At 46.0% G+C, this 1,142,190-nt stretch overlaps 8 protein-coding genes, 10 long non-coding RNA genes, 1 other non-coding gene and 3 pseudogenes across 85 annotated transcripts, besides 102 other annotated features; 12 read left to right on the top strand and 10 right to left on the bottom strand.

The window, feature by feature from the left end:
* Positions 1–8,010: 8,010 nt before the first annotated feature.
* On the bottom strand, positions 8,011–12,422 carry LOC105373395 (uncharacterized). 2 transcript variants are annotated; one of them, XR_005647110.1, is made up of 5 exons: positions 12,315–12,422; positions 10,749–10,936; positions 10,515–10,653; positions 8,638–9,035; positions 8,011–8,309 (listed from the first exon to the last, which is right to left on the bottom strand). It is a non-coding gene; the product is annotated as an uncharacterized LOC105373395 (long non-coding RNA). The 2 variants fall into 2 exon arrangements; XR_005647109.1 differs by having other exon boundaries at positions 8,011–9,035.
* Positions 46,328–47,527: an enhancer, noted in NCBI's record as "MED14-independent group 3 enhancer chr2:4033381-4034580 (GRCh37/hg19 assembly coordinates)". NCBI's record gives its function as "activates an origin of replication core promoter dependent on BRD2, BRD4, P300/CBP and CDK7 cofactors, and independent of MED14, by STARR-seq in HCT116 cells {active_cell/tissue: HCT116}" and the evidence as "EXISTENCE:reporter gene assay evidence [ECO:0000049][PMID:35650434]".
* On the bottom strand, positions 58,038–59,157 carry LOC105373394 (uncharacterized). The gene is made up of 3 exons (NR_136322.1): positions 59,056–59,157; positions 58,766–58,794; positions 58,038–58,509 (listed from the first exon to the last, which is right to left on the bottom strand). It is a non-coding gene; the product is annotated as an uncharacterized LOC105373394 (long non-coding RNA).
* Positions 59,158–59,285: 128 nt separating this feature from the next.
* Positions 59,286–75,663, top strand: LINC01304 (long intergenic non-protein coding RNA 1304). The gene is made up of 3 exons (NR_037881.1): positions 59,286–59,773; positions 72,762–73,402; positions 74,377–75,663. It is a non-coding gene; the product is annotated as a long intergenic non-protein coding RNA 1304 (long non-coding RNA).
* Positions 163,589–163,797: a silencer, noted in NCBI's record as "fragment chr2:3917111-3917319 (GRCh37/hg19 assembly coordinates)". NCBI's record gives its function as "represses an EF-1alpha promoter that drives an FKBP-Casp9 reporter gene in an ReSE screen in HepG2 liver carcinoma cells {active_cell/tissue: HepG2}" and the evidence as "EXISTENCE:reporter gene assay evidence [ECO:0000049][PMID:32094911]".
* Positions 185,310–329,743, bottom strand: DCDC2C (doublecortin domain containing 2C). 12 transcript variants are annotated; one of them, NM_001287444.2, is made up of 11 exons: positions 329,280–329,743; positions 324,718–324,769; positions 306,239–306,315; positions 291,270–291,398; positions 280,418–280,555; positions 278,684–278,726; positions 265,438–265,564; positions 263,907–264,007; positions 254,434–254,502; positions 248,218–248,259; positions 185,310–186,164 (listed from the first exon to the last, which is right to left on the bottom strand). In NM_001287444.2, exons 1-11 carry the CDS (start codon positions 329,564–329,566, stop codon positions 186,135–186,137), a joined length of 1,095 nt encoding a protein of 364 aa, NP_001274373.1. In that variant the 5' UTR covers positions 329,567–329,743; the 3' UTR covers positions 185,310–186,134. The 12 variants fall into 12 exon arrangements, 11 of the variants coding, with proteins under 11 accessions (NP_001274373.1, NP_001352509.1, XP_047301681.1 ...); XM_047445725.1 differs by lacking the exon at positions 185,310–186,164 and adding an exon at positions 188,642–189,309; XM_047445724.1 differs by lacking the exon at positions 185,310–186,164 and adding an exon at positions 188,642–189,247.
* Positions 206,461–206,630: an enhancer, noted in NCBI's record as "experimental_58378 CRE fragment used in MPRA reporter constructs". NCBI's record gives its function as "activates a minimal promoter by MPRAs in K562 erythroleukemia cells, with activity observed for both the introgressed and non-introgressed 2:3874363 variant alleles {active_cell/tissue: K562}" and the evidence as "EXISTENCE:reporter gene assay evidence [ECO:0000049][PMID:34662402]".
* Positions 226,052–226,221: an enhancer, noted in NCBI's record as "experimental_58341 CRE fragment used in MPRA reporter constructs". NCBI's record gives its function as "activates a minimal promoter by MPRAs in K562 erythroleukemia cells, with activity observed for both the introgressed and non-introgressed 2:3854772 variant alleles {active_cell/tissue: K562}" and the evidence as "EXISTENCE:reporter gene assay evidence [ECO:0000049][PMID:34662402]".
* Positions 232,746–233,287: an enhancer, noted in NCBI's record as "NANOG-H3K27ac-H3K4me1 hESC enhancer chr2:3847621-3848162 (GRCh37/hg19 assembly coordinates)". NCBI's record gives its function as "activates a minimal SCP1, AML or CMV promoter by ChIP-STARR-seq in naive and primed H9 embryonic stem cells {active_cell/tissue: H9 hESC(naive and primed)}" and the evidence as "EXISTENCE:reporter gene assay evidence [ECO:0000049][PMID:30033119]".
* Positions 233,288–233,831: an enhancer, noted in NCBI's record as "NANOG-H3K27ac-H3K4me1 hESC enhancer chr2:3847077-3847620 (GRCh37/hg19 assembly coordinates)". NCBI's record gives its function as "activates a minimal SCP1, AML or CMV promoter by ChIP-STARR-seq in naive and primed H9 embryonic stem cells {active_cell/tissue: H9 hESC(naive and primed)}" and the evidence as "EXISTENCE:reporter gene assay evidence [ECO:0000049][PMID:30033119]".
* Positions 252,151–252,651: an enhancer, noted in NCBI's record as "H3K4me1 hESC enhancer chr2:3828257-3828757 (GRCh37/hg19 assembly coordinates)". NCBI's record gives its function as "activates a minimal SCP1, AML or CMV promoter by ChIP-STARR-seq in primed H9 embryonic stem cells {active_cell/tissue: H9 hESC(primed)}" and the evidence as "EXISTENCE:reporter gene assay evidence [ECO:0000049][PMID:30033119]".
* Positions 252,421–252,640: an enhancer, noted in NCBI's record as "active region_15239". NCBI's record gives its function as "activates an Ori minimal core promoter by ATAC-STARR-seq in GM12878 lymphoblastoid cells {active_cell/tissue: GM12878}" and the evidence as "EXISTENCE:reporter gene assay evidence [ECO:0000049][PMID:35858748]".
* Positions 262,367–262,536: an enhancer, noted in NCBI's record as "experimental_58308 CRE fragment used in MPRA reporter constructs". NCBI's record gives its function as "activates a minimal promoter by MPRAs in K562 erythroleukemia cells, with activity observed for both the introgressed and non-introgressed 2:3818457 variant alleles {active_cell/tissue: K562}" and the evidence as "EXISTENCE:reporter gene assay evidence [ECO:0000049][PMID:34662402]".
* Positions 304,731–305,320: an enhancer, noted in NCBI's record as "H3K27ac-H3K4me1 hESC enhancer chr2:3775588-3776177 (GRCh37/hg19 assembly coordinates)". NCBI's record gives its function as "activates a minimal SCP1, AML or CMV promoter by ChIP-STARR-seq in primed H9 embryonic stem cells {active_cell/tissue: H9 hESC(primed)}" and the evidence as "EXISTENCE:reporter gene assay evidence [ECO:0000049][PMID:30033119]".
* Positions 307,311–307,836: an enhancer, noted in NCBI's record as "H3K27ac-H3K4me1 hESC enhancer chr2:3773072-3773597 (GRCh37/hg19 assembly coordinates)". NCBI's record gives its function as "activates a minimal SCP1, AML or CMV promoter by ChIP-STARR-seq in primed H9 embryonic stem cells {active_cell/tissue: H9 hESC(primed)}" and the evidence as "EXISTENCE:reporter gene assay evidence [ECO:0000049][PMID:30033119]".
* Positions 307,837–308,363: an enhancer, noted in NCBI's record as "H3K27ac-H3K4me1 hESC enhancer chr2:3772545-3773071 (GRCh37/hg19 assembly coordinates)". NCBI's record gives its function as "activates a minimal SCP1, AML or CMV promoter by ChIP-STARR-seq in primed H9 embryonic stem cells {active_cell/tissue: H9 hESC(primed)}" and the evidence as "EXISTENCE:reporter gene assay evidence [ECO:0000049][PMID:30033119]".
* Positions 329,744–329,817: 74 nt separating the features above from the next.
* LOC105373393 (uncharacterized) lies at positions 329,818–330,758 on the top strand. The gene is made up of 3 exons (XR_922732.1): positions 329,818–329,859; positions 330,204–330,510; positions 330,679–330,758. It is a non-coding gene; the product is annotated as an uncharacterized LOC105373393 (long non-coding RNA).
* On the bottom strand, positions 330,647–387,499 carry ALLC (allantoicase). Of its 6 annotated transcripts, XM_017004495.2 has the most exons (13): positions 386,991–387,499; positions 386,613–386,830; positions 362,128–362,222; positions 359,193–359,243; positions 354,763–354,850; positions 353,324–353,449; positions 351,605–351,684; positions 350,244–350,376; positions 337,446–337,601; positions 336,970–337,043; positions 335,862–335,970; positions 331,682–331,806; positions 330,647–330,955 (listed from the first exon to the last, which is right to left on the bottom strand). In XM_017004495.2, the coding sequence occupies exons 2-13, from the start codon at positions 386,752–386,754 to the stop codon at positions 330,755–330,757; spliced, it is 1,380 nt and encodes a 459-aa protein (XP_016859984.1). In that variant the 5' UTR covers positions 386,755–386,830; positions 386,991–387,499; the 3' UTR covers positions 330,647–330,754. The 6 variants fall into 6 exon arrangements, with proteins under 6 accessions (XP_016859984.1, NP_060906.3, XP_011508671.1 ...); NM_018436.4 differs by lacking the exons at positions 386,613–386,830; positions 386,991–387,499 and adding an exon at positions 375,024–375,118; XM_011510369.3 differs by lacking the exons at positions 386,613–386,830; positions 386,991–387,499 and adding an exon at positions 359,356–359,473 and having other exon boundaries at positions 362,128–362,215.
* On the top strand, positions 344,259–345,534 carry GAPDHP48 (glyceraldehyde 3 phosphate dehydrogenase pseudogene 48; annotated as a pseudogene).
* Positions 371,016–371,125: an enhancer, noted in NCBI's record as "active region_15238". NCBI's record gives its function as "activates an Ori minimal core promoter by ATAC-STARR-seq in GM12878 lymphoblastoid cells {active_cell/tissue: GM12878}" and the evidence as "EXISTENCE:reporter gene assay evidence [ECO:0000049][PMID:35858748]".
* Positions 372,973–373,249: a silencer, noted in NCBI's record as "fragment chr2:3707659-3707935 (GRCh37/hg19 assembly coordinates)". NCBI's record gives its function as "represses an EF-1alpha promoter that drives an FKBP-Casp9 reporter gene in an ReSE screen in HepG2 liver carcinoma cells {active_cell/tissue: HepG2}" and the evidence as "EXISTENCE:reporter gene assay evidence [ECO:0000049][PMID:32094911]".
* Positions 380,629–381,377: an enhancer, noted in NCBI's record as "H3K27ac-H3K4me1 hESC enhancer chr2:3699531-3700279 (GRCh37/hg19 assembly coordinates)". NCBI's record gives its function as "activates a minimal SCP1, AML or CMV promoter by ChIP-STARR-seq in naive H9 embryonic stem cells {active_cell/tissue: H9 hESC(naive)}" and the evidence as "EXISTENCE:reporter gene assay evidence [ECO:0000049][PMID:30033119]".
* Positions 381,138–381,377: an enhancer, noted in NCBI's record as "active region_15237". NCBI's record gives its function as "activates an Ori minimal core promoter by ATAC-STARR-seq in GM12878 lymphoblastoid cells {active_cell/tissue: GM12878}" and the evidence as "EXISTENCE:reporter gene assay evidence [ECO:0000049][PMID:35858748]".
* Positions 381,488–381,767: an enhancer, noted in NCBI's record as "active region_15236". NCBI's record gives its function as "activates an Ori minimal core promoter by ATAC-STARR-seq in GM12878 lymphoblastoid cells {active_cell/tissue: GM12878}" and the evidence as "EXISTENCE:reporter gene assay evidence [ECO:0000049][PMID:35858748]".
* Positions 388,674–438,206, bottom strand: COLEC11 (collectin subfamily member 11). Of its 13 annotated transcripts, none has more exons than NR_045659.2 (8): positions 438,150–438,206; positions 428,848–429,003; positions 419,936–420,007; positions 395,714–395,785; positions 392,987–393,040; positions 391,886–392,078; positions 389,779–389,874; positions 388,674–389,591 (listed from the first exon to the last, which is right to left on the bottom strand). NR_045659.2 is itself a non-coding variant. In NM_199235.3 (8 exons), exons 2-8 carry the CDS (start codon positions 428,887–428,889, stop codon positions 389,200–389,202), a joined length of 807 nt encoding a protein of 268 aa, NP_954705.1. In that variant the 5' UTR covers positions 428,890–429,003; positions 438,150–438,206; the 3' UTR covers positions 388,674–389,199. The 13 variants fall into 13 exon arrangements, 12 of the variants coding, with proteins under 12 accessions (NP_954705.1, NP_001242914.1, NP_076932.1 ...); NM_199235.3 differs by lacking the exon at positions 391,886–392,078 and adding an exon at positions 407,226–407,304; NM_001255985.1 differs by lacking the exons at positions 391,886–392,078; positions 438,150–438,206 and adding exons at positions 429,657–429,765; positions 431,295–431,412.
* Positions 405,080–405,791: an enhancer, noted in NCBI's record as "H3K4me1 hESC enhancer chr2:3675117-3675828 (GRCh37/hg19 assembly coordinates)". NCBI's record gives its function as "activates a minimal SCP1, AML or CMV promoter by ChIP-STARR-seq in naive H9 embryonic stem cells {active_cell/tissue: H9 hESC(naive)}" and the evidence as "EXISTENCE:reporter gene assay evidence [ECO:0000049][PMID:30033119]".
* Positions 408,425–408,664: an enhancer, noted in NCBI's record as "active region_15235". NCBI's record gives its function as "activates an Ori minimal core promoter by ATAC-STARR-seq in GM12878 lymphoblastoid cells {active_cell/tissue: GM12878}" and the evidence as "EXISTENCE:reporter gene assay evidence [ECO:0000049][PMID:35858748]".
* Positions 408,695–408,914: an enhancer, noted in NCBI's record as "active region_15234". NCBI's record gives its function as "activates an Ori minimal core promoter by ATAC-STARR-seq in GM12878 lymphoblastoid cells {active_cell/tissue: GM12878}" and the evidence as "EXISTENCE:reporter gene assay evidence [ECO:0000049][PMID:35858748]".
* Positions 411,150–411,299: a silencer, noted in NCBI's record as "fragment chr2:3669609-3669758 (GRCh37/hg19 assembly coordinates)". NCBI's record gives its function as "represses an EF-1alpha promoter that drives an FKBP-Casp9 reporter gene in an ReSE screen in HepG2 liver carcinoma cells {active_cell/tissue: HepG2}" and the evidence as "EXISTENCE:reporter gene assay evidence [ECO:0000049][PMID:32094911]".
* Positions 415,561–416,165, top strand: TMSB4XP2 (TMSB4X pseudogene 2; annotated as a pseudogene).
* Positions 417,739–418,243: an enhancer, noted in NCBI's record as "NANOG hESC enhancer chr2:3662665-3663169 (GRCh37/hg19 assembly coordinates)". NCBI's record gives its function as "activates a minimal SCP1, AML or CMV promoter by ChIP-STARR-seq in primed H9 embryonic stem cells {active_cell/tissue: H9 hESC(primed)}" and the evidence as "EXISTENCE:reporter gene assay evidence [ECO:0000049][PMID:30033119]".
* On the bottom strand, positions 452,398–458,058 carry RPS7 (ribosomal protein S7). The gene is made up of 7 exons (NM_001011.4): positions 457,968–458,058; positions 457,634–457,726; positions 457,430–457,501; positions 456,688–456,831; positions 455,544–455,608; positions 453,058–453,208; positions 452,398–452,513 (listed from the first exon to the last, which is right to left on the bottom strand). Exons 2-7 carry the CDS (start codon positions 457,706–457,708, stop codon positions 452,436–452,438), a joined length of 585 nt encoding a protein of 194 aa, NP_001002.1. The 5' UTR covers positions 457,709–457,726; positions 457,968–458,058; the 3' UTR covers positions 452,398–452,435.
* Positions 457,353–457,929: an enhancer, noted in NCBI's record as "H3K27ac hESC enhancer chr2:3622979-3623555 (GRCh37/hg19 assembly coordinates)". NCBI's record gives its function as "activates a minimal SCP1, AML or CMV promoter by ChIP-STARR-seq in naive H9 embryonic stem cells {active_cell/tissue: H9 hESC(naive)}" and the evidence as "EXISTENCE:reporter gene assay evidence [ECO:0000049][PMID:30033119]".
* Positions 457,512–457,801: a silencer, noted in NCBI's record as "silent region_11116". NCBI's record gives its function as "represses an Ori minimal core promoter by ATAC-STARR-seq in GM12878 lymphoblastoid cells {active_cell/tissue: GM12878}" and the evidence as "EXISTENCE:reporter gene assay evidence [ECO:0000049][PMID:35858748]".
* Positions 457,930–458,505: an enhancer, noted in NCBI's record as "H3K27ac-H3K4me1 hESC enhancer chr2:3622403-3622978 (GRCh37/hg19 assembly coordinates)". NCBI's record gives its function as "activates a minimal SCP1, AML or CMV promoter by ChIP-STARR-seq in naive and primed H9 embryonic stem cells {active_cell/tissue: H9 hESC(naive and primed)}" and the evidence as "EXISTENCE:reporter gene assay evidence [ECO:0000049][PMID:30033119]".
* LOC124907726 (uncharacterized) lies at positions 458,209–464,836 on the top strand. Its single transcript, XR_007086196.1, has 2 exons — positions 458,209–459,183; positions 462,080–464,836. It is a non-coding gene; the product is annotated as an uncharacterized LOC124907726 (long non-coding RNA).
* Positions 463,215–463,820: an enhancer, noted in NCBI's record as "H3K27ac hESC enhancer chr2:3617088-3617693 (GRCh37/hg19 assembly coordinates)". NCBI's record gives its function as "activates a minimal SCP1, AML or CMV promoter by ChIP-STARR-seq in primed H9 embryonic stem cells {active_cell/tissue: H9 hESC(primed)}" and the evidence as "EXISTENCE:reporter gene assay evidence [ECO:0000049][PMID:30033119]".
* Positions 463,821–464,427: an enhancer, noted in NCBI's record as "NANOG-H3K27ac hESC enhancer chr2:3616481-3617087 (GRCh37/hg19 assembly coordinates)". NCBI's record gives its function as "activates a minimal SCP1, AML or CMV promoter by ChIP-STARR-seq in primed H9 embryonic stem cells {active_cell/tissue: H9 hESC(primed)}" and the evidence as "EXISTENCE:reporter gene assay evidence [ECO:0000049][PMID:30033119]".
* Positions 464,428–465,033: an enhancer, noted in NCBI's record as "NANOG-H3K27ac hESC enhancer chr2:3615875-3616480 (GRCh37/hg19 assembly coordinates)". NCBI's record gives its function as "activates a minimal SCP1, AML or CMV promoter by ChIP-STARR-seq in naive H9 embryonic stem cells {active_cell/tissue: H9 hESC(naive)}" and the evidence as "EXISTENCE:reporter gene assay evidence [ECO:0000049][PMID:30033119]".
* Positions 468,629–468,678: an enhancer, noted in NCBI's record as "active region_15233". NCBI's record gives its function as "activates an Ori minimal core promoter by ATAC-STARR-seq in GM12878 lymphoblastoid cells {active_cell/tissue: GM12878}" and the evidence as "EXISTENCE:reporter gene assay evidence [ECO:0000049][PMID:35858748]".
* Positions 468,729–468,778: an enhancer, noted in NCBI's record as "active region_15232". NCBI's record gives its function as "activates an Ori minimal core promoter by ATAC-STARR-seq in GM12878 lymphoblastoid cells {active_cell/tissue: GM12878}" and the evidence as "EXISTENCE:reporter gene assay evidence [ECO:0000049][PMID:35858748]".
* RNASEH1-DT (RNASEH1 divergent transcript) lies at positions 471,568–474,932 on the bottom strand. Of its 3 annotated transcripts, none has more exons than NR_038429.1 (3): positions 474,320–474,932; positions 473,589–473,870; positions 471,568–472,001 (listed from the first exon to the last, which is right to left on the bottom strand). It is a non-coding gene; the product is annotated as an RNASEH1 divergent transcript (long non-coding RNA). The 3 variants fall into 3 exon arrangements; NR_038430.1 differs by having other exon boundaries at positions 473,589–473,914; positions 474,320–474,931; NR_038431.1 differs by lacking the exon at positions 473,589–473,870 and having other exon boundaries at positions 474,320–474,931.
* Positions 472,322–473,219: an enhancer, noted in NCBI's record as "H3K27ac-H3K4me1 hESC enhancer chr2:3607689-3608586 (GRCh37/hg19 assembly coordinates)". NCBI's record gives its function as "activates a minimal SCP1, AML or CMV promoter by ChIP-STARR-seq in primed H9 embryonic stem cells {active_cell/tissue: H9 hESC(primed)}" and the evidence as "EXISTENCE:reporter gene assay evidence [ECO:0000049][PMID:30033119]".
* Positions 474,534–474,853: a silencer, noted in NCBI's record as "silent region_11115". NCBI's record gives its function as "represses an Ori minimal core promoter by ATAC-STARR-seq in GM12878 lymphoblastoid cells {active_cell/tissue: GM12878}" and the evidence as "EXISTENCE:reporter gene assay evidence [ECO:0000049][PMID:35858748]".
* Positions 474,884–475,133: an enhancer, noted in NCBI's record as "active region_15231". NCBI's record gives its function as "activates an Ori minimal core promoter by ATAC-STARR-seq in GM12878 lymphoblastoid cells {active_cell/tissue: GM12878}" and the evidence as "EXISTENCE:reporter gene assay evidence [ECO:0000049][PMID:35858748]".
* Positions 474,985–501,505, top strand: RNASEH1 (ribonuclease H1). Of its 13 annotated transcripts, NR_148534.2 has the most exons (12): positions 474,985–475,185; positions 476,414–476,529; positions 481,010–481,174; positions 482,846–482,945; positions 484,206–484,260; positions 484,594–484,678; positions 485,263–485,387; positions 487,447–487,617; positions 496,407–496,594; positions 497,005–497,120; positions 499,063–500,210; positions 501,008–501,505. NR_148534.2 is itself a non-coding variant. In NM_001378272.1 (8 exons), exons 1-8 carry the CDS (start codon positions 475,058–475,060, stop codon positions 487,531–487,533), a joined length of 858 nt encoding a protein of 285 aa, NP_001365201.1. In that variant the 5' UTR covers positions 474,985–475,057; the 3' UTR covers positions 487,534–491,888. The 13 variants fall into 12 exon arrangements, 6 of the variants coding, with proteins under 6 accessions (NP_001365201.1, NP_001365202.1, NP_001273763.1 ...); NR_148532.2 differs by lacking the exon at positions 497,005–497,120; NR_165467.1 differs by lacking the exons at positions 496,407–496,594; positions 497,005–497,120; positions 499,063–500,210; positions 501,008–501,505 and adding an exon at positions 475,475–475,643 and having other exon boundaries at positions 487,447–491,888.
* Positions 475,224–475,323: a silencer, noted in NCBI's record as "silent region_11114". NCBI's record gives its function as "represses an Ori minimal core promoter by ATAC-STARR-seq in GM12878 lymphoblastoid cells {active_cell/tissue: GM12878}" and the evidence as "EXISTENCE:reporter gene assay evidence [ECO:0000049][PMID:35858748]".
* Positions 496,227–497,426: an enhancer, noted in NCBI's record as "MED14-independent group 3 enhancer chr2:3583482-3584681 (GRCh37/hg19 assembly coordinates)". NCBI's record gives its function as "activates an origin of replication core promoter dependent on BRD2, BRD4, P300/CBP and CDK7 cofactors, and independent of MED14, by STARR-seq in HCT116 cells {active_cell/tissue: HCT116}" and the evidence as "EXISTENCE:reporter gene assay evidence [ECO:0000049][PMID:35650434]".
* Positions 497,025–497,319: an enhancer, noted in NCBI's record as "tiled region #11889; HepG2 Activating DNase unmatched - State 1:Tss". NCBI's record gives its function as "activates a minimal TATA promoter and a strong SV40 promoter by Sharpr-MPRA in HepG2 cells {active_cell/tissue: HepG2}" and the evidence as "EXISTENCE:reporter gene assay evidence [ECO:0000049][PMID:27701403]".
* Positions 504,653–504,712: an enhancer, noted in NCBI's record as "active region_15230". NCBI's record gives its function as "activates an Ori minimal core promoter by ATAC-STARR-seq in GM12878 lymphoblastoid cells {active_cell/tissue: GM12878}" and the evidence as "EXISTENCE:reporter gene assay evidence [ECO:0000049][PMID:35858748]".
* On the bottom strand, positions 509,224–513,772 carry LOC124907725 (uncharacterized). The gene is made up of 2 exons (XR_007086195.1): positions 513,362–513,772; positions 509,224–510,412 (listed from the first exon to the last, which is right to left on the bottom strand). It is a non-coding gene; the product is annotated as an uncharacterized LOC124907725 (long non-coding RNA).
* Positions 513,079–513,599: an enhancer, noted in NCBI's record as "H3K27ac-H3K4me1 hESC enhancer chr2:3523490-3524010 (GRCh37/hg19 assembly coordinates)". NCBI's record gives its function as "activates a minimal SCP1, AML or CMV promoter by ChIP-STARR-seq in naive H9 embryonic stem cells {active_cell/tissue: H9 hESC(naive)}" and the evidence as "EXISTENCE:reporter gene assay evidence [ECO:0000049][PMID:30033119]".
* Positions 513,541–513,670: a silencer, noted in NCBI's record as "silent region_11113". NCBI's record gives its function as "represses an Ori minimal core promoter by ATAC-STARR-seq in GM12878 lymphoblastoid cells {active_cell/tissue: GM12878}" and the evidence as "EXISTENCE:reporter gene assay evidence [ECO:0000049][PMID:35858748]".
* Positions 513,541–514,121: a biological region, named in NCBI's record as "OCT4-H3K27ac-H3K4me1 hESC enhancer GRCh37_chr2:3522968-3523489".
* Positions 513,600–514,121: an enhancer, noted in NCBI's record as "OCT4-H3K27ac-H3K4me1 hESC enhancer chr2:3522968-3523489 (GRCh37/hg19 assembly coordinates)". NCBI's record gives its function as "activates a minimal SCP1, AML or CMV promoter by ChIP-STARR-seq in primed H9 embryonic stem cells {active_cell/tissue: H9 hESC(primed)}" and the evidence as "EXISTENCE:reporter gene assay evidence [ECO:0000049][PMID:30033119]".
* Positions 513,741–514,060: a silencer, noted in NCBI's record as "silent region_11112". NCBI's record gives its function as "represses an Ori minimal core promoter by ATAC-STARR-seq in GM12878 lymphoblastoid cells {active_cell/tissue: GM12878}" and the evidence as "EXISTENCE:reporter gene assay evidence [ECO:0000049][PMID:35858748]".
* ADI1 (acireductone dioxygenase 1) lies at positions 513,787–535,952 on the top strand. 2 transcript variants are annotated; one of them, NM_018269.4, is made up of 4 exons: positions 513,787–513,950; positions 519,342–519,461; positions 532,325–532,504; positions 534,236–535,952. In NM_018269.4, the coding sequence occupies exons 1-4, from the start codon at positions 513,831–513,833 to the stop codon at positions 534,353–534,355; spliced, it is 540 nt and encodes a 179-aa protein (NP_060739.2). In that variant the 5' UTR covers positions 513,787–513,830; the 3' UTR covers positions 534,356–535,952. The 2 variants fall into 2 exon arrangements, with proteins under 2 accessions (NP_060739.2, NP_001293006.1); NM_001306077.2 differs by lacking the exon at positions 513,787–513,950 and adding an exon at positions 515,571–518,510.
* Positions 514,141–514,200: a silencer, noted in NCBI's record as "silent region_11111". NCBI's record gives its function as "represses an Ori minimal core promoter by ATAC-STARR-seq in GM12878 lymphoblastoid cells {active_cell/tissue: GM12878}" and the evidence as "EXISTENCE:reporter gene assay evidence [ECO:0000049][PMID:35858748]".
* Positions 514,681–514,880: a silencer, noted in NCBI's record as "silent region_11110". NCBI's record gives its function as "represses an Ori minimal core promoter by ATAC-STARR-seq in GM12878 lymphoblastoid cells {active_cell/tissue: GM12878}" and the evidence as "EXISTENCE:reporter gene assay evidence [ECO:0000049][PMID:35858748]".
* A 12,271-nt stretch (positions 535,953–548,223) lies between the features above and the next one.
* LOC112268321 (uncharacterized) lies at positions 548,224–551,640 on the bottom strand (annotated as a pseudogene). The gene has a single exon (XR_004837588.1). The product of XR_004837588.1 is annotated as an uncharacterized LOC112268321 (transcript).
* On the top strand, positions 550,065–554,725 carry TRAPPC12-AS1 (TRAPPC12 antisense RNA 1). The gene is made up of 2 exons (NR_046720.1): positions 550,065–551,172; positions 551,433–554,725. It is a non-coding gene; the product is annotated as a TRAPPC12 antisense RNA 1 (long non-coding RNA).
* On the bottom strand, positions 553,753–653,624 carry TRAPPC12 (trafficking protein particle complex subunit 12). 15 transcript variants are annotated; one of them, NM_016030.6, is made up of 12 exons: positions 653,442–653,624; positions 644,648–645,698; positions 631,425–631,541; positions 611,324–611,437; positions 608,655–608,793; positions 589,427–589,539; positions 575,625–575,697; positions 572,982–573,055; positions 567,623–567,721; positions 555,523–555,623; positions 554,385–554,472; positions 553,753–554,099 (listed from the first exon to the last, which is right to left on the bottom strand). In NM_016030.6, the coding sequence occupies exons 2-12, from the start codon at positions 645,692–645,694 to the stop codon at positions 553,857–553,859; spliced, it is 2,208 nt and encodes a 735-aa protein (NP_057114.5). In that variant the 5' UTR covers positions 645,695–645,698; positions 653,442–653,624; the 3' UTR covers positions 553,753–553,856. The 15 variants fall into 15 exon arrangements, 11 of the variants coding, with proteins under 11 accessions (NP_057114.5, NP_001308031.1, XP_011508652.1 ...); NM_001321102.2 differs by having other exon boundaries at positions 653,479–653,624; XR_426956.4 differs by lacking the exon at positions 555,523–555,623.
* Positions 560,673–561,172: an enhancer, noted in NCBI's record as "H3K4me1 hESC enhancer chr2:3475917-3476416 (GRCh37/hg19 assembly coordinates)". NCBI's record gives its function as "activates a minimal SCP1, AML or CMV promoter by ChIP-STARR-seq in primed H9 embryonic stem cells {active_cell/tissue: H9 hESC(primed)}" and the evidence as "EXISTENCE:reporter gene assay evidence [ECO:0000049][PMID:30033119]".
* Positions 561,173–561,674: an enhancer, noted in NCBI's record as "H3K4me1 hESC enhancer chr2:3475415-3475916 (GRCh37/hg19 assembly coordinates)". NCBI's record gives its function as "activates a minimal SCP1, AML or CMV promoter by ChIP-STARR-seq in primed H9 embryonic stem cells {active_cell/tissue: H9 hESC(primed)}" and the evidence as "EXISTENCE:reporter gene assay evidence [ECO:0000049][PMID:30033119]".
* Positions 571,763–572,630: an enhancer, noted in NCBI's record as "H3K27ac-H3K4me1 hESC enhancer chr2:3464459-3465326 (GRCh37/hg19 assembly coordinates)". NCBI's record gives its function as "activates a minimal SCP1, AML or CMV promoter by ChIP-STARR-seq in naive H9 embryonic stem cells {active_cell/tissue: H9 hESC(naive)}" and the evidence as "EXISTENCE:reporter gene assay evidence [ECO:0000049][PMID:30033119]".
* Positions 572,983–573,496: an enhancer, noted in NCBI's record as "H3K4me1 hESC enhancer chr2:3463593-3464106 (GRCh37/hg19 assembly coordinates)". NCBI's record gives its function as "activates a minimal SCP1, AML or CMV promoter by ChIP-STARR-seq in primed H9 embryonic stem cells {active_cell/tissue: H9 hESC(primed)}" and the evidence as "EXISTENCE:reporter gene assay evidence [ECO:0000049][PMID:30033119]".
* Positions 599,532–599,782: a silencer, noted in NCBI's record as "fragment chr2:3437307-3437557 (GRCh37/hg19 assembly coordinates)". NCBI's record gives its function as "represses an EF-1alpha promoter that drives an FKBP-Casp9 reporter gene in an ReSE screen in K562 erythroleukemia cells {active_cell/tissue: K562}" and the evidence as "EXISTENCE:reporter gene assay evidence [ECO:0000049][PMID:32094911]".
* Positions 602,181–602,681: an enhancer, noted in NCBI's record as "H3K4me1 hESC enhancer chr2:3434408-3434908 (GRCh37/hg19 assembly coordinates)". NCBI's record gives its function as "activates a minimal SCP1, AML or CMV promoter by ChIP-STARR-seq in naive H9 embryonic stem cells {active_cell/tissue: H9 hESC(naive)}" and the evidence as "EXISTENCE:reporter gene assay evidence [ECO:0000049][PMID:30033119]".
* Positions 620,248–620,748: an enhancer, noted in NCBI's record as "H3K4me1 hESC enhancer chr2:3416341-3416841 (GRCh37/hg19 assembly coordinates)". NCBI's record gives its function as "activates a minimal SCP1, AML or CMV promoter by ChIP-STARR-seq in primed H9 embryonic stem cells {active_cell/tissue: H9 hESC(primed)}" and the evidence as "EXISTENCE:reporter gene assay evidence [ECO:0000049][PMID:30033119]".
* Positions 620,749–621,249: an enhancer, noted in NCBI's record as "H3K4me1 hESC enhancer chr2:3415840-3416340 (GRCh37/hg19 assembly coordinates)". NCBI's record gives its function as "activates a minimal SCP1, AML or CMV promoter by ChIP-STARR-seq in primed H9 embryonic stem cells {active_cell/tissue: H9 hESC(primed)}" and the evidence as "EXISTENCE:reporter gene assay evidence [ECO:0000049][PMID:30033119]".
* Positions 631,497–632,420: an enhancer, noted in NCBI's record as "H3K4me1 hESC enhancer chr2:3404669-3405592 (GRCh37/hg19 assembly coordinates)". NCBI's record gives its function as "activates a minimal SCP1, AML or CMV promoter by ChIP-STARR-seq in naive H9 embryonic stem cells {active_cell/tissue: H9 hESC(naive)}" and the evidence as "EXISTENCE:reporter gene assay evidence [ECO:0000049][PMID:30033119]".
* Positions 632,421–633,346: an enhancer, noted in NCBI's record as "H3K27ac-H3K4me1 hESC enhancer chr2:3403743-3404668 (GRCh37/hg19 assembly coordinates)". NCBI's record gives its function as "activates a minimal SCP1, AML or CMV promoter by ChIP-STARR-seq in naive H9 embryonic stem cells {active_cell/tissue: H9 hESC(naive)}" and the evidence as "EXISTENCE:reporter gene assay evidence [ECO:0000049][PMID:30033119]".
* Positions 633,347–634,272: an enhancer, noted in NCBI's record as "H3K27ac-H3K4me1 hESC enhancer chr2:3402817-3403742 (GRCh37/hg19 assembly coordinates)". NCBI's record gives its function as "activates a minimal SCP1, AML or CMV promoter by ChIP-STARR-seq in naive H9 embryonic stem cells {active_cell/tissue: H9 hESC(naive)}" and the evidence as "EXISTENCE:reporter gene assay evidence [ECO:0000049][PMID:30033119]".
* Positions 653,604–653,653: a silencer, noted in NCBI's record as "silent region_11109". NCBI's record gives its function as "represses an Ori minimal core promoter by ATAC-STARR-seq in GM12878 lymphoblastoid cells {active_cell/tissue: GM12878}" and the evidence as "EXISTENCE:reporter gene assay evidence [ECO:0000049][PMID:35858748]".
* Positions 654,142–654,658: an enhancer, noted in NCBI's record as "NANOG-H3K27ac-H3K4me1 hESC enhancer chr2:3382431-3382947 (GRCh37/hg19 assembly coordinates)". NCBI's record gives its function as "activates a minimal SCP1, AML or CMV promoter by ChIP-STARR-seq in naive H9 embryonic stem cells {active_cell/tissue: H9 hESC(naive)}" and the evidence as "EXISTENCE:reporter gene assay evidence [ECO:0000049][PMID:30033119]".
* Positions 654,659–655,175: an enhancer, noted in NCBI's record as "NANOG-H3K27ac-H3K4me1 hESC enhancer chr2:3381914-3382430 (GRCh37/hg19 assembly coordinates)". NCBI's record gives its function as "activates a minimal SCP1, AML or CMV promoter by ChIP-STARR-seq in naive H9 embryonic stem cells {active_cell/tissue: H9 hESC(naive)}" and the evidence as "EXISTENCE:reporter gene assay evidence [ECO:0000049][PMID:30033119]".
* Positions 655,217–655,276: a silencer, noted in NCBI's record as "silent region_11108". NCBI's record gives its function as "represses an Ori minimal core promoter by ATAC-STARR-seq in GM12878 lymphoblastoid cells {active_cell/tissue: GM12878}" and the evidence as "EXISTENCE:reporter gene assay evidence [ECO:0000049][PMID:35858748]".
* Positions 655,447–655,496: an enhancer, noted in NCBI's record as "active region_15229". NCBI's record gives its function as "activates an Ori minimal core promoter by ATAC-STARR-seq in GM12878 lymphoblastoid cells {active_cell/tissue: GM12878}" and the evidence as "EXISTENCE:reporter gene assay evidence [ECO:0000049][PMID:35858748]".
* Positions 655,500–844,348, top strand: EIPR1 (EARP complex and GARP complex interacting protein 1). 6 transcript variants are annotated; one of them, NM_001330530.3, is made up of 10 exons: positions 655,500–655,670; positions 678,685–678,768; positions 695,169–695,301; positions 758,899–758,979; positions 775,863–776,019; positions 819,070–819,169; positions 836,301–836,437; positions 839,152–839,319; positions 840,737–840,904; positions 843,810–844,348. In NM_001330530.3, the coding sequence occupies exons 1-10, from the start codon at positions 655,629–655,631 to the stop codon at positions 843,982–843,984; spliced, it is 1,245 nt and encodes a 414-aa protein (NP_001317459.1). In that variant the 5' UTR covers positions 655,500–655,628; the 3' UTR covers positions 843,985–844,348. The 6 variants fall into 6 exon arrangements, with proteins under 6 accessions (NP_001317459.1, NP_003301.1, NP_001317460.1 ...); XM_011510383.4 differs by lacking the exon at positions 655,500–655,670 and adding an exon at positions 676,380–676,691; NM_003310.5 differs by lacking the exon at positions 758,899–758,979.
* Positions 655,517–655,696: an enhancer, noted in NCBI's record as "active region_15228". NCBI's record gives its function as "activates an Ori minimal core promoter by ATAC-STARR-seq in GM12878 lymphoblastoid cells {active_cell/tissue: GM12878}" and the evidence as "EXISTENCE:reporter gene assay evidence [ECO:0000049][PMID:35858748]".
* Positions 655,717–655,996: an enhancer, noted in NCBI's record as "active region_15227". NCBI's record gives its function as "activates an Ori minimal core promoter by ATAC-STARR-seq in GM12878 lymphoblastoid cells {active_cell/tissue: GM12878}" and the evidence as "EXISTENCE:reporter gene assay evidence [ECO:0000049][PMID:35858748]".
* Positions 678,107–678,280: a silencer, noted in NCBI's record as "fragment chr2:3358809-3358982 (GRCh37/hg19 assembly coordinates)". NCBI's record gives its function as "represses an EF-1alpha promoter that drives an FKBP-Casp9 reporter gene in an ReSE screen in K562 erythroleukemia cells {active_cell/tissue: K562}" and the evidence as "EXISTENCE:reporter gene assay evidence [ECO:0000049][PMID:32094911]".
* Positions 709,427–709,954: an enhancer, noted in NCBI's record as "H3K4me1 hESC enhancer chr2:3327135-3327662 (GRCh37/hg19 assembly coordinates)". NCBI's record gives its function as "activates a minimal SCP1, AML or CMV promoter by ChIP-STARR-seq in primed H9 embryonic stem cells {active_cell/tissue: H9 hESC(primed)}" and the evidence as "EXISTENCE:reporter gene assay evidence [ECO:0000049][PMID:30033119]".
* Positions 709,955–710,482: an enhancer, noted in NCBI's record as "H3K4me1 hESC enhancer chr2:3326607-3327134 (GRCh37/hg19 assembly coordinates)". NCBI's record gives its function as "activates a minimal SCP1, AML or CMV promoter by ChIP-STARR-seq in primed H9 embryonic stem cells {active_cell/tissue: H9 hESC(primed)}" and the evidence as "EXISTENCE:reporter gene assay evidence [ECO:0000049][PMID:30033119]".
* Positions 713,227–713,838: an enhancer, noted in NCBI's record as "H3K27ac-H3K4me1 hESC enhancer chr2:3323251-3323862 (GRCh37/hg19 assembly coordinates)". NCBI's record gives its function as "activates a minimal SCP1, AML or CMV promoter by ChIP-STARR-seq in naive H9 embryonic stem cells {active_cell/tissue: H9 hESC(naive)}" and the evidence as "EXISTENCE:reporter gene assay evidence [ECO:0000049][PMID:30033119]".
* Positions 726,488–726,658: a silencer, noted in NCBI's record as "fragment chr2:3310431-3310601 (GRCh37/hg19 assembly coordinates)". NCBI's record gives its function as "represses an EF-1alpha promoter that drives an FKBP-Casp9 reporter gene in an ReSE screen in phorbol 12-myristate 13-acetate-treated (for megakaryocytic differentiation) K562 erythroleukemia cells {active_cell/tissue: K562(+PMA)}" and the evidence as "EXISTENCE:reporter gene assay evidence [ECO:0000049][PMID:32094911]".
* Positions 746,423–747,000: an enhancer, noted in NCBI's record as "H3K4me1 hESC enhancer chr2:3290089-3290666 (GRCh37/hg19 assembly coordinates)". NCBI's record gives its function as "activates a minimal SCP1, AML or CMV promoter by ChIP-STARR-seq in naive H9 embryonic stem cells {active_cell/tissue: H9 hESC(naive)}" and the evidence as "EXISTENCE:reporter gene assay evidence [ECO:0000049][PMID:30033119]".
* Positions 747,001–747,579: an enhancer, noted in NCBI's record as "H3K4me1 hESC enhancer chr2:3289510-3290088 (GRCh37/hg19 assembly coordinates)". NCBI's record gives its function as "activates a minimal SCP1, AML or CMV promoter by ChIP-STARR-seq in naive H9 embryonic stem cells {active_cell/tissue: H9 hESC(naive)}" and the evidence as "EXISTENCE:reporter gene assay evidence [ECO:0000049][PMID:30033119]".
* Positions 752,338–752,838: an enhancer, noted in NCBI's record as "H3K4me1 hESC enhancer chr2:3284251-3284751 (GRCh37/hg19 assembly coordinates)". NCBI's record gives its function as "activates a minimal SCP1, AML or CMV promoter by ChIP-STARR-seq in primed H9 embryonic stem cells {active_cell/tissue: H9 hESC(primed)}" and the evidence as "EXISTENCE:reporter gene assay evidence [ECO:0000049][PMID:30033119]".
* Positions 766,075–766,811: an enhancer, noted in NCBI's record as "H3K4me1 hESC enhancer chr2:3270278-3271014 (GRCh37/hg19 assembly coordinates)". NCBI's record gives its function as "activates a minimal SCP1, AML or CMV promoter by ChIP-STARR-seq in primed H9 embryonic stem cells {active_cell/tissue: H9 hESC(primed)}" and the evidence as "EXISTENCE:reporter gene assay evidence [ECO:0000049][PMID:30033119]".
* Positions 766,075–768,893: a biological region, named in NCBI's record as "VISTA enhancer hs1385".
* Positions 766,240–768,893: an enhancer, noted in NCBI's record as "VISTA enhancer hs1385". NCBI's record gives its function as "enhancer in: hindbrain (rhombencephalon)[3/5] | midbrain (mesencephalon)[4/5]" and the evidence as "EXISTENCE:transgenic organism evidence [ECO:0001131][PMID:17130149]".
* Positions 766,812–767,549: an enhancer, noted in NCBI's record as "NANOG-H3K4me1 hESC enhancer chr2:3269540-3270277 (GRCh37/hg19 assembly coordinates)". NCBI's record gives its function as "activates a minimal SCP1, AML or CMV promoter by ChIP-STARR-seq in naive H9 embryonic stem cells {active_cell/tissue: H9 hESC(naive)}" and the evidence as "EXISTENCE:reporter gene assay evidence [ECO:0000049][PMID:30033119]".
* Positions 778,650–778,779: an enhancer, noted in NCBI's record as "active region_15226". NCBI's record gives its function as "activates an Ori minimal core promoter by ATAC-STARR-seq in GM12878 lymphoblastoid cells {active_cell/tissue: GM12878}" and the evidence as "EXISTENCE:reporter gene assay evidence [ECO:0000049][PMID:35858748]".
* Positions 778,790–778,839: an enhancer, noted in NCBI's record as "active region_15225". NCBI's record gives its function as "activates an Ori minimal core promoter by ATAC-STARR-seq in GM12878 lymphoblastoid cells {active_cell/tissue: GM12878}" and the evidence as "EXISTENCE:reporter gene assay evidence [ECO:0000049][PMID:35858748]".
* Positions 780,926–781,220: a silencer, noted in NCBI's record as "tiled region #3808; HepG2 Repressive DNase matched - State 19:H4K20, and K562 Repressive non-DNase unmatched - State 23:Low". NCBI's record gives its function as "represses a minimal TATA promoter and a strong SV40 promoter by Sharpr-MPRA in HepG2 cells, with weaker repression in K562 cells {active_cell/tissue: HepG2 | K562}" and the evidence as "EXISTENCE:reporter gene assay evidence [ECO:0000049][PMID:27701403]".
* Positions 798,037–799,236: an enhancer, noted in NCBI's record as "BRD4-independent group 4 enhancer chr2:3237853-3239052 (GRCh37/hg19 assembly coordinates)". NCBI's record gives its function as "activates an origin of replication core promoter dependent on BRD2, P300/CBP, MED14 and CDK7 cofactors, and independent of BRD4, by STARR-seq in HCT116 cells {active_cell/tissue: HCT116}" and the evidence as "EXISTENCE:reporter gene assay evidence [ECO:0000049][PMID:35650434]".
* Positions 803,293–803,493: a silencer, noted in NCBI's record as "peak3584 fragment used in MPRA reporter construct". NCBI's record gives its function as "represses an SCP1 promoter by STARR-seq MPRAs in K562 erythroleukemia cells {active_cell/tissue: K562}" and the evidence as "EXISTENCE:reporter gene assay evidence [ECO:0000049][PMID:32103011]".
* Positions 809,951–810,150: an enhancer, noted in NCBI's record as "active region_15224". NCBI's record gives its function as "activates an Ori minimal core promoter by ATAC-STARR-seq in GM12878 lymphoblastoid cells {active_cell/tissue: GM12878}" and the evidence as "EXISTENCE:reporter gene assay evidence [ECO:0000049][PMID:35858748]".
* Positions 832,343–832,899: an enhancer, noted in NCBI's record as "H3K4me1 hESC enhancer chr2:3204190-3204746 (GRCh37/hg19 assembly coordinates)". NCBI's record gives its function as "activates a minimal SCP1, AML or CMV promoter by ChIP-STARR-seq in naive H9 embryonic stem cells {active_cell/tissue: H9 hESC(naive)}" and the evidence as "EXISTENCE:reporter gene assay evidence [ECO:0000049][PMID:30033119]".
* Positions 834,184–834,722: an enhancer, noted in NCBI's record as "OCT4-NANOG hESC enhancer chr2:3202367-3202905 (GRCh37/hg19 assembly coordinates)". NCBI's record gives its function as "activates a minimal SCP1, AML or CMV promoter by ChIP-STARR-seq in primed H9 embryonic stem cells {active_cell/tissue: H9 hESC(primed)}" and the evidence as "EXISTENCE:reporter gene assay evidence [ECO:0000049][PMID:30033119]".
* Positions 834,886–835,180: an enhancer, noted in NCBI's record as "tiled region #8446; K562 Activating non-DNase unmatched - State 13:Ctcf". NCBI's record gives its function as "activates a minimal TATA promoter and a strong SV40 promoter by Sharpr-MPRA in K562 cells {active_cell/tissue: K562}" and the evidence as "EXISTENCE:reporter gene assay evidence [ECO:0000049][PMID:27701403]".
* A 1,601-nt stretch (positions 844,349–845,949) lies between the features above and the next one.
* LOC107985840 (uncharacterized) lies at positions 845,950–903,281 on the top strand. Of its 3 annotated transcripts, XR_001739257.1 has the most exons (4): positions 845,950–846,914; positions 847,140–847,295; positions 901,152–902,800; positions 903,075–903,281. It is a non-coding gene; the product is annotated as an uncharacterized LOC107985840 (long non-coding RNA). The 3 variants fall into 3 exon arrangements; XR_007086194.1 differs by lacking the exon at positions 903,075–903,281 and having other exon boundaries at positions 901,152–902,898; XR_001739258.2 differs by lacking the exons at positions 901,152–902,800; positions 903,075–903,281 and adding an exon at positions 876,190–876,610.
* Positions 851,991–852,746: an enhancer, noted in NCBI's record as "H3K27ac-H3K4me1 hESC enhancer chr2:3184343-3185098 (GRCh37/hg19 assembly coordinates)". NCBI's record gives its function as "activates a minimal SCP1, AML or CMV promoter by ChIP-STARR-seq in naive and primed H9 embryonic stem cells {active_cell/tissue: H9 hESC(naive and primed)}" and the evidence as "EXISTENCE:reporter gene assay evidence [ECO:0000049][PMID:30033119]".
* Positions 852,747–853,504: an enhancer, noted in NCBI's record as "H3K27ac-H3K4me1 hESC enhancer chr2:3183585-3184342 (GRCh37/hg19 assembly coordinates)". NCBI's record gives its function as "activates a minimal SCP1, AML or CMV promoter by ChIP-STARR-seq in primed H9 embryonic stem cells {active_cell/tissue: H9 hESC(primed)}" and the evidence as "EXISTENCE:reporter gene assay evidence [ECO:0000049][PMID:30033119]".
* Positions 854,263–855,020: an enhancer, noted in NCBI's record as "H3K4me1 hESC enhancer chr2:3182069-3182826 (GRCh37/hg19 assembly coordinates)". NCBI's record gives its function as "activates a minimal SCP1, AML or CMV promoter by ChIP-STARR-seq in primed H9 embryonic stem cells {active_cell/tissue: H9 hESC(primed)}" and the evidence as "EXISTENCE:reporter gene assay evidence [ECO:0000049][PMID:30033119]".
* Positions 863,393–864,338: an enhancer, noted in NCBI's record as "H3K27ac-H3K4me1 hESC enhancer chr2:3172751-3173696 (GRCh37/hg19 assembly coordinates)". NCBI's record gives its function as "activates a minimal SCP1, AML or CMV promoter by ChIP-STARR-seq in naive H9 embryonic stem cells {active_cell/tissue: H9 hESC(naive)}" and the evidence as "EXISTENCE:reporter gene assay evidence [ECO:0000049][PMID:30033119]".
* Positions 881,456–881,515: an enhancer, noted in NCBI's record as "active region_15223". NCBI's record gives its function as "activates an Ori minimal core promoter by ATAC-STARR-seq in GM12878 lymphoblastoid cells {active_cell/tissue: GM12878}" and the evidence as "EXISTENCE:reporter gene assay evidence [ECO:0000049][PMID:35858748]".
* Positions 881,526–881,785: an enhancer, noted in NCBI's record as "active region_15222". NCBI's record gives its function as "activates an Ori minimal core promoter by ATAC-STARR-seq in GM12878 lymphoblastoid cells {active_cell/tissue: GM12878}" and the evidence as "EXISTENCE:reporter gene assay evidence [ECO:0000049][PMID:35858748]".
* Positions 881,796–881,865: an enhancer, noted in NCBI's record as "active region_15221". NCBI's record gives its function as "activates an Ori minimal core promoter by ATAC-STARR-seq in GM12878 lymphoblastoid cells {active_cell/tissue: GM12878}" and the evidence as "EXISTENCE:reporter gene assay evidence [ECO:0000049][PMID:35858748]".
* Positions 905,747–905,911: a silencer, noted in NCBI's record as "fragment chr2:3131179-3131343 (GRCh37/hg19 assembly coordinates)". NCBI's record gives its function as "represses an EF-1alpha promoter that drives an FKBP-Casp9 reporter gene in an ReSE screen in K562 erythroleukemia cells {active_cell/tissue: K562}" and the evidence as "EXISTENCE:reporter gene assay evidence [ECO:0000049][PMID:32094911]".
* On the top strand, positions 907,292–1,138,270 carry LINC01250 (long intergenic non-protein coding RNA 1250). The gene is made up of 7 exons (NR_110228.1): positions 907,292–907,491; positions 907,663–907,756; positions 907,880–908,023; positions 1,066,643–1,066,740; positions 1,067,447–1,067,504; positions 1,136,014–1,136,130; positions 1,136,638–1,138,270. It is a non-coding gene; the product is annotated as a long intergenic non-protein coding RNA 1250 (long non-coding RNA).
* Positions 918,414–918,915: an enhancer, noted in NCBI's record as "H3K4me1 hESC enhancer chr2:3118175-3118676 (GRCh37/hg19 assembly coordinates)". NCBI's record gives its function as "activates a minimal SCP1, AML or CMV promoter by ChIP-STARR-seq in primed H9 embryonic stem cells {active_cell/tissue: H9 hESC(primed)}" and the evidence as "EXISTENCE:reporter gene assay evidence [ECO:0000049][PMID:30033119]".
* Positions 923,950–924,623: an enhancer, noted in NCBI's record as "H3K4me1 hESC enhancer chr2:3112467-3113140 (GRCh37/hg19 assembly coordinates)". NCBI's record gives its function as "activates a minimal SCP1, AML or CMV promoter by ChIP-STARR-seq in primed H9 embryonic stem cells {active_cell/tissue: H9 hESC(primed)}" and the evidence as "EXISTENCE:reporter gene assay evidence [ECO:0000049][PMID:30033119]".
* Positions 928,091–928,798: an enhancer, noted in NCBI's record as "NANOG-H3K27ac hESC enhancer chr2:3108292-3108999 (GRCh37/hg19 assembly coordinates)". NCBI's record gives its function as "activates a minimal SCP1, AML or CMV promoter by ChIP-STARR-seq in naive H9 embryonic stem cells {active_cell/tissue: H9 hESC(naive)}" and the evidence as "EXISTENCE:reporter gene assay evidence [ECO:0000049][PMID:30033119]".
* Positions 930,576–931,360: an enhancer, noted in NCBI's record as "H3K27ac-H3K4me1 hESC enhancer chr2:3105730-3106514 (GRCh37/hg19 assembly coordinates)". NCBI's record gives its function as "activates a minimal SCP1, AML or CMV promoter by ChIP-STARR-seq in naive H9 embryonic stem cells {active_cell/tissue: H9 hESC(naive)}" and the evidence as "EXISTENCE:reporter gene assay evidence [ECO:0000049][PMID:30033119]".
* On the top strand, positions 957,546–957,646 carry LOC124906153 (small nucleolar RNA U13). The gene has a single exon (XR_007088742.1). It is a non-coding gene; the product is annotated as a small nucleolar RNA U13 (small nucleolar RNA).
* Positions 969,747–970,247: an enhancer, noted in NCBI's record as "H3K4me1 hESC enhancer chr2:3066843-3067343 (GRCh37/hg19 assembly coordinates)". NCBI's record gives its function as "activates a minimal SCP1, AML or CMV promoter by ChIP-STARR-seq in primed H9 embryonic stem cells {active_cell/tissue: H9 hESC(primed)}" and the evidence as "EXISTENCE:reporter gene assay evidence [ECO:0000049][PMID:30033119]".
* Positions 998,216–998,763: an enhancer, noted in NCBI's record as "H3K27ac-H3K4me1 hESC enhancer chr2:3038327-3038874 (GRCh37/hg19 assembly coordinates)". NCBI's record gives its function as "activates a minimal SCP1, AML or CMV promoter by ChIP-STARR-seq in naive H9 embryonic stem cells {active_cell/tissue: H9 hESC(naive)}" and the evidence as "EXISTENCE:reporter gene assay evidence [ECO:0000049][PMID:30033119]".
* Positions 1,001,719–1,002,918: an enhancer, noted in NCBI's record as "BRD4-independent group 4 enhancer chr2:3034172-3035371 (GRCh37/hg19 assembly coordinates)". NCBI's record gives its function as "activates an origin of replication core promoter dependent on BRD2, P300/CBP, MED14 and CDK7 cofactors, and independent of BRD4, by STARR-seq in HCT116 cells {active_cell/tissue: HCT116}" and the evidence as "EXISTENCE:reporter gene assay evidence [ECO:0000049][PMID:35650434]".
* Positions 1,059,215–1,059,384: an enhancer, noted in NCBI's record as "experimental_58239 CRE fragment used in MPRA reporter constructs". NCBI's record gives its function as "activates a minimal promoter by MPRAs in K562 erythroleukemia cells, with activity observed for both the introgressed and non-introgressed 2:2977791 variant alleles {active_cell/tissue: K562}" and the evidence as "EXISTENCE:reporter gene assay evidence [ECO:0000049][PMID:34662402]".
* Positions 1,083,304–1,084,503: an enhancer, noted in NCBI's record as "CDK7 strongly-dependent group 2 enhancer chr2:2952587-2953786 (GRCh37/hg19 assembly coordinates)". NCBI's record gives its function as "activates an origin of replication core promoter dependent on BRD2, BRD4, P300/CBP, MED14 and CDK7 cofactors, with strong dependence on CDK7, by STARR-seq in HCT116 cells {active_cell/tissue: HCT116}" and the evidence as "EXISTENCE:reporter gene assay evidence [ECO:0000049][PMID:35650434]".
* Positions 1,134,367–1,134,436: a silencer, noted in NCBI's record as "silent region_11107". NCBI's record gives its function as "represses an Ori minimal core promoter by ATAC-STARR-seq in GM12878 lymphoblastoid cells {active_cell/tissue: GM12878}" and the evidence as "EXISTENCE:reporter gene assay evidence [ECO:0000049][PMID:35858748]".
* Positions 1,134,457–1,134,516: a silencer, noted in NCBI's record as "silent region_11106". NCBI's record gives its function as "represses an Ori minimal core promoter by ATAC-STARR-seq in GM12878 lymphoblastoid cells {active_cell/tissue: GM12878}" and the evidence as "EXISTENCE:reporter gene assay evidence [ECO:0000049][PMID:35858748]".
* Positions 1,138,271–1,142,190: the final 3,920 nt, after the last annotated feature.

The following is a 1,142,190-nucleotide window of genomic DNA, read 5'->3' as shown; positions in this document are numbered from 1 at the left end:
CTAATGACTCCACCAAAAGGCTACTAAAATGGATACACGATTTTAGCAAGGTTTCAGGATACAAAATAAATGTACAAAAAAAGTAGCGTTTTTACACATCACTAACATCCAGATTGAGAGTCAAATCAACAACACAATCCCATTTACAATAGCCACAAAGAAAAATGAAATATGTAGGAATACAGCTAACCAAGGACATGAAAGATTTCTACAAGGAGAACTACAAAACACTGCTGAAAGAAATCAGAGATGACACAAATAAATGAAAAAAACATCCTATGCTCACGGATTGGAAAAATCAATATCATTAAAATCACCATACTGTCCAAAGCAATTTACAGATTCAATGCTATTCCTATTAAACTACCAACATCATTCTTCACAGAATTCAAGAAAAACTTTTAAAATTCATATGGAACCCAAAAAAGAGCCCAAATAGACAAAGCAATCCTAAGCAAAGAGAACAAAGCTGGATATTGCACTACCTGACTTCAAATTATACTATAAGTCTACAAAACACTGTGGTACTGGTACAAAAACAAACACATAGACCAATGGAACAGAATAGAAAACTCAGAAATAAAACCACATGCCTACAACAATCTGATATCTTCCACAAGGTCGAGAAAAATAAGCAATGGGGAAAGGACTTCCTATTCAATAAACGGTGTTCAGATAACTGGTTAGCCATATGCAGACGAATGAAACTAGACCCGTATCTTTTACCATATACATGAAATGGATTAAAGATTTAAATTGAATACCTCAAACTATAAAAATCTGAGAAGAAAACTTAGGAAATGTCCTTCTTGACATCAGCCTTGGCAAAGAATTTATGACCAAGTCCCCAAAAGAAATTGCAATAAAAACAAAAATTGACAAGTGGGACCTACTTAAACCAAAGGACTTCTGCACAGCAACAGAAACCGTCAATAAAATAAACAGACAATCTATGAAATAGGAGAAAATATTCACAAACTATGCACCAACAAAAATCTAATATATAGAATCTATAAAAAAAAAAAGTAAACAAATCAACCAGCGAAAAACAAATAACCCCATTAAAATGTAGACAAAGGACATGAACAGACACTTCTCAAAACAAGACCCACAAGCTGCCAACAAACAAATGAAAAAAATGCTCATCATCACCAACCAGAGAAATGCAAATCAAAACCACAATGAGATATATAAGATTTGAAAAAAAATGAAATGAACAAGGTTGTTCTAATAGCGTTTTTTTATGGAACTTGGCAAATCAATTTTAAAGGTGAGAACAAACATCAGATGTTCAAGAATAGTTCTGAAAATTCTGAATAAGAACAACGAGGACAAGAGGCTTGCGCTCCAGTTGCTAAGATTCATTATAAAGCGATATCAACTGATAGGGCGGCATTAGCATTGGGATAGACACACATATCTTTAGTACAAAAGGTCTTAGACTCACTCGTGCGGTCTTGGAATATGATGGAAAAGGTACTACAAATCAGTAGGGAAACAGTGTTCACGTAGTCACTACTCACAGGTAAAAACAATGATAAAATTAAGTACCAACCTCACATTATACAGTGAAATAATCTCCTAATGGCTGAATAAACCATATATGAAAAAATGCTTAAAATATTAGAAGAAAATATTGGTGAATATTTTTATTTAACATGAATGAGAAATAAAGCTGTGTTGTTGTAAACTCCTGAGATGTTAGGAATTTTGCTAGTGCTGAGCGAAAGCTGACTGACAGAGGACTGAACAGAATACTGGTGATTTCAATTATACCCATAGTGTTTATTTTTTAGAGAAAATATGAAGGAAATATAAGCAAAAAATAATATTAATTAATTCTGAGAAAGAGGTACAGGGATGTGATTATCTTTTCTCCTTTAATTTTAAATAATGAAAAAGCATATTCTTCTTTAAAATTTTGGGGTTACATTAAAACAAGTGAGGTGCAAGTTAAGGAGATGATACTGTCTCACCTATGCCGCTAAAATATTTCATTCAGTTCTAGGAGCCACCCAGAATGGGAAAATGACAAACAAGGAAACCAGGGTGCCTTCTGAGGAACAGCTAAGCAAACCAAAACTATTTAGCCAGAAAGAAAAGACTGAAAGAAAAACCTGTCATCAAAAAACTACAACATGCCAGAAAAGAAGAGGGTTCAATATTTTCCATATTGGCTCAAAAGGCGCCTTTCAACTCAGCATAAGGAAGAACCTTTGAACAAGCAGAGCTCCTGCAAACTGGGGCAGTCCTCCTCCCCAGTCTCTGGAGAATAGGGATGGGGATCTGCTGCTACCTGGACTTCCAAAGGATTTGTTAATAAATATCTCACAAAGTTTCTCACCATCTCTCTCCCACACAGAACAATTCCTCCACAAACTCTCACCTCCTGTGCTTGCATGTATCCTAGGCCATTTACATTTCCCACCCAAATGTGGGCTCACTAAATCAACTTCACACAGTTGATTGGAGTAATAAGGATTTTTAAAGCCTTCTCAGTATAAAACATGTCAAAAACTGAAATACTATCTCACCTTTTAATACACAATAGGACATTAAGAATGAGCTACAATTAGAAAATAAATATGTAATTTTGAGGGATGATTTTAGCATATGCATTAGTGCTAAATACTGGTTTTAATAGATTAAAAATATGTATAAATTTTCACTATCTGCGTTCTTGCATTGCAGAAGGCCACAGAGAATCTGACAATCATGAGCTCCCAGAGTGAGCTTAGTATTCACGCTTCTGTGTGGAGACAAGTGAGCTTTGAACAAGCAAGTAGAGAACAGCAGAGAGCTGGAGACACCCGGGCAGACCTTAATCATGGCCTGGGTAGGGGGTGCAGGCTGCTCACCAGGGCTCCCGGTGGTCGGGCTCAGGGTCTGGGCTCTGACTAACCAGCAGGGTCACCTGAGTCAAGGTCCTTGCCCTTCAAAGCTCAGTTTTCTCACCTGCAAAATGGAGGTGAGGATAGCACCTGCTTCATAAGACGTTTAAAGATGAAATGAAATCACTCGTCTAATAATTGCCATGGTACCAGATACATAGGAAAGGCTCCATAAATGTTAGTCCATGTTCTCATTTGAAATCAAATAAATGTCACGTAGTAGGGGTAAACCCTTAATCAATGACTATTATAATAGTAACAGTGTAGTTATTATTTATTGAATGCTTATTGTATGCCAGACACTGTACTGGGTGAGTCCCATATATTGTCTCATCCAATTCTCGGAACACCACCACTTAATTGGTAATGAAACCAAGTATTAGATGCAAATTAAGTAGCAAGAGATCTACTGTACAACATGGTGACTGTAACTAATTATGTCTTTTATTATTATTATTATTATTTTGAGATGGAGTCTCACTCTGTTGCCCAGGCTGGAGTGCAGTGGTGCCACTTTGGCTCACTGCAACCTCCACCTCCCAGGTTCAAATGATTCTCCTGTCTCAGCCTCCTGGGTAGCTGGGATTATAGGCAAATGCCATCACGCCTGGCTAATTTTTGTATTTTTAGCAGAGACAGGGTTTCACCATATGGCCAGGCTGGTCTCGAACTCCTGACCTCAGGTGATCAGCCCACCTCAGCCTCCCAAAGTACTGGGATTACAGGTGTGAGCCACCACACCCGGCCTAATTATGTGTTTTTGAAAATGGCTAAGAGACACTTTAAGTGTTCTCACCACAAAAAAAAAATTTTAAGTATGTGAAATAGTGCACATGCTAATTAGCTTAATTTAGTCATTCCTCAATGTATGCATATTTCAAAACACATTGTGCACAAGAAATATATACAATTTTTATTTGTTAATTTTTGTAATCTATTAATTTTTTTTTAAAGTGTGCTGCTCAGTGCTCAGTGAGATCCAATCCCCCGGCTGACTGATTCTGAAGCAGGGGCTCTGTTGTGTGTCACTTACACTCACTGAACCTTAGCTGCTTTATCTACAAAAGAGGGAGATATTGGAGGCTGTTGTGCAGATTGAATGAACTGATGTCCTCTGCACACCTGGCTTCCTCACACCTTTCCCCACCTCTGTGAGATTCAGGGTGGCCTCTAGCACAGGGCCAGGGGACTTAGTTTTTACTCCCATTTGAGACTAGCTAGGGGTGAACCCAAAGTCGGGAGCCACATGAACCCCCTCAAAATGCAAAATAAAGGTCAGGAATGCCAAAGAGTTTCCTCTCTCAATTCCTGGCTCAAAGTAGCAGCCAGCTCATGTCCTTGAAGCCCTGGAAAATGAGGAGCACCCCATGTCTCCTTCAAATCAAATGAAACAAAGTGAATTTCTTGTGAAAAGATTCTCTAGAGCAGAAAAACAGTGAATGGGATAAAAGTGGCTTGCCAAAAATAGAACCTCAGGTTCTGAAGCTGTTACAGGCGGGTACATCATACAACAGGACACCTGCTTTCAGAACTGAGGAGAACATGGGTTGGAGGCTGTATTAGGCCGTTTTCATGCTGCTGATAAAGATATCCCCAAGACTGGGCAATTTACAAAGAAAGGTTTAATTGGACTTACAATTCTACGTGGCTGGGGAAGCCTCACAATCATAATGGAAGACAAAAGGCACATCTCACATGACGACAGACAAGAGAAGAGAGCTTATGTGGGGAAACTCCCCTTTTTAAAACCATCAGATCTCGTGAGACTCGTTCACTATAATGAGAACAGCAGAGAAAAGACCCGACCCCATAATTCAATCACTTCCCACTGGGTTCCTCCCATGACACGTGGGAATTGTGGGAGTTAAAATTCAAGGTGAGATTTGGGTGGGGACACAGCTAAATCATATCAGAAGCACCAAGCATTTCAATCACCTTTGCGTCTAGATTTTACAGGTGTAGAGGAGAGGCCTCTTTGCACAGGTGGCCATATTAAATCTACAACGTTTTATTATGCCCAAGTCTGTAGCCAGGGAGCAAGGGGGTGGATCAGGTGCTGCTCATAGGCTCTGCTGTAACTAACAGATCTCTCCGGTTGAATTATTTCCTCTCTCTGGGTTTAGTTTCTGTATAAGATACAGAAATTAGATGTCATGATACCCAAGCTCTTTTCTAGTCTCCATATGTATGATTCCAAATAAATGGTTATAATGGACTGAATAAATGAGATATATGTGGAAAAGCAAATATTTGACCCAGATTTTATCTGAAGGAAATTTGAATGTTGTGTTGGGTAATGCTCTTGTTAACAGTCAAGTTAACAGTCTGCTTCCCATAATGGGCAGCAATGGAGGGAACTAATGTTTCCAGGAAGACAGGCAGCCTGGTAGAGGCCATGGTGGGGCTCCACCATGTCTGAAGCAAGCACTGCATGTCCCAGTCTACTGCTAACAAAGCAAAGGGCCTAGGCAAATTTATGTCCCAGAAGAGGGGAGAGAATTATCTGCAGGAGGCAGAGTTTGGGAGCAATGTCCTAAGGAAGTGTGGTCACTGGGAGTGGGCTCTCTGCTGCAGTCAGCAGCCCCTTGATACCCCAGGGACACCTTGGAGCACCTGGGCAGGCAATAGGATTCCAACCCCAGGTGTGGTGATAGGCCACTATAGAGGGTGGGGTGTGGGAATAGTGAGAATAAGTATCCTCAGTAGAGTGAGCTCCTCTACTAAACAAGTGGCTCACAAACCTGCCTAGTTTTTAGAACACTCCGGGAAGCTTTTTAAAAATCAGATTCCCAGACCCCAGCCCAGTACAAATGTCTAGATGTCTGGCCCAGGAATCTGTATGTTTTTAGGGCCTCCCAAGCATTTTGGATGATGAGCTGGTGAGCATAGAATCTCTTCATAGATGGTGCCTCCCACATTTAACCAAACTCAACAGAAAAATGAAATGGGTACCCTAGGTTTTACTCATTTTCATTTTTTGGAAGAAAGAGAGAAGGTAGCAGAGGTAAAGGGAAATGCGGGACAGAGTTTCAAACCTTCACAAATTATTTCTCAAGAATCCTCCATACTACCAGCCTGGGCAACATGGCAAGACCCCGTCTCTACAAAAAAACACAACAATTAGCTAGGCATGGTGGCATGTGCCTGTCATCCCAGCTACTTGGGAGGCTGAGGTGGGAGGATTACCTGAGCCCAGGGAGGTTGAGGCTGCAGTGAGTCATGACTGCACCATTGCACTCCAGCCTGGGGGACAGAGGGAGAACCTGTCACAGAAAAAAAATAATCCTCCCTGTGGGTGAGTGGAGGAAACTGTGACTCTAGCTTGCGGCCCGGCTTCTCCCAACAACTCTGCTCTTGCCAAGTCCTTCCTAGAGCCCTCCAGCTTCCACTCAGCCAGCCTCAAAACCCAGGTCACCAGTGTCAGCAGGCTGGGAGCAAAGGAACCTGAACTCGTGAGAAGGTGCCTGTCCAAAAATGTCCCCATGCTTGCCACTATGTCTTTTCTTGCCTTATAGTCCAGGAAAACTTACATTGGGAAGACATTTTCACACAACTCAAAGGCAAGACCATATTTCTTAGCCCCCTCTATGGGCATTGGGTCAGCTAAACTATAGAGATTAGAATTGCCCGCTGTAAAATATTTACAAGCTCCCATCTCCAAAACAATACTCTCTATCCTTCCGAAGCTTTTGCACTCAGTCTGTCTGCGTTGGTTCTTTATGAGAGTGTCTGTGTCTCTAGGACCCCAATCACCCACTCTTGCATGTCACCAATCACCCACTCTTGCATGTCATCAAGTGTGTGTCATGGGGTAACCATGTCACAAAATTCTTGGGTCACAAAAATATGAAGGTGTCATCCTGTGCTTAACAACTCTACAACCTATCTTCTCCAACTCTGCCTCTAACACATTGAGCATCTATGATAAACACACTCTCTGTAATGTATAAACAGTACTCACTTCCTTCTTCTACACCTCAGGGAGTAGGACTAAGACAGAGGTTTTAAAGTTGTGTTCTATGTTGACCTAGTTCTGGAACACTGCTGGGGGGTGTTCATGGTGAACAGGGCACTTAACAGGGAAACCCTTCTCCTCCCCACATCAATATTTTTACTTCTTGTATAAATTGTGTAAATTATTTTCTTAATGATATGGTTTCAAAATTACTAGTGCAGATGATATATAAGGTTCTTTCCAGAGTTTGCCTTCTATAGTTTTGAGATCATATTTGGAGGAGCTTTGAGTAAAGAAGACTTGGGTTGAGGACAGAGGTAAGACAGAACCATTGTAAGAAACCGTCTTAAAGCTACAAATGCTGAAAGGAAAGTACTAGTTTTGAGTTACTCTCTTGAAACTAAGCATGGGCAGAGGATAGGAAAATGTCCAAATGCTTTCACATTACCAGAATAGATTTGAACGATCACCTGGCAGCTTCCAAAACTACAGGTGTTAATGTGGTTGTTTTTATCAGTTGGCACTCGTCAAAAGAAAATCTGATGTGTTCCTTATTAGGTAAATGCTGACATGCGCATTCCATAATTAAATTATTCATCATTTTCTTATTCTAAGTGTCTAAGTATGCCCAGTGTATTTGTTCATTTTCATGCTTCTAATAAAGACATACTGAAAACTGGGAACAAAAAGAGGTTTAATTGGACTTACAGTTCCACATGACTGGGGAGTCCTCAGAATCATGGCAGGAGGTGAAAGGCACTTCCTACATGGTGACAGAAAGTAAAAATGAGGAAGAAGCAAAAGCTGAACCCCCTGACAAACCCATTAGATCTCGTGAGACTTATTCACTATCACCCAAATAGCATGGGAAAGACTGGCCCCCATGATTCTACTACCTCCCTCTGGGTCCCTCCCAACACATGTGGGAATTCTGGGAGATACAATTCAAGTTGAGATTTAGGTAGGGACACAGTGAAACCATATCACCCAGATATTTAATAGTAATCAAATACTTAAATATTTGATCTGTTTACATAACTTCCCAGGAAACAGCATGTCTTTATGTTTTACAAAGCAGAAATAGTGGGGCTTAAAATAATACAGACATTAATTTTTTACATTTTCTAAATTGTCTTTGTGTTGAGAATTAGCTTGTTGAATAGTTGTGATTATGTAAATTTTAGGCAGGGATTCTCTGTCTTCCAATGTCACACTGCAATGCAAATTATCAGACTGCAATAGATTTGCCAGCATTATTGGTCTTATATTACTTACACAATTTTCAGAAATAAGAAAACATACAGATTGGTAGAAGTGTTCCAATTGCCATAACTGTAAAGGCCAAGTTTCTGAAGCTCATGGCACTCTCCTTCCTTTTTATTCTCTTGAATGGACAGTATTCAGGAAATGGCTTTCATTTCATGGAAGATTCAATCATTCTGACAAGACAGTCTTTTTTCCCACTTATGACAACATGCATAAAATGAAAATGAGAGTAAAAAATTGATTTTGACTAAAAACTAAATGGGCAAGTGTAATTAGCATCTTGAATGCAGTAAGGGCTTCTATGCCCTTCACCTTCATCTATCCAAACTGTCCTGTCAGAGCATCCCCTGCCCGGCCCTGGCCCACATCCAAGGCTGCACATGCCTGTGGAAGCAGCATGGGGGCAGAGGGCAGTGGGTCCCAGCTCAGGCAGTGGCTGGGAGCACGGATGTGGCTTGAGCTCAGTCATGCTGTGAGGGTGGCCCACGTATCGCGATCCATGTGGGGGCCCCAGCCAGACTCTACCTGCATGTGCAGCTGGTTTCCAGGTTCTATTCCTAGTCTCAGTTCTTTCCTCTTTACCCAGAAACTGGAAAATAAACCCTGCCAGGGTCCTGGTTCCTGTCGCTGTCCTCTGGGGCTCCTCCAGGCCACCGTGACAGGGCCCACTGGCTGTGCCAGGTTCTACCACAGCTGGGTCCGAAGGTGCTGCACACAGGATGCCACGTGCACTCCCTTGGGTCAGTAGATGCCGAATCCAGAATTTCAAATTGACCTGAGGGGAGGGTGTTGAAGCTGCATTTCCGCCCTTCCTGGTGGATCCCTCTGTCTCCTGTCTTCTCCACGCTTCCTGGTTTGTGCAAGGGTTTCCTTCGTCAGTAGAGATAGCATGGGCCACTTTACATGGTCCATGTTTTCTGATCCTAGTGATAAGAAGAGGAATTGGGAAGATATATAAAGTACTTCATGGAGCTTAAATAATTCTTTCACGTGAATTAACTCATTTTTTTCTTCACACACACTAAAAGGCTGAGGATGCAGATAGAAGAAAGAAATGGCATTTATTGAGGATGCCTACTCTGTGCCAGTTGTATTTTTAGTCCTTATAGCAATACTGCTAAGAACACATCCCTTCCATTTCACAGAAGGATAAACTGCCACCCACAGGGTGAAGGAGTATGTCCACAGTCAGGGCTGTGGTGAGTGACAGCTCAACTAGAATGCAGCTCTCCATCCTCCAAATAGCATGATTTTCCTGCTTTATATGTCTGCACTCGTCATCCAAATGTCACTGGATGAAAGCATCCGCAGTCTTCACCAGCTGGTGTCTTTGGCCCCTACTATGAACCTACTCATGCCTGCAGCTCAAGGAAGTTTCCAGAAAGCCTCCAACACAAGTGAGGAAGCTAAGGTTATGACAGGCTGTCTGAGCATAGGGAAAGACAGAAATTTAGCCTCTGAGCCCTCTGGGCACAGATGGCATCTGAATATCTTCCACCCTAAGGAAGCCCTGTAGGCCATGGGAGAGCCCTGTAGGCCCCTGGCAGCCTTTGGTGCCAGGGCTGAGGCCAAGAGGTGGGGGAGTTATGTTACCCAAAGGAAGTATAGTCAGGAGTAGATTCCCACTCCTGTTTAGTAGACAGCCCATCTAAACCAAAGTGAGTGGATAGCCAAAAACTCAGGAGACCATATGCCAGTGCCAAGATCACAGGGTGACACTGAGCTGGCTGCAGCAGGCACAGTGAGCAGGACAGTGCCTTGCTGGACAGGACACATCACACCTGCCTGAGGGCAGCATCCAGAGAGTTAGGAAGCCCCCCGGCCTCCACTTCTCACCCCAGAATCTAGTCATAGCAGTTTGAATAGTTGGGGAAGTAAGTAGGTGAGAAGAGAAGTCTGGAGGTGTATTTTTGGGAGAAAGAAGAGTGAGTGGGCTCCTAGGATTGAGTGGGTGTTGGGAGTTCAGGGTTGCCTTTTCCCTTTGGCTCCAGGGAACTGCTGCTGGATTTGAGCTCTGCAAAAAAAAAAAAAAAAAAAAAAAATGCTGACTCTGGATTCAAGGGAGGCACAAAGGGACCCAGGAAGGCCTGATTCACAGGGTTCCATTCCCAGGTCCCCTTCCCTTCCGCCAAGGCCAGAGTTCAGGTTGAAATGTGAGGCAAGTTTCCTGGCTTCCTCACCTGACTGTACTTGGAGCTAAAAGCAAAGCCATGCCTCCAACAGCCATGAGCAGGAGAAACGCACGATTCCCAGGACAACTGTGGCTACGATTTGAGTGCCAGCACGAAATAGGAGCAGCTTAATGGCTGGAGAAGAAGACTTTGAAGAGCTCTCTGCTGCTTTTTAAATAAAAATTTGCAGAGGGAGATTATGACTAAGAGAGTGGGTAACCAGAGGCTGACCTGGAGCCCCCAGGAGTCATGCGCACGCTGCCTTTTGATGACGATGCCAGCATGAAGAGGTGGCCTACCCACAGCCCTGCATCCATTCTGTCCTCGCCTTGATAAAAATCAGTCACTGACCAAGAAAATCAGGGGTGATCTACAGGAAAAAGGGAGAGAAGACTAGCTTAGCCTGTAACCTGAGTAATGAATCTAATACCTGCTTCCATAAAAAAGAAAGAATTGTTTCTTTACCTTGTTTCCTCAGCCTGCAAACCTGGCAATGGGGGAACTCTCTAAAGTCAACCTGAACAGCACAGAGATCATCCCTGCGAACACAGGAAGGCCCCCCTTCGTATAAATCAGCAAAAGAACATCTACGTTCCCAGGAGAGTCTAGTTGATTTATAAAACAGTGACTAATGGGCCCATGCAGAAAGAATCCTAAAAGAGAAAAATGTAGAACGGTTTCACCATTAACAAAACAAACATTCATCAACTACGCTTCATGTTAGGAAAAGGCAGTTTCACTATATTTACTAATATCTAATATCTATAAATTTTCAAGATTTTCCCTCCATCCTGTTTCTCGGCTTGTGGGCTCCAACTCCACAGACTCAGGGTTCCAACTCCTTAGGCTCAGGTGTCTTCCCTCCCTGGTGGGCCTGGCTCTGCCACCTGGCATCGGCCTTCCTGATCCAGACCCTCCTCCCCAGCATGTCATGTCCCCCTGTGACTCCCACCTACACTGCCCACTGCATCATGCCAGGTCTGAATGGTTGGGAGAGCAGCCCATCCCATCCCTGGCCCCTCACCCATACTCTACCTCCCTAATTCCTCACTCAAAGAGCTCACTCAGGTCAGCTGGTTCCTCGTGCCCTCCATGCCACTGCCTTCATTTCCTTTGTCCTCTAAGAACTCTTCATGAACGTATCCCCCCAAATTCATATTTCAAATCCTAACTCTAATTCATATTTGGAATCATAACCCTCAAACTCATATTTGAAATCCTAATCCTGATACCCTAATATGAGGGTATTGAGAGGTGGGGCCTTTGGGAGGTGATGAGGGTGGAGCCCTCACAAATCAGGTTAGTGCTCTTATAAAAGAGACCCCAGAGAGCTGCCCCACTCTTCCACCATGTGAGGACACAGCCAGAAGCCACTGTCTGTGAAGAACAGCCCCTCCCCAGACACCAGATCTGCTGGTGCCTTGATCTTGGGCTTCTAAGCTTCCAGAACTAGAAGCCATAAATTTTGTTTTTTACAAGCCAACCAGTGCATGGTGTTTTGTTACAGAAGCCTGAATGGGTTAAACAGTTAACCCATCACTCTCTCACACCATCCCCTCAGTGTTCCAGGCATGTTCCAACTGAATGGCTGGCAGGAAAGCCTATAATTGGATTTGATTTATTCGCTTCTCAAACATTTGAAAACACAAACACAATGCCAAGTGCTGTCCTCAGGGGCACAGTCTGGTGAGTGACACCAAGACTCAGCTCTCAGAAGAACTGTGAGGACACAGGGTGGGGACTGAGGTGGAACCCAGGCGCAGAGGTCAACTCGCTGATTCTAGGGCTCTGTGTGGATCTTGGCCCACATGCAGCTTCTAGCAGGACTTGGTGGCTGGCTCTTGTGGCACATGAGTGGAGAGGACACTGGAGCACAGGTACTGGGAGGCAAGGTTCCTGAGCATCAGATGAAGAATTAACGTGAGGGTGGATTAACATGCGGGTTACATTCTGTAAATTAGAGGGTTATCCCATGATAACCCTCCAACTTATAGAAAACGAAACTGCAGGTGAAGAAGTTAAGTGACTTACACCATCTCATAACCAGTGAGGGTCAGTCCACAATTTAAAGCCAGAGTTTCTAACTCCAAATCCTGTGTTCAGAAACTGGAAGGAGAAACAAATCCAGCGATGGATGGCTACAGGATAGCGTGACGCCTCCACCAGCCACATAGTCCAGCACAGCACGGTCGGTGTCAGGTTCACAGCTACACAAAATGTCATGCTGAGGTCCGAAGGGAGTGGGGGGATGAGCAGAAAGAACTCTGGGGTGGTGGGGGCTGGCCGTAGGCAGGTGAAAGATGATTTTATTTGGCAGCAGCTCTCATCAACAGCTTTCTCACACTGTCCGCCCTGTCTCAGCTGCTTGAGTCGGCTGTGGCTCCTTTCAGCAGCTGGCTCTCCGTTGCCATCAGGGTCATCAGCTTAACTCTCTTTTTCTGGGCACCAGCAAGCCGAGCTGTGTCCTGGCTCCCTCCTGTCCGTCTGCAAAGATGGACAACTTTGGCTCTCTCTCTTTCTCTTGGTGTGAGCACCTGCACAGTGTCAACAGGGCAACTATACCTTTTACAGAAAATAGTGGCTTAGAGCCAAGTGATAACCATTACCTATGTTATGGCTGTGGTGGTGAGCTTCTCTACGTTATGTCTACACGGTTATGATAACAAGTGGAGTTATACGCCCGCACTCTAGACTTGCTGAGTCACTCTGGATGTTTACCTCAGCCTATCCTTGACCAAAGCACAGCCCTTAACTTACAGCCGGGGCTGAATTTTCTGCCATGTCTGCTTTCAGTTTTCCTGACAGCAGCTTGGTTTATAACAATTATTTCACAGTAAAGCCTATTAATTACAGTCCCACCTCCTTTGGGAGCTCATGCTTAACCAAGCAGAAGTGAGGACTTACTGCTACCCTGGCCTGACTCCCTGCCCACAGTCAAGCCCACACAGGAGATACATATCACCAAACAAACCACCAGGAACAAAACCCACGTGAAGTGCCAGTGGCTGTAGATTTGTTTGGAGCTGCTCTCCATTCATAAGCTCAATGAAAAGGCAGCAGCAGGTAGTGGAGAGAATGCAGGATTCAGACTCAGAAACCCTGGCTTTAAGTTCCTGACTGACCCTCATTTGTTGTGAGATACCATAAGACACTTAACTTCTTCACCTGCAGTTTTCTCTTCTACAAATTGGAGGGACATCACTGGACCCATGTTAATCCTTCATTTGAAGCTTGGTGGATATGGTTTGGATGTGTCCTCACCAAAATCTCACCTTGAATTATAATAATCCCCACATGTCAAGGGCGGGGCCAGGTGGAGATAATTGCATCATGGGGGTGGTTTCCCCTGTACTATTCTCATGATAGTGAATAAGTCTCCTGAGATCCGATGGTTTTATAAAGGGGAGTTCCCCCCACAAATGCTGTCTTGCCTGCTGCCATGTAAGACATGACTTTGCTCCTCATTTGCCTTCTGCCATGACTGTGAGGCCTTCCCTGCCATGTGGAATTGTGAGTCAATTAAACCTCTTTCCTTTATAAATTACCCAATCTCAGGTATCTTCATTAGCAGCATGAGAACAGAATAATACAGTAAACTGCTACCAGTTAGTGGGGTGCTGCTCTAAAGATACATGAAAATGTGGAAGCAACTTTGGATAGCAGGCAGAGGTTGATACAGTTTGGAGGACTCAGAAGAAGGCAGGAAGATTTGGGAAACTTTGGAACTCCCTGGAGACCAGTTGAATGGCTTTGACCAAAATGCTGATAGTGATATGGATATTAAAGTCCAGGCTGAGGTGGTCTCAGATGGAAATGAGGAACTTACTGAAAATTGGAGCAAAGGTGACTCTTTCTATATTTTAGCAGAGAGACTGGTGGCATTTTGCCCCAGCCCTAGAGATTTGTGGAACTTTGAACTTGAGAGAGATAATTTAGGGCATCCGATGGAAGACATTTCTAAGCAGCAAAGCATTCAAGAGGTCACCTGGGTGTGTTAAAAGCATTCGATTTTATGTATTCACAAAGATATGGTTTGGAATTAGAACTTATGTTTCAAGGAAAAGCAGAGCACAAAAGTTTGGAAAATTTGTAGCCTGATGAGGCAATAGAAAAGAAAAACCACTTTCTGAGGAGAAATTCAAGCTGGCTAAAGAAATTTGCATAGGTAGCAAGGAGCCAAATGTTAATCACCAAGACAATGGGGAAAATGTCTCCAGGGCAAGTCAGGGTTTTCCAGGGCAGCCCCTCCCACCACAGGCCCAGAGGCCCAGAAGGAAAAAATGGTTTTGTGGGCCTGGCCCAGGGCCTTGCTGCTTTGTGCAGTCTAGGGAATTGGTGCCCTACATCCCAGCTGTGGCTAAAATAGGCCAAGGTAGAGCTCAGGCCATTGCTTCAGAGGGTGCAAGACCCAAGCCTTGGCAGCTTCCATGTGGTGTTGAGCCTTTGGGTGCATAGAAGTCAAGAATTGAGGTTTGGGAACCTCTGCCTAGATTTCAGAAGATGTATGGAAATGCTGGTTGTCCAGACAAAGGTTGCTGCAGGGGCAGAGCCCTCATGGAGAACCTCTGCTAGAGCAGTGCAGAAGGAAAATGTGAGGTGAGAGACCCACACACAGAGTCCCCACTAGGGCACTACATAGTGGAGCTGTGAAAAGAAGGCCACCATCCTCCAGATCTGTTGCGGGAAGTCAGGGACCCTGAACGGAGGGACCGACTGAAGCTGCGGCAGAAGAACATAAATTGTGAAGATTTCATGGACACTTATCACTTCCTCAATCAATACTCTTATAATTTCCTATGCCTGTCTTTAATCTCTTAATCCCATTGTCTTCATAAACTGAGGATGTATATAACTTCAGGACCCTGTGATGATTGCACTATTTGTACAAATTGTTTGTAAAACATGTGTGTTTGAACGATATGAAATCTGGGCACCCTGAAAAGCAACAGGATAACAGCAATTTTCGGGGAACAAGGGAGATAACCATAAGGTCTGACTGCCTGTGGGGCCAGGCAGAACAGAGTCATATTTTTCTTATTGCAGAAAGCAAATAGGAGAAATATCACTGAATTCTTTTCCCAGCAAGGAATAACCCTGGGAAAGGAATGCATTCCCAGGGGTGGATCTATGGACAGCCACTCTGGGAGTGTCTGTCTTATGCAGTTGAAGATAAGGGATGAAATATGCCCTGGTATCCTGCAGTGCCCTCAGGCTTACTAGGATTGGGAAATTCCAGCCTGGCGAATTCTAGTCAGACCAATTGTCTACTCTCGGACCCTGTTTCCTGTTAAGATGTTTGTCAAGACAATACATGCCCAGCGGGACATGTAACCTGATCAGTAATTCTAATTTTGCCCTGGCCTTGTGATCTTGCTCTGCCCTTCTGCCCTTGTGATCTTTTATTGCCCTTTGAAGCATGTGATCTTTGTGACTTACTCCCTGTTCGTACCCCCCTCCCCTTTTGAAATCCCTAATAAAAACTTGCGGGTTTTGCGGTTCAGGGGGCACCACAGAACCTACCAATAGGTGATGTCACCCCTAGAGGCCCAGCTGTAAAATTTCTCTCTTTTGTACTCTTTCTCTTCATTTCTCAGACTGGCTGACACTTAGGGAAAATAGAAAAGAACCTACGTTGAAATATTGGGGGCTGGTTCCCCTGATACAGATCCACTGACAGCTTGCACCCTGCACCTGGAAAAGCTGCAGATACAACACCAGCCCATGAAAGCATCCAGGAGTGGGGCTGTACCAAGCAAAGCCACAGGGGTATAAATGCCCAATACCATGGAAACCTACCTCTTGCATCAGCATGACCTGGATATGAGACATGGAGTCAAAGGAGATCATTTTGGATCTTTAAGATTTGACTGCTGGATTTCAGACTTGCATGGGGCCTGTAGCCCCTTCATTTTGGCCAATTTCTCCCATTTGGAATAGCTGTATTTACCCATTGCCTGTACCTTCATTGTATCTAGGAAGCAACTAACTTGCTTTTGATTTTACAGACTCACAGGTGGAAGGGACTTGCCTTGTCTCAGATGAGACTTTGGACTTGGACTTTTGAGTTAATGCTGAAATAAGATTTTGGGGGACTGTTGGGAAGGCATGATTGGTTTTGAAATGTGAGGACATGAGATTTGGGAGGGGCCAGAGGCAGAATGATACAGTTTTGCTGTGTCTCCACCAAAATCTCAACTTGAATTGTAATAATCCCCACATGTCAAGGGCAGGGCCAGGGGGAGATAATTGAATCATGGGGCAGTTTCTTCCCTACTTTTCTCATGGTAGTGAATAAGTCTCATGAGATCTGATGGCTTTATAAAGAGGAGTTCCCCTGCAAAAGCTCTCTTGCCTGCCACCATGCAAGACATCACTTTGCTCCTCATTTGCCCTCTGCCATGATTGTGAAGCCTCCCCAGCAATGTGGAACTGTGAGTCAATTAACCCTCTTTCCTTTATACATTATCCAGTCTTGGGTATGTCTTTATTAGCAGTGTGAGAACAGACTAATACAGTGGAACATGAAGATGTGTTCTGAGTTGGGCAGCTCTGTTCACATGTGGTCTTAATCATTAATCCTGGGAATGAAATAAACTCACAGTGTAGACCCCTGGACAATTATTTTTGTTCCATAATTTCACTTTATGCCTGAAACAGCATGATGCTCAATTTCATGTGCCAGCTTGGCTGGATCATGGGAGCCTGTAGTAAACATTTCTGAGTGTGTCTGAGAGGGTGTTTCTGGAAGAGGTTAGCATTTGAATTCGTGGACTCAGTAAAGAAAGTTCCCTCCCAGCACAAGTGGGCATCATTTAATCTGCTGAGGGCCTAAACAAAATGCAGAGGAAGGGAGAATCCTGGCTCCTCCTGCCTGCCTATTGAGCTGGAACCTGGGTCTTCTCCTGCCTGTGGATGAGGATTTACACCATCCACTCCCCCAGTTCTCAGGTCTTTGGACCCAGACTGAGTCACACCAGCAACTCTCCTGGGTCTGCACCTTGCACACAGCAGATAGTGGGACTTCTCAGCTCCATAATCACATGTGCTAACTCCCACTGTGTGTGTGTGTGTGTGTGTGCGTGTGTTATCTCCCATCGGTTCAATTTCTCTGGAGAACCCCTACTAATACAAACATATTGAAGATGACATCTCCCCCATGTTTAAACCTTCCAAACTCCAAAAGTTTTGCCTTTGGGGAGCAGACACGCAGCAGCAGGAGGAAGCCCTCCTTTTTTCTCCATGTCTCTAGAAAGTAAGTCATTTCTCTTCCCTGTGTCCTCCCTGCCCTGTTGTGGGTGAGAAGGAGCCGCCACATCCAGGCCTCCTTGCTGAGCATCTGGCTGAGGGCAGGGGAGGAAGGACTAACTGCTTGAGTGAGGCTCCTTAACTTCCAGGTGGTCTGAAGAGCCGCGCATGGCAAGGAGCTTCTTCACAGTCAGGGAAACACTGACTCCAAATGGAAAGAGCCCATCGCAGTCCACCTGGACATCCTTGCACTTGATTGCAACCTCTGTGGGGCTGTTATAATCAGAGCGCAGCCAGCCTCGGGGTAGAGGTATCTACCGCCCACAGTCTCAGCTCCAGACCTGCTCAGTATTTTGCACAGGTGAAGCGGTCAAGGCTACAGCAGCCAAGTGAGATCCTCAAACGTTCCTCATACTGGCACATTTCCAAATGCCTCTCCCTGGCTTAATGCCCCCTATGATCTGACTCTGCAATGCCATAATTCCCTCACCTCTGAGCAACCTAAAGTAACTTTTTAACTTCAGCCCAAACAGCTGGTTGACCAGCAGTGGTTGCAGGCTTCCTGACATATTTTTCCAAGTTATAATAATGACTTTAGCCGGTTGTTCCTATTCAGAAACTAAAATCTCACATAGAACCCAGAAAACCCTCATGCATCTTCACCTCTTAAGAATGACTGATTCTTTATATGCTCACTAACTAGGAAAATGTTTTCGCTTTATTTTTCGAGTTTATGTTTACACACACAAAACTGTTTTCAAAAAATAACTTTAAATCAAAATGTTTAATATATTAAAAGTGCAGATGCCTGAACATGTGCCTAGATAACGTCCCAACGCAACAGACCAACTGTGTCCTGCAATAAACTGAAACAGTGTGCATGGTACATGATGTCCTTCAGGAGCTTCCCCACGTCTTAGCTGAGTTAGTACTCATGTGGTTCTGTGGGGTTTTGCTGGATGACTCTTGTCTACTGGGCTCTCAGCATTCAGGCGTACCTCTTGCACTCACTCATCACTCCCCACTGTCTTCCCCCACCCCACCCCACCGCCACTACTTCAGGAGTTCTAAGACTAAAATCTAAATTTCCCGGGCCCTCTGATGGCTCAGTTCCTGGATACAGCTTAGGTTCTGCAACGAGATGCAGCTGCAGGTGGAGGTGAAGGCCACTTCCCAGCTGTTCTTCTGCTTGACCAGTGTGCTTATTTCCTAGGGCTGCAGTGACGAAGCACTGGCTATGAACTGCAGTGTGTTCCCCAGAACTCTTATGCTGACGCTCTAACCCCCAACCCCAATGTGATGGTATTAGGAGGTGCAGCCTGTGGGAGGCAATTAGGTTGAGATGAGGCCATGAGGGGTGGCTCCCAGGAGGAGATTAGCGCCCTTATAAGGAGACACTACCAGAACTCCATTCCTCTGTCTCTCTCTGCCATGTGAGCTTTCTGCAGCCAGGCTGGGATTAGTACCTCATAAAATAGCTGGAGGGGACCGACTAGGTGCTCTTAACCTTCTGCCTTCCGCCATGCAAGGATGCAGTGTTCACCCCTTCTGTTATGAGAAGACGCAGCAACAAGGCACCAACCTGGAAGCAGAGGGCAGTCCCTGCCAGACACATAACCTGCCAGCACTTCGATTGTAGAGTTCCCAGCCTCCAGAAATGAAAAGAATAAATGTCTGTTTTTATAAATTACTTAGTCTCAGGTATTTTGTTATAGCATCAGGAACAGACTAGGACAATTAATCACCAATTACTGTGCAATACAAAGAAATATTGCACATCTCTTTTATCCAATGCATCAACAAGCCCCACAGCTCTGCCTCCCAGACACGTCCTGACCATCAATTACTTCTCCATTGTCACCCTTTCAAGGCCCCATCATCTCTCATTCAGACACGGCCCCAACTCTTTCACTCTCTGGGGACATAGATTGCATTATGTCAATCACTCGTCTAAATCTCCCAGTGTCTTCACGTTGCCTCTAGACCAAGATGTCGAGGACTTGCTGGAACCTACAGAGTCCTACACGACCTGGCCCTGGCCCCATCACTCATTGCTCTGTTCTTCAAACCACCAAACATGTTTCTGCTGCTTCCACTACCTACTGTTCCCTATCGCATCCACAGGTGCGGGCTGGCTCCTTCACATTATTCAAGGCTGATATCATCTCAGAGAGGCCTTCCTTAGCCACCCAAATTAAAATAACTCCCTCCCCTACCAAGAGTCACTATCCACCCCATTTCTCCACTTTTTGTCCTCACAGCTGATGGCACTGCCTTTGGCTTCAATAGCAAGACCTCTCTTGCCCTGTTCGCAGGGTCTGGAATAAAAACGTGTGGAACGAATCAATCAACAAAAATCCCCTAACTCTAATGAGCTGGTCTACTAGGGAAAGCAAGAGATGCAAGCAAGTAAGACAATTTTCAAGGGAGTTTACGACCAAGTGAGAAGTGTGAACAAGTTTTGTTGAACTCAAAAATATTTAAAAAATACATCTACACCAAAAAAGAAAATAAGCATCATGGTATAGTTTAAATCTTGTACAAATGAGTTCTAGAAGGGTCTAATGGACATCACAAAAAGGCCTATAATGGCCACATAAAAATTGGCTTACAAAGGCCACCAAACCCAAAAACTACTTACACAGTTGCCCTGGAGAGGGCAGATACTCACGTTAATGAGGAACTTTGATGAACAGGAAAAATAGACTAGTGGTGTTGATACACAGTTCTGTCGTGACGCTCTGATTGCCGATTCAGGGTACAGATTACTGACCCAAAGACAGACGTGCATCTGGTTTGAGGGTTGCTGAACAAGTATCTGGAAATGGGCATCCATACACTTAAAAATAATTGAAGAGGAGATTAATATACATGCCCCCCTCTGTGCTGTCCTCAAAACACAGCACTCATGGCAATCGGCGATACAAACAACCCCTCGTCTTACATTTACAAACACTTCTGCTAAGTTTATCCCTCTGGTTTTTACCATGTCCTTGTACCTGGTGTGAGGCAGATAAAATTATGCCCATTTTACAAGTGAGAGAAACTGAGGCTCTAAGAGATTAAAAGGCAGTCTGAGAGTCAGAATCAACACAGGAAGATAAGTTGGAAGAGCTAATTTGCATCAGAAATTTAATTTAAATCTAGAACTTCTAGCCTTAACTCTGGTACTTTTTCCAGTGGTAATTTCCAGAAGTTTTCTTATTTTTCTGTCCCCCTAAACACAGTCTTTGATTCTAAGAGAAACTGGCAATAGCCAACTAGACGCCTGGAGGCATCTGATTCCAGAGTCACATTCCACTACCCTTAGTTATCCATGGAACTACCTTCCACCTCCAGGAACCATGGCTGCCAGTGTCTCTAAACAGCTCCTTTGCTTTTCTGACAACAGCCCTGGTGTCAGATGACTGACAGGAGATGTCTGCCACTGCCTGTCATGGGTGCACATTACTGGAGAGGAGAGATGATGACAGACTGAGCTCTGTGCTCCTCCCAAGCTCCTCACTGGGCTGTGCACCTAAAGCCTGTCAATCAGAGTTCACTTGAATAAACTGCACTGGAACCAGAGAATGAATGTGCCAAGTATGCACTGAGGAGCCACTTGCTTAATAACCAATCTGAAACATGGGACAGAGAGGAGACTGTCATAGAATTTCCTCGCTAAAGTCTCATCCCACTGCAACCACCTCCAGTGGACTTCTCACTGGTAAAAGGCCGTGGTTCTTTGGAACAGGTTCCTGCTGCCTTGCAGATTAGGAATTTAAAATTTATCTGTAACATTCATATTTATATATAATATATACCATATATCACATATTTATAATTATATGCAAGTATACAATTATATAACATACAACATAATTATAATCATAGATAACACTACATATATATATACAGATTCCTGGGTGCTACCTCATCATGATCTCTGGGCAGCTATACGTTTTAAGAGCCGGTCCAGTGGTGATGTGGTTTGGAAGTCAATGATTTAGTGAACTCTTGGTATTGTACATCAAGAATGACACAGCATACTGCAACCATCTAAGAGATTCCCCCAAAGCCATTATTATGTTATATGTGAGAAAGAGCTAACCAGGACATTTGGAAACTGAAGTTAGGATCTATCTAGTTATAGGCAGTGACAGGTAGAAAATAGTTTTCTCTGAGGAAACTTTCAGGGAGACCATGATTGGGTGCCCCTTCTGTATTTTTGTGACTTCTCTAATCTTGCAAATAAGTTTCCTCTTGCATCTGATGCTGACTGGTTGATAAGCATTCTGGGGTGATGGGCATATTCAGCAGAGAGCATGAAAATTGTGTCTGTCCTACTGCCAGGATATGGAAGGGGCCAACAGAATGAGGAGCAAACTGAAGGGGACAGTCCTCCTGAAATTGGGCAGCCTTGATTATTATTCTTGTATTAATTACTACTGACCTTAAAAATTAAGGCTGAATCAGATGCTTGCACACCAATGTTCACTGCAATTCATTACACACAGTAGCCAAAAGGCAGAAGAAGCCAAGAGTCCATCAGCAGATGAATGGATCAGCAAAACATGGTCTATCCATGCAATGGAATATTATTCAGCCATGAAAAGGAATGAAGTTCTGACACACGCTACCACATGGGTGAAGCTTGAGGACATTATGCCAAGTGAAATAAACCAGTTACAAGGAGACAAACATTGTAGATCACACTTATGTGAAATATCCAGAATAGGTCAAGTCACAGAAACAGAAAACACATCAGAGGTTATGAGGTGGTTGAGGAGAGGAGGAAACGGGGAATTGTTTAATGAATGGAGGATTTTTGTTTGGGATGATAAAAAAAGTTTGAAACTAGACAGTGGCGGTGGCTGCATAATATTGTGAATGTAATTAATGCAACAGAAATAGGTGAATGGAAAATTTTGTTACATATATTTTATGATACATTTAAAACTTAATAAAAATACTGAAAGACACTGAATTAGACACTTTAAATGAGTGAATTGTAAAGTATGTGCATTTTATTTCATGAAAGCTGTTAAAATGATGATTGACTGTTGAGGTTCAGCATGAAATACAATGTTTAACCCTTGGTCCAGTGTTCTGGATGTTGGGTATAAAAATATCCTCTCAGTTTTAAAAATAACAAGGAAATCCCTTCCAGATGCAATTATTAGTTTGAAAACATAATCGTGTACTGCCTTGGCTTTTAGAATTTGTATTAGTCTGTTTTCATGCTGCTGCTAAGGACATATCTGAGACTGGACAATCTACAAAAGAAAGAGGTTTAGTGGACTCAGAGTTCCACATTGCTGGGGAGGCCTCACAATCATGGCGGAAGGAGAAAGGCACATCTCACATGGTGGCAGACAAGAGAAGAGAATGAGAGCCAAGCAAAAGGGGTTTCCCGTTATAAAACCATCAGAGCTTGTGAGAATTACTCACTACCACGAGAACAGTAAGGGGGAAACGACCCCCATGATTCAACTATCTCTCACCAGGTCCCTCCAAACGAGGGAATTATGGGATCTACAATTCAAGACAAGATTTGGGTGGGGATACAGCTAAACCATATCAGAATTGGTGCATACAGAGGCGCTTAACCTCACAGGCAGGACTTCATGGGACGTTCATTCAAACTGTGTCAGAAACACAGCGTGCCCGGCGCTTTCATTCCACAGTTGCTGGAGAGGCCTACTAAGCCCCACACTGATTCCAAGAGAGGCTGTTATCTAGGAAAACGTTCAATCATGTGTTTTATATTTGATTCATTTGAAAAATTATTTTTCAGAAATTTGTTCCCAAGTAACCAAGGGAGTGTCACCTGGGTGCCTTGTGTCATGGAACAAGTGTGATTTTTCTACTGAATATTAGTACTAGATAATTGTGTCCTTACCTATCCTCAGAGTTCACTCAAAAAAATATGCAATAGGTGGAAAATCAAAGAAGTCAAAATACGCGGAAAGTGAATGTGGCAGTGCTGAGGCAGCCCTCAGGTCGTCAGAGAATGCCCAACACCAAAAGCTTCCCTGGGACAACATGGTGCCGAGGACTGAGCCCCTGTGTCCTGATGCCAGCACCAGTTGCTGCTCTGATTGGGTTTCTTACAACCCATAACAAAGCCCCAGTAATCCCTTCCTTAGGGTGCCAAAGAGTTTTTAATTATTTTATAACCTGAAAGGGCAGCCTCTTTGCACGGGCAAATGCAAACTCCACAGACATAACTGTTTCTGGGCACAAGATAATGTGAATGAAGCCAGTCACCAGTGCCAAGGGTCTCATACCCTTTACTGTAGGGGTTCCAGATGTATGCCACTCCCTCAACCACAGGAGTCATTACACGCACATGCCAGTTCCTGGGGATGGTAACAAGTGAAATGGAGGCAGCTCCTTAAACAATGGAACACCTAATGCTGCATCATTAGTCTGCTAACTTTTGCAACCCGTTCTTCCTCTAAGCCTTTGCAAGGTGTCTTTCTGAAGCCAGGCTTCATTGTGGGTATCGAGAACCTGATGGTAACAAACATAAAAAATCTCTGCCACACAGTAGTTATAGCATACAGCATTAGCTAAATGACAGCAATGAGTCACATGGCTGATTCTCCCCATGTCCGGGCTGCTCAAGCTGCTTAGGATGTGCTGGGGAGAGGAAGACAGGGATAGGTGGGGAACTGGTGAATGAGCAGGGCAGCAAAGCATCTGCAGGAAACCAGCTTATTTAAGGATTCCTGCACCCCATGTTCATCGCAGCAATATGCACAATAGCCAAGATATGGAATCAACCTAGGTGTCCATCAACAGATGAAGAGGTGATGAAAATGTGGCACATATACGCAGCGGAGTGCTATTCAGCCGTGAAAAGTAGTGAGATCTTGTCATTTGTGGCTACATGAATGAGCCTGGGGGTTCTACGTTAAGTGAAGTAAGTCAGGCGCAGAAGGTTACATACAACAGTTTCCCACTAATGTGCAGAAGCTAAAGAAGTGAGTCCAGGGAGGTAGAGAGAAGAATAGTGGTTCCCAGGGGCTGGGAAGGTTGCGGGGAGAAGCGAAGAAAGGAGGCAGGTTAATGGGTACAAAAGTACATTAGATGGGAGGAATAAACTCTAATGTTCAATAGTGCCATTGGGTGACTAGTGTTAACAGTAATTTATTGTGTATTTCAGGATAGCTAGAAGAGATTTGGAATGCTTCCAACACATGGTAATGATAAATGTTTGAGGTGATGGATATCCTAAATACTCTTATTTCATGGTTACACATTGTATGGATTTATCAAAATATCTATAGACATGTAGTCTATAAATATGTACAGTTATTACATATTGATTTTAAAAAGTGACTGCAGGAAGGAAGGAGTCTTTAGACATTGGAAGTTTCACCTCAGGAGGTCAGTAAGGACCCTGCCTACCCTCAGCATTTCCCACCCTGCCAAAAAAGCTGCACTGTACGTGCACCTGACCCCAGGATGAGCAAGGAGCCCTTAAGAAAACAGAAGATTCCCACAAATTCCCACAATGCAGTTCTGCTAGTTCTAAATAGGAAACTCAACACAGAGATACCTGGGGCATGAGGCTCAGCACACAGCAATGGCAATATGGCACCCACAGTGCCAGGCAAGCGTCTCCCTGCCTCTTCCCAAGATAGATTCCCTCCTCCACCCAGCAATGGCAACGTGGCACCCACAGTGCCAAGCAGCCCTCTCCCTGCCTATACGCAAGAGAAAGGTTCCCTCCTCCCTCCATTCTTGCCTCCCTTCCTTCCTTCCAGGAACATGTGCACACCTATTACATACCTCACACTCTCTTAGGTAGGTGTTCAGTTCAGGCAATGAACAGAACCAATCCTTTGCCCTGTGATGCTAGAATTTTAGCTGGAGAGACGTTTAATAATAAATGAATAAATAAATAATGGATTCACAATTTAATATTATAAAGTGATGTGTTCAGTGAAAGGCCAGAGAAGAAGTTGGGTTTTTGTGGGGAAGTGATGAGCATGACGGTTGTAGATTCCATCTGACGATGGAGAGAGTGGAGACACGACAAGGAGGATGGATCCAGGCATGTGGCCTCCCTTGCATCAGAGCACTGTCGTGCCTGGGTCCCCTGCAGCAAGGAGAAGCACCTCCGTGGAGGAGATCCCTGCTGCATACGACCCCGTGGGAGAGGCCCAGCCCAGCATCAAGCCAGAGGAGACAAGCTTTTGATTAATTCGTTCAATGAAAGTGTTCTGTGGGGGCAGTCGGACAGAATGTTTGAAAGCTCAGAAAATCTCAAACCTAAAGTTGACATCACCAGTAACAAACTTCTTACATCCCAGAATAAAGACTCTTCTTAGGACCAAGAGATGAAAAGGTAGTTTCCTACCTAGCAATTTCTGAGAACCGCTTCCACTAGTGAAACTAGTTTCTTTCTTATCCTTGGACTCAACCAACTTCTCAGCCTGCTCTTGGCAGGTCAAGCCTACTTGGCTGGCCTGGCCCCTGGGAAGGCCTTGGACAGCAAAGGCCTTGTGTCCAGGACGCCTCAGGCTCCTGTCCTGCTGCAAGCACGGGTGTCTCTCCTCCTACTTGACTTGTTGACCTCCTGGGCTTCCTGGAGTCCTGACCACTTACCTGGCCATGAGCCTCTCGATCCTTAGGTGTGAATCCCTGGCACATGCCTGTTTCCTGATCCTCAGAATTTGATTCCCCATTCCTTACCCAAAAGAGACAGTGTGAGTCAGCAAAGATGCACATTTGAACCACAGAGCCAGGTCCTTGACCTCACAGAGCTTAGACTCTGCAGTGGGGTTCTCAGCCCCAGAAGTACATTAAAATCAACTGGGGAGCATTTTAAAAATATTCATATGCTGGCCCCACCCCAAACGGGGAAACTGTTGTCCTTAGGGGTGGAACCTAGGCACTGGTATTCTTTAATAACTCTGAGATATTTGAATGTAAAACCAAGATGACCTCCAGACGTTCCTTGATGTATACAGGCATAGATACTTTTAAGGGAATTTATTCCCAAACTTTTGAATTTTAAGTAGTTTTTCTGAATATTTGTTCCCTTGAAATGGAGCCTGTGGCTCTCCTTTTCTGTCAGATCCATCACGAAGCCTTCTCCCACTTCCAGGACAAAAGCACACCTCTGCCTCCGTCCGACTGGAGCTTCGCAAGGGTGCATTGCTCTGGAATGGGAAACCCTACAGTTGCCAGACAAGGAGCAGCTCTAATCCTCTACGTAGGGAAAGCGATTGGTTCTAATTATCAGACAAGAAGTCCCATTGCAAGATATTTTCTGCATCTTGGCTTTCAACAAAATTGAAGGAGGATTTCATTGAGATGTTAATTAATTGATTATGATAATGTATCTTTGATAATACATCAATTACATAATTTTTAGCTTCTAATTAAGGAGTTCAGACAGGTGCATAGCACCTATGAAATAACTTCTATTTTCATCAAGTTACTTCCCGGAACAGCATTCGTCACTACTTAATATCTATAACAAAAATAATAATAGAGTTGATGCTAAAATAGATCTCATTCTATCAATAAGTAATAGCACACATGAATACATGACCTAAAAGGGGGAAAATAGACAAATCAGAGACCCATCAATTAACAGAGGCATTTCCAATAACACTCTTTGTATATTTAATAATTGATAAAATCAATATGTTTTAGTTGTTTTTATCTATTTTGTGCTAATAATTATAATGATAATTTAATTCAAAAGAATTTTAATACTTTCAGCCTTTTAGTCAAAAGAATTTTTAAAAATCAGTCTATATGTATGTTTTTACTGTAAAGACATGGGACAGCATAATCAATAAATGACCTTTGCTCTCTAAAATGTTGTTTTAAGACACAATTCTCTACAGAAAAGAGAATGGAATAATGAGCTCAAGGAGAAACAGCATGTAATATTTCTAATTAATGAAAAACATGTTCATGTGATTTTAATCAACTGGTGATATCAAATCTCTATAGTATCTTGATTACTTTGTATAAAAGTAATAAAAATTATATTTTAAAATGTTAATAGTTACAGACCCTGGAACTTAATTGCTTTGTAAGTATTTGAAATTATGACAAAACTATTTAGAAGTCAATCTAAAAATGCATAAATGGGTACATAATATTTCTAAAGTATTTTCAGAGTGTATATGAACAAAAGTGCATAAAGCCTCTGGTCAAGAACCTCAGTTCCCATCACCCACCATCTAATATGAACACGACTGACACTTCCTAGCTTCGATCCACCAGTTCTCTCCTTGGCTCTTGTATTGATATTTCATGGGAGAGGAACAGCAGCCTGACTAGCTCCCTTCTGAAAAGGAGTGATTTTCTGGAATTACAAGAATCCAGGGAGAGAACAAGGATTAGAACCATGAAATTCTGATGCCCAGGCTTTCCAACATGGAGAGGTCTGAGTACTTTCTGCCATGGAGTGAGAGAGAAAGGTAAAAGAGAGCCAGAAAAGGAGCCACATTCTCTTTGCAGTGCCTTCATTCACCTTGAGATCCTTTTTTCTTTTTGTGGTGAGACAGTTCACCAGAAAATTGTCTTAATAAGGACGGAAATAAGCAAAGCCTTGATATATCATAAATCTTAATCAAAGACAGTGTTTAAAGTTCTCCAGAACCTGACTGAACAAAAGAGAGTCACATAAAAGGAGGATTGACTGTGTTGGCAGAAAGAAAGTGTCAGACAGATAGCAAATGAGGGCATCATTTCTGATAGTGCAGGGGACCCCAGACATGCACATGGATGCACAGAGAGATGCACACACACACACTCATACACACAGGCAGACACAAACAGAGATGCAAATGCCCACAGATGCACACACAGACAAAGAGAGAGATGTACACACAGAGAAAGATGTACACACAGAGAAAGATGCACACACAAAGAGAGATGTACACACAGAGAAAGATGCACACACAGATGCACAGAGAGAGAGAGAGATGAAGACACAAAGATACATACAGAGATGCACACATCCAGAGGCACACACAGATGCACATGCACAGATACACAGAGAAAGAGAGACACATGAACACAGATGCACCCACACACAGAGATGCACTCAGTCACAACACTAGACCTCATGGATCGCTGTCTCCTGCGACTGCATTGGACTTCCCTCAACATCACCAAGAAGAATGCCTATGTGACAGGCTACACCCTGTATCAACCAAAAGAACAAGTGTCAGACCTGAGAAAGTAATAAAGCCCACCTAGAGACAAGATGTAGCTGATATGTTTGGGGTAAAATGCCTCCTGACACTCCATTTTTCCATCAACAGCAGGTGTGGAATGGGAAGGCTAGATTACAGAAACATTTGGTAAGCCACCAAAACACTTCCCTCACTGGAGATGGTGCAGGTGTAAAATGTATTAGCAAAGCAATTGAAACGGACAAAGTATCCATCAGGTGGGTCAGCCCTGAGGGAGTAGTGGGTGAAAAGCCCATGAAAACAGAGAAACAGAGTGAAAAAGTCCATTCTGAAATGTAATAAAGAAGGTCAAAAACAAAGCACCTTCATGAACCATATTCCTGGTTTATGCTCTACCCTGTGCCAGAGTCTCTATAGGTATCAGGTGGGGAAGCTCTGAAACCTTGGTAAGCCGTAGAGTAATTGCCGAGATGCCCCTGTGGCTCATAGCAGCTGTGGGAACATCATTCTGAATTCACTTTCGAGGTAATCAGGAAAACCAACCTGGTGCAGTCCTCAAAAGCCAACTTTGGAGCCAGTGGCGTGGTTCAAATCCTGAACTTGGAACCTTGATAAAACCCCTCCCAGGTTAGTATACTTGTGTGTACAATTGGAAAAATGTAGGAACTGACTCAAAGGTTGCTAGAATAATTAATTGTGTCTCTTAGAACAGTGCTTGACACAACGAAATGCTCTGTTTCTAACGTTCTTTCAGTATAAGAAAGAATCTTTCTTTGAAGGTAATTTTTGAAAAGATCAAGACATAAATTAAAATAATTTTCACTGAAAAAGTACAGTGCCCAAGCCAGAATATGCTGCTGTTTGGGATGAAGAAAAAACAACAAAGCTGGTGTGTGTGTGGCAGGGGAGGGGGTGGAGAACAGAAAAGATTTATAAATGGACTCAGAGATTTGAAAGGAAGGGCTCCCAAAATGTCTTGAGGCCCAACACCTTCACTAGTAGGATTCCTTCAGAGCAGGGCAGCTCTGGAAATTCCATAACAGTTGCCATAGGTCATTCAATAGTTGGGGAGTAATAGAAGATCAACAGCCATGTCTAAAGGCTGCCTTTTCTGGGTAAACGTTTCAGATTTCGTTCTATGCCCATCTAGGGCACTCTGAAGCTAGTATATTTGAAGTCCTTGAGGGAAGGCTTGTGGATGGGGGTGTCATTTCAGTTCCCCTTTGGTTGCAACCATTGGACAGAGGTAATTATTGGAACTTGTTCATTCATTCCACCAACATTTGGGTAATTTAGTGTAATCTGGCACCATCCACTGAGTGAAATATAGAAGTGGAAAATGCATGGCCATGCCTCCAAAAAGACCTGCCTACACGTCCCCGTGGATCACGTGGACAACATAACGTGCCCACACGTCCCCGTGGATCACGTGGACATCATAACATGCCCACACATCCCCGTGGTTCACGTGGACAACATAACGTGCCCACACGTCCCCATGAATCACGTGGACAACATAACGTGCCCACACGTCCCCACGGATCACATGGACAACATGACGTGCCTACACGTCCCCGTGGATCACATGGGCAACATAATGCGGAGTGGTGTGGAGGAGGATGGGATTAACTGTATGGGGGCAGGGAGAGGGTGTGCAGGGGCTGAGTAGCTTCTGAATGAAGTAACGACTCGGGTAGACTTTAGGGAGTGGGGAGAAGGCAGCAGGGGTGCATGTACGTAGCAGTCTAGGCAGATGGAACTGCAAGAGAAAAAGGAACAGGGATAGAATGGAACAGTCTGGGATGTTCAGAGATTCTGAAGATCTTGGTATTTCCAAAGTCAACAGTACAGAGAAGCAAGAGAGGTTAACAAGGAGAGGGGAAGAGGGATGGGAGATGAGCTTAGAGAAGCAGAAAGGAGAGAAGCCATTGCAGGAAGAAGCTGCTGACGTCTGCTATGTTTGTTTCAAAATCACTACTTTTATACCTTTAGAATCACACTTCATTCTTTATTCATCAATAATTTATTGAAAAGTTTGCTTTCCTGCGTTACTGGTATTGGAAATGTGCCTAGAAAAAATGCAGCTCATGGTGTGATATTATTCTTCCAGACACTCTGTTCTTTTGTTCTAATTAAAATGGTTTCCATTTTCTTCCTCACTCCATAATAATCTCTTCCAATCTGCATAGCACCTACCTCCATATCAACATAAAATGTTAGCTATCTCTAGGTCAGTTTTTGGCTCTGCAATTTCAACTAAAAAGTCAGTTTTGCTAATAATTGACAATAATGAACCAAGTTTTGTATTCATACTTGCTTACTGGTTTACAGCATTCATAGCTTAATAAAATATTGATAACACTTGCAGCTTATTAAAACGCTTAAATCCTTAGGTACTATACATGAGGAAAAAGAGTAAAATTGCCACATAGTTCCACGAAGATAATTTCTATAATTTAAATACTAGTATTTCAATGACTTTCTACTCATCCCTTTTGCCATTATGTTCTCATCATTTGAGTTAAAAATAATAGTCATTCTTTGTGCATCTTCAGATGACCCTAACAGCATTATGTTACCAAGATTTTCTCAGAACACTAAACATTTGGAAGTTATAGTTTCCAAGTTTTTGATGAAAACAAAAAAATATACTTTTTAAATGTGGCATCTTTTCTCTTCTTGAAAACTATTGCTTATTACAATCAGAGGGTGATTATTTTCAAACGATTAAGTTTGACAATAGTTTATTCTATCACAGAAATAAATCTGAGATTCAATAATTTCCAGCCTGAAAAACACTGTTCAAATTCCTGATTTCAATAAAAAGAATTTTTTTTAGTTTGCTTGCCTTTTATGCAACTAGATATGTTGGTTTAGGTAAAATCTTCTCACCCCAGGGTTTTCTCCCTGCACAATTGCAGCAAGGAATACAGGGAAGAATTTGTGTGACGAGAGTGTTTGGCAGCTGCACCTGTTACCCTTGCCTCAAAAATAATGCAATTTATAAAATATAACAGATCATTATCTTATTGTTTTATTCTGTGATGCCAACATCTCCTTAAAAACTCTACCAAGGCCAAATAAGCATCTTCTATATTTAGAATACCATGTATGGTGACTTCTCATACGTTAAGGAAAATCCAGAAATCTAAGTGTAGTGGTGAAGCCTGTGAGTGTCAAGTCCCACAGACTTGGATTCCAATCCTTGTTCCACATCCACCAGCTGTGTGAGCTGGGGCAAGTGTGTACCTGTCCAAGTGACACATTAGTAAATAATGGTAATGTTATTAATACATACTTCATGAGACTGAGTGAAGTTTAAATTAAAGGACACTGATAAAACGTCTAGCTCAGGATTTGGCAGGTGGTAAGTATGGTTAATTTTATGGGTTAAATTTAGTCGGCCACAGAGTGCCTAGATGAAACAGTGCTTCTGGATGTGTCTGTGAGGGTGTTTCCAGATGATATGGGCATTGAAATGGGTGAACTCAGTAAAGCAAATGGCCCTCTCCAGTGTGAGAGTCGCACAATCCAAATCCGCTCAGGGTCTGAAGGGGGCAAAAGGCAGAAGAAGCAGGAATCTGCCCCTTTTGTCTCCTGCCTGCCTGCCTGAGCTGGGACATCTCTTCTCCAGTTCTGGAACTAGCATCTGATTCATGCCATCAACTTGCCTCATTCTTAGACCTTTGGAACTGGGCTGGAGCTACACCACCAGCCTTCTTGCATCTTCAGCTTACAGATGGCAGATTATGGGATTTCAAGCCTCCATAATCACTTGAGCCAATTTCTCATAATACATCTCTTTTTATATCTATGCATAGAGATATAGGAATATCCTGTTGTTTCTGTTTCTCTGGAGAACGCTGACTAATGTATTGTGTCAATAATTGCTTATCATCAGTATTCCTATTACTACTATGACCACAATTATAGCAGATAATGAAGTTTTTATTCACTCTATTCAGCTTGAATGGGAAATTCTAAGGATCACACAGACCACCTTTAAGTGAAGGTTAAGAGATTTATCAGAAAGACCAGCTGTTCTTTCTACCTGCCCAGTGACCTTGTGATGTGGGGAGGGGCCGGTGCTTGAAATAACGATTGGCCAATGAGCCAGGCATGCCACTGGCCATGGTGGTTGGTTACAGAGAGGCAGGTGACAAATGAGACCAAGCACAGAATTTTTCCTAGAAAAGAAGCCCAAGCTGGCAGGACGTAAGCCTGGGGGTCTGAAACTTGGGGAGAAGCTACCTGGGAAAGCATATAAACTCTAGAAAGGGCAGTACATTTAAGCTCTTTTGTTCACTGTTGTAACACCAGTGCCTGGTATATGATGCAAAATGCCCGGCACATTATTTTAGTGTTCAAGAAATAACAGAATAAAAATATATTAAATGAATGAATGAAGTCAACACGGAGCGAAGCAGAGCTGAGAACAGGAGGAATTCCTGTTTCTGAAACGTCTTGTGAGCACTCATCTCCTTGGCCTAGAGACTGTACTTTGACTGTTAGGTTTCTTAAGCCAATAAATACCACTCCCTTTAAAAACAATCAATCATAATCATATAAATTTTATTTTTGTCACTTGCAACAGAGTCTTGACTCATACAAAAGATATTTATAATGTTTCCGGGATTTACTGTGATCTACCTGATTCTCAGTCCTGAGAAAAATAGTTTTTTTCCTTGTCTTCAGGATAATTGATAACAATCCTGGCTTTAGAAGAAAATATGTTTTATTGAAAAATAGCATCATCCCCCTTTCAGCTATTGATCGTGCCTTAAGGGTCTGAGGGTTGTGCCACATGAAGAGCCTCGTTTTGTTTAGATCTTCCCACTCTAAAGTGCCTTTACTTAGGTGTGCAAAAGAATCATTGTGGGGATTTTAAACTAGCATCTCAGGTGATCTGAACACAGGTGGAGCAGCACTTTTTATGGGCTCCTCTCACTGATTTAGAAGCCTAGGTGACTGCCTTCAAAGATCAACTCTGTATAGTGAATAAAACTCTACTGCACAAATTATGATCTAGAAAAAGAACAAATATTACACAGGTAATGGCAATTGAGGAATAATTAAACAGAAGCTAACTGCCCATAAAAGTTCAGTTAGTAAGCATAGAAATAGGACAAATGCAAAATAGTTGGGGACAACATGGCAGAGCACTCTTCATAAAGGAGGAAGGACTAGACCCCAAATTTAAAGAATGAGAAGGAATTTGATAGAAAGAAATTTGAGGAAATAGCATAAATCCTGTGGGTTGCTGGCAAATGGTGTCTTCAGATGTGCTGAGATCATAGGGCATGGGGTTCAGAGATACAGTTAGAAAAGGGCCGAGGAATTGGATCATTGAGGATTTTAAAGATACACTGAGATATTTGCACTCAATGAAGATACCTGGAGCCAAGAAGGGTTTGTTCAAGATTTAGAGCAGTAGAGTGATTTGAACCATGAGGGGTTTCTAATGATACCTATTGGGGAAGAGTGGAGAGAGAACCAGAAGATCTGGAAGGTCATTATATTAGTTCATTTTCACACTGCTGTAAAGATACTACCTGAGACTGGGTAATTTATAAAGGAAAGAGATTTAATTGACTCACAGTTCTGTGTGGCTGGGGAGGCCTCAGGAAACTTAACAATCATGCGGGAAGGCCAACCAGGCACCGCCTTTACAATGTGGCAGGAGGGAGAAGAGTAAGTAGTGAAGGGGGAAGAGCCCCTTGTAAAACCATCAGATCTCATGAGAACTCACTATCATGAGAACACCAATCCAATCACCTCCTACCAGTTCCCACCCTCAACACATGGGGATTACGGGGATTACAATTCAATATGAGATTTGGGTGGGGACACAGAGCCAAACCATATCAGTCATAATCCATGGGCAAGGTCAAGGATACAGGAAACTGATTATGGATTTACGCATGAGCATGGAAACTGAGCATGGACTGATGATCTCAGCTCTGTAGGAGAGACTACACAGCACTGAAGCTGCTGTGATATTCACATCACGTTAGGATGGCCTCTCCTGTGCTCCGCAACATCATTCATCCAGAGTTGTCAACAGCTGATGGGAGTAAGCTGAAAAACACTATGGAAAATATGTGGGCACCCCAACTAACTTTGACTTCATGTCTCATAGGAACTTTTGAAACTACACTAGTAAAGATGAAACTCATAGCTAAGAGTCACTCTTTATTAATTTTTGCAACTTCAATGGTAACTTCTAATCTGATGAACATCATCTACAAAGTAAACATGCTTCTTGGTCTCAGGGAGAGTGTTCTTCACTGATTACTGTAGAAGTTCAGAATTGTCCCATTTTAATAACTGAAGCATCCTTAGCATACATTTTGGTACATCAATCTATCCCTCTAGTCTTGCTATGTTAACTATATTTGCTGTTAGCCATGATTTTTGCCAAGTAAAAAAAATTAATCATTTTGTATTAAGCCGTTTTAAATCCTTCTTTGGAACAAAATAGTAACTTCAATAAAAAACATACAAACACATAAAAATTTAAAAGAGCAGTACACAGTCCTATCCAAATTGTCTCAATGCTTTTATCATTCTTTTCCCTCCCAATTTGTGCACTTGGGCACCTATATATACTGTCTTGTGTTAGCACCTCATATTACCTCCTTGTGCCCCTTCAAGTCCTAGTTCTCTCTATATATGTGAATTTACCTTGACTATTCTGTTCTCTGCTCTCATTGGTGCTTTTGGCACCTTGCCTTCCATCCCAATATCCCAGGACTAACCTGGTGATAACATTAGATGGGAAGCAAGGGCTGCTATAGCAGGTTCTCTGATCTTGTTTCCATTATGGCCAGGAGCTCCCACCCCTTTTCCACTGGGGAGATGTTATCTAAGAGAATACTCCTGGTCATTACATTACATACAGAAAACAAAGATCAGAATGACACCAGATTTCTTACTGGAAACATACAAGCCATACAATAGTAAAAGAACATCCATGAAGTGCTATCAAAAAAAAGCTGTCTACCTAGAATGCTATAATCAATGGATATATTGTTGATAAATAATGACAAAATAAATATATTTCAAATATATAAAACCTGATGAATTAATAAATGGTAGGCATGCACTACAAGAAATAATAAATGAAGGGGGAAGAAAAACTATATGATATGGAAATCTAGATCTACAGAAAGGAATTTTTAAAACTGGAAATTGTAACTTGTATATTGCAACAACAATATAAAATAAGTTTTCCTTATAATTTAAAACCCTTTAAAAGAATTGATCAAGGGAAAAATAATAGCAATGGATTGTACAGTCTATACCACATGGAGACTTAAAATATATTGCAATAATACCACAAAAACAAAGAGAGAAATGTAAACATTTTTTCTTGAGTTCTTATACTACTTTTGAGTGAAATAGTATCACTTCAAGTTATACTGTGATAAGTTAAAGGTGTATACTATAAAACCTAAAGCAGTCTATAAAATGAAAACAAAAAGAGTTCTAGGTAATAAGCCAACAGATGAGAATTATTAGAATAAGAATAAAGACACTCAATTGCTCAAAAGAAGGCAGTTAAAGAGAATTTTTTTTTTTTTTGGGAGACAGAGTCTCGCTCTGTCACCCAGGCTGGAATGCAGTGGTGTGATCTCAGCTCACTGCAACCTCCGCCTCCTGGGTTCAAGCAATTCTCTGCCTCAGCTTCCTGAGTAGCTAGGATTTCAGGTACCCACCACCACACCCAGCTAATTTTTGTATTTTTAGTAGAGACGAGGTTTCACCATCTTGGCCAGGCTGGTCTTGAACTCCTGACCTTGTGATCCACCCGCCTCGGCCTCCGAAAGTGCTGGGATTACAGGCATGAGCCACCACTATTTCTCTCTGGCAAAGAGAAAATTTTTTAAAGTACAAATAGAAAAAAAAACAGCAAGATAGGAAATTTAAATCAAGCCATCAACAATAACTGCATTGAATATAAATGGTCTAAACACTCCAATTAAATTATGGCAATTATAAGACTGGATAAAGAAGCAAGACTCAAATGTATGCTGCCTACAAGAATCCCACTGTACAAATAAAGACTAAATATAATAAAAGTAGAATGATAGGAAAAGGTATAGCATGGTAACACCAATCAGAAGCATGCTGGAATAAGTATGATTTCAGGCCAAAATGTGAAGAACTTGGAAGTTGTCACTTCCATCCTTATAACAAATGAAAAAAAAACTATACATCAACTTTTTTGTATCCACCAAAGAGGTTAAGTTGGCAGAGAAAACTACCACCATGAAATCTGTGGAAAATGATAAATCCAGAGAGTCTGAGCTGAGATCTGGCTTCAGCAGAAGCCACTGAAGCCAAAAATCTGGCAGAAACGTGTAATTAGGAAGTTAGATGAATTGCTGGAGGCTAGATGCAGACTCTCAGGAGAGTGAGAAACTCCTGGAGCCACAGTCTTAGAGGGATCCCCACACTTTCACAGATCTTAACACAATGAACTTCACCAGGTTTGCATGGTGATGATCTCAGAAAGATCCCATGGTAGCACTGGCAGGGTAGGGTCAGGGAAACTCATTGTGAAATATACCCAGAGCATTCTCCTTAACAAAGGCTTACAGTGCACAGGAAAAGGCTTTACCAAAGATTTATCTCACTGGGGGGAAAGGGCATTCCTGCCACTTCAGACCCCTCCACCTTTCCTGCCAAGGCCAAGAGAAAATAAAAATCAGTACTAATGGAAAAACACTTGTGAAACACATAGCCCAGAGACACAGGTCCAGGAAGAGACTGAGATTTAATCATAACATTACAGAATGTTTCCCTCCCTACCCCCTACAGTTCACCAACAAATCATCAAGGCTCAGGAATGATAATACTGGACTACCGCTGAAACAGCAGCAAGACACAGCAATATTCTCTGAGGAAGAGTACTTAAAGAAGCCCAGAGACAAGAGAGAATATAGAAACAAGAGTACTAGAGGAGTTTGAAGCCTCTGGCAACTACAGTCATAACAAACATAAAACACAGCCCAAGACCTAACCAGATTAGCATAAATCCTCACATTAAAGGCCTATTTACCTGAGTTCCTATTACTTGATACAACATGCCCAGGCTCCAACAAAAAATTATAAGGCATACCAAGGAGGAGAAAAACCACAGCCTGAAGAGACAAAACAAGCACTGAAACCAGATTCAGCTATGGTACAGCTGTTGGAAGTGTTAGATAGGAAATATAAAGTAACTAAGATTAATATGCTAAGTTCACTAATGAAGAAAGTAGACATCACACATAGACAGGTAATGTAACCAGAGAGATTAGAATTATATGAAAAAACTTTTTTAAAATGTTAAAAATAAAATGATGAATGAACTCCCATTCATGATTGCTACAAAGCAAAAAAGATACCTAGAAATACATCTAACAAGAGAAGTAAAGGACCTCTTCAAGGAGAACTACAAACCACTGCTCAAGGAAATCAGAGAGTACACAAACAAATGGAAAAACATTCCATGCTCATGGAGAGGAAGACTTAAAATTGTGAAAATGGCTACACTGCCCAAAGTAATTTATAGATTCAATAATATTCCCATTAAACTATCATTGACATTGTTCACAGAATTAGGAAAAACTATGTTAAAATTCATATGGAACCAAAAAAGAGCCTGAATAGCCAAGACAATCCTAAGCAAAAAAACAAAAACAAAGAAACAACAAAAAAAAACAAAGCTGGAGGCGTCACGCTACCCAACTTCAGACTATACTACAAGGCTACAGTAACCAAAATAGCATGGTGCTGGCACAAAAACAGACACATAGACCAATGGAACAGAATAGAGAACTCAGAAATAAAACCAAACACCTACAACCGTCTGATCTTTGACAAACCTGACAAAAACAAGCAATGGGGAAAGGATCTCCTATTTAGTAAATGGTGCTGAGAGAGCTGGCTAGCCAAATGCAGAAAATTGAAACTAGACCCCTGCCTTACATGTTATACAAAAAATAACTCAATATAGATTAAAGACTTAAATGTAAAACCCAACACTATAAAAACCCTAGAAGAAAATCTAGGCAATACCACTCAGGACACAGGTATAGGCAAATATTTCACGATGAAACACCAAAAGCAATTGCAACAAAAACAAAAACTGACCAACTGGATCTAATTAAACTAAAAAGCTTCTGCACAACAAAAGAAACTTTCATCAAAGTGAACAGACAACCCACAGAATGGGAGAAAATTTTTGCAATCTATCCATCTGACAAAGGTCTAATATCCAGAGTTGACAAGGAACTTAAACAAATTTATAAGAAAAAAAAACAAACAAAGGATATGAACAGACACTTCTCAAATGAAGACATTCATGGGGCCAACAAATATATGAAAAAAAAAGCTCAACATCATTGATTATTAGAGAAAAGCAAATCAAAACCCCAATGAGATACTATCTAACACCAGTTAGAATGGCAATTATTAAAAAGTCAAGAAACAGCAGATGCTGAAGAGGCTGCAGAGAAATAGGAATGCTTTTACACTTTTGGTGGGAATGTAAATTAGTTCAACCATTGTGGAAGACAGTGTAAAAAAAATAAAATAAAAAGCATCCACATTGAAAAAGAAGATAAATTGTCTGTTTGCAGATGGCATAACCTCCTATGTAGAAAACCCTAAAGATGCCACCAAATGCTATTAGAATTAATAAACAAATTCCTTAGTTTCTGTATATTTAATAAGATTTCTTAGCTTGTTAAAATATCTACAAAAAATATATAGTTTTCATAATGGTGAGAAATTGAACTTGTTTGGCCTAAGACTGGAAACGAGTCAAGAATGTCCCCTTCTCATCACTCCTATTTAATATCATGCTGGAATTCCTACCTAGTGCATGAAATAAAGGAACTAAATAAATAAAGAAATAAAACTATTTCTAGTCACAGATGATATGATTATCTATGTAAAACATTCTAAAGAATCATAACACTCCTGGAACTAATAAACGAGCATAGCAAGGTCACAGGAGACAAGGTTAACCTATAAAAGTCAACTGCTGTCCTATATATGAGAAATGAACATTGGGATTCAAGATTTTTTTTAATATATCTGTTCCAATAACCTGCTCCTCTCCCAAAATTAAATACTTAGGTATATATCCAACAGAGTATGTACAGAATCTATACATAAAAAACTACAAAGAAAATCTAAATAACCGGGGAGATATTCAGTATCCATGCATCAGAAAATTCAATATTGTTAAGGTATTAATTCTATCCAACTTGACTTATGGACTCAACATGATTCCAGTCAAAATCTCAGAAAGTTATTTTGTAGAAATCAACAAGTTGATTTTAAAGTTTATATGAAAAGATGAGACCTAGAACAAACAATACAATAAAATAGAAAAAAAAAAGTTGAAATACTTAACACTACCAATTTCAAGATTTGTTGTAAAGCTACAGTAATCAATACCACATGATACTCATGAAAGAAAAGACAAATAGATCAATAGGGAACAGAATAGAGGGCCCAGAAATAGACCCACATAAATATAGTTAGCTGATACTTGACAAAGGAGCAAAGGCAATTCAGTGAAGAAAGGGTAGTCTTTTCAACACATGGTGCTTTAACATTTGGATGTCCATATCCCAAAAAAAGAACCTATATGCAGACATTACACCTTTCACAAACATTAACTGAAAATGAATCATACGCCTAAATGAAAAATACAACACTAAAAAACTCTTAAAGGGAAACCTTTGTTTCCTTGGATTTTGTGATAAATTTTCAGCTACAACACTAGAAGCAGTTTCGTGAAAGAAAGCATTTAGGTTGGACTAATTAAAATTTAAAGATTCTGCTCTATAAAATATACTATTAAGTGATTGATAACACAAGCCTCAAACCTGGAGAAAATATATGAAAACCACATATCTAATTACAGATTTGTATCCAGAATATATAAAGAACTTTTACATTCAATAACAAGAAAACAACCCAAGGAAAAAGCAGACAAAATATCTGAACAGATACCTCACCAGAGACAATATACAAATGGCAAATAAGCATATAAAAGGTTCTCAATATCACTTGCATTAGAAAACTGCAAATTAAAACAACACTCTTAAGGGCAAAATATTTTTTAAAAACGGACAATGCCAAATGCTGGCAAGTTCCCATAGACTTCTGGACACCTTCTGTGCTGACAATTGGAAGTCATTAAGAAAGTTTCTCAAAGGTGTTTTTGTGTCTTCAACTTTTGATAGGAATCACGTTCTATATAAAAGCTGTTGGCCTCAGTAGAGAACATTTGAACAACTCATAAACAATCTTAACTAAACATACGTAGAGAATTTTAACCAAGAATTATAGAATAAATATTTTTAATGCATGAAACATTTAATTTATAAAAATTTAATACCTAAAAAACCACAAGGCAAGACATCACAAATGGCAAAAAAATTGATATTTTACAGATCACAGTTTCTGACTACAGTACAATTGTGCTGGAAATCAGTGACAAGCCACAGCAATGCCCAAACATTCTTTTTTCATTATTATTTTTCTTGTAACATTTTTAATAAATCATAAAAAATCATAATAAAAATTAAAAACTACTTAAGATTTAACTTAAGAAAATACTATATATCTAAATTTGTGGTATGCTGATAAAATATTGGGAAGTTTATATTCCTAAGCACTTTTATTAGAAAATAAGAAAAACTGAAAGTAATCATCTGATATGGTTTGGCTGCATCCCCACCCAAATCTCATCTTGAACTGTGGTTCCCATAATTTCCGTGTGCTGTGCAAGGGACCTGGTGGGACGTAATTGAATCATGGGGGCGGGTTTTTCCCTTGCTATTCTCATGATAGTGAATAAGTCTCATGAGACCTGATGGTTTCATAAGGAGTAATTTCCCTACACATGCTTTCTTGCCTGCTTCCATGTAAGACATGCCTTTGCTCCTCTTTTGCCTTCTGCCATGATTGTGAGGCCTCCCCAGTCATGTGGAATTGTGAGTCAATTAAACCTCTTTTTCTTTATAAATTACCCACTCTTGGGTATGTCTTTATTAGCAACATGGGAACAGGATAATACAGTAAACTGGTATAAGAAGTGGGGTGCTGCTATAAGGATACCCAAAAATGTGGAAGCGACTTTGAAACTGGGTAACAAGGAGAGGTTGGAACAGTTTGGAGGGATCAGAAGAAGACAGGAAAATGTAGGAAAGTTTTAAACTTCCTAGAGACTTGGAGGGATCAGAAGACAGGAAAAGGGGGGAAGTTTGGAACTTCCTGGAGACTTATTGAATGGCTTTTACCTAAATGCTGATAATAATAAGGACATTAAAGTCCAGGCTGAGGTGGTCTCAGATGGAGATGAGGAACTTTTGGTGAACTGGAGTAAAGGTCACTCTTGCTATGCAGAGAGACTAGCAGCATTTTGCCTCAGCCCTAGAGATCTGTGGAACTTTGAACTTGAGAGAGATGATTTAAGGTATCTGGTGGAATAAATTTCTAAGCAGCTAAGTGTTCAAGAGGAAGCAGGGCATGAAAGTTTGGAAAATTTGCAGGCTGATGATGCAATAGAAAAAAAAACATTTTCTGGGGAGAAATTCAAGCTGGCTGCAGAAATTTGCGTAAGTAACAAGGAACTGAATGTTAATCACCAAAACAATGGGGAGATGTCTCCACGGCATGCCAGAGACTTTTGTGGCAGCACCTCCCATCACAGGCCCAGAAGCCTAGAAGGAAAAAATGATTTTCAAGGTGGGGGCCAGGGCCCCCGTGCTCTGTGCAGCCTAGGAACTTGGTGCCCTGCATCCCAGCCTCTCTAGCTGTGGCTAAGAGGGGCCAAGGTACAGCTCGGACCATGGCTTCAGAGGGTGGAAGCCCCAAGACTTGGAGGCTTCCACATGGTGTTGGGCCTATGGGTACACTGAAGTCAAGAATTGAGGTTTGGGTACCTCCGTCTAGATTTCAGAGGATGTATGAAAATGCCTGGATGTCCAAGCAGAAATTTGCCACAGGGTTGGAGCCCTCATGGAGAAGCTCTGCTAGGGCAGTGCGGAAGGAAAATGTGGGGTGGGAGCTCCCACACAGAGGCCCCGCTAGGGCACTGCCTAGTGAAGCTGTGTGAAGAGGACCACCATCCTCCAGACCCCAGAATGATAGAACTACCAACAGCTTGCCCCATGCACCTAAAAAAGCTGCAGACACTCAACACCAGCCTGTGAAAGTGGCCAGAAGGCGGGCTGTACCCTGCAAAGCCACAGAGGCAGAGCTGTCCAAGGCCATGGGAACCCCCCACTTGCATCAGCATGACTTGGATGTGAGACACGGAGTCAAAGGAGATCATTATGGAGCTTTAAGATTTGACTGCCCTGCTAGATTTTGGACTTGCATGGGACCTGTAGCCCCTTTGTTTTGGCCAATTTCTCCTATTGGGAATGGATGTATTTACCTGATTCCTGTACCACCATTATATCCAGGAAGTAACTAGCTTGCTTTTGATTTTACAGACTCATAGGTGGAAGGGACTTGCCTTGTCTTAGATGAGACTTTGGACTATGGACTTTTGAGTTAATGCTGATATGAGTTAAGATTTTGGGGAACTGTTAGGAAGGCATGATTGGTTTTGAAATATGAGGACATGAGATTTGGGAGGGGCCAGGGGCAGAATGATATGGTTTGGCTGTGTCCCCCCACTCCAAATCTCATCTTGAATTGTAGCTCCTGTAATCCCCACATGTCACGGGAGGGACCCAGTAGGAGGTAGTTGAATCACAGGGGTGGGTTTTTCCCGTGCTGTTCTCGTGATAGTTTATAAGTCTCATGAGATATGCTGGTTTTATAAAGGTCAGTTCCCCTGCACATGCTTTCTTTGGCCTGCCTCCATGTAAGATGTGCCCTTGCTCCTCCTTCACCTTCTGCCATGATTGTGAGGCCTCCCCCAGCCATGTGGAACTGTGAGTCCATTAAACCTCTTTTTCTTTATAAATTACCCAGTCTCAGGTCTTTCTTTTTTGTTTTGTCTTGTTTTGAGAAGGAGTCTCACTCTGTCGCCCAGGCTGGAGTTCAGTGGTGCAATCTCGGCTCACTGCAAGCTCAGCCCCCTGTGTTCACGCCATTCTCCTGCCTCAGCCTCCCAAGCAGCTGGGACTACAGGCACCCACCACCATGCCCGGCTAATTTTTTTTGTTTTGTTTTGTATTTTTAGTAGAGACAGGATTTCACCATGTTAGCCAGGATGGTCTTGATCTCCTGACCTCATGATCCACCCACCTCAGCCTCCCAAAGTGCTGGGATTACAGGCATGAGCCACCACACCTAGCCTAGGTATTTATTCATAGCAATGTGAGAATGGAGTAATACATCATATAAACACCCTACTTAATAAGTTCAAAACAAGAATAGCATAATGAGTAGCAAAAGACCAAATAAAGCAGAAAGAAGAAAATAGTAGCTAGACAAGCATGAACTAAGGGCTGAGAAAAGCTGCACACAGCAAAAATTCCACACTGCCATGACACTATTCCATGAGAAGATTAAGAAAATTGTTCAAAACAACATGTTGTAAATCATAAATATACACAAGTTTTGTCAATTAAAAATTAATTTTAAAAAGAAAATTTTAAAAAGAAAAATAAAATTGTTTAACTTCTACAGGATAAAAAAATAAGTGAGAAGACACAAGCAAAGTGGGTATATCTCCATGCTACAGTGCCTAAAAATAATACTATGTATAACTGCTTGCCAAAAAATAAAAAGATAGGAAATGGACAAATTCCTAGATAAAATATAATTGTAGAAATTACTTTTAAAAAATAAAACCTGAATAACTCTATTAAATAGAGCAAATTAATTGTTGAATATCTCCCCATAGAGTACAGCATGCCTAACAACTTTACCAGACAGTTCTAACAAATTATGAGAGCAAATAATTCTTGACTTAAACTATCTCCAAGAATGTACTTGCCAATTCATTATAATTTCAGCAAAACTTTGATACCAAAGCTAGACAAAAACAATATGTGAAAGAAAAAGGCTCAAGTCAATCTTATTCACTAACAGGGATTTGAAAATAATTTTCAAAAATTGAATCTGAAATGTATAAAAAACTAAATAAAGTATGACCAAATTGGATTTACGCTAGGAATACAACACTGATGTCTCATTTAAAAATCTATTAATGTAACTCATGGTATAACAGAATAAATGACAAAACTCACACGACTACCCCAATAGATGCAATTAGAGAATTTAATAAAATTCAATATCCATTAAGGATAAAAATTATGAGCCAGCTAGGATCAATCTAATAGAAGGTTTTTTAAAAATTGCTTCAAAACAAGTCAGCAGTAAAATGTTTGAAACATTCCCTTTAAGAGCAAGAATAAGACAAGAATATCCACTGTTACCACTTTTATTTAATGCTGAACTGTAAAATGAAAAACTAAAAAGTTATAAAAGGATATAAAAGAAACAAAATTGCACATAAAAAGGCCAAAATAATCAACAGTTAAATTATTAGAATTAATAAGGGTTTAGCAAGATTACTGGACATAAAATCAATATACAAAAGACAATGCTATTTCTATAACCAGTAATAAACGTTAGAAAAGATAAACTTATGATTCTCCACAGCAACAATAACAAAAATACCAAAGAAAAACATCTAACAAAAGATGTGCAAGATCTTTATGGAGAATATTAAATGCCATTGAAAGATATCGGTCATCTTTTTGGGAAGTATCTTTGTGAATATTGAGGATATCTTTTTTTCATGATATATTTTAATACATGAAATATCTAATTAATTGAGAGAAATATTCATGATCATGGATAGGAAACATAAATTCTTCCCAATTTGTCTCTCTTTAAAGCAGTCTCTATCAAAATTCCAACAGACTTTGGCCCAACTTACAAAGCTAATTATTAGCAGATAAAGACAGACGAAAGTTCAGAAATAGCTAAACTTTTATGAAGATCAATAGCAGGGACTATGGTCGTCAAGGCAACTGGGGGAACTGCCCTAAGAGAGACCACATTTATAAAACTATAGTAACTAAGGTGGTGTGGGTTTGATGCAGTGAATAATACAGACCAATGAAACAGAGAAGAAAGTCACAGAACACAGCAGTGAGTATATTAAAATTCAATTTATGACAGAGCTACAATTGCAAACTAAAAGGAATGAGACAATTTTTCATTATGCATATGAAAGAAAATGCCATTGGATCCCTACCTCAAATCATGCACAAAATCTACTCCAGTGCAATTAACAATCTTAGTGTGAAATCAAGGCATACGAAATGCAAAAGGCAATATTCCCCCTTATCCACAGGTGTTAACCAGGAATACTACCAACCCCTATATATACTATGTTTTTTTTCCATACATGTGCACTTATGATAAAGTTTAATTTATAAATTAGGCACAGAAAGAGTTTAACAGCAATAACTAATAATAAAACAGAACAATATACTGCAATAAAAGGTAAGTGTGGGCTCTCTCTCTCTCTCTCTCTATTTCTCTCTCTCTCTCTCTCTCAATATCTTAATGTTTCGGACTGCTGGTAACCGGAACCACAGAAAGCAAAGCTGTGGCTAAGGGGAAACTGCTGAATAGAGAAGTATCTTCATGAACTTCAGGAAAAGATGAGGTTCTATCTTCTCAGCCTGGGGTCTTTCTTCTATGCATTCTCTCCCCCAGTTTATCTGACATTCTGAACCACTGAGGGGAAAGGCAGTTCTGGTAGAAAAGGGAGATAGATCAGTACAGAAAACACTGAATTGCCTGGGAGTGAAAAAACAGACCTTAAGTCCGACATTGTTTTCAAATAACTACAGTTTCCAAGAAAGGAGCCACAAAGAGCCACAGTGTCCGTGACTGAAAGAATGCACCCAATACTGGGCAAGTGCTGACAGTGAGAAACCCTCTCCCCAGGCTCCAAGAACAGATGGAAGCCTCACAGAGACAGCGTCTTGCAAGTGTCATCTTAACCTGCGTGACACCAAAGTGCTCAGTGTTCTTCTGTTCTTGATCTCAATCTTCGTTTTTTTTAATATTGCTTTTTCATTATTATTTAACAGAATAGTTACTGCTGTTTTAAAATTTACACTAGTTTTTAAACAGTGATTTTGTATGCCTTTGACAGTTTTATCTTATTTCTGACAGGCAAATATTTGTTTTTTGGGGAGGAGAAGAGCATGTGAATCCTGCTTTTCTATCCCCCACATTGTCATGAATGGGATGATAGACATAAGTTTAAAAGAATGGGGCCGAGGGTATAAGTTCTATCCTGGAGAAGACAAGGGTCAGAAACAATTCCCTCAGAGGCTGATGACTAAGCCCATGATTCAAAGACAAGCAGAAGGTAATGTGGTAAAGTGAATTGACGCAAGTGTTTGAGACCAAAGAGATTTCAGGAAATGAACAACGTTAGACAAGTCCCAGGGCAAGAACAAACATCTGAGGTAAACGAAGGTACAAAACACGTGGCTCGCACAGATCTGGATTCAAATCCTAGCTCCAAAACTCACCATCCTTGTGATCTAATGTGAGTGACAGTGACCTCTGAAGTTGATTCCTCAAGGATTTTATAAGGATTACAAATAACACATGCAAAATACCTGGTACGTACTGGATAGTCCATCCATGTTAGCTATGACTATTACTATTAGTAAGGTGTAGCAATACCTATTTTTCTCCACATGCTTGGACAATTACCAGGCCTTAGTCCCTAGTCACTTCATCATTAGTAATTTAATAGTGTATCTTTTCCTCAATGGTTCACATTTCCACACTGGTATAATGTAGCTCCCTTATGTGACTGGGCTTATCTCAGGGCTCTACCTACTGTTCCAATTTTTGGCTTCTACCCATGTACCAGTACCATACTTCCAAACTGGTTCAGCTTTATCATCTCATGGGGTCTAATGGAATAAATCCTTGTTCTTCGAATTGTATGGAATATTTGTGGCAGGTTATATTTTACACACACACACACACACACTCACACTCATCCATACACATGACGTCCACACCACATGTTGCTGACACTACTTCCACCAGCAGACAGGTGCATATTCCCTTCCCTTGAATCTGTGCAGGGTCCTTTGACTAACACCCATTGCAGAGTGGTGCAAATGATGTGTTTGTGACTTCTAAACCTACGTCACAGGAGGATACAGCTTCAGCCCGGCTCTTTCGGGACACACGGCTTCAGAGCCGAGCTGACATGTAAGTCCGGCCACCCTGATGGTGTGGGAAGATGACCTACAGAGAGGGAAACAGCCAAGGAGCACCACCCCCCACCCCTGCCCGGTACAGTCCTCCCAGCCAGGGCACTGGGCACATGAGTGAAAGTGACCTTAGATCATCCCAGCCAGCAGCCTGGAAGTCCTAGAGCTGATGCCAAGGAAAGCAGAAATGAGCTGTCCCCACCAGTCCCTGCCCAGATCTAATGTGAGTGACATATCCTCTAAAGTTGATTCCTCAAGGATTTTATAAGGGTTACATGGTAAAGGTTTTGCTGCACTGAGCTTTGGGGTCATTTGTTACACAGCCCTAGTAACAGGAACAATATTCTGGGCCTTTCACTGCTCCATCAGCTTATTAAATTACAGAAGAAAAAAAAGCCCTTGGAAAATGTTTAATAGAATTGCTTTGAATTTGAGACAAACACAAACATCTTTCCAATACTGAGTCTTCCTGACATGATGTGCAATACGCCAAATTCTTCTTTGTATCTCTCAAAGTGATATATGCTTTCTTCTCTTTTAATCGTTTAATAAGTTACATCTATACTTCTAGTTGCAAACAACTCAGCATTCCCATGATAATCCCACCTTTGTCAGCCTACACTTTTATACATGTTTCTGGATTTGATTTGCTAATATTTTATTTGAGATGTCTCAGTCTATATACGTAAAAGAGGTATATAACTTTTTATTCTTCTCTGATTTTGATAAAAGGTCATATAAAGCACATCAAATGAATTGGTTCATATCTCTTGTTATTCTGCTCTCTCAAAATTGGGATGTTGGATGCCTTAACTATTTGCTGGAACTTGCATACAGAAGCCATTAGGCCTGGTGATTGGGAGAGGTAATTTGTTTTTGGAGCAAATTTAAACTACTAATACAATGGCTTTAATGATAGAAGTATGTTTGTCTATTCTTGTTTCACATTGGGTAAATTTTTACTTTTCTAAGTAAATGAAAACATTTCATTTTTGTATTATTACTGAACAATGGTTTACCTAGATATAGAATTCTATCTCTTATATCTACTATTGTTTCTTGTTGACACTGCTGTCCTTCTAACTGCAGCTTTTACCTATTCTCCCTTCTAACAGTGTGTCTTTGGAGTTCTTCTGTTTCATTAGCACATATTCAGATGCAGACCCTTCCTTGGGCTCATTGAAATAACAGAATCCGAATGGCCATGGCTGTCTGCACGCTGCATGCTCTGCGTTCCTCCTGCTCTGCACTGAGTTCCGTTGGATGTACATTTGATCATCTCGCTGCCCACGTGTCCCAGGCTCGCTCTGGTACTTCCCATCTCTCTGTGCTCTGCAGTGCATTCTGTGTAAGTTTCCCGGTTTCACATTTCACATCACCAATTATTCATTTCACTTAATAATCTGATCAGATTTTTTTTCTGTTTCAGTGAGTTTACATTTTATTTCTAAAAGTTCTGTGGCTTATCTTGCATGCTTTATTACAATTCCAAGACGTCTTTGACATATTTAAACATCCTTCAGGATTGGATCCTGTTGTTTTTCACGTTTGACTCTTTGCGCTCTCTTCCTGTTTTGTAATTTTGGATTGCATGCCTACTGTGCTTCGCTTCATCTAGGATGTACTGCGCACTCTCAGCTGAGGATCTGTGCCTCCAGGCAGTTTGTGTTTCCTTCTGCCAGGCAACCAGTAGTATCTCCAGCCTCTATTACTTTTGTGTTATTTTCTCAGGCCAAGGATTCTCATGTCATGTAGAAGGAATAAAGTCAACCTCTAATCTTCATGAGGATAGGCTTATGGCTACAAAATCTCAGGGAAGTTATTTTTCATCCCCAAACCTAGATCAAGAAAAACAATGTTCCTTCATTTTCCAATTTTCTATTTCAAAATTTTTCAAACTTCCAGAAAAGTAGGAAGAACAGTATGATTGCACATATACCCACTCCCTGGATGATTAATATTTTGTCATAAAGGTCTCATCTATACATTCAACTCTATGTATACATATTTGCTGAACCACTAGAAAGTAAGTTGTAGACACCATAACACTTTAACCCTGAATACTTCTGCATGCAAATTCTAAGAATAGAATATTCTGACAATATTATTACATTTGAGAACATTAACAAAAAATTCTTAGTTTGATCTACTATCCAGTCTATATTCAATTTCCCCAATGGCCCACAAAGGGTCTTAGGGTCTTCTGTACTTTGGTTTTTGTTTTTTTTTCTTAACCAGATTCCATCAAGTTTTACACACTATATGTGGTTGTAAATAATCTTTACTTTTATCTCCTAATGAAGGAAGGTGGGTTTATTTTTAGTTCATCTTTTCATGAGGCTTCATTCAGAGATAAGAAATCCATTTCCCCACTGTGCATCAGCCCCGGACGTCACTTGTTTTCCCTGAATTAGCATTGCAGCCAAAGGCCCAAAGGAGCAGGTGGCAATCACTGCACCCTCCAACCCCTATCTCAGGACACCTGGGCACAAGGTGGTGCTGTCATTCTGGGGGTCAATTTCCTCTTCCGTTTTGGCCCTTGGATATTTTCATTTCATTTCCTGAGATCTCAGCTACTCACTAAGAATTCAATATTTAATTAAATATTTCTAAGTATTTCATAGGTAGCCCTCCCCACTGCCTTGTCTGTGACCTCTTTTTTTTACCCCCAGCACCTAACACCATACCTGACACATTCAGGAGTACCCCAAGTGTTTTTTGAATGGAACAGATTAAATGAAATCATACCCTTATTTTATCATGATTAAATCCACATGTGCCCACTTTAAATTTTTTTTTTACTGTCAATTACTTTAAATCCTTAGTTCCAAACTAAAGAAGTGATTTTGAAGAAATAGGACCTACACCTGCCTATACCCAGACATTCTACTCTATCATCATCTATGGTTATTGACAGCATGGCCTAGACCTGCAGAGGGCATCCATTCCAGTAAGCTAATCTCAGATCAATTTTCCTATAGAACATAGATTGTTGATATTCTCAGATGCAGAGGAAAAATACATTTTTGTTTTATTAAAATTGCCAGGTCAGCAGCCCTAGCTCACTTTGTATCCTAATACACACAAACCAAGGCATGCACTTAATTTTTTATTATTTGAATCATTATGCTATTATTTCACAATAGCATAGTGCCTCTGAGCTTTGCACTTAAATGGCGTCTGAGTTCAAAAGCACATCATACTGAGTTTGATCCTCAAGGCTCCAAATCAGAAGTCTCCCCGGGTTGGACACAAGAGCAGCGCACTCATTTTAGCAGCTGCACCCATCCTGGAGCGCAAGCTTGCCTTTTATCAGGCACTGTGAATGCTTGAATACCAGGTATAAAGTCTTGACAGATTTTCCTCACACGTCTACAAGGACTGACAATTCCAAATAAGTATGGTTCTTCAAAGCAATTGCCTTTCTTTAAAAATTTTGCTTGGGATCTTTATTTTTCAATTTCCTTTACAGTCACACACAAATATATATGGGTCTCGTGACTATTTTAGTTCCAGAATGCCTTCACTTAACTCCCTACCTCTCTTGTCCTCTTTCGTTTCTTTCGTTTTTGCCTCTTTCCTAAACCCTTACCCAGCTGTCAAAACAGCTGTGGTGGGTGGAATTTGCTGCACTGGCAGACACCGAAGACTGTGGGATGAGGCAGAGAATTGAGAGCTGGGAGGTTCCTCGGGGCCCTTCATGAAGCAAGTCCATTGATACAAGCACACTCCTGCACCACCCACCAGCCTGCATGAGCTGTACGTGGAGACATGGGTGCAACTGACTGAGAGTGTGAGTGGGACCAAGCAGAGGGCGAAAGGCCATACCATGAGTTCTGCCTGCCGGGAGCCCCATCTGGAATGCACTGTTATCTGAAATGGGATTCATTTTGGGAAACACCACGGGCTGGAGGTGCTGTTGCTTGTGTTGGCATAGCCAAACCCACTTTGGGTCCTGAATATCTCTGAGTTCATCCAGAATTTGAGCAACTTCCAGAATAAATTCAAAAGCATCACTCTCTCTCTAAAAATTGGCATCCCCATGAATAAATTTAAGGATGGGTTCAGCACTCTGGCACTAACTGTGACTTGTTTCACAAAACTTTTGGATATTTGAGGTATCAGAATTAAGAATCTGAAGGCAAGACACAGCACTAGCATTTGCCAAACTGCCTTGCACCTGCCACTCTTCTGTGTTCTGTCTTTGATGCTGACTTGACCACATAGTCCACCCATGCATGGGTGTTGTCAGTCCCGCTTCACAGATGACAAACTGAAGCTCAGAGGGGCTAATGGGCCTGCACAAATAGCCATTATTTAAATGACAGAGCTAGGATGCAAGCCCAGATCTGTGCAGGAGGCAAATAGGTCTACACAGCTCTGAGCTCCAGGCCTCTTTAGTCCATGCTTCTTCTACAATGTCACCACTTTGGACTGAGATTCAGGACTTGGCCTCGTGTCCTGGATCTGCCATTGTCCAGCCACATCACTTATTTTTTTCTGAGCTTCAGTTTGCTAATCTATAAAAGAGGGAAGATTACAGCCTGCCCTGGCTCTTCCGCACAGCTGTCATCAAAATGCAGTGACTTCCTAATGTGTACATAAGAGGTAAGCTCTCAAGAGGTGTACACATGGAAAGCACTGGAGAGGTCACCAGAAATGCCTGCCAGTGCTTTCCTGGGCAGCCCTTCATCTGATTTCAGAAATAACACAGCTAGGGAAAACAATATTTTGTTCAGGGAAGGTAACAAGGCCGGGCAGTGGACACAGAAAAAAGGAATCACAACCCAAGTCTGGCAGAGTAGTGATTTGTGTAGCTGTTGATTTTACAAATCATTAAACATAACAGCAAATATAAAGCAGGGGTTTCCTGCCAGGGTTTAAAATGTGGAGTCAGAGGGTAACATTCTAATGTTTGCAGTGAATGGCCATTACACGGGGCATCGCGTGCAGAGCTGGTAGTCATTGTTCCAGTCTCAGGTCCCCCAGCAGCAGCTATGGCTGTTTATTGTGGCAGGGGCAGAAACCAGAGTGCCTCCTACAATTGGAGCCAAAGGTCTCCTCAGGTCCAGACCTCACATCTGCTCCCAAGAAAACACTAGTGAGGCTGCCAGAACAGAGCTGGGGGGAAGCGCTGGGAAGACACAGCCTATATCTGTTCTTTGTCGTGTAATCAGCAGAAACACCTTTCTTGTCGCACCCATCAACACGGTTTTCAAGCATGAAACTGTAACAACCTGCATTTGCAAGTAATGTCCACACTGAGCCTCTCTTCTCCTCTGTCCAAGACCTTAGTCCCTTGTCCTGTCCTTTCCACCTACAATGATGTCTGGAATGAGGCTGACCCAGAAACTCTTTATGAAGGGAAGGGAAGGATGAGGGAGGGAGAAAGGGAGGAAAAGGGAAGAAAACCCTATAATAGAAATAATAAAAACCTGTCCTAAATAGCTCACGATGTTGCTGTGACAATCAACTAAATAATGTTTATGAAAGTCAAGCTCTATTTAAATGTGAATGATTGCTGCTAGCAGTAGTAGCAGTAGTAGCAGCAGCAGCAGTCCCGCACCTCTACCTCCCTGGTGGATACTCCAGACTGGCCCTTCCTGGTGCTGTTTCCCAGTGGAAGCTTTGGGTGCCTCTAGCTCTGAGTATGAATATCTTTCTAGATCCTAGACTCAGTTCAAATCCTCTATCCCCAGCCCTACTTTACTAGGCACATATGGGCCAGGTCCCGTGTCCTCTGAGTCAGCCACTGTCAGTCACTAGTAGAACAATGCTGTCTTAGCCCATTAGGGCTGCTATAACCACCACAAACTGAGTGACTCATAAACAATAGAAATGTCTTTATCACAGCTCTGAGGCTGGGAAGTTCAAGCTCCAGGTAGCAGCAGATTCAGTGTCCAGTGAGGGCTCACTTTCAGCTTCACAGATGGTGCCTTCTTCCTGTGTCCTCATAGGGTGTAAGGGCCAACACAGCTCTATGGAGCCTCTTTTAGGAGGGCACTAATCTCATTCATGAGGGCCCCACCCTCATGTCCCATTGCCTCCCAAAAGACCCACCTCTAACACTATTACATTTCAACATACGGATTTTCAGGTTTCAATGCAGGCATTTGAGGGAACACAAATATTCAGACCATAGCAAATGTGACTGCTTTGGACAGCATCACAGAGTGCAGACTGTGCACACTGAAGCTAAACGGAATTTCTACAATATATTTAACACCTTGGGCCTTTGTTCTCTCATCTGTGAAATAGGACCAATGAAACGACCTTGCAAAGTTGGGAGGATTCAATAAGACCATGCATACAAAGAACCCAGCCTGGTGCCCAGCACAGAGAAGATGTCCAAACATTACCCGCCTCCTGCCTCCCGCAGAAGATACCACAAAGGGGATGAAAACAAAATATCTGAATAAGATAGCTACTCTTTTTGTCTTTGAGCAAAGTAGAAAAGAGCTCTTTGGTCCCTGGAGAAATGGCATTGCATCTTACTCAGCATAAGCTGCTTGACACATTTTGAAAGCATTGTCTCATACTTTACTATCCCTGACCTGGACTTGGAGGAAAACAGGAAGAGCTGTACAGGGGAGAATCCTTTAAACAGGAAACCTTGTGCTATCCAGATCATTGGTAACCTCTGGGCTATTCACCTTCTTGTATGTTGAAGCAAACACAGAACCAGTAATGAGAATAAGTACTAACATTTTCTCTTTGCCTTATCTTAAAATGTCATTAAAGTGTCCTCCAAGGGTAAATGTAACAGACTGAGATGAAATGTATTTAAAAAGTGAATTTAAAATGAAGGCAATTAGAAAAAAATGGAAGAAAGTAAAGCACATCAAATCACATCACAAAATGTAAGCCCTGAAAGTCTGAATTTGCTAGACAGATGCTGCAGACTAATGACTAAGCATCCCAGCCTCCAAAGCCAAGCAGAAGATACCATCAGCTACCAAATTCTAAGATAAAATCACCACTGAGAGCTATGAGTCCAATTGATAAGGCTAAGTTTAATTTGCAGGAGGGATTTATTATATGCTGAAGAATGACATAATATTTTGAGCACTCTCCTCACTCTCATGCTGTGGTCCTCTGATTGCTATTTGACTTATCCAGACAAAAATAGAAGTGCCATTTTCTTTTGCATACCTGGCAAGGCCTACAGATATTCCCAGCATGGTTCAGGTGATCTATACATTAGCTCATTTCATAGTGTTTGAGTTAAAAACTGCACCCTATGCCCTATGGATCATTCTGGTTTCCCAGCAGTGGAGTTTTAAATACTTTGACAACATGGAAACTTGAAAGATCATATTTCTACAGAATGAGAACATGCTGCTAAATTGGAGATAGAAAAGAAATGCAAACTATTCTATAACATTTTGATTTTTTTTCTTATTTCTATTTCTTTCCAGTGGTTCTAAGATCTACCAGGCTGCTTATTGGTCATGATGGACTTATATAAAGAGCTTTCAGATTGTGTGGGCTCAAACCAGCTCAATGGAAGTCTATTTGTTGAGACTATGTTCAGTAACAACAATGTTTTTGCTAGGGAGCACCTGCTACTTTCCATTAGTTTTATTTTGAGGGAAACAGAAAGCACTTTCATCTCTGAATTGCAGTACATTTGATTTCCTTGGTTTTTAACTCAGAAAGAGTGACTGTGTGCCTTGAGAAATATTCACGGGAGCTCAAGGGATTAAAGAAAGAAATATCCAGATAAAATGTAAATGTAAAAAAAAATAAATTTACAAAAAGGTATGATACTAGTTACTTTTCATTTTAAAAAGCATTTCTTTTTTTGGAAATTTTGTTTTTCTTCCAAATGAAGACTGAATATATCCAGTCTACACTGGACATAACTTTCCAGGGAAGTTGTTTCCAACTACAGACTCTTAGAGGTCACAGACCACACTTCTGCCTGATCTCTGCTGTTCTTTTGCAGTTGCATGACTATTACTGTTCCTTTAAGTATTTGGAGTATTTTTACAGGAAAGGTGGTTTTTAAATTATCAAAATAATAAACTGAAGGAGATGTACACATCTCTCATTTACTGGTTTACATACAAGAGATGCCTTGCAACCAACTATCTGCCTTGTTTTCAAATGTTTTTGAAGTGGCTTCCAAGGCTGAATGTAATATCAGTACATAGGGCATGGGGCACAGCCGAACATTCACTGCCCAGGCCACCCATGGACAGAAAGTCACTCCATGAACTACAGCTGCGATTTCAGCACCACCCATGGACAGGAAGTCACTCCATGAACTACAGCTGCGATTTCAGCGCCACCCATGGACAGGAAGTCCCTCCATGAACCACAGCTGTGATTTCAGCGCCACCCATGGACAGGAAGTCACTCCATGAACCACAGCTGTGATTTCAGCACCACCCATGGACAGGGAGTCACCCCGTGAAATACAGCTGTGATTTCAGCGCCACCCACAGACAGGAAGTTACTCCTTGAACTACAGCTGTGATTTCAGCACTACCCATGGACAGAAAGTCACTCCATGAACTACAGCTGCGATTTCAGCACCACCCATGGACAGGAAGTCACTCCATGAACTACAGCTGCGATTTCAGCGCCACCCATGGACAGGAAGTCCCTCCATGAACCACAGCTGTGATTTCAGCGCCACCCATGGACAGGAAGTCACTCCATGAACCACAGCTGTGATTTCAGCACCACCCATGGACAGGGAGTCACCCCGTGAAATACAGCTGTGATTTCAGCACCACCCACAGACAGGAAGTTACTCCCTGAACTACAGCTGTGATTTCAGCACTACCCATGGACAGAAAGTCACTCCATGAACTACAGCTGCGATTTCAGCACCACCCATGGACAGGAAATCACTCCATGAACTACAGCTGTGATTTTAGCACCACCCATGGACAGGGAGTCACTCCGTGAACTATAGCTGTGATTTCAGTGCCATGAATATGGCACTTGCTATGTAAACACTGTCTGCTGGCAAGTCATCAGAGTGTACCTGTGTTTTCAGAGCCTCAGCTAAATTGAGACTCTCATTCCAGAGTGGCTGGCAACTCTGCCCTAATGGGAGATGAAGGGGAAGCTGAGTGTGAGCAGTTACAGAGCACCTTTCATGGAATGCCTCTTTTACCTGTGGATGGCCTCACACCTCGTTGTTCAACCCACAACCAGGGAGTCCCTCACATGGGAAACGTGTTTATACTAGCAGACACCCGTGGCTCTTGTCTGACCCGTGCTCAGTTTATGCCTGTCTGGCCATTGCTGTGGTGCTGGGAGTCCAACCTTCTGTCCCCACCGACTGCCTCCCTGGCATCCCAGGCAAAGCCCAGCCTGAGGCAGTCCCTGGTTCTTCAGTTGGAAAACACAAAATCATTCCACACAACAGGAAACTAGCTCAAAGATTTACTACTTACAGATGCAGACGGGAGGGTGTAAGAAATTGGAGGGCAGTCCTCCGTCCCCCGGTCACGTGCAATGGGATGAGAGTCAGGCAGAGAGAGTGAGTGGGAACCAGCAGTATGTTTACATATATATGTGGGTGGGTGTGGGTGTGGGTGTGTGTGTGTAAGGGAATAGCGTGTGGGAATGATTTACATACTTTTAAGTTCTTGGGCAAAGGCCTGAATGGTCCATTTAAAGGAAGACTGGGTTGGGCGCAGTGGCTCACACCTGTAGTCCCAGCACTTTGGGAGCCTGAGGAGGTCAGATCACTTGAGTCCAGAAGATTGAGACCAGCCTGGGCAATATGGCAAAGCCCCATCTCTACAAAAGAAATACAATTTTTAAAAAAAGCTGGGTGTGGTGGTGCGTACCTGTAGTCCCAGCTACTGGGTAGTCTGAGGTGGAAGAATCACTTGAGCCTGGGAAACGGAGGTTACAGTGAGCCAAGATCTCATCCCTGCACTCCAGCCTGGATGACAGGGTGAGACTTTGTCTAAAAAGGAAGCCTGGGCAGGAAAGCAGAAGCTCTACTTGCTGGGTGAGAAATGCCTCTAAATTCTGAATCTTGAGCCACCAGCTTGAGCCACTTTGGTGTGGTGTACAACTAGAAACTGTGTCAAGAATGACCGAGACTTACTTCTGGTCTGCGAAAGTTAAACTGGTATTCAAAATAGATGCTGAGGCCACACAAAATTATAAGAATTTACTACAATCTGATAATGCAGACAATGATTTGTTTCCATAAATGTTAATCTGTCTATCCATCTACGTAATACACACATGCCGTGTGCAATCCGGGACAAGTAATATTCTGAAATGAAATCCATTTAATTGTGAGCATGCTATAACCTCCAGAATGTGAACACATATTTGTCTTTTAACCTCTGGAGCTCAGCACCTACCCAGCTGCAGAAGGGAGCTCAGAGTGTGTTTCCTGATTGAAAAATATTTAACAAACTATGGCAGCCTCTCAGAGGGCCGTCAGCAGTCAACTTCTGGTTCTGTGTGGTGAGTGAAACTGTGTGGTGTTTGCTGGGTTCATCCTGGCATGCTGTGACTTGGGTCTTCTTCGTTGTGATGGTTCATGAAATGCTTCATCATTTGCAGAGACCATATGTCGTCCTGGTGGCTTCTGGGGACTCTCTTAGACTCCAACTTTGCAAAAGTAGATCCAAAACACCCAGTAGTGATCAACCCATCCTTGATTATAATTTCAGTCGATAGATTTAAGACAAGCAGCTCTTACCATCCATGCTTCTGTCCCCCAGTGACTAAGAGCAACCCACCTACGGCCATGGAGCTTGGAACACCGTGGTAAGTCCTAACCTGCCCTTGCCGCCCCGGGATTCTGAGTGGGGCTTACATGTGGAGATTTCCCATGGGAAGTTTAGATCTCGGGCTGCCCACCTACCTGCAAGATGACAGGAGGCTCTTTGACTCCTTTCCAAAAGAAGAAATAATATATGATATCAATACATCTGTGTCCATCTAGATAGATATCTAGCAAACTTCTTTATAAAATAGCTTCTAAAGAAAAGCAATCCGAACTAGTTTTATCAAGTGCAGAATGCTGGGAAACACAGGTCATTCGCAAAGCTATCTGGGATGGAGTAACTTTCACAAAAAAGGGAAAGAAAATAAAAAAAAAAAGAGAGAGAGAGAGAGAGCAGATCACGATAGAGGGAGAGATGGACACCACACCCAGCACCGTGTAGCTGCCTCATGCTCCATCCAAGCCAGGGGTGCCAATACCACATCCCCTTCATAAAGATGAAGAGACTCGTCCTCAGGGGGGCGGAATCTGATGGAGGTTACCGAGGCAGCGAATTACTGACCTAAGATTCTAACTCCAATCTTCTGATTCCAAAGCCTTTGTTACTTGCTCCACCCCACAACTGCCTCACAAGCATCCCAGAGTCCAGTCAGCAGACAGCAGAAGAGACTGTCAGCAGACCACCTTGGAGGGGATGCTTGGAGCTGCCTAACGTGTGATTCAAAGATGAATTCCATGTGTTTGGAGAAGAAGCCCTAGCCTCAACACAAAGGTTGGCCACATTCCAGCCAAGGTAGCACGGAGTGAAGGCCCGTGGAGGGAGAGCTGGGCTTTTCTGAACTACTTCAGTACACCTTGCTGTGCCTTGGCCTGCCGTGTTTCATCCCCATGGCTGTCCTCAGTGATGTGCATGGTCACTGCTCCCTTCACCACTGAGAAGACGGGCACAGGACAGTCAGGGGATGTGTCCAAGGTCCCACAGCAGGAAGGGCTGGAGCCAGAATGTGGTCTGAGAGGCTGGATATACAAAGAGACAATGGCATGACCATCTGTACAAATGGAACTATGGCCCACAACCTGCAGCAGCCAGCCCAGGAAGCCAACCCGTCACCTGCAGCAGCCAGGATGGATGCTGGCCTGCCCTCAGTAAGTTACGCCTGTGGGAAGTCAGGCCCCTATCTCTAGCCCCAATCTAGGAATCAAGCAACCCATAAGAGTCAGTCCCAGATGCCCAAGACCTGGTTAATAACTCACAGCTGCCCCAACTCCTGCCCTGACATCCCACTGAGGACAAACCAAGAAAGACAAATGTGCTCCCCTTAAACGCACACGGGATGCCCCGATTCTAGTTGCCGCCCCAGCTTCCAGGCCAGCAGCCTCCACTGGGGCTCACCGGGTACCTTCCCTTGCCCTGGAAAGCTCCCACGCCCACACCGGGTGCCTTCTCTTCCCCTGGGAAGCTCCCACACCCAGCCTGCCTGAGTCGCTGCAAAAATGTAAGTGACAGTGGCCAGCTCTTTCGCTCTTACTCCAGCTGGAGATAAGCAGCCTCTGTCTGTCCTCGTTTGGGCACCTTGCTCCTTCCCAGGAGTCTGAGAGACTCTCCTGCCCCACAGTGTGGGCTCCACCACCCTCCTGCCTGCTGTGGGAAATCAGGAGGGTGAAGGTGAAGCTGGACTTGGCCCAGAGGTGCCCACAGGGACGCCCAGAGCTGCACAAGCTCCCTCCATCTTGCCTCTGGGACCAGCTCTGCATTGCTCCAAAGCCCTCATCAGTGTCTGCTTTCTGTTGCAATAACTGAATACCTGAGATTGGACAATTTATAAAGAAAAAAATTATATCTGACAATTCTGGAGGCTGGAATTCCATGGTTGGGGGTGCATCAGATGAGGGCCTCCCCTCTGCACCATGACTTAGCCGAGGGCATCACATGGCAAAGGGTAGGGGTGTTGCCCTGCCGTCTCTCTTCCTCTTCCTACAAAGCTGCCAGCCCCGTCGGGGCCCGCCCTGATGACCTCATCTAACCCTAATCACCTCCCAGAGGCCCCACCTCCAAATGCCATCAGCATTTGGACTTGAGGATTAAGGTTCCAAGCACATAGGCATACACATGCACACATCACACACACAACACACACACTCACACACAGTCATACACACAACACACACATACACATGCACACAACACACACATACAGAAGTGGGGCCAACTTATTGACATTTTGTCTACACAGCTCTGGCCAAAGCACTCCTGAGCCGAGGCTCGGCACTGCCGGGCAGCCGTCACAGTCAGACCAGCAGGGGCCACTGGAGCTGTGGACGCAGCCTCGGGATAGATGCAGCGGGGCCCCACGCCTCTTCCCCTGGTTTAAATGTTTATCCAAAAAAGAAAAACGTAGCTTGAGATTTCACTCTGTGTGGCACGGACACGGTCACACACAACACACATACACAACACACACTCACATGAATCACACACACACACACGCACCACACACAACACGCACACTCACAGTCACACACGCACACACAACACACACATACACCACACACAAGTCACACACACACTCACATGCACCACACACATGCACACACCACACAACATGCACACTCACAGTCACACACACACACAACATACACATACACCACACACAACAGTCACACACACACAACACACACTCACATGCACCACACACACACATGCACACACCACACACAACATGCACACTCAGTCACACATGTACACACAACACACACATACACCACACACAACACAGTCATACACACACATGCACACACACATGCACACACCAGACACACCATGCAAAAAGTCATACACATATGCACACACAACACGCACACACATCACACACATTCACACATGCACACACAACACACATGCACATGTACACACATACACATGACACATTTGCACACCACACAATACACACATGCACACACGCACTCATTCACACACATACACATTTGCACACCACATACACAACCCACACATTCACACACATACAACACACTGTCTCACACATGCACATACAACACACATACAACACACACATACACAACACACATTCACATACCACATATACGCACCACACACAACACACACATGCACATACCACACACATTCACACACACATGCACACACACCACACACAGTATTCACACATGCACACACATGCACATTTCCACACACATACACATACCACACACACATTCACACACATGCACACACATATACCACACACAACACACACATTCACTCACCACACACACCACACATTCACACACAACACACACGCATTCACACACCACATAACATAACACACACATACAACACACATTCACACAGCACACGCATTCACACACACACCATCCCAGTGTCCTCCCCTGTCCTCCCCTTTCCCCTCACAGCCTGCTTAAAAATACAGCCTTGCTCCCTGTAATCTAAGCCCAAACCGCCAGGACCTTCAGGGAAAAATCCCTCAATGGGGAAGCCAGTTGGAAAAGAAACAAGTGCCTGGCAGCCACACAGAGTGAAATCTCAGGCTACGTTTTTCTTTTCTGGATAAACATTTAAACCAGAGGAAGAGGCGTGTAGCCCCGCTGCATCTATCCTGAGGCTGCGTCCACAGCCCGCGTGGCCCCCACTGGTCTGACAGTGAGGGCTGCACGGCAGTGCCGAGCCTCAGCTCAGGAGTGCTTTGGCCAGAGCTGTGCGGACAAAATGTCAATAAGTTGGCCCCACTTGAAAACATGATAAAAGTCTGAAGCTGACGCTGCAAGATGTGACTCTAGCCTGGTGTTCTGTAATAGGGAGCGGAGTGGACGTGGGAATACCAGCTTCTTTCACCATTTTCGCCTGTCCTAAGTTGTGTGAGTTTTTCTCTTTAAAACCCTGGTCTTCACCCTTCACTCCCACTTCGTCCAATGTCTTTCTTGGACACTGAAAATTACTTCGCACAACTTTTTATTTTTTAACTTGGAGCAATTGAGAATATCAGAGAAAGGTAAATTCCTCAATGACACCAGATGATCCATTTAAGAACAATACAAAACCAATACGTGTATTACATTGCCAGAAGTTTCAAGCCCAATTTTATGAACGGTGACCCCTTTCCACATTAGAGAAAACAGATAGATAAGCACTTGGATAGCCAAGTCAATAAATAGAAAGACAAAGCCAAACTTTGATTATCTGCATTTATGGAAAGATCAGTACAGGTAAGTCAAAACCACAAAAGTACCCAAATCTCATTTGAGATTTTACGATTTATGTCAACTTTCCTTCCATCAACCTTTTGTAGGAATATATTGAAGGGGGGAGGATACGGAAAATAGAAATACTACCTTTTAAAAAACAATGCCTAAATACCTTTGTTTTTCCCTTTCTTCTGGAAGTACACATGCATAGTAAAGTAGAGTCCTCGTGAACCAAACATTTCCATTTTGGAGTAACACACGAGTCACACACAGCTGATTCAAATCTTGACTGAGCAACTGAATTAGCAGTGAAGCCTTGGAGAAGTTTCTTAAATGTCCTAAATTCATCTTCTTTTTCTAGAAGAGAGAATAATAGTCCTATCTCTCAGGGTGTGGGCATCAGCCAGGCACAAGGTAGACACTTGCCAATCACAGGGCTGACTACTGACTCATACCCTGTGAGGGTGGGCAGTGCCTGCAAGCGGCAGTTTCTAAACAAGCAAAGGCAGCGCAGAAATACGCCAGACCCACGGTTTCTATCACCAAAGCCAAGCCCGCTGCACGGCCATAGAGAAGAGGGTGTGCGTCTTCCCTCCTCTTCCACATGGACTCCAAAACTGCTCTTTTGAGAACTTCCCACTGTCTGGGTGCCCTTGCATTAATGAGACTCAGCTTGGCCACAGACAGGAAGGACCAGGAAGCAACAGTGTTCCCACCTGGGTCCCTACCCCACAGAAGGGACTGTCCTGCATCTGTGGGGGGCAGCAGGGCAGAGGGGGAGGAAAAGTGTTAGCCAGGGTTCGGAGGACCCTAATCCAAGTGCACCTCCATTCCAAAGAGGTGTAGATGTTCTAGAAACTGAAATTGGACCTCCCTGAGTTCCAATTTCCTTTGTTTGCAAAGAGCATAATCCTGAGTTATCTTTAAAGCCCTGGCATGGGCTTTGAAGTCAGACAGATGTATTTTGAGCATGGTCTGTGTTGCTATTTACCAGACATGCAAGCTCGGGCAACTGGTTTACATTCCTGAGCCTCACTGTCCCCTTTTGAAAATCCCCTTACCCGAAACCATTGCTATGGAAACAAATAATAGACATAAAATACACAGGAATAAGAGCTCACTCGATGATAGCTGTTATCGCTGTTATTGGCATCTCCATTATCATGATGATGATGATTACAAACCCAAATAATTAAGACATAAAGTAAAGATGAAAAAACACGCTGAGCTGACTCCTGGACCTGGGGCTCCATAAACCTTGGCTGTTCTTATTATCAGAGCTCTCGTTACTCCCTGCATAGCCCTCCATGGCTGTCTAGAGGCCAGCGTTCCCTCTGTAAATTGTTATCATTTCTCTTTAGTGGGAGCCCCCTTGCAGGGAGATCACAGCCAGAGGGAGAGGTAATGCTCTGGACAAGGCCAGTCCCAGATGGCAGGAGGCAGGACAGCACGTGCCTGGGAGGGAAAGACGGGGCTGGGGGGGCTTGGACACTTGCTGAAACCCCCCAGCCTGAGCACGTTCTGAGAGGAGACGCCTGCCATTCCTCAGTCAACACCCGTGATGCCTCAGCACCTCTGCATTACCTCCTTCTTGCTCCCTGCCTTGCCCTCAGACCTGGAGCTCCTGAGCCACTCCTTGTCTTTGGCCCCAAGACCTGTGGTATCTTCCCTTCAGCTCCTCTGTCTCCTCCACCCTTCCGATGCCCCCTCCAGGTGCCTATTGTATTAGTCCATTTTCACGCTGCTGTAAAGACATACCCAAGACTGGGTAATTCATAAAGGAAAGAGGTTTAATTGACTCACAGTTCCGCATGGCTGGGGAGGCCTCAGGAAACTTACAATCATGGCAGAAGGTGAAGGGGAAGAAAAGTATCTTCTTCCCAGGGGGGCCAGGAAGGAGAAGTGCAAGTGGGGAAATGCCAGACGCTTATAAAACCATCAGATCTCCTAAGACTCACTCACTATCATGAGACCAGCATGGGGGAAACCGCCCCCATGATCCAATCACCTCCACCTGGTCCCGCCCTTGACCGGTGGGGATTACAATTCTAAGTGAGATTTGGGTGGAGACAGAGCCAAACCGTATCACCCATCCTGCCTCTCGGTGCTTGATTCTCATGCTCACTGTACCTTTTCTTCTCCCCTCCCCTCCCCTTCCCTCCTCTCCTCTCCCCTCTTCTCAAGGGTGCCCTTGTTGGAGAACATGGGGGGCCAAATTCCAAACGTGGCAAGAGATAACAAATGACTTGTCTGGTGGCTGAACCCTGAGCTGGGAGCACTGCCTGGAGAAAACTGTAAGCCCTCTGCCATCCTGTGCCAGGCCAGAAGGCACCTCACTACAGAATTCAATTATAGCAACAACAATCACATGGAATAATAATAAATCAGTAGTTATAGGCCAGGCACACTTGTAATCCCAGCACTCTGGGGAGCTGAGTCAGGAGGACTGCTTGAGGCCAGGAGTTTGAGACCAGCCTGAGCAACATAATGAGACAACATCTCTACAAAAAATACAAAAATTAGCTAGGCATGGTGGCGCATGCCTGCAGTCCCAGCTACTTAGGAGGCTGAGGCAGGAAGATCACTTGAGCTGGGGAGTTTGATGCTACAGTGAGCCGTGAGCACACCACTGCACTCCAGCCTGGGTGACAGAGTGAGACCCTGCCCGCAACTCAAAAAAAAAAAAAAAAAAAAAACCGTTATTACACATTGACTGTTCCAGGCACTATCCAAAGCACTTTGGGTAAATTATTTTCTGTAATCTTCATCATCTAGAGGCTGAATAGGCAGACTCCAAGCACTGTCATGCTGCAGTGGATGGTAAATGAGTGCTCGGCTACTCCAGGGAGCCTCAGGAGCCAGACAGTCTTTTTTTTTTTTTTTTTTTTTTTTTTTGAGACGGAGTCTCCCTCTTTCGCCCAGGCTGGAGTGCAGTGGCATGATCTCAGCTCACTGCAAGCTCCGCCTCCCGGGTTCATGCCACCCTCCTGCCTCAGCCTCCCAAGTAGCTGGGACTACAGGCACCCACCACTACACCTGGATAATTTTTTGTATTTTTAGTAGAGACAGGGTTTCACCGTGTTAGCCAGGATGGTCTCCATCTCCTGACCTCGTGATCCGCCCGCCTCGGCCTCCCAAGGAACCAGACAGTCTTTGGAAATGGTCTTTGCAGTGAGACCTAGATCATCGTCTTACAGGCACCAGACAAAAGTGGCAAGAACTCTAGTGGGTGAGTTGGCAGGCCAAGACACAAGCCCCAGGTTTAACATCAACAGACTGAAAGGTGCTTGGCAAACTACTTCGTCTCATTGCTAATATTAAATGGGGCTGGACAATCTCTGAGGTTTTTAAGGCTTCTAGATTTTTAGAAACTTCTACTTTTACATCCAGAGACCTTCACATAATTAAAAATCAATATCCTCCCTTAGAGGAGGAACAAGTGAGGTACCAGCATCATTATTGGCAAACATTATTTCACACCTCTAGTGCAGCTTGATAAACACACGGAGTGTGTGAGAGATAAATGCTGCTCACTAATGCATCCAGTTCTCCCCCTTGGGAAATGTAGACTTGTATTTCCTGCCTCTCTGAAGTTAGACGTAGCCACCTGACTTGCTTTCACCAATGAAATATGAGCAGAAGTAGCTTGTATTTCTTCTAGACAGATGCCTTTCAGAATGAATGCACGATGCACAATTTCCTCTTCCTCTTGCCTGGTGACAGGGGATGTCCCAGAGCTCCTGCCCACCATAAAGCGACACACAAATGAACAAGAGATACACCCCGAGAGCTGGGGCTTGCTTGTTACTGCAGCGTATGCAGGCTGTCCTGACTGATACACTGAGCACCTTGCAAGTGCCAGGCACATTTCCAGGCTCAGGAGATGCCACTGGTGAGGGCAGCTGCTGTTGACGAGCACCCCCTTGTCAGGCAACACCTGAGTTCTTTCAGGAAGACAGTTGAAAAGTTACAGGAGATTGGAAGAGACATCCTGAGATAGTCCACAGTGGAGCTCTGTGGTCAGGACATGCCAGCACCCTGTCAATGTCACAGTGCAAAGCCAACTGACTCCATCATAAGGGACTGTCAGTGTGTGTGAATGCCACCTACACCAGCCAGTCCTGTCTGCCATAAGGACTATAGTGACACAAAGGAGGCAGGAAGGGAGGGCCCCTGTGTGATTAGCTCTTACACGCAGTCCCTTAGGCATTTGTCTGAGTGGATCATCTGCTGTAGACAGAACAGATTGGGTCCTTAGTGCACATTCAGGGCAAATGGAACTGACTACCTGTATGCAGCATTCATGCTTTTAGCAAAGCTTTCTCACTGCATAGCTATTTGGCTTGTTAAGCCTGCAATTCTGGGTCTGGGCCAAGACATGGGGAACAGTGATGCTAATGAGAACACCAAAGAAACACAGCAGTAAGCGGCGAGCCACAGCCGCCTATTACCTTCACACCTGCCACATTCCCTTCAGTGTAAATTGACTCGCTGTCCCATCCATCCTTATCATCTCTCTGGGGTTCAGGTCTCCAGAAATGTCCCGGCCTCTACTCACATATCTATACAACATGCCATTGATAAGGCAGTCGTTAAACAACTAGCATTTTGCATTCTGAAGTGAAAATTAAAAATGCACAGTCCTTTTTAATTCAATTTCTAATTAGTGCACTATATACAACCCAGAATGATGGCAAATTGATAAAATATGCAAATGAAGCAACAATTCATAGACTATATTAAAATTTCCATTTAAACTGTTAGTTAAGCTATACACATTTGTAAATGTAAACATTAACCCTCAGGAAAAATATTTTCTAAACTACAGCATAATTGGAAACTCCAGAATCATATACAACAGAAAAGAGATCATTACACAGACGTGTACCTTTATCGCCATAAATAAAAGAACATTTCCACAGAGTTGTTGCTTCCTCTCGGCTGCTCCCACAGCACTTTCCCTGGCTCTCCGTGGAGCCATTGTTTATAGCCTCCTCCAGGGTAGGCAGTGGGGTACGCATCTGCCTCCTGAGCCAGCAAGCCATGCCCTCAAGGGCAGCACGAAGCCTGGCCCATCCGTACTCCCCGTATTGCCCAGAGCACAGGAGGTGCTTGCAGCCCTCCGCTGAACTGGTTGAAATTGAACAATATGGAGTTGAACTGAATTGGATCAAATTTAATGAAATTAAATGGCACGTGATGTCTGTAGGTTTCCATTTTAGAAGCTATGCAATGAAGTCCAAATTCCCTCCTCTTCTACCAGATGAAATGCCTCAGGCCAACATGCAAGCAAGCCTGGGATCAGGAGATGCTCAGGATGGAACAATCCACAAACTGAACCAGGCTGCCTGTCCACAGGTGCACTAACCACCTTCCCACCCAGGAAGGTGTTGGAACCCCACTCTCAATGGAGAAAAGGTACTCCTGGACCAGCTGGCACAGCCCCTCTCGTAAGCCCTCCCAAAACCCCTCAATGTGAAGGATCTCTGCTAATGTGAGGCCGAACAACACAGGATTCAGAATCTTCAAAACAGCTGCTGTGACCTGTTATTTTCATCAGTCTCTACAAATAATTATATCATAATTTATGTTGAGGAAAAGGTGGCTTTCAAGAAAAGTATACTTAGCTGTTTTTTACCTGACAATGAAAAACACAAAAATCTTCTATTTTTACCCGATTTTGCCTAACGTGCTAGAAAGCTTAGAGCAAAACAATGTACAAGAGTGGTCAGCACCCCTTGATCTCCAGTTCTTGGTTGGGTATTGCCATCTCTCTTCTACTTGGTTTCTTCTTTCTTCTTTCTTTTTGAGACAGAGTCTTGTTCTGTCACCCAGGCTGGAGTGCAGTGGCACTATCTGGGCTCACTGCAACCTCCACCTCCTGAGTTCAAGCAATTCTTGTACCTCAGCCTCATGAGTAGCCCAAGTAGCTGGGATTACAGGCGCCGCCACCACACCTGGCTAATTTTTGTATTTTTAGTAGAGATGGGGTTTCACCACACTGGCCAGGCTGGTCTTGAACTCTTGACCTCAAGTGATCCACCCGCCTTAGCCTCCCAAAGTGCTGGATTACAGGCATGAGCCACCACACCCAGACTCTTATTTCTTTTCTGTTGTTGTTGTTTTACTATATTCTCTACTGGTATTTATTGAAAATAGTCTCTATTTCCTTTTGAAAGTATAAAGGCAATAAATAATACATAAACCAAAATAGAACAAATATCGAACTATATTAGAACTGCTGAGCAAGAAAAGCTGTGCTAGCTGCCCAAACGCTGCCATAAACTCCACACTTCCTTCCGTCATGTCAAAATTCATAAACAGGTAACAAATTATATTGGGAAAATAAGATTATAATTTTAGCATTGAAAAAAGACAAATGATTTGGAAAACAGCATTAGTGATTTTCCAAAAGACCCATGAATTAATAATCTATAAATAGGAACCGCATTCCCATGCATTGCCAGGCATTCTAATCACCTCTGCAAAAGACTAGTCAATAAGAGGGAAAAAATTGGTGTTTTAAGGGGGAGGAAGAAGCAGAGATGGAAACTGTCGTTATTTGAATTCAATTGTGTTTCAAGTGATGTTTTGTAGAGTGTTCTGCGTACAGTATCTGTGGGATAGGGTCATAATTCTTATTTTATAGGTGAGACCAATTTTACCAAGGCACAGAAATAAGTAACTCGGCCAATATCCTAGCATCAGAAGAAATCATAAATGATCCATCCAAGGTTAAGTCCTAAGGTTTTCTCTCCAAAAGGTGCCATGTACCATTAGTGACTCCAAAATCCTTTCAAATGTTCTGTGTGCTTCACATTGATTATAACATTTTATCCTCCTACTAACTGTAGGTAGAAGTTAGACTAGGAATCCGCCCATTTTGGGAGTGAAGAAACTGAAGCCAAGAGGCGTATGTGCCTGACTGGGTCATAACCAGGCTCTGATATTTCACAGCAGAACTACACTCCAGCTCTCTCTATCCCGGGGCTAGAACATTGTCACGCAGCTTCCTTTGCACCATCCTGTAGAAAAGCGAGGACTTGAGTCTTAAAGACTCACCTTCCAGCTGCTCATTCCAGGAGAGGGAAGAGTCTAATGTGCCTGCATGCACGTTATCCTACCGAGAGTGTTCATATGTGATTTTATGCCCCTTCCCTCCACGCTAGACTTAGCAACAATATTTTTTAAATGTGGGTAAGGCTTTGGGGATAAATCCAGAAATGTGTTCTGTCCCCCAGATGCAATTACAATGCATCCAGCCTGTGTGTCAAGCTCCTAAGCCTTCTGAAAATATCTTCCTCCTGACCATTTTGTAAGATAGCAGAATCAAGAAAACAAAATTCCAGGAAAGAGGAGGTTAACTGGATGCCTGATTGCCTCCAAAAAGCAATTAAGACTCAAGCAGAAAGTTCCAGTTGATACTGAACCAGTTCAGCCCTGGTATCGCCAAGCCCATGAAATCCCAGAGCTGCCCTGCCTCAGTATAGACTGACATGTTTCTAATGGCCATGATGATGCATATTCAGCAGCGTAAACACCATTGGCCTTTCCTAAATCAATATTCATGGAAACCCTCAGGCAATCAATATGCAGAGGGTAAGCCTTCCCCAGGGTAGCTTCTGCTACAAATGGCAGCAGGCCCCTCCCACCCTCTAAACCCAGGCATCATGCACTTCCTTGACGCACACTAAGTCTTCAAAACGCATGCCTGGGGCTGCCCTCTTGTCATATACACATTGATTCACGTAGAAAACTCTTCAACCTCCCTAACAGAAACGTACCTCGCCCACCACTCATCAGAGATTTTGGCTGAGGGTTATAAACTGAGCAGCCTATTTTTGTTTTGTCTTTGATTTTTTGTAAGTTTAACTGAGCTCCATCAGGTAGTTCTAATAAGTCTAATTCCAACTTGCAGGGGAGGGGTAAGGACTGGGGGACTCATGGTCTCCATGAAGCTAAGCAAGGAGGAAGATAAGGATGCCTTCAGCTAGCACAATGCCCAGCCACCCATAACTGCTAAAGAAATCTTTTTTAAAAAAATCTTATTTTTAGTATTTGTGGGTACACAGTAAGTGCATTTATTTATGGGGTATACGAGAGATTTTGACACAGGAGTACTGTATTAGTCTATTCTCACACTACTAATAAAGATATACCCGAGACTGGGTAATTTATAAAGGAAGGAGGTTTAACAGACTCACAGTTCCACGTGGCTGGGGAAGCCTCACAGTCATGGCAGAAGGCAAAGGAGGAACAAAGTCACGTCTTACATGGCAACAGGCAAGAGAGTGTGTGCAGGAAAACTCTCATTTATAAAACCATCAGATTTCATGAGACTTATTCACAAACACGAGGACAGTATGGAGGAAACCATCCCCATGATTCGATTACCTCCACCTCACCCCCCCTCCTTGACACGTGGGGATTATTACAATTCAAGGTGAGATTTGGGTGGGGACACAGCCAAACCATATCACATACAACGTGCAATAGCCACATCTGGATAAATGGGGCATCTAGAGAAATGCTTTCAGGAACAAAAGAGAAATTGAGTGAAATCCTCCTGTTCTTGCAGCTGATACTCAAGTCTAGTTTTATATGGCTCCAAACGCCTCCACCATGAGCTCAAGGCAGTGAGACTGACTGAAAAACCCTCTCTATTACAGACCACAACATTGAACCCAACATCCCCCTAAGTAGGTGAGTGGTTAAAAGCAAAGGAGTCCCTGGAGGTCCTTGTGTTAAGTGAAATAAGCCAGGCACAGAAAGACAAATATCCCAAGCTCTCACTCAAATGTGGGAACTATAAAAAAAAAAAAAAAAAGGGTGATCTCATGGAGGTCGAGAATAGAATGATGGATACCAGAGGCTGGCAAGGGTGTGTGGGTGGGAGGATGTGTGGGTGGGATTGAACAGAGACGAGTCAATGGGTGTAAACATACAGTTAGACAAAAGGTGTAAGTTCCATTGTTCAATTCAGAGTGGCTGACTATAGTTAACAACAATGTATATTTCAAAGTAGCTGGAAGAAAGGACTTGAAATGTTCCCAAGTCATAGAAATGATCAGTACTTGGCTGGGCGCCATGGCTCACGCCTGTAATCGCAGCACTTTGGGAGGCCGAGGCGGGCGGATCACGAGGAAGTCAGGAGATCGAGACCATCCTGGCTAACACAGTGAAACCCCATGTCTACTAGAAATACAAAAAATTAGCCGGGCATGGTGGCGGGCACCTGTAGTCCCAGCTACTTGGGAGACTGAGGCAGGAGAATGGCGTGAACAAGGGAGGCGGAGCTTGCAGTGAGCCGAGATCACGCCACTGCACTCCAGCCTGGGCGACAGAGTGAGACTCCGTCTCAAAAATAAAAAATTTAAAAAAAAAAGAAATGATCAGTACTTGAGGTGATGGACACCCCAAATACCTTGACTTGATCATTGCGAATTCTATGCATGTAGCAAAATATCACATATACCCCATAAATACATAAAATATTGTGTATCAATTTTTAAAAAGCAAGGGACTCAGAAATGACCAGGTGTTAGTTGGGTGATTTTGTGTAGGCCATTTAACCTCCATTGGTGCTCCAGCTTTCTCATCTGTAAATTAGGGAAAACTTGGAGCACCTCCTGGGACTGTAGTGAGAATTAAATGAAATTGTGAAAATAAAAGACTGAACACAAGTCCTGCGCAGAGAAAGGATTCAGTTAATGGTAGCCGTCACTCTTCATCAGCCTGGAATGCATTAGATTCAGGAAACATAAGTGCTCATCTTTTTTTCTCCCTTTAAAGTAGAGGATACCAAGATACAGTGAGGAATTAGCACAGCTCCCGCAGGGGAGGTGTGGGCAGGAAAGGAGGGCTGAGAAAGGAGTGGCCAGGGACTGTCTAACTGGATTCCTTCTGTTTCCTGCAGGTTGTACTCACATCATTGGTCTTATGGGGAAATTTTAAGACCTCCCACTTGTAAGGTTTTATAGCCCTCTATGGAATATTGAAGAAAGAGTAAAATGCATCCAAAAAAAAAAAAAAACACTAAACTGGATAAATTCTAAGGCCTCTTCAGGTCTTAAGATGGCCATTTTCTAGGTCCTCTTGCTGCAGCAGTGAAATCCACAAACACGGACAAGTCAGTCAGTTACGTGCCTTTCAGAGAAAACTTCTGACTTAGGAATTCCAGCTATTTGGCCCAACCCATATTAGATTGTGTTATAAAGACATGGTAAATTACATCACGAAGGGAAGAGCAGAGGAAACATAATATTCCTTCAAGACCCATCAGCTCAGATGTTAGCAGAACACCCCTAAGGAGGAAAACAAGAAATTTTGGGTTTGAACTTGGTACTTCCCAGCAGCCCTGGGAGTGGGGTCAGAAGCCCTGCTGGGGGCCAAAGAACTCTGAGGATCAAAGATGTTGAGCATCACCTTAGAGGCCAAAGATCAGAACAGTGGAGGTGGCCTTTGAAGCCCAACCTGTCTTTCACCAGAGAGTGAGAACGGCCTCTATTTCCAGGAAGCTCACTGCAGCAATAATCATGATGCTCTGAGCCTGACAAGGTGAGAATTTACTTTCAGCACCTGCAATAGTTTCCTATTAAAGTTACATATGAAACCCTGCCGTCTTGTACCAACTAATGTTCACACCAGCGTTCCTATTTTCAAGATAAATTGCAAAATAAAAACTCTTGTTTTCGTTAGCAAAAGAAAACTTCTTTAGGAGGATAAAAGGGAGATGAAGAAACAGAAAACACATCAGCTCTCCATCCAGATTACAGAAAGCAGAAAACATCCTGAAGTGAATAACATAGGAATCGCTCTTTTTCCCCCCTGAGATAGCAGGTTACTTATGAGAAACAAGCTTGAAATCTCTGCACCTGGACCAGCTTCCAGAGGCTTTTGTCCTGACCAGGTGAGAGGGGAAAAAAAAAAAAAAAAAAAAAAAAAAAACTGATGGTCGGTCAGTGGGTAAACAGTGACACCCAGTGGTCACTTAGATAACCAGCTGTGCATTCTCCCAATTCAACTATCCACATAGAAAAAAAAATGGTCAAGTAGTATGCATTTTGTTATTCAACAGATATTTACTGAATAACTAGAAGATGCTAGATGTTATTCTATTCATTTTATACCACTCTTCAAATTACGGATGTTTCCCCACCGAAACCGACCCTCACAAAAGAAAAACTATCTGGGGCCTTGGATCCTCTTTCAAAGGCTCAAGGTGAGACCCACGGAGAGGGGTCAGCAAATTCCAAAGGAGATGCAGGGCTTTTCCCAGGGTCACAACCAAATCAAGGCGCCACGTGGCAGCCAAGCACGAGTCTCCAGAGGCTTCTCTCAGCGCTCCCATGGGAAAGGGTTTGTGCATGTTGGGTTCAGGCCACGTGAGCACCGCGGGCGTTGATCGTAGTATTAATACAAGGATAATTGCTCTTCCTGGCTTTCTTTGACTAACCTCCATAACTTGGTTAAGCCATGTTATCTTCTACTTTTATGATGAGTAAATTGTCATTTTCATCATTTCTTTGTAGCTGGCTTTGGGGAAGTAAAGGAAACCAGAGAAGAAGAGGCTGAAAGAATTGGTTTCCACCGTGACCTTTGAACCCTCGGGCGAGTTGTCAGCCTCACTGAGGATGAGTGTACTCCATATCAAGTGAGGTCACTTTACTCGCAAGCTTGTTGTGAGGACTGAATGAAACCTTTTCTTTTTTCTTGGAGTTTCAGAGCAACGTCCCTGAGCCCAGCCCCACACTGGCTTGAGCCCTGTCGTCGGTCAAGACACGGTGCTTTCTCCCCTCCCCTCTGCACTCCAGCTTACTCTGCAGTCAGGAGGTGGCACCACGATCCCCTTTAAGACTTTGCCACTTGGGCCAGCTGCGCCCCTGTGAAATTCCCTGTTTCTATTGCAGGCCACAAGGACGAGCTGAGAAATGGCTTCCAGTCACCATCTAGATTAGAAAGCCTATATTTCAAATATAGATATATCAATTATGCCTGTAAAAAGACATTAAATCCCACAGGGCTGTAATTCCTAGACTCTACGAATTTCATCTTGCACCAAATTTTATTATTTCATTTATAATTCGGATTCTTCAAATCTAAGAGTGCCTGGCTCAAAATTAAAATACCTACAACTATGCCAAAACTGGACTCTTTAATTGCCTTACTGGAACCAGTAGCTGATTCAAAGCAAAACGAAACAAAATTCCTCCTTTCTCTGATTTAGTGAATCAATGATCTAACTGAACTCATTTTTGGACTGAGTTTGCGGCACTTGCAGCCCTGAGGGACACATTCCCCCACCACACTGAGCCTGCACTCCCATCAATGCAAATGAACATTTTGCTTATTCAGATTGGGGGGGTGAAGGAAGTCACAAAAGGGTTAATACATATGGCATTTCATTGTAATATGTACTCACTACTAACTAAATTAAAAGAGATGTGAGTTATTAAAAACTCCATCTTAAGAAAGTAACAGAAATCAGAGTTCAGATTCGTTGTTACTGAGTTTCCAACCAACACCTGTGAGTTAAACCTACGGCCACCCTGAAAACGGTTCATATTTTCAAAAGCTTCATCGAAGATGAGCTGCACTAAAGATTCATATTACATATCATGCTGCAATAAGAAAATCAAATAAGGCCTTTCCATATTCAATAATAAAGTTTAAAGAAAAGTAATATTTGTTTAGCCAGTTAGCCAGAAATTAGATGTATCAGAATACATCATTCTTTGAGCATTTTAGAAAAATCAGGGTATTTCTACATTGTGTTTTTCTTTGTAAGCCCTCAAAAAATATAGAGAATATTCTTGAAATTATAGTGTTTGTCTTCTGGAACAAAAAATACTAATCAAGGAAATCTACAAATTTAATGGTTTATTGAGTTTCCACAGGAAACACTGTGTGAGGAGGCTGAGGCTTAGAAGTTCAAAAACTAAAAGGATTGTTATGATTTCGATAATAATATCTTATGTCTGCACAACATCTGAACTCAGTTCTTTCCTGAGGTTCTCTCATTCTTCAAGCAGCCTCTGAGGTAGGCAGGAGCGATAATATCGGTTCCATTTTACAGTTAGGAAAACAGAGGCTCACAGAGTCCCAAGGCTTAGCGGGAACGTCCGCCCTGCTCTCTGGGTTCTGAAGAACACAGTCGTGAAGGATGTAAGCCATTTCACATTTTAAGACGAAACAGATAACTTGTGCTAAATGCATGTCCCAGCCCTGCCCTGAGGGCAGGTGGGCACCCGGTGGCCTGCAGGGCTGACAATTGTGAGAGGGAAGCAAGCTGGGGAGGCTCCCTGGAGAGCTGGTGCAGAGCCTGGAGGACAAGGAAGATGTGGGGCACGCGGAGAAGGAGACAAGGAAGTCGAAGCGGGTAAGGGCGCAGGAGGCCGGATTTCCTGTGATGCTGGACACGTGGCAGGACGCGGGGAGAGCCCGTGGTGCTGCAGGGTGGCATGGGAAGCCCTGGAAGGTTGCCTGCTCTGCAGCAGCTGGAGGGAGCAAGACAGCCCTGTGGCTGGCAGGGTCAGAAGAAATCTAAGAGGACTAAGAGCCATAGCCTGCCCTCGAACTCAGGTGTGCTGTCTCCGATTCAGGCGAAACTCAGGGTTCACCACTGAGAGACGTTTCACCCGGCCCTCATGGTGCCCTCCTCAGGGTTCCACGGAATCCTAACGCACGCTCCTCGTTTCATTTTAGGCTTTGCATTAATTTCAACCTGTTCAAGACATGAAAGCACTAGAGAGCTGAAAAATTTTTGGAGGACTCCTTTCAAATGTCATGCTGCCAAGGCTCCCTGCTGCCTTTTCCATATTTAATCAAAAGCACTCGGTTGCCTGCTTTCAAAGTCGTTAGTGCCAAGCCTCCTGCCCAACAGCCCTAAGCTGCAGCCCTTCAAAGTGCTGGGTGGACTGACCTCAGCCAATCAGCCAATCAGACAGCGTTGAGAAATTCAGACCTTAATGCTGAGTGAATGCCCAGTGTCATTTGTAGCTGAATGCAGCCGTGTAATGGGTGCTGGGTGATTATCTGTAATGTATGGAAAGCAAGATGAGAATCTCTTTTTACTCCTTCCCTTACTGTTTTCTAATCTAATTGACAAAGAGCTCAGGGAAGTGCAGTAAAAATTCTTCTCTAGTCAGTGGGTGAATTTTTTTTTTTTTAATGTGAGAACAATCAAAAAGTATGAAGGAGAATGAGCTGGAGTAACCTCGATTTAAGAAAACAGTAACACTGTATATTAAAAAAAAAAAAGAAAGAAAGAAAAAGAAAAGTAACAGAGATAAAGTGAGGGGAGAAGGAACAGATGGATGAGACCATCAGATTTCACTTTCCGGGAAGGAAATTCATTAGTACAGTAATTCAGCTCTTTAATTATGAATGGGTCTATTTAATTCTCCAAGTTTACTACTGATTTCCTGAATAGCATATGTTTCTGAGTTCAACATATTTATTAGTCCTTTCCAGTACCTTAGCAAAGAGCTGAACGAATGACCCCTCAGCAGGTGAGCACTGGCGTGGGGTGACCTACCCGTGACCATCTCCCCAGAAAGTCTGGACCGCAGAAATGTTCACAGTTTTTAATGAATGTGCACAGCTCTTGAATATGCACAGTAGGACATTTTTAAGTGATTAACACTCAAATTTTTGAAATTATCATGAATTATTGTCCCTAACATTAAGAATTGAGTAAAAGAATGCTTCTGCATTTTCATAATAAACCCAGAAGATTAATATTTCTGGCCCAACTCTAACAGAATTACGAAATTAATGTCCTGCAATAGTATTTCTGAATATTCAGTAATAATGTTGCTCATAGTTCTGTAGTTTCATGGGGAAGACAAATGTTTTCTGTAAATTCAGTTGTCATCTGCTTAGAACATAGGTCCCTAGTGGATAAGGCTGTTTTATTATACATATGAAATTATATATATATGAAATTTCATATATATATGAATTTATATATGAAATTTCATATATATGAAATTATATATATGAAATTTCATATATATATATGAAATATATATGGGCTTTCAGATATATATATCTTGTAGTCCCTAGAACAGCCCTAGCTTCTATAACCTACATGTTGATGGATAAGAAACTACTACAATTTCAAATGACAAAATACTTACAACCAAATCAGATTTTTCAATATGGGAAGAGCCATTTTTCTATCAAGTGCTTGTTTGCAGTGATTCACACCATATAATGAATCAATACCTTATATTTTTAGGTTTAAAATATATTTTTAATTCTTAAAAAGCAACAATACTGATATATACATATTTAAATAAATCTGTGTTTTCAACTCAATTAGCTCATTTGGGAAGACTAATAGGAATTTTACATTTTTATATGAATGTGAATAAAGAAAGAAGGGGTTCATGAAGAAGGAAAATAAGATAAATATTTTATACTTTTTCAAACTACAAGAGCTTTTTTTTTTTTTTTGCTATAGTAACAAGAAGAGCAAACTTTCCTGAGTTTCATATAGATCCTAACTTCATGCTTACAAAAGGGGTGGGGAAGAGTGATCATTTTTTAACATTATATTTATATCTATAATGGTGGATACATATTTTATTTTTAGATCTTATGCACGAAATCATCAAGTGGAAATATGAAAAGTAGTGTAAAATACACCCACTCACAGGGATTTTAAAGATATGCCTACCAACAAGAGCAAACATTTACAAGAAACCCCAAGATGATTTGGAGAGGGAAACGTGCTGGGCTGGGAAGGAAAGAGGTTGGAGGCTGCAGCCCAGCTTTGAGGCTATGATGGTCCAGTCGCTGTCAGGCTCTGCATCTCACTTTCCTGTTCTGTAAAATCTGACCATATGATCTGGAAGCTCCCTTCCAGCTCTAAGCCGGCAATGCTTACATAGAGAATAAAATGAACACCCCACCCCACTGGGGTTACTGCTGATCCACACAGATGCACACTCCCACTTCCCTGCATCCTCACGTTCACTACATTCATCTCCATCTGATTATCAAGTTGCAAACTGGACCAGTGCCAAACAGCAACTTCTGTTATAAAATCTCTCTCAATCTAATTCCCACATGGGAGAAAGGCACCAGGAAGATGGAGCGGCCCCATCTTCCTCTCCAAATGAAACCCGACTAAGACAGTCCAACCAGCCTGTGTTCCCAGAGACAGCTCCCAGCTTCAGATGCGGCAGCCTGATGTTGATGAGGTCAAGTCACAGATCCAAGACTCACCAAAAAAAATCACCACACACAGAAAAAGGAAAAACAACTTCTTTTCTTATCCAGAGTGTGTCCATTAACCTGGAGGCACGTCCAAGAGTCCTTGAAGCTGTAACCAATGGCAGTAGCACGGAGTGCAGGTGCGTCAGCCCATTCCATGCCACTGCCAGCAGAGCCACCTGAGCATCCCCAGAACGGAGACCCCTTGACCTTCCCATTTTTTACCATGTGGCACAGCTCCTCTGTTCTGGGGGGAAATCATCCTAAGAAAGGATACTGTGTTGCTATTGACACAGGAAAAATACGCTTGGGCATTTCTCACGGTAAGCTAATTTGCAAAAGGCCTAATTACAGTAAGCAAACATTTTCCAGCCCCAGGAGAGGAGGGAAAGAGGATGGGGATGTGCTCGCTCCTTGAGGACCTGGCCCTTCCTCTCTGTCCCTGGGAGAACTCAGGGCCAGGGTCATACCTTGTTGCAGGGAACCTGGGAAGGAGGGTCTTTGGCTGGTCCCTGGGTTCAGGGTGAAACTCTGGATGGTCCCACAATGTAGGAAGGGGAAAGTGAATGTCAGGGATGACCAGCCGTGTCTGCTACACACCCGCGTGGATGCCAGCCCCCTCCCATCACTGTGACTCCAAAGGCCGGAATCTCTCTCATCATCTTGTCAGCCCCCCAGGTCTTAGCACAGAGTGAGTGAACATGAGAACGTCGCTGAATGGCGTTAGAATCATAAACACCATTTCTTTAGCCTCTGAGACATCATGATTATGATATTGTAATGGCCACATGGTCTGAGCATTCGCCCATGTCAGGCTGGAGCTCGCTAACCACCTGAAGGTGCACACCATGAGCCAGCTTCACAGTCAGCTTTGGATGAGGCCGCCGGGCAGATCCAGGCCCCCCACAACCAGGCCGCTGCAGGGTATCCCACTGCCTGGCTACCTGACTACCTGCGCAGGACTGCGGCGCTGTCTCACCTCTAGCCATGCAAAGCGAAAACCTCTGCGATTGCTTCTGGAAGGGCCGCTGGCAGAGGCACTTTTCCATTGGTGGAGGAAGCCTCCCTTAGCTGAGCAACAGCTGCTGAACCCCATGGTCCTCCTGCCTCCAGACATTCCAATCATACCTCCACATGGCTCTGCAGTAGAGCCCCACATTTATGGATTGCAGCTGTAGCCTTTATGGGTGGACTATGAGTAAGGGAGGGGGGGATAGTTGGAAGAAGGAACCGTGAGCATGTGACTTCAGTGACACCTGTGCTCAGACCACATAGTTTAAGTGTCAGCCTCCATCTTGTGCTTATTTTTAAACCATTACTAATAACTTGACCAACAATCATAATGCAGTTTCCCCCTTACCAACACAGTATTCTCAGGAAATTCATGTTCAAAATTCAGCAGAACAGAATTCCTGCTAGAAAAAGCACTAACTGGCCGGGCACGGTGGCTCACGCTTGTAATCCCAGCACTCTGGGAGGCTGAGGTGGGCAGATCACCTGGGGTCAGGATTTCGAGACCAGCCTGGCCAACATGGTGAAACTCTGTCTCTACTAAAAATACAAAAGTTAGCTGGGCATAGTGGTGCACGCCTGTAATCCCAGCTACTCGGGAGGCTGAGGCATGAGAATCGCTTGAACCCAGAAGGTGGAGGTTGCAGTGAGCCGAAATTGCACCATTGCACTACAGCCTGGGTGACAAGAGCAAGACTCCATCAAAAAAAAAGGAAAAAAAAAAAAGCACTAGCTGTGGTGAACAGAACTCCTGGCTGAAAAACATATAATTAGAAGATGCAAGGGAGCGATTTCCAGACTGCCAGCAGGGACTGAGCCACTCACCAACCAAGCCCCACAGACCACGTTTCGTCAGAGCAAACCTTGCCAGGGCTTCTCTGCCTCTTACATCAGAGTGGGCCATTGGGGTCGTCGGACAACAGCCTGGGCGCTGGTAATTGCCTGTCTCTGTTGAGGGACGGGTACAGGCCACAGGGAAGGTCCACGTTTCCTACACTATCTGGAGAATCTAAATTGCTACAATATTTTAAATATGCCTTTAGTTGCAGGAAGGTGAGGGAAAGGCCACTAAAACGTGGGTTCCACAAGGGAAGGAGCCTTTTTTATTTGGTTCTGAGGCCCTAGAACAGCGTCTGACACATCATCATTGTCAATAAAATGTATTAAATGAATGTTAGCTGTGAAATAACACTAAGATAATTAAATACCCTAATTTGTCTTCATGTTCCTTCTGTTTTGCCTGTGGCTGGCTTCTCTTTGGCCATGCCCAGACCACCCCAGGCCAATGACCTTCCACAGTCTCTGACTTTCTCCACTCCGTCCCTGCCAGCAGCCCCTGTTCTACCTCTATGCCATGAGCACACATGGGGATACCGTCGTGCACAGGGGGTACCATCCTGCATGGGAGGTGCCATCGTGCATGGGTGGTACTGTCCTGCACAGGGAGTACCATCCTGCACGGGGGGTACTGTCCTTTGCTGGGGATACCGTCATGCATGGGGGGATACCATCCTGCACAGGGGGTACCATCCTGCATGAGGGTTACTGTCCTGCACGGGGGGTACCATCATGCATGGGGGTACCATCGTGTACTGGGGATACCATCCTGCATGGGGGGTACCATCCTGTACAGGGGTTACCATCCTTCACTTGTTGTATGGTCCCGCACCGAGGGTACTGTTCTGCACAGTGTACTGTTCTACATGAGGGGTACCATCCTGCACAGGGGCTACCATTCTACACTGGGGGTACCATCCTGTACAAGGGGTACTGTTCTGCATGAGGGGTACTGTTCTACGCCAGGGGTATTGTCCTACACCAAGGATACCATCCTGCAATGGGGGTACTGTCCTACACCAGGGGTACTGTCCTATACAGGGGTCACAGGGGGGTACTGTCCTACACCAGGGGTACCATCCTACACAGGGAGTACAGGGGGCACTGTTCTACACCAGGGCACCATCCTACACCAAGTATACCATCCTGCACTGGGGGTAACATCCTATACCAGGGGTACTGGCCTACCCAGGGGGTACAGTGGGTACTGTCCTCCACCAGGGGTACTGTCTTGCATGAGGGGTACTGTTTTGCACAGGGTGTACCCTCCTTCACTGGGGGTACCATCCTGCACCAAGGTTACTATACTGCATTGGGAGTAGCACCCTGCCAACAACTTTCCAGTCAGGATTTTCCCAGATTCTGTCCCTCAAGAAATAATAAAAACATTTGCCCAACAAGTTATAGTGTGCACGGCATTTGGGACATTATTTTATGTGTGAGCTACATTTATCTAATAGCAGGCAGCAGTAAGGCATGTAGAGAGGGCATGAGCTTTGCAGGTGGGGACACTAGATGCCAAATCCCACTTCAGTCACCAAGAACTGTGTGGCCTCACGAAAGTCAGTTTAAATGGATTTGAACTTCACCTTTCTCACGTAAAGTGAGACATGAATACCTTCCTCTTAGAGTTCTGATAAAGATTAGATCCCATAGATGCAAAACCTAGCATGGGGAGCAGCAAGTAGGAACCCAAAACCAATCATGTGCCTTCCCACCATCATATTCACTTGCTCGTCAGTATCATCACTTGGCAGGATGCTCCCGTGAGACGTGGCCCGTTTCTTTGCTCCCATCGGAGCAGGCAGGCAAAAGCGCAGGACGAAGGAAGGCTCTCCAGTCTCTCTGACTTCTTCCCCCAGCAGCTGAGTTCTTGGGGGACATGGTAGGCTCTATAGAGATAGAAGGTCTGAGGGAAGCAAAATTTCCCCAAAAATGAAAAGCACAAAGGTCTCACGGGTTGTGGGAGCAGGAAAGATTCACCCTTCACTGGCGGCTCTGCAGGAAGCAGCATGCCCAGAGGGCCCACCTCCAGAAGACACACCGGCCGGAACAAAGGACCAACTCCAGCTGCAGATGCACTTTGCCTGCCCCCAGTGATTTTATTTCCAAATGTACATAGTTGTCAATATATAATAACAGATGTTTTATAAAAATCTGAATTTCTGGTTTTGGAAAACAAAAGCTGGCCACGTGGAGCCTATATTCCTATATTCAGCTGGAGCTGAACAGGTCAACCAAGAGGACCAGGGAGCAAGGTCAGGCACCCCCCTCACCTCTGGTGCCGCTGGATAGAGAACCAGTGGGTGCAAGCTTGTTATGTGGCAGGTCTTAGAAAGTCGTATTTGAGCTGTCATGTAAATTAAAAATGGAGCTTTGAACATTCCAGTGGTTGAACTAGAAAAGAATTACACTTTGCCAGCTACATAAATAAGTGGAAATATTATTCAGGTTCTAAGGAAAGAAGCCCTATAAAAAATTTGTGCTCTTTATAAATAATTAAATAATAAACCATTACCATATAGAATGCCAGCTAGCTGAGAAAAATCATGGTTTAAGAGAAATTTCAATGCTATAAAAACGCCCATGAATATGTTCTAGGTCAAACATAAATAACCAAAGAGTATAAACAGCACAACCCCAACTTTGTCAAAATATAGAAACCCAGAACACAAAACAAACAGAAAAATTTTAACAGCGTTAATCTCTTGGATGGGGAAATTTTACTCTTCGTACTTTTATGCAATTTCCAAACTTTCTATAATGTCCATATATTAATTTCAAAACAAGAAAAGCAAAGCTATATAGGCTCTCTATCTTTTGAGCCTTCTATATTTCACTCCACTTTTAAGTTAGTGTCTATTTTCTTTAAAAATAAAGAAAAATTTAATAACGTTTACTGCCTCTTCTTTGGTTCATTGAAATCTGAGCCAAAGCTCAAAACCTAGAAGATGACAGCTTCTTGCTCACCAACAGACTCAACATGGAAAAAAGTAGGAACATGCCTGTTATAGTCAGTAAACACGTGTTTCCCGGCCATTTATAAATGTCAGAAGCCATTGATCTTCCATCAGGAAGAATCCTGAGGCTCCTCGCGGTCCCCAGGCAGGCTTGCAGTATAGCAGCATTGCCTTGCATCCTCAGGGTCTCAATGTCAGCTGAGCAATAGCAGCAAGACCCTCAGGTGCTCACTGAAAGCATCTTCATGGAATGTCGGATAATGCCATGGAATTCTTTGTAGTTATCGTTTTTAATATGAGTTTCTATAAATCAATCCTTGAGTTGCCCTGGTTTTCAAACATTCATGTTTAGGTAGATTTAACATTAATTGATCAGCAATCCTGATTCAGCAGATCTGGGGAACACACCCTTCCATGAGCACTCCACAGCTTCTAAGTGTGGTCCTCACGCCACCTTTTACGAATCACTGTTGAGCTGCCGTATGGGTTTCTTAGACACTTGTGGAAATTGTACCAAAGCATATTTTGAAACATTTGCCTCAGAATTATACGAAAGCTGTTGAACGAAAGGTGATTTTTGGTTTCACTTTTCCCCACTATGGAAAAGAAAATGGAGTATAATGTCAACCTTTACGAAGCCCTCACTATGTGCCAGGAACTGTGTGCTGAGGATTTTTAGATCATTTCATTCTCATGGCAACCTGTGGCGCAGGCATTATGGTCACCACTTTATAGATGAGGAAACTGAGGCTCCGGAAACGCGTGCTGGAGCTTGCACAGTTAGAGAGTGGCAGCGGGAAGGTTCTTTTCTTGTTTTTCTCTTAGAAATACAAAGGTCAAATATGTTTATTTCTGTCTATTTTCCATTCTGTTGCTAAACTTCATTCTTGTTACAGGACATGTTTCTTCATGAATAGCAGACTACACAGTTTTCTTTTTCTGTCAGAAAGATAAAAACTGAGCAGAGAAATATTTATCTCAGCCGGAGGAAGGAAGGAGGTACACTGAGAACACAGCCCTTGCAGACAAGTTTGAGGAAAACCATACGATGTGGGGCTTGACGGCCTGAACACCGTGTCTTGTCAGCTATGTGAAGAACACTGTGAGACAGCTCTCCAGGAAACACAATACCATCATTCAGTCACACACGCCATGGTAGGTCGCAACGTGATAAAAGTAGATTAGTGCAGCTTTCAGCAAGCTCCTACCTGGGAACAAGCTGAGGTTTCCCAGCTTGTTGACCTCTCATGAAAATGAAATGCATCAGGGCATGTGGTCCTCCTCAGGGAAATCCTTTTACAAAACTGAGCACTTCTGGAAACAAAGCACAGTATAGCCTCTGGAGATAGGAAGAAAAGTCTCACCTAAAACTAAACATTGGACACATCAGTCAACTGAAAAAGTTTCGTGAGGAAGTATCTGAGAGGGACCCAGGACCAGAGCAGAATGGGTAACCACGGCACCAACTTTTTGTTTTTTTTAATTATACTGTAAGTTCTGGGATACATGTGCAGAACGTGAAGGTTTGTTACATAGGTATACATGTGCCGTGGTGGTTTGCTGCACCTATCAACCCATTTTAAGCCCCACATGTATTACATATTTGTCCTAATTCTCTCCCTCCCCTTTTCCCCCACCCCACAACAGGCCCTGGTGTGTGATGTTCCCCACCCTGTGTCCATGTGTTCTCATTGTTCAACTCCCAATTATGAGTGAGAACTTGTGGTGTTTGGTTTTCTGTTCCTGTGTTAGTTTTCTGAGAATGATGGTTTCCAGCTTCATCCACGTCCCTGTAAAGGACATAAACTCATTCTTTTTTATGGCTGCATAGTATTCCATGGTGCATATGTGCCACATTTTCTTTATCCAGTCTGTCGTTGATGGGCATTTGGGTTGGTTCCAAGTCTTTGCTATTGTAAAGACAACAAAAAACACAAATGCTGCACATGGGTGTCCATGAGTTGAGTTTCTAAAGAGCCCATCAGCCTCAACTCCACAGTGAAAAAGAGCAGGCACCTTCTGGAATCAGATCTCAAAGCTCTAACTTCAAAGAAGCCTCTTTAAAATGTATATCATGGTCACGCTTCTCTGTTACCTGGCATGAAGGACCAAATGGTACTCTGTTGCTTCTTTGCAAATGACCTTGACGCCTTGAATCCATAACACATTTTCCACATGAGAAGCTGTGGCCTGTGAGCAAAATACAGGGAGGAGGGAGGGGCACAGCAGCCGGGACAGGCGGGCACCTCCAGGTGGCTGCCAGCCTCTCGGCTCATGAAGCAAATGCAGAGTTGCAGTACTGCTTCTCCTCTGTTAGGATTTTTTTTTTTTTTTTTTGGAAATTCAAACTAATATGTAAAATTAGAAATATTTCAAGTCCTTGGTTTTAAATATCGGTTTGAAAATTGGTTTTAAATGTCAATATTGGTTTTAAAGTTGGTTTTAAATGTCAAAGGGGAAGGCTCTAAAGCCATCTCCCTGCACCACCACCTCTCATAGGAGGCCTCATAGTCACATTTATATTTTACATACATATTTATATTTTACACACATATTTATATTTTACACTCTGTTTAGATGCAATGGATGTCTTATCATGAAATGGTAAACTTCCAAATAGCATGCATGGTTAAAGAGTTTTTGCTATGGAATAAAATTCTCTATGATTTCATCCTGATTGGGAGCTTTCCAAAGTAACCTCGCTTTAATTTCAACCACAAATACTTTCTAGAACCTACTATTTTTGTAGAACTTTGTAGGATATCATACAAAGAAATACAAAGTGAGCAAAGCCCTGACCTCAGAAAATTTGTGCTCATTGCTGTCTTCATTGCTACTAATAACTGTGACCTAAATGGGCAAGAAAGACATCACCACAGAGGAATAAAGAGAAAGCGCCAAATGAGTGGTCCCCCCGCAGCTCAGATCTCTAGACAGAGGAAAGGAAAAACCTAAGTGTGGGGAGCTGCTGTGCAAGACGTTGCCACTCGGAATACTCTTAGCCACCTCCCTGCTTTCAGCTCCATCCCCTTCCAATTCTCTCCTCCCATAATCATACATTGGCTTTCTAAAACTTCTCTAAATATGCCATTTTTCCTTCTCAAACACTTTCATTGTTTTCTGTGTCTACAGACACAGGCCACGTAGCCTGACCTGCAAAGCCCTCCAGGCCTGGCCCCTGCCCCTGCATTTCCAAGGAACTTGGGTCGTTCCACTTCACCCCCTTTGAGCTTCCATGTTTCTGCACATGCTCTTCCCTTGGCTTGTCACATCACTCCTCCTCACCTGGGTCATCCTCATGAACTTCTGTTTGTTCCTCAAGGCCCTGGTAAGCACTTCCCATCTCTGAAACCTTCCCTATCTTTCAAAACAGAAGAACACACTTTCTCCCCTGAGTCAGAGCCATGGACACCTTCCATGTTTGAATTATAATGATCGTGTCTGCCTTTCCTTCAGACCTACAGAGGGGTGTGTGTGAGTGTGTGTTCCAGTGATTGTGTCTGCCTTTCCTTCAAACCTACAGAGGGGTGTGTGTGCGTGTGTGTTCCAGTGATTGTGTCTGCCTTTCCTTCAAACCTACAGAGGGGCGCGTGTGTGTTCCAGATATTCAACATGGATGGGCACATAGATGTTCCAGGTATTCAAAACTGTCTTAAATGAATATCGGTCAGAGGAACCTGTACAAGTCCTTGGAAGATGTAGAAAAGCTGAGAGAAGGCAGGACATCCAATATATAAACCAGCTTGAATGTTCAACATGGATTCTCTCCTGTAGCTGAGAGAACAGGGAAATAGGAGCTGGGCTTGAAAAAATCATGTTGAATTCAAATTCTGAAAAGTCTTGAAGGCCAAGTGAAGGAATAGGAACTTCATCGTTTGTGCAAAATCTTCATTGAAGTTTGTAAACAAAGGTGTGGCTTGATGAATATAGTATTAAAAGATGAAACCAGTCATGATATCCCAGCAAATTGGAGCAGGTGGGGCATAACTGCAACAGAGCTCTCATGAAGAAAGGAGGCAGGAATCCACGACTAGAGATTGCAGGAAATCACGACAGAATGCCGCAGCCTGGCTGTGGACAGGGCTTTGGTAAGCTATGGCTTCTATACATCAAGGGCCCCCTTATATTGGCCATGGTGCAAGGTTGGTGACAAGCCAACATATTGTAGGTTTTGAACAAAAGGGGAAAATGTGTTTACAATAAAATATGGATCTCGCCATCTTGATTATGATTCCCATTGCCAATTCAGCATCAGACAATTTAATTTAATTTTTGTTCCAGAGTTGTCAAAACCTTTCCTTGTTTGTTGGCCAGCTCTCTGGATGTACTATCACAATGCACACATTTCCATACTGAACAATTTGATTTTGACAGGGATGATATTTGGATATATGCTCTTTGTTTATAAAAAGATCCAATCAGCATGTGAGGGCAAAGGAGGGCAGGCACGGCTCCAAGGAGGCCGTGTTATAAACTAGCACATAGCATACAGTTATGTGTGCTTGGTGCTGACAAGGTGTTAGGAAGGCAATTTTTCCAACCAAAGTCATCATGATGAGCCCCTGGCTGGATACACAAAGCTAAAATATAAACATCAAATTTATGTAGTACATTTAGGGTCTTTCATAACAGAAATTATTTTTGTGTCAGGTACCATCTATCATAAGAGCACATATTTAGAAAACTTTTTGAATGCATATTAGCTACCTGATAGACTGACTGCAATAGCTCTTTTGAAATTACTGCAGTCTATCATGTATAGATGGAGATGTGGGTCTTTTGAAAAAAGAAAATGTATATGATGTATCCAGTGGAGCAAAACAGCCTCTCTGAGTCCTCTTGCTCTATTATATTAGTCCCTGTAAATCAAGATTTATTTAACCTTAGCTCCTTTACAAGGCATTGAGACAACTGCACCATGAAAATGTGATAAAACAAAATGAATTAGGCCTTTGACATGATAATTGGCAATGGTTCAATACCACTTCACTTTATGTTGCAAAGTTACAGTGACATTATCCTCACTTGCTGATTTAATCTTCCTCTTCGGAACATCCCCTCCTCTGAGGGCACCTTGCTTAAGTGGAGAGCTCGGGCCCTGTTAATTTTGGCATTGTTTCATTGTTTGCCTGGAAACACCAAAGTCCTTGGGAAGGATGTGAGGGAAATGGCAAGGACAGGGAGGTGCCCTCTCTGGAACCTGATCTCCAATGAGTCTCCTCCTGAGGACTCTCTGTGTGTGCAGTGGCTTCAGGGACGAGGGGAGGAGGAAGGAATTTGGGGCGTTGTTTTCATTCATTCATTGGGCTTAGAATTTCTTAAGGCAAAGATTAAAAACTTGTCTACTACCTTATGCTGAAATAAATTTTCTACAGGTAGAAACTTATGTACAGATTTCTATATTCCTATTTCTATGGTTCAATATAAAGAAGAACCCTTTTTTATCATTTTTTTGTTTTATGAAATCAAATTCCAACACTGCCTTTCTGAAAGACCTGAGGATGAAATTTCACTTTCTTTGATCAAATCTAGACAGTCTGTCTGTCGTGTCTAGAGAGGGTTTAGGTTGAAGTGACACTAGGAGTGCTAGTATTTCATTATTTTGTTAAAAGGAGCATTTTTGTCTTTGGCTGCCCCAGGAGGTCTTTCATGCTTTCACAGACTTACCCTGCTTTGTACACGCACACATTCAGGATAAGTCAGCTGTCGTGAATCTCAGTTCACGTTTTAGAGATCTGGGCAGCCCGCCGTGCAAGAGATGGAATCGTCTAGTGGTTAAGAATGGGTGTGTTGGAGTCAGAATGATTTAGAGGCAAACTAACACTGCTGTGTGTCTTTGGGAAAGTTACTTAATCACTCTGAGTCTAAGTTTGATCATCCGCAAATCCAGCCAATTGTACTACCTCAGAGGGTAGTGAGGACAAGGCGAGGAAACGCACCCCAAGGGCGCACAGGGAGGTTCCCTCTTGCAGTCTCTTCTCCCCAGGTGCGCAACAGCAGCCACTGGGCCCACAGGAAACACAGGTGAGGAACAGGCAGACCCTGACCCAGGGAGCTTAGAATACAGGGTGGATAGGAAAGCAAAAGTCTAGCTGTAATGTCGGTGGCACCCAGAGAGGGAGTCCGGGGTGCGAGAACTTCATTTGGTGTCAGTATCGGTGCAGGTAGCAGGGAGAGACTGGGCAGAGGAAGAAGTGTAATTAGGGCAATCCCTGGCCCCGGCCGACCTCAGGAAGCTCTGCAGCGCCGCTGTCTAGAGCCCTGCATGGCCACGAACCCTGGGCTGAGTCCTGGCCGTCCAAGCAGGGAGGCAGGGCAGCGCGTGCCAGGCCAGGCAGCTCCAGTGCTGAGGCGGGCCCGTGCCCTATGCTCTGTGCGCCTGCAGTGGGCGGCACGACCTCCAGAACAGGACCTGGAAGGCTCACTCCAGGCCTGGCACAGAGACTACCACCAAGGCTAGGGTGGACGCGGCAGGCCTCAGAGATGGGAGGAGGGCGGCAGCTCGGTCCTCGGCTCCTTGGGTCCGCAGTGCCAGGCTCTAGGGAGGCAGTATGCAGCTGCAGCCTACAGGACAAGCCATCTGGGGACCCGGTGAAGGGGCTGATGGCTGTGGCCCCATGCAGTGACCTAGGACACGCAGGGCTCACAGCCCCGTGCGCCTGCTAGGCCTGGAGGGACTGGGTCACGAGCACCCCTGGGAATCCGCCGGGGCCTTGCAGGCAGCACGGGAAGCAGCACCGCGGCCAGTCCGCCTCCAACGGCCCCTGCCCACTTGCCCACCTGCCCACCTGGCTCCTGGAATCGGGCTTACTCACCCTGCCTTAGCAATGGTACTGTTTGTTATAACACCTTTTATTCTTAATAGAAGAAAAAAGGACGTAAGTACAATATATTTGAAATTAAAATGACCCTCGTAGTGGAACCTGCTGCCTCTAGTGATTCTAATTCAACCCACAATAGGAAATAGAAAATCTCAACTTTTTTTCTATTCCTCCTCTCATTTGCAGATTTCAGGGTTACTTAGAGGAGGACTTAAGTAAAAAAATCTGGAATGCAGTTCCCGAGAGTCATTTGTTGTGGGTGCCAATAGGAGGCCTATGATGGCATGCGTTAGTATCTGTTCATTGACACCTATTAATTTGCTGCTAAAAAAAAAAAAAAAAAAAGTGTATCACCTCTCTCAGATTAAATCAGGAAGATATACAAACTCTGAACAAACCAATAACAGGTGGCAAGATTGAAATGGTAATTTAAAAATTGCAAACAGCAAAATATCCAGGACCAGATTCACAGCTGAATTCTATCAGACATTTGAAGAAGAATCGGTACCAATCATATTGACACTATTTCAAAACAGAGAGAAATGGGGAATCCTCCCTAAATCATTCAATGAAGCCAGTATCACCCTAATACCAAAATCAGGGAAGGACATAACAAAAAAAGAAAACTACAGACCAATATCCCTGATGAACATAGATGCAAAAATCCTCAACAAAATACTAGCTAACCAAATCCAATGGCATATCAAAAAGGTAATCCACTAAGACCAAGTGGGTTTCATACCAGGGATGCAGGGATGGTTTAACATCCACAAGTCAATAAATGTGATACACCATATAAACAGAATTAAAAACAAATATCACATGATCATCACAATAGACACAGAAACAGCATTTGACAAAATCCAGCATCCCTTTATGATTAAAATCCTCAGCAAAATCAGCATAAAAGGGACACAGCTTAAGGTAATGAAACCCATCTATGACAAACCCACAGCCAACATTACACTGAGCAGGGAAAAGTTGAAAGCATTCCCCCTGAGAACTGGAACAAGACAAACATGCCCACTTTCACCACTTCTATTCAACATAGTACTGGAAGTCCTAGTCAGAGCAATCAGACAAGAGAAAGGGCATCCAAATCAGAAGAGAGGAAATCAAACTGTCACTGTTTGCCGTGATATAATCATATACCTACAACACCCTAAAGACTCATCCAAAAAGCTCCTAGAGCTGGTAAATGAATTAAGTAAAGTTTCAGGATACAAAATTAATGTACACAAATCAGTAGCCCTGCTGTACACCAACAGCAACCAAGCTAAGAATCACATTAAGAACTCAGCCTCAGGGGGGTGGGGCCAAGATGGCCAACTAGAAGCAAAGCCATTTGGAGGTTCCCATCAGAAAAAAAAAAACATAATAAACATGTGAATCCATCACTGGCCATCAAGGTATCCAGGTTCTCTCATCGAAATTGACTAGAAGGCTGGCGTGAGCCACGGAGAGGAGGAAGAGTGGTGTGGTGCGGGGCCCACCTGAGAGCCACACGGGGAAGAGGAACCCCATCCTGGCCGCCAAGGGAGGCGGTGAGTGAGCATGCTACCCAGCTGGGGAAACTGTGTTTTTCACAGAACTGTGCAACCCATGGATCAGAAGATCCCACTTGCAAACCCATGCCACCAGGGCCTAGCATCCCAACCCCAGAAGGCACAGATTCTTACAGCCTCTCAGCTGCAATCTGCTTAAGCCTGCGGAACTCCCAGGGGGAGGGGCGACCAGCACCGGCTGTGGCTGCCTGCTCTCTAAGCCCTTTGAGCTCATTAGGGGAAGGGCAGCAGTCAGCACCGGGACTCCCAACTGCCTAACATGCTAAGCTTCCTGGGCGGGGGAAGAGCAGCACCCATTTCTATAGCTCCAAGCTGTGCTTGTCCCCTGCTAAGCCAGGGAGGCTGGACAGCTTCGTCCCAAGACTTGTCCCCACAACTCAATACACCGGCTGTGGCAGTGTGTGGCCAGGGTGCCTCTTCAAGTCTAACCTTGACCCATCCTTCCTGGTGGGTAGAGCTTCCCTGCAGGATCTCCAGCCAGAGTCTCAGGGACAGAATTTGGATCTTCCTGGGCCTGAGCCCCTATGGGGAGGGGTGGCCACAGTCTCTGTGGACCAACAGACTTAGCCTCTCCTTCTGGTAGTTCTGAGGAATCCGGGCATCCCAGGTGAGTGGGTTTCCCCCCAGTGAAACACACCTTCTCCACCAAGGGACAGAGTGCTTCATTAAATGGGTCCTCTCCCCCATGGCACCCAACTAGATGAGACCCTGCAACATGGGTTGTCAGATGCCCTATATAGGAGCAATTCTACTGGCATCAGATTGGTACCCCTCAAGGTCAGAGGTCCCAGAAAAAGGAAAATGCACCCATCTTTGCTGCTCTCCAGCCTCCTTGAGTGACATCTCAAGGCACAGATGCAAATCAGATGAATAGGGCCTGAAGTTAACCCTCAGCAAACTGCAGCAGCCCTACAGAAGAGGGACCTGACTATTGAAAGAAAAACAAGCAGAAAGCAACAACAACAGCATCAACAGTAACAAAAAAAAAAGGCCCCCACAAAAACCCCATCCAAGGGTCAGCAGCCTCAAAGACTGAAACTAGACAAACTCACAAAGATGAGAAAGGATCAACAAAAAAAATGCTGAAAACCCAAAAGGCCAGAGTGCCTCTTCTCCTCCAAATGATTGCAACGTCTCTCCATCAAGGGCGCAGAACGGGATGGAGGATCAGGTGGACAAACTGACAGAAGGAGGCTTCAGAAAATGAGTAGTAAGAAACTATGACGAACTAAAGGAGCATGTTCTATTCCAATGCAAAGAAGCTAAGAACCTTGATAAAAGGTTAGAGGAATTGCTAACTAGAATAACCAGTTTAGAGAGGAACATAAATGACCTGATGTAGCTGAAAAAACACAACACGAGAACTTCATGAAGCATACACAAGTATCAACAGCCAAACTGACTAAGTGGAGGAAGGAATATCAGAGTTTAAAGACCAGCTTACTGAAATAAGACATGCAGGCAAGAATAGAAAAAAAAAGAATGAAAGGAATGAGAAAAGCCTCCAAGAAATATGGGATTTCGTAAAAAGACCAAACCTACAATTGATTGGAGTACCAGAAGGAGACAGGGAGAATGGAAGCAAGCTGAAAAACATACTTTAGGATATTATCCAGGAGAACTTCCCCAACATAGCAAGACAGGCCAATGTGCAAATTCAGGAAATAAAGAGAACACCATTAAGATATTCCACAAGAAGATCAACCCCAAGACACATAATCCTCAGATTCTCCAAAATCAAAATGAAGGAAAAACTGGTAAGGGCAGCCAGAGAGAAAGGCCAGATCACATACAAAGGGAAGCCCATCAGACTAACAGCAGACCTCTCAGTAGAAACTCTATAAGCCAGAAGAGATTGGGGCCAGTATACAACATTCTTAAAGAAAACAGTTTTCTACGCAGAATTTCATATCTAGCTAAACTAAGCTTCATAAGCAAAGGAGAAATAGAATCCTTTCCAGACAAGCAAATGCTGAGGGATTTCATTACCACCAGGACTTCCCTGCAACAGCTCCAGAAAGAAACACTAAATATGAAAAGGAAAAGCCGGTACCAGCCACTGCAAAAAGACACCAAAATATAAAGACCAATGACACTATGAAGAAACTGCATCAACTAGTGTGCAAAATAACCAAATAGCAGCATGATGACAGGATCAAATTCACACATAACAATACTAACCTTAAATATAAATGGGCTAAATGCCTCAATTAAAAGACACACACTTGCAAATTGGATAAGGAGTTAAGCCTCATTGGTGTGCTGTATTCAGGAGACCCATCTTATGTGCAAAGACACACACTGGCTCAAAATAAAGGGATGGAGGAAATTTTGCCAAGCAAAAAGAAAAAGCAGAGGTTGCAACCCTAGTCTCTGAAAAAAACAGACTTTAAACCAACAAAGATCAAAAAAGACGAAGAAGGGCACTACATAATGGTAAAAAGAACAATTCAGCAAGAAGAGCTAACTATTCTGAATATATATGCACCCAATAGAGGAGCACCCAGATTCATAAAACAAGTTCTTAGAGACCTGCAAAGATACTTAGACTCTCACACAATAATAGTGGGAGGCTTTAACACCCCACTGTCAGTATTACGTCAATGAGACAGAAAATTAATGAGGATATTCAGGACTTGAATTCAGCTCTGGATCAAGTGGACCTAGTAGACATCTACGGAATTCTTTACCCAAAGTCAACAGAATATACATTCTTCCCAGTGCCACGTAGCACTTATTCTAAAATCAACCACATAATTGGAAGTAAAACACTCCTCAGCAAATGCAAAAGATTGGAAATAATAACAAACAGTCTCTCAGACAACAGTGCAATCAAATTAGAACTCAGGATTAAGAAACTCACTCAAAACCACATAATTACATGGAAACTGAACAACCTGCTCCTGAATGACTCCTGGGTAAATAGTGAAATTAAGGCAGACATCAAGAAGTTCTTTGAAACCAATGAGAACAAAGAGACAACATACCAGAATCTCTACAACACAGCTAAAGCAGTGTTAAGAGGAAAATTTATAGTGCTAAATGCTCTCATCAAAAAGCTAGAAAGATCTCAAATCGACATCCTAACATCACAATTAAAAGAGCTAGAGAGACAAAAGCAAACTAATCCAAAAGCTAGCAGAAGACAAGAAACAACTAAGATCAGAGAAGAATTGAAGGAGATAGAGACACAAAAAATACCCCAAAAAAATCAATGAATCCAGGAGCTAGTTTTTTGAAAACAAAAAAAAAAAAATATATATATATATGTATATATATATATATATATATTCTGATCTCACAGATATACAAACTACCATCAGAGAATACTATAAACATCTCTACACAAATAAACTAGAAAATCTAGAAGCAACTGATACATTCCCAGATGCATACACCCTACCAAGACTAAACCAGGAAGAAGGTGAATCCCTGAATAGAACAATAACAGGTTCTGAAATTGAAGCAGTAATTAATAGTCTGCCAAACAAAAACAATTTTTTTAAAAAGCCTAGGACCATATGGATTCACAGTGGAATTCTACCAGAAATACAAAGAGAAGCTGGTACCATTCCTTCTAAAACTATTCCAAACAATTGAAAAAGAGGGACTCCTCCTTAACTCAATTTATGAAGCTAGCATTAACCTTATACCAAAACAGGGAAGACACACACCACCACAAAAAAACTTCAGGCCAATATCCCAATGCACATCAATGTAAAAATCCTCAGTACTATACTGGCAAGCCAAATCCAGCAGCACATCAAAAAACTTACCCACCATGATCAAATCTGCTTCATCCCTGGGATGCAAGGCTGGTTCAACATACACAAATCAACAAACACAATCCATCACATAAACAAAACCAAAGACAAAAAACACATGATTATCTCAATAGATGCAGAAAAGTCCTTTGATAAAATTCAACATTCCTTCATGTTAAAAAGTCTCAATAAACTAGGTATTGATGGAACATATCTCGAAATAATAAGAGCTATTTATGACAAATCCACAGCCAATATCATATTGAATGACCAAAAGCTGGAAGCATTCCCTTTAAAAACTGGTACAAGACAAGGATGCCCTCTCTCACCACTTCTATTCAACACAGTATTGGAAATTCTGGCCAGGGCAATCAGGCAAGAAAAAGAAATAAAGTGTATTCAAATAGGAAGACAGGAAGTCAAGTTGTCTCTGATTGCAGAAGACATGATTGTATATTTAGAAAAGCCCATCATCCCAGCCCCAAAATTTCTTGAACTGATAATCAACTTCATTGAAGTCTAAGGATACAAAATCAATATGCAAAAATCACAATGATTCCTTTACATCCACACTAGGCAAGCAGAGAGCCAAATCATAAATGAACTCCCATTAACAATTTCTACAAAGAAAATAAAATACCTAGAAATACAGCTAACAAGGGATGTGAAGGACCTCTTCAAGGAGAACTACAAACCACTGCTCAAGGAAATAAGAGAAGATGGCAATCATTAAAAAGTCAGGAAACAACAGGTGCTGGAGAGGATGTGGAGAAATAGGAACACTTTTACACTGTTGGTGGGACTGTAAACTAGTTCAACCATTGTGGAAGTCAGTGTGGCGATTCCTCAGGGATCTAGAACTAGAAATACCATTTGACCCAGCAATCCCATTACTAGGTATATACCCAAAGGATTATGCTACTATATGACACTTTATGCTGCTATAAAGACACATGCACACGTATGTTTATTGCAGCACTATTCACAATAGCAAAGACTTGAAACCAAGCCAAATGTCCAAAAATAATAGACTGGATTAAGAAAATATGGCACATTTACACCATGGAATACTATGCAGCCATAAAAAATGATGAGTTCATATCCTTTGTAGGGACATGAATGAAGGTGGAAACCATCATTCTCAGCAAACTATCGCAAGGACAAAAAACCAAATACTGCATGTTCTCACTCATAGGTGGGAATTGAACAATGAGAACACATGGACACAGGAAGGGGAACATCACACACTGGGGCCTGATGTGGGGTGGGGGGAGGGGGGAGGGATAGCATTAGTAGACATACCTAATGTTAAATGATGAGTTAATGGGTGCAGCACACCAACATGGCACATGTATACATATGTAACTAACCTGCAGGTTGTGCACATGTACCCTAAAACTTAAAGTATAATAAAAAAATAAAAAATAAAAATAAAAAAAAGAGAAGATGCAAACAAACGGAAAAACATTCCATGCTAATGGATAGAAAGAATCAATTTTGTGAAAATGGCCATACTGCCCAAAGTAATTTCTAGATTCAATGCTATTCCCATCAAACTACCATTGACATTCTTCACAGAATTAGAAAAAACTATTTTAAATTTCATGTGGAATCAAAGAAGACCCCATATAGCCAAGATAATCCTAGTCAAAAAGAACAAACCTGGAGGCATCATGCTACCTGACTTCAAACTGTACTACAAGGCTACAGTAACCAAAACAGCATGGTACTGGTACAAAAACGGACATATAGACCAATGGAGCAGAATAGAGACCTCAGAAATAACACCACACATCTACAACCATCTGATCTTTGACAAGCCTGACCAAAACAAGCAATGGGGAAAGGATCTCCTATTCAGTAAATCGTGCTGGGAAAACTGGCTAGCCATATGCAGAAAACTGAAACTGGGCCCCTTCCTTGCACCTTATACAAAAATTAACTCAAGATGGATTAAAGACTTAAATATAAAACCCAAAACCATAAAAATGCTAGAAGAAAACCTTGGCAGTACCATTCAGGACATAGGCATGGGCAAAGACTTCATGACAAAAATGCCAAAAGCATTTGCAACAAAAGCCAAAATTGACCAATGGTATCTACTTAAACTAAAGAGCTTCTGCACAGCAAAAGAAACTATCATCAGAGTGAACAGGCAACCTATAGAATGGGAGAAAATTTTTGCAATCTACCCATCTGACAAAGGTCTAATATCCAGAATTTACAAGGAACTTACATATATTTACAAGAAAAAAAAAAAACAACCCCATCAAAAAGTGGGCAAAGGATATGAACAGACAATTCACAAAAGAAGACATTTACGTGGCTAACAAACATACGAAAAAAAGCTCAATATCACTGATCATCAGAGAAATGCAAATCAAAACCACAGTGAGATACCATCTCACATCAGTTAGAACGGCGATTATTAAAAAGTCAGGAAACAGTAGATGCTGGCGAGGCTGTGGAGAAATAGGAACGCTTTTACAATGTTGTTGGGAATGTAAATTAGTTCAACCTTTGTGGAAGACAGTATGGCGATTCCTCAAGAATCTAGAACCAGAAATACCATTTGACTCAGCAATCCTATTACTGGGTATATACCCAAAGGAATAGAATTCATTTTACTATAAAGACACATGCACACATATGCATGCGTATGTTTATTACAGCACTATTTACAATAGCAAAGGCATAGAACCAACTCAAATGCCCATCAATGATAGACTGGATAAAGAAAATGTGGCACATATACACCATGGAATACTATCCAGCCATAAAAAGGAATGAGAGTATGTCCTTTGCAGGGACATGGTTGAAGCTAGAAGCCTTCATTCTTAGCAAACTAACACAGGGACAGAAAACCAAACACCACATGTTCTCACTCATAAGTGAAAGCTGACCATTGAGAACACATGGACACAGAAAGGGGAACAACACACAGCAGGGCCTGTTGGAGGGTGAGGGGAGGGAACTTAGAGGAGGGGTCAATAGGTGCAGCAAACTACCGTGGCACACATATATCTATGTAACAAACCTGCACATTCTGCACATGTATTCGGTTTTTTTTTTTTTAGAAGAAATGAAGAAAAACTTAAGAACTCAACCCCTTTTACTATAGCTCCAAAAAAATAAAATACTTAGAAATATAGCTAACCTTGGGAAGCGGAGATTGGCGGATCATTTGAGGTCAGGAGCTCGAAACCAGCCTGGCCAACATGGTGAAACCCTGTCCCTACTAAAAATAGAAAAAAAAAATTAGCCCAGCGTGGTGGCAGGTGCCTGTAATCCCAGCTACTTGGGAGGTTGAGGCAGGAGAATTGCTTGAACCCAGGAGGTGGAGGTTGCAGTGAGATCTTGCCACTGTACTCCAGCCTGGGTGATAGAGTGAAGCTGTGTCTCAAAAAAAAAAAAAGAAAAAGAAAAAGAAAAAAGAAATATACCTTACCAAGGAGGTGAAAGACCTCTACAAGGAATACTATAAAACACCGCTGAAAGAAATTATAGATGACACAAACAAATGGAAACACATCCCACACTCATGGATGGGTAGAATCAATATTGTGAAGATGACCATACTGCCAAAAAGCAATCTACAAATTCAATGCAACTCTCCTCAAAATACTACCATCTTTCTTCACAGAACTAGAAAAAACAATCCTAAAATTCATATGGAACCGAAAAAGAGCCCGCAAACCCAAATCAAGACTAAGCAAAAGGAATAAATCTGGAGGCATTACATTACCCATTCAAACTATACTATAAGGCCATAGTCACCAAAACAGCATGGTACTGGTATAAAAATAGACACACAGACCAACCAAACAGCATAGAGAACCCAGAAATAAAGCCAAATACTTATAATCAACTGATCTTTGACAAAGCAAACAAAAACATAAAGTCAGGAAAGGACACCCTATTCAACAAATAGTGCTGGGATAATTGGTAAGCCACATTTAGAAGAATGAAACTGGATCCTCATCTCTCACCTTATACAAAAATCAACTCAAGATGAATCAAAGACTTAAATTTAAGACCTGAAACCATAAAAATCCTAGAAGATAACATCAGAAAAACCCTTCTAGACAACCCTTCTTTGGCTTAGGCAAAGACTTCATGACCAAGAATCCCAAAGCAAACGCAACAAAGTCAAAGATAAATAGATGGTATTTAATTAAACTAAAAGGTTTCTGCAGCACAGCAAAAGAAATAATCAGCAGAGTTGATATGGTTTGGCTGTGTCCCCACCCAAATCTCATCTTGAATTTTAGTTCCCATAATCCCCACATGTCATGGAAGGGACCTGGTAGGAAATGGGTTAATCATGGGGACCATTACCCTCATGATGTTCTCGTGATAGTGCGTGAGTTCTCACAAGATCTGATGGTTTTATAAGGGGCTTTTCCCCCTTTTGTTTGGCAATTCTCCTTGCTGCCACCATATGAAGAAGGACATGTTTTCTTCCCCTTCCACCATGATTGTAAGTCTCCTGAGGCCTCCCCAGCCACGCTGAACTGTGAGTCAACTAAATCTCTTTCCTTTGTAAATTACCCAGTCTCAGGTATGTCTTTATTAGCACCATGAGAATGGACTAATACAAGAGTTAACAGACAACTCACAAGTGGGAGAAAATGTTTACAATCTATACATCTGACAAAGGACTAATATCCAAAATCTACAAGGAACTCAAACAAATCAGCAAGAAAAAAAGCAAACAATCCCATCAAAAAGTGGGCTAAGGACATGAAAAGACAATTCTCAAAAGAAGACATACAAATGACCAACAAGCATACGAAAGAATGCTCAACACCATTAATTATCAGGGAAATGCAAATCAAAACCACAATGTGATACCACCTTATTCTAGCAAGAATGGCCATAATCAAAAAATCTAAAAATAATGGATGTTGGCGTGGATGTGGTAAAGAGAGAACACTTGTAAACTGGTACAACCACTATGAAAAACACTAGATTCCTTAAAGAACTAAAAGTAGAGCTACCAATTGATCCAGCAATCCCACTACTGGGTACCTACCCAGAGGAAAATAAGTCATTATATGAAAAAGATCCTTGCACATGCATGTTTTTAGCAGCACAATTTGCAATTGCAAAAAATATGGAACCAGGCCAAATGCTCATCAATGAGTAGATAAAGAAAATGTGGTGTATATATACCATGGAATACTACTCAGCCATAAAAAGGAATGAAATAATGGCATTTGCAGCAACCTGGGTGGAGTTGGAGACCATTATTCTAAGTGAAGTAGCTCAGGAATGGAAAACCAAACATCATATGTTCTCACTCATAAGTGGGAGCTAAGCTATGGGGACACAAAGACATAAGAATCACACAATGAACTTGGGGGAAAGGGTAGGAGGTGGGTGATGGATAAAAGGCTACACATTGGGTACAGTGTACACTGCTGGGGTGATGGATGCACCAAAATTTCAGAAATCACCACTACAGAACTTATTCATGTAACTAAACACCATCTGTTCCCTGAAAACCTATTGACATAAAAAATACATTTTTAAGGAAAGTGTATCCTCACATAATAAACCCAGTGTAATAAACAGATGCCTGTTTTTGTCAAGTTACCATAAGTGAATGCCAAAGTCTTGGTCTGACCTAAGGCCATATCTCTGTGGGATATGAGGGCAGAGAGAGGTCAGGAGATTTGGGGGCCATGGTTCGGATTCTGCAGAGGCAACTGGTCACCCTGCCTGCCTTGCTGCAGCCCCTCCAGGCATTGGGTTGGGGAAGCGGGGTGGACGGAGTCACCTCCTTCCTCAAAAGAGCAGGTATTGAATGATGATCTCTTGCTAGGTGGGGCCCTGCTTAGTCTTCTGAGGAAATACAGACATTTTCTTTGAATTAATAATATTCATTAAAATCACAAAGAAATATTAAGTGTTGCCGGTTTGAATAGATAGCAGCATGCCAACCAAAAGCCTGGCTTTCAGAGTCTTTGAATCTCATTTCTAATCTGGACTCCACTGCTGACCAGCACTAGCCTGGCTCCCAGGCCATGGCTCCATCGTCTGCAGACATGGAATCGAGTTAGGCGCCCAGCCCTCTACACCAGCCTGACAGATGGTAAGCTCCCACCCAACAGGGTTACCATTATTGTCATTCCTATAACAGACTAAATAACAGAAGTCAAACATACATTAGAAGACAGCAAGGGGATGGCATGGCTGCAGACTGCTTTGTAGAACATTCTAGAACATGTTTTTTATCAACAGATAGTTTGGGAGAGACTTGTGTAAAGGACATAACAATACAAGATAGTGTGTGAGTCAGTATGTGCATTGGCCCAGCATATTTCACAGAGGAAACTGTTAACAATGTGGCATTAGGAAGAAAATGCACCACTGTGTGTGTCTCCTCGGCCTGACAGTCCCCAGGCTCCTGTCTTTTCATCTCTGGCTTCACAAAACCAAATATTCAATGAGGAATGCGTGCAATTATTTTGAGTCTTTCATTCCAGGTAGAAGTGGAATGTAGGATGTTTGCTCTGGAAAAAAAATCTAATTTCATTAGCTTGTGGTTATTAAAAAAAAAAAAAAAAGAAAAAAGAAAAACAGAAAACCCCACTTGAATGCATTCAGTGAGCTAGTGGTGAGACTCTGAAGGAACCTGGGCTGCATTTCTCGGTTCTAAAGCCCGGTTGTTGCAACTCTTCACCCTCACCCACGGCTTCATTCACGCATTCCTGCAACCAACCAACCAGTACTTATTTCACAAGGACTATTGCCCGAAACTGGGGAAAGTTAAAGTTGATGATGGAGACTCAGACAGGATGCAGCTTTGTTCTAGTGAAGCGAGCGTGGACTGTCTCCTGCATTCCCATGACAGCCAGCATGGATGCTTTCCCATTTACACTTCTATGTCTGTGTCTAGAAATATTTTGATGAATATAAAACAAACTGTATGCACATGAAGTTGTCAGCTGCCTTCCTGGTGAGGGGAGAAAGACATGGGACGGGAGGGGAGGAAGACATGGGAGGGGAGGGGAGGGAAGGGAAGGGAAGGGGAGGGGAGGGGAGGGGAGGGGAGGGGAGGGGAGGGGAGGGAAGGGAAGGGAAGGGAAGGGAAGGGAAGGGCGAAGGGAAGGGAAGGGGAGGGGAGGGGAGGGGAGGGAAGGGAAGGGAAGGGAAGGGAAGGGAAGGGCGAAGGGAAGGGAAGGTCAGGGCGAAGGGAAGGGAAGAGAAGGGGAGGGAAGGGGAGGGGAGGGGAGGGAAGGGAAGGGAAAGGATAGGGAAGGGAGGGGAAGGGCAGGAAGGGAGGGGAAGGGCAGGAAGGGAGGGGAAGGGTGAAGGGAAGGGGTTCTCTGCTGCTGTTTCTCCAAATCCACCTCTATCCCTTCTCTGCCCTGAGTAAAAAGCCCTCTCCCTCCAGGGCCCAAGTACGCTCTTGTTGATGGTAAGTTTAGACCTTTTCAAAAGGCAGGAGGTAAAGTATTTGTGGACAACCTGATTTTGTCCCTGCGGCAGGAGCCAGCGGTCACAGAGGAGCTAGGCAACCTCCTTGAAGGAGACAGGAACAGAACACACACAGATGAACACAAGCGAGGATGCCAATAAATTATCCCACCACACCTGGATTCCCTGAGCACAGACCTGTTCATTTAATTTCAGAAATAGGAAGAAAGATCATTTATAGGACAGGGAGTAACCCTGGCATCAAAGTCCAGCCTGAGTCCGCCTAGAAAGTAAACAGTCCTATCACCAATATTCATAAGGGGAATGTGCTGCTTTTTAAAATTATCCATAAGGTGAATGTGCTGCTTTTTAATTCATGCTAAGGAGTGTAGCCACTTCCTGTTCAAGGAAAAGATCAGGGACTTTAAAGGGATTCTTTCAATAATCTGTAAAGGAGAAAGAATAACGGGAAGGCAGAAAAAAATTCAATTACCTGATGAATATTTTGCTATGAAGTGTCCTGCGTGAAGAAAGTCCAAGAAGGTATAAGATTATATGACCATAAAGTACCTTCTGTGGCTTCAATTGTGACCACTTCTGAAAAAATTAATATGCTAAAATATCTGTTGATATGGGTTTTCCTGGCACATATGTACATGCACATATAGGTATTCCTTTGGTTATCAATTGCAGTGTAACAAACCCCCTTCAAACTTAGAGGCATCCTACAATAATCATTTTGTTATCTTTTTTTTTCTTTTTTTTTTTTGAGACAGAGTCTGACTCTGTTGCCCAGGCTGGAGTACAGTGGTGCGATCTCGGCTCACTGCAACCTCCGCCACCTGGGTTCAACCGATTCCCCTGCCTCAGCCTCCCAAGTAGCTGGTACTACAGGCACACACCACCATGCCCAGCCAATTTTTGTATTTTTAGTAGAGACAGGGTTTTGCCATGTTAGCCAGGATGGTCTCTTAAACTCCTGACCTCAAGGGATCTGCCCACCTCAGCCTCCCAAAGTGCTGGGATTACAGGCGTGAGCCACTGCGCCTGGCCCATTTTGTTATCTTTCATGATTCTGTGTGTAGGCTGGGCTCTGCTGGGCAGCACTTTTGTTCCATGTGAGGTCAGCAGTGTTTGCAGGTACCTGGGGCTCACGTGACCTGCAATGTCTACAATGGTGGGGTCCTGTGCCTTGACCCCTGGCAGGGCCAGCTGGACACTGGAATGACTCCCTTTCCCATGGAATCCCTGGCCCAGCAAAATCTATGAGGACTTTCCACGTGGTCCCAGTGGTGCAGCTGGATTTCTTAGTTGGAGACTTGGGGCTTCTAAGAGCTCGAAGGCAGAAGCTGCCCAGACTCCTTGAGGCCTAGGCCGGGAACCTGCACCGCGGGGCTTCAGACACCTACTTGTTAAAGCAAGTCTGAGTCAGTGTAGGAGGATTCCTCCTATGCACTGATCTCCTTCCTCTGTCAAGAGTCCTTTCTTCCCAACTTGCTCATCTTGTTAACTCACCCCCACCCTCATCCATCTCAACCCCAAAGTCACTTCCTCCACGGCCTTTCTTCTTATCGTATAGATTAGGCCATCTTCGCCTCACCCCACTGCATTAATTTCAGGTTGCAATGAGACATCTGCCTGTGCCCCCATGTGATCCTGTCTTCCTCCCCGCCTTGGCCACAGGTCCATTAGAACCAAGCCCACTGTATCCTCACTGCTCAGTGTCTGCGGCCTAAGAAAACCACGAGACAATTTTCAATAAATATTTGTTGACTGGGTGGATAGGAAAAGTTATATTTGGATGAAAGTGTTACCACAATAAAGTGAGTTTGTTTCCTCCCCGGAGTGTGTGACTGTACTGTTCCACCTTACACACAGCATATCGTGAGTTTCATTGTCTGCTGAAGAACAGTGTCTTCAAATGCAGTCACCATTCACCTTTTCGGGGTCCTGTTCCTTCTGATCTTTGAGAGCTGTACATCCTTTACTTACAAATGCCCATAGCAGCTTATGAGCATATGAAGCACGATATGCGTCTCTACCCAGCTCGGGGCAGAACCCTGGTTAAGATGCCAGCTCGGGGCAGAACTCTGGTTTCAATGCCTCAGGAAAGCCTCCCTCAGCCATAAATAAGACCGGCCAGGCTCTAGGTGCACAGGGAGGGAGCTGGGAAGATGGGATTGAAATTGTCTTCAGAATAGAACTAACCTGAAACAGTGATTTAAGCTCCTAATATGAGTTCTTTTCTCCTAATTTGCCATTTTCTCATTAAAAAACAAAGGCCATGGAAAGACCTGACTTGCAGGTGCTAGCTGGGTTCTACCTAATCACACTGCTGTCAAGATTTAGATCATAGAAGCAACCCCAACTCACCAAAAACAAAAACAAAAAACACATGCGTGCTTTTAAAAGTTAGAATTCATCTATGGAATGCTTTTGAGTATGATAAACTCTACGTAATATCTGAAAAAAAATGGTTATGTTATCAAGAAACAGTTTTAACCCAATTGAAAAAGAAAAGTGTGTGCCTTAGACCTGTGACACAAGCCCCTCGTGGAAGGGGCAGCCAGACGTCAGCAGTCCTGTGAGGAGGGGGCAGCCCGGGCTCCACCACTCACTAGAGGAACCCCTGGTGGGAGCACAGGAGCCTCTTACATTTACCTGGGAGCAAGGTTAAGCGGCTCACATTTGCCTGGCAGGGTTAGCATTAGGGCTGGAAACAACATGCCAGGTTCACAGCACAGTGTTTGGCTCAGAACAGGTTTGCAGCAAAGGTGAGCTATTGTTTAAACTTGCTAGCCAGTGTCACCCTGAATAACCAGCCCCACATGTCACCTCAGCGTTAACTGTCATTAAGCCTTGAGAGGAAAACATGGACAACTTTCACTTTCTTTATAAAACAAATGCAAATTAAATATTTTAGTAAAGCAAATCATGGAGGACAAATAGTTTTCCCATATCAAAAAAGACAAATATATGTCTATGACAAATATAAAGACAAATATATATAAATGCATATATAATTTATACACACACACACACACACACACACACACACACACACACACGCATTTAGCCAGTTGAAAGAATCAGAGAAAACCATTCATGGATGATATTTTTAACCATATAAAGAAATGAGAAGGCCAGGCATGGTGGCTCACGCCTGTAATCCCAGCAGTTTGGGAGGCCGAGGTGGGAGGATCACTTGAGGTTAGGAGTTCGAGACCAGCCTGGCCAACATGGCAAAACCTCAACTCTACTAAAAATACAAAAATTGGCCAGGCACAGTGGCATGTGCCTGTAGTCTCAGCCACTCGGGAGGCTGAGGCAGGAGAATTGCTTGTACCGAGGAGGCAAGGGAGGCTGAGATCATACCACTGCACTCCAGCCTGGGTGACAGAGCAAGACTCAAAAAAAATAAAAAGGAAAAAAAAAAAAGAAATGGGAAATTGAGAGAAGTGATGTTCCTCTCCAACAGTCTTCAAAACAGGAAAAGCAGTCAACAAAATGAGGTGGGGAGAAGAGGAGATAAGGAAATATGGTGGCATCAGGTAAACTGTCAAAGTAAGGGTTCTTCAGCTTTTCTTGTGAATCTGAAGAAATTACTAGTATGTTGGTGAAAATGTGTGACAGCAGGGGAACCAACCTGAACAATGTTGTTTGTGTACTGTTTGACAACATACTATTTCAGGGGACGAAAGGGACATTTCAGCCACATAGAATAAAACACCCTGACTGTGGCTAACTCTCCAGTCACTCCTGCTGACCGCTGAAATTTGCACTCTGCTCATGTTTCTTAGCCAGGGGATGGTGAGCACGTGGGGAGTGCTTCCAGGTTGTGCTCCTATAAGAAAAGGCATATAGTTTCTTGAAACCTAAAGAAACAACAGCAGGTTTATGTCTGAACAATTGGATCAATTACAAAAAATAATTCAAAATATTAACCTGGGGACTCTGTAAAGCAGCTGACCTACACTCCTCAAAACGTCAGTCATGGAAGACAAAAGAAGCTGAGGAAATGTCCTACATAAAAAGAGACATGAGAGTTAAGTGCACTGCACGATCGTTCATCAGATTTTTTGGTTTTGAGACAGGGTCTTGCTCCATTGCCCAGGCTGGAGTGCAGTGGTACAATCTCAACTCACTGCAACCTCCACCTCCTGGGTTCAAGCAATCCTCTTACCTCAGTCTCCTGAGAAGATGGGACTATAGGTGTGCACCACCACGTCCAGCTAATTTTTGTATTTTTTGTAGAGACAGGGTTTCACCATGTTACCCAGGCTGGTCTTGAACACCTTAAGTGATCCGCCTGCCTCAGCTTCCCAAAGTACTGGGATTACAGGTGTGAGCCATGACAACTAGCCCCCCATTCATCTGAATTTCTAAAAGCCAGCCTTAAAGAACGTTATTGGATCAACTGGGGAAATACATTAAAGAGCTGTATTAGAACAACGTTACATTTCCTGAATGCAATAGACACAACAAGTCTCCCTCCCAAAGATGTTCAAATCCCAATCCCCCAAACCTGTGGATATGTGAGGCTGCCTGGCAAGGAGTTAAGATTGTAGAGCTAATTAGCCGAGCTTCCTTAAGATGGGCTTTGTGCCTGGGTTACCCAGGTGGGCTCAATATAATCATCAGCAGCCTACAAAGATGAAAGAGAGATGGAAGGGTCACAGTCAGGGTGAGATGGTCTGAGAAGTCCTTCAGCCACTGCTGGGCTTGAATATGGAAGGGGCCAGGAGCCAAGGAACGCAGGCATCCCCCAGAAGCCAGGAAACGGGACTCTCCCCCAAGAGCCTCCAGGAAGCCGCACAGCCCAGTGAGATCCATTTCAGACTTCTGACCCCCAAAACTGTGAGATAATAAATTTGTGTTTTAAGCCATAAAGTTTATGGCAATTTGTTAAAACAGCAACAGCAAGCTAAGAAGCTTCATCACTTTGTGACTATGTAGGAGAGTGCTCCTGCCTTCAGGAATACATATGGTCCTGTTTAGAACTAAGATCCCGTGCCCTCTGCAACTAACTCACAAATAGCTCAGCAAGGAAGAGAAGGAGTGAGACACAAATATAATGAAATGATAGCAACTGACAAACCTGGTGAAAGGAATGTGGGTGTTTATTATGCTAGTAACTTTCCTGGGGGGTGGCCTAAGATATTTCAGAATGAAAGTTTGGAGGACAAAAGGAGTAAGATTGTGAGATCATGTCAGAATTATGTGAAAAAACAGATTTTAATCAACTAGCAAAGGAAGAAACAATTGACATCTATGGCATACTTGAAGATCCTAGACCGGGATCCCCAACCCCTGGGCCATAGACTGTACTGATCTGTGGCCTGTTAGGAACCGGGCTTCACAGCAAGAGGTGAGCACCAGGCAAGCGAGCAAAGCTTTATCTGTATTTACAGCTGCTCCCCATTGCTCACATTACCACCTGAGCTCCACCTCCTGTCAGATCAGCAGCAGCATTACATTCTCATAGGAACATGAACCCTATTGTGAACTGCACATGTGAGGGATCTAGGTTGCCCACTGGTTATGAGAATTGAATAATCTAATGATCTGTCACTGTCTCCCATCACCCTTAGATAGGGCTGTCTAGTTGCAGGAAAACAAGCTCAGGGCTCCCACTGATTCTACGTTATGGTGAGTTGTATAATTATTTCATTATATATTACAGTGTAATAATAACAGAAATAAAGTTTCCAAAAAATGTAATGCGTTTGAATCACCCCCAAACCATCCCCCACCCCAGTCCATGGAAAACTTCCATGGACTGGCTCCCTGGTGCCAAAAACGTTGGGGACTCTTGTCCTAGACTACCTACTCAATAATTTCAGACCCTTTATTCAGGATGGAGGGAAGGAGAAGAGAGGAGAGGAGGGGAAGGGGAAGGAAAGGAGGGAAGGGGAAGGGGAAGGAAAGGAGGAAAATGGCAAAGGGAGTGTCGAGGGGAGGGGGTAAAAAGTGAGTAGAAAATTCCCAGATCCCTCCACCCCCACCACCAACTCCCCAGCAGAAATCAAAGGTTTTATTCTCTGGAGGGGGATGGAAGGTCTCTGGCTGGGAGCATCGGGGTCGAGTTGAGGGTGGAAACATCACACAGGAAATGGACCATGTGAAAGCTGACTTAATGCCTATGCAGTTGCACTCTCTTCCCCACGGAGCCCCTAGACAGACTCGGACCCTCTGTGCAGGAGAAACCTCCTCTGGAGAGTCTGACTAGCTGAGAGAGAAGCCCTAACAATTCTACCACTTGGGAGTTCCCTGCGAATTGGCCAGCAAGATCACCCTACAGCAAAGACCCCCCCCCATAAGCACATTACTTTCAAGCCTTGTTTTAGGGCTCCCTCTCAAATATGAATGATACTTGAGAAATAGTTTAATATGAAAGACAGTCAAGCTGGGCATGTGGCTCTCGTCTGTAATCCCAGCACTTTTGGAGGCCAAGGCAGGTGGATCACTTGAGATCAGGAGTTCAAGACCAACATGGCCAACATGATGAAACCCATCTCTACTAAAAATACAAAAATTAACCAGGCATGATGGTGTGTGCCTGTAGTCCCAGCTACTCAGGAGGCTGAGGCAGGAGAATCGCTTGAGACCGAGAGGCAGAGGCTTCAGTGAGCCAAGATAGCACCATTGCACTCCAGCCGGGGTGACAGAGCGACACGCTGTTTCCAAAAAAAAAAAAAAAAAAAAGGCACAGTCCAAAGTCATGCAAAACATTGAAAGGATCCCCCAAGATTTCATTAGTAATATCAGAGAACAAGAAGAGATAGTACATCCTTAAAACAGACTACATAAGAATCTTTTTTGAAAAAAGGAATATATGGAGAACAAATACATTTTGAGAAAAATAGCTCTGGGAAATTAATTATATGGGAGTGGAAAGTTCAAAAATTCAACAGGAGAGTTGGGAGACAGTGTAGAAAACCCAGCAGAAGGTGGAACAGAAGAGTCCCGGGCTCGCCACGCCCCGTTTCCGTGGAGACAAGCCACGTTTCCACTGATGCATTTCCACAGCTTATAGTCCAAACACTCTGGCAAGGGGCTGACAAGGAACATGGTCTAGGTAATCGGGGTCTAGACCATTGCACCAGCTTCAGCCAGTGCAAGAATCATGAGGCCACTCAGGAATCAAGTTCAGGTGAACTTGATCTGCCATTTCCCTCCTTTCCTTCCCCTTCCCCTTCCCTCTTTCCTTCCCCTTCCTCTTCCCCTTCCCCTCCTCTCCTCTCCTTCCCTCCTTCCTGAATAAAGGGTCTGAAATTATTGAGTAGGTAGTCTAGGACAAGAGTCCCCAATGTTTTTGGCACCAGGGACCCAGTCCATGGAAGTTTTCCAGGTGACAGTAAAGTGTAAAAACCCCACCCAAGTGTGGCAGGAGGTTAGAGAAAATGCTGAAGGTGAGGCACTAGGGACCGGGCTGGAAAGTCTCTGAGAGGAGAGGCATCTGGGTGGCCGTGGACGTGCTGGGCATCAATGGTGTCCTCTGCAAACCCGTTGAGCAGAGCAGGACACCGAAGCAGCCTGCTTATTTGGATCACTCTTCTATCTTTCTCAGTTTCTGATCCAAGATCTAATCGTCAGAAGTCAACCTTGCTATGTGTATTTTAACACAGAAGAAAGATTGGGAATAAAGGAAATGCAGGAAAAATAAACGAGAAGAAATTTTGTTTAAAAAGCCAACCTTATTGTAGACACTTTTATCCCATAGGATTAAAAAATGCAGGACTGTTTTTCAATAAAACTGCCGAATTTTCCCTTAAGGCAAGGAAATTTAAATATATTGATTAACAATCGTGTCTCCATTCTAACTTCATTGCAATAAAGGACCCGGGACACAGTTGCCCTTTTTTACAACATCTGCTCAAAAACTTCCTGTTTTAGTTCATGTTCAGCACTTCTACTAAGGCCTTTGGAATTGGTATTTGCCAAAAATAAAGTAGCCAGTTACTATCTTTACATTTGGAAGGCATTTCATCTTCTCAATTAGTGACAATTAATATTTTCATTTAACAAAAACCTATGTCTAATAAGTTTTATATTCCCATTTCATAATTATTTTTCTAACTAAAAACCATTTTAACTCTGTCAAGTTTGTAAAGAATTACAATAATGCACACATTAAGTAAAAGCTATTAGTAATTTTCCTAGTTGCTGAAGTAATCACAGTGGTAATTCAAAGCTAAAATTTGCATGGCTTCATAACCAACTCTTAAATTTCACTTATTTAACGATGTTTTCTAAGTATTCTCTCATTTCAGATGAGACCAGCGCACTCAGGATGCTATGGTCATAGACAACATTCTGTCGTTTCAGACAGTGCCAGATGCTGACATCAAAAATGGGTACAGCTAGCAAGCTAAATTCTGAAAACTCCTCTCCAGCCCTCCATTTTCCTAGGAAACCAGGGTGCTGACCACAGCGGTCGCTAACGCCTCTTCAGAATTCAGCCTTCAGCAATTTTCGTCCTGCCCCTTGTGAATCTATCTGAGTTTTCTCAGTGTTAAGCTACAGAATCCCAGAGTGTGAAAAATAACTTTTCCTGGGGGTCTGATTTGCCATGAGGAGGTCTTCAGTACGAAGGTGAGGAGAGGGAAGGACAGAGGAGAGGTTCCTGCTGTGGGCGTCCCCGCATGGGCTCTGCGCCCAGCATTGCCGGACACAGCACACTCGTGTGGAACACACTGATCCCCAAAATCATTCATTGCTTATCAGAAATTCACTTTTAACTGGGTGTACTATGTTTTATCTGGCAGCTGTATCTAGACCAAGATTTTCGCTGTTAGAAATGATGCTGGAACATCCGCTTCCAGTTGTGAGAAAGTAACCAGATCCGGACCTACACCTGGGTCATTAACAGCTAGAAATCTAGGCAAAAGGCATGAAGCAAGTGCTTATGGCATTGGACAGGCACAGGACAGTGAACCCTGAAAGAAAAGGGAAGGGGATCCCCAAAGGCGCAGCCCTGAGTCCTGGAGAAGCTAGGCAGGGGCAGTTGCAGAATCTGCATATGGCCCTTGGGGCGTGGCGGGAACCAATCCAAGACCATGGGGGCAACAAGCACCAGGAGCTATTAGCCAAACAATTTCCAGAGTTTACAGGGGGCAGAAGTTGAGTTCCAGGGGAAAGACCTCTCACCAAACCCAGAGGGTGGGCATCCAGGAGTGGTCCCAGGGAGGCCAGGCCATAGCGGCAGGTTGCTGCTGCTCCTCCACCCCTGCCGGGTTACAGCCGCTGGGCCCTGACAACTGACCGTGAAGCACACCTGGGCTGCGTTACTTGGAGGCCACCATCCACACATCCCTTTAATGCACCCAGCTCTGTGACCATCTCCTGTTGTCAGCCATGACCTGCAAAAGAGCCACCACTGGATTGGCTCCCATGATCCTGGTGCCTTCTCACCCACACATGCCCAGTGGCCATGGTGGCTGGTGTGTCCTTGCCTGTTACAGCCACCCCAGCATGCCCACCCCGAGTCCCCTCACCCTGCTTCTCGCTGAGTGTGCAGTATGGCCGTTCTTGCGGATGGACAGCTTTTCTCCCTGTTGTGAGAAGCTGGTGTCCTTTCACCTCACGAATCTGCCTTCCCAAAGGCCTTGTACTCCCAGAGGTGAGCTGGGCAGAGTACTTCTTGTAGGCCTTGACCTCACTGTGTCCACCTCGTGCTAGCAAGAATCAGCCCCTTGGCCACAGCTAGTTCTTATGTGGCTGACAAAGGTGGTCAGTCACCAGAAAGCCAGCATCTCCCAGAGATGACTCCACACTGAGGAAGAGAGAGCACACACTTGGGGTGCACCGGTATCTCTGCAGAGCATTCTTAAGACCCTGTCCCTTGCCCCTGATGTCCTCCCTGTCACTGAGCTCTGAGGGTCCTACTTCCTTAGTAGCTCTTGAACCTCACCTGTAACACAGTCTGCTTTTCCTCACCTGTAACACAGCTCTCACTAGCAGCACAGCTCTCACCTACAGCACCACCTCTCACCTGCAGAACCACCTCTCACCTGCAGAACCAGCTTTCATCTGCAGAACCAGCTCTCACCCGCAGAACCAGATCTCACCCGCAGAACCACCACTCACCTGGAGAACCACCTCTCACCTGCAGCACAGCTCTCACCCACAGCACCACCTCTCAGTGGCAGCATCACTTCTCACCTATAGCATCACCTCTCCCCTGCAGCACAGCTTTCACCTGCAGCACCACCTCTTACCCGCAGCACAGCTGTAACCTACAGAACCCGCTCTCACCTGGAGAACCAGCTCTCACCTGCAGAACCACCTCTCACCTGCAGCACAGCTCTCAGCTGTGCAATGGCAACGTTTCCTAAGCAGCCTTTCTCCATTTATTCTTATTCTCTTCTTCACACTGCAGTCAAAACACAAATGTGAACTTGTCATCCCTGAGTGCTTCTCTGCTGCCCCTAGAACAAGACCATGCTCCCACCTAACGTTGCAGAACTGGCACACCCCTGGATGCCTCGGCTTCATCTGCTGCACTGCCTTCCTTCAGACCCCATCCCACCGTGCCATCACCCAGGCCCTTTGTGCCATCAGTTCTGTCCAGATGCTCTTCACTGACTGACCCCCACTCATCCTTCCCACCATTCTAAGCTCCACAGGAAGTCTTCCCAGACCCCTCCCCCAGGAGACGTTCCCAGCGCCCCACAAAGCTCTGGCCATGGTATTTGGATTCCCACACATATTTGTTTAGTTACTTGATGCATGTCTCTCTAGAATACAAACTCCACAAGGGCGGATGTTGTGTGTTTTCACTTAGCACGGTGACTGACACAGAGTAGGAGTTTCATATGTATTTTGGGGAGGGAGAAAGGGAGGGAAGAGGAGGAAGATTTATGTATGAGCCCGACAATCACGTCTTGCACTTCTCGTGGAAGGAGGCCCATGTGGGAGGGGAAATGGGCATGCCAAGGGGCAGGAGAGGACAAGTTAGAACTGCTGGATCAGAGACAGAGTGGCGGAGGAAGTGGATTGAAATTCAAGAGATCCTCGCAAGGGTTCTGGACACGTCCGTGATTACCGGGGCACCTGTTCATCTCCACTGAGCATCTGGGATGTGCTGAGCCCTCTTCCAAGCACTTGGGATACATGAGTTTAAGAAACAAAACGCAGATCCGTTCCTTTCCCTTGTGCAGCTCACACTCCAGAGGGGGCAGACCTAGCATTTTCTCACCTAAAAGACAGGAATAGGCCAGGCACGGTGGCTCACGCCTGTAATCCCAGCACTTTGGGAGGCCGAGGCAGGTGGATCATGAGGTCAAGTGATCGAGACCAGCCTGGCCAACATGGTGAAACCCCGTCTCTATTAAAAACACAAAAATTAGCAGGGCGTGGTGGCAGGCGCCTGTAGTCCCAGCTGCTCGGGAGGCTGAGGCAGGAGAATGGCTTGAACCCGGGAGGCAAAGGTTGTAGTGAGCCAAGATCGTGCCACTGCGCTCCAGCCTGGTGACAGTGTGAGACTCCATCTCAGACAACAAAAACAACAACAACAAAAAGACAGGAATAATCAGAATAATCATCATTTTTACGGGTCATTGTAAGGACTGCACCTGAATGTCTCCACTGGACACCTGGACACTGATCTCAACAGAGCAGGAACGAGCTCTCACCTGCAGCACCAGCTCTCACTGGTGCCATGGGTTCCTTCAACACACACGTCTGAGCTCCCACAATGTGCCTGGCACCACACTAAAATACTGGAGAAACCCAGTTAGCATGATGCCCGCATGGCCCTCATGGTGCAGAAAACAGATGCTCCACATCACGGAGTGGCTGCTCTATTCCAGGCACTCTCAAGTTGCATTGAACATATTTTTTTTCTCATTTTTTACAGAGGTGACTGAGCAATGCATGGAACATTTTTGAAGTCTTCACATATGCTAGACACTGTTTTCTCAACACTAGTCTACATTTAATCTTGACAAGAACCCTGTGAGGAAAGAACTGTCATTATTTCCATTTACAGATGGGGACGGCACAGCTAACAGGGCTGAAACTGAGAGGTAAGCCCAGGCAGGCCGGCTCCGAGACCTCAGGCTAAACCAGCCCCCATGCTGTCTCCTCATTGGAACCTTACAGTCAATTCCGATGCTCAGCAGATGCCTGGAATAGAGACAGTACTTAACAATGCCGAATGGACAAAATGCTATTCACAGATACATAGTCAAACCACACCACATAGGTGAAAATTAAGAGTGTGAAAAATAGTTTACATCCTGTACCTCCAAGAGAAGACACCTCATCCGGCCGCACCGACCTGCGCTTGTCCTCTCAACCGGCCTGCAATGCTCCCGTGTGCACATTTTTGAGTCGAACGTGCCGCTGCACAGCTATTTAAAGAATTTCATTTTCATCTTAGGGTAGCAATAGGACAACAAATTTGTGTTTGAAATGAAGCCAATAAAGACTTTTAGCTGAACATAGATGGATATTTGTATTTTTGAATACCATTTTTAGTTCATCTGACATATGTAGTAGAATTTGTACTTTCAAGTTAATCACCTAATTTTTAAATAAAAAGTGAATATATAAATTATATTTAGTATTTGACCAAAATAAATCAAAAGATTTAATGTCTGAACCTTCTACACTGTAAAATATTGAAGACAGGCTAATCTTAGAGAAGCACTCAACTTACTTCGCAGATAAGGACTCTGTCCTCTAGAGAAGGCAAGCAAGCTGTCTAAAATCACACAGCTAGTTAGAGGCAGAGTTAGGACCACCACCAAAGCATTTCCTATTCAACATGTATTTATTCAGCCTATGCTGAATCAAGAATTGTTCTAAGTACTGAGTTTCTGTATTCCTTCTAATACATTACAAACGTGCCTGTCAGAAATGTTAACAACTCTCTGGTAATATTTGACTTGGCCAATAATGATTTTTTTCATGGATTCAGCAAGCATTTTGGGGTCATATGGGAGGTACTGAAGGGTAAATGGAGATGAAGTAAATGAGGTTTTTGCCTATAAAGAGCTTCGGATCTGGCGGGGCGGCCAGATGTGTGCATGTACGCCGATGATGCTGTATCGCTGCGGATCTCATGGGGGAGCAGAGGACGTTCGGGAGTCAGAAGAGAGAGAGGTTTCTTTCACCAGGAAAATCCCAGCACTGCTGGTCCAGGTGAGGCAGCACCCGAATGGACAGCACCCAGAGACCACTGAAGGACTGAAGTGTGGCAGCAGCTCTGCAGCCTGTCCCCGAGTGAGTCACAGAGAGGATGGCTGGGAGGGACACCAGGCTAGAGGAGCAAGCCACAGTGAGGACAGGACAGTGGAGGCAGAACAGCGGCTCTTCCACCACGTGAATTCATGCAAGTCACTTTCTAAGCCCCAGTTTTTCAATCTATAAAATGGGCCACATAATCGAATAAACTCTGAAGCACTATCCCAGTGGAACAGTTGCTGTTGACCTAGCAAAGGCTGAACAGGGCATTATTAGTGTTACAGGAATGGAGAAACTTTTCATCCCAAAACCAAGTTAGACCTATGTAGTATTTGTGAGGTATTCACGTATTACTGCTTCAGAGTTCATTCCTTATCCGCATCCAGTTCAGTGTGGTAAGCCGTGGGTTAGAAGCCCAGCTGCATCAGAAGACTGGGCATTTTTCCTTCCATAACTGAGCACTGTGGATGGGGCTCCTGGTTTAGGAGGTGCCCATGGAAGGAAGAATCACAGGCCAGGACAAAGGGGTTACATTCTAGATTCTTGCCGTTTCCTTCCTGCCTGGCCTCGGGGAGTTGACTCAACCTCTCTGAAATTCAGTCTCCTCATCTGTAAAATGGAGCTGCTTCGGATCTACCTGACGTGGTAATTCTGAGAATGGAGCGAGACAGGATGTGTAAAGTACAGCAAAGGGCCAGGCGTGCACCTGCTTAGGGGAGGTCACTAAAGTGGAAGAAACACGAATGACCTAGACATCTCACCTGGTCAGACAACAAAAGCAGACATCAATGCAGAACAGCATCAATGAGGAAGAAGCACTTTTGAGGATCAAAAAAAGTCCTGTTCAATTTACAATCAGCTGGCTCCCCTGTTGTCCTTGTCGTAATCACCTGCCTCTGATAAAGGCCGGGGAGCCCAGCCCTCTAAGCTATAGCCCACAGGGGAGCCCAGCCCTCCAAACTATAGCCCACAGGGGAGCCCAGCCCTCCAAACTATAGCCCACAGGGGAGCCCAGCCCTCCAAGCTATAGCCCACAGGGGAGCCCAGCCCTCTAGTTGCTGGTAAACAGACCACATCCTTGAAAAGTTCTTGCTTATGTTAGCTCTCCCATGTGGTTTTAAATCATGGAGCTTCCAAATCGTTGCTAATTCTTTCCTCATTTTATAGGTCAAGAAATCAAGCCAAGAAAGGCTGGGGAAGCTGAGATCCCACAGTGGCTGGTGGTGGAGCTATTGGGCTCACAGGCCTGCTTTCCAAAGCTTGTTACAAACTAATTGCTGGGGTGAAGCTGGAGCTGAAGCCCTGGGCCACTGTGCTTGGGCTCCCAGTCCAAGCATAACCCCTGTACTCAGGACAGAGCCACAGTAATGGCTGTGGGGAAGTGGATGGGGAGGATCCTAGAGATGAAAGGCCCCCGAATAGCAACATCATAAGATTTGGGGACTCCTGCCACCTCCACCCCAAGTCACCCAGCAACCCTGAGCTCTGTGAATGGGGACTCACTCTTGAGTGGCATTAATTCCTTATGGCAAATGCCCAGGAACTTCAAACAGATGAGCTTGGCATTAAGAACGCCTTGCTGAGTGTGACCTCCACCAGACACCCTATCAGGCTTCAAACCAGAGGAAAAATAGGAATAAAATATTAGGGGTGAGGAGGATTAAAATGATTATCCTGCCAAACATTATCAAATTTGATGATGGTATGGCACACTGTCCTTAGCACTTTACTTACACAACCTCGGTTGATTCTCATAGCAGCCATGACAGATACACTCTCCCCAGTTCCTCCCCCTCTATAGACACGGGAACTCAGAGTGCCTTCTGTGTGCTGGGTGTGATACGTGCTCCACTTGGTCTGTGGTGGAACATTTCAGGAGGGTCATTGCCAAATAATGAGTGGTGAAAATTAAATGAGAAAATGTGTCTACAGCGATTTCAGCACAGTGCTATAACGCCATCTCCAAAGCGTTCACTATTACTCGGTGCTCATTTTAAGTTTGACTCCAAAGCAATCACCAGTAGGTCCTGATTAACTTCAAAATTATTTCCAAATTTTGAAATTATGTAAATACAAAAGGATCATAATCTGAGAAGCAAAGAATATGGGGCCTGGGCAATTTAGAGACTTCTAATAAGTCAGACATTGTGAGGGCTTTTTTTAGCAGTCATTCAGGAGGGAGGGAGACAGGAAATCAAGATCCCATGAACAAGCAGGCCAGCAGATTTCTTCTGGCTGAGCGCTGAGCAGCCCCGGGGGCAGGGCTGCGTCTCTTGAGTGCAGAGCTGGGCCTTGTCATCCTCCTGCACACTGTGCCTGGCACACAGAGAATGGCCCCAGGTATGTGAAGAGTAAAGAAAAAGCAGATAGTTTCAAATAGATCCTTGCTGTGAACTCCAGGAAGCTGCCAGAATTTCCCATCCACAATAATTACTATAAAGCCCCAGCAAACAATCATACTTAGTTTCGCTCAAAAACAATAGGAATGAAAAAGAAACTGCTAAATGACACCAGTGGACAAGTGTTGCCAGCACCGATGGTACGCAGTGACTTTCTGCCAGGTTTGTAATTGCAGGTATTACCTACATTCAGAGGCCTGTGGCCATTTCTATGCAAAATCCAGGCACCTAAATGCCTAGAAGGATGAGAATTAAGGAACGGGGGAAAAACAGCCTATTTTCTTCTCAGAATTATATCATTAGAGTACAAAGGCAAGAGGGAAACCTACCCAGAAATATATAAATATAAAACTATATATACACATTATACCTACATAAGCTAATTATAGAACAGAATTGCTACCGGGGGATATTTCCATTTCCTTACCATTTCACTAATTGCCTTGGTAATTATGCTTATAAGACTATAAGGCACTAATGTGGAATAACAGTTTTAAATTACGATGGAAGTTTGAGACTGCGGGGACAGGATCAAGTACAGTGAGCTGCATTTCTGCAGAACCTCTTCCAGCCATTTTGCCCACAGACTTATTTAGATTTCACACCGTTACAAACACCGGGAATTAAAGTCTATGGCAAGTTTTTAAGCTAATTTTTCAAACTGGTGTACAAAAAGTATATAAGTGCTTGAATGTTTAGAAGTGGCTCATTTCACATTCACAGATTTTTTTCGACTTTCCAATCCCTGGAATGACGGAACCACGAACGGATTTCACTGTTAAGTCACTTCACCCTGCCTGTGCAGAACACTTCACAGGAAGCTCCTGCCCTTCCGGCTTCCAGATAAAATCCTGATGACAATGTGTGATCTCATCCCAAAAAAGGCTAAAAACCGGCACCGAAGGTGCCTCATTGTAACTCAATGGAAGCAGAGATCTGAACAAAATCAAACGTAAAAGCTGTTGTGAGGCTGAGCTTTAGAAGCTCGTGAGCGCCACTTCCTTGGAAGCAAAACAACGGCTGCATTTAATGTCATGCTGCATTTGTATGTGATTTATTTCCGCAGTCCCAATTTATCTTTCTTAGAAGTAATAAATTGAGCCCCTTGATTTTTCTGGCGTGCCTAGGCATGAGGATTTGCTGTTGTGTCCAACTGTCTTTACATTTGAGTGCACACAAATTCAGTCTTGATGGAGGTCTGACCCTTATTAATTCACTTGACCAGGCTGGAAAACTGCTCTTCAAGAAAGGATGAAAAAAAAAATCCCCTAGTTCACAAACTAAGAATTGTCAATATAATATATATTGGGAAAATCAGACCAAAGAAAAGAGTAGTTCAACACTTACCACTCAATGAACACCCAGGCCCTCTCACAATTTCAATGCAATTGATAAAAAGTTGTTAAAATACTTCTTTTAGGATGAAGTTTCTCTTTCCACTACAACTGAGAAATGCTGATCAAATCATGTGCTGGCCTCCGCTGCCTGATGCATCCTAAAGCTTGGGATGGTCTTTACATTTTGAAATTAAATTAGGACACTGAATTGCAAAGTGCTTGTGTAGCGTGATGTATTCTCCACAAAGACCCCAAAGAAATAAATATTCCAAACCTTCTAGCCAAGGTTGACCTATCGATCCAGGAGGAAAGGGCATTCTAAAAGGCAAAGCATTTTAAAAAATTAACACCACCCAGATGCACCTTAATGCTTTTAAGAAATGTCTTTGGCAGATGAAACATCAGTCTTAAAGAATTAGAGAAGAAAAGTCAGCTTATGGTAGGAAAAAAAAAAAAAGAAGAATGCTACTTAGAAAGCACAGCATACCTTCCCATAAGATGATCCTGCCTCAAAGGGAAGGGAAAACGAAAACAGAAAGAAAAAAAAAAAAGAAGGAATGAAGCTTTCTTTAAGGATTACAGAATGACCATGCTTCAGCGGGCACGGCATTCCCACAGCGCTCCTCACACTGGAATGAGAGGGGAAAGGCAAAGGTCACATGGTCTGCCACGGAGGTCTCGGCCTTCTACAGCACTAGCTCCATTTATAAACACCCAAGGCATTGAATGAAAAGAATGGAAACTCATTTATGTTTTGGAAAATATAATTGGGCCTGTGTACTCTAAGGAGAAGGCCACAGGAAGCCCAGAAGAGGCCGACCACTGAAGCTAACGAGGGCCAGAGGCTGTGCACAGGGGCGGGCGTGTCTTGTGCAGAGCCCCACACCAAGGACAGGGGAGGGCCTGTGAGGCTTCACACCCTCAGAGAGCTATGAAATGGGAAGCTCTAAGCACTGCCACAGCCTCTCCAGAATCCAAACGAGGTGTGCTCAAAGGTCGTGTCTGTTCCTAAGGCTTGACTCTCACTTTATGATCTAGGTTTCGACATTAAAGAGTAACTCTTTGCTGTGAAAAGAAGGCTTGAAAAGAAGGCTCCAGGTTTCCATTTTCATCTCATGGTTCATTTCCCCCTGATCAACCTTGCTTACCGGTGTCTACCCAAGATATCATGCCTGTGGTTTGCAATATGATGAGGCAGGGACTTATTTACAGTGTCCCTCAGCTAGGGACATCATGGTCAGGTTAACCCAGTGAGAAAAGTCACTAAGACCGTTGCATCAAATGTCACATCAAAAGCTGCTGGTTTCCATTCTGCATGGCCATTTAAGTGGTGTCCCATAACCACAAGATAACTCCCCTGTCACTCTCTGAAAAGTTTAGACCAAAAGAAATGTGTGGCCAGGCACGGTGGCTCACACCTGGAATCCCAGCACTTTGGGAGGCTGAGGTGGGCGGATCACCTGAGGTCAGGAGTTCGAGACCATTCTGGCCAACATGACGAAACCCCATCTCTACTAAAAATACAAAAATTAGCCAGTCATGGTGGTGCATGCCTGTAATCCCAGCTACTTGGGAGGCTGAGGCAGGAGAATCACTTGAGCCCAGGAGGCGGAGGTTGCAGTGAGCCAAGACTGCACCATTGTACTCCAGCCTGGGTGACAGAGCGAGACTCTGTCTCAAAAAAAAAAAAAAAAAAGAAAAGAAAAAGAAAAAGAAAAAAGAAATGTGCATGTGTATGTGTTTTACTATAATGAGATGTTCAAATTTTAACTACTGTTTCATCTCAACTAACATTTACTTAGCACTTAATATATGCCAGGCATGTTGATAAGTGGGCTTCAAATATCAAGATGAAAAATACATTTTCTTTGCCTATATGGAGTTTACCATTGTCTGTACCAATTGCAAGTCCTAGAGCCACAATTCTATTCTAACAGAGAGTTTTGGATTGCAGAACATCAAGACCCTAATTGAAAAGTTAATAACTTCAGAGACTGTTACACACCATAATGAAAGCCAGCCGATAGAAGATGGGGCCCTTGCCTTCCCATTTACAAATGCAGTTCTTTCCACTACCATTTGATTTTCTTTGACCTTAAATTCCAAGCCAAACTCTTAACATTTGGTCCAGGAAACTCAAACACATAACTAAGACTCTTATTTTTACCTCGAGATTTCTAAATCCTCTAATGTTTATGAGGCAAGGAAGTCCCATGTGGGTCAGGTGACTTTGATGGGGGTTTGGGCAGAGAGCAGACAGTCCCTGGAAGCAACAGGTCCAGGTGGGCATGAGGAAGGGTGGCCAGCTCTCATGGCTGGTGACAACCTCTCCCACCAGCTCAAACCCCTGCCACCAAGCCTTTGTGAGTCTTTCCTCAGCCCCTCTCAGGGACTTCCCTGTTGAGAAGTTTTGAAATGTATAAATGATGGCAGAGACTAAATTCTGTCCACTTAGCCCCACCCTTCCCAGTTGCTGATTCTTCCCTCTGGCCCATCCTGTCTGCTCTGCCCCTGCTTGTGGCTTTGTCCCCTGGCCATTAATGTCCCCTGCCCCTGCCACAGGGGCAGCCATGCCCTCACACCTGATGGGAGGGAGGATCTTCTCCATCTCTCCCAGTCTAGTCTTCACCTTCCAGGCCCCACCACGCCTGGCTGGTCCCTGGAACTACACCTCTGATGCAAATCAGCTCTGTGTGCATGTGTCACCATGCACCTTGCCTTTGCTTCCCAATTTTTCCTACCTCTTATGACTTACTGAGAAAATCAGTTCCAGTGGCTGCCTCTGTGCCTGGAGAGGAAGGTTGGATGGAAGGGAACCTGCTCAGTAAAGAGGCATGGAGGGTAGGACAGGGCCCTGTCTGAGAGCTGTCCTCCTCTTTACACTCCAGTTGTAATAAGGAAAATACTCAAGAATGATCACGGTGTTCCCATGTGTCACCTCTTTCAAGAAGCATTTCTCGGCCTCTGAGGCAGAACTCCTGCCACTGAAGTCCTGGAGCCACTGGGACCTTTCACCTCATGGTGTGCTCATGAGCAAGCTGGCCGTCTTTTCTAGACAGTGAGTTCTCTAAGGTGGAGCTGTCACCACTGTCACCTTCCCAACCTGCCCCATCACAAGGCCTGGCACAGAGCAGCACTAAATAGTTTATAATCGATGAATGAATAAGTCATAGCCTTTATAAATTCTGTTCAGAATTTAGAGGAAAGAAGTCTTTTCTGGCTTTATGAAAGATGATACAGTTTGGCTGTGTCCCCACCCAAATCTCAACTTGAATTGCATCTCCCAGAATTCCCAAGTGTGGGAGGGACCCAGAGGGAGGTAATTGAATCATGAGGGCCAGTCTTTCCTGTGCTATTCCAGTGGTAGTGAATAAGTTTCACAAGATCTGTTAGGTTTATCAGGGGTTTCCACTTTTGCTTCTTTATTTTTCTCATGCCGCTGTAATGTAAGAAGTGCCTTTCACCTCCTGCCATGATTCTGAGGCCACTCCAGCCATGTGAGACTATAAGTCCAATTAAACTTCTTTTTTTGTAAATTGCCCAGTCACAGGTATGTCTATATCAGCAGTGTGAAAACGGACTAACACAGTAAATTGGTACCAGTAGAGTGGGGCACTCCTGAAAAGATACCCGAAAATGTGGAAGCAACTTTGGAACTGGGTACCAGGCAGAGGTTGAAACAATTTGGAGGGCTCAGAAGAAGATAGGAAAATGTGGGAAATTTGGAACTTCCTAGAGACTTGTTGAATGGTTTTGCCAAAAATGCTGATAGCAATATGGACAATAAGGTCCAGGCTGAGGTGGTCTCAGATGGAGATTAAGAACTTGTTGGGAACTTGAGTAAAGGCTACTCTTGTTATGTTTTATCAAAGAGGCTGGCGGCATTTTGCCCCTGCCCTAGAGATTTGTGAAACTTTGAACTTGAGAAAAGTGATTTAGGGTATCTGACAGAAGAAATTTCTAAGCAGCAAAGCATTCAAGGGGTGACTTGGGTACTGTTAAAGGCATTCAGTTTTATAAGGGAAGCAGAGCATAAAAGTTTGGAAAATTTGCAACCTTACTAGGCAATAGAAAAGAAAAACCCATTTTCTGGGGAGAAATTCAAGCCAGCTGCAGAAATTTACATAAGTAGCAAGGATCCTAATGTTAACTCCCAAGACAATGGGAAAATGTCTCCAGGCCATGTCAGAGACCTTCACAGCACCCCCTCCCATCACAGGCCCAGAGGCCCAGGAGGAAAAAATGGTTTCATGGGCTAGGTCCAGGGTCTCCATGCTGTGTGCAGCCTAGGGATTTGGTGCCCTGTGTCCCAGCCACTCCAGCTATGGCTGAAAGGGAGCCAATGTACAGCTCGGGTTGTGGCTTCAGAGGGTAAAAGCCCCAAGCCTTGGCAGCTTCCACATGGTACTGAGCCAGTAGGTCCACAGAAGTTAAGAATTGAGGTTTGAGAACCTCCACTTAGATTTCAGAAGATGTATAGAAATGCCTGGATGTGCCGGCAAAAGTTTGCTGTAGGGGTGGGGATCTCATGGAGAACCTCTCCTAGGGCAGTGCAGAAGGGAAATGTAGGGTTGGAGTCCCAACACAGAGTTCCTACTGGGGCATTGCCTAGTGGAGTTGTGAGAGAGGGCTGCCATCCTCCAGAACCCAGAATAGTAGATCCACAGACTGCTTGCACTGTGTACCTGGAAAAGCCACAGACACTCAGTGCCAGCCCATGAAAGCAGCCAGGAGGGAGGCTGTAGCCTGCAAAGCCACAGGGGTGAAGCTACCCAAGACCATGCTCACCCATCTCTTGCATCGGCATGACCTGGATGTGAGACCTGGAGTCAAAGGAGATCATTTTAGAGCTTTAAAATTTGATTGCCCCACTGAATTTCGGACTTGCAAGGACCCTGTAACCCCTTTGTTTTGGCCAATTTCTCCCATTTGGAATGGCTGTATTTACCCAATACCTGAATCCCCATTGTATCTAGGAAGTAACTAGCTTGCTTTTGATTTTACGGGCTCATAGGTGGAAGGGACTTGCCTTGTCTCAAATGAGACTTTGTACTGTGGACTTTTGGGTTAATGCTGAAATGAGTTAAGACTTTGGGGGACTGTTGGGAAGGCATAATTGGTTTTGAAATGTGAGGACATGAGATTTGGAGGGGCCAGAGGCAGAATAATATGGTTTGGCTGTGTCCCCACCCACATCTCAATTTGAATCATATCTCCCAGAATTCCCACGTGTTGTAGGAGGGACTCAGGGGGGGTAATTGAATCATGGCAGCTGGTCTTTCCCATGCTATTCTTGTGATAGTGAATAAGTTTCACGAGATCTGATGGATTTATCAGGGATTTCTGCTTTTGATTCTTCCTCATTTTCTCTTGCTGCCACCATGTAAGAAGTGCCTTTCACCTCCTGCCATGATTCTGAGGCCTCCCCAGCCATATGGAACTGTAAATCCGATTAAACCTTTTTTTCTTCCCAGTCTTGGTTATGTCTATCAGCAGCATGAAAATGGACTAATACAAAAGACATGGGACTGTGTAAGAAAACTGGTGAGGCAGGGGTGGGCATTCCCTTCACTATGGAAGAGATTTTGTCCTCCGAGTACCCAGAGCCAAGCCTCTCTGCTAAGCTTCAACAGTTTGCAAAAAATTGCAAGTTAATCTTTGAGTGGCTCCTTCACCGATAATTCTCCAATTCAGCTGTAAATTGGAGAGCAAGCACTAGGGTGGGTATGAACAAGTTATCCCAGGATACCAGGCCAGGAAAGAAGAGAGAAGGGGAGAAAGAGGAGAAGAAAGAGTAAGGGAGGAATGGAAGCAGAAGGGAGGGAAGGAAGAGAGGGAGGAAGGGAGGGAAAAACGGAGGGAAGAAGGGAGGCAAGATGGAGAGAGGGAAGAAAGGAGGAAAACCCTCCCAGACAGCTCCACCCTCAACCTCTGAATGAAATTCCAATGAGCAAATGCCTCTAAAGCATGGCTGTCCAGTAGAAATATTGCGTGAGCCACACAGGTTTTAATTTTCTAATAGCCACATCTTAGAAAGTAGAAAGAGTCAAAATTAATTTTAATTATATAGTTTGTAGTTAACCCAATATACACAAAAATATGATCACTTAAACATAAAATCAATGTAAAACATCATCAATGAGCTAGCTTCCCTTCTTTTTCCCCACTAAGTCATGGAAGTGCTCTCCTGTGGAATTATGGCATAGTAAATAAATTCCATTGAATGTCTCTCTCTAAACAGGGCCAGATTCTTTTCCTTGAACAAAATCTTTTCACCTGAATCTACAACATTGGTTTTACCTTGACCGGATTTAGAGACCTTACTAGGAAAGTGAACTGAGACATCTCTCCTTAATCACATGTCCACAGGGTCATCACTCAGAGAATGGCCTGCATTTGTAATGTGCTAAAGCTCACTCCATTGAGCACACCACTGGGCCAGGGCTCTGTGCAGCCCCACCCAGTGGACTCGCCCTCAAGGCAAGGATCGGCTCCCAGCCTGGAGGTCTTCACTGTACCCTCTATGAAGTACCAAGGGGCAATGCAAAAACAAAAAGTGCACTTCCATGTCCCTCCCTCTGCTTTTGCACAATATCTCTAGGTAACTTGGGTTGATTTATTTATTTTTGTTCTTTGCTAATTTAATTCTGAGGCTGTTCTCTCTTTAGTACCAGCAAGGGGTGAGTCTGCCTGTCCCAGGCATCTCCAGGGTGGTTCTGGAGGTTGGTACAGGGGCTCTGCTCCTGCCCTTTTCAAGTTGGCCTCATTAGCAGGACAGAATCGCCTTGCCTTCTGGTCCTCCAGAATTTCCTAAAAGACTGAGTGAGTTCCATACAGGTTTATCTCTGCCGAATGTGAACGATTTGAAGCTACTATGCTGAAAACTTCACTGAAATAATGGCACTGTATCCTGAACTTCAACAGTAAGGGATATGATCAAAGAACTCAAAACTCTATTTAAAGATTAACCAAACTTCCACCTGTTTTTTTGTTGTTTTTGTTTTGTTTGTTCGTTTTTGAGACGGAGTTTTGCTCTCATTGCCCAGGCTGGAGTGCCGCGGTGCAATCTCGGCTCACTGCAACCTCCGCCTCCCGGTTTCAAGCGATTCTCCTGCCTCAGCCTCCCAAGTAGCTGGGATTACGCACCACCGTACCCGGCTAATTTTTTGTATTTTTAATAGGGACTGGGTTTCGCCATATTGGCCAGGCTGGTCTTGAACTCCTGACCTCAGGTGATCCACCTGCCTTGGCCTCCCAAAGTTCTGGGATTACAGGCGTGAGACACCGTGCCCAGACCCACCTTTTTGACTCTGAGCACGGTGTAGGCAGCCCACAGAGAAGTTCTGATAGAGGAAGGGTGTCTCTGGGATGCCCAGCTGTGAGGAATCAGGAAAGAAGTCTTAACCTCAGCACAAGCAGCTGGGGGCTCTGCACACTTGGCTTTGAGAGTAGATGGCAAAGATGATATGTGACAATGAGGTCCTGAGTTACTGCTCTGATCAGCCAGGTATGCTGCGGCAGGCTTCCCTTCAGGCTGTAAGCCTGGTCCACGAAAAGGCTTGGCACTTTCCGTTTTGTTTTGGTTTTTTGGTGTTTTTTTTCTTTTTTTTTGAGATGGAGTCTTGCTCTGTCCCCCAGGCTGGAGTGCAGTGGCGCTATCTCGGCTCACTGCAAGCTCTGCCTCCCGGGTTCAAGCCATTCTCCTGCCTCAGCCTCCCGAGTAGCTGGGACTACAGGTGCCCGCCACCACGCCTGGCTAATTTTGTGTATTTTTAGTAGAAATGGGGTTTCACTGGGTTAGCCAGGATGGTCTCAATCTCCTGACCTCGTGATCCGTCTGCCTCGGCCTGACAAAGTGCTGGGATTACAGGTGTGAGCCACGGCACCCGGCCAGTGCTTTCTTTTTTAATTAAATGATTGTAACTGAGAAAGAGGAAGGGGAAGAAGAGCAGCCTTTACTTTGGTACTCTGAAAATGATACTACGGAAGTTGTTGTTTTCAGTTATATTTAAACGTAGTCTTATATTTAAGAAATATGATATCTGAAAGAACCCATTTTCTGGTGTTCCCAGCTGTTCTATGTCATAAGCTAAAAATTGATGTTTACCTCCCTTCTAGGTCAAGAGTAAGCAGCACCATGCCACTTACATGACAGATTTCTCTCACTAGGTAATGAGAATTGAGCCCGAATGGGCGTCTGAAACTGTGTCTTAGCCCATTGACTATATAGTAGCTTGTCCCAGCAGGAAAATCCACCTTGAGAAGCCAGAAGCCAGTCGTGAAGGTCATGAATGATGACAGACCCGTTTTATTTATATTTTGTTTCTTCTGTTGTAATGCTATAAGCCCCCTGTTTTTATATGGCAGTTCTTTGGGAATACATTTTAAACATTTCTCAGAAAAATCAGGCCTACAGTTCAGTGATGCACTATATCTTTTCATGTAATATTCATTCAACAAATCTCCATAAGCCTAAGGCCCGAGATGCCTCGCACACCATCCATGATGGATTCCCGCTGGAATGCACCCACTACTGGGCAGTGGACATGTTTTAGAAGCCTCTCGATTACCACAGAAACAAATCTTTTACTTTAATCCACTCTCGTTTTTCTGTTCTGTTATTCTGCTCTCGCTGCATTATGACATATGCCAAATAGGTAAGGTGGAGGGCAGGTCTTCAGGGGCATGTTACGTCATAGACTATGTGGGTTTGCTGTTGTCATTTGCTTGAGTTTTAGGGCTAGGTTAGACCAAAGTTGGTTTTTCAGCAACCAAAGATTGCCAATTAAAGCCTGTCTCCTTGGGTGCACCATTATCTCTGGGTCTGTTTGTTTAAAACTGCTATTTAACCCAACATCTTTTCCCATAGTGAAGGTGCCATCCTGGGTTGCGGGGGGCAGGGGCACCCATTTGAAGTACACACTTCATAATAAACAGTGTGATTCACAGCCCCCCATAAGCACTTCAATATGACCTCCACCCTCAAAACCAAGCAGGCTGTTTTCGAAGTGGTCACTTTGTAGAATACCATGTAATAAGTCACCTAGGAAACAACCTCCTAAAATGTCTGTGACAAAAGTAAATGCAATCAAGGGCCCAATCCTGCAGCTTCGTGCTGCAGACCCACCCGCCCTCCCTCCTGTGTGCATTGCTTGCTGCTGCTCCCGGGGGACCTGCCTGTACCCTCTCTGCTGAGTGCCCTGTTAGCCAACTGTTCCTCCTGCTCTTCTTGGTGGAAAATAAGGACAACCTTCCCTAGAGCGGTGAGCAACTTAAATATCAAAGTGAGAACTCCAGCGTGAAGAACCAATCAGCTCTGTGCACAACTAGAGAAAGGGCGGAAACCTGCGCATTAGCAGGAAGCAGAGAACAGACCACGAGGAGGAGAGGATGAGCTGAGTGTGCACTCCTGGTAAGAAAATCATCTTCATCCAAGAGAATACTCTCTGGGGGTGATGAGAAATTATGGGACATTATTGAACTTGGGTGATTCAACCAACCTATAAATTAAACATGTAATGTTTGAAGATTTGCCCCTTTTATTCCAATTAAAACATCCTCCTGATATATTATAGACTGTTTGCAGTTGAGGGCCCCTGAGCTATGTAATATTCTCCTCCAGATTTCTTGGTAGGGGCCTTAATTAAAAGGAATATGAATGCCAGGCACCCCCAAGAATATAGTTCAGGCATTTTTGCCGGTGTTTGGGCCCCAAAATTATCTTTACTTGGGCTCATTTGAATAACTAACTCTCTCCAACATAGTCTTTTAACTCCTGAGTGTTCCTGGGCAAAGGCAGCAGAGCTTTGGGGATGGGATGCGGAAGCAGAGGGGCTCATTCCGTCTGAGCCCAGGGGGAGGCAACTCCAGGAATCACATCCAGGAAGGGTGTCATTGTCAATGCTGGGGAAGTGAACCCAAGCAAGGGCCTCAATCCATAGGCATGAAGTACAGAACCGAGCAGAGGGCAGATCACAAACCTAGAAAAGCCCAGAATGTCACAGCACAGAGGGTACAGATGAGAGACCAGGGGTCGTCACCTGCAGCCACTTTTCCTGAACCTCATCGTGAATGTGTTAGATAACTCATCTAAAGGTATCAGGTCAGCATGACTATCAAACCTGTATTATGTTTCAAGAACAGTGACAGAGCAAGACTCTGTCTCAAAAAAAAAAAAAAAAAAAAAAAAAAAAAAAAAAAAAAAAAAGAACAGTGTTATCTCCAGAGCAGAAATATTCACAAATTGACCCACAAGCTGAGAATGTTTATTCACAAAAAGTCAGAAATGTCCAAAACTAATTCTGTAATGGTGCTTTTCTAATCTATACCATTTAGAAATGTGATAGGCTGAATGTTGATGTCCCCCAAAATTCAGTTTGAAATCCTAACACCCCAGGGTTGAGGGCTTGTGAACATTTGTTAACAGTGGCCACAGGAAGCTAAGCCGCTGGCCTTCCAGCATTGAAGGCTGAACCTTCCTCTTGTGGTAACTTCTATGCCACACTGAAGCATTGTGCACAGTGCTCACTACCGTGTTTATAGCTACAAGTCCGGAAGTGCAATGTTAGGCGTGGCTCTCGCCGCTTTCCCAGAATTGGCCTGGACCTTCAGCCAAGATGCTGGTATTTGAAGACTTCATCAGCCAATCACATATTTTGCCAAATGTTCCAAACAACAGCTCAAAGCACAGCCGACACTGGATGTGGGGAGGAGGCCAGCAGCACCTCTCTCACATCACATTGGGAGTGTTTGTCTTTCCACATCTGCCAGTAGATTATCAGCTTCCTGAAGGTACTGATGAGATCGTGGTTGCTGTTTTATTCCCAAATAGATGCTGGGAATACAGTAACTAACCTAATTCACAGGCCCTGTCTATCCTTAGGAACTTAGAGTTTGGCAAAAAGACATTTTTTCATATTATCTGATCTATGTGACTGGTTCATATTAATAAGTCCTCAATAAATCTTTTCTGAATAAATAAACGGAAATGTTGAAGATGAGAAATTCACGTAAATGAATGCCTAAAGCACCAGCAGAAGTTCATTACCCATAAAGGGCGCCTTGTGCGGGATGATTCCGATACCCCAGTGGCTTCTGCTATCTCAGCCACAGATGTGCAAACACCTCAGGGCGTTGACCCCTTAAAGCCTCAGCCAGAAGTAGTGCCTGATGATGGGTAGCAAATGGGATAAAGCAATGTAGCAACAGTAGGCTATATGGTGCCAATTCTCCTTGGAGAAAATATAAAAGTTCTAAAAAAATGTTGATAAAGAATCCATATTCTAAGTGCGTCAGCAGTAGCTCAGTGGGCGGTGGAGATTGGTCTCATATAGAGGAATTGAGGAATGCAGTTCTGGGAGAGAAGGATGCCCCGAGTACTTTCAAGTAAAAGTGGTACTAGAGGAAAACAGGAGCCAGGCTCCTCACTACCCAAGAAGGGAGTTACTCACACAAACACGGGGAAAACAGGAGTGGCCCTGTGGTGTTGAAGGGAATTAGAGGTGTGGCATGAATGCCTGGTTTTTAATATGTACGTATAGAGATGGGTCTAGAACATGTAACATGTAGAGTTACATACATGTGCTAAGTCTCTGTAAATGTCCCAATTTGACTGTGCAGGCTGTCCTTCTTGAGAGTGGACACAGTTGAAGCCCAGGGAGACAGCATGACAGAGCTCGGCTCAGGTGGGTACAGACAAAACCAGACCCCATTTTTACCATTCTTGCAGCCTCTCTATAAGCTAGAAATTAGTTGTTTAATTCATATTGATGTGGAAACATTCCAGGGGAGAACTATTTGGTTGGAGTTGGGCTTCCTCTTGACATTATTTGAGTAGCCTCAGTTTCTGTAACTGGTGCCTGCTGCAACCGTGGACTGCTGTGCTCGCTGCCAGCCCCATGTGGAGGCATTGCCAGGCTGGTGGGTGCTCCAGCACCAGCTTATCCAGGCTTGTTTGAGTGGGGTCCTGAGTGAGCTGTCACCATAGTGCTGCATCATCCTTGACAAACAGCTGGGCTGCAAGCATAGTGCCCACAGCAAGGTTTGAAAGGGGATACACAGAACTTGGACCACTGGCACACCAGCGGGTCCTCTGCCCTGCTTAGCTGGAAGCCACAGGCAGGAATGGATTCATGTTCCAGAAGCCCTACCTGGGCCATTCTCTCCTCGACCATGAGGACAATCAGACAATACCGACAATAACTCAATGCTCTGTGGCCCCCGCTTCTGTTTAACCACAAACATCAGTCTTTCCTGGGACCCATAGAACTGTGCCAAGACAGATCTCCACCACTCTAACAGGAGTGGTTGATCCCTGTGAAAACTGGGCCAACATGGAGGTGCCTACACCAGGGACATCCCCAGGTTGATGTGCAAAATGCATCCTTAGGCGTGCCCTTCCCAGGGCCTCACGGGTGGTGGTGACCTCTCAAGGAATCTTTGGGGCCACAGAATGAAAGAAGCAACGACTCCTCTCTGGTTGGCACAGTTTCGGAAGTAGACCCGCCTAGAAATATACAATGTGTGGTGCCTGCCCTGGCTCAGGCCCCACAGATTTTAGTGCAGTGATTTCAGGCAGGGCTAACCTCAGAGTCTCTTTGCACCAACACGAAACTGTCTTCTGAAAGCATGTTTTCTCTTCCCAGATTTTAAAGGTTGTCCCCTAGTGGTCCAACTGGTTACAGAAATGTGCTAATTTATATAAAACATTGCTAATTTCTCTCTGATTCCATCCTCAATTCCCATCAACTTCTGTGTGGATTTACATAGTATCCTGCTTTCAAGGCAATATCAGGAATTCTGTGTTTCCTATCTTTAGACAATGCTAAATTTTTCCTGGGCTCAAAAACAGATTCAAACCCACTTACCTCCTTCATACATAGTTCAGGCAGAAAAGGGAGAAATACTTACTATGAATTGCTTCATGTATATGTGATTTCAATTCCACAAGACCATGGGAAATATTAGAAAACCAGAGGGGCCAAGATAGCTGATTAGAAGCAGCTGTGATTCACAGCACTCATGAAAGGGAATGAAAGAAGTGAGTGAATTCAGCACCTTCAACTAAAATTTCCAGGTTCTCGCATTGGGACTGATGAGGCAAACAACTCAACCCACAGAAAATGAAGAAAAGCAGGGTGGGGCAACAGCCCACCCAGGAGTGGCACGGAGCCAGAGGAACCCCCACCTCCAGCTAAGGGAAGTAGTAAGTGATTGAGTGATCCTGCCCAGGAAACCACACTTATCCCACAGATCCTTGCAACCCACAGAACAGGAAATCCCCTTGTGAGCCCACACCACGAGGGCCTTGTGTCCGATACACAGAGCTGTGTGGAGTCTGCAAAGCAGCTGCTCAGGCACACACAGAGACCCAGTTTTATATAATCTGGCCCCAGGAACCCCAGCAAGTTAGGAAATTTGTCTGTGCAAATTCCTAGGAAGGGGGTTAAATCAAGGGAGACAAGTAGCATCATTCTACAGGCCCTGCTTCCATAGCACCTCACAAGTTAAGACACACTGGTTTGGAATTCCAGCCAGCCAATGGCAACAGGCTGGAGTCTTCCTGAGAAAGGACCAAGTTCCCAGGGGGAGGGGCAGCCACCATCTCTGCAGTTTGGTAGACTCAGCAATTCCAGACTGCTTGCTTTGGAGAATACAAATGGTCCAGACGAGAAAGGATCCCCCACAAGCAGCACAGCTGCCTTAGCAGATCATGGCCAGACTGTATCTTAAAGCAAAACCCCGATCCATTCCTCCTCACTGGGCAGGACCCACCTGTGGGGGCTTCAGCCTCTCCAGCGAGGGTTCTATGGACAGAGCTCTGATCTTTCCCTTGGACAGAGCTCCCGGAGATGGGGCCACCCTCTCTGTGGTTCAGTAGCCTCAGCCGCTCCAGCCTGCCAGCTTCGGAGAATACAGATGGTCTGGAAGAGGAAGCTCACCTGCTCTACCAAAAAGCAGCCAGACTGATTCTTTAAGTGGGTCCCAAATCTCATTTCTCCTGACTGGGTGAGACCTCCCAACAGGGATCTCCAGCCACCTCCTACAGGCAGGTTTGGGCCAGCAACAGGTCAGTACCCACCTGGGACAGGGCTTCCAGAGGAAGGACCAGGCTGCTGTCTTTGCTGTTTTTCAGCCTTCACTGGTGATATCTCCAGGTACAGAAGCAACTAGAGTCTGGAGAAAACCCCCAGCAAACAACAGCAGCCCTATGGAAGAGCAGCCTGACTGTTAAAAGAAAAACAAACAAACAGAAAACAACAACAACATCATCAACAAAAAAGGCCCCACCAAAAAAAAAAAAAAAAAAAAAAACCCATTCAAAGGTCAGCAACCTCAAAGATTGAAGATAGATAAGCCCAAAAAGATGAGAAAAAAATCAATGCAAAATTGCTAAAAATTCAAAAAGCCAGAGTAATTCTCCTCCTTCAAATGACTACAACACCCCTCCAGCAAGGGCACAGAACTGGGCTGAGGCTGAGATGGCTGAATTGACAGAAGTAGGCTCCAGAAGGTGACTAATAACAAACTTCACTGAGCTAAATGAGCATGTTATAAACCAATGCAAAAAAAACTAAGCAGCATGATAAAACAATACAGGAGCTGATAGCAACAATACCCAGTTTAGACAGGAACATAACTGACCTGATGGAGCTGAAAAATACAACACAACAGCTTCACAATGTAATCACAAGTACCAATAGCAGAATAGACTAAGTGAAAGAAAGAATCTCAGAGCTTGAAGATTATCTTTCTGATATAAGACAGGCAGACAAGAACAGATAAAAAAGAATAAAAAGAAATGAATAAAACCTCTGAGAAATATGGGATTATGCAGAGACCAAAGCTACGACTGATTGGGGTACCTGAAAGAAACAGGGAGAACAGAACCAAGTTGGAAAACATACTTCAGGATATCATCCAGAAGAACTTCCCCAACCTAGAAAGGCCAACATTTAAATTCAGGAAATGCAGAGAACCTCAGAAAGATACTCCATGAAAAGACCAACCCCCAGATACATAATCATCAGATTCTCCAAGGTTGAAATGGAAAAAAAAGATGTTAAGAGCAGTCAGAGATAAAGCCCAGGTCACCTACAAAGGGAAGCCCATCAGACTAACAGCAGACTGCTCAGCAGAAACCCTACAAGCCAGAAGAGATTGGGGGCCAATATTTAACATTCTTAAAGAATTTCCAACCCAGAATTTCATATCCAGCCAAACTAAGCTTTATAAGTGAAGGAGAAATAAGATCCTTTTCAGACAAGCAAATGTTGACTGAATTCATTACCACCAGGCCTCCCTTGCAAGAGCTCCTGAAGGAAGCACTAAATATGGAAAGGAAAAATCATTACCAGCCACTACAAAAACACACGGAAGTACACAGACCAGTGACATTATGAAGCAACCACATAAACAACTCTACAAAATAACCAGCTAGCATCATGATGACAGGATCAAATTCACACATAACAATAATAACCTTAAATGTAAATGGGCTAAATGCCTCCAGTTAAAAGACACAGAATGGCAAGCTGGCTAAAGAGCCAAGACCCATAGGTATATTGTCTTCAAGAGACCCAGCTCATGTGCAAAGACACACATGGGCTCAAAATAAAAGGATGGAGAAAAATTTACCAAGCAAATGGAAAACAGAAAAAAGGAGGGGTTGAAATCCTAGTTTCTGACAAAACAGACTTTAAACCAAAAAAGATTAAAAAAAAAAAAGACAAAGAAAGGCATTACGTAATAGTAATGGGTTCAATTCAACCAAAAGATCTAACTATCATAAATATATATGCATCCATTACAGGAGCTCCCAGATTCATAAAACAAGTTCTTAGAGACCTACAAAAAGACTTAGACTCCCACACAATAATAGTGGGAGACTTTACACTCTACTGACAATATTAGAAACATCGAGACAGAAAATCAACAAAGATATTCAGGACCTGAGCTCAGCTCTCGATCAAGTAGACCTGACTTGATATCTACAGCACTCTCCACCCCAAAACAACAAAATATACACTCTTCTCATCACCACATGGCACTTACTCTAAAATTGATCACATAATCGGAAGTAACACTCTTCAGCAAGTGCAAAGGGACTGAAATCATAACAAACAGTCTCTCAGACCACAGCACAATTAAATTGGAACTCAGGATTAAGAAATTCACTGACAACCACACAACTACATGGAAATTGAACGACCTGCTCCTGAATGACTCTTGGGTGAGTAACAAAATTAAGTCAGAAATTAAGAAGTTCTTTGAAACTAGTAAGAACAAAGATACAATGTACCAGAATCTCTTAGACGCAGCTAAAGCAGTGTTAAGAGCGAAATTTATAGCACTAAATGCCCACATCAAAAAGCTAGAAAGATCTCAAGTTAACAACCTAACATCTCAAATAAAAGAACTAGAGAATCAAGAGCAAACAAACCCCAAAGCTAGCAGAAGACAAGAAATAACCAAGATTGAAGCTGAACTGAAGGAGATAGAGACATGAAAAACCCTTTTAAAAAATCAATAAATCCAGGAGCTGGATTTTTTAAAAAATTGATAAAATAGGTAGATTACTAGCTCGACTGATAAAGAAGAAAATAGAGAAAAATCAAAAAAACACAACCAGAAATGATAAGGGGGATATTACCACTGACCCCACAGAAATACAAACAACCATCAGAGAATACTCTCAACACCTCTATGCACATAAACTAGAAAATCTAGAAGAAATTGGTAAATTCCTGGACACATACACCCCCCGCCCAAGACTGAACCAGGAAGAAATTGAATCCCTGAATATACCAATAACAAGTTCTGAAATTGAGGCAGTAATAAATAGCCTATCAACCAAAAAAAAAAAAAAAAGCCCAGGACCAGATGGATTCACTGCTGAATTCTACCAGAAGTAAGAGCTGGTACCATTTCTACCTAAACTATTCTGAACAATTAAAAAGGAGGGACTCCTCCCTAACTCATTCTATGAGGCCAACATCATTCTGACACCAAAATCTGACAGAGATACAACAAAAAAAGAAAACTTCAGGGCAATATCTTTGATGAACATTGATGCAAAAATCCTCAATAAAATACTGCTAAACTGAATCTAGCAGCACATCTAAAAGCTTGTTAGACTTCTGGGGAAAATGGCAGATCAGAAACAGGACTAACTTGCAGCTCCCACTCGAATGGACAGCAGCATGTGGAGACCCACACTGTAAACTTTTGCTCCAAGAACTACCGCAGGAACATACCAGGAAAGCCAAGAGAATCCACAGACCCTTTGAAGGAGGTGGATTGCTGCTACAGTCTCTGTGGGACAGCCGAGGAACTGTGAGTCTTCTTGCTTTCTCAGCTGGGAGGCTGGTAGCCTGGGACAAGTTCTCTGCCCTGCTCACCAGCTGCCTGGAAATAAATTAGGTGATATTGGCGGGGCACAATGGGAATGAGACTGGCCTTTCAAGTTGCAGGCTGCATGGGAGCAGGGTCAGTCCAATGGCTGCCAGCTTTCCCCCACTTCCCTGACGACCTGTGTGATGCCTCAGAGGCAGCCATAATCACCCTGGGAACATAACTCCAGTGACCTGAGAACCACACCCCCATCTTCCCACAGCAGCTGCAGCAAGCCCCACCCCAAAAAAATCTGAGCTCAGACATGCCTAACCCTGCCCCTACCTGATGGTCTTTCTCTACCTGCCCTGGGTAGCTAAAGACAAAAAACATAATATCTTGGGAGCTCTATGGCCCTGCTCACCACCTGAGAAAACTGAATACTTACCCAAAGGCAAACCTAGGGCAAACTTGTTTCCTCCCTGTACAACCCCAGCTGATACACTCTTGAAAATGCCACCTCCTGGTTGGAGGACAACCAACACAAATCCTGTGCACTTAACAAAACTACAAACAAAGATCTTCACGGAGTCCACTTTACCTCCCTGCTACCTTCACCAGAGCAGGTGCTGGTATCCACAGCTGAGAGAACTGAAGACAGATCACATCACAGGACTCTTTGCAGACACTCCCCAGTGCCAGCCCAGAGCCCAATAGCTCTGCTGGGTGGCTAGATCCAGAAGAGAAATAACAATTACTACAGTTTGGCTCTCAGTAAGCCCCATCACGAGGGAAAAGGGGAGAACACCACATCAAAGGAGTGCCCTGTGGGACAAAATAATCTGAACAGCAGTCCTTGAGTCCCAAATCCCTCTGACAGAGTCTACCCAAATGAAAAGGAACCGGAAAAACAATTCCGGTAGTATGACAAAACAAGGTTCTTTAATATCCCCAAAAATTTACACTAGCTCACCAGCAATGGATCCAAACCAACACAAAATCTCTGAATTACCAGAAAAAGAATTCAGAAGGTCAACTATTAAGCTTATCAAGCAAGCACCAGAGAAAGGTGAAGTCCAACTTGAAGATACCAAAAAGGTTATACAGGACATGAATGTAAAAATCTCCAGTAAAATAGCATAAATAAAAAACAATCACAACTTCTGGAAATTAAGGACACATGTAGAGAACCGCAAAATGCACTGGAAAGTCTCAGCAATAGAATCGAACAAGCGGAAGAAAGAGCTTCAGAGTTTGAATATAAGGCTTTCAAGGTAACACAATCTGACAAAGACAAGTAAAAAAATCAAAAATAATGAACAAAGCCTCGAAGAAGTTTGGGATTAAACAACCAAACCTGAGAATAACTGGTGTGCCTGAGGAAGAAGAGAAATCTAAAAGCTTGAAAAACATATTTAAGGGAATAATTGAGGAAAACTTACCTGGCATTGCTAGAGATCTAGACATCCAAATACAAGAAGCTCAAAGAACACTTGGGAAATTCATCACAAAAAGATCATTGCGTAGGCACAAAGTCATCAGGTTATCTAAAGTCAAGATGAAGGAAAGAATCTTAAGAGCCATAACTCAAAAGCATCAGATAAGCTATAAAGGAAAACCTATCCAATTTACAGCAGATTTCTCAGCCGAAATCCTACAAGCTAGAAGGGATTGGAGTTCTATCTTTAGCCTCCTTAAACAAAACAAGTATCAGCCAAGAATTTTGTATCCAGTGAAACTAAGCTTCATAAATGAAGGAAAGATATAGTCTTTTTCAGACAAATGAATGCTGAGAGAATTTGCCACTACCAAGGCAGCACTACAAGAACTGCTAAAAGGAGCTCCAAATCTTGAAACAAACCCTGGAAATACACCAAAAAAAAACTCCTTAAAATATAAATCTCACAGGACCTATAAAACAACACAATGAGAAAACCAAAGTATTCAGGCAACAAATAATACAATGAATAGGATAGTACCTTATATCTCAATACTAACATTGAACATAAGTGGCCTAAATGCTCCCACTTAAAAGATACAGAATGGCAAAATGGATAAGAGTTCACCAACCTGTACTTGCTGTCTTCAAGAGACTCACCTGACACATAAGGATTCACATAAATGTAAGGCAAAGAAGTGGAAAAAGATATTCCATGCAAATGGACACCAAAAGTGAGTAGAAGTAGCTATTTTTAGACAAAACAAACTTTAAAGCCACAGCAGCTAAAAAAGACAAAGATGGACATTATATAAGGATAAAGGGATTAGTCCAACAGGAAAACATAATAAATGAAAACGACTATAGGCAGCAGAGATAGGTACAGGAAGTACCACACTACCCTACTGAGACAGCCTGGATCCAGAGTTCAGCAGACCTTGAGACAACGAAAATAAACTTGGTAATAATAATATTTTAAAAAATCAAGTTGGAAATTTAAAAATGTTTTGAACTGAATGATGATAGTAACACAACCTATCAAAACCTCTGGGATACAGCAAAAGTGGTGCTAGGAGGAGTGTTTACAGCATTGACCGCATCAAAAAGTCTGAAAAACCACAAATGGAAAATCTAAGGCCACACCTCAAGGATTTAGAGAAACAAAGCAAACTCAAACTCAGCAGAAGAAAAGAAACAATCAAGATGAGAACAGAACTAAATGAAATTGAAACAAAAAATACAAATGATAAATAAAATGAAAAGCTGGTTCTTTGAAAAGATAAATAAAATGGATAGACCAGTAGTAGGATTAACCAAAAAAAGAAGAGCGAGATCCAAATAAGCTCAATTAGAAGGGAAATGGGAGATATTACAACCGATACCACAGAAATGCAAAAGACCGTTCAAGGCTACTGGTATAAAAATAGGCAGATAGACTAATGGAACAGAATAGAGAACCCGTAAATAAAGCCAAATACTTACAGCCAACTGATCTTTGACAAAGCAAACAGAAACATAAAGTGGGGAAAGGACACCTTATTCAACAAATGGTGCTGGGATAATTGGCAAGCCACATATAGAAGAATGAAGCTGGATGCTTATCTCTCACCTTATAAAAAAAAAATCAACTCAAGATGGATCAAATACTTAAATGTAAGACCTGAAACCATAAAAAAATCTAGAAAATAACATTGGAAAAACCCTTCTAAACATTGGATTAGGCAAAGACTTCATGACCAAGAACGCAAAAGGAAATGCAACAAAAACAAAGACAAATAGATGTAACTTAATTAGACTAAAAATCTTCTGCATAGCAAAAAAATACTCAGCAGAATAAACAGGCAACCTACAGTGTGGGAGAAAATCTTTGCAATCTGTATACCTGACAAAGGACTGATATCCAGAATCTACAAAAAACTCAAACAAATCAGCAAGAAAAAAAAAAAACAATCCCATCAAGAAGTGGGCTAAGGACATGAATAGACGATTCTCAAAAGAAGACATACAAATGGTCAACAAACATATGAAAAAATGCTCAAGATCACTAATTATCAGGGAAATGCAAATCAAAATCACAATACGATACCACCTTACTCCTGCAGGAATGGCCATAATCAAAAACATCAATACATAATAGATGTTGGCATGGATGTGGTGAAAAGGGGACACTTCTACACTGCTGGTGGGAATGTAAATTAGTGCAACCACTGTGAAAAACAGTGTGGAGATTCCTTAAAGAACTAAAAGGAGAACTACCATTTGATCCAGCAATCCCACTACTGGGCATCTACCCACAGGAAAAGAAGTCATTATATGAAAAAGATACTTGTACATGCATGTTTATAGCAGCACAACTTCCAATTGCAAAAATATGGAACCATGCCAAATGCCCATCAATCAACGAGTGGATAAAGAAAATGTGGTATATATACATATATATACACACAATACACACACACACACCAAGGAATACTACTCAGCCATAAAAAAGAATAACATAATGGCATTTGCAGCAGCCTGGATAGAATTGGAGACCATTATTCTAAGTGAAGTAACTCAGGAATGGAAAACCAAACATCATATGCTCTCACTTATAAGTGGGAGCTAAGCTATGAGGACAGAAAAGCCTAAGAATAATACAGTGGGCTGGGGACTCTGGGAGTGGCATGAGAGGGGTGTGAGGGATAAAAGACCACACATTGGGTACAGTGTACACTGCTTGGGTGATGGGTGCACCAAAATCTCAGAAATCGCCACTAAAAAACTTATTCACGTAACCAAACACCACTTGTTTCCCAAAAGCCTATTGAAATAAAACATAGATTAAAGACTTAAATCTAAGATCTAAGACTATGAAACTGCTACAAGAAAACATTGGAAGAACTCTCCATCCAGGACATTGGCCTGGGCAAAAATTTCCTGAGTAATACCCAACAAGCATAGGCAATGAAGGCAAAAATGGACAAATGGGGTCACATCAAGTAAAAAGCTTCTGCACAGCAAAGGATACGGTCAACAAAGGGAAGAGACAACCCACAGAATGGTAGAAAATATTTGCAAACAACTCATCTGATGAGGTATTAATAACTAGAATATAGAAGAAGCTCAAACAACTCTATAAAAAGTCTAGTAATCCAATTTAAAAATGAGCAAAAGATCTGAATAGACATTTTTAAAAGAAGATATACAAATGGCAAACAGGCATATGAAAAGGTGCTGAGCATCATTGATCATCAGAGAAATGCAAGTCAAAACTACAATGAGATATCACCTCACCCCAGTTGAAATAGCTTCTATGCAAAAGATGAGCAATAACAAATGCTGGCAAGGATGTGGAGAAAAGGGAACCCTCATACACTGTTGGTGGGAATGTAAATTAGCACAGCTATAAGGAAGAATAGTTTGGAGGTTCCTCAAAAAACTAAAAATAGAGGTACCATATGATCCAGCAATCTCCCTACTGAGTATACACTCAAAAGAAAAGAAATCAGTATAGCAAAGAGATATCTTTACTCCCATGTTTGTTGCAGCATGGTTCACAATAGCCAAGATTTGGAAGCAACCTAAGTGTCCATCAACAGATGAATGGGTAAAGAAAATGTGGTACATATTCACAATAGAGAACTATTCAGCCATAAAAAAAGAATGAGATTCTGTCATTTTCAACAACACAGATGGAACTGGAGGTCATTATGTTAAATGAAATAAACCAGGCACAGAAAGACAAAAATCACATATTCTCACTTATTTGTGGGATCTAAAAATCTAAACAATTGAACTCATGGACATAGAGAATAGAAGAATAATTGTCAGAAGCTAGGAAGGGTATTAGAGGGTGGAGGAGAAGTGGGGATTGTTAATGGGTACCAAATAAAAGCTAGAAGGAGTAAGACCTACTATTTGATACCACAACCGGGTGAATACAGTCAATAATAACTGTACATTTTAAAATAACTTAAAAAGTATAATTGTACTGTTAATTACACAAAGAATAAATGCTTGAGGGGATGGATACCCCATTCTCCATGATGTGATTATTATGCATTGCATGCCTGTATTAAAACATTTCATGTACCCCATAAATATATACACACACATATACCATGGAATACTACTCAGCCATAAAAAGGAATGAAATCATAGCATTCACAGCAATCTGGATAGAATTGAAGACCATTGAGGAACCTGGATGGAATTGAAGACCGTTATTCTAAATGAAGTAACTCAGGAATGAAAAACCAAACATCATATGTTCTCACTCATAAGAGGGTCCTAAGCTATGAGAATGCAAAAGCATAAGAATGATACAGTGGGCTTTGGGGACTCAGGGGGAAGCATAGGAGGGGAATGAGCGATAAAAGACTACACATGGGGTACAGTGCACACTTCTCAGATGATGGGTGCACCAAAATCTCAGAAATCACTGTGAAAGAACTTATTAATGTAACCAAATTCCACCTGTTCCCCAAAAATGTATTGGAAAAAAAAAAGCTTATCCAGATCAATCAAGTTGGCTTCATCCCTGGGATGCAAGGTTGGTTCAACATATGCAAATCAATAAATGTGATTCATCACATAAAGAGAACTAACACAAAAACCACATGATTCTCTCAATAGATGCAGAAAAGGCCTTTGGTAAAATTCAACACCCCTTCATGTTAAAAACCCTCAATGAACTAGATATTGAAGGAACACATCTCAAAATAATAAGAGCCATATATGACAAACCCATAGCCAATATCATACTGAATGGGCAAAAGCTGGAAGCATTCACCTTGAAAACAGTGACAAGCCAAGTGTGCCCTCTCTCACCACTCCTATTCAACATGGTATTAGAAGTTCTGGCCAGGGCAATCAGGCAACAGAAAGACATAAAGCATATTCAAATAGGAAAAGAGGAAGTCAAACTATCTTTATTTGCAGATAAAATGACCCTGTATCTATTATAGAAAACCCCATCATCTCAACCCAAAAGCTTCTTAAGCTGATAAGCAACTTTGGCAAAGTCTCAGGATACAAAGTCAACGTTCAAAAATCACTAGCATTCTTATACACCAACAACAGGCAAGCCAAAAGCCAAATCGTGAATGAACTCCCATTCACAATTGCCAAAAAAGAATAAAATACCTAGGAATACATCTAACAAGGGATGTGAAAAACCTCTTCAAGGAGAACTAGTCACTGCTCAAGGAAATAAGAGAGGACACAAACAAATGGAAAAACATTCCATGCTCACGGACAGAAAGAATCAATATTGTGAAAATGGCCATACTGCCCAAAGTGATTTATAGATTCAATGCTATTGCAATTAAACTACCATTGAAATTCTTCTCAGAATTAGAAAAAACTATTTTAAAACTCATATGAAACCAAAAATGTGCCTGAATAGCCAAGACAATCCTAAGCAAAAAGAACAAAGCTGGAGGCATCACACTACCTGACTTCAAGCTATGCTACAGGACTACAGTAACCAGAACGGCATGGTTACGATACAAGAACAGACATATAGACCAATGGAAAAGAATAGAGAACTCAGAAATAAGACCTACAAGGACACACCTACAAACATCTGATCTTCAACAAACCTGACAAAAACAAGCAATGGGGAAAGGATCTCCTATTCAGTAAATGGTGCTTGGAAAACTGGCTAGCCATATGCAGAAAACAGAAACTGGACCCCTTCCTTACACCTTATACAAAAATTAACTCAAGATGGATTAAAGACTTAAATGTAAAACCCAAAACCATAAGAACCCTAGAAGAAAATCTAGGCAATAACATTCAGGACATAGGCACGGGCAAAGATTTCATGATGAAAACACCAAAAGCAGTTGCAACAAAAACCAAAATTGACAAATGGGATCTAATTAAACCAAAGAGCTTCTGTACAGAAAAAGAAACTATCATCAGAGTGAACAGACAACCTACAGAATGGGAGAACATTTTTGCAATCTATGCATCTAACAAAAGTCTAACATCCAGAGTTGACAAGAAACTAAAACAAATTTACAAGAAAAAAAAACCATCAAAGTAGGCAAAGTACATGAACAGACACTTCTCAAAAGAAGATATACATGTAGTCAACAAGCATGTGAAAAAAAGCTCAACACTGATCATTAGAGAAACGCAAATCAAAACCACAATGAGATACCATCTCACACCATCAGAATGGCTACTATTAAAAAGTCAAAAAACAACAGATGCTGGTGAGGTTGCAAGGAAAAAGGAATACTTTTACACTGTTGGTGAGAGTGTAAATCAGTTCAGCCATTGTGGAAGACTGTGGTGATTCCTCAAAGACCTAGAGACAGAAATACATTTGACCCAGCAATCCCATTACTGGATATATGCCCAAAGGAATATAGATCATTGTATTATAAAGATATATGCACACATATATTTCTTGCAGCACTATTCACAATAGCAAAGACATGGAATCAACTTAAATGCCCATCAATGGTAGACTGGAAAAAGAAAATGTGGTACATATACACCATGGAATGCTATGCAGCCATTAAAAGGAAAGAGATCATGTCCTCTGCAGGGACATGGATAGAGTTGGAAGCTGTTACCCTTGGCTAACTAACACATGACCAGAAAACCAAACACCACACGTTCTCACTTATAAGTGGGAGCTGAATGATGACAACACATGGACACATAGTGGGGAAACAACACACACTGGGGTCTGTTGGAGGGTGGCTGAGACGGGAGGGAGAGCATCAGGAAGAATAGCTAATGGGTGCTGGGCTTAATACCTAGGAGATGGGATGATTTGTGCCACAAACCACCATGGCACATGTTTACCTGTGGAAAAAACCTGCACATCCTGCACATGTACCCCTGAACTTAAAAGTTGAAGAAAAAAATTAGAAAAATCACAGACTGTCATCTCAAACTCTTCATTTTTCTGAATACGATATATATTTGTACCTTATAAAAGAAATCATACTAAGATATTTTTAATTGCTATTGTATGCTGTACATACCAGGGAAATAGTTGATAAAGCTTCAAAACAAGATAAAATCCAAAGTGTTTTAATTTTGTATTATTACCTGGTTATTATACCTATTATGTTTCTATATCTTTACTTTTCATATTTTTTCCCAAATAACCAAAATAACCTTAGAACATTTTTTAGGTAATAGCCCTCCTTCCATGTGATCTGTACTCATTTTGGGCCATTGAATGAGAAAATATTCTTTCCTTTCAGGATATTATCTCCAGGTGGGTAAAAAAAAATTAACACTAAAAATACTTCAAAAATAATAAGATCCCATGGGCAAAGTCCTGCCATGAGATATATGACAGCAACCTTTACTAAAACAAACAGGAATGGCATGTCTGTTCTCTAAACATTAAATTTAGCCCAGTGAATTTTACTCCAAGTGGACCACCCAATTGCTATAGAGTTGACTTGACACCAAGTGGCACCAATTAATCTATGACAATCTGGTTGGCTTAAAGGGAATTTCCCTTGATGTCTTGCCTTCCTGTATTTAATCCATAACCATTTGTCATTTAGTCTAGAAACAAAAGATATTTGAAGGGTTTTAAAAATAGAATCAGCTACTGGTTGTTTATGCATAGGGTTTTAAACGGATGGTCAACCTGTTCTGTCTTAACAATTTTGCCAGAAAATGAGGCTCCGGAAAGCGACCATGCGTATGCACGTCAGAGCCTTAACAAGCACTGAGGGTGCCAGGCCCCGACGCTGGGTCATGCAGGGACGAGGAAGGCCCTGCATGCACGGGACCCACAGCCTGCCTATAGCTCTGATCCTGTCTCTAACGAGCCGGGGTAGAAATAAATAATAATAAATAAAGAGTTCAGGAGCAGGAGACAGGCACATTCCTAGTGAGGCAGGCTCTGTCTGCTGAAAACCCGGTTGAAATACAAACAACGTTGTCCAGAAACACACAACTGGCACAAAGGAGATAGGGTCTGAGGCAGCCTCAAAGGGCAAGTAGGTTTTGACCAGTCAAAGGAGCAGGGGAAAAGAGCTTCCTAATAGAAGAGCACGAGCAAATGTAGGGGATGTGAAAACACACGGCACGTTCAGGGAACAGCCAGAAGGCAGCTATTAATCCTGGATCTTTGAGAAGGGAGTCGCATAGCACACGCGCACACTGAGAGCGGACCCGCATCACTCCGGTCCTCATCCCATTAATTATAAGAAGCTCAGCGTCCAGCTTCCTTATTCTCATTAGGTAAAAATGACAGAACTTTCTTAGTTAGGAAGAACGTTTCTCACTCCAGCTAGAATGGTTATTAGTCCAAAATTGCTATACTGTCTCCATGGTTTAACATACACTTTCAACATCATTAGCTTGTAGTATGTCTCAGCCTCTACATTAATTTACAGTTGTCAGCTCAACACAATGACTCTAAAATAATATGAGGAATGACTGCTATAGTCTAGGATCTGTAAGCAGGAAAACAGAAATGACTTTTTATTTACTAGAAGGGCTGTGATCCAGTTCAGCCAAGAACTCATCTTTGACAAATTTTATGATAAAAATTAAGTAAGAAAAGTCAAATTGAAATATGGACATGACAAGTATTTGTGAGTTAAAGACCAGATATAAGGCACGTGGGTAAAACACATGATTATCTAATTATAGTAGTCCAATAGATAAAGAGATTTCTTACAGTTCCCGAAATGATCTGAATAGATATTGTTATGAAGAAGTGAAAGGAGGAAGGGTGAAAATGGTTTGCTAGGAGGCCTCGTTCAGAAAACCACTGCCCAGCTTAACATCAGTGTGTGTACAGAGCTGCAAAAGGGGTTTAATTCTGAAGACTTTAAACAATATGCACTAATAATTTCCACACTGTTTATGGTAGAATATACATATACATGCATATGTTTCTGTGTATATGTATGTATATACATAAATCCTCCAAAAACAACAAAGAATTAAAGTGCCCAGAGCTGCTTAGAAAACACAGAATGGAGCCTCCCACCCAGAAACATCTTTAGCTTATCAATTAGCAGAATTAGCAGGAGGCAAAAAAAAAAAGCAACAGATTTTTGCTTTAAGAGAATATCTAAATTCTGCAGGTGAGTCCTACCACAAACAATCCTGCCATAAAATACCTTTGCCTAAGGACATCTGGTAAAACTCATCCAGCTAGAAAGGTGGGTAAAAGTGTGTGTTCTAAACACTGGGCAGGGTTTTCATTTTGAAATAATACATAAAGAATGATTATTCTTTACCTCCACCCGCAAAACAAACAAACATTTTTCCCTGATTTTCTGCATCTTTTATTGAACTAAATGACCGCCCCCCCCCCACCCCCGCCAACAAATGGTAGGATAGTTGCCTCGACACAGGAATTTCTCCTGGCTCTCCCCATGCCTACAAAGTGAGTCCAATTCTCAGAGGACAAAAGCTCTGGTAAGCACCAGGTCTAATGAGGATAATGGAGATGCCATAAGCACCTTCCGAAAGTCAGGGACCTGTGCTTTGTGTGTGCGTGTATAACCTCATGGGATCCTAAGGAAGCACTGGCGTGGGCCACTTAGTTGCCCCAACTTTAAGATGAGAAAACTGAGAATTAAAGAAAAATAACAGAGTTATTTTTATAGCCCAGAAGGCCACCCTCCTCTATAGCCCAAAAATGTCCTCTCAATGTCTTGAAAAGTGGCTATGATATACCAGCCTAAGACAGAATTTTTTTTTTTTTTAGAGACAGGGTCTTGCCCTGTCACCCAAGCTGGAGTACAGTGGCAAGATCAGAGCTCACTGCAGCCTCCAAAGTACGTGTCATATGGTTTGACTGTGTCCCCACCCAAATCTCATCTTGAATTCCCACATGTTGAGAGAGAGACCTGGTGGGAGGTAACTGAATCATGAGGGCAAGTTTTTCCCATGCTATTCTCATGATAGAGAATAAGTCTCGTAAGATCTGATGGTTTTAAAAAGAAGCAATCTGCTGCACAAACTCTCATTTTTCACCTGCTGCCATCCATGTAAGATGTGACTTGCTCCTCCTTGCCTTCCGCCATGATTGTGAGGTTTCCCCAACCACATGGAACTGTAAGTCCAGTTAAATTTCTTTCTTTCGTAAATTGCTCAGTCTCAGGTATGTCTTTATCAGCAGCATGAAAATGGACTAATATAACCTGGAATAATAGGTGTGTGCCACCATGCCAAGCTAATTAAAAAAAAAAAAATTTTAGAGACAGGGTCTCGATATGTTGCCCAGGCTAGTCCCAAACTCCTGATCTCAGGCAATCCTCCTGCCTTGGCCTCCCAAAGTGCTGGGATTACAGGTGTGAGCCACTATACCTGGCCAAGAAAGGATTTTTCTTAAATGCCTTATACTCACAGCAACGTGCAGCTGCATGTACTTATTGCCTGGCCTCAAGCTGCACATACACCATAGGGAGGGTGCACCAGCCAATGGGTCAGGCAGACCTGTGCCCCCACAAGGAGGACCTGTGCCCCCACAAGCTCCTCCACGTGCCTCCCACAACATCTTAGGGAGACAAACTGTGAGAGCAGGAAAGAATCAACCAATAAGCTAATAACAACAGCCAACATGCAGCAAACCCTTGAGATGGGCCAGGCAAGGCACTGAGTCTTCAATCACTGAGCCACACAGGACTCTTCTCACTCTAGGTGATGGTTGGTAACAGATGTCAGCCTGACACTGAGGGAGGCCCACACAGCTGGTGAAGCTCTGCTCCTGGGTGTGTCTGTGAGGGTGTTTCCAGCAAGGGCTGAGCATGTGCCTGCAGACTGCAGGAGGAAGACCTGCCTTCAATGTGGGCAGCACCGTCTTGTGGGCTGGGGGCCAATCTCGGAGAAAGTGGGAGGAAAGGGGGAGTGCTCAGCCAGCGCCCTTCCCAAGCAGGATGTCTTTTTCTCCTCCTGCCCTTGGACATCAGACTCTAGGTTCCTTGGCTTTTGGACTCTGGGATTTGCACCAGCAGCTTCCTGGGGGCTCTCAGGGTTTGACATCAGACTAGGGGCTGCACTGCCAGGCATCCCTGGTTCAGAGGCTTTTGGACTTGGACTGAGCCATACCACCAGCCTCTCCAGGAGCTGCACTAGGGAGCCAGGGACACAGCATTCAGATGGTCTGTCATGAGTGTATTAGTCAGGGTTCTCTAGAGGGACAGAACTAATAGGATAGATAGATATATAATGGGGAGTTTATTAAGGAGTATTAAACTCACAAGATCACAAGGTCCCATGATAGGCCATCTGCAAGCTAAGGAGCTAGGAAGCCAGTCTGAATTCCAAAGCTGAAGAACTTGAAGTCCAGTGTTTGAGGGCAGGAAGCATCCAGCACAGGAAAAAGATGTAGGCTAGGAGGCTAAGCCAGTCTAGTCTTTTCACATTCTCCTGCCTGCATTTATCCTAGCCACGCTGGCAGCTGATTACATTGTGCTCACCCAGATTAAGGGTGGGTCTGCCTTTCTCAGCCCACTGACTCAAATGTAAATCTCCTTTGGCAACACCCTCACAGACACACCCAGGATCAATACTTTGCATCCTTCAATCCAATCGACACTCAATATTAGCCATCATAATTGAGTCTTCACCTCTCTGATCATGTGAGCCAATCCCCTCTAATAATCCCCTCTCATGTATATACACATATCTCCTATTGGTTCTGTCCCTCTAGAGAACCCTGGCTAATATGTCCCAGTTCCTGCCCAGCTAGGAGTCCAAGCTCAGCAGGCTGGCCCACCCCTTGGCTCCTCACCCTGGGCTGGGCAGGATGTCCCACTGAGGCCTCAGGATGAAACACCTGCTGAGGGATGCAGGACTTGTTTCCTTTCTCTGCCATCCAGACATGCCACCTTCCTATTCATGAGGATGATGGAACAGACAGCCCTGCACACATATTGTGGCTGTAAAACATCAGATTTCCTGCAGGACCATGCCGATGATTAGCCTCAGCAAACTCTTGTCCTTTTTTATTACCTTTACAAGTGGAGCCTCCAGACAGACTCTTTACTCAAGGAGATTACATCGAAACAATAATACCATTAGCTCTGGGTGCTGGGATTCGAGGGATTATTTTACATTTAAAATGTTATGCTTTTCCAAATAATTTACACAATCAGCATGCACAATTTTTGGTTTTAAAGAAAAAGAAGACTCCATTTTCTTGAAAAAAATAATGCCTTTAGCACTTTCTTTTTCTTCTGTAGGTTTACTGATTAGACTATGTGACTTGTGAGTTCATCAGTAACATTTATACTTGAGTAATCTTCAATAAATCCTAAATACAAAGATTCTTTATGAGATTTATTGCCAGTGGAAAAGTCTATTACTACATGGATATGAACAAAATTTCCCGTATATTCACAGGACAAGGTCAAGATGGGCAGAGGCAGCCAAATCAAGTTCAGCCAAGCACATCTGCAATATTTATTGAGAGAATATTGAATGCAAAGCAATGCTAAATCCTGTAAGATCTTTGTCCTTTAAACAGTAGAGAACCATTGAAAGTCAGCTGCTTTCAGTGTGGAAATCCCAATCCTTGGCTTGGCATATTGCAACCTTCATAATATGGTCTCCATCATGTTTTTCAGCCTCAACTCCTAATGTTTCCAGCCCTGGACTACACCTCACCCACCTCACACTAGGTCCCACTGGCCAGATACACCATGCAGTGTCTCACTTTCTAGTCTTTGCTGTGATTGCTCCTTCTGCACAAAGGAAGCTTTGTGTCTCCTCTTAAGGCCAAATCCTCTCTCTGCATTCTGAACCCTGCCTAGAGCCACCCTGCATGAAATCTGACGAGCCCTTGCCCTATTCCAACTTCCTTGGACTGTCAAGAACATCTGTCTCTACTGATCCCAGTTCTGCGTCTTCTAGTACTCCACACCCTCCCGGTGTTTTCCCTTCCTCTCTGGAAGCTCCTTCTCAGCTCCCCTTTTATGCTCCTGTTCCTCAACCTAAGCCTTACAGGGTGATGCTCATCCGAATGCTAGTGTCTCTTCTGACCCCACTTTCACTTTCTGAGTGACCTCAACAAATCCCAAGACTATACCTCCAGCTGACCTTGTTATGGGTCAAATTGTGTCTTAGTTTATTCCTGCTGCTATAACAAAACACCTTAGACTGAGTCATTTAGAAACAAGAAAGATTTATTGCTCACATTTCTGGAGGCTGGAAAGTCCAAGATCAAGATGCCAGCAGGTTGTGTCTGGTGAGGGGTGGGAGTCTCTGGCTTCAGAGACGGTCCTCGCATAGAGGTGCCAACAGAGTGTGTCTGGTGAGGGGTGGCTCTCTCTGGCTTCAGAGATGGTCCTCGCATGGTGGAAGTCACAAACAGATCCCTTCCACATCTTTTCTAAGGGCACTACTCCCAATAAGGGCTCTGTCCTCATAACCTCATCCCCTCCTAAAGGCCCACTTCTTACTGCTATTGCATTTGCATTTGGACATCAATATATAAATTTGGTGGGACAGATATTCACTTTCTCCCAAAACACATTCTCCCAAAATTCAGATGCTGAAGTGCTAACCCTCAGCACCTCAGAATGTGACCTTATGTTGAAATAGGGTCATGGCAAATGTAATTAGCTAAGATGAGGTCATATTGGAGTAGGGTGGACCCCTAATCCACTATGTCTGTTGTCCTTATAAAAAGGGAAATTTTGGGCCAGGCGCGGTGGCTCACGCCTGTAATCTCAGCACTTTGGGAGGCTGAGGTGGGAGGATCATGAGGTCAGGAGTTTGAGACCAGCCTGACCAACATGGTGAAACCCTGTCTCTACTAAAAATACAAAAATTAGCCAGGCGTGGTGGCGTGCATCTGTAATCCCAGCTGCTCTGGAGGCTGAGGCAGGAGAATTGCTTGAACCCGGGAGGCGGAGGTTGCAGTGAGCCTAGATCATGCCACTGCACTGCAGCCTGGGCAACAGAGTGAGACTCCGTCTCAAATAAAACAAACAAACAAAAAGGGAAAATTTGGAGACAGACACACAGGGAGACCACTGCATGAACATGAAGGCAGCGACCCATAAGCCAAGGAATGCCACAGGTTTTCAGCAAACCTCCAGAAGCGAAGAGAGAGAAATAGAATGAGCCTCCCTCACACCCTCAGAAGGAACCAGCCCTGCTGACACCTGGATCTCAGACTTCCAGCCTCCAAAACCATGAGGACATACATATCCACTGCCTAAGCCCCCCAGTTTGTGGTTTTGGAGATAGGAGATTTGTGTATATACATGAAAGGAGATTTATTAGAGGGGATTGGCTCACAGTTTTTTATAGAAGCCCTAGCAAACTAATATAGTAACTCTTATGTTCAGCTGTCCCCTAGTCACCTCCACAGGCTCTCCCACACTAGGCATATCAAAAAATAAACTCCTTGCTCTCAGCTCCAGCCGGCTCCTGCTCCCATGCTGCCAGGGTTGGTGGGTGACTGTGTTGTTCTAGATGTTGTCCAAGCCAGGAACCCTGGTGGAACCCCTCATTGATTCTCTCTCTATGCCAGCTCCCACATCCACCAATGCCACGTTCTCCTGCTTATACCAAGTAAATGCACCTTGAGTTCACCCATTGTTCTCAGTTGCCACAGCCTTTATCCTCATCCAGAGCTTTATCCCACCTGGGCTACTCCACAGCCTCCAAAAACCTATAAACAGCCCCCAGACTTGCCCCACCCCTCCAATCTGTATTCTATCTTGCAGCCAAAATGACCTCATGGAACACAGACCTGACTCTCATCGCCCTGCCTAGCATACTTCAATGGCTTTCTGTTACTTTTAGGATAAAGCTCAAACCCTGTACCTGCCTGCAGAGTCCTGGATGATTTACCCCGGCTTCCCTCTGCAGACTCATCTCTCATCACCCTCGGAAGCCACACTAAACTGGCTTTGTTCCCAAACATCCCACATACTCCTTCTTATTCCCTTTGCAAATCTTTCTGCGCCCCCTGGAAAACTCCTCCTCTTTAGACACCCTGGTGGAGAAACTTCAGCCCAGAAATGCCCTTCTGAGACTTCCTCATTGCCTGCAATATGCTAGGCTCGTCCCATGATTTGATTAAATTGCAGTCGTGCCTTCCAGTGATGGAACTAGACTGTGAGCTCTCTGAGAGCAGTGTCCAGGTCTGCCTTTTTCTTTGTCGAGTCCCTGGAATAAGGCCTTGAACATATTAGCTATGCAGTACCTTCCTAGCTGAACTCAGTCATGAATGTACTTTTCCTCCCAAAGGCTGCGTTACATTCTGAAGACAGCATACACAGGGTGCTGTTCCTACCCTCGAGGCTGCTCCAGTCTAGTGGGAGAAACACATATTAAGGGAAAATAATATAAAATAACATACCTAGGGAGGTGTATTTGGCCTGATCTCAGATTATTACAGATGATTTTCTGGCTATTTGGAATAGGACCAAGAGTGGCAGCCTCTGTGTGCCTGTGATTTGTTAATGGAAGAGATGGAGCTCTGGAGCTGAGCGTGGTTCCTGAGCTGAGGTGGAAAAGGAGTGGGGTAGCCACCAGCCATATGTGGCTATTTAAATTTGTTAAAAATAAATGAAATCAAACACTTAGCTTCTCTGTCAACTCTCAACTTCTAGAACGAGGCGAAAGCAGGGAAGAAGTATGGATCTAGATCATTCAGAAGGTGTTGACACAAGAACCGGAGAGAGAGCCTCATCTCCGTCCACGAAGTGGGTCTGAACAGTCAGTAAAGGGCTGGGGAGAAGCGGCCTCTCCAGGGCAGGGGCAGGACTCCCAGTGACTGCAGTCCCTGCCAAGGAAGCTTTGATGTGGTTTTAAGCCTTCCTTCCCTCACCTGGAAAGTGGAGACATAACACCCCACAAAATAGTTACAAGAATAAAATCTTGGCCGGGCACCATGGCTCACGCCTGCCATCTCAACACTTTGGGAGGCCAAGGAGGCAGGATGGCTTGAGGCCAGGAGTTTGAGACCAGCCCTGGTAATAGAGTGAGACCCCGTCTCTACAAAAAATCTTTTTTAAAAAATTAGCTGGGTGTGGCGGCACGTGCCTGTTGTCCCAGATACTTGAGAGGCTGAGGTGGGAGGACTGTTTGAGCCCAGGAGTTTGAGGCTGCAGTGAGCTATGATCGTGCCACTGCACTGCAGCCTGGGTGATGAAACAAAACCGTGTCTCAAAAAAAAAAAAAGAATAAAATGTTATAATGTGCGTAAAAGTGCATCGTCACATACAAACAGCTATGCAGACTTCACTTACACTCTTCTTACCTGTTACTTTTACACTTAGGCTGTTAGATCTAAAAGCATGTATTTGTTTGTATGTATTCCAACCTATTAGAATAAATTCTCCACAACAGTCCCCAGAGTGTGATGTTCCCCTTCCTGCGTCCATGTGTTCTCATTGTTCAATTCCCAGCTGTGAGTGAGAATATGCGGTGTTTGGTTGGGGTGGGGGGAGGGGGGAGGGATAGCTTTAGGAGATATACCTAATGCTAAATGACGAGTTAATGGGTGCAGCACAGCAGCATGGCACATGTATACATATGTAACTAACCTGCACATTGTGCACATGTACCCTAAAACTTAAAGTATAATAATAATAAAATAAAATAAAAAGAATAAATTCTCCTTAAAGACGAGGACTCTGACTCAGGTCCATTCACTAAAACCCAGCACAAGCCTGGCACCTGGAGGGCATTTAATGAATGTGGTTGAATGAATGAGTGAATGAATGTTGCTTTTGTTACTCAACGGGAAACTAGTGCCTTTTCAAAATAAACTACTCATGTGTCTGATTTAATTTTATAACCAGACTGAAGTAAATGGTGAAATGTAGTTCATTAGATTGCATTCTCTGCCTAAGTCATTTAAGTTCCATGTTTGCGTTCCAAAGATTTCCATTTTCAGGGCTCAGGGATGTGTCCCTTAAGATGTGTGATGGCACCTAATTCCTCAAAGGTACCCACCCACTTATGTCACCAGAACTTTGGGATCAGGAGAATTAAGTTCCAACTGTGTCCTGAGCTTTTCCAGCCATTGGAAAAGCAAATAAAATGTATCTGTAAGTGAGTTGAGGAATGTTTTATATGCCGAATGCTGAGATAAAACTGACAGGAATACAGCTCATCGTGTTGAAACAACTGAGAAAAACATGTTGAAAAGAAGTAAAACAATATAAAATATAGCTAGAACTCGCAAATGATAAGTAATTTATTTTCCTCTCACACCATATTGGATCACAGAGGAGAGTGATGTCATTATTTTATTATTTATAACAACTGGGACTTAGCCATATGATACTTGGCTGAAGTATCTGGATTTCAGACCATTTTTTTCTTCTTTTATCATTAATCATTCCTCCAGCCAAACACTGAAGCTATGGAAATGCAGAGAGCCCAAACTCACAGCTGTTGTGAGTGTTGAAGACTGGCTGCCAAATACCATGCTTGCATGTGCACCATTTGGGCCAAAGACGGTGCAGACAGAGAACCCCATGCAGTGCTAGCAGCAGAAGGGACGTGAGAGGTCATCCAGTCCCACTACTCATCTCCCTGGTGGCCAGAGGGCAGATGAGGTGGGTGAGGACCCATTTTGCAGTGAGGACGTGAGCCTCCATCCTGACTCTACCACCCCCTAAATGCACGACTTTGGGTGAGTAATACAAATGCTCCTGGTCTATTTTCCCACTTGCCAAACCATCCTCCTCACCCTCACTCTCCTCCTCATGATGATACCCCTTTCCAACAGGTGCACTGCAAAGACAGAGATGGTTTGTATGAAACATTCTGCAAACTGCGCATCATGGCCTCAGTCTTCCTGTTATTGGAATCTTGCCCAGTAGTAAGAACTCGTCCAGCCATATCCTTTCTTGCCTTTTGTCCTTGAAACTTTTGCTGGCAATTTTTGAGCTTTCTGTGGAGGGTATCATTTAAAACAAGCATCCCAGAGATATTTAGAATCTTAGAACCAATGACAGAACTGGGTGTTAAGAGTTGAATTGTGTCTCCCGAAAAGATGTGTTTAAGTTCTCACTTCTGTTACCTATGCATGAGACTTTATTTGGAACAAAGGGTGTTTGCAGGTGTAATTAGTTAAGATGAGGTCAGATTGATTATGGGAGACCCTAAATTCCACAAACTGGTGTTCTTAGGAGAGGAAATACCACACAGAGACAGAGACAGCAAGAGTGGAGCTTGGAGAAACTGAAGAGGCTGACCGAGGAAGGCCGTGAATGGACAGCTAGCACCAGCAGCTGGAAGAGGCAAGGACGCCTTCTGCCCAGAGTCCCAGAGGGAGCACAGCCCTGCCGACACCTCAGTTTGGGAGTTCTGGCCTTCAGATCTGTGAAAGAATAAATTTCTACTGTTTGAAGGCACTCAGCCTGGGGTGCTTCATTCAGCAGCCCTGAGACACGAATACGTCAGGACCGGAGGCAGAACACCATGTGTAGTCCAGCATGCTCTCCCAGACGATGGAAAGAATTCATTTTGCAGACTCACACACAAATAACATGTTTCTGAAAAAATACATATTGTACCAGCAAGTGCAAAATGCCAAAAACAAAACATAAAGAGGACGTTCTGTCGAGTTCCACTTAGGAATATGTAATTGAGGGACAGAAAGCTGACCAGAGGCTCCCTGGGGCCAAGGGTACCACAAGGAATGAATGATAAGTGAACAGGAGGAACATCTGGGGCTGAGGAAAATGTCCTGCATTTTGACACTTGTGGCAGATTCATGAGTATATACATTTTTCAAAGTTCTTCAAATTACACTTTCAAATAAATATAGTTTATTGTCAAGTAAGTTGATAAAAACCTAAACATGGTATTACAATAAACTTTGATATTATGCTATAAATTTTAAATAAATGGTAAACTAACAGAATACTCAGTATCATGATTTGACATTAACAAAGGCACTGATAAGGTGTATAACTTCCACATGTTTAGCATGTAGAGCGGGTGTCTGTGCCGAGTCGTGAACACCATTAAACCTTGAGTTGCTGTGCTCATGGCATAGTTTTAAATTATTTTCAATTTAAGGAAAGATTTTAATGCTGAAGACAATATGAAAGAAATTGAAAAATTGTTAACAAAGAACATACTTTTAAAATTGCATTCAGGTAATAAATTTTTATAACATTTTTAATATATTCATAAATAGTTACTTTTTTCACTGTTTAAATATTTCACACCACGTATTGTGTAATTCTCACAGGTCACTTAACATTTCATTTACACTTTCTGAACCTTTTTTCACTATTGGTTTTTTAATCCGTTTGAAGTAACAAGTGGAAATAAGCAATGCAAATAAACCATCAAGTGTATTCACCTTTAAATCTCGTGCCTGGATGAATATTTAAGTCACATTATGAAAAATGACTAAACACCAGTACTTCATCTTTAAAAACTGCTAAAAATCAGAGGTTAATCATAAATGTTCTCAGCTTATCAACAGACTAAGTAAATGATGCAAAAAAATATTTTAAGTAAAATCAGATTTTGATGAAATTTTGGCTATCCAAGGCAGTTTTTCACAGTAAGACACACACATCCAATTTCCCCTAGCTTTGCAACAAAGACAGTGTCCACCACTGGTATAAGATCTAAAGAAGATTCCTGCACCCTTTCAGCTAAACAGTGACCCCATCTACAGGACTTACCAGTTGGCATCATGAGCCTTTGTTGTTGCCAATGCTCCCAGAAGAGCTATGGCACCTTTCAGGAATAAAAAGAAGAAGAAAAAAAAAAAGCTGTAGAAGGTCAGATAAGCTTTGATAAAATCTCCCTGAACATTATCGTAATCCAGGAATTCCAGTAAGCACGGTTAGAAATACCTTAAAGATTTTTTTTGAAAAAACAGAAAACATCTGGACGTAAAAGGATACATTTGACAAACATAATGATCTACAATGAAATTATTTACATGTTTCTGTTTTTTCTTCCATACTACACAATTTCACCTTGCAACTGCTTAACCAATTAGAAACTGGGAGAAGGTGGGACTTAAATATTACTTGGTAACTGATAGAATGACTGTTTGCTCCATAAATTGCCAAAATTATACATGCATTTCAATGTTTATGGAATTTCACCTACCCTATTGTTACACAAGCCCGATACTAAATTCAAATGTGCATGTCAGCATTATATTACTATGGTCAGATTTTTAAGAGATTTCACATAAGGTAGAATTCTTTTAAGTAAAATTATTTGTTAGCAATATCATACTGGATATTTAAAATGCATTAATTTTTCAATGGCCAATAAACCAATACCACTGAAACTTTCAAACCACCCCAGCCCCTAGAACACAGGGCACGGCTGGTCAGGACCTCCTAAGTTTGCTCACCTAAGTACACAAAACCAACCTAACCAGCTTTGGCTCTAATAAACAGAGCCTGTCATTAACACATAGGTTACCCTCCTTTACTTTGTGACTCACAGTTTTACTCAAATGAGCAAGACTCTGCCCAGAATTGTGTCTCTGCTGACGTTCATTTCACAGGACTTCTGAGTATGGCTATAGCTGCCCACCTATCATCTTAAAAAATTCTCACTGCTAGCTACAGTTCCTTCAGCATCTAAACAAAAGGAAATTCTTGGGCCAAACAAAGCTGATCTGATGGTTTTATCTTTACCCTGCGAAAGCTGTGCGGCCCAACTTCAGCAGCACAATTACCCTTGGTCACACTGATAGCCTGGCTGTAAGGAATTCTCCAGGGTGATACCATCCACAGGGGCTATCCTGATTCTCAGTGTGTCATTTTAGGATGCCTCTATTATCTTTTGAAATAAAAAACAAACAAGATTACAACCAAAATGGTGACATAAAAGCTCATTGTTTCCGTGTTTGGCAGGGAGGAAGCTAAGCTGAGTCTTGATCACAGTTAACAACTGCAAAACGGGGGCTCTTCCTTTCCTTGTTAGCTCACCATACCAGGAAAATACAGGGGAACCGTGACCTTGTCAGAAACTGGTTGGAATGAAATATAATTGGGAAGAAATAGGTGTCCTTACCCTATCTAGGGAAACTAACCTACCTATCTGAAAAGTCAGACAATGGAGGCTATTCTTGTGAGTAGAGTAGGAAAACAGGCCAGGGCCCTGATTAAAGTGCATTTAGAAGGAAGCTCGGTCTGTTGAGTGACTGTCATAAGCAGACCAATCAGCCTGCTCTGCTTGTCTTGTGGAAGAGCACTGCACACACATAACAGGGAGTGAACCCAGTTTTCATGTTTTAAATTACAAAGAGTGCAGTTTCCAAGACTTCACGTTGCCTCCATGGTGCCGGTTAATTAGGAACACCTGGATCAGTCCACCTATAAATCACCCCATTTTTGAGGATTATGAAAACCAGAGACTAATTCCAAATTTCCTGCTGATCACAAGCTCTGGCAGCAAGATTCTTGTATCTCTTCTTTACCCTGAATTAATACATACTCAGGAAATACAAACAGACTACAAAACAGAATAGAGCTAGCTTTTGCCACAGAATTGAGATGTCATCAGCAGAGACTCATTCAACAAATATTTATTGAGTGCTAATTATGTGCTAGACATGGTTCCGGATGCTGAAGATACAACAGGGAACAAAACAGACCAACATCCCTGCCCTCCGGGAGCTGACAGGAGGATGCTGTGTCTGGATCCAGCTATTAGGCCTGGGGTCCGGATCATATTAGAGATAGATTCCAAATTCAAGACTATGCATTGAGCACTTTCTGAATGCTTGGCACTAAGACAAAGACCCATTCCTAAAAAGCTTATTAAAGTCAATCAACTAGCCGCTATTTACTGAGCAGCAACTATAAACTCTGCTAGGCACTTTGCAGTTTATCATTTAATAACAGTGTTACATAGGTTTTATTATCCCCACTCAAACCTAGAGAGGTTAGTCAGCTTGCCAAAATGGCCAGGAGTGGTTGGACTAGAAGAAAAGAGCAAGTGCAGATCTTATGTCAGAGTCTGTACTCTGTTCCCTCACTACCACCGCCTTCTACCACAGGGGTCCCCAAGCCCAGGCCAGAGACCGGGACCAGTCCCTCACCTGTTAGGAACCAGGCTGCACAGCAGAAGGTGAACGGGGGCGAATGAGTGAAGCTTCATCTGTATTTACAGCCACTCCCCATCCTTCGCATTACCCCCGAGCTCTGCCTCCTGTCAGATCGGCCCAGGCATTACAGTCTCATAGCACAAACCCTACTGTGAACTGCACATGCGAGGGATCCAAGATGCGTGCTCTTTACGAGAATCTAATGCCTGATGATCTGTCACCGTCTCCATCACCTTCAGATGGGACCTTCTAGTTGCAGGAAAATAAGCTCAGGGCTCACACTGATTCTGCATTATGGTGACTTGTATAATTAATTCATTATATATTGCAATGTAATAATAATAGAAATAAAGTACACAATAAATGGAATGTGCCTGAATCTTCCCAAAACCATTCCCATCCCCGACCATCCATGGAAAAATTTTCTTCCACAAAACCAGTCCCTGGTGCCAAAAAGGTTGGGGAGGGACAACTGTTCTGTGTAAAGAGTGGGGGCACTTTACCTACGGTAGCCCATAGAAATACAGTCGACCCCTGAACAACTTGGAAGTTAGAGGAACTGACCTCCTGCGCACTCAAAAATCCAAGTAAATTATGGACTCCCCAAAAACTTAACTACTAATAGCCCACTGTTGACCAGAAGCCTTACAGAAAACATAAACAGTTGATTAACACACATTTTTAGATATGTATTATATGCTGTATTCTTACAATAAAGTAAGCTAGAGAAAAGAAAATGTTATTAAGAAAATGATAAGGAAAAGAAAGCACATTTAGAGTTCTGTCCTGTCATTATCAATCCTGTAAGTTTATGTCTCCTGCTTAGAAGATGAATTGTCTTTATGAAATGCTGGGCAACTGCAGCTACAGACCTCAAGCAATTCAGCTTTTTCTAATAATGTCACCACATTTCTGCTTCTTGGGACCTATTCCAGCATCACTAGAGGCACTTCCTGTGGGTCCCATAGTGTTACACAATGTGTTCGATATTGCATGAAGCATGAAGAAAAATATGCAAGACCTGCAAGGATCACTTCTTACTGCAGTGAGAAACTTACTGGAGAGACAGACTTCTCACACAGAGATGGTGCCTGTCACATGGTGTTTTCAGCAAATACTCCCGTCACTGCGACGGCAATAGGAGGTAGCTACAAAATTACCATGGTATGCACTACAGTTAACTTGATGCAGTTTTGATTTAATTTCACATCTTTATGTTTGTTGCATTTTTCTCAACTATGAATGGCACGCTGTATGGTCTGTGTTTCTACCCACAGGTTTTGAGATACTTTAACTTTTTATAATAGATTTGTACTTATTTATGGTAGTAAATGATAAAATAGAGTAGTATCTACATATATTTTATGCATTCATGACATCTCTAACTTTTACTTAATTTTTTCAATATTTCTAGGCTATGAAGTTTGTCTACAAGCTTTTCCAAATTGTCACAAATCTCCAAAAAATGTTCCATTACATTTATAGGAAAAAAATGCACATATATGTGGATCCACACGGTTCAAACCTGTGTTGTTCAAGGGTCAACCGGATATCTAAATTAGAAGTTTAAATCGAGGTCAGGAGAGCAAAAATGTAAAACTGAAAAAGTGTTTTCAGTTGTCAGAGCTGAGAGAAGAAGGCATACGTGCTTGAGGAGTTGAGGGGGGTTATGTGTGAAGAGCTGAAGAATGAAGCATAGGAGCTCAGACTCACAGGCAGGTGAGTCGCAGTGGCTGGGGGCGGTCAGGGAAGCACTCAGGCTGACGTCATTCACAAAGCAAGGACTCAAGAGCCCAGATGTCATGTGGGACAACAGGCATGCCGAGGTCAGGTGGCAAAGTTCATAAAAGGAAAGATGATTTAAAAAACAGCTATGGGATAAACATTCTCTTTCCTATAGGGCATTTCAGAAGATAAGTCCATTAACATTTGAAAAGTGTTCAACAGCGTAGAAGGGATACACAGTCCCGGCAGCACAGCTTATAATTATGCCAAAAGGCAAAGAAGGTGCTGGTTTATCTCTTGAAAGCCAAGGTACATGCAAGTAACCCTTGTATTATTACACCCACATCCAGACAACGGCATCATCATTCTCCAGGACAGCCCCACCAAACACCCTCCAGACCCACAATCCCCACAGGGTACTGAATTCATGTTCTCATTCTTATAACTACTTTCAAACCTGGAACAGCATCTACTCATTCAAATCCAACTCTCAGTAATATGGTTACAATTTTGGGTGATATTCTGGCATTTTTTAACTCACAAGTTTGAGATAATGGGCCATTCCTCAATATTCAGTTACTCAGCTAAGTAGCCACAATATTAAACATAGAAGAACTTCAATAGTTGAGATTGTGAAGCCAAATTACTGATTTTATAAAATTCAGATTTTTAAAGTTTATGTTTGAGTCTTGCTATTTTTTTTTTTCACTCTTGTTGCCCAGGCTGGAGTGCAATGGTGCAATCTCAGCTCACTGCAACCTCTGCCTCCCAGGTTCAAGCGATTCTCCTGCCTCGGCCTCCCAAGTAGCTGGGATTACAGGCATGTGCCACCACGCCCTTCTAATTTTGTATTTTTTTTTAGTAGAGACAGGGTTTCTCCATATTAGTCAGGCTGTTCTTGAACTCCCAACCACAGGGGATCTGCCTGCCTTGGCCTCCCAAAGTGCTGGGATTACAGGTATGAGCCACCACACCTGGCCTAGTCTTGCTATCTTAATATGTAAAATGTTTTGAAAGTACTTACACTTTTAAATAAGTATATCTCACTTTAGTCACTAGGTGTTTTACATATTAAAAATGTGTAAATTGAGCCACCTTCAAATGTTAATGGCCTTCTTTTCTGAAATACCCTATAGAAAAAAGAATGTTTATTCCATATCGCTTTTTCATCACCTTCCTTTTATGAACTTTGCTCACAGCAAATACAGCAGATGTGATCTCAAAGGAAAAATACATCTGAGCAGGTTTGCATTCCTGCTGCTCTCTCCCCAGCACCAACACAGAACAGGCTCCAAGAAATGGCTGATCAGGTCAGGCCATGCAGCAGAGCCCCCACCCCACAGGCCTGGCTCTGCCACCCTAGGACGAGGCCTGCAGAAAAGGTTACCTGGAGGACAGAGGCAGGTGGGTAGGGGCCAAGCGTCAGATCTGAGAGAAATGTCTGCCCCAGAGTCCAAAGCACTTGGTGCCAAGCTGTCCTCTCCTAAGTAGGATCCACCTTTCAGAATTCAGGGGTCCTGGTAAACCTGAACACAGGGTGGGGGTTTGTGCACAGGAGGGGCCAAAGTGAAGTCACATTCCCTGACTGGGACAGGCACGGTGAGCCCTGGTATCCGGGCACTCCCAGTCCATCAACACACACTGAAGGGGAAAGCAGGCTGTCGTGCGTTTGGAGCCATGACTTTCATTTTCTACATGTAGCCACTGTTAGGTTGATCCTAAAGCTACCACTTTACATATTTTAAACTCAGCCAAAGGGACTTTCTGTACTGGGTGAACTGTCACCTAGCTGGATGTGTAAGCAGACTGTGACCTACTCTTGTGCCCATCACCGAGTTTTGGCAAATCCTAGGCAGCTGACTGTTCAAACCGTGTTCCAATAAGACAAACCCTGAGCTGTAACCAATCCAGCTGTTTCTGACCTCACTTCCTTTTTCACCTCACTGTCCTTTTTCTGTCCATAAATCTTCCATCATGAGGCAGGCCGGAGACCCTCTGAACCTATCCTGGTTTCGAGGGCTGCCAGATTCACAAATCATTCATGGCTGGGTTTTCCTTTTAACACCATGCTAGAATTCAAAAGGATTTTTTCAAATCACACTGTAGGAATCCGTCTTATTTCCTCAACACTCACAGAGTTTCTGCAATTCTGTTTTTGGCCCTAAACGGCCGTCTGGCACAGCTGCATGGCAGAGAACAGGGATGGGCCAGGCCAGCACTTTCCAGCTGGGACCTCAGCGGGATCCAGGTCAAGCCCCTGTCCCAGGATGAACGCTGCGTGCCCAACACTCCTGGTCCCTTGCCCAGCCATCCTTTGAGAGAACAGGTGTGAGACAGGAATGTTGGGTGGTCATAGGCGACACAGGAAGATATCAAGCAGCGATCTTTCACAGCAGCAAGAAATGAGAGCTGTTAAATCAGCTACCAGGACAAGGGTGAGCCTGGGCTGATGGGGCCCTAACAAACAGGAAGGGGCTAAGCGGCTGAAATGGGCTGAGTCCAACATGGCATTTGGTTTGACCCATGCCCTACCCCAACCTAATTATATGCTCATTAACATCCTAAATCACACACCCTCCGGCACCAAGAGAGATCGGAGCATGGCCATATTTAGTATGGAAATGAGTGGCACCTGAATTCTAAGAAATCTCCACCTTTTTCCTAGAAGACCTCATGATTATTCCACTCCCTCATTAAAAGATCCCATAAAACTAGAAACCCAATCTCTCTAGTGCACGACTCACTCTCCCTAGCCAGCCTGCACTTCACTCTCAAGTGTGTGCTTCACTTTGCAATAAAAGCTTCTTGCCTTTGGCCTCATTCTGACTCGCCCCTGAATTCTTTCTCATGACAGTGTCAAGAACGTAGACACTGGCTGGGGCTAGGGTCTCACTGGCATGTGGGTACCCTCCTGAGCCCTCTGGAAACAGAGCCAGAGCCCTCATGATGCCAGAATAGGACTGAGCACTGCCTCTTGCGCTGAGGACGCATTGTTCATCCCTGTGCAATGTCTTCTTCTAAGGAAAAAGCAAGGCTCCCTAGATCCCACCTTGGTCTCTAATCTCCCAATGGGTTCTTCCTGCCCACTGCATAGACAAAAGCAATTCACTGGGACTGCACCATTGCAGTAGAGAAAGAATTGAATTGACAGGAGGCTGGCCCACGTGGGAGAACTGAGTTAACACTCAAATCAGTCTCCCTGAAGGCTCAGAGCTTGGAATTTTTATGGACAATTTGGTGGGCAGGGGGCTAAGGGATGGGTGCTGCCGAATGATTGGGGATGAAATCATCAGGGTGTGAAGAACAGTCCACACCCCCATGCGCTCATTCCACCTCTGGATGGGGCTACAGGATCAGCTGAGTCATAAATCACAAGTTTAGGGGGAATCAGCCTGAAAGCTCCAAACACCAATCTTAGGTTCTATGATAGTAATGTCATCTATAAGAGCAACTGGGAAAGTCACAATTCTTGTGACCTCTGGCCACATGACCCCTGAGCAGTAAGGGATTATGGAAACTATGCCTACATCTTAGCAGAGTTCAGGCCCCTCTCATAATCCTTACCTTATGGCCTTTTATTGGTTTTACAAAGGTGATTTAGATTTGGGAAGGGCTATTATTATCCTTGCTTTAAGGTTAAACTAGAAACTAAATTCCTCCCAAAGTTAGTTTGGCCTACACCCAGGAATGACCAAGGACAGCTTAGAGGTCAGAAGCAAGATGGAGTCAACCATGTCAGATTTCTCTTGCTGTCATAATTTTGCAAAGGCGGTTTCATATCTAGCATATATATCGAGGGTTGTTTAGTACAACAAGGCCTTTAGCTAAGGTAGACTTACTAATCTGTTGAAGAATCTTAGGGAAAAGACAGCCTCTTTTTCAGATGAGTAAACTGAGGCTCGGAGACTCTAAGCTGGTTGATGAAGTTCATGCAGCCAGGCATAGAGCCGGACCTGAAACCACGTCCTCTGACTCCAGGTCACTCCTTCCCACCCTGCTGCACTACAGCTAGATCAAGAGTGGAGTGTCCACAGCCTTCCCCTTGCTGAGGCCCCAAACTCATCTTCTCCCCACAGGTACAGCCATGAACAATGACACTCAAGGACTTCAGAAAGACCAACCCAAGGCCTCTGTCCTACTTGAATTGGGGGACAAGGGGCTGTCCAAAGGCCAGAACTGATGTCATTGGATGATCTGTTAGTTTCAGGTGCCCATGGCACTCTGACCTCATGCAAATCATAAACACAAGCAAAACCTCTGCATATTCAATTATGTCTCTAGCGGGACTAATGTAGCCTCTGTTAGCACAAAAACTCAGTTCATTTCATAAGACACGAGCAGCTCAGTACAGTGCCTCACTGAACGTTAGAAATGCAGGCAACAACTGAAGGGTAAAAGAGAGGCGAGAGGAAGAGACAAACAGACAAAAATGACATGCTTCATACCACGATTGGCGTTTTGTCAGAATGTGAATTGTTTCAAAATCTTTTCCATTCATACAAGTGGACATGTACACAGAGCAGCTCAGCCTAGGCTTACATTAAATTAGACTTCTATCTTGGTCTTTCTGATCTAACATTTCTAAACATCCAGAATGATTAACTATTTTTATTTTGTGGTGAGGTTCTAGAATATAAGCAACGAAGACAAAAGGCTGGTTTACCCTCGCAAAGGAAACCTTTCTGGCATTTTGCTCACTGCAATGCAATGTAGCATTCATTGAAATATTACATGCAGCTTGCCAGAGCAGCCCTGAATCAGAGCTAGCAATGCTTCAATGAGCCAGGGAGAGTCATAATTCCAAATTCCATTTAGGGAATCACTGGGAGCTGTTCTGTTATTTTCTCTGGAAACCAAATATTCTTGCCCTGTCTCTCTAGAGCTGCCTGCAATTACCTCACTAAGGCGAAAAAGGCTGAACTGGAACAGGAGGACTGACCCTCTCTTGTTATTCAGTCCTGGTGAAGGTCTATACAGCAAGCCCTTTCTGAGAAATTTCTCAAGAGATGTTAGCCAGCCAACCAGAGGGCAGTGCCTCCTCCTCCCTTCGACAATCCATGCCAGCCGTGGCCAAACGGCACAGATTAAAACTCAGAATAGCAATTTGTGGTGCTAAGCCAGATGGAGATGAAAAGGTCATTTAAAATTAGAGTTAACTCACATTCTTGCGAGAGATGGGGGTCAGGGCCGGCCCTGCAGAGAACAAGCACCAGGAAAATAACCGTATCCCAGCGCACAGAGAGCCTGAGTCCCAGGGGTCAGCAGAGCATTGGAGGCTGCTCTGCTGTGTAGGCCCAGGGAAGCAGGACCCACACCTCTACTGTTTATCCTCCAAACAAAGGCAGCGCACCTGAGTGCCCTGAAGGTGCGAGCTCTGCACCTGCCACGTCAGAGACTGGAGCCAGGACCCGAGCTGCACGGGGTTCAGGCCGCTCACCTGCCACACACTCCCTTGGAGAGCCTGAAGCTGAGCTCCTGCTGAGGCTTGTTCAGGTTATTAATTAGCATTGCATTAGCAACGGCTGTGCATGGGGGCTGAGGGCAATTCTGTAATATTCTGTAATATAAGCAATTCATATGACGCTTCAATCTGTCTATGTAGGTCTAAATTCACCATGAGGGAATTATAACACGGATTCTAGGTGTAGCATTCATCAAGTGTGATAATGATCTTTTATAACCAAAACTAGATACACATTAAACACTAGCATTAGGAAATGCATTCATTTTTATAAAGGTATTTAATTAAATTTTGTAAAAATTAAATTTTAAATTTTACTTTATTGGAATAATTTTGATTTTTGAATACTCATTAATTAAATTTTGCCTTTTAATTTTAATAACTTTAATTATTTTAAAAGAAAAATAGTACTATTGAAAAATATGAAAAATAACCTTAATTTTTTAAACTTAATTTATCTAAATTTATATTTTATTGGTGAAATGTTCAAATGTCCTATTATGAATGTAACTACATTTTCCTTTCTAATCCTTTAGATTAGGGATGGGTTGGCAAGCTTTCCCTGCAAAGGGCTTCACATCTGAAGAATGCATGAAAGTTGGTATTTTGCTAGAAATAGAAATTATAAAAATGCAGCTTAAAGAAAAAATGGAAATAGTAACAGAAAATATGCAGAGAGCAGCCTGTTTAGATTATTTAAAACTGAAAATAGTAAATATGAACAGACTTTTGTCAAGCATGACCCACACAAAATTTGAGAACAGGGCATTACAAGTTTATTTTGTGAAAATTTAGCTATTGATCAAAAGAGTAAATATGAGCAAGAAAATTATTCTAATCAAATCCACAATTTGAATGATTTCATATTTCCAACTTCAGTCATAAAACATATACTTTTACATATATTTTTATTTGGTTTTTATGAACAAATACTGATTATGGACAAATGTTAAGAATTTTTGTTGTAGTCATTAACAGGTTGGTTTATAACTTTTAAATGTTAAAAAATATATAGCTTGTGAGTCTCCAACTGCACCCCTATCCCAGGCCCTGCAATGCTGATGGCAGGCCTGTCATAAATTGCAGCAGAGGCTGTTTTCTGGATGAACATGGATAAAATCTGCACACTGTCATCAGATTGTTCTTCCTTAAAGACGGTTTTTGATCATAGAAATCCCAAACTCAGAAGGTTTCTATATATCCCCATTGTCTCTAGTTCAAATTCCTCAGACTGACAAGCAACAATGTCCAGTTTCTCCAGAACCTACTTTTCCTTCCTTACTTCTTGACATTCTCTACCCAAATTTTCTACTCTAGTAGACTGGTCTTCCCCAGGGCCTCCTGCCCAGGCATTGCACAGCCACGCTCATCTGCAATGGCTATTCCCGCCCACTCCACCCATTTCAACTCTCAGACCAAGGCTGCCTCCTTGATGACACCTTCCCAACTGCCCATGCATATGGGAGACTTCTCTCAATCCTGTGGCACGTGTTCTCTGTACCCCTCAGAGGTAGGTTGCTCTGTAGTTATGCTACCCATGAATAATGTCTTACTTGCCCAAGCAGATTATTTTCTTAGATTATAACCTGACATTTTTTTTGAGGCACTGATACATGCCAAGTACTGTAAGGAACTTACATTCACTATGAAAGCAAATTCACTGAACCGAATTGACAACTGTCATGGTTAAGTTTAGGTGTCAACTTGACTGGATTAAGGGATACCCAGATAGCTGGTAAAGCCGTGGTCCCCAACATTTTTGGCACAAGGCACCAGTGTGTGGAAGATAATTTTTCCATGGACCAACTGGGGGGTTAGTTTCGGGATTAAACTGTTCCAACTCAGATGGTCAGGCATTCGTTAAATTCTCATAAGGAGCATGCAACCCAGACCCCTCACATGCGCAGTTCACAACAGGATTCGTGCTCCTATGAGAATCGAATGCTGCTGCCGATGTGACAGGCAGCAGAGCTCAGAGGGGAATGCCCACTTGCCTGCTGCTCACCTGCTACTGTGCCTAACTGGCCATGGACCAGTTCCCAGTTCCTACCTGGCCAGGGACCAGTACCACTCTGTGGCCGAAGGGATGAGGACCCCTGCAGCAAAGCATTATTTCTGGATGTGTCTGTGAAGGTGTGTCCAGTGGATATTAGTGCATGAGTCTGAATGGACTAGGTGAGGAAGATCCCCTTCACCCAGTATGGGAGGGCACCATGCAGTCAACTGAGGCCCACATAGAACAAAAAGGCAGAGGAAAGAGAATGTGCTCACTTCTCTCACTTTTGGAGCTGAGACACTCTTCTTCTCCTGCCCTTGGACATCAGAACTCCACGCTCTTCAGCATTTGAACTCAGGAACTGACACCAGTGGCCTCCTCAGGTCTTCAACCTTGGACTGAGATTACACCATAGATTCTCCTGGTTCCAAGGCCTTCAGACCTGGACTGAGCGACACTACCAGCTTCCCTGGTTCTCCAGCTGGCAGAAGGCCTATCGTGGGACTTCTCAGCCTCTGTAATCCTGTGAGCCAATCCCCCTAATAAAGCTCATATATAGATATCTATATCTATACATATCTATAGATATACACACACATATATATATACACATCTATATATATATATAGAGAGAGAGAGAGAGATACATGCCAAGTACTGTATCTATATATATTCCTATATAAACCTATATAGGTTGCATATATAAACCTATATATATGCAACCTATATATACGTATGTTTATATATATACACTTATATTCATATATACATGTGTATATGTGTGTTTGTATATATATTTATATATATGTTTTATTTCTCTGAAAAACCCTAATACGACAACTGGTATCCACCACAATGCTACAAGAACCAAATTTTTTCCACTCTCTTATGTGTGTGTGTGTGTGTGTGTGTGTATATATATATATATATATAGAGAGAGAGAGAGAGAGAGAGAGAGACATGCATATATATAAACCTATATATATGCAACCTATATATATATACGTATGTTTATATATACATTTATATTCATATGTATGTGTGTGTATATGTGTATATATATTTATATATGTGTTTTATTTCTCTGAAAAACCCTAATACGACAACTGGTATCCACCACAATGCTACAAGAACCAAATTTTTTCCACTCTCTTATGTGTGTGTGTGTGTGTGTATATATATATATATATAGAGAGAGAGAGAGAGAGAGAGAGAGACATGCATATATATAAACCTATATATATGCAACCTATATATATATATGTATGTTTATATATACATTTATATTCATATGTATGTGTGTGTATATGTGTATATATATTTATATATGGTTTTATTTCTCTGAAAAACCCTAATACGACAACTGATATCCACCACAATGCTACAAGAACCAAATTTTTTTCCACTGTCTTATGTTCCACAAATTCCTGCTCGTCAAATCTGTGTCTTATACAAACCAACGTATTCCACAGCACCTCATCGGATGCTGAGAGCAGAGTGGTCACTCAATAAAAATGCAGTATTGTAGATGTCAAAGAAAAGGAAATCATAGCTAAGCTTCTAGGTAATCATGTAAAAATTACAGCTTATATGTGCATATTTCATTCATTAAAAACAAACTCCTAGACAACCTTACCCACTTATATATGATGCATACAAAATACTTATTTTTTTCTGCATCCAAAATATAGCAAGTCTTAGAAAATTATTTCTTGAATTAACAATTCTCCTATAAACTCATTAGGATCCTAGAAAACATAGTAAAAGATTAATTATGATATGTAGATATTATGCCATTTTTTTAAATTTCAATATACACAGATGAGACCAGAAACAGTTTAGACATCTGATTACTATTTCTCATTGACTGCTAAGCTAATTGTGGTAAAATATGAATGAGAACTCTAAAGTCTTGACTGTCTACAATCTGTAGGACTCTTCATTATTTTGTATAAGATCTCTCTTTACCATAGAAATATGAGTACTCACAGTAAAAAGATAGTTTGAGATCAACTGTTTCAAGATACACAGCCTTTAATCCGAAATGTTGAGTTTGCCCCACATTCAAGATATTTAAAAACTGTATCTTGAAATACATGGACCTTTGGGGAAATAAATACAAGAAGCTGTATTTTTCATCTATGCAATGATGAGCTGGAGCCTGCTCTATGGGACCTCAGAGCCAATTGCACACAGCTCTTCCCAACAGTGTGGTCAGTGATGTCACCTTGGTAGCTGGGTGTCCACGTGGGTGAGATGTTTAAACCACGGAGGCAGACAAATGTTTTAGCAGGGCTTCCCACCCCACCCTCAAAAGCTGGTTGTTAAACACTTACTTTTTGTTTTTTGCCAGAATATTTTTGGTGGGTAGAAACATATGGAAAGGAGTGAAGCAATGATATAACTATTTTGAAATAACTTCAGAACTCATTTAAAAAATATATAAAAGGAATTATCACAGGGAAGTTTGTAAAAGGACAATGAGTAGCCTCAGTGACTTTTGGTTAACAAACTAGGTTGTTGATAGGATAAATACAAAGTCAGTTTTCCATGCTTTCATTGACTCATGTCTTCCACCAACCCCAACCTCTGTATTGAAACTTTAATATTATCATTAAAAGTATAAACTATTTTTTGAGGTTTAAAGATATGAAAAAGTGAAAACATACCAAAAATAAGCATTTTGTGAGAAATTCTATGTTTTCATTGGTTTAATTTAAAAAAATGTTTAAGGGAGATGTCATGACATCCAGGAGCTGTGCCTTACAGGGAGCTCCTCTGCAGATCTGGGGCAGAGCTGGAGTTCCCTGGCCTTTCTACCACAGTGATATGGTTTGGCTGTGTCCCCACCCAAATCTCATCTTGAACTGTAGCTCCCATAATTCCCACGTGTCGTGGGAGGGAACCGGTGGGAGGTAACTGAATCATGGGGGCAGGTCTTTCCTGTACTGTTCTTGTGGTAGTAAGTCTCATGAGATATGATGGTTGTATAAATGCGAATTCCCCTGCACAAGCCCTCTCTTGCCTGCCACCATGTAAGACATGCCTCTTTCCTCCTTTGTCTTCTGCCATGATTGTGAGGCCTCCCCAGCCATGTGGAACTGTCAGTGCATTAAACCTCTTTTTCTTTATAAATTAACCAGTCTCGGGTATGTCTTTATTGGCAGCGTGAGAACAGACTAATATACACAGCCATCAGGAATTTGCCTACTATGCAGAACATCAGAAATAGGTCAAAATATGTCACCATGAGAAACAAGAAAAAAAATTGTCAATTTTTTAAAATTTTGAGTATTTCCTATATGTCCTTTTTTTCTCAATTTTCAGAGCAGGGATCACCTTAATCAGTATGTAAACTTGTTTTCCTACCTAAAAATATGAGGCATAAACTTTTAAGTTAATGTGTGTTGATAGTGACAGGTGAAGCCAGCTGGTTTCTGGGTCAGGTGGGGACTTGGAGAACTTTTCTGTCTAGCTAGAGGATTGTAAATGCACCAATCAGTGCTCTGTGTCTAGCTAAAGGATTGTAAATGCACCAATCAGCACTCTGTAAAATCACACCAATCAGCACTCTGTAAAATGGACCAATCAGCACTCTGTAAAAGGGACCAACTGGCACTCTGTAAAATGGACCAATCAGCAGGATGTGGGTGGGGCAAAATAAGGGAATAAAAGCTGGCCATGGGGGCCCAGCAGCACAACTGTCTTGGGTCCCTGTCCAGGGGGTGGAAGCTTAGTTCTTTCCCTCTTCACAATAAATCTTGCTGCTGCTCACTCTTTGGGTCCACACACCAGCAGGGTCTGCAGCTTCATTCCTGAAGTCAGCGAGACCACAAACCCACTGGGAGACAACTCCGTCCGCACCACCTTTAAGAGTTGTAAAGCTCAGTGCAAAGGTCCACGGCCTCACTCCTGAAGTCAGTGAGACCACGAACCCACCGGAAGGAAGAAACTCCAGACACATCTGAACATCTGAAGGAACAAACTCCAGACACACCATCTTTAAGAACTGTTACACTCACCACGAGGGTACTCGGCTTCATTCTTGAAGTCAGCAAGACCAAGAACCCACTGGAAGGAATAAATTCCAGACACGATATTACTGGTAAATGATGCCAGAGTCAAACCGTATCTAAAATTGCTTTTAAAAGTTATCTGGGAAGACAATTCTCAACCCCCAAGTTCCTATTCCAGCCTCATATTTTTTGTTAAGTATTTTATGCAAGCATTTAAAATGGGAAACGCTTATTATGGGGCAAACAAGGGATGAGCTAAATCCATGATGTGCACTTACAGCTGGGCTTCCTCTGCACTTTCTTCTCAATTGTTTAGCAGAGTCACCAGGTGTTAATTTTTCTAGATTCACCTTTTGAATGATAAGCACAGAGACCACTTAAAGTCAACCATCATCTTAGTGATAAATTTACCATCTCCAAATACAACTGGTATTTGACATCTCCAAATACAACTTGTGCCCAACCGTTTCTGAATCTATTCAGCCATTACTGGTATGTCATGAAAAGACACGACACACCTATGGACGGCCCCAGAAAGGCAGCAGGAAATGGCCAGGAAACCAAATAAAGCCAGCTGCCTATTTCGCACATACAGAAGACATACAACTTCCTCCTCTACTACGATTCATCCAAGATGCACCAGGCACGCCCCACAGCAGCTGCAACAGTGGACACAAAATCTATGTTTTACACAAATGAGAACTTCCCCTGCTTGCACCACCCAGTCTCTGCATTTACCCTGGTCTTCAGCACTCTTGATTTGCAGATCCATATAACAAATTTTGTTATCTTGTCTCTATTCCATATTGACTTGAAAGTAGCTAATTACAGCCAGGCAGAGGGACTATCTAGACAAGCATCATGCAGGTGTTGAGAAGAACTAGCTGGCAGGGCAGAGCCAGAAAAAGACCAGCTGAAAAACAGCAGACCAAAGCCCTGAAACACGCCATAAAACATTAATTTGTCTTTTTAGTATTCATCCTGAGTCAAGGCAATTATGTTTAATGAGGATGCATGATGCCTTTTCATAAAGACTCACATGCCAAGGGTTTACATTGTGTACAGGTGTGCATACAGGTGTGTGTGCAGGTGTGTGCACTCTGGTGTGAACAGAGCTCAGTGAAGAGATAAATCTCTACCCAGGGCTCTGTGTCCCACGTGTCTGCTGCAGAGTGATTGCCCTGAATTCGACTGCATTCGTGCCCACTCATGTTGTGCCTCTGCAGAGTGGCTGGACAGGTTCCAGCGAGGGTGGATTAACTGGGGAGAGGCATCCTCCCCTCTGATGCCTTCATCTCAGTTTCTCAGGGAAGAAAAAAAAACTGACTCAAATCACCCCAGAAAGAAAAATAATTACATATTCTATAATTGTTTATCTTTACTTGGCAGAATCTCTCCACCTACTTCTCAAGTATTTCTTACTCTACTTATCTATTATCCTCCAAATCCCCTTATCAAAAGGGCAAAAAGATAAGAGAATGTTCTATCTTTTGGACAGAGATATCTTGCCAAGAAATCAAGCTCTTTAAAACTACCTATCAAAAGGCAAAACCTAAGACATCCGTTTCAGGGAAAGATGGAGTCACAGGGACTGGATTTACTCTCTTTGCTTAAATAACTAGAAAACCAGACAAAAATATAAGATTTTCAGACAGTTGGCTTTGCAGGACCACACTCCCTAAGCGAAGGAAACAAAAAGAGAACCGAGGATTGCCCATCGGCCACCTGGAGGAGGTTCCAGGCCAAAGGGCAGGGAGGGAACACCCAAACAGACCCCAGACATCTTGGTGAGCAGCAAAGGCAGAAGACAGAGGGTCAGGGAGGTGATGGGAGCAGAAATTTTCAGGGCAGAATAGCAGGGAGGAGGCAGCTGTCTCAGGAGCAGGCTCTGCAGAGCTGTTTGTGGATCTGCACATCCACGAGAAATAACCACGCCCAGGAAAGGCCAGCCACCATGAAGAAGCGGGCAGGTGGGTTCTCAAAGCACACATGGGGCTTGGAATAGCTCGTGTTCCTACCAAAGTGGGAAGTCTGCATGACACACACACAGGGCATCGTTACTGCCCCCATAGTCTGGAAGGCCCAGCCAAGTGCCTGCCTGTGGTGCTGGCTTCGTTGGCCAGATGCTGTGCTTAGAAGCCTCTGCTCCAGACCCAGCCCACGGAGCAAAGGTGAGATAGTAGCCCAAAGACAGTAGCCTGTGTAGGCTGTCCAGGGAGCCATGAGGTGTCCCAGCCCTAAAGCTCCACCCTGCAGGGGCACTTGATACCCCATGGAAACTGGCCACATTATGACATCTTCTCCCTTTGCATCTCAACCATCAAACGATGGTTTTTCTAAGTTAACTTTGCTCCTTCTGAGCTTTCCTGCACAAGTTCAGAATGTGAAGCCACAGCTGCTGGTGCCCCAGCTCCAGAAGAAGAATATGGAAAGAGTTGAGTGTGCCAGTTTTGGATCAGTGTCACTACACACTTCAAACAGAAAATCAACTTAATTCCAATAGTGGTTTATTTTTCATTCAACTCACGGAATAAAATGAATGTTTTTAGAACTTGGTTCAGTTGAAGATGTAAGTACCTGATATGACTGTGAATGATATAGTAAGTTCAGTTAAGACATACGGTAAATTCAGTGAAGACCAAACTGTATGTTTTTGTAGGGATCTTAGGAAGCCACATTTAAGTGGAGCCCTGTGCTGTGGTTTAATAATATTTTTACCAAATTAAAAAACCTACAGAAAAGAAACATACTTGGAGTTGGTTGTGATATGCATGTATTTTTCTAACAGCCAGAATAGAAACTGTCATTGTCAAAACTGATATTTTTTATATAGCAAAGAGCACATGAACTACAAAATGTTTTGGTAATTTTTAAACAAAAAACAACTTCAGCATGACAATAGGCTCTTTTCTCTCTTGGCTTCCTGTTGTCTGTCCCATTGTAAAAATGTTTGCGCTTTGAAGAAACACTGTAAATCAAAATAAGGATTTTACAACGGATTAAATTTTTTTAAAGTTTTCCAAATTTTGGTTGCATTTTGTTCAAAATCAGTTAGGTTTTGATCAAATTATTAAACAATTAAACAAAACCTCCAACTGTTGAAGTTTTGGTAATTTGTAATTATAGGAAAGAAAGTTTGAAAATAGGAGTTCATTGAAATTTGTTCTTTCAAAAGCAAGTGAGGCATTCAACATATCCATAGAATGAGGAGAGCGCAAGTGGATTTTGAACTTCCATGATCTTGCCTGGAAATATTTCAACTTGTAGAATTTTCTGATAGAGCACCTATTTTTAATTGAATAAGTTCACGTTTTGTACCACAATCGGATAAAACTAAGAGGCTCTATGATTTTGCAGCATATAAATTTAATAGAAAATTAAAAGAATATCAATAGAAACAACTTCTTTAATTTTGTCTTGTAAAAACATTTGTCAATAAATGACATCTTAAATGGATATGCAAAGACAGTATCTACAAAAATATTTGCCTAAAATATTTACAATTTCAATATTTTTAAAATAGTATTGAGAGTTTCATACATTTAGCAAAATTTGCTCTGAGCTTACCAGGCCCCTCGGCACTTCCAGAGACAGTACTTCCTCAAATTAAAAATCTAATAGTAGAGCATAGAGAGGAGAGTCCATGGGAGATGTGAAACATTTTCAAATTTACTCATCACAAAATCCTACTTTGAAGAAGATTTCAGGAAATTTCATAAAAAATTAAAAATAATTAGACTATATTAAAGCATATGTCTTTGGGAAGAATACCAGAGATGCAGTGTTAAATAAAGATAATTTTAAGAATATAATAAACACGAGTATGTATACAGAATAGCTATTTTGCTTTTTTAAAATTTAGATAACCCATATTTAAAATGTCTATTTGTTTTGCCTTAATGAACATAGATATTTTGTACTTACTTTATATAAAAACTTGTTTTGGCCAGTCACACTGGCCCCCTCCTGTAATCCCAGCACTTTGGGAGGCCGAGGCAGGTGGATCACCTGAGGTCAGGAGCTCGAGACCAGCCTGGCCAGCATGGTGAAACCCAGTCCCTACTAAAAATACAAAAATTAGCCAGGCATGGTGGTGCACACCTGTAATCCCAGCTACTGGGGAGGCTGAGGCAGGAGAATCGCTTGAACTCGGGAGGTGGAGGTTACAGAGAGCTGAGATCGCGCCATTGCATTTCAGCCTTTGCAACAGAATGAGACTCAGTCAATAAATAAATAAATAAAAACTTGTAGTTTTAAAAAAAACTATCTTCAGAGGCACCAATGTTATACAATTGATTTGGTGGTCAAGAAATCTCTTTCCCTGTTCCCCTTTCCCTCTCTCCTTTTCTCTCTCTCACTTTTCACACACATACATAAATTATTTTCAGTATCCCCTTCTCACTATCAAAAGTATCCTGGTTCCAGTGATAAGTTATATAGTCATCCTAATCACTGGCTCGGTGGAGAGTGCTTCAACTTTCCCTTCCCTCTTTCCCATAAGCAGGGGGAGAAAATACCTACCCAATGTGAGGGGAAGGAGGCTGTCATGTATATCAGTCACAGAGATTGTGGGTCTGTGGGAGAGAGTACCTGATGTGTCATCCCCAGTGAAATTGCTGTCTGGGCAGCCGACCTGCCAATCTACTTCTTGTACTTCTATGAACCAAGAGAGAACAGAATTAAAAATATGTGGCAGGTACATCACCAAGGAAACCTGCATTCCCACCATTTGTCATGTAATTTCATGGGGAAGCACTTCTGAAACAGCAGAGTAATGACCACCCAAAGCCCACTCCTGCATAAAAGTAAGGAGAATACCAGATAAAAGGGCCCAAATCACCTTTTTTGGAACTCTAGAAGTTAATCGAAAGGTTACAGCTATCCAAGGAGAATTTACTTGAGAAAAATAACTGAATGTCAGTAATAACAGCAAGTTCTGTGACATTTTAACTTCCCTGTTCCAATCTCTCTCTCTCCAGCTCAAGGGTAGCCTTGAAAACTGGTAGCCTTATAAATACAGTAGCTGTGAAAACTGAAGCTCGGCACCCCCTGGGGAAAGAAGAGTGGGTTTGGAGTTCCCCAAGCACTCATACTCAGAAAACTGTCACTATTTGACCTGTCTGGCAGTGTTATGAAAGCTCCACTCTCAGGGCTTGTTTTTATTTGACCTCAGAGTTCTCTCTGTATGAACGGCCCTATCCCTGGGACATTTGTCAAAAACAATTAGTGGCAATTGTTTAAACATCACAGCTACCTGACAAGATAATACCAGTTGGAGCTAATAAGAGTCTGACCAAAAAAACTTTTTAGTACTAAGGAAAAACAAGGAAGTAAGGTGTTTACAGGGGGCTTTGCAAAATTCTGACATATCTTTGAGAATCGAGATGGGCATGTACCTGTGCATAGCTGTATGCATGCCCAGGAAAGACCTGAGAAGGCCCTAAACCCTCACCTCTAGCTGACCTTGAGGCTCTGCACAAGCAGGAAGTGAAGGCTAAGGCAGAGTTGTAAACTCACTGCTGGAATATTGAAGGTGTGCCCCAACACACATATGGAACCCCCTCAGAATAGACTAGAGACATTGAATCAAAACATTTCAGGAAATCTCTGTTCAATCATTAGCTTAATACTAAGCTCAACAAACTCTAAGTAGAATAAACAACTCAAAGGGATCTGTACCCAGACACATCATCATCAAACTATCAAAACACAAAGTGAGAATCTCAAAAACAACAAGAAGGAAGTAACTCCTCACAAACAAGGGAATCTCACTAAGATTCACACCCATTACTAAACACTATAGTAAAACCAGAAGCACAAAGAGAATCACCACTGGGACAGCGGTCACAAAAACAGTCACCATGAGCATGAAAATAAGAAATATCTGAAAAAAAAGAACTCCCAAACAGCAATCCTTGGACAACATATACTCCTCCCAGAACTTTGGAAGAAGGCTTCTGATTTTTCCCAGCCTTCCTCTGCCACTTTTATGGTAGCAAAAATAGTTTCTTTGCCCATACTTTTTTCTGTAAAAGGGAAATATATTTCTATTGTTTCTTTTCTTTCTGGTTTCTGCTGCTCAGCTTGGAAGGCTCAGCAGACATTTCAAATACCCCTCTTTACTTACTTTCTCACTTTCTCTTGTGTGCTCCAAGTAGGTTCTGACACTGTCAGATCAGGGTGCCTTCTTTGGTTCCCTTTTTTTTCTGACACAGATATTTGTTTTTTGACATTCTTCTATAGTTTTTGCCTTATGGGATCTCCCACAGTAAGACATGTAAAATTGATGAGTTTTCATGCTGCCAAGGCATCTATTATTCAAACACACTTTGTGTCTTTTCAACTCTGATGTTGTATAATTCCACCAGGAAATATTTGCTCACCAAGCCTCCCTTTACCCCAGGTGAGACTTAACCTATCATTATCCTGCCTGCCTCTCTTTCAGTAGCTCTCTTGCTGTCTGTACCTTTCCTTAGAACCCTAAGTCTATAAACTATCCATGCATATTTTCCAAGGGCAAATGCTAAATCTGATGCCCTGCCTAAAATATTGTATCATCTTCAATTCATGGAATAATACTTGAAGTACTCTATTCTTAGTGTCTCGGTCCTCTCAAATCTAACTTGATATAATCCTAAGTCTTTAAAAGATGATGTCCAACAGTACTTACTACTGACTCCATGCCAGTGGCTTCAAGGAGTGTCCTCCCAGAGGCTCTTCACTCAAGAATCCCTTTAAAGAAGTAATCCATATTATCCCCTTAAACTTTCTTTCTCTTCATGTTGTACTTCATTAGGCCCCATCATTTTTCCTGATATTAGCAACTTACAATCTTTTTCCTAGTCTTATATTTTAAAAGCAATTTTATAACTATCAACCCTAGCCTTCATTATTAAAATATTTCCTGAAATCTGAAAATATCACATACTCTCTTTCATGCCTCCCTAAGCTGTCCTCTAAGATTGCCAACTTTGTCTCAAAGAATGCTCTCTCAGTTTCCAACTTGATGAATTTATCATCCTTATTTTCCCTTCCATTTTTTCTTTTCAAATTGTCAGAGGCATTCAAACAAGAGCAACTCCATCTTGAATAGGGGTTGAGTAAAATGAGGCTGAGACCTACTGGGCAGCATTCCCAGATGGTTAGGCATTCTAAGTTACAGGATGAGATCAGAGGTTGGCACAAGATACAGGTCATAAAGACCTTGCTGATAAAACAGGTTTCAGTAAAGAAGCTGGCCAAAACCCACCAAAACCAAGATGGCAACGAGAGTGACCTCTGATCGTCCTCATTGCTACACTCCCACCAGCACCATGATAGTTTACAAATGCCATGGCAACATCAAGAAGTTAGCCTATATGGTCTAAAAAGGGGAGGCATGAATAATCCACCCCTTGTTAATAGCATATAATCAAGAAATAACAATAAAAATGGGCAATCAGCAGCCCCAAGGGCTATGAGTAGCCATTCTTTTATTCCTTTACTTTCTTAGTAAACTTACTTTCACTTTGCACTGTGGACTGGTCCTGAATTCTTTCTTGTGCAAGATCCAAAAACTCTCTGTTGGGGTCTGGATCAGGATCACTTTCCAATAACAAAATCTCAAGCTATAACTTTTAAATTGGCACTCATCATTGTCCATTTTTCTTATAAGTTTACTTAACCTTTTATTGCATGCCATTTGCTCTCTCTTAAAATTTGTTACATCCTCTCTTCACTCTCAATTGCTGACATGACTGTATGCTTCATTTGAAAATGTGAAAGCAACCAGAGAGATTACCACCATCTAACTTATGATTGTGCCTGCATCAGTATCAAGATCTCATTCTGTCCTGTTCAAACAGCAGTAGTACCAAGTGTCCATACAGCCCTCCCTCCACATTTTCTTATATCCTGTCCCTGTGGCTTTCTTAAGAATAGAAAATCTCACTCTTTCTGTGGCATATCATTCTAATAATTGCCTACAACATGTTCTAGTATCAATCATTGAGAGAAGACAGAAAGAAGATGAAAGAGGAAGCAAAGGGAAATTGAAAACCCTATCCTGAGATCCCATATCTTGGTCCAGCTGCTGCCCCATCTCCCTGCTACATTCATAGGATAATTTCTCCCAAAGTTTTATTTGTTCTTCTGCCACATTTTCTCTCTTCTCTCCTTCTGGGGCTCCAATTTTATCTATATTAAGCCTTTTCACGATGTCCACACGTACCTTATATTCACTTGGGTATTTTCTGTTTTTCTTTTCTCTTTCTGTGTTCAGTTTGGATATTTTCTATTGATCTGTTCACCAGTTTACTAATCTTGTTTTCTTCTGTGTTTGGCATGTTGTCACCTCCATTTATAATTATTCAGATATCATATGTGTCTGTTCTAAAATTTCTTTTGATCCTTTTTTGCAGATCCTCCTTCTTCAGTGAAAGTCTTCTATCTTCCTGAACATATTATTGTCATTTTAAAATTCTTTTTGCTAACATCTGTACACCTGTGTGATTGCTGCCTCACCTGTGTTTCTCTTGTCTGTTTAGTCTCTTGATTTTCAGTTATGTATTCCTGTGTCTCATCATACCTAATAATCTTTTATTGAATGCAAGGCATTGTATTTAAGACAATGATATCTTCCTCCAGGGAGGAGTCTCCCTTTTCTGATAAACTAGAGTGAGACTGATTATTTAATCCCATTGAGAACTAAGCCAAGAGGGAACTGGACTGCACTGTTCCTAAGACCCACCTACCTTTTCTCTCTCCTTCTAGAATATGAATTCTGTGAACACAGAGCTATTTTATATGTCTTGCTCATCATTTTCTTCTTTTGAGGGACAAACAAAATACTCCAAGGGGCACTACAGAGGCACACATCAATCAGATCATTGATTCAAATTATAGTTTCAAAAAGTGAACAACCAGTAAAAATAAACCATTCATTGTTCTGAATACAAAATTACAAGAAAAAAAGTTTATAGGTGACTTTCACCAACCTTCTCTAATTTAGCCATCAAGTTAATTCCTGAAAATACAATTACATTTTTCATACATGGCCTGCTGGTGGGCACTAAAATATTGAAATAATTTATGAAATAATTAGTTAAAAGTTTAATTTTTACCAACATAGCTTTACATCTTATTCCATTTCTATTCATTCAATTAACAGATAATTGAAAATTATATGTTGATAATTGAATTGAAATAATATCTGATTGAAATAATTATCTGATAATAATTGAATTGAAAGCACCTAGCAAACATATCAGGCAACTGAAAGGAGGAAGGTAACAGATTCTAGACATAATCGTGTTGGAAAACCAGGCACTCTGCAGCCTCACTTTCTGTGGGAAATCTTTCCAATGGTCATCTTGTAAGAGGCTAATGTGGTAATAAGATTTCCCATATTTTGAACTGCCTTTCCATGAAAAATAAAAGGTTTGATGAAAGAGAAAATGACTCATAAAATGTGCTAACTATTGCAAATGCAGGCTCAAGTATAAACCCAAAGGTGCAAGTTGGTTTCTTACCCACCAACTCCTCGGTGCAGAGTGGAATCTGTATGATTTCGATGAAATCAGTAAAGTGACACAGCAGTGCTTTCAGATACAGGCACTATGTAGAGACGTTCGTTAAATTGAAGAAAACAGCAAATGAGGCGCGTTGAGGAGAAATATTGTGTCCATGGTTCTTAGTGTTTTTGCAACTCAAAAGAAAGTTAATTATCTGCAAGTTTTTGTTAGTGAGCACGTGGTAGGCTGACCAGAGCAGGAATACATGCAACAGCATTCAAACCTGCTCCCCAGGCTGGCTCTTAGAAGACAAAAAGACTTTCCCATTTTAAGAATCTCTTTCCCACAAACATGCACCAATTTTAACTGTCCTATTAAAAGAGAAACAAAAGGGGATTGATACATTTTAAAGTTACAGAAACATTCCTAAAAGCCTTCCAGCATTTTCAAGTGCTTGAGATCTTAAGCCACTTGAGTGTGCTTAAAAAAGAAATTTCAACCTGTGTCGGGGCTGCGGCATTACTGCTGTGTCGGGGCTGCGGCGTCACTGCTGTGTCGGGGCTGCGGCATCACTGCTGGAGGTTTTGGGAACTAACACAGCAATCCTGAACAATCCCGACAAATGAAATTACTTTACGGGAGAAAAAAGCTCCCATTCAACTTTTTATAGAAGACTAGCTGGATTTAGAATATATGAACACAGGTTGTAAGCTATTGAAAGTCTTTAAAGATTTTGGAAATGGGTCCCCACAACACATAAAATCTGGCTATTTTCAAAAGTCCATATAAGTTTCAGAACAATCTAGAGTTAACACTTGGAGTTAAATAAAAATAAATTGTAAGGCAGATCAACTTTTAAAACACTTTTAAGCATCAGCAAAAATATAAGTTGCAACTATTGATCTTGCCGCCAATAGTTAAAACTATTGTAACAATAAATATAACAGTAAATATATTTAAGCTTTTAATATGACAATGTTCAGTGCCTTGGAGATGAAGACATTTAAGTTTCTATTGTGAATGTTTAAACTTGTTGATAGCACATAAATTTTTACCAAAACATAAAGGTAAACAATCCACACCATCTTTAAATATGACTAGAACACAAACAAAATAGAGAGCTAAAAGCTATATGTGTGTCTCAGCAAAACAATCTTCAAATTCCTAAGACAAACAGCAAATTGAAATCACACATAATTTGCTGAAAGGAAAATCTTTGCTAAAGACTGTTAAATCTCCCCAGACTGGTAGATTATATATGTGTGTGTGTCCCTGGGAGGGATATATATATATTAGGCCATGTGTACATACACACACACACACACACACACACACACACACACACACACATAATCTAATGAAGCCACATGGGTACTATTTTTTGCCTTCATAAAAATAAGTAAATAAGTTAATAAAATCCTTTTCCCAGCTGTATTAGTCTGTTCTCACACTGCTATAATGAACTACCTGAGACTGGGTAATTTATGAAGAAAAGAGGTTTAATTGGCTCACAGTTCTGCAGGCTGTATAGGAGGCATGGCTTGGGAGGCCTCAGGAAACTTACAATCATAGCAGAAGGGCGAAGGGGAAGCAAGAATCTTTTTCACATGGCAGAGCAGGAGAGAGAGAGTGAAGGGGGAAGTGCTACACACTTTTAAACAACTGGATCTCGGGAGCACTCACTCACTATCACGAGAACAGCAAGGGGGAAGACCACCCCCATGATTCAATCACCTCCCACCGGCCCCCTCCTCCAACACATGGGGATTACAATTCGACATGAGATTTGAGTGAGGACATACAGCCAAACCATGTCACCAGCGAACCCTGGATTTTTTTCCTTTTCACTTTGAACTAGTTATTCAGAAGGTAAAACATTTTTATACTTTGAACTTTACATAGCAAAGGTTATCAGTACCTGCTTTTGTGACAACCTCCAAGTTACATATAAATGAGATACCTTCCCGTACACATTCCAGGAAAAAAATATCATGAGGGGAAAATATACACACGTTTTTTCAAATTCTTCTCACTTTCTGAATGATCTTTTGGGGGCTTAATGATAAAGAACCACGTTTCATTCTTTAAAATGTTTACTAAAAAGAAATATCACTGAGAAAGGGAATAAGAAGAAATGGAGCTCAATTATGAAACCTCGTCTTTGGCTTTCGAGAAGACACCACTGTGTGGGGCTTTAGTTTCACCCCACATGTGATTTTCTTGCTGTTAAAATGTCCATATGTGACGTGGAAGCCCCATGGTTGAAGAAAAGTGGACTTCAGGTAATAATAAAGGTGGTTTTGTTAATCTACAGGTTTCCACTCCCGGGCCATCTGGAAGACATAGAAAAGCAGGTTAACAGAGAACATCTTCAAGCTGTGATCTGGCCACAGTTTGTTTCTGGTTCTCTCAGGAGCTTGCATTTCTGTTGGATTCTGGATTCTGGGTGTTGTTCCTGGGAGGGGTGGGGTGGGACCTGGGACCTGCAGCACACACAGCTCCTCACGGCACACCCAACGGCAACATGCCGCCGTGCAGAACCGCCGCAGGAAACCTGGACACTGATTTCAAAATTAGCTTTTGTGCAGTGCTGGTGGCCACTCCATTTCAGTTTATCTAAAACAACGCTTCACATTCCTCTGCCCCTTCCTTCATCTTCTCCCCCTTCTCACTCCACAGCCCCCATCCTGACCAACCAGCATTGAATGTGCTGAGTCTATAGCAATGTTTGAATCTGGATCATTTGGTTCAAACGTGGTGCTGAATAACTCTCTTGAAGAGCTATTTAAGCCATCCTCCTAGTACCAAGACCACTCTAAAACTAAGCCCCAAAATGTGAACATCATCTAGAGGCGACATTTTAAATTTTTTAAATTATGTATCCATTAAGTAAAATGAATCTCCTTTACCTCTAGTAAAATGTTCAGAGTGTTTAATTCCATTTGATTCATACAACAATTCTATACTAAGGAAGATAGAGTACTATAATAGACCTGAAATCAAATTTTATAAAAGAAGAAGCCTGGGCAACATAGTAAGACTCCCTCTCTCCAAAAAAAAGAAAAGTAGCCAGACGTGGTGGCTCATGCCTGTAGTCTCAGCTACACGGGAGGCTGAGGTGGGAGGATGCTTGAGACTGTCATTGTGGCACTGCACTCCAGCCTGAGCGACAGAGTGAGACCCTGTCACAAGAACAAGGAGGAGGAGGATGAAAAGGAGGAGAAGAAGGGAGTGGGGGAGGAAGAGTGGGGAGGAGAGAAGAAGAGGGAAGAACAGGAGGACGGGGGTGGGGAAGAAAGAAGAAGGAAGAAGATGACGAAGAAGAAGTAGGAGGAGGAGGAGGAAGAAGAGGACGAGGAGGGAAGGAGGGAGAAAGGAAGGAAGGAGGGAAAGAAAAACATGAGTTCCAGTCCCGTCCCTGCTCCCTCCAAGCTACAGGTCTCATGTGACTTCAGGCCAGCCACCTAACCCCTACAGGTACCTCACAGTAGAATGTCTGTTGGGAATTCTGTGATCTCTAAATTTGCTTCCAGCTCTAACAAACTATGATCCTACTATCATTCTCATTTTACAGAAGACAACTAATGTTCAGGGAGGAAAAGGAAATTGTTCAAGACCCTGTGGTCAACAAATGGTGGAGCACAGACCAGGGCCTGGTTCTCTTAGCCCTAATCCATTCCTTCCACAGCAGCTTGCTGGTCTAAATCACAGGCACTAGGGCAGCTGGAAAAGAAGTCACCAACGAAAGTAATTAGAAATGCAGTTTCAAAGTTCTTTTTCCTGCACTAAGACATATACTTAGAATGGAGCCAAATCAAAGTAGATGTGCTCTCTAGCAGAAACTTAACTAAAAATTGCTCAGGATGAGATGGCAATGGTTCCTATTTGATTACAAATGTCCCCCTTAAAGTGTTACGAGTGTTCTAGTCAAGTCTAACAACAAATCAAGAAGCCCAAATATGGTGAAATCATAGCTTTTCTTCCTCCTTCCATGTGCAACACTGTATATACCACTAATTGGCAGATGGTGTGAAACTGGTCTGATCTTTAAGAGGACTTGGACCATCCTAGAATCACCATTGCCATCTTTGTGCTAACCGTCAAGAAGCTCAGCCAACCTGGAGTCAAGTGCAGGCCTCATCTTAGTAGTGACTCTGCCTGTCTTCTCTCGCTTGGTAACAGAAACAAAAAGACAACTACCCAAATGGAGTAACTGGAGTCGCCAACATTTCTTAGTGCCTTTTGTGTGTCCAGCACGGTTCTGCTTATGGTAAGTAATTTTCCCAACAGCCTGTGAGTTCGTTATTATTATTAGCTCTAAACTGAGCCACAGACCTCGTGCATACCCTTAAAGAGGAGAGAAGCCAAAACTGTATATTGAGTTGAGAGTCCATTCGCTTAGCCACCAAAAATGTACATAGGATTCTACTGTCCATTTAGGACATAGAAGGCATATATATACCTATATCGGCAAATGCATGTACATAGATGCGTGTGTTGTGTATAGATAAAAATAGGTATGTATAATTATTATAATATGCCTTAATTCGCTTTTAAAAAGGGAGAACATGTTAGAGATAACTATGTAAACATGTGCCGTTCGCAAAGTGGCTAAGTCACTCTAGAATGCCAAGTGTGGGTTGACAGTGTAAGAAGGGAAGGTCGGCCCCAGCGGGCAATGATTCACCCAGTCTCGCTAACAACCCTCTTCCCTCCCAGACTTGCACAGTTAGGGAATAGAGGAAGGAATTCCACATGAATTTCGGCTTACAACATGTGTTTAAAAACTTAAAGTCTTGCCACCAAAATATGAAATTCATGATTTTAATATTCCACCAGCATACCTCTTTAGTATAATGTGAAAAAATGTCCGCTTTTATTTTCATTTGTCTTGCTATCCTTTCTAGTTTTTGACTGTTTCTTCACAACATGGTTCACATTTTGTTCTCATGGTGTTTGTTGTTTTGTTACCCCTTAATCATGTGTTTCTGAGACGGTTGTGCCAGGCATGGCTACATGGGCAACTCTGGCGTCTCAGGTGGCTGCTCTTGGCATGACTGTCCTGAGGACGGCTGCGTGGGGGACTCCGGCATCTCAGGTGGCTGCTCTCGGTGTGGCTGTCCTGAGGACAGCTGTGTGGGGGACTCCGGCGTCTCAGGTGGCCGCTCTGGGTGTGGCTGTCCCAGGCATGGCTGCGTGGGGGACTCTGGCATCTCAGGTGGCTGCTCTCAGTGTGGCTGTCCCAGGCATGGCTGCTCAGAGGACTCTTGTTCCTCAGGTGTTTATTCTTCTTGTCTTAGTGATGATTTTTCTTGTGATTGTCCCATCGGTGGTTCTCTGTGGGCTTCTATTTCTACTGGGGTTTCTAGTAGTACAGGTGTATTTTCTTCCTCTAGAATGTCATATGATTCTTTTTCTTGTTTTCAGTAAATAAAATAAAACAAAATCACCAATAAATCTAGTAGCCACCTAAGTCAACTGAAATAAATCATAAAAAGACAAACATTGCTGCTATATCATTGACTTAGTAGTGACAGTGATAATACTAACAAAAATACTTTTCACATAGGGTATTACAAGTGCAATGTGTTTTTGCATGCATTATCTCAAACAAGCATAAAATATGATGAGGTACCATCAGAGAAGCTAGAATCAAAGGTGTGTTACCAAATGCTAATTACACAGACACATTCCATTAGTCATTTAAAAATTGAAAAGTCACAGGGAAGATTCTTGCTCTTTCTGAGTTAGTGAAACAGAAAAGGCATTTTTAGTAAAATGAAAAAGAAAGAAATCAGAGTGCAGGAGAATCCAGAGGCCATGCCCTTCACAGTAGACCCCAACACATTAGAACCAACTTTCGGAGCTCAGGAAGAATACCCCATAGCAATCAACCTTTCACCGGCCAAACTACATTTCCTGATGCTAACATTACCTTTCCTATGGGGATGAATGCCATTTGGCAGAGGAAATTAAAAAGATGCTCCTGAAAACTGAAAACAAAACCATTTGAAATAACACTTGAAAAGAGGTCTTCAGCGAGAAGCCTTGCAGAGCCTGAGAGGGGCCAGGTCGCTCAGCTGACGTGGAGAACTCGGCACATTCACACACTGCCTTCCCCAAAACCTGCTCATCCCCTTGTTTTCAGAAGTAACGCGTAGACCCAAACCAGAAACCTCAACTCCAATTTCATTCTCGCCACCCATATCCACTTTGTGGCCCAGCGCGGTCCATTTTGTCCACTCCCAGGAATCTGTCACTTCCTGTCTGGGTCCCTGGGTCCCACCCCTGCCTGGGTCCAGGACTCCACACCTGAAAGAGAGAATACGATGCACACACATAATACTCTCATCCCTTTCCCTTCTCCCCCTGCTATCACAGCCACTTCTTAGAAACATAAATTTGATCACATCATCTCCCTGCTTTAGCATTACCTACAGGATAAAGACCAAAATCCTTACATTGACAGACGAGGGCATGGCGACAATGGCCAGGTGACCACCAAAGATGTGGACCTGCCCGAGACTGTGTTACCAGACAGAGAACAGCTAAACGGGGCCAGGCAACTAGTTCAGACCAAAGGGATGTGAAACGTGATGTGTCCCTTCTGGGCTGAGATGGCTGGGTATCTAATGTGGCTTCCTGTGTCTTTCCTTCTCCTCCTGTTGCAAACTCAGAGACCATGTGTTGAGGACAGCAGCATGACAAAATCAAGGATCCCTGAGTCACCGTGTGGAGGAGAGCCACCCAGGAAAGCCTCCAATCCACAGTAGGCTGCTGTGATCAAGAAATAAGGATTTATTGTGTAAAGCCACTGAGATTTGGAATTGATTTTTTTTTTTTTTTTTTACTGCAAATTAGCCTTGCTTCTTCTCACTGATGGACCTTAAAAGCTGAACCTTGTCTGTATCTCCATCTTCCTCACATACTATTCCTTCCTCAGGCACATTCACTTTTTGCTCCAACTGCCCCAAACTAGTTGCACTCCCCCAATGCACCCTCACTCTTCCATGCACTTGACTAAGCTGACCCCTCTGCCCACCACCCCCTTCCTCACCCTGTCAAGTTGGCAAATTCCTACAAGCCCTTCCCAATTCATTTTCGCAGTCCTCTCCTTTATAACACGTTCTATAAATTGCTGCAGCCTCCCTCCCAGGCCCAGACAGTCAATCGTTGTCTCTGTGGTATATTTCCAGGGTATCCAGTACACACCTCTATTTTAACACTTATCTCTCTTACGAGACTTTCTTGTCCATAGATCTGTGCCCAAACCCCAATTCACATGAGCTTCTTGAGAAAAACAAAACTGAGTCTCATTCCAATGGATTCCCTCCACATTCCGGACAGCACTTGGCCCAAGGTCAGCAGTTCCATATTGTCTATTTTTAAAAAATGATTAATAGCACATGAGTCCTGCTGCCTCCGTCCACTTGCAGATTCATCTTGAACAAGGCACCTTCCCTTCTGGGTTTCAAACTCTCTTTGAAAATAGGGGTAAAAATATGGATCTTTAGGAACTGTAGGATTAAGATGACATGACAATGAAAGCACATTTTGAATGGAAAAAATGGACACATACATGATATGATACTCATCATCACATAAAAGCTTAAACAGAAAAAAAAAGCGGGGGTTATAGAAGAAAATACAAAGACTGTCACACAGTGATGTATGACTATGTGCCAAGCAAAAGGCAGGGGTTGAGTGCTCTGAGGGCGAAGCGACTCTCTGCTAATCCCACAGGAAGACCTGCCCGGCCGCTCACGCCGCGTGCTAACTTAGCGCCCTCCTGCACCTGGGCATGATTCTCTGCATCAAGTCTGTCTCCCCGACTAGAGGGCAGGGATTGCGTTTACTCATCTTTGTTTCTGAAGTGCCCAGCTCAGCCTGGCACATGAAAGAAACTCAGAAAACGTTTGATAAATAAAAGAATAAAAAATAAATAATGAATGAACCAGCAGTCTGCTAGTCCCACACATAAGCACTCCCAAAAACACATAAAATTAGAATGTGCAGAATTAAAAAGATTTAGGATATCAAAATGTATGTATATGAATATTAATATATTATGTAATATAAAATAATATAAAATATTAATATAAAATAATATTTGTGCTGTTTAAAATGCATTTTCAAAAACTTCTGCGTTCACCTTGCCTTTTAAATCCAATCATCTACGAGACGTTCCTTGCCGTGCGTCTGTGTGCTCTGTTGGTTTTCTTTCAGAACTCAACCTGCAACCCACCAGGCACCTGAGTGTGGCTGAAAATGTCTCCCCTAAGGATACTCATGTGTGTCTAAAGCCTCCCGTCTGAAACTCGTACTTCTTATCACAAGTTTCACGAGCTTTTCTTTACAAAATATTATAAGAATAAATGCAGTGAAAGATTAAAATAATTGAACAATGGAAAATCTGCCAAAACCGCATTGTTGACTGAGAGATTGTGCCACCGTACGGTACGCCAAAATCTTCATTTGTCAGCTGACCTGGAACCTGCCATATGCAAGACAGTTTAGAAGGCTCCATGCATAGTCATGAGAGCATGGTTTACTCAAAGTCCACATGAGCACATGGGGAAGGCTGCCTGTCAGTGGGAAGCTTGGTGACACCCCTACTAGGTAGTGAATCACGGGGCCTCGCGGCGGACACTTTCACTGCGAAACTCGCAGAGCGGCCACCCGCACCGTGCCCTACATCACACAGAGGTCTCCGTGAGTGAGCACTGGTCATAGGTTCTCTTACCAGGAAACAGAACCACTTTTTTACTCTTGCTGAGGTTCTTGAGAGATACCAGAAACAAAGAAACAAACAAAAATCCAGACATTAGTAAGCTGACCAAAATGTGTAAAACCATGGTATTTTAATGTAAGATGTATGGATAAAAGAATTACTGGAAAGTAACCATTTTGACTAGTTTAGAGAGCATTTAGGGCCGATTTCAGTAAAAAATACAACTATGCTTTTATTACGCAGAAAGCCATGCCAACATTATGCAAATTGTACCTTCTGAAATTACAGGGCACTGGCAGAATTTTTATCTTATTTTTCTTCCCCCAACCCCCGCCGAAAAGCATATTTTACTTGAATTAGGTTTTCTTTCCCTTCTTCCTCATAGGAGTTCACAGCGGGCAGCGAGCTGCATGCAGTGGCATTTCCTCTGCTCTATATGAGATTTAGGAGGTGACAGGGTCTTTCCAGGTGACCAGTAAAATGCAGGTGCTGGGTGTTCTCTGCAAAACAACCAGCAAATGTAAACCAGCTCGGCTTACACAGCAGCTGCTTTGTAAAATCTCAATAGTAAATAGCAGTAAAAGTAGAATACTCAGTCTAAAATGAAAAATACCAAAACTAAAAATGTACACTTACATCAACACTCGCAAGATAAAACACACAAATCCACACGAATATAATATAAATAAATGCAATAAAACTTTTCCACAGATCTGCCCCATTGAACATCTTCTCCGACAATTCTGCCTTGATTTCAGGTATTGCGAAGTCCACGGGCTTCTCTGCCAATTCAGCAACTTAGCAGGAAAAGATTTGTTCTAGTCTAGATATATGCCCATAAGTGTATCTGTGTGTCAAAGTTTCTATCGGCATAATTAACATAGATATCTTCTGCTAATAAGCACTTCAGTTAACTGAACTCAGTAGCCAAATAATGAGACTGAGGCTGTTCTGCAGCCCTGACATTTTGGCGAGTGAGATGAAAAAGACGTGTGGGAGCAGATGCGGGAGCTGACAGCCAGGGAAGGAGGAATTCGAGAAGCCGTCAGAAGAGCTGGTTGGAGAGATTAAACTGCCAACAGCAGCAGCTGAGGAAATCTGAAAATTGGAGCAGAGGGAAAAACGAACAAGAATGAAGAGTTTCAAGAGCAGGCTGGTTTTGATTACAATCGTGTGAGGTCAGAGGCCACCAAGAATCAGACTTAACGATAACAGCTGGATGAGGTCAGAAAAACCACTGCCTTTCTCCACAAAGAATTTCCTCAATTGTACATTTTAAAGTATTATGTGATTTGAATATTATGTAAGTACCGTATTCAATACTCGGTTTAAAACCTAGTTTTTATTTTCATTTATTTTTGTAGCTGCCAGAAGCCCCAGCAGCTGCTAGTTATGAATTAAGATGTCAGGCTCAAATTTGTGAAAATAAATCCAATGTTTTGGTTGAAGGTATAATTAGTTTGTGAAAAGTTAGAAACCCGGAGATAGATAGCATTTAATTTCTGTATTTGGTAACTATTACCTAGGCAACTGATTTCTCTGTGGGTTAGAACGTTTTTAAATAAATCAGCAAAGACCTTACCAAGTCCTTACAGGGAACTGCAAGTTACATCAAAAAGTAGTTTGAATTCACAAAATCTCTGATGGTGGCTTGAAGGCTTTCCTGTCCCCCTGTGGCCCTAGATTAACAGGTTAACCTAATAATCTCTCTTGCAACCACTGTAGTTTTTTATTCTTAAAATATAAAAATAATTTTATTTTCTGTATTCAAACATGCTCATCATAGAAAATCTGAAAAACAGAGCAAAACCAAAAAACAGAAATAAATATAAATCATAAACCCACCATTTGATATAAGTTGCAACCTAAATAAGTCTAGCAATAGGGAATAAGAACTTAGTTCTAATTTTGTAGCCTTGGGACAAACTTCTAGAAGTGGATAGCTGGTTCAAAAGGCATACATGTTTTTCAGACTTCTAAGACATACTTCAGAGTGTGACTCTCCTGAGGACACAGCCCCACAGTACCCTCTCAAATGATGTCTTTCTCTTCCACACGCTTGAACCACCAGCCACGGAAGTGGGTAGGGGCCGTTCTTGCACCCACCACTGTCTCCAGATCTTTACCCCATCCTCCTCCCTAAAACCCTTCAGCCTCTTTGAAGTTCCTGTCATCAGATTGTACCATCCATCCCCCTTTCTTCTGAGTAGTTGTCTACTGAGCTTCAGGCCACACCTCCTACTCTTAGCCCATGTCAGCCTTTGGTGTTTGGTCTCTCTCTCTCTCTCTCTCTCTCTCTCTCTGTCATGATCCTTGGGGACCACAACAGTTACTCAATACAAAACTTCTAATTGTGGTTTCTCAGTGCCTTGGCCTCATCATATCTGATGATCCTGCTCCTTACCACAGACCATACCCTAGACCCTGCGATTACCAGGAATTCTGACCCACCTCATTCCAACCTCCCGTCTTTACAGCCCTCTCCCTCTAATGCCCCGCTCCAATTCTCCTACCTCATCAGCACCTCTATGCCACCAGCCCTGCCACCATTTCACCCTCCCACCCCTGACTTGTCCACATCCTCCTTTACCAACTCTGGAGCCACTGCCTGCCCCGGACATGCCTTCCACTCGCGATCACCACCTTCAAGGGCTCCTTAGTGCCACGACATAACCCCAGGTTATTTCTCCAGTTCTTTCAGTAGCTCACTCTTCCAAGTAACTATTTCTTGTTTCCTTTTTCTTTAAAGCTCCACCTCCCCACTCCACACTCATAGTTCATGGCCCTGCCTCTGTGTATGAAAATAAGAGCACTCAGAAAAGACGTCCACAGGCCCTACCCCACACTTCCTCACCTCCCGGGATATGTGTCCGCATCCTCTGCCCTCTCCTGTGCTACTCTGGAGGGGCTGTCCTGTTCCTGCATAGGACCAACCCTCCCACCACGCACGGACTCCACACGGCTGGCCGGCTGAGGAAGGTCCACCCAGCAGTTATCGCCTCTCTTGATACTCAAAGAATCATCCAGCCCAAAATTTCAATGGTGTTGCGCTTGAGAAACCCTGGTCTAGCAAAATTGTTGCTAGACTAGGTATGTAGGTGTGACAGAAAGGGGGAGCCAAAGGCTGATTTCTTCCTCAGTTTCTTCCCCTTTAGATGAGAACAGACGTGCTGTAATAGCCACAACTCCTCAAAAAGAACCCAGCCTTCACCATGGGCCCCCCACCCCCAGAAAGAACCTAGCCTTGACCATGTGCACCTATAGCCACTGCCCCAGTGTGTGCTCCCCTACAGCCTAGTTCCCTCCGAGTGTCCCCTGTGCCTGGCGTCTCCATTCCCACTACTTCCATTCTTTGGATCAGCTCCTATCAGGCTCATGCTCATCTTTCTACAGGAAACATCTGTTGTTAGGCTATGAATGACTTCCATTTGGCCAAATACAAGCCGGTTCTCAGCTCTCACTTTGCCTGATCAGCAAAATTCAACTCGATTGATTGAGTTCTCTGATTGCTCTAATGCCACTCCTTAGCAGATTTAGCAAAACTCCGAATACCGTTTTCACCTGAAGAGGCCCTTAAGAGATTGGCCAGTGTACTTGTGTTCCTACTGAGCTCCATGGTGCCCTCATGTTCCTCAGAAGCGTCTCAGGGGTCCAGCAGGAGGGCCCCAAAGAGACGGAAAGGAAGGCTGAAGGATTCCAACCAAACAATTCCTTTTTCCTCCGCTCTGTAGACAGCAGGTCCTTAATTATATTCCACTTGGGGAAAAAGGAGTTCTGGTCCTCCTTTTAACGTTTTACTTTGAAATAATTTTAGATTTATAAGATAGTACAGTATTACAAGATAGTTGCAAAGATAGTACAGAGAAGACCAGTGTACTCTTTTTTTTTTTTTTTGAGACGGAGTCTCGCTCTGTCGCCCAGGCTGGAGTGCAGTGGCGCGATCTCGGCTCACTGCAAGCTCCGCCTCCCGGGTTCACGTCATTCTCCTGCCTCAGCCTCCCGAGTAGCTGGGACTACAGGTGCCCGCCACCGTGCCCGGCTAATTTTGTGTATTTTTAGTCAAGACAGGGTTTCACCCTGTTAGCCAGGATGTTCTCAATCTCCTGACCTTGTGGTCCACCCACCTCGGCCTCCGAAAGTGCTGGGATTACAGGCGTGAGCCACCGCGCCCCGCCGACCAGTGTACTCTTTAAGCAGCTTCCCCTGATGCTAACACCTTACAAAATCATGGTACTTTATCAAAACCAAAATTAGCATTTGTGTGATACTATTTAACTGTTAATACTATTTAACAGACTTTATTTGGATTTCCCCCGAACTAACGTGTGTTTGCTGCCCCAGGATCCAGTCCAGGACAGCATGCTGCATTTGGTTACTGTGTCTCCTAGTTACCTCCAAACTGTGACAGCTTCTCAGTCTTCCCTTATTTTTCATGGCCTTGATATTTTCAAGGAGTACTGGTTGGGTATTTTGTAAAATGTCCTTCAATTTGGGTATAGCTGATATCGTGTCATAAACAGACTGGAATTATGACTGGAGGGGGACAGTTCCACAGAGATAAAGTGCCTGCATCATACCAAGAGTTATATTACATCTACATTACTTCATCACTGGTGAAATTATCCTTGACCACAGGTGGGTGGCGCTGGTCAGATTTCCCTACCATAATGTTTTCTGATGGTTTCTTTCAAATACTAAAAATCAATGATTTTGGCTGGCCACAGTGGCTTATTCCTGTAAACCCAGCACTTTGGGAGGTCAAGGTAAAAGGATCATGTGAGGCCAGGAGTTCGAGATCAGCCTGGGCAACATAGCAAGACCCTGTCTCTACAAAAATAACAAAAATTAGCCAGCCATGGTGGTGTACACCTGTAGTCCCAGCTGCTTAGGAGGCTAAGGTAGGAGGATCACTTGAGCCCAGGAGTTTGATGCTGCAATGGGCAATGATGGTGCCACTGCACTCCAGCCTGGGTGACAGAGTCAGATGCTGTCTCGAAAAAAAAAAGGATCTTGTCCTTACCTTTTATTTTAATATAAAAAATGAGACTCAAGGCCTCAAATCAATGACCTGCACAGTTTCACTGTGTATTAATCTTAGTGGGACTAAAACCTCGATGGTTTCAGACATCTAGTTCACTGTTACTTCCTTTCACCAAGTAGAAACTCAAATATTCAAAAATGATTAAACCTAGAGACAGATACGGAACAGAAATGCCGCAGGGAACTAGAGATTTCCACGGGAAGTGAGAGTCACGCTCCCATCTGAACACTTCCTCCAGGATGTCGCCTGATGTCATTTATTTCACACAAATGCCCTGATTTTCCCTCTCTCTGACTTTCGAATTTATTGCTTGGTGTTTGTATTCTTCTTTTAAAGGATTTCCATGTTCTTTTATCTCTATTTTTATTGCAAACCACCTCAAATCTCCTTAGCAATAAATAAAAATTGCTTTAATAATTCAAAAAAGAGAAAGAGACTCAAGAACACCACGAGTGGGCTTGGCTGTCCTCTTCACACATTCTTAAAAGTAAGGGAACGCCCCGCATTTCTTAGAAAGATTTTAAAAATTCAACCCAAATCATGCCTGTGTGAGCCTTAGAGTGGCTGGTGTCACAGATGGATTACATGGCAAGTGGAGAAGCACTTCCATTGCCTCTGGGAAGGCAAACTCGTGTATTTATGGGAATAATGGAAGCTTTGGAGCAAGACAAATCTGGATTTAAAACCTACTTTCTAGTTATGTGGCCATGGGAAAGTAATTTACCTCTCTGAGTCTCTCTTAGTTCAAATTTAGAAAACTAATACCTACCATTTCAACAGCAATCCTCACATGAGGATAAAAAGAAAGAATATGAATACGATGCTCAGCACTGTTCCCAGCACATAATATGTGATGCTCCCTCCCTTCCTCAGCCATCCTCACTCCATCCCACTTGATGGACATTTGATGTTCCCCAGGGCCAGACTCTTTTCATTCTGTCCAAGTTATTCACCAATTTATAGATTGCTCCCTCCCCAGCCCCGGCAACTAGTCACTTGCTTAATAGCCCTTTGACATGTTGACAGAGCACTGGAATGGGAATCTTAAATACTAGGTTAAGTTACAGATCTTCATGGAAAACTGAGTGAGCTCACAATGATGCCAACCTCAGTTCCCTCATGTGCAATGCAAGTGACCTCCCAGGTGATCTCTGCATTTCCTCCCACAGACCCTGAGCAGGCAAAGACAATAAAGATATGTGGAGCAGAAAGATGTCTGGAGGAAGTTCCCGCTAAGCGTTTATAGTCTGAAAGGTACACACTGTATGATTCCAACTCTATGACATTCTGGAACCGGTGAAACCATGGAGGTAGTAAAGAGACCCATTGTACAGTGATTACAACAGGTTTGTAGGGGACAAGGGAGTGGATGGGGGGACACGGGATTTTTAGGAGAGTGAAGCTACTCTGCACAACACTATAATGGGGAATGCATGTCATTATACATTTGTCCAAACTTGTAGAATGTGGAACACCAAGAGAGAGCCCTAATGTGAACTGTGGACTCGGGTGATGATGATGTGAGGGGTCAGTGTTGGTTCATCAGTTGTAACAAATGTACCACTCTGGTAGGAGATGCTGACAGCAGGGGAGGCTTGGGCCAGGGATGGAGGTAGGGGGGGCAGGAGGGGGAGTAAACAGGAAATCTCTGTACTTTTTGCTCAATTTTTCTATAAAACTAAAACTGCTCCGAAACATAAAGACTATTTTAAAAACAAATAGAAAATAAAGAGAGATCAGACTCTTTCAAACATTCTGTACTCAAAATCGGTGTTGTCACATAGGAGCAAACCCTGAAAAGATAGAGAAGACTGCTACTTATCTCCACTCCTTAAAGCTAACAGACTACAGCCAAGCAATGATGCCTTATGATAGGAAAGAGCTTCTGAACATCTAACCTCAGCTCTCTTCTGCAACTTACTATGTTTCTTTTTATTAAAACCTTCAATATACATTTCATTTATTTTCATTAGTCCTAATGATAAAGAAGTATTTAAGTAAGCTAGACCTCCTACATGGCTGGATAAGCTTTATGTTCATCTTTTGGCTGCAGTAACATTTCTAAATTGAGCTGATAATCAATACATAGTCTCAGTTTGGGTACACTTCCAAAGGACCTTATGCTAGACATGCTCATAAAATGAGGCTTAAAAGGTGAGCCAATATTTTGAAAGACAAGCTCTGAGCCCTGAAAGGCTGACACAATGGCAATGGAAATGGTATATGGCACACAGCACACAAAACGTGTAGGACAAAATGTGTCAGACGCAAATGAAAGACCTACTTGTGTCCAAAACCTCAATTTATGTGACTACAAGATACAGAAGCTTAGCACATATAAGACTCAGTGGGTAAGGTAGGCAGAATAACGGCCCCCAAAGATGATGACATCCTAAGCCCAGAACCTGTGACTATGTTAGGGTGCATGGCAAAGGGGAATCAGGTTGCAGTGAAATTAAGGCTGCTAATAAAGAGGGCGAGTATACTGGATCATCCAGAGTGCCCAACATAATCACAAGGATCCTTAAAAGTGGACGAGGAAGACAGAAGAGAAGAGCCAGAGGGCAACGTGATGGCAAAAGAATGCTCAGAGGGATGCAGGGTTACTGCCTTTGAAGACAGAGGAAGGGCCCACAAGCCAAAGGATGTGGATGGCCTACAGAGGCTGGAAAAGGCAAAGAAACAGATTCTCCCCAGAGCCTCCAGAAAGGAATGCAGCCAAGCCAGCAACTTGGCTTTAGTCCAATGAGACCCGTGTTGAATTTCTGACCTACAGAACTGTAAATCATAACCTTGTGCTGTTTTAAGCCACTAAATTCATGGTAATTTGCCACAGTAGCCATTGGAAATTAATAAAAGCACTCCTGCCATCTCCAACGTCCTCTGGGGAAGTGCAGTATAGGGAGGTATACACTAGACATTGGGGGAGAGAAACTGCATGGCTCACTCTCACCTTGAGCCCTGCGCTCAGTGCTGGGGCCACACCATCAGAGGCATTTAAATAAATGTGAAGAAAATGACTACAAATCAGGCCATATGCCTAATATTGGAGGGACTCGGGTGTTTGACTTGGTTTGGAGAAGAGAAGACTCAAGCGGAACATAAAAGCTCTCTTCAAATACAAGATGGATCTGCCCTAATGGAAACGAAGCTTTGATAGGAAGAGTGGCAGAGCAGCCAGCTTCACTGTGTATGGCCTCGAGCGGCTTTAGTTCTATGTTATCAACAATCTCAGAGCACCCAACACTCTCCTACAAACACAAAGGTTGCTTCAAGGAAGAATGAAGCAGTGGGACCACCTATCTGAAGAGAAAGTGCAAAGGAGACGGGTAGATTGGCTACAGGATCTTGATGGTTCTTTCTTAGTCTGAATTTCAATCAGGTGATAAGCTATTTATTATTCCTTTATTCACACTGACAAAAACATATTGGAGTCTACTTTTGAATGGAATGAAAACTTGTGCTATAGGTGATTTTTCCTATGAAATTTGCTGGGAAATTCAACACAAATGTATGGTGAAAACAGACAAGAATACTTTCTGAAACCATTTAGTGTTGGCAGATGTTTTGATTTCGATATTGTTTGACATACAGTAACCATCCAACGTCAAAGAGATGCACAATCGAAATCAGGTGTGCAGAGGGGACTGGAAATTACATTAGGACCCAGATGAAGATACACAAGTAGAAAGAGCCCCTCGCCATGCCAGGAGACACTGATTCCTGCACATGACGCAACAGAACCGACATAGGGAACTCAAGGAAAGTCCAGAAGAGGAAAGTGAAGAAGGCAGGGCTACCTTCCATTCGCGCATGGTTTTCATTTTCAGCCTTTAGATCCCTTTTCTCATTCAACATCACAACACTGCCATGTGCAGTTCCTTTTGTAGATGAGGGAAATAACATTCAGAGAGGCGGAGCGCTCTGCCTTAGACATCACAGATGTCAAGCAGGAAGGGCTGGTGTTTGATCCGAGGACTCTGACTTCTACACGTTCCACCACACACATGGCTGAATTCAATTAGGCAAGTTTGTTTGGGTGCTGAGTTCCTCTGATTAACATTTTGCTTCTCCTCTTTCCATTTTCAAGCATTCTTAAATGATTTTTTAAACACTGTCATATGCAGCATAATGATGTTTCCATCAACAAAAGGCCACATGTCCAATGGTGGTTCCTTAAAATTATAATACCATATTTGATTGTATCTTTTCTATGATTAGATATGTTCAGATGCACAAATACTCACCACTGCGTTACAGTTGCCGATGTTATTCAGTACGGTCATTTACTGTACAGGTTTGCAGTCTGGGCAATAGGCAATAGGCTACACCACATAGCCGAGGTGTGCAGTAGGCTGTGCCATCGAGGTTTGTGCACGTCGCTCTCTGACGTTTGCACAAGGGCAGAATCATCTAAAGGAGCATTTCTCAGAACACACCCCATCATTGAGCAATGCACAGCTGTAAGTACATGTTAAAATCCTCTTGGCAATTTTAATGCATCCAGTGACAACTTCTTTAGGATCATTTGGAAGAGGGCTGTCTACAAATAGGAGAAAACCACCCCAAGTTTTTACGGCTGCCAGGAAGGCAAAGGAAATGTTCCTTCTCGGTGCAGTCATATGTCCAAAGCACACGATCTTTGATCACTACTGAGGAAAGTCGCCAAGTAAATCCTACTCGGAATTGCTCAGAAACAATTTTACAAAACTCAAAAGATCATTTTATCAGGCTGAAATTATCCACCCCAAGAGACTGAAGAAAGGCTGTGTTTAAATCAAATGCCATACAGGAAGTGAGTGAGTTCGGCCAACAAAGAAAGAAATAGAAATTTGAGATTCTCAGAAAAGAGTTACATTTAGTAGTAAGCAAAGTATCTGAGGCAAAGAAAAATGTAGTGAACACTCTTCTAGAATTGTTTGGATCTTGTTCTGTCTGAAGGCGAAGAGTCTGTATTCAGAGTTCAAACAACCACCCACCGTGAGTCAAGGTCAATCCCACCACAGAGCCCAAATGGACCACTAAGCCTCTGGTCCCATGGCTCCCCTTTAACCTGCCCAGCCACATGGAGTGGGGTCGCGACTACGGGGTGCAGCTTCCTGCTCATGCCCATCAGGCTCAAGAAGACAAGAGGAAGGGCTGAACCTGTGTGGAGTTCACAAATTTCCCAAGAGCTGGAACCAAGAAGGAGCATCTAATTCCTTGGCCTCATCTTACCAATGAGGACATGGGGCCCCTGCAATGGGCCTGAGTGGATACAGCCCCTCGACAGCAGGTCCAGGGCTACTGGCAGGTCTTGTGGATGCAGGCCCAGTGCTTGCTCTCCTCTGCACCACACTGCAGTACTAGGCATCATTTTACACCTAAGCAAAAGATCACAGAACATCACTAATGGATGAACAAAAAAAAAAACCTCCAATAAAAGCACTCGTTATTTCCAGGATCACAAGAAATACCAAGTGGCTAGGTTGTCACCTACCAAATATTTGGGAAACTGCAGAGATGCATTTAGGTAAGCTGATTGATATGTAAGCACAAACATCAGGGCCTGAACCACCAAGCAAACATTAACCATTGGGTTTTCTGTCAGCTCTCCTTATCCTTGGGTAAAATAAGATGCATATTCAGTGAAATAATTTTCTGCACGGCCAACATCCTTATCTACAGCCCAGGGCTGCCCTCCCAGCCTATATGGCACTAACATTCAGATGCCCTGACGGCTTCTTCACAGAGGGCAGCCACTTCCATTCCACAACAGAAGCTAAGACTTAGAGCGGCAAGCTTCAGAAGCTGACACTGACTTAATTTCACATTATGTGTCAATAACTGATAACAGCCATCAAAAGCAGAGGTTTTATCCACCAGCCACCTAATAGGAAGAGGAAAAGCAGGGACGAAAGGATTCTGTGAGTGGTGAGAGAGAACCGAAGGCCCCGAAACCCAGAGATTTTCTACTCTGCTTGGGGTGGTCTTAACGAAAATCATAAAAACAGCAGGGAAAATGAGCAGAAGCCTGGTTCAGGGGAGTAAATCTCTGTAGCTTTACCCAAAGATATTAAGAAAGAATTAAAAAATAAACCATTGTGATTAATTTTGCTTGGAGCAGGCTGTTATCACAAGTCAAAAGAGGCTGTCCAAATAGACAGGAAAAGATTATAGGAACCGCGCAGCACGACCAGGATGTGCTTTTGAACTGGGAACATGTGATCAAAAAGGCAGGTCGGGCAGGCAACTGTGTGCTCCACTCTCCACGAGGGCCTGCCCTGCCTGCTAAACTCTGTCACCAAGTGCCAGTAGCTTTTTGAATGACAATCAATAACAGTTCCTCACAGAGCCAAGCTAATTTATGATCATAAAATGTTAAAAATTCATTTTTAACCATTCCTTAGTTGCCAGATTGACTAAAATCAATGCAAAAAAAAAAAAAAAAGAAAAAGACATCTAATGAAGCCTTACGGAATGAGAATCCAGCCTGAAAATGCTATGCATCCGGATTCTCAGGCTCACAGCACACAAAGAAACTGAGAAGAAGCGGTGAAGCGGTTGCGTTGCACACACACTGCAAAAGAAGGAGGTTTCTAAAGCCAGCATCACAGGCCCTGTGCAGCGTGACCGTGCGTTCCTGTGCCGGGGCCACTGGAAGTGTGAACACTTCGAAGCAAAGTAAAGCAGACTGAAAAATGATAGTGAAAATAATTGGTATTTTTTGGTTTCTTGTGTCCCCTCTTTTTGAATACCCCTCCGCTTCCTAATTCTCAAAAACAAACAAAAATAACTTCAACAAAATAGCCAAAAATGATTTCCAGTGAGTAAAAGAAAAACTTACTACTGCCTTGAATTAAACTTCAAGGACTTAACATTGCCTTATTCTCCCAGAAAAATGAAACTTGCAAACTCACAAAATATCAGAAGGCACTGCAATGTTTCGGAAACAAGGTGTTGCAAGTGGCAAGAATTCCAGGACTTTGAAGCACCTGATTCTACAGAATTTGGTAGGATTGATGGCCACTAACAGCCATAAGCATTCAGCAGGAAAGGCAACATGTTTTAAGTGAAGTGTGAAATGGGCTCATTCCCTCCTCCCAAATAAATCTGCCTGCTGGGCCTCAATTTCTGGTGGCCTCAAACTGGCTGATGAACTTCAACAGCCCTGTGTAATGCAGCATAGTGAGAAACGGCTCAGAGACTTTGAAGGCTGTAATTGGACTATGATGCTGTTGGGTAGAGCCCAAAGGGTTGCTGGGCACTTGGAAACAAACTAGTGAGCTTATAAAATAACTCACTGTCACCTCCCCAGGCTGCCCAGAGCTGACATGATGAGGCAAGCCCACAGAGAGAGGGCAGCCCCGGGTGAGCGGCACCCGCCCTGCACCCAGCACACCACTTTCCTGGCCATGGAGTGTAGGTAGGAAGAGGAGGCAATCTGCTTCAATTTCTGCTGTTTCTATTGTCACCTTTGTCACCAAGCACAAGACAGGTAATCACTGTATTGAGAATAACCATCTGGCAAGGTTGTTACCGTGAAAATAAAAATCAAAAGGAAATGTCTACAAAGGCAGTTTATAATCCACACATATTTTTAAATTATTATGGCAGATGGTTCCATGTATGTTTTATAAACTGAAGGCTCAATAAAAGTCTGCAGACTTTCATGTGATTTTTGAAAGTACTCAGAATTTTGACTTGAAAGGGCAGAGGAAGGGCTGAAAGGAGAAAAGAGGTACAGTTTGCCCACTGATATTTTTTTCTGGGGCAAATTGTCACCTGAAGAGCATCCTTCAGTTAAAAATCAAGTAACAAAAAGAGAAGAGACCCACATTCTAAAACTGGATGGACACCCATCAGACTTATTGGTTATGCCCAATGGGTTCTTTTCTGGTCACTAGGTGGCGATCTGGGGCCCAAATGCACTTCTGCTCCAATGTGGTGAAAATAGCATCTTTATATTTTAATATCTAGGGGAACCACTTTTCTTGAAAGCAGAAAAAGCTTCTCTGATAATCTAGTTGGCATTTATCACACTGAATGATGTCTTTTCTCTTAAGTTACCAGCAAGAGGAGAAAATCAGAAGGTAAACATTCCCCAGGATTCAATGGAAAGTATATTTCCCCAACATTCAAAACAAATTGTTGAAAGATGTTGACTGAAGTAATATCAACAATTAAAATGAAATTTTGAAGCTGAAACCCCAATTAGCATAATGTATGATGGGTCCCAAGTAAGCCAGGGTTACTCCACCTTTTTCTCCCAGTCCACAGAAGAGAACAGCATGAAGATCACCACCCAGAGAGCTCTCACTCCAGCTTGGGACCTGAGAACCACCTGACCCTCTTGTGTTCCTGTCTCCCCGGTCCCAGGCTGCTGCTTCCAACACACCAAGTGGACCCCCACCCCCATCCCTGCCCCTGCTGCCTCCCCTTCCACGTGGCTTTGCCTTTTGGTGTCCAACAAGGCCCAGATGTCCTCCACTCCATATGTAGCCTTCAGGCAGCTCTGAGAGGATCTCTTCCCCTTCCAGCCTCCCCTCAGGGTTAATTTAATCTGATTTTAATCAAGTCTGAATTCTAAGAGATGTCAACCACTGTGATGGGTGATGGGCTGGGGTGTGGCTTGTCTGCCTCCCCGTGAGCTAGCAGAGCTCCTCTCAACCTCTCCTTTGGTCAAGACTCCTTCTATATTTGTCTTCAAGAGGAAGAACATTCAGGTCCTCACACATAGGTCCACTTAATAAACAATTGGAGGGAGGAAGGGAAGAAGAGAGGGAGGGAGGCAGGGAAGGGAGGGAGGCAGGGGAGGGAGGGATGGAGGGACGGAGAGAGGGAAGGAGGGAGGAAGGCCACAGAGATGCAATGCACATGGCATTAGGTAATCCTTACTATCAGGTAATCTCATAGGACATATTATCTCATAGGATCTTAATTACCATACTTTTTAATGGGGGCTGCAGGTGCTTTATTTGGGGGACTAAATCACATCCAAGGAGATAAAGATCTTAGACACCACGCAAAGCTGTGGAAGGAGCTGTTGGGATTTCCATTCCTACCCACAGAGAGGGGACCTTCGAACCTCAGAAGATGCAGCCTGTCAGCGAGTGCCAGCTAGCACGCTTCAAGATCAGCAATGTGGGAAATGACCTGTGACCTCGTGGGGCAGGGTACCCCCTTCTCTATGCCTCAGTTTCCTCATTTATAAAATATCTGACATACATAATTTAAAAAAAAAAGCTAATACCTACAAAAGATTTTTACAATTTGCAAAGCACTTTCCCAAGCATTATATCAATTAATACTGTGATATATCATTTTTCTTCTCTTTATGGCTAATATGTTACACCAGAAAGTCATATACATGAAAACTCTTTATAAACTGATTTTAAAACTATAATTGGAAAAAGAATTATGGTAACAAATAAAGAGCCATGAAAAACTTTAAAAATTTGTATCTGGTGATATTATTATGGGGTTTTTAATGGGGAGCAAGGAGGAGGTGGTGGATGGAAAGGAAGATCTTTTCCCTACTGAGTGTTCTCTGCATATTTTAAACTATATTTAGCCTACATTATGCCAGCTGTTTACAAGAGGATCTTACAAGTATTTTCATCCATGGCTGGGTTATTACAGAATATATAAATTTCTATTTCTTTGACATATCTTTTTTCTTTGTGGTGTGTCTTAAGGGCAACTTTTTCTTAAAAGACCCTCGTGAATTGTTTTCCTGAAACAGAAACCATCAGTGTTAGCAGCTGAAACTCTTTTCTCTGAACAATAAACAAGAGTCCTCAGGACACGAAGGCTCAGCTACTGCTGGATCCTGAGGCATGAGATTTATAGCAAAGGTTAGTCCACTGAAGATGTGAATGCACTCAACGATGATTTGCCAAGACACGAGAGCCGGGCTAACCCTAGCAGGCCACCCACCTCTCCTGGCTACAGCAGTGATCAGCTTCATTCTGCCCTGGAAGTCCAGACCCAGATATATGAAGCCCCCAGGATCCCCACTGTCTAAATAAGCTCTGCTAGTCAACCTTCAGCCTCCATCCCAGGTTGTTGAACTCAAATCAGGGCAGTGCCATGACCACACTGGAGACCAGGAGCTACAGACCCGTTTCATACTAATCCCCATGGGTCACTGCAAGCTCTCCACTGCCATCCTGTCTCCCTAAACATTTTCCATATCAAAAATGACCCAGCTTTAACTTGGAAAGAAAACTACTGTAATGACAAGCTCCTGCCTTACCAATAAGAAAAAGCCAGACAATCTACAAAATTATAACCCTCTTGAACCCATCAGAGAGTTCAGGTCACAAGGCAACCAATTAGCCTGAAATCTAAAGAAAGATAAATTCCTCCTAGAAGGCACAGGATTCGAGCCTGGCTTCCCTAGGGCAGGGCCTAAGAGAAAGACAAGACTGTGCCAAAGAAAGGCCTAAGAAGATTTCTGCTAAGAGTTTTGGTGCATATAGGTGACTGCAGAAGCTGCAGGTACAGGAGAGCTTGTACTGACTCCCAGGGTATTTTCTGCAGACTTCACCGATTGCTCACAAAAGAGATGAGGGGCTAGGGCAGCAGGTAAGGGAAAGTGTCCCCCATGATGCAAGGCTGGAAAGGAGCCCACTGCCGCAGGAAACCTCAGGGCCCTCCCTAAACCCTCCCACTAGGGGACAAGGCTTTAGCTTCTGAGAGGAAGACAGCAAAACCGGTCACTGCCAGGGAACTGATGAAGACCCACTGTGGCTGGAGAAGGGAACAGAATAAAACCCTCCACTTCTGGGAAAGGGGCAAGAAATCATTCTGGGTCCAGATTTTGATAGGTCCTCTACTGCCAGAGAAGAGGCAGGACCACTGAGAAATCCCCACTTCCAAGACCCAGATACAGAAATCCTGCCTAAACATGAGGCTGAAACAGAAAAAAAGAGAAACCTCAGCAGGCAACAGGCATCCAGTGACAAGTATCAGAAGTCTACAGCTAGGGAAGGGGCAAGAGCACGGAGCAAGACTGCTCTGGGGTCGGGGGGAAGAGAAACCTAGAGCTGAAGGTGGGACAGGAGCAGTGAGAAAACCTGTTGAAGGAAACCAGCCCCAACCCTAAGCAGAAAGTAATGAATTTGAAGCCAGTGGTGCACTGAAGGTAGCCATAACAACAAACCTCAACTAAACTCCTCTCTAGGCTGATTCAAGCCCCCGCAAAAAGGCCTAGCAGAAAAGGAGGTATGCACATTGCATGGCATACAGACTGTTTACCTCAGTCTCTACAGCCTGTGTATCAAATCCAGCCCACCATCTGTTTTCATACGTAATGGTTTATTGGGACACAGTCAAGCCTTTTCATTCAAGATTTGTCTATGTCTGCAATAAAACAGAGTTGAGTAGTTGCAATAGAGTTGGTATAGCCTGTGAAGTCTAAAATACTCCCTCTCTGGCACTTTGCAGAGAAGTTTGCCAATCCCTGCTACATATGATATCAAGCTTTTAACCAAAAGTTTTCAAACACATGAAAAAGAGAAAAAATAACTCACCACCAAATCATACAACAATCAATGGGACCAGATACAGATATGATCCACATCCTGGAACTATCAAATAGGGAATTCTAAATAACTCTAATAAATACATTTGCAACTTCAGACCGGGAGTGAGCAAGCTACAGTCCATGGACTGAATCCAGGCTTCTGTCTGATTCTGTAAATATTTCACTGGAACATGCCATGCCCATGTGTTTACTTATTGTCTATGACTGTTTCCTCACTACAGCAGCACAGCTGATGAGTTGCAACAAAGACCACATGGCACACAGCCTAAAATACTCACCATCTCCCTTCCTGGAAAGCTTTGCCAAATCCTGCTCTAGTGGAAAAGGTGAACACCATGCAGTAACTGCAGACACATAATATAAAGAGAAACAAAGATGAAAATTACAGTTGAATTTGATGAAAATTCAAAAAAATTCAAAAAGATGAAAATTCTCACTTGAAACAATGGAAATCAGAAGTCAATGGGAATAACATTGATAAAGATATAAAAGAAAAAAAACTATCAACACAGAATTCTATATCCATGAAAATATCCTTTATAAATGAAGAAGCCTAACATGAGTCCCAAAATACATGGAGCAAAAACTGACTGAGTTGAGAAAAGAAATAGATAATTCAACATTAACAGTTGGAGAATTCAATACTTTACTTTTAACAACTGGGTAGAAGATAAAGAAATTAAAAACATGAACAACATAAACCAACAAGACATAAGACACTCTACTCTACCCAACAACAGCAGAATGTGTATTCTTCTCAAGTGCATAGAGAACATTACTCAGGATAAACCAAATATTAGGCCATAAAACAAGTCTCAATAAAGGTAAAAGGCTTGAAATTACATGTTCTCTGAACACAACGGAATGACGTTAGAAATCAATAATAGAAGGAAATTGGAAAACTTACAAATATGTGAAAATCTAAAAACATGCTCTTAAATGAAAAAAAAATAGATCAGAGAGGAAACCACAGAAAAATTAGAAAATACTTTGAGATGAATGAAAACTAAAACACAATAAAATTTACAGGATACAACTAGAGCAGTGCTTAGAGGGAAATTGTATTAGTCTGTTTTCATGCTGCTGATAAAGACATACCCAAGACTGGGAGATTTACAAAAGAAAGAAGTTTAATAGACTTACAGTTCCATGTGCCTGGGTAAGCCTCACAATCATGGTGGAAGGCAAGGAGGAACAAGTCACACCTTACACGGATGGCAGCAGGCAAGAGAGTGTGTGCAGGGAAACTCCCACTTATAAAACCATCAGATCTCATGAGACTTACTCACTATCACAAGATCAGCATGGGAAAGACCCACCCCTTATGATTCAATTACCTCCCACCAGGTCCCTGCTACAACACATGAGAATACAAGATGAGATTTGGGTGGGGAAACAGCCAAACGATATTAGAAATGTATAGCTTTAAATGCCATATTAAAAAGGAAGAAAGAGCTCAAATCAGTTACTGAAACTTCCACCTTAAGAAGCTATACAAAAAGGAAAGAGCAAACAAAACTCAAGGCAAGCAGAAGGAAAAAATAATAAAGATTAGAGTGGAAAAAGTAAAATAGAAAATTTTAAAACTAGAGAAAATTCAGTGAAACCAAAAGCTAGATTTTTGGAAAAAAAAAAATCAGCAAAATTGACAAACTTTTAGCTAGACTGATCAAGAAAAAAAGAGAACACTAAAATTGATAAAATCAGAAATGTACAGGGAATAACACTATTGACTTCACAGAAATAAGGTGATTATAAGAGACTACTATAAATAATTGTTTGCCAATGAGTTAAATAACCTACACAAAATTTATAAATTCTTAGAAAGACACAAACTACTGAAAGTAACTCAAGAAGAAACATAAAGTATAAATAAAACTATAACAAGTAAAGAGACTGAATTAGTAATCAAAAAACTTCCCATGAAAACAGAAAAAGCTAAGCACAAATGGCTTCACTTGTGAATTCTACCAAACATTTAAAGAATTAACACACAATGGAATACTATTCAGCCATTAAAAGAATAAAGTACTGATACATGCTACAACATGGAATAACCTTGAAAACATTATGCTGAGTAAGAGAAGACAGACATAAAGGGACACATTATTTGATTCAATTTGTATGGAACACTGATAATAGGCAAATCCACAGATACTGAAGGTCGATTAGTAGACTAGGGGTAGGGAATAAGGAGTGACTGTTAATGGGTACATAGTTTCCCTTTAGGGTGATAAAAATATTCTGAAATTAGAGAGTGGTAATGACCATCCAACTCTGTGAACATAATATAAAGCATTTAATTATACTTCTAAAGGGTCATTTTGATGGCATGTGAATTACAGAGTTACATAAAATTATAAAAATAAAGGAGATTTGATTTCTAAATACCTTTCTTCAATTAAAGGAACCAGGCCTCCTTGGATAAACAGCTGATTCATGAACAAGTGGGGTTTACCCCAGGAATGCAAGTCTGGCTCAACATTTGAAAAATCAATCAATGTAATAATCTGGTATCTCAAGCAACACACTGGAAAAGAAAACCACATGTTATCTTAATAGACGCAGAAAAGCCATTTTACAAAATTCAACATCCATTCATGGTAAAACTCTCAGCAAACCAGGATACAGAGTAACTTTCTCAAGCTAATAAATGGCATCTATAAAAAATGTATATTAATCTATGCATACAAAGTCTGAATGTTTTCCCCTTATGATCAGGAGGAAGTCAAACATGTCTGACATCACCACTCCTACTCAGCATCTCACAGGAGATCATAGCCAGTTCAGTAAAGCATCCACATAGGAAAAAAAAACATAATATGGTCTTGATTTACAGACAACTGTCAGGTCTCTGAGCCCAAGCTAAACCATCATATCCCCTGTGACCTGCACATATACATCCAGATGGCCTGAAGTAACTGCAGAATCTCAAAAGAAGTAAAAATGGCTAGTTCCTGCCTTAACTGATGACATTACCTTGTGAAATTCCTTCTCCTGGCTCAGAAGCTCCCCCACTGAGCACCTTGTGACCCCCGCCCCTGCCCACCAGAGAACAATCCCCTTTGATTGTAATTTTCCACTACCTACCCAAATCCTATAAAACGGCCCCATCCCTATCTCCCTTTGCTGACTCTCTTTTTGGACTCAGCCCGCCTGCAACCAGGTGAAATAAACAGCCTTGTTGCTCACACAAAGCCTGTTTGGTGGACTCTTTACACAGAAGCACATGACATTTGGTCCCAAAACCCAGGACAGGAGGACTCCTTCTGGAGACTGGTCCCCTGTCCTTGCCCTCACTCCATGAGGAGATCTACCTACAACCTCAGGTCCTCAGACCAACCAGCCCAAGGAACATCTCACCAATTTCAAATGAGGTAAGCAGTCTTTTCACTCTCTTCTCCAGCCTCTCTTGCTACCCTTCAATCTCCCTCTCTCCCTACCCTTCAATCTCCCTCTCTTGCTACCCTCCAATCTCCCCGTCCTTCCAATTCCAGTTCTTTTTCCTCTCTAGTAGAGACAAAGGAGACACATTTTATCCGTGGACCCAAAACTCCGGCACCGGTCACGGACTTGGGAAGACAGTCTTCCCTTGGTGTTTAATCACTGTGGGGACACCTGCCTGATTATTCACCCACACTCCATTGGTGTCTGATCACCACGGGGCTGCCTGCCTTGGTCATTCACCCACATTCCCTTGGTGGCAAGTCGATTGCGGGGATGCCTGCTTTCGCTGCTCACTAACCCCCTTCTCCGTGTCTCTACCCTCTCTTTTCTCTGGGCTTGCCTGCTTCATTATGGGCAACTTTCCACCCTCCATTCCCCCTTCTTCTCCCTTAGCCTGTGTTCTCAAAAACTTAAAACCTCTTCAACTCTTGCCTGACCTAAAACTTAAGCGTCTTATTTTCTTCTGCAACACCACTTGGCCCCAATACAAACTCGATAATTGTTCTAAATAGCCAGAAAATGGCACTTCTGATTTCTCCATTTTATAAGACCTGGATGATTTTCGTCAAAAAATGGGCAAATGGTCTGAGGTGCCTGACGTCCAGGCATTCTTTTACACATTGGTCCCACCCTAGTCTCTGCTCCCAATGCAACTCATCCCAAATCTTTCTTCTTTCTCTCCTGTCTGTTCCTTCGGTCTCCACCCCAAGCTCTGAGTCCTTTAAATCCTCCTTTTCTACAGACCCATCTGACCTCTTGCCTCCTCCCCAGGCTGCTCCTCGCCAGGCCTAGCCAGGTTGCAATTCTTCCTCAGCCTCTGCTCCCCCACCCTATAATCCTTCTATCACCTCCCCTTCTCACACCCAGTCTGGCTTACAGTTTCGTCCCGTGACTAGCCCTCCCCCACCTGCCCAACAATTTCCTCTTAAAGAGGTGGCCAGAGCTAAAGGCATAGTCAAGGTTAATGCTCCTTTTTCTTTATCCTATCTCTCCCAAATCAGTAAGCATTTAGACTCTTTTTCATCAAATATAAAAACCCAGCCCAGTTCATGGCTCGTTTGGCAGCAACCCTGAGATGCTTTACAGCCGTAGACCCTGAAAGGTGAGAAGGCTGTCTTATTCTCAATATGCATTTTGTTACCCAATCTGCTCCTGACATTAAATAAAGCTCCAAAAATTAGATTCCGGCCCTCAAACCCCACAACGGGAGTTAATTAACCTCACCTTCAAGGTGTACAATAATAGAGAAGAGTTGCAATTCCTTGCCTCCACTGTGAGAGAAACCCCAGCCACATCTCCAGCACACAAAAACTTTGAAATGTCTAAGCTGCAGTGGTCAAGCATTCCTACAGGACCTTCTCCACCAGGATCTTGCTTCAAGTGCCGGATATCTGGCCACTGGGCCAAGGAATGCCCACAGCCCGGGATTCCTCCTAAGCCACGTCCCATCTGTGCAGGACCCCACTGGAAACTGGACTGTCCAACTCGCCTGGCAGCCACTCCCAGAACCCCTGGAACTCTGGCCCAAGGCTCTCTGACTGACTCTTTCCCAGATCTTGGCTTAGCAGCTGAAGACTGATGCTGTCCGATCACCTAGGAAGCTTCCTGGACCATCACAGACGCTCTGGGTAACTCTTAGAGTGGAGGGTAAGTCCATCACCTTCTTAATCAATACAGAGGCTACCCACTCCACATTACCTTCCTTTCAAGGGCCTGTTTCCCTTGCTTCCATAGCTGTTGTGGCTATTGACAGCCAGGCTTCTAAACCTCTTAAAACTCCACAACTCTGGTGCCAACGTAAACAATATTCTTTTATGCACTCCTTTTTAGTTATCCCCACCTGCCCAGTTCCCTTATTAACTGAAACATTTTAACTAAATTATCTACTTCCCTGACTATTCCTGGGCTACAGCCACACCTCATTGCCACCCTTTTCCCCAGTTCAAAGCCTCCTTCACATTCTCCCCTTGTATCTCCCCACCTTAATCCACAAGTATAAGACACCTCTACTCCCTCCTTGATGACCGATCATGCACCCCTTACCATCCCTTTAAAACCTAATCACCCTTACCCCACTGAACACCAATATCCCATCCCACAGCAAGCTTTAAAAGGATTAAAGCCTGTTACCACTCGCCTATTAACAGCATGGCCTTTTAAAGCCTATATAAACTCTTCTTACAATTCCCCCATTGTACCTGTCCAAAAACTGGACAAGCCTTACATGTTAGTTCAGGATCTGCCCCTTATCAACCAAATTGTCTTGCCTATCCACCCCGTGGTGCCAAAGCCATATACTCTCCTATCCTCAATACCTCCCTCCACAACCCCTCCATAACCCATTATTCTGTTCAGGATCTCAAATATGCTTTCTTTACTATTCCTTTGCACCCTTCATCCCAGCCTCTCTTCGCTTTCACTTGGACAGACCCTGACACCCATCAGGCTCAGCAAATTACCTGGGCTGTACTGCCACAAGGCTTCATGGACAGCCCTCATTACTTCAGTCAAGCCCTTTCTCATAATTTACTTTCTTTCCATCCACCTGCTTCTCATCTTATTAAATATTTTGATGACCTTCTACTTTATAGCCCCTCCTACAAATCTTCCCAACAGGACACCCTCCTGCTCTTCCAACATCTATTCTCAAAAGGATATCTCATATCCCCCTCCAAAGCCCAAATTTCTTCCTCATCCATTATCTATTTTGGCATAATTCTTCATGAAAACACACATGCTCTCCCTGCTGATTGTGTCCGGCTAATCTCCCAAACCCCAACCCCTTCTACAAAACAGCAACTCCTTTCCTTTCTAGGCATGGTTAGGTACTTCCACCTTTGGGTACCTAGTTTTATCACCCTGACTAAACCATTATATAAACTCACAAAAGGAAACCTAGCTGACCCCATAGATCCTAAATCCTTTAGCCACTCCTTTCTGTTCCTTAAAATAGCCCCAAAAGCTGCTCCCACACTAGCTCTCCCTAACTCATCCCAACCCTTTTTCATTACACACAGCCAAAGTGCAGGGCTGTGTGGTTGGAATTGTTACACAAGAGCCAGGACTGCACCCTGTAGCCTTTCTGTCCAAACAACTTAACCTTACTGTTTTAGCCTAGCCCTCATGTCTGCATGTGGCAGCTGCCACTGCTTTAATACTTTCAGAGGCCCTCAAAATCACAAGCTATGCTCCACTCACTCTCCACAGTTCTCATAACTTCCAAAATCTATTTTCTTCCTCACACCTGATGCATATATTTTCTGCCCCACTCCACTACCTGTCAGCAAGCCAAACTCATTGCCTTAACTCAGGCCCTCACTCTTGCAAAGGGACTGTGAGTCAATATTTATACTGACCGTAAATATGCCTTCCATATCCTGCACCACCATGCTGTTATATGGGCAAAAAGAGGTTTCCTCACTACAAAAGGGTCCTCCATCATTAATGACTCTTTAATAAAAACTCTTCTCAAGGCCGCTTTACTTCCAAAGGAAGCTGGAGTCATTCACTGCAAGGGCCATCAAAAGGCACCAGATCCCATCACTCAGGGCAGTGCTAATGCTGATAAGGTAGCTAAAAATGCAGCTAGTGTTCCAACTTCTATCCCTCACGGCAGTTTTTCTCCTTCTCATTGGTCACTCCCACCTGCTTCCCCACTGAAACTTCCACCTATCAATCTCTTCCCACACAAGGCAAATGGTTCTTGGACCAAGGAAAATATCTCCTTCCAGCCTCACAGGCCCATTCTATTCTGTCATCATTTCGTAACCTCTTCCATGTAGGTTACAAGCCGCTAGTCCGCCTTTTAGAACGTCTCATTTCCTTTCCATTGTGGAAATCTATCCTCAAGGAAATCACTTCTCAGTGTTCCATCTGCTATTCTACTACTCCTCAGGGATTATTCAGGCCCCCTTCCTTCCCTACACATCAAGTTTGGGGATTTGCCCCTGCCCAGGACTGGCAAATTGACTTTACTTACATGCCCCAAGTCAGGAAACTAAAATACCTCAAACTGCCACCCTTAAGTCTCTCTTAAAGTGGATAGATAATCTTTGCTGACAGGGCACACTCCAATACTTTCACCCTGATAAGTCCTATTCTTTACTTTTATACTCACTCTTATTCTCGTTCCCATTCTTATGCCACCCTGTACCTCTCCTCAGCTATCTCCACCACACTATCAATCTCACTCACTCTCTCCTAGCCGTTTCTAATCCTTTAACAAACAATGGCTGGCTTTGCATTTCTCTTTCTTCCAGAATTGCTGAGGCCTCAACTTACTGCTAAAAAAAGGGGACTGACTCTGTATATTTTTAAATAAAGAGTGTTGTTTTTACCTAAATCAATCTGGCCTGGTGTATGACAACATAAAAAAACTCAAGGATAGAGCCCAAAAACTCACCAACCAAGCAATTATGCTAAACCCCTTGGGCACTCTCTAATTGGATGACCTGGGTCCTCCCAATTTTTAGTCCTTTAATTCCTGTTTTTCTCCTTCTCTTATTCGGACTTTGTGTCTTCCATTTAGTTCCTCAATTCATACAAAACCACATCCAGGCCATCACCAATCATTCTATGTGACAAATGCTCCTTTTAACAACCCCACAATATCGCCCCTTACCACAAAATCTTCCTTCAGCTTAATCTCTCCCACTCTAGGTTCCCATGCCGCCCATAATCCCACTAGAAGCAGCCCTGAGAAGCATCACCCGTTATCTCTCCATACCACCCAAAAAAAATTTTTGCCACCCCAATGCTTCAACACTGTTTTGTTTTATTTTTCTTGTAAATATAAGAAGACAGGAATGTCAGGTCTCTGAGCCCAAGCTAAGCCATCATATCCCCTGTGACCTGCATGTATACATCCAGATGGCCTGAAGTAACTGAAGAATCACAAAAGAAGTGAAAATGGCCTGTTCCTGCCTTAACTGATGACATTACCTTGTGAAATTCCTTCTCCTGGCTCAGAAGCTCCCCCACTGAGCACCTTGTGACCCCTGCCCCTGCCAGAGAACAACTTCCTTTGATTGTAATTTTCCACTACCTACCCAAATCCTATAAAACGGCCCCATCCCTATCTCCCTTCACTGACTCTTCGGACTCAGCCCGCCTGCACCCAGGTGAAATAAACAGCCTTGTTGCTCACACAAAGCCTGTTTGGTGGTCTCTTCACATGGATACGTGTGACAACAACACAGTTGTCTAAGTAGAAAATCCCAAAGAATTTGCAAAAAGTAACCAGAAGGGGCGGGGTCAAGATGGCCAACTAGAAGCAGCAGCATTCGGAGGCTCCCATTGAAGAAAACCATAATAAGCATGTGAATCCTTCATCAGCAGCCAAGATATCCAGGTTCTCTCATCAGAACTGACTAAGAGCTGGAGGGAAGAGGAAGAAGGAGAGAAGGAAGAACAATGCAGTGCAGCGGCTCACCTGAGAGCCACACAGGGCAGGGGAGCCCCCTCCCCACCAGCAAAGGGAGGCAGTGAGTGAGCGTGCTACCCAGCTGGGGAAACCGTGCTTTTTCCATGGAACTGTGCAACCCTCAGATCAGAAGATCCCACTTGTGAACCCATGCCACTGGGACCTAGCGTACCAATCCTAGAATGTGCAGATGCATGTACTCTTAACAGCCTCTCAGCTGGAATCTGCTTAAGCCTACTGAACTCCCAAGAGGAGGGGCAACCAGCACCAGCTGCAGCTGCCTGCTGTCTAAGCCATTTGAGCTCCTTCGGGTAGGGGCAGCAGCCAGCACTGGGACTCGCCACTGCCTAACACGCTATGCTCCCTGGGTGGGAGAAGGGTATCCATCTCTATAGCCCCAGGCTGTGCTTTTCCCCTGATGGAGCCAGGGAAGCTGGATGCTTGGTCCCAAGACTTGTCCCCTACAGCCCAACACACTGGCTGTGCCAGTCTGTGGCCGGAGTGCCTCTTTAGGCCTGACCTGACCCATCCTTCCTCATTGGGCAGGGCTTCCCTGTAGGAACTCCAGTAACTCCAGTCAGAGGCTCAGGGACAAAAGCCAGATCCCCTAATGGGAGGGGTGGCCACAGTCTCTGCAGACCAGCAGACTTAGCATTTCCTTCTGGTAGTTCTGAGAAAGAATCAACATAAAAATGCTGAAAACCCAAAAGGCCAGAGTGCCTCTTTCCTCCAAATGATCACAACGTCTCTCCATCAAGGGCACAGAACTGGGGGACAGGAGGATGATCAGATGGACGAATTGACAGAAGTAGGCTTTAGAAGATGGGTAATAAAAAACTACACTGAGCATGTTCTAACCCAATGCAAAGAAGCTAAGAACTTTGATAACAGGTTAGAGGAATTGCTAACTAAAATAACCAGTTTAGAGAGGAACATAAACAACAGGATGGAGCTGAAAAACAGCACAAGAACTTTGTGAAGCATACACAAGTATCAATAGCCAAATTGACCAAGTGGAAGAAAGGATATCAGGGTTTGAAGACCACCTTGCTAAAATAAGGAATGCAGACAAGACTAGAGAAAAAAGAATGAAAAGGGATGAACAAAGCCTCCAAGAAATATGGGACATCATCAAAATACTGAACCTACAATTGACTGGAGTACCAAAAGGAGGTGGGGAAAATGGAAAAGCTGGAAAACACACTTCAGGATGTTATCCAGGAGAATATCCTGAAGGAATCACTAAATATGGAAAGGAAAAAACATTACCAGCCACTATAAAAACACACAGAAGTACACAGACCAGTGGCACTGTGAAGCAACCACATAAACAACTCTGCAAAATAACCAGCTAGCATCATGATGAGAGGATCAAATTCACACATAACAATAATAACCTTAAATATAAATGGCCTAATGCCCTAATTAAAAGACACAGACTGGCAAATTGGATAAAGAGTCAAGACTCATCAGCATGTGGTATTAAGGAGACCTATCTCATGTGCAAAGACACACATAGGCTCAAAATAAAGGGATGGAGGAAAATTTACCAAGCAAATGGGAAGCAAAAAAAAAAAAAAAAAGCAGGGGTTGCAATCCTAGTCTCTGATAAAACAGACTTTAACCAGCAAAGGTCACAAAAGAGAGGCATTACATAATGGTAAAAAAAAAAAAAAATTCAACAAGAAGAGCTAACTATTCTGAATATATATGCACCCAATAGAGGAGCACCCAGATTCATGAACCAAGTTCTTAGAGGCCTACAAAGAGACTTAGACTCCCACAAAATAATAATGGGAGACTTTAACACCCCATTGTCAGTATTAAACAGATCAACGAGACAGAAAATTAACAAGGATATTCAGGAGTTGAACTCAACTCTGGATAAAGTGGACCTATCAGATGTCTACAGAACACTCTACCCCAAATCAACAGAATATACATTCTTTGGCCAGGCCTGGTGGCTGACGCCTGTAATCCCAGCGCTTTGGGAGGCTGAGGCAGGCAGATCACGAGGTCAGATCGAGACCATCTTGGCCAACATGGTGAAACTCCATCTCTATTAAAATACAAAAAATTAGCCAGGCATGGTGGCACATGCCTGTAATCCCAGCTACCTGGGAGGCTGAGGAAAGGGAATCGCTTGAACCCGAGAGGTGGAGGTTGCAGTGAGCTGAGATCATGCCACTGCACTCCAGCCTGGGAGACAGAGCAAGATTCCATCTCAAAAACAGCAAAAAAAAAAAAATATATATATATATATATATATATATATACGTTCTTCTCAGTGCCACATAGCACTTATTCTAAAATCGACCACATAATTGGAAGTAAAACACTCAGCAAATGCAAAAGAACTGAAATCATAACAGTCTCTCAGACTACAGTGCAATCAAATTAGAACTCAGAATTAAGAAACTCACTCAAAAGCACACAAATACATGGAAATTGAACAACCTGCTCCTGAATGACTCCTGGGCAAATAATGAAATTGAGACAGAAATCAAGAAGTTCTTTGAAACCAATGAGAACAAAGAGGAAATGTACCAGACTCTCTGGGACACAGCTACAGCAGTGTTAAGAGGGAAATTTATAGCACTAAATGCTCACATCAGAAAGCCTGAAATAACTCATCGATACCCTAACATCACAGTTAAAAGAGCTAGAGAGGCAAGAACAAACTAATCCAAAAGGTGGCAGAAGACAAGAAATAACTAAGACCAGAGAAGAATTGAAGGAGATATAGACACAAAAAACTCTCCAAAAAATCAATGAATCCAGGAGCCGGTTTTTTGAAAACTTAACAAAATGATAGAATATTATCTACACTAATAAAGAAGACAAGAGAAGAGAATCAAATAGACACAATAAAAAATGATAAAGGGGATATCACCACTGACCCCACCGAAATACAAACTAGCATCAGAGAATCCTATAAACACCTCTATGCAAACAAACTAGAAAACATGGAAGAAATTGATAAATTCCTAGACACATACATGCTCTGAAGACTAACCAAGGAAGAAGTTGAATCCCTGAATAGACCAATAACAAGTTCTGAAATTGAGGCAGTAATTAATAGCCTACCAACCAAAAAAAAAAAAGCCCAGGACCATATGGATTTACAGCTGAATTCAACCAGAAATACAAAGAGGAGCTGGTACCATTCTTTCTGAAACTACTCCAAACAATTGAAAATGAGGGAGTCCATCACTCATTTTATGAAGCCAGCATCATTCTGATACCAAAACCGGGAAGAGACACAACAAAAAAAGAAAACTTCAGGCCAATACCCGTGATTAACATCGATGCGAAAATCCTCAATAAAATACTGCCAAGCCAAATCCAGCAGCACGTTAAAAAGCTTATCCACCACAATGAAGTCAGCTTCCTCCCTGCGATGCAAGGCTGGTTCAACATACACAAATGGATAAACATAATCCATCGCATAAACAGAACCAAATATAAAAACCATGTGATTATCTCAATAGATGCATAAAAGGCCTTTGATAAAATTCAACATCTCTTCATGTTAAAAACTCTCAATAAACAAGGTATTGATGGAGCATATCTCAAAATAATAAGAGCTATTTATGACAAACCCACAGCCAATATCATATTGAATGGGCAAAAGCTGGAAGCATTTCCTTTGAAAACCAGTACAAGCCAAGGGTGCCCTCCCTCACCACTTCTATTCAATATAGTATTGGAAGTTCTGGCCAGGGCAATCAGGCAAGAGAAAGAAAGAAAGTGTGTTCAAATAGGAAAAGAGGAAGTCAAATTGTGTCTGTTTGCAGATGACATGACTGTATATTTAGAAAACCCCATCATCTCAGCCCAAAAATTCCATAAACTGATAAGCAACTTCAGCAAAGTCTCAGGATACAAAATAAATGTGCAAAAATCACAAGGATTCTTTACACCAACAATACACAAGCAGACAGCCAAACCATAAATGAACTCCCATTCACAATCGCTACAAAGAGAATAAAATGCCTAGGAATACAATTTACAAGGGACGTGAAGGACCTCTTCAAGGAGAACTACAAACCACTGCTCAAGGAAATAAGAGAGGATGCAAGCAAATGGAAAAACATTCCATTCTCATGGACAGGAAGAATCAATATCGTGAAAATGGCCATACTGCCCAAAGTAATTTATAGATTCAATGCCCTTCTCATCAAACTAACATTGACATTCTTCACAGAATTAGAAAAAACTATTTTAAGTTTCATATGAAATTGAAGAAAACTCTGCATAGCCAAGATAATCCTAGGCAAAAAGAACAAAGCTGGAGGCATCACACTACCTGACTTCAAACTATACTACAAGGCTACAGTAACCAAAACAGTGTGGTACTGGTACCAAAACAGACATATAGACCAATGGAGCAGAACAGAGACCTCAGAAATAACACCACATGTCTACAACCATCTGATCTTCAACAAACCCAACAAAAACAAGCAATGGGGAAAGGATCTCCTGTTCAGCAAATGGTGGTAGGAAAACTGGCTAGCCATATGCAGAAAACTGAAACTGGACCCCTTCCTTATACCTTATACAAAAATTAACTCAAGATGGATTAAAGACTTAAATGTAAAACCCAAACCATAAAAACCCTAGAAGAAAACCTAGGTAATACCATTCAGGACACAGGCATGGGCAAAGACTTCATGACTAAAACACCAAAAGCAATTGAAACAAAAGCCAAAATTGACAAATGAGGTCTAATTAGAAGAGTTTCTGCACAGCAAAAGAAATACTCATCAGAGTGCACAGGCAACCTACAGAATGGGAGAAAATTTTTGCAATCTACCCATCTGACAAAGGTCTAATATCCAGAATTTACAAGGACTTAAACAAATTTACAAGAAAAAAACAACCCCATCAAAAAGTGGTAAAAGATATGAGCAGACACTTTTCGAAAGACATTTATGTGGCTAACAAATACATGAAAAAAGTTCAACATCGCTGATCATCAGATAAATGCAAATCAAAACCACAATGAGATACTCTCTCACACCAGTCCAAATGGCAATTATTAAAAAGTCAGGAAACAAGGGATGCTGGTGAGGCTGTGGAGAAATCAGAATGCTTTTACACTGTTGGTGGGAATGTAAATTAGCTCAACCATTGTGGAAGACGGTATGGCGATTCCTCAAGGATCTAGAACCAGAAATATAATTTGACCCAGCAATCCCATTATTGGGTATACACCCAAAGGAATATAAGTCATTCTACTATAAAGAAACATGCACACGTATGTTTATTGCAGCACTATTTACAATAGCAAAGACTTGGAACAAACCCAAATGCCCATCAATGATAAGCTGGATAAAGAAAATGTGGTACATATCCACCAAGGAATACTATGCAGCCATAAAAAGGAATGAGATCATGTCCTTTGCAGGGACATAGATGAAGCTGGAAGCCATCATCCTCAGCAAACTAACACAGGAACAGAAAACAAAACACCACATGTTCTCACTCATAAGTGGGAGTTGAACAATGAGAACATATGGACAACAGAGAGGGGAACAACACACATCAGGGCCTGTTGGGGGTTGGGGGTAAGGGGAGGGAGCTTAGAGAACAAGTCAATAGGTGCAGCAGACCACCATGGCACATGTATACCTGTGTAACAAACCTGCATGTTCTGCACATGTATCCCATTTTTTTCTAGAAGAAATTTATTTTAAAAAGCGACCAGAACTCATCAATGAGCTTATCTCATCAAGATTTCAGGATTCAGGTCGATATAAAAAAGTCAATAGTTTTTCTATATGTTTGCAATAAACAATAGGAAATGTAAATTTTAAGTGCCATGTACAATAGCTACAAAACCAAAATATTTATGCATAAATCTGATTTAGAAAAGGTCAGGATACTAAATGCTACAAAACACTCATTTCAAAAATAGACATGAATAAATAGAGAGATAGAACATGTTCATGGTATTTTATACCCAATATCATTAGCATGTAGATTCTCCCTGAATTGATCTATAGATCAATGGAATCCCAATCAATACTAGCAGGATTGCTACAGAAATTGACAAGTCACATCTAACGCTGACTTATTTGTAAAAGCAAAAGATCTGAAATAGCTCAAAACAATGTTGAAAAGGAAGAATAAAATTGGAGGTTCACATAACCTGATTTCAAAACTGCAGTAATCAAGAAAGCTTCATATTGGTGAAAGGAAAAACACATAGATCAATGGGATAAACATAGAGTCCAGAAACAAACCAACACAAATATGGTTAGCTGGTTATAAAAAATGCAAGTAACTTTAAAGCAGAAAGTGTAGTTCTTTTCAACAGAAGGTACAAGAACAATCAGAAATTCATATGCAAAATTTAAAAAAAAATCCTCATTCCTACACTGCACTACCTATAAAAATTAACTCAAAATGGGTCCTGGACATAAATGTAAAACATAAAACCAAACTTCCAAAATAAAACAGTAGAAAATCTTTGAGACTTTGGGTTAGGCATAGAAATTTTAGAAAGGACACAAAAGGCACAATCCGTGAGAGAAAAGATTGATAAATTGGACTTCAAAATTAAAAGCTTCTGCTCTTCAAATACAATGTTAAGAGAATGAGAAGACAAGCCACATACTGGCAAAAAACATTTGCAAAACATCTGACAAGTAATTTTCCTTTGGGAGGCCGAGGCAGGCAGATCACCAGGTCAGGAGATCGAGACCATCCTGGCCAACACGGTGAAACCCCGTCTCTACCAAAAATACAAAAATTAGCTGGGTGTAGTGGTGTGCCCTTGTAATCCCAGCTACTCAGAAGGCTGAGGCAGGAGAATTGCTTCAACCTGGGAGGCAGAGGTTGCAGTGAGCCAAGATCACGCCACTGCACTCCAGCCTGGTAACAGAGCGAGAACCAATCTCAAAAAAAAAAGAATTTTCAAACAGAGCTCTCAAAACGTGACAAAATGGAAACAATCCATTAAACAAACAGGTCCCCAAAGATGAAATGTGAATGGCAAATAAGCGTATGAAAAGATGCGCAATGTCATTAGTTATTAAGGAAATGCAAAGTAAAATCACAAATGAAATACAACTCCAAGACAAATTACTAAATAAAAATGTTTTTAATTGATAAAGAAAGCTGCTGGTGAGGCTGCAGATCACCTGAAACTTCCATTCACTTCCATCCACTGTACAGTTGCAAAACTATATATACAGCTGCTTAGCAAAAGTTTGCCAGCTTCTTACACAGTGAAAAATGCATTCACTGCATGACTCAGCGATCCCACTCTTAGGTATTACACAACCTTTACATCAATGGATAGCAGCTCTTTTTAAAATATTCAAAAGTTGGACCCAAATGTCCTTCAATGGGGAATGAATAAACTAGTTCTGGTACAACCGTAAAATGGAGCACTACTAGGCAATTGACAGGAATGAGCTGTTGTGCACACAGATGGGTGAACCTCCCACGAACCACAGTGAGTGACAGAGGCGCGTATGCTCCATAATTCCAGCCTATGACACTCTGAAAAGGGTAAAACCAGGGGACAGAAAACAGACCAATGGCTGCCAGGGCATGGGGGTGGCATGGGAATAGAGAGGTGACCACAGAGGGGCCCAAGAGAATTTGGGGGATGGTGGCTGTTCCATACCTTGACTATGCTGGTAGTTATATGACTGTGTGTTCCCAAAACTCCTGGAACTGGACACCGAGAAGGATGCATTCTACTGTGTATAAATTATAGCTCAATTTTTAAAAAGAAGATAAAATGACCCAAGAAGGAAAGGGTGGCATGAAGTGGTGGTCTGGGTGATTCTCCTGCATATGAGAATCATAAAACTGAATAAAATTATTACAAGTATTGAAAGCACCCATGAAGGCCCTTGAAAACTCCCAAGAGAAGAGAACAACACAGCAACACAGGAAGAGTCGACTGTTTACAGACTTTACAGAGCTATACACCTCCAGCCCCCTGCCTGGGCACACTTCGCCCACCCCTGCTGCAGCTGCCAAAAACCACAGCCTTTCTGCTCAAGGCAGCAGATGCCTGTGTAAGCAGCTGAGCATCTAGAAAGGCAAGGGGGGAAATTTGGAAGTGAGAAAGCGCAGAAAGGCTGAGATGCCCAATCTGATAGGGAAGATCCCGGCTCTCCTTAACCACAATTACATATTTGTATACATTTGCCAAAACCCCTCAAGTTCAAGCAGATGTAAATTATATCCTCATGCTGTTAAAAAAAAAAATAGCTTTCTGAAGAAAAAAAAGTCCCAAGATAATACACTCTGGAGCTGGACAACCAAGGTGCTGGCTGGGGCAAGCAGAGCCTATGCAAGACCACCCCAACGCCAGTCATCTTCAGAACGCAGTCCAGGAATTCACCAAGGACTCCGTCGCAACACCTCACCCAACTGAAAATCACAATGCCTGGAAGCATCACCTACCCAGAAAGCAGTCACGAGCAACAAAGAAACTCAAAGATGGGCCAGGCGCAGTGGCTCAGGTCTATAATCCCAGCACTTTGCAGGGCCAAGGTGGGCGGATCACAAGGTCAGGAGTTGGAGACTAGCCTGACCAATATGGTGAAACCCCATCTCTACCAAAAATACAAAAAAAAAAATTAGCCAGGCATGGTGGTGCGTGCCTGTAATCCCAGCTACTCAGGACGCTGAGGCAGGAGAATCGCTTGAACCCAGGAGGCGGAGGTTGCAGTGAGCTGAGATCACGCCATTGCACTCCAGCCTGGATGACGGTGAGAGACTCCATCTCAAAAAAAAAAAAAAAGACACTCAAAGATACATCACAAGCCCACGTGTTGAAGCTCATGCACTTTGTCAATGAGGATTTCAAGAGATGGGTCTCTACTCACACATTGCAGGCTCTCATACAACGCGGGCACTCACAGAACACAGGCGAGCTTCGCTCTGTTTCCCTCTCTGCTGCAGAACAGAAGTCACCTGTCAGAAACGGGTGAGGGAAGCTGATAGAAGCACACCAGTAGCAACCGTGGGGATTCCAGGGAGAGGAGAGACCAAAACACTGCAGAAAGCACAGCAGGCTGGAGCCGTTTAGAACAAGACAAAACCCCAGATGCCAGCCGTCCTTGAAAGCATCAAACAATGCAGCAAAGGGAGTCATGAAGTGCAAAATCATGACCGATTCATCAGGGAACAGGACTTTACAAATGAACTGAAGGCCAGGCATGGTGGCTCACACTTGTAAACCCAGCACTTTGGGAGGCCAAGGCAGGAGGATCACTTGAGTCCAGGAGGTCAAGACCAGCCTGGGCAATGCAGCAAGACCTAATCCCTACAAAACAAAACAACAAAAAATTCGCCAGGCATGGTGTCACATGCTGGTAGTACCAGCTACTGGGGAGTCTGAGGGTGCAGTACAACCCGCACTCTAGCCTGGTTGACAGAGCAAGACCCTGTCTCAAAAAATAAAAATGAAGTAATTGTAGATTAATCACAGGGACATCAGATATATGAAAATTTCACTTTTGCAAAACATCGTTGCTTAAAAATGAGACAAGTGAAGCATTGCTGCATTTGCATTTCATCACACTGTTCTCACTAAAACCATTCAGTTTGGCATGCAGCATCATCCGAAGCATGTGGTAAACAATTCGTAAGTCCTAATCACCACCTCTAAAATTAAACACTAAAAACGTATTTGCGAAAACCTAATTACTTCTTTTAAAATGTCATAAAATACGCTGTGAAACATTTCACAGAAGCACTAGACTGGAAATACAGGCACAAGGTGACACATTATTTGTTGCTGTTTTTTCAAGGGTCACTGCAGCTGATGCAAGGCAGCACTAATAAAGCCCCTCTTTAGACTTTGCTCCATTTACCACTGAAGAAATAGATTCTCCAGAAACATCCACCTCAGTCACACACACGACTCAGTATGGCAATGAGAGAATGAAGTTGCTGGGTGTTTCCTCCTATCCGCTGTCAATCCTATCCATTGTCAATCACACTCTGAGCCTTTCTCCACCACCAGGGGTCGGACTCATCAACCTGGCAGGTTTCCCCGAGTGCCAGCCGGGAGCTGCTGCCGGATTCGAATAGCACCTCTCTCCATGGTTCGCCCTAAATTACTTGGACCTTTCATGCAGTTTCTGAATTAACTGTCTGCAACTTCCACTTTCTCTTGACCACACTGCCTTCTAGAGACTGGACAGAGGGAGTAAAAAGTGTCAGTTGTCATTGGCCCTGCACATGATTCTTGTAGCTGAGGGAAGGCAACATTTCAATTAGGTGAGGATATTTGGCAATTTTCTTGATTTTCAGTTATCCAGGTTATCAATAAAGGGAAAACAGAAGGTAATGCTACATACATCAGTGTTCACATTCATCTCCTACTTTAGTTTATATTTCTAAGGTATAAGTAAAAATCTAGTCTTGACAAAATAGACCTAGAAAGGAAATGGCACCAATAATTCAATAGAAGGTGCACTTTTCCTCAATCCGCATTACCATGGTTTAGGAGGCCAGAATGGGGGTAAGAGCTGGTCACAGTAAAGTGTTCACTGTAAAGACTTCCTTTGTTACGAGTGCAGCACGGGTAGAAGTACTCTGAAATTATGTGAAGACCATGTCTGTTATAACAACTAATCACTCTTCCTTATGCATCATGCATGCATTCAACAGAGAAATCATTTCCTTTTCTATAGGATAAAGGAAATGAGATCTTTTTAAATCAAAATGCTTACTTTTGATTATCAAAATCATTTATCAGTAAGATAAGACTTCAGTAAATATTGATGATAATGTAATAATTAGAAAAATCAAGTGTAAGCATGACAATAAAATGTTTCTAAAAAACATTTGAGGAGGAGGACTACTAGGTCCTTCCTTTATGAATTGACTGTCATCTTTAAAGTGGAGCTCTTCAGAATCAGAAACTAGGAAATTAAAAGCAGGAAATGAAATAATGGGCAAGGCATGAGGCAGAATAGAAAATAGTTCTTCAATACATTAGGCACAAAGGAAGAACAAAGGAAAATAGAGCTCTTTTCTAAAAATAGAGGAAAATTTCCATTGCAGAGGCTGAAAACTAAAGAGATCCAGATCCTGGTTTTAAACTTCCTGCAAATGTCAAATATCAGCCAATCACCAATTACCTTTTGAGTACCTACTCTATGACCAGGGCTCTGCAGGTCAGCGTCACTGGCTACCAGGGAAATATAAGGTGTGGTCTCTGCATTCAGAGAACTTGCAGCCATACTGAGGGGATAATGAATAAATTGTAAACACATACCTCCAATTATGTTAATACAGACCAAGTTTTTCAGGATTTCAGAAGCTACCAAAGTTTGGAGTGGTCGAGATAGTTTCACAGAACACATCAGACTTAGGTGGGGACAATACAGGTTTCAAACAGAGCAGTGACATAATTAAAGGGGAAAACACGGAAGAGTCACCTGCATGCAAGGGTACATGAAGTCAGAAGAGTGCAAAGCCAGGGGCTGACCTGCACCAGCCAGTGCTGAGGCCATGAGAAGGGAGAGGGAGGACGTGGTGCACTTGAAGGAACCTGCAGAATGGCTGGCTGGAAACAGGTGTGCAGTGAAGGGAGGCACTGAATACCAGGCTCAGGCCTCGAGGGCCTGAGCAGCTGAGAGAACAAAGGCGTGATTGATGGAGAAGAGGACGAAGGTGTCTGCTGGCTTAGGACACTGGACTTGAGATGAAGCAGCATCTTGAAATGGAAATGCAGAGGCACATAAAGACCTAAGTTCAGACTGCATGCTGCAGAAGCAAAAATCAAAGTTAGCAGAGGTTTCACTGAAAAGGGACTGAAATAGCATTTGGAAACAGAAGTGGGACAAACAAGACAACTGAGATTATTTTCAGAGTCTTCAGGGTAAACCCACCCACAAAGTGAAGCAGTGAGGAGGAGAACCCACGAAGATAGGACGCAAGGTCTGTGCTTGGGACTGGAGCCAAGATGGAGAAGCCAGCACTGAGATGTGAACAAGGGCGTGTCACACTGAGGAATGGAGGAGTTTGAGTCCAACAGATGGACAAGCAGTATACAAAAACAAACAAACAAAAAAACCCAGAGGTTACAAGGATAGAGTAGATAATGAAATCATCACTGAATTCAACCATTAAAGGTGAAAGATTACGAGAAAGAAAGGCAACACGAGAATATCAGGGGTAGAGCCACATCTCAAGGGCTGATGAGAAAATAGGGAGAAAGTAAAATTATTATATATCAACTATTGGCATGGAAAAGCAACTGAAAGACATCTTCACATGGAACTAGTCACAAAGCAAATGACAATAACTATTTTAGGTCAATACATGAATATAGGTGGGAAAACAAGATGGTAGGTACATATGCTGGAAAGGCCAGGAACAGCTTTTCAAAGTGGATGATGCCTCTGCTGACTGGTGAGTAGAACCAAAGTCCTGAGAGAGTAGGGAAGACTCATGACACTAACAAGGCAGGATAGACAGAGGCCCAGGGACCCTTGAGAGTTAAGGAATGAAGACTTTTGAGAGGAAAATGGAGATGGGTCATTTAGGAAAGAAGGATCTAACAGTTCGTCTTCTCCCAAAATTTATGTGTTGAAATCCTAACCCCTCAAGTGATGATATTAGGAGGCTGGGCCTTTGGAAGGTGATCAGCCCCTTCTAGAAGAGACCCCAGAGAGCTGATTTGCCCCTTCCACCACATGAGGACATAGGAAGAAGCCATCATCTATTAACCAGGGAACAAGCCCTCCTCAGACCGAGCCTGCCAGCACCCTGACCTTACACTTCCCAGCCTCCCAAACTGGAGGGAATATATTTCTGTTGTTTTTAAGCCTGCAACTCTATGGTATTCTGCTATAGCAGCCTATACTCAGTGTCCCCAAGTGTTTTGCTATAGACAAAACAAAGGGGAACTTGTTTACCTCCAGGGCTGAAAGAAGCCATCTAACTTAAAGGTTAACCACACCTGGAATGCTGAGCAAGAGGCCATCTCAACATCTTTCCAAGGCTGAAACAGTCAAACCTACACTGTTTGCAGTACCTGACTTTCACCCCAGAGTTCAGAAAAATTGCCAGAAGGCGTTGAAGGACAGCTTTTATTTACTTACAGCAACCCCAGGATTGGCTAAAGATAGAAGAAAGGGATGACATGGCAGCAGTTTATTTGGAGAATTGCCTTGAACAGCATCAAGGGCTTGGGGACTAAGCATAACTTTCCATGAACGACAAACCACACTCACTTCATCTCCACACAGGAAAAACAAATGACCTCTTTCCTAGGGGAGTTCTTCTGAATTGATCTCACATAGCATTTCCATCAAGAACTTAGGAACATGACATTGATGGGACACTGAGGAAGGAAAAGCTCAGCTGAAGCCCAAGAGTTCCTGCCTCCCCTTCCAGGAAGGGTCAACAAGGACAGCTGAACCTCAAAGTGGGCTACCCCCAGTAGTGTCCCGTCAGCCCAGGGCTGGGAGCCCAGGAGTCCTGAGGGAGGCAGAGGGTATCTGGAGAACCGTGATCAGAAAAGGAGATGCACTGAGCAGAGCTGGGTCAGCATGCATGCTGCAGGGAAAGGCAGGCATCTCAGCCTCGGAGGAGTCTGTAAGCTCCCAGTACAGAAGCCAAGGAGCAGTTAACAGGGAGCCCACAAGCTCAGGCTCTGTGCTGGGCTCCGGGCCAGGGGCCACCCAGGCCAAGACTCTGATGCTAAGTGGACACAGCTTTCCACAGGGATTTGATCCCTTTTGTCCTAAACATATAAATACAACTGTCATTTTTCTACTGATGTGTTACAGTTTTAGAGATTTTTTCTTCTTAATTTCTGACTCATAAACATTAAGAAATGTGTTCTACTTCTAATATTTTCTCTTGTAATTTCTCAAACAATGACAACAGCTAATGATGACTGAGTTCTTCCTTTGTGCCCAGCACTCACCATGGATTCATCTTATGCACCCCTCCCAGCAGCCCTTCAGGGTGCTGTCACCCTTGCAGAAGAATGAGGAAGGCCACGGCCTGGGACAGGTTACGTACATAGGTCACAGAGCCAGGAAGCGGCACAGACCTGCTCTCGCCCTGCTCTGCAATACCTCTGTCCACAACCTGGTACTCAAGGATATTAGCAAGAGCTTGAGGAACTCCTCCTTCAGTGAGTCCTGCTGGGATGCGATACTGTTGTTGAAAGTGACTGTTTTCATTCTGTGAATGTAAATGCTATCACCACCATCCTCATCTCATGCACAACTTCCCAAAAGGTGGTTGTGGATTCCTGGGGGATCTATAGAACCTCCCAGGGATCAGTGAAGTTGAAACTATGCTCATTGTAGAACTAAGAGTCATTTGCCTCTCCTTCCAGGGGTCAGTGAGGTCAAAACTATGCTCATCATAGTACTAAGAGTCATTGGCCTCCTTCCCTGTGTGGCATTTGCATTGACGCTACAAAAACAATGGCAGGTAAAGCTATGGGTGCCTGAGGACTAATCAAAGCCACTGCTCCCAGCCGTACTCACTGCCACCAAATCACTCACTTCAACACACTTGCAGTGTTTGAGAAAATGCCAATGTCACTTAAAATGTCCTTCATGAAGGAATGAAAACTATGAATGTTATTAAACACTGACCTTGAGCACATGACCTTTGTAATATCCTGTGTAAGGAAATGAGAAGAACTCATGAAGCACTTCTGGTGCGCATTGAAGCCACACGATTATCTCAAGAAAAAGCACTTATGTGATTGTGCACATTGCAAGCTGAACTAGACACTTGTTTCATGGAACTACTTTACTTGAAAGAATAAGTAACCTACAAACTATAGTTGCTAATTCTTGGGGGGCTGGCAGGCATTCTCCCAGAATGAGGCTATTATGTCTATAAAAACAACTGATAGTGTTTGGGTTGAACAATAAAATTTGAGCATTCAAAAAACTTCAAATTTGCAGAGGGAGGAGCCAAGATGGCCGAATAGGAACAGCTCTGGTCTACAGCTCCCAGAGTGAGTGACACAGAAGACGGGTGATTTCTGCATTTCCATCTGAGGTACCGGGTTCATCTCACTAGGGAGTGCCAGACAGTGGGCGCAGGTCAGTGGGTGCGCGCACCGTGTGCGAGCTGAAGCAGGGCGAGGCATTGCCTCACTCGGGAAGCGCAAGGGGTCAGGGAGTTCCCTTTCCTAGTCAGAGAAAGTGGTGACAGACGGCACCTGGAAAATCGAGTCACTCCCACCCGAATACTGCGCTTTTCCAACGGGCTTAAAAAACGGCGCACCACGAGATTATATCCCGCACCTGGCTCGGAGGGTCCTACACCCACGGAGTCTTGCTGATTGCTAGCACAGCAGTCTGAGATCAAACTGCAAGGCAGCAGCGAGGCTGGGGGAGGGGCGCCCGCCATTGCCCAGGATTGCTTAGGTAAACAAAGCATCTGGGAAGCTCGAACTGGGTGGAGCCCATCACAGCTCAAGGAGGCCTGCCTGCCTCTGCAGGCTCCACCTCTGGGGACAGGGCACAGACAAACAAAAAGACAGCAGTAACCTCTGCAGACTTAAATGTCCCTGTCTGACAGCTTTGAAGAGAGCAGTGGTTCTCCCAGCACACAGCTGGAGATCTGAGGACGGGCAGACTGCCTCCTCAAGTGGGTCCCTGACCCCTGACCCCCGAGCAGCCTAACTGGGAGGCACCCCCCAGCAGGGGCAGACTGACACCTCACATGGCCAGGTACTCCAACAGACCTGCAGCTGAGGGTCCTGTCTGTTAGAAGGAAAACTAACAAACAGAAAGGACATCCACACCAAAAACCCATCTGTACATCACCATCATCAAAGACCAAAAGTAGATAAAACCACAAAGATGGGGAAAAAACAGAGCAGAAAAACTGGAAACTCTAAAAAGCAGAGCACCTCTCCTCCTCCAAAGGAACGCAGTTCCTCACCAGCAACAGAACAAAGCTGGACGGAGAATGACTTTGACGAGCTGAGAGAAGGCTTCAGATGATCAAATTACTCCAAGCTACAGGAGGAAATTCAAACCAAAGGCAAAGAAGTTGAAAACTTTGAAAAAAATTTAGAAGAATGTATAACTAGAATAACCAATACAGAGAAGTGCTTAAAGGAGCTGATGGAGCTGAAAAACAAGGCTCGAGAACTATGTGAAGAATGCAGAAGCCTCAGGAGCCGATGCGATCAACTGGAAGAAAGGGTATCAGCAATGGAAGATGAAATGAAGGAAATAAAGTGAGAAGGGAAGTTTAGAGAAAAAAGAATAAAAAGAAACAAGCAAAGCCTCCAAGAAATATGCGACTATGTGAAAAGACCAAATCTACATCTGATTGGTATACCTGAAAGTGATGGGGAGAATGGAACCAAGTTGGAAAACACTCTGCAGGATATTATCCAGGAGAACTTCCCCAATCTAGCAAGGCAGGCCAACATTCAGATTCAGGAAATACAGAGAATGCCACAAAGATACTCCTCAAGAAGAGCAACTCCAAGACACATAATTGTCAGATTCACCAAAGTTGAAATGAAGGAAAAAATGTTAAGCACAGCCAGAGAGAAAGGTCGGGTTACCCTCAAAGGGAAGCCCATCAGACTAACAGCAGATCTCTCGGCAGAAACTCTACAAGCCAGAAGAGAGTGGGGGCCAATATTCAACATTCTTAAAGAAAAGAATTTTCAACCCAGAATTTCATATCCAGCCAAACTAAGCTTCATAAGTGAAGGAGAAATAAAATACTTTACAGACAAGCAAATGCTGAGAGATTTTGTCACCACCAGGCCTGCCCTAAAAGAGCTCCTGAAGGAAGCACTAAACATGGAAAGGAACAACCGGTACCAGCCGCTGCAAAATCATGCCAAAATGTAAAGACCATCGAGACTAGGAAGAAACTGCATCAACTAACGAGCAAAATAACCAGCTAACATCATCATGACAGGATCAAATTCACACATAACAATATTAACTTTAAATATAAATGGACTAAATGCTCCAATTAAAAGACACAGACTGGCAAATTGGATAAAGAGTCAAGACCCATCAGTGTGCTGTATTCAGGAAACCCATCTCACGTGCAGAGACACACATAGGCTCAAAACAAAAGGATGGAGGAAGATCTACCAAGCAAATGGAAAACGAAAAAAGGCAGGGGTTGCAATCCTAGTCTCTGATAAAACAGACTTTAAACCAACAAAGATCAAAAGAGACAAAGAAGGCCATTACATAATGGTAAAGGGATCAATTCAACAAGAAGAGCTAACTATCCTAAATATATATGCACCTAATACAGGAGCACCCAGATTCATAAAGCAAGTCCTGAGTGACCTACAAAGAGACTTAGACTCCCATACATTAATAATGGGAGACTTTAACACCCCACTGTCAACATTAGACAGATCAATGAGACAGAAAGTCAACAAGGATACCCAGGAATTGAACTCAGCTCTGGACTGAGCGGACCTAATAGACATCTACAGAACTCTCCACCCCAAATCAACAGAATATACATTTTTTTCAGCACCACACCACACCTATTTCAAAATTGACCACATACTTGGAAGTAAAGCTCTCCTCAGCAAATGTAAAAGAACAGAAATTATAACAAATTATCTCTCAGACCACAGTGCAATCAAACTAAAACTCAGGATTAAGAATCTCACTCAAAACCGCTCAACTACATGGAAACTGAACAACCTGCTCCTGAATGACTACTGGGTACATAACGAAATGAAGGCAGAAATAAAGATGTTCTTTGAAACCAATGAGAACAAAGACACAACATACCAGAATCTCTGGGACGCATTCAAAGCAGTGTGTAGAGGGAAATTTATAGCACTAAATGCCCACAAGAGAAAGCAGGAAAGATCCAAAATTGACACCCTAACATCACAATTAAAAGAACTAGAAAAGCAAGAGCAAACACATTCAAAAGCTAGAAGAAGGCAAGAAATAACTAAAATCAGAGCAGAACTGAAGGAAATAGAGACACAAAAAACCCTTCAAAAAATTAACGAATCCAGGGGCTGGTTTTTTGAAAGGATCAACAAAATTGATAGACCACTAGCAAGACTAATAAAGAAAAAAAGAGAGAAGAATCAAATAGACGCAATAAAAAATGATAAAGGGGATATCACCACCAATCCTACAGAAATACAAACTACCATCAGAGAATACTACAAACAACTCTACGCAAATAAACTAGAAAATCTAGAAGAAATGGATAAATTCCTCGACACATACACTCTCCCAAGACTAAACCAGGAAGAAGTTGAATCTCTGAATAGACCAATAACAGAAGCTGAAATTGTGGCAATAATCAATAGCTTACCAACCAAAAAGAGTCCAGGACCAGACGGATTCATAGCCGAATTCTACCAGAGGTACAAGGAGGAACTGGTACCATTCCTTCTGAAACTATTTCAATCAATAGAAAAAGAGGGAATCCTCCGTAACTCATTTTATGAAGCCAGCATCATCCTGATACCAAAGCCGGGCAGAGACACAACCAAAAAAGAGAATTTTAGACCAATATCCTTGATGAACATTGATGCAAAAATCCTCAATAAAATACTGGCAAAACGAATCCAGCAGCACATCAAAAAGCTTATCCACCATGATCAAGTGGGCTTCATCCCTGGGATGCAAGGCTGGTTCAATATACGCAAATCAATAAATGTAATCCAGCATATAAACAGAACCAAAGACAAAAACCACATGATTATCTCAATAGATGCAGAAAAGGCCTTTGACAAAATTCAACAACCCTTCATGCTAAAAACTCTCAATAAATTAGGTATTGATGGGACGTATTTCAAAATAATAAGAGCTATCTATGACAAACCCACAGCCAATATCATACTGAATGGGCAAAAACTGGGAGCATTCCCTTTGAAAACTGGCACAAGACAGGGATGCCCTCTCTCACTACTCCTATTCAACACAGTGTTGGAAGTTCTGGCCAGGGCAATTAGGCGGGAGAAGGAAATAAAGGGTATTCAGTTAGGAAAAGAAGAATTTAAGTTGTCCCTGTTTGCAGACGACATGATTGTATATCTAGAAAACCCCATTGTCTCAGCCCAAAATCTCCTTAAGCTGATAAGCAACTTCAGCAAAGTCTCAGGATACAAAATCAATGTACAAAAATCACAAGTATTCTTATACACCAACAACAGACAAACAGAGAGCCAAATCATCAGTGAACTCCCATTCACAATTGCTTCAAAGAGAATAAAATACCTAGGAATCCAACTTACAAGGGATGTGAAGGACCTCTTCAAGGAGAACTACAAACCACTGCTCAATGAAATAAAAGAGGATACAAACAAATGGAAGAACATTCCATGCTCCTGGGTAGGAAGAATCAATATCGTGAAAATGGCCATACTGCCCAAGGTAATTTATAGATTCAATGCCATCCCCATCAAGCTACCAATGACTTTCTTCACGGAATTGGAAAAAACTACTTTAAAGTTCATATGGAACCAAAAAAGAGCCCGCATCGCCACGTCAATCCTAAGCCAAAAGAACAAAGCTGGAGGCATCACGCTACCTGACTTCAAACTATACTACAAGGCTACAGTAACCAAAACAGCATGGTACTGGTACCAAAACAGAGATATAGATCAATGGAACAGAACAGAGCCCTCAGAAATAACGCCGCATATCTACAACTATCTGATCTTTGACAAACCTGAGAAAAACAAGCAATGGGGAAAGGATTCCCTATTTAATAAATGGTGCTGGGAAAACTGGCTAGTCATATGTAGAAAGCTGAAACTGGATCCCTTCCTCACACCTTATACAAAAATCAATTCAAGATGGATTAAAGACTTAAACATTAGACCTAAAACCATAAAAACCCTAGAAGAAAACCTAGGCATTACCATTCAGGACATAGGCATGGGCAAGGACTTCATGTCTAAAACACCAAAAGCAATGGCAACAAAAGACAAAATTGACAAATGGGATCTAATTAAACTAAAGAGCCTTCTGCACAGCAAAAGAAACTATCATCAGAGTGAACAGGCAACCTACAAAATGGGAGAAAATTTTCGCAACCTCCTCATCTGACAAAGGGCTAATATCCAGAATCTACAATGAACTCAAAACAAATTTACAAGAAAAAAACAAACAACCCCATCAAAAAGTGGGCGAAGGACATAAACAGACACTTCTCAAAAGAAGACATTTATGCAGCCAAAAAACACATGAAAAAATGCTCACCATCACTGGCCATCAGAGAAATGCAAATCAAAACCATAATGAGATACCATCTCACACCAGTTAGAATGGCAATCATTAAAAAGTCAGAAAACAACAGGTGCTGGACAGGATGTGGAGAAATAGGAACACTTTTACACTGTTGGTGGGACTGCAAACTAGTTCAACCATTGTGGAAGTCAGTGTGGCGATTCCTCAGGGATCTAGAACTAGAAATACCATTTGACCCAGCCATCCCATTACTGGGTATATACCCAAAGGACTATAAATCATGCTGCTATAAAGACACATGCACACGTATGTTTATTGAGGCATTATTCACAATAGCAAAGACTTGGAACCAACCCAAATGTCCAAAGTGATAGACTGGATTAAGAAAATGTGGCACATATACACCATGCAACACTATGCAGCCATAAAAAAGGATGAGTTCATGTCCTTTGTAGGGACATGGATGAAATTGGAAATCATCATTCTCAGTAAACTATCACAAGAACAAAAAACCAAACACCACATATTCTCACTCATAGGTGGGAATTGAGCAATGAGAACACATGGACACAGGAAGGGGAACATCATACTCTGGGGACTGTTGTGGGGTGGGGGGAGCGGGGAGGGATAGCATTGGGAGATATACCTAATGCTAGATGACGAGTTAATGGGTGCAGCGCACCAGCATGGCACATGTATACATATGTAACTAACCTGCACATTGTGCACATGTACCCTAAAACTTAAAGTATAATAATAATAAATAAATTTAAAAATAATAATAAAAAACTTCAAATTTGCAAAACATGCACATGTGTTTGACAGTGTCACAATACTAAAAGTCTTTTCTAAAGATGTTGATGAAAATATTAATGCATGTGATTTTTTAAGTATTGTATAATTAAATGTGTCATACATTTGCATAACTCATTGAACATTTGCATAACTCAATGAACCAATATTTTCCAAATGACCAATGCATCATGTTGTAAAATGCTGCATGGGTAAAAATGCATTCAAAGTACAGAATATAACAATAGATTTTAATGTAACAGGGAATAAAAAGTTCATTGATATGGGTTCTGATTCCACATTGTAACTAACCTTTAAGAAACTATCACTTGTCAAGTTTTGGTGTAGTACCAAAGAATATCCACAATTATCAACAAAGTCTATTCAAATATTCCTCTCTTTTTCAAGTACATATTTATGTGAGATTTTTATACATCACAAGCAAAAATAGAAAGACTGCATTAAAAACATGCTTCAAGCCCCCTTGCCCATGACCTGGCCTCTGCCCCCACACCCACCACCTTTCTGCACAGCCTCTTGTCTCTGAGGAGCACAGCAGCCTAGACGCAGTGACCTGGTCTACACCTTGCTGCATCTGTGTCTGAACCTGGCATAGAATGTGGCGTGCCTGATAGACACTGGATGCCTGCTATTTGGAATTCATTTAAAACATTTCTATTGTAACAGAGAAATGACTGAACATTTTTAAATTACAGTATTGATATTAGCAAAGAGACACTTCCATTTCCCCTCCATTCATACAAAAGCACTGGAGAGGAATAATTTCCAGTGGTGTTTCTGGCTCAGAATTGTAAGATCCCACAGACTCAGTCCATTCTGCTGATGGACAGCAGGACAGGGAGCCAGGCCATCTGGCACAGGCGCATTTGTCAGCTGCAGGTGCACAGAGTATGTGACACACATTTGGACAGCAGTGACAAAGTCATGTGGCAAGAATGCTGCACAGGCTTCCGATGCAGAAGGCGGCACTGAAGGATGTTTAGGAGCATTTTCGTCCATCCCAAGTATACAGACGGCTTGTCAAGTTCATATGCAATCTGTGCCTACAATATTTACCAATTTGTGAAATGTATTCTTAAGTGTAAATCAAGGTGTAAATTTGCGTTTGGGTATACTACAACTTTTTTTAAGGCCTGTCTTTTACTTTTCATTCTATTTACAAACAGCAAATGCGAGTTTGTATTTATGGACCTCTTTTTTGCAACGCCGTGGATACCCCTCCTTCAAAGATCAATAAAGACAAATCCTGAAGATGAACAAACGAGAAACAAATGCCTTGCCTTGAACGGAAATTATACGACCTTATGGATGGAATCTCCATGTACTCTGAACGGCGAATCTCAGTTCTGAGTTAAAACTCCCAGATGCTTCTCACATTGGCTTTGTCTTGGGGAAAAGCTGCCAGGTTCCCTGAAGATATGAAGAAAAAAGGCCCCTGAACAATCTCATTTGTCAATTCAAAGTGTCTGTGGACTTTCAAGTCCCTTTCCTCTTCACGTTTGATTTTCTTTCCTTAAATTGCTCATCGGAGAAGACACATTTTTCTCCAAAATATGGCTGTCAATTTAGGGTAACCAAGTAATAAATTCCCCTAAAAGTACCCTCACAGAGTGTGGTGTAAGCAGCCAATAAGGATTTCTCATTAAGCCTTCCCAGAAATGAAAATTTGAAATGTTACTTTTTGTGTCCAAAATTTATATTTACAACCAGGTCTATGTTACCACAACCTAAACTCCAGCTTGTTTGGTACCTTGCAGAAACATCGTAAATTGACTATATATATAATTATAATTTGAAATAATTCATATATCTTAAAAGTTACAGAGAGGATCTCTGTAACTCATGGGGAAAACCAAGTAAATACAAATAAAATACTTTCCTTTTGTGACTACAATGGCTTGTGCATTATGTGGTCATATTTTAATAAACACCTGCCAACCTGAGGCCAACAGAAGTAGGACAAGGGGCCACTCGTGGAGAACAGAAATGGAATCTGAAGCCCCAGACACCAGGGGCTGGATGCACAGCTCAGAGAAGACCATCCGGCTGAACTAGCAGGGACTGTTTCTGTTTTCTCCAGGGCCTATTCCTGCTGCTTAGGCGTTACAAGGCAGGCATCAAGTTCTATGAACTACTTTAATGTCCTCTAACCCCACGGGAGATACCTACACTGACACTTTTAATTAAGAGTTTGCTCACAGCAAAATCCCATCACTGTTCTTTGTCTATGTCATAGCAGATGTCCCAAAGTAAGAATTTTGTCTATCTGCTTAAAACCAATTTTCTGTAACAGATAATATTGTGGATAACTGGTGAATTAAAAAAAAAATGAACTAATAAATGAATGGCCAAAGGCTACTGAGGAATTGGGTGCTCCCTGAACACCGAGCTTCATCTCATCTCCTTTCCTTTTCACTGTCAAGGTCAAAAATAAGTTTGAATATACCAGAGGGACACAGAATGCCCTGTGGCGGTGTGTCATGAGAGTACTGCCTGGATCCTGCACCCTGCCCACAGGGTGGCTTAGAGGAGAAGACATTCTGCCGGCGGGAGGGGAGGAAGAGTGCTGGCCCAGCCTTGGCATGGCACCCAGGCCACTGCAAACAACACAGTGCTGGAGAGGTGTGAGGGTCATCAGGCCCCCGGGGAAGCTGGGAAGCAAATCCAAGTCCACTGGGGAGAGGGAAAGAGGATGAGAATTTGAGTCCTCAGCCTAGCAACCAGGAGGAAAGTAGGGAAGCTTCCAAGATGGAAGGCAAGGCGGTGAAAACTGACCTGCATCCGCTGATCTTTGTTCACTTGCTACTTCTCCAGGCTAGACTGGAACCATTTCATTTCCTTCTTCAGGACCCTAGTTGTGATTTCTAAAATTGTCGTGAATACAACAAAACTGCTTCCATGGAGCCCACCACACGAAAAGGCGATTGGTCCATCCGTGACTGTCTCTTATAAAACGCTAATGCAATACCGTGTGTTTGATTAATGAAGAGTGGAGCCCACCACACGAAAAGGCGATTGGTTCATCCATGACTGCCTCTTATAAAATGCCAATGCAATACCTTGTGTTTTATTCATGAAGAGCACTGCCCAGAGCATCTTTTCTGTTTTTAAGTGAAAATCTTTCTCCTATTATTTGAGTCCAAATGAATCTCCTATGTATAGAGGGATACAAGCTTTCTACTTCTAGAACCACAAAATTTTCTTTTTTTTTGAGACAGAGTCTCACTCTGTGGCCCAGGCTGGAGTGCAGTGGCGCGATCTCGGCTCCTGCAAGCTCTGCCTCGCGGGTTCACGCCATTCTCCTGCCTCAGCCTCCCGAGTAGCTGGGACTACAGGTGCCCACCACCACGCCTGGCTCATTTTTTTTATATTTTTAGTAGAGACGGGGTTTCGCCATGTTAGCCAGGATGGTCTCGATCTCCTGACCTCGTGATCTGTCCTCCTTGGCCTCCCAAAGTGCTAGGATTACAGGCATGAACCACCGCGCCCGGCCTAGAACCAAATAATTTTCTAAAAGTTTCATTGCTTAATATTTCACCACGACACCACTTAGCATTACTAATGACCTTAGACTTCACTTTTGAGACTCCAATGTTGATTGCTATTGACCTTGTCTCTTAGAGAAGCAATAAAAGACTTAGCTGTGGTGATGGAGTAGTATCAACATAATAAAGAGAAAAAACAGTAAAGATACTGGGCAGGCGATTAATTTTAAAAATCAATTAATGAATCAATGCCATTGTCATTTTGTTGCAAAAATCCTGAGTCAGAGATAATGCTGGATCCTGGTTTTATTGGCATTTCTGGCAATGTTAATTAAATGAAAACCCTCCACTGATTGAGAAAGCACACAAGGAGAGGAAATGATTGTTATGGATCTGTGGATGCATTTCACTTCAGTAAGATGCTGAAATGGTGTTTTCATCAGTAGCTGCAGGCGATGGAAAATGGCTGACGTTCTGAGCTTAGCATGTCTTAAGCATGTCAAATCACTTAAATATTATTTATGTCAATTGATATAAACCACCACTTTGATCATTTAAAGAGGCTGCACTGTTTTATCACTTGTCTAATAGCTAGTAGCAAATCAACTACTCACTTTTTTCACCTGCTCTCATCTGGGGCATTCTGGGTAAACACTGGCAGAAGGCGCACAGTTTCTCAGCTTCTGTAGAGCACCTGAAGCACGAGAGCCTCCTTGGGAAGACCTATCTCCTTCAAGACCCTTCGTCAGTCTGGTGGATTTCAATCCTCAATGAATTTCTAAGCACACTATGATTTGAGGTACAGTCATAAAGACAAGAAGACTAAAAAGCAAAATAGACATGACTCTCTTTTTGTTGTAAGAAAATAAGCATGCAACAGCACACAACGTTAATCAATCATAGATAACTCCTGTTCTATAACCACTGTTATGAAGTTACCCACTATGTTCTATTTTCTTATGTTCTTGTCATTATGATTCCACCCAAAGTCAAAAATTTCCTAGTTTTCAAAAACATGAAACACCAAAGCCTAAAAGCCACAAGAGGATCAAATCTCTCTTTCTTTAACCCTAGAATGCCCAGGCTTAGTTAGTTAAGAAATTCTGAGCAATCAGTACCCCTGGACAGGAAAGAAGGAGACATATAAGCAGATGTGCTCCACACATAAAGGGAGCATTTAGTAGGAAAAAATTAACCATCCAATGGAGAGTTGTTGAAAACTTGAATGCAAACACAAAATAACTTGGGGGATAATTGGAAAAAGGCAAAGTATTTGAAAATGACATGATTATAATAGTATGCTTCCTGAAGGATGAGAGCATTAACAGATGACCAGAATGAGTAATTGTTTCTTGAGACAGGTGACTCACAGAACAATTAGAGGCATGGCATTAGAAAAAGAGTGAAAGATCAAGTCATAAATATAAATAAATACAGTATAAAGTTGAGCAATGATGAGAATTGGTACTATTTACTGTAAGGCATTTCTTCAAGAGAAGCACAGGAGCCAGTCCTCAGTTCAAAGGAAGTCTGGAAATAGGGCAGGAAAAAGGCCTCTGGATGCCACGTGGAGTTTTGTGTGGTGCTTGGCAGTTTTTCACTCTTGTTTCTCCAATGGGCTAAAACATAAATGTTTCAAAGGTAGACAAAACCCACTATTTTTCCATCACATTGAAAACATTTGGCCAGGCAGAGTGGCTCACGTCTGTAATCCCAGCACTTTGGGAGGCTGAGGTGGGTGGATCACTTGAGGTCAGGAGTTCAAGATCAGCCTGGCCAACATGGTGAAATCCTTCTCTACTAAAAATACAAAAAAAAAAATTAGCTGGGTATGGCGGCACACGTGCCATGCCTGTAATCCCAGCTACTCAGTTAGCTGAAGCATGAGATCTTTTGAACGTGGGAGGCGGAGCTTGCAGGTGACAGAGGGAGACCCTGTCTCAGAAAAAGAAAGAGAGAGAGAGGGAGGGAGGGTTGGGGGGAGAGAGGGAGGGTTGGGGAAGGGAGGGAAGGCAGGAAGGGAGGAAGGGAGGGAAGGAAGGGAGGAAGAAAGGGAAACGGAAGAAAGGAAGAAAAACATTTAACAAAGGACGTTAACAGGCTGTGAATGTTGCCTCCAACATGCATTTAAAAGGACTTTGCTTTGATAGGATCACGCATAACATTGTCCTGAAACTTACAAAGTGCACCCAGATAGACCATGTCACAAATCAATGACTACAAATACTAAAAATCTTATGTTAGGTACTTTTTTTTTAACTAATAGCACATTTATTGTTGATCAAAATTATACTTGATTTCTGAAGCCTTTGGGGGGAAAAAATGTCACAATTATCTTCTTATACACGTTGCACCTGGAACTTGTCACTACGGCATCCTGTCGTGCTGCTTGGCTGTCAGAAGTGACTGATATGTTCATATTATAATCTATGGTGCAAAAACATAAAATGAAAACAGCAAACTACACACCCGGTGTATTCTGAATGCTCTTTGTGGGTGTTATATTTCAGAAAGTTACTATCTGTCCAATACAGGATGGAAGTAGGATAGTTCAACATTTAGATTCATGATTTAAGATTGTAGTTTACATTTTAAAATCTGTTAGTGGATAATTATTCAATCTGTTTACTTTTCTTCTCTTAAATCTATTTGTCACTATCGTCAAAAAAATAGCCAGTGAGAAATCAAATTGAATATTTGTTCAGAAGAAAAAATAAAACTTCCTTTTTAAATTCTGATTTGTGATCAAATATTCAGAGCAGATGACATCCAGGAAGCAACACTTGCAACATAGATCTGGAAAAATTCCTTGTAAGTACATGATGCCTGTTGTTTTGTTGTTGCTGTTTTTAAAGTGAATGGCAGCTCTGCTCAAAAACATTTAAATCTATTTCAAATATATAAAACCAATATTCTGAAGTATACTGAGAAAAAAACCTAAAATGTTGAAAATATCCTCAATACTGATTCCTAGTATTTCTTAAGATAGAATTTTCTATTATTTGACAAGTTTCAACCTTCTTAATACTCTACACAAAAAGTAAATTTAAAATGGAAAACAGTCCTGAAGAACATGCACAAAAGTGAGAACAGACTCTGAGCAGAGGAATTCAGGGTTTTCACTTTCTCATTTTTTTCTTATCTGCATTTTCTAATAAGTCTACAACCAACATAAATTGTTTATAGTTTAACAAAGTATTCTTAATTTTAAAACTAGTGTGAGGTATCAAAGGAGAAAATTTCATTTAAAAATATAGTTAATGTCGACTGTAAGTAAGGCATTGTGCATGCCCGATGCTGAGAAAAGGGCAAATGTGAGTAAAATCTCATTCCTTCTTTCAAAGACTTTAGACCTCCATTGGAGTCATGATTATATTAGAGAATACCAGTAACAACAGTAGACAGCATTTATCCCCAGACCACTGAGTAAGGAAAAGGCACTTTTAAATACTTCTAATCTTTACACTCATTTCACAAGTTGGAAATTATCTCATTTTTACAGATAAGGAAACCGAGGCTCAGAGAAATGAAACTATTTGCGCACAGTTTGCATGCGGCCCAATTTGCATTCTTTTCATTACATTATGTTTGGTAAAATATTCCCTTTAAAAGAGTAACCTGTGTGCCAAACAAGTGATAAATGCTCCAAAGAATTACTTGACATTCAAACCAGATATTATTTTCCTTCAGGGACATCACTATGAATACACATTAGTTTTCCCAGTCACGTGCACTTAGGTTGGCTGCAGAGAGTTCCAGAGGATGGAATGCCACATAACAAATGGATTACACTGATTTCAACAAGGGAGTTAAGAGTGGGGAAAACCAAGTGTCTAATTTCAAGCTGAGGAACAAAAACTTTCATTATCTAACTCAAGAACAAATAATATAAACACCATTTTAAACATAGATATGTTATACTTTTCAGGAACTTTCCAATCCATTGCCTCGTTGATTCTTGAAAAGTAAGTAAACCTATAAACATGTAAAATGCTTGTTGATTGATTCAATCGAGTTACTTAACAAAGGACACCTAGCAAGTTAGTGGAAAAGCTAAAACAGGAATTTAGCGCTCCTCCAGCCACAAGGCTGCCTGCACATCCACACGAGAGGCTCCGTGCACAGGCGGGACACACCCGCACCGGAGGCTCCGTGCACAGGCGGGACACACCCGCACCGGAGGCTCCGTGCACAGGCGGGACACACCCGCACCGGAGGCTCCGTGCACAGGCGGGACACACCCGCACCGGAGGCTCCGTGCACAGGCGGGACACACCCGCACCGGAGGCTCCGTGCACAGGCGGGACACACCCGCACCGGAGGCTCCGTGCACAGGCGGGACACACCCGCACCGGAGGCTCCGTGCACAGGCGGGACACACCCGCACCGGAGGCTCCGTGCACAGGCGGGACACACCCGCACCGGAGGCTCCGTGCACAGGCGGGACACACCCGCACCGGAGGCTCCGTGCACAGGCGGGACACACGCACACCGGAGGCTCCGTGCACAGGCGGGACACATCTGCACGAGAGGTTCACTGCACGTGGAGGGCGGGGGCGGGAAACATCCACATCAGAGGTTCCGTGCACAGGCGGGACACACCCACACGAGAGGCCCTGTGCACAAGCGGGACACATCTGCATGGGAGGCTCAGTGCTCGGTGGGACACATCCACACCAGAGGCTCTGTGCATAGGCAAGACGCAGCTCACACGTGTTCCCCTCCCCCATAATATGGTCAGGAATATTTTTGCAAGTCAGCTATTTCTAACAATAAGAATAAAAGTAGTAACGCTAAGCAGACTTTACACATATTCTCTCCTGGAGGTTGATTTTGTTATAAACAATTGGACAGACAAACTTTGAATACAGGAGGAAACTGAGGCAATCAGGTTTTAAGGAGTGTTCCCGAAGCCACACATCCGGCAGGTACTGAAGCAGCCAAGGCCAGGCAGAGCTGATTCAAGTCCCCAGGGTGTGCAGACGCTGGCTTCAGTTAGGTTAACCTCCCCAAGTGTCATCACTCAGGGCTCACGTCCTTTGCGGAGTGCTGAGGTGTCTAGGAAAACTAAAGACTAAATAAATGAAACTTGACACATTCAGACAAAAATCACTGTCATCACTTAGTCATCTACCAACTCAGGATGAGAACTCAGTCCTGCTGAGGACAGAGCTATTGCTGACGGCAGGGAGAGCAGCGCTTCTAGGGGGAAGCACCTTCCGCTGCCAGGTGTGGTTCCCGGCCCAGCTACACATCCGCTTTCCCAAGGGCTGTGAGCCCCCCACTCCCTTGCTCTCGCCAGGCAAGCACATCCATCCTTAGCTTCATGGCTGGCGTCTGAAGGTGCAGCTTTTATGACTGCCTGGAAAACCTAAGTGAGTGACTACAGGTGTAGCTGCCAGATAATTCAAACGCGTTTTCCAGGTTTTCCAGGCAATCATAAAAGCTGCACCTTCAGATGCCAGCCACACGCTGCCCTAGGGCGCTTTTTACTCCTGGTTCTTATTTGCCTTTCCTGAGGATCCATCCACCCATGTGAAAGGCCGTGATTATGCTTCTTTTCCTCCAAGTTTGTTTTCTAACTCTGGAAAATAGAGCTAGGGTGTATGACAGAGGCATAAAAGTTACATTCCTAAAAAGCACCTGAGAAGATTTGGGGATCCGTGGATTCTCTTGTTAGGTCTGTCTTCAGAATAGAAAACGCAAAACTACAGCATTTGTTGTTGATACAAACCTTTCTTTCAACGTCTTCACAAAGCCTTGCATCTTCTTTATCCTAGTATGAAAAAACAAATATAGGAATCAACTATCGCAAGAAGGATGTTGTAAAATAAATCCTTAATCTCCCCCACCTCTACTCTGCCTCTCAGGGAGGTCAAATTCTTTCTCATAAACATCATTCAGGAGCTTGGCGTAAAGCCTCAAGCCTCATCCTCACTACTGACTCACTGCTCTGTTCCTCCTACTTCCTTCCATTTTGTTTCCCATTCTAAATTCTTTGTTTTTATGTACATCTTTTTGATCATTCTTATGCAAAAGGCGCATGTCATACCTGTATTCTCTGTTACACTTTGATTTTTTTTCACTTAATATAACATCTTGGAGCTCCCATCCTTCTGTTATATGAGTCTATCTAATTATTTTCACAGCTGTATTGTATTCCATTCTATTGGTAAAACATAAGTTAATCAACCAACCCTGTGGATGAACACTGCATTTGTTTCTATTAATAGTCATTAATATATTGTAATATATTAATATTTGTTATATTAATATAACTGCATAGGATGCTCTTGGAGGAAGAGAAAATCATCACCCCAAAATCAGAGTCAATCTCCCTCTCTCTCTTCCTGTCCCTCTCTCTCTTTATTGAATCTTAATATAACAAATATTAATAGTTGTTAATTAATATATTTGTAAAATATTCCTGGCTATCATAATAATGGTTTAAAAAAGTGCAGAAGATATTCCTAGCTATGATAATGGTTTAAAAAAAGTGCAGATTTAATTTTAATAGAAAGAGCAAAAACTCTTTTCCAAAGGGCTGCATTGATTTATACATGACCCTAATAAGAAGTATTGCTACTTTTCTGCATCCATATTAACATAAAAATATAGCATTCAATTATCTGCAAGAGGAATGTTGTAAAACAAATCCCTAATCTGGATTTATTAAGCACTGGACATTGTCAATCTGATTTAACAACAAAAAAACCTCATTTTTATTATTTGCATTTCTTTAATTAGGAATGATATGGACATATTTCCTTATGTCTTTTGGAAATTTGTATTCTTCTTTGTGAATTTCCTGTTTGTCTTATTTGCCTTTCTTTTTATTGGGCTTTGTGTTAATGATTTATGAGACTTGTGTAAATCAAGAAAATTTGATTTGTATTGCAAATATTTTCTTCCTTATTTTGTTTAGCTTTTAACTTTATGAAATTTTCCAAAGAGAAAAGTTTGATTTTCATGTAGATAAACACTAAGGCTTTGGAGATAATTACTTCTTCTGATTTAGCCTTTTGAGACTCACTGAATATCCACCTTCATCTTTAGTCCCCTCTACTGGGGCCACGCTCAGCTCCTGCTTGGCCACACTCCGGCCTCAGGCCAGAGGCCTTGCGATGCCCCACGCTACCTCCACTGCCACACACTGGTCACCTAATATCTTCCAGAGTCTCTATCAAGCTCAAGATCAGTTACTCCTGTGTGCAAGGTGATATGAAAGGCACTAACGATGACACCAAAATGAATTAAGTCGAGACTCTTCCTTCAGAAAATGTAAGTCACTCAGAAGAGACAGTAGACGTACACAAACAGCTCTAATTAAAGCCAAACTGTGCTTTGGACGGCGTAGGAAGGACAAACAAAATACTAGTGGAGGTTAGTGGAGGAAGAGATGCTCCCTGGGGAAGAAGGATCCAGAGAGCCGTAAGGACGAGGCTGGCTCTGCAGTGAGCCCTGGAAGTGGGTGAGAGCTGGAAAGGCAGAGGTGCAGCAGGCATCAGGCACAGCTCCGGATAGGCCAGAACATGCACAGGATGCTCTTGGAGGAAGAGAAAATCATAACCCCAAATCAGAGTCCATCTCCCACTCCCTCTTCCTGTCCCTCTCTCTCTTTATTGAATACACAAAATTACCCATGAAATTTTTATACAGCTTTTTCAAAAGTATGAAACACCTAAATACTATTTGAAAGGTCGATAACTGAGAATCAGAGAAAAACCTGAGTCACACAATACCCGACCACTCCTATGCATAACCCTTCTCTAAAGCATCCCTCCAGAGCTGGCTACAGACCGCACGGAGATACTTCCAAGGATAGGAAGCTCGTGTCATCCTTGGAGAGAGCCCTGAGCACGTGGCCTGTGGATACATTTTTTGGCATTGCCATTCATACTTTCCATCTTGCTTTGGAAAGGGATTGAACCTTTTCAAAACCATTACGCATTGCTTTACAAACTTTGCAGGTAGCGTAAATTAAACAGTGCTGCTTGCACATAAGATGTTTTAGAACCAATGAGTCCAAACAAATCAAGCACTAAGAACTGGAGAAGGCCAGGTGCGGTGGCTCACGCCTGTAATCCCAGCACTTTGGGAGGCCAACGTGGGTGGATCATGAGGTCAGGAGATTGAGAACCAACCTGGCTATCACAGTGAAACCCCGTCTCTACTAAAAACACAAAAAATTGGCCAGGTGTGGTGGCAGGTGCCTGTAGTCCCAGCTACTCGGGAGGCTGAGGCAGGAGAATGGTGTGAACCCAGGAGGCGGAGCTTGCAGTGAGCCGAGATAGCACCACTGCACTCCAGCCTGGGCAACAGAGCAAGACTTCGTCTCGAAAAAAAAAAAAAAGAACTGAAGAAAATCCCAGTGTTCCAATGTTAATAACATTCCATCTTTAAGGATGAAAAATGTTATTACAGTGCCCAATATCGTCAGAATTGTAGTGATTGTATAATTAACATGTTTAAAATATTCTGAGGATGAGGAAGTGTCATCCAAAAGCACAGTTCTATTTTTGCTTTTGATTTTGATTGCTCCCACTTCTATGCTATTGACATACATAATTATAAAATGAATGCACCCTGAGCTGTGGCGTGAGGAGGATCCCATCATAATACTTGCATCTGAACAGCTCCTTCAGGCCGGGATTGTTTTAAGTGCTTCAAATGACAACACAGTTGGAGCTAGGCAAAGCAAGGAACGGGGAGTTAGCGCAGGACAGGGAGGTGGCACAGAGTTTCGGTGTGAGGGGACGAAAAGGTGTTGGAACCAGACCATAGCCGTGACTGTGCAACACGGAGAACGTGATTAATGCCGCTGAACTGCACGTTGAAAATGGTTAAATGGCAAATTGTATTTATATGTTACCACAAAAATAATTTGTATTCTACCACAAAAATAACGTTTGTGATCAAGCATCAGAAATCTTTTCTATATATAGTAGTAATTGTTGTTGTTTTTCTTTCCAGACAGAGTCTCTCTCTGTCACCCAGGCTGGAGTGGCACAACTGTAACTCACTGCAGCCTCAACCTCCTGGGCCCAAGCAATCCTCTCACCTCAGCCTCCCAGGGAGCTGGGACTACAGGTGCACACCACTGCACCTGGCTACCTTTTTTTATTTCACTAATTTTTTGTAGAAACAGGGTCTCACTATGTTTCTCAGGCTGTTCTCAAACTCCTGGCTTCAAGCAATCCTCCTGCATTAGCCGCCCAAATTGCCAGGATTACAGGCATGAGCCACTGTGCCTGAACAATACATATTTATAAATAAAGTTTATAATATGTCTTCTTACAACTTTGCAAGGTAATTAGCATTTTACTCCAGGATTACATATTTAAGTAACTTCATCATAGGCAACTGAAAGCAAATCTGCAGATATTTATTAAACACCTACTGTATATAAGACACTGAATGATACATAAGTTGACAGGACACAATCCCGGTCTTTGAGGAGGTCAAGCCGGCAATCATATGCCTAAAATTTTTAATATCATCAATATCAAATAAATGTCATATGATTAATTTGTCAAATGAATGTACAAATGAAATGCCAAGTGAACTACAGTTCATTGAGAGCAGGGTTAGCTCACCGTGGCCTATTGGCCAGGAAGGGCTAATTGAGTCCTGCTTCTTTTTCATTGTTATTACAGCTAGTATAATGCATATAAAACGCTTGCTCTTCTTGAGCCCTCAAAAACGTGGGCCAAATTTTAGGGCCAATTACCTTCAACCCCATGAGTTGCTTCACATCAACAAAGGTTTGTTTCAGTCATGTTAGAAGCAAAGACTGAGCTGTTAGAACTGAAACACTTGAGCCACCCTGCACCCCTTGAAGCAGTAGGTGGCGCCAGCGAAGCAACGGTATCTACGAGGGACACAGTGTGAAGCCTGATACAGGAAATACCTCTTCCGGAAAGTTATATATAAATAACCAGCAAGGTTCACTGGAAGAAGAAAACACAGCCTTTGGAATCGCTCAAAACGAGCTTCAAATCCAAGCCCCATCACCTCCTGCGTGACGCCGACAAGCTACCTAAACTCCCCATCTCATTGTTTTTAATCTTGTTTATTCTGCCTTCCTTAAAGATCGACTGTGCAGTGGAGACAGGGCTGGGTATGTGGGAACGGCTGCGCAGTGCCTGGTGCACGGTGAAGCTCGGGATGCCTTCGTTTGCTCCCCAGCCCTCCCTGTCCTGTCTCCCGTCATTAATGTTCAGGCAAGAGAACCAAGGTATGGCTGTCCCTATCACCTTTTAGATCCTTGGCCCGGATACCTGAGGACTAGGTGCTTGGGTTTGCCATTGAATTCCAGTGATAGTGCTTACATTAAGAAAGACATTTTGATTCACTCTAAGAAATTAAATCTGCTACTGGCTGTTATCAAGTCACTAATACGCATGGATCCCCCCAGCAGCCTGAGTAGATTTCCGTAACAAGTCAGTTAAGCACAGATGACAAATTCAACCGCCAGTGTGCACAAGGGATTCAGGGGACACCACAAACTCACGGCAGTCAGAAGGCCTGGATCATATCGCTGTTGAAATATGCCATTCACATAAGAGCACCCTCTCCTTGAGGGTAAGCCAGGTAAGCCGGTGGCTTGTTTGCCCCTCTTAGCCTAATGCTCTAAGACAAATGTCTGCACTGTCACTCCTGCTCTCAGAACACACTCTTACCCTCGACGGAGGGTGCCAAAGAAATAAAAAACTGTCTTTGCTCTTCGTCTGACAGTCTTCCCTACTCATCCAGATACAGACAGGATACCTTTCCACAATTATCCAGGAATATAAAGAAGAATGAGCTGTTTTACAAGTGTATTCTGTTTGACTCTCTGTTTTAGATCAGAAGCTGCTTTGGTGTTTTCTAAAAAACCTGAACTAACTTCCTGAGGACCCATATCCCTTCCAACAAACACCCGTTCCAAGTTGTGTCAGGCGCCGGGGGTGACCTGCGTGGCTCCAGCACCCTGGCACAAGCTCCCTAGGGGTCACTCCTCCCCTTTCTTCAAGGTGGCAGCCAGGAAGCTGCAGGGCAAGTTTAAGAGCAAAAAAAAGTGACTCCCGGCAAGGCTGCGAGTGTCCCCGCCTGTTTACAGCCCTGGAGGATAAATCAGACTGCAACTCTCAGACTTAATGAATCCGGGAGCTCATTACACAGCCTCCTGTGCGATGATCAATTTACACAGCTCCCTGACTGCCGCCAAACTTTTAAAAACAAGAGACTACCTTGAAACAAAAATAAAGATCCACAGACAGAATTCTGAAAACAAAGTCCTCAAAGTCCACTTCTTAGCTAAAAATGATACATTTAAAGTAAATTCTGTTTTCCAGATACACACATTTTATGTGGACGATAAGTTGCATAATCTCATAGAGGACCACAGACACACGCTCCCTGCATGGAGGAAGTTTCCAGGACATCCAGATAGGAAGAAGACCGAGCAAGAACCCACACTGCCAAGCGTCCTGCGCTGGCTTCCACTGCCATCTGCACACAGGCACCGCACGCCCTCACCCTCGTGCTCCCCGGCGGGACCAGCCACTGACACCACGCCACAAACTACGCCAGTCAGCACCCCAGGTGTCCACTCCACACAGCCACCTGCACACCTGCTGCCTTCCTTCACCTCCCTGGACGTTCCCAGCTAAAAGTACATCTTGAAACTTGCTGGGGGAAAAGTTTTTAGGTTTGTGACTGGAAGTAGAGCGGAAAGTAATTAGGACAAGTGTAGATGTGATTAAAATGACTCATGTAATTGACTGGCACAGGAAACCCGATCGTGTCCACGGCTGCCTGCGAAATGCACTCGCTTCCGATTCCGCGCTGGCTTGTGTTTTGGAAGCGACTTGTGATCTCAGATCCTTTCACCACCAAACGTGAGCTCTGTTCAAAGTGTCAGGTGCCTTAGATCCAAGCCATTAAACACAAAATAAAATGAACTCACCTTGTTGCCCTCAAAATCAGGGGTGTTCTCATGTATCTCTTCATCTTCTTTAACTATCTCAGCTTGTCTCTGGGGAGAAAATACACCACATTTTATCAACTACTTATGTGGAACTCCTTTTAAAAAATCAGAGAGCACGTGAAATAGTGCGACCTTCTAGACCACTTCTATGGGTAGAGCTGGGGAAGTCACTGCAGTTTCTCCAGATGCAGGATGGCATCCACTCTGCATTTTTGTGTTTGGCTCCAAGAAAATGTCAACCTGCTTGGTAAAATTGCTGGAGAAACCTCTTTCTTCTAAGGAGTGGCGTGGGCGCTCCAGAGACCTCTGGTCAGCAGGTGCTTTTGTAATTCTTGGGACACCATGAGGACCCCACCCAGGGCCCTCTGCTCCCTGGTCAGCAGACGCCCTCCACAGCCTGCCTGCCCTCACTCCTCACATAGCAGTGGGTTCTCACTCTCCATGGTTATTTCCTAGTTTTCATGGCACACTGGCAGAAGACAAGGATCTGTCCTAATCTGTGTCCTGGAGCCTCTCCCTGCTCTTGGGGAGAAGCATGTGGTTCTGTGACCAAAGAAAAGACTCTCCAGGACCAACTTCCTTTATATTTCTGTAGCAGTCAGGACAGGCTGATGAGGCTGCAATAACACGCCAACCAAGTATGCGTGCTGCACATGCATGGCAGCTGGCCGGGAGGAGTCCCGTCCACACAGCCACTCAGGAAACCCACTGATGGAGGCCCCGGCGCCTCCTGTTTCCTGACTGCAAAGGAAGAGAAGATGCGGTGTGGGTGCTGCACATGCGTCCAGCTGGCCAGGGGGTGTCCCGTCCACACAGCCACTCAGGTAACCTACTGATGGAGGCCCTGGCGCCTCCTGTTTCCTGACTGCAAAGGAAGAGAAGATGCGGTGTGGGAAATCACACACTGGCTCTTCATGCACCTTCCTGGAACCACTCACCTGTCATCAGGGAAGGCAGGTGGCATGGCCACCCTGAGTCACAGTGGGCAGAGAAGTGAATTCTCACTGTGTGACCAGAGAAAAAGAACTGCCATTAGTAATGAGCCATGAAGACCCAACAGCTCCTGCCAGCTGACCTTGAATGTGCAAGAACAGTGTTCCGTGGCGAGGCAGACGTGTAGGTATGTCTTCAGTATGGCAGACCCCATCAGCCCAGACCTCAGACCTTCTGAAAACTCAGACCAAGGCTGTATGAGCATTATCTTCCTATAGCTTATGTAGAAAAGCAGTCGCAATGAATAAAACTCTATGGTGAGTGCTCAAACCACGTAAAAAAATAAGCTTTGTAAAAACACATTATTTTAAAGAATAATCAACATAATGTCAATCAAAAACATGTTATTTTAAAGAATAGTCGATGTGATATCAATCACTGATTCATTCATTTATTCAGCAAGTATATAGAGGACACCCACCATACTGAATACCACAATGCCAGAAGACACAAGTGATTGTGAGTACAAACAAACAAGGCCCTCAAGAAGTCGAGAGTCTTATAGGGAAGACAGATATTAATTAAATAGTCACACAAACAAAACAACTGTGACAGGTGCTACAAGGAGAGGTACATGGAACAGAAAGAGAATGTAATAGTATTTAACATATATGGGAAAGCAACAAAGACATCCTCTGGTAATTGACTACTAATGTAAAATCTGAAGGATGAAACAATGTTAATATATAAAAACAGATGGGAAAACAGGCCTGGTGCATGGAGCAGCATGTGCACAGCCCTGTTGCAGGAAGAAGCGCTGAGCTTCAGAGTTGCTGGGGGTCAGTGCATGAAAAGCAGGAGTGACAGCAGCAATCTAACCAAAAGAGGATGCTAAGTGGGACCAGAGAGATGGTAACACAGGCAGAGAGGGGTGGAGAGATTCCAGACACATTCAGGAGGTAAAACTACAGAGTCCAAGATGATCAGGATACAGAAGGGTTGAAGAGGTCACTCTCAGGAATACCTCTTCAGTTTCTCTTTTGTCTTACTGAATGGATCTGGGTGTCATTCATGCAGAGAAGAAGGTTTGAGGACAGGGGAAGGAGACCGCGAGTTGCATTCTCACTCTGCTGAGCTTCAGTGTCTTAGGACATCTACAGGAGGTGTTAATTCAGCAGATGTGCATATGTTCCTGGAGGTCACACACACTGACACTGGGGTGATACAGAATTTTATATCACATAGAGAGGACATCCAGAGTGAGAGGAGAAGATGCCCTACCCCTCATCCTTGCTGAAAGCCAGCATCTGATGGCCAGTGAGATGATCAGAAGCCTAAGAGAAGGACAACGAGCGGCCAGAGGGAAAAGGGAAGTCAGGAGTCTCATTTGACGAGATTCTCTTGCCAAAGGAAGACAGCATTGCAAGGAAAAGCGAGTGGCCGGGAGCGCCATGGGTGGTGAAGGTCCCGTGTGACGAGAACTGGGGAATGTGTTGGGTTTGGTGGCACAGAGCGGAAGAGCTGTTTTTTGCCACTATGGACAGAAGCCTGAAGAGATAAAGAAGAGGGGAGAAGATGGAGAAAGTGAGGAGACACCACTCCCTGCAGACCAGCTCCACGCATGAGGGGAGACAGACACGCTCAAAGAGGACTGAGACCAAGAAAGAGTTGTTTTTACTCATAACAAGAGTGATTTCAGCGTGCTCATATGCCAGCCAGAAGGACTCGGGCATGAGAGAAGCTAAAGACACCAAGGAAAGAGAGAAAATTATTAAGCAGTTGATGACACACAGTCCTGAGAGGTTCTGAGCGGGAAAGGATCCAGCATCTGGAAGGAGGGGATATATGGGTAGGAGAGGACGGACCTCTCCTTCTATGATGAAGAAGGGGCAGATGGCACAGATTAAACATCCTGTACCCTGACAGCTGCCTAGCCCACAGCCACAGCTGCCTAGCCCACAGCGACAGCTGCCTAGCTCAGAGCCACAGCTGCCTAGCTCAGAGCCACAGCTGCCTAGCCCACAGCCACAGCTGCCTAGCTCAGAGCCACAGCTGCCTAGCCCACAGCCACAGCTGCCTAGCTCAGAGCCACAGCTGCCTAGCCCACAGCCACAGCTGCCTAGCTCAGAGCCACAGCTGCCTAGCCCACAGCCACAGCTGCCTAGCTCAGAGCCACAGCTGCCTAGCCCACAGCGACAGCTGCCTAGCTCAGAGCCACAGCTGCCTAGCCCACAGCCACAGCTGCCTAGCTCAGAGCCACAGCTGCCTAGCCCACAGCCACAGCTGCCTAGCTCAGAGCCACAGCTGCCTAGCCCACAGCCACAGGTGCCTAGCCCACAGCCACAGCTGCCTAGCTCAGAGCCACAGCTGCCTAGCCCACAGCCACAGCTGCCTAGCTCAGAGCCACAGCTGCCTAGCCCACAGCCACAGCTGCCTAGCTCAGAGCCACAGCTGCCTAGCCCACAGCCACAGCTGCCTAGCTCAGAGCCACAGCTGCCTAGCCCACAGCCACAGCTGCCTAGCTCAGAGCCACAGCTGCCTAGCCCACAGCCACAGCTGCCTAGCTCAGAGCCACAGCTGCCTAGCCCACAGCCACAGCTGCCTAGCTCAGAGCCACAGCTGCCTAGCCCACAGCCACAGCTGCCTAGCTCAGAGCCACAGCTGCCTAGCCCACAGCCACAGCTGCCTAGCTCAGAGCCACAGCTGCCTAGTCCACAGCCACAGCTGCCTAGCTCAGAGCCACAGCTGCCTAGCCCACAGCCACAGCTGCCTAGCTCACAGCCACAGCTGCCTAGCTCACAGCCACAGCTGCCTAGCTCAGAGCCACTCCCTACGTTGTTCCTCACCCAAAAAAAAAAAAACATCCAGCCAGGCGCACTGGCTCATGCCTGTAATCCCAGCACTTTGGGAGGCTGAGGCAGGTGAATCACCTGAGGTCCAGAGTTCAAAACCAGCCTGACTAACATGGTGAAACACCGTCTCTACTAAATACAAACAATTAGTCAGGCATGGTGGTGCATGCCTGTAATTCCAGCTACTTGGGAGGCTGAGGCAGGAGAATCGCTTGAACTGGGAGGCAGAGGTTGCAGTGAGCTGAGATTGTGTCACTGTACTCCACCCTGGGCAACAAGAGCAAAACTCCATCTCAAAAAAAAAAAAATCAAAAATTCAAAATTTTTTCAAATACTATTCATACATTTCAGCGGAGCCTGAATCCCTTTCCAGACACGAGAAGTAAAGGCTGATTCCGCTAAACCACCTGAGGTCAATCACCTCTCCCTGGCTAGGGACAAGAGAGGCATAGACACGCGGCAGCTTTCAGAGGGGTCCCTGGGAAAGCCTCTCCTCACCGTTTAAACGGTGCAGTCTCTCTACTCTCCCCAGCATCCCATGTCTCAGTGTGCCAGCCACAGCAGAGACTGCCACCTTGAGATCATGAGGAGACAAGCCCAAGGCCAAAGGTGAAGGCTTGGAGGGAGGCAGTGGAAGAATGGGGTGCCCAGCCACTCCCCGAGGCTCGAGGGGGCCAACCCCAGAGCCTCTCCCACACGGAAGGCTCGAGTCCTTCTGTTAGGTGGCCTGATAAACGTTCCTGATTGTTTAAACCACTTCTCTTGAAGTTTCCCGTTCCTTACAGCCAAAACATCCTTACAGATATAGTAGCTAATTATACTTTTAATTTATTCATTAAAGCCAACACCCCAAGGATCTCAGTGGCCTCCGTCTGAGTTACTCTACACAGATAAAAGTGCCAAAGCCTAAAGCTTCATTAGGTTTTTTCCAATTAAACAATTCACAGATTACCCAAGTTTAGATTGACCTTCTCCTAATTAGTCCCAATTATTTTGGTTTCTCTTTGGTTGGTGACTTATTCTTATCTCTTTCTCTGGAGGGAAATGCATTACACCCCTTGGAGGCACAGTGCAGGGGGCACTGCCCTAGTTGCTATTTGAGAATCCAAGGAAAGATACTCTCCTTTTGCACTGACTCTTTGAGACTCTCTAAAAATAACTGGATTTTAGAAGAGTAGAAATGGACCCAATCCTTTGTGATTTCAGTCAAACCATGCTTCTCACGCATCAGCTGAAGACCTGGGGTTTGCACAGCCTACTTACCACCTGGGGAAGGATGAAGCAGCCTGCTCTACTAAAATGGAATTGGCCATGTTCAGAGTAAATTCTAGACTATTTCCCCAAGAAAGGAATCACAGGTGAGTGTCCTGGACCTGGCAGGGTTTCCAATTGTACACATTTGCCCACCTTCTTAAAGTAGTTACAAAACTAAATATAATCTTATCACTGGAAGAAGACCTTGCTTTTGTAAAAATGTAGTACTTAAATCAGAATTTCAACATTAATGTTTTAACATCTGGGTGCCTTTTTTGCACAGATTGTAAGAAAATTATTCCTTAACATTGGGGCAAAATGATTCGAGACTTTAGTGTAAAAATTCACTGCTCTCTGAGAATGAAAGCTTATCGGGCAGCAGGCACACAGGCCATGCACCCCCGCGCATCTACAGATTCCCTCTGCTGATGGAGATGGTGGGGGAGGGGTGGATGCCAAGGGGATACATTATCTGCTATTATAACCAAAAATTAAAAATTCTTTGAAAATAAATTATAATTTCTTAAAAATAAAAACTCAAGAAAGGAGGGAATGCAGCCTAGGAGGGAAAAAAAACAGGGGGTCGTTAAAGACTGGCGATAATTCACGCCACAACCACCAGTGAATCGCCTTCTCTCTGACAGCCGGCCACGCCCCACAGCTTCCACCCCGAAACCCTGTCCCTCTTGCTCCCATTGCAGTTCCCACAAGCTAAGCCTTCCGTCCTATTCACAACCACTTAGTTCAGGACAAATGAGTTTCAGTGACTCTGAAGCTTCCCACTTTGATGACCCAGGTAACTGAGATCACTGGATTAACTCAGGTTACCGCTTCCCTAATGCAGAACCCCAATCTTGATTCTCTCATGAGCCACAGATGAGCACCCACAGAACTCTGTGAGAGTCTCCGTGTCAAGTTTGTGCTACAAGAATGAGCTTTCAAAACAGCTAGGAGCCTTGAAACGCCAGTGTGAACTTCCCAACACCTGCCCATAAGCCAGGGGCTCTGCAGAAAGCCCTGTGTCCGTTGATAGAGACCCAGGTGACAGAAGCTGGAGGACAGAAAAGTGACTTGTATGATTAAAAGTATGTGTTGTTTTGTGAGTAAATTAATAAGAAAACAATTAAAGGCTGAACAAGTGAGAACATTCTAGAAATCCAAGTACAGGTCAAAATGCACAATGAACACTCATCTTGCACTGTCAGGAAGACCAACACCCAGCGCCCCCAATGACCTGACTTCCCAGCTGAGCCTCCGACCCTCCCTGCCCACATTCAGTGAGGCCGTGCTCCATTTTGTCCTCCTCTGCACAGCTATGAGATGTTCCAGAACTGACTAACAAGTACTGGGAGAAGCTCCTAGACACTGGAATAAAGGAAAGGTGACAGGAAAGGGGGCTGCGGAGTCAAAGTCTTATTTATCATCACAAATCGTAAAGATCATATGAGGCCCCTCCACAGGGGCCAAGGACGGGCCACATCCTTCATTTCTCCAAACCTGACAATGGGAGTTTAGTAACAGATATTGAAGGTGTCACAGGAAAATCGAAGTGTCCTTCCACATTGGACATCCTCCATGGATGCTCGGATGCTGTGCTGTTAGTGTCACTGACCACGAAGCAATGGCCTGGGATTTGGAGGACTCTGCATTCATGAGGTTCCCTTCTTCAACCTAGAAGGCTTGACTCCAAATTCATACATTTACTAGTCGGGATGTTATATTTTGTAATATTTTACCTTTATGGTGCCACTACACTGGAGAAAGTGTAATACTGCAGACACAATGAGAAACAGCATGTGAGACGCTCAGGCTAACCCACAAAGTTGAAATCATTACTCAAAAACAGGAGACAGTATTCCAGATTACTAAAGAAGTCAGCACCATGAAGGCATAATATTAGGGCCAAACCGTCCTTCACTAATGGCCTGGAAAGTTCTCACGACACGGATATACGCACCTTCCCTGTGTCCATGGGTATGCCAGTCACCCTGACGCAGAGCCAAGAGCCTGCCCAGCAGGCAGCACGGGCCAGGCGCAGAGTGGGGCCAGGCAGCCAGCCACGCTCGCGCAAGTTCTCCAGGCTTGGCCCACTCGGATGCAGCCACCCACCCGGTCCATGACTGTCCCAGGAACAGAGGGTCTGCACAAACCACATCCTATGTTCCTGCTCCATAGGAAAGAAGGAGGTCCTTGGACAACGGCACACAGGCAAGGTCTCAACTGTGTGTCATGAAGAGTCCTAGCAAGAAAAGGTTCGTGGGGAAATAAACAGAATTAACCAAAAGCTTATACATAATTTTAACTCTAGGACTTCTCTGAAACAATACACTCATGTGCACCGTGATTCCCCCAAGGAGAGATATGAGAGTGGCGCCTCCCACGTGTGCATTTTCAAAGATGCAGAACGCGGTTTGGGCAACACCACTCTGTCTACATGGCCTGAGCTTCATGCCTTGCCTCTGTTGATTAAGTGCATGGGATTTTCTTGTATCCACTTCTGGAAGATTTCATAAGCTTTTGTGAAACACCTGCTGCATGTCAGGACCCGGCGAGTGGGAGACAAGGTGAGGCAACGTCCTCCCCAGGTGTGCTGTGCAGGAAGGGTCCTCCTGGCACTCAGCTGTCCCCAGCATCCCAGCTGACAGCCGCTCTTTCTGCTCTCGCCACGCACGGAGGATGCAGAGGGAGGACGGATGACCTAGCTCACCCTCAGGGGGTCTTCCTATCCACAGACAATGGCTGAGAGTCTGTTTCTGTGTCACTCAAAGCCACAGGACTTGTGTTAATATTGCCGCTTGACAGCGAGAAAGTTCCATTCACTGAGACTTCGCCCTACCTGGTGTGGAAAACTGCTGCACAGAAAACGCTTTCTGGAAGCCCCTCCTCCTCCACGGCTGGTGGGTGGAGCATCCCAGGGACCTACTGGCCCTCTTCCCTCCTCTCACCTCACATTAGTGCGGGATAACCGAATTCACTCCACTGCCTCAAAGTCGATGGAAATCAGAATCACCGGCAACCAAAACTTATGAATATGCTTATTATACGCAAAGTTATGACAACAGTGCTTGTCACACGAGGATTCTGCCTGTGTTGAAAAGTTGTGTTGGACACACAGTCTACAACCCAGAAAGCCACAGTAACATCCTAGTGACAACGGTATATTTGGCATACAAGTAACAGCCTAAAATGTCCTAGTTTCCTTATCACTAGAAAACTCTTAAGTGGGCAATACAAAATATTTTAACTGTTAGTTTGGATTTGCGAAGAAAATGAAATCTTTTAGTCATTTTTGACATGTCAAGGAAAAGAGAAAATAATATTACTAGAAATTTAGAAAATATGACAGGACTCATAGGAAAGGTGCTCAAAATGCCAAAAAAAGGAAGTGGAAAGCTAGAATATTGAGAGGCAGTCTGTAATATTTTTCAAATGTGTCACAGAAAATAAGAAATACAGCAGAAGTTAAAAAACAAAGTGCCAAAGTTAAGAGTGATCCATTCGGAGAAAGGAGTGGAAAAGTTTGCTGGATACCAGGATTTGGTGGTTTACAGTTACAGGAGCAGGGGTGGAACCTCATCTATTTTAGAGGAATAAAAATGGAACTCTAATGCTAATATTGACCTTTTAGAGAATATACATTCTTTGCTCAAAAACTAAGAATTGGAAATGTACTTGTTTTGCCTTCAGGTGGGTAGTGAAGACAAAGCATGCATTTTAGGAGATCACTGAGCACAATCTGCCATTTGCCCAAGTGCTGGAGACTCACTCAGGTGCGCAGCTGGGCTGGAACCCTGGCCTGACCCCGCCCCTTCTCAGAACCCTGCTCCCCACTCCTCCCTGAGGCCAGGAGGAGGGAACAGTGTCCCAGCATCCACCATGCACCAGTGCTGGCCACACACTCAGGCCACACACAGACCTGCACAGAGGCAGCATCCCCATCTATGGATAAGGAAACAGAGGCTCAAGGTTTCATAATCATGCCATCTGATCCCACTGTTTACTCCATTATTCAGTCATCATTCCACAAAAAAATTACTAAGGCCTCCTCCATGCCGGGAATTCTGTGAGGTACAGGGCCCAACAGTGAGCGAGGCAGCCAGCCCCTTTCCTTATGGAGTCAGTAGCTTAGTGAGGGGACAGACACAATCATCAAATAATGATGAAGCCAAATTTGCAGTCACACACAGTGAAGTGTTAAAAGGCGTCTCTCCAGCAGAAGCTGTGGGGGAGGTGGGAAGACAGGAAAATGCTTAACACAGGATCTGAGATGAGCAGTCTCTAACTAGGAGGAACACAGAACATTCTAGAGTCCAGAGAGAATTTGCAGGGAGAGGGTGAAGGATGACGCTGAGGCGGGCAGGAGCTGATGGAATGGAGTGAAGACGGCATGGACATCGGACCCCGGACACCCACCTGGTCCACAGGCACCTCCAGCTGCACATTGTGCTCCTCTTTGACGTCCAGCGCCCCTTGGGTTTCCTTGCTAGGAGTCGGTGCTTTATACACGTCACCTTCTGGGAGAAAATCACACAGACAAACTTTTGAAACCCATGGAGAAGCTGGAGTCCACTGCATATTTCCTGACCCAAACCCAAGTTACGAAGCCGGGCATCCTGGAGCTTCGGGCAGGCCACCTGGTCTGCAGTCCCAAACCCCGTCCGCCTCACCCCGTTTCCCTCTCGCCCTTCCTGTTTGCATCTGCCAAGGTGCTCAGCGTGGTGGCCTCGATTTTAGCCCCGTCTGCTTTTGTCTCTGTCTTCATGAAGGTCCTGGACCCTGAAAGTCATGCAATTGCTGTGCCCACCATGGTAGTCAGTCCACAAGATGAAGCACAGGGAAGGCCTGTGTCCACCAAGCCTTGGTCCAGTTAATTCCGTTAGAAATAAATACATGCAAAGTAACCCCACTGGACAGCAAAGTAATAGAATAAATTTTAAGAAAATGCAGCTTCAGCCAGGTGCAGTGGCTCACGCCTGTAATCCCAACACTTTGGGAGGCCGAGGCAGTTGGATCATTTGAGGTCAAGAGTTCAAGACCAGCCTGGGCACCATGGAGAAACCCTGTCTCTACTAAAAATACAAAAATTAGCCAGGTGTGGTGAGAGGTGCCTGTAGTCCCAGCTACTTGGGAGGCTAAGGCACAAAAATCACTTGAACTCGGGAGGCAGAGGTTGCAGTGAGCTGAGATCACACCACTGCACTCCAGCCTGGGTGACAGAGTGAGGCATCATCTCAAAATAAAAGAAAAGAAGAAGCCAAGAGGGGAGGAAGGGTGTTTAGGAAAAATGACTTCCAAAAATGTTCAGCTGCTGCAGAGAAGTGCAGGAAAGCCTCTCCCACCACCTTGCTTTCTCCTCCATAACCAGCCACACCACTCACAGTCTCTCACTAAGTATCCATACATGAGACGGGACATGAATGTGCCTCACTCAGAGCTGGGCACCCAGTAAGAGCTCAGTGAGAGTTAGTAATAGTAGCAGAGTGGTAAAAATAGATGTCAGAGCACTTTCTAAATTATCTCATTTTAAAACCAGCTCTGAAGATCCATCTTTTAAATGTTTCTTATACTCAAAAAATACACCTAAACAATCTCGGTGGCTTTTATGTTCATGTTTCTCCCAAAAGATAGATTTATTTGTTGTTTTCTACGTCATCAGTCTTTAGAAAAGAAGATACTCAGTCCTGGTGTAAGCTGATTTTAAATATGTATTTATCTTGGAGGCCCCCTAATTAGAGAATCCCATTGCCTTCAGCAGTGAAATGTTTTTTTTCTGCTCTGCCAACTACTGAACTACCTACAAGCTGAACCTTTTATTAATAAAGCAGATAGTTACAAGTCAAACAATATTTCTGGAGTATAAGATTTCTCTGAAAAAAAAAAAATCCCATGTTCTCAGCCTGGTAAAGTTTCGAACTGCCTACAGCAGAATGAAACTGCACGTCACCTGCACCCCTTTGGACTAAAGGTTCTGCCAATGTTTTCTTCTTTTCTTCTTTGGCATAATAAACAGAATCCTGTGTTTTAGGGGGTATGCCATCATATTTACAAGGTTCTTTTCCTTTGGAGTCCACCTACAGGACAAATGAAGAAGAGAAAGTCCATTAAGAACAGTGGGATACAAGGAGTCCGATCAGGTTCTCTGGGTGTGGTCAGGAAGACACAAGTTCCTCAGAGAAACAGTAGGAGGAAACTCAGGCACCTCCAAGAAGCCTCACTTCGAATGCAACCTCTTCTGCTCTATTACTTGCATTCCCCTCAGGAAAGCAGCAAAAATAATTCTCTCCCTCCCTCCCAGTGCCTTGGCAGGCAGAGAAGGTTAGTTCACTTCTTAACTGTAGGTGGCCTTCCTAAAACCTGACAAAATAAGGGCTTGCTTTAGAGGAACAAGCAAGTCAAAGGAGGCGCCTCTGGTTTTTTGGAGACACTCTTTAAAGCTGAATAAAAACTGCTGTTCAACAAGCATCACAAAGCCGTTCCTGCTGGAACCTCTGAGCAGGATGAGAGCGTCTGTGAGGAGAATTAGCCATGTGGCGGTTTACTTTGGGGTTGCAATAAGGGAGAACTCACATGTTTTTTAATCTGTAAACAATAACAACAAAGCACAACTAGAACACAAAGTAAGATGACATGCAGATACCTGCTCCTCAAATTAGGACGTGGTCACATCCTGATGAACATGTCCGAAGGTGAAAGTATCTAAAGTCAAAAATGCATTTAACACACCTAGCCTACTGAACATCATGGCGCAGCCCTACCTTAAACACGCTCGCAACACTTACGTTGGCCTGGAGGCGGGAAAAGTCTTTTGGCATCGCCGTCCACTGCAGAGGGCATGTGGCTGACAGGGAGCTGTGGCCGTCACTGCCCAGCATTCCGAGAGTATCCTACGGCTTTCCACTGAACGCGTGAAGCTTTGGCACCATCAAACAGTCAAAAATCCTAAGTCAAACTAAGTCAGGACTGCCTGTAATTCCCTTAGCACCATTACACTTCTATCCCATAAACTATCTTTATGATACAAAATGTCTTTTTTAGGTTTTCTTTTTTTGATCTTTTCTCAAGTATTTGGAAGTGAATGCAGGCTGAAGTATATAAATAGGTATTTCTCTCGAGCTCTCTATGTCACTTAAGAAATGTCAAACTAAAAACACCTGCCTTGTACCGTTAATATATTGCATATGATGCAAACTGCCAGGTTTTCAATCTTTGTGGAAATTAAGGTATGAAAATAGCCCTCCAACCTTATACATGCGACCACACAAAATGTTTCTACCTATTTTAAGGAGTTTTCCTACGAGCTGAAATCATGTTCTTAAGGAGAAGAAATGAGATCTTAGCAGAACTGGTCATGGAAACAGAAAATGGTATATGGTGCTTGTATTTTGGCTGGGGGTTGGGATTCTGAAAGTCTGGTTGATTCTTTTCAGCATCACTGAACTCTGGTTGTTGAGACACATTTTCCATAACTTTGGCCTCTAAGATAAAGACACCGTGTGTGTGTGTGTGTGTGTGTGCGTGTGTGTGTATGTGTATGTATGAGTGTGTATGTGGTGTCCTATTATCTCTGGAATAGTACTCAAAGGACAATGACAAGCATGCACAACCCACCCTAGTAACGAGGGCACAGAAGTAGTTGTGACACAGAATACACAGCAAATGAGAACCACCCACGGTGTGACCCAGCCCCCACCACCCCGGGCACTGCAATGAGATACAAACGCGGAGCCTCCACCCTGACGTGGAAAGTCACCCAAAACGAAAGTAACTTTGGATGCAGCAGGATGGCTGGGCAAACAGGAGGCACCATGTCATTACACCAATTTATTTCTCATCTCATACCTTACCCAAGCACACGCAGGAAATGTGAGTTTTTGCAAATACCTTATTTCTGTGAAATCGGGAGCAGCGCAGGTGCACCCTCCTGTCAAGTCTTGGCTCAAATTGTCCCTCTGCCCTGTCATTCCCAAGAGGGGTGCCCTGTCCCTTCCCTTGCCCTTCACACTTTACCCACAGCAGCATATGTAATCCACAGACAATTTATTGATGATGTTTGTTGTGTTTTTCTTTCATCAGCAGAAGGTTAGAAGCCACCCAAGGGCAAGGATGTTGGTTTGTTTCTCCATTAATGAATTCCCAGAGCCTAGAACCATGCCTGGCACATAGCAGATGCTCAGTAAATATTTGTTAACTGAACAGGTGAATAATGCCAGCACGCCTCATCACTTCCCGCCATTCAAACCCTTAAGGAGGTAGCCACAGCCTTGGGAAGACATCCAAACTCCTTAACCTAGCACAGTGGTATTCATGATCTAAGACCCACCTGCCTTCCTAATCCAAGCCATCCTTCCCTGCACCATACCTGTGCTGCTACAGCTCCCTTCCACGTGGAAGTCCCTTCCTCACCTTCTTCTTATGACAGCTCATCCTCCAAACCCCAGCTCAAGCCTCACCTCAACGGTCTCTTTGATGTGTCCCTATGACACCCTGACATAACTAACCACCGTGCTAAACAAAGAGTCAGCTCTCAATATGTGCGTGTGTTCAATTCAGCAAGCATAATAGTTGCTCAGTAAATCTCTGCTGATTTAATGAACTGAGCAGGAGGATGGAAAGACAGTAGGGAAAGAAGAGTTGAAAATCTGACATTTCTTCATACAAGAAAATGCAGGGCATTGATAGACACAGATTCTGCAGGCCAATATCTATATTAAGTACATATTTTATCTGAACTATTTGGGAGGTTTCTTACATCATGCACCTTTGCCTCTTAGTACTTTAGTACTTAATACTGAAGACGTGATATCTATTTAATACTTCAGAGTGTGTTTCCTCACAACAGAAACATCATCTCTTACATAATCAGAGACAATTGCCAAATTTAGGATATTCATCTGATATAGTATTTTCATCTATTCTACCATCCATATTCCAATTTTGTAATTGTCCCAAAAATGTGCTTTATAGCATTTTCCACTCAAGAAAAGATCTGTTCAGGATTCACATCACATTTAGATGTCAGACCTCCTGAGTCTCCCCTCTCACCTGGAACAGCTCCTCAGACTGTCTTTCATGACCTTGGCATCTTTGAAGAATGTAGGCCTGTCTTGCATTGCTTTATAGAAAGATCTAGAGTTGGCTATGTATTAGTCCATTTTCATACTGCTATGAAGAAATACCTGAGACTGGGTAATTTATGAAGAAAAAGAGGTTCAATGGACTCACAGTTCCACATGGCTGGGGAAGTCTCACAATCATGGCACACCTTCCCCACAAAGCAGTGCCCCTGTCCTTTCCAGCTAATGCCATCTGCAGGACATACAAATATGCTCTTTCCTCCCAAACTTCCCTGCCTAAACTGTGGTCCAAGTCTGAGTCTGTCCTAGTCAACCTCCAGAATAGAGCTTGTTGATGAACCTCATTTAAGTGGAAGATCTTGACTTCTTAAACAGCGCAAATTACAATATGAGTTGGAAAACTGACTAAAAGAAAGCAACAAAATGTTAATTCCATGGAAAAGGGAAAACGTAATCTAACCCCCAAACACTAAATGAGGACCTTACAAATTGAATCATACCCAATCCTAGTATTGCACTTACTTTTCTTAATTTTGCTCAGTTTAAACTGTCTTTTAAACGTGGAGTCTCAAAGCAGTTCACAAAACTTGGGTCAGAGGAGAGCAGAGACTACATCTTTCTAGTTGCATATAATAGAGGTAAGCGATGAGAAATGATGAAGTCGATGCCTCCTCTGGTTACATTACAATTCTAATTTAGTCTGCTCATGTTAACTACCATGCTAATAGACTAAACATCTGCAAAGGTTGCAATAAAGCAGGATTCAAATTTTATTCCAGTTTTCTATATCTGAGCAGTAGCATCCTCAACAGTCACTGAGCAGCTCTGGTGGGTGAATTCATTCATTCCCTCAATAATCGCCTACTGAGTGTCTACAAGGTATCCAGCTGGAAAATACATGACTAAAGAGCACAGTTCTACCCCGGAGAACGCAGCAGAAAGAAACACATGGGTAGCACCAAGCGCAAGTGCCTCACTTGGTTTTGTGTCCAGCCCAAAAGAGCAGAGTCCATTCTAAACGGTGGGCTGTGAAGGATGCTGGAATGAGCCCAAAAATGGCTTTACAGAGAAAATGGTGCTTACAGTCAGACAATGGGAACAGTCAACAGTAGGACATATATTCCAGGGAGAGAAGAAAGCAGGTAAGAGTAAAGGCTGTGAGACTAGAGACCCCGTGCAGCATGGTGGGACTAGGGCCACCTTGGCGGGTGCTCTTGCATTGGTGACACAGAGCTGAACAAGGATACGAAAGCCTGGGTATGAGCCAGGGTCAAGGGCAAGGAGCCTTCAGTTACCGTGCTAATTAAATTTCCATTTTAGAAAAATCCATGACCATTCTAGGAGCCTGGCTGGCAGTGGGATCTCCTGAGCTGGGTGACATCTCGAGCCGCGCTCACCAGCGCTGGGTCGCGGGCCCACCACGTCAGCTGTGTGGTCTCAGGTCTCTCTGAGGTGCGATAGAATGGAGATGGTGCCTGCCTCCTGGGGCTGTGCTGGGGACCACAACACTTCAGACAGGGAGGGATCTCAGAGCCAGGCTGGCAGTCGGCCAGTGCTCATCCAAATGCCAGAACGAACCTCTGTGAGTGAGTGGAACAGGTAAGACTTGACTCCGGACACACTGGCAGCGGTTGGGCATCAATGGTGGTCCAGGGGAGGGGTGTGGAGGGGCTCTCTCAGGAGAATCAGTGGGCAGTGTACAGACATAACCCAAGCACTCAAGGTCCATGTCCCCTCAGGATAAAGTCCAAACTCTTGCCACCCTCCCCCAACATTCAGCCCTTCACCCAGGCCCAGCCTGCCTCCCCATCCCCTTCCCAGGCAGCCTCACACACGCTTGCTGTTCCCCAGCTTGTCAGTTCCCCTGAAGCCCTACTCTCTCCAAAACAGCTGCCTCCTCTCAGCCACCTGGAGAACTCTCCTACACATCCTCCAAGACCCAACTCAAAGGTCGTCTTGTTCCCACACTGATATAGTTTGGATGTTTGTCCCCCGCCCAAATCTGATGTTAAATTGTGATCTCCATCCTTGGAGGTGGGGCCTGGTGGGAGGGGTTTGGGTCATGGGGGTGGACCTCTGATAGCTTGATGTGTCCTCACAGCAGTGAGTGAGTTCTCACGAGATCAGGTTAAGTGTGTGGTACCTCCCCTGCTCCCCCCGACTCTCTCTCTTGCTCCTGTGTTTGCCATGTGAGACACCTACTTCCCTTCACCTTCTGCCATGATTGGAAGCTCCCTGAGGCCTCCCCAGAAGCTAAGCAGATGCTATTCCCATGCTTCCTGCAGAACCGTGAGCCAATTAAATCTCTTTTCTTTATAAATTCCCTAGTCTCCTATATTTCTTTATAGCAGTGTAAGAATGAATGAATACACACAGCTTCCTTCCCCCAGTACCCCCTCTGCACACTACACCACGTTATGAATAGTTCCACAGCCACATGCCTTGTGGTTTTCCACTTACACAGCCATTTCTCCTTCCAGCCTGCAAGTTTCCAAGGACAGGAGCAGGACAAAGTGCATGGCACTCCAGGTGGCTTTTGTCAGAACAACATGGATCTACAGCAGCACTTGGTTAAAAAAAAAAAAAAAGGTTCAAGCAAGAAAACATGGATCAAGCAGGAATCCATGGCTTTCACAAGGAAGCATGCATGAACCTCACGTCTTACACCCATATTTCTCTCCGTCTCAAGTCTCAAGCCCTCCAAAATCAATGTGAGCTCTATTTACAAAGGGGACAGGTACCGCTTCTCAATTTCATTCATCTTTCTCCCTATTGAAAATGTTTTCAGAAAATGAACCTCACGTATGTTGGTTTTATTTCTCTGCAGTGCTTTAAAGACTATTATTTTTCTCCAGAGCCTATTTCAATTAATCCAGCTATATTTTAATGCTATTATAAGAGATTGTCTAGCTCAGGCACACAAAAGGCAGCCTCCCAGGGTAACTTGGGATGAGCCAGTTTGTCTAATTGAAGGACAGTAACAACCTATTTCAGAGTCAGTCCATCCTCAGGTAAGGAATGACAAATGCTGACAGCAAAAAGTTCCCATGCGAATGTCCCATTTCCATCCCAAGTGGGTCAAGGTCTTCTACCAATGAACCAGGCCTGCTTTGAACATTTATTAAAGTGGAAGATTTGCTAACATTGAACCTGGCTGTTGCATCCTCAGGCTGCTAAAAGATGACAATTGCAGCCTTGATTGTTGTGATATATTGCTCCAGCCTTGACATGATTAGCCAGCAAATGTCAATTCCAAAGCACTCATTTCACAGTGAAATTTACTGTTCAGAACAGGTTATTAAAGTGTGGGTCTCAGTCTGGTATGCACATGCCTCTGCAACTGTTTTCACGCACACACACACGCACACACACACGCACCTCCTTAATTTATATGCTTTATCTCCTTTTCATTACCGTTCACTACGAACACTTGTGCTCTATGCCCAGAAGAATTTAATATTAATGTTCTGATTGCAGATGTGATATAAATACAATGCTTATTAACTATTTACTGATTTTTCACAGAAGCCTGAACCATAAAACATTCATTTTAATATGTGAATGCAATTTTAAACATTTATTAAATTAGCATTTCTTCTTTGGAAGGCAATAGCTATTAAAATCACAGTAAATGCAGTTCCCGTAAAACTGAATGCTATATAATGAGAGTAGCTTCATTCAATTACTTTCATTGGACTAAAAGTTCCAGTTAATTGTGCCAGACAGGATACTGGCAGACTCATAATGGCATATTTTCCAATGCTCAAATATTTGAATCAAGCAATAAGTGAAGTGAACCAATAGAATAATGCAGGCTATTTTCAAAGTATATTTCAGATGTGCTAATAACTAAACTGCATTCATGATTTTTTTTTCCATTTCCTTGGGAAATGGGCTTTTTTTTTATTTTACTTTAAGTTCTGGGATACATGTGCAGAACGTGCAGGTTTGTTACATGGGTATACATGTGCCATGGTGGTTTGCTGCACCTATCAACCCATCATCTAGGTTTTAAGCCCCGCATGCATTAGGTATTTGTTCTAACGCTCTCCCTCCCCTTTCCCCTCACCCCCTAACAGGCCCCAGTGTGTGATGTGCCCCTCCCTGTGTCCATGTGTTCTCATTGTTCGACTCCCATGTATGAGTGAGAACATGTGGTGTTTGGTTTTCTGTTCCTGTGTTACTTTGCTGAGAATGGTGGTTTCCAGCTTCATTCACTTCCCTGCAAAGAACATAAACTCATTCTTTTTTATGGCTGCACAGTATCCCATGGTGTATATGTGCCACATTTTCTTTATCCAGTCTATCATTGATGGGCATTTGGGTTGGTTCCAAGTCTTGCTATTGTAAATAGTGCTGCAATAAACATATGGGTGCATGTGTCTTTATAGCAGAATGATTTATAATCCTTTGGGTATATACCCAGTAATGGGATTGCTGGGTCAAATGGTAGGGAAATGGGCATTTTTAACAGTGCAAATGCAAGTTCTTTTGCTGAATTAAGAAAAAAATATTTTCTTCTATTCAAAATGGAAACTGAGAACTAAGAGGCGAAGAGCTGTGCTCTCACATCTTTCAAACATTCTGGACAGTGCAGCTCCAACAGCTTAAATTAGAACTTCATGGCCTTGGAAGGAAGTCTGATGACAGAGATCCAGGAAGAGTAAAATAAGAGGGAAGAGAGGAGGGAGTCAGCATTCCCTGAGACCCACAGAAGGGAGGTCCAGTCAAGCCACTCGAATGTTAAGTACAGCTGGGATTCCAAGTGCAGAGGTCAGAGGCCAGATGCCTGCTCTTAAAACACTACAGCTTTGCCTTGACGGCAGCAGTTAGTTTACCAAGGAAAATCGTCATCACACATAAATGAGATGTCACCTACTTCACAGACATCTGTTAGATGCAAAGGAGCCCCATCCTTCTATTCCACAGAGAATCCACAATGATAATCCCAGACAAACACGGAAGCAGATGTATCCTCTGCTGGACACACAAGGAATTTGACTTGACATCGAAAATACTTTTATGCATGGATATTATCTCTCATGCCTCCCTTCACTCTCATGTAATAAATGTGCTCGTCTAGAGCAAAGCAACTTCTCACACAAATGTGCAACCCAAAGTCCTGCTTCCTCCTCCTGCAGACCTGATCCTGGCTCCTGAATGCACCACCCTCCCGCCATCCCTGGAATCCTGAGGTCGGTCTTGACTTCTCCCACGTCCTCCACAGTCATCTCGAGGTGCTACATTACTCTCTGTTATTCTCCATCTCACGTCTTTGAATCAAGATTCCATGAATCATACTGCAAACACGTAGCTATTTTATAAACCACTAAGAAAGAAAGGAAGTGCCATTTAAAATATGTCAGCATGCTTTAATTTCCTAGAAGTTCTATTTTCTACTTACTGAAGAAGCCCTTCTAGAACCATTTAGACACCCATTTTTATGACATAGCATGCTTGTACATAAAGAAAAATGAGAAAATAACAGAAACAAATCACCTGAATACCCTCCAAGATTTTACATCCAGAGTCTGACTCTTCTGAGACACTTTTTGACTCCGAGTCAAAGGCATCAGTGCTTCTGCATGCAGCGTGGGAAGGATGCCCCGCCCTCATCTCTGAATTGCCCCTGAGCCGTTGGTACCTGAACTGCACATTTTGGTGCTGGTGCTTCAGCCCTGCAGAGTCGAAGGCAATCCTTTTGCACCACTCTCAGGAACAAAACACATGCGAGTGTGGTTGGTTGCTTGCTGGCCACACAGCCCTCCCCTCTCAGGCTGCACACAGGTTTGCAAAGTGAATCGGCTCTTCTGTGCTTCTCTGTTGAGGGAGAGCCTATTTCTCCACCTCCTGAAATCTAGGCTAGTTTGTGACATCCTGCTGGAAGATGAGAGGCCACATGGAAGTGAACCAAAATGCTCAACAACCAGCACTAGCGGCCAGATGTGTTAGTGAGGCCAGCTTGGACATCCCAATCCAGCGAACCTTCCGCTGAACACAGCCTCATAAGCAACCAAGGTGAAACCAGCCCAAGACCTGTGCAGCCAACCCACCGGACTTAGAGAAATCATAAACCCTTGTTGCCTGAAGCACCTGGGTTTGGGGGTGGTTTGTTATACCACGCAGATCACTGACGCTGGCAGCTGCAACTTTGTGTGTCGACCTCCCTGTCTCAGGTCCTACACAAGAGCTGGCTGTCACTCTGCAAGAATAGATGGAATCGAAGAAGAATATACTCAATTGATAGCAAATTTGCATCGTGATGTTCTACTTTTAGGTCTTTCCGTGTATATAATAACTTTTTGTTTCAATTCTCACAGAAAAATCATTTTGAGGATATTTTACACAGCAGTTAAGCTCAACATGTACAGAATCAACCCCACACACAATTCAATTGAAGACACAGTCAAATGAGCAGCTACAGCCAAGTTTATCCATGAGCAACTAGCACCTACAACATGGCTGCCCACAGGAGTCCTGAGACGCTGTCGACGTCAGATGCACCTGTTCCAGGGATGTCGGGATGTGGGAACATGCCCTCCATAGAATCAATGATACACAGCATCTCTCAAGTCCCACTGTTCTGCTCCACCTGTCACCTCACTGGGAATGTCACAGTTTTTCAGGACCAGCCCTTCTCTGTCTATTTTGCTCCCTTTTCAGTCCATACAATTTATTCCATCAGTAGTAATGAGTATCAAGTAGATATAGTCCATTGTACTCCCTTGCTTAAATCTGGATCCCTGCAAATAAAAACATCTTCCTGGGGAGCCCAGCTCCCCTGACCCCTACGTGCCCACTCTCACAGTGCTTTCCCCCCATAGGTATCAGGTGTTTCTTCCTGACTCCATTGGGCAGTGTTGATGGGGAGACATAGGCAGATGTGGAAGTTAAACAGCTTATAGGAGAGGCGTCAATGATCTGTTGGAACTGTGGAGATGGGGAGGTTGGTGCTGGTGGCATCTGGGGTGATTTAATTACTGGGATTTAATTTACTGAGCAGGAGGGCTGGGTGAGGTCTGCTAGGGTTACGCCCATGCTTATCGACACTCTGCCTTCTCCAGTCGTGGAAACTTACACTCCACTCATCTTTGTGTCTCGTGCTAGCGGAGTGTGCTTAGCATGCTGCCAACACCTCACCACGGCCTCATGGACGACCAGATGAATCAATGAGTGCCCCATTCCGGCCTGATATCCTGTGGGTCACAAGTTCTAGGTCATGTTTGTGATATGTTCATTGAAGGGTCAAGAAAGACTTTCTGTTTTGTATTCTAGGTACTTTTTTTTAAGCTTGCAAATTTAAAAGAAAATCCAGCATCTGATTTTAAAGAAAGCTGATACTTTGATTGGCTGATGTTATTAGAATGTGCACAGCACCAAGGGTCCCAACAGCCCCCCACATTCCACAAGGCAATATCTTAATGAAGAGCACGCCTGTATTTTTTTTTAATTTTGTACCTTCTTTTCCAAAAAGATGTTGTGGCAATTCACATAGAAAATAGATAAAAGGTTTAACAAGTTAGAAATGGAAAACCTGGGGCAAGCAAGTAAAGAAACAAACACATTTATCATAAATGGCTAAGTTGCTGCAAATCATCATAAATTCCAGCCTCAGAGAAGCCCTGTGTGTGGAATTCTTTTCATTCTTAGAAACACACCCACTCTTCAAAATGAGGCCAAAAAAAATTAATACTGAGTTTTAAGATAATACATCTTTACAGATGCAGACCTTTATATATGGAACAATGGAGTAAGGCATATCATTTTTGTAATCTCAGTGATCATCATTCATCCATTCAACAAACACCTAATACGAAAATGTGTTTCTTAGAGAAAGAAAATCTAAAATAAATAAGGCGATCATTCAACTCAAGAAGCTACAAAAAATAATAAGAGTCAATTCAGAAGAAAAGCCTTGGCAACAAAAGCCAGAGAAGGACAACATGAGAAAGAAGTCAGACAGGCTAAGCTCACTCATGAGCAGACATGCAGAAATCTCCAATAAAACCTGGCAAAACATATTCAGAAAAACATTTTTTAAAACATCAGGCTTAATCAGTGAATGAAGTTGGATAAGGACCGTGGCCGTGAACTCGGCATGAAGACTCGGGTCAGCAGTGTCATTATTTCCAACAACACCACGCTGCATTAGTGCAAGTGCAGAGGAAGTGCAGGCTGGGCTCACCCAGGGCTGAACACTTGCCAGGTGCACACAGTGGCTCGCAGGTGAGAAAGTCAAAGCTATTTGCAGGGAGTGATTAAAATGGCAATCATGAAATCTGAGCTGCAACAGCAGAAAAGCAAAGCCCAGGGCTATCTGTTAGTTACTGGGAAAGAAAAGACCAGGACAATGCCGACCCTCAAAGCCAGTGTGTCACAGTAGGGAGGGGACTTGAGCCAGTGAGCCAGGCAGACAGGCACTGGAAAGAGTACGTGTTCAATAGCTTTGTCAAATAAATATTAATGTCAATAGAACCACTAAAAGGCAGTATTTGTAGGATGATCAGGGATATAGGAGGATCACGTAAACAGTTACAAGGACTGGTAAGCCCCTCTAGGACCCAGCTTCTGCAAATCTTCCTGGTCCTGTATCCTGATACCTCCTTGTCATTATTCCTCATGCTTTATGCTGCAACTTCAAACTGTGTGATCAGCACACACACACACACACACATATGCATCCATACACATAGGTACACAGGCATCCACACACACATGCATCCATACACACACGTGCATCTACACACACAAATGTTTCCATATGAATACCCATGTATGCATCCACAAAAACATATGCCTCTATACACGTGTATCCATCCATACACACATATGCATGTGAATACATACATACACATGTATTCATATGCACACATGCACACATATGCATCCATATGCATATGCATCCATACATACACATATGTACTCATGCACACATGCACACATATGTATCCATATACACACCTCCAAACATACATATGTATTTATACACCAACACATATGCATCCATACACACATCCATACAACATATGCAGGCAACATATCCATACAACATATATGCATCCATACACACATCCACACACATATGCATCCATATGTACACACACATATGTAGTCATAGGCACACACATATGCATCCATACACACATGCATACACACATATACATCCATATGTACACACACATAGTCATATGCACACACATACATCCCTACACATTCATACATACGCACATGCATGTGCATTCATACACACGTGTACTCCTGTGTACACATGCACACATGTCTCCATACACACACATGCATTCATACATACACATGCATGCCTCCATACACACATGTATTTAAATACATACATATGTGCATTCATACATACACATGCACCCATACACACATGCATACACACATATGCATCTATACATGCATGTGCACGTATGCAAACATGTATTCATATGCACACACATGCATCCACATACACATGCATCCATGTACACACGTGTACCCATCATATGCACATCATATACACATCATGCACACATCATATGCACCCATGCACACATATGCATCCATACACACACATGCATCCATACATACACATGCATCCATACATACACACACATGCCTCCACACACATGTATTTATACACACACATGCACCAGTACATACACACACATATGTATTCACACACACGCACATGTGCATGCAGTGAGCTGCTTCTCCCACTGCTGCCTTACTGTCACATCTGCCTGGAATGTCCTCCTCCCACCCCCCGCCAGAGCCCACTGCCACTCATGCCAAGCTTGAGTCAGTTACTCTCCTCCCTGTCCCGTAAAAGTCCAAATATATTTTTGTCTTCACACCTACTGGGTTGCATTATAAATACCTATGTGTGTCTCTTAGCTCTGGACTCTGTGTTCCAAACATAAACTTCCTCTCCTACTCACACCATTCTCAGAAGTGCATCTGATTTTTCCTTATAAGCCTGGCACTGATGCTGGCCCAGGCCCTGGCACTGATGCTCTGTTTACAGCTCGGGCCGTCACCCTGCGCTGTGCCCTTGTTAATGCCAGAAGACGCCAGAATCAGAAACAAGTTACTTACTTGTTTTAAAAAGTTACTTACTTTTTTCTTTCTCTGTGAGTTTTTTTCAACATTCGCATACCTTCTGCAAGACAAAAGATGTTCAACTTGAAATGTAAAGCCCGGCCCTAAGTTATCTCTATAAAATGCAGACTGCAGCCTTGTCTTTAGGAGGGAAGTGACCACGAGGAGGAGCAAGCTGTCCACAGAGGACACGGCTCATGGCAACAATGATTTCCCAGCTTTGGGAGCAGAAAACGCCCCAGGAATCTGTTCAATTTCCTTCCTGCAGATCAGATAGCCCATCCTCCTTCTACCACAGTAAACAGCCCCTGTCTACCTGCTGCCTTTGCAAGTGCAGGCATCCCATTTCTAATTCCTCTTTAGTGAGGCTTTCTCCAATAGCTGCCTCTCAAATTTGGAAATGCTTCTATCCCAGGATTCTCTGCAAATTCAGAGCACCTCCTTGGTCTATTCTGTGTAAGCTGCATGAACTTCAGTCTCTGAGTGATTGCATGTGGCCTCCTGTTGACCCTAAACTCAACAACTTCGGCAAGGGGAAAAGATATTTAAGCCAGTCAGACCTGGTCAGGGCTTCCCAATGAACAGATAATGGCAAAAAGCAAAACACACTGAGAGGTGGGAAACACGTAGGGGGCAGATAGAAAGAACGACTCAACTCCACAGCCCCACAGTGTTCCTCCTCACTGTGCTATTAGGACTATTAGCACGAATTAAGTCAATAAAATCAAGAAATATCCATGTGTGCCAGGCATACAGGTGGGACTCTAACCTAACCATCTGCCTGGATATCAAACTGCTGTGGGGTCGTCCTTGGCAGACAGGACAAAGGGAGCCTTTCTCTGCCTTGAGGTACAAACCCTAGCAGCACGTGAACCAGAATAGGAGGAGGCCATCCCGGACGCTGCGCCCTCAGTGGAGGTTCAAGCACTCGTGCTGATGTGCTGCCTTACTGTCACATCTGGTACCACAAAACCTAAAGGATAGAGGAAGGCTGGCCACCTGCATGGTGTTCAAACCATCTGTCCTGCTCCACCATAAGATGAAAAATGGCAGCTCTTTTTCTTTGCTCGAGATAATGATCATTGAAAACTTGACAAAGAACTAGCTCCAGGAAAGTTCCTAGTAAGCCCTCAAGTCATGTCCTACACGAAATGCATTTCAAACACACCCGTCAGGGCTAAACAATTGAGGATGAAGAATCCCACAGATGGGCTTCGGAACCACCCATCTCAGCACCCTTCACCTCCCTCCTGGTCACTGCTTCATGTCCATAAACACACACACAGTGTGGCACCCGCATAGCCATGCCCAGATTACTACAAAAATCATGGCTTTTTTCACCAGGAGAGACTGACACCCAGCACAAATTCTGTATTTTAGATATGGGGAAGCATGCCAAATTAAGAAAACAAAGCATCATGCTGGGTGCATCACAGGCAGGCATAACTGTGCCTAGAATCAGCTCTGAAGCTGTTGCACATTTCAACTCCTGATCTCTAAGACTCCTGGTATCCCAGAGAAAAGCAGTGGACTCTGTGTAGATCTTGCTGTCCTTGTGAATACATCATACAAGAGCAGTTCCCCCACGCCTCATTTTTAAAATCTAAAATTGTATCATACATTAAATAAGAATATTACATTTCACTACTGAAAAATAACCAATAGCTGAACTGGACCTATTTGGGAGAGATACTGGGGAAAAGGCTAATTTTTTTCCAAAACTCAGGAAAGAAAGGTACGAAGCATGCTCACTGTTGGACCTCACTGGGCACCCTTGGAGACTTCCAGTAAGGAAAATATTTGAAGGTCTCCAGTCCCACAGCAACATAAAAGTGATTGTCTTGCAAATCCTTTGAGTCGCCCAAAAGATGCCCATTCATTGTAAATAATCTGTAAAAACAGAAAGAAGAAATGAGATAGAGACTTGAGGACCAGTAGCATAGGGCTTGGGGTATTTGTGCATACACTATGACATGACTAGTGCATGGACCGCTGGAGAAACAGTGCTCATCGTAAGCACGTGTTATCCAAACGGGCCAATTAAACCCGACGGGAACTGCTCTTCCAGGATTAGACTTGCTTTCCACTTTTAGATTTTTTAATTAAAGTGTATTTTTAATTATATACAAGTGCTCATAGGCTCTTGAGAACCATGTTACACTCTTGGTTAGTGTTCAATTAATTTTAACTAATAACAGCTAAAATTAATACAAATTGGCCCACATTGTTATAACAATACTTGGAAAACAAACCAGGATTTATTAGCAAATAATATGCATTTTTATAAGCACCAAAAGACTAATATTAGTCTACTTTTTACTCAGTAATCCTTTTCAGCAGGTACTCCTTCACTAGTTTATTTAAGAAATGATACAATTAACTCAATGCTGAGCCTCTATATGCATAAGACAATGAGGTAGGCAATGCATTAGATAAAAATAAGCAAAAGAAAGTCTCTGCCTCCCCAAAGTCAGGAAGCACACAAAAGCCTACAAAGCTAAATATGACAAGAGAAGTGCAAAGGGCTGGGGTCCCAAGAGGAGAAAGGCTGAACCCAGCTGCAGGCTTCACAGAGCTGGAGGAACTTGCAACAGGGTCGGCAGGGTAGGTGGGATTTCATCATGTACGGTGCTGTAAAAAGGCCAGAAGCCAGGGCGAGGAGGGGAACTGACAGTCACTGAGGGTGAGGTGCAGGCACAGCTGTGACTGTGCAGGACAGGGGCAGTTTCCAAAGGGCCTTGAATTCCGGGGAGGAGCATTTATCATTAATTTCATCAGAATGAAGATTTCCAAGGAAGAGAGGATAAGGGCTATGTTTTAGCACTAGTGAGCGGGCAGCTGTGGCCAGGATGTGACTGAGGAAGAATTGCCCCTGTGGGAGGAGGCTCAGAGCTTCTGCAAGAGCCTGAGAGGAAGGAATGAATTAGGGCAGGAAGTGCAGGAGCAGAAGAAGAGAAGAAATGCAGGGGGCATGGAAAGGAGGAATCTATAGAACCTATCCCTCCGCAGAGCTGGGCGTCAGAGCTGCCCAGAGGGTCAGCTTCAGAGTTCTGGGCCCCACTGCAGAGCTCCCAGCTCAGGAGGCCTGGATAAGGCCTGTGTGTGGCATTTCTAACAAGCTCCTGGCTGACAAGCTGCTGCTTCTCCTGGGTCCCATCCCGAGAGCTGCTGCCTGAGACCGACCCTGGAGGCGTCAAGACAGGAACCTGGGAGAGGCATGGCGGAGCTGCACCTGGGGAGCTGGTGGGCCCACCTGGAGCAGAGGCTTCCATGGGAAACCCAATGCTTGGAATTCTGTTCTCCTCCCGCTGGGGCCTGGGGACAGTCAGTCCCCTTTGGTGGACTTGGACAGCCAGTGCCAGAATCCCCAGGAGTAAATCAGGAACATGCAGAAGCCTCACTAGGGAAGTGGGGGACTGACGATGGTCCTAAGGAGAGGGCACCCCCAAAGCAACTGCTCCCGGGGGCCAAACAGCAAGGCTTTGAAGGGTGGGAACAGACAGACCAAGAATTCACATACAAATATGAAAAATGCCATCAAAGAGATGGCAGATATTGCCGGTATGAAACAAGAATATGAAACCATAAAACAGAAGCAAGTAGAAATACTGATGTGAAACACAAGTCGTGGAAAGAAAGATCACAATAGGGGTGAGTCGTAGAATGGACATGGAGCAGGTGCAAGCTGCTGTTTGGAGGTAAAACTGAGGAATGCCCTTAGAGGAAAGCAGGGAGGAAGAAAGAAACAGGATCTGCAGAAGAAGAGCTGAGAGATGAGGGTGAGCAGATGTGCCGACACCGGTGAAAAGAATTTCAAAAGGAAGTTACAGTAAGAGTGGAAGGAGGAAATATGTACAGAAATCATGAAAATTAATTTCCTGGAATTGAGGAAAGAGGACAAGCCACAGGTAAAAGAGTCCATGGATGCCAAAGAACAGAAACTGCAGGAAAACTCGCCGGCAGACATCTGAGTGCGACACCCAAGGTCACAGACAGCATCCTAAAGGCACTGGGGAGAAAGACCTGGCCATACCGCCCGGCAGGACAGGACCAACCGGGGCCTTTCAGCAGCAACACAGACAGGAAAGACGGTGATATTTTCAAAATCTAGAAGGAAAGAACATTAAAGCCAGCCAGACCCTCACGTAAACAGAAAGGACAAGATTAGAATGTCCTCAGGCTTACAAGGCCTCAGGAGATTCGCCACACAGACACCCACGCCAAGAAAATTTTTAGAGGACGTGGTTAAATAAAAGGAACAGCGAATCCAGGAGTTGCTATGAGAATGACGTGAAGTAAAGGTGACCAAATACAAGGACCAATTTGTGTTGTCTTTTTTAAAAAAGCTAAGATCAAAGAAAACATATTCATCATAACCCAAAATTCAATTCTTGATCATAGCCATGCGATAGGGGCTGTTGAGGGGAGACCAAGGGACAGAAAATCGTGCTTATGTTCTTGGCTGGGGAGGGGGAAGACATGGAAATCAATCAGCTCAGAATCTCCAAGGCTTGCTGACTGGCAGATGAGGGAGAAGGTGTGTGCAGTGTCCAGCGTGGATCCGGGGATTCTGGGTGCCGAGCAGAATGATGGAGCCGGGAACAGGCAGAGGAAGGCAAGGAGTGGGGCTGATGGCTTGGGGTGGAGGGGGGTAGAGGGGAAAATGAGCTGTCAGCAGCTGGGTAACTGTAAAAAATGCACCCGAAAAAACTCAACTGGAATGTCTCTGCATAAACCAAAGGCATTTCGGGTTTTCCTTCCAGCAGCAGGGGTCTTGCAGGAATGAAACTGGCTGTTTTTGTGTTCATTTGTTTGCTTCTAGGAAGTTGTGTGCTTTTCATTCAGGGATGGAACTATAGATACCAAAGAACAGGACTGTGGATAGCTCAGCGCAGGACTTGGGAGATGCCCGCTGAGTGGAGACAGAGCCATGGCCACCAAACTGTGGTTTAAACCCTATGGGGCCAACAGGACACCTTGGCCGCCCACACGCTGGAGGAACAAACGGTTCAGGCACATTCCCCTCGGACTCTTCCCTAAACTCATCTCGGCCTCATTTTCTTCTAAGAGAGGTACAAAGTCTACTCACAGGGTGAAGGGAAGTAGAAATTCCTCAGTGGGATAAGACAGGAAGGAAGTTCCAGACAGAACGTGATGCATGCATCCACGTGAAGATGTGAGCCTGTATGTGATGTTCAGATTACACTCACACAGACATAGAAATGTGAGCCGGGACATCACATACGGAGAACGGCGGCTTTTACTGAAGTGTGAGTCTCATGGAAATGAATAGCCAGAATATGGATATCAAATGAGATCATGCACATAAATCAAAGTGCTTTGCATCATAACATGCTAAACACTAGGTATTTCTATTATTACCTATATCAGAAAATGTGAGCACTAAATGCAACGGCCATTTGCAAAATTGTTTTTTAAATTGGAAAACATTACCAAAATGTCAATTATTAAATGATTTTTAATGAACCTTAAAGATTGGGGATATAGTAGAAAATGTAAATATCTCTAAATTAAACTAAATCCTTTACCAATAAAACAGCCAATTTGGCTGTTTTCCCAAAATAAAGGTACAGTCTATCTTACAAGAATTTTAAAATATTTATGTTTAATGAGCTTCCTTTTCAAGACCATGTGGTGATTAAAAGATAGATGTGATTTTCAGCTAAGGCTTCAAAATCTCTGGATGCAGGGTCTCACTGGGTACCCTGAACCCTGGACTCCAAGCTCATGGGTCTCAGCTGTTAGTTCAGCCAGTTTCCCCCCATTAAGGGACTAAAAAGCAGAGATTTATCAGACAGGGTCCCAAACTTTAAGGAGCTTAAAATATACTAGAGGAGAGATGACAAGTCCACAAATAACCATAGTCCAAGGTTGATGGGCTATTTATCAGGAAGCTGAGCCCAGAACTCAGTCTTCAGGTGCCTCCTCCAACACCAACTCCATCCCACCCAGCACCTCAACCGTCAATACCATCCACAACACTCAGATTGTGTGTCTGTTTCTCCAGCCTGATCTCTTCCTTGACTTCACACTCACATATCCAGCCTGGCGCATCCCACTCTGATGTCCAACATGCCTCACCAACTGGACGCGTCCAAAAATTAATTCTTAACTCCCCCAAAACCTGTTCCTCCTCCCACTTCCCCCTTGTCAGGAATGGTACCGACAGTCACCCAGCTGCTCTGATCAGAAGGCTGGGAGTCTTCCTCTCTTTCTCCCTCCTCTCCCCTCCCGCATCACCTCCCCCACCACACACTCCCCACCCCCACCCCCATCTCTCGCTCACTCATTCCTACATGAGGTTGATCAGCAAGTCCCACTGCATACAGTAATGCAGCCAAAACCTGCCTGCCTTTGCCCCAGCCACTGTGGTCTCCCCCAGATCACCTGTAGGAGCCTCCAAACAAGTCTCCTATCCCACCCCGGAGTCAGGTGGTGACACTCCATGCTCAGAATCCGCCAATGGATTCCCACCACACTCACTACCCAAACCTCTCAGCGAGGTCTGCAAGCAGCCTTCACTCCCGGGCTCAGCAGCTCCTGCCCTCCCTCACCAGGCACTTCCCTGCCACCGGTGGCTTCCCACCACAAAGGCTGTGTGCCTGAGGGTCCCTCTGATGGGGACGATCTCCACCCAGATCATGATGTGTTTTACTTCTCTGTGCCATTCAGATGTGTTCTCAAATGTCGCCTTCTCAGAGAAGCCCGCCCTGACCAGCCCAGTGACTCACCGCAAGCCCTGCCCTGCTTCATTCCTCTGTGCCACCCCTGGCATGGCATTTATCAGGGGTCTGCTCCTGAGCATGCATCTGTTGTCTCTCCACTAGACAGTGTCTGCCCTGTGAGGACCATACTCACCCCATCCCCTCAGGGCTTAGATGGAAACCCCTCAAGCTCTCAATAAATATTTGTTGAATTGATCAACAAATAAAGAAAGGTTCTGTATGTTATGAAGCCAAAGATATCACTTCTACTGCGAGATGGGCGAGGTCAGGCCACACCCAACGTGTCCAGTGTGTGCCCTGCACCTTGCACCTATGCTGCGATTGGGCTACTCCCTGGGCCAGGCAAGACACACAGGACACGCTGTGCTGAGCCAGAAGTGACGTCCACTGGGGCAAGCAGCTGCCACTAACGGTGGTGGCCAGGCTGCTCCATGACAATGGCCCACTTCGCCTCCCTCAGACCTTTCACTGCCTTTGGGGTGGGGGCTTCTCTCTTTCCTAATCAGGATAGTCAAGATGGGCAAACTCAAGTTCATGGTTCACCATGGTCTCTCCAGAATGAGTGTCGCCTACATCACGGATGCTGATGTTCCGAACACCCGCTAGTGGATAAGGGACATTTGTGCCCACGATGCAGGGCAGCATGACTGACACTGAGCCCTGCACAGAAACCGAGGCGGGAAGCTCCTGCCTCAGAGGGGCCGGGGCCAGTTCACAGGTGTGGGCCACGGGAACACACATGTGTGTGCTGTGTGCTGCGTGCATGTGTGTCCCGCCCTGGCATTCATCATTAGCTCTTAGAACATCGTAAAACTCTGCATGTAGCCACCAGGGCCATCTGTAACCGCTGCAGCCCTGGGTATCCACACCTATCTCCCAGCATTTTCCAGAAAGTTTCACTACAGCCAGGCCCTGCTTCCCTCAGGGCCCTCTCACACCTCCTCGCTCCCAGGGCCAGGCCATTGTCCACACAGTCCCCCCACCCCAGAACACCTCCCTTACTTCCACTACCCATTTCTTTAGAACCCAGGACAGATCCGCCACCTCTATGAAGCCTTCTTCTTCAACTCCTCTCAACGCCTTCTGCTCTGAGAACTCCCCCAGGGCTCAAGGTCCTCCTCTGTCTCACTGGCTCAGCCCCAGCACTGCCTCTGATTGCAGTGTATCTGTTTCCCTTAGGGGATCCATCTCCCAGCAAGGCTGTGCAATCCTCAGTGTCAAGGAACATGTTCTTCCAGATGTTTTGTTTGATTGTTTATCACCTCCCGGCTCCTAGAATAGTGTACGGTGCAGAGTATATACTCAACGGACAGTGGGAAATTGAAAACGGAGAGTGGAGATCATTCCACTTTAGCCTCAGAGAAATTCACAAGCATAGCTCATCACCTTTTCCTTCCAGCAGGCGGCATGGAAAAAATGTTCAGAATTGTCAACCTCAGGCAACTTGCCCTCTTTCATCCTCCATGTCCCCCGCTCCATACTAAACGTCATTCCTTTCTTAGAGTGGGTCGTGCTCGTCCCCATCCACTCCCACTTTCCCTGGCCAGGGCCTGGCCTAGGTGAGGCACAAGAGGCCCACAGGGTGCTGATGTGAGAAGGTGCCCTCCTGCCCCAGCTCCTCCGCGTCCTTCAGTTCTTACAGCACGCATCTCTTCTGGAAGGTCTCTTAGTCTGGGCTCCCCCGGCCGTGTGCTCCCTCTCAAGAACATGCTGCCCTCACCGTAGCTGCTCACATGACGTGTTTCCTCTCTGCTGGGCTGCAGTGGGGCTGAGGACCGAGACTGCTCTGCTCATGGCTGCCTCCCTGGCACTCAGCCAACAGCCTCTACGAGCGCCTTTTTCCAACCGAGATCAGCAATTGTCTTGCACAGAGACCTACAGAATTTCACTTAAGTATTTCTCTGAGCTATTTGGATACATTATTCCAAAAGTTCAAACTATCCAATAAATCAAGTAATTTTAATACCACGAAGAATAATTAGCCTGGGCAACATGGCAAGACCTCATCTCTACCAAAAAAAAAAAAAAAATTAGTCATGAGTGGTGGCTCACACCTGTAGTCCCAACTACTCAGGAGGCTGAGGTGGGAGGATCCTCTGAGCCCAGGAGGTCAAGGCTCAGTGAGCTGTGATTGTGCCACTGCACTGAGCCTAGACAACAGAGTCTCCTAAAAAAAGAACTGTCTTCGTTTCTAACCCACACAAGGAAAAGGTGTGATGGAAATCTCAGCTGAATCATATTAGCATTATCTAAGGAACGATAAATACAGAGAAATATAAATAATGTCTCAAATGCATGAGAAACAGTAGCTGTAGTTCCCATTCAAAAGTAACACACACATTGATTTTTTTTAATTCTGTTCATGTGCATATTGCTTCACTCCTTCAAGCTCAGTATTTGTACTTTCTAAGCATTTCTTTTATTTCTAAGCTCTGCACTTTTGCTAAACCCAACCATAAAAAACTAATTTAAGTCCAGGAAAAAAATAAATTAGTTTATTGATCTAATGTCTTTTTTACCCTTCAAATATTCTGTTCCCTTCCTTACTTCTACCATAAAAGAATTTTCTCTCCGACTTTCACTACTATCATTCTACATGTGATACTTAAGATTTATTCCAAGGCTGGGTGCAGTGGCTCATGCCCATAATCTCAGAACTTTGGGAGGCCGAGGTGGGCAGATCACCTGAGGTCAGGAGTTCAAGAGCAGCCTGGCCAACATGGCAAAAACTCATCTCTACTAAAAGCACAAAAATTAGCCAGGCATGGTGGCGGGCGTCTGTAATCCTAGGTACTCCAGAGGCTGAGGCATGAAAATCACTTGAACCTGGGAGGTGGAGGTTGCAGTGAGCCGAGATTGCACCATTGCACTCCAGCCCAGGCAACAGAGCAAGTCTAAAAATAAATAAGTAAATAAATAAATAATAGATTTCTTCCACTATCATTTCTAGCTTCTCCCAGAAGTATACACAGGTCTATCTACTGCACACAGCTTTATTTCTTTGAGAATAATACACTAATATTTATAGCTGCATTCTGGGAGCATGGAGGTATTCCCGGTACAGACTTGTGCACAAACATCTAACTTCCACCTGCTCGTCGCCACTGCCACGAGGTTACTCATGGCTCCACTGCTCTAAACGGCTCGACAGTTTACATCCTACTCAAAAGTGGACATCAGTTTTCATCGTTGGTATCACAACTGTTGACTGTAAATCACTCTTGGATGTTTTTAATCTACCCCCAAAGGAGAGTTAACTGACAAAAGCATAAGGCAGGATTAACTGTTTCTGCTCTTCCACCACAGCGTCTACCATCAGGGGACCATCACTGCCCACGGCGGCCTCCTCCTAACTCTCCTTGCTGCACGGCGTTTTCCCACTTCTCAGCCTGAAAGATCTTCATCTCCCCTGCGCCTTCTCAGCCCCTCCCAGGGCAGTCCTTCACACCTCATTAGTGCCCAGAAGCATCCCCAGGTGGATGTCTCGACCTTGCCTCTGCAGCCTCTTGGCCTCCCAGTCTCCCGCTTTCCCACTTCACCTTCCTCTAATCTGCACCAACAGCCGGACGCTGGGCCTGATGCCACCCAACTGACTGTGGCTTCATGTCCACACCAGCAATGGCTCCGCCTGCTGTGCCATGAGCCTCCATCCCTCCCTGTCCCTCTCTGCTCTCACCTCATGGACCAACTGCCCATCTGCCTTCTCCTCTCTCATCCCCAGCTGCTGAGTGCCCGAGAACACATGCAACTGCAGGCTGGTTCCACTACAAATCTTCAGCGTGCAGTCCAGCAGGGCTCTCAACCCTGCTCGGCAATCCTCCCATTCCATGTCCCTCCCACTGCCCCCATTCTCCTTCTGTCCATTCGCAAGACACAGCCTTCTCCCTTTTTAGAGTCCTTCTCCCATTTTTAGAGTCCATTTAGATTCTCCTGCCTCAGGCTCCCAAGTAGCTGGGATTACAGGTTCCCGCCACCACGCCTGGCTAATTTTTTATATTTTTAGTAGAGATGGGGTTTCACCATGTTGGCCAGGCTGGTCTTGAACTCCTGACTTCAGGTGATCCACCGGCCTCGGCCTCCCAAAGTGCTGGGATTACAGGCGTGAGCCACCGCACCCGGCCAATGTAGGCATTTTTCTTTATAAAATTCACTCTTAGAACTGGTTTTGCTGAATCCCATAAATTCTAGTATTTATTTCCATTTTTGTTGCTCTCAAGATATTTTTTTATTTCCCTTTTGATTTCTTCCTTGACCCAATGGTTGTTCAGGAATGCACTGTTAAATTTCCAAATATTTGTGAATTTTCCAATTTTCCTCCTATTACTGATTTCTAGCTTTGTATCATTATGGTCAGAAAAAACACTTGATATGATTTTAGTCTTACATTTGCTAAGACTTGATTTGTGGCCTAATATGATTTATCCTGGGGAATGCTGTGTACACTTGAGAAAAATGTGTATTCCGCTGCTGGTGGACAGAATGTTCTGCAGTCTGTTAAGTCTATTGGGTTTATGTTGTTATTCAAGCCCACGGTTTCCTTATTGACTTTCTGTCTGGATGATGTATTCATTGTTGAAAGTGGGGTACTGAAGTCACCTCCTATTATTGTATTGCTGTCTACCTCTCCCTTCAGTTCTGGTAATACTTGCATATTATATATTTAGGTGCTCCAGTGACAGTTGCATATATATATTGATAATTGTTGTATATTCTTGATGGGCTGACCCTTTTAACCTAATGTGGTGACCTTCTTTAGCTCTTGCTGCAGTTTTTCACGTGAAGTCAATTTGGTCTGATGTAAGTCCAGCTGCCCCTGTTCTCTTTTGGTTTCCACTTGCATGGGATATTTTTCCCATCCCTTCCATTTCAGCCTGTGCATATGGTTAAAGCTGAAGGCCAACCCAGATTATCTTCACAGCCACCAGGCCCGGAGCCCCTCCCTCACCTGCCACCTTCAGTCCATCATCATGACTAGCACCACTGTGAGCTTTCATTCATGCAAATGGGACCCACTGGCTGCAAGACAGCAAGCCCCTTGCCTGGTCTGTAAAGTATTTGTGGAACCTAAGTTCTGGCCTTGGGGCTGGCCACTTCCCTCACAATAGGGCTGAATTTCCTATGATGACAGTGTCGTGCTCCCTCAACACACTCTGCTTGTTTGTGCCTCATCCACTGTCGCAATCATAATCACAAACCCATTTCACGCCTACTATGCATCAAGTGTTTTGCTAAGCACTTTACATATATGAGGACCCTTGGAAGTAGGTATTATTATCATTTCCAGTTTTCCAGATGACAAAACATGCATTGAGGAGTTAGGAATGTGCCCAAGGTAACCGAGACACAGATGGCGGAGAGGAGATTTGCTCCACGCCAGACCCCCAGGCACATGCTAGAGGCCATTACACACACTACCTCCCTCCCACATGCTCTTCTGTCCCATGGCATTCATTTCCCCCATCTCTGCCAAGACTCAATCCAAACACCAGCTCCCCCAGGCCTGGCTCCTCCAGACCAACTGAGAGGCCTCATTATACCAACTGCAGCATTCTAGCAACTTGAACGGTCGGCCCACTCAATAGGGGTTTCAGGGAGCAAGACTCTTTTTTGCAATGCTGTATTCTCCACCCCTAGCACATGGTAGATGCTCAATGGTTTGTTGAATGAATAAATGAATGAGGCCAGTTAAAAGTAAGTGTAATACCAAGACTGAGAAAATACTATCTGCTTGAAGAATTAAAATTAAGAGTTTATGGTGAATCATTTTAGACCTTGCTGGTCCAGGCAGAAAACTCTCATAGAAAGAATAAACACAAGCTGCCGCCCCCTGGCTGTCCTAAAGGCGAGAGTCTCCTTACTTCCGAACGCCTCCTAGAGGGAAGACTTTTTCTCCGATCGTGGCCAGCACGATGTCCCAATCGGACAGACTAAATTTGGGTATAATGATTTTTGCAGGTGGAATAAATAATCTTCCATTTGTAAAAACACTGTAAGAATAAAAAGAAAAGCATCCATTAATACCTTAAGTTTGAGGGGGAAACATTGAAAATTCAATATATATACAATTACAGAACTGTAAAAACAATGAGATGCACTAAGCAGCCTCCAATACTTCATACTATGTCTTATTGGGGACCTTATCAAGCTGTACAGAATGTCACAGAGCCTGGTGACAGACGCGCGCGTGTGTGTATACCTATGTGTGTGTGTGTATGTGTGCTTTTGTTGTAGACGAAAACCACAACAGTGGGCTACAGAAAGAGCACTAGGAGTGAAGGTGCCTTAGGGTTAATAGTGGTTGCGAAACAGGAAAAGTTCTCTTGTCCCCCTCACAGAGCATGAGATGGGGGTGTGGCTCGCTTTTTCAGTGCCTCACTGCTCAAACCTCTAGGGGAGGCATACAGACGGGCAGGCTCTGGGGCTCCAACCCCACAGTTGTGACATTCTGGGCAGCTTGATAAAAATCTGGGTATTTTATAAAATCTAAAATGCCCAGATTAATAGAACATAACTCCACTTTTTATAAAACATGTCTCCCACTACTATAATGGGTAAAATGAAAGAAAATTGTGTCCATTTGGAAAACAGGCAGATAATTTTGCCTTAAATAATGTAGCTGTTTTCCCTTTCTCTGGAGCCGAGATCATCTCCCAAAGAAAATAACATGCATTCCTTTGAAAAGTTAATAGAAACCACTTATTCACTCCTGAGTTTTAAGGCAACTTCAATATAATCTTAGGGGTGTTAGTTTATTGTTTCTACGTGTTGAGGGAGAGGAAGTGCTTAGAAGATTTTCAAAACCCAACACAAAGTTAGTAGTGTTCATGAGACTATGCCATAATCAAAGACACATGCAATAGTTTCAAACTCTTGTAATTCACATTAAAATAATGTAAAATACAAGGTGTATCGAGTCTAAAAATAATAAATGATATCATTGATATCCTTTAACAATATATAAGCTCAACTTTGCAATTCTGGTTAATTTTTTTACATTATAATTTACTATTACTGCCATTTTTTGTCTTCTTCCTTAAATGCAAATAACTTAGAATTTGAGAAATATCTCTCTTTAGAGTAAATATAAATCTTAATTTAATATGTTTGTCACCATAAAGAGAGTCCATTTTCTCTGTTAAGGTTTTGTGGCAAAAGAGGCTTCCAATCAACCCAGAGTCCAACTTCTTCCATATTTAAGACGCTGCCCACAAGAAGTCATAAAAAGAAATGTTCCATGCAAGTTATATCAGAATTTATCCATGTGCTATTACAATTACAATAAAGATTTGCTACAATGTTTTCAACTATTGGTTTTCCTAATTGGTTTAGGCTGCAAGTTTTTCTAAATATAGATTACTAATAGGAATAAAAGTAATCAATGTTTAAACAAGGTCTTGTTATATTTTGTCTCAATTTTTAAGAAATTTAATTTATAATCTTATCCTGAGTATTGAGAAACAGGCACACCATCCCACTGCTGATGTAGCTGAAAATCAGCACAGTCTTCTTGAAGGACACTTTGGCAAAATAGATCAATGTAATATAAAGGATCAATAACCACTAACCCAGTCATCCCACACCATGAAATCCACCCGACAGAAAAGTGGACAAAGATTTAGAGGTGAAGATATTTCTCATAGAATTATGTATGAAGTCAAAAATACAAAATGTCTAAGTATGGATGACTGGTTAAATAAATTATGCCACAGCCACACCATAAATTATACAGCTGTTAAAAATTGTGTATGCAGAATTTATATCTACAGGGGAAAAACGGTCAGATATAATTAATGTTGTAGACAAAAACCACAACAGTGGGCTACAGAAAGAACACTAGGAGTGAAGGTGCCTTAGGGTTAATAGTGGTTGTGAACAGGAAAAGTTCCCTTGTCCCCCTCGCAGAGCGTGCAATGGGGGCGTGGCTCGCTTCTTCAGTGCCCCACTGCTCAAAACTCTAGGGGACATACAGACGGGCAGGCTGTGGGGCTCCGACCCCATGGCAGTATCTAGGGGTAAATGTTTCCAGCTCCTGAAGCCCCAGTGGGCCTGTGTTACAGGCTGCTCTTTGAGTTTAGCCGTCTGTATAGGTGGCTTGTGTTAATCAGCTCAATTAGACCCCTGCCTTGTTGCAAGAACAAAGGGCTTTGTATCCCGGGTTCTGGCCTTGGTGTACCAGAACAACTGGATCACATGTGGGCTTGGAGAATGAGTGCAAGGTTTTATTGAGTGGACGTAGCTCTCAGCAGATGGCGGAGCCAGAAGGGAGACGGTTTTTCCCTGGAGTCAGGCCTCTCGGAACCCCAGCACTCCTCTAACTGCCCCAGCCAAACTCTGTGTCGTTCTGCCGGTCGGCGGCCTGCCGGTGTGCCGGTGCCTGTTGGTGCGTTCCTCTTGACGTTCAGCCACTTGTGTGTTCCTCCGCCGATGTGCTCCTCCCGACGTCCAGCCATTTCTGTCTCTGCCTTGCCAGGGTCTCAAGCTTTTATAGGCACAGGATGGGGGCGTGGCAGGCCAAGGGTGGTCTTGGGAAATGCAACATTTGGGCAGGGAAACAAAAATGCCTGACCTCACGCAGGTCCATTGGGTGGCGCCCTAGCCAGGGACCATGCCCTCCTGTCCCCAGCAGTTCCCTTCCCCCTTCTGTATCATTTAAAGGGACTACACTCTTCCCAGCACTTCTATATCTGAGGGATGGGATAACTGGAGAATTTTATTTTATTCTTTATGCTTTTCTAGATTTCCACATTTTTATAAGCCTGTAAATAGAAAAATCTGTAAATTTTTTTGAATTTTTAAGATAAAAGAGAAGAAACAATAATCTCTGATTTATAAACTAGGAAATGGCAAGTTCAGAGGGAGAAATGGATTTCACACATCTCTAAAATTTGCTGGTTGAGCAGAAGAATGAACCTAGACCAATATCACCATGCCAGGTTTGGGGTCCGTGTTGTTCAGGGTCCGATGATCCATCTTCCAGGTAGCTGAATGAACAACTCCATCTAAAATACCCAAAAACAGTTTCCCTGGAAGTCTGTGATAGGTTGTGGATGGGCACACATCAAATCCCATCACTGGTAAATAAACACTGGTACATGTGAATTTTTGAATGCCTGGTACTCATTTTTGAAAGCACAATTTATATATGCTGATAAAAAACCATATACAAGATAAATTGGGTGGTTACAAGAAAAATGAAGGTACACAACAGTGCATGCAGTACACATATACCTATAAACGCCTGATCACGCATGGCCCATCCTAGAAAGAGACCAGAAACTGCAACGCTGGCTCCCTCTGGGGGAATCACTAGAGAACTAGTGATATAAGCTGGGAGGCTTTTTTTTTTTTTTTTTTTTTTTTTTTTTTCCCAGATAGACCAGCAGAAAAAATGTATTGCCCTTGGAGTGGGATGCTGAATATATCTCATCATATAGTTCATCTCAATTTAATTTCACTATCTCTCCTCTTTCTTCACACTTTGAATTCTCCTCAACTCTCTGCCAACAAAAACTTGCAATCTGATAGAGAAGTTGCACATACAATTATCTGTAATATAAATCAAACCCTTTGACAAGGGAGTAAAAACAAACATTAATTCCTTTTTTACTTTATTTCAATCTCATTGCTCAAAATGAATATTCAAAAATCAGGCATTTATCCAATCTGCCGTTAATGTGAAACACATTGATGTGAACTGTCAATGGTGCACTGAATTATTTATTTCTTACCAAATTTACCAAATTTCATCAGTTCAAATGTAGATTTTACTTCTTGTTGACTTATTTTTCTAACAAATTAGCAGTATTGACAGGCTGAAATTAATTTTATTTTTTTAATTTTTAATTTGGGAGACTTACTTTAAATGTATATCTCTTAAAAATATATATTTACCATTGGCATGAGTCACTCTGTTAAATAAGATGGTTTATTTAAATAAAAACTCTGAAGAGATTTCAAAAGGCATAAAACTACTTTGTCAATGCACCTCTTCCTGTGTTGCTACTTAATTTTTAGTAGTAAATAGGAGGAAAATAAAACATTTTAAACATTTTAAATAGAAAATATTTCAGATTGTTTAAAATGGGAAGTAGCATATAGGTCCAGGAATGGGTTTTGGTCAGGTGGGTTGGCGATGACAGCTGCCATTTCCTCAGCACTAGCCATGAACACTTTAGAGAGTCGTCTCTAACCTTTCCAGCAAATCAGTAAAGTGAGTCCTGCTCCCCCGTGACACAGAGGAAGAATCTGGACCTCTGAGAGGGTAAGGGGTTTCCCCAGGCCACATGGAGGCCACATGGAGAACCAACCACCCAGACCTTCCCCTGCATCCACCTCCCTCTACCCACTTATGTCTTCTCTGTTGAAAAGCAAGGTAGAAGGCATCAGAAATGTGCTGTTTCTCTCCGAAATACATTGATGATAGTAGGTGGGAAGAAAGCCAGGGTCGTTTTTGTTTCCATTGCCACGCTATCTTCAAATAGCCATGACCCACTGCAGTTGGGTAGTAAACGGGCCATGAACATATTGTGACATCCTGGGCTGGCCGCCTGCGCCCTCCCCTCATCCTGGGGTGAAGGTCGCCTAATGCTTGCTCTCAAGAACCAGGTCAAGTTCCAAGCTGAGTTGAACTGAAAAGTTCTCCACATTTGAACTCAGAAGCCATGGTCTTCGGGGCTGATTCTAGAACTAAATAGCTCTATCTCTGGACCTCTCATTCCCCCACTGAACTGTGAGCTCTCTGAGGACAAGCCTGCATCTGAATCTCTCGGTCTCCCCAGGGCCTGGCACCTGGGGGTACTCAGTCAATTCTGGATGGGCAGTGGCGGGGGGTACATGGATTGGATGGAGCCATTAGGGATCAAAGGAACAGATGAAGGTCTTACTCTCTTTTGGCCTCAATCTTCCATTTCCAAAAGTGGAATATGACTGCCTGCCTTATCTGCTGCATAGGCTTATAATGAAGGCAAAAGGAGGTTACAGGCATTTTGATTTGAAAAGGGTAATAAAGAGGCATTATTCTTTAAAACTAAGGTGTCATAACAGTTATTATTGTGTTTTTCTAAACTAAGATTTTGAGACAACCTGAAAGAAAACTGGAGTGATTTAAGTAACAGTTCACTCTAATCTTAAACTTTCTCGTTGAGAACTGCAGAATTCTCAGCATGTAACAACCCCGTCCATTTGGAAAATATACAATGTACAATGCACTGCAATTGAAATCATCAGGAAAAAACCTGAAACATTTGACCACAGCAAGCTCAGAAACCATGGGCTCTTTTGGGTCTGGACATTTGCTGGCTCGTGGGGAGAAACAGCTCAGCCCTCCAGAGGAGCGAAGAATCCTACCCCTCTGCTCATCACAAAATCACTGCCTGCCCTGCAGAAAGCAAACGTCCAATGCTCTTATAACTGCCACTAAACTCAACAGGAGAAGTCACCCTGCAACCTGAAGGGGACTCCACCACGCTTCTCACTGGTCTGGGGCAACGCATCCTACCCTTAGGACCTCCTCATCTCCTGCTCCGTTCCTCCGAGTCACCCACCTTCACCAGGGGTGGGTTTTGATCCTGTGCCTCACGACTTGCCTCTTTCTCAACCTCAAAACATTTCTGTGGGACCCCTTAAAGCAGCACAACTTCCTTCTCAGTCCTACCACCCTGTAAATCTGCTAGGAAAGGATCTTCTCCTGGATTGGGGTATTAGAATCCACTGTGTCCCCAGGGACTCCTTCCCTCTCATCTATGTTCCCCGACATGGTGTCCGACTTGCTTAAGTTCTTCTGCTTCCCTCCACCTGGCACTCATTTAACCAAAGACTTCAATCAGCTGTTAGGCAGGATTCCTCCACCTTTGTGGATAAGAAACTCCATGGATATTAGATGTATTTGGGATGCAGAACCCTATAAGATAGAAATAGATCCTTCCATGCCCCTCCACAAGATTTGCAAAAAATCATTTAAAACCAGAGGGACTTGAAAGGTACTGCCCTATATTTCCAATCCATGCAACACTCGCATTCCAGCCACTAAAAAGCCAAATGGAAAAAACATATATCAGCTGATCCAAGATCTGAGATCTATAAAAAAAAAAAAATGGTCAAACCCAGGCTTTCCTTGGTGCCTAATGCTAACACTATCCTGGCCGTGATCACTTTTAACACACAGTATTTCACAGTCATCATCAATGTGTGCACTGCCTTTTTTAGAATTCCCTACCATGAAAATTCCCCGGGCTTGTCACCTTCACCTGGGAAAATGAACCATATTCCTGGACCGTTATGCCTCAAGGATTTACTGAGGCCCCTACCTACTTCTCACACACCCTAAGTGCAAATCTGATGCGGGTAAAATTCCCAGGAAACTCAACTGTAATCCAACTTGTGGATGACCTCCTCCTATGTTCTGAAAGTTACTCAGGTGGGAATTGAACAATGAGAACACATGGACACAGGAAGGGGAACATCACACACCAGGGACTGTTGTGGGGTGGGGGGCAGGGGAGGGATAGCTTTAGGAGATACACCTAATGCTAAATGATGAGTTAATGGGTGCAGCACACCAACATGGCACATGTATACATATGTAACAAACCTGCACATTGTGCACGGGTACCCTAAAACTTAAAGTATAATAATAATAAAAAAATTAAAAATTAAAAAATTAAGAAATAAAAATAAAAAAAAGAAAGTTACAACAGCTCCCTTCTGCACGCTGAATGCCTCCTTAGGGTGTTAGCAAAAAGGACCGTGGAGTGGCTAGACACAAAGTTCAGTTATCCTGTGTGTCTGGTATCTGGGCTATGATATCTTGGTCACAGAAAAAAGCAATCTCTACAGACCAAGTTTCTAGTCTTCAACATTTTCCTTTCCTGGAAACAAACGAACAATTGGGAGCGAGAAAGTGGGGGTCTTGTGGGATGCGGTAGGATGTGGATGCCTAATTTCTCTCCAATTGCCTCCTCTCTTTAGGCCACGATAAGGGAGTCATCCCTGGACCCGGGAGTAAGGAACCCCCTATCTAAAGACACTTTCATGAACCTGAAGGGCTCTGTACTTTCACCCCCACCTTGAACTTCCCAATTACTCCCTGCCTTTGTCCTTCCTTGTGCATGAAGGAGAGGATCATGTCTTGGAGTCTTCTCCCCAAAACATAAAAACGTGGATTGCGAGAGCTTCACCGAGCTCAGGACTTGAGGCATGTCTCCTGCCTGTGAGCCAGGGCTGCAACCACCAGTCTTGTCCAGGCTGCCTGTCTCATTTGCAACTGGGTCGCCTATTAGACACACACATTCCTCATCCCGTTCAGACCCTACAGACCCCACTGCTTAATGAGAACACAGCATTTCTCTGTGGCTAAACTTCCCTCTTACGAAATCTACTGCTTTCCCCCTCACATAACCATACTACACCATCAAAGCCTTAACCCCTCCACTTGCTTCCTTTACCCGTGGTTAGTTAGTGGATGTTAGTGACACCCGTGTCACCAACATCAGATGATTGTCTCATCCTAGATTAGATTCATCAGAAACCCCTCTGCCCTAAGTAGATCTCGCTCTTTATGTCGATGGCTCCTATCTCTGGAGGGAGGGTGGGCCCTTCCAGGCTGGATATGCCATCACTAATCAGCACAAACCTCTTGGCTATCTAGCCCTGCCATGTGTTACATCAGCCCAGGTGGCTGAATGAATCATTTACTCGGGCTTGCATGAAGACAGAAGAAATGAAGGTGAAACATCCACGCTGACAGCCGCCATGCCTTTGGGGCAGTACGTGATGTTGGTGTGCCACGGAAATGGGGGATTTACGACAGCAGCCGGTAGCCCAGTCAAATAGCAGAACTTCTGGAGGCACTGTTACTACCCCAGCAAACTGCTCTTATTAAAACTGAGGGATACGGCATAAAGAAATCAGATGACACTTGGGAAAATAAGTGGGTTAATAAATATGCCAAACTAGAAGCCTCTTCCCCCACCGCTTGAGGAACCCACGTGGTTTCTAGGCCTTGGGACCACAGCCCTGGCTCGCACTTCAAGGTCCCAGACCCCTGGTGGGATGATTCAACCTCTGCTACAGTCTGAATCGTGTCCCCTCACCCCCCAGTTCATGTTGAAACCAAATCCCCAGTGTAAAAGCATTAAGAGGTGAGGCCTTTAAAAGGTGATTCAATCACGAGGGGGCTTAGGTTCACGAGTGGGATTAGTGTCCTTATAAAAGAGGCCTCAGGGAGCTTGTCTGCCCCGTCCATCATGTGAGGACACAGCAAGAAGGCACAACTGTGCAGCAGGGAACACCCCTCGCCAGACACCAAACCTGCTAGCACCTCAATCTCGGACTTCCCAGCCTCCAGAACTGTGGGCAAAAAATTTCTGCTGTTTATAAATTACCCAGGCTCACATATTTTGTTATAACAACCCAAACAGACACCTCCCTTGAAGGAAACAACTCCTTCAAGATGCCTCCCAAGGAAATAACACAAGAGAGCCACATGGCCCACCCAAGTCTGTCACCAGAGTCACTGTATGTGGTTTACACCTGACTCATCCCAGAAAGGTACAAATGCAGGACATACTGGACAAACAATGGCTTGAACACTTTAGCTTTTAGCTGGACCAAGCAGCTGTCCCTCACTTCATCTGCCAGAAACATACCCTTGGGAAAATTCTAAACATGGACTGAGGAAGGAGAACAGCTTACACTGGACCCTTCCTTCACTGACAAATACACTTTATCCAATTACCAGAGGCCCAGCAGCCAATATGTCCCCAATATGTCCCCACACTGATCTGCATGTTTTCTAAATAGTTAGAGGTTGTTCCACTGCCAAAATGCCTCCACGACATCAGTTGCCAACATTTTCCTGGAAGTAATCTATCCCACTTGGGGTATCCTCTCTATAATTTCTAATGAAAGATCACATTTCACTAGCAAAATTACACAAGCAATTATAAATACAATATATTAGTCGAAGACTGCATTGCCATTACACCCTCAGTCATCAGGCACCTCAGGAAGAGCCCACATGTCCAAAGTCCAATCTGGCTAAGCTGTCTGAAGAACTGGGTTGTCTATGGCCATGGGTGTTATCTGTCCTTCTTATGACTCCCAGATCCTCACCCCATCCTCCTCAGAAATGGCCCCCCTTTGAAACCACTACAGGAAGACCACGAGAATGCCCTACACCTCCTGGCTAACAAGAGATTCCAATTTAACACAGTCTGACATCCTCAGACACTGTCAGGAGTTAATTAGATACACACAGTCCTACAATCAACAAACTAAGGCCACCTTTCCCCTCAAACTCCTTGATCAGCCTTTACACAGTTTGAAAGTATGAGATCTGGTATTTTGGAAATGCCACCATCAGGAAACTAACCTTGAACCCCACACAAGAAAGGCCTTGTGCTGTTTTGTTCATTGCTGTCAAATTACAAGGTGTTCAACCTTTGTCCATGTCTCATGGCTAAATATATATATATTATATCATATATACATAGATATGATTCCGACTGGAAAGCACTCCAACCAGAGATCTCAAACCACAGTTCCATTGACAGCCTCAGGCAGCAGATGACAGCCAGAGGCAGACGACTGTCCCAACAACCGTGGAACAAAGCGGGTGATGCCATGACACAGTTGGCTTCTCTCCGAGATCATGGAACAAGAGCCCATAGATTCTCCTGCCTTTTCATACTCCCTAACAGACTAAATCTTCTCCCACAATTCCTGTATCTTCCTCCCAATTGCATCAACTACTCCTCGGTCCCCCGAACCACATCCAGCCTTCCACTGGGCCCTCCCTGTTTCCCTCCATCTCGATCTGCCTGCGCTTCCCTAGTGCGGTCATCACTCTCTCCTTCTCTTGGCTCACCAAGCAGCAGATGAGACCAAGAGGTGAATTCCTGGGTTTGCACTCACCGCCCCCTACCGTACTCAGTCCTGAAACTGAGACCCCCTTCATAATGGCCTCATCATACTCATACATATGGTCCTGACAGGAAACATCCCATACACACAACCAGAGCAGTCCCCTTCTGAAGTGGCACCAAACTGTAACTTCAAGGCCCCCAAGACTGGGACTATGACATGGCCTCGTGAGCTCAAGAACACGACAGTTCATGGGAAATCAGTCTAATAGACATAGCCTGTCTGTGGGACACAGGGAATCCTCCATGTCCCTGTAGCAAGACACATTCTGTTCTCATGAAACCGGAGCTCAGTGTAAGGGCCAAACTCCCTTTAGACATCATCTTCCTTCAACACCCCATGATGTCAGCATCACAGGAAATTATTTGGCAAAGAGATCAGGCAAATGGAATTGCTGGTTAAACAGGACTAAAAGGCGCAATCAGTGAGAAGATGATGGTTAATGTTACATTTCTCCCTTTGGGATCTACTCCCGGTTAGCTCTTCAAGCCTCTGTCACAACCAGTACAGGCAATGACCAACCCAATTATGCTCAGAAGGGTCATTATTGTGTGTGTGGTCATAAGACATAGAAAATGCTTCCAGCCAGTGGATGGGCTCCTGTCACGTGGCCAGTGCTGACCTTCAAATGGCTAAATGTGACAAACTTCGCAAAGGAGACTCAGAAACGTGAGTGCTGCCCCAGCTGCTGGTCCTGAGACTTGTGGACCAAGCATTAGTGGATGGGAAGCCGTCTTAAGTGGGTTCTGGAAGGACCTGCTGCCTGGAGCCAGCCTGGTAGGGTGGTCTGTCCCTCCCACTGCACCCTCGCCTATGGTGACGGATACACTATAAGGTTACAAAGGGGATCAGCAAAGCTAGCCCCCCAAGAACTGGAAGATTCTGTCTCCCACTTAGGACAAGCTGCTGCATCATTAGCTCCAGAAGTGTCAGAACTTTGTAAATGACTCCACAAAATGGACTAGCCTCAGACTGCTGACTGGAAACCAGGGAGGTGTTCGTGCACGAGTCAGTCCTCAGTGCCACCTGTTTGTAGACGACACTCGAGAGGAAATTTGTCAAGAGACAGTCACAGCAAAGGCTCACACCCAAGACATAGCTTGTTGGAGGCCAAAAGAGTGAGGGCCGTGATCAACTCAGTATACCACTGGAGGCTATATGAGTAAGCAGCAAACTTTCTCATAAATGCAGAATGTTGGCAAACTGACAAACTGCACACGCCACCCAGAAGGACTGCTGAGGGCAGTCACGACCCAGGCGCAAGTGTTTCTTGTGATTAGGCATAATTGAAGCCTGTTAGTAATAATATGAACCTGTGATCAATTAAGCAGCTGACCAGTCGTTATCTCCTTCTCCCTGCTCATTCTACCCAATAAATAGGAAGGGCTGTGGAAGCTCGGGGGGCGGGGGCTGCCTTTGCTCACTAGAAGCAGGGGGCTCTCTTCTTCCCCTGGTCCTTTCCTTAAAACAGTTCCTTTTGTTTTTTGTTATTATTTCTACATTCATCCCTTTGTTCTGTCGTAATGATGGTCTCAAGCAGTAACAGTAGTAACTGTAGCAGTGGCAATCCGACACAATAGCTAACACAGCTTACAACCTCCAGAAAAGCACTGACTTGCATCTCCCTTTAAATAATTTCCTCCACTTACTGGATGGTTTAGGGAGCTCCTTAAGGGACTCGGTTTCTTTATTTTTTTTTAAGAGATGGGGTCTCATTATGTTGCCCAGGATTATCTCAAACTCCTGGGCTCCAGTGATCCTTCTGCCTCAGTCTCCCAAAGTGCCATGATTACAGGCTTGAGCGACTGTGCCTGGCCTCTGGCTTCTTTGTATCCATCCCGATGGTCACGCTTTCATCTCCTGATGCATACCACCCTCGTGGGAGGGTTGTGCTCCTCGGCTGTCTCTCAGCTCCTCCTGAATGCACAGCAGCTGGAAGCAACGGCTGGACCCTTCTCCTCAAGTCCCCCTTATGACAGGTGGTGGTTGTTCTACAAGGAATAGATCTGCTTGTCTTCATGAACAAGAGGAGGGACTGAGTTTCACAGAACTCTGGCCTATGACAACTCTGTCCCAACTCCTGCGCTGAGATACAACCAAACTCTAGCATGCGTCCAGCAGCATCAAGCCACAGCCATAGGATGACCCTAGCCCCGCCACTAAACACCCACCTGAGAAAACCCAGGGCTGCCAGGAACATTTACTGTTCATCCAGCCAACACCTGAGATAGGCCCCTGACCTCTCCTTCTTAGAGCATTGACAAATATGCAGCTCTTGCCATGCAGACACGTTTCCCACACCTAAGATCCTTCCCTTGAACTGCAAGCATCAGGCAGGACAGGGCCTGTCTCCCAGTCTCTGGCGGAGGACAGAATCCTAACTTCCAGAACTGCCAGCTTGCAGACCAGCTGCCTGGCCACCTTCACTGACCAACTCTTTGTACTTTTCCACTTCTCTGATTCTCCTGAGGCCCCACTTGCTCCCATCTCATTCCCCCTTTAAAACGCCCAAATCACTTCCACACAAATCAGAGTGGAACTCAGCTCCTTCCCCAACTCTCAGTAGTTACTAAATAAAATCTGTTTTTGCCGCTTTCACTAATGTCCAGCTGTGTCTATCTTCGACGTCAGTCTCGCAATGAGGGCCAGGACCAATGGCCCCTTCTTCTCCAGTTCTGCCTGGCACAAACGTGCCTCCTCCCCACAGAGGAGCCCTGGGGTGGGCTCTTCTCTTCCCACTCTCCCTCTGGTCTCAGGCTCCCTGTAAAGGGCAGGGAGTCCCCAAGTAAAACCACTCCAGGGCCCAGACAACTTTTGCCAGCTCACTTCTAAATAAACGACAAAAGATCTTTTAAACGCTTTTTCTCCCAAGGCTCATTCACTGACTCAGGGTGTTTTCCACGCCAGTATAAGTGGAATGAGTGAGTGAATCCCTTCCTAAGTGACAAGGGACATCAGAGAGAACACTGGGCAAGAGAAGTGACCTCAGGCCACACGGCTCAATCAGTGCCAGAACCAGGGCTTCAATCTGAGCCTCAACCTCCAAATCAGTGACTTCCAACCCATGCACTCACCACCAGCTCAATCCCCCGGTGACCCCATCAGGGGAGCCCCGGGCTCTCTCTCCAGCATCTGGCTGCTGCAGAACACAGCTCAACAAGCCATTCACTCCCTCGCCAACTCTCCTCTTCACCAGAAAGGGTCACACCCCGCCTTTCTCTCCTGAGCATCTAAGCCTCTGAAAGCCGTCATAACTACTGTTTATGTGTTTTTATAGCGACAAGGACTCCGAGGAACACGATCAGGTTTATTTGTGGTAGGAAGGACTCTGCACTCACATGGATATTTGGGTCCATCTAGTGGAAATTCCAACACACCAAGACAAAGGATGGGCAAATGCTGCAAGACTGTGTTGGTTTCTCATTGAAAAAAATAATCATGTCTGTCCAGTGAGTGAGGATCATTGATGGCCTGGGTCACGCACATAAAATGTGGCTTTAAGGATGGCGTTTTTGTCAAGAAGGACCCACAAACCAACGACGTTCCCTGAGGTTGCTGTATGTTCTGCGGGAAAGACATCACTAACAAAATTCAGAAATACTGTGTCTTATTATTTCAAAACAGCTCTTAGGTACATGAAAAGTGGTGTGGAAAGATCTGTGTATTTAGGTGGCCCCCTTGTGGAAGCTTAAAGTATTTTAAAGAAATGGTCACAGATTTTCAGGAAAAGCGCAAGGGGCCAAGTTTGGCGAATTCTCGGCCACATTTCCTTCCTCTTTCTCGTTCCCAGCCTGAGGATCTGTCGGGTGAATCAGGCAGTTTCCAGCCTCATGAGCCTCCAAGCCCTTGCCTCTCGGGACTGCGAGGGGACGTGGTAGAGGTGACTCTGGCTCACACAAGGCTGGGACCCCCACATGAAGAGCTCAGCATTCTCTGGAAACTCGCTAAAATTCCTTCCATTTAGACTAGAACATGGTAAAATGGAAAGATATCCATGTCAGGGCTTTTAATCACTAAAATGCTAGAACATCCCAATAAAAGGACAGGGGGAAGAGCTGCCATTCAGAGAACTGCTACGCTGTGACAAGCCCTGGGGGGCTGGCTGCAAACATTCCTGAAGCTAACCCTCACCACAGTGTGCTGCATATTCTCAGCCCTGTTTTCCACAATGGGAGACATCCTCAGCCTCAGAGCGAAGCAGCAGGCACAGGTCCCAAGCTGATAAGACGAAAAGCCGGGATGTAAACCAACGTTTCGTTCAAGTCAAGTGTGTGTCTTTTCCCAACCCCAAAAACATAATGCAGGTGGATGCACACAGTGCTCACAACTATCCCCAGTGCCTCCCACTGAGCACCTCGGTGCCTGGCACTGCCAGCGGCATCCCAGGGCAGCGGCCAGTGAGGCTCTAATGCACTCCGTTCCTGTAGCAACACCTGACTTGGATGTGCTGTAGCCCATGAGGGCCTTTTGGTAGCAAGAGGTCAAGGGGCGGGGGAAACAGCTTTTAAATTTCCCTTCAACATGCTGCAGCTGCAACTGCTACATTAAAAAAAAAATCAAAACAAAGCTTCAGAGCCTAAAACTAAGCTGTGTGTATGATGCTCTTATCTTCATATCCCCAGGTGAACTGTTCTGCAAACAACGGCATGGTGATTGGATTGCTTTTCTTTTCCAAAATCAGGGTTCAAGAGGAGAAAGAAAAGGTAGCACATGAACAGCTGAATCAGAGAGAAGGTGGTCTAGGAAAAAGAAATCACCTGTCAGGAAGTGAGAGCACAAGAGAGCAGGGGGAGGGGAGGGGAGGAGGGACAGAAAGGGGGCTGAGGGGCATTTGTCAGGATAGAAAGTATTGTTTTTAGGGAGTTATGGCACAGTTTGATTTTTTCACCCATAATATTATACTCACTTTATATGTCGAGATATACGATGATATGTTTGCCACTTGGAAGGCACATTTATATCACAATGCACCACTGGTTTGATCTGAAAAAGGAAAAAACACACCTGGGAATTCAGTTCAAATTAGCCAACACTCATCAAACTCAACAGTGTGCACAGCACTGCCCTAAAACATAAGAAAGGGGGGGAACCCCTTTGTCAATAGAACACCCAGGGGCGGGTCCAGGAAGGATGCAGAGAGAGGCAGACCAGGTGCTGGGGGAGGAGAAGATGCCAGCAAGTGCAGCGCGAGGGGGTCTGGGGCTGAGGGCTCTGCGCTGCACATGGAGGGAAGTGCAGGGTGCGGGGGCTGGGCTGACGGGCAAAGGTGGCACCAAAGGTTGTGTGTCCATGCTAGGGAGGCTCCCCATGGTCCCCAAGAAGCATGCGTCAATGGCCTACTATGCCGAGGAGCTTTGCTGGCCAAGTTATGGGGCCCCAAGAATGGACATGTCACTTCTGATTTCATTACAAGACTCCAACCAGAATGTCCTGGCCAGGAGGCGGGAGCCCCTCCGCCTTCTCTCCTGTTTGCTGTGAATGCAGCCTGAGAGGCCGGGCCAACCACTATGGCCTGGTGACAGCTTCAGTCTCAGGTCCACTGCAGATAAGACACAAAGGGGGAAAAGAACTACTGAGACCTGTCCCAGGTAAGCAAAGCCTGTCATCCTCACGGCCCTACTGTTTAAGAATGTGCAGAAAAGCAAATGGGGGGAGCTCTGATTGGGAAGGGATGTTAACCCCCAACCCTGTGCTGAGTGACAGGGTCCTGGTCCCACCCACAAGGCTGAGGCTCACCGAGGACATCCCAGCACCTCAGGCCTGGCCTTCCTCTGAAGAGCTGCTCCCCTGTCCACGTTCCATCTCTATATCCCCAGCCCACCAGGATAAGAAGCTTGGGGTCCCTTCACACCTCCCACCCCTGGTTTCCCCTGGATTGGGACCCTGTCTGCCACTGCACACACCTCCACTACAGTCCCACTACCTGGTTCACACACCCCCACCCCCCACATCTCTCACTTGGACGATGGTGACATCCACTCAAGGGATCCTCGCCAGGGTCCCGCTCTGTCACCTCCCACGGACACCATCGTCTTCCCGACAACACCACTGGGTGCAGTCTCCCTCCCGGATCCACCCAGCAGCCTCGTCACTCTCTGCTTGTCTCCCTCCAGGATCCACCTGGCAGCCTCATCTCTCTCTGCTCATCTCCCTCTGGGATCCACCGAGCAGCCTTATCACTCTCTACTCATCTCCCTCCGGGATCCACCTGGCCACCCTCATCACTCTCTGGCAGTCTCTCTCCGGGATCCACCTGGCCAGCCTCGTCACTCTTTGCTCATCTCCCTCTGGGATCCACCTGGCAGCCTCCTCACTCTCTGCTCATCTCCCTCCGGGATCCACCTGGCCATCCTCGTCACTCTGGCGGTCTCCCTCCAGGATCCACCTGGCAGCCTCCTCCCTCTCTGCTCGTCTTCCTCTGGGATCCACCGGGCAGCCTCCTCCCTCTCTGCTCGTCTTCCTCTGGGATCCACCGGGCAGCCTCCTCCCTCTCTGCTCGTCTTCCTCTGGGATCCACCGGGCAGCCTCCTCCCTCTCTGCTCGTCTTCCTCTGGGATCCACCTGGCAGCCTCCTCACTCTCTGCCCCTACACCCTCCATGTTATGCTCCTTCAGCCACCCTGGTCCCCAGCCAGTCCATGTGCTTCCCGGGGCCTCTGCTGCACAACGAGGGTCTCTGCTCGAGCCCCCACAGCCTCTCCACCTCCAGGGCACATGTACACTGCCCTTCCAAGGCCCAGCGCTGGGAAGCCACCCCTAAGCTGACATCAGAATCGATCATCGCCCCCGCCGGCACTAAGCCAAATTCATTTGGTGTCCTTCCTACTGCCTACTTCACACCCACCCAGGAAACTCCCAGCATAGACACCATGGTGCGGGCCCTACCTGCACCCCATCCCCCAGAAGGTCGGGGGCCTGAACCTGTCAATAGGGCCTCCTTCCACACCTAACGCTGCTAATCCACACCCTCCCCTCCAAGCTGCAGCCCCCTCTCCCTTCCCAACCCAGACCCAACTTAGCACAGAAGAGGTTCCAGCAGCTCAGCATCTGAGTCCACTGCCAACAAGGAGTTCAGGTGGGGCAAACGTGTCCCTCCCTCACTTCCCAGCTCTGCCCTGGGACTCAGCTCTTGAACCTCACCTCTGCCAGGGGTCTGCTGCCTACCCACTTGCCCACACCAATGTCAGGCCAACAACTGGGGAGCTCTGCTCCCCAAGTCAGACACAGTGGTAGTAACTCTTCATGCCTGGCCCAGCAGGGAGGGTCCTCCTGGGGCCCTGCTTCTCGACACCCAGACCCCAGCCAGGTTTCACAACACACACAAAACCACGAGACAAACCACTTAACCTATTAATGTTACAGGAGCTCGACGACATCACCCCACGTTGAGTAAATGTCATCTACGAAAGTGCCATGGCCAAGGACAGCACCCAAGCCATGCACCCCAGATGCACAGTGAGAGAGAAGGAGCTGCATACCTCATTAACAGAACTGTGTTTTAAAAGAGGAGAGGGGACAGGAGTTACTCTGGGTCTTCTGTCCCTGAAGGAGACCAGGGAGGTGTGTCTCATGGGGGCTTTGGAAGAAGGGTGAGAGGAACCAAGACAGCCACAGTCACTGCAGAGAGGCCACTCTGGCACCTCCCTGGGATCCTACAATGCCTTTCGTCAGAATAGAGAGCTGCACGAGAGGCAGCGAGAACACAGTGAATCTCAGAAGCAGCCTGGCAGACGGGAAGACCCCAGGCTTTGGAATTGGTCAAATCTGAATTCAAATCCCAGCTCTACGTCTTACCGTCCATGTGGTCTGGAGAAGCAGCTACACTTCTCTGAGCAGCAGCTGATTAATTTTTAGAATGGATCTCATCGTGCGTTACAGAGTTCTTATGAGAATAATATTGAGATAACAATGAGAACATTTCATAAAAGGCACAATGCAATACCTATAACACAGTAATAAATATTCAATTCAATAAATGAGAGTGCCACACACACACAAACACACAGAAACACACAGAAACACACAGAGAGACAGAGAAGGGGGAAGGGGGGCTGTTCAGGTACCTCTATCTTGTTATGGCTCAAATAGAATTGCTGATTTTATCCATAGCCAGTGGATCAACCCAGGCTTCCCCATCTCAGAAAATGGTGCCACCCCGGCCCCATTTGTTCAACTACAAAATCTGGGAGGCGTTCTTGAGTCTTCTCATCCTTTATGCCATCTGCGCATCCGTCAGCTCCACTTCAAAGCCACACCACGGACCCTTCACTCCTCACTGCCTCCACCATCTCTCCCCTGCCCCGAGACAATCCTTCCCTCATGGCAAGCAAAGTAGCCTTTGTAAACACAAGTCAGAAGGCAGTGTGATGTCCCTCAGTAAGGCCTGCCCTTACTCTACCTACCCCTCACACTGAGCCTCGGGCCATGCAAGCTGGCACTGGCTGCCTCTCTGCCATGTCTCTGCACCCCTCCCAGCCTCCCTGCTCTCTGGCCATGCTTGCATTCTTGCAGTTCCTGAAACATCAGCCCATTCCTACACAGGACCTGAGCCTGGAACATACTCACGGATCTTTGTCTGGTTTGCCCCTCTTACTTTAAGAAGTCACTTCGACGTCAGCTCCTCACAGAAGCCCTCCCTGCCCAGTCACACACCTGCAGTTACTTTCATCCAAGCACTTCATCCTGCCTCTGCTTTCTTGTTTGTGTATTTGCTTCCATCGTCCTTTGTAGAATGGAAGCTTCTGAGAGCAGGGACCCTGGTTGTCGTGTTCAACCAAGTACCTTCAGTGCCTGAACGATGAGTGACCCCTAACAGGAATTCAATAACTATTTCATGAAGACAAACGAATAATGGATGAGTGAATGCTACCATGACTAGGGAAAAACAGCTCTGATGCTCTGAAAAGGATTCCAGGAAAAGAGAGGCCATGGAAGAAGGTGGAAATGCACACCTGCATCCATTCTACCCTATTATCATACTATATATAAAATTATATACACCTGCATACTCATGGTAACAAAACTAATGCCATGGGTACCAACAATGAACATGAATTTACAGACCTAGTTTGAAAACAAAACAACGGAAATTATCCTCTGCAAAATTCTATTAAAATACAGCCACCCTAAGTACCAGCTTTCTGCTTCATTGCATAAAATTATGGAAACAATGAGCTAATTGCTCTTTTGAGGTGTTAATGATTCATTAACCCTGCTATCACCTGCCTAATTAAATAACTCCAGCAATCAAATAATGTGATTCTGGATTTTTTTCTCTGTACTTCATAAAATAATCTCCTGAACAATGTCAAGCTTATGTATCTGATGGTGATGACAGCCTCATTCACACTTGTCAGAGCCAAAGACTCACATCAGTCATCTGTCCTGAGAGGCTGAAGGACGCCATGAGCTTTAGACCTCTTCAACCAAGGCAATTCAACCAAATCTAAATCAAAGACGGAAGACTCAAGATGACCACAGGTGTATCTCCCCCAAGGAGCAACTACAGGTTATTGAATACCCACCATGGATCAAGCATTGCAGTAGACTCTTTACCTGCATTCATACCTAACCCTCAACATAACCAGGCAAAATATCTAGGTAACAAAGAATCAGAGAGGTTATATCATCTTCCCAACAACATACAGCTATTAAGTGTCCTGGCCATGATAAGCCATCAAAAAACATTTTATTTTACTTTTTAGCAAAATGAGTCCTGAAATCCATACCCATGTAGCTTAGTACTCAGGAGCCTGTGCTTTGGATCATCCAGGATCCCAGTACTGGCTCTGCCACTTACTAGCTGTGTGGCCTTGATCAAGTTGTATAACCTCCCTGAGCCTCAGCTGCCTCCTGCATGCAATGCTAATAGCAGTAGTGCACACCTCATAAAGTTGTTGCCTCCAAAGTGAGTAACACGAAATGAGATAACACATTGTCAAGTGCTTAGCAAATGACTGTAATGAGGATTCAGTTGATAACAGTGTATTAGTTTGTTTTCACGCTGCTGATAAAGACATACCAGAGACTGGGCAATTTACAAAAGAAAGAGGTTTAATTGGACTTATAGTTCCCTATGGCTGGGGAGGCCTCACAATCATGGAGGAAGGCAAAAGAGGAGCAAGTCACATCTTACATAGATGGCGACAGGCAAAGAGAGCTTGTGCAGGGCAACTCCCATTTTTTTAAAACCATCAGATCTCATGAACTCATTCACTATCACGAGAACAGCACAGGAAAGACCTGCCCCCATAATTCAATCCCTCCCACTTGGTTCCTCTCATGACACATAGGAATTTTAAGAGTTACAATTCAATTGTGGGAGTTCTTCCCACGGCACATGGGAACCGTAGAAGTTACAAGATAAGATTTGGGTGGGGACATAGCAAAACCATATCAAACAGCAATTATTGTGGCTTTGTTGTTTTGTCTTGGGCTCCAAAGTCTCTGTTCTCTCCACCTCTCCAATGCTGCTCCAACTACCCTCCATGAACATACCCTCCATGGCCCCTTCCACACAAAATATCCAACTAAAAGCCTGCGAGAATCTAGCATCAGGAAAGGACTTCACTACAGGAGGATCTCATATGAAGCAAATTGTTTTGATCAACTCTCATATATTCAGCACCATGCAGGATGAATTCACAGAAAAGGCTCTGCTGAACAACCCTGCAGCAGGTGCTGCAGGGTTCCCCAAAGAGACACATGCCTCCCTACACAATAGGAAGAATAAAAACTAGAACAGATGCAATGAAATAGAAAACAGGGAAAAAAATAGAGAAAAACAATGAGCCAAAAGCTGGCTCTTTGAGAAGTTCAATAAAATTAATAAACCTGTAGAGGGACATATAGGAAAAATAGAAGACACAAATAATATCAGGAATGAGAGAGGCAACATCACTTGAGTCTACAGATATTAATAGAATAAGAGAATGTTATAAACAACTTCATGCCAACAGATTCAACAACTTAAACGAAATGAACGAATCAAAAGACAAAAACTAGCAAAGTTTACTCAAGAAGAAATAACCTGAAGAGCCCTATATTTACTGAAGAGTTGAATTTGTAGTTCAAACTCTTCACACAAAGACAACGCTAGGCCCAGATAGCTCCACTGGTAAATTCTATCAAACATTTAAGGAAGAAACAATACCAATTCTAGACAAGATCTTCCAAATACCTTTCCACCAAGACAACAATTCAACAAGTATAAAAAGGATACTCTATGATCAAGTGGGGTTTGCCCCAGGAATGCAAGGTTGGCTCCATATTTGAAAATCAATTCATGTAATTCATAATATTAACAAACTAAAAATGGGAAATCATCTGATCATCTCAGCAGACATAGAGAATGTCCTGCCCAGTCCAATTTAAATCCTAATCCTACATCCCATTGAGAGTTTCTCCCCTTAGCTCAAGCCTGACCCAGCTGCATGTGGGAAGGGTACATGGTTATTTCATTGTTTCACAGTATTTTACTCTGCCTTCGACCTCCTCCTCATCTTGGCATCAGAACAAAAGAGTGTCTAATACAACTGGAGCTACTGTCATCTGACCTCCTATGTCCTCTTCCTCGGCAGGTGTCCAAATGTGGCTCTTTAGGGAGGCAGGGAGAGTGCAGGCTTTAGTGAGTTCCTCTGAAAACCTCACAGAGACTCCATGCTGGACTGTTCCTGATGCAGAATGTTTCTGATACTTTCCGCAGCTGACTCTTGCTTCAAACCACAACGTTTTGCTACGTCCTCACAGACCCTTACCATGGCTGGCAACGATTCTTAAACAACTCAAGTCTGGCCACCTTCTAAGGCATCCATTTGCCTCCCAAGGAAAGACACACACCTTTGCCACACCAGCTCCCCAGAGGGGACAAGTGCAGTTTCCACAGCTGCTGCCTCCCCATGCTGTCTTCACAGGCAACACAGAGCCCACCATCCTTCAGGTGCTTTGAGGATGATGGAAGCAGGTGCCACCTGCACACTCACCTGCAAACCCAAACCCCTGGCACACGGGCTGGGTCGTCCCAAGCACACCCTCACCCTCTCAAGAGGTGCTTTACCCTGCAGCATCCGACCTGGTCCCTCCTCCAGCATCCCAGAGCTCTGAGCTATTCTCTGGAGCCTCGCCTCTGATTTGAAGGAGCATGAGGCACCCACAGGGAGGAGAGAGAAAATGCCACAGCATCCACTACTGTCTATAGTTTCTTCATTCAATAAACTTACTTACAGTCCTTATATAAGGTTTAAGGGTGATGTCGGAGGCTGGTTTGGTACCTGAAGCCTCTCTCATGTTTTTACACCTGACACTTTAGAACACGGGGAGTGTCCACCAACATTCCAAGACATCAGGCAAAGCCCCGTCGAACCCCCTGTGGGATGGGCTCCAGAGGCAGGGGGATGCCTGACATGGCTGCCCCATCCCCATTATCATGGCCTCCAACCCACGTCAACTCTAATCTTCACGGTGACCCTTCAGCATACTAGAAAAGGCAGGAAAGAGAAAGAAAGCAGCTCCAGCTCGGAATGAGGAAGCAGAATTACACCCAATGTGGACAGCCAGAGGCTTGGGAGGCAGCGGGAAAGAGCCCCTGGAAAATGAAAACAGCTGGCTGGGCACGGTGGCTCACACCTGTAATCCCAGCACTTTGGGAGGCCAAGGCGGGCAGATCATGAGGTCAGAAGATTGAGACCATCCTAGCTAACATGGTGAAACACCATCTCTATTAAAAATACAAAAAAATTAGCTGGCATGGTGGCGGGCACCTGTAGTCCCAGCTACTCGGGAGGCTGAGGCAGGAGAACAGCATGAACCCGGGAGCCAGAGCTTGCAGTGAGCCAAGATCGCACCACTGGACTCCAGCCTGGGCGACAGAGCGAGACTCCATCCCAAAAAAAAAAAAGGAAACAGCTGCACCAAGCCTGCAGGATTTTGTAAGGCACTGAGATAGTGAGAGGTGAAGCCAGCTGGACTTCCTGGGTCGAGTGGGGACTTGGAGAACTTTCCTGTCTTACAAGAGGGTTGTAAAATGCACCAATCAGCGCTCTGTAGCTAGCAAGAGGATTGTAAAACACACTAATCAGCGCTCTGTAGCTAGCAAGAGGCTTGTAAAATGCACCAGTCAGCAATCTGTAGCTAGCAAGAGGATTATAAAACTCTTTGGGTCCGTGCCACCTTTAAGTAACACTCACTGCAAAGGTCCGTGGCTTCATTTTTGAAGTCAGCGAGACGACAAACCCACCGGCAGGAACCAACTCCAGACACAATAGGAAAAGCCTCCACCCAGCACAGAGCTTGTTTCAGAGTGTATGCTCAGTGAGGGTCTGCTCATTTCCAGTGTTAACTGCATGGCGATGAAAACAGACCCCCATCTTTTGTATGCTGCCCCCTAGTCCACAAGGCCCTGGACTTTCTCAGAGAGCATCAGCCAGGCATGTCCCAGAGCTGAACACAGGTGAGGTTCACTCCTTGGGACCAACCTGGGGTCTGGCCACGTGAATCTCATTGATAGAAACAGCCACACACTTGATTTATGTATCATGCACCCACAGAGGCACTCCCTGCTAAAAAATATAAGGAGAACTGATGCTCTCCATGCCTCCAAAATTGCTGACTCTAAGAGCCAGAGAAGCCGTCCCATAGAATCAGACAGCCAGACGGTTTGTGGAGCCTGTGGTTGGCCTGGTCAGCCCCACTCAGAAGCAAGACCTCATCTAGGCCAATCCACAGAAGAACCAAGGAGAGGAGAATACCTGCCCCTAAGATCCTGCCAGCCACCAGCCTTCCCGTAAGTACTCAATCACTGCTTCATTCATTTATTCAAGACCTATTCATAGAGGACCCACCTCTGATGGTAGGAACTGTGCTGAGTTAGAATGCAGTGGTGGAAAAGACCAACACCACTCCTGGCCTCAGAGGGCTGGGAGCACAGAGGGACACAGACAAGTCAACAAGCAATTACAGTGCCAGGTGCCAGGGGCTCTGCTGAGGCCAGCATGGGTGCCATGGAAGCATGGGAGAGGAACATCTGACCCTCACTAGGGAGAAAGGAGGCCTCCTGGAGGAAGAGGCCGTTAGATTGAGACCTAAATTATAAGCAGAAAACAGTCAGTTGAGTTAAACAAGGCAGAAGGAACAGCATGCACAAAACCCTGGCTTGAGGATAGGCGCATGAAGAGGCCTTTGGGAAACTGAAAATCCATCAAGGACTGGATCCTAGACACAGAGGGAGGAGCGGTGAGAGGCAAGACTGGAGAAGAACACAGGGGCCAGATCAAGAAGGGCCTTAAACGTCATGGTAACTAGTGCAGACTTCACCTCCCTGGAGCCAAGAGGAGTGACTTAATGTATGTGAACAAGGGAAGTGACGTGATCACATGGGAAAGGGACAAGGTTGGAAGCAAGGAGACCAGCGGAAGGCATGGGACTCCTTCCAGGTGACCAAACTTGGCAGCCTCAACAAGGCTAGGAGCAGCCAACATGACAGCAGGTGAGCTGACTCCAGAGACGATCAGGAGGTGGGATGGGTGGGCAGGGAGGGACTGGGGGCGTTTCTGGGAGAGTGAAGGGTTGAGAAAAATGCTCACGTTTCTGGGTTTAGGAGCTGGGTGGGCAGTTCCATCTTCTGGAATAGGAAACACAAAATAACAATTGGGTTTGGAGTCAGAGGCCAATGAGTTCAAACTTGGACATGCTGAGTTTGAGATGTCTTTGGGACATCCAAGTGACAGAGTCCTAGAGATGTGGGTCCTGACTTTGAGAGAGACCTGGGGGTCTTTGGCACATGGATGATTATGGAAATAATGGAGAGAATGGAGTGGGGGTGGCCTGAACTAGAAGAGAAAATGAATTGGAGAGCACCCTACAAAACAGCAGTGTTCAAAAGACAGGCAATGACAACAGTCCCACAAATAAAAGAAAAAACAGTCATAGAAAATGAGAAGAGAAGAGCTTCAGAAGAGAAGGAAAGAAACAATTTTCTTTCCTGAGAAAGAGGACCACCTCACCCCTATCAGCAGGGCTATGACCAACAAGGCCCAAATGTTCACCACCTGATGGATGGGTAAACAAAATATGGTGGATCCATACAATAGAATGGAATTCAGCCTTAGAAAGGAACGAATCCCTGATACACACTACAACATGGATGAACCTTGAAAATATGCTAAGAGAAACCACATGCAAAAGGCCACACGTTGTCTGAGTCTATTTACATAAAATGTCCAGAATAGGCAGGTCCTATAGAGACAGCAATTATTATTCTTCATAATATCTTCCTCACCCACCCAAGGCCATTTCTCAAGTAATTCTCCCTATTTTGTCCTACATCATCAATTTTCCCTCTGCAATGGCTACTCCCATCATCACGTACATGATGTCACTTCTTAGAAAAACTCTCTTCGCTCTGTTTCCCCCTCCAGTTACCTCTACATTTCTCTCCTTCCTTTAGAGCAAAACTCATTTAAAGAGCAGTTTGTATCTCCCATCTCTCTTCTATTCTTTTCTGCCCACGACCTCCATATTACTAAATCCAATGGTCCCATCTCAGTCTTCATCTTCCTTTTCTGGTCAGCATCTCAGTCTTCATCTCCCTTGTCTGGTCAGCATCTCAGTCTTCATCTTCCTTGTCTGGTCAGCAGCGTTTGACACAGATGGCCCACCCTGTCTCTCATCACCCAGCATCCTGCACTCACCTGGACTTTCTCCAGCCCTCTCTGCTCCTTCTCACCTCCCTGCCCTCTAAGCATTCCAGGACCCTGTCATCGGAACTCCCTTTGTTCTGCCCACACTGACTCCCAGCGTGAATTCATAATCACCAACGCCACCACAATGATCTAAATCCCCACTGTCCCTTGCCTGGATCATTGCAGCAGCCTCCTAACTCATGGCTATCAACATGGCACCCAAACACTCTTGCTCAAGGTCCATGTCACTCCCTGAACAACAGGCCAGTGTCCTTTGCACCGTCGGTTCTCCCTCTCAGGATGCTTTTGCCCAAGATATCTAAATAGGCAGCTCCCTCACTTCTTTGAGTCTGGACTCAAAAGTCACCTCCTCAGTGAAGACCACCTGGTCATCCTAAAATCAAACAGCCCCCAGCATGACATTTCATATCCCCCACATACTCTATATTGTATAGATTTTGTTTATTATCTGTCTCACCACCTGAAATGCAGGCTCCCTGAGGGCAGAGATGTTTTTCCTTTTTGTACAACTGCTTCAAATAGTACCTGGTACATAACCAGTGCTCAAGAAGTATTTAGTGAAAAAACCGTTGGGCTTAGTACACATACACATATTATTTGGTTTTGTGTTGCTGCTGTGGCATAATCAGCCACAGGAAAGCAAACACTTCCAAATACACAAGCATTCAGATTAAATTGGATGAATGGATGGATGGATGGATGGATGGATGGAAAGTTTAGGATGTTGTGATGAGCAGAATACATGCATAATTACATTTAACCCCTATTTCTTAGATACAGCCATACCCATTAACTGAGCATCAGAGAAGTTAATTTGTCCGAATTACAGAGCCCATGATATTTCCACAAAGCTATGGCACCAGCATGGCAATGTGTTGGGAAAATTAAGGATAACACACAGTGTTTGGGAGGTGTGGGAAACATCCAGTCTCACAATGGGCACAGATTTAACTTGGTATAATCTCTCAGGAGAGCAGTTTAGTAGGACATATAAAAAGGTTCTCTAAATCTCAAGCAAAAGAAGGCTGGTTTTAAAAACATATGTTATACATCTCTTAATGCAACATTCTAAATCCACTAAAAAGTATTACAGGAATATATTGCTTGACATGTAGAGATTTCATGATACATCATTAAATAGAAAGGAGTTTTGAAAAAAATGTAGATTATGCTCCCATTTTGTTTAAATAAATACATTTATAAAGCTAGGAGTATATACATGTATGTAGGTATATGTGTACATGTCAAAAGCATATGGAAAAACAGTGGTTAATCTCTGAATGATAGGATTATGAATATGTTTTTCTTTTAAATTACATATATTTTCTCATTTTTCTACAATGAGCATGAATTATAGGGTACTTTTTTAAAAATGGAAGCAGAAGCTTCCAAATGTGTTCCTGACAGGTCAACAGCAAACGGCAAACAGTGGTCTCGCCATTGGCAAGATCACTAAGAAGTATAGTGGAAGTGAGTATTGGTTCAGCCAGCCCAAAGTACTGCAGCCTAAGCTTGAGTCACCTGGACAAAGTTAAATTTTATTCTCCAGGCTTTTCAGTAAGGCAGGAAATCATGTAAAACACTTTGTTAAAATGTATATTAAGAAATTAATTTTAAAACATCCTTTGAGTTAGATTCATTGGTAGGCTTCAGTGATCTAAAAAATTCAACTCAGCAAATCACATCCTTCTCTTCCATGACAAAAATGTGGTCTAAATGAATGGTACACTTGTTGTTTAGTCCAGGATAGGCCCACTGAAAGAGCAGAATTGAAACAGATCCTTCATGGGGGGAAAAAACATTGAATTGGGATTCATCTGTTCCTAGCAAATCTGCCTAAATCTCTACAACTTGAGATTACAAACCAGAAATCTCAATGTTGTACTATAATAGAAGTCCTTCCATTGAATTAAGACCAAGGACACTTTTCTCATTAAACCAACATGGCACAGTCATTGAAAGCCAAGACCCCAAGAGCATTTGTTCCTAATCTAATTGTCCTTGTCCCTCCATTTAATGAAGTGCAACTTCAAATTCATTATATTGAAGTATTTTAAAAATCATTTCTATTACAATATTAAATGTATATTATGGTATTCTAATTAATTTTAAGTAAATTTCTACATAAATCAAAATCTCTTGGGAAGCTTCTTCAATTTTCCCATTAATATATTTTGATCAAAACAGAAATTCTGTGAAAGAATAATTTACAGAAGCTAGGTCTTTCTGCTCTGTATTACTGTATCATAAACTAAGGCTAAATGACTTAGTAAAACATTTAGACATTGAATTTTTGGACTTGGCAAAAGCTTATGCCACATTTAATTTGTAAAACAGTTTACACTGGTATTCAAATTGTAGGCAATCATGGATCTCAAATTTGGATAGGATCAGCTACAATTTAAAGGCATTATGAATAATAATAGCACTAACTACTTATTGAGCTCTTGCTGTATGTCAAAAGCACAGGCAAAGTGATTTACAAAGATCATCTCACTTAATCTTGCTCACATTCTGACAGATACCATTTTAGATCAATCCCTACAGATCTAATCCTGGGATGACATAACATGAATCATTTAGCCATTTCTGTACTAGTGGACATTCAGGTTGTCCCCAACATTTCGTAATTTAAAAACAAAATGCTACTGTAAACATCCTTAAACCCCAGTGTGTGATCAGACCAAGGCCTATCAAGCTGGAACCAGTGCAGGAAGGGCTGCACATGGCCTTAACTTCCAACAAGGTCTCCAGGAGCTTTTAGGGCCGAGACATGCAGCTCCCCTGACCCTGGGCACCCGGGATGCAGCTGTTCTCAACTCACCCTAGAAAGAGGTGGAGCAGCAGAGGGGGGAAGGCCCTCATTCTGGTGCTCTTCCTATGGAAGCTCCCCCAGCCCCTCGCATGGATCATGGAGAACCCTGTGCCCCATCCTGCTGGCTCCCCGCGTTTTCCCTGGGAGAGCTGCTTTGCACCTTCACTCAAGACACTGGGAGGTGCCTTCCGCTGCCACTGCACACCAGGGTTCTCCTTCTGTGATGTAAGGGCTTGAACATCTATCAGAAAAAATTCCTACGATGACGTCTTTGAATTAAATGGAAGAAATTCATTTAATACTAGCAAGTTGTACAAAAGCAGTCATGGGTCTTTTCCTGGGAAAAGAGTGGGAGAAATCCTGGAGTCATTCCTAGAATGCTTGATTTTAGTCCAAGCTCTACTGCAAACGAGCCACCCAACAGCAGATGGTGCTTAACCTTTCTTGAACTCTTTATTCATCTTTTAAATGGCATGTATTAAGGCCTGCTCTGCCTCACTCACATGGTTGCTATTTTTCCATTTTTGCAGATGAGACTATAGGTGTGAAAACATGCTGAGAACATAAGCCACACAACATTCCGTGTTAAAAGAGAGGAAACTTCTGGACATTGAACACGATGATGAAGCATTCAAGGACTGACACGACTCTCCAATGCACATTGTGGTGTGCAGGCATCTCAGCCCTGGCTATGTGAATATGGTCACATAGAAAATCGGCAGCATGGGGGCCTCACAAAGAAACCCATGAAGTCCTGGCACTTGGCATCTCACCAAAGCATTTCTATTTCTGGAACATAATAAGCAAGGAAAACAAGCAAAGACAAGTCTTTTTTGTTGAGACAGGATTTCACTCTGTTGCTCAGGCTGGAGTGCAGTTGTGCAATCATAGCTCACTGCATCCTCAAACACCTGGGCTCAAGTGATCCTCCCGCCTCAGCTTCCCACGTGCCACCATGCCTGGATAATTTTTTTTTTTTTTTTTTGTAGAGATAGGGTCTTGCTGGTCTAGAATTCCTGGGCTCAAGTAATTCTCCCACCTTGGCCTCCCAAAGTGCTGGGATTACAGGTGTGAGCCATGGCACCTGGCCAACAAGTCTTTTAGTTCGTTAGGTATTATACTGTCTCTGGGATCATAGGTGCATCCCCATAAGCCACAAGGCAGGCAAACTGTGGTTTAGTAAGTAGTAGTGATGCCACTGGGAGTGACGGGCAGCCTTCGGTCCTGTGACTGATTAGCTCTGTGTTCTCGTGTGGGGCAGCAGGACACAGCTCTGAATCTCAGCTACTCTTACGGTCCCCTCCAGGCACAGCAGAGTTCTTGGAGTAAATCATGTGTGTCGGCCAAAGCTCTTGGTGGTGGTTCCAACTCATTCAGGGTTGGCTCCACCATTGACATGTGTCCAGGCAAATGCTTGTCCCACCAAGACAAGCATTTACACAACAAACAATAATAATGGCAAACCCTTTCTAGGGGTGACTACTTCCACAAAAGGAAATGGGGGCAGGATCATGAGCATCAGGCACTTCCAGGCCACGCACGCTGACATGATACTGCTCCATCCCCACGACCCCAGAGGGTGGTGTTGGGCATCTCACACGCTGTCAGAAGCAATGTAAGTTTTCAGAAATATTATGGAATCCAATCCAGAAGTAAATAGTAAAGAGGTTAAAATAATGCGTGTTAATTCTACTTCTCTATAAGCAATCATTAATGTGAACAAACTTGTCTCCACAAAGGGTCCATTACATTACATCACTGTTTAAAATAGCAAAAAGGCAAAGATCTGCTCAAAGAGGATGAGCTACATAATTATGATAAACTCACATGGTGGAATAGTTTTCAGGCATTAAAAATCACATCCTCCTAGAGCAGGCACTAGGTTGCTGGGCACTCACTCTATGAGGCTATAGTTGCCCAAAAGAGTTTAAAAATTTTTATTTTTGCTGAGGATAATGGCTTCCAACTCCATCCATGTCCCTGCAAAGAATATGGTCTTATTCTTTTTTTATGGCTGCATAGTATTCCATGGTGTAAATGTACCACTTTTTTTTTAATCCAGTCTGTCATTGATGGGCATTTAGGTTGGTTCCATGTCTTTTCTATTGTGTATAGTGCTGCAGTGAACATACATGTGCATGTATCTTTATGACAGGATGATTTATATTCCCTTGGGTATATACCCAGTAACGGCATTGCTGGGCCAAATGCTATTTCTGCCTCTAGTGTCTTTGAGCAGTCACCATGCTGTCTTCCACAATGGTTGAACTAATTTACCCTCCCACCAACAGTGTAAAAGTGTTCTCTTTCTCCACAACCTTGCCAGCATCTGTTGTTTTTTGACTTTTTAATAATAGCAGAATGGCTATTTTGAAAAAGTCAAAAAACAGAAGTTGCTGGTGAGACTGTGGAGAAAAGGGAATGCTTATACACTGTTGGTGGGAATGTAATTAGTTCAGCTACTATGCAGGGCCGTTGGAGGTTTCTCAAAGAACTTAGAACTACCATTCAAGAAAGAAAATAATCATTCTACCAAAAAGACACATGCACTCATACATTCATTGCAGCACTATTCGGTATAGCAAAGTCATTGAATCAACCTTGTGCCCATTAGTGGTGGACTGGATAAAGAAAATGTGGTACATATACACCGTGGAATACTATGCAGCCATAAAAAAGAACATGGATGCAGCTGCAGCCATTATCCTAAGTGAATTAACGCAGGAACAGAAAACCAAACACTCCATGTTCTCACCTGTAAGTGGGAACTAAACAGTAGGTACTCATGGGTGTAAAGATGATGACAGTAGTCACTGGATACTACTATTAATAGATGGCGGACGGAGGGAATGGGGCAAGGGTTGAAAAACTAACTATTGGATACTATGCTCACTGCCTGGGTGACCGAATAAATTATACCCCAAACCTCAGCATCTCACAATGTACTCATGCAGGGACATGGATGGAGTTGGAAGCCATTATCCTCAGCAAACTAATGCAGGAACAGAAAACCAAACACCACATGTCCTCGCTTGTAAGTGGGAGCTGAATGATAAGAACACATGGGCACAGGGAGGGGAACAACACACACTGGCGCCTGTCAGAGAGGAGGAATGAGGGGAGGGAGAGTATCAGGAAGAGTAGCTAAAGGATGCTGGGATTAATACCTAGGAGATAGGATGATCTGTGCCACAAACCACCATGGCACATGTTTACCTGTGGAACAAACCTGCACATCCTGCACATGTACTCCTGAACTTAAAAGTTGAAGAAAAAAATATAAAATAATTTTTAAATAGCCATTCTGACTGGTGTGAGATGGTATCTCACCGTAGTTTTGATTTTCTGCACAGTATTTTTGACACCTCTGTCAATGAGAACTACTTTTATAATCACATTTTTGAAATGAACAAAGTGGAAATTCAAAAATAAAAATTTTTTAAACTCTTTTGGGTAACTATAGCCTCATAGAGTGAGTGCCCAGCAACCTAATGCCTGCCCTAGGAGGACAAGGCCAGCGCGGGTGTAGACATCCTGGTGTGCCTGCTCAGTGTTTCACGTCTGTAGACCAAGGCTTCCTCTACTAGAAAACAAGAAGTTTTGACAAGATAGTCTGAAATTTCCTCCCTGTCCTAAAATATTGCCTTTTAAATCATATCTTATTTAAATCACTGAAATATGCAAAGGATGAACCGAGACTCAAACTCTAACAAATATTCTCAAGGGTGATTTCCAAAATTGTTGCTTAATCCTGCTCCCAGCCCCACAGGTAGAGGGGAAACAGGTATAGAGGTGTCAGGATGATCACAAATCATTTCCACACTCTTTATTAAGGTAGCCCTGAAATTCAGTGACTGCCAGAATTGCTTTCTAGTTGGAAACTTGCCCTCTCGTCCTTGGCAAGTTACAATTTAAGGTGAGTAAAGTAATAAATTTGACTTATTTTAACTGCCCTCAAGGGCAGACTCCAAGAAGGCAGCGGAACGCTTCTGGAAGCTGGTGCCTGTGAACAATGCTGGGGCTGCTGGCGTGTCCTGCATGGAGCTCTGGGTGATGCTCCAAAGACACAGAGAAGAGCCGCTTCTGTAAGATGTGGAGGGGAAGCCCTTAACTAGTGCTGGCACATTATACAGATTTTACCATTTAGTCCTTACAACGAGCTTCTGAGGTATCTATTATCATCTCCATTTTACAGGTGAGGAAATTTAAGAACAGCAACATTGCAACTTAGAGAAGTAGATACCCTCAAAATAACTCACCTGTGTAATAATCCACAAAATAAGTCCGTTTTTAAGTCAAAATTATGTTAAATTCTAAATATCAACAGGCTACCTGGCTTAAAACTGTGGTTTTTATTGCTTATAAAAAAGGCATGTCTCTTTAAACAAATTAAATGGTTATTTTTACTAAGAATCAAATGATAAGAACGGTGTGATGGAATGTTCTGTCCTGTAGACCTAATAAATGTCTATCACGTACAAAAATGTTGAGCACTTGGGACAAATCTTTAAATTTAGCATTATAATTAGCTTCAGCATTGCATAACTCTAAATAACTTTTCCTGAGACCTGTCTTTCCAAACCCCCCCAAAACAAAAGGAAAATGAACACTTGAATTAATTGCACGGTGTGCCTCAGAGATGACTATCTCCCTCTGCACATCTTAGCCTCTCTTCACTGCCTTCCGCCACTTGGTTACTTCAGTGCTTTGACAAGTATGACAAGCTTGCACAGTGTGTTCTGGCTTCAAGAGCAACACATCTCTGCAGGCATTTACTGCTTCTGTGAAACTTCAATTATTCCGTGCCGACATTTAAATTTTTACCAAGTTGGCCAATTTATTCCATTATTAGTTGTTAGAAGCAAACACTTACTTCCTTCAACTTCCTTATCTTTGCAGGTTTTCGGGGAACTATATGAATATAACTGCAAAAGAAGAAAGAAGAAAACATCATTAGAAGGAAGATATTTACATAGAAAGTTCCAGACTCCTTAGAAACGAGTCCTTTTCCGGCTTAATAGATACAACCCCACAGCAATTTGGAACTAGGATCTAAAATTTTCTCGGTGTTAGAATCCACATCAGAATACAATAGCAATGCTGCTGTAGGACAGTTTTCACACTGGGTACCACTGGCACTGCCCCTTGAAAGTGTCTCTTAAGTGACATTGCTTTCCCTCACGTAATTTTATTAAAGAGAAACCTGAGAAATCATCTAATTCAACAGCATTCTTTAACCAGGTCGCTGAAGGCCCAGAACTGCGAGCTCATCAATGTTCCCATGACAGGCTAAGGTCGGAACAAAAACCCAGACTCTCCTCCAGCTCCTCTGCACCCCCACCGCTCCCTCCTGCTCACAGAAATTCAGCACTGTTCTCCTTTTGCCAAAACTGCAAACTGGAAAAGAGTCACCAGCATAAAATGTGTCTGAGCCCTACTAACACAATTTTTTTTACTGTTGGGGACTTTTGAGACTTCCATATTCCTCAAAAATAAAATGTTTTCATGGGTAATAAATAATACCTTCAAATTTATATCTGATACTAAGGTTTCTTCCTGATTAAAAAAATATGTATTTGAGATTGTTATTGTTTTTGATAGTTTCAGCAATATTCAGAGAAGGGTCAACTTAGACTGGTAAATAGAAGGGGAAGAAATAACTAAGTGTTCAATAAAGAGTCACGGATGCAGATCCCCACAGAAACTGGTCAAGTAAATGATGGCACTCGCCAAGGGTGGTCTCAGGGACTGGTGGGGGCTGTGGCTGGTGGGACCATCCTTTCCCTTCTGAGGCGGACAGGGCCTCACAGGTCCAGATAGCGGAGATGCACGCAGCTACAACCAAGTCCTCTGAACAATCAAATCCTCTATTTTTTCCAAGGGAGACCAAAAGTTCATATTATTACATGAGTTCTCCCAATTATAAAATGTTGCAGCCAACTCAAATCTTTGAAAATTGTATGAACTGAACAAAACATGGCTGCTGGCTGAGTTCAGCCTGAGCCTCTCCACTTGCTTAGAGGCCCTTGTATGCACTCTTCACTAGCTTAGTCTAGTCTTCCTGTTTTCCAAATAAATATTTTAAATTTGTTCTAAATTCCCAAATTCCATATTTGTTTATGAACATTAATCTCCCAAATGAGACATCTGATTTTCATTACATGGAACCAAAAAATAAAATTTAACACAGAAAAAAAGCATAAAAAGATCCTACAAAAACACAAAATACTATTTATTATTTCAATGTTGCACTCCCAAGAACTTATAAAAACAGAAAGAAAGGACAAATAGTTCCTCAGACAGCCCATGACCTGAGGTCTTTAACTCAGGCACATAGAGAAGCCTGCTGGGTGGGCTTGGCTTGCTCTGAGGTGGGCGGGGAGTAGGTCTGTGAAGCAGTGATGGGACCATGAGGTGCAAGCTCCCTCCCGGCTACTTCCAGAGAACAAAGGAAGGGAAGAAACCACCCATGAGAATCCGTGCCAGGCACCTTACCCTACTGCATTCATTCCATTCTCCCAACCGTACCGCAGAGTGGATGTGAAGCCAGCCTGCTTTATGGATGAGGAAACCAAGTCTTGGAGAGGTTATTTCACTTGCTGAACGTTACTCAGGTAGACAAAGCCAGGATTAAATTCCACCAGTCTCTGGCTCTGAGGCCAACATTCCTGTCATCTATCACAACTTCCTCTCCACCCACTTTTCCTCTTTCTCCTGTCATCTGCGGCTAGTTCCCAGGTACAAATGGGTGGCCAGGGAGATGAGAGGAAAAGGCTGGGTTGAGGAAGAACGAGGAGACTTTGATTCAAATAGCATGTTCACATTCATGTCTCAGCAACAAGCTCTAAAGTAAACAGGGTAATATTCCTAAGCATTCAAATTCTTTGGGGTCCCTCCCCTAAACACATACACACACACACGCACACACATGCGTGCACACATACACAACACCCTGATTTAGATTTTGTTGTAAATGTGGCTTTCTCCACAAAAGAAATATTAATTCTAGGCTTTATATGACACGTCATTGTTTTGAAAAGTAATTATTATCTTATAATATTTTGTTTTATAAAGAAAAAAATTATGTCCTTTGGGTCTCAAATTATTTTCTTCCAGAAAATGCAGGAAATGTCTGAGTAATGGCTGGATATTGGATAGATTTGTTGGTGTTTGTCTTTTTAATGCACCATCTTGAAACCACTATTATGAGGGGAGCTCCCGGATCACTAATATATCAACAGGCTTCACTTCAAAGTTCATTTGCTGGTGACACAATTAGAATATTATTTTCCAGTGAAAATTAATTGAACTGCTCAATGGCTTAGCAATTACAGAATATAAATTTCCAAGAGCTAGTTTACTTTACTAATACCAGTGAAAATCCAGCCACATTTTTCAGAGCTTTGTTCACCAAAGTCTGAATTCCAATTTCAGACTCACTGACCTAAAAAAAACTGAAGAAAAGGAACCCCACGTGCTCTCTATGTTGAACTTCACATGCAGACATGGCTCATCTATTTTACAGCAGTGAAGATGCATGGATAATAGATAATGCAAAATAACCCAGGCTGTCTGCCACACGGACCCCAACTCCCCTCCCTCTGCAGTGGGTGACATTTCTTTCCTCCCAAAAAGTAAAATAAACAGTAAGAGCACTGGGAAGAAAAACATCTCAATTTTTTCTCAATATTTTTGCTACATGTCCAAAACATTTTAAATAAACCATGAGACTCGAGACTCTCTCTACAAAACTGGAGGTACAACACGGTCTGGTTAGAAAATATCCAGCCCCACAGCAAGGGGAAAGAGTAACATCTCCCAGGCACACTCCAGGCTTCGTGGCAGGTGCTTGATACGTTTCCTTCCTCATTTGCTAACATGTAAAACACAGGCCAATTTTACAAGAAAATGTCTTGGGATAAAATTAAATACTTTTCATTATATATGTATCGAAAGGGACTTTAAAGGCAGTTTTTGTAGAGATATATTCTTTAATTGTAAATCAGCACTGAACACTGGATCCTGGGTAGGATGTCAGTTCTAGATATTCACACCATCTGACTAGCTTGGAAAAAATAATCACAAATCACATGGCTATAAAGGAATATAATTTTGTCCATGAATTCTAATACATAACAGGATTATCATAGTAATAAATTTCAATCTGAAATATGCTAATCCAGATTCTACCTCTTAGCAACTGTGATGCCTGTGACTTACGACTTTTCTTCAGAAACAACTGAATGGTAAATTCACATCTTTGCAAATGCCACTAAGAATTTGGAACCATACACCAGCCCTCATACTAAATCCTACTACTTTTTCAAAAAACAACAAACAAAACTCAAGCTGCTGATTTAATTCAGAGCATTTTTGAACGGAGAGCATTTGAAAGAAGAAAATGGAAATTCTCTCTGGGGAATCTCACTTTTATCTCAGCCCTGAAGAATGTCCCCACACAAAGCTATACAAAAGGAGTAGTTCACAGTCAAAAAATAAGTAAACCTACAAGGAAACAGAGAATCAGGAGAGAAAAGCAGCTGAGATCACAGAAAGCAGACACAGGCTGCAATAATGGGATTACAGACACAAACCGTGGGAGGGCAATAGTTTAATTAAAGGCAAGCTTGAAAATGCACGCAGGACCAAGTGATGGACACAGAGTGAGAGGGGTCACCCTGAGCGATTTCAAATGGGAACTGCCCAACCCGCCCCATTCCCAGGCCCTGCCCCCCACGCCCCTCCCCCCCACGCCCCTCCCCCCTCCCCCTCCCCTACACTCCTCCCCACGCCCCCCACGCCCCTCTCCACACCCCTCCCCCATGCCCCTCTCCACACCCCTCCCCCACGCCCCTCTCCACACCCCTCCCCCACGCCCCCCACGCCCCTCTCCACACCCCTCCCCCATGCCCTCCTCCACACCCGTTTCTGCCCCATGCCCCTCCCCCACGCCCCTCCCCCCTCCCCCTCCCCTACACTCCTCCCCACGCCCCCCACGCCCCTCTCCACACCCCTCCCCCATGCCCCTCTCCACACCCCTCCCCCACGCCCCTCTCCACACCCCTCCCCCACGCCCCCCACGCCCCTCTCCACACCCCTCCCCCACGCCCTCCTCCACACCCCTGTTTCTGCCCCACGCCCCTCCCCCACGCCCTCCTGGCCGTCTCTGGGGCGGTCCTGAATCGCTGCCGGCCAGGGCCCGCCCTGCCCCATAGGAAGGGACCCTGGGGGCGGGGCTGCCTCGGCTTCGCCCCCAGGAAACCACGTGGCCTGGGGCGGCCCGACGCCGGCTGCGCTGGATCCACGCCGAAAGATGGGCGCCCGAGCCGGGAGGGAAGCCTGGGGAGGACACCTGGGGGGCACGGCCCTGACCACGCTCAGACCCAAGAGGGCGGGGAGGGGCGCAGGGCGCGTGGGGGGCGCGGGCGCACTTACTCGAGCTCCTTGAAGCGCTCGCGGCCCGCCGCCACGTACTTGCCGCCCGCCTGCAGCGCGTCCAGCCCCAGCACCCGGTGCCCACGCGTGGGCGTGAAGAGGCGGCGCACGCCGAACGGGACGTCCACCTGCTCCGTGAGCTGCTCCAGCAGCGCCTCGAAGGTGGCCGCGCGGCGCCGCGACAGCACGAACTTCTTGCCCACGTAGAACGGGTCCCCGTTGCGGTACACCACGATGGTCTTGGCGGGCGTGGTGTCCACCGGCGCGGAGGGCCCGCGGGTTCCCATAGCCGCGCCCCGCTCCTCGCTCGCCGGGGCCGAGAGGCTGCGGCAGCGCGGGCAGCGACGCCTGCAGAGCCGCGCCCAGGCCCGGGCACCGCCGACGGGAGGTCCGCTCCAGCCGCTGGCGCAGGACGGGGACGGGACGGGGACGGGACGGGGGCTGGACGGGGACGGGACGGGGCTGCCAGGCGGGCGGAGGCTGCGTGTTGACGCGACCCTGGGCGATTGTGACCGCCTGGCCGCCAGGGCGAGGGGCTCGGGGCCGGGGCAGGAGACGGGGCGACGGGGAACCCGGGCAGGTGAGCAGGCGGCACGGGGCAGGGACAGGTGATTGGGTAATGGGGAGCCCAAGCAGGTGAGGCGCGGCACAGGGCGGAGACAGGTGAGGGGGCAACGGGGAGCCCGGGCAGGTGAGGGGCGTGGCGGCAGAGCTCAGGAAAAGAGGAGGAGGAGGCGGCTAGCATGATTGTGCTGAGCGCCCCGGGACGCCCACCGTGCCTCCTCCCCCTACACTCGCCGCCTTCCTCTGTAGAAGCGGTAGAGAGGAGGGTTAGGGAGGGACCAGGACCATCTTGACAATCAACATTGGATGGGTGCTGGGATCTGCTTCACATTTTTTGAGCCTCTGTTTCTTTGATCTTAGGTTGAATTTGACCGGTTCAGCCCCAGTGTCTTCCAGGACTCCTGGCCCAGAGTGGGGAATTTGAGCTTTTCCACCAGAGGAGGAGGTGTGCAGAGCCACTGGGAGGCCGTGAGGAACCGCGCTATAGCCGCTGGTGTGCGGTGTCAGGCGCGTGCCATTCAGAACGCATCCTCATTGGGGAATGATTCAAAGGGAGAGGGGGTCTTTGGAAGAATCGTTCCTACTCTGGGTAAAGATAGGCCAGTCCCCTTGAGTGATTCTAGACAGTCAGTAGGCTACATGTTACGGCTGGAAGTCCACACCGAAGGTACAGATATTGATATTATGAGTATTAATATCTTATAATGTTCAAAAAAAGTAGTTCCGTAGAGACCACCAGTCACAGCCATAGCCAGTATGTAAGCTACTAAATGCCTCATAGCAACATTAAATACAGAGATCAATTTGTGAGACGACCACTTTATTAAATCACCAGGTGTTCAAAACATTTGAAAAGAAGACTATGACTGGGAAATTACTGCTGTGTGTCCGACACCGGGGCTTTGTGTGTGTTAAGGGTTTGCTTTGAAGCTCACCGAGAACTTCAACATGGGCTTCTCCCGGGGCCTCAGGAGGCAGATGGAGCTGGGGAAGCCCCGGAGCCGAAGGCGGCTCACTCCCCCGTCGGGGACGATGGTGAGCCTGGCGTGAGTGATGACATCTTGGAGCTCTAGGGTCAGGCTATCGAACAGATGACTTTGGTTGGGAGACAACTGAAAAGCAAGCAGATGCAGAGGTCCTAGTCTGTTAACAGGACATGTGTGGCCGAATGAGCCCACGGCCCGGGCAAACCTTTGGCTTAGACTTAACCGAAGGGGCTTTAAAATAAGTTATTAATTGATGATAATTGGGCTTTCCATGAAAATCTGCTAGTAGGGATAGGATGCCCAAATAATACATGAATAAGCAGGCCCCAATAAACAATTGATGGGCAACCTAAATGCCCATCAGTTGTTTCTAATAGTTGATTATACATAAGCAAATTGATAAGAAAATGAAGGAAGAGACCATCTTGGTCTCTCCCGGAGATTATTTCCTATCTTTACATGGGAGCAGCTCTCACCTCTAGCCTGACCCTCTTTCTAAATCAAAGAAGACACTTGTGGAATATCTCAGAGCATCCATCCTGCAGGTGGACACGCCATTAGAGCTTTAAATGTGCTAGTCGCCCCTTCTACAAAGTTAAACATGATGCAGAGACATGTTTCCACGTATGTATTCTGAACATTTAACAATTTTGTTCTAATAAAATTTGGAAATACAAAAGTGGAGAGAAATAGAGCCTTTCTTCTTAAAGTTTGCAGATAGGGGTTTTAAACCTCATTCGTTTTACCATTAAACTGAGCAGAAACTTTGGAGCGTATCCTAATCCTTCAAAAGAGAATCTTAGGGAAATAGCACAGTCTGAGTGCTGGATCCGAATAACATGCCACACGAACCTTGGTCACTGGAAGCAGTGGTTTCCACTTGTGGGCCGGGAGAATCCACTTTTGCCTGATCACGGCTTCTTCTTCCTGAGTTGTCAGGATGCACCCATCCACTTTACAGCTGTCAGGAGCATTGCCTGTTGGAGCAAAACACAGCGTGATTTTCTGCCCGCATTTGCACTCAGTTTGGCGTATAGGATATCATGCTTTTTTAATAAGATCAAAAACCCAGCAAAAAACAAGTCCCTGCTCTTCCTGAGCAAAAGCAAAGGTATGAAGTATGTGAGGGAAGGAACAAACCGGTTTGTGAGGCTCAGATTGTCTCATGAAATAGACATTTCTTTTTCAGAGGACTCAGAAGCAGTCCGCCATATGTGAAGGGGCTGGCGCATTTCAATTTGCATGTATAGCGTTCTCACTTTGAAATCTGAATGTATTTGATAAGCTTCCTCAATTGCAGATTTAATTACTTGCAGACTGCTATGTGGCTCATCTGAAATTATTATGAAGCTGGAAAATATTTTCCTATGACATATTTTTTAACATGACAATCAAAAGGAAATACTGAGTTTTATGTTAGCTAGCGCTGGGCACCAGCCACACACGTGTATTTGGGGATTTCTGAGTCATCTTCAGGTGAGAGTATATGGTCCTGAGATTCTTCTCTCTTTGGAATATCATAGGAATCGTGGGCTCAGTGGGGTTAGAGGACCTTGAGGGAAAGGTCCCACTCTCTTTGAGAAGAGAGAACTTCTACTGGAGCTCTTTAGGATCAACAGAGGAGGAGCTGCTAATCAAGAACCCTGGAAAAGAGGAGACTGTGGCTCACATGCCCCCTTTGTGGCCCATCTCTTAAAACGGTAGTCTCCAGGGTGGGCGAACATGCCCCTGGGGTGCATACGGACACAAAGGATGCAAGTAGAGAACATTAGAGCTGCTATTTCTATTTGTCTGATATACATACATATGTATGTGTATATTAAGCTTTGTGTATTTGATATAACCTACTATATTATTGCTATAAGTGGATACTGCCATGCTCCCTCATTTCCATTACAGTCATCATATTGTATGTACCAGAGGTATCCTGAGTGTTTGACAGTGGTAGATTCATGACCTGTTGCAGTTTTGGGTGTCTGCTTAAGTGGATTTACTGTTTGTTATCTAGTTTTAACTAAAGCATCCCTCACAAAAATAAGTAAGTTATTTTAAACCATTCATGCAGAGAACTGTGGATTAAAGATACCATAAAAAATGCAAGTATGTATGAACAAGAAAATCCAGAACTGCCATTTCACCTGACCCTCAGTCAGCCACATTGAAAAGTAAAAACCATGGCCACATAACCAGATCTAAAATGCAGTCTTAAAAAAACAAGCAATGGGGAAATGAATCCCAATTCAATAAATGGTGCTGGGATAATGGGCTAGCCATATGCAGAAGATTGAAACAGGACCCCTTCCTTACACCATATACAAAAATCAACTCAAGATTGATTAAAGGCTTAAATGTAAAACCCAAAACTATAAACACCCTGGAAGATAACTTAGGAAATACCATTCTGGACATAGGAACTGGCAAAGATTTCATGATGAAAATGCCAAAAACAATTGCAACAAAAGCAAAAAAAATGACAAATGGGATCTAATTAAACTAAAGAGCTTCTGCACAGCAAAATAAACTATCAGCAGAGTAAACAGACAACCTACGGAATGGGAGAAAATATTTGCAACCTATGGTTCTTTCAAAGGTCTAATATCCAGAATCTATAAGGAATTTAAACAAATTTACAAGCAAAAAACAACCCCATTAAAAAGTTGGCCAAGGACATAAACAAATGCTTTTCAAAAGAAGACATACATGCAGCCAACAAGCATATGAAAAAATGGCTGACATCACTAATCATTAGAGAAATGCAAATCAAAACCACTGGGAGATACAATCTCCCAGTCAGAATGGCTGTTATGAAAAAATCAAAAAATAACAGTTGTTGACAAGGTTGTGGAGAAAAGGGAACATATATACCCTGCTGGTGGGAGTGTAAATTAGTTCAGCCATTGTGGAAAGTGTTGTGGCGATTCCTCAAAGAACTAAAAACAGAATTACCATTGGACTCGGCAATCCCATTATTTGGCATATACCCAAAGGAATATAAATCATTCTGCCATAAAGACATGCACATGTATGTTCATTGCAGCACTGTTCACAATAGCAAAGACGTGGAATCAACCTAAATGTCCATCAATTGTAGACTGGCTAAAGAAAATATGATACATATACAACATGGAATACTATGCAGCCACAAAAAGGAATGAGATAATGTCCTTTGCAGCAACATGGATGCAGCTGGAGAGCATTATTCTTGGCAAACTAACGCAGGAACAGAAAACCAAATACTATATGTTTACATAAGTGGCAGCTAAATAATGGGAACACATGGACACTGGGGCATAATTGAAGGTGGAGGGTGGGAGGAGGGAGATCAGGCAAAAATACTTATCGGGTACCATACTTGATACCTACGTGATAAAATAATCTGTACACCAAAACCCCATGACACAAGTTTACCTATATAACAAACCTGCACATTTACCCTTGAACCTAAAATAATAGTTAAAAGAAAAAACAGATAAAATGCCGTCTTTCCAAAATAAGTTAAAATTACCAAGACTTCTTGAAATAATTATAGGCACTACTGTTAATGATGAGCCTGGCCTTGAATTTGATATAATGGTTAGTAATTGAGTAAAGTCACAATAATTCCCAAGACATTTAAAAACCACTCACCCAGTGCAGCACACCAACATGGCACATGTATATATATGTAACAAACCCGCACGTTGTACACATGTACCCTAAAACTTAAAGTATAATTAAATAAATAAATAAATAAAAATAAAAACCACTCACCCAAAACATGAATACAAAATGCCACTATTTATTCAAAGATGGCTAACGTGGAATACTCAATCCAGTATTTATAAAATGTCACATAACAATTGTAGAAGTGTACCAACTTCTTTTGAATTGTCTTAATAATACACATATGTATTTCATAAGAAAGTAAATACAGAATATCAAGGTTGTTTGTCCAAATATTTTTTAAACACATAGAGGTGTACGGTTTTAAAAATGTGTAAACCACTGCCTTAAAAGTGAAGCCTGGGGAAGAAATGGTCACTCCCCTTCCCCGGTCAATCTGCTTAGGACCCTTCTCTGTAAAAAGGTGCCTCCCATCCCGGTGCTTTTCACAGGCTCTTTTTCCAAGGGGGATGCAGAGCCTCTATGGTAAAGAGCCGGACAGTGTCATGGAATCTTGTGTGACTTTGGGGGTCATCCAGCCCAAATGTGAATTTTATAGAGGAGTTACTAAAGTTCAAAGGGTTGGCTGGGCATGGTCTCACACCTGTAATCCCACCACTTTGGGAGGCCGAGACGGGCGTATCACCTGAGGTCAGGAGTTCAAGACCAGCCTGGTCAACATGGTGAAACCCCGTCTCTACTAACAATACAAAAATTAGCCAGGCATGATGGCGGGCACCTGTAATCCCAGCTACTCAGGAGGCAGAGGCAGGAAGAATCGCTTGAACCCAGGAGGCAGAGGTTGCAGTGAGCCAAGATCATGCCACTGCACTCCAACCTGGGTGACAAAGCAAGACTCCATCTCAAAAATAAATAAATAAGGGTCGGGCGCAGTGGCTCAGGCCTGTAATCCCAGCACTTTGGGAGGCTGCGACGGGTGAATCACCTGAGGTCAGGAGTTCGAGACCAGCCTGGCCAACATGGCAAAAACCCATCTCTACTAAAAATACAAAATTAGCTGGGTATTGTCTAGGATGCCTGTAATCCCAGCTACTCGGGAGGCTGAGGCAGGAGAATCGCTTGGACCCTGGAGGTGGAGGTTGCAGTGAGCTGAGATTGCGCCACTGCACTCCAGGCTGGGCGACACAGCAAGACTCCATCTCAAAAAAATAAATAAAAGATAGATAGATAGATAGATAGATAGATAGATAGATAGATAGATAGACAGACAGACAGAGTTCTAAGGGTTAAAGTAGCATGCTCAAAATTACACAGCTTAAACGGGGAATCCACACCGAAAGTCCAGTGTCCTCAGTCCCACTTCCATAGAACTCAGTCTTTAGAATAAACAAACCAATTATAGGGTACTTCTTTATGGCTTTGCATTTACCTTCAAAATATTTTGTGTCAATTTCAATTCGAGTTATTACTCCAGGATGTGCCAATCGGAAAACTGCCCATTCACAACCCGGAACCAAGAGAATGCCATTCTCATCATTCTGGAATTCAGAAGAGAAGAAAATGGTAAACGAACTTGGAGTCATTCAAGAAACCAGTCCCGAAAACCAACAGGTGAAAAAGGTTGACGTGTTTCTTTTATTTCTTACTATAGAAGAGTGTTTCCTGTGGCCTGATGTGTAAATCACTTTCATGTAAATTGCCTCTTTGCTATCATTTCTTAAATGTCTCTTGCCAATTTGTGAGTTCATTGGGTCCCAGATACGTTTTTCTAAATTTCTATGTCAATTATAGATCCCTGCAAAATGTTATACGTGCAGCAATCTTCGTCTATTCCAGTCCATAGTTCCTCTAATTAGTTTGTTTTGACCTTTTAAGGTACATATTTTGTTGGTCAAACCTATACTGATACATGATGTGCGTTCAAACCTTAGTTTTGAGAACGGAGAGTCTGTTCATTGATATCTCAAAGCATCAGGTGACATGAAATCTAACTTAGGAAGGGGAGGGCACTTTTCTGACCAAGTTTTTGGTGGGATTTGCAAATTGAAAGGCATTGTATTTTTTGTTTCACTTCATCTTGGTTTCTCTATCTCAAATTAGTTACTGGCCAAATTAAACAGCTGCATGGACTCTAGAGCGCCCTGTCCATCACAAGTTCACATAAGTGGTGTAATCCTGAGATACACAGATATCAAACATTGCTAAACTAGTGGTTCTTCCCCAGATCTCCCAACACATTTATTCATAACTTTTGTATTATTAAATCGCAGCTCCTTTTGTTTCTTTATTGAAGAAACAGAGGAATGTTCCAAAAATGCATTGGCGTAGCTGGCAATGACCAGTATGTTTGGGCTTCTGAGTCTCTGCCCTGATATTATGAAAACAGTGGGAAATTTGGAAAATATAAATCATAGTAATTAGCATTTAGAACAATGCATATGAGGTTTCTAAAATGTGCAAAAGTTTATTTAAAAGAAAAAGTTCCAAAAAATACTTTTAAGAAAAACTTTAAACCATAGTTATTTTTAACTTCTTACTTCTAATATTGGTGGCCGGTCCAGCCTTCTTGCAGTTTCCCAACCATCCGCCATAGACTTTGCCCCGCCAACTCCTACAGAAAATAACATTGTTGAATGGTAAACTGCATGATTTTAACTATGAGGATGAATACATTGCTGTAATTAAATTACAGATCTTATGCATCTGAGCATTGCTACATAAGTTATTTTCATTAAAGTTAATGTTTCAGTAAATTCACAAACAATCATAGGGTTAGTTAAATTTTACTTTTCCTTTTAAAGCAGCTACTTAGGCCAAAATTAGGTAGAAAAATTGGTAATGTTGACTTATTTCATGTCATAAAGGCATCAAATCCTACACATGGAAGATTAATCTCATCCACTGCTGTGCTTTGAGATGTGCCTTTCCTTTTAAATCACTCTGACCATATTGGGGTATTTAATGCCGGTACCCAGACTTCCTAAATAAGCCAGCTCCAAGAATATCATCTTACCTATTATATTGTTTGGGTGCCCAAACTTAGCATTACTAAATCCTACACAGACACCCCCAAAAGCGATGGCCACTAGGTCTGCAGGTTCTTTGGGGTCAGTTGCAGTCCAGTCTTTTTGTCCAGTACCGAATACTCTAAGTCGTGCAATTCCACCATCTGAAAAGGAAAGGTGCCTTAGTTATTGTTTGTAAAAATGGCTGCTTGTGTATCATACACTACAGGACCCTCCTGTCTTCTCCAGTGTCATCTCTTGGTAGGCTTTGGCCACACCCACCTGCTGTTTCTCAAATACAACAAGCCCACTGCCCCAGGGCCTTTGCACTTGATATTACCCTGTACCAGAACAACTTTCCCAGCTCTCCAAAAGATTACTTATGTTCCTCACCTTAAAGGCATGGCCTCAGAAAAGTCTTCCCTCTCATGCTCTGAAGTTGTCTCCTCCCTCCTCCATTCAGCCACTGCCTGACTCCCCAGGTTACATTTTATCATATCTCTTTGTTATTTACTCCAGAGCTCTAATCACAGCCTGAAATTATCTTTTTAAGTTCCTGCTAAAATCAGTCTCCAATACCCAGAATGCGAAATCCTTGTAGGCCAGACCACTTACCTGTGTTGTTCACTTCTGTACCACTCTTGTATCGTCTCTACCTAGAAGAGGTCTGGGCACATAGTAGGCATTGAAGTTTTTTTCATTAAATGAACAACTCCAAGGTCAAACAGCATTCGGGAAATTCACCATACAGATAATGTTTCGTGCTAGAAATAAGCATCGCTGACTCCCACACAGACTCAGACAAGAGAACCTTATGTTTTTATTTTTACAACACCACCCTGCTTAGCAATGTGATTCAGAATACAAAAGATAATATTCACAAAATCAAATTGCTGCTGAGAACCACAGCAGCCTGAAATTAGGTCTGCAGAGCAGCAAATAGCTACCAAAATCAACTCACAGCATCTGATTCTAGTAGAACGAATGTTTTGTTTCTTCGAATATTAATTGCTAGAAGGTGGAAACCAAGCATTTTTAATATAGAAAATTAATTTAATCAAAATATTGTACTAAAACATGCCCTATATGTTTTTATTTTACAAATTTAGTGAAAATGAGTGATCTGAAAATTTTTTGGTAAAACAATGGAAGTCTTGCTATTTACAACAAATAAAACCAAAAACTTCATTGGCATAAAACCCTAGAAAATATCCTAGAGGGAGTCATTCAGCAGGAGCCGGGTTATGAGAGTAATATCACTGCCATTCTAGTTCATTAAATATTATAATTGGCTTTAATGGCATAGAAGATATTCGTCTGTTGAAAGTGAAGTCGATTTCACATTTTAAAAAATAAGATTCTTCTTTACAGAGTTAATATCCAAACTTGCTTTTAGTCACAGCTGCCAAGGAATCCCAGAAATGACTCTTCATCCTCTGAGTACATCTCATTTAAACCAACCCATTCCCACCCAGTGTGTCCCTGTAACATCAGCCAGGTTTCCCCAGCTTCCTTTCCCTTTACACCTGGATCCCAGGTGGAATCCTCATGGAGCAATTAAAGATGCCAGTAAGAGCTGGGACATGAAATCTGCATGCAGGCATTGCCCATCTCTCCTCTTCAGGCCATCAATGCTGACCAATTAGGAAAGAGCTTTCATGTGCTTAGGGACCCTTCATATTCAACCCAGAAAAGCAGGGCTTCCACTCAGAAACTATTTTAGACCCTCCCTCAACTCGTGAATCCTGTACAAATTGGGTTGGACATATAAAGTTGCTATTTTGGTGGATCAGAAATAGTCAAATAGAAATGTTTATGGCTCTACCAAAATACTTTTGTTGTATGTATCACTATTTTGCAGTTTTTTGTTTTTTTTCTTTTGTTTTCTTTTTGAGACAGAGTCTCACTCTGGTTGCCCAGGCTGGAATGCAGTGGCACGATCTCGGCTCACTGCAACCTCCGCCTCCCGGGTTCAGGCGATTCTGCTGCCTCAGCCTCCCAACTAGCCGGGATTACAGGCACCCGCCACCACACCTGGCTAATTTTTGTATTTTTAGTAGAGACAAGGTTTCCCCATGTTGGCCAGGCTGGTCTTGAACTCCTGACCTCAGGTGATCTGCCCACCTCGGCCTCTTTCCAAAGTTATTTTTCTTATCTGTCTCCCACTGGGTTATTCACTTCATAAGGACAAGGACTCTGTCAAATCTAACAACAAATAGTTATGGAGCTTCTCCTGTGTTCCCCATGCTGTGCTAAGTGTCAGGTGTACAAAAATGACAATCTGGACTCACAGCCCTTTCTTCATGAAGCATACACTCTGTTGGTTCTGCCCTACACATTGTCAGGAAAATGATTTTATGGCCAATGCTCAGTCTGTAGCTCAAAGTAGTTATTCCACAGTGTATGTTAAATTAACAAGTGGGGAAAAGGTCTGACTCTCTTGTAAGCTTTGCTCATTCATTTTCTTGCACTGTTTTTAGAATAGATTATTTCAGTGAGTAATTAATATTAGTAAACGTGTTTAGATCTTTCCATTTTCATGTCTCACTTTAAAGCATCATAACCAGAGAAACATTGCATCTAAAATAAGGTTCCAGAGAACCACTTCTGGCATGACAGCAGGAGAGCTTTGCTGTCCTGTTCCTCAGTGGAGCTGGTAAAATTTAGGGGGGTTGAGGGATGGGAAAACACTTCAGGTCTCTGGAAATGGTCCTAAGGGCATACGGAAAATTCAGCAACATCTATTCAAGAATATCTGCTAAAATTCAGTAAGAACAGTGAGAGTCTGCGGTATTTGAACCAAGACCTCACCTGCACACCCTCTCCCAGATCAGCAAAGTGGAGACTGCAAACAAGTGCAGCCCATGGTTGCAGGGCTGTCTTCCCAGGAGAGGCAGGACATCAGGGCTTCTCATCCTGCCCCTATATGCCTGTTACTGAGGCTAAGCCCTGGGTGAGTGTGGTTGAGAGGCGGGGGCTCCTTTATTTGACCCAGCCCTGACTCATGGGACAGGGTCCTACCTTGAGATATTGGGGCCACAGTGACCCATTCTCATGATCCATAAGGTGGAGGCTTCACACTGAGGGTGAGACATCCCCAGCCCTGCAAACCCTGTAACTCAGCCAGAGGAAACACCAAATCAGAGTTGCTGTTCAGCAACACCATGTTGTAGGAGGTTTGTTCCACAGGTCCCCTAGAGACAAACACCTAGCTAACCTTCCCACACCACTAGAATATGCTCCCTGGGACCTCCCCTATTCTGATGGGCAGTAATTTGATTGCTTACTACAAATGAAGCAATCCTGGACTTAAGGTGCCATCTAGTGCTGAAAAGTAGGCAGCTACCTAGCAGGAAATAAAATCAACAGGAAATTTATAATGATTCTCTAAGCTAAGCTTGTCCAACACATGGGCAGTGGGTCTTATGAAGCCCATGGTGGCTTTGAATGTGGCCCAACACAAATCCATAAACTTTCTTAAAACAGTATGAGATTGTTTTGCAAAATTTTTTTGGCTCATCAGCTATCGTTAGTGTTAGGGCATTTTATGTGTGGCCCAAGACAATTCTTCCTCTTCCAATGTGGCCCAGGGAAGCTAAAATATTGGACACTCCCTACATCTAAGCAAATATATTCAACAAAAACTGAAACAACCCAGAAAGAAAAGACTGGAATAAATAACTAATGCTTCAATGCACAGGCATAGATGTATACCCATAAGAAACAACAGCAAAGAACTATGACATCCCCAAATGGACAAAGCAAGGAACCAGTGACTGATCATAATAAGACAGTGATATATGAACTCTGTGATCAATAATTCAAAATAGCAGTTTTAAGGAAACTCAGTGACCTCAAAGATAACACACAAAAGCAGCTTAGAAGTTTATCAGAGAAATTTAACAAAATTTCAATAATTTTTTAAAATCAAACAGAAAACTTTGAATGGAAAAACGTATTTGCTGAACCAAAAAATTCATTAGAGGCTCTTAAGAATAGAATGAAGCAAGCAGAGGAAAGAATCAGTGAGCTCAAAATGGGCTATTTAAAAATACACAGAGGAGAAAAAAATGAAAAGGAATAAAGATTGCTTACAAGATATAAAATATTACCTCAAAAGATCAAATCTAAGAATTATTGGTGTTGAGGAGGGAGTTGAGCAAGAGCAAGGGGTAGAAAGCTTATTCAAAGAAATAATAGAAAACTTTTCAAAACTTGATAAAGACATAAATATCCTGGTACAGAAAGCTCAAAGAAATGGATTGTATCCAAATAAGACTACTCCAAGGCATATAAAAAATCCTAAAGGTCAAGGACAGGCTGGGTATGATGGCTCATGCCTATAATTCCAGCACTTTGGGAGGTCAAGGTGGGTGGATTGCTTGAGCCCAGGATTTTGAGACCAGCCTGGGCAACATGGTAAAACCCCATTTCTACAAAAAAAAAAACAAATACAAAAATTAGCCAGGCATGGTGGTGTGCACCAGTGGTCCCAGCTACTTGGGATGCTGATGTGGGAGAATCATCTGAGCCAAAGGAGGTTGAAGCTGCAGTGACCTGTGATTGCACCACTGGACTCCAGCCTGGGTGACAAAGTGAGACCCTGTCTCAAGAAAAAAAAAAAAAGTCAAGGATAAAAATATCCTAAAAGCAGCAAGAGAAAAGAAGCAAATAACATAAAGAAGCTTCAATTCATCTGACAACAGACTTCTCAATGATAACCATACAGGCCAAAAAGAAGTGGGATGACATTTTAAAGTGCTGAAAGAAAAAAATACTGCCATCCAAGAATATTGTATCTAGAAAAGCTATCTTTCAAATATGAAAGAGAGAGAAAATCTTTCCTGGATAAACAAGAGCTGAGAGAATTCACCACCACCAGTCTTAAATGAAATGCTAAAGTTCTTCCATTTGAAAAAAAAAAAACACTAATGTGCAAAAAGAAAACATTTGAATTTATAAAACCCACTAGTAAAATTAAGTGCATTAACGAACTCAGAATACTCCAACACTGTAATTATAGTGTGTAATTCACTCATAACTCTAGTATGAAGTCCAAAAGACAAATCTATCAAAAATAATAATCTTTTTGTTGATATCTTTAACAGGTGTTAAAAGATAGGCAATATAAAAACATGCAAATTGAGACAACATGAAGTCAAAATGTGGGAGGAGGGATAAAGTTAAAAATGTAGAGTTTTTTTTTGTTTTTCTTTGTTTATTTCTATTTTTTTCTTTGTGATCTAAGATGAGTTGACATCTCTTTAAAATAACTTGTTATAAGATGTTTTTATAAGCCTCATGGTAACCACAGTGCAAAAACCTATAATAGATTTGCTAAAAATAAAAGTCAATTAAAACATACTATCAGAGAAAATTAGTTAACCACTAAGGCAGAAAGAAAGAAAAGGAAAGGAAAGGGAGGGGAGGGGAGGGGAGGGGAGGGGGGGAGGGGAAGGGGGAGGGGAGGGGAGGGGGGAGGGGAGGGGAGGGGGGAGGGGAGGGGAGGGGAGGGGAGGGGGAGGGGAGGGGAGGGGGGAGGGGAGGGGGGAGGGGAGGGGGGAGGGGAGGGGGAGGGGAGGGGGGAGGGGAGGGGGAGGGGGAGGGGAGGGGGGAGGGAAGGGAAGGGAAGGGGAGGGGATCAGAAAACAAGCAACAAAATGACAGTAAGCTCTTACTGATGACAATACTGAATGTAAATGGACTCAATGTTCCAAATAAAAGGTATACTGTTGCTTAATGGACTAAGAAACAAGGCCCAACTATATGCTGCCTACAAGAAACCCACTTGACCTATAAAGACACAAATAGGCTGACAGTGAAAGGATGGAAAAAGATATCTCATGCAACCAGAGGCCAAAAAAGAGCAGGAGTAGCTACACTTATATCAGATAAAATAGACTACAAATCAAAGACTGTTAAAAAAAAAAAAAGACAAGACACTGTATAATGATAAATGGGTCAATTATGAATATCTATGTGTCCAACACCAGAGCTTTCAAGTCTTATATAAAGCAAACATTAATAGATCTAAAGGGATAAATAGACTGCAATACAATAATAGTAGGGGACTTCAACACCTCACTTTCAGTAATGGACAAATCGTCCAGACAGAAAATCAACAAAGAAATAGTGAAGTTGAACTACACACTAGATCTAATGGCCCTAACTGACATTACAGAACATTTTACCCAACTGCTGCAGAATATGCATTCTTTTCATCAGCACATGGAACATTCTCTAGAATAGGCCATGTCTTGGGCCATAAAGCAAGTCTAAACAAATTCAAAAAAGTAGAAATCATATCAAGTATCTTTTCTGACCATAATGGAATAAAACTAGAAATCAATAATAAGAGACACATTGGAAAATACACAAACACATGTAAATTAAACAACATGCTCCTGAACAACAAATGGGTCAGTAATTAAGAAGGAAATTTTAAAAATGCTTGAAACAAATGAAAATGGAAATACAACATACAAAAATATATGGGATACAACAAAGGCAGTACTAAGAGGGAAGTTTATAGCAATAAATACCTATACCAAAGAAGTAGAAAGACTTCAAATTAATATAACAATGCATCTCAATAAACTAGAAAAGCAAGTATAAACCAATCCCAAAATTACTAGTAGAAGAAAAAAATAAAGATCAGAGGATAAATAAATGGCAACTAAAATAATACAGAGGATCAACAAAACAAAAAACTTGTTTTTTTAAAAAGAAACAAAAGTGATGGACCTTTAGCTAGACTAATTACAAAGAGAAAAGACCCCAAAAAATCAGAAATAGAGAAGGATACATAAAAAATGAGACTGGCTCTCTTCTCTTTTCCATTTGACAGACACCTGCATATTTTTATGCAGTGCCAGCTGGGTTCCTGAGGCAACAAGGTGAAAATGAAGGCCAGAGTAAACAAATTTGGCCACATTAAGCACCTGGTCACCAAGGCTGCTTTTAGCTCTGGCAAAGTGGATATTGTCATCATCAATGATGCCTTCATTGACCTCAACTACCTGGCCTACATGTTCCAGTAGGCTTCCACCCATGGCAAGTTCCACAGTATCATCAAGGCTCAGAATGAGAAGACTGACATCAATGGAAATCCCATCATTATCTTCCAGGAGCAAGATCCCCCCCAAAATCGAGTGAAATGACAGCGGTGCTGATTATGTTGTTGAGCCCACTAGAATCTCCATTACCATGGAGAAGGCTGAGGCTCACTTAGAGGGGTAAGCCAAAAGAGCCACCATCTCTGCCCCCTCTGCTGATGCCCCTTATGTTTATGTGGGGTGTGAATCATGAGAAGTATGAAAACAACCTCAAGATCCTTAGTAGTGCCTCATACACCACCTACTACTTAGCCCTTCTGGCCAAGGTCATCCATGACAACTTTGGCACTATGGAGGGACTCATGACCACAGCCTATGCAATCACTACCACTCCGAAGACCATGGGTGCCCCTTCTTGGAAACGTTGGCAGGATGGCCACAGGGCTCTACAGAACATCATCTCTGCATCTACTTGCACTGCCAAAGCTGTTGGAAAGGTCATCCCCAAGCTGAATGGAAGCTCACTAGCATGGTGTTCCATATCCCCACCTCTGTGTCATTTTGGACCTGACTTGCCATCTGGAGAAACTTGACAAATATGACACCATCAAAAAGGCGGTGAAGCAGGCATTGGAGGGCCCCCTCAAGGGCATCTTGGGCTATAGTGAGTGCCAGGTTGTCTCCTCTGACTTTAACAGACATTCACTCTTCCAGCTTTGATGCTGGGGCTGGCATTTCCCTCAATGACTACTTTGTCAAGCTTATTCCCTGGTATGACAATGAATTTGGCAACAGGGTAGTGGAGGCCTCATGGTCCACATGGCCTCCAAAGAGTAAGAGCCCCTGGACCACCAGCCCCAGCAAGAGCACAAGAAGATTAGAGAGGTTCTCAGCTGCTAGGGAGTCCCTGCCACACTCACTCTCCCACCATACTGAGAATCTCCCCCTGACACAGTTTCCATGCCAGGCCCCCTGAAAAGAGAGGGGCCTAGGGAGCCACATCCTGTCACATACCATCAATAAAGTCCACTGTACTCAGCCAAAAGGAAATGTGACCACAGAATTACAAAGATCAATTAGAGACTATTATGAACAACTACATACCAACAAATTGGAAAACCTAGAAGAAATGGATACATTTCTGGACACATACAATCTACCAAGATTGAACCATGAAGAAATAGAAAACCTTAATAAACCAATAATGAATGATGAGATAAAAGCTGAAATTTAAAAAGTCTCCCATTAAAGAAAATTCCAGGACCTAATGGCTTCCCTGCTGAATTCTACCAAACATAAAAGGAATAACTAATACCAATTTTACTCAAACTCTTCAAGAAAATTGAAGCAGGAGTACTTCCAAACTCATTCTACAAGGCCAGTATTACCCTGATACCAAAACCAGACAAAGACAACAACAAAAAAAGAAAACTACAGGTTAATATCACTGATGGACATAGATGCAAAAATCCTCAACAAAATACCAGCAAACTGAATTTAACAACACAATAAACAGATCACTCACCATGATCAAGTGGAATTCATTCCAGGAAGGCAAGCATGTCTCAACATACATGAATCAATAAACATGACACATCACTAACTGAACCAAGAACAAAAACCATATGATCATTTCGATAAATGCTGGAAAGCATTTGATAAAATTTAACGTCACTTCATGATAAGAAAAAAACCCTCAATAAATTGGGTATAGAAAAAAAAACTACCTCAAAATAACAAAAGCCACATATGACAAACCCACAGGTAACATCATACTTAATGGACAAAAAATGAAAGCCTTTTCTCTAAGATCCGGAACAAGACAAGGATGCCCACTTTCACCGCTTTTATTAACATAATATTGGAAGTCCTGGCTGGAGCAATTATGCAAGAGAAATAAATGGCATCCAAATTGAAAAGAAAGAAGTGAAGTTCTCCTTCTTCATAGACAATATGATCTTATACTTAGAAAAACCTAGACTCCACCCAAAAACTATTAGAACTGATAAACTAATTCAGTAGATTTTCAGGATACAAATTCAACATACAAAAGTCAGTAGCATTTATACACACCAACAGTGAATAATCTACAAAATAAAACAAGAAGGCAATCGCATATACAATAGCTACAAAAACTATAAAATACTGAGGAATCCATTTATCCTACGAAGTGAAAGAGCTATACAAGGAAAACTATAAAACACTGGTGAAATATATTGAAGAGGACACAGAAAAAATGGAAAGATGTTCCGTGCTCCTAGATTGAAAGAATTAATATTGTTAAAATGACAGTACTATCCAAAGCAATTTACAGATTCAATTCAATCCCTATTAAAATACCAATGATATTCTTCTCAGAAATATTTTTAAAAAGTAAAATTTAAATGAAAGACCCTGAATAACCAAAGCAAAAAAACAAAGCTGAAGGCATCACACTACCTGACTTCAAAATGTACTATGAAGCTATATAAGCAAATCAGAATGGTTATGGCATAAAAACAGACAACACAATAGAGAACCCAGATATAAATCAACACATTTACAGCCAACTCATTCTCAATAAAGGCACCAAGAACACGCAATGGGGAACAGTCTCTTCAGTAAATGGTGCTGGGGAAACTAGATAACTGCATGCCGAAGAATGAAACTAGACTCCTATCTCTCACCTTATGCAAAATGAAATCAAAATGGATGAAAAACTTAAATCTAAGACCTAAAACTATGAACATTCTAGAAGAAAACCTTGGGGAAATGCTCTAGGACATTGGTCTTGGCAAATATTTGTGTGTAAGACCTCAAAAGCACAGGCAACAACAGGAAAAACAGACAAATGGGATTACATCAAGCTAAAAGGCTGCTGTCAAAGGAAATAACAAAGTGGAGTGACAACCCATAGAGTTGGAAAAAAATATATTTGCAAACTATCCATCTAAGAAGGGATTAATAACAAGAATATATAAGGACAACTCAATAGCTAACAACTCAGTAGCAAAAAAAATAATTTATAAATGGGCAAAAGTTCTGAATAGATATTTCTCAAAAGAAGGCATACAAATGGGCAACAGGTATATTTTTTAAATGCTCAACATCTCTAATCATCAGAAAAATGCAACTCAAAACCACAATGAAATGTCATACCACCTCAGTTGAAATGGCTTTTGACATGGTCTGGTTCTGTATCCCCACTCAAACCTCATCTCTAATTGTAATCCCCACATGTCCAGGGAGGGACCTGCTTAGAGGTGATTGGATGATGGGGTGGTTTTCCCCATGCTGTTCTTCTGATAGGGAGTTCTTGTGAGATCTGATGTTTAAAAGTGGCTCTTCCCCCTTTCTCTGTCTCTCTCTGTCTGTCTGTCTCTGTCTCTCTCTCTCTCTGTCTCTCTCTCTCTCTCTCGATCCTGCTGCCATGTAAGACATGCCTTGCTTCGCCTTCTCTTTCTGCCATGATTGTAAGTTTCCTGAGGCCTCCCCAGTCATGTAGAACTGTGAGTTAATTAAACCTCTTTTGTTTGTAAGTTACCCAGTCTCAGGTAGTATCTTTATAGCAACGTGAGAGCAGAGTAATACCGCTTTTATTTAAAAAGACGGGGGAATAGTGGATGCTAGCGAGGATGTGGAGAAAGTGAAGCCCATGTACACTATTGGTGAGAATGTAAATTAGTACACTCACTATGGAAAACTATGAAAACTCCTCAAAAAACTAAAAATAGAACAACAATAGATTCATCCAGCAATCTCACTACTGTGTATATATCCAAAAGAAAGTAAATCAATATATTGAAGAGATATCTGCACTTCCAAGTTTACTGTGACACTGTTTACAATGTCACAGCCAAAATATGAAATCAAAGTAAGTGCCCATTAACAGAGGAATAGATTTTAAAAGTGGTATATATACACAATGGATTGGGGATGGATACCTCATTCTCCATGATGTGATTATTATTCATTGCATGCCTGTGTTAAAACATTTCATGTACCCCATAAATATATATATACCTACTATGTGCCCATAATTGAAAATATTTTAAAAAAGAAAATATGGTATATATACATATACCATGGAATACTATGCAGCCATAAAAAGGAATGAAATAATGGCATTCACAGCAACCTGGATGGAGTTGGAGACCATTATTCTAAATGAAGTAGTTCAGGAATGGAAAAGCAAACATCATATGTTCTCAGTTATAAGTGGGAGCTAAGCTATTAGGATGCAAAGACATAAGAATGATACAATGTGGGGAAGGGTGGGGGGTGAGGGATAACAGGCTACACATTGGATACAGTGTACACTGCTCTGGTGATGGGTGCACCAAAATCTCAGAAATCACCACTAAAGAACTTATCCATGTAACCAAACACCACCTGTTCCCCCAAAAACCTGTTGAAATTTAAGACAAGTGAATAGAGATCTGAAGAGAAATTTTTCCAAATAAAACATACAAATGGCCAATAAACATATGAAAAGATGTTCCTCCTCATTAGTCATCAGGGAAATGCACATCAAAACCACAATGAGACACCACCTCACATCCACTAGGATGACTATAAACAAAAAGTAAGACAGAGAGTGCTGGGAAAGGCAGGGAGAAATCAGCACTCCTTTACGTGGCTGTTAAGAATGTAAAATAGTGCAGCACTTTCGGAAAAGCCTAGTAATTCTTCAAACAGTTAAACACAGAGTTATCATATGACCCAGAAAGTCCAGTCTTAGGCATACACTCAACAAAAGAAAGCATATATCCACACAAAATCTTGTACACAAATGTTTACAGCAGCATTGTTCAAAATAGCCAGCAGATGGAAACAAGTGTCTGTCAACTAATGAACGGGTAAACAAAATGTGGTAGTGGTTGAGTATCCCTTATCTGAAATGCTTGAGACCAGAAGTGTTTGGATTTCAGTTTTTTTAAATATTTGCATTATACTTACTGGTAGAGTGTCCCAAATCCAAAATCTGAAATATTCCAGTGAGCATTTCCTTTGAGCATCATGTCAGCACTCAAAAAGTTTTGGATTTTGGAACATTTCAAATTTTGGGGCTTTCAGATTTGAGATGCTCAACCTATATTAGCCTTACACAAAAAGAAAGAAAGTGTTAATACATGTTACAACATGGATGAATCTTGAAAACATTATACTAAGTGGAAAAAGTCAGACACAAAAGACCAATATTATATAATTCCTACTTATATGAAATGTCCAAAATAGTCAAAACTATCAAGACAAAAAGCAAATTAGTGGTTGCTTTGGGATAGGGAAGATGAGGGATGATAGCTAAAGGATATGGGGTTTCTTTCTGAGATGATAAAAATGTTCTAAAGGTATGGTGATGGTTGCACGTGTCTATGCATATGCTATACATCATTGATTGTACACTTCAAATGGGTGAACTGCATGTTAATTATATCACAATAAAGCTATTAAAAAATAAAATGAGTCATTTGTACATACCACTTCAGCTGCTAATATAACATACTTGTGAAATCTAGTTAGGATCTATCTAACCTAATACAACTTAGTTCCACCACATCCTAATTTACTTGATAATTTTTCAATAACCACCTATTGATGTGTGGATTAAAACAAGAATTTTCTAGAGCATAAAAAGGAGAAATTACAATCCTGAAATGCTAGAGAGATCAATTACCAAGAAGGAAAGAGCAAGTCATTTTATATTTTATAAACATGTCAACATAAAATAAAGAAGCCATGGAACTGGTGATAAGTCCATGTCACGATTACCTGGGAAAATGTTGAGTCTGATATGAGTCCATCTCTGCTGGGAATTGACAAGAAAATAGTTGTGGCCGGAAGCAGGGTTTCCTGGCTTAAGCTCAGTCATGGGAACCAAGTAACTCCAGTCGTCGGATTTTAGCTAGCAATAAATATAGAAATGTCAGCAATTGCTCTTGAAAACAATAAATTCTGTCATCCTATTGCCTCTGTGGCACTTAAGGTGTGGAGATACTTTGGAATAAAAATTAATGATGGATGCCGGGCACGGTGGCTCACGCCTGTAATCCCAGCACCTTGGGAGGCCGAGGCGGGCGGATCACAAGGTCAGGAGATCGAGACCATCCTGGCTAACACGGTGAAACCCCGTCTGTACTAGAAATACAAAAAATTAGCCGGGCGTGGTGGCGGGCGCCTGTAGTCCCAGCTACTCGGGAGGCTGAGGCAGGAGAATGGCGTGAACCTGGGAGGCGGAGCTTGCAGTGAGCCGAGATCGCGCCCCTGCACTCCAGCCTGGGCCACAGAGCGAGACTCCGTCCCAAAAAATAAACAAACAAATAAATAAATAATGATGGATACCTAATGAAACACTTTAATAAAAATAGTACATATCAAGCCCCATGTTTAATAAAAAACAGAATAAAGGCCTGTTTTGTTTTCACTGATCAAAACAGCCAGTGGGTGATGGTGGCAGATGCTTGCAAATGAAGGACAAGATCTCAGACCCCTCCAAATGTCTTCACCTTGAGGTGTGGTGAGGTGAACATTCAAATAAAAACCAAGGCTACTGCCATGCTCCATGACCTCTGGGGAAATCTGCTGGCCTGAGCCTTGCAACCATTTTCTCTAGGTTAGCACTTCTCAAACTAACGGCCCTGTTTACTGTTCCTGTTATTTACTTTCCTGTCTGTTATGGATCAACATTTCTGTAAAAAACAATACAAACTATTACTAAATAAACATTAAAAAAACAAGAATGTACCAAAACACAAGCCCTATTTATTTTTTTCCCCCGTTTCTTTTATTAAATTCTCCAAACACAAACGTTACTTCAAGTTACATCAAGTTGGTATAAAAAGTGTTTAAACGCTTACTATCAGTTTCTGTATGTGTGCTTATCGGGGCCAGCAGCCATTTGCAGATGGGTGCTGGTGGAACCCTTTGAGAAGCCTTTGGGCCATGATGCTCACTCTTCCCAGGTTGATGAACCACTGAGACGTTTGCAAGGCCACAGTGGGTAAGCAAATGATGTGGGGAGCATCAGGGCTGGGCGTCCCAAAGAATCGCCTTGCACAGCCAGGTGTGCAGAGCAGTTTCCCTACTCTCCTAATAATTGGTGACAAGACCCAATTCATTTGGGGGAGATGTACCTCAGCAATGGCTTCAAACTCCTCAGGAGTGGCTGCAGCTCCTGTCCTGGTTCCTCTTTCTGGGATTTCTGGTAGTTTATCTGTAGTTGGAATGACCATTCAGGATTAAGATTAGGGTTCAAAATCAAAGGGAATCTACTCTCTTGGTGGTTTGTATGGTAATTCTCGCTTTGCAAATAACACTAAAGATATTTCGAAGTATCAAATGATCAAAGTAATAGACACACTTGTTGAAGTTCCTCAATATTTAATATATTAACAGTCATTTCAAAAAATAGTACAAGATGTTTGATACTACATTTGCTTGTCAAACAGTAAATGTCATCTCCAAGTTAGCTCAAACTTCAACAAGTTTATCACATCGCTAGAGTTTTCAAAGTTGGACTATTACAAGGTCAATTCCAGAAACACCACCTCTCCCAGTGGCATCCTTAGAATTGATACTGGGGCAATTCAGAAATAGAAGCACTCATGGGCAGTTGAGGGGCTTGCCGAAACAATCTTACTCGTTTGTCACTGGTCATTTCCGCTTTTAGAGTAGCATCTCTTGTAGCATCATTTCCTGTTCAGGTGCCCCAGCCATCTTCAGGGAGCAGGGCCCGTTCGTGTCCACAGAGCCTCATGCAGCGCTGTGCACATAGCATGTTCAGTGTAAACTTGCCAACCCACATTGACTTATCTTCCCTAAGTACATGTATAAACACACACATAATTGTATATTTTTTTTAATTAATGCTAAAGTCAACATCAGATGGTAACAAAGGAATAAAAATACAGAAAGTCTGTGGAGACAAAGTGACTCCATCTTGGATGCGAATCTGCCATGTCAATGTCTGATTAGCCTCAATCCTGTGAACACGTCCTGCTTCCAACTTGATTTACTGTCCTTAGTCCAGAACATGTCAACCTTGATATTATCGCACAAATCAGAGGCTGTGACGCACACCGCCCTCTTCCCTGTTCTGGAGGCTGCCTTCAGTTGTCCCGCTGGAGCACGCAGACCCTTTCCCTACAGCATGTGAGCCCTGAGTCCGGGCAGTAACAGTGCAGAGATTTACCCATCTCGCTGCTGCCCAAGGCCACGCTTCTGTCCGTAAGTTCCCCCAATAAAATACCCGTTACCAACAGACTGGATTTGTCAGCCTCTTTCTTTGGTTTCTTGGCTTCTTCAGCACCTGAGGTCTGCTCTGTGTATATGGCCCTTTCACAGAATACGTCTCATTTATAGAGCCTGCAGGATTCATAGGTCCAGCATTCCAAGATGCAGATAGGAACCCTTGCCTAAAATGCCATAGCAGCTCCCCCATCACACACACTGGGACAGCCCAAAGCAGGGCTGGTGCTGCTCACCCCACAGCTGTCCCAGACCTGGGTCCACATCACCCGGGTCATCTGAGGCACAAACCACTCCCTCCCGCCCACCAGCAACCTGCTCACCCACGTTCCAGGGATGATGGCCTGCCTCTGCGTGAAGCTGAAGGACCGTGGGAATGATAAAATCTATATCTGGCTGTTAACACTATTAAGCCACAAATCAAAAACCACAGAGCGCTCTACTAGGAGTCCTGGTCCTACAGCCCCGTTACAGTAAAGTAGCCTTAGTCAAGCGCCTGAAGCTGTCTGGGTGGTAGGGAAAGTGAGCAGTTGTGGGGCTGTGGCTGGCCAGAGGAGCCATGTGACCCATAATTCTCATTTTGGGGACAGTGGTTCCTAACGCACCTTCTTCCAAGTTTGCTGCTTGAATGGACACTCGAGGAGCGTAATCTCCCGTGAAGTAAGAAACGTCCACGTCGAAGCCCCGGATGACTCCTTGGATCCCCAGCCTGAGGACACACCAGTCGTGACCTGCGCAACACAGAGGACAAGAGCAGTCTCGTTAGGGCCAACACAGCAGATGCTGCATGCGAGGCAGTGCACCCCACATGCACCTGACCCACAGCAGGGGCCATTCCGTCCATCACAGAAAAAACTGTTCAGGGCGGTTCTTAGCTAATATGACTGTAGGATCTCTCATAACCTGGCCACATGTGACCACCATTCCCCAACGAAAATCCTCAGTTCTAGCCAGAAGAGAAAATGCACAGGCTGGGATCCAGGAAGACCTGATTCTGGTTCCAAATGGATCATTTCCTATGACTGTCCTTGGCAAATTATTTACCTCTTACAGTAGAGAATCTCATTTTCTCAACTGTAAATTAGGGATGCCGTTAGCTTCCATAAAGCTTAGACTGAGTGTGCGATGTAGAAAGCACCTCACCAAGCTCAGCAGGTAGTAAGCAGAGCTGGTTCTCCTGCAGACACTGTGTTCATTGTCCTCTCAAGCTCAGGAACTGACACAGCACCCTCCAGCCTCCAGCCCCACCACTGGTCAGACACCTGCCTGCATCTACCAAAGCCTTCAGAGTCTTGAAGTCAAGTCTGCCACTATTGAGTTCTTGGTTATTTACTGCCAGATATTAACTCACCTTAAAATGTCCAGATTTGTTAGAAACTAATACTGCTTCAAGTACTGTAGAAAGTTAGAAAACTAGAAATATCAAATATTTCTGTAATACTTGAGATAGTGGCAAGTAAAAATCCAATTATCAACCTAATGCCTGGATTTGTTTGCTTTTCTTCAACTTCAGAAGGTATATTTTGATTGAGACTGAGTAATAGCAATGAATAAAAATTGCATAAAATCGTAAAAGACAGCGGGTACAGTGTTGAGGACAGACCCTGGCCCAGTCCCCAGCTTATCTTGCTAGCAGTGTGCCCTGGGCTGAGTCCAGGAATCTGTTTCCATGGCGGTTAAACGGGGATAAAGAGACCTACTCCAGAGGACTGTAGTAAGGACCCAGAAGATGCACGCTGCCTAATGCCTGCCACATTGCTCAGTGAGAATCCACTCTTTTTTCCATCCGCAGACCTCACCAGGGTTTTCATTTTCCCGACAACGTGCTTCTCACCCTTTGTGCCTGGTGGGACGTCAGTGACCCGGGCTCACGCTGCCCCTTCCTGACTTAGAGCCTGATGTTCAGATAAGGACATCCAAGATTACAGAGCATTCCAGGGCCCCATGTTAAAGCTGACCCAAAACGGACACTGGCTTTGCCACAGCCTGCGTTTTTAACTTTGCAGTGTCAGCTGCACTTCGATGAACGAACCGTTGTTATTACCTGGAATCCTTTTCCTCCTGGTCTCCCAGCCATCCATCCATTTCCCAAACTCCGTATATTCATGCTCTTTGAAGCACGGGCTGTCACTCTAGGGCAAAGACCACAACAAGGTGATCATTAACATTCATGTGATCTCCTGGCTTCCAGCAAGTCCACTTCTGTCCCACAGTGCCAGAGGAACGGTGCAAACCGGGGTCTAGGGGAGCCTCTGCCACCACCTTCATGCCCAGCTAGCCCCTTCCAGATTGAGAGATGCCTCCGCTTTTATCATCTTCAGAGAAAGAAATGTGACTTCTTTGTGGGCCTCAGCACACAGAATTGACCACTGATAGCAGCAGGTACAACCACATCACCAGGCACTCTGTGGGCCGCACAAATGCAATTCCCAACAGCAACCTACATGGGTATTAAAGTGAGAGAGGCTGGTCAGATTTCCAAGCAGGCCAGGTAGACTATTCAATCAGGAATTCATCCAAAGTCATAGGAAGAGTAGGCTGGACGCTCAGGGTCCAGGTGAAACCACACAGCACACTCTGCAACCCCCTGAGGAAATGCATGGTCTCTGATGCCCCACACAGCCTCCTTAGACAGCTGAGCACACTTCTTCATCTTCCAGAATGAGGAGGATACACGCATCCTCGCAGGAGTGTCATGAAGTTGGAATAGCCGACATGAAAGACCCTCAAATAGCGTGGATGCTCAGAAATCGTTATGCTGGCCCAGCATGGGGATACTTTCCCTGTTTCCATCAAGTCGTGCAAGGAGGATCTTACGTTACTGCTTAGGGAATCTCCCCAGGCAGGAGCAGAGGAAGGGACTAGGGGTAGCAGGACCCAGGGCGGCAGGGATGCTCTGATGGAAGCTGATGCATGAGACGCCAACCAGGGATCCCGCCAGACTCCCTGGTGTGACAACCTGCCCAGCCTCCCAGGCAGGGGACCCGTGGCCAACGGTACCCACCTTCCTGTGCCTCAGTGCTCCTCCTCTGTCAAAGGCAAACAGCCATCGTGCTATTGACCGCCTCTGGCTGTTGTCAACCTTAAATGTGCCTGGCACATAGTAAGTGCCCAGTATTTAGCATTATACATGAAAGTTGATGGTATTTTGAATGTTATTACAATCAAATCACATCTTAAAGACAGCACACACTCCAGCCTTTCCATTACTCATCAGGAATTGCAAAACTCTGCTCTGAACCCAGAAGGAGAGAAGGAGGTACACCTCCCACTTAAACCCCAGACCTCCAAGGCCCCAAACTTTTTGGTGTTTAGTTTTGGGGGTAGGTTGATTGTTTCAGGTGTGTTGCTGCTACTGCTGCTGTTGTGATTGGACTGACACTGAACGGTGTGAGGGAAGCTGGGGACACACGCTACTGAACCAGTGGCAGGAAAACAGCCCTGTTGTAAAACTGGCTCATGCCATGTGATGTTCCTTAAAAATGTGTGTTCCTTAAAAAAAGAGAAAAACTAGTCAGGTGCGGTGGCTTACACCTGTAATCCCAGCACTTTGGGAGGCCAAGGAGGGCGGATCACCTGAGGTCAGGAGTTCGAGACCAGCCTGGCCAACATGGTGAAACCCCCTCTCTACTAAAAATACAAAAATTAGCTGGGCGTGGTGGCGGGTGCCTGTAGTCCCAGCTACTTGGGAGGCTGAGGCAGGAGAATCACTTGAACCCAGGAGGTGGAGGTTGTGGTGAGCCGAGATCATGCCACTGCACTCCAGCCTGGGCAACAGAGTGAGACTCTGTCTCAAAAAAAAAGAGAGAGAGAGAGAGAAACCAAGGACTGGTCCCAGGGATAAACCGACACACGTGCACACACTTGTACAAGGATGTTTTCAATACGTGCAAAATGTCATCAACCTAAATGTGCATCAACAAGGAAAGGGGGCCATAAAATGGACCACGATGACATGGACAGTTATTATTCGGCAGCTAAGAGGGTGGCCTGGGTCTACACACATCAGCACCAATGGCATTCACAAACACGCAGTGAGAAAAGCAGGTTTAGGGCCGGGCACGGTGGCTCACGCCTGTAATCCCAGCCATTTGGGAGGCCGAGGCAGGAGGACTGCTTGAGCCCAGGAGCTAGAGACCTCATCTCTACAAAAAATTTAAAAATTCGCTGGGCACAGTGGAGTATGCCTGTAGTCCCAGTGAGGCAGGAGGATCGCTTGTGCCCAGGAAGTCGAGGCTGCAGTGAGCCATGACCGTGCCACTGCACCCCAGCCTGACAGCCTGATCACAGCGAGATCCTGCCCCACCCCCACCAAAAAAAGTGTGCAGAATGCTAAGTGCTTTGTGAAAATATGTATATAAATTTAGAATACAAAATATCTTATATATTTACGAATATATGTGTATTTAAGTGTATAAAATACATTAGAAGAATTCTCTGCAACAGACTGAATGTTTGTCCCCCACCAAAATTTGTATGTTGAAACCTAATCCCCAGAGTGATGGTATTCGGAGATGAGGACTTTGGGAGGTGATTAGGTCACAAGGGTGGAGCCCCCATGATGGGATGAGTGCCCATGTGGGAGGAGGCAGGAGATGGCCTGCTTCCCCTCTCTTCTCTGTCACCTGAGGGAATCAGCGGCAGGTGGCCATCCCAAGAGGGCCCTCACCAGATGCTGGAGCTGCTACTGTCTCAGGCTCGGTCTCAGACTTCCAGCCCCCAGAACTTCAAGAAATCACTGTGTTTAAGCCACCACCCATCTGCAGTATTTTGCTTCAGCAGCCCCAACAGCCTAAAGTATTTTCCCATCCTACAACAGTGTGAATGGTGGAAAGGGAGGGCGTGGACTGGCACTCAAGTTGGAGGTGAACGGTGAACTTTACATTTATCTGTAATGTTATTTTTTTCAAAAAGGAGAAATATATGTGTCTCGTGTGATGTTATAGCGTGACTATATATACACATATGTAGTGTGTAAGTGTTTATATGTGTGTGTGTGTATATATATATATATATGCTCAAGTATAAAATCTAAGAAATAGTGCCCTACCCTCTCTCCCACCCCATTTCCAAGCCCACCTCTCTCTTCACAGATAATCACATCTCACTGTTTGATGTGTGCGCCTTCAAACTCTGTTTTACACTCATAAAATATACATGGATCTCTCTTGTTGCCAGTGAATGGAGAGCTTGCTTTTTTTTTTTTTTTTTTGACAGGGTCTTACTCTGTCACCCAGGCTGGAGTGCAGTGGCATGATGATGGCTCACTGCAACCTCAACGTCTTGGGCTCAAGCAATCCTCCCAGCTCAGCCTTCTGAGTAGCGGGGACTACAGGTACACATAGCCATGCCTGGATAATATTTTTTATTTTCAGAAATGGGGTCTTGCTCTGTTGCCCAGGCTGGTCCCAAACTCCTAGGCTCAAGTGATCCTCCTGCCTTGGCTTCCCAAAGTGCTGGGATTACAGGTGTGAGCCACAGTGCCAGGCCTACCTCATTCTAGTAGCCACATAATAGTCCATATCTGGAAGAGCTATAATTTCTTTAGTTCCCTATCAATCAATGAACACTTAGGTTGGTTATCTCCTCTCCAAACAATACCAGAATGAATGTTTTCTACCTATTTTTTTGCCCACTTGTGCAAACGATGTAAATCTGTGGAACAACTAGGTCAAGGTAGACATGCATTTCAGTGTTTCAAAGACCGGACCTGTGGTAAAATGGTAAGAGCTTTGGCATTTAGTAACTGTGTGACCTAGAAAAAGTTAATTCATGTTGCCCTTTCTCATTTTATTTTCACTTTCTCCTGGGGAATAGGTAAGTTAACACTGTAAGGTGCCTTCTCAGGGCCATACTTCAGCTTGCTCTGGACCCAGCCAGGTCCTGCCCAGACAGAGAGCAACCATTTCACCAGGGTAACCAGATGGCCGCTGCCCACAATGGAGGCCAGTCATGAATGCTGTACGTGGGCATTAGCTCAATGTGCACCTGTGTTTGTCTCTCCACGCACAAGAGTTCGCATCTCCACACTGGGTATGACGGAGGAGCAGGACGCCAGCAGGGCCGCCATTTCTTCCCTATGTTCGTCAGCATTTTCTCTATTTTTTTAATAAGCTGTCCTGCACTTTTATAATTAGGCAGGTAAAACATTTCCCAGAAAATTCAAGACATAGATCCATTTTCTTCCCAACACAAATGATGAAATTCACCTTACCCAGAAGAGCAGTATTTGAGGACCTCAGAATTTTCCCCAGGAAACAATGCAGTCCCAAATTACTTGCTCAGATCCCTGTCTCTGCTATGTTTTGGCATGAGTTCATGCTGATTTGCATGTCTTTCTAACATTCTAATATGCTAATTTGCCAGTGTACATCACATGACTCCATCCCAAATATACAGGGAGATTTTAATAACAAGGCGGCATAGATTTCTCTACATCAACCCTTTACATTGCAGAATGTCAATTTACAATACCTTTATGAGGTTTTCTGCAGGAGCAAAAAAGTCATCTGTTGCAAATAAAATCTAGACAAAGAAAGAAAGAAAGAAAGATAAAGCAACCATAAATCTGATACCATTTTATTTCATTCCCTAGTGAAACATTATGAGATGAAGTAAAAAGAAAACGTGAAATCACCTAGGGGAAGCGACAGAATCTGCAGTTAAGCCATGATGCCTTGAAATGCTTCCATTTCATTGTCTGCCTCCTCCTTCTTCTTCTCTTCCCACCCTTTTTTCCGATTCTCCTTTACCATCTGGAGGTAAGAGCACTAACATCTTACACTCAAGAAGCAAATAAACCAACTTTCTTTTTTTCATGAACCAGAGGTTTCGTGCTACTTTTACAAACCGAGCAATGACCAAAAAAGCTCTGGGTTACGTATGCGGTTGGGGCCTCTGTGTTCACCCACAAGGGCCGCCATAGGTCACCCTGCAGGTGGGCTGTCCTGGTCATTCATCCACCAAAGCAGGATCATTTTGAGAGTGAGGTCAATGATACTAATTGTACATCCAGAATACAAGGTAAATCAGATTTTCCTGAGCAAAACAGGCTGTGGTCACTCCACCCAAGCCAGGACTCTGTGGTCACTGCAGCCTGGAGGGCACCCTGCCCCAGGCTCTGACTCCAGCCCAGGAGTTCGAAAGGCAGGAAGGACGAGCTGTTTCAGAGCTGCTGGCTGTTTGAGTGGCAGAGCAGAGGGAAGACCTGATGTGCTGAGGTTGACCTGTTCCAGGGTTCAAATGGCAGGTAGGTGGACATATCAGGATCCCCCTTGCTCCAGATCTCTCTGTGGCTCCTCAGCAGAAGGCTTCACAGGGCACATGGGGCCTCTCCTACCTCTCCAGACTCGTGCTCCCAACTCTTCTCACAAACGCGCAGCGTGTTCTTGAAACACTGAGCCACCTGGAGCATGTGGGCTCCCTTGCTCTCCTCGCAGACACCTCTGCCAGAACCACCCTGCACCTCATCCCTGCCCGCCAGCTGCTCTCCAGCAAGCTGCCTCCAGCAGCACTCAGCTGGCCCATCCCCACCCCTCCCACCCCAATTCCCCCAGGCTACCCATGGCTGGAGTCCATGTGCTCCCCCAGCACCCTGGCATTGTGCCAGTCACAGGGCTGGTCTGGACTTACATCTGTCTCCCTGCTAGAGTGTAGCTTCCTGGGGGCAGGCACAGGGTCTTCCCTTTCTGTACCAGACACACTGCTTCTGAGCACAGCCTGCACCCCAGCGCCTCTGCACATTATGTTTAATGAGTTCTCCAGGTGACCCTCATTACACACTAGAGCCAGAGGACCACAGGTCTAACTACAGCCAGAGGACCTCCGATCTAACCAGAGCCAGAGGACCTCCTATCTAACCAGAGCCAGAGGACTTCCGATCTAACCAGAGCCAGAGGACTTCCGATCTAACCAGAGCCAGAGGACCTCCCATCTAACCAGAGCCAGAGGACCTCCCATCTAACCAGAGCCAGAGGACCTCCTATCTAACCAGAACCAGAGGACCTCCCATCTAACCAGAGCCAGGGGACCTCCCATCTAACCAGAACCAGAGGACCTCCTATCTAACCAGACCCAGAGGACCTCCCATCTAACCAGAGCCAGAGGACCTCCGATCTAACTAGAGCCAGAGGACCTCCGATCTAACCAGAGCCAGAGGACCTCCCATCTAACCAGAGCCAGAGGACCACAGGTCTAACTAGAGCCAGAGGACCTCGGATCTAAATAGAGCCAGAGGACCTCCCATCTAACCAGAGCCAGAGGACCTCCTATCTAACCAGAGCCAGAGGACTTCCGATCTAACCAGAGCCAGAGGACCTCCCATCTAACCAGAGCCAGAGGACCTCCCATCTAACCAGAGCCAGAGGACCTCCTATCTAACCAGAACCAGAGGACCTCCCATCTAATCAGAGCCTGGGGACCTCCCATCTAACCAGACCCAGAGGACCTCCCATCTAACCAGAGCCAGAGGACCTCCAATCTAACTAGAGCCAGAGGACCTCCGATCTAACCACAGCCAGAGGACCTCCCATCTAACCAGAGCCAGAGGACCACAGGTCTAACTAGAGCCAGAGGACCTCGGATCTAACTAGAGCCAGAGGACCTCGGATCTAAATAGAGCCAGAGGACCTCGGATCTAAATAGAGCCAGAGGACCTCGGATCTAAATAGAGCCAGAGGACCTCCCATCTAACCAGAGCCAGAGGACCTCCCATCTAACCAGAGCCAGAGGACCTCCCATCTAACCAGAGCCAGAGGACCTCCAATCTAACCAGAGCCAGAGGACCTCCCATCTAACCAGAGCCAGAGGACCTCCCATCTAACCAGAGCCAGAGGACCTCCGATCTAACCAGAGCCAGAGGACCTCCCATCTAACCAGAGCCAGAGGACCACAGGTCTAACTAGAGCCAGAGGACCTCGGATCTAAATAGAGCCAGAGGACCTCGGATCTAAATAGAGCCAGGGGACCTCCCATCTAACCAGAGCCAGAGGACCTCCCATCTAACTAGAGCCAGAGGACCTCCCATCTAACCAGAGCCAGAGGACCTCCTATCTAACCAGAGCCAGAGGACCTCCTATCTAACCAGAGCCAGAGGACCTCCGATTTAACTCCAGCTAGAGGACCTCAGATCTAACTAGAGCTAGAGGACCGCCTGCCTATCTAGAGCAGAGGACCACAGTCTGTCCTCTAGTGAAACACACAAAATCTAAGGCAGTATTGTCCTTGCTGAGAATTGTCACCAATTTAAGATAAATTCTTTGGAAGTCTTTCTCGCTAACGGGTTTCCTTGGGCAGGCCAACACTTCAGCCTGATTCTTGTTGATTCTTGCATGAGGTTCTCTGCACTGGTGAGTTGTGCCCTTAGCACGGATGCCTTCAACCCTTGTTTGGCCATGAGAGACCCACTTACTTTTCCTCCTACGGATTCAGATGCCATGTCCATCAGCTGGGTGAAGTCCAGAAACCGGGTCAGTCTTCCCTCCTTCGGAGCATCAGCCGTGCTTCCTGGAAGGGAGAGGGCAGCTCGGTCAACCTTGGGGGCTGCGGGAGTGAGTGAGGCCCCGTCTAGGCTCCTGACGCTAAGATTTGAGACTTTCAAAAGTCAGGCAGTGACAGAACTGGATGTACTGTCAACTGTACCTGACAGGTGCCCTCTGCTCAATGAGGTTGAACTAAAAAGAGACTTTGCTTAAACACGCTGAAACGGGGAAGGAATTAGAACATGGCTTCCTTCTAAAGTATTTAAAAATAAAATATCACTAGCTATACAAACCCTATCGCCACAAAATGCAAAATTTTATTTTATTGTTTAAAAGAGAGAGATTATTTTAATTTTGAAAATAATAACTTGCTTTTAATAGTCTTTGAAGCCATTCAAAACACATGTATTGAGACCCTGGGTGGCAGGCCCTGGCTAGACGTGGGAAACAGCAGAGCCCACCCGCCCACAAGAACACCCCCACACGGGAACAGACGTCCACTGACGCGCAGGCCAGGCCACGCTCTGGAGCCAGCAGAGACTGAGCCACAGAGACGGGGCCAGCGAGGGAGATTCGGGGCCATGCGGCCATGGCGGGTCCTAACACGGGACTTAGCCCAACTCCCCAGCACCCTCATGTTGAGGTTGAGAAAGCAGAGACTTGGAGAAATGGAAAGAGACCGTGAGGGAGGAAGGGAGAGTCTGGCCTGACCCCAGAGCCTCCCCGCCCCTAAGCCAAGAGGTGGCGTCTGTTCCTAGCCCTTTTCTCTACCCCTCATGGTGAAAGAGAAAAACTACACAAAAACACCTCACTAAGAATTATGTTCATTCACAAAAGAAGGAATACAAACAGTCCATGGATATGAGAAGTCAGCTCTTCCTTGAAATTACAGGAATATAATTAATTCTAAAATACCATTTTGTCTATGAAACGGACACTTTCTTAAAGCAAACAGGCACTTCCATAGTCTGTGGTCAGGAGCACGAATGGGAACAGCCCCTCCAGGGTGATTTGGTCACACCTGCGGGCTGGAAGGCGCTCCCGACATCCTGATTCGCTGGTTCTTTTGTGCTGAAGCCTCTGGGCTCACTGGAGTCTCCTCCTCCTGCGCCCTCATCCCCTGGTGATGTCAACCAGAGTCATTGCTCCTAAGATCATCCACACTCCAATTATCCCCAAATGCATAGCACCTTCCCGACATGAATTTCCATCTGACAACTCAAAACATCTCCCCTTGGACGTTGAATCAAATCTCAAAGCCGACAGGTCCAAGCCTCAGCTCTGGCTCTTCCTCAGCCTGCCCCATCGCAGCCTCCCACCTCCGGGAGGAGCAGCCCCATCCTCCTGGTCGCTCCAGCAAAAGCCTTGGTGGCACCTTCAGACCCCTTCCTCGCACCCAGTCTGTGCAGCATCCTGTCCACCTGCCCACTGGACCCAGAACATGGAATTATCTTTATTTATTTATTTATTTTTGAGATGGAGTCTCCCTCTGTCACCCAGGCTGGAGTGCAGCGGCGCAATCTCGGCTCACTGCAACCTCCACCTCCCAGGTTCAAGCGATTCTCCTGCCTCAGCCTCCCAAGTAGCTGGGATTACAGGTGCCTGCCACCACGCCCGGCTAATTTTTGTTTTGGGAGGGTTTTTTTTGAGACGGAGTCTTGCTCTGTTACCCAGGCTGGAGTGCAGCGGCATGATCTCAGCTCACTGCAACCGCCGCCTCCTGGGTTCAAGCAATTCTCCTGCCTCAGACTCCCGAGTAGCTGAGATTACAAGAACCTGCCACCACGCCTGGCTAATTTTTTTGTATTTTTAGTAGAGACGGGGTTTTACCATGCTGGCCAGGATGGTCTCCATCTCCTGACTTCGTGATCCACCCACCTCGGCCTCCCAAAGTGCTGGGATTACAGGCGTGAGCCACCACACCTGGCCGGAATTACTGTATTTTTAGTAGAGATGAGGTTTCACCATGTTGGCCAAGCTGGTCTCAAACTCCTGACCTTAGGTGATCCACCCTCCTTGGCCTCCCAAAGTGCTGGGATTACATGTGTGAGCCACTGTGCCTGGCCGGAATTATCTTCTAAACTGTCTGAGAAGGAAGGAAGTGTATGAGGGCAAAGGTGAAGCGAGATGGGCGTGTGCTGGTGACCATTGTTACTGCTGGACAGTGGGAATATTCAGGGACCATCTGATATTTTTACCCACCTGGGGTATGTTTGAAACTTTTCACAATCAAAGTCATACACATGGCCAGGCGCGGTGGCTCACTCCTGTAATCCCAACACTTTGGGAGGCTGAGGTGGGCAGATCACCTGAGGTCAGGAGTTCGAGACCACCCTGGCTAATATAGAGAAACCCCGTCTCTACTAAAAATAAAAAAATCAGCCAGGCGTGGTGGCAGGTGTCTGTAATCCCAGCTACTTGGGACGCTGAGGCAGGAGAATCACTTGAACCCAGGAGGCGGAGTTTGCGGTGAGCCGAGATTGCACCACTGCACTCCAGTCTGGGTGACAGAGCAAGACTCCATCTCAAAAAAAAAAAAAAAAAAAAAAAAAAAGTCATACACATTATGCATATTACACACTCACAGAGGCAGAGAGGGAGAGGAGAGACACCAGCACCGTCTCCCTCCTGGGTAATGAAATATCCCCAACACATGTGTCCCTGCCTGTCTACAAGCCGTCCTTAGCCCAGCCCCAGAGCAAGCTTTCAGAAACAAAAGTCATTCCCTGTTCACTCAGAATGAAAGCTGCTCTCCTCACCTTGGCCACAAGCACCTCCCTCACTTAGGGCCCTTTCCCTTCTGTCCTGCCTCTGCAACTTGGCAAAGGTGGTTCCCTTTGCCAGGAATGCTCTTCCCCACACAGCTGTGTGTTTGCTCCTTGCCTCCCTCCAAGCTTTTGCCTGACAATCACCTCCTCAGCAACACTGCCCTGATCTCCTATTTACAGGTCAGCCCCCACGGCCCCCAGGCATCCCAACACCCCTTATCCGGGCCCATCTTTGTTCCCAAATAATATGAGCATACATGTCACTGCTTCTCTGTAATATTTATTATCGTCCTGATGCGGTGGCTCACACCTGTAATCCCAGCACTTTGGGAGGCCGAGGCGGGCAGATCACCTGAGGTCGGGAGTTCAAGACCAGCCTAACCAATATAGAGAAACCCCATCTCTACTGAATATACAAAGATTAGCCAGGCATGGTGGCGCATGCCTGTAATCCCAGCTACTCGGGAGGCTGAGGCAGGAGAATCACTTGAACCCGGAAGGCGGAGGTTGCGGTGAGCCGAGATTGTGCCATTGCACTCCAGCCTGGGCAACAAAAGTGAAACTCAGTCTCAAAAAAATGTATTTATTTATTATCTGCCTTTCCGGATTAGATGCGCACTCCACACTGGCAGTAAGTTTTGTTCCATTCACCAGTGTGTCCTTAGTGAACCCCCTAACATTTACTGTGAGTTCACAGGAATGTCGTGCGCTGTTCATACAGTTTATCTCATTTCGATCGTCAGAACAACCTGTGATTTTGGTATCATTCACATGCTACAAGTGAAAAGGAACGCGTCTTTGACAGATCAAGTAAGTTGTCACAGCCCGCAGCTGCAAAGTGAACCATATGGCCAACCGCGATGTATCCAAACGTGACTGATAGCGGAAAGCCCCTGGAAGAGCGCTGGAGCTCGATGAGTGTCACGGGAGTGTTGGTTAAACAAACTCCACCTGGTTCTGTGCTCATTCATTCAGCACCGTGTGCAGAGCTCCCAGATGCACAGACGCCATGCCCGGGGCTGAGCATGCACTTGCTCTTCAGCGGCTCGTGGTGCAGTGGAGGGGACAGACGAGGTGGTGACCATCCCAGGGAATGCCGTGACAGAGGCCCCCTCGAGGTGCAGCGGGGGACTGAAGACACACGCTCAGTGAGCTCTGCGGGCTCAGGAACCTCCCTTTAGGGGTGGATGCCAGGCTGGGTGGTATAGGGAAGGACAGACAACCAGGCAGGGGAGACCATGGGTGCAGGCAGGGAGGCCAATGATCCAGGGAACCACAGGAGCTGATGGTGCCTTTGCTGGGACCCATATTGTCCAATCTGGAAGCCAGTGGCCACACCTAGGTATTTAACACATTTAAACTTTTCAGTTACTTGAAATTATATAAAACTCAAAATCCAGTTCCTCCTTTGTTCTGACCACATTTTGTGTGCTCCCTAGGCACCTGCGGCCTCCCTGCTGAGCAGCACAGGTGTGGAACAGGCCTGTCGTCAAAGAGGATTTGACTGGACTGTGCTGGAAGAGCTCCGAAAAGATTACGACGCAGAGCTCACCCACCACCGTCGCCCCCACCATGCAATGCAGAATTTGAAACGGTGCTAAACCGCCACACAGACACACAACCTACCGACTGGCTGGAATTAAAATCGCGTCTTCACAGAGCTCGTAGCAGCATCGCGGCGTGCTCATCAAGGCTGGGTGATGCTGACTGCGCGCTGCCCTGTTTGCTGTGCCACAGCACAAGCCTGGCTGGGCATATATATTTATTATCTGCCTCTCCTGATTACATGCACACTCCACACAGGGAGGCTGTGGGTCGAAGGGTGTAGATGCTGAGGCTGCAGCGTGGGCGGGTTACAGACTAAGCAGCCTGGCTGTGGCCTGTGGGTCTCACCAAGTCCACGGGCTCCCCCTGCACACACCCCTTCATCATTGTCCTCTGCTCCACGCAAAATCACGCAGTGCTGGGCCAGTCACGGGCACACAGCAGAGGCTTGCCGACTGTGTGATACGCTAAGTCACTACAAAACACTGGATACACCAGCGGTTCTCTGGAAACAGCTTAACTTTTTCCCCATCAGCTCCAGCAAGCTCACTATGCCCCGGTACAGAGCGCTCAGGCATTTTGCCTAAGTAATTAATGTAATGTTCCCTCCCAGCCACCCCCCTGTGGTGGGAGAAGCCAGGGGTCCTGGTAACGTGGGGCATGACCCACTCCATCTGTATTGATCGGCTTCCCTGGGAAGCAGAGGGCACGGGAGGTGCAGGCTGGCCTTTTGTGCATACAGTCTTTCATCTTTTCCTTTGGTGTGCCTCCGATAACCTACACAGAGCATTCCATCTTACATGCATATACCAGAGGCTGTAAATTCAACAGAGAAAGAGATCAAAAGAAAGAGAAAAGCATTTATACCCTTTCTCAAGGTACCAGCAGCCTCCACACTTCACTCTGTGTAGCCCCACCCCACTGAAGCTCACATTCAACTTAGTAAAACACTTCAATTTGACCCAGCAATCCCATTACTGGGTATATACCCAAAGGAATATAAATAGTTCTACTATAAAGATACATGCACGCATATGTTCATTGCAGCACTATTCACAATAGCAAAGACACGGAATCAACCCAAATGCCCATCAATGATAGACTGGATAAAGAAAATGTGGTACATATAGACCATGGAATACTATGCAGCCATAAAAAGGAATGAGATCATGTCCTTTGCAGGAACCTGGGTAGATCTGGAAGCCATTATCCTCAGCAAACTAACGCAGGAAGAGAAAACCAAACACCACATGTTCTCACTCATAAGTGGGAGCTGAACGATGAGAACACACGGACGCAGGAAGGGGAACATCACATACTCCGGCCTGTCGGGGGTGGGGGGAGGAGGAGCATCAGGACAAATAGCTAATGCATGTGGGGATTAACACCTAGGTGATGGGTTGATCTGTGCCGCAAACCACCATGGCACACGTTTACCTACGTAGCAAACATGCACATCCGCACATGTATCCCAGAACTTAAAATAAAATTTAAAAAAAAACACTTCAACTCAGTACTTCAAAAACAAAAAAAAAGGGAAAAGAATGCTCCCTCTGGAAATGTTTCTCTTTGGGAAATAAATAAAAGCTCGTCTTCAGAAAACATTAGTCAGTGTAGCGATGCCATCTACAGCTGATGCCGCCAAGCAGACAGGCCCTTTCCAGGATCCGTCTCGCTGCGACAGGCACCACCCGAGGTCAACAGGCAGGCTGACTCATCAAACCTGTTATTCAAACTAGGTGAACCCACTTTCCTTAAGCTCATTACAAATATTTTTGAATATATTTATATATATTTGAGGTGCCATTTGTGGTACCTCAAAAAATCATAACAGTTTTCAAGACTAAGTTTGTGTTTCCAAATGAAATCGAGCATTTGGAAACATCTGGTTTGGGGGGGGGTTTTGGTTTTGTTTTTTTTTTTGGAGACAGAGTCTTTCTTTGTTGCCCAGGTTGGAATGCAGTGGCACGATCATAGCTCACTGCAGCCTCAAACTCTTGGGCTCAAGTGATCTTCCCACCTCAGCCTCTGAGTAGCTGGGATTACAGGTGCGCACCACCACACCAAACCATATTTTTACTTTTTTTGTAGAGACAGGGTCTCACTATGTTGCCCGGGCAGGTCTTGAACTCCTATTTTCAAGTGATTCTCCCACCTGAGCCTCCCAAAATGCTGGGATTACAGGCATGAGTCACAACACCTGGCCCGAAACATCTGCCTTAATTGGCAGAAATGAATTTAACTTGGGGTGAAAAATTCTCCATAGCCTTTGTCCTTAGCCTTCCCACAAATCGATGTCCACTCACTGACCCCCATGCCTGCAAGCTTCTCTAGAGAACAGGAGTTGTAAAGATACCTTTTCAGCAGCTTCCAAGAAATATTTCCTTAAACTGTTTTTATTATTCTCTTGGCCAAGCTCCATTTGTAGTTAAGACCCTGCTACTCAAATGTGTTTAAAATGTGTTACCTTGAGATAAACGCAAAACAAACAGACCCTTGTAAAATCCTACAGAGGAGCCACCATAGAGATAAGTTTCAAAGGCACATTGGCCTCTGGTTGAATAAACTGCTTCCATTTCATAGAAGCAGCAGGGGTGGCAAAGTGGTGGCAGGGGTATAAAATTCAGCCACCGTTTGCTCTGCAGCCACTCATATCCTTTTCTACTACTTTGTCTTTAGGCAAAAAAGACAGACCTTTAACTAAGAGAGATGTCCCACCACAAGGTGCTGGGTACGAGGCTCACATGGTTTGGTGCTGGCAGTGGGTGTCTAAGTGTTCCATGGTTGCACTGACGTGGGAACCACTTGCTATACATGGTATTTAAATTTAAATCTAATGACATTCAAAATCCAGTTCTTCAGTCATATGAGCCACATTTTACATGCTAGGAAGTTACATGTGGCTGATGGCTACTATACTGAACAGAACAGAAGAGATTTTCCATCATTACAGAAAGTTCTGCCAGACAGCACAGGTGTGTGGTTTTACAAAGCATGTTTGTGCATGTTATAGAAAAGGATCCATTATTTCAATATCCTTTCTTATTAATGACCTTAGAGGTAATATCAATTTTTAGTAGTGATCTTAGAAATTTTCAGTAACCATTCATCAACATAGGAAACCCTCAATGACACTGCAAAACCATCTATTTGGCTACTTACCATTGAAGACCTACTGTGCACCAGGCAGATACTGTTTCTGACATAGAGTCTTTTTTTTTTTCCAACTTTTAAGTTCAGGGGTACATGTGCAGGATGTGCAGGTTTGTTCCGTAGGTAAACGTGTGCCATGGTGGTTTGCTGCACAGATCAACCCATCACCTAGGTATTAAGCCCAGCACCCATTAGCTATTCTTCATCACTGATGCTCTCCCTCCTCCCGACTTCCGACAGGCCCCAGTGTGTGATGTTCCCCCCAACATGTCTATGTGTTCTCCCTGTTCAGCTCCCACTTATAAGCGAGAACATGCAGTGTTTGGTTTTCTGTTCCCATGTTAGTTTGCTGAGGATGATGGCTTCCAGCTCCATTCATGTTCCTACAAAGGACATGATCTCATCTTTTATGGCTGCATAGTATTCCATGGTATATACGCACCATGTTTTCTTTATCCAGTCTATCATTGATGAGCATTTAGGTTGGTTCTATGTCTTTGCTATCATGGATAGTACTGCAGTGAACAGGTGCATGCATGTGTCTTTGTAACAGAATGATTTACATTTCTTTGGGTATATACCCAGTAATGGGATTGCTGGGTACAATGGTATTTCTGCCGCTAAAACCACCTTACAGTGCAGGCACTATGTTTCCATACTCCCCATGGAAAGTGAACTCATGTCTTCCTCTGACTCCGAAGCTAGTGCTCTTCCATCACACTGGGGGTCGCAGCATTGCCAGGCCCCCCAGTAATAAACACTTTGCAGGTCTATATCCCCTCGCCACTGCAACACAAAGCAGCTTCAGACGTTACATAAGTGAATGAAGGCACCTGTGTTCCAGCAAAACTTTATTTATGGACACTGAAATTTGGATTTCATACCAGTTTTATGTGTCAAGAACTATTCTCTTTCGAGAGTAGGGTGACTGCAGGCTAGAAGAATGGATTGTACTCAGGTAATGGACACCCTAAATGCCCTGGGCTGATCACCATCCATCATATACACATAACACACTTTCACATATACCCAATACATTTGTAAAATAAAAATTATATATAAAAAAAGAATATCAGGGGTTCTTCATGCTGTAACATAGGTTCTGCTGCAGGTGGCGCCTTGAAATTAGTCCGTATATCTCATCAGCCACTAATTCCTAAAGCATCCACTCATGACTAGGAATGTGCTAATTACAAATGACCTGCCTGCAGGGCCTTGGCGTAAACACTTCCGCCCTGTGGTGAGCAGGATGTGCTAATTACAAAGAACTGCCTGCGGGGCCTTGGAGTACACACTTCCACCCTGGGTGAGCAGGGTGTGCTCCAGAATGCATGCTCTCTAATCCTGAGACCTATGTATTTCTCACCATATATGCAAAGCAGAATTTGCAGACATAACGAAGCCACAGACCCTAAGACGGGCCTGGGTAATTCTGGACGATCTGGGTGGGCCCAGCATCATCACACAAGGCCTTAAAAGCAGGCGACTTTCTCTGGCTGCAAACAGAACTGTGGAGCAGAAAAGGAAGTCAGAAAGAATCCAAGTGTGACTTTGAATCAGGCTTCAAAAGAAAGAAGCCACATCATGGCTGAGCTCTGAAGTTCAGGGCTCATGGGCAGAGACTTGAGAGAGGCCTTGGGAGGTCAGGGCAGCCCCTGCTCAGTCCCACCAGCTGAAGGAGCTGGATTCTGCCCACAACCCCAACAAGGCAGAAGAGGATGCTCCCAGAGCCTCTGAGGGGGAACCCAGCCCACCTGGATTTTGATTTCAGCCTCATGAAACCCAGAGCAGAGGGATCCAATGAGCCTACCTGGAGGTCTGCCAAACAGACCATGAGATCAGAAATCTGCATTCTGTAAGACACTAAGGACCTGTAATAACAGCAACATGAAACTATAATACACACCTAGAGCTTTTCATCCAAACTTCTCAACAACCAAGAAGAGTTATCAGTCACCACCAAAGTGAAAAGCATCGTCGGAGAGGTGCTAAGAGGTTTAGGCTGAGAGGGGCAATGACCCTTGACAGCTTCCCAAAGCAAAGACTTGCAGCATCTTTTGTGCCCAGTTCACAAGCCCAGGACACTTAACCTGAATTCCAGGGAACAGCCCCAGCACTGGTCTGTTTCTCTGGGAATACTCATTCTTTTCCCTCCAGCAGATGGTCCTGGGCCCCAAGCATTTCTCCTAGAACATCAAGCTCCTCTTGTTTCACAGCAGATCCAGCCCAGGCAGCAGCCCCCACAGGCCAAGCTTAATTAAAGCCTTCCCTGAACCCCTGCTTGAGGCTTTTCTGCCAATGACCCAGCAGCTAAATGCTTGCGTGCATTGAGGTCAGATGCCTGGCATGGTTTTCAAAACATGTGTGTACCATGAGCCAGGAGCAGAAGGAAGGGAACTGATGTCTCTAAGCATGAACTCTATAGCTCCATATCTGTTCCCGTATCTCCCGTACTCCAAGCCTTGGAGTCACACATTATTATACCCATTGCTAAGGAACTCAGAGACGGGACGGAGGCTCTCACCCAATGTCATTCAGCTAATGAACAGGGAGGGGGACGGGTTGTGAATGCAGATGAGTCCGACCCCAGGCCTATGCTGTTTGAAACCACAGCCCCTCTCACTTTATTATGAAAAAAACAGTGTTAGATATAAGTCCTAAATTTCTCTTCAAAGAATCAGTATGTCAGTATGTTCAATTATTTGCCTTCTACTTTTAACTTAACTTCCTCATAAAGCAACCTTTTTTGATCACCTGCTCCACCCTGACTCATTCCGATCACCTGCTCCACCCTGACTCATTCCGATCACCTGCTCCACCCTGACTCATTCCGATTTCCTGCCCCACCCTGACTCATTCCGTTTTCCTGCTCTGCCATAACCATTTTTCCCACCAAACCACTCACCCCATCACTCTCTTTAAATCAGCCAATCAGAATTAGTTTAGCCTGTGCGGTCTAACCCTAGCCAATAGGGGAATGATACAGCAGCAGGGGCCACGTGCGTCAGGAATAAGAACCCCGTCCCCTCCCTTGTCCAGGTGTGCGCCATTGCTCCATCTGTGAGGGCACACCCTTCTATAGCAGTAAATGGTCTTGCCGAGAAGAAAAAAAAAATTGATATTCAAGGGCTGTTTCTTTGGCGGCACCGAAACTTTATTTATAATAACAGTAAAGGCAGCATCATCTCCCCAAATATCGCAAAATTTATTCTCTGTGTTCTCCCAGTGTCTTAGCCTATTTGTGTCGCTGTGAAGGAATGCCTGAGGCTGGACAATTCATTAAAAAAAGGGGTTTACTTGGCTCATGGTTCTGCAGGCGGTACAGAAAGCACGGCGCTAGCATATGCTTCCAGCGAGGGCCTCAGGCTGCTTCCACTCCTGGTAGGAAGTGAAGGGAGCCGGCGTGCAGCCACCACAGGGCAGAAGAGGAAGCGTGGGAGGGACGCCAGGCTCCTCCTAACAAGCAGCTCTCACCAGACTAACAGAGGAAGAACCGTCTCACCACCTCCAGAACGGCACCAAGCCATTCATGAGGGATCCGCCCCCATAACCCAGACTCCTCCCGCTGGGCCCCACCTCCAACACGGGGGATCTGATTGCACCATGAGGTTTGGGGGGACAAACATCCAAACCATAGCACCCCACAACCTCAAAGGCTGTTATGTGAAAAGTCTCCCCACCCCTAAGATAAAAAAATGTGAGAAAGGAGAGACCGTTTAAAGCTGGGCCTCCAGGCCACAGCACAGGCCCAACCAGTGTCTGCTGTGAAAGGGCCGTGACATTTGTCTTTCCTAAGTTTCTCTCCTCAGCCACAAATCCCAGAAGTATCCACAGTGGCCTGTGCTGTGCAGGGCCCCGTGGAGGTTCCCGAGAGATTCCAGGCAGCCAAGAGCTGGCGGTATAAGGGGCCGTTCTCAGCCCTGGTGGAGGTCACAGCTCCACGACTCTTGCGCCATGAGCTTGCTGAGCTCTCTGCTCACTGGTCCCTGCCGTTTCTGTTGATAAAATAGCCAAGGTCTAGGCAAGAAAGGAAGGAGCCACGCGACCTCGGCTGAGGCCACCAGCTCAGCAGCTCACAGTGCTCAGACAGCCTGTGGCAGCTGCTTCTAAGCTCATTGCTGCAACCCCTCCCACTGCCTGCTCAAGGGAGCTCTTAAATACATTTTCTGCTGTGGCTGAGACCAGACCCAGGGTCAGCTCTGATGTTTGAGGAACATGCTAAAGTTTTACCTGCAAATTTCAACTTAATCACCGCAAATGAGGAGCATTGTCATGGGTTACGGCAAGGCGATGAGGCAATGACTCTCTAAAATAGAGTCATGAAATTTCAGGCAGTCAAGTGGTGCTCACACTATTTTTTCTTTTGAGATTAGCCTTAAAATAAGAAAAGGCATGACCAGGCAAGTCTAGGAAGCACAAGAAAGAGAGACCTCCCTCTGACAAGCAGGGAAGGCTGTGCTGATGGAAGAGTTACTCCCTCGTAAAGAAGAAAACCTTCAGGGGCTTTGTCATCGCTGTCAATAAGTTCCGAAGAAGCCTTTGGCCAAAAGTATGAGATTTATGGTGAAATAATAAAAGTGGTTTGTTCAAATTTGGGACAAAATTAGAGTGACCTTGAGCAGGGACTCTGAGCAGCCCAAGGTCAACTGCACGAGACTCCTGACTACCGGCAACTCTTGGTATATATTTACATTTAGTTCTACTTTGTGACTCTTGTTTTGAATATAGGTTTACTTCACCATGGCCTTAGTTGTTTAGGTTTTTTTTTTTTTTTTTTTGAGACAGGGTCTCACTCTGTCATCCAGGCTGGAGTACAGTGGCATGATCTTGGCTCATTGCAACCTCCACCCCAATCCCATCCCGGGCTCAAGCAATTCTCCCATGTCAGCCTCCCAAGTAGCTGGGACCACAGGCACGCACCACCATGCCTGGCTATTTTTTTGATTTTTGGTAGAAATGGGGTCTTGCCATGTTGTTCAGGCTGGTCTCAAACTCCTCAACTCAAGCAATCCACCCACCTCGGCCTCCCAAAGTACAGGGATTACAGGCATGAGCCACCATGCCCAGCCTCTTTAGATTTTTTTTTAAGAAGGCCAAAGTCACATGATTTGAAACCAAACAGAGCAGTGACCAGAGCCCAGAAGCCTGACCCACCTGTGGGGCCCCTCCAGGTGTTTGGGCCACGCCCGGTACCAACACAGTTCAACGGCACAAAGTGGTGTCTGTCACCATCTACCCTCTGTCACCTTCCAAGTGTCGAGGGTTCGTTGCATGACTGAAATTCATCTCTGTCACCCTATTCTTTTGGCAAAGCCCACCTTAAAGATAGCAAGGTATTTATAAACCACACTCCAGCTCACCCAGCAGTCAGAAATCAAGTATTCATAAATGGATCTCTTGCTCCCCAGAAGCCAGCCAAGGTCCCACGGTGCTTGAGTGCCAGCTCAGAGAGAATGTATAGGGGCCTGAGGTAGAGACAGAACTTTGCAGAGATTGGCTGTGCCTGTATGATGTCACAAGGGTTGCAGAGAGGTGGAAGTAACAGGGGGAGCAGCCCCTCCCCGGAGAAGCCAAGCAGGCCTCTGCAAGACCCTCGCACAAGGCCCGAAGCCAGACATGGTCCCTGCTGGTCCCAGGGCCCTTCCCTGTCCCTAACAAAGCTGCCTCCGGCCACTGGCCTGGGCCTGAAACCCCCACCTTCCTGGTCCGGCCAGTAACCTGACTTAAAGTTTTATCTCTAGACGTCACCTATTCACTAATCATCATTAACTCAGAAAACACTGAGCACACCCAGCAGTGGGTCCTGACCTACTAGAGAAGACAGGGGCCCTTGGGAGGGTTTGGCTAGAGCCCCTCAGCCCCAGAAAAAGTAAATACACACAAAATTTTCATGGAATTTAAAGAAGCCCACAGATGCTTAAGAAAGGGCACCTTGCCAAGTGGATGCTAGGCCTGTGGCATACAAAACAACACGTGCCGCCTGCCTTCAAAGGCCCCACTGTCTGCAGAAGAACTTTCCATGCAGAAAGAAACAGCTGAGCCCGGCTTCGACATGCAGTAACAGACGTTGCCTTGCTTCACCACAGCCACCCTGCGGGGCAAGCTATCCACTCTGCAGATGAATCAGCTGGGGCCTTGAAGGCAGGAAAGCCACCCGAGGTCACCTGCGCAGGGAGGGACTGAGCTGGAACCAGAACCCAGCACAGCAGATGGCGCGCACAGGGGCCCTTGGGGCTCCAGAAAGACAACCTGCGTCCCAGGGAGATCCATCACCCACACGCTCCTTTTTCCTTCCTGGGTTTTCTTTCCCCAGGGCCTGACCGGCCTTCTCCTCCTGAACTCCAGCTTTCCCAGAGGAAAGCAAAGCCATTTGAAAGGCCGGCTCAAGGCCACCTCCAACTGAGAACCCCACCCCCAACCCCAGCCCGTCTCTCAGCCCCGCCACCCAGCCGTAGTTAGGATGCGTCCAGCGCCTGTTGTCTGATCTCAGCTCGCCCGGCCTTTGAGTCCATGTTTACACATCTGTCTGCCCATCCAGATGAAATTCTTTAAGAACGAAACCACATCCTATGCTGCCTTCCATAGCTGACTGTATTTTAATGAATTAATGCACGTGGCTTCGTCCCTGGCAGTTCTTGTCAGCCGTGACTTCCCCGCCACAGCAGTGCAGTGCCCCCGCTCGCCGCCTCGGATCAGTCACAAAGCTCACGGTGCGGAGAACAGAAGGGCCTATTTTTATCCTCGTGGTTTCGCTAAGCCTAGGCTGTGGCACCGATAAAGCCATGGAAGAAGGCACCCTGACCCCTGCCCTCCACACCCTGACCTCTGCCCTCCACACCCTGACCCCTGCCCTCCACACCCTGACCTCTGCCCTCCACACCGAGCTGGCTCCTACAATCTAATGTGCTTCCAAATCACCTACGAGCTGGTTAAAGTGCAGATTCTGACGCTGCAGATTTGAGATACGGCCTGAGGCTTGAGATTTCTCCAAGCTCCAGGGCGATGCTGGGGCTGCTGGGCCATGGCCAGAGGTTGAGCACAGGGCTCTGCCAGCTAGCTGCCCCATCCGACGTGGCAGCCACTAGCTATGCTAAATTCAATACTTCTCTAACGCTAAAATCAACTTAATTTAGTGAAGTTAAAAGTTTGGATGCTCTGTCTTATGAGGTAAGTTTCTAGTGCCCAACAGCCACATGCGGCAGAGGCGACAGGCTGGGCTGCACAGCTACAGAACTTTCCATCGTGGCACAGCAGACGTCCTGTGGACCCATCTGTGGGGCGGGAGGAGAACAAGAGCTGGCAGAGAGGTGGTCCCAGAGCAGTGGCCTGAGCCAGACGTGAGGCTGTTCTCGGAGCTCCGTAGGGGCTTCAACCCTCCTGCCTTGGTCCTGCCAAGACATGAGGATTCTCATGGAAAGGGCTGGAGCACCCTCAGAATAATGCCGCCATCCCCGGCCTCCCTGGGCTCCCAGGAGGCAAGGAGATCAGCCTGCGATGATGGAGGTGCTGGCTGCCTGGACGGGCTCCTCCCGACCCCTGCGCAGCCCCTGGCTGAAGTGGGTGTCCCGCTCACTAGGTGGGGACCTGATGTTGAGGAAATGTCCACTCTTCAGGCACAACAACCTCCCACCTCTTCCTCCCCCCGCCCCATTCCACTGGGAGCTCGCTGGCTCTGCTGACAGCAGGCTACCCACATCCCCCACCGGAGCGGGCAACAGGCTTTGCAGCGCTCCAGCAGAAGCACAGGGCAGCGCTTAGGGGCTCCAGCAGAAGCACAGGGGCAGAGCTCAGGGGCAATGCTCGAGGCTTGTCTTATGGCTCCAGCTGCAAGAGGCCAGTGGTTTCCTTAATGCTGTCCCTTTAATTAGGCAAATACTTAAAACTTGTCATTCTAAGGCTGGGCACAGTGGTCCATGCTTATAATCCCAGCACTTCGGGAGGCTGAGACGGGAGGATCCCTTGAGCCCAGGGGTTTGAGACCAACCTGGGCAACACAGTGAGACCCCATCTCTGAAAAACAAAAGTTTTTTAATTAGACAAGCATGATGACACACACCTGTATTCCCAGCTACTTGGGAGGCTGAGGTGGGAGGATCGCTTGAGCCCAGCAGTTCAAGGCTACAATGAGCTGTGATCGCACCACTGCTCTCCAGCCTGGGCAATAGAGTGAGACCCTATCTCAAAAAACAAACAAACAAACTAGTCATTCCTTTGACAGTCACATAAACTGTGCATGTTTTCCATGTTGCCCACCCTCATACAACACTCCTGGGACACATGTGCCAGCCTGGGTAGGGCAACTTCAAGGTGCTGGGCCCCCTCCACCTGCATCCACGCCCCATTCTTCTCCCCGAATGTGGGTGGAGCCCAGTGGCTCACTTCTGGTGAACAGGACACAGCAAAGGTGATGGGTGTCACTTTCCAGGTGAAGTTCCGGAAGCCTGTGACTTACGTCTTGACCCCTGCCCCTGCCTTTTCTCCTTTATTGCCCTGAAGGAGCAGCTGTCATGGTGCAACCTGCCCTGCAGAGAGGCCAGCAGCCAGCACGGAGCTGACCCCACCAGTGACCTGGGGAGTGCACGAGGAAGCAGTTCCTGTCCGCAGAGGGAGGAGAGTAGCCCACGGACACCTCGACTGCAGGCTGAGAGAGGGTCCAGGGAGCGGCTCAGGCACTGACCACAGACACAGGGAGGTCACGGATGCTGCTTTAAGCCTCTAATTCGTGCTAACTTGCTGTGCCGCATTACACAGCCAATGCAAAGCGCTTCTTTATCCATGGCAACCTTCGCCTGAAAACAGTCATGCGGTCCTCTTTCTGCGCCTTCCAGGCAGAGTTGCAAATGCCCTGTCTGTGACACGACCCCAGGGAAATGGGGCATGAAGTCCAGAACTGACTGAGAATACGTTTCTTCCACTCAGCTGAAGGGAAACACGCAGAAAAGACAGTCACGTTTCCTGCACACCTGAGGGTTCACTGAGAGTCACACGCACTGACTGTGTCATCCCAGAGCTTCTGGCAGTGTCTGGCTCGTGACAAGTGCTCAGGGAGTGTGTCTTGAGCTCTTCAGCTTCCATCAGATGATAACCTGAATGTGTGGGTCAGATGAACTAGCTTTCATCTAGAAAAAGCACAACCCTAAGGAGCAAGCTTGGGCAGCCTCCTAGACGGCCCCAGCAATCCTCACCTCCTGGCACTCATACGTTGGTAAATCCCTTCCATGCTGAGCAGGACCACCCAGTGCAACCAGCAGGGCCTTACAGAAATGGCAGAGCGTGGTTCCGAGGCTGCGCCATCAAAGCCACTGCAGCCGTTGCTTTTCCTCCCGTGTGGGGGATGCAGCCACAGTCGCAGTCCACCGCCTCTCCTCACGCTCACACCTCTTTACAATGTGACTTTGCAGGTTCTCCCATCAAGGGCTCTTGGATCACTCACATGGAGGGAAGCCAGCTGCCTTGTCATAGGGTCATGCAGCAGCCCTCTAGAGAGGCCCACATGGCAGGATCCAAGTCCTCCTGCCAACAGCCAGCAATAACTCGCAGGCATGTGAGCAAACCACCTTGGCAGCTGATCCTCTGGCCCAGTCAAGCCTTCAGATGAGACCGTGGCACCAGCAGATATCTTGAGTGCAATCTCTTGAGACTCCTTGAGACAGAACCACCCAGCAAAGCTGCTCCCAAGCTCCTGGGTCACAGGAACCATGCAAGCTAAGATCTATTAATCGTGGGATAATTCGTTACACAGCCATAGATGATAAACCCCAGCAGGGAAGCCTGATGGGGGATGAGGGATGAGAAAGGCTTAGAATAAGACTGAGGGCTGCAGCACAGGGGTAGCAGGAGCGGGAAAGATACACAGGACATGTTGGAATAGGCTTGGCCCTCACCAGAGTCTTCCCTCAGCTCTGCCACGCACCATCATGGCCCACGGGATGAGGGAAACGAGGTGAGCTTGAGGTCATCAAGGATGAGCAGAGCATCTCGGTGTGGTCTGGCAGCACCCTCGTGGTACCTGAGCCCAAGAGCAATGCCAGAAACTGTCTTCTCGACACCCACTGCTGCCACAATCCCCCAACAAACTGTGATGGAATTTTTTAGCAGAAGGACCTACCCCAGCTCACAGTGCCTGACACACCTTCAGGGAAAGCGGCAAGGGCTGGATCGTAGCTGGCAGGACGCAGGTCCACTTGGGCCACCAGGCCTTCAGTTCAACACATGCCCAGTCCTTGCCGGTCACCTGGAGTGGCCTTCCCTCTCCTCTCCAAACCCTGCCACAATGGATGTCTGTCCTGATTCTGGCCACATCTGAACTTCCTTCACACAAGTGGCAAACTGCAAACGTGGCCACAGTCCCTCACACCCCTGTGCAATGGAACTCCACAGCTTCTCCCATCATGGGCAGAGTCTATTTCCTGACCCCTGGGCTCACCTCATGACCAACTTGGGGCACAGAAGGAGACAGAGTGATGCTCCAGCTCTGAGTGGAGGCTTCGGGGGGCCCCGTGTGCACCCACTCTTTTTGAAGCAGCGCCAAAATGCTGCTGCCACCCTGCAGACATGTTCAGGCCAGTTACTTGAAGTGAGAATCTGCAGGCTGCAGACAGGCCTCCCAGCTGATGCACTGGAGACCAGCCACCCCACCAGCTACCCAGAGACACCAGAGTGAGCCCAGCCAAGACCATAACAACTGCCCAGCTTAGCTCAGTCCAAATTGCTGACTACAGAGTTAAGATTAATGGTTAAATGGATGGTTATTATTTAAAATCACTAAGTTTTGGCCAGGCGTGGTGGCTCACGCCTGTAATCCTAGCGTTTTGGGATGCTGAGCCAGGCTGATTGCCTGAACTCAGGAGTTCAAGACCAGACTGCGCAACACGGTGAAACCCCATCTCTACTAAAACACAAAAAATTAGCCGGGCATGTGGCACACGCCTATAGTCCCAGCTACTTGGGAGTCTGAGGCAAGAGAATCCCTTGAACCGGGAGGCTGCAGTGAGCCGAGATCACGCCACTGCATTCCAGCCTGCTAAACGAGCGAGACTCCATTTCCAAAAAAAAAAAAAAAAAAAAAAAAAAATCACAAAGTTTTGGGGTGGTTTGTTACACAACAAAAGCTAACTGATATACGCTGTTTGGGATATCTCCATCCTTAGGAAACACATTTTCTTCCCACCATAGAAATGGAAAAATATGTGCTTCCCAGCCTCCTTTGTATCTAAGGCATGGACGCCTACAAAGCTTCCATGTAGAATTGTGCGGATTGTAGCTCTATGAATAGTGGCTCTGGATTTGTGCAGTGCACAACCTGTGCAGGCCCACAAAATGGCCCCGAGCTCTAGGTACCAGACAGACCGGCCCCCAGGCTCTGCACAGGAAGCTAGTGAAATGCAAACACAGCAGCACAGCCGCTTCCATAGCAACAGCGGGCAGCCTAGCAACCACCCGCACCTGCTGCTGGCAGCCGAGGGGCCCTTGCAGGTCGTGGTGGGCGGCACAATCCATGGGCTTTGTTCCCTTCCACACGCACCGAGGCGGGGCTCCGGGCCTCCCAGAATTCCTGCGAGCTCCCAAAACGCTTTCAACAAATTCCCTTTGTGCTTAAATTAGCCCGACTGCGATTTTCCTGCTTGCAACTAAGAAACGTGTGGTTCTTGGTTCCGAACTGCTGAGCTGAGCCGGGTTGCGTCTGGTGACCTCAGCCCTCACCGGCCACAGACCCTGATGGGCCCACAGGGGAAGCGAAGGGCACGGTTTCCATGCAGTGACCTTGAGTTGCCTTCTACGGCGTGGGCAGAGCGCGAGAGCAGTTTCAGGCCTAAGGGAGGAGCATCCGGATGAATAGCTGCCCGCGAATAAGGACGATTGAGAGCCACGCGACATCTGTCAGGGATCTCGTCCTGCCCCTGAAGAAACGCCGGGCATGTTTCCCGCCTCCCCGGCCGATGGAGCTCCGCATGGGGTTGGCCCAGCCTCCATCCAGAGTTCGTCTTTGCCATCAACGGCCAAAGTGACCTTTCTTTCTCCTGACTGCTCTTTCGGTCGTCAGGTCTACGTGGCTGCTGTCACCGCAGGGACACAACGTGGGTGCCACTGAGGATGAGAACTCACGCGGAGCGAGGCCGGGTGCTTTCTGAAGAGTCTGACACCTCGGCCTCTGCCTCCTGCTCCCGCCTGCTCTTTGTCCTTTCTACGCCTTTAACTCGTCTCCCTTCCTAACACACACACACACACACACACACACACACACACACACACACACACACACACACACACACACACACACACACACACACACACACACACACACACACACACACACACACACACACACACACACCCCCCCCACCCACCCACCCACCCAAAAAGAATTCCCGCAAGCATCGGCGGCCTGAGCGCCCTCCGTGGCTCTGCAAACCTCCCCGCGCCTGTGTGGGCGCCGCCGTCCTCGTCCTCTTTTCCCACTAGATGGCAGTATGGAGCCACGGATCCGCCGCCACCGCCGGGCAGCCCCAGGCTGTGTGTCTGCGCTCATCCATCTCAGCCCACGCTTCAGAGGGCTCTGAGAAATACACGCGTGCCAGCTCTCCGGTCATGCCTCAATGCAGCACCTAATAAATCCCGGCTCTCTCCTTAACCAAACCGTTTCCCTCCTACTTTGCAGATCAGATTCTGCAGTCTACACAATAGGTCTCCTCCTCGGAAGTTATGGGAATAAAATCAGGGTAATGGTTCTGACTTCAGGCCCAGTGTTTATAGCCCCTCACGTTTGCTTTAAAGCAAGCATAATCCTACACTGCTGAATTAACCAGGTACAAAGAAAGGCCCCGTGCGCCTTCACTGTGCCTGCTATTAACACAGACTCCCCTCCATGAAGCCTGGTGGAGGGTCTGCAGGGTGGGGACTGCGTGACAGTGGGTACCCACATGGGAGGGGTAGTGTGGAGGCAGAGGTGTTTGTACCCAAGCTCCTCGCCTGTATGGGAGTAAACTGAGCCCCAGACAAGTGCGAGACGCCCCAGGAGCAGAGCATCTGGAAGGGAGGTGCACGCACTGCTGACCCCCACAGAACTATGGGGCAGGTGGCTGCCAGGGCCCACATGTTCACCGGGCCGAGGGGCTTCAAGGTGCTGCTGGGGCTGGAGCTGCAGCTGCCCGCTTGCCCAGGCCTCACCAGGCTTCCACCTGACAGTCACCGTGGTGCGCTGTTTCTCTCACTCAGTAGCCAGCAAACAGCGCTCAGCATCAGTCCTGGCAAGGCAGGCTGCCTGGGTCAACTCAGGGGCCATCAGCCCGGTGGCCGGCCACAGACAGGGAATCCTGGCTGCCCCGAGAGCCCTGTGGATGCCACTCCGGCCCCCAGGAGGAGCAGTGGGAGCTCCTGCAGGAACCTGGAACAGGGCTTTGCTATCTAATTCCCTAAACCCCAGAACCCAGAGAGTGTTCCCTCCTCCAGGAGGTGTCCCGGCTTCCTCTGCCCTCTCAGCCAGCGCTGCCCTCTTCCCTTCCAATTGAGGGCACTGTGCAGCCAGTGCCGAACGGCTCTTGTTTTCTGCAAGAATCAGACATAAGAGGGGAGAAAGGGGTGAAGACCCACAGATGACGGCTCCGTGCCTTCCAGGGCACTAATGCATCACGTCCAGTTCCTCACAGAACAAATTTGGAAAACGTCTTAGACGCTGCTGAACAGCTGTAGCTGGGGAAGCTACGGGCAGCAAGTCCTCGAATTGTTTCATCCAACCTTGCTTCGTTGTAACACTGATGAGGAAAAACACTGAATCCCAGCTGGGGCCGCTGTCTGTGGCGTCTGTTTGTTCTCCCCATGTCTGCGTGGGTTGTCTCTGGGCACTCTGGTTTCCTCCCGCGTCCACACGTGTGCACGTGAGTCCCTGGTGTGTCTGCCCGGTCCCTGTGTGAGTGCGGGTGTGTTGCCCTGCGATGGGACAGCGTCCTCTCCAGGGCTGGAGCCCACCCTGCACCCTGAGCTGCCAGGTCAGGCGTGGGCCACCCGCACCCCTGAACCAGAATCACTGGGTAACATGGATCTTATTTCTATTAATCTTTCTTAAATGTATGTGTAAACCACATTTACTTCAGTATTTAATATTAGAAGTGTTTGGGGGCCGGGCGCGGTGGCTCACGCCTGTAATCCCAGCACTTTGGGAGGCCGAGGCGGGTGGATCACGAGGTCAGGAGATCGAGACCATCCTGGCTAACACGGTGAAACCCCGTCTCTACTAAAAATACAAAAAATTAGCCGGACGTGGTGGCGGGCGCCTGTAGACCCAGCTGCTCAGGAGGCTGAGGCAGGAGAATGGCGTGAACCCAGGAGGTGGAGTTTGCAGTGAGCCGAGATCGCACCACTGCACTCCAGCCTGGGCAATAGAGCGAGACTCCGTCTCAAAAAAAAAAAAAAAAGAAGTGTTTGGGGTCTTTTTTCGAAGTCTGGTGATGACCCTGTGACCAGAATGACACCCTAGGCACTTCAGTCTTGCTCATTAACGCGCCCATTGTGGAACTGGTTTCATTAACTGCCATTTCACCCAAGCCTGCCATTTCCAAGAACCTATGACGTGTGTTGCCGTTTCTATGAACCCGTCTACGGCGTGCATGAGAACGTACTGTCCTGGGCTATGTTCACCACTGCCTGGCACCCAGGCTTCTCTACGGGGCCAGGTACTCAGTACTCAACACCCAGTACTCTGCCACGCCGACCGCCCTACACACATCGTGTCATGTAATCCTCACAAGGCCCCAGTGGGAGGCATGAAAATCATTCACTCCACCAATGAGGAAACTGAGGCTTAGGATGTTTCTGTAACTTCATGAAGATCACACTGTCACTTGAAGTCGTGTCCCAGCCTGGGACACAGCGGGTCGTGTGATGCGCTGGTGGAAGAGGCGGCCGTCTGCCCACATGGATTTGCAGGAGGACAGGGGTTGGTGTTGGAGCAGAGAATGGGGGGCAGTGGACAGCCTACAGCCCCGTGGACACTTGGACAAAGATGCTGTGGGCAGCCCTAGGGGAATGGAGGCCCAGCTGGCAGGCCTTCCCTGTGGCCAGGAGTCCGCACATGGAAGCAGAGTCTCCACCCACTCTGTGGGCAGCACCCCAGACCCTGCAGGATCCCCGAGGCCAGCAGCACCTCCAGGACTGGTGGACCTGGGGCAGCCAGGGAGGCTTTGTGGGCAGTGGATGCCGCCGTGCAGGTGAGGAAGAGCCAGCCAGCCTCACATGCACAGAGCTGACACCCTATGTGTGCACGAGAGCTTTGCCAGTGTCAGGAGCGTCTTGGCTCCCCCAGCCTGGGCAGAGCAGCCTCGAGCATGTGAAAGCCTCATCAAAGACAGATGGGAAGACATGCTTTCCTGTGTGACTGGGAGACGTGTCAGGGAGAAGCCACTCCACATAATGAATAAGACTCATCCATTAAAATAATTACCTCTGCTCCTTAATGGGGGGAGAAATGGAAAAGAGGACAAACCTCTCTAGGCCAAAGAGCTCTCCTGCTCCCATCCTGAGGGCCCAGACTCATCACTAGCACAGGAGTGGGAGAGGCTGCCAGGGCTGCCGGGCTCCCTGGCGCTGCTGTCCCCAGGACACCCACTGCCCATTGCCCCACACCTGCCCACTGCACCATCATCAGCAGAGCCTGGTCTCTCCTCTCCTGCCTGTAACTCACAGGCCCAGACTTGGCATTGGATTGGTTATCAAATTTGTAAGTGCAGCCATTCAACCTCCAGGTCTGTTTCTCCCCTACAGATAGGGTCTCACCGGCGCACATCAAGGTGCAGTCAAGGAGCCTGACCGCAGCTGGGTTGCGAGAGTGAAGGCTGAGACAACGCTAGTGTCCATCAGGAGAGGATGCGTTAGTGATCACCAGGGAGTGAAGGCTGAGACAACGCTAGTGTCCATCAGGAGAGGATGTGTGAGTTACCCCCAGGGGCATCAGGAGAGGATGTGTGAGCAACCCCCAGGGGCATCAGGAGAGGACGGGTGAGCGACCCCCAGGGGCATCAGGAGAGGACGGGTGAGCGACCCCCAGGGGCATCAGGAGAGGACGGGTGAGCGACCCCCAGGGGCATCAGGAGAAGATGGGTGAGCGACCCCCAGGGGCATCAGGAGAAGATGGGTGAGCGACCCCCAGCGGCATCGGGAGAGGATGGGTGAGTAACCCCCAGCGGCCACACTCTGGAATACTCTGCGGCAGGATGGGAGAAGCAGGCAGGCCCCATGGGCAGCATGGGAATTGCCCCAAGACAGGTTGCTGATGAAGAAGGTGAGAAAGAATGCCCACCCCCGAGGCATTCTCCAGATACGTTTTAATCGTGTGTGTATGTGTGTGTGTGTGAGTGTGTGCATGCTCTTGAAAAAGGCCTAGAAAGACTGACCCTCAACTAGAGCAAAGTTGACTGAAGTAAAGGAGGATTTTTGCTTCTTAGACGTATGTGTGTGTCGCGTTGAACATATTACCAATTACATTCACATGGTCCCTGTGTCATCACACGCGCAACCCCTGCAGCCTGTCTGGGGCCCTATATTTCAAGGCCACCTCAGCGAACCAGAGAGTTCAGAGGCAATGGGGGGATGAGGGGTGCGGGGGCTGAGGGAGTGGCTCTGCGTCCTCACGGGGATGATGGACAGCAGGGCACAGCCTGTGAGACCAGAAGTGGGGACCACTGAGGACTTGCCCATTCAGTGAGATGACCTGCTCAGTGACAACCCTCCCCACACACAGCCTGGCCCCCCAACACACAAACACAGCAGCATCCCCCAATTCTTCAGCTATACTCCAGGCATTGTTGGAACTGCCACACAGAAAACCATGGGTCTGACAGAGTCAGAAACGGAGAAATATTCAAACTGACTGCTTAGTAAATGAATGCATGGGTGAGCAGATAGAGGGGTGAGTTAATGGCTGCAGTAGCTTGTAAGCACCAGAAGGATATACGCACCAGTAGGAAGACTCCATCTCTCATACACAGAGTCTGCGCCAATGAAGCAAAAGCCTGGTCGCTCTGACGGGCTCCCTTCCAGCAGGCGAGGCAGCGGCACCTGCTTCTCCAGCTGTACATCATTCCCTGGAACCTGCTCCATGAAGACAAGGTGCTCCTCTTCCCATCCAAACAAACCAGGGACCACTCAGGTCCGGAATAAACTTGTTTGCTATGTCCTTCCAATGAGATGAGAATTAAATTCAAGGAGATATCAAGAAATTCCTGTCAAGAACTGTGAAAGGCCTGAGATTTTACCCTACTTACAGTCCCAGGTTCATGGGTGCTGGCTGAAGACATGAGACTTCTGGGTCAGAGATAAAGGACTTTGTTACTTACAGCAACAGCCATAGCTGGGGTATTGGCATTTCTGCACCAGTATCCTGGGCTCCACTCCCTTCAGGGGTTCAGGAAGAAGGCAGACAGCACCCGCACATGCAGTGGGTCCGTTACAGGGAGGACCCTTGAGCCTAGGGAACCCGGTTCTTCTCTAGCAGGTAGTACACATGCCTGCACTCTTTCCTGGAGGGAGACATCATCTTTATTATGCTGGACAGTAACCATGCCTGCCTGTTGCCACAGAACGAGACACTCTATTTTCCAAGGCTGCGGGCAAACCTGCCCTTTTCTCCGGTGGGGAGACAGGGAAGGGAGACACTATCTTTATCTTCCAAGGCATTTCACTGTACAAACACCCAGAATAGATAACTTAGAACAAAGGGCCGTCGGGGCCTCCCTCACAGGATGTGCACAAATACACCCACCCCTGGGAGCCAGCTCCACAGCTCCCTCTCGCCCCACAACACCAGCTGGGAGGGAATGTACATGTACGTGTGTTCTATTTTAAAAATGAAGATACTTGTTATTTTTATTGGGATTCTGAAATACAAAAAAAAAAAAACCATGAGGTACTGTGGCAGGCAGCTTCTGAACTGACCCCCAGTGGTCCCCACCCCCTGGTATTCACCCCCATGTATGGGCTGCACCCGGTGCCTCGCCTCAAGCTGGTAGAGCACCACAGAGGGAAGGCACGTGCTGTGGTTTGCTGTTGGGCCTCTCCAGATCTCATGTTGAAATGTGACCCTCATGGTGGAGGTGGGGCCAAATAGGTGTTTGGGTCGGGAGCGGAACCCTCATGAGTATCTTGGGTGCTGTCCTCAGTCCTTACCCTAGTGAGCAAGTTCTCACTCTGCTAGTTCCCTAAGCTGATTGATTATGCAGAACAGCCCGGCACCTCCCTCTCTTTCTTCGTGGCTTCCCTCTCCCCATGTGATCTCTGTGAGTGCCGGCTCTCCCTCCCCCTCCACTTGAGAGTGGACGCAGCCTGAGGCCTCACCAGGAGCAGATGCTGGCACCACGCTTCTGGTGCTGCCTGCAGAACCGTGAGCCAAATAAACCTCTTTGTTGATCTGTTGCCCAGCCTCGGGTTTTCCTTTGTGGCAACGCAAATGGATGCAGACAGCAGGATATGTCCAGGTGAGCTTAGGAAAGGCTGCGGCTTCTCTCTTCGGCTCTTCTCCTGGGCTGCTCTGAGGAAGGTGCTGTCATGTTGTGGGCAGCCCAGGGGAAGGGCCCCTGTGACAGGGAACTGCGGGAGCCTGTGACCCACAGCTGGTGGGAAACTGAGGCCCTCCATCCAACAACCCAGGAGGACCTGAGCTCTGCACAAACCACACGAGGAGTGACCTTGGTTCCAGCTTGGGAGAGGCCCTGAAGTAGAAGACTGAGCTAAGCCCTGTGCCGATTCCTGATCTGGGAGGTAATCAATCTTTCTTAGGCCACTGAGTTTTGGGGTAATTTGTTAGGCAGCAATAAATAACTCATACAAGCCGGGTGTGGTGGCTCCTGCCTGCAGTCCCAGCTATTCAGGAGAGGTGGGAGGATCGCTTGAGCCCAGGAGTTCAAGGCCAGCCTGGGCCACATAGCAAGACCTCACCTCTACAAAAGTTAATTAAAATAAAAGATAACTAATACAGCTATTGAAAAAATTAAGAGAACAAAATGACTCCACACATTTAGTAGTAAAGTTTGGAGAATTTTGTTGTTGTTTTCCTGAAATCTGGGTTTGAAGCAAAGCAAAATTGTTTTTACATGGATAATAGTGTGAAGGAACCTATATTGTAATGTAATTTACAGAAGTGTTGGTCAAAGTGAGTTCTTTTCCATATAGAAATTAAAAGGTAGTAATTCAAGACCCCATTGCCACTATTTGGACTTAACTACTGCACTACTTAAAGATTTTATTGTATAGCTTGGACAAAGGCACAAGCTTTATGGAAGAGCAATTCTGGGTAATAATTACATAATGACATTGGGGCTACAATACAGGTAATGAAACTCTGCTTCTTCAGAGACAGCACCCCAGGAACACTTTCATTTTCCTCTTAAGCATAGGCCATTTTCTCAGTTTAGACAACAGCCCTCTACTCAGTGAGCCTCCACCCTTCACAGAGGGACAGCTCCCTGGCTGGCACCATGGTCTGGGCTCTGTCCCTGCCAACCCTGCAGGGACATGTGGGGCCCCCAATGGGCAGCCCCAGCCTGAGGCTCACATGTTCTCCTTGTCAAACTCACACATGAAGTACATGGTGGTGTGGCAGGCCACGTCGTTCCAGCCGCCCGAGGCCACCATCTCCACGCAGTCCTCCTCGTCGTAGGCATTGTTGGGCTCACCGCTGCGCCACTTGTTGAAGGTCCGCATGGGGGAGTGGTCAGAGTACACGAAGGCGCCCTCCTTCTCCAGGTCGTTGATGCCGATGAAGACACGGGCCAGGCCGGCTTGCGCCAGGTATGCGGCCATCAGGCCATTGGCAGCCTCGTCCTTGGGCATGCTCAGCGTGCCCCCGCGGCCCTGGCAGGACAGCTGGGCGTCCGCGTAGCGCTTCTCCTCCTTCACCAGCAGGTAGATCTTGCTCTCCGTCTCGCGCACACCGGCGACAGCTGTGGGGTAAGGCAGGGTTGAAAAGTGAGCACTTGTATGTGTGCAACAAACTTAAGGCACAGCCACAGGCAGCAGGGGCCGGCAGGGCAGGCAGGGCAGGCGTGGGCACGGCAGAGCCCTTGCCGGGGGGCTCAGGACAGGGCTGGGAGGTGGGAGGGAGCGAGGGCGGCGCCGGGAGCCACATACCATTCTTGATGAACTTGAGCTCGCTGGTCAGCTGAGAGACCTGGTTGTCCATCTCCCCGATGGCCTTGCGCAGCTGGCTGCACTCACATGGGAGGCCTGCGGGGGCCAGGCCCACGCGTTACAAACGCTGGATGAGGACTCGGACTCAGAAGAGAGGCGAGGACCCCTCCCCGGAAATGCACATTTTACTCAACAAACGTGCCCCACGGGCCTTTGAGGCCGCAATAACCATCACCCACTTCATCCTAAAGGCAGGGGGAGCAGGGAAGGACCTCCACAGGAGTGGAGGGAGGGCAGACACATGTATTTCAAACCTCTCCAGCTGTAGGGGGAAGAGAAATGGAGGTGCAGGGGTGGGAAGCAGCCCAGGGCAGGGTTGGGAACCAGGGAAGCAGGTCTGGCTGAGGGCGTGCAGTGAGAAAAGCTAGAACATCTGAGGAAGATGGTGGGGATGGCCAGCAGGCCTCCATGGCTTGGGGGCACTGCAGGGCTGAGGGGAGCTGAAGGGCGCAGTGGCGTCTGTCAGGAATGGAAGAGGTGGTGGGGCCATTCCATTGCTGGCTGGGCAAAGGAGGTGGAATCTGCCAACACTCAGGTGCCTGTGACATGTCAGGTGGGGAGTGGGGGCCAGGGCAGAGCTGGGCATCGTGGGCACACACAGGGCGTGAGGGACGGCTCAGGGAGGGAGGACAGAGCAGCATCACCAGGAGCACCTGCAGGCCGTGGGTGAGGCCTGGGAGGAAGTGAGGAAGGCAGGCCGCGCCCACAGGACAGGTGCTGCCATGGTCTGGTGGGAGGATGGCTGGAGCGGCCCTCAGACCCACCACCTAGCGATCAAGGGCTGTCCCAGCTGGATGATGCGGCAGGAATGTGGAGGGAAAGACAGGGGCCCGGGGTACAGAACTCTGGGGAGCTGCACACGTGAGGCCGCTAGAGAGGAGCTCTGCGGCTTTGCAGTCGTTTTGCTTTAAGACAAGAATTGCTTGCATATATTGAAACGGTGGTGAAAGGGAGCTGATAGGGAGGGAGGGATGAAGCCGGTGTCTGTCCTGACACACAAGAGTGAGCAACACAAGTGGCCTGATGAGAGGGACATGGGTGGGACGCAGAGCCATGGTGGGAAGCCACCTCCCACACTGAAATAACAGGGAACACCTCACAGGCCTTTCTGGCAACAGATCTCATTCTCAATGAGCTCATTCCGTTCCCATACGCCTGTGACCACACGCGTGCTGCTCCTATCCCTGCATCACATCTGACATCACTGAGAGCCACGGGGCATGGAGAGCCTGAGATCTGGGCCCAGGCAGACAGTCTGGGCTCCAAAATCGAGTATCTGTGCCCCTGTGGCTAGGCGGGAAGTCCCTCTGATGCCTCGCAGACGGCACGGTGTCCAGAACACGCAGCTGTCCTAAGTCTTCTCTCGCTAATCAACTGAGCTACACTCCGCCCTCCCAGTTCTGCCAACCGATTCCCTCCGGCTGCGAGTTTGTTCCTAGTCCCTGGACGGACCCTAACCTTCTTCCTGTGAAGAGTGACACCTGGTCATCGCCTCCGTGGTGCCGGGGCTCCCCGTGGCCCAGCAGCCTCTGCCTGTCCCCAGGATCGGAGCCTGGGCCTGCCCAGCACCTCACCATCCACCCCCATCGCTGCGGTGTGCGGGTGGGCTTTACGCCTTTTCCCACAGTTTCCACTGGGCAGAGTCTCAGCCCACCCTGCAGTCTGGCATATCCTGTAGAAGTTCAATCCCTCTTTCTGGACGTCGGCAATCACGTAGAGCCCAAACCACCTTCCTCGCCCTCATACGTGAGACACCCCCCCTCCACTCACACTTGCACATTTGAAACTCGATCTTTCTTGGGGTTTGCCTTGGTTTTGGGGGTTTTCTTAATGGAAGTTTTATCTAAGATAAAATTTGTTAAATATATTTTATCTTCAAGCTGGCTGAGGTTTGAGGTAATAGAGGCTTTCTGGAGAGATCCCTGTCAGGGGAAGTGGATGGATTCCTTTCCTCATTTAACCTCCAAACTCTGACCAAGCTAGGCCTGACGATAGCAGCTCAGCCCCGGGATGGGACGTCCCCTCTCCTTGCCCCGCCGTCACCTGCCTCCAGGTCCTTCTGTCTCCCAGAGGCTTTGTCCGGGCCCCTCAGGTTGGCTGAGTGCCTGGAGGTGCCCTGAGCGGATGCTGCTCGGCCAGTCAGTGACACTGATCTCAGCGCACTCACACTCAGCCAAGTCACACCGGCAAGCACACCTTCCAAGCAGCCGTTCCTCCTCATCTCTGCGGTGCCGAAGGAGCTTTTAAAACAAGGACTTTTATTCAGAAATCCAGCCCCTCTCTTTTCTCCCTGGTATCCAAGAGTCAGATCCTTCTCGGAAAGCACCTTCCGAATGGGATCCACCGTGGGGTCTACATGGTGGGTGGGTGTCCACCGTGGGGTCTACATGGTGGGTGGGTGTCCACCGTGGGGTCTACATGGTGGGTGGGTGTCCACCGTGGGGTCTACATGGTGGGTGGGTGTCCACCGTGGGGTCTACATGGTGGGTGGGTGTCCACCGTGGGGTCTACATGGTGGGTGGGTGTCCACCGTGGGATGTGACGGGGGTGGGTGTCCGCCGTGGGATGTGACGGGGGTGGGTGTCCGCCGTGGGATGTGACGGGGGTGGGTGTCCGCCGTGGGATGTGACGGGGGTGGGTGTCCGCCGTGGGATGTGACGGGGGTGGGTGTCCGCTGTGGGATGTGACGGGGGTGGGTGTCCACTGTGGGATCTACATGGTGGGTGGGTGTCCACCGTGGGATGTGACGGGGGTGGGTGTCCACCGTGGGATGTGACGGGGGTGGGTGTCCACCGTGGGATGTGACGGGGGTGGGTGTCCGCTGTGGGATGTGACGGGGGTGGGTGTCCGCTGTGGGATGCGACGGGGGTGGGTGTCCACTGTGGGATCTACATGGTGGGTGGGTGTCCACCGTGGGATGTGACGGGGGTGGGTGTCCACCGTGGGATGTGACGGGGGTGGGTGTCCACCGTGGGATGTGACGGGGGTGGGTGTCCACTGTGGGATGTGACGGGGGTGGGTGTCCACTGTGGGATGTGACAGGGGTGGGTGTCCACTGTGGGATCTACATGGTGTAGATCTACATTGTTTTCAAAAGTGCAATTTTTAATACATTTTATTAAAAATCCTTGGACCCTTTATGCCATACCTGGTTCTCCATTAGGACCAGGGGGTCCTATGTCACCGGAATCTCCTTTCTCACCTGAAAATAAAAAACAAGGTCCAAGTCACCAGGCAGAGATGGACATGTTCTATGTGTTAAAAACATCAAGACTGAAAATGTGATTTGTCTCGCGGATTTATCCCAGGCCCTCTTGTTGCTACAAAGTACCGGAGCCCCATTCTGCAGGTAATTCCTGCTTCCGGCACTATTTATGTGATACGAACCATATACATGTCATGGGGTGACAGGGATTATCGAGTGATCATTCTTTAAATCAGTTCTGGAAAATCCAGGATATCTGATAGAACACTCTGCAGACATCGCCTCATGAATCCCTGGTGCCATGAGTGAGTGGCCACTCCTCCCAACAGCAGCACCCGACCTCTCTCATGACAGCAGGAAAATCCAGACGGAGCATGATGGGAGCGCCACGCAGGCCTGAGAGCTCATCTAATCCAAGAGTCGGTGCACTCCTTCCTGCCCTGGCTCAAGGTCCTTCCCATCCCTGCTCGTAGCAGCCTGGTGTCCTGGAGGGCCCAGATGCCAGGAGCCTGGGCTCCATCCTGGCCTGGACCCAACCTCCAGTTAGATGGGACAAGCCACCTCACCACCCTGCCCCTCAGTTCTCCTCAACGTCCAAAACAAGGGGGTTGAACAAAATGATGGCAACAGGGCTTTCTAGCTGCTCTAAAATTAAGTCATGTGACTTAATAGAAATAAGTTCTAATGCATTCTCTTTATTCTCACAGAGAGGCCCCAAATGCCTCTGAGAAAAGACTTCAGTAGATTCCAATTCCATTCGCATAAGGAGGGAAGGAGTTTCGCAGTCTCCACCCACCTGATTCCTCTGTGTTCCTTTATCAGCATCGGGAGCTTGGAAATGAAAGCACAGCTTGACCAGAACCCAGGATGACAATCTCAGACACGAAGCAAATCAAATAAGCAAAGCCAAACAAGGCCAGCCTGGACCAGCTGCCCCTTAGGAGATGCCGGAATCTGCCCAGAGCACACACCGCATGGTAAAAGTATACACATCCCCATGTGTGAGTCAATACGCAATGTGGCGTTATTCACAAAAGGCAACAGGTGGAAAGAACCCATGTGTCCATCGACAGGTGAATGGACAATAATTGTGGTCCATCCATATGGTGGAATATTATTCCCTAAAAAGGCAGGGGATTCTGACCCACGCTACCACACAGGTGAACCCTGAAAACACTACACCAAGTGAAATCAACTAGACACAGAAGGACAAACATTGTTATTCCACATATGTGAAATATCTAGAATAGGCAAATTCAGAGACAGGAAGTAGATTGGAGGTTACCGGGGCTGGGGGAGGAGGAATGGGGAGCCACTGGTTAGTGGGAAGAGTCTCTCTTTGGAGAGATGAAAAGGGTTTGGAAATAGTGGTAATGGCTGTACACCATTGCAAATGTACTCAATGTCCCTGAATTGTACACTTAAAATACTTAAAATGGCAAGTTTGGGGATATAAGTATTTTACCATGATGTTATTTGGGTTTGTGAAGCCCACGCCTCCCTCCAGATCCTGTGGTTCTCTGCGTGCTCTTCACTGCATTGGCCGTGGCAGGGAAGGTGCCTCTCACGGGTTTTCCAGGGGAGGCCCGCAGCTGAGCTAGGCCCCTCCCCATCGCTCTCCTGGCCACAGAGCCCTTTCTACCAGGTACAGGCTGGGCTAGGGGGAGGTCTGTGACCATGGATCAGAACAAACCATGAGAACCCCCTCACAGCTCAAACCCCAGACCGTAGCCTCTTGGTACCTGGGCCAACCTGCTCCGAGGCAGATGAATGAGGTAGAAGAACCTGGCCCCTGAATTGGACAGACCACAGCAGACTCCCTCCACCGCCAGTGCTCAGGGCAGCTTAGCCGCATTGCTACACTGTGCGGGACCCCAAGGAGACTTCATGAGTCCACACCTGAAGAGCTCAGGGACGGCCAGCTCCTTGCCCTCCCACCGACTTCGTCCCCCAGAGCCCAGCATAGACCTGGAACAAGCCAGGCGCTCCAAAGACGTCCACTGACCAGATGGCGGGGGGCGGGGGCGCATAGGAGCAGCACCTTCTGAGCAACCCCTTGCCTGTCCTGGCCTCAGTCTCTCATCACGGGAGGCGCAGCTGATCTGCCCGCCTTACCACGGCCGTGCAGCCAAATGCAGCAGCGGAGACGGTGCAATTAGAACCCGCAGGTGCAGACTGAGCCCAGGTGCTGGCACCATAGTTGCTGCCCACACCCGCTGCTGCCATCCCACACCCTGTTCTCACCAAGAACCATCCCATCACCTCGAAATACCTGAGACCTGAGCTGGGGGAACAGATGCCGTGCCTCCAGAGCAGGGTGCGTCCGCTCCTTACGTGAGGCTCTAAGTCTGTTACCAAACTTGTTAAGGACATTGTGGCTACACAGCCAGAGTCTTGCCCAAGCACACTAGCTGCAGCCCCTCCATCCTGGGGCGCTGTGAAAATCCTGCAGAATGGGGAGCGCTTCACCGCACCCTGTAAGCACAGAGCCAGCAACTAGCTCCAAGCACCCCAAAAATGGAAGTACTGCAGTAGATTTCTTATCTACCATGCACCGAATATAAATAAGAGCACCAGACGAGACAATTCAGGCTACAATTATTCTCAGGGTATCCAGACGCTGACCCTAGGGGCAGGGGGGAAATGAGGCAAGAATCGCATTGCAAATACCTTTAGAGCCAATGGGACCAATTTTTCCATGACGACCCACACTGCCTTTCTGTCCTTTGTCCCCCATGTCTCCTGTAGAAAACAATAAGAGCAAAGTTGGTCGATGCACAGGTGACACCGTGGCCTCCTCCATCACACACGTGCACGGATAACCCGACCGCCCTCCTTCCTACATCACAGGCACATAGAAGAGACTAAGAAAGACAGCTCTACATCTCTTCAAGGTCACGTATGTGACTGTCACAGGCAGGTCGCCTGTTGATACAGCTTCCAAAGGAAGATGCACTTCCCCCAGAAGTCATACACACTATAGAATGGAGGGGCTGAACGGGGCACCCCTAAGTTCCAAACTCAACCACGGTCCATCCCCTCCGTGCCTGTGTGAGACGAGAGCTCGTCTTTCCTCCATCCCAGCAAGGCAGTGCCTCCCAGCTCCTACTCCTGCACCCCACCAAACCACGCACCCACAACTCTGTAAGCATGGACATAACTGGCACTGTCAGGAACACGGTCTGGTGGGTGGGTGGCAGGTGGAAAAGCCCCTGGCTCCTCTCGGGTGTGTGAACTTGAGCCAGGGAGGAGGGTCCTAGGACACTTCATCAGATGCCTCCCGACCTGACCTGCTCTACAGCAGAATGCCTGATCCCCGTGACCTGCTGGCCCCTGTCCCCAGCTTAGGTGTATGCAGTGGTGGTGTGGGGTGGTGTGTGTCCCCCACCCTTCTCTCATTCATAGCAAGAGGGACACCAAGATCCCACGGGATTGTCTCTCTGATCACTGGACCAAGCCTGAAGAATGCCGCTGTCACCCAGTCCCTAGAACAAACTAAGCCAGAGGGTGGAGTTTCTCAGTACTCCCTCCCGCAAAGTGTTAAGCCCTCAGCAACTGCTCCTACCTGTCTGCTGGTTATCACCACTGACCACCAACCCAACCAGCAGACATCAAACAAGTACATAGGGAAAAACTGGGAAAAGAAACAGGCAACCTGATTTAACTCAGCAATTCTTTTTCATGGACATGTTTACACACTATTAGGACTTCATGATCAGTTATAACCCACCATTGCAGGAACTAAATGAAATTCAATGCGGGAAATTCAATGTGGGCAATCCTGCAAGACAGTGGGTGGTGGGAAGGACTTTCCTTTTTTGAGATGGAGTCTTACTCTGTCACCCAGGCTGGAGTGCAGTGGCGCAATCTCAGCTCACTGCAAGCTCCACCTCCCGGGTTCACACCATTCTTCTGCCTCAGCCTCCCGAGTAGCTGGGACTACAGGCATCCGCCACCACGCCAGGCTAATTTTTGTATTTTTAGCAGAGATGGGGTTTCACTATGTTAGCCAGGATGGTCTCGATCTCCTGACTGCGTGATCCATCCACCTCGGCCTCCCAAAGTGCTGGGATTACGGCGTGAGCCACTGCGCCCGGCGGTGGTGGCGGGAAGGACTTTCTATCGCACGCAGATAACACTCTGTCCTGCAGTGACGCCACCTGCCTCCTTAGAACCAAGGACTTCCCTGCCAGGAACTCCTAGTCTTGTTTTGCGAAGCAGATGTAACGTTCCCCCAATTCAGAATAGACAGAAACCAGAGGATGGAACACAGACTTCAGTGAGCTTTGCTAAAATGAAACCACACATGCCCCTGCAGAGAGTGGTTTACATTGCAATAAAATGCAGCCTTGATTCACAAAGCACGTTCACATGCATTCTCTTATCTGGCTATGAAAATGACATGGCCCGGCATGGCAGAGCCAGGACAACAGCCACACTCTGCTGCTCTGAGGCCCAGGCTGCTCTCCTGATGCTGGCAGCTGGGGGCCACATCCAGCCTGGGGGACGATGCAGGGACGAGGGAGGCAGAGGGAGATCCTAATGGCACCTAGGCTGGAGCTGGACAGCCAGGACGGAGGCGACTCTGCTTCGCACACCAGGCGCTGTGTGTTGCCAGCTGTGCAGGGCGCTGGCTGCAGGGATCAGAGCTCAGGGTTTGCCGGTAAGTCGGGACAGCGGCCCAGCAACTGCAGTGCGTGCGAGGGAAGGGAATAGAAAAGGGGCAACGGGGACACCACTTCCTCGTCCGTCCTCAGAGCCCAGGAAAGCATCGGAGAGGGTGTGGTGCATCTCCGTGCTGCAGGAGATGTGGAGGGTTGGCGAAGAGGGCGGCGAGATCAGACTTGTGTTCAGGAAGCATCTGGCAACACTTGCTGGAAAGACTGAAAGGCGCAAAAGGAGACCAAGGGCAGAGCAGGCTGGGGGTGAAGGGGGTCATGGCAGGCGGGTTCTGGGAGGATAAGAAAAACGCCCAGATTGGGGAGACACCCAGGAGGCAGTGTTGGCAGAACCTCGTGCGTGATGGGATGTGTGGATGAGGCACGCACAGCTGGCACTGAGTGCCAAGCCTCCCCAAGGTAGGCGCAGGGAGACACAGCTCTGGAGAGGCACAGAGGGGGATGTCACGGGGCACGTTGGGAGAGGGGGACAGGCAGGGGATGGGGGACAGGCAGGGGAGAGGGGGACAGGCAGGGGAGAGGGATCATCATGGGACGGTGACAAGGGCCAGGAGGGCACCTGAGAGAAGTGTCCAGTGGGAGGCAGGGGCCCACGTGAGGAAGAGGAGCTGGGGGAGGAACCCAAGGGCAGCGGGGCAGGCAGGGGCACAGCAAGGCGGTGAGAGGCACTATCGCTGGGGGCACCCAGTGAGGACAGGGTCCAAGACATGGGCAGGGCCGGGACCAGGTGGACAGCCAGGAGGTCTCACAGAGGGAGGGGCAGGGCCCCCACACCAGAGGGGGCCCTGCCAGAGTGCTCAGTGCGTTGCCTTCATCGTCAGGGGGCCAGCCCTGCCCTCCTCTGAATCCCTCTCCACGGCAGCCTGTGAGTCCAGCGCCTGCTGGAGCCAACTGGCCTGCTCTTCCCGATGGCAGATGCCAGGTACCCGTTCCTGCTGTTCTGAGTCATGACAATTTCAACCTGAAGATTTCTGTAACAGTAAAATGCCACAGCAGGGAGAGAGAAGGGCAACTGGAACAAACAGCTTCAATCAACTAGCCAACCCATTATACATGCCCAAAACTCGCTGCAAGGGAAGCAATTTGCAGTTCTCCCTGGAATATAACTGAGGGGCCCTGCTTTGCTGCAGGAGGAGGCACGGTACAGTCAGTTCTCATGGCTGGAGGAGCTGGGAAGTTGCTGCTCTGCTGGGTCCGCCCAGCCAGCCTGGTTTTGCGCCCATAGAAATGCAAAGCCAGCTGAATTCACCTTCTCCAAGAGTCCTCTAAACATTTAAAAACTATTATCTGTCTGAAATCTTCCCTTCACCCAGCTAGAAACCTGCAGTCCCTGCCCTATCCTGGCTGCCTTTCCCCAGGACGTACCCTGGAGTGTCTTGGTTCCTCGGAAGGATGGACACAGCCACCCACACTGAGTGCCCAGTCACGGCCTGAGCACCGTCACCTCCTGCAGTGGATGGAACTGTGTCCCCCACCAAATTCCTCTGTTGAAGCCGTGACCCCAAGGTGCTGGTATTTGGAGACAGTTCCTTTGGGAGAGAGTTAGGGCAAGATGAGTTTGTGAGGGCAGGTGTCCCTCACCGTGGTCTGAAGCTGAAAGGTGAGCCCCGTGCTTCTGCTCGGCCTCCCGCAGAGGGTCCTACAGAAAAGCTGATATTCCCTGAAAATGCACATCTGCTGTTTCGTGTTGTCCCAGGCCCTGTCTGCGCAGGAAACATGTGTCTTCCTCGGGCCTCCTGTACCCAGCTCTCCACCGCACCGGTCCTGAGGTTCTGTGCTGACCATGAGGAGGAAGGTCGGGAACACGCATCTTCCTCGGGCCTTCTGTCCAAAGACAAACTCGCCCAGCTCTCCACCGCACTATTCCAGAGGTTCTGTGCTGACCATCAGGAGGAAGGTTGGGACAGCCTCAATGTTTATGCTTCTTATTTCCCCCTCCACGTCTTCACGCCGCTCCCCCGTCGGTCAGCTGTGGTCCCCGCTCTGTCCCCTCGCGAGGAGGTCCAGGCTGCCAGATCAGGCTGGACGCGCTCACAGCACCCTCACAATCAGCAAGCAGCCAGCGCAAGGGTTTCTCAGAACCCCCTATGGCAGGGACTGGGTCCCACACTTCTCCAAGGGCAGGAGCTGAGCTCTACTCGCCGGAGACAGGTGCCAAGTGTGAGCGATGACCTTGGATTTGCTTTAACATCTGGCCGTGTGATTCAGAGATGGCTAAAGGCCAAATGCTCTCAACTCACTCTCAGGTTTTAACTTGTCTACAGCAGCAGGCCACGTGCCTCCTCCAACTGATGGACTGAACCACTAATAAGTCTTTCCCGAAGATGGGAGGAGCCTCCCCAAGTGCATCTGTGCCCAGGGGCTTCTCCTCCACTGTCTCCTGGGCCTCACCATCCCGGTCCTGGTCTACTTGTCAGCCTGGGGGCCTGGCCTCGTCCTCCAGGGAGGAGCTGTGTGGGTGGGAAGACGGGAAAGTGGGGCCTGTGGGCCGCTTCTCTCTCCCTGTCACTGTCCTTGAACAGCTTCACATCTCATCTCTCAGGGGTCTCAGGGAGAAACAGCTCCCAGGTGGGGAGGAAGCCCCTCGCGCCCTCCCCATCTTTTCCAGGTGGAAGCTTCTTAGCAAATAGTTGGCTCTTTGTTCAGGTGAAGGGCCACAATCCGCCTCTGACACGTCGCTCCTCAGCCCGTGGTGTTTGTGCTTTTTCATGGGAAGGTGACGTTCCTAGGGCTGGGACTTTGGTTTTCTTTCCCGTGCTCTGACGCTGCCCCTCTCCAAGTGGGGACTCAGTGGGGGTCCCGGGATTCTGCTCATTTTTCCATCTTTCAGAAATAAATTAGAATACTCCCAGGTAGACTGTGTGCCAGGAAACCACATCCACACGTACACGCTGATTTCAGCTTCACAACGTCCCTAGCAGCACCATCTGTTAGGGCTGAATTACATCCTCCAAAATTCTGACGATGGAGCCCTAACCCCAGTGTGAGTCCTACTAGAAGCAGGGTCTTTAAAGAGGTCACACAGGTGGGCCCTGGTCCAACAGGACTGTGGCTTTACCGAAGAGAAAGAGAGGCCGGGATTGTGCATGCATGGAGGAAAGGCCGCGTGAGACGCAGCAGGAAGACACCGCCTGTAAGCCCCGGACAGCAGCCTCAGGAGCAGCAGCCCTGCCGGCACCCGGATCCCTGACTTCCAGCCTCCACAGCCGGGAGGAAATCATCTCTGTCCTGGAAGCTGCCCGCTGTGTGGTATTGAGAGACAGAGACACTGCCCTCTGCTCCAGAAGAGGAGTTCAGAGAGTCAGGTGACCACCACAGGTCATACAGTGAGCCAGGAAAGAACACAGTGCCCCGTGATTCCGAGCACAGCCTCTGCCATCAGACAGGCCTGGCCCCAAATCTCAGTGCTCCACCCATGAAACCCTGCACAAGTTACAGCCCTCTGTAAGCCTCAGTTTCCCTGTCTGTCAAGTGGCACCTCAGGGCATTCCGTGCCTCGGGTCACAGCGAGCATCAGGAGCAGGAGCGCGAGCGCACACTGATGGCGTGGATTTCACTCAGACCAAGGCCTCCTGACTCCACGTCCAGGGCTCCAAACCCTGCACCCCCACTGTGGGTAGGCCCCAGCCTGTGAGACTTCCACCCCGGGTACAGCCAAAGCCACCCTCCACGGGCCAGGAACTGCGGGAAGCCTGCATTTCTAAGAGCCAGGGGCTGGACACATGGCGCAGGATTGTGTTCCTGTGGGAGGACAAGCAGTGCCCTACTCCCAAGCCCAGGAGGCAGGAGACAGAGACCAAGAGACCAGAGTGTGCAAAGCAGCAGGCAGAGCCCTCCGAGCAGAGCCCCCTCCGAGCAGAGTCCCCTCCGAGTAGGGGCCCCCTCCGAGCAGAGCCCCCTCCGAGCAGGGGCCCCTCCGAGCCCTCTCGCCTGTGTCAGCCGTGACCAAGCATACCCGGCTGGTGGGGAGTTAGGGTGGCTACAGGTGGCCCAAACCCTCCCGTCCCTCCTTATTCCCTTCTGCCCTAAACCCATAGCTTGGACCACCAGACCCCTTTCCACGGTCCCCTCAGCCTTGCAGGGAGGCCTTTGGGGGAAGGGCCAAGCACTGGGCACAGCTGGGCCTGGGGGTGGAGAAACACTCCCTCCACCGGATGAGCCAGTGCCAACTTTGTCTAAACACCCTGATAGTAGGCAGATGTTATTGTTCTTTGGCCCTCCACAAAGAGAACAAGCAAAATGCCTTGAGCATCCAAAAAACCTGTTGCCATGACCTTCGCTCTCGGCCAGTCTGCTTTGCTTTACTGTTAAAATTCTTTGAAGAATGCCTAAGCATCTTTTTTTTTAATTTTTTCTTTTTTTTTTGATACAGAGTCTTGCTCTGTCGTGCAGGCTGGAGTGCAGTAGTGCAATCTTGGCTCACTGCAACCTCTGCCTCCCAGGTTCAAGTGATTCTCCTGCCTCAGTCTCCTGAGTAGTTGGGATTACAGGCGTGCACCACCATGTCTGGCTAATTTTTGTATTTTTAGTAGAGATGGGGTTTCACCATGTTAGCCAGGCTGGTCTCGAACTCCTGACCACCCACCTCGGCCTCCCAAAGTGCTGAGATTATGGGCCTGTATTGTATTGCATTTCTTCAAAATTGTAACAGAAGACGAAACGTGGCTTTACCAGTACAATCTTAATGACAAAACAGTCAAAGCAATGGCTACCAAGAGTTGGAAGTGGTCCAGGAAAGCAAAGCAGACTGGCCGAGAGTGAAGGTCACGGCAACAGGCTTTTCGGATGCTCAAGGCATTTTGCTTGTTCTCTTTGTGGAGGACCAAAGAAGAATAACATGTACCTACTATCAGAGGGTTTTGAGAAAGTTGGCCAAAGCCTTAGCAGAAAAATGCCCAGGAAGCTTCACCAGAGCCCTTCTCACCCCAACAATGCTCCTGCTCATTCTCCTTATAAAACAAGGACAATTTTGCAAGAGTTTCTATTGGAAATCATTAAGCATCCAACTTTCCCAGTTTGGCTCTTTCTGACTTCTTGTTTCCTCATCTTAAAAAATCTGTAAAGGGCACTCATTTTTCTTCAGTAAACAATGTAAAAAAGACCACATGGGAATTCCTGGGAATTTCACCATGAGGAACCCTCAGTTCTTTAGGGATGGACTAAATGGCTGGTGTAATTACTTACAAAAGTGTCTTGAACTTCATGGTGCTTATATTGAGAAATAAAGTTTATATTTGTATTTTTATTTTTTAATTCCACTTTTCCACAAACTTTTTGAAGTCCCCTCACACATTATATACAGACATATGCACATATACTATACACACATACATGCATGTACACATACACATACGTACTACCCTGATATGCATACACATACATATGCACACATACATACTATACACATATGCATGCACAGACATCTATATGCATACATACACACATGCACATGCATATACACATAGAGATGTGCATTCACCTCCACATACATACATGTGCATGCAAACATACACATATTAACAGATATGCAATATGCAAACACGTAACATATGCACACATAAAAACACACATACATACACATATGCATGATGCATGCACACATTCATGCATTTATGTATAAATACAACCACACATAGCATGTAACTGCACATCGTATATATGTACATATAAACATGCCCATATACACATACATAAAACTTACAAACCTACATACGTGGATACATGTGTACACAAACATACATACATGAATACAAACATATACATACATATGTAAGAGCACTTGGAATTCAGTTTCCTCAGTGATTTTTAACAGCTGGGCTTTCTCTGGACCCGTGGCCTGGCTTTGTTATCTCAAAACAGGGCATCCAGCAGCACATACATAGACAAAGGCATACTCACATGACATACCCATGCATACTACAGGAGCACACATACACATACATACTATTCACACACACGCTATATGCACATACACACAAATGCTCATATGCACATACACACAGGTACATATACATATGCACACATGCATGCACATATATACATATAGGTATGTATCCATACATACAACTATACATGCACATACATCTATGTGCACGTGTGTGCATGAGTGCATGTACATAAGCCTACTTTTATCCTCACACAGCTCAAGCTTGTACAGTTGGTCAGCACCTAGGCTTAAACTGAGAACCCCAGAAGCACCCAGGAGACCCTCACTACACCCCAACCTCCACATACCAGCCACACACACTGGGACCTATTGGTGTGAGCTGTTGTTTCTGACAGAAATATTCTATTTTGGGGTGTTTGGAGGAAGAAGAAAAGGTGAGAACCGTTGAAATCCACTGAGATTGTCAACACATTCTCTACTTCATACCACAACCTTTTCTGTAGCTGACTTATTTCAACTTGAAGACTTCTCTTGGAAACTAACCCTTGGCCGGACAGTAGTGTGGTTACAGATCCAGAGGTTCTCTAAGGACAGCAGATGAGAACAAGAGCCCTAACGCCTTTTTCCCTCTCCCAAGGCCTCGTGCACCTCCAAGTGACAGAAAGCTTTTTGCAAGAGGCAAGCAACGCCCCCTCCCGCTGGCTGCGTGCGACAACAGGAATGCAGCACCTGATGCCCCTGGATCCCTTCCCTCTCTGCCATAGGAGCTTCTGGCTGTGGCACCCGGCACACTGGGCACGAACGCCACAGCCCATCCCACATCTCATCACCATTGTGAGCAGTGCTGCGCCTCCCATCTGTCCTCTGGACACGCATGAGGATTGAGGGCAGCTCAAAGCAGGTGTGGAGTTCTTATTAATTTTAATGAACACTTCACACAGTCCTCTGAAGTGGAGAAGAGGCAAAAAGAGCATTTGAAATTCAGCTTCCTCGGTGATTTTTAACAGCTGGGCTTTCTCTGGGCCATGGCCTGGCTTTTTATCTCAGAATAGGCCATCCAACCGCACCACCTCCTCGAATGGGGGGTGGGGGGTCTCACTTTCCCAACAGGACACTCCCTCAAAGCCCCAGCGCACACCCAGCCAGCCTGTTCAGGGCAGCCCCCACTGCAGCCAGGTCCCCATGTGCAGAGCATGCACTTTGCGGAAGCAGAGGCATCTGGACCCCCACCAATGGGGACAGCCCAGGCTGGCAGCAGCAGCACCTGGGTGCTGTTAAGACCAGTGCAGGGTCTCAGGCCGCCCTCCTGGGCCAGCAGCTGCATTTAAATGAGAGCCCCTGGAGAAACCTGAAGCAGAGCCCCACCTCCATAGATAGGCAGAGAACACAGCCCCCGCCCAGCATGGCCGGAAGCCTCGTCCCACAGACCAGCTCTCTAGAACCCTGCGGGGCAGCCGCTTCACCTGGGGAAGGGAGGATGACACAGATGGGGGGCCCTTGGCCATAGACTGGGATCACCCACAGATTGCAGAGGTATTTGAAGATATGAAACCTCAGGATATTTTTCCAACAGTGGATGGAGGGCCTTCCAAACGTCAGGTCTCATGCTAGGACCTGAAGACGCAAGGATGAGAGCGGATCTGCAGACCCCAGGCCCACTCATGGCAGCAACGCCCTGTGAAGGCTGTGATTTTGATGTCAGAAGTTGAAAACAATGGTTTGGAGTGGCCACAGGCTGGGCAACAGCAGGGCTGGCATGGGAGCAGGGCTGTCACACCCAGGTCCCGCTCTTCCCAGGGATGCTCCTCCCCTTCAGGAGCCCCTTCAAGAAGCACTGGGACAGGTGCTGAGACCCACTTTGTCATCACGCCCAGTGTTATGCCCAGCATCATCGTGTGCAGCATTGTGCCCAGCATCGTCGTGCCCAGATTCACGCTGTTGTCATGCCCAGCATCGTCATACCTAGATCTACCATCATCATGCCCAGCATCGTCATACCTAGATCCACCGTCATCGTGCCCAGCGTCACTGTGCTCAGCGTCATCGTGCCCAGAGTCATTATGCCCAGATCCACCCCATCATCGTGTCCCATCTTCATGCCCAGCATCGTTGTGCCCAGAGCCATCATGCCCAGATGCAGACCGTCATCATGCCCAGTGTCATGCCCAGCATCATCATGCCCCGATCTACCGTTATTATGCCCAGATCCACCCCATCGTCGTGCTCATCGTGCCCTCCATCATCATGCCCAGTGTCATTGTGCCCAGATCCACCCCATCATGCTCATCGTTGTGCCCATCGTCGTGCCCAGCGTTGTGCCCAGCATCACCATGCCATCATCTTGCCCAGCATCATCATGCCCAGATCCACCCCATCGTCATGCCCCCCGTCATCATGCCCCCCATCATCGTGCCCAGTGTCGTCATGCACAGCATCGTGACCAGCGTCATCATGCCCAGGCGAAGTTGAGTTGCAGCCCCCAGTTTGCCCAGGACTGCAGTGGTTCCCAGGACCCTAGAAACCAGGAAGTCTTGGCCCCCAAGTTCCCGCAGAGGTCACTGTTTTTCTCCAGGTGAGTCTCCACAGCATAATGCCATGGAAGCCACAGATGTTCGTGACCGGTCATCAGGGAACTGCCACTGTGCCCCCGCTGCAACGAGCTAGAAAGCTATCCACTAGCACCCAGCTAGCAAGCCCACGGGCAGAAGAGCCAGTGGGCCAGGGGAGTTGGCAGGGCTGTGTCCCACTGGAAAGTGAGACTCCAGGGAGGGTGTGGAGGGTGGTGGCGGCTGAGGTCCTGGTTCCCAGCCCATCTGCGCCCCCTGGGGCCCGGGCACCGCCTACCACACAGGCAGAGCGCCCAGGGTGTCCTAGGTCTCAGGGAGGAGATTCATCCCAGGTTGTGTATAAAAAGTCCTAAGTTTATTCCATTCTCTCTTTGACCTAATGTCCTTGTAAACATATTCCATTCTCTCTTTGACCTAATGTCCTTGAGAATAAACATTATCCAGAACAGAGCACTTACAGCTGACGGAAACAGCCACGATTATCAGAAAGAATGTCAGTTGGTTATTGCAGAGGCCGGAAGTCATGCTCATTCCCTAGTGAGTTCCCATGAACAAAAGCACCAGGGCTCAGACTTTCTTCTGTGCAAACGGAGAATAATAACAGCAACCACCAGGCCACCAGGCACCAGGCAACTGCCGCATCCAAGACATTGTGCGTCTATCCTTCCATTTAACCCTTCTGGGAGTCATGGGAGGTAGATCCCCACCCCCCACCCCCCATTTTACAGGTACAGAAAAAGGGGGCTTGGGAAGACGAAGCTGATTCCAGAAGCTGACATAACTGACAGGTGGTGGAGCCACGATACAGACAGGCCCAGCGAGCCCAGGACTGTCTGGTTCCACGTCTGTGGTCTCTGCACTGCTCAGCTGAGGCTGGGACCGCATTGTGCCTAACAATATTCCTCCCTCCCAGCAAACCACGTCCATCTAGAAATGGGGCTTCTGCTCCAGTTCTGTCCAAGCCATGTGGCCATGGGAAGAGTGGTTGCCTATTCTCTGCATCTCAGGGTCCAACTTAAGTGTGAAGGTGGGATTTCCAGATCCATTACCCTGTGATCCCATTTCTACAAAGGACGAGGTGCACTTCCTTTTGGAGATGTCAGAAGCTGTCACGACTGGCTGTGACTGCTGGAAAAAGTAAATACAATGTTATGACTATCCCTGCCTGACAACTCAGATAATAGAGATGTTAAATAACTTTGCAAAGTCTGCCAGGTATGGCGGCTCATGCCTATAATCCCGGCACTTTGGGAGGCCAAGGTAGGCGGATCTCTTGAGGTCAGGAGTTCAAGACCAGTGTGGCCAATGTGGTGAAACCCCGTCTCCACTAAAAATACAAAAATTAGCCGGGCGTGGTGGTGGGCGCCTGTAATCCCAGATACTCAGGAGGCTGAGGCAGGAGAATCACTTGAACCCGGGAGGCAGAGGTTGTAGTGAGCCAAGATTATGCCACTGTACTCCAGCCTTGACAACAGAGCGAGAGTGAGACTCTGTCTCAAAAAAAAAAAAAAAAAAAGTAAAAAAGAAGAAAAGAAACTTTCCAAACTCATGGGTCCAAGCTGAGGCACAGAGTAGACCCCTGAGTGCTAAACGCCCCTCCCCTAAGCTGACTCCCTGGGATGCCAAATGCCACATCCCTTTATGGACTCCTAGCCCTCCCTGTCTCCAGATTTCAGAAACCCTGAATTACGAGTAGCCTCCCGAGTGCCTTCCCTAACCCCCGCCCTGGGCTGGGTCCATGGCCCCCCACCCACCACAAGGCAGCCAAGAACGCTGTCTCAGCAGTCGCTGTCCTGCACATCCTGCCTCAGGCTCACCCTCCATCCGTGCCCACCCCTCAGCAGGGACCTGAGGCCTGCTTGAGCATGGAAGCCTGACCTACACCTGAACATCAGTGGGGACAGGCCTCGGAGCCTGAAAAAGCCTGCTGCCACTTCTAAGTGGGAGAAGGAAGGAAGAAAGGAGGGAGGGAGAAGGGAATTCCTCAGAGGTTTTAATAGAGAATCCTTGCCGCCTTGGATCAGCAAACCATTGTGTTTGTGGATCCTTTGATTAAGATTCTTTAAGAGGTAGAAATGAAAAGAGTCTATCAGACTTTAACCCCATATCTCTGGGGTAGTCAATGTATGTTTAATGACCCTCTGTAAATCTATCAATCTAATACTTAGGAATAACTACTATATCAGGGACTTGGAACCACTTACTCGCAGGATGGCAGAGTGTGATCCACAAATCCCTACCCTTGAGGAATGTATAATCTAATTAGGAAGACAAGACATGCACACATGGGTGATGTTAGGAGGATGGCAGAAGAGGAGCTTTCTACCATAGTCCCCCCAAAGAAGCTTCCATGTTGACAACTCCCCATGAACAAAAGTGTCTTTGTAGGAGTCTGGAAGTCCAGTGGAGAAGTTCCAGCACACTGTTAGAGAAAAAAATCCAAGAATAGATGCACTGATGAGGGTAAGAACAGTTTCACTTTACCCGTGTGACCGTTTCCCACAACTGTAAGCTGAGCAACTGTGAGCTGAGCAACACAGCTCAGTGCCCAGGGAAACCCCCTTGGCCCATGTTTTTTCCCACTGGAGTAAGTGAAAGTGTAGTAAGTGAGCTTCCAGCTCCCCCAGCCATGCAGGATGCTGCCCAAAAAAAGTCTGCTTCTTTCTTGTCTCACCTCCAATACTGAGGTGACTGACATGGAGGAGAAGTTGGGAGAGACTGGGAGCTAGGAAGAAAGGCTATGGACCCTAATAATTGCTCTGCAGATTTTATTAGGAAGCCCCCCAACAAGCTGATGGAGACGCCTTTCCTGTGAACCATCCCAACTGGACCACGGGCACCCAAATGCTCACATGCTTCACCCAACACTCTGCCAGCTCCCCAAAGGCACCCCCACAGATGGCAAGTGCCAGCATCTCACACAGACAGATAGCTTGACTGTGTGGGATGGGGAGGGAGAAGGCACAAGAACTTGAGCATTTCAGAGCACTGCCCTAGGGGAAACTAATGAGAGGCTAGTAGCACCTAGACTGCCTTTGTGGGATCAAGAAAAGGCATATACTCTTTAAAAATTCACCCCTCTCCAAGAGAAGCAAAAGGTGTGGAGCAGGTGCATCCACAGAAATGGTCTGAGAGAGCCTCAGAATCCCTAGCCAGGCTGTTTTGTAAAGAAATCTCTCTCCCAAAAAAAGTCCATAAAGACTAGAGGAGGTGACTGCTTTTGCAAATGAGAAAACAGCAATGCAAGACTTCAAGGAATATAAAGTATCAAGGAAACATGACATTACCAAAGGAACACAATAATACTCTAGTAAACCAATCCCAAAGAAATGGAGATCTACAAATTGCCTAACAAAGAACTCAAAATAATCATTTTAAGGAAGCTCAATGAGATACAAGAGAACATAGACACACAACTCAACAAAATCAGAAAAACAATACATTAAAAATGAGGAATTCAATGAAGAGATAGAGATTTTTTTTTAAAAAAAGAACCAAACAGAAACTCTAAAGCTGAAGAACAGAATGAATAAAATTTAAAATACAGCAGACAGCATCAAGAGCAGAATTGATCAAACAAAAGAAAAGAAAGAATATGTGAGCTTGATGACAGGTCATTTAAAAATATTCAATCAGAGAAGAGAAAAGAAAAAAGGCATTAAAAGAAATTAAGAAAGCCTGTGAGATCTAAAGGACACCATCAAGAAAGCTAACATTCACATTATGGAAGTTGTATTAGGAGAATATAGAGAGAAGCTAATAGAAAGCTTATTTAAAGAATTAATGCCTAAAAAACTTTCCAAACTTGGGAGTGATGTGGACATCAAGGTACATGAAGCTTAAAGTCTCCAAATAGGTTCAACCCACAGAAAACTTCACCAAGATACATTATAATCAAACTACCATAAATCAAAGACGAGAAGAGAATTTTGAAAGCAGAAAGAGAAAAGAAACTCATCACATCCAAGAGAACCCTCATAAGGCTATCAGCAGACTTCTCAGCAGAAAACTTGCAGGCCAGGAGAAAGTGGGATCATATATTCAAAGTACTGAAAGAAAAAAACTGGCAATAAGATTATGTACTCACAAAGCCATCCTTCAAAAATAAAGGAAACATTAAGAGTCTCCCAGATACACAAAAGCTAAAGAAGTTCCCACTAGACTTCCCTTACAAGAAATGTAAAGGAAAGTTCTTCAAGCTGAAACAAAAGGATGCTAATTAGTAACATGAAAACATTTAAAAGTGTAGAGATAACTGATAAAACTATATACTTGCCTTAGTCTGTTTTCTGTTGCCATTACTGAATATCTGTGACTGGGTAATTTATAAAGAAAAGAAATTCTTTTTTACAGTTCTAGAGGCTGGGAAATCCAAGGTCAAGAGGCCACATCTGATGAGAACTCTCCACAGAGTCTTGAGGTAGCACAGGGCATCACACAGTAAGGAGGCCCACGAGAGAGGCCACCTGGCTTTTATAATAGTCCCACTCTCATGATAACTAACCCACTCCTGTAATAACCCATTAATCTATTAACTCATAAATGGATCAATCCATTCATAATGTCAGAGAACTCATGATCCAGTCACCTCCTAAAGGCCCACTCTCTCAATACTATTACATTAAAGATCAAGTTTCAACGTGAGTTTTGGAGGGGGCAAACATTCAAATGATAGCAATAGTCAAATTCAGAATACTCTGATGGTGTAATGGTTATGTGTAAATCATATATAACTCTAGTATAAAGGTTAAAAGACAAAGATATTAAAATAACTATAGCCACAATAATTTGTTGTTGTTGTTTGTTTGTTTTTAGAGACAGGGTTTCACTCTCTCACCCAGGCTGGAGTGCAGTGACATCATCATAGCTCACTGCAGCCTCCAGATCCTGGGCTCAAACAATCCTCCTGCCTCAGCCGAGACTACAGGCACATACCACCCAGCTAATATATTTTACTTTTTTTTTTTTTTTTTGAGATGGAGTCTCATTCTGTCGCCCAGGCTGGAGCGCGGTGGCACAATCTCAGCTCACTGCAAGCTCCACCTCCCGGGTTCAAGCGATTCTCCTGCCTCAGCCTCCTGAGTAGCTAGGACTACAGGCGAGCACCCGGCTAATTTTTGTATTTTTAGTAGAGACGAGGTTTCACCATGCTGGCCAGGCTGGTCTTGAACTCCTGACCTCGTGATCCACCCGCCTCAGCCTCCCAAAGTGCCAGGATTACAGGTGTGAGCCACTGCACCTGGCCCAATGATTTGTTAATAGATGTACAATAAAAAAGATGTAAATTGTGATATCAAAAACATAAAATGGGGGGTGGGTGTAAAAGTGTAGAATTTTGTGTGTGATCAAAGTTAAGTTGTTATTAGTTTAGCATAGACTGTTATAACTATAAAATGTTTTATATAAGCCTTGTGGTAACCACAAATAAAAAACCTAGTACATACACAAAAGAAAGAAAAAGGAATCAATGCATACTACTACAGAAAATTATCAAACCACAAAGGAAAACAGCAAGAGAGGAAGAAGGAAACAAAGGATCTACCAAGTGACCAGAAAACAATTAACAAAATGGCAATGGCAAATCCTTAACTATCAATAATTACTTTAAATGTAAATAGATTAAATTATCCAATCAAAAGACACGGAGTAGCTTAATAAAAATAAATAAATAAAAAGAAGACCCAACTATATACACTGCCTACAAAAGACACACTTCAGCTTTAAGATCACACATAGACTAAAAATGAAGGGATGGAAAAAGATATTCCACACAAATTGAAACCAAAACAGAATAGGCGTAGCTATATTTATTTTATATCAGACAAAATAGACTATGTCAAAAACTGTAGCCAAGAGTAAAAAAGGGTTTTTATATAATGATAAAAGGTCAATTCATCAAGAAAACATAATCATTACAAATATACACACATTCAACATTGGAGCACCTAAATATGTAAAGCAAATATTAACAGATCTGAAGGGCAAACAGATAGAATACACTAATAGTAGGGGACTTCAATACCTCACTTTCAACAATGGAAAGATCACCCAGACAGAAAATCAGTAAGAAAACATTGTACATAAACTACACTTTAGACCGAATGGAGCTAACAGAGAACATTCCATCCAACAGCAGCAGAAAACACATTCCTCTCCAGTGCACACGGAACATTCTTTGAGATAGCTCATACGTTAGGCCACAAAACAAGTCTTAACAAATTCAAGGAGACTGAAATCATATCAAGCGTCTCTTCTAACCACAACAGGATAAAACTAGGAATCAGCAAGAGGAGGAAAACGAAAATTCACAAATACGAGAAAATTAAACAACACATTCCTGAACAATCCATGAGTCAAAAAAGAAATCAAAAAATATCTTGAAACAAATGAAAATGAAAACACAACATACAAAAACTTATGGGCTACAGCAAAAAGATATTCTAAGAGGAAATTTTATAACAATAAATACCTACATGGAGGGAAAATAAAGATTACAAATAAACAATCTAACTTTACACCATAAGGGACTAGAAAAAAACAAGCAAATGAAGCCCAAAGTTAGCAGAAGTAAGGAAATAACGAAGATCAGAGCAGAAATAATCAAAGAGAGACTAGAAAAGCTGTAGCAAAGCGACAAAACTAAGAGTTGCTTTTTGAAAAGGCAAAAAAAAAAATTGACGAACCTTTAGCTAGACGAAGAAAAAAGAGGTAACTCAAATAAAATCAGAAATGCAATGGAGAAATTACAACTGATACCACAGAAATATGAAGGGTCATAAGAGAGTAATACGAATAATTATACATCAAAAATTTGAATAACCTAGAAGAAATGGATAAATTCCTAGAAACATACAACCCACAAAGACTGAATAATGAAAAAATACTAAATTTGAACAGATCTGTAATGAGACTGATTCTGTAGTCAAAAATCTCCAATCGAAGAAAGGCCCAGGACCTGGTAGCCTCATGCCAAACTTTACCAAAAATTTAAATAGGAATTAATACCAATCCTTCTAAAATCTTACAAAAAATTGAAGAGGAGAGAATACTTCTGAACTAATTTTTAAAAGCCAGCATTACCCTGATACCAAAGCCAGACAAGAACAATACAAGAAAAAAAGATTACAGGCCAATATCCCTGATGAACACAGATGCAAAAATCTTCAACACAATGCTAGCAAACCAAATTTAACAGCACATTAAAAAGATTATACACGGCCGGGAGCGGTGGCTCATGCTTGTAATCCCAGCACTTTGGGAGGCCAAGGCAGGTGGATCACCTGAGGTCAGGATTTCAAGACCAGCCTGGCCAACATGGTGAAACCTCATCTCTACTAAAAATACAAAAATTTGCTGAGCGTGGTGGTGCGTGCCTGTAATCCCAGCTACTTGGGCGGCTGAGGCAGGAGAATCGGTTGAACTCAGGAGGCGGAGGTTGCAGTGAGCCGAGATCATGCCATTGCACTCCAGCCTGGGCAACAGAGCAAGACTCCGTCTCAAAAACAAAAGTATTATACACCATGATCAAGCAAAATTTATGCCTGGGATGGTTCAACATACAGAAATCAATAAATGTGATATGCCACATTAACAGAATGAAGAATAAACATCATATTATCATCAGTAGATGCTGAAAGAACGTTTGACAAAACTCAGTGTTGTTTCATGATAAAAGCTCTCAAGAAAGCACATATACAAAGAATGCACCTCAACACAATAAAGGCCATGTATGAGAAGTCCACAGCTAACATCATACTCACTGGTGAAAAGCTGAAAGCTTTACTCTAAAATCAGAAACAAGGCAAGGATGCCCATTCTCGCCTCTTGTATTCAATATAGTGCTGGAAGTCCTAGCCAGAACAATTAGGCAAGAAAGAAAAAAGGAAAGTGGAAAGGAGAGAAAAGGAAAGGGGAAAGGAAAGAAAAGGAAAGAGAGAAAGAAAGGAAGAGAAAGGGAGAGGGAGGGAGGGAGGCGGGAAAGAAGGAGGGAGGGATCCATCCAAATTGGAAAGGGAGAGGTAAAGCTGGCTCTGTTTGCAGATGGCATAATCTTATATAAATAAAACCCTAAAGACTCCACTAAAAACTGGTTAGCACTAATAAACAAATTCAGTAAAGTTGCAGGATACAAAATCAACACACGAAAATCAGCAGCATTTCTATACACTAACAATGAGCCACCTGAAAAAAATTAAGGAAACAATCTCCTTGACTGTAGCACCAAACAGAATGACATATTTAGGAATAAATTTAACCAAGGAAGTGTTGTGTACCTGTACACTGAGAACTATGAAACATTGAAGACACAAATAAATGGAAAAAATATCTGTTCGTGGATCAAAAGAATTAATATTTCAAAATGTCCATACTACCCAATGCAATCTACAGATTCAGTGCAATCTCTATCAAAATTCCAAAGGCACTTTTCAGAGAAATGGAAAAAAAAATCCTAAAATTCATGTAAAACCATAAAAGGTCATGTATAGCCAAAGCAGCCTTAAGCAAGAAAAACAAAGCTGAAGGCATCACACTTCCTGATTTCAAATTATATTACAGATAGATGGTAATCAAACCAGTATACTTGCTCAAACAAGCACTGGCATAAAAACAGACACATAGACAATAGAGCAGAGAAGAAAGCACAGAAATAAGCCCATGAGTGCATATACAGTCAACTAACCTTCAACAAAGGCACAAAGAATTCACAATGCTATTGGGAAAACTGAATATTCACATGCAAAAAAACAAAACTGAATCCTTGTCTTATACCATACATAAAAATCAGCTCAAAATAGAAGACTTAAATGTAATACCTGAAATCACAGAACTCCTAAAAGAAAATGTAAGGGAAAAGTTCCTTGACATTGGTCTTGGCAATGATTTTTTGGGATATGACCCCAAAAGCACATGCAACAAAAGCAAAAATAAATAAGTGGTACTAACCTATCCAACTAACAAGTTTCTGCATAGCAAAGAAAGCAATCAACAAAACAGAAAGGTACCTATGGAATGGAAGACAGTATTTGCAAACCATATATCTGATAAGAGGTTAATATCCAAAATATGTAAGGAATTCATACAACTCAATAGCCGAAAAACAAATAACCCAATTTAAAAATGGGCAAAGAATCTGAATAGATATTTTTCTAAGAAGACATACAAATGTCCAACAGGTTTATGGAAAGGTGGTCAACATCATCAATTATCAAGAAAATAGAAACTAAAGCCACAATGAGACATTACCTCACACCTGTTAGGATGGCTGGTATCAAAAAGTCAAAAGAGATTAAGCATTGGAGAAGATGTGGAGAAAGGCGAGCCCTTAGACATTGCTGGTGGGAATGGAAAACAGTACAGAGGCTCCTTGAAAAAATCAAAAGCGACAACTCAGTGGTGGCCACTGCGCAGACCAGACTTCTCTCGTTCTCGCACGCCTCGCTCCGCTTTTCCTCCACAACCATGTCTGACAAACCCGATATGGCTGAGATCGAGAAATTCGATAAGTCGAAACTGAAGAAGACAGAGACTCAAGAGAAAAATCCACTGCCTTCCAAAGAAACGACTGAACAGGAGAAGCAAGCAGGCAAATCGTAGTGAGGCGTGCGCCGCCAATATGCACTGTATATTCCACAAGCATTGCCTTCTTATTTTACTTCTTTTAGCTGTTTAGCTTTGTAAGATGCAAAGAGATTGGATCAAGTTTAAATGACTGTGCTGCCCCTTTCACATCAAAGAACTACGGACAACGAAGGCCGCGCCTGTCTCTCCCATCTGTCTGGCTGGCTGGCAGGGAAGGAAAGAACTTGCATGTTGGTGAAGGAAGAGGTGGGGTGGGATGACAGTGAAATCTAGAATAAAACCAAGCTGGCCCAAGGTGTCCTGCAGGCTGTAATGCAGTTTAATCAGAGAGCCATTTTTTTCTTTTTGTCAAATGATTTTAATTATTGGAATGCACAATTTTTTAAATATGCAAATAAAAAGTTTAAAAACTTAAAAAAAAAAAAGAAAAGAAAAAATCAAAAGCAGAACTACCACATGATCCAACAATGTCACTACTGGGTCCATAGCCAAAGGAATGAAATCGGATCTTGAAGAGATCCCTACAGTTTCATGCTGACTGCAGCATTATTCACAACAGCCATCACATAAAAACAACCTACGCGTCTGTTGACCAATCAGTGGATAAAGAAAACATGGCACATATATAACGGAATATTATTCAGTCTTGAAATATAAGAAAATCCCAGCATTTGTGACCTGGATGAACCTGGAGGGCATTACGCTAAGTGAAATAAGAATGTTCCAGTCCTCTCCCTCTCCCCACAGTCTCCCTCTCCCTCTCCCCACGGTCTCCCTCTCCCTCTCCCCACGGTCTCCCTCTCCCTCTCTTTCCACGATCTCCCTCTTGATGCTGAGCCGAAGCTGGACTGTACTGCTGCCATCTCGGCTCACTGCAACCTCCCTGCCTGGTTCTCCTGCCTCAGCCTGCAGAGTGCCTGGGATTGCAGGCGTGCGCCGCCATGCCTGACTGGTTTTCGTATTTTTTTGGTGGAGACGGGGTTTCGCTGTGTTGGCCGGGCTGGTCTCCAGCTCCTAACCGGGAGTGATCTGCCAGCCTCGGCCTCCCGAGGTGCCCGGATTGCAGACGGAGTCTCGTTCACTCAGTGCTCAATGTTGCCCAGGCTGGAGTGCAGTGGCGTGATCTCGGCTTGCTACAACCTCCACCTCCCAGCCGCCTGCCTTGGCCTCCCAAAGTGCCGAGATTGCAGCCTCTGCCCGGCCGCCACCCCGTCTGGGAAGTGAGGAGTGTCTCTGCCTGGCCGCCCATAGTCTCGGATGTGAGGAGCCCCTCTGCCCGGCTGCCCAGTCTGGGAAGTGAGGAGCGCCTCTTCCCGGCCGCCATCCTGTCTGGGAAGTGAGGAGCGTCTCTGCCCGGCCGCCCATCGTCTGAGATGTGGGGAGCGCCTCTGCCCCGCCGCCCTGTCTGGGATGTGAGGAGCGCCTCTGCCCAGCCACGACCCCGTGTGGTATCTGAGGAGTGTCTCTGCCCGACCGCCACCCCGTCTGGGAGGTGAGGAGCGTCTCTGCCCGGCCGCCCCGCCTCAGAGGTGAGGAGCCCCTCCGCCGGGCAGCCGCCCCGTCTGAGAAGTGAGGAGCCCCTCCACCCAGCAGCCGCCCCGTCTGGGAAGTGAGGAGCATCTCCACCCGGCAGCCCCCCCGTCCGGGAGGGAGGTGGGGGGCAGCCCCCGCCCGGCCAGCCGCCGCGTCCGGGAGGGAGGTGGGGGGCAGCCCCTGCCCGGCCAGCCGCCGCGTCCGGGAGGGAGGTGGGGGGCAGCCCCTGCCTGGCCAGCCGCCCCATCTGGGAGGTGGGGGGAGCCTCTGCCCGGCCACCGCCCTGTCCGCGAGGTGGGGGGCGCCTCTGCCCAGCCGCCCCCTTCTGGGAAGTGAGGAGCCCCTCTGCCCGGCCGCCACCCCGTCTGGGAGGTGTACCCCACAGCTCATTGAGAATGGGCCATGATGACGATGGCGGTTTTGTCAAATAGAAAAGGGGGAAATGTGGGGAAAGGATAGAGAAATCAGATTCTTGCTGTGTCTGTGTAGAAAGAAGTAGACATGGGAGACTCCATTTTGTTCTGTACTAAGAAAAATTCTTCTGCCTTGGGATGCTGTTAATCTTTGACCTTACCCCCAACCCCCTGCTCTCTGAAACATGTGCTGTGTCCACTCAGGGTTAAATGGATTAAGGGCGGTGCAAGATGTGCTTTGTTAAACAGATGCTTGAAGGCAGCATGCTCGTTAAGAGTCATCACCACTCCCTAATCTCAAGTACCCAGGGACACAAACACTGCGGATGGCCGCAGGGTCCTCTGCCTAGGAAAACCAGAGACCCTTGTTCACTTGTTTGTCTGCTGACCTTCCCTCCACTGTTGTCCTATGACCCTGCCAAATCCCCCTCTGCGAGAAATACCCAAGAGTGATCAATAAATACTAAAAATAAATAAATAAATAAATAAAATCCCTTTAAAAAAAAAAGAAAGAAAATATTTCTCAGTGGATTCCTGAGAAAGGGTGCATATGAGGTACATTGTTGTGAACTGAAATACATGAAAATATTTTATTCTGCTCTCAGCCTTGATGGATAGTTTAGCTGGGTGTAGAATTCTTGAATGGAAATAAGTTTCCCTCAGGATTTTAAAGGTACTGTTCTTTCTTCAACTGCTAATATTGGGAAGACTGATGTTATTCGGATTCCTAATTCTTTGTATGTGATATTTAGTGTCTGGAAAATTTTGGATTTTGTTTTTATCTTTGTGTTCTGAAATTTCAAAGTCAGTTGTCTTGGTATGAAACTTTTTTTCGTTTACTTTGCCAGGTTTCTGGTAGTTCTGTTCAATCTAGATACTCATGTCCTTTCATTATAAGAAATTTTCTTCTACAACTTGTGCAACTTTAGGAGTTTTACTCTGAGCACCCTTATTGGTCATCCTGTCCTTCTGTATTGCCTATAAAAAATATCTGTGTTGAAGATTTTTTAAAGCTTTACTTAGAATTGTTCCTCTCTAAACTTAATAAATGGAAAGCTGATTTAAAAAAAAGAAAAAAAAAGAATGTTCCAGCTCTTGCTTAGGATGAGGGGTACGGGCGAGGGCAATGGTCAAAACTGATTGCACGGTAATCTCAAAATGAGAATGACCATAAATTATACCTCAAAAACGTTTCAAAAAACAGCGTATGGGCTTAAATATATATTTAATTATCTTTGTGTTGTTATAATAATTTTTTTTAATTGGAAACAACTTAACTCTCCAATGTTAAAAGATTGGTTGGGGGGTTGGCTAACTGTAGTATATGTTCTCATAGAATGATGTGTACATACTGAGAAAGCATTTCTAGAGACAATCTTTAATGACTTGGAAAAAATGTATTACTTGAGGCCAGGAGTTCGAGACCAGCCTGGCCAACATGGTGAAACCTAGTCTCTACTAAAAATACCCCCCAAAAAAAAATTAGCTGGGTGTGATAGCACATGCCAGCTACTCAACAGGTTGAGGCAGGAGAATAGCTTGAACCTGGGAGGAGAAGGTTACAGTGAGCCAAGACTGTGCCACTGCACTCCAGCCTGGGCAACAGAGCAAGACTCAGTCTCAAAAAAAAAAAAAAGAAAGAAAGAAAGAAAAAGAAAAAACACTTAAAAAAATTTTAAGCAGTAACAAGGAGTATATAAAGATAATAGCCACCATATATTTAACCCCTGCCATGCACTGTGCAGCTACTTTACACATGATACATTTCCTTTACACGTATGATCTAGCTCCCATGAGCCTCGGCACAGTCCCACGAGGCAGGCAGAATCACACGACTTTACGAAGGAGGAGACAGACGCAAAGTGATGAGGGTCCTATCTGTGTACTCTGCCACGCCGCCTTCATAACGACACTGATTCACTTAGCGCTCACAAATGATCTGGAAGCTGTTATTCCCGTCTTACAGATGAGGCTTAAAGGGGCCAGGAGCCTCTGCTGAGTTCCAGGACACACTTTCTTTCCTAGAGCCCCACAGGTCAGCACAAGGAGCAGTGCTGAAGGACCACTCTCCCCTCCCTGCTCCCGACCCAAGTCCCATGCCGTCTGCCTCCCTGGGACCCAGAGGGCAGGGCCTGTCCTCTCTGGAACCACCACCCCCACCTCCCCACCCGGCTCTAGCAGGAGCGGTGCCTCCATCCTCAGAGCTCTGAGGGCCGGCCCAGGGCTGCAGGTACCTTTTTCTCCCGTGGGGCCGACTCTTCCAGGCCGTCCGGGGGCGCCTTTGTCTCCCTTCTCTCCCGCATCCCCTGTGGAAGAAGTCACATCCATTTAGCAGCTCGTCTGGCCAGCACAGCGTCTCAGAGTGATTTGTGGAGGAAGAACAGTTAGAAGCGTTCTCCCCGGGTCCCTGCAGGTGGCCAAGCCCCTTCTCTCCCTACCTCCCTCCCCGCCTGCAGCCCAGCCGCTACTCTGGGTGCCCCTGATTCTGCTTTTAGGGCTATTTGTCTCCCTGCCCTACCTTCTCTCTTAGAAAGGGCCTGTGTTTCTCTCACCAGTTACCCCTCTTGGCGGGCTCCTAGTCTGTCCCTGGGTGCACAGTGCCGCGTCTAAACGCCGGCTCTCCCCAACCCTAACACCAATGAGAAGGGCGGCAGCGTCTCCAGGCGCCCCCATGGGAAGCGTCACCCCGACCTCTCCCTGAGCTTCATCTGCTTGGTACTCAGGGAAGGATGAACTATGTCAGCATCCCACTGGCCCCATCAGTGTGAGCCCCCCAGGGCACAGGCTCCTGCTCAGCCAGGGCCTCCACCACGGGGGCTGCCTGTGACCAGGTGGGCACGTCCACCCACTTCCAAGGCTCAGCAGGTGCAGGAGACAGAGGGTGAATCACTGGTGGAGACACCCTACAAGGCACAGTTCAGAGATGTGCGCAGTGAGGCCAGGGGCCTCAGGAAGGCCTGTGGACACCAACACCTCCACTCCAGTCTTCTCCCCCCACTCTAATCCACACCAAAATGACTGTCCTGAAACAAATGGAATTCTATTATGTCTCTAGATTCAGCTATAAATGACGTGCAGTACTTGAGCCTCTCCTCAGTGTGGTCTCTACATCGGACCCCGGTCTTTCCCTACTCTGTGCCCTCTGCCCAGCCTGCCTGGTCAGCCGGCTCCTGTCCAGGGTCCGCCTTCTCACCTGGTTCTCCGGGAGGCTCTTCCGGATTCTCTCAACAGGGCCACTCTGCTGGCTGGGACTCGGCTCTGTAGTCATTTTTATAAGGCCGTATTTCTTACCTGTTGCACTATCCCTCCTCTGAATGGTTGCAGACAGGGAGTGTGTGTGCATGTGTGTGCATGTGTGCATGCGTGTGCGTGGGTGCGTGGGTGCATGTGTGTGCGTGTGTCCGCATGTGCATAGGTGTGCACGTGTATGTGTGCGCGTGTGTGCGCTGATATGCTACAAGTTCACCTTCCCTCTCTGCACAATTGTGCCAGCGTTCACGTAAACTTTACTTCTCTATAACTCTCCATTTGCACCTTTGTGGGCAGCCAGCCATCCAGGTGCCGAGGCAAGAGACCGAGGGCACGAGCTGTTCCAGTATGATAAAATATACAAAACAACCCTATATATAGAGAGAGCATATAGAGTATAACTCTTGTTGTTTTATATATTTTATCATACTGGACCAGCTCGTGCCCTCGGTCTCTTGCCTCGGCACCTGGACGGCTTGCCGCCCACACACGTTGTGGCCCACACACCTTGTCTTGGAGAGAGGCTCAGTTGAGATTACAGATCCCTCCACAAAATCCCCAAAGCTGATTATCTGGCCTCACGGAGGGGACTTTCCATTTAAATCCAAGTAACAAAGAGAAAAGCACAGCGATGGTGGCAGGCCCATCCCCACATCACCCCCGTGCCACAGCCCCAGCCCCGCAGGGCCACCTACTGAAAAGCCTGTGGGCTGCCCCTGGGCTGACCCACGATCAACACCCACATGCTGCTCTGAGGCTCCAAGTAGTTCTCAAGTTTGCTTTCTTATCTTGTAAGAAGAAAAGAGAAGTATTGACAGTTTAGCAAGAAATATCCACTAACAAGATAAACTCAGCATTAAGAATCCCCAGAGGTTTCAGGGGCACCAGCATCGTGCAGAAGAAAGAACAGAGAAGACGGAACAGTGGAGCAGCCGGACGCTGACTGTGCAATCGGTGAATGGAGGTCCTCATAACATGGGAGAGGCCAGTCCGGGAACAACAGCACACTGCAGCGGAAAGAGCCGAGCAGAGACGCTGTGCGGGAGCCACTCCGCAGAAAGGCGAGTCCCCGGTGACCCAGGATGAAGAGGCCTCGTGGAGCCAGCGGTGAGGAGGAAGCATTGTTCACAGGGCAGCACTAATAAGAAATGCAGGCTTTGTTTGTTTGTTTTGAAGTTACGAAGTTGAGAGTTGAAGGAAAAACTCACAAATGCCAATGTCGCTCTGACAGCAATTCCGGAAAGAGAGGAACAAAGCCTTCGTGGCTGCGAAGATTTAGTAGCTGCGATTTCCCAGTGCTAAGGAAAGCCATGAAAGAACTCTGTGAAAGGGCCTGCGGAGAACCACACGGGGAAAATCAGAGAAAAGTAACTCAGACATGTCAGAGCAACATCACAGAACACCAAGAATAAAGAGAAAATGCTGTCAGCTACCCAGGAGGGAAAAACAGGTTTAAAGACTGCATACCTGTGAATGAGAATCAGATGGACATAAGAATTCTCATTAGCAACACCGGACGCAAGAATAAAATGAGGCAATAACCTCAACAAAGGAGCCATAATTTAGACGGCAAGATCCGAAAAGCCCCTCTGAGGGGTGGTTCTCAGGCTAAGCTGCTGAGCAGGGGTAGCCAGGCACAGAGTAAGAAGTGTTCTGAGGACAGGGTCAGCAGGTGCACAGACAAGGGGGAAGGGCTGGAGGGGATGACGGGAAGCCAGGTGGTTGGGCAGAGCGAGCCACGAGCCCGAGGCAGTAGGCAGCCCAGGGACTTCATGCCTGGAGCTCATGGGGATAACCTGACCACCCATGCCACGGTCCAGGCCAATAGTGATTGTGGCTGAGATGAGGGCGGAAGAATGTTTCCTTCATAAAGCATTTCACACCGCCTACATGACAGCAGTCTGCTCTTTCTCCCACTGGCTGAAAACTCTGAGAAGACACAGCTCCATCTCACCCAACCCTCGGTCCCCCAGAGCACCAGGAAGAAGGCGGGTGCTCCATCAGTACTCGTAAAGAATTAACACTAAGCAGGTCTGCCAGCTCTTCTCATACTGCTTAAGAAAGCTCCTGGAGTTTGTACACGGCATTCACTTATTTGCATAATAATTTCACCTCTCCCCCTACATGGGGCGGGCACTATGTCCACTCTAGAGGTGAAGACACAGCTACGAGAATCAAGTGACATGTCCAAGCTGGGATGTGCTGGCACGCCAGTGTGTCTTTACCACACCTTGCTCAGGCTTCAAAACCCCAGAGCGAGACTCACTAACCAGCATGACTACTCACCCTCGTCTCCTCTCCTCCTAAAGATAAAGCAGTAAGGACAAGTTTGTCATGATAGCTTCTGACCAACCTCCACCTGCATCCATCTGCCTGTCTCTAATCTGATTTTTAAAAACTGGTTGGCCAGGTGCAGTGGCTCATGCCTGTGATCCTGGCACTTTGGGAGGCCAAGGCAGGAGGATCATTTAAAGGCAGGAGTTTGAGACCAGCCTGGGCAACACAGCAAGACCCCATCTCTACAAAAAAATTAGCAGGGGTTGGGCATGGTGGCTCACACCTGTAATCCCAGCATTTTGGGAGCCCAAGGCGGGTGGATCACCTGAGGTCAAGAGTTTGAGACCAGCCTGGTCAACATGGTGAAACCCCGTCTCTACTAAAAATACAAAAATTAGCCAGGCGTGGTAGCGGGTGCCTATAATCTCAGCTACTCTGGAGGCTGAGGCAGGAGAATCGCTTGAACCCAGGAGGCAGAGGTTGCAGTGAGCCAAGATCACGCTATTGCACTGCAGCCTGGGCAACAAGAGCGAAACTCCATTTCAAAAAAAAAAATAGCAGGATGTGTTGCTGTGCACCTGTAGTCCCAGCCACTCAGGAAGCTGATGTGGGAGGAGCTCTTCAGCCCAGGAGTTGCAGGCTGCAGTTAGCTATAAGTGCACCACTGCACTCCAGCCTGAGTGACAGAGCAAGATCCTGTCTCTAAAAAAAAAAAAAAAAAAAAAAAAAAAAAAAAAATCAAAGAAAAATAGTTCATAGTAACAACTGGAGGCACGGAAAGAGACCCTGAAAAGCACCACACATTACACTGTGTCCCACAAACTCTCGTTACTAAAGCAGGAGAGAAAGAATCATAAGTCATTAAAAACAGCAAGACTTTCTAAAGAAGAGGATTTAACACACGTTTTCTTTATATCTCTCAGCTAATCACAAAATCCACTTACATGCCATCTCCCAAGGGCTCTGCTTAATGGACCTGTGTCTGTAGTTGTACAGGGCCAGGCGCATTTCAGCCAGTGCTGGGCAGCAGGCACCCCAAATGCCTCACGGCTGTGCCTGCAGTGTGGGGAACCCAAACCTGGAGTCAGAAACTGCTTTCCTTCCTGTGCAAAACCCAGCGTAAGCCCTCCCAGCCTGGTCCTCCTCAGCTCTGATGGGGATTGAACAAAATATGCCCTGGAAGACACCGTGCTGGTTGTCACGAGAAAAAGTATTTTAATCCCTGGTTCAGGACCAACAGCACTGAGGACCAGAGAGTACAGAGGCCTCCCATCCACGGCGGGGCTGCCCTGGTTTCTCCACGGTCCCCGTCGCCTCCGCCTTGTAGACTTGCCCTGTCCACGCATCTTAAGAACCAAGGCTGTTTTCAAGCACTGTTCACAATTTGGCAGGGTTGTTTTTTTGTTTTGTTTTGTTTTTGTTTTTTGTTTTCCAGAGATGGGGTCTTACTCTGTTGCCCTGGGTAGACTCAAACTCCTGGGCTCAAGTCATCCTCCCACCTCGGCTTCCCAAAGTGCCGGGATCACAGGCGTGACCCACTGCACCTGGCCAATTTGGCAAGGTTTGAAGTGTTCATTGTCCACTGGTCCCAGGGGTCATAAAGATGTATGTCCCTGCAGGTAATGACTCCAGAGCAGGATTTCTATACACGTCCCCACTCAACACTCCATGCATTTTGTAATGTAGACCCAGCGAGCACAATGACATTTTTCCCACATCCTTTTCATTTTCAGGATGATTGACTACATAAAGTTCTAATGACAAGTTATTTCTCTACCAGGAGAGGCTAACATTTCAACTGCTGGCTCACTTCCACCATCACCACAACGCAGCTCTCTCCTCGCTCAAAGAAACAAAACGTGGCTGACATTTACTGTTTGCTTGGCTTCCCTGCAAATCATGTACAAATCTACGAACAAAAAGCTTTTACCTAGATCGTATTTGGGGTCATTTCCAACCCAGCTAGGAAGGCGCATGTCAGTTATTTTATTGAGAACCTAAGATACTTCGACATATTTATAGCCAGTTGAGGAAGATCCGTGGACAGTGCTTGACTGTCACGCCACCTGCTTACAAGCTGAACAAACTCGTGTGCCAGCGACTTCACATCCCTGCTGGCCACAACAAGTGCCACGGCACCCCAGGGCCATGGGAAGTCAGAGAGGAGAAAGCCAGGACCTCAGCCTGCCTGGCTTGTTCTACACAAGGGGAGACGGCACAGACAGGCCGTCAGGTGTCAGAAGAGCAAACCTCCCACAGCGCATGTTATTCAGGCCCCATTACTGGTTTTATCAATGTTGTTTTAAAGAATGGCAGTAAATGATTTTAAAATTAATTTGATAGGCCAGGTATGTTGGCTCACACCTGTAATCCCAGCACTTTGGGAAGCCAAAGCGGGTGGATTACGTGAGGTCAGGAGTTCGAGACCAGCCTGGATAACATGGTGAAACCCCGTCTCTACTAAAAATACAAAAATTAGCCGGGCGTTGATGGTGCGCGCCTATAGTCCCAGCTACTTGGGAGGCTGAGGCAGGAGAATCACTTGAACCTGAGAGGCGGAGGCTGCAGTGAGCCAAGGTCGCACCATTGCACTCCAGCCTGGGCAACAAGAGAGAAACTCCATCTCAAAAAAAAAAAAAAAGCAAAAAAAAAATTCATTTGATAAAGCCTATAAGAAGAACTATGACCTTTCATATTTCTGGGAAACACATTTGTTAATACAGATAAATGTTTTCTCACCTACAGCCATTTTTTTAACCATTAAAAAAAGACTTTTTTCCCATTAAAAGGAGTTGTCATTCTCTCTAAATGTAAAGACAATATATTATTCCCTCTAAATGTAAAGATAATATATTATTATTATCTGAAATGGCCTGGAATGGCAAATAAATGTCATCTCAAGCACCACCAGCAGTCAGCGGCAGCCTGACTCGTGTGCTCAGGAAGATTCTCCAGCCAAATGTGGAGTTGGCAGAGGTTTCAGGATCCAAAACACAGGGGGTTGTGGGGGTTGGGGGGGCGGCGCGTGCTGTGTTTCTCAGACCAGATGCCACCCCGTGTCCGGGGCCGAACGGCGGGACTGTGAGGAGACAGGCCGCGGCTTCTTCATCCCAGCCCTGAGCCTGCCTGGTGGATTCTCAACGGACGCTTGTCTAATGAATGGTGACTGCGTGTGTGTCTGTTTCCTTAGAAGCTGGCACTGTGCCGCACGCTGCCTCTCCTCTTTGACCTCCAGCGACCCTGGGGGGCTACGGCACATGCTGGGGCCGGCAGGGATGAAGTCTGCTGGCACACACCATTTTCTCCATTGAGTAACCCAATTCCTGACATGCTGGGTATCCTGAATCCTTCTAAACCGCTCCTTGCCCCTGGTGCTCGCCTCTCGCTTGCGGACTCGCGGGGCACGTGCTGGACGGACACCTGATCTGCTCCCTGGTCGGGCTCGCTGCCTGCACAGGGTTAGTGCTTTGTAAGTCACTGTCCCAGAGCAAGGAGCAGGGGCTGGGTCCCCGGTCACTGTGTGCCCACTCCTGGTGCCACCACTGCATCCCCACAGAGCCCCAAGCTGGCATCGCCTCCCCAACCTCACGGACCAGGAGGCCGAGGCTTGGGAGGACAGGTGACCCGTCACGCAGGACGGCTGACCCACAGCACCCTCAGACCTGCCCTACTTCCCAGCCTGCAAAGGTTGAGAAGGGACCCTACCCATGTGGGAAATGACAGCACATCCAGGGGACCCAGGACGTGGACAGCTGGGAAGGACCCTCCCAACAGCACCTGGGAAAGGCGGCGCCCAGAAAGGACCCTGGAGCCCACCCCACGGCCCCCACCAGTGCAGGCTACTGACCTGGCAGGGCGCAGGGAAGACAACCGTAGGGACTCGGAGGCACCCACCACATTGGGCAGGGACGTGACCTCCACAGCCAAAAGTCCAGCTCTCCACAGCCACCGTTTCCAACCTAAAGCTGAAGGTTCCACTCACAAACCCACACACGCTACCACAAAGTCAGGGCCAAAGCCACTTTCACCAAAACTTCTGAGAGAGCCGTAGGCATCCAACAGTTTAAGTTGCTTCCAACATAATTAAACATTTTCTAAAGCAGGTACATTTATCACAATTAAAAGCACAAAGGCCACTGGGCTTGTCTGGGCTGCAGGACAGTCCACTTGGTTTCCAACAGCAGGGCTAACACAGCCGGAAAAAAGCCCCCAGCCAGAGCTGCACAGCCTGGCAGGGTGGCCCCGAGCTGTCCGGACCCTGTGCCCCGGGAGAGGGCTGACCTTTTCATTTTGTACAACACGGGCTGAGCAGGGTTTGTCTTTCGTGGTGACTGTTTTGATCATGGGTTTGAATCTACTTTTCTCTAATGTTTCAATAAAAAGAGCCGCAGACGCTCCACAGGAGAAGCTGAAGGCCCAAGCGGACCGCGGATGAGGAGGGGGCGGACCGGATTCAGGTTGCAAAAGGTCAATGTGCCCCTCCCCCTCCTCAGGACCCACGTGACTCCCCTCCCCTCCTCAGCACCCACGTGACTCCCCTCCCCCTCATCAACCACGTGACTCCCCTCCCCCGCCTCCTCAGCACCCACGTGGCCGCCCCTCCCCCTCCTCAGCACCCACGTGACTCCCCTCCCCTCCTCGGCACCCACGTGACTCCCCTCCCCTCCTCGGCACCCACGTGACTCCCCTCCCCCTCCTCGGCACCCACGTGACTCCCCCGCCCCCTCCTCGGCACCCACGTGACTCCCCCGCCCCCTCCTCGGCACCCACGTGACTCCCCCGCCCCCTCCTCGGCACCCACGTGACTCCCCTCAGCGGCGGCCTGGACTCTGCTGCGGCCGGTGCAGCCCCGGCCCTGCCACCCGACACTGGCACACACTCTGCTGTCCCTTCTTGGGTTCTGTAATTTTGAACAAGGGGCCCACATTTTCATTTCACACCGGGCTCCCCCAGGCTTGGGGACCTGTTGCCTCTGCTTTGTAGAAGCTGGTCATTTTCTTACTTGAAGATGCTGCTCTGGAGGCTTCAGATACCGCAGCCTCAGGGACTTTCTCACCCATGCCTCACCTGCAGAACTATCTCTATCCGGGAGCAGATTACAGACAAAGCAACAAGAAAAAAAAAAGTTCCTGTCTTTTTTTTTTCCCCTAACCACTAGACCACCAGGGATTTTTTAATTTTTAAAATAAAATATTAAGAGCTCTCAGGAAGCAATGTAGAAGCACACTTTGGGAACTTAACACAAGTTGCAAATTTTCTCTGACCCTCAAATTTCCTTATCTGTAAAATGGTCCACATGAGATCATCTCATGGGGAGGATCACACGAGGCCATGTGTGCAGGGTCTGACGGAAAGCCAGGTGCCTTCCAGCAAGGTCCCCCCGGAGAGGGCTGAGTTGCAAATAAATTGCCATCTTCAGAATTAGGAATTCCATGGCCGAAGACAGTTTAGACATCATGTCACCCAACCCTTGATTTCCAGATGGGGAAACTGAGACCCAATGGGGTAAGCAGATTTGCTGGGGCTTTGTGCTTTTCCGTGGAACTGCGCAGTTGCATGGGAGTCTCTCAGCTGGCCCGGAGGCCACTGCCCAGCAGCCCAGAGTCCAGGGAGCGGTTACCTTTGAGGCCAGGGACGAGGATCTGCACAGAGCAGGCGTCATCGCCAGCCGGCTGAGGATGTCCAGATGGCAGCAGTGACAGGAAGGCCAGGCTGATTAGAACGCCCACCAGGGCCAGATTCCCCCTCATCCTGAGCGCAGGCAGGACACCAACTCCTACACAGAGGAAGGAATAAACAGTGATGGGAACTGCAACAGCCGGGCAGCCAGTGACAGTGAGCAGGCCTCGGAGGCAAGGGGTGTAGCCCTCCTGGTGCCTGGAAGGGCTGTCTGGGCCCCCATGGCGGGTGCTCCTCACTCACTCAAGCACCAATCATGAGCCTCCACTGAGAAGCTTCCACAGCAGCCCCAGGGTCAGCACCAGGCACCAAGTGCATGCCAGCCCTGGTCAGTGAGCCTTGATTGAAGGCCTACGGCTCGCCCACCCCAAGGAGTTCGATCTGATCTCTGGGACAAACGATTCCTACACAGAGTGGAGTAGGGGTCTCCACACAGCATAGCCAGCCACAGACATGGAGCCTCTGCAGAGCTGGGCACAGCGGAGGGAGGCTGAGATACAGCTAAAGGAAACAGCCAAGGCGCCTGAGGAGCCCCAAGCTTAGCGGCTCCATTCACAGACAAGGAATCCACGCCCCCACATCTCCTTAGGTGGCAGGAGACAGGCACCTGGCCTTCCTCGGTGAGATCAGTAAGGAGAGAGGAGCCCCGGCCTTAGGAACCCAGGGGCCTGGGGAGGTGGGGGCCGAGCCCATAGGAAGAGGGGTGTCATGGACATCTGACCATCCCAGGAGGGGCGGGTACGTGCTGACCTCTTTGTTTCTTCATCGTGAAGGGCGTTACAACTTGGAAAACAAGACCAGGCGCAGTGGCTCACACCTGTAATTCCAGCACTTTGGGAGGCTGAGGTGGGCAGATCACCTAAAGTCGGGAGTTCGAGACCAGTCTGGACAACATGGTGAAACCGCATGTCTTCTAAAAATACAAAAATTAGCTGGGTGTGGTGGCGGGCACCTCTAATCCCAGCTACTTGGGAGGCTGAGGCAGGAGAACTGCTTGAACCCAGGAGGCGGAGGTTGCAGTGACCTGAGATCACGCCACTACACTCCAGCCTGCATGACAGCGAGACTCCGTCCCAAAAAAAAATAAAATATAATAAATAAATAAAACTCGGAAAACAAAGAGGGCAATGGAAACTACTCAACTTGAAGGGAGAGGCCCGGGAAACAGAGGGAAAGGGACAGGAGGGGAGAGAGGGACAGGCCAGAAGGGCAGAGTGCGGACAGCAGCCCTGGAGCACAGCTGATAAAGAGCCGTGGCGAGCTGGGACTGGGGCTCCGCAGAGCATGGAAGCCACAGGAGCATCTGTCCATCCCAAAGGCCATGCTTCCGGATACTTCCTGGCAGCCTTTCGTTTGGTTAATCATTCGTTCAGAAACATTTGTGGATGCCGACCAAATGTCAGGCACAGCTCTAGGCACCAGGAGTAGAGCAAGAACATTTATGTTTTTATTCCTATTGGAAGAGACAGACAGACAGACAGACAGAGACAGACAGAGGCAGGGGTAAGCGCCGTGGGGAAGAGTGAGGCAGAGTCCAGTGGCCGGGACACATGCTGCTGTTCAGGATGGTTGCCAGGGAAGCCTCGCTGACAGGTGGGTGAGGGCGGCTCAGAGAAAGCCTTGAGGCAGTGCATGCCGGACAGTGCGGGGAGAGGTGGGCTGGCCTGGTGGGCACAGAGGACAGGAGACAGGAGCCGGCGCCCAGCAGCTTTGGGGGTTGCTCTGTATGAGACAGAGGGTCTGGATCAGCGAGCGGCTTTACAAAAGGGTCTCCCTGCTCTTGAGACGGGACTTAGGGGAACAGCAACGGAAGCAAGGAGACCAAGCCAGGGTGACCACAACAGCACAGCGGGCGAGGATGGCAGCTGGACCCCACGTGTGGGTGGAGGTGATGACAGAGGTATGGGATGCAGTCTGGAAGCAAAGCTGACAGGTTTTGCTGATCAGTTATGTGGGAAATGACAGAGAGAAATCAAAGATTAAAGCTTTTGTTCTGAGCAGCCAGGTGAACAGTGCAGCCAGCTGCTGAGAAACAGAACTGAGGAGGTGAAGTGAAGTCAGGGGCTCGGGTTCAACTTTCCGAGTCTGAGACACTATAGACTCCTATGTGACCCAGTGGGTGGAGCAATGGTTCGGTTTGCAAGGCTTGGGGGTCAGGGTACCCTCCATTTTCTCTCCCACAATTCCAAGCCAGCTGGCCCTCTCAGGTCCAAAATGAAGGTCACCTTAGCTGCTAGAGAAAGGCCATCTGTGGTGGGGGGCTTCCCACATCAACAGCCCCGTGAGAGCCCTGCTACAAAAGCCAGGGGAGGGTGGTCCGGACAGATCCCGAAAGCCAGGGCCCCATGGAGTCTACAGAGACCCCGCCTCTGGCTGGCGAGAGCCCACCTTTGCCACCTGATGTCCTGCTGCACGAGGAGTTCTCCCAGAAATGTGTGGAGGTCAAGATGCCCAAGATAGCCCTGCAGCTCGAAGGGAAGTCATTTGAAATCCTTCTCCCAAATCTGAAAAAAATCGCCTCCAATGGTCACAGACAAAAAGATGACGTGGAGACGGCTAGGGTTACTGCCATGAACATTCCATGTTAAATGTCCGTTTCCACTGAGGCAAGGGTTGATGAAGGGGCGGGGCGGGAAGGGAGAGAGGATTAGAGTTAGGGCGGAGCCAGGGCTTGGGCACGCGCGTGGGAGAGCTTCACTTGCCGAAGATGACAGAACTTAAATCCTACCTCTGTGAAAACCTACAGACCTTAAAGCTGAAGCCGTCTCTCATCCCGGATGTCCAAGAATGGCTCGGGGGAAAAAAGGTACTATAAAGCACAAAGTCACAGTGGCTCACGCCTGTAATCCCAGCACTTTGGAAGGCCAAGGCCAGCAGATTGCTTGAGTCCAGGAGTTTGAGATCAGCCTGGGCAACATGGCTAAACCCCATCTCTACAAAAAAGCAGCCAGGTGTAGTGTCACGCACCTGTAGTCCCAGCTACTGGAGAGGCTGAAGTGGGAGCATCACCTGAGCCTGGGAAGTTGAGGCTGCAGTGAGCGGTGATCACACCACTGCACTCCAACCCGGGCAGTCAGAGTGAGACCCTGTCTCAAAAAAAATAATAATAATAAAGAAAAATCCAAAAGCTCAAAGTCACAAAAAGTAAACCCATGAGCTTTGGCTACACTATGATGGTCTACATGGTCCGCACACCACCCTGTCCACGGCGACCCTACTCAAATCCCGGCTCCACTGCCACCACGCCGAGGCCCCCTGCCCGTGTGGGAAGGGTGGTGGAAAAAGGGGTTAATTCAGAAACTGCCCACATCCCCCTTTCTTCAAACATCCTACAAGAATCCACGAGGAATCAGAAGTAGAGATGACTTCACAAAGCACAGGAGTGGAAAGGCCAAGAGGAAAGTGGGGGCTCCCGACTCTTCTGAGAAGGGGCGTGGATGGGAGCCCGCCCCGTGCAGTGACACAGCCATCACGGGGCCGGGCATTGTCCTGCTGAGGCTCTCATCATTCTTAACATTTATAATGGAAAATGTCAGATACACACAAAAGCAGTACCATGAACTTCCATATACCCATTGCCCAGCTTCAACAATTATTAATACCTCAAGGTGTCATTTTTGATGTTCACTTTCTAGTTCATTAGGAGTTAATGTGTGTATACAACTACACAATGACGAGGTCTAACCACACAGCAGACACTGGTGAGTGCACCTGCCTCACCGGCCCCAAAGCCCCAGCCCCGCTCCCATCCACGCGCCCTCCCCTGGGGGACGCCATCCTGAATGCGAACTTCTCCTCTGGCGGGGTTTAAGCAGGATTCCTACACATTATGCGTTCTTAAACCATATTCTGTCACGTTTTGCTTGTGTTTGGTTTTGGGACAGGACTGGAGTGCAGTAGTGCATCTTGGCTCACTGCAGCCTCAATTTCCTGGGCTCAGGGGATCCTCCCACCTCAGCCTCCCTGGTAGCTGAGACTACAGGCATGTACCACCATGTCTGGGCAATTTTTGTCTTTTTTGTAGAGACAGGTTCTCACCATGTTGCCCAGGCTGGTCTCAAACTCCTGGGCTGAAGTGATCTGCCTCTCTCGGCCTCCCAAGCTGCTGGGACTACAGGTGTGAGCCACTGTGCCCAGCCTTGCTTGCTTTTGAGTTTTGCTTTTTTTTTTTTTTTTTGAGACAGAGTCTCGCACTGTCACCCAGGCTGGGGTGCAGTGGCTCGATCTCAGCTCACTGCAAGCTCTGCCTCCCGGGTTCACGCCATTCTCCCGCCTCAGCTTCGCAAGTAGCTGGGACTACAGCTGCCCGCCACCACGCCTGGCTAATTTTGTGTATTTTTAGTAGAGAAGGGGTTTCACCGTGTTGGCTAGAATGGTCTCCATCTCCTGACCTCATGATCCACCCACCTCGGCCTCCCAAAGTGCTGCGATTACAGGCTTGAGCCACCGTGCCTGGCCGCTTTTGAGTTTTATAAGATATCACAGCACAGTATCCATAGTCTTCAGTGTCTTTATATTCAACTTTATGTAGTTGTAGCTTATGGATTATCTAATCTTATTAAGGCAGACTGCATGCCACTGACGGGTGCTGGGAGAGGAAGGGCACAGCTGGTGGCGTGGAGCTCACCCTCATGACTGTGGGGCCAGTAGGCCAGTGCTTGCCTCCCTGGGCCATGGAGGGGCCATGGCACTGCCCAGAGACCTCCCGGGACTTGGCATCCTGAGGGCAGTGGGTGAGGGACAGCTACAAATCCACTGAACCACTTACCAGCACCTTGGCCACACCACATGCCGTTTGCAAGCCCCTCCCCTTCTCTTAATATGGAGATAGGCTATTTGAAGGGATTGCAGCGGTAATTAATGCGTGTGGCACCGTGACCCAGTGTGGCACATAGCAAATGCTCACCAAATGGCAGCTCCTGATCCTACTGTGATCACATGCATGGGCTCCCAGTCCAGGGAAAGGGCTAGAAGCCAGGGTTCCTCATCTGAGAATGCCTGTCCCCCGCACAGTGCCTCTGCGTCAGTCAATTCTCCCGCAGAATGGGTACAGGGAAACCCGTTTCCATTCAGTGCCGTCCTGTGGTGTGGGTCATCGCGCACCAGATGAGGACCTGGCTTCTTCCTGCAGAGCCCCTTACAGAAATGACTTTGTAAAGGACAGGGGTACAGAACGTCCACTGGGTTGGAGGAAAATAACTCCCATACACTGCACAGAGATCAGCACCATCACGCACTCGTCACAGATGAGGAAGCCAAAGAAAAGAAAAATTAAGAACGCTTCCCAGCATTGCGTAACCAGTGTGTGGTGAGGGTGGGACTGAAATCCAGGGCTTCCCAGCACTGTTGGCTGTTTCCTCTTTCTGCCCGACTACCCTCTCCCCATGCATCAAAGGAAGGGCTCACCTTCCTCCTTCAGTCACGATGTAAGGGATTTTTAAAAATAGGTTTTTGATGGAGAGAACAAGGAGCCAATATACGTTGTATACCAAATGTGGACACATATCTGATTTAATTCCCAAAACAACCTTGTACCTTATTACAGTTCCTCACTCTAAAGACAATGCAATATGGAAAGTTGAACAATCGGCCCCAACTCCACCACCAGGCCACGCAGCTGGGCACTCCGCCTGCAGCCTCCTCTCCACACCCCGCACCCACGGCCCGCCTCCAGCCTCCTCTCCACACCCCTCACCCACGGTCCGCCTCCAGCCTCCTCTCCACACCCCTCACCCGCTGCCTGTGCCCACACCCTTCTCCCCTGTGCTCACGCGGATATTAGAACAATAAGGGCAACCGAAAAGCGGAAACCCAGGACCCCACCAGCTGACTTCACTCCTCCCACCTTCCTTGTTCGCTGCCAGGCTTGGGTCCACATGCAAGTGATCTGTGCAAGCTACAGCTTCGTAAAGGTCTCTGGGCACGCAGAAGCCTGCAGTTTAGCAGGCACCAAACTGAGTGAACAAGTGAATGAGTAAATAAAGGAACAAACAACAGAACGAAAGTTCACAATTGCATCGCAAATAGAGCCTTCTGCTCTTCTCCTCGTGGTGTTTCCGTGTTTCCAAATCTTTATTATATCTAATGTCTACACAGTATTTCCAGGGCAGGCAGTCTGCAGACGTGGGTTACTGCCCTGCTGTCATTGTCCTGAAATTCCTAATAATGTTGAAATGGGCCAAGCACAGTGGCTCACGTTTGTAATCCCACCACTTTGGGAGGCCGAGGTGGGTGGATCACCTGAGGTCAGGAGTTCGAGACCAGCCTGGCCAACATGGTGAAACCCTGTCTCTACTAAAAATACAAAAATTAGCTGGGCATGGTGGCGGGTGCCTGGAATTCCAGTGACTCGGGAGGCTGAGGCAGGAGAATCGCTTGAACCCGGGAGGTGGAGGTTGCAGTGAGTCGAGATCACACCACTGCCCTCTAGCCTGAGTGATAAGAGTGAGACTCAGTCTCAAAAAAATGAAATAAATAAAATAAAATAAAAATAAAAAATACAAAAATAATGTCAAAACAAGGGGCACCACAAGGTTTGTAGCCAGACGTGCTGGTCCACTGGGCTCATAACCGTAGTCTCCCCGGCTCCTGCCTCAGCAGCAGTATTTTGGCTCCTTGTGGTATGTGGCTTCTGAAAGCAATAGTAAACTCTTCCTCCCCACCCACTCAGTACGCAAGTCGAACCTCACTTCTCAGTGTTTGCTGGATGCAAACTGGGTTTAGTTTTTTTTTTTTTTAATGTCTCAGGAATCAAAGGCTGACATGGGAATTTCCCCTCTAGCTAGAAGTGATTCTGTTCAGGTATAACCAGGTGTTCAGCAAGGCTTTTACTGCCCTCACTCCGCAGATGTCCCAGGAGTGGCTTCAACAAAGATCAGGCTCCGTCTCCCAAGAAAAGGGGTGAGTAGTGAGCAGAGAAACCCAGAGCAGCCCAGGCAGGATTTCTCGTGCCTTCACTCACACTCATCTGCTGATCCCAGAGCAGCCCAGGCGGGATTTCTCGTGCCTTCACTCCATTCATCCGCTGACCCCGGAGCAGCCCAGGTGGGATTTCTCATGCCTTCACTCCATTCATTCACTGACACCAGAGCAGCCCAGGTGGGATTTCTCGTGCCTTCACTCACACTCATCTGCTGATCCCGGAGCAGCCCAGGCTGGGATTTCTCGTGCCTTCACTCCATTCATTCACTGACCCCGGAGCAGCCCAGGCCGGGATTTCTTGTGCCTTCACTCCATTCATTCACTGACCCCGGAGCAGCACAGGCTGGGATTTCTTGTGCCTTCCCTCACTTCACTCATCCACTGATCCCCGGAACAGCCCAGGCTGGGATTTCTCATGCCTTCACTCGCTCCACTCATTCACTGACCCCGCTGCCCATTCACAGAGTTTCTGTCCACTTTCCTGCGAGGGGCCCCAGCTAGGCCTATGGGCACAAAGGAGGCACAGGCCCTGCAGCGGGGCGCTCTCAGACGCACAGCAGGAACCAGGGCAGGTAGGCACAGGGTGAGGGCACCCAGGCGCCCGAAGGAGTCTCTGCTTCCCAGAGGTCTCGCCCTCTGACTGCCTTCTTAGAAGAGGAATTCCATTTTGTAAACGGAGAAGCCACAGCTACCCCCAGGACCTCTTTAAGAACAACATCCTTATCTCCCAGCCAGGGCCCAAGACGCTCAGGGCCCTCCCATCAATGGAAGGGGCAGACTTGACAAGCAGGGGAGAGGGGGTTAAACGTGGAATCCTGAGAGGAAATACATGTTATGAATGAAATAAACAATGGGGCCAGGCCCAGTGGCTCATGCCTATAATCCTAGCATTTTGGGAGGCCAAGGTGGGCAGATCACCTGGTTAGGAGTTCGAGAGCAGCCTGGCCAACATGGTGAAACCCCCCTCTCCACTAAAAAGTACAAAAATTAGCCAGGTGCCATGATGCACACCTGTAATCCCAGCTACTCAGGAAGCTGAGGCAGGATAATCGCTTGAACCTGGGAGGCGGAGGTTGCAGTGAGCCAAGACGGTGCCATTGCACTCCAGCCTGGGTGACAGAGCCAGAGTCCATCTCAAAAAAAAAAAAAAAAATGAAATAGACAATGAGAAAAAATCATGGCTTCAGTTGCCAAACATGCTATTCTACTTTTTCATTAAGTATCTACAGCAAGGCCCAGCATCTTACAGGCACCACAAATACCTCCTAAGAACCACATCCCTGAAGCATGAGGAGGTTCCTCTCACTGGGGACTGCCCCAGCCCCACCGCGGTGTTTCCCTCCCTACAGTGACAGAGCACCTTCTGGGGCAGCCTGGATTCCACCCACAACAGCACACGCTCCTCTTAGCTTCTTACCAAGAGCACAGAGTAAGAAGGCACCTATCCTCTCTTATCTTCCCCCAGCGGTCAGCACATTACCGGTGTGCTCTCTTCTACGGTACATGGATTTTTCAAAATTGTAAACAAAATCGAATAGCTGTGAAAGATTGGGGCAGTGCTCTGCCTACCACAGGCAAAGTGCTTCCCATCAAACCAAAATTCCAGCTATGCACATGAGATGGCTTTAAACGTTCATCTTTAAATTGAGAACGACCACATCACCTCAGCTCTAAAAAGACCGCCAGTTCCTAGCGCAAGGCATCCAGGTAGGAGGCAGCGGCCCTAGGAAACTTTCCTCCTTTCCAATTTTGGAGACAAGATGACCCCACTTGGTTTTAGATGACCCCATCTGAACTCAAAGTCTTTCCCTGGAAAGTTGCCAAAGCAAGGCCCACCTTTCCCCCACCTCTCTGATCCCCGTTCCTGAGCCCAACACAGAGCCACTGGTCCCTGGGGGCAGTCGTGGCTGCTGTCCGCCTGGCCCGTCAGACGCTGCTCAGGCTCAGGAACAATCGTCAGGTTGTGAGACCAGGTACTGCACTGCGGTTTGGAATTAGCGAAGACTGTTTAGCCCCCTGGGCCTTGGGCTGTTTGAAATCTGCCACCCAAGAGGGTGACTCCATCATCCAGCACCTCTCATGGGTCGGATCCCATCTCATCAATAGGCTCCACGAATTTCCGCCATGAACTAATCAAACTTTGGAACTCTGGTGCCAGATTTATTGAGACTCAATCTTTTGCCTGGATCTAGGGACAGATTCCCATCCTCCTCGCTCAGCAGGAGCCCACCTCGCGCCCAGTTTGGAAGCCTGCCTGCCTCCCCTCTGCACTGTCATAGCCCCGTGAAACCCTCAGCTGCAGCCCCGGGCAGAGTCTCCTACCTGAGCACGCGCTAGGCGAACGGGGCGTCCTGCCCGTCGCTGGCCCGCGAGGACACTGCCCCCAGGCGCCTCATGGCTGCTATTTAGAGAGGCGGCCGCAGTCCCAGGCGCAGGGAGAAGCCTCGGCCCGGGCCATCAGACAGCCCAGCAAATCAGGCCGCCCGGCCGCAGCGTTATCTCGGGGAGCTTCCTGTCTGCGCTGCGTCCACCGTCCTGCCTGGGGAGTGTGGGAACGCCTGGAACTCCCTGAGGCCGGCTTTGGGGTGGGGGGCAGGACCCTCCTGGAGATGCCCCTGCTAACTCTCCAACCCGAACATCCCAATTTTGTTTCTTTTTTGGCTTTCTCTTCTTTCTTTTCGTTTTTTGAAAAAATAAGCATGACTACTGTGGAAATTCAAAAGAGCATAAAGAGGAGGGACGCTCATCACCTGGCACCAATCAGACAGAAACGAGGGCAGCTGACTGATCTCCTTTCCTTTGTTCATATGGGATTTCGCTTCAAAAGTCAGCAAGAGCTTGACCACGGCCTGTGGAGACCTGGCCACACGTGAGTCCGGAAACTCACTCTACGCATTTAAGTTTCATTTAAAGGCAAGTTTCATTTAATGCCAGAAACAAATGTTAGTCAGGGGCTGGACAGATCCAGCTTCTATGCAGCCCGAATCTTGCATGTTTTGGGGGATAGCGGAACCTTCTTTAAGAAAAAGATACATATAAAATTACAATCATAAGAAGCTAGGTTCAAAGGTGAATATTTATTTAGACTGAGAAATCATAAAATAAAACTGTAAAAACACAAATTCCACACACATAATAAAATTAAGGAAAAATAATGGATTCTTTATTTAAAACGTATTATTGAAGTTATACATAAATTTGACAACTTAGACAAAATGAACCACTTCTTGAAAACACGAACTACAACATGCCCAGCATGAAACAGATAATTCAACAGCCCTATGCCAAGGAAGGGAATTGAACTTGCAATTTAAACGCTCCCCAGAAAGACATTTCAGGGCCAGATGGTTTCACAGGAGGGTCTACAAAACGTTTAAAGAAAAATTAACACCAATTCTACACATCCTCTTCCAGAAAATAGAAGAGGAGGGAATATTTACCAATTCATTTTATAAAGTTGATTATTACCCTGATACCAAAACCAGACAAAGACAGAACAAAAACACTATAGACCAATAACCCTCATGAATATAGATGAGAAAATCCTTAATAAAATATTAACAGACAGAATTCAGCAATATAGAAAAAGATTTATCAACTATGACCAAATGGGGTTTCATCCAGGAATGTGAGGCTATGTCAATATTCAAAGCTCCTTTGATAAAAACCCATTAACAAGCTAACAAAGAAAATCAAATGAATATCTCAATTTATATAGAAACAGCATTTGGCATAAACCAACACCTTTCATGATAAAAACTCTCAGAAAAATAGGTGCAGGGGACCTTCCTCAACTTGATAAAGAGCATCTGTCAAAGGCAAAGCCACAGCTAACATCATACTTCATGGGCAAAAATGGAATGTTTCCTTCCTGAGATCAAGACAAGGCAAGGGTGTCCACTCTTACCTCTTACTCAATGCAGTGCTAAAGTTCTAGGCACACCAGCAGGGCCCGAAAAGGAAATAAACAGCATGTAGATTCGAAAAATAAAATAACTCTGTCCCTTGTTGCAGATGACATGGTTGTCTACTTAGAAAATCCCAGAGTCTACAAAAGAGCTCCTGGAAACTATTAAATCAGTGTGACAGGTGACAGGATACAAGGCAAACATTTAAAAAACCAAGTAGGCCAGGCGTGGTGGCTCACACCTGTAATCCCAGCACTTCGGGAGGCCAAGGTGGGAGGATCACCTGAGGTCAGGAGTTAGAGACCAGCCTGGCCAACAAGGCAAAACCCCATCTCTACTAAAAATACAAAAATCAGCCAGGCATGGTGGTACATGCCTGCAATCCCAGCTACTCGGGAGGCTGACGCAGGAGAATCACTTGACTCCGGGAGGCAGAGGGTGCAGTGAGTTGAGGTTGTGCCATTGCACTCCAGCCTGGGTGACAGAGCGAGACTCTGTCTCAAAAAAATAATAAACAATGAAAAACCAAGCAGATTTCTATAAAATAACAATGAACTCATAGACACCAAAATTCAAAATAATATCATTTACAATTGCTTTAAAAAAGGAATACTTAGGTGTAAATCTAACAAAACATATATAGAACTTACATGCTGAAAACTACAAAATGCTGCTGAAAACCTCAAAAAAGATCTGAATAAACAGAGAAACACGTCGTCTTCATAGATTAGGAGACTCACCCCAAGCACAGTGGCTCATGCCTGTAATCCCAGCATTTTGCAGGGCTGAAGTGGGAGGATCACTTGAGTCCAAGAGTTCAAGACCAGCTTGGGCAACATGGTGAAACCCTGTCTCTAACAAAAACAATACAAAAATTAGCCGGGCATAGTAGAATGGTCCCAGCTACTCAGGAGGCTGAGGTGGAAGGATCACTTGAGCCCGGGAGGTGGATGTTGCAGTTAGCTGAGATCGCACCACTGCACCCCAGCCTGGGTGACAGAGTGGGACCCTGTTTCAAAAATAATAAAATGAAAATTAAAAAGTATAGATTGGGAGACTCAACAGAGTAAAAATGTTGATTCTCCCCCAAGTTAATATACAGTACAAGCTTAACACAATTTCTATCAAAATCATAACAATAATTTTTGTAGATATAGACACGGCTATTCTAAAGTGTATATGAAAAGAGAAAGGAACTAGAATAGCTAAAACAATTTTGAAAAAGAATAAAATAGGAGGAATCAGCTCTCCGTCTCCGTCTCCGTCTCCGTCTCCGTCCCCGTCCCCGTCCCCGTCCCCGTCCCCGTCCCCGTCCCCGTCTCCGTCTCCCTCCATGGTCTCCTTCCACGGTCTCCCTCTGATGCCGAGCCAAGGCTGGACGGTGCTGCTGCCATCTCGGCTCACTGCAGCCTCCCTGCCTGATTCTCCTGCCTCAGCCTGCTGAGTGCCTGCGATTGCAGGCGCACGCCGCCACGCCTCACTGGTTTTCGTTTTTTTTTTTGGTGGAGACGGGGTTTTGCTGTGTTGGCCGGGCTGGTCTCCAGCTCCTAGCCGCGAGTGATCCGCCAGCCTCGGCCTCCCGGGGTGCCGGGATTGCGGACGGAGTCTCGTTCACTCAGTGCTCAGTGGTGCCCAGGCTGGAGTGCAGTGGCGTGATCTCGGCTCGCTACAGCCTCCACCTCCCAGCCGCCTGCCTTGGCCCCCCAAAGTGCCGAGATTGCAGCCTCTGCCCAGCCGCCACCCCGTCTGGGAAGTGAGGAGCGTCTCTGCTTGGCCACCCATCGTCTGGGATATGAGGAGCCTCTCTGCCTGGCTGCCCAGTCTGGAAAGTGAGGAGCGTCTCTGCCCGGCCGCCATCCCATCTAGGAAGCGAGGAGCGCCTCTTCCCCGCCGCCTTCCCATCTAGGAAGTGAGGAGCGTCTCTGCCCGGCCGCCCATCGTCTGAGATGTGGGGAGCACCTCTGCCCCGCCGCCCTGTCTGGGATGTGAGGAGCGCCTCTGCTGGCCGCAACCCTATCTGGGAGGTGAGGAGCGTCTCTGCCCGGCCGCCCCGTCTGAGAAGTGAGGAAACCCTCTGCCTGGCAACCGCCCCGTCTGAGAAGTGAGGAGCCCCTCCGTCCGGCAGCCACCCCGTCTGGGAAGTGAGGAGCGTCTCCGCCCGGCAGCCACCCCGTCCGGGAGGGAGGTGGGGGGGGTCAGCCCCCCGCCCGGCCAGCCGCCCCATCCGGGAGGTGAGGGGCTCCTCTGCCCGGCCGCCCCTACTGGGAAGTGAGGAGCCCCTCTGCCTGGCCAGTCGCCCCGTCCAGGAGGGAGGTGGGGGGGTCAGCCCCCCGCCCGGCCAGCCGCCCAGTCCGGGAGGTGAGGGGCGCCTCTGCCCGGCCGCCCCTACTGGGAAGTGAGGAGCCCCTCTGCCCGGCCAGCCGCCCCGTCCGGGAGGGGGGAGGGGGGGTCAGCCCCCTGCCCGGCCAGCCGCCCCGTCCGGGAGGGAGGTGGGGGGGTCAGCCCCCCGCCCGGCCGGCCGCCCCGTCCGGGAGGTGAGGGGCGCCTCTGCCCCGCCGCCCCTACTGGGAAGTGAGGACCCCTCTGCCCAGCCAGCCGCCCCGTCCGGGAGGGAGGTGGGGGGGTCAGCCCCCCGCCCGGCCAGCCGCCCAGTCCGGGAGGGAGGTGGGGGGATCAGCCCCCCGCCCGGCCAGCCGCCCCGTCCGGGAGGGAGGTGGGGGGGTCAGCCCCCCGCCCGGCCAGCCGCCCAGTCCGGGAGGGAGGTGGGGGGATCAGCCCCCCGCTCGGCCAGCCGCCCCGTCCGGGAGGGAGGTGGGGGGGTCAGCCCCCCGCCTGGCCAGCCGCCCCATCCGGGAGGGAGGTGGGGGGTCAGCCCCCCACCTGGCCAGCCGCCCCGTCCGGGAGGGAGGTGGGGGGGGTCAGCCCCCCGCCTGGCCAGCCGCCCCGTCCGGGAGGTGAGGGGCGCCTCTGCCCGGCCGCCCCTACTGGGAAGTGAGGAGCCCCTCTGCCCGGCCAGCCGCCCCGTCCGGGAGGGAGGTGGGGGGGTCAGCCCCCCGCCCGGCCAGCCGCCCCGTCCGGGAGGGAGGTGGGGGGGGTCAGCCCCCCGCCCGACCAGCCGCCCCGTCCGGGAGGGAGGTGGGGGGATCAGCCCCCCGCCTGGCCAGCCGCCCCGTCCGGGAGGTGAGGGGCGCCTCTGCCCGGCCGCCCCTACTGGGAAGTGAGGAACCCCTCTGCCCTGCTTGAAGGCAGCATGCTCGTTAAGAGTCATCACCACTCCCTAATCTTAAGTACCCAGGGACACAAACACTGCGGAAGGCCGCAGGGTCCTCTGCCTAGGAAAACCAGAGACCTTTGTTCACTTGTTTATCTGCTGACCTTCCCTCCACTATTGTCCTATGACCCTGCCAAATCCCCCTCTGCGAGAAACACCCAAGAATGATCAATAAAAAATAAAAATAAAAAATAAAAAATAAAAAAAAAAAAGAAAAAAAAAAAAAAAGAAAAAAAAAAAAGAATAAAATAGGAGGAATCAATCTACCCAATTCTAAGACATTATACAATGGAACAGAACAGAGAACCCGAAACTAGATCTACACCGATACACTCAACTGCTTTCTCACAAAAGTACAAAAGCGATTCAGTGGAGGGAAGACAGCATGTGCCATGAACGGTGTGGAGCAACAGGACGTCCATAGGCAAAAAAGATGAACCCCAATATAAGCCCCACACCTCATACAAAAACTATCTCAAAATAGATCATGGGCTTCAATGTAAAATGTAAACTTACAAAACTTTTAGAAAAAATGGAAGAAAAATCTTCAGGATCTAAGGCTAGGCAAATCATTCTTTGATATTCTAACATCAAAGTACAATCTATAAGAGCAATAACTGATCAATGGAACTTCACCAAAATTAAAACCTTTTGCTCTGCAGAAGACCCCGTGAAGAAAATGCAAAGACAAGCTACAGGATGGGAGGAAGCATCTGTCAGCCACAAATCCAGCAAAGGAGAGTGTCGGGAATATAGAAAGAACTCTCCGAACTTAACAGGAAAATAACAAACTGCCCAAGTAGCAAATGGGCAAAAACATGAAGAGACATTTCACTAAAGAGGATATACAGTCGGCAAATAAGCACATGAAAAGATGTTCAACGCCATTAGCCATTAGAGAAATGCAAACAAAACCCACAGTGAACTATCACGACTTGTCTATCAAGGTGGCTAAAACAAAATCCCAACACCAAATGCTGGCATGAGGGGAAACAGGGGGCAATGTGAAATGGTGCAGCCAGCTGGGTGTGGTGGCTCAGGCCCGTGGTCCCAGCACTCTGGGAGGCTGAGGCGGGCGGATCACGAGGTCAAGAGATCGAGGCCATCCTGGCCAACATGGTGAAGCCCCATCGCTACTAAAAATAAAAAATTAGCCAGTTGTGGTGGCGCATGCCTGTAGTCCCAGCTACTCCAGAGGCTGAGGCAGGAGAATCGCTTGAGCCCAGGAGGCGGAGGTTGCAGTGAGCCAAGATCACACCACTGCACTCCAGCCTGGACAACAGAGTGAGACTCCGTCACAAAAAAAAAAAAAATGAAAGAAAAAAGAAATGGTGCAGCCACGCTGGAAAAGTCCGAGAGTGCCTCAAAAAACTAAACGTACAACCACACTACCACCCAGCAGCTGCACTCTAGGAATTATTCCAGAGAAGTGGAAAGCTGTGTTCACACGCACCGGGGCCGTCCAGTCTTTTGGCTTCCCTGGGCCACATTGGAAGAAGAATTGCCTTGGGCCACACATAAAATACACTAACAATAGTTGGTGAGCAAAAAAAAAAAAAAATCTCACGATGTTTTAAGAAAGCTTACGAATTTGTGTAGGGCCACGTTCAAGCCATCCTGGGCCACATGCAGCCCCAGGGCTGTGGGTTGGACAAGCTTGCTGTACACCAAGGTTTACAGCAGCTTTACCTATAATATCCCAAAACAGGATAATCAGCCTGGACATCCTTCAACAGGTGAATGGTTAAACAGACTGTGGCACATGCCCGCCATGGAACGCGGCCCTGTCACAAAGAGGAACCCACCATAGACCCACGCAGCACCTTGTAGGAACTAGGGACTCTACTCACTGAAAAATACCAGCCCCAAAATGCTCCTTACTGTATGATTGTCTTTATACAACACTCCTGAGATGGCCAAACTACAGAAACTGAGAAGAGACTCACGGTTGCCAGGGATCCAGGAGGAAGCGGGGCAGAGGGAAGGGGGTGCTGTAGGAGGGTGCCGTGCGGGGTCCCCGTGGTGACTGCAGCGAGGCACGTCCCTGTATCTGGCTGGGAGACTGTCCTGCAGTTTCACAAGGTGCTGCCCTTGGGGATATTAAGTACACAGCCTCTCTTACAACTGCATGTGAACCTATAATTATCTCTAGATATTAATAAAAGTTTAGTTTTTAAAAAGCTGCCTGACAGCCCTTATGTTTTTGTTTATGTTTTTGGGGGGGTTTTTTGGGGTTTTTTTTTTTTTTTTTGAGATGGAGTCTCGTTCCGTTGCCCAGGCTGGAGTGCAGTGGGGTGATCTCAGCTCACTGCAAGCTCCACCTCCTCAGTTCAAGCGATTCTTCTGCCTCAGCCTCCTGAGTAGCTGGGACTACAGGCGCCCGCCACCACACCCGGCTAATTTTATGTATTTTAGTAGAGACGGGGTTTCACCGTGTTAGCCAGGATGGTCTCGCTCTTCTGACTTCATGATCCACCCACCTCGGCCTCCCAAAGTGCTGGGAGTACAGATGTGAACCATCGCACCCAGCCCAGCCCTTACGTTTTTATATTATTTGGCTGTATATTCTTTCATTGCCTGCTCCCGTGAACACAAATTTCTACAAAGAGAACAGAAGATGACTCAGTATTTGCTCTTTCTTGCATGGTTATTTAAATATCTTCTTATTGGTAGCTTCAAAACAGTTTACTTCAGCTCCACAAGCCTTTATCAGTGACGCCATGAACAGTTTTTGGATAGCTGTCAAGTCTGGGGAAACCTCTATCAGTTTTCTTTCATATACTAGGTGTTTGATTTCAGGCATCTCAACGATTGGGTTTTGGTTTGTTTTGTTCAGAGTAATCCTAGTCTTTGAAATGACCACACCACTGACCAATTTGTAGCTCATGACCTCCTCCTGCACCATGAACCACCCAGCATATCCAGCTGAAATCCAAAATAATATAACCCCAACTCAACGTCAGTTTGTTCTCCCCACCCCTCGGGCTCAGGGACATTTGACAATGTGCAGGAGACATTTTTAGTTGTCACAACTGGGGACATGGTACTGGCTTCTAGTGGGAGAGGACAGGGAGGCTGCTAAACATTCTACAATGCATGGGATGGCCCCACAGCACAGAGCTCTCCAGCCCTAAAAGCTAACAGTGCCAAGGTGGGGAAACCCTCAGCAGGATGCAAAGATGCCTGGGCCGCATCGGCACCACTCAGCAGGAGGCTGTGACAGAGGAACCAGACAGCGGTCTTCACTCATTGTGCTTTTTTTTTTTTTTTTTTTGAGACAGAGTCTGGCTCTGTCGCCCAGGCTGGAGTGCAGTGGCGCGATCTCGGCTCACTGCAAGCTCCACCTCCTGGGTTCACGTCATTCTCCTGCCTCAGCCTCCCAAGCAGCTGGGACTACAGGCGCCCGCCACCACGCCCAGCTAATTTTTTGTATTTTTAGTAGAGACGGGGTTTCACCGTGTTAGCCAGGATGGTCTCGATCTCCTGACCTCGTGATCCGCCCGCCTCGGCCTCCCAAAGTGCTGGGATTACAGGCGTGAGCCACCGCACCCGGCCCATTGTGCTTAATATTTTATTTGTGCTAATTTTATACAAATATATGACCACAGAACTCAATGCTAAGGCCTCTCCAGCCGGATCTTTATTGGCCTCATGGTGAATCTGCCTCTATTGTCTGAAGTGGGGTGTGGAGCACAGTGTGCCCAGGCCAGGCCCATCACATCATGTCCTTTGGGCAGCCATCCCCTCTGCCCGTGGAGGACGCAAACTGGGGTGAAGAGAACGGAACGTGTGTAGAACCCGGTGCCAGCTAGGATCATTCACGACCGCTCGCTCATGGAGGCCTCACAGCTACCCTCATAGCAAGGAGGAGTTGTCGCCCCTGTTTCAGAGTTCAAGAATGAGAGACCTTGCCCAAGATCACAGTTCACAAAGAACGTGCCAGTCGGAGTCTGGGCCCGTCACACTAAAGCTGCACTTGTCACCAAGCAAGCCAGCAAGGCCCACAGGACCCCCCAAGACCCAAGCGCCCAGCGTCTGTTTCACAGCTGATGTGGGTGTTTTCCGTTTGTTTTTGTGTTCCTGAAACGTTAAGGGCTTTTTAAAAATTAAAAAAAAAAAAAAATGCCAATAAGCCGATAATTACTCTCAGTTATATAAATAAGTGATCATTCAACTTCCTATTTCGAGTACACTGTATTGGAAGCACAGTTAGACTATAAACCGTGTTCACACCTGCACTGGGAACAGAAGGGCCAGGAGGCCTTCCCCCTCCTCCTTTTTCCTCTCCTCCCCGCAGCTTTTTCTTGAAAGTGTTGAAGTCGTGGCTGCTGGGAACAGCCTTTTGCCTCGTGAACCCTGACCCTCTCATGGAACGAGTCCACGCCAGGGGGCCAGGAAAAGACTCTGGCGCAAATCCCAAATCGTATTTACATTTCTCAGAGATAACTCAGAAATCTGGACAGCAGGAGCCGGATGAAAACCCCGCTTGTCTCCGGATGGGAATTCTCACTGGGATCACACAGTGCATGCTGCCAAATCTCTGGGACATTGTCCATGAGGACATTAACGGCAGCCACCTCTCCCCGTCCTTAAGTTCCCGGACAGAGTGGAGCCCTCTGGCCTCCTGCCTCAGCAGTGTGGGGCTGGGCCTCCATCTTCTCCCCGGCGCTTCCCTCTGACCGTGCCAGTCCGGCAGCGCACAGCTGTCCAGGAGCACAGGCATGAGATCCGGAGCACAGGCATGAGATCCGGAGCACAGGCATGAGATCCGGAGCACAGGCATGAGATCCGGAGCACAGGCATGAGATCTGGAGCACAGGCATGAGATCTGGAGCACAGCCTCCCTGCCTGGGCGCATGAGGGCGGGGCCCCACCACTGTCTCATCAGAGACTATTAGGGAGTCAACTATCAGAGGTCCTCAAACTTGAGCTTGCATCAGAATCGACTGGAAAACTTCTTAAAACACATGGCTGGGCCCCACCCTAAAGCTGCCGATGAGATATGCTGCCGGTGGGACCTCAGTGTTCTCGTTTTTAAAACTTTCCAAGCATTGGAAACCACTGCCTACCTCCCAGGGTCCTTGGAAGGATTTGAGCTAATCCTTCAAGAGTCTACCCTGGTGCCTGACCCACATGGACCGACACTCAGTGAAGACATAGGAGCTGTTCTGGTGTCCCCAAACACCATCCTACTCACCCCCAACTGTCTGCCACACTAGACACTCCTGCTCCAGCACAGGCCTTAAAACTGAAAATCAAGTTAACCCCAGGCCAGGCATGCTGGCTCATGCCTGTAATTCCAGCACCTTGGGAGGCCAAGAAGGGAGGCTCACTTGAACCCAGGAGTTCAAAATCAGCCTGGGTAACCTAGCAAGACCCCCATCTTTACAAAAAAAAATTTTTTTTTTTTAATTAGCTGGGTGTGCACCTGTAGTACCAGCTACTCAGGAGGCTGACGCGGGAGGATCGCTTGAGCTGGGGAGTTTGAGGCTGCACTGAGCCATGATCACACCTCTGCATTCCAGCCTGGGTGACAGTGCAAGACTCTTGTCTTAAAAAGATAAAATCTGTAACTGGTTTGGTTTTCAAGGACAGGAAAACACATTCATTCATCTTTACTAAGTGCCAAATACTCTGAGAACTTGTCTGTATTTACTGATACTTTAAACTTGTAGTACTTAAAGTCAGTGGCTTTTAGAATTAGAGGGACCCTCAGACTCAGCTAGCCCACGCTCTTTCATTTCCCAGTGGGAAACCTGAGGTCCACGAAGGAATGATGCAGCTCATCTTCAGGCCACCAAACACAGGGAGGGACTCCCCACCCACCACATCAAACTCCCCAAGAGCTTTAGGCGAAGATTTAGCCATGTCAGGTTAAGATGTGGTCAGCGCTGCTTTCAGGGTCCCTGAGTGAAACGGTCAGGTACTATCACAAGCTTGCAGCATGCCAGAGATCACAGTCGGGAATAAAACTGGCAGAATGCTAAGGGAGTTCTGTCAGATAATGATTTAAAAGCTAAGTAAGGAGTGATTTGCTCTACTTTCAAGAGGAAGCTTAGGCCATTTTAGATCCAGATAATTAACAGCACGCTGACTTTAATGGTGGCCTCATTAAGTGTGTTATTACAGAGCACGGCCCTGATGTTATCTGTATAGCATTTTGAGTAAAATGTGATTGCTAGAGGCATTCAGACTAAACTTCATTACAGTCACTCACCCACTGTTGCTGCTATTGATTATAGTGAGAAAATTCGATGGAGTTAAAGCATTTCCAACAGCTCATCTAGCAATAACAGGAATCTTAGGAACCAGGCCCATCTCCAGTCATTGAAATGTCTCTTTCACTAGGCTGTGTTTGCATTGTCCTGTTATAAGTTTTAATAAATATCAAGTCTAATACCTGCTTTACAGGTCTAGTATCATCTCAGTGCCTGAAAACATTCAAGATGCTGTACTAAAGAACTGTGTGACTTTGTATACCTTCACTAGTTCCTTTATTGTGTTGTATGAATCACGGAGAAAAGGCTGCACTAATGTACCTAGAAGGGAAAAGGATTTTTTAAAACCACTATTACTTCCCATAGCAAATGCATACATTCATGCCTGAAGGTTTACTATCTAATCTTTGTTCAACAAAATCATGAAAAAGTTTATATTTACCTTTCAAAAATATTTGATATATTTAAGCTTTCTTGACAAAAAAAGATAACTTAAGTTTTCTTGACAAAGTTTACCGATGAAAATTGTGCGTGCTTAGCACGCTAGGCCCCAAACTCTTCCATTGTGCACTCCAAGTGAAACTTTTGAGTACCTCCAATGCGTAGTTAATACAGAACGCACCACGGTACTAATAGGGTATGTACGTTATAAAAACACAGAAGGTTTAAATGAGTAACCACAGTAATGATATCTAAGTCTTTTTGTTCACCAAGGTATTAATTTTAGAGAAAGCAATGATTGTTATACTTTGATATAACAATTTAAAATCTAGTTTTAAGTTTGGCACTTGATTTTAATAATTATCACAGCTAAAAGATTCCTAAATGATATGTTTAGAATTTGCTTCAAAAATCTCCAGCGAAAAAAGGGTGAGAATAGATGAAACAAGATTAGCAACGTGTCAGTACTAGCTCAAGCTGGGTGATGGGACAGAGGCCCACTACTGATTCTGTTATACTTTTGAGTATGACAGAAAACTTCCACTATGAGGGTTTTTTTTTTAAAGACCCCTTACAAAGATAGATGCGGACAGAAGCATATCTTTGGCTATGCTTCCCATCTAGCAAATGTGAAGTTTTTGTTGAAAAATCAACCAAAATTTTCCATCTTTCTTGGTATTCTGGTCATCTTTTGTTCTTGCCAAGTAATTAGAAGGGATTAACAAATAGATTCAAAGCCAACTGAGACTCTTCACAAGCATCTTAAATAGGTAAGAATATTCTATTTCCGAGTTTTTATGTTATTGATACCTTACAGGTCAATGTAGCTTTCACCTAAAATGGAAGCATATCCCAATGGACATCCTAAAGTAAGCTCATTCCTTACACTAATTTCAAAAAACAATTGTTTTCTCACATGTTAAAGTTTCTTCTTTTCCTGGAGATGGGTTCTTTAATGTCTTCTAGGTATGCTACTGATAGCCACTGGCATCGTAGGAAAATCAAGAAATTCAGAACTTTTTTTTTTTTTTGATACGGAGTCTCGCTCTTATTGCCCAGGCTGGAGTGCAATGGTGACATCTTGGCTCACTGCAAACTCCACCTCCTGGGCTCAAGCAATTCTCCTCCTCAGCCTCCTGAGTAGCTGGGATTACAGGCACCCACCACCACGCCTGGCTAATTTTTGTATTTTTAGTAGAGACGGGGTTTTACCATGTTGGCCAGGCTGGTCTCGAACTCCTGACCTCAGGTGATCCGCCCACCTCAGCCTCCCCAAGTGCTGGGATTACAGACCTGAGTGAGCCACCATGCCCCGCCTGGAACATTTTTTTAAAAGGAAAATGCATAACATTCTAGGACAGCCTGTGTAAATCTTGTTTCCCAAACCAGTGAATCTGTGAATTCCAATACACTAAATGTTTGAGATGACACAGATGAAGCCTCCCAAAAAGCCACTAAACAGGTCGCCAGGAAATGGGGGGTGGGGGGAGAAGGGTGCTTCGTGCTGGAGAAGGGTGAGAATAGGTTTGCAGCACCCTGGGCCTAAGTAAATACCTCATTCCAGAGAAACCAGGGCGACCCCGACAGGGACAGGGTGAAGACAGCGGAAATGGGTTAGGGACCTACGGACTACTGAGGATAAAGGGCCAGCCTTGGTAACTGACTGCTTAACGGGAATCTTCCTCACTACCCACTCATCCACAAAGGCCTCAGCCAAGTACCATCAAGAGCGCTTGCCAAAGCTTTGAAAACATCCCGTGTGCCTGCACCGCCATGTGAATTCTGCCTGGACAACAGCCTCAGGAGCCTGACAGTAGTTCTACTCCTAAGAGGCCTGACCCTCACCTGCAAAATGGGAAAATACTATTGTGTCGCCTCAGAGGCTTCCTGGAATGAGTCTATCTGTGGGAATAATTTGTTGTAAAACATGTTATTTGGGGGGTTGTTCAGTAAGATTGTCTCTTCACCCTATAGAAGCAGGAAGGTAAATTTTACAGGTCATTTTAAGGCTTATCAATACCTGAAAGCAATCTGGCACAAAGCCAAAACTGAGGAAATAATTCTCTAAGAAGACATCTGCTCCACCCTACAAAGACCTGGTCCAACTCCAGTCACCTGACACCACACCAGGGTCCTCACTTCAGGCTTTCATTTCACCCAGAGCCTTCGTTTGATGAAGTGGAAAACTAAGGAAGTGAGGAATTGGAATACCCAAGTTTACACACCACTTAGCATCTACTAAAATCTTAATCAGACTCTGACATTTAACTTGTGAAAGTCCGTTTAACACCTAACATGAGTTTATGTATAAAAAATTCAACAAATCTGACAGAATGAGAAGTGGAGGTGCTGGTTTCATGGGTAATTTGAGTTCTACAAGATGAATAAAAAAGTTCAGAGTTCCCTTTCCCAACTTTGTAGATACACTTAAGGCTACTGAGCTGTAAAGTTACAAATGGGTAATATGGTAAATTTTACGTATAGCACAATAAAAAAAGTACCTGCTATATTTTTAGTTTGAACCATGCAAAAGTGCCAATATTCAGCCATTTCTGCAGCATCACGTGATGACACTTGTACCCCTGAATACAAGCAGAACCTCACAGGCATCAAGCTTTCTGGCACAGACACCCCTCCTACTGAAATCCTCTGGCCCACACAGGACGCCACTGATAATGAAGACAGCTGCGCATCCGTGAATTTGGAATTTTGAAAAACATAACTGAAACAGAGTACTGTGAATATATACTTTTTATTTAGTCATTTTTGTTTACAATTGAAACTCTGGGAATTCAAAATTAACATCCTTGCCCGTGAGCTTCTTATAGACACCAGAAAAAGTTTCAACCTACAAGAAAAGAAAGAATTCATCACAGAACTTTGAAATACACACTCAGCTTAAAACCTAATAGTTTCGTGAAATTGTGCCCTGTATTGTTTTTCTCCTCAGCAACTAAGTACACACAACATGTCTGCAGCAGTCTTCACGACCGGGGACAAGCTCTTCTCCAATGCTGTGGGACAGAACTGTACACCACTGCACCGGGGAAGCCATCAGGGGACCCCAGCAGTCACCCACATGGTTATGTCCCCCCAAGACACTGATCCCATCACCACCCACCCCTAACTCACCAAGAATATACAGCCTAACTAAAAGACCACAGAAAGAGTCTACTTCCAAAAGGTACAGAGAATTTCAAGTGTTCAATTCTTGAAACATCTCCATTTAACACCTGACACATAATCCAAAGGAGAGCAGGCTGAAGTGCGGGTAAAAGAACTAGTCCTGAGTTTACTACAGTCATTGCTATGGTGGCGCATGGAGACTGGTTACACTAAAATCCACTCTCACTGTGGCTGAACCTTTCCATGATAAAATGTTGACCTATTACCTTGTGTTCCACATTGTTCTGCTGTGCTTTGTCCAAATGAACCTTTATGAGCCGGCTGCCATCTAGTTTGACGCGGATTCTCTTGCCCACAATTTCGCTTGGGAAGACCAAGTCCTCAAGGATGGCATCGTGCACAGCTGTCAGAGTACGGCTAAAAGAATAGTTTAAAAGGTAAGCAACCTAGCAACGCCTGCCCTCTGGGCAACTCCAGAGGGCACCTCTTTAAGTCAAAATGAAAATGCAAATCCCAGGTTCCTGAAGTCAAATTAACACTCATTTTCAAATAAGCTTGTTATATTTCACGTACCAAACTAAAGCCTTTGCCTACCTAGAATAGGGTAATAGCTTACTGATTTATTTCAAAAGCTCAGTCAATTTTAAATGTTACTCTGGGATAAACTACAAACTCACCAAGGCAATGAGTGACCATCTCTAGGGAATGTGAGATTAGAGGACTTTTATACATCTTTATTTTCACTTGTATTATTTCTCAACTAAATCACTACAATAACCTTTAACACTCTTGCTCATCTCCAAAACCACCCCCTTCCAATGTCAAGATAATCTTTCTAAAGCACGGATATGATCACATCATTTACTTAGCATCACAGAACTGCCAGTGGAATCTTGCTCCTCGTCTGAATATCACTACCAAGTTCAAAACCTACCTACCTGCCACCTAACAAATGAGAAGTTTCAATTAATTGCAAGCTTTTGGGGCAGCTACCATGTACCATGAGACATCAGGAGTAAGTCAAGAGACGGTTCTTTGTTTCAGCATTTAGGGAGCTGCCTTACATATGGTTATCTGTCTACGTCTCACCCCATAGTAGCTAACAATAACACTATAGTCTACTCATTTGGATTTCCTATCTGGCAGCGCCCATATACACAGTTAACATCTTCTGGTGGCTCTCAATTTTACTGCCAACATCTTAATATGTCACAGCCACAAAGGGCAAAAGCCTGAACAAAGTCCATTTCCCAAAACCCTCATCACCTTTCAGAAAGCAAATCAAGACAAACGGATTATTCATTGCGACTCATTAATTAAGCATATTCTTACAATACTAGGAAAGCACCCAAATACGGAAATTAGATTCCAATGTCATCTACAATCTTTTAAAATGGGGAGCAATGGCACCATAACTCAATCATCACAAACCACAGGGACTGGAGCGCTTTAGAGGAAAAACCCTGCTATACCCAAAAACTATCAATTTCAGCATTTAACCTGAGTTAGATAAAGATAGCTCTACTGAATAGGGAAAATAAATCTGAAAGCAGGAAGCCGGATTGGAAAAGTGGTAGAATCACTATGACCTACCAGCTAGGCTTAGTGTGAAGGCTTTCAATGTACAGACTAGGTCCCACTAGAAACACTGAAGCCATTGTCTGAGAAAATTTGGAAAACAGAGGTTTGTACTGAGGGAAACTAAAGCTATGGATTTGAGGGACAGTCCTCTGGGACTGTTCTTATACTCATTTCCTAACTGAGGTTCTCAGAACTGAGTTTCCAAAACCCTCTTTAAGTGTCATGATTTAGGGGAAAAAAATCCTAAATTCTTATGCCACTCTGCCTTTAAAAGTTTTTCAAAGTACTAAGCCATAGAATTCAAGTTCTAGAAAAGCTGGCACCTACCTTTCCACATACCACAGCTCGACACAATAACACATTACCAGACTCCCAACACTGTGTTCTAGTGGTTTTCAGAACAAGACCGAGTTAAAAAAAAAACATTCTTAGCACTACTAGTACTAGCTGCAATCAGCAAATTATCCCAGCCTTGGATCAGTTTCCTCATCCACTGAGAGTAACAATACAAATTAAACATGTTAGAGGGCACAGGCAACACTAGGATTTTTTTTTTCTTCAACTCATCCTTAGGGAAGAGTCCACAGGGATTTAATAGTTCACATTTGTAAAACAACATACTAATCAGAGACTAACAAAATACCAAAAGATCTAGTTCAAGAAGACAACTACCAATATTTGAGTTTATGCCAGATAACCTGTAAGTCAATCAAGTTCATAAATCATTTTCCATCAGCATCTTCAACTGCAGTGATATTTTAACCTGTGATGTTATCACCAAAATCCACCTACATTTTTTTACCTCCAATCCACAGCAAAAATAAAAATCAAAGATAAATCCAAGCCCATGTCAACTGTGTCTAGCATGCTATATCACAGAATTAAAGTAATGATTTCCTTCTCATCATTCCTATCCTGTGCACAAATAATCGGAGGAAATCATCTCATCTTGTGACAGCACTGACCTAGTAGGCAAACAATGGCTACATGAATACATGTATGTTTTACATCTAGAATTCTAAAACGTATCATGTGCAACTATACAGGAAACCAAATGCTGCTACTCAAAAATTCCCACTTGAACATCTGTTTTCATAAACTACAACTTAAACAAATTAAGAGTTGTTAATAAGAGGGGTACACACATTTCTGAAACTACTAAAATACTCACCTCCTGGGACGCTTTTGCTTATTTTTTGTACGGCTTTTTCGAGTTGGCTTAGGCAGAATTCTCCTCTGTAAGGTAAAAATTATCATGTAACAAAATGAAAAAAGACTTTAAATTGACAAAAAGCTGTAACTGCCATACTGCTTTAAAAGCAAGAAGAATGGCAGGGTAAGTTCAAAGTTCGAGAAGGCTAAACAACTTAGACGAACAATTGACTGAGCAAACCCTTCTATGGAGTTACTTCCTGATTCTTGAATAAATCATTCAGAATCCACAGCCTCTACTAATACGCCAGTGGACAAAATCTCCCAGATACGCCTTTCCCCATGCCTATGACCCAGAATACTACTTTTATTCCAGATCAATCCTGGCACTTCATTCCCCATAGACTTCAGTTTGCACCAATCCCCCATCCGAACTGTAACAGGTTTCTTCTTTTTTTGAGATGGAGTCTCGCTCTGTCGCCCAGGCTGAAGTTCAGTGGCGGGATCTCGGCTCACTGCAAGCTCCACCTCCCGGGTTCACGCGATTCTCCTGCCTCAGCCTCCCGAGTAGCTGGGACTACAGGCGCCCACCACCACGCCCAGCTAATTTTTTGTATTTTTTAGTACAGACGGGGTTTCACCGTGTCAGCCAGGATGGTCTCGATCTCCTGACCTCGTGATCCGCCTGCCTCAGCCTCCCAAAGTGCTGGGATTACAGGAGTGAGCCACAGGGCCCGGCCTGTAACAGGTTTCTTAGTTTGATCATCTATGTAAGCAACCCACTAGACTTGTGGAAATTTAAATATGGGAAATCATTTTCATAACTCAAAACACAGCAGTCTGTCACTTTACAGACTTCTTGTTTCGACTCTTAATTAAAGAACGTACTTTATCTTTCTTTTTAAAACTTATTTTTTCTATTTTTTGTAGACAGGGTCTTACCATGTTGCCCAGGCTGGTCTCTACAGTGATCCACCCGCCTCCACCTCCCCGTGCTGGGATTACAGGCCTAAGCCACGGCGCTCTGCCTGTACTTTATCTTTCTACCCAATTGGATTCATAAAAGGATTGTTTTCATGACTCCAACTACCAATGCAGTCTAAATACAAGCAATTTTAGCAAAATTCACAAACAGAAACGTGCTGCAACAGTAGAACAGATACCTGAGCGATAAAGACGACATGCTTCCCACTGAACTTTTTCTCCAATTCGCGTACTAGCCGGACTTGGATTTTCTGGAAAGATTTCAGTTGAGGAACGGGAACAAAGATTATGATAGCTTTCCGACCACCACCAACTTCAATTTCCTAAAGAAAAAAACAAAAATCCACTGTGTTAACTGCTTCAGAAAGTAAACGTTGTGGTCAAATTAGAGGATAAGAAGACCTTATCACTAACACCGTAGCTGCACTACAAACTAATACTAGTTTTGAGTTAATCATAAATGCATCCTTCGGAAATGTTCTCATCTCTCTCCAACCTTCACATTTCCTTATTCCAGGAAGGGAGACTGTTCAGGCCAGGAGGCCAATCACTACCACTTCTGCACCCCCACTTGCGGCAACTCCGGGCTAAGGGTAGAGAGAATCTCATCCTGAGCTCCCCACAGCTCTTTGCCGTATCTATAACTAAGTAAGGGCAAATAAGGTCCGAAATGGGCCCAGGCCCTCCCTACTCCACGTTTCTCCACCGCCCGCATGTGGACAGCTTAAGCCGCAGGGTACCTGCAACCCCACTCCCCGCACCTGGGCGGTATCACTCCCAAACAACACGGCCGAACCTGAGTTCAGGTTAGGCGGCCAGGCGGCAAGTCATCATCAACCGTAACCCAGGTCCAACCCTCTCAGGCACTGCGCGGGGAGACGCGCCGCAACCTCCCTCCCAGCCGAGGGAGCGCCAGCTTACCTTAGCTGCCGTAATATTCAGCTCCCTGAGCTGAGCCTTGAGGTCCGAGTTCATCTCCAGCTCCAGAAGAGCCTAAGAAGCAACGAACAGCAGGACCGACCCTGAGCGCGCGTCCGAGCACCCCGGGCCCAACACACGCGCGGCCGCCTCCCCTCCCGGGCGGGGCGCCTCCCCCCACCCCAGACCCCAGGGAAACCCTCTCACCTGGGAGATGCCGGACTCGAACTCGTCCGGCTTCTCGCCATTGGGCTTCACGATCTTGGCGCTCGAACTGAACATGGCTTTCTCCTGGGAGAACTGAAGGCACAGCGGTCAGCGTTACGCGGCCCGGGCTGCAGGCGCCGCTGGCTCGCCCTCCCGCCCGCACCCCCCGGCCAGGCCCCGCTCGCCCCGCAGAAGCCATCGGAAAGCACAGGGCGGGTAATCGGCTGTATCCCCACCCTGTGAGCAAGGCTCGCCCCTCCAGGGCCTGACTCCAAAAGGCGTTTTCCTCAACCCAAGAAGAAAAGTTCTGTCGGAGAGCAGGCCGCCAACCTACCTTGCCGAGCGCCGGCTTAGGAAGAGACCCAAATCTCGCGAGAGCACGTCAAAATCCGGCGTCCGAAGGCAAGAGGCGGAAACAGCGCGAGGAGGAGGGCGGAAACCGGAACATCACTGAGAAGCGGTAGGAGGCTAGAGAGTCCCAGGAAGCGGCTCTGGGGACGAGTGTCTTGGTAACGCTTTTCCGCCCTAGGATTCGTACTTTGGTGCCGTTTCCGAGCGTTCCGGTACCGGCTCCCAAGGTTCCCGTCTTCAGTGCAGGTTGCAGGCGGGAACCGGCCTCGTCCCAGCCCTGGGCCTGGGAGAGAGAAGGAGGCCGAAGAAAACCAACTTCGGCAACCTCCGGAGACAGGACGTTTAAAAAAGGCTAACTTGGCTGGGCGCTGAGGCTCACGCCTGTAATCCCAGCACTTTGGGAGGCCGAGGCAGGAGGATCACTTGAGCTCAGGAACCAGCCTGGGCAACATGGCGAGACCCCATGTCTACAAAAAAAAAAAAAAAAAAATTAGCCAGTCATGGTGGTGCGCGCCTGCAGTCCCAGCTACCCCGGAGGCCGACGCGGGAGGATCGCTGGAGCCGAAAGGTCGAGGCTGCCGTGAGCCGAGGTTGCACCACTGCACTCCAGCCTGGGCGACAGCGCAAGACCCTGTCTAAAAATAAATTTAAAAAAAATTGCGAGGCCTTCATTCTATGCTAGTACTGTACTAGGTGCTAATTATTAAGTAAAACCGACTGAACTCTTGCCCTCATGGAGCTTACAGTTCAGTGGAGAAGACATTACCTAAAGCAGTATGACTAAATATATAATGACATATTGTAATAACTTACATAACAGTACAATGAGAGGGTGGGGAGGGATTATTTATGCTTTAAGAAGTCGGGAATCCTGGAACGGAATGACATTAGACTGAGACACGGAAGAGCCGCAGGATCTATTGCTGGGGAAGAGCATTCCAGACAGGGAGGAACTCGTGCCGAATGATCCCGCTGTGGACAGGGAATTTAATCTGAGCTTCGGTTTCCTCTTCTGTCAAATGTCATGCAAGAGTTACTTTCAGCCGTGGTCCAGGCACTGTGAAAAATGCAGAAGCCACACTAGGTGCCCTCTCTCAGGATTCCCAACCACCTTTACCAAGCAGAGATGGTATTCATCCCACATTTTTAATGCTAGATATGCTCCCGCCCGGTGCTTCTCTAATAATGTTTTTTAAAAGGTAAGTGACTGTCTCCTTGGAAAATTAAGGATAACTTGAAGTTTCTTCCAGATAGAAAGTAAACTACAGCTGCGTCTACAATCTCATCTGGGCAGTCGTTCTGAGCCCTTTTGTCGAACTAGGTCCATTTCCTTACTCCACATGCACTTTTCGACCTGGCTTTTATCTCTGCTGCTCTATAAAAGTAGTAATCTAAAAGTTCATCCAGTAAAGCTTTTTCTCTGTGAACCTATCACTTGAGAACAAAAAAAATTAAAGTTATTTCTGGTTTCCAGTCCTTTGTTGAATAGGAGTGGTGAGCAAGGACATCCGTGCCTTGTTCTCCATCTTAGGGGAAAACCATTCAGTCTTTCACCATTAAGTATAATATTAGCTCTAGGATTTTGCAGGTATTTTTAATCAAATTCAGGAAGTTCCCTCTGTTTCTATTTCTGAGAGGTTTTTTTAAAATCATGGGCCGGGCACGGTGGCTCACGCCTGTAATCCCAGCACTTTGGGAGGCCGAGGCGGGTGGATCACGAGGTCAGGAGATCGAGACCATCCTGGCTAACACGGTGAAACCCCGTCTCTACTAAAAATACAAAAAATTAGCTGGGCGAGGTGGCGGGCGCCTGTAGTCCCAGCTACTCGGGAGGCTGAGGCAGGAGAATGGCGTGAACCGCCGGGGGCGGAGCCTGCAGTGAGCCGAGATCGAGCCATTGCACTCCAGCCTGGGTGACAGCGAGACTCCATCTCAAAAAAAATATATAAATAAAAAATAAAATAAAATCATGAATGGATGTTGGAGTATGTCAAATGCATTGTTTCTATGAACTAATATGATTATGTGAGTTTTTCTTTTTAGCTGTTAATGTGCTGTTAATATACATAAATGCTTTTCCTTTCTAACTCTTTAGCTTTGAGCCTCATGAGATCCTAAGAAATGTGATTTTTAAAACCTAGAACCTGATAGAAGTTGATAGAGGTTGCACATGTATTTTTAATAGGTAGTTTCAGGATCATAATCACAACTTAGAGGGTCATTCTACTAATTTTATGTTAGGAAATGCCTACTAATCATTACATTAGATTGTTTTCCTGGTTTTACTAGTACTAGCTTCTTTATTATTTAACCATACAATAAGTGAGTCGATAATACCAACATGATTGACAATGAACAGAAATATCATCTATGCAATCCACTTACTTTTAGAACACTTTGTTAACTCTTTTATGTATCATTATGGACATGGGACATTTCAGATTTGCTGTACATCAATCAGTCTCAGCCAATATTCTCCTTTGATCCTCAAATTGTCTCAGTTGTGACCAGGAGGGGCCCCTCTTAGATAAGCAGCCGAGTCTTGTCATTTCTATGAATGTCTGAACATCTTGTTTTCTGGCACAAGATATTCCAGGCTCCTCTTGTAATTTTCTGCCTGAGACATAGAATGAGCCTTTTCTCCTAGAAGTGCTGATACTTTTGTTTTTGTTTTTCTGGAAAAATAGTACTGGAGACCAGAATTTTGGCAGCAGGAGGCATCGTGGGGCTCCTCATAAGCCGTTTCAGCGGACAGAACTTAGAAAGATGGCATTTAAAATAATTTTTTCATAAAAGATACAAGTTCACATTGACATTCTCAATCCACTTCTAACAGAACAATTCCTTCTGAAATCCTCGATTCTATCATAGCATCTCCTTTTCTCCTGTAATAAAAACCTTGCTTCCTAAACACAAAAATACAATTACTTGCTTTATCTGACACTATGAGAAAATACATTCAAAATAACAATGCAGGTGGGCCGCAGTGGCTCACACCTGTAATCCCAGCACTTTGGGATAATCCACCCAGGGTGAGTGGATCACTTGAGGTCAGGAGATAAGCCTGGCCAACACAGGGAAACCCTGTCTCTACTAAAAATACAAAAATTAGCCAGGTGTGGTGCCACCCGCCTGTAATCCCAGCTACTCGGGAAGCTGAGGCAGGAGAATCGCTTGAACCTGGGTGACATGAACTCCTGACCTCATGTGATCTGCCCACCCTGGCATCCCGAAGTGCTGGGATTACAGGTGTGAGCCACCATGCTCAGCCCTTGTTGACTTTTGAATATGTGAAACACTCTGCTTCTGAAAGTCAAAGCCATCTAAGGAGGTCACTCCCTTGAGAAGGCCACACTCCACCGGCCCCTGCCTTCCCTCCTGCACCCAACCTTGCTTTCTGGTTCATGCTTCCTGGGTTTCTTTTTGCTTGAATGTATATTTTCTTACCTCTCCTTCATTCTTACACAAAAGCAGGATTTGATTTTTGCATTTTGTGTTCGCCTAAACATATTTCCTGGAAATCCCTCCATGTCAGTTCAGGAGACCTCCCTCATGCTTTTTCACCACGGCGTCGCTCTCCGCTGGGCTGTCAGACCACTTTCACCCAGCCCGTGTTCTGTGGAGACACTTGGACTGCATCCGAGTCATACTCAACATTTTGAAATTTTAAACAATGCCCCACAAATAAACTTAGGCATATGCGTTAGGATGCTTTTGGAGCAGCCCCTTTGGGATAAATTTCTAGAAGTGGGATCTCAGCCTCAAAAGGTAAAGGCATAAGTAATTTTGTTACGCATTGCCACCTTCCCTTAGAAAAGCGCTGTGCGTCATATGGGAATTCTTGTTTTCCCACAGCATTCCCAACAGAATGTGTCATCATACTTTTTAATTTGTTTCTATCTGACAGGTGAAAAATGAGACCGCAATGTAATTTAATTTGCATTCTCTAATTCAGAGTGAAGTTGGCATCCTTCCATGGGTTTCATACGTTCAAGGACCATTTTAAAGCGTTTTATACGTTTTTGTGTGATTGTTTTCTGCTCATATTTTAACCATTTTTCTTTTTTCTTTTCTTTTTCTTTTTTTTTTTTTTAGGTTGAGAGCAGAATTTTAATAGGCAAAAGAAAGAGAAGAGCTCTCTGCTGCAGACAGGAGTCCTGGAGAAATGGGTTGCCCTCTTTTTTCTTTTTCTTTTTTTGAGACAGTCTCTCACTGTCACCCAGGCTGGAATTCAGTGGCGCATTCGTACCTCGCTGCAGCCTCAACCTCCTAGGCTCAATCGATCCTCCCACCTCAGCCTCCCGAGTAGCTGGGACTATAGATATTTAACCATTTTTCTATTGAGATTTGGTCTTCTCCACCACCCACCACAGATTTTTGTAATTAGAGGTCATTTTTCCAAACAAATGATTCTTAAGGTCCTGCTGTCTCTGAATATTATTTTTATAGAACAAGCATAAGTATAATTGGATCAATCATCTAACCTTTCAGATCCTCAACTTAGTCTTCCATTAATGAGAGGATTAAATCCATTAGTTAAATGTTCTCTAAGAATCAGTGTGTCTCCAACTTCAGTGTACAAACAGCGGGTCACCCAGGGATCGCAGTGGGACGCAGACGCTGATTCCGCAGTTGTGGACTTGGTGGAGGTGGGCGCTGTCTCAGTCCATCTGGGCCGCTATACAGAGTGCCACAGACAGAGTGGCTTACGGACAACAGATGCTCATTTCTCACTCTCTGGAGACTGGAAGCCCAAGATCAAGGTGGCAGAAAATGCCGTGTCTGAAGAGGAACTGTTTCCTTGTTCACAGCCTCTTCTCACTGTGTCCTTGCAGAAGGGCTGAGGGAGCTCTCCAGGGGCCTCCTTCATAAGGGCACTCATGCCATCGTGGGACTCCACTCTCACGACCTCATCACCACCCAAAGACCATCACTTTGGGGGTTAGGATTTAACATGTGCACTTTGGGGGGACACACACATTCAGTCCACAGCAGCTCCAATATGTTGCATTTCTAATTAGCTCACAGGCAATGCTGATGATACTGGTCCAGGGACCACACTTCGAGTAGCAACAAACCAGATAGCCACAAAGAGGAATTAATAGATGTAGCATTAAGGAAGAAAGATTCCTTCCAGTGCCAAGGAAACTCATCACAGTACCTCCAATACCGTGTCATCCTGGAGGGACCACAAGACCCTGGATAGTTGGCCCAGGACAGAATACTGCTGGGGGTTTGGAGGGTGGCAGTTAAAAAGCCAAGATCTGTTTACCTGTTAAAATATATATTCTTGCCCTCTCCCTCTCCCTCTCCCTCTCCCTCTCCCCACGGTCTCCCTCTCCCTCTCTTTCCATGGTCTCCCTCTGATGCCTAGCCGAAGCTGGACTGTACTGCTGCCATCTCGGCTCACTGCAACCCCCCTGCCTGATTCTCCTGCCTCAGCCTGCCGAGCGCCTGCGATTGCAGGCACGCACCGCCACGCCTGACTGGTTTTTGTATTTTTTTGGTGGAGACGGGGTTTCGCTCTGTTGGCCGGGCTGGTCTCCAGCTCCTAGCCGCGAGTGATCCGCCAGCCTCGGCCTCCCGAGGTGCCGGGATTGCAGACGGAGTCTCGTTCACTCAGTGCTCAATGGTGCCCAGGCTGGAGTGCAGTGGCGTGATCTCGGCTCGCTACAACCACCTCCCAGCCGCCTGCCTTGGCCTCCCAAAGAGCCGAGATTGCAGCCTCTGCCCGGCCACCACCCCGTCTGGGAAGTGAGGAGCGTCTCTGCTTGGCCGCCCATCGTCTGCGATGTGAGGAGCCCCTCTGCCTGGCTGCCCAGTCTGGAAAGTGAGGAGCATCTCTGCCCGGCCACCATCCCATCTAGGAAGTGAGGAGCGCCTCTTCCCCGCCATCCAGCCCATCTAGGAAGTGAGGAGCGTCTCTGCCCAGCCGCCCATCGTCTGAGATGTGGGGAGCACCTCTGCCCCGCCGCCCCATCTGGGATGTGAGGAGCGCCTCTGCCCGGCCGCGACCCCGTCTGGGAGGTGAGGAGCGTCTCTGCCCGGCCGCCCCGTCTGAGAAGTGAGGAGACCCTCTGCCTGGCAACCGCCCCGTCTGAGAAGTGAGGAGCCCCTCCGTCCGGCAGCCACCCAGTCTGGGAAGTGAGGAGCGTCTCCGCCCGGCCAGCCGCCCCGTCAGGGAGGGAGGTGGGGGGTCAGCCCCCCGCCCGGCCAGCCGCCCCTTCTGGGAGGTGAGGGGCGCCTCTGCCCGGCCGCCCCTACTGGGAAGTGAGGAGCCCCTCTGGCCGGCCACCACCCCGTCTGGGAGGTGTACCCAACAGCTCATTGAGAACGGGCCATGATGACAATGGCGGTTTTGTGGAATAGAAAGGGGGGAAATGTGGGGAAAAGATTGAGAAATCGGATGGTTGCCATGTCTGTGTAGAAAGAAGTAGACATGGGAGACTTTTCATTTTGTTCTGTACTAAGAAAAATTCTTCTGCCTTGGGATCCTGTTGATCTGTGACCTTACCCCCAACCCTGTGCTCCCTGAAACATGTGCTGTGTCCACTCAGGGTTAAATGGATTAAGGGCGGTGCAAGATGTGCTTTGTTAAACAGATGCTTGAAGGCAGCAGGCTCGTTAAGGGTCATCACCACTCCCTAATCTCAAGTACCCAGGGACACAAACACTGGGGAAGGCCGCAGGGCCCTCTGCCTAGGAAAACCAGAGACCCTTGTTCACTTGTTTGTCTGCTGACCTTCCCTCCACTATTGTCCTGTGACCCTGCCAAATCCCCCTCTGCGAGAAACACCCAAGAATGATCAATAAAAAAATAAATAAATAAATAAAAACATTTAAAGAAAAAAATATATATATATTCTTTTCTTTATTAAAAATATATATATTTTATATATAATTTCTTCTCTATTATGTAGGATCCTGTGCCTGGAATGTATAATCTCTGTGCTGCAGAAAGCCTAGAGGTCAGATAGGTGAGGAGGCCACAGGCTTCAAAGTCATTCTTCCCCTCCGAATCTTAATGTTAATAACGGAGTGACAGAAGGAAAGTTACTAATGAGTCCTTGCATGTGAGATGAAGTTATGGACCTGTCTGCTCGATCAAGAATTAATGGATTGCATTTAACAGAAGGTCCTTTCTCTCCCCTCCACTTACAGCTGGCAGAGCCTTTATTATTATCATCGTCCGTGGACCAGTGCAAGTGAGATGAATATGCCAGGCTGTAATGAGAGTGAACTCCTGGGTTAGCACACGCTTAACTGAAGCAAGGTCACAGGCCTGCTCTGTAAAGTCAAGGCCACTTTTCCTGTATGGCAGTAAACCGTCTCTAGACATGGGCGACCTGTGGGTATATGGAAAGTAATTGCTCATATATTAATATTTAAAATATAGAAATATTTGCACTCGATTTTTATCATAAATTGATAATTTGCTTACCTTTGATAGATCTCATCAAAAGAAACACTATTCTTACCATTAATTGTCACAAAATATGTACAGGATGAAAAGAACACTGGTTCTTTTCATCCTCTATATGCCCGGATAATTTTTATATTTTTAGTAGACACAGGGTTTCACCATGTTGGCCAGACTGGTCTCGAACTCCTGCCCTCAGATGATCTGTCTGCCTTGGCCTCCCAAAGTGCTGGGATGACAGGTGTGAGCCACTGCACCTGGCCAGTTATCTCCATTTTTCACAGGAGAGAACAGAATTGGAGCAATGCAGCAGATGCACACAACCAGCAAACCTAGAGCTGGAATCCGAAGTCGATGCATGTGAACGTCCCAGCTCAGAGAGAGGCGGTGAGCAGGAGAGGACTGGGTGAAAATGGTTCGCACACACACCTTTGTCTTCATCATTTAGTCCTCCAGGGTGTCACATGGACTACGCCACTTGACCTCCACAGCAATTCTGTGGCATTTGTGCACCAGAAACTTTATCCCTGTTTTGCCAGCGAGGAAACTTAGGTTTGGAACGGGTAGATCACCGCACAAAGCCTTACTGTAAAGAGCGCCAGGCCTCAAACTTTTGCTGGCATTGTCCTTCACAGTTTACTTTAGGGCCTGTCATTTACTGGGGTGAAACACAAAAGTTTCTTGTCCCTGAAAGTCTGCAATTAAAGTGCCATTAGCACAGTAATGTACCAACCAGTCGTTCCTTGGGCCGCAAGGGGGCATGTCTACTGCTACTCAGTCTCAGTGGGTAAGCTGGAGAGTCCTCCCACAATGAGCAGATTCCGAGGCGGGTGTGTACATGGAAGGACTCACAGGGGTTGGGGAGGCAGCAGTGGCGTTCTGTCCGAGCCTGTTTGTGTTGCTATAAAGGAATACTCGAGGCTGGGTAACTTATGAAGAAAAGAGGTTTATTTGGCTCAAGGTTCTGCAGGCTGTACAAGAAACATGGCGCCAGCATCTGCTTCTGGTGAGGCCCTCAGGGAGCTTCCACTCATGGCAGAAGGGGAAGGGGAGCTGGCATCAGATGGCAAGAGAGGAAGGAAGAGAGGAGTGCGGGAGGTGCCAGGCTCGTTTCAACATCAGCTCTGGCAAAAACTAACAGAGCAAGAACTCACTCCTTCCCGAGGGGACAAGAGGATGGCACCAAGAGGCACATGACCCCAAGACTCCCAGTAGGCTCCACCACCAACACCAGGAATCAGATTTCAACATGAGATTTGGAGGGACCAGGTATCCAATCTATCCATCCACTCCAAGCATCCATTTGATACCCAGAATGCATTATTTCAGCACCCGTATCCATTCAACAAAACTATTTTAAATTATAATCATGTAATAGGAATAATCATCATTTTCCTAATTATTCTTCGGTTTCAAAACCAAAAATTGGCAGGTCATGGTGGCTCACACCTGCACTCCCAGCACTTTGGGAGGCCTCAGGTAGATCACCTAAGGTCAGGAGTTAGAGACCAGCCTGGCCAACATGGCGAAACCCCATCTCTACTAAAAATACGAAAATGAGCTGGGCGTGGTGGCGTGTGCTTGTAATCCCAGCTACTGGGGAGGCTGAGGCAGGAGAATCACTTGAACACGGGAGGTGGAGGTTGCAGTGAGCCGAGATCGCGCCACTGCACGCCAGCCTGGGTGACGAGAGTGAAACTCCATCTCAAAAAAAAAAAACCCAACAATTACACTTTTAAAAAACAATAAATTTCTTTCCTTTTTTTTTTTTTTTTTTTCTGAGACAAGATCTCACTCTGTCACCCAGGCTGGAGTACAGTAGTGCAGTCACGGCTCACTGCAGCCTTAGCCTCCCAGGCTTAAGCAATCCTCCACCTCAGCCTCCCAAGAAGTTGGGACCACAGGCACGCTTGGCTAATTTTTAAATTTTTTTGTAGAGACAGGATCTCACTATGTTGCCCAGGCTGGTCTCAAACTCCTGGCCTCGAGTAATCCTCCTCCGTTGACCTCCCAAAGCATGAGCCAACGTACCTGGCCAAAAAAAATAAATTTCAATTGTATTTTATTTATTTATTTATTTAATATTTTTTTGAGACAGAGTCTTATTCTGTCGCCCAGGCTGGAGTGCAGTGGCCCAATCTCGGCTCCCCGGGTTCTAGCGATTCTTCTGCCTCAGCCTCCTGAGTAGCTGGGACTACACGCCCGTGCCACCACGCCCAGCTAATTTTTGTATTGTTAGCAGAGACAGGTTTTCACCATATTGGCCAGGCTGGTCTCGAAATCCCGCCTCGGCCTCCCAAAGTGCTGGGATTACAGGCGTGAGCCACCACTCCTGGCTAAATTTCAATTTTAAAGACATTATTTGAATTCAGTAAAATGTGTAATATATGAGCTAAAATCCACACTATAACAAAAATATTTCAGCTTGCGGTTCCCACCGCCCTGTTTCACTGATTCAAATTTTAAGCACAAGTGATCACATGGAATGAAGTGAAGTAAAGCAAGTTCTCCTCGTTTGTCTTTATAGTCATAGTGCTACCACGGTTCACTTCAAACCTGCTGTTTACATGCAGGAGGTTGCAGTGCCCATCAGCTGGATCAAACTGTGCCTGAAGCTAGCACTCTGCTTCTGAACCAAATAAACTTCTTGTGGCTGAACGAAGACGTGTTGGAACCAAGTGCATAGCTGGGAGCCCTTGGGATTAACTCCCATGTAAGACATGTTTGTTAAAAGATTAGGGATAAAAATGGAATTATACACATATAATTACAAGAAAGTTTTTTTTCTGGGAAGAGTATTTATCACTGACAGTGTTTAGAATTCCCGGTGCTCAGTTATAATAACAGAGCACCCTGACTTTCAGTCGGCTTGATCAGTCTTTTTTTTTTTTTTTCGAGACGGAGTTTCACTCTCGTTGCCCAGGCTGGAGTGCAACGGCGCGATCTCGGCTCACCACAACCTCCGCCTCCCGGGTTCAAGCGATTCTCCTGCCTCAGCCTCCCGTGTAGCTGGGATTACAGGCACACGCCACCACACCTGGCTAATTTTGTATTTTTAGTAGAGATGGGGTTTCCCCATGTTGGTCAGGCTGGTCTCGAACTCCCAACCTCAGGTGAGGCTTGATCACTCTTTTAGGTTCTCTGTGGCTAAGGTGACGCCCACACCCGAATGAAGTTCCCCTTCCCCAGCCTCAGGCATCCATGGCAGGAGGTGAAGTTGTGGGGATTGTTGATAATGGATGGAATGTGAACGAGTTGCATCAGGAAATGCAGGCTGAGCACAGTGGCTCCCGCCTGTAATCCCAGCCCTTTGAGAGGTCAATACAGGAGGATTGCTTGAGGCCAGGAGTTTGATTCCAGCCTGAGCAATATAGTGAAACCTTGTCTCTACAAAGAATTTTTTTTCTTTTTTTTCAGAGACAGGGTCTCGCTCTGTTATCTAGACTGGAGTGCAGTAGTGTGATCATAGCTCCCTGTAACCTCAAAACATTTTTTTTTTTGAGACAGAGTTTCACTCTTTTTGCCCAGGCTGGAGTGCAGTGGTGTGATCTCAGCTCACTGCAAGCTACACCTCCCAGGTTCAAGCGATTCTCCTGCCTCACCCTCCCAAGTAGCTGGGATTAAAAGTGCCTGCCACCACGCCCGGCTAATTTTTTGTATTTTTAGTAGAGACGGGGGTTCACCATGTTGGCCAGGATGATCTCAATCTCTTGACCTCATGATCCACCCGCCTTGGCCTCCCAAAGTGCTGGGATTACAGGCATGAGCCGCCACACCCGGCCTCAAAACATGTTTTTTTTTTAATTATACAGGAGGCGCACACCTGTAATACCAGCTATTTTGGAGGTTGAGGTGGAAAGATGACTTGAGCCCAGGAGGTTGAGGCTGCAGTGCGCTATGATTGCGCCAATGCACTCCAGCCTCGGCGACAGAGCAAGACCCCGTCACAACAACAAAAAATGAGAAAATGGACATTTATGGCAAACTACTTCTGCCCCGAGATTTCCTGTGGGTTCTGCGTGATTGGCTCTCAGGGTGTGGGCAGCTAAGGTTCCAAAGTGTACTGTTTAATCCTAGCACAGCACAAATGGCTTGCAGGAGATAAGGCAGAATCTCATCAGCACATCAGGGTAAGCACCCAGCTATCATGGGCTAGACCCATGGAGAAGCCGTGCTCTGGGAACCCCCCTCCTCCTTCACTAGAGGCAATGAAATGAAGCAGTAGCTCCTGCTCTGACCTTACTGCTCCCAGAGTCCTTGTGGGTACTAGTTCCAGTCTCAGACTAACAGCCAGAAGATCTGCCATTGAAGTTTCAGTTCCAAAACTAATGCGATGACTTTGGGTAAGTCATAAAACCTCAAGGGTCAGTTTCTTCATCTGTTAAATAAAATCGACATCTGCCCTGCCAGCCTCACAGGGTTGTTTTAAGAAGGAGATGGAATAACAGAAATGAAGGAGGGAGGCCGGCTGCTACCACAGGGCAGGGACTATCACCCACTGTGGCCTCCAACCTGATGGTGCCTCAGAGTCAGCTGGGGCTGCCCAAACACAAACCGCCGGGCTCCACCCCCAGGGATTCCCATGCTGAGGTCCGGGTTGAGGCCCAGAATTTCCATGTCTAATGAGTGCCCAGGTGGTGCTTTTGCTGCTGATCCAAGGACCACACTTTGAAAACCATGACTTAGGTTTAGGAGGACGGGCTCTGGAGGCAGGTTTGAGTCCTGGCTGTACCACTTCCTGTCTACATGTCTGAGGACAAGTGACTTAATCTTTACATTTCAGCTTTCTCAGCTATAGACAATATAATATTGAGAGTGCAAATTAGTTCAACCATTGCGGAAAGCAGCATAGTGATTCTGCAAAGAACTTAAAACAGAACTACCATGCAACCCAGCAATCCCATGACTGGGTATATACCCAGAGGAATCTAAATCGTTCTACCATAAAGACACATGCAGGTGTATGTTCACCACAACACTATTCATGATAGCAAAGATGTGGAATCAACATAAATGCCCATCCACAGTAGACTTGACAAAGCAAATGTGGTACATTTACATCGTGGAATACCATGAAGCCATAAAAAAGGAACGAGATCATGTCCTTTGCAGCACTATGGATAGAGGTGGAGGCAAGCTAAGGCAGAAACAGAAAACCAAACACCGCGTGTTCTCACTTATAAGTGGGAGCTCCACAGCGAGAACACAGGGATATTAGGAGGGGAACGGTGGGCAACGGGGCCTACCTGAGGGTGGAGGATGGGAGGAGGGAGAAGATCCGAAAAAATACCCATCGGGTACTAGGCTTATTCCTCAGTGATGAAATTATCTGTACACCCATCCCCCATGACATGAGTTTACTCATGAAACAAACCTGCACATGGACCCTCAAACCTAAAATAAAAGTTAACAAAAAATTTTCCTGACCAACCTCTTCAGGAAGAGGGGCAATCCTCGTGTCACAAGCAATGCCAATAAAGAACAGGAACGCCACCTTTTTCAACTCCTGAGAGATGAATCCAACGTCTGACCCTGCATTGCATGCACTCTCGCCCACGTCGGCTCTCATCCCCACACTCCTCGTTCCTGTCACCGGCCTATGCTGTAAACACCCTAGCAGTCACAATCAGTCACTTATCTGTCTTATGGGTCTATTATTTCATTCTCTGTCCTGCAACCGAAGCTCTGCGTTGTCTTACCCATGTTTAGAACAGCTCCGTTCAATGATGAGAGTCACACAAGCCATCTAAACTTTTCTGGTGGTCACATTAGAAAAGTAAAACAGCAAGAAATAGTTTTATTATTATTATTAAGATGGAGTCTCACTCTGTCACCCAGGCTGGAGTGCAGTGGGACAATCTCGGCTCACTGTAACCTACACCTCCCGGGTTCAAACGATTCTCCTGCCTCAGCCTCCCAAGTAGTTGGGATTACAGGCACTCACCACCACACCCGGCTGATTTTTGTATTTTTAGTAGAAATGGGGTTTCACCATGTTGGCCAGGCTCATCTCGAACTCCAGACCTCAGGTGATCCACCCGCCTCAGCCTCCCAAAGTGCTGGGGTTACAGGCATGAGCCACTGTGCCTAGCCACTAATTTTAAATGTATTTCTTTAACCCAATATATTCAAAATATTATCAGTTCAACCTGTAATCAATATACAAAATTAACAATGTGTTTTAATTTTTTTGGCAGTAATGAATGCCATGTTGGCTTTTATTATTTTTTTTTTCTAATTTTAAGTTCCAGGATACAAGTGCAGAACATGTAGGTGCTATATAGATAAACATGTGTCATGGTGGTTTGCTGCACCCATCAACCTGTTGTCTAGGTTTTAAGCCCTGCGTGCATTAGCTATTTGTCCTACTGCTCTGCCTCCCCTCGACCCCCACCCCTCTTAAAATTCTTTTTATTTTTCACACTGAGTCTTCAAAGTCCGGTGTGTATCATACAGCACATCTCAATAGCCACATGCAGGCAGGGCGCGGTGGCTCACGCCTCTAATCCCAACACTTTGGGAGGTCGAGGTGGGCATTGGACGATGCAGGTCTGGACAAGTGCCTGGTATATTGTGGGCACAATTCTTGAATGGACCCTGAGAAATAAGCAGAAATGGTTTTGTTATTCCTAATTTACAGAGTATAATAGATAATGGCAATAGTGACTTTTATTTGAGTTTATGTCATGTGTCAGGAATAGGCTATGCATACATTTATTATTTCATCTAAAATCTCATCCTCAAAACAAAAGCCTTTTGCAGTGGGAATTATCACTCCCATTTTTTTTTTTCAGTAGAGAAAATTAAGTTTCAAAGGAGCTAAGTGACTGAGACCACATATACACTCATCTTCTGATTTCTGATCCAGTGTTTGCTCAGGATAAGAAATGTCCTATATTTCTATGAGCCAGAGATTAAGATAAAAAAAGATTTTCAGGAGTAACCAGTCAATGAAAAGTCAAAATAAATAGTTTTGGCAGCCGGGCGTGGTGGCTCATGCCTGTAATTCCAACACTTTGGGAGGCCGAGGTGGGCAAATCACTTGAGGTCAGGAGTTCAAGACCAGCCTCACCAACATGGTGAAAACTTGTCTCTAAAAATACAAAAATCAGCTGGGCGTGGTGGCGCATGCCTGTAATCCCAGCTACTCGGGAGGCTGAGGCAGGAGAATCGCTTGAACCCAGGAGGCAGAGGTTGCAGTGAGCCAAGATCATGCCACTGCACTCTAGCCTGGGCGTTGGAGTAGGACCCGGAAAAAAAAGAAAAGAAAATAAAGAAAGAAGAAAAGGAAAGAAAAGAAAGAAACAAGAAAAGAAAGAAAGAAAGGAGAAAGAAAAGAGAACAAAGGAAGAAAAGACGAAAGAAGGAAAGAAGAAGGAAGGAAGGAAGGAAGGAAGGAAGGAAGGAAGGAAGGAAGGAAGAAGGAAGAGAGAGGGTTTTGGCACTGTGGAAAGTCATGTGGATGATCCTGCAAGCGTCCTCAGGTAATTCCAACCTAGGACTTCTCAGGGAAGATGAGTCCTTGTGATACAGGACCAGCCAGTGGGCACAGAAAAGCAAGCCCTTGGTAGGTCAACCCTCAGATATGCTGACGAGGTGGGGGCAGCTGTCAGGTCATCCTGAGAGCCTTCCCGGGCATCTCTGGGCTTCCTCAGATATCTACACAAGGGTAGGATGATCAGTCATAAATGGACTTTAGGGACAGCTGTGTGTGTCTTTTTATTTTAAAATAAGAATCCGTCTTGAAGTGCAATAGGTAGGAATGAGGAATGAAAGCTATGGCCAATTTAAATTAAAATTAGGAAAGCTGAAATGTTTAAAATTGATGTTCTTTGGCCAGGCACAGTGGCTAATGCCTGTAATCCTAGCACTTTGGGAGGCTGAGGCAGGCGGATCACTTGAGGTCAGGAGTTCGCAACCAGCCGGGCCAACATGGTGAAACTCTGTTTCTACTAAAAATACATAAAAATTAGCCAGGCGTGATGGCGGGCGCCTGTAATCCCAGCTACTTGGGAGGCTGAGGCAGGAGAAATGCTTGAACCCGGGAGGTGGAGGTTGCAGTGAGCCCCAATCGTGCATCGTGCCACTGCACTCCAGCCTGGGCGACACAGCAAGACTCTGTTTAAAAAAAAAAAAAAAAAAAAAAAAAGATGTTCTTCGATTTCACAGAGGAACACAACTTACCACGCCAATGTACGCGTCGCTTTTGCCTGGGCCGTTCCTTCTTCCTAGAATGTCCTGCTTCTTTCTCTTTGTCTAACTCATGTGAATGAACTTTTTAAAAAATTAGTATCCTTCAAAACTGTATTTGCTCAGGCGTTCTGATGTGAGGCCCTCCTGACTCTCCAGGTGCGGGTGCTTCTCTGCTCTGTGTCTCTCACCTCCAACAGCTTGTTCTGCCTGCGCACTATTTGCTGATGTGTTATCTCCGGGGATTCTCGAATTTCTCACCTTCATCCCCAAGGCCTGACAAAATACATGGCAGGTGTGCAAAAGGCTTGTTAGAAGACCTTAAGAAAATTAAAGAAAAGTGGTTTAAAAATAATTCGAATAACAATGTTTGCCAATGGAGACTTTTTTTTTTTTTTTGAGACGGAATCACGCTCTGTCGCCCAGATGCAACCTCCACCTCTCGAGTTCGAGCGCCTCTCCTGCTTCAGCCTCCTGAGTAGCTGGGATTACAGGCGCAGGCGACCACGCCCGGCTAATTTTTGTATTTTTAGTAGAGACAGGGTTTCATCATATTGGCCAGGATGGTCTCGATCTCCTGACCTGGTGATCCACCCGCCTTGGCCTCCCAAAGTGCTGAGATTACAGGCGTAAGCCACCACGCCCCTCCAACCCATGAACACTTTTAAAATTACTTGATTTGCTTACAGAGCAAAAGGTCAAATGGGGAGAATTCTAAAAGTTACCTTCTCAACTCAGTTTTCTCCCGGGTCGTGGTGCTTGAGGCACTGGATATCCCCTGGTTAAACACCCACGTGCAGTGGAGCAGGGAGGGGACGCGCCCCTTCGGGGGTGGGCGCCCAAGGCAAGGGGAGGAATGCGGCTTCCACGGCCTCCCCTCTCGCCCTCCTTTGTGCTTATTCTAATTCATGAATTCTAACATCTTTCTGCCCACTAAAAAATGTGCATTCATTCATCTGGCCACAGCCCTTACTGTAGATCCGCATCCCTGGAGCTCTCGAGGAGCCGCGGTTACCGCACGTGGGTGCCGGGCGCCAGGGGGTTCAAGGGCTTCCCGCGGTGACCCGAGCACGCCGGGGCGTGGCCCCCGAACTGCGGCCTGGGGGCGGGGAGAGAAGGGGCCCAACATGGTCCATCTCGACCTTCCTCTGCCGGGCCCAGGGCTTCAGCCCCGCTCCCATAGGCCCCGCCCCATCCCAGACCTCGCCCGCCTTCGGGATCTCAGCCCTGGCTCCGCTTCTTCAAGTACCGACAGGAAGTTGACGAGTTCGGGCTCGTCAGGGGCCGAGCTCCGGGCTCCGCCCTACGACACCGCCCCTCCCTAGGCCCCGGCCCTCATCAGGACTCCGCCCAGACGTGCGTCATCTTCCCGCGCCGGTGACGGAAGTGCGGTGTTGAGCGCCGGCGGCTCGCGCCCACGCTGGGCCGGGAGTCGAAATGCTTCCCGGTGCCGGGAGTGAGCGATGAGCTGGCTTCTGTTCCTGGCCCACAGAGTCGCCTTGGCCGCCTTGCCCTGCCGCCGCGGCTCTCGCGGGTTCGGGATGTTCTATGCCGTGAGGAGGGGCCGCAAGACCGGGGTCTTTCTGACCTGGTGAGTGGCCCGCCCGCCGAGGCGCCTCCCTGCCGGCATCGGGGTCGAGGGAGGCCGGAGCCCGGCTAACCCCGGCGGCGGGAGCCTGGCGGTCCGAGTCTGTGCCGCGCGCTGTGGCTGTGGGTGGTCGGGGGACCGCCTCGTTTTCCTGCTCGGCCGGCGGGGTTCCAGGAGGCTCATGGCCTGGGACTGGAACGCACCGAAGACTTGTTTGAAATATCAGAAACGTCGCGTAAAGGTTAGGGGTGGCCTAATAAACCCTGTGTTTAATCCTCCATCTTTGTTGCAGTTAAAGTGCAACAAAAAGTGACACGTAATCAGAACGAACCCCCGTTACCAGAAGACTTTCCGTACCAGCTAAATTGGGATTGGAACTCAGTACCTAATCTTCCCTTTTAAAAAAGGCAAATTCTAATAAGCCAGTATTTGCAGTTGGATCCTTGTAACAACCCTTGGAGGTGAGAGGGATTATTCTCACTTTCAGGTATAGTTCTTGGGGTCAGGAAGTTCCCAGGGCATGTAACTGACAGAGAAAGGACTTGAGCCCAGCTGTTCTGACTGTACCACCAGAACTCTTCCCACTACAAGATACCAAAGTTCGTTACCTGTGTTTCCCCATGCACGGCAGCTACAGTATTGAGGAAGAAGCATCTCAGAAGTTGACCTTTTTGTTGTAAAGAAATGGTTAATATTTTTTTCAAAGACCGCAGTATTTTGTTATGCTTTGAGTTTGACGAAAGCCTTATGGTGCTGGTGTGCTGGCTGGCTGGCATACAGTAGAACACAGGTGTAGAGTCTGACGTGCAGGATAAAACTATAAGGTGCGACTCTGCCCTTTTCACGCAAAAATTGGTCCTCTATATCCAGTTTGCATCCTCAGTTTCAGCTAACCATAGATCAAAAATATTTGGAAAAAATTAAAATAGAATACAGTTTTAAAATACGCATAAAAAGACAATACAACTATATAGATTGTATTAGGTATTATAAACTAGAGATGATTTAAAGCATGCAAGAAGATGTGTGTGGGTTATTTGCAAATACACCATTTTATGCAAAGGACTTAAGCATCCTCTGATGTTGGTATCTGTGATGGGGTGGAGGACTTCCTGGAATCAGTCTCCCTCAGATACCAAGGGACAACTGTATTTCCAACCTTAAGAATCTCAATAAAAAAGGGGATAAGTTAGAGAAGGAAGAAGGAAATAACATTGCACATCTTTTCCAGGAATGAGTGCAGAGCACAGGTGGACCGGTTTCCTGCTGCCAGATTTAAGAAGTTTGCCACAGAGGATGAGGCCTGGGCCTTTGTCAGGAAATCTGCAAGCCCGGAAGTTTCAGAAGGTAGTCACCTCTCATATCAGTGTGACATTTTAACCTATTCAAAGGCTTTCATATGCCAGATGGCATTTGATCTATATAGCTACCCTCTAGGCATGTAGGGAACCTCGTGTGATTGTTTTCATTTTACAAATTAGGGAACAGACTGAAAGCAGTTACAAATAGTGGTTCATATTACTTACAGTATTAGGGATAAGCCAGGACTCAGCTCTCCTGTTCCATTCAGCCTTTTATGCCATAATTCCTTGTCTTTTTTTAAAAAAATACTTGTCCAGCCTGGCCAACATGATGAAACTCCATCTCTACTAAAATACAAAAATTAGCTGGGCATGGTGGCGCACACCTGTAATCCCAGCTACTCGGGAGGCTGAGGTGGGAGAATTGCTTGAGCCCGAGAAGTGGAGGCTACAGTGAGCCGAGATTGCACCACTGCACTCCAGCCTGGGTGACAGGGCAAGACTCGTCAAAAAAAAAAAAAAAAAACTTACATAGTTATTGGACTGGATGGGCTACAGTTTACAGGAATGAGTGTGGTTCTTTCCATGGCATGCCCCTTTGTGGTGTTGCCTTTTTATTGAGAACAGAGTCACACAATCTGAATTTCTTCTTTTTTTTTTTCCTTGAGACAGAGTCTCTGTTGCGCAGGCTGGAGTGCAGTGGCACAATCTTGGCTCACTGCAGTCTCTGCCTCCTGCGTTCAAGCGATTCTCCTGCTTCAGCTTCCGGAGTAGCTGGGATTACAGGTGCGTGCCACCACGCCCGGCTAATTTTTGTATTTTTTTTAGTAGAGATGGGATTTCACCATATTGGCCAGGCTGGTCTTAAACACCTGACCTCAAATGATTCACCTGCTTTGGCCTCCCAAAGTGTTAGGATTCCAGGCATGAGCCACCACGCCTGTCCAATTTCTTCCAATTTTATGTGTTATAGAAAGTACGGTTATTCAAAGTTTAAAGCCCAATATAAGATTAATTCCCAATATAATTGGAAGTTTAAAGCCCATTATGCAGACTCAGATGAGCAGGGTGACGACTTTAGAGCGCAAGATTTTAAAAATATTTCTGGATCTACACTGAGGAGGTGATCTTACGTGAATGTTACTTACAAACTTTTTACTATAGCAAATTAAGACTGAGCAGAGCATAGTTTTAATTACCTTATCTTGAACAGCCTCTCTAGAGGCCACTGAGATGCTTGAACCTGAACAACTGCTCCTTCGAATCATCGTAACAATCCTGGACAAAGCACAATTCAGAGCGAGGCAGGTTGTGTCCAGAATGGATCCCTGAAGAGTTAGTTTGCAAAGCAGGGTCGACCCTCACTCAGTGCATCTGCTTCACCCTCTCTCTCTTCAATAGCTTTTAAAGGAGATTCTGTTTGAGAATGAGGACACGTGAAAAAGGCTCATCGATGTGACAGTTCTTACTGCTTACTGCATGACAGCCAATAAGCTGAGAGACAAGGTGTTGGGGCAAGGAAGGCGACTTTTTTCCGAGAGCCAGCAAGTCAAGAAGATGGTGGACTAGTGTCCTGAAGAACCATCTTAAGTTAATAGAACTTGAGACTTCTTTTATGTTAAGGGAAGGGGAAAGAAAGGCGGAGGTGAGATCAGGAGGAGACCGATGAGCACAGACATCTGGATGGCAGCGAGGGTCCAAGGGGATTGTGAAACTTCTCTGTCCTTGGTCAGGCCATGATGCTCCTCCTATAAGTCTTCAACATAACATTGTTATTTGTGTGTACTCCCTCTTTATCTCCTTGGGGGTTAGTTTTGGGAACGGACCACTGTCATCCTTGCTTTAAACTATAAATTCTTCCCATAGTTCACTCGGCCTATACGATACCACTATGGGGATGTTAAGGGAGAATGGAGGCAGTAATGCTGAGCCGCCTCCTCGCTGTTACAGCTGTTCATTTTTCTACCCAGATGGAAAAATCAGTTTGAGACAGAAAGCAGGTTTGAAAATATGGCTTTTTCCTTCTTTGCTGGGTTCCTGATACTTCCTTTTCTTAATTTTCCTTTTCAGTTTTCCTTTTCACAAATTTTTTGTTTTTAACCAATCAGTAATTTATTTGTATCTCAAGTCTTCCAATATAAGTATGTTTCTGTTTTTATTAAGTACTCTGACTCTTAAAGCAAGCTAGTTCTTTTGAATCTACTTCTTTAAACTTTAGAGACCTCCTAGTCAGTGACTTACGTCTATAAATTGAGATTTAGTGCCTTTAATGATTCAGATCTGTATCAAAAAGTCTTAGCCCCTTTTACAGTTTTTTGTTTTTTAACATTACATTTATCCTTATTTTAGAATTATTGAGCTATTTACTGGTTCTTATGGTTTATATAAGCTGATTTAAGGTTAATTTACTTAAAAACCACAATTTTGTGAAGTAAAACTTAACTGACAAGTGTGTTTTTTTCCTCCAAGTCTTATCTGTTCTGTAAAGTGTCCATCTCTGTTATAGTAAGTAAAACCAGTGTTTATATCCGTGTTAAGGTTCTACAAAATGACACTTTAACCTGGACCACAGTATCTGCATTTACTTCAGTAGAGTACCTAGAGGAACGTTTTGGAGATGAGTGTGTGAAAACAAAATGTGGCAGTGGAAACGCCAGCTGTTGCTGACGTCGTGCTGATCACAGTCAAGTGTTGCCCGGCGCCCTTAGGGTTCCGAGAGGTGTGGGTTGAGAAGCTCCACTAGGCTGGACATTTTCTTGTTCCTTTCTAGTAGGCGTTCTGTGATGTTCGTGCCCCATTTCTCCATCCCTGGTTTAGGAGTTGAGAGCTGGAGGTGAATCCTGTAGTGTTGGGTTAGGGTTGTTAGTTTGCAGGTAGTTGGTTGCTCCTGTGTCCTTATTTTCACTCCATGTAAGGAAAAGTCGTTTGAGATCATCTAGCCCAGGGCCTCGTTTTACAGAAGCCCAGAGGGTTTAATTCAGTTGACGGAGTTCGCAGCTGATAAAAGGTATAGCACAAATTGAAACTGGTTTTTTGAGTCCTGGTCTAATTTAGCTGTTCTACTTCAGCTGCCATAGTATTACCCAGTGAGTGAGATATGGGCCCTTCCCAGATAACCCTGAGGTGGTATTAAGAATCTCTTTGGGGCCGGGCGCAGCGGCTCACGCCTGTAATCCCAGCACTGTGGGAGGTCAGGGCAGTGGATCACAAGGTCAGGAGTTCAAGACCAGCCTGGCCAAAATGGTGAAACCCCCATCTCTACTAAAAATACAAAAAAATTAGCTGGGTGTGGTGGTGGGTGCCTGTAATCCCAGCTACTTGGGAGGCTGTGGCAGAGAACTGCTTGAACCAGGGAGGTGGAAGTTGCAGTGAGCCACGATCGCGCCACTGTACTCCAGCTTGGGCACAGAGCAAGACTCTGTCTCAAAAAAAAAAAACTATTTGGGATTAACCTTGAGGTCCCCCTGAAGAAAAACTTCGTTGCAGAAGAAAAACTTTGTTGCAAAAGAAAAGCTGCAAGAGTACTGACCCTGAAGGGACCCAGTTGCTTCCTTTTAGTTTCTGGTTTCTGTTTCCTTTTTTTTTTTGAGACAGAGTCTCACTCTCTCGCCCAGGCTGGAGTGCAGTGGCGCGATCTCCGCTCACTGTAAGCTCCACCTCCTGGGTTCACACCATTCTCCTGCCTCAGCCTCCTGAGTAGCTGGGATTACAGGTGCCCGCCATCACGCCTGGCTAATTTTTGTATTTTTAGTAGAGACAGGGTTTCACCATGTTGACCAGGCTGGTCTTGAACTCCTGAGCTCAAATGATCTGCCCGCCTCGGCTTCCCAGCCCTGTTTTCCTTTCTTAATATGTCCCATTATCTGTTTATTCAAGCTAGATGAACCTGCACCCTCTGAGCCCTCCTAGGGGTTCTTAACTTCGTGTCCATGTAGTTGTATTTGAGGCAGGGAGAGGCTGAACCATGGACACAACTCATCTTTTTTTAGATTTATCTATTTTTAAGCAAAGGGGTCTCACTATGTTGGCCGGGTTGGATTCAAACCCGGGCTCAAGCGATACTCGTATGTCAGCCTCCCGAGTAGCTGGAACTATAGGCACACACCACTGCGCCCAGCAACACCACTGATGTTATATACACAATTTTGGGCCATGTTTTTCCTGGAGAAAGAGCCCCTTGAGATGCTGTGGAGGGGATTGAGATGCTGTGGAGGGGGTGGAGGTGGTGTGGAGGGGAGGGGGTGGTGGTGGTGTGGAGGGGAGGGGGTGGTGGTGGTGTGGAGGGGAGGGGGTGGAGGTGGTGTGGAGGGGGTGGAGGTGGTGTGGAGGGGGTGGAGATGGCGTGGAGGGGGTGGAGATGGCGTGGAGGGGGTCATTCCCTCGTTTCCCTCGTTGTAGGGCCACATAGAGAGGGTGTTTTTAAGTCTGATTTAATGATACTAAATAATTTACTGAATGTCTTCATTCTCTAGCATTTCGTGTTATGTTCATTGTTTCCAGCTCACGAGTGGACTCTTGTCTTTCAGGGCATGAAAATCAACATGGACAAGAATCGGAGGCGAAAGCCAGCAAGCGACTCCGTGAGCCACTGGATGGAGATGGACATGAAAGCGCAGAGCCGTATGCAAAGCACATGAAGCCGAGCGTGGAGCCGGCGCCTCCAGTTAGCAGAGACACGTTTTCCTACATGGGTACATCTTCCTTGGGTTTTCAGATTTTAATACCACAGTCAGGAAAATGTTATGTGTAAAAGGTGTTTCCCACTTGATGGGGGGAGTTTGAGCTGGTGTTTATCATCTTCATTCTTATGTGTAAAGATTATTTAGAAATCACTAAGGCCATTATTTATAATCAAGTAGTGCAGAATTAAACTTTTGGATGTTCTTAGGAAAACCCTTACATGTAAATGAACAACTGTAATCTTTTGAAATACTAGTATTCCCTGTGCATGCAGTACTTAACGTTAAGATGAAATGCGAAGACTCCAGCTTTTTCAAATAACACCTCACACGCAGCTGCTTGTTATAATTGATTAGCACCAGCATTTTAACCTTTCATATTCAATCTTTGGAAAACAAGAGATTCTATTTTATCCTGAGAAGCAAGGTAGTAGTGAACTTTTCTGCTACCTTTCACTCCAGGAATCAGTTATGTATTTAGTGACTCACAGAATAGAATTCTCCTTTGTGTCTTTTACACATATGAGCAGAAAGTAGAAATAAGCATTAAAAAATATAAATCAGTATATTTATAGGTTCTAATTTAATTCAAGGGAAACCAGTAGAAAATGTTTTGCCAAGCTGTATTATTTATAGATATGTTTTGCAGTTACGTAAAAAAAGATCAAACAAGTATTCTTTATTTGGTGATTTACTAGTAGGAATTGAAGCAAAGATTTGTGGAGTTGCAGGGAGATGAGCCGTTTCCAGACACTGACCATTGCTGGAGGCTTGGTGGCCTGGAACATGGCGGATAGCAGGTGCTGGCTCCTGAGACAGTTCAGTGGCTGGGTGGGAAGCTTGTAGTCATGCTGATACAGTTAAGTTCCAGCTGAACGGAGGAGCCCTGCCCAACACCCACACTCCCCTTGGCTCTCAGCCCCGCTCCTGTGAGGAGCACATCCCCATCTTTGCCCCTTCGCCACTGCTGAGCTCAGTCTGCCGTCCTTCGGACAAGTACTTCCACTTCCTGCGCGTACCACCTCTATTTGCCCTCTCGCCCAGCTCTTTTAACACTGTGCAACCTGACCTCTGATCCCACCACACTACTGAAGTGTCCTGGTCACCAGTGGCCTGAGAATGCCCCCGTCAGTCCTTTTTTACCTTGTTCTTTACAGCCTTTGTGTGTCAATCATACCCTCTATCTAGAGGGAAAGAAGCAAAGACGGGAACCACACTTAACTAGCAGCAAATATGCCAGGGAAGAAATTAGACCAGCACTGGTCAGGAGACTGGGCCCTCTGGCAGGCAGGGTCACCGTCATGCTGAGGCGCTGCTCGTCTCTGGAGGATGGCTCCCTGGGAGTGAAGGTGACCCTGCCGTGGAGACAGCGCCATTGTCCTCTGAACCCACAGTGTGGGATGTGAACAGTAGTTTTTACTGCAGCAGGCTCTAGTTTTACAAGGTGATTGCCTTCACCCCGAACTTGCCTGGCCTGCAAGATCAAAATGTAAGTGGATTCCAAGCATAAATGTTAGGTGCCCCCTTGTAAGGAATGGAGCATGTTTTCCTAGAGAGAAAACGTCTGCAGCGTTGTAAAATACCCTCTCGGTTTAAAATGCTAAGTCGACCTAGTGGATTTTTGAGGTGAATTTCAGTTTTTAGTAAGGTCAGCCCAGCAGCATGTACTTCCTTTTCCCACAGGAGACTTCGTCGTCGTCTACACTGATGGCTGCTGCTCCAGTAATGGGCGTAGAAGGCCGCGAGCAGGAATCGGCGTTTACTGGGGGCCAGGCCATCCTTTGTAAGTTAAACGAAGCTGAGTTTTACTGAATCATGTTCCACAACTTGTGAAAAGATGAGGCGGGATCTGCTCATTGTTTGATTATTGGGAAAACCTGCAGATAAGTAGCTCTGGCAGGGGTGGCAGAGGAGCAGCTTTGGTTCGTGTTGGGGCTAAGCGGCATTGCTTTTCAGAACGTGAGGTACCTCAGCTTTACTTCCTTTGCTTTTTTTTTTTTTTTTTTTTTTTTTAAGACACGGTCTCACACTGTTGCCCAGGATGGAGTACAGTGGCACAAACACAGCTCACTGCAGACTTCACCTTCTGGGCTCAAGCGATCCTCCCACCTTGGCCTCCCAAACTGTTGGGATTATGGGTGTGAGCCACTGCACCTGGCTTTGGTGTTTCTTTCTTGCCCTGGGGAGGAGTCTTTTTTTTTTTTTTTCCTGAGACGGAGTCTCACTCTATCGCCCAGGCTAGAGTGCAGTGGCGCGATCTCGGCTCACTGCAAGCTCCACTTCCCAGGTTCACGCCATTCTCCTTCCTCACCCTCCCGAGTAGCTGGGACTACAGGCACCTGCCACCAGGCCCAGCTAATTTTTTGTATTTTTAGTAGAGACGGGGTTTCACCGTGTTAGCCAGGATGGTCTCGATCTTCTGACCTCGTGATCCGCCCACCTCGGCCTCCCAAGAGGAGTCCTTTTTTCAGTAGAGATGAAGTCTCACTATGTTGCCCAGGCTGGGCTCAAATTTCTGGGCTCATGCGATCCTCCCACCTTGTCCTCCCAAAGTGCCGAGATCACAGGTGTGAGCCACCACCCCTGGCCCAAAAATTGCTCATTCTTTTAGGAAACTCTGGATCTCCTGGTGACCCCAAATTTTAAATAACTTGTCTAAGGGTTTTTCTGGTTCCTTGATTTCATTTTCCTCTTTTACTTCCTGGAGGTTTTTAGTAGTTTCAATCTGAAGTCTCACTCTCTCCATTCTTCTTCCCGAGTTTTCTCCTGGGATTCTTTCTGCTGCAGCCATAGGGCCTAACCCAGGGTCCGCAGAGAACCAGCTTTTACTTCCTTTGCCCTAGTGGAACCCATGAGAGTCAGAAGGTGCCCAAGTGTGGAAACCTGTGTGCTGCTCTCTGCTGGGAGTCTGTTAGTTTGATTTTTATATGATGCTTTTATATTTCAAATAAGAATACACACTAGTTTATCGTTATCCATTAAGAAGAATCACTTTGAGAATTCACTTTATACTTTTATTTTCTTTTGTACTGTTTTGAAACAGAAATGTAGGCATTAGACTTCCTGGGCGGCAGACAAACCAAAGAGCGGAAATTCATGTAAGTTATCAGATACGTTTAAGCCTCTCTTTTTTGAGCATTGAGTATGAAATTATCAAATAAACTAATTCTTTTTTTTTCTACCTATACATATAAGATATTTGAAGAGAGACGGGTTTAATAACAATTTTGAAAAATAGGAATTTTGTAGAAAAATTCTAAAAACTTATTTCAAATAGATGTCTACACAGGAGAATTGTATGTATAGTAGTGTTTCATACAGAGAATATAATCAGTACAGAGGGGATGTTTCAATTTCGAAGTACTTTTGAACTTTAGTAATGTCAGAGTTGAACATTTTCTGTAGCATGACTATCGACTTGTCTTTTCAAGGCAGCCTGCAAAGCCATTGAACAAGCAAAGACTCAAAACATCAATAAACTGGTTCTGTATACAGACAGTATGTTTACGATAAATGGTAAGCTTTCACATTTGATTTCTTCTGTTTTTCCAGTAACTGTGAAGGGAAATTGGTAGGAGGTGTTGTAACAGGGCAGGACCCAAATGGGAACGGGGGGATGACATTGGTTTGTCAGGTACCGAGCAAAGAGTGAGGATTTTGGAGTCTCCCTTCTGCTGCTCTGATGTTTTCCACATGCTTATTTCTTTGCCAGGCACTGGAGATGCAGTCAGAAGTGGAAGTGGCTCTTACTTCTAGTCTGTGTGTGTATAAGTCACTTAAGATGGCGTGTTGACTGCTTCTTTGGGAAATGCCCTGAATAGGAGCATGTAGGGGATGCTTACGAGGCTGGGGAAGGCTCCTGGGAGAAATGACATCTTAAGCTGACAGCTGTAGGTAGAATACAAGTTAGGGGAAAGGGAAGAGAGGAGGGTATTTCAGGCTGTGCCAAAGGCCAAAGCAACTAAGGCCAGCTAAGGAAGTGAAGAGTCAAGGATGGTGACTCAGAATACAAGTGGGATCAATTATAAGAGGTAAGACTAAGGAGGTGAAAAAGGCAGGACACTCAAGATTGACTCACCAGTGATCGTGCATTTTTGTAGGTATAACTAACTGGGTTCAAGGTTGGAAGAAAAATGGGTGGAAGACAAGTGCAGGGAAAGAGGTGATCAACAAAGAGGACTTTGTGGCACTGGAGAGGCTTACCCAGGGGATGGACATTCAGTGGGTGAGTATCTTAAATGTTCATGTCCTATGGCCATTATGACCAAATAAGCTAAGTTTACTAGAGATTAATGGTTTATGTAAGTGGTTTAATGACATAACAATTTCCATGATATTAATATCATAATGTATATTACAACGTATTTGAGGCTGGGCGTAGTGGCTCACGCCTATAATCCCAGCACTTTGGGAGGCTGAGGTGGGTGGATCACGAGGTCAGGAGTTCAAGACCAGCCTGGCCAGTATGGTGAAACCCCATCTTTATTAAAAAATACAAAAATTAGCCGGGCATGGTGGTGTGTGCCTGTAGTCCCAGCTACTCAGGAGGCTGAGGCAGGAGAATCACTTGAACCCAGGAGGCGGAAGTTGCAGTGAGCTGAGATCGCGCCACTGCACTCCAGCCTGAGCAACGATATGAGACTCCAAGACCCCGTCTCAAAAAAAAAAAAAAAATATGTGAGCCTGGGCTCAGTGGTTCACATCTGTAACCCAGCACTTTAGGAGGCCCAAATGGCCTGACTACTTAAGCCAAGAAGTTCGAGACCAGCCTGGATAACATGGGGAGACTCTGTTTCTCGAAAAAATAAAAAATTAGCCAGGGGTAGTGGCACATGCCTGTAGTCTAGTTACTCAGGACACTGAGGTGGGAGGATGACTTGAGCTGGGGAGGTCGAGGTTGCAGTGAGCCAAGATTGTACCACTGTACTCTAGCCTGGGCGACAGAGTGAGACCCTGTCTCAGAAAAACAAAACAAACCCACCCACATACACAAATTTGATTATTTTCCTTATCATACAAGTAATACAGTTTTTTGGTTTGGTTTTTGAGACAGGTCTCACTCTGTCACCCCAGGCTATGGCGTGATCTCATTGCAACCTCTGCCTTCTGGGTTCAAGTGATTCTCGTGCCTCAGCCTCCCAAGTATCTGGGATTACAGGCATATGCCACCACGCCTGGCTAATTTTTGTATTTTTAGTAGCGATGGAGTTTTGTCATGTTACCCAGGCTGGTCTTGAACTCTTGATCTCAAACATTCCACCTGCCTTGGCCTCTCAAAGTGCTGGGATTACATTTGTTTTGTGTCACTTCCTATATGTTTTTGTTTTATGACAAAAAGGTTTACAACTAAATCAATAATCATGTCAAACTTTTTTTTATTGTTTTGAGATGGAGTCTCGCACTGTTGCCCAGGCTGGAGTGCAGTGGCGCAATCTCGGCTCGCTGCAACCACAAGTAATACAATTCTAGTGAGAGTGTCACTAGGCATAGAATACACAGGCAGTGTGGTTTGAGGGATGTTCTACAATCCTTATATTTTGTTAAGAACACGAAGTAACACCCAACCTGGGCACATGGCATTACTATGACAGCTGTATGTCACCCTGTTCATTTCTTTGGAATGCATCATAATGTTAAATAAAACTATCAGTGTATTTTGTTTCAAACAATAGTAAGGTTGTATGATTAAAGCCTTGGTAATAGAACTTTTATTCCAAGATGGAAGCACTTTTTAAAATCATAGATCATGTTTATTAAAAAGTTTTTTTCAAGCAATAGAGAACAAATTACACTGCAGCCACTGTCTCAACCCTGCCTTGTTCTGCCTTCCTGGAACCACTGATAATAGTTTGGTAGCCTGATGTGTAAATTTGCTTTGGCAACATAAATGTAAACAGTGGTTAAATAAGTACATTATTTCTGACAGCACTGCAAGGGAAGCGTGTGTGTGTGTTGCATACATATCCGTCCACCCATCTGTACATACATGTGTTTTGCCTGGAAAGCTTATCAAGTCCCATTGATAAGTGGGGAGGAAATAGCAACATGAACGGTAAAATCCAATTTGTGAAAAAACAAAATGGAATGTTCGTAAATCACATCCATTGCGTAAACGCATGAAGAATGGACAGCGTGCTGTTGAGGATCATGTCTGGGGAGAGGAGCGTTGAAGTTGAGCTTATGCTGTGCAGTCTGTTCTGAATGGTTTTTTATGATGACAATATAGTCATGTGTTGCTTATGTAAAGATGAGTAAAAATAAAAGGAAAACATTTATCTTAACAGATGCATGTTCCTGGTCATTCGGGATTTATAGGCAATGAAGAAGCTGACAGATTAGCCAGAGAAGGAGCTAAACAATCGGAAGACTGAGCCATGTGACTTTAGTCCTTGGGAGAACTTGAGCCAGCGGCTGTCTTGCTGCCTGTACTTACTGGTGTGGAAAATAGCCTGCAGGTAGGACCATTGCAGTGATGGGCAGATGCGTCTTTCACACGGAATCAGGCACAGTGGCCTTCTGTGACATGTGTTTATAAAAAATGGTTAAGTATATAATAAATTGAACATCTTTGAGATTGGAGAATTATGTGAGATTTCCACATTATGTTTACTGGGTTCAATACTGTCCTTGCTTGTTTTATTGCAGGCAAGCAAGGCAAATGGCCTAAAATGCTGTGGCTTATATTTTGATAAGAAATCAAAAAACCATTGGTTAAAAGATGCAACTCAGAAGTCTGGAAGTATTCTGAAAGCATCCATTTACCGTCCAGTTGACAGGTTTGAGTCTCCTGCTTGTATAGGTGACTTGTGCCCATGGGTACATTAAAGGAACATGCTGCCCAGGGCCTGGGCGGACAGCTCAGTGGGCAGGATGTGTGCTGGGTCTCAGCCCCATGTGCCTGCTTGCTGGGCAGTTAGTATAGGGCAAAGCCTGCCTGCGGCGACCCTGGCTGCTAGGCCATTCTCTAGGAACAGCTGCGACTCATAAAGACCAAGAAGCATAAATAAACTTTCAAAAATTTATTTGGCTCTTTCGTTAAAAACTGTGCAAATTAAAAAAAAAAAAAAAAAAGTAAGACACCGGCTGGGCACAGTGGCTCACTTCTGTAATCCTAGCACTTTGGGAGGCCAAGGCGGGCAGATCACTTGAGGTCAGGAGTTTGAGACCAGCTTGGCCAACATGACGAAACCCTGTCTCTACTAAAATTACAAAAATTATCCAGGTGTGGTGGCACGGGCTTGTAGTCCCAGCTACTTGGGAGGCTGAGGCACAAGAATCACTTGAACCCAGGCGGCAGAGGTTGCAGTGAGCCAAGATTGCACCACTGCACTCCATCCTGGGCAACAGAGTGAGACTCTGTCTCAAAAAAAAAAAAAAGTAGTAAAAGTTTGACATGATTATTTATTTAGTTTTAAACCTTTTTATTATAAAAACATACAGGAAGTGACACAAAACAAATGTATAGCTTATTGAATGATTATGATTGTAAGGTGAATAACCTTTGTGTCCACCACCTGGTGAAGAAATAGTACTTTGCCAGATACCCCAGGAGGCTCTCCCAAGTGCCCCTCCAGCCACAGCCCTCTTCTTCTCCCCCTCCTTGCCCCAACAAGTAATCCTGACTTTTACAGAAATGACTTTCTTGGTTTTTTGATGGCAGTTTAGTCTTGTCTGCTTTTTTTTGTTTATTTTTTTATCTACTTCAGTGTCCATTTGCAGTCCCGTCGGCCTCACTGTTTTCCCTGCCGTTTATCTGTTGAAGAGCCTGGGCTGTTTGTCCCATGGCTTCCCACAGTGTAGATTTTGCTGACCACGTGGTCATGGTGTAGTTCAGCATGGTCCTCTATGTTTCCTGCACATTGGCAGCTGGGTCCAGAGGCTTGATGAGCCTCAAATTTGATCCCTTTGGCAGGAGAACAGGCGGTTAGGAGCTTTCCTCAGGAAAGTACCATGTTGACGGCAGCTGATGCTCAGTGCCAAGATCCATTAATTATTTGGGGTTGCAAAATGGTGGTATTCTCATTCTGTCGTTTTGCTTGCCTTTATTAGCTGGAATGGTTTTCTAAGAAAGTGTTTTCTTTTTTATACTTATCTGGTTACCCAGTGGTACAGTTCATATAGGAAGGGCAGGATAAATGCTTGATTCTTTGCTCTTGTACACTAAGTTTTTAAGATAATGCATTAGTTGTCTGTCAAGGAAGGTGAGTGGTGAAGGGTTTTTACATATATACAAGAATTCATGGGCTGGGCATGGTGTCTTATGCCTGTAATCCCAGCACTTTGGGAGGCTGAGGCTGGAGGATCACATGAACCCAGGAGTTTGAGACTAGTCTGGGCAACATAGTGACACCCTGTCTCTACAGAAAATTAAAATAAAATCAGGTGGGTGTGGTAGTGCCTGCCTGTTGTCCCAGCTATTCTGGAGGCTGAGATGGGAGGATCGCTTGGGCCCAGGAGGTCGAGGATGCGTGAGCTGTGACCATGCCACCACATTCCAGCCTGGGCGACAGCAAGTCCTTGTCTTAAAAAAAAAAAAGAATTTGTGGAGTTAAGCATACTTGGTGGGTTTCAATCCGTTGTGATTTTTATCTTTATTTAGCTCAGACTAGCTTATTCGGTCAGTGAGAGGGAGCCTCTTCAGCTTGGCTCTTGCTTTCTTTTGATAAGTGTGCACATGTGTGCATACATGTGTGCACAGACCACACGCACAGTCATTGATAGCTCCCTGCAGCCTGGCATGTCAAGATGCTCTAGGCCCAATTTATAGAGCTTCTGCTCCAAACCTGTCTTAAAAGAAAAACTTTAGACAAGTTAGCAGTTTAATTGAGCAGAAAATAGTTTCTTCAGCTGGGTAGCACTCAGGACCAAAAGTGGTTCAGAACGTTCTCCTGTGCGTTGTGTGCAGGCTGTATTTATTTATAGCCACAGGAAGGGAAAGACACATGTACATGGCCAGACTGACTGCAGGTCAGCCTCCACCTCACATAGGCATGTTTTGGGAGCCTTCAGCATGTGATTGGTGAGACTCTGCTGCTTGTTACAGAAGTGTACTCTCAAGTCAGGTCCCAGTTTGCTTATACATTAAGTGAGGTTATAAGTCACTATGTACAGAGGCAGTTTTAGGCCAAACTTAATTCCGTTTAACACTTGGAATCCATTATTTTTCCCAGAGTCTCTGGTAGAGATGGTATTTCAGATCCAGTTTAGGATGCTCATTGCTATTGCGTTGGTCATTATTTCTAGATTTTTGGACGGAGCTTTAAAAAAATACAAACATTGCACACACATATTTAAAGGAAGAATATTTTCTGAGCCTATATTGATATTCCCAATACAAATTCAGGGTCCTGGGGCCTTTACATAGCCTCCTCTATATGATGTCTGTGTCTCCTGCACTCGGAATCCTGCTTCTCAAGACACAGGACAATGGCATGGAATATCCATCCCTTAATCACTCACTTGTTTTATTCCTCTTTAGCATTTAGCATTTAAAAAAAATACTAATACCATAGCATTAATTGTGATGATGAAAACAGCACTGTGTCTACGTTGTCAGAAAAATTGCTCCTTTTTACCACCATTGACTCATTTCTGTGTGTTCAGGTCTCATAACCAGTCTATAGTCAGTGTCATCTTGGGGACAGTATTCCTTGAGTTTCTGATGTTGAATTCAGTTTTGCTGGATACGAAATTCTTGGCCCAGATTTTCTTTGAGTATCTTGTTTTATTCTGTTTTCTTCCAGCATAAAGTGATGCATGAAAAGCCTGATGAATCTTGTTTTCTTCCCCTGACAGTCATATGCTGTTTTTCCTTAGATGCCCAAAGGATTTTTTCCTTTTTCTGTCAAGTCGGCCGTTTTATTCGAATGTGTCATGTGTTGGTATTGGTTGTCCTGGTCCATATTTGCAAGCGTATGGTGTGCTCTTTCTATGTGTACTTCATATCTGTTATTTTAAGAAGATTTGCTTGAACTGGAGTTTAGTGTTACATTTTTCTTGCTTTGGCTTTTTTCTGTGGGGATCCCTGTTATCTGTATGTTGAAATCTAAATTGGCTGTTCTCAGTGTTTGCCACTGTCTCTTGAATCTCTTTTATCTCTTTCTTTGTTTCTTTTTGAGTTTTAAAAGTTGTTATTGTACCACTTTTGTTTTGTTTTGTTATTTAAAATAGGAACAGTGTCTCACTGTGTTGCCCAGGCTGGTCTTAAACTCCTGGCCTCAAGCGATCCTCCTTCCTTGGCCTCCCAAAGTGCTGGGATTACAGGTGTGAGCCACCAAAGCCGGCCCCACCTTGCTTTTTAAAACAGCTCTGTTGAGGTGTAACTGACAGGTAATGAACTGCACATACGTGAAGTGACCGATGCATTTGCCTGTGAAGCTGTCGCCAGAACATGTCCATCACCACCAACAGCAGTTTCACACCCCGGTCTAAACCGTCCCTCGTGTCCTCCATGTTCAGGCAACCACTGGTCTGCTCCCTCTCACTAAAGGTTAATTTATATATTCTAGAATTTTATCTGAGTGGAATCGCAGAGCAAGTACTGTGGGGGGAGGTGCTTCTACTCAGCATAATTATTTTGGCATTCACCCATTTTGTGTACATCAATAATCCACATTTTGTATTGCATGGATATACCACAGTTTATTTATTTACCTGTTGACCGATATTTCGATTATTTCCAATTTCTAAATAAAAATAAAGCAAATAAAGCTGCCGTGAACATTTATATCCTCGTCTTTGTCTTCTGTTTCTCTTGGGTAAATGCCTTGGAATGGAATGCTTGGTCATATGGCAGGTGTGTGCTCTTTTTTTCTTTTTTTTTTTTTGGAGATGGAGCCTCACTCTGTCACCCAGGCTGGAGTGCAGTGGCGTGATCTTGGCTCACTGTAAGCTCTGCCTCCCGGGTTCACACCATTCTCCTGCCTCAGCCTCCCGAGTAGCTGGGACTACAGGTGCCCGCCACTACACCCGGCTAATTTTTTTGTATTTTTAGTAGAGGTGGGGTTTCACTGTGTTAGTCAGGATGGTCTCAATCTCCTGACCTCGTGATCCGCCTGCCTCGGCCTCCCAAAGTGCTGGGATTACAGTGTGAGCCCAGCCAGCTGGTGTGTGCTTTTTAAGAAACTGTGAAACTTTTCCAAGTGTGAACTTTACACTTTACATTCCCTCCAGTCAGGCAGGAGAGTTCCAGTTCACTCCACATCCTTGTCAACACTTGTCACCTCATTCTGTTACAAATGTCCATAAGTTTTTTGGTTTTGCTGTTTAGTAGTTCTGTTTTTAGGTGGGGATTTGAGAAGATTCAAAAAGCATGCTCCTGCTGCTGCCTCTGTCTTCTGAGAATCTGTGATTTAAAAAAAAAAAAATTGAACCAGAATTGGAAATAGATGAAAAGTTGTGCCTTTAGAAACTTTACGGTCTGTGGGATTTTCACAACACAGATGATGTTGGCTGGGCGCAGTGGCTCACGCCTGTAGTCCCAGCACTTTGGGAAGCTGAAGCAAGTGGATCACGAGGTCAGGCGTTCAAGACCAGGCTGACCAAGATGGTAAAACCCCATCTCTACTAAAAATACAAAAATTACCCAGGCGCGGTGGCAGGTGCCTGTAATCCCAGCTACTCGGGAGGCTGAGGCAGGAGAATTGCTTGAACCCAGGCGGCAGAGGTTGCAGTGAGCCAAGATTGTGCCACTGCACTCCAGCCTGGGCAATAGAGTGAGACTCTGTCTCAAAACAAAAAACAAAAGTGATGTCAGTACAGCAGAAAGTGCATGAAGCCGGAGGGAAGGAAAGGTCCAACCACTTTTAAAGAGGAATCTTAAATTTTTAGGGGGCAATTTTTTTTTTATTAAAAGAAAATATATTACTGAGAATCAAAAAATCAGCTGCATTTTTTATATCTTTAGAAACTTAACAATGATATATAATTGCATCTTCATCAGCTCCAAATCAAAATATTTGAGTGACTGTCATATCAGATTGTGCTACATATTGTGGAATATATAAGCTTTCAACTGGTGCTGCTTTAATAGGATGTTCGTGCCGCACAAATAGAGGCCGTTGAAGAAATGTTCTTTGTGCAGAACTCCCCTCCTGGTGTCTGCCGGTACTGGAGCGTCACGGTGTCACCCCATTGCTGAAGCCTGAAGGTAGCCACTCTGCCATCTTGTAGGACAGGCACAAAAGTGCACGAAGCCGGAGGTCAAACAAAACGAGAAAGAAAAAGCCCTCCTGGCTGGTGGACAGCTTGGGTAACTGTAAATAGGAACCAATGAAAGCTGCACTCCTGATTTCAGGTGATGTTCATTTCAAGTTGAGCAAGTCTGGGCCACAGATGCTGTGGCTGAAAAGGAGGGCCTCGGGGTAGATTTCTGGTCTTTTTCCTAATTCTAATATTCTAGTAGTTCTGGAGCAAGAAGGAATAGGTCACTCAACTAAAGCCCCTTTTTTAATAACGTGATGAGCTGACATTCAGAACTCAGGATGTCATCAGAACAAAACACGTAGCAATGATCGTGGTGGTCGTGGTTCCTCAGTTCGTAAACACTCAGGGGTAACATGGGGAGGGCCGGCTGCATCTGCCTGCATTGTGTCTCCTGGCACACAGAAGGCGTTGACTATGCTGGCCAGCTCGTTCAAGCAGCTTTGGTTCTTAATTGCCCATTGAGAGACAGGAATTGGCACAAGGTGACTCTGATATTGTGTTGACATAAGTATTTGTCAAAGAACAACTTTCATCAAAATACGCCCCCAAATTAAGATTCTTTGGTGATACGGGAAGCCGCCAGTATATGGTGGTAGGGTTTTGGACAAAGACAAATATGAATGAAGTGGGAAACAGGGCAAGTGGACCGCTGTCTCTGCCCGCAGCTGACAGAGCTGTTCTCTAAACCTAAATATGCACAGATTCGTGTATATTAAAAGCAGTACCTCAACAGTAAACAAGGGTCTTTAACCTAGGATTTAACATCCAGCAATCATGAAAGAAGACTACGTATAAATAAAAAGGTTTTGAAGAGCCATAAGCAAAAACAAACTAGGAAAAGAAGTTGCAACTCATATCACAAAGGACTAATTTCCCTAATATATAAGAACTAGAAATTGAAAAAAAACTAACAACTCAGAAGAATGGATTGGCCAAATTGTTTACAGAAAAAGAAATACTCATGGCCCTTTAGGAATGAAAAGATGCTCGGCTTTACTCACGAGAGAATGCAGATTAAAACACCAAGACATCATTTCTCTGTATGATATTAGCAACAGTGCATATGTTGCTGAGGCTGCCTGGAAACGTGTGCTCACCTGTGTTGGTGCTGAGTGCGGATGGGCACCACTCAACACCAGACAGAGGCGTGGCCCACTCTCAGAATTACAAATGCTTTGATGTTTAATCCACCAGTCCCCACTCTGCAGATTGTATGCTGTAGATACACCTTGCACACATAAAAATAAAAGATGACCAGGTTTTTAATATCAGAGAACTGGAAACTATACTGGGACCTGAAGCGGCCGTGGAATAAACAGCGTTAGAGTGACAGACCCCATAAGTACCCACAGACCAGAAGGTGCTCTGGGCACTGTTAAGTGGAAAAAGGAAAGTACCTGATTCATGTTACAGCAGGCTGCCTTTTGTGTCAAAGAGGATAAATAAAAATTCACAAACAGTGAAGTATTACTCTATTACACTGGGAATGGGGAGAGGATGCTGTGGGTGGGAACAGGGCGGTAATGAGACTTGCTGGGGTGTGCGTCTTTGTATGCTATCTTTTTATCTTTTATATATATATATTATATATATTTTTTTGAGATGGAGTTTTGCTCTTGTTGCTCAGGCTGGAGTGCAGTGGTGCCATCTCGGCTCACTGCAACCTCTGCGTCCTGGGTTCAAACAATTCTCTTGCCTCAGCCTCCGGAGTAGCTGGGACTACAAGGTGCCCAACACCACGCCCGGCTACTTTTTTTGTATTTTTAGTAGAGGCAGGGTTTCACCATGTTGGCCAGGCTGGTCTCCGACTCCCGACCTCATGTGATCCACCCGCCTCGGCCTCCCAAAGTGCTGGGATTACAGGTGTGAGCCACTGTGCCCAGCCTGTATGCTATCTTAAAAAAAAAAATTGTTTTAAGACAGTTTCGCTCTTGTTGGCCAGGCTGGAGTGCAATGGTGCGATCTCAACTGACCGCAACCTCCGCCTCCTGGGTTCAAGCAATTCTCCTGCCTCAGCCTCCCGAGTAGCTGGGATTACAGGCATGCACCACCATGCCCAGCTAATTTTGTATTTTTAGTAGAGATGGGGTTTCTCCATGTTGATCAAGCTGGTCGCGAACTCCTGACCTCAGGTGATCTGCCTGCCTTGGCCTGCCAAAGTGCTGGGATTACAGGCATGAGCCACCGTGCCCAGCCAAAAAGATTTTCTTTCATCTTTTTTTTTTTCTTTTGAGACACGGTCTTGCTCTGTCACCTAGGCTGGAGTACAGTGGCGCTGTCAAAGCTTACTGCAGCCTCCACCTCCTGAGCTCAAGTGATACTCCAGCCTCAGCCTCCTGAGTAGCTGGGACTACAAGTGTGTGCCACCATTCCCAGCTAATTTTTATTTTTGTTAGAGCTGGGGTCTCACTACGTTGTCCAGGCGGGTCTTCAACTTCTGGGCTCAAGCAATTCTCCAGCCTCGGCCTCCCAACACGCTGGGGTTAGAGCCATGAGCCACTGTGCCTAGCCTTTTTATATGTTACCTTGATCTTTGAATCATGTTGTAATACCTGTTAATAAATATTTGATAAAAAATATTCGAAAGGTCTGCCTTCAAAGAGGGCAGGTAAAGGGCATCGGTGCTGTGGGACTCTGACCAGCAGAAACCCCAGTGGCCAGGTGGACACATGCTTAGCTGAGGTGTTCAGATCCCACCCCAGTCTTTGCAGCTCCCATCTGCTCTGTGAAACTCTGTGACATGGCACAGTGTGTGTATCTGAGATTCGTATAATATGTAGTGTGCTCCTTTTAGGTAGACAACATGCTTTAACCTAACATTTTGAAACCCAGAAGAAAATTGATGGGGATCACATTTAGGAACTGAATGGATCCCCCAAAATTCATGTCAAACCCCTAATCCCTGGCGTGGCCATTTGGAGAGGGGCCTCTAAGGAGGTACTGGGGTTAAGGTTATAAGGGTGGGGAGGCCCTGACCCGATGGGATGGGTGTCCCTATAAGGAGAGACCCCAGAGTGCTCGTGCTCCCTCCTGCCTGCAGGGGCACTCTCCCGGGACAGACCACGCACCAGCCTCTGCGAGCCAGGAAGGAGCCTCTGCAGAAACGGAACCAGCGGGAACCTTGACCTGAGACTTGCAGCCTCCAGAACTGGGAGAAAATAGATTTCTGTTGTTTCAAGCCCCCGAGCCTGTGGTATTTTGTCCCAGCAGCCTGAGCAGGCTGAAATGGTAGGTTGGGATGCTTGGTAAAGAAAAAAAGGAAATTCTTGTTAAGGGTGTGAAGAGGCATTATTCAAGGGCCCACTCCAGTGAGGTTTTGCAGAAAAGGAGAGAGATGGGGCTCAAATCCGAGTACAGGGATGGGTGGGAGCTGACAGCCCCGGAGCAGGGGTGGGGCCTGTGGACAGAAATTCCTAAGTGGAAACGTCAGGAGTCAGGGTGGGTTTCCCCAAGCAGGCTCAGCAGGATTTGCTCAAACGGAGCCAGCCCAGGACAGAGCCCAAGGTCAGAGCCTGGTCCACGAGGGGACTCGGAGGGGTGGACTCAAGCTTGGTCCCAGAGGGGAGGGGACTCGGAGCGGTGGACGCAAGCTTGGTCCGGGAAGGTCTTTGTCAAGGCCCATTTGTTTTATTTTACAGGGAGGAAACTGCAGCCGAGTCAGCTCCTCTGACTCTAGGCCGACCGTTCTTCCCTGTATGACATGTGACTCACCAGATAAAGCCACACACGTCATTCTTTTAAAATTCTCTACTCTGTGAGTGCAATGAAATTAGTATTTTTCCACAAGTCCTTTCCTTTCTCTAATGTGTAAAGTAAGAGGCAGAGAGATCCTGCTCTAGTCTCTGGGCCCTCCCTCTGCTGGCAATGTTCTTTTTCTGTTTTAACCATCTGAGCAGCACACGACCGCCCTGTCTTGGGGCAGTGACGTGTCTGTGGTCAGTACAGGACCTGGTGCTGGCTCTCTCGTGGCCGGGACCGACAGTGCTCACGCCTGGACCCCGCTGTGTGTCCTACCCTGTTCAGTTTGCCAGCACAGGCTTTTGGTTCCATTTTCAACACATCTCTAGTCTGATCAGCCCTAACCTCCACTGCAGGCTGCGTCCTTCCCTGCCTGTACTAGTGCAGAGCTCCTGGTGGGTTCGCACCTTCTCCCCCAGCTCCTCCCTCTCCAGGTAGCAGCCAGGATGGCACTTTCAAACCATGTCAGATCACGTCGCTGCTGTGCTCAGGACCCTCCCGTGACTTCCTTGTCCCTCTCAGAATAAAATGCAAATTCCTCCCCCACACCCACAGGTGTCCCCCTGTCCCCACCCCACACCTCACCTGCACTTGCCAACTCCAGCCATGCGGCTCTTACTGCCGTTCCTCAATGTGCTGGGAACCTCCTGCCTCAGGGGCTTTGCTGTTCCACTGCCTGGGCTTTACTCAGATGGAACTTTCTTTGTAAAAAATTGATTTCTAAAATTATGGTAAAATATACATAACATAAAGTTAACATCTTAACCTTTTTTTTTTTTTTTTTTAGACAGGATAGTCTCACTCTGTCACGCAGGCTGGAGTGCAGTGGTGCAATCACAGCTCACTGCAGCCTCTGCCTCCTGGGTTCAAGTGATTCTCTTGCCTCAGCCTCCCAAGTAGCTGGGGACTAGAGGCACACACCACCACGCCTGGCTTTTTAATTTTTTTTTTTATTTTTAGTAGAGACAGGGTTTTGCCATGTTGGTCAGGCTGGTCTCGAACTCCTGATCTCAGGTGAACCGCCTGCCTCACCGTCCCCAAGTGCTGGGCTTACAGGTGTGAACCACTGCGGCCAGCCCATCTTAGCCGTTTTTAAGTGTGCAGTTCAGTGGCATTAGGTACACTCACACTGCTGTACAACCATCAGCACCCTCCATCTCCAGAACTTCTCATCTTCCCAGACTGAAGCTCTGTTCGTGTTGGACACGGACTCCCCAGCCCCTGGCAGCACTGTTCTGCTTTCCATCTCTATGAATGTGACTCCTCTAGGGACCCCGTATAAATGGAATCATGCAGGATTTGGCCTTTTGGGCCTGGCTTATTTCACTGACCCTAATGTCCTCAAGGTTCCTCCACATGGTAGCAGGTGTGAGAATTCCCTTCCTTCTAAGGCTGAAGAATGCTCCATTGTGTGGATGTGGCACAGGATTTTTTCTGTGCCACTTCACCAGCCGGAGACCTCCATGGCCGCTGGCGCCCCTGCCTGGCCTCACTCGGCCCAAGGATCACTGCTGGTGATACTCTGCACATTCGGCCCAGTGGGCTGTGCTCGGCTTGCACCCCGGCCCAGATCCCACGCTTGCCACAGGATCCGCGCTCAGCCGGCGGTTGGGCCGGGCATGCCGCAACCCGCTTCTGCCTTGGGCACCGGTGTCTGGATGAGGGGAACGTGGTGGCACCCAAAACTCAGAGACACCAGGAACCGCAGAGCCCCAAGGGTGTCACAGCTCAACCGTTCCCACCACCTGTGACTTGGCGAGCAGGGCGTGCTACAGCCCTGGTTCAGGGAGTCTGATGTCTGGGCTCTTGGGAAGCACCATAGCTCTAGTTCATTCCTGCCGCCCGCAACTTCAGCAAACGGGTGTGTGGCAGCCAGCAGTTTCTTCTCCTCCACTGCTCAGCAAGCAGGAGGGAGGGTTACAGTGTTACAGCCTTTTTTCACACCCACTGTTCTGCAGGTCCCAAGTTCTTGTCCCACATCCAGAAGAATAAGGTTATGCAGACAACCAGAGAGTGAGCAGGGCAGAAAAAAACTTCTATTGCATGATGGAACAGCTCCCAGCGTTGAGGGGACCTGAGAGTGGGCAGCCACTACCTGAAGGTGAGTAGTCTCTACCCAAAGGTGGTAGTCCCTGCTGTGTGGCTGAGTCCAGGGTTTTTATGGGCTCAGAAAGGGGGAGTGTGTGCTGATTGGCCCATGGGCGGGCCTAGAAAAAAATCACCATTCGATTGGCTAAAAGGTCGTGGACTTAACCTGGAACTGGCAGCTTGGTTTTCCAGCTTCAGGCTATCTTTGGCTTGAAGGTCGGGCTTCACTGGGGACCTGCCCCAGTCTGCCTAGGAATCTGTCTTCTGCTACTATCAGAGGGACCACGCTTCGCTTATCCAGTCGTCATTCACGGACCCTGCATTGTCTCTGCCTCTTGGGCTTTGTGAAGAATGCTGCTGTGAACAGGGGAGTGCCCCTGCCTGTTTGGGTCCCTGCTTTCCATTTCTTTGGGAGGTACGTGGAGAGGAGATTGCGGGGTCATGTGGTCATTCTGTTTGGCTCTTGGAGGAGCAGGCATCCTGTTTTCCACAGCAGCTCTGCCATCAAATGGCACTTTCTTAGTGACACCTCCCGTATCTCTCCCCATAAATGTATCTCTCCCCATAAACATTGCAACTCCTGGCTCACCTTCCTTCTCCTGTAACTTGTCACTGTGGAACTCTCAGGTGTGCCTGAGCCGACTCGTAGCAGCCCAGGAGGGCCAGCAGTGAGGCCCCTTCCCCACTCCGTGGTCAGTGCCTTCACACAGGGAGTTTGGAGGTGGCTGTAGTGGGAGGACTCACACCGCAGAAATCAGCCAGTGCTGCAGGTCAGGGGCCGCCATCCCCCAGAGCTGCTGTGAGACATCGACCAGCACATCAGTGGGCTGCTTTCCGCTGGTTTTATTTGCATGTATTTTGGTCTGTTTCCCTACCTAGAAAATAAACTCCCTGTGGCAGAAGTTTTATCTCTCTGCTCCCTTCTTGGTTCCCAGCTCTTGGAACAGAACCAGACTTCTGGCCGGGGCTCAGTCAGTGCTTGCAAGATGTTTGTTGGCACCAGGCTGTGCCAGGAGAGGTGAGCTCTGAGAGGGCAGTGTGAGGAAGGAGCAAGCCTCGCGGCTCTCTTTGGAGAAAAGGCCCGGGTGACATTTTATGCGTCCTTTCCCTTCCCCTGAGGCAGCACGATCGGCTTCTCTGTGGGCACAGAGGCCTGGGTTCTCGCCTCGCTCTGCCCGAAGGGTGAGCAGCTCCATCAGTCCTGTCTGCGCGGGAGAGCGCCTCCATGCCCCTTAGTGCGGTGCCTCCCAGCCTTTATAATGTCAGGGTACGGCTAGAAAATATGATTTCTACAGCACATCAGGGCCAAATGGAGGGCGTTGTTGGGTGCATCTCTTTGGGCCTCAGTGAACACTTTCACTAAATTCTTTACATGCAATCATGCACTGCATAGCAACATTTCTGTCAATGATGCACTGCATATTCAACAGGGGCCTCGTCAGATGATGATACCGTGTTTTTGCTGTAACTTTCCTATGCTTAGATACACAAATCCTTACCATTGTGTGACAGTTGCCTGCAGGATTCAGAGCAGTGACCTGCTGTACAGGTTTATAGCCCAGAAGCCATAGACTGTGCCACGTGGCCCGGGTGTGTAGTGGGCTGTACCATCTAGGGGTGTGAAATCACCTAAGGACACCTTCCTTAGAACCTATCCCAGTCAAGGGATGCGAGGCTGAGTAACGGGGCCCCTTGGGAGTTCAGCACTCAGCATGTTTCAGTGAGTGACTGAAATAATGAACGTTCTGATCGGGCCCTCTCTGGCTGGCACCTGTGAACCACTCGCTTTGTACCCATTATTTCTTGTTCCCACAGCATCATTATAAACTGCTGATCTACTGTTTCTTTGTCAAACGGGAGGAGATAACATGAGGGTCATGAGAAATGTTTGCAGACGGAGTGAATGCCTTGAAAGTGCTGCGACCAGGTGCTGACACCCGGAGGTCTGGCTGCTCAAAGTGTTAGCTGACACGGAAGACACACGGACTTTCCCTCCATTCCCCAAAACTCCCCTTCCCTGACTCGTCAGCTGCATAAAAACCCTCTCCTTATCTCTTTGTCAAGGGGATTTGAGAAATCTTGCTGTCTTGTCTTCTTGCTTTGGCCAAATGGAATAAACCTTTCTCTGTCTCCAGACACCTATGTCGCAGTGTTCGGCCTCAGCTATACGGCAGGTACATGAACCTGGTATTTGGGCTTCTACAACAATTGTACTTATAGCACAAATAAAGTACAAAGTGTTAGGGAAGACCAAAGACCATAGGTAGAAAACTTGGATACAACTTCCAAATAAACACTCTTCAAAACATTTAATGAGCAGCTTCTGGAAACGTAACTTTTTCCTATCAGGTTTATAATTAAAATAGCTGTAGACTTCCCACCCACAGCTTTTTAATGATGATCTCTTGAAATTATTTTTGGCCTCACGTTGTCATCCAGGCTGGAGTGCAGTGGAGCAATCATAGCTCACTGCAGCCTTGAACTCCTGGGCTCAAGCAATCCTCCCACCTCAGCCTCTTGGGTAGCTGGAACTACAGGTGTGTACCACCACGCCTAGCTAATTTTTAAATTTTTTGTAAAGGCAGGGTCTCTCTATGTTGCCCAGGCTGGTCCTAACACCTGGGCTCACGCAATCATGGGGAGCTAGAAAATCCTGTCCTTGGAAGAGTGTCCCTGAGTTTTGCACGGACTCAAAAGGAACAGAGCCGCTGTATCCAAATTTCTGCAAATGCTGGAAGCACAGGGTGGCAGCAGAGTTTTAGGGCATATTAAGTTTGTTCCAACTTAATTTGCTTTTTAATGCAATTATTAAGGCTGTTAGAAACTGTTCTTGTTTATACGGAAAAGCCACTGTTTTGTAACAATACCTGCTTACTCTCCTACTGTGTCTTAACACTTTTCCTGTTAATTTCCTTGAGTTTTCCAGGTATGCAATCCCATCATCTGCTAATAATAATACTCTCATTCCTTCTTCCCCATCCTACTACTAATACTCTCATTCCTTCTTCCCCCTCCTACTAATAATAATACTCTCATTCCTTCTTCCCCATCCTACTAATAATAATACTCTCATTCCTTCTTCCTCATACTACTACTAATACTCTCATTCCTTCTTCCCCCCTACTAATAATAATACTCTCATTCCTTCTTCCCCATCCTACTAATAATAATACTCTCATTCCTTCTTCCTACTACTACTAATACTCTCATTCCTTCTTCCCTCCTACTAATAATACTCTCATTCCTTCTTCCTACTACTACTAATACTCTCATTCCTTCTTCCCTCCTGCTAATAATAATACTCTCATTCCTTCTTCCCCATCCTACTAATAATAATACTCTCATTCCTTCTTCCTCATACTACTACTAATACTCTCATTCCTTCTTCCCTCCTACTAATAATAATACTCTCATTCCTTCTTCCCCATCCTACTAATAATAATACTCTCATTCCTTCTTCCTCATACTACTAATACTCTCATTCCTTCTTCCCCCCTACTAATAATAATACTCTCATTCCTTCTTCCCCCTACTAATAATACTCTCATTCCTTCTTCCCCGTCCTACTAATAATAAAACTCTCATTCTTTCTTCCCCATACTACTACTACTAATACTCTCATTCCTTCTTCCCCGTACTACTACTACTAATACTCTCATTCCTTCTTCCCCCTCCTACTAATAATAATACTCTCATTCCTTCTTCCCCATCCTACTAATAATAATACTCTCATTCCTTCTTCCCCATACTACTACTAATACTCTCATTCCTTCTCCCCCCCACTAATAATAATACTCTCATTCCTTCTTCCCCATCCTACTAATAATAAAACTCTCATTCTTTCTTCCCCATACTACTACTACTAATACTCTCATTCCTTCTTCCCCGTAGTACTACTACTAATACTCTCATTCCTTCTTCCCCACACTGTGTCGCTTACACAGTCTCACATCTCATGGCCTCATCTAGCACTCCCTCAACATTTTCCATTCGGGTGATAAATTGGTAGTGAGTGCCTCCAAGCTAAGCACCATCAGTTAGATGTGTTTCTGGCCTTTAGGAAAAGGGATTCCTTGCATTTCAGCAGAAAATGGTGCCTGCCTAAGCCCCGCTGTGGGCCGGGGTCATTTGCAGTGTGGACCACCCAGTCCAGGGTGGGGGCCCTTCCTGTGGCTCACTGCAATGGTGGCAACGGGGCCGGGCCAGGGCACAGCAGTGGACTGACAGGGCTGGAGGGAGAGAATGGGTGCCCGTTCAGAGATCGCTGGCGTTGTGTCCCAGGGCACCATACACAGAGGAGTGCAGGCAGGTGAGATGGGAGACAGAGGGCAGGGGCAGTGAAGGGCGATGCTTTGCCCTGGGTGATCCTGAGGCTGGCAGGGTGGCCAGTGCCGCCAGGCCCAGAGCTTTGCCCCGCGTGAGGCACACAGAATGGGGGCCTTTTGCGCACATCACGAGACTGCTTCAGAGTTTCAGGTGTCTTGAAATGTCTGTCAGTAGGGACATGCGGGTCCCACTGGAGATTTTAGTACATATTTCTTCCTTCCACAATTTGTACAGTAACAGTCATGGCAAACAACTACATACATGTGGTGGTGGTGTGGTGGTTGGTGTTGGCCCAGGCTGGAGTGCAGCGGCGCGATCACCGCGCTCCGCGGCCTGGACCTCCTGGGCTGGGGCGATCCTCCCACCTCTGCCTCCTGAGCGGCTGGGACCACAGGTTCAAGCTACAAATCCAGCTTCTGCATTTTAAATTCAGAAAATTAGTTCCTTCAGGCTAAATTAAAGAAGATAAGCCAAGTTTCGTGTGCATATGTATTTTGTGGGATATTCACTTGTTCCAGCACCGTTCGTTGTTGAAGCTAACGTGATGTTAAAACTACGTATTTTTAAATAAGTATCGATTCACAGGCAGGTGCAGAAAAAGTGCAAGGAGGCCCTGGGTCTCCTTCACACACTTCCCCCCAGGACAGTGTCTTGCACAGGTATAGATAGGTGCGTTTTAAAATTTATCTTAAGTAAATAATAAAAGTGGATAAAACATGAACAAGAATGTTTTTGAAACATTATTTATAAAAGTCACAAACAGCAAAAATCTAAAAAGCAACAATAGAAGTGCATTTACATAAACGACAGCTCCGTGTTGCAGTGGAGTCCTGCGGGTCATTAGGAAGTGATGTCCACATGTGGCCATGTGGCTCTTGGCTCTCAACGTGTTAGAAGTCAACATATGGCCGGGCGAGTTTCCCCGACAAGGCCGTTTAGAGCTGCGCCCGGGAAGGTGGGCACGAGGGAGGTGGCACAGGGGCGGGGGCTCGCAGGCTCCCCAGGGGCGTGCACTGCAGTCTCCAGGAGGGCGACGCGCAGAGCTCCCCAGTGTGGTGAATGCCCCTGCACGTGTGGGCAGAGTGCAGGGCATGCGCACAAAGGAAGGGTCACGGAGCAGCGCGCAGGCCTCAGCGGGGATCTTAGTGTGATGAGAGGCCAGGGTCCAGGCGTCACTCTGCGGGCGGGCGGCGTTTCTCAGTGTGACACACCCCCTGAGGTGGCCCGTGAGGTGGAGCAGCCAGGCCCGGCTTTGGCATCGGGCTGCTGTGCCCTACACCCGAGAGAGCCGCAGGCAGCCCGGCTGCAGAAGCGTTCACTCTCGGTCCTCCCCAGAGGCTCAAGATGAGGGTGGGATCCCCGCGGGCTGAGGAGCGCTGGGCCAGGAGCTCAGCAGACGGTTCCGGACTCTGCGCCGCCGCCCACCAGCCTCCCACCGCCTCGGCCCACAAGCTCCCCAGACGCAGACGGCTCCTCCAGCACCTGTGCAGACGCAAGGGCGCGCGCACACACACACACACACACAACACACCATATACAACACGCCACACACACCACACACACCACACAATTCACCACACACCAGACAACACACACCATACACAACACACAATTCGCCACACACCACACACCATACACACCACACAACACATACCACACAGCACACCACACACAACACACACCACACACCACACCACACACAACACACACCACAGACAACACACACATAACACACCATACACAACACACACCAAACCCATCACACACCACACAACACACACAGCACACATACTACACACAACAGACCACACACCATAGACAACACAAACACAACACACCATACACACCACACACCACACACAGCACATACACCACAGCACACACACCACACACACCATAGACAACACACACAACACATACCACACACACCACATACAACACACACCACACACCATACACACATCACACACACCACACATACACCATACCATAAACACACCACACAACATACCATACATACACCACACACACCACACATCACACCCTACACTACAGATACCACATACACACACCATACTACACATATACATCACACTATACCACACACCCCACACAACACACTACACACCACAGACACAGTACACCACACCCATGTCACACCACACACGCCATACACCACACTTACCACACAACACACACAACACACCATACCATACACACTCCACCATACACACACCACACACATTCAACACACAACATACTATACACATACCACGTACACCAGGCATTACACACACCAAACACACACCACAGTATACACACACATCACACACACCACAGACACATCACACACACCACACAACATACACATACCACACACATTCAACACACAACATACTATACACATACCATATACAACAGGCATTACACCACACACACCACAGACACACATCACACACAGCACACAACATACACCATACCATATGCACACACCACTGCCCTCACACAACACACCATACACACACCACACACCAGCAACCCCCCTTCCGCGCACACAGCACTGCGCTCCCACCCTGTGCCACGCTCTCTGCCCCACCCTGTGTGATTTTTCTCTTTTGAGGGGGTGGTAGGGGGGCGCCCTGCAGACTGGGGGAAGAGTGCAGGCTGGGTGGGGGGGGGGGCGCGCCTCTGAGCCCTGCGCCCTCCCTGTGTCCCGGGACGCCAAGCTCCGGAGTCAGGGTGTGTGGAGCCCGTGCTGCCGGCCTGCTGGTGGTGACTCGGCCAAGGAGCGTGGAGCCACCTCTCCGACTCCTAAAGCGACTCGAGTCGTTCGCCCTTCTTGGGTTTTTGCTTCTCTGCCTTGGCCTTCCCAGCCCCCAACATTGGTGTTCACCGAAGAATGTTCTATGGAACATTTTCGGAGTCAGTAGATGCCTCTGCCCTAAGAGCCAACAGTTGTGTTACCTGAAACAGTGTCTTCATCGCAAGCCTTCCCACTGCCCAGGACGGAGCTAGGACCGGGTTTTCTCACATTTTTTTTTTTAACCTCAAAACCCTTTTTGCTATTCACCTCACAACTTAGGTGACATGAGACACATTTTGGGAAACGTTTTGGGGGCAGTGTGACCTTGAAGATGATGACAAATGCAGAATGAGATACCCTGGAATGGACATGTGGTTAGATTTCATCCTGGGGGCACGGAGGTCTGGCATAATTCACTGAAATGCTGTAAACCAGCCTGCATTTTCTCCCAGGAAAAAAACCTCCATCTTTACTTCAAAGAAGATGTATGAAGATCAAGAGAAATGTTTTCCTTTTAATTAGTTTCAACCACATTTTGCTGACTGTGTCCTCCAGGCAGCTGTTTCTGAATATGCTGCTTCTTTCTGAAGAAATCCATACCCACACTCCCTTTTTTCAATTAAGAAAATTTACATGCACAGATGGGTTGCTTGTTGATTTATAGAGAACACAACTTTTTTTATTATTATTATTATCATTTTTTGAGATGGAGTCGTGGTCTATCACCCAGGCTGGAGTGAAATGACATGATCTCGGCTCACTGCAACCTCTGCCTCCCAGGTTCAAGCGATTCTCCTGCCTCAGCCTCCCGAGTAGCTGGGATTACAGGTGCCCACCACCATTCCCAGCTCATTTTTGTATTTTTAGTAGAGACGGGGTTTCACCATGTTGGCCAGGCTGATCTCAAACTCCTGACCTCAGGTGATCCATGTGCCTCAGCCTCTTAAAGTGTTGGCATTACAGGCGTGAGCCACGGCGCCCGGCCTATAGATAACATAACTTTTTTAAAATTGAAAATTTTCAAAAAATTTGAAATACACAAGAGAATGGTTTGTTGACCATCCAAATACCTCTGTCACCTACCTTCAATAATTATCAACACTTGCTACCCTAATTGGGAACGGTATTCTGGAAGTGGTTTTTTTTCATGTGCAGTACTAGGCGTGACTCTGATACAGGAATCTATTACAGTCTCCTGTCATTTTAGGTATCATCTGTGAACCTGCCTGCCTTCCTTGACTTGTAGGGTCTGGGACAGTCTCACTGGTTGTCATTACACAGGTCTTAGTGTTAACCCCAGGCTTATTTATAGAGACACCCTTGCTTTCACTGCAAACATACTATATTCTTAGCTGTCAGCTGTCAACTGCTCCTGAAACAACCCTTTTTACCCAGGTGCTCCTCCGCAGCTTCTAGCCATCCACCCGTCTTCCATTATTTATCATACCTCTGGTCCCTTACTGTTTTCTCTATTTCCCAGCAAGCCCTTCAGGCTGTTCCATTTAGAAGACATTAAGTCAGTTTTGGCCCTCCCAGGAAGAGTGGTGTAGACTCAGCCTCCTCCACAGAATGGTGTCTGCCCTGGCAGCACTCAGACTGGGTTCAACAGGGAACAGCCAGGAGGGTATGAGACCTGAAGTCGTGGCATTGAGAGCAGCTTTGCTCGTCTCTTTCACTTGCAAGCTGTTGGAAACACTCACCAGTAGGACACCTTGGCAGCTTAGTATTTGTCATGGACGTCTGGCCTGTCGGTCTGCCCTTCCACCGCCCCTCTCCCTGACCAGTCGTGGGGCTGAGGGGCTGCCAGGCAGAGCACCTCCCAGACTGGGCACCCGGCCAGGCCCAGGGTAGTGGAGTCTGCACCTCGGGCTCCCAGAGAGATCTAAAGGGCTTGCAGTCTGGAATCTCCCATGAGACTGGATATCCCATCATTACATAACAGAGCTCTTTTGCCTTGAATTGCAAGCAAGTGCAGTCTTAGAGCTACTGGCGGCTGTTTTCTGACCCATGCAGAGAGCTCTTTTTAGTAGCTGAGTATTCAGACAAGGCACAGAGAAAAGAGGGTTGAGATAGGGAGGAGAGAGAGAAAGAGAGAAGGAGAGACAGAGGGAGGAAGAGAGACAGGAGGGAGAAAAGGGGGCAGAAAGAGGGAGAGAAGAGAAGAAAAGCTAAGTGAAGAGAGAGACACACACATATGGAGAAGATAGAGACAAAGAGACATAGACAGAGCTGTTAACATACTTTCAGCCCTGAATCCTGCCATGCCCAAGGTGCGTTCTGCTCTAACCCTTCTCATTTATGTGATCCAACATATCTTTGTTCCCGTTTGTTTGCTTAGGTAACTTGGACTTTTCTTTTTTTGAGATGGAGTCTCACTCTGTCGCCCAGGCTGGAGTGCAGTGGCGCAATCTTGGCTCACTGCAACCTTCACCTCCCGGGTTCAAGTGACTCTCCTGCCTCAGCCTCTTGAATAGCTGGGATTACAGGTGTGCACCACCATACCCAGGGTTTCACCATGTTGGTCAGGCTGGTCTCGAACTCCTGACCTTGCGATCTGCCCGCCTCGGCCTCCCAAAGTGCTGGGATTACAGGCATGAGCCACCGCGCCTGGCCAACTTGTTGGATTTCTGTCACCTGCAACCTAAAGTACCCTGAACAAAAAAGATGAGAGCTGTGGTTCTTACAGTATGGAGATGTTTGAAGTCAAAACTATTTGTCTCACAATGCCAGGATGACATGTACCTTCTTCTCTGTGTTGAGCACTGCCCTCATGGTGCAAAGTCAGTGATGGGCTCAGCTCTCCGTGCCCAAGAGAGCCACGACATGGTACACACTGTACCAGCAGTCATTGTGTTTTTCACACACCTGCACTGGAACAACAGAAACAAAAACAAACCCCCGCTTCTCTTAAGAATGTCTTTAATGAAGCTGTAAAAATGACTGGTTTTATTAAATTTTGACCTTTGAGTAGACATCTTTCTAACATTCTCTGTGACAAATTGGGAAGTACACAGGAAGCATTTCTGCTGAATAGCTGAGTATGACTCAGGGAAATATTTTGGTTTTCCCAAGCTCAAAGTTCCTCCCCTGTAATGCAACCCACTGAAGATGCAGGTATCATCCCTTTTCAAGTTCCCTTGGTGGGGACTGGCGTTCAGCAACCTGTGCAAAACTGCAGACACTGTGGCCCCTGCTACCGCTGTTGCTCCTGAGTAATAGGCTGTGTTTTATCTCTGAGCCGATAATCTCTTGACTTCTGTTAACACCCATGAATCTGGGACAGGCTAATTTCTTAGCTTGCAGAGTGTAAACATCTCCGACTCTTGGCAGTTCTTTCCACAGGCCAGAAGTAAAGTACACTTGATCATCAGATAAAAATTAACTATTATTAATAGTGCATGGCAGGCATTGGCAAACTCCAGGCTATGAGCCAGATTCAGTCTGCTGCCTGTTTTTGTATGTTCCATGAACTAAGAATGGTTTTTATGCTGTAATGTGGTTGTTGTATAAATACCTACATACTATCCTCAATTTTGACTCGATCTACAAAACCTAAACGATTTACTATCTGGCCTTTTCCAGAGAAAACTTGCTGCCCGTCTATAGAGCCTTATCTGCGTTCCACATTCCAGCAGTTTGGATCTTCCTGTTCTTCTGTGGCTCTACTGTATCCCTATATGGTTTGTTAACGCGCCCCTGGGTTGGGAGCATATCACAAAGCCCAGACGGATAACAGTCTGCGCAGGTCTGCGGCGATGGCGACCATCTGTCTTTCAAAACATCTAAACAGATTCTTCCCAAGTGTCTTACATCGGGGTGATAAATTCTGGTCATGAAACATATTTTTGGGCTGCTGCTGGCTATTCTTCTGGAAGAGACAGTTCAAGTTCCAAAGATTCCTCTTCAAAGGAGGAATCCCATGGGCCGGCAATGTCCGTATGAAGTAATGAGTGCTGTTCTCATCTGATTCTGCCCGCTTGAACTCCTGCCAGCAGCAAGTGCTGGGCTGCCTTGGCAATTCCTCAGAGCCTCTCCATCATCTTGCTTTTCTAAAGTATGTTTTTTATGGCATAAAACTGTTTCCCCCATACCTAATAGGAAAAAAGGAACAGCTACTGAAGACAGAGGCTGACAAATGGTAGATACATAATGGTGTGGGGCTGCCGCAGCCTGGGGGTGGGAGGGGAACCGGAAGCACTCTTCCAATTTCAAGATGAAGTTTATTCTACGATGGGATGAAACCCACATCATTACTTCTTGTACTCGATTTTAGCAGTTATGTGTACAGGCTGTTGGGCTGGGCTCCCCAAGCTCAAATACCAGCTTTGTCACTTCTGGTTGTGTGACCATAAGTTACTTCACCTGTTTGTGTCCTAGTTGTCTCATTTGTTTTTAAGTGATATGGGGTCTTGCTGTGTTGCCCAGACTGGTCTCAAACTCCTGGGCTCAAGCAGTCCTCCTGCCTCAGCCTCCCATGTCTCATCTTTAAAATGTGGATAATAAGTCATACCAACTTCACAGTGTAATCATGAGGAGTAAAAATAATAATATGCATCAAATCTTTAAAATGTTACCCAGCACACACTACTATTATTATTGTCACAATTACTATTTTCTTTTTAATAAAAATATTTTTTGTAGAGATGGGGTCTTGCTGTATTGCCCAGGCTGATCTGGAACTCCTGGCCTCAAGTGATCCTCCCACCTTGGCCTCCCAAAGTGTTGGGATTACAGGCATGAGCCACAGCACCCAGCCTAGTACTACTATTTTCTAGTAAATGAGAAGCATTAGATATGAGATAGGAGTGCAGTTACAGTAAGACAGTAAAGACTATTTGGAGTGTTCCTCATCCTATCCCTTCATTCAACAAACTTTTAAAAAAATTGTCTACTATGTACCAAGCACTGAAGGACTAATAAGACACATTCTCTGACCTCAAGGTATATGCGGCACTCAGCAATACAGACAAATCCATTCATTCAGCAAGTACCAAACAACACATGGAGTGGTCAGTCCTTTGGTGAAAAGACATCAAGTCAACATGTCCTTACAAACTCTAAGCTAGCACCATGGCAGTGTTTCACACGGAGAGCCCATCTAGTTGTCTAGGGAGTGGTCAGAGAAGGCTTCTCTACGAAAGGGATAGTTAAGCTGAAATTAGAATTTTGTATAGGAGAAAAGTACTTGGAGGAAGGAAGAGCATTTTCAGTGGAAAAACTGCATGGGTGAAGGGCCCAAAGGAAGGAGGAGCATATGACTCAAATACACTGAAAGGCCAAAGTATCTGGAGGACAGAGAACAAGAAAGGAGGGCGATGGGCTGTGAGGTGGTCAGGCCGAGGCTATAGAAAGGAGGGTTGAAGCAGAAAAGGGGCTTGACTGGATTCCATGTTTTTTTGTTTGTTTGTTTTTTGAGACAGAGTCTTGCTCTGTCACCCAGGCTACAGTGCAGTGGTACAATCTCAACTCACTGCAACTTCAGACTCCCAGGCTCAAGCAATCCTCCTGTCTCAGCCTGCAGAGTAGCTGGGACTAGCGGTGCAAACCACCACGGCCAGCTAATTTTTGTACTTTTAGTAGAGACGGGGTTTCACCATGTTGCCTCGGCTGGTCAAGTGATCTACCCTCTTTGGGCTCCCGAAGTGCTGGAATTACAGGCGTGAGCCACAGTGCCTGGCATCTGGCTCCTATTTTTAAAAGGTCACTCTGGGTGCTGTGCATAGAATGGATTGCACTGGGGCAAAAATGGAAGCGGTGTGAGGAGGGGGAATTTCAGTAGTCAATTCCATCAGGCAAGAAAAGACTGCAGAAAGAGTTGGGCTGGAGAGAAGTGAATGGATTTGCGGTGTGTTTCGAAGGTCAAAGCAACATGACTTGCTGATAGATTGGATTGGATCTTGAGGGTGAGGAAAAGCAAAACTGAGAGTACACCTAGATTTTTTTATTAAGCCACTGGGCAGTCAGTGCTGCCGTTCACTGAGACGGGAAAGGTTAGGGAGAAGCATGTTTGGGGGTGTGTGTGGGGAATCAGTTGTTTTGGCCATGTTAGGTTTGACACACTGATTAGCCATGTATGTGACAACACCAACTGGATACTCAAGCCTGAGGTTCTGGAATGAGGTCCAGGTTGGAGATGTGGCTGCAGGAGCCGGCAGCACAGCATGGAAAGTCGCCTGGAGTGAGTGGATAGGAACAGGACGAGGAGAGTCTGGAACGCTCCACTAACCAGTGGTTAGAGGAGCAGGAGCTAGGAGGGGCCTGGGAAGGAGCAGCCAAGATGCCCTCATGAAGGAAAATGAGAAAATGTTTCAAGAAGGGCGTGGGCAACTGTGACGAATGTTGCTGGTAAGAACAGAAGTGCCATGATTGGATCTGGCAATATGGCAGTCATTAGCAGTTCCCCAGTGGTGAGAAGCGAAGCCTTATTGCAGTGGCTTAAGGAGAAAATGCGAGGTGCGAGATTGCCATTAGATTCTTGCATGAAGGTTTGTCATGAGTGCTGCAGAAAAATGGGCAATGGCGTCTAAGGTGTGTTCTTGAAGGATGAGTAGTAACTGGTCAAGTGAAGAGGTGGAGAGGTAGGCTCTCTAAGGAGGATGTATTTGCAAAGCCATTAGAGCAAGGGAACAGAAATGAAATAAGTGTGTATTTTTCTTGCAATATTTCTGGAAGTTCAAGAGTCAATTGCATGCATTGGGGTTGTGCTCTTACAGCAGTCTCATTTAAATCCTGTCTGCTTTATCGTTATTTGTTAAAGAGACTGAGGGAATGGCTGAGATAATCTGATCTTTTTCAACTCGTTGGTTTGAAAAGACATCTAGGATGGTCAAGCGGCTGGACTTTATTAGCTACATTGAAAAATTCAGAATGGGATAGGGGAAGCTTGTTTTTATTCTAAGACTAGCACATTACAGTGTATGGGGAAGGGAGAAACGATGAAAAGAGGAAACAAGAGGAAGTTTAAAAAGTACAGGGTAGCACTGCAGAATGCCGACACTGCAAAAGTCTGGCGAGCGGGGAGGTGGAGGACAATGTCTCACCTGGGATCCGAGCTGTGAAGTCTCAACTGTGCCCATATGGACTGCATGAGCTTAACAAAATCCTTATTCTTTTTTTTTTTTTTTTGCATTTGCTTTCCATACTCTAAACACGTTTAACGTCGTTTGCCTCACAAGATTGCTCTGAAGGTGCAGGGAGACCGCGGCAGCACACACAAGGCACGTGCGATGCCTACGGTGAGCTTCACCTGCCCGGCGCGTCTGGCGAACGGCTGGCCCCGGGCCGCGGGCCTCAGGCAGGTCCGAGGGTGCCCAGGACAGGGTCGGGGCTTGAATGCCTTTGCTTCCGAAAACAGCGGAGCCGTGGGGCCTCCCCCGCGCCGGCCCTGCCTCCAACCAGCCGCCCAATCCCGGCTCCCATGCGCGTCCACGCCTCCCTATAAGATAAAGCGCGGCCGACGGGCTCCGAGCGCGGCCCCTGGGTTCGAACACGGCACCCGCACTGCGCGTCATGGTGCAGGCCTGGTATATGGACGACGCCCCGGGCGACCCGCGGCAACCCCACCGCCCCGACCCCGGCCGCCCAGTGGGCCTGGAGCAGCTGCGGCGGCTCGGGGTGCTCTACTGGAAGGTACGCGAGCCCAAGCCTCGCAGAGCGTGCGGGCGACGCCGACCCCCAAACGCCGCGCACAGCCCAGCCTCCTCCAGGTGCCGGGCAGCGGCCTGGGAGCCGCGGCATGCTGCGCATGCTCAGCAGCGGGATTTGGGGGTTCGTGGCGGCTCCCGGTGCCTGGGGTGGGCTGCGCATGCTCAGCAGTGGGGCTGGGTGGTCAGGGCCTCCTGCGCGGCGCCTGGGTGTGCTGCGCATGCTCAGCAGCGGCGTTGAGGGGTCGGCGGTCAGCCCCCAGCGCCTGTGGTGTGCTGCGCATGCTCAGCAGCGAAGTTTACGGGGTTGGCGGTCGGCTTCCGGCGCCTGGGGTGGGCTGCGCATGCTCAGCAGCGGGGCTGGTGGGGGTCGGCGGTCCGTTTCTGTTGCCTGGGGTGTGCTGCGCATGCTCAGCAGCAGAGTTGGCGAGTCAGGGGCCTCGCAGCCGGGACTCGCTGCGCACGCGCAGCTCCGGGATTGGCAGCGACCTGAAGGGTCGGCCGGCAGGGCTGCAAGATTCGCCGGAGGCGGGCTGCGAGTTCGTGGGCTCGTTGGGCTTGTCCGACGCCCTGCCTGCCTGGCTAACCTCGGTCAAAGGCCCAGGGGTTTCTTCTATCGGAGGAAGGGGGACTCCGCTTGAAAGTGTCCTGGGGGAGGGACCGGGCGCCAGCAGATCGAGGCGGGGTCCTGCCGCGGTCTGTCGGGGATCCCCGGGGGGTAGCGCTCGGTGGTGGGGTGGGGGCGTCTCCAGTGGGCGGTGGAGCTGGCTTGGGTCCCGGCTGGGCCCGGTGTCAGCCCTGCCTCTGTAACGCTAGCTTTGCAAGGCGGGGCTAGGCTTTGCACCGGTGTCCCGTTGCTTGCACAGCACCAGTCCAGATCCGCTCACCTTGTTTATTTGCAAATGGTTTTGCAGTAACAAAGGTTTACTGCAAAAGAGAGGGCCAGGGTAGGCCTCAGGGATAGGCTGAGGGGTGACTGGATCTAATCTTCATTCATGTGATTTAAATGAAATACACAGGGTTACCTGGACACCACACTTTTTCCCTTGGGAAAGGATTATAGAATATTCCAGCATAATCTATTTGGATATCATCTTGTTCTATCCTAAATAACAGAAGAGGGAAGTGACAATTGGCATACCAGTGCGAAACAGGGCATGCATGTTAATGTTTACATAGTATTTGTCTTTTCCTAGGATAAGGTTTAACACTTACCTTGCTGGAGGGTACTTCTTCAAAGCAATCAAGTGGTTTATAGTTTTCCATTAATGAGAGGAGAATAAATTTTGACTTATTATGTTTATCCACAATCCAAACAACCAGAGGGTTCAAATTAATACACTTGGGGAGTTTCATTGTGCATTTGACGGTTTTAAGAACAAGAACAAGAGTGAGATTACAGGTCAGCTTCTTAATGTATTCAAAGAATAAAATAAGATTTATTTTAATAGACATCTTTTAGATTATTACATGGGCTCAAACATAGTTTTTCCTACCGTCTAGTTCTGCTCTGAGTCAGGGCTATCAAAATTAAATCATGTTTACTCTGTGGTTTTAATGTCCTGTGTGTTTTTATATTCTTCCTTTCTTTTTTTTTTTTGCTCTTTTTGCCCAGGCTGGAGTGCAGTGGCATGATCTCGGCTCACCGCAACCTCATCTTCCCGAGTTCAAGCCATTCTCATGTGTCAGCCTCCCGAGTAGCTGGGATTACAAGGTGCACAGCACCATGCCGGGCTAATTTTGTATTTTTAGTAGAGACAGGGTTTCTCCATGTTGGTCAGGCTGATCTTGAACTGCTGACCTCAGGTGATCCACCCACTTCGGCCTCCCAAAGTGCTGGCATTATAGACACGAACCACCGCACCCGGCCTATATGCTTTCTTAATATCCATTCTGGATCAGTGCTGTTGGAAGACAAAATTACAACAAATTTAGTTAAAGATCTAATTAGCTTTTATTCTTGATTTGTGAATAGGGCAACCTCCGTTCTACAAAATAGAATAAGAGCTCGATAGGGTAATAGCACAACAGTGGGTTTTGTAGGGCGGCAACAAAGAAACAGAACAATAGGTAGAAAAGCTGATTGGTTAACGTCAAGTTACATTAGGTTACTTTTTTCCTAAGGGTTAAAGCAGAAGCGACTTCCTTATTATTCTGACTCAGGAAGACTGGAATCTTCTGATCGCAGGAAAAGCTGGTCTGTTTGAGATGCACCTCCTTCTTTAAAGTTTTAGTTTGATCAAGTGGCATATGGCATGAGTGGCTGCATTTTGGTTTGGTCTCATCCTGGGGCCTAGTGCAGGGGCTCAGTCCAAAACAGTGACCTCTCCTGGGCCAGGCATGGTGGCTTCTGTCATCCCAGCACTTTGGGAGGCTGAGGCGGCAGATTGCCTGAAGCCAGAAGTTTGAGACCTCATCTCTAAAAAAACCCAAAAAACAAAAAAGCCACACACACACCCCATATTAACATTATATATATGTAACATCTCCCATAATTTTTAACAGAGGTAACACATGTGGACATGTTTGTGTATCTGTTTAATCAATCTGTTATTAGTGACATAGAGTTCTAAAAAACCTTTTGTCATACATACAAACAATTGGAAGATTATTTTAGCTTGGAATAAACTAAATACCTGCTGCTATAACAAAATGACAAAAATAGCTTAAACTGGGCAATTTATAAACAACAGCAATTTATAGAATTCTTATAGTTCTAGAGGCTAAGAAGTCCAAGATTAAGGTGCCAGCAGATTTAGTGTCTGATGAGGATCCTGTCCTCATAGACGGCCATTTCCTTGCTCTGTCCTCATGTGGTGGAAGGGGCAAACTGCTCTCTTACATCTCTCTTGCTCTTTTTTTTTTTTTTTTTTTTTTTTGAGATGGAGCCTCGCTCTGTCACCCAGGCTGGTAGCGCAGTCTTGGCTCACTGCAACCTCTGCCTCCTGGATTCAAGTGATTCTCCTGCCTCAGCCTCCCGAGTAGCTGGGATCACAGGCGTGGACCACCATGCCTGGCTAATTTTTGTATTTTTAGTAGAGATGGGGTTTCACCATGTTGGACAGGCTGGTCTTGAACCCCTGACCTCAGGTGATCTGCCCACCTTGGCCTCCCAAAGTTCTGGGATTATAGGTGTGAGCCACAGTGCCCAGCTCCATCTCTCTTACAAGGCCACTAATCCTATAAATGAGGGCTTGCCCTCATGACTTAATCACATCCTAAAGGTCCCACCCCTTAATACTATCACATTTGTGTTAAGTTTCAACATTCGTATATTTAAACTTATGACACGTGTCATATAATGTGTCATATTACATATTATGTGTCATAATATGGACACATTCAGACCATAGCAAATAGTACTGTGCATATCATGCAGTGGATAGGCTAAGTTTTAGAGTCAACTTTGTAGAAAATAACGTATTGATGACTAGTACTTTAATATGTTCTGGAGTATCGGGGGAACCCACCCCCAATATTTCAACATAGGTTCCATTTTCCATAAGTGTCGGCCAGCTGAGAAATAAAGAGAGACAGTATAAAGAGAGGAATTTTACAGCTGGGCCGCCAGGGGTGACATCACATATCGGTAGGACCGTGATGCCCGCCTGAGTCTCAGACCAGCAAGTTTTTATTAAGGGTTTCAAAAGGGGAGGGGGTGTAAGAACAGGGAGTAGGTACAAATATCACAGGCTTCAAAGGGCAAAAAGCAGAACTACTAATAAGGGTCTAACAAAGATCACATGCTTCTGAGGGAACAGGACAAAGGGCAAAAGCAGAACCACTGATAAGGGTCCAACAAAGATCACAGGGCAAAGGGCAAAAGCAGAACCACTGATAAAGATCTATGTTCAGTGCTGCACATATTGTCTTGATAAACATCTTAAATAACAGAAAACAGGGTTCGAGAGCAGAGAACTGGTCTGACCACAAATTTACCAGGGTGGAGTTTTTCCCCACCTTAGTAAGCCTGAGGGTACTGCAGAAGACCAGGGCGTATCTCAGTCCTTATCTCAACCGCATAAGACAGACATTCCCAGAGCAGCTGTTTATAGACCTCCCCCCAGAAATGCATTCCTTCCCCAGAGTATTAATATTAATATTCCTTCCTAGGAAAAGAATTTAGTGATACCTTCTCTACTTGCACGCCCATTTATAGGCTCTCTGCAAGAAGAAAAATATGGGTGTTTTTGCCTGACCCTGCAGGCAGTCAAACCTTATGGTTGTCTTCCCTTGTTCCCTAAAAATCGCTGTTATTTTATTTTTTAAGGTGTACTGATTTCATATTGTTCAAACACACATGTTTTACAATCAATTTGTACAGTTAACACAATTATCACAGTGGTCCTGAGGTGACATACATCCTCAGCTTACGAAGATAACAGGATTAAGAGATTAAAGACAGGCATAATAAATTATAAAAGTATTATTTGAGAACTGATAGATGTCCGTGAAATCTTCAAAACTTATGTTCCTCTGCCATGGCTCCAGCCGGTCCCTCCATTCGGGGTCCCTGACTTCCTGCAACACTGGAGTTTGTTGTTCAGTAAGTAGTGATGATATAATGTGCAGTTTATTGCAAAACATAAAGTGTGCTAGATTCACTGCCAGTAGTTTTAAATAAGAGTTCAGATGAATTCTGCCTGGAGCTTCATCAGGGAAGTGCTTCGTCAGGAAGGAACAGTAAAACTGAACCTTAATAGAGATAGGATTGTGATAAATGAAAATGTTGAATGGGAATTTTAGGCATAGAAAGCTGTCATGAGCAAGGTTGTGGGGATGTGAAATATCAAATATTTTTAAGATAGCCGATCATCCTATTTGGTTTAGAATGTAGAGTTCTTTAAAAAGTAGGAGATGGGAACAGATAGAAGTAGAAAAGTCAGCTGGGGCCAGATGATAGAAGGTTTCTCATTCCAGTTTAATTAACTTGAGTTTTATTTGCAAGCTGTGAGAGCATACAATGTTTTGGCTCATGGAAACAAACTGACCAAAGAGATGGCATTGAGGATCAATGAGACTCATGAGTGGGATGGTGGCAGAGAAACAGGGCACAGTGAGGGACCTGTGGAGTGGACAGAAAGGCCTGAGGTGGTGAGACTACCATCTCAAAATGGGAAAAAGAATCCCCTGGGATGGACTGTTGCAGAGAAGGGAGGCAGAAATCAAACAGAACTCCATTGTATGTATAGCTGGTGTTTTGGAGAATGGAAAATCCATTAAATGGCTAGAGGAGATGAAGAGAGTTAGTTGAGGGTTGAAAAAATAACAAATGATAAATTTGGAGTATAAAATCATATTGGAGATCCAGAAAGAGAATGTTTCTACATCTCCTTGTTAATCTGAGCTCTTGTTTTTGGTGGGTTAACTCTTTTAGCTGGATGCTGACAAATATGAGAATGATCCAGAATTAGAAAAGATCCGAAGAGAGAGGAACTACTCCTGGATGGACATCATAACCATATGCAAAGATAAACTACCAAATTATGAAGAAAAGGTAAGGGAGCCCTGGATTACCTGGAAAAGAAGTATCATTATATTCACTACTAATAGACGCAATATTTTCTTTCTTTTTTCTTTTAATGTCTGTATGAGGCCATTCTTGCTTTGCTATAAATAAATACCTGAAACTGTGTAATTTATAAGAAAAGAGATTTAATTGGCCCACAGTTCTGCAGGCTCTACAGGAAGCATGTGCTTCCTGTCACCACCATCTGCTTCTGGGGAGGCCTCAGGAAGCTTACATGGCAGAAGGCAAAGAGGGAGCAGGCTTCTCACATAACAGGAGTGGGAATGAAAGAGAGAGCAAGGTGCCACACTGTTTTAAATGACCAGATCTCACAAGAAGTTACTCACTGTAGTGAGGATAGCACCAAGAAGATAGTGCTAAGCTATTCATGAGAAATCCACCCTCATGATCCAGTCACCTCCCACCAGGTCCCACTTTCAATACTGGGGATTACATTTCAATATGAAATTTGGGTGGAGACACAAATCTAAACTGTATTATTCTGCCCCGGCCCCTCCCAAATCTCATGCCCTTCTTGAATTTCAAAATACAATAATCTCTTCCCAATAGTCCCCCAAAGTCTTAACTTCCTCTAGCATTAACTTAAAAGTCCCAAGTTCAAGTCCAAAGTCTCATCTGATACTCATCTCCTTTTACCTATGAGCCTGCAAAATCAAAACAAGTTAGTTACTCCCAAGATACAAAGCGGGTAAAGGCATTAGGTAAATATTCTCATTCCAAAAGGGGGAAATTGGTCAAAAGAAAGGAGCTACAGGACCCATGAAAGTTCAAAACTCAGCAGGGCAGCCACTAAATCTTAAAGCTCCAAAATAATACCCTTTGACTCCATGTCCCACATCTAGGGCACACTGGTGCAAGGAATGGGCTCCCAAGGCCTTAGGCAGCTCTGTCCCTGTGGCTTTGCAGGGGCTCCTGAGGTTGCTCTCATGGGATGGCTTTGAGTGCCTATAGCTTTTGCAGGTGCAGGGTGCAAGCTGCCAGTGAATCTATCATTCTTGGGTCTGCAGGATGGTGGTTCTCTTCCCACAGCTCCTAGGCAGTGCCCCAGTGGGGACTTTGTGAGGGGGCTTCAATCCCACATTTCCCCTCTGCACTGTCATAGTAGAGGTTCTCCATGAGGGTTTCTACCCTGCAACAGACTTCTGCCTAGACACCCAGGCTTTTCCATACATTCTCTGAAATCTAGGTGGAGAATCCCAAGCCTCAACCCTTGCACTCTGTGCACTCACAGGCTTAATAACACATGGAAGCCACAAAGGCTCATGGCTTGCACCCTCTGGAGCTGTGGCCCAAGCTGTACCTGGGCCCTTTTGATCTGAGGCCAGAACCCTAGCAGAACCCGAGCAGCTGGGATGCAGGGAGCAGTGTCCTGAGGCTCTGTAGGGCAGAGGGGCTCTGGGCCTGACCCATGAAACCATTCTCTCCTTTTAGACCTCTGGCTCTGTGATGGGAGGGGCTGCTGAAAGGTCTCTGAAATGCCTCTGAGGTTTTTTCCCCATTGCCTTGGCTGTGTTTGAAGTTATGCTGATTTCTCTAGGAAGAGGTCTCTGAAATGCCTTTGAGGTTTTTTCCCCATTGTCTTGGCTGTCAGCCCTTGGCTTCTTTGTAGTTATGTGAATTTCTCTAGGAAGTCGTTGCTCTACAAGCCTGCTTGAAATCCTCTCTCAAAAACTTTTTCTTTCTTTGCCATGTGGCCAAGTTGCAAATTTTCCAAACTTTTCTGCTCTGCTTCCCTTTTAAATATAAGTTCCAACTTCAGGTCATTCCTTTGCCCTTGCATCTGCGCATAGGCTGTTAGAAACAGGCAGGAAACATCTTGAACACTTTGGTGCTTAGAAATTTCTTCTACCATATACCCTAGGCATCACTCTCAAGTTCAAACTTCCGCAGATCCCTAGGGCATGTACAGAATGCAGCCAAGTTCTTTGCTGAGGCAAACGTGTGATGTTTGTTCCAGTTCCCGATAAATTCCTCATTTCCATCTGAGACCTCATTAGCCTGGACTTTATTGTCTGTATGACTATCAGCATTTTGGTCACAATGAGTTAACCAGTCTCTAAAAAGTTCCAAACTTTCCCTCATCTTCCTGTCTCCTTCTGAGCCTTCTACACACTTCTAGTCTCTGCGTGTTACTCAATTCCAAAGCTGCTTCCATATTTTCAGGTATCTTTATAGCAATGCCCCACTCCTTGGTACCATTTTTTCTGTATTAGGTTGTTCTTGCATTGCTATAAAGAAATATCTGAGACTGTGTAATTTATAAGAAAATTTATAATCTGCAGGCTCTACAGGAAGCATGTGCTTCCTGTCACCACCATCTGCTTCTGGGGAGGCCTCAGGAAGCTTACAGTCATGGCAGAAGGCAAAGAGGGAGCAGGCATCTTACATAACAGGAGTGGGAATGAAAGAGAGAGCAAGGTGCCACACTGTTTTAAATGACCAGATCTCACAAGAAGTTACTGTGTAATTTAGAAGTAAATTATAAGAAAAAGGTTTAATTGCATCTCAGTTCTTCAGGCTGTACAGGAAACATCTGCTTCCTGGCACCACCATCTGCTTCTAGAGAGGCCTCAGGAAGCTTACAGTCATGGCAGAAGGCAAAGTGGGAGCAGGCATCTCACATAACAGGAATGGGAACAAGAGAGAGAATGAAGTGCCACCCAGTTTTAAATAGCCAGATCTTGTGAGAAGTCACTCACTGTGGTGAAGACAGCACCAAGGGAGTGGCGCTGAACCATTCATGAGAAATCCATTCCCGTGATCCAGTCACCTCCCACCAGGCCCCATCTCCAACACTGAGAATTACGATTTAACATGAGATTTGGTTGGGGACATATTGCCAAACTATATCAATGTTTTAGTTTGGATTTCATATCAGAGTAATTCTGATCTCATAAAATGAGCTGGAAAGTAGTCCCTCCTGTTCAGTTTCTTGGAAGAGTATGTGTAGATAGTATTATTCTTTCCTTATGTTTGGAGATTCACCAGTGAAGCCATCTGGCCTTGTAGTTTTCTTTGTGGGAAGGTTTTTAACTGTGAGTTCAACTTCTTTACTAGATGTAGGGCTATTCAGGTAACCCATTTTTTCTTGAATGAGCATTATTTGTTTGTTTCTCTCAAGGCATTTGTCCATTTCATTTGAGTTGTCAAATTTATTGCCATAAAAATATTTGGAATATTTTCTATTATCCTTTTAATATCTGTAGAGTATGTAGTGCTGTCTTCTCTCATTCCTGATACTGATAATTTGTGTTTTTTCTCCCTTTCCTGAGTCTGGATAGAGGCTTATCAATTGTATTGATCCTCTCAAAAAACTTTAGGTTTCATTGATTTTTCTCTTTTTCTATTTTTTGTTTCATTGGATTCTGCTCTGACATTTATAATTTGTCTTCTTTTACATGTTTTAATTTGCTCTTTTTTCTAAGTTCCCTAGTTGGAAGCTGAAGTCACTGATTTGAGTTCTTTCTTTGTCATTATTATTATTATTATTCTAGAAACAGACATTATTATTATTATTACTTTGCTCTGCCACCCAGGCTAAAGTGCAGTGGTGCAATCATAGCTCACTGCAGTCTTGAATGCCTAGGCTTAAGCAGTCCTCCCACTTCGGCCTCCTGAGTAGCTAGGACTACAGGTATGTGCCACCATGCCAGGCTAATTTTTTTTTTTTTTTTTTTTTTGAGACAGAGTTCCGCTCTTGTTGCCCAGGCTGGAGTGCAATGGCACAATCTCGGCTCTCCGCAACCTCCGCCTCCTGGGTTCAAGCAATTCTCCTGCCTCAGCCTCCTGAGTAGCTGGGATTACAGACATACGCCACCATGTCCAGCTAATTTTGTATTTTTAGTAGATACGGGGTTTCTCCATGTTGGTCAGGCTGGTCTCAAACTCCTGATCTCAGGTGATCCTCCTGTCTTGGCCTCCCAAAGTGCTGGGATTACAGGCATGAGCCACCGCACCCGGCCTGCCTAATTTTTTTTTTTTTTTAATTTTTTGTAGCGTTGGAATCTCACCAGGTTGTTCAGGTTGGTCTTGAACTCCTGGCCTCAAGTGATCCTCCCTCCTCGGCCTCGCAGAGTGTTGTTTTTCTTTCCTTAGTACGGGGGTTTAGTGCTGTAAATTTTCCCCAGAGTACTGCTTTAGTGGCTTCACACAACTTTTGATAATTTCGATATACTTTTTATTTTCATTTCATTTTAAATACATTCTAATTAATTTACTTTTTAATTTTATCTTTGACTTGTGTGGATGTTTTGTTTTGTTTTTAGATATTTGTTAGTTTCCAATTATTTGAGGATTTTTCTAGATTTTTTTATTTGTTTCTAATTTATTTCTGGTGTAGTCAGAGAATAAACTTTGTATAATTTGAGTCTTCGTAAATATATTGAGACTTGTTTTATGGTCCAGAATGTTATCTGTCTTGGTGAATGTTTCATGTGAGCTTGAGAAGAATGGGTATTCCATTGTTGTTGAATGAAGTAATCTATGAATGCCAATAAGAACAGTTGATTGATGGTATTATTCAGATCAACTATATCTTTACTGATTTTCTGCTTGCTGGATGTCAATTACTGTTAGTATTGAAATTGCCAACTGTAATAGTGGATTTGTCTATCTTTCTTTGCAGTTCTATCAGTGTTAGCCTCACATATTTTGATGCTCAGCTGTTAGATAAATATGTGTTTAAGATTGTTATGTTCCCTTGGAAGATTGACCCATTTATTATTATATAATGTCCCCCTTTATCTCTGATGATTTTGCTGTTTTTAAAATTAAGATAGCTCCCTTGGCTTCTTCCCCTCCCTCCCTCCCTCCCTCCCTTCCTTCCTTCTTTCCTTCCTTCCGCCCTCTCTCCCCTCCTCTCCTCCCCTCTCCTCTCCTTTTCTCCCCTTCCCCTTCCCCTTCCCTTCCCTTCTTCCTTTTTTGACAGAGTATTGCTCTGTCACCCAGGCTGAAATGCAGTGGTGCCATCATGGCTCACTGCAGCCTCAACCTCTCAAGCTCAAGTGATCCTCCCATCTCAGCCTCCCAGGTAGCTGGGACTACAGGTGCACACCACCACAACTGGCTAATTCATTTTTATTGTTCATAGAGGTGGGGTCTCCCTATGTTGCCCAGGCTGCTTTTGAACTCCTGGGCTCAAGTGATCTTCTTGCCTTGGCCTCCCAAAATGCTGGAATTACTGACATGAGGCACTGTCTCTGGCCAGCATTTTTTTGATTTGTGTTAATATGGTATATCTTTCTCCATTCATTTACATTTAACCTATTTGTGTCTTTTTATTTAGAGAGGGCTTCTTGTAGATGACATGTATTATAGTTAGTTTTTTTAATCCATTTCGATGGTTTCTTTCTGTTAATGGTATATTTAGATCATTCATGTTTAAATTGGTTATTAATACAGTTGAATTAATGTCTACCATATTTGGGACTGTTTTCTATTTGTTGTGCTTGTTCTTTGTTATTGTTTTTTTTTTTTTTTTTTTTTTTTTTGAGACAGAGTCTCACTCTGTTGCCCAGGCTGAAGTGCAGTGGCACGATCTTGGCTCACTGCAAGCTCCACCTCCTAGGTTCATGCCATTCTCCTGCCTCAACCTCCTGAGTAGCTGGGACTACAGGCACCTGCCACCACGCCCAGCTAATTTTTTCGTATTTTTAGTAGAGATGGGGTTTCACTGTGTTAGCCAGGATGGTCTCGATCTCCTGACCTCGTAATCCACCCTCCTCGGCCTCCCAAAGTGCTGGGATTACAGATGTGAGCCACCGTGCCCGGCCTATTGTTGTTTTTAAATATTCCCCTCTTTTTCTGCCTTGTCTGGTTTTAATTGAACATTTTATATGATTCTGCTTTCTCTCCTCTTAGCTTATCATTAAAAAAAAATTTAGTGGTTGCCTCAGAGTTTACAGTATACATTTACCCAATAACTGAGTGTTCCCAATTCCTCCCTCCCATCTCTTACAATGTTGCTGTTATTTATTTTATTCTCCATATGTTATAATCACCTAATACATTGTTACTGACATTACTTTGAATAAACAGTTATCGATTAGATCAATGAAGAACAAAGAAATAAAAGATTTTAGTTTTCTTCTTATTTCTGTTCTCTCTTTCCACTTTACTTAGATCTGAGATTCAGACCTATATAATTTTCTTTTTCATTTGAAGAACTTCTGTAAACATTTATTTGCAAGGTAGGTCAGTCTACGGGCGACAAATTCTTTTCATTTTTGTTTGTCTGAGAAAGTCTTTATTTCTTCTTCACTTTTAAGGGATAATTCTGCTGGATACAGATTGCTAGGTTGGTAGTTTTTTTTTTCTTGCTTGCTTGTATAGTTTCTGAGGAACGGTCTGATGTAATTCTTTTTCTTTTTTCTTCTATAGGTTAGGTGCATTTTTTCCTTTGGCCTTTTTCAAGGTTTTCTGTCTTTTGCTTTCTGCAGTTTTAATATGATATGCCTAGGTACAGATATTTTGGCATTTATCCTGCTTGGTGTTCTCTCAGTTTCCTGGATCTGTGTGGTGTCTGTCATTAATTTTGGAAAATTTGTGGACAGTATTTCAAATATTTATTCACTTTTTTCTCTTCTACTTCTGTTATACCATTTATACATATGTTACATCTTTTATAATTGTTCCACAGTTCAGGGCTATTTTGTTCTCCCCCAATCCCTGCTCCCCATGGACATGTCTTCAAGCTTGCTGATTCTTCCTTCACAATTGTGAGTCAATTAAACTTCTTTCCTTTATAAATTACCCAGTCTTGGGCAGTTGTTTATAGCAGCATAAGAACGGACTAATACAAAGGGCTCTATGGAAAAAGTAGACAACATGCAAGAACAGATGGGTAATATAAGCAGAGAGAGGGAAGCTCAGAGAGAGTCAAAAGAAAATGCTGGAGATCAAAATCACTCTAACACAAACAAAGAATACCTTTTTTTCATTGTATTGCCTTTGGTCCTTTGTCAAAGATCAGTTGATCTATTTTTCTACTATTTCACCAGTGTCTCAGTCTTGACTACTATAGCATGATAGTAAGTCTTGAAGTCAGGTAGTGTCGGTTCTTCAACTTTGTTCTTCTTCAATATTGTGTTGGGTATTCTGGGTCTTGTGCCTCTCCAGATAAACTTCACAGTCAGTTTGCTGATATGTGCAAAATAACTAGCTGGAACTTTGAATTGGATTGTACTGAACCTATAGATTAAGTTTGGAAAAATGGACATCTTAACACTACTGAGTCTTCCTATTCATGAACTTGGAATTTCTCTCCATTTGTTTAGTTTTTGATTTGTTTCATCAGAGTTTTGTAGTTTTCTTGTAGATCTTATGCATATTTTGTTAGATTCATACCTAAGCATTTCATTTTTGGGGGTGCAAATGTATATGGTTTTGTGTTTTGAATTTCAAATATCACTTGCTGTGTTTCTGGTATATAGGAAAGTGATTAACTTTTGTGTATTAACCCTGTATCCTGCAAACTTGCCATGATTGCTTGTTAGTTCCAGGAGCTTTTCTTTGTTGATTCTTTTGGATTTCCTACCTAGACAGTGATACCATCTGCGAGCAAAGGGAGTTTTATTTCTTCCTTTCTAATCAGTATGCCTTATATTTCTTCATATTGCATTAGCTAGGACAGTCTCAGTCTTGTAGTCAGCCTGTGCCTCTGGGCTGTGAACTTCACCAGCGTTTCTCAGACTCCCTCCTTTAAGTGGGACATGATGGCTGGAAGCAGCTGGACTTGGGGTTTCCCTTCCTCTCCTGTCTTAGTCAGCTCAGGCTTCCATAAGCAAATACCATAAACTGGGTGGCTTAAACAACAAACATTTATTTCTCACAGTCTGCAGGCAGGGACGCCCAAGGTCAGGACACTGGCAGCTTTGGTGTCTTGTGAGAGCTGCTTCCTGGTTTATAGACGACTGTGTTTTCACATGGTGGGTGGGTAGAAGAAGCAAGCTCTTTTGGGACTTTTATAAGGACACTAATCCCATTCATGAGGGCTCCACCCTCATCACGTTATCTAATCCTAATTACCTCCCAAAGACACCACCTGCTAATACCACCATATTAGAGGGTAGGGTTTCAGCCCATGGACCCGGGGGAGGGGGATCATAGTATTCAGTCCATAACATGGAGTTCCGAAGGGGCTGGAGTTTCGTGTTTCCCTTCACCCAGGTCAGGCTCTCATGAAAGCCCAGCAGGCTGGGATCTGGCTGGCTGAGCTCTCCTGAGTTGAGGCCTTCATAAGAAGAGATTTCAGATGTATCCTGATAGACTTCAGAATGGCCCCCTTTCCCTCCCTCTGCCAGAAGCACAGGGAATTTTCCCTGATACTCACTGTTGGGACCCAGTAGAGCTTTTGCAGGTAAAATTTACAAAAGTGTGAGGCCCCTGATGACTGGGTCTGGAGTTTTTTTTAGCTCTCAGACTTGTCTACACTGAGCCCCCAACTGGTCAAGTACAGTTTGGGTTTCTCGACCCCAGCCCTGCTTCCCATAGGGGTTTCTGCTCTGGTTAGGTGTGGATCTTTCTGTCTGCCTGTCTCTCCAGTGTGAGGGGCTGTGGTTTGCTCTGTGACTTCGCTTCTCTTACAGATTTAAAAAGAGTTGGTTTTTCAGTTTGTTCTGCTTTTACTTGATAGGATGGAGTGGTGGCTTCTAAGCTCTTTAGAAAACATATGCAGGTGAACAAACAATATAAACATACGCAGGTAAACTGACAATACAAACATACACAGGTGAACCAACAATGCAGACATACACAGGTGAACCAACAATACAAACATAGGTGAACCAACAATGCAAACATACTCAGGTGAACCAACAATACAAACATACACAGGTGAACAGACAATACAAACATACACAGGTGAACAGAAAATACAAACATACACAGGTGAACTGACAATGCAAACATACTCAGGTGAACCAACAACGCAAACATACGCAGGTGAACCGACAATACAAACATACGCAGGTGAACCAACAATGCAGACATACACAGGTGAGCCAACAATAGAAACATACTCAGGTGAACCAACAATACAAACATACACAGGTGAACAAACAGTACAAACATACACAGGTGAACAGACAATACAAACATACGCAGGCGAACAGACAATACAGACATACACAGGTGAACCAACAATACAAACATACGCAGGTGAACCGACAATACCAGATAGAACTAAGAGCAGAAGAGCTTAAGGATGTGGAAATTGTTCAAAAATAGATCTGTCGTGTGAGTTCCTTTTCTCTATGTCAAATGATTCTTCCTGGTTAGAGTCCACATATTGTCTTTATTTCTCACTGAGTGCCCTACAGTTCATTAGATTCTGGTGGATGTAAATGGTGTGACTCTGACGTGGAAGTTGAGATGAGCCAGCCTCTTCTCAGCCACGTTTTATCTCACATAACAGAGGCTGGCCTGCTGCTGATGTTGTAAGTTACATTAGCTTCATCATTGCTGTTTTCTGGAATTACTTCTCTCCTGGTATAAAACCCTCTTGCTGATACCGGCTTATTCTTTGTTTTTCTAAAATAACCTTATTTTCTGACGATCTTGTGATTGCCACTGGTTTCCTCAGTGTTAGGTCGTGTGTTTGTAGCGGAATCCTACGCAGTGGTGTTGTGAGTAAGCGTGTCCGAGGGCCCCTCACTGCTGATGTCAACGTGCCCTGGGTGAAATCGGCGTCCGTCAAGTCTCTCCATGGGGAAGTTCCTTTTCTTTTCCTCTGTAACTAGTAAGAAATGTGTGGAAAGTTACTTTTAGACCATGAATATCCCATTTCCCCTCAAACTTTCACTCAACGTTTTTCGTAAGTCGTGATGATTCCTGCCTTTGTGGGCTGTGACTGTCATGGCCGTGCAGTGGCGCTCACCCGGGGGTTGGTTTTCACTGTCAGGAGGCATGTCCCCCTCTTCTCTGTTCACTCGGCATCCACTGGGGCTGGAGGCCTTCTTGTCTCACTTGTTGGTCTAGGGTCTATTCTTGCTGGGATTTATGTTGATCTTCACGTTGTCCCAGACCTCAGGCTTGGCAAGCAGCAGCCTCGTTAGCTGACTTCTGTCCCCTGGCGCATCCCCAGCCCATTACTTTCTGGACCTACAGCGTGTCCAGGCCCACCTCCTGCTTTTCCTGACCTTGTGCGGGGTCAGCTGCTCTTCCTGGCACTTAGCCCTGGCACTTAGAAACTCGGATGGGAGTGCCCTGCAGAGTCGCTGTGCTCAGGTGCTTTCTGTGGACGGGATGAGTACCATGCGAGTGAATGCACGTGTGTGAGTGTGTACGTGTGTATGTGTGCATGTGAGTGTGTGAATGTAGGCGTGTGTGTGTACGTGTGCATGAGTGTGAATGCACACGTGTGAGTGTACGTCCGTATGTGTGCATGAGTGTGAATGCACTCGTGTGTGTACGTGTGCATGTGTGTGAATGTGCGTGTGAGTACGTGTGTATGTGTGCATGTGTGTGAATGTGCGTGTGAGTACGTGTGTATGTGTGCATGTGTGTGAATGTGCGTGTCAGTGTGTATGTGTGCATGTGTGTGAATGCACATGAGTGAGTGTTACGTGTGTGCATGTGTGTGAATGCACATGAGAGAGTGTTACGTGTGTGCATGTGTGTGAATGCATGCATGTATGTGTGCATGTGAGTGTGAATGTACGCATGTGAGAGCGTGTACGTGTGTGTGCGTGTGTAGGTTTGTGTGTGAATGCTAGCATGGGAGTGTGTGTGCTTGTGTGACAGTGCGCCTGTGTGAGTGTGCATGTGTCCCTGTGTGTGTGACAAGTAGTTCAAACAGACACCTCTAATTCCAGTTACATCCACAGGGCTTTCCTTTGCCTTCCTCATCAGTATTTGTATCTTTCCTCTCACTGTGAGAGGCCTGGCTCCCAGTCATATCAATGTTTTTTCCCATCCTCTCAATCCCCACAACACACACAACAGCATCAGCATGGCAGCACCCAGACCATGACAAGCAGCAGGCCTACTGAGTGCAACCTAAGCTTGGGTTGCGGTTTTTCTGTCTTAGCCTGAGGATGTAGTCAAAATAATATGTTCAAGAGTTATTTCCGTTTGTCGCCGTGTGCGGTGGCTCACGCCTGTAATCCTAGCACTTTGGGAGACTGAGGTGGGCAGATCACCCAAGGACGAGAGTTCGAGGCCAGCCTGACCAACATGGAGAAACCCCGTCTCTACTAAAAATATAAAATTAGCTGGGTGTGGTGATCATGCCTGTGACCCCAGCTACTTGGGAGGCTGAGGCAGAGAATTGCTTGAACCTGGGAGGCGGAGGTTGAAGTGAGCCGAGATCGCGCCATTGCACTCCAGCCTGGGCAACAAGAGTGAAATTCCGTCTCAAAAAAAAAAAAAAAAAAAGAGCTATTTCCGTTTGTCTTTTCTTTCTGTGTGGCTATGAATAGACTGATTTCAAATTTAAGGTTTTCCTCCTAATCTTGTTTTCATTTTATTTATGATTTTGTAACACATAACAAGGTAGGCTGGGGGCAGTGGCTCATGCCTGTAATCCCAGTGCTTTGGGAGGCCAAGGCAGGAGGATCACTTGAGGCCTGGAGTTTGAGACTAGCCTGGGCAACATAATAAGACCCTGTCTCTAGAAAAAATTTTTTTAAAAAATTAGCCAGGTATGGTAGTGCACGCCTGTAGTCCCAGCTACTGGGAAGGCTGAGGCAGGAGGATCTCTTGAGCCCCAGAGTTTGAGGCTGTAGTGAGTCATGATTGTGCCCCTGCACTCCAGCCTGAGCAACAGAGTGAAACCCTGTCTCTGTGTGTGTGTGTGTGTGTGTGTGTGTGTGTGTGTGTGTGTGGAGCGGGAGGTGTGGAGATATGAACAGTGCAGGCAGAATCAGATTATAAGGGCACAGTCTTGGTGAAGGGGGTATGGATATTTACTGTAAAATACTCTCAATGTTTTTGCATACTTGAATATTTTTATTATAAAATATTAGGAAGAAAACACTTTCAGAAAGACACAAAAGTCAGACCAGGCGTGGTGGCTTCCACCTGGAATCCCAGCACTGTGGGAGGCCGAGGCAGGTGGATGACCTGAGGTCAGGAGTTTGAGACCAGCCTGGCCAACATGTTGAAACCCCATCTCTACTGAGAATACAAAAATTAGCTGGGTATAGTGGTAGGTACCTGTAATCCCAGCTACTTGGGAGGCACGAGAATCGCTTGAATCGGGGAGGCGGAGGTTGCAGTGAGCTGAGATTGTGCCACTGCACTCCAGCCTGGGCAACAGAGCGAGACTCCACCTAAAAAAAAAAATACACAAAAGTCAATGTGAAGACATAGAAAATGCTTGTGGAGTCTGTGCCTGCCTCCCTGCAATGTCCACTGGCTTCTCACTCACCCTGTGTGTTGTGATTTCATGACTGCTGTGTGCAGCACACTGGGTGGGTGTGAGCATGGGGCCAGGGTGTCTTTGGGGCAGTCTCGTTGTGTGAGGTTGGGCCAGTGACTTAGCCTCTCTGTGCCACCATTTCCACATCTGTAAAACGGGGCTGATAGAGCAGCCACCTCGTGGGGCCGTGCGGGTTGGGTGAGTTGGCCTGTGTGAAGTGTTCAGAACCTTTGCTTCAGGTCTGTTCACTTTCAGTTACTGCCCATTTGTTGACAGGTTTCATAAAATATTCTAGCTCTGGCCCTTGTACTGTTAGGAAAATAATTCTTAGCAAGTGTAGTTTCATTTTTATGGAGAGAAGTCCCATTCACCTCAGCTCTGGCCCACCAAAGGCTCAGGCTGCTGAGTGGGTGGGTGTGAGCTTGCGTGACAGGTCTCTGGTAGACTCACAGGAATGTTCCTTCTGCACTAGATTAAGATGTTCTACGAGGAGCATTTGCACTTGGACGATGAGATCCGCTACATCCTGGATGGCAGTGGGTACTTCGATGTGAGGGACAAGGAGGACCAGTGGATCCGGATCTTCATGGAGAAGGGAGACATGGTGACGCTCCCCGCGGGGATCTATCACCGCTTCACGGTGGACGAGAAGGTGGGAGTGCTGTGCTTTCTCCCCAGGCCCGGCCTGTGTGGTGGCCCTGGCCGTGGCATCTCTGCCGCTGAACTGCGCGGCTTCCGCAGACTCCAAGCGCGGTCGCTGGGCTCGGGACTCCTCGACCTGTGCTTCAAGGAGAGTCTGTGGAGCCGCAGGCGATGTCCGAGGTGACAGCTGTCCTTCCGTGGCAGCCTCCGTGGCCCCTGCCTGCGATCCTGGTGGACAGGTGTGCATTTCATACCCAGGCGGGGCAGGTACAGGCGGCGGCAGGTACATGCGGCGGCAGGTACACACCCACGAGCCTGGCCCTGCCCCAGCCCTTGCTTGGCGGTGAGGCATCTCTAGGGTTGTCACCCCAGCCCGTGTTTGGTGGTGAGGCGCCTGTAGGGTTGTTATGTTGCCATACTGTCACTTTTAAAAACATTTCAGTTTTGGAATTGAACAGTAACGCAGTCCAGTCAGGATTGGCAATAAACACAGATAAGGTAGTTTTGGGGTTCACTGGAGGCGATTGGGGTAATGCTGATTTAAGGGTAATTTTTGAATAAATACTAAATGCACATGGTTTAAAATTTAGAAATATGAAAGGGGACCTGGTGAAAGGTCTCCCTCTGACCCCTGTTCCCAGCCTCCCAGTTTCTCTCCCTGAAAGTAACCAGTATTCCACTAAAAAAATTATTTTTAGAGTGACTTTACACATATCCAAGTGCATGTCAGTCAGGATTCTTTTTTTTTTTTTTTTCTTTGAGATGGAGTCTCACTTTGTCGCCCAGGCTGGCATGTAGTGGCTTGATCTCGGCTCAATGCAACCTCCACCTCCCAAGCTCAAGCGATTCTCCTGCCTCAGCCTCCTGAGTAGCTGGGATTACTGGGGCACACCACCACGCCCGGCTAATTTTTGTGTTTTTAGTAGAGACGGGGTTTCACCATGTTGGCCAGGCTGGTCTCAAACTCCTGACCTCAGGTGATCCACCCACCTTGGCCTCCCATGGTTCTACATTTTACTTTTTTCTACATGATGTTCACTGGGGACTGTTTCATTTCAGTGTCTACAAGCCTCAGCCCTGATTACAGCTGCACAGTACTCTGGCGCTGGACATGCTGTACTGTATTTAACCATTAATTTATTTCAGTGAGTCATTGACCCCCAACAATGAGTATATACATTGTTCTCAATTTTTTGCTCTTGTGAACAGGGCTGTAATAAATACCCTTACATGCTTGTCATTTTGCACTTCTGTGTGTTTTTCTGTAGGGTAAATTCCTAAAAGTAAAAACTGAATTAAAAGGCACGTGCGTTTTTAGTCTGGACGGATGTGGCTGAATTGTCCTCTCCTGCCCACCAGCAACATGTGGGCCCTGATGCTAATTCTTAGGAAAACTGTAGCCAAATGAGGCGGAGAGGAGGTGGAGGGTACATGGGGTTGGAGCCAGTGCTTTTCCTGACTGTGTGTCTCTATAGAGAGCACGGAGGTGCGGAGTTCAACACCAAGCCTCAGCTCCAGATGCTCTTACCTGGCACGTGAGGACAGGCAGGGCCAGCTGCACCACCTGATACAAATTTTCCTTCCACGAATAAAATGTGGCCTAAATTGTTAAAGACGCAGAATAAAAATAGCAAGTAAAGTGTTTATAGCAATTAATGTTAACAAGTTGATATGTTAATAAATACTAAGTAGAAGGCCGGCTGGTTTAATGAGATGCTGGGTGTGTTTGTCTGTTTTCCAGAACTACACGAAGGCCATGCGGCTGTTTGTGGGAGAACCGGTGTGGACAGCGTACAACCGGCCCGCTGACCATTTTGAAGCCCGCGGGCAGTACGTGAAATTTCTGGCACAGACCGCCTAGCAGTGCTGCCTGGGAACTAACACGTGCCTCGTAAAGGTCCCCAATGTAATGACTGAGCAGAAAATCAATCACTTTCTCTTTGCTTTTAGAGGATAGCCTTGAGGCTAGATTATCTTTCCTTTGTAAGATTATTTGATCAGAATATTTTGTAATGAAAGGATCTAGAAAGCAACTTGGAAGTGTAAAGAGTCACCTTCATTTTCTGTAACTCAATCAAGACTGGTGGGTCCATGGCCCTGTGTTAGTTCATGCATTCAGTTGAGTCCCAAATGAAAGTTTCATCTCCCGAAATGCAGTTCCTTAGATGCCCATCTGGACGTGATGCCGCGCCTGCCGTGTAAGAAGGTGCAATCCTAGATAACACAGCTAGCCAGATAGAAGACACTTTTTTCTCCAAAATGATGCCTTGGGGTGGGGAGTGGTAGGGGGAAGAGCTCCCACCCTAAGGGGCACACACTGAGTTGCTTATGCCACTTCCTTGTTCAAAATAAAGTAACTGCCTTAATCTTATACTCATGGCTTGGAGTTACCTTATATTCAGGTATATGTGATATTTTGCCTGGTTTGTTAAAATTGCCCCATTTAGATTCCTTCTATAATTGTTCTTATAGATAAGTAATTTATATATGAGCTGTGTTAGTATTTTTTCAGTGTGAGATCTCTGGATTCTTTCACAATAAAGCTGTTGAATTTTAACAGGAGTATTAGTACATAAATTTTCTACTCAACAATTCCGAGATAGGATTATGCCTAGTTTGTCATATCACAGAAAAACTCCAAGTTAACTTCATGTTTTGGAAGGGCAGGTCGTTTTTAAAGTATTTCTTTTTTTAACTGGATGAAAAATCTTCATGTTAGGATTAATTTTCTTAATCACCTCCACACTGTACAGAGGAAACTCAAGCCTTAAATGTTTAAGTAAACTCTGTCTCAGTTTTAGGATTAAAATACCCACCGGTGGTGTGATGATGCCATATACCGCAGGGCTTGCTTCTGTCAAGTGTGACTCTATCTCAGTAATTAAAATAAGTGCTGATCTACTGATTTTTTTTAATGGATTCATTTCTAAATGGGCATTATAAATAGAGCTTGTTCATTTTTAAGAACGAAACATTCATATGATAAACTATCGCTTTAAATTGCCTTTCTTGCTTCATATAACTTTTCCCTGTCAGGATCCTTAGTGTTTGAAACTCCTCGTGCGGGGCTGGCCTCCTGCGGACTCTAGTTTCGCCTCCTTGATGTGGCGCCTGGGATTTCTTCACTTCAGAGCTGTATTTTTACAGGCAAGAGTAAGTTCCTGGGCACAGTGGCTCATGCCTGTAATCTCAGCTACTCAGGAGGCTAAGGTGGGAGGATTCTTAGAGCCTGGGAGGTCGAGGCTGCAGTGAGCTGTGATTGTGGCCACTGCACTCCAGCCTGGGTGACAGAGCGAGACTCTGTCTCAAAAAAGAAGAAAGAGTAAGAGCTGAGGCATATAATAGAATTCTGCTAAAGCACTTAAGGTGAAATCACATTTTCTTTTCCCAGGATGTTGCTCACATCTTTCGTTTTTATTGAGGTGTCATTTATATACAATAAAATGTACTCATTTTCAGTGTTTTTGAATTTTGACAAATGCAGCATGACCTCAGGCAGAACAACATAGGACATTTTCATCACCCAAAGAAGGTTCTCATGCCCCTTCTTAGTCCCCCCACCCCATCCTAAGCAACCTATGTGGGTGGGTTTTGGCTTTTCTAGAATTTGATGCACGTGGAATCCTGCAGCATGTTCACGTTTGTATCCGGCGTCTTGCGTTCCTGCTTCTGTTCCCTGATCCCTACACTTACACTGTCTCCTGGGTCAGGGCAGCCCCTTGTTAGTATCTTAAACAATGGAACGGTTTGAGGAGAGCTCGAGGGTTGAAAAACACTAAGCGAGCGGAAATGTAATGTAGTAAGAAACAGAACTCTAGGCGGGGAGAAAACCTAGGGAGGTAAAAGGCTGTTCTTCCCGAAGGCATCACTGTAAAGTAGTGGGGGGGTCTCTCTTCAAGCCGAATGTTAGAGAAGACGGATCCTTGGCTGGGCGCGGTGGCTCACGCCTATAATCCCAGCACTTTGGGAGGCCGAGGTGGGCGGATCACCTGAGGTCAGAGGTTCAAGACCAGCCTGGCCATGATGGCGGGTGCCTGTAATCCCAGCTACTCAGGAGGCTGAGGTGGGAGAATTGCTTGAACCCAGGAGGCGGAGGTTGCAGTGAGCTGAGATCTTGCCATTGCAGTCCAGCCTGGGCAGCAGAGCGAGACTCTGTCTCAAAAAACAAAAAAAAGAAGATGGGTCCTTTATAAACACATTCGTTAGATTCTAAATCAGGTATTTTTTCCAAGGAGCCCAACTGTTAGTTTCCCAAGCGGGACAGCTGTTGGTTTTCACTGTGTCCAAGTTCGTCAATTTAGAGCAGGCTCTGCCTGCTTGCTGAGTAAGATATTCCTGGACATGTGTTATTTTTCAAGTGTGCCCTCTTTTTACAGGCACAGATGTATTTATTGCCATGGGGTTTATGACTGGGATATTAATAAATCAGAATATGAATTATCGCACTTGAGTATGGCTTCAAGCTGGTTAATGTGTTGGCATTTTCAAGACACTTTGATTTTTCCTGCCGTCTTCCTACTCGAGGTAGATACCGCACTGCAGACAGCACAGGCAACCTGGTGAGAGGCCTGCTCGCATTGTGGGGACTTCACGCTTGTTTCTAAGGAGTAGGCGTGGATAATCCAGGAAATGTCCAGCCTTGTTCTATCTTGTTCCAGATTCAACATCTTATCCCAATGAAGTCCTGGCCCCAGGACGCTCTCCCGGTTTGGAATAGCTGTTACAGGCTTCTTCATTCCTGCGGCGGCTCATTTCCCTATTTGGTTTTGTCCTCACTTCCGAAAAGTGAATAGGATCATCTCCTTTCTGATTTTTATTTCTCTTCTTGCCATCCATCTCTTCATCTTGTTAACTAAAAGATGACACAATCTATACATTTAGAAGAGGAGACATTCTTTCTTTTTCTTTTCTTTTTTTTTGAGATGGAGTTTCATTCTCGTCGCCCAGGCTGGAGTGGAGGGGTGTGATCTTGGCTCACTGCAACCTCTGCCTCCTGGGTTCAAGCGATTCTCCTGCCTCAGCCTCCCGAGTAGCTGGGATTACAGGCGTGCACCACCACACCCGGCTAATTTTTTTTGTATTTTCAGTGGAGATGGGGTTTCACCATGTTGCCAGGCTGGTCTCGAACTCCTGACCTTGGGTGATCCATCCGCCTGGGCCTCCCAAAGTGTTGGGATTACAGGTGTGAGCCACCATGCCCACCTAAAGACATTATTTCTTGTAAAGAGTTACACTCTGCAAGGTGGCATCCCGCAGGCTGGGAAGCACAGCCTCCCGCAGAGACCGCAGACAGGCATCTTGGAGGAGAAGGGGCAGGAGCTTTATGCTGAATGGGCTGGAGGATCATACATATTCAACAGGTTACAGGAGGAGCTGTGAATATTCATGAAGTGGTCCTGACGCATGTGTATTGAACAAACATCCACTTACATACAACCCATGTTCACCTTGGAGAGGAGACTTAACATCTACGTGCATCCCAGGCAGGCTCTGCACTTCTAAAGGTGAAACAGGGACATGAAGGCTCCCAGTGCTCAGCCTCTATCAGCCGGCCAGAGCCCATCCATGGGCTTATTCTTGTCCAGAGGAAGTTACTGAAATCGGTCTCTTGTTCCATCAAAGCTGTAGTTACGGCTGGTGGAACAGGGCCAGTTAGCCAGCATCGGGTGGTGGATAAACTACGACTTGTTTTCATCTTGCTCATCTCAAGGCCAACGCTGGTTTAGCTGCTGGAGAAGAAAACCTTGGTGGTGGTGAGGACAGAGTTTCTTATTTAGGTTCAGGGTGCGAGACTTCGCTGTAGCCTGGCCAGGCCTTAGGTCCTGTGTGTGATTTGTGTCTTATTGCCACAGTCTGTTCTCTGGTCTCACCATCTCTATTTTAACATGAATGCTGGCCAGTTGTGTCTAAATCCCAAAAGGGAGGGGGTATAGTGGGGTGTGTCTGACCTCCCGTCCATCGTGCCTGGGAACTCATTTTTTTTTTTTTTTTTTTTTTTGAGACGGAGTCTCGCTCTGTCACCCAGGCTGGAGTGTAGTGGCGCGATCTTGGCTCACTGCAAGCTCCACCTCCCAGGTTCACGCCATTCTCCTGCCTCAGCCTCCCGAGTAGCTGGGATTACAGGCGTCTGCCACCACGCCCGGCTAATTTTTTGTATTTTTATTAGAGACGGGGTTTCACTGTGTTGGACAGGTTGGTCTCGATCTCCTGACCTCATTATCTGCCCGCCTTGGCCTCCCAAAGTGCTGGGATTACAGGCTTGAGCCACTGCGCCCCGGCTGGGAACTCGTTTTTTAAGGTTGGCCAACGGGTTCCATTCAGTCAGTTGGGGGGCTCAAGATTTTACTTTAAATTTGCGATCCTTATCATTCAAGTGTAGAAGGAAGAATGGAGAGCCCGGTGAGACGCTCCGCTGGCCTCTGAGCAGCGACTGTCAGCAGATGCCCCTCCTTAGCCAGGGCCCCAGTGATGGTCTCTGTGTGTGAGCTGATTAAAAATGACGATAAAGAGGCCTCCGCTATCAGCTCATGACCCTGAACTCTCCATTTTAAAAAAGCCTAAATTGACCTCTTACAGAAGGGAAGGACGAAGAGAGACTCACTCCTCATCGGACTGGAACTAGGTGGAAGCAGGGAGGAGCTAGGCTCACAGTGACTGCGTAGCTCAGTTTATTTCCTGCAGTCCCCATTTCTGACATTCTGTCCTCTGGCCGTATATGTACAGACCACATATTCTAATGTTTGATTAGAAAATATAGCTACTAAATTCAATTCTTGCATCAAAATTGTATTTTAAAATATAAGCATGTTTAATACTGGTCTACAGAATGAGCTGGTTGCTTTGTTTGTACACAGAGCTCACATTAAGCCTCACGTCCAATCGTGGCTTCCGTCCACTGTGATGGGCGGATTCTTCCTAGGGGCCTCCCCTGGCCGTCTCTCACTGTGAACGCCACCCCTGTCTCCCGCCCACACCACTGCAACCTGCCTTACAAACTCCCCCGCTCTCCTTCCAGCCCAGCACAAGCTCAGGACGCCAGACGTCCACACTGCCCAAGCTGCTGTGGTTCACCCAAGACTTTGGAGGAAATATTCCTTCTTAAATTTGTGTCAATAAGCCAGACAGCTTTCCAGCTCCTTAGAAGTAGTTATCCTGTGGAGTGTGGACTTCATTCTTTACCTCCTTAAATTAAGATGAAATTTAGAAAGGCAAACCGGGCTGCAGTGGGCACCTGACTGCACAGAGTGGCTGCTGATTTGCTGATTTGCAGGAGATTAAACCCAATCCGAGATGGAGGGGGTCTCATTTCTGCGCTTACATCGTCATGCATGTGGTTGGACTTGTGTGCATGCGTGTGGACCTGCGTGCCTGTGTGTGCACGTGTGCTTCTGCGAGCTCTTCAGAGAGCCTGTAGAGGCTGGTGGTTACGAACTGAGGGATGTAAATGAGCCACTGTGGGCTCCATGACCTTTCTTTCCCTGCCTGTCCCCCAAGGAGGGGCGTGTGAGGTAACCACTGCAGACGTTTTCCTGCGTGTCCACAAGGAGATCGTCTGGTTCTATTGATGGAGGTGTTTTCCCTAGTTCTGTGGTGAAGTTGGCAGCTTCAGACATTTTGTTCTCATGACGCAGCTCTGACAACTAAGATGGGCTCCCCTGCCTCGGCCGGGCTCCTCGGTTTCCCGAGAGTGAGGCCTCTGTTGGTCGATCGTGTTACCGGGTGGCTGTGAGTTACGCAACTCACGAAAACATCTCATCCGGATGGGCATGGGGCGGGAGGGTGACCCCAGGAGCTATGAGTAACTTCCCAGCATGCCGGCTTCTTGCGCGTTCCCAGAGCCTGGTGTGTGATACCCCAGGTGGGCGGGTGGATGGCTGGAGTCTGGTTCTAGTCACACAGACCAAGAATGCGACATTTAGATGTGATCTAAAAACAGCCATTTTTCCAAAAGCTGTTTACTTTGGAAAGTGTATCAGGCAGCAGTTTCTGGAGACCTGTAATCGTTTTATGATTTATGCAGTGAAAACCTAATTACAAAAAGGACGGGCGCGGTGGCTTACGCCTGTAATCCCAGCACTTCAGGAGGCCGAGGCAGGAGGATCACTTGAGGAGTTTGAGACCAGCCTGGCTAACATGGTGAAACGCCATCTCTACTAAAAATACAAAAATTAGCCGAGCAGGGTGGTAGGCACCTGTGGTCCCAGATACTGAGGTGCTGAGGTGGGAGGATCACTTGAGCCCGAGAGGCATGACAGGTGTGTACAGGGGCTGAGCGGCAGGTACTTTCTGAATCTCAAGGGAAGACCTGCAGCCCGTGGGCACTTCACGGGCCATGGATGGAGCGCCTGTTGTCAGCGGCGTGGGAGAACTCTAGGGATGGGGCTGTGCTGAGGCCAGCGGCCTGCAGGTGCACGGCCAGTGAGCTGGGCTCTTTCCAGCAACACCTTCAGGAGACTCTGGTGGTTTCTTTTCTCCCTCATTCTCTGACAAAGAAGACGCTGGGATGCGCCATGCATCCCACATCTGAGAAATGCTTGCCTCCTGTGTGCTGGACACTGGGCCAGGCGCTGGCGAAGGGATAGGGTGGTGGAGCCAGTTTATCCTGAAAGTCCCTTTGCACACATCTCTTATTACATGTGTGTTGAGACCGAAAATAAAGTCTGGAACCAGGGTGTCACAGATGAGGGTCACAGACACACAGCAGATATAGCATGGTGCTCCCAGCAGAGATGGAGCTCCCAGCAAAGATGCAGGAGAGCATGTACAGTCCCTGGACTCAGCCTATGTGCAGCAAGAAATTCATTAGGGGATCTCTGGCCCCGGGTGCCACCTGGGAGCATGTGTGTGCAGGGCCACCTGGCCAGCGAGGGCCCTAGGATGGCCTGACCCGTCAGGGATGCTGACAGCAGGGCTGGCTCAGTCACCGAAAGGGGAAACAAAGGCTCTCCGGGGCCTCCCTGGGGCTTGCACCATCCTGAGGTCTTCAGACCCCCTTGGAGACGGAAGGGAGGTGGCCGAGTGGCCTGTGGCGTGGGGCTCCTTTGCTGTTCCTTGCAACTTGGGGGTCTCTGACTCTTGGAGCTGGGTGACAGGTGGGGATTTTTGCTCCTCTAATGGTCTTTGGATGATAAACTCCCAACTGACGCTCCAGGCTGGTGTCTTTACAATGCATGCTCTGAGGAAAGCTAGTCTGTGAAGCCATGCATTGAAAGGGTTCTATTATGGGTTGGGAGTCTGAGTCCCTCTTGGGGAGAGCCGTCGTGCAGGGAGCAGCTGGAGGCCTCGGGGCTGTGCTTAGCTTTGCTTCCCCAGCTTTGCTGACCCCAGTGAGCTCTTTCCCACGTGGTACCTGTCAGCAGTGCAACGGGAAGTTCTGTGTGTGTTAAACCACACAGGGGGTTCAGAGCTATCCCCAGGGCAGACCTGGAGTTTTTTCTGGTGTTCCTTAAAAGCATCTGATGAATATTGGGATGAATTTCCTGAAGAACTTGGAGGAGACTTTCTCCTTTCTGAAAATTAAACGTTCAGATCAGCACATGATAGGAATCTGGGTGGTGGAGGAGAAGATGTGGGTCAGTCTCCCCAGTGCCCCAAATCCAGTGAAATGACAACAATTTTTTAAAAAATTAAGTGTGTTGTTTTAAAAAATACAACCACAAGTTTCTGACGATCTCCCTCAATTTATCCTCCCCTTCAGCATGGTCTCTGTTGGTCACTTGTTTCTAATGAGTAGGAAGCGGCTGAGGTGGCTGTGGGTGGCCTCTGTTGGCATGTAGTTTCCTGCTTGCTCTCAGACATTGCGCTCTGGGGAAGCTGGCTGCCACGTCCGCAGGACACTTGTGCAGCTCTCTGGGGAGGTCTGAGGCCTCTGCCAGCAGTGCTGCTGGCTCGGGGTGTGTGGAAGCAGGTCCTCCAGCCCCCGTTGAGCCTTCAGATGATGCAGCCCCAGCCGTCACCTTGAGGGCAACCTCAGGAGAGCCCCACACCACCCAGCTAACCCGGAGACTGCAGGCGAGAATGTATGTTCCTGTCATAAGGCACAAGTTTCAGAGCAGTGTTGTTACATGGCGTAGGTAACTGGTGCCTAAGTGTGACTCCCTAACCACAGTGCTCACCTCCACTCAAGAAACTGCTGACGGTGGATCAGACATCTTGACAAAGAGAAACCAATGGAACAGACATCTGAGAAATAGGAGAAGAGCTGTCCTAGTCAGGCAACGTCCGGCCTCGGAGTGGATGGGGAAGGATGGAGGCAGACAGGTGGGATCGCAGTGGGGGGTGCATTCTGTCCCCGCTCCCCAGGCTGTGCGGACCCACAGGGCAGAGGCTGCCGGCCTGCTGTTCCCTCCTGCACAGTGCCTGGGGCGCCAGGCTCATGGGGTGCTCTCAGTGGAGAGGTTAGAGGGACTAGGAAGGAAGACCTCTTGTCCCAGGCAACCTGCAGAGGCCGGGAGCCCTGGGGGGAGGTCCTGGGAGGAGCCCTGGGGGGAGGTCCTGGGAGGAGCCCTGAGGGAGGCTCTGGCCCTGCATCTGCCTGGAGCTTTGCCCAGGATTGCCGTTCTCGTCTTCCCAGGATTCCGACTCTGTGCTTCGAAATGTCGTTACACGATCTCTTCTGTTGTCTTAGTTGGGGCTCTTTTTGTTACAAGTGACAGAAGCCCAATGTGAAGGAGCCTGTGCCTGGGGGTGCCTGCCCTGGGGGATCAGGGACCAAGCCACGTCTGCTCACGGTGGGACACAGTGTAGACACAGTGTTGACGTCTTAAAGCCTTACTTCTCATTCCATTACGCAGAGGAGTGACTTCAGCTGCCAGCCCTGGTCCCCAAGGCTCCAGGAGAGGTTCTGTGGGACTAGACCCAGGTCAGCGGCTCTGACAGGGACAGGATCGCGCAGCGCAGACATGGCCGTCGGCTGAAGGGCCTCCTGTGGTGCGCAGGCCACTGCCGGCTCATGTCCAGGTCATCTCTCCCGCGCTGCAAATCCTGCTTGCCCAAAGTAAAAATGGAGCGTGTAAAGTTAGCACGGTGGACATTTGTGCACTTATGGGACAGAGGAGGCTTGAACTTCATTCCGAGGGGAAAGAAGCCAGCCCTGGCTTTCTTACTCTGTTAGATAACCCTGTCTCTCTAGGTTTCAAAAATATCTTCATCCCATCGCAAGTGACCAGGAGGGACTTCTGGGCCTCACCCAACTCACTACCGCAGTGAGTCGCTAGTACTGGTAAGATGACCTGTGGGTTGGGTCAAGGGCTCCCGGAGTCCTCTGCCTGCTATGATGCGTGAAGTTCTTCCATTCACCATGTCTCTCAGTGAAACTCGGTCCCACAAGCCCCTCCGGGAGAGCTGGTTTTGTCCCCTGAGTGCCGAGATGCATAAGAAAGTGGCTGGTGGGTTCCTCAGGACGCCACAGTCCAGTGAGGAGAGCAGAGGGTGCAGCAGCCCTTACGGCCGGGTGAGGGGTACGGGGGCTCCAGGCAGGCACAGCTGCTGAGAGAGAGGGGTCGGGGCAGTCGTCACCATCAAGTGGATGGCTGAGGCAGGACGTCCCTGCGGGCTGATTGTCCCTGGTCCTGACCAGATTTGCTGTGACCACCTGGCTGGGCCCTGAAGAGGGCAGAGGAATTGCTCAGGTGGGGCCAGGGCACAGGGCTGAGGCCTGCAGTCGGGCCGTGCCAGGTTGCAGATAACATCCGGGGCACCCCTGAGCAGGCGGCTCTTCTGAATCGCTCTGTGTTTTGCTCTCTGTTTTCTGCCTTGGGAAGTGATTATTTTTCAAAACATTCTCTTAAACGTGGCGGGGGCAGGGCACTAGAAGCATCCAGGCATGAAGACAGCCCCCAGGTCAGCAGGGCTGGGGAAGCTGGGCTGGGCGGGGGCTGGAGGACAGGAGGCTGTGCTCCTATCACGGTCTGTCCCTGGCGTGAGCAGTGCAGGTGTGACAGTTCTGGGGTGGAGCTTACTTTTCAACTGAAACCACTTTCCCATGGACGTGCTTGCCTGCCTGCCTTTATTATTATAGTTTAATGTGTTTCATTGTCCATGTTAAAAATGCTTGTGTTTATTTTGCACCAACTGTTCAAAAAAACCCACCCATTCTAAAATCCAAATAGGATTTCATCTGAGTTATAAACCCACCCATTCTAAAATCCAAATAGGATTTCATCTGAGTTATAAACCCACCCATTCTAAAATCCAAATAGGATTTCATCTGAGTTATAAATACAACAGCCTGGCAAAGGGCAAGTCAATGGAATCAATACGATCTGCCCTAGCGTCCGCGTATTTTCCAGCCTGCTCCATTGCTAATCACTCCTGAAGCCTCCTTGGTGCCCCGGCTTTATTGATTGCCTCTGCAGAAGAATGTGTGTGTGTGGGGTCCCCAAGGACACAAGGACGCCACTGGCAGGGCCAGAGACAGAGGCATGCTCTCCAGAGGCCTGTCCTGCTGCTGCTGCTGCTGAGCAGGACTTTGGGCCAGCGGCCACCCATGATGACATTGAAGCTGGCCCCAGAGATCCCAGGATAGAGGCCCCAGGGCAGCACTGCCTGCTCCACCTCCACAGAGAAACATCCCTGTGAGCTTGGGGTGTGGAGAAGACGAGGGAGGAGCCCTCCGTGGATGCCTTGGGCTTGGAGGTGTCTGCATGGATGAAGGCTCAGATGGAATCACCCCAGTTCTGCTGCTGCAGTAGCTGTGTGGCCGTGGGCAGGTTCTTCAAGCTGTGCCTCAGTCTCCCTGTCTGTAAAGGGGGACATCATGTACCCTTGGAGCAGGGTTGAGGTGAGGAGTCCACCAGAGCCTGTCTGTGAGGTGGAGGGGCTCGAATAACGTCCACTAAAAGTTCATGTCTGCTCGGAACCTCGGAATGTGACCTTTTTGGAAATGGTCTTTGCAGATGTAATTAAATAGGGGTTTGAGATGGAATCATCCTGGACTAGGGTGGGCCCTAGCTCCAAAGACTGTTGTCTCTGCAGGAACAGAAGACAGAGACACTGGAGGAGGCCACATAAACACAAAGGCAGAGACTGGGGCCATGTGGCCGAAAGCCAGGAGCACCGAGGACTGCCATGGCCACCACGGAGAGAGGCCTGGGACAGACGCCACTGCAGAGCCTCCAGAGAATGCAGCCAGCCTGCAGCTCGCGTGCAGCCTTCCAGCCCCCTGAACTGTGAGAAGATGCAGTTCTATTTTAAGCTGCTCTGTTTGGGCACCTTGTTACAGCAGCCCCAGGAAGCTACTCAGTGGGCGTTTGTGGTTGGCCGCTGAGCATTCCCAAGGTCACGGCCCCATCCTAAGCCCTGGGACCTGTGCACGTGACCTGTTTTGGAAAAAGGGCTTTTGCAGATGTAATTAGCTTAAGGATCTTGAGATGAGAAGATTATTCTGGATTACCGTGGGCCCCAAATACCATCTTAAGTGGCTCCGCAAAAGATTTGGCACACGGAGGAGGCTGTGTGACCAGAGGAGAGACCGGAGTGATGTGGCCACAAGCCAAGGGCACCGGGAGCCCCCAGAGGCCGGAAGAGGAGAGGAAGGAGCCTCTCTAGGAATGGCCTGCTGACGGCAGCCTCCAGAATGGGGAGGGAATCAAGTCTGTGCTCTCATACTTAGGAGTGTCTTACGGCAGCCTCAGGAAACAGACGCAGTTTCCCATTCACAGCCTGGCCTCTGTCCCCATCTGGGGGTTTCCCCACAGCCTGGCCTCTCCCTGTTGCCCAGGCTCTCCCCATAGCCAGGTCTCTCCCCATATCCTGGCGTGTCCCTGCAGTCTGGCTTCTCCCCACAGCCTGGTGTCTTCCCATAGCTTGGAGCCTTCTCACAGCCTGGAGTCTCCCCTGCATCCTGGGGTCTCCCTGCAGTCTGGCTTCTCCCCATATCCTGGGGTCTCCCTGCAGCCTGGGGCCTTCTCATATGCTGGGGTCTTCCCGCATCCTGGGGTCTCCCATATCCTGGGGTCTCCCTGCAGCCTGGGGCCTTCTCACAGCCTGGGGTCTCCCCACATCCTGGGGTCTCCCCGCATCCTGGGGTCTCCCCATATCCTGGGGTTTCCCCGCATCCTGGGGTCTCCCCATATCCTGGGGTTTCCCCGCATCCTGGGGTCTCCCTGCAGTCTACCCATGGTGCCAGGGCAGCTCTTCCTCCTGACATGTGTGGGGGGCCCTGGGGTGCAGAGAATAAACTCCACCCATCGGATGTGAATTCCAGCAGCCCTGAGGGTGGGTGAGTTTCCTGGAGCAGTGGGCGAGGGTTCAGGGATGCAGTTCGCTGACTGTCCAGCTCAGCACGCCCAGGGAGCTGGCAGGGTTCCCTGACCCCGGGAAGCAGGTGGAGGCTGAGACAAAGGCCAAGCCAGCTGGAGGCTTTAGGGAGACGCACTGGGTCCACTCCACAGGCAGCAGGACCCCAGGCTCACTGTGGGCATTTGAGGAGTGGGTGTCAGGGTGACCAGAAGGAGCCAGGGTGGAGGTCGCAGGGTGTCATCTCGGTGGGCAGAGCCTCGGGGCCCTGGGGTGGAGGGAGTGAGGCTGGAGAGCCTGGCTGGCTGTGCTGGACGCCTAACACGGTCCCGGAGATGGCACTTCTCCCACGGACGAGGGTGGGCGACGCGGGAACAGACTGCCCGTAATCGGGTTCCAGGTCCAATAAAGGTAAACCTCGAGGTGGAAAGGACCTAGACGCAGGTGAACACGGTCCTCCGTGTGTGAGTGCATGTGTGTGTTGTATGTGTAAGCGTGTGGCCATGTGTGTGGTGCTGGAGCCCAAAGCCTATCCACGGCAGCCCATTGGTGGGTCCGGCCCTGCCTGTGGATTCAGCTCTCCACTGCAAAGCAATATGCAGTGTGTGAAACGGCAACACAGATCGTGGCACCACCATGAGCCTCACTGTTAGATTTGGATTGGAATCCCTCCCTCTCTCCCGCTTTAAACTGTGGGTCCTTGGAAAAGTTACCTGACGTTTCTGATTTTCACATTCTTACCTGTAAACCCTCCCAGAGTTGAAATGAGCCGTGTGGGAATGGGGGTGGGGATGGGGAGGCGCGCAGTCACCCTCGCCTTCCTTTTCTTCTCTCGGTAATTGTGTTCTTCTATGTCAAAGGAAAAGAATAAAACTGGAAAATTATTTGGGGGAAAAAGAAAAAGACACACATGCAAGTGCCACAGGAACCTGCTGGGGGAGAGATGCTCTGTGGCCTTTGGTAAGTCAGCCTTCAGCCTAGCAGTTGTAGGACCCTCCGTGGTTCTGGATCCGCATCAACTAGAATTCTATGTTCCAGGGAAAACTGCTTTCAATGCTGACTTACACTTAACACTGTAAGGCCATGGAGCAGAGTAAACATCCCGTCCCATCATGCCCCACGCCCTCCGGAACACCCCGTCCCATCATGCCCCACACCCACTGAAACTTCCCGTCCCATCATGCCCCACGTCCTCTGAAACATCCCATCCCATGCCCCACGCCCTCCGGAGAGTGAGGGCTGCAGGGCCAGTATCTGCCTAGCCCGTGGCAACCTCAGCCCTCAGAGAGCAGCCCTGGTTGCCAGGAACCCAGAGGGCAGAACCCACACTGACCACTAACCATTGGCAAAGCAGCGGCTCCTCTGCAGGGGCTTTTACGTGTTGGTTTCTTTGGCACCATCCAACAGAAACAGAATGGGAGCCACAAATGGGCGCCACATACGTAACTTAAAGTTTTCTAGTAGCCACGTTAAAAATGTTCAAAGGTCATCTTAATTTTAATAATATGTTTTATTTAATCTACTAGATCCAAAATTACTATCATTTTAACAGGTACTCAAAATTATTAATGAGATCTTTTACATTCTTTTAGAAGTGTTTCATAACGTCTCTGCAGCAGCCACATTCCCCATGCTCAGCAGCGGCTCACAGCCTGGATGGCAGTGCGGTGTAGACACTTGAGCTGTGGGCAGGACTCTTCCCAGTCCTCATGGCTGAGCACACAGTGCCGGGCCAGGTGGTGCACGCTGGGGGACCATGGGCCGGGCTGGTCCTGGCTCTGCACTGTCCCTGTGACCCTCGGGATGTTCCTCAGCGTCTTTTGGCGATGGTTCCTTTCCTGTAGGATGCGAGGCTGACAGCATCTGCTGCTAGGAGTTGTGAGGACACGTGAGTTCATTTCAGTTGGGTGCAGCGCCGGCCTAGTAATCTCACTGACCCTTGGTCGCTCAGCCAGTGACTGTGCCCACCTGCCACCATCAGAAGATGGCGGACTTGGGGGTCAGGAGAGCCCTTCCAGGACTGCAGAAGCTGGTCCTTGGGGGTCTCGCAGCAGATCCTGGGGGCGTTCCCAGTATGGGTGCAATGTACATGGGGGGCTCAGGACGGGAGGCCCATGCCAGCCCCTGGGCCTCCAGAGCTGGCAGAAGGCACAGCCCTGCATGGCCAAGGGCGCTGGGCTGCGTGGAGAATGTGCGGGTTCTGTTGTTCTGCCAGCTTAAGCAGTTTACCAAACCAAACAAAAAAAAGGATATGCAACAGGGACAGCATGTGGCCCACGAGGCCTCAAATATTGCCTCTGGCCCTTCACAGAACACGTGTTCTAGAAAGGAAATCCTATGCTCGCGGGCTAGGGGCTTGCTGGGTGGGGAGAGGGGTTCAAAACGTGGTTTGTCACTTCCTATGAGGGTGATCCGACAGGACTTCGTGGAGACGGTGGCGTTTAAGTGGCCTAAGAAGAACTGGAAGGATTCAGAGGAGCGGAGGGACGTGGCCTGGTGGGCAGAAGCCATGGCTGGGTGTCGCAGGCTCTGTGCAGCTCTGACAGCTGCAATGCAGGCAGGCACCCCCCCACCCCATGCTTTACGGCCATCGGGTCTGCAAGTTATAAACTTGGTTACCCCCAGAACGTTGTTTAAACAGTACTGTGTTCTAGAACATGCTGAGATAGCATTTATGCAACTGATGCCAAGGTGTGGAACAGGTTAGTCTGGCTTTTTCCTCAACAATCCAGGAGGAGGACAGGGAGAAGGCAGCATTGCTCCTGAGCGGGTGAGGCCAATTTCATCCTGAGTGATAGTGACAGTAATAACTGATAAGAAATGAAATCACAGCTTTTCACACGCAGAGCCTGACAAATGGCTGACCCTTCCTCCATCTCTGGGTGCTCATGCTGGAGAGCGACGGGCCCTCCCTCCACTGCCGGGGGGGGACGTGCTGGAGAGCGACAGGCCCTACTTCCGATCCTTGGTGCTTTTGCTGGAGAGCAAGGGGCCCTCCCTCCACTCCTTGGTGCACGTGCTGGATAGTGACGGGTCCGCAGTCCACTCCTGGTGCTCCTTCTGGAGTGACAGGCTCTCTCTCCACTCCGTGGTGCACGTGCTGGAGAGTGACGGGCCGGCAGTCCACTCCTCGTGCTCCTGCTGGAGAGCGACAGGCCCTCCCTCCAATCCTTGGTGCTTCTGCTGGAGAGCGACAGGCTCTCCCTCCACTCCTCGGTGTGCGTGCTGGAGAGTGACAGGCCCTCCCTCCACTCCTCATGCTCCTGCTGGAGCGCCGCAGGCCCTCCCTCCACTCGTGCTCCTGCAGGAGAGCGACAGACCCTCCCTCCGGTCTTCGGTGCGCGTGCTGGAGAGCGGCAGGAGCTCGGCCTTCTTAGGGTGTTTGGGACCCCATCCAGCGTGGTTTTGCTTTAGTTCCCCGCCCAGGGAGAGGAGCTCGGCAAGCAGCACCGGGTTTATTCTTGCTCATTTATTCAAAAGAAAGGTACTGAGTTTGAAAATGCACCAAGCACTGGAGAGAAGAGAAAGGTGAAAGGACCTCGGGGCCTGCCTGTAAGAGGCTCAGGATGTGATGTGGCTGGGGATGAGGCCCGGTGGCACCTTCAACGCAGGAGAGGAGGGGGTCTGGATCCCACCGTCAGAGCACGCACGCAACCTGTCCACTCCCTCAGGACTGCAGAAAAGGTCCATTCTTGTATTTCTTTTTAAGTTGAATTAAATCCATCTCTAGCCCCTGCCTCTGAACTGATGGAGTCTGGCTGTCATTGGGCCTCCCTCACCCGCAAGGGGTGGAACCAGAGCTTGGGGCTGAGGCGCTCCTGGAGTGTTTAGCGCCTCTGCTGTCAGGACATCCTGTGGCCACTGGCACGCTGTCTGCCCACACAGTGCCCCCGACCAGCAGCGGAGCCACCCACTCTCCACAGCCAGGGTTGGGAGCCCTGGGGCCCGAGTCCCCGGTCCCACGTGCCACACAAGGCAGGACATTCTGGGTGCTGTCGCATCCCCGGAATCAGGGCCTGGACCCTGGTCAGAGCAGGACCTGCAGGTGACCCCGGGTGGGGCAGACTGTCTTCTGTCCTTGGTGGCAAAGCCGGTGTTCTCGGCGTCATGTCTGCACACGTGTGCCTGAAGCCACGGGAACGCAGGGGCTACCTCTGGGCCTGGGCCTGGACCTGTGGAGCAGGATCGGGGAGGACACACAGGTGGGCGTCTCAAGAACTGTGGTGTACACAGCTGAGCCCCTGCAGCTCTGCTTTGCCGGGCCTCACCCTCGGTGCTGGGTGCAAGACGTGACAAGATGGCATGGGAAGCTTCCCGGGGAACGCTGGAACTGGGTGTTTGAAGGAGGACCTCATGGCGGCAGCTCCAGCCCAAGTACTGCAACTGTGGGGCCGTGCCAGGAGCAGGTGCTGCGGAGCCTGTGTGGGTCCAGGACAAGAGGTAAGGGGAGTGTGGACGGGGCTGCACTGTCCTGGGGTTGAGGGCAGGCTTCAGGGGGTGACACTGAATAGGGACTAGGAAGGTGCATGCCAGGAGGGGTCCAGGCAGAGAGAACAAGTGGGGGCACAATCCTCGAGGGGGCATAGAAGAGGCCAGCAGTGTAAGGCAGGATGGCGATGCCCATGGGCTCCAACGCCTGCTGTGTAACTGGAATTCTGTCTGTGGCCTCCGGCGTCTGACATGCGTTCTCACACCTGCAGGAGCACCAGAAGCTCCTGGAGGGCGGTGCAGACGACACTGTCGGGCCGGCCCAGCCCAGGCCCCAGCAGTTGACTCCTCTGTGATCAGAGGATGTGGCTGAGGATGTGCATTTCCGTCAAGTTCCCAGGAGAACCTGGTGCTGCTGCTTCGGGGACCCCACTTTGAGGACCACTGATCTAACACTGCCCCTCGTGGCAAACGCGGAATGACTCAAGATTCAGCTGGATGGATCATTCAGGGAGCAAATCCACCCTTGCCGCCTGGCACACCCTGGCCATTCGGTAACGATGCCATCAGGGTTACTGGCTTCTTCATTCTCCACTGTGCATTCCAGGGTGGGCATTTCCACAGTTGTGAGCCCATCATCAACTCAGCGAGTTCCCATTTTCCAGTTAGAAAATAAGCTTTCTGATCGTTAGCCATTCACTTCAATTGGCTCTAGAAAAGATTTCTGGGATGTATAATTTATTTTTAACATAAAGAAAAGCTAAGTGTAAACTAGATAAGCTACAATTGTCCCAGACGTTATAGACACTCACAGCACCGTTTTCCTCTTCTAGCAAAACAAAACAAAAAATTCTGCAATCATACAGGCAGTAGGAAAAAAAAATTAGCTGGACACCATGGCTCACACCTGTAACCCCAGCACTTTGGGAGGCCGAGGTGGGAGGATCACTTGAGGCCAGGAGTTAGGGACTGGCCTGGGCAACATAGTGAGATCCCATCTTTATAAAAATAAAAAAAATCTGGGCGTGGTGGAGCACACTTGTGGTCCTAGCTACTCAGGAGGCTGAGAGTGGGGAATCGTTTGATCCCAGGAGGTTGAGGCTGGAGTGAACCATGTTTGCACCACTGCACTTCAGCCTGGATGGATGACAGAGTAAGATCCTGTCTCAAAAAAAAAAAAAAAAAAAAAAACAAAAAAACCAGGAAGAAATAATCCAGGCAAGAAACGAGGCAATGATACTGTCACCTGGCCTGGCCTCATGCCAGCAGCATGGGGGTGGGGCTTGGGAGGGAGGGTGGATTTAGGCTTACCAGCTTACTAGGGAACTTTGATCTCTGTTTCTGATTTGCCGGGCTCATGTCTAGCTGGAGCCTGGGCACTGCTGTCTGCTTTCCCGCACAACTGGCCGGGGACAGCTCTGAGCCCCGAGCCTGTAAAGGACGGGCTCCATAATCCTCTGGCAAATCCTGTAAGATGCCTGCAGTAAGGTGCCAGGTTGGAGCAGAGGAAGAGCCTTACACTTCATCCCTGAAGTCACATTTGAAGGAAGACCCTCAAGGTGGAGGGCTTCTAATTACATCTTCATCTTTCTGGGCTTAACAATAGTTTCAGTTCTCTTTTTGAAGAGAAAGATCTTGAAACCTCCTTGGTGTCCAACAGTCCTTTTGGCTGTCTCACCTCTTTTTTCTTTTCTTTTAATGCATAATTAATCTAGATGTCAGCAAATGGGCTGAGACTGTCTGGTAGATGCAGTGTTTGTATGTTTCTACTCTATTACAAAAATTAACAGAAATATGGCTTCGCTTTGTGCAAATGTTTATATCACAGTCTGTAAAATGAATTATATTTAAAACTATCCACAAAGCTAGATATTTAGAGAACCCTTGGCAGAGTTCTTTCGTAAAGTGAAGACATTTTCAGGTACTTTAAGTTCTTCAAAAGCAGGAATAACTGTGTAAACGTAAGGGCAAAAGGCCTTTCAGGCATGAGAGAACACATGAAAACACGTGTCTGGCTTCAAAACCACCCCCAGCCCCTGCCTGCCTGCGTTTTACGCGCTCTTCCTGTGCTTCATTATGCGTCGTGCTTCCTGTTCCACTCAGCTCACTCTCCACGTGGACGTATAAACTATGGGAGAAACAGTGATGGCCTCTCCTCCACCGCCAGGCTGGCAGGGGTCGTTTGGCTGGCATCAGGCTGGAGGAGACTCGGATGGGTAAGACCAACGCACTTAGTTTTGGGTGTGTGGGGAGGGCAAGAGGAGCATGAGCGGCGATCTGTGGGGGGTGTCTTCCCTGTTGTAAATCTCCCTGTACGTGCAGGTGCACGGCGAGAGGGTCTCCACACCTCCCAGCTTTTCTCTGAGGATGTCCAGAAGGAACGAGCAAAGCAGGATTGGCCTCCAGAACAGAGGCCCCGAGGCTGACTCCAGATTTCCTGTCTACGAGCTGTGTCCTCCCAGCACGCCTGCCCCTTGCATTCATGAACAGTGACCCAGCTGCAGGGACTGCGTGGCTGAACGCCGACCAACTGCGGGGAAGTCCTGGGCTGGGCCGTGGCTTGGGACCAAGAAGACACGCAGCAGACACCAGTGAAGCAGGAGTTTTATTGAGTTCCTCCATGTCACATTAATACATTAGCTTCAAGACACAGTTTCAAAGACCCGGGTCCTTCTGACGTAGTGTGTTGGAGGCAGCTAGGCCAGCTTGAGGCACTGTGTGTTGAAGCTGTCCCCCTCCTTGCCGGCGACAGCCTCCAGCAGGGCCTGTTTCTTCTGCATGCTCCGTGAGGACTCCAGCTCGTACATGGTGGTCAGGTTGAAGAGCACGCTCTCGTGCAGGTAGTGCCTGGGGTCCTGCTGGACCATGGCCTCCAGCTGCCGCAGGGAGTCCTTGAGCTTGCCCAGGTAGAGCAGACACACGGCAGCGTTGTTGTTGGCCTAGGGAGGAGCACACGCCCAGGGTTGGCCCACACAACCAGGACAGACGCCCGCCCATTCCAGGCTGCGTGCTGGGCCGTGTTAGGGGCCTGGGGGTGGTGCAGAGCTGCTGGGCAGAGCCTAGGTGGCCCTGTTGGGTCACTTCCCCTAAGGGCCACAGCCACTGCCTGGAGCTGGTGGACTGGAGAGAGAGAGCGCAGGCCCCTGCTGAGACGTGTGTGGGTGTATGTTTCTAGCGTCTGTGAAAGGCAGAGGATGGAGGATCCTGCAGCTTGGGGATCTTACCACTGCGTTTCTTGGATCCATCCTTAAGATCTCTGTGAAGAACCTGTGGGCTTCTGCAAAGTTATTCTGCCCGAGGTGAAGGAACGCGCTGTAACACAAGCAACGGTGGCAGTTAGCGGGGAAAGCCCAGGAGCTGCTGTCCCCCAACACAACCCACAGGGGCTTTGGATCCCACAGAGACCCAGCGTATGGCCCTGTGTGGCCCGGGGTTCCTGATCTCCAGGTAGAGGCGGTGAGCTGCGTTTTGCATTCAGGCTCGCACATTAAAGCCACTCTAGTTTTTATTTATTTTTATTTTTTAGATGGAGTTTTGCTCTCGTTGCCCAGGCTGTAGTGCAGTGGCACGATCTCGGCTCACCGCAACCTCCGCCTCCTGGATTCAAGCAACTCTCCTGCCTCAGCCTCCCAAGTAGCTGGGATTACAGGCGACTGCCACCACGCCTGGCTAATTTTTTGTATTTTTAGTAGAGATGGGGTTTCACCATGTTGGCCAGGCTGGCCTCAAACTCCTGACCTCAAGTGATCTACGTGCCTCAGCTTCCCAAAGTGCTGAGATTACAGGCATGAGCCACTGCACCCGGCCAAGCCACTCTAGTTTTTGTTAATTGAGATAGAGTAACTTCACCTAAATGACTTCCTGCTAAAAGCGGACACCTGCTTTATTTACGCTTTCTGATCCTGGCTGCAGGCTTTGTCCAAGGCGTGTTTCCTCCTCACGAACGTGCACTCGCACGACGCTGTGCGTTCTACCACAGAACACCAGAGCACGGGATCCAGACACAGAACACCAGAGCACGGGATCCAGACACAGAACACCAGAGCACAGGATCCAGAACGGCCGCTACGCCAGCAATGGTGACCTTTACACACACATACGCTGAAAACGGGGGCAATACAAGCGCTTCTCTGAAGAACAAGGGGGAATAGCTCCTTAAAAATCAGCTTCTGTGACTAAAAGAACATCACTGCGATTCAAGAAAACACCTGTATACTCCTTGGGTCTCCGCTCTGAGAGACACAGGGCAAGAGGAGATACAGGGAGAAGCGCCTTCTCTAGGGAGCTTTCCAACTCAGTAAGTGGGGCTTGAACGCCTCTGGGAAATTTGAGAAAACATATATTTAGTTTTAAAATATTTACCTGTTCATCAAAACCATGATTTTACCCTGTAGTCCATCTAATTTCTGTGTTACTTTCTCAACGTCTTGAAAATACTTTTCAGCTGTTTTTATGTCTCCAATCTGCTTTGACAAAATTTAGTCAGTTTAGTTGACAAAAGAAATATTAAGTCTATACTCATATATTTAGTTCCCTAATATCATGTTAGAATATGAAGACATTTATATGTCAGGCAGAGGAAAACTTCAGTAACCATTTAATCATTTTTTAATAAAAAGGCAAAAGACATTTAAGATACAGTGGAATGTTAATGTTCTATATGTCAGAAACTAAGTTGCTAATATACACGCCTTATTTAAGAGTCTTATAGTTTAGTAATTTTTACCTTTTGGAATGAATTCTGGCAGAGCATTAGATAAAATAAAATGAATAACTAATAAGATGAAACATAAAATACTTAAAATATTGGTATAATATGAGCAGGTCCTACGTCAACTTATGAGTTACTTGTGGCTAGTAAAATGGTAGGTGCCACCACATTTGCAAATTGCAAAGTAATATTTTGACCAAATAATATAGAATTCAACTGTAAAAAACAAGCCAAACCAAACTCAAACCCACTCTTATCACGCATGTCAGGAAACCCACCGGCTGCCCGACTGAAATGCAGCCGGATGCAGCAGGCCTGTGGCAGAGGAGGCCTGGGGGGTGGAAGGCTGAGTGCCCCAGCCCTGACTCCTGAGGCCACAGCTTGGTTTTACAAAGGCAGACTTGGGTTTTCTTTCACCTCTAGAAGTGTAAGGAAGGGAATAAATGATCTAAGGCTTACAATAAGAAATAGATACAAATGAAAGAAAAGTCCTATTATGGCCCAAGCCGCGCTCACGAGGGTAAAGACAGAGTTGCTTTGTGTCCGGGGCACAGCCTGCGGGAGCCAGAATGTGACAGCGAGCTCTGTTATCATGGCAGCAGCAGAAACTTAACAGAATGCTGTCCTCTGTCTCGATGAGAAACAAGCTGAATGCGCGCGGCTCACCTCCATGAGGAGGGCTGGGGCACCCATCACTATCATACTGAGCAGCCTAGTTAACTCTTAGACTGTCCACGCCAAGCATCTGTCCAGCATTAAAACAAGCCTGCTAACTTCTCAGATGACTGGTGGGGAGATGGTTCTCCATGGGTGTCATGTTTCTGCATGTCTTCCAAGCACAGACAGTGACAAGGCTTTGTTCAAAGCATTTACACAAGGATGCCTGTTTAGAGGACAGCCTTGTAAGCTAAACTGCATCCCTCTGGGGCAAAGGGCAGGCAGGCTCGCCTCCCAGTAGCAAGGATTTGGGTGTTCTAAGTTCAGGATTCCTCTCCAGCCACACAGCCCACTGCAGGCCTCATGAGGCCCTCGGTGAAGACCCTGAGGAATCAGGGCCCCGTGGCTGGTGGGAAGAATGCCACTCTGGCTGTACTGCTGTTGCTGTGTAATAAATAGCCTTCCTCTCTAACGTAGGAATCTTACATTTTTTGCCAGCATCCATGAAAGTGGCAGCTAACTCCACAGCTTGGAAACAGGATAACATCTCAGGCCCTTCACAACTGTTGCTGTTATCCCACAAAAGAAATACCATACGAGGAGGAAGAAAAAACAGAATGAAACAAGAGAAAACACAGGCGTGCACACACACCACACACTGAATGGCATCTGTCCATCGCTGCCCGTCGTCTGCACAGTCCGAAGCCGTTTGAAGTCCACTACTATCGATTTCCCACTTGCGGACTAAAAAGAAACCGAAGGCAGCATGGGCTCCGTGACGCGGCCCTCAGCTCGAACGCCTGCATCTCCTGTCTAACAGGACCGTGTGAGACACTGAACTGAAGATGATTACAGCCCATCATCAAGACCGATCAAGATTAACGTGTGCCGGCGGCCGTGGCAAGCGCTTACAAGCACAGCTCGCCTGACCCTCGCGACAGCCTGGGATGCAGATGCTGTCGCTAGCTTCGCTTTCTAGATGAAGTCGTCGGGCTTGGAAAGATGAGACAATTTTCTGAGGTCACACAGCTAACACAGAACACTGTGGTCAACACCCAGGCTGTCCAACGCCCAGACCGTGTGCTGATCCTCCGCACTGCAAGGCCTCCTGAGGCTGGCATGGGACTTTACTCAATGTCTCAGAGGAAGATAACAGAGAAATCTTGGGATATTCTTTGCTACCCACTGACTTTCCTGATGATTAGAAAGTAACTTGACATTTTCAGAATTATTAAAATGTAATTAGGATACAAAATCCTACCGATTTCTAAAAGTTAGGAGCAACTGAAAAAATTAAACATAAAAATGCAATTAAAAGTATTCCAGAATATGTAGAAAACAAATCAGTAAAAGACACTATTAAAAAGGAAATACAGTGGCTGGGCATGGTGGCTCACACCTGTAATCTCAGCCCTTTGGGAGGCCGAGGTGGGAGGATCGCTGAATTTCAGGAGTTCAAGACCAGACCGGGCAACAAAGTGAGACCTTGTCTCCATTAAAAAAGAAAAGAAAATTAGCCAGGTGTGGCTGTAAGCACCAGGTGTGGCCGTAAGCACTGTGGTCCCCAGCTACATGAGAGGCTAAGGCAGGTGAATCTCTTGAGCCCAGGAGTTCTGCAGTGAATCATACCTGTGCCACTGCACTCCAGCCTGGCAGACAGAGCAAGATCCTGTCTCACAAAGAAAAAGACAAAAAACAGTGTATAAACTAATCCAGAAAAAGGAAGCATAAACAGAAATGTAAAAGTAGAAATAGCTACAGGCAGAACAAGGAAATGGAAATAATGGTAAGAGCACTGTCTTTTACTCTGTGCGAATCCACGAGAAAACAGGGACCAAACAGGTGGCTTTCTAGAAAACTCTCAGTTACCAAAATGGTTCCCAGAAACACAGAAAAATCCTCAGGCACACAACACTAAGGCAGATTCATAATAATAAATTAGGAAAAGCACACAGCACACCTCATGTGCTCAGCAAAGGCAATTCTTAGGTGAATACTCAAACCTTCAGGGAATAGATCATTCCACATTACTCAAGTTTTCCAGAGAGAGAGAAAGCAAGCTTCTAACTTATATGAAGACAGAAAACAGCCACCATATCCTTTTGAGATGTCACCTGTGCACACGCAAACCAGATACTAACATCACTTATAAACGCAGAAACCCGGGGAAACGCCGCCCTGGAGCTCCGACCTTAAGAGCAACACATGGTCAGTGTTTCCGTGGCAGAAACTGGAACTGTGCGCTGGGTCTGGCCCTCCCCTCCTTGGGCGCTGTCAAGGTTAATACTGAGTGTCAATTTAATTGAAGGATGCAAAGTATTGATCCTGGGTGTGTCTGTGAGGGTGTTGCCAAAGGAGATGAACACTTGAGTCAGTGGGCTGGGGGAGGCCGACCCGCCCTTAATCTGGGTAGGCACCATCTCTTCAGCTGCCATCACAGCCAGAATAAAGCAGGCAGAAGTTGGAAAGAGCAGACTTGCCGAGGTTCTGGGACTTGGACTGGCTTCCTTGCTCCTCAGCTATTGTGGGACCTCACCTTGTGATCGAGAGTCAATTCTCCTAATAAACTCCCCTTCATAGATTCATCTATTCTATGAGTCCTGTCCCTCTAGAGAGCCCCAACTAATACAGGCACTGAGGGGTGGGGGAGAGCTCCAGTTCTCAGCTCCTTCACCTGCTTCTCTGTCACAGTTTTGGGATTCCTCATCACCTTGGTGGCACGGAAGCCATTACAGATGGGCAATGGCCATTTTAAAGTGTTCTCAAGGCGGAGTGTCCTGCAGTCCATGGCTGTGAGCTGTTGACTGGAGAGGAAGGCAAGAATGATTCTTCTCTGTGGTGTGGGAGTCAGATGATTTTAAACCATCCAAAGACAGAACAGCTATGTTAACAGCCACATAGGTTGCTAGATGATATTAAATCTGTAGTCAGCTAGAAAACCCAGTTCTTTTCATATTTACCACTGATCAACTTTAGTCACAGAAGCATAGGTCTGCAATTGATACAGAAAACTCATTTCAGCTGGGCCCAGTGGCTCATGCCTGTAATCCCAGCACTTTGGGAGGCAGAGGCAGGAGGATTGCTTGAGGCCAGGAGTTTGAGACCAGCCTGGGCAACATGGCAAGACCCCCTCTCTACAAAAAACTTAGCTGGGCATGGTGGTGCATTCCTGTTCCCAGCTACTCGGGAGGCTGAGGCGGGAGGATTGCTTGAGCCCAGGAGGTCAAGGCTGCAGTGAGCTGCATTTGCGCCTCTGCACTCCAGTGTGGGTGACAGAGCGAGGCCTCGTCTCAAAAACAGACAAAAAAACCCACCAGAAAAACCCTACCCAAAAACCAACACGGAAAACTTTAGTCTAAATTTTTATGTTATAAAACATTCTTGTATTTTAAAGCTTATCAGAAAAACTGTTCCATTCCAACTGGGCAAATCCCCCCAGGCTAATGTACATAAACGAATAAAAGAAAGATGCGATCTATTTCAGAGTACCCTAGCTTCTCTTCCATGTTTTTCTTGAGTTCTCCTTCACCAGCTCCTCTTCCCGTCCCGGCGTGAGCACAGCAGAGCCGGCCCCAGGGGTGCTCTCCTTTCCCCTGACCCCCCCTCACCTGCTCTCTCTGCAGAACCCGAGGGCCTGCTGGGAACCAGGCAGGCTGTCAATGCATAAATTAGGCTGCATCCGTGCAGAAGCCTCCTCTACCAGACAAGCTTGACCTTGCCTTCCTTCTCTGTCCTTGTAGAATCCAGTGTGAGCAAGAATCCTGCTAAGTCAGTTTAAGAAAAGTCCCCGCCCTCGGTGTCTTAGCACCTGGAGATCCTACCACCCTGGCCGGCTGTCAGCAACGATCCTATCAAGTCTGCTTGGCCAGAAACCCCTTCTTGAAGCTTCCTCTGGGTGATTTTCCAACCAGGGACGCTGACCCTGACCCTGGTCCCTGGTTGTCAGTTCCCACCTGTCCTCCGTGAAGTCAGAGTTGAGTCCAGTCTCTCCCCTGCTGCATGCTAGTGCCATGAATCGTTTTTAATTTAGCAGCTGTAAGAGTTCTTCATATATTCTGGATGTAAGTCTCTTATCAGATACGGGATTTGCAAGCAATGTCTCCCATGCCATAGGTTGTCTTTTTACTTTTTCTTTATGGTGTCCTTTAAAGCACAACAGTTTTTAGTTTTGGTGAAATCCCACTTACCTACATTTTCTTTTTGCTTGCACTTCGGTGTCACATCAGCATGATGAGGCCTCACAGGGTGGCAGGGGCTGGAGGACGCTCTCCCCACTCTTTCCCTGACTGTAGCCAGCACACTCCACGGCTCAGGCTGGCAGCCAGAAGTCAGTCTCTTCTTTTTCTATTTGAAGGTCTCTGTTGAGCTATGGCTGATGTACAGGAACCTGCATGTCTTCAGATCGTACAACCTGAGGGATGCTGGTACGTGGCTGTGTGCGTAAAACCACCCTCCTCGTCGAGACGGTCAAGGTGCCCGCACCCCTCCTGGAGCCTGGGGTCGTGCCCCTCTGTAAAACGTGCTCAAGTCTTTCCCAGCTTCACAGCGCTTCCCTGGCCCTTCCTTCCCTTCTTCCACCTCAGCGTCTCCCCACCCTGCCCTGGGTTCCTGCTCTCTGGGAACTCGGTCAGAGGTGACCTTGGTTCTTGCTGAGGTCCTCTCAGCCATAGCGGTGAGTGGTCCTGCATCCCGTCCCCCTTCGTCCTGCCTGGGGTGGCTGGTTTATCCCAACTTCCCACCACTCCTGCAGTGGCTGAGGCTTTCTCCTGCCTGATCACCTTGGGCTCTGACCTTTGGTCCAGGACACCGAGGCCTAGGACTGGCCACAGACACTGCAGAACCACCCTGCGCTCAGCTGCCCCAATGCCAAGCACAGGCCCCTCGTCTGTGCTTGGCTGCTGGACTTGCACCTGCGCACCACAGCTACTTTCCCAGTCCAAGTGAGGATCCTCTCAGACCCAAGTCCAAGTGAGGACCCTCTCAGTCCCAAGTCCCAGTGAGGACCCTCTAAGACCCAAGTCAAGAGATTCTGAGGTGGAATCTAAGTTGGAGTGAAGTAATTCTAAGAAGTATGAATATAATGCTTCTTCTGTTTGAAGATCAGTTGCTTCTGCCCCTCCTTAATTTAGATTATGTGAGAAACTCCTCTGGAATACAAATGACTTCAATCTTGCTTACAACACAGATTTCCTTCAGAACTGGAAATTCCCACTGGGCCCCATTCTCTCTCCTCCTAACCCCCAGCCCCCTTGCTGTGTGGAGGCCCTGGTGCTCTAAAGGAGGCTCTGTGTGATGAAGATGAAGGGACTGTGGAAATGATCACAGCAGGCATGTGAGTTTTGAAACACGGCTGTCACCTGTCTGGCGGGTGCGCTGACAGTTGGCAGGGAACGTGGCTATGATAGTTCTGCCTGCGGGACGAGGCCGAGGGGGGAGATGGATCCTCCCTTATATGCAGGCATTAAACCCCAAGTACAATTCTGTAATTTGAGCCAGGGTTTCCAGCTGGAATGTGAACAGCACACAAACCGAACAGGTGACCCTTTGCTCAGTGCCCAGAATTATGCTATGAATTTCTTGGAAAGAATAAGGATTGCTATTCAAAAGTAGAATACGTTTTGAAATATTAAAATTGAAAGTCAGCTCCTCGGAGGCCTAACACAAAGTGAGGGCATCTGTGCCATCCTTGTATTCGCCAGTGTATCTTCTCGTGTGACCGGGCAACTGTTGGTGTGGTCAGTGAGTGAGCTTCCTATTTTTAGCTCGCATATTTCAGAGGCACCTACATTCAATGCAAAATTTTAAACACAAAGAGGAGGTGCGGTGACAGTGTTCTCAGCCCAACTGTGTGGAATCATCTAGAACCTTGCTGTCCGTCCACCCCTTTCACCTCTGTCCGGCTGGGTCATCTCTGGAGTTAGCATGGTTCCTTTATAGCACGTTTTCCCAAAGGTGTCTGCATATTTTGTTTTAGCAAAATCATTTTTTTCTATTTCCACTCTTTAGAATTAAAATGGAAAATACTTCCTTTTTGATTAGTGTTTGCATTTCAGTGCTCTTGTTCAAATTTTCCCAAGCTCAGAAAAGGAAGGTGGCTGTATGTATCTTTCTCAGACTCTGCTACACACACTCACACACAAACAGAAGAGAAAGCTGAGGGTGGAGGTGTTCGGCCCACTCTTTTGCCAAGTATTAGATGACCTAAACATTCAGAAATGTTTGAGGTTGCTCTGTGTTACTGATTTGGCGACGGCACTGGTGGAGGCAGGATTGGTCTGTTGTCCATGAGAAGATTCACACTGCAGTGCCCACTATCAGCTGAGAGGGTGATCAGGACACAGTGCAGAGAGTCCAGCAGGAACAGGGCGGACAGCACGCAGTGCAGGCCATCGTTTGCCGGGGCTGCGAACCACGCACAGCAGCGCCCTGGGACGCTGGCCTGGAAGAATGGCCTTTTGGCGTGGGTCCCTGGGGAGGGGCACGTCAGCTTCCTTGTGGAACAGGGTGTTCTTAGGAGCTGGAAATCTGCCTTCTCCGCAGAGAAGCTCTGCTTGTGCTCCCTCCTCGCTAGGGTTGACCCGGAAAACCACAGTTCTTGCAGTAGTGCCAGGGCGTGAGCAGAATGGGCCCAGCTATGTGGGTCCCTCTGCCTTTGTGCTTTGCCAAGCGTTTCCCTACCTGCTGGGGACATTTCCTAGCTTTCTCCCCGAGACTCAGCATCGACGCGATGCCCACCTCATCTCCCACCTTCAATGCTGATGAAACCCAAATCCTCCCTGGTCTGGAGATAACATTCAAGATTGTAGAAAATGCCGAGCCTCCCTTGTATCTCCATGCACATAAGAGTAGAAACTAATCTCAGAGAAACGAAATCAATCTTATTCCACGCGCGTTTAGCTTTGTGTTACATGACTTCAGATGTTACAATGTGATTTGTAAGGGATGCTCATGACTGCTGCTGGCCCTGCCTTCCCCGATTCTGTCCATTTCCCACCTGTCAGGGGTCCTTTCAAGGAGGAACCAGGAGGCCTACATTCCTACTCTTGCAGGAGGGGCAACCCCGCAGCCTGGGCCCCCAGAGAGATGCACGCACATAAGGTGACATGGCCTGAGGAGGCAGCGGAAGCAGGAGGCCGTGTGGGGGACCTGGGTCTGCAGGGTGGGGACAAGACTCTGAGATGCCAGGCAGAGCTGGCAGTGCTATTCTTGCTGGAGGGGCCTGTGACGTGCTACGGCATCCTGGCTTTGTGGCTCTAGAATGGCCTGTCTCTGGGCCCTCATGAAGATTCCCTGTACTACTGTCCGTGAATAAACTTTTTCTGCTTATAGCAGCCACTGCGGATTCCACTGACTGCAACCAAAACCTCGTCCCGTACTTTCTAAGCACCTGCAGTATTATTTTACCATTTGAGGGACAGTTACTAATATACGTATTTCTTATGAAATTTACCCCTCTGACAGCACAGCACACAGGTGCTGACAGTGCATGTGATACTTCTTTGCTTCCGTAGTGGCACCAACTCATTTCAGAATGGCTCACACACAGCCAGTTTAGAGACCGTATAATTAAGATACAGGTACTGATGAGGTGCTTCAGGGAGAAGAACACTGCAAGAGCTGGAAAACACACGTGCTTTCTTGAAAGTGACTTCTCTGAGGGCTGTTTCTCCAAGAATCTAACCGTGGCTGAACACTCTGAGTTTAAAGTAGGCATTGAGCGCTACGTCCCTTCGGAACAGAGCTCTCTGCTGGCTTTTACGTGTTCATTCCATTTGAGTTCTTTCTCCTTAAAACAGAGCGCAGTCAATTCTGTCTACATTTAGTTCAGGCGTTTCTGCTGGACTCGAGTCCCCGTTCAACCCCATCTTGTCCTGCACCACTGACCTCTCATCGACTGCAATCTGACTCCGTGTGGCGTCCTCCATCCCGTGCTGAGATGCGGCATTGGGGGTGAGCAGGGTGCGCCAGCAGGAGCTCTGAGGCTGGCGCGTGGGGTGTGAGTGTCCGGATACGTGCGTGGGGACACGGCTTTTGCCCCTTCCTACAGCCCATCCTGGAGGGCCTCGTGCCCACGTGTGCACTGGAGTCACTCTATGGGGTGGCTGCCCCGCCGTGGGAGTGGGGCTTCCAAGGGCAATTCTGAGCACACGTACTTTTGCTGAGACCTGGGAATGCCGCCCTTACACTTGGATCTGTGAGGAACGGAACAAACACAACCCATCCTCAAGACATAGGAAAGACAGCAAGTTACGCTTACAGCGCTCCTGGCATGTCCCAGGCAGGACACAGAGGATTTCACATGGATAAACTTTATCATCTACACACGACGATGATGACTGCTCACGGCAGGCGGTTGTATGGGGGGACTGACACCATGAAGGTGAGATAAACTGCTCAGAGCCACGCCAGCCTGAGCAGCTGGACCAGGGTCGGGGTCTGTCTTGTTCCAAACCCCAGCTCCTGAGCCCTGTGCTTTTATCCCCCGTAGATGCCTTGGGGAAGAGGGAAGGGAGAGCTTGCTGAGAGGGCTGGGGTGACTTTAGAGAAGTCCTTCCAGTGAGCCCTCAAGAATGGGCAGGGTTTGCACAAGCAGAAAGAGAAGGGAGTTCTGAGCAGCAGGAACAGCCCACGAGAGGTCAAAGCAGCAAGTGTGGTCCCGTTTGGGCAACAGCAAATCAACTGTCTGGTGGGACTAAGGACATGAGGCGAAGAACACTGGGCTGGAAAAGGTTAGCTAGGGCTCTGAATGTGAGCTTTAAGTGTGGGCTCACCTGACAGGCCACAAGGCCCTAGCAGGACCTCTGACCAGAGACGGCAGGGTGGAGTGTACTCCCGGAAGGCTAATGGCAGCTACGCGCAGGACGGGGGACGAGGGACGTGCTGAGATCTCTGGCAGCTCAGCACCACGTGTACACACAGGGTCCCGCCTCTGCAACCCTCTGCTGAACCCAGCGGAGATGAGGAGAGGTCCCAACACAGGAGAGGTCTGGAGAGGGCGGGTCCAGGTGCACCCAGGAGTGTTTCAGAACTGGGTGGGGGTCTGCTGTGTGCTCGGGCATCCACTGGGCTGATATGTGGTCGTTCTTGCTGATCACAACGGTGCTCTCGGGCCTTGACTCCCACAAATGGCTGTGTTCTTCAAGGGCAAAACCTGCCTGCTTCATCCTTCTTCCCAGATCCAGCATCTTCAGACAACACACTGACCTGCCCAAGCCGGAACTTACTGGGGCTGGGTTTTCTGTATGTGCAGATGGCAATGCAGTCGTCAGCTGCGCGAGGCTGTCTGAGAAGTTCTGTAGCAGCCACGTCACAACGTCTTCAGAGATATCCCAAATAGCTAGGTATTGCAATCTCCATTTCCTTTAGAAAAACAGAATTCAGAGACCTTGCTCTTCAGCAACAGTAAAAATACCCATGAGCGAGGCCTGATAAATAATTTGCAAGAGATGCAGATCGAGGCACTTGTGTGGGGCGTCGGTGAGTCCAGTCGGCCTGGGTGCTTCCGTCTTTTTCTCCATTCTCCTTTGGCAAAAGCTCTTGCCCACAGCGCCGCTATCACCTCCCCGTGTCCTCAGAAAAGCGAACACCGAGGGCTTCCCTTGCAGCCTGGTTAGCACATTCTGTGCGCCAGATGGGGCTTAAATCACACTGTGGAAGCTGAGCCTCCCTCCTGAGACTCCAGCCTCATTGCCAGAGCCCTCGCTGTGGTCAAGCCAGTGGCTCCCCCTGGAAGGAGAAGCACTTCCAGACGCAAAAGCAATTCAGCATCTACTTCTCAAATTGTGCAAAATATGACTCTGAAATAAAATTTCCGAGATTGTCTCCAGGGTAGTGAGGAATCTGAGCAGGCCCAGCGTACTATTTTACTATGATAACCAGGGGATAATGTTACACATGAGGCAGCCTGGAGATCCTGGCCACACAGAGCTTTCTCACACAGGTAACGAGGGTTGCTGCAAGCATCCCAGTGCAGGCAGGAGCCGATGCCCATGGTGGCAGCTCACGCGTCACGCATCTGTGCCTGCCTGGGGTTATTCAGTGACAGTCATCTGCTGTGCCCCACCACAGGGGCCCATGGACAGGGCTGTCCTCCAACACTATCTGGTGTCCCATGTGGACTTCCACAAGCAGGCGGCGTGCAGGAGATGGTGTGTGCACGTGTGCCTACGTGTGTCAGTGCATGTGTGAGCAACTGTGTGGAGGGGGAGAGGACCAGCTGTTAGCTGAGAGTGCAGGCCCTGAGTTCACAGAGGCCCTGTTCAAATTCTAGCTTCCCCATTATCTATGTGGCCTCCTGTAGCTGGATATCACTTAACCAGGAGACCTCAGTTTGCTGATCTGTAAAACAAGCCAGTCACACCGTGAGGTGAAATGCTCAGCGCAGGGCCTGGCTCACCGTGAGTGGGTGCCTGTGGAAGGTCTGTGCTGCTTCTCCCCGCTCAGCCATCCCTTGCTCGTGCCTCCTTTCCCTGGCCCAGGTTTGGGACGTGACCTAAGACTGAGGGTGAGAGGGGCAGAAGCTGCCCTGTGCTCCGCCTGCAAGGGTGGGATTGACAGGGATGTGGGCGGGACTCATCACTCCCTGTGACCTCCCTGTCACCAAATATTCCAGGAAAATGCATTCCAGCTTCAAGGACATTCTTAGCAAAGGGGGTCCTGCCGAGCTTTGTGCATTACTGAGACCACTGTTCAGTCTGGACTTTGTCTGTCCAGCAAACATGATTCAAGGGTTATTTCAGGCAAAATATCAGCGAGTGACTATTACGGGATAAGCTGAACTGAGATTCCTCACGGTTTAGTCAGTGCTTTCGTAACTGCAGCAGGACAATGTCTAGAGTAACTCATTTCAGTGTGGCTGTGATGACACTTTCTGTGGGTTCACATTTAGCAACAGGCACAAAAGCCAGCAGGGCCTCCCACAGTCAAACCAGAACTCCTGGAAAGAACCCACCCTTTTCATGGTCACATACATTTGAATTGGAATATTTTCTGCAGTCTTTCTTATATTAAAATGATTAAAAGCAAACAGTCGCCCATCTGAGCAAAGAACTATCATAAGGCCTTTCTGGCTCATGTCTGACCGTGCACAGGTACCTGCAGGGAAATCCGGCCGATGCCGCTGAGCAGCTGGGGCTCTTGCTCTGGGTAATACTTGATAACCGAATGATACGCCTCCACGGCCAGCACATAATCCTGTGGGAAGAAAAACCCAACGTACTTTAGAGCTGAGAACAGCACTGTGGGTTTCACACGTGTAGAAGAGCACAAGTGTATACAGACGCGGTGTAGAGAGAGGACACGCTGACGCAGGAGCTGGCGGGGAAGCTGGAAACCAGCACGCGGTGCTCGGCTGCCAGGGGGCGGCTGCTCTCCCGACTGCAGTCGGGCCGGGATTCTGAGCTGTGCGCATCGCAACGGCGGGGTCCTGCCTGTCACCGGGGGCTGTCGCGGTTTAGTTGGGCCTGAGGGTCTGTTTCCTGCTTCCATCTTCTAAACAGCGATTCATATTTCACTTGGACTGCACCTAACTCTCTTTCCTGACAAAGTTATCATGTGAGTTGGCGAACGCTGTCTCATCTCCATCCTCCAAATACATAGGCCAAATTTTTAAAGTGTCTCTTAAACGTTTTCTATGCTAGAAATTAAGGTCAAACCTTTACATGTAAAGAAAAACCACAAAACAAGTTTGCTGAGGCTGAGTATGTGATGGAGGTCGGCCTTGCAGAGTGCGTGAATGTCGTGTGCTCCGTGCGGCACGCATGAGACCTTCCCGTTTTAGAGACAGCTACGGGGGAACATGTAGGAGCGCTGTGCCAGCTGCCGTGCTCAGGGCATCTGGTTTCTGCCAAAGGCCTTTGCTGGATTCCTCATCGCTCTGCCCTGCCTGTGGTGGTCTGGCCCGTGGCCCCTCCTCAAGGGCAAGGCCTGGCAGCACAGTCTCACTGTCCATCTGCCCACTCATGCCGGCCCATCACAGCCACTTGCTGGACGCTGAGCGGACCCAGTCACCCTTTCCAGGTGTGAGCAACGCGGTCTCCGTGCAGGAAGGTCTTGCCAAAGTCACGTGGGACACAGTGGTAGCTTGTCTCAAGTCCCCAGCAAACCCGGGCTCTCTCCAGGATGACAGTGATCGCCGCATTTATTGAGCGAGCTGTGTGCGGCAGGCCCTGCACTAAATGCTCCCCTGCATTCTCGCACTTAGCTATAAGCACGCGGTCAGCAGTAACTATGGCCACCAATGGTGTTTTTCTTCTTACTTACTCATCGTATAATCCCAGAGGTACTTTTATTTCTTTATTCTTCTACATGTTCCATTTCCTCCAAACTGGGACTGGAGTTACTGGCTTGCTAATTGGGATGTTACAAAGAAAGACAGACAAGTACAATTCCAGTTTGGTAGGAAGGAAAAAACAAAAAAAACCCAAAACGACTCTCTCCAGTCTAGTACCTTCGAGTACAGCTCATTAAAACTAATTTTATTCAAGGCCTGACGCCCATGACGAGCCAGACAGCACATGCCTCGGTCTCCTTTCCCACGCCTTCCTGCTGCCTGTCTCTGCTGTCTAGCTGTGCGAGTGCGAGCATGTGTGTGTAAGCGTGTGTGAGCATTGTGTATGAGTGTGAGCGTGTGTGTGAGCATGTGTGTGTGTGGACGTGTGTGTGTGAGCTCCCTCACACAGGGGAGGGCTTTGTGACCTGGCATGGGGGCACTCGGGGCGGCTGAGGTTGCAGCTGGGACGGACATGGCACCCCAGATGCAGCTGTGGGGCCTGCACACCCTGGGCTGGCCCTGATCTGAGAAGTTTAGGGGAGCAGCCCTGCTTTCCAACAGAGGCTGCACTCACCAGCTTGCACCAGCTCGGGGAAAAGTAGCAGCTGCCCCCCTAGGCTTCTCTGGGGAAGGAAGTAGGCTTCCGAGCACCCATCATGCTGGGCAATGTCTGTTCTAATCCCACACATGTCCCACCTTTGGTTTCAAGTAAACAAAAGGCAGGCTTTGACTTTCTTGTTATCAGCCCGGCAGTGTCACTGGGTCATTCCAGTGCCCCACTCACGCCACTGATGCTCCAGGCTGAGGCGGCCACCACAGAGAGCGCAGGGTGGGGGCGTGGTGGGGGCGCAGCACTCACTGCTAGTGGGCGATGCCGTGGCCAGCCGCATCACCCTAACCGCTCTTTCAGTGCTCAGGGCCAGGGGTCAGTGTTTCTGAAGATAATCTAGTATGACAAAAGACAGGTTTTTACGAAACCAAGCCATGCTCTTTGATGGGAAGTTACTTTAGGCATGGCTCTTCCCAAAGAGCACGTGCACAGGCCTGGGAGCCGTGTGAGAGGAAGCTGGATTCCAGGCCGGGGGCAGGCGCGGCAGAGAAGGGATCTCGGGGGCCCCTGCACCCGCCGGCAGCCACTCCCACCAGCTCAGCAACAGTAGCGCTCGCCAGTCCCTCAGGTGTGAACATGACACGTGTCTGTGTGTCCGGGCTGCAGTTGGGGGAAGAATTCTGGGGCACTTCAGGGGGCCCATCGTCAATACAGCAGATGAGGATTTGGGATTGTGTTACAAAGTTTCCTTAGGTTGACGGTTACTTAATGACTTTATTTACTGAAGAGGAAACAGCCCTTCACAGGTAAAATGGCCAAAAGAAGCTCCTCAAGAGAGCTTAACCTACTCTCCAGATCCTGTGGATTTGGCTTTTGTAAAGGACATGAATGACTTACTTCCAGGGACAAGTCTATTTTAGCTCAATCTTCACCATTTCTTTTCAGCAGCCACACGTGTTTACAGGCCGTGAAACTAGATTTACAACCATTCTGCAACCAGCAAGGACTTCTGCAGTCTAATTTCAGCAAGACGGAAGGTAGCTGATGCAGCTGCGTGCTCCTTTCCATCATGTGCGGAGCCACGGCGGGTTCTGATGTGCATACTGGCGAGCTGTGGGGACACCAGGAGGGAAGTGGCCTCCCAGGGGCACCCGGGGGAGGGGGGGCCCAAGCCACCTAAGGTGGCAGGCACCTGCATCCATATGGTCTGCCAGTGCAGGTGCCCTAAGGCTACAGTGAGGCCTAAGGAGAGGAAGAAGTATTTAAAAAGTGAAGATAGTGACATTTTCAATGCTTTATAATACATGCCACTGTGCATTATAGCATATCATGCAGATTTATCCAGGGCTAAAACGTATGAATACATTTCATTGCTAAGAAGTTAAATTGGTATTTATTTCACTGTAATAAAAATGTTATTCAAGATAATTAAATGGCTGATTAAATAACTCATTGTTAGCCCATATACATAATTTAATTAACAGGATACCCCATATTATTAAGATCACACACTGTTGCAATACCCTGTATGCTCACTAGATGGCAAGAGAGTGCATATGCTTGGCTTGGCTTTAATTGCAACATTTTTGCCTCCTTTTTTTAACTCATGAAAATGAAAGCTTAAGCTGAACTTTCAAATTAAATCATGTCCATTGTAAAAGTATTTTTGAAATGCAATAATATGTTCTGTACTGAGTCCCAGCAATACAGGAAGAAGACTCACATTCGGAGCCTGGTGGTGGTGTTACTACCACAGTGCCACAAAGAAAAGCCCATTCCGTCGTTTTCTATTAATGTGTCTTAAAATGCAAATGAAAGCCCGCCAGTGGAACAGGGAACTTTCCTCCCTGGGGAGTTTTAGCCCCATGATTAGTGAAACGTCAGTCCTGTGAATTTATAATTGATTCTTCATGTCTTTGCATAAGAATGTTCCGGCAAGCTGGTGACTTTCAGGTGACGCTGACAATGCCCTCAGCAGGTGGAGGCCTACTGCGGACCGCCCAGACCGCCAGGTGGGGGTGTCAGGGCTGGCCACAGGCAGCACAGGGAGAATGGCCTGTTTTGGGAGGCAGAGGGGTCAGGCCGGGTGCTTCGGGGTCACCTGGTTGCTGGCCAAGCCTTGGGTGGTGAAGAGGCCACCAGGGCAGGGGAGCAGGAGGGCCTACTTTTCACTCCCACTCAGAGGTGGGCAAGCCCTGCTGCAGAAGCCAGAGGGGGCTGGAGAAGGGAAGGGGGCGGGTGGGAGGAGGGTGAGGACCAGAACAAAGCACCTGTGCGGGCCACCTGACCTCAGTGGGACTATCTCAGGAGTGGCAGCGGAAGAAAAACCTGCTCTGAGCAAAACCACAGAACTTGAAAACCGTAATTTCCTTTATCCAGTGTGTTGAAGGAGAGGAGAGAGCTGTGTGAATGTCAGAGCTGGGAGGGATTTCAGAGATCTCAGATCTATGCCCTTATTTTAAGGAGGAGGCTGAGGCTTGCAGTAGTGCGAGGCTGCGTCACGGTCGCTTGCTACCGAGGATGAACAGGACGCCGAGTCTCCTTGTGCGTCCAGCCTGACGTAGACGCAGAAGCGCAAAGGCAGCGGCCCCGCACTGGGCACTGGGGCTGCGCTAAAGCCGGGGTGCGGGCTGCACGTCTTCCTGATGGAATGCCTGAGCCACTGATGGCTGTGAATCTATACCCGCACCCAGCCTGCTCGGAGCAGTGCCCGGGGTCACAGTCACCTCTGGGGATGCTGCAGGGTCCGTGCATAAAGCAGGGCTGCCACTTCAGGGTTCATGACAGAGCCCGTGAGCACAGTTCTCCGCTGGTAAATTGCCTGCTCTGCCTTGCTGAAAATCAAGCTCAGGAATGACCTTGGCCCCATGAAAGCCGCATGGGTGTGGGAGTTAAGGTCGCTGTCTTCGAACAGCCCAGGAGGTGTTACGAGCACTGCTCCGGAGCGCCTGCTGCTAGCTGATTCCTGCAGTAGCTCTCAGTACGCACAGCTGGCTGCAGGGACACTAGCTCCACACAGGGCACCCTGATGCCCAGTGTGGGAGGTGAGCCAGGTGTGGGGTGCGTTCCAAACAAAGAGAGGAGCCAAAAAACACCGTTGCACAGGCTGGCGAGAGCCAGGAGACACGGAAAAACAGATGACAGCCTCAGTTCAGCTCCTTGATTTCTAAGCTGTTTCCCTGCGGGCTGAGAGCTCTGGGGTGACGTCCTAAGAAGGTCTTGTGGGGAAGCCTGTCTTCAGGTGTTGTAAGCATCAATCATAAAATCAAAACCATGAGGTGAAAAAAACACCCTCCACGAAGATAGGGAGAACAAAGGACACCTTCTGGGGATGGAGTTCAGAGAAAAATGGGGGAAAATGAACAATACTTTTAATTAAATCATTTAGACCCACATTTCAATAATGAAATCTGATCATCTAAATTCTACATTCTGTTGAAATTTCTTGCAGTAGAAATAAAGTACATATAGCCCCATAATGTGTCACTGGGCTCCCTGTTAAGCCAGTACTTAGCTGGCTTCTCTGCACGGCCGGTCCCTGCCAGCATCTATTATACCAGCGGCTCCCTCGCGGCTCCCACTGACCCCGCTCTTCCAGATCACATGGCAGCCCTGCTTGGCCACCCACGTACCTTCATCAGGAGCAGACAGTTTGCCATGGAGTACATCACCCGGCCCAGACGTGACCTCCACAGCCGGATAGAGGCTACAAGGTAAGAGCAGCCTGTAAGTGCACAAATAAATTCGAGGCTCTTTCTAGCCCTCAATTACTGGGTCCTGTGAATTCTAATTTAACTTTAAAAGATCCCTCTTGTTAACACCACTGGATTTCGGCCTGGAATGCTGAATATGCTGCAGGCTGCACTGAGGCAGAAAATACAGCACTCGCATTGGGACCAGAGGTGGCTTTGGGAAGAGACCCTCGGCATCAGAGAACCAGGAGGGTGGCTGCTCAGCATCAGCCCAGACACAAGGCCAAATGGTCCGACCGGGGGCCCCGTTTCCAAAGCCAGAACCCTGAGAAAAGGAGCAAAGCTGACAGAAACGACGACATTGCCTGCAGCTCGACAAGGCTGGGAGGGCCACTGGCCAGGGTGGCCGCCAGCCTCTCGCAGTTGACCTATGGGAGGCCACCCGGAGGGCCCCACCCATGCCCAGCCATGAGGCCTCCCCTGCCTCCCGACCATGGGCTGGTGCAGACGCCGGTTCCCCCAAGGAGTGCTACACCGTGTTCCAGAACTCAAGTGGCTGGCACATTCCGCTGGGGACTCGGCACTCCCCTGCAGCTGGCTTCCTTCCCTAGCACCTGCTGCCACACGGTGGCTGACCGCGACCCTGAGCCTGGCCCGTCCCTCCCTGCTCTCCCCTGCACATTATTTAGTTAGCAGCCATCCCTCCACTGATTTCAAACCTTCAGGGCCCATCTCTTCTAGTAGTTTCCAAACTGGCTTTGTGGCCTTCTTGGGGTCTGCAAAGGTCCCCTGGGAGCTGCCCTGGGGGGAGGGTGGGCTGACCAATGGTGCCTGTTTATCATTGGGATGACCAGGAGGAAGGCGCAGGTTGAGGACTGAGCTAATCTGAAATGAACATATTATTGACAGGCAGGCTGAGGTCCACAGAGGCCAGGGACGCTTCCATCTGACCCCTTGTCCAGCGCTCCTTGCGCCTGTGCTGTGTCTACTTCCTCGAAGAAAAGTCCACACTTCCAACTGCAAAGTGCCAAGATGCCACCCTGGGCAGCACCAGGCCCTGGGAGTGCTCCTGGCCTCCCTCATCGCTGGGCACTGGGAGCCGTGTGTCCCTGGCTGCCTCTGAGGCTGTGATTTAGGAGGCTGAAGCTGACCCACCGCTGGCACCAAGCGTCCACTGTGAGATAACAATCACCTAGAAATGATGTGCATTTACGGTGTGCTTCAGGAGAACACACAGAAACTTAATTGCTAGAATTAAAAACTTAACTCACTTTGCCTTTCAGCAATGAAAAACACATTAGCTGCTTATGTTCCCCTTATACCATTATTTTTGTGAAAAGAAATTCTGAATATCTTCTCTTAATGGATGTAAAATATGGATTGTCTCAATGAATTGCATATTTATTCTGATGATCTTTGCAGATTCCTTTCCTGCTCTAAATCCTCCCCTACCCTCCTTATAAATGCTCATGGGTGTGACCTTCTGTTAGATTTCCAGGAACAGCCTTCTGCTCTCTGATAACTACATGCTCATTCCCACCAAAGCAGGAGCCCAACCAGGGGTAAAATGACTGGTTGCCAAGAATGCTGAATGGGACATCCATGAGCAGACAGTGCCGTCTCTCCTTCAGACCTTGTTACTCTACCTGCAATTAAATTACTGAAAAGAGAGTGCACAAGTGCACACACATGCACACACCACACCCACACCACATGCCACAGCATGCACACCCAACATCCACACACCACACACATACACACCTCACACACGTTCAGCTCACACCAGCCAGCAGTTCCCCAGAAACCCCAGCACACCTGCGGAAACGGAGACCACCCGATCTTGACTTGGGCTGCACATCGAGTAGGACAGAAGCTGTGGGAAGGAGGAGATGACCAGGCCACCAGGCCTGTGGGGAGATGCTGCCACAAGGAGTGAGGGAGTGAGGCTAGGGTGGGGCTACCTGGGAGGGAGCACTCAGGCCAGGTTTCCAAGCATGATCGGAAGCTTGCTCCTGGCTAACGCACTCCCCGAGCTGCAGCTGGCATGGCCTCACTGTGCAGATCAGCTCATGTCAACCCACCCAGTCCCCCAAGGGGTTTCCAATGCTCCAGGGAACTGCCCAGGTCCCTCAGCCTGCCCCAGGCTCTGGGCCTTCCTCTCCAGCTCCTCCTGAAGCACCCTCCCGAGCCTCTGTCCCCGACGCAGAGGCCTCTGTCCCCGACGCAGAGGCCTCTCTCCCCGACGCAGAGGCCCCTCTGGGCCCCTTCGGCTGGGCTGGGCTCCTTCCTCGCGCCCACTCAGACCACTCAGCGTGGCAGGTTCCGGGCCGTGTGCTTTTGTGGTGAAGGCGTGTCTTCTCCCCGGGCGCAGGGTTCGGGTCTGAGGCTGCACGTTGCACCCACAGCATCACCCAGTGATGTGCTTGGCTTCCCCAAGAAAGGAGTGAGTTGCAAATGCACGAGTGGACACGTGCAGTGCTGACTACAGAAAGGAAAGGAGAAGGAGAGGAAGCGAGAGGCTTTGGGCTCAGTCTGTCAGTGATGTCCGAGAAGCATCTAGTCAGCAAAGTCCGGCCGACCCACCTTGTCTGCCCTCCTGAGTCACGCTGCTCATGCCGCCGTCTTCTGCTAAGCCTTGCTCCAAATTGGCCAGGATCTGCAATCATTCCAAATGAGAAGGACAAAATCATGGGAACCAATTTTTGTCTAAGACTTTGTTATAATATAATCTCAGTACAGCAAATTTCTCTGGATGAAAACAATTTGTCAAGGGATGTTCACACATACTTTTAAAAAATATTAAAACATTTGATATTTTATTTATTTTAAATTGCAACTTTATTTTAGATTCAGGAGGTATGTGTGCAGGTTACCTGGGTATACTGGGTGATGCTGAGGTTGGGGTACGATTGAAGCCATCACCCAGGTAGTCAGCATGGGACCCAACAGATCATTTTTCAGCTCTTCCTCCCATCCCACCCTCCCCCCACTGGTAGTCTCTGGTCTATTTTTTGTCCATGTGAATCCAATGTTTAGCTTCTACTTACATGTGAAAACATTCACTATTTGGTTTTCTGTTTCTGTGTTAATTCACTTAGGATAATGGCCTCCAGCTGTATCCATGTTGCTGCAAACAACATGATTTGGTTCTTTTTTTACGGCTGCGTAGTATTCCACAGTGTATGTGCACCATCTTTTCCTTATCCCGTTCGCCCACAGGGACACACTGTAAACATCACCAAGTCCCTATGGCGTGGGGCGACAGTGAATGGGGAGGGACTCTGCTCCCAGCTGATGGTGAAAGTGGTGTTTATGATGTTCTTGAAGTATCTGCAGACATCATACATGGGGAATATGTTTTTTAAGAAAAGCATCAAGCCTGTAATCCCAACACTTCTGGGATTGAGCGGTGGCTCAAGCCTGTAATCCCAACACCTTGGGAGGCCGAGGCAGGTGGGTCACTTGAGCCCAGGAGTTAGAGACCAGCTGGGGCAACATGGCAAAACCCCATCTCTACAAAAATACAAAACATTAGCTGGGCATGGTGGTGTGCGCCTGTGGTCCCAGCTACCTGGGAGGCTGAGGTGGGAGGATCACCTGAGCCTGGGAGGTCAAGGCTGCAGTGACCAGGGACTGCACCACTGCACTCCAGGCTGGGTGACAGAATGAGACCCTGTCTTTAAAAAAAAAGCATGGAGAATGTCACATGAGACTGATGATGACCTTTTGTGAAGATGTCAGTCTCATTCCTACAGGGCACCGTGCTTCTGGCCTTTTTAACGTACCAAATACGTTTTGTGCAACGTGTCGCTTCCCGGTTTTACCACTTGCTTTTTAACTTTTGGGCACTTTTTTTTGTGTTTTCTTCTCTGAAAGCAAAGCTGCTGTAGCCGCTGTGATCTGGGTAGAGAATTTAGATCGTCTTGCCAGTTAACACTCCCCACACGGCCCACCCCAGGAGGTGAGGATTTCCGCTGGTCCGACTCCCCGGTCTCTACCTGCTGAGGATGAAAGCAGCCTCTCCTCACCTGCAAGGGACACTACTTAACAGAAACTGGAGAACAATTTGCTGCCAACACAAAGGATGTTTCCTCTTAACCGTTATCTTGGGCTACCTCGATGACTCAGGGGACAAGGTGGGGTTCAAAATTGTAACCTTGAAAAGAATCTAGCCAGTTTAAACTAGGTAAAACGACATTCTTCAGTGAATCTGCCTTCTAATGAATGATCATAAGAACAGAAACTGACAAAAAGGAAAGGCTTGGTGTTACCATGAAATTAACTTCCCTCACCCCTTGTCCACAGTTGGTGGGAATGTACATCAGTGCAACCACTAGGGAGAACAGTTTGAGGTTTCTACAAAAAAACAAAAAATAGAGCTACCATACAACGCAGCAATCCATGCCTAGATATATACTCCAAAGAAAAGAAAGGAAATCAGTCTATCAGAGATCACTGCACACCCGTGTGTGCTGCAGCACTGTTCACAACAGCCAAGACTTGGAAGCAACCTAAGTGTCCATCAGCAGACAAGGGGATAAAGGAATTGCCATATATACACGATGGAGTACTCTTCGGCCATAAAAAAGAATGGTATCCTGTCATTTACAACAGCATGGATGGAACTGGAGGTCACTGTGTTAAGTGACATACGCCAGGCACAGAAAGACAAACATCGTATGTTCTCACTTATCTGTGGGAGCTAAACTTTAAACAACTGAACTCATGGAGATGGAGAGCAGGAGGATGGTTACCAGAGGCTGGGAACAGTAGTGGGGGATGGAGTGGGGATGGTAATGGGTACAAAAAAAAAATAGAACAAATAAGACCTAGTGTTTGCTAGTACAAGGGTGACTACAGTAATTTAAGTGTACGTTAAAAAAATAACTAAGGGAGCATAATTGGATTGTTGCAACACAAAGGATCAATGCTTGAGGGGATGGATACTCCATTTACCCTGATGGGATTATTACGCATTGCCTGCCTGTATCAAAATATCTCCTATAACCCATAAACACCTACTATGTATCTACAAAAATTAAAATTTATTAAAAAAAGGAAACTGACTTCCCTTAGGCTAGTGTAGAGGGAGCACAGGAAGAAAGAGGGACGGGACACCTATCACAGAGGCAAAGCCGCTGCCCGAACCAGACCTGACAGCGCCCTGGTCAGCGGAGCCTCGAACACGCCCACTGGCGGTCCCCGGGGTGTGGCGCACCAGGTCAGCAGACTCCTGAGCTTGTTCTGCGCCTCCGCACACCACGGGAGCCCTACGGGCCTGGGTGACCTCCTCACGTGGCGGGGTCTAGGGGTCTGGGCAAATCCTCTATGCGGCGAGGTCTCTGTGGGTCTGGGCCATCTCTCCATGCCATGGGCGATCTCTCCACGTGCTGAGTGGAGGAGAAAACCCTGCAGAAACACCCCAGACCTCTGTAGTGAGCACGCAAGGCCTGAGAGAAGACCCGCACCACAGGGCCATGGTGGTCTCAGCACAAGCTGCGCTGGGGCTGACGTTCCCTGTGGACTATCACGGCCAATGAGGGGAGAAGGGGGAATGAGGTCCTTCAGAAGGGCAGCAGGAAGAGAAAGGTCTAGAAAAAAGGAAACAGAGTTTCCCACCCCAATGATGCATAAATGCAGAAACAGAGGCTCCATCTTAGCAGAGGCATCAAACGCAGAGCATGTGAGTGACGGGAGCTCCACCTGCAGCAGCTGCTTTTGGCCCAGACCCACCTACCCAGCTGGGAAGGCGCAGGGGTAGGAGACGGAGACACCAGGCAGGCTACACCCCTCCAGACCCATCTACCCAGCTGGGAAGGTGCAGGGGTAGGAGACGGAGACACCAGGCAGGCTACACCCCTCCAGACCCACCTACCCAGCTGGGAAGGCGCAGGGGTAGGACATGGAGACACCAGGCAGGCTACACCCCTCCAGACCCACCTACCCAGCTGGGAAGGCGCAGGGGTAGGACATGGAGACACCAGGCAGGCTACACCCCTCCAGACCCACCTACCCAGCTGGGAGGGCACACAGGTAGGACACGGAGACACCAGGCAGGCTACACCCCTCCCTCTGCAAAAAGCACTCTCCTGGCTGGGGCAGAGGGACACACAAAACGACGCCAAGTGCCTGCAGGGATCTGGGTCACTGAGGTGCTTCAGCCCGAGAAGGGGACAGCTGGAGAAAGCCCCTATTGTTGACAGGAACATAGGCATATCAGACACAACCTTCTGACCCTCAGTGACTATTGTTTTATTTGTAGGGTGTGTCATTTAATGTCAATTGATAGGTCCCAGTGTGATGCAGAAGAGCATCCATGAGTGAAAGGAAAAGAAACAGCAGTTCACAGTTGGTAGCTTTTATTGCTGTCTATCTAGAGACAGTTGTCTGGCTTTATAAAGTAACAGTACATTAATTTACAAAAGGTTATTTCTATAAAGGAAAGTGACAGACACGTTCTCAATCCAAAGACTGAATTATTTAGGAAATGCAGTTATTGCAAAAAAAGCCCGACAGTGTGTCGTTTGCAAATGTGGTGCGGCTGGAATTTCCTCCTTGGTTCCTTTTGCCCCAGACAAAAGGAGCAGACTCCAGGGTCTATATCAGAGACCAATCAGCAGTCCCGTGTTTGTGTCCCAGAAGAATAAAGGCCCAGCACGCCACACCCGGTTCGTTTGGGAAGAGGCTCTGAGGAGTAGGGGCATGATCCAAATCACTGCACCCACACCCTCCCTGCTGGAAGCTGCTGAGGGCCCAGGCGAGGGCATAGGAGGAAGAGGACAGAGATGAGGCAACAGTGCCAAGTGCTTCAGGAAGATGCACAGAGCAGTAAGCGACCAGCCACAGGGGCAGAAGGACTGTGGAGGGCAGAGTGACCACAGGGGCCGAGGGGCAGAAAGGGCCGGGTGTTGGAGGCACCTTCCTGCACATTCCCTGGGAGCTGTTCCCGACGGGTTGAAGCTGGGTCAGGAGCTCCATGGAGCTGTCTGGTCAGGCGCCGGCAGTGTGGGTGGTGCTTAGCGCCTGCTGGGAAGTACCGGGGACGATGTATTTTACAGATGGGGGCGCAGGATGGTTTTTAAGCACAAACAGTATTCTGTTTGATTTCACAAAAATAAACCTGTGGAGGAGGCAGCATCATGTCCATTTGCAGGGGCCCTTCACGCTTTCCACACACAGAGCAAAGTGCCGCAGTGACAAGAACAGGGATGTCCGGTGCCAGAAGACGTGGGTTCAAGTTCAGGCTGACCTTCAGCGTACCTTCAGTGTACCTTTTCTGAATTCCTATTTCCTTAGCTTCCCATTTTTTCACATGCCTGTTTTACAAATCATGGAACTCCAATGAGAATGTACTTGAAGCATTTTGTAAGCTTTAAAGATGCTGAATGGATATTAATTACAAATAAGAGGAGAAGCAACCAGAAATTAAACAATTCCACTGCCTCGGATTTTCCCTGTGGTTTCTCTTTCACCATCATCCCTGTACTAAACTGTGAAAGGTTTCGATATGTGGGATCGGGGAGCAATGAAATTAATGCTGCACTGACTATTAAATATTAAGTGGGTCTTTGAAACGTCCAGGAGCTTCCACAGCTCTGAGGTTTGGCTGCTGGGCAGTTTCAAGGTGCCTGGAGGTTGAAGGGAAGTCCTCTCGGAGCCCATGGGCCTCCCAGTACAAGCCGCATCCTGGCAGGGTTAAGTGCGGCTCACAACCACCAGGACGGGCTGGAGTGGAGGCAGGGGAGCCTGTCCTGCAGGGCCAGGAGAGGCCTGTGGATCCTGAAGTGGAACAGACCCAGCTGACCGGCCACAGTGTGGCAGTTTAAATGCGGCCATGCATTCCTGAGCACTCCTCAAAAGGCAGAGTCTCATTCCCATCCCTTGCGTGTGGCCTGGACTTAGTGACTCGTCTGACAAAAAGAACCAGGTGGAGGGGACATAGAGACCTCTGAGACCCGGCCGTGCAAGGCACTGTGGCTTCCTCCTCCTCCCTCCCTCTCTGCAGGGAGCCAGCTGCTATGCTGTGAGACGCACAAGAAGCCCTACAGAAAGAACCATGAGGCCAGGAACCCAGCCTCTCACCAACAGCAGCAGAACTCAGCGGGTGTATGACGGAGCCTCCCGGAGCCCAGTTCTCCAGCCCCAGCTGAGCCCTCAGGTGAGACACTGCGGTCACCATCTTAACTGCAACCTCAGGACAGACCTGAGCCAGTGCGACCCAGAAGCTGTGCTGGACTCGAGACCCACAGAAATAGGAAGGTCATACATCCCTGTGGTTTTAGCCCACAGAGCTGCAGATAATCTGTTAGGCAGCAACTGATGGTCAACACACAGGCAAATCCAAGTTACCCAGCACTTTCAACTGAAGGCTTTGCATGAGGAATAGTGTATTGAGGCCACTGTACTGAAACATGTTGGAGGGTTAGTTTTGTTTAATTTGAAAATTCTGGGCTGGACATGGTGGCTCACGCTTATAGTCAGCTGTAGCACTTTGGGAAGCTGAGGTGGGAGAACTGCTTGAGTCCAGGAGTTCAAGACCAGCCTGGGCAACAGAGTGAGACCCTATCTCTACAAAAAGTTTAAAAATTAGCCAGGCTTGGTGGTGCATGCCTGTAGTCCCAGCTACTCAGGAGGGCGAGGCAGAAGAATTGCTTGAACCGGGGAGGTCAAGGCTGCAGTGAGCCACGTTCATGCCACTGTACTCCAGTCTGGGTGACAGAATAAGACCCCCTGTCTCAAAAAAACAAAAAAGAAAAAAAAAGAAAATTCTGAACTGGGTTCTTCATTGGGTATCAGCATGAGCTCATCTCTGAAAGTGACTGTAATCATGAGAAGACGCTGCTTGGAAATGCAGGGAAGAGGAGTTTGGAGAAAATAACAGATGGAACAGCTGTAAGGCTGAAGAGACGATTCCAGACTCAGACTGCTCTGTGCATAGTGTGGAGGGGCTGCTGCCAGCCCCACCGTGGGGGATACTGCACTGGGCATGTCATGGCCGGTCCAGGGATGAACAGGCTTCAGGCTAACAAGGTGGGGAACCATCAACACCTGCCCACAGTATGGGAGGGAAGATCAATTATTCAAAATTAAAAACCTGCTTGTGTTTTGTCCAAAGAATGAAGAAAATTACACGCCTTGAATGAATATCCCAGCTGCTTGACTCCATATATAACCACTACCACTTGATCTCAAGCAATATTTAAAAAGGCAATTTGTAACCTATTCATATTTAAAGAGACCCAAATCTATGTTCTCATCCTATGCAGTTATCCAGGAGGTGGTGAAGCAGGTTTTCTGGCTGGGTCACTGACACCTTCAGTGTGGAAAGTGCTGTCTGCAGGGGGCCTTGAGGAAGGAGCCTTTGCGTCTGTCCCTTTGGCAGCTGTCACGGGTCGTGGGTGAGCACGGGATAGGTTTAGGGAACTGGTTTTATTCCCAAGGCATCTAGTATACAAACTACTGGGAAGCTGGCACTAAGCCAAGGACCTGAGAACTTACTAAGTGGACCCTTTTGAGTGGAGACTAAAGCTTGGAGCAGCTCTGTTCTGGAGAGACTTAGATTTTGGAAAGTCCTGCGACCTTCCAGTCCCACCACAGCTTCCCAGGGGACCTCTTCAAAGTAAAAGAGTCTTCTTGGAGCTGCTCCAAAGCTCTCAAAGAATCATGAAACACGGACCACGTGCCTGGCAGGCACCATGCGAGGTCACTGACGTGCGCCCCCTCGCCACCCCGGGGGGATCAGCAATGCTCTCACTTGCACAAAGAAGGCCGAAGCGGACACAGGCTGGAGGGCTGGTCATGCAGCCGGCACTTCAGAGCGGACCTGGAAGTTTCCAGACTGTCAGCCTGACTCCAAAGCCACTCTCACAACCACTGCTTTTGGGACAGTGTCCTCTGGGCCCCTCATACCTTGAAAATACACTTTCTTCTTTCTACTCAGATCACAGATTGACAGAACACATACTGCCGAGAAAAGCAAGGCAAAGAATGCACGATTTAAGAATCATCTTACATCAAAGGCCTCTTCTCTGGGCTATCATGCCCGCTTCAGGGCTGGGTCGCTGGCAAGGGCTATGGCCTTCGAGTTCACATTTGGTGCATTTGGTTTTGAATCGGGTTGCCACGGCTGGGTGGCGGGGTTGGGCATTCCTAAGTCCATGTCCCAGGATTGGCCACGATGAACTCTAGAGGTTTCTGAAGGTGTGAATTTCCACTGCCAGCCAGGTCAAGACATTCCCCTGGAAAGCCCTGATGCCCAGTGCTTTCCGCTCCCTCTTCTTCTTCTGCTTGCACATTCTGAACACACACGGGGTTCCAGGAGCATGGGCTTCAATGGCAAAGAGCAGGGAAGTGGCCTCGATGGATGGCCATCCTCACTCGGCCTTTCCTTTCTTCTCCCCACCTGCCAGTCATTCCCATCTCATCTGATTAAGCCACAATCAATTTGTTTTCTGTGGAAGCAGCAGAAAAGAAGGGCAACCAAACCCTCTGGGTCAGGCACGGTGATGGCAATAACTGGCCACTGTCGGTGTGCGGGTGGCCAGGCCCTGAGTCCTGGCCCTGACAGTGTTAGAGGCCAGCCACGCCTGTTCTCACTTATGTTTCTAACTTTGCTTAACAAATAAGACAGCAAAACTGAAGAATGTCCATCTGTCAAAAAACCCTTTTAGAAAAGATATTAACTCTTCCTACAAACAAAGCTCTCACTACCACATTAGCAATTATCAATAGAGAAGCAAAAGCTACATGGACATTGTTGAATACGTTTCTTTTCCGGAGTGCACGAAAATGTACCTTACCCTCTGCCTCCTCCAGCTGGGAGTGAGTCTGTAAAGAAGCACTTGGATGAACGTGAAACTCTCAGCCAAGCTGAGGTGGGGAAGCCGGAGGCTGCGGAACTGCAGGGAGGGATGGAGCTGAACTCAAGACTGGGCGGGCAGATGCAGGTCACTGACGAATGAAACTACAACCGAACAGTGCATCATTCCGTATGGATTATGTCTACTTATGCAAATGGCTTGCAGAAGTGTGTTTGCTTGGCTCTTTCCCAAATGGTCTGTGAAGCTCTCTCGACCCCAGAGGGAGACAGCCTGCAGGGCGCGTGGGAGGAGCAGGGTCAGAGGATGGCGGCACTGATTTTTCAGCAGCACGGGAAATTTATTTTAACTCGTGGTATATGTTCTTCTTCACTGATGCAATCACATTTGCAAACATTTACTAATTCACTCAGTGGCTCAAAGACAACAGATAAAACGAAGTACCCTGAACTCGTTTGTAAAGATCCTAAATGATGTCCTGCTAAAACTGGGCCCCATATAAAAATTCTCAACACTGTTCTAATCTAAAACACACATGCTGAACACAGACTCGAATCAGTCTTTGATGAATCTTCAACACAGGGGAAGTCGGCCCCCTAAGAATCCGTGGGGGATCAGCTTCCCGCTCTGCTCCCTTACCAGGAGCCTCGGCCCGGATTGTGCTCCCGGCACACGCCCTCCGCCCTCGTGTAACCGCGTAACCGGCTGCTCTCCACGCCCTACCCTCGCGTAACCGGCTGCTCTCCACGCCCTACCCTCGCGTAACCGGCTGCTCTCCACGCCCTACCCTCGCGTAACCGGCTGCTCTCCACGCCCTACCCTCGCGTAACCGGCTGCTCTAGACGCCCTACCCTCGAGTAACCGGCTGCTCTCCACGCCCTGCGGGAGGAGGAGCTAATGGAAAACGGCACCAAAGGAAATCATGTTTAACATTCTGGACTCATTTCTTTTCACTCTGTTTGACTCTCCTCACCCACTGGAAGAGTCCACAGTTCCCTGAATCTACTGAGAGCAATTTTTGGCAGGAGCAAGTGCAGTAGAGATTGCTAAAATTTCTGGAACTGTTCAAGTGACGCTTAAGACCAAACTTTAGAGCCCCTGCTTTACAAAGCATCAGAGAAAAGTCTGTATTTGGAGGAAAAAACCACAATCCTGATGGTCTAATTTCACAGAGAACCGCAGAGTGGTGCTCAAGGGTGAGGCTTCTGGAGCTGTGTGATGGGGCTCAGCCAGGCTCCATCGCTGCCTCACTGCAGTTGTCTGGGGAACACTTCACCTCCCTGAGGCCACTTTCCTCATCTGGGAACCGAGGATAATAAAATCACTTGCAGCTGCTGTGGGCATTAGTAGGGGGTAATCAACATAATGCATTCAGCACCTCACACATCCATGCAGCGTTAACACGTGACTGCACCTCAGTGCTGGGACACACAGCACGTGTCCTGAGCAGAGCTGTGTGTGTGCGTGTGGTTTGGGGCAGGTGTGGTGAATACTTTAAACAATGCAGCAAAGGGCAGTCCACGGACCGAGAGGTCTCACTAACACATCCTTAGTTTAAGACTTCCTGAGGATTTCCTGGAGTTGTGAAGGTCTGGGAAAATCAGAATGTCATGCTGGAGAACCCTGGAGTCTCTGGTCTGACCTCTCTCTTTACTCACCAGTGGAGAGCAGAGGGGATCAAAGGCCACACCAAGCCGTTCACTTTAATCCAGCAAATCAACACCGGCAGAATAGTGGTGGGCTGGCTTTTAGTATTTTTAGATTTTGCACTATGATATAGTTTGGACATTCATCCCCTCCAAATCTCATGTTGAAATGTGAGCTCCAGTGTTGGAGGTGGGGCCTGGTGGGGGGTGTTTGTGTCCTGGGGGTGGATCCCTCATGGGTGGCTTGGTACCGTCCCTATGGCAATGAATGAGTTCTGGCTCTGTTAGTTACCTTGGGATCTGATTGTCAAAAAAAGTCTGGTGCCTCCCTCCTCCTCCTCTTCTCTCTCGCTGTCTTTCTCACCATGTGACACACTTGCTTCCCCTTTGCTTTCTACTATGATTAAAAGCTTCCTGGCCAGGCGCAGTGGCTCATGCCTGTAATCCCAGTACTGTGGGAGGCCAAGGCGGGTGGATCATTTGAGGTCAGGAGTTTGAGGCTAGCCTGGCCACCATGGTGAAGCCCTGTCTCTACTAAAAATAGAAAAATTAGCCAGGTGTGGTGATGGGCGCCTGTAATCCTAGCTACTCAGGAGGCAAGGCAGGAGAATCGCTTGAACCTGGGAGGTGGAGGTTGCAGTGAGCCAATAGCGCCACTGCACTCCAGCCTGGGTGACAGAACGAGACTCCGCTTCAAGAAAAAAAAAAAAAGCTTCCTGAGGCCTCACTGGAAGCAGATGCTGACACTGTGCTTCTTGTACAGCCTGCAGGACTGTGAGCCAAAATAAACCTTTTCTTTATAAATGACTCACCCTCGGGTATTCCTTTATGGCAAAGCCAGATGGACTAATACACACTTCTTGAGTAAAGAAATTCTAGCATGAACACAAACTGTCCCTTTTTAAATTCTGGAGGATCATGATGTATTGGTGATGGCTGCAAACCTAAAAGGAACAGGTGAAACAAGCATCGTCTACCAAACTGTAAACTCACTGAGGGCGAGGCTGCGTTCTGTTGAGTCCCGAACTGCCAGTGTGCAGTACTCAGTAGGTGCTGAAAGGGCATTTGCTGCATGAACAAATGAACAAGCTCAGATAGAGCTGTTCTGGACAGCGTGGAGACGCATTGCTCCATGTCCCCGCAGTGCCCACTGTTCACATCCAGATAAAAACTGCTTCAGTTCAACACTGAACCAGCCGCAGAAAGGTCAAGAATGCCCACATGCGGCCATGAGCCCCTAACGTGCAAGGAAGTGAGCGAGGAAGTTGGCGACGGTGCTTCTTCTCCTGCCAAAGGTGGCGGACAGGCAAGGCTGACTATATGGTCATGCCCTGGGTCTTTCCCTCTTGGTCCAGGCATCCACCAGCTGTGCCACAGTGCAGCTCTCTCTCTCAAGAGGGTGTCAAATTTTAAGTCAGCACATAAAGGAACACATAGTAATTACATATTGAAATTAACGGTGAAAATCCTTTAAGGTGAAGACCAACACACACCTTTTCATAAATCCAACTGCTTGTTTTTCTTCCAGGATTAGAACGAATTGCGATTTCCTCATTTAAGTACCATAAGGAGTGTTGGCTTAGATTTGGATCATGCCATGGAAAAGATATGTATCTTTAAACATGAGAGATACCTGAAGTGCGGTTATGTATTCACAAGATGAGAGGCAGGTGGAACTGTAGACCAGCGGAGGGAACGAGAAGCATGAGTGGCTCTCTCACTGACGGTGGCCCCACGCCCAGTCAGCCTGAGAGAAACGTTCCTAGGATGTGACTGCACTAACCCTTCTCGTTTCTCCCCAACCCTACGATGCTTAGCTGTCAACTGCTGTTGCTTGGAAGCCCCCTCAAGAGTCTCAGGAGGGCCCAGCCCAGCAGAGCACAGGCTCGAGCCCATCTCCAGGCATCAGTCAGGGGGAAGGGGCAGGGCCCCATTCAGCACAGGGGTCTTCTGAGCAGATGTCAGTTGACCCCGGACAGCACTGTCCTTTCTTGGAGCAGAAATGCTGGTGCAGGGTGGAAGAGAGGACTCTCGGTCCTTCTGTCTTCAAACGGGACATGTTATAGTGATGAAGCCAGGCAAGTGATGAAGAGCATGGACTTTAGAGCCAGATGACTTGGGTTCAACTCATGTGATCCTAAGTTACCTAACCTATCTGTGCCTCAGTTTCCCCATCTGTAAATTGGGATAATAACATCTCCTTCATAGGGTTGTGATAAGGATTAAATGAGTTAATATTGGAACTCAGAGCAGTGGCTGCCTCATAATGAATGCAACAAAGGTGTCTGTCAGGTGGAGTAAGTGCAGGTGCCCAGAGCAGCGGTGTGGGAAGCTCCTGCTCTCTGCTCCACCGTCCCTGCTGCTTCATAGCTAGTGCTAAGTGGCTCCTCTCATCGTTACACTGTAGTATGCAGTTTTTCTTTTTTTTTGAGACAGAGTCTTGCTCTGTTGCCCAGACTGGAGTGCAGTGGCTTGATCTCGGCTTACTGCAACCTCAGCCTCCTGGGTTCAAGCGATTCTCATGCCTCAGCCTCCCAAGTAGCTGGGATTACAGGCATGAGCCCCTGTACCCAGCCTGTAGTATGCATTTAAGGAGCATAATTCTGAAATAGGACATAACAGGACCAGGAAAGCTGACTTGCAAAACTACTTCAACTAACTTGGCTTTTCCATCCACAAATCACCCTATGGCCCAGAATTTTCTCTCTCAAATACTATAAAGATTTCCTACAATGTGACATGGAGGATAATGAAAAATTCGTATAGTTTAGAAAGTCACTGATTTAGAACTTCTCAATTTCAAGTTATGTGCTTCCGATTTCTGTAAATAAAATTAAACCCCGTTTTAAGATTCAAGAAAAGTGTTGAAATGTAAAAAAGTTGGTAACATGATTCTCCATCAACTGATATAGTACAGAAAGCAAACAATTTTTCTTTTTATCTTTTAAGTTATGGTAATAAAAAAATGGAAGTGGGTACAAAGCCCAGGACAACAAGGGGCCTAGAAACGCCTGTTTTTTCTCCACAGATAAGGATAAAGAGGGCCCCTTCCTTCCTTACTAGGAACACTGTTAACACCATCATCTTGGAACTCCGCAAAACTTCTACCACAACAGTTAGGAAGTGAAAGGAGGAATCTGACAAGAAGAATCTTAGTTTTCCCAAAAATTATAATATGCTGCTGCTCCTAATAACTGCTTGTTGTTGTAGTTTTCAAAGTACTTCCGCATACCTTATGTCACTGAACCTATACAGGAACACTGTGACGTGGGTAGAAAGGCAGGATCATTCCTAATCTGAGATGAATACTCTATAACAACCTGTAGACAGCAAAGTCTCTGAGTCCCACATTTCTTCCCAATGTCAGTTAGTGTAATAACGTGCCACTTTGGTGGCTCCCACATTAACTGTGACTTCACAACCAAGAATGAGTCCGAAAACACTCCGACTCTGCCTTTGCAGTCAGGATCATGAGTGACAGTTGCCATAATGCAGAAGCACTTACTTGGATTTGAAAGCTTAAACCATGATTGCTTTCAGTACTGCTCCGGTACCTCTGTCTGCACGTGGCAGGTGCGTGTGGGCACTTGTGGGACACAGGGGTGGTCTGGCACACTGACCTTGAAGCTTCAGCTGGCAGCCTTGGCAAGAAAGATGTCTCTGCCTTTCAGCTTCCCATAGTACCAGGCAGTAAGAATTACAGGACTCAAGCTCTGCTAGAAACTCTTACCATCCCTAAAAAAGATTTCAGCAAGAGACACGACTACCAGGCCACACAAACCGGGTCACCTAGCCTTCTGAAGGCAGAAGCAGCGATGGTGCATGGGGCAGGACGGGCAGGGAACAGCACGGGCATGTCCTGTGGGGAGGGCGTGGAGGGCATGTTCTCCCCGTGGCAGGGAAGAATGACAGCGCCACCTACCTTGCTGCAGACAGTCTTCACCTTGTGCAGTCTATCCAGCGACTCCTGTGGGTTCCCCAGGTACTGCTGAAGCTCCGCGTGCAAGATGCGCATCGAGAAGGGGACCATGGAGCCTGGAATCCAATCAGTGCTGAGTGAGTTTGTTTGCCATAACTGAGCACGCATTCATACTTGGCACACTTGAAGGAGGCGTCGCAGATGTCCCAGCAGAAGTGATGACAGATCCCTTTATTTCTTGTGAAGTATTTAACGGTGTCAACTATAAAATACATGCTGGTTTTCTCTATGGAGCTCTATGTATGTATGTCTCGACAATTATCAGAGGAGACAGGTGGATGACACCACAATTTCCAAAGCTACACTGCAATCATTTAGAAATGATCCCAAAATGAATGAAACAGTAGAGACCGCCAACCCCTCCTCCAATAAAAGAAAAACCAGAATGCTCAGATATTCTTTAATATTTCTTTAGTTTAGCAAGCTCGAATGGTAGGTTGCTTAGCTTGGGTTCCCCAGAAGGAGACCCTGAAGGGAGAAGCCGTAAGCCAGCCAGTGGTTCCGGAAGTGCTCCCGGGAAAACCAGTGGGGAGGAGGCGAAACTGAGCACAGGTGCGTCTCAGGCCTCGGCCCTGGGGATGGGCCTCCCACTGGATTCCATGTGGCCCTGGAGCCTGCGTTCCACCTCTGACAGGAGGCAAGGGAGCTGGACTTGAAAAATCCATCACCCAGAGCTGCCTGGCTTTGCGTGCGCTAAGAAGAGGAAGAAGCTCAGGAGAAACCCCCTTTATATCGTATCACCTGTGGCTGCATCATCTCTCAGGGTAAGGTCAACTTTTTGTTAATATTGTGTTCTCTTCTAATAGGATTTGGAATTTGATCTGTAGTATGTATACTAAGTAGATAACAATCATCAAAAAATCAAATAGCGTGCACTGATTATAAATGAGATAAAGAATAGAGAAATGCCAGAGGGCAATCACATAGATTCAGTAAAGTGCTTTTCAAAATAGGCCTAAGCGATGAATATTCGGATCTGGAATATAGTCTGAAAGATGGTGAGAAAACACGCGTATGACTTCTGCAAGCCACTTAATGTATCTGTGCCTCAATGCATCCATCTGTCTATTCATTAACCATTACTGAGAATGGGCCGTGACCACACTGAAATGAGCTTTATGTTTATGGTCTTTAATAACAAAGGTCCAAAAAGAAGACAGTCAAAATTAAGGAACACTATGGAAAACAGTTCTATTGTGATTATAAGCCTGGAGAAAAGAAAGGTAACAATTATTGAACTTAAAATGTTTAAACTTTCTTTTTTGATGCCACTAAATAATTTCTGTATCTCAAGAGAATATCTGGCCGAGCTTAAGTTACAGCCTGAGTCACTTCGGTTTTCTAGAAATAAACATTTCTAGACCATCCGCATAATGACACAGGGGACTGGCCTACAATTAAGTCATATGTAAGTCATGTCACTGTGGAACCGGCCCAACATGGTAAGTTATATGTAAGCCACGTCACTTCCATCCTTCTGTCTCAAGTAGAGAAGGGGCCAGAATCACTCCTGTGTGGTTTATCACTTACCACAAGGGAGAGAATATCTCAAGAACCCTTCAAGCTCTATAAGATAAGCACAGAAACAAACCTCTACTGGAAGTTCTCAAACCCAACTTGGGACTAGCTGTTAATACTCCGATCTCAGTTTACAGACTAGCTGTTAATACTCCGATCTCAACGTACAGACTAGCTGTTAATACTCCGATCTCAACGTACAGACTAGCTGTTAATACTCCGATCTCAATTTATAGACTAGCTGTTAATACTCCGATCTGGAATACAGTTTGGTGGATGGTGAGAAAACAGGCTGTGTGACTCCTGCCACTTCACCTGAGAAGGTGGCAGAAAGTTAGCTGCCCCTTATCCTGACAACTGCCCATGGACATGGGGGTGCTTCTGGATGTAAAAGCACATGTGAAAATATTTTGAACTAAGTGAAAATAAAAATACAACTTATCAAAATTTGTGGGATGCAGCAAAAGCAGTGCTGAGAGGAAGCTTTTTAGCATTAAATGCATATATTGGAAAAGAAAGATCTGAAACCAGCTTCACCTTTGAAAACTAGAAGGAAAGAAAGAGCAATATAAGCCTAAAGTAAGCAGTAGAGAAGAAAATAATAAAAATATTATTTTATTATAAGAAAATAAAATATTTTATTATAAGAAAATAATAAAAATATTATTGTATTATAATAAGAAAATAATAAAAATATAATAATAAAAATTAGAGCAGAAATCAGTGAAACTGAAAACAGGAAATCAATAGACAAAATCAACCAAACCAAAAACATATTCTTTGACAAGACCAATAAAACTCTGACAAGACCAATAAGTCTCTCCCCAGGCTAGTCAAAAAACAGAGAAGACATAAACAACTAGTACTAGAAGTGAAGGACTATTACTATGGATCCTATGAACAGTAAAAGAATAGTAAAGGAATATTATGAACAGCTCTATGTCCATACATTTGGTAACTTGGATAGAAAAAGAAAAACCTTTCCAAAAAGCAAGCCCCAGACCCAGATGGTCTCACTGTGAATTCCACCTAACATTTATGGAAGAAATGCTACCAGTTCTCTACAATCTCTTTCAGAAAACAGAAGCAGAGGAACGCTTTCTAACTTCTTATATGAGTCTGGCATTACCCTAATACCAAAACCAGACAAAGACGTTACAAGAAAAAAAAACTGTAGACCAATATGTCTCATGAACATAAATGCAAAAATCTTCAACAAAATTAGCAAACTAAATCTAAGAAAACTGAAGTCAACAAAAAATTAGCAACCAAATCCAACAATGTATAAAAAGAATTATGAACCATGACCAGACAGAATTTATTCCAGGTATGCAGGGGTGATCTAACATTCCAAAATCAATTAACATAATCTACCACATCAAACAGGCTAAAGAACAAAAATCATATCAATAGATGTAGAAAAGCATTTAACAAAATCCAGCACCAGCTCGTGATAAAAACTCTCAGCCAACTAGGAATAGAGGGAAACTTCCTCAACTTAATAAAGGACATCTACAAAACAACTGCAGCTAACAACAAACTTAAGAGTGAGAAACTCAGTGACTTCCCCCTAAGATCATGAATAAAGCAACAATGTTCCCTCTTATCTCTTCTACTGAACATTGTACTGGAAGTTCGAGCTAATGCAATGACAAGAAAACCAAAGGTACACAGACTGGGAAGAAGGAAATAAAACTACTTGTTTGCAATGACATAATTATAAAGAACAATCTCAAAGAACAAAAACACTTCTAAACTAGGAAGTGATTAAAAGTCACAGGATACAAGATCAATATGCAAAAGTCAACTGGCTTCCTAGATACTAGCAATAAATGATGGGAATTTGAAATTAAAAACACACTATCATTTCTACATAAATAAGTGAAATACCCACGTATAAAATGGACAAAATATGCACAAGAGCTATAGGAAGAAAACTATAAAACTCTGATGAAAAAATTCACAGAGCTGAAGAAATCAAGAGATATTCCACATTCATGGACAGGAAGACAATACTGCTAAAATATCAGTTCTTTACAACTTGACCTACAGATTCGATGCAGCCCCAATCAAAATCTCAGCAAATTATTTTGTGGTTATCAACAAAATGATTCTGAAGTTAATATGGAGAAGGAAAACACCCAGAACATCCAACACAATATCAAAGAGAGCAAATCTGGCAGGCTGACACTACCCACCTTACAGAGCTACTCTAAAGCTACTGTAAAAAAGACTGGGTGACTGTGTGGTCCTAGAAAAAGAACGGACAAATAGATCAGTGGCCCAGAGCAGAAAGACAAGAAATTGGTCCTCACAAATATAGTCAGTTTGATCTCTGACAAAGGAATAAAGGTAATTCAATGGAGAAAGGACAGGTTTTTCCAAAAATGGTGCTGGGACAACTGGACGTCCACATGAAAAAAAAAAAATGAATCTAGACACAGATCTTACATCTTACCCCAAAATGAACTCCAATAACAGACTACATGTAAAGTGCAAAAACTATACAACTTCTAGAACAGAACACAGATGAAAATCTGAGTGACCTGGGTTTGCTGATAATCTTTTAGATACAACACCAAAAACACCATCCATGAAAGAAAAAAATCAGTAAGTTGGACTTCATTAAAATTAAACACGTATGCTCTGTCCAACGTAGTATTAAAGTAATGAAGAGACAAGTCACAGATAGGAAGAAAATAGCTGTAAAACACCTATCTGATAAAGAACTTGTATTCAACATATATGAAGAATTCTTAAAAATCAACAACAGGCCAGGTATGGTGGCTGATGCCTGGGATCCCAGCACGCGGGGAGGCTGAGGCGAGCTGATCGCTTTTTTTTGTTTCTACAAAAAATACAAAAACTAGCCAGGTGTGCCTACAGTCCTAGCTACTCCATTGGTTGAGGTGGGAAGGCTGCTTAAGCCCAGGGGCTTGAGGCTGCAGTGGGCCATAACTGCACCACTGGACTCCAGCCTGGGTGACAAAGTGAGACTCTGTCTCCAAAAAACAGACAATGAGAAAACAACCCAATTAATAAATGGGCAACAGATCTGAACAGACATATCACCAATAAAGATTTATCAATAACAAGCATATAAAAAGATGCTCATCATCATATGTCATTAGGGAACTGCAAATTAAAACAATGAGGTAACACTACACACCTATCAGAATAGCGAAAAATCCAAAAAATGACAATACCAAAAGCTGGCTGAGGATGTGAATCAATAGGAACTCTCATTGATTGCTCTTAGGAAAGCAAAATAGTATGAAAGTTTTGGAAGATGCTTGGCAGATATTTACAAGGCTAAGAATACTTTTACCATAAGATCCAGCAATCACAGTCCTAGAGATTTACCCAAGGATTGGAACTGATAAAGGTGATAAAACTTGTATCTACACAAAACCCTGAAAAAGAATGTTTATAGTAGCTTTATTCATAATTGTCAAAAACCAGAAGCAACCAAGATGTTCTTCAACAGAGAAATGGATAAATAAGCTATGGTATATACATAAAATGGAATATTATTCAGAGATAAGAAACGTACTATCAAGCAGAAAAAGACAGCGGAACCCTAAATGCACATTCCTAAGTGAACGAAGCCAATCTGAGGACCACATACTGTATGATTCCAACTATAAGACCTTTGGAAAAGGGGAAACTATGGAGACAATGGAAAGACTCCAAGCTCCCAGGGGTGATGGGGGATTAACCCAGGGGGATGGGGGGATTAATCCAGGGGTGAGGGGGGATCAATCCACGGGTGGTGGGGATTAACCCAGGGGGATTGGGGGGATTGATCCAGGGGTGGCGGGGGATTAATCCAGGGCTGGTGGGGGTATTAATCCAGGGGTGATGGGGGTTAATCCAGAGGTAGTGGGTGTATTAATCCAGGCGTGATGGGGGATTAATCCAGGGGTGATGGGGGATCAATCCAGGGGTGGAAGTATTAATCCAGGGGTGATGGGGGCTAACCCAGGGGTGATGGGGGCTAATCCAGGGGTGATGGGGGTTAATCCAGGGATGGTGGGGGGATTTATCCAGGGGTGGAAGTACTAATCCAGGGCTGATGGGGGGATGAATCCAGGGGTGGTGGGGGATGAATCCAGGGGTGGTGGGGATTAATCCAGGGGTGATTGGGGGATTAATCCAGGGGTGGTGGGGGGATTAATCCAGGGGTGATGGGGTATTAATCCTGGGGTGATGGGGTATTAATCCTGGGGTGATGGGGGGATTAATCCAGGGGTGATTGGGGGATTAATCCAGGGGTGATGGGGGGATTAATCCAGGGGTGATGGGGTATTAATCCTGGGGTGATGGGGTATTAATCCTGGGGTGATGGGGGGATTAATCCAGGGGTGATTGGGGGATTAATCCAGGGGTGGTGGGGGGATTAATCCAGGGGTGATGGGGTATTAATCCAGGGGTGATGGGGGATTAATCCAGGGGTGATGGGGGGATTAATCCAGGGGTGATGGGGTATTAATCCAGGGGTGATGGGGGGATTAATCCAGGGGTGATTGGGGGATTAATCCAGGGGTGATGGGGTATTAATCCAGGGGTGATGGGGGGATTAATCCAGGGGTGATTGGGGGATTAATCCAGGGGTGATGGGGGGATTAATCCAGGGGTGATGGGGTATTAATCCAGGGGTGATGGGGGGATTAATCCAGGGGTGATTGGGGGATTAATCCTGGGGTGATGGGGTATTAATCCTGGGGTGATGGGGGGATTAATCCAGGGGTGATTGGGGGATTAATCCAGGGGTGGTGGGGGGATTAATCCAGGGGTGATGGGGTATTAATCCAGGGGTGATGGGGTATTAATCCAGGGGTGATGGGGGGATTAATCCAGGGGTGATTGGGGGATTAATCCAGGGGTGGTGGGGGGATTAATTCAGGGGTGATGGGGTATTAATCCAGGGGTGATGGGGGGATTAATCCAGGGGTGATTGGGGGATTAATCCAGGGGTGGTGGGGGGATTAATTCAGGGGTGATGGGGTATTAATCCAGGGGTGATGGGGGGATTAATCCAGGGGTGATTGGGGGATTAATCCAGGGGTGATGGGGCATTAATCCAGGGGTGATGGGGGGATTAATCCAGGGGTGATTGGGGGATTAATCCAGGGGTGGTGGGGGGATTAATTCAGGGGTGATGGGGTATTAATCCTGGGGTGATGGGGTATTAATCCAGGGCTGATGGGGGGATTAATCCAGGGGTGATTGGGGGATTAATCCAGGGGTGGTGGGGGGATTAATTCAGGGGTGATGGGGTATTAATCCTGGGGTGATGGGGTATTAATCCAGGGCTGATGGGGGGATTAATCCAGGGGTGATTGGGGGATTAATCCAGGGGTGATTGGGGGATTAATCCAGGGGTGGTGGGGGGATTAATCCAGGGGTGGTGGGGAGATTAATCCAGGGGTGGTGGGGAGATTAATCCAGGGGTGATGGGGTATTAATCCTGGGGTGATGGGGTATTAATCCTGGGGTGATGGGGGGATTAATTCAGGGGTGATGGGGTATTAATCCAGGGGTAGTGGGGAGATTAATCCAGGGGTGATGGGGGTATTAATCCAGGGGTGGTGGGGGGATTAATACACAGGGCAGTGAAACTATTCGGCATGACAGTACAATGAACACGCAACGCCATTAATTTGTTGAAACCCACAGAAGGGACAACACCAAGAGTGAGCCCTAAGGTAAACTATGTACTTTAACAACAATGTACCGCTATTGGTTTATCAATTATAATAAAAGTTCTACGCTAATGCAAAATTTTTATACTTATTAATAATAAAAATGCAAGATGTTATTAAAAACTGTGCAGAAGAAAAGAGGGTATATAGAACTCTCTACTCGATTTTTCTGTAAATTACAAAAAGGGAATACATATATTCTTTAGTATACAATAAAGATGGTGTCTCCAAGGTATTAGATGGAAAATGGAGTTTTTAATGAGCATGGTTCAGATATGGGGATTGCCACATGAAAAAAGATAAAATCAGATCCATTTCTTTGGGGTGAAGGACTGTGTTCTTGGGATCTCAAATTGAGACTTAAAATATGTATTTTTTTTCTCAGAAATACTATTAAATATAGTGGCCAGCTGTAGCTGAAAGAGTAATATTAATACTTGATTAAAGGTACATTCTGACCAGCTGCAGTCTTATCACCTGTGCCCTTGTTAGAACTTCAGAGTCTCAGGCCCTGCCCAGACCTGCTGCATCAGGGCCTGCCCTCCACAAGAGGCTGGGTGACTCCTGTGCATGCTGAGATGGAGAAGCACTGCTCTAAAACAGTACCTTACTGATGTGAAATTAAAATTCGCTAACTCAAAGGTTATCAGGTAATATCAACTATATTTTTATAATGCCTCAAAATGCACATTGACCTTCCTTAGGATCAAATTAAAACAGGTAATCGGTACTATACAGTGCCTTCATTATAACAGGTAATTAGTACTACATATAGTGCATTCATTACATATCACACAGGAAAATGTCCCTCATTAGATATATATTGTTTCCTTGCTACTTCTACCCTTTTAAAAACCACACAGGCGTTTAAAACCTAAATGGGGGTTAAGGGAAAAGAAAGTGATGAAATTCTGCCTGAACTTCTGTGAGGCCTTGGGGACCAAACACCTGCTTGTACTCGTGGACTCTGCGCTGCTGGAGCAGGTGGAGCTGAGCTGTGCTCAGATCCTCCTCCTCCAACAAACCCAACTTCCGGGCTCTTTTCAAATCTCCCCCGTGCTATGGCACTCCCATTTCTACTGCTTTTGGGAGGTGGGGAGGATATTTTTGTGAACAAAATGTACCAATTTCTTCCTTACATTTGGGGGACATATTGAATAAAATCACAATTAAAACTAGCGCTAATGTAGCAAAATTCTTTCAGAATTAAATTTTAACATTTTAAAAATGTTAATGTTATTTAAAAAAATGTTAATGAGCCATTCCCCTGCCCCCCCAGTAACAGTTAACAGTAACTCAGCTGGGCGCGGTGGCTCACGCCTGTAATCCCAGCACTTTGGGAGGCTGAGGCGGGCAGATCACTTGAGGCTGGAAGTTAGAGACCAGCCTGGCCAACATGGCGAAAACCCCGTCTCTACTAAAAATACAAATATTAGCTGGGCGTGGTGGCATGCGCCTATAATCTCAGCTACTCGGGAGGCTGAGGCAGGAGAACTGCTTGAATGTGGGAGGTGGACATTGCAGTGAGCCGAGATCGCACCACTGCACTCTAGCCTGGGCGACGGAGCGAGACTCCATCTCAAAAAGAAGAACATACAAACCACAGTAACTGGAACTTCTGGGCATCCTCGTTGCCACAGAGGGTGATCGGCTCCTCCTGCTGCACCGGCCAGTCCCTCGGTCCAGATGGAAAACTGTAGCCTGAAGGGGACTGCCTGGGGTTCTGTGGCAGGGAAGAGATGGCTGGCTGTGTCCTCATTATGGTGGCACTATTCCCTCACGCTGCCACCTCTCCTTGTAGACACTCGGTTATCAAGTAAACAAACATTCCCTAATCCCAATTCATCAAAAACTGCCAACATACGGCCACCAGGCCACTTGGCAGCCGCTCTGCAGAGACTGTCAGCTGGAAGCTCTGGCAGCATCCCCCAAACAATCCTCTCTCATGCTTCCCTCAATGGGAACCTAAAAGCTGGGCTCTCCCAGGTAGACGCAAAACCAAGAAAGACAGCAGCGGTGACCCAAGCCGGCCAGGTTCTTCCTTAAATATGCTGTCATTGTTTGTGCCTTTCTTAGCAATAGCTGGAGCAAAGTGAAGACTGAAGTGGAAAAAGATCTTCATCCTCCTTGACTTGTATCATTGAAAAAGTCTTGCACAGGTTAAAAATCTTAAAGAATAAAAATCCGAAGGAAAAACATTATCTGCAACTTCATATGAAAGAGAAAAATGTAGGGAATTAAATCAGAAAGAAAAACACCCCTTCCTAGAAAAAATATATAGATCACAGAATTAAAACAATAAATGGAAGCAGCTGGAGAAACCATCTGTGAGCTCCAGGTAAGGTGTGTGAATTTCACTGAGCTGACATTTACTCAGCAGCTCCTAGCGCTGCGCAGGAGGGCCTGCACTGGGTGCACACAATGACAGCCACGAGGTCCGTGTCCTCAAGGAAACTACTCCCCTCTTCAACAAGATGCATACAGAAGCTGCTTTGGTGTAATTCATACTTTTGTTCTTAAGTAAATGCACATAAAAATACCTTTAAGCTGATTCTCTCAGTGGCCAAACCTAGCCCCTGTCTCTGAAGAGCTACCCTGGGAATCTCACTGAAATCCTCCATGCTGAGGGTGGTTGTCAAGCGAGATAAAATATGCAAGGCTTCCACACCAGCCCTGAGGCCCGTCTCTCTCCTGCAGGGAGAAAGAGCATTGGAAAGGAAAAAAAAAGGAGAAGCTAGTCAAAATCTGTAAGGAAAAACAATTCCTAGTGGATCTATTTTTCCGGAAGATTCCCATGTATAGTTGTGACCTGCCAAAATCTAGGTTGGTATAAATACTGTAGAAGTGTTCTCATTCATCATTTAGAAAACATTAAATGAAAATACTCCTACAAAATTTATTTCAGACCGTCCCTTGTTGTGCTGAAAATCCGTGCTGCCACTATAGAAAAGAGAAATGTGCCAGGAATTGCCCGGGCCTTGGTGCTGGGCAGTGAAAAATGAAAGGGAACAAAGATGACATTTCAGCTTCCCTTCAGTGGGGTATGCTACCTTCCGCCACTCACTAGCTGTTTGTGCTGGGTGGCTCACATCCTCTCTGCAGCCTTCTGTGTCACTGCAAACTAGGGCGGGAGGGCCCAGAGGCAGCTAGGTTGCCGTGAGGCCGCAGCAGGTGTGACATGATGCCTGGACGCCTGTGCCACCTGCCTCACAGAAGGGTCTGCGGGAGCCTTCCAGACCCTTTGCCCAATTTTAACAGCTTTCTTCAGTAAGGCACAAACTTACAAGTTTGCCCTGGCATTTCCGTCTCATTTTCAAGTTACGCGAGTGCTTTGCTGGGAAGACTGCTTTGTATTTATTTCCCACTGTCTCTGCCTGTCTGGGTGTGTCCTTCCCTATCCTGACCTCAGCAGGCAGGATAAGCCATGCCTTTGGTTTGCCTGTGCTCAACGCTGGGGATACTGCTTGGTGTCTGTGCCCGGCCAAGCACACAGTGTCACACTTACAGCTCTCAACAAGTCATTTTTGACTTTAATGTGGCATTGTAAATTAAAAACAAAACAAAACAAACCAAACACAAAAACAGTGAGAAAGTCCTAAGAGAAAAAAATACCTTAAATATTTCTTATTTAAATGATTTGCTTAACTAAAGCCCTGAAGCATGAAGACAAACTGAGGCTTGGGTCACTGCCTCTGTACGCGTCTGCCACAGTCATGTGCAATCCACGTGTGGCTTCAGCTACAGCCCAGTGACTGGCCAAGGCCTGTATCTTGTGCAGACAGGATAAGGAGAGGTCTCCATTTGGGTGTTCTCATGGTAGATACGGAACCCCAAACTGAAAATTCCCCTATTTTTAGTAGTTTGTTCTAAGAAAAGACTGAAAATGCCAGATTTCATAAAAACGGTGGGCAAAGTGAAAAGCAGTAAGATGAACTAACGAGCCTTCTCCGAACAAATAAAGCAGCGATCACATGTCCAACCATCAACGCTCGGGAGTTCTGATGCAAAGCATTGTGACCTGGAAATCTAAAGCAGAACGTGGTCACTCTGCAAGGTGAGGTAATTTTGTCATGAAAAATAAAATCCGACACTGGAAACATGCTGAATATTTAATTCTGAGATATCACATATGGTTATGTGTTGATAAAAAAAAGTTTCAGAATTTAATTTGAGAACTCAAAATGTGAATTTCATGATTTTGGAGGGAGGATGAAAAAGGAAGAAAGATCCAGTGACAGTGTGCCTTTATGCACATAGAGGAGCAGACAGCTGATGGAAGAGTAGAGAGATTCGGCATCCGATTAATGGAAGTGTTTGCCCCATCCACTTTAATTTGACCTGATGGTAATCCGCACGGATTAAGTTCTGAAGTACCATTTCCTGTGACGTCATTACAGCTCTTGTAACTTAGTCTAAACATGCAGATCTGAATTTAGTATTAGAAGCAGCACTATACTTCTTAAACTGCATAGTGAAGATAATCAAGCTGCTTTATTTCCAGCGGGAAGATCTTTTGGGCTCCTATTTTCCCTCTAGTTGCATGGAAACTTGAAGTGAGCAATCTAATGCAGAATGTGGTACTTTAAAAATTCAAAGCACTATGAAAGTTTACATGCTCACTGCCATTGTGAATGTTTCTTTGGAACGAGAGGGGTAATTCCAAACAACAGATTAAAAAGATGGTGGTGGGGGTCTGGAAAAATTTAACTGCCTGAGAGAGGATGAAATTAAACTTGTCAGGAATGGACATTTAATTTTCTTTAACATAGTGAATATGTACAACACAAGAGTGAACCCAAGTGTAAACTATAAACATTTGTTAATAATGCTGTACCAATACTGGTTCATCAATTGTAACAAATGTACCACACCAATGCAAGCTGTTAATATAAAATGAATGAATGTTCTAGAAATATTTTCATGGATATAATCCCTATCAACACTTTTCATGACTGCAAACCCTATAATGGGAGAAACAATCTGCACTAGTGTAACAATTTAAAAAATAAAAAAAAAAATCTAAAAGAAAATTAAAGAAAGAAGGCTAGTACAGGGATCTGAAGAATGGCTCTCAAAAGAGAAACTTTGTAGGATTTTGGAAAGGTATTTTAAAGCCCTAACGTAAATAGTTATTATGAAGTTATCAACATTTAAGACAAACAAAAACAAAAATACTTTTAGTGCTGGGTAAAGGCTGGCATCCATGGCGACGGCGACCCTGCCGCCCTCTGGGCTGGATGATGTTTCCTGGGACCGGGATGCTCCCTGCAGATGCTGAGGTGCCAGTGAAGGCAGACGGCTGTGCTGTGGGGAGATTACAAGATTACAGAGACTGTCTGTCTACAGGGCCAAAGACTCTGTGGGATGAGATCCCGGGAGCACTCACGTTAAGTGCATCCCACTGTACTCGATGGAAGACGGCGAGGGCAGCAGGTGGCCTAGGGCCTCAAGGGTATGCCAGGAGAGAGAGCATCTTTGACAAGTGTGCACGAGGGGCTCTGCGGGCCTGCCTCAGAGCTCTTGGAAGCTCCAGGTGAAGAGCTGCAAGTCAGCAACTGTGTAGACTCTCTTCCCAACACCGCATCTCCCAGAGCTCCTCCACACCCAGCGGACGGTCCCAGCAACAGCGTGCAGAGCTCCTTCACACCCAGTGGATGGTCCCAACAACAGTGTGCAGAGCTCCTCCACACCCAGTGGACGGTCCCAGCAACAGTGTGCAGAGCTCCTCCCACACCCAGCGGAAGGTCCCAGCAACAGTGTGCAGCAGCTCCCTTAGGAAACGTTTTGGAAAGCTGTCTGGTAAATGTCTTTACTTGTCTCAGCCTACTTGGCAATGACATAGGCATGATTTCTTTGCATTTATTATTCCTGATATAACAGTATGTGGAATAAAGAAGATACTCCTAAAACATGTCATGTTGCGAACAAAAAAGGTTATGTTTGTATTTTTAAACTAGAATTATTTTTTCAGGGTTGAAAATAGTATTTCCCAGAATGGGAGAAGATATTAATATTTCCCAAATACAAAACAGATGAAGGATTAAATACCTGCTATATAGAATGAACCTCAACCAATTAATAACAAAGATAACCCAATAGAAATACAGGCCAAGATTATGAAAGAGTGAGTCACCAAAGAGGAGACTCCGACAGACAAAGGACACATAATTCGGCAGAAATCAGAAAGACGTCAGTTGCGACAGGAGGTAGAATTTTAGACTCACTGGTGAAAGTCTGACAATCTTTAGTTACACAAGAGTGGGGAAACAAACTGACAGGCTGTGGCTGGGAGTGGAAATTAGCATGGTCACTCTCACATATGCCACTTTAAATTTACAGCTCAGAGAAACGCCTGAACATGTACAAAGGGAAATGTACAAGGATGCCCATAACACCATTGCTCATAATAGCCGAAAGGTGGAAAGATCCTAATTGTTCATCCTTATGGATACGGATATGGATGGATATGAATAATGGAAAGTGGGGAAAAAAAAGCAAATGAAGACAGATATGCTCATGATGTACATTTACAAAGCTTATAAGACAATAGTCTCTCTCTGTATATGTATTTCTCTGTGTGTATGTATATGTGTGTGTATGAAGCAAATATGTAAAAACATGACCTGGAAGAATACACAACAAACCATGATTGTGACTGCCTCTGGGAGGGGACTGAATTGGGAGGAGGTTCACAGGCTGTATCAGCAATGGGTACTTTCATTTGTTACAAAAATGTCTAAGGCAAATATGAAAAAATATTTGTTAATGGTCCGAGTATTTAATATTTGTATTTAAATAAACATCAATTTTTGTTGAGCAAAGAATAGATTCAACCAGATCCCAAAACAGACTTTCTCATAAGGTACGGAAGTAGTGGGTTAGAACAAAAGTAAATAGCTTTTATTAAAAAGCTATTAGAACAGAAAAAAAAGTAAAGTAAAAGTAAACAGTAAATAGACGTGGGCAACATAGAAAAATCAAATATCTGAATTTGCACAAATCCATCTGGAAACAACAGTGACATCCTGTGCAATGCAAGAGTACTCTACCTCAACTATCTGAAGAATTCACGGATAGGGAACTTCTGTTTCAAAATCAGAGAAACGCGAATAGGAAAGGCAAATTTAAGATATACTTATCTTTTTTTCTGTCCCTGGAGATGCATGATACAGGGTATCACTATGCAAGTGAAGTTCAATTTTCAGAGATAAGACAGTGGCTAAGAGCAAGTTTTCTGCACACTATTTTTATTCTTCTTGTTTTGACATCTTCCACCAGTATGACCAACGCCGATCCTCTGAATTCCTGAAGCTGCATGACAATTCTAGACAGAACAGCTCAGTTGCCAAGTTATGTGTGAAGTCTGAGGGAGCTAAAGCCACACAGTCTTTAAGTGTGTCCTGCAGGGACACAGAGGACTTCCAGTGAATGAAAAGATGTGGACAATCTGCTCACAACCCCCAGCCAGTTGGCTTCTAAACACAAATGTGAGCTTTCAATGACTACCCCACAACCCACGAAAGGAACTCTGATAAAAGGCTTGATGCAAGCAGCTTCCACCTCTCCCGCTTGCAGCCTGGGTGCTGGGGATGGATGAAGCTGGGCCCTGGGTTCTAGGGATGGATGTAGGGTCTGAGAGGGGAAGAAGCAACGAATGCAGTAGAAGAGGAACAGAGGAAAAGGGGGTGGAGATTGAGGAGCAAGAAAGGAAAATCAAGAGAGGACACCCAGGTCAGAGTCAGTGCTACCTGGGCTTCTTGTGGCTTTGGGGGCCCCACCCAGAACCGCACAGACCTCAGCTCCGGGGGCGCGGGGCTGGGTCGGCCCCAGGCACGTAGTCCTCGGGATTCTTCCTGTGTGCAGGAGGGAGTCTCCAAACAACCAAGTGAAAGACACAGCGCCAGGGTCAGAAACGGGGCTGGGCTTTGGGGGTGGCTGAAAGGAACTGACTGAAATTGCTAGATTTGACATGTAAATACATCAACCATAATACTGTTCCTTTCTTGGATGAATTTTTTTTAAAAAACCTTCATGATTTTTACACATGATTCATTACATGTCTTGTTATGAATATTCTGAATGGGCAAAAATTACGCCCAATATTTACATGAAATATATTAAAGCTCATTCATAAAAGTTTTTATAATTATAGCCTCCTTTTAAAGCACATTTTAACAACTTGCTCTGCTTATATATTGCAAGCGAAAATGAAGTGAATGAATCAAAATCTTACATTTATGCTTTGTTACACCACAAAATGGGAAGAAAAATTAGTAAACATCCAGCATATTATTGAGGATGAATGTTAATACGCTTTTGCTAAAATGTATGTATGATTTATGTCTATTTCATAATTTAAATTAGCTTCTCAATGATGCGTAGCTGCTGTCTTCTCTTTATCCATTTACCAATGCAATTTAATTTCAGGAAGAATCAAAGCATGTTTTCTAGGCTTGACTGAACGTCCTTAGGAAAAAATGTCCTCAAAGTGAGGAAAGATGACAGGCAGTTTCCACCTAAACCCACAGATTTTCATTCGCTATCTTAAAGGGCACTCAGTGTCATTTCCATCAAAATCCTCTCCTTAGAGATGGGTAAACAGTGCCACGGAGTCTTCAGCACACTGTAAAATAGGATACACAAGGCGATGTTGGGCATTCCTGAATGGCCAAAGGTAAAGGTTAGAGACCAATGGGAGCTGGAGTTTTTTTTTTTTTGTGGGACAGAGTCTCACTCTGTTGCTCAGGCTGGAGTGCAGTGGTATGATCTTGGCTCACTACAACCTCCGCCTCCTGGGTTGAAGAGATTCTCGTGCCTCAGCCTCCTGAGTAGCTGGTAGTACTGGTGTGCACCACCATGTCCGGCTAATTTTTTGTATTTTTAGTAGAGATGGGGGTTTTGCCATGTTGGCCAGGCTGGTCTCGAACTTCTGGCCTCAAGAGATCTTGAGATCTTCACGGCCTCCCAAAGTGCTGGGATTACAGGCATTAGCCACTGTACCCAGCCAAGCTGGATATTTTTACCTGGTCATGATAGGAAACATCTGCCTTTCAGTCACACTCATTCTTAAACACCTGTCATAAATTCAGAAGCAGGTGTTGTAAGAGGAGTCATTTTGAATCTATAATTCACACGGACCTCAGTAGGAAAAGAAACCAGAGCACTTGGTGCAGCTCTGCGCTTCAGGGTATCTGGTGGTTTCGATTAAGGCCTGGGTGCTCAATGACCTGAGTTTTCTGTTAGCAGCAGACAAAATGCCTAAAAAACCAGCTGTTCAGTCCCAGTTCCAGTCCCCGGCCCAGGCAGAGTCCCACAGACCTGGGTCCAGCCCCCTCCCGGGACTATGAACCACGTGGGAGGGCGGGGTTGGAGGCGATGCTCAGGCTGCAGTCAGGCAGAGGGAAGAGATGGTTTTATTTATGCTGGGATGGGGGAAAACAAGGCTGATCCGTGTAAGAAATAGGAAAACAGCTGTTTCTTGACTATGATAGCTACCAGGCATAACTGATTAAACAGAAACACCCTCAAACTTCCCCAATTAACAATGCCTTTAACCTTTCCATCTTTTCTTCACAACCTACCAAGTGACAGGCTCCCCATTCTTTTTGGGCTGGAAATTCGGTCTTACACGGAAAGGATGACCCTCAAATTGGCGATGAAGTGGAGACAAGAAAGGGACACGACAGAATCAGGGAGCCCAGTTAATTTACAAGGTAGAACAGTAGCCCTTGAACAACCAGCCATGGCTGTATCTCTCCAACTCATGAGCGGATGTGGGAACCACCTACGTGCGGACTGGACGGAACTTTGGGAGGGACGTAGACGAGACTTGCTCCGGGGGAGAGAGGATGGATAAAGCCCTGCTCCTCGAGGACAGTGCTCACGACCACCGAGCAGCTTCCAGGCTGGAGTGCAGGAGAAGAAATACCCCAGGGAAGAGGTAAAGACATCTTTATCCAACCCATGGCTGCAAAAGCCAGACTCCTGGGGACAGAAGGCCTGCTTGGCCAGCAACACCAGTGAGGGCCCTTCAGCAAGTTCCCGAGACTCCTCTGGCCCCACTTCCTCCACCTGTTGGCCAGGCCACGGCAGACAGAGCTCCTGAACACGCACCCTCAAGCGGTCCTGGCTTTGGTCTGTTCCTCCTGGTCATGTGGAAGGCCAGCAGGACTGGACAGGCCAGTGGGTGGGCAGGAAGTGTCACACATTAAGGACTGGCGTCTACGTCCCTGGATGACACAGAGTCCTACGTCCGAGAGTGATAGTGGTGTTGCTGGTCCTTCTTGACTCTGTGGCTACCTAGCTTGGTTGGTTCACTTCCATGAAATCAAGCCAGCTCCATCAAGACAATCTCTTTGATTTATGCCCTATTTTAGTTATTAAAAGTTACCCTTCCCATTTTTTCTTTTCCACAAGGGGCAAATTCCCTTAGTCAGAAGGAAGAAACAATTTTAATACCAGTGAGACTAAAGGTCAAAAAACACTTTATACTAAAAATGATAAAAATCTCCATCAATTCTGGGATAACTCAGAGTAATATGGACCAATTCCCACCCGTCCTACTTGGAGGAAGGTAAAGATGATAAAGGAGAGAGCATGGGGAATAAAGAAAGCCGGCGTCTACATTCGTTCCTATGCCCCTCCAAAGAAACAGAGCTGAGTTTTAACCAAAAAAACAACACACAAAGAAGTTCAAAGATTTGTTTTTACTTCTAGCCTTTTTAGTTCATCTATTTACCTACTAGTATCAACCAAGTTCAACAGAATGTTTATTTAAATTTTCTGAGACTTCTATAGGAATTATTATTTTATTATTAATCAGGCCTTTGCATCTCTTGTACCACTGGTTTTAAATATTTTCTACCTCCAATCAGGCTCTGCATTTCCTGACAACTAGGACCATTCTCTGTAGCTCCACTGCTGCAGCCAACAAATGCTGACAATCGAGCCTGCAAAATGCGGCAGTGCGAGACTTTCCCATGTTACTGATACATTCGGAAGAGAGTAAGAAAACCAGCAAATACAGTTGGTACTAGATAGCAGCCATTATTCCAAGCAACTTACACGTGACATCATTTGATCTTTAGGACAACCCAGGCAGCAAGGAGGATTGGCATCTCTGTTTTACCAATAAGGACACTGGGGCACAGAGATGTCAGATAACTCCTCCAAGGCTACGCGATTCAATGGGGGAAGCAGGATGTAACTGGGGATGCCTGACAACAGGGCGTGGGCTTTCAATAGCTGCTTACACTGCCCTCACAAGACATCCTGCCAGGACTGTTTTCTATTTAAGAACACATGAGAGGCTTCAAACATATTTATGAGGTTCTCCACCAAGAGACGCACACTGCACAAGGCTCCCAGTGCTGCAGAAGGCTCTCCGTAACCCGCCCTTCTCCCTTCCCAACTGGTGGTTTCTTGTCACTCTCCTAGAACTACCCTATGCTGTAGCCTAGTGTTTTCCAAACAATGGTCGTGACCGTGACCCAAAGGGTGAACCACAACCAGATTTTTAAAATAAATTAAATCAGAATAGAGACAAACGGAAAATGTCACGGCGTGTGCCATATGCACGGACACGTTTGGTTCCACCGCTCTGCATCTCTGTGCGCCAGGTCCCGATATGGGACGGCTCTTCCCTGTGGAGCGCAGCTCAGACGTCTACTACCCGGCCCCTGCACCAAATCATGCTGCCCTGACAGAGCAGGTGCTTGACACGTAGCTGCTAAATGTACAAACAGATGCACCAGGGAGCACCTCCAGGTCAGTGTTTCGGTAAATCGGAGTGGGAGCATTCTGTAAGTCAAGGCTTGTTGCTGGGTACTTATCTGATTTTTCAAGACTGGATAAATAAGGAAAACTGAGGCTACGAAATTATGTATAAATCAAAGCAAACCAGAGCGACACACAGACAAATGTACAAATATTAAATACCATGGCCTTACCCCTGCGCCCAGGGTACACGTGCGGGTAGTACTCGTAATAAAGATCTGGCTGATCAAGATTTCCGAAGGGTTCAAATTCCATCTCAGCATTCTGGAAAAGGCCCAACTTCACTAGTAGTGCCAGCCTGACAAACCAGAGCTAAAAACAAAATACAATGGAAACAATAGGTTATCTACATATATCCAGTTCAGAATTTGCTATTCCTTATGAGTTGGTGTTAGAGGTTAATTTCTCATATATTAAAATAAGGGCTAACCTAACTTTCTATCTTTGCATATTTACACAATCGTATTTAAAAAATTACTCTTGAAGCTGGGCATGATGCCTCATGCCTGCAGTTCCAGCTACTCAGGAGGCTGAGGTGGGAAGATTGCTTGAGCCCAGGAGTCTGAGTCCAGCCTGGGCAACATAGCGAGACCCTGTCTCTAAGAAGAAATTACTATTGAGCTTAATAACAATGTGAATGATTTTACATAATTGTTTACTCAATAAGTAAACAGTGCTTACTGAGCAGGTCTGTGTGCAAAGCACTGTGCTAGGTGTCATGAAAATGAAAAGGCACCAAAGGAATGCGCCACCTAGTGGAGGGCGGGGGAATGACGGCGGGAACGGGAGCAGGAAGGAGAGGAAGCGCAGGGATGGGTTGTGTTTGAGGGCAGCTCTCAGGGCTGCAGAATTTCAAGGGGCCACAGGCTAAGGAAGGGTCTGCTGGTTCAGGGAACGTAAGGACAAAGGTACAGAGTGGACAAAACACAACATACGAGAGAGCACAGTGTGCTCTCAGGGGTACATTCAGGAAAATGGTGGGAATTTGCATTAGACAGCTGCAGAGCCAGAGACTTAGGATTAAAAGGGTACCTTAGAAATGACCTAATTGGATCTGACTTTACTGATGAGAAGAATGAATTTCACTAAGTGTCCGCTGAAGGATGAACGGATAAAGGAACGTGGCATGACGCACAGTGGAATACCACTCAGCTTTCATGGAGGAAATCCCGTCGTTTGTGCTGTGGATGAGCCTAGGGGACATGACGTTAGACAAACAAGCCAGGCACAGAAAGACAAACACCGTGTGACCTCACTTACACATGGAATCTGAAAACACTGAACTCACAGAAGCAGAGTAGATGGCGGGTGCCGGGGCTGGGGGTGGGGAGGAGGGCCGGGCAGGGGAGGTTTGAGAGATGTTAGTCAAAGGAAACAAAATCCAGTGACGCAAGGAATAAGCTCAAGAGATCTATTGTAGACGTGGTGACACAGTTACAATGTATACTAAAAATTGCTAAGACAGATTTTCAGTGTTCTCATTACACACACACACACACACACACACACACACAAAGGCATGCGAGGCAATGCATGCGATTTAGCTTGATTTAACCATTCCATAGTGTACACATAGCCTGTCATGGTCTGAGGGTTTGCATACAACACGAGAAGATGAAATTTCACATGGTAGCCAATGGGAAACTATCCAGCTCTTGACTAGCTCCGTTTCAGACCTAGTTGGAAAGGAGGGTGGTTCACCCTCTTTAGGCAGCCTGGTGGTTCCTGGCTCTAGGGAGGTCACCATATTGGTGTTGAGCTAGTGCCAACACCTGATCAACAAAGTGCACTACGGCCCAGAAGCCCCAGGCCCAAGTGATCTTCCTGCCTCAGTCTCCCCAGTAGCTGGGACTACAGTCAATGCGCCACTGCGCCGGGCACAGTTTTCCAGCAGGAAAGTGAGATGATCAAAAGTGTGCTTTTTTGGAGGTAGTTTATGGAATGAATGTGAATAAAGAAACTTGAACTAAGTTCATAAAAGAGGCCAAAGCAACACTGCAATGAGAGCTCGAACTGTGGGTGGTGGTGGGTTGGAGAGAAATGATAGGAAAACAGCCTAAGATTTGGCAAACCAATGGATGGAGAGGTGATGGGGGAAAGTACATTTAAAGCTAGAGCGGCTCTTCTTGTCGGCTCTTGGGGGAAGAGAAAGAAGGAGAAGGAGCCTGCTGGAAATAGCTAAGCTGTCAGGGCTCCCCAGAGCTGCTCCTTTCAAAAGCTCATCACAGTTCTGAAGGATCTGGTGATCTGTTTAGTCCCGGGGGATTCCCATGTAAGCTAGAAGAACAGTTAAAAAACTCCCCAGGGAAAGGTAAGAATGTATCAACGTTTGCAGCTGTTCCTTCTTCTCAGATGAGTTTCCTTTTGTTCACAAGTCTATTTTGTGCATTCCCTTTTCTTTTTTCTTTTTTTTTAAATTTCAGAGCAAGTGATATACCACGAGGAGCAAATGGCACATGGACCCTCCGTCCTTGGGGTGGACAGAACCAACTGCTCCTGTCACTGTTTCCTACCGGGCCCAGACACGCCCCAGAGCCCCGCACAGGCCAGTTGCTACTGCCAGTCGTGAGGCGAACCCACCTGCTGACCCAAAGCCATGCCGGTTCCACCATGAGACTGAGTGTGGGCACTTGTGAGCGTGCTTCTGGGGCGCACAGGCATCCTGACGGGCCGAAGTGAGAATTCCAGTGCCCCAGTATAGTATATACAATATAATTAGGAGAGAAAGAAGCAGGATATGAAAACATACTTTTTGTTATTGGCATGAAAGGCCATGGTCCTGTCCATGTCCCCAGACTGTGATAAGCCAGGTTAAACTCCAGCACCTGAAAGGTGTTCTCACCTGCAGTGAATCTGTCGTGTGGCTGGTGAGCAGCCCGCTCTTGCCGTAGCCCTGGCCGTGGGCTGTGAGGAGACGTCCGCACAGGTCCACTGCTGCCCTCCAGTTTCTGCAGCTCTGCAAGACACGGCAGAACATGTGACCAAACACACATGCAAGGCATGGTGGAATCCATGACCCAAACGCATAGCCACTGGCCACAGCTGCTCACCTTGCTGGAAGCAGCGCCAGCCAGCCGTTAGTAATGGTGACAACGTCAGTGTGCTGACGGCACGGAGGGGCATGCCATTTGTCAACGCTGCACGTGTAATTAGGCAATAAGAGAGCCAAGCGTGAGGTACAGTTCAAGCCGATCAAATCATAAAAACATTACAATTCAACAACCGATAGAACATCGGGAAGAGGCTTTTTATTGGAAAGCTCCGCACATCTCTCAATCTATATGACTGGTTTCCTTTTTAGCAAGATTATCTTAAGATTTCTGTCAATTTAAAATCAATAAGGAAATTTTATGCTATGTGTTGGACATATTTATTTGTATCTGTAAGATTTGCATATGACTCTAAAATAACTGGCTTTATATGTTCATAATTTTAATTTATCAATATGAAAAAATCAATGAACTGGGTGAACACAACATGTTCCAGGCCCGTGTGGCAATGCACAGTATACTTTCACATCACTTAACGTTACGGCTTCAACATGGAAAGGCTGGCTGGTACTGACACACTGGCTGATTCGTACAGACTCTTGTGTTTATCTTTGCCCTTGTGCAATACAGAAAGGACAGCCATTAGGCAAATGAATGGGAAAATAAGATCAGAATGTTTAAACCTTTTAAGAAGCTAAAAGTGGATGCTCACTCTGTCTTTTCTCAATGTAACGGGCACTATCTTTGAATACGGTAGATGTCCTCATTTCTGCAGCCAGTCAATAAACATGCTTTAAGTACCTCCTGCCTGACAGAGACTGCAAGGCTGGCGGGGAGGTTAGTGAACGAGCACTCATTAGTGGTATGATCTAGCAAGGGAGACAGACAATTAAACAATATGTTTCTCAAGAATTAGCTAAATGATTTTGTGTGCATGCCAAGCGCTTCTCTGACAAGAAGTTTAGGAGTTTACATATTTTAAAAACGTGTGGTAGAGCCTGCCACACACTTCTTCTGTATACTAACTCACACACGCACTACTCCCTTTCCACGCCTCCTGCACTCCACGCCGGGACACAGAGAACTCAGGACCTGCTCATGAAACGCCTAGGAGGGCAATGAGTCTCAGCTTTGCACTACAGTTGTTCTGCAGTCCTTTATTTGGGCTTCCTCAGGCAGGAGCTAACGACCTGCTCCAATTCCAGCCACAGCGGCGGTGTGGGGGGCTGTGTTGAAGGCAGGAGAGTGGGGCTTGTGTCTTCCGGGGTTCTGACATGTGGCCTCACACTCACACTGCAGGCTCAGCAATGGCTGAGTTTACAGAGCTGAGGTCATCTGTCCCACCTCACAGATGTGACAATTAAAGAAGATACATGAAAGTGCTGAGCACAGTGCCAGGCAGGAGGCAGGCATTAAAAATGTGAACGATGCTGTTAAAAATTCCCAAACTGTTTCTTCATCAATCCAGAGTCAGCGTGTGCGTGCCTAGTGAAACTCTATGTGTAAGGAAAGGAACGGGTGCTGGGCCTTGAGCTTCAGACAGGCCAGGCTCTACGCCTGAGTAGCCGTGTGACCTGCTGCAAGCCACCAGCCGTCCCTGGGCTGCAGGCATCTCAGTTTCCTCCAGGTCTTCTGAGGGGTTGATAGTTGTTTTTTTTTTAAATGCTGAACATCCTACTGTCCACATTACCAGTGTGTTTACCCACTGACCTATCGAAGGACCCCTTGGTTGCCTCTAGTTTTTGGCAACTATGGATAAAGCTGGTATCAACATCTTTGGGCAGATTCTTGTGTGGATATAAGCATTCGGCATAACTGGGTGAAATATCCAGGAGCGTAATGCAGTAACTGGATTGCTGGGTTGTACCTAAGAGTATGTTTAGTGTTGTAGGAGGCCGCCAAGCTGTCTTCCTAAGTGGCCGTGCCATCTTGCCTTCCCTAGCAGTGAGGGGTCCCACGGCTGCACGTCCCGTGGCACTTGGTGTTGTCCATGCTATTTTTCAGCCACTCTAACTGGCATGCGTTTCACTCTCAGGTGAACTTTCCACCGTTCTCTCATGGAGTTTTTCCTTTCACTGTACCTGCCACAGCCTGACGGTGAGTACTGGCCTCCACGGCACCCACCAGCGAGCTGCAAATATTAGCAGGGCAACTCAAATGAGATTTCTTAAACTCTATCTTGTAGATTTTTTTTTTTTTTTTTTGGAAATGAGGACACCAGAGCGTACACAGTGCAGTTGGAGTCTGTGGTTTTCTTCACTAGCTGGTGTGCGGCCACTGGACCAAGTCAGAGAACCACTGATCGACGGTGAAGATGAGATCGGTGCCACGTTCCCCTAAACTGTCCAGACTACAGCAAGTAATACAGGATTTCTGTGTTCTGGTTGACAGTTCAGAAGTATTTTTAGATTGGTTACGATAATTTACTAAAACGATCTCCAAATGCCTTCTCTAGTCTAAATTCAATGCAATAATCACTTTATATAATACAAATGGCTCTGTATATTCTCTTTGAATTGCAAATGTGAAAGAGTGAGAGGGAAAGAGATTGTGCCAAGTCTGAACCAGTTCTATATATGCATCTAGGCAGATTCTGTATCCAGGGGCAACTAATAACTGCTCCCTTCCTGGTTCCCTAGGCCTAAGGCTCTGGCCTTTCCTGCTAGAAAGGCTGGGGCCCTCTTCCCTCAGGACATGACCTACAGTGAGGACAGGCAGGAGTTAATCAGGGAAGGGGAGGGGGCGGAGACCCTAGAAGAGGACAGAATGTGTGCAAAACAAGGCGAGAGCAGGCATGGGGGGCACAGGGAGCAGAGGGCAGGGTGCAGGGCCCGAGGGGATGCAGTAAGGACCAGCGGGCCGGAGGGAGGCGGTGGAGGAGGGGCCGAGCAGGTGTGGATGAGGAGAGGCTGGGGAAGCAGGTGAGGATGGGGTGGCACAGGAGGTGAGGCAGAGGAGGGTCGGGTGTGCTGGCCTTTGCAGGCTTCCAAGAGCACAGGCCACAGCAGTGTCGTGTCATCACATTTGAAGGCCCCTGTCTCCCTGCACTGATGGGGTGAACTTAAGGCGTCCGTGTAGATGTGAGTAAAGCTATGAGGATGTTCCAGCAGCTGGGCCTGGTGCTGGCAATCTGTGCACATCCTTTGGACGCCCCCCACCCCCTACTGCCTGAGTTGGTAGGCAGAGCTCACAGGAACCCAGAGCCCAGCCTCGTGTGCACCTGCACGGTGATAAGGTTCTGTGCTACCATGGAAGAGCTGGGCATTCACAGCAGAGCTGAGGAGCTGGACAGATACTGTATGGCCAGGAAGTCTACAATGTTTATTCTATGGTCTTTTACAGAAAACGCTGGCGGATCCCAGGTCTAGGCCCCTCGTGGCTCAGTAGTTCATTTCTGTTGACTTCAAGGAGGACTGTGGGCTGACTTCAGCCCGCGAGTGGCTTGCGTCTGATACCTGAGGACGAGGCACAGGAATGGAGATGCTCCTGTAGTCACGTGACAGAGAACTTTATGTGTATGGCATGCAGTGATAACAAAGCAGGGGCCTGCATTTGGCATGTTTTCCATTTTATTCTTTCATGACTGATTATTGTGAATTAGTTATTATTTATATTGATGGTGCAGAGTGGCAGAAGCAGGCGAGTATTTGTAGAGATATGGTTTTCCCATGTTGCCCAGGCTTGTCTTGAACTTCTGGGCTGAAGTGATCTACTCACCTCAGCCTCCCAGAGTGCTGGGATTATGGGATTACAGGCATTAGCCACTGTGCCTGCCACTATGACAATGTTTTTTTTTTTTTTTTTTTTTGAGACAGAGTCTCTATTGCCCAGGCTGGAGTGCGGTGGCACGATCTCGACTCGCTGCAATCTCCGCCTCCTGGGTTCAAGTGATTCTCTTGCCTCAACCTCCTGAGTAGCTGGGACTACAGGCGCCCGCCACCACGCCCGGCTAAAGTTTGTATTTTTAGTAGAGATGGGGTTTCGCCATGTTGGCCAGGCTGGTCTCGAGCTCCTGACCTCCGGTGATCTGCCTGCCTCGGCCTCCCAAAGTGCTGAGATTACAGGCGTGAGCCATCACGCCCGGCCAATGACCATTTTTAAAAATGAGAAACTTAAGGTTTTAATTCTCGTGGAAAGAAGAACAAAGAAGTTCGATGAGTAAATGTTGGCGGAATCTGCATTTCCTCATTCATTCACTCAGTGGCCATTTACTGACTGCCTGCTGTGAACCAGGCACTGTGCTAGGCTCGGGGGGACACAAGGCCGACGAAGAGGGCCAGGTCCCAGAAGCCAGGGCAAGTTTCCAACATCAGGTCACAATGGTGAGATTTCAGTTCCAGGCAAGAGGGGCAACTGGGTGCTTCTAAACAGAGAAATGTATTTTGAAATAAAATGTTTGGAAAACGAATCCAGCTGCAGCGTACAGACCGACTAGGGCAGTCTAAAGACTGCACGTGGTCAGACGCTGCATCACCTGGCCCGGCAGGAGGAGAGCAGCAGGCAGCGGGGGCGGTGGGGGGAGCCGTGGCTGCTCCCTAGAGGGTGAGAGAGACCCAGAAACAAACTAACCAATAAAACACTAACGTGGAAATCTGAGGGACAGCGCGAACCTGTCTCTACCCACCCAGGGCAGGCCGGACATGGAGACGCAGCAGGCAGATGAGCTGGGTTTTACAAAATGACAGAAGATATAAAAAATGACAAGATGGTGGAACAGTCACGTGAAAAGTGCCTGGTAAACCTGCAGATGGCAGGTTGTAGCTGAGGAGAGAAGACACTGGAGATGCAGGTTTGGGAGAAGCATGTGCCAGGGAGAGGTGACCCAGAGAGGGAGAGGAAGGCCTTCCTGAGAGGAGCGGGAGCAGGTACCACAGAGCATCTGCCCTGCAGCCCAGGAAGGCTGCCCAGCAGGGCACAGTGAAGGGGCAGGGGGAGGGCACAGTGAAGGGGCAGGGGGAGGGCACAGTGAAGGGGCAGGGGGAGGGCACAGTGAAGGGGCAGGGGGAGGGCAGTGAAGGGGCAGGGGGAGGGCACAGTGAAGGGGCAGGGGGAGGGCACAGTGAAGGGGCAGGGGGAGGGCAGTGATGGGGCAGGGGGAGGGCACAGTGAAGGGGCAGGGGGAGGGCACAGTGAAGGGGCAGGGGGAGCGCAGTGATGGGGCAGGGGGAGGGCACAGTGAAGGGGCAGGGGGAGGGCACAGTGAAGGGGCAGGGGAGGGCACAGTGAAGGGGCAGGGGGAGGGCATAGTGAAGGGGCAGGGGAGGGCACAGTGAAGGGGCAGGGGGAGGGCACAGTGAAGAGGCAGGGGGAGGGCAGTGAAGGGGCAGGGGGAGGGCACAGTGAAGGGGTAGGGGGAGGGCACAGTGAAGGGGTAGGGGTGTGCCTAGGAAGTGGCCTGGGGGCCCTGCAGTGCTTCTGCTCTCAGCTTCCAAGGACAGAACTGCCCCTGCGGACACACAGGAAAGCTCACAGAATGCCCCTGATGTTTCGGGGAAGGAATAAAGAAACCTACCTGTGGAAGTCACGGTGCGAATGCCTGTGAGGCGAAGCTGTTACAAGACAGCCCTTAAGGCAGGCTGGGCTGGTGGGGCAGGCTTAGCTCTCTGTTCATACTGATATTAACAGAAGCACCCAGTCACTCCCTCACTTAAGAAGCATCTACTAAGCACCTAAGAGGAGGTATGTCCTAAGTCAGGCAACAGGAGTACAAAGATGAATTTGGCATGAGGGACAGTCATACAGAACAAATGGCTACCAGTGCATCAAGACAGACACAGATGCTCCATCCATACCCACAGTAAGTTAGAAATATCTTGAGATGAAAGTAAGTGGGCCAGGCGTGGTGGCTCACGCCTGTAATCCCAGCACTTTGGGAGGCTGAGGGGGGCGGATCATGAGGTCAGGAGATCGAGACCATCCTGGCTAACACGGTGAAACCCCGCCTCTACTAAAAATACAAAAAATTAGCCAGGCGTGGTGGTGGGCGCCTGCAGTCCCAGCTACTTGGGAGGCTGAGGCAGGAGAATGGTGTGAACCTGCAAGGTGGAGCTTGCAGTGAGCTGAGATCGCACCACTGTACTCCAGCCTGGGCAACAGAGCGAGACTCTGCCTCAAAAAAAAAAAAAAGAAAAGAAGTGAATGCAGGCCAGGCACGATGGCTCACTTCTGTAACCCCAGCACTGTGGGAGGCTGAGCTGGGTGGATCACCTGGGATCAGGAGTTGGAGAGCAGCCTGGCCAACATGGTGAAATTCCAGTTCCACCAAAAATACAAAACTTAGCCAGATGTGGTGGTGAGCACCTGTAATCCCAGCTACTTGGGAGGCTGAGGCAGGAGAATCACTTAAACCTGGGAGAGAGGTTGCAGTGAGCGGAGATCGCACCACTGCACTCCAGCCTGGGCCACAGAGCCAAACTCTGTCTCAAAAGAAAAGAAAAGAAAAGAAAAGAAGTGAATGCACCATCTAACCTACTGAATGTCACAGCATAGCCTAGCCTACCTTAAACATGCTCACAACACTTACATTAGCCTGCAGTTGGGAAAATCAGCCAACACAAGGCCTGCTTTATAAAGTGTTGGACATTTCACGTCATTTCTTGAATTCACCGCGAGTGAGAAACAGAATGGCACGTGGGTGCTCACAGCACAGTTCCCACCGAAAGGGGAGCGCTTTTGCACCATCATAAAGTTGAAAAATCTTAAGTCAAACCACGGAGGTTGGGGACTGTCTGTACATACACACATATGCATAAACACAAGCAGCAGACCCTCTATCTGCCGGGGACCGGTTCCAGGACTCCTGGGATACCAAATCCATGACTGCTCAAGTCCTTGGTTGGTCCTCCGTATCTGCAGGTTCCACACGCGTGGATTCAACCAACCACAGCTGAAAGGTTGCTGTGCATACCTCACTGTGTTTCCCAACTGCGGGTGGTGGAATCTGTGGATGCGGAACCTGTAGATATGAAGGGCCAACGTACGTGATGTCCATAAGAAATACATACATGCACACATACGTGTGTTTATGAAATACGGACACTCCAGTGTGGGAGACACCGAGACCGGTGGCACAGGGGTGGGGAGTCTCGCACGATGAACAAGAGGAATGCACGTCAACGACGGGGAATGGTGTCCCTCGCGGGGCAGAGGCACAAGCGGCACGGCATGGACACGCTTGACAGCTCTGTGAGGACACTGCTGGCACACAGCTCTGTGAGGCACTGATGCCTGAGGATTCAGGAAACGGGCCGACACACGGCAGAGCACGTTCAAGGCACTGCACAGCGGGGACAGCTGGGGGATGGGGTCAGGGGGATGGTGGGGGTGAGGCTGAGCTGGAGCTGGAGCTAGAGGCTGGACCCCAGAGTGGCAGACCCCAGGGTGGCGGCAGGGGGGAGGACAAGAACCCGGGGGGCTTTGAAGGGAGAGAATGAATTCTAAGGACTAAATCCAGAGTGGAGTGACTGCTGCCAGGACCCCACTGCCATGCTTATCTGGATCACACGACGAAGTGAGATTTCTTCTGAGATCACACGTGCCTGGTTTGAGTGACTGGTTACGATGGGTACTGGCTGCCAAGTGGGTCACATTTCCCAAACTGAATGAGCTGAATCTGCAGTCCTACTGCTGATGGAAATATAATTAAATCACATATGCAACATACTATGTGCTAAAAATTAATTATATCCTTTGAAACCATTTAAATTTATGATAAAACATTTTAGATAGCTTAAAAATGTGTGAGGGGTACCTAGTTTTCTAATTCTTTGGGGGGTATTACGTGAATAAAAAGGATACTGAGCTGGCTTAGTGAACAAGGCACAAGGAAACAAGGCCTGAACTAGCACAGGAGGGGAGGGGCAGGGTGGAGGAGACAAACACTCATATGAATTATTTAGGAGGTAAAAGTCCTGGATTCTGGCCAGGGCAAATGGGTACTATCGTAAGCTAACTGAGAGGATACAGCAGAAACAGCAGGCTAAGGTGGCGGGTGCTGGTGAGATGATTACGCATACTGACACCTTTTAAACACTTACAGTACTGTCAGGCAGGTTAGCTGCTTCAACAGAGTTAGCTAACACCCCCATCTACCACCTCATCCCTGTGCACACTGTGGAATAGTACAAACAGTAAGTATGAAGTGAAAAAAGAAAGTCAACTGTGGACAATGGCACAGTATTCTCAGATGCATCCTTGTCGTCTTTTTTTAAAAAAACATACAGTGTCTTGTATCATTTACTCAAAACTTTCTTATATCCTCAAATATGTTCTTGGGACATGATTTATAATGGCTGCATGATATTCAATCACACTCACGTACACATTATTTGTTAATTTGATATTGAACGTGTGTCACCTTTTCAGAAACTATAAAACTGTTCACTAACCGAACACCACTCAACAAGAGCTGCTGGTGCTACGGAACTGGCCGAATGACACTCTATTCATGTTTTATCTAAAAGCTCTTCATCAAGGTTCTCTGGGATGACAATGAGTAATGAAGATAATGAGATAATCCTTTGCCACTACTATGACTAGCTGTCCCAGGATAAAAGAAACCAAGACCATATTTCCTTGAGTCCAAGGAGTCAACTTTTTTGACTATCACAAATGGAAGCAGTACAAAAAGCAACAGAAAAACCAGAGTCCTAAAGAAAGAGGGTATGCAGTGGTTAGACAAAGGAAACTGCCAGTTTTTATGAACAAAAGTTATAAACAGTTAAGAAGAGAAACTGTAAATAATAGTTTTTAAGTTCTACCAGTAACCCGGAGTTGTCCTTCTGCACTAAAAGTATTCAACTGTTTTCTTCTGGAAGGGTCTTTGGGAGCAAAGACCACCATTTATTTTGTATAATAAATGAACAAGATATCTGTACATGGCATATTTTCCTTACTTTTGTGGTAATACAACTCCTATTTATGTCCACTCACGGCTAAGTTGGGCCTTTTCAGGTTGTACTTATCAACTTATGTGCCTAGCTCTGTGTGAAAGGTATTCCTAATTTCATTGAAGTTGTGAGTGTGCTGACCAGGTCTAAAACAACAGAACAGGTCACAGGAAACACAATCATATCAATGATTCGGAACAGATGATGGCCCAGTCTTCAGCTGGCCACCCTGGAGTTGGAGATGACATGAATCCGTTCTAGATGAAGGTGTAGCTGGCCGCTCTGTGTCGCCGAGCCCTCACACGCCCCTGCTCCAGTCAGAGCTCACCTGCACTTGCTCATTGCAAGATGAGCACCCTCAAACCAACCTCAAACCTGATCTTTTTGTTTGTTTTTTGAGACGGAGTTTTGCTGTTGTCACCCAGGCTGGAGTGCGGTGGCGCGATCTTGGCTCACTGCAACCTCAGCCACCTGGGTTCAAGCAATTCGCCCGCCTCAGCCTCCTGAGTACTGGGATTACAGGCGCCCACCACCACACCCGGCTAATTTTTGTATTTTTAGTGGATATGGGGTTTCACCATGTTGGCCAGGCTGGTCTTAAAACTCCTGACCTCAGGTGATCCACCTGCCTCGGCCTCCCAAAGTGCTGGGATTAAAGGTGTGAGCCACCATGTCCAGCCTCAAACCTGATCTTAATGGTGCCTTTCCTGCTCATGGTGAAACCTTCCTATTCTTAATTCCTATTTCTCCTTTAGCTCCTTGGGGCAGTGGCCGCATCTAATGCATTGCTTTTTAATTTCTAAAAGCATTTCTTTAGTGTGGCACTTGGCATGCAAAAAAATTGTGGAACAGACAGTAAATTCATAGCACTACAAGAAGACAGTACAAGAATAAACTAATGCTTAATTAACCACACTAGTAATCAAAGAAATGCAAATTATAATTTACTAGTGAGTTGATCTTCACTAGCAAAACAAATAAAAAGCAAATGTCATTGTTAGCCTAAAAAAATTAGAATTTTTTTAAAAAAAGATACAAGTCAGGATAGGCAAGGAGATGCTACAGCCAGTGCACTCAGGTGCTGTGGAAAACATAACCTGGAATGACCTTCTGAACGACAATGGGGAGTATTTATGAACAGCCTTTGACTTCAGAATTCTCCTCCTAAGACTTATCCTAAAGAAACAATCACATATGTAGAATTCTGTATAAGACAGTTCATCTTAAGATTATTTACAATAACTTCAGATTATGTGGCTATTAAAATGTTTTTAAAGACCCTTTTATATGGGGAAATGCTAAATATATAATACATAATAAAAAGACACAAATTGATAGAAGCATATGAATTTTGTGCCTAAGCATATATACACAAACATGTATCTCCATCTTCATACATGCACACTATGTATAGTATAGATATGCACACACATACGTATAACACATACACTAAAATGTAAAAGGACAGTGGTTATATAAGCAATCTTTTTTTCAGTTTTTCTTTTCTCTTTTAGATACAGGAACTTGCTATTTGTGAAGGGAGGAAAAAAGAGTTTTGTGAATGAAAAAATAATGATGGATCAGCACTCATGCAGACAGCGCTTTGATGTCCTGGCCTGTCAGAAATCAACCGTGTGCATGTCACTTCTCTCCACACAGTGACGCCCTCAGTCTCTGTACCTAGAACAGTGCTTGACATGCAGGAACCAAATTCAGGCTGGTTGAAATAATACAGCATTTTCACAACAAGTATGGAAGGTGTAAGTTACTACTAAGTATAGCAGCTAAAGCATAAGCAAAGTTTTGGGTTTTTCTGAAAAACAAAAGGATTTTGATACAGTAGATATGGAATCTCCTGATGTTCAATTCTGTGATGCCACACAAAGCCCAGTGAACTCAATTTGTTTTTTATTTCATTTTATTTGTTTTTGAGATGGAGTCTCGCTCTGTGGCCAGGCTGAAGTGCAGTGGCGTGATCTTGGCTCACTGCAACCTCCGCCTCCTGGGTTCAAGCCATTCTCCTGCCTCAGCCTCCCGAGTAGCTGGGACTACAGGCGTGCACCACCACGCCCAGCTAATTTTTGTATTTTTACTAGAGACGGGGTTTCACCATGTTGGCCTGGATGGTCTTGATCTCTTGACCTCGTGATCTGCCTGCCTCGTCCTCCCAAAGTGCTGGGATTACAGGCATGAGCCACCACGCCTGGCCCTCAATTTGTTATCTATTTGATGGACCTCAAAGGCAATTTGAATTTGTGTGGGCACAAAAACATATCAACGGGAAGATCTGATTATGGATACTTACGTATTTTTTAAACAAGTAAGACATATTTTACAGTAAAGGCTTCCATCTCATTTTATACCCACTATGTATAGATACTCGCCACCAATCAAACATTTACATGTGTAATAAAATTATTTGCAAGGGCTTTGCAAACATAAAGTACTCCATAAATGATTAAAAATAGTAAAACATATCATATAAAAAGCCTTCAGCTTTTGCCATGATTTCATATTCTAAGACTTATTTTCTATGTCTCACACTAGATCACAACTATTAAAAATAAAGCAAATGCCTACCATCTTAATTATTCATTTCTTTGGGAAATGTAAATCTTTTAAAAAGTGGCTTCTTTCCTGACTGAAAATAGAAAGCAGAAATGTTTATGCTCTTGTTACGGTTTCTCCCAATATAATTTTTCCACAGATGACTGAATATGAAAGATTTACTTGGATAATTGCTGCTATTGATTAAGTGTGCACTATTAGAGTGAGCAATTTACTGGTTAATATCGATTGGTCTATAAATGACATGCAGTCATATCTACACAAACTTACACCAACCCGAGAGCCAATTTTCTAGGAGTCAGAACAACCCAATTCCCTGAGACGATAACACAAAAGAGCACGTGGCAGAGAGAGTCTGGGCAGCCCTTTCCACCTGCATCTCCCAGGTGGAGGCGCAGAGGGCTCGGCGCTGGCAGACCTGCTGGGGGACACGGAGTGGGGAGCAAAGGGGCAAGGCCCAGACCCAGCCTCACACCTCAGCTGGGGAGAGCCCCCACTGCAATTCAGGGCAGACGTGACTGAGAGAGCCCCTTCATCTCTAATTTAGATGTGGTGTGAGAGTCAGATGCATCAGTAGAGGGAATAGAAACAGGATTTTTTCATTTCTTCCCCTTTTTTTTTTTTTTTTTTTTTTTTTTTTAAAGACAAAGTCTTGCTTTGTTGCCCAGTCTGGAGTGCAGTGGTGCGATCAGGGCTCACTGCAGCCTCCACGGCCTGGGCTCTGGCAATCCTCCCACCTCAGCTTCCCGAGTAGCTGGGACTACAGGTGCGTGCCACCACATCAGGCTAATTTTTAAATTATCTGTAGATAAAGGGGTCTCACTATATTGCTCGGGCTGATCTTGAACTCCTAGACTCAACTGATTCTCCTACCTCAGCCTCCCAAAAGTGTTGGGATTGCAGGCATGAGCCATTGTGCCCAGCCAGATGATTTTCTTTGTATAATCATTTAGAAAAACATTAAAGGAAAAAAAGAGAAGAAAACACATTATTTACCATTTACAATTTATACTTTCCCAAATGGTGATTTTTTCTGATAAGAGAATATAAAATATTTGTCTATAGTTCCAGTTTACTTTGTATTTCAAAAACATTTCTAGGCACAGGAATATTTTTGTTCACACCAAAGGAGATGAACTGAGACCATAACTGTCTCTCCTCGCTGAGGTCAGGCTTTGCTATCATATCCTTTGTCGGGGGCCTGGCAGGACATGATGGCTACTGCATGGTCACAGGAGTTTCTGAAGAGAGTCTTAACTTTTTGCAAAGTTGTGAGCAAGGGACAGTGACGTGCCCAGGGCATGGCACCAGAGGGGACTGGGCTGCAAGACAGCTGTGGCAGCCTCAGGAAGAGGATCACAGCCGCCAGGAGACTGCCCCTGGCCGGGCAGGGCTCAGGAGCCACGGTGCACATAGCTCTGTGCCGCAGCGGGCCGCGCAGGGCAGGAAAGGAGCGTGTGTGGGAACAGGTGCACGTGTGGGATATCCAGGGCGGCACAGAGTGAGCTTGGTCAGGTCGCACTGTGCTGCCCGATCAACTGCATATAACATAATTCTCTTCTTTTGGATATTGAATATTAAGATTTTTAATAGAATTTTTGGCTAAGTAACATAAGTAATACAGCAGCAAACATTCTTGAATGTCTTTTTACACACATGTACAAGTTTTTCTAAAGTATATAATTGAAAGTGGGATTGTTGAGTCAAAAGTTATACAAAGCATGTACTTTATTGTTATTATTATTTTTTTTTAAATTTTTTTTGAGACAAGGTTTTACTGTGTCACCCAGGCAGGAGTGCTGTGGCCCGATCATGGCTTACTGCAGCCTCAACCTTCCAAGGCTCAGGTGATCCTCCTGCCTCAGCCCCACAAGTAGCTGGGACTACAGGCGTGTGCTACCACACCCAGCTAATTTTTGTACTTTTAGTAGAGGCGGGGTTTTGCCATGTTGCCCAGGCTGGTCTTGAACTCCTGGGCTCAAACGATCCACCCACCTTGGCCTCCCAAAGTGCTGGGATTACAGGTGTGAGCCACCACGCCCAGCTTTATTAGCTATTGTTAAATTGCTCTGCAAGACAATTCACGTTCGAATCAACAATGTGTGCTGCCTACCCTTACTAACTGGTGCTGCCAGTGTGATAGGCTTGTCCGCTTCCCTCCTCTTTAGTGTTTCTCCTGGTACAAGCCTCCAACTGGAGGCACGGTAGACATTTCCTTGGCCACACATGTCAAGCACACGTGTTTGGAGGTTTATTTTTACCAGCCTCGGCAGAGCACAGCCTCAGCATTCTGATCTTCAGACTTGTCCAAGAGGTGATGTGGAACTAGCAGAGCCAGGGCTCTTGTTTAATGGACAAATGCTGGAGAGGGGACGACCGGCCAGGAGGAACCAGCACATCCTTCCAAGGTGGGATGTGACTGTGGCTACTGTGAGAGCCAGAGCCAGTTCTTATGATCGCATGCCGTCTGCTATTTGAAATTATAATTGCTTATTTTCTTAGTGTGTTTTTTGCTATTTTTATCTTATTATTTTCCACCTTATTCCCCTTCCTGGTGGCCCTCCTCCATTTTCTTTTTCTTTTTTTTCTTTTTTTGAAACGGAGTCTTGCTCTGTCGCCCAGGCTGGAGTGCAGTGGCGTGATCTTGGCTCACTGCAAGCTCTGCCTCCCAGACCATTCTCCTGCCTCAGCCTCCCGGGTAGCTGGGACTACAGGCACCCGCCACCACGCCCGGCTAATTTTTTGTATTTTTAGTAGAGATGGGGTTTCACCGTGTTAGCCAGGATGGTCTCGATCTCCTGACCTCGTGATCTGCCCGCCTCGGCCTCCCCCCTCCTCTATTTTCAATGATAGATGTCAGAAATATGAAGCAAAGAAACTATTTTTAAAATCAGAATCTAAAGTATACCACATAAAACTTTAAACTTTGTGAAAGAAATCTTATGAAAATCTCATAATTACTGTACATGACATGTAAAATTCTAATAATGAAGTTAGTCTGATATGAGATAAAGATTTTAGATAAAAACTACTTTTACGTTTTTTTGCTAGGAGTACGATACAGGGTCTATTTGAAAAACTGAACGTAGGCATTACACAATTTCCAAATGATGAGAAAAATAGTCTAATAAAAATCACTCAAGTAACTAATGGCATGTACATAACTTTTCTCCATCTAAGACTCAAAGGGAATTATTACCTCTACATATGATACCATTAAAGTGATTAACACGTCCTTCTCCCAGGCTGTGACATCCATTTCCCTGTAAATTACAATCTTAGGAAACTCTGACATAACTTAGGGAAATAATTCAAAAACCCTTTCCTGGCTGCCTTAAAGACAACACGAATTATTTTAGGACACACTAGAATTAAAATACCAGGGCAAGGTAAAGATCCTTTCATAAATACATTTTTCACCTTACGTAAGCTCCCTTGTTAGGCCTGTTAATAAAATTTCTGATGGTCTCAAGTATTTCCAACGTATGAAACACATCAAACCATTGTATATATTTATTAATAACAGGAACGATCAAAGAGGGTAAAAAATAGCCTGTAGAAAAAATTAATTATAATTAACATGCATGGCTTTGTGTGTGATTTTTAAACCCATTATTATAAAGCCCTGTCATGCTGCCAGTTCAGTTCCTGCCTCAAGAGGATACATCACAGCAGCTTCCCCATGGCCAAACCAAGGGGCCACGCCCACACCCTTGGGAACAGAGCATGGGCCAGGGAAATGGCCACCCTGGAGATCCGTAACTGCATTAGCAAATTATAAAGGATACAGATACTTACAAATTAGCTGTTTTTTCCCCTTTAAAAAAGAGTATCTCCATCTCTCTCCTCTCCAAAGCTTTCTAATCATAGAAATAATTACAGAATCACTTTGGTAAAAGAAACTCAAAGAAGCATTCGACTGACATTGACTCACATTTAAACTTGGTGTGATGTGTGAAGGTAAGCAAGGGATGCTTGTTTACCTTTTTGAGGACACGCTTCTGTAAATACGGTAAAGAACGTGGGGAAGAAAGGCAATTTGGGGAGCATAGTTTCCAGTGGTTCACAGGCTACCAGAGGATTCAGACAGCAAACACCTACACCTAAGATAATTTCCTGCTTCTATTTTAGGAGAGGGTCTCTGCCTGGGTTTTTGCGCTTACTCCGAGTTAATGAGTACAGACCTGTGTGTGTATGTTGCGTGACCATGTGAGTGACAGTTCCACAGCTTGGGGAGCGTGGTGCAGAGGAAGGAGGAGAGGGAAGCGTCTCTGGGGAAGGTTTGGCTTCTCTGAGTCTGGAAGGGTCCTTCAGTCTCTGCAAGTCAGGGAACAGCTGGGAACTTTGCTCTGGGGCAAGAGGCCTGAGGGATTCATGCTGGAGCTCTCGGGATTCCCGCCAGTTACAGAAGCAGGGTTGTGGGAACTGGTATTCAAGATGTAGTACAAGCAGCTTCCCTATGGGAAGTGGATTCAGGGCATGAGGAGAGAAAAGAGAAACTTCACTGCCATGGGTTAGGAGTGCAGCTGAATTTGTGTCTGTGTCTGAAGACACTGATGAAGAATCATAAGAGTTACAATAAATTTGTGAATCTGGAATATATACTTCTTTTAAAAATAGTGTATGAGCTTCAAGTCAGCAATAAGTAAATTAAAAATAATAGAATAGCACTTCTAAATCTGAGTAAATCCCATAAATGGTTAAGAAGGCAGAACTTCACGGAGCAAGAGCACTAGCTTAGCAACCTTTATTGTTATTGCTGGAAAGAGAAGAGGCTTAATATGTGTTTGCTCAATGAATACACTAAGAAACACAAGTGAGAACTTGTTTGTTTGAATCCCATCAGATATAAGGTCTTCTCATGGGAAATCCTACCCCTGGATACAATCCAGTCCTAGAAGCTGTATTGAAAAGCGTAATTCCCACGGTGTGTAGATCCGACGGTTCAGAAATACTAAGTCATTTGGTGGGAGGTAGTCAATGAGCAAAACCAACACCAGCAACTGTGCTTTTTGCTGGGCTGTGCGGACTGTGTAAGGGACATGGGGCAGTAGGGATGGTACTGGTAACAGGAGCAAGGACATTTGTTTGGGGCCAACCTCTACACCTTTGTAGATCTTAGTGTTCTAATCTACAAAGCGGGCATTTTGGACTATGTTAGTTTTTCAAATTTTTAAATAGTAAAATTCATCCTCCTTTCCCCCCACCCCCCCAAAAAAAGACATCTCAAGAGAGACTTCTACATAAAGTAGACCCTGCTGAAATGCTCTGCCTGACACTGGCCCTACCAAGTCACCTCCGCAGGCCATGCCCAGTCACCCCAAGGTCCCTCCCTGGAACCCGAGGGTTCTCAGAATCACAGTTTGAAAATGTGCTGGATTCGATTTTCATTCCTTTCAAATCCTTCCTTTCCTTTTCTGTCATTGCAGAGGAAGAAATGTTCCATCTTTCTCCAGACTAATCTTCTTGTGGTTTCATCTCCTCACTCTTTGCGCCCCCTCCCCCGTAACCGCCCCCCACTCTATCCTTTTGTATGAGCTCCTTCTCTATTTCTTTAAACCCAACATTCTGACGCTACTTCTTTATCAAAAGAGTAGCTTACCGACTGGGGGTTCTCTTATCTATTCATTCCCTCATCCCTTTATTTACTCAAGAAGACGCCGTGTACCCATTCTGTGCCTGACCGTGCTGGGTCCTCAGATGCACTGGTGAACAAGACACGCTTCCTGACTGTCACGGTGTTTATTACAGATTTTTAATTTTTGTAGGTTGGCTCTGTCTCCCCCAAGTTACAGCATTTGTTATTGACACTGATGACATGTCACCTCCCAGTTCATGCATATAATGAAGTCAGGATAAAATCCAAGTAACTAAGGCTGCTTTGCCAATGTTCGGTACTTTCTCAAAAACAGGCTTTTTGGGCAAAACTCCAAAAAAAGATTTTTTTGGGAAAAAGATCAGGGATCAAAGGAAGTTAAAAATCAAGATCGAGAAGAATATAAGAAACTGACTTTTGAGTAAAATGGGGAGGATTCTATATTTTTTCCTTTAGGCTCTCTTAGGAAGCAAGAGATCTGCTGACAATAGAACACTAGAAAGTAGAAAGTCAAAGAGAAGTTTAAAATCAGAAGAGAGGGACTAGAAAATCCAGGAACCCAGGGCACGATGTCCCTGCGCGACCTCACAGCAGAGTACAGCCCCCACCCATGCTTCGGAAAGGCCCTCACACAACCGCGATCTGGGTCATCACAGCCGGGAGCCAGGCCCCAGGCAAAGGGGTTCCAGGTGGCCCGGTCAGCGTAGCAGGCAGTCCCCAATCCATACTGAACCCAGGAAAGCTTCTAAAGTGTCACAGAAGTCACAAGACCACACATAATAAGGATTTGTCTGAATTCAAGAGAACTAGTCAATTAAGGAAAAAATTTTGTTACTTTGTTAAATGCTCCTGTTAAAGATCAAGAAATCACTCCTCTCCTGGCTCAGGATTTCAGCCTCACAAACATCAGTCATTTCTGGCAGAATGGGGACAGGCTATACCTCACTTTCAAATACAGAGGCAGAGGTGATGTAACAAAAAAGGAACTGGGATTATTTTCTTCTGAACTTCACTGTAGTCTTCTTGCAAGTAAGTGATTTACATATTACTGTTTTCACACAAAAGACAGTTGCCTCTGAGCTGGGACTGAGCCACGCGCTACTCCAAAATAAACTTTAAAACATTCTCATTTTCTGTTTTAGTTCACAGGCTAACCTTCACCTGTCATTTCAATGGGCTGCAAAGTTTAATCCTCCAGAAATTTCTAAACTTCTCAACTATTATATCTTTAGGAACTAAAGTTTGCTTAAAATAGGTGAAATCTGGTCGGGTGCGGTGGCTCACGCCTATAATCCCAGCACTCTGGGAGGGTGAGGCAGGCGGATCACCTGAGGTCAGGAGTTCAAGACCAGCCTGGCCATGGTGAAACCCTGTCTCTACTAAAAATACAAAAAATTAGCCGGGTGTGGTGGTGCACGCCTGTAATCCCAGCTACTCGGGAAGCTGAGGCAGGAGAATCACTTGAACCCGGGAGGTGGAGGTTGCAGTGAGCTGAGATCACGCCATTGCACTCCAGCCTGGGCAACAAGAGTGAAACTCCATCTCAAAAAAAAAAAAAAAAAAATTGGTGAAATCTGAAGCCCGGTGCAGAAGAATTAGTAACAATTGAGAAAAACAAGATGGGGAACTATTAGAAAAATAAGTAAATTAGGAAATTCCATTCTCTTTTTTGAAAGTTGAAAGGTGAATACATGTCCTCCAGATTGTTCACCCAAATGGAGAGTGTCTGGACCATGTGCCGCTGAAATACAGTCAGGATAAGGGCGCATTTCAACATGAGTTTCAGACAGCCGGTGGGACTTATTCCCAAAATCAAGGACCTCACTCTCCAAACCCCTTCAAGAAAGTGTGCCCACTAACTTGACTGCATGCAGGCATGGGAGCATGGCTTTGCTAAGTCCACTCTAGGCAACCGTGTGGATGAGCTAGCAGAGCAATTCCACAGCCCCCTAAGGAGACAACACTGGGGAGCTGAGATTCGGTGTGAGATGGGGCTCTCATTTCAGAGTACTTACCCCATGGCTACCATAGGATTCCTGAAGGAAACATACGCGACAAACTTCCAATATCTTCTCCTTAATCTAGAAAAGCTACCCAACGCAATTACAGCTGTCTTTAAGATTATAAATTCATTGGAAACAAATCAACCTGTACAGCAATGGTGATCCAGTACTAATGTTTTTTTATTTTTATTTTTTTGAGACGGAGTCTCGCTCTGTAGCCGAGGCTGGAGTGGCAGTGGTGTGATCTCGGCTCACTGCAACCTCCACCTCCCGGGTCCCAGTTCAAGCGATTCTCCTGCCTCAGCCTCCTGAGTATCTGGGATTACAGGAACGCACCACCATGCCCAGCTAATTTTTGTATTTTTAGTAGAGATGGGGTTCACCATGTTGGCCAGGCTGGTCTTGAACTCCTGACCTTGTGATCTGCCCGCCTTGGCCTCCCAAAGTGCTGGGATTACAGGTGTGAGCCACTGCGCCCAGCCATGAATTTTAAAAACCTACTTATAGAATTCATGACAAAGCTTAAAAATGTTCAGAAATTCACCCATTCAATAATAAACTTTCTACACAAAATGCAGAAAATGCAATATATTTAAAAAATGAACACAAATCATTTATCTCTATTATATATGATGAAGCAAACTCAATCAAAGTATGCACTGCTTTGAGTAATTTGATCATTTCCAATAATGGCTTTTTAACTAATTAGGCTTAAAAGTATCCATGTATTAATATGATGCTTTTTGGTGCACAGGACTGGCATCTACTCCAACAAAATTCTACTTATGTGCAAGAGCTTTGAATAATATTCAAAATAATTGACTTCTAGAGAAAATATTATGAAGGCAGGCAGGACTTATCACAAAACAACACTGAAATCAAACACATTGTCACTTACGATTAGCTGTTTCAATCCAACAAAAGATTGTTCCACTGAGTCGGCATTTAGGACTTGTCTCTTTGCTGCAGCTTTTTCACCCAGAAAGCGAAGCATCAAGTCTTTAACTGCATCTCCCTGGGAAGAATAGAAGAAAAATATGTCAAGACAATAAAATGTCAACTAAACTCAGCTAACCAGAACCCATAACTAAACACAATTTCTTTTTTCTCCACTGGCTTGTGGAGGTAAAAGTAACGGTTATAGTATCGTAAAACTTCAATTAACCAGAAGCTAAATTAGCACAATCGTTAATAAAATGCATAATTTTAGAATTGCTCTTTATTCTTTTTATTTTAAAAATTATATCTTTATTCACCACTGATCAGAAAGCATGTTCTTTATTCTGAAGAGGAAACGGTAAGTCCTACCGCCTACTACCAGGCTTGTAGTGAGAGGCAAAGCCAAGCCAGCAGAGAGGCCTCAGGTGAGGGGCCTAGGGAGGCCCAGGAGCATGAAGGTGACACTGCTGGGGACCAGGGGCTGCACCCACAGTGGCCAGCCTCGCGCTGGTGCAGGCAGGCCTGAATAGTCTTCCCAAATCTCATCAATGCCTCCATGCTTGCCTGGACCTCCAGGAAAGCCTGGAGGGCTAGGGCTAAAGAAGTTAAATTACCAATGGCCCTCTCTTCAGTGCTGAGGTCACCAGCCAAGCCAAAGGAAAACTGAGACCCCCTTTCACAGCAGGTCCTCGGTAGCCTCGCTGAGCCAGGCCTTGCTCCAGGAGCTGCTGGGCGCACTTCATGCTGCAAGCCAGGGAAGAATCCAGTTGCCTCTGCACGGGACCGTTTCTACTCCTGACCTGACTCCTCTGATTAGAACGATCTTTAGACGGTGCTGAAGAACACTGGACGTGGAATCTGAAGCATGCCACTTGCTTTAAAGGGAAGACACAGAAGGGCAAGGGGAGGGAGAACAGGTGCTTTTGTGTGGCCTGGGGACAGAAGAGATGTGCCAATGACCTGCCCTGAGCAGGGAGCAATCTCACAGCTAGTGTCAAGCCCAGATGCTGGGCGAGCCAGCCTTCATGACCCTCGGGAGTCGGCACAGTTCAGGGGCCCCAGGGAAGGGCCTGAAGTTACCAAGTCTGTTGTATGGGGACAAACTAGTCATCCCAACAGTGCAGAGAAAACTGTCACAGTCCACAGGCCTCAGTGCTGTTTCGGTGGCTGCACCGCAGGCCGAGGGAGAGTCCAGGGTAAGTAAAGGCTGCTCACAGGACACGATGCTCTCCACGGGCGGCAGGAGACGCCTCTCACACACAGCTGGGACCAGGACACAGCCCTGGACCATCTCTCTCCTTTCTGGGGGTGCTGCTGACTGAGGAAAGGCACCTGGGAAGGGGCAGCAGCACTGAGGTCCCTGAAACACCTGAGGCAGGGGCAGCTGGGGGGATAGAGCAGCCCAGGGGGAAAGGGAAGCAGCGCTGAGGTCCCTGAAACGCCAGAGACAGTGAGTATCCTGGGAGGAGGAAGCAGTGGCTCTGAGGTCCCTGAAACGCCAGAGACAGTGAGTATCCTGGGAGGAGGAAGCAGTGGCTCTGAGGTCCCTGAAACGCCAGAGACAGTGAGCATCCTGGGAGGAGGAAGCAGTGGCTCTGAGGTCCCTGAAATGCCAGAGACAGTGAGCATCCTGGGAGGAGGAAGCAGTGGCTCTGAGGTCCCTGAAATGCCTGGAGACAGCAAGCAGCCGGAGCTGGCTGGATCTTCCCTGACACGTGCTCTGGGCGTCTGGCCCGCAGCAGCTGCTGACAGGGACACAGCACAAAGTCCCTGCAGTCTCTCGGGTGAGCAGAAGAAAGACTCAAACTAGGACAACCCCAAGATGGGGGGTGGAGAAAGCCAAGATCTCTCCATCTCAGCACAAAGCTGCCTCCCAGCCACAGAGAAGCTGATGCTCATGCTGCAGGCGGGCCACTGGGAGCACGCAGTGACTGAGGGTGCAGAGAAGCCTGCGTGCCCCCTGCCTGGACTTCACCGCTGGCTCAGATCTCTTCCTATTGTTCTCCTACCCTTTTTTTTTTGGCGGCGGGGCGGTGGCGGGGGGAGCGGGGGAAAGAAAAGCATAGAAGTTGTTTCTCCTAAGAAGCAAGGTTATTTCAATCTTTTGCTATCTTTCAAAATAGTGACACTTAAAAGAAGAACAGAATCTAGACCATGAGAGCAAGAGAATCAGAAAAGCTGCTGACATTGCTTCTCTGCTCTGCTGCCTCCCTTCTACCAGGAGAGATCAACAGCCTGCGGCAGAAGGGGCTGGGTGGCTCCAGGTCATAGGTCTGTCTCTTCCCTGGGTGCTAAACCTGGTGCTCGCAGAGGCCAGCCTCACGTTTTCTCACATTGAGGAAAAGACCTAGGGGCAGCAGTTGTATAATTTCTGCTTTCAGAGCATAAGGTGAAGTACTTCAAATACCAGATCCACAAAATCAGCTAACTGATCTAGCAGCAATAATTAAAAGGCAAAATAAAAGAGTTCAGACACAGGGCCCCATAAAGCTCTGCAAAAATGCAACTCGTCTCAGACAAAGAGCATCTCAGCCAGGGGGGCAGCGAGCTGGGTAAAGAGCAAAATCAAATTGTAATGCCAGGGACGGAGGGCCAATTCAACTCCTCCATCCCCACAACATTATCAATGAGACCATGCTGTGAAAATCTCTTGTCCTTAAAATTCTCTGTTAGTTAATATTTTAGCTACCACAGCAAGTTCCTGAGATACTAGCATATGCATGACTATCAAATATCCCACCAACAGAGGGCCAAGGATGTGACAAGCGTCTTAGGACAAACCTCGCCCTTGCTGTGTGGCTAACTGAAGGTGGTGACAGCGCAGGGAGGTGGAGACGCTTGTACTGCATCTCCTCTAGCCGTTACTGTGCAGGGGAGGTGGGAGGGGGAGGGAACTTCCCCCAGGGCTTTCTAGAGAGCTGTGCTACTACACCTGGGATGGAATCCAGCTAGAACCAATGATTCCTTCAGACCAGCAAGCCATTCAGTGAGGGTCTACTTTATCCAGGGCAAGGTTCAGGGAACACGAAGGAAACACATGAATATATCACAATCTGGGACTCATCGTGATGTCGCCACCCCATTCTCCTGGTCAGGTGCATTTATGGAGGAGCAAGTGGCTGTTCTCACGGCTGACAGGCGGTTAGGGCCTGGCTGCCTTTCCTGCAATGGGGGAATAGTCTCAGTAGTCCCTTCTTGATTTTGATGGTGAAAGACAAAACAGAAGCCAGAGCAGTGGACTGAAAGCGTATGGGCCTTACTGTCTGGGAAGCCCAAAGACACAAATGCTCACGGGGTAGCGCTGCTGAAAGGCAGCAGCCCCTGCACCTGGCACAGAACACGCTGAGCTTTCTGCCACATCGCCAATGCAGAAAGGTGCCTGTTTATCCTGGCAGGGTCTATCCTCTGATCCAGTGTTTGCTTACTCCAGGGAAAAATGAGACCACCTGAACAAAAAAACCACAACAATTAAAACCCAAACCCAAACTCAAGGATGTGGAGCAACTGGAACCCTCACACACCACATCATTGGTGGGGAGTCAACATGGAATAGCCATTTTAGAAAACTGTCTGGCGGGGCCTCAAAATGTTGAACAGAGTTACCACAGAATCCAGCAAGTCCACACCTAGCTATACATCCCAGATCACTGAGAACACATAGACACAAACGCCTGTGTGTGAATGTTCACAGTAGCATTACTCACAACAGCCAAAAGGTAGAAACAGCCCAAATGTCCACCAACTGATGAATGAATAAAAAGCAGCAGTAATTTGCTTCTGTCCATTTCAGGGTAACTGGGACTGGACTGTCTTGATGTGAACAACTGCAACATTGCTCAGAAGAAATCTAACAACTGTCTTCAGACACAGCAAAGGACTGTGACCCAACAGAAGGAAAACATGAGTTGAACTCTTGAACCCAATGGCACTTTTTGGACCACATTGCAGGAGGAGAATCCCAAGCAGGGTTTGGGACATCAAGGAGGTTAAGGCGGGTGGGCTGATGAGCTTGAGACTGTACTCAAATATGCTTTCCCAACATTCTTATTTTGCTAAATTATTAACAACAATGGGAGACAGAGAAAGTGTGAGAGTGTATGTGTCAGAAAGAATATACATTATCTCTATATAATAAGTTCCACCTACATAATCCTTTGTGGTTTATTCTAAAAACCCAGCTACAATTTATAACATAATTTACTAGAAAATGGTTTTGGAACATACTTACAAACTGGATAATTCTTATATCCAGAGATCTAGAAAGGAGGGAGCTAAGCAGAGAAAGGGTTTGTGTGGGAGCCCTTGAGTTTACTGCTGACACTCAGCTGTATGTGCAGAGAGTGCAGCTCTGAAGGCAGGAAAGGATGAGGTGCTGTGAGCTGACAAGCCCAGAGCTCACACAGGGCTGTGGGGTGTTGAGTGTGGGTCTGCCATGGACAGAGTCCTGTGAGCTGGCAAGCCCAGAGCTCACACAGGGCTGAAGGGTGCTGACTGTGGGTCTGCCATGTTTAGTGCTCTCACTGAACAGAAGGGGAATTCAGTACAGACTTCAGAAAGGTCACCCAAAAGTAGAAGCTACTGCTCTAAAGTCATTCTAAAAAGTCTAAAAACAAACATGAAACTAAATCTGTAAATAAGTTACTTGCTTGTCAGAATAAAGGGCAAGTCTTTTCAAAGGAAGATGAAAAAGCTAGACACACAACCTGAAATCCACAATGTCCACCTTCTAATAAAAAATTACTAGACATGTAAAACATGTGTCCCGTAACTAAGAGAAAAAGTACATAAAAATAGATGCAGATATTACATAGATAATGGAACTTTCAGATAAGAACTTTTCTTTTCTTTTCTTTCTTTCCTTTTTTTTTCTTTAAAGAGGCCTATGTTGCCCAGACTGGCCTCACACTCCTGGGCTCCAGTGATTCTCCTGCCTCAGCCTCCTGAGTAGCTGTGACTATGGGCACATGCCACCACACCCAGCTCAGAAGACAACTTTAAGGTGCCTCTTATAAATGTTCTCAAGAGTTTAAAGTAAAGCTTGAAAATGATAAAAGAAAAATGATACGAAAAAGAACCAAATAAAAATTCCAGAGGTAAAAAACATGGAAAAGTCACTGAATAGGATTAGCTGCAAACTAAAAAGTCTGAAGAAAAGATAAGTGAACTTAAGGACAGCAGTAGAAATTCTAAACTTAACCACAGAGAGAAAGACTGCAAAATAAAAACACAAAAACAGATCCTCAGTAGCTTCTGTGGCAATATGAAGCAGTAGGTATACCTGGAGTTTCCAGAAGTAGGAGAGAGAAAAAACACAGAAAATACCTGAAGAAATAATGACCCCAAATTTCCCCAAATTGACAAAAATGATAAAGTCTCAGATCCAAAACAGCCAATGAATGCCGAGCAAAATAAACATAAATCCCATGTGAAAGTACATCAGAACCAAACTGCTGAAAAACCAGGGATAAATCATAAAAGCACCCAGAGGAAAAATATACAATTAGGTACAGAGGAGCGAGGATAAGAATTACTACAGACTTCTCATCAGAAACTATGCAAGTCAAAAGACAGTGGGATGGCATCTTACAAGGTCTAAAAAGAAAAAAAAAAAAACCTGTCAACCTAGAATTCTACATACTGTAAATATGTTGTATATTTGGCAAAAATAAACTTTAATAACGAAGATGAGGCTGGGCATGGTGGCTCATGCCTGTAATCCCAGCACTTTGGGAGGCCAAGGTGGGCAGATCACTTGAGGTCATGAGTTCAAGACCAGCCTGGCCAATGTGGTGAAGCCCTGTCTCTACTAAAAATACAAGAACTAGCCAGGCGTGGTGGCTCACTCCTGTCATTCCAGCACTTTGGGAAGCTGAGGTGAGCAGATCACTTGATGTCAGGAGATTGAGACCAGCCTGACCAACATGGCAAAACCACGTGTCTACTAAAATTACAAAAATTAGCTGGGTGTCGTGGCACATGCCTATAATCCCAGCTACTCAGGAGGCTGAGGCAGGGGAATTGCTTGAGCCTGGGAGGTGGAGGTTGGAGTGAGCTGAGATTGTGCCACTGCACTCCAGCCTGAGTGACAGAGTGAGACTGTGTCTCAAGAAAAAAAAAAAAAAATTAGCTGGGCGTGGTGGTGCGTGCCTGTAGTCCCAGCTACTCTGGAGGGTGAGGCATGAGAATCACTTAAACCTGGGAGGCGGAGGTTGCAGTGAGCTGTGATTGTGAAACTGTACTCCAGCCTGGGCGACAGAGCAAGATTCTGTCTCAAAAAAAAAAAAAAAAAAAAGTAATAATTTTGAAACTAATAAAAGCTGCGAGAATCTGTAGCTAGTATACCTGCACCCCAAAATTAAAATTTCTGCCCTTCAAAAGACACCTAAGAAATTGCAAAAACAAGACATAGAATAGTAAAAAAAAAAAAAATTGCAACACATCTATTGTGTATGATAGCTCATTTCCAACCAGGATATTTACAGAATTCTTAAAACACAGTAACAATAAGACAAACATCCGAAGTTTGAAAGATGGAGAAAACGTTTGAAGAGATGCTCTATAAAGATATACAAACCGTCTACATATCAAAGGATTAATACATGAGATCCTTTGTATCAAGTAGTCTATATAACCTCAGTCATCAGAGAAATGCAAAAATCGAAAAAAGTTGACTATACCATGGATACAAAATAATTGGAACTCTCATACGCTGCTGACGGAAACATGAAATACTGTGCCCACTTTGGAAACTGTTCTATTTCTTATAGAGCTAAATGCACATTTATCGTAAGCCCCAGAAAGTATACTATTAAGTTTTTACCCAAGAGAAACGAAAATATATCCACAAAAAAGACTGTACTCAAATATGCTTTCCCAACATTATTTTGCTAAATTACTAATAACAGGATAGAGTGTGAGTGTGTGTGTGAGAGACAGAATATACAACATTATCTCTTTATAATAAGTTCCACCTAGAGAGCCCTTTGTGGTTTATTCTAAAAACTCCCCTACGATTTATAACATAATTTACTAGAAAATGGGTTTCGAACCTACTTACAAGCTGGATAATTCTTACATACGCAGCAGTGGGAATTCAGTTATCAGCAAAGGCTCAAGGCTGGCAGTAATTATGGATTCCAGATTCAAGACTTTTGGTGCTGGAAGGACTCACTGGAGGAGACTCTCAGCCATCCACCAATCTCTGATCTCCCCCCCCTTTTTTTTTTTAACCTCAGACAAAGTGCTGCTCTGTTGCGCAGGCTGGAATGCAATGGTGCAATCTCAGCTCACTGCAACCTCTGCTTCCTGGGTTCACGTGATTCTCCTGCCTCAGCCTCGCAAGTAGCTGGGACTACAGGCGTGCACCACCACGTCCGGCTGTTTTTTGTATTTTTAGTAGAGATGGGGTTTCACCGTGTTAGCCAGGGTGGTCTCGATCTCCTGACCTCATGATCCACCCACCTCGGACTCCCAAAGTGCTGGGATTACAGGTGTGAGCCACCATGCCCGGCCCTCCCCTTCTTCTAGTAACAGAACTTTGGTTTTGCCTGAGCACATGGTCGCCTACCTAAAGACTATTTTCAGCCTTCCTTGCATCTTGGTGTGGCCAAGTGACTAAACCCTAGGTAGTGGGATGTGAGTGGACACACTGTCTTCCAGATGACGTATCATAAAAGGAATACTGCAGAGCTCTCCAGCCTCTCCCTCTTCCAGATGGCTGGAAGACAGCAATGGGAAAAAGCTTCCTGGACTTGGTTGAGGAAGGTAGAGTCAATCCACAGTGCTGGCCCACATATCTCCAAAGTGTTCTACCACCTGGAAATAAACATGTATCCTATTCCAGCCACCATACCTTTGGCTTTCTTTGTTAATGCAGCTGAACCTACAGCGTAACTGACAGACTTACCAAAACCTTTCATTTTACAGAGAAGAAAATAGAGCCACAGATGTTCAATGAATTCCCTTAGGTTACACAGGTTATTGGCAAACCAACAATTTGAAACCAATTCTTCTAATTCAAGGCTCTTCCTAAGCTCACATACTGATCAGGGATATGTCTACGTATCAGGCAACTTCTGGGACCCTGGAGAAGACTGAGCTACTCACTCTTTATGGAACACTAAAGTTAAGCCATTTGATTTCCAGTTCTTTTTTTTTTTTTTTAAATGTGGGTAAATAGAAAAGGCATATTTTTAAATTTTAGAATATTTAGTTGACAAATACAAATTATATATATTCAAGGTATATATGATCATTTGTTATAAATAGACATTGTGTACTGAATTCCAAAGTCGAAATAATTAACACAACCGTCACTACCCATAGTTACTGTGTGTGTGTGTATATGTGTGAGGGTGGTGAGGACACTTAAAATCTGCTCTCATCAAATTTCAAGTAAACAACGCAGTATTACTAACTATAGTCACCATGTTAAATGTACATTCCATCCCCAGCATTCCTTCTTCTTGCATAAATGAAGCTCTGTACCCTTTGAGTAACATCTCCCCATGCCCCTCACACCCCCAGGCCCCAGCTTCTATGAGTCTGACTTCTGTAGATTCCACATGTAAATGAGATCACGTGGTATTCATCATTTTGTGTCTGGCTTATTTCACTTAACCTAATGTCCACCAGGTGCATGCATATAGTCACAAATGGCAAGGTTTCCCCTTGTTTTTTAAGGACTAAATAGAATTCCATTGTGTATATTTTCTTTTCTTTAAAAACATTTTTTTTTTTAAAAAGAGACAGGTCTTACTCTGTTATCCATGCTGGAGTGCAGTGGTGCCATCATAGCTCATTGCAGCTTTGAACACCATGGCTCAAGTGAGCCTCCTGCCTCAGCCTCCTGAGAAGTTGGGATTATGGGCGTGAGCCACTACATACCAAATTTTCTCTGTCCTCTCACCTGTCGATAGGCACTTAGGTTGATTCCCTATCTGGGCTACTGTATAATTCTGCAGTGAGCATGGAGCGCAGGCATCTCTCTGAGATCCCGATTTCAATTCCTTTGGATACATACCCAGAATGGGGGACTGTTAGATCATATGGTAGCTCCATTTTTAACTTTTTCGGGCACCTCCATGTTTTCCATAATGGCTGTATTAATTTACATTCCCACCAACAGTGCACAAGGGTCCCTTTCTCCACACCCTCACCAACTCTTGCTGTCTCCAGAGTTTTCGGTTAACAGCCATGATATCTCATTGTGATTTTGATTTGCATTTCCCTGATAATTAGTGCTGTTTCTAGTTCTTTGACTTAAACAGAGATCCTTCTGAGAGAAATACAATTAGTCATTTTCTATGGTAGGGAGAAATACAACATAAGACAAAGAGGCCAGAACTAAGGCAAAGAGGACCTGTGTTCTGGCACTGGCTCTGCAGTGTTGTGGCTGCATTATCTAGGGTAAACACGCCCATGGGACTCTGCCTGGATCTCTACTGAGCCACAGGACACTGAAATTATCCATTTGCAGGTCTGCCTTCCCTTGTCTAGGCCGTCTGTCCTGGTCTGGGCTGGCGGGTAGGCATTACACCTTCCTTTGTGTCAGGAGAGAGGATGCCTGGGACATGGCAGGCTTGCTGGTGAACACACAAGTCATTCGGATCTGTTTCCTCATCATAAAAGGAGAAACTGGACAGGACCAGAGACCTTTAAGCTTTTTTGAGGAACAGGTGTTTTCCATTCCTTGAAAGCTTTGAGCTCGCTGCAAGGTACTGAGTACTCTTAGCCCTACTCACTAAATGTCATATGCTCACCCCAGCCCTTTTGTCAACCAAAGTGAAACACCTCTCCCCCTTTCCAAATGTACCTAAGACCGTTGGACTGCAGCACCCAGTTGGGAAGCAATAGGTTAAGTCTTTCCTGTGGCAACCTTCAGATTTCCTCTGAGTTACAGTCAGAGGGAGAAGCAAACGGCAAGGCAAGCAACAGAGGGTTTGAAAGAAAGTGCTAAAGGCCAGACCCACAGATGTTAAAGGAATTTTACAGCAGAGAGGACAAAGACCCCGAGAGAGAAGGGAAGAAACATGGAGCAGAACATGAAAGCCATCTTGGGGGGACAGGATACAGAGACAAGACCAGGGAGTGGGAGTACAGGTAAGAATTCAGTGACAAATAAATCCAATCCCACACATCCAAATACCCCTGACATCAGAGTCCGGAATTGGTATTCATTAAAAAGATCCTGCAAAGGTTAAATTATGCTCAGTATATTCTGCCTAAGAGGGTAGAGAAGAATGCCTAGACCAATGCCTGGTCAAGAGTAAACACACAATAAGTATAGTAAATGAATATTAGTAAATTAGTCAATGAACATTCTGGAAAGACTGCCCGTAAAACACCCAAAATACGGATGTCTATAGGCTTACACTTCAGTTATCTGAAAAAATTAATTGGCTTCATTTCTCTAGTATGTCACTTTTCTTTTCCTGGAGAATTCACCACTCCTAGGTCTCAGCCATCTATCAATTCAATAGCAATAGTCACAGTCATACGATTGGCTTATTGGCTTACCTATTTGTGTTCAGGAGTGAGAGTGGAGTGGGTAAGTGGGTTCAGGAGTGGGTAAGTGGTTGCACTAAAGGGGGCTGTAGGTCCTTCTTTCAGTTTCAGGAAGACAGACACGCACAGGATCTGAGGCCAGTAACTGGGAGGTGGGGCGCCCCGTCATGTACAGTGCCATATGGAAACTACTAATCCTGTCCCACAATTTGGTTGCAATAAACTAAAACTGACATGCATATGATTTAATCTGATACATATGTATACATATATTTATAAAAATTTTATCATACTATGCATGCTACATGCTATCTTCTGTCCTGATTTTCAAATTTAACAGTATGAGATGAACCTCATTAAATATTCTGTTTTATATCTTTTTAAAAATAGATTTTACAATTTATTTATATTATTATTCACCAATGATCAGAGGAAGATTTTATTACTTAGAGGACTTTTAGGTTTGCTGCGAAATTAAGCGGGTATAGAGATCTTCCATATATTGCCTGTCCCCCTACACACACAGTCTTCCCCATGATCAACGCACCTCGCCAGAGTGGTCCACCTATTACAACTGATGAATCTACATGGACACATCATTGTCACCCAAAGTCTACAGCTTACATTAGGGTAGACTCTTGGTGTAGCACTTTCCATGGGTTTGGTAAAATAAATAACAACATGTACCCAGCATTAAAGTATCACACGGAATAGTTTCATTGCCTTAAAATCCTCTATGTTCCACCTGTTCATCCCTTCCTCCCCCTAACCCCTGGCATCATTTTAAAAACTTACATAAATATTCCATTGCAAAGATGAGGTGAGTCAAATGTATTCAAGCCTCCTAATAACGGGCTTTTAGATTATTTCAGATTCTTTGCAATTACAAACCACCCTGATAGACATCTCAACAGCTGGTATATGTATAGAAGTATGATTATGTCCTCACAATACATTCCTAAGAGTGGAATTTCTGGGTCAAAGAATATGCACATTTGATACGCATTTTAAAATTTACTTAAATATGTTTGTACTGATTTTGGTCCCATCTGGGCTGCCTTAGAGAGGCTATTTTCCCACACTTCAACAAACAGTAGATCATGATTGATAAATGGAAACGGAAATGACTCGAGTGTGATGGCAGCAGGAGGCAGACAAATCCTAGGCAGACAGGGGCGGTCCCCGGTGAAACCTGACTGGAACTGAAGACAGTTTAAAGCCTAGCTGCAAGTCCCGGATAAACCCACGTAAGGGACTGAGAACCTTTCGTCCCATGTGGAGCACTTTCCTCTGATTGATTACCCCTCTTCACCTATTTTACATATACCTACCCTTCCCCAACTGGTTTTTTCCACTGTCGTGCCCACCTTTGAGTGGTGACTTTGTTTTAGCCTTCTTTTTTGCATACTCACAATCAGCATGCACCCCTCCATTCTGAGCCCAAAAAAGCCCCTGAGCCAGCCACACTGGGAGAGACACCACCTGACTTTCGGTGGGGGACCACCCTCGCCTCCCCTCTCTGCTGAGAGCTGTTTTGTGCTCAATAAAACTCGTCCGCCCTCCTCACACTCTGGTTGTCGGCATAATCTCGTTCTTCTTGGAGGCAGGACAAGAACTCAGGACTCCGCGGAGTGCAGGTACCAAGACAGCAATAACACTGTAACCCTCCATCCCCCACCCCCTTCGGCTGCCCCACTCAACGGGAAGCAGTGGTCTGTTAATGCGCCCGTTTAGAGCCGTTAAGATGCCCGTTAGTCCGGCAGCAGATGCGGGTCGAAAAGAGCTGTGTGCACGCTGTAACATCCCCTCTCGGGCTTCGGGGTCGCGGTTGTTGCTCTTCGGGCGCCACGGTGTTCCCCTCGCCTGGACGCAGGAGTCCACTGTGGGAGTCACTTGCCACACGCCTGGTCCAGCTACAAGCCCCGTGTGAAGCCTGCTCCTATGCTGGCGGTTGGAGCAGCCCCCGGACCCCTACACTCAGTTGCTCGCACAACCCACCTGCTGGGGGCTGAGAGCACAGTCACCGAGGCCACGGGATATGCCAAAGCGCAAGCCAGGTGCGGCCCGGCAGGCCTAGTGGGCGAACCTGGGCCGAGAGAGGCCTGGGCAGGGGCATCGCCGACCACGGAGGTCTCCAGCTGGCAAAGCGGCACCGAAAAAAACCCTGCATCAATTGTCTTTCATTAGTAGTGAGATCGAACATTTGTATGTTACCATTTAGCTTAACATTTATATATTTCTGTGATTTGTTACTTTTTGGGTCACGCGTATTTTTCTTATTCAACCTATAAAAATTCTACATCGGGCACATTATATGTTACAGGAATATATTTTTCCATATTTTAAAGAAAGAAATGGATTTATTATTAACTGGAGTTCAAATGTCAAATGGATTACAGGACATGGAGAACTGACTGAGAGAATTACGGTAGAACTGTCTGCCTTGGTGGTATTTATTTCTACCTCTCTGAGTAGCAGTCCATTAAATATGTTCTGTTGGGGAAACCAACAGATCCCTAATTACCCAGGGACAGAGGAACACAGGCGCTCACAATGGGATGTTAGGAATTACTGAAAACAAGGCCTTCTCCTTCTCCATCCCTAAAGGGGCACTGTGCGTATCTCACAGACGCAGAGAGGAGGCACGGGCTGCGGAGGTGGGAGACCCGGGCTCACCTGGATGTTGTCGAACCTGAGGCCCGGCATGGTGAGGTTCTCCTTGTCCACGAACACGGCGCCGCGCTGCTGGGTGGCCACGGCCCGCAGGACTCCACGCGTAGCCTCGCCGGGAAGCCAGGCGTCGTTCCTCCGGTCCATCTCGCTCATGCTCAGGGCGGTGGCAAAGGGGTCGTCACTCCCTGCAAACACTGCCTGGATGTGCGCGAAAGGCTCTGGCGACGCCGGGGGCGCAGCTGCCTGGGGCCCTCGCATGGCCACGGGTTCGGGGCGCCCCTCGGTCCCGGGCACAGCGAGGGGAGGCGGGCTGGCGGGGGCCGGGGAGCCCGCGCCGGGATTGCTGACGGAAATGAAGGCGGAGGTAGTAAAGGAGTCGAAGAAGTCCGAGGCCAAGGAGTGGCTGGCGGCCGTGTCTCCGAAGAACGTGCTGAGGCTGGGGCTGGGCTGCACGACCTGGGGCGGTGTCCTGGCCGAGGCCTCGCTGGCGCCACCGAAGCTGGGCGACTTCACCATCTGCGGCTCGAAGCCGTCCCCGGAGGCTGGGGGCGCGCGCTGGCTGAAGATGGTGCACACCGGGACCGGCTCCGCAACGGGAGGCTCCTGCTCCGGGCGCGCGGCTTCGCTGCCTGGGACCTCGCGGGCCGCGTCCTGCCTCGGGGCCCCTCCGCTACTGGGTGCCGCGTCCTCGGGGGCACAGTCGCCGTCGGCCTCGCCGCTGGGACTCGGGGTGCCCGCGGGCTCCGGGCCTGGGTCGCCTTCCCCTCCGGGCTCAGCTTCGTCCCGCACTCGGCCCAGGTCGCCCGCGTCGCCCTCGCTGTTGGGGGAGTCAGAGATGAGGACGCTCTCCATCATGTGTTCGTTCAGCTTGTCCGCGAGAGGACTCGAGCCTTCCGATGCGGTCTCGTTCTCTTCGGATCCAAACTCATCTCCGCCAAGATCGATGGTTTCCTCCTGGAAGAGCAACCCCTGCTCCTCCGGAGGCGCGAGCTGAGGGGGGTGCGGGGCCTCCGGGGCCGGGGTCTCCTCGCCGCCGCCAGCGTCCTCCATGACCCTGAAAGCAAAGACAGAGAGAAGGCCCCTGAGCGTGATCTTCATTCACCTCAACCGAAAAATGAGTATTGCTTATAGATTCAAATGACGCAGACTTCCATTTCTCCAGCTTCTTATCCATGTGCTTTTGATTATGGTAAAATACACATAAAATTGACCACCTTAAGTTCAGTAGTGTTAAGTACATCTACATTTCTGTGCAACCAATCTCCAGAACACTTTTTATCTTGCAAAACTAAAATTCCATCCCCATTAAACATTCCCCCGTATACCCATCTCCCCCGCCTAGAGCATCCACCATTCTACTATAAAATAAGTGGAATCACCCGATAACTGTCTTCCTGTGACTGGCTGATTTTACTCAGTATAAAGTCCTCAAGGGCTATTTATGCTACAGCTTGGTCAGAGTTTCCTTCCTTTTTATGGATGAAAAATATTCCATGGTATGCATACACTACATTTTGTTTATCCAGCTATCTGTTGTTGAACACGTGGGTTGCTCCCATCTTTTAGCTATTGTGGATGCTGCTGCAATGAACGTGGCTGTACAAACAGCTCTTTGAGACCCTGCTTTCAATCATTTTGGGTAAATACCTAGAAGGAACTGCTGGATTATATGGTAATTCTATTTTTAATTTTTTTGAGGCACCAAAAAACTGTTTTTCATAGTGGCTGAACCGTTTGTCATTCCCACCAACAGTGCACAAGCCTTGGAATTCACATCCTTGCCAACACTTGTTATTTTGTTTTTATTTCATAGTAGCCATTCCAGTAGGTGTGAGGTTCCAGCCATATAAACACTACTTCATTCTGAGAGTCAGCTAAGTCCCTCCTCTTCCATGAAGCCCTCCCAAGACTCTTCAATTTGTAATAGTCTCTTGACTTCCCCATGCCGTCCGCCCCTACCCCCGCCCCACGCCCCAGCTCATATTATCTGCCTGACTCTGGAAATCTGATACAGTGCGAATGACATGAAAAATTTAAACAGTAAGAAAACAGCACACTCACTAAGCACTGATGGCTGAAGCTGACAACACAACTAGCTAACATTTATCCGCACATACTATGCCCCTGGCTATATATACATATGCCTGTGTGATTCTCAGAACACCCCTCGAGACAGCTGCTATCACTGTCTTCGTTTCGCAGATGAGGACACTGAGGCCTTGGGAGGCTATGTAAGCCGAAATCACACCGCTAGTGAGTGGGGAAACCAGGACCAGCCAAAGAATGAGACAAAGAGCTCAAACTGTAAAAAAGTATTTGTTCTTTTTCTTGAAAAACTTTTACTTTATGTAGTTTTACTCTCATAGTGAACAAATTCAAGTTAAGGAAATCTAAGAGACTATGATAAAAGATAAGGGATTTTTTTCAGAATAAAACAACACGTACCTTTTTTACTTAAAAAATGACACTTAGCTGATCTCTAGATAAGACTACCCTTTTCTCACTGTCAACACTTCCATCATAGTATTCCCAATGAGTCAGCCTTCCCAAAACATTATTTTAAAGTACATAATCCAAGTTATACATTTTGAAGAAGTTTCCGGTTCAGCCTGGTCAGCTACTAATTCCCTTATACATTCATCCAATAATTGTTAAGTATAAATGAATAAAAAATCCAATGAAAAGGAGTAAAACGTTTTTTTTCCTGCCATGTTTCACCGGGAGCCCGAAGAACAAATTGCCCTAGAACCCCAAAGGGGGAGCCCCCTGTGCATGGTAAGGCTGCTCCTTCGGGTCCTTCCTGTGCAGGGATAGAGGCCGGGCACAAGGAGCAAACAGGCAGCATGAGGCAGTGCCCCCTCTGAAGTCTCCCAGCAGGACTTGAAGGCACTAGCGTGGTCTGCGTATTTTATTTTAGAAATAAGAATTGATTTCGATATAAGCTAATGATGAGAGAAAGGGATCTTCCCTCCGTCTCATCTACCCTCAGCCCTAACAAAATTCTAGGTTCTAAAGCTAATTCTGATTCAATCTCACAGATTTTAAAAGTTTTATTGCCTTTGTGAAGAAACTTTTTAAAGAAACAATTCTTACTATTGTGAAGATGAAGCTGCTTTAAACCTGTAAGATTTAGGGAAATCTGTTTATCAGAGATATAATAACAAAAAACATCGCCTAGAAAAACCACCAAAATAATAAAAATTAAGGTAAAATGCTTCTAAATTATAAAGCTTAAAAACTTTATAAATTGTAAATTAAGGAGAACTGATAAAATGGGAATGTCCAAAATTTTCATTAATACCTGCAAACCACTTTTGAGAAGAGAAGAAAATAAAAAAATAAATTTTATTCTTAAGTAAATACCAAAGTAATAAAAAGCCCTAATAATTTAGGGCAAGGATGATCACTTTTGCTTTCACACAAATAAAATCTAGATGCAGGAAAATGCTTGTAAGTAAGGATCTGAGGGTTTCTTCTCTAGAAAATCAAGAGGAATGCTCAAATAAAAATGATATAAAACGTGATTTAGATGATGCTTTTATGAATGGGAAGACATACATATATTATAAAGCTACATCTATATAAATTATATACATAAGATTTTGTGAGAATGGACATATAATTTGTAGCAAAATAGCTTCTTCACTTCAAGGGTTTCCTTACTCTAATCTTATTCCAATGTAAGGTTCAAATGCAAAGCAGACACTAGTAATAACCATGTATATATGACGAGATAGTTCTATAACCATAAAAAAAGTATAACCAGTAGTTAAGTCTTCCTACAAAGAAAATATAGGGTCCAGAGGGTTTACCAGTGAATTCTACCAAAGATTCCGTACAGATAATTCCTACAGTACAAAAATTCTTGCAGAGAAGAAAAAAGACACATGACCCAATTCACTTTATAAGGCTAATATAACCTTGAGACCAAAATTTGACAAGGCCATACTAAAAGGGAAGCTATCATCTCACTCATGAACACACATGCAAAAATCTTGAAATATTAGCTAACTGAATCAGCAATGTATTTATTTTCTACCAAACTCAGGTAATCCCAGAAATGTACTGTTGGTTTAATGCGATAGATTAAATAAAAGTACATGACTATCTCAATAGATGCACAAGAAAGTATCTAATAAAATTCAGCATCTGCTCAAGATAAAACCTGTCAGCAAACTAGCAACAGAAAGTAACTTCCTTAATGCAATCAAAGGTATCTACCAAAAACCTAAAGGAAACCTCAAATTAACAGTGAAACGTTTAAAGCATTCTCTTTAAAAGTAGAAAAAAGATAAAGATGTCCTCTTCAACATTTTTATGCTGCCTAATACTGGAGTCCTCGGGCAGGATTAAGGCAAGAAAAATAACTAAAAGCTACAATAAAAACTGAAAAGAAAAAAATACAAACCTTCATTCTTCGTGTATGATTATTTATGTAGAATACATCAAAAATCTATGGTATAAAGACTGAAATATTGGGCCAGGCACGGTGGTTCAGGCCTGTAATCCTAGCAATTTGGGAGGCCGAGGAGGGTGGATCACCTGAGGTCAGAAGTTCAAGACCAGCCTGGTCAACATGGTGAAACACTGTCTCTACTAAATATACAAAAATTAGCCAGGTGTGGTGGAGGGCGCCTGTAATCCCAGCTACTTGGGATACTGAGGCAGGAAAATCACTTGAACCCAGGAGGCGGAGGTTGCAGTGAGCCGAGATCGCACCACTGTGCTCCAGCCTGGGCAACAGCAGCGAAACTTCATCTCAAAAAAAAAAAAAAAAAAAAAAAAAAAAAAAAAAAAAAAAACAAGACTGAACTATCACAAGGGAATATGTAGCACACATCAAAGGAAGAGACGATTTTCCTTGAGTGATGTGTAGACAAATCATGCAGCTGGGAAAAAATAAACTTGGAATCTTGTCTCACCACAGACACAGTATCAATCTCAGGGACGTTAAAAACTTAACTGTGAAGGCCGGGTGCGGTGGCTCACGCCTGTAATCCCAGCACTTTCGGAGGCCGGGGCGGGCGTATCACGAGGTCAGGAGTTCAAGATGAGCCTGGCCGACATGGTAAAACCCCGTCTCTACTAAAAATACAAAAATTAGCCAGGTGTGGTGGCGGGCACCTGTAATCCCAGCTACTCTGCTACTCGGGAGGCTGAGGCAGGAGAATCGCTTGAACCCAGGAGGCAGAGGTTGTAGTGAGCCAAGATTGAGGCACGACATTCCAGCCTGGGTGACAGAGAAAGACTCCGTCTCGGGCGGGGCGGGGGTGGGGGATCAAAAATTAACTGTGAAAGGCAAAACTTCAAAACTTTCAGAAGAAAATATAAGAGAATATATTTTCAGAGTAGGCAAAGCCTCTTAAACTAGGCATAATCAGTACAAACCATAAAGGGAAAATGGATACATCTGCTATATTAAAATGGAAAGTTCTATCATTAAAAACCTAAAAAAAGTGAAACAAACAAATGTAACTGAGAAAGGATTAACACGAAGAATACATAAAGAATCCCTACAAATTAATAAAAGCACACTAAATGATCCATTAGAAAAATAAGCAACAGAGCTGAAAGAGGTATACCTTTGAACATCCATGTTGAGAAACCACTTGGTATTATCTAGTAAAGTTTAAAAAGCACATTATCTTATCACTTTGATAACTATACATCTTGATTTTTCCCAGAACAATTCAATTTTTCACCCATGGTTTAAGTTATTTCTATTATTTTATTAGTATTATTATTTTATGAGACATAGTCTGGCTCTGTCACCCTGGCGGGAGTGCAATGGGACGATGATGGCTTACTGCAGCCTCGATCTTCTGGGCTCAAGCCCATCCTCCTGCCTCAGCCTCTGGAGTAGCTGGGACTACAGGTGTGCACCACCACACTCAGCTATTTTTGTATTTTTTGTAGAGATGGGGACTCAATATGTTGGCCAGGCTGGTCTCAAACTTCTGAGCTCAAGTGATCCTCCTGCCTTGGCCTCCCAAAGTGCTGAGATTACAGGCGTGAGCCACGTGCTTCGCCTCAGTAAAATCATTAAGTGTCTCCTTTCACTCTTAAAGGAGTCTTGGTTGAGACAATAAATATGTGGTCGTAGTACCTAGGACCTAGCAATTCCACTGCTAGATACCTATCATGGAGGAATTCCTGTACATGAGCAGTGTAAGCTATGATGCTGAATTTCATAAATAACACATCAAAATACCTTTCTTCTAAAGTCCTAAAAGAAAAAGTAGGCTGGGCGTGGTGGCTCACATCTGTAATCCTAGCACTTTGGGAGGCCGAGGCAGGCGGACCACGAGGTCAGGAGATCAAGACCATACCGGCTAACATAGTGAAATGCTGTCTCTATTAAAATACAAAAAATTAGCCAGGCATGGTGGCGGGCGCCTGTAGTCTCAGCTACTTGGGAGGCTGAGGCAGCAGAATCACTTGAACCCAGGAGGCGGAGGTTGCAGTGAGCCAAGATCGTGCCACTGCACTCCAGCCTGGCGGCAGAATAAGACTCCATCTCAAAAAAAAAAAAAAAAAAAAAAAGTGGAAATAAACACTGCCTGTAGACACAATAATAAGTAAATAAGTAGACTGTGGTATACTAGGACATAAAATATTAAAATAGTGGTGAAAATCAGTGAACTCTTCCATATCTAACATATAAATTATGTTTGGATCTCACAAATACAATTTTGCACAAAGAATGAGTAGAAAAATAAACAGCATGACTCTGTATATTCAAAAACATGTAAATTAAACAAAAGTGTTGAATCCAAACACTTTTTCTGTGTTAGGAACACAAACATATTTGGTCAAACTACAAAGAAAAGCCAGGATATAGTAACAGCCACTTTAGTGAGGGAGGGGTGGAAGGTGATGGCAGGAGAGCTTGACTGGGGAGGGACACACGGAAGTTTCAACGCACTGGGAAATGGTCCCCATCTTATGCTGGTAATGGAAGACTGGGTTGACTTGATCTTTAAATCTCACATGTGTGTTACGGGTAGTCTTTATAGTTCATAATTAAAAATGGAAAAACACAAGTATCTGTTCTTGATTTGTACGTGATAGAAATCTTTACTCCCTCCTATCATTGGCTTTATTTTTATTAAACTATAAATAGGATTTTAAGCTTACATAAGCTTACAGAAGCTTTACATCACAGTGCAGCAAAGAAATCTGACTTTCTCCTTGTCCAGTTGAGGGCTTTGCACAAGAATGTGATTAATTAATTGTTTAAAATTTTTTTAAATATTAAATTTAAGTAATTCTGTATTTGAGAAATAAAAAGTTCCTAACAACATTTAAAACTTGGTTTCTCAGGTTCATTTCCTGGACACAGACACTCTGTAAACATATCTTTTACCAAATTGCAGTCATGTAAAATTTCCTTCCATAAGGGCACGAGGGTGTGTAGTGGAAATCTAGGTGGCACGTATTAACAGAAGTCTCCATGTAATGAACACTCACTACAGATCAAGCATTTTACCTTATTATTTAATACTCATCCTAAACTTTTGAAGCATTATTATTACCTCCATCATACAGCAGAGAAGGCCAAGTGATTTGCCTAACATCACACTGACAGTACCTGATGGTGACAGGCTACCCACACAGCGCTTTCTGCCAATACTCTTTTCTTTGTGCTGGTCACCTCTCAGCTCCTCTTGCAAGGTTGCCAGGCAGGGGTGGGCAGAAAGAGCTCTGAAGGCAGTGTCTCAATAACTGTGTTGAGTCTTAGCTTCCCGACCAAGTGAAGTAACCTCTGAAAATCTTGATCTTTTAGATGGTACATCAGAATAAAGAGGATTAAATAGTGGCACCCCTGCATAGGCATCTTTTAAAGTGTGAAGAGCTGCACAGACACAAGCATAGTAATTATCATTTTAATGATAAAGCAGAGTGGCAACACCCAGTTTAGTAACTGTGAAGAAGATCCCATCAGATATCACAAAATGTAAGAACTGAATGAGTAACACTGTGTAATATTTCATTTGCTTTTCCCCTGTCCCTCTCCCACCCCAATCCCAAGACGGGACTGGCTCATTATCCGCCACTATCTTCTGAATTTGCGAACAGTGACTGAATCCAAAGACACCATATCTTCAAGTAGCCATTAAAAAGTACAAACCGTAGGTCCAAGAAAATTTTTCCTTGGGGCTACACTGTTTCGTAGTGAAGAGTGAAAAAATGACACGTTAAAACACATCTTTGACCCTAACGCTTTCTGTTGAATAAACGCTTTTTCGGTCTTCACAGTAAATATACTCTACAATTAGTATGTGTAGCAACAGCGGACGTTTACACAGTGACTCAAATGCTTTTACACTGCATTGCAGCCTCACAATGCTGAGTTTGGCAGGGCAGGTCATTAGTAACCTCTTTCCGCGGGAGGGTGAATTAAGTCTAAGGGAAGTTAAGGGGCTTGCTGGGGGCCTGGCTGGCACCAAGCCTGGAACTGGGGGTCTCGGGGACGCCTGGGCGCGCGCCAGCGGGTAGTTTCCCACACGCTTCGCAGCAGCTTCCCCTTCCCGCAAACTCCGCGGGCTGCAGAGACGCTTCCAGCCCTCTGCAGACGTGGAGAGCAAGGGCCGCGGCGACGTGGAGCCTGGCACAAGGCCCGCGGAGCACACACGCCCTTGGGTGGCAGGCGACCCCGCGCCCGGACCCCACGCCCACTCTAGCATCGGTCCCAGAGAAGGTCCCTCCGGGCTGAGGCCAAAGCCAGTGTGCTCCCTCCCCGAGGTGGCGCTACACGGTCCCATCCCCTCTGGACTGCCGAGGCCCTGATCCTCACCTGCCACCCGCCCACTGGAGCTGGGCTAAGGGGTCACCTGCGGCCGTGACCAAGGTCCGTGAGGAAGGTGACAGAAGCCGGGAATCGGAGAGGAACTGGCACCCCCGGGGAGCTCTGTACGCCTGCGCGTGCCGGGCCGCGGCGCGCCTAGTTCTGCTCAGGCCCGATGCAGGAACCCGAGGCCCTGCCCCCAGGCCGGAAATGGGGTTCGTTTCCGGTTCGTCTGCTGTGGGCGGGGCCTGGAGCCCTAGGTGTGAACGCGCACAGGCAACCAGGAGCCGGTAGTTGAGGGGAGCGGACCCTGTACTTGGAAATGGGAACGGAGACTCCACTCCACCTAGCCTGATTCTGTCACTCAGAGGCAATAGGCAAGCCTGTGGCAGATGGGGCGGGTGAAAGGGAGTCGCTTAGGCTATTTTTATTGACCAGCATATCCTAGAAATCAGTGTTTCTATGGATTTGTCTTTGTGTTTATCTGTATTTTGTAAGTTTCTTACCATGCACCTGCAGTACTTGTATAATAAAATTAATGATAAAGATATCAGTGATAGATGGGTGGGTTTAATCCCGAAGTATGAAGGCCCTCTTAGCTCCGCAAGTTAATATCGGCAAACAGAGTGGTTGAATAGGATGATTCTCATGTCTGGGCCATTGCTTACTTGATTTCTTTCTTTCTTGTTTTTGCTTACTTGATTTCTTTCTTTTCTTTTCTTTTTTTTTGACCGACTCTGGCTCTGTCGCCCAGGCTGGAGTGCAGTGGCGCGATCTCGGTTCACTGCAACCTCCGCCTCCCGGGTTCAAGCGATTCTCCTGCCTCAGCCTCCCGAGTAGCTGGGATTACAGGCGCGTGCCACCACGCTGGGCTAAGTTTCGTATTTTTAGTAGAGACGGGGTTTCACTGTGTTGGCCAGGCAGGTCTCGAACTGACCTTGTGATCCACCCTCCTCAGCCTCCCAAAATGCTGGGGTTACAAGCGTGAGCCACCGCGCCCGGCCTGCTCATTTGATTTCTCATGTAATCTCTAAAATTTCATACACTCAACAGATACTCATCCAGCCTTAACTCAATACCACGCGCCTTGCCCAACTGAGCAAAACGAGACCCAACCATTTCCGTCACGGAGATCAATAAAGGGTAGAGGGGAAAGCTAATCACAGAAATGGAGGAAAGGTGCGTGGTCCTGGAAGCCCCGGTGGAACCAGGCTAGCGGCGTGGTTCAGCTATGATGTATTTTGGAGTCCTTGCGATGCCATTTCTGCTGGCCCAAGGCCAGGGCAGGCACTTTGAGCAGGATGCGAAAGAGGGGCAGTCTCTCCACCACAAGTCTTTAGTCTTTGGAGACCTCTAGGAACCCCAGGGCCTTCCCTTCCGACTCCCATTCGGAGGCATATGCAGTCCAGGACCACCAGTGGTGCGGTGCCGGCTTTCATAACCCCATCCTTGGTAGTGCTTTCTTTGCCACACAGTGCTGGGCACCTGCAGAAATGCATTAGGCATGGCCCTGACTTAGGGCACCTTGGGCCGAACCTAAGGGAGTCAGCTCAGGTGCCCATCCTGGCTACCCAATGGACCAATGAGCGCTGCGACTGTGTTACTCAACTTTGCAGCGTCTCATCGGTAAAATGGAAGTGTAACAGCTTATTCATAGGGTTGGATGAAGCTCCTTATGGCAGTGCGTGTGAAGCGCTGGCCCAGCGCTCAGGAACGCCAAGTACATACAAATGACAATACATGGCGGCGCCCAACTACGGCGTGAGCGATTCTTAGATGCGATGGCTAGCTAAGGCTAATCGCCGCTTGCTCCCGACGGCCTGCGCTCGGAGCCGGCCTCCACCCACAGCCGGCCTCCGCGGCCCGCTCCGCCCACCAACTTATTTCCTCTGGGCCGGGTTCTCACCTCCAGGAGTCCCCGCGCTGAGAGCCCGGATGTGAGCCCAAGTGGCCATGCGCACAAGCCAGCGCCGCTGCCATTGGTCGCTGGTGAGGAACAGATTGATGACACATCCGAAAAATAGGAAGTGGCCACTACGGAAGCTGTTCTGGGCCAGAAAGACTTCCAGTTTGGAGTCGTTTGCTGCGGGGAGGGAATGAATGGGCGCTGGGAACACGCCCGCGAGGTGGGGACGCGCCGGCCGTAGCGAGGTCCTTAGCGTGTGAGTGGCCGGGGTCGGGTCGCTTCCCCGCAGCATGGAGGACGATGCACCAGTGATCTACGGGCTGGAGTTCCAGGTGGGTCACTGGGAGGGCGGCAGGTGCTGCTCGGCCTGGCTGTTGATAGCATGCGCGGTCCCATGGTGACTTCGGTTTGCAGATCTCCCACCAGCCCTGCAAGGACCCGTGTCTGTTCCCTAGTTCCCATTTTGCAGAGAAGTAAACTGAGGCTTTAGGAGGTTAAACGGTTGTACTGGATAACAGGGTTGGCCACAGCCGGCCTGCCTCCTTCCCCTTCACATCCTGTCCCGAACATGACTTCTGACCTGGAAGTTATCACTCACTTTGGTGGACTCATTTATTTACACGCCCACCTTTTCCTCTAGAATTTGAGTTCCTGAAGGTAGGAACTGTATGTTGTTTAAAATAAAAATGTTTGATTTTGAAACAATTTAAAGTATTTAGAAGAGTTGTAAAAATACATAGAAAGTTCTTCTTTACCCTCCACCCAGCTTCCCTTAATGTTAACACTTTACATAACCATCGTACATTTATCACAGCTTAGAAATTAACATTGGTACACTAATATTCAGTAAACCACAGACTGTCTTCGGATTCAACTGTTTTCACACTAGTTTTTTACCTTGTATTTTCCAGTGCCTTTTCATGACTGTCACATAGTAGGTGTTCAACAAATGACTATGAACCGAATGAGCCCCCAGAGCATAAGCAATGCACATGGTAGTTCAGGACAGCAAGAAAGCTGCCGTGGATAGAGTAAATGCGTCAGGGGGAATGAGGTAGGGGATGAGATGAGCGGGGGAGGAAGATGAGGATTGTGTAGGGCCTGTTAGAGCCCTGTCCTGGTTTTCATCTATTCAAGTAGCTTTTGAGAATGTGTTATGCCTAAAGCACTGAGGGACAGATAGAGAGATAGAAACACAGTTCACTGCCATATGAAATACTTGATACATAATTTTGTGCAGCAGTATGTGTTAAAGATATAAATGATGTCTGCTTTTTTTTTTTTTTTTTGAGATGGAGTCTTGCTCCGTTGCCCAGGCTAGAGTGCAGTGGCGTGACCTCGGCTCACTGCAACCTCCGCCTCCCGGGTTTAAGTGATTCTCCTGCCTCAACCTCCCAAGTAGCTGGGATTACAGGCACCCGCCACCACGCCCGACTAATTTTTGTATTTTTAGTAGATACGGGGTTTCACCATCTTGGCCTGGCTGGTTTTGAACTCCTGACCTTGTGATCTGCCTGCCTCAGCCTCCCAAAGTGTTGGGATTACAGGCGTGAGCCACCGCACCTGGCCAATGTCTGTTTTTAAGTAGGTTACAGTCAGAGAGGCAGCAGTGTTAGTAGAATAACATATGCCACCCAGACACCTAAGTTTTAAATCCTGCCTCTAGCACTTATTAACTATGTGACCTTGGGCCTCGGTTTCCTTGCCAATAAAATATGCATCTCCCTCCCCCCCACCTCATGGCTGTTATGAAATTAAATGAGTTAATACACTTAATTGAATCACGTAGAACAGTGCCTGGTGCATAGTGTGTTCAATAATTGTTGTTCTAATTGTTATAATGAGAGAAAATTCCTTTTTTTTCCTTTGTAGAAATGGGGTTTCGCCATGTTGCCCAGGCTGGTCTCACACTCCTGAGCTCAAGTGATCTGCCCTCCTTGGCCTCCCAAAGTGCTGGGATTATAGTCATGAGCCACCGCACCCTGCCTAAGACAAAATTCTTACAAATAAATTTTATACAGGGCAGCAGTTAAGTGTCCTGTATAATAAACTGTGCTATAGGATTTGACCAGTGGCTATATCACATTCACAAGACTGATAGCTTAACTACCAGTGATTTAGCTCTGGACTATGTGTCAGACACTCTGCTTAGCACTGTACAAATATTTCATTTAATTCTCACAGCAATCATTATTGGTAGGTGTTATTGTTCCTGTTTTACGGATGAAGAGACAGCCTCAGAGAGAATAGTTACCTGTCCAAGGCCACTTAACTAGTAAATGATAGACCTTGGATTCTGACCTACTTAGACTTTCAACCCAAACTGACCTCGAGTCCCCTTACCTGCTAAGTTCTACTGCTTTCTCTTTAACTAGATACACATAGGGATACACAGGGAGAGACCACATGGGTAGATAGAAGGTTCTATAATCTTGTACTACCTGAAGATGCATACTCTGCCAGTGCTACTTAATTTAACTTCTTGATCTCCTTAAGAAATCTCTCAAAAAACCCAGAGGATTTTATCTTCAGTATTGTATCTTTGAGGTTAACTGAAATGTTATTTTCTTTTTTTTCTCTCTTTTTTTTTTAAATTATTATTATATTTTAAGTTTTAAGGTACATGTGCACAATGTGCCAGTTAGTTACATATGTATACATGTGCCATGCTGGTGTGCTGCACCCATTAACTCGTCATTCAGCATTAGGTATATCTCCTAATGCTATCCCTCCCCCCTCCCCCCACCCCACAACAGTCCCCAGAGTGTGATGTTCCCCTTCCTGTGTCCATGTGTTCTCATTGTTCAATTCCCATCTGTGAGTGAGAACATGCAGTGTTTGGTTTTTTGTCCTTGCGACAGTTTACTGAGAATGATGATTTCCAATTTCATCCACGTCCCTACAAAGGACATGAACTCATCATTTTTTATGGCTGCATAGTATTCCATGGTGTATATGTGCCACATTTTCTTAATCCAGTCTATCATTGTTGGACATTTGGGTTGGTTCCAAGTCTTTGCTATTGTGAATAGTGCCGCAATAAACATACGTGTGCATGTGTCTTTATAGCAGCATGATTTATAGTCCTTTGGGTATATACCCAGTAATGGGATGGCTGGGTCAAATGGTATTTCTGGTTCTAGATCCCTGAGGAATCGCCACACTGACTTCCACAATGGTTGAACTAGTTTACAGTCCCACCAACAGTGTAAAAGTGTTCCTATTTCTCCACATCCTCTCCAGCACCTGTTGTTTCCTGACTTTTTAATGATTGCCATTCTAACTGGTGTGAGATGGTATCTCATTGTGGTTTTGATTTGCATTTCTCTGATGGCCAGTGATGATGAGCATTTTTTCATGTGTCTTTTGGCTGCATAAATGTCTTCTTTTGAGAAGTGTCTGCTCATATCCTTTGCCCACTTTTTGATGGGGTTTTTTGTTTTTTTCTTGTAAATTTGTTTGAGTTCATTGTAGATTCTGGATATTAGCCCTTTGTCAGATGAGCAGGTTGTGAAAATTTTCTCCCATTTTGTAGGTTGCCTGTTCACTCTGTTGGTAGTTTCTTTTGCTGTACAGAAGCTCTTTAGTTTAATGAGATCCCATTTGTCAATTTTGGCTTTTGTTGGCATTGCTTTTGGTGTTTTAGACATGAAGTCCTTGCCCATGCCTATGTCCTGAATGGTAATGCCTAGGTTTTCTTCTAGGGTTCTTATGGTTTTAGGTCTAACGTTTAAGTCTTTATTCCATCTTGAATTAATTTTTGTATAAGGTGTAAGGAAGGGATCCAGTTTCAGCTTTCTACATATGGCTAGCCAGTTTTCCCAGCACCATTTATTAAATAGGGAATCCTTTCCCCATTGCTTGTTTTTGTCAGGTTTGTCAAAGATCAGATAGTTGTAGATATGCGGCATTATTTCTGAGGGCTCTGTTCTGTTCCATTGATCTGTATCTCTGTTTTGGTACCAGTAACATGCTGTTTTGGTTACTGTAGCCTTGTAGTATAGTTTGAAGTCAGGTAGCGTGATGCCTCCAGCTTTGTTCTTTTGGCTTAGGATTGACTTGGCGATGAGGGCTCTTTTTTGGTTCCATATGAACTTTAAAGTAGTTTTTTCTAATTCTGTGAAGAAAGTCATTGGTAGCTTGATGGGGATGGCATTGAATCTATAAATTACCTTGGGCAGTATGGCCATTTTCACGATATTGATTCTTCCTACCCATGAGCATGGAATGTTCTTCCATTTGTTTGTATTCTCTTCTATTTCATTGAGCAGTGGTTTGTAGTTCTCCTTGAAGAGGTCCTTCATGTGCCTTGCAAGTTGGATTCCTAGGTATTTTATTCTCTTTGAAGCAATTGTGAATGGGAGTTCACTTATGATTTGGCTCTCTGTTTGTCTGTTATTGGTGTATAAGAATGCTTGTGATTTTTGTACATTGATTTTGTATCCTGAGACTTTGCTGAAGTTGCTTATCAGCTTAAGGAGATTTTGGGCTGAGACAATGGGGTTTTCTAGATATACAATCATGTCGTCTGCAAACAGGGACAATTTGACTTCCTCTTTTCCTAATCGAATAGCCTTTATTTCCTTCTGCCTAATTGCCCTGGCCAGAACTTCCAACACTATGTTGAATAGGAGTGGTGAGAGAGGGCATCCCTGTCTTGTGCCAGTTTTCAAAGGGAATGCTTCCAGTTTTTGCCCATTCAGTATGATATTGGCTGTGGGTTTGTCATAGATAGCTCTTATTATTTTGAGATACTTCCCATCAATACCTAATTTATTGAGAGTTTTTAGCATGAAGCGTTGTTGAATTTTGTCAAAGGCCTTTTCTGCATCTATTGAGATAATCATATGGTTTTTGTCTTTGGTTCTGTTTATATGCTGGATTACATTTATTGATTTGCGTAGATTGAACCAGCCTTGTATCCCAGGGATGAAGCCCGCTTGATCATGGTGGATAAGCTTTTTGATGTGCTGCTGGATTCAGTTTGCCAGTATTTTATTGAGGATTTTTGCATCAATGTTCATCAAGGATATTGGTCTAAAATTCTCTTTTTTGGTTGTGTCTCTGCCCGGCTTTGGTATCAGGATGATGCTGGCCTAATAAAATGAGTTAGGGAGGATTCCCTCTTTTTCTATTGATTGGAATAGTTTCAGAAGGAATGGTACCAGTTCCTCCTTATACCTCTGGTAGAATTCGGCTGTGAATCCATCTGGTCCTGGACTCTTTTTGGTTGGTAAGCTATTGATTATTGCCACAATTTCAGATCCTATTATTGGTCTATTCAGAGATTCAACTTCTTCCTGGTTTAGTCTTGGGAGAGTGTATGTGTTGAGGAATTTATCCATTTCTTCTAGATTTTCTAGTTTATTTGCGTAGAGGTGTTGGTAGTATTCTCTGATGGTAGTTTGTATTTCTGTGGGATTGGTGGTGATATCCCCTTCGTCATTTTTTATTGCGTCTATTTGATTCTTCTCTTTTTTTCTTTATTAGTCTTGCTAGCGGTCTATCAATTTTGTTGATCCTTTCAAAAAACCAGCTCCTGGATTCATTAATTTTTTGAAGGGTTTTTTGTGTCTCTATTTCCTTCAGTTCTGCTCTGATTTTAGTTATTTCTTGCCTTCTGCTAGCTTTTGAATGTGTTTGCTCTTGCTTTTCTAGTTCTTTTAATTGTGATGTTAGGTGTCAATTTTGGATCTTTCCTGCTTTCTCTTGTGGGCATTTAGTGCTATAAATTTCCCTCTACACACTGCTTTGAATGTGTCCCAGAGATTCTGGTATGTTGTGTCTTTGTTCTCATTGGTTTCAAAGAACATCTTTATTTCTGCCTTCATTTCATTATGTACCCAGTAGTCATTCAGGAGCAGGTTGTTCAGTTTCCATGTAGTTGAGCGGTTTTGAATGAGTTTCTTAATCCTGAGTTCTAGTTTGATTGCACTGTTGTCTGAGAGATAGTTTGTTATAATTTCTGTTCTTTTACATTTGCTGAGGAGAGCTTTACTTCCAACTATGTGGTCAATTTTGGAATAGGTGTGGCGTGGTGCTGAAAAAAATGTATATTCTGTTGATTTGGGGTGGGGAGTTCTGTAGATATCTATTAGGTCCGCTTGGTGCAGAGCTGAGTTCAATTCCTGGGTATCCTTTTTAACTTTCTGTGTCGTTGATCTGTCTAATGTTGACAGTGGGGTGTTAAAGTCTCCCATTATTATTGTGTGGGAGTCTAAGTCTCTTTGTAGGTCACTCAGGACTTACTTTATGAATCTGGGTGCTCCTGTATTGGGTGCATATATATTTAGGATAGTTAGCTCTTGTTGTTGAATTGATCCCTTTACCCTTAAGTAATGGGCTTCTTTGTCTCTTTTGATCTTTGTTGGTTTAAAGTGTGTTTTATCAGAGACTAGGATTGCAACCCCTGCCTTTTTTTGTTTTCCATTTGCTTGGTAGATCTTCCTCCATCCTTTTATTTTGAGCCTATGTGTGTCTCTGCACGTGAGATGGGCTTCCTGAATACAGCACACTGATGGGTCTTGACTCTTTATCCAATTTGCCAGTCTGTGTCTTTTAATTGGAGCATTTAGTGCATTTACATTTAAGGTTAATATTATGTGTGAATTTGATCCTGTCATGCTGTTAGCTGGTTATTTTGCTTGTTAGTTGATGCAGTTTCTTCCTAATGTCGATGGTCTTTACATTTTGGCATGAGTTTGCAGCGGCTGGTACGGTTATGCCTTTCCATGTTTAGTGCTTCCTTCAGGAGCTCTTTTAGGGCAGGCCTGGTGGTGGCAAAACCTCTCAGCATTTGCTTGTCTGTAAAGTATTTTATTTCTCCTTCACTTATGAAGCTTAATTTGGCTGGATATGAAATTCTGGGTTGAAAATTATTTTCTTTAAGAATGTTGAATATTGGCCCCTACTCTCTCCTGGCTTGTAGAGTTTCTGCCGAGAGATCCGCTGTTAGTCTGATGGGCTTCCCTTTGTGGGTAACCCGACCTTTCTCTCTGGCTGCGCTTAACATTTTTTCCTTCATTTCAACTTTGGTGAATCTGACAATTATGTGTCTTGGAGTTGCTCTTCTCGAGGAGTATCTTTGTGGCATTCTCTGTATTTCCTGAATCTGAATGTTGGCTTGCCTTGCTAGATTGGGGAAGTTCTCCTGGATAATATCCTGCAGAGTGTTTTCCAACTTGGTTCCATTCTCCCCATCACTTTCAGGTACACCAATCAGGTGCAGATTTGGTCTTTTCACATAGTCCCATATTTCTTGGAGGCTTTGTTCATTTCTTTTTATTCTTTTTTCTCTAAACTTCCCTTCTCGCTTCATTTCATTCATTTCATCTTCCATCACTGATACCCTTTCTTCCAGTTGATCGCATCGGCTCCTGAGGCTTCTGCATTCTTCACATAGTTCTCGAGCCTTGGCTTTCAGCTCCATCAGCTCCTTTAAGCACTTCTCTGTATTGGTTATTCTAGTTATACATTCGTCTAAATTTTTTTCAAAGTTTTCAACTTCTTTGCCTTTGGTTTGAATTTCCTCCTGTAGCTCGGAGTAGTTTGATCGTCTGAAGCCTTCTTCTCTCAACTCGTCAAAGTCATTCTCCGTCCAGCTTTGTTCCGTTGCTGGTGAGGGACTGCGTTCCTTTGGAGGAGGAGAAGCGCTCTGCTTTTTAGAGTTTCCAGTTTTTCTGCTCTGTTTTTTCCCCATCTTTGTGGTTTTATCTACTTTTGGTCTTTGATGATGATGATGTACAGATGGGTTTTTGGTTGGATGTCCTTTCTGTTTGTTAGTTTTCCTTCTAACAGACAGGACCCTCAGCTGCAGGTCTGTTGGAGTTTGCTAGAGGTCCACTCCAGACCCTGTTTGCCTGGGTATCAGCAGCGGTGTCTGCAGAACCGCGGATTTTCGTGATCCGCGAATGTTGCTGTATGATCGTTCCTCTGGAAGTTTTGTCTCAGAGGAGTACCCGGCCGTGTGAGGTGTCAGTCTGCCCCTACGGGGGGGGTGCCTCCCAGTTAGGCTGCTCGGGGGTCAGGGGTCAAGGACCCACTTGAGGAGGCAGTCTGCCCGTTCTCAGATCTCCAGCTGCGTGCTGGGAGAACCACTGCTCTCTTCAAAGCTGTCAGACAGGGACATTTAAGTCTGCAGAGGTTACTGCTGTCTTTTTGTTTGTCTGTGCCCTGCCCCCAGAGGTGGAGCCTACAGAGGCAGGCAGGCCTCCTTGAGCTGTGGTGCGCTCCACCCAGTTCGAGCTTCCCGGCTGCTTTGTTTACCTAAGCAATCCTGGGCAATGGCGGGCGCCCCTCCCCCAGCCTCGCTGCCACCTTGCAGTTTGATCTCAGACTGCTGTGCTAGCAATCAGCGAGACTCCGTGGGCATAGGACCCTCCGAGCCAGGTGTGGGATATAATCTCCTGGTGCGCTGTTTCCTAAGCCCGTCGGAAAAGCGCAGTATTTGGGTGGGAGTGGCTCAATTTTCCAGGTGTTGTCTGTCACCCCTTTCCTTGACCAGGAAAGGGAACTCCCTGACCCCTTGCACTTCCCGAGTGAGGCAATGCCTCGCCCTGCTTCGGCTTGCGCACGGTTCGCTGCACCCACTGACCTGCGCCCACTGTCTGGCACTCCCTAGTGAGATGAACCCGGTACCTCATATGGAAATGCAGAAATCACCCGTCTTCTGCGTTGCTCACGCTGGGAGCTCTAGACCGGAGCTGTTCCTAGTCGGCCATCTTGGCTCCTCCCTGAAATATTATTTTCTGAGGTTTGAAAAATGAATGAAATTGATTCTCTAAGGTAGTCAAATATATTATTGGATTTTCTTCTTTATCTTAAAAGAAGTAGCTGACTTTTGCTACTTGGATTTTATCGGATAGTATCATGGACCAAGACTTTCTTAAGTTTGAAGAACCATCATTGCAGTAAACAAGAAAACTGAAAAGGATAGTGTTTTTTTTTGTTTGTTTGTCAGTGACATTCAAATCCCATGGAGAACACTTTACATGAAAGGATAGAGATCTGATCGTTGACCGCTGAGTGAAGGTAATGACACTTGAAAGATAAAGGGCAGTACTGCAACTGCAAATAAAAGACCAACACGGAGGGTCGTTAAGATCGCAAAATGCTGAGCAAATTCATGGTAATGATTCTGGATTTTTTTATAATTATATTTGAAATGCATGAAATTTCAAATGATATTTGAAATGCTTTTGCACACTTTTAGTTTACTGCTCAGTAGAAATCCATTTTCTCAATATGAGTTTAATGAATACTTGTCAGTTAACACAACAGTAGTTCTTTGTGACTATCTCAAAGTGCATACAAACAGTATGACTTCTCTCCTGCAATCATGTTTCTTTGAACTTTTGACATTAATAGATCTTCTTTGTTGTGTGGGTCAAATCTCCATGTGGCAAACTTGCCTTGTGATGGGAACAGTGAACCTCTAGGCAGTGGTGGCTCTGCCCATGTGTAGGTCTGGGGGCAGGCATGTGACTAAGATGGACCAGCGGCAAGCAGGGCCTGCAGGTGTGGGCAGAGTGAGGGCTACATCTGCCAACTCCTATTTGAGCCCACTGCTGCCAAGTGAGCTGGGCCAGACCAGAAAGGACGGTCGGGGTGGGAAGGTGGGTGACAATGATGACTTGGGCTTGTTTCAAGTTGCTTTCCCTTCGGTTTACCACCAAAACCAGGAAGCAAGCAGGGCAGGTTGTAAGCCACACAAGGATATGCGTGCCTCCTTTCTGTTCTGGGAGGTTCTCCTGGAGTCCTGAGATCAGTGCAGTCAGGTCAGAGGGGCAAAGAGACTGTGGGCTTTTGGCTTTTTGTGCCATCAGTCTGAGGGACAGATGGACCAGGCCAGCGCTTCAGGGTCTGCCTGTTGCCAAGTGAGGAAAGACTTTTGAAATGGAAGATGGAGATTAAATTTTCTTTTCTTTTTTCTTTTTTTGAGACAGAGTCGCTCTGTCACCCGGGCTGGAGTGCAGTGGCGCGATCTCAACTCACTGCAAGCTCCGCCTCCCGGGTTCACGCCATTCTCCTGCCTCAGCCTCCTGAGTAGCTGGGTCTACAGGCGCCTGCCACCGCGCCTGGCTAATTTTTTGTATTTTTAGAGAGGGGGTTTCAGGGTGTTAGCCAGGATGGTCTCGATCTCCTGACCTTGTGATCCGTCTGCCTTGGCCTCCCAAAGTGCTGGGATTACAGGTGTGAGCCCCCGCACCCAGCCGAGAGATTAAGTTTTCAAATGCCTTTTTATATCCATGGAATTGATAATTTGGTTTTAGGATTTTTCTCTTTTGATCTCTTTGGTCAGTTACATTAATAGCTTTTTAAATATTGGCCCAGCGTTTGCATCCTTAGAAAGAATTCCACTTGATTGTGGAATAGTCCTCTGCTGGATTCGGTTTACGAGTCATTTACTGAAAATTTTCACGTTAATATCTGTGTATTTTCTTCGTTGAGTTTTGTTTCACTGCTATGCTGGCTGCATAAAAAGCACTTGGGAATTTTCCTTCTGTTTCTGTGTTGGAAACAACTGAAGGTAATATTGGTGTTGCCTGCTCCTAAGGTGTGGTGCTGTTACAGTGTTGACTTGTTAATCTGTGGTAACTAGTTGTTCAGATTTCTTGTCTTTCTTTTCTGATCAGTTTTGGTAACTTACATTTTCCTGGAAAATTCATCATTCATTCAGTGAACAAATATTTATTCCCTGCAATAAGGCACTATTATGTGCCTGGAACACAGCATAGGAGGAAACAGACAAAATCCCAGCCCTCGTGGATTTACCCACCCAAGACGCACCCTTGCAGAGGCATTTCTGTAGAGGAGTGAAGTCTCTGAGAATTGAGGATTTGTCTTTTAGGTTGTTCCCTTTTTTTTTTTTTTAATTTCATCAGTTGAATTTATTTTCGTTTATTTTTAATTTATTTTTATTTTTACTTATTTTTTGGGACAGAGTCTCGCTGTGTGGCCCAGACTGGAGTACAGTGGCGCAATCTTGGCTCACTGCAACCTCCACCTCCCAGGTTCAAGTGATTCTCCTGCCTCAGCCTCCTGAGTAGCTGGGTGTGTGCCACCACACCTGGCTAATTTTTGTATTTTTAGTAGAGATGGGGTTTCACCACGTTGGTCAGGCTGGTCTCGAACTCCTGACCTCGTGTTCCGTCTGCCTTGGCATCCCAAAGTGCTGGGATTACAGGCGTGAGCCACCGCGCCCGGCCAGTTGAAAATTTTAATACAAAAAATTCAAAACAATTTCCTTTCATTTGCTCAGCATTTTTCTATCTTAATTACCCTCTATGTTGGTCTTTTTTTATTTGCAGTTGCTTAAATTATTTGTTTCCATTCTTTTTATTAATACAAGCATTTTAAACACATGGATTTTCTTGTGAACACTCACTTCTTGATTTTATTGTTTTGTGGATGTTTTGCAGCTTTGAATTTAATTTTGAATTTCAGGTCAAATTTCTTTTTTGTCCTCGGATTCACTGGAGAGACCCTTCTCAATTCTGTCCCTGTCACCTGCTGTGTTTTGGGGGTTGTCTGTCTTTGTGTCCTTTCCACTGCAGACTTCCTTCCTGTGCTGGAAGTTTTAATTTCCGTCTATTTGTCTTGGGTTGTCTTGCCATATCTTCTTTGAGTTCTGCTTTGCATTTTTCTCTTTTACTTTTCTTTTCTTTTTTCTTTTGAAACAAGTTTTTGCTGTCACCCAGGCTGGAGTGCAGTGGTACAATCTCAGCTCACTGCAACCTCTGCCTCCTGGGTTCAAGCGATTCTCCTGCTTCAGCCTCCCAGGTAGCTGGGATTACAGGTGCATGCCACCATACCCAGCTAATTTTTGTATTTTTCGTAGAGACAGGGTTTTGCCATGTTGGCCAGGCTGGTCTCGAACTCCTGACCTCAAGTGATCCGCCCACCTGGACTTCCCAAAGTGCTGGAATTACAAGTGTGAGCCACCATGCCGGGCCTCTTTTTAAAAAGCTTTTTCTCTCGGACGGGGTGGCTGGCCGGGCGGGGGGCTGACCCCCCCACCTCCCTCCCGGACTGGGCGGCTGGCCGGGCGGGGGGCTGACTCCCCCACCTGAGAAATCGGATGGTTGCCGTGTCTGTGTAGAAAGAGGTAGACATGGGAGACTTTTCATTTTGTTCTGTACTAAGAAAAATTCTTATCCTGTTGATCTGTGACCTTACCCCCAACCCTGTGCTCTCTGAAACATGTGCTGTGTCCACTCAGGGTTAAATGGATTAAGGGCGGTGCAAGATGTGCTTTGTTAAACAGATGCTTGAAGGCAGCAGGCTCGTTAAGAGTCATCACCACTCCCTAATCTCAAGTACCCAGGGACACAAACACTGCGGAAGGCCGCAGGGTCCTCTGCCTAGGAAAACCAGAGACCTTTGTTCACTTGTTTATCTGCTGACCTTCCCTCCACTATTGTCCTATGACCCTGCCAAATCCCCCTCTGCGAGAAACACCCAAGAATGATCAATAAAAATAAATTAAAAAAAAAAAAAAGCTTTTTCTGAGACAAGGTCTTGCTCTGTTGACCAGGCTGTAGTGCAGTAGTGCGATCGTGGCTCATGGCAGCCTGGAACTCTTGGGCTCAAGCTCTCTCCCGGCTTCAGCCTCCCAAGTAGCCGAGACTACAAGCCTAGCTCATTTATTATTTATTTATTTATCTCTATCTATCTAATCTATATAGTCAATCACTTAATCAATCAATGAGATGGGGGGTCTCATCATATTGTCAGGCTGGTCTTGAACTTTTGGGCTCAAGCAATCTTTCCGCCTTGGCCTCTTACAGTTGTGGAATTATAGTCTTGAGCCACCACACCCAGCTTCTTTTTTTTTTTTAATTAAAACAATTTTTTAAATTGATGCATATTAAATGTATATAGTTTCAGGGTATATATGATAAGTTAATACATTTATATGATGGTAAAAATCAAATCAGTGTATCTGAGATATCCATCACCTTAAATATTTGTTTTTTCTTTATGTCAGAACCATTCAAATTATTCTCTTTTAGCTATTTTGAAATGTACGATAGACTGTTGTAAACTGTAGTCAACCTGCTGATATACCAAACACTATGTCTTATTTCCTCTATCCAACTGTATATTTGTACCTATTAACCAACTTTTCTTCATCCAAGCCACCCTGCTATTTTTCTCAGTCTCTGGTGACCATCAGTCTACTCCATTTTCAGAAGATCTACTTTTTGTTTTTAGCTCCCACAGATGACTGAAAACATGTGTTGTCTTTCTATGCTTGGCTTAGTTCACTTAACATAATGACCTCCATTTTGCTGCTAATGACAAGATTTCATTCTTTTTTTTTTTCTTTCTTTTTTTTTTGAGACAGGGAGGGTCTCACTCTGTCACCCAGGCTGGAGTGCAGTGGTACAATCTCGGCTCACTGCACCCTCTGCCTCCCAGGCTCAATTGATCCTCCCACCTCAGGCCCTAGAGTGGCTGGGACTACAGGTGTGCATCATCACACCAGGTTAATTTTTTTTTTGTATTTTTTGTAGAGATGGGATTTCATCATGTTGCCCAGGCTGGTCTCAAACTCCTGAGCTCAAGCAATCCTCCTGCCTTGGCTTCCCAAAGTGCGGGGATTATAGGCATGAGCCACTGTCCATGGCAATTTTATTCTTTTTTATGGCTGAGTAATATTTCACTGTGTATGTATAGCACATTTTCTTTATCCATTCATCTGTTGATGGGCACTTAGGTTGATTCCATGTCTTGGCTATTGTGAACAATGCTGCAGTATACCCACGGGTGCAGGTATCTCTTCAACATACTGATTTCCTTTCCTTTGAATATCTACCCAGTAGTGGGATTGCTGGATGATGTGGTAGCTCTATTTTTAGTTTTTTGAGGAGACGCCATACTCTTCTTCATAATGACTGTACTAATTTATATTCCCATCAATAGTGTATGAGGGCTCCCTCTCTCTACATCCTTGCCAGCATCTGCTATTTTCTGCCTTTTTAATAAAAATTATTCTATCTGGGGTGAAATGAAATCTCATTATGGTTTTGATTTGCATTTCTCTGACAGTTAGTGATGTTGGGCATGTTTTCATAGACCTGTTGGCCATTTGTGCGTCTTCTTTTGAGAAATGTCTATTCAGATCTTTTGCCCATTTTTTAATTGATTTATTTTGGTGTTTTTTTTTTTTTTTGCTGTTGAGTTGTCTGAGCTTCTTATCTGTTGTGGTTATTAATCGCCTGACAGATGGATATTTGCAAATCTTTACCCCATTCTGTGTCTTCTTTTCTTTTCTTATATATTTATGTTTTTGAGGCACGGTCTCACTCTGTCAAGCAGGCTGGAGTGCAGGGGTGCAGTCTCTGCTCATTGCAGCCTTGGCACTCAAGCCTCCCACCTCAGCCTCCTGAGCAGTTGGGACTACAGGCGCACACCTCCACACTTGGCTGACTTTTATATTTTATGTAGAGACGGGATTTCACCTTGTTGCCCAGGCTGGTCCCAAACTCTTGAGCTCAAGCCATTTGCCCACCTTGGCCTCCGTCAGTATTGGGATTATAGGCATGAGCCACCATGCTTGGCTGCTTTTCTTCTCTTCCCTGTTTTTAGAAAGATGATTCCTTCATTAAGTTTTATGATTTTTGTTGATATGTTTGATTACAATTTTCAGCCATCATGTGTCAATACTTCCCGGTTTGTGTTTTCCATCCTTTGATGTCTTTTTTTGTTTTTCTTCCCTGCCCGTCTCCCTTTGTAGTGCCTTTGTTTGGCACCTGTGCTCGTTTCTTTTGATCGCTGGTCTTTTCATGGTGAATCTTTTCCTGGTCCAGCAGGATCTGTATGTGGAGCTGGGCCCGGCCCCCATCGCAGGCTGGCAGGAATGCTGACGACATAGTGTTGTGTTTGTGAGGAAATTCTTTGAGCTGTCATTTACCCCAAGCCCAAGGAGAAGGGCAGATGCAGGCCGCCCAGGATGCAACACCTCTCCCCTTAGCTTGAAGAGCCAGAAACAGCTTCCTGAGAAGACACCAGGCAGCCCTGCCTGCCCTACTCTCCTTCCTACCATGTGTATGGGAAGTACCTGCCCCCAGCCTGGGCACCTGTTGCTGTTGTCCCCTCCAGGGTTTCAGCATTGCTTCCAGGGCATGCATGTGGTCTAGGGACTGCTCCCTGGGGCGTGCGGGGCTGTGGCTCCCCCAGCCTGCCTCCAGCACCTGCTCCTTCCTGACCTCAGCAGCCAATGCCCTCTGTCTTCAGATACTATGCCTTTGGATTATAGATGTTTCTAAGTTTCACTGTAGATGGAGTTTATATTTCTGTTTTTTCTTCTCCTTTTTTTTTTTTTTTGAGACAGAGTCTCGCTCTGTCACCCAGGCTGGAGTGCAGTGGGGTGATCTCCTTCTTCCTGCTTTTGTGTGATTTCCCAGAGTCTGACAGGAAAGAAATGAAGCCTTCAGCCCACCGCTTAAAACCTGAAGTCCAGATTTGACTTGATAAAGTAGCTTTTGTGGCAAGGTTTAGGGTAAAAACTGGAACATGGACTCAGTCAGGAAAATTGGTTAAGAGGTTGTTAAAATGTAATTTAAGCACCGAATGGGGAGAGGAGGGTGGGGATGGAGAGCGCTGGAAAAGCCAGAGCCCAGGTATTGGGTGTGGGGCTGGGAGGGAGGGGCTCACCCCCATGTGTATGAATGAATGGGGCAGGCTGGAGGGAGGGGCACATCCCCCTGTGTATGAATGGGGCAGGCTGTGGGGAAGGGGCTCACCCCTGTGTGTATGAATGGGGCAGGCTGGGAGTGAGGGGCTCATCCCCGTGTGATGAAAGGGGCTGGTGGGACTGGGGAGGGACAGGGACCAGAACGGTAGTTGAGGTCCAAGCTTAGTTGAGTGGACGTGCCCAGGGGCGCTTAGTGCGGGTCTGGCTCGGGCAGTTTAGGATGTGCCTGGGCACCAGATTCGCATTTGGAAAGCATGGGCCTAACTTACAGAAAAGGGAGCATGCCAAAGAGGAAGGTGTGGATGAGAAAAGTCAGAATCGAACTCCAGAAGCAAAAATGTAGGTGAAGGGAGAAAGAAGAGCAGGAGGCGATTGGGAAGGCCTTGCAGGGTGTGCAGATGGTGGAGGTGCCCGTGTGAGGGAGTCCAAGGGCTTGGGCAGGGTCAGATGGTGGAGGTGCCCGTGTGAGGGAGTCCAAGGGCTTGGGCAGGGTCAGATGGTGGAGGTGCCCGTGTGAGGGAGTCCAAGGGCTTGGGCAGGGTCAGAGGGTGGAGGTGCCCGTGTGAGGGAGTCCAAGGGCAGGATTGGGGCTGGAGGCGGCTGTTGGGTCTGACAGTTGGGTGACTCTGATGACTGAGTGGAGGTCAGGTCAGCACAGGGTGAGGAACTGGGCGCAGCTGGCTGGAAGGGCTGGAAGAGCACTCCTCGCCTGCTTACCCATTGTTACATCTGCTGTGAGTGGAAGGACAGAGATAGGGCAGTAGTTTGGGAGGGACATCAAGTCAAAGACAGTTTTTTTTTTTTTCCAAGGAGAAAGGGACATGTGAGCTGTTAACTAAGAAGCCAGAGAAGAGAGAGAGGTGAGAGCAGAATGGCTGCTATGGGGGTTTCCTGGAAGCCAGAGATGGCTCTGTTTCCTTGGGGACCTGTGAAGTGAGTTCTTTCCTTGCAGCTTAGGGGGTTGGGCTTGCACCAGGGGCTTGCAAAGAGATTACAGGTAATATCTGCCCCAGGCAATACAAAATGGAGGAGGTGAGGGTGGAATGAAAGCCCCTTAGCTACGTGGAAAGGCTTGGACTTCAACGGGTAAGTGCAGGAGCCAATGAATGAATGTGTGTTAGGGCTTCTGGGCTCTCAGAAATAGAGCATCATCACCTCAGTTCTCCTGGAGGGTTTATTTTCCTTTTAATGCACTTCAATTCTTTGACTGCATTTTTTCTTTTGGGTGTAGGAGATGAGAAATGGGTATTTAGGTAACACAGAATGGGGAAGTTAGGACTTTGCCCCCTTTCCTTCTTTTCCTTTTTTTCTTCTCTTCTCTTCCTCCCTCCTCCCTTCTCCTCCCCTTCCTTCCCCCTCCCCTTTCCCCATACTTTCCTCTTCCTGAGGGTCATCCTGGTGATTGGTGAGCAGCGCTTTGTAGCGGTCCTTTCTGGAGGGAGACTCTCAGTGTAGGAGAGCAGGTTCATCTGCTCCTGGCCTGTGTCTGCCCTGCTTCAAGCTGAAGCCCCTCTCCACCTGCCCTCCTTAAACCTTCTAAGTGGAGAATTCTGATAGCAAAGCTTTAATGGACACGGTTTGCTACCTGTTTCTGGAAACCACTTACTTGCTTAACCTAGTAAGCAAATGAATACAGTTTTGAGTTTCCCAAGGGAATGGTGTGTGCTCAGTTAATATGTCTAGGTACTGATATTTCTACCTACTCTAAGTAGTTGTAAGGTTCCTGATGATTCTTTCCTGCTACGATCCTGAACTCTCAGCATTTCCAATTCCTTTGCCTGGTTTGGTTCCCTACAGGGTGGTGGCAGACTAGAAATTTGGCTTTGTGAGAAAAATGCCTTGGCCTTTCTTTCTTTCTTTCTTTTTTTTTTTTTTGAGATGGAGTCTCACTCTTGTCGCCTAGGCTGGAGTGCAATGGCACGATCTAGGTTCACTGCAACTTCTGCCTCCCTGGTTCAAGCAATTCTCCTGCCTTAGCCTCTTGAGTAGCTGAGATTACAGGCGCTCACCACCACGCCCAGCTAAGTTTTGTGTTTTTAGTAGAGATGGGTTTTCACCATGTTGGCCAGGCTGGTCTCGAACTCCTGACCTCAGGTGATCTGCTCGCCTCGGCCTCCCAAAGTGTTGGGATTACAGGCGTGAGCCACTGTGCCTAGACTCGCCTTGGCCTTTCTTTATAAGAACTGGGGAAAATACACAGAATTTTTAGTATAAAGGGACCTGTGTTCCAGCTTCTACCAAATGTGCCATTTGTGTTGCCAGCTACCCTACTTTACCATGAGAGAGCCATAGCCGGGCTGAACGTTGGGAGTGTGGGTTCTTTTTCCCCTTTGGTAGCTTTGAGGCAGAGGCGAAGTCACATGACCTTGCTCGTCCTCAGTTTATGTACTAAATGGGAATAATCTGCATCCTGTCTTCTGTGCACTTCATTGAATTATGAGGATGAACCAAGACAGAATGTGTGAAAATGTTTTTTGACATATTATACTATAAAAATTTGATCTTTTGTAATAAGGTCATTGGAACACCTGTAAAACGATCATTCTGACTAGACTTAGTGGTCATTTTATCATTACTTTAATCAAAGAGGTAGAATTATACACTTGGAGATCTGTCACCAGAATGGCCCAAATTAAATAATTTTTGGAAAGCTCTTAAATTAAACTTTTTATTTCACTGTGATTTTTAAAGATACATTTTAGATAGGTCTATACAAATGATTCTCCACTTCCATTTTTTTTTAAAGAAGTGTCTTTTCTTGTATGAGCTTGAATAAGATAGTTTCAAATTTGCAATGCTTTTCCAAAACTGCAACCTCTTCACTCTGTCTGAAACAGATGATCTATTTAGACTTGTTTTTCTGCCTGCTTACCATGATTCCTCTCCAGGTATGCAGCTCTCGGCTCTGCAAATTGCTTTAGAGTGGAGTAAATTGAATACCGGTTCATTGTTGTCACTCAAGCAGCTTCTGCATTTTCTGACTTGCCCTTCATTTTTCAGTATAGTAGCCACTGATACAATTTACTTATTTTTGGTTTTCTTCTATTTTAAAGTGATGGCATTTAATCCTGCCTTCTGTCTAACTTTGAGCTCCTGGGTTCATTTTGATAAATGTTAATATGTTGTTATTATGGTCTGTGCCAGTGTTTTTGATACTTAATCGTCTATCATCTTGTCTTTTAATCTTTTTGAGTGTTTGTCTCCTCTCTCCTAATGAGAGTCCAAGTTTCCTGAGGGCAGAGGTGGCACCTCATACCTCTTTGATGCCTCCACAGCACCTGCCACTAGGCAACCCTTCATCACTGACTTGAGGCATAGACAAGCTTTTCTGTGGAAAATAATCATTCCCTTTGAGGTGGGTCCTCTCCTGGGTGCTATTTTTGGGGGCTTTTGGGCTTTTTAACGTCTAGGGTGATAACACAGTCCTGCATTTGAAAATCTTGGGGTTCTTGTCTGAAGGTGGACCTGTCCCGGTGTTCTCTCTCCTGACCTGGGGCTCAGCCTTGGAGTAGTCAGGGCTTTGTCTTTCAGGAATGGCTTGCCCTCCTCCTCATCAGAGTCATCTTTCTCCAAGCCAGAGCTGTTTAAATTGGATAGCGTCAGAGGCTCTGTGACTTGCTGATAATTATATGCAAAATTTTCTGTGCATATATGCACCTTTTTGGCAGAAGGCCTATAACTTTATGAGTCTAAAGCTCCAAAAATTGTCCAGGGAAGTTGCAGCAGAGGGTAGAGGAATACCGACAGTGGGACCCTTAAATGTATCTTGAAGAGTTGAATTGGCTCACACAGATATTTTCTCCAGGTGTCTAATCATGGGAATGTTGCTCTAGACATGTGTATTCTCGGTTTTATTGAAATGTATTTTAGCTGTTGAAGTTTTGTGCTGCTATTTTGGGAAGGTTGGGAACATAGATAATATTGGTTATGTTTTCTAAGAACAGTTCATGAAATTGTTCTCTCTCAACTTTTTTGCAGTGGACACCCAAGAGATGTCCTTGTTTTGCTCTAGTTGTGGAAACCAAGTCAAAACTAGGCAGACTAAATGGTCAGGGCAACCGTTCACTTGTTTCTCTTAACTGGTTTTGAAAGAAATGAATCAAAACACCAGAAAGAACACGTAAGAGTTGGATGTGACTGCCGAGGAGGTGGGAAGTGGGTGTCAGGTGTATTCGGAGCTCCGTATGGGAAGGGGGCATGACCGAATGGGGGCATTTAGTGAGCTGTAGGATGCAGGGTTAGTTTCCTGTTGCTGCCATAACAAATTCCCATAAACGTAGTGGCTCAAAATAACATAATTTTATTATTTTACGGTTCTGTAAGTCAGAAACCCAAAATGAATCTCCCTGGGCTAAAGTCAAGACATAAGTAGGTCTCTGTTACTTCCTGGAGGCACTAGGGGAGAATCTGTGTCTTCACCTTTTTTAACTTTCAGAGGCACCCACATTCCTTGGCTCACGGACTCTGTTAAAAGAAAAACTTCAGCTGAATTAAATTTAAAGGAGTTTAATTGAACAATGATCAATTCGTGAATTGGGCAGCCCCCAGAATCACAGCAGATTCAGAGAGACTCCAGGGATGCCTTGTGGTCAGGACAAATTTATAAACAAATAAAGGGAAGTGACATACAGAAATGGGAAGTGAGGTGCAGAAACAGCTGGATGGGTTACAGGCTGGCATTTGCCTTATTTGAACACAGTTTGAACACTCAGCAGTGTATGAGTGGTTGAAGTATGGCTGCTGGGATTGGCCAAGACTCAGTTGTTACAGGTGCATACTCCTAAGTTAGGTTCTCAATCTTGTCTGCATATTAAGGTAGGTTATGTTTCATCCACAAGGACTCAAATATAGAAGCAGGGAGTCCTTCTCAGGCCATATTTAGTTTGCTTTAACAACTCTCATTCATCTCTAAATCCAGCAACAGCCACTGGGTCCTCCTCACAGCTGCCATTGTTACTGGTGGAGGGTGTCCAGGTTCTTGGCATCTTGAGCAAAGAACTGGACAAAACAAAGTGAGGAAAGAATGAAGCAACAAATGCAGAGAGTTACTGAAAATGAAAGTACGCTCCATGGGGTGGGATTGGGCCGAGCAGCTGCTCAAGGGCCCTGAATGCAGAATCTTCTCAGGTCCAAATACCTGCTGGAGGTTTCCCATTGGCCACTTGGTGTTTACCCCATGTAAATGAAGTGATGGCCCACAATCAGTGTGATTGGTTGTAGAAAGCAACCAATCAGAGCAACCAATCAGAGGCTACAGTGAAGTTACAAAGTTACAGCTTTATGCAAACATCTGATTAGTTGCAAAAAGCAACCAATCAGAGGTACTTTCAATTTCCCTACTGCCATGCAGAAAAGGTGAGGGTTTGCAAAGGGTGTAGCCTCTGGTCCTTTTGTTACTTGGGTGGGGAAAATTAGCGTTTTCCTTTCAGTTTAGTTCTAGGAAGTCAGGGTGAATTGGCCTTAGGCCCTGCCTCCAGACCCTGTTCTCCTGCCTCACCACCTCTCTGATTCTCTTTTCTGTGGTCACATTTCTCTGGGGCTACAGCCAGGGAAGGTTTTCTGATTTCAGTGACCCATGCGATTAAATAATCCAGGAGAGCCTCCTCATCTCAAGGTCCTTAATCTAAGCACATCAGCAGAGTCCCTTTACCGCGTAAGTTCACATTCACAGGTTCTGGGGATTAGAATGTGGATATGGATGGAGGGCCATTATTATGCTGGCCACGGGAACTTGATCCAGGTGCAGTTAATGCTTGTCCTAAAACAGATGGATTTGAATTTATAAGCCTGCAGTGCTAGTCACAGCTCTAGTAACCAGTTGTACAACTTTTTCCTCTAAGCCTCAGATTCATCACCTGAGATCTTAGTTTTATCTTCTAATTATTAAACATATTAACCATAGCTATTGCAATTCAGGCTGTTGTATACAGCCTACGTTTCTCTTTCAGGAAATCCAGCCACTTCTGAGATTGCTGGGGGCTGATAGCTCTCAGCTGGGCCCTGCTCCAGGAATTGCCCTCAGCTGAACAGAGGCACTTTGCGCAAGGTCACACCCCTCCTCAGGAAAAGCCTGCATCCAGTGACTGACCCATGGGGGTAGGGGTTGGGTGGTATAAAACCCCGGCCATCTGGCCTTAACTCTGAAGGGCCGTCCGGCTCCAGAGCTCCCCATTGGATTGGCTGAGACCTCCATTGCAGATGTGATGCATTTCATCTTCTCCCTCAGCCCAGCCCTTCCTCCTTCACCCCAACATGGAATAGTTCCCAAGAGCACTCGCTAGTAAGTCTCCTTTAGATACCGTTAGAACTTTAGAGCTTGCTTCCCAGGGACCCTGTTTGAATCCTCGGTAGCCGTTTTTCTGTTGGTTGTTGTTTCTTTTGGTTTTTGATCATGTGGTTTTGTTTTATTGTATGACTGGCTATTTTAATTATTTATTCATTTTATTTTATTTTATTTTATTTTATTTAGACAGGGTCTTGTTCGGTCACCCAGGCTAGAGTGCAGTGGTTTGATCATGGCTTATGTAACCTCAAACTCCTGGGCTCGAGTGATCCTCCTGCCCCAGCCTCTTGAGCAGCTAAGTCAACAGGCACGAGCCACCATTCCCAGATGATTTTTACAATTTATTTTGCAGAGATAGAGTCTTGCTATATTGCCCAGATTGGTTGGCCAGAACTCCTGGCCTCAAGTGATCTTACTGCCTCAGGCTCCCAAAGTGCTGAGATTAGAGGTGTGAGCCACCATGCTTGGCCTTATGACTGGCTATTTTTGATTAAATGTTGAACATTTTTCAGTGTCAGATTTTAGACTTGGGATGTTATCTTCCTCCAGAGGACTGACTTCTGGCAGGAGGCTGGCTAGCCTAAGAGCACTGGCCTGCTCCAATCAGGATTGAGATGACTTGGAGCTTTAGCCTGTGCAGGTTGGTCTGATTCTCATTTGCCTTCACTCCTGGGCTGTACACCTGTGGGGTTAGTGCTTTACAGGCTCTTCTCCCAGGTGGGCCCTGTGCTTGGGTTTTTGTGCCCTGAGCTCCACGAGTCTGTCAAAGCTCTCGTCAGCATCAGCCTATCAGCCAGGCTTTCCAGACTGGCAGGTGCCTTTAGGTGAAGCGTGACCAGGTGCTGGGCTTCCCCCCTAGGCTTCCTCCTGTCCTGGATCTTGGCATTTCTTTGTTGCCTTGGTAGTTATCTGAGGCTGTGAAACAGATTCAGGTTATTCTTTTAGTTTTTCTAGTTGTTATCTGCAGAAGAGTTGGTTTAAACCCCCTACTCTGCTATTGCTGGAAGCTATTTTCTGCTGTATTGTTGAAGTATAATTTGTTTAACCAGTCTTTTACTGTTGAAATAATAGTTTTACTAAAAATTAATTTAAACATTGATGTGTAGATAATTTACATCTTTATTACTTAATTTTGTACCCATTTACAATGATTTCCATATGCAAATTTGAAGTGGAATTGTGTTGAAAGTGTGCAAAAGTCAAAGGCATTTAATACATATTTCTAAATTGCTTTCCAGACACTCTGTACTAATTTATACTTTATCAACAGTAGATGAGATAAACTGCCTTTTTAAATCTAACTTCATAATCTCTATTAAATCTAACTTCATAAATGTGCATGTGTTTTTCTTCCCTCCTGCAGGCACGTGCCTTAACACCTCAAACTGCAGAAACAGATGCCATTCGGTTTTTGGTTGGGACGCAGTCTCTTAAATATGATAATCAGGTAACTATTTTTGACAAATGTATACATGATAATTACTAAGCCTATTCTTAGTTTTATAACCATTTTGCTCTGATTTTCCAGCAACATTTGAGAAATTAATGCCACATAAACAAAATAAAACTTTCATTTGGATTTAAGTCTATCTTCAAATCAAAGAATATTATCCATCTATATGTATCGACTGTGTTCAGTAATTTAAACTTCCTCTGTTTGGCATGACTTCCGTAGTCTTGTTTGGCTCTTGTGGTTATATAGATTTGGCTTTATGAGCAATTGAGAAGCAAGGATATGTGGTCACCACTACCCCTTCTTCTTGGCCTGTGGATTCCTTCTTTAATTGCTCATAGAACTCTTTCTAGGTGAGTGTGGGGTGTGTCACAACCTCATCCCTACTTGACCCAGGCCACTTGATCTGTCACTGCCCCTTGATCCAGGTGGGGATACAGATGGGACCCTTTGGTGTTCTGGTCACTGTAGCGGACACTTAGGAGATCGGATTCGGTTCATGGCCTGGCAGTAACCACGTGACCTTGAGCACACGGATTCCCCTTGCTGGACTCCATTTTCTTATTGCTAAAGTGGAGATTAAAATGAGATGCCGTGGTGATTGCAAAGATGTGCATTGTCTTTGACACTGGGAAAATGTGCGGGAGGCCATGTCAGACATGGTCTAGGGCTTCTGTCCGGCTTATCTGATCACACAGGGGAAATGGCATTCAAATAGCTGTCGAAGAATACGCAGGCCTGGATAGGATGTAGTGAAACTGTCACTCTCGTATGTCGATAAAGATTTAAAGTCAGCATAGTCATTGGCAACTAGTTCAGTGATACATCCTTAGAGCTTCATAAATAAATGTTTATATACTTAATCTGTAATTCCTGTATCCCAAACCTAGGAAAAATCATTATACACGAAGAATATTAATTATAATGATACTTATAGTTATAAAAACTTACAAGCAATCAGAATATCAAAATGCGTGAATGTTAGGTTGAACAATATGAAATTGCCACTTGTAATGGCAGATTCATACACTTCCCTCAGGTTGAATCTGGTTACTCACAGTGAATAGTATTCCCTTATTACACTCATTAAAAGTTATAGACTCCTAAGAAACATGACAACTTAAGAATCGTTAGATGATTTGGTGGGATGTTAAAATTGTGCTTACAGTATGATCAACGTGGTGTAAAAAAGCAAAGTGCACAATTGAATCTCTTCTTAGAATAAAGACTGGAAGGAAATAGGCCAAAAAGGACTAAAAATTGAGCCAAGGGTTATCTTCAGATGCTTTTCACAGGGGATGTGTTCCAAGACCACCCAGCGGATGCCAGGAAACCTTGGTGAGTACTGAACCCTAAACATATCATGCTTTTTCCTATACTTACATATAGGTAAAGTTTAAGGTATAAGTTAGGCACAACAAAAGCTTAACAACATAACTAATAAAAACACAATGATTATTAGTTATGAAAGTTATATGAATATGGTCTCTGTCTGTCAGAACACCTTACTGTACTATACTCACCCTTCTTCTGGTTTTTGTTTTTTTGAGACAGAGTTTCACTCTGTTGCCCAGGCTAGAGTGCAATGGCACGATCTCAGCTCACTGCAACCTCCGCCTCCCAGGTTGAAGTGATTCTCCTGCCTCAGCCTCCTGAGTGGCTGGGATTACAGGCATGCACCACCACGCCCAGCTAATTTTTGTATTTTTAGTAGAGACGGGGTTTCACCACGTTGGCCAGGCTGGTCTCAAACTCCTGACCTCAGGTTATCTGCTGGCCTCAGCCTCCCAAAGTGTTGGGATTACAGGCGTGAGCCACTGCGCCCAGCCACTCATCCTTTTTCTTGAGAAGATGTGCAATAATATAAGGCCTGTGTGATGAGATGAAGTGAGGGGAATGACATAGGCATTGTGATGTAGCGTTAGGCTATTACTGACCTTCAGAGGATATGTCAACAGCAGGAGTATCTGTTTTGGGTGATCTGGATCATCAAGCCATAAGGTGTTGATGGTTGGATGTCAGGAACAGACAGTGTGGGTGGCTCAGGGGCAGGTAGCTTCTGTAGCATGGATATGCTGATCAAAGGTGTCGGGAACAGACAGTGTGGTTGGCTCAGGGGCAGGTAGCTTCTGTAGCATGGATATGCTGATCAAAGGTGTCGGGAACAGACAGTGTGGATGGCTCAGGGGCAGGTAGCTTCTGTAGCATGGATATGCTGATCAAAGGTGTCCGGAACAGACAGTGTGGGTGGCTCAGGGGCAGGTCGCTTCTGTAGCATGGATATGCTGATCAAAGGTGTCGGGAACAGACAGTATGGATGGCTCAGGGGCAGGTCGCTTCTGTAGCATGGATATGCTGATCAAAGGTGTCCGGAACAGACAGTGTGGGTGGCTCAGGGGCAGGTCGCTTCTGTAGCATGGATATGCTGATCAAAGGTGTCCGGAACAGACAGTGTGGGTGGCTCAGGGGCAGGTCGCTTCTGTAGCATGGATATGCTGATCAAAGGTGTCCGGAACAGACAGTGTGGGTGGCTCAGGGGCAGGTAGCTTCTGTAGCATGGATATGCTGATCAAAGGGATGACTCACGTTTCGGGTGGGATGGAGTGGGATGGCTCCAGACTTCACCACACTACTCAGAATGGTATGTGATTTAGACTTATGAATTGCTTATTTCTGGAATTTTTCATTTAATATTTTTGTGTTACACTTGACCACAGGTAACTGAAACCTGAGAAAGCAAAACCTCAAATTGGGATGAGGTGGGGGCAACATCTATTCAGGATGTAAAATTCTTTTCTTTCTAATGTTTTGTTTTCCGAATGTGTATGTATGTATGTGTGTTACTTTTCTACTGGAAAAAATATAAGAAGGGAATTACTTATTTATAAAAATAGTTACCAGTGGCCACCTGAAAAGGAAGGAGGACCCACCATGAAGATGGCCTGTGGTTTCAGGGATGGTGCCTACAGGGGAGTTGGGGAGTAAAACCCACATGGGAGATAGTGGCACAGAGATAGGATGGGAGGCACGCCAGTCTGCCTTCCAAATGCAGCTTCAGAAAGCAGAAGTCAGCAGAAACCCAGGAATTCAACACAAAATGGGGCCATGGAAAGCATGATAGTTATGAGTAAATTACTGTGTACCTGCTCTTAGCCAGAATGTAGTAATGGCATTTCCATTTGGTAATGACATTAATGAAGAACCATTGGTACCAAAGTTATCAAAATAGAAGAAATAAGAAGAGGCCAGGTGTGGTCGCTCACGCATGTAATCCCAGCACTTCAGGAGGCCAAGGCGGGTGGATCACTTGAGATGAAGAGTTCAAGACCAGCCTGGCCAACATGGTGAAACCCTGTCTCTACTAAAAATACAAAAATTAGCTGGGTGTGGTGGCACGCACCTGTAATCCCAGCTACTTGGAAGGCTGAGGCATGAGAATCACTTGACAACTGGGAAGATGGAGGTTGCAGTGAGCCGAGATCGCACCACTGCACTCCAGGCTGGGTGACAGAGCGAGACTCTGTCTAAAAAAAAAAAAATCGCCCAAAATGACAGAAAGTGTTTTAATCTACCTTAATTTGTTTTTTTTTTTTTTTTTGGAACGAAGTAACATTCAATTAATTATTTTAAAGAAGCTTTCCAGTTTTTCTGTCTCCTTTCTTCTAAATTGAAGAGTTCTGATAATTACTCAGATTAGTTTGCCAGGATCTTATTTTTTTGAGTCAACAGTATGTTTTATTACATACCTCATGTATTTCCACACTTGCCTGCAGTTGTCTGTGTGTGAATCCGTATGGTAGGTATGAAGCTGTGTTTTTGACTTGCTGGTTTTGTCTTTCTGTTTCTGGTAAAGGCATGTGACATTGTTGAGCTGTTCATTCATTCATCCACTCAACAAATGCTTACTTCATAGAATAACAGAACTCTTTAATTCCTCTTTTTTATGTGCTGGGTACACAAAACCTGAACAGATATTCGTGTCCTGAGTTCAGTGTTTAGTGAAATGGTGAAATGGACAAGCAGTTATTCATAGTACTATTAGTATTACCATCTGGTATATTTTGGCCCTGTGTCCATACCCAAATCTCATGTTAAATTGTAATCCCCAGTTTTGAGGGAGGGGCCTGGTTGGAGGTGATTGGATCATGGGCGTGGATTCCCCCCTTGATGTTCTCGTGACAGTGAGTGAGTTATCACAGGTCTGATTGTTTGAAAGGGTGTGGCACATCCCCCTTCATGCTCTCTCCTATTGCCATGTGAAGATGTGCCTGCTTCCCATTCACCCTTCTGCTGTGATAGTAAGTTGCCTTAGGCCTCTCCAGCCATGTCCCCTGTATAGCCTGTGGCACTGTGAGTCAATTAAACCTCTTTTCTTTATAAACTACCCAGTATCAGGTAGTTTTTTTTTTTTTTTTTTTTTTTTTTTGAGACAGAGTCTTACTCTCTCACCCAGGCTGGAGTGCAGTGGCGTGATCTCGGCTCACTGCAACCTCTGCCTCCCAGGTTCAAGCGATTCTCCTGCCTCAGACTCCCAAGCGATTACAGGCACAGGCCACCACGCCCAGCTAATTTTTATATTTTTAGTAGAGACAGGGTTTTGCCATGTTTACCAGGCTGGTCTCAAACTCCTGACTTCAGGTGATCTGCCCGCCTTGGCCTCCCAAAGTGCTGGGATTACAGGCGTGAGCCACCGTACCTGGCCTCAGGTAGTTCTTTATAGCAGTGTGAGAACAGACTAATACACCATCTCACAGTATTCTCTGTGTCCCCATCTTGCAGTGTGCTTTCTGGCCCTGTCTTGCAGCATCCTCCCTGTCCCCATCTCCCAGCATGCTCCCTGTCCCCATCTCACAGCGTCCTCCCTGTCCCCATCTCCCAGCATGCTCCCTGTCCCTGTCTCCCAGCATGCTCCCTGTCCCTGTCTCCCGGCGTCCTCCCTGTCCCCGTCTCCTGGCATGCTCCCTGTCCCTGTCCCTGTCTGGCAGCATCCTCCCTGTCCTGGTCTCCCAGCGTCCTCCTTATCCCCGTCTTGTGGTGGTATTGTGCAGTTCTTTGGCTGCTGTTTGCCCTGGGTCTGTTTGGAGCCTCCCTGGAGCTGGCTGTGTGGGCGGTGCTGGCACCGTGATCAGTAAAGCAGTCCCTGCGCTCACACTCTTCCCAGGGCTCACAGTTGGCTGAGGCTTGTGGAGTCGGGGAGGTGGGTGAGTGGCTGGAGGAGGCAGCTGGTACTGGAGCAGGGCCGGTTAGGGCTGGTTCCCACATGCTGCCTCAGTCAGCAGAACAGGTTTTCTGGTGAGGCAGGTGGCCCCACGCAGTGTGGAGCTGGTGCGTGGCAGAATCGGGACTGAAACCTGCATGTCTGCCTCTCTCTGCTCGCTTCCCTCTCCTTTGAATTTGCAGTTCAGCTCTGAGGCATGTGCCATGGGTATGCTCTTGCACCTGAAGTGTACACTTTTGTACAGACACACGTGGAAAGGGTGCACCCGTGCTGTTGCCATGCCGTGTCTCTGGGGTGAGATGTCCTGAAAATCAGGACAGCTCCATCCTGAACAGCCTGGGCCCCATGGTTCCGGCTGCGAGCAGCCCGCCTGTGCGCATGTGCACAGACCAGGAGAGACGCCGGGAAGGCTCCACTGGCTGTGGACTGCAGCCCTGCCCCTGCCTTCTGTGACAACGGAGTCTGGTCTCCTCCTGCACAGTCGGAAGCCGCCATCCCTCACTCTGGAGCTCCAGCTCTCCTGGGGAGTGGTGGCTGGGAAGGGTTAATAGCTCCTGGTGTTGCCTCAGGTCCTCGCTCCTTTCAGTCGTTGATTCCCTGGAAAATGCCCGGTACCTGCATCGTTACTGCATAATGCAGCTGCGCTATCTTTCTGAAAATGTGGGGACTGTCACAGTTGCTGACTTTCCTCTGAGGGATGAACTGATTTGTGTCTGTTTCCTCCTGTGGGACAGGACTCTGTCATAGCTCCCTGTGCTTAGGCGGGACAAGGATTTCTGGGGTCCTTGCTCGCTTTCTGGGGTTCTCCTTTGAGGAGGAGCTGGAGTTCTTCCTGGGGGGTGTGATCATGGCTTAGCATGGGCAGGGATGAGGAACCGCGACCTGAGGCCTGTAAGTGCTTCTGCATTTCCCACAGACTTTCCCTGTATATTGGTGCCCCCCTCTTTCTCATGTAGATAAGAGATGAGTCTTAATCTTCCTCTGGAGACCTCTGGGAGTGCCATGGTGACAGAGAGGACCGGCTTTGCCTCTTCTAACATGGAAGCATTGCCCCGGTGACCAGGGTCCTCGTCAGTGAAAAGACTGATGTCACAGAAGGGCAGCGACAGAGCAGCTCGTTTCCTCCCCTGGCTAACGTCTTAGTTTCTCAGCTAAGCTGCGCGGTTCTGCATCTGGTTCTGCATCTGTTTTGATTCGTGATAGCTTTGTTCCTGCAGCGCCTCTGATTGGTGACAACTTTGTTCCTGCAGCCCCCCCGCCTGCAAGTCCTGTTCTCACCTGTGCTCAGAATCACCAGGGTGCTTGGTCAACATTCAGATTCCCAGCCCCACTCTAGGCTAACTGAGCCTTGATTTCTTCCCCGCTGCTCCTGCTCTTTCCTCCCTCACCCTTCTCTCTTCCTTTAATGGTAAAAGGACCTAGTTGCCCACTGAAGCATCACAGGGTAGCCTGGCTTCCTTTCGATGAGGCCTGATCCAGAGGCTCCAGCCTGTCACTAAGCGTCCCTGACTCGCATTTCTGTTTCTTACTGTCTTCAGTGTGAACTTCATCTTCAGGGGTCCTGTATTTTTAGGGTACATCCCTAGATGGTCTGCCATACTTGGAAATTCTTTAATTGTTTTTTTCCAGCTTTCAAGTTCAGATCTAACATACAAAGTGCTCTCTGATATTCCCCTTTTCCCTCACTCTTGAAGAATCAGTTTGACCCTGTATCAGTCTGTTTTCATGCTGCTGATAAAGACATACCCGAGACGGGAAAGAAAAAGAGGTTTAATGGACTCACAGTTCCACATGGCTGGGGAGGCCTCACAATCATGGTGGAAGGCAAGGAGGAGCAAGTCACATCTTACGTGGATGGCGGCAGGCAAAGAGAGCTTGTGCAGGGAAACTCCACCTTATAAAACCATCAGATCTCATGAGACTTATTCACTATTAGGAGAACAGCATGGGAAAGAACTGCCCCCATGATTCGATTGTCTCCCACCAGGTTCGTCCCACAACACATGGGAATTCAAGATGAGATTTGGGTGGGGACATAGTCAAACCATATCACACCCTCAGGTCTGTTGGTGTATTAGGCCATTCTTGCATTGCTATGTAGAAATACCCGAGACTGGGTAATTCATGAAGAAAAGAGGTTTCATGGTTCTGCAGGCCATACAGGAAGCATGGCTCTGGCATCTGCTTCTGCGACGGCCTCAGGAAGCTTCCAGTCACGGTGGAAGGCGAAGTGGGAGCAGGCACATCACATGGCGAGGGCGGGAGCAAAGAGTGAGGGGGAGTGCCACATGCTTCAATGGCCAGATATCAGAAGAACTCGCTATCATGAAGACAGCACCCAGCCATGAGGCATCTGTCCCCAGGATCTAAACACCTCCTAACCAGGCCCTGCCTCCAGCACTGGGGATTACAATTCAACATGAGATTTCGAAAGGGACAAATTTCCAAACTATGTCAGGTGACATTCCTGCAAGTGTTCAGCTGGAAGGGCTCTTTGGGTTTGAGGAGAAATTTATGATTTTTGTCCAAGGTTTTTGAGTCCTGATCTCTCCTACAAACAGCTTCTATCGTCTTTTCTGTGAAGTCTTTCCTTTTCTGCCCCCTTTTCAATTCCTGAGCTGGAACTAATTGATGCCTTTTCTCTAGTCTTGTCTGTCTTTGTGTATGCATGCCTCTAAAATAAGTCTTCATGTTATAGGATTCCTGTTACTTCTATTGTGTATTTATTTTTCTCCAAATTCCTTGACACCTTGCGATCCCTGACACATATTGTGAGGCCAAGGACCATTCACTGCTGTGTCCTTTCGATGCCTGGTGCTGAGCAGGTTGTTGGATGGATGTATTTTAAGGAAAGTCACAAACTTTTGTAAGAATTAGTTCTACTGCAGCAAATATACTCACTTTTCACAAGTAAACCTTGTGATGTTCTATTGGGCATCTATTACATTTTCAGACAAACATTGGCTTTCTGTCTAGAGAAGTCACGCTATCCAGAAACCCCATGCCTGGCCATCCACTTCCGGGATTTTGCTGCAAATTCCATCAGATTCCCTGGTGTCCATATCAACGAGCATTGGGTCAAAACCCACAGCCAGTTTCGTCTATCCCACCAGAGTCACAAGGAGTCAATGCCCAGAATCTCCCATGGGCCCTGCTGCCGCCCTTGGGCCAGCTCCCGAGTGGTGGCCCTCCCGCATGGGCCTATGCTCGGTTTGTGGGGTGTAGGGGGTGGGCAGGGTGTCTGTCACTACTTCGGATGAACAAAACATGCTGGGAGAAGTGGTGTGGACTCTGGATCATAGGGTTTCCCCAGTCATCTGTTTCATAAGGGTTTCCTTAACGCATTTCTCTGGCACGGTGGTGGTGGTGGTGGTGGTTTTCACTGGACTTCTGTACCAAGAGCAAGTCATATGTGTGCACCAGTATAAACCAAGAGAAAGATTAACATGGTGCCCTATTTCCCTCTTCTGTGTGCACCAAGCTAGATCTAGGGAAAGATAAGCGTGGTGCCCCGGGGCCGCATTCCCTTCCTACATGTGCATCCGTGTAAAGAGAAACAGAAGTGTAGTGCCACGGTGCCACCTCCCACTGTGCACTTTCTTTTTTATTTTCTTCTGTGAATTGTACCCCACTTTGCTTTCTGAGAATTTTGGTCTCACTATATATATACATATTTTTCTTACTTTTTCTTTTTTTTTTTCCAGACAGAGTCTCGCTCTATTGCCTAGGCTGGAGTGCCGTGGTGTGACCTCAGCTTACTAAAACCTCTGCCTCCCAGTTTCAAGTGATTCTCCTGCCTCGGCCTCCTGAATAGCGGGGATCACAGGCGTGCACCACCATGCCCGGCTAATTTTTATATTTTTAGTAGAGACGGGGTTTCACCGTGTTGGCCAGGCTAGTCTTGAACTCCTGACCTCAGGTGATCCACCCACCTCACCATCTCAGGTGATCCACAGTCCCAAAGTGCTGGGGTTATAGGTGTGAGCCACTGCACCTGGCCTGGTCTCAATATATTGATTATGCCCCAATAATTTTTTTTTTATAGAGTTCTACTTGTATCTTTCTGATTTTTAGAGTGAGAGGCAGCTCCCCACTGGAAGGAAGAGCCGGTACTTCAGCCCCGTTCTCTGCTACCAGAAGCAGCTGGTGGCATTCCAGTGACCCAGTTAGGTTCCAGCCTCCCCCGCAGCCCTTGACCACGCACTGCACAGGCTGTGTCACTTTCTGCACAGTTCTGAGCAACGTGCTTCTGGGGCACAGGGAGCTTCTGGAATGTGGAGTCTTTTTTCTCTCCCACTGCCGAGTGTACTGTTTGGGCTTCATGGGCAAGGGCTATTAATACCCTATGCTTTAATTGCCTAAGAGAGAAGTATTAATATGTTTAGGGAAATGCTGGTTATTGTATGGGGCTCATAAGCACTGGAAAAAGAGTTATTAAGTATGTTAGATTTTCCAGTGCTTATGGGCCTGGCCTGGCCAATATGATGAAACCCTGTCTCTACTAAAAATACAAAAATTAGCTGGGCGTGGTGGTGCCTGCCTGTAGTTGCAACTACTCAGGAGGCTGAGGCAGGAGAATCATTTGAACTGGGGAGGTGGAGGTTGCAGTGAGCCGAGATCGCACCACTGGACTCCAGCCTGGGAGACAGAGTAAGACTCTGTCTCAAAAAAAAAAAAAAAAAAAAAAAAAAGAACCAGAACCAGTATATGTTTCTATTAGAACAAAGGGATCTTAGAGATGTAGTTTCCTAAATGTACAAATGCTGAGAGGGGCCCAGATATACAAAGAGCCCAGAAAGGGTTAGTGACTTGCCCAGGGTCACACAGCCAGGAATGGCAGAATCCAAATGAGAAACCAGGTCTCTTGATTGGCAGGTCACGTTCATGTCAGCACTGAGCTGAAGCGTGAAGCCGACTAGAGTAGAAACTGTGTTTTCAGAGTCACATGCTGTAACCAGGGGTAAAGAAAAGCAGCGATATGGGCCCATGGCTTGTTCTGTCCAGGATCTGGTCACAGGCAGTATTCAGTATTCTGCATAACTCTTAAGGAATTGCCATTGGGCAGGTGGGTTTTAGTCATGGATGACGTGGCAGGGACGGTGTCTCCTGTCATCTGCCTGGTGGCCGTCAGGGTGAGAGCTGGGGGGTTTGCCATCAGCGGCCGAGGGAATCTCCTGCCTCTGGGGAAGCCATTGGATCATTCACTTTCCCTAGGCGGGTGCCTCTTGATTTTTTAATATCCAGTCTTATTTATATGTGGTATTTTTTGTTTTTATTTTTTTCTGTAGAGATGGGATCTTGCCATGTTGCCCAGGCTTGTCTTGACCTCCTGGGCTCAAGCCATCCTCCTCCTGCCTCAGCGCTGCAAAGTGCTGGGATCACAAGTGTGAGCCACCGTGCCTGGCCCTTTTTTTGTTTTTTCAATTCTCAAGAGTTTTTAAACTTTCAGTTTAGAAGCGCAGATGAAATGGACAGTGCGATGGCCTCAGCTCTGTACTCAGCAGCCTGGCCCTGCAGCTCTGTACTCGGTGGCCCGGCCCCACAGCTCTGTACTCGGCAGCCTGGCCCTGGGCTGTGGCCACACAGCATTTCTCTCCAAGCCCCGATTCTTGCAGAAAAGGAGGGAGAGGTGATTAAGTTCATCTTCATGGACTTCCTAATACATTTTTATAACTCTTTATTCTAAATCTTTACAGTGTCACCTATAGCCTTAGCCCAGCACTGGTAAAATCAACTTTAAAAATTTTAATGATGATTCAAAATACATGAGTTTGATCTTTATCATAAACGATTAACACATTAAAAAATCCAATGTGGCTTGAAAAGTTTAAAGTAACATTTAAGTACTGCTCACAGGGCGACCGCCTTTGCAGACCTGCCTAGCTGGTGTTAATGGGTCTTTCTTTTGGGCCCTGGTAATCTTTTGCACTCACCTTAGTTACGGTGTTTCTTTCTCGCATTGCTTGTTTTCGGAGCCGGCCTGTACCTGCGTATGTTTATTCAACAAAACAGTTGTTTATACTTTCAGGTGAGCTGGGTGTAGGGTGGTGCCCTGAGAACAGAGAGTTGAGGTACTGGTTCTTCCCTCCAGCTGGGAGCTGCCTCTCACTCTGGCTTGCTGCCGCCCTGCAGAGTGCATCCACAGGGCAGGTGGCGGGGCGGCAGAGCTCGCATGCCAGGACCAGGGGCTCCTGTAGGCCTGGCTGTGCCGTGTCTAACTGGAGGAGCCCAGGCCCTCCACTCTTCAAGCCTCGATCTTTTCACCTGTAGATTGTGATTAATAGTAATATATTATAGGGCTGTTTTAAGGATTAAGGCACTCAAGTGTATAAAATACTTCACATAGTGCCTGGTGCAATATAAATTTCAGCCATTACTTTATTTTGCTCATGGTGGTTGATGGCATCCTGTTTGAACAGCCCCGAGTTAAAACAGTTCATGAAGATGTGTACTTGCACTACTCTATGAATCAACCATAAAATAAGGATATGTGGGAAAATCTCAAGACTCATCAGGCTTAGCAATGAAGGTTAAAGACCATTTCTATTGCAGTGTACCAGATTAGGAGACATGGGCTTGGGAGGAACATGGATCCCCCCTCTGCCCTGTGCGTGCTCGCTGGCTGGAAGAGGTGAACCTAGAGGAGATGCGTGCATCCAGGAGCTGAGTCCCATTGGAAAGCTGTGCCTTGTGTCTTCACAAGAAGGAAAACAGCTTTATGGGAAGAAAGGCGGGCCCAGGTGGAGGCAGGAGACTGGGAGAGAGGGTCTGCTGAGACCTGCAGCCAGGCCGAGGGGCCAGCTTGGGGGCCACGCTGCACTGTCCTGAAGAGCCCAGAAAGCCCCCGGCTGCGCCTGCTGCCCTGGTTCATTTCAGGGGAGCAGATTTGCAAAGTAGTACATTTAAGCGCATCCCTGTTTTCAGTGCTAATGGATTTCCTGATAAGTAGGAAATGTGAAAAATACTGAGGAACAAAAATTCCCTAGCAACACAAAAATTACTTCTAATTTGCTATATCACCTTGTGGTCTGTGTTCCTGTGTGATGGTATTATATAATCACATGCCATTTTATAGCCTGCTTTTAAAATGTAATTCTCTTGTAACATTTTTGGTATTAATAATTGCTCTTAATCATAACTTTTAAAGCTATGTAACATTTCATAATACACTTTTTTTGTTCATTTATTCTTTGGGGCAGATTTCACAAAATCAAATTATTGTTTCAGTTTCAACATTTATGTAGTTCTTATTTACATATTATAACAAACATAAAAGAATTGGACAAGTTATAATCCGGATCAATTCTATCATAGAATTCCCTGTATTGGTTGCCATCACTTAGAAAAAGTTGGCTAATATAATAAATATTAATTAGTATGATGAAATTCTCATTTTTAAATTTTTGAGTCATTGGTTATAATAAAGAATAAATTTTCTTCATGTATTTGTTACTAGTTTTTATTCTAATGCGTTTCTGCCTGTAAGATATAACTATAACTTAACATGCATCCAAGTGCACGCATCCAGAATGTGCTACTGGGGACATCTTTACACATGCATTCACTGGTTCCCCACGCCCACGTACCCCCCACACACCCATACCCATGATGCACCCACACCCTCCCACACACCTCCCACACGCCTGCACCTGCCTCACACCCACACATACATGCACATTCACACCCATGTACACCCACCATAGCCATGTACCCACAGACCCTCACACACACCCTTACATACACACCTGCACCTGCCTCACACTCACACCCCCTCCACACACAGCTGCACCTCCCCCACACCCACACCCGCACACATACATGCATAGACCACGTACCCATGCTCCCACACACGCACTCCCACGCACATACACGCATAGTGTACCCATGCTCCCACACACAGGTGCACACCTGCATGCACACATGCCCACACCCACGTGCACCCGTGTCACTGCCATGAAGGACACCCCAGCAGACCCCTCAGATTCCTGGAGTCTGAGCCAACTCCAGGCCTGCGGTGAATGGTCTCTGTCGTTACCTCAGTTGGTTTTGCCTGAGGTAATCGCACAAGGTGCTCCTTCTCGTGTCTGATTTTTCTCACTCAGCATTGTCTGTGCGTGTGTTGTTGTTACTTGTCATTACTGTGAGAATTGCATTTGTGAATATACCACAACTGATTTACCCATTCTATTGTGGAGTTTTGTTTTGTTTTTTTTTTTTTTTTTTTTTTTTTGAGACAGGATCTCACTCTGTCACCCAGGCTGGAGTGCAGTGGCGTGATCTCGGCTCACTGCACCTCCCCCTCCAGGCTTCAAGTGATTCTCCTGCCTCAGTCCCCCAAGTAGTTGAGATTATAGATGACTGCCACTACGCCCGGCTAATTTTTATATTTTTAGTAGAGATGGGGTTTCACCATATTGTCCAGGCTGGTCTTCAACTCCTGACCTCAGGTGATCTACCCATCTTGGCTTCCCAAAGTGCTGGGATTACAGATGTCAGCCACCGCGCCTGGCCTACCCATTCTATTGTTGATGGACATCTGAGCTGTTTGCTGCTTTGGCTATCATAAATATATCTGCCGTGAAAATTCTTGCACTTGCCTTTTCTTTGGTGTTTGTAGGGTCTATCCCTAATTGTAGAGATGTGGCGTCATGGGACACATGTGTTTCTGCCAAATGTTTTTCTCAATATCACTAAGTAATCATTTAATAACTAATAATATATTATAAAATGTGTAACAGGTCCACAGAGGAAAAAACTGTTCATAAGTAAACTTTCCTTGGGTGTGGAAAGGAAAAAGAGTACAATAAATTTTCACTTATAAAAACAAGTGCTGTGTTCATTTCTCTGGTTCTTAGATGTGTGATTTGTAATTGGAAGCTGTTCACTGGGAATGTTTCTGAACCTGCTGTGGAAACTTCAGTTCCCCGAATGGAGAGGGCGGGCGCGCATGCTCCCTGGGCTCCTGCTCTGCCTCGGGCAAGCCGGCCATATCTGGCTTCTCCTTGGCCCCAGGACCCGGTGCTGGCGGCCCGCTCTACTCCTGGGAGATTGTGGTTCAGCTCACATGGCTCTGGGCACTGGCTGGGTATGAATTCCACTCTGAGCAAGTCCAGAATGACTCCCTGGGGTGACCTTGTATTAGTTCGTTCTCATATTGCTATTAAGAAATAGCTGATACTGGGTCATTGATAAAGAACAGAGGTTTTATTGGCTCACATTTCTGGAGCTGTTCAGGAAACATAGCAGCATCTGCTTCTGGAGAGGCCTCAGGAAACTTCCAATCATGGCGGAAGGCGAAAGGGGAGCAGCCGCCTCACATGGCCGAAGCAGGAGCTAGGAGAGGGAAGATGCCACTCAAAGTTTTTTTGTTGTTGTTGAGACGGAGTCTCGCTCTGTCGCCCAGGCTGGAGTGCGGTGGCGCCATCTCGGCTCACTGCAGGCTCCGCCTCCCGGGTTCACGCCATTCTCCTGCCTCAGCCTCCCGAGTAGCTGGGACTACAGGTGCCCGCCACCACGCCCGGCTAATTTTTTGTATTTTTAGTAGAGACGGGGTTTCACTGTGGTGGTCAGGCTGGTCTCAAATTCCTGACCTCAGGTGATCCGCCCGCCTCGGCCTCCCAAAGTGCTACAATTACAGGCGTGAGCCACCGCGCCCAGCCCATGCCACTCACTTTTAAATGACCAGGTCTCAGGAGAATTCACTGTCGTGAGGATGGCACCAGGTGGGGATGGTGCTAACCCATTCCTGAAGGCCCATCCCCCATGATCCAGTCACCTCCCGCCAGGCCTCACGTCCGACACTGGGATTACAATTTGACGTGAGGTTTGGACGGGACACAGATCCAAGCCCTATCAGACCCTGAGAGGAGCAGTTGGAAATAATGAAAGGGCCATCTGAGGCCTGGGTGATGTGTAGGTGCTACTGGGTATCGTGGAGACAGTTTAAAAATAGCATTTAATGTTAGATTGCAAACGTATTGCAGAGTGCGCCAGGCACAGTCAGTCCCAGACCTAGTTAGGCAAAAAATGTTAAAAGTGCAAATAAAGCACAAAGAAGTAAAGGAAAACCACCTATAATTCCACCATCCAGACACCACTCAGGTACCTACCTGCTGGTTCTCATTTGGACACGCGTACATTTTTAAAACAAAACAAAACAAAAGGATGTAGCATTCGTACAGTTTCTTTTGTGTATTCTCTTCTAAAACATATATTACATCGTTCCATGCCACTGAGTAGTCTACAGTACACCAAATGGCGTCACAATATTACCATCAAATACTGCAATTTATTTGAACAGTTTCCTATTACTAAACATTTAGGTGACTTCTAATTTTTTTTATTTCAATAATCAATGCCATAGTAAACGTACTTGGATATAAATCTTTTGTGTAGACCCATGAATATTTTCTTAGTACAAATTTACTTTTAAAAGAGGAATTATGTTTTCTCATTGACTTGGGTATTGGTAAGAAATTAAATGTGAAATCATTTTAATTCCTCTAAAAGTTATCCTGGAAAGCATGGAGATAGTATATTTAACTTTCTTATAGAGTGGCTAAAATGTTATCCTATTTAATATCATAAGATAATAGACACCAACGGCTGTTGGACTTGTTTTTGAAAAGAGGATAACAGTGTGTGAATATACAGCCCTTTCTCACTCTCTCCCACCTTAATCATGTCTGAAGTATGAGTCGAGTTCTGCCCACTATAGACAGAGTGGGCCAGGCGTGGTCAGTCCCAGACCTAATTAGGCAGTCGTGCCCTGCTGCGCCTGCCCTCCCCAGCAGCTGTGCAGCAGGCTGGGAGGACCTTGCTGATATGGACAGCCCTGGGCAGCTCTGGCCGTGACACCAACAGTGGCTCGGTCTAAGAGCCACTTGAGGACACAGCGTTTGGTGCCTTATTTCTTTAAGACTGGATATGACCGGATGGCAGTCTTACGTAGCTTGCAATCTTAGAAATGCTCCACAGGGATTTTCTAACTTGTCTTTGGAGAGGAGTCCAGTAAGAATTAAATTATAGAAGCACATACTGTTGGCATAATAACAATTAACTAAAGATGTATCTGTCACGAAATGTGCATGTGACTATTCTTTGTAATCATGATGTCTGATGAAGGTACTGAGGAAAGTGTTTGAGATCCTGATGTGCTCTTTTCTTGTATTTGTAGATCCATATCATAGATTTTGACGATGAAAACAACATTATAAATAAAAATGTCCTCCTCCATCAAGCGGGTGAAATCTGGCATATTAGCGCTAGCCCTGCAGACAGAGGTGTGCTGACGACCTGCTACAACAGAAGTAAGTGCGGCTTTTCTAAGGTACTTGCTAACTGGAGGTAACTGGAGGTATTTCCTAAGACGGGTTTTGTATTGCTAATGGGTCGACACATGACTGAAAAGATTTAGCCATTAATGAAGGTGTTGCATGCACAGAGAAGCCATGATATTGTGAGTAGATGTTTGCAGAAATTATTAGAATCTTGAGATTCTAAGAACTGAAGCTGGAATCAGCTGTTCTGAGAACGTTGACCCCTTGATCAGGGGAGTACAGTGCTGGAGTTTCCGGTGAGGCAGACACAAGTGTCCTGATGTGGAAACTGTACGTTGTGGGGAGCAGCAGGGATTCATCTCTTTCCTGTAGTGTCTTGGTGACTGTCTTCCAGTGCTCTTTGGTAAGAGCAGTTCCATGCACACACGCGCGTTGACTGGTGATATGCCTCATAGGCTTCTTCCTGCCCGCCGTTGTGCTCTCTAGGCTCTTGGAGCTCTGGGACCTTAGTTTGTGTCAATGCAGATGTCTGAGTTGCTGAACTGAGCCTTCCTCTTCCCCAGTTCTCCTTGTTTGGTCATCGTCAATGAGTACTTTCTAAATTCTGGCTCTATGGAGAAATATCTCCTAGGATCTCTTTCTCTACCATGTAAGCCAGAACAAATTCTTTGTGGTTTTTGATATATAGTTTCTAAAATGTTGCCTTCATTTGTCCCACAGGCTGAATGACTTTTTAGGTACTTTTAATGCATTCTGTCTGATCTTCTCTCTCATACCCTGGCTTCAGAATATTGATGTGTAGGGATTGCATGGCTCATATATCAAGCTGGTCACCAGGACATCCCGATCTAATATTCCACTTTCACCGGGTTCTGTGTGTGTTTCCCTTCCCTTTTCCCTTCCCTTCCCTGTTCCCTTCCCTTTTCCCTTTTCCCATCTCTTTCCCTTTTCCCTTCCCTTTTCTCTTCCCTTCCCCCTTCCCTTCTTTTTACCCTTTTCCCTTCTCTTTTCTTTTCCCTTCCCTTTTCCCTTTTCCCTTCCCTTTCCCTTCCTTCTTCCTTTCCCTTCCCTTTTCCCTTCCTTTCCCTTTTCTCTTCCCTTCCCTTCCCTTTTCCCTTCCCTTCCCTTTTCCCTTCCCTTCCCTTTTCCCTTCCCTTCCCTTTTCCCTTCCCTTCCCTTTTCCCTTCCCTTCCCTTTTCCCTTCCTTTCCCTTCCCTTCCCTTTTCTTTTCTTTTCCTTTTCTTTTCTTTTCCTTTCCTTTTCTTTTCCTTTTCTTTTCTTGACAGAGTCTCACTCTGTCGCCCAGGCTGGAGTGCAGTGGTGCAATCTGGGCTCACTGCAACCTCTGCCTCCCAGGTTCAAGCAATTCTCCTGCCTCAGCCTCCCGAGTAGCTGGGATTACAGGTGCACATCACCATGCCCTGCTAATTTTTATATTTTTAGCAGAGATGGGGTTTCACCATGTTGGCCAGGCTGGTCTCGAACTTTTGACCTCAGGTGATCCGCCTGCCTTGGCCTCCCAAAGTGCTAGGATTACAGACGTGAGCCACTGCGCCCGGCCCTTCTTCCACTTTAACTTCACAGCTGCCCCATGTCCTCCTCTGAGGGCCCTGCCTTCCACATGGAGGGCAGCATGGCATGTGGCTGAGTGTGGCTATGCACCTCCTGCCAGCGGGAGGTTGGGGGTCCGAGAGCCTCCTTGTGTTTTGTCTGCTCTCTGTGCCGATTGGTCCAAGCTGACAGTGTCTCAGCAGAAACACATTTCTCAAGAATCTGTGGGTCTTCAGTAGATTTCCTGAGGCTTCACTTCCTCAGACAAGAGCATAACTGCAGATCTTTTAGAGACGATCTCTTCTCTGCCTTGGTCTCCTGCTAAGATGGCCAAGGGACTGCCCCCTTCATCCTTGACCCTTCACCCTCCCCTTCACCCTTCACTCTCTTCTGCCTGAGGATCTGTGAGGTGCTTCCTTGGCTTCTTGAGAGGCCCTTCCTAGGCCTGCACTCTGACTTCCTGATCTTCCCGAGGCTTTAACCACATGCAGTGTGGCCCGTCCTCGGCCTTTTCTTAGGGGCACACTCTCCTGACAGTCGGGGTATTAGTCCATTCTCGCACTGCTGTGAAGAACTACCTGGGACTGGGTAATTTATGAAGAGGTTTAATGGACTCACAGTTCTGCGGGCTTAACAGGAAGCATGACTGGGCGGCCTCAGGAAACGCACAATCACAGTGGGGGGTGACGGAAGCCAGGGCCTTCTTCACAAGGCAGCAGGAGAGAGAGAGCAAAGTGGGAAGAGCCACACACCTTCAAACAACCAGATCTTACTGTCACAAGAACAGCAAGGGGGAAATCCACCCTGTGATCCAGTCATCTCCCACCAGGTTCCTCCCTGGACATGTGGGGATTACAATTCGAGATGAGATTTGGGTGGGGACACAGACCCAAACCACATCAGTTAGGCTTTTCATCTCAGCACCTTTTGCCGGCTGGAGACGCTGTGCTTGTTGTTACTCCACCATCGTATAACTCTTCCCCGTTTGCCCTCTCCTCCACCCTTGCCCTGTCCCCCCACCAGGAAACCCCCCTCGTGCAGGACCAGCCTCAGCACAACAGGAGCTGCCTCCATGGTCCTGCAGGGCATGGCCTTTCTGCACCCTGGATATTCCAGGCAAGCTCTGCTTTTTCTGTGGCTCCTCAAAAGCCTCCCAGCCTCTACCCACTGCCAAAATCCAGAGCTCCTCCCGCATTTCAGGCAGTTGTTACTGCGGCCCCGGCTTCCATAGTCATTATACACTGCAGAGGAATTCCCACAAACAGCGGCTTCCAACAGCGCATGCCTCTTCAACAGTGTGTACTGGCTGTAGCTTCGTAGCGCACTGGCCTGGGGTCTCCAGGCCCCCACCAGGCTGTGTCAGGGCTCTCGCCTCATGTGGCTCCTGGGGTTGTAGGATGCAGGCTTGTTTCCTGGCTGTCCGCTGGGACCACCCTCAGCTGCTCCCAGCTGTAAGTGGGCTTTGAGTTAAGCTGCCAAGTTTGTGGCAATTTGTAGAAGCAACAGAAAACTAAAACAATTGCCAAGCACTCTTGGTCTTGTTGGTCGTCCACAGGTGTAAGTTGATTGTGTCCTTCAAGTTACCCTGGATCTCGTGATTTCCAGTCGTGGCTTCCAGAGACTGACTCTTTCTGCCAGACTTTGAAGGCAGCATAGATCTTCTGTTAAGTATTTCCCTAATCTGTCAGCCTCTCAAGGAAGAAAGACGAAATTGTTCCACAACATTCATGTCTAAGTTCCAAGAATTCTATTTTATTCCTGCCATAGCAGAACTGAGATTTACATCCCACAGGGAAGGCTGTTTTCCAGTGTGAAATGCTGCAAGTTCCTGCTCTGATCAGGAAAGAGCAGCACAGCTGCTTGACTCGTGCTTAACCTGGCTCTTCGCCCTTCGAAGCACACACGGCGCCACGTCTCATCTGAATCAGGTCATCTGCAGCAGTGGTCGCACCCGTGGGGCAAGGCGCCAGGCCCTCCTGCTTCAGGTGCCTCCGGAAAAGCCTGGAGTCACAGACCTAAGCTTGCTGTGCATAACGCAGGGCAGGGAAAACATTCTAGAGACTTCATGTGTTTTGCAAACATACTTGTGCTCTGTAGTTTTTGCCCTTAGCTCACCTGTAAATCACTAGGCTTCCACATTGCCATGAATCATATATGAATTAAATCCAGAAGCACCACAGACTTAGATTAGACGGCATTGCTTAAATCATCACTTCGTTATAACAAATCTCTTTGTAAAGATCAGAGTTGCAATTTATCCTCTTTGTCTTCCAGTAGTGTTTTCTCCTATTGTGCTTTTACCCTGCCGGTGCCTGGGCTGGTGGGAGGCATCTTGCGGCGTTTCCTGTGTGTGTGCCGTTTGTTAGGGGTGCTTATAGAGAAGCTCCTGTTGTCTGCTGTACTTGGAGACCCACGTGTGTTTTCTTTGTTGTTGCTCTTTTGTAGCCCCTTCCTTCTTTTTGTTTCCATTAGTTTGTGTGATATTTTGGTGAACGGTGGCATCTTTTAATGAAGAGGCTGAGGGCTTCTGAGACACACCTTTCGGCGCACACCCTGCGTGGGGCAGCCAGTGTGGACAGTAGAACCGCACGTGGAGAGGGCAGGCCGATCACAGGGCCAGCTGGCGTGAGTTGTTAGGAGCACCCTCCTTCCGAAAGACAGTTGCCCTCTTCTAAAGCTGCTTTCCGTGTCTTTCTTCACAGATGTCCTAAAATCCTTTTTCATGATTTTTTTTTTTTTTTTTTTTGGAGGTAGGGTCTTGCTCTTGGCTCTTGTCACCCAGTCTGGAGTGCAGTGGCACAATCTTGGCTCACTGCAACCTCCACCTCCCAGGCTCAAGCAATCCTCCCATCTCAGTCTCTCAACTAGCTGGGACCACAGGTATGCACTACCATATCTGGCTGATTTTTAAAAAAATTTCTAGTAGAGATGAGGTCTCACTGTGTTGCCAGGCTGGTCTTGAACTCCTGAGCTCAAATGATCTACCCGCTTCACCCTCCCAAAGCACTGGGATTACAGCTGTGAGCCACCACACCTGGCCTTCCATGGATCTTATCTTATGGGGAGGAAAGGAGACGCAGCCATGGAGAAGGGGCCTCTGAGGAGGGTGTCTAGAAACAGAGTTCATTTGGAGGGCCCGGCTCTTCTTTAGGACGTGGCTATTGGTTATTTGTCAGAAGCAACAGCGTTTACATTTTATCTGTTTATTGTGCCACACTGAATCTCTGCAAATCAGTGGAAGTCTGCAGTGTGGTAGAATTCTTGTGCACGCAAGCACATGCTAGAATGAACATCACAAATATGCAGAAGTGGCTGAGCTCGTGACTTATTTTTTAAAATGCAAGCGAGAAACCCTTTCTCTGTACCCTTACTATTCTTAAGAAGGGTGGTCAGGAATGTCAGTGTTGAGCTCCCCGTGCACAGCTGAAGGATCTGGCGCCCACAGGCAGTCTCCTTGAAGAGTGATGTTCTCTTCACACTGTCTTAGAAAATGATAGAAAATTTGCATGAGGTTAAAGTATCTTAAAAAGTCAAACATTTTCAGATTAAACCCATACATCCATCTCTCCTAGCTTAAATCTCTATTCATGCAAGGAACAAGTGACAGATTGCCATCGATTACTGATAGGGATTTATAACTGCTGTTGATCTGTTTTCAGTTATTACCTGTGATGATTGTGAAAAAGACATTCTTGGAGTTGGTGGAAGGGGGAGTTGTAGCACAATAAACTCATGGAACGTTTTCTATATAGATGATGAAGATTTAAAAAAGAACTTGAACTCTCCTTTCTGATAATTTGATAAGAAAAATGCATCTCCATGAAAGCAAAATGAGGGACTGTGCCCAGGGTAGAAGCTGTCTCGACAGGACTGTACATACTTGGAACAGGAGAGATCTCAACAGTAACTGGTCTGTGGGCGTAGATTGTGGGTTGGACATGGCTGTGGGGATGGTGGCAGGTGGCAGGCTGGCCTCCGAGGAGGACGCAGGCCTCCACACACAGCAAATAACAGCACAACCTTCAGGTCTCAATTGGACCTGGAGCCCTGAGAGGCTGTGGTGTTGCCACCTGGAAGAAGCCTGGTCACGCAGGGAATTAGCATGAGTGACATATTTCTCTTGGGGTTTCTCCCTTCGGAGCTGCCGGGTACTTCCAGTCACCTCCCTCCCCAATTTGTGTGCACTTCAGAATGTGCTGCCAGCAGGCCTTGACCTTTCCGTGCATCTCACTTTCCATATTTAGAACTTGTTTCACCCACGGTTTTCTTAAGGTTCATTGAGAAAAAAGCGTATGTTTCAGATAAACATTAAAAAACCCCAACTTTGCTGCTTTTATTTCTAATGTATGTTTCTGAATTAGGGTACACCACGTGGGCCTGCCTCTGCTGACACCATCTCATGAGTGTATACACACCTGCCTCTGCTGACACCATCTCATGAGTGTATACACACCTGCCTCTGCTGACACCATCTCATGAGTGTATACACACCTGCCTCTGCTGACACCATCTCATGAGTGTATACACACCTGCCTCTGCTGACACCATCTCATGAGTGTATACACACCTGCCTCTGCTGACACCATCTCATGAGTGTATACACACCTGCCTCTGCTCACACCATCTCATGAGTGTATACACACCTGCCTCTGCTCACACCATCTCATGAGTGTATACACACCTGCCTCTGCTCACACCATCTCATGAGTGTATACACACCTGCCTCTGCTCACACCATCTCATGAGTGTATACACACCTGCCTCTGCTGACACCATCTCATGAGTGTATACACACCTGCCTCTGCTGACACCATCTCATGAGTGTATACACACCTGCCTCTGCTGACACCATCTCATGAGTGTATACACACCTGCCTCTGCTCACACCATCTCATGAGTGTATACACACCTGCCTCTGCTGACACCATCTCATGAGTGTATACACACCTGCCTCTGCTGACACCATCTCATGAGTGTATACACACCTGCCTCTGCTGACACCATCTCATGAGTGTATACACACCTGCCTCTGCTGACACCATCTCATGAGTGTATACACACCTGCCTCTGCTCACACCATCTCATGAGTGTATACACACCTGCCTCTGCTCACACCATCTCATGAGTGTATACACACCTGCCTCTGCTCACACCATCTCATGAGTGTATACACACCTGCCTCTGCTGAAACCATCTCATGAGTGTATACACACCTGCCTCTGCTCACACCATCTCATGAGTGTGTACACACCTGCCTCTGCTGACACATCTCATGAGTGTATACACACCTGCCTCTGCTCACACCATATGAGTGTACACCTGCCTCTGCTCACACCATCTCATGAGTGTGCACACGCCTGCTTCTGCTCACACCACCTCAGGAGTGTGTGCCTGCCTCTGCTCACACCATCTCATGAGTGTGTGCCCATCTTTGCTCATGTGTCTCATGAGTGTACACATGCCTGCCTCTGCTCACACCACCTCATGAGTGTGTGCACCTGTCTGCTCACACCATCTCGTGAGTGTACATGCGCTTGCCTCTGCTCACACCATCTCACGAGTGTACACTTGCCAGTCTCTGCTTACACCGTCTCATGAGTGTGTGCACCTGTCTCTGCTTACACCGTCTCATGAGTGTGTGCACCTGTCTCTGCTCACACCATCTCGAGTGTACACGTGCCTGTCTCTGCTCACACCATTCTCGTGAGTGTACATGCGCTTGCCTCTGCTCACACCATCTCACGAGTGTACACGTGCCTACCTCTGCTCACACTGTCTCATGAGTGTGCATGTACCTGCCTCCGTTTACACTGTCTCATGTGTGTGCACCTGCCTTTTCTCACACTGTCTTATGAGTGTGTGCTCCTGCCTCCACTCACACCATCTCACGAGTGCATACCTGCCTCTGCTCACACTGTCTCGTGAGTGTGCGCATTCCTACCTCTGCTCACACTGTCTCCTGGGTGGGTGTGTCTGCCTCTTCTCACACTGTTTCATGAGTGTGTGCCTGCCTCTGCTCACACCATCCTCGGCGACACTCTGTGTGGTGGCCTCTCAATCAACAGAGGGCACCAGTGGTCTGGCTCTGTGTCCCCCTTGCTCTGGACCTTCCATTGTGTCCCCTTTTGTGTCTTTGTGACCGTGTCCTAACTTGATCTGTTATACTAGTGCAAGCCATTTTGAAAACTTTCATCCACTTCTCTTGCTGCTCTCTAAATATTTTCACAGACTTTTACACCTTGCTTGAAAAACATGTTTGCAGAGTGAAACTAACTCCTGCATTTAGCTGAGGTTATACGTATTGAGTGGTGGTCACTCCAGAGCACTTTGTGGGTTTCTATAGAAAAACAAGAATGGAATTTAGTTCCTCACTCCTAAACTTCAGGAATTCGCCGAGGGGAACCTTGTCAATATCTAAGGACCTCTGACCCAGGAAGCCCAGGCTGGTGCCGCAAGATCATTAGAGAATGGTCATGGAACTGTCATCTGGGGGAGCCCAGGCTGGCACCTCGAGATCATTAGAGCATGGTGGGTAGACCTGTGATCCAGGGGAGTCCAGGCTAGTACCCTGAGATCATTATACTGTGGTATGTGGACTGATCCAAGGGAGCCCAGGCTGGTGCCCCGAGGTCATTAGAGAGTGGTCATGGAACCCTCATCTGGGGGAGCCCAGGCTGGCACCCTGAGATCATTAGAGCATGGTGGGTGGACTCTGATGTTGGGGAACCCAGGCTAATACCCTGAGATCATTAGAGCATGGCGAGTAGAGCCTGATGCAGGGGAGCCCAGGCTGGTGCCCTGAGATCATTAGAGCATGATAGGTGAACTCTGATTCAGGGGAGCCAGGCTGGCACTCGGAGATTATTAGAGCATGGTGGGTAGATCTGTGATCTAGAGGAGTCCAGGCTAGTACCCTGAGATCATTAGAGTGTGGTAGGTGGACTGATCCAAGGAAGCCCAGGCTGGCACCCCGAGATCATTAGAGTGTGGCGGGTGGGCTCTGATTCAGGGGAGCCTGGCTGGAACCTCGAGATCATTAGAGCATGGTGGGTAGACCTGTGATCCAGGGGAGTCCGGGCTAGTACCCCGAGATCATTAGAGTGTGGTAGGTGGACTGATCCAAGGAAGCCCAGGCTGGCATCCCGAGATCATTAGAGCGTGGTGGGTGGGCTCTGATTCAGGGGAGCCCAGCTGGTGCCCTGAGATCATTAGAGTGTGGTGGGTAGAGTCTGATCCAGGGGAGCCCAGCTGGTGCCCTGAGATCACTAGAGCCTGGTGGGTGGGCTCTGATTCAGGGGAGCCCAGCTGGTGCCCTGAGATCATTAGAGCCTGGTGGGTGGGCTCTGATTCAGGGGAGCCCAGGCTGGTGCCCTGAGATCATTAGAGCGTGGTGGGTGGGCTCTGATTCAGGGGAGCCTGGCTGGTGCCCTGAGATCATTAGAGCGTGGTGGGTGGGCTCTGATTCAGGGAGCCCAGGCTGGCACCCTGAGATCATTAGAACGTGGTGGGTGGGCTCTGATTCAGGGGAGCCTGGCTGGTGCCCTGAGATCATTAGAGCGTGGTAGGTGGGCTCTGATTCAGGGGAGCCCAGGCTGGCACCCCGAGATCATTAGAGTGTGGTGGGTGGGCTCTGATTCAGGGGAGCCCAGCTGGTGCCCTGAGATCATTAGAGCGTGGTGGGTGGGCTCTGATTCAGGGGAGCCTGGCTGGTGCCCTGAGATCATTAGAGTGTGGTGGGTGGGCTCTGATTCAGGGGAGCCCAGCTGGTGCCCTGAGATCATTAGAGCGTGGTGGGTGGGCTCTGATTCAGGGGAGCCTGGCTGGTGCCCTGAGATCATTAGAGCGTGGTGGGTGGGCTCTGATCCAGGGGAGCCCAGCTGGCACCCTGAGATCATTAGAGCGTGGTGGGTAGAGTCTGATCCAGGGGAGCCCAGGCTGGCACCCTGAGATCATTAGAGCGTGGTGGGTGGGCTCTGATTCAGGGGAGCCTGGCTGGCACCGAGATCATTAGAGCTTGGTGGGTGGGCTCTGATTCAGGGGAACCCAGGCTGGCACCCTGAGATCATTAGAGCGTGGTGGATGGGCTCTGATTCAGGGGAGCCTGGCTGGCACCCTGAGATCATTAGAGTGTGGTGGGTGGGCTCTGATCCAGGGAACCCAGGCTGACCCCTCTAGAGCATTAAACGTGGTGGACCCCATGTGATGAGCAGGCCATAGGGGTGGCACCCCCCAGGTGGAAATGGTCCTTAGAGAGGGATCTCTCAGTGTGAGGCAGACTCATGTGCTTCCCGTCTGAGGTAGTCTGCTGTGACAGGTGTGAGCACGGATGTTTGGACCTGGAGGTCTGAGTTCCAGGGAACGGTGCCAACACATGAGCTTCCCACGGCTCCCCAGGTGCCATCCCTCTGCCTTTGTGCCTTTCTATGGCTCTGGCCCACTCCCCACCCTCTCTTGTCTACACATCGGGAGCTCTTTTTTACCCTTAGAAATGGAGACCAAGGTGGGTAGATTGCTTGAGCCCAGGAGTTCAAGACCAGTCTGGGCAACACGAGAAGATGCAGTGACCCGTGATTGTGCCACTGCACTCCAGCCTGGGTGACAGAGTTAGACCCTATCTCAAAAAGAAAAAAAAAATACAGGATAGTTCATCTGTGGAGTTTAACAACAAAACGAGTTGAGTATACAGAGATTGAGAATAAAACCATGGTTACATGGTTAAGGAAGGGGCACTGGGAACTGTAGGTCTGAGGATGCAAAGTAGCAGGTATGTTGGATGGAGAAGGCCAGAGGCCTCATTTACAGCAGGGCTGTTGTTGATTATCTTCTATCATATTTGGGATTTTCACTAAATGAGTGGATTGTAGCTACTCTTGCCACAGAAAAAGAGAATGAGCAACTGTGTGAGCTGATGGATATGTTAATTCGCTTCACTATAGTGACCTTTTCTCTCTATCTCAGCATCATGTTGCAGACCTTAAGTATAGACAATAAAATTTTTTTAAAAATGGAAAAGGGCCAGCGCAGTGACTCACACCTGTTATCCCAGCACTATGGGAGGCCAAGGCGGACAGATCACTTGAGGTCAGGAGCTCGAGACAAGCCTGGCCAACATGGTGAAACCCCATCTCTACTAAAAATACAAAAATTAGCCGGGTGTGGTGGTGCGTGCCTGTAGTCCCAGCTACTCGAGAGGCTGAGGCAGGAGAATCGCTTGACCCCGGGAGGTGGCGGTTGCAGTAGGCTGAGATCATGCCACTGCACTCCAGCCTGGGCGACAGGATGAGACTGTCTCAAAAAATAAATGAAATGACATGACATGACATCTATGGCATATCCACCGCCTCCTGAAGGCCCCGCTCTACCCTAGCTCCCCGGGGTCCCACCCCATCTCCCGGCCCCTGTGTGGCCGTTTCTGCCAGAGCACTTGTCTCCCTGTTTCCTGTCTCGCCTGCTGACTGGAAGCCCCCGGCAGGCCTGGACGCGGCTGCCTGCCTCTGTGCCAAGCACCCTGGCCTGCAGAGGCCACGCAGCTTCGGCCGCTCATCCTGGCACCATCTTCCTCTGAAACATGACTCCGTTTGAGGGATCAGCCATTTTGCTACATCATAGCTGCTCAGAACATAGTGACAGACTGAATCGACTAATTTGAACTATGTTGAAATTATCATCTCAGTGAGATTTAGGAAGATACAGTGGATTTTTCTTGGGAACAAGGCTGCTGAGGTGTACTGAATAAATCAGTAGGAGGAAACGTAAGAGAATGACAACTGAGCAGCTAAATTCCTCTGGGTCTGCATCCTTAGGTACTGCAGTGTCCTGGAAGTGAAATGTGTGTGACGCGGAATGGGTTCTTCCCCCTTTCTCTGTCTCGCTTCTTCTGTCACACCCTGGACATGAGAACTTAGCACACTCCAGGGAGGCGTTTGTGAATGAGTGAGACCCACTGTCAGGTTGTACTGAAAAATTAAAAAGGGGAGCTAGATGTAAAGTGGTCCAGGTATTTTCCCAGCCTTTCTTTTACCTCCTTAGGTGGGCATGGTGGGAGCAGGGCAGTGGAGGCTGGGGAGGCAGCGGTCTTGCAGGGGTATCGGGCAGTGGAGAGGGCACCAGATTTGGTGGCTGGAAAACCTAGACTCTCTGCTTTTCCCTCTGCTGCTTACCGGCTCTCCAATCCCGGACCAGTCAAGTAACCTCTGGAGCGTTCATCTGTAAAATGGGCACAGTTGACTAACACCGCTGTTAAATAATGAGAAAACATGAGGCTGCTGTGAACAGGTTTGTCTCAGAGTTGGATCTATGTACCCTGCAAGGACGGGACTCCAGGGATGTGTGCAAACAGTCCTGAGCAGTGGGCTCTGAGCATCTAGAGCACACCTTATGCCCAGTCCAGGGCACCTTACCCCTTACCCCCAGGAGAGGGGGGCAGTGCTGCAGCCATAGCCTCCTCTGCACTGGGGAGCAGCCGCCTCAGGAGCCCCTGGCACAGGCAACAAAGCCCACTGGAAGCATTGGGCCAGCCCAGGAGTCTATCCGCCCTCACGGCTCACTGACCGAGCCTTCCCTTCCATGATGGGAGCTTCTTAAGCAGGGCACAGCACCTCCAGGGGTGGGTGGCAGGGTGCCAGGGGCACCTGAAGCCACAGGATAAGGGTGGTGCGTCTTTCTGTAGTGTTACTTCTATTTGATTTTGAGTAATGAAAACATGATTTATAGCCTGAAATGAATGTAGATATGTTACAAAGTAGAATGCAAACTGTGCGGTAATCTCTCAAGTGAAACATGAGGCTTGTGGAGGGTCCCTTCAGAGAAGGTCCCCAGGCCCTGTTATGCAAACACGTAGCAGTGTGTAAAGGATGCTGTCACAGTAGGATATGCTTTCTCTTTCCTCTGCCATTGGTGTGGCTCCCTGAAGACAAGGACAGAAGCTCTGTTTTCGGGGGTTGGGAGTAGGGAGGGTGGCACAGGGAAGGTTTTGTGCTGAAATGGGCCCTTTCACTGGGCGGCCCTCGAGTGGAAGGTGGCCCGCCCCAGCTTCCTGTCACCGCTTCACTGTCTTGACTTTCCTTTGCCAAATCCAAAGGGCCACAGTGGACAGGATGCTGGTCCTCTCTGAAGACCCCACCTCCTTTTCACCTCATCTCCTCCGCAGTGGGAGAATTCCCATTCTCACAACCTGGAGATGCACCTCCCACTGTACCTGTGAGCATCAGGCGTGCTCTGCACAGGCTCGCTGCACAGGGCCCCACGCTGGGGACACCTCTTGGGGCTGCTCAGTGATGCAGGATGATATTTGGGGTGGTCCTGACCGCCGGCCCTTGCAGGGAGCCCAGAGCTTGGCCTTCTCGTCAACTTTCCTTTTTGGGCCCAGTTGTAGCTCTGTCTCCCTGGGAACCAGAGAGGGGCAGTGCTCTAGCAGGTCACTAGGCAGGGTTGCTTATGATAAAAGACAGAACTGATCAGGCAGTTGTGTCTGGACTTAGGACTCTGACCCTAAACCCCTGGAGGCCGTTCTTTGGCCTTGCTGAGGGTGGCGGTCCTGCCAGATTGTGGGAACCTGGAAGCGCTGCTTTTCAGGTTGTTACAGCTCCTGTGAGGCGTGAGGCCCTAAAACCAAGGCGCCACTGACCCCAGCCTGGTGAGGGTCAGGCCCTCCCCCCGAGGTGCTGGAGGCGCGGCAGCGGCCACTTCGGAAGTCTGAGCGCGCAGGCCGCCTGCACTCCCCCCGGCGTGACCGGGGCCCACGAGGCTGGATCCTGGGGATCTTCCAGCGGGCCTCCTGCCTACTGCATCATCCCACTGACCAGAGTTGAGGACGTCCTGAGAGACTGATTATTAGAGTGACGAGTGGTCACGAAATGCTTCACAAACAAGTGGTGCCCTGGGCAGGGTCGGCTTTCAGAAGGTGCCGCCTTGAGCGGGTGGGTGGCCAGGGGCTGCCCTAAGCCTGAGTTAGCATCATGGGAGAATCCCCCCAGGACAGACAGCTGCCCGAAGCTGCAGGGCCCGTATGTGGCCACGGCCTGGGAGTCCAGCCTGGAGGGCAGCATCCTGCATCCTGAGGAGCAGCAGTGGGCACACGGAGCGACACTGTCTAAGCACTGGGCCACTGCCCGGGAGGAGCTGGGAAAGCCAGGTGGGTGCCGGGAATGGTGCAGCCTCGTGTGCTGCTCATCATGGGCTCTGTGGGTGTCCCTGCAGGGGCCGTTAATCATGTCCCCAGGGGCAGTGAGCTGTCTCGGGTGGGTCCTGCGCTCCAGGGGCTGGGGACCTGCTCTGGCTTTCACAGTGCCACATGTCGCTCGTGCAGTGCCTGGGGAGGAGGTGCTCCTGTCTCTGAGCCTCAGTCTTCTCATCTGTAAGATGGGAGGAATTCCGTCTGCCTTGACTACTTTAGACTTTGTTGGGATTCAGAGAAGGCCGTGTGCATAACATGCTTTTGTTATGTGATTTCTTAAATCGTTGTTCTGTCCCGTCATTGTTTTCACACTGGCGCTGTGAATTCAGTTTTCCTACATGTCTGGGCCTTGACTCTGAACCTTCCAAGAGTGTTCAGCCTCACCCTTGCTGCCTACTCCAACACGGCAGCAGCGGAGCACCCCTGCCTCCGCCAGCAGGGCCCAGTGCTGCCTGTGCCACGCACTGTGCTGCCTCCTTATGCAGATGGGTTCATTTAGCCCCGTGATACTAAGCAGCAGACACTGTTGGAAATCCCAGCTTTTCAGATGAGAAAACAGGGTTCATAGAGGTTGCCTGGAGGCTGGATTCAAACCTGGGCCCATCCAGACTCTGCTCTGGGTGTCTTCACGTCTTGCCACCATAGCTCCCAGACTCTCCCTCACATGGTAATTCTCTGTAAGGGACTTTAAAGGCACTCCTCAGGAGGAGGCTGCTCACGTGGCTTGGTTCATGGAGGCTGACAACACGGCGAACGTTGGCTGAGGGCCCATGTCCATCGTGGACCTGTGCCCCGAGGCCACAAGGAGAAAATGCAGAATGAAGACCTTGTCGCGTGCAGGGCTCGGAGGAAACTTAAGGAACTCTTTACCCTCATCAGTGAAGGAGACTAAAAATATGAACAGATGAAGGGCATGGATGTCCTCATGGTGTCAGATTTGTCGTAGGAAGCCGGGGATACTGGGGGCAGTTCCCCAAACCTTTCAGGCAGATACCACCCCCACATCACCTTTGGTGTCCCTGCCAGAAGCCTCGTTCCTGGCTGGGGGGACCACTGGTTTAACCGGGGATTCCACGTCTTGAGCCTAAAACCTTTAATTTCTGGTCTTCTGACACGCCTATATGGAATCATTGCAAATATGGAATGAAATTTTATAATTTTTATCATCCTGAGAGATTATCCTCTTCAGTGACTAGGTTTTTTTTTTTTAAAGAAAAAATCAGAGAGAGGAACTGTAATATAAGATTAGCTTATCTGCCAATTTCTGAATCTCCGGAAAGAGCCAGAGGTTATGAAGACTTTAATGTTTTTGCATTTTCGTAACGTTTGTCGCTTTTCGCTTATATATTGGCTGTGGCGACAGGGACACCTCGCACGTACGCCAAGGCATCCCAGCCAGATCACCCACTCGCTTCGGCAGCTGCGGGAGGGACGGTGCTGATGGGACAGGGCCCTGCCTTAAGCTCCCTAGTGAGCACTGGCCTGGGGACTTCCCACTTTGCTGATGAAGGAACTGGAGCATTGTGAGTGACTTTCTCAAGGCCACCTGCGCAGTGCAAGGGCGGATTTGGGATTCCGGCTTTGAGCTCTGCCTCCAGGCTGTGCTGTCTTCACCGGACCCTGTGGCCTCTCTGTTCAGCCAAAGGCAGATGTGTGTGCGAGGGACTCTGTCAATGGAATTCATCCCAAGGCTGCTCACCAAGTTAGGGCGTCCACAGTCAGTGCTGGATGAGGAAGACCACAGGATTGCAACTTAGGAGACTTAAGTTTTGCCGTGATTTTGCCAAAAATCAGTCCTGTAATCTCTGACACCTGAACTTTGTAGGTTCCATTTTTGTCATCTGCAAGAAAGGAAACTTAACCGTGGTTACGGCTAAGACCCTTTTCTATTTCCTGCTCTAGACATTCATTGTCATTTGCCTTTTTGAAAACATTTTTTGAGCTTTTGTTGTGATCGAGACAAAACAGTAAGTACTCAGGACAGAGAGATGAGAAGACTCAGTCCCAAACTCCAGGCACCCACCATCTAATGGGGCAGACATGAGCGACACAGCCAGTGTGTCCTGGTCAGCTAGTGCAGTTTCAACGCTGCTTTAGGGTCCTCACCGTGACCATCACCTCACCGTGACCGTCAGCCCTAAAGCCAAGGCACCACGGAGGCCCTGCCAGGGGAGGACCGTGCTGACCTCGCTGGGAAGAGCGGATTTCAGAATCCCACTCTGGCTCCTGATCCGACAGTGGAATATGCCCTGGGCCCAGGTCTTTGGACATCTTCCCGTGAAGTGAGGGTGGAATTCACCACCGATCCCTCGGATAAGATGCTGTCGAGAATTGGCTTTTGGAATCCTTCATTGTGAAGAGCAGCCTGTATCATTTGAGCTCATGCGTGGCTGTGGGCAGCGTGGCCTTTGTGGAGATTTCCACTGCTGAGGAGTCCGTGGATGAGGCAGCGTCTGTGCCTTCTGTTCACTGGGAGTGATGTCTGATGTGCCCGCCTGGTCCAGGACGTGCTTTTTAAGCTGTAGAAAGAAGGTGCTGAACTAGAGGGTTCCTGAGATTTCTTTTAGCTTCGAGGTCTGGAGGCTCTCTGCTCATAGTGAAAACTGTATCCTCCTCTACAGATTAACAAGAAAGTCAAGATACAATGGTTCTTGTTTAAAGATGCATTTTCCCCTTGATCTCTGCACCAAATGAGAAGAAAGTTGCATTTTTGAGTGGTTACTTTGCATTGTGAAAATAAGCTGAGAGAAGAAGTGGGTTTTCGCTGGAAAATAGTATTCTTAGTCTCCTCTTTGTGAAACCAGAATTCTGAGAGAAAATGACCGAGAGCCCTTTGAAAGAATGGAGTACGTGAGAGGTGGGGAGAAAAGTTGGAATCCATCAGCCTCATCGTCAAGTGCCTGCTTAAAGACGGGGCGGCGGGGGCAGAGGACGCTCTGCTGCACTCAAGATGCTGATACATTTCTCAAGCATGCCGGCTTGTGTGTCTCCGGTTAAAGTTTCCTTCCCATTTTCTGTGCAGATGTTAAAAGATTGACTCCTTTCCTTTTTTCAGGGTATAGGTGCTCAGCTGGGAAAGGTGAGAGTTAAATTTTCTCATGATGCTGGTGCCAAGAAATAGCACCTTGAAAAGAGAAAGAAATCAAGACATGATCTCCAGGGAGCTGTCGTTTGGAGCACATTCCCGAGAGCTCTCCCTGGGCCGGGAGGCTGCGTGGTGTCGTTCCCCTCAGCAGCATGCTTCAGGTGGAGCCTCCTGCCCTGTTCAGATATGTTAGATAAAAACACCTTGACAGTGCCAGCCCGTCTTTAATTTTCACACCATCTCAAGTAAAATATGTTTTGAAATGAAAACATTTTGCATTTTATTTTAAGCTTATTTTTGGGGCTCTAATTTTTTTTAAGACTAACAAAAACAGAGTCAGGTGACCTATCTTCTCTGGAATAGCCGTGCACTAACCAAATTGTCAGCTGAAGAGGGTTTTGCTTTGGAGGCATAAGCCCAGACAGGTCTGAAGTTGAGTGTATCTGCTGAATTAACAACAGAAAGGGTTTCTTTTGGTCCTTTTTCTTTTGGGATTCCTATGGAAATAGTTCACTGGGGTCACTTTGGTGAGAGAGAGGAAAACAGCATGAAATATCAATTCACCTGAGTTCTGTTTGTTGTGATTTCAGGGAACAAGTTATTATTTCAGTTCAATGATACTTCCTTTAGGGTGTGGGTTGCTAAGTCTTATTTACCATAAACTGTGAGTTTCATTGCTGCCTGGTCTAATAAATAGTTCATTTGTTAGTGATAAATGTTAACATAGCCTAGCAAAGAGAGCGTCTGTGCCCTCCCACCTTAGTGCAAGAAGAGGAAGCAGAGTTGCTGGGGGCTGCCTCTGGGACTTTGTATGCAGGACCTGGAGCACACAGGTGCAGTGTTGTCCGCAGGTGTGGTGTTTTCCTGCCCGCAGGTGCGGTGTTGCCCACAGGTGTCGTGCTGTCTGCAGGTGCGGTGTTGTCCTGCCCGCAGGTGTGGTGTCATCCGCAGGTATAGTGTTGTCTGCAGGTGTGGTGTTGCCCTGCCTGCAGGTGTGGTGTTGGCTGCAGGTGTGTTATCCCCAGGTATGGTGTTGCCCTGCCTGCAGGTGCGGGTCACCCATAGGTGCGGTGTTGCCTGCAGGGGTGGTGTTGCCCGCAGGGGTGGTGTTGCCCCCAGGGGCGGTGTTGCCCTGCCTGCAGGTGCGGTGTTGCCCGCAGGTGTGATATTGCTCTGCCTGCAGGGGTGGTGTTGCCCGCAGGTGCAGTATTGCTCTGCCTCAGGGGTGGTGTTGCCCGCAGGTGTGGTATTGCTCTGCCTCAGGGGTGGTGTTGCCCGCAGGGGTGGTGTTGCCCGCAGGTGCAGTATTGCCCTGCCCACAGGTGCGGTGTTGTCCACAGGTGCGGTGTTGTCCACAGGGGTGGTGTTGCCCGCAGGGGTGGTGTTGCCCACAGGTGCAGTATTGCCCTGCCTGCAGGTGCGGTGTTGCCCGCAGGGGTGGTGTTGCCCGCAGGTGCAGTATTGCCCTGCCTGCAGGTGCGGTGTTGCCCGCAGGTGTGGTATTGCTCTGCCTGCAGGGGTGGTGTTGCCTGCAGGGGTGGTGTTGCCCGCAGGTGCAGTGTTGTTTGCTGGAGGGAGGAAGAGCACACCGGGCGTGGTGGACAGAACAGCCTCGACTGTAGCCGGTACTTGGGCATGGAGAGTGATAAGGAAACCTCAGAAGACTGGAGCTTGGGCCCCAACTCCACTACTCGTGGTGGGTCCTTGGGCAGGTCATGTACGGTTTTTGGCTTCCATCATTTTCATCATCCTTATTTTATACATGAGGTAACGGGATAACGAAGATGACCGTGAAGATGATGACAATGACAGCTCCCATCGAGTGCTCATGTGCCAGGCACGGGGATCGGCGCTTTCTGGGAATGATCAAGTTGAGTCCTCTGTGCCATTGGCCTTTTCCCCTGAGGGAGTTGTTGCAATGACCTGCCGGGCCAGCAGCGCTAATTAGGAGCACACAGCGCACTTCCAGAGCACCTGACCTACAGCTACAAGGCTTCAAGGATGCTGCTTCTGAGGCACAGATTTTGTAAATACGCCTTGTTGTATAAACATGTTTTCTTCTTGCTGGTTTTTGTCACGCAGGATGGAGATGTAACTATTGTCTCAGAGTGACATTTGTAATGACGCTCAAGCACTGGAGTTTAGAAGCCAATGAGATTAAATATCTTAAACACTTTTCTCCTTTCTGTCTTTAGAAGTAAAATTAGATGTTATGGACCCAACTATTTTGTTGCTGGGGTAAGTTCCAAGTATCTGAATTCCTTCTTGTCTTTTTAGGAGACATCATAGAATCGTTTGGCATTCTTCCTGTAGCTCAGAGTCCCACGATTGTCTTTGTAAACACGTTGCACCAGGTCTTCTTCAGGGGACAGGTCGCAGGTGAGCTCAAAGGTGTTTATGTAAACAAGCACCCCTCCTGAGTTTGGGGTGCATGTGTGGCGATCGAGGAGTAGCACGTCACCAGATGTATTTTGGCTTCAGAGTTTGGAACGGTGTGTGAGGAGAACTCTGATTGCCGGGACAGAGCTGAGCATTGCAGAATGAGAGTCCTGGTTCTGGATATGAAGGACGTGAATAGCAAGGGGCTTCAGACAGTAGGGAGCACCTGTGTTTTTTGTTTAGTTGTGTTATGGAAATGAGGCATGGCTCTGGAATAGTGGGCCATTTTTTCGAGGCCGACTCCTGTGTTGTTTCTTGCGTTCCTCACTGACTCTTCAGATCCCGTTTGTATCATCTCTCTGTCCTCATTGACTTTCTGTAGCACCTCCAAATTCAGTGTCATCTGGCAGTGGAATTAATGTGCTGTTTATGGCTCCTTCCAGATCACTAATGAAGATGTGAAATAAGACTTGGTCCCTGGAGCAGCCCACGACGGCTCCTCACGGCGTCCTGCTCTATCATTTGCCGGGTGCTTTGTTTATGGCCCTTCCTCCAGGTTTCAGCCCACGAGGGGGTGCTTAGACAAAGCCCAATTTGAATTAATTTTTCCAGTAAGACTGTAAAGAACCGGGGCCAGCTTCTCCCTCAACCCCACATGTGTGGTGTGCTGCGCTCTTCTGCGGCCTGCTGGTCTGCGCCCTGCCCTTGGCCCACAGCCGTTTCGACATGGCAGCGGTTCCACTTGGAGGTGCAGAGAGGAGCCGTTAGGAGCCACGGCTGTGCGCCTGGGACCCAGCAGGAAGCAGGTGTGACCTTGAGATGATGCCCCGTCCGAAGTGCTGTGCATCCCGTTAGGCAGGTGCTGAGCCCGTGTCTCGGGCAGCCTGGACGGCTGAAGCAGAACACTGTGAACTGGGTGGCCCAGGCAACAGAAGTTAATTTCCTCCCGGGTCTGGAGGCTGGAGCTTCAGGGTCAGGCATGGCAGGGCTGGTCCTCCTGAGGCTATGCTCTGGGCCTGCCATCGGTCCCTTCTCACCGTGGCATCATGTGGCCTCTCCTCTGTGCACGTGCAAACCCCACGTCTCTTTCTCTTCTCATAGGGACCCAGGACCCACCTGATGACCTCCTCTAACCTTAGTTACCTCCTTAGAGGCTCTGTCTCCAGTACAGTCACACTGGGTCTAGGGCTTCAGTGTATGAATTAGGCGGGGGAATTGGGGGTGGATTCAGTCCATATAGCTTGGAGTCTTCAGTGTGTTTATTTAAGTAAGGTGGGAGGGGCCTCTATCTAGACTCGACCCTCACAGCTGCTGCGAGGTCACCTGCCTGTCAGCGCCTCATGCGCTCCCGGCACTCCGTGCTCCACCCCGCATGTGAGGCACACAGTAGGCCCTCAGCTCGGTCAGTGCCTCATGCGCTCCCAGGGCTCCGTGCTCCACCCTGCGTGCGAGGCACACAGTAGGCCCTCAGCTCGGTCAGCACCTTGTGCGCTCCTGGGGCTCCATGCTCCACCCCGCGTGCGAGGCACACAGTAGGCCCTCAGCTCGGTCAGCACCTCGTGCGCTCCTGGGGCTCTGTTCTCTACCCGGCATGCAAGGCGCACAGTAGGTCCTCAGCTTGGTCAGTGCCTCATGTGCTCCTGGGTCTCTGTGCTCCACCCCATGTGCAAGGCACACAGTAGGCCCTCAGCTTGGTCAGTGCCTCATGCGCTCCTGGGGCTCTGTGCTCCACCCCACATGCAAGGCACACAGTAGGCCCTCAGCTCGGTCAGTGCGTCATGCGCTCCTGGGGCTCTGTGCTCCACCCCATGTGCAAGGTACACTGTAGGCCCTCAGCTTGGTCAGTGCTTCATGTGCTCCTGGGTCTCCATGCTCCACCCCATGTGCAAGGCACAGAATCCTCAGCTCACACATGCACTATTTCTGTGCGTCTGACTCTTGGTGGTACCTGACAGCACATGGTCTGTTTTCCTGAGGCATTTTGAGTCTCTCACTGTTGGGACTGTGTCTAGACTATGGCAAGAGGTTGGCGTGGCTGGGGAAGGTGTGGACCAGGTCAGGGGGCTGTGAGGCCAAGGAGCCTGGTGGCCTGGCTAGCGTCTGTTCTGCAGCCAACTTTGTGGTTTGTTACTTGAAGTTATCTGTACAGCAACCCTTTGGGGAAAAAAGTAGTAATTACACAGCTTCATTGTGAAAAGTCAACGTGAAGACAGAAAAACTGGGTGAAAGTTGAAAAGCAGGAACTTGAGGAATGGGTCTCATAGAACGTGTGAGTGTGGCCTGTGAGTTGGGAGAGAGGCAGGATTCTGTCCAAATAGTAATGAATTTGCAACATCAGGTATAATGGCTGCCTGTGGATTGCCTCATAGGAAGTTTGTGTAGAAGTATGGGACTTAAATGTACCTAATCAAGGTCTATTTCAGGCATTAAATAAATAAATAAATAGATAAGTACTTAAGCCAAGCTGGTGTGCCACAGTGGCTTTGCAAAAACATGGTAAACAGATGGTGAGGAGATTGTTCCTCTGGGCAGGTGCTGCAGACTCCAAGATAAAAGCATGAGGGTAGAGGGGTCCTGGGTGTGGTGGAGGGGGTGGGAGTGGGGATGGTGGTGATGATGATAATGGTGGTGGCGATAACAGTGGTGGAATGGGGGTAGGGACTGGGATGGTGATGGTGGGAGTGGGTGTGGGGGTGGTGATGATGGTGGTGGTGATGGTGGTGGGGGTGTGTATGGGGATGGTGGTGAGGATGGTGGTGGGGGTGTGTATGGGGATGGTGGTGAGGATGGTGGTGGGGGTGTGTATGGGGATGGTGGTGATGGTGGTGGTAGGGGGTGTGGATGGGGATGGTGGTGATGGTGGTGGTAGGGGCTGTGGATGGGGATGGTGGTGATGGTGGTGGTAGGGGGTGTGGATGGGGATGGTGGTGATGGTGGTGGTAGGGGGTGTGGATGGGGATGGTGGTGATGGTGGTGGTAGGGGGTGTGGATGGGGATGGTGGTGATGGTGGTGGTAGGGGGTGTGTATGGGGATGGTGGTGAGGATGGTGGTAGGGGGTGTGTATGGGGATGGTGGTGATGGTGGTAGGGGGTGTGTATGGGGATGGTGGTGATGGTGGTGGTAGGGGGTGTGGATGGGGATGGTGGTGATGGTGGTGGTAGGGGGTGTGGATGGGGATGGTGGTGATGGTGGTGGTAGGGGGTGTGGATGGGGGATGGTGGTGATGGTGGTGGTAGGGGCTGTGGATGGGGATGGTGGTGATGGTGGTGGTAGGGGGTGTGGATGGGGATGGTGGTGATGGTGGTGGTAGGGGGTGTGGATGGGGATGGTGGTGATGGTGGTGGTAGGGGGTGTGGATGGGGATGGTGGTGATGGTGGTGGTAGGGGCTGTGGATGGGGATGGTGGTGATGGTGGTGGTAGGGGGTGTGGATGGGGATGGTGGTGATGGTGGTGGTAGGGGGTGTGGATGGGGATGGTGGTGATGGTGGTGGTAGGGGGTGTGGATGGGGATGGTGGTGATGGTGGTGGTAGGGGGTGTGTATGGGGATGGTGGTGAGGATGGTGGTAGGGGGTGTGTATGGGGATGGTGGTGATGGTGGTGGTAGGGGGTGTGTATGGGGATGGTGGTGATGGTGGTGGTAGGGGGTGTGGATGGGGATGGTGGTGATGGTGGTGGTAGGGGGTGGTGATGATGGTAGGCATGGGGGCGATGCTAGTGATGATGATGGTGGTGTGGACGGAGGTGGTGAAGACAGTGATATGGATGGCGGTGGTGATGACTGTGGTGGGGTACAGGTGTTGGGGGCGGGTGGCGGGTGATGGTGGGGACATGTGAGTAAGTGCAGCACGAGGGGATGCAGTTTGCCGGAGAGCAGCAGCAGAAGATGCTGTGTGGACACCGCCAGGGCAGGGCCTTGCCAGGGAGGCCTCAGGGTGACCAGCACTCTTGTTGCTGGTCCTGAGAGTGAGCGGCAGGTCACCAGGCAGAGCCCGTGGGGCACAACTCAGGCCTAGGTGAGAGCATCCGCAGGTGCATGCAGCTTGTTGGTCCAGTGCGGCTGAGGCAGGTCCTGGGGAGAGGCTAGCTGGAGGCTGGGGGAGAGAGCTTTCTGCAGGCAGTCAGAGGGGCATCGGAGCCTAGAACCAGAGGAGTCCCAGGATCAGGTGTGTCCTTCAGAAGGTCCCAGGGGGATTGGGAGGGGACACAAGAGAGGGACGGCAACAGGCTGGCCGGTGAGTGAGACCACCGAGGGCCCTGAGCCCAGCTCCTGCTCCTCTTCTGCCTGTCACAGAAATGCTTGTCACCCTGTGGTCTTGGAAAGATAGTCTTTACGAAGAAAAGCCAAGTACAGTGAAAATATGAAAATCCTCAACATACTGGTGAAATTTCAGGAAGACCAAAAAAGAGAGTATAGCCTTAAAAATAATAAATGTCCACCCATGATGGAGAATAAATGTAAAATGATGTGGCAAAGATTGATAAATTAGGACTGTGAAGCCTGCTGTATAATTGGGAACTGGCTTAGCTCGAGCAAGCCCTGGCCTCAGGAAAGGGGGCTGAGTGGCAGCTGGCATTAGCGGCAGCCGGAATCAATCTCCTGCCTCTGTACTTGGGAACGAGCGTCCCACGTTAGAACTGGGATGAATTTTTCAGCAGAGGAAGGTGAAATGTCAGGAAGACTGTAGATCACGCTGGCGCAGAGTCCTCGGGAAATTAGAGCCATGAAAAGCTGCCAGCGCGGCGCCCCAATGACATATGGCCAGCGTGTGTGCTCTGCATCCGCCGATGTTGCTCCCCGGGTGGTGCTCTCCGGGGAGCTAGCGTGAGAGGGGGGCTGGGTCAGCTAGTGCCACCCTCCCCGGGTCCCAGCGGCTCAGGGCCATTGACCCAGGCCCGCAGCTCGGGGACAGCCCCGGCTGCTGCTGTGACCCGCTGCTAATGAAGACCGGGGGGTGAGGGTCAGATGCACATAATGAGCCCTCTTGCCTCTGCCTTCCTCGCCCTCCCTGATCCGAATCCTGTTTTTTCCTTCATTTCTGCCCAGGCCCCAGCTTGGGCCTTGAGTTTCTCATGGGAACAAAGACAGTTTGACTCCTACAGTGACTTTTCTGAAACCCAGATCCAAACACTTACTGTGCATCTCAGAAGCTAGGGCGATAAAGCCCAGGCTCCTTACTATGCTCCTGACAGTGGGGAGAGCTGAAAATGGCTATAAATTTAGGCAGATGGGGATTTTCACCCTGGTCCCAGCATTTATTACCCCTGAGGCCTTCAGCAATTTGTGGACCTTCTCGAAGCCCGTTTATGTCCACATAAATGGGAATAATACTTGTGGGAGTCCAGCGAGTGTTCAGTGCCCATTCACCTGGAGGACTGGGCTCTGTGTCCTACTGTGAGCTGGCCCCAAGCCACCTTTTGACCTCGTCTCCTGCCATGCCTGTCCACAGTGCTCAGGTCTGTGCGCCTTGAACCCCCCCACCCACTTTTTTAACTCTCAGGCGGCATTTTGTGCTGCTCTCTCAGCCTTCGATCTTCTTCCTCCAGGTCTCTGCCTCTCAGAATCCATGTCCTCTCCCAGGGATCAGGTGATATCCAATTGGGTCCTCACTGCCTTTAACCCTCTCAGCACCCCTTTCACCTCACATGAGACTTTGTGTCTAAGGGGTGGGTGGCTGTCTGGCCCCCAGTGGGAAGAAGTGCAGCCCTCATCGCAGCTTTGGCACTGTGGACTCTGAGTTGGAGGCAGTCACCCAGCCTCATTGGGTCACTGGGTCTCCTTGAGGCTGATAGGTAATATACGTCCTGTACCTTTCTTGTAGATTTGTGTTGAAGCTGAGGTGCGAAGTGTGCATCGGAAGTAGGGTTGTCAGATAAAACACAGGATATCCTGTTAAACTTGAATTTCAGGTAAATAAGGAGTAGTTTTCAGTGTCAGTCAGTCCTGTGCCAAGTTTTTATTTCTCAATCTGGTGACCCTTATCAGTGGGTGTACCTCCATATGAGGCTTTGTTAGGTAGCATCCATTCCAGAATGAGGCCCACAGCGGTGGTCAGGCCATGACGTGCTCATGTCACAGACCAGCAGAGGCAGACAAAGCAACGTAACCATCAAGAACCTTCTCAAGCCTGGGGCACCAAAGATCTCGTTGAAGGGACCAGTGGAGGCTCTTCCCCACCCCGCCGTTATCCCCTGAGCACAGAGGCAGTGGCATCGTGGGTCCTTCTCCCTGCAAAGCTTTACCTGCAAAGCTAGGGATAAAACTTCAATTTTAAGAGACCAGAAACATGCTGACAATGATGAGCAGGTGCTGAGTGGTGGGAGGGAGCCTTGGGAGGACCATGGGAACCTGGAGATGGAATATTGGACAGGGTGTATTTTGGAGGCAGTGAGAGAAGTCCCATCATGGGGTCTGAAAAATGAACTTTGCCCCTCAGACGTGAGTCTCATCCCCACAGCAGGCACACAGAACCTTCCAGGGACTGTCTTTGCCAGGAAACTCAATTTTATGCCACAGCCGCCTAAAAAGCAGTGCAACCTTAGCCTCCGTTGACCAAGCTGTGGTCAGTGGGATGGCGGGTAAAACGTCAGAGCACACCCGGAATGCGGCCTCAGTGGCCATAGGCAGAGCAGACAGATGGGGACTGATGTGGCTGCAGGTCACTCCATGTGCAGAGTGATGGACAGATTCGGGGGGCAACTTGAGGAAATTTGGGAGCGTCCCGAGACTCATCTTCAGGCACTTCAGTTATCAGACAGAGGGGATAACTGTGTGTTGTGGCTCCAACACACAGTTATCTTGGGTCAATGAAAGCTATAGGGTGGAGGGTGTCATTTGTATGTCAGCACGAGAGTGACCGCCAGGTCCTTATGTGGTTCTGTGCGCTGTTCCAAAGAAGGCCAGGTCCAGGTTCCCGCAGGATTCAGCAGAGGCTGGGGACAACCCCGACACTGCACAGGGACCCCAGTGCCCCAAGACTGGAGCTTCATGCCCCAGGTGACTGGAGCTCCCCTCCCACCTCTGGTGCCCCAGAGTAGAGCCCCCCCGCCCAGCACCCCGCGAATGGAGCCCCCCACCACAGCATCCTGCGAGTGGAGCCCCCTGCACCCTGGGACTGGAGCTGCCGCCCACACCTCGTGACTGGAGGCCCCTGGCGCCCTGTGACTGGACCCCTAGCCCTGTACTCTGCAGACACCACCTCATGCCCTCCTGATTCTGAACGAGGGATGGTGGGTGAGACAGGAGTTAGTAGGGAGAATGTCTGGCCTGTCTTAAGCCTCAACATTTTTTGAACTAAATGAATAGAAGAAAAAGAAACTGTTGTAAGAGAATGCCACATGTTCTCAGATTTAAAATATGCCACTGCCTTCTATATGTTCTAAGTGTGAAAAAAGCAAGTCCTTGACCTTATGGGACTTGCTTGTAGCTGCCCCCTCACCCCCATAAAAATCATGCAGAATTACTTTCTAAAAATATTTTTTTTTAATGTGAAAAGAAATCATTTCTGGAATCTCAAAAGATACAAAACTACTAATTATTGTATATTTGAAAATCACATATTTCTAGGAAGAGATCATCTTGAGAGTGTGTAACAGGACCAAGGAGAAGAAAATTCTGTGGGCTTTTTCTGGTCTATCAAATAGTAAAGCTTAGAAGGTGGAGGCACTTGTGTTGATAGAGACCGTTCTACCTGTGCACATACTAGGCCTAAGTAAGTAGTAACCTTGTCTTTGCTTGCCAGTTTTCAAAGCACTCTTCAAGCTATTGCAATGTGATATTTCTGGTAATCGTCTGAGAGTGGGCATCTTCATATGCTCCATTTTTGTAAACAAGAAAATAGGAAGTTCAGAGACATTGGTTTGCTCGGGGTCTTGTACGTAAAATTTCAGAATCAAGTTTCAAGAAAAATTTATTTTTTACCCAGCAATTATTTCCCCTAACATATGGGAAACTGGGCTAATTTGTTTATTTGAAAAAAAAATTGATTGATTTGGGGGAATCATAAAATATTTATCAGTGTAACAAAGTTTAGTATATAAAATAATTTTAAATATTTGTATACCATTGAGACATAGCATACACAAGTACAACTGTACCCTGAAGATTCTTGCGTTAAATATAAATATAAGGCAGTCTTACTACAAAGTTTAGATAAGTTTTTAGTTTTAAATTATCAAGACTTTTTTTTTTTTTTTTTTTTTTTGAGACGGAGTCTGGCTCTGTCGCCCAGGCTGGAGTGCAGTGGCGGGATCTCGGCTCACTGCAAGCTCCGCCTCCCGGGTTCACGCCATTCTCCTGCCTCAGCCTCCCAAGTAGCTGGGACTACAGGCGCCCGCCACTACGCCCGGCTAATTTTTTGTATTTTTAGTAGAGACGGGGTTTCACCGTTTTAGCCAGGATGGTCTCAGTCTCCTGACCTTGTGATCCGCCCACCTCGGCCTCCCAAAGTGCTGGGATTACAGGCGTGAGCCACCGCGCCCGGCCAATTATCAAGACTTTTAAAAGCCTTTGAGAACTTACTGGTATTTCTTCTCTCCCTAAGAAAAATATTAAAAAGGAAGATTTTTATAATACCCTTAGTATCTATTTCCTGTTGTTTGGAAACCATTTGTCGTCTTCAGAACGGATAGCTATTTGCTGTAGTCAATCTTGGGTGACTGTGGAAACATTGTTTTCTGACCTTGGCGCTGAACCAAGCATGCACTCCTAATATATAAACAACTTTCCAGCTCCTTTTTCTCTAACAGAGTGTGGTGACCTTGCCGTGGGCACATAACCTCAGGGGCTGTTCTTGCTTGTGTGGGGTAGTGGCTGTGTTCTGGTGTCTGCAGTGGGGAGACGCGAATATTCCAGTTTGGAGCAGCGCAGGGAGCGTCCCTGCCCTGTGCGTACACGGGCACTGCCAGAGCCTGCACACCTGTGCGTACACAGGGGCGCTGCCAGAGCCTGCAGGGAGAATCCTACCCACACCACCGTCTCTTTCCTAACCCCCAGCTCTGCTGCCTCTCTCCCACATGATTACCTCCTTTGAACAGGTAGTAAGGGGGGTGTTAGAACAGAAGGAGGTGTGGACCGGTCTCTTCAACCTTCACTCCCATCGGGAAGCATCTGTCGTTTTGGGGTCTCAAGTCAGTGACCCTGGTCCTGGTCGAGCGCCGGCCATTTTCATGCCCTCCACTCCCACCTCCCTCGCCCACTGTTTTTCCTTTCCCGGGATGCTCTGGGTTTTGGGAGGTGGGATTTTTTGTAGACTGCATAGGCCGTATGGAGCTGGGTTGTGTGTTTATGTGCGTGTGTTTATTCCCTCTGCCAATCTCTGTCTTGTCATTGGTATACTGAGACTACTGACCTCTAAATTATTGATCTCTTAGGGCTTAACTCCGCCATGTTGTTATTTGTTTTCTGTTCTCTTTGTTTCTCATCGTTCTGTTTCTCTTTCACCTTCCTGAGTTATGTGAACGTTTTTTAATACTCCATTTTGATTTAGTTACAGTGTTTTTGAATATACAACTCTGTAGAGGTGCTTTGATGCTTGCTCTAGATATTACAATATACGTATGTCACTTACCAAACCCACAGTTATTGGCATTTTCCTACCTCGAGAGGAATAGAGGAGCCCCACTTCCATCGAGGCCATCTCTGCCCTCCCACTTTAAGAATATAATTGTCTTAAGTGTTTTCTCTCTGTACATTGACCATCAGATGTGGTGGTGTAATTTTTTCGCCAACCATCAAATATGGTTTAAGAAGCTCACGAGGAGAAAGATGTCTACTGTATTTACTGGTTTTTGCCCATTCGTTGTTCTTTTCTTTCAGAAGTTCTAAGCCTTTTTTCATTATAATTTCTTTCCGTTTGAAAAATTTTCTTTATCCATCCTTTGAGGGTAGGTCTGCTTGTGGCAAACTTCCTTAGTTTTCCTCCTTTTGAAAATATCTTTATTTCCCTTTCATTCCTAAGGATACTTGCAGTGAATATAAACTTCAAGGTTGACAATTCTTTGAAAAATGGAAATATTTGAAAAATATTGTTCTGCTTTGTTCTGGTCTCTGGTTTCGGGTGAGAACTTGGTGATCCAGTTTGAATGAAGAGCAGAGGCTGCTTTCAATTTTCGTTCTTGTCTTTAGTTTTCAGAAGTCTAATCGTGCCATGTCTTGGAATAGCTTTCTTGGGGTGTATGCTACTTGAGATTTTCTCAGGCTCTTGAATCTGTAGGCAACGTCCTTCACCAAATTCGAGGACTCTCTGTCCATTATTCCCACAAATGCTTTTCAACCTCACTTTCTCCTCTCTGGAGACTGAGGCCATCTGCTATTGTCCCGCATTCCTGAGGCTGTTCATTTTTTTTTCCGTCTATTTTCTCTCTGGTCTGGTGTTCAAATTGGACATTTCCTGTTGTTCTGTCTTTAAATGTTTTCTCTGCCATATTTATTGTGCTGCTATTGAACTCATCCATTTGGTTCTTTTTTATATCTTTCATCTCTTTGTTGAAATTTTCTGAGTTTTTCCCTTTATTTGTTTCAAGAGAAGAGTCCCTCATGGAAGCATCTTTATGGCGGCTGCTTTAAGATCATCCTGTCCATTGACTGTCTTTTCTCATTCAAATTTTGATTTCCTGGTTCATGGGAAACTCTGGGTCATATTTCAGTCACCCTGTTTAGGTTTGGGGACTGGGTCCTGGCCTTCTTCCACGGGCTGTGTTTCCAGTGGCAGCTGTCAGAGCCCCACAGTCTGTGCAAGTGGGCCTCATTCTCTGAGGCCTCCGTGGCCACACACGGCCGACAGCGTCGGCCAGCGCTGGAATGTTCTTCCTGGGGCTGGTGTGGCTCTGTTGTGTGTGGGAGACGCCGAGAGCATTCCCAGGCCTGTTCTTTTTTTAATTGATATAGCATAGAGGTACATATTTTGGAGGTACATGTGATATTTTGATACATGTATACAATGGGTCATGATCAAATAGGATCATTTGGGATAACCAAATGGCTAACATATCTTTCCTTTGTGTTGGGAACATTACAATTCTCTTCTGCTATTCTGAAATATACAGTAAAGTTTTGTTAACTCTAATTTTCCTACTATACTATCAAATACTAGAACTTATTCCTTCCATATAACTATGTTTATACCATTCACCAGCTTCTCTTCATCCCTGCCTCACTTCTTTTCCCAGCCTCTGGTAACGGGCAGTCTACTCTCTCCCTCCAGGAGAAGTGCGTTTTAGCTGGCACATGAGCGAGAGTGGGGATGCCGTCTTTCCGTGCCCGGGCTGCTCCTGAGGCTGTGCGCAGGTAGTGGGCAGGGCGGGGCTCTTGTTTCCTGGCTGCCTGGTGCTGCTCCTGCAGAAGTGGGGCTGCTGGTTCTATTGCACAGAGACAGTCTCCATAGGCCTGCTTTCTGGGGCCCCAGCATGGTAGGGCTCCTGCATGAACACTGTGCCACTGAGGAAGGGAGGCACCCACCCCAATGCCCTCTACCTCTGGCTTGGGGCCGGGAGACATTAGGGCAGGAGCCGCTGGGTCCGGGGAGACACTGGCAGGAGCTGCTGGGTGAGGGCTGGGAGGGGCTGTCTGGAGTTTTTGACACATATTGGAATTTGGGCTGGGCACAGTGGCTCACACCTGTAATCCCAGCACTTTGGGAGGCTGAGGTAGGCGGATCATTTGAGGTCAGGAGTTTGAGACCAGCCTGTCCAACATGGTAGAACCCCATCTCTACTAAAATACAAAAATTAGCAGGGTGTGGTGGCAGGCGCCTGTAATCCCATCTACTCAGGAGGCTGAGACAGGAGAATCACTTGAACCCAGGAGGGGGAGGTTGCAGTGAGCCCGGATCACGCCACTCCAGCCTGGGCAATAGAGCAAGACTCCCTCCAAAAAAATAAATAAATTAAAAAAAAAATAAAAAGATTGGAGTTTGAAACCGTATATTTATGTACATCCTAAATAGCAAATATAGGAAAAGGAGTTCTCTTTTTTGACTCTATAACTATACAGTACAGTTGACTTTGAACAACATGGGTTTGGACTGGGGGGGTCCACTTACGCATGGATTTTCTTCTGCCTCTGCTGCCCCTGAGGCAGCAAGACCAACACCTCCTCTTCCTCCTCCTCAGTCTGCTCAGTGTGAAGACGACAGGATGAAGAGCTTTATGATGATCCCACTTCCACTTAATGAATAGTCAATATATTTTCTCTTCCTTATGATCTTCCTAAAAATGTTTTCTTTTCTCTAGCTACTTAATTATAACAATATAGTCTGTAATACATTTGTCATACAAAATATGTTAATCTACTATTTATGTTAGTACAGCTTCTGGGCAACAGTGGGCTATTAGTAGTTAAGTTTTTGGGGAGCCAAAAGTTACACACAGATTTTTCAGTTGTGTTGGGGTTTGGTGCCCCTAAACTGTGTGTTGTTTATGGCCCAACCGTAATTTCATAAAGAAAACCAAACTTCTTATGACAAAAAGTAATATATGATATCACCAAAAACGAGTGACCAGGGAATAAGTTAAAGAATCTTAGATAATGAATTCTGCATAAAACACTAACCTGGGAAACAGAAGGGGGGAAAAGAGAACAAATCCAACCAAATATCCATAGAAACCCAGAATGTGGGAAAGGTGTGTACAGCGCTGTTCAGAGGAGCCAAGGGAAGGGGCGGGGCGGGACCCAGGCCACCGCTAGCATGACGAAATGATGACTTCGGGCCTCTGTCCCTCAGGCTGAATGCGTCTGCGCTGGGTGCCCATGCAGCTCACCCCAGTTTCGTTTTTGTGTCTGTCAATAAGTTCAGCACAGTATTGTTTGTAAAAGGCGTGGCTTTACATTGTAGTGGGCTCAGACCCAAGTGACTGCCTCGGAACTCAGTAGAAAGGGGGGAAGCAGCGATTTGAAATTTTCAGGTCATAGAATTGGCGTGATGATGGTAATATGTAACAAGGAGTCATCTTGTAGGAAAATACAGAATAAATAGGAAAGAAAGGAGAACAGAGCCTATGAACCGCCTGGGAGGAGGTGAGAATTTATCAGAAATGGATATGACAGACACTTAGAAGACTGTCTGGATATAGACATAAATGAAAGGGGTGAGTTGAAACTGTCAGATCACTTTCAGCCTGGCTGTGGGAGAGATTGTGGCGGTGTCGTCAATGGTGAGGGCCTTTCTGGAGGGCGGGCAGGTCCCCCTTTGTCTGTCTTTCCCCGTCTCCTGCACCTGCTCCTCCCCAGGGTTGTCAGGTCTGTGAAGGTGGCCCCAGTCCGTTACTCAATGGGGGCACAGGACAGGAGTGGAGGGCTGAACTGGACGGCAGTGGAGGGTTGAACTGGATGGGAGTGGAGGGTTGAACTGGACAGGAGTGGAGGGCTGAACTGACGGGAGTGGAGGGTTGAACTGGACGGGATTGGAGGGCTGAACAGGACGGGAGTGGAAGGTTGAACTAGATGGGATTGGAGGGTTGAACTGGACGGGAGTGGAGGGCTGAACTGATGGGACTGGAGGGCTGAACGGGATGGAAGTGGAGGGCTGAACTGGACGGGAGTGGAGGGTTGAACTGGACGGGACTGGAGGGCTGAACTGGACGGGAGTGGAGGGCTGAACTGTACGGGAGTGGAAGGTTGAACTGGACGGGATTGGAGGGCTGAACAGGACGGGAGTGGAAGGTTGAACTGGATGGGATTGGAGGGTTGAACTGGACGGGAGTGGAGGGCTGAACTGATGGGACTGGAGGGCTGAACTGGACGGGAGTGGAGGGCTGAACTGGTTGGGAGTGGAGGGTTGAACTGGACGGGAGTGGAGGGTTGAACTGGACGGGAGTGGAGGGTTGAACTGGACAGGAGTGGAGGGTTGAACTGGACGGGAGTGGAGGGTTGAACTGGACGGGAGTGGAGAGTTGAACTGGACGGGATTGGAGGGCTGAACTGGACGGGACTGGAGGGTTGAACTGGACGGGATTGGAGGGTTGAACTGGACGGGAATGGAGGGCTGAACTGGATGGCAGTGGAGGGCTGAACTGGACGGGACTGGAGGGCTGAACTGGACGGGAGTGGAGGGCTGAATTGGACGGGACTGGATGGCTGAACTGGACGGGACTGGAGGGCTGAACTGGACAGGAGTGGAGGGCTGAATTGGACGGGACTGAAGGGCTGAATTGGACGGGAGTGGAGGGTTGAACAGGACGGGAGTGGAGGGCTGAACTGGACGGGACTGGAGGGCTGAACTGGACGGGAGTGGAGGGCTGAATTGGACGGGAGTGGAAGGTTGAACTGGACGGGATTGGAGGGCTGAACAGGACGGGAGTGGAAGGTTGAACTGGATGGGATTGGAGGGTTGAACTGGACGGGAGTGGAGGGCTGAACTGATGGGACTGGAGGGCTGAACTGGACGGGAGTGGAGGGCTGAATTGGACGGGACTGAAGGGCTGAATTGGACGGGAGTGGAGGGTTGAACAGGACGGGAGTGGAGGGCTGAACTGCAGGTGTCAGGATCACATAGTCTTGGTTGCTGGATGTGGAGCAGAACCATGTCTTCTGATGAGGTTGCCTGGGTGATTCTGAGAAACGCTGGGAACCCTGGACACTTTGTTCCTCAGCCCTGGCCATCTCAACTCCGATCTCGCCAGACCACCTCCCCGCGCACAGCACGCTGTTCCCTGGATCTCTGCAGCCTTGCGTGGCGCTCCGTGGGGTCTTGGGAAGATCATCTCTGTGGCTTCACCGCTGCCTGTCCGCGTGCCTGGGCGTTTCCAGCCCTTCAGATGGATCCTTTCTGTGTGAACTTGGTGACCGTGTCTGTCTTCCTACATCAGAGTCAGCAAATCACACAGTGGGGATTTTGTAACAGGAAATCTTTTCAAACCATGCAACAAGTACTGTAAATCGGAGATTTGAGTGATAGGGTTTTATGAGAATCTTCATTATTCAACCCAAATTATATGACTGTATAAGATTTTTAACAGTCTTCCTTTGACAGCGATTGACTCTTTGGGGTTATACTCTGTCTGTTATGGCTGGTCAGCCTGCTGTGATTCCCGGTCCTCCCAGCACCCGATGGATCCCGCCGTCTGCCAGCAGAGGGCGAAGCTTCCCGGGCGCAGAGGCCGCACCGTATCACGTGTCGTCTATTGTGTTCACGGTGCCGGGAAACACTCAGAAGTCAGGTTGCCGGCGTCTGGCGGGTTTGTGGCTGCTCCTTATCTTTGGAGTAGTCTTCCTGTGCTTGGGGAAATTTCCTAGGTTATTAGTCGCATTTCCCAATATGAAAATAAGAAATCTATTTTCCAGTTTCGCTGTGACCCGACTCTGCTGGCCTGAGCATTTGGGTGAGACTGATTCAGACGTGGCAGCGTGAGGGGACAGTGGGGGCTGCCACTGCTGCTGTGAGTGGCGGTCGAGGTGGCAGCAGTGCCGGTGACTTCCAGGTGGTGGTCGGTCCCTGGCACGCAGCAGCCTAAGGCAGCAGCAGAGCTGTGGGGTGGCTTCCTTTGTGCTGGATGGGGGCCGCAGAGACTCCCCTGCTGGGCCATGGCCCTGGTGAGGCTCCGAGCTTGGCCCCCAGAGGCTCCCCTTAGCCTGGCCCTCGGCATGGCTGGTGAGAGTGAGCTGCCTGGCACCCCTCCCCTTCCACCCAGCCCCTCACGTTGATCTCCTTTTCTGCTTAATCAGCCGGAGCCAGCTTTTGTGAATTGCAACTAAAAGTGCAGCAAATACACGTGACGTTGGGCTGTGTAAGTCCCCAGGCTGGGGATGGTTACATAGGTGGACACAAGGGCACTGGCTGTCACCACAACTGAGTGCAGCTGTGAGCCAGCGCCACTGTCACTTTTCAGCGGTCTTCATATTTAATCTCCACAACTCTTGAGTCACAATTTCAGTTTTACAGATGAAAAAAACGGAGTCAGATTTCGTGTCCCTGCTGTGGCTGCCCAGGCCCTCCCTCCTGCTGACCTTGGCCCTGGAGCTTCTGCCCTTTTCCTCTGTTCTGTTCTCAGTATTGATCCCTCTCTGCTGCATGCCAGACGCCCTGCTGGAGCGCCCCGAGCTCAGCCATGCAGACACGGCTGGCCTGGCCTTTGGGAGCCTGTCGTCTGATGGGAAGACAGACACAAAGCAAGCAGTTCACCCAGAGTGACAGTGACAAGGTGGCGGGGGTTCCAGGATGCAGGGAGGGCTGTGGATCCGCAGCGGGCCTGGGCTTCTGGCAATGGCCACTGCAATGGGGCACAACCTCTGGTTCCGCGACGTCACGTCACTGCCATCGCTGTCTTCATCCGGCCTGTCGCCATCCACCAACTGCACTCAGGATCAGCTTGCTAAAGCCCAGCAGCAGAAGGAGAAGCAGCCAACAGAAAAGAACTGGGAGGCAAAGAAAGGAGAGTGTGGTGCTGGGAGGATGAGACAGCATGAGAAAGCCAAGGACCTGGATTTCAGAAGAGGGATTGTCTTCTAATTGCTTGAAACCGCAGTTTGCCACTCACCACACGTTTTATTTAAATTTAAATTTTAATTAATTGTTAACATTTAAATTTTTTGTAGAGACAGGGTCTTGCTGTGCTGCCCAGGCTTCACCAGAACCACAGAATATCAGGCGGTGACTCTGATCCTGTGATTCATTAGACATTGGCCCAGAGGCACCCTCGTTAAACTCAAAGCTGATTGAGTTTAGGAAATCAGGGGTTTTCTTTTTGCTGTATGCCGGAAAGTTTTCAGGTGGCTGGATCTGGAACCCCAAGTCGCTGAGGGAGTATTCTATACACAGGTTTCTTGAATTCAGTTCCACTCTGGAGATTTTCCCACTGCTGGCGTGGCCTCAGGAGCCCTGTAAAAGAGTCCTGTGAGCTTCTGCTTTATCGCATCTGGCAGTCTCTCCGCCTTCAGAGCCCTCATGGTGGTCCTGTCAAATCCTAACTGATGCGCTGCTCCGCCTTCTGGCCTCCTGACCCTTGTTTTAGAAGTGAGAAGCCCAGATGTGAGTTCTAAATTTGTTTTTATTCCCACGTGTTCCTGATAGAAACACCTACCACATCTAACACCTAAGACATTTTAAATGGTGGGTTTGAGTATCCACAGGTATCAAAGATGACTAACCATCCCTTGCCACTTGTCACTTTATTTTTATCCTACTGTGTTATTTTATCACCTTGAGACTGTATTTAATCAGTCTCTGAAATGAAAATAAGAGGTTTGAGGTGTCAAACAAATATTATAAGACCAGAAACACTTTTCTCGTTTGGTTTTGTTTTTAACACAGTTCAGGTATGTTTGGCCACCATTGTGGGTACCTGAGTAAGAACTAATTACTCAATAATGAGCCTGGCCCACTTGGAAGAAGAAAGAGCATTGTCTGACTTAGTGACCTGGCCTGGGAGACTCCTCAGTGTTCAGATGGCTGTCCCCTGGCAGGCACAGGGAGTGAAGGCCAGTTCTCCTTGGAGCATTCTCTAACTTAGTGACCTGGCCTGGGAGACTCCTCAGTGTTCAGATGGCTGTCCCCTGGCAGGCACAGGGAGTGAAGGCCAGTTCTCCTTGGAGTCCCCGGGACCTGCCTCCATGCTTGTTGTTGTGAAGGGGTCAGAAAGAAGATGTGTGTTTGTTGCCGTCTACTGCATCTCACTTGGAACTGAGTCACTCATCCCGGAAGCTGCATCTGAAAAGCAAGGCTCATTGCGGAATCTCATGCAGACACAGAGGAACTTGCGTGCCCGTGATGCTGACCTCTGCTTGTCCAAAGAAACTGTCATTTCCCAAAACATTTTTGGAACTTTTCTTTCAGAAATGCTCTAAAAGTCAGCTTCAGTGCCATCTGAGAAAATCTCTCTGCTGTGTTTTTGTAGGATACTTTTTGGCTCCTGATAATTTAGCCCTATGAATCATCTTTTTCATTCATCAGGCTGGCCTCTGAGATTTTTGACTATTTTGAGAACTGTACCCTGAAAAACAAGATTTCTCCTAATGAAGAACACACAGAAGCCTGTGCTGTTGGAATTGGCACTGTCCGGAGTTCACAGGTTCACTCGCTCACTCGCTGTTTATAACCCATGACATATATACTCTCTTGTAGAAAACATGCCTGGGCGACAGCTGGTTTACAAACGCTTTTGGACCATTAGGTATTTGTATGATTGGGACATCGGGACTTCCCAGCATCATCCAGAAATAAGTGCATTGTGTGTACCTTCTTGTTTTTGTTTTTGGTTGATTCTTTTTTTTTTTCATGGAAATGGTATTGGCAAGAAGGCTGTTTGATAGGGTATTAGCGCGAAAGCCCATTTGACCCTGAAGTACAGCCTTGAGAAACGGACACATTGGAGAGGCTGTGAGGCAAGGATGTGGCCGTGGACATGCAGGTGGCATTGAGGCGAGACTGCTGGGAGCCCAGTCCAGGCTTTTTAGGGAGCAATGATGAAGGCACTGTAAGAGCAGAGGAGGGGTGCTTGCATCCTGAAGCTGAGGCACTGACGAGAAGGAGAGGGGGCGGGCCTGTGTAAAGGCATTTAGATAGACCTGTGCTGGAAAGACCAGAAGCCAGCCATTCATATGTAATCACTGTCTAGGTACAAAGGAGAGTACATGTGTTACAGGGGAAACTGTCGTTTTAATGGACCAAATAGAATTTTGGAGTTTTGACATCTTAAAACTAGTTTTCCATAATATAGGACATTCATTTTGCAATTGTGAAAACTGGGAGGTTAAAAGTCTTGTTTGGGATTTCACAGGGTTGAATTATATGAAATTGCTGAAATTTGACCCTTTTTGACCTATAAGAATGGCAGTTTCATATGGTTCAAACTATTGATTTAGTGATCCAGCCACAGCTGTCTGCACTGGAGTTTGCGCTTTGCCAGGCCAGGCTGCATACCTCACTGGGGAATCTTAGGGTCCCTGTCAAGAGGCACCTTGGAGACCAAATAGTGTGACTCTTGCGTCATAAATTTGCTGAGTCTGGGCTCTGAGCACTTGAGTGACTGGCCCAGGATCACTCGACTGTGAGTGGTGGTGCCGAGACTGGGAACGAGATCCTTTTCACTCACTGCCTAGAGAACCAAGCTTTCTACAGACTGTCAAGAGAGGGAATGCAGCTTGGTGAATGACATCTTAGGGACGTATAAGATTGCATGTAAACTGCCAGGTTGTCTGTCTTCCGTGATTTGGCAAAACCTAAGAAGAGCTTACATAGCTTACACGTATGGCCATAACTCAAAGTGTGTGTGTGTGTGTGTGTGTGTGTGTGTGTGTGAGAGAGAGAGAGAGAGAGAGAAAATATTTTCCTTTCTGAAATTTAAAACATACAAATGGGAATTTCAGCAGGCTATAGTGTCAAAGTCAATAGTATGATTTGCCCATTAAAACAAAAAGCCAATCTAATCCAAGGACTCTCTTTTCCTAAGAGAAGGAGATATTCGTAACAAGGCCGCGCCCAGTCAGATCACATCCATGTGGCATCCAGCTCTCAGAATGCCATCAGCAGAGCCCCAAGCAGAGTCGCTGGGACAATGAGCTGACCCAGGGCCGAGCACTGCAGGACAAGGGGCCAGGACAGTGAGCTGACCCAGGGCCGAGCACGGCAGGACGGGGGGCCAGGACAATGAGCTGACCCAGGGCGGAGCACTCCAGGACAGGGGGCAGTCCATGGAGGCTCACGCGGGAGGCCCTGTGGAGAGACAGACACAGCGACATTCTCAGCAACAGCTAGGACTTGTGATGAATCTTGGCTTCCTGAAGTCCAGAACTCACCCTGGTCATCTCATTACTTTTGAAAAATGAGAACCCCCATTTTAAATGTTTGAGGCTTTTTGGCCTCATTAATAGTGCTATGGTGGGGCTTTCCTGTATCTGTGGGGCTGTTAAGCGGGAGAGGACTGGACCTTCTCTTTCTGATCCCAGGGCAAAGATCTGAGCGCAGTGAGCAGGAGCGGGGTAGGTAAGGGAGAAGTTAACACCGAGTCAGACGATGTCCCCTGGAAGGCTGGGCTTGACGTCTGCAGCTGTCCCAGAGCTGTACGTGTCTTCTCCCAGGAAGCATTTGTGCCGACACTGGAATGCCTTCTTATGGGGGGTGAGTCTTCTGACAGTGGTTGGATAGAGTGTGGTTGGGGGTTCCTTCCCTCATGGAGAGCCCGAGCACCTTAGAGAACACGGCCCCTCTTTGGCTGCTGTCAATCCTTGTGTGGAGCATTTCTGAATACTGAGTGAGCTCTTGGTATAGGAGATCAAGAACCCACGACATCTTCTCGGGGGAGGACACCGGAATTTGCTTGTTGAGATCTGAGGACACTCAGCCAGGGGAGGATCATTATTACAGAACCAATTTACCAACACCATCGAGATCGTAAGATCCTAGATACTATCAGGATGACTTTGGAGGCCATAACTCCCTTCTGATTAATTTTATCTCTTTCAAGGGCATGACGACAGACAAGATGGGTCCAGGGGAAGCAATAGATGTAATCTGACACTAGCAAGACTTGGATTCTCTCCCACACAACCCAGCCATCAATAAAACGGCAGTATCTAGGCCAGACCAGTGGCTTTCAAATCTTGTTTTAAAGCTACCGAACCCATTTTCACAAGTGACAAGGAACCCCAATATATAAGCCTGTAATAGACATATAAATAAAACCCCGGTATGTGAAACGGGTAAGAGTGGGGCTGCAGTGGCAGAAGGAGTGGGCCGCACGAATCTCAAGCCTTTCTCTGCTAACAAGCATCTGTTAAGGGAATGAAGGGAAAATACAATAAATAGAGCAGGAAATGTATAGCATTATCCATGAGTCCCAACTGTCTGAGATGGCAGATCTTTTGGTGATGACCCCCTCTCTGACCCATAGGCTCAAAAGTGCCTGGCACATAGTAGGCACTGAGAAAGTATTTGTTGAATGTAGTGAATGAGCAAATGAACAAAGGGTTTCTCCTAAATCTCCTTAAAAAGCAAGACAAAGCTGAACCCGGGAGGCAGATCTTGCAGTGAGCTGAGATGGAGCCACTGCACTCCAGCCTGGATGACAGAACGAGACTCCATCTCAAACAAACGAACAAAAAAAGAAGCAAGACAAAGCTTTTCATGGTCTAGGAGAGGGGCCAGGAAACCACAGCCACAGCTAATTCTGGCCCACTACCTGGTTTTGTGAATAAAGTTTTATTGGCACCCAGACACACTCGCTTATTTCTGTAATGTCTGTGGCTGATTTTGCTCTACAGAGTAACTGCGATAAAGACTGTGTGGCCTGCAAAGCCAAAAATATTTATGACCTGGCCCTTTACAGAAAAAGTTTGCCGTCCCTTGGACTAGAATGCAAGGGAGAACCTGGCTGTTTCCCCTGGGCATGAGGCTGAACTGGGAGGTAGAACCTCGTAGCTCAACTCTTCTGAAACTGGTTGAACTCCGTTGTAGAAGGGACTTTGAAAATCTGCTCATCTACAGCCCTTATTTAACTGTTAGGGCAAATGCCCACCATCTGCTGAGCCCTGTGCTTACCACTTGCCTCACCAGCGGTGTAAGATGTGAATGGCTGTCTCTGCATGCTGCAGGTGAGGCAGGTGTGGCTGAAACACTCACTTCATGCCACTCAGCCTTCTTTTATACTCCACTGAAACATCAGCCTTTCCTCGCCCCCACCCTCTTTATTCCGTAGTCGGATTCCATCGATGCTGTTTTCACAGTGTCCCACACGCCTCTTTCTTTTGTGGTCACCAGATACATGCTGAGCTCCTAGCATGTGCCACACTGTCCCAAATGCTGGAGCCACAGACACAATTAAGCCCACCTAATCCCTGCCACCCAGGAGCTCATGGACAAAAGGAAGTGATTCTGGTACAGAGAGAAACTGCCACCACCTGCCTGCCGGATGGGTGCCGGGAGAAGTAGATGGCTTCCAGGCTAGGCAGGAGAACAAGATTAGCTCTTAATTGGAAACCCCTAAGGAAACAAGTCAGAGACTCGGAGAGACTTGGTCCTAGACAGCTGAGGTTGAAGAAAGGTCAGAGCCCTGGTTTCACCTGTGAGGACAAAGATGCCCAGAGCTGGATGGGCAGTGTGTGGGTGCAGAGAGGACAGGCTGGATGGACAGTGTGTGTGCAGAGAGGGAACAATCTGTGTGTGTAGAGAGGATAGGCTGGATGGAGGGTGTGTGTGTGTAGGGAGGATGGGCTGGATGGATTCTGTAGGCAGAGAGAGGACGGGCTGGATGGAGGGTGTGTGTGTAGACGGGATGGGCTGGATGGAGGTGTGTATGTGTGTAGAGAGGATGGGCTGGATGGAGGGTGTATGTGTAGAGAGGATGGGCTGGATGGAGTGTGTGTGTGTATACAGAGGATGGACTGGATGGAGGGTGTGTGTGTAGAGAGGATGGGCTGGTTGGAGGGTGTGTGTGGAGAGGATGGGTTGGATGGAGGGTGTGTGTGTGGAGAGAGGATGGGCTGGATGGAGGGTGTGTGTTTGCAGAGGGGGTGAGCTGGATGGAGGGTGTGTGTGTGCAGAGAGAGGATGGGCTGGATGGAGGGTGTGTGTGTGTAGAGAGAGAACGGGCTGGATGGAGGGTGTGTGTGTGTAGAGAGGATGGGCTGGATGGAGGGTGTCTGTGTGTGGTGAGGATGGGCTGGATGGAGGGTGTCTGTGTGTGGTGAGGATGGGCTGGATGGAGGGTGTCTGTGTAGAGAGGATGGGCTGGATGGAGGGTGTATGTGTGCAGGGAGAGGAGGGGCTGGATGGAGGGTGTGTGTGTGCAGAGAGGATGGGCTGGATGGAGGGTGTGTGTGTAGAGAGGATGGGCTGGATGGAGGGTGTGTGTGCAGAGAGAGGAGGGCTGCATGGAGGGTGTGTGTGAGTAGAGAGGATGGGCTGGATGGAGGGTGTGTAGAGAGAGGATGGGCTGGATGGAGGGTGTGTGTGCAGAGAGAGGATGGGCTGGATGGAGGGTGTGTGTGTGCAAGGAGAGGATGGGCTGGATGGAGGGTGTGTAAAGAGAGAATGGGCTGGATGGAGGGTGTGTGCAGAGAGAGGATGGGCTGGATGGAGGGTGTGTGTGTGCAGGGAGAGGATGGGCTGGATGGAGGGCGTGTTTGTAGAGAGGATGGGCTGGATGGAGGGTGTGTGTGCAGAGAGAGGACGGGCTGGATGGAGGGTGTGTGTATGTAGAGAGGATGGGCTTGATGGAGGGTGTGCAGAGAGAGGAGGGCTGCATGGAGGGTGTGTGTGAGTAGAGAGGACGGGCTGGATGGAGGGTGTGTGTATGTAGAGAGGATGGGCTTGATGGAGGGTGTGCAGAGAGAGGAGGGCTGGATGGAGGGTGTGTGTGTGGAGAGAGGATGGGCTGGATGGAGGGTGTGTGTGGAGAGACGATGGGCTGGATGGAGGGTGTATGTGTGCAGAGAGGATGGGCTGGATGGAGGGTGTGTAGAGAGAGGATGGGCTGGATGGAGGGTGTGTGTGTGCAGAGAGGATGGGCTGGATGGAGGGTGTGTGTGTAGAGAGGATAGCCTGGATGGAGGGTGTGTAGAGAGAGGATGGGCTGGATGGAAGGTGTGTGTGTGTAGAGAGGATGGGCTGGATGGAGGGTGTGTGTGGAGAGAGGACGGGCTGGATGGAGGGTGTGTGTGGAGAGAGGACGGGCTGGATGGAGGGTGTATGTGTGGAGAGAGGACGGGCTGGATGGAGGGTGTGTGTGTGTAGAGAGGACAAGCTATATGGAGGGTGTGTGTGTGTAGAAAGGACATGCCGGATGGAGGTTGTGCATGGAGAGAGGATGGGCTGGATGGAGGGTGTATGTGTGGAAAGAGGATGGGCTGGATGGAGGTGTGTGTGGAGAGAGAATGGCCTGGATGGAGGGTGTATGTGTGCAGAGAGTATGGGCTGGATGGAGGGTGTGTGTGTGTGTGTGTAGAGAGGATGGGCTGGATGGAGGGTGTGTGTGTGTGTGTAGAGAGGATGGGCTGGATGGCGGGTGTGTGTGCAGGGAGAGAATGGGCTGGATGGAGGGCATGTGTATAGAGAGAGGTTGGCTGGATGGAGGGTATGTGGAGAGAGGATGGGCTGGATGGAGGGTGTGTGGAGAGAGGATGGGCTGGATGGAGGGTGTGTATGTAGAGAGAGGATGGGCTGGATGGAAGGCATGTGTATAGAGAGAGGATGGCTGGATGGAGGGTGTGTGTAGAGAGGATGGGCTGGATGGAGGGTGTGTGTAGAGAGGACGGGCTGGATGGAGGGTGTGTGTTTGGAGAGAGGATGGGCTGGATGGAGGGTGTGTGTGGAGAGAGGATGGCCTGGATGGAGGGTGTATGTGTGCAGAGGATCGGCTGGATGGAGGGTGTGTGTAGAGAGGATCGGCTGGATGGAGGGTGTGTGCAGAGAGGATCGGCTGGATGGAGGGTGTGTGTGTGTAGGGAGGATGGGCTGGATGGAGGGTGTGTGTTTGGAGAGAGGATGGGCTGGATGGAGGGTGTGTGTGTGTGGAGAGGATGGGCTGGGTGGAGGGTGTGTGTGGAGAGAGGATGGCCTGGATAGAGGGTGTATGTGTGCAGAGAAGATCGGCTGGATGGAGGGTGTGTGCAGAGAGGATCGGCTGGATGGAGGGTGTGTGTGTGTAGGGAGGATGGGCTGGATGGAGGGTGTGTGTTTGAACATCAGTTCAAGGACACAGGTCAAAGCCAGGTCACGAGTCAGCTAAGCTGGTTGAAAGCAGTCACATGGTTATAATTATTCCTCCTGTGGGATTCTCCTAATGAACAATATTACTTCTACACAATAAGATTATCATTTATGACTTTAAATGTATTTGTTAAATGGTTATACATAATTTTTTGTTTACTGATTTTGAAAAGTTCAAGAATGAAAACATTATTTGCACTTTGGATATCATCAAAGAATTGTTTAGGTTCATATTTGTTAAAGTGTTTGGAGTCTGTGGTGTTCAAATAGCCACCATTCCATTTAATTAAATTTAAGGAAGAAAAATCTTTCTTTTTGAATAATGTGTGGTTTCTGTAGCTTCACAGAACATTAAAGGACATGTTTAGACATTAACGTGTTCGGCGACAGACAAATTCAAAATTGTCTGTGATCAAGTTGAAGATGACTTGATCATTGCCTTAAAATAATAACAGGCTGCCTCTGCGTCCTGGGGTGGGTCTCACCTGCAGCATATTAAGAGAGTTTACCTGCTGCTGTGGCCACCTGCATCCAACAGCTGTCGGGACCATTCCTTTCCTGAAAACCCGGGAGGACTGTCACCACATGCGTCCAGAGTGATGGGGAGAAGTGGAGCAGAGGTTAAGGGGCTGAGGTGCCCGTGGGGACTGGTCCAGTCGTGGCTGATGGGCCCGTCTTTGAAGCAGGTCTTCTGTGTGCTGTTTTGCAGCCTAAACGGCTGTCTGGGTGCCAGGACCCTCCTGAGCAGTCCGGGTTCTCCCTGGGGCATGCAGCTTTGCCATGAGAGAAAAAGCAGGCCACATCTGATTGGTCCAGGCCCTCCCCACGCATGGACTCACAGGCTATAGCAGCATTTCCCTCTGTCTTCCACCACGCCCCTCCTGAAGTCTTCCAAGGGCCTCCTGGAGGAGCCACTGACCCAGTAAAGATGCCCTTTCCTGAGCCTGCTAGGAAAGGTGTCCTGGGAACCCGGTTAGAGTGCTGCAGGCCGGCTCAAGGGGAGGCCCTCATCTGTGCTAGAATGTTGCTGAGTTAAGCTCAACTCACCGAGCAAGCCATGCCACCAGGCTATAGATTGTAGGGTGATAGTTTGTCGAGATTGTTCTGTGATGGAATGAAAGGAAACAGAGGAAGACTCGTAGGCTGGCAGAGGACTTGGGAGAATGCACATGGGTGCAGAAGAGCTCAGGCCTGGGCCAGTGTCTGCCCAGAAAGGCTTCATGGGACCGGGGTAGCAGGGCTTATTTCGTTTAATGTGGAAAAGGAACGTTCTCTCTCCCTTTCTCGTTTTCTGCAAATGACAGTCTTTTTTGGACCTAGCCACTAAGGTTTATATTTAGTTTTAGTTTTTTTTTTTTTTCAAAACATTTTTGCTCTCTGTCTCATATCTCATTATTTTCAGTAACAGTTGAATTCATTATAAAGAAATCAACATTATTTTAATCTTCCACATAGTACTGGCATCATCTTGGCAGAAGTTGCCGTAATGTAGATGAGAGCTTTTTGGTGGTGGTCACCTGTTCATCACATGAGGCTGCGTGCCTTGGAGGCAGCACAGACGTCAGCATCAGACATACCTGGATTTGAGTTCCGGCTCTGGCACGGAGGCTGTATGGCCTTGGGGAGGTCTCTTAGGCTTAGACTCATTCCTCATAAAAGAGGGACAGCAGCACCTATCTGGAGATCGCTCTGGGGATTAAGGAGAGGTACTTGTGAGGTGCGCAGAGCCGGCTGTCTGTGAGGTACGGGGGGCTGTCCCCGCAACAGCATGGTGAGCATGGGGGAAGTATGTGGGCCTGTTGTGAGGTGCACAGAGCCGGCTGTCTGTGAGGTGTGGGGGGCTGTCCCCCCAACAGCGTGGTGAGCATGGGGGAAGTATCTGGGGCCTGTAGGGCTCACGGTCTTTTTTGTACGAGTATCTTATGAAGGGGCACTTGAAGATGATAAACCATTAACATAAATGATGGGTCAGCCACTTAATGGACTGGGTCCCAGTCTGGCCGCGCAGTCACCTGAGGACTTAGGGAAAGTTCCAGTGCTGCAGGCCTCACCTTGACCCAGAATATTTCCCAACAGGGCCCCAGATGTTAGTAGGTTCATTCCTGAGTGATGTTAGCATGGAGCCAGAATGGAAAACTCTTCAACCTTCCTCACAGAGCAGAGCATGTGTGGCAGGAGGGTTCAGTGGACATAGGCTGCCATGTGGCCCCGTGGCGAGCACGTGTGCATGGTGCCCCTGGAGTGGATGGCCCAGCGGGGCCCCTGACGGCCACAGGACCAGGACACAGACAGGCTTGGGGCTGACAGCATCCAGCTGTGCCACCTGCTGTGACATTGCCATGGTCATGCGAAGGTGACCAACTTACCTTTACATAACATTGTGTTTCTCCAAGAAAATCAGGAAAACGGCACTAAGGTTGATATTTGAGAACTTTGGTTTGCTCTTTATAAAGTGATAACAATACCATGATATAAAAAGGTAATAACTTCCACGTCTATTATACAGATTAAATGAGAGAAAGGATGGAAAGGGCCTGGGTGAGTTTCTTAGCCACACTCCCTCACGGCATCACCCCAGAGACCACTTGAATGTGTTCCCTACTCAAGACAAATGGATGCAGATTGAATTTAAAAACCAATTTTTTAGGAGGTATGCTTTATGTTTAGATAAAACTATCTTTTAAATTATGACGTTTTTATGATATAATTTTGATCTATATCATAATGTATTTAACAACTAACCATCTCTCTTAGACTCCTTTTGAAAGCAGATAGTTATGAGTTCTAAGTGTTCAGCACCCAGCATAGTCTAATATATGGATTTGGGTACACTGCAGAACTGTGCATGCAGCCCGCTACGTGGGTTGGGGTACACGGCAGAACTGTGCGTGCAGCCCGCTACGTGGATTCGGGTACACGGCAGAACCATGTACTCTTCATATAGGATGATAGCCCACTTTGTGCTGATGTGTGTCCTAATTACAACAGAATTGAATTCTTGATCTCCAGTTGTGTGTGTTGTGATGCTGGGTGTGCCTGTAGCTTCATTCTGGGTGTTCTCGCCCCACCCCCAGGCATCCCTGCTGCTGTGGGGCTAACATCCAGCCTCGCATCTGAGGCATGTTCCTCGGGGTATCCTCATCAATGCCAGCCGTGGGGGAATCTCTTAGGGACTTGGGCAGAAGCCAAATTTTAGACCCAGTTTACTTCCTAATCAGAAAACTGAGGGCTGGCCCGTGGAATGTGAAGAGTCCATCCCACTCTGGCCTCTTTCTCTCAGTCCTGGCCTGGCCTGGAGCACCACGAGATAAAATAGATTCTCTGTGTTCCTCTTGCATTGCTCGGGCCGTGATGGAAGCGCTGTCTGTGTGTGCTGACACATGCAATCTGATGGCAATTAGTGCTGGTTGATTCGCGAAAGACCCAGATGACCGACGGTCCATTTCATGGGGCCTCTCCTGTCACAGCAAGTGCGCTCAGCCCCACTGAAGTGGTCAGGCACGGCTGCCTGTGCAGTGAGGAGAATGTGGTCCCTTGCTGCCACACCCCCGCCACCTGCCCCCAGCACCCTCCTCTTTAGAGAGCCATGGCATACCCTAAATTCATGGCCAAATGAATTCTACAGATGCCCAAGTGGCAAGACCCATTACAAAGACTAAGTCTATTTTTTTAAGGAAAAATCCCTAAAGAAGTACAAGCTACAGCTGATTGCTGCCACCACTTCTTCAGGGAGAAGATTTTTCTCTTGATTATGGCTTAGGTTCCTGGGAACCTTTGACTCCCCCAGTTCCAACCCTTCCTCACCCAACCCGCTGTCACATTTTAGTGGTAAAATAACATCTTTAAAAAGGACTCTTCCTTTTGTATTCTTTTGTATTTAAAAGGTGTTATGCATGTCATAATCTTTTGTGTACTTCATATAACACGTCATAATTACGCATCCACCATCCTTCGTTGTGCATCTTATTCTGCTCCCGGCAGCATTCTAGGCCTGGGGGCTGCATCCGGGTGAGCGAGACGAGCCACTGTCTTGTGCCACGCACTGCCCTGTATGCTGGGCCTGTAGCACCCACCAGCTACACACCTTGCCCTTGTAACCTGCAGGCTTGATGGGGGACAGACAATGCTAAGTACAAAAGAAAATGTGTAATTTGTGCAATGGGATAAAGGAGAAACAAGTGGCTGGGAAGGAGATGCCAGCCAGGGCTTAGCCAGGAGCTGTGGCAGGGCCCATCAGAGGGCATTGTGTGGTTCTGTGAGCGACCGTGGCAGCTGGAACTGCGGCACTCACCCTGGAGGCCGTGACAAAGGGTGTAGTGGTCGTGATGAGAGGCGTGGATCAAGGTGGGGCCAGTATCTTGTGGCCTGAGCAAGCATGTAGCACTGATGCTGTCTGTTGAGACGGGAAGCCCCGGGAAGGATAAGGCTGGGGGCCGCTGGCGTTCAGCTTTGGACACTAAGTGTGAATTGCGTATCATGTGTCTACTCGTCTGCTGAAGCTGGTGGCTGTGGGAGCCTGCGTCGGGGAGATGAGCATGGGAAATGTGAATTGGGTGCTGTTGACACACCCTACGGGATTCAAAGCCCTGGGGCTCATTTTAGACATGGTGCACATAGGGAGACAGGATCACGGATGGCTCTGGGCATGCCTCGTTTACAAGCTGGGAGGGAGACCGAGGGAACCAGCACAGAAGCGGAAGGCCAGGAGGCTGGTGCAGAGTGGGGAGCAGGGCATGGCTCCCAGGATCCCGTGGTCCCTCAGTTCGGTTTTGGGTCTGCCATTGCCCTTCTCCCACAGAGGACGAGACTGTTCCTTCTGTCATTTTTGTAGGCATTTGAGATCCAACAACATACTCTGGGTCCCTGGGTCACACGCCCCATCCTCTGTCTGGACAGAGAGAAAACCCTGAGCTCGGCGTTCTTTGTTTTAAAACTATAATTTGGAGGATCACCCAGAGAGAAGAGAGAGACAGCGAAATGATTGAGAAGAAAGAGACAGGAAGAGCGAGCCCTGAGAGGTCCAGGAAGCAGGCGGCAAAGAGGTTTGCCAATTAATACAGAAACAAATCCTCGCTTGTCTCCCCTCTCCCCTGAAACCGGTGGGGAGATATTAATAGAGCAGTTCTGTTGCCTAGGAAGAAAGCAAATGGGCAATTAAAACTCCAGAAAGCTGAGCAGTGCGTGAGCGTCATGGATTTGAAAGCCTGCATTTTAATTGCGGGAGATACGGCCGTGCAGGCACTTGGAGGCTGTGTGCGGGGTGGGGCTCCGCTGGGGGCCTGTGGCTGCCCAGGGGGCCAGGGCTGCTGGGGCCTGTGGGCGTTGCCGAGGCCATCACCTGGCCCTCCTACCCATCCCATGCAGGAATGGCTGGTGCACCAGAATCTGGTTTCATCCCCACTCCCACTGTATCATGGCTGCTGCGTGCTGCGCGTCTGTCCTCTGTCCCAGGCCATGCGCCATCTGATGCTGCCATGTCTGACCGTGCCTGCTGAGCAGTGTTTCCTGGTCTTGATGGAAGGTTGGGCTTGTCTCGGGATCTTCACGTTTGGCAAAGTCCAGCAGCTGCCACCCTCTGATGCCCGAGGAACTGGGAAGGCTGTTGCTTAGCAACAGATTCCAGGCCGCATCTGCCCTGTAAGGGCCACAGTGACACCCTGGTTTTGTCCTCAGAAGTGCTTTTCTTCCTGGCTTGTGTTCTTACATCATTAATAACTGTCTTTTACTCTGCCACCTGTCAGAGAAGCAAAAGAACTTTCCGGACACCCCAGCAGCCCCAGCCACGTGAGACTCATGTTCAGCTGTAACGTGGTATTTCACATCACCTCCTTGTTCGCCCTGTGGTCACTTTCGAAGAACTTGGATAGTTTCAATGACAATTTCCTAAACTGCTAGAGTCCCAAAACTTGCTTTGGGTTCAGTGTTTCAATGAGGTATGAGGGTGGCCTGCGTTTTGGAAGACCTCCAGGCTAGCAGAGAGGCAGGGCTTGGAAATAGCACACCTGCTTCCAGAGCAGCATCTGAAGGGTGGCAGGACAAGCATGTGCCAAGGCCCCAGGTGGCGGCGGGAGACTGTGGCCCTGCCCCACCCGCTGCTCTCATCTGCCATGACGCCACCGCATCAGGATGCCACCCCGTCAGGATGCACCCTGCGACAACCTTACCTACAGCAGACTCGGGCCACGGGGAGGAGAGGGGAACCCTGTGAGGGGCCACGAGGAGCTCTCATGGCAATTACCCCTTAGTGCAGGCAGCCTACTCCTTACTCAGTACCCTCTGCACACGACCTTGGCCCCTCCACCGCCTGGGTACATAGGGGCTACAGCATGCCGAATGAGCTTTCTGGAGCATGGTGAATGAGCTTTCTGGAGCATGGTGAATGAGCTTTCTGGAGCATGGTGAATGAGCTTTCTAGAGCATGGTGAATGAGCTTTCTGGAGCATAGTGAATGAGCTTTCTGGAGCATAGTGAATGAGCTTTCTAGAGCGTGGTGAACGAGCTTTCTGGAGCGTGGTGAATGAGCTTTCTGGAGCGTGGTGAACGCGCTTTCCGGATTGTGGTGAACGAGCTTTCCGGAGCGTGGTGAACGAACTTTCTGGAGCCTGAATGAACTTTCTGGAGCATGGTGAACGTGCTTTCTGGAGCGTGGTGAACGCGCTTTCTAGATTGTGGTGAACGAGCTTTCTGGAGCGTGGTGAACAAACTTTCTGGAGTGTGGTGAACGAACTTTCTGGAGTGTGGTGAACGAGCTTTCTGGAGTGTGGTGAACGCGCTTTCTGGATTGTGAACGAGCTTTCCGGAGCGTGGTGAACACGCTTTCTGGATTGTGGTGAACAAGCTTTCTGGAGCGTAGTGAACGAGCTTTCTGGAGCGCAGTGAACGAGCTTTCTGGAGTGTGGTGAACGAGCTTTCTGGAGTGTGGTGAACGAGCTTTCTGGAGTGTGGTGAATGAGCTTTCTGGAGTGTGGTGAACGAGCTTTCTGGATTGTGGTGAACGAGCTTTCTGGAGCGTGGTGAACGAACTTTCTGGAGTGTGGTGGACGAGCTTTGTGGAACATGTTGAATGAGTTTTCTAGAGCGTGGTGAACGAGCTTGGTGCTGCAGCTGGGTCTAGGTGTGATGTGCTCCCCACCACCCCCTCTGCCGGCTGGTACTCTGTGTGCTCCCCACCGCCGCCTCTGCCGGCTGGCACTCTGTGTGCTCCCCACCGCCGCCTCTGCCGGCTGGCACTCTGTGTGCTCCCCACCGCCCCCTCTGCCGGCTGGCACTCTGTGTGCTCCCCACCGCCCCCTCTGCCGGCTGGCACTCTGTGTGCTCCCCACCGCCCCCTCTGCTGGCTGGCACTCTGTGTGCTCCCCACAGCCCCCTCTGCCGGCTGGCACTCTGGTGTGTTCTTGGACGGTGGCTTCAACTCTCCAAGCCTTGGTTTCCTTGTCTGTATGTGAAATTGATAGCTCCGCCTCTTGGAGCTGCTGGGAGGATGGACTCAGCACGTGGGGACGCAGGGGCTGGCTTGTTCCTCTGGGGCATTGCTGCCTGTGCTCTGCCAGCCGCTGTCTCGGGTGCTCTGCGGGGCACTCTGGACTGTGAGATCCCCTGCTCCCCTGGAGCACACTGCATATGACATATGACAAGTGCTTATGAAAACGCTTCCAGAGTCACCAAGGTAGACACAGCCCGAAGCCTGATGCCTCAGCCTTTCCCTGTCACGGACACCAAGTGTCCCTCACCTCTCGGTCTTCCCATGTGCCCAGGACATGCCTGGTAGGATGGCCCCACCCCCGGGGGTCCTTGGCACTGCTCCTTCTGGGCCCACTCCTGGGGCTTCCTGGAATCTGGCACTTGACACCTGGAGCTGAACGGAGGCCATGTCACGGCCACACGTTTACACAGGAGCAGTGTGTGTACACGTCATACACAGGCAGGCACGGTGACGGCAGTTGTCGAATCACCCTGGGTTTGTAAATGAGGCCAACCTATTTTTTTTTATTAGCATAAAAACAACCTTTTGTGCTGCTCATGGGTTCTGAGGGTGGGGAATCAGGCAGGGATAGCAGGTGTGGCTTGTGTCTGCTCCATGTGCCTGGGGGCTTGGCTGGAAAAAGCTGGAGTCCTGGGAAGGTTTGTTCACTCCCAGTGGCTGCAGCTGGCATTGGCTCTCAGCTAGGAAGATGGAGCCACAGCTGGAACACCTACAGCCGGCTGCCCCATGTCCTCAGGGCAGGGCACTGCTTCCAAAGTGAGGGTCCCGGAGACATCGGTGACTTCTGCTCCGTGCGAGGGTCCCGGCGACAGTCGGTGACTTCTGCTCCATGCGAGGGTCCCGGAGACAGTTGGTGACTTCTGCTCCGTGCGAGGGTCCCGGAGACAGTCGGTGACTTCTGCTCCGTGCGAGGGTCCCGGAGACAGTCGGTGACTTCTGCTCCGTGCGAGGGTCCCGGAGACAGTCGGTGACTTCTGCTCCGTGCGAGGGTCCCGGAGACAGTCGGTGACTTCTGCTCCGTGCGAGGGTCCCGGAGACAGTCGGTGACTTCTGCTCCGTGCGAGGGTCCCGGAGACATCGGTGACTTCTGCTCCATGTGTTAGTAACTCTTGCGCAGCATCAGAAGCTGAGGCTCCACCAGTGCCTCCTGAGCTTTGCCTCCATGTGGTCGGCAGAGCTTTCTTTGGACTCCAACACTTTAATTCTTATGGAGCACTTCTGAAAGAAAACAAGCAAACTCCTGTTTTGAAGCTAGAAGTGCTCAGTCCCCAACGCTCAGTGTTTAATTGGCCCTGAGCCTTGATAGAAGCAGAGGCCGTGGCCAGTGCTCGCTCGCTGCAGCTGGGCAGGCGGTGGGTGTTGCTGCTCCCGTCCACCACAGCTGGGACCTGGGGGGTGGGGGTGGGGGTGGGGGGGTGGGAGGGTGTTGGCTCTGTTTCCTGGCCCCCATTCTGACCCCAGCCCTGACTTTGAGGTTTGCTCCAGGGTGTGCTTGGAGCCTGCTTCTCCCCTGCCCTGTCCCAGGTTCTTCCTCTTGGGCTGGGTGTCTCCAGTTTGTGTGGAGACAGAGGCAGTGAGGGCCACAGGCTCGCTGACCTCGGGGGACTGTCCGGCCTGCCCTGAGATGGAGTGAGCAGCCATCTTTCACGAGGACATTTTCCATGGTGGTCTGACGTGTCCCTGTGTATTTAACCACTTCTCCATTGGGGGACATTGACTTTCACTATCTTGCCCTTGTACAATGCTGTATTGAAGATCCATACCTACACGTCTGTTCTTCTTTCTTGGGGAGAGTTGCTGGGTCACGTGGTTCTGACACCCGCTTTCCCTTCTCACAGTGACCTCACCACGATCTACCCCGGGGCCTCTGCACTCTGTCCTCTCGCAGCCACCTTCTCTTCCTCTGACTCTGCTGCTGGCGGGCCCCCCTTTCCCAACTGTGTGCTCCTTCCTGCCACAAGCGGAAAGGCAGGATAATGACACGGGGAAATGGATTTGGAGTTGGGCAGACTCGAGTTGGAATCCTGGCTCCATTTGAGTTACTGTATCCTGAGAAGTGAACCGTTCTCTGCCCCTGACTTTTCTCATCAACAGAATGGAAATAACATCTGCTTTGTGGAGTGACATTAGATGGGCTGAAGAATGCAAAGTGCAGGCACATAATAGAGATTGAGTACATTTGGGTTCTGTTTCCCTTTCTGCACCACTGTCCGTGGTCTGCACACTGCTCAAGACCCGGCCTCCCGCCCCATCTCCATGTGCCCAGCTTATGTGCAGCCGTGGCGCGGCCTTCTGTGCCTGTGGGTGGCCTCCGGCCCCATCTCCATGTGCCCAGCTTACGTGCAGCCGTGGCGCGGCCTTCTGTGCCTGTGGGCGGCCTCCGGCCCCATCTCCATGTGCCCAGCTTACGTGCAGCCGTGGCACGGCCTTCTGTGCCTGTGGGCGGCCTCCGGCCCCATCTCCATGTGCCCAGCTTACGTGCAGCCGTGGCGCGGCCTTCTGTGCCTGTGGGCGGCCTCCGGCCCCATCTCCATGTGCCCAGCTTACGTGCAGCCGTGGCACGGCCTTCTGTGCCTGTGGGCGGCCTCCGGCCCCATCTCCATGTGCCCACCTTACCTGCAGCCGTGCCGCGGCCTTCTGTGCCTGTGGGCTCTCCCATTTGCACGTCTGCTTCCTGGCCTGCGTCTTGGGGAGACAGCCCTGGGCCTCTGCACCGCTCCCTCGCACATCCTCAGGTGGTTGTTTTCCCTTTTCTTTTTTTCTTTCTTTCTTTTTTTTTTTTTTTTTTTTTAGATGTAGTCTCGCTTTGTCACCCAGGCTGGAGTGCAATGGCGCAATCTTGGCTCACTGCATCCTCTGCCTCTGGAATTCAAGTGATTCTCCTGCCTCAGCCTCCTCTGAGTAGCTGGGATTTACAGACAGCCGCCACCACGCCCGGCTAATTTTTGTATTTTAGTAGAGATGGGATTTCACCATGTTGGCCAGGCTGGTCTTGAACTCCTGACCTCAAATGATCCACCTGCCTTGGCCTCCCAAAGTGCTGGGATTAGATTGGAGCCTCTGTGCCCAGCAGTTTTCCCTTTTCTTTTCTTCCCCTCTTTAACTAGTGGTGCTCGCTGGTATCTGGCTCTCCTGCCCGTCTGGGCGTCCTTTGCAGCTGGGGGAAGGCATGGCGAGTTTTGGCCAGTGTGCCGGGGTGTGAACGTGGTGCATCACTTCTGGGCGTGAGCTCCTTCTCAGTCCTCTTGTGCCACTGCAGGCAATGCGGAGGCAGCAGCTTCCCCCTCAGCTTGGGTTGCAGAGTGAGGAGATAGGAGTGGCCCCGCCACCTGCTAGGAGGGGTGGTCAGGGCAGGAGGTGGGCCTGGTGGTTCGCAGCCCCTCGGGTGCCTCCATGTTTGTTGGCGCAGTGTTACTTGGCTGCTCGGACCAGTGCGCCATGCTGCTGGTGTGGGGAGGAGGCCAGCCCAGCGTGGTGGTGCTGAGAGGTGCATTTGCTGCATGGACCCTCTTAGGATGTCCCTGCCCCAGGAGAGCCTCATCACTGTGATGGCAGTGGGAGCCAAGGGTTGGGGCAGCTGGCCTTCCCCTGATTCCTCAAAGTGGCAAGGACTGGTATGTTTCATATATTCTCCAAATGAGGACTGCAAAAACAGGGAAGACTAAATTGGGTTGGGGGGCACTGAAAATGGAATAAATAAGCAAAATAAAGCAGAGTTTGCATTAAGTAAAAGGACAGATCACCCCTAGGTATTCAGGGCTATTCCGCTGCTCTGTAGCTGACAGGCATTGTCTAAAAATAGTAAGAGCACCTCCTCGAAGCTAATTCTTTCCTCCTACTCTGTGCATTTTGTTTGGGTGGTGAGAGTGGCGTAGTCATTAATAAGGCAGCAAACCAAGCCCGTTTGTCAGTGGGAAGAGCGGGGCCTCTGGACCTGCTCCTTGTTCCTGGAGCACGGAGAGCACTAATGGGCACCCGCCGGGCACAGCCCCTGCAGCGCCGAGGTTCAGCCAGCACCGCGACAGGCGCCGGCCTGGTGCAGACTCGGGAGCGCACACTTCAATGGCTGTTCCCTGGGCAACGGAGTTGCCGCCGCCAGCTGGCTCTGCCCCCAGAGCCCATCAAAGCACACACCCTGCCAGGAGCCGGCGCAGCAGCCCGTGCGGCCGTCTGTAGGCACCGATGTCAGTGCATTGGCAGTCGGGTTTCAAGGTTAAACATGAGGGAATGAACGGGATGACTAACGAGACAGAGACCGCAATCTGGGTATGTTTATGCACCAGGTGGGAGGGAGTGACGAGGGAACACAAGAAAGGAAGTGCCGGGCTCATTGAAGTCTGTGGGGCTGTGTTTTTTGTTTTTTCCACACAAAAGGCTGGAAAGACAGATTTCACCACTTGGTCTGAGGGTAAAAGCATGTTCAGTCCAGGGCAGCTGCTAGCCATGTCCGCAGAGCTGTCCATCTTCAGGCCTCTGTGCAAGCTGCACAGAGGGGCAGTGCCCCCACCTGACGGTGGCCCGGGGCTGGTGATGGTTGCCGACACCAACCCAGCAGGGAGCTGACTTGGCTCTCCTGTTGGCTGGTTTGTCCTAGAATTTTCATAAACTTACTTATTTGATCTTTGCAGGGATTCCTCCTTCACTTGACGGCTGCACCAACTGGCTCTCATCAGTGAGCTTTTTTTGTGGCATTGAATATAAAATTCTCATTTCCACGTACGCAGTGCCCCTTTTAAAGCATCCTGGCATTTGAACTTGGTATTTCCACCTAACACTCAGTTCCATTCATGTGAGCCCCTCTAGTGCTTAAAAAGGGTCTCTATCATCCCGCAGAAACTTTGGTTTTAATCTCTCATTTTGTTAAAACTATTTTTTGTTTGTTTTTTCTCTCTGATCTATAGGAATTTGAAATAAACACAGTTACATTTGAAAAGATATGGAAAATCCAAATAATTTATTTCAGAATCAAGTTTCAACATAAAATTTTAATTTGGGATGGTTGGACAGGTAAAAATAAGAATATTTGGCATATTCCACATTGTAACATAATGAATGTCAATGCTGTTTCCGCCTTGACCGTCTGAAGGGAGCTAGTTCGATCTACTGAGCCCTTCCAGGCACGCGTTCCTGTATACGTGGGTGTTGCTCATGAGCACTGTGTGATAATAGTGACTTTTTGGAGCCGCTGACTAAATTTCCAGATTTTTCCTCAGTTTTTTCATCTCACCACTCCAGTTGCTCTCTTTTATGTGCCTTTTTCCATCGTTTTGCTTTGCTTTACCTTTTCATGAAACAGATGTAAGTATTCCCAGGCGCCTAATCCCTGGATCTGTTTACCTTTCATAATGAAGACTTCTGACTTTTGAGAAGTGCTCACTAACTCGCCCTATGTTCTCAGGAAATGTGCACGCTCACTGGATTTCTGTAAACAAATCTCCAGCCTTCCTGGAGGGACACCGAGAAGGAGGGCAGGTCCCAGCCACCACAACCAGAGGGCACTTTTGGGCCAAGAAGAGAAATCTGACTTCCCTGATTTCCAAGTTGTTGAGTGGATGTTTGTGTCCACTCAACTGTGTGAGCCAGACCTCGAGTACCGAAAGACCAGGGAGTGTGGTGTGCATTCCAGCCATGAAGGCAAGGACAGGGTGCTGTGCCCAGGGAACATGGCTTTATGTGGATGGGGGTGGGTATGGTGCTTGGGTTCTCCTAGAGGACCACGTAGGAGACAGCACCCCAAGCTGGAGGCCAGGTACAGGGATGAGTCACCAGAAGGAGGGAGATCAAGGGGAGGAAGAGCGTCCAGCAGCAGCAGCTGCACAGGCGGCTCCTGGAAATGACCACAGGAGGAGGCGCGGGTGGCACTGGCTGCTTGTGCTCAGACCTCTAACCTGGGCATGCAGCTTCTCATGTCCTGAGGCTGAGAGGAGCTGCCTCTCCTTGAGTGCGCTGGAAGGCACAGCTTTCACTGTGGCACTGGCCATGTCCCTCTGGGTGCCATCACCTCTAGGAGCCATATTGTGGAAGCCATGCCAGTGGCCTCTCATGGGAGTGAAGGAAAGAGCTTCCCCTGAACAAAACAGGCCTGCTGATGTTAAAATCAGAGCGGATACTTGTAGCTGACTTAGACAAGGCAACCTCGTTTGCTCGCAGCCTTGAGCCCTTCCCATCTGCAGGCGCGGTCAGGGTTGTGAGCGAGTTGGCCAGAGCCCCTCTTCCCCTGGAGCAGGTTAGATTCAAGTTGGGGGAGACAAGCAGAGAGGCGGGGCCAGTCTTCCCAGGGCCACTCACCCGCGGCCCATCCTGTTCCTCATGCCAGGGTGTGGCTCGTGTGAAGCCTGAGATGCCGCCTCGAGGCACCTGGAGGATGGGAACGAGGCCGGGCGAGGAGTTGGGAGACCGGGTCCGAGTTCCTCTGTGTGCGTGAGGGAGCGTGGAGCCTCCTTAAGGTTTTGCCGACTTGTCTGTAGCTGTGGGTAACCACCACGGTGCTTTGCAACCTGTGAGGCTCCGGACTCAGGTTTAAAGGGGCTAAGCAGGGCGGTCAGTGTGGAAGGAAGAGTGTTTTGGAATTACTGCTGCATCTCCCCTTTTTTCTCACAGTTAAAGAATCGGAAAGGCATAAACCACAACACATCCCTTTCCTCTTCTAAGGTGATTACAAGAAAATGGTGAACCAGAATGGGCTCCATAGAAATCATACAAATACATAAAAATAGAAAGATAAATAGTAACATTTATTTTTCTTTTCTCCGTCCTTACAAAAAGCTACTTGCAAAACTGCAGCTGATAGGCTCCAGGCTGCGCTGCGGTGACTAGTAAGAGGATGAGGTCCTGTTACTTCTTTTTAGCCAGAGACGTGGATATAAGTGAGAGGTGTTTGATTCCAGTGAATCGTTTGGCATGTGATGGAACACACCTAAACTTCCTGGGTTGTGTGTAACTTCGCATCATGGTGTTGGTTCACCTCACAGCTCTGCGCGTCAGGTCAGCGGAGCAGCCTCCTGCAGTTGCACAGATGAGCAGGCCGCTGTCCCGACCCTCGTGCCTGGGCATTCACCATTCCATACCTTCTTTAAACTCGCTTCTGTTGAGTGTCTACCTTATCTCTTAGGCTGCATGATATGTGCATTCATTTCCATCTCATTTATTATTTTAAAAATCCCCAGAAGAGAAGCATTGGTATCTGTCTACATTTTGCAGCTGGGGAGACTGAGGCTTAGGGATTGTAAGTGACACCTTGCCCAGGATCCCAGCCAGCAGGCCACAAGCGGGGATTCCGACCTTGCCTGGTATGATGTCCATTTGGCCCTGCATCCCTGTATCCTACGCTACCTCGCTGGGCTCAAGGTGACAGACTATTCCGACCTCTTCCCAGTATTTACTGACAAATATGTTTTTACAGATAAATTGATTGAATATTTTTATAAGAGAGTGTTTTTGATATTCCAGTGTGGGAAAAAATATTGGAAACCTAATTACATCAGTCAGAAAATCATCAGATTTCCAAAGAATGAAGGGATGAAGATTTTTTGGAGTGAGGGGTGTTAATTAATTTCTGACATGATCGGTTGCGAGGTGTATAATGCTGATTTTTAAAAACTACCTCCTAAAGTGCTGTGTGTCACATTTGCTTTAGCAAATGCTGGCAAACCCACATTTTCCTGTTTTAGTGAGAACATGGGTGTCGAGTCACTGTCCAGAAAGTAGTTTGATGTCAAGCAGATGTCACTGTTTCCTTCTGTAGGCATAAAAAAATGGTTCGATGTACTCAGAGCACAGGTGAACTCACGTATCAACCAAGGTTTATGCTGTCTGCCAGATTGCTTCTGTTGGCTGGAGGTGAGGCTAATGGGCTGGCGGGAGGTTGGGCAGTGCCCCCCGTGACCTCCTCCCTGCACAGGGCAGCCTCTGTGGGGCTTATGGGGTTGCCAGTTATGGGGTTGCTGGGGCAGACATGGCCTTCCATCTGCTTGATCTTCCGGGCTTGCCTGAATCCTGTATGTAGTTGGGTTTTGGAGGTGGGCCGACCTCGCTGATGGTCTGGGGGCCCTGAAGCGGACTCAGCTGGAGGGGAAGGCCCCTCCCCTTAAAGAAATGGCCACAAGTGGAGCCTCCGGTAGAGCAGGCCAGGCCAGGCCAACCTCAGGGGTCGGAAGTCGTGAGGAAGGAAGAGGGTGAGCTGGGCCTGGCTGCCTCCCAGCCTGCTCCTGCCAGGGTGCTGTGGGGACTGGGGAGGACAGGGCTTGGATTAAGGAGAGATGGTGCCCTGGGCAGAGCAGCTCTGCACGGAGGGAGGGTACTCTCTCAGAGGGCTGGCTGGCCACAGGTTAAAGGCAGGTTCCCCTGGCTCCTGCAGAGAAGTGGTAGCTTGGAGGAGGTTCCTGGTTGGGCAGCATGGGGCCCATGGTCCAAGGGCAGGGCATGTGGGCAGTGGCACCAACCACAGTCTGCATGTGGTGTGGATGGCAGCAGCTGATGGGGCAGGATGCAGGGATGCAGGTGGCCTTTGCCATCCACCTGCGTCTCCCCCTCCTCTCGTTTCCATCTCAGACTCCCCTGGGCCTCTGGGGCCTGTGCCTCGTACCTGGAGTCCCCACAGACAGACTGAGTGAGCCTGGGGACGGTGGTGGGACCAGGTGAAGTTCAACCACAGGTGCAGACCCTCCTGTTATTCCCAGGGATGATTAGGAAGGGCAGTTCCCTAGTGAGGGAGGCCTGGGAGCACAGGGTGGGCTGGGGCCCTGAAATGGGAGTGCTGGTGCAGCCCTGACTGGCTTGTGCCCCCTCATTCCATGAATGGCTGGAGAACGCAGGGACGGGCCGAGGAAGTGCCGCTTGGTTAGTGCCGTCCAAGGGCTCAAGTCCACCGTGAAACACGCCTTTTCATGTAGCTCCTTTCCATGCTCACCTCAGCCTGAGAGACGCACAGATGGGGCAGCAATGTTCGCAGCAGTCAGGGCCCCTAGCCGAGGCTGCGCAACAAGTAAATGGAGGGTAGGGGCTGAGATACGGCCGACTGCAGGCAGCGCCTGGCAGGGACCCCCACTCATGCCCCGGGCTCCTTAGAGTAGCAGGTGGGCGTTACTCAGCCTAGTCAGGTGGGTCACTTAATTAATGAGAAAAGGAACCAGATGAACACCCCGGGGAGTAGTTCCCACGGCCTGGGGTTGTTCACCGGGTAAGTGAGTTCTTATTTGTAAAGCACGTAGGTGAAGGCCACACAGGCAGGGCGAAGTAAATGTTTGCAGAATGGTCTTGCCACCCATCACCTGGTAAGGTTTTGAAGCTGTTCATCTTTGACATGGGGTCAAGGCATTTCTGCAGACCTGAGTATCCCGCATGTAAATCACCCTTCTTATGTAAATTATTCCCAGAAATGTCCTCTACCGTTTCCAGTTGTAGTTTCAATGCGTTGAATGGAGAACAGAGGACACGTGTGGAGCCGTGTGAGTGGAGACAGGTGTGGGGCCGCGTGGGTGGAGACAGGTGTGGGGCCGCGTGGGTGGAGACAGGTGCGGGGCCGTGTGGGTGGAGACAGGTGTGGGGCCGCGTGGGTGGAGAGGCTCCTGGATTTCTGTGGTTTCTCCCCCAACATTGCACTTTGTTTTGCCTGCCTCTAAATGGGCAGGGTTTTTGAATAACTTGTTTTTACTGAGACTTCCTCGTACATTCACCCGAGTTTTCCTGGTACCTTCTCTTTCTCTTACGTTTTTAATTAGAGTATTGGATTACACAGTACCCGTAACTGACAAACAGGTTTGCTCCCTGGTGACTTGTCTCATGGTTTAAGGCATTACTCAAAACATAAAGTGTAAATTTAGAAATTTCAGTAAATTAATCTATCATTGTAGGTGTTTGCATTTTAACCTAATCATATGGATGCTATTATTTTTAATATTACTCATGCTTAGAGTTGTGTTCCTTATTAAAACAACCAGAACTTAGAGAAAACTGTGAACCCAGTGCACATCCACTGAAAACGCCATCCGCTGGTAAATTACATCTGTAGATCTAGAGGAAACCTTTCCAAAGCATCCTAGCATAATTCTAGGGATGCGGAAGAGCAGCCATATTTATACTTTTTCAAAACCAGTTGACATGGAGGTAGTGGACTTGAGCTGGCCACAGTATGAGACCGAGTGGCACATGGGCCACTGTGCTCCCAAACCAGCAGGAAGACACCCAGCTTTGTGTGGTGGCCCAAGGGTGCTGGGTGCAGCAGGAAAGAACATGGTGGCTGGACTCCTGACCACGTTAGAAGAGCAATCTTGCAGAAAGACTGCAGCTAAACTGGCTGTAGTTTATCTCTTACATGTTATAAGAAAAAATTATAAAAGCAATATTTTTCATGAAAGGAAATTTCAGAGCTGTGGATAAAAGTATTTATTCAGCATGGGCTCCCACATCATCCGTTCTCTGTCTGGAGATGAATATTTATGCACCAGAATAGCTAATTATGTTACCAATAAATCGTCAAAGAATAATTTTTAGAAGTTTTTTGATATAGCATTTGCAACAGCAAGGAAGTAAACAGTCCACTTTAGATTGATTTTCACCCTAAATGGTAATTTCTAAAAATCGAGTACACTTATCTTGACAATTTATCTGTGTTTCATAGCAATGCCTATGAAATTGAATGGTTTCTTCACTTTAGTGGTGTCCTTTCATTGCCTACCCTACTGTTTTGTAAATTTTTAAAATACTTATTTGCTTAAGGTTATTGGTACATTGGATGCAATAGAGTAGAAAAATACAGTCGACTTTGAGTCCAAAGCCTTGAGTTCTCTTTTTGTTCTGCCATTAGCAGTTGTGGGACCTGAGGCAAGTTACTCAGCTGTCATGGTAGCAATTTTCTCCTGTAACCTCTATAATAATCTTCTTGAGTGTATAGTCTTTGGCAGCTAGATAATTTAACTTAGTAGTGTTTGTACTGTAGGATTTCAGCACATCCTCAATTTTGCCTTTTCACATTTAGCCATTGTTTGCTGCCTCTCACAAGGATGTATTATTGTGAAGATGCAACTTTTTCCTAATCTTTTATTCTCTCTTGGTGGTTTTTAGAAATTCTGATGTTGATATGGAGTCTCTTTTCCATAAAAGGGGGATGTCAGTTAAAAAAGGAATATGATTGTTTAATAGTAATTCTTTGAAATATATTGAGATTTTTAATGGTATATCGTATGGATTAATTTTTATGTTGCATTTACACTTGAGAAAAAAATTATGTTGTGTTTGAATCTTTTATAACCTTGCTATTTTAATTTTTTTCTAACTGGTTCTATCAGTTATTGAAAGATTTAAAGTCTCCCACTATGATATTGGATTCCTCTATTTTTATTTGTTCTGTCAATTTTTGCTTTATGTGTTTTGGTGTAATTTTATTGAGGGCATATAAGTTTAGAATTTTTTGTGTTTCTGAACCTTTGTATTGTTCAGTGGTGACCCTTACTGCTTTTGCTCAGATCTATTTTGGCAAATATTAATATGGCTAAATCAGCTTTTCTTTTGTTGCTTGGTGTGGTGTTTTCTGTTCTTTGCCTTCCTGTGTCATTACGTTTTAGGGATATGTCTTGTAAACAATGTTTTGCTGATTTTTAAAAAATTCAGTCTAACAATATCCAGCTGATGTCCCTTATAGTTATTGTGAATACTGATCTATTTGTAATAATTCCTGTCATCTTATTTTATACTTTTTTTTTGGTACAACTTTCTTTCATCTTACTTTATGCTGTTTTGGGGGGTTTTGGTCCTTTCTTGTTCTCATAAATGATTTTGAATCTTGTTTTTGCTCCATTTCTCTTACTGTATTATTTTAGAAGTTATATGCTCTTTTTCTACTGATAACATGTTGTTATTCATATTTAACATGAAATCTGAAATTAAATATTCAGTATTTCTCTATTCCAACAATATGAAAAGCTTTTAAATCTATTTTCATCTCCCTTCTATCTTAGATACTTTGTTGGCCAGTATTTTAATTTTACCTTTGGGTATTTTTATTAACCTCAAAAGTAAATATTGTTATTATCATTAGTGTCACACATATTTAGATGTTTTCTAGATTTTTGCCATTTATTTCGCTTAATTTTTTTTTTTTAACTTCGAATTTGAGACCTTTCTTCTGGGATCACTTTCTTTATTTTCCAAATATGTCCTTAGAAGTTCCCTTAGTGAGGCTTTTGGAGGTAAATTCTCATGGTTTTAAAAATATTTTATTTATACCCCAAGTAGGGTCTCATGGCTTGATTTACCTTAACATGCCTTTATTTTTGAGTATTTAGCTGACTGAACAGTTCTGCCCTGACTTTTTTTCTAGCATTTTGTTGTGTGCTGTCTCTGGATTCCTTTGGTGCTCTTGGGAAGTCAGCTGCCCAACTGTTCATAGCACTGGCAACCTGTAAGTTTCTGTCTTTGTCTTTGGTGTTCTGCATTTGTGCTACAGTGTGTCCAGGAGTGGATATATTTTTAATTATGGTACTTGGAGATAGTTGTGCTCCTGAGTCTGATAATTTGTTTATTGATATTGTGCCTGCTGTTTTCTGTTTTTCCTGTGCACCCCACTTAAGGGTACAGTGGACCCTCTCAGTCTATCTCCCACATTCCCACGCTGCAGTCTCTGCTGTGTCCTAGGTTCTTTCTTCACATCTTTATTCCAAATGATTAATTCTCACCAGTTATTTCTAATCTGCTGTTAAATTGCCAACAGAGACTTCTATTTCAACAGTCATGATTTTTACTTCTAGATGCTTTATTATTTTTTTTAAGAAGATTCCTGGTAAATTGTGATAGTCTTTTGTTGCCTGCTCATAATCCAGCTTTTATTTCTTCGAACATTGCGATTATAGTATCTGAAGTCATTGGAATGCTCTGTTCTCTTGGCCTGCCCTCATTCAGGCCACTGTCTTCATGGGTTTGTCGTGGGTCACAGGCTCCTATCAGGCTGCCCTAAGTCGGTGGGGCCTCCAAGGGGCTGGCCTGTGGGTGCATTCCTCCAGAGACGATTCTCATTTGTTTATGGAAAATGTCCAGGGCGGCCCAAAACCCAGGACTTCTTTAAGTTAGATTCTTGGCTTAGGATTTCCTGGACCACACCAGTAAATTCAAAGTCAAACTTTTGTAAGGATCAGTGCAGTTTTCAGGTTCTCAGTGTAGATTCTTATTTTTTATAAGAGCCATAGCTGAGATAAACAAGTGGGTTTTTTTTTGCGTGTGTGTGACATTTTTCTATGCATGCCAGCTGGAGAATAATGTTTTCTAGCTCATTCGTGTAATGAGGTTGTGGGTTTTAAGGAGCCTGTGTTTTTGCAGAGGTCCTAGTATCTCCTCTTTACCTTTTGTGGGCCAAAAGCTTACTTTCCCGTTCTATCTGTGGCCTTTAGGTTCCTAGCAGAGGCCAAGCATGAAGGGTAGCTAACCGTGGTTTATCATTTTGTTTTCAACAACAGCTTTACTATTTGCTCCCAGTCGTATTCTTCACTTCCCTGAAAGCACAGCTATGCCTTCAAAAATATATCTAAGTATTTTAGAGAGGCATGATTTTGTTTTTTCAGAATTAGCTGTATTGCTAGAATCCAAAGTCCTAGAATCTATTGATACATGAAAGAGAATGTGAATAAAGATACTGTAAAGTAAAATAATCTCAAACCTTTACTTCCATCCCTGGGCTTCACATAACAATATCAAACCGCCTAGTAGCTGTTTTCGCGTAGATAGCTCTTGACATCTCAAAAGCAGCACAGTCTAAACTGTGTTCTCTGAATTACTCATGTCAGTGGGTGATGTCGCCATTGGTGTAGATTCTAGGAGAGTTTGTCAGTCAGGGTCAAGAAACCACTCTAGATACAGACGCACCTCATCGTATTGCACTGGGCTTTATTGTGCTTCTCAGATGTTGTATCTTTTGCAAATTGAAGGTTTGCGGCAACCCTGTGTCCATCAAATCTATTGGCCCATTTTTTCAATTACATGTGCCAGCTTTAACAGCACGTCCCACTCTGTGGCACATTTTGATAATCTCACAATATTTCAAATTTTTTCATCATTATTATATCTGTTATGGTGCTCTGTGGTCAGTGTTCTTTGATGTTCCTATTGTAATTGTTTTGGGGCTCCACGAACCATGCCCATGTAAGATGGCAAAGTGAATCTGTAAATGTGTGTTTTGAATGCTCCATCAACCGGCAGTTTCCTCATCTCTCTCTTTCCTCAGGCCTCTCTGTTCCCTGAGAACAACGTTATTGAAGTCAGGCCAATTAATAACCCTATAATGGCCTCTGAGTGTTCAATGAAAGGAATATCTCTCACTTTAAATCAAAAGCTAGAAATGATTAAGCTTAGTGAGGAAGGCAAGTTTCAGCCAAAAGCTGAAGTAGACCAAGAGCCGGGCCTTGCACACCAGTTGGCCAAGTTGTGAATGCAAAGGGAAAGTTCTTGAAGGAAATTAAAAGTGCTACTCCAGTGAACACACAAATGATAAGAAAGCCAAACAGCCTTCTTGCTGATAATGGAGAAAATTTTAGTGGTCTGGATAGATGATCCAAATCATGCACAACATTCTTTTAAGCCAAAGCCTAATCCGGAGCAAGACCCTCACTCTTTATTCCATGAAGGCTGAGAGGAGTGAGAAAGCTGCAGAAGAAAAGTTGGGAGCTAGCAGAGGTTGGTTCACGAGGTTGGAGGAAAGAGGTCATCTCCATAGCGTAAGAGTACAAGGTGAAGCAGCAAGTGCTGATGGAGAAGCTGCAGCAAGTTCTCCAGATCTGCCTAAGATCATTGATGAAGGGGGAACACTTCAGAACACTAAACAACAGATATTCAGTGTCAATGAAATACCCTTATATTTGAAGAGTATAAGTCATCTAGGACTTTCATAGCAAAAGAGGAGAAGTCAAAGCTTGGCTTCAAAGCTTTAATGGACAGGCTGACTCTCTCATTAGGGGCTAATGGAGTTGTTGACTTTTAAGTTGAAGCCAATGCTCATTTACCATTCTGAAAAACCTAGGCCTCTTAAGAATGATGCTAAATGTACCCTGCCTAGTCTCTGTAAATGGAACAATAAAGCCTGGATGACAGCACATCTGTTCATAGCATGGTTTAGTGAATGTTTTAAGCCCCCTGTTGAGACCTACTGCTCAGAGACAGACTCTTTTGAAAATTACTCCCCATTGGCAATGCACCTAGTCACCCAAGAGCTCTGAAGGGGAGGTACCAAAGAAACAAATGTTGTTTTCATGCCTGCTAGCACAAGATTCATTTTGCAGCCTATGGATCAAGGAGTAATTTCAACTTTCAAGTCTTATTATTTAAGAAATACATGTCTTAAGGCTGTCGTTGCCACTGATAGTGATTCCTCTGATGGGTCTTGGCATAGTAAATTGAAAACCTAGAAAGGATTCACCATTCTAGATGCCATTAAGAACATTTGCGATTTATAGGAGGTGGTCAGAATATTGACATTAATAGGAAGTTAATGGGGGAAGTTGACTCTAACCCTTGTGGATGACTTTGAGGGGTTCAAGACTTGCATGGAGAAAGTAACTGCAGTTGTGGTAGAAATAGCAAGAGAACTTGAATTAGAAGTGGAGCCTGAAGATGGGACTGAATTGCTACAATCTCATGATCAATCTCGAATGGATGAGAAATTGCTTCTTAAGGATGAGCAAAGCAAGTGGTTTCTTGAGATGGAATCTACTCCTGGTGAAGATGCTGTGAACACTGTTGAAATAATAACATAGGATTTAGAATATTCCATAAGCCCAGTTGATAAAGCAGTGTTAGGGTTTTAAAGGACTGACTCCAATTTTGAAAGAAGTTCTACTGTGCATAAAGTGCTGTCAAATAGCATCACATGCTAGAGAAATCTTTCATGAAAAGAAGAGTCAATAGATGCAGAAACTTCATTGTTATCTAAGAAACTGCCATTGCCACTCCATCCTTCAGTAGCCACCACCCTGAGCAGTTAGCTGCCATCAGTTTTGCCATTAAGGCAAAACCCTCCACCAGCAAAAAGATGACAACTCCCTGAAGGCTCAGGTGATTGTTAGTATTCTTTAGCAATAAAGTATTTTAAAATCAAGATATTCCCAGTAGTTTTTTAGACATAATGTTATTGGACACTTACTTGACTGCATTATAGTGTCAGCATAACTTTTACATGCACTAGGAAACCAAAAAATTAATATGACTCTCTTTTTGCAATATTAATGTTATTGTGGTGGTCTAGAACCAAGCCTGCAATAAGTGTGCCTGTGTTTCAGAAAGAGGGGATTTCATCCAGGGAGGAAACACAGATCTTAGTTACCATGGGAAGCAGCTACCACCGCCGCATGGAGACGCAAAAGGAAAAGGTAATGAACCTGGAGCTTGGAGGAGGTACCCCGCAGAGCACACACTGGCACACGCTGACACACCCCAGGCCCTCTGCGGGAGTGTTGGCATCCATGGAGCAGGTCTTCTGAGAGACTCTTTGGAACTGAGACCCTGCAGCGAGCACCCGTGTGGGCACAGATGGGCTTGCACTCTGCTCAGCCTGAGCCCTGACATCCCCTCCTTGTTTCACCCCTGCTTTGTGCTTTCCAAGTCCTGGTTATATGGGCAAAATGGAGGCTACTGCCTCTAAATCAATAAAGATCCATATCTCTGCCCATCTGCCCATCTGGACAATGTGGACAGCCAAGTGTCCTGCTCAGAGTTTTGCCTCCTGGTATGATTTCTCCTTACCAGTTGTTGTCAGAGACATTTCTTCATGGAGCACCTACCGTGGCTGCAGCTCATGAGGCAGTGCTGTGTGCAAGCCAAGGGCTGGTGCTCCCAAGCTGAGGGATGGTGCTCCTCTTCATTCGCGTGCTGGGGAGCTTCCCAGGAGAACAGAGGCAATGCAGCTGCGCCAAGGGCAGAGGGATCTGCTGCCTCTAGTTGTGCCATCTGCCTGTGCCTCAGGACCTGCTTGAACACAATTTTGTTTGGACGAAGCGAGATTTCCACGCAATGACTGAGTGCGATGATTGAGTGTGATGATTGAGTGCGATGATTGAGTGTGATGATTGAGTGCGATGATTGCGATGATTGAGTGTGATGATTGAGTGTGATGATTGAGTGTGATGATTGAGTGCGATGATTGTGATGATTGAGTGCGATTGAGTGCGATGATTGAGTGCGATGACTGAGTGCGATGACTGAGTGCGATGACTGAGTGCGATGACTGAGTGCGATGATTGAGTGTGATGATGATTGAGTGCGATGATTGAGTGCGATGACTGAGTGCGATGACTGAGTGTGGTGATGATTGAGTGTGGTGATGATTGAGTGTGATGATTGAGTGCGATGATTGAGTGCGATGACTGAGTGCGATGACTGAGTGCGATGATTGAGTGCGATGACTGAGTGCGATGACTGAGTGTGATGATGATTGAGTGCGATGACTGAGTGCGATGACTGAGTGCCATGACTGAGTGCCATGACTGAGTGCCATGACTGAGTGCGATGACTGAGTGCGATGACTGAGTGCGATGATTGAGTGCGATGATTGAGTGTGATGATTGAGTGTGGCTGCTGCTTCTGTCTGTGCTTAAGGCTTGATGATCAGACCACACGCATTTTTGGATGTGCAGTGCTCAGTGTACAGCATGCCCACATGATGGAGTAGATGGGGAAGCCAGGAACTGTGTCCGGATAGGAGAGAAGTTACCTGCAGAAGGGACACTGCTTTCCTCCCACACCTCAGCAGCTGGCCTGTGATTCTCCCGTGGGCCTCCCAGAGGCCCCACACAGCCTGCTTGTTCACCCCTGACACTGTGGGTGCCAGTGGCCATGCAGGTCTTCACAGCCTGCCATATGACATAGGTAGGCTTTGTATCATATGTTACCTCCCAGATTCAAAAAGCCCCACCAAAGTCGGCCTCGTGTTGGTGAAGATGCCCCCACCTGCTCCACATCACCGGAGCTTGAAGCCTCTCCGAGCCAAGGGGAGCCGGCTTACTTCCCACCCCTGTGCACTTGTGTTGTTTGGGTATCTGAGGTGCCCAAAGCTTCCTGGTCAACAGGCCCCTTGCGCGCGCTGTCCTAGTGTGCTTTCTGTCCCTGTGATTGAGGTCTTTGTGGATGAGGTCAGGCTGTATTGGTCTGGGCAGGAAGTGGAAACAGAGCAGGTTAAACAGGGAAGTTTAGTATAAAGAAGCGCTAAGTGTGGTAGAAGAGTCACAGGCGTCAGATGTGAAGAAACTCCCTCAGGTCACCAGGACTGAGCAAGAACAGCCCAGGAAGGAACATCTTGGAGGGACGCAGACCTCGGCCCACTGTGCAGCAGAGGTGGCTGCTTTGGCCAGGCTGGAGCTGGTCCACAGTCGCTGGATTGGCAGGAGGCTGCCCTCTGGAGTGCAGGTGGGGAGTGGGCGGTCACAGCTGATGGCATGCTGTGCCCAGAGAGTGCAGAGGGTGTGGGAACCCTCTGGGCTATAGACAGGGTGCAGATAGGCCCCACAGGTGCCTTCAGAGGGAACCAGGATGCTGGCGCGGGCCCCAGGCCTCCCGGAGCTGGTGTGGGCAGGAAGCCTTGGGGTGCCAGTCTCTGGATTGAGAGGCCCATGGAAAGGCTATCACCAGGCTGAGGTGGTGGGGTCACAGAGGGACCAAGGGCCCAGTGCTGGGGCCACGCTTCCCTGCACACACTCACAACCACTCCAGGACCATGGCGTGGAAGCCCCTGCCTCTTGCAGTCTCCTTCCAGGGCTTTCGGCTGAGAACGGGGGCTCACCTCCAAGGACAGCAGCCAAACAGTCTGTGCGCTACACAGGGCACGGTCTGCAGGGCGCCTTCAGCACCTGAGGTGGCAAGTGGGTCACTGGCACAGGTAGATGGAGCCAGCCGATTTCTTCCTTAAAGGGCCAGAGAGTAAATATTTTAGGCTTTGTAGGCCATTCGGTCTCTGTCTCATATTCTTCTCTGTGTCCTTTTATGTCCCTTTAAAAATGCAGAACCACTCTTAGCTCATGGGGTGCAGGCTAGATGTGCCCGATGGGCACAGCATGTTGGCCCCAGGCCTGAGTCTTGATGTAGGTCTGCAGCAGGACGTGAACAGGCACTGCTGGCCTTGCCAGGCAACAGCAAATAGCTTCTGGTGGCCCTTCAAATTGGCGGTGTGAGACCAAATTGCTAGCTCAATCTTTATATCAGAAGCCAGGGCCTGCATTCTTGTATAGACATGCTCTGTGACAACAGCGTATCTGAAATAGCTGCAGTTGGGGTTGCCCGCCTGATTAAGTTTATGATCATGCACTGTCATTCTCCAAGAACCCGCTGCTGCGACGCAGGCCAAACAGCTGGGTTTAGTGGGGTGTGGTAAAAGGCAGCACCCAGCACCTTTCACAGCCTCCATGGTGCTCCTAACTCTCCATCCCACCAACACTGCAGTGTTGCTTTTGGTTGACTATTTTCACAGGTGAGGGAATGTCCCGGGGCATCCCTCTGGTCCTTCCTGTCATCATTGGCTCTGTAGCCATGGAGTGAGTGCTCTGTGGTCGTCCTGCCAGTGCTAGGTCTGCCTATTCCAACACACATACAGGGATTGGAGAAATAGCCGCAGGTTGGATACACTGACCCCACTGGGCCCTCTGAGGTGGACTTGGGCCACAGCTTCCGGGTCCCTGCTTGGCCGTAGATCCTGTGATGTGTTGGGTCCAGTAGGACTGGCATTGATTCAGGGTGTGGGGGTAGTTCCCTCTCCCCATGGTCAGCTCTCCTATAAAATAGCCACGGGTCCTTCCCCAAGGGGACCTGGGTTCCCCTAAACTGAGGGGCCATAGGCCTGTGAGCTGGCTTAGGTGAAGAGCCGAGAGAGGCCACGCCTCTGCACGGTGGTCATCGGGCCAGCTTTCTGTCTGTCCTGAGCCTTTCTGGCATGTGGAGTAGGGGCTGAGCAGCCTGCCTGTCTTTTTCTCTCTTGGCCTCTGCTGCAGCTCCATCTGGGCTAGACTGCTCTGATTGGCACATCATGCTTGTGCCCACTGTGTCTCTGGAGCTCACGGCCAGCGAGCCCCTGACACCTCCACTTCTCAGCACCCCCTTCCTGTTGGGGCAGCAGCCTGTTGTGATGCTGGCACCACCTCCTGCTGCCTCCTGGCCAGCAGAGCTTGTCAGAGGCGCGGGTGCCCCTCACCAGTGCCTGGAGGATAAGAGAGTTGGTGTCATCCTTGTCTTGCTCATCAGCCTTGCCGCCTTCTGCAATCAGTCTCTGCCCCTGCACACTCAGGCGATGCAATCTGTACATGGTGCCATCCCTAAGGCATTTAAAAGGCCATCGAGGAAGGTATTTTTAGGCCCAGATCTTCAGACATCCTGTTGTGCACCCCGAGGCGTACCTGCATCAGGTGAGCGCCCAGTGAGGCTGTCATTTGTCCTCATCCATCCTGCTCAGCTCCTGCCAGACTCAGAGATGGCTGCGGGCTCTAAAAATAGTCCCATCTTAAGGTACTGCTTATGCAGCCCTGGAAACCTCCTCCTCCTCCAGCTGGGGATCAGATTATGTCCCCCAGGCAGGGCATTGTTCGCCCTTTAGCCGGGCTGACTGGAGCTACTATTCATGCTCACAAAGGCTCTGATCTCCTTTGAATTCCTGTAAGCCTTTTGCCTGGTAATCCCTTCCAGCAGGCAGCACACCCGTGGCTGCAGTTGGCAGTCGCGAATATGCCTCCCTCCCTTCATTTTGCCCTGATTATCTCTTTATCTCATTAAGGGCCTTGAGCTCTTGTGTTAACATGTGAAAAGTAGGTAGTGGCTTCAAATTGGCTTTGAAGATGCAACTTGGAATTTTCTCTTTCAAAGCAGGGGGCTGTTATGGGAGTCAGGAGGCTCCATTCATTCTGGACATCAGCGCTAATGAGCTGTTTGAACTTGGAAAAGTCAGTGGCTTCACTGGGCCTCAGTTTCCTCATTTGTGAAATGAAGGGGCTGTGTTCATTCAGCATGATATCGGAGTTCCCTTTCAGCCTAGGTATCGTGTGGTTCTCTGACTTCTGTCGGCACAGACACAGTTTCTGTGGGCAGTGCTGCTGCGGTTTGTGCCATATGTCTGGTTTTATGTGGCAGCCTTGAGCCCTGCCCTCTGCCGGCTCCTAGTCATTGTGATATTAATTCGGCACAGGAAGTTACATTACAGAACCTCAGTTCAGGAGCGTGTGAAAAACATAGATAAAAGATGAAATGCCTCCCTGCTTATTAACAGCATTTGCCTTCTAAAGATTAGGTTTTCCTTCTTAAAAGCTCCTTAGTTTCTTTGATGGCTGCTGGATGTGTGTTGAACACTGTTGGGATCCACACAGCTACAGAAATCCTCAGAGTTTCAGAGCTGATGAGTATGTCCCCATGGGTGCTTCTTCCTTAGTGCTGTTTACCTTCCATTTCATCTGCCTCTGAGGATGTGGAGTTTCTGGAGGTAGGAATGCCAACTGTATTTCCTGAGCCCCAAGCACACTCCTTACTCAGCAACGTGTGCAGCTTCGTTCATTTTTTTGGGTGACGATGCCAGAGACACCTCCTGCCTGCACACCCCTCTAATGTTCTGGTCTTCCTCAGGGTGGTTTCTGGTGTTCACATACTTTATTAAGGCACTTTGAACTCACCTCGTACCCACCAGATTTTCAGACTAAATTCTAGAAGGACAATTTTATAATCTTTTGGAAAATCTATGTAAATTTTTCATACACTAGACATTTCATTAATTTTATTTTAGTTACCAATTTTTAGAAAAATGCATTGGGGCCAGGTGCGGTGGCTCAAGCCTGTAATCCCAGCACTTTGGGAGGCTGAGGAGGGCGGATCACAAGGTCAGGAGTTCGAGACCAGCCTGACCAACATGGAGAAACCCCGTCTCTACTAAAAATACAAAAATTAGCTGGGCATGGTGGCGGCACCAGTAATCCCAGCTACTCAGGAGGCTGAGGCAGGAGAATCGCTTGAACCCGGGAGGCGGAGGTTGCAGTGAGCCGAGATGGTCACTCCAGCCTGGGTGACAGAGCGAGACTCGGTCTCAAAACAAACAAACAAACAAACAAACAAAAACAGCATTGGTTCATAGTGTTTTGCAAAGGAATGGGGGTGAGGTTGTCTTCTTGTGTCATGTGAACTCGCACGTGGCTAACATAGTTGATGCTTCTACCCACTGCAGTTCCCTTTTTTCATCTGTCCTGCCCGGAGGAAGCCTCCTCTGGCCCCTGCCTTTGACACTTCCCTAGCAGTGCTTGGAGCTTCCTTATTTGCCGTACACAGGAAAGTCTTTATCCAGTTCTTCTGGGGCATGGCAAGCTGAAGATGATTGGGACATTCATTACAATAAGGAAGCAGCCTGCCTATCCATCAGTGCTAATGAGCCGGATGAACGGATAAAGAAACATGGTACAAATGGAGCATTGCTCAGCCCTAAGAAGGAAGGAAATCCTGCCATCCGCAGCAGCAGGATGAACCTAGAGGTCTTGAGTGGAATAAACCCAGCACAGAGAGTCAGACACCACGCAATCTCACTTACATGCAGAATCTAAAAATACTGAAGTCACAGAAGCAGAGCAGGTGATAACAGAGGCTGGCGGGAGGGCGGATGGGGAAAAGGGAGATGTTGGTGAAAGGATACAAAGTTTCAGTTAAGGGGAGAAATGAGTTCCAGAGATCTATTGGATGTCTTGCTGACCACAGTTAGTAACAATGTATCATGGTAACTGAAGTTATTAGCAATGTATCATATACTTGAAAATTGTTAAGAGAGTAGATTTCAAGTGTCTTCACAACAAAAAATGATAAGTATGTAAGGTAATGCAAATATGAATTGGCTTGACTTAGCCATTCCACAATGTATACACATATCAGAACATTACTATAAATATATGCATTTTTTAATTAGAAAGTTAATGGTGCTGCAGCATCATTTGTTGGGGACACAGAGCCATCTGGAAATACTGGGTTCCAGGCCTCTGTGTGCTATTACTGGGGCAAGGAAACTGACAGAGGAGCTGGGTCCGGCACCGTGCCGCGTCCTGGGGAAGGCGCTGGCCGCACCGTGCCGCGTCCTGGGGAGGGCGCTGGCCGCACCGTGCCACCTCCTGGGGAGGGCGCTGGCCGCACTGTGCTGCATGCTTTTGCTGCATGAACCCGGCTCACCTAGGTGGTGCGATGTGATGTGGATAGGAGATCCTGGGCCCACTCCTGCTTGTTGTATAGTGCAGTTCTGTGGCTTCTCTGATTATGTGCTATTTGTAGTGGTGGGGCCGTTGAGGGGTGGTCTCTGGTCAGGGCATCAGGGCTTTGTTTTTGCAGCCAAGAAAGGCAAACTCATACTTGGACTAAGTGTCGGATGAACTTCTTCCTGTTCTCAGGATGGAAGGGGCTCCAGGCATCACCTTGCCACATGCAATACTGTGGGTGGGTCTCCAATTTCTCAGTCTTTTTACTTCCAGGCTTCTAACCAGTCACCAGGCAGTTGGCCATGCCCTTGAGTATGGGCCACTTTTTGCACGCCACAGGGATGGCCAGAGCAGTGCTGGGAGCCCTGCCTCATGATCACCGTTCTTCACAATCAGCTTTCCCTCCATGCTCTCCCAGCCGTCTCCTGAGCGTAGCCGTCTGACAGCGCCTGCCAATGTTTGGCTTATGCCCTCTCCCGAACTCATTGATCTGTAAAGCAGCTCAGATCTCTTCTCCTTCTTCAGCTAAAAGTACAGGACTCCCACATGGCCACAGGCATGAGTGCAGGGAGGGTCCGGGGCAGAGAAGTCTTGTATGGTTTGGGCACCTACCATGCAGTTTTCTGGTGCCCTCTGGTCCTGCCTGACTCTGTCCTGTGTGCACCGTCTCTACTTTGTAGTCAATCACTGCTGGCCCTGCCCGACCCTGTGCCGTGGTGGGTATGACTGAGCTCTTCTCATGAGTGACACGTGGCACTTGGTGCCCCATGGCCAGGAGCTCCATTATCAGGACCCAGAGGCATGGTCAGAGCTGTTTATCAAAAGACATGGTTCTGTGCTGCAGATGGCATGGCTTGCTCCAGAACCCCGGGACCACGTGGTGACTCCAACCGGGCTCTCCACAAAGTCCACACTGCATGCTTTCTACCACTGACAACTTCCACACCAGCAGGTCTACTAGGCGTCCCCAGAAGCAGGGCTGCCTCTCCCCAGCCTGATCTTGCTGTAGTGCCCTCTTGGCCTAAGCTGGCAGCCTTACGTGCTACCCCAGCATCTGGGCTGGTCCAGCCTTCCTAGGTGTATAATGTGTCACCTCTAGAATGAAGAGGGCTGGCAGGCATTACAGCGTCTTTTCTGCTTTTGCTCTGGAGGGGAAGTCCTGGTGTCCTCAGCAGAAGTAGCAGGTCCTGGAATTGCCATAGCTTGTGTTTCCTGCCGTCTTGCCAAGGTCTTCTGCACGCTCCTCCTACGTTGTCACTGTAATGTCATGAATGCAGTGGGTCCATGTGATGTTCTGTGGGCTGCCCAGGTCTGTTTGGACTATATTATGATAGAAAATGGGAGACCAGCACAGCTCTGTGGCAAGAGTGTATACTGTTTTCCTTTGCTTGTGAATGCGGATGGTTTCTCATCTTCTTTCTTCATTGGGATAGGACAGCGTGCATTTGACGGTCTGTGTACACACATCATGTGCCTGAGGGCCTGGGAATCTGCTCTAACAAGACTCCACAGCTGGCACTGTGGATCTGAGTGGGCTCCTGCTTTGTTGAGCTTAGAGTCATCCACAGGCATTCTCCAGGGCCCATTAGCTTTCTGCAGAAGCCAATGGTGAATTCAGCAAAGCCACACCCACTTCATATCCTTGATTCTTAAAGTAAGCGCAGGTCTCTACCACTCTTTGATGGGTTGGGACGGGGAGGCAGTTTCAGAGGCTTCTATGTGACCTTCCCATTAACTCCACAGGTCACAGGCCCGGTATGGGTATTTCACAAACTGCCCAGGATGTCAATCCCATTTGACCTTAACAGACCTTGGAGTTGCCCACCAGGTGCGCCCACAGACTCAGAGGATCTGCGGTAAGCCAGGCCCTGCCTAGGACTTTACTTATCACCTGGCATCCCCATGCCCCACTCGGGCCGGAGGACAGTGGGACACTGGGTTGCTGGACCCCTGTGCGTGTCTTTGTGTTCAGCAGACCTGGAAATGTGTGGGGATTACCCTTTGCCCAGGGAATGGCATTCAGGAAAATGGCCGTGGGTCCCTTTGGGTACAGACTAGGGTAATCATTGCAGTGTACACCTGCCCTAGGGTTGCAGGTTCCTAACCCGTGGGGAATCTGACCATCTTTACCGTCAGTGGGTTCCAGCTCTGAAGCTGCCTCAAATCTGGATCTGGGTAAGGGATTGTGACTGTGAGTGGGGTGACTTCCCTCAGCCTTCTGCTCATTCATTCTTGTTTTCTTTTTAATATGTATGTACGTTATGTACGTTTGCACTCATGTGTGCATGTGTCAGGCAGGCAGTACTCTCCTTGAATGCCTTGTCTGTTTCACCCCTAGGAATACCAACTCTATTAACTGTCTCCACAGCCCTCTGCCAGTTGAGCTTCCTTGGCCGGCACTCTGGTCTCGTTGGTCATTATGATAATTGCCACCCCCTGACTTCTGGCAGTTACATACCGTCACCCGACCACATTTACTTGGGGCTGGGTTTAACTGCCCAAGTCAGAAAGCTGGACAAAGCTTATTATCAACAAGCCAAGCTTTGTGACAGCTTCTTCTAAGAGTGGAATTATTGGGTCATCTGGTAAGTGAATGTTCAACTGCAAAAGTGTTTTCCAAAATGTGTGTACTGTTTTACACTCTTTTTTCACAATCCGTGAGAGATCCAGTTACTGTACATCTTTGCCAATACTTGCTATTGTTGGTCTTTTTTAAATGAAAATTTCACCACTCTAGTAAGATGTGTGGTGAGTCTCACATGGTTTCACTTTGCCTCCTTCCAATTATTAATAATGTTGAGCATCTTTTCTGGTGCTTGTTGACCATTCATATGTTTTCTTTTGTGAAGTGTCTGATTTGGCGTAAGGTACATTTAAAAAAATTGGGTTGTTTCATTATTAAGCTGTGGGAGGTCTTTATATTTATTCTGGATACAGGCCTTTTGTCAGATATATGTATTATAAATATCTCCCCCAGTCTGTCTTTTCTTTTCTTTTGTTTTCTTTCTTTCCTTTCTTTCCTTCCCTCCTTCCCTCCCTCCCTCCCTCCCTCCCTCCCTCCCTTCCTTCCTTCATTTTTTGAGATGGAGTCTCGCTGTGTTGCCCAGGTTGTAGTGCAGTGGCACAATCTTAGCTCACTGCAACCTCCACCCCCCAGATTCAAGCAATTCTCTTGCCTCAGCCTCCCAAGTAGCTGGGATTATAGGCGCCCACCACCATGCCCAGCTAATTTTTATATGTTTAGTAGAGACGGGGTTTCACCATGTTGGCCAGGCTGCTCTCAAACTCCTGACCTCATGATCCGCCTGCCTTGGCCTCCCAAAGTGCTGGGATTACAGGCGTGAGCCACCATGCCCGGCCACTGCTTCATTTCTTTAATAGTGTCTTTCTGAAAGCAGAGTTTTTCATTTTGATTTTAAAGAAGTTTTAAATTTTAATGAAGTCCAATTAATAGGGTCTTTTGGTGAATAGAAGTTCTTAATTTTAATAGATTCTATGTTATTCGTCTTTTTCTGTATGATCCAGCTTTTTTTCCTGCCATTTAAGGAATCTTTGCTTGTCCCAAGGCTGAGAAGATATTCTACTATGTATTCTTGAAAAGATTTGTATTATTTTATCTTTACGTCTTTATCATCAGTCTAGCTGGAATTGGTTTTTGAGTATGTTATGAGGTAGGATACAAGTTTATTTTCTTTCATATGGATATACAATTGATCCAGCATCATTTATTGAAAAGACCATCCTTTCTCCACTCTTGAGTGTTATTTTTGTAGTAAAACAAGTGACCATCTTTCTAAGGGTCTGTTTCTTTCCAGCTTCCAAAACTTCATTGCTCTTCTATCCTTGTGGGTTTATGTTTTTAAAAGAAAATAGAAAGAAAAACCCCTCTTTGTTACAACATTAGAAGGGTTTCAGAATGGAGTAAAAGTTGAAGTGAGTGTAGATTCTCTTATCTATATTTTCTTGGAGGTTCCTCCATTGCCTTCTCTACTCTGTGAAGTTGATGGACTGTGGGGAGAGAGGTGAATAGCGCTACATGAACCGGATACGTGGAAACTTCATTGTCCAGCTGGTCACTTAAACATTGTATCTGGTGTAGACTTTGAAGGGAGGTAGCTTACCTGAGAGTGGAAAATCTTACTTCACCTGTACCACTTTTGCTTTATTGAGGGCAACGTGGATATAGTTAAGGAGTTTGGTGAGCTGGCGTTTACAGGAAAGTCACTTTCTTTACACCTGAACAGAATTCTCCAAAGAAGGAACTTGTTGGGGATGTGGGGGGGAGTGTCTGCCATTAGTCATTTCTTCCACAGAATAGCTGTTTTTACTATTCCCTGCCTTTGTCATCTTGTGTATTTCATTCATTTTGAAGTGCAGCCACAATTTAGTGCTCCCATTATTAGTTCTATAACTTGTAAGATTAGACATGTATTTTTCTACCATTTAGAAAGATTAAGATAATCTACACCTCTGTTGGGTTAGTGTGTGCTAGTGGGTTAGGCATTCATTTTTTTCTTTCCTACTCCAAATTGCCAACTTTCCCTTTGGTTATTTTTGTGTTTCCAGGAGTGCCATTGCCAATCTCGTGGGCTCTGCAGAAAGATCGTGTAACTGAAAATTTCAGCAAATAAATAAATAAATAAATAAATAAAATTCCCTTGTAGACAGAACTGTCTGTACACTCCATTTTTGTAAAGTTGGAAGTGTGAACATTATATGAATATATGATGGAGTTTTTTTTCTTTAAGCCATAATTGCATGTTCTTTTAGACCCAATATGGTATATAAAATGGTCACTGAATTTGGAATCAGAAAATCCTGGTTGAAGTCTTAATCTTTTAACTTCTTATCATTCAATCATGGTTAACAATGGTATTAATAATATTCACAAAGTTAGATATTTTGTCATTGAGTTCGTTGCTATATTGCTTGGTCGATTAGTTGATATTGAGATCGCAAGAGCATCATCACCAGTAAGTGATACATTTTCGATTGTAACCTAAGGTCGTTGTTATTTTGTAATGCCATGCTGTTTTCCTTCTTGTACTACCCATGAAATGTTTTTTTATGTTCTAACGCAATATATAATATTTTTATGTTCTTCACTTGTTATCAATTGATGATTTAATGTTGAATCCTGTTTGCTAGTTTATGATTATTCATTAAAGGCCATCTTTAAAAGGGAGAGGTGTTTAGCACATATTCAATTGAAAACTAAATGGAAAGCAAATTCTGAAAGGATTTATGTTCAAGAATTCAATGTTAAATCTAATTTTTAAAAAATTTATCATATTGAGAAATTTTCTAGAGCATCAGAGACCTTCCTTGGAAACAAGTGACCCCAGTCTTTCTAATGCAGGTTGAGTCTCTATCCACAAAGTGGCTTTTCTAGGTACTCTAGATTCCTGGAGCATCTTGAAAATAGAGTATCAAGACTCAGGGAGACCGAGCAGCCACCAGCAGGATCGTGTAAGGATGGCACTCTCATTTCTAGGAGAAGAGGCTGTATTGATGGTGACATGACCAGGCTGGGCTGCCACCTGCTGCCCACCAGGGCTCCAGGCCTCAGCATGCGATGCCTCTGAATGGCATTACCTTCCGGTCCCAGATACTCATCACTTTAGGTAAACTGAGGCAGAATAACATGCGTGACAGGATTTCCGAATGGAATATCGCTCAGTGTGCCTAATAGTCATTTAAGGTGATCTCATACAGCTATGGAGAGAAAACCCGTTTAATGCCAACCTTAGACACCAGCTGCGTGCGTGGTGATTATATCTTTAGTCCCCCATTTTGCTCCCTTTTTTGAAGAACTATTGAAGAAGAACGGAAGGAAATCGATTTTGAGGAAATTAAATTTTCTTTTGAAACAGCATGATGGTTTTTAAAACAAAGAGAAAGTGGGGAACAGGATGCTGATTACGAACCGTGCCGGGTTCTGCCTGCCGACTCAGGCTGTGCTTCTCCCTGCTCCGTCTTTGCTGCCTGCAATCGTACATATTTTAAAGAGCAGATGCGCGCTGCTTATGGATTTGTGTAAATGTGCGTGTGCTGTCTGCAGAATGCGGGGCACACCGTGCTCTGTTGACATTATCCATTATGCTCTGTTGCTCAGCTTCAGACAGCAAAGTCCTGACATGTGCAGCCGTGTGGAGGATGCCGAAGGAATTGGAATCAGGCAGCCACGAGTCCCCTGATGATTCATCCAGCACTGCACAGACCCTGGAGCTGCTCTGTCACCTTGACAACACAGCCCATGGCAACATGGCCTGGTAGGATTTTGCATATTTCATGCGCCCAGAACGAGCCTGCAGGTTGGCCAGGTGCAGGAGCTTGTGCAGATTCCTTTGCAGGAGCCACCGTCCACACCTCGGAAACGCTCCTTTCTTTTAAAAAGCTGCGAGAATTTGATTTTTAATTTTAGTCCCTGTGTTTTCTAGATTAGCCGCATTGACAGAAATGTAGCCAGCGCGCCTGCATCCCCACTTTCTCCTCTTCATCTAAGAGGAGTGTTGCCCGTGGGGACCTGCCAGAGGGTAAAGGGTCAGGCACTGCACTGCCCTCGAGCGCTGTGTGGCTTTTCAGCTTGGTCAGCATGCACTTATTCACACTCACATGGCAATTATTTACCACTTCAGGTTGAGGCTTACAATCCCTTCCTCCCGTGGACAAAGCATGAATGCGTGGTGTGCCTGTGGGGCTGCGTGCCCAAGCCCGCCCGTGTCCGGCATGTGGTGTGTCATTCACGTGGCTCCCTGGCCAGTCGCTGCTTCATGAGCTTGGAGGCCTGGCTGTGTGCACCCACTGGTCATTCCCAGGGACCTCTCCACGGCAGTCACAGCTGCTCTCTGAAGGCCCTGAGGCCTTGGTAAAAATTAAGAAGCCGTATTTTCTAAAGGAGATTGCGGGGGCATACTGTTGTTATGAGTGTTTACAATAACGATAGTGATTGTTTTACTTAATGCATTAACACATACACATGTGCGTGTGTGTCTGCAAGAGACAAATCGTTTGTACAGTGACTTCTGTCTCGTCAGTTCTACCAATTAAATAAATTTAATACAACAAATACTTATTAAATACCTGCTACAGAAACCCTGCCAGGCTCCAGGGACACCAAGGTGACAAGTTAGAGGGCCCGGCCTCCGAGAGTCATGATCTCCACGGGGAGACCCAGGGTGTACACAACTAACTGTGGCTGGGCCAGCCGTGGCGTACCCCGAAATCATTACGAACTGTACGCTGTGGCCCCGGAAGGAGCAGCCATTAATTGTTATTAGAGGAATTGAAGAGGGATTCGCTTACGAGGTGGAGTTTGGAACGGGGACTGAGGACCGACTCAGGTTTCCCTCGTCAGGTATGGAGGAGAGCAGTGCTGAGGGTCAGGCAGTCTGTGGCTCCGGATGCTCTCTGTGTATCAGTTTGTGGTGGAATTATTTTTATACTTGCTGTGCTTCTACCACGTCGGTGGATATTTCTTCTTACGGAGATGCTCTGAGTATTAAAATCACAGCCAGTCTTGCACAGTAAGGGGAGGCAGATGAAGAGTCCCAAAGTCCCCAGGAGTGATTGCCACTGCTGTCACTCCCCGCCCGAATGCAGGATCTCTGTGCAAACCACACAGCACTGTTAGGAGTTCCACATTTCAAATGATTGCCACATCCCCAGCAAATAGACATTTGTGCGCATGTGTGTGATGCACATGTGCACACATTTGTGCTTGTGTCTCTGTGCACACGTATGTGTGCACATTTGTGTATGTGTTAATGTGTGTACACGTTGCAGGAGACACCGGCACCAGGGAGCAGATGAGTGAGACTCTGCGCAGGTCAGTGGTCACGTTAGGGAGGTTAGCATGTGTAGCGGATGGCAGTCCTGCTGGGATGTGCAGAGACAGGTGAGCTCAGAAAAGGGACCTTGGCCCTGCCTGGGGACAAGGAGCTGTCAGACTGCTTCTCAACTTCCCACCTTGTGCAGACACTGTATGCAAAGACAGGCCACATGGGTGTGTGTCATGGGGAACTGATTATTAGATTGTAATGTTAAATTGCATCATACCTACATAGACTTATGAAAATAGTTGTTGAAGGTGGGGTGCAGTGGCTCACACCTGTAATCCCAGCACTTTGGGAGGCCAAGGTGGGTGGATCACCTGAGGTCAGGAGTTCGAGACCAGCCTGGCCAACATGGTGAAACCCCATCTCTGCTAAAAATACAAAAATTAGCCGTGTGTGGTGGCACGTGCCTGTAGTCCCAGCTATTTGGGCAGCTGAGGCAGAAGAATCACTTGAATCTGGGAGGCGGAGGTTGCAGTGAGCTGAGATCAGGCTACTGCACTCCAGCCTGGGTGAGAGAGACTCCGTCTAAAAAAAAAAAAAAAGAAAGTAAGAAAGTAATTGTTGATATTAAACAGGCAAATTCAACTATCCTCAGATCTACCTTGGAATGCCATTTGCTCTGATTTTGCCTCTGTTGTTCAAAGTATTGCTTGAATTCCATTTTGTTATCCAATATATTATTGCATATTCTTTTTTCTCTTAAGCTTTTTATTTTGAGGTTGTACATTCACATATAGTTATAGGAGTAACAGAGAGATCCCGTGTATCCTTCAGCCAGTTTTCCCCAATAGTAACACTGCATAACTATGGTACTGTATCACAAACAGGAAACTGGCATTGATACAGCCCACTGAACTTACACAGATTCCTCCTGTTTATATGCATTCGTGTGTGAACATTGACATCTGTGCCATTTATTGTGTGTGTGGGTTCGTGTAGCCACCACCAGAGTCAAGACACAGAACAACTCCAACCCTGGGTCCCTTGTGCTATGTTATATTTATAACCACAGCCACCTCCCTTCCGCCTCCAAGGCCTTAGCCCCTGGCCACCCCGAATCTGTACTCTATCTCTGTATTGTTATTTGGAGAAGGTTCTATAAATGGAATCACCCACAGTGTAACCTTTAATAACTGATGTTCTTTACTCGGCTTGATTCCCTGGAGGTTGAGTTGCTGCTTCATTTTCAAGTTTGGGTTCCAGCCACCATGCGTGCTGGTCAGTGGCTGGTTCCTCTTTGCTGCGGCGGGATATCCCATGGCATGACGCACCACGGTTTGTTAAGCACTTGCCTGTTGAAGCTCATCTGGGTTTTTCCTTGTTTTTGGCGATTATGACTACAGTTGCGGTAAGTATTAATGAACAGGTTTTTGTATGAACAGGAAGTTTTATTTCTCTCGGCTCAGTTAGTTTTGTGTGGAGCTGCTGCACGTGTGATGCCATGACAGAGCGTGAGGGCTCCTCCTCTCTGCGTCCTCCCCAGCATTTGGTGTCATCATGCGTGTTCTTTTAAGTGTCTTCCATGGTGTGAAAGTGTTATGATTAGATAGGGAATTTGATTTGGGGGAACGTCGGTCTGGTGAATACGGCACAGGTGAAGGCTGCCCTTTGGGGTCAGGCTCCAGGTGCTTGGTGGTGGTTTTGTTTGCCTCCTTTTGGCATATAATTGGCACCAAGAACAGCTCCAGGAGATGTTTACTGCACAAAGCTTCTGGCCACCTGGGAGTGCCCGAGAATGCCACACGGTTCCCCACACTCACGTCGCTACCACTCCAGCTGCCATCACGCCTGCCATGGGTGCTCCCTGCAGACTAGAGGCATGCCCCACACCGCAGGAAATGGTGTTAGGGGCTCCTGTCCTCCTGGCCATTTCAGCTTTTGCCTGTCTGGAGCAATCTGATGTCCTAATTTCCATCACCCCTCCTGTGTCTGTCTCAGCACTCCAACAAGCAGAGGCTGAACAGGGCACCCCACCAGTCGCCTTTAGCTCCTGCTAGTGGGAACAGCGAAGGCTAAGGAAGGAACTTATAGAGCCTTATGACCCAGTGTGCCCCCCAGAACACTAATCAGACATGCTCCAGAGCCAGGCAGCCTATGGAAGCAGACAGAGACTAGCTGGGAAGTACTGAGTCCGGTTTCTCGTCCTCACCCACTCCTCGGGAGCAGTAGGGTCTTTAGGAAGTCACTCATTTCTCTAGCTCAAACCTTCATCCCTGAAACGGCGATGACGTTGCTCAGCTGATGGTTGTGTGGCAGGGCCTCTACATGGTGTCCACCAAGAGTCCAGTTCTGTAAAATATTTGAAGAGATTTATTCTGAGCTGAATATGAGTGACCACGGCCCTCAGGGGGTCCTGGGAACATGTGCCCAAGGTGGTCGGGGCGCAGCTTGGTTTTATACGTTTTAGGGAGTCATGAGACATCAATCAAATACATTTAAGAAATACATGGGTTTGGTCCAGAAAGGGGGGACAACTCGAAGCAGGAGGCTTCCAGACTGTAGGTAAATTTAAACATTTTCTGGTTAACAATTGGTTGAATTTGTCTAAAGACCTGAGATCAACTGAAAGGGATGCCTGGGTTAGGAAAAAGGACCGTGGAGACTCAAGTTCTTATTGCAGAGGAAACTTCAGGTGGCAGCTTCCGAGAGAACAGGCTATAAAATGTTTCCTATCAGACTTAAAGCCTGTGTCGATGTTGATGCCAGAGAGGTAGAATGAGGCACGTCCGATCCCCACTTCCCATCATGGCCTAAAACAGCCTTTGAGGTTAAATTTTAAAAGAGCCCTGGCTAGGGAGAAAGTCCGTTCAGATGGGTGGGGTTCTTAGAGTTTTTTATTTCTGATTTACAGTGGAAATGTGTCCCTTACTATATTTGCTAAGGAAGATCCTAAAAACAAGGCAGTGCCGGGGTTCCTGTAAGGGCCCCTCAGGTCCCCGCCAGCCCTGGTGCTCTGCAGCTCTGCCCGGCAGGGATGGAGCCCCTGAGCTGGCCTTAGAGGACCTGCCCCATCACCAGCCCCACTTAGACGCTCCTGTCTCAGCCTCGCCTGGTTAACCCTTCCCTCTCAAGTCACCATGCTCTGCCCCACCCTGTGATTTCTTGCCATTTTGCCCAATTTTTTGTTTTTGTTTTTGTTTTGGAGATGGAATCGCCCTCTGTCACCCAGGCTGGAGTGCAGTGGCATGATTTCAGCTCACTGCAACCTCTGTCTCCCGGGTTCAAGCAATTCTCTTGCCTCAGCCTCCTGAGTAGCTGGGATTACAGGCACCCACCACCACGCCTGGCTAATTTTTGTATTTTTAGTAGAGACGGGGTTTTGCCATATTGGCCAGGCTGGTCTTGAACTCCTGACCTCAGGTGATCCGCCCACCTCAGCCTCCGAAAGTGCTGAGATTACAGGTGTGAGCTGTTGCACGTGGCCCGTTTTGCCGTTTTATCTTCGTAGGAGTTGCCGCTGCTCAGTACTCCCGTCTCTGTTCTCACTCACGTGTGGTGTTCTCTGTGGACGCTGAGCCTCTGCAGAAGCTGCTGACTTTGTCAGGTCCGAGGCTGTGTCCTCAGCACCAAGGACAGCACAGGGCGGACACTCCGCGTATTTGAGTGAGAAAATGAATGCTTTGCAACAACCATATCGTATTGAACCGTTCTGTGAACGAGGCCCCTTTGCTAGGGCTTTGCATGCATTACCTCACTCATGCAAATCCTGTAAAGTAGGGACTGTCCTTTCCCATGGCCCCAAGAGATTAAGGTAAAGGTATCTGGAATTACTCACTCCTACAGAGGGAGTATTCAGGATTCATAGCCAGAAGTCTCGCCCCAGAACTCCAGAAACACTGGGATCACCTCCCTGTTGAATGAACAGAAGGAGCCATTTGTGTTCCTCACAGTGTGATTATGAAATTGTCTCTGTTCCTGGGAATATAAATGTATCTTCATGACAGTAAGCGTTGAGGATGTTTCAGTATTTCTAGCTGGTCCTTTTGGTTGATAAACATTAATAAAGTATGCTGTATATGGGAATTAAGCATTTTGAAAATAACAAAATGCCCTTCTTTTTAAACCTGCTTTCCCCTCTCTACCTCTGGTTTGCTTCTTCGTCAGCTATAGTGACTTGTGGGAGAGATGGTGGACTTCAAGGCAGCAGACCTAGGGTGGCGGGCTCTCGTTTCAGATTTACAGGTAGTTATTTGTAGTGTTCCAACTTTGGGCAAGTCATTTCTGTTGAGGCCTTGTTCCCTTGTGTGTGGAGTGGGGGTGGTTGTGGGGCCTCGGATTCTTTCCAGTTCTACGTTTATTAGATGTAGAGGACATTTATTTATTTGTTTATTAGATGCAGAGTCTACATTTATTGACTGTTGCTCAGTGCCACATCACTTTGTTTTTAATGAATCAAAAATAAATTACAGACCCTCTTCCCACCCTCCCTTTAGCCTCACAGTGGCTGACACCCCTGCTACTCCAGCCAAGGCAGCCTGCCTCAGGAGTAGGAACTTACAGAGGGCACGGCCGCAGTCTTCTCGCTGAAAAGGACTTTGGAAATCATTCAGATGAGTTCCCTCTGTGGATGAAGTCAGTTCAGCAGACCGCTGGCCGCCTGGGTGGAATTGAACTGAACACTCCCTTGGGGGTGCTTTTATCAAATTATGCCCATCTAGTGTAATGTTTTAACTATTTTTCAGTATATCTCACACTGTTATATTTTATTTTATGTGTGTTAGCTGCCTCTGTTAGTCTGTTTGCATTGCTATAAAGGAATACTGAGACTGGATAATTTATTAAAAAAAAAAAGAGGTTTATTTGGCTCAGGGTTCTGCAGGCTATATAAGCATGGTACCAGCATCTGCTCTTGGTGAGGCTTTAGGAAACTTACAACCATCGTGGAAGGTGAAGGGGGAGCCAGGACATCACTTGTTAGGAGAAAGAAGCAGCTGCCAGACTCTTTTAAACAAGCGAATCTTGTGGGAACTAACTGAGCGAGAAGACTCAGTCATCACCAAGGGACGGGTGCTCAGCCTTTCATGAGGGATCCGCCCCTGTGGTCCAGTACCTCCCACTAGGCCATGCCTCCAACATTGGGATCACATTTCCACATGAGATTTGGAGGGGACTAACATTCAAACCATACCATTCTGCTTCTGCCCTCAAAGAGCTCATGTCCTTCTCACATCACAAAATTCAATCATCTCTTTCCAGTAGTCCCCCAAGGTCTTAACTTGTTCCAGCCCCAACTCAAAAATCCAAAGTCTCATTTGAGACTCAAGGTATGGGCTGTAAAATGAAAATCAAGTTATTTACTTTCAAATTACAATGGGGGTGCAGGCATTAGGTAAACATTTTCATTCCAAAAGGAAGAAATCAGCCAAAACAGAGGGGCAGCAGGCCCCATGCACGTCTGAAACCTGGCAGGAAAGGTATTAAATGTTAAAGCTCCAACACTGACTCCATGTCCTACGTCCAGGGCACACTGGTGTGAGGATTGGGCTCCCAAAACCCTGGCCAGCTGTCCCCATGGCTGCCTGCATGGGTTGGAGTCAAGTGCTTTTGGTTTTTCCAGGCTCAGGATGCAAGCTGCTTCTGGCTCTACCATTCTTGGGCCTGGAGGGCAGAAGGTTCCTTCCTACAGCTCCACTAGGCAGTGTCCTAATGGGGACTCTGTGGGGACTTCAACCTCACATTTCCCCTAAGCATTACCCTAGTGCAGTCTCTCTGCAGTGGCTCCACCCCTGTGGCAGTCTTCTGCCTGGGCACCCAGGCTTTCCCATGTATCCCATGAAATCTAGGGGAAGCTGCCAAGCTTCTTTCACTCCTGCATTCTATGTACCCACAGACTTAGCACCATGTGGAAGTTGCCAGGGCATATAGCTTGCACCTGCCGGAACTGTACCTATGGCCCCTTTGAGCCATGACTGGAGCTAGATGCAGGGAGCAGTGTCCTGAGGCTGCACAAGGAAGTGGGGCCCCGGGCCTGGCCTTGGAAACCATTATTTCCTCCTGGGCCTTTGGACCTTGGATGGGAGGGGCTTTCCCCCTCCCAAGATGCCTGAGATGTCTTCAAGGCCTTTTTCCCATTGTCTTGACTATTAGTGCTTGGTTCCTTTTTAGTCATGCAAATCTCTCTAGTAAGTGGTTGCTCCACAGCCCTCTTGGATTCTTCCCCTGAAAATCCTCTTTGCTTCTTTTCTACATGGCCAGGTTGTGACTTTTCCAAACATTATGCTTTGATTCCCTTCTAAACATAAATACCAACTTTAAGTCATTTATTTGCTCCTGTATCTGATTGTAGGCTGTTAGAAGCAGCCAGGCTACCTCTTGAATACGTTGCTTCTGAGAAATGTCTTCTGCCAGATACTCTAGGTCATTTCTTTTAAGTTCAAACTTCCACAGATTCCCAGGGAATGGACACAATGCAGCCAAGCTCTTTGCTAAGGCATTAACAAGGGTGACCTTTGCTCCAGTTTCAAATAGCTTCCTCATTTCCATCTGAGACCTCATCAGGCCTTCACTGTCCATATTTCTATAAGCATTTTGGCTACAATCACTCAATAAGTCTCTAAGAAATTCCAAACTTTTTCTCATCTTGCTTTCTTTTTCTGAGCCCTCCAAATTCCTTCAACCTCCGCTCGTTACCCAGTCTCAAAGCTGCTCCACATTTTCAAGCATCTTCGTAGCAATGCTCCCCTCCTCAGTACCTATTTAATGTGTTAGTCCATTTTTGTATTGCTATAGGGAAATACATGAGACTGAGTAATTTATAAAAAAAGAGGTTTATTTGGCTCACAGTTCCACAGGCTGTACAGGAAGCATGGCAGCAGCATCTGTTCCTGGTGATTCTTTAGGAAACTTACAATCATTGTGGAAGGTGAAAGGGGCCCAGTGCATCACATGGTGAGAATAGGAGCAAGAGAGAGAATGGGGAAGTCCCAGACTCTTTATTTTTAATTTAATTTAGTTTTCTTTTTTTTAGACAGTCTCACTTTGTCGCCCAGTCTGGAGTGTCATGGTGCCATCTTGGCTCACTGCAACCTCTGCCTCCGCCTTCCAGTATAAGTGATTCTCCTGCCTCAGCCCCCTGAGTAGCTGGGATTACAGGTGCCCACCATCACGCCCGGCTAGTTTTTTTGTTTTTTTTCTTTTTCGAGACGGAGTCTTGGTCTGTTGCCCAGGCTGGAGTGCAGTGGTGCAGTCTCGGCTCACTGCAGCCTCTTCCGCCAGGGTTCCAGTGATTGTCCTGCCTCAGCCTCCTGGGTAGCTGGGATTACAGGCGCCCACCACCACGCCTGGCTAATTTTTGTACTTTTAGTAGAGACAGCGTTTTGCCATGTTGGCCAGGCTGGTCTCGAACTCCTGACCTCAGGTGATCCACCCGCCTTGGCCTCCCAAAGTGCTAGGATTACAGGCGTGTGCCACCGCACCCAGCTCATGCCCGGCTAGTTTTTGTGTTTTTAGTAGAGATGGGGTTTCACCATGTTGGTCAGGCTGCTCTTGAACTCCTGATCTCAGGTGATCCACCCACCTCGGCCTTCCAAAGTTCTGGGATTACAGGCGTGAGACACCACACCCAGACCCCAGACTCTTTTAAACATCCAGATTGTGTATGAACTAACTGAGCGAGAACTCACTCACCACCAAGAGGATGCTGCTAGGCTATTCATGAGGGATCCGCCCCCATGCCCCAATACCTCCCACCAGGCCCCACCTCCAGCACTGGGGATCACATTGCAACATGACATGTGGAGGGGACAAACATCTCGACTATGTCGCTCCCTTAAATTCTTTCTGGAAAAGATGGGCTATAGATAAATAAGAAGAATTAATAAAATTCTACCCTTTGACTGTTACAGAAATTGAGGCTAAATGAGATGAATACCAACGTCACCCTTATAATTGATAACAAATTTTTACTTTCCAAGAGTAGATAAGAAAGGTTTCTTTAGGACACCTTTTAAAAATATTGTATATGGTTATTCTTCTATTAAAGGATTAGGTTTCTCCCTGAGTCAATGATTAAACTGATAGCTAAATGCATCTTATCAATATGTAGAGTGTACATATTGATAGTGAATAATGAGCAATTGACTGTGGACCCACCACATCCTCTAATGCTTCCCAGCACTTTGCACCTACCCAGCTCATGTTTACACCAGTGCCCTTCGGAGCCCTGATAAAGGGGAGGTTTCCTGGAACTCTGCAGGTAAGAGCAGGAAGGAGGTAATTATCTTCTGCAAGTACTGTTCTCTTGTGTCGGCTTGCTGTGAAGTTGGGATGTGGTGTCTCCACAATGCATCATCATCACCATTGGTTCGATGGCTGATTAGCCACAACAGGGTAATTTTATGGTTTTCCATCGCCCTTTGATGATAAAGAGGCTCTCCAGCTGTTCAAGAGTTATGCACCTTCACTGTAGATTAATGCTCCCTGCTGGCTAGTGGAAGCAACGTCAAAATAATGGAAACCTCGGCGCATTCTTGTTGTGCTCCGTTTCCCAAGTGGTATATCAAGAGTCGTCCTAGAAATCGCCTTGTTTCTTGGATGATGAAAATCTCCTTTAAAGGCAAAGTTACTAGAATCCATAATAAGAAGCTTTTGAGGGATGGGAGTGAAGTGAATGACAGTGGCAGCTCCCTCCCTCTCTCCCTCCCTCTCTCCCTCCCTCTCTCCCTCCCTCTCTCCCTCCCTCTCTCCCTCCCTCTCTCCCTCCCTCGCTCTCTCCCTCCCTCGCTCTCTCCTCCCTCGCTCTCTCCCTCCCTCCCTCCCTCCTTCCCCTCTCTCCCTGTCTCCCTCCCTCTCTCCCTCCCTTCATCCTTCCCTCTCTCCCTCCCTCTCTCCCTCCTTCCCTCCCTCCCTCCCTCCCTCCCTCCCTCCTTCCCTCCCTTCCTCCTTCCCTCCCTTCCTCCTTCCCTCCCTTCCTCCCTCCCTCCCTCCCTGCCTCCCTCCCTCCCTCCGTTTCTCCCTTTCTCCCTCCCTTCCTCCCTCTCTTCCTCTCTCCCTCCCATGGCTACCACCCCGGCAGGGAGGAGGCTACAGGGAGGAGTCCTGTGGGCTGGAGCTGAGCAAGGCTGCACTCCACACGCTGTGTGTTTCTCTGACATGTCCAAGTGCCCGTCACCTGCATGGTGGCTAGCTGATCTCTGTGTGCCATCTGAGCCAGTTTCTGGGGGAAGACAATCCCCTCAGTGTAGATGGAGGTAAATATCACAGTGAAATGCCAGACAGGCTGAGAGCATTTAGCATTACCTGGGAAAGCAGGGTGTACGTGTTAAGATTATTATCAGAAGAAAAGAAAAGGGCACAGAAGGCGGTATTGAGGCAGGGGGAAGGAAAGCAGTGTGTGTGGCTCCGCCAGGCACAGGGGGCATTTTGTTCAAAAAGCAGGATTTGGCTTCAGCTCTCTTCATTTTTCCTCATTTTAGTTTAGTATGACAGAACAGTGGAAATTGGCTCAGGTTAAATGTTACAAAGAGGAGTGAACTGATAGCTATCCTTCCCATTTTGTAAATGTTGTGTTTGAGGATAAGTAGTAAGAAAATGTGCTCGAAAGTCTCAGAGACCCTATGATATGATTCTGCTATTAAGGAGAGTAGGGAATTGTCTGTGATTATGGCAGTATTGCCACTGAAGATTTATTAGGTTCTTTTTTTGAGACGGGGTCTGGCTTTGTCACTCAGGCTGGAGTGCAGTGGTGTGATCACGGCTCAACCACAGCCTCGGCCTTCCAGGCTCACGTGATCCTCCCATCTCAACCTCCTGCAAAGCTGGGACCATAGGCATGTACCACCATGCCTGGCTAATTTTTAAATTTTATGTAGAGATGAGGTCTTAATTTCTAAATTTTAGGCAGAGATGAGGTCTCCCTACATTGCTCAGGCTAGTCTCAAACTGCTGGGCGCAAGCAGTCCTCCCACTTCGGCCTCCCAAACACTGAGATTACAGGTGTGAGCCACCGCACCTGGCCCAGATTCTTGTAAGAAAGATTTACATCAGTGCTGGTTGGCTTTAGCCAGCCTAGATGCGCTTAGGTGTGAAGTGCCTCACACTGGCATGCTTTCCTGGTTACTGGCTCCTGAGCAGAGTTGTCTATTAGCTTTCCAAAGGAGCTCAGAATGATGCCTAACATCCCTTAGTTTGTGCAGGAAAAGAACAACTTGTGTTATTACAGGAGAATAGAAAAATGTCTTCTTTCAAGTTTGTTTAAAGTCTCCATTTAAAATGGGGAATGAGGCTGGGCATGGTGGCTTATGCCTATAATCTCAACATTTTGGGAGGCCAAGGCGGGTGGATCACCTGAGGTTAGGAGTTTGAAACCACCCTGGCCAGCATGGCAAAATCCTGTCCCTACTAAAAATACAAAAATTAGCTGGGCACGGTGATGGCTGCCTGTAATCCCATGTACTCAGGAGGCTGAGGCAGGAGAATCACTTGAACTCAGGAGGTGGAGGTTGCAGTGATCCCAGATCGCTCCACTGCACTCCAGCCTGGGTGACAGAGCAAGACCCCATCTCAAAAATACAATACAATGCAATGCAACGCAACGCAACGCAACGGTAAAGTAAAATAAAGTAAAATAAATAAAATAAAATAAAATAAGGAATGGTTATCAGAGTCTCCCTTGCCCCATATAAATGTTATTAAAATTAATTATTAGAAAGGAGATGATGAGAAAATACTTTAGTAAAATGCAAAGTACAGGCGCAACTTATTCTAGGAAGAGTCATAATACAAAAATCTAAATATACAGTGCAGAAAATATAGATAATTACTTATATTGCAAGAGAAATTCCTATCTCCCCTAGGATTTTAGTTCAATTTCCATTAAATAATGTGGTTCAAAAGTATGTTTTTGTTGATCCTTTTATGAAGCAAATGGGTGTTTTAGGTAAAGAGAGGCAGATCGGTGTGTCCAGGCGAATGGCTCAGAAAACGCCTTAGTCCATTTGGGCTGCTTTAGCACAATCCCATAAACCAGGTAGCTTCCAGACAGCAGAAATTCATTGTTATAAGTTCTGGAGGTTGGGAAGTCCACGATCAAGGCGCTGGCTAAGTTGGTGTCTGGTGAGGCCCCTCTTCGTGGTTCACAGATGGCTCCTTTTTGCTGTGTCCTCTAGTGGTGGAAGGGAAGAAGGAGCTCCCTCAGGCCTCTTTGATAAAGGGCACTGATTTTGTTTGCCAAGGCTTTGCCCTCATGATCTGATTACCTTCCGGAGGCTCTGACTCCTAATACTTTCACTTTGGGGATTAGAATTTCCACATGTGAATTCTTGACGGGGTGGGGGGCTTCCAACAAGAACATAGCAGAATAAGTTTTTCAAAATTCTATTTGTGATATTTAAACTTGAAGTTTAAATAATTTTAAAATGTTATGCCTGAAGGTATACTAACCCTGCATGTAAGGAATTTTAACTAGAGTTGACTTTTCTTCTATGTTTAATAAACAGGGGTCAGGGGAGGAGAAAGAGAAGAAGTAGAAGAAAAAGGAGACCAAACTGCTGTTCAGGTTTTAGACAGCACATTTTACCTAGAAATGTGTTATGATTCAGAGGCTATCTTTGGACTTGCTGAGAAGACCCAGGGAGAAGACTGTTTGATATGTTAACGTTTCCCTGGAAGTCCTTTGCTGATGCAGCCGTGCTCTCCCACCTGCATCCTGGGAGGAGCTCTGCAGTGAGGGAGCCCCTGTGGGCCTGGGTTGTCACAGCCTTAGAGAGGAGACACCATGTGAACCCGAGAGAGGACACAGGTGAGCCCTGGGGCTGGTGTGAGTTCTGTCCGTCAAAAGGGCATTCTGAGCCCTGCCTGTGCTCCTCCAACCCTCTGTGGGATGGAGAGTCAGGACTGTGAGGCCTCCAGCATGGAGCCATGTCCTGGACGTCACAGCAGAGCCATGCCCTGTACGTCACAGCCCATATCTGCCCCAAGGACAGGCTTGCCCGGGTTGTGGCCCATTTCCCACCAGAGGATAGGGTTTTGAGGAATGGAGGGCTGGGTGATTAGGGCCGTTGTTTTTCTGCCTACACACTGATAAATGGTCCTGGTTTTGCTTGTGAATTCTTTTTAAATTTTTAAAAAAAATTTTTAATTTAATTTCATTTTGGGTTTTTTTTGAGATGGAGTCTTACTCTTGTCACCCAGGCTGGAGTGCAGTGGCGCGATCTCGGCTCACTGCAACCTCTGCCTCCCGGGTTCAAGCAGTTCTCCTGCCTTAGCCTCCTGAGTAGCTGGGACTACAGGCGTGGGCCATCACACTCAGCTAATTTTTGTATTTTTTAGTAGAGATGGGGTTTTACCACGTTGGCTGGGCTAGTTTCGAACTCCTGACCTCAGGTGATCCACCTGCCTTGACCTCCCAAAGTGCTGGGATTACAGGTGTGAGCCACCGTGCCTGGCCTTGCTTGTGAATTCTTAGTGTTAGAGTGCTTGTTTCTGTTGAGCTATGCCCAAGTTCTATGAAGCATATACTTAGGCTGTTAATTATTGATGTCAGTCTCCACAAAAAAGAAAAAAATTGGAGAAAAAAGCCATTCCCCTCATGTGCAGCCCGTATCTTCCTTTTGCTTTCTGTCAGACTTTAAACGGGGTTATTTGGTTGATGGAGCTATATGTTTGTCCCAGTGAGAGATGTCTGAGTAAACACAGACTTTTAATAACTGAGTTACCCAGTGTCAAACTTCCATGCTTGCCTGTCAGAAAGCGTTCCCAGGAAGCATAGAAACATGATTCTGTTCCTGGAAGTATTCCATAGGTCCCAACATAAAGAACTTGTACATCTGCAGATTTGATCAAAGGGAGCCTGGGGACTGAACGGTGTGATTCTCGGAGTTTCCTTTTTTATACTTCTTGCACGTGTGGAAAGCTGTCACGTGCTTTACTGTGGCTTTGCAAGCAGGAAGAAATTAACCACATTGCCAAGTCTGTGTGTTGTAAACGATTTGTAAGCTGGGGAAATAATTCATTATATTCTCTTTTAAAAGGGTTTCTCAAAGTTCAACTGGTAAGCAATGACATAATCACCATCATTGGATAGATACATATCTTTCTTAAGGCTTCTCCTTCTTCAGTACAGTAATAAACTTGAGTTTTAGGAAGCATTTGGAATCTTAGTCTGAGCACAAGCTTCCACGCCATCTGAAATCTCTGTCTTCCAGCCGTCGATGGCTGCTGCCTGGTGTGTGGTGTGGAGTCAGGGGCCTGAAATCTCTGTCTTCCAGCCGTCAGTGGGTGTGGAGTCGGAGGCCTGAAATCTCTGTCTTCCAGCCATCGGTGGGTGTGGAGTCGGGGGCCTGAAATCTCTGTCTTCCAGCCATCGATGGCTGCTGCCTGGTGTGTGGTGTGGAGTCGGGGGCCTGAAATCTCTGTCTTCCAGCCGTCAGTGGGTGTGGAGTCGGGGGCCTGAAATCTCTGTCTTCCAGCCATCGGTGGCTGCTGCCAGGTGTGTGGTGTGGAGTTAGGGGCCTGAAATCTCTGTCTTCCAGCCGTCAGTGGCTGCTGCCGGGCCCATGGTGTGGAGTCGGGGGCCTGAAATCTCTGTCTTCCAGCCGTCAGTGGCTGCTGCCGGGCCTGTGGTGTGGAGTCGGGGGCCTGAAATCTCTGTCTTCCAGCCATCAGTGGGTGCTGCCTGGTCCGTGGTGTCGAGTCGGGAGCTCCTGTTCTGTTAGGAGCTGTGCCTCTTGCCATTTGTCCTGGTACCTCCCCTTCCCATCCTACATGACGGCGGGGCTAGGAGGCATCTGCACACCATCGAATGTAGTCGATTTTGTGTTGAGGTTGTTCTGAGAATTTCTTGGTGTCCCTAGAGTTATCCCCACCCCACGTGCCAGAGTCCAGAATGGTGAATCACTCATTTTAGAATCACTTATTTGAAGAAGAAAAGTATGCATTTTGTTTGATCAGCATGAAACCTGCCGAATTAGGACCATATCCCACGATGATGACCCTTGTGAATGCCTCAAAGAAGTTCAGCTTGTTATTTGCTTGTTTCAGTTTATCTGGGCTTATTGACACAGCCCATTTCCAGCACCTTCCTCTCAGTGGCAATGAAGGGATGCTGCATACTCACATCAGGTGTGCGCCACCTAGTTCCTGACTTGTTCATATCGTTTTATGTCCTCTCCAATTCAGTGGGAGAGACTGATAAAGCAGAAAAGTGGGTGATTTTTACGAACAAAGAAATAAACGTCTTAGTTTGGAGTAGCGAGTATTGCAGAAATTCTAGGTTATTTTCTCATGTTTATGGCACTAGTTTCATGGTGATGGTCCATGATAAAATAGAAATTCTCTTTTTATTGCACTTTGCATACTCCAGTTATTCCAAGGTATACGGCAAACAGTAATGATTATAGGGATTGCTACGTATAAAATAACAGCAGTTATTTCCAGATGTATCACCCATGGATAAATAGTGAAAGATACGATAAAGGAGCTCTCCCTACCATAATTCTGGCTGGCAGTTGGGCCCCCATGGATTACCTCGTGGCATCTGCATCTCAGCTCTGCGGAGGTGCCTTCAAAATGCTTTGTTTTAGGAGGTACCAGCTGGCTTTGCTTTAGGAGGGACCTGCTCGCTGTTCTTGAGGAAGGATCTGCTGGCTATTCCTGAGGAAGAGTCTGCTGCTTTTCTTTAGGAAGGATCTGCTGGCTTTGCTTTAGGAAGAGTCTGCTGGCTTTTCTTTAGGAAGGATCTGCTGGCTTTGCTTTAGGAAGGATCTGCTGGCTTTGCTTTAGGAGGGATCTGCTGGCTTTGCTTTAGGAGGGATCTGCTGGCTTTGCTTTAGGAGGGATCTGCTGGCTTTGCTTTAGGAAGGATCTGCTGGCTTTGCTTTAGGAAGGATCTGCTGGCTTTGCTTTAGGAAGGATCTTCTGGCTTTGCTTTAGGAGGGATCTGCTGGCTTTGCTTTAGGAAGGATCTGCTGGCTTTGCTTTAGGAAGGGTCTGCTGGCTTTGCTTTAGGAGGGATCTGCTGGCTTTGCTTTAGGAGGGATCTACTGGCTTTGCTTTAGGAGGGATCTGCTGGCTTTGCTTTAGGAGGGATCTGCTGGCTTTGCTTTAGGAGGGACCTGCTCACTGTTCTTGAGGAAGGATCTGCTGGCTTTTCTTTAGGAGGGATCTGCTGGCTTTTCTTTAGGAGGGATCTGCTGGCTTTTCTTTAGGAAGGGTCTGCTGGCTTTGCTTTAGGAGGGATCTACTGGCTTTGCTTTAGGAGGGATCTGCTGGCTTTGCTTTAGGAGGGATCTGCTGGCTTTGCTTTAGGAGGGATCTGCTGGCTTTTCTTGAGGAAGGATCTCCTGCTTTGCTTTAGGAAGGATCTGCTGGCTTTGCTTTAGGAAGGATCTGCTGGCTTTGCTTTAGGAAGGATCTGCTGGCTTTGCTTTAGGAAGGGTCTGCTGGCTTTGCTTTAGGAAGGATCTGCTGGCTTTGCTTTAGGAGGGACCTGCTCGCTGTTCTTGAGGAAGGATCTGCTGGCTGTTCCTGAGGAAGAGTCTGCTGGCTTTGCTTTAGGAAGGGTCTGCTGGCTTTGCTTTCTTTAGGAAGAGTCTGCTGGCTTTTCTTGAGGAAGGATCTGCTGCTTTGCTTTAGGAAGGATCTGCTGGCTTTGCTTTAGGAAGGATCTGCTGGCTTTGCTTTAGGAAGGGTCTGCTGGCTTTGCTTTAGGAGGGATCTGCTGGCTTTGCTTTAGGAAGGGTCTACTGGCTTTTCCTTAGGAAGGATCTGCTGGCTTTTCTTTCTTTAGGAAGAGTCTGCTGGCTTTCCTTGGGAAGGATCTGCTGGCTTTGCTTTAGGAAGGGTCTGCTGGCTTTGCCCAGTGTTCTAGTTTCACATCACCCTGGAGAAGAACAAAGAGACCTGTTTATGTGTTTGAAGCTTCATATGTGAATACATGTCATAGGACCAGAGACCCATATATGTAAGGAAGGAGATGGAAAGAAAATAAGAGTTAGGAGAAGCCTAGGTTGGGGTTAATGAGCAGCCAGGAAGGGGGATGCCCTGAGTGTCTGCACCGTGCTGAGGGCAGGGCCACATGTGGAAAGGGGGTTAATGAGCAGCCAGGAAGGGACGCCCTGAGGGTCTGCACCGTGCTGAGGGCAGGGCCACATGTGGAAAGGGGGTTAATGAGCAGCCAGGAAGGGATGCCCTGAGGGTTTGCGCTGTGCTGAGGGCAGGGCCACACGTGGAAAGCAAACAGGCACCCGGGATGTCCATGCAGAGCAGACGCACGATGGCCAAATCAGAAGACGGATCCACCTCATGGCCAAATCTGAAGACAAAACTGCCGGCACACTGAGCCTCCTTCCTGTGTCTAAGCGTCTGTGCATCAACCACAGAGATGGTCATTTTACTAAGAAAGTGAGCCTGGGTTGTCTGTGCTGGAAGATTCCCCAGCCGTATTTCCTGTGTGAAGGCGGCTTTTATCTGCTCTCCCTTCTGTGTGTACCTGTGGGGTTTTGTTTGCTTTTCTTTTCCTACATATTTTAATTTGTGAACTGGCCCATACCCACCTGTAATATTGAGAAGGGGAGGACACAGCCTGATGGGGCCTGTCCCCAGAGGTCCCAGACCCTTGGCGCCTCCTTGTCCCTGTCGATCCACTCTCAGACTCTCCCAGTGGCCGGGTGGGGTCTGCTGTGCAGGCGGCCGGGCAGAGCCAGGTTGCGTCCCATCCTTGGCCGTGGCACCTCATCTGTTGACTGTGGGTTTTTGTGTGTTTTCTTTTTCCTTCAACATGCTCTCCCCTTCCAGGCTCTCCCAGAGACTTCATGCCGAGCTTAGATAGTCCTGGAAGGAAGCCTCTGGGAGTTTCTCCATCCCGGGCTGGCTGGCTCCCTTCTTAACACAATCTTTTCCAAGGCTAGGTAGTGGACGGTGAGTGGCACGGTGAATGTAAGGAGCCGGAGGGCCCGCTGTCCTTGCCCGTCTTGTCTGGGAATCTCAGGGCATGCAGATGATGTGGCCAGTTGGCCTCTTGCAGCATGGAAAGCAAGCTCCTTTCTCTTCACACTCATGTAATTCAGAGACTGCAAGATGAACCCTTTCAGAAATGAACGGCGAAGGTTCAAAGGCATCCCTTGATTCATACCCTGAAGTTATTCAGAGTTAATTTTCCACATTGGACGCTTCCTCTGTGAAAACAAAAGTCTCTAAATTCTCCTGACAGTGGGGAGACCAGAAGGAAGGCTGCACTCTGGGCCACAGTGGCAGTGGGGTGTGCATGGTGTATGGCATCTGAGAGAGAAGGAATGTGAGGAAGGTCCCCCACTTTGTGCATTAGCCTTAAAAGCAGAAGAGAACAATCAGCATCCCCACAGGGACCCACAGCCCAGGGCTCTGGGATGGGAATCACCTGTGCAGGCGACAGGACCTCCCGCGGCTCTGGAGTGTCACCAGCCCGTGGAGGGAGACAAGAGAGGCCCAGCTGGCCGATGTAGGTGGAAGAGCACCAGGGGTCACGGGCGCTCCGGAAAGCCGTGTTGGTGACTCCGGTCCTGAGCTGCTGGGTAAGATGTGGGTAGGATGGCCACACATGATTGAGTTTGGATGCCTTTCGGAACAGATGAAACATTGAGTTTTAGACATCTCTTGGAGGTTTTTTTCTTCTTAAAATATACCTCCATGGAATTTTTTTGGTGCATGCAAAGGTGATCATTTCAGTGTCCAGCCAAATTTTCAAGAAGCTTTTACGGTTTTCGTGAGGGAGGCTGTTGGCATTTGGGTGAGATAAGCCTTTGTCGTTGAAGCTGTTTGCACATTTGGAAGGTTTGTGAAACCAGAAATGTCCTTCACCCCTTGGATTTCTCAAATCCCCGTGGAGGGCAGCACCACGTTCAGCCTGAGGAGCACAGATCTCTTCGCGTCTGATAACAGCGAGGGCTTATTGAACAGCAGCCGTGTGCGGGCCTGTTCTCAGTGTTGACTGTTGACCATCCCAAACCTGTAATGTCAGTTTACTGCTATTCTCCCCGCTGGACGGAAGCGGAAACCAAGGCTCAGAGAGATGCAGGCACCAAGGGCTCAATCCTTCCAGGCTGCTGCAGACTCATGTGCCGCAGCATTCCACGCTTGCCTCTCAGCGCGTTCCATGTAATTGCCATGCCGTTCTGTGCTCTCCTCTTAGCGCGTTCCATGTGATCTGTGCTCTTAGTCATACAGCAGTCCCTGTTCCAAGACCCTAGCGGACCCCTGAAACGGCTGATAGTGTGGAACCCCAGACGTACAGTGCTTTTTCCTGTGTGCAATACATACGATAAAGTATAACTTGCAAATTAGATGCAGTAAGAGCTCAATGCAGTAATGGCTAATAAAATAGAACACCTGTAACAATAGACTGGACTAAAGGTTCTGTGAATGTGGTCTCTCTCTCTCCTTGTCTCCCAATATCTTGTTGTACTCACCTATTTTTAGACTGTGGCTGACCTCAGGTAACTGCAACTGTGGAAAGCGAAACTGGATAAGGCAGGACTGCCATATGTATGGTGTGTGTGTGTGTGTGTGTGTGTGTGTGTGTGTGTGTGTGTGTGTGTGTAGTTTTCAAAATACAGCTTAATCCTGAAAAGTCAGATCTTCTTTCCTCAGGTTAATGATTTGTGGTTTTTTCTGGACAGTTCTCCTCGCCCTCCCCATCTCCCAGGTGGACCTGTGTGGGGATCACTCAGTCTAATCCCTCCCTGGGTGCGTCTTTGTGTGCCTTGTGAGGAGCTGTGGCGGCTGCTGCAGCCACCGTAGGAAATCACAGCCACCCGGCTTTGTTTTTCTCGTGTGTTAACATGGTACAAATCAGTATAGTCAGCAGCTTTGAAGGTACCAGATAGTGTTGCCTTAGTCCTTTTGCCTAATGGTGATATTGAAGCCAACAAGCTTCCTGAAAATTGTGAGCTTTCAGGCCACGTGCAGACCTCAAGATACTGAGTCAGCCCTTGGTTGACTCTCAGCTCTGCCATTTATAGCTTTTTAATTTGGGGCTGGTCACTCATCTTTCTGTGTTTGTTACCTCATCTGTACAATAAGGAAGAGCGTAGGAGTCACCTCCTAGGCTCACAGTCAGTGTGAGAAGGAGAATGCTGTCCAGGTAGCCCAGGGCCTGCACCGAGCAGACGCCTTGGGTGCCACCTACAGTGAAGCTGGCCCTCTGGGATCCTGTCCTGAAATGGTACCTGGCCTGCCTGGTCTTGCCCACGATTGCGTCCCTTCTGTTCCCTGGCCCGAGTTGTGTCCTGCCCTGGCCCTGTAGTCACCTTTCTCAGGTGTGGTTTTCAGCCAGGTCCTTGGGCATTGCTCACAGATCCCCATGTCCTCCTCCTGAGTGAAGTCATCACCTGGGCTGAGCTCTCATGGCTGTCATCAGTCCCAGCCTCTGCTCATGTCCCTGGGCCAGGCAGCGAGGGACAAGGATGAGGACTGGGATTTGTTCCTGACTTGCCAGAGATGCCATGTTGGCCAGGTTCCTTAACAGAACTCTCTGAGCCCAGTTTCCCATCTTTAATCATTGTTTTCCTGCGCAGTTCATGCTTTTTCCCACATATTCTTGGTGGATATAACAGTATTCTGTAGACTTTAACATACAGTACACGTACGGCGATGTCATGACAGCCTCCCTGCCTCACAGGGTTGTTCAGTTCTGTGCTGCGGGCTGTGACTGTTCATTTCTAGGTGGCGGGAGAGTGGTGTGGTGCCAGCACCTTCATGCATGTGGAGGCGCTCTTAGCATGTCAACAGGAGTGCCCGGGTGTTGATGTTGCTCTTACCGTGATTACTAGTGCCCATTTGGCAAAACCCACTTTTCTCCACCTAAGTCCTGCTCCGAGGGTCTCACTGGGAGGGAGAGCTGTCGTAAAGCTCCAGCTTTCATGCAGAGCTTAGGATGCAATGGTCAGGTGATGGGTGCTAATTTGGGGCATTCTTTACCTCTGGACCAAGTGCTGACATGGGTCAATAAATACCAGGAAATCTGATTAATAACAAGGAATTATTGCTCAAAGAAAAGGATTTTGATGTCCTTTCTGGTAATTTTGTTCATTTGTATTATGTGATAAGCCTTTAAAATCCTGCATTCTATAATAAATGTGTGGAATCTTAAAATAAGTTTGGCAAAAACTTAGAGTTGAATTAAGTTCATTTGAGACTTCTTCAAAGAGCTGTAATTGCAGGGGCACCACAAGGTTTCCACGCTTGTCGGGTGCTTTGAAAAATTAGGCAGTGCTGTAGCGTGGACCTGAAGGACCTGGCCCACTTGAGCACTTGCCAGTCACCTTGGGAAGTCGCTGAGAGCTCTGGCTATTGGGGGGTGTGTGTGTGTGTGCGCGCACGCGTGTGTGTGTGTGTGTGCGCACCCGCATGCACACATGTTTGTGTTTCTAAAGGAAACCTTTGGTAACACAGAAGCCACCCACTGCTGTGCAGATGGTCATAGCTCTTATTCTTCAGATGAAGGCCGGTTGAGGCCAAGAAGAGGGAGGAGCTGAGGGGATGTGACCTATTCCTGTGGCTCCATGTCGGCGTCACCTTTTTAAGTCATTTGTAGCACTCATCTGGCTCATACATCTTTGAAGAGGGTAGTGAGTGAATAACAGGTAAGCAGCCATCAGAGGTTGTCATTTTCTTTTTCCTTTTCAATTTGCATCTTCCAGAGTTTTTGATGTGCAAGTTTGCATGTTAGTCTGAAACTGTTCTAACTTGCCGGTGGAAAACACACACAGACTTAAAAGGCAGGATAATTACCTTGCTGAAATTCTTTTCTCACCTTTTATGAAAGAGAAAGCTATTTTCTTGAGGAGTCAAGTTCCTATCCCAGCAAGGAAAAACTGATGACAGATTAGGGATGTGGCCACAGGCCCGGGACCAGCTGGTTAGCTAAACTCTCTGGAGTGTCTTTTGGAGGCCATGGCCTTGTGACCTCAGAGATGAACACTTACTTCAAAGCACAGGATTTTGACACTCAAGAGAGCAGGTCTCTTGTGCAAAGTAGGAGCATCTTCCAGTGCAAGGGCAGGGCTTGGAGAGAGACTGCAGAGGCTTCCGCGGAGTGGGGCTCAGTTTTGTGAATGCTGCCGCTTGTAATTCAACAGCGTCCCGCACTTTTACAGTGTGTGCTGTAGTGACGCAGGGGCTGCAGGGGACCCCAACAGGAGTGAGGGATGAGACTTTCTTTTTCCCCTTCTATCAGGGTGTTGACCGCCACGGCCCTGGGCTCTGGCAGCCTGGGTCTGGTCTTATTTATTGTGCATTCACCATGTTGGGCCTCCCCAGTGTGGAGCGTCGTGACACAGGGCCCTGGCTGCCGGAGCCTCGATGCGATGTCCTCCCACGTGGGTGTCCCCAGCCGACACGGAGAACTCCTGCCTGCTCTTGGGGACTCTTGCCTGTTGTTAAAGATGGAAAAGGTAGAGAAACAAGAAGGAATTCTGAGTGGTTCAGTCAGACATGTTTAAAGCAAAAAGTTGGCTTTTCAGTTTCAGAATTTAAGCATGCGATGTATTAGGTATTTTCAGCCAGTGACATTGAGCGACACAAACCACAATTTATTGGTAAAAAAAACAGCAAAATACAAGACATGCCAAACACATGTGCCCTCATTCCTGCAAGTTTTTTGTTTTGTTTCATTTTTAATTCTAGCAGTAATATGGATCCACACCACGCCCTCACTCTGTGGCCCTGGGCCTAATCCAGCCTGCTGCCTGCTTGTGTAAATAAAGTTCTGTTGGATCCTGGCTGCTACCCTTTGGTCATATATTGTCTGTAGCCACTTTTATGTTACAGTGACAGAGCTGAGTAGCTCAGAAGCCTGACCTGGCCCACAAAACTGAAAATACTTGTCATTGAGCCCCTTATAGAGAAAGCCTGACACCTGCTCAGGGTGCTGAGAACTTTGACTCCTATCTTTGAGATTTTTAAAGTTCTAAGGGAAAAGTAAGTAACTTCTCTATTGCTGTAATTCTTCACCCACTTAGGCCTCAGCTCACTGGACATTTTACCCAGATGGAACTTTGATGAAGAACAAGTCAACAGACTTTCCTTTGAAGGCTCCTTAGCTTGACTTCCAAAATAGATGCAATGAATGAAGAAGCAATTCACAGATGTGTGAGAAGCAGCCAGTACACACTTGACGGGTGGACAAACTTCCTAGTTGTTAGAAAACGCAGATTAAAGCAGCGAAGACATACCCTGTGAGGTTGGCTTGGGGAAGGGATCAGCACGGTCATTATCACAGTTACGGCTGGGATCCAGTGTCCCTGAGAATGCCGGGGGAAATGCACATTCTAGGAAGACAATTTGGGAAACATGTCTGTGTTTTGGCCCAGCAATTATAGCTCTAAGCACTTACCCTAAAGTGTGCCAAGAAGTCTTTCTCCAGGATACTTACTGCTTCATTGTATGAATCAATTGTGTGAAAAATTGGAAACAACTGAAGTGGCATACATGGGAATTGGATTAAAAAATTATGGAAATTCACACGATAGAATTCTGTGTGCCCTTTGGAAAGAATTATATCTATTTGATATGGAAAGTTACCCAGGATATATTTTAAGTTAAAAAAAAAAGCAAGTTGCAGAATAACATTAATAGCCTGATCACATGTTTGTAAGTAATGATTATGATTGTATTATACATACCACTGTATGCATAGAAAAGACCTGGAAAGCTGCATATCAATCACTTATTAACAGTAGTTATCATCTGTGGGTGGGAGTATGAGAGACTTCTACTTTTCTAAAGTTTTAAACTTTTTAATGGGCATATATGACTTTGCGTTTACAGTGTAAAGTAATACAGCTTAACGTGAGACTTCGCAAAGGCAAGAGGCTTCTTGTGTTTTACTCAGAGGAGAACTTCTTTAATGCCCACTTAGGGCTATTTATTATTTTGTTAGCAAAACTCGTTACATCTAAGTGTATGTGCTTTTCAGGGTGGTTGAGAGAGGAGAGAAGCCAGTGCAGACAGGGACACACACAGAAACAGAGACGGAGTAGATAACCATCCACGGGGCTGCTGACTAAATTTTCATAAAAGCAAACCCTATTCAGGCCTATTCAACATGGGGGAACCGGCTCTCTCCCCTGAGAGGAGAGTGAGTGTGATGCTGTCCTAACAGTGTTGAAATGGGTCATAACTGGCCTGTGCTCAGTGAAGCAGGCAAAAGACGGATGATGCACCTCAACGTAAATTCTAGCCAAAAAGCCTAAAATAACTAAAAAGAGACCAACATTGAAACAGGAGATCAAAAAATATCTTAAGGCAAATGAAAATGGAGCCACAACATACCAAAATGATGGGATGCAGCAAAAGCAGGTCTAAGAAGGAATTTAATAGCAATAAATGCCTACATGAAGAAAAAAAGAAAGATCTCAAATAATCAACTCAACTTTATACATCAGGGACTAGAGGAAGGAACAAACTAGGCCCAAAGTTAGCAGAAGGAAGGAAATAACAAAACCCAGAGCAGAAATATATGAAATAGACATGAGAAAAGCAATTGAAATATCAAAACTTAGAGCTGCTTTTCGAAAAGATAAAGAAGTTGACAAGCCTTTAGTGAGGCTAAAGAAAGTGAGAAAACACAAACAAAATCAGAAATAAGAGACAATATAAATGGTTCCACAGAAATACAAAGGATCATAAGAGACTACTGTGAACAATTATGCGTAAACAAATTGGATAACCTAGAAGAAATAGAGGAAACATACAACCTACCAAGACTGAATAAAGACGAAATAGAAAATCTGAATAAATCAACAATGAGTAGAGATTAAATCAGTAATCAAAAATCTCCCAACAAAGAAAAGCCCAGGACCTGATGACTTCACTGCTGAATTCTGCGAAATATTTTAAGAAGAATTAATGTTTGTTCTTTTCAAATTCTTTCCACAAAATTAAGAAGAGGGAACACTTCCAAACTTATTTTATGAGACCAGCATTAGTCTGATGTTAAAGCCTGACAAAGACACTACTAGAAGAGAAAATTACAGGCTAGAACATCTGATGAAAGTAAGTGCAAGTCCTCGATAAAATATTAGTAAACCAAATACAGCAGCACAGTAAAAGGATTATATACCATTATTAAGGGGGATTTGTCCCTCAGATGCAAGGATGCTTCAATATACCCACGTCAGTAAATGTGATACACCACATTAACAAAATAGACAAAAACCATACAAGCATCTCAGTAGAGGCAGAAAATGCATTTGACAAAATTCAACATCTTTTCATGATAAAAACTCTAAATAAATTAGATATAGAAGTAATTTACCTCAACATAATAAAAGCCATATATGGCATGTGTGTTAGCCAACAACTAACATCTGAAAAGTTGTAAGCTTTTCTTATAATATCAGGAACAAGACAAGGATGCCCACTCTTGCCACTTTTATCCATCATAATAACTGGAAGTTCTAACTAGAGGAATTAAGCAAGAAAAAGAAATAAAAGGCAAAAGCATCCAGATCAGAAAGGAAAAAGTATTTGTAGACAACATGATCCTAATATAGAAAACCCTAAAGATTCCACTAAAGCATTGTTAGAATCAGTAAACAAATTCAGTAAAGTTGCAGGATACAAAATCTGCATACAAGAATCAGTTGCATTTCTGTATACTGACAATGAAATATCCAAGAAAGAAATTAAGAAAACAGTTCCATTTACAACAGCATCAAAAAGGATAAATTTCTTAGGAGTAACTTTTACCAAGGCAGTGAAAGATCTGTACACAGAAAACTATAAAACATTGGTGGAAGAAATTGAAGAAGATGCAAACCAATGGAAAGATGTTCAGTGTTCATGGATGGGAAGAATTAATATTGTTAAAATGTCCATACCACCCAAAATCATCTACAGATTCAATGCAATCCCCATCAAAGTTCTGATGGCATTTATCCATAGAAACAGAAATAAAAGTCCTGAAATTCATATGGAACCCCAAAATACCTTGAATAAGTAGACTTTGAGAAAGAAGAACAAAGCCCAAGACATTCCACTTCCTAATTTCTTATATCATAAGACTACTGTAATAGAAACAGGATAATATGAAATTACAAATTGACATATAGACCAATGGAACAGAATAGAAAGCTCATAAATAAACTCACACGTATATGGTCAACTAACCTTTGAGAAAGATACCAAGAATACACAATGGGAAAAAGATAGTCTCTTCAATAAATGGTATAGTTGTGTCTCTGTGATCTGAAAATTTGAAATCCTATATGCTCCAAAATCTGAAACATTTTGAGCATGAATATGATGCCACAAGTGGAAAATTTTACACCTAACCTCATGTGGTGGATTATAGTCAAAATGCAGGCCCACAACACACAGTTTATTCAGCATCCCCGATGGGAAAAGAATCCTCCCACCCCCTTCAGCTGCAGCGTGTCTTTTCTGCACACGCACAGATTTCCCCACACACACCCACAAAGAGTAAGAAAATGTCATGTGTGCAGGCTGGATGTGCCAATGGCAGTTTCCCTACAGTGTTCCACATGGCCAAGACGTGTGTGCGTTACTCACCATGTTTTTTGGTTATTCGTTGCATTGCTATATACTGACAATGAGCTATCCAAGAAAGAAATTAGGAAAACAGTTCCATTTACAAATAAAAAAAAATAAAATTTTCAGGAATAACTTTTACCAAGCCAGTGAAACACCTGTACACTGAGAACTATAAACCATTGATAACAGAAATTGAAGAAGATGCAAACAAATGGAAAAATGTTCAGTGTTCATGGATGGGGAAGAATTGTCTTCTTATGTGATGTAAAGATAGTGTTGAAAATGTCAAAAAGGTCAGCAGATACCCCTGTGAGTAACAGTGATAAGAAAAAAAGGAAGGATTTGTATTTATCTATAGCACAGAAAGTCATGCTGTTGGAGAAACTGGACAATGATGTAAGTGTGAAACAGAAGAGTACCCTGTTGGAATGACCACCATACATGAGCTGAAGAAACAGAAGGATAAACCGTTGAAGATCTGTGCTGAAAGTAATGAACAGACGTTAATGAAAAATAGAAAAGCACCGCATAAAGCAAAAAATGAAGATCCTAATTGTGTATTGAAAGAGTGGATTCATCAGCATTGCAGTGAACACCTGCCACTTAATGGAATACTGCTTATGAAACAAGCAAAGATCTATCACGTTGAACTGAAAATTGAAAGGAACTGTGAACATTCAACAGCCTGGTTGCAGAAATGTAAGAAAAGACACAGCATTAAATTTTAAAAGATGTGTGGTGATAAAACATCTGCTAATCACGAAGCAGTGAAGAAATTTATTGGCATGCTTGCCAAGCTCAAAGCTGTTGAAAATCTCATGCCAGAATGAGTCTGTATTGCTGATGAAACATCACTGTTTTGGTGTTATTGCCCTGGAAAGACACCAACTTCAGCTGATAATACAGGAATTAAGGATGTCAAGGAGAGAACAACTGTGTTAGGATGTGCTAAAGCAGCAGGCACACGAAGTGTAAACCTGGTTGTGATAGGCAAAAGCTTGTGCTCTTATTGTTTTCAAGGAGTGACTTTCTTACCATTCCGTTATTCTAACAAAATGTGTGGATCACCAGCAAAATCTTTTCTGGTTGATTTTACAAATATTTTATACCAGTGGCTCATGCTCACTTCTAGGAAGCTGGACTGGACAACAACTGCAAGATTTTGTTATTCCTTGTCAACTGCTCTGTTCATTCTCCAGCTGAAATTCTCATCAAAAATAATTTCTGTGTCATGTACTTTCCCCTAAATGTGACTTTATTAATTCAGCATTTGACTAGGGTATATTAGTCTGTTCTCATGCTGCTAATAAAGACATACCTGAGACTAGGTAATTTATAAAGGAAAAGGGCTTAACTCACAGTTCCACATTGCTGGGGAGGCCTCAGGAAACTTACAATCATGGTGGAACGCAAAGAAGAAGCAGGCACCTTCTTCACAGAGTGGCAGGATGGAGTGAGTGCAAGCAGGGGAAATGCCAGATGCTGATAAAACCATCAGGTCTCATGAGACTCACTCATTATCACAAGAACAGCATGGGAGAAATTGCCCCCATGATTCAATTATTTCCACCTGGTCCTGCCCTTCACATGTGGGGGTTGTGGGGATTATAATCCAGGATGAAATTTGGGTGGGGACACAGCCAAACCATATCATTCTGCGCCTTCCGCCTCCCAGATCTTACGTCCTCACATTTCAAAACACAATCATGACCTTGCAACAGTCCCCCAAAGTCTTAACTCATTCCAGCATTAACCCAAAAGTCCAAGTCCAAAGTTTCATCTGAGACAAGGCAAGTCCCTTCTGCCTATGCATCTGTAAAATCAAAAGCAACTTAATTACTTCCTAGATATAATGGTGGTACAGGCATTGAGCAAATACACCCATTCCAAATGGGAGAAATTGGCCAAAACAAAGGGGCTACAGGCCCCAGGCAAGTTGAAAGTCCAACAGAGCAGTCATTAAACCTTAAAGTTCCAAAATGATCTCCTTTGACTCCATGTCTCACATGCAGGTCATGCTGATGCAAGAGGTGGGCTCCCAGATTCCTTGGGCAGCTCTGCCACTGTGGCTTCACAGGGTACACCCGACTGGCTGCTTTCATGGGCCGGCATTGAGTGTCTGCAGCTTTTCCAGGCACACAGTGCAAGCTGTTGGTGGATCTACCATTCTTGGGTCTGGAGGATGGTGGCCCTCTTCTCACAGCTTCACTAGGCTGTGCCCCAGTGGGGCACTCTGTGTGGGGGCTCCAACTCCCTAGCAGAGGTTCTTCATAAGGGCTCTGCCCCTTCAGCAGACTTCTGCCTAGACATCCAGACATTGTCATACATCCTCTGAAATCTAGGCAGAGGTTTCCATACCTCAGTTCTTGACTTCTTTTCACCCACGGGCTCGGTACCATGTGGAAGCACCAAGGCTTGGGGCTTATACCCTCTGAAGCAATGGCCTGAGCTATACCTTGGCCCCTTTTAGCCACAGCTGGAGCAGCAGCAGCTGGGATGCAGGGCAGCATGTCCCAAGGCTGCACAGAGCAGGGGGGCCGTAGGCCTGGCCTGTGAAACCATTTTTTTTCTCTTAGGCCTCTGGGCCTGTGATGGGAGCAGCTTCCATGAAGGTCTCTGACATGCCCTGGAGAAATTTTCCCCATTGTGTTGGTGATTAACATTCGACTTCTTGTTACTTATGCAAATTTCTGCAGCAGGCTTGAATTTCTCCCCAGAAAATGGTTTTTTCTTTTCTATTACATAGTCAGGCTGCAAATTTTCCAAACTTTTATGCTCTGCTTCCTCTTGAATGCATTTCCACTTAGAAATTTCTTCTGCCAGATTCCCTAAGTCATCTCTCTCGAGTTCAAAGTTCCACAGATCTCTCAGGTGGGGGCAAAATGCCACCAGTTTCTTTGCTAAAGCATAGCAAGTGACCATTACTCCAGTTCTCCATATCGGACCACCTCAGCCTCGACTTTATTGTCCATATCAGTGTAAGCATTTTGGTCAAAGACATTCAACAAGTCTGTAGGAAGGTCCAAACTTTCCTGCATCTTCTTGTCTTGTGAGCCCTCCAAGTCTCCAGGTAGGAGTTCCAAACTTTTCCACATTTTCCTGTCTTCTGAGCTCTCCAAACTGTTCCAACCTCTGCCTGTTACCCAGTTCTAATGTCACTTCCACATTTTCGGGTGTCTTTACAGCAGTGCCTCACTCTCTGCAGTACCAATTTACCGTATTTGTCTGTTTTCATGCTGCTAATAAAGGCATAACTGAGACTGGATAATTTATAAAGAAAAAGAGGTTCAATGGACTTACAGTTCCACAGGGCTGGGGAGACCTCACAATCATGGGAAGGTGAAGGAGGAACAAAGGCATGTCTTACATGGCAGCAGGCAAGAGAGCATGTGCAGGGGAACTGCCCTTTATAAAACCATCAGATCTTGTGGGACTTATTCACTGTCATGAGAACAGCATGGGAGAAACCTGTCCCCATGATACCATCACCTCCCACCAGGCCCCTCCTCCAACACTGGGAATTACAATTTGACATGAGATTTGGGTGAGAACACCAAGCCAAACCTTATCAGTATTGGCCTTGGCAATGATCTTTTGGATAAGACACAAAAGCACAGGCAGCAAAAGCAAAAATAAACAAATGAGAGTGCATCAGATTTAAAAGTTTCTGCACAGCAAAAGAAACATCGGCAAAATGAAAAGGCAGCGTACAGAGTGGAAGAAACCATATATCCAATAAGGGATTAATATCCAAAATACATAAGGAACTCATACAACTCGATAGCAAGCAAACAAAATAACCCAGTTTAGAAATGAGCAAAGCACTTGAATAGACATTTTTCTAAAGAAGACATACAGATATCCAATAGGCATATGAAAACGTGCTCAACGTCACTAACCATCAGAAAAATGGAAATCAAAACCGCAATGAGACATCACCTCACACCTGTTAGGATGGCCAGTATGAAAAAGACAAAAGATAAGTCTTGGGGAGAATGTGGAGAAAAGGAAACACTTTTATATATTCAAGGTGGGAATGAACATAATGGAAAACAGTTTGGAGGTTCCTCAAAAATTAAAAATAGAGCTACAACCCAGCAGTCCCATTCTGGGTATATATCCAAAGGAAATGAAATCATTAGCTCAAAGAGATCCCTGCACCTCCATGTCAAAGGCAGCTTTATTCACAGTAGCCAAGATGTAGAAAATACGCAATTGTCCATTTGACAGATGAAGGGATAAAGAAATTGTGGTAGATACATATAGAGTGGAATATTGTTCAGTCTTTACAAAGAAGGCCGTCCTGCCGTTTGAAACAATATGGACGAACCTGGAGGACATTATGCTAAGTAAAATGAGACAGAGAAAGACAAATACTGCGCGATCTCACCTGTGGAGTCTGAAAAAGTCAAACTTCTAGAAAGGAAGAGTACAATGGTGGTTACCAGAGGCTGGTGGGAGGGGTTGGAAAGTGGGAGGTGCTGGTCAAAGGTTAGGAACGTTCAGCTTATAAGATGAATACATTCTGGACACCTCATGTACAGCACGAGAACTGTAGTTAATAATAGTGTATTGTGTACTTGAAATTGGCTAAGAGAGTGCATCTTAAGTGTGTGCATGACAAAAAAAAGGGAGTTAACTATATGAGTTGATGGATATGTTATTAGTTAATTGTGGCAGTCATTTCACAATGTGTGTGCATATCAAAACATCACATTGCGGCCAGGCGTGGTGGCGCATGCCTCTAATTCAAGCACTTTGGGAAGCTGAGACAGAAGCATTGCTTGAGCCCAGGAGTTCGAGACTAGCCTAGGCAATGTAGGGAGATCTTGTCTTTACAAAAAATTTAAAAATTAACCAAGTAGGGTGGCATGTGCCTGTGGTCCCAGCTACTTGAGAGGCTGAGGTGGGAGGACTGCTTGGACCCAGGAGGTCAAGGCTGCAGTGAGCTGTGATTGCACCACTGCCCTCCAGCCTGGGTGACAAAGCAATACCCTGTCATACACACACACACACACACACACACACACACACACACACACATATCACAGTGTACTACCTAAATATACACAAATTCTATTTGTCAAGGACACTTCAATAAATCTGGGGGGGAAAAAGCCAACAGTATGATCTGAAGCAGTATTTTCCAAATTTGTTTTGATTGGACCTATAGATAGTTTTACATAATGACTTCCCCCACACATGTAAATAGATATGCACGTAACTGAAATAAACTGTTTACAAGGGAGTACTCACATTGAAAACCTGTGGCACACTGTGCTTCACTCCAGCCTCGTGCTGGCCCCGGCACCCTGATGTGGCTTCATGGCCGGTCACAGGCTGCAGCCCCCAGTGGAGGAGCTCCGGTGCTGGGATTCAGATATCTCATGAACTCTTAGGCAGCCCTTGGAGTAGGCAAGTTCCTCTTCAGATGTAACAGGGGTTCCGGCAGGTTGTGGCATTGCCGGTGGCATTGCCAGCAGGGACTCAGGTGAGCCCGATGTTCAGCTCGGTAGGTGCAGTGCTGTTACTGAGGGAGCTTGCATTTGAATTAGGGAGATGTCCATGCTGGGATGTTGAAGGACTGCGTGTGGTGGGGAGGTCTTGTTGGAGCAGTTATCCCTGGGCAGCTCAGCCTCTGCTAGAGTGGCAGAAAACTTTCACACGGGGCTGCCTCTTCCTGCCTGTGTATGGGGCAGGCAGTGTGCCTTGATCATGGGGCCCTGCAGCAGAGCCTGGAGCCTTGTGATAGAGTGTCCAGTCAGGCACCTCTGGTCCTTTGAGGTGAAACCTGTTTGGCAATCAGGGCTGGTTGGATGGGCAGGTGTGTATCACCCAATTCTGAATCTTTCTAGTTGAGCAACCTAAGGTGTAAAGTAAGGCGGATGTGACTATTAGAGGTAAAGCCGGGCGCATGGTAGGAGCTGCGTAAGTGCCGGTTGCTCTTACGGCAGGGTTGAAGCTGACTTCCTGTTGGAAGTAGCACTTGAGCCTAAGACTGTGTCTGGATGGTGAGTCCTTAAAGTAAGACACTGTATGTTTTCTTGTTTTAATGATGGAAAACGGCAAATACAGGCCGAGATGGGACCAGGCAGAGACTACAGGGAGACAAGTTTAGCCGGTAAGGCGGGAATCAGGCAGGCGGTGTCTCCAGACAACCTGGAATGAAATAAAGTCATGGCCAGATCTTAGGTTAGATTGAAGAAAAGGCAACACAACAGACATTAAAAAGTACAATTCAGTGAGCTTTGTTTTGCATTTAGAGTTTGAGAATGATAGAGAGGTGTAACTACTCTGAAGCGTTTGTTCCCGGGATGGTTCTCTTGGTTGGAAGAGGTGGGTGCCACAGAGGAGCACTTTCTGCTTGATACATGGGGAGTTTAGGGGTCACATGGGACATGTGGTCGGAGCTGGGGAGTCCACTGGACGAATTGGTTCTGGCTTTGTCCACAGGCATGCCGCCATGCCGTTCCAGCCCTCAGAATGGGAGTGAGCAGTTTTGGGAGGAGGAGCATAGAGAGAGCAGAGGGCAGGTGTCCACCCTGGGGGCCACCTACAGGGCTGCACCTTGACCTGGCCCCAGCAGCCCCTTGTGAATTGATTCACAAGCAAAGCCTCTTTTTTAGTGGGGCGCTTTGGATACTGAGTAGCAAACCCTTTCCATGGGGTTCTAGGGTGAACCAGTCTTCACTGACTTGTACTTGATAAACAGACTTTTTCTAAGTTTATTTTTTATGCATTTAAGAACGCGCAAAACATCCTCACATACTCAGAGGGGGCGGGATGAATTCTTCCCTCCTCCTTCGTCAGCACACAGTTTACTAAAGGCCTCTTAGGTGCCTGTCACAGCCTGAGCTGGCTGCTTGCATATTCCCATGAGTGGGAGGTGTGAGCTCGTTGCTCATACAGTTGAGAGTCTGGCCAGGAACCCGGGTGCCGGTGGTGATCAATGTGTTGCATGTGTGGGGGGAGTGCAGGCTGCCACGGGAAAGGACCAGGGAAAGTCCCAGCGACCTTTGTGGATCAGTCAACTCCGTGGGAGGAAGTGGTGTTTCGACCAAGGCCTGAGAATGTGCAGGCCAAGTGATAGGAAGTAGGCCACATCTCTCTTCGTTGTCATCTGCAAACTACGCATTTTATTGTAAGCTATGTGCCCTTCCAGCTTCAGTCCTGGTCCTGTGAAGAATAATCCATCTTGCCAGTCTCAGGCTTGGGCAGTTTGTAGGACCCTGAGGCTCCTGGGCTCAGATTCTTCTGAATTGTCTTTCTTGACCCTTTCCCTCTTTGCCTTGACATTTATCTCTTAACAAGAAAGACACACAAAACCGTGATTGGTTAGGGAACCGCCCGTCACTACTCTGCAAACATGTAGCCACCACCCATGGCTGTGTTTCCAGAAAGCCACGAAGCTTCTGTTTGTGTAGTTGGTTTCCTAGACTCCTAGCAAGATGATATCTCGATCTGGTCTCTCTGAAAGCGAATCCACGATGTCATCATGCACCCATCTACCCAGGTGACAGGTTTTCAGTCTGGCAGTCATTCTTCAGGGCCCTCCACGCCCAGGCCTCCCTCCCACAGACTCAGTTGGTACCGAGGCTCAAGTGCCATGTGACCTTCCTTCATTTCCCTGTGCTCTTTGCAGACTTCATCACAGCCTTACAATGTTCCCTGTGATCTTCAGAACCCAAGAAGCATTTCTTGAAAGCTTTACCTGTGAGAACTCGAAGCCAGTTATTTTCTAAAGCAAATCAATATTACCTCCTGTAGTCTTTAAGCCTTTTTTTGCTTCTTTTTGAATTATATTTTTTCTTCATAGATCTAAAAAGTTACTTATACAGCCACTTGAAACTCATTTTATTGCTTCCTCTGATAATATGACTGAGAAATATGAGCTTTTTCATAGAGAAGTATATCCCTTGGCCCACGCCAAGGCAGATATAAAATCAGTCGCATGCAGAGAAAATGAGTGGAATAGCACACCACGATTTCCTGCAGGAAATACAGTCCTCTCCCCCACTTATTTTATTCCACACCTGGAGCAAAACTAGGCTAAGATGACCCATTTTCTTCTAGCCAGGGGAAGAAGGCGTTGCAGTGATATGTCTGCAGGGAGAGTGTCTTTTAGAGCACATGCTGCTCTTAAGTGCAGGATGCTGTGCTGCTGGATGTGCATGTAGAGGCAAATGTTTGATTCGGCTTTGAATCTCCACCACTTTGGAATTGGTACCCATTCAAATGCATACATAAGTGTCTTGTGAAACAAACAAAAAAAAAACCGCGAGGGGATTTGGGAAACAAGTTTTCAGGAGCATTGATTATGACCATCAGCTCCTTAGGACGTGAAATGGATGCTTCAAAATGTGTCCCAGAGCTGTCTGTGGCCATCGTGTGCATGTGCACCTGACTCTATAAATGCTCTAGAGTGTATCTCGGCCATTGTGGGCTTGTGTCCTCAACTGACTGTGAATGTTCTAGAGTGTACCTCGGCCATTGTGTGCATGTGTTCCCGACTCACTGTGAATGTTCTAGAGTGTATCTTGGCCATTGTGTGCGTGTGTTCCGGTCTCACTGTGAATGCTCTAGAGTGTACCTCGGCCATTGTGTGCGTGTGTTCCCGACTCACTGTGAGTGTTCTAGAGTGTACCTCGGCCATTGTGTGCATGTGTTCCGAACTCACTGTGAATGCTCTAGAGTGTACCTCGGCCATTGTGTGCGTGTGTTCCCGACTCACTGTGAGTGTTCTAGAGTGTACCTCGGCCATTGTGTGCGTGTGTTCCAGACTCACTGTGAATGCTCTAGAGTGTACCTCGGCCATTTTGTGCGTGTGTTCCCGACTCACTGTGAGTGTTCTAGAGTGTACCTCGGCCATTGTGTGCGTGTGTTCCCGACTCACTGTGAATGCTCTAGAGTGTACCTCGGCCATTGTGTGCGTGTGTTCCCGACTCACTGTGAGTGTTCTAGAGTGTACCTCGGCCATTGTGTGCGTGTGTTCCCGACTCACTGTGAGTGTTCTAGAGTGTACCTCGGCCATTGTGTGCGTGTGTTCCCGACTCACTGTGAGTGTTCTAGAGTGTACCTCGGCCATTGTGTGCGTGTGTTCCCGACTCACTGTGAGTGTTCTAGAGTGTACCTCGGCCATTGTGTGCGTGTGTTCCGGACTCACTGTGAATGCTCTAGAGTGTACCTCGGCCATTGTGTGCGTGTGTTCCCGACTCACTGTGAGTGTTCTAGAGTGTACGTCGGCCATTGTGTGCATGTGTTCCTGACTCACTGTGAGTGTTCTAGAGTGTACCATGGTCATCGTGTGCATGTGCACCTGACTATAAATGCTGTAAAATGTACCATGGCCATTGTGTGCATGTGTCCTTAACTGACTGTGAATGCTCTAGAGTGTACCTCGGCCATTGCGTACGTGTGTTCCCGACTCACCGTGAATGCTCTAGTGTGCACCTCGGCCATTGTGTGCGTGTGTTCCGGACTCACCGTGAATGTTCTAGAGTGTACCTCGGCCATTGTGTGCGTGTGTTCCGGACTCACTGTGAATGTTCTAGAGTGTACCTCGGCCATTGTGTGCTTGTGTTCCTGAGTCACTGTGAATGCTCTAGAGTGTACCATGGTAATCGCGTGTGTGCACCTGACTATAAATGCTTTAAAATGTACACATGCACAAATAGCCATTGTGTGCATGTGTCCTCAACTCACTGTGAATGCTCTAGAGTGTACCATGGTCATTGTGTGTGTGTGCACCTGACTCTATAAATGCTCTAGAATGTACCACGGCCATCATGCACATGTGCACCTGACTCACTTATTTCAGCCATTGTGAGTGTATGTACCTGACTCTATAAATGCTCTAGAATGTACTACAGCCATTGTGTGCACGTGCACTTGACTCTATAAATGCTGTAAAATGTACCATGGCCATTGTGTGCGTGTGTCCCCGACTCACTGTGAATGCTCTAGTGTATACCTCGGCCATTGTGTGCATGTGTTCCTGACTCTATAAATGCTCTAGAATGTTCTATGACCATTGTGTGTGTGCATACCTGCCTCATTGTAAATGCTCTATGGCAGTGGTCCCCAATATTTTCAGCAACAGGGACCAGTTTCGTGGAAGACAATTTTTCCATGGACCAGGGTGGCTAGTTTTGCGATGAAACTTCCACCTCAGATCATCAGGCATTAGATTCTCATAAGGAGTGTGCAGCCTAGATCCCTCTCATGCACAGTTCACAACAGGGTTCCCGCTCCTATGAGAATCTAATGCCTCCTGATTTGACAGGAGACAGAGCTCAGGCTGTAATGTCACTTGCCCACTCCTCACCTCCTGCTGTGCGGCCTAGTTCCTAACAGGATATGGATTGGTACCAGTCCACAGTCTGGGGGTTGGGAACTCCTGCCCTAAGAATGTACTGGGGCCATCATGTGCATGGACTCACTGTGAATGCTCTAGAGTGTACCAGAGCCATGCCGGGTGTGCACCTGACTCACTGTGAAAGCTCTAGAGCATACCAGGGCCGTGTTGGGTGTGCACCTGAGTCACTGTGAATGCTCTAGAGTATACCAGGGTTGTGTTGGGTGTGCACCTGAGTCACTGTGAATGCTCTAGAATATACCAGGGTCATGTTGAGTGTGCACCTGACTCACTGTGAATGCTCTAGAGTATACCAGAGCCATGCTTGGTGTGCACCTGACTCACTGTGAATGCTCTAGAGCATACCAGGGCCGTGTTGGGTGTGCACCTGACTCACTGTGAAAGCTCTAGAGCATATCAGGGCTGTATTGGGTGTGCACCTGACTCACTGTGAAAGCTCTAGAGCATATCAGGGCCGTGTTGAGTGTGCACCTGACTCACTCACTGTGAAAGCTCTAGAACGTATCAGGGCCATGTTGGGTGTGCACCTGAGTCACTGTGAATGCTCTAGATTATACCAGGGTCGTGTTGAGTGTGCACCTGACTCACTGTGAATGCTCTAGAGTATACCAGGGTCGTGTTGAGTGTGCACCTGACTCACTGTGAATGCTCTAGAGTATACCAGGGCCATGCTGGGTGTGCACCTGACTCACTGTGAAAGCTCTAGAGTGTATCAGGGCCGTGTTGGGTGTCCACCTGACTCACTGTGAATGCTCTAGAGTATACCAGGGCCATGCTGGGTGTGCACCTGAGTCACTGTGAATGCTCTAGAGTATACCAGGGCCGTGTTGGGTGTGCACCTGAGTCACTGTGAATGCTCTAGAGTATACCAGGGTCGTGTTGAGTGTGCACCTGACTCACTGTGAATGCTCTAGAGTATACCAGGGCCCTGCTGGGTGTGCACCTGACTCACTGTGAATGCTCTAGAGCGTATCGGGGCCGTGTTGGGTGTGCACCTGACTCACTGTGAAAGCTCTAGAGCGTATCAGGGCCATGTTGGGTGTGCACCTGACTCACTGTGAAAGCTCTAGAGTGTATCAGGGCCGTGTTGGGTGTGCACCTGGGTCACTGTGAACGCTCTAGAGTGTATCAGGGTCGTGTTGAGTGTGCACCTGACTCACTGTGAAAGCTCTAGAGCGTATCAGGGCCGTGTTGGGTGTCCACCTGACTCACTGTGAATGCTCTAGAGTGTATCAGGGCCATGGTGGGTGTGCACCTGACTCACTGTGAAAGCTCTAGAGTGTATCAGGGCCGTGTTGGGTGTCCACCTGACTCACTGTGAAAGCTCTAGAGTATACCAGGGTCGTGTTGAGTGTGCACCTGACTCACTGTGAATGCTCTAGAGTATACCAGGGCCCTGCTGGGTGTGCACCTGACTCACTGTGAATGCTCTAGAGCGTATCGGGGCCGTGTTGGGTGTGCACCTGACTCACTGTGAATGCTCTAGAGCGTATCAGGGCCATGTTGGGTGTGCACCTGACTCACTGTGAAAGCTCTAGAGTGTATCAGGGCCGTGTTGGGTGTGCACCTGACTCACTGTGAAAGCTCTAGAGTGTATCAGGGCCGTGTTGGGTGTGCACCTGGGTCACTGTGAACGCTCTAGAGCATATCAGGGTCGTGTTGAGTGTGCACCTGACTCACTGTGAAAGCTCTAGAGCGTATCAGGGCCGTGTTGGGTGTCCACCTGACTCACTGTGAAAGCTCTAGAGTGTATCGGGGCCGTGTTGGGTGTGCACCTGACTCACTGTGAATGCTCTAGAGTGTATCGGGGCCATGCTGGGTGTGCACCTGACTCACTGTGAATGCTCTAGAGTGTACCAGGGCTGTGTTGGGTGTGCACCTGGCTCAGTGTGAACACTCTAGAGTGTACCAGGGCCATGCTGGGTGTGCCCCGGACTCACGTGTATTTAGCATAGCTTATGAGGGGTTGGGGAGTGAAACCTCCTTTACTGCCTGGGAGTGGCAATGGGGGTTTCTCAGCTAAGGTGACACTCACACTCTGTGGGGTGTATCAGGGTAGCCAGTGGGGCCTCTGAAGATTCTCGGGTGGGGCCCAGGAAGTGGTATATCAGACTGGTACCATGCGGGGTCTTGCTGGTTGCAGCCTTTTTGTGATGCGTGGTTTCTGAATATCTGCCATCAGATTTGACCCGTGGTACTGGTGTCTGCCTCTCTCTGTGGAGCCCATTGCTTCACAGAGGGCGGCTTCTCCACTAATCTGCAGTGGGATGTGACGAACATCTCTTTCTACAGTGCCTTTACGTGAGTTTAACTCAATTTTTTTAAAAAATTTGGATTAAAATCTTAGCTATGTGAAATATTTAGGGTTATTCTTTTTAATGTTTTTATTTGTTAATTGACAGATTGCAATTGTATGGGGTTACTTTCTTGAGTTTTACGAAGTACCTATGTTTATTGAAGTTAAACATCAAACTTAAAACATTTAGATGAAAACCTTTCAAAACATATTTTGATGTTTACTACTTTTTAGCTAGAGCTTACTGCGGGTAAACCCCAGTGATTCTTGGCGGTGACTAAGAACAGCTCCTTACACAAACTGTAATACAGTGTTGCTCTTATGGCTTTGTGAGTACATGCTAGTGTTTCAAATTCCATCCAAAACGAACTGCCCTAGGTTATGGGGTCTTATTAATTCCTGTATTTTTGCTTCCTTCTCCCCAATCTATTTTGCTCTGAATTAATCATCTTTTATAGCTTGCTGAATCACCTGCATTTCTGTTTAGAGCCACCCCTTTTCTCTCCTCATCCACAATTATGTTCTCTTGTGGATTTAGAAACCAGATGGTGACACAGGTTGGGACTGTGGGCAGTTGAAAGGGCACACTTGTCTTCCGAGGAAGGGCTTGAAGATGCTGCTCTTTGAAACACAGTGTTCGAAGCTTCAAAGTTGTTCAGAGGCCTTTAAAACATTTCCTCATTCTAGAGTTGTTGACTATTTTCCAAATCCAAATGTACTAACGGTTATAACTAAATTTATTTTAAAATAGTGTTATTTGTTAATATGACATCTTCACTCTGACCTGGAATTCTTCACTCTGACTTAGAATTCATCAACAGGTATTAAGTGTGTGCCCCAAAGGTTGCCAGTCATTGTGGGGAACATAGAAGAGTTTTAATAGATGGGGTGTATGATTCAGAAACCTTTAATCTGTTTAGAGACACTGTAGTCAAATATTTATGGCACCAAAGGAGGTAGCCAAGATTAGTGTTTGTGCATTATTAAAATTGGTCTGTGGGAAAGTGTGGATAACTTATAGGCTCTTAGCTTTGATTCATAATTAGGTAGTCTTTGACATCAGATTGGCTAGTTCTCATCCTGTGATGTGTGAGTTAGTTGCGAAGGGAATCTCTGCCTTTCTGGAGCTTCTACTAAAACCCCAAGTGTCTTGGTGCTGACGTACACTGCGTCTTGCTGGTACCATGCTGAGAAGTCACTGTCACTGCATTGTTGGCATAGCCCACACGGATACTCCTTGCTCCAGCCTTTTGCTTGCTTGTTTTTTGGTGGGAAGCACACGTGAGTTATAAGTGAGATCTGCTGGGGAGCTTATGAATCCATGGAAATTTACTGCCCGTCATATAGAAAATGTCCCGCATGGGGTAAGTGCATTACTCCACCAGCACGAGATCTGTGGGCTGCCCGTTGCATCCTTCTCTCCCTGCATTGCATTTGTTCCTTGGAATTTACTATCAAGCTGTCCGAACTCTACCTATGTTTACCTGCAGTAACTGGGCTACGGAGAGAAGTGTGATCATTTTGCTCCAAACAAGTATCTTCACCATTAGAGTCAGCCATTGTCTTAACTGGACAGGAGCAGTGGGTTTTGGAGCAGGTTTTTCAGCATCCTAGCTTTAGAGTTTTGGTCTTGTTTACTACATATTATGTGTTTATTATGAATAGATAAGATACAATAAACTCTTGGTCTAATATAGACGTGATGTGCCTTTGATCACAGTACTATGAGCTTTCTGTGTGTTCCTTAAACTATAAATGAGAAAGAGATTGTGGTTTTGAATGATGTTAATGTTGTGATTACAAGTAATAATAGCTCCATAGACAGTCTTGAGATGACGGTGTAAGGGAGGTATGCTTGAGGGTGCCCCCAATCAATCCATATTGTGTTCTGTTTAAAAAGAAATAGTGTAGTACCTTATTGATGTCTTTAATTACTCACAAGTTAAAGCACATGGAATGAAATTCCTTTCTTTATAAATAAGCATTTAAGAATTTCACCAGAGAAAACAGACATCCATATTTGCGACCATGTTGAAAAATTCTTGGTCCCTTTATGGCTTTATCGCAGAGGTGAGAGCATTTTGGTCTTTGTTGAGTAACTGAATAGCATTGTATCATTTAGGATGGCTTTGGCTGCAGATGATGGGAAACGGTGGCTCCAATTGGCTCAAACATTAGGAAATGGCTTAACATCACCCCTGAGCCTGGTGTGGCCGGTGGCAGCTCCTCTGCCCTGCTCTAAGCTCTGTCCTCCCATCTCGTCCAGTACTTTGCCATTATCCTTGAGTGCCTAAGGAGATTGCTACAAAGGATGTGGGCATCCTGTGCAAATCATCTTCTCCTCTCTGCCTCCATAAGACTCTCCACCCTCCAGCCCCCACAGGCCTCCCTCACGTCTCATTGGCCACTGCTGGTCAGTGTCCATTCCTTAGTTACTGATGAAGCCCACGTTGGTGAGTGTCTTAGCTTGGGCTGCCATAAAAAGCGCCACACGCTGGGCGGCGTCAACATGAAAATGTGTTCCTGGGGCGGGAAGTCCAGGATCAAGGTGTTGGCTGATTCATTTCCTGGTGAGGGCTCTCTTACTGATGTGTAGACAGCTGCCTTCTCACTGTGTCCTCACGTGATGGAGAGAGACAGGAAGCCTGCCCTCCAGGTCTCTTCTTATAAAGGCATGAATCCCATTGTGAGGTCCCCACCCTCATGACCTCCTCTAACCCTAATCACCTCCCAAAGGCTCCATTTCAAGTACAGACAGTCCCTGACTTATGGCCTCTCAACTTTACAATGGCATAGAAGCACTATGCATTCGTAGAAATTGCATTTCGAGTCCCATACAACCATTCTACCTTTCACTTTCAGTGTGATATCCAATACGTTACATGAGATATTCAGCACTTTCTTATAAAGTACGTCTTGTGTTAGATGATTTTCCCAGCTGTAGGCTGATGTGAGTGTTGTGAGCCTGTTTAAGGTAGGTTAGGCTGGCTCTGACGATGAGTGGGTTAGGTGCATCCACTGCATTTTCAGCTCACGGTATTTTAAACTTACGACGGATGTGAGGACATAGCCCCTGTGTACATTGACGAACCTCTGCAGCATCACACCAGGTGGGGGGCTAGGACTTCCACACATGAATCTGGGGAGGGGGGCACAATTCAGTCCATAACAGTGAGACAACAACAGTGTTGTCAGGCATTGCCGGGTGACAGTGTAAAAAATACTCTAGTGACTACAGGCCGGAAAAGATTTCCTGCGTCATGAAGAACATGTATCACAGCTCTTACCTACCAGCCTGGGTATCTCAAATGTTTATGTTAACATTTGGTACTTCTCTTTCTCTTAGTGTCGTGTGGGAGCCAATGGGAGATGGGAAGAAAATCATTTCCTTGGCTGATAACCATATCCTGCTGTGGGATTTACAGGAAAGCTCGAGCCAGGCTGTGGTAAGTAAAAGCAACAACACAGCGTTTGTTTCTGTATTTTTAAACCAAACCCCGCATGTTCTCACTCATAGGTGGGAATTGAACAATGAGATCACTTGGACACAGGGTGGGGAACATCACACACCAGGGCCTGTCGTGGGGTTGGGGGAGCGGGAGGGATAGCATTAGGAGACATACCTAATGTAAATGACTAGTTAATGGGTGCAGCACACCAACACGGCACATGTATACATATGTAACAAATCTGCACATTGTGCACATGTACCCTAGAACTTAAAGTGTAATGAAAAAAATAAAAAAATTAATAAATGGGACCTTTGGGCTAAATTCAGAATGTAATTCTTGATTCACAACAGTTTAGAATTTTGACCTTAGTTAATGAACAGACTGAATCATCAATCAAAGAACTGACTGATGGGGTCTTTCAGGTGAAAGCCGTTCAGATGTCACTCAGGGCTTGTGAGATATGACATGGAACCCAGTGGCTTGCAAAACATCTGCGTTTTGCTGCACTTTGAGCAAAGGAGGGAGTGGGATGCCCAGGAGTATTTTCTACCGTTTCAAGCGTGCTGTCCTTTTGACGAATGGATTCTTAAAATATATTTGGGTAAAATCATAGTTTTAAGTAGGAGCAATTATAAAATTTTAATTTCATAGTGGTGCCTAGCTCTTGTAATGTATTTGCATGAGTTATGAAAATAACTTTTAGCGCTTTCTTTGGGTTGAGTTTTGCTTTTAAATATGCATCGTTTGAATACTTTGTCTCTCACAGAGTAAATATTAATATATATTTTTCATATTTGATTTCTTAAAATTTTCTCCTTTAAAATGTGGTTTTTACATGCATTCATAATTTCATTGCGTTTGTTTATGTTAAAGTAACCACTTTAGAAAAGAGGAAGTGGAAGAACTTTGAACTGATAGCACTTACAATGTCATTTATACCTTGGGGGCTGCGTTGCCGGCACACAGTCAAAGCGATTGCGCAAGCATCCATTGGATAGATTTCTCCAGTGATGGCCTCATCTTATATTTATTTGTTCCTACCATGTTTTTTTAGCTCTTCTCCCTCATGGTGCCTTAGAATATTAATAAGTCCTTTCCTCAGCCCTCTAGGCTGACGAGGTGGTATGAATAATGATGCATCATTATTAATAAGTGGCACAGAAGTAAGACTTAAAAATATTAAGTTTCCTGTTAAAGCTTTAAACCTCTGAATGGACAAAAGGGAGTCTCACAGCCTTCACCGCGGAATTAAGTGTTGGGCGTTCACCCAGAGCATCAATGGTGTTTAAGGAAGAGAATTATTATTTTCATGACAAACTTTAAATATAAGGCATATCTTCATATCTTGGAGTAGAATGCAAGTTTCACACAAACTTTTAAGATAAAACAGGAAACGAATGACATTTCATGCCTGAGATTGACCCCCGTGGACCACACCTGCAGGCTGGGGATATATGTCCATAATCTCCCACCTTCCGGGAGATTTGGCAGAGTCCTGGTCATGGTGGAAGGCGATGCCTTCCTTGTCCCTTCCCTCCCTGTGTTTTTGCGGGGCATTCCTACATAACTATAAACCTCCAGGAAGAAGGAGGAAAATACTTTCCTATTAAAATGCCAGGCTCACGGTAGGCTTTGGGTGAGACACTTGGGCAGAGGGCCCAGCTCCCGGTATAGACACTTGGGCAGAGGGCTCCATTCCTGGTATAGACACTTGGGCAGAGGGCCCAGCTCCTGGTGTGGGAAGAGCTGGGTGGAGCCTTCTGCACACCTACTGTGCTCGCTGTCTCAGGGAGGATGCCGGGGAGAAAGGAGACCCCACACGTTAGGATGCGGCAGGTGGAGACCTATTCTGTAATCAAACTGTGAACACATCTTCAGAGCCTCGGTCATCTCAAATGGATTTCATGGTAGGGTGATTAATCTGTAACTTATTTTCTGCAGAGATCAATTTAGTTTTCTCTCCCCCTTTTTTATCCACTGTCAGCAGTTCTGTCAATATTACTTTGTGGCCCTCCACTGTGGTATTTAATACAGAAACCTCCTATCGATTCAAGCCATCTTCACACCCAGCTTCTCAATGTCTTCTTATTGTTTGAGGATATTGCCTTCTGTGGTGAATCTAATCTCATGCTCACTGCATCATTACCTTTTGCAATTAAATTGGAAATTCCGTGCCATTTATAATCATTAGCAGAACTCAGGGGAGGCCTGGAGTGGAAGGTTCCGTGGGGGCCACAGACCCCGATGAGGGTAGAGGGATGGCCGTCCTGTGTCTGTGTGTGCTCATTCATCTTCGCCTTTCCCAGCTTTCACTCGCCACGAAATAAATAGCTTCTGTCAAGGAGCCGACAGTGGCGGAGCGAGAAGGAAGCTTGCGTGAGGATTCGCTCCACCTCTGCCTTCTGTTCACGCAGGAGAGCAGGAGCTCCTTGAAGGTGGCCATCTAGAGAGAGCCATCTGCTTGGCGTGACACACACAGTACCTCTTTGAAGGAAGGGAGTATGCTTCAGGAACACAGTGTTTCCATTGGAAAGTTTCTAATCAGAGGTTTAAAATGTACCACAGGAGGATCAGATAAACAAACATAAGCTGGGGGGCACTCCTAGCGACAGCAGCATGGTCCTTGCAGCCAACGCCATGTCCAGCGTGCCTGTAATGCAAATAGCGTTTGTGTTTTGGGGACCAAGAGAGCAGTGGGCAGAAGCCGAGCTTAATCTCAGAGCTCGTGGGGAGGGGCTGGGAACTTTGTGGGCGGTCGGTGGGTTCTATGGCTCCTTGCCGGCGCACCTTGGAAAGCCTGTTCTGTTTTCATCTTTCTTGTTCTCCAAACTGGAAGAGACGTGGTACAGAGGAAAGAGGCTTGTTTCGTTAGTGTTAAAGTGGAGAACTTCATGCGTGGAACCTGACTGCTGGTTCCAGCAGCGACCCTCCTGTTCACTGCGGCGTGCCCATGGGTGGATTCATTTGCCCTTTTATTTCTGATATTTTATTAAAATTTTATTTACTTATTTTTAAACTTTCGTTTTAGGTTCAGAGGTGCATGTGCAGGTTTGCGACGTAGGTAAATTGCATGTCACAGGGGTTTGGTGTACAGATGATTTCATGAGCCAGGTAATAAGCACAGTACCGATGGGGAGTTTACAGTCCTGTCTCCTCCCATCCTCCACCGAAACTATGCATGTTCTCACTTAGTAGTGGGAGCTAGGCCAGGGGCAGTGGCTCACGCCTGTAATCCCAGCACTTTGGGAGGTTGAGGCGGGTGGATCACCTTACATCAGGAGTTTGAGGCCAGCCTGGCCAACGTGGTGAAACCCCGTCTCTACTAAAAATAAAAATAAAAATAAATTAGCCAGGCGTGGTGGCACGTGCCTGTAATCTCAGCTACTCAGGAGGCTAGGGCAGGGAGACTTGCTTGAACCTGGGAGGTGGAGGTTGCAGTGAGCCAAGATCACGCCACTGCACTCCAGCCTGGCGACAGAGCGAGACTCCGTCTCAAAAAAAAAAAAAAAAAAAAAGAATTGGGAGGTAAACAGTGAGAAGACCTGGACATGGAGAATGGGACAGCAGCACCGGGACCTCCTCGACTCGCCTGCGGATGTTGCTTTCTTGTCTAGAAACCAAGCGTGCTCATCCCTGCATGTGGCTGTGATTGTCGTGGGGGTGTTCAGGGACAGCTCCTTGTCCCAATGTCTGTCCATTGTCCTCTGTGGCAACACAGACTAGGACAGGCCTCACTCCCCAGCCTCTCTGCAGCCTGGTGTGGCCGTGGGACTGAGTTCTGGAAAAACAGATGTGGGTGGGAGATGCGTTCACCCTGAATGAGGAGTTGTTCCCTTCGTGTTTTAAGTCTCTGCTCCTGAAACGTGGAGGTGGCTGGCAATGCTCTTTCCTATTCTGTCACTTTTCTTTTCCTCTTTTTAGTAGGGTCTTTTTCAGAGCAAAAGTTTATCTCTTTTTTTTTTTCTTTTCTTTTAGAACAGTTTTAAGTTCACGGCAAAATTGAGTGGATGATACAGAGATTTCCCACAGCCTCCCTCACTCTCAGCATATCCCCTGCTGGCGTGGGACCTTTGTTATCACTGATTAACCCATACGGGCACATCACCGTCACCCAGAGCCCCTCGTTGACATTAGGGCTCCCTCTTGGTGCTGGATGTTCTGTGGGTTTGGACAAATGTGTCCTGACACCTGTCCTCTACCGTGGTGTCACACAGAATTGTTTCACGGCCCTAAAAATACTCTGTGCCCCAACGATGATTCTTTCCTCATGCTCTCTCTCCAAGCCCCTGGCAAGCCCGATCTTTTCACCATTGCCATTGTTTTGCTTTTTCCAGGATGTCACAGAGTTGGATCCATACAGTATGGATGGTTTTTAGATTGGTTTCTGTCCCTTAGTAATAAGCAGTCAAGGTTTCTCCAGGTCTTTTCATGGCTTGAAAGCACATTTCTTTTTATCACTGAGTAATGTTCCATTGTCTGGAAGGTTCTCCATGTCGATGAAGTTCAGTTTGTTGGTCTTTCCTTTTATGCATTGTCCCTTGTCCCAGGGCTGAGAGCTGAGATGACTTGGATGCTGAAGATCGTCTCCTGCTTTCTCCTCAGGGGGCTGATCGCTGTGCGTTTGACAGTGACGTCAGGGTCCACTTTGGTTAAGATGCACAAGGTGCCTGGGCCTCCTTCCACGCACCCTCGCCATGCGGGGGACACGGAGTCCGAGCTTCCCTGTTGTAGGGGGCAGCGAGGACATGGTTTTTTCTGGGCTGCTTGTCTGGAGTACGTGGTTTCTGTCTAGAGGTTTTGTGTCCTACTTGGCTGCCCCTTTTTGAAAATGTGGCTTTCAGTGGGCTCTTCTGGGGCCTTATTTGGTGGTGTTTCCTGGCTTCCAGCTTCTTCAGCTCCAGGTCTGGGGTGAATGAGGCAGAAGGAGACCCCAGGGAGCCCCACTGCGTGTCTCCTTATGTGCCGCGTGGGCCTGCCCTCTCTCTCCAACTTTCAAATCACCCTCTGTTGTATGTGCAGTGTCCAGGCTTTCGTTGTGCTTAGTGAGAGAAACATGGAACGGGTGTACACCCTGCCTTCCCACCAGCAGGCGTCCCGGAAAAGATGGTGCTGGTCAGCCACCTCCACTATTGTTCCCGCTTCTGGCGACCTTGATAATATGAGAGCTCTTCCCTTGTCCTATTAGAGGGAAGAATCTGAACATTCTGAAGGAGCGTGCACGGACCCTGTGTGTGCCATCATTCCCAGGCTGGAGGCCTTGTGGGGAAGAGGAACACTGGAGTCGGGGAACAGGGATGGCCCCAGACACCTGCACCTGCCACGGGCCTCACTCACAGAAGGAGGACCTGCCACGAGCCTCACTCAAGGAAGAAGGACTCGCCACGGGCCTCACTCACAGAAGGACCCGCCACGAGCCTCACGCATGGAAGAAGGACCCGCCGAGTGTTTCCTGGGGGAATTGGGGTTGAGTTATGACTGCAAGAAGTCAGCCATATGCCAAGCATACCAGAATGCCATGGCCAAATTCATTCAACAGACACTCAGTGAGCTCACTTTGGAGAGGGTAATAAGGACTTTTCCCAACAAATGGTCATTTCTCACTATTTTTAAGTAGTCCTTTTAATCAGACACAGACCTCCTCATCATATAATTGGGCCCCCTCCCAACTGACAGATGAGAAGAGGAAAGCTAACGACGGAAGCAGAGGAAGTGTCTGAAGGTGACGTGGTCTGAGTGCCAGATCTGGGGCTGTGGGTCAGGTCTGATGCCCTATAAATGAGTCCCACCCGGGCACAGAGGTGCTCACGGTGGCTCCTGCCTGCCCAGACCTCTCCTGTCCTCCTTCAGGTCTGTGAGGTTCTCAGATAACTTGCTCTTATTTGAGTATCTTGAATGATCAATAACATTTTGTCCTATGAGCATGAATTTGATTTTTGGAAAAAGTTAATTGGAACAAAATCTGGTAAATAAAATAGGTCAGCAAGCTTTGCAAAAGCTGATTAGTGGAAAACGGGTTAAAACCACATGAAAACTGATTTCCTTGTAAGACTCATAAAAAGACATTCTGAAATATTTTGAGCAGAGACTGCATCATTAAAATAAATGTCAGCTTTATAGCCAGGGATTTCAGACAATGGCCAGTGAAATTTATGTTTTGGATATTTGTTTTGAAAAAGCCATTATCTTTAAGAAAATATGTAGTCAGTGATTTACTAAGTTGCATATTTTAATATCATAGTATAATTTACCAAGTTGCATAGTTTTAATATCATAAAACTACATGTATAGTTTGATTTTGTAAATATTGGAGCTCACTAGCATTTTCTTATTAGTCTTCCACTCAGATTTTGAATAAAAGTCATTAAAAAACAAAAGTGGCTAGGTGCTGGTATCTAGCAACTGAGCGTCTTTTTCCCAAGCTCTTAAAAGACTTCTTTCTGGTAATACAAAACAAATTATATATTTTTAGAACCAGGCGTCTTTAAGAAAGAGGAGCTGCTCACCCTGGGGAGCTTCGGCACAGGCTCCCCATCAGCACCCTGTTCTGAGTGCCTGCCATGTCCAAGGGCCACCTGAACTGTGACATGCTGCTGGAGCTTTGGTGGCCAACACAGAGCCTCTGCCTTTTGTAATGTGCCATGCGGTTATAGGGCCTGCAGTATCTAGATGATGCATTCAATGTAAGACTTCAAGTTTTGCTGGAATAGCTGGGACAGGCACGGGTGAGTGGGAAGGTGCACAGAGTACAGGACGACCTGAGCCGGGGGAGGCCCGGAGGCAGTGAGTCCTCCTGCAGCTGGGGCAGCAGTGCAGCCTGCAAAACGAGGTCCCCTTCCTGCCACTCCTTAACAGTGTGACCTGAGACATGTTCCTTGGCCTGACCAAGTGTCCATTTAACAGTGGAATTACAGGTTACAGGAGAGCAGCGTTCCTCACAGCAAGCTCTTAGTGTGTGCCTGTCAGGTAGATGGACGGTGGGTGGGTGGACGCGTGGATGGGTGTGTGGGTACATGGATGCGGATGGAGCAGCTGTAATACATGATCTCCAACACTGGGCCGTGGGTGAAGGTTACCCAATAGGAGGGTCACCAAGAAGACCCTCGTGCAGAGGCAAGACAGAACTTGAGGTCCCAGAAAGCAGTCTGTGTCTCCTTCATAATTAAATGACTTTCCCCAAAGCCAGCGAATGATCATTACAGTTCAGACATGAGGGATCCGGCGTGCTTTCATGACGCGCTGCTCCCAGTGTTTTCTGCCCTCATTATTCTTTTTAAAAGATCTTTTTCCCTCTCCCAAGGATTGCCTCTAATTAGACCCACCTCTCCAACAGATCACTAATGTCTAATTGGGGTTGCAGAAATATTTCTTATAGTCTATCTTGGTAAAAAAAAAATAATTCTGATCTGTACTCATGGTCTTTCCAATTTTGAGTGTGTAAAACTGAGGTCACATCTGCATTTTGGGGTTTAAGACACAGTTTTTCTCCAGAAACAGAGCTTAGATTTTTGTGTAGCAAAGGAGGAGTGAAAAGACCCTTTTAGTTCTATTCTTCCTACAAATAGAATCCTTTTAGAAATAAACTAAAAATAAGTTTAAAACGGCACATCCTGTCACCTAATGGGGACAGCTGATGCCCTGTGTACATTTTCTGATACAGGAAGGCTCTACTCTTCCAGGAGGCCACAATGCAGACTCTCATGCGGGTCAGCTCTGTGCATCTCAGACTTCGTCTCCCCAGGGGATGGTACCCTTGGTGGTGTGTGGGAGCCTGCAGCCCACTGGGGGCTCTGTGTCCCATTCAAGCTGGGTGTGCAGAGCCTCCCTCAGGGCTAAGGGCCTACCTGCCGTGTGACCCTGGCAGGACAACCTCCACCCTTTCTCTGTCCCCTGGTGCTACCAGCTCCTGCCATCTGGAAACAGGAGCCCTGGCAGCCAGGTATCCCACCACAAGAGCCTGGGTGTCCCGCCAGGAGAGCCCAAGTGTGCCACCAGGAGAGCCCAGCCCTCCCAAGATCCTCTTCCTTTTCTTTTTCTTCTGCATCCTGAAGGTGGCACTGGGCCTCAGGGACTCCAGCAGATTTCATTTCCATCGCCTCCATCAGACCATAGTGCTCCAGAAGGCAGCATCAGTGTTCGCCCCACATAAAGACCACTCAGAGCTCTTCTGAGTGTTCCAAGGTGCTGTTTTTTGAGTCATAGTAAAGATGAAGAAAAACATGTTTAAGATGCCTGCCACGTGCTAGGCACTGTCTGGACATTTGACCTGTATTATCTCCTTTAATCCTTATAACCCTGCAGCGTGGGTCCTTTAATATTGTCACGTGCGTGAGTTATAGGAGCTGGAGCCAAGCCTCAAAGAGACTAAGTAACCTGCCAATGATGGCTTACTCGGAAGCAGAGCTGGGGTTCAAGCTCGGGGCATTCACGTTCAAAGCTGGGACTGGAATTCCCAACCAGAGATAGGGAAGGGAAGTTTCCATAGGTGTCATCGGCATTCTCAAATGGGCACTAGAGGTGCCACAGTTAGGTTGTATTTGGCTGCAGGACACAGGGAATGACTTAAACAATGAGGAATCTTTATTATCTGCTATAACAAGAAGCTTGGAAATAAAGTGATTCAGTGTCTCCACAGCATGAAGGCCTCAGCTGCTTTGCATCTTTCCACTCTGCCATATCCACATGTGACTGCTTTCTGCCTTCATGACTGCAAGGCAGCTGCAGCAGTTCCAGCCATCACATGCAGACTCCCACGGTTCCAGTGCAGAGAAAGCAGATTTCTCTGCATCTCTGTTTGTAAGGAAGGCCTTTGTTAGAGGTGCCTCTGTCCAGTTGTCAGACATAATGGCAAGTCATGTCTAAACTAGTCATTGGCGAGAACAGTTTCCTCCTGCTCAGCTCAGAGCAGTGTCAGTCCCTGAGGATGGGATGGGAACGGGCTCAGGGTGGGATGGTCATGGCCGTTTTGTAAGCCAGCCCCTCCCGCTTGCCGTGCAGCCCAGGGTGCACAACCTGGGACACGCCTGCACCAGGTGCTTCATACGTCCTGCGCCCTAGACACCACAGCCTTGCTGTTTCTTCACCCTGCTGTTCTCTGTCCAAGGTGAGAGGGTGGTGCGTGCTTCCCTCTGCTGGTCCTCCATTTTCCTTGGTATTGGTCAGCGTGCATGTAGTAGGGTCTGCTGTGAGTGCGGCCTGCAAGTAGTAGGGTCTGCTGGGAGCACAGTCCTACATGTAGTAGGGTCTGCTGTGAGCACGGCCTACACGTAGTAGGGTCTGCTGGGAGTGCGCCTGCATGTAGTAGGGTCTGCTGTGAGCGCAGTGCTGTGTTCTCTGTAGTTTTCCTGTCCTCCAAATCAAGCCACCCTTGTCAGCTCTGTGGCTCTTGATGGCAGGAAATACAGCTTTTTGTCTCTCAAAATCTTCCGCTGAGACTCTTCTTAGATATGCTCCACATGAACTGCTAAAGACGATGCCAGGCACGTCATTTTGCTCGTTAGGAGGTGTATTCTTTTGTTCACATTCTGGCATTAGTAACATCTCCCTTGAAAGTTTTGTGGGCGCCTTTAATCATTCCTTTTGGACCAGGAAGCACTGAATATTCTTCTTTAATGTCGAAAAACAGATTACTGCATGCATTGCACCCTGTGGAGTTCTTGCTGAGTGCTGTCTCCATGTCCCCAGGAAACCAAAAATTGTGATTGATTAACCTTACAACTTACACTGCACCGTCTGCCCTGAGTAGACCCTCAGAAATTGATGGTGAAATATCTTTCAGGCTTTTATTAAAATTTACCTTCCAGGCTTCTCTGCACCTGTGAGTGTGAAGTTTTCAGGGCCTGGGAGTACAGGCGTTAGCATGACCAATGGAGTGGAGTCAGGTGACAGATCCTGTTTCTGCCTCCAGCTGGCTGTGGCCACAGGCAGCTCACCCACTCTCCCTGGGTTCTAGTTTTCCCAGCTGTGCAGTAAGGGGGGCCACAGCCCGCCTCTGAGCTGCTGAGATCCATCAGGGTCTCCCCTTATCTGGGGGCATCTCCCTTTCACCTCTGGTCAGTGCCTCGTGTTAGTCTGTCTGTTGCTGGAACAGATGACCTCAAAGTGCTCAGCACGGCCCACGTGTGTGACCTCAGCTTTTGTGTGGATAACCTGGAATCCAAGCACACCTCAGCTAGGTCCTCTGCTTGAAGCCTCCCTCGCATGAGGCTGTGGTCTCAGGGTCAGTGGGGCTGGGCTTGCTGCTGGTCGGATGTGGCTCCTTCTGGGCTGCTGGACTGAGGGCCTGGATTCCTCCAGCTGTTGGCCAGAGGCCGCCCTCAGCTCCTGGCCGTGTGGCCCCACAGTGTGGAGCTTGCCTCATCCCAGCCAGCAAGATGAAGCCCAGATCTCTTCTCATCTAATCCGCTGAGGGACCCCGCCCTGCGGTGCTGGTCAGAGGCCAGCCGCTCTGGGGCAGGGACTCCATAGGCCACCAAGTCCGAGGGCCATCCCAGACGCTGCCGACCATGGGCCTCTTCTGCCTCCGGCTTCCCTGGTTTTCAGCCTCCTCATGTCACAGCTTCACCTCTGCCAGCTCTGCTTTTTTTATCTACCCTCCAGCTGGAGGAGGCGCCCCGACTGCGGGCTCTCCTGTCCGACTCAGTGCTGTGCTGTCCCGGCCTCCTGGCCTGGTCTGTTTTGTCGCTGACTACCGGCACGTGGTTCCCCTTCAATCAGGTTTATTTACGTTACCTATCTCTCTGCCTTGGTGAGGCTTTTGTTTTTGCCAGGAATGGCTCACTCCTGTGTTTCACTGATGTAGGTTCTGTTCAGTCTGTAACGCCCATCGCAGTTCCTAAGCCTCATGAAAGCTTTCCCTAGTTACTCTAACCTGGATGAGTTCTACTTTATTTGAAATCCCTCTCAACGTACGTTATTATCATTCACCCTGGCTCTGTCACTTGTTAGCTTTTAAAACATTGTACAAGTATTTACTTGTTCCAAGCCTCAGTTTTCTCATCTGTCAAATGGTGATATTCACATCTACATCATGTGACTTGTGATAATTTCACTAGGAAATGAGCATAAATGCTCCGCACAGGGCCTGGCATTGAGTAACTGATAACGAGTTGTATTTGTTGAGTGATTTCTTTTCATTGCACACATTTACCTCGGCAGCCAGACACCGAGTGTGAGAACAAAAACCACATCTGCTGTCATGGCACTCGGCACGGCTGAGGAGCTTGCTCAATAAATACTTGTTGATCAGCTGCAAGGCTAATTGGTAGTTGGTTGATGGCTTAATTAATTAACTTACTCTTTCAAAAATCTAGACGAGTCCTTAAGCTGAAGGTTAGGATGTGTTTTATCCCGTGGGTTTTGGACGCAAGCGGTGCTCCATTTTGCTGACTGAACTTCTGCAAGGAGCACTTACGGAGTTAGAAGTTGAAGTGCAAGAGCTTGGGATGGCAGAATAGCTCTGTTGGGGGCTCAGCTTGCATTGCTCGGCTCAAGATTTCGGGCCTTCCCCTTCTGGAATGGCCCTGTGGTGTTTCGCACACACGAGTCATCAAGAACTTGTCCAGGCCACTCTGCCGAATTTGCATTACCTTCTAAAGGTGTGACCTTGTGTTTCTGTCTTCTAAAGAGTTTCATAATGAACCAATATAGTTAGTAGAAAGTTAACTGGAACACAGTATCGATTAGTTAGAAACAATATCCAGCCTTTTCATTATATCTGCTAGTTGGTCTTTTTTACTGTATTCATTGTCATCAATGGATAATCATTAACCTGATAAGTAGGTCTTCAGAAAGCTGAAATAGTACCTGTAAAAAATTTCACTTGACTTTTTTCTGTTTACCTAAAGGGAATACTACAAAGGTATTTCTTCATTCATATTGTCCATGTGGAAGTTAAGACATTGAACCTAGGCCGGGTGCGGTGGCTCACGCCTGTAATCCCAGCACTTTGGGAGGCCGAGGCGGACGGATCACAAGGTCAGAAGATCGAGACCATCCTGGCTAACATGGTGAAACCCCGTCTCTACTAAAAATACAAAAAATTAGCCGGGCGTGGTGGCGGGCGCCTGTAGTCCCAGCTACTCGGGAGGCTGAGGCAGGAGAATGGCGTGAACCCCGGGAATTGGAGCTTGCAGTGAGCCGAGATCGCGCCACTGCACTCCAGCCTGGGTGGCAGAGTGAGACTCCGTCTCAAAAAATAAATAAATAATAAAAAATAAAATAAAATAAAAAGACATTGAACCTAACTAACTGTAAGTTGCCAAAGTTAAAGCCAAAAATTAGCTCACCCTGTGTTTCTGAAATAATGTGTACACTCGAATCATTGCTAGTTTTTGACGTAATGTTGCTACCAATTCTTCTCTTTAGGAAACTGTATTCCATCATTGCTGTTGGCAATGTTTATTTTGACCTACTCCCCAACTGGCTTTTACTAAAGGTTTTCTTGTGGCTTAGCGTTTAGGGTCGTGAATTTTCCAGCTCTGTTTTCTTCCTCGGTAGCTTTGCAAGGGGGACCCTCTCCTTGGCTCCTGTGTGTCACCCTGCACACTATATGGTTCCTTGGAGCTTGCTGTGGGAGCCACGCTCTCCCTCCCTGCAGTGCCTGTGCCCCCGCTCTGTGTCTGGGTCCATGCTGAGTGTATCTGGGAGCCCGCCTCCCGCACCAGCTGGAAAAGCTGCACCCTTGCCGCAAACGTAATGAGAAGGAAGAGATGCTGTAAAATCTGATGGAGTGAAATAGGAAGGTGGGAGGCGCCTCTGATTTTATGCGCAGAGCACTCCCCTCTTTTGTTAACATCCCCCCTCCGCCATGGTTGATTGTTCCTGGCGAGTGCCTGGCCCGGCTGTGCCAGTCTACCTCCTTCTCCAGGAATTTGGGGTGAGGTCTAAGGGTTGGCTCATCTTTGGGTGCCTGATCAGGGGGATGTCAGGCCCTGGTGTTCCCGGCGCTTTTGCCTCCTGCCCTGTGCACATACGGGAGCCAGGCCGGAGTGAGAGAAAGAGAAACGGAGCAGGTGTGGAGAGAGGGGCCCAGCTCAGGGTGGGAGCACGTGCCTGGGGCTCGGCAGCCCCAAAGCCCAATGTGGTTCCTACCTCTTGGTCCCGAGACACCCCAGGCTCCTCAGGTTCAATTTCCCTTTGCTAGCGCTAGTTTGAGTCCAGCGTCCGAGCTGCTGCACATGCTGCCGTCACCATGCGGAGTGCCCAGGCCCTGCCACCTCCCTGCCCATAGCCCAGACCTGCCCAGCCTTTCTGGTTCGGTCACTCTGTCCTGCTGACAGCTGGCCTGGACCCTGGCTGTCCTCACCAAGTTCAGTGCTTGGTTCCAGCCCTGCCCCCACTGTTCTGCCTGGTGCTGTGTCGGCTGCCTTGGTGAGCCTACCAGACTCACCGCGGATGCCTTGGCCTGGTGTTCATGACTCAAGCTTAATCCTGCCGTGCTCACACGTGCTTGTGCGTTCTGGTGTCTGCCCCTGCCCCCCTCCCTGCCCCGCCCCTGTGTCCACCTTTCAGTTCTGGACAGGCTTCCCGAGGCCCCACACGTGGCGGCTGCTCCCACCTCCTCCTCTGTGTGCTCCTGGCGTTTTCCTGCTTGGTCCGTGTGTGGGATGCATGCCTGCCAACTGTCCCCACACAGCAGGAATGCAATTAACATTTCCTGCACGGAGCAGAAATAGCCCTTCAGCTTACTGTGGAGAGAGGATCAGTAAGTCACCCTTGGCACATACGACAGTAGAGCGGATAGTTTACCAGGGATATCGTAAAACAAAAGCCCCGCGCTTTTCCTAAGGAGACATCCTTTGACTTCCTGAAAGTCACTTGGTTGTGGGGATGAAAGTGGTGGGCCAGGCTGGGCAGGGACCTGGGCACAGGGGAGCTGGGCCGGGGGCACACAGGAGGCTCTCCATAAACAAAAGAAGGAGCCCATCGGCAGCCATCCGCTTGGGGCTGGGAGGGAGCGGACAGGTCCACTCCTCGGCAACACCCAGCCTGCTGGTGCCCCTGTCCAAGCGATTCCTAGAGAGCTCCTCTGACTATCACCATGGCTATTCTTCTCCCAGCTCTTAGTGAGGCCCCAGGTGCCACCTCAGCCCTAACCCCCTTGTCTGTACCCAGATGTGGACACATACTCTCCCCATGCATGCCCAGATGCAGACACACCCGTCACCTCTACCTAGATGTGGACACACCCCCCAATGCGTGCCCAGATGTGGACACCCCCCCATGTGTGCCCAGATGCAGACACACCCCCCATGCCTGCCCAGATGCAGACACACCCATGTCACCTCTGCCCAGATGCAGACACACCCCGTCACCTCTGCCCAGATGTGGACACCCCCCCATGCGTGCCCAGATGCAGACACACCCCTGTCACCTCTGCCCAGATGTGGACACACCCCTCCCCATGCGTGCCCAGATGCAGACACACCCATGTCACCTCTGCCCAGATGTGGACACAGCCCTGTTACCTCTGTCCAGATGTGGACACGCCCCCCATAGCTGCTCAGATGCAGACACAACCTCCTCGCTTCTGCCCAGATATGGAGTCATGGGTACCCTGTCCCCCCAGTGGGTCTCTTGTGTCCCCACCTTCTCTTGACCTCTTCTCACCACCACAAGGTGTTGCAGGAAGTCAGGGACTGCGAACAGAGGGACCTGCTGAAGCCGTGACAGAAGAACATAAATTGTGAAGATTTCATGGACATTTATCACTTCCCCAATCAATGCTCTTATAATTTCCTATGCCTGTCTTTACTTTAATCTCTTAATCCCGTCATCTTCGTAAGCTGAGGATGTATGTTGCCTCAGGACCCTGTGATGATTGCATTAACTGCACACATTGTTCGTAAAGCATGTGTGTTTGAACAATATGAAATCTGGGCACCTTAAGAACAGGATAACAGCAATTTTCAGGGAACAAGGGACAATCGTAAAGTCTGGCTGCCTGGGAGCCGGGTGGAACAGAGCCATATTTCTCTTATTACCAAAACGGATAAGATAAATATCGCTGAATTCTTTCCCCAGTAAGGAATATTAATAATTAACAGCCCGGGAAAAGAATGCATTCCCGGGGCGGGGGGGGGGCCCTCTAAAATGGCCACTCTGGGGGTGTCTGCCATATGCAGTTGCAGATGAGGGATGAAACACACCCTGGCCTCCTGCAGTGCCCCCAGGCTTGCTAGGATTAGGAAATTCCAGCCTGGCGAATTCTAGTCAGATGGGTTCTCTGCTCTTGAACCCTGTTAAGATGTTTATCAATGACAATGCAAGCACAGTGGGACATGGAAGTTCATTAGTGGTTGTAGTTTCGCCCTGACCTTGTGATCTCACCCTGACCTTCTGCCTTGTGATCTTCTGTTGCCCTTGGAGCATGTGATCTCTGTGACCCACACCCTATTCGTACACTCCCTCCCCTTTGAAAATTGCTAATAAAAACTTGCTGGTTTTACGGCTCACGGGGCATCATGGAACCTGCTGACATGTGATGTCTCCCCCAGACACCCAGCTTTAAAATTTCTCTCTTTTGTACTCTTTCCCTTTATTTCTCAGACCGACCGACACAGGGAAAATAGAAAAGAACCTACGTTGAATTATCGGGGGTGGGTTCCCCCGATAACAAGGCTCTGCAAGGATGGTGGCTTTCAGTTTCCAAAAATGTTTCCTAAGCATCAGAGCAGGCTTTCGGAGTGGGAGGTGAAGATGTGGCTCTTCCTGGGCCCGAGGCCTCTTCTCCCTGACTGAGCGCAGTGTCTGCGTCTCTCACTGATGACCGCCTTTCTCGGCTTCTGACCAGGACTGTTTTGAGTTCTCAGTCTCTCGCACAGCCCATTTGCATAGGACTGGGGGGACACCAGGTCTTGTAGCTCACGCCTCCCAGTGGCCACCTCTGAAATTGGGAGGCCTCTTGCTGGGAGACACCAGGAGCATCTGCAGCCAGTGCGCTCTTTCCAGAAAGCCCTTTACCTGTGGCTTAGACGGTGCCCTATTTCTCACTGGGAACTGCCCGTCTTTCTGTTCTGAGTGGTGGTTTCCAGGCAGAGCCCCTGCCTGTCTATGCAGTGGGCACTCACTCTGTGGGGACCTCTGGGACTTGTTCACCCCGAGCCTGGGTACCCAACCTGCCCTGGCCAGCAAAGCCCCTCGGTAAATCTTGTGAGATGCTGAATAAACTCCAGCACCAGCTCGGTCATTGGGCCTCTCACGGCCTGTCTAGCAGCTCGTTTGGACCTGCCCTCAGCCTGGCCAGGCCCGCCTCACCAGCCACCTGCCTCAGGCTCCTCTCAGAGGGCTCTGAAGAGCACAGCTGGTTTGAAAGTTAACGGAATTAGTGGTGGGAACTGTGTCCCTCAGGAGGACTTGGGGGCAGGTGTGACAGAGGACCCTGGGGCAGACCTGGATGCTTCCTGCCTTTAACAGTCATCCTGTGCATTGAAATTCAACCCCCAAATTGAAATAACGATGCAGCCAACATGCTCAGCCTTTGTGCATGAAATCCTAGGCGAGCAGAGAAACGAGCTGGGGATCTTCTTGCAGGCTCACAACTGGGCCCCACCCTCTTTTAGGCAGGGGGAGGTTTTAGCCCTAACACCAGCCCCAGAGGGCCTTGCTGAGGCCTTCATGGTCAGCTCGCTGGCTTGGGGTGGTCTGATTAAATGCCAGGCGAAGGCCGTGTGGGCCTCGAGACGGAGGGAGGGAAGAGGGCGTGCACTGGAGACAGCATCTGACCAAGTGAATGTGTTTGTCCCTTTGTTATTCCGGAACCGCTCAGGTGGACCTGACTTGTTTTGTCGCTTTCTTTGGGGAAAGCCAGATGTTTGAGTTGTTTTGTATTGTTTTCCTTCAAGTTCGAGTTGATTATCTCTAATCACATACTTGCAAGCAAACGCTCTTTAATAGAGGCCTATTAATATGCTTTCTATTTTTTGCTGTGCTCAGTTTTATAGATTTCCCCAAGTAAGGTTCATTTTTGCCATTTAAGGAAAGGAAACAAAGACAGAGCTTCCTAATTATCCTCAGTAATTATTTTCAATAATATCCTTGAGTATACGATATCCTCTCGCGTTTTCTGAACAGACTTCACATTCTTCTTCTTTTCTTCTTCCTTTGGAAAACATCGTGACACTCCCAGCTGGCCAGCTCAGCGTCCCTGGAAGGGAAGGGACAACTGAAGTTCACCTCAGGACGGTGGAGCCCACATCATAACTGCACCCAGGTGGCCACAGCGAACGACACCACCCTCCGTGGCTGGGACACCCGGAGCATGAGGTCAGTGAGCCCACCCGGCGCAGGCCCCACTTCCTTTCCTCCCTCACCGAGCAGAACCGGGATGATGGTGGAGCTGATGGTGAGCCACATGCCTTTGGGGGCGCATGGTTTGTCTTTATCTCGTTTTTGTAGGAAATCATAAATCTTCATCTTGTTTCTTCACCCCAAATTAAGCTAGCACATCCACTGCAATGGAACCGGTGCACCTCGGTGGCTGTTTAATGTTCCATATTGATATCTCTGCATTAGCAGGAGTTTATTATGAAAACTAGGAATTGGGGCTTTTGTAACACTGAGCGAGATGGGGACCACAGGGTGCCCGTGTCTGATGAGCCGCTGCAGGCTGACAGCTGCAGTCCCCAGGTTAAGTCTCTCCTGGGGTCGTCCTTGACCATAGCTGTGCCTTCTGGAGACACACCTATAGGGCAATCATATTTTGTCATTTAAGTAATTATACCCAACAGCCAGCAGCTCTAATGGAACAAATAAGAGCGAGTTTTCCGTTCCAGTTGTGATTTTGATAGGCAAAGGAGTGATGGTAGCACGTCTGTTGCTGTGGCAACGGAAGCCCACACAAGCTTTTTTAAGATACAGTTTATCCCCTCAGCACACCATAATTTATCACCGAGCTGAAAAGACGGATGTCATGCAATAACTCGTGTTGATTCCAGGGTGGGGGCACAACTTTAGGTTTAGTTCCAAGGCCCCTCTGAAAACTCAGGGGCTAATAAAGAATCACTTGCCACTTCCTCCTTTGTGCACGTCCGTGCAGAGGGCTTGTTTGGTTTCCTAATCAGAAGCTGGAAACCACAGACTCAGCCCGTGATGAACGTCCTGCTGAAATCCATTTCTCCATGTCCTGTGGTCATCGTGTCCTTTGTCTGCATGGTTTTTTGAAGGATGTGAAGAATTTCAGTATCTGAAAACAAGAAACTCAAAGACTGACGTTACAGACCAAACAAATAAGCAAACAAAAAGATGCCCGTGGCTTTGATGGGTGACATCTGGCAGTGGCCTCATTTTGCCCGTGTTGTGTCTGTGGTGAGGACGTGCCAGCGCAGCACAGAGGGTCCTGGCGCCTTCTCATTGACTGTCATTTCTCCTTTTGCAAGCAGCTTTGGTTTGCATGGAGCCAGGATGCCTTTGGTGCTTTTTTAGGTGGTATGATGCTTTTGTGTGACAGTTACTGGTGATGGAGCATGCAGTAACCTTTAGTTAATACATCGTGCACGTGCGACTGTCCATCTAGTTCCCCGGGAATTTGCCAAGTTTTAAATTTTCTACCTTTGCCTGTTTCCCTTGAAAGATTTAAAAGTTTAGGTATTATATTTTAGGGAAGAAATATTAAGATATTGCAAAGGTGCAGGATATAAAAACCAGAAGATTTAAAAGTGGTTTAGGGCCGGGAGTTCTAATGTGAGAGAAAAAGATGAAAGGAATTGAGTTCCTCTACTTTGGAGAGCAGAGAACAATGATGGTCTTCAGATAAAGGAAGCAAATTACAAGGCACAGAAGTTTCCCATTGCTCATCAGCCCCATTGAGGCCTGCGGTGAGGAAGGTAAATGATGCAGGAGTGATTTCAGTCCCGCCCACGGCAGTGCTGGGGAGGCCGTGCAGGTAGGAGCTGCTGGGCAGCGCCAGGCCATGGGTTCTTTGCTCTCCTGGGCGCAGCCTTTTGTTCCAAGCCACTGTCCAGCCTCACTGGATGACCTGCCCTCTGGGATTCATGACATCAGGGCCATAGGCAGGATATTATGACTTCAGACCCTGCGAGGAGCAGCCAAGGACCATAGGATCCAGGGCAAAGTGAGATGTGTGAGTGCGTGTGTGCGTGTCTGCCCTCTCATGCATAGATGTGTGCATGTGTGTGTACATACATGTGTGGGCGTGCACACAGATGCACGCGTGAGTGTGAGAACGCACGCACTGTGAACAGCCGTGTGACTCATTTCAAACAGTCCCCTTCTCCCACCCTGGAGCGAGTGGGTTGCACTGGCCACCAGCAGTGTTGGACCTGGAGCTGGTGTGGACAGTGGAATGGCAAGCCCAGCTGGCATGGTCCTTCCTGCTTTCATGGCCTTCCCCACTGCTCCTCCCTTTCTCTCTCTCTCTCTGTATATATCTATAGATAGATAGATAGCCGGCCCCTTCCTGCTTCCATGGCCTTCCCCACTGCCCCCCCCTTTCTCTCTCTCTCTGTATATATATAGTTCTATATATAGATAGATATTTTGTGTTGTATGTGTATGTATGTATATATATATAAAATTTCCCAACACTATATTCTACCTCAACTCCCTGTCTTTTTCTTTTCCTTCTTCACTGTGTCCTTCCAGAAATGTGTCAGGCATCCTGTCCAAATGTCTGGCTCAGTGTCCCCATGGCTGTTGCAGCCCCTCTGGCATGCTTTCATTCTCAAGATGATACCAAGTCACATTTTTGACGGCTACAAAGCAAAAATTCCTTCCACGGCTCGCCCAGAGGGTCACAGATACGCTTCTGGAGAGATGAGCGTGGTGCGACCACACAGGGTTGCTGGGATGGAGGAGGTGGCGCCAGCCTCTTCCTGCAGGGCAGGAACGCCGAGGGGATGAGAGCACCCTGGGCCGGGGGATTAGACAGGGTCCCGGGAAACCAGTGTGTGCCCGCAGCACGCAGTGGCTTTTCCTAATCCATTTACTATTTTCCTTTGCTGTTCTTCCTTCTCCCTCAGCCAGATCTACTGCATAGAGAATGCCCACGGACAGCTGGTGCGGGACCTTGACTTTAATCCCAATAAGCAGTACTACTTGGCCAGCTGCGGAGACGACTGTAAGGTGAAGTTCTGGGACACCCGAAATGTCACCGAACCCGTGAAGACCCTGGAGGAGCACTCCCACTGGTAGGGCCGCTCCTGGCTGCTTCAGGGAGGAGGGGATTACGCAATTGATTTTGCTAATTACTTTACCATTGGGAAAGACACAAACCAGCTTAGTTTGTGCTGCTGTGAATCATTCAATCAACCCAGTTTTATTTTTCCTAAAGAAACACTAATTCCAAATCTGAATGTTTGTGATTTATAAACGTAGGAAAAGAAGAAAAACATTAAATTCTGTTTTCTCTTGAAACAGTGCTGGTTCAAGTATACAAAAATAAATGTGCACAGATGTTCACGCAACATTATTTGTAATGCCAGAAACCTGGAAACCACCCAAATGTCCATCACTAGGGGACTGGTTAAGTAAATTAGGTGACATCCGTGCAGTGGAGATGATGCAGCTGTCGGGAGAATGTGGAGCATCTCTATGTGGCTGTGGGAAGATCTCTGAGGTCACTCATTCTCCCTAACATATTATTTGAATGTTTTTCATGTGCTGGGTACTTTTTGCTAAGTAAGTAAAAAGATCAAGTTGTACAATGGCATGTATAGCATGAATCCATTTTTATGCAAATAAAACGTGTGTGCACACACGGGTGTACACAAGTGTGAGTGACACAGGTATGTGGAGGAAATGTCTGAAAGAGTAAGAGCCAAAATCTCATCAGGAATCCTCCCCAAGTCAAAGAGGGGCATTCACTCCCTATGGCCTGCATCTCTGTATTGTTTGAATTACTTATCTGAAGCTGTATGTTAAAACCCCGGATTGGTAGTGCACACTTCTGATAAATTCAGTGACTTGCTGGAATTTCCTGTGGTCTGAGTGGCTGGGCCTCCCTGTGCCCCTGGCCATGCTGGGTGCACCTCCTAGCGTCAAGGGCCTGGCACTGTCTGCCACCTGGGCCCTGGAGCTTGTTTTGGCCTCAGCATGACGGGAGGCAGAAGCTCCCAGGCTCTAGGACCCACGCCAGCAAGAAAGCTGATCCCAGTAGCCAAAACCAAGGACAGCCCTTGTGCCCCGGGAGGCCGCCATGCCCTGGTCTCAGGACCCACAGTCACTGCCAACTGGGAAGATGCCGTGAGACTTGTTTGATATTACAGGATATCGCTAATCCACATGTTGCTTCTGGGACAGTATTTTTTTTTTTTTTTCGAATTTTAGAAAGCTTGTCTGAAATGTTGCGTGATAAGCCTTCTCCTCCTGTAGGTTTCAGCCAACATTTAGTCTTCCCTGTCTGTCTCTTGGGACTTAAGAGAAACCTGCAGTAAACCCAACCTCAGCGGAAAACTGCCTTATGTCAGGCCCTGTGACTGGGGGCCGATTGCCTGGCAGTGCCTAACGTGAGCCCCAGCCTAGTGGGGCCCTCAGAGCCGGTGTGATCCATTGTTGGTGTTGCCTGCGGGTGACAGTTCATTTCAGCAGCTGCCTTGCCCTTTGCAGGGTGTGGAACGTCCGCTACAACCACTCTCATGACCAGCTGGTCCTCACGGGCAGCAGTGACAGCAGAGTCATCCTTTCCAACATGGTGTCCATCTCGTCGGAGCCCTTCGGCCACTTGGTAGACGACGATGACATCAGTGACCAGGAGGACCACCGTTCTGAAGAGAAGTAAGGGCACGCACTGCAGAGTGGCTCACGCTGTACCAGAGCCTCCTGTCTGCACAGCCATCTCCCGAGCCAGGCTGTGTATGTAGAAAGTTTCCAGGAGTGCATTTGGGGGACACTCTCCTTACCCACTGCAGCTGTGGGGACTCACAGTTCCAGGGGTGCCGTCATTAGCAGCCCAGGTGGGAGGCACTGCAGGTGCGTTAGGGTTAGGTGCGGTTTTAAAATAGATCTATTTGTGTTTGTATTCTTATTGAATGCCATCTGTAAGATTTAAAAGACTCACTGGTCTTCAAACTTGAGCATGAATAATAATAGAACGAATATATCCCAATCCTCACAGCACTCCCTGTAAGAGACGCATCACAGTCAGTGTCTTCACTGGCGTGGATTTGAGCGTGTTGGGGTCGGGTTGTTGGCCATCAGCTCACGGGCCTTCCACTGGCTGGTAGCAGGGCGGAGACTCCAGGCCAACCTTCCCAGTCTCAAACCCGGGTCCTACTTCACTTCTAGATACTCTACAAAATGTGGTCAACCATGATGTGGGTTTTCTAGTCACACCATCATGGTTCTGGATTTTCCCAAAGCTTTTTCCTATGCACCTTGATTTCTGATCCTAGGTGAGATGGGAGATCGCTAAGGGCAGCCTCTTCATGCCCGCCTCTGGTCAGCGGTGCAGTGCCAGGGCCCCTGTGTCCTTGAGCAGTCCACCTTTAGAAGTGGCAGCCGCTTCCTGGGGGGTGACTAGATGCAATTCAGTTGCAACCGCAGAGATTCTTGCCCCAGGTTCCAGAGGAAGGAGGTTCTGGAATAAAACCTTGTGAAGTTGGACAGAGCCCTTAGATACGATGGGGTCTGTCACTCTGTTTTGGGATCCTTTGCACTGTTTTTTGTCTGAATTCTCCCCCTACCCACCTGAGCTTGGTCTAAAATTCCTCTGTGAGAAGACCTCTTTCTTCAGACCCTCTCTGCAGTGGCGATGGGACCATCTGATTGTCTCTGTCTTCGGACCCTCTCTGCAGTGGGGATGGGCCCATCTGATTGTCTCTGTCTTCAGACCCTCTCTGCAGTGGCGATGGGCCCATCTGATTGTCTCTGTCTTCGGACCCTCTCTGCAGTGGCGATGGGCCCATCTGATTGTCTCTGTCTTCAGACCCTCTCTGCAGTGGCGATGGGCCCATCTGATTGTCTCTGTCTTCAGACCCTCTCTGCAGTGGCGATGGGCCCATCTGATTGTCTCTGTCTTTGGACCCTTTCTGCAGTGGCGATGGGCCCATCTGTTTGTCTCTTGACTCTGTTGCCTTTGTTTTGTTTTTGAGACAAACAAAAACAAACAAAAAAGTCACCCAAGCTGGTGTGCAGTGGCACGATCATGGCTCACTGCAGCCTTGACCTCCTGGGCTCAGGTGATCCTCTCACCTCAGCCTCTCAAGTAGCTGAGACAACAGGCCCATGGCACCATGTCTGGCTAACTTTTTGTAGAGACAGAGTTTTGCCATGTTGCCCAAGCTGGTCTCAAACTCCTGAGCTCAAGTGATCTGCCCACTTCAGCCTCCCAAAGTGCTAGGATTACAGGCATGAGCCAGACTCTGTTGTTTTTCTGTTCAAACCTTAGAAACTCGGTCTGCCATAGAATAGTATTTAAGCACACGCACGGTAGCATCTGCCCAGTGGTCTCTCGGTGCCTGTGGGCCTGGCTCCCTTTACCGTCCTCTCTGCCAGTGGCCCAGGGAGTCTGCACTTCCTCACCATGTCTGTCCCTGTTAGGGGAGGAGCCTGATGGGCCCGTTGGTCGGAAGACTGCTGGCGTTGTCTTCTGGGCGGCAATGTCATGGGAGCAAGATAGGAAGGGAGGAGGTGATCGGGGCTACGCAGACTTCTTAGGACATCCCTCAGTCCTGATGTCCTGCTGCATTCAGGAAACCATGATTCCTCCTAAGGATTTGCACCTGGCATTTGTCCCACAACAGCAGTTGACCACTGGCAGGTCCACTTTGTGGGAAGCCAGCTTCCCAGAGACCATGCGAGTTCTGGAGGGTCCGTCTTGCTGGGGGGGTGAAGCATTTTCCTACAAAGAAATGCAAAAGCAGTTAGAATGCGGTACACAAATTATGTGGGAATTTTTTTGTGAAATGGGAAGTAAAGTGCCAGAGAAGCCTGTGTCCACCGGAAAGTGGCCGCTGTGAGCCGGGCAGGGCCCCCTCCCCATGCACGCTGTGCTGAGGAAGTGGTGCTTCTTGTGTGAGGATCCCCTGGTCAGGGCTCCCAGTGAGGGTAACTCACAGTCAAGGGAGGCGAGGTGGGAAACACCCTGGGGGAGGCCAGGCAGGTCACGCCTCTGCTGCTCCCACAGGGCCAGGGCGTCTTCCTCTTGGTGTCCTGGGGGATCCTCAGCCCAGCCCCACTCCCATCCTAGCAAGGCTCCTTGTGCCCCAGCCTCTGACTCCTACACAGCCAGGAGCTGGACCCGCTGCTTCCCAGGGTCCTTTCTGCTCAAGCAATAGGGGCGTTTACATCCTGTGTTACCCAGACACGGTGACTACTTCCCCCAGTCTTTCCCCTGAGCTAAAGGAAGCCCTTGGAAGACCTCCAACAAAATATCAACCCAGGCACCCGGGGGCCAAGGACAGAAGAAACCAAGACACCATGTGCCAATGTCGCCGATTTCCATAAACCTTTTGAGAAATGCCCACTCCTCACAGTGACAGTGAGGGTTTCTGGGCTTCTGCAGGGACCACCCCACCGTCCTCGGTGTGGGCTCCTCTAATTCTTCCCATCCCACAGCGGAGAAAGCTGAGGCCCCAGTACCTCCCGTGTCTCCCGATGTCAGCGCTCGCGTCCTCCCTGCCCCTCTCCTGCCCGCCCCGCCGGAGCTGCTGCGCTCACGTCTGCCTCTGTTGCATTGCAGGAGCAAGGAGCCCCTGCAGGACAACGTGATCGCCACCTACGAGGAGCACGAGGACAGCGTCTATGCCGTGGACTGGTCCTCGGCTGACCCGTGGCTGTTTGCCTCCCTGAGCTATGACGGGAGGCTCGTGATCAACAGGGTGCCCAGGGCCCTGAAGTACCACATCCTGCTATGACTCCCGGGCCTGGGTTATCCAGGTCCCATTGAGTGGTTTTCCTCTTGGCAGATTCTCAAACAGTCGCAGCTCTTTGGAGGTGACTCGTGTTCCAGGTGGATCCCTCTCTGGGAGAGCCGCTGTTCCCTTCCTGTAGCAGCAGCATTTATGAATGGGGTGAATGGGGCTATTGTCGACGGCACAGCTAATGCCCGAACCCAGCCCCTGTCGGCAGAGACAGAGCCCCACATTATTATGTGAATAACAATGTTTTCTGTTTTAAGGGTGTCAGGAGTTTCGCTTTTTAAAAAAATGTCTGTTCCTGCAATAGTAACTCTTCTTTCTCTTGAGAGTAAAAAATGAAATAAAATAAATCCACGCTGCACAGGTGCTCGGCTCATTCTTTCAGGAGCTCTGCCCTGTGACCCCATCTCCTGGGTCTTTGTCCATTTTCTCTTTCCTGACCCAGGGAAAATGCAGATGGACAGACGTGTGCTGTCTACGCCGCCCTAGCATGGAACTCCCGGGAGCCATGCTGGCTGCTGGTGGGCACCTGGCTCGCGCCCTGGGCTGAGCTGGTGTGATGCATTTTCACTGCTGTAGACGCAGGCTCTGCCCGCCCTGGGCCTCCCCTGGTCTCTGCAGCCCATCCTGTGCTGTGTCCTGCCCACCTTGTGAGCCGGGCAGGGCCTCCTCCCCACGCGCACGCACTGGTGGCCTTGGAGGTGCCGTCCTCCCTCACCTCGGAGCTTGGGGTTGGGCTCCCGCGTCTCAGTTGTCGGGGACCCCTCACAGGCTCCTACACTCATCAGTGCTTATCCTTAGGAATCCTCAAACACTGACCTCGCAGCCTCTGTTCGTGGTTCCTTTGGGTGTGCGGGGTCTGTTCTCTGTGTCTGGTGCGTGTTCCCACTGGAGAAGCCACCTGGGCCCTGGACTCTGGGCTCCATCTCCCTTAGGCCTCCACCTGGCCAGGTGTCCCCGCAGGGGCCACTTCTGCGCTCTGCTGCCCCGATCACCTCATCTGTAATGATGGGGAAGGATGGGCTGAGCTCACAGGCCCATCAGCTCTGGGGTTTGACGATTCTAGGACAAGTCTTGCCCGACCTGCAAAAAGGACACGTTCCTGCTGCAGCGCCCCCGCCAGTAGGTGTACCGTGCTGCTAAGGACGCTCTGCACCCAGAGGGCCGCATCCTGGATTTTCCTTTCATAGATGAGAGTTCACAGCGAAGTGGAGGCCATAGGGGGAGAGGTGAAAAGGTGGGGTCCTGGGCGAGGGGACAAGTATGGGGGGGTCCACAGGTGGGGGCTGTAGGGAGGGGTGCACAGCTGGGTGGGGCTGTTGGGAGAGGCAAGCAGGTGAGTGGGGAGTGGGGAGGGGAACGCAGGTCGGGGGGCCGTGGGAAGAGGCACGCTGGTTGGGGGGCCGTGGGGAGGGGTGCACAGGTGGGTGAGGAGTGGGGAGGGGAATGCAGGTGGGTGGGGCTGTGGGGAGGGGCACGCTGGTTGGGGGGCCGTGGGGAGGGGTGCATAGGTGGGTGAGGAGTGGGGAGGGGAATGCAGGTGGGTGGGGCTGTGGGGAGGGGCACGCTGGTGGGGAGGCCGTGGGGAGGGGTGCGCAGGTGGGGAGTCAGGAGGGGCGTGCAGGTGGGGGGGCCATGGGGAGAGGCATGCTGGTTGGGGGGCCATGGGGAGGGGTGCACAGGTGGATGAGGAGTGGGGAGGGGAATGCAGGTGGGTGGGGCCGTGGGGAGAGGCACGCTGGTGGGGAGGCCATGGGGAGGGGCACGCTGGTGGGTGGGGAGTGGGGAGGGGCGCACTGGTGGGTGGGGGGTGGGGAGTGGGGAGGGGCACACAGGTGGGTGGGACCGTGGGGAGGGGCGTGCTGGTGGGGGGGGCATGGGGAGGGGCAAGCTGGTACGGGGGGCCTTGGGGAGGGGTGTGCTGGTGGGGAGTGGGGGTGGACAGAGACAGGTGTGTTGCAGACCCTCCAGCATTTCTGCTTCCAGGTAAAACCTGCACGTGTGAGGAATGTGTGGCATTGTAATGTCAGTCCTCCCTTCAGTTGCTGTCACTTGAAAGAAAATGTGTTTGTTTAACAAACATAAATTGAGTGCCTACTGTGTACCCACACTTCTAGATCCTGCTGTTGCTGCAGCCACAGCTGTGATTAGGGCAAGTCTCAGCTCCCCTGGAGTGAGTGCTCCTGTGGGCCATCAGGTGACATGGGGACAGATGCCACAGGGGAGTGTAGAGGAGGGGCCAGGGAGCGCTGTGGGAGCGAGGCTCTCTGAGAAGGCGATGCGTGAGCCAAGGCCCAGGGTTGGGGTGGGGTGGCACCTGGGTGAGTGGATCAGGTAGGGAGGCAGCTGGGCTGGCATGGGAATGAGGCAGGAGGCCCAGCCATGGGGAACTGGAGGTCCTGCCTTTTTGAGACGGAAGCCACTGAACAGGTGAGGACTGAAGTTTAGAGTTTGGATGGTTTACTGCCTTTGATTGGCACACAGCCGCCAGTGTGTGTGCGTTGTGTGTGTGCAATGGTGAGGCCACTGTGCACCCGGTGGCTGGCTTCTCATGAGTTTAACACACACTCACCACACCAGTCAGCCCTCACGTCTTTACCCTGGATCCTTTTCGAGAAAGGATCTGGAAAGTAAACATTTTAGACTTTGAGGGCCACAGTCACTGTCCATGTTCCTCTCTGTGGTTGTCCTGCCAGACACACACCATGAGTTTACAAAGACAGGCGGTGGATGGATGTGGCCTGGGGCCTGTTTGCCAATGCCAGCCCCAGAAAATAAAACTTATGTTTGCATAAATACCTATACACAGATATTTCTACCCAGGCATAATCACCAAGTGCTGGAAGCAACACAAGCGTCCTTCAATGGTGAACGGATGGCAGGGCCCCCAGAAGACCACAGGAAAGTCGTGTAGAGAAGACGTTCAGGTGAGCTCTGGGACGAGGAATCTTCAGAGGAGGCGAAGATTCCTCTGAATCCTCCTTCAGAGGAGGCGAAGATTCCTCTGAATCCTCCTTCAGAGGAGGCGAAGATTCCTCTGAATCCTCCTTCAGAGGAGTCTGGGGGTGGGAGGGCACAGGGCATGGGGTATCCAGGAGCCAAGCAAAGTGTTGGTTTCCGGGAGAAGGACTGAGGCACCCTCAATGCTGCAGATGGGGCGTCAGATGTGGGGGAGAACGAGCTGGAGATGGACACGGACATGGAGGTGTGGATGGCCCTGGGGAGGCCCCCTGGCAGCTGGTGGATGGCAGGAGCGGCGTGGACAGCAGGAGCAGCATGAACTGCAGGAGCGGCACGGGATAAGAGAGGTAGGAAGCTGGGAGCGGGAGGGGCTGTGTAAAGGAAACAACAGGAGGAGTAGCCCCCCAGGGCCTGTGACCACAAGGAGCTTTCTATTTCTTTCTTTTTTTTTTTTTTTATTGAGACGGAGTTTTGCTCTGTCGCCCAGGCTGGAGTGCAGTGGCGCAATTTTGGCTCACTGCAACCTCCGCCTCCCAGGTTCAAGCAATTCTCCTGCCTCAGCCTCCAGAGTAGCTGGGATTACAGGCATGCGCCACCACACCGGGCTAATTTTTGTAGAGATGGGGTTTCACCTTGTTGGCCAGGCTGGTCTCAAACTCCTGACCTCAGGTGATCTGCCCACCTCAGCCTCCCAAAAGTGCTGGGATTACAGACGTGAGCCACCGCGCCCGGCTGAGGATCTCTCTCTTTAAGAAGGAGAAATATCTGTGTTTCTGAATGCGGATAGACTAGTCCAGTGGAGAAGCACAGAGGGGGGAGAAGGGATATCCTGGAATAGGAAGGCGAGGGTGTGATCTGGTGAGCAACTCCAGATGAACAGGGTGAGAGGTTCCGTTAGAGAAAGCGAGTGTGCCCCAGGACAGCACCACGTGGGACCCAATGCCATCATCAGTGCGGCCATCGTCAGTGTGGCCATCGCCAGTGCGGCCATTGCCAGTGCGGCCATCATCAGTGTGGCCACGGTTTGGGCGTCATCAACAGTACTTCTATTTGTAAAATGCACACACATTCAAACACAGGACATAGTTTTATCTTAAGGACCCCTTGTAAACAGAGCAAGCATCCCCCTTCTGAGGATTTTGAAACAGGCTAGGGGCACCTTGCCCGGCTCTGTCCACCGACCGGGGCATAGGCCATGTCCCCTTCATGCAAGTCTCTCAGGCTCTGCCTCCAGCAATTCTTACCCATAGGCAGCCCAGTGACCTCTAGGTGACTGGTTGGACAGCTGGAACAGTTAGGATGCAGCCATGCAGAGACTTTGGGGTTCATCACCAGCATCCTTTGTTGCCCATGCCATTTTCAGAGCTAAGCCTGCATCCCTGTGCGTGGGGTGGTGGAGGGGCTGCACTGGACACCCCTGCGCGTGGGATGGTGGAGGGGCTGCACTGGACACCCCTGCGCGTGGTGTGGTGGAGGGGCTGCACTGGACACCCCTGCGCGTGGGGTGGTGGAGGGGCTGCACTGGACACCCCTGCGCGTGGGGTGGTGGAGGGGCTGCACTGGACACCCCTGCGCGTGGGGTGGTGGAGGGGCTGCACTGGACACCCCTGCGCGTGGGGTGGTGGAGGGGCTGCACTGGACACCCCTGCGCGTGGGGTGGTGGAGGGGCTGCACTGGACACCCCTGCGCGTGGGGTGGTGGAGGGGCTGCACTGGACACCCCTGCGCGTGGGGTGGTGGAGGGGCTGTGCTGGACAAGCCTCCTGTATAGATGGGGTTCTTCCCTCCTTTACACAGAAGCTGTGTTGAAGGTGATGGGATTACATGTGGACCTTCTTTACCAGGACCTGGGGGGCTGGGAATATGGGGAAAGAAGTCAGCCTCGACCCGTCCTCCTGGCCCCTCTGTGCAGTGTCAGGTGCTGTGCGGTGTCGCCTGTGGCTGTGGACGGCAGCGTCAGTGCCAGAAAAGATGAATGTCATCCATGGTGTGCCCTGGCCGGGGCCTGACTTACCTCGGCACGTGTCCAGCTGCACAAAGCAGGGTCATTAGTAACCCACTTTCCCCGCAGGCGCCTCTGCAGCATGGGCCTGGCAGGGCTAAACTGAGAATCCAGGAGCTGTGTGAGATTGGGAGCAATGGGAGATTTTGGATTTAACACTTTTCAGGAGCCCCTTCTGGTGTGGGCTGCCCAGTGAGTTGGCGCTGCTCTTAAATGGCCGGGCTGTGGCTCTCCATTCCTGCTCTCTGCCTGGCCGGGTGATGGGAGGGAGGGTTGGCGCTAATTGAGAATCATCTTCTGACACCAGCAGGCGAAGCCCTGCCAACCCACAGCAAGCATCACGCAGCATCCTCAGGGTGTCCTGGTGAAGCCCTGCCAACCCACAGCAAGCATCACGCAGCATCCTCAGGGTGTCCTGGAGCTGGAGCCGGAAGTCCCCCTCCCCACACCCGGGGCACATGCTGCATACTGCAGGGACACACTGTGTGGGCTGCACCTGCCCCATAATGTGTGTGGCTCGTTCAGAAGAGCTGTGGCTGCTTCCTCTGGGATGTGAAAAGCTGCGGTGTTGGGGGCAGGGTGTGAGAGCACTGGATGGGCTCCTAGGGGTGTCACCAATGACATGAGGACAGCCCTTGTTAGTGGGAACTCCAGAGGGCCAGCTTTAGTTCAACAACAAGGACCCCAGACAAAGGTCTTGGGGGACGGAGTTGGGAGGAGCAGGCCTTCAGCAGGGCGGGTGAGCCTGCTGGTGTTCTCCCTGAGACACTGTGCTAGGCCCTGCAAAGGCATCTCCTGTAGCCAGGGAGGCAGAGACTGAAGACACCAGAAATGGGGGGTGGGGGATCAGAGGAGGGAAGGAAGGGGTGAGGGACAGAAGGCAGAGACCAGGTCAAAGATTTGTGGGCCCCTGAGGACCTCAGGGCTAGAGAAAGTGGGTGCCAGGCAGGGGACAGTCAGGCTGGGTTGGATAGGTGGGTGGGTAGAAGGGTGGATGGACAGATTGGGTGGGTGAGTGGATAGTGGATGGGTGGGTACAGGTGGGTGGATGGGTTGATGGATGAATGGATGTGTGGATGGATTGGTGAATGGGTGGGTAGATGGGTGAGTGGGTGGATGGCGGGCGGGTGGGTGGGGGGTAGGTGATGAATAGTGGATGGGTGAGTGGATGGGTGGATGGACAGTTACGTGGATGGTGCATGGGTGGCTGGATGGGTGGGTGAATGAATAGTGGGTCAGTGGATGGGTGGGTAGATGGATAGGTAGGTGAGTGGGTGGATGGATGCATAGGTGGGTGGATGGATACCTGGGTGGGTGGATGGTGAGTGGATGAGGGTGAGGGGTGGGTGGGTAGGTGGATGGGTGTGTAGATGGATGGGTGGTTGGATGGGGTGAGTGGGTGGGTGGTGGTTGGATGGGGGTGGATAGGTGAGTGGGTGGCTGGATGGGTGGATGGATGATGGGTGGGTGAGTAGGTGGATGGATAGGTATGTAGGTGGGTGTGTGGTTGGATGGGGTAAGTGGGTGGGTGGTTGGAAGGGGATGGATGGGTGGGTGGGCAAGTGGATGGGACAGTGGTTCGTATCTTAAAACACTAGTAGGCGTCATTGGGTCTGGTAATCTTACCCCTAAAGGCTGAATGAGGAGATGCCGAGTTTGGAACATTTCTAGAATTGGGTCCTCACTTTCAGTAAATAACCCAAAGCTCTTAGTCTATCTCAAGATAAAGTGCTTGATGGAGAGACGAAAGGATAATTGAAATACTGCCTTGTATATTTGTATGAAATATGTGAAAAATGAAAGTTCTTAATTCCTTTGAGACATTGAAAGCCATAAGCTGGGTCATTTAAAAGCAAGATCCCCTAAATAGAGATGGATTAAAATGGAACTTCCAAAGGTATTCTGTGCTACCAGTGAATTCAATGTGACTATTTTGCAAATAGAAAGCAGTACATAGAAGGCCATTTCCTAAGAATCAAGAAAAATGGCTCCGTAACTGACTGCACCCCTCCGTTGACAGGTTTTGTCTTTTTGACTTCTCCTGATACTCACTTTTCTAATGTAAGATAACCTTAAAAACATGTCCCATGCACCAGTAGAGTGGCCGAGCTTCCAGAACAATGCAGGGGCTCGGAGCCTATCACAGATGCCCCAGCAGTTACACCGTCATGCGCTTTATGGTCTCAGGAAGTGACGATGAGGATTGTGATTGACTAGTGTTTACTGAGCCTTGCTGATTGGATTTCTGCATGGCTTATTGAAGAGGCACTAAAAATCACATAGGGAACAGCCTGCGAGTTTCTGGTTTGAAATGCTGCCTTATGTGTAATAGCAGTTAATGAGGGTTTATTAAATCAATCAATCAACTAACCATCAATCACGGTCCTCTGACCCAGCCTGGCTTTTCATGGACATCCCCGCATCTCTGTCATAGCTGACATTCTGATCAAACAGATGAGCGACCTTTCCTAACGACGCGTCAGATCACCTTTGTCTAGATTGGCTCTTCTTTGCAAATCCTTTGGAAGTCCTCCTCCACCTGGTGAAATTCTGCTCATTCTTGAAAGCCAGCTCCAGTGTCATAGCCTTGGGGCCTTTCCCTGTGTCTCCTCCTTCCCTTACTGTGTCCTGGAATCCAGCCCCCGGGCTGCCTGATGGAGGAAGGAGCCCCATTTCCTGGTTTACATGGGCTTCCATGTCAGTGCTGGAATACTGGAGAGCATCCCCGTGTCAGGAACGCTGGAATAGCGCTGAGCGTCCCTGTGTTGGGAACGCTGGAATAGCGGTGAGCGTTACTGAGAAGTGAGTGTTCCCGTGTCGGGAACACTGGAATACTAGTGAGTGTTCCCATGTCGGCGCTTGAATAGTGAGCGTCCCCATATCGGTGCCCCTTGTCCGTGCTGGAATAGTGACCGTCACTGTGTCAGTGACCCGTGTCCGTGCTGGAATAGTGAGCATCCCTGTGTCAGTGCTGGAATAGTGTGCATTCCCCTGTCAGTGCCCCTTGTCGGTGCTGGAATAGTAAACGTCCCCGTGTTGGTGCTGGAAGGGTGAACGTCCCCGTGTCGGTGCTGGAATAGTGAACGTCCCCGTATTAGCGCTGGAATAGTGAGCATCCCTGTATCGGTGCTGCAATAGTGAGCGTCCTCATGTTGGTGCCCCGTATCGGTGCTGGAACAGTGAGCGTCCCCGTGTCGGTGCCCCGTGTCGGTGCTGGAATAGTGAGCGTCCCCGTGTCGGTGCTGGAATAGTGAGCGTCCCCGTGTCGGTGCCCCGTGTCGGTGCTGGAATAGTGAGTGTCCCCGTGTCGGTGCTGGAATAGTGAGCGACCCCGTGTCGGTGCTGGAATAGTGAGCGTCCCCATGTCGGTGCCCCGTGTCGGTGCTGGAATAGTGAGCGTCCCCATGTCGGTGCCCCTTGTCGGTGCTGCAATAGTGAGCGTCCCCGTGTCGGTGCTGGTAGAGTGGGCGTCCCCGTATCGGTGCCCCTTGTCAGTGCTGGAATAGTGAGCATCCCCATGTCGGTGCCCCTTGTCGGTGCTGGAATAGTGAGCGTCCCCGTGTCGGTGCTGGAATAGTGATCGTCCCCGTGTCGGTGCTGAAATAGTGAACGTCCCCGTGTCGGTGCTGGAATAGTGATCGTCCCCGTGTCGGTGCTGAAATAGTGAACGTCCCCGTGTCGGTGCTGGAATAGTGAGTGTCCCCGTGTCGGTGCCCCTTGTCGGTGCTGGAATAGTGAGCGTCCCCGTGTCGGTGCCCCTTGTCGGTGCTGAAATAGCGAGCGTCCCCACGTCGGTGCTGGAATAGTGAGCATCCCCGTGTCGGTGCTGGAATAGTGAGCGTCCCCATGTCGGTGCTGGAATTGTGAACATCCCCGTGTTGGTGCCCCTTGTCGGTGCTGCAATAGTGAGCGTCCCCACGTCGGTGCTGGAATAGTGAGCGTCCCCGTGTCGGTGCTGGAATAGTGAGCGAGTGGGCTCACTCCTTCTCCCACCCTGTGCGTGGTCACAAGAATAATTTTCCTTAAAATCAAAACGTGTGGAGATGCTTGCCCACCCTTGGCTCCTGCACTTGCAGGTCAAGTCCCACCTGTTGCAGCCTTGTGTTGAGGCACTCAACAGACCCTGCTTCCTGGGTGTTTCCCTTCACACTCCTCCAGATCAGGCACCCATGGCCTGTCTCCGGGCTCCAGACACTCCCTGCAGCTTCCACTTCTCACATCTTACGAGGCTTGCCCCGACTTATATTGAGTTGACGTGGAAAGGAATTGATAAATGTGCAGTCCTAGACCTGACTGTGATCCGGAGCAATCCAATACATGTTTATTGAGCTGCTACTTTGTCCAGCATGGTCCTCCGGGGAAGGAGGAAGAGACAGGGAGGGCGTGGTCCACGGGGTGCATCTCTGGGAGCTCCCTCCCTGCGGTCTCTGCCTCCTACCTGAAAGCCCACAGGGCTGGGCTGGGAGTGTGAGGCGGCCCCATGAAGGGGCTGATTTCTGGTGAGGGGGACACACGGGCTAATCCCAGCCAAGGGGCCGTGGCGGCTCCGTGCCCCCTGTGTTGGGAAGGGCAGGAGCCCAATCCCTCAGTGTAGGTCAGACTCTGTAGGCTGCTCTGAGAAGGGTGGAGGTGGAAAGGGAGAGCAGGAAGGGGCAGTGCAGGGGTGGCCCCAGGCCCCAGTTAGGCAGCCCCCAGGGCATCGGGCATCAGCCCCAGAGCTTCAAGCTTGGTGTAAGTTGGTCGTCTTCACCTATTTCTATAAATTCATTAAGAGGAAAGCGTAACGATGTCTTTCTGAATGATGGACACTTTGCAGATTACAAAGGGTTTTCGAGAACGCTTTGCTTTTGATAGTAGCATCGAATACAATTCCTGCAGATACAGGAGCGCAAGTTTGGCAGGTGGCGCCCTCCTGAGGCCTCACGGCTCCCTGTGGGTTCGGGTTCGCCTCTTCCCTCCCTCGTTCCTGAGTCGGTTTCTGGGCTCTTCCACTGCATAGACGTCCCTGAAGTGGCCACCTGGCTGCCAGGGCCCCTGTCCCGCCTTCAGCAGGGAGCGTGTTCCAGCTCCAGCTGTTGTCAACAGGGCCCACGAGATCATGGCCCAGTGTCTGCCCACCCAGCTACCTGCGTTGGGCAGTAGCTGGCTGTGCAGTAAGCAGCTCTCACCCTCTCTCTGTGGGCACTGTACTACGGGCACAGCACCCACCCACCCACTCAGTCCCTCCATGCCAGATGGGAGGTCTGGGGAGCCCCTCCCACAAACATGTACCCTGCCTAGAGGCCTGGGACGGGGAGGAAACGCATTGCCAATAACCTCTAAGCTCACAGAGGCCAGCCTGGGACAGAAACATGCAGCTCAGTATGGGGCATCTGCCAGCACAAGTGGGCGGTGAAGAGAGGATGGCTCCCCTGAATCCTGGAGGGGTGGGGGCGCCAGCCAGGCAGGGAGCTGGGTGGGCACGGGAGGGCACGGGTGTCTGAGTGGTGGGACTGCAACAGCAAGAATCTGGCCTGGATTTTAGGCTGTGCTGGGCCTGCACGTGGAGGAAGAGCCGGCCCTGCCGGCTCTGAGGCTGCCTCTGCCCCTAGCAAGGGTAAGGGAGACTCTCAGGGCAGCCTACCAGTGGCCCTGGGGCCATCCTTAGCTTCCCAGGAATGGGTGGCCACAGAACCCTGAGCTGCTCCCACCTGGCAGCAGGAGAGGGTGGGGAATGAGGGCCAGTGGTGTGCAGCAGGCCTGGTCAGGGAGCAGCCCTCAAGGGTGCTACTGGTAGGGTCCACCTGCCTCCCAGTGGTCTTTGAGATGCACCTCTGCAGGCTTCTCCTCAACACTCCTTATCCAGCATGTCAGCCCCACAAAGGAAGGCCTGGGGACCTCTGTCCATTGCTGGGTCCTCAGGGCTTGGCACAGTGCCCTGCACAGAGTCGAAGTGCGGTCACACTTGCTGATGAACCAGCCTGGCCAACCCCCTGGAGCCGCATGGTTCAGGGCTCACAGCTGGGGGCCCTCCAGCGGCGCCATCACATGACAGACCTCAGACTGCTGTGTGCCCTCCCACCCTCCTGATGTGGCACCCATGGACCAGCGGGGTCTTCAGGCAGCCTATGCCCAAGGGGGCTCACCCGGCCCCACAGGCCTTTCCACTGGGCAGCTTCCTTTTCTGCTTTTTTTTTTTTTTTTTTTTTTTGGAATAAGAAGCAGGGTCTTTATCATCATCACCAGTAACAGACTCTAAACCTAGAGGAAAGCATTCAAGAGGTTTTCCTGCTCAGCTGCTGGTTTATTTTAAACTGTCGGAGTTGATAGCCCAATCCACTTTTTGATGTAACTATGATGGTTTTAGAAGATTTAGACATGATTTTTTTTACAGCGTGAAAAAGAAAAATAGAACTGAATATATGATAATGATGAATCCTTCGACTTTTGTGTCTGCAATGGCTTCTAGGCATGAGTTACTGCATAATAATTCATGCCCTGTTGTGTCTTACTGCTTAATAAGCGTGTGGAAAATGGTGATGTTGGAATTGCCTTTCTGTTGTCATTTTGGTGCTGCTGAAATTGTGCTTGTGTGGTAGTTGAGGGGAGAGCTAAGGGCCCTGACTGATGAAGCCATCAAGGGCACCCTCAGGAGAAGCCATTCACAGGCCACCTACCAGAGGCCGGGAAAAATGAAAAGATCTGTCGGCATCAACTTCTCCCCCGAGAAACCACGGGATTTCCTACTAATACGGCCGCCAGCTTCTCTCTCTTCAGGTATCTCAGCCACAGAGACGCTGATTCAGTCCTGGACACGAGTCTGAAGTTGACATTGCATCTTAGGTGGAAACAGCCATTTGCATTTGCGTGGGTGTGGATTTGCTTGCACCCGAGGCCTCCATCACAGGGCATATGGCTCGTGACGTCCAGCTCAAAAATGGCAGGGAATCCTTAGGGCCGCTGGTCCCATGTGGCGGGCCCTGGTGCCTTCCTTTATCATAGTTTCGGGCCACGACTCACCTTCTCACTAGACCGTGAGCTCGTGGGGCTCAGACCCCAAATGCTCTCACCTCAGAACCCACCAGCAAAGGCCTGTGGTTGAGCCAGTCACTGTGAGCCAGAGTGGGATCAAAGCAGGTGTGCAAGGAGTGTCCGCGTTAGTAGCGCAGTCTGCACAGTTTCACTAGTGGGGAATCTTTATTCTGAGAAGTTAATCCAATATGTGTTTTCTAAGCAGCTCAGGGCAAGGACCGTGGTCCAGGTGTTTCTCCCACCACAGTGACGCCTCTGATGCGCACTCGGGCATCGCGAGAATGCTTCGCGAACACGCGCACCCGGCCACTGACCCGTCGCACAGCGAGCCCCAGTCTACGCTGCAGGAAAATGGCACTTGGGGAGGGAAGAAGCCCCGTGGCCAGGAGCAGCCTGGGCCATGTGTGTTACACGCAGCAATAGACGGGTGCTCCCGCCCCTCTCTCTGTCCTCCACTTTCCGGCCAGGAGACGTGGGTCGAGTCCCTTCTCCCCTCTGGGCCTTCCTGTGCAGCTCAGGGAGGCTGACCTGTGACTGCCAGGCTCTTTCAGGTCTGGGCAGTTCCTGTGCCCCAGGGCCAGGCATTCAGGCCCATCAGGCCCTGTCCTCTTCCCAGGGCAGAGCCAGTTCTGTCTGCAGGCTCCCTGGGAAGAGCGCTGGGAGTCAGGGTTAGTGAGGACAGGGCACAAGCTGAACCCTGAGGGCCGCTGGAGGCCACAGAGTCCTGTCCACACCGTGACTGTGACCAGGGCCCATCCACGGATTTCCTTTGTTCTGGTGGGCAGGCCACAGAAACTGGCTCTGGCAGCCAGCGGAGCTGCAGAGTGATCAGGCGACTGCTATCGAAGGCGGTTCCGCTGCCACCACTGCCCTGGGGACCCTCTCAAGGCCTGGGGACCCCTCAGCCTGCATGGGAGGCTGGCTCACTGGTGCGGCCAAAAGCGACCTTGTTTTGTCTTTAGCCGGCTGCTTGTGCTCATGTATTTATACACAGGAGAAAGTTCAGTTGGCTGCGGGAGAAGTTCATTTTGTTTAATTTTTAATCAGAGACCACTGCAGAGTGGCACTCGACAAATTCTAGTGCAGAGGATGGCTCATTGCATGGGGCTCCTAAGCTCACCGACAGAGCCCTGGGCCGCCGCCTGACCCTCCCAGCTGGAGTCAGGCCAGACTCCAGCGACAATTCCGGCATGCTCCACACAGCCCGCCTCCTGCTTCCCCACCTTGGGAGCACCTCACACGAGTGTCCTCGGTGAATCTGCATTTTTAATTCTGCCCCCGTTTTTGTTTGTTTGTTTGTTTTTGAGACGGAGTCTCGCTCTGTCGCCCAGGCTGGAGTGCAATGGTGCGATCTCAACTCGCTGCAATCTCCACCTCCTGGGTTCAAGCAATTCTCATGCCTCAGCCTTGCAAGTAGCTGGGATTACCTGCATGCACCACCACGCCCAGCTAATTTTCGTATTTTTAGTAGAGATGGCTGGTCTCAAACTCCTGACCTCAAGTGATTCACCAACCTTGGCCTCCTAAAGTGCTGGTATTACAGGCGTGAGCCACTGTGCCCAGCCCCCGCTTTAATTTTGTTTGGCTTTGTTTGTGGCATCATTTAGTGGAATGAGGTCACATGGGTTTTGCAGCCAGAGGTCCTGAGTTGGAATCATGGTTGGGCTACTTCACTACCTGGGGCAATGACCCTTCTTCTTCTGGGCAGCAGCGTCCTCATCTGTAAACAGATGGTATTAATGGGCTCCTCCTGAAGGTGCAGGTTCCATGGCAAGATGCACATAAGGTGCCTGGTGTGTGACCAGTATTCAGGCGCTGGTCCCTTCCCTCCATTTCCAAAAGCCCTTGTGTGTTCGTGCCTCCCCAGCTGACCGGAGCATCACACCTCAGGTCTTCCCTGGGCGGTGTTCTGCTCTGAATCCTTCTAAGCATGACAGAAAGTGGACTCAGCCTGCCGGGCGGGCAGATGAATTGCACGAAAGTGTCTGCCTCAGTGTCCTCCTCAAAGGCATGTAGCAGATGCCCTTGGAGTGAGGATGAGCCCTGCCACAGCCATCAGCTGTCTGTGCATCATTCTGAGCAACACCCTGCAGCCTCCCTGGAAAGCTGGTGTTCTATGGCCTCTGCAGCTTGTCTCGGCCTCGCCAGGCAGGGTGACAGAGTGACCTCCTGGCCGGGTGTGATTGTGGTACTGGTCAGCTGCCTGTGAGAGCAGGCAATCTAGCCGCCCTCTGTGGACCTGCAAGGTGACCTCCAGACACCCACGAGGAGAATGTGGTGATGTGGGGAAGGAGGGAACCCCAGGTACTGCAGAGGGAACAGACCAGCCTGGACTCCCCTGTGGATAGAGCCCCGGTGGGTGAGGCACCCTGCTTCCCCACCTGCCTCCAGCATGCAGCTGCAGAGCAGGGACCGTGTAGATCAGTGCACTGGGATGAACAGCCGGGCAGTGTGCAGACAGCGCTGCAGACCCGAGCTGGCCACGTGATGCGGGGGCGCCCGTATGCCCGAGAACTGACAGCTCTTGGAGTCTGCAGCCACACAGCAGGACCTGGTTCGCTCCTGACTTCCTGGTGCACACCCTGGGCACCTTCCCTGTGTGGAGCCCACCTGTGCTGCCCACTGCCCCCACAAAGTTCCTCCTGGGAACGACCCTCTGTAACCAGGACTCATGGGCCATCGTGGTTACAGCTGTGTGCTCGGCCCTATCACATCCCACCAGAGATCAGAGGCCCCGGGAGGCACCTGCAGTGCTGGGGTTGCAGAGCAAATGAGCTCAGAGCCGGGATTCGAGGCCGGAGCTGAAAGGCAGGGCTCAGCTGCCTCTTGTGTGTTGACATTTAGCACGATGTTTGCAGGACTGTGCGTGTCGTTGTGCCTGGGTTCATTGTGGATTTGGATTTCTACTTCATTTTTAATATATTTAATTTAAAGCAACTATCTGATTTCTGGGCTGATATTCAGCAGTCAGAGACCAAAACATGGAGAGAGGGCAATGTAGTTCATGCTTATCTTTGAATTCTTTGTGTCTAGCATGGGGCCTGGGCCATAACCTTCGCTTAGATGTTGCTAATAAGTAAATAAAAAATCAAATTCCATAAATGGTCTGCATCTTATGCAAAATAATGTAAAAGTGTTAAGAGGAGACTATCAAACAAAATGGCAACCATTAGACTTATTTTTAAAGCTTGATCTGTCCCAGTGTTTAGAGCAGAGTGGTATATGATCTGTCCAATGGGGTCGTGGTAAAGTAGTATTTGAGGCCATTCATTCAGCAAACATGTACTGGGCTTCAGATGCTCTGCTAAGTACTCAGGATAGAAAGCAAGTAAAACACGCTCTCCTGCTTGGAAGGGCCTACAGCTTAGTCCATTCATGTGAAACAGTGGAGGTGGGACGTCAGGAAAGGGCTGTCCACAATGCAGGTGCAGAATCCGAGTCCAGGGACCCCATATTCCCCCTTGAGAGGCAGCTGGACATGGGGCAGGGGTTGTGCTCCTCTTTCAAGCTGGCTTGGGCCCCATCTGAGGCAGAGGCAATGGCCTGGCAGCGTCGGGAAAGTTCAGAGGGCTGGTGCTTGTGGCCCCTGTCTCCTGCACAATTAGGATCATAGCCCTAAGTGCCACGCACAAGCCTGAGAGGAGTGAAGGGTCTCCTAACCTTCATGCCTCTACAGTCAGTCCAGACCCTCCCAAGGGGGAACTGCAGAGACCCTCTCGGGGCATCTGTAGCAAATAGAACACTTTGTCTTCACGACAGCCAAGCAAAGTTCTTCCTCCTGCTGAGAGAACAGATCCTGTGTGACCTTCACACCTTCATTATTGGAAACTGCTAATGTGTGTTCCTTTTGAAATGTGCAAGATGTTGGACGTGATAAACTGAGGGAAGATTAAGGTGAGTAACTCCTTTGTTTAAACTTTGGCTTCATGGGTAGTCTTATTAAAGGAAGGGATTTAAAGTGCTTAAAAATTCAATAGGACAAAGGGCATGTTGTGGTTCAAGAAGTGACGTATTGCCATACAGGATGCGATCTGTTCCAACGACCATAAAGCAGTCATCTGAGCTCGCTGTGGTTGGAGCCGGCCAATTATAACACCTCCTGAAGACACAGGGACGCAATCTGCACGCTCCTGCAGGTCCCTGGGACGGCTTGGCTGGCAGCTCGGACAGCTGGGCTCCTCCAGGCACTGCTGAGCCCCCTTACGTCCAGTCAAGGTCATCCTAGCCATTCCCCCGTGGCCGTCTCCCCAGCCAGTGGCTAAAGTCACCGGCAGACCAGCCATTAAAGATGGGACGCCACTTGCTTCCCTTCAACATCCTCTTGGCTTTTTGCAAAATCCTTATCTTAGACATTTCTCCTTATGCTTAAGACACGTCGTTTGGTGGGGTCCTCTCTCAGGGCGAATCCATTCAGGGCTCACAGCAAGAGGGGAGCACACAAAGGAGAAGGGCTGGATTAGGGGACAGGAGCATTGGGAGGGTGTCAAATTCTCCACCTCTGCATTGTGTGGCTTCTCTGAGTGTTTCCTCGTGGGCACTGGGAGGATGATGTTTGCTCTGGGAACCAACCAGTGTCAACATGAGAACCAAGCGCTGCTTGTTGGGCGAGGCCCGAAGAACTGGAATCTGGAGTCAGACAGGCCTGGGCTTGTGTTTCACATCTGCCACTCACTGTGGGGCCAAGGTGGCAAGGACTTACCTTCCTTGTGCTTCGGTGCCTGCATTTGTTAAGTGGGGATAACAGCATCTAATTCATTTTGATGAGGATGTTCTCAGGCTTAATGCTATAATTTATGGAACTAGTGCTTGGCCCAGTGCAGAACCTCAAGGAATGGCAGCCGCTTTTAAAGTTATTACCACGACGATAGTGTTATTATCACTCTTACTCCTACTTCCATTACCATTACTACAGCGCACGGCGCAGAAGCCCTTCAGAAAGCGCGGAGCCCCTTGCAGGTGTGAGGGCTGATTCCGGGTAACGTCCAGGCTCACCTGATGACGGCTGTAATTACCCAGAACTTGCTGCTGGTCTCTCCTGCCGGTAACTCTTGCAGAACAGCCACCAGGAGCCTTTTATATCGTGTGTCATAACACAACTCTGGGTTCTTAGGAAGTTGGGTGTGTAACGGCCCCACCCGTCACAGAAGCAGAGTGCATTTCCAGATTAAAAACGACGAGGACTCTTGCTCCTGTGCGGGCGAGCTGTGACCTGCACTTTGTAGCTGCACACACTGATGTATCTTTGTGCACATAATGACTGCTTCAGGCCAGTGTGTGCATGTGCAGATGGCACTGCCCTTCCCTTCAAGCTGTGCTGGTGGAATACCTCTCACATCCGCCCAGTGAGGCCCAAGCCTCCTCCTGTCTCAGCCTTCGTCACTCTCATCTCAGCCTTTTTCTTCCTAGTCACCTAGAGGTGTTGATGAGTTAGTGCAGTCACTCATTCACATCAACAAACATGTATCTTGGGCCTGCGGTATATAGCAGCACTGGTGATACCAGCCAGGAAATCAGCATGTAGACTGCCCGCTCCGTGGGGCACATGTGTCGGGGCCTCAGAGAGCAGGAGGAGCTTGTGTGCTTTCTGCTTGGCTGGGGAAACCAAATACAGGGACAAAGGGACAAGTCACCCAGGCATCACAATGTGCTCACACACCTGCAGATGCACCGCAAGGGTGGACACCGTGTGGGGCCTGGCCTGTGCCCAGCGCTGGGTTAGAATGTGGCATTGTCCCTGTCCTAGTGAGCTCACGCCTAGATGAGGGACGCTCTGGTGAACACACAATTTAACCTTCAGTAGAATCCAAGCAGGTAAATATCAGGTTTTAGAAGAAGAGAAAGACCACGTTTGGCAAAGAGGCACATGATGGCTTTGAAGATCTGGGAAACGTGGAGCTAGAGGTGAGTGAGGCCTGTGCTGGGATGAGAAATAGGGGTTCAGCCAAGGGGGCTCATGAGATGCAGCCAGAGGGATGGCGCCGTGGTGCACACACACGAGGATCCCCTGCCACGGTGGACACACATGGGGACCCCCTGCCACAGTGGACATGCACGAGGATCCCCTGCCACAGTGGACACACACGGGGACCCCCTGCCACAGCCCATACACAGAAGAGCCGCCTGCCGTGGTGCACTCACACAGGAATGGGATGCGAGTCAGGCAGTGATGAGTGATGGTCCCCCACGCCAGGCAGACAAGCTGAGGTGGAGCTAGGTGGCAAGAAGGATGGTGAGGGGCTCCCGTGTGTGTGCACTGTGGCAGGGGTTCCCATGTGTGCGCCGTGGCAGGCGATCCCCATGTGTGTGCGCTGTGGCAGAGGGTCCCTGCGTGTGTGCACCGTGGCAGGGGCTTCCTGCGTGTGTGCATTGTGGCAGGGGGTCCCCATGTGCGTGCCCCGTGGCAGGGGGTCCCTGCGTGTGTGCGCTGTGGCAGGGGGTCCCCGTGTGTGTGCCGTGGCAGGAGGTCCCCGTGTGTGCACCGTGGCAGGGGGTCCCTGTGTGTGTGTGCCATGGCAGAGGGTCCCCCTGTGTGCACCGTGGCAGGGGGTCCCCATGTGTGCGCCGTGGCAGAGGGTCCCCATGAGTGTGCGCCATGGCAGAGGGTCCCCGTGTGTGTGCGCCATGGCAGAGTCCCCGTGTGTGTGTGCCATGGCAGGGGGTCCCCGTGTGTGCGCCGTGGCAGAGGGTCCCCATGTGTGTGCGCCGTGGCAGGGGGTCCCTGCGTGTGTGCGCCGTGGCAGGGGGTCCCCATGTGTGCACTTCAGGGCAGCGGTTCCCCTGCATGCACACTGTGCGCTCCATGCACACAGATATGAAATTGTGGAACAGACCTCAACACCTATAACTGTGCCTGGAAAGGACAGACTAGCTTGGAAGCTGTTATAATAATTTCAGGTAAAGCGGTTTAGGCTAGATGGAGTGGCTGTAGAACCGGAGAGGAGATGCAGCTTTCATCCTGGGGAGGGAGTGGGAGATGACACAAAGGGTGGGTTTGTGAAAAGGAGAAACAGCTGTCAGGGAAGAACCCTAAAAAAGGCCCTTGGACCTGATCTCCTGAGAAGACACACCTCAGCTACTCTTGTGATCATTAAAATGTGACAGAGTGAAATCTTCGTGAGTTAGAATTTCATCCCAGCACACCCTCCCATCTGCAGAACACTGATACCTGGTGTTGGGAGTGATGGCCAAGAACTCCAGAGAAGCAAGTAAATTAGGTGCAATTGGATGTGGGGGTAAACTAGCATGCACCTGCCTTCCGGCCTAGAGGACTCGGAAGCTCCTGCAAGCAGGCGAGGTGACCCTCTACAGCCCAATCAGCCCAGCCCTTCCCCAGACATCACCAACCCCAAAGGGCTACACTCCCGCTTAAAATTACAATCACAAACCAATTCCTCCCGTAATAGAAGGCATTTTCATATATAAATCAATATATCTTCCTTTCTCTTTCTGTAAGGAAGACAGAGGATTGTAATTTATTTCTCTTTCCTTCTGTGTATAAACTAATTTTTTCTTGTTATAAAAGAAAGAGAATTCTAATTTGCTGCTTTGGAACAAGCCCAGCGACGGAGCCTAAATATGTGGAGGGAACTCTGGAGATTACAGAGTGAAGTTCAGCTGACCTGGTGCCACAAATTAAGCTGCAGTCCACTTAAGCTGCCAACAACAATAAATTAAGCTATTGTGCTTGGAGGACGTTGGGATCGGCACTGCATAGGATCAAGGCTCTATTAAGTGGAGGCACTTACTCCATCCCTCCTGCCGCCAGCCCTGGCCGAGGGGGCTTGGCGTCTACTTTTCCTTGAAATGTGTGATGTCTGAACTTCCATTTCAGCGCGCGTGTCATCAGCACGGTGCCCCAAGGTGCTGAGAGTTCACGTCGTTCTTGGTCTTTTGACAGAGTAAGGGTGATAAAGTCAGGAGATTCGCCTTTTACGAAATAACGTGAACATTCTCTAAAGTGAGACCTGTGCGTAGTAAGAGGTGGGCTGAACCACAGGACGCATTGATGAGGCCCATATTCTTTTCCTTTTCATCTGAGGTCATTCTGTCTGGCCCTTCCTACCCCCAGAGGCCAGTCATGGTTTTGTTCACAAAATGACAACAACGTAGCCTCTAGAAAGCTTGTTGTGGGATGACTCAGAGGTGATGAGCCTCAAATGAGTTTGAGGTTCTAATAAAGGGGTTGCATATTCCGTGCTCCCACAGCTGCCTTCAAATCTATGGAAATCTTAGAGAAAATGCTGATCTTTCCTCCAAGTAAATCGTTAGTTATTCTGAGCTTGTGGATAGGGCTAAGGCCATTCCTTTTCTCCTTTTCTCTGTCTCTTCCCCTTCTCTTTCTCTTATTCCTGTCCCACATACAGGCATTTGAGGTGGCTCTTAAATCAGTCACAGCACACAATGCTGCTGTTGGGAATAAGGGCAGAAAAGAGAATCCACGAATGGGCATGAGGAATTTGGGGTTCCCGGCGCGAGCGTCTTCTGGTGCTAAATCGTAGTCTGCAGATGCTGCGCTGAGGCACTTTCCCTTGCGCCTGTCACTGTGCCCTCCCCTCCCCCAGGGTGACTGTAACACAGCTCCGCTTCCTCTCTGGAATGTTCCAATGTTCCATAAATTAGTCAACGCCCATCCACCCTGAGGCAGGATGATGCAGCTCATGGCTTCACAGAAGCTTGGATTTGGTCACCAGGGCCCTGTCTGGGGCTCTAGCCATTGATTTAGCAGGTTCAGTGGGCGGCTTGTGCTGGCGGGGCTGATCCCTGCCTGCCTGACCACAGCCTGTTAGCTGCAGAAGACTGGCCCGTGGGGCTCTCCAGGGGGCATTCTGAGGCCCTGGTGAGTGCTCTGGTTCAGGCAGGGGTGCCTTTTTCCTGGCTAAATTCCCCCGGTAGAAGTGGCAGGCCTCCCCTGAGCCGCCGTGGCAGAGGGCTGAGAGCCCACCTCCTGCAGTTCAGCCCTGCATATCCACCTGGAAAGGCACAAGTCCCTGCGAGGGACCCTGTCTGGGTCCAAGGGTGGCTGGGAGTTGCACTAAAGCTTTCTCTTCTTTTACTCTTATCTGGTGAGTCTGCGTTTTTTGTGTAGGGACCCACTTCACTTGTTTAGAGGAATAATGATATATGCTTTTTACCTTTCCGAGAAGAAATTTAGTCTTTAATTAGATTAAAACATAGGGAAACATAAAAACACAAAAGCAAAACCGATTCTTTTGCAAAAATGAACTTATTCTTGGAACTAAAATGCAGTTCTCAAAATGAAGTTCTGTAATGACTTAGAGCGACACAGTAGACCCTACATTCAGCCCTGGTTTTTCTAAAAGAGATGAACACGCTGTTTAAATGACTGGTTTGTTGTTGTTGTTGTTGGGCTTTTTTTTTTTTTTTTTTTTTTGACGGAATTTCACTCTTGTTGCCTAGGCTGGAGAGCAATGGTGAGATCTTGGCTAACTGCGACCTCCGACTCTGGGGTTCAAGCTATTCTCCTGCCTCAGCCTCCTGAGTAGCTGGGATTACAGGTGCCCGCCACCATGCCTGGCTAATTTTGTATTTTTAGTAGAGACGGGGTTTCTCCATGTTGGTCAGGCTGTTCTCTATCTCCTGACCTCAGGTGATCCACCCACTTTGGCCTCCCAAAGTGCTGGGATTACAGGCGTGAGCCACTGTGCCCGGCCTAAATGTCTGGTTCTTATAATGATCCTTCACAGAGGGCTGAGGCTGCCACAGTAAGTCCCAACTCGATGGTGGGATTACTGAAGGGGTGAGTACGGAAATCAGATCTGGGGACAGGCACTTGGTCCGGTTCCATCTTTGACAGCACAGATAGAAAAAGCCAATGATATTAGCTACATGTACAGTGGATAATATATTTTTAAGACTTCTTGTCCTGTTCTTAGATTGCAGCCACCACAAAAACTTTTCAAAAATCCTGTCCAGTTGTGAAAAGGCAGACCGTGCAGGTCCTGTGCAGCCCGTCCCTAGCCACAAACCCAAGTCGGGGTAGAGAAAGAACGCTTGCATTTGAGCAGGTGCAGAGACCCTGTCAAAGAAGACGTGTAGCCCCTCAGCCCCACACCAGCAGCCCCATGTTCCAGCCTGGAGCCAGGCTCACCCACACATCGAGGTGGCCACTCCCCAAACCACCAAACTCATTTCCTCACAGTCCTTCTGGCCATACTGACAACCTGGGCTTTCTCCCTCAGGGCCTTTCTCTGACTGCTCCACCCACTCACAGACCCTCCCTGTTCCCTGCCTTGCCTCGTCTTGAAATTTGGGCCATCAATGAGCTGTGCTGCAGCCACTTGAGCACACGGGGTTCCACTCCCTAGACTATTTAAGCCACCATACTGCTGGCTGCATGCAGACGTCTTCACATTTATTTATTTTTTTAAAGATATCCAGGTTTTTGTTTGTTTTGAGATAGAGTCTCGCTCTGTCGCCCAGGCTGGAGTGCAGTGACTCGATCTTGGCTCACTACAAACTCTGCCTCCCAGGTTCAAGCAATTCTCCTGCCTCAGCCACCCTAGTAGCTGGAATTACAGGTGTGCATCACCACATTCGGCTGATTTTTGTATTTTTAATAGAGACAGTTTTGGTCATGTTGGCCAGGCTGGTCTTGAACTCCGGGCCTCAAGTGATCTGCCTGCCTCCCAAAGTGCTTGGATTGCAGGCATGAGCCATTGTGCCCGGGCAAAGATATTGAGTTTTAAAATGTGCATCCACTCTTTTTAGTGTACAATCTATGAGTTTTTGACAAATGCATACTGGAGCAGCCTCCACCACAATCGAGACGAAGAATCCACCCTGGCCATCTCCCCTGAGCTATTCCTTGCAGCTGAGTCTCCCCTCCCTCCCCCTTAGCCACCGACAACCTGTGAGCTGGTCTTTATCTCTGCATTTGCCTTTTCCAGAAGGTCATATAAATGGAATCATACATATAAATAATATATGATCAAACATGTAAATGGGGTCAAAAGTAAACATGTTTTACTAAACACAGTGCATCTGAGATCCCTCCACGCTGATGCAGGCGTCCACAGTTCCTTCCTCTTTATCGCTGATGAGTGCCCCATCGCATGGACGTACCACAGGTGATCCGTTCTCCGGGGCTGGGTATTTGGATGCGTATGAGGATGAGGATGAATAAGGCTGCTATAAACATTTCATGCAGATTTGTGTGTGGTCATAGTTTGCTTTACTCTTGCCTGCTCGGGAGAGACCTAGTCATGTGGTAAGTGTTTGTTTAACTTGATAAGAAACTGCCAGTTTCAGCCAGGTGCAGTGGCTCACACCTGTAATCCCAGCACTTTGGGAGGCCGAGGCAGGCAGATCACGAGGTCAGGAAATCGAGACCATCCTGGCTAACACTGTGAAACCCCATCTCTACTGAAAATACAAAAAATTATTCAGGCATGGTGGCAGGCGCCTGTAGTCCCAGCTACCCGGGAGGCTGAGGCAGGAGAATGGTGTGAACCCGGGAGGTGGAACTTGGAGTGAGCCGAGATCGCGCCACTGCACTCCAGCCTAGGTGATAGAGTGAGACTCCATCTCAAAAAAAAAAAAAAAAAAGAAAGAAACTGCCAGTTTCCCAAAGAGGTTATGCCATTCTGCATTCCTGCCAGCAATGGGGATGCATTATGGATGCCCACACCCTTGCCAGTGGTGATGTGATCTGTCATTTTAATGTTAGCCTTGCTGGTTGGTATGTAGAGGCATTTAATTGTGGTTTTAGTTTGCATTTCTCTAATGACTCCATGTTGAGTCTCTTTTCATGTATATATTTTCTATCCATACATCTCTGGCGAATTATCTATTCAAATTTTTGTCCTTTAAAAAAAATTGGGTGGTGGTTGATTGGATAAAGAAACTGTGGTACATAATCACCATAGAATACTACACAGCCATAAAGAAGAATGAAATCATGGCCTCTGCAGCAGCATGGACGCAGCTGGAGGCCATTATCCAGGTGAATTAACACAGAATCGGAAAGCCAAATACTGCATATCCTTACTTATAAGTGGGAGCTAAATCTTGGGTACACGTGGGCGTAAGGAGGGGAACAGTAGATACTGGGAACTCTAAAAGGAGGGAGGGAGGGTACCAAGGGCTGAACAACTTCCTAGTGGAAACTATGTTTACTGTCTGGGGGATGGGATCAATGGAAGCGGAAGCCTCAGTTGGGCAAACCTGCACATGCACCCCCTGAATCTAAAACAAAAATGGAAATTAAAAAACTGGATTGCATGTTTTCTAACTGTTGAGTTTGACAGTGCTTCATATATTCTAGATATAAGTTCTTCATCAGATATGTAACTTGTAAATATTTGCTTTTAGTCTATAGTTTTAAAATTTTTCTTAACAAAAGTTTTGAATTTTGCTGAAGTCTAATTTATTAATTTTTTGAACGGATCATGCTTTTGGTGCCATATCTAAAACCTAATTACCTCACACAAAGTCTAAATAGTTTCTTTACAGTTTTGCCTTTTACATTTAGACCTGTGATCCATTTGACTTAACTTTACGAGCTATGGAAGGCTCCAGGGAGGCTCATTTTGTTGCATATGCATTTCAATTGTCCAGCATCTTTTGTTGAAAAGATGATTCCTTGAATTGCCTTTGCAGCTTCGTCAAAAATCAATTAACTATATATTTGTGTGGGATTATTGGACTCTCTGTTTTGTTCCATTGATCTATGTATTTGTCCTCTCACTAATACCACATGTGATAAACTCATTTATTTGCTTGAGGAGCTTTCTTTTTTCCTAGAATACTTGGAATTTTTCAGGCAGACATTTATGTTTTATGCAAACCAGAAACAGTTTTATTTCTTCCTTTCTATTCCATATGCGATTTCTGTATGCTGCTGTATTGCAGTGGCCAGAACCTCCGTATAGTGTTGAAAAGGAGTGGTGAGAGATGACATCCTTGTTTTGTTCCTGATCAGAGGGGATAAATTTTTCAGTCTTTGACCACTAAGTGTGATGGCAAATTTTAGTATTTTGTAGATACTCAATATCAGGTTGAGGAATTCCCTTCTGTTCCTATTTATATGAGCATTAACCAGTATTGAATTTTGTTGAATGCCATTTTTGTGTTTATTGATATAATCAGGCTTTCTTCTTTAGTCTGGTAACATGGTGGATTACACTGATTGATTTTCAAATGCTGATCAGCCTTACATGAGGTTGAAGTCCCTTAGTGTTGATTTGCTATTCATTTTAAATATTGAGGATTTTAGTTGCTATTATTTTGTGGAGGATTTTTGTGTCTTTCTTCATGAGGAATATTGGTCTCTTCTCTTTTATTGTGGTATCTTTGTCTGCTCTTGGCATCAGAGCAATGCTGGCCTCATCAAATGAGTTGTACAGGCTTCCCTCTCCTATTTTCTGGAAGTGATTGCATAGAATTAGTTTTATTCCTCCCTTAAATGTTTGGTAGAATTTGCCAGTAAAACCTTCTAGATTCTGAGTTTTCTTTTTGGGAGGCTGAAATTGTCCCAGAAGTTTCTGAGACTATGTTCTCCACCCATCCTCCCACCTCCCTGCCACTCTTTTCCTCCTTCTCTGTTCTTCAGATAGGATAATTTATACTTTCTACCTTCAAGTTCTTGGGCTCCCCCCACCCTGTTATCTTAATTGTACAGTTGAAGCATCTTCGTGATTTTTTTTTTTTGCTTCTGTTTTATTTTTTCAGTTCTAAAGTTTTTATTTTTCTTCTATGGTTTCTATTTCTTTGCTGCAATACCTGTCTTTCTCTTTGTTTCAAGAGTGTTCGCCTTTACTCATGGAGCATAGTTATACTAGCTGCTTGAAAGTCTTTGTCTGATAATTCAAACACCTGAGCCATCTCAAAGTTGCATGTGTCCTGGGTGTTTGAGTTAATCAGACCTTGACAATTGGGCAGATTTTCCTAGCTCTTAGTATGTTGAGTGATTTTGGATTATATCTTGGGCATAGTGGCTATGATGTTGTGAGATGCTGAGTTTGTTTAAATCAATGGTTTTCAGCCAGGGATGATTTTGCCCCATAGAGAACACTTGGGAATGTCTGGAGACAATTTTGACTATTCCAACTGTGGGGTACTACTTCCTGGTGTTTAGTGGATGGAGGCAAGGTGCTGCTAAGCATCCAGTAATGCACAGGACAGTCTCTTCCAACAAGAAGTTATCCTGTCCAAAATGTCAACAGTGCATACATTGAGAAACCTGTGTTTAAATTTTCCAGAGAATGTTAAGTTCAGGCCACAATCCTGTCTCACCTTCTGTGGGAAGTGATTTTAGCACCAGTTCAGTTTTAAAAGCCTTTGTTCTATGTGCCATAATTGAATTGTGTCCTTCAAATTTATATGTTGATGCCCTACCCCCAGTGTGATGGTATTCGGAGGCGGGGCTATTTAAGGAGGTAATCAGGTTCATATGAGGTCACGAGGGTGGAGTCTTCATGATGGGATTAGTGCCCTTACAAGAGAGACCAGGGAGCTCTCTCTGATTGAGGACACAGTGAGAATGTGGTCATCTGTAAGCCAGAAAGAGGGTCCTTCCCAGAACTAGACCCTGCTGGCACCCTGATCTCATACTTCCAGTCTCCAGGACTGTGAGAAAATAAGCTTCTGTTGTTTAAATCACTCAGTCTATGGTATTTTGTCATGGTCGCCCGAGCTGACTAATCCACTCTGCCTCTCTATGTTCCGTGCATGCACAGCTTAGAGGTAAGCCTAGGGTTCATGGCAGCTCACACACATTAGCCCCCTAATAATGGGGGACTACTTAACTGTCTGCCCCTGGGAATTCCCCCATACTGTCTGGATCACAGGGGCACAATCCTTGGCTGGAAAGCTCTGGTTTCTCAGCCATGTGAGAAACTGTATTGCAGTTTCACCTGAGTAGAGTGGTTTTCAGGGCAAAGTGGCAAGAGAAAAAAGACAAAAAAATTAGTGGGTTCCCCCAATATTTTTGGAACACAGAGGCCCATTTTCTCAGTTCCCCCAGCCAGAGGGATGATGTTTTTCTGGTATTTTAGTGACAACACCCCTGCCACTGCCATAATTTCAGGATGGGGTGGCCTCAGAGCAGGGCCAGGAAAGGAGACAGAGAAAGGACCTTGGTGTCCCAGCTAGCTCCCTCTGATCCTCTTTTTCAGTCCTCTGGGCAAAAAGAGAGGGATTCTCTTGAAGTTATTTCTGTAACTGCTTGCTGAGTAGTGCTGAGGCTCTGGCTGCCTTCAGGACAAAGCTGAGAGATAACAAGAGAGAATCCAATAACTTCATGCCTACTGGTCACCTGTCAAGTTCCAACTTCCCGTTCCAATCTGCCTGCTGTTGCCCACATTTTGGAGTCCTCAGGTGCTAGCTTTCTGTACGCTGTCAGAGTTTTTTGTTGTAGTTGGTGGGAGAGAGCCTGTAGTGGACTTACTGCATCTTGACCAGGACCAGAGCGATTTATTTTCCTTTTTAGAAAAGAGACAGGGAAGGGAATTGAGATGGTAAGTAGATTTTCTTTAGACATAGCAGATATTGGTTTCTTTTCTTGCACTACTTTGAGGCAGTGTGTTAGCTGGCATGAGGTATTGTATTTGTTTTTATTTTTTTATTTTATTTAATTGTTTTTTTTTTTTTTTTTTTTTTTTTTGAGACAGGATCTCTCTCTGTCACTCAGGGTGGAGTGCAGTGGAGTGATTACAGCTCATTGCAGCCTCGAACTCCCAGGCTCAGTCCTCTCACCTCAGCCGCCAGATAGCTGGGATTACAGGTGCACATCACCACGCCTGACTAAGTCTTGTATTTTTTGGTAGCGATGAGGTTTTGCCATGTTGCCCAGGCTGCTCTTGAACCCCTGGGCTTAAGTGATCCTCCCTCCTCAGCCTCCCAAAGTGTGAAAATTAGAGGTGTGAGCCACTGTGGCTGGCTAATTTTTGTGTTTTTGTTGTTGTGGTTGTTGTTGAGATGGGATTTCACCATGTTTCCTAGGCTGATCTCAAACTCCTGGGCTTAAGTGATCCTTGGCCTCCCAAAGTGCTGGGACTAGAGGCATAAGCCACCTTGCCCAGCCAGCATGATGTATTTTAAATGTATTCTTCTCCTTTGGCATTCCTCCTGGGGAAGGTTGATGGAGTTGGTACTCCAAATATGGAGGCATGATCGTAGATGTGCTGTCTCGGTCAAGAGACTCCCAGTGTTTATTCTTGCACATTCCACATTTCCAAGCCTGTTTTGCAGTCAGTCACGGCCATGTGATTGCGTTCTGGCCAGAAGTGAGCATAGCAATGAGTTGCAGCCCTTTCAGGCCCTGCCTGAGGACCCTGTGCAACCTTCCTGCTGTGGTCTGTGCTCCCTGGCCAGCAGGATGCAGCCAACAGAGCTCAATGGATGCTCTAGAGACCCACATGCCAGAGAAGCCCTGGCCCCCTGAGTCACTGCATGGAGGAGACAGCCCCATCATGGCTGCCTGGCCCACATCAGACTGTAACACGAGCAGCTAGTGGGTTCTCATTGGGTTGAGTCACTGATATGTTTGTTATGGTAGCTAGAGTTGATTACCCTAACAAATACAATCTTTGATGGGCAATTTGAATCTCTCCCTGGTCGGACTGCTGAGTGAAATGTCAATCTTCTGATGAGTCATTTTCTGGCTCTAATTTTGCTTAAACCCCCTATCAAATGGGGGTATATTAGTCTGACCCACCAATATTACTTCTTGCTTTCCACAGCAATGTCAAAAGATAAATTGAAGCAATCTGGAAGACTTCAGACCCTTTGGAGGAAAGAGAGGCTATAAAGCCAAGGTATCATTATCATAATTTTGGCCACCACTCTGCCAAGTACACAGATACAAATTATGAATCATCTCTTAACTTTGACAGAACATAAGGATCGCTTTTGCAATTGAGATCTGTGGATAATTTTAAGTGCCCTGTGCCCGCCTTCAGGGTGCCGCCTTCCCTCTGACTGTTGCCATTCCCTTGGGTGGCATGGCTCGCAGGCACTGTGTGCTTTGGCAGCTGAAGGATCCAGCCCCAGGAGCCTGAGGAGTGAGTCTGCTTCGCGCGAACTTGCTCTGTTGATGGGATTTCGTGGCACACGTTCGGGGAAGCAGCACAGCACCGCCTGTCCAGATCACTTGTTAGATGTGGTTTAATTAAGCAAGGAGGGTCACTGTGGAGGAGACTGCTCTGCCTGCGTTTTGATTTGTGTGATGGTTAAAATGTTTGGAAGCTCCTTTAAGAAGCCAGGTGGTGTAGATGAAGGGAGTCATTCACCCGAGTGAGTTAGAAACAGCTGAGGGGCACCGTGCTTGCTTTACTCAAGGCATTCCCGGGAAGCTGCTGCCTCTCAGCCCCCACCACGGGAGGAGAGGAGACAGACATGGCTGTGGGGGGTCGGGGGGTCAGTGCTGTGGACGACGGTTCTCAGTCCTGGCTGGCCACCAGTGCCCTGGGGAGTTCATTCTTCATTCCCAGCCCCAGGCCCAGCCAGTCCTACCGCGGCAAAGACGTCTGTCCCCTTCTCCCTTTTAAACGTTTTTACTTTGACATAATTGTAGATTCACATGTGGTTGTAAGAAATAATATAGAAAGGGCCTGTGCACTCTCTACCCAGCTTCTCTTGACAATAGCATCTTGTAAAACTACAGTCTAATCTCATACCTGGGATATTGACATTGGTGCGGACCAGTGATCTTTCAGACTTCCCTGGTTCTGCTGAGTAGTGTGTTTGGATGCATTTGGTCGTGTGCAATTTTATCTCATGGGCGGCTCCCCTATTATCAAGACACAGAACGGTCCCGTGGATGTATGTTGCTGGTGCGTGGTGAGGCCTCCATAAATCTTTGTTGAATGACCCTTCAGCTCCTCGTTGACATGGAATGTGGGAATTCTGTGCCAAATCGAAGAAGTGCTAAGGAAGCACTTATCAGATAGAGGACACGCTGGGGACATCCAATTGGGCCAACAGCGCTGGAAGAGTCTGGAGCAGGCGAGGTGACAATGGTGGCTGCCACTCTCCACTGGAGTATTTGTGTATTAGAATGTGAAACAGATGAAGGTGTGTCTGTTAGTACATTTTAAAAATAAAGTATGTTGAGGTGCCCAGTTCTTACATCTGTAACTGGGCTACTTTTGTTGAATTATACTGATGGTTAGCTGAAGAGCTGGCAGAAGTATTTTCATGTTACTAGGGAGACATTTTAGAGTCTCTCTAGGACTTAGTGTCTGGTTGCCTCACGCCGTGACAGAGAGTTTCTGGGCCATGTATGAGAAGCTCGTTTGATCACATCAGTTACTGTGCTGTTCCTCAGCCCACGTTGATTTAGATCAATAAACCTCAGATCTGTTCACACCAGAATAGGCGCGGAGTGTCAGCATATCCACATCATAAAGGCTTTCGGGGGGCCTTTTCATCTGCAGTAGACTCCCTAACTTCTGCACCTGGCTGGGTGCCTGTAGTTGGTGCTAGCTGGTGTTGGCATAGTGTTAGTGTGGTATTAGCCTGCTGCTAGTGTGGTGTCCACATGGTGTCTCCATGATGTTAGCATGGCAATAGAGTGGTGATAGCATGGTGTTAGCATGGTGTAGTGTGGTGGTCATGATGTTAGCATGATGCAGCATGGTATTAGTGTGGTGTCTGCATGGTGTCAGCGTGATGTTAGCATGGTATAGTGTGATTTAGTGTGGTGTCTGCATGGTGTCTCCATGGTGTTTGCATGGTGTGATGTGGTATTAGTGTGGTGTCTGCATGGTGTCTCCATGGTGTTTGCATGCTGTTAGCATGGTGTGATGTGGTATTAGTGTGGTGTCTGCATGGTGTCTCCATGGTGTTTGTGTGGTGTCAGCATGGTGTCAGTGTGATGTTAGCTTGGTGTCAGCATGGTGTCAGTGTGATGTTAGCATGGTGTAGTGTGATTTAGTGTGGTGTCTGCATGGTGTTTGCATGGTGTTAACATGGTGTAATGTGTTGTTAGTGTGATGTCTTCATGGCATTTGGATTCAGCTGTGATGTACTTGGAAAAGTCCTGACTTTGGAGTAAGACACAGGTTCAAATCCGAGTCACATCACCTTTCCCAATACCAAAATTTCTCTGTGCCTCAGTTTCCTTTCCCATTTAACAATAGCTCCCCTTTCTTTGTTTTTTGTTTGTTTGTTTGTTGTTGTTGTTTTGAGACAGAGTCTCGCTCTGTCACCCAGGCTGGAGTGCAGTGGCGCAATCTTGGCTCACTGCAAGCTCCACCTCCCGGGTTCATGCCATTCTCCTGCCTCAGCCTCCCGAGTGAGTGTAGCTGGGACTACAGGCGCCTGCCACCATGCCTGGCTAATTTTTTTGTATTTTTAGTAGAGACGGGTTTTCACCGCGTTAGCCAGGATGGTCTCGATCTCCTGACCTCATGATCCGCCTGCCTCAGCCTGCCAAAGTGCTGGGATTATAGGCGTGAGCCAACACGCCCAGCCTAGCTCCCCTTTCTTTACTGAGTAGGAGTAAACGAGACTTTATGGAGGTGCCTTCACCATGCTTCATGTATTGTTAGCAGAGTTCAACAAGTTTTTCGCCCTGCAATTGACAGAAACCAAAAGACTTTTCTGTTTCTCACTGCTAAGGCCTGTGATCGAAAGTCTGCATGATTTCATGGCTAGGACATGAGGGCACGAGGGCTTTGCAGAAGTGCAGCCGTCTCAGGAAGGCAGCACATTATAGGGTCAGACCGCGGGCCTTCACGGCTGTAGGTGGCACCAGGCTGGATTCATCTCAACATGCTTGTGACCAGGCGAGCCACGGATCCTCCTGTAGACAGGCAACAGACAATATGTGAGTCCCATGTTGAGGTGCAGAGCATCGTGATGGGGAAGGGGTCTAAAAAGCTGAGAAACTTTCACAGATGGGGATTACTGTGTGATGTAATTTTCTAAATAAAAATATACAACAAAAACCTAATGTCATGAAGAGAAAACAGTTCAGAAGCAAACCACTGTGCTCAGTTCTGCTCCTTCCTTTCCCTAAACTAAAGGACCCCACTGACCAGACCCTCCCCTCCGGCATCGGCTCCACGTCTCTCAAGTCCCCAAAGCCCAGACAGCCACTGTAGCCTCGGAGGAGCCGCTGGGGGTGCACTGACCTCGCCCACCTCTTCCTGAACAGCCCCTTAGCCCAAGGCCAAAGCACCTGGCACCAGTCCTCTGTTCGACAGACTTGGCTGGATTCTGATTCAAGATGACTGAGCATGGTGTTTATTTCCTCTCCCTCCTCAGGTCCCTTTAAGACATGGCAGTGAAACGATGAAACAGGCAAAAGCTGGTTGGAGAGGAGTCATCAGAGAAGGAGCTTTAAGTGAATTTCTTGACGATGGTGCGCGGATGGATGGAGGAAGCCTCCTTGCTGATATAGAGTTGTGATCCGGGGTGGATGGGGGTGCATATGTGTTGGGGGAGGGCCGTGGGGATGGAGGGAGCTGCTCCTGGTGTGGGTGGTGGCCGTGATTCTGTGGGTTAATGGAAGGTACTGGGGATGGTCAACTCTGGTCACGCTTACCCTGCAATCTGACGGCGCCAGTGCCCACTGACTGGCCCAAATCACTCTTCTTCAAAGATTCTGAAAGGGCTGTACATCTAGAGTAGATCCAGGGCTTTTGCAGTGTTGGTGACTTAGAATAAAGATCTTCAAATTACGACATTTTGGGCCTCTGGCTCACTCCCCCAAAGCAAAATTTGTCCAATGACAATCTACAAAACTCAAGTAAGCCTCATTCTTAAATGTGACTGGAAATATTTAAGATAATCTAAAATAATCAAAGAGAATAAAAATAGCCTATGAAGAAGCAATTTAGAAACAAAATCCTCCCAATAATTAGAATTCTCAGAGAGATTTAAGGATATAATGCAGCCATAAAACATGAACATGTACTTTAAGAAAACAGCAATTGTGCCTCATAAAAGCTCTTGGAAACCTGGAATGTGGTAACTTCTGAATTTTTTTTAATCAAAAGAAAAGGGGAAATTTTCTAAAAAGTAAAACGAAAGAAGTGAAGGGGTAATGAGGCATGAAGGATCCTTCTAGGACAGACCACATTCAGCCAATAGAAGTTTTAGGAAAAGAAAACAGAGAAAATGGAGTAGAGGCAATTTTCAAGTAAATAGCACCAGAAAAGGTCCCCAAATTGTCAGGGAGACTCAAATGTTCATATTGAGAAAGTTGTGAACTGCTAAGTAAGATGAATTTTAAAAGATATCTTCACATGTCATTGTAAAAATTCAGAACACCTGGTTTAAAGAGAGACTAAAGTATTACCTAAAGAAAAAATAATTCAGCTACAAAGAAATAAAAATCAGACCGGCATTAGATCTCCAACAGCAACATAGCATAGTAGCATTCCAGAAGGCGGCAGGGTGACGTTTTTCCAGAAGGCAGCAGGGTGATGTTTTTTCGAGTGCTGACAAAGTTTCCACCTAAGTTCCACATCTAGACATCTATCAAACAAGTATGATTTTCAGACATGCGGTGAGTTCTAAGGGTCCCAAGATCCTTTCTGTTTTTAATAAACTTTTTTTTGCTCTAGTGCAACATACACGCAGAGAAGTGGGCAAAGTGAATCGAACTCTGCAGGCTGGTGTCCACATAAAGAGATGGAACACCACAGTGCCCACTGGCAGCCCCCCCAAGCCCCGCCTGCCATGGTCTCCAGGGGTGACTGTGATGCTCACCACTAGTGCTATCATTTAGCTTAGCCAATATTGGAACAGTTTTAACCAAGCATCATTTCTTAATGAGTTATTTGAGCACTTGAAATAGGGCACTGAATAGGAGCAGAGGAAGTGACTGTCCAGGGTCTGAGGCTGCAATGAGGGACCAGAGGTCCCAGGGTGGCCCCTCTATGCAGGAGTGTACGACCGGATGGTCTCAGAACAGGTGTTCCTGGGGAAGGGGATTCTCAGTAGATTAAGTGGGGAGACGGGATGGGTGGGAAATGCAAGGACAAGATAAAAGTAGAGGTTGAAGGAAAAAAAAGCCATTAGAAAGAAGCAGAATAATAATAGTGACAAATGTCCTCTCGACCCAGCCAGGGCAAGCAGAGAAGCAGAGATGGCCTAAATGTGGAGCAGTGGGTCCAAACTGGACCAGAGTGAATCTAACTTAATGAAAATGACAACTGCAAAAAAAAACAGAACTGATTCTAAGCAATCCATGAAATGCATAAGAAGCTCAAATGTATAATTGGGACAATGGTGAATAGCATTAATATTTCTTCTTTCTCAACAAGGAAAAGGCAATTAGAAATTCTAGAAAAACAACCACATAATAAAGATAGGGCCCCAGTATGGAACAATAAAAACAATGATGGTTTTGAATAATTGGTAAAGTCTAGGAAAGGAAAAGTCATTTGCGTTTGACACCAGGAACATTTTCCTAGGCGTGGCTTATGCTTTGAGTCATTGGACGTAGAGGGAGGGGTGCAACCCTGCAGCGGTGCTGGGCTCTGCAGTGAACCATGCAAATCACCTAAGGCAGCCGGGAATGGGGCCCAGCCAGCCTGCTGCAAAGTAGCTCTAGGTGCATCTTCCGTGCGTCTAGGTGTGCCATGTGACAAGGTGCTGTTGGATGCCTGTGAGTGGAAATGATGCCAGTGTACCCGGGCCTGGCCCATTAAAAACACCCACATCGTGCTCCTTTGGCCAGTTTCCCCTCCCACGGCTGAAACTGGATGACCGTGGAGTCTCACGCTCAAGATGTCAGAGCCTGGGTCACCTGGGTCCCTGAGTGGCTGAGGAGGAGATGCCACTCCATGGACCCACTTATCTTCAGGAACACGTACATCAGCAAGAAACAAATGATGGTGTTTATGCCATTTTATATTTGGAGGTTTATCTATTAGAGGAGTTAGCTATGCTAACTATTAATAATTCAGGTTAATTGGTTTTCAACTTTTTGGACTCTACAGACAAAGCACAGAGACTTACCCATGAGTAAAAATACAGTGCACGTGTCAGGAAGCTTAATAAGGCAGGGCGCCACCGTCAAAAGCAGGAAGAGGAAGCCGGTGAGGGCAGGGCAGGGGGGAAGGCTGGCGGTGCCAATACCTAGTCTCAGGGATCAGGGGTGCCTTCTGTCATTAGCGGGGAGTGTCACGTGTATTGCTTACTGCTGCAGTTAGATAATGGAAGGTACATCTGTCAATATTGATGTAACTATTGGGAGGCTGTAACAATAGTAAAGACAGCTAAATTCTTATTGATCATAATAGGAAAATAAGCTGATCAAGAAATCAGAAAGATCTGGGAAGTAACCAGAGAAGAAATGGAATCAGAACCATTAAAAGCGGTTACCCCTGAGGAGCAGGGCTGGAGGTGGGAGGGCTGTTTGGGGGCCGCCCAGCATCGCCCTTTTTCCTTTCCTCCATTTCTCCCTGTCTCTCTCTCTGTCTCTCTCATCAGCCCTCCTGCACTCTTTCAAATGTTAAACCTATGCATTTATTACTTTCATTTTAGAATTTAAAATATTTAAAGGTTTACTAAATACACATTAGAAATTAGGTTACTCAGGAGAACATGAAGTTTTTCCTGAGTACTCTAGGGACACTCAGTTATTAATAATTGATATGCAGCTCCCATGCCATGGTCGTCTGTTACAGTAGGTCTCCATATACCTGGCCTTAGGATATTCTTTATTTATTTATTTTTTTTTCCATAGGTTATTGGGGTACAGGTGGTATTTGGTTACATGAGTAAGTTCTTTAGTGATGATTTGTGAGCTTTGGGTGCACACATCACCCGAGCAGTATACCCTGCACCCTAATTGTAGCATTTTATCGCTCGCCCCCTCCCACCCTTCCCTGCAAGTCCCCAAAGTCCATTGCATCATTCTTATGCCTTTGCATCCTCCTAGCTCAGCTTCCACATATCAGTGAGAGCGTGATGTTTGGTTTTCCATTCTTGAGTTACTTCACTTAGAATAATAGTCTCCAATCTCATCCAGGTCGCTGCAAATGCCGTTAATTCCTTTTTATGGCTGAGTAGTATTCCATCATATATATATATATATATATATATATATATATATATATATATATATATAAACAATTTCTTTACCCAGTTGTTGATTGATGGGCATTTGGGTTGGTTCCACTATTTTGCACTTGTGAATTGTGCTGCTGTAAACATGCGTGTGCAAGTATCTTTTTCGTGTGACTTATTTTCCTCTGGGTAGACACCCAGTAGTGGGATTGCTGGATCAAATGGTAGTTCTACTTTTAGCTCTTTAAGGAATCTCCACAGTGTTTTCCATAGTGGCTGTACTAGTTTACATTCCCACCAGCAGTGTAGAAGTGTTCCCTGTTCACCACATCCACGCCAACATCTACCGTTTTTTTTTTAATTTTTTGATTATAGCCATTCTTGCAGGAGTAAGGTGGTATTGCATTGTGGTTTTGATTTGCATTTCCCTGATAAATAGTGATGCTGACCATTTTTTCATGTTTGTTGGCCATTTGTATATCTTCTTTTCAGAAGTGTCTATTCATGTTCTTAGCCCACTTTCTGATGGGATTGTTTGTTTTTTCTTACTGATTTGTTTGAGTTCGTTGTAGATTCTGGATATTAGTCCTTTGTCAGATGTATAGATTGTGAAGATTTTCTCCCACTCTGTGGGTTGTCTGTTTACTCTGCTGACTGTTCCTTTTGCTGTGCAAAAGCTCTTTAGTTTAATTAGGCCCCAGCTATTTGTCTTTGTTTTTTTTTGCATTTGCCCTTTGGTTCTTGGTCATGAAATCCTTGCCCAAGCCAATGTCTAGAAGAGTTTTTCCAATGTTATCTTCTAGAGTCCTTATAGTTTCTGGTCTTAGGTTTAATTCTTTAATCCATCTTGAGTTGATTTTTGTATAAGATGAGAGATGAGGATCCAGTTTCATTCTCCTACATGTGGTTTGTCAATTATCCCAGAACCATTTGTTGAAAAGGGTGTCCTTTCCCCACTTTGTGTTTTTGATTGCTTTGTCGAAGATCAGTTGGCTGTTAAGTATTTGGGTTTATTTCTGGATTCTCTATTCTGTTCCTTTGGTCTATGTGCCTACTTTACACCAGTACCATGCTGTTTTGGTGACTATGGACTTCACTTCTTGTATCATTTTTTGGATTTCCTTGCATTGGACTTCGCCTTTCTCTGGTCCCTCTCTGATTAGCTGAATAACTAACCTCCTGAATTCTTTTTCAGGTGAATCAGGGATTTCTTCTTGGTTTGGATCCATTGCTGGTGAGTTAGTGTGATTTTTGGGGGGGTGTTAAAGAGCCTTGTTTTGTCATATTACCAGAGCTGGTTTTCTGGTTCCTTCTCATTTGGGTAGTCTCTATCAGAGGGAAGGTCTAGGGCTCAAGGCTGTTATTCAGATTCTTTTGTCCCATGGGGTGTTTCTTTGATGTAGTTAGTACTCTCCGCCTTTTCCTATGGATGTGGCTTCCTGTGAGGCGAGATGCTGTGATTATTAACTCTCTTCTGGGTCTAACCACCCAGCACATCTACCCGGCTTCAAGCTGGCAGTGGGGGTTGTCTGCACAGTGTCCTGTGATGTGAACCATCTGTGGGTCTCTCAGCCGTGGATACCAGCACCTGTTCTGGTGGAGGTGGCAGGGGGGTGAAAAGGGCTCTGTGAGGGTTCTTAGCTTTGGTGGTTTAATGTTCTATTTTTGTGCTGGTTGGCCTCCTGATGGGAGGTGGTGCTTTCCAGAGAGCATCAGCTGTGGTAGTATGGGGAGGAACAGGTGGTGGGCAGGGCCCCAGAACTCCCAAGAGTATATGCTCTTTGTCTTCAGGTACCAGAGTGGATAGGGAAGGCCCATCAGGTGGGGGCAGGGCTAGGCATGTCTGAGCTCAGACTCTCCTTGGTTGGGTCTTGCTGTGGTTGCTTTGGGGGATGGGGGTGAGGTTCCCAGGTCAATGGAGTGGTGAATCTAGGAGGATTATGGCTGCCTCTGCTGAGTCATGGAGGTTGTCAGGGAAGTAGGAGAGAGCCAGCAGTTACAGGCCTCATCCAACTCCCATGCAGTCTGAAGGGCTGGTCTCACTCCCACTGTGGCCCCACTAACAGCACCGAGTCTGTTTCCAGGCAGTGGGCGAGCAGGGCTGAGAACTCGCCCCAGGCTACCCACCACCCCCTAGCTGCAAAAGCAATTAGGGCTTTCATTCTTCCCCCGCCTGTGGAGTCTATACACCAGCTCTCACCCTCCCCTGAGTTCTGGCCAGGAGGCTTCTCGCCTGGTTCAAATTGTTACAAAGTTCGGCTGGAGAATTCCTTCTCCCTGTTGCATTTCCCCCGCCCTGCACCTCCGGTCACCCTGCCAAAAGATCCTTGTGTTGCCACGTAGGAATGGGCTGCTTGGGGACCCAGCGAGCTCCCAGGGCCTTTCCCGCTGCTTCCTCTACCCCTGTATTTCGCTCTGCTCTCTAAATTGACTCAACTCCAGGTAAGGTTGGAAACTTCTCTCGAAAACTAGACCTTCAGTTTCCCCAGTGGGGGTGTGTGCTCGGGGGCGGAGGATCTTCCTTTCCCATTTCCACTGTTGGGGCACTCACAGTATTTGGGGTGTCTCCCAGGTCCTGCAGCTGTCTGCTTCCTTCAGAGGGTCGGTGGGTCCTCTTGGGATTCCTGGTTTGTTCTGGATCTAAACTTAATGATGTGAGCCTCCACACACTGCTCAATCCATCTGAGTCGGAGCTGCAATCTAGTCCTGACTCCCATCTGCCACGATGATCCACGATGCTCTTTTTTCAAAAAAAAAAAAAGAAAGAAAAATCTTTTTAGAGTGAGGGTCTTGTTCTGCCACCCAGGCTAAAATGCAGTTGTATGGTCATCACTCACTGCAGCCTCAAATTCCTGGACTCAATTGATCCTCCTGCCTCAGCCTCCCAAGTAGCTGGGACTACAGGCGCGCACCACCATGCCCAGCTAATATTTAAAATTTTTATTTAATTTTTTCTTGTAGAGATGGAGTCTCGCTATGTTGCCCAGGCTGGTTTTGAACTCCTGGCTCAAGCCATCTTCCCACCTTGGCCTCCCAAATCACTGGAGTTACAAGCATGAGCCACTGCACCCGGTCAGGACATTCTCACATTAGTCCTTATGGATCGTAGTCTGCCCTTGAAAATACTAAAATTATAGTCCTTTGAGAAGAGTTTCCAACTATGGCTTTTCACTTTCACACACATTGTCCCTACTCCCCTCCAGGCCCCGACACTGATCTGATTTTGTGAGGTTTAAGTGGACCTGTTTTTGAGCGTTTTGTAGCATATTGCTGGGATGGAGTGGGAGGGTTGGAAGTGGTGAGGAACGTTTTCCTGCAGGTCAGCTAAATCAGCCAAACTCATGTTTACAGATCGCTTAATAAAAGTCAAAGTGAAACCACCTCACTGGATCCCTCAGAGAAAAGAAATGCAGATTTGTTTTACTTGGACAACCTAATATTTGAATAAAAACATCTCCGAAGTCCTTGCCCAGTCACTAAGATGGCAATGGCCAGGTCTGCGGGAAACTGTCCCAGGCAACCTTCTGGGGCCTGTGCCTTGAGTAGACAGCTGGCCCTGAGCTCTTGGCCACTCGAGCCATCTCCAGGACCCCCTTGGCAGGAACGTCCAGGAGTCAGCACCTTGAGTACACTCGAGCCCCAAGTTCTGTTGCAGAAAAGGCTCTGTGTGCTGTCATCTCAGCTGCTGGGGCATCGCCCAGGCTGTCAGGGGTCAGGGTTCCCCCAAGCCCAGGTGTGCCCAGGTCAGGCATCTCTGGAAAGACCACATGCTGGCTATGGGTAGACACCCTGAGGGACTGGGCATGCCCACGGGGGCCGGACCCTGCAGACTGGGTGCGTCTCCCTCTGGCTCCCACCCCAGGAGAAGGTTTCCATGGAGTCGCAGCACTTTTCCTAGCAGGGGCAGGGGCTGGGGAAGGTCCGGCCCCACCTGGCTCAGGACAATGCCTCTTGGTGACAACATGGTCTTCATGCTTGGTCCCCCCACTTTTTCGTGACTGGTCCACATTGGCTCAAAGAAGCTTCCCTCTCATGGGAGAGACTTGGTGGAACAACACTGGAAATATGGGCAGGGGCAGGAGGGGCTTTATAATCCATCAAGATAGGAATCTCAGTGCCTAATTTCTAGTAAATAAACAGTTGTCTTTGCAATAAGGTATAAATTCCTTTACAATTAATTTTTTAAATTCACCAAGTGCTGCTACAGAGTCGATCTTATGTATCAACTCAGCAAACAGGTTCCAGGTGGGTAAAGGACACGTGGATTCCCCATGTGTGGGTGAGCCTGGTGCCCAGCCGCCCATGTTCGCCATGCTAGCCACGCGGCCTCCTCGTCCCGGCCCCTCCCCATCCATCTCCGGCTGCTCCCTGAGCCCACGCCTCCTCCAGGGCTGGCTGCCAGGGGTCTCTGCCCCAGCTGCAGGGGTGGTGTTTCCCTAGTGCGAAACGCGTGACACCCAGGGTTTCACACATGGCTATGTCGGTCTCCTCAGCTGTGTTGCAGGCAGAGGCAGTTCTTTTGAGCCCTTCTCAGTGCCTGTGCACCCTGCGGGGGTCCAGCACGGCACCTGTGCCCTGGATGCTCAAGGTAAGTGACAGTTCCCGCTCATCCTGAGCAGCCTCAGGCCTTTCCGTGGCTGTGCTCATCCATATCTGTCTCCGTGGCATCAGCCTTTCCGTGCGTGTCCTTTGCCAGCTACACTGCTCTTGGAATGAGGCAGGGTGTAAACAACTGCAGTAAATACAGAGGTTGCCTGGAGTCCTTGCTAAGGGACAGTGAGGTAGCATTGTTTCCAGGCCTCCCTTGAGTGAGCTGACTGGGGTCCCAGGAGGAGGGAATGAGGAACAGTGGGCTTTCTAGAGTTGGGGCATCTGAGGGTGAGTCTGACTGTGGGGAAGGATGAGGGTAGTAAGGGACAGGGGACATGCTAAGTCAGCATGGCAGGACCTCCAGGAAGCCAGCATGGCTCTGAGATGGATGAGGGCGGGCTGTGTTTGGCAAGTGAGAATAGCAGCCTGGGTGGTCACGTGGCCAGAGCCCTGTGTGCCAAGGCTGCAGTGGCAGAAGCGAGGAAGCAGCCACCTACGTGGGAACGTGCGTCCTGTGCCAGGCTCGGAGCCCCGGGCTTCTTATGCACTGCCCTTTACTCCCCACTGTGCCTGCGTGAGATCAGGGATGCCCCTGTCTCTATCTGCAGGGATTGGGGAATCCGTTGCCTGCCCGAGGTGGGGCAGCGGGGGAGCTGCTGGGTGGCCCTGTGGGCGCCTGCGGCTCCGCGGTGTCCTCCGGCCTCTGAAGCACTGCCGCATCCAGGCCTGCTCTGCACTGACTACTGTGGAGGCGGCACTGCCCACAGGACAGCGGCAGTGACCGCAAAGGAAGAGAGGAGGAGGGTAAGGGCGGTTCCATGGAGAATGAGGACGTCATGATTATTTAAGGAGAACAAAAAATATGTGTGCCACCTGCGAACACCCGTCCTTCATCCGCACGGCCGCTGCCTGTCTGTCCTTCCGTTCAGCAGGAGGGGCCTTGTGCTGGGTCTGGTGCCGGTGCCAGGGCCGGGGACGCTGGGGTGACAGCCCAGCCTTCAGGAAGGTCTTCGGTGGGAATGGAGAAAGCCGGAGTCTTCACCAGCGAGCCGGCCCTGCTTCCCTTCACTCCCTGGGACAGATACTCCGGGAAGCTGGGATGAGCAGGGCTTTCCCCACGGCAGGCGTTCTCGTGTTTCATGGGATGGCGGCAGAGTGGCATCAGGGCAGAGAGGTTTGACTGCAGCCAAGTGCGTTTGCAGCATCCCTTACTTACTATTCCCCAGCCGGGGTCTGGGCCTCTTGGTTTCAGGTGATGATGCACCTCCCGGAAAGTCTGGGTTTCTTGTCTAGAAAGGAGAGGCAGAGACCTGGCAAGCCAGTCTCCCCGAGGTCTCCTTTCTGTCCTGGTGTCTGGGGGCTCCCGGCACAGCCAAAGTGTGGCCTGTGGCTGCCACTGTCCTCCGAGGACCAGCCCTAGTGCATGAAGAAGCCAGCTGCAGCCACGGTGGTCCTTGGGGTGGGCCCAGCTCCCCGAGGAGCTCCATGTGCACCCACTGGGGCAGCTCCCGGCGCATCCGTCTTCCCCAGAGAGGACGATGAGGCAATGCCTATTCCAGGGATGTTTTCCACAGTAAATCTGAGTCCGGCTCCGTGAGATTGAAGTCCCTGGGAGTGAGGCTCTGGGGCGGCTTGACCGACTCCAGCAGAGTAAATCCCCAGAGTGGATGACGACTTTCCAGCTGGAAATGGAGCAGGATCTAACCAGGAAGAGGAATGGCAACTACTCAGCCGGACTCAGCAGCGGGCAGGAGCCTCCGAGGGCACAGGTCAGGGCCAGGGCTCAGAGAGTGCCATGGTGATCGATGAGGACTTCCTGGGGGCGAGAGGGCTGGTGAGGCTGGGCCAGGGCTCAGAGAGTGCCGTGGTGATTGATGAGGACATCCTGGGGGCGAGAGGGCTGGTGAGGTTGGGCCAGGCCTCAGAGAGTGCCGTGGTGATCGCTGAGGACATCCTGGGGGCGAGAGGGCTGGTGAGGTTGGACGCATCTGAGGCCGCATTTGTTCATTTATTTATGCTGGGCTTCATTTCACTAAGGATTCAACATGGCTTATAGAGAACATAGCGTAAAACAAATAAAGGAGAGGGCACTAGGCCTAAAGGTTTTCAGCCAGAAGAGGTAGAGGTCAGAGGGGAAATGCAGGAAAAACCCTCTTATTCTCTTCTTTATTAGATGTCAGTGATGACAAACGCATCCGAAGCTTTTAATATGTCAGGCGCTGTTCTCAGCACTTTAGGAACATTCTCTGATTTAATCCTAAGAGGTCAATGTCATTCTCATTTGACAGCGGAGGCACAGAGAGGCTCACACAGCTGCCCCAGGCCACACAGTGAGAGGGGTGGAGCCGGGGTTTCTGCCTAGCAGCTGTTGCTGGTCCCCACCACCTCCCCAGGGCGAGCTCCCTGGGCAGGAAGAAGCGCTTGGCCACAGGGTCCCACCCTTTCCAACCAAGTGACTCGTAGAATAGCACCTCCTAAATGTTGACATGAATGAGTGAGTCCAGGTCCTGCTTTGGAATCAGGATGTACTGAGTGGCTTTTGCTGAGATGGTAGTGCGATCATTCTACTAACAGTGATAGCTTCCAGCCGTTGAGGGCCTGCTGAATACAGAATTTTACAGAAGTGGATTCTATTAATTTCCCCAACAGCCCTGGGAGGTGTGTACAATTACAATCCTTTGACCGCAAAGGAGACTGAGTCTCCGTGAGGTTAATGAGGCGTTCCAGGTCATGGAATTGCGTGTGGCAGAGCTGGGATCGTATCTGGCAACTGTGTCTGTTCTCCTGCTGCTTCCCAGGACTGGGCCCATGTCAAAGGGGCCTTTCCTCTGTGGGCCTCAGGCCGTGTGCCACCAGGAAGGAAGGATGTGGGGGAATAGACCCAGCTCTGTGTGAAGGACAGGCGGGTGGTGGCTGCCTGCAGGTGGCAGCCCGAGGGCCTGGTCCCAAAGGCCGGTGACGCCTTCTCACCTGCATCCGCTCCTCCAGCCCAGGCTGGCGGTGACTGCTCTGATCACTACGTGCTGTGAAGGGCACGGTGCCAGCCTCTGATCTGGGTCCTTGCTGCCATATGAAGACACCCACCTACCCTGCTGGAGAGGGGCTCTGGAGGGCCAGGGAGAGAGAGGATAGCTGGGCTCCAGTCGGTGCCCCATCCAGAGCCCACAGACAGGACAAAGCCATCCCGGGCCCTCCAGCCCCCGTTGGCCATCGCAGCACACGCCACCTGCACAAAGGTAAGCCCTATCCGGGCTCCTGGCCTCAGGGTGGTGAGCAGTAGACCAGTTGTATTAAGCCTCTGACTTTGCAGGGCTTCCTAATGGAGACCATTCACCGCCCGGTAAGTGACCTAGTGACCTAGCGGAGAACACGCAGGCAGCTTCAGGACTGCTAGGGCTGGAGCCAGACGGGATTGGGACGGGGTGGCTGAGTAGAGCAGTTCAGAACCCGCTAAGTGTGGGCTCAGAGGGGAGAACAGGTTGAAAGATCCTAGAGGAGTGGCAGAAACGTCAGAGGAATCAGAAAAGCACCTCCTAGGGCTGTTCTACAGGATCAAGGGAAAGGAGAGTTTGCCTTCAAACGGCTGTTTGTTTAAAATAGGAAAGCATAAAACCAGGCTCTGACAGGAGAAGAAACGGCAGCAGATGAGCTCGGCCAAATGCTTAAAATGGTCCCAACCACAGGCTCCAGCCACAGACCATGTGGGCCGAGAACCACGGGAAGGGGGTCCACTAGCTGCTGGGCACTGGATTACAGGTCTTCAGGGGTGTGAGGGGAGCAAAGTGGGAGAAACCCACCAGCATCACCACCCGTGTTCCTTTAGGTCAGGGTGCTGGGTCCAGTCCTGATTCCATCTTCTTACAAGTTAGGGAGCTGGGTCCAGGCCTGGATCCATGTTATTATGAATCAGGAAGTTGGGTCCAGGCCTGGCTCCATGTTCCTGCAGGTCAGGGCAGGTCTTCCCCCGAGTGATGGCTCTTGGACTGTGCTCCTCTGGGGCCCTCTCAACTCTGTGTCTGTCATCTGTCACCTGCCTGGCCATTATGGTTTTGATGGCAGTGGATGGGCTCCATGGGACTTCAGGCCTGGGGTGAGACTCAGGACCCTGGGGTGAGCATGGATGGGGATATTGGACCCCTGAAAGAAGGGAAGCTGAGAGACTTTTTTTCCTTTAAAGACTTTTCCATGTTATCTCCACTCAGAGAATTCTTTTCTGCAAAGTCACGGGAGGGAGGTGACATTGAGCCCTCCAATGTGACAGAAACTGTGCTGGGAACTTTACATGTGTTACCTAATTTGTTTAATTATCCCAGCAACTCCACAAAGTAGGCATTTTTATTGTTGAGGAAACAGAAGCTTAGAGACTTTGTGAGACTTGCCCGAGACCCCAGGTCACACACCAGCAAGGATGAGGTCAAGCTTTTAATCCAGGTCTGCCTGGCTCCAAGTCCACACCCTTTCACAACAATGAACTTTCTTTATGATTGCAGATATTATTTGGGGAACTTTACATAAAACATTGACTTACATAAAACTTCAACCATAGACTATATTCTTTGTTTTGGAAACTGTGAAGACTCAAATTTTTTATAAACTCAGAACAGCTTCCAGTTTTCTCTAGATATCGGAAGATGGGCTGTGTTTTTTGTCTGTTGTCCAGTGAGGCTGATTCGTAGTCAGACAGGTGAGTCAATTTGGTTGGAGTAGGCTATTGTGGTTCTCTCTCATCAGGAAAGAGGGGATGCACTTGGCCCCTCAACTCCAAGTTGGTGGTGCGATGATTTTTCCATATTCTCCCTTAACAGGCTGTGAGGGAGTCTGGGCCAGGCACTAGGCCATGAGCAGGGCAGACTGGGGTAAACCCTTAGCGAGCCTCTCTCCAGCCACGAGGAAACCTGGAGTGTGTGCGTGCCTGTGTGCTGCTGGTGTGTGTGTGTGAATGCACACGTGTGTGCATGCACTGTGAGCTGGTGTGTGCATGTGCACTGGTGTGTGCGTTCGTGTGTGTGTGTGCATGTGTGTGCTGGGTGCACACATGCATATGTCTCTGTGTATACATGTGTATGTGTGCCAGTGGGTGCATGTGTTTGTACAGTGTGCGTGTGTGTGTGTGTTTGTGCACATGAGCTGCTGCACACATATAAGCCTTGTGAATTAGGGGAAGAAGAAAGGCTCCGGCTTACAGAAAAAAAAGGAAAACTCCTACAGAGATAATTATCATTAAAATGCCAAGGCTGTACACGTGAGCTGCACTGCTTTCCCTGAAAGGGCCAGTCTGCCGCCTTTTCTTTTGCTCCCTCTTACAGCGACAGCCAAGCGAATGGAGCTGCGTGGCCTGCTGGGGCTGGTGCCCGACTTCTGGCAAGGAGCAAGTTTGGTGGAAGCCAGAGCCAAGCTTTTCTCCTTGTTGACCTTGGCAATACAGGCTCAGATGCCCATTTTCCTGGAGGAGCCGCATGCAATGCCCTTGTTAGCTGGCTGCGGCCTTTCACCGCAGTCCCCAGACACTACTCAGGGCACTGAGCTGTTGGATGCTGCTCCCATGGGGACCCTGGCTGGGACCCATTCTCAGGGCTATCTGCCAGGGAGAGACGTGGTTGTTGCTGTCCTTGTTTACCAAGAAGAAAGCAGAGGCATAAACCAGCAAGGTCATGCAGTCTGGGAGGGGTGGGGCTGCCCCGGACAGCCTCCAGGCTTCTCCCAAGCAAGCGCTGTCCTTGGGGCGTGTGCCCAGGGTGAGGCGTGTGCACACATGTGCGTGTGTGTGCGTGTGAGAGGCGGCGTTGTCTGTGGGATGGTGGGGGATCTGGACTCTGCTCCACCGTCATCGGGTCATCTGGTAGAGAGCCTGCCACCCCACCTGGGAGCAGGGAGAATGTGGCAGTGCCACCCCGCCTGGGAGCAGGGAAAATGTGGTGGTGCCACCCCACCTGGGAGCAGGGAGAATGTGGCGGTGCCACCCTGCCTGGGAGCAGGGAGAATGTGGTGGTGCGTTCGGATGGAGGAGGGGGGTGTTTTCTAAGACATCTCTTCAGCCAGTGCTGACATCCTCAGGTGGCCACAGAATTGCTCAGGGACCCATATGTCTCCTTGTCTTTGAAAATCTGCTTTTGTTTGATGGCTCTAGGAGAGGAAGAATGAACTTGCTTGAGGCTGTGTGGCCCGGCCTCTCCCCTGGGACCCATGAGTCCCTGACCCAAGAAAGCGTCCCTGTGCAGGGCTGGGCACAGAGGTTCCCTGGAGAGGCCCAATGCTCTCCTTCTGCAGCGGGGACAGGAATGAGTCCTGTCTTAGTCATGCCCCTGACTCCCTCTGAGACCTGAGAGTGGGGCCCACCTGCAGGCCCAGACGCCCTCTGTGGGAGCTCTGCACGCGGGCCCATTCGGGGCAGCCTTCATGCCAGCTTCCTGCAACCTTCTTTGCTTCTTTTTTCACCTATAACTTTCACCCTCTCAAGAGGGTGTCGCATGAGCAGTTCTGAGTTAGGCTGTCATGGTTTTCGAGCTTCTAATCTAATCAAGGTCCTCTGGATGAGTCCCTCTGAAGGGGGAGCCTCTTACAGGAGTTCACACAGAGCTGAGAACCCCAGAAACCACAGGAGTGTGGGGTAGTAGAGGAAGGCAGTGTTCTTGGATGTTTAAATAAATCTGTAACTTACTGTTGACTAGACCTAGTGTGTCATGGTGTGTAAAATTACTTAGGTAATGATTTTGCCATGTCTTACAAGAATTACAGACAATGATGACAGCAACAACAATCACAAACCACAACAATGGCAGTGGCTATGCACCAGGAACCAGGGATGCAGAGGTGACTGAGGCGCATCCCTGCCCACAGGGAGCTTGCAGTCTAAAGGGGAAGACAGCATGCACACATGACTATAACAGAGTTCTTTAGACAACGTGTGGCAGGCACCTTCGGGCTGCTCTCAGGCACGTTACTTCAACAGCCACCGTGGGGTCCCAGTGAAAGAGGAGGCCATGCCACCATCCAGGGCAGATGAGGTAGCTCAGCAAGGCAGAGACAGCAGGGTGGGTGCAGGACGGTCTGGGTTAGCAGGACATCTCTGAGAACTGATCTGGTGTTTGAAGTGGGAAGGGAGGGGTGCAATATGGCTTCTGATGGAGGTTTCTAGCTTGGAGGACTAAACGATGTAGGAAACTCAAAAGGAGATTAACATTGGTGAAGATGATTCCATGTCTATCAGCATTGATTGAGGGGCTGTGGGAGTGGACATTGGTGATAATGATTCCATGTCTATCAACATTGATTGAGGGGCTTTGGGAGATGAACATTGGTGAGTGTGATTCCATGTCTATCAGCATTGATTGAGGGGCTGTGGGACTGGACACTGGTGATAATGATTCCATGTCTACCAGCATTGATTGAGGGGCTGTGGGAGTGGACGTTGGCGATAATGATTCCATGTCTATCAGCATTGATTGAGGGCTGTGGGAGTGGACGTTGGCGATAATGATTCCATGTCTATCAGCATTGATTGAGGGCTGTGGGAGTGGACGTTGGTGATAATGATTCCATGTCTATCAGCATTGATTGAGGGCTGTGGGAGTGGACGTTGGTGATAATGATTTCATGTCTATCAGCATTGATTGAGGGCTGTGGGAGTGAACATTGGTGAAGACTATTCCATGTCTATCAGCATTGATTGAGGGCTGTGGGAGTGGATGTTGGTGATAATGATTCCATGTCTATCAGCATTGATTGAGGGGCTGTGGGAGTGGACATTGGTGAGGGCGATTCCATGTCTATCAGCGTTGATTGAGGGCTGTGGGAGTGGCTGTTGGTGATAATGATTCCATGTCTATCAGCATTGATTGAGGGGCTGTGGGAGTGGACGTTGGTGATAATGATTCCATGTCTATCAGCATTGATTGAGGGGCTGTGGGAGTGGACATTGGTGATAATGATTCCCTGTCTATCAGCATTGATTGAGGGGCTGTGGGAGTGGATGTTGGTGATAATGATTCCATGTCTATCAGCATTGATTGAGGGGCTGTGGGAGTGGATGTTGGTGATAATGATTCCATGTCTATCAGCATTGATTGAGGGGCTTTGGGAGATGAACATTGGTGAGGGCGATTCCATGTCTATCAGCATTGATTGAGGGGCTGTGGGAGTGGCTGTTGGTGATAATGATTCCATGTCTATCAGCATTGATTGAGGGGCTGTGGGAGTGGTAGTCTGTGGGTGGAAATGGTATCTAGATGTCTAGAGGGAGGATGTGAGCCATGGCCTGGAGACTGCAGCTTCTCTCCGTCACCCACAGTCTGCATTTCAGGGCCTCCTCAGGATGGTGAGAGTAGGAACTCTTCTCAACTTCGGAGCCCGTCCCTAAGACTTTGTCCATGGGAAATGTGCCTGGTAGCCCCCATAATTTATGGAGAAAGAGGTTTTCTTTGCATGAAGTTTGCATTGTAGAATGGAAAAAGAGAAAACACTATTTGATTTTTCTTTTTATTGTTGTTCTTCACTGACTACGGTGATGCTTGGGGAGGGGAAAATTTGTCTGTGTAAATGATCCTCCACGAAGGAGGAGGATTTCACAGCAGGAGGCAGATTCTTTGAGAGGGGACTTCAGAGATATTTGAATAACAGGAGCTGTGTCGAGAGCAAGACTGGAAAGCTCTGTCATCAAAGCGAATCTGGAAATTGATCAAGGCACTGCCAGCTGCGGGTTGGCGAAGGGAAGACAACTGGGAGGCTGGCAGGATTCAGCCTCCTTTGTTCTCACGATGGACATAATCTCACTAAGAAGGAGTGATTATGGAGTAATCACTTGGGGAGTGATTTTGGAGTAATCATTATTGATGAGGTGCAGTTTTGAAGGTAAAACTAGACAAAAAGCTCTAAGTTCTTGAACTCATAACTTAAATCTGTTTAGAAATCCTAGATAAGGATTTCCCAGAGTTTCTTAGTTTATGAGGGTTTTTCCTTTGTGAAGTGTATCTCATTATCATCTTAAAAGTGTTGAGGGCGTCGCCTCACGGGGAGCTCAACGTTCGTTTTTGGTGCTGTTACTGTTCCTTTCATTTTCTCACTTTCCTAGGAATTCAACGCATCAAACTTCTGTTTGGAGGCAGAAATTCCTTCAACACTGTCTCAAGGGGCTTATCCGAGGTGCCTCCTGGACACTCTTGATGAGGCACTGCTATCTCCTGGGTGTGGTAGTCAGGAGCGCAGGCTTGAAGACCTTTGCTTTTGACCTTGAATGTAGCTTTGCCACTTTGAGCCAGAAAGTGAAGTCTCAATTTCCTCATCTGTAAAATGGGGGTAATAATGATGAAATGAAATTAATTTAATTGATGCATGTAAAGTTCTTCGTACTATTCCTACTGTATAACAGACACTCTGAGAAACACACCGTCTTTCTTGTTTCCCCCACCCTGATCTATCAGCGTGCTTTTGCTCGGGGCGTGCTGTCTGAAAGACAGTCCTACACCTGAATCTTCATGGCCTGACCTTGCCAAAGGAAGTTCATAAAAGAGAGATGAAGAGGGAAATGAAGACACCTGCTGATACCACATGCATTGACATATTCATGGGCATCAGTGAGCGGGGACCAGTTTCTCATCATATTCCTCATTTCAGCTGATGGTGTGAACTTGGCTCTATCTTTTTTCTCTTCTCTCATAAAAGATGCATTTTGTGGGACAGCCAAAAAAGAAAGAGAAAAAGAAATGATCATTCTTCACTGATCATTTTCTTCTTAGAAGCCTGAGGCTGCTACAAGGCTCGCATGTCCTCCGGGGCTCTTTCTGACCCTATGGGATGTTTGGGGTCCATGACCTCAGCCCCTGCATGCTGAGTGGCTGCCTATCCTCTGAGGGGACCTGAGGTTGCTCTGCTCACACTGGAGAGGTGGTACCAAGCAGGCGTCTGCAGGAAGCCCGAGGAAACTGTGGAGTCCACCTCACAAGTTGGGATCCTGTAGTTCTCCCAGATCTGGACACATGCAGGATGCATGTGTGGTACCAACTCCAGGTGTGGCCACACTGGGGGAAGCGTGAGGGAGTGCAGGAGGTTGGTGTCTCACGGCTGTTCACAGTTGATGGCGTACGTTTGCGAATGTGTGCCAATGTGTGTTTGCATGTGTGTGAATGTGCATGTGTGTGGCATGCTGTGTGGCGTGTGTGAGTGAATTCATGCATTTGATTATGTGCATGTGTGAATTCATGTGTGTGAATGAGGATGTGTGTTGTGAATATATATGTGTGAATGTGCGTGCCTGTGTGTGTGCGAATGTGCATGTGTGTGGCACGATATGTGGTATGTGTGAGTGAATGCATGTGTATGTAACTGAGGGTGTGTCTGTGTGTGAATGTGTGCATGTGTGTGCATATGTAAATGTGTGTGTTACTGTGTGACTGTGTATGACTGAATGTGTGTGAATGTGTGCATGTGTGTAGATCTGTGTGTGACTGTGAATGTACGTGTGTTAATGTGGCTGTGTGTGCATGTGTGACTGAGTGTGTCTATGTGCATGTGTGTGAATGTGTGTGTGACTGAGAGTGTGAGTGTGAATGTGCATGTGTGTGACCATGTGTGACTGTGAGAGTGTATGTATGAATGGGTGTGTGACTGTGTCCGTGTGTGAATGTATGAGTATGTATGAGAATGTGCATGTATGTGAATGTGTTTATGTGTTGCTGTGTATGACTCTGTGAATGTGTGTTAATGTGTGCATGTGTGTAGATTGTGTGGCTGTGACTGTGTGAATGTACATGTGTGTTAATGTGGCTGTGTGCATGTGTGTGACCGTGTGTGACTGTGAGTGTGTGAATGTGTGTGGCTGTGTGTGACTGAGAGTGTGTGAATATGCATGTGTGTGAATGTGTGTGGCTGAGTTGAATGTGAGAATGCACGTGTGAATGTGTATGTGTGTGAATATGTACGTGTGTGAATGTGCATGTGTGTGCATGCATGTGTGATTGTGACTGAGAGTGCATGTGTGAATGTGTGTGGCTGTGTGTGACTGTGATTGTGTGTGAATGTGTGTGTGTGAATGTGTGTGTGTGAATGTGTGTGGCTGTGTGTGTGACTGTGACAGTGTGTGCATGTGTGTGGCTGAGTGTGACTGTGAGCATGCACGTGTGAATGTGTATGTGTGTGCATGTGTAGGGGGTGTCATGGACAGGGGATTCCTTCTGCTCAGCCTCAGGGTATTAGATTTGGACTTTTGGTCTCATCTTCAAATGAAGGTCTCTGTCCTGCATGCTGGTCCTCTCTTCCCTCTGTCCTGTGGGCGTGGCTCCTGCCCTTGGTAGAATTTGCACAGCACCCACTCTTTCTGTTGATTTCAGGCTCCCCATGAAAGTCATTCACTCTCTCCTAGGAAAGAACTGAGTTTTAAAAGGTCACACATGTGTGTGTCAGTCTGAGCCACTCTGGGTTAGTCATCAAGGAGAATTGAATGATATGAGATCAAGCTGCAGGAGGGGCACCAAGGACCTGGAACCCGCATTTTATTTTAACATTATAATTTGGTGTCATATTTAAAATGCTAGTTCTCAGGGGATGGTGCATTTTTCTCAAGTTTTCATAAAGAAACAAAAATAGAAAAAAAAGAAGTATAACTTGTAGCTTGATTTGCGTTTGTTTGGTAAAATATCCTGATTTAGTTCACAAGAAATATTCACGGTAAAAGCAAAGGAAAGCGCCCCCAGTGAACATTAATGGATGTTTGCATGCATAGCAACTAAGCCTTTGTCCTCGGATCCGTCCGTCTCAAAATGGGTGGGAGCCACGGGGAGAGGACAGGAAGACAAAAGAGGAATAAAGCTGATTGCATTACCTGGACAAAATTCAATCAATGTGCAGCTTCAATACTGGCTGCTGCATTCAGATTGCTGCTGTTAAAAAACAGCCGTGGCCAGGCGTGGTGGCTCACGCCTGTAATCCCAGCACTTTGGGAGGCCGAGGCGGGCAGATCACGAGGTCAGGAGATCGAGATCATCCCGGCCAGCATGGTGAAACGCAGTCTCTACTAAAAATACAAAAATTAGCCTGGTGTGGTGGTGCGTGCCTGTAATCCCAGCTACTTGGGAGGCTGAGGCAGAAGAATTGCTTGAACCAGGAAGTCGGAGGTTGCAGTGGGCCGAGATTGCGCCACTGCACTCCAGTCTGGCAACAGGGCGAGACTCCATCTCAAAACAACAACAAAGACAACAGCAACAACAACAAACCCAGCCTTATGGGGATGTAATTTACATGCCATAAAAGTCACCTGTTTTAAGTGTACAGTTCAATGAACTTTAGGCTGTTTAAAGAGGGCACAACCATCACCACCCTCTAATTTTGGGACCTGCAGTCACCCTGTGATGACGCCTCATTCTGACACCCAGTCCTAGGTAATTATTATTAGTTTTGAGACAGAGTCTCCCTCTGTCGCCCAGGCTGGAGTGCAGTGGGTTAATCATGGTTCACTGCAGCCTTGACCTCGCTGGGCTCAGGTGATCCTCCTGCCTCAGCCCCCCTAGTAGCTGGGACCATAGGCAGGCACACACCACCATGCCCAGCTAATTTTTATATTTTTTGTAGATGTGAGGTTGCCCAGGCTGGTTTCAAACTCCTGCCTTGGCCTCCCCAAAGTGATCCTTCTGCCTTGGCCTCCCCAAAGTGCTGGGATTACAGATGTGAGCCACAGCACCTAACTCTTAGGTAATTACTAATCCACGTTTGGTCTCTCGCGATTTGTTTTTTTTTTTTTTGACACTTGAAATAAATTAAATGACCCACTATGTCTTCTTTTGTGTCTGCTTCTTTCAGATAATGCAGTGTTTTCAAGGTTTATCCACGTGGTAGTGGATGTCAGCATTTCCTTCTTTTTTATAGTCAATTAATGTTCCATTTCATAGATATACCACATCCTGTTTACCACATCACCACTTGATGGCCATTTGGATTGTTTTCACTTTTTGGCTGTTGTGAATAATGCTGCTATGGACATCTGTGTGTGAGAGTCTGTCTGGACATACACCTTCATTTCTCGTGAGCACATACCTAGGAGCTGAACTGCTGAGTCATGTGGTAGCTATGCTGAAAATCGTTTTGATCCAGCAATCCCACTACGGGGTATCTACCCAGAGGAAAAGAAGTCATCATACGAAAAAGATACTTGCACACGCGTGTTTACAGCAGCACAATTCGCAATTGCAAAATAGTGGAGACAGCCCAAATGCCCATCAATCAACGAGTGGATAAAGAAACTGTGTATGTATATATACATATATATACACACACACACACATATATACACATATACATATATATACATATATACACATATATACATATACATATACATATATATATATATTTATGATGGAATACTACTCAGCCATAAAAAGGAATGAATTAACGACATTTGCAGAGACCTGGATGAGATTGGAGACTATTATTCTAAGTGAAGTAACTCAGGAATGGAAAACCAAACATTGTATGTTCTCACTCATAAGTGGGAGCCAAGCTATGAGGATGTAAAGGTATAACAAGGATACGATGGACTTAGGGGACTTGCAGGGGAAATGGTGAGATGGGGATGAGGGATAAAAGACCACAAATTGGGTTCAGTGTTTACTGCTCTGATGATGGATGCATCAGAATCTCACAAATCACCACCAAAGAACTTACTCAGCTGGGCGTGGTGGCTCATGCCTGTAATCCCAGCACTTTGGGAGGCAGAGGTGGGCAGATAACCTGAGATCAGGAGTTCGAGACCAGCTTGGCAAACATGGTGAAACCCTATCTCTACTAAAAATACAAAAATTAGCCGGGCATGGTGGCAGGCACCTGTAATCCCAGCTACTTAGGAGGCTGAGACAGGAGAATCGCTTGAACCTAGGAGGCAGAGATTGCAGTGAGCCGAGATCGTGCTGCTTAACTCCAGCCTGGGTGACAGAGCAAGACTATGTCTCAAAAAAAAAAAAAAAGATTAAAAACTTACTCATGTAACCAAATACCACCTGTTCCCCCAAAACTGATGGAAATAAAAAGTTAAAAAAATAAAAATAAAATAAAATTATTGTCATGAAAAAAATGTGCCAAACTGTTTTCCAAAGTGGCAGTGCCATTTTACATTCCCACCAGTAGCATATGAGGGTTCCAGTTTCCCGTTGTCCTTGCCAACACTTGTTGTTTTCCTCTTTTTTTGCTAATAGCCATCCGAGTGGGTGTGAAGTGGAGTTTCTCCGTGATTGGATTTGCCTTTCCCTGATGGCTAATGATGTCAAGAATCTTCTAGTGTGCTTGTTGGCCATCGGTGATTATGTCGAGCACCTTCTCGTGTGCTTGTTGGCCATTGGTGATGATGTCAAGCATCTTCTTGTGTGCTTGCTGGCCATCGGTGATTATGTTGAGCACCTTCTCGTGCTTGTTGGCCATTGGTGATGATGTCAAGCATCTTCTTGTGTGCTTCTTGGCCATCGGTGATGATGTTGGCACCTTGTGCTTCTTGGCCATCGGTGATGATGTCGAGCGTCTTCTCATGTGCTTCTTGGCCATCGCTATGCCCACCCTGGTCAGGTTTTCTTTTTTAAAGTTCCCTGAACATGGTGCCCTTCACGCCCCACTGTGGTTGCATTTTTCCATCTGGCTGTGAAGTGCAGAAGCTGCCACTGTGCCTCAGCGGGCTCCTTTGTCACCAACTGCCCCGTGGCAGCTGCCAGCAGGAAGGGAGCTGGTGGTGGAGTCATCCCGGCAGGGTGTCCAGCTGGCCACTGGGAGCTGGCAGCAGATTGGGCACTGCTGGCTTGGCTGTTACCTTCCCTCCCACCTGGGCCACTTAATGGTATTGGACAGCAACTAACAACCTTACAGCTCCTGCTCAAAAAGTGACTTTCCACATGGGATGCCACATGCTTTTCTCAGTAGGCTGTAAGCTAATGGTGACTCTCACCCATTTTCTGCAGAAGAAACCTGAAGCTTGTCCAAAGTTGCTCAACAACCTGACCATACCTGGCTTTCTTTTTCTGGTACATACTTTTATTGTGGCATAATATACATAACATACGATTTTCCATTTTGACTTTTTTAAGCGTACAGTTCAGTGGCATTAAGCATGTTCATGGTGCTGTGCAAACATTGCAACTATCCATTTCCAGGGTTTTTTCATCTTGCAAAATTGGAACTCTGTCCCCACTCAACACGAAGTCCTCATGCTTCCCCCTCCCCCAGCCCCTGGCACCCACCCTTCCACTTTCTGTCTCTATGAATCTGAGTATGTGGGTACTGCATGTAAGTGGAATCACACAGTATTTGTCCTTTGGGGTCTGGTTTATTTCACTTAGCATGATGTCCTCAAGCTTCATCCCTGGTGTAGCACATGTCAGATTTCCCTTCCTTTTCTGAAGCTGAATAATATTCCACTGTGTGTCTATGCCACGTGTTGCTTATCTGTTCACACACTGACGACACTTGGGCCGTCGACACCTTTTGGCTGTTGTTAATATGCTGCTATGAACGCGGAGTGCAGATGTCTGTTTGAGACCCTGATTTCAGTTCTCTTTCAAAAATTCCCAGAAGTGGGATTGGTGATCAGAACAACACTCATGTTTGGTTTTTGAGGAGCCGCGATACTGGCTTCCATGGTGACACAATTTCACATTCCCACCAGCAATGCAGGAAGGATCCAGACACGACTTCCTTCTTAGAAGTGGAAAGAAAAGATAGAAATGGGCCACAGCTCAGGACCTCAGGATTTCAGGATTCGCCGTTTGAGCTCAGCTATGTGAGCTCAGGGACTCTGCCGAGGACAGTGGGACTCTGAGGGCAAGGGGACACCAGTGTGGCTGGTGAGTGTCATGGGTGCCCTTGGATAACAAAGCGGCAGGTGTGTGAGAGGGAGTGGCACTGCCATGCTGTAGCCAATGACAGGTCAGCTCTGACCCATCGCTTCGCGATGGGAAGTTCACTCCCTCGTGGTCAGCGGATGTCACTGATTAGCTGCCCAATTGTTACCTCCCCACTTTCCCTTCCAAAGAGACGGCAGTTCTGCTCAGGTGGATGGGATGGTAGGACCAGGTGTGCCCATTCACGGGATGATCGGCCAGGCTCTGAGGGTCCCCTGACCCTGCTTCCTCCCTGCACAGGGACAGGTGCTTCCACTCTTCCACTCCCCTCTGGGCCGGGGGGCCATGGGAAGTGTGAGGGTGGGGTGTGGATTTGCGGGGTTGAAGTGGAATCCAGGATCTGCCTGGGGCATACTCTTCACAGCCTAGGCAGGGCAGGCAAACCCCAATTTCCTGGAAAGCAGGCCTGGGTAGGGCCGCCCGGGGCTGGCAGAGTGAAGTCCTCGAGTCCTCTGCCAAGGGTGCTGTGTCTGGGCTGTGGTTGTCATCTGCATATTTAGAAGGAAAGGCAGGGGTTAAAATATCCCTTTGTCTGCTGAGAGGGTCTGTGGTCTCTCCATCCTTCCTTTGATTTAATAAGAAAGATAAACACTGCACAGCGAGTGCTCCCGTGCTAGACAGGTGCTAAGCCCCCCGAAGACGCTGCCGTTCACCAGCTCACTCGTTTAATTTCAGGTTTAAACAGCTATTGGAATATAGGAAAGTCTGCGGATCACAGTGGAGGGTTTTATATTTTATTCTTCTCTCCAGATCCGGCAGGCACCGGGAGCCGGCTGGCAGGTACCTCTGAGCACACTGGATTAATTCCCAGGGCGGCCGTCACAGCAGTGACGTTGGCACTGACCACCCACGGAAAGGACAGAATTTAAAGAGGCTGAGTTTTTCATCTCTCTCTGCTGTTTTCTCTCTGGTTTCCCTTTTACCATTTTGACAAGTCCCACCATACTCAGTTCCAGCCTGGGACACACACTTGTGATTGCTAACGGGTGGAAAGTTGCACGTGCCATGTTGTGTTGCTGACACCAAAGGCAAAAGCCCAGGTCCTGGCCCCAGGTTAGGCCCACACATGCCTGGGCTGTCCCATCTCGGGGACTCCCTGGTCAGAGCTGAAAGTCTTCGGGCTCTGTCTCCCTCGCTGGGGAGTGTGTCCAGCCCTGTCCTCTAGCACTGGGCCCCTGTCTCCCCAGACACGGCCCCCAGGGCGGAGGGGACCACAGACATTCTGAGGTGAACTCTCCTCCGTGTTGGAAATATGAAAAATAAAAAGGGAAGGGCTGGGGGAAGAGACGGGGCATTGTTTACTTCCTCAAAATTCCATGTTAACGAGTTCCCGCTGAATTCTCTGGTTAAGCAGAGAACGGCTGTGCAGAGCGTGAGCTGTGAGCCCCAAGCTGGTCCTCCTGTGGGCCCCGCAGCGCTGGAGCTGACCTCTCACCAAGGGTCCCTTTGTAACTTCCTGTGACTGATTCTTTAATGGCATCTAATGATGATGCAAGGAAGCTGCCAGCTGGGAGTTTCGGCACCACTGATTGCCCCCATAAGGAGCCAGTGGGATGGACACCAGCTCCTGCCCCTTGCCTGAAACATCCCTGCAGACCCTCGGCCTGCACCGGTGCCCCACTGAAGGCCCCCACCTACGGTTCTGCCCACACACCAGGGTCTCTCCAGCTCACCACCACCCAGGGTCCTTCCAGCTCTCCTCCCCCAGGGTCCTTCAAGCTCTCTCCCTCCAGGGTCCCTCCAGCTTTCCCTGCTCTAGGTTCCCTCCAGTTCTCCTCCCCCAGGGTCCCTCCCGCTTCCCCACTTAACCTCCCCGGGGTCCCTGCAGCTCGGGCTTCCGCCCCCGGGGTCCCTCCAGCTGGGTTTTCTCTTGCACCCTGGGGCCTGGTGCTCCACCCCTCTCTGTCCACTTCCTGCCTCCAGGCTGTGTCCGAGCTCTGTGCACCTGACACCCACGTCTCCCCTCTTCATCTGTCTAAAGCCTACCTGTGCTTTCACAGCACGTCTCAAATATCATTTCAAATGTCAAATAACAGAATGATCTTTTAAAAATATAAATCAGATCATGTCATTTGTGCTTGAAACCTTTAATGGTTTCTGATTGCACAGTAAACCCAAGGCCCTTCTCTGGGGTCCAGGTCCCTGCCCACCTCAGTCCTTGTCCCCCTGTCCCCTTCACCACCAAGTTTATCCCTGCCCTAGGGATGTGGCACTTGCCATAGCTTTGCAGGAATGGCTTTCCCTGGTTCTGCATGTGGCAAACTCTGTCTTGACACCCACGTCTCAGTTTAAATATCACAGAATCTGCAGGAGAGCTTCTGTGCCCCCGGATCTGAGGCAGCCCCTTCAGGAGCAGAATTACAGCCCTAAAGACGTCCGTGCCCCAGTTGCTGGCACCTGTGAGTATGTTATGCTTTGTGGCAACAGGGGCTTTGCAGAAGGAATGGAGGTTACAAAGTTTAAGCTTTCCTGGTTTACCTGTGGGGGCCCAGCATAATTACAAATGTTCTTAGATGTGGAAGGGAGAGGCGGGAGGAAGAAGCAGCGTGGGTCCACATGAGATGCATGGACGGCTGTTGCTGGCTTTGGTGGTGGAGGAAGGGGCCGAGAGCTGAGGAATGGGGTTCACAGGAGCAGAAAGCATCCCTCAGCAAGGGAACCTCCGTCCTGCAGCTACAGGAGCTGAATTCTGCCAACGACCCACACAAGCTGGAAACAGACACCCCCAGGGCCTCTAGAAGGAAGGCAGCTGGCAGACTGGGGACCCCTAGAAATGGTAGGATAACACACTCGTGCAGTTTCAGCTGCTGAGCATGTGGTTATGGCAGCCACAGAAAATGAATACAGCCCATTCGCTCTTTTTTTTTTTTTTTTTTTCCAGACATGGTTTCACTCTGTCACCCAGGCTGGGGTGCAGTGGTAAGATCACGGCTCAGTGCAGCCTAAGCCTTCTGGGCTCAAGTGATCCTCCTGCTTCAGGCTCCCAGGTAGCTGGGACTACAGGTGCGTGCCACCATGCCTAGCTAATTTTTTTTAATGTTAGTCATTATTTATATTGAAAAATGAAACCTGAAAGGCACTGGATTCAGTCGTAATATGTCCAGATATTCTTTTTTTTTTTAAATTTACTTTAAGTTCTGGATTACATGTGCAGAACGTGCAGGTTTGTTACATGGGTATGCATGTGCCATGGTGGTTTGCTGCACCCATCATCCCGTCATCTAGGTTTTAAGCCCCGCATGCATTAGGTATTTGTCCTAATGCTCTCCCTCCCCTTGCCTCCCACCCCCTGACGGGCCCCAGTGTGTGATGTTCCCCTCCCTGTGTCCATGTGTTCTCATTGTTCAACTCCCACTTATGAGTGAGAACATGGGGTGTTCGGTTTTCTGTTCCTGTGCAGGGACATGGATGAAGCTGGAAACCAGCTATTTTTTTTTTTTTTTTAGACAGAGTCTCACTCTGTCACCCAGGCTGGAGTGCAGTGGTGCGATCTTGGCTCACTGTAACCTCCACCTCCCGGGTTCAAGCAACTCTCCTACCTCAGCCTCCTGAGTAGCTGGGACTACAGGCGCACACCACCATGCCTGGCTAACTTTTTGTATTTTTAGTAGAGATGAGGTTTCACCGTGTTAGCCAGAATTGTCTTGATCTCCTGACCTCATGATCCGCCTGTCTCGACCTCCCAAAGTGCTGGGATTACAGACGTGAGCCACCTCACCTGGCCTGAAACCAGCTAATTTTTAAATTGTTTGTAGAGATGGGGTTTCACCCTATTGCCCAGGCTGGTCATGAACTCTTGGAGGCAAGCAGTCTGCCCGCCTTGACCTCCCAAAGTGCTGGGATTACAGATGTGAGCCACTGTGCCCGGCTCCCATGACTCCTTAATCAGATCAGCTTATTCTGTCATCCTCACAGCTTCTGTCATTTTCTGGCCTGAAAGTGATGTTTCCCCTGACATGCTATGGCCCGGATAAACCTTGCGGACATCACGCTAAGTGGTGCAGGCGAAGTCATTCGTCACAGAAGGACAAATACTGTGGAATTCCACTTCCTGTGAGGTCCCTGGCATAGTTAAACTCTTAGCAACATAAAGTAGAATGGTGGGTGCCAGGGCAGTGGGGGAAGGGTGTTTCTGGGGGTTGTTTAATGGATCCCTAGTTTCAGATTTGCCGGATGAAAAGTTCCAGTAGTGTGTGTAGAGCCAGCCCTGCTGCACTCCACACTTAAGATCCTAAGTTTATGTTATATAGATATATGTTTAAACCAGGGCAAAGGTGGTCTTCTCTTGCATTCTCGTGTGTCTCCCAGTGCCCTCCTGGCACCCCAACTGAAACATCAACTTCGAGCAGGGTCTCATCTGCCTTGGTCATGTGATACGGTTTGGCTGTGTCCCCACCCGAATCTCAACTTGAATTGTATCTCCCAGAATTCCCACATGTTGTGGGAGGGACCCAGGGAGAGGTTATTTAACAAAATATATTAATTCACATATAAATTAATATGATTTGTGAAACCTCTTTCTAACATCTCAAATATATTTACTAATGAGAAAAATCTTTTTTTAAATTGTCAAAACCTGTGTCTCAACTTTTGGCTCAAAAACTGCAGTCCTGCTGTCTGCAGTGGCTTTGTGAGTTGCCTTAGGGAAGAACCAAGCAGGGAGGACAGACCCTGCAGACCAGGCTGGGGTGAGGGTGTGGCTCTTGTCTCCTGGCCCCCACATGTTCAAGAAGAAGGTGCTGGGGCCTCATCTTGGCCCTTTGCCTCTTGCCTCTGCACTGTTCCCTTAGGATGGATCTGGGACAGAGCTAATGGAGGCTCTTCTGGCGTGTCCTGAGGACTTTGGCTCAATCTTGGTGAGTTTAGCTCCTCTGAGTTCTTCTTAATTCTCCTTGGGGGCCAGTAGTTGCAGATGGCTAGGAGAAGGTGGGGCAGCTCTGGTGCTCTCTGCACTGAGGAAGCACTCCTGCTGCCCTGTGCGTGCTGCTGTGGATGCTGAGTGCAGTCTGGACAGGGTTGCCAGCCAGGGCTCCAGGTGTTCCCTTCCTGTACGTGTGATCAGCTCCTCCACCACAGGAAATGCTCCCAGTCACCCACCTCCCACCCTCCACCCTCCACCCTCCACCCTCCGTCCTCCACCCTCCACTGCAGTTCTTCCCAGCTTCATTTGCGGCTGCCCAGGGAATAATTCCAGGGATATAGTAATGTCTGGTGTCTGGACGGTCTCCATGGGATTAAAAAAGTAGCTGGTTTGCATTTCGGAGACAAAACAACCCTGCAGCACGGAGTCAAACACTGCTTCTTCGCGGGAGATGCGTCCTGTCAGGTGAACACCAGCAAATCAAAACCCAATTCAGCAGAGGGATGATTTTCGCCTTCCGGAAGATGAAATCACGAAAGCTCAGAGACGGCGCGCACTCCGTAGAAAGCCCAAATCAAATTATTCTGTGGCCTGTGTAGATTTCCTGTGCCTGGCACCCAGCTGCCTGCATACAGGAAGTGCTCATTACAGGCACAGCAGCAGATGTCAGCCCCAAAGTGTCCATTTTACTAGCTGGTGTTTCAGCATCTGTCACGGGGATCAACAAAGCATGACAGCCGCCAATGTGCCTCCGTGTGGACTTTTGTGATGCTGTATTTTCTCTTGAGAGGGGCCCCTGATTCTGGACAGAATGCACTGGGTAAGTCTTTACGACTTCGTAGCCCCAGGCTCCTGGCCCAGGCAGGATGAGGAAAGGATGCTGCCCCAGGATCGCCCGAAACGTTTGGTTTGTTTTGTGTGGCTGGACGTGGCCGAGTCCCTGCGGCCCCAGCAGCTCTCAGGCTTCCCTGCCCGGCTGCTGCCTCAGGGCTGCGCTGAGCTCAGGCCAGAGCAGCTTCCAGGGCCTCATTTCAGTTGTTTTTATCATCTATGAGTTATCCAGTGTTTCCAATAAATCACATTCCAGGGCAAGCAGTGCAGAGATGTGGGCCCTTATTTCCTCTCCCAGGCTGATAACAATGAACAAGTGATTTCCTGTCCAAAGCTGGGTACTCCAGCGAAATAAGAAGTCCTATCTCCAGGAAAATAACACTGTCTCTCTCTCAGCCCCAACTCCAGCACACCAAGCATGGACCGTCTCTGGCCCTTGGGCAAGCTGGAGCAGCCTTTCATTTCCTCTCTGCCTATTCATGCACGCCCCACCCATCTCCCAGTCCAGGCTGTGATCCTCACCACCCAGCAAGCAGGCGAGGCAGGGCTAGGAACCCATTTTACAGGTGAGAAAAGTGAGTTTGCCAGACATTAAGTGACATGGCCAGGGTCTCACCGGCAGTAAGTGGACAGGGCCAGGCCAGGTCGTCTCTGTGTTCCTAGGAGACCCTGTGATGACCACTCAGCCCCCTCTGCTGCTGCTGGTTGAGGTGAGAGGTGCTTATAACTCAGAGATCTTTGTCATTTGGGTTCTAAAAGCAAACTCCACCTTGTGACGCGCACCCCAATCCGCCAGCAGCTTCAGAAGCAGCATCTACCTGTAAGCTGCGCGGTCTCCCTCTCCCATCTCAACAACCTTCCTGTGTGCGGCTTCCCTCTCGGATCTGCACAACCCCCTTGTTGAGAAGAGGCAGCAGGAGCAGTGTGGGCGGTCATTGCCCTATTTTACAGATGAAGAGTCAGGGCATTTAAACAATTTGGTATGGATCTATACATAAGAGGGTGGAAGAGGCCAGAGGAGACCTAGACCTACTTATCTAAAACCCAGTCACTGATGCTGGGACACAGAACTGTCCTTCCTCGTCTGCCCCCTCCCTGCTCACGCTGTATTGGTGGAGACCTTGTCTCTCTTGGTGCCGTGGGAACAGCGCTGGGCCCACCCATCAAGGGCTCCCTGGAAGCGTGCTGAGCGTGTGGCATGAGGAAAGAGTCACCAGCCACCCACGTTGCCTCCACACTGGGTGTCATTGTGACCTTAGCAGACAACAGGGTCCTCCCGAGGAGAGAACACAGTAGGCACACTGGATGTGGGGAGAGGGTCCAAAAGCCCCAAGCAGGGGGCAGGTCTGGGCAGAGGAGAAGGCGCTGTGTCTGTGGTGGCACTGGATGCCTCGGAAGGTGTGTGGCCTCCCTCCATGGCTGCCCAGGACCCAGGGTGCTGACCGTCTCTCCTGGAGTATGGCAGGGCCCAGGGGGCTGAGGCAGGGCCCCTTTTGGCAAATTCTTCACTCATAGAGGTTTCATGTCTTTCTCTGTAAAATGAGGATGCGAACATAGTTTGTCTTTCAGGATAGCTGTGATTAGAACACGTGTGTAAAGCGCCTGTCATGGCAGCGTCCTTCTCCTGGCGGCAAGTCTTCACTTGCAAAACAAGTCCTTTTAGGTACAGCAAAAACTGCTGCACGCAAGGGGGTGGAGGGGAACGATGGAAGGCGGTGTTGAAGGGTGGGGTGGGGAGTGTGCAGAGGCACTGGAAACAAACTTTTCCAATTTCTGTTATGCCTAGGAACAGGCTTTGTGACAGCTGCTGCTATCCAGTCATCTTTAGAGCCCTGGAGTCCTCGCCAAGGGCACGGGCTCCCTTTGTGGTCCTGGAATAATGGGGCCTGCCTGGCACTCTCAGATTGCGTGGGGATCCGCTGGACTTAGGGTAAGGCTTTTGTGGGATAAACTGCAGTGGCGCTAGATCAATTGTCAAGGTTTGGCCGACTCATTTGAGAGACTGGGTTCACGCCGTGCCATTTCTTCTTCCCGTTGCAAGGCTCTGCAAGGAATGTGGTGTCAGAATTTTAGCGCCTCGTATTTCCCACAAATGATAGCAGTAAGCTAACCGCGCGATAGAGACAGCGCTTCATGTTGTGCAATTTGATTTGCTGAGATTCCCAGCTCTTGCGTCTTTGAAACGGCGGCTCTGTGCAGAGATGAGATGGTGTTCCCAGCTCATCGCAGCGTGCGTGGTAATCTTATGTTCAGGCACACACTCTTTTTGGAGAAAACATACATTCTTTAGTATTCATGTGGATTTCACAGCAGTAATGAGGAAACTCTATTCCTTAGAGAATGTTTTTAATGTTAAAAAAAAAAGGATGGCATTCTTGGGAGGCATTTTAGTTTTCCCGTTTTTATTTTCTGACGGTTTTCATAGACTAAAGACTGAGAATGCAGGAATACCTTATCTTATTCCAGAAATTATTTTTACCCAGACCTGTTGATTTTCCCCTTACATTTGTATAGATGTTACACTCTATCATATTTAGCTTAAACATAGACTGAGCTCTCCTGGCTGTGTTACGAGGGCAACTGACTCTAGGAATTGCTGCTTTTCTTGATTTCCCAGAGCTTTGTGTTTCCCCATCCCCGAATCTCCCCACACCCCGTCATATTCAAAACACGTCACTGCTGCAAGATCACGTGTTTTATCTGCTCTCTATTATTATTTAGTAATTCTATTTTGTAGCTGAACCTGGTATTCCATCAGGGTGTGTAGTGCGAGCATGAATGGAGCCGATTTATTGTCCTCCCAATTAACTAATTTTTCTAACCCAACTTAGTTGTTTTCTTTAATACATTCTTCTATAGAACTTAATATGTGCAGGCCTTCTTTTTAGGGCTTTTCATCTATTAACTTATATAATCCTCACAACCACCCAGTAAGAGAGATATTATTATCTTTATTTGACTGGCGAAGAAATGTAAAGCAAAGCCAAGTTAAGGAACTTGCTCAGGGTCACACAGCTGCTCGATGATGGAAACAGGGCTCCCTCTGGACGGCCTGGCTGTGAGACCTGGGCTCTGGGTCTCTGCTCGGCCTCCCGCAGATGTGAGTGCCAAACAGTGTTAAGGTTGATCTTCCTATCTGCAGCTTCCACACCTGCAATTCAATCACCATAGATGGAAAATATTCAGGAAAAAAAAAACAGCACAACAAAAACTAATACAAATAAAACCGATACACTCTAATGACAACTATTGACGTGGGATTTGCGTTGTATTAGCTATTACAGGTAATCTGGAGATGACTTGAAGTATATGAGAGGATGTGTGTAGACTTTATCCAAATACAGCACCGTTTTATATCAGGACTTGAGCATTCTCAGATTTTGGTACCTGCAGGGAGTCCTGAAACCAGTCCCTCGTGGGGATCCAGGGATGACTGTCTAGGCTGACTGCTGGTATATACTGGGCATGTTTCTGGGTCTCTGTTCTAGTCTAGTGATCACTGTGTGTATTTTTGCCCTAGTACTTCACCCATTTACTTATTGCCACTTTATTTCAGCCTGAAGTATCCTATACGCATCCATGTTATTATTTTTAAAAAATTTCCTTGCTTTTTTTTGCTTTTCATTTTTCTAGACAACATTTATAATCAATTTTGCTTACAAAATTCTATTGGAAGTTTGAGTTGCATCAAATTCATAAATTAGTTTGGCAAAAACGTACATCTTCTTAATATTTCTTTTTAGATATGGAATATACTGTATTTCTCCATTTGTTCAAATATTTTCTATGGTGCTCTCTTGGGCTTATGGATTTAATTATTTGAGCCTGACAGACTTCTTGTAAGATTAATTTCCAGGTACTCAGTTTTAAAATTGTGAATAGAATTCTTTTCCCATTGTTTCTCTAACTGTTAATGCTGATATGTAGGAAAACGACTGCTTTTTATGTTCCTATTAAAATTTTTTTAAAAATTAGTATAATTTTACATTATTTTTCTTAGGTAAGCGATGATATCAAATTTGAATAATGTCAAAATTTCACCTTCCTTTTCAAAAATTATATGTGAATGTGTGTGTGTGTGTGTGTGTGTGAGTGTGTGTGTATTATATATATAGGGAGAGAGTTTTCCCTCCTTTTATTTTGTTGTGGATCTGAGGGCATGCTGGCCACAGTAAGCTGCCTTGTCTTTTCCATTGTTTCAGTGAGAATGCTACCAGATTTACTGTTAGGTATTTATTGTTAGGTAGGTATTGGCTACTGGCTTTGAGTAGGTGTTTTTAATCATGTTAAAGAAGCATTTTTCTTTCCTAGTTTATTATAAGTTTTAGCAAATGTCTTTTTAGCATCTATTGACATAAGCATAGTCCTTTTTTCTCTTTATTTCACATATCATTTTTGCATCTGTATTCATAAAAGACATCTGCGTCTAGTTCCCTTTTTAGTCTGTCTTTGCTTGTGTCTCTAGGACATGCTGGCTTTGGGAAATGAATTATTGGGAAACATGCCACCTTTTTGTGTTCTCTGGAAACACTTATCTAGCATGGAAATCATCTGTTCCATGACAGTCTGAAAACCCAGCCTGTGAAAATGTCTGTGGCTGGAAACTTGTGAGAAATAATTCTTCAACAACATTTTCAATTTCATACATGGCTTTTCATTTATCGCTTATTGATTCAATTATGGTGACTCTTTTTTCTTAGACAAGAAAAGAACACACATTGTTTAAATATCAACGTCAAGAATGAAACATACTGATTTTTCTTATATAAATTGAGTTGATTGGCACACTTATTTTCTTTTACTTTTCCTTCTAGCTCCTGTGTATCTTTTTTCTCTCATACTGTCACTGGGCTGTCTTTTACATGAAATGTTTTCATTTTTGAGAATTACATGTGACAGATGAATGAAATTTATAACAATTATTTAGAGTTGTTTGAGTAAACAATTTTGATTCCCTTTGTCAAATTTTTATGTCGTGACTTCCATCTTTGAAGGATTAAAAAAAATCTTTTTGTTGATGGCCTAGAGCACATTTCTGAGGAAAGATGTGGATATCAGTTCTGCAACCTTAGCTGGGTATGGAATTTTGGAGTCAGAAACTTTCTTTTTAACTTTGAAGTAGTCGCTTCACTATTTTCTAATCTTTAAAGTTGTGTAAGAAAAATTGAGTCCAGGCTGTTACTTATTTCTTAAAGGAAAACGATTTTTGCTATTTTATTGTTAACTCTATGTTTAACATGTTGATAAACTGCTAAAATGTTTTTAAAAATGCATACACAATTTTACATTCCCACCAGGAATGCATGATGGTTGAATTTCTCCACATCCTCGTCAATGCTTGTTATTGTCTGCAGTTTTTACTTTAGCCATCTTATTTGGATGTGAAGTGGTGTCTCATTGTGGTTTTGATTTGCGTTTCTTGATGACTAATATGTTGATCATCTTTTCATATACTTATTGGCCCTGTGTATATCTTCTTTGGACAGATGTGTATTGAATTCCTTTGCCCAGTTTTTTGGTTGTCTTTTCACTATTGAGTTAAGAATTTCTTATGTATTCTGGATACTAGATCTTTGTTAGATATGTAATCTGCAAATCTTTTCAACTTTGTTTTTTAGAGTCAGGGCATCACTCTGTCATCCAGGCTGGAGTGAAAGCGGTGTGATTATAGTTTACTGCAACTTTGAACTCCTGGGCTCAAGCAATCCTCCTGCCTCAGCCTCCTGAGTAGCTAGGACCACAGGCACATACTACCATGCCTGGCTAATTCTTTTTAATTTTTAGTAGAGACAAGGTCTCACTATATTGCCCAGGCTGGTTTCAAACTCCTGGGCTCAAGCAATCCTCCTGCTTCGGCCTCTTGAGTAGCTACGACTACAGGTGTGCATCAACACACCTGGTTAATTTTTTTCTCTTGAGAGACAGGGTTTTACTATGTTGCCCAGAATGTTCTCAAACTTTGCCCTCAAACAAGCCTCCTGCCTTGGCCTCCCAAAGTCCTGGGATTATAGGCATGAGCCACCACCAATTTCTTGATAGTGTCTTTGAAGCACAAGAGTTTTTAATAAAGTTCAGTTTATCTATCTTTTTTTCTGTTGTCACTTATACTTTTGGTATCATATCTAGGAAACAATTACCCAATACAAGATCATAAAGATTTACTCCTATGTTTTCTACTAGGAATTTTATAGTTTTAGTTCTTACGTTTATTTCTATGATCCATGTGGAGTTAATTTTTGTACCTGATGTAAGGTAGGAATATGCATTTATTCTTTGCATGTGGATATCCAGGCTTGAAAATACTATTCTTTCTCCATTGGATTGTCTTGGTGCCATTGTTGAATATCAACTGACCATAGGTGTAAGGATTTATTTCTGGATTCTTAATTCTATTCCATCGAACTGTATGTCTACACGTAGGTCAGTACCTCACTGTATTGATTACTATAGCTTTGAATTAAGTTTTGAAATTGGGAAGAGTGAGTCCTCAAACTTTGTTCTTTTTCAAGATTTCAGATAAAAAATACAATATTTACAGAATGCAAAACTGATGTATATGGAGGGCTGACTTTTTGAATAAGCAGATTCTGCCAGGTCAACCGCTGGACTTGAGTATGCACAGATTTTGGCACATGTGGGGTCCTGGAACCAATTCCCTACATATACCAAGGGACAACTGAACTTTTTTTTTTTAAATCTTTTTACTTTCAACCTATTTGTGTCTTTAAATCTAAAGTGTCTCTTGTAGACAGCGTATAGTTTGATCATGTTTTTAAATTCATTCTGTCAATCTTTGCCTTTGAATTCATTTGTTTCATCCATTTACATTTAATGTAGTTATTCATAAGCTAGGATTTACAGCTGCCACTTAGCTATTTTCTGTATCTTATGTCTCTTTTGTTTACCTATTCATCCATTATTGCCTTCTTTTGTGTTAAGTGGATATTTTGTAGTTACCATTTAAATACCCTTGTTTCTTTTACTACATTTTTTTCAAGTTGTCATCTTATTGGTTGATATGGTAATTAAAATTAACATCTTAACTTATAATTATCTAATTAATATTAATACCAATTAATTTCAATACTAAATAAAACCTTTGTTCCTACATAGCCCCGTTCCATCTCCCTTTCATTGTGCTATTATTTCATACAAATTACATGCTTATAAATATAAGCCTGTAAACATAGTTTTATAATTATTACTTTATTCAGTAGTCATTCATACTAGATTAAAGTTACAAACAGAAAAATACTCATTCTTTTAAATTTTTACCAAAGTGGTTATCTTTACTATTTTTTTATTTCTTCATGCGATTTCATTTACTGTCTGGTATCCTTTTACATCAGCCTGAAGGACTTCCTCTACTTAATTCAAGTAAGGAATGTCTGATAGCAATGAATTACCTCCATTTTTCTTTACCTGGTAATATCTTTATTTTTCCTTCGTTTTTCCACATTAAAAAATGTTTGCTGGGTAAACATTTTATTTTGGAATTTTAAACATACCCAAAAAGAATTTTATTACTAAGTCTTAAAAAAATAACATCCACATTTTCTTGAGTTTTGTTGAGTTTGAAACAGATGCTGCCTGAAAATTACTTGTATTTTCTACAGAAATGCTGTGTGCTCATTTCTTCTCTTTCTCTTATATGGCCATAAAGTTTGCAGGTATTTGCGTTAGTTAACTCATTGCAGTAAGCTGTATTACTACACATCCATTTCCAGTGTCCTTTCTGGGAGAGGATTATATCTCCCTGCCCCTAAAGTCAGTCTTGTCCCTGTGAATTGGTCAAGAAAGTTTGAACAGAACTAATAGGTGTCATTTCTGGGTGGACACTGTAAAAGCCGACCTGAGCTTCACCATGCTCTGTTTGTCCCTTGTCATTCATCTGCCCATGCTGTAGATAGTGGCTTGGGTCCCAGAGTGAGGATGAAAGTGACACTGAGTGGAGATCCCAGGTAACCTGCATGGGGAGGAGAAATGGACCTTCATTGTTGCAACTTTTTTTAAACATAATTTTTAATAGAAAATCATTTCCAAATGGTTCAAAAATTAAGAATAAAAATATGCTAAAAAGTATGCAGTCTCCTTCAGTCTTTATCTCCATCTTCTCAGCGCCGTCTTATCCCATGCCTAGGAACCGTGATCATTAATTATTTAATGTATATTTCCAGAGGGTGTTTATGTGTCTATGGCAAATATGCCACCCACATGCTCACACACAGATCTTCACCTATTGTTAATTGACAGATGCACCATCCCACTGTGCTGCATATGGCTTCTTAAATTTAATATACCTTGAAGATCTGTATATATTAATATTTTTATTTATTTTACAGTTATCTAGCATTTCATTTATGGTTGTGTAATCATTTATTCATGAAAGTGTTGGCCAGGTGCAGAGGCTCACGCCTGTAATCCCAGCACTTTGGGAAGCTGAGGCGGGCGGATCGCTTGAGGCCAGGAGTTCGAGACCAGCCTGGCTGACATGGTGAAACCTTGTCTCTACTAAAAATACAAAAATTAGCTGGGCGTGGTGGTGCATGCCTGTAGTCCCAGCTACTCAGGAGGCTGAAGTGGGACAATTGCTTGAACCCATGAGGCAGAGGTTGCAGTGAGCCGAGATCGCGCCACTCCACTCCACCCTGGGCAACAGAGCAAGATACCATCTCAAAAAAAAAAAAAAAAAGGCAAAGAAAGTGTTATTCTTGAAATCTTGAAATTTCACCACAAGAGCATGTTAAGAATAGATGCTCCTCTTTTCATCCTTTCAGGCACTTTGGAGACTCTCTCAATCTCATGTTTCATGCTTTTTTTCCAACTCCTGAAAATTTTATCTCATTACTTAAAGAAATATTTCATCAGCTCCTGTCTTGGTTTTCTCTTTTATGCAACTCTTATTGCAAAATACTCTGGATTGATTCATTGTCTTGAATTTTTCCTCATATGTTATCTTTTTCTTTTTCTTATGTTTTGAATTTTTCCTGAGCTCTGTCTTCTAGAAAATCAATTAAATCTTCAGCAACATAATCTTTTGTTTTTAAGTTTTTCAGATCTTCTGCCTCTGTCTCTGGGTGCTAACCCCCTGGTGGGAGATTCCTGTCTTCCTGCGTGCTTGGTTTTATTTCTGTAGCTCTTTGGCTTGATCCTGGGGGCGGCCCTACTGCTGCGAGTGACTGCAGGTGGGAAGGAGTGGTTTTGGGATTGCAGAGACATTCCTTCAATTAACCAGCCAGATTTCAGCCTCATGGTCCCACAGCTCAACCTGCTTGCTGGAGCCCTGTGCCCTGGCAGGAAGAGGGGCTGCCACCCTCACTGCTCAGCTGTGGTTCCTGCAGCCAGTGATCATCTGCCACAGCCTGCCTGTCCTGTGATCCCGCCTACGTTCCGTCTTCTGGAAAGCCACCTGACTATCTGGTCTGCTTAAGGCTCCCATGCTCGCTGCTTTGCTCTGTGTGGATTAATGTACTTTGGTGAATTCTTATTGTCATGCCATAAAATTTAGAAAGAAAACAAGGAAAATCCATCTGCTAATTCTGCTATTTTGAAAGGAGAACTCAGTGGGGAAGGGTTATTGGCAGAGACAGAGGGAAACAGGCATTTGGACAACAGGGAATTGCCTGGACTTTGATGGGAACAGGGAGCTTGCTCGGACTTCAGGGCTGGTGGCTGCTCACTCATCAGAATGACACCTTCCTCTTGGGGGAGGGAAGTCGTTAGAGGGCCCTGCAGGTTGGGGTGGAGAGGACCCAAACGCAGGTTCTACCCTGGCCTGGATCAGAGCCTGTCACCTCTAATGGCTAACGTTGTCTCTTTAGTACCGTTTACCCAACTCCACATGATGGCTAACATTGTCTCTTTAATATCCTTTACCCAACTCCACATTATGAAGATTCTGCCTAGAGAATAAGTGGTTGTTCTGCTTACCTGGTAACATGTGTACCCAGATCCACACTATCATGGGCCCTCACAGCTTCCCCTGGATATATGGCAGGTAAATTAGTTAATTATTGTTTTCAAATTGGCATGCAATTCAGGCTTTTGATTTATAACTTAATTGTACTGCCTTAGGTAACTTCCAATTTTTAGCTAGATCCATTTGAATAAACTTAGTGTTCTATCTCAGTATGTTCTATCTCAGGAAGATTAAGAAGTAAGCTGGAGAGTTTAGTAGCTTTATAACAATAGCATAAAATGTGGAATAATGAACTGTAAATGTGTCTAATTACATAAATAATGCATTTGTGTAATTGTCAAGGGGGTGTACTAATGAATCAATTATTTTTAATTGTAGGATGCTTGATTGTTTCAGAAATATAATTGATTGTAATCAAGAATCAATTAAATGTTGATAGTAATTATGTTTATCAGGCTTAAATACATGACATCATTACACTATAACTGCTTCAGGAAGAAGAAACTAGAATGAGGTTATTATAAGTGAAGGAGAAATAGTTCATGTTTATATCAACAGCTTTGCAGTCGTAGGACTGCACAGTAATGAGGTAAAAATGAGGAACACACACATTCTTCAGGGCTTATCAACGAAGGCTGATGAGGGCCGGCTCCCCCAGCTGGGAGCCTTCACGCCCCCACCGCAGAGCAGGTTCCACCCGTGGTACGTCGGATCAGGGACCACACTTGCGCTAGAGTTGTGGGCGTGGCCAGGCCTTGCCTATGTTGCTTTCGGGGAAAACTATGTTGCTGGGATCCTATGACTTCTCCGCGTGGCACTTGTCTTGCTATTCTGCCCAAGTTGATGTGAGACCCCTGACTCTGCCCAGTGCACCACGGGTTGTCTAAATGTTACAGAAATGAATGCCACTATGTGAGGGCCTGCTGAAGTCACTGGTCTGCAAGCTTCTCCAGGGCTTGGGGGCTGTGTCTCGTTCATATTTGTACTCCTGCTGCCTGCCACATAGTTGCCCTTACGGAACGTTAAGTGAATAAATAAAAGTGGTTGTGATTCAGTAGCTCCTTAGGATGCTGCTCCTGGGTGGCTACTGTTGCTCTCTGTTTAACAATTGTTGACTTACCCACACTCTCACCCATTCACTCACTCATTCAATATTTATTGAACACTTATAGAAACATTCAATGATATTTATATGTGCCAAGATCTGTTCCAGAAGTTTAGGACTTGTTATTTAACATGGTTAGATGGTCCTTGTCCATGTGGAGCTGATGGTAGGTAAGAGAGGCAGGTACCAGAACCATCAGTGCAATCGGAGGTGACAAGTGCTCCTGGGTGGATGGTGCTGGATGCACACGGCACAGGCACAAAGAGGGACTCGAGTCTGGTCCTGCAGGCAGGACGGAAGAGGGCACAGTTACAGCTCTGGAGATCTGGGAGGGAGCCAGGCCTGAAGGGCTAAGGCCTAGAGGCTCCTGTGTGCCGAGGAGTGAAGAGAACTGGTGTAGCGAAGGCCCCTGTGGGCTGCTCCTTGGAGAGGGTGTCAGGAAGGAGTGTACCCAGTGAGACTGTATGCCACCAGGTCTTCAAGCTGAACACAGCGGGCAGACTTCAGCCCTTATTTTCCTGGGTCCCTGTTTCCTTTTCCCTGAGGGGCCACTAATTCTTTCCTCCCTTCTTCCAGGTCCTCTCCTCTTGGCTCTGTGACACCATCTCCCATTGCTCTGTTTCACTTCTCTCCTCCCACACCCCCTGCTGATACGGTTTGGCTGTGTCCCCATCCAAATCTCATCTTGAATTGTAGCTCCCATAATCCTCATGTGTTATGGAAGGAACCTGGTGGGAGGTAATTGAATCATGGGGGCGGGTCTTTCCCGTGCTGTTCTTGTAACAGTGAATAAGTCTCGTAAGATCTGATGGTTTTATAAAGGGCAGTTCCCCTGCACACACTCTCTTGCCTGCCACCGTATAAGAGGTGCCTTTGCTTCTCCTTTGCCTTCCGCCATGATTGTGAGGCCTCCCCAGCCATGTGGGACTGTGAGCCCATTAAACCTCTTTCCTTTATAAATTACCCAGTCTAGGTATGTCCTTATAGCAGCATGAGAACAGACTACACCTGCCCTGCCCAGTCTCCTTTGCTGGCTCTCCCGCCGCTGGAGTCACCCCAAAAGCGGCAGCAGGAAAGTTCAGCAAGGTTTATTGAAACTTGTGCTCAGAGGGTCCTAGTGTCCTTGCGAGGCACAGTGAGACCAGACGCTCTGCCCAGTTACGCCTGCCGTGAGGGCGTTGGGCTGAGGAGGTTACGGGGGGTTTGAGGACTCTGGTCCGGGGCTGGGGCTAGTTCCTAGGTGTTTCACAACACGGTTGATTTCGCAGTGTTCGGAGCAGCCACCTACACAGCTTTCGCAGTGCCTGGGAATCAAATAGTCCCAGCTTGGGTTCACGCCTGTGGGTAAAACTTGCAGCTGCCAGGGCCACAGAGGGATCAAGGACCCTGTGCTTCCCTGGCAGAAGAAAACTAGGGGTCCTGGGGGCCCTTCCCTCCTCTTCAGCAGTGTCCAGCCTGGCCTCTGTGATTCCCTCTGCATGCACAGCCCACAGCAGTCTTCCTGCTGGCCCCGGAGTCTTCCTCTCAATGACCTGGCCCCTGAGTTCCCGACCCCTGAGCTCCCCCACTCTGCCTGGTGGTTCCTGTCCCACGTTCCAGTTGCTGCCTCAGTGACAGACACGCCTTTGTGCCGTTTTCCGTGTCCCGTCCCTGTGCTTGGAGAGCAGCTGCTGCATCTTTCCGTGACTCTTCTAAGATTTCGCTGTTGTTTGTGTTAGCCTGAGGTTCCTCCAGGAGAGCTACTATCTTTTAAAAAATCAAAGTAAAAATAGAAGCAGTGAACATTTACGCAGCGTCCTAAATCATCCTGTTCTAAATGCTCTGCATATATTAATTAATGGAATCCTCTCATCAAACCCATAAGGAAAGTACCATTATTATCCTGGGTTACAGATGGAGAAACTGAGGCACAGGGACGGTAACAAAAGCCCTGCTAGTGAGTGGCAGATGGAGATGGACGGAGGCAGTCTGGCTTCAGAGTCTGGGCCCCCACTCACAGGGGGGTCAGGATGTTGGGGTCCAATATGAGCATTGTAAGTCATTTTTTTCCACGGGTAAGCCCTGTAGTGTGCCATATTTACACTTCCTTTCTCAGACAGTACTTTCCTTTCCTAGAATCACTCATTTTTATTTATTCATTAGTTGTCTATAAATGCCCCCAAAGTCTCCTGTGACACAAGCACCACAGCTGGTCCTCCAGCTTCTCTTTCTTCACAGTGCACATCTCCCAGGGGCTGTGCCCTCCTCCTGTGGTCGCCACGCAGCTGTCCTGGGCTGGTCTCACCTCCCCCTGGGGGTCTCTTTCCTCTGCTGGCCTTTTCTTGCGTCCCACAACCACTGTTCTCTTGCTTAGTCCCTACTTCTGGTGGCCGCATTTCCAGGGGCTTCATGAATTAGGGTGCACGGGAGGTAAAGGTTTTGAGTTTTTGCTGTTTAAAACTTGAATAAAACTTAGTCTGTAGATATACAACTCTAGATAGGGCTTCATTTTCCTTCTGGAATTTTGAGGGATTGTTTTGTTATCTTCCAATTTCTAACATCACTTTTGAGACATCCATCACATCTGTTCTTTTGTGCAGAACCTTTATTTTTTCTGTATGCTTTTTATGGTAATAATACAAAACATATTAAATGCATACTTATGTGTCAGATACGCTCTAAGTCTTTAAATGTATTAATTTAATATTCAGAGTAACTCTACAAAGTAATAATATGATCATTTCCACTTTTCTGATTAAGAAAACACGCACGCACCTGGGACACAGAGCAGACGTGTAACTAGTCAAGCTCCCCGTGGTCTGAGTGGAGGAGCTGGGGGTTCACACCAGGCAAAACCATGCTGAGGCGCCCATCACCCCATCCTGGCCCCTTCCCAGCTGAAGCTCTGAACCTTCACACGATGGGTTTGGAGGGGCTGTCTCCTCCTGTGGGCCCTGGTGGGTGCTATCCATCTGGAATCAACATCCTTCCCGGGGCGATCATGGCTTCCATCGTTTCTTTGGTAATTTCCTTCTCTCCGTTTTCACTTTTCTCTCTTCCTGGGGCTTCTGCTTTGTGGGTATTGAATCTCCTGGATGGAGACTCTGATTTTCTTATGTTCTCAGTCTCATTTCTTGCTTTTTGTTTTGTTCTGCTTTATAGTCTAAACTTATTATTTTATTTTTAGAGTTTATTTTTCTACTTTGAATTCTCGAGGTTTTTTTTTTCCTTTTTTGGAATGTTCTTTTATTCATAGCATACTGCTCCATGTTCTGTTCTTTAATTTCTGAGCAAATCAACTATCGTTCCTTTTTAAAATGTTCTTATGCTCCCGTTGTTTCTTTCTGAGTTGCTGTTTTGTTTGCGTGTGCTGGGTTTGTCTCTGTGTTGGAGATTTCCCCCATGTGCCTGGTGATAATGGGCAAGTTCGCCCACGTTTGTGAGCGTTAGCACCTACTACAGGCTTTGTGTGCACGGGTGGGGCTTGCTGCGTTGTGAGCTTTGTTCTAGGATACTGGGAAGGGGAGCCAATGGTTGCAGTGTGAAATTCCCAACTGACAGAATCTGCAGGTCTTTTTCCTTGGGCTAGTCAATTTCCTCAGAAAAAAATTCTCCAGACTTCGGCCTGGGTTGTAAACCTTGGCGTTAGCATTCTGGAAGTGGGGTTGTCCAGTCAGCATCTGCCATCTTTTCCCTCTCCTGGCCACTTCTTGCAAAATTTAGTCCTAAAGACATTACATGGCATTGAGCAAGGTGGGTGTCCATGCAGAGTGGGGCTGGAGGGAGTCCAGGAGCTCAGAGGAGGGCAAGGAGGGTGCCCATGGAGGGAGGCGTCAGGGGTGTTCCAGTCCAAGCAGAATTGCCTGCTGTAAATGTCTGTCCTTTGCACAGCAGGAAGCAGACTGAATAGCAGCAGCCCCGTGGATCTCCTAAGGATTCAGTGGTTATTAACTGTCTCCTCTAGTGACTGGCTGGGCACCCTGGAGGTTCAAATCCTCACTGAGAGTCAGTATCCTTATCGGCAAAATGAGCGGGTCCCAGGGCGTGCACTGAATGTCCCCACTGGCTCCTAGGACACATGGTGACGTGAGGAGGGCGGCTGAGTGAGTATGAGTTGGTCTCAGGCCCTCTATGTTCTTTGTAAATAACCGCACAGGTGTCTTCAGCCTCAGCCTCTTGGTGCTGCCTACCACCTTAGTAATTCAAGGAATTGAAGCTGGTTTTTTTTTTTGGTTGGTTGTTTGTTTTTGAGGTGGAATCTCACTCCGTTGCCCAGGTTGGAGTGCAGTGGCATGATCTTGGCTCACTGCAACCTCCACCTCCCAGGTTTAAGTGATTCTCCTGCCTCAGCCTCCCCATTGGCTGGGATTACAGGTGCCTGCCACCACGCCCGGCTAATTTTTTGTGTTTTTAGTAGAGATGGGGTTTCACCATGTTGGCCAGGCTGATCTTGAACTCCTGACCTCAGGTGATCTACCCGCCTCGGCCTCCCAAAGTGTTGGGATTACAGGCCTGAGCCACCACAACCAGTCTGTTTTTTTGTTTGTTCTGTTTTTTTGCTTTTTGTTTTTTTTTTTTTTTAACAGTGGTATATTTCCCCCACCCCCAGAGGGCAAAATCAAGTGCAGTTGAAACCTCTGAGCCATGTCCACTTCCACTCCACCCATCAGGCTGTGGAGGCTGTTTGGCAGCCTCCAGACTCGCTTATCTTCCAGGCCGTCTTTGCACAGACATCTGTCCTGGGCGACCTGGAGCATCACCCTGCGTCATGGCAGCTGGGGCAGGGTCTTGTCTGCTCCCAGGTTTTGCTCCATCACAGGGCCTTGTTCCTTTACTGCCTGGCTCCGCACTGGGCTCTGGATCCTTGAACGCAGGGGCCACATGTGGCTTTCCATGCTGGCAAGAGTTGTAGAAAAGGACTTGTGACATGAATGAATCCCTGAGAATATGTGAGCTCAGCTTCTGCTGAGGTGGCCCAGGGACAGCCGAGGGGCAAGTGCTTGTTAAAATTCCAATTTTTTTTGGCCTTGTGTCCAAACAAGTGAGTCAGAATCTCAGCTGTGCAGAGCTTGCATTTATATATGATTAAAACCAACTAGTATTTGAGAGCATGTGGGTTAGTTAGGAAGAGCTGCTCCCAGATGGCTCACACCTGATTCTTTGAGTTTCTGCTAAGAAATGGGTCCATGTGGCTTTAAGCACCAAGAAGTGCCAATGCAAAGTCCACTGTTGAGTGAGTGAGCGAGAGAACACTTACACAAACAAATGCAAAGACACATACGCACCTGCACACACATGCACACAATATGCACACACATGCACATAACATGACATGCATACACACATGCACACAATATGCACACACATGCACACAACATGGCATGCACACACACATGCACACACATGCACACAATATGTACACACATGCACACAACATGGCATGCACGCACGCACACACAATATGTACACACATGCACACATGACATGCACACACAGGCACACAATATGTACACACATGCACACATGACATGAACACAGGCACACATGCACATAATATGTACACACATGCACACAACATGACATGCACACACATGCACACACATGCACACAATATGTAACACATGAACACAACATGACACACAATATGTAATACATGCACACATGACATGCATACACACATGCACAAACATGCACACATAGGTACACACATGCACACATGAGATACACGCGCACACAATATGTACACACATGCACACAACATGATGTGCATACACACATGCACACACAATATATACACACATGCACACAATATATACAGACATGCACACATGATGTGCATACACACAAATGCAAACACACGCACACAATATGTACACACATGCCCACATGACATGCATGCACACATGCACACAATATGCACACACAGGCACACAACATAACATACACACATGCACACAATATGTACAGACATGCGCACAACATGGCGTGCATACACACAAATGCATACACAAGCACACAATATGTACACACATGTGCACAACGTGACATGCATGCACACATGCACATACAGACACAATATGTACACACATGCAAACACGCATACACAAATGCACACACAGAATATGTACACACGTGCACACAACATGACATCCAATCACACACACCTGATTGGATATGGAGTAAGTTGTGGTCAGAGTAAGGTGAGGTTGGTCAGAAAAAGCTTCCAAATGGAGTAACTTCGTTGGTGTGATTTTTCTGATCTTGAACGCATTGCCTCAGGTAGGTGGAGAGGGCAGACCTCTGAACTGAGCAGGAACCTGCAGGAGCTTTTGCTCTGTCACTCAGGTACTGCTGGTTCCCTTCCCAGCGGCGCTTTTCTTTCCACCTTTTCCCGAACACACAGGCCTGGATGGTTCATGCTGGACGTCATGTTAAAGCCTGGCCTGTATTTTGGATTCTCCTGACCCTACAGTATGCGTTTCTGGCCTTGTTGCTTCTCCTGGTTTTGGTGCGGGGTGCCTGTTCTGAAAGTGCGGTGCCGGGACTGCTCGTGTGTCCTGTGCAGTCAGCCCGGGGTCCACAGCGCCCTCCCATCAGCTCTCGGATATACTCAGGGTTCATGTGGCACTTCTTTTGTCTTCCAGGAAGGTTTTGGGCACAGGAGGTAGAGGTCCATGAAGCAGGTTCTGGTCACGGTCTGAGAGATGTGGCAGGTGAGCCCTGGGGCCCACTGGGGTCTTGCTATGGGGTGAGTGCCTGGAAGAGCCTGGCGCTGCCTGGCCCGGGAGGGCAGGGCTCAGTACCTGGGGGCTCGGGCTGCCTTGAGAGGAAAGTGGGTTTGACTGAGGGTATGTAAGGGTGAGTGTTCAGGCAGGGGAAAGGGCAGCACATGGCCCCACGCTCTGGAGGCTTTGATATGATGTCTGGCTGTGGGATGGAGAGTGTGGGACCATGGGGTTCCTGGGGTACGAGGAGACTGTGTGTCTCTTAGCGTCTGTGTAGCAAGGCTGCACTCTTCTGTCCACCTGGGACCCAAGAATGCCACGAGGTGGGAGGGGACAACCAGTGTATCCAGGGCCTTGAGATGGCCTGGAGCATGGGCAGGGCCTGGCTGGACAGATAGGGGCAGCCCCCGCAGCTGTGCAGGCCTGAGGGGCCGAATTATCCAGCAAATGGAGGGGATGTGTCCTGGCAACACCTCTCAGTGCGAGGATGATGCGCAGGGCCCCGTCAGGATGCCAGGCCTTCATGGGCAGGTGAGGCTGTCGTGGGCAGGTGAGGCCATCGCAGGCAGGTAAGGCCATCCCGGGTAGGTGAGGCCATTGTTGGGTGGTGGACAGTCCTGTGCCAGTGCCTGCCTGGAGAAGGCGAGGGCAGTGGGACTGCGACAGGGTCTCTGAGAGGATGGAGGAGCAGCGTGGAGCCGGGCGCCATGGCCCTAAACGCTGGTGGTGCTGGCTCGGGAGGAATGAGACCTTGGCACCATGCAGCCACATTCCTGTTGGAGCCATGCTAGCGATTTGGAGAAGAATCCATGTGTGTAACTGAATAGCTGAGTTGGAAGCAGATGATTGAGGGTCTTATCAGGAGTCTGGTGAAGCTGCCCTTGCCTTTCCTTCCACACTGAGCAGACCAGATCTTTCTGGGAGTTGATATGTTGAGAATAATACATGTAAACCCATTTTAAACCCATTTTTCAAGAGCAGGAAAAGGCGTAAGTCATACACTGTGAGGCCACCTGAAGAAGACACGTACGTGTAAATAAAATGCAAATAACGAATCCTGAGAGCTCCCCTGCAGGAACTGTGGGACCCCTGCTTCACAGCTGAGCCCCGAGGCTGCTGCAGGGCTGACCCCAGGGGCGGGTGAGGGATGCTGGCGAGTGGGGCTGTGGGGCCCTTTCGGGGTTCCTGCCCTCCGGGCCCCTCCTCGGTCTGGCCAGGGTCTCTGCTGGGACAGGCCTTGTCTGGACAATCATAGAATTCCCGAGACCCTCTGAGGTGGACAGGGCTTGGCAGACCTGGGTCTAGTGGCTGCTGCCCTGAGGCCTCCCGGGTCTCTTTGCAAGTGGAAGTGGAGCGGAGAGGGGTGGCGGGCCTGCTCTCCCTGAGGCTGCGCTGCTCTCTCCAGCCCTCCCTCTCCAGCATTCACTCACCCCCAGGCTTCCCCTTGTCTTGCCTCTGCTGTCTCTGCCTTTCCCCTCGATCTCCCTCTTTCCTTCTTCCCTTCTCTATCCATGGTCTGGTCTTTTCTTTCCCCGTCTTTTTTAAACTGAGGTGTAAATAAGTGAAGAGACTGTCTCTGAGATTCCAGTGCCCTATCTCTAGAGAGAAGACCCTCCTTCTGCCCGTCCTTTCACCCTCCTTCCGCCTGTCCTTTCAGCATCCAGCCACTTGGTGGGGGCGGCTTTTGCAAAGTGGGTCTGTCAGCGCCTCACCCCCGCCCCAGCGTAGCTCTCTAGGTGTGCAGGAGTCAAACACAGCCACGATAGGTAGGCAAATCCTCACGCGAGTTCACAGGAAAGGCCTTCCTTTTCTTGCATTGTGTAAGCTTTCAGCTGCCAAGAGTTGGATGTGCCGACGTTTTTTGATGGTACGCGCACTAGACACAGGCATGACACATCAAGTGGAATTCACAGCCAGGATTTTCCAGAGGGGGCTTATTACTGGTGGGTGCCTGTAAGGAGAGGTGGGATGGCTTCTCCGCAGCAAGACGTTCCGGATGAGTTCTTTAGTTTTCGTGAGGGGATATCGGCCGCCTCCCTCAGTGCCACTGCTAATAAAGGCATAGACTCCTGTTTTCATGAACAGCACAGAAACCTGCACCCCAGATTCTTCTCAGCAAACAGGGGGTACTCAGGGCACCCTAAAGGTGGATGGAAACCATCTCGGGTGGGGGGAGTGCCGAGCTGCCCACGACCTGCACCCCACGTTCTTCTCAGTGAGCAGAGGGTACTCAGGGCACCCTAAAGGCTGATGGAAACCATCTTCGGGTGGGGGGTGCTGAGCTGCCCACGACCTGCACCCCAGATTCTTCTCAGCAAGCAGGGAGTACTCAGGGCACCCTAAAGGTGGATGGAAACCATCTCGGTGGGGGGAGTGCCAAGCTGCCCACGACCTGCATCCCAGATTCTTCTCAGCGAGCAGGGGTACTCAGGGCACCCTAAAGGTGGATAGAAACCATCTCCAGGTGGGGGGTGCCGAGCTGCCCCCCACCTGCGCATCCAGGTCAGCACTTCCTGATGCAGAAGGTAAAGCATCCTTCATGATCTCAAAAACCTTCAGTACCCCGACCCCAAAGCCCCACTTATTGCTGGCCACGTTTTAACATTTGTTGATTGAGAATAAAGCATAAAGGAAACTAAAACCATCGTGCATTTATTTATAGTTTTAAAATGGATTTTTATTTTATAAAATGCAGCAGCCTCTGTGCATACCTGGAAACAGCCCAGTATTGAGTCTATAGCGAATTCTTAGGATCACATGGATTCGTGGGACCCTCGCGATAGCTCCATGGTTTCCCAGGATGTGACTATCCATGAATTCTGTAGGGTGGAATCTGTTGCTCTGGATCTTTGAAATGTCTCCCTAAACTCGGCCTTGTAGGAGGATAGGCCATTACATTCAGTGGCAAAAACTGCAATTACTTTTGCACCAACCTAATATATACATTTTCTCTCTATCTTTCCTTCCGTACAGAAAACTTCCCCTGCTGAATTGCACTCTGTGCGATCCATGGGTCCCAAGGGGCCACAGGAGGTGCCCTGGAACCTGCCTCCAGGGAGGTTCTAGAGGACATTATTTATCACGCGGCTCAGGCGGGGCTCCTGGCTGCCAGCAATAGAAGCCTGTTCTGGCTGAGCTCAGGTGAAAAGGAGCTTCTGCAGGGATATTGGGTGGGCTTTGGTCTCCAGCTCTGACAGAGTCCTCGGTCCTGGACTCACCCTCCCACATTAAACAACCATAAAATTGGACAACATTTATGAGGCAACTGATTTCAGGTGTGAACAACAGGTAGTGCAAGACTCCAAGGAAGAGGAGGAGGTGTGCGCCCCATAGTTCCCTGGCTCTCAGCCCGGTTACAGCTTCCCTGTGGCACCACAAGCGGAAGTCCAAGGGAGCCTGGTGGGGTCCCACCGACCCAAAGATGGTCCCACTGTCCTCGGTCCCACTGAGCCGAGGCCGCAAAGATCGGAATTTGGGGAATGTCAAAGTGCTAACTGCCAGTGCCTGGGAATGTGACCTGACGTGGAACAGGGTCTTTGCAGATGCAATTCAATTGAGGTCGCCTGAATTTAGGGCAGCCCTAAATCAATGACTGGTGTCCTTAGAAGAGAAGGGAGAGGGGGGTTTGGCACAGAGACGCAGGGATGGAGGCAGAGATTGGAGTGGTACATCTACAAGGCAAGGAGAGTCAAGGGTTGCCAAGTTAAAGGAGAGGTGTGTGTGCATAGTCTCTCTCAGAGCCTCTGGGAAGAACCAGCCAGGCCAACCCCTTGGTTTTGGACTTCTGGCCTCCAGGACGGTGAGAGAGAAATATCCATCATTTTAGCTGCCAAGTTTGTGGCACTTTGTTACACTAGCCCTGGGACACGAATGCACTTCATCGCCAGGCGTGGTTTTAGATGTTATCTGCTTGGATTTGGTTCTGCTATCAAGTTACTGTTTTTATTGGCGATTTGAAGAGATTGTAAAAAACTATGTGACCACTGCTGCTACCTTCCCAGCACTGATTCGTTAGTTTCTGCTGTTGTTCACGTTGGATCCTTCTCCTTCAGGCCTTCTGCCCTTCTGTCTACTGTGGGGAAAAGAAAGAGAGATCAGATTGTTACTGTGTCTCTGTAGAAAGAAGTAGACATAGGAGACTCCATTTTGTTCTGTACTAAGAGAAATTCTTCTGCCTTGAAATGCTGTTAATCTGTAACCCCACCCCCAACCCCCTGCTCCCTGAAACATGTGCTGTGTCCACTCAGGGTTAAATGGATTAAGGGCGGTGCAAGATGTGCTTTGTTAAACAGATGCTTGAAGGCAGCAGGCTCGTTAAGAGTCATCACCACTCCCTAATCTCAAGTACCCAGGGACACAAACACTGCGGAAGGCCGCAGGGTCCTCTGCCTAGGAAAGCCAGGTATTGTCCAAGGTTTCTCCCCATGTGATAGCCTGAGATATGGCCTCAGCCCGACACTCGTAAAGGGTCTGTGCTGAGGAGGATTAGTAAAAGAGGAAGGGACGCCTCTTTGCAGTTGAGACAAGAGGAAGGCATCTGTCTCCTGCTCGTCCCTGGGCAATGGAATGTCTCCGTGTAAAACCCGATTGTATATTCCATCTACTGAGATAGGGGAAAACCGCCTTAGGGCTGGAGATGTGACAGGCGGGCAGCAATACTGCTCTTTAAGGCATTGAGATGTTTATGTGTATGCATATCTAAAGCACAGCACTTAATTCTTTACCTTGTTCATGATGCAGAGACCTTTGTTCACGTGTTCACCTGCTGACCTTCTCTCCACTATTATCCTATGATCCTGCCACATCCCCCTCTCCGAGAAACACCCAATAATGATCAATAGATACTAAGGGAACTCAGAGGCCAGCGTGGATCGTGGATCCTCCGTATGCTGAACACCGGTCCCCTGGGTCCCCTTTTTCTTTCTCTGTACTTTGTCTCTGTGTCTCTTTCTTTTCCAAGTCTCTCGTTCCACCTAACGAGAAACACCCACAGGTGTGGAGGGGCAACCCACCCCTTCTGCCTACCCTGGACTGCTGTCTCTCAGCCCGCTCCGTGGCTGTCACCCTGGGAATGAGTCTGCCACGGTCCCGGGAATCCTCTCCCTGCTCTGGGACCCTGGGTTTTCTGCGTCCTGTACTCTCTGTCTTTTGTTCATTCATTTGTTTTTTGTTTATGCTCTTTTTTGAGTCCAGTCTAAAACACTGTGTTTTTAGTCCTTGCACACCTGGAAATGGCTTTATTCTACGCAACGTGATCATTTTGCTGGCTGAAGAAATCAAAAGCTGAAGCGAGGCTCCATGGTTTTCGAGAAGCTGGTGCTGCTGAAATCCACACGCCACTCTCTTTCTTTTCTTTGCATGTGACCTGCTTTTCCTTTCTGGAAGTCTTTAAGATCTTTTATTTATTTATTTTGGTTGTTTAAAATTTTATACACAGTGGCGTGCATCCTCCCTCATTTACTCCGATGGGTACTCAGTGGGGCTTTTCAGGTGAGAAAAAATGTCTTGTATTGTTTCTTTGATCATCTCCTTCCATCCATCCTCTTTTTTGATGTTTCTATTAGTTAGATGTTGGACAGCCTGTGCTAATCCTCTACATCTTTAACATTTTCTCTGTTATTCTTCATCTCTAGCAGATTTCTTTTACTTTATTTTCCAATTTGTCCTTTGAATTTCATCTATCATCATTTTAATTTTTAAAGAACTTTCTTTTTCTTATTCTCTTGTATTCCTTAAAAAAAAAAAAGCAAATTCAATAGTTCCCTAGTCTGAGAGCATTTCTTGTATATAAATCTTTCTTCAATTTTTCTGTGTTTGTTTTATCATGTGTTTCCTCCTGATTCTGTTTCCCCTTTTGTTCTCTATTTCATGCTTGGCTGTCTGCTCATATTTAACAGCGAGGAACTAAACATTTATTGGAAGCTCCCTGTGCATGGCAGAGTTTGCCAACTGGTTGACCTCAGAGTCGGGTTATGGGGTAGTGTGACAGGTGAGTCTTAGTATCTAGAGGTGCTTTTTCCGAAGCTGTTCAGTGATTCCTAGCAAAACTCTCTGATCTATTGCTTGGGATTTAAGCCTGGTGTTAGCAGCCTACTAGCAGGAGTGTGGCAGAGGGTGGAGGGGTGGTGATGGATTTGGGAAGCAAGCTGAGGGGACAGGTTCCCAGTGTGTGGAGTTTAATTAACCCCATGGAGTCCACCTTCACCTTCACCTGGTGCCCCAGGCACAGGCCCCTGTTGTTAGATTTTCTCTAGGAAGTGTCTTTTGTTTTCTGCTCTTGGTGTGTGTGGTCTGGGGAGGGGTAGAGAATGATCTGTTGTGTGCATTTGGAGGACCCCTGGGTTATCCACCCTCTCTGTGAATTCTCACCCAATCCCCCATTCCCGATGTCGCTCCTCATCCATGCCCGCCCCAACCCCAGCTCCTTTCTGTGCACTGGTGCCCTCCAGGTCTGACTCTCCTCCCTGGGGGGAGCCAAGTGGTCCCTCCTCGGTCCCCTCGTAGCACAGCTGGGTGGTGGCCTTGGCTCGCTCCGTCCCACCTCCTATTCAGGCAGTCTTGCGTCACCTACCGCCTACAGCCCCGTTCTCTTGTTCTCTCTGCTCTTGTATGTTTACAGCTTTCTAATTCCTTCATGGCTGTTTAGTGGAGCCTGAAGGGTGGGGCCTCGTGTGGCCCGTCTGCCCTCCTTCAGGCTGTGCCGCACTGGTGCGTTTGGTGTGTGCTTGGTGAGAGTCTTTGGGTCCTGCTCGGAGGAGGCAGGAGCGTGAACGGCGCTCCCAGGGCCAACCAACGGTCTGTGGTCATCAGCAGGCCTGGAGCTGCCTGTGCAGGGTGGAGGGGGCTGTTCTGGTCTTGGCCTCACCTCCTCTGCCACAGCTGCAAGTTTAAGTGCCTAACCCATCAGGGTCAAACCCAGGGGAGTGCTTCCGCTGGCAAGAAGGCCCACACAGAGAGGCGAGCCCTGACTTCCGCTGTGCGCCCAGCACTGTGACCCAGAAGGCCGGCCCCAGCGTTGGTCCTCGCGGGACGCTTGTGTGGACCCCGGTGAGGAGCAAAGGTGAACATGCTTGTCGTGGTGCAGCACACAGTGACCTGCGGCTGATTCCAGCTTCAGCTTGTTCTCTGTAGACCAGAAAAAGGCAGCTGTGAGCAGCGTGCGGGGAGAATGGTCCCAGGGGCTCGGCCTCCCACCTGCCTGTCTCAGGACCCCAGGGCGCTCCGGACCCCAGGTCAGTGTGGGGTGAGAGGGGCACTTGTCTCTACTCCTGGCGCTGCTCTCCCCAACATGGGGGCTAGGGAGGGTTAAAGGGGGTGTGAGGTCATGTGCCCAGATGTCCCCTCCAGTGGTCTGGGCGGGCACCCTGGTGCTTGTGCCGACCCCTTGGCCCCCTATCTCTTTGCTTGTGTGTCTGTGTCCTCGTCTCCTCTTTGTGTGAGGATACCAGTCCTATTGGATCAGGGCCTACCCTGATGGCCTCATTTATCTTAGTTACTTCTTTAAAGATCCTTCTCCAAATACAATCCCTTCCTGAGGTGCTGGGCGTGAGGGCTTCGCCAGATGAGTTTCAGGGAACATGACATCGTGCTGGCTCCTCGGAGGCTGTGAGGGCGGGGTCTGCTGCTGCTCCTCTCCTGGTGGGCAGGTGGCCGTCCTCATCTTCATGGGGACATTCTCTTTGCATGTGTGTCTGTCTCCAAATGTCTTCCTTTACACGGACCCCAGTCGCGTTGGATCAGGGCCCACCCTGATGACCTCATCTTAGCTTGATTAGCTCTGGAAAGCCTCAGTCTCCAAAGAGGGTCACATTCAGATGTGCTGGAGGTTAGACTTCAACATATGCATTTTGGAGGACATAATTCAACCTGTAATAATGTCCTTTGGGAATCTGACGGAAACCAGATGCCCTCTCTCCAGAAACGCGCCGCACACATGGCTCACAGTCTGATGTAATCACAATCACAGGGAGCTCTGGGCTCCTCTGAACCCCACAGGATCCATAGGTCCCGCTCATGAGCTGACCTCCAGGGAGTGCCTGTCTTCAGCCTGGACCCACCGCCTTCTCTCCTCCACCCGCTTTGGAACGTGCCGCCGATCCTCGCCTGACACTTACCTGCTGCAGCTGTGTCCGGACAAAGCTGTCTGGGGCTTCTGAGATCTCACAGCACAGCAGCCCCAGTTGTAGTCACTTTTAACTGAAGGTACCTCCACCGCGTCCTTGGGGGTTTTGGAGGCCAGCTGTCCCTGGCTCGCAGTGGCTTTTTACCCTGCACGGAAGGCGCTGTCCCTGCTGGACACTCTCGGCTCCATCACTTCCCCGCGCTCCAGGCGGGTAGCAGGTTCCACCGGGGCCGAGAACCGGCCGGTGAATGAATGGCCCCCACAACAACCTAAAAAGGAATGGTAGATGTCTGGGTTGCTAAAACTTCTCCAGCTACTGCTGGAGTCTTCCGGGTCACCTCTCTCCTCCCACCATTTGCTGGGGCTGGCCCCATTGTCTCTTTCTCCATCCTCTGTCTGCAAAGAGCTCCTCCAGGAATCTCAGAAATGATTCCTCATTCTCCAGGTCCTTTCAGCCGAGTCTCTGTCTGCCTTAGCCTTTCTGGACCCTACCAAAGGTGAATGAAGCCAATTCCCCTTTCAAGCCCAGGAGGGCCCTGAAGGTGAGCAATTCTCAGGGAAGAAGTTGCTCAAAAACAAATACACGCAAAATTTCTTCCAGGCTGTGAGCCCCTGAGAGCAGGAGCTCAGCGTTTCTCTTTGCACGTCAGCTTCTGCCTCATTCTGGGAGGCTGGTGAATGTGTGTGGAATTGAGCCGAATCAGGAGGGCTCTCTCCCCTGGCGGTTGGGGGAGGGCGAGGACCCTTGCCTGGGTCTGCACTTCCCTCCACTGGGGCCGGGAGTCATCTGAGAAGTTGGCCCACAGGGAGAGGGCAATGGTGAGGGTTGGTCTCTGTGGTTTCCTGGAGGAGGGTGGGGAAAATCCACAAAACAAGGCTGGAGAAGCTGCGTTCTAAAGTGGAAAGGCCACATCCCCCTTCTTGAGGACTTCCGGATTGCTCACCCAAGTTATCTCTTGAGAATTTTCACCATTTGTTATAGAATGTACCATAGGAATGAAATTATTTATGGTGAAAAATGATGCTTATTAACCACGAAGGTTAAGAAAATAGCCCTCAAAAGGGAGTAAGATTTTGCCAGATTTTCTTAATGAACAGGATTATGCTTATAAAATTGCGCATTTTGCATACACATTTTAAAAAAGGAATGAGGACTTTTCAGAGTGAAATGAACTTCTTTAATTAGAAAGCATTTGCAAAAGCAAAATAGGAAATAATACCCACACTTGCAGCTTCGCCCGCATTTCCTTGCAGGGCCTAGAGCATGCGTCTAGACTGCGGTTTCTGTGGAAAAGACCTGTTGCACGGCAGCCTCGCGGCATGCGGCTGTGAGAGAAGGAAGCAGGCAACATGGTCAAGGCCAGGAGAAAGCCCTGATGTTGGTGTGCTCTGGAAGCATGCGGGAGCTGGTGTGGGAACAGGTCCCTGGGGTGGGACCCTGTGATTGGAGGCAGACGGCTCTCCGTCACTCTCAGGGATGAAGACGATGAGGCTTCAGCAGCTTGAAGGGAGAGGGATGATTGTCAAAGCATGATAGGACTGTAGCCTGGTGGAGTGGGGAGCAGGTGGATGTAAGACCACTTAGACTAGACCCAACTGGAAAAAAGACCCCAATATATGCAATGGTTCCTTGCATTAGTGGCTCTCAACTGGGGGTGATTTTACCCCACAGGGGACACTGGTGATGTCTGTAGGCATCTGTGATGATCACGGCTTCAGGGGTGCTACTGGTATCTGATGGCTGGAGGCCAGGGGTACTGTGAAACATCCCCCGGTGCACAGGACGGACCCCATGACAAAGAATTATTGTGTCTAAAATGTCACCATGCAATTGTTGAGGAATTCTGGTCTAAAATGCAGAACTCCTGATTTCCAGCACAGTGTCCTTGCTAGAAGTTTCTGCTTGACTCTGAAGGCACATATACATTGTCTATGACTTACCTGGAAAACTGTGAGTGTGAGTCATGTGCTTCTAGGTGTACTGCTGGTGCAGTAGACCATGGCAGAATCACATGCAAACAGAGAAGCAGATTCTCTCAAAGCCAAACAGTATCCCAGTCCTGAGTGGCAAACTGCCCCGCCCCAGCCCAGGGCAGACATCACCAATCAATCGTGGCATGTGGCATGGTTTGTCGTTGTGGGCACCAGATCCTCACTACATTATGGCCCACACAGACTTGGCAAGGGACAGGTACTTCCCACTCCTAGTGCACATGATGTGAATTTGTGTATGATCACCACAATGATGACCTCGCTCCCCACACCTCTGCATCAGGCAGTCATCAATACCTCTATCTTCCCTTCCATAACTCTTTTTTTTTTTTGAGATGGAGTTTTGCTCTGTCACCCAGGCTGGAGTGCAGTCGTGCAATCTTGGCTCACTGCAGCCTCCGCCTCCCAGGGTTCAAGCGATTCTCCTGCCTTAGTCTCCTGAGTATCTGGTACTATAGGTGCATGCCACCATGCCAGGCTAAGTTTTGTATTTTTAGTAGAGATGGGTTTTCACCGTGTTGGCTAGGCTGGTCCCAAACTCCTGATGACCTCAAGCAATCAGCACTCCTCAGCCTCCCAAAGTGCTGGGATCACAGGTGTGAGCCACTGTGCCTGGCCCTCATTCTTGTTTTAAAGGCTGGAAATATAAAAATACCCCAGGAAAGGGTCAAATTAACCTTTTACCCCACAATGTGAATAAAGCTATTGATTCCAGGCCCTACTGATCATTGGCTGAAACCAGAGAAGGTTTCCATACCAATCAATCACTGGCTGGAAAGTTCTGTAGATGAAGAGAAAACTCGTGTTGAGTGTGGGGCTTGGCAGAGAGGTGAGCAGGGAGAGCCTGGAGGGCTGGGGAGGTGTGGCCCCCAGGACTCAGGGTGGGTGAGACTGACAGCAGCCCCCAGGACAAACTCAGCCACATCCCCTCAGGATCAGACTTGTCTGGGGGCTCAAGGGCAGAAAGCAGGACTACAGTGTAAGCCTTGTGGTGTTGGAGTGGGGTTTCCTGTCTCCATGGGTTTGCTGAGGCTGGAGCTGCCATCACAGCCCACCCACCCGTGATGCAGGGGGAGCAGCAAGCCTTAGCAGGTCCAGACCAGAAGCTTCTCTGGGTCCATTTTCCCCTGGAAGGCAGTCATTCTAGAAAATAGAGAATTCTAGAAAGAAGTCAAGGATTCGGGGACTCCACCGATAGGTTCTGTCCGAGCTGCCTTGCAAAGGTGCCCCAGATCCACCACTCTGCATGAGGCCCTCTATGGGCTCCCTAGTCCAAGCTGTCACTGTCCCTCATCTGGACAGAGCTGTGTCCCCAGATGGTCTGTGATGGCTGCCCTTGCACCGCCTCTCCCAGTGTGTCCTCTACAGAGCAGGGCAAGCTCTCAGGTCCTGTTTTGGAACACACCACCATGCTGCCTGGTTGTCTCACAGGACTGGAAGCTGGGCCCCAGCTTGCTGGCCCCGGCGGGGCACCTGCCTGCTCTCCGTCTGTCCGTCCTGGTCATGGGGCACTTCTTCATGCTCCTGGATGGCACCCAGCCTGTCCGTGCACTAGGGTCCTTCTCTTGCTGTGGACTCTGTCTCAAAGGTTCTCTCCTCTCTGTCTTCAGCTTGTTTCTTCCATCCGCTTGAACTGACTTGGTGCTGGCTGTTCCATCTGGAACCCAGGTCATCCCCCCTTTTTTCATTCCTAGCACTTATCACTACCTGCAATTGCATTGTTTGTTTGATTGATTACTTTTTGTTACCTATGTTCCCCAATAAATCAAAAGCCCTAGGTTGGCAGGAATTCTTTTTTTCCTTTTAGTCCTGGTGACTAGGGCTGTGCTTGGCACTTAGTAGCAATAAATAAGCATTTCCTATGTGAATCACTGAATTATCATAGAGGGACCAGGAACAGAGATGCCTAAATAAATCAACCTAAACAATAAAATTTAATTAATAAGCTTAATAAACCAAAATAAGATTTTATCAATAAGTTTGGTAACTTAAAATAATCGTTGAGATGCTTAGGTGGGCAGGGATCTGCCAGATTATTTGGTTTTAAGTGGTTAGAGCAATCCCAGAGTGGTGGAACAGAAAGAGAGGGCGGAAAGACCCACCTGTGTGGTTTGGATTCCCCATCTTATGAGAAGCAGGAAGCGTAGAAATGAGGTGGCCTGGGAGCAATTAGCTGGTGCTCAGAGAGTAAGAGGCAGCTGCTAGAGTGGGAACTGATGTTGGAAGCCTTCAATCACTGTTGATAGGATACAAATGAGAACAATCGCTTGAAAGTGAATATGGTAGCATCTGACGAAGGTAACCCAGTGATTCACCGTCTAGGTTTATACCCCCAGGAAAACTCTTATGCATATATACAAGGTAACATGCATAAAATAGTGTCCTGCAGAATTGCTTTTAATCACAAAAATCCGAAACAAGCTAAATGGCCATTGATAGGCAAATGAGTAGTTGTGACATATTGAGAGAATAGTTTTATAACTCTTAAATGAATTTTTAAATGAATGAATCCAAACACTCGATTTCTCTTTCTGTATCAATAAAACTAAAGTGGATACATCTCAATAATCTAATGGTGAATCCAAGAAATCTATTTGCACAATGATTCCTGGAGCATGATATTATTAATATAAAGTTTGAAAATATGAAAAACAGAGCTTCAAATTATTTGTGGTCCAATATATATACAGGAACAAGATAAAAACATGTGCAGAATGATAGCTGCCCAATTCAGGATAGTGATTGACTCCGAGGCAGGGAGGGTTAAGGACACTTAGAGGTAAATACGAGCCTTCAATTTCATCACTGATGTTTAAAGATTTTTTAAAATGTAAAAAGTGTATACCAAAATGCTGATATGTGGCAGAGCTGGGTGGATGCTGGGTGTCCTTATTTCAGTCTCTGTACCTTCCCGCTTGTTCTAATTTTTCCTAATCATGTGACTGATTTTTCTTTTTCTTTTTCTTTTTGAGACAGAGTCTCACTCTGTTGCCCAGGCTGGAGCGCAATGGTGCAATCTTGTCTCACTGCAACCTCTGCCCCCTGGGTTCAAGCGATTCTCCTGCCTCAGCTTCCTGAGCAGCTGGGACTACAGGCGCCCACCACCACGCCTGGCTAATTTTTATATTTTTAGTAGAGATGGGGTTTCACCATGTTGGCCAGGCTGGTCTCCACCTCCTGACCTCGTGATCCGCCCACCTTGGCCTCCCAGAGTGCTGGGATTACAGGCGTGAGCCATCGTGCCAGCCCTGATTTTTCAATAGACTGAAATATGTGGGGTACAAACGGGGAACAGGATCATTTTCTCCGCTGATTATTCTAGCAGTGCCCTGGTCATTCTCTCTTCCCCTTAATGACTCCCAGGCTGATCTCATAGCCTCTGGATTGCTTTTGAGTTCACAAGTAAGTCCTGTCTTGATAATTGCCACTCACTTCCAAGTAGTTAAAAGCCATCTAATCTAAATAAAAACTTCAATCTCACATCCCAGTCTCAGTTTCCTCTCCTCCCAGGCTGTTCCGTGATTTGGAGTCCTTGCATGCTTCCTCCCTCCTTCATCCCTATTCTGGGTGAGGGAGGATCAGAGAGCAAAAAGGTAAGAAGTTGTGCCTGTTTAGCCAGTGCTGCTGTTGTGCTCTGTTGGCTGATAGCAGCCATCTCTGCTGGGGTCAGGGAGGCTGGGGGAAGGGCGAGCGGCTCCTCCCTGGATCTCCGGGTGGGGCTTCTGGACTGCTCAGCCTGCTGACTGAGTGATAAGCTTTTTCACCCATCTCCTGTGACTCCCCTCCCCTTAGACCAGGCCCACAGCCTCCTCATTGCCTTCTCTCACCTGGCAGACAGACCTCTTGCTCCGGGTATGCTAAAGGTGTCTCGGAGGCTGCCGTGCCCAACGGTGACTTTCTCCTGCCTCACCTTGCCAGGTGATGGTTGCCATGTTTCCTTGCCCAGCATTCTTGGATGCTCCAGCCAGACTCCTGCCTCAGAATTTTCAGGAGAGGAGCAAACACAAGTCTGTATGTTCACACATGTCCCCACACTGCAGGGACACAAGCCCGTCTTACCTAGGGTCTCTCCCACTATTATTTTCTCTGGTGGCCAGGCTGTGGTGGCCCTAGAGGCTGCTGTTGTTCAGCAAATGTTTAGCAGGAAGTGTGAAGCTGGTGCTCCCGATGTGCCCGGGAGTCCTCCTCACTTGACTTATAGGAAATGGGGAGTGCTTCCCAATCGGTCCTCCACAGAAAGGATGGGGCTTAAGCCCCAGTGTTCCTCCTTAAGGACCCCGCATTCAGATGGACTTCTGGTGGCCACCAACACGCCTGGTCCTAGGTGCTCCTTTTGAATTTCTGTTTTCTCTTTGTATGGCCTGGTTGGGATAGTGGCAGTGAGAGTGGCTGAGCCTGTTTTGCTCCTCTTCAGTAAGTCCAGAATTCAAGACAAGTAAATTTCCATTCAAAATCCAGTGATAATGCATAAAAATAGAGTGGATTAGTGCCTAACTACATGAAGTGGCTGAGACTGTGAGGGCAGGCATCTCGGATGAGGAAAATAACCTGGGGAAGCCCTTAGGTTTCAGCAAAGGCGAATTCAGTATTTGCTCATACAAATGCAGATGAGTGATTAGAAGGCCAAATTAGTCCTGAGAAGATAATTGTACTTTTAAGCTTTGGATACAGGATATTTGATGTTTTGATATAGAATGTTTAATTTTTCTAGCTATAAGTGATATTTGTAAAATAAACATTTAGATTTTTAAAGTGCTCAGATGAACAGTGTATTAACATTTCCCCATTTTTAGGTAAATATGGTGGAAATAACCCTAACTAGAGGACACAGTCTTAAACCCTGAATGATCCACGTGGTGGTAGTTACCCACAAGGCAAACACAGAACTCTTTGGACAAACACTTGTTTCCTCTACACAGAGAGATACCCAGTTCTATCACTTAAGCTGGAGTTGGTAAATCCCTTTCCTTATTTTGATTTTGTGTTTCTCCTGCTTGCTATTGGCCCTCTCCTCATGTTCCCTTCCCACAGGATAATTCCTTACAATGCTGCTGCCTTGCATCCTAGATCCGTTCTGCCTTACTACATGATCATTTTCAATTCTTAACTTCTTTGCTGTTAAAAGTTTTCCCTGGGCCAAATGTTCTTCCCAGCATTGAAAATAATCCAAGAATGTCCACTTTCACCACTCTTGTCCAATACTGGAGGTTCTAGCCACTGCAGTAAGACAAGAAAAAGGTACAAAAGGCATACAGATTAGAAAGGGAAAAGTAATTCAGCTGGCATGATTGTCTACATAGAAAATCTCAAGAAATCTATCAATACAACTCCTAGAGACAATAAGTGAGAGTATCCAAATTTTGGGGTACAAGATCACCAATGAAAATTATATCACCTTTCTACATATCAGTAATAAATATTTGAAAACCAAAACTAAAATCACATTACTACAAATAATCTCTTCAAATAAAATATTTAGCTGCCTCAAACAAAACATATAAGGATCTATATGCTGAAATTTTCAAAATGTTCACAAAAGAAATAGAAGAAAATCAAAATGAGGAGACATGCTATGTCAATAGGTTGAAAGTCTCAATCTAATAAAGGTGTCAATTCTACCCAAATTGATCTGTAGGTTTAACATAATTCTTATTAAAATCCCAGTAAGGCTGTTTTGTGGACTTGGACAAGTTTAACACATCTAGACAAAGGATCTATAATAGCTGAAACAGTGTGAAAAAGAAGAACAAGGAGGAATGACTCTTCCTGATGCTAAGGCTGGCCATACAGCTACAGGAATCAAGACAGTATGGTTTTGGCAGAGGGACGGACATAGCAATCAGTGGGACGTAATAAAGAAATAGACACACAAATATGCCCAAGTAATTTTTTGTTGTCAAGGTGAAATTCACAGAACAAAAACCTCAACCGTTTGAAGAGAGAAATTCAGTAGCTTTTCATACAAATTGTGCATTATCCACCTTTATCTACTTCTACAATATTTTTATCACTCCAAAATAAAATCTGCACTTCTCCCTGGCCTCTGGCTGTCACCAATGTTCTTCTTGTCTCTATAAATTTATCTATTCTAAATATTTCATTTAAGTGGAATTACACCAAATGCGACCTTTTATGTCTGGCTTCTCACACTTAGCACAATGTTCATGAGGTTCATCCACATGGTAGCATGTATCAGTACTTCATTCCTTTTTATGGCTGATTAATATTCCATCATATGTATAGGCCACAATTTGTTTATCCATTCATCTACTGATGGACATTTGGGTTGTTTTCACTCATTGGCTGTCATAAATAGTGCTTCTATGAAATTCTTTTACAAGTATTTGTTTGGATACCTTTAAAAATTCTTTTGTATACATATGTAAGAATGAAATTGCTTGGTCACATGGTAATTCTATGTCTAACTTTTTGAGGAGCCACCAAATTGTTTTCTACAGTGGCCGAAACATTTACATCCCCACCATCAATGTGTAAGGGTTTCAATTTATCCACATCCTTGCCAATGATTATTATTTTCCATTTTGAGTTAATTACTTTATACATGGTGTGAGGTAGGAGTCCAGCTTCACTGTTTGCATATGGATATCTAGTCCTGACACTATCTGTTGAAGAGACTATACTTCCCCATTGGTGGTCTTGACACCCTTGTCAAAAAATCATTTGGTCATAGATAGATGGACTTACTTCTGTACTCTCAGTTTGATTCCATTAGTCTATAGGTCTATGTTTATTGCATACCAACTGCTTTGTTTCCTGTAGTTTTGTAGTAAGTTGAAATCAATAGTGTTTATGTTCCCACTTTGTACTTCTTTTTGAGTTTGCTATGGCTACTCAAGAACCCTTTTGCAATTCTACATCAATTTTAGAGGCAGATTTTTCCATTTCTGCCAAAAAAGATTACTGGAATTTTGATAGAGGTTGAATTGAATCTGCAGATCACTTTGGGAAGTACTGCCATCTTTACAACATTGAATCCTCTAATCCATGGGTATGAGATGTCTTTCTGCTTACTTAGGTCTTTTTAAATTTCTTTCAGAATTGTTTTATACTTTCCAGTGTACAAGCCTTACACCTTCTTGTTAAATTTATCCTTAAATATTTTATTTTTTATACCATTATAAATGGAATTGTTTTCTTTAGTTCATTTTTGGACACTCGTTGTTAGTGTATAGAAATACAACTGATTTTTGTATTTATCTTGTATCCTGCAAATTTGCTGTGTTTAAAATTGACTTTAATAATTATTTGTGGAAAATATTTTTGTGGAAAATCTTTAAGATTTTTTACATATATGATTATGTTATCTGTGAATAGTTTTACTTCTTCCTCTCCAGTTTGTATGCCTTTTATTTCCCTTTTGCCTAATTGCCCTGGCTAGAACTTCTGCTAAAATGTTGAATAGACGTGGCTAAAGTGAACATCCTTGTTTTGTTCCTGATACCAGGGGGAAGTCTGCAGTCTTTCATCAGTATGAGATTGTCTGTGGGTTTTCACATGTGGTTTTTATCATGTTGAGGCAGTCTCCTTCTATTCTCAACTTTTTGAGTGCTTTTATCATGAAAGAGTGTTGGGTTTTGTAAAATGCCTTTTTTTCTGTATCGAGTGAGATGGTCTTATGTTTTTTCCTTTGTTCTATTAACATAGTGGATTATATTGACTGCTTTTCATATGTTGAACAACCCTTGTACTCATAGGATAAATCCCACTTGGTTATGGGATATAATCCTTTTAATATGCTGTTGGGTTCAGCTTGTTAGTATTTTGTTGAGAATTTTTGTATCTACAGGTACTCCTTGACTTACGAGGGCTTACATCCTGATAAACTCCTTAAAAGATGAAAATCTTGTAAAAATGCATTTAATATACCTAACCTATTGAACATCATAGCTTAGCCTAGCCTGCCATACATATTCTCAAAACATATTAGCCTTCAGTTGGGCAAAATCATTGAACACAAAGCTTATTGTAAAGTGTTGAATATCTCATGGAATTTATTGAATATTATAAGTTGGGGACCATCTGTATATTCATAAGGGATATTGGCCTGTAGTGTTATTTTCTCATCATGTTTTGGCTTTGCTATTAGGGTAATACTGACTTTTGTTTTTTGGGGGACTTGGGGCTCAGTGAGGGTAGAGATTTTTGAATACTGATTAAATCACTTTACTTCTAGATTGGTTTAGATTTTCTATTTTTTCTTTAGTAAGTTTTTGTAGTTTGGGTTTTTCTAGTAATTCTCCAATTTTTGTCTAAATTGTGTAATTTGTTGGTGTACAATTGTTCATAGTATTATCTTAGAATGCTTTTTATTTCTGTAATGTTGGTAGTACAGTAGTCCTCCTTTATCCATGGTTTTACTTTCTGCAGTTTTAGTTACCTGTGGTACAGTATAATAAGATATTTTGAGAGAGAGAGAGCACATGAGAGAGAGAGAGTACACATTTGCATAACTTTTATTACAGTATATTGTTATAATTGTTCTATTTTTTATTAGTCATTGTTGTTAATCTCTAGTTTTGTCATTAATCTCTTACTGGGTATAAGTTATAAATAAAACATAATCACAGATATGTATGTATAAGAAGAAAAACACAGTATACCTAGAGTTTGGGACTATATGTGTTTCAGGCATCCATGTGGGTTCTTGGAATGTATCCTCCAAAGGTAAGGTGGGGAACTACTATAATGTCTGCACTTTCATTTCTGATTTTAGTGTTTTGAGTCTTCTTTCTTTTCTGTTGGTCATTCCAGGTAAAGGATCATTAATTTTGTTAACCTTTTCAAACAATTCACTCTTAGTTTCATGAATTCTCTCTATTGTTTTTCCATTCTCTATTTCATTTATCTCTATTCTGAGCCTAATTATTTTTCTCTTTCTGCTAGTCTTTGGTTTAGTTGGCTCTTCATTTTCTTGTTCTTTAAGATATAAAGTTAGGTGATTGATATGAGATTTTTTTTTCTTTCAAATGTAAGCATTTATAGCTAAAACTTTCCCTCTGAGCACTGCCTTCATGGCATCCCATAAGTTCTTGTATGCTGTGTTTTTGTTTTCATTTATTACAATGTATTTTCTAATTTCCAATGTGATTTCTTCTATGACCTATTGATGTTTAAGAGCATGCTGTTTAATTTCCACATTTTATATATTTCCCAGTTTTCCTTCTGTTATTGTTATTGTTTTATTGTATTGTAGTCTTAGAAGATGCTTTGAATAATTTAAATTTTCTTAAATTTATTGAGGTTTATTGTGTGGTCTAATATATGGTCTACCCTGGAGAATGTTCACGCACACTAGAGAAGAATATGTGCTCTGCTCATGCTATAGAAAGTTCTAAAAATGTCTGTTAGATCTAATTCTTTTATCATGTTGATCAATCCCTCAATTTCCTTATTGATCATCTGTTTAGTTCTAGCCATTATTGAGAGTGAGGTATTGAAGTCTCAAACTATTCTTGTAGAACTGTCTTTTTCTCACTTCAGCTCTTTCAGATTTTGATTCATGTTTTGGAGTTCTATTGTTAGGTGTGTATATGTTTATAATCATTATTCTTTCTTGATGGATTAACAAGTTTATCAATATTTAATGTCCTTTTTGCTTCTTGAAACAATTTATCCTTAAAGTTAATTTTGTCTGATACTGTTATAGATACCATAGCTTTCTTTTGATTAATATCTGCATGAAATATCATGTTCCATCCTTTCACTTCCAATCTGTTTGGGTCTTTGGATCAAAAATGAGTCAGTCTCTTGTAGGAAGCATATATTTGGATTATTTAATTTTTTTTTTTTTTGATATAGAGTCTCACTCTGTTGCCCAAGCTGGAGTGCAGTGGCGTGATCTTGGCTCACTTTAACTTCTAGTTCCTGGGTTCAAACAATTCTCCTGCCTCAGCCTCCCAAGTAGCTGGGACTACAGGTGTATGCCACCACATCTGGCTCATTTTTGTTTCACCATATTGGTCAGGATGGTCTTGATCTCCTGATCTCGTGATCTGCCCACCTTGGCCTTCCAAAGTGCTGGGATTACAGGTGTGAGCCACCACACTCAGCCTGGATCATGTATTTTTATCTAATCTGCCAATCACTGCCTTTTAATTAGAGAGCTTAATCCATTTCAATTAACATAATTATTGATAAACAAGGGATTACAGCCATTTTGCTATTTTTCTATACTCTAATGACTTTTCAATTTCTCAGCTCTTCCTCTATTGGTGCTTTCTTTGGTATTTAACTGATTTTTTTCTAGTATACTCATTTGATTTCCTTTTTATGTCCTTTTCTAGGGATTATAATTCAAATATTAAATATACAGTAATCTATTTTAATTAATTCCAATCTAGCTTCACTAAGTGGATCCTTTATAGCTCTGTCCCCACCCCTTATGTTGTCATTGTCACAAATTACATCATTTTATCTTGTGTGCCCATTAACATAAATTTATTTTGTTTATTCATTTTGTTTTGAAATGTATAGGGAAAATAAGAGAGTACTAACCCAAAATATTATATTTTATATTAACTTATGCAGTTGCCTTTACTAGTGTTCTTTATTTCCTTGTATGGCTTGCAGTTACTATCTAGTGATCTTTTATTTCAGCCTTAGAGACTCCCTTTAGCATTTCTTGTACGACAGGTCTACTAATTATGAACTCTTTCAGCTTTGCTTTATCTAGAAATGTTTTAATTTCTTTTTCATTTAGAAGTAGTTTTGCTGGACATGGAATTCTTGGTTGACAACTTTTTTTCTTAAGCACTTTAAATCTGTCATCCCACTGCCTTCTAGATTTCATAATTTTCATTGAGAAACTGTCTTTTAATTTAATTTAATTTTATTTTACTTATTTTTTAATTATACTTTAAGTTTTAGGGTACATGTGCACAACGTGCAGGTTTGTTACATATGTATACATGTGCCATGTTGGTGTGCTGTACCCATTAACTTGTCATTTAACATTAGGTATATCTCCTAATGCTATCCTTCCCCCCTCCCCCCACCTCACAACAGGCCCTGGTGTGTGATGTTCCCCTTCCTGTGTCCATGTGTTCTCATTGTTCAATTCCCACCTATGAGTGAGAATATGCGGTGTTTGGTTTTTTGTCCTTGCGATAGTTTGATGAGAATGATGATTTCCAGCTTCATCCATGTCCCTACAAAGGACATGAAATCATCATTTTTTATGGCTGCATAGTATTCCATAGTGTATATGTGCCACATTTTCTTAATCCAGGCTATCATTTTTGGACATTTGGGTTGGTTCCAAGTCTTTGCTATTGTGAATAGTGCCGCAATAAACATACGTGTGCATGTGTCTTTATAGCAGCATGATTTATAATCCTTTGGGTATATACCCAGTAATGGGATGGCTGGGTCAAATAGTATTTCTAGTTCTAGATCTCTGAGGAATCACCACACTGACTTCCACAATGGTTGAACTAGTTTACAATCCCACCAACAGTGTAAAAGTGTTCCTATTTCTCCACATCCTCTCCAGCACCTGTTGTTTCCTGACTTTTTAATGATCACCATTCTAACTGGTGTGAGGTGGTATCTCATTGTGGTTTTGATTTGCATTTCTCTGATGGCCAGTGATGATGAGCATTTTTTCATGTGTTTTTTGGCTGCATAAATGTCTTCTTTTGAGAAGTGTCTGTTCATATCCTTCGCCCACTTTTTGCTGGGGTTGTTTGTTTTTTTCTTGTAAATTTGTTTGAGTTCATTGTAGATTCTGGATATTAGCCCTTTGTCAGATGAGTAGCTTGCAAAAATTTTCTCCCATTTTGTAGGTTGCCTGTTCACGCTGATGGTAGTTTCTATTGCTGTGCAGAAACTCTTTAGTTTAATTAGATCCCATTTGTCAGTTTTGGCTTTTGTTGGCATTGCTTTTGGTGTTTTAGACATGAAGTCCTTGCCCATGCCTATGTCCTGAATGGTATTGCCTAGGTTTTCTTCTAGGGTTTTTATGGTTTTAGGTCTAACATGTAAGTCTTTAATCCATCTTGAATTAATTTTTGTATAAGGTGTAAGGAAGGGATCCAGTTTCAGCTTTCTACATATGGCTAGCCAGTTTTCCCAGCACCATTTATTAAATAGGGAATCCTTTCCCCATTTCTTGTTTTTGTCAGGTTTGTCAAAGATCAGATAGTTGTAGATATGTGGCATTATTTTTGAGGGCTCTGTTCTGTTCCATTGGTCTATATCTCTGTTTTGCTACCAGTACCATGCTGTTTTGGTTACTGTAGCCTTGTAGTATAGTTTGAAGTCAGGTAGCATGATGCCTCCAGCTTTGTTCTTTTGGCTTAGGATTGACTTGGCAATGCAGGCTCTTTTTTGGTTCCATATGAAGTTTAAAGTATTTTTTTCCAATTCTGTGAAGAAAGTCATTGGTAGCTTGATGGGGATGGCATTGAATCTATAAATTCCCTTGGGCAGTATGGCCATTTTCACGATATTGATTCCTCCTACCAATGAGCATGGAATGTTCTTCCATTTGTTTGTATCCTCTTTTTTCTCATTGTGCAGTGGTTTGTAGTTCTCCTTGAAGAGGTCCTTCACATCCCTTGTAAGTTGGATTCCTAGGTATTTTATTCTCTTTGAAGCAGTTATGAATGGGAGTTCACTCATGATTTGGCTCTCTGTTTGTCTGTTATTGGTGTATAAGAATGCTTGTGATTTTTGCACATTGATTTTGTATCCTGAGACTTTGCTGAAGTTGCTTATCAGCTTGAGGAGATTTTGGGCTGAGACGATGGGGTTTTCTAGATATACAGTCATGTCACATGCAAACAGGGACAATTTGACTTCCTCTTTTCCTAATTGAATACGCTTTATTTCCTTCTCCTGCCTGATTGCCCTGGCCAGAACTTCCAACACTATGGTGAATAGGAGTGGTGAGAGAGGGCATCCCTGTCTTGTGCCAGTTTTCAAAGGGAATGCTTCCAGTTTTTGCCCATTCAGTATGATATTGGCTGTGGGTTTGTCATAGATAGCTCTTATTATTTTGAGATACGTCCCGTCAATAGCTAATTTATTGAGAGTTTTTAGCATGAAGCGTTGTTGAATTTTGTCAAAGGCCTTTTCTGCATCTATTGAGATAATCATGTGGTTTTTGTCTTTGGTTCTGTTTATATGCTGGATTACATTTATTGATTTGTGTATGTTGAACCAGCCTTGCATCCCAGGGATGAAGTCCACTTGATCGTGGTGGGCTTTTTGATGTGCTGCTGGATTCAGTTTGCCAGTATTTTATTGAGGATTTTTGCATCGATGTTCATCAGGGATATTGTTCTAAAATTCTCTTTTTTTGTTGTGTCTCTGCCAGTCTTTGGTATCAGGATGATGCTGGCCTCATAAAATGAGTTAGGGAGGATTCCCTCTTTTTCTATTGATTGGAATAGTTTCAGAAAGAATGGTACCAGCTCCTCCTTGTACCTCTGGTAGAATTCGGCTATGAATCCATCTGGTCCTGGACTCTTTTTGGTTGGTAAGCTATTAATTATTGCCTCAATTTCAGAGCCTGTTATTGGTCTATTCAGAGATCCAACTTCTTCCTGGTTTAGTCTTGGGAGGGTGTGTGTGTAGAGGAATTTATCCATTTCTTCTAGATTTTCTAGTTTATTTGCGTAGAGGTGTTCATAGTATTCTCTGATGGTAGTTTGTATTTCTGTGGGATCAGTGGTGATATCCCCTTTATCATTTTTTTATTGCATCTATTTGATTCTTCTCTCTTTTCTTCTTTATTAGTCTTGCTAGCAGTCTATCAATTTTGTTGAGCTTTTCAAAAAACCAGCTCCTGGATTCACTGATTTTTGAAGGGTTTTTTGTGTCTCTATTTCCTTCAGTTCTTCTCTGATCTTAGTTACTTCTTGCCTTCTGCTAGTTTTTGAATGTGTTTGTTCTTGCTTCTCTGGTTCTTTTAATTGTGATGTTAGGGTGTCAATTTTAGATCTTTCCTGCTTCCTCTTGTGGGCATTTAGTGCTATAAATTTCCCTCTACACACTGCTTTGAATGCGTCCCAGAGATTCTGGTATGTTGTGTCTTTGTTCTCATTGGTTTCAAAGAACATCTTTATTTCTGCCTTCATTTCGTTATGTACCCAGTAGTCATTCAGGAGCAGGTTGTTCAGTTTCCATGTAGTTGAGCGGTTTTGAGTGAGTTTCTTAATCCTGAGTTCTAGTTTGATTGCACTGTGGTCTGAGAGACAGTTTGTTATAATTTCAGTTCTTTTACATTTGCTGAGGAGTGCTTTACTTCCAACTATGTGGTCAGTTTTGGAATAGGTATAGTGTGGTGCTGAAAAGAACATATATTCTGTTGATTTGCAGTGGAGAGTTCTATAGATGTCTATTAGGTCTGCTTGGTGCAGAGCTGAGTGCAATTCCTGGATATCCTTGTTAACTTTCTGTCTCATTGATCTGTCTAATGTTGACAGTGGGGTGTTAAAGTCTCCCATTATTATTGTGTGGGAGTCTAAGTCTCTTTGTAGGTCACTAAGGACTTGCTTTATGAATCTGGGTGCTCCTGTATTGGGTGCATATATATTTAGGATAGTTAGTTCTTCTTGTTGAATTGATGCCTTTACCATTAGGTAATGGCCTTCTTTGTCTCTTTTGATATTTGCTGGTTTAAAGTCTGTTTTATCCGAGACTAGGATTGCAATCCCTGCCTTCTTTTGTTTTCCATTTGCTTGGTAGAGCTTCCTCCATCCCTTTATTGTGAGCCTATGTGTGTCTCTGCACGTGAGATGGGTTTCCTGAATACAGCACACTGATGGGTCTTGACTCTTTATCCAACTTGCCAGTCTGTGCCTTTTAATTGGAGCATTTAGCCCATTTACATTTAAGGTTAGTATTGTTATGGGTGAATTTGATCCTGTCATTATGATGTTAGCTGGTTATTTTGCTCGTTAGTTGATGCAGTTTCTTCCTAGCCTTGATGGTCTTTACAATTTGGCATGTTTTTGCGGTGGCTGGTACCAGTTGTTCCTTTCCATGTTTAGTGCTTCTTTCAGGAGCTCTTTTAGGGCAGGCCTGGTGGTGACAAAATCTCTCAGCATTTGCTTGTCTGTAAAGGATTTTATTTCTCCTTCACTTATGAAGCTTAGCTTGGCTGGATATGCAATTCTGGGTTGAAAATTCTTTTCTTTAAGAATGTTGAATATTGTCCCCCACTCTCTTCTGGCTTGTAGAGTTTCTGCCGAGAGATCAGCTGTTAGTCTGATGGGCTTCCCTTTGTGGGTAACCCGATCTTTCTCTCTGGCTGCCCTTAACATTTTTTCCTTCGTTTTAACTTTGGTGAATCTGACAATTATGTGTCTTGGACTTGCTCTTCTCAAGGAGTATCTTTGTGGCATTCTCTGTATTTCCTGAATCTGAATGTTGGCTTGCCTTGCTAGATTGGGGAAGTTCTCCTGGATAATATCCTGCAGAGTGTTTTCCAACTTGGTTCCATTCTCCCCGTCACTTTCAGGTACACTAATCAGATGTAGATTTCACAAGGGGTCTTTTAATTTTATTGAGATCCCTTGTATGTGTTGTTTCTTCTCTCTTGCTGCTTTCAAGATTTTCTTTGTCTTTTTTTTTTGTACAGTTTGATTATAATTTGTCTCAGTGTAGATTTCTGATTTTATCTTAATTGATGTAGATTCATGTTTTATTAAATTTAGGTAGATTTTTGTCCATGATTTATTCAAAAATGCTTTCCTCCTCTTTCTCTGTATCTCTCCTTCTGAGATTGCTATTGTATATATGTTGGTATGCTTGTTGGTGTCATAAATGTCTCCTGGACTCTCTGTTTTTCTTCATTTTTTCCTTTCTGTTCCAAAGACTGGATCATATTAAATAACCTATCTTCAAGTTTGCTAATTCTTTCTTCTGCCTGTTCATATGTATGTTTCAGTTATTATATATTTAACATTGATAATTTCTACTAGATACCTTTTTACACGTTCAATTTCTTTATTGATATTCTTTATTGATATTGGTATTCCTCATTTGACATAATTTTCCTGGTTTTCTTTAATTCTTTGTTCATGGTTTCCTTTCACTCTTTCAACTAATTTGAGATGGTCTTTGATTTACAGTTTTTATCTAGCAACTTTTTTGCAGAGATTTTTCAATTAATTTCTTATTTTCTTATGAATGGGATAGACCTTACTTTTTTGAATGCAAAACATTTTTATTTTTGTTGAGAACTGGACTGGACAGTTTGTACATTATAATGTGGTAACTCTAGAAATCACATTTCTCCCCTCCCCACTCAGGGTTTGTTGTGCTGCTTGTTATGGATTATTTGTTTGATTTAGTGACTTTTCTAAGATTTTTTTGTAAAGACTGTATTTGTTGTGTTTTACCACTGAAATCTCTGTTCCACTATTTTAGTGATCTGTGAGTGATTTGGCAGAGATCTCCTTAAATGTCTGGAGCCAGAAACATACAAACGAATGAACAAACAAACAACAAACCACAAACACATAAGAGCACTCCGGGTCTTTGCAGGTTGGCTCTGTGTCGGAGTACTCTGTTTACAACTCTGTTTTGCCTTCATCTGTTTACACAGAGCCTAAGCATCAGGCAGAGGTGGAAGCTTAGGGTCTCCTCAAGTTCTTATGAGGACATGTTCACCTTTGTGCATGTGGCTGTCTTGGTTCCCATTCCATCGTGTATCTCCTTTCCCAGCATCTTTTCTCTTTTGTTTTTGGTGTGTCTATTGCTTTCTCTGACGCCTATCCATTTCCTCTTGTGGCTGTGGCTAGTAAATTTGCCTTTAAATACTTTAGACAAATATCACCCAAGAAACCAGTTCAGCCTTGGAAAAGCTTTAAGGCAATTGAGGCAAACCCTTGAGTTGATCCTTTAGGGAGCCACCAGAAAGGTGACATATAACCATAATTCCTTGGGAGCAAAGTCCATATTGGACCCTCTGGTGGCAGAAACATGCACCTGGCATGTGGGCCACCACCTTCAGAGCTGCCACTGAGCCCAAGGGGAGGGGATGGTGAGCAGGTAACTAAAATCACGGGGATCTCTTATTGAAATCTAGGAGCCCCTTGCCTCATTAATAAAGAAGTTCCTTCAGGTTGTTTTTTTATTAGATTCCAGAGTTCCAAAAAAGTCAATTCTGACTGTTTTTGCCAGTTCAGTCACTGCTGTGGTGGAGGGATGGAGTCTTGGATTTACCTAGTCTGCCAATTTTGGTGGCAGATGATTTTTGACAAAGGTGCAAAAGCATTTCAATGCAAGAAAGATAGCCTTTTTAATAAATGGTATTGGAGAAACTGGACATATGTTAAAAAAAGAAATCTGACCAAAGACTGATATATTACATAAAAATTAACTCAAAATGGATAAATGTAAAATGTAGAACTACAATTTTTTTAGACAACAACAGAAAATTTCAGGACCTAAGGCTAAGTGAAAAGTTTTTAGACACCAAAAGTACAAACCACAAAGGAAAAAAAAGGATAAGTTGGACTTCATGAAAACTTAAAATTTTCTCTGTTAAGAGCGTAGAAAACAAGTGAAAGACTAGAAGGAAATATTTGCAAACCACACATCTGAGAAAGGATGTATCTAAAATATATAAAGATCAGTAGAAAACAAAGCAACATTAAAAACAACCAATCCAATTAGAGAATAAACAAAAGACATGAACAGACACCTCATTAAAGAGGTTAAAGAGATGGCAAACAAGTTCATAAAAAGATGTTCAACATATTAGCCATGAGAAGAATGCAAATTAAACCACAATGAGACACCACTGCACTCCTATCAGAATGTGTGAAATAAAAAGCTGACCGTACCAATGGCTGGTCAGGATACAGAGACACTGGATCACTCATACATTGCTGGTGAGAATGTAAAATGGTGCAGCCACCCTGGAAAAGAGTTTGATGGTTTCTTAAAAAACAAAACATGCAACTAACTACTGTGTGACATAGTAATGACATTCATGAGGATTTATCCCAGAGATATGAAAACGTATGTTCACGCCAAAATCTGTGCATGAATGTTCATAGCAGCTTTACTTGTAATAGACTGGGAAAAACCCTAATGTTCTTCATGGGTGCATGGTTAAACTAAGTGGTACATGCCGACCATGGAATACTACTCAGCAATAAGGAATGAATTATCGATACATACAACAAGTTGGGTGGATCTCAGGGAGCTATGCTGAGTGGAAAAAGCAAACCTCAAAAGTTTACATACTCTATGGTTTGATTTATATAACATTCTTGACATGACAAATTGTAGACATGGAAAACAGGTAAGTTCTTGCCAGGGACCGGGGTATGGGGAGGAGGAGCCTGTGACGATGGAACTGTTCTGTATTGTGGTTGTGGATACACAGAGCTACATGTGACACACACACACATACACACATACGAGTGTATGTAAAACAATGCATCCTCTGGTCTGGGTCTTTTGCATGGTTAAGATTTTGGTCAGAGTCATATGTCACCTGGTTGTCCCCTGAACCTGCCACATGTATTTCCCCTCCCTGCCCTTCCCTCAGGCAGAAGTGGAAATAGAGCAGCTTCCATGGGAATCTGAGAGAGCAGAAGAGGTGGAGGTGGAGGCTGTGTGGTTCTGTATCCACGCTGCTTCTGCAGCTCCTCTGCTTCTGAGCCACAGGAGGTGGTTGTGCAATACCCAGAGAGGCACTGGGCATCCCAGGATATTAGAGGTAGAGGTCGGCCTCCTTCAGCACCCACCAGGGTAAACTGAGGGCCTGTGTGAGGAGCCCCGCATTGACTCCAGTGGGGTGGTGAGGCAGAGAGCTGCCCTGTGGAGGGGGTGCTCAGACATGCCGTAAGACACAGGGTCGCTGGCTCCCTGGCAGGAGTGGGGGGCATCCTGCGTCAATCTGGCATGTCCCACACACCCCGGTGAGGCCACCTGGGGGCACTTGAGCGGGCCCATGGAACTGCCAAGTCCTGGGGTTAGGAAAAGGGGGCAGGTAGCCTGGACGGTGGTTCAACATCATGTGCCTGACTGATGCCGCTCCAGGTTGGGGCTGACCAACAGCCAACCGGGTGAGACCAAAAGGGTCCCGAGGGCCACATGGGCCCAAGCCCATCTCCACCCTCAATACCGTGGAGCTCCCCAGAGACTGAGATGCCACACTGGGGAGAAACATGAAATGGTGAGAATTTTCCTCAAAGAGACTGAGTTAGTCTCCTGGAAGAGAAGGTGAGGCCTCAGAGTCACACGTCCTCCCTCTCTCCACCCCCAAACTCATCAGGATGAAACCATAAGGAGTAGGCTAACTTTTTGGAGGTGTTGCATCTGAGTCATATAATGTGCCATTTTTCTTCCCAATATATTGGTATAAAGGTAGAATATTCAAGTATTGGGGATGACCCAGAATAAATAGTAAAAGCCCCCTTTCCCCAAGTCCTCTCACCAAAGGCACTTACTGTCAGCAGTTTCTGCAATTCTTCCCCGAATATTTAACTTTTAAAAAATATTTAAACCAAAAAGATAATCTACAGCACTCTCAGTGCCTCTCTTGCCTCTTTTTCTACTTAAATTGTCCTGAGAATCTTTCCACACTGACCCTTCCCTTTTACTTCTAATGACTGTAGAGTTTCACCATCATCAGTTTCCGCACTGACCCCCCACCCCTTTCACCTCTAATGACTGTAGCATTTCACCATCATGAGTTTCCACACTGACCCCCACTTTTTACTTCTAATGACTGTAGAGTTTCACCATCATTGGTTTCCACACTGACCCCCCAACCCTTTTTACTCCTAGTGAAGTAGAATTTCATCACCTTTGGGGGACCTGACTTATTTCCCCTGTCCTCTTTGTGTGAACACTTCGCTTGTTTCAGTTTTTTGCTATTTCAAAAAATGTTGCAATACACATCTTTCTTTTTTGTGTATATTTTGGGGGAACACTTCTGAGTACCTACACAGGACAACTAGCAGTGTATGTTTGGATTATGGGGCACAGGAATTTATTTATTTTTAATAAAAAGTAAAACATGCTCAAAGTAAAAAAAAATCAATCTGATATTTGAAGAGTAAAAAGTATAGCTCCTTTCTATTCAAGCCTGCATCCCCTATTTTCAGGGGGGTCATCATTTTTATTTCTCTTTCTACATCTTACCTGTAATTCCCTATGCCAAGGGTTAAAACTTGGTCCCTTGTGGAACACACTGTATCTGATGAATAATTCTCATTGACTAGATATGTAGACTTTATGAATGGAAAGGGTGAGAGCAAGATAGATACCTACAAGGAAAGTGTTTGTCCCAAATCCGGACTAAGCAGAAATGTCCAGGGACATCTGGGGGAGGTGAGATGAAATATTCAGACTTTGCTTTTTGCTTCCCTGAGCTGCCCTGCCTCCCAGGTGTAATTGTAGTCCCAGTGAGTCCTTGGAGACCTACAAGCTAAATGAGATATAGATTGAGTCATTCCTCTTGAATTTCACAGTCTGGAGTGCTGAGAGTCATCTGATCTTACGGCTCTGGTTAAAGAATTCTGGCCATCTAGCGGCCTGTGAAGGAGACTTGAGCACACACTAAGGCCTTGTTAGTGGGATGGCTGTGGTAGGAGGTCCAAGTGCAATGCGGAAAGCTACAAAAAGAACACACTGGTTCCAAGTAGGGATGTTTATGGAAGGAAGAAGGAATTTCAGACCCTCTGACATAGAGGCGCCATTTGGAAGAACTACCAAAACTGTATCAATTTGATACCATTTAACCTGGAGGAGAAGAACCCAGGCTTATTTGTAGCTCCTCCCTCCCCAGGTGTGGGAGGTGGTGTTTGGGGGGGCAGAAAGGCCTGGGGGAGGAGATGGGGACCCCGAGTTTGTTTAGGATGGGCACACACACGGTGGCTTAACGTGCACCATCTCGCCGTTTAGTTTCTGATTGTAACCACAACAACCGAAAGGTGGGATCACCTTCTCCATTCACAAGTGAGAAAACCAGGCCCCCAAAGAGAAGGAATCGGGTGAGACTCCACTCATAGTGATCACTGGAGAGAGCTGGAGAGGACAAGGCTGCATTTCCTATGCTCCGTTTAAGGAGGCAGAGAACACGAATCTAAACGCAAAAACGTTTTCAGAAATATGGTTCTACAGAAAGGTTTTGGTCCTGAAAGGACTACGTTTCTATTATCTCAAAACTGCCTGCTGTGAAAAGTCACTATTTTCTTGGTGTTCAGTGCAGTGAATTGCAAACGCTGAGCCCTGGGCCCCCTTCCACTGCCCCCGGAAAGGTCTGGTTCTCCCCGAACGATCAAACTCAGGGCTCCCTTACAATGACTTTGGAGGGAGGGGCTTATTCTGATTTGGGGGATTCAATGAAGGAGGTTTTGGGGTGTGACTACAGCCTGCAGAAGGTGGGGATTTGTTCTGATGGTGACCAGGTAACAAGGGATTCGTGGGTAGGCCTGAGGCTGTGGCCATACTCTCTCTCTCCAGATACGGGATTCCCAGATACAGGAGGGGGTTCAGTCCTGCCTGGGTGAGGGTTCCTTCAGTCCCCATTGGAGACAGCGGCTTGTGCACCAAGCTGAAACAATCTCTTATTTGAAAATACGTCATGGTGATTTTACAAAAAACAAAACATGAAGAAAACACTCTAGGCTGGGGGTTGCTTGCCCCAGTGAGCAGTAAAAGCAGGTTGAGGGGACACTTTCTGGCTGGTTTTCCTCTTCCTCTTGCTTCATGGCTCTGGGCGAGTGTGTCTCTGCGAGGTGCTCAGGGGGCCCGGCCTACCATTGCGGGGGAGGGCAGGCGCCTGTGTGCAGGGACCTGGGGGGCCCATGCCTGAGTAGACAGCAGGGAGGTCGCAGGGATGGCGGGGACAGCCAGCCCTGCTGCCTGGTGACCATGTGCGCACAGCCTGCTTCCTCCCTCCGAGAGGCTTCTCTCGTCATGAAAAACAATGGATATTCATTCTACAGGCTTTGGGAAGTAGCCTTTGTTCCTCCTGGCCCTGGAAAAGTGGCCTTAATCCAAAGTGATTACTTTGCAGCTCTCTCAGATTTATTCTTCAGTGATAGCCTCTCCTCTGCCACCTGCATCTTGAGCTCCAATTGCCCGCGGCCTGTCACAGAAAGGCCATATGTCTTTCTGTCCCTGTGCAGAGAATGACATTGAAGTCTCTTTGTCCTCTCTGAAGCTTTTGTGTGTGCGTGTGTGGCATTGACCTCCGTGGCTCATTCCACCCACAGTGAAAAGGAACCATAAAAAGCACAGGGGTTTGAAAAGTAGCCTAGGCAGGAGGAAGGCGCTCCCGCCTGGATGCTCGCGGGGTCCCTGCATCTGTCTCCTTTGGCTGTTGGCAGCACTCTGGCCCTGGTGCGGGCAGCCGGAGGTGCGCCTGGCTATTGTCTGGGCAAGGGCGTGTGGGTCAACCTCCTTCCTTCCTGTCCCTGCAATCTATTGTCTTTCTGGGCAGGCTAAGAAGCACGTCCAAAAGGGCTTGTGTACTTTGTTGCTGGGTCATTGAAGCTGCAAGAAGGAGGATTCCTTCTTCCCTTGAGGGTCTCTGTTCCTGGCATAGCAGCCTGGCCAATTGTCTTGATACCAGGATTTGGGGAAACCCCCTTTCTCCATTCTGGTGTTGCCTTTTTGCCTGCAAGGGAACTTGCTGTCTGCCTTTAACCTGATGCTTTAAGTCTTGCGGAGCCCTCCGGAGGGGCGTGGGAGCACATTGCCTGCCTCTCCTTCACTGTCCCTCCACCATTTGGCATTTATATCCAGCAGGAGACAGGACATGCAACGACTTCATTTCCTGGATGCCAAGTATTGATTGAAAGGTGTGTGTAGCCACACCCACTTTTCTGCCTGTTCAGAGTAACATGGATAATTTCTTTGGTCATTGTGTCTTGTCTCTGCTCAATGTGTTTTGCATTATATAAAAAAAAAATTTCAAATTAACTGCAGTTTAGCTGTGACTCAGTTTTTAATTGCTTGGAATTAGCACTTGATTTGCATACTACTTGATTTGTCAGTTATCTGTGACTTTGTGATTATCTGCACTAAAATGAGGGACCCTCCTGATTATGCTCCTTAATGGAAAGGGGCAGGACTGTGGGGGATCCCGTGATGGGAAAATCTGAAACCCACTGCGGTTTAACGCTGCCAGGCATGTGTCTTTCTGTTTCAGGAGGAATGTGCTGCTCATTCTTGAAATTCACTTCCCCGGAAGACATGGCAACCATGAACACTGGATCAGAGGTGGGGAAGCTGCCTGGCTTCCACTGGGCCCCACCCATCCACCCATCTTGGCCTCCTCATTCTCTCTGTCCATGGGTGGTGACAAGCTTTGCCTTGACCTGAGCCCATGTACCTAGGTTTGCACCTTCTCTGGAGTGAAAGAGGAGATGAGTTATTTTAATCTTGAAGATCCCAGGTCAGAACATCAGTTTTCTAGTCCAAGCGCTGCCTCACTGTCTTCATTTATAAAATGAGAGAGGGGATGCACTGTTCCCCAAATCTGAGACCCAGGGTGTACACGATTGGAGCCAAGTCTCACAGCTGGGGAGGAGTGGCTCTGGCACTTGAGTTCAGTTTCTCTGGCTCCAAATCTGTAGGGAGTGGGGGTCTCCCTTAGATAAGTAGGTTAAGATCCTTTTGTGATTCATAAGCGTGATGATTGGGTTTTCATGCTCATGTGTGAGATATGCCTCTCTCAAGCCTTGTTACAACATCACATTACCTGTCTGATGTTACAAAAAAAAAAAAAAAAAAAGAGAAGAGAAGAATAACAAGAACAACCACAGAAAGCCCCTCATCATCTCTCTGGGGCGTGCAGTGGGGCCGTTTCCACGGGGGCGGGCCTCAGAGCCCTCTGACTGATTCTTCTGGAGCACAGAGCCCCACCATGCTGATGTTCCGTGCGCTGGTCTGGGATGGTTCCCGCGCTCACAGCCTGGTGTGGTCAGCAGCAGGGTTTCATTCAGGTCTCTCCTTCCTGACCACACTGAGAGACCTGCAGGCAGAGGCTGACCTGAGTCACCTTTAGGGTCCCCAGGTGAGCTCTTGAATGTCTCCCCAGACCACCCCATCTCTCTGCTCCCACTCTGGGTCCTAACAGCGTCCTCCAAATCCACAGTTCTTACAGGGGATGTCTGCTCACTTAGGAGACGGCCCTGTCCCCAAGCACCCCCTATGCCCTCCAGAACGGAGAAGACACGCAATTCTTCATTTGGGTTATGTGAAATGTTGGCCCCTCACTGTGATACGGAAGGGAAACAGGGAGGCACTGGGTAGAAGACCGAGGTTCCCTGGCAAAGGCCTCACCCTCAAGCCTGAAGACCTGAGGACCTAAATGAGGACAGGCATTTCTGTTTTTGCACCTAAAAAGTTGCCTTCTGGTCTGCTATGCCCCATATCCTGTCCCCGTATAAACCCAAGGGCACACATGCAAGTGGCTGAACATCAGGACCAGCAGACCAGTGAAGGCAGAACAACAAGGCAGAGAAAGAGAAAAGCGGAGGGACACCTGGAGGCTGAGGGGAGTTCAGCCAGAGGTGGCTAGAGAAAAGTCCAGCACTGGACAGCCCGGTTCCAGGGGAAGACCTCCTTCCCCTCCATCACCTCCTTCCAGCTCCCCATCCATCTCGCTGAGAGCCACCTCCTCCACTCAATAAAACCTTGCACTCATCCTTTACGGCCACAAGTGATCTGAATCTTCTGGTACACTGGGCAAGAACTCGGAATACAGAACGCTGTCACACTAGCCCCCTGCCCTTGCAATAAGGCAGAGGGTCCATTGTGCTCATTAACACACAAGCCATCTGCAGATGGCAAATCTAAAAGAGTTTGGTAACACACACCCATGTGGGCTTTGGGGGTTGCAGACATCCATCTCAAATGCTGCTGTGGAGCTGGAGCCCAAAAGTTCTTTTCCCGGCCTCTGCACCTGCCCGTCTGCATGCTCCCCTGAGGGGTTTGAGCTGCGGGGCGACCAAACAGGTGACACCCCTATCGTACATCCTGCAAGGGGAACTCTCTGGTTTTAGCTGCATGGGGATTGCCTCACCTTTGCAACCCGGCTCCTGTTATTTGAACACAGAGCACCTGCCCTCAACATGGGATGTTTCTCGCCTCCAAGCTCCTGTGTCCTGGGCATCCCTTCCCACTGAAGTAGCCCTTGAAGCCTACTTGGCCTTCAAGGGCTAGATCCAACGCCACTTCCTTCAAGGAGGCCACCTGGATATCACCAGGTAGGACAGTAGTAACAAAATAGCAATGCGGCCTAGATCCAATGCCACCTCCTTCAAGGAGGACACCTGGATGTCACCAGGTAGGACATTAGTAACAAGACAGCAATGTGGCCTAGATCCAACACCGCTTCCTTCAGGAGGATACCTGGATCTCAGCAGGTAGGACAGTAGTAACACGACAGCAATGGGCATTTATTAGCATTTGCTGTGCCCGGGGATGCACTAACACACTTTACGGATGCGGCTGCATTCCGCCTCAGGGCTCTCTGTATAGTTGAGACTCTTGTTTTTCTCTCCCTGTGGGTGAAAGACCTGAAGCTTGGGGATCTCGTGCTTTCCAGGAGGCGGAGCCGCATTCCTGATCCGCGGCATCCGTGTGCTGGACCGCAGGATGTGCCTTCCAGCATTAACAGATCCCACAACGTTTTGTCTGCTCCTCCTTGTGTCCTTTTGAATTTCTAAATTTCTTGGCATTTCTTAATTTCTTGTCCTACTTGACTGCTAACATGTGTTATTCATACTTGCCTTATTGCTTTTGAATTTGTGGCCATAAACTCTTTGAAGTGGGGGAGTTATTTTTCCCAGAACACTAGCACAGTGTCTTGTACAGGACAGGTTATATGAAATTTTGTTAAGCGAAAGGGTTGATAACATAGTTGAAGTATGGATTTGTTTTACTGGCTGGTGGCATTGAGCGCCCCCTGAGACTGTGCAGGCTGTGTTCTGAGCATCTGCACAGACACCCGTGTGGGCAGCTCCCTGACGTTTCTCTACCCGCGGTGGGTCGCTGTGCCTGGGGACCGTCGAGGTTGGCAGGTGCAGCAGGAGCTGCTGACACCGGGCCACTGCGTTCTGGAAGGCTAAGTGTGTGTCACGTGAAGAGGGTTTCTGCTCTGTATGTAGCTGGCATTCCTCGGTATTTTGGATGAAAGACTGCCTTTTCCTGTCTGTTGTGTGGGTAAAATCCATGATGTTTAATGAGAAGACATTAAAGGGATGGAGTTCTTTGTTTTGCTGAGGTTTTGCTTTTCTGCCTCTGCAAAATCAATGATGTCTGTGTGGTCCAGAAAGGAATTAATCCTGTGTGGTATAAATGGCTGTGGCTTGACAATATCCAAAGCTGAAATGTTCTGCCCATCTCTGCTGAACGCTCTAATAGGGGTATCGAGGGTCAGGCAGAGGGGCCTTTCCCAGGTGACTTGACTCATATTTCAGACTGCTCTCTGTAGAATCGTCGGGTTATTTGCAGTGATTAGATTTTGTCTCTTCTTTGAGAAAATGTTTATAGTAATCTAGTTCCCTCTCTGAGTTAAACAATAATTAAAAACACATAAGAAAACAAGCTCCCTCCAGCGGCCTCTCTTTGGCCCCCAGGGTTGGGGATCGATTTTGCAGCAATCTTGCTTTGCTGTGGATTGCAGAATGTCTGGGAGTTCATCAATAGGTCTTCAGTCAATACCCTTCCTTTCAGCTTGCACCCCACAGTGCAATGCCTAAGCCAGCAAGGAAAAAGCAGGCAGGCCCTGGGGTTCCTCCAGCCCAGACCCTTCCCTGAAGGATTGAAATTGTATTACACTCAAACTGAGGTTACCTTTGTCAAATAATAACATCTTCCATCAACTTTTGTGTTTTGGTGTTTCAAAGCCTTCAGTTTCAAGGTCATAGAATTTCTTAATAGAGAAAGACCTCAAGACATATTTAAGTGTTTATCAATGATATTTTAAAAGCCATAACTTTAGAGAAAGAACAAAAACCATGAGGAATCCATACCCTCTTTTCCTGCCTCTCTCTCCCTCTTTCTTCCTGTCTTTCTCTCTCTCTCTCTCTGCCCCTCTCCCACCCACCTTCCTCTGACTTGAAGCTCATGTGTGCTCAGTGTGTCCTCTGGGCCTGGCATTGTTCTAAGTTTTCTACTGTGGATTAGCTAATTTGTTCTCCTCTCAGCTCTGAGAGGTGGGTTTTAATGCCCCCATTTTGCAGATAAACAAGAGGAATCATAGTTCTGGGGTTTTCTCAAGGTTACATGGCCAGTAAATAGTGGCATCCAGACCCAGGCAGGCAGCTCCACGGTCCACACCGTGTTCTGTGGCCTCCCTCTTTTTATGCCTGTAATTCATCATCCGTGTGCTGCAGTCTCTGAGCCCCTTTCTGTGTTGTCTTTGTCATCCAGTCATTCATTTGAATAAATATTTCTTCCGTGCCTTCTTGATGCCAAACCACAACCTGGGAGACACAGCAACAAATAAGATGCTGCCTGCACCCTCCAAGGGGCCGCAAACAGCCTGGGGAGGAGAGGAACTAGAAAGTGCCGGCGGGTGACATACGATGGGGAAAGTGGGGGCGGCTGGGCTTATGCTTTGAAGATCCCTCCCAAGCAGTGTAGATCAGGGTTTGGAAAGGGAGGAGTTGGCCGCTCTGGTTCAAACTGCCTCTTAATTCTGGTGCATGATGTCATGGTTCCAGGTACAGATTCTGGAGCCACATTCCCTGGGTTCTACCCACTCCAGGACTGGCTGGAATAGAAAACTGGCAGATTTTTTCCAAAGTATGGCTGAGAAAGATCGAATCTGTGAGATCTAGAAAAAACAGTGCTTCATTATCATTTGGAGGACAGGTGGGCCCAGCAGACCAAAGAGGCGGCTAGGTTAGAACATGGAGGTGGGTGCTTCGTGCCCCAGGTAACAGGAAGCTGGAGCTAAACGGGCTTGAGCTTGTTCAACACCAAAGACACGTGTTGGGTGTGGAAGGGGAAGTCCAGAGGTGGGGTGAGGTTCGGGCTCCTAGAGAACCCTGATTCTTTCTCCCTCTCCACTGTGATGCCACCAGCACAGCACAGTCCTCAGTGGGGCCTCCCTAGGGTGGCAGGATGCAGCCCACAGCAACAGCACCTCTTATCTGTCTCCAGCGATGAGAGCCTGCTGCCCCAGGTGGCGCTGGACCACCTCCCATGGACCACCAGGCCCCCTCCTGGACTAACACCAGGCAAGGGGAGTGGGGTTACTTCCATCGGCTTTGACCTCTCAGGAGCTGGGAGTGGAGTCAGTGTCTGCTGAACCCATGGCATGGGGCAGGTGGACATACAGACATTATTAGAAGGGGTAAAAGTGCTTCTGAAAAGGTGGCTGAAAGTACCCACTCCTTGAATTGAGACGTGGAATTCCTCTAATTTACTGAAGACCAAGGCCATCCTTTCCCCCAACAGCATTGCTGGAGCCGAGCACTCCAGGAATAGGTGCTTCAGTCTCAGTCTGGATTTCTATCCCCAATGCCACGGCAACTCTGAATCCACAGAGGTCCCCGGAATAGATGGACCCTGACGGGGATGATGTGGGCCGAGGAGCCGCGGGACTCAAGGCCTTCCTGCATGGAGGCCGTGGTTACTATTTGTTGACGTGTGTTCCAGGCGTGCACAACCTGTGACGGCTGGGAAGCAGCAAGAGCTTGGAAGTGAAATGAATCTGGGCTCCTGTGAAGTGGCTTAGGCTGTGGCTACTTGAACTTGTGTTCTTCTGACATTCAGAGGGGGAATAAGTAAATGCAGTTTTCCTGGAGAGCAGGAGAGGACATCTTATTTCATCCATCAGCCAACGTCACGTCCTGATTGTGCTAGGAATCTCGGGAGGTCCACCTTTGTGAGTTAGAGGATGCGAGCAAACATCTGGAATAACAATTAATCATGGGATTTATTATAACTGCCAGGCATTTCATGGTCCTCCCCACTTTTTTTAAGCATTTAGGGCTCTTTGTGTCAACTTAGAGAAAAATAAGGACCTGTTTGGTTGGAAGAATCTTAGACAATTTTGTAGCTCGTAAGGCAGATGCAGTTTAGTCGTTCTCAAAGTCTAGGGTGCTTCAGAATCTGTGGGAAATCTTGTTGAAATTGAAATTTCTGGGTTCCACTCCTAAAGATTCTGATTTAATAGGTCAACCATCATGCTTGAGAATTGACATTTCTTTTTCATTTTTAAATTCCTCTCTCTCTCTTTTTTTTTTTTTTTTTTTTACATTTATGGGGTAAAATGTGGTGTTTTGAGTTATGTAAACCATATGAATGATTGAATCAAGCTATCTAACATATTCATCACCTCACTCATTTTTTGTGGTGAGACATTTAACATTTACTTCCTTAGTTATTTTGAAGTACACAATACATTATTATTGATCATAGTCACCAGCCTCTGGGAACCATCATTCTACTCCCTATATCCATGAGTTTGACTTTCTAAAGATTCCACCGAAGTGGGAATTTGCATTTCTGAGGGGTCCCCACATGATGCCCATGTCTGGCCAGGGCTCATGCTTTCAGAACCAGGAACTCAGTTCATTTCATGGGAACTGGCTGAAGTTCTGGAACAAAATAAAGGTAACTCAAACCAGAGACATTTTCAAAAAGATACAAACAAAAATATTAAAATAGCATATCAATTCCTCTGCCATTTCTGCTTCTATCATCTTGAAAACCCAGAGACCACAGGCTCAGGAAAAGAGGTTTTCTTTTCTCTTTCTTGCATTTTGTTTTAAATTTTTCTTGTCCAAGGGCTTTGTCTTGCCCTTTGATACTCAAAATTTACAAAATCACCCCTAAATTAACCACTGAGCTTTGAAGATCCATGGTTACCTAAGCACATCACTGGTGTTTCTGCTCAAAGCTTTACAGGAAATAGTGAAGGAGTCATAAGGGAGGGATATGGGCACGGGGGAGTTGCAGGGAAGTTCCGTGGAGAGGATGCCCTTCCAGGTCCCGTGGGGCACCCAAGGACGGGGAAGGGCAGCAAAGCAGCTTTCTGCCCTTGAGATGTCACTTCCCATCCTGCTTTCTATTTTATTTTAATTATGGTAAGATACAACATAAACTGTACCATCGCAATCATTTTTAAACATAGAGTTCGGTGATATAAAGAATATTCACTTTGTGCAACCATCATCATCATCCATCTCCAGAGCTCTTTTTCTCTTGCCAAACAAAATTAAACTGTAACTGTCCACCCTCCGCTTCCCCCAGCCTCCTGGCAACCCCCCATTCTACTCGCTGGGTCTATGGATCTGACTACTCTAGGGACCTCAGATAGGTGAAATCATATAGCATTTGTCTTTTTGTGACTGGATTATTTCACTTAACATAATGTCCTCAAGGATGATCCATATTGCAGCATGTCAGAATTTCAGTCTTTTTTTTAAGGCTGAATAATATTTCAGTGTATGTATATAGTACATTTTGTTTGTTCATCTGTCGTTAGACATTTGAGTTGCTTCCACCTTTGGGCTACTTGTGAATAATGCTCCTGTGAACATGGGTGCACAAATATCTCTGTGAGCCCCTGCTTTCAATTCTTTTGAGCATATACCTCACAGTGAAATTGCTGGATCATATGGTAATTCTATTTTTATTTTGTTAAGGTACCGCCATACTGCTTTCATGGCAGCTACACCATTGTATGTTCATTTGCAGCAACAGAGCACAGGGTTCCCATTTCTCCACATTCCCTCCAACTCTTCTCTTCTCTTCTCTTCTCTTCTCTTCTCTTCTCTTCTCTTCTCTTCTCTTCTCTTCTCTTCTCTTCTCTCCTCTCCTCTCCTCTCCTCTCCTCTCCTCTCCTCTCCTCTCCCCTCCCCTCCCCTCCCCTCCCCTCCCCTCCCCCCCTCCTCTCCTCTCCTCTCCTCTCCTCTCCTTCCTTCCTTTCTTTTCTTTCTTTCCTTCCTTCTTCTCTTTCTTTCTTCTTTTTGTTTTTTGGAAATAGCCATCCTAGTGGGTATGAGGTGGTATCTCATTGTGGTTTTGATTTGCACTTCCCTAATAATTAGGGAGGTTGAGCATCTTTGCATGTTCTTATGGACATTTGTATATCTTCTTTGGAGAAATGTCTATTCAAGTCCTTTGCCCATTAAAAAAAATGGATTATTGTTGAGTTGCAGGAGTTCTTTATATATTCTGGACCAACCCTATTTTGATTAATAACATTCCAGACTGGTGGCTGGAGAAGCTGCTTTCTGGTGTTAGCTCTATCTTTAAGTAGCTGTGTTATGTTAATCCAGTGGTTCTCAACTGGGGGAGATTTTGCCATCACCTGTGGTCAGAGGTCAGGGATGCTATTAAGCCTCCCACAATGTAGAGGAAAGTGCCCCCACAACAAAGAGTGACCTGACCCAGGAAGCCAAACGTGCCAAGGCTGAGCAACCTGCGTAGAGCAAACCATGCCCCTCCTGGGGATGACAGTCCTCACCTGCATGGTGGAGGCTGGACTATGTGGTCATGGAGGCACCATCCTATTTTAATCTCCTGTGTGCTCACTCCCTTTCTATCAATTAAAAAAAATCTTTACTGGTCCTCTTCAGTCTACAATGGATGTTTACACAGTCTCAATTTTTGCTTAATCCACATCAGTTCTCAGTTTGTTGAGCTTCTGGTCCACTTTGGCAAAGCCGGCCAGGAACAAGAGGGAGCAGCGCCCTGACCACTCCTCCCTTGTACAGCTGAAGAGGCTGCACGTGTTGTGGTGGGAAGGCCGGAGCTTGTGGGTACAGGCTTGGATTCAAACCCTTGCTAGTCGAGCGACTTGAGGACAAGTGTGCTATTTACTCATCATGCATATTTCAGCTCACACCCATTCAGATTTGTGGGAACAGAGATGTCCGTAAGTCTAGCACTGCTCCCTTGAGGGACTCAAACAATCTTGACCCCATCTGAGCCTCAGTGCCCCCAGCTATGAGATGGAGACAGTAATAGCTGGCTCAGAAGCTGACGTAGGGTAAATGAGGAAGCCTGGAGAGCATACCCCAGCAGCGCTGCCTGGCACACGGCAGGCGCTCATGAGTGCTCACTGATGACTGAGTGGAAAGCTTCCTCCAAGAGTCTTCTTGGGAATAAAAAATCCAGTTATTCTACAGATTCTGGGAATCTGAGTAATAATGATCATGATCTGCAGAAATTCTATCATCTTCTTCATTCTGATCTACACCTGTGTATGGAAAACAGCCCCCTAGAAGTTGCAAATTCTTTCTCATGGTGTTCGGCCTAGAAGTCCTAAACCACGGATGTGTTATCATCGCAGGCACTGAAAAGATGGGGTTGTTTTCTCTCTGTTCAGCGGGCCAGTGATTGCTCTAAGGGAAAGAAGGGTCCCTTAGCGCGGGGAGTAAGTTTGGCCTAAATTGAATCATATCCTGGTGCCAACCCTCTGTGCTTGGTTATTAGTGGCCCCATCAGGGGCTGTCAACACTCACAGAGATATGTGGCTGGGGAAAAGCGCCTTTTCATTTAGAGCAAATTCCTTGAAGACTTTTCTTAAATTATTTCTTTCCCAAGAGTGGCTGGAAAGTGGTTATTCATTTAAATATTTACCATGGGGAAAATTTCTCACCGACTGCAGGCTCTCCTTGACTGAGGGACCTGAGACCTGAGGCTGTGGGAGTGTTTCTGCAGTTTCCTTTACAATTTGGAATTGCCTTTTGAAGCACTACCAAAATACAGAGCCGATGAAGCATCAGTCTTACACACATTGGGAGAACAAAGCCAGGTGTTTTGTAAGGAAGCCACGGCTGCCATGTAGTTAGTGAGGATTGAATGGTTTTTCACGCGGGCACTGAGCTATGGGCTCTCCTGTATTATCTCATTGCATCCGACAACCCTATGAGGTCGGACTCATTTGACAGAGGTGGAAACTGAGGTGTACAGGGATTCAGTCAATTGTCTACAATCCAGTATATCTGGTCAGTGGGGAGCCCGGGTCTTCCTGATTCCAAAATGTATGCTTTTAACCACCCTGTTATATTGCAGTGAATGACCCTACACTGGGAGAATGTTCAACTTTTATTATTTATGTTCTTTTTTAGTGTAGGTAGCACTAAGCTTAGAGAGGTCTTTTTGGAGGAAATGGGAAGAAAATGTCTATTCATTTCAAGGATGAATGCCAGGCTTTCAAGAATTAAAAATTAGGCTTATTGATGAGAGCTTTCAAGTCCCACAGCGGTGGTGCTGTGGTTAAATCAGCAAGGCTGTGTCATGCATATTTTCCTTTGCAGCTAGAGGTGAGGACACCATAGAGAGACAGCGGAAAGTCTGAGGACACAGCTTCCCTGGTGATGCTGTCCCTGGATGGTGTTTACAGGGAGGGTTCCGAGTGAGAATGGATGGCTATTTTCTGATCAGCCAGCCTGCCATTCCCAAGCTCGGCTTGGCCAAATGCAGAGAAATCTTGAGAGCCTGGGGAAAATGCTTTGGTCATGCACTGTTCCTTTTCCTCCGTTCTTTCCACCTTTTTTAAAGCTAAAAACTTAGTAGAATAAGCTCTTTAAAAATTGGTTTAATTGCAAAAGTAATACACACCTTTACAGAGTATATAGAAAATATAGGCAAGGAAACGGAAGAACACAGAGATAAACCATAATTCAACTGCCTAGCAATTAGCAGTCCCCACTAGGAAGATTTTGGGGTTGGCATTTCCAGCCTTTTTGTTATGCATGTGCACACCTCCCCGACTCCAGACACAAGATAAAAACATTTGGAGTTAGCAAAATAGAAAAAATAATGCGTATTTTGTTCTCACAGTATTTTTTTCTTTCTTCAACTTTTGAGTTCTGGGTACAGGTGCAGGGTGTGCAGGTTTGTTCCGTAGGTAAACATGTGCCATGGTGATTTGCTGCACAGATCATCCCATCACCTAGGTATTAAGCCCAGCACCCATTAGCTATTCTCCCTCCCCCCAGGCCCCACCAACAGGCCCTGGTGTATGTAGTTCTTCCCCATGTGTCCATGTGTTCTCATCTTCTGCTTGCTCCCACTTATAAGTGAGAATATTCGGTGTTTGATTTTCTGTTCCTGCATTAGTTTGCTGAGGATGCTTCCAGCACCATCCATGTCCCTGCAAAGAACATGATCTTGTTCCTCTTTATGGCTGCATAGTATTCCATGGTGTATATGTACCGCATTTTCATTATGCAGTCTACCATTGATGGGCATTGGGTTGATTCCATGTCTTTGTTATTGTCTCACAGTATTTTAAAAACTATTTTCTTAATATAATCAGCTCTTCTTTTTAATTTTCTGTTTCAGGCTCATCTCACTGTTGTACTATGTAGGCTGGTTGATGTATAGGTTGTCAGACATTCTCAGTTGAACTGAACACACATACTTGGGCTTTCTCTGATCTGTTCATTACCTCCTTGGTATGTATGGGGCAACTGTCAAGGGCAAGGTGTGTGTGGCATACACGATGTTTTGGAGGACTCGAGCCCAAAGACTGACACCCAAGGAGGTGACATGCATGTGAACACCCAGGAGTTTGAAGCTAGTGAAGACACCTCAAGATGGCTCACTAGGAGTTTACCAGCCTCGCTTTGTGAAGGTAGGGGCATTTGTCAGGGTCCTCATGGATGGGTGGTCTATTCTGGGGGAGGCGGTGGTGAGTAGAGGTGTGTCTTTCTAGATGACTGGGCTACCTGGGGCAAGGAGCCTGGGGCATGGTGGGGGTAATGGCTGGACCAGTCTGGCTGAGTGGAGGGACGAGAGGAGTTACCCAGTGAGTTCAGCCCAAGAGCCAGACCAGGCCCAAAGTAGGAAACACCTTGCATTCTGGACCAAAGTCTTGGAAATTTCTGGTTCTCACATTAAGCGGCACTGTGACCTTGAGCAACTGAACCAAACTCAGTCTCTTTCCATCCCATTCCATAAAATGGGAATAATGTATTTGGAACTACATGTATTCATTGGCCAGGATAATTGAATTTATAATAAAATTTTACCATCATAATGTGCCTAATAAACAACTCCCCTCTGGTTGTCTGTACAGTGGGTTGCACCACTGCCTGGCTCCCAGGGACACCTGGCATGGTGAGTGGAGCTGGGACAGAGCTCAGGGCAGGTCAGCGTCTTACCTGAAGCCACCACCTGTGACTGTGGGAATGAAGTCCACATCTGCGCACTCCTCCTCTCGCTGTCACGCTGCGTCCGTTCAGCTTTATGACATCTGGGGCACCCTGTGGTCAGAAGAGCCCCCTGACCTACGAAGCCCAGTTTCTGCTCCTGATCGACGGGGCTGACGACTCATCAGGATGTTGTGTTTTTTTGTTTGTTTGAGGTTTTTTTTTTTTTTTTTTTTTTTTTTTTTTGAGACAGAGTCTCGCTCTGTCACCCAGCCTGGAGTGCAGTGGTGCAATCTCAGCTCACTGCAAGCCTCCCAGGTTAACGCCATTCTCCTGCCTCAGCTTCCTGAGTAGCTGGGACTACAGGCAACTGCCACCACGCCCGGCAAATTTTTTGTATTTTTAGTAGAGACGGGGTTTCACCATGTTAGCCAGGATGGTCTCAATCTCCCGACCTCATGATCCACCTGCCTTGGCCTCCCAAACTGCTGGGATTATAGGCATGAGCCACCGCGCCCGGCCATCAGGATGTTTTTATAGGGAGATGACTACAATTTGCTGCAGGCACCTACAGTTCTTTGGAAATTTTTAGGAATCTCTAATTAGAAAGTGGTATCCCAGGAAGTAGGTTAAATTCAAGCACTCGGTCCTATTGGCGAGCGGTTTAGTGGGGATTAACTTGAATTGGAGGCAGACTTTGGCATGAGTTCAAGCCTTGGCTCGCTTTACCCGCTGATTGTGACCCCAGACAAGTCACCTGAGTCTTAGCCTCCTTGTCTTTAAAATGGGAGCAGTGGCCAGGCATGGTGGCTCACGCCTGTAATCCTAGCACTTTGGGAGGCTGAGGCAGGCAGATCACCTGAGGTCAGGAGTTCAAGTCCAGCCTGGCCAACATGGTGAAACCCTGTCTCTACCAAAAAATATAAAAATTAGCCAGGCATGGTGGTGCATGCCTGCAGTCCTAGCTACTTGGGAGGCTGAGGTGGGAGAATTGCTTGAACCCAGAAGGTGGAGGTTGCAGTGAGCCGAGATGGCACCACTGCACTCCAGCCCGGGCAACAGAGTGAGATCCTGCCTCAAAAAAAAGGAGGGTTAGTGACGCTTACGCCTGGGGAGGATGCAGGATTCCAACGTCTCGCATGTGGCAAGTCCTTTCCAGGGCCTCACCCCTCTCAGAGGCTCAACAGAGCCGGTTCCCTGCTTGACCGCCCTGTCTCTGTCGGCCGCAGGGGTGGTGTCCTGGCTGAGTCAGCCTCTGGCCCCACCTGGCCCTCTCCTTGAGGTCTGTGTGGCCTTCTCAGGACACTCGACTTTGGGGACCCAAGGTCCCAGCGTGCACGTTAACCCTTGTTAATGGGCCCTGTGGATGGGTCAGCTGTGAAAAGAGTTGTCTAGGACTTAGGGCTGGAGGCTGGTGGAGAGGCTTGGGATTTGCAGTGCCATCTCCAGCTGTCTTTCTAAAGCATGCAGGGGCTGTCATGGGTCTCAGATCACCTCACGTTCCCCATAAGCTGACTTAGACGCCTACATGATTGGTTGCATCTGCCTTTAATCTCCCCATTCTCGGAGGTTCAGGTGCAGTGTGGGCCTGATAATGAGGATGCCTCCCCCTGTGGTGGTTCTGGGAGAATGCTCCCCTGAGTGTGCTGCAGGGAGGTGATTTCTGGATTTCACAGACAGCCTGTGATCTTCATCTTCCAAAGGGGTACAGGTGATGGAAGAACAAGTAGTGATTGCTCCTACACATCTCCAGCCTGAGTGCACAGAACCAGAGGCTCTTCCAAGCCAGAAGATTCTGCAGCACGCACATCCTCCAACTCCATCCACCTGGGAGATGCAGAGCCTGGGGCTCGGGATCTTAAACGCCATCCTGAGGGTGCTTTCGGCTGGTGGAAACAGAGCCGGGGCAGACCCAGCTTCTCTCTGTGCATCCCAGGGCATTTCTGGACACCACAGAGAGACTTGAAAACGTGGCTCTCCAGAGGAAGGGGGAGACCTCGCTTGACAAATGCCTGCTCTGCACTGGGAATGTCACCTGTATTATCACATAGGAGCCAAATTTTGCAGGAGAGCAGAGGACGGAAGACATTGGCTCAAAGCCACATGATTGAATTCAAGACTGAGCCTGAAATATTTCTCAGTAGTAACGTCAGCTACCACCTTACGCACCATCTCAGTTTACCCTCCCAGTGACCCTACAGGAGAAATATTATTATTCCTACCTCACCGAGAAGGAAATGGAGGCTCAGAGGGATTAAGAAGCTTGCCCCAGTTTGCAGCAACAACACGCCTTGGTCAGGCACGGGGCGAGGTCCGCTCGACTCCTCAGTCCGTTCCCTCCTTACTGTGCTCTAAGTCTGTTCCCTCTGCACTGAGTAGGCACTCAAATGTATTTGATGTAGTTTGTCCCCCTTGCCAGTGATTTATGTTTATGAAAGTAATTGTCATAATGCATAAATGATGTAAGGTTTTATGTTGTGAAGCACTGTATGGTTTATAGGACAGCTCTGTAGTTTTTCACTTGATTCTCCCAACAGGGCTGTCTATATTTTTTGTAGATTTGGGATCTAGACCTAGAGAAATTCAGCTAACTTGCCCAAGGTCACAGGCCTGACCTTGACCTTGACCTTTGTCAGTGGTGGAGCTTGGTTCAACCTTTCTACCTTTTCAGCAGTTTGGTTACAGGAACCAACACAATTCTTCTTCATTTGCTGACAGCGGTTCAAGTTGCATTTCTGTCATTTACAATGGAGGATCCTGATGAACATCTGTGACATATGCTGGACTTGTGGGTGGGGAAGGCCTGGGAAGTCTCGCCAGCCTCGGTCGGGTGGCTGTCCTGAAGGAGGCTTCCTCAGCTGTCCTCAGGTGGGTCTGTGGTCCCTATGCTGGCTGGCAGGTGTCAACAGGACAGGGCCTGGTCAGTGCGTCCATTTCTAGTCTCTTCTCAAGGACAGAGGTTTCCTGACCACAACAGGAGAAGTGGAAACATTTCTAAAACAGAAATGTAGACAAACTGCTATTTTTATGCGGACTCGGTACTTTAAAGTAGAATAAAGAAATAGAGACTTTTTTAAAAAGTCTAATTTCTGACCTGACAATTCCCCTTTAAATACTTTATTACTTTTTAAAATTGCTTTCCGTGTCCCCAAGAAAAATTATCCCTATAGTGACAAATGGCTTGTTTGTCGTGGGATTCAATTGTGCTTATAGTTAACTAATATAAGAGTTTGGGCTAATATAAAAATGTTGAACAAAAGGTGCCTTTCTCTAAACCAATTATTCTTTCCTTTCCCATATTGCATTACCAGGGGCCACCATCATGGGACCTCGTATATTCCTTTTTCATGAGCCACATTTTATTTCTTTATCCTCTTTTCTGGGATTCCGCATTGCAGGCCCCATTGCCTACAGAGAGTAGACAGGAGCTCAGGTGAGGCAGGCCGGGGAGCGCCCAGGAGCACTGAGGCCATTTTGAGTGAAGATTTTCTCTCTGGAGCAGTTATTTGGGAAAAGATAAAAGCCGATTCTCAATTGATTCTCATCCTTCTTTAGATTGATTTAACCGTGAATCCGGTTCGCCCTCCTTCTCCCATAGGGGCCTGGAAATGGACCGTGCCGCCTTCTGAGCCCAGAGTGTCAGCTCTCGCCTTTCCCTCACTCACCCCCTCACCTCCCTCTGTCTGCTTACTGCATTTTTAATATTTTGTTTTCTTTCCTTAAAAAAAATGAAAAAAAAAAAAAAAGAATCCTTTCTCCAACTGGTGTTAAGAAAGCATGCAGGAGATCAAAGCCACAGATCCAAAGATGCGTTTCCGCTGCTCATCTTTGGCCCATTTAAATATTTTAGCAAATAGATGTCAAGTCAATAAAGCTACCAGATCAGAGGATGCCTGTAAATTATTTGTAGAAAATAATTCAACTCTCTGGATATTCATTGTTATCTCCCCCACGAAACACACCCACACCGCAAGAAAACGTCCGGCAACACCCCACTGTCTCAAGGCGAGGAAGATAAATAGCAGCTGAACACAGGCCTGGCTGGTTCACGGAGGGAGAGACGTGATTGATGACACTGGTTTGAGTAACCTGCGCTCCATCCTCACCCACGCTCCCACCGATGACAGCCCAGGAGCCGATGGGGAGAACTTGAGCATCGCCTGACCCACAGCCAAATCCTCACGCCCGGGCTGTGGGCTCCTCAAGGCTGCAAAGTCTCCGGGCACTTTTCATGCTTCCACCACCACGCCTGGTATTTGGCATATAGTAGAAACTAAATTTTGAGAACTCCTAATTTATGAATGGGCAGAACCTTCTCCCTTTCCCCCTGGGGTCTGCTGTGTAGCTCCTCACTCCGCTGGGTGCCGGGGAGGCTGATCTCAATGGATGGCATCTGTCTGGCCCCTTGGCCTCCGCGGAGGGTGCCGAGAAGGCGGAGATGGGGTGGGCATGTATGCTCCCAGCTCCTTCCAGCCGGGCTGCCCCACGGAGCGGGAGGGCCAAGGCCTTCTCCCCGGTCACGGCCTCTCCCCTTGCCCTGTAAGCCTGGACCGCTGCTGCCGGCCCCCGGGGCCTCATCATCCTGCTTTGTTCCTTGCACTCTGTCCACGCCGTTGTGAACAGTGCCTCTGATGCACGGTGGCAGGTGCCATGCGTTTTCCGCTGAGATCCTGACCGGCACGATTAACAGCGTTCCAGGCGGTGGTGGTCTCGTCTGTTTGTTTCTGGGAGAGGCTTATTTTTACTCCTTTGAGAACATAGATTTAGGAGGTTGGTGAGGAAATAGTGTTCTTTCTCTGGGGCTAGATTTGCCAGATAATTTTTCCATTTCCCTCCGGGTCTTTGAGCCGCACTCTGTTCTGTGTTGAGGGCGCGCTGGGTACTGTAGGGGGTATGAAGTCAGGCAGGATTCCTGGCTCGAAAGGGCTTCTTGCAGGGTGCAGGGGCCTGCACGCACGCTTCCACGGACCGTTCCGCACCCACGTGGCCCCCGCTTGCTGCTGTCGCCTGGGCTGCCTGCTTTCTTCTCTGAGTGGGACTTTCCTGAAGGCGGAGCTGAGCGTTTCTCATCTGGGCCCTCCCAGGAAAGACTGAAGTCTGGCTCCTGAATCTGTACCCAGGAAAGATTTGTTGAATGAATGCTCAGGGTTGAGGAGATGCCAATACCAAATTTTGCTTCTTTTCAGAGCCAGGGTAGGTCCCACGATTAAGCATTTAGATGCTTCTGCACCCAATGTGATCAGCACTGTTAGAACTGCAGGTTTTAATAGACTACCAATGGTCTGGCTGATTCAGATACGATAATATGCAATTTTCCTCCCTGAAACAAGTTTTCTGATATAAACTTTGTTACTGTATAGAAGTAACAAAGTAAGCCAGGTGCAGTGGTTCACGCCTGTAATCCCAGCACTTTGGGAGGCCAGGGCGGGCAGATCACTTGAGGTCAGGAGTTCGAGACCAGCCTGACCAATATGATGAAACCCTGTCTCTACTAAAAATACAAAAATTAGCCAGGTGTGGTGGGGGGTGCCTGTAATCCCATCTACTCGGGAGGCTGAGGCAGGAGAATCACTTGAACCTGGGAAGCGGAGGTTGCAGTGAGCCAAGATCGTGTCATTGCACTCCAGCCTGGGCAACAAGAGTGAAACTCTAAAAAAAAAAAAAAAAAAAAAAAAAGTAACAAAGTAAAATACTAGTTACTGGCTTTAAATATTCCATAGAAACTAAACCATTAACAATAGAAAGTTGTCAGAAACGTGAATTTCTTCCAAGTGTGTGTCATATTTGTCAAGCTCTGTGTCGAGATAGGAGAACCCTGCCTGTTATCTTACATTAAAAGGAAGGCAACTGTGTAAAATGCTCATAAAAGTTCTCCTATTGTTTGTGATCATGGGTAATATAATTTATATTTTCCATTTTAGAGGCTTCAAATCTATACATGATTATCACTAACAATAATTCACCATGTTCAAAATCAGAAAGCCTGTCATTTTATATCTTTCAAGCCCCATCTCTTTAATTTGAGATTGCTGGGTGAGCCTCTCTGCTGAGATGATATACTTTAACATTTAATATCTTTTTCACTGGATGAAATGATGAGTATTTTTGAATCCCTTGCCCATTAATTAGTGGTGTTGCACTCCTGTTGAGAATAGAGAGGTGTGCATATACATTCTTTTTAGAAAACTCATTGCAACATTCTAAAAATTGGAGTTACTATAAACAGAATTTTCAAAAGTAGAAGTGAGGGGTAAGGAAGTGGGAAGAATGACATGATAACATCAATACCACCACCATCACCACCATCACCACCACCACCACCACCACCACCACCACCACCACCACCACCATCATCTTTGCCATCACCATCACCACCATTATCATAATCCTTGTCTTCATCATCATTATCACCATCACCATCACCACCACCACCACCATCATCATCGCCATCACCACTACCATTATCACCATCACCACCACCACCACCACCATTATCTTTGCTGTCACCATCACCACCATCATCATAATCCTTGTCTTCATCATCATTATCACCATCACCACCACCACCACCACCATTATCTTTGCTGTCACCATCACCACCATCATCATAATCCTTGTCTTCATCATCATTATCACCACCACCACCACCACCATCATTATCATCACCATCTTCTCCATCAGGACACTAGTAACAATACTGACACTTATTGACCCCTTACTCTGTGGCAGACACTGTGGTAAGCACGTTTCATGTAATCTTTCACCTTTGCTATAACCTTTGAGGTAGGTAGAGTCTTACTGCCATTTAACAGATGAGGAATATGAAATACAGGGAAGTTTAAATAAATTGGCCAAAGTCTCTAAGCCAGCAACTGGTGGAGCTGAGATTTAAACCCAGCACCCTGACTCTAGAATGTGTTTTCTTAAAGCATCTGGTATAGCTGTGCACACACTGGCGTTTCATTTGTATAATAACACCTTATCATTAAAAGGCAGGCTAGGCGTACATAACCCCTTTGCTACAGCTAGTGAAACAAAGTCCCAGACAAGGAGGAAACAGCTGTATTTGTCTTCTCTGTGCAACTTCCCTTCTTTGCACAATCCCTCTGCTTCCTTCTCTTCAGAGGTGTCCGTTCCCCTCATATCTTTCACTCTCAGAGTTCTGAGCGCTTGACGGCCCAGTGGGAAAGGCACACAGGACTCATCTTCATCACTTCTGCCTCCATGATGCAGAAGGATGCTCCCCATTTCCCAAACCGTCCTGAAACTCTGTCCTTGGGCAACTTTGTCCTACTCTGACACTGAGTGTGGCCACAGGACTTGCTTTGCTGATGGGACAGAGATAATCTTGATGTCCACCGAGGATGGAAAAGGTGCTCGTGCATTTCTGCCTCTTCCTCTGAACCCCTGCCTGCTGAGGGAATTGAGAGGCAAGGGGAGGAGAGCTGAGTCCTCCATCCAGGCCCAGGATGGTAATCTCGGGTGCATGGGCAAATCCAGCCAAGAGCAGTGCACCTGCCCTGCAGGCACTAGACCTGTGAACAAGAATAAATGATTGTTTATTTTTATTTTTATGTTTTTCTATGGCTTTGGCATTTCTTTTTTTTTTCTTTCTGCTTCTGTTGCCTTTTAAAAAACTTTTAAGTTCAGGGGTACAAGTGCAGGTTTGTTCCACAGGTAAACTTGTACCATGGGGGTTTGTTGTACAGACCATTTCTTCACCCAGGTACTAAGCCTAGTAACCATTAGTTATTTTTCCCAATCCTCTTCCTCCTCCCACCCTCTGACAGGCCCCAGTATGTATTGTTCCCCACCATGTGTCCATGTGTTCTCATCATTTAACTCCCACTTATAAGTGAGAAGATGCAGCACTTAGTTTTCTGTTCCTGAGTTAGTTTGCTAAGGATAATGGTCTCCAGTTCCATCCATGTCCCTGCAAAGGACATGATCTTATTCCTTTTTTATGGCTGCATAGTATTCCATCATTTATATGTACCACATTTTCTTTTCTTTTCTTTTTCTTTTTTTTTTTTTTTTTGAGACAGAGTCTCGCTCTGTCGCCCAGGCTGGAGTTCAGTGGCACAATCTCGGCTCACTGCAAGCTCCACCTTCTGGGTTCACACCATTCTCCTGCCTCAGCCTCCCGAGTAGCTGGGACTACAGGCACCTGCCACCACACCCAGCTAATTTTTTGTATTTTTAGTAGAGACAGGGTTTTACTATGTTAGCCAGGATGGTCTCAATCTCCTGACCTCATGATCCACCTGCCTCAGCCTCCCAAAGTGCTGGGATTACAGATGTGAGCCACTGTGCCCAGCCATATGTACCACATTTTCTTTATCTAATCCACCATTCATGGGCACCTAGGGTGATTCTATGTCTCTGCTATTGTGAATAGTGCTGTGATGAACAAACGCATGCATGTGTCTTTATAACAGAATGATTTATATTCCTTTGTGTATATACCCAGTAATTTGATTGTTGGGTTGAATGTTATTTCTGTCTTTAGATCTTTGAGGAATCGTCATACTGTCTTCCACGATGGCTGAACTAATTTACACTTCCACCAACAGTGTATAAGTGTTCTCTTTTCCCCACAATAGTTGTTATTTTAAACCACTAAGTTTGGGGTGGCTTGTTATGCAGCACTATCACGGCAATTGGCAGCTGATACAGCATCTAGATAATTTCCAAGTTATGATGGTTCAACTTAATGATTTTTTGACTTATAATGAATTTGTTGGGGTATTAAATTCATTTTTGACTTATGATATTTTTGATTTACAATGGATTTATTGGGATGTAACCCCATCTTAAGTTGAGGAGCCTCTGTATAACTGGAATCAAAGCCTTGCAATAAAGGAACAGAATAGGACACAGATGAGCTGTCAGGCACGGGGCTGTGGTAGGGATGGAGGATGTGCACACAGGAGGCCCTCCCAAGCCTCTGGCTGCCCCTTGAGGTCCAGGTGGCTCTGGGCCCTGGGCTGCCCTCCCCACCCTGGAAAAGGCTGTCTTTGTCTTTCTCCCCATTGCACTGACTCTTCAATCTGATGCCCTACTTTTATTTTCTGTCCAGGCAATTGTTAAACTTTAGAGAAAGACATAAATGCATGTGCATAGAGGTTGTGAAAACAGATAGTGTGTGGGGTAAAGTGACTGCCCACAGACTGGCTCTGTCTTTATTCCTTGAAAAGGGGCTGACGTGAGCTAGAATTAGCAACTCCTTGAGACAAGGTAGCCGCTTGTGTCTAGCTGAACACTCACCGAGAGTGATGCCACCCAGTAACCCTCCACTCGGTGCAGAAATGCAGGCCAAAGAGCCCGGGGATTCAGGTGTTTGTGCAGCCCTTGGAGCTGGGGGAGCTGGGTTCTGTTTTCAGCCTTAACTCTGTTTTACGGTGGCACCTGGGACAAGTGACCCATCCTCTCGGCACAGACACCTGACCACCTGTGTTGCTGCCATTCTTCCTTCCTGTCCCCCGCTGCATTTTTCCCAGTGTTTGCCGACATGCATCTGATGCTGCTGGCATCCTGCTGCTCCTCCGCCTCTGGCAGCTGGGGACAGAGGCCTGGACTACCCCCTGCTACCCCCACCCTGGGATGATGCCTGGAGTGCTCACTGTGGAGTGAGCACAGCGCCCCACATAGGAACAGCAGAGATTGGGGTCACTGTACCTGAGGTTCCAGTGGGGAGAACCCCCTCCCACCTGTTATCTGGCTAAGTGGCCTCAGCAGCGGCCGTGCTGCCTCCCGGTTGTCTTCTGTGGAGGAGCAGAGCTACGTCAGTGGTGCCTACTCTTCTCCACCCAAGAAACACCTTTTATTATTATTGTTTTTAACTCTTCTCTCTCTCTCTTCCTCTAATTTCAGGAGCAGAAGACATTTATTAACTAGATGATAATGTTTATTAGGAAATTGTTCTCTTTTCATCAACGAAATTTACACTCCTCATCAGAGCTCATGAGTAGCAAGGTCCGTGACGTTACCTTCCCACAGCGACAGTTTCCCCACTTGGGAAGAGCAGGTGGTTCCATGAGCTCCAGCAGCGCTGGGGAAGGTGCGTCCTCTTGCCCTGGGCTGGAGGCTGTGGTGTCGCTGCTGCCTTCATTGCTGAGGGACCTGAGGACCAGGCTGAGTGAGACTCACTCCCATTTCCTTCAGCTCACACGTACTGTTTTTTCAGGAATACAAATTTTAGGTGTTCCTTCCCATTTCCTAAATGCCCCAATCTGTGGGCCCAGGACAAATGGAAATACAGGACCTTTTGGAAAAAAATTATTAAGAATTTCAAAATGGGACAGCAGATCCTTAAACCAAGTATGGGGCCTTCTGAACACAGTGGCCTGTTCTGGGCTGTTCCGTTCCTGCTTCTCTCAGTGTTTCTAGAGAGGCATAATTTATTAAGTGGGTGTTCTAGGTAATACTGGATAGATAATGTTTCCAAAGCGCATGACAAATCAGGGTGCCAAATATTATATAGGAAAATAGGAATTGCTTAACGAAAATTTTCCTCATTCATTTTCTGAAGGTGATTTTTTTCTCTTTCTACAATCAGGTGATGTAAGTATTTACCATGCATACTGGTATTGGTACTAGTAACAGTGGCATTAGTAAAATCATTAATTTCATTGCAAATATATTTTTGTTTACATAAATATCAATGCCATTAGCATGTGGAACTATTACAAACTTATGTTCTTCCTTCCTACCTCTTTCTCCCTCCCTCCCTCCTTCCTACTTTTCTTCCTCCCTCCCTCCTTCCCACTTTTATTCCTCCTCATGGGGTGAGAGCTGAGAAGAGAGCGATCAGTGCAAGAGAAAGGGGTGACAGGGCTCATCACCTGCACCCCACTCCCCAGATGTTCATGCTGCTCGCTCCCCCCATGAACTGGGCTCCTCCTCCAGATGTTCACCCTGCCTGGATCCTTCCCTCACCTGGACTCCTCCTCCCAGGTGTTATGAGGACTAAATTATATAAAGCAGGTGACGTACTTTGTCAATTGTTTGCTTCATAATGCATGCCCAGCTAATGGAGGTCATTTTTGTTGTTAAGAAAATGGCAAAGAAACCAAGACACTGTTGAGTGTGGCAGGTTTGCCAGGCAGTCCTTTGGGGTTTCTTTCCGGTTCCATCTGTGGAAGGTTGCGTGGCAGGCTGGAGGGGGGCAGTGCGCATATTGACATGGTGCCGGGATCATAGTGCAGTCTTGACTTTGCGAGGGAGTCTGATTGTCAGGACAAGGACAGACATGCAGGTGGGAACCATGACCCTCACTTGCTCCCAGCCTGCGAGGTTGCGTCCTGTGAATCCCGTGGTCCCGGCAGTGTTCCCCAGGAACTCTTTGCCTTTGTTACCCACTTGTACCCTGGTTCTGCTCATTCTACTTTCTTGGCATAAATTCATTGCACCTGAGACTCTATCAATTACAGAATCAATTTCACTGGGTAATGGAGAAGAAACAGCAGGATAATTCTCACCAAAATGACCTTTATGTGAATACTTAAAGTTTTACTAAAAAATTAGAGCTATTCTGAAATCCTCCCACAGTATCAAACACCTATCTAAGGCTATCCTCACGATTTTATTCTCCTGGACATGCTCACTCTTTTGATACTTGCTGTATACAGGGCCTATTAGAGAATGCTGTTGGCATGGGCTGCTCATTTTTTAGGTGTTGCATCCTGGAAGACACGAATCATTCTGAAAATCTCAGGTGTGCAGTTTTTTTGCAGCACTGAGCACCTGCATTTGTCAAAACTCTTTTGACAGTTTATGTGATCCCTTTCACCTAACCTTAAGATAAATCCAGGAAGCCTGAGGGGGACGTGGGCTCCGGGGACAGCTGGTGGCAAATGCTCTCCTTGAATCCCTCCCCCTTCCCATCTGGTGGGTCTGCTCACCTCTTCTTGGCTTTATTCTTGAACAAGCTTCTCCAAGTGGCAGTAAGATGGCTACTGGCTGCCGTGTGTCACTCATGCCTAGAGAGATCTCAGAGAAAAGAGACAGCCTTTCACTTTCAGATCTGCCCAAATTCCTAAGGAGATGCTCACTAATTGGCCTGCTTTGAGTCCCATGCTTGCCATGAAAACACATGGCCTAGGTGGGAGGTGGTGGGAGTGGGGGTGAGGGCCAAGGGTGGTCAAACCCAGACAACACGGATGGGTGGAATTGTTCTAGGCTGGAGGAGAGGGCTTTCTCCGGAGGAAAGAATACTGAACAGACAACACTAATGTCAACCACGCTAGTTATTCCAAAGGGGATCATCTTTTTAAAATAAAAAATTTAGAAAGACAGAAGGATTCCAAGGAGTGGGCCCCAGAGTCTCAAGTTTTGGGTACCATATAGCATTGAGGTATTTTGTAAGCAGAAGGAACGGTTTCCTCTTTGATCTGGAGATTTTCATACTATTGAATCCTCAGAAGGTTTAGTGATATATATCAACCAATCAGGGATAGTCACTAAGTCACTGGCACTGCGTATGAGATGCATGGTCAATCAGAGTCATAAGATGTGGTTTCATTACTAGGAGTTGTGCAAATACCAATAACGGCAGCAAAACAACTGTGAAAAATAGAGTCCAGGAAAATAATGGTTTGCCAGAATTTGTAATATCGACCGTTGGTTGCTGGGGGAGTTGGGAAGCTAGGGAGAGGTGCGAAGGCTGGGACAGAGGGGAGGGCCCTGGGAGACGTGAACCCAGTGCTGGAGGAAGGGCAGGGTGAGGAGAAGAGCTGATCAGTCCTGATCAGCCACAAGGCCTCCTCAGGGCCTGCCCTTCCATCCTTTCCCTGCCTGGGCCGTGGTTTGCTTTCACTGTGGCTCTGAGCCATCCATCGTGTAGGAGTTTGTGGGTTCCACTTAAGGGAGAACTTGTAATGTTTTTGGCTTTGTCATTTGTTGTGCTTCTGCAGAACTGCATTTGAAGTTTCCTCTTGCTTTGCTCTGAGTTGGGTGATGTAATGATCACATCCTGGCCATCAAAGCTGCTCTCTGAGCACCGTTTGCAAGAGAGAGCTTATCAAGACATGGGCTTCTTGTCTAGTGGATTGGGCCGTCTTAGTCCCTCTTCTTTGCTTGTAGCAAACTTCCAAGCAAACTACTTGAAACTGGGTAGTTTAGAAGAAAATGAATTTCTTTCTTAAGGTTACAGAGGCTGAGAATTCCCAGGTTGAGGGGCCGTGCCAGGTGAGAGCCTTGTTGCTGTGGAGACTCTCCGAGGAGTCCTGAGGCAGCCCAGGGTGTCCCTGGCAGGGAGGTTGGGCGTGCTCACGTGCCCAGGCCTCTCTTCTTTTTATAAAGCCACCTGTCCTACTCCCATGACAACCCGCTAATCCATTTATCCATCGGCCCACGAGTGGTGAATCCATTCAGGAGGGCAGGGCCCTCAAGACCCAGCCACCTCTTAAATTCCCCACCCCTTGATACTGTCCTGTTGGGATTAAATTTCAACTTGAGTTTTGGAGGGGACAAATATTCACACTATAGCATAGACCACGGTGTCATAGTTGTTATGCTTGGGGAAAATGAGTCTTTTTGTTTCAACACCTTGAGATGAAAGAGTGTGAGTTTTTAATCTTTATTTTCTCATGTCATCTAGGCAAGATTTTTGGCTAATTCATTTTAGCATTGAAACATCGATTATATAGCTTAGACCTGTGTTTATGTAAAGAAAGACAACTAGTATTAGCAGAGTGTATATTGTTACAGACATTGGTTATTAATGGCTACAGTAGGATTTTTACAAGTTGACAGATTGCTAAAAATGTTAAAAGGTTTTTGGAAATCATTCTGTCAGAGTTTTGAGGAAACTCAGTGAGGATCACCTCTCGATAGTCTTCCTGGAGGAGGGAAGCGTTGGTGCGGGGGCAGAGGAAAATGCCAGTCTTCTGTTTCCTGGTAACAGAAGGCAGTCCGGTGTCAGGACACCTGAGTCCTCCATTCAGTTCTGATGCCGACTGTGGCTTGGGCAAGTTTGTAGAACTTTCTGGCCTCAAAATTCTTCATCTCAAAATAGGGTACTGGATCCTTTTTTCCCTAAATTCATATGGTTTTGTGATTGTGCCTCATTGAAGTAGTTCAATTCTCTGCCACTTAATACCTAAATGTGAAGGTGGCCTGTTTTCTCCAGGGGTCAGGTGCGGGTCTCATCTGCTGGAAGGTGGAGGAGATGAGCCTCTGAAGGCATCAGAAGGTCTCTTAGCACTGAGGCCACTCATCACTAGGATTCTTCTCACTCAGAGAGGAAGAGCCTCCTTCCCCATGCAGCCGGAGATCCGAGGCTAAGCTTCGGTGTTGGCTCTGCTGTTACCCAGCCATGTGCCCTGAGCACACCCTTCGCCTTCTGGGGCCCAGTGTCTTCCACAGTACGGTGAGGGCTGGGCCGCGTGACCTTGAAGGTGGCCTCTGACTTCAGCGGAGTTTCTGCTTACTTGCTTTACTCTCTCCTTAAGAATCACACTCAGAAGCTGCAATCCTTCTTCGTTATTGTATTTTGAGATAGCTTCTCATTGCCCAAAGGAGGTGCAAAATGCATCCAAGTTTCTTTTTAAAATAAAAGTGAATTAACATTTGATTTTATTTGGATGTACAGATACTGATAGAGAAATATGTTTAGATGTATTTTGAGGTGAAAAAAGCAGGTAAGACTTTGTGTACCTGACGCCATATATATATATATATATATTTTTTTTTTTTTTTTTTTTGAGACAGAGTTTTGCTCTTGTTGCCCAGGCTGGAATGCAATGACACGATTTTGACTCACTGCAACCTCTGCCTCCTGGGTTCAAGCGATTCTCCTGCCTCAGCCTCCCTAATAGCTGGGATTACAGGCACTCGCCACCACATCCAGCTAATTATTTATCTTTTTAGTAGAGATGGGGATTCATTATGTTGGCCAGGCTGGTCTCGAACTCCTGACCTCAGGCGATCCACCTGCCTCAGCCTCCCAAAGTGCTGGGATTACAGGCGTGAGCCACTGCGCCTGGCCCCTGATGCCATTTTTGTAAAAAGAACAAACTTCTCTGAGCATATTTTTAGGGGAAAAGTCTGGAAGGATAGACACCAGAACTTTCCCAGTGGCAGTAAGATTTGGGGTTGCTTAATTTACTTTACTTTTGTTTTGTTTTGTTGTATTTTCTACCTTTTCTATAATGACCATATTTTACTTAGAAAAAAATTGGGGGTGTGAAATTTTATTTTGTTGGTTTTATGACTTTCTCCTTCTGAGCATATTGGGACATGAGGAGAAACATGGGATCTATCCATAGAAACAGGAGATTAACCAGCACCAGGGACCAGTCCCGGGCCCCCTAGGACTGGTTTCCACCTTCTTGGGAAGTACAATTTCTTCAGAACCTTCATGAGCGGGACTCGCCTCTCCCTGCCAGTCTCACCTCGGCTCCTCCACACTGACACATCCCCCGTCCCCCTGAGAACCCACCTGCTCCTCATGGCCCACACCTGCAGAGCACCACCCCCTCCCCTGGGGCCTCCTGCCCTGTCCCTCTGCCTCCCAAGTAGCAAACACCTCATTTTCTGCTTCAGACTTTCTTCCCAGAGAAGTCACCCTCCCCACGACATTCAGATCAAACAAGGCGGATGAGTGAGCTGTTTGCCACAGTTCCTCAAGCCCGTTGATTGTGTTGATGTTCTTCTCACACCTGTCCTGTGTCTCTCCCCAGCTCATGAGTGGTGGGAGGTAGGGGCAGTCCCTCAGCCAGTCACATCCCTGGTGCTGGCACAAACCTGGCACATAGAGGAAGCTGGATGCATGTTCACAGGACACATGTCGACCACTGTCAGGGACAGCCCTCGAGGCAGTTTCTATTGTCTTCGATGTGTGGCCTACCGCTTTTGAACTCTGCATGAGAATTTTAAATATACTCAGCATAATAAACTCATGTATCCATTGCCCACCTTCAATCATTCTGATATTTCATCAGTCTTATTCTATCTACCTACCACTTCTTTTCCTTTTGTAGGAATATTTTCCAGCCAATCCCAGATAGACCATTTTACCCATAATACTCCAATTTATCTTTAGAAGTTAATTTTTTAAACGTAGCATCATGGCACCTAACAAAACTAGCAGTGTATTAATATCATCGATGTATGGTTCAACTCTCCCTGGCTGTCCCTTGCAGACAATTGGATATAATTTTGTATTTGTGAAGACACACATGCCTGAGGGAGGGAGGGCACACAGGTGAGGAGAAAGGCTTCGGGTCAGGAGCTTTGGAACATGGGCCTCACTTGACCACTCAGGCACTGGGAGCCTTTGGTGAGACTGTTGGATTCCAGATCCCAGGTGCTTGATTGGTTATTGTTAGAGAATGTTATTAGTCAGCATTCTCTAAAGGTACAGAACTAATAGGATAGATGAACAAATTAAGGGGAGTTTTTAGGAGAGTTGACTCATACGATCCCAAGGTGAAGTCCCACAATAGACCATCTGCAAGCTGAAGAGCAAGGAAGCCAGCCCAAGTCCCAAAACCTCAACAGTAGGGAAGCCGACAGTGCAGCCTTCAGCCTGTGGCTGAAGGCCCAAGACCCCCTGGCAAATCACTGGTGTAAGTTCAAGAGTCTCAAAGCTGAAGAACTTGGAGTCTGATGTTCAGGGGCAGGAAGCATCCATCGTGGGAAAAAGAGGAGGCCAGAAGACTCAGCCAGTCTAGTCCTTCTGCATTCTTCTGCATGCTTTATCCTAGCCATGCTGGCAGCAGACTAGATGGTGCCTACCCAGACTGAGGGTGGCTCTGCCTCTCCCAGTCCATGGACTCAAATGTTCATCTCCTTTGGCAGCACCCTCACAGACACACCCAGGAACAATACTTGGCATCCTTCAGTCCAATCAAATTGACACTCAGTATTAACCATCACAGAGAACAGCATTGTGCTTGCTTGAAAATTGAGGAAAGAAGCATGTTATTACTATTACTATAATTTTTGTGTACATAGTAGGTGTATATGTTTATGGGGTACATGAGATGTTTTGGTACAGGTGTGCAATGTAAAATAAGCACACGGCAATTAGGTTGATGATTCCCTGACGTGCAAGGGTCACCCCCTAGAGCCAAGGCCCGAAGGTGGATTTGCAGGGGGCTGTCAGTTTCCTAGATGTCCAGGTGCACTTGCTGAGGGCAGGGCAGGCTCTCCTGAGCTTCCTGATGTCTGCAGATAGAGCAGGATTTGAATAAGAGACCTCGGCCATCCCGCAGGGACAGTCTGTCTCGGAGATCTTGGGGATCTCTGAGAAGGCCCATGGCCTTGATTTGTAACGCATCCCAGTATCTGCCAGCCCCACTAAAGCACTGCTATGGCGACGGGGAGTGCAGGGAACAGTGAGACTCACAAAGCCATGGAGGTACCGCAGCGGCCTCGGGGAGGCTTTCCTTTCCCACACGGCACTGCATCTGTCATTTAGGGGATGTTCACATATTTCCCTTCTTAAAAAACGTGGTTTTGGCTCCCTGTGTGGGAGCCGGTGCCTGCCTGGTGCACAGCAGGTGCACAAACCCTTTACCCACCCACGTCCCTCCCATCCTATCCCGTGCTCCATGGTGAGCTCAGGGCAGGGGTCCCTCTCCCTCCGAGCCCTGGCTGTGAGCCCATAGCCCCTGCTTGGAGGAGCGTGGGGTTCATCGCCCCCACCAGGCGCTGAGCAGGGTGCTGGCCACTCATCCTGGGAGCTGACGACCGTCATCATAGCTGCGGCTGCAGGATGAGGAGCTGGGTCTGACCCAAAGCAGGCTCCCGGCGTGGCCCTTACGCACATATGCACATACATAAACATTACACACCATATATATCCACACACCACACAACACATGCATACACACAACACTCACAGTATGCACACCACACAACACAAACACTATACACACACTACACTCACACCACACACCTACACACATTACACATCACACATCACATACCAGACACATATATGCAAACCACACACCACACATCACACACCACACACATGCATACACATACATTGCATACATACACACCACACATACAATAAACACACCACACACCACAAACACTACACACACACCACACACCACATATATAAACCCATGTCACACATATCCACACACCACACATCACACATCAAACATCACACATATACACCACACACATACATACACACCACATACACACCCCACACTACACGCATACACACCAGACACATGTGCACACATTTCCACACATATGTACACAAGCCACACACATACACACCACACACATACACACATGCACACACAGCACACATACATAACACACACACACACACCACACACACCATACAATGCACACCACACATACATACACACACATGCACACACACCACACACACCACACATGTGCACACCACACCTACATACACACACGTACACATGTATGCACACACCACATATCCACACACATACATACCACACATACACACACATGCACACACACCACACATATACATACCGTACACATACATGCCACACACATACACATGCACACACACCACACACACGCACACCACACCTACATGCACACACCATACACATGTACATACATATACACCACACACATATGCACACACACCACACACATACACATGCACACATACATTCACACACATACGTGTCACCTATGTGTACACAAGCCACATACCATATCACACACACACCAGACACTTGGCACACACACACATCACACACATGTACAGACACACACCAGAGATGCACCACACACTCATACACACATATCACACGTGCCACACACACCACACACACATTCATACACATACATATACCACACGGACCACACACAGGTGTGCACACACAGACCCCCCCGTCCCCACTACCCACACAGTGCTCTCTTCAGGATAAGCTCATTTTTGTAGTGAGAGTTTCTGAGATGAGGCTCTAGGGAGATACGCACCCAGCGTGGCTGAGCCTGCTGTCTCACTGTGGCGGAGGCAGTGACCTGAAGACCTCCTCTGTTGCTCAGGAGGGTGTGCAGTGAGAGCTGGTCCTGGAGGTGCAGCATGACGGTCATTGGCCAGTGAGGACATGGAGCCCAGGCAGGTTCCTGTGCTTAGAAAGCAAAAAAGTGTGTGCGCCACTGCAGGCAAGGATTGTAAACTTTCCCTACTGTGGAGCGTGTTTATTCTTCCCTTCACCGTTCCTCCCCCTTCCTGCTGGGGTAAAGGTCACCGAAAATGATCGTCCAACTGTGGACAACCAGGCAGGACTAAAGGTTGCTATGTGATGCCCATGAGAGATGCGTCAGGTGCAGGAAGCCCCCCACAAACCCTCCTAGACTAAAGGCGGCAGTGCGGTGCCCATGAGAGACAAGTCAGGTGCAGGAAGCCCCCCACAAACCCTCCTGGACTAAAGGCGGCAGTGCGGTGCCCATGAGAGACAAGTGAGGTGCAGGAAGCCCTGCAAACCTTCCTGGACCCCTGCAGAGCCACCTGCCCCCACAGCTGGCTCAAATCCACCCTGACACACCCCAGCCAGGGTGTGTGGCCACCCAGGGAGGAAGAAGGAGAGAGACGCTCTGGCCAAGCATCAGGCAGCACCTGCCTCCCTGCACCCTGGCTGCCTGAGAGTTCCTGGACAATGCCGTGCCCAGCAGTGCCGCACAGAGACCAGAGGTGGAGCACGCTTCCCTGTGCCTGTGGCTATTTGTGTATTCCTTGCAGTAATGCCTGTTCAAACCCTTCACCCCTTTCTTTTAATGGGGCTAGTTGTCTTTTTATTGTTGAGTTGAAGAGTTCTCTATATAGTCTGGATACCAGATCCTTATCAGACACGTGACTTGCAGATATTTTCTTCCATTCTTTGGGTTGTCTTTTCATTCTCTGAATAGTGTGCTTTGGAGCAGGAAAGTTTTTTAATGTTGATGATGTCCAACTTCTCGATTGCTTTTTTTGTTGCTTTTGTGCTTTTGGTGGCGTGTCTAAGGAACCATGGCCTGATGCAGTCATGACAGTTTACGTGTGTGTTTCCTTGTAAGCATTTTATAGTTTCAGCTCTTCCGTTCAGGCTTTTATCCAGTGAGAAATTCAGTATGGCTCTTTGAACAGGGGATCATGGTCCTACAGTCTGTAAGATTTGAGCTTGGGATTTCACCCACATGAGAGACTGGCTGAGACCTCTGAGACGCAGGAGTAGACATGGCTGTGGTGTGGCTTCCTGTTCACAATGGCCCTAAATCCCTCTCCAAACACAGGCCCCTGTGACCATGTTTGCCTCACATGACCCACCTTTAGGGTCAGTGGTCGTGGAGCTGGAGGAGGACTCTGGTGCCAAAGTGGCCATTGTGGCCCCTCCCCTGGGCATTCCTGTGCCTAGTTCTCGCTGCTCATTGCTCCCAGCTCCCAGGCTGGGCTCCATACCCTCGCTGCCTTTTCTGTTTTCCTCCCAGCTCCCAGGACTCTGCCTATGGGCTTCAGAGGAATGCTCTGTCCGGGCACCGATTGTGGTCAGTGCTCAGTGGGCTACGTGCAGGGAGATCTGTCCTCAAGAACGGGGCCCAGACATCCCTTCGCCCTGTGTGCAAAACACAGACTCATCATCCAGGCCTGCTCAAACCTTCTCCCAGGCTCAACAGCTTCTCTGTCTTCCTTCCTCTGTTTGTCTCTCTCTCCCTCTACCCCGTCTCTCCTCTTCCCTGTCTCTTCATCTCTGTCCCTCTCTCATCTGTCTTCCTCCGTCTCTCTGTCTCTCTCTGTCAATGTCTCTCTTCCTCCCTTGTCTGTATCTCTGTCTCTTTTTTCCTCTCTCTGTCTCTCCTCCCTCCCTCCCTGTCTGTCCCTGTCTCTCTTTCTTCCCCTCTCTCTCCCGCTCTCCTTTTCCTCCTTCTTCCATGTGACTCCTGACACTTTATCCCCACCCTGCCACAGCATGCCTGGCCGCCCCGGAGTATGTCTATTTCTGGACACGAGATCCTTGTGGTCAGGGACTTTGTCTTATCCATTCTGTATCCTCTGAAGCCAGAGAGCCCGAGGCATCATAGGTGCTCAGCGATGATTTGCTAAGTTAATGAGCTGAGGAGGCTTTGCAGTGCCTACAGGGGCACTCTTCCATTTTGTTATCCCAAAGGTACCTGTGTGTGTGATAAACACCTGTGTGCCTGGCCTTGTCACGCCCCTGTCCCGTGCTCAGCCTTGGCACACCTCTGTCCCATGCTTGGCCTTGGCACGCCCCTGTCCCATACTCAGCCTTGGCACGTCCCTGTCCCGTGTTCGGCCTTGGCACGCCCCTGTCCCGTGCTCGGCCTTGGCACGCCCCTATCCCATACTCAGCCTTGGCACACCCCTGTCCTGTGCCTGGCGTTGGCTGCCATGCCTGGCCCCTGCATGCCCCTGCCCTGTACCTGGCCTCAGCACGCTTCCCATGAGCAGGATTGTTAGGGAGCACCCAAGGGGAGTTTCCAGAAGCATTGGTGAGTTGCTCCTCCAAAGTCATTTTCCTTTACCCTGATGGAAAACCAGGGAAGTGTACTTTATTATTTCTGGCACCAAGCCACAGATGAGGCCCCACTGTGATCTGGTTATTCTCAAATCTATGTGGGCACAAGAGCATTTTAAATTATGCCAATGAACCTGCTTTGGAGGTCTGGCTGGTCTAGGGCTGTGCAAACGTAAAGTGGCAGGCACTGGCTCTGTGGATTCAGGGCACTAGGGCCCGTGGTGGCCTGTCTCTACCTGGGATAAAGGGGTTAAACTGAAACCTTGAAGGAGCGGACCATGGCTTGGCTTCAGCAGTCCGCTTCTCTCTGAGGATCAGTGGATGACGGTGTGGGAGTCGCACCAGCTGGAAAGGGGCAGGTCCCAGGGGAGCCGCCTCGGGGTGGGGAGGCCAGACAGCAGCTGCGCTCACTTCCAGGGCAAGATTGCTCAGAATTCTGGAAGCTCTTCTAGCCCAGCCACTTGCTACGGATTTTCCAGTTAAAGACACTGAAATCCAGGCAGTTCCAATGAGGTCAGGCTGAACGGGCCCCGCAGCAGAGCAGAGCAGCAGAGGCCGCGGCCGGGCCAGGGGCAGCTGGGCACCAGGCCCATCCCTGCCCGGGCTGAGAGCTCCTGGGCTCTGTTCTCCCAGGGAGACCTCAGAGCCCTGCAAGGGAGCATCTCAGACTTCCTGTGGAGAAGGCATGTGAGAGATGCTAAGTAACCGATAAAGAAAATGAAAAACGGAGCTGAAATTTACCCCAGGGTGGTGACGTGCTGGTGAGTGAATGACTGGCTGTTGTACCGGAATCCAACTCCAAACCAAAGGCCCCTCGGGAGAAACCAGGAGACGGCCCCTGTGAGCCCTGGCTGCTCCCCAGCAGCTCACGCGTCAAAAAATGAATGAAAAGACCAAAGGAACGGTCATCTGATCCCACATCCTAAGTGAAAAATACAGTCCTGCTTCCAAATATTCCCCGCACATTTGTAAGTTCTGTTTCACGATCTGACAGCATTAAGAAAGGTGAACAAAGACGAGATTGTATCTTTTCTTCTAAATCATTAATAACAAAAGATCCAGGCCTTTAAACAAGATCTCCAAGAAAAACCATCTTTCTTACTCTACAAATGTCATGACACCCATTCTAATCCAACGCCAGGAAAACTTTGACTGGGGTTTCTAGGCCTGTTTTCTTGCAGCAGTCAGAGCAAGAGCCTCTTATGTTTTCCTACTGATTAACTCTGATGAGCCCTGAACAATTACTCCTGTGGTTGCCGATGCTGCAAACACACCGTGCTTCCCGTCGGGGTGAGAGAAGGAGGCATCACGCGTCATGCCCGAGGCTGCCCCGTTCCTCCAGTGAGCCTCCCTCCTGTGCAAGTCGTGCTGGCTGCAACCACCCTAGGGTGAACTGAGGCAAAGCCACTCAAATCGTCTCTGAGGGCCTCGTGTCCTCACAGAACCCTGGTTGAGAGAGGATGCAACAGACAGTTCAGACCTGGCTTCAGGCGGGGTTCCGTTTGGAGAGTGCTCCACGCAGGCATCGCTGATTAGGAGCCAGTCCCACGGCTGGGCCTGCCTTGGCTCTGACCGCTGGGTGTCTTAGTAGCCTCAAATATTAAAAAAAAAAAGAAAAAGAAAAAAGTGGGGGAGCTAAGAAGAGTTAAATCCTTAGATTTAAAAACATCCTCACATTGTTATGACTTAAGAAATATAATTTTCTCTTTCACAAATCTTTCTTAGTCAAATAAAGACATGCCCCTTCTCTGCAGAACCAAACGGTCCTTTGTTCACGACTCAGAAATGCTTCACCTCCCTTGGGGACGCTCCCGAGGCTGCCCGGGAAGTCGTGTTGGCCCCACCGCTTCTGCAAGGATGAGAGCACACGTGGTCAGCAGCACAATTCCAGCAGGAAGATGTCAAAGCATTCAACAAAATCTCAGATGTGAGCACCGGGGATTACCAGGACTTTCAGATTCACATTCGTTTTCATAATGTGCTTCATTTTCTGAGAATTCTGTGGCATTTTGGCCTCTGCCATGAGGAATACATTCCCGTTCTGACAATTCAGAATTGGCTCTTTGTAGTGTTTGTCCTTGGGGAAGAATGAATTGTTGGAGAAGGTGTTTGAATGACCTTGTGCTTCGGGGCTCATCGAGAACCATCCGCACAATCCGTCTGGGCATCAGCCTCTTTCTTCTGGGCTGCTAGGCTGTCATTCTCCAGCAGTGCAGGGTCGTGGGGGGAGGACGCACTTTGGAGTCAGGAATCTAGGTTTGAATCATGTTTCTGCCACTTAGAACTATGTGGCCTTCAGTGAATTTCTCAGCTGTTTTGGACCTCAGTTTCCCTATTTGTACAATTGCATTTTATGATCGCAGCCTGAACAGACCAAGAAAACTACCTTCGAAATGTGTTCAGAATTTAGCTTGTTCCCACCCCACTCTGAGCCACTGTCATGTCTCATTTGGAATTTTGTCTTAGTCTCCTACCTGGCCTCCCTCTTCTCCCTGCTACCTGGCCTCCCCTCCTCCCTGGCCTCCCTGGCCCTCACGCCTACCTGGTCTCTCTGGTTCTCTTGTTTATTTGTTTTCCTTGGTTCCTCCTGCCCAGTCTTCCTGGTTCTCCCTCCTCCCTGGCCTCCCTGTTCTCCCTCCACCCTGGCCTCCCTGGTCCTCCCTTCCTACCTGAATTTCCTATTCTCCCTCCTACCTGAACCCTGATTCTACCTACGTCCCCAACAGTGTGTTCTCCACTGAGCAGCCAGATAGGTCCTGTGAGAACTCTAGTAGGATGGTGTCATTGTCCTGCTCACATTCCTCCAGTGACTTCCTGCCTCGTGGAGGGCACAGCCCTCTGCTTGTATTCACCCCATCGACCTGCTGCATTCCGCCATTGTGTCCCCTCTCTCCTCCAGCTCCTTCGGTCTCATCCACACTGGCACTGTGCTGCTCCTTGGAGGCTCCAACCTCGTCTCTGCCTTCAGCTCTGCCCTTGCCCATCCTAATGGCTGGACACGGTTGTTCCTGGCGACTGCAGTGCCCAGCCCTTCCTTCTGGCCTCATTTGCTGACCACCTGCATTATTTAGGGTAGGATTAACCGTCAGAGACCCAAAATAATAGCGCCTGAACAAAATAGAAATGAATACATTTCAGTCCGACTATGCAGTTTGGGTTGACATGGCAACTCCAGCATCGTTTGGGACCCAGGTCTCTCAACTGTGACCCCAAATGACACAGGCTGACACCTGTGGTCCACCTGGCCACTCCAGCTCCCACCTTCAGGCTGAAGCCCAGCCCACGGGAAGAAGAGAGAAAACAGGGGGGCACCTTTCTCCCTGAAAGGGCCTGGCCTGGAATATGCACCCACATTTCCCCAGGGCCCATTGGCCAGAATTTGACACAAGCACCCGTAGCTGTGAGGGGGTCAGGAAACGAAGTGTCCAGTTGCAAGGCAATGTGCCACATTACAAAAGAAACACAGGCCCCTCTGTTCCTGGTCTGATGCCCTGGTCCACCGTCTCTGCCCTGGGAGGTCTTTCTTCACCCACTGTCTTTCACGATCTCATGTGAAGTGGGCATCAGGCCACCTGGTCTCCTGGGGGCTGTGAAGCTCTGAGAGCTGTTTTCTCTTAAGGGGGTTTTGGGGGGCACAGTTTGATTTAGGAGTAGAATCCTTAAGTTTTGTAGTACAGACTTTTATTTTTTGACGGAATAATTTCCACAAAGACTGTTGGCCGTGACTTCAAAATATATCTAGAATGCAAATACAGCCACTGTCAACATGTCTGTCCCTGTGGGCCTCACCTGGATGGGCTCAGCATCCTCTGTTTGTCATGTGCACTTGTGCCTCTCAGCAGCCAGAGGAGCCCATTGGAATGACACTTGGAGTGAAAGCCCACGTTCTCACACGGGCTGGGAGACCCTAAACCCTCTGTGCCCTGGTCACCCCAGGGGGTCCTCTCCTGACTGACACCCCACCAAATGCAGTGGACTCCCGGCTGTTGCCCGAACTCGGCCGTCTCTCACACCTGAGGCTGGCCCTGGTCCTGCCTCTACCTCGGGAAGCACGTCCTCCTCACCCCATGCTATGCCACAGCCTCTTCCAAGTCGTGGTTCATACCACAACCCCATTGCCACCTCCACGGGCCTGTCCGCAATGCTCCTTGCAAATTCCAACCCTCAAACCTCCTACATGACGAATCCCCCTATCCTACTCAATGATACACAGGACTTACAGAACTGACCACTTCTTAAATTTGCTATTTAATTCACTTGCTGGGTACCTAGAACATGAGTTCAAGAAGGCAGAGACGGGATTTTGCTACTTGTTCTACCCGCTACACCTACCATAAAGCCAGGCGCACAGTAGGGACTCAACAAATATCTGCCCAGTAGTTGAACAGTGGGTGATATTATTAACATGCACATTCTAGAATCAAATCAATTTAAAGGAGGTGGTATTTTGTTGTTGTTTTGCTAATAGCTAGCATGTAACTGGCACCAACTAGACTCCACGAGGTTAACCAGGCGGATTGAAAAGCCTTGATTTGGTCATCTCATGCCTCATAGCATTTTCTATTACATTTAAACATAATATCCTTCCTTTGATAAGTAAGTATCCTTAGTCAGCTGCTTTTGTGAGTATTGATCCAGATAATTTATACATTTCAATTTAATGCAACCATCTTTGATTGAATCTTTAATTTGTGCAGGCACTGCTGAAGGTGGTGGGGGAGGGTGAGGGGACACATTCATGGATCCTGACCCCCACGGAGCATCCATCGTGAGGAAAAGACTGATGTGCAAACACAAAACCATAGCACACTGGGTGAGGTCACGGAAACGCACATGGAAACAGGGCAGTGGAATGCGGAAGAGGGAGAAGTCAGCATGTTTCGACACGGAGCTTTCCAGGAGGTGTGGCGTGAAGATACCGCTGCGCCCAGCTCACAGGCTCTTGACATCACTTCTGATTTCAGCCTTTCTCGGGCACCGACTCCCTTCCTCTGAGGCCGCCTCACCCCGAGAGCACCAGCGGTCCTGACTGTCTTACCCACAGGCCGTGTTAACTCTCTTGCTCTCTGTCATAAAGCAATCAACAGGGTGCAGTGGCCTGGACCTGCTGCTGCAGTCTCTTGGGTCCCCCTAAGTTGACAACACCAGGCTAACTGGACCTGGAGAACAACAGGCAGGTGTTCTGGGGGTCCTGGTGAGACCACGCATGCCAGAGGAGCCCAGGCCGACCCTGCAAAGACTCAGACTCCCCCCATGTCAGAGCGAGGTTTCACATGCGAGGGTCCGGGACATGCTGGGACAGTCCTTTCAAGGTAAAAGACAAATTATTGTACCTTGTACCTCTTACCACTCAGAAGCACAGAACTGTCCCTGGAAATAATGATTTGACTCATCTGTGCGGAGGGCTGAAGGCTGAGGAGGCTCTGCTGCAGGGCGAGGCCACTGTGTCAGCTGTACTGACACTCAGGCCGGGACCCCGTGGACGCACCGGGGATGGGTGTAGCCTGGCAGAGAGGTTTGCTCTGGAGTGGGTCCTGTAGCAAGCCCAGGAGGGAGTCATGGCCTAGACCCCCTGGTTTTCAAAGCAGAGTTACACCTTCTGCGCCAGAGAACCATTCGCCATGGAAAAGAAGCCCCTAGCAGGCTACTGGGCTCTGGTAGATACTGAGGGCTCCCCATGGGCCAGAGAACCATTTGCCATGGAATAGATGCTCCTAGCAGGCTACTGGGCTCTGGTAGATAGTGAGGGCTCCCCATAGAATATGGGTGGCCATGGCTGGCTCTTGCCTTTGTGAGCTGGATTTTCTCAGACACAACAAGTCTAAGGGGCTAGGGGCAGCCACGATTTACCACATAGTGAATAATCTACCTTTGGGGTTGGGCCTGCGCAGGGCCATGGAGCAGAAGTGAGTTGATGGATCAGGGGGGTCAGGTCCCCGGGCTGGCGCCCGACACCTTCTCTACCAACTCACAATAGTGGTTCCATCCCAGTTCCCCATAGCCAGTGACAGGAACAGGCCCTGTTTGCAGCCGGTCACCCCAGGGATGGGGCTTGAAGCAGCACATTGGGCCTTTGCTGTGTGAAGCGAGAAGGGGCCTTCGGGAAAGGTATGCAGGATCTTGGGCAGTGATGAATGGTCCAGCTGTTTGGTCAGAGCCTGGCAGGAAGGTCAGGAAATGGAGGTGGTCTGGGAAAGGCCGCGGGGGTGCACAGCGTGCAGGTCTGTAAGTCTCACGGGACACGCACCACCCACCAGAAAGCACATTTGCTAAAGAGGCTTCGGGACTAGGGCGATGGGCCGGCCTCTGTCCGGGGCTGCCCAGTGGGCTGCCCCAAGGTGGAGGAACCAAAATGGCAGGGGTTGAGGCTGTGCCTGGCCCAACACCACGGGTCCTTCTCACCACGGCTGATCTACCCACGACTGCTGCATGCCTGGCCTGCTCATTGCAGGGATCCACAGGAGTCCTGGAGGAGGAGGCGGCGTCATCTCAACAGCACCGCGTGGGTAGAACCCTTTCCAGATTTGGGGAGGGGGAAATCAATGACTGGTTTTCACTCGAGTGTTCACATGCTCTGGATACGATATTGCCTTTTATGCTCACAGTGCCTCTGTCGGCTCACGAAGCTGAAGGGTAACAGAATGCCTGATTAACCAAAAGGTGATCTTGTTGAATGTGGGTCGGACCTAGGTGCCAATTTTGTGGTGAAGGAGGTGCAGCTGTGGGTATGTGGCCGGCATGTGGGCTTACCATACAGCCTACCACCTGGAACCACCTGGAACCAGAGAGCCTGCTTAGATGACAGAATGGGTTTTAAGGCTCAGCTAAGCGGCCACTCAGCTCTGCTTGGCGAACCCTGCTAAGCCTGTGTGAGGTACAGGTGTGGCCTGACAGGGCCTGTGATGCTTTTCAGGTGGATCGTGATTAGAAGTGCAGGGTGCAGGGAGCAGGCATGAAACCGGTGAGGGAGGGGATGAGGCGAGGGCTACTGGGGCTGGGACGTCACATGCAAAGGGCATCAGGGAGGTGACATGGGGCCTTTTGTGACAGGCTTCCTGTCTGTAGGCAGCGCTGGGCCTGCAGCGGCATGCAGGAAGGTGCAGAGGTGACTTCTGGCTTCTGCCCCCAGGCGCGGCCTCCTGACCACCTTTCACGTTCTGCTGGGAGACCTCCAACACTGTGCACCAAACACCTCACACCCTGGGACGGAGAGATGAGGCTTTATCCTTCAGGTCAGCGGCTGGTGGACAGTGACCCACCGGCCAGCGCAGCCCAGCCCAGCTTTCACAGCATTCTTGGGGAGCACAGTGAGGCTGCTGCATGCTGCTCTCATGCTGCCATGGCAGAGCTGAGTCACCGCGACGGAGACTGCAGGGTGGCAAAGCCGAAATACATCCTCTCTGGCCCTTACAGCCAGGGCTCTCGGACCCCTGCGCTGGGCAACAGGGGCCCAGTGAAAGACTTTCGGTAGGGAAGTGATAAGGTCAGGTGTATCTTTAGAAGGCCTCTGTGCCAGCATGTGTAGGAAGAAGGGGTGGCCTGGCCATGTGGGCATTGTCGGGCTGCATGCAGTAGCCCCAACAAAGGCAGTAAGGACAGGCGAAGACAGCGGCAGGGGCTGGGAGAAGACGCTGAGGACAGGAGCTGAGCAGAAGTGCTGGGAGGCGAGGTGAGGACACAGGTGCAGCCCCACACAGCGCAGGGCAGGGGTTGGGAGGAGACACTGAGGACAGGAGCTGAGCAGAGGTGCTGGGAGGCGAGGCGAGGACACAGGTGCGGCCCCACACAGTGCAGGGCAGGGGCTGGGAAGAGACACTGAGGACAGGAGCTGAGCAGAGGTGCTGGGAGGCGAGGCGAGGACCCAGGTGCAGCCCCACACAGCACAGGGCAGGGGCTGCCTAGCGGCTTCTAGTGCAGCGAGGGTTTCCCTTTGTGCTCTGACTTAAGCGACCCTGGTGCTTCCTCATTAGGGGCCTGTGGTCATTGCAGAACTTAAATCTTCATGGGCTGTTTTTGGCACAGCAATAAACGGGCTTGCCCTCTCTGTTACTTTTTCACATAGTGTCAGTAATGTGGCAAAGCACACGGCTTATGTTGGGGAGAACACAGTTTTAAGGCCCGATTATAGATTTAACACCCAATTTGAGAGTACTTTGAATGCCATGCGTGTTGGATTGCACACAGCTCAATGACATTAGGAATGGGGTTTGAGTCAGCAGGCTGGTGGGAGGCACCTGTGCTTGTCACCACGGGCAGGGATGGACACTGTGTTTCACGTCCCTGATTGCCAACGTGGACTGAGAAGTCACAGAAGGCTGGGCCAGGCGGGGCACAGAGACCTGGGAGATGCTTCTGAAATGCATTCCTGACAGCAGGTGTCCTCTGTTTATCTTTTAGTCATATACACCCCTCTTGTAAATGAGGACTCCAGGAGGAAAACAGAAAACATGTGGAAATTTCACTCAGGACTTTAGTTTGTTTCTCTCCATGATACTTGAAAGAGCAGTAGGTGTAACTTCAGTTTGATTTTGTCTCAACCTTTAAACTTGTACTTCTGCTTTGTCCTTTTTCTTTCTCATTTGTGTATGTTCTCAGCTTTTCTTATTTATAAATTATTTGATACTGTTCAACATTTAATATCATGTTAAAAAGTATCTTTGATTGCCAACTACTCTATCTCCCCTTGACCAAACTCTAATCAATTTTTAACTTCTTATTCTGTGCAAGAAGTTTCACAAGGGCAATTACAGCTGGACTTTCTACATTTAAAACAAAGAAAACTCTTGATGAATATTTCGGAATTCCTTGGCTAACTCGCAATACTCTCAAAGAAATTGCCCCATAAATTATACTAAACCATTTGAGCTTTAAAGTAAAAAAAAAAGTAAAATATACATCCTTCTCTATGGCAGCATAATTATTTGATGTGACTACTTTACATTTGATGAGGCATTAACTATTTTTCTATTAGAAGAAAATATTATCTAACCTTTTTTTGTGTGTATGGAAACTTTCTGGGACTCCAATTCTGCAGTTCTTGGGATGAGGTTACACTGTTCAACAGCTTTTGCCGTATGAGTCTCACCACACTCTTCCAGCTCTTCCACGTTCGCCTGCCTCTGCTGTGAGCTGTTCTGCCTAAGTCCAGACTCTAAATGTCGGTGTGTCTGGGACACAATCCTTCACCCTCTTTTCTATGGCACCTTCTCCTAGACGGTGTCCTGTGATCCTGTGACTGCATGTGGATGTGTGCAGATAACTCTCCAGTGTGCTTCCCCACCTCCGACCTCTCCCCTGGGTTAGGGCGTCCTCTACGGAGCACTGATCTTGTGGCTCTCTGCCTGATGTCTAGTCAGCATCTGAAAACCTCATGCCTGAACTGCTCCTCTCCAGCCCTCCATGTCTTGGCTGTTGGCGTTGTTATCCACCAAGGAGCGAGGTCAGAGGCAGGAATCATCCTTGAGTCCCTGCTCTCTTTCATCTCCATGTGAAGTTAATCCTGGTGCTCCACCTCCGACACATCCCAAACCTGACCCCTCTCCTCCGGGTGCTGCTGCCATGGCCGCTCACCTCTGTCAGCCCTGGCCTGCCCATCAGATGGCTCTCGAACGGGTTTATATTCTGTTGATTTGGGGTGGAGAGTTCTGTAGGTGTCTGTTAGGTCTGCTTGGTGCAGAGCTGAGTGCAATTCCTGGATATCCTTGTTAACTTTCTGTCTCGTTGATCTATCTAATGTTGACAGTGGGGTGTTAAAGTCTCCCATTATTATTGTGTGGGAGTCTAAGTCTTTTTGTAGGTCACTAAGGACTTGCTTTATGAATCTGGGTGCTCCTGTATTGGGTGCATATATATTTAGGATAGTTAGTTCTTCTTGTTGAATTGATCCCTTTATCATTATGTAATGGCCTTCTTTGTCTCTTTTGATCTTTGTTGGTTTGAAATCTGTTTTATCCAAGACTAGGATTGCAACCCCTGCCTTCTTTTTTTTTCCATTTGCTTGGTAGATCTTCCTCCATCCCTTTATTGTGAGCCTGTGTGTGTCTCTGCACGTGAGATGGGTTTCCTGAATACAGCATACTGGTGGGTCTTGACTCTTTATCCAATTTGCCAGTCTGTGCCTTTTAATTGGAGCATTTAGCCCATTTACATTTAAGGTTAGTATTGTTATGGGTGAATTTGATCCTGTCATGATGATGTTAGCTGGTTATTTTGCTCGTTAGTTGATGCAGTTTCTTCCTAGCCTTGATGGCCTTTACAATTTGGCATGTTTTTACAGTGGCTGGTACCAGTTGTTCCTTTCCATGTTTAGTGCTTCCTTCAGGAGCTCTTTTAGGGCAGGTCTGGTGGCGGCAAAATCTCTCAGCATTTGCTTGTCTGTAAAGGATTTTATTTCTCCTTCACTTATGAAGCTTAGTTTGGCTGGATATGCAATTCTGGGTTGAAAATTATTTTCTTTAAGAATGTTGAATATTGTCCCCCACTCTCTTCTGGCTTGTAGAGTTTCTGCTGAGAGATCAGCTGTTAGTCTGATGGGCTTCCCTTTGTGGGTAACCTGACCTTTCTCTCTGGCTGCCCTTAACATTTTTTCCTTCATTTCAACTTTGATGAATCTGACAATTATGTGTCTTGGAGTTGCTCTTCTCGAGGAGTATCTTTGTGGCGTTCTCTGTATTTCCTGAATCTGAATGTTGGCTTGCCTTGCTAGATTGGGGAAGTTCTCCTGGATAATATCCTGCAGAGTGTTTTCCAACTTGGTTCCATTCTCCCCATCACTTTCAGGTACACTAATGAGATGTAGATTTGGTCTTTTCACATAGTTCCATATTTCTTGGAGGCTTTGTTCATTTCTTTTTTCTCTAAACTTCTCTTCACGCTTCATTTCATTCATTTCATCTTCCATCGCTGATACCCTTTCTTCCAGTTGATCGCATCGGTTACTGAGGCTTGTGCATTCATCACGTAGTTCTTGTGCCATGGTTTTCAGCTCCATCAGGTCCTTTAAGGACTTCTCTGCATTGGTTATTCTAGTTATCCATTCATCTAATTTTTTTTCAAAGTTTTTAACTTCTTTGCTATTGGTTCGAACTTCCTCCTTTAGCTTGGAGTAGTTTGATCTTCTGAAGCCTTCCTCTCTCAACTCGTCAAAGTCATTCTCCATCCAGCTTTGTTCCATTGCTGGTGAGGAGCTGCGTTCCTTTGGAAGAGGAGAGGTGCTCTGATTTTTAGAGTTTCCAGTTTTTCTGCTCTGTTTTTTCCCCATCTTTGTGGTTTTATCTACCTTTGGTCTTTGATGATGGTGACGTACAGATGAGTTTTTGGTGTGGATGTCCTTTCTGTTTGTTAGTTTTCCTTCTAACAGTCAGGACTCTCAGCTGCAGGTCCGTTGGAGTTTACTGGAGGTCCACTCCAGACCCTGTTTGCCTGGGTATCAGCAGTGGTGGCTGCAGAACAGTGGATATTGGTGAACCACAAATGCTGCTGTCTGATTGTTCCTCTGGAAGTTTTATCTCAGAGGAGTACCTGGCCGTGTAAGGTGTCAGTCTGCCCCTACTGGGGGGTGCCTCCCAGTTAGGCTACTCGGGGGTCAGGCACCCACTTGAGGAGGCAGTCTGTCTGTTCTCAGATCTCAAGCTGTGTGCTGGGAGAACCACTACTCTCTTCAAAGCTGTCAGACAGGGACATTTAAGTCTGCAGAAGTTATTGCTGCCTTTTGTGTGTCTGTGCCCTGCCCCCAGAGGTGGAGCCTACAGGGGCAGGCAGGCCTCCTTGAGCTGTGGTGGGCTCCACCCAGTTCAACCTTCCCAGCTGCTTTGTTTACCTACTCAAGCCTGAGCAATGGCGGGCGCCCCTCCCCCAGCCTCGCTGCCACCTTGCCGTTTGATCTCAGACTGCTGTGCTAGCAATGAGCGAGGCTCTGTGAGTGTAGGACCCTCCGAGCCAGGTGGGGGATATAATCTCCTGGTGTGCCATTTGTTAAGCCCGTTGGAAAAGCACAGTATTAGGGTGGGCGTGACCCGATTTTCCAGGTGCCATCTGTCACCCCTTTCTTTGACTAGGAAAGGGAATTCCCTGACCCCTTCCTTGCACTTCCCGGGTGAGGCGATGCCTCGCCCTGCTTCGGCTCACGCACAGTGTGCTGCCCCCACTGTCCTGCACGCACTGTCTGGCACTCCCCAGTGAGATGAACCCGGTACCTCAGTTGGAAATGCAGAAATCACCCATCTTCTGCGTCATTCACGCTGGGAGCTGTAGACTGGAGCTGTTGCTATTCGGCTGTCTTGGCTCCACCCTCCTCCTTTAGCCATTCTTTTAGGGTAGTTCTGCTGGTGACAAATTCTTTTAGTTTTTTTTTTTCTTTTTTCTAATTTGAGACTGTCTTGATTTTCCTTCATTCCTGAAGGATATTTTTGTTGTACATAAGATTCCACGTTGACAGTTCTTTTCTTTCAGCACTTAAAACTGTGCCACTGTTTTCCAGCCTTTAGTTTCTGATGAGAAATCTGCTATCATTCAACTTGTTTTTACGATATAAGTGTAATTTATCTCTCACTGCTTTCAAGAATTCTTTTCCTTGTCTTTAGTTTTCAAAACTTTGCCTCTGATGTGTCTTGGCATGGATTTAGTTGAGTTTATCTGGCTTGAGACTTGCTCATCTTCTTCAGTCTGTAGTTTATGTCTTTTGCCAAATACGAGGTTTCACTCATTATTTCTTTGAGTACCATTTCAACCCTGCCTCTTTCTTCTCCCTCTGGGATTCCAATGACATAATTGCTAGATGTTTAGTTATAGTCTCACAGGTCTTTGAGGCACTGTTTTTTTTTTTTTTGTTTGTTTGTTTGCATTTTTTTCATTGTGGTTCAGTTGTTTAATTTCTATTATTATGTTTTTAAGTTCAACAATTCTTTCTTTTGTTCCCTTTATTCTACTTTGGAGACCATCCATTGAGTTTAAAATTTCGGTTATTGCACTTTTCGGTTTTAAATTTCTATGTAGTTCTTTATATCTTCTCTCCCTGTGTTGAGACTTTCTATTTTTTCATTTGTTTCTAGTGTTTTTATAATTGCTTGTTAATATATTTTTATCATGGGTGCTTACAATTTTTGCTAGGTAATTCCAATAGGTATATCATTTTGTTTTTTGTCTGTTCATTGTCTTTTCTCATTCAATTGAGGTATTACTGGTATTTAGTATGACAAGTGATTTTTATTGGAACCTGAACAACCTCGGTATTACAGTATAATGCTGAATCTTATTTAAACATTTTGTTTCATATTCTTTGGTGTGGAAAGAGGGTGTCGCTTCATACTGCCAAGTAGGGGTATAAGGGCGTGTTCCCCACTTGGCTTCCATTGACACCAAGGTGAGGGAACTCCCCAGTACTGCTGGGCAGAGGTGGGAGTGTTGATTTCCCAGTAGGCCCTCTTTGAAACCTCCCTGTCTGGAAGTGGTAGGACTTCCTGGTTATTGTTCTCCACCTGGCCTGGCACCATGGTGGTAGGATAAGTTTGTTATTACTGGGTGTTAGTGAATGTCCTGACTCTCCACTAGACTTCCTCTGATACCACCCTGCTGGGGGCTTGGTGCACCTTATTAAACAGCCTGGTGCGGGTGGAAGTCTGTCCTTCATGCTTGGGCTTTGCTGGCTTGTGGAGAATAGGGGAGCCACATTAGTTTTTCTGTGGTGTTTGTCTGTAATAGAGTGGTTATTTTTCAAGAGTTTCATGTCTTGCTTGGCTGCCCATTTTCTTGTCCTTTGCCTATAGAGAACAGGCTTTCATTGGGAATTAAATATATGTGCCCATTTGGTGTTTCCAAGGTTGCAGACTTCTTCAGCTCCAAGTCTTGGATATGTGAGGCAAAATGAAAACCCAGAGAACTAACCACTGTGTCAGTCTTTAGGTTCTGAGGTCCCTAGTGGATCTTTCTTCTTCCCTTCAGCTTTTAATACATTCCTTTTTGTTTTGTTTTATAAATAATTTCCAGAGTTTCATTATACTTAGTGGGCAGAATGCGGAAAAGTATGTCTACTCCATCTTCCTGGAAAAAGAACTTGGGTTGATAATTTTTGGCTACAGCTGTACTAGGCGCTCTAGAAACCTTTTCTCATTTAATTATCTCACTTCTCTGAGCCAGATGTTCTCACATTAATTCTAAAGATGAGGAGACTGAGGCTTGGTGGAGTCGAACAACTTGTTCAAGGTAAATGGTTAAAGCTAGGCTACAAACACAGGTTAGTCTGGCTATGAAATCTCTGCTGTTTTCCCTGTATTATAAAGGGAAGTTCCTTGCTTATCATTTTCGTCTGTTATGGTCTTCAGCACATAGATAATCATATAGAAGGTGCCCAGTCAGTACCGGTTGAATGAGCTTCACGTAGGAGCTAGGTTAATGCTTATTGGAGGAGCACCTCTTTTCCAGGGGGATTAGTAGTTAGTTTTTGTTCAGCTGCATGTCACTTCCAAACTGCGTAGCTTTTGCTTTTCTAGTTTCTCTGTTTATTTCAAAGGGCTCTGCCCAACTGAACATCACCATCTTCCATTCATCATCAATCTGGTGTAATTGCAAATTCCTGGAAAAGAGAAGCTTCCTGGACGATTTCTACTGCTCTCGGGGCAAAGCTGGAGTTGCATTACAATCACAAGATAGGATTTGTCCTAGGCGGGGTGCAGTGGCTCATGCCTGTAATCCCAGCACTTTGGGAGGCCGAGGCAGGTGAATAACTTGAGTTCAGGAGTTTGATACCAGCCTGGCCAACATAGTGAAATTCCATCTCTACAAAAAATACAAAAAATTAGCTGGATGTGGTGGCATGCACTTGTAGTCCCATCTACTCAGGAGGCTGAGGCAGGAGAATTGCTTGAACCCAGGAGACTGAGGTTGCAGTGAGCCGAGATCATAGCGCTGTACTCCAGCCTGGGTGACAGCAAGATTCTGTTAAAAAAAAAAAAAAAAGGATTTGTCTTGCCCTGCCTGCATTCATCCTAGAGCCCATAGGATTTCTCTTAGATAGCTCTGTGAGGACCAGGAGAAATGTGCCATACATATCTGGTGAGTGAGGAGGACTGCCTGGTGAGGTAGTCCTCTCAGCAAGAATGTTGAGTCTCTGCATTGTAGGAGAGTATGAATTCTTGTGGAGCGGGCTGCCAGGGTTCAAAGCTCAGCTCTGCCTTTATCAACAGTGAGATGTTGAGTAGATTCCTAAACCTCCATGACCCCTACTTCCTATACTGTAAAGTGGGGATAATATAATGCTATATAGTGAGAGTTAAATGAGTTAATATGCGTCAACTGCTTAAAATAGTACCGGCCACACTGTCTTCCACAATGGTCGAACTAGTTTATACTCCCACCAACAGTGTAAAAGTGTTCCTATTTCTCCACATCCTCTCCAGCACCTGTTGTTTCCTGACTTTTTAATGATTGCCATTCTAACTGGTGTGAGATGGTATCTCGTTGTGGTTTTGATTTGCATTTCTCTGATGGCCAGTGATGATGAGCATTTTTTCATGTGTCTGTTGGATGCATAAATGTCTTCTTTTGAAAAGTGTCTGTTCATATCCTTTGCCCACTTTTTGATGGGGTTGTTTGATTTTTTCTTGTAAATTTGTTTAAGTTCTTTGTAGATTCTGGATATTAGCCCTTTGTCAGATGGGTAGATTGCAAAAATGTTCTCCCATTCTGTAGGTTGCCTGTTCCCTCTGATGGTAGTTTCTTTTGCTGTGCAGAAGCTCTTTAGTTTAATTAGATCCCATTTGTCAATTTTGGCTTTTGTTGCCATTGCTTTTGGTGTTTTAGTCATGAAGTCCTTGCCCATGCCTATGTCCTAAATGGTATTGCGTAGGTTTTCTTCTAGGGTTTTTATGGTTTTAGGTCTAACATTTAAGTCTTTAATCAACCCTGTATGTTGTGCACATGTACCTAGAACTTAAAGTATAATAAAAAAAATAGTACCCGACACATGGAATATAATACATTTGAGCTGTTTTTATTGCTGTCAATATAATCAGTTAGGAAAGGTGTGACATCTATCATCTGACTCCTTCTCTCCGGGGCTCCCTGGTCATCTTTCTTCTCTTGGTCACCGTCTGCTGCAAAAGCTGCCAGGTGTCGAGCTCCTCATGCTGAGATCAGGACCCAGTTCAAGGAGAGCTGGCTGTGCTTCTGCAGCTGCCACAGCTGCTGAGCCCAGATGGAAGTCACCTTGCACTCCTGGGTGGACCCTCCCTACCCGTACTGCTTCTTTGTCCTGGACAAACCTGCACACCTCTGCCTGTCTTTGTGGGGTGCCCTCCATCACACACTAAATCACTCTCTTCTATTTCTATTTCTAGAAACCCTCCAAAATCTTCAAACCCTGACTCAGCTCCTCCTTCCAGAAGAAGGCTGAGGCTTCTGTGTCTCATACACATGTGGGGCATCTCAAAGGTGGCTGCTTCCTCTTCCCTCCTCCACATTCTTCCTGAATCCTGAGTCTCCAAGGAAGATTGCTCACTCCTCCAGGACTCCAGGGTGTTCAGGCCACATCAGTCTAGGGCTGTGTGAGTTTCCTGGAGCTGCTATAACAAGTGACCACAATCTGGGTGGCTTAAAACCACAGACTTTTATTGTCTCACAGTTCTGGAGGCTGGAAGTCCAAAATCAAGATGTTGGCAGGGCTGGTTCCCTCCGAGATCTGTGAGGAGAATCTGTCCCAGGCCTCTGCTTAGCTTCTGGTGGTTTCCTGGCAACCTTTGGCATCCTGTGGCTTCTAGATGGATCATCCAGTTCTCTGCCCTCATGTTCACATGGTGCTGTTTATGTATGTCTGTATCCAAATTTCCCTCTTCTTGTAATGACATCAGTCATATTGGATTAAGCATCCACTCTTTTCCAGTCTGACCTCATCTTAATTTAACTAATTACACCTACAAAGACTTTATTTCCAAATACAGTTACCTTCACAGGTACCAGGGGTTAGGACTTTAACATGTCTTTTTAGAGGACACAGTTAAACTTACCGTAAAGCATAATAGCAACATCTCAAACTTGGACCTCTGCTGAGTTAGAGATGTCACTCTAGGGGCAGTATGCAGAGAATTTTGGAGGGAAAAAGTGTCCTGGGAACAGGTGTGTGAATTAGGATGCTGTTAAAATGGTTACAGAAAGAGATTACATTCTGAACCAGAGTGAGGTTGGGGTAGATTATTTTGTCTCTATTTAAAATTTTGTATCTGGAAATTCAAAGGCGTTTTCAAAAATGTATTTCCCTCCTCCCCTTCGGTGCCAGGTGTCTGAGCTTTGCAAACATGGATTTTCTTGCAGCTCTTCTGCGTGTTGTTGGAGGCCAAGCTCATCAAACTGCCCATAGTGGGGACTGAGCAGCTGTGCATCGGGCTGCTGAGAGCTGAGTTTGTTTATGTAAATGTTGTTTTATTTTAGTCTTTCCAACGACTGCCATGGGGCCTAATTCTCAGCCAAGGGCTAGGAGGAAGGCCTTTATTGTTTAGATGTAGGCATTTGGGATAATGTGGGAAGCAAACTCCACCATGTAATACGTGAGCCCTTCCTGGGCAGCTCTCCTCATCCAGTGCTTCATGGAGAAGCAAGACTGTTGCCGCCTTGGGAGAGGCTGCGGTCTCATTGTGAGTCAAGCATAATTTTTCCTTTTTAATTTCCACAGCTTTATTTAGCTTTGGAAACATTCCTTTTCAATATATTATGTTATTCTGGTATATATTTCCTTCCTTTATAATAAAGCTGTGGAAATTATTCTAAGCATAGCCTACAACAAAGAAAAAATACTCAACCGCAATAATGAACCCATAGGCAATTACATTCTTATAAATTCTTGTATTCTAAATACAAGCATCTTTCCAAATTTCATATATTAAGTAGATGGGCAGGAAAAGGGTATAAAGAAATATTGTTTAAGTAAGTAAAATAAAGTTTAAGTCTACATATGTGTTGTAGTTGAAAAGGGCATTTAAGATGATTGAGAAACCTTGGTAAAAGCATTAATTCCTTGAGGAATTATTTATTGACACTGACAATGGCCAGGAAATGGCTACAGAGATGGGGAGGGGAGCAGGGCTTGGTCTGGCCGTGAGACCTCATGCGGTGAAGGCTTCCGTGATTTGTCTGCAGACGCCTGCTGCAACACTGATGCCTGACCCTACTGACTACCTGACTTCAAGTTCCCTCTTTTCCACACGATTCCCGGAAACTTTCCAACATCTTCAAGCACTGACTGAGCTCCTTGGTCCAGCAGGAGGGCGGGGTGCCTGGCGCTGACACCTGCATGAGGCCTCTTGGGGGCGGTTGCCTCTCTTCACCTCCTCTCTTGGGGGCGGTTGCCTCTCTTCCCCTCCTCTGCACCCTCCCTGTGTTCTTGGTGCCCATCTCCTAGGAAGACACTTTCCCTCAAGTGCCCTTGATCCCATTCTCTCCACCTGACATAATGCGATTTTACACAAACCTGAGCAATAAACATTTAGACGTGTACCGTCGCCCAGCAACACCAGTGGAAGATTGCCTAGTCCACCCCAACCCCTGAGGTTCAGCCTGGCTCTTGGAGTTGAGGGGATGGTATGGAGAGGCCGCTGGGGAGGGCAGGCCACGGGCAACGATGATAACAAGAAGGTCCGAGGTGTTCAGTGGGAAGAAACACGGCATATCAGTACTTTAACGTGGCTCAGAATCGCCCTTCCCAAATGTCTCCAGGTTCATAATCTCCTGTGCTGCCCAGCAACTGCTTCCTTTCTCCATCAATCATCTCTTTGCATTTTGCATCTTTGCTCACCTCCCTGGTCCTCTGCTGTGGCCATAAAATTCATCAAGCATTCCTTATTGGGAAATGCAACAACAACAAGAACAAAACCAGGAAGTGGTGACCGACTTCTCTGGGCCATCTTCCCTCTCTCCATCTTCAAGGCCTGAAGGGGACATTCTTTCCCTCTTACTCTTTCCAACTCAGTATTTCTTGAAAGAGTATCTGACTCGGGCAACCTCCTTTCCATTCTCATCCCCGCTGCCTCCTCCATCTTTTGCAGCTTGGCTCTGTCCTGTGTCCATTTTCGGTTGTCCTTCTCTCCTGAGCCCCCTCGAAACACTGTTGCGGCCCTGGGATCCTGTGCCTGAGTCAGTACAGTTGCACCCAGGGAGGTCCTGCCCTCAGCTCAGGGTGCAGCACCTGCAACACGTGCAATCCAGCTCAGGCAGATCTCTCTGCTGTGTGCTTCGTTGTACAGGGTAGGAAGTGGTTCTGGGATTTTTATACCTATGTATTGAGACATGTGCCCAGACATCCAGATCAAGTGGATTCAGGAGGAACCACATAACCACCATGAGAGATATTTTGAGGCATTGGCATGTGCCTTCTTTCTCTGCAACTTTTCTTCCCTGTCCTCCCACTCAAGCCATTGCCTGGCCCTGAGCTCATTGCATCAGGAAGGGGTGTACAGACATGGCCTGAATCCTCCTGGCCCTTCCCTCCGACTGTCTAAATCTAGATTTGGATGAAGATCCTTGGAAATAGAATATTTGGGGGCACAATCAGTGAGGAGAGAAGATTTACCCGGGCTTGGGAGATTAAATAGAAAAAAGAATGGATGAGAATTGGTATCCAGAGAGAGAAAGAGGAACTGCTCTGTCTGCTTCCAAAGCAACGCCTCTGGAGAGGGAGGGGCATTGCTTCCAGAGAGGATGGCCACTGGGAGACGGATCCAGATGGGAGGTGGCCACTTCCAACAGCTTCCTGTCCTCACTCCTGTGCTGGCACTGCAGAGACAGCCACGTGCAGTTATCAAGGCTGAGGAGGAAATGGCTTAGAGAGGACTAGGAGGACTGGCAGCCCGGATACCAATAACCCAATGCCACCCCAATGCCTTGGAATGGTGGCCTGACCCAGGAAGCGTTCACTCTAAGTTGGTCGTCAGCTTCGGGTGGGAAGTGAAAGCTTTGAAACAGGACTTAATGTAGTTAAGTTGAGAATAAGAACTGCAGCATGTATTTTATACTTGAACTTGAGAACCCAACACTCAATGAAGAGTCGTTCTCTCCTTAGGAGATGTGCTTGGACCTGTGAGGAAAGTGGCCCGTCAGCAGACACACTGTCCAGGTCCAACCTCCCCGATCATCTTGGACCTCAAAAATCGTGTCTACTAATTCCAGCATTTTCCTTCCCCAGTTCATCACGGCACGGCAGCCTGGGATGGGACCAGGAGTAGTTGGTACTCTTGGCACAACTTCAACTGCTTCTACTTTGCTAGAGTCTGACTTGTTTAGCAACAATTGAGTGACTCCTGGGTTGCAACAATGTTTCCCACTGTCTTGAGGACCAATGTCTACATTCCTGTTACAAGGCCAGAAATCTGTTTTTTTTTTTCCCCCCAGATTTGCCACTTTATGCTGCCAAGGACCATCCTAGGACTGACAGGTGCAGTGCACAGCGCATTGCGTCTTCAGCTTCTGAATCACCCACAGCCTTGGAGTGGGCCACTCTGAGCCCTGCGTGTGCCTCCTTCACATCCCAGTTTCTGTTTTGCACTGTTGTTTTTCACTTGGATGCCAATCCTGTACTCCATGCTCTTGGTTTCTGACAAGTACTATCTACCATGGGTAAATTTCTTGCCTCTTGACTTTGTTTCTGAGCCATCAAAAGGCAGAGCGTCCTTTACAGCCTGGGCAGGCCCACTGGTGGCCTGCTTAGGTCCCCAAGTGGCTGGCCCCATCTTCATCACCCTCAGTTTTCTCATGGCATGTTTTAACTTTTAACGAAATTTCCATGTGAGAGGATGTGCTTATGCTCCCTCCCTGTGGCCCACCCTTCCTTGTGAGAAGTCCTGGGAGGGCAATCTTCTGATGACCTCACATGAGACTGCGACCGCGCCTGTCCCTGTCCACCCGGAACACTCTGAGTGTGCACCACAGCTGCCCCAGGGGCTCCAGTGGCCCCTACTGGCCTCTCTTGCTCTTGGAGGGCGCTCTGGGGACCATCACTCCCTGTGCAGGACCCACTGTGCGCTGTCAGCTTCATGTTTCAGACCGGCTCAGTTCTGGATACAGCATGAGCTTCACATGCTCCTCCTGGAAACTTTCCTCTTGGAATTAGGTTCCTTCCTTTAGTCCTGCAGATTGTTCATCAGCTTCCTTTGGAGAGGAAGAAGTCAAGATCAGCCTTATGCTTTTTCCAACCCTCATCTCTGCAGGTTGATCCCTGTGCCATCTCCAGACCCTCAAACAACACTGACCCGATGCTGGGTGAGGACCAAGGACCTGGCTGGTCACTTCTCCATGTGGTTGCTGCTTCAGCAGCTCTTCCTTGAGGCACACGTCCATGCACAAGCAATGTGTGTTTTTAAAAATGAAATATTTTTAAAAACTACAAAAAATCATTGATGTTTAGGTATCCACCATTGAGATTAAGCAGGGGTTACTATTTTGACACATATTCTTTATCTCTCTAGTTTAAAGAAATTAAACAAATAAAAAAATTATAGCGCTGGGTGCGGTGGCCCACACTTGTAATCCCAGCACTTCGGAAGGCTGAGACAAATGGATTGCCTGAGGTCAGGAGTTCAAGACCAGCCTGGCCAACATGGTGAAAGCCCGCCTCTACTAAAAATAAAAAATTAGCCGAGTGTGGTGGCGTGCGCCTGTAATCCCAGCTACTTGGGAGGCTGAGGCAGGAGAATCACTTGAACCAGGGAGGTCAGAGGTTGCAGTGAGCCAAGATCATGCCATTGTACTCCAGCCTGGGCAATGAGCAACATTCCATCTCAAAAAAAAATTATAGCTACAAAGATGCTATAGTGATGGATACATGCCATTATGCACAAAGAGTGAACCCTGAAGCAAACTATGGACTTTAGTTAATAATCATGCCAATATTGGATCATTAATTGTAACAAATGTGCCTCACTAATAGATGTTAATGGGGGCTGAGTGTGCTGTGCTCTGTGTGTGTGTGTGTGTGTGAAGGGGTATATTGAACACTCTGTACTTTCTTCTCAAGTTTTCTATAAACCTAAAGTTGATCTAAAAATCAAACCTAGTAAATGTATATTAGATTATTGAATATACTTACATATTATATAAATAGCTACAGCCATATTCTCCCTCCATCCTCCTCCCTCTGTCCTCCTCCCTGCTTTCCTGGAAGCACCTGCCACCGAGAGTGGTGTGTGGCTCTACCTGTCACTCTGAGAGCGCCGCCCCTCCCCTAGCTCTTCCTGTAACCCAGTCTGTGGCATGGCCACCCTGTCCTGCCTCTCCACTGGCCAGCCTTCTTCCTTTCAAAGACGCTGTGGGCCGTTGCTTGAACTCTTCGGTCAGTTTTAAATGATGAAAGCCCCTCCAGGCTCTTGTAGGCATAAGGAGGTCTCATTTGTGTAATTAAAATACCCATTTATGAAGGCAAATATCTAAACTTGTGATCCCATTTAGAACCCACCTACCTGGATCACTGGGGAGACTTCTCCATCTCAGGATCCTTCACTCAATCACATCCGCAAAGATCCTTTTTCCATATCAGGTCACATTCTGAAGTCCCAGGAATTAGGACCGGACATCTCGCGGCCATTATATGACCCACACACCCTCTCACAGGTTTGCCTCTGCTGCCCGAGGTTGGGCTATGGGGTGTGGGGCAGGGATCAGAAGGAATAGGTAGAGTCCTCCTGGACTGCATGGAGGTAATTCTGCCTTGGTGCCTTCGGGTGTTGGTAGCTCCCAATATTGACCTTCTTATTTTTATGATTTTTAAACATTTCCCTGCTTTATCTGGCTCTTGCTTCCTGGGAACATCTCATAGGTGAGGCCAGGCAGTTTCAAAGGGCTGGCTCATGGGTAAGTCAGGTGATGGCTATGCCCACCACTTGTTTATTTTTAAGACAGAGATAATAGTAACACATCTCATAGGTTGCTGTGAGGATCCCAGTACATGGAAAATCTTTAATGAGTGCCTGCATCACAGCATCTGCTTGGGGAGAATTGGCCATTTTTGTTGGTAGAAGCTGCAGCTTCTCTGATAGGGCAGTGCCTCCCCCTCATAGCCCTCCACATTCAGTGCTGCTGAAGCACCTGCCAAGGTGGACTCTTCCCAACAGGAAGCTTCTCAATTGTCTATGAACAATGTTTATTATGTTCTATCCTCTTTGTCTGATTTAGGATCTGATCAAGGATTGTACATTGTGTTGGCTGTTGTGTGACCTTAGTCTTCTCTATTCTAGCTGTACCTGGGACTTTTAGAAAGTTTCCATGCTGTTTACATTTTTTAAGGCCCAGGTTGATTGTTTTGCAGGATGCTTTTCAATTTGCATTTATCTAGTTGTTTGCTCACCATTAGATTACTTTTTGGCAAGGACTTCGACAGGCGATGTTCACCCTTCCCACTGCGGCCCATCAGGAGGGACACACTGTTAGTTCATCCCATCACTGGGATGTTCAGCTTGGTCACTTTCTTCAGTTGGCATTTGCCGAATTTCTCCATTATAAAGGTATCTTCCTCCCTTTGTGCTTAATAAGTAACCTGTGTTGTAATTCTCTGAGACTTTGTGAATATCCTGCTCCTCCATGCTCTTTTCCCCAGTGGTTTCAGCGTTCATCACTAATGCTGGAGGCAAAGTAGTGATTTTTTATTTCCCTCATTTCTTTTGTTTCAGTTTTAGTTAACACATAATAATTGTACATATTTATGGAATATAAAGTGATGTTTTTATACATGTATACAATATGTCATGATCACATCAACATAATTCACACAGACATTACCTCAAACATTTATCATTTCTTTGCATTGGAAACATTCAAAATTCTCACTTCTAGGGAGTGTAAATTAGTTCAACCATTGTGGAAGACAGTGTGGCAATTACTCAAGGATCTAGAACTAGAAATACTATTTGACCCAGCAATCCCATTACTGGGTATATACTCAAAGGATTATAAATCATTCTACTGTAAAGACACAGACACACATATGTTTATTGCAGCACTATTCACAATAGCAAAGACTTGGAACCAACCCAAATGTCCATCAATAATAGACTGGATAAAGAAAATGTGGCACATACACACCATGGAATACTATGCAGCCATAAAAAAGGGTGAGTTCATGTCCTTTGCAGGGACATGGATGAAGCTGGAAAACATCATTCTCAGCAAACTACCACAAGAACAGAAAACCAAACACCACATGTTCTCACTCATAAGTGGGAGTTGAACAATGAGAACACATGGACATAGAGAGGGGAACATCACACACTGGGGCTTGCCGGGGAGTGGGGGGCTAGGGGAGGGATAACATTAGGAGAAATACCTAATGTAGGTGACAGACTGATGGGTGCAGCTGTATACTTATGTAACCTGTATACCTATGTAAACAAAACTGCACATTCTGCACATGTACCCCAGAACTTAAGTATAATTAAAAAGAAAGAAAAATTCTCACTTCTAGCCTTTTGAAAACATGCAACAAATCATTATTAACTATACTCATCCTACAGTGCTATAAAATATTACATTGGGTTGGTGCTAATAATGGCAAAAACTGCAATTACTTTGCACCAACCTAATAACTCATTCCTCCTATCTAGATGTAATTTTGTGTTGGTTAACCAACCTTTTCCTATCTTCCCTTCTCCTCGCCCTTCCTAGCCTCTAATAAGCAGAGCTCTACTCTCTCGTTATAGTTTATAATAGTTTACGTCTATGAGTGCAATTTTTTTTTTTTTTTTTTTTTTTTAGCTTACACGTATGAGTGAGAATCTGCGGTATTTATCTTTCTATGCCTGGCTTATTTTACTTAACAAAATGTCCTCCAGACTCATCCATGTTGCTCTGAATGATAGGATTTCATTCATTTTTATGGTTGACTAGTATTCCATGGTGTATTTGTACCATGTTTTCTTCCTTAATATCTGTTGATGGACACTTAAGTTGATTTCACATGTTGGCTATTGTGAGTAGTGCTGTAATAAACGTGGGAATGCAGCTATCTCTTTGATACATGGATTTCCTTTCCTTTGGAAAACTACCCAGTAGTGGGATAGTGAGATCATATGGTAGTACTATTTTTAGTTTTTTTCTATACTGTTTTCCATAATGTCTGTGCTAATTTACATTCCTATGAAGACTGTATAAGAGTTCCCTTTTCTCTTCATCCTTACCAGCATTTGTTATTTTTTGTCATTTTGATAATAGCCTTAGTGGAGTGACATGGTATCTCATTGTGATGGTGATTTGCATTTTCCTTATGATTAGTGATGTTGAGCATTTTTTCATATAGTTGTTGGCCATTTGTATGTCTTTTTTTGAGAAATATTTATTCAGATTCTTTGCCCATTTAAAAATCAAATTATTAGTTTTTTTTTTTTGCTATTGAGTTGCTTGAGTTATTTGCATATTCTGGAAATTAGTCCCTTCTCAGATGAATAGTTTGCAAACACTTTCCTCCATTCTGTTAGTTATCTCTTCACTCTGTTGATTGTTTCCTTTGCTGTGCAGAAGTTTTTAACACAGTCCCATTTATCTATTAGGTTGGTGCAAAAGTAATTGCAATTCTTGGCATTTAGTTTACTTTTGCCATTTGCTTTTAAATGGCAAAAACTGCACTTACTTTTGCACCAACCTAATATTTTTTATTTTTGTTGCCTGTGCTTTTGAAGTCTTACCCATAAAACCTTTGCCTAGACCAATGTCCTGAAGCATTTCTTCTACGTTTACTTCTAGTATTTAATAGTTTTGGGACTTACATCTAAAGCTTTAATCCATTTTGAGTTCATTTTTCTATATAGTGAGAGATAGGGGTCTAGTTTTTCTCATCTTCAAATGGCTATCCAGTTTTCCCAGAACAATTTATTGAAAAGGGAATTCTTTCCCCATTGTATGTTCTTGGCACCTTTGTTGCAGATCAGTTGGCTGTAAATATATAAATTTATTTCTGGATTCTCTATTCTGTTTCATTCATCTATGTGTCTACTTTTATGTCAGTACCATACTGTTTTAATTAGTATAGCTTTGTAGTATATTTTGAAGTTAGGGAGTATAATTTCTCCAGTTTTTTTTTTCTGCTCAGTATTGCTTTGCCTATGTATGATGATCTTTTGTGGTTCCATACAAATTTTAAAGTTTTTTTTCTATTTCTGTGAAGAATGTTATTTGTATTTTAATAAGAATTGCATTGAATATGTAGATTGTTTTGGGTAGTAGGGTAATTTTAATTAATTCTTTCAATTAATTCTTTTGATTCTTTCAAGTATTAATGCTTTCAATGCATGGGAAGGGGATGTCTTTCCAATTTTGGTGTGTCTTTAATTTTTTTCATCAGTATAAATCTTTCACCTCTTTGGTTAAGTTTATTCCTGAGTATTGTATTTTATTTTGTAACTATTGTAAATGGGATTGATTTCTATTTGTTTTTCAGATAGTTCATTAGTGGTGTATACAAATGCTACTGTTTTTGTCTGTTGATTTTTTATCCTGCAACTTTATTGAATTCATTTTTCAAGTCTAGGAATTTTTTGGTGGGGTCATTAGGTCTTTCTACATATAAGATCATGTATTCTGCAAAGACAAACAATTCAACTTACTCTTTTCCAATTTGGATGATCTTATTTTCTTTCTTTCATCTAATTATTTTGTCAAGGGTTTCCAGTACTATGCTGAATAAGAGTGGTAAAAATGGGCATCCTTGTCTAGTTTCAATTCTCGGAGAAAAAGCTTTCAGCTTTTCTCTGTTCAGTATGATGTAAACTGTGGGTTTGTCATATATGGCTTTTCTTGTGTTGAAGTATGTTCCTTCTATACCTAATTTGTTGAGAGATTTTATCATGAAGGGATGTTGAATTTTATTAAATTCTTTTTACTGAATCCATTGATATGATCATATGGTTTTTGTTCCTCATTCTGTTGAATGATGTATCACATGCATTCATCTGTGTATGTTGAACCATCCTTGCATCGCTGAAATAAATCCCACTTGGTCATGGTGGATTATCTTTTTGATGTGCTGTTAGAGTTGGTTTATTAGTATTTTTGGAGGATTTTTGAATCTATGTTTATCAGGGATATTGCCATGTAGTTTTCTTTTTTGTTGTGTTCTTGTCTAGTTTTGGTATGCTGGATTCATAGAATGAGTTAGAAAAAAATTTCCTCCTCTTCCATTTTTTTTGGAATAATTTGAGTAGAATCGATGTTAATTCTTCTTTATACATTTGGTAGAATTCAACAGTAAAGCCATCTAGTTCTGGGCTTTTCTTTATTGGGAAAGTTTTTTTTTTAATTACTGATTCCATCTCTGCTATTATTGGTCTGTTTGGGTTTTCTGTTTCTTCTGGGTTCAATCTCTGTAGGTTATATCTGTTCAGGAATTTATTCATTTCCTCCAGGTTTTCCAATTTGTTGGTGTATAGTTGTTCCTAATAATTTTTAATTATCCTTTGTATTTCTGTGGTATTAGTTGTAATGTCTCCTTTTTTGTTTATAATTTTATTTATCTGAGTTTTTTTCTGTTTTTTCTTAGTCTAGCTAATGACTTGTCTAGTTTCAAAAAGACTTTTTTGTTTCATTAATCTTTGTGGGTATTTTCGTATCTGTTTTGTTTAGTTCTTCTCTGATCTTTATTATTTTTTTCCTTCTACTCTTTTAGGGTTTTGTTTTTCTTTTCTAGTTTCTTGGGATGCATTGTTAGGTTATTTATTTGAAATCTTCCTGCTTTTATGATGTAGGTGCTATTGTTATAAATTTTCCAATTAGTACTGCTTTTGTTTGTATCTCAAAGGTTTTGGTATGTTGCATTTTTATTTTCATTAGTTTCAAGACTTTTTTTATTTCCTTCTTAGTTTCTTCATAGACCATTTGGTTAGTCAGGAGCACGTACATTGACAAATACATGTCAATTTCCATGTAATTGTATAGTTTCCAAAGTTCCTCTTGTCAGTGATTTCTAGTTTTATTCCACTGTGGCTTGAGAAGATAATTGATATTATTTTTATTAAAAATTTTTTTTGAAACTTGCTTTGTGATCTAACATATGGTCTATCCTCAAGAAACTTCCATGGATCAATGAGAAGAATGTGTATTTTTGCAGCTGTCAGATAAAACATTCTGTAAATATCTGCTAGGTCCATTATGTCTACCATACTGTTTAAGTCCAAAGTGTCTTTGTTCATTTTCTGCCTGGATCATCTGTCCAATGCTGAAATTGGGTGTTGATGTCCCCCAGCTCTTACTGTGTTAGTGTCTACCTCTCTTTTTAGCGCTAATAAAATTGGTTTTAAATGTCTGTGTGCTTCAGTACTGGTGAATATATATTTACAATTTTTTATTTTCTTAGTGAATTGATACCTTTGCCATTATATAATAACCTTCTTTGTCTCTTTTTATTTTTTTAACTTAATGTATATTTTGTAAGAAATAAGTATAGCTGCTACTGCACACATTTGGTTTCCATTTGCATGGAATACCTTTTTCTATCTTTTCACTTTCAGTCAATATGTGTCTTTACAGGTAATGTGAGTTTCTTGTGGGCAGCTTATAGTAGGGTCTTCTTTTTATCCATTTATCCAGTATATATCTTTTAATTGGGAAATTTAAACTCTTTACATTCAGGGCTGTGATTGTTATGAGGACTTACTCCTGTCATTTTGTTAATTGTTTTCCACATGTTTTGTATACCCTTTGTTCCTTTATTCCTCTCTTATTTTTTATCTTTTTGGTTTGATGGGGTTTTTTCTTTATAGTGATATTGTTTGATTCCTTTCTCTTTCTCATTTGTGTATCTGATTTACCAGTGAGTTTTATACTTTCATGTGTTTTTATGATGATCGATATCCTTTTGCTTCCAGGTGTGGGATGTTCTTAAACATTTCTTGTAGGGATGGTCTAATGGTGATGACTTTCCTTGGTTTTTGCTTGTCTAGAAAAGACTTTGTTTCTCCTTCATATCTGAAGGTTAGATTTGCTGGGCATAGTATTCTTGATTAGCAGTTGCTTTCTTTCAGCACTTTGAATATATCATCCCATTTTCTCCTGGCATATAAAATTTCTGCTAAAAAAGTCTAATGTGGCTGGGCATGGTGGCTCATGCCTGTAATCCCAGCACTTTGGGAGGCTGAGGCAGGTGGATCACTTGAGGTCAGGAGTTTGAAGCCAGCCTGGCCAACATGATGAAATTCTGTCTCTACTGAAAAAAAAAAAATACAAAAATTAGCCAGGCATAGTGGGGCATGCCCGTAATTCCAACTACTTGGGAGGCTGAGGCACAAGAATCTCTTGAACTCAGGAGGTGGAGGTTGCAGTGAGCCCAGACTGCACCACTGCACTCAAGCCTGGGAAACAGAGTGAGACTGTCTCAAAAAAAAAAAAAAAAAAAAAAAAAAAAAAAGAAAAAGCAAATCTAATGTTAGTTTGATGAGGATTCCCTTATATGTGACTGGAAGCTTTTCTCTTGCTGGTTTTGAAGAGGACTTTTTTCAGGGGGATAAATGTTTTTGGGATGCTTTGAGTTCCCTATGTTTAGATGTCTCTATCTCTCCCAATACTTGGGAGCTATTCTTTCATGAAATAGTTCTTCTTTGCATTTTCCCATCTCTGATAATTTTGGAACTCCCACATGTGAATATTAGTTTACTTTATGGTGTCTCGTGTGTCATGTAGGCTTTCTTCATCCTTTTAAAATTAATCATTTTTTAATTGTCTGACTGGATTATTCAAAAGATAAACTATCTATCTTCAAGTTCAGAACTTTTTTCTTTTGCTTGATGTAGTCTATTGTTGGAGCTCTCAACAGTATTTTGAATTTCCTTCATTGAATTCTTCAGTTTCATGATTTCTGTTTTATTATTTTTATGATATCTATCTCCTTGATTTTGAATTATTTTCTTTTCATGAATTGTTTTTCTTTGTACTGCCTACCTGTGTTCTCTTCCATCTCACTGAGTTTCCTTAAGATCATTATTTTGAGTTCCTTTTCAGGCATTTCATATATCTTCTTTTCTTTGGGGTATGTTACTGGAGAATTATTGTGTTCCTTGAAGGTGTCATGTTTCCTTCCTTTTTTGTTTCTTTTGTCCTTACATTAATCTAGTGCATCTAGATGCATCTAGTGTAACAGTTGACTCATCAAGTTTTATGGAGTAACTTTTGTAGGGAAAGACTTTTTCTTGTAGATCTGTCTATACTGTTGTTTGGGTAGAGTGCTATGGCTTTGGTCCTGGGTAGATGCAGTGGTATTATCTCCGTGAGATTTCTTTGGCTCTAATTAATATCAGCAGTGTCTGTGAGTTATCAGTGTCTTAGGCTGCATTTGTGCATTTCTTTCTGTGGGGCATTTTTGCTGGGGACAGGGACATCAGGTGGGCCAGTCCTTAGGTCCCTGAATGGCACATGCAGGCACTGGTGGTGGCAGCAATGGGTGGGGGAGGTCAAAGCAGGCTGGTACTCATATTCATGGGTGGAATGCACAGGTGTGTGATGACCTTGCTGCTAGAGAGGCAAGGTTGCTATTGGCAGCTGCAGACCCAGGAAGGTGAATCTCAGGCTCTGGGAAGCATGTATTTTGGCTTTATATTTGTCCTGGGAGCAGCCTCCCTGATGTGCTGGACCACTTATTACCTGCAATGTAGGGTGTTGTGTGGACTTGAGTGCCAGAGACCCAACACCGGGGTTGTATCACTGAGTTCTGCTGGTGTTGCAATGTTGTAGCCCTCTGGGTGGGGGTGGGGGAATGTCAGCTGGGCCCCAGAGATGTGGACATGCAGGGGCTATTAACCCCCAGGGCAAGATGGACTCTGGACTCTGCTCTCACAATGGTACCCTACTGCAGCAGTTTGGGTCCTGTGGGCCTGGGAATGGGGGGTGTCCCAGTGTGGATTCCCTTTCTGGGACAATGCCGTAGCATGGACTCCAGGCACCTTCTTATACTGGGTTCAGGGCTTGTGAAGGCTGAGGGGCTCTCCTGCAGCCAGCATTGCAGGTGTCTGTCATGAAAATGAGAGCTGCTTGGACCTCTTGCTTATATTTTCCCCACAGTAGGGATTTCCGCATGGCTGTGAGTTGATCCCAGATCCCAGCCAGCTGTGTTGCTTCCCTCTCTGTGCTGTCTTCTTGAGTTTCTGTGCCTTGGAAGGTCTTTGTCATTCCTTTGATGAATTCCAGTGTTCTCCTTTAGATCCTCTATTTGACATGTGGTTACCTATTTGTTGTTTTGGTCCTTTTTTGGGAAGGAGGTGAGTGCTGGGTGCCTCTAGCCAGCCATCTTGATGATCTCTATTTTCATAATTTTTTTTTCTCATCAATAAGTTAGCATTTCTTTATCCTGAAGACCTTCTTTTCAGGTAATTTTAGTATCAGAATAGATTAATGGATTCTTTTCTTAAAAAAATAGATTTAAAGAATTACAATTCATTCTTTATTATTTATTTTGATGTTTAAATTGATCCAAATTCAGTTAATGGACTCTCTTCAATCTGGCTTCTGGGTCGTTTTTAGAAATCCAAATCATTTTTTTGAGAACTAAATGGTGTCTTTAAAAAATTATACTTTTCTATGTTTCTTGCTTGTATAACTGATTTTGCTATATTGACCTTGCAGCCAGTGACTTTGCTGAACTTTTCTGTTAGTTCTAATATGGTGACTGGAAATTGAAGACATTTTCTATCTTGATAATCATATGTTTATGCATAATGACAATTCAATTTTATTCTTTTTCAGTTATCTTTTTCTTTTGTTATTGAGATGCCTAGAACCTTTTATATAAGGCTAATTCTATGTAAGAAAAAGATGTGCAAGCACTAGCTTCTTCCTGACTTTGAAGTTTCAACATTAAATATGTTTGTTCTGGCTTATGAACTGCTATCCTTTCTCCTAGTATGGAAGGTCTCTCTCTTTCTCTCTCTCTCCCTCTCTGACTCTCTCCCTCAATAAGTTAAAATATCACTAATGGGTTTTGAATTTTATCAATTTGTTCTGCATATGTTAAGATGATTATAAGTGTTTTCTCCTTTAATATCTTAATGTGGTAAATTACAATAATATCTTCATAATGTAAACCATCCCTGCATTATATATTGATATAAACCTTATTTGATATCTTTTAATATACTTTCATATTTAGTTTGGCAATATTTTATTCAGCCTTTTGTATTTACATGTGAGATTGGCTTATATTTTTCCTTTCTTATATTTCTCTTTTTCCAATACTTGCCTGAAATCATTTGTGTTTTCATGGTTTGTGTATTCTGTTCTTGAATGTATGGAAAAGGGTGTTTATACTTATCTGGACCTGTTTTGTGTGGGAGGTGGGGGCAAGTAGGAGGAGTTTAAAACACACACTAAATTTCCTTAGTGAACGTACCTCCATTCAAGCGTCTAGGCTTTTGAGTAGCATCAGTAGCCATAACATCTACAAGAGTCCTCCAGTGTAGGTCCCAGCCATACAGGGTCACACAACAAAGGAGGAAGAATATGGAAAATTGGGCTTGGCCCTGGGGGTTGGGTCCCACAGCCCAGGTGATACTCAGAGGCAGGGAGCTGTGCAGCCTGGACCCCGGAGGGCTCTCTGTCTCAGCCATGTGCTCCTGCCTCAGTGTCATCACTTCTCCTTATGTTCCCTGTCACTCACAGTCTCTGCATGCTGTGAGCAGGCATTCAATACTAAGGAGGGAGCGGTGAGTTCTGAGACTCTAATTGGGGTGGAAAAGATGTGTGGAAGGGCTGTGTCATGCTGGTTGCTGTTTGGTTCTCTTTAGGTCTCTACAAAGTGGGCACGTCTAGCACTGTGAGGATTAATCTCCTGCCCAAGACCGTCTTCAGGGGTGCCTAAGATTTTCATTTCAACTCTCATCAACCAGGATTTCTCCTTATGATGCCCACAGAAATCTTGCTTTTTCTGCCCTAGCCTGTATTACGAGATTGCTGGCACTGACAAGGGAGGGCAGGGAGCCTGACTCCTTGGGAGGCTGCAGCTCTCCCCACTGTAGAAGGTGTGTGCATGTGCACGTGTGTGCATAAGCGTGTGTGTGTGTAAGCATGTGGATGTAAGTGTGTGCATGTGAGCATGTGAGAGAGTGTGAGTGTGTGCAGGCATTCTCGTGTGCATGTGAGAGGGTATGTGTGCACATGTGCAACAGTGTGCATTTGTGAGTGTGCACATGTGATGTGAGCACAGTTCATTTGCGTGCATGTGAGTGTGCATTTGTGAGTGTGTGTATGGGTGAATATGCATTTGTGTGTATGTGCATTTGTGACTGTGTGCATGTGTGATATGCAAGCATGTGTGGATTCATTTGTGTGCACGTGTGTGCATTTGTGTGTATGTGTGTCATTGGCAAGTATGTGTATGTGTAAGTGCGTTTGTGAATGTGTGCACGTGTGATAGGTGTGTGTGGGTTCACTTGTATGTGTGAGTGTGCAATTGCGATTGTACATATGAGTGAATGTGCATTTGTGAGTGTGTGTGAGTGTGCCTGTGGCTGTGGCAGGGGAGTCAGAGGCGAGTCCTGCTTGGTGAGTTCGTCCCTCACTGCACCCTCTCACAAGCTTCTGCTCCACTAACCAGGTCACCAATTGTCCTGGGAACCCACCCTCCCTTTCCTGGTTTGTTGCCTCTGCTTCTGCTGCTCTTTGTGTCTGCAGAGTCTCTACTCTCCTCGCCCGTTTACGAGTTGAGTCTTCTTCTTTTCTTCGGGATCCAGATGAAATGCCTTGTTCTCCCTGACATAGCTCAGTCGGGGATAAACACTTCCTCCTCTTTTAAGACTTAGCACATCTGCCTTGAATTATACATGCGAGCAGCAGAGGCTCCTGTAGGATACAGATTATGACTTATTTATCTTTATATTTCCCCCAGTAACTCTCTCCAGCCCAGCACTTAAGACAGTGTCTGGCACAAAGAAGGTGCTCAATAATTATTTATTAAAATTGGCTAATTCCTGCCTCTCCTTTTTGATATGTTTAGTGAAAATTTTCAATTCAGGGATAAATGATACAATCTTGGTGAGAAATTGGAGCTTTCTGCCTTATGCCCGAGGCTAAAATCATCCCACATCCCTTTCATCACGTCTTTCTGTCTCCCTGTCTTGAGCAGCCATCCCTCACCACCCCCCAGCCCCGTTCTGCAGCTCTGACATGGGCTTCTGCACCATTCCTACCTCCTTCAGCTCTGAGTGCACACACACAGATCATTCACACACCCTGGGCAGGGTTTTATGTGATGCCTCAGAGCAGTGTTCCCAGATCCGGATGCTAAAATGACTTGAGTTGCATTCTCATGCATTTCACACCTTCTGGGAGAATTAGTGGAGGGCTAGAGAAACGATTCCTAACCCCTACCATGCCTTGAATTATCCCAAAGGAGGTTGGAAGTTTTCAAAACAAAGTTAATTGCAATTCATGGTAATCACACATGTATTTAATGCTACACAACACTTTGAGGCTAAGATAAATGTTATGAAAATCGAAGTGTCAGAACTCTAGGAAGACTGGGATACAGGGCAACTGAATTATTTTTCTCTAAAAAAGAAAAAAAAAGGCTCTGGAAATCGTGTGACTTTACACACTTGAAAGTCACATAAGCCTGTGTGCTGTGGCAAAGACCCCAGGGAATGTGGCTGCCTCTGACACCCTCCAGCGTCGAGAGCCTGGGGCAGCCTTCCTGAGCCTGGGTTTCCTCGACTCTCAGGTTCTTCTCTCTCCGAAATCCCATGCCACACCATTGGTTTAGATTTGCATATTATGATGGTGGTATTCAATCACATTTGCATTTACTTAGTACCTACTGCATGCCAGGTTTCTGGAAGCACTGATGACATGGGTAGTTTATATGACACCTAAAAATGTAGAGGGAGCTGCCTGCTTCTCTGCTCATTTCTCTCTCTCTCTTTTTTTTTTTTTTTGGCAGAACCACTTTTCTTGTCTTGCCTACCAACCCCCAGGCACCAGGTGCCCGAGAAACATCTCTCTAAACTCACAGCTGCCATCGGTTCCCCTCTAAGCACGTTGTTTGCTTCATTTCCTCATAAGGACCCATGGAGGCTGGGGACAGCTATCGTTCCCACTTGCTAGGAGAGGAGAGTGAGGCAAAGAGGAGTTTCATGGATCCCAGCTTCCATCCCAGTCTCTGACTCGGCATGGAGAATGGTCCACACCTCCCCACAGCTACAGGTCACGTTTCCTTGTGTCACTGAAGCTGACCAGACCTTGGAACTCACGCTTGATTCCATCCCTGCCTCTGCCGAATGGCTTCTGTCTGAGGTGGACATCCTCAGGGTCCACCATCTTCCTGCGCCCTGGGCTGGAAACATCTCCCCTTCCCTGCATGCCCAGCGCCATCTCTCCATTCTCCTGGGGCGGTTTGTGCTTTAGGCTTTGTATCAGAATCACTGTCATAGGTCTGTTGGCTCCCGTTCTAGATTGTCAGTTTCCTCAAGGTAAGGTACCAATCTAAGTGACTGTCCGAGTTGAGACTCTTTGGGAGGGAGTGAGAGTGCTGCTGATAAGTACTCCTGAACAGCAGGTGGAGTCTGGGACTGTCCCAGGCAAGCCATGCTGTCTAGACGCTCAAATTACGGGGAGGACATGGGACATGTGAGGGCACCTCTGTACTTCCCACAGCACTTAGAACACAGCTGGGAATATTGTAATTATAACACAAGTGTTGAACAAAGGGAAGAAGGAACATGCCGCCATTACATGGAGAATGCATTTTTATTTAGCTTGTGCTCTTACTGTGCGTGAGGCATTGTCAGTGCCTATGAGGGAAGGATGCTATTGTTGCAATTATTCTTGTTTTCAGCTGTTAAAGAAACACAAGATACCCGCAGTCAACAGGGAGATGGCATTTTCCATAATAAGGGGATTTTCATTTCAACATCTTGGACAGTGGAAATGAGAACTGACTGATCTCTTGATGTCCGTGAGAGCACATCAGCAGACCCTCAGAGCATAGCAACGGGGGAGCCAGAGGAATCTCTCAGCCCAAAGACTCCATTTTCTGATAAGGAAACTATAGCCTAGAGATAGGATGAGGAGCTCAGACCTCCTGACTTCCGAAAAGGTACATTTCCTGGTAAAACTGTCCAATAAAAAGATAAATGTAGTTGTAGTCTAATACAATGGATTATGTTTATGGGATGTTAATGCTAATCACTCAGTGCCCTTCAGTTTGGGAAAATAACTTGAAGGAACACTGATTATAATTTTTCTTTTTGCACTTAGCATGTAGAGAAGACTGAGAGCCAGGGAACACTACTTGAAATATAATTCATACAACTTAGCAGAAGAAATTATTCCAGTTAATTTCTGAGCCATGAAACTCTTGACTATACTCAAATTTCCTGGAGAATGTGGGGTATGTGTGTATGTGTACACATGTGTATGTGTGTGTTTATACATGGTCTTCACAGCGAATCAAACATGCTATGAACGCTCATGTATCTTTCCAATGTAAAGTGATTCACCTTCCGTTTCTGATCAAGACAGTCACGTCTTTGGCTGGCCTCTCCTTATGCTGCACACAGGCATTTTAAATCACTTCACCGGATCCAGCACAGCATGACAGGAGCCAGAAGTCACTGTTGAGTTATATATCAAGTGACATAAATCATTCCGACCTCTTTTTACTTCCTATGGGGAAGAGACTCATATGACCAGAACTGACCTGCCATTTAGGGTTCTCAAGAGAATGGCCGTGAAGTGAGTGGGGCAAGGAGCCTGTCATTTTCTTTCTTGGCAGGTTTGCACTCCACACGTTCACATGCACATGAGCCAGGTGCCCGCCTTTGTCCTCCACCTTGGCCGTCGCTGACCCAGGTAGGAATCCAGGTGTGTCTAGTCCTAGGAATGCCACCAGTTGGGTAATCACATTCTCCAAGTTTCCGACCTGCTTAGGGTCCTCTACTAGGGTCAGTAGGGGAACACTCAAAGATAATGGTTATGGCATCTCTCCCTCAAGGAACTTAGCAGGAGTTGGAGGCAGGACATATATACTTTTTCTTTGAACTATAAAAGTAACACGGGAGAATTCAAGTTGAAGGTGATGGAGAGAAGCTAAATCTTGAATGATTGTCACAATACCACGGAAAATACAAGTAGAAAACAGCAAACACATTCACTGGCAGCTACCAGACATTCAGCCTTCCTCATACATTTGAAGCTGGGAGGCTCAGTAAAGGAGCAGAGTCTGGCACAGCTCTTGATGGCTCCCACTGTGCCTGCCCCCTCCCACCCTGAAGTAGAGCAAGGAAAGAGGACTAAATAAAATAATCAGAATTTCACCACATCCTTAATTTGGAGGGAAGCCAACTGTGCGGGTGAGTTGGCAGTTTGTTCTAGGACTAATACGAATATTGGGGCAGAACCACAGAAAAATTAAAGAGGCAACAGTGGATAAGTTTCACACATCCTCACACTGAGAAAGCATTTTGAATCCTAAGCAGAATGAATAAATGAATAAAGACAAATGTAGCTAAGAATGCTACAGTAGGCCAGGCGCGGTGGCTCATGCCTGTAATCCCAGCACTTTAGGAGGCCGAGGTGGGCGGATCACGAGGTCAGAAGATCGAGAGCATCCTGGCTAACATGGTGAAACCCCGTCTCTACTAAAAATACAAAAAAATTAGCCGGGCGTGGTGGCGGGCGCCTATAGTCCCAGCTACTTGGGAGGCTGAGGCAGGAGAATGGCATGAACCTGGGAGGCAGAACTTGCAGTGAGCTGAGATTGCGCCACTGCACTCCAGCCTGGGTGACAGAGCGAGACTCCGTCTAAAAAAAAAAAAAAAAAAAAGAATGCTACAGTAACAATATTAAGGACAAACAGAATCATGAAAGCTGAGAGACAGAGAGAGAGAGAGAGCGAATCCCAGATAACCTACGAAGAAAGAACAACAATTAAAGCGACTTTCCCATTACCAACCACAGGACAGCTGAAGGTGGAAGACAATGGAGTGTCTTCAGTGGGTTAAGAACAGGCTTGCAATGCTGTACCACGCTGACTTTCATTCAAAGTTGAGGGCAATATGAAAAGCATTTTCAGACACACTAAATGTGCTTGCTCATAAAAAAGAACAACTAAAGGATAGCTCCAGTAAGAAGAAAAGCACACCTAGAGGGGAAGAAGTGGCAGAAAGAAGAAATGACAATTAAATAGGTGAGAAAAGAAAAGTTTTATGTGAGGAATGCAAGTCTTTTTCATTACCAGCCCCAGAGAGACATTAAAAGGAGACAGCAACCAGTCCCCACTTCTCCTTCCCTTGAGCTGTGCACCCGTCTCTCAAAGCGGCCTGCTTTTGCTACAGGTTGCTATGAATTAACCTAATAATGCTGTGCTGGACGTTATAACCCATATCCTGTCGACTAACAATGTGTAGCCAATCACTACTTAGTACTGTTCCTGTAAGCCAGTAAGATTCCTGACCAACAACTTTGCATCAGCCCACTCTCTGTTCCCCTTTTCCTTTAAAAGTCCACTCGGAACTGTGGCTAATCTGAGCGTAGATTCAGGCAACTTGAGTCCATGCTCTTGGGTGCGGTCCTCAAGCTTGCCCTGTATCAATCCTTTACTGACATTCATGTTGCCTCCCCTTCTTCCTATTGGATAAACATGAGTAAAATCATATTGCTGTGAAAGTGTTATAGGTATTTTTTCATAATTTTAAAGCAAGACGGATTGAAAATACACATTAGACAACAGTAATGTGAAATTTGGGAGAGGGGTTTTGTAGGAAAATTATGGATTCGTAAGTTTTTGTTTGGCGACAGTGTATGAAAATCGACTAACTTTATATTTTGTTAGCAAATACAAAAAATATGGAAGTTGGAAAAAATAAAAGTAATCACTAAAATAATAGAAAGGAATATAATACTTTTAGGGAAGTGGAGGAAAAATAGGGATTGAAAAGACGATGACTTACCTAATAGAAGGCAGAAAAAAGAAGTACAGTAGAAAAATTAAAGATAATACATGGAGAACACAGAATAAGGTGGTAGAAATTTATCAGTAATCATGGTAAGTGAAAACAGATAAAATTCACTTCTTAAGAGACAAGAGACTTGATATTGAAAAAATCCTGCCATATGCAATTTGTAAGGCATGCTTAAAGCACAGTTACACTTAAAGGTTGAGGATAAAATCTTAGGAAAATGCATACAGAAAAATATCATCTGAAACAAAATTAATGTAGCTATGTTATGGAATAAAGTATATTTTTAGGAAAAGTTATGCATATAATAGATGATAAGAGCAATAATCTGTCAGTAACACACTGCAATTACAACCTTGTGTGAACCTAACTTTGCAATCTTGCAAACTGTATGACATAATTCAACACAATTACAAGTAGAAGTTGAAAAATCAGTAATCAGAGTGGGAGTGATTACTAAGGCTCACTGATAGAAGAGGGTGACAAAAAGTAGAGCTGTAGATTATTAAATAATACAACTAATCTTGATTGTATACACACATGTGCAAATAACAAATAATGCATATATTCATTAATAAATAGAAGATTTAAAAAACTATTCATAAGTGGGCCACAAAGGAATTCTCAATAAATTCAAGAAATTTATATAATAAAGATCATCATTGCTGACAATGGCACAATACAATTAGAGATAAAAGGTGAAATACCATTTTGTCCCCCAAATCACACATTTGAAAATCAAGCTTATAATTATTAAAAATCATAATGGTCATGATATGATTCCATTTGCTTGTGTGTGCACACGTGTACATGAGTGCATGTGCATAAGAACATGGGAAGGTGGTATGTGATGGATAATTAGCAACATAGAAGATGGTCATTTAAAAGTGGTGACATTCAAGTATTTTTAAAAATATTCTTCACTATGCTTTTATTTAGTCATTGTTTTTCCATGGAACATGGTTTATATCTATTGTAGATATCGATATATATTGACATATATCTAGTATTTATATTATATTAATTTAAATTTATATCTATTATAAACAAATAGAATTTTTATTGTGAAAATAATTCAAAATAATTTATTTTTAAAAATACAATTGAATAAAAAGTGAAATTCTTTGTATTGAACAATAACAAATGCACTAGGCATCTAAATAGCAAAGGAAAGTTCTTAGTTTTAAGTACAAATATTCAAAAAATTATTAATAGACTTCAATTAAAGAAAATAAACAATCGAATTAATTTCAAATAAAGCACAAAGGAGAACATAACAAATATAAAAGCAAGAGGAATACAATAGAAAATAACACATCACTAGAGATGGCTTAAAAATTAGTTTTTCCAAAAATAAAAATAAAAATGTTGATTTAAATAAAAAGAGAAAATGCAGGCTAAGTGGTATTAGAAACACACGAACATACACAAGATCGAACTATAAATTAGATGGAAGTAAACAAGAAAGACAGAATACAGGCATTCCTCACTTTGTGTGGCTCCCATAGGCAGGAATTCGTTAATGTGGTTGGTTAAATAGTATCTGTTCCCACAGGCACACAATAAATGCCTGTGAACCTTCACAGGATATGGTGGACAGTGGCTTTTATTTGCCTACTTGTCTGAGGCAAGGACATTTTAATTCATATTTGGGCTCCTCTATCCTGTTGTGAAATTTTGGAGGGTGTAGGGAGAACTGCCGGGTGACCTGAGAGAGTTTGCCCGTACAGTTGTCACTCTAGTTTGTGTGTTCATGTTTGGATACTGGATCAGAGTAAAGCTCGCATTGATCACAGTCTCTTCCTTTCTCCATCATCCCTGTTGGTAAATCACATTGTTCACACGCCCTCCCTCCATTGTCTTTTGAGCCTGAATTAGTGAGCATGGCTAACATCTGAAGAGGTCACGCAGTGAGCAGGGGGGAATCGAAAACCAGAACAAACCCATCTCCATGTATCCTGGCAGGCAAGCTTGTGCATCCTCAAGACTGCCCTCCCGAGAGAGAACTCGCCCATGAATCTTAAAGGATTTCCGTCTACTATTGATTTGTGGCCTGTCAGCATCCAACCGGTTAATTTAATTTGATGCAAAAGCATGCGGAACTGAGAGCGAACCCAGTATGTCTGGGCAGGGAGATGGGGCAGAACGTGGTCAGTAGCTAAGAAAACCTCACCACCTACTGGCAGGGAGAAGAGTGGAGGAAGCTCACAGCGTCCTTCTGGTTCTGTGGGAAGTCATGTTCACTTAGAAGGTTTCGAGGCAGGAAAAACTGTTTTCTTAGTCTAAAATGATGACTTGAGTTATTAATTATGTTATTAATATGTAGAAAAATCTGAATTAAAAAATCTGAGACCATATTCAGGCAAAATGTTGGTCACAAATTTCTGACAGTTTATTCTCCAAATATACTTAGCCTTTTGTTTTTCTAAGTGGGTTTTTGCCCCACTGCTTTTTCTTCCTCCTGCATCTCCCAAAGTTCTCGGCTGGAGCAGAGGGGCTGTTCTAATACTCCAGACTCTGTTGAGTCCAAACTCCAGAGGAAATTTACACATTTACATCAGCAGGTAGGTGAATGTACAGCGTCTTTGGTTCTTCTCTGATTTAGACCATTTATTCTTCAGTTACTTCACAGAGATTTGTTTGTTTGTTTCAAAAACATCAATAGTAACAAAAACTCAGTTTGACTGAAAGTTGCACCATCCCCTAGCATTGCTGTCGCTCTCTTCTTTCAAACTAGGGATGGCTCTCATGACGTCAGTCCCCAAATCAGGTTGGGCTTTCATAAAGAACCTTGTGTTCTTTGAAGGAAAAAACTCTCCTGACAAAAAAATGGTATCAAATTCCCGTTTAAGGACATGGCAATACGTTTGTGCTAATAGCAATGTTATGTGCAGACAAAGCCATGGCTCATAAACATAACAGCTTGATCCTCCAAACTGTGGATTGAGAGATGGCTTTTTTTATACGGGTACTCCCTCTCCGACGGTGGCTGGTTTAGGAACTGGCAGTGTCACCTTTGACCACTGAAGTTTGAGGGCAGAGATGCTGGCGTACTTCTGGGAGATCTTTGGTGCTCTTAAAACATTTCTATTCTTAAGCTCTTTTGTGCTGTTTGAATTTTTACAGCCTGAAATATACAACTTAATATATATAGATGTCATATAATTTATTCAGCATTCAGATTGTTTTTAGCATTTTATTTTTATTTTTTTCTCATGAACAATTTCACATTTGATCTCTCCATATAGATATATATACACACACACTGTGCATACACAGACATCCACACATATCTATACATAGATGTGTACGTGTCTGTCTGCATACACATGTTGGGGCTTTGAAAAAGATCTCACTAGCCAGGTGTGGTGGCAGGTGCCTGTAATCCCAGCTACTCAGGAGGCTGAGGCAGGAGAATCGCTTGAACCCAGGCAGTGGAGGTTGCAGTGAGCTGAGATCGCACCACTTCTGTATTCCAGCCTGGATGAAAGAGCGAGACTCTGTTAAAAAAAAAGAAAAAGGAAAAAAAAAGAAAAAATGTCACTAGGTGAATGGGCAGGTCAAACGCTGTGTGCAATGTTGAGATGAATGGGTGTTGCCAGGTCAGTCTCCAAGGCCGTCCTCTGATCAGCACATCTGGTTGTGTTCATTTGCCTGCACCCGTGTCAGTCCTGGAATGAGTAAAGATTTTAAAGACATGGGTTCATCTGATGATAAGCATGCCTCTTTCTTTTCGGATTCCTCGAGCAGTCGGGTGTCTTTTCATGGGAACATATCTATCAGTTGCATTTCCTCTGTCCTGAATTGTCTATTCATAGATTGTGTCCATTTTTCTTGGGTTGAATTCCATTCTTTTTTTTTTTTTTCGAGGCAGGGTCTCGCTCTGTCACCCAGGCTGGAATGCAGTGGCGCGATCTGGGCTCACTGCAAGCTCTGCCTCCCGGGTTCACACCATTCTCCTGCCTCAGCCTCCTGAGTAGCTGGGACTACAGGCCCCTGCCACCACACCCAGCTAATTTTTTTGTATTTTTTTAGTAGAGACAGGGTTTCACCGTGTTAGCCAGGATGGTCTCAATCTCCTGACCTCATGATCCACCTGCCTTGGCCTCCCAAAGTGCTGGGATTACAGGTGTGAGCCACTGTGCTCTGCCGAATTCCACTCTTAATGCTTGTTTTTTTTCCTATTTTATAGTCATGTCTTAGAATAAATGCCTGTATAAAAGAAAAAAATTACCATTCAAGAAGAAAATTAATTCTTAGCAAAAATTTTGAATTTTCTTCCATTGCGTACTGAAGGCCTACATTTCATCCATTTGAGATTCAAAACAAGTTTCTATTTAATAAAATATTATTATAAAATGCTAAACTATTAATTAAAATATTAATTTTACTGTATTATATTTTATCTCTGGGAAATAAATGAGCATTGGAAGGAGTGGAGAATACTTTTAAGATAATTGTTTTAGGTAATAGTATTTTAATTGTAAATACAATTACAGATTTTCTTTGCAGTGAACAATTTTATATCATGAAAACTTCATTTTGGTTTTCTAGTGTGACATACCATTCATGCCCATAATTAGATTTCTCAAAACTGACACTTCTTTCTGAATCTTCATGCTTTTTAAGGGAATACCTGCTCAGCGACAATCCGAATTAATCAGTTGTGACTGACTTAAACGAAGCCTAATTGCCTTATTGCGGGCGCTTATTTGTCTAACAAACCTGAATGAGGCCAGTGGCCCGCAGCCCTGCACGGGATGTTTTACATTGTGTCGCTGGGGCTGCTGTGATTGGTCACTTGGAGCCTGGACACCCAGCTGTTCGTGGGTCATTGGTTGGTTTTTCTTATTTGGGGAGAAAATAAATGAGAGTGTTCTTCTTGGCAGATGATGATATTCCCAAATTTCCTTCTCAATATGCAGAATGAAATGGATTGTGAAATGGAATCCACTGGGAATTGAATTCTTTTTGTCATTCTTTTCTTCAAGAATGCACCTTGCACTCTGATAGAAAATTGTTCATTAATCCCCACAGAATGACCAATTTTCCAATGCAGTCACTCAAGGGTACTAGAGCTATAAAAAATTTCCAAAGACCTTGGCTGCCATTAATTGCTTGCTGTGGCTTTCATCAGGCTGTGCATCCCCACAAAGGACTCCGAGTCCCTGCTCATCACCATCTCCAGGTTGTTTGCTTTATTATTATTATTATCTCCAGTTTGTTTGCTTTATTATTATTATTATTATCTCCAGGTTGTTTGCTTTATTATTATTATTATTATTTTACCAAATTGTGAACAATATCTTCTGAGCACTGTGAGGCTGAGACAGAATTTTCAGGGCATAAAATAGCCACAGCCTGGGAAGGATCCACTGTTACTTAGTATCGGAGTCGAGCCACCCATGGGGTGATGTTGGATAAAATAGGAGGCAGTTTGGGGAATAGGTTATATATTTAATTATGTTAATTCTGAATATTAGAAAGGCAAGTGGCGCCCGAGAAAGTTGAATCTAGGATCAAATCTTATGAAAGGAAGTGAGATTCATTTGAAAATAAGGGAAAGGACTGGTTGGTAACTATGGTGAGAGCTCACTTAGAGGTGGCAGTGGGAAAGCCTTGGCTTTCCTCGGCTGTGACTTATATGGGGTCACACAGAGGCTCTGGAGGGTCAGTCGTGGTGGAACCAAGGTCTGGAGAATGGATGGATTAAGGTCCAGTGACATGAAATATGACCGGGCTAGACAATTAAATTTATGAAATTTTCTTGGCACCTGTTTCTTGGAATAGCAAAATGTTTCCTCTCCAGAACTGTGGCTCCCACTGAATGAATTGCAGTGTTTCAATCCCAGGAAGGCAGGATTAAAGCTGCAGACTCGAGATAAAACCCCAGCTCTGTGATATAGCCCCGGATGTGCCATTCCTGCATTCCGAACTCTGTGCCTTATCTGTAAATAAGAAAATACTACCAACCTTGCAGGACTATTATGAAAATTAAATAACATAAACATATAGGAGAGCATTTTGTAAATCGGAATGGAGTAAACAATTGCACAGCAGCCACACACTCGGCCCGACTATGGTGCTGGCATGGCTGGCTGTATTAGTCTGTTCTCGCACTGCTATAAAGAAATACCTGAAACTGGGTAATTTATAAAGAGAAGAGGTTTAACTGGTTCATGGTTCCACGTGCTGTACAGAAAGCATGGCTGGAGAAGCCTCAGGAAACTTACAATCATGGTGGAAGGTGAAGGGGAAACAGGTATGTCCTACACGCCAGAGGAGGAGGAAGTGAAGGGGGAGGTGCTTCACACTTTTAAACAACCAGACCTCGTGCGAACTCACTTGGTATCATGAGAGCAGCAAAGGGGAAATATGCCCCCATGACCCAATCACCTCCCACCAGACCCCTCTTCCAACACTGGGAATGACAATTCTAGATGAGATTTGGGTGGGAGTGAAATCCAAACCGTATCGCTGGCCTAGTTAGGAAAGGTATTCCAAAACATGGCAACTTTGCTCTTTTTACATTTAATGTTTACTAAAAATGATACATGTACTTAGTCTGAAGAATAAAATAACACTTTAATATCAAATAACAAAATACAACTTCAATGATACTGGCCACACCGTGCTCTTTGCCCAGTAAGCCTCCCAAGAAGAAACCATTTCCAACTTTTCTGGGAGATTTCAGACTTGGTTAAATGCTGTGACTGTGTTGCCATAATTAATTCACCAATTTCAGACATCAGTTAATGGCCTCTTTTGCTTATGTGTAAGGATTTAGCTCTCATTTTCCACCCCTTCTCAGCTCTCTTCCTTCCTGTATTGTTATGTCACTGTTGTAGTTAAATCTGTAATCAGTGCTTATATCATTAAACTGCATGAATATTGTTCTTTGTAGAAGCATGTCATGCACTGTGATTGCATCCTGCTTTTGTTTTGTCTTGTGTTAATGCAGTCATTTTTGCTACCTTTTTTTCCCCAGATGTTTTATCATATCACTTACCATGGTATTTGAATGTATGAATATTGTTCTTGGTAGAACCAAGTAGGCAACCAGCATTATATTCTTTGTTATCTTTTTGTTTTTCCTTGATTTAATAATTGCTTATTTTCCTCCCCCATGTTCAATTTTCTAAACAAATATCCTCAATTCTTTCCTGATGAGCTGTTGCATAATCTTCCAAGGGCATCCACTCTCTCCAGCCAGCTGTTTTCCTGAAGCCCCCAGGCATCATTGCCACTCTCTGTCTTTCTAGGACTTCTCTGCTCTGCTCTTCCTCCTTGAATCTGTTTCCTGGGGCTCTTTCTTGATTTATTTTCTTGTTTTGCTGGATCACACCCTCCAGCAGCTTCCAAAGAAAGAGTGCATCAGAGGAAAACCTTTGGCATTCTTCTACACCTCAAAATATCTTTAATCAGCTTCCACACTTGATTAGGAGCTTGGCTAGGTAGAGAATTCCTTTAGAATTTTTAAAATCAGCATTTGCTCCTAGGAAGTATAATCTTACTTTGAGTTTGCCATTCAGAATTGTTGTTAAGAAATCCTGTCTCATTCTGATCTCATTCTTTTGGATGTGGTAAGGATACTTCCTCCACTTCCCCCATTCTTTGGAATCTTGAACTTTGTTTTCTTCACCTCTAATGTTCTGAGATTTTATTAAGATGTCCAGCCTTGTAGACTTTTACCAGTCCTTGTGTTAGGCATCCAGCCAGCCCATTCTAGCTTATAATTTATGTTTTTATTTTAAAATATGGGAAATGTTCTTGAATTACTTTTTTCTGTAATAACTTCCACTTGTTTTCTTTATCTGTTTTTCTGGAAAACGTTAGGTAAGATGTTACACCGCCTGGATTAATTGTTTAGGTCTCTAACACGTTCTCACATAAATCCATCTTTTTGTCTTTTTATCTTACTTCATGAGAGATTTCTTAAATTTTATTTTCCAACCATTTATTAAATTTTTACATATATGCTATCATGCTTTTAATTTCTGATATATTTTTTCTGTTCTCCAGTGTTTCTGAGCTGGATGTTTTATTGATGAAATATTTAGTCATAACACTGAATACATTAATTAAGATATTTTTGATGTTTTCTTCTGTTCTCTCCATTGTGTCTCCTTTCTTATGCTTTCTAGTTTTCTGTCTTTTGTGTTAGCGACTTTTCTTCAACTCTGGGATGCCAATCCTATACCTGTCTATCCATCATCTGTCATCTCCATCTATATGTCCATCCATCCGTCCGTCCGTCCGTCTGTCCATCCATCCATCCATCCGTGATGGTTAATTTTATGGGTCAATTTGACTGGGCCATGGAATGCCCAGCCCAGATATCTGGTTCAACATATTTCTGGAGGTGTTTGTGAGGGTGTTTCCAGAAGAGATTCACATTTGAGTTAGTAGACTGAGTAAAGCCGATGGCCCTCCTTAACGTGGACAGGCATCCTCCCATCCATTGGGAACCTAAGTAGAACAAAAACTGGAGAAAGGGAGAATTCCCTGGCTCTCTGCCTGACTGCCTAAGCTAGAAGATCAATCTGCTCCTGCCCTCAGTTCTCATCCTTCTTAGCCCTTCAGACCTGGTTGCAATCTACATCATTGGTTCTCCAGTTCTCAGGCCTTCAAACTGCACCACTGACTTTCCTGGTGACAGCATTCAGGTGACAGATTGTGGGACTTTCCAGCATTCCGGTGACAGATCATGGGACTTCTCAGCCTCCATAATCACATAAGCCAATTTTTAAATAATTTACCTCATTTTATATACATATATATAATATATACAATTAATATGTAATAAATTATAATTATGTCATTAATATATATTAATAGTAATATATATGTATATACAATAAATATATACCTATATAATACAGATTGAATATCCTTTATCTGAAATGCTTGGTACTTGAAGTGTTTTGGATTTTGATTTTTAAAAAAAAATTTTAGAATATTAACCTATATTTACTGGTTGAACATCCCAAATCTAAAAATCTGAAATCCAAAATGTGCCAGTGAGCATTTCCTTTGAGTGTCATGTCAGTGCTCAAAAGGTTTTGGATTTTGGAGCATTTTGGATTTCAGAATGATTTGGGATACCGAACCCAGAAATATTTGGGATATATGTATATCCTAAATCTCCCTCCCTCTCTCTCTCTCACACACACACATCATATATATGTATATATAGGAGTTAAGAAGAAATCACTTAGGCAGATAGTAAGGGTATAGGAGTCCTTGGTAAGGCTTTTCTATTTAATGAAAAGCAGCCCCAAATAATTTTCTAACAAAGAGCAGCCTGTAAACTCAAGCTGCAGACATAGACAAGCAAACTGGAAGCTTGCACAGGTGAATATATATATATGAATATATATATGTATACATATAGATGAATATATGTGAATATAGATGTATACATATAGATGAATATATATGAATATATGTATACATATAGATGATATATATGAATATATGTATACATATAGATGATATATATGAATATATGTATACATATAGATGATATATATGAATATTTGTATACATATAGATGAATATATATGAATATATGTATACATATAGATGAATATATATGAATATATGTATACATATAGATGAACATATATGAATATATGTATACATATAGATGAATATACGAATATATGTATACATATATACGAATATATATGAATATATGTATACCTATATATGAATATATATGAATATATATGTATACCTATATATGAATATATATGAATATATATGTATACCTATATATGAATATATATGAATATATATGTATACCTATATGTGAATATATATGAATATATGTATACCTATATGTGAATATATATGTATGCCTATATATGCATATATATGTACACATATGAATATATATGTATACATATGAATATATATGTACACATATGAATATATATGTATACATATGAATATATATGTATACATATGTATCTCCATCTGTATATCTACCTGCAGGAAAATATTATATGTAGTTTTATATATACATATATTCGGTGTGTGTGTGTGTATAGGTGTGGATGTGTGTTTATGCGTATAATTTTTGGTTATTTGTTCTGTTTCTCTGAAGAACCCTGACTGCATCACCTCATCTATCTGCCTATCTGTCTATCATCTATCTGTCTACCCACCTACCTACTGGGACCTCTGTGTGTGCATAGGTGGTTGCATCACATTAAGAGCACCACTCTGGGTTGGCAATTTCATGAGAAGACTTCTCAATATCAGTAGTTGGAGACTGTTCTTCCCCTGAGCCTGTTGAAACGGCTGTGTTGTGTGGGGTATATAGCCTTGGGTTCATTGTCTCTTGCTGAGAAAGAATTCAGGATGCGGACACATGCGGGTGGGTTAAGGAGTGGAAAGTTTAATAGAAGAAAGGAGAGAGGACAGCGGCTCCTTTCAAGAGAGAACTGTCTGAAAAAGGGGGAGTTGATGGACTGCAGCAAATTTTATAGACAGGCTGCAGAAGGCGGTGTCTGATTTACTTAGGACTCACAGATTGGTTCCATGAGGTATGATGTTTACATAGCATGCAGGGAAGGCTGATCTCCCCACCCTAATGTTATTATGCAAATAGGGTTTCCAGTTGATTGGCACCATCTTGTCTGCTCTTTACTGTAAACGTGGCCGACAAAGAGAAGGGAAGATGGAGCCGCTATCTTGAACATGGCTGGTCCCTAGTTCCTGCGGGCATTCACCTGTGCAAGCTTCCAGTTTGCTTGTCTATGTCTGCAGCTTGACTTTACAGGCTGCTCTTTGTTAGAAAATTATTTGGGGCTGCTTTTCATTAAAGAGAAAAGCTTTACCAAGGACTCCTATACCCTTACTATCTGCCTAAGTGATTTCTTAACTCCTATATCATTATTAGCTTTCTCCAGAGGGAAATTGTGTGAGCACCAATCTGGAGGCCAATGTGGGGAGGTCTGGGTGTCTATCTCCAGACTGTCAATTGTACAGTGTTCAGCCCTGCCCACCACATTCACGAAGTGCCATGCATCTCCCATTCAAATTCTCCAGAAAATGACCTAGGTTCCTAGCTAGGGGTCAGTATCACATTGCTACCCTAGGACAAGGCAGTGGGGCTTAGACTTCCAATGAGCCCCTGATTGCCACCCTGTTTGGTGTGAGTGTCCTTTTAGAGTCATGAGGCTCCCATAGTGTCTCTAGGGACACTTTGAGAGTGTCTCCCTTCCTGCTGGTGTCACAGCATTTCCTTCTGTGGCTTTCTTCCTTCTGCTAAACCACTCTTCTTCGTGCGACCTGCCTGTCAAACGTCAGCTGGAATTGCTTGTCTGCTGATTCCCCTTTTCCATTTGACTCCGAGGATTTATGCCCCTTTATTCCTTTAACTTTTTTGAGGGGAGGTCACAGGAAGGAGAAGATATAAATTTATGTTCTCAGCCCAGTAAATTTAACAGAAGTCCACAAGATTTCATTTTGCAGAAAGGTTGTTGAATGATTGGGTTTCAGTTGATAGAGCTTATGGGAAATTGAGGACAGAACACCTTTAGGTATGAGGTTTGGAGACTTAAGCTTTTATCTCTGCTAGAAAAGTAAATCCTACCCTTAATCGGATACAATTGCATTAGCATTGGCCCACAGATTTAAGCAAGGAGAAACCAGCTCACTTCCAAAAGAAGTATGATCTGAGGTGAGAACTGGAGTGATTTAGCCCGTGTAACTGGAGCGGTTCTTTATAATTCTAATTCTGCTGCTGTGAAGAAGGTGCCTGTTCTCATGGTTGTTGCTAAAGGTAGCACATGAAAAGAGCTAGGGAAATTTTGTGTGGGCAATTAGATTTTTTTTTTTTTTTGGAGACAGAGTCTCACTCTCTCGCCCAGGCTGGAGTACAGAGGCTCAGTCTCAGCTCACTGCAACCCCTTCCCCAACACTGCCGGGTTCAAGCGATTCTCTTGCCTCAGTCTCCTGAGTAGCTGTGATTACAGGCATGCACCACCACACCTGGCTAATTTTTGTATTTTTAGTAGAGATAGGGTTTCGCCATGTTGGCCGGGCTGGTCTCGAAATCTGACCTCAGGTGATCTGCCCAGCTTGGTCTCCCAAAGTGCTAGGATTACAGGTGTGAGCCACCAAGCCGGGCCGGCAATTAGATTTTAAAAGTTGGATTCTAGAGGAATAAATCACAGTAGGTCAAACTGCAATCACTGATGAAACTGCTGGTAAGACGAAGAGGTGAAAGATAGGTATAATGGCTGGTAAGTGCGTCCGTCACGGTGCTCTCATTTTCTGTGTAGAGTGCTGATGAAGAAGGGCTCCTTGCTCTCTTGGAAAGTTGTGTGTTGGGTATTTTTGGAGTCACAAAGGAATGTGAGTGCGTGGTGAGTGACAAGGCATGTTAGGACGTGCCTGAGTAGGGAGAAAGCCTGCAATTGGAATGATGCTTACCCAAATGAACATTGAACCAATTTGCCTTTGAGGAAATAGTGACAGATTTGGCTAATGAGAGGTTGTTTTACATTTTCCTCTAAAGAGGGTCAAATTTGACATAGTGAAATTACCATGTCGCTGTGATGTGATTCTTGTTCAGCTGTTTTGTTTCAGACTTTGGGGATATTTTACTATGCTGGAAGACATGTGAAGGTTAAATGGGATGAACGTATGTTCAGATTTCCCTGACGGCCTAAACACGGCCTCCAGTGTCAATGTGCAGTCATTGTCCCGGTCTTGAGCAGAGGAAGATTTTCTTACATCCTCAGGGTCTTGGTTGGCTACTTCTCCATCAGGGAATGCATCACCATCAAGACCAGAGTGACCTCACTGAGGGTGGGAGGAGTGAATGCATTTTTGGGAGAAGACCATAGCCTGGCCCTGCTGTGCAATTTCCTCATGTGCTCAGTTACTCAGCCTCTCTTGAGCCCCTGGGCTGTGAGGCCAGGCCCAGTGCTGTGAGGGATGTAGCTGTGTGAGGAATGGTCTTAGCTGCTTGCACTCATAATAGTGAGTCGTCCTAGAATTTGTGAAAATATGGTGAATATTACAAGGGGAGCATGCTGCTAAATAATTGATGGAACAGAGACCAATGTTGTCCAAGATGTTCCAAAGAACACATGCACCAAGAGATGTCCCACGACCAAGGATTCCATGGTCAGGTCGATTGAGGACTTTCACGTGCATCTCCCTCTTTGCTATTCTCCTTATAAATCAGGACGAAAGACTTTGAGAAGTTCCATGGCAGAGTAACCTATTTCACTTCAACTCAGCACTTTGGACACTGGTTTGATGATTGGCCTGTCTTCAGGAAAACATTCTTAACGTCGTGAGGAAGGTGGGGCTAGGCAGTATTAGGGGAATGGAAGTTCAGTAGGAGACTGGGTCCCTATTTCCCACACATGCTGAGGTCAGCCCCTGTGCTCTGGGGTTGTCATGGGCTGTGGCCTCTCCCAGGCTCCATGGTTGGGTTCAGGGATGGAGTCATGCCTGTGTGCATCCTGCTCTGCTCGGTTCTGCTGTTTCCTTCTCCCCCTTCCCATTCTGTTACTGCCTTCCCTGGCCTCACTTTTCTTTTACTTTTGTTCTCTCCTCCCTCCCTTCCTTTCTGTTTAATCAGTAAATGAAAATGGAGATGGATCTGGCAGGAGGTGTATCCAAAGTCTTAAATAAATTTGATCTTAGAAGACAGAAAAAAAGCGGAAATCAGCATGAGATTTCCCTACTTTCTGGATTCTCAACTTCCAATAAAAAGAACCAAATGAAAATTAGTCCAATCATTGTATAAGACAGTGTGGTGATTCCCCAAAGACCTAAACATGGAAATACCATTCAACCCAGCAATCCCATTACTGGATATATACCCCCCAAAATATAAAGAGTTCATTCATAGAGACACATGCATAGAAGTGTTCATTGCAGCACTATTCATGATAGCAAAGACATGGAATCAACCTAAATGCCCATCAATGACAGGCTGGATAAAGAAAATATGGTACATATACACCATGGAATACCACACAGCCATGAAAAAGAATGAAATCATGTCCTTTGAGGCAACATGGATGGAAATTATGAAAACTTACAAATATGTGGAAATTACATAACATACATGTAAATAATCAATGGATCAGGGAATACATCAAAAGAGAAATTAGAAAATATCTTGAGATAGGCAAAAATAAAAACACAACATACCAAAACTTATGAGATGCAGCGAAAGCAGTGCTTAGAGGAAAATTTATACCTGTAAATATCTATGTTATTGATATGAGAAAGATCTCATATCAACAACCTAATTTTCACATTAGGACACTAAAAAAAGAAGAGCAAACTAAACTAAAAGCAAATAGAGAGGAATAATAAAGATTAGAGAGTTAATAAATAAAATGGAGAGTAGAAAACCCATAAAGAAAATTAATTAAACCATAGATTCAGTGCTATTTCTATGAAACTACCATTGATATTCTTCACAGAACTAGAGAAAACTATTTAAAAATTTATATAGAACCGAAAAGGAGCCAAAATAACCAAAGCAATCCTACACAAAAGAACAAAGCTAGAGACATCACACTACCCAACTTCAAACTATACTACAAGACTACAGTAGCCAAAACAGCATGGTACTAGTACAAAAGTAGACACATAGATGAATGGAACAGAATAGAGAACCCAGAAATAAGATTGCACATCTACAACTATTTGATCTTTGACAAACCTGACAAACACAAGCAATGAGGAAAGGACTCTCTATTCAATAAATGGTGTTGAGATAACTGGCTAGCCATATGCAGAAAATTGAAACTGGACCCCTTCCTTATGCCATATACAAAAATTCTCAAGATGGATTAAAGACTTAAATGTAAAACCCAAAACTATAAAAAGCCTGGAAGACAACCTAGGCAATACCATTCAGGACATAGGCATGGGAAAAGATTTCATGACGAAGATGCCAAAAGCAATTTCAACGAAAGCAAAAGTTGACAAATGGGATCTAATTAAACTAAAGAGCTTCTGCATAGCAAAAGAAACTATCAACAGAATAAATAGACAACCTACAGAGTGGGAGAAAATGTTTTCAAACTATGCTTCTGACAAAGGTCTAATATCTAACATCTATAAGAAACATAAAAGAAATTTACAAGAAAAAAACAAAACCATTAAAAAGTGGGCAAAGAACATGAACAGACACTTCTCAAAAGAAGACACACACTTGGCCAAAAATCATACGAAGAAAGCTCAACATCACTAATTATTAGAGAAATGCCAACCAGAACCACAATGAGATACCATCTCACATCAGTCAGAATGACTACTATTAAAAAGACAAAAAATAACAGATGCTAGCTAGGTTGTGGAGGAAAAGGAATGCTTATACACTCTTGATGGGAGTGTAAATTAGTTCAGCCATCGTGGAAGACAGCATGGAAATTCCTCAAAGAATGAAAGACAGAAATACCATTCGACCCAGCAATCCCATTACTGGGTATATACCCAAAGGAATATAAATCTTTCTGTTATAAAGACACATGCATGCCTATGTTCATTTTAGAACCATTCACAATAGCAAATACATAAAATCAACTTAAATGTCCATCAATGATAGACTGAATAAAGAAAGTGTGGTGCATACACATGATGGAATACTATGCAGCCATAAAAAAGAATGAGACCGTGTTTTTTGTAGGGACATGTTTGGAGCTGGAGACCATTAACTTTAGCAAACTAACGCAGGAACAGAAAGCCAAATACTGCATGTCCTCACTTAGAAGTGGCAGCTAAATGATGAGAGCACATGGACACATAGAGGGCAACAACACACACTGGGGTGAACAGTCTCTTACTAGCTTTTGTGTGGATATATGTTTGTATTTTTCTTGGGTGTACACCTAGGAGTAGAATTACTAAGTCATCTGGTAACTTTAACATTTTGAGGAAATGCCAAACTACGTTTCAAAGTGGCTGCATAATTTTACGTTACCACCAGCACTGCATGAGGGCTTCACCTTCTCCACATCCTTGCTAACATTTGTTATTGCCTGTCTTTTTTGTCATAGCCATTTTAGCAAGTGTGAAGTGTATTTCATTGCGGTTTTGATTTGTATTTTCCTAATTATTAATGATGTTGAGCACTTTTCATATGTTCATTAGTCATTGTATATCTTCTTTGGATAAATGTCTATTCAAATCTCTGAGCACCCTGTCAGAGGGTGGAAGGTGGGAGAAGGGAGAGGATCAGAAAAAGTAACTAGTGGATACTAGGCTTAATACCTGGGTGATGAAATAATCTGTAAAACAAACTCCCTTGACACATGTTTACCTATGTAACAAAACTGCACATCCTGCACATGTTCCCCTGAACTTAAAAGTTAAAAAAGAAAGTCAACAAAATCAATTCTATTTTTATACTCTAGCAATCAACGTTTAAAGTTTTTTAAAAAAATTTTATTTAAATTGGTTTTGAGGGAACAGGTGGTGTTTGGTTACATGAATAAGTTCTTTAGTGGTGATTTCTGAGATTTTGGTGCACCCATCACGCCAGCAGTATACCCTGTACCTAATGTGTAGACTTTTATCCCTTGCCACCTCCTACCCTTTCCTCTGAGTCCCCAAAGTCCAGTGTATCATTCTTATGCCTTTGTGTCCTCCTAGCTCAGCTCCCACATGTGAGTGAGAACATATAATGCTTGGTTTTCCATTCTTGAGTTACTTCACTTTGAATAATAGTCTCCAGTCTCATCCAGGTTGCTGCAAATACCATTATTTCATTCCTTTTTGTGGTTGAGTAGTATTCCATGGTATGTATATGTGTGTGTGTATATGTATATATACCACGTTTTCTTTATCCACTCATTGATGGGCATTTGGGCTGGTTCCATATTTTTGCAATAACAGTCAACGTTTTGGAATTAAAATTAAAAACACACTTCCATAATGTCATAAAGAATAAAATACTCAAGCATAAGTTTAACAAAAGTAGGGCATGAATTATATACCAAAAACTATAAAACAAGCAACAAAAGAAAAATATAAATACATTTGTTGACACTAAAATGAAACCAAAAATTTGTGCTAAAAGTGATTTCATCAAGACAGAAGAAAGACCACTCAGAGAATGGAAGAATCTATTTGCAAATCATATATCTGATAAGAGGCTTTTATTCAGATTATATAAAGAACTTTTAAAACTCAATAATAAAAAGACAAGAAACTAAAAAAAAAGGCAGAGAATTGAACAGACTTTTTTTCCAAAGAAGATATACAATGGCCAATGAACACATGAAAGGTGCTCAATATCATTCATAATCAGGAAAATACAAATCGAAAGCACAGTGAATTACCACTTCACACTTGCTAAGATGGCTAGGACAAAAAGATAGGCAATAACAAGTGTTGACAAGGATGTGGAGAAGGTGGAGCCCTCATGAAGTGCTGGTGGTATGTAAAATTGTGCAGCCACTTTTGAATATAGTTTGGCATTTCCTCAAAATGTTAAAGTTACCAGATGACTTAGTAATTCTACTCCTAGGTGCACACCCAAGAAAACTGCAAACATATGTCCACACAAAAACTAGTACAAGATGGTTCATAGAAGTAGTATTCATAGTAGCCAAAATGTGAAAACAACCTTAATGCTCATTGATGAGTGGATGAACAAATAAGGTACATTTTGCAATGGAATATCATTTGATGATGGAAAGGAATGTAGTACTGATGCTTGCTGCAACATGGATGAACCTTCAAAGCTTTATGCTGAGGGGAAAAGCCAGTCATAAAAGGACACATATTGTGTAAAAGCATTGATATGCAATGTCAGGAACAGGCAAATTATGAAAACAGACAGTAGCTTGATGGTGCCAGTGGCTGGAGAAAGTTTGGGGGAAGGAATGAGGAATGACTGCTAAGAGGTGCAGAGATTTCTTTGTGAAGAGATGACAACGTTCTAAAATTAAACATTAGTGATGGTTGCAAAACCCTATGACTATACTGATAAACATTGAGTTGTATTCTTTTCCTCTGTATTTTTATTGTGTGGATTTAAGGTATACAACATGTTTTGATACATATATAAATAGTAAAGTGATTATTATAGTCAATTATCTTAACATATTCATCATCTCATTCTGTGTGTGTGTGTGTGTGTGTATGGTAAGAGTATATAAAATCTACTTTCTTAGCAAATTTCCAGTATACACTGTAATTTTATTAACTGTAGTCCTCATACTGTACATTGTATCTCCAGACTTAGTTTCTCAAGATAACTGCATCTTTGTAGTTTTTGACCTACATCTTCCCATTTGCTCCAGCCTTGGTAAGCACCTTTCTACTCTCTGTTACCATACGCTCCATTTTTTCCCAACTATTACTTTAGATTCAGAGGGTAGATGTGCAGGTTTGTTACATGAGTAAATTGTATGTTGCTAGAATTTAGTGTACAAATAATTTTATCACCCAGACAGCGAGCATAGCACCTAATAGGTAGTTTTTCAACCCCTACCCTTCTCCCACCCTCCCTCCTCTAGTAGTCCCTGGTACCTGTCGTTCTCATCTTTGTGTCCATGTGTACTCAATGTTTAGCTCCCACAGCAAGCAAGAACATGTGAAATGTGGTTTTCTGTTCCTACATTAATTCATCTAGGATAATGGCCTCTGGCTGCATTCTTGTTGCTACCAAGGACACCATTTCATTCTTTTCAATGGCCATGTAGCATTCTATGGTGTTTATGTACCACATTTTCTTTATCCAGTCCACTATTGACAGGCATCTAGGTGGATTCCATGATTTTGCTGTTGTGAATAGTGCTGTGATGAAGGCGTGAAGCATGCTTGTGTCTTTTTCTTTTTCTTTTTTTGAGACAGGGACTTGCTCTGTCACCTAGGCTGGAGTGCAGTGGCATGAACTTAGCTTGCTGCAACCTCTGCCTCCTGGGCTCAAGCAATCCTCCCACCTCAGCCGCCCAAGTAGCTGGGACTACAGCGTGTGCCACCATGCCTGGCGAATTTTTGTATTTTTAGTAGACAGGGTTTCACCGTGTTGCCCGGGGTGGTCCCGAACTCCTTCACTCAAACGATCCACCTGCCTTAGCCTCCTAAAATGCTGGCATTACAGGCATGGGCCACCATGCCCAGCCGAAGCGTGCGTGTGTCTTTATGGTAGAGTGATTTATATTCCTATCGGTATATATCCAGTAGAGGGACTGCTGAATCAAATGGTAGCTCTGCTTTCAGTTTTCGAAAAATCTCCAAACTGTTTTCCACAGTGGCTGTACTAATTTACATTCCAATCAGCAGTGTATAAGTGTGCCCTTTTCTCTGCAACCTCGTCAATATCTGTTATTTTTTGACTCTTAAATAACAGCCATTCTGACTAATGTGAGATGGTATCTCATTGCAGTTTTGATTTGCATTTCTCTAATGATTACTGATGTGGAGCATTTTTTCATATGTTTGCTGGCCATGTGTATGTCTTTTTTTTGAGAAGTGTCTGTTTGTGTTCTTTGCCCATTTTTAATGGGGTTGTTTGTTTGTACTTGATTTGTTTGAGTTCCTTATAAATTCTGGATTTTACACTTTAGTTGAATGCATAGTTGGAAATATATTCTCCCATTCTGTAAGTTGTCTGTTTATTCTATTGAGAGTTTATTTTGTTATGCAGAAGCTCTTTACTTTAATGAAGTTCCACTTGTCTATTTGTGGTATTGTTGTGTTTGCTTTTGGGGACTTTGTCATGAAAATCTTTGCCAAGGCCTCTGTCCAGGATGGTATTTACTAGGTTTTCTTTTAGGGTTATATAGTTTTAGGTTTACATTTAAATCTTTAATCCATCCTGAGTTGATTTTTGTATATGGTGAAAGGAAGGAGTCTAGTTTCAATCTTCTGCATATGGCTGGCCAGTTATCCCAGCACCATTTATTTTATAGGAAGTTCTTTCCCCATTGCTTGTTACTGTCAACTTTGTCAAAGATCAGATGGTTGTAGGTGTGTGGCTTTATATTATATAAATACATTTAAAATGTTTATAGAAAATATATACATTTTTAAATTTTTATATGGTGAGAGGTACAAGTATAGATTTCTTAACGCATATACTGTGTCATGGTGAAGTCCGAGCTTTTGGTGAACCCATCACCCAAGTAGGGAACATTGTACCCAACAGGTAATTATTCAACCCTTGCACCCTCTCACCCCTCCACTTTTGTAGCATCCAGTGTCTATTATTTCACTCTATATGTCCATGTGTACCCATGTTTTATAGCTTTTGCTTATAAATGAGAACAAGCAGAATTTATCTGTTTCTGAGCTATTAATACTAGGTTGGTGCAAGAGTAATTGTGGTTTTTGCCATTACAAGTAATATTGGCCTCCAGTTCCATCCATGTTACTGTACATAACATGATTTCATTCTTTTTTTATGACTGAGTAGTATTTCATGGTATGTGTGTGTATATATATATCAATGTATAAATGCATACATATATATACATACTGTATAAACACATACCATATCAATGCAGGATTGGATAAGAAAAAATGCATATATATATATATATATATATATATATATATATACATGATGAAATACTACTTAGCCATAAAAAAGTACATATATGTGTGTGTGTGTATATATATATATATATATATATATATATATATATATATATATATATTTTCTTATCCAGTCCTCCATTGATGGACACTTAAGTTGATTACACATCTTTGCTATTGTGAATAGTGCTGCCATAAACATTTGAATGTAGGTATCTTTTTCATACAATGATTTCTTTCCTTTTGGATATATATTCAGTAGTGGGATTGCTGGATCAAATGGCAGTTCTATTTTTAGTTCTTTGAAAAGTCGTCATATTGTTTTCCATAAAGTTTGTACCAATTTACATTCCTACCAACAGTGTATAAGCATTCACTTTGCTCTGCATCCTCACTAACATCTGTTATTTTTAGATTTTCTAAATAATAGTGATTCTGACTGTTGTAAGATGGTATTTTATTGTGATTTTAATTTGATTTTTTTCTGATGATTAGTGATGTTGAGTAATTTTTATGTTTCTTAGCCACTTGTATGTTTTCTTTTGAAAAATGGCTGTTCATGTCCTTTGCCCACTTATAATGGGGTTGATTTTATCTTGCTAAGTTGTTTGAGTTTCTTGTAGATTTTGGATACCAGCCCTTTGCCAGATGCATAGTTTGCAAATATTTTTTCCCATTCTGTAGATTATCTGTTTACTCTGTTGATTGTTTCTTTTGCTGTGCAGAAGCTTTTTAGTTTAATTAAGTCTCATTTGTTTATCTTCGTTTTTATTGCATTTGCTATTGAGGGCTTGGTCATAAATTCTTTGGCTAGACCAATGTGCAGAAAAGATTTTCCTAAGGTTTCTTCTAGTATTTTTTTAAAAATAGTTTCAGGCCAAGTCTTTGCTATTGTGAATAATGCCGCAATAAACATACGTGTGCATGTGTCTTTATAGCAGCATGATTTATAATCCCTTGGGTATATACCCAGTAATGGGATGGCTGGGTCAAATGCTATTTGTAGTTCTAGATCCTTGAGGAATCGCCACATTGTTTTCCACAATGGTTGAACTAGTTTACATTCCCACCAACAGTGTAAAAGTGCTCCTATTTCTCCACATCCTCTCCAGCACCTGTTGTTTCCTGACTTTTCAATGATCTCCATTCTAACTGGTGTGAGATGGTATCTCATTGTGGTTTTGATTTGCATTTCTCTGATGGCCAGTGATGATGAGCATTTTTTCATGTGTCTGTTGGCTGCATAAATGTCTTCTTTTGAGAAGTGTCTGTTCATATCCTTCGCCCACTTTTTGATGGGGTTGTTTGTTTTTCTTATAAGTTTGTTTGAGTTCTTTGTAGACTCTGGATGTTAGGCCTTTGTCAAATGAATAGATTGCAAAAATTTTCTCCCATTCTGTAGGTTGCCTGTTCACTCTGATGGTAGTTTCTTTTGCTGTGCAGAAGATCTTTAGTTTAATTAGATCCCATTAACCCAAATGTCCATCAATGATAGGCTGGAATAAGAAAATGTGGCATATATACACTATGGAATACTATGCAGCCATAAAAAAGGATGAGTTCATGTCCTTTGTAGGGACATGGACCAAACTGGAAACCATCATTCTCAGCAAACTATCACAAGGACAAAAAAACCAAACACCGCATGTTCTCACTCATCGGTGGGAATTGAACAATGAGAACACTTGGACACAGGAAGGGGAACATCACACGCCAGGGCCTGTCGTGGGGTGGGGGGAGGGGGGAGGGGATAGCATTAGGAGACATACCTAATGTAAATGACGAGTTAATGGGTGCAGCACACCAACATGGCACATGTATACATAAGTAACAAACCTGCATGTTGTGCACATGTATCCTAGAACTTAAAGTATAATAAAAATAAAAATAGTTTCAGGCCTTACGTTTATGTTTTTAATCCATCCTGAGTTAACTTTTGTATATAATGAGAGGCATGGGTCCAGTTTCATTCTTCTGCATATGGCTATCTAATTTTCTCTGTACCATTTATTGAATAGAGTGTCATTTCCTCAGTGTATATTTTTGTGACTTTGTCAGAGTTGGTTGTAGGTATGTGGCTTTATTTCTGGATTCTCTGTTGTGTTCCATTGATCTATGTGTCTATTTTTATACCAGTACCATGCTGTTTTGGTTACTATAGCCTTGAAAGTAATGGCAAAAACCGCAGCTACTTTTGCACCACCCTAATAATATAATCTGAAGTCAGATAATGTGATGCTTTCAGTTTTGTTTTTTGGCTTAAGATTACTTTGGTTATGTGCACTCTTTATTTTGATTCCATATGAATTTTAGGATTGTCTTTTCTAATTCTGTGAAAAATGATATTGGTAATTTGATAGGGAGTGCATTGAATTTGTAAATTGTTTTGGGCAGTACAGTCATTTTAACAGTATTGATTCTTCCAATCCATGAGCATGAGAAGTTTTACCATTTTTTTGTGTGTCATCTATGATTTTGTAGTTCTCCTTATAGAGATCTTTCATCTCCCTGGTTAAATATGTTCCAGGCATTTTATTTTATTTTTTTAGCTATTGTAAATGAGATTGTCTTCTTGATTTGGTTCCCGGCTACATCATTATTGGTGTAGAAAATGCAACTGCTTTCTGCATGTTAATTTTGTATCCTGAAACTTTACTGAATTCACTTATGAAATCTAAGAGTTTCTTGGTGGAGTCTTTAAGGTTTTCTAGATATCATATTGTGAGCAAACAGGGATAATATGACTTCCTCCTTTACAATTTGAATGCCTTTTTTTCTTTATCTTGTTTGATTGCTCCAGCAAGGACTTTCAGTACTATGTTGAATGAGAGTGGTGAAAGTGAGCATCCTTGTCTCGTCCAGTTCTTAGAGGAAACGCTTTCAACTTTTACCTATTCCATATGATGTTTGTTGTGGGTTTGTTGTATGTGGCCTTTATTATGTTGAGTTACGTTCCTTCAATGCCTGGTTTGTTGAGGATTTTAATCATGAAGCCATGTTATATTTTATAAAGTCCTTTTTCTGCATCTATTGAGATGATCATGTGATTTTTGTCCTTAATTCTATTTATGTGATGTATCACATTTATTGATTTGTGTATGTTGAAACATCTTTGGATCCCTGGGGTAAGTCCTACCTAATCATAGTGCATTATCTTTCTGATGTGCTGTTGGATTTGATTCACTAGTGTTTTGTTGGGAAGTTTTGCATCTATGCTCATTAGAGATATTGGTCTGTAGTTTTCTTTATTTGTTGTGTCCTTGTCTTGTTTCCGTATCAGAGTAGTACTGGCTTTGCAGAATGAGTTAGGAAGAATTCCTTCCTTCTTGATTTTATGGAATAATTTCAGGAATACTGGTGTTGGTTCTTCTTTGTATGTTGGTAGCATTTGGCTATGAATCTATCTGATCCTGGTTTTTTTTTTTTTCCCCCTGGGAGATTTTTTTGTTACTAATTAAATCTCACTACTCATTATTGATCTATTTAGGAGTTCTATTTCTTCCTGGTTCAATCTCAGGAGGTTGTGTGTTTCCAAGAGTTTATAAATTTCCTTTACATTTTCTAGTTTGTGAGTGTATAGTTGCATATAATATTCTCTGATATCTTTTATATTTCTGTAGTATCAATTGTAATGTCTTCTTTTTCACTTACAATTGTGTTTATTTGCATCTTCTCTCTTTTTCTCTTGGTCAGTCTAGCTAGTGTTTTATCAATTTTCTTTATCTCTTCAAAGAACTGAGTGTCTTCAAAGAACCAACTTTTCATGTTGTGGATTCTTTCCATTGTTTTTTCTGTCTCTTTTTCACTTAGTTTTGCTCTGATTTTTGTTATTTCTTTTCTTCTGCTAACTTTGGGTTTGGTTTGTTCTTGTTTCTCTGGTTCCTTGAAGTGCAACATTAAGTTGTTAATTTGTGGTTTTTCTACTTTATTTTCATGCAGGCTTTTAATGCTATAAACTTCCCTCTTAACACTTCTTTTGCTGTATCCCTCAGGTTTGATGTGTTGTATTTTTGTTTTCATTGGTTTCCAACAATTTTTAATTTCCATCTGAATTTCTTCATTGACCCTGTGATCGTTCAGGAGGATGCCTATTAATCTCCATGTATTTATATAGTTTCCAAAGTTTCTCTTGGTATTGGTTTCCAGCTTTCTTCCACTGTGGTCTGAGAAGGTACTTGATATGATTTTGATATTTAAAAAATTGTCAAGATTTGTTTTGAGGCCTATGGTGGAGAATGTTTCATGTACTGTTGAAAAGAATGTGTATTCTGTAGTTGTTTGGTAGAATGTTCTGTAAATGTCTGTCTAAAGTCCAATTCAAGTCCCATTGAAGTTTCTTTGTCAAGTTTCTCTCTCAATGATCTTTCTAGTGCTGTGAGTGGGGTATTAAAGTCCTCTGCTATTATTGTATTCTGGTCTTTCTCTTTCTTTAGGTCTAGTAATATTAGTTTTGTGAATTTGTGTTCTCTAATATTGGATGCATATATATTTAGGATTGTTATATCCTCTCACTGAATTGATCCCTTTATCATAATATAATTACCTTTTCTTTCTTTTTTCACTGTTTTTCATTTAAAGTCTGTTCTATATTATATAAATATAGCTACTATTATTTACTTTCAATTTCTGTTTGCATGAAATATATTTTACCACCCCTTTACTTTCAGTCTATCTGTGTCTTTACAGTATACACCACAACTTCTTTATCCATTCCTCCATTGATGAATACTTAGATTGTTTCCACATCTCGGCTATTGCACATCTATGCTGCAGTGAACATGTGTGTGCAGATATCTTTACAAGGTGGTGGTTTCATCTCCTTTGAGTATTTACCCAGAAGAGGGATTCCTGGGTCATATGGTAGTTATATTTTAAATTTCTTTAGTAACTTCCATACTGTTTTCCACAATGGTTGCACCCATCTACATTTCCATTAATGGTATACAAGGGTTCCCTCTCTACATCCTCACCAACACTTGTTATATCTTTTCCTTTTCACAATAGCTATTCTAATAGGTGTGTGGTATTATCTCAGTATGCTTTTAATTTGCATTTCTCTGATGATTAGTGATGCTGAGCACTTTTTCATTGGCCATTTTTATATGACTTTCTTGGAGAAATGTTTATTGAGGTTATTTTCCCATTTAAAAATTGAGCTATTTGATGTTTTGCTGTTGAGTAGTGTGAGTTCCTTACATATTTGGAATATTAACCCCTTGTCTAGTACAGGGTTCACAAATATTTTCTCTCACTATGTTGGCTACTTTCTTATTTTGTTGTTTGTTTCATTTGCTCTACAGAAGCTTTTTAATTTGATGTAGTTCCACTTTTTTTTTTATTTTGTTGCCTGAGCTTTTGGTGTGATATTAAAAAAAAATTGCCAAAGCCGGTATCAAGGAGTTTTCTTCTCCATGTTTTCTTCTAGTAGGTTTATAATTCCAAGTCTTAGGTTTAGGTCTTTAATCAATTATAAGTTGATTTTTGTAAATAGTGTAAGATAAGGACCCAGTTTTTTTTTTTTCTGCATATGGATAGTCAACTTTCTCACCATCATTTATTGAAGAGACTATCGTTTCACCATTCTGTTTTCTTGGTGGCCTTGTCAAGATATACACTACTAATATATGTGTGGGTTTATTTCTGGGCTATTTATTCTGATCCATTGGTCTATATATTTGCTTTTATGCCACTACCAAACTGTTTTGATTACTGTAGCTTTGTAATATAATTTGAAATCTGGAAGTGTGATGCCTCTAATTTGTTTTTCTTTCTCAAGTCTGTTTTGACTACTCAGGGTTTTTGTAGTTCCATATAAATTTAAGATATGTTTTTCTATTTCTGTGAAAAATGTCATTGCAATATTTCTAGGAATTGCATTGAATTTCTATATTGCTGTGGGTAGTGTGGACATTTTAATGATACTAATTCTTCCAATTTATGAACATGAAATGTCATCACATTTATTTGCATATTGTTCAGTTTCTTTCAACAATGATTTATAATTTTCAGTGTACAGATCTTTCACTCCCTTGGTTAAATATTTTTCCTAGGTATTTATTCTTTTTGATGCTATTATGAATGGTATTTTTCTTTATTTCTTTTTTGAATAGATTGGTGTAAAGAAATAAAACTGATTTTTATATGTTAATATATGTTAATTTTATATACTGCAACTTTACTAAATTCATTTATTAATTTTATCAGTTATTTGTGGAGTCTTAAGGGTTTTTTACATGTAGGATTTTGTCATCTACAAACAGGAATAATTTTACTTTTGCTTATTTGGATGCATTTTATTCCTTTTCTTGTCTGATTCTCTTGCTAGTACTTTTAATACTGTGTTAAACAGAAGTGGTGAGAACAGACATCTTTGCCTTATACCAGATCTTAAAGGAAATGCTTTCAGATTTTTGCCATTGATTATGATATTGTACACGTTTGATGGATGAATTCTGTGGTATGTCAATTATAAATCAATACATTCTACTTAAATAAATATGAAAGCAATTTGGCCAGGTGTGGTGGCTCACGCTTGTAATCCCAGCACTTTGGGAGACTGAGGTGGGTGGATCACTTGAGGTCAGGAGTTCGAGACCAGCCTGGCCAGCATGGCAAACTCCTTTCTCTACTAAAAATACAAAAATTAGCTGGGCGTGATGGCACATGCCTGTAGTCCCAGCTACTCGGGAGGCTGAGGCAGGAGAATCGCTTGAACCCAGGAGGTGGAGGTTGCAGCTGAGCCGAGATCACGCCACTGCACTCCAGCTTGGGTGACAGAGCAAGACTCTGTCTCAAAAAAAAAAAGCAATCTAACCCACAAAACTAGAGATGAGTAGGAGTGAAAAAAGAATATGTTCAGTTTATTCTGGAAGATTTATGAAAGGTGAGTTTGATGCTACAGCTTCCTGTGTGTAAAACCTTTAGAAGTCTCTAGTTCTTCCCATCTTCCTCCCTGGCTTGCCTGACCTCGCGCCTGCCTTCTTCTGCAGCATAATTTCCTCCACTCCAGACTCCTGCTCTTCCCTCCGGCTGTAGCGAGCATCTCTGTGCCTCTCCAAGGCCGTTCACCTCCTGTGAGCATCTCTGTGCTTCTCCAAGGTGTTTCACCTTCTGTGCCCAGATACTTCCCCATGTGCACTTTTCTTTGCTTAAAATACTTCCTTTCCCCATCTCTTTTCCCACACCCTTCCCCATCTTGAATAAATCCTACCCATCTTCAGACCTGTGCTTCTTTTGGCCTTCCCATCACCACCTTCCTCACACTTCCCCACAGGCTGTACCACTTTTCTTGTCCTCCAGTGGACCCAGTCAGCCTTGAGGAAGGGCCCTGCGACTCTGTCAAGCCCACTACGCAGGGCACGGTGGTGCACACCCAGTGCCCGGATCACGCTGTGGTGCGCAGGACTATCCACTATGACAGCAGCCCATTGTTTTGGTGGTGGTCGTTCATGTGTTCTTGCGGTCTCTTTTGAACTTAAAGGGGGGGGTTCTTATTTCTAGCAAAACATGTCTGGTTATTCGTCCCCTTTAATACAAACTTAAATAGGCTTTCATTTCTTTCTTCTACAGTATAAGACATGTCATTCTTTCATGACTTGGTTCCCATTTGTTATGAAAATTTTCCTCTCAAGTGTTTTCCTCAAGTGAGAGGTTGAAAATTTGGAAGTCTGGAGTCTGGTCCTCAGTTCTAATCTGGTAAGATTAGCAGTGATATTTAAACTCTGTCTGCGTTTGTGCACCTCGAGATGAGTTCTTTCCTCTTTTCATGCTGCAGCTAACAGGGGATGTCAACCATTTCACTATCTCCCAGTGACGGGATTTTAACAAACAGGAATGAATATTAATTTAGTTATCTGGTAATGACGGTATTACGGTTATTGTGTTTAAAGCATACACATTAATGAAAATTAGCCCACATTTTCACTGGATTGCAAAGAATATGGCTGTGTAAAGCATGGCTCAATATTTTGTAGGTGAGTTTACCATTTAACTATATTTCAAATGGATTTCTGGGCAATTCACAGAACATCCCAGGTCCCTGGGTTTGCATCTCTGGAGGTTGTGAGTCGCTTATCCGTAGTATAGGGTGACAGAACCAGAAAGGGCTGGGGTGTGCTTTGTGGAGGAGTTTCTGACAGCCTGTATTTACCCATTGGATGTATATGCACATCTTCCTAAGCATTCATTTAGCTGACAGTCTGGGAAATGTCAGCATTCTAATTAACTCCAGCTAGAGAAGGTTGTGCTGCAATCTGAAATCCCTTTGATTGATATGGCTGCAATTAGAGCTCAGCTCCCTCTCAGCACACTGAAGTGGAGAGAGAGTGAGGAACAGGCATCACAGGGCTCTCTGCAGAGCAGAGCTCCATTCTGTATCCATAGCTGGGAGGTAATGTGTGAAGGGAGATGCCTGATTGCCTCATCCAACCTTCCTCACGCTCCCAAATTGAGGAATTTATTACTTTTGTTAGAATAAAAAAGAAATGTACATTACCCTTTGCTTGTGTAGCTATTGCTTTATTAAGGGGATTTGGGGAACTTTGAAGGTCATTATGTTAAATCGAATAGATGTTTTCCCTCATTTTTATGAAGTATATTGACAGGAGGGCCCTTATTTATATTTATCTTAAAACAAACTTATAAGTGCCATGTGTAAATTTGCATGATCAAAATGACAGGAATAAGGATACAAGTTAGATTTTTAGGTAATTTGTATAGATGCTCATAGACCAAATAGAAAGTCTTTTTTTGAGAATCAAATTTAGCAGATCAAAATTCTTTGATTACCTACTCTGTGCCAGGAACTATGGTAATGTCGAGAGCTACAAAGAAAAACACCACACTGCCTTTGACCTAAGGAGGCATGGAAAGGCACGGGTAAAGAAACCCAACGTGTACGGGCACTGGCACTAGTGGAGAGCTAGGTGAGACATCAGCCAGTGGAGGGGAAGGAGTGGTCATCCTGTTGGGAAAACCAGGAGATTCCAAGAGGAGGGACCATTGAATTGGTCTCTGATGCTTGAGAATAATTTCAATAAGGGAAGAACTGGGGCAAGGGGCTTCCAGGCTGAACACAGGCTTGGCCGTGAAGAACCTTCGTGGTGAGTTTGGACCACAGCTGTGTGGCCAGTGTCCGGGAAGGTGGGAGTTGAGAAAGGATTCAGTGTTGGGGCTGGGGGTGACGGCGGCTGCAAAGATAGAATGACCAGATTGCACAGGGCTGGGCGCACATGGCTTTGCCACTTTGTTTTCTGATGCTGGTAGTAGGAAATTATTGCAGGATTTTGATAGAGAAGTTCATGAACTGATCTATGTTTTAGGCAGGCAACCTCATCCCTGTTGTAGATCCAGGAGAAATTGGAGGAAGGAGAACCAGTGAAGACATCATCGTGATTGAACTGATGGGAAATTATTAGTCTGGATTAGACTATTATTCTTTTTTTCCCCACTCAGGCTGTCCCAATTGCTGCTTTTGGTGGAACTGATTGGCTAGGCTGGGATAGAGGAGTCAAACGGTGTACTCAGACAATCTAGTCGTAATACGGAGACTGGCCCCTCCTTCAGCTCCCAAACCCTATTAAAGATAAGGAAACTTATATTCCTAGTCCTTAGAAAGCAGAGTTCCAATTAACCAAAGAAAGGGGACACAGACAAGGAAAACATTGAGCCCATGTTCCAGTTCTGAAAGTCAGCAAAATGCTCCACATTTACCGAAGAACTGGGATCCTCCTCCTGTGGCTCCTCCAAGGTCAGTACTGGGGTTCCCAGGTGAGGGGCAGCCTCAAAGCACACTCTTTTCTAATCTGCTGAAACACATAGGTGAAAGTTGTGCTGTTTTGAAGTTGTGAAGGTTAAATTTATGTGTCAGTGTTACTGGGCTGCAGAGTGCCCAGACAGTTGGTTAAACCTTATCCTGGGTGCTTCTACATGAAGTCAGCATTTGGGTCAGTGGGCTGCCTCCCTAGTGAGTGGGCCTCATCCATTCCACTGAAGGCCTGAACAGAACAAAAGACTAAGGAAGAAAGAACTCCCTCTCTCTGCCTAACTGTCTCCAGGCCGGAATACTGGCCGTCTCCTGTCTTAGGACCCAGATTGAACTGGAACATACACCATTGGCTCTCCTGGTCTCTAGCCTGCTGACTGCAGATCTTGGTCTTCTCGGCTTCCATAATCATGTATAAATTCCTCATAGTACATCTCGCTTCCCCCCCTTCACGCACACACACATAGACATGCATACACATATGCCTCTTAGTGTGTGTGTGTATATGTATATGTATATATGAATATGTATATTTATCTCCTATTGGTTGCTTTTTCTGGAGAACCCAGACTAACATAGAAGTTACATTTCTATTTAAAAATTTTAATACTTTACCGTTTTTATATAAATAATACATACGTTAAGTCCAACAGAGCTTAAAGGTAAACAAACAAAAAAGCATACATATTAGAAAAAGAATCAAGCAACCTAGAAGAGAACAGAAATGATATCCACAAATCTTGCTTAGTATCCTAAATATCCTAACATAGTATTCTAAGGCTACAGAAACTATGAAACATTCAATGAGATTGGAATTATTATATTTCTAATCCCATGTTTTAATTTTAGATGTCTTCAACTTCTGGCTATGAAAGACGAGAGGATTAATTTTCTTACTGCCAAATTCCCTCTCTTCCCCTCTGCTTTTGTATTTGTAATGCCAGTGTATAAGCATTGTTAAGGTTTCTAACATTTGCAGAATTTCCACATTTGTTTAATATTATATTAATAGATGTGATAAGACCAACATTACAAATTAATAGTATCTTATGAGCTTTTTAAGGATGGTGCGGATAGCAATTTCATCTTAATTTTCAGAGCAATTGATTTTTTTGTATTTTACTTTTAATTCCAAAGGAGTTTACTTCCCATGATAAAATTTCAGGGGAAAGATATGCCTATGAACTAATAAGCTTAATTTTATGTTTGATTTATGAATATATTATATATACATATATTTGTTATTTCCCCTGAAATCCTGTCCTAAGTTCCATATGATTTCTTAGATAATTGAGTCAGACTGCTAATTTTTGCATTCTATCTTATCATTTCTTCAAGTGTAGGTTTCCCATAGTAAGTACATCCACAAAAATATTTGGAGGCTCTAAAATTATTTGGAGAGAAATAACTTAAAAGAATGTTAACTTTGGCCATAATAGACTAGCAATGAAGCTTATTTTTTGCTGGAAATCATCAAAGGCCATGAATGAAATTTTACTTGTTAATTTGTAAAAAAATACCTAATTTAGGCTAACATACTTTTTAAGGACATAAGATTTAAGCATATTATTTCTAAATCTAAAGCATATAACAACCTAGAAGTATAGCTGTTATCTTACTGGTTAGGGAAGGGCCCAGCTGTGAGTGATAGCCAGTGACAGTGGTGTAATGAAGTGAGGTGGCTTTTCTCATGGAGCAGCAGGTCAAAGGTGAGTAATATGGGGTAGTGCAGCTGCTGTGCAATGCCTTCCTGGATTTTGGGTTTCCTGTCTTGATGGTTCTTTATCCTCATGCTTGTCACCTCATGGTCTCAACATGGCTGCTGCAACCTCAGCCATCTTGTCTGCATTCCAGGAAGAAATTGGAGGGCAGGGCCTAGGGACCAAGGGGCCTTCCAGCAGATGCTTCTTCCTCTTAGAAAAGCAAAAGCCCCAGTCAGTCAGCTTCTTGTCTTGTTGCTCTGTCCAGAGTGGTGCCTTGAAGGCTTCTTCCCAGCTTCTTATTCCTAGCTGGAAAGGTGGCTTCGAATTTCTTTCTTTTCTATGATGTTTCTAAAGTCTCCATTGTGTTTGCTGGGATAAGATAGTTGACCTAATTTTGGGGACTTCTAAATAAAGTTTTCTCTAGACAAAGAGGTAATAACTGAGAAGGATTCTCTTAAAAAAAAGAATAGCAATTTAGTGAATTACAGAACATAGCTGGAAAAATAATAATGTCCAAACATGAAGTAGTCTGTGATCTTTACCTGTAGTTTTAATGTCGAGGACTTGTGGTTCTGCTATCTCCAGGAGACTTTTTTGTCTATATCTTCACTTCTCAGTGCCATTTCCCCTGCTGTAACTTTGGTGAAGCTGCTTATGTCAGAAGACATGTGGGGAAAAGGAATGCATGGATTGGTTTGTTTTTTGTAATTGGCTGTTAACAGCCTGAGGTGACAAGGGGAGGGATGAAGCTCTGCAGAGCCATGTGCATGCCCATGAGCCCGGCACATGTGCTGCACTGGTTTCTCTGATGGTCTCAATTCTCCACTCCAGCCCGTGCACATGCTTTTGTTAATGTTACTCGCATCTTTTTCTATCAAAAGATGGAAACTATTTCTCCACCCCTGGAATTCTGGGCTGGCCTTAAGACTTGCTTCGATCAATAGCAATGATGAAAATGACAGTATTCCCATTCTGGATTTTGGTCTCAGGAAGCCTTTCATGCCTCTGCCTTGACCATGAGAACAAGTCCAGGCCAGCATGCTGGAGGAAGAGAGACCACACGGAGCAGAGCCCAGGCCATCCTTGGCCAGTCAACACCATCTAACCCCAAATGTGTGATGTGTGAGGGACCCTGGCCAGGACCAGCAGAACCACTCAACTGACCCACAGACTGAGGAACAGTAATGATGGTTGTTGTTTCGAGGCACTGTGTTTTGGGATGGTTTGTTAGGCAATGTTCTTTTGGCAATAGTTAACTAATACTGCATGTTTTGAGGTATTTTATATTCATTTTTACATTTAATCTTAATAACAGGCCATCATGTTACTGATACTATATCTGTCTTAGAGACAAGCAATCTGAGTTTCACAGAGATGAAATAATTCCCCAAATCACAGAGCTAGAAAGTGGTACATCTTTTCATTGACACAAGATTTGTCTTATTTCAAAACCCATTCCCTCTGCCCAGCCTCTCTGAATCTGAGGAGCACTTGTGAACAGGGGCCTTAGTTCCACATGAAGAGCAGAGTGAAGAGGTGCAGGCAAGGGTTCAGCGTGGTCACAGTACTCTAGTGCTGCGTAGAAACCAACTTCATAATCTCAGTAATGGTCTATCAATCAAAACCACAACGCAATACCACCTTACTGTTGCAAGAATGGCCATAATTAAAAAAAATTAAAAAATAATAAATATTGGCTGGGGTATGGCGAACAGGGAATACTTCTACACTGCTGGTGGGAATGTAAACTACTACAACCACTATGGAAAACAGTGTGGAGGTTCCTTACAGAACTAAAAGTAGAACTACCATTTGATCCTGCAATCCCACTACTGGGTATCTACCCAGGGGAAAATAAGTCATTATACGAAAAAGATACTTCCACACACGTTTATAGCAGCACAATTCACAATTGCAAAAATATGGAACCAGCCCAAATACCTGTCAATCAATGAGTGGATAAGAAAATGTTATATGTACACACACACACACACACACACACACACACACACCACTGAATACTATTCAGCCATAAAAAAGAATGAAATAATGGCATTTGCAGCAACCTGGATGGAATTGGATACCATTATTCTAAGTGAAGTAACTCAGGAATGGAAAACCAAACATCATATATTCTCACTCATAAGTGTGGGAGCTAAGCTATGAGGATGCAAAGGCATAAGAGTGACACAATGGACTGTGGGGACTTGGAGGAAAGGGTGGGAGCAGGTTGAGGGATAAAAGACTGCATATTGGGTGCAGTGTACACTGCTCGGGTGATAGGCGCACCAAAATCTCACAAATCACCACTAAAGAAGTTACTCATGTAACCAAACACCACCTGTTCCCCAAAAACCTATGGAAATAAAAATACAATACAGTTTAAAAAACCCAAAACCAAAATTAATGTATTGTACACAAAAATTTAAGAGAGAAAACCTCATGTTAAGTGTTCTTACCACAATAAAAGAAAATAAAAGAAAAACAAAACAAAAAAGAAAAGAACTTCAGGTTCCTCTGTGGCTGGGCAGACATTTTCTTCCTCTACTGTCTCTCCAATTTCCCCATGTGTTGTACCTCTTGGGTTATTTTATGCTAGAAGGAGTTGACAGTGAGATGCAAGAGTCTTCTGATTTTTTTTTAAATTGACAAATAATTGTATATATTTATGGGGCAAAATGTGATTTCTTGATATATGTATAAATTGTGGAATAATTAAATCAAGCTAGCTAACTTATCCTCACCTTACTTATCATTTTTTTTAGTGGTGAGAACATTTAAAATCTAATCTTTTAGCAATTTTGAAATTTATACTACATTATTTTTAACTGTAGTCACCATGCTGTGCAATAGATCACTAAAACTTATTCCTCCTGTCTAACTAAAACATTGTTTTGACCCCTAACTTCTCACTTCCATATCTTCCCACCTCCCTGCTACCCCATCCTGTGGTAACCATCTGCTCTCTGCTTTCAAGAGTTAAGCTTTCTTAGATTCCAGATGTAAGTGAAAGCATGAAGTCTTTGTCCTTCTGTGCCTGGCGTATTTCACTTATAGCAATGTCCTCCAAATTTACCCATATTGCCACAAATGTCGGGATTTTCTTCTTTTCTTTTTTAAGACGGAAGAGTATGACATTGTATATCTATACCACATTTTCTTTATTCATTTATTCATTGGTGGACACCTGGGTTGATTCCATATCTTGGATATTGTGGATAATGCTGTAGGCAACATGAGAGAGTGCAGGTATCTCTTTGATATAGTGATTTCAATTCCTTTCGATATAAAACAAGTAGTGAGATTGCCAAATCATATGGTAGCTTTATTTTTATTTATTTTTGTTGTTGTTGTTGATACGGAGTCTCACTCTGTTGGTCTCACTCTGTTTCCCAGGCTAGAGTGCAGTGGTGCGATCTCGGTTCACTGCAACCTCTGCCTCCCTGGTTCAAGTGATTTTCCTGCCTCAGCCTCCCAAGTAGCTGGGATTACAGGCACGTACTACCACGCCTGGCTAATTTTTGTATTTTTAGTAGAGATGGGGTCTCACCATGTTGGCCAAGCTGGTCTCAAATTCCTAACCTCAAGTGATCCACCTGCCTTGGCCTCTCAAAGTGTAGGGATTACAGGCATAAGCCACTGCACCCATCTATTTTTAATTTTTTGAGGGACTTACCAAACTGTTTTTCATAATGTCTGTACTTATTTATATTTTCATCAACAAAGTACAAGGTTCTCTTTTCTCCACATCTTCATCTATACTTGTTACCTTTTTAAAAAATAAGGTCTTGCTCTTTTGCCCAGGCTGGAGTGCAGTGACACAATCATAGCTCACTGCAGCCTCAAACTCCTGGGCTCATGTGATCCTCCCACCTCAGCCTTCTTAGTAGCTGGGGCTACAGGCATGTGCCACTGCCCCTGGTTAAGTAGTTTTACAGACGCCAGGGGTGGGGCAGGGGCCCATTGGGTTGCTCATGCTGGTCTTGGACTCCTGAGCTACTTATTGTGTTAGACTGAGGATCTTTAATATCCCATCCTGTTTCCAGGCTTCTGAACCTCAACGTGTCCTGAATTGAACTCACTCAAACCCACTTGTCTTTCTGTGTTTCCCTCCTAAAGGATGACACCACCATCCATGTGGCTATCTAGGCCATCCTGAACTTCAAAATCATCTTTCATCTGGGATCTTCTTCTCAAATTCCAAAATTCAGTCACAGGCCTCATTCATTCCAGAACCCTGATAACTCCTGAGTCCATTCATTTCTCTTTAAACTCACCAACGTTACTTGAATTAAAGACTGAACTATGTATTTTGAGGGTTCTAGATACTGCCTTCCCACCAGCACGTGTTTCCAGTCTTCCCACTTCCCAGGCCACCCATCAGCCTGTTGCCAAAGTGATCTTTCTCACATAAGCATTTGAGCAAAACTTTCTAGACATCCAATCACAGAATTCTCCAGACAAAGTTGTAAACTTAGCAACTGACATAGGCATTTAATGGGGCTTCACAATATAGGATGGGTACATGAGTAAATGAATGAAGTAACTGTTTTTCTAAATTTACTTTATATACATAAAAATATTATCTACCTTTGAACGTTGAATCAATCATTGGCTCAACACTTTGATGGCATAGAGGGGGAGATCAGAAAATATTTTTAATTTCTTATTTAGAAAGTTAAAAAAATATGCCCTGGGTTGTATGGTTATGTAACTCAACCCTTGAAATGTAAAAATTTTGTCTGTATGCACAATTAATTTTAAAAGTAAAGGAATATATATTCATAGCCTAATCTATGTTTTTATCACGTGCATGGCCTCATAAAAAAAAATATATATATCTCAGAGTGTCTTTTTTTTTCTTTTTAAAATTTGGAAATTAGTAACGTGCTGTTTGGAATCTTTGTATAATGAAATTCATTGTCATATGAACCATGCATGCTTAATTTCTCTTAGTTTCTCTATTTTGGGATAATTAATGTACTGAGTTTTTCAAAAGACAGGTGAAACATGTATTTTCCTCAAAGCCTGGATACTCTTGGGTTGTGGAGGAATTTTCAGGGACTGCCCTGCCATAGAGGGTCTGTTTGTCTTATTCTTCTTAGGCCAAATTGTATGTGAAATGGAGAGACAAATGTTTTATTGCTAATTTCAGTATGCACTCATTGGTGAGCACATTTTCTCCTAATGGCCACCCTCAGTGCTGCAAAATGTCACTGAGATTGTGCAGTGAAAGCCTTAGAATTAACCACTCATATTAATTATAGGTTCTACTGATGAATTCATTTAACTTTGACCTGGGAAGAAAAGTCATAAATTCACATCCATGAACAGGAGGAGAAGAAGGGGAACTGCTATAGAGACTGTGAGTTATTTATTTATTTATTTTTCTCAGCACTTTTTAGCTCTGCAAACACAATCTTGCCAGGATTATTTTCAGGTTATTTGTCTAGAGTCCAGAGGAAAGTGACTTTGTTTATTTTGTGGATTTACATGCCATTTCTACAGAATAATCTCTTTTTAAAAATGGATAAAATAGATTATGTTAAATCAGAAAGGAAATATTGGTTTTAGTTCCTTGTGTAATCCAGGTAGATTAAGCAAAGCATTGTTGGAAAGGGATTGGACTATATTTGGAAAGGAAAACAATACAAATCATGATAGTTGGTATCATGAGAATGTCACAAAGAGCAAAATATGAAGGAATGCAACACCTACTCTGCAGTGATGAGAAAGCAAAGAGAAGAGATCCGCAGGCATTCTATCTACAAAGGGCAGAAAGGCCACTACAGTTAGAAGCAGAAGATTTAGGTCCTGGTTGAGAATTTGCCAATTACTAGTTAGGTGACCCTGGACAAGTGAATTAACCTTTTGGAGTCTTGGTTTCTCAGCTGTGAAATGGGGATAATGACTCACAGGGTTGTTGTGAGAATCAAATGAGATAATGGATGTGAAATGGTTTTGGAAACTGAAAGCATTGTAGAAACGTAAGGGAATATTACTGTTTTGGTTATTGTATTTTTAAGAACAACTCCACATCTGTAATGTCAACACATACTCCCCCTTCACAGGCACAGTGATGACCCCTGCATGCATTTTTCAGTCAACAAGAGCATCTCGTGACTTCTGGTGAGTCTCATAGAATCTAGGCATGTGGAAAAGTTTCTCCCAATGTCAGAAGTGATGAAGACTGCACAGATGATTCTCCATAAAAATAATTGTTCTGCATTTTCTTTTCTTTAAATTATGTATTTGAAATTTTATTATATTTTATATTTTAAACTTTTATATAGCTGAGAATCTAGGCTCACATAATTTTAGAGATGCTAGGGAACTGGATAGATCAATTCCGCTTCTTCTACTAAAGCCAGGGAACCTGGGACCCAGAGAGGCTAAGTGAATTGTCCGAGGACACACAGCAAATAAGACAGCTTGATTCCTCTGAAGGTTCTTTTAAAGTCTGTTAGACAAAATTTCTTTTTTTCTTCTTTTTTCAACATTTATTTTAGATACAGGGGTACAAGTGCAGATTTGTTACATGAAAATATTGCGTGATGTTGAGGTTCGGAATATGGATCCCATCACCATGGTAGTGAGCATCATACCTGATAGGAAGTTTCTTACCTCCCACCCCGGTTGTCCACAGTATCTATTGTTCCCTTGTTTATGTCCATGTGTGCTCAATGCTTAGCTCCCACGTGAGAACATGCGGTATTTGATTTTCTGTTCCTGTGTTAATTTGCTTAGGATTATGACCTCCAGCTCCATCCATGTCCCTGCAAAGAACACGACTTCATTCTCTTTTATGGCTGCATATTATTCCATGGTGGTTTTCTTTATCAAGTCTACCATTGATGGGCACCTGAGTTGATTCCATGTCTTTGCTATTGTGAATAGTCCAGTGATGAATGTATGAGTTCATGTGTCTTTTTGGTAGAATAATTTATTTTCTTTCAGGTATATACCCAGTAATGGGATTGCTGTTCAGGTATATACCCAGTAATGGGATTGCTGGGCCAAATGGTAGCTCTGTTTTCAGTTCTTTGGGGAATCCCCAAACCGCTTTCCACAGTGGCTAGGCTAATTTACATTCCCACCAAGAGTGTATAAGCATTCCCTTTTCTCTGGAGGCCTACCAGCATCTATTGCTTTTTGACTTTTTAGTAATAGCCATTTAGATTGGTGTGAGATAATATCTCATCATGGTTTTGATTGATTTGCAGTTCTCTGATAGTTATGTTGAGCATTTCTTCATATGTTTGTTGGCTGCTTGTATATGTTCTTTTGCAAAGTATCTGTTCATGTCCTTGGCTCATGTTTTAATGAGGTTATTTGTTTTTGGCTTGTTGACTTAAGTTCCCTGTAGATTCTGGATATTAGGCCTTTGTCATATACATAATTTGTGAATATCTTCTCCTGTTCTGTAGGTTGTCTGTCTGCTCTGTTGATAGTTTCTTTTGCTGTGCGGAAACTCTTTAATTAGGTCCCTCTTGTCTATTTTTGTTTTTGTTGCAATTGCATTTTGGGACTTAGCCAAAAATTATGTGGCAAGGCCAATGTCGAGAAGAGTATTTCTTAGATTGCCTTCCAGGATTTTTATTGGTTTAGATTTACATTTATATCTTTAATCTATTTTGAGTTAATTTTTGTATGTGGTAAAGGGTAGGGGTCCAGATTCAGCCTTCTGCATATGGCTAGCCAGCTATCCCAGCATCATTTAGTGAATAGGGAGTCCTTTCTCCATTGTTTGTTTTTGTTGGCCTTGTCAAAGATCAGATGGTTGTAGGTGTGTGGCTTTATTTCTGAGTTTTCTATTCTTTTCCATTGGTCTATGTGTCTGGTTTTGTACAAGTACCATGCTGTTTTAGTTACTGTGGCTTTATAATATAGTTTGAAATTGGGTAGTGTAATGTCACCAGCTTTATTCTTTTTGTTTAGGATTGCTTTGGCTATTTGAGCTCTGTTTTGGTTCCACATGAATTGTAGAATAGTTTTTTTCTAGTTCTGTGAAGAATGACATTGGTAGTTTGATAAAAATAGCATTGAATCTATAAATTGCTTTGGGCAGTGTGGCCATTTTTATGATATTGGCATGGACATGGAATGTTTTTCCATTTATTTGTTGTTGTCTCTGAGTTCTTACAGCAGAGACAAAGTTTCCTGATTGTAGGAAATAAAAAACAACTCTGTATAACTTAAACAAAGAGGAAGTTATTAGAATGATACAAGTGACCCAAAAAGCTAACAGGAAACTTGTGGAAACAACTGACCTCAAGAAAGGCTGGAGGCTTCATGGCTAGACCAATGGGGATGCTAACACCTACCTAAACAAATCCCAAATATGCCTTCTCTCCAGGTTAAAAGTACCAGGAAGAGGTATCCAATTCAGGAGCCTCAGTCAGCTTGAAGCCTGGCTGCTGGGGTCAGGAAAGGTGGATCTTCTCATCAGTTTTAGATGTAGGGAGCGCAGATATGTATATTAATGTCTAATCCTATTTTATACAATTATTATACAATTCTATGATTGCATATGTTTTATGCAATTGTATAACATACATATGTCAATTAGACATTAGTATATTACATGTGGGACTATTACCCAAAAAGAGAGAGGATTGGATGTTGAACAGCAAAAAACAAGAGAAGAACACTCCATGCCCATCAAAGTCAGCCTTTTTAGAGGTGCAGAAACCCTTCTCCCTCTTGCCTAATGTGTTTTAACTATCCTTCATGGAACCACTGACGCCCCAGGCCTCATCAGTTACCGCACTAACTCTAAGGGCATGATCTAGGGATGTCTATTTTTCTAGTTAAGATTTAATCCACTTATAATATCTTCAATTTAGGACAAAATTATAAGGTTAACCAAAACCAGTGCATCTTATACAAAATAAAATGAGAAAGGGGATGACTATAAGACAATGATCCAGTTATTCGGGATGAAGCTGCAGCCTTCAAAGTCTTTGGGTTCCTTATTCTATGTATTCTACTCACTCCAAGACATTGCTGGGACTTCAACTTAAAAAAAAAAAATAAGGACCATAATTAAGTTCATGTTTCAATCAACTGCTGATGAAATTATTAAAATCACTCTGCTCCTTGGGACAGTTCACTGAATCAAGAGTCTCTGCCTCTTGTACCCAGAACAATAAATCCAGCCTGACATGGAAGTGTGTGCTTTTCTTCTCCACTTGGACCCCCTATGCAAGTCCATGAGTATGGTCAAGTTTTTGCCAATGTAGGCTGATAAGTTTTTACAAATATATATACTTTTTTTTTTGAGATGGAGTCTCGCTCTTGTACCCAGCCTGGAGTATAATGGCGTGATCTCAGCTCACTGCAACCTCCACTTCCTGGGTTCAAGCAATTCTCCTGCCTCAGCCTCCCGAGTAGATGGGATTACAGGTGCCAGCCATCATGCCTGACTAATTTTTGTATTTTTAGTACAGACAGGGTTTCATCATGTTGGCCAGGCTGGTCTTGCACTCCTGACCTCAGGTGATCTGCCCACCTCGGCCTCCCAAAGTGCTGGGATTACAGGCATGAGCCACCACGCCTGGCCTACAATTATATTTTAATTTTAAAACCTCTACTCCTTGGTTTGAACTTGTCTTGACTCCCCAGTGGTCTTAATGGAAATGGACTTGGGCTATAGATCTGAAGTTAGGGAGCAGTATGTGTAGTGCAGTGGTGCAGTGGGAGTCGTCTCCTGCTGCTCCGTCAAGATCTTAACTGAGATACTTCATATTCACTCTTTTTTGTGCGGTACTTAGTGCTAAGCAGTTGGAAATACTTGAAATCACAGAGAGAGTCCGAATGTTACTTATTTTGGAGGCAGCACGCAAAACCCAAAAGATGAAGGCTGCCTGCGGGGCGGGAGTGGGATCACATTTCATGCCTTACCAGCAATTTTCCCTGGTCAAAACAAAGTGATAAGTTGTCCTTGATGACAGCTCTCCCGGTGGTACTCGGTAAAACGCTGTGCTAATTTGCAAGGAAGTTGGAAGCAGCACTCCACACGTGGTCTTTTCTCGCTGCTCCTTGCAACAGCTTACCACACTGAACCGCGCTATTTAAAGGCCTGTTCCTCCCACTAGACTTTGAGCTCCCAGGATCACCAGAGCATGGGCTTGATCTGGTCTCTTCATTGCCACACAGTAGGGCTTGGCGAAAGTTTGTCACATTAAACAATCAGCTGGAAAATTTGTTAATGAAGTTTGGTGCCCACAGCATTATCTAAGTTAGAGGTGCAGTCTACAAAATCAACAAGTTCTCCCCAGAAAAGGGCAGGTGTGTGTTTTTGACAAACATTCGTAACGGATCACATTTAAGCTTTGGGCGTTTGGGTCCAACTTTATGTCAAATGGCAAGAGGAGGTCATGGGCTTGGCTTTATTTTATTGCATCTGAATCTTTTCTGGTCTGGGATTATGAGAGAAAGAAAAATTATTGAGTGAAACAGCGAAGTGAATTATTTGAAAATGAGACCCTTGCTTAGAATGCTCTGAAGTGGCACTGGCAGGAATGTGATGCATCCAGTAATTACAGGAGGGACAACATTGATCCAGGGTGACCCTCCCTGACAGCTCGAAGCAACCAGAGGACAGCTTGAACCAAATCGGTGGCCCCCATAATCCCACGGAGTCACAACCAGTGACGGAGCCTCAAAACTCTAATTCACACAAGACACGCAAAACCAGCCACTCATTCTGCAAGAGTTATTTTTTGTCACACTTTCACACATGGGAAACTCATCTTTCGTGAGGACAACAGTGACGAAAGAGAGGTGCCCTGCAAGGGGCCGCGAGGCCTTCTCACCGCTGCATCGTTCCTTTGTCCCGCAGAAGCGCTGATTCTCCCCCTGCCGCCTGCGGGAAAGCTGCCAGCACACAGGTGTTAGAGAGCTGGCTAATCACCACTGTGTTCTAGTTGCATTTGTACATTTTTGGAATTCCAGCTTTCGGATGATTTTCCTCTCCACTGAATAAAACAGTAATGGCCTCCGCCTGACGTTGATGAATGAACACACTTTTCTGCCCTTCCCTTCACTGTCAAGGCATCTGAAATTCATGAGGGCATAAATAACATGCACAAAGCCCTCAGCAGATTCCATCCGAGGCCAGCCTCTGTTCACAGTCCTTGGAAGACTCCAGGAGACACTGGAAACCAGGCCTCGGAGCCTGGGAATCTCTGCCCTACTGTGCGAATGATTTGTGGTGCTTTCTCGGGACTGTGTCACGCTATTTCTGAATCTCTTTGCCATTATGCGTCTAGCCATCCACACTCAGCAAGCAGTGGGACTGCTGTGTGATGCTCGCTTGGGGAACAGGGCCATATGTTTCCAGAAATACCACTCCAGACTTGCTAGCTCTGGACTTGGGGAGATCAGATGGTTCATAAGTGGATTTGGCGTTGGCAGGTTTTTCACATTTATTTTCTTCTCTGAGATTTCAAATGAAGATGTTAAAGGTTGGTGTCTGCAAATCCAAATTACTTTGGACTTTTTAATTTTAATTATTAGGGAGGGAGTTTTAAATTTTACTTTCCAAATAATTGATATAACTTAAACTTTTATTATAAATAAAGTTAAATGTGCACATAAGTAGAGAGATTAAATATTAAACAATTAATAATCAATAAATAGACCATACGCCAAACTCAACCTCAGCAATTACCTATATTGCGATGGTCACTTTTTGTCCGTCAGTTGGAAGGGAAATGCTGTGGTCTAATGTTTGTGTTCCTCCAAATTCCTATGTTGGAATCTTAACCCCCAAGGTAATGGCATTAGGAGGTGGGGCCTTTGGAAGGGGATGAGGTCATGAGGGAAGAGCCCTCAAGATGTGAAAGGGAACTGGCTTGCTGCCTTGCTTCTCTGACCATTTGAGAACACAGTGAGAATGCACCATTTATTAGGTTAGTGCAAAAGTCATTGTAGTTTTTGCAGTTACTTTTGCACCAACCTAATATATACCAGGACGTGGCCCTCAGAAATACTAAATTTTGTTATGCCTGGAACTTGGACTTCCAACCTCCAGAACTGTGAGGAATCCATTTCTGTGGTTTATAAGCCACCCAGTCTATGGGAGTTTGTTTTGTAGCCTGAATGGATGAAGACAGGGAGTATTTTTGAAAGAGGCATTTATTTTTTTCCCTAGTGAAAGTCAAGTTTTCTTCCTCCAAAATATTTACATGGTGAAGTTTTAAAAATAAAATTTGCATTCAGTGAAGTGCATAAACCTTAGCTATACAGCCCAGTTAATTTTTTTTACAAAGTGACCATACCCATACACCAGAGCCAAGACTGGGATGTAAGACATTACCAGCACCCAGAAGCCCCCTCACACTTCCGCTAGTCACCACTCCCAACCCCTAAAGGTGCTCATGATCCTCATTTCCATCACTGTAGATTAGTTTGCCTGCTTTTAAGTTGCATGAATGAGTTTACGTAGGACGTGTTCTTATACATCTGCCTTCTTTCACTCAAGATTGTGTCTGTGAGATTCTTCGGCGTTATCATGTGTAGCAGGGGCTCATTCTTGTTATTGCTATGAAGAATTATTATTTCAAACCACTGCAATTTATTTATCTATTCTACATTTGATGAACTTTTTTCTTGTTGTTTGGATGTTAAAAATTACGCTTCTGTGAAAATCTGTTCCATATCTTTTAAGGCACTGATGTACATGTTTGTTAGATATATATCCAGGAGAGGAACTGACATGCGTGTTGGGTATATGTGCATAGCCTTTCAGTTTTCCAAAATGTTTTCCAAAGAGTTTTCCAAAGTGGATGCACCAATTTACTTTTCTACCAGCAGTGTATGAAAGTGTTGGTTACTACACATTCTTAACAATACTTGACTTTGTCTTTCATTTTCACTTTAGCCATTCTGGTAGATGTGCAATAGTATAGAATTGTAATTCAAATTTGCATATTTATGATAGCTAATAATACTGGGCAGCTTTCCATATCTTATTGAACATTTTGTGAAGAGCCTGTTCAGGACTTTTGCCCATGATTTATTGGACTTTCTGTCCTTTTGTATTAATTTGTATGAGTTCTTTATGTATTATGGATGCAGGTCCTTTTCGTGATATTTGTACTATGAAGATTTTTCTCAGTATAGCTTGCTTCCTAACATTGTCCTAGGACTGACAGACTTGTTAATTTTCATGAGGTATAATTAATCAATACTTTGACTTAAGTTTAATGTCCTTTCTACATGAAAGATAAAGTATTCTATATTCTAGATGCTGTATTGTTTTACTTTTCACATTTAGGTCTACAATCAATATGGAAATGCCAGTTTCCACATGGTATGAGATAGGGATCAAGATTCATTATTTTCCTATGTGAATATATAATAGATTGATCATAATTTAAGAAAATTATTATTTTCCCATCATATCATAGTGTCACTTTTGTGGTAAATCAGGTGAGTACATATGTGTGAATCTGTTTACAGATTCCTATTTTGTTCCTTTGGTCAATTTGTGTATCCTTGCACTAATATTACATTAGATTAATTATTGTATCTCTGTAATAGACTTGAAATCAGGAATTGTAAAGTCTCCAACTCTGTCCCTCTCCTTGTCTTTGCTATTCTTTGACATTTGCACTTCTACAAAGAATAAATTTGTTAATTTGCACACACAAACACACACACATCACTGTGTTGGAATTCCGATCAAGATTGCATTGAATCTATATATTGATTGGGGGGAGTAATACATTTAAAACATTAAGTCTTTAATTCATAAACTTAATAGGTTATTTCTATTTAAGTTGGTCTAATTATTTTAGATAATGTTTACATGAGATAAAATTCACAGTTTTAACCATTAACCACTTTAAGGCATAAAATCCATTTTTAAGTATATTTACAATGTTGCACAACCATCACTCCTATCTAATTCCAGAAGATTTTCATCACCTGTATGCATTAAGCAATCACTGCTCATTCCCTCCTCCCTGAGCCCTTGGCAACCACTGATCTCCTTTCTGTCTATAATAATTTGCCTCTTCTGGACATTTTATATTAATGGAATCCTACAGTTTTTGGTCTTTTGTGTCTGACTTCTTTCACTTTGCATAATGTTTTCAATATTCATCCATATTGTAGCTTATATCAGTACTTCATTTTTTATGGCTGAATATTATTCCATTGTGTGTATTCCACCACAATTTGTTTATCTATTCATAAACGGGTGGACATTTGGGTTGTGATATAGTTTGGCTCTGTGTCCCCACCCAAATCTCATGTTGAATTGAATTCCCAATGCTGAAGGAGGGACCTGGTAGGAGGTGACTGAATTGCGAAGGTGGAATTCTCCATGCTGTTCTCATGATAGTGAGGGAGTTCTCACAACATCTGATGGTTTAACAGTATGTGGCACATCCCCCTCACTCTTTCTCTCTTTCTTGCCACCATTAGAAGAAGGTACTTGCTTCCCCTTCTCCTTCTGCCATGACTGTAAGTTTCCTGAGACCTCCCAATCGTGCTTCCTGTTACACCTGCAGAACTGTGAGTCAATTAAACCTCTTTTTTCATTAAGAAGTACGAGTCTCAGGTAGTTCTTTATAGCAGTGTGAGAATAGACTAATACAGGTTGCTTTCATTTTTTGGCTATCGTGCTATGCTGCTATAATTGGTGTACAAGTTTTTGTATGAACATATGGTTCCATTATTCTTGGGTGTATAACCTGAAATGCAATTACTGAGTCATATGCTAACTCTATGTTTAACTTTTTGAGGACTGGAAAACTGTCTTCCACAGTGGCTACACCATTGCACACTCCTACTAGCAAAGTATGAGCTCTCCAAAGACTTCATACATTGAATCTACACATTCTCTTCAACAGTTGTTATTATTTTTTTATTATAGCCATCCTAGTGAGCATAATATGGTAGGTCATTGTGGTTTCAATATATATTTTTCTATTGACCAAGGATATTGAGTATCTTTTCATGTGCTTATTGGACATTTGTATATCCTCTTTAGAGAAATGCCTATTCAAATCCTTTGCCTATTTTTCATTTGGGTTGTTTGTTTTTCTTTATTTTGTTGGTTTACACAAGTCCTTTATTCTTAACACTAGACAATTGTCAGATTTATGACATTCAAACATGCAAATATGTTCTCACAGTCTGTGGGTTACCTTTCTACTTTCTCAACAATGTCCTGTGACACACAAAAGTTTTACATTTTGGTGACATACAATTTATCAATTTTTTTCTCTTGTTCTATTTGCTTTTAATGTTATATTTAAGAAACTGTTGCCTAGTTGAAGGGCATGAAGATTTACATCTATGTAATATACAATTATTTATTTCTCATATTGATATTGTGTATCTGCTTTTTTTTCACTATCGGTCTTGCTAGGGAATTATTAATCTTATTTGCCTTTAAAAATTAACTTTGGGCTCTTTTTCTATTCTATTCATTATGCTTTCTATCCTTATTTTTATTATTTTTTTCTACTTTTATGGGTATCATATGCAGTTTTTTAAAGATAGCTTCTTACAATGGATTTCTAATTAATTGATTTTCAATATTACTTCTATTGTAATGTATGCATTTATAAATTTTCCTCTAAGCACTGTGTCAGCTATACATCAAGTTTTGAAACATTGTATTTTCCTTGCCATCCAGTTAGCGTATGTTCTCAATTTCTTTGTAATTTCTTCTCTTCTCATGATTTACTTAGTCATGTATTGTTTAATTTCTAAATATTTGGAAATTTTCTAGTTATTTTCTAGTTATCATTATTGATTTCTTGCTTGATCTCACTGTGGTTATAGAACACATTAAATCATTTAAAATGTGTTTAGAGTTGCTTTTTCGTCCATAATATAAACAATTTTTAAAATATTCTATGTGAATTTGAAAAGTTGAGTCTATTTTGATAACTGTGTTTTTCACACATTTGTAATTTGTTTAATTTTTATTGAGAGAATTGTTTTACAATCTTTCTATGATTGTGAATTTCTCTATTTTTTAAGTCAATTTTTAGTTTTTGCTTTATGTGTTTTGAAATTGTGTTATTGGGTGCATAAAAAGTTAGGATTTAAACTTTCTGTTAAGTTTTCCTTTTATATTTCAAAATTTCCCTTTTTATCTCTAAAATACTTATTGCTTTAAAGTTCACTTTACCTAAGTTGAGTTATACTAGATGTTTTTTGGTTAGTGTTTTCAATGTATACAATTTTTGATTCTTTTATTTCAAATTTTCTCTATTCTTATGTTTAAATATATTTAATGTAAGCAACATATATTTCAATTTTAAAATACAGATTACAAAACTTTTGTCTTTTATTTGTATTATTTACATTTTCATGTAATGTCATCTGTTATAGTCTGGTATTTAAATCTAGTATTTTACTAGTTCTTCCCATTTGTACCATCTGTTCTTTGTTCTGTTTTTCTCCTTTCTAGCTTTGTTTTTGATCAATTGTAACTATTTTTAGTTTTACAGTTAACCTTTGCACCTAATTAGTTATACATGCTTTTACTGTTCGTTTAGTGGTTACAGTAGAGATTGTAAGACTGTAACATGCATCCTTGATTTATTTGAGTGTCAGTTAAAAATGTTTCTTCTATTATTTCCTGGGTAATTCAAAAACACTGTGATACTTGGACTCCTGTTTTTTGTGCAATTGTTGTTATATTTCAATCTTATATTGTTATATTTTGGGTAATTATTGTTATATTTCAATCTTAAATCTCATAAGATTTTAAAATCATAATGATACTGTGTAATCAACTAGAGTTAACCACATATTTACCCTTTCTGATGATTTTCATTTCTTCTTGTGTTTCTGAGCTTCTTTATGGATTCATTTCACTTTCTGTTGAAAAACTACTTTTTGTTTCTTTATATATATCTTTGGTATTGTTCTACTCGTGATGAATTCTCAATTCTTTCTGTCTAAAAACATGTTCATTTCACTTTAATGTTTAAGAGCTATTTTTGCTATGTCTTGAATTCTAATTTGGAAATATTTTCTTTCAGCATCTAAAACTGCCATTTAATTGTCTCTGGCTTCTGTTTAAGCTGCAAATGTAGTTGTCAGTCTCATTGTTGCTCTTTTGAAGGAAATGTTCCTCTTTTGTTTTAACTAGTTTTACTAATGTTTTCTTTTTCCTTGTTTTTCAGCAGTTTTACTATAATGTGAATTGACTTTTTGCAGGTGGAATTTTAAAATAATCCCCCAATGACCCTCACCCCTTTGTAATCATCTCTTCTTCAGTGTTGGTGGGACCTACGTATAGGATAAGACAGTGCTCCTGAGATCATGCTATGTTGTGTATAAAGGGATTCCGCAGATGTAGTCGGGGCCCCAGGTTAGTCAGCATTGAGTTAATCAATGGTTAGATTATCCCACTTGGGTCTTTTAAAGACATCAGATGATGTCTTTAAAAGCAGAGAGGTTTCCCAGAAGCCATGCTGTGAACTACTTATAGGTTCAAGTGGCCCGTAGCAACTTAGAGTGATCTTTCAACAGTCGCTGGAAAAAAAATGGGACCTCAGTCACAAAACCATGTGGGATTCAATTCTGTCTGCAATTCTGAAAGAACTGAAATGAGGTCCCCATGCTACAGATGAGAACCACAGCCCTGGAAGACGCCTGGATTGCAGCCTTGTGAAAACCGAGCAAAAGACCCAACTGAGCCCTGCCTGGCTTTCAGTTCTACAGAGCTGTGAGATGATACGTGCATGAAGTTTTATGCCTCTAAGTTTGTGGCAATAGAAAACCAGTACTTGCATTGCATTTTCAAAATTGTGTTTGCTGCTTTTAAACCTTGCAGAGAGGTAATATACCTTTTAAAATTTGTGGATCATGTCTCGTTTTTTTTTTTTTTGGAAAATGTCTAGCCAGCATGTCTTCAAATATTGGTTCCACTCTGATTTTTTTCTCTTTTACCTTTCTTGGTTTCCAAGAACCTGCATGTTAGACATTTACAGAGTATCTCATGTATTTTACATTTCATGTATTTTGTTCCAAAATCATAGATTTTTGCGTCTCAATCGAAAGCTTGAAGCATGCATGAGATTCTGCCACCACCCGAGTGGGACATACTCTCTAATTTTTGTCTCTTCAGCTCCATGAAATTTTGAAACATCTACATAGCTTTTGAGCATCTTAGTAGGCCCTTTCTGTTTTGTATCTTGGCTGATTGCTCCATGCATGCTCCGTTTAAAAGCTGGTCCAATGCTTCAGGAGGAAATTGCGTGCAGACATTTGGTTTGTTTTCTTGTGTTTCCCTTATTTCTGGGGTCTTTTTTCTTTTGGATCTGGCTGTTTGATGGCACTGAACTTCAGTTTTATCTTCCCAACTCAGTAAGGCTTCTGTTAGATCTAGGCCATAGTTTTCTCTTTAGACTTCATGCCTCAAAGTAAAAATTGGGAAATGACTATGGAGGAAAAATTTGTACAGAAAGTACAAATCAACTCATTTTCCTCCCCCTCTGGAGTCTTGACTTTTCTAGTACCTTCCTTGATTTCCGATCTTCCAATGCTTTAAAATTGTTCAGTTTTTAGTGTTGTTCTCCATAGGAGGGTTCTTCTAATATCAGCTACCACACCAGATCTCAGCTAGTAGCAGTCAAAACAGTGTAGTAGGCATACTCTAAGTGAATTTTCATTTATCAAAGAAGCAACACCTAATACTCTTTAAATACTGCTTGAGAATTAACAAATGAGAAACATGCTGAAAGAAAAGTGCTCGTCATTAACATGAAGCATGTTCATGATTCATGGCCAAAACATGTTCATGGTTCAACAGGCCTCTAAATAGATAGAAAATACAAATACTTTGAAATAACTAAAAATGCAGATGAAAGTCACCATCATTAAAAATCATGAAGAAAGGGGAGCTTCAGTTCAGAAGCTGGGACACAATGCGATATTACCTGACCTCAGGTAATCAATACCGTGTGTAACCTGCCTGCATTTTACAGAATTTTGAGGCACAGATGTGCCTTTGGGAAAGTTCTCGGTTATACCTCTCAGTTCTGTCACTCATGCCTCGGGGCCAAGCCTTACTTTAGCAAGGAGAATTTCATAGAAGAGGTGCAGTTAAAACACATGGGTTGTGGGAGTCATATGGAATGGGCTTAGAATATTAGTTTACCTAACACATTCTGTATTGAACAAATCGCTCACGTTCTTAGTTTCAGTTTTTCCATTTGTGAAGTGAAGGTTGATGTGACAATTAGCATGGAATCCCTGTCAATTGCCTGGTCCATGGTAAGATGTGTGTGTGTGTGTGTGTGTGTGTGTGTCTGTCTGTCTGTCTGTCTGTCTGTCTCTCTCTCCCTTTAAGCATTGCCTTTTCATGTTCAGGGGCTTGTTATAGATTGACACCATTCTATTACTTCCTTCTTACATGTATCTGGCTTCAGTAACTTCTTTTTCAGTCTGTGATATGTGTGTGTGTGTGTGTGTGTGTGTGTGTGTGTGTGTGTGCATGTGCGTGTTGGGGGAAGGGTTGGACTAGGAAGGGATGGATAGTGGGAATTTATGCTGTGGGAAGCTACTCCATCACAGTTCTGATGAGTCCAGCAGCCTATTCTCTGAGTGATCCAGGCAGCATTCATTAGCCCCACCAGCCAAGAGGGTCAGCGTGGCTCTGGAAGCAAAGGAGGAGAAGGCGGCAATTTCTAGCAGAGCAGAAGTGGTGGCAGAAGGATCACCTGTCTGTGGAGACCCTGAAATGATGCAATTACAGGACCAGCATAGGGTGAGATTTCAGGGACACCCAGGCCAGGCCTTTGGAGGCCCCCTTGTGATGGGGTGATTATGAGGTACACATACGTGCAGACGTTCTGGGGCTGGGCCACGCCAGACATCGATGTGGAGAGACAAAGGAAATGGGATGTTACATTCCAGAGCACGCCAGGGAGAATCATTCAGCTCAGATGTCTGTGGAATCAGAGGAGGGTGGGGGGACCAGTGCAGGGGGTACCGGAGCTGGGAGAGAAACAGACTGATAGGAAGCATGAGGGGGTGTCACAGTAAAGATGGCTAACGCTAGGGTGAACTGTCCTGGGTGAGTCCAGACAGCAAACTCCGAAACTTCCAAATCTTCAGATTTTCCTCAAGTTAAGTGATGACTGTTGTTCTTGAACAGGAATATGTGTTTTTAAGTTTTAAAAATTATTATAAGGGGCTGTGGGCTTGGCTGTTACAGGAAGGCAGAGTGTGACCCGTCAGCTCATCACCCGCCTCCTGCCTTGGCCTTATGGGGTCAGAGACGTGGTGGGGAAGCCTACTGTGTTTGGGATTCCAGAATAACCAATGGGTGGATGGCTTGGGACAAATGTCAAGCTGGAGAAAGCTGCCCCCCACAAATTCCTCCCTCACCCCTTTATTTCCTAGGAGCCCGCAGAATGCGTGGCTGGAGGGTGTTCAGAAGGAGTTGTATTTAGACTCCACAAAAGCACGTGACAAAGCCTCATGACATTTTACTTGAAAAAATTAGTTCAGATTTGATGTGAGCACATCCATATGGATTTCACACTGGTAGAGGGACTCCAAGCAAAATGAAGCAGTGGACAAGGACAGTTTTCCAGGGTGGGTGACTCCTGGCAGTACGTGCTGAAGACGGCACTCTCTTCTGCCATGGAGCTTCTGGTCTGTGTGCCAGGCCTGAGTGTCCTCAGTGCACACTGACCTGAGGATAACGCGGAAGGCCAGAGTGGACCCACCTGGAGGACCAGTCTTCACCATCACCACTGTGTCCCAGGAGGATGGGGGAGGGTCCAGTTGCTCTCTGCCGTGCCCCTTCCTCCAGCACAGTCATTAATTTCCTTTCTCTCTGCGTCAACAGTAACAGAATCAGAGAACCTGAATGGGAGGGGGATCACCCCGAGGTCACATCTCTGTTTTAATCAGCAAGGAATTTATGGAGAGAGGTGCTGTCATTTGCACCTGCAGCTATGGGGCACAAAGTCCCTGTAGCCATGAGATGGCTGAGACCACAGTAGGCACCTGCTCTCTACCTGCACAAGCCTGGACATTGATTCCTATCCTGTATTCCCCCGGGGATCTGGATCTTTATTGAGCACCTTTAGATGCTGACAGGGCTTCATATGTACAGGGGTGATCAGGCATCTTCGACGATGATCACAGAGATCAGTGAATCTTGTCTCTCCTGCTGGAAGAGCGGGGCAGCCGTGTGGGAAACTGTGCTAGTGTGGGAGTCAGGCCGACTCAGATGCAAGTACGGCTGCTTTATTGGCTTTGGCAGCTTTCTTAACCATTCAGGGCTTCCGTTTCCTCTTCGGTGTGCCAAGAAAATAATGCATACTTGGTAGGAATGTGATGCAGGTTAAAATACTGCCTTACATCTCCAAGTGGCCTAGACCGAAGGTGGTACCTGGCACATGACCAGAGCAGGTGCTCAGTAAGTGTTTGTTGAACTGAACTTCACTGGTAAAAGCATCCAAAGTGCACCTGGACCCTGATGACACAGTAGTAACGCTGGCTTTAGAGGCCAAGAACTGCAAGAATCATAACTAAGTTGTGCTTTTTACCTTTGAGATCTTTAAGGTGTGCATGGTTCTAGGGGAAAAATCAACCAGCAGTGGCTTGGAACACAAATACACACTGAAAAGTCATCACACTGGGTGGCTGTGAGGAGCCCGGTCCTCTTTACCATGGCTTAGGAAGGTGGGTGGGATAGACACTTTCTTTATTTTGTGTGTGTGTGTGTGTGTGTGTGTGTTTAAAGGTGTTTATTGCCAGAACTGCTAATGTCACTGGCATTCTGTGTCAGGCAGAAGGGACAGTCAGACCATGGCCTTCGTGGTGCAAGGTGGACCTCACGGCTGAGCTGATATTCCATGGCTGGTGTATCAATTGAAAGTGAGTTTACAAGCTCCAGGGATCCAATTTTGCCCGGATTATGTTCATGCTTTGCTTCATAATAGAAAACTGCCTTTGTCAGTTAAATAGAGGGTGGAAATTGTTTACGTCTGGCTTTCATGCCACTCTTTCCTCTAGATAGGGAGATGGTTTCAGAGAACACGCATGGCGTGCATCTCAAATACTTCAGAACACAGAGAAAAATAGCCCCGTTCCGTGCAGAGGACAAGCAATCACAGCTCCATCTGTTAAGCTTCTGTATCTAGCAGGAACTTTAGATTTATTATCTCATTGAACTAATTTTTTCAGACCACACTGGAGTTGGGCGTTGCATCCAATTTACAGAGGAAGGCGTTGAGGAAGCCGTGGAGATGGGATTTTCACCCAGGTCTCCTGTCTCTAGAGCCTGCATGCTTCCCGCTGGGGTTTTGCCTTTTGTGGGATTGAAGTTTGCTTCTTCCGTGTTTCTCAGTTTTCAGCCTCACCCTGCTTTAATGTGGGGCTGAGGTCAGTGCTGGTCTTTGAGCAGTGTGAAGCTCCAATCATTCCTTGTTTCTTGTTTTTCTTTGAGATTAGGTTGTTTTTGGCCAATTACACAGTACTCACTGCAGACCGCAGAGTACAATTCGAACACCACGCTGAAGTATCCTCAGAGGCCGGCACCACATCTTCCATTTCCCACGTATTATTCACGCACCACACAGGGGCCTCAGCTGCCCAGTCCACTTAGTGAGAATAGTTCTTCGGCCTAAAAGAAAGAGAAGAAGCAGCAAAAGAAGAGGGCAAGTGGGAACTGCTTTCATTCCCCACTGGGGTGATAAATAAAGGCTTATCCTCCTGATTTAGTTTAAAGAGATACAAAATTTAGGCTTACAAAGAGAATAGTTGGTGATAGAGATTTTCTCAAACACACAGGTTGGTCTTACAATCAGCAGATTTTTTTATTTCGAAATAAATGATGCATTAATGAATTATTTGTACTAGTATCTCTTGAATCCACCCGTTTTCTCCACCGCCACGGCCGTCCTCTCCATCTGGGCTATTGCTGTCCCTGTTGAGGAGTGCCTAGCCTCTCACCCGACCTCTCAGGTCCAGATGTCCTGTGGGGATAGGGTGTACTTTAGCAGAGACCTACCTGACCGTGCTCCGGTCATGCAGCCTTCCCTGGGTTCCATCCCTGTAGAGCGAATCTCACTCCTGGCCTAATCTCCAGTGCTCTGGGCTGTGCCCACCTCTCCAGCTCCCCTCTCCTCTCTGGGACCCACACCTGTGCCCCAACCACGTGGCGTGATTTATGGGTTTTCAGAGTCCTGTGCTCCCCGTACCCCAAGGCATCACACCTGGCTTCCTTGGCGCAGCCCTCTGTCTCCACTCCCTAGGGCTCCTCCACCCTCCCTGGGGTACCCTCCTCAAGAAGGAAGGCCCCACTCTTCCAGATACTCCCTGCTCCCCTTGCCTAGCCTGCAGGGTTGGGGGTCGCTCCTGTTGGCTTCTGCAGCATCTTGTTTTTACCTTGAATTCCTCCCACTATATTGTAAGCACTCATTTTGCTGGACTGCATCTGGGGCAAGAATTGTCTTCTCATCAACGCTAGCACCTACCAGGCTACCGGGTAAATAGGTTTGCAGGAACTGTTTGTTGAATCAATAATCACTATTGATGGATGGCTTTTTTTTTTTTGCCATTCTTCATCCAGCATTTATTGGGCAACCACCACATGTCAGGCACCAGGTTACCTGATGCAGCCGGCTCAGGAAGCAGCAGTGACAAGAACGAGACACTGGCAGCTCTGGGCAGAAGGTAGGGAAGCCCCCAGCCCTGGGGTCTCTGTCTTAGGTGTGTTTCAGGCGTGGGGTACCTGGAGCTGGCCAAGGAGCTATTCCTTAAACTCTTAGCCTTGTAAGGGCCTTGAGATGATCTGATCTGTATTTTTAATAATTGTTTTAGCAGTGGAACTGGTTCTTAAAATATTATCATGCATGAAACTTAATAAAAGAGCTAAAACTCTAGACTATTCTGGTTGAAATTGGGTAAGGGTCTGGGACTCTCACACACTGCATATCTCTCATCCCACTTGCCCGAAAATGGTTTGAAAAAATACAGATCTAGTCTAACAACAGTCTCTAAGAGGGGAAATGACTTGTGTAAAACGACACAGCTAGGGGCAGGGAAGGCACTAGGACTTGAACCTGGTCACGTTTAATCCAAAGTTCATCTTTTCAATCCTGTATTCCACACTGATTCCTCCTTGTAACTATCTATCTATCATCTGTCTGTCTGTCTATCCATCTATCTATCTATCTCTATCTCTATGTATCTGTCTATATCTATCAATCCTCTATTATCCATCATTTATCTACCTATCAATTATCTATCAATCATCTATTATCCACTATCTGCCAATCATCTATCAATGAATTATCTATCAACCATCTACCTACTATTTATAATCTATCAATCATCAGTCAACCAATTAATCATCTATCAGTTACCTATCATTTATTATTGATCATCTATCACCATCCATTCATCATCTATCATCTATCAATTATCTATCTACCATCTATCACCTATCAACCAATCATATATCATTCTTCTTCATTATCATCATCAGCAGCAGCCATCTATTTGGCTTTGATTCTGTGCCACAAAGATAAGCAATTTGCAAACAGGTGTCCTGTATTCATCCATTGGCCATAATTTTCTATGAACCCTGACCTGGTCTTTGTGGGACTGACCCCTCTAGGAACCATGCTGCCGACATGCAGTGACCAGCAGTCTGAATGTCCCAAACCTGTTCAGGAGGTAAATGCTACTTCTGCTTACCCTTTTCTCATCTGACCTTAGCCTTTGCTGCATCTGAGCCAGGGACTCTTGATGTCTCACTTTCCTTTCCAGTCCTTCCCAGGCACATGCTCCCCGGGCTCCTTCCTCTTCCCTGGACATGGTGTCATAACTGACTTCAGGTTTCCCTTGCATCAGCCTCAGTTTCTGGGAACAAAGCCCAGTACTGACCCTTCGTGGATGGCAGCCTTGCCCCATGTGCCTTGAGACCCTGGGGATGGGTGCTTTCCCATGCACTTGTTGGCTTCTCCTTCAGTAAGACTCTATGATGTTGGGCCGTGGGCTGCTGTGGAGACTAAGCTTCCATCCACTTTGCAGTGCCTTGAGTGCTGGATCTGTGGTGTGGGAGATAGTGAAGGGAAAGGGCTCTGCTCTGCACCATCCTTCTGGTTGCTCCAGAATCAGCCCACAGAAGCTCCATCAGTATCACCACATGGCTCCCATAGTCACCCCAGGCAACTTTGTGCAACTGCAAAGGGCGGAGAAAGTGCGGAGGGCTCTGTGGACGTGAATTCCCGATGAGTGCTAGAGGTGGAGTGCATCATTCTCATCCGCCATTCTTGGCCAGAACTTTGACACATGGCTCCCCTTGAAGACAAGGGGGCTTGAAAATATGGTTGCTGGATGGGCTGCTGTTTTTCAGTAGCAACTTTACATTATGAAAGGGAGCATGGATCATTGTTAGACAGCCAACAATCTCTGTAAACCATGGCACTCATCTGATGTCCAGTGTTTTGTCAACTGCCCTTTTATATATTTTGTGCATTCATTGGTTATTTCAGGCAGGAGAGTAAATCCAGTTCCTATTTGCCCACCTTGGCTAAAGTGGAATTCTCTTACTGGTTTATTCTTCATGCCTCTTTAAAAATTTTATTTTAATGTTTTCCTTAGAGTTTACTATATCTATCTGTCTGTCTGTCTATCTATCTATCTAATCTATCTCTATACCTTTAATTAATCATGGTCTACCCTCCAATTAAATAATACCACTCTACTTGTAGTGTAAGATATTTCAACAGTATACTCCTGATTTCTTCTTCCTGTATTTTATGTTACTGCCTTATATTTTATTTTTATATATGTTATAAACTGACAATGCATGGATACTAGGTTTGCTTTGGACAGTCAGTTATCCTTTAGAGCAATTAAAATGAAAAAAATCCTTTATAAATTTACTTTCACTTTTGCCATTTTCAGTTGTCGGCAGATCTAAGTTTGCCATTTTCAGATTAAGTTTGCTTGAAGAACTCCCTTTAATATTTCTTACAGATAAAATCTTGTGGCAATTAATTCTCTCAGTTTTTGTCTCAGAAAAAGCCCTTTATTTTTCTGTCCTTTTGATAGATGTTTTTACTTGGTATAGAATTCCAGGTTGACAGTTTTTTCTTTGTGCTCTCAGCACTTTAAAGATTGTAATCTATTGTCTTTTGCTTTGCATAGTTTTTGAACAGAAGTCTATTGTAATTTTTGTTTGTTTGTTTGTTTTTGTATGCTATGTGTCTTTTTTCTCTGGCTTCCTTCAAAAGTTTTCTTTACCTGTAGCTTTCAGCAGTTTGAACATGTGCGTGCTTTTTTTTTTTTTTTTTTGTCTATTTGTTTTGTTGATATTTATCCCACTGGGATTTCTTTGAGCTCAATAGTTGTGTATTTTTGGTATGTTTCACTAATTTTGGGAAAACCTTGGCCATTACTTATTGAAATATTTTTCCTTCAACACTGCCCCCCTTTTTTCCATCTGGGATTCCAGTTATATCTATACTAGATCATTTTCTATCGCCCCATAACTCTCGCATGCTGTTTCCTATTTTGTCACTGTTTTATCTTTGTCTTTCAATCTGGCTGATTGCTATTGACATTCAAGTCACTGGTTCTTTACTGAGATGCCTCAAGACTACTGATGAGCCCATCAGAAACATTCTCTATTTCTGTTCCTGCTTATTGCAGCCTCCCTTCCACTATTTCTAGTATTTATAGTTGACTCTTACATTTTTTAATTTTTTTTGAGACAAGATCTCATTCTGTTGCCCAGACTGCAGTGCAGTGGCATGATCATGGCTCACTGCAGCCTTGACTTCCCAAGGCTCAAGTGATCCTCCCACTTCAGCCTCCTGAGTAACTGGACTTACAGGTGTGTAACACCATGCCTAATTTTTGTATTTTTTGTAGAGATGGGTTCTCACTCTATTGCCAGGCTGGTCCCGAACCCCTGGGGTCAAGCAATCAGCCCAACTCGGCCTCCCAAAGTGTTGGGATTACAGGTGTGGGCCACCACACCTGGCCTGATTCTATCTTAGAGTTTTCATCTCTCTACTGAATTTCCCCATTTCTTTTTGCATATTGCCCACTTTTTACATTAGCACTTTTAACATATTTTTCATAGTTATTTTAAATTGCCATATGATAGTTTCAACGCCAGGGTCATATTTGTATCTGGTTCTATTGTGTACTTTGTCTCTTGATTGCATGTGTATATTTGCCTTGCTTCTTTGCATAGCTCACAGGTTTTGAACACTTTTCACAGAACAGTAGAGTTTGAGGAAATAGAATTTATATCTGAAAACGAACATACAATTTCCTTCCCCATGCCTTTAGTGTGGGGAGTTGAGTTAATTGAGTCAGTAGTGGCTCTTGCTTTGGATTTTGTTGTTGATAGGTTCACCCCCAGGGTGTCTCACTCAGCCTTCTAGGGGTCCCTTTTGTTTAGGGTGGATTTACTGGGAGATTTTTGTCAATGACTGTGCCACCTTCAGCTTTAGATCTTCCCTGTGCATCTGCACCTCAGAAAGGCACCCCTTTGTCCTCATTCTTCCCCAGCAGTCAACTGCATTTCCTTGTTACCGGGTGCCTCCAGCCTGGTGCTGGGGTGAGGGTGATGGCATTCCTTCCCATGCTGGGTTAGCTTCAGTCTCTGGTAGGCCCTGTGTCCCTGCATCTCGGGGCTGGGGTCTTCAACCTGATCCTACCTTTCTCCAGCAGTACAGGTGTCTCACACTCTGGCCTAAGGTATTCTGGCTCCTCTTTCAGGCGTAGTGGGTCTTCTCTTTGCATTCTGGAGTAGAAAGCTTTAGGTCTTTTTTTCCAGGGGCACTTCCTCTCTTTACCACAATGGCTGCCATTTATCCTCCTCTGTTACTTGGTGAGCCTGAAAAAAAAGAACCTATGAATTTGTGTGAATTCCTTTTTTCTTTTCTTTGCTTCCAGTGGTTCCATACTCTTGCACTAGCTCACATTTGTTGTTTAGTAACTTGTTCAGACTTTCAGCTGAATTCTTCTTGCTAGCTTCTATGCTGCCCACCAAAAGCAAGTGTTTGAGTTTCATCGCTCCCCTACAGCTGTTTCCTTAGGATCTGGGTTCGCTGGTTTCACTCTGACTTCAGCTCTCTATTGGATTCAAGTAAAGATATTATTCTATGGATTATATGTCTTTTTTTGTATTGTAGTAAAGGTGGGCATGATGTTATCTAGCTTTCTATATTTTAAGTGGAAGCCAGAATCTGCATTTTTTTTTTTTTTTTTGAGATGGAGTCTCGCTCTGTTGCCCAGGCTGGAGTGCAATGGAGCAGTCTCAGCTCACTGCAACCTTTGCCTCCTGGATTCAAGCAATTCTCCTTTCTCAGCCTCCCAAGTATCTGGGATTACAGGCATGTGCCAACAAGCCTGGCTAATTTTTGTATTGTTAGTAGAGATAAGGTTTCACCACGTTGGCCTGTCTGGTCTCGAACTCCTGACCTCCGGTGATCCGTCCTCCTTGACCTCCCAAAGTGCTGGGATTACGGGCATGAGCCACCGCGTCCAGCCTGCCTTTATATTTTTAATTATTAGTAGCTCTTTTAGTTCTCTCAATATTTTCTTTCTGAGCATCCTGTTCTTGCAATATGGGTGCAGTATCTTCTCTCATAGGTGACTATTAATGATAATGTCTCCTTCTTAAGTTTCTTTTTTCCATTATAGTCTCTGCTTCCTACAGGTTGCTTTTGCTCCCGTTGGATTGTTCTGGTCACTGGCTTCCTCGTTAGGAGCACTTCTCTGAGGTCTAGAATTCCTTGACCATCAGCTCATGATTAAGAGTGACAGGTCAGCAATCAGTTTGGCAGTTCTGAAAGCTTGAGCAGAGTTGGTCAACCGTGGGCTTCCCTGCAGAGCCTCTGCAGCTTCTTGGTTCTTTCCTTTTTGGTGACTCAGAGTCCCAAGAGGAGGTCCTTCCAGTCTCCCATATGGAGATATATGTCTGGCTGCCTGCTGGAGGCTGAGTATCTGGTTCCAGAGTATTTCATTTCAGTTTTAAAAGGACTTTACGAATGTCTTTCTGGAATACTATTCCTCTTTCTTTGTTTATTACTCCTTTCCCAAATCTAGGAAAAGTTGTGCCTATTTAGAGTGCCTAAATAGACTTGAACATTTAATTAAACTCTGCAGGGTGGCCTTGTTCCTACTTTCCTATCAACTTCCTAGGAGTGTAAGCATTGGACTTTCAAGCCCAGAGCAAAGGACTTTCATGTGCTTCTCCCTTTCAGCCCTGAGACTGGGTGCAGGCTCACAGATCCTCCATGTTTATGAAGAGAAAAAAGTTATGAAGAGGCTGATTAGCCAAAGCCTCAGCCCTGGGCTCCTGGTGAGTGCTGGACAGAACCTTGCTTTGCTTCTGCATCTATGTTTGTGCCACGTCGCTCAGGATCTTAGACTTTCTTCCGGAGACCAGGAGCTCATCTGCACCCACAACGAGTGATGGCAAATGGTCAGAGGAAAAAGGGAGCCAGAACTAGGAAGACTTAGGAGGTGGCCCCACAGCAGGGAGGAGGGCACATTTCTCCTCCTCATCAACAACTGCAAGCCCCTGGGGCTTGGCATCTTGCCAAGCTGTTGCACATCATTTTGTGAATCCTCCCAATGGCCTGCGAGCCAGGAACAATGAATTTTATGAACCCCTCCCCCCTACTTAAAAGTTGGGTACATTGAGACTCAAGAGGAAAGGACTTTCCTAAGGAAGAGTACTTCCATGTGCACAGCAGACAGCTGATGTCTCAGAGGCTTGACGCTGCAGCCGTTGGTGGGCGCTAGCCTGAATTAATGAAGTGGGGCTTCACCAACACCTGGGTATGTGCGGAAACTTGGGATGGGCTCGTGTACACTTAACGAAGAGAAATCCTTGCACCTGGTTTAAGAAGTGGAGAAGCTGAGGTAATGGGTGCATGGCTGGCTGGCCTGGAAGTACAGGGCTCTCAGGTACCTGTGGGCGGTCCCCACCCTTGGCCGTAAACAGGTGGCTTATGGCCTCTGCAGTGCTGTCTGTGCAACTGAGTTCTTCATCATGAAGGTTACAGATGAGCTTGTTCTCCACTCCGCATTAACATAAATTCTGAATTAGTAATGCTGAAATAAATTCTCATTGTGAAATACGTGAGAGGGAGGTGGCTGGGCAGGCAGTTGGGAAAGCAGGGCGACTTTGGACAGGAGCACCCCTTGGCTTCATTCCCTCTGTGACCCCCAGCCTCCTGCCAGCCAGGTTCTAGCTGAGGTTTGCCTGCTTTTCCTAGTGTGGCCCGTAAGTATCTCCAGGCACACACAGCAGACTTTCCTTGTTGCCCGTGATTGGCTTCTTCATTTGAGTTTCTTTAAAAAGCAAACCTGGGTAGGAGCCCCTTAGCATTCCAGCGGGCTGCCTGGGCTGATGTGCTAGAGGATGCGGGGCCGCTCATGCGCCCAGAGCTTGAGAAATCACCAGACAGGGCCAGGCTCCTGGTGTCGGCTGTCAGCAGCGCCGGCAGGATAATAAATCAACCTGTCTCATGTCAGGGGTCAGCTCGTTTGATGTTTAAAGCATTTGGGCCAATCTAATCAGGCCGAGCATAGCCCATCCGAGCATGAGCCGCTGCCGCCATGACGAGGCTGAGCTTGCTCTGAGCTGATGTTCCCTGACCTGACAGCTTTGGGGCCTTGGGACCAGGCAGGTGCAAAGTACAGAGTCTGGAGTTGAGGGACAGGAGCCTCCTGCTAGCGTGTGTTAGCCGGGAGAAAACCTTGTATTTGGCAATGGCGGGGGCCAGTTACCAGCTGTTTAGCGTGAGGGAGACTTGGCTTTCATTTGGTTCATTTGGTAACCCTCTTAGTGCACTGAGGAGCAGGGCCGGCTCTGCAATTTGCGGGGCCCCGTGCACAATGAAATTGTGGGGCCCCTTGTTCAAAAAGTGAGAGTGAAGTACCTTTGACGGCGGTGAAAGGTAAGCTTTTTCCTTTCTTCCACGGTCTTGCTCTTCACAAGGCAGGTTTTTATTGGATAATTACTGCAGTTCTAAATAAAAAAACAAAAATTTGAATAATCAGCATAAATTTTACCTTTCGTCTTCATACTGTGCAAAGTTAGTTTTAAATGTAAATATGAGGATTTAACTTGCACAAAGAATCATATAGTGACACAATTTGTATTTCATGGCTTGTCTCCCGTGGCTGCCATGGAGAGATCAATCCGCAGTGAGCCAGGGAGGTTGAAGGAGGGAGGGTCTCCCAGGCACAGAGCCAGTGAGGAGCGCTGTCCAGGCACCGGCATCCTTGTGAACCCTGACAAGTGCCCAAGGCCCTCTCGAGCCCTGTGTCCTGGCAGGGGACAGGCTCTGGGGACCTCTCAACCCCTGTGTCCTGGCAGGGACAGGCTCTGGGGACCTCTCAACCCCTGTGTCCTGGCAGGGGACAGGCTCTGGGGACCTCTCAACCCCTATGTCCTGGTAGGGGACAGGCTCTGGGGACCCCTTAACCCCTGTGTCCTGGCAGGGGCAGGCTCTGGGGACCTCTCGACCCCTGTGTTCTGGCAGGGGACAGGCTCAGGGGAATTTGAGCCAAACATTTCCCCTCCACAGCCCACAGCCCCAACCAGAGCATACAGGTGGCCCTGGGATCTTTACACCTTGGTGGGGAAACAGGCTCAGGACGTGGGTCAGGAGTGACAGTAGGCGTCACCCCACCCAACGCCGCCCGCCCAGGCTGGGATGTGGGCCCTCCATGCTAAGGCCCCCGGGCAGAGGTTCCCCAAAGCTTGGATGACAGCAGGTGGTAGAGCAGGGCAGGGCAGCCAGGTGGGGATGGCTGGGGCTTTGGAGCTGGTGGTCCAGACCTCACCCCAGGGAGGCGTGTGGTGGGATCTCGGGTGGCCGAGCCTCCATTGTCTTGTTGATTTCTCTCGCGGAACACAAGTGCAGAGACAACCTCAATAAACATTTGCGACAATGACAGCAGAACTGTCGGCCTTCTGAGCGGGCGGTGGGGCCTGCGTAGGTTGTCCCCATGCAGCCAGCCCTGCGGAGGTGGCGCCTGACGTCCAAGGTCAAAAGCAAGTTATCGTTTGTCATGGGTTCTCAAGCAAGTTGGAGAGAAACAGCTGAGAGTATCCAACACTCAATTGAAAGGCAGCAAGACATTCAGAGCTTGGGAGTAGGGGCCCTCAAGGAGGTGCTGTGTTAATTTTTTTTTCTTTTTCTTTGTGGTGATTAGGAGGGGAAAGAATATTATCAGCATTTAGAGACTATTTAAAAAATATGCACCCCAGGAAGGAGGAGGAAGAGCCCCAAGTGTGGGTGTGTGAGGAGAGACGGAAGGAAATGGTTCCAGGAGCCGGTCTGCTGGCTCCAGGACTGAGTGGGAGAAGGTGTGGAGCTGAACGCTGAGCTGTCTCAGAGCCGTGAGAAAGCAGGGGACTGGGACACCTGCCTCTGGCTCCCCTGGAATTCCTCCATCAGCCTATCCATATGACACGCACATGCCATTAACTTCTTTGTGCCTCAGTTTCCTTTTTTGGGATATCAAGAAAATGTGGATTTAAGACAGTGAGAAAAACAATGCCATCACTGCCCTAACACCATGTGGCTGCCTCTGTCTTGGGGGCAGGGGGTGCGTCCTCCTAGCAGTCGGGGCAGGGGAGGAGTCTGCAGATGGCAGCTTCCTGCCTGCAGAACCTGGAGCGGGAGAGGCCTGCATCTCAATGTGGGCGATGTGGAAGAAGCGACCTGGGAGACATGGTTGTGGTGTTTCGGTTGGAGAAAGGCATGGTCTAGAAGAAAGGAGTGCAGTAAAGGGGTCTATATTTGAGTCTCCCGGATCTAGAAAGATGATGCGTGAAGGGAAGAGATGAGAGTAATGGGGTTTCCTGTGGAAGGAGCTAGGCAGCCTCCACAGCTCCCAGGGGTGGGACACAGGGGACGGGGAGGGCCTATGGTGAGCAGCATGGACCACCTGCCCCAGAACCTTCTTATCCTCCTTTCTCCACTGCAAAGGCCTGAATGCCTTGTTGCTCTTTTCAAGCGGCCTTGGCCCTGGAGGCCAATTCTGCACAGTTAGATGAAGGGAGAAAATCCCTGTGACCAAGGGGACGATTTTTCCTGAATAAAAATGCAAAGCCTGAAAAGCAGAGTGCGTTGGCACAGTCAGCCTGGTCTCTGGCCTGATGCCTGTAGGAGCCCTGGCCGTGGGGGACCGCACTGCGGAGACTGCCCTGGAGCAGCCAGCAGGGGAGGGCCGTCTGGTCTATCGGGGCGCCCTGGCAGTCCTCCAGGCCTGAAGGGCCTTCCCTGGACTTCTTGTCTGATGGGGAAAGCCACTGCTTCCTCATTTAAGCAGCAAGCCATCAGGTTTCCCGTTGCTGGTGACTGGGCTTGCTTGCGGCAGGCGGCGGTGGAATCCCCAGCTCTTCCCGCAGCACCAGCCATCCAGGGTGCTAAAAGGGCCGAGTGAGGGGCTGTGATTTGCATGTGGATGAATCAGAGGAGGCCACAGGCGGTGGGTGGTGGAGGTAGGGCCTTCTGCAAAGGCAAGACGTGGAGCTGAGAGGACTTCAAGAAGTCCATGGTTACTGAGAGGGGCCTGGGGCAGGAGGGCAGATGCTAAATTCCCACCTACATCAGATGGAGTCGGGACGTTTAGAATACAGCAAGGAAGGTGGTCCTGGGAGGTGGGGAGGGACTAGAGACCATCGGACTGACAGGGTCTCATGGAGATGGGAAAGTGAGTGAGGATACATCCCAGGAGGTAACTCACCAGGGATGAGACGGTTTGTGACGTGAACATGCGAGAGAAAGAGAAATGAATTCAGTCATGGGCATCAGACACAAAAGGGGCTGGGCACGGTGGCTCACACCTGTAATCCCAGCACTTTGGGAGGCCGAGGTGGGTGGATCACCTGAGGTCAGGAGTTCAAGACCAGCCCAGCTAACATGATAAAACACCGTCTTTACTAAAAATATAAAAATTAGCTGGGTGTAGTGGTACATGCCTGTAGTCCCAGCTACTCAGGAGGCTGAGGCACAAGAATCACTTGAACCCGGGAGGCGGAGGTTACGGTGAGCCAAGGTCATGCTACTGCACTCCAGCCTGGGTGACAGAGTGAGATTCTGTTTCAAAAAAAGGGAGGTGGCTCCAGGTGGTGGCACCTGCCCTGGAGCTTGTGAGGGCCAGGTTGGGTGCCATCATCCTGCATAGCTGTGTTGGGTCCAGGTGTTCAGATGCCTGTTCTTGCCACACTCTCCTGGCCATAGCTTTTTGTTTTGTTTTATTTTGTCATAAAAATGTTTCCAAGGTGCTGGTACTTCCATGAGACCTTGGCCCAGTCCTGATGTATCAGAGATTATTCCTCCTGGTGTGTAAATCCCAAAGCCCACGACTGCACAGGCTGTGGGGAAACACTGTCCATCTGCAGGAGGAGTGATGAATGTGCACCCCTGAACCCGTCATCACCTTGAGCATGTACCCCTGAACCCGTCATCACCTTGAGCGTGCACCCCCTGAACCCGTCATCACCTTGAGTGTACACCCCCTGAACCCATCATCATCTTCAGTGTGTACCCCTGAACCCATCATCACCTTGAGCGTGCACCCCCTGAACCCGTCATCCCCTTGAGCGTGCACCCCCTGAACCCATCATCACCTTGAGCATGTACCTCTGAACCCGTCATCACCTTGAGCGTGCACCCACTGAACCTGTCATCACCTTGAGTGTGCACCCCCTGAACCCGTCATCACCTTGAGTGTGCACCCCCTGAACCCATCATCACTTTCAGTGTGCACCCCTGAACCCATCATCACCTTGAGCATGTACCTCTGAACCCGTCATCACCTGGAGCGTGTACCCCCTGAACCCGTCATCACCTTGAGTGTGCACCCCCTGAACCCGTCATCACCTTGAGTGTGTACCCCTGAACCCATCATCACCTTGAGCATGTACCTCTGAACCCGTCATCACCTGGAGCGTGTACCCCCTGAACCCGTCCTCACCTTGAGTGTGTACCCCTGAACCTGTCATCACCTGGAGCGTGTACCCCCTGAACCTGTCTTCACCTTGAGCGTGTACCCCCTGAACCCATCGTCACCTTGAGCGTGTACCCCCTGAACCCATCATCACCTTGAGCATGTACCTCTGAACCCGTCATCACCTGGAGCGTGTACCCCCTGAACCCACCATCACCTTGAGCGTGCACCCCCTGAACCCGTCTTCACCTTGAGTGTGCACCCCCTGAACCCATCATCACCTTGAGCATGTACCTCTGAACCCGTCATCACCTGGAGCGTGTACCCCCTGAACCCGTCATCACCTTGAGTGTGTACCCCTGAATCCGTCGTCACCTTGAGTGTGCACCCCCTGAACCCGTCACCTTGAGCGTGTACCCCTGAACCCGTCATCACCTTGAGTGTGCACCCCCTGAACCCGTCGTCACCTTGAGTGTATATCCCCTGAACCCGTCGTCACCTTACAGTTTTGGGGACAAGGGAGGAAAGGAATGTGAGAGGCAGGAACCTTTGGGGAACCAGCTCAGCACGGGAGCAGGTTCGAGGCTTTGAAGCCTGGAGTCTTAGGAAGCCAGGCCTGCCTAACTGACCTGCCCGAGTCTGAGTCCTACAGTGATCCCCATGCAGATTCGTTTCCTCAGGGCATGTTCAGAAATGCCCATGAAGGAAAGACTAGTGTCTGTCTGCATGGCCCCATCACAGCCCGGAACCTCGGGGCCTGTGCTAGGTTAGCATGAAAGAAGCGTTTTCCCTTTCCCAGTCCCCAGGTGGGAGTTCCGCGACATTAGCACCTTGTCCTGGTGTGAGTAGCGGTTTACATCTGCTGTGACTTGAGAATCAGCTTCCTGTCCAGGAACTTACTCCTCTCTCTCCTTCACGAGATGCACATTTGGTTCTACTCCTCTGGGAGCAAGTCGAGTGGCAGCAGGAGCAGCTCAGAAAACCTCTCGTGCGGCCAGAGAAGGACCAGTCCTGCGGACGGTGCCCGTCAGGGAGGAGCAGAGCCTTCGCCTCCTCACGCTAGCCCAGGCCTCCCGGAAGCCCTGCCTCTCCCTTGCCCGGAGTTTGGGAGCAGCTAAACTGGTGCAGATGTTTAGTGAGGTCGGATGGGACGGGGCCAGGAAACGGTTTTATTTTTGACCGTCATGGTCTTCAAGCACGACAGTGTCATGAGGAAGAGGAGATGTAATTTATTGAGCGAACTTTTCTGAAAGACCATCTAAGCCAGTTGTGTGGGAGACAACCGTGAGGGGCACACCTTCGTCACTGTGTCGGTGACAGGTGGCCTAACCTCGGCGGTGGTGTCCCCTGGATCAGCAGGCCCTGTTGGCCACACCTTCTGCGGAGTCCTGTGTGCAGAGGCCTTGGATGGGGCCAGGCCTCCACTGCCTCTTTGTGGTACCCTTGAGGCCACCTCATGTCTCAGGGCCTCGGTTTTCTTACTCCTAAACCGACCTGCTTGGGTAAGAATTTCTCAGTTACCTTTGGCTCCTTTGGCTCACAGTTCTCAGTTTAACAGGGCAGGGAACCTATCAGTGAATGGGTGTGAGTTAAATGCTAGAAGTCCAATTGACTCTTAGGCAACACAGATTTGAATTGGGCAGGTCCATTTGTATGTGGATTTTTTTCCTCTCCTGCTACCCCAGAGACAGCAAGACCAACCCCTCCTCTGCCTCCTCCTCAGCCTACTGAATGGGGATGAAGAGCTTTATGATGATCCACTTCCACTTAATGAATAGTAAATATATTTTCTCTTTCTTATGATTGTCTTAAAAATATTTTCTTTTTAGCTTTATCGTAAGAATAGTATTTAATACATAGTATATATATTTGTATAGCATGCAACATATGTGTTAATTGACTGTTTCTGTTATTTGCAAGGCTTCTGGTGAACAGTAGGCTATGAGTAAAGGTTTGGGGAAGTCAAAAGTTATACATGGATTTTCTTTCCACTCTACACGGGGTCGGTGCCCCTGTGTCTTGCATTGTTTAAGGGTCACTGTAGTATTAAATAGTCTCAAGTCTTTCTGAAGAATGGAAGTACTTCAGAAAGTACTTGGAAAGGACATTTCAAAGTGGAGTTATGAGTCAGGTGGCTGCAGTGCTGGGGTCATGAAATCCTTTTCAAGACTGGTGACAAACGATGAGCATTGTGTTGTCTTTGTGTGCGCACAGTGGGACAGCTTAGAGAAGCTCAAAGGATGGTGCACCCCTCATTCCGCAGCCGCATGCTGGGCACCTACTATGTGCAGGGAGCTGCAGGCAAAACTGAGGTAATTTCACATGTGTGTCATGAGAATGAAGAGTCGTTCCACAGTGCGGGGTCTACAAATCTACCCATGACTTCAGGAATGAAGCTTAGAGAAGGGCACTGCCATTACATCCGCATGGCTGAAACTGGGCAGCAATCGCCTGGCACCGCACAGGAGGAGAGCCAGCACCAGGCTGCCTGATGTGCCACCTCCCTCCCCGCAGAGTGCCGCTGAGAGAGGCCTGAGCAGGAGCAGGGCAGCCACAGCGATGGATGATTCCATCAGGTCCAGTGGCCCAGGAGCTTCTCTCATGCAGATGGCAGGTCCTTGGCTCTCCATCCAGTCCCAGACAGATGCGGGGATAGTGGCAGGGACTTACGGGGTCTCAAGACAGTCACAAAAGGGAAGAAAGGGGAGGAAGGGGAGGGGGTGAGGAAGGCTCTGACGGAGACCAGGGGATGAGACAAAGCAGCTTCTAAAAGGAGAGAGGTCAGAAAGCTAAGTGAGACTGTGCCTTTTGGGTGTTGTGGGAGGGGTAGCCTCAAGTTTCTAGAAACTGATTGTCCAGGGAGCCAGTCATCAAAGTGGATGTTTGACTGCTGGAAATATTTCAAAGGCAGAATCCAGGCCAAAAGGAGGAGGCCAGGAGTGGAGATCGCTGGCTTTCCCACCGTGGGGTCTCAGCGAGGAGCAAGTGGGAAGGCGTGAATGTTGCGAGAGAGACCCTCAATGAGCAGAGGTGCTGATTCGAAATTCACTCGTTGGTGTCTGCCGAATCCCACGCAGGAGGCTGCAGAAGCCTGTGCCAGCCCAGGAACTTGTGGTTCACAATGTGATCAATAGTACAAAACAATGCTCCAGGCCTGTTTAGCTCATTAGCCTTGAACAGAGAAAAACAGGTGGCTGAATATGAGGCGTGTGTGATAGACACTGGTGCCCCAGCCAGGGAGGGTAGGTCTCAGGACAGAGGCCTGCACAGCCTGCTTCGGGCCAGCATTGCCGACGGTGGGCGGACTCACCCTAGGCTTCATCAATCACGACCCCGTGGAACGTGGTCAGACAGGCGTGAAGTGAGATCCCCTTGTCCCTGAGGGGAGCAGCTCAGCATCTGGGTGAGAGGCCATCGCAGTGCAGACAGGCTGCAGAGGAGGCAGACACCAGCGGCTCTGTGGGGATGGTGGCCCCGGCAGGCAGGTGTTCACGGCTCAGGCCTCGGGGGTGCTGGCTGGGCCGGATTTATGCAAGGGCCTGGGCAGCATCATTTCTGGAACTTTTGTTTTTTCTAATCTGGATGGTGGTTTAGTTTCAGGCTCTGTTATATAAGGTTGTTTTTTCTTTCTTTCTTTCTTTTTTTTTTTTTTTTAAATTGATGATTTGCTTTCTTTAACACACTTATTTCCAGGGGCAAAAATTCAAAAAAAAGTTTTAAGTTGAAGAACATATTGAAACCTATAATAGAAATATATTTAATAATATATATTAAGAACAATGAAATCATAAAACATAGTTTTAATCCTTTTATGCAGGAAGAGGCCTCGGGAGTTGAGCCAGCCCTGGAATTTGCTGGTGAGCGACACGGCGGCCACAGTGCAGGGCAAGGGGCGTGGGTCAGAGGCAGGGGTCTGGGCTCAGGTCCCATCAGGACGCTGTCCACAGTACGATGGTGCACGTGTGGTCTGGCACAGCCACAACACTGACCTCTTACTGTTGTTGTGGAAATTAGTTGAATACACACACACATAGGCACACACGTACATGCACACATATACATGTGTGCACACGTGCATGTATGCACACACACACATGCACACACGCACACACACAAGCTCCTGGCATATGTGGACATGTGAAGCTCAGGGTGAAGCTGTGGTTCCGCCTCGCCTTTAGTACTTTGATGAGGCTGCCTCTGACAGGAGTTTGCACAGAGCTGTCCATAACGGGAGGGTGGCTTGGGAGCACGTTGAATGGTGGGGGTCTCAGAAGAGACATCCTCTCGAGGCCTGGGGACTCTGGCTGGGTTGGTTTCTGCCAATGGGGGTGATGCTGGGGCGGATCCGTCTCTAGCAAACGGAGTCCCCACAGGATGGCCTGATTCATAAGAATCATCTGTGGCTTTGCCAAGATAAAAAAGCCCTGGTGTGCAGTTGCGTGTTTCCTCCCTGGTGTTCTCTACGGTGCTAACCACTTTCCTCCCATTGGCATGTTGACTCGTTCCACCAATTTTCTGGGTGTTGTGGAAAACGCGGGGGATTTCTGGATAAACGTGGTGCAATTCGTAGCTTTGGGACTTGGGCCTTGCTGTGCGAAGCAGCTCTGTGGGCGGGAATTTCGACATCCGTGTGCAGGCGGGAAATCAAACTCAGGGAGTTGAGGCCTCTCTCCAGGCAGCCAGGGTGGAACTTCCGGGGCTTGAAGGATTGGTGCTTCTGTTCTGCGACCACATTCGGTCACTCTTTCTTTTGGATGATCAGATGTGTAATTGCCTGAGTTTTGTGCCCCTGGAATGATAGCAGTGAAGGTAAAACTCTAGTTCCGGCCTTCACCTGCTGCAGAATTTTGTGAGACTGGCACCATGGACACTCTCAGTTCTGACTTCAAAGGTCTCTGTAAACAGCTGCATAGAAACTTGGAAGTCATCGTCCTCCTACAGCAGGATTTTCCTGCCCAAACAGCCATTCATGCCCCTCTTTCTCATTTCTTCTCCCCTTCCACCTCTAACCCACCCACCCATGCTGAGTAGCAGGAACAGAACAGGACCTCCTGGGTGGTCCGTGAGACACACAGTGAAATGCTGCTGGTTACTGTTCCCACAGCGATGCCGTGGGCAGGAGTGCCACCGACCAGGAAATTAGGCCTTCTAAGTTCTGGGGTGAGGAGGGGCGTGCCACTCCTGTCACTGCTGGGCAAACAAAAATGCTTCATTCGGGGAGCCCCCTGGTTATCCTAGGAAGGCACCAGAGATCAGGGAGATGCTGGATGCAGTATGACTTTCAATAAAAATAAAAATAGCCAAAATCGTATTTATGACTTCATTGGTATAAAGAGAAACATTCATATGATACATTAAAATACTTTCTCCAACCTAATAATCTTTTTTAGTCTTCTGAGTTAACAAATACCGTGACCCTAAGCCCTGGACCTCCTGTGCTGGATGATGAGTCAGCCCTGGCTGGTCTGGATCCTGGGGAAACAGTCTGAATAAATCGAAATGGACAAGTGGCTTTTAATAACTTACCCGTTTCCCATAATAAAAATAACAGTGTCCATAACAAAAGAGTAATGTTGATGTATCAAGGAATAAATTACCTTGTCTGCCAATAGGACTTACGGTGCTTTGCCATGATGTTTTTCCCAAGTTTAAAATAGAAATGGTTGGTGGTGAGTTGTATGATGCCATCTGACATTCATCAACACTGAATGGCTTCTCTATTTTCCTGACCCCAACATGTATCCCAGTGAGAGAAACAGACTGCCCTGATTATCCACTGAATTCCAAAAAGTGATCATCCGAGGCTCACCTGGTGTTTTCAGTGAGAAGTTTCTTTGGAAGAAGGCTTGTGTGTGGTTTCTCACTCTGTGTGTGCCGCAGAGGTCTGGATCCAAGTGCCAGGAAGCCTAGGTCATTTGTCATGGGCTAGTGACCTTTGGCAAGCCCTTCACCCCCTGGCCCTGGTATCTTAGGAATCTGTAAAATGTACTATGTTCATGGCTCTGATACTGCAGTGGGTCTTGTCAGAAGTAAAAGTGACCATGTGAGATAACACACAAGCATCTGCTTTGTAAAGAATAGAGCATGTCTGATGCTATCATGAGATGATAATTTAGTAGCCACTTAGTAGGTAACTTGTCTGGACCTTTGAATACCAGGCTGGTTCACAGAAATATAGGAATGAAAGTCCATTGGAATAGTTCTGCACACAACTAAATGGTAGGCAAGCTAACAGTGTAATCGAAAGGGAAAGTGTGTTCCCTCCTGGGCCTGCACTTCATGGCTTTACCCTGAGTTCAGGTGGGGAGCATTAGAAGCAAATCTACATCCCCTATACTGAGAAAAACAACAACCCCATGGCGAGAGAGGGAAGGTGCTCAGCAAACTTCAGTTTGCTGACAGTCTGGTGTTTGTACTGGACCAGCTACTCTGGCTCACATCAGAAACCCATGACTTCCCTCAGCACAATGAGAAGACCCAAGGAGATTTGTCACTTAGTGCAATGTCAGAGCTTGACTGATGGGACACACTTAGACTTTAATGCCTATGGCACCTTTTGCAGTTGTGGGTGTGAGGGAGGATGGAAGGAGAGAAGAATTCTTTGAGGGATTGGGTTTAATGATGTAAGAAAGCATTTTAATGATGAGAAGGCTGCTTTCAGAACTCAAAGAACTATCTGAGCCCATTGAAAACTCCAGCCCACTCTGGCAACAGCCTTTCTGTCACACCTAAGGGGTGGAAAAAGGAAAAAAAAGGCTAAGAAGCACTTGTGAAGGTCACAGTCCAGGAACATGGACTCACTAAAAGACTGAGACCTCATCTTAGGGTCACGGAAGGCTTCTCCTCCTGAGACCTTATGATGATATCAACTAGGCTTCTGTGTAATAACAGGAGATTACATTGAAAAGAACGGTGTGCCTCAGATCTTATCTAAGAAGGAGACTCTAGGGAAACCTACAGACAACCACAAAGGCAAAAACAAGGACACTAGAGAAAAATTTAGCCTCTGAAATTGCAGCTATATTAGAGTCATCACAGCCCAACTCCTTGACAAACAAACATAAAACTTCACACTGAAGGTAAGAAACTATTTATGTCAGGTTTATTTATCTGATGCATCATGTCCACTTTCAAGAAAAAAATACAAGGCATGCTAAAAGGCAAAAATCACAGTTTCAAGAGAAAAACCAGCCACCAGAACCAGACTCAGATATGGTAGAGATTTGGGAATTATCAGACTTGGAATTTAAAACATCTATGATAAATATTTGAACGACTCTAATGGATAAAGTAGACAGCATGCAAGAACAGTTGGGTAATGTAAGCAGAGATGGAAGCTCTAAGAAAGGAGCAAAAGGGATTACTAGAAATCAAATACTTTGTAACAGAAATGAAGAATGTCTTCATGGGCTCATCAGTAGACTATACAGTGGAGGAAAGAATCAGTGACTTTGAAGATATGTCACTAGAACCTTCCTAAAATGAAAAGCAAAAAGAAAAAAACATGAAAAACATAAAAAAAATCAAATAATTATGGGACAATTACAAAAGGTGTGTGGTTTAGTCCATCATCATGCTGCTATAAGGATATACCCAGGATTGGGCAATTTATAAAGGAAAGCAAGTTTAATTGACTCACAGTTCCTCAGGGCTGGGGAGGCCTCAGAAAACTTACAATCATGGTGAAAGGAGAAGCAAACATGTCCTTGTTCACATGGTGGCAGCAAGGAGAAGTGCAGAGTGAATTGGGGCAAAGCCCCTTATAAAACCATCAGATCTCGTGAGAACTCAATCACTATCATGAGAACAGCAGCATGGGGGTAACTGCCCCCGTGATTCTACTACTTCCCATTGGGTTTCTCCCATGACATGTGGAGATTATGGGAACTACAATTCAAGATGAGATTTGAGTGGGGACGCAGCCAAATCATATCAATGTTACATGTGCAAACTGGGGATATCAGCAGGGGAAAAAGAGAAACAGGAGAAATATTTGAAGTAATATTGGCTAAGAATTTTCCAGAATTAATGGTAGACATCAAACCACCAATCTAGGAAGCCTACAGAGAAGCCAGGGTAAACACTATATCAGACTTCTCTTTAGAAACATAGTTTCTAAATGCAAGCAAGAAGAGTGTGGATAACATATTTAAAGAGCTGAAAGAAAAACATACCAACCTCAGTTCTGTGTGCAGTGAAATTATCCTTCAAAAGTGAAGTAGAAATAGCTTCTTAGACAAACAGAAATTGAGGGAATTTGTCTCCAGTTGACCTACTTTGTAAGAAATGTTAAAAGAAGTTCTTCAGAGAGGAGGAAAATGATATAGGCTAGAAACTCAGATATAATAAGAAAGGAGGAGTCTTAAAGAGGAAATAAATGCAGGTAAAAATAAACCATTTGTTTTGTAAAAATTCTTAATTGACTTAACTGATAACAGTTTTGTCAAAATAATAATATCAATAATATATTGATTATAACTTATAGACAGTGAATTGAGTATCAGCAAAATAATAATTGAAGAGGGGAAGAATCAGGAGTGCTCTGTTGTAAGGCACCTACACTACTCATCAGGTAGCATAGAGTTATTTGAAAGCAGGGTTATATTAGTTGTAAATGTACACTGTAAACTTTAGGGCAATCTCTGAAAAAAATTTAAAAAGAAGTATAATTAATAGAAAAGTGAAATCATAAAACACTCAAAACAGAGAAGATGAAAAAACAACAAAGAACAGTGTAACAAAATAACAAACTGTTTCAAATACAGTAGATACTAATCAAATTTTATCAATAACCACCTTAAATGTGAATGGTTTAAATATACCAATTAAAAGACAGATACTGACTGAACTATACATTCAATACAAGACATTTACTTTAAATATAACAAAGATAGATTAAAAGTAAAGACACGGAGAAAGATATATCATGCCAACACTAATCAAAAGAAAGCTGGAGTAACTACTTTAATTCCAACCAAAGTAGACCACAGAGCAAGAAACACTATCAGAGCTGAAGAGAGGCATTGTATAATGATAAAGAGGCAATTCTCCAAGAAGACATAACAATCTTTAGTGTGTATGCACCTAAAGACAGAGCATCAAAATACACGAGGGAAAAACTTATAGAACTGCAAGGAGAAATAAATAAATCCATTATCATAGTTGGAGACTTCAACACCCTTCTATTAGAAATGGACAGATCCAACAGGCAGAAAATCAGAAAGGAGATAGTTGAACTGAAACAGCTCCATCAATTGATATTGATAGAATGAAATTGATATTTATAGAATATTTCATCCAACAACAGCAGAGTATAAGTTCTTTTCAGGTTCACATGGAAGGTTCACCAAGATAGACCACATTCTGGGCCATAAGACATATCTTCACAAATTAAAAAAAAAATAGAAATTATATAAAGTGTGCTTTCAGACTTCAGTGAAATTAAACAAAACCAAATCAATAACAGCTAGATAGCTAGAACATCCCCAAATATTTGGAAATTTAAAAATGCACTTCTAAATAGCATATGAGGCAAAGAAGTCACAAAAGAAATTTAAAATATTTTGAACTAGATGAAAGTGAGAATACAATTTATCAAAATGAGTGGAATGCAGTGAAAACAGTGTGCAGAGGAAAATTTATACCATTGAACGTGCATATTAAAAAAAATAAAGATCTAAACTCAATAATCTAAGCTTTCACCTTATGAAATTAGAAAAAAGCAAACTAAAGTAAGCAGATGAAACAGGCATAATAAAAATTAGAGCAGAAATACATACGTCCTCACAAATACCATTGCGACTTCAAGTGAAACAACATATGATGAAAACATTTTTTTCCTCGTCAACTTTGTAACAAAATGATGTTGAATGAAATGGTATCAGTCCAGGATGCGAGGTACGTGACTTTGCTGAAAGTTGCAGTTTCTGAGAACTAACCAATGACATAAAATGAGAACTTCCTATAAAAGGAACTGAAAACAGGAGAATAATAGACAAAATCAACCAAACCAAATGCTAGTTCTTTGAAAAGCTAATGCAATTGGTGAAGCTATAGTCAGGCTAACTTAGAGAGAGAGAGAGAGAGAGGATACAAATTACTAATATCAGAAATGAAGGCGAAGCCATCACTGCTGATCCCATGGACATTATAAGGGTAACAGAAGACTATTACAAGCAACTTTATGCCACAAACTTGATAACCTAGATGAATGGATCAGCTACTTAAATGGCACAATCTGCCAAACTCACACCAGAAGAAATAGGCAATCTGAATAGGTCTACTAAATAAATTGAATCAATAATTAATAACCTTTCAAAACAGAAAGTACTAGTCCCAGATGGGTTCACTTGTGAGTTCTACCAAATATTTGAGTAAGAAATCCCAATTCTTTACAATATTGAAGCAGAGAGAGGACTTCATAACCCATTATATGAGTCAAGCGTTACTCTAGTATCTAAACCAGACACAGTCATTACAAAAAAGGAAAGCTAACTCATATCTCTCATGAACATAGATGCAAAAAATCCCCAACAAAATATCAGCATATTTAGTCTAACAATGTATACAAAATTATATATCATGACCAAGTGGGATTTGTTTCAGGTATGCAAGGCTGATTCAACATTCAAAAATTAATGAATGTAATACATCACATCAACAGGCTAAAGAGGAAAAATCATATGATCATATCAACAGATGTAAAAACATCATTTGACCAAACTAGGAATAGAAGATGCACTCATTTTCTAGGGCTGCTCTAACAGTGCCACAGACTGTGTGGCTTGAACCACAGAAATTAATTTTCCTACAATTCTGAAGTTCAGAAGTCTGAGATGAAGATGTTGATAGGGCTGATATTTTCTGAGGCCTCGCTCCCTGGCTTGATGGCAGATGACTGGGCCATCTTCTTCCTGTGTCTTCACACGGGCTTCCCTCTGTACATGTCTGTGTCCAAATTTATTCTCCTTATATTGGATTAGGGCCCACCATAGTGACCTCACTTTAACTTAATTACCTTTTAAAAGAGCCTATCACCAAATATAGTCACATTCTAAAGTACTGGATATTAGGACTTCAACATATGAATCTTAAGAGATGACATAATTCAGTCCATAACAGAAGGAAACTTCCTCGACCTAAAAGAACAAAAGAACATCTATAAAAACCAACCGACAAAATCAACTACAACTGCTCTGATGAAAGAGATCAAAGAATAGCTAAATAAATAAAATGGATATTAATGTACAAAACGACTAAACGTTGTTAAAATGTCAGTTTCCCCAGCATGGTCCATGGATTCGATGCAATCCCAATCACTTTGTTGAAATCAACAAATTGGTTTTAAATTTTATTTATTTCTTTAGAGATAAGGTCTTGCTCTGTTGCCCAGGCTGGAGTGCAGTGGCATGATTGTAGCTCATTGTAACCTTGAACTCCTGGGCCCAAGCAATCCTCCTGCCTCAGCCTCTCCAGTAGGTGGGACTACAGGCACATGCTACCATGCCCAGATAATTATTATCTTTTTTTTGTAGAGATAGGATCTTGCTATGCTGCCCAGGCTAGTCTGGAACTCCTGGCCTCAAGCAATCTCCCTACCTTGGCTGCCCAGAGTGCTGGGAATTATAGGCATAAGCCACCGTAAAAACCTTCCATACAGATTTTAAAAACTTGCCCTGGTTTTAAAATTTGTATGGAAAGGCAAAAGATCCAGAATAGCCAATACAATATTAAAGAAGTATAAAGGTAGAAGACTGACACTACCTGACTTTAAACTTACTATGAAGCGAAGCAATTCAGAGCATGCGGTGTTGCAAATGAATGGACAAATATATCAATGGAACAGAACAGACAGCCCAGAAAGAGACCCACACACATATAGAGTCAACAAAGCAGAAAAGGCAATTCAATGGTGAAATTACAGTTTTGTCAACAAATGGTGCTGGAAAAATGGACATCTTCATGCAAGAAAACAAACAAAAACAAATAAATGAATCTAGACAGAGAACTTGTAGCCCTCACAACAATTAAGTCATGAGGGATCACAGACCTACATGTAAAATGCAAAACTAAAATAATTTCTAGAAAATAAAATAGAAGAAAATTTAGGTGAAATTAGGTTTGATGATGAGTTTTAGATATAATACCTAAAGCATCATCCATTAAAGAAAAACTGATGTTAGACTTTGTGAAAATTAAAACTTCTGCTCCATGAAAGACATTGTTAAGAGAATGAAAAGACGAGCCACAGACCAGGAGACAATATTTGCAAAAGTCATATTTCTAATGTCTTTTTGGACTTACATTCAAAATATACAAAAAACCCCCCTCAGCAATAAGAAAACAAACAACCTAATTAAAAATTTGGCAAAAAATCTGAACACGCACCTGATCAAAGATTTACAGATGGCAAATATGCATATGAAAGATAATAAACATCATATGCCATTAGGGAATTGTAAATTTTAAAACAATATGACACCATTATACACCTATTAGAATGGCTAAAATCCAAAACGCTGACAGCACCAAGTGCTGACAAGGGTATGGAGCAGCGGAGACTCTCCTTCTTTGCTGGTGGGAGTGCAAAATGGTGCAGCCACTTTGGAAGACAGCTTGGCAGTTTCTTACCAAACCAAACATTCTCTTACTAGATGGTTGCTATTTACCAAATGCATTGAAAACTTACAGCCGCACAAAATCCTGTACACAGGCATTCAGAGCAGCTTTACTTATACTTACCAAAAATTAAAAGCAAAAATTGAGAGAAGACATGTCCTTTGATAGGTGAATTGATAAACAAACTGTAGCCCCTCAATACAATGTAATATGACTAAGCAATGAAAAGAAGTGAGCCAGCCGCCATGAAAAGACAAGGAGGTGCGTCTGACAACATCACTAAGTAAAGGCAGCCAGCGTGAAAGGGCTAGATGCTGTAGGATTCCAATGGTACAGCATTCCTGAAAAGGCACGACTGTGGAGATAGTGAAAAGCTCAGGGGTTCAGTGTGTAGGGGTAGTGTGTGGAAGGCGATTCTTAGGGCAGCAGAACTATTCTGTATGATTCTGTAATGGTGGATACATGACGTTGTGTATTTGTCAAAATCCATAGACTGTAGACAACGAGGAGTGAGCCCTAACTCAAGCTCTGGCTGTGGTTAGTATCATGTATCAATACTGGCTTATCAATTGTAAGGAACTTACCCCACTAATGGTAGATGCCAACAGTATGGGGGTGGGCGGTGGCGTGGGGAGAGAGTGCATAAGGAAACTATCAGTACTTTCAGCTAAATTCTTCTATTAACCAAAAACTGCTCTAAACAAATACAGTTTATTAACTTAAATGAAAACCTCTCTAGTTCTGCAACCCCAGAATAAAACTCTACGTATTTAGGTATGTTTTCTTCAAGTATTTTTCTAGGTGAATTTTGTTTTCTTTTTTTGGAGACAGAGTCTTGTCCTGTCGCCCAGGCTGGAGTGCAGTGATGCGATCTTGGCTCATTGCAACCTTTGCCTCCCAGGTTCAAGCGATTTCTCCTGTCTTAGTCTCCTGAGCAGTTGGGACTACAGGCACCCACCACTATGCCTGGCTAATTTTTGTATTTTTAGTAGAGACAGGGTTTCGCCATATTGGCCAGGCTGGTCTCAAACTCCTGACCTTGTGATCCGCCCACCTCGGCCTCCCAAAGTGCTGAGATTATATGTGTGAGCCACCGTGCCCGGTTGTAGATGATTTTTTTTAATGATTCAGTTGGACTTGGTATTGGATATGTTGACTCATAATCTAACATATTGCTTTCCAATAAATCTTATAATAAATGTTAAGTATTCTGCCATGTCACTAAATATTCTATTAAGACATGGTTATTAATGGCTACCTAATATTCTATTATATGAATGATTTTTATGGATTGAAGTTTAGAATGCTTTTATCATTAACATTCTTCTATATAAGTCCTTCTGTAGGTTTTCAATGATTTCCTTTAATAAGTTTTTATTATTTTATTATTAAAGTGGAATGACTAGATCAAAAAGGATCAACATTTTTAAGGCTTTTGATGCATGATGCATGGTGCAGTTTCACCTTTTTTTTTTTTTTTTTCTTTTTTTTGAGACTTAGTCTTGCTCTGTCGCCCAGGCTGCAATGCAGTGGTGTGATCTTGGCTCACTGCAAGCTCTGCCTCCTGGGTTCACGCCATTCTCCTGCCTCAGCCTCCAGAGTAGCTGGGACTACAGGTGCCTGCCACCACACCCGGCTAACTTTTTGTAGTTTTAGTAGAGACGGGGTTTCACCGTGTTGGCCAGGATGGTCTCGATCTCCTGACCTAGTGATCTGCCCACCTCGGCCTCCCAAAGTGCTGGGATTACAGGCGTGAGCCACCGCACCCGGCCTCATCTTCATTTTTACCAACTTACATCTTCTCCAGGTTGTGAAATTTTAAAGAGTAGAATGGGTAGAAGTGCTGGTTAAAATTCTTCAACAAAAACTCATTTCAGTCCAGCCAACGGTAGGTGAGCAGCTGCTATTTGCTGAGAATGCTGCTAAGTGCAGAGGACCTGAAAATGAGCAGGAGAAGGTCTGTGACCTTGCCTTGCCCAGCGCAGTGGGAGACCCATGTAGAATGGTGTGCCCTGCATCCCATGGGGCATGGGGAGGGCCAGCGAGGGAACTTGGCAGAGAGGAAGCTTCAGCTGGGCTTTGGAGGAAGGGCTTACGCTGGGAGGGTGTTCCAGGTGGTGGGAACAATGTGGGCAAAGGCGCGGTGTCAAATGCTGCACTGTGTGTGGCTCTGGAGGGTCAGCATGAGGCTGGAAGTGGCCTGTGGCCTGTGGGGCTGGGGACAGGGATTGGCTTTATATAGTGTATAAAAAAGTTTTAGGGTTTTGGGGGATTCATAAAATGTTTTAGTGGATAAATGACATGACCAAAGCTGTGAGGCTTTTTTTTAACCTTTTGTTTAGAAAATTTCAAACACATACAAAAGAATGGTAAATTGAACCCCCAAGCTCCTACAGCCGGCTTCAACAATCACTAACACATGGCTGACCCCACTATGTTTAGCCCCTTCCTACTTCCCTCCCCACCGGTCATTCTGCAGCAAACCCATCCTTGCCTGTTTTAGAACAACTCTCGGTCAGGTAAGGATACTGGCATAAAAAAGAAAAACAAAACCACACTACCATGGTCACACCTGACATGAGTAACAATAATTTCTCATCATTATCAGATATCTAGCTCAAGTTGGAAACTTAACCTGTGTCACAATTGGTTTGTTTGGATCAGGTACCAAAGAGGTGCAAACATCTGCTTCGATTCTTCTCCAGTTTGATCCGGACCTTCCTTCTCTGTCCCAGGGTCTCCCCATCTGGTAGGAGACTCAGCTCCCAGGTCTCTTGGTGGTGCTGGGTTGTCGTTGGAGCTGACGAGGCCAGGCACCCACCACCGGACGCCCTCACATGCCTGGCGCAGCACTTGGGCCAGTGTGGGCCGCTGTCCTTTGTGAGTCCTCATGTGGCCTCTGCTTTCCTGGCCACCACCTCCCAACACCAGGGGAAGGGCCGGCCTATGGCTCAGCATGCTTGGTCATCGTGTTGGGGTCTGTGGGGGTACCTTGTCACTACTTTTGTTGAAGATGCCGTCTGAGGGTTTCCAGTTTTGCTATGCAAGTTGCTCTGTTTTAATGAGAACTTACAGGAGTTTCAAAAATGGCACAATGACGAACACCTTGCCTCTGCCATTCAGATGTATGTTTCAGAGGAACTGTGAGCAATGTGTTGCGGGGACGTGAGAGACGCTGCTGGGAGCACTGTGGGGTGAGGTGGTGTGGCTGGTGCAACAGCATCCATGAGGGGATGCTGAGGCTACAGCTTGGGGTGGGAAGGCATGAACCCTAAAATACACAGGATGTAAACTCTCCAGACTTGGCGGTTACTTCAGTGCTTGATTTTGTCATTTGCTTGATGACATCTTCATTCAACAGATACTCACTGATCACCTTGCATCACCACATAGGAGTCAGACATTGGGAATAAAAGAGAAAATAAGATAGATTTTGTTCATTTTTATTTGTTGAATACAAATATGTGCTTTCCTGTGTTACAATCATGGTTGCTAATAGTACATTATAAGCTGGAGGACATTCTTAATATTTTTAAGAAACAGAGTTAAACACGATTACAGCGTCCTTCTCTGGAATCCCTTTTCTCCTTGGCTCACCTGACACGTATTAATGCTTTTCTTTTCCAGTCTGACCCTGTCATTGTTTGTTCATGATCACCTCCATTACAGGGAGCTCATTTTGCTTAAGTCCTTTAAAATGATTAATTGATGATGACCCTTGTATTAATATACCATATTTCTTGATTCTGAGATGCATATTTTTCACCTGTGAGTGTTTCTGAAAGCTGAATGCAGCTTGTAATTGATGGGTGCTTTTAACATAGTCTCTTTTTTTTCTGAAAAGCTGTTAATAAATAGATGGTGCATCTTATAATTTATGGCATCTGAGAGTCAAGGAAATAGGGTGCTCCTCTGTCATGTTGTGGAGTGGGCTGGCTTAGCCCTGACCGGCATACTGAATTCCATCTCTAAAATGTTGGTGAAGAACACTTGCGGCAAGAATCCTCACCAAAGCGCCAGCCAGCTCCTTCATTTTGTTGCTTTATTTACTGATTTTGGATTGCTTTCTGGGTTCTATTAAAAAATGATTTTTGCCTCATGATGCACTCCCGGTGCCAGATGAACATGCAGGGCGTGGCTGCCCCTGGCTCCTGTTGAGAGCAGGTTGGCTGCACCAGCCCATATTCAATCACCAATCGGCAAGCCCCATCTTACCTTACAAGTCTGGTGGATTTTGCATGTGCGTTTTTAGCATCAAGTTTACTACTGGAGGACTGTAGGAAAGATATCTATCTAGCTAACAACTTAAAAGCAAACCTCTAAAAATATGACATTTTTCCCTGAAAAAGGAACACTCTACTTGTAGATAAAAGAAAGATAATTGATTAAGCTTGTTATTTACAAAAGAAAAAAGTGCAATGAATTTTAAAGGGGGAAAGAGAGGTTTTTATATTTTTTTCCCTCTAAAGTGGATGGCTCTTTTTTCCTTAATGGAGATGGAAGCCATTATGAGAGACCCTAACAGGCTCCGGGTTTTAGTACAGGAGTGCTCATTCAGTCTCCCAGATCCTGTCGCCGATAAGCCCTGCTCTTACTGGGTGGGTGCAGGGCTGGCAGATGCTGCTCTCAGCCATGTGCTGCTTGCCTGCAGGGCCGGGTGTGTCCAGGCCACTCTGGGGCGTTTAATTCAGGGACTGAGGTTTTTGAAAAATAGATGCTTAGGGATCCAGCCTGGAAACGGCAGGATGGCAGCAGGAAGAATGATGACATCATTTCTCTCTACTTGTTCCCCTTTCCCCTTGGATTATGGTGGCCGGCTTACATGCATTTATTGTATTTCTGGAGTACTTGGAAACAAGATTTATTGTACTTTAAAGGGAAAATAATGAAATGCAAAATCCAACACATCAAAAGACAGTATGTTGCGGGATGCAGGGATGGATGTTGGGGGATGCAGGGATGGATGTTGGGGGATGCAGGGGTGGATGTCAGGGCTTCAGGGCTCCTCTGAAACCTCTTCTACCTGAGGATGCGTCTGTGAGGCCTGCACCTGCACCGACTGCCCACCCAGGTGCACATAGAGGGGCCTCAGCCAGCCCAGCAGCGGGCCTGAGTCTCTCACCGTGGGATGGTTCAGGGTGACAAATCTGCCCACAGTAGCACCCAATCCACCTTCCTCTCATCTTCTGCACTGAATTTCTTTGAATTATTGCCATTGTCTCTGCCCCACTCCCCATCTACTGACACAGCCGTCAGATTAATTGCCTTAATGGCTCTGTTTATGTGATCTTTTTGCTCAGAGATCTTCAATGGCTCTGTATTGCCCATTGAGTTAAGCAAAATCTTCCTCCTTGGGCATTACAGACCCTCCCAAGTGGGGCCCCATGGAAACCTGAGGCTACATCTCCCACAACTCCCCATGTTGACTCATCTTGGTATCCCTAACACCTATCCTGTGCCTGGTAGCAAATTGATGTTTATCGAAAGAGAAGGAGAACATGTCGAAACTATTTAATGATTAACACGCCCTCTGCATTATAGACGGAGAGCAATTTTTGTTTGTTCATGCATTGTCTTCCTTGGTATGTTGCGTTATCAGCTCTCCTTAAAATCCTGCTGATGACATCTCTTTCATTTGGATATTGCTGGCTTGTGGCTTCTGACTTGACACAGAATAAGAGCTCAATGAAAACACGTGGCTCTAACCACTGAACCTGCCCATGCTTTCCCGCTGGAGCTTATTCCTTTCACATCTGTGGCTTTGCTCATGTTGTTCTCAATCCCCTCTTGACTGTCTGAGCTCTGAAATCTCAGCCCTCCTTCAGGGTGCCTTTTACATATGCTTCTTTATAACTGTATATGCTGTGGGTAGTAAAGCAGGAACCTTCTTTCCTTGGCCTTTCTCTAGGTCTTCATTGGCACCTACTCACCTTCATCAAACATGGCGCCATCCTAGCATCACAAGAAGGCACCAGCCCTAGAGGCCGTGGACATCATTTCCAAACAAAGCCAGACTGAATGGTGGACAGCATCCACCTGCTCACCTTAATTTATCAGTGAGAAAATTGGGGTCCTGAGATAGGACGTGAATTGTCCAAAGTTCCGTAACTCAGGTCTCTGAACTCCCACTCTTGGGCTTACCGTTAGAAGAAAGGTGAGTTTGTGTGCAGTGGTGGTGGTTTCTGATACTGACCAGTAAGAGATGACGTCTTTCAAAATATTATCCTTATTCCTGTAACACGGAGTAAAATAAATACTCAATTGTACAAACATAAAACCTAGGTCTCAGAATATCAAGGAACAATTCTACCTAACAATTACTTAACAGTGTAATCTTGATAGATTTATCTTAATAGTATAGCTAATAATCAAATATTTTAAGATATGCCTTCTCTTTATGAAACAGGATAAAGCATTGCCTTTTATTTATAAATCAGGTAGGTCATTAAGGTGAAGAAATCTATGAGTATGTGTGTAAATGTCAGGAAGCATATTCCAAAATTCATGAAAAATTACGTGTACCTGCCCTGCACACCTAGTTAACTATATATACTCTGATCACAACCAAACACCTAGTTTACTGGATCAGCCACGCGTTGGGGGAGTCTCACACAGGGATGCTTCGGGTGTTCCCTGGACTGGTGTGTGTGACATTATAGCTTCCAGGTGAACTATGAGAGCATATAATATTAGATGAAAAGAAAATAAAAGCCTTTAACACTGTTGACCAGACTTGGGGCAAGAACACAAGATCAACTCAGTAGAAAAGGCTTTGAAACTGGGCATGGTGGCTCACACCTATAATCCCAGCACTTTGGGAGCCTGAGGCAGAATGATGGCTTGAGCCTAGGAGTTCGAGACCAGCCTGTACAACATGGCAAGACCCCATCTCCACAAAAAATACAAAAATTAGCTGGGTGTGGTGGTGTTCACCTGTAGTCCCAGCTACTCAGGAGGCTGAGGTGGGAGAATCACTTGAGCCCTGGAAGGTCGAGGCTGCAGTGAGCTGTGATCACACCACTGTACTCTAGCCTGGATGAAAGAGCAAGACCCTGTCTCAAAAAATAAAAGAGAAAAGAAAAAGGCTTTGAAGCTAGAACTTCCCGAATGTAGACCTGAGACAAAGCCCAAGGTGGGGCTTAGGTAAGCGTGATCACAAGTCCTCAGGAAGGCCAACTTTGAGACCCAGGTCAGAACATGACATAAACATTTACACTTAGTTGAATACAGGAATGTGAGTGAACTAGAGTTCCTGTTTACAAAAATAAATGAACAGTGTTGCTGTGTTTTTTATTTTTGTTTTCTCCCATCAGCTTCTCCATTGGATAAGCAAAAAAACAAGTCATTGAAATAAAAATGACCTTGACTTCACTTGTTTCAGGGACAAAAAAGACAGGGCACCTGAAGTTTTGGATGTTTGAAAAATGTGCTAAAGAAGGCTTAATCCCTGGAAGCCGTGAGAAGATCTGTTTTCCAGGTGTTGCCCCAGGGGATAATGACACTCCTCACTGGCCCACTCTGGCTGGGCCAGCACCCATCCTTTCTCCATGACCTTGCATGCGTCCTTCCAACAGAACAGGGTCTATTGAGAGGTAGACCTCTTGAGTCCGGGGTCTGCGTCTACTGTGTCATTATTCAGGGCTGATGCATGCCAGGTGAACAATAAATACAGATGCTTCTCTCATTAACGCTTCTCTATCATTTAATATCTTCCTTACATCTATTCTGAATCTCAAATTCCCTTGTCTAGTTGCCTTGGCAAGTCATCAGATAAAATATGTAAATGCTTGTTATTAACACCTCATCAGATATATGATTTGCAAATATTTTCTCCCAGTCCACAGGCTACCTTTTCATTATGCTGTGCAAAACCTTTTAATCTGATGTTGTCTCATTTTTTTATTTTTGCTTTGGTTGCCTGAGCTTTTGGTGTAATATCCAAAAAATTTATATCGAGGACTTTTTCCCCTATGTTTTCTTTTAGGAATTTTACAGTTTCACTTCTTAAATTCAGGACTTTAATCCATTTTGAAGTTAATTCTATATGGTATAGGCTAATAATCCAGTTTTAGTCTTTTACATGTGGATATTTAGTTTTCCTAACATAATTTATTGAAGAGACTATCTTTCTCCATTCTGTATTTTGGTGGTCTTGCTTAAAATTGGCTGACCATATGTTTTTGGGTTTATTTCTGGGATCTCTGTTCTATTCCGTTGGTCTGTGTGTCTATTTTTATGCCAGTACCATACAGTTTTGATTACTATAGCTTTGCAATATAACTTGAAATCACAAGAAACTCACATAACTCAATATAAAAACAAACAAACAAATATAACCCAATTTTAACAAATGAAAAAAGGACCTAAATATACATTTTTCCAAAGAAGACATATAAATAAATGGCCAGTAGATATATGAAAATGTGTTTAACATCACTAATGATCAGGGAAATGCAAGTCAAAATCACAATGACATATCACTTCATACCTGTTAGATGGCTATTACCAAAAAGTCCAAAGATAACAGTGTGGATGAGGATGTAGAGAAAAGGGAACACTTGTGCACTGTTGCTGGGAATGTAAATTGGTAGAGCTCTTATGGGAACTAGTATGGGGGTTCTTTAAAAAATTAAAAATAGAATTACTGTGTGATCCAGCCATCTGTTTGTTGGATGTATAACTACAGGAAATGCTTTAAGCACCTCATAGAGATATTTGCACTCTCATGTTCATTTAATCATTATTTGCAATAGCCACTATATGAAAACTATCCAAATGTCCATCAAAGGATGAACAGTTACAGCAATTGTAGTATTTCTGCCATTTGCTACAACATGGATGAAACTGGAAGACACTATGCTAAGTAAAATAAGCTTGACACAGAAAGGCTAATACTGCATGATCTCACTTATATGCCAAACTGAAAAAATATAAGTGGAATGCATAGAAGCAGAGGGTAGAATGGTAGTTGCCAGGAGCAGGGAGGGGTGGAAATGGGGAGAGTAGGTGAAAGGTGTGAATTTACAGTTATGCAGCATAAGTAAGTCTAGAGAGTTGTTGCACTGCATGAGGACTATGGCCAATAAGATTGAATAGTACTCTAAAAACTTGCTGAGAAAGTAGATTTTAGGTGCTCTCACCAGACACATACACAGAAAGTAACTATGGAAGGTGATGGATACATAAATTTGTTTGACTGTAGTAATCATTTTACTAAATGTGTGTATATCAAAACATCATGTATACCTTAAACATGTGCAATAAAAATGTATTTAAAAACACTTATTGAGCACCCTTTGTGTGTATAGCACTGAGCTGGGTCCTAGAAAACAACAATATACAGTTTAAGACACATTCCGTGTCCTCAAGAAGCTAAAATTTCATAGGGGAGATAAAATTAGACATATCTAAAGCTAATATAAATTGGGATGCTGCTCAACACATGATTTAATACCAAATTAATGACTCAGCTCTGATTACACGGCTCCTCTCTTATTACATGTTGTTTAATTGCTCATTTGCTTGTATCCTGCTCTATCTGCTGTACTGTAGGCTCTGAGAGACAGAAACTATGTCTGTTTTTAAATTCTGACTTCCAGCAGCTACTCCCAGTTCCAGACACTTGGGGAAGTGGGAATTAGGAAGCATTTATTGAATGAAGGAAGGAAGCAATTAGTTCAGGGTAGGGTGCTTGCAAAAGAGCACCAAAAAAAATAGATGAGGGGGAGTTGAAGCTGGCTCTTGAAAGCAGTGAAACTGTGGACGAATATATGGCCTGCCCATGTCAGTTAACTGGCAGTGAATGGGGTGCCATCTGTCTTCATGAGATGGAAAGAAGACTGGTCGGTCAACCGCAGACTGGACCTGAGTGTAAACCAGTGAGGACAAGAAGCTGCCCCCAGGCAGGGAGCCGTAGCAGCCTCAGCCTCCTTGAGAAAGCTCAGCGCCACATCCTAACCACTAGAGTGCCAGGGATGCTAGGAGGCTCATGTTTGAGATGTGCACTGGTGACTGGCATGCGTTGCCGAGAAAGTGCAGAGGACAGAATAAACATTTCCTCAATTAATTAATAGTGTGAAAGTTGAATGAAAATTAACCTAAAGGGTAATGTGTGTTTATCGCCTAGTTGGTGGGAATCTTGCCCGCCATCAATAATTGCATGTTGGAGTTTTGTGGTGTTGCATGGGGAGTGAATTCGGAAGCTAGAAACTGCTCCCAGGCCCTGCCATGAGCCCAGAAATGCTTCCCATCATTTTGTCTGCGACGCTTCTCTTTCATGACACTGTGCCTCTCCTGCAACTGGAATCAGTGCTTGGCGTTTTATTTACTCCTGATGCATGCCTTTTATTTTGCCTTAAAGATTCTCCAATTACTCTTCAAAACCCACCTCTTAGTGACCCTGCTCCCATGCCTCCAGGCCTTGATTTCCCCTTGGTTTCTTGTCCTTACCCCGGTGCAGTGCTCAGCCCCATTGCAGGCTCCTGCTGAGCTGTGGGGCTCACCAGCGCCCACACCTGTGCCCGTGCAGGGCTGCTTTTTCAGACGGGCCCCCTGCACCCCACCTGCACTTTTGTTGCCTGGCTGGCCCAGGTACCAATCTCCACAACCCCTCCCTGACCGCTGCCAGCTCCTGCCTCCCTTTGCCTGGGCCGGGGGCAGTCCTTCTCTCGCCAGGTCCCCACAGCACTCAGAACGTCTGCTTTATAGCATGGCGGGTAGGTGGTTGTTTCTTCTCAGCTATGTCATCATGGCCAATGACCGAGCTCTATGTTGATATCCTAGTTGAGGGAAAAAATTCAATGATCAAATACATGCATTGGCTTTCTGTTTATCACTCTCTTTATAAATTTAAGCATGTATTTTTAAGTCCTATACCTCATTTATAATTTCCATCGTCTTAATTAATAACTTTCTAGTACAAAAGAGTAGAACACATGGCATTCCAATGCATTACAAAGGATTTGTATACTTTAATTTGCTGAGGACAATAGCAAAGAAAAATCACTTGATTTTATAAATACATAATTAAAATATAATTTTATGTTTCTTCTCTTTAAGAATATCAATTTAAATTTGGTTATAATAAAATTACTAAGCCTGAATCATTTGTGGATATGTGAAGTATAATGACAGGTAAAAATGTTAGTTAGGATATTGTATTTCAGAATTTGCTTATTTGCAAATGTTTCTTCTGTCTCGGTCAACACTAGAGAAAGATATTTATTCTGTGACAGCAGACGTGTAGAGGTGCAGGCAAATACAAAAAACAGGAGGATGTCATGGGTTTGAGGCCTGAGCCGTGTGGCCGGCAGTCCTGCTGTGAGTACAGGCTCCACCTGCCAGTGCTCTAGACTTAGGACTTAGGGGAGCCGCATAACTGGCTGCACCTTGGCTCCATGTCTGCACAATGGAGGCAGGAATGACAGCAGCCACGGAGCTTTCTTCCCACAACATGGGGCTTCTAGACACTAGGGCAGCATCAGGGAGGGGTCCCTCCTGGTGAGAGGAGCATGGACACGAACTCCAACAGCATGAAGGGCTGTGGCCACCGCCTGGGGGACAAGCACTGTGCAAACCTCCATATGGGGCACCTCGCGTCCGTCATTATCTAACCACAGCACAGTGCGATGTTCTGGTCTGTAAAAATGGAAATGCAATGTATTTTTAGAAGTTTTCCCATTTTAGAGTCATCCAGTAATGGGATGGTGAAATGTTTTTTGTTTCGTTTTATTTTTGTTTTTGTTTTGTTTTGTTTTGAGACAGTCTTGCTCTGTCACCCAGGCTGGAGTGTAGTGGTGCGATCTTGGCTCACTGCAACCCCCACCTCCCTGGTGAAATGCATTTTAATCATATTTACATCCACAACATTGATTTTTTTTAAGTGCAGCGGAATGGTGCATGCCCTATGATGCCAGCAAGACAAGGCCTGACCCTCTGACTCTAGGAATGCATAACAGCCTGCCTTGTGGACTCAGAAAGCTCATCACTGGGGCTAATTTGAAAGAAAAGAGCAGAAGAGCTGATGTTTCAACTGTCCAGAGGAACATACAAAAATTGAGACCTCTGTGAAGAATTGGAATTTTTGACCTGAAGAAAAATAACTTTCCACTCCCATGCTGCCTGCCTCATACTAGACACGCTCCCCTGAAACGTGTCTGCTGGTCATTGTGCAGCCCGTTATACACAAGCCGATTGCAAGAACGGATGAGAATTAAACTTCTTCGTAGAGAGTCAATACATCCGACACTCTTGCACTGCACTGCGTCTCGCCAGGTGAAGGGTGAGGATGAATTTGTTCTGTGCAGTTTTCTTCATTGAACACTGAGGGCTCCTAGCACCGGCGGGGTGAGGAATGTGCTCCTTCCTCCTGGGGAGGCCAGTAGCTCCATACAGGAGCGGCTGTAGCTGAGGGGCAAAAAGCCTCCAGGCCGTCCCCAGGAAGGGCAGCTTTTGAACTCTCTGGCCTTGGAAATCCCTTGAGTTTCATGACCTTCAAGCTGAGCACGAGGCCAGGGACATCTGGGGATTTGCGCTTCACCCGCAAATGCCACGGTTTAATTTTTCATGATCACTCCTAAAAGGGGAGTTTGAAGATTTAATGAGGACATTTGGTTGGAGAAAGGCCCTGGAAACACCAGGCTTTTCCTTGGTGGTTTTTTGTTTTGTTTTAGACAGAGTCTCGCTCTGTCACCCAGGCTGGAGTGCAGTGGCGTGATCTCAGCTCACTGCAACATCCACCTCCCAGGTTCAAGTGATTCTCCTGCCTCAGCCTCCTGAGTAGCTGGGACTACAGGCACTTGCCACCACGTGCAGCTAATTTTTGTATTTTTAGTAGAGACGGGGTTTCACCATGTTGGCCATGATGGTCTCAATCTCTTGACCTCATGATCCGCCCGCCTTGGTCTCCCAAAGTGCTGTGATTACTTGATGTTTTATTTAAAAGTGCTACTTGGTGCAGACAGGGCTACTGAGATCTTTGTCTTGGTACTGAGCATGGTTCCTCTCAGGACATTCAGGGTAAGGATAGTTAGGCGCAGCCCTGCTACACGGGCATGGCTGGTTTGGATGAAGGCCTACCATTCTGCTTCATAGAAACAGATGATTTGCTCTTGATAATGATAAGTACAGAGGCCTTAACGCGTTAGGCAGTGTCTGAGGTTTACACTAATTACATCATCAGCACTGCCATTGTAGGCCCACATCTCGAATCAAATGCTGGAGGCAGCACGGCTTAGCAAAGCGATCCTGGACTTTGACTTCCCCCAGACAAGGTGGTGAGAGTTTCTCAGCTCAGTCACTTTATAGCTGTGCAATCTTATATGACTTATTTAATTCTCAGAGACTTGTTTTTCTCATCTGTAAAACTGGAATATTTATCCTGTTAGATTATAAATGACTGACGTACTGCTATGGTTTGGATATGATTTGTCCCTACCAAACTGCATGTTGAGGCTTGGTCCGAAATGGGGTGGGGTTGGGAGCTGATGCCTTCAGGAGGTGACTAGATGGTTAAGATGGATGCATCTCTTTTTCCCAAGTCTGGGTTAGCTCCTACGGGAGTGGATTAGTTTCCACGAGATCAGGTAGTTATAAAGCAAGACTGGCTGTCCTGGTTGGTTCCTTTTTGCACACATCTTCCCCTTCCTCTACTGTAACATGGAACAGGTGCTTCTTGGACTTCCCATCCTCCAAAACTGTGAGCCAAATACACTTATTTATAAATTACCCGGTCTCAGGTGTTCTGTTAGAGCAACACCAAATGGACTAAGACGCACAGCTGCACATAGGAAGGAGTCAATGAATGACAGCTATTAGCACCGTCTGATTAGAACCTGCAACGCTTCCATCTGCTCAGGACCACTTATTCAGCACTTAGATGGTTCCAGGCATGGGCTGGGTGCTCAGGGCAAAAAACAGCTGAGACAGCATTTTTAAACTCAACGTGCTTTCTCATATCAACCTGAAACCTTCATAGATATGAAGATTCAGGGCCACGAATTTTCAGCTTTTGCACCCTTTTAAACTTATACAAGATGGTGGTGTCCTTTATGCATAGTGAGTTCTTTTTCTTCCATTTAGTTCCTCAGGAGGCGGTGATTAAAGCTCAGCAGACAGGTATTTTTCATGATATTCTGATTCCCGCACAGGGATCGCATGGCATGAATGCTTCTTGCCCTGGTCGGTGCTGCCCTAGAATCCTTGTCTGAAGTGTGGTGCTCTGTGGTTGTTTTTCTGCCTCCCCCAGAGTTGAGGCTCCAGGCAACTGTAATGCAGAGATGAGACCAGCACGTTGGCTGCCAATCTGCCCACGACATATCTGCATGGATCCTCTCTGTCCACCCCAAGGCTGCCGCCGTGGTTCTGAGACTCAGCATGTCACCCCGTAAATCCTGTAAAAGTCCTGATGGCAGCCTCCTCCAAGCCATCCTGATTGCGCTATGGGGATGAATCTTATCACAGGCTCGGTCATTTATCACTCCTGCCCAAACTTTCAGTGGACAGCGGTGGTGCTGCCCCCACTGGGCTGGCCTCATTCCTCTCTCAAGGGCACTGTGCTCTCTGCTCCCTCTAACCACACACAGATGGACCTCATGTACACCTTGTCTATGTCTCCTCAGCCTTGGCTCAGTGTGGCCCCACTTCCTCCAGCACCCCCTGAGCTCTGCCCCAAATGATGGCTTCAAAATCAGCCGTCCTTCAAGACCACATCCCGGAGGCTCTCCTCCATAAGGAGCCATTGAACCCTGCTCTGCACTCTGCACACCCAACACTATGGCCAGCCCCGCAGAGGCACCTCCTTCTTAGGGCCTGAGCGTCTCGAGAGGGAGGAACCTCCTCACCATCCCGCCTTTCCCTCCTCCTGCCCCTGTCTTGAAGTCTTTGGAGCACTGTGTCTCTCCCAAACAGAAGTGCTCAAGGAACGTGTGTTGAATTGTGTAGAAACAGACAGAGGGGTACAAGTCACACTTCATGTCTGCGGTCAGCTGTAGTAGACTGTTTCTGCCGGTGCCTGCTCTACCCCCGCCCTGCTGTGATTGCCTGTGCTGGGCTTTGGAAGGAGCTCCACCTGGAGCCCCGTGAGCCTTTTCATGAAGTGCAGGAGGACGCCACAGGCTGTGGTTTCCTCATGATGTTCTGCTACCCAGGGGCCGCCATACCTGTCATTCTTCGCTGTATCTGAGGGGCTGTAATTAGAGTCATAGCCAAAGAGCACTTGCCCTGCACAGCTCCTGGGAGAGGAGGACGGCGTTTCTGTCTGCAGAATTTTGACCGGTTTTGGGCATGGGGCAAACAATCTTTGCAATGGGTTTATGCATGCAAAAGAGTGGCCCTTTGGAAGTTTCTGGCACATACATATGTTCATTTCACTCTCCGCAACCTCAGTGATGCCGGGGAAGGGGTGACTTAGATGGAAAGAAGGACACAGATGATTCCTTAGCCTCATAAGTGTTTACTTCACTTTTATTATTATTATTATTACTTGAGATGGAGTCTCTCTCTGTTGCCTAGGCTGGAGTGCAGTGGCACGATCTTGGCTCACTGCAACCTCCACCTCCCGGGTTCAAGCAATTCTCCTGTCTCAGCCTCCCGAGTAGCTGGGATTACAGGCACCCACCACCATGGCTGGCAAATTTTTGTATTTTTAGCAGAGATGGGGTTTCACCATATTGCCCAGGCTAGTCTCAAACTCCTGACCTCAGGTGATCCGTGCCTCTTGGCCTCCCAAAGTGCTGGGATTGCAGGCGTGAGCCACTATGCCCAGGCTACTTCACTTTTAATTCTCAGTCTGTCCCCACCCTCAAATCTGTGGAGCTAATTATACAGGAACCAAGCTTAAATTAAGCCTCGTATATGGACTTGACTCAAGTTTTGGAAAGAAATGAAAGAAAAGAAAAAGATGCCCTGGACACAGATGTTCCCATCCGTGTTGCAGATGGAAATAGGTCGCAGGAAAAATAAGGCAATGGGTGGAACTTTGAGAAACATGGGCCAGAGTCGGCCGCCTGGAAGTCAGCTCCTGTCTCCTGACACATTGCGGGTGTTTTGCAAACAGCACTTAAGGCTGGGGGTCTGGAATTCTCCATGCTTCCTTCATATCTGTGGTCAACCAGGGAGATTTGAAACAGATATTGAAATCTGTTTTCTCCAGGAACACCCCCACCACAACCCCAAACCAACCTCCATATGAGGAAGGCAGAATACTGGGTGGAGGGAGCCAGGGGCACAGAGAGGCTGGTCCTGACAGCCTGGCATGTGTGAGCACAGGGATGCCTGGTTTCACAGAAGGAGCTCTGAAGCTCCCACACTGGGGCCTGGGATGCACTCCCAGCTCCTACAACCACCAAGGAGGGGCAGGTTAGCCACCTCGTTTCACTGACCCTTGGAGTGGACCCCTAGGGAGGTGGAGTAGCTTTCCAGAGGCCACAGCTGGTCAGGGGTGATGGTAGGATTCTTCCCGCTCTGCAGAGCCCTCCTATGATGAAAGTCAGTTGGATATAAATTTGGCTTTGGGGAAGGGGTTTCACTTCTCTGGCTGTATTTCCTGATCTGTAATGTGAGTGTTGCAGGAGCACGTGAGACATGGGGTCTCTCCCAGTTTGCTCAGGGAGTCTCAGGTGTGTGCCTTAGTGTTTGTTCCAATCTCAGAGCTGGCTTCTGTGCTATATCAGGAATAATTACCAAGACTGGTTGGCGGGGCCTGGCAGGTGCATCTCTGAAAGGCTCTACAAATGCATTGAGGGTTCAGCAAAAAGGCCTGAGATTCAGGTCAGATGTGATAAATAGAAGGGTGGTCTCCAAGTAGTTCTGCCTGTGATTTTGTGGGCTGATGCCCCCAGAAGCTCCTGCAGCAGGTGGGGTCATTCAGAGGGGCAAGAGGCTGGCTGCTTTGACAGCCTCTGGAAGGCTGTGTTTTCTTAGTTCTATGCGGAGAGTTCCCAGGGCATTGGCCTACATAGTTGGTCTGCATTTCACATGAATGTGCATTTTGGTTTTTAACTACATAATTTCTTTATGGAAACCAGTAATTAAAAATATTGTGCTACAAGTGACTCTGCATTGAACATACCTACATACTCAAATAAAACTCACACAACGGGCACTTTAGGGAACTCACTCATGGGGAAAATCACTTCCAACTAGTGCAGTGGTGGCTGGAAGAGGGGATGGAGGAAGGTGTAGGGTTGGCGGCTGTGGGCTGGGGAGAGGGGGTGGAGGAAGGTGTAGGGTGGGCGGCTGTGGGCTGGGGAGAGGGGGTGGAGGGAGGTGTAGGGTGGGTGGCTGTGGGCTGGGGAGAGGGGGTGGAGGAAGGTGTAGGGTGGGCGGCTGTGGGCTGGGGAGAGGGGGTGGAGGAAGGTGTAGGGTGGGCGGCTGTGGGCTGGGGAGAGGGGGTGGAGGAAGGTGTAGGGGTGAGTGGCTGTGGGCTGGGGAGAGGGGGTGGAGGGAGGTGTAGGGGTGAGTGGCTGTGGGCTGGGAAGAGGGGGTGGAGGGAGGTGTAGGGGTGAGTGGCTGTGGGCCGGGGGGAGGGGGTGGAGGGAGGTGTAGGGGTGGGAGGCTGTGGGCTGGGAAGAGGGGGTGGAGGGAGGTGTAGGGTGGGCGGCTGCGGGCTGGGAAGAGGGGGTGGAGGAAGGTGTAGGGGTGGGTGGCTGCGGGCTGGGGAGAGGGGGTGGAGGAAGGTGTAGGGGTGGTGGCTGTGGGCTGGGAAGAGGGGGTGGAGGGAGGTGTAGGGGTGGGTGGCTGTGGGCTGGGGAGAGGGGGTGGAGGAAGGTGTAGGGTGGGCGGCTGTGGGCTGAGTCTTAGGGACCGTTCAGATGGGGACGAGTGGGTGTGGGGAATGGGCACATATTCTGGCCAAAGGGGACAGAGGTGTACTGTCAGGAGGAGCAGGAATGGGGGTGTCCAGGCAGCAGTTGATATAATACTCACCTCCCATTGGGCCTTCAGAAGAGAATTCAGTCACACAAAATACATCTCATCCAGTATTCCTGGAACAAATCTGTTGCAGAGAGTTAGCTCAGCTGTGTTATCCTGTATCTTGTGTTGTGCTTTTCTCACTCAGAACGAGGCTTCGCACTTGCCCGGGAAGATGGGTGCCTGAAGTCGGGGTGCTTTGCTTCTGGTGGAACTCTCACCACGCAGTGGTGATGCAGCAGATCTAAAACGATAGGATTCATAATTCTGCACTCAATCAGACACTGCCTTCTACCACCTTTTAGCATGGAAACTGGTAGAGGGCTCTAAAATTTAAGACAATTCACAGGATAGAAAACGAAAATTAAGCATGTTCCATTTATTATATGATGTAGTATCAACTAGATAAAAGTTAACATTATAAGGTTTAAGATAAGGCCTCAATACAGAAGTGAGATTATATTAAGTCCACTTTATTAATCATCTGCTACCTTCCAGGAACCCTGCTAGGTATTTTACTTCTTTTTTTTTTTTTTTCTTTTTGAGACAGTTTCGCTCTTGTTGCCTAGGCTGGAGTGCAGTGGCGCGATCTCCGCTCACTGCAACTTCCGCCTCCCAAGTTCAAGCGATTCTCCTGCCTCAGTCCCTGAGTAGCTGCGATTACAGGCGCCCGCCACCACGCCTGGCTAATTCTGTATTTTTACTAGAGATGGGGTTTCTCCATGTTGGTCAGGCTGGTCTCGAACTCCTGACCTCAGGTGATCCGCCCACCTCAGCCTCCAGGAAGTGCTGGGATTACAGGCGTGAGCCACTGCACCTGGCTGGTATTTTACTTCTTTTACAATGAATCCTTTTTATAGTTCTGAAAAGTAATTTTGTCCTTATTTTCTATATGAGGAATCCAAGGCTCAGCAAAGTTAAATCATTGGTCCTAAAGAAAGAAGTGGCACGAAGGATAGACCCGTGGGTCTTTCTGACAACAGACCTGCAGCCCTGGGTCTTTCTGACTACGGACCTGCAGCCCTGGGTCTTTCTGACTACGGACCTGCAGCCCTGGGTCTTTCTGACTACGGACCTGCAGCCCTGGGTCTTTCTGACTACGGACCTGCAGCCCTGGGTCTTTCTGACTACGGACCTGCAGCCCTGGGTCTTTCTGACTACGGACCTGCAGCCCTGGGTCTTTCTGACTACGGACCTGCAGCCCTGGGTCTTTCTGACTACGAACCTGCTGCCCTTTCCACTCTCCACTAGTCCATTCTAAGGTCAGAGCACACGTGTTCCGCTGGGGACAGAGCTTGAGAACCATGGCTGATTTCCCATGGGATGGCTGCATGCTTTCCCATCTGCAGGCAGAGGCAGCCAGCTCCCTGCACTCTGCCATGCTCTTCATGAAAGCTGGTGAGGTCTGGGTGCTGGGATTGGTATCTTCTTGTCAAATCTTAATGAACTCGCTTTTCCATTCTGGTTAATTATTCTGACAACAAATGGCACGTGGTTGTGTGAGGACTGCACCCGAGAGTGGAGCTCCAGTACAGGGAACTGTGGCCCCGCAGAGCTCCAGCCGCATTGCGGCAAAAACGCCAACAAACGGAAGCAAGGTCGGGCCTGGACTCTGTACCCCCTCATGCCTACTCTGGAAGTCCCAGATTCTCTCTGTGTGCATTTATTCTGGCCCAAGGATAATCTGGGGTATCTCGACTTGAAATGGTTGGGTTTTTTAAGATGGTGAGGGGAAGTGGAACAGGGATTTCTTTTGAAGACAGGGGTAAATAAATGTGAATAGTTGAGGTTAGCTCTCAGTTTGTCAATCTAAAAGCTTGTGACTCTTCCCAAATGATTTCATTTCTGATCTTTTGCCTCTGGACATACCTCCTCACTCCTACCCATAAGAGCATCCTCTGTCACGCTGGCAGAGATTCGTTTCTTGTCTCTGGATGGGATGTGGGCCCTCTTCTGCTGGGATCCTTCAGTAGCTTCTTGCTGCCCTGGGATCGAGTGTGAGTCCTCTGGCGCTGCGTAAGCCTTGGCTTGCTTCTTCCCTGGTCTCTCTCCCAACACCCAGGCAGCCTCTTAGCCACGCTGACCAGCTGTCCCTTCGTTCCACTGGGCCTTGCCTATGCTGTGCTCTTCGGACCGGCTACCTCTCCCTCAATGCTCAGAAAACTCAAATTCATCCTCTAAGACATAGCTCAAGGGCCACCTCCACTTGGAAGACCTCCCTGATCTCAGCACTTATTGAGATGTTTTAGAGTTGTTATATTCTAGGATGATTTTCTGCTTATTTGTCCATCTCCCTGGATAGATTGTGTAATCTTTGAAAGCAGGGAATATGTCTGGCTTTTCATTTTACCTCCAGGGCTAGCAGACCACTTGACAAATAGCAGGTACTTATGTATATGGGGTGAGAGAGTAAAGTAAGTGATTTCTTTGCGACCTTAGATAAGGAAAACAAGCTTTTGTTGAGAAGATGTATTCACTGTAAAGGAATTTGTTGCAAGCACACATTTATTTCCCAGCAAATGTTTAATAAACGCATCTTATGTATTTACCATGAAGTAGTCTGGGGCGTTAAGCAGGAAATTTGTGTTATGTAAAAGCTTAGAGAAAAGGCATGTTTGGGGGGACTTTAAAAAACAATTCGATTTTCAGTTCCTAGAACAGTGTCTGGCACATGGTAGGCACCTGCTAGGCATTGTTGAATGATCGAATGGTGTGCTCTAGAGCTTAAAAGGATTTTTCATATATGTGGTCTTACATTGAAATTCAAACAAAACCCCCCAAAAATGTGGACAGATTATGATCCCAATTTTAGACTAGAAAATGGAGACACAGAAATGTGAAGTGATTTGTCTCATGTTATTGGACTTGGTCGCATAGTACAGAGCCAGCAGCAGCCGGGCAGAACCTGAAACAAGGTTCATTCTGACTGCTAGTTGGGGAGAGTCTGAGAGCTCACATACACCCTCCATTGTTCATACAACAAACACTCTTTGAGCACCTACAAGGTACAGGCACTGATCTTACGGTTAAATCACTCAGCAGTCAGTAGGCAAGTGACAACTCTGGCCTGCCCTGAAATGAAAGGGGTCTTGCTCATGGAGTGTCTGCAGCACGCTGACTGCAAAGGGGAATGCCAAAGGCATGGGGCCTTCCTCAGAGAGTCTGACTGTGTGCATGAGATGTCCCTGGGCAGAGGACAACAGATGCCAGGGACAACAGATGCCAGGCCCACAGTGATTAGCTTGGGATATAGCTCTGTGATGGCTGTAATGGGATGGAGACCACAGATGATGAGTTAGTACTGCATGCCAGGCCTGTGCTACACAAGCCTTGAGAACACAGAGAGAAACAGCACAGTCACTGTCCTCAAAGCAGTCCCAGCCAGTAGGGAAGACAGACATATACGCAGAGGGAAGTGGTGCATGCTGGGATATGGCCTGTGTGGGGTTCCACTCCATGTCAGGAAGAGGCAGCTAACCAGACAGGGCGCTGAGCAGAGAGCAGGGGATGGCTCATGTGCACCTCGAGGTGGAGTAGGGAGGACAATTCGGGCTTATATTTAAGGCAAAGCAAGCAGCATATTCAAAGCTGAAGTGTTTTTGCAGAACTGGTAAGTTGGAATAAACGCAGCATACGGCACAAAAGGACAGGTGGGAGGAGAAGGCGAGAGGGGGACAGGAAGCCAGGAAGGAATTCCTGTGAACCAGGGAGGCCATCGACAGAGCTGAAGCTAAGAGCTCTCATACAGAGAGGGGTCAGTGCAGGACCAGGCAATATGCCTGTTAGAGGCTTGAAGAAAAAGAAGAGGATAGTGGCATCCAGCCAGTGTGGATGACTTCTAGTGGACCAGAAGTACCTTCTGCCATGCTCCTTGGGTGAAGGCCATCATATCTTCCTCCTCTCATGCTTCTCTGCCTCTGTGCAGACCCTCTGTGCAGACATGCATTCGGATGTTTTTTGAGCAGGTCTGTGCCTTTCCTGGAGTGGGAGTGAGGCTTTGATTCCCTCGAAATCACCCTTGGCACTGCTTCTCCTAGGCTAGAGCTGCAGTTCTGTCCCCCTTACTCTTGAAAAAGCACGTGGGGAGGAGTGCCCCATCAGGAGGTGCCTCTGGTCCAGCCTTCCTCTCGTCACTTCCAGGCTTGCACCACAGCCGTGGGGAGAGCCTGGGATTCCAGCCTGGGCGGCAGAACCTCCCAGGTCCTCCTTCCCTCCCTTGGCAGTTGGCGCTGAGTTCTGATACCTGCTTCTCACCTCCCCTTTGATTTTTGCGACCTGTTTGGATGACTCCCTGGCTTACTGAACTCAGCTCTCAGCTTGATTCTTGATTCTGTATATTTGCTGAATAAATATTGAATGAATGGAGGCCTTTGATCTCCCCACCACTGACAGCTCTTGGAGAGAAACTTCCATGGCCTTGATCTTCTGAGAACCTCGCTGGCCACCTGAGGATGGCTTGTGATGTCTTACCTGAAGAACTGGTGTTGTCTAGGTTAAGTCACATTCTTTTCTGTGAGGCATGAGCAGACCTTGGATGAGACGTTAGAGTGAATGAGAACACCCACAAAAAGTTTTGTAAAGTCTTTGTCTTTCCTGTTAATATTTGGCAACTTGTGTCTCCTCTAACCTAGGGGGTGGTGACTGCCTCTTCCACGTCCAGGAGCAGACCTTGGTCACCATGGAGATGCTTCCTGCTGAGAGCTGCTCACAAAGACTGTACCATGAAATTTGCTTTCCTTTTCTCTTTCAAGGCTTCTCTTTTCATAATGACTTTCAAAACCCAGCAAATGGGAAATGTGTAGGAAGCAGTGAAGGCAGTCCTGCTGTAGCTGGGGGTGCATCGCGGCTTCTGGGAGGGCTGAGACACTGCCTTCATGTGACAAGTATTTTAAACACTGCACCCCATCCTGGAGGGCAAATTGCCCTCCTCAACCAAGTCAGACTTCACAGCAAAGCTGAAACTCATTGCTTTGGCAGCCTCCTCCTCTGTGAGTTGCAGTTCCACATTTTGACAACACTCAAAGCACTCGTGCTTATCAGAAACGACAAAAGATGCTGCCTCGAGATTCTACTGTATCTCTGTGTTTAGAATTCATATCAGTGTTAAAGAAAATTGAAGAACAGTCCTCCCATTATTTTACATATCACTGATGGGCGAGTGGACCATCAGTGATATCAGAAAGGTTATCAGTTTGGTAAGACTAGTGTTTCCAAGTTCTTCTCTCCTACTTTGTAATTATGAAGAAGAAAACACCTGTCCTCTGTGGCAGGGCCTTTTCCAAGTATTGAGTTAAATCAGGAAGTGGAGACTCTGCCCAGGTTCTGTTCTAACACTGAGTGAGCCTGGTCAAGTCACTTGCCTTCTCTGGGATTAACTTATTCACAAAAGGAGTCATTTCAGCATGCATATTCTATGCCACTTGTGTATTCTCTCATTGGCATTTCCTAAGGGGCTCATGTAAAGTGAGGCAGGAAAGAATGAACAATAAAGCCTGACTCGATTCATTACTAGTTATCAAATTCACTTGGGTTGATCTATTTGTATTTAATAATATTTGTCAGTAGGACTGCAAATTACTAATATGAACTGTAGAAAATGAGAAGAAACAAGGAGCCCCACAATAAAACTAAAACACTCCTTCCATAGAGATAGGTGTTTGAGGAAATAAATTCATGGTTATTATTCTATGGGCATATGTGTTTGTGTGCATTTGTTTGTTTATGACTGAAGTGATTCATCCCATACCTACTGTTTGTAACCTACCTTTCTTACTTGTCTACATATAAACAGTTTTATACATTCAACATAAAGACTAGTCTCTATTTTTCTACTGTATTTTTTTTCTGTGATGAAATAGTGTGCCTTCACATTGAGGTACCAGATTACCCTGTCACTGAAGAACACTGAGGTTTATAAATTTGGAAAGGAGAGCTTCATTTCTCCTAAAGGGCTGCAGCCTGCAGACCAGCCATTCTGACTGGCTGGGAAGTGTAGCCTCCAGACAGAAGCTGGAAACAGACACTAGGAGGCAGGGGCAAAGGGAACAGGGATTTTTTGTGAGTGAGGTTGCTGAATATAAATATTCAATAAGCTATAGGAGGAGTCGTGAATATTTATGAAATGAAAAATGCAGGCACGTGCAATTGAGCTTCATGCCTCCTCGACCCATGTTAAAGAAAAATGGTGCTGATAGCTTGATTTGAGGGTAGAGTTTTCTGCTTTCAAAAGGTGCAGCAGAAGACATGAAGACCCTTATTCTTCATCCTTCTAGACTGGCCAGAACCACTCCCTGGCCCCCTGGCCAGTGGTCTGTTATCAGGAAGGAAAGCTGCTCAATTGTGGTACTGAAATTGCAAAAGGGAGAGGCAGCATCTGGTAGTTGGTTGATGTCAGTGGTGGATTCTTTTGAAAGGGCTGGTTTCTGTTTACCCTTAGGGCATAAGCCTAATCACGATTAGCAAGTGAGAGAGTAGAACCATGCCTGCCCGACCTCCTATCCCCTCGTGGCCAGAAACTCTGTTTCCAAGGTTACTCTGGAGTCCTCTTGGAAAGGAGGGGATCTGTTCAGTGAGTTGGGGTCCTTGGGATTTTTTTATTTTTCAATACCTATCCTCCTACGGCTTTTATTTAGTCTATTTCCAATATTTGTCTACTATAAACAATGCTGTGATTAAAAGAGAGCTGGAGATAAATCTTTTTATACTTTCATGATAAGTTTTTAGGGTAAATTCTTAAATGTGGAATTGCTGGTTCAAAAAGAAACTTACAACTTAAAGACTTTGGATACTTATTGACATATTTCTGTTTTGGAAGGCCTTACTCAACAGGTTTTTCACTCTCTTCTGAAAAGTAATTGGGAACTTGTTGGTTCTAATCTTAATAGTTCATCATTAAGATTTTTCTTTCACTTAATCTAAGAGTTGTATGCCAAAAAGAGCATTTAAGCACACATGGGAAATTTATTGGAAGAAGTTTCCTTCTGCCACACACTCCTATCTGCTGACAAGGTCATGGAGAAATTCAGCTTTCAGAACAGCTCATCTTTAACAGTTTTTGTGATAGCTGTTTCCACTAGTCTGATATACTGTTTTTCTTACACTCTTCCTGACTTAATTATTATCAAAATAATTTTGGCTCATGTTAGGATGAAAATATTATATTATTATTGTTTTGAATTGCATTTTTAATTTTGAATAATAAGTATTTGATGCTATACATTTCTTATGACTACAGATTTTGTTGCATGCCATAAATTCTACGTGTAGTTTCCTCATTGTTAATTTCTAAGTAGTGTGTAGTGGTAGTTTTGCCAATAAATCCACTGAAAAAGATTTTAAGAAAATCAAAAGAGGCTTTATTCCAGTAAACAGTTTGCAAACTGGGGAGACACAGCCTTTGGCACAAAACACAGGTGTGTCACAGAGAACAAGGAGGGTTTCTCTTTTATAGAGAAAGTTTCTGCCCCGATTCCCCCTCCTTATGCAAATGAGGGGTGCAAACTTGCTGAGTTCTGATTGGTCAATACAGGTCACAGTACACTGGCTTGTTCAGGCCTCACGAACAGGAACAGACAGGTATGGAAGCCCCTAAGTAGAGGCAGCTGTGCAGAGGACTGGTGTGACCTCCTGTGTGACCTCCTATGTGACCTCCTGTGTGACCTTGTCAGCAGGTGGCCCTGGACTGTCCTTTGAGTTCAGGCCCAGTGAGCCACTCAGGAGCCATCTTGAAGGACTGGCTCTGTGGGGCTTCATAATTTGCTTTATTTCTTTAACTTAAGAGTTATTTAGATTTTTCTCTCTCTCTCTTTTTTTTTTTTTTGGTAATTTTCTTTTTTTTCTTTTTGCTTATCCAAAAGTTCTTTTCAGTTTTGTGGCATTGAGGTAGACACTGTAACTTATATGATAACACATATCTCCCTTGTGAATTGTACCTTCTATCATAATTTTATTCTATTTATTATTTTGGAGAGATTATCTTTCATTTTCTAAGTGTGCATCTACATTCAGAATGTCTTTCTGCCCATTCCTCAAGTAAAATGAGACATTTACCACACTTTTCTTTCTAGTAAATGCTCAGTCAGAAATGCAATTATTTCACATCCTGAGTATTAATATTGTTATTGATCAGTATATTATTAATTAATGATTGTATTAGTTTTGTTAGCCTTTAAAAATTAGGCCAAATTTTTGTGATTTACTTGTTATATTGTTTACTCTCATTTATTTTATATCTTCTTCATTCCATTCTTGCAGTGTTAAATTCTATTCTGTGTTGATTATTTGCAAATATTTTTTCAAGAAAGGTATTCAACTCCTACAACTTTTTTTTCTTTTCTAGTAGGGTCTTTTTGTCAGCCTTAAGTTTGACTATAACCTTTTTTTAGGTAACATTCTTTGAAAGTTTAAAGAATTTTTTCAAGTACTACGCTTTATTTAATACCAATCTATTTTATTTTTTTCATTTGTAGGTAATATGTTATTTTATTGGTAATGGTGGTATAATTTTTAAAAATCCTGAATTACATATATTTGTGTGTATGTATTGCATATATGATTTGTAATAGTTTTTCATAAAATTTAACTACTTTTCTTGATCTTAAGCTTTGGATTTCTCTTTAGTTCCAGAATATGTTTAACCTTTGATTTTTTTTTTTTTTTTTTTTGAGTCAGAGTCTCATTCTGTCGCCCAGGCTGGAGTACAGTGGTATGATCTTGGCTCACTGCAGCCTCTGCCTCCCAGGTTCAAGCGATTCTCTTGCTACAGCCTCCCGAGTAGCTGGGACTACAGGTGTACACCATCACACCCAGCTAATTTTTGTATTTTTTGTAGAGACAGGGTTTCACCATGTTGGCCAGGCTGGTCTTGAACTCCTGGCCTCAAGTGATCTGACCACCTCGGCCTCCCAAAATGCTGGGATTACAGGCATGAGCTGTGCCTGGCCAAGCCTTTGAATTTTGTATGTTCTTTTTACTTCTGGAATTCCTAAATTGGAGCTCTGAGGTTTGCTTTCTTTTGGATTTCACCTCATAATTCAGATCTTAGTTTTTTTCTTCGTTGTTCTAATTCATTGATTTAGTTTTCTGAAGGTTTCAGTCTTCTCCTTTCTGCAGTCTTTAATTAGAGACTATTGTTTTATATGTTTTACACATTCTCTCTTGATTCCAGATCACGGTTCCAAGGTCTGTGGGTGCCACGTTTTTTGAGTTTACCGAGACCACAGATTGGAGACTTCGAAGTGCCCTCCAGGTCCAAGCAGCAGGCCCACCTCGCTGCAGAGACAGGGTGCGTTCAGAGCCCTCTGCTTGTTTTTTAAATTTTTTTAAATTTTTTAAAATTTCTCTGCCTTGTCCAGCATGTTTCCCCCTTGTTGCATATCCTAGAGAGGGAAGTCTGCTTTTCCAAGAATGGAAGCTGGGGTGGATTTCAATGGTGATTAAGTGGCCCCCTATATGAATCTTTCAGACCCATCTAAAAGGCCTGGAAATGCTTAGAGTTTCTGTTATTTTGCTTTTTCGGTTGAGGGATGAATAGCCTCTGAGGGGGATGTGGACACAGAGCAGAGGTGGTGACAGCAGGGAGAGTGACCTCCATGCGATGCTTTCATTCTTTAATTGTCTTCCCTGGAATCTGTTCACAGCTCCGCCTGCTCTGTTAATTGATCTTCTGTACTGTAGCAATCGGGAGCACATTCTGGACGTTGTTCACAGCTCTGCGTAGCACTGAGAGATACTGGAGGGATTCTTCCTGATGAGGTCTCAGGCCATCATTCTTTCTATTCCTTCCCTCCAGGTCTACAGGAGGGTGTCATTTTAGTCAGAACGGCAGAGCCATGGATAACACTCAGTCCTATTATGGAGCTGGACCCGGAACCCAGAAACTCAGAAAAGTTAAGTGATTTGTGAGTAACATCCACATGGAGCCGCTGGAACTGAACTCAAATACAGGTTTAACCTTGGCATTAGCTAAGTGACTGCTGTGGTTTGGATAAGATATTTTTGTCCCCACCAAATCTCATGCTGAAATGGGACCCCAGTGTGGCAGTGTTGGGAGATGGTCCTGGTGGGAGGTGTTTGGGTCATGGGGGCAGAGCCGTTGTGAAGAGCTTCATGCCATTGTTCTATTAGCAGAGAGTGAGTTCTTGCTCTCTCAAGACTGGATTGGTTCTTGGGGGGATGGATTAGTTCCCGAGAGTGGGTTGTGATAAAGCCCAGACACCCCTCATATTTAGTCCTTCTTGGCACCTTCCCACCGCCCATTTGACCTTCTCCACCATGTTTTGACACAGCATGAAAGCCCGCACCAGAAGCCGAGCAGATGCCAGCATCAGGCTTCTTGTACAGCCTGCAGATTCATGGGCTAAATAAACCTCCTTTCTTTATAAATTACCCAGGCTCAGGTATTCCTTCATAGCAACACAGAGGGACTAAGCAGTGGCCTAGAGCAAGCCATATAGATTCATTTAGCTTCAGCCTCTGCAGCTGTAATGTGGGCCTAATAAGAGTGCAGAAGTTAAAGGACTGTGCAAGATTCAGAGAGAATACATGTATGCCACCCAACCTACAGTGGCACGGGGTGGACTCTCAATAAATGGGAATCACTACTGAAACACTGTATACTACTACTATTCTCGTTGCCTAAGGTATTTTAGTTACCTATACTTATTAGTTTTGCAATGAACAATATACCAATTTGTTCAGATCAGAATCATCCTTGGGTGAAAGACGGTTGGGAAACAGGATATTGACATGTTCTTAGTGTATTTCCCCTCAAGTCACTTATTATTTACAAGGAGAAAATAACACCTTTAACTTAGAGATATCTGGTGGTTATCACCTTAACTGAGTGATAAAACTTACATCCCCAGTAATGGGACAGTCTTCTACGTACTTCCTAAAGGGATATGTGGAAAAAGATATGATGTTGCTTGTATAGTGTTCTTGCCAAAAATAGTTAGCCTGAATTGAATTGTGAGAAAGCAATCGAAGTCCAACAATGAGAGATCCTGCAAAACAACTGGCCCAGGCTTCCGAAGTGTTAGAATAAAGGAAGGCAAAGAAAGGTAGTGAAATTATCTTAGATTAAAGGATGCCAAAGAGGTATGATAATAAACGCAGTACAGGGGACTTTGGAAAATTAGGACATGGACTGAATATTAAATAATATCTCCATGTCAATGTTATGTTTTCTGAGTATAATAAGGGCATTTGGTTATACAGGAGCGTGTCCTTGTTTGAAGAAGATACATACTGAAGTATTTAGGAGTAAGAGTCATGATACATGAAACTCCTTTTCAAATGGTTCAGCCAAAAGGAGTGTGTGTGTGTATACAACATGTAGAGAGAGTTGTTTAAAGCAGATGGGGTAAGAAAGGTAAGATTACATACGGTTCTGATATGATACCAATTATATTTGTGATATAACTAAAAAAATTCCTGCTAAGGAGAAAAAAGAAGCAAAGAAAATCATGGTGAATAAAAATAAAAGAAGGTAAAATGTAGACAATTTGTAGCCTTTACATTGCAGGAACATAGTGAGGATTAAACACGACAGGGTGTTAAAAGGTAGGCTGCTATGGTTCCAGTGCTCGAGTCTCCTCTAAAATTCTTTGTGAAACTTAATCCCTTATGCAGCAGTAGTAAGAGACGTGGCTGGCTGGGTGCGGTGGCTCATGCCTGTGACCCCAGCACTTTCGGAGGCTGAGGTGGGCAGATCACGAGGTCAGGAGTTCGAGACTAGCCTGGCCAACATGATGAAACCCTGTCTCTACTAAAAATACAAAATTAGCTGGGTGTGGTGGCACATACCTGTAATCCCAGCTACTTGGGAGGCTGAGGCAGGAGAATCGCTTGCAACTGGAAGGTAGGGGTTGCAGTGAGCTGAGATCATGCCACTGCACTCTAGCCTGGCGACAGAATGAGACTCTGACTCAAAAAAACAAACAAACAAAAAAAAAGATGTGGCCTTTTGGAGGGGATCAGTGTTCTTATGAAAGGGCTGGAGAAAACCAGTTTGGCTTTTTATTTTTTGAGACAGAGTTTCACTCTTCTTATCCAGGCTGGAGTGCAATGGCACGATCTCGGCTCACCGCAACCTCCGCCTCCCGGGTTCAAGCAATTCTGCCTCAGCCTCCCAAGTAGCTGGGAATACAGACATGCGCCACCACGCCCGGATAATTTTGTATTTTTAGTAGAGACGGGGTTTCTCCATGTTGGTCGGGCTGGTCTTGAACTCCCGACCTCAGGCGACCTGCCCACCTCGGCCTAGCTTCTTTTTGCTCTTCTTTCGCTCCTGCCACATGAGGACATGGTGTTCCTGCCCTCTGGAGTATGCAGCAACAAGGTGTCGTCTTGGACGCAGAGACTCGGCCCTCGCTGGACACAGAACCTACCGGTGTCTTCATCTTGGACTTCCAGCCTGCAGAACTGTGAGAAATACATTTCTGTTCTTTATAAGTCACCCTGTCTTAGATATTTTGTTATACTGGCAGGAATGGACAGAGACAAGTACTAAACACATGATCAAAGCTGAACAAAGTTCATTGTAATTTTGCAAACAGATATTTGGATTTTAGTTAAGCTGTGTTTAAAGTGTGCTGGAACTTCATTTGATTAAAAGTAGCCCAGTTGGTTAGACAGGATCTTATCCACAGTGAGACCATGTTCTTGTAGGAACACATGGCAAGGCAAGGGTCCCTGCCCACCAATGGCATGGATGGTGACCTCTCTCCTGTGCTGGCACCTAATGTGCCAGGCAAAACTGGCATGGGGGCAGCTCTCATTTCTCTTGTGTACGTGAAGCTTAGCTTGACAGGTGGCACACAAGACAAGCTTTTTGAAGGCCAGAATGAATACATGACCGAGTTAATGAGTTAATAAATGATTCTTTGAAATGTTTAAAATTATTACAACTATAAGCACTTTTGCATTTTGGAAAAGAGGTTCAGGTGTCTGTAGATATTTTTCTCCTGAAACTTGCATGTACAACCAAAAGATACTTGCTAATGTAATCAATGATAATAATGCAGGCTCCTTCATTGACAAACCCACCTCCCCAGGCGTAGCTGAATTATGTTGAAGGAGCTAAGAGGTAAAGGCTGTGCTGAAGCAACCCCATCACCCATGTTTCTTAGTTGTTTCAAGTATAGCTTTTATGTCAACCTATTGTCTTACTGTCAAATTGCAGAATAAGTGTCCCAGCTTAGGGCTCAGGAAACGTGGACGTTTCACTGAATGGGTATCCCAGGGTTCGACTTCATTTCATCCATTTATCTTTAAGCAAATGTTACTTGAATGGCAGTCAGGTGTGTTTGCCTGGAGCCTGGCAGAAGTGGAGCTTCCAAGATGAGTCAAAGACACAGATAATTACCATGCATGTTACATGTGACCGAGGCCTGTGAAGTGCCACCACAGTGCTGGTGAGGGAGCAGCTAACTCCACGGGGGCTAAGTCCTAAAAGGCTTCATGGGAGCCATATCTTATGAGATGGGTCTTGAAGGAGGAGGAAGGGCTCAACCTAGAACAGAGGAAGCAAATGCCAAGCGCGACTGAATTATGTTGAAGGGCACAGAGGCATGAATGAGCTGATCAGTTGCATTTAGGAAGCATCATACAGTTTGTTGAAGCTGTGCTATAGAGTTTGCAAGAGAAAATGAGGTCAAGGGAAGCGAAAGAAAAGCAGGAGCTAGACAGCAAGGGACTCATATTCCACCTAAGGGGATTGGACTTTATTTTGCTAGCAACAAAAACTGACTGGAGTGCTAACGAGTCGGGAAGAGGCATGACCTCATTTGCATTTTGGAAAGTCACATTTGGCGGGATCGTATGGTCTTGATTAAAGTGGGAAGGAGAGAGAACCTGGGCAGATTGCCTTTTAGATTATTGCAGCGGTCCAGGTGAGAAGAGTGGAACTGACCGAGGCAGGGCCAGGGATCCGGAGTGCAGGGGGGAGTGGTGCGTGGATGTTTAAGGTGAGGGCTAGGTCTGAATTGCCCTCCTGCAGCTACCGAAGGACTCTGCATTTTGCTTTCGTGGAAATTACATCTCTATCTTGGCTGCTGGCCTTTAACCCTTATCATGTTTATACACATTAGAAGTAGAATTTATGACAATTAGTAGAAATTGATAATTTTTATTTCTTAATTATATTGTGAGGAGATTGTATGATTGACAAACATTTTTTTCCATATGTGTTATGGTTTGGATGTTTGTCCCCTCTGAAGCTCATGTTGAAATGTGACCTCCAGTGTTGAAAGTGGGGCTTGGGCCGGGCGTGGTGGCTCATGCCTGTAATCCCAGCACTTTGGGAGGCTGAGGTGGGTGGATCATGAGGTCACGGGTTCGAGACCAGCCTGACCAAAATGGCAAAACCCCGTCTCTACTAAAAATACAAAAATTAGCTGGGCGTGGTGGCAGATGCCTGCAATCCCAGCTACTCAGGAGGCTGAGGCAGGAGAATTGCTTGAACCCGGGAGGCAGAGGTTGCAGTGAGCCGAGATCGCGCCACTGCACTCTAGGCCGCGCTACAGAGCAAGACTCTGTCTCAAAAAAAAAAAAAAAAAAGAAGAAAGTGGGGCCTGGTGGGAGGCGGTTGGCTCATGGAAGTGGATTTCTCGTGAATGGTTTAGTGCCATCTCCTTGATGATGAGTGAGTTCTCGTTCAGTTAGTTTACAAGAGATCTGGTTGTTTAAAAGCATCAGGCAGCTCCCTCTTCTCTCTCTCGCTCCCACTCTTGCCAGGTGACACACCTGCTCCGCCTTTGTCTTCCACCATGATTGGAAGTTGTCTGAGGCCTCACAGGGAGTAAATGCTGACACCATGTTTCCTGTACAGCCTGAAGAATCATGAGCCAATTAAACTTTTTCTTATAAATTACCCAGCCCTAGGCATTTATTTACAGCAACAAAAGAACGGACTAACACAACATGCAAATCTTGTTTTCATATTGCATGGTGAATTCCACTTGAAAAATTCACCACCTAAATGTTAAATAACTGTGGGTTATTTTTCAGCCAAAAGGTACTTTTTCTGTGTTTGCAATGGATCAGCAACGAAGACTTTTCAAAGGGTGTCACTGTTTTATACATTGAATTGGCAGAGAGTGACTTCATTTGGTAGAAGCGCTATAACCACGCATGGACTTGCTGCAGGGGAGACGAAGGCCATGTGGGGCCTGCAGAGTAAGGGGCACTCCATGGCCTTCCCTGTTCTCGTCAATGGCAGCTCCATCCTCTCTGTTGTTGCAGGGGTCAATAATCCTAGAGCCCTTCCTGACTTATCTCCTCACACCCCACATCCAGCCCCAGACGTCCTGCAGCACCTACCTCCAGATGTGCTTACATTTGG

This window comes from Homo sapiens, chromosome 2, assembly GCF_000001405.40.
Source record: "Homo sapiens chromosome 2, GRCh38.p14 Primary Assembly".
Lineage (NCBI taxonomy): Eukaryota > Metazoa > Chordata > Mammalia > Primates > Hominidae > Homo > Homo sapiens.
The sequence above is the reverse complement of the archived record's forward strand: the minus strand, read 5'-3'. Positions and strand labels throughout refer to the sequence as shown.

What these genes read in the sequence shown, in the direction of transcription:
- COLEC11 (NM_001255985.1), bottom strand. An exon ending in CGGCCCCACGGGAGAAAAAG is followed by an intron (nt 395,786 to 419,935) that starts GTACCTGCAGCC and finishes TGTTTTCTACAG; the next exon opens with GAGACATGGGGGACAAAGGA. An exon ending in TGGTCCCATTGGCTCTAAAG is followed by an intron (nt 393,041 to 395,713) that starts GTATTTGCAATG and finishes TTTTATTTTCAG; the next exon opens with GTGAGAAAGGAGATTCCGGT.
- EIPR1 (XM_011510383.4), top strand. Translation starts at nt 676,614, where the DNA reads ATGCGATTAAATAATCCAGGAGAGCCTCCTCATCTCAAGGTCCTTAAT. An exon ending in GTTCATAGCACTGGCAACCT is followed by an intron (nt 758,980 to 775,862) that starts GTAAGTTTCTGT and finishes TCTGTTGCTCAG; the next exon opens with CTTCAGACAGCAAAGTCCTG. An exon ending in GCCCATGGCAACATGGCCTG is followed by an intron (nt 776,020 to 819,069) that starts GTAGGATTTTGC and finishes TCTTTCTCTTAG; the next exon opens with TGTCGTGTGGGAGCCAATGG.
- RPS7 (NM_001011.4), bottom strand. Translation starts at nt 457,708, where the DNA reads ATGTTCAGTTCGAGCGCCAAGATCGTGAAGCCCAATGGCGAGAAGCCG. An exon ending in TCGAGTCCGGCATCTCCCAG is followed by an intron (nt 457,502 to 457,633) that starts GTGAGAGGGTTT and finishes GTTGCTTCTTAG; the next exon opens with GCTCTTCTGGAGCTGGAGAT. An exon ending in AGAACAATGTGGAACACAAG is followed by an intron (nt 452,514 to 453,057) that starts GTAATAGGTCAA and finishes CTTTTCTTGTAG; the next exon opens with GTTGAAACTTTTTCTGGTGT.
- ADI1 (NM_018269.4), top strand. Translation starts at nt 513,831, where the DNA reads ATGGTGCAGGCCTGGTATATGGACGACGCCCCGGGCGACCCGCGGCAA. An exon ending in TCGGGGTGCTCTACTGGAAG is followed by an intron (nt 513,951 to 519,341) that starts GTACGCGAGCCC and finishes TAACTCTTTTAG; the next exon opens with CTGGATGCTGACAAATATGA. An exon ending in TACCAAATTATGAAGAAAAG is followed by an intron (nt 519,462 to 532,324) that starts GTAAGGGAGCCC and finishes CTTCTGCACTAG; the next exon opens with ATTAAGATGTTCTACGAGGA.
- DCDC2C (XM_006711894.5), bottom strand. Translation starts at nt 329,566, where the DNA reads ATGGGAACCCGCGGGCCCTCCGCGCCGGTGGACACCACGCCCGCCAAG. An exon ending in AGATAAGGAAGTTGAAGGAA is followed by an intron (nt 306,316 to 324,717) that starts GTAAGTGTTTGC and finishes TTCCTTTTTCAG; the next exon opens with ATCAAACCAGTGGTGCATTG. An exon ending in ACTCACAGAGAAAGAAAAAA is followed by an intron (nt 265,565 to 278,683) that starts GTAAGTAACTTT and finishes TTTGTCCTGTAG; the next exon opens with GTGGACTCCAAAGGAAAAGA.
- TRAPPC12 (NM_016030.6), bottom strand. Translation starts at nt 645,694, where the DNA reads ATGGAGGACGCTGGCGGCGGCGAGGAGACCCCGGCCCCGGAGGCCCCG. An exon ending in TCAGGTTCGACAACATCCAG is followed by an intron (nt 631,542 to 644,647) that starts GTGAGCCCGGGT and finishes TATTCTTCCCAG; the next exon opens with GGAGATGCAGTTAAAGACTT. An exon ending in ATCATGGTTTTGATGAACAG is followed by an intron (nt 554,473 to 555,522) that starts GTAAATATTTTA and finishes CTTGTGTTACAG; the next exon opens with CGCGTTCCTTCACCTCGGGC.
- ALLC (XM_017004495.2), bottom strand. Translation starts at nt 386,754, where the DNA reads ATGGAGCAGGTTCCAGGGAATGATGTACAGCTGGAGAAGCAGGTGCCG. An exon ending in GAGATGGAGTCTTCCTACTG is followed by an intron (nt 362,223 to 386,612) that starts GTGCGTATATCC and finishes TCTCCCTTCCAG; the next exon opens with GAAGCACGGCTGATGCTCCG. An exon ending in GCACCCAAACAATATAATAG is followed by an intron (nt 337,044 to 337,445) that starts GTAAGATGATAT and finishes TATTTTCTGTAG; the next exon opens with GAGTTGGCGGGGCAAAGTCT.
- RNASEH1 (NM_002936.6), top strand. Translation starts at nt 475,058, where the DNA reads ATGAGCTGGCTTCTGTTCCTGGCCCACAGAGTCGCCTTGGCCGCCTTG. An exon ending in ACCAAAGAGCGGAAATTCAT is followed by an intron (nt 484,261 to 484,593) that starts GTAAGTTATCAG and finishes TGTCTTTTCAAG; the next exon opens with GCAGCCTGCAAAGCCATTGA. An exon ending in CAGTATGTTTACGATAAATG is followed by an intron (nt 484,679 to 485,262) that starts GTAAGCTTTCAC and finishes GCATTTTTGTAG; the next exon opens with GTATAACTAACTGGGTTCAA.